The sequence below is a fragment of the Syngnathus acus genome, chromosome 24 (assembly GCF_901709675.1).
Source record: "Syngnathus acus chromosome 24, fSynAcu1.2, whole genome shotgun sequence".
Taxonomy (NCBI): domain Eukaryota; kingdom Metazoa; phylum Chordata; class Actinopteri; order Syngnathiformes; family Syngnathidae; genus Syngnathus; species Syngnathus acus.
In genome coordinates, this window is record NC_051108.1 from 4,134,983 (window position 1) to 5,236,991 (window position 1,102,009).

Below are 1,102,009 nucleotides of genomic sequence, written 5' to 3' on the forward strand. Positions count from 1 at the left end.
CGACATAAATATGTGATTAAACGTGCACTCTATGAATTTATGTCTGTGTGATGTGACGTCTAAAAGGTTTTGTTTTATTATTTAGGAATGACGAGTGGCACTAAAGAGTCTAGATTAGACACACACCTGTCACTGCATATGAAAGCCAATTATTAAATCGCCATGCTAGTTTTTGGTGAAAAAGAGCGAGACATTAAAAGAAAAAAAAAATTATAGATGACTTCCCGAGTTGTATTGATATGCTTTATCCCTTAAGATGTTTTTTTTTTCTTCAATTTTTAGTGTTTCACCAAATCATCAATCATTATGGTACTTTAAAGTGTTATTTAAATTATTTTTTTTTTTATCTCTCTTTTTTTGTTTTGGATGTGTTCGAAATAAAGATATCAATCAATCAATTATTATTCTATAGGACAGCAAAATTTTGAGTGATTTTTGGGGATTTTGGACAATTCAATTTAAAAATGATGCATGTTAAAAAAACAAGATCAAGATACCAAGAATACATTTAAAAGGTTTCGGGGTTCTGCCGAAAACTGATCCAAAATTTCTGGTGTGGCAACGTTTTTTATTCGAATATTTTTGTAGCTCCAAAGAGATCTGTGAGTTCCAGATGTGTGTGATTATTTTGGCGTAACATCTGCATACCTTTGGAGCGTATTAGTTTGTTTTGCCGTTTGACTAAGATGCTGAGTGTGAAGGGCACAGCACCTCAGGAGGAATGACACAACATATGCGCACAAACACACATGTATACAACTAACACACACACACATGCACGACTCCTTTCCTTTCTGTTCTTCCGTCGGATGACTCATCCCACCCGGGGACAACGAGAAAGGAGGAAGACAGCGCAGTGCGATAGATGAAACTAAACGAGGATGCACGACAGTGAAGTGGAAGTCTTTTTCTTTTCCCACTGACCTTTCATTCCAAAGACTTAATCCGATTGCTTGTATGATTTACAACAGTTTATCCCAACCACACGCATCTTTGCCACAATTTGGCTCTCAACTGGATGCTATCCAAACTTCCTGGGCATTAAACGACTGCCACTTTCTATCACAGACAGAACAAATGGAGGCTGTTAAAAGATGATTCTGCTATATGACACCGCTGACTCCATCGTCAAGGATAAGAGGGTATTGCTGAGGTGCATTGTGAATTGCTGACGACTGCAAAGAGCCCAGATAGTTAAGTGGTCAGATCCCATGTGTCTATACATGCAGGATATGCCTATACTGCACCATTTTATTCCCCCCCCCATCCAGAACTGTATTAAGGTTTCTCATAGCTTATTATAAAGGCTACACAACTGACAAGGTTAGTCTGAATTATTACGAAAGGTGAAGTAACGGAATGCATGCTAATAAGTATATTGATAAAGATAATTACCGTATTTTCCGCACTATAAGGCGCACAGGATTATAAGGCGCACCTTCAATGAATGGCCCATTTTAAAACTTTGTCCATATATAAGGCGCACCGGATTATAAGGCGCACCTTCAATGAATGGCTCATTTTAAAACTTTTCCATATATAAATCCATATATTTGGACGCGCCTGCTGTAGTGGCTCAATATTAGTCCATATATAAGGCGCACCTGATTATAAGGCGCACTGTCGGCTTTTGAGAAAATTGGAGGTTTTTAGGTGCGCCTTATAGTGCGGAAAATACGGTATAAATCGAGAGACAAATATTGGTTAATTTTTTATATATGGTGTCTTTATGTGAATTGAACAAATTTTTCAAGCTAGTCATCCCTTTGGTCATTTTCGCTCAAGATGACAATGGCAGGTAGAGGACACTTGTGATGCGCTGCTTGAGTTATTCAGGATTTGATTTGATTATTGTTATCTCCCTTCTTCCTCAAATAGAACCGAAGTTGGTGAATATAAAAAGATGATTTCTGAAATTATTGTTAGAGTCATCACACAGCTGCCGAGATCTTCCGTCCCCAAAAACAGAGACCTTGGCAGGGGACAGAGTTGAATCACACTGAACCCCCACCCTCTCCTAAATCGAGCCCGGAGCCCTGTGAGTTGTGCTCAACGAAGGAGAGAAGGGAGCTCGGCCCAACAGGAGACTTTGCTTGTCAGGCCCTGAGCGTGTTGTTCAAGTGCGTTCTTGTCCGTTTGTTTAAGTTTGTGTGTCACTCGGTCTGCACCAGTGCGTGCGAATGAGTTGCTGTCGTGTGCGAGCGACTCCAGCTGCAGTAAAATGTATAACGTTGCATGCATGTGTGAATGCAAATGTCACTCACTAGGTCACACAAGCATTCCAAAAGAAACAGCTCCCGCTGAGGATTACTATCGATCCATGGTGGTGCTCAGCTGCATTTGGAAAACAATCTTCTTTTCTGATGAACGCCTGCACGTCTACTTAAAAAGTGTAAGTAAGCTTTGGAAGTACAGTCCGTTTAAATTAAAGGGACAAATCACCACCAGGTATGGAAATTGAGGCGCTTACAATTTTCTTCTTCCTGGAGTGAAAATCAAACGTGAAGGTAGGAATAAAAACACACAAATAAGATCACCTAAAGAGCTCGTTTGATTGACAGTCCAATACGCCTGCCTGGTTCCTGTCACATGCAGAATGTGATTACAGACTGGAAAATTCTGGGTAGACAGACGGCGATGGCAGGTCACGAACTTATTTGTGACCTGTGCGGCTTTTTTGTGTGCTGTTTTACATTAAGTGCATAAGCGAGTGACACACTCAGCATTTTAGTCCATTTCAACCGGTTAGCATTAGCCTTAATCTCTAAATCTTAATCCTGACTACTATAGGTTGTGTTAGCATACAAAGTGCAGCTAGCATAATTGAAACAATTATTTTTGTTCCAAAATAAATTGTTTTCCTGAATTTTTTTTGGTTCTGGTCATGCTCCCAGGCATAAAAGTTCATCTGTAAAACCCAGCGGCATGAACGACATGGTTTTTGCTCACTTGACTTCTTTGGAGACGGTCTCATTAATCTTCATTGATGAGCATGATGGTTTCAGCTCAGCGGTTTAGAAAAATATTTTGGCTGCCCATTTAAGAAAACCAACGTAATGGTTCACTTGCCTGACCTCTGTGCAGGCATTGTGGGTTTGGTTCCGATGGGATGAATTTGTCTTTTTATTTGTTACAGTAATCCCTCGTTTATCGCGGATAATTGGTTCCAAAAACCATCTGCGATAAGTGAAATCCGCGAAGTACGGTCACCAACAAGAAGTACTGGGCAGCGGAAAGATGCTAATTTGTGATCGTGCTAACACGCGAAAACGGACTTCTAAAGGAATGTAAACGAACATTTGGAGCAATACTACATTGTCCTAAAGGTTAGACACATGTTTCCTCAATTTAGAAGTTTTATTTTGACTTTTAAATGTTTTTTTAATTTGGAATAAAAATCCGCGATGTAGTGAAGCCGCGATAAACGAAACGCAAAGTAGCGAGGGATCACTGTATATGTGACCTGTGCCTGACTCAAGCTTGGCCAAACTGCAGCTAAAAGTGGTCGAGGTGAAAGTCTGTCAACTATTTAATGCAAAGTTTTTTTTTCTTTCGTGCATGTAAATAAAATACATACTGTGACTACCTTTAGCAATATTTCCAAGATATTCAGGGCTACATTTCAGCCCCTCGAGAAGTTTCGGATCACTAAATCCTGATCCGGATAGAGTTTCAATGACAGAATCTATAGTTGGCAAGGTTATGTGGCAGCTACGTCGATATATCATGGCAACACATTTCAACCCTGTCCTTAAAAAACATGCCATCACTTGACAAAGTAAACGTTAACCACTTTGTACTACACAAAACGAACCCAAACTTTACTGCTTGACAGAAATGGGACTTTTGAGCACCACCATGGTTCAACTTGAGAATATTTGTGAGCACAGACTTTTATATAACCTGAGCTAGTAAAAAAAAAAGTGATAAATAACATACTGTACCACAGGCACATAGAACAGAATCTCATTTGTTAGACCTTGCCTGCAGCTACTGCTGTTATGAATCTTGTCCCTAGTCTCTGAATGGATATATTCATGATTAAGCCTCTCTGTGATCAATAAGGCACAAATATACAATTACCGTATTTTCCGGGCTATAAGGCGCACCGGACTATAAGGCGCACCTTCACTGAATGGCCCATTTTAAAACTTTGTCCTTATATAAGGCGCACTGGACTATAAGGCGCACCATTAATGTCAGATTTTTAATCCAAATCAAATCGTTCTCCATTTTATCTTTTTTATTTCAACTTCAGACGCAACAAATTATAATCACAAAATAATGATCCATAGTCTTTTTGATTCATGATTCATAGTCTTCAGCGGGCCACTTGTGATTGATTTCATGACACAATGCTTCGGGAAAGTTTAAATTTAGGAATTTGGTCCATATATAAGGCGCACCGGATTATAACGCGCACTGTCGGCTTTTGAGAATATTTGAGGTTTTTAGGTGCGCCTTATAGTCCGGAAAATACGGTACTAGTGACATTAGAACAGTGTTCTACATTCAAATATCTTTTGGGGCAGTTTTCCCAATTTTATGCCACCTCAATCCCAGCTGGATGCCCCTTATGGGCTTCCCGATTGTCTATTCTTTTAAATTAATGTTAAAAATAGTTTTTTTTCTTAACCATTATGGTCTTTAAAGCATTAAATCAGCAGCTTCTAACTTTATTATAGACTTAAGGTAGACAAAAATAACTAATTTTGTAGTTTGGGTTCATATATTTATACCAGGGGTCACCTCCCCCCCCCCTCTATACGGCCCTGGGTGATAGAGACTCAATCCCATTTGACCCCTACCAGAGCAATTATGTTTTTTTATTTTTTCATACAACTAAACTATTTGTATGAGTGTTATCCACAGCCTCTAACCTGACATTACAAACACAAATAAAACTCAAGCTCACTAATATTAAGTGAAGGTGAAACTCAAGCAGTGCTGAGGAATTTCGAGTGAGCAATTTCCCGAGGCAATTGTTTAGATCCTGTATTTATAATGGAATCATGTGTATTTTTAGCAACATGCTTGGATAGTTGATATGCATAAGATATACTTTTCAAGGGCTTAAATGGACCACGAGGACTCTTGTTTCCTCTCCAAAGACTCTTTCCCTCACTTGAGCTCCTCTGGCTGTTTAACACACAGAAAGTGGTCAAGCTTTTCCCACTTCCTGCGTTCTCAAGGAAAAAAATATGTCCTTCAATTTCTGGGTCCCATGGTTCATAATGATCTGTTCTCTGTCTCCCATAGGCAGGCCGTTACTATGGCAACTTGATGACGCTCTGTGGGAGAAGGGAGGGAGAGAAGAAGGGCGGGTGGGAGAAATGAGGAAGAGGTTAGTTGCACCAAAGATTGGCTCAAGAGAGATGATGACTCACTCTAATATCAAATATTAAATAACCAAAAGCTACACAAGAATTTAAATAGCTTTAAAATACTAGAAAGAGAGATTTGGTTAGAGTGTAGATGACCTGTTTAATAAAAAGATGTAAAGTATCGGTAAATATTCCACTCTTAACATTCATTTTGTTAACATTTTTATTCATGTCATTTCCACAGAGAGCAGAAGAGTTGACAGTTGTACAAGACACAGCTGAAATGTATCGTCTATCGATATTAAAACTTTTATATGATTTCCTACCCCAGGTTCTTCTGTTACCATAGCAACCACCGGGTAGTATTCAAAACAAGTTGGTTTAATAATTTACATTTTTTTGGGTGGATGGCGGCAGCTGGATTGAAGTGAAATTCAATAGGGTTATATTATTATTTTTATATTATAGGGGTAACTTGTTACCTGACTATCTTGATTTTCAACACAAATTACATTTTAAATGAAAAAAGTAGAGGTAGAAGTACTGATTCAACTCTTTGATTTCAGTCATAATTGAACCATTTTTGAATTCTGAAGTGTACATGCACTCAAAAGTAAAAATGAATTTATTTATTGACGATAGTAGTTTGAAAATGGGAAGAAATAAAATCAAATCTAGATTAGAAAAGCAACGCTCTGTGCCAATATATATATTTTTTTATCCATTTATTATTATTATTATCTGAGTCTTTTTGACGCAAAATACACGATCTTGGGCCAAACAATCGCATTCTTTCAGTGAACTTCACTGGCGTTAGGACCCGGCGTTGACTTTGGTGCTAAGTCCGCTGCTGCTGCTGGCGGGGCAAGGCACAGCAGAGAAACCAACACGCACACGGCCACGCGTGCACGTACACGCGCGCACAAACACTCACTGTGCTCGGCTGTGGAGAGCGCAGAGAGAGAGAGAGAGAGAAAGACTGAGGGAGAACGAGAGAGAGCATCGGAACGCAGCGGCTTGTGCGCGCGTGTGTGCATGCGTGTGTGTATGCGTGTGTGTGTCTGCGTGTGTGTGTGTGTACGCTCTCACTCGGCGCTAGAAACGACTGACGGGGCGGACATGGAGCGATTCGGGAAAAACGCTGGGAAGTGACCGAGCACTGACGCGAAGAGAGAAAATCCTGCAAGGACGGAGGGGAAATACGGGAGGAGAGAAGGAAGCACGGAAGGAAGGAAGGAAGGAGGGCGGCGAGAAAAGTCTGACAGAGGATTGGAAGAGAGTGAAAGCGGCTCGTCTGGAACGCAGCAGGATTCTAAGGTGACTTTATGGCTCTTTTATTTGGTGCGTGACTGGACGTGCGTTGTTGACATGCGCTGCAAGGCTGTGACCGCACTTAAAGGGAACAGTCAAGGTGTGTGTGTGTGTGTGGGGGGGGGGGGGGGGGGTCTCAAAGTGTGTGCAATGCATGCGTGTATAGTTGTTATTTCCATACACTCTAAAAAAGAGGGGGCTAAAGTGTAAAGAGAGCTGACCACTGCAAACTGGAGTGAAGGGGTCCAAAGGAGCGGATACTTTCCACAACAAACTACAAACACGCACTTCCCTGCTGGGAAGTTATTTATTTGTGCATGAGACGACTCAGGTATAAATAATGCCCTTAAAAGAAGGTCGGGGAGATTTAACCATGTGTTCTGGGCTGCCTGGTCGGTTAAACGACCCTTGAAGGAATGTTCTTTTCTCCGGGGAAACTTGAGTGACAGTGAACGCGGCTTGAAAAGTTAAAGGGAGCATCCCTTTTTGTGCGCGCGCGCGCGCGTGCACGCGTGTGTCAGACAGCAAACAGGTTGAGGGAGGCAGATCCGATCAAACGCACAGCAACAGAGGAGCAAAAGCGTGGCACAGGCTGAGCAGCAGCACATTGCATTGCACACACACACACACACACACACACACACACACACACACACACACACACACACACACACACACACGAATGAATACACACACATTCTCTGCAGCTCCGTCGCCAGCAGAACAGCTGGGAAAAATGTGTGTGTGCGTTTCACTTGATGCATGCCCCCCTGCGTCTGCACGTGCAGGACTGTTTGCTTTTGCATTATCTTTTGCTTCTGTGCCTTTGTGTCTCCACGTGAGATGTATGTCGGCGATCTTATGTCGTTTCCTGGATCTCCCTTCTGGTGCGGAGGAGGAAAGAAAGAAGGAGGGCTTCCCAGAAAGAAAAGCGATCCGATGACCAAAGAATAAGGCAGATGAGAAGAGTAATCCCCCCCCCCCCCTCCTCCTCTCGGCCATGAGAACAGAAGGGAGGGTTGAGATTTTAGGACAGGAGGAGGAGATGAAATGCAAGGCGGAGATGGAGCGAAGGAGACAGGGCCTGACGTGCTCCCTCCAGGAGTGCTCAGAGTGCCGCTCATTCATAATTCACCTCCGTGGCAAGCGTTCATTCACATATTGACCCCCCCCCCCCCTATGGCTGCGCTCAATGGAGCTCTCAACCCCTCCACCTCTTGGTGTCTCTCAATGGACACCCCTGTGGCGCGGCGTTCACTTAGCACCGACTCCTCTTTTTCAGATCCTCCGAAAAGCTTTTTTTTTATGATTCTTCAGACGGCAGCACTTTCTCAGCCGGAATCTCCGATGTGAGATTAAGTTGTGTAAATTGAATATTGAATTCAGACTCCACCCTAGACACAGATAATTGCTATGGATGGCTCGGAGGGTTAGCACTCTCACTACAAGTGTTGTTTGTCGGATTCCCCTAACACAGCTAAAGCAGCCTATTATGGATCTATAATTCATGTGTGAATGAATTGAATCGTCTGTGTTCGGATAAAAGGCGTTAGATGGCGTCTTGGATGCCAGGGCATGATTTATTCAGAGTAAATACTCAAAAATGGCTGTTTGGATGTTTTTGATTGTATCGTTTGTGACTTGGACTGCACTGTGGTCTGGTCCGCCGTGATCTATGATAGTTTGTCTGGGGAAAAAAATATGAATTAATAACCATGAATATTTTACAAGTTTGAAGGAATTTTACATGTTTGTACGAAGGGAATTTATTAGCTCTTCTTGGAACAAAAATGTGATTCTCAGCTGAAAATAATTATATAAAATACAAAAATAATAGATTGGACACTATTTTCCGCTGTGTTTTTTTTTCATCAACTATTTTGAGCAGATGGCAAGGACAGTCCGCCTCCATCTTTTTCTTTTCCTAGGCTTGAGTGAATTTTTTTTGCATTTCCTGGAGTGACCACTGAAAATGTTGAGTAGAAACACTAAGTGGGTGGTTGTGTGTTTGATCCATGCGATCTTGCGGCTACAAAAGAAATTCGACTGTTTTGTCTGTGGCTCGCCGTGTTTTTGAAATTTGTTTTGAAAATTCTCAAGTGAGTCACTCGCAAGTCAAGCTTGCATTTGCTATGCTGACAGCTGCGATAGCGCTCCACAGTAAAAGCAAAAAAACAGACACGGTTCTTCCATCCAAAAGAGTGCGAGCCACTTCTCCTTCAGAATTCTTGATCAGGACTCAGCCTGTGCTGTTGTCAAGGGTTTGATTCCCTCACGACTCCGAGCATACCAAATATAGTAAAACTAATTAAAGACGTGGTTCACACCCATCAGAAAAAATAAAAAAAAAATAGCATTGTGCGTTTTGATGGAAATCTCATGAGGTGCCTTGCTCTTGATGGGATAGTTTTCATAACTCCCAAGTGGCATCAGTAGAAGCAATTATTGAGGCTCAGATGTTTGAAGAGAACCGAAAAGAGCAATCACAGAGTAATGCTAAGGACATTTAAATCTATCCATCCCACATACTTCCACCTCTTATTTTCACAAGTGTAAATCCGAGCGTCTATGCTATGACCTTGGTTGCTTTGACAACTGAGTGGGTCAGCTTAAATCTATTCATACACAGCAGCCCGGGAGTACAATGAACTGCTGGTTTGAGACAAAAGGGTGTCTTCTAAAACAGATTGTCCACTAATTTGGAACTTCCCATCTCATATATTATCAGAATGGCCCAGAATTACCGTATTGTCCGCACTATAAGGCGCACCTAAAAACCTCCAATTTTCTCAAAAGCCGACAGTGCGCCTTATAATCAGGTGCGCCTTATATATGGACCGATATTGAGCCACTACAGCAGGCGTGTCCAAAGTCCGGCTCGCGGACCAAATGTATATATCTTATATATGCACAAAGTTTTAAAATGGGCCATTCATTGAAGGTGCGCCTTATAATCCGGTGCGCCTTATATATGGACAAAGTTTTAAAATGGGCCATTCATTGTAGGTGCGCCTTATAATCCGGTGCGCCTTATAGTGCGGAAAATACGGTAGTTTTTCAGACCTGGCTTGTGGTCTTCTGTAATGTGATCTTCATTGCCAGGTAGAATTCATGTTGACTACGGGATGCATTTTATTGTATTTCCTTTGCCAGAGGGTTTCAAAATAAATGCCCTAAACCATTGGTGTCAAACTCAAGGCCTGGGGGCCATATATGGCCCACCTTATCATTTTATTTTAGACAAATTGTGCATCAATTTCATGTGTCAATACTAAAATTACAAATTGTATTCACCTTTAAAAAACAGTGATACTGCTAGCAGTTACTTTTACAATTCATCTTTTTAAAATATTTAAACAGTTTAAACTAGTCTCTGATTTCAAAATGGATGGATCTTTTCTACTTATGGCCTGAAACTTACACAAATATTTACTGTAACCCCCAAAACAAGCCTCGAGTTAAATCGATGTTTTAGCACAAGAGTAGAAAAACAATGTGGCCAAGTGATCGAGATAGTTTCAAAGAATAATGGCTCTTTGTACCCGCCAGGTTCTAATAGTCTTCGATAAGATATGAAGTAGACAGTGACAAGCCACAGTGGCCAAAAATTACCTCTCCACTTCAACTTCCTGAGGTGCTGCAGGACGCAACCTCACATTGCGAAAAACAAATACACACATGCATCAACACGGACCCACACACGTACTAGCATTAAAAGAGCTTGTGTAAAAATAGAGCTCACAAACAAATAGGGGGTTTTATATTTACAGGAAGTTGATGTCATGTTTGGTATAAAATCCATAACAGACAAATTGAGGTTTTCGGTATCAGTTTCCTTAGCTTTGGCCTACTTTTTATGTGCCTCTAAAAGAGCTGCAGAGTTCACGGAAATGTTGTTTACGTGCATTGTTTTTCGTGGCGGAGGCACGCACAGAATGACGCTGCTGCGGTTGCCAAGCAACGCTGGGACGTGGGCGGAAGGATTTCCTGTCCTTAGGAAGCACTGTTTATGAGTTTGTGTGCATACGTGCGTGTGGGGGGAAAATAATTTGAGTGTGCATTTCAGTATTACGCTTGAGTGCCTGCGTTTTAATTTACTCTTTGCCTCAAGTATAAGCATCAAAAAAAGTTACAAAAGACCTTGTGTAAACATGAGAGGAAAAATGGCTGGGAAAAAAAAAAAAAATTCTGGTCTGTACAGTTTGGATGCGTGTTGCATAACCCCAAACGCTCCTGCACTGTGACATAGCAAACGTGCTCAGTCCAGCCAGCCTCAGCATGCCTGTTTTTAATATTTTCTCTCACACATGAGATTGCAATTATGTGTTCTTGCTCTGTAAGCAATCACACACACACATATGGCGCGTCTATCCTGCAGGCGTCGGACCCCACCATTACGTAATTGACATTGAGTGAATGGGATGACGTCAGTATGGCGCTCTCATACTCTTTCTGGCTAGCTACAGTGATGTCACAAATGGAGGCAGCCATACACAGAAGGGTGTTTGTGTGTTGCTTTGAATAATCACGTGTAAGGACAAAAATGACCTCAGGAACCTTCTGATTTGCTTAATCTGTTTATTCCTCCCCTGCATTGGCTCCATTAAAGTGACATTAAATTTGACTTTTTGGGTGGAAAGTTATCAGCAGATTTGTTTCACACTCATTCAGCCCCCCTTCGAGTGGCTACTGTTTGAAATTGATACCCCTGTTGTCTCCCAACTGGTAACTCCATCCCCCGGATTGCCCTTCAATCTGTGACCGTTTGACCTTTTGTTGATTCTCATTCTGTGAAAGCCAACAATGCGAAGGGAGATGGAGAAGATGCGGTGTTGACTTCACACATATGACACCATCCGGTTCTTATTTTAGCAAAACAACACACAGCGTCACAGAGGGCGATATGTTGGTTAGCCTTTTATGGCAATCTACCAAAATAACTTTTCCAGTTGGAGTTGTGAAATGTGTTTGTGTCTTTTTTTTGGACGGTCATGTCCAAACTTTGCACATAACCCATCAAGTGAATGGCGAGTTTAAAAGATGTTTACCCACACATACACACTCACAAAACAAACGTCTTGTTTGTCCCACTTTTTGCTTTAACCTCAAACCTCACACACATTTGCACTTTTGTTTGTTTATAGCCAAAAACAATAATGCAGGTTCTTTTTCCTGGTGGCTCAGTCTTAAAAAAAAAAAAAAACATGTTACACAATGAAATTTTCTGTCTTTTAATTGTTTTTAATGCTTAAATGGCTTTTAATTCTGTGAATATTACTATTCACACTAACATAGATTACATAATCCCGCTTCTTCTAAATCTGAACCAACTGGAGATTGACCAACTTCCCAGAAACGGATTGCGTACCAAACTCCAGGTTCCATTTTATGAAATGCAGTAAAAGATAAAGCAAATTCTATATACGGATATGATGCACCCCCACCACCAGGAGTCTTTGAGCCTTAGTCAGCGTCTGTGTGTCCATGCGTGGGCCTGTTCCCTGGCAATGTTAGGGGGAAAAAATACCTTCCCATATGATGTAAGCACCCAAGTGCGTGTGTGCATAATTGCAAGCTTGTGTAAGTGTGTGATGGTCATTCTCGGAGATAGGGTGCCTGAAAGAAGAGAGTCACTCCCGCATTTAAATATCGGACGTCATAATGCAAACAGACGCCAATATTTTCTGCCGATTTCTCCAACTGATAATTAACTGTAATAAAATCATTTATTCATCACTTGGTCAATTTTTTTTTCCCCATTTCCTTCCTGTTCATTTTTAATTCTGTTGGTCACACGCATACTTCCTTATATGGCTTTCTGGAATTAGTTCCTTGCTTGCTCTCTAATATAATGAATTTCCTCCCTCTGGGACAGGGCCTGATTATTTTAACTGTTCAGCAGCACGGCAAAAAAAAAACATCTGAATTAAAAAAACTACACACCAATTGACACCAAGTTACCTTTACTTTTTATAAACTGTTGAAGGAATTTGTACAGGTTAATTTCAGTCTAGTTTTTGCCATAGAAGCAGTCCAAAAAAATGTGACCACTTTTAAAACGCACCAACAACAGTGAGATGTCGTTTCCCTCAAGAATCTTGAGTCAAGATCCATTCATGAAATCAAACTCTCTTCTCCCCCTCTTATTCATCTCTTCCTTGACTGCAAACCATGTGAGCCATTTATACAATTCCAACCCTCGTTTTCATAAGAGGAATGTCCTTGGCCTCTCCGACCTTCGCGCTACCACTGAACCCTTCGTCAAACACCCGGGGCGGGCTTTCACGTGGCGTTCAGACCAATGACGAATCGTGTGGATAATGACATCAGTTAACGAAGAGTCTTTAGGACCGGCCCCTGGAGGTGATTCGTCGCAGAGAGAGTGCTCTTGCTGTTATGATGATTAAGTGGTATATGAAGGGCTATCAGAGGAGAGCCCCTTAATGAAAGTGGAGCTCAGAGAGTGCAGGCATTGGTGAAGCTGTGGAGAGCTAGGAAAAAAAAAAAAAAAGAGGGGAATTGAAAAGAGTTTAAGGTGGGGGACAAAGCGTGCGAGAAGAAGAAAGGAGAGAGAGAGAGCACAGAGGTGAATATTTAGCAGCTCTGTCGAGACTTGCTGAGTCTGACTGTTTATGCTCTGAATGTAGCGCGAGGCAAGCGGCGAGCACAGGAAACCACAGTCAAAGAGCAAAAGCAGAAAGGGAACATGTGTCTGGGAATGCAAACAAATATGGAAGATCCAGTTGAGCTAAATGCGTTTACATGCAAGAATGCTCTGCGGTGACTGTGAACATCAATTTGCCGACTCCTTATCCCTACGCCATTTTTATTGGCCGATATTGATTGTCATTAGTCACTTTCTACCATATCTAAATTCAGAAATCATTTTTATTTGGTGTTTTCCAATCATATTGGCAAAGCACCGAAATTCATGGATTCTTTTACAGGGGTGTGTCAGACAAGTTCCAGGACGGTGTGGATTACAATTTTCCTATTGCATTACAACAAACTGAATTAAAAAAAAAAATAATCTAGCTTCGTCATCGAGAGAGCAGCTTCACAGAACTCCCATTAGCATAACCCTCTGCAATGCTATAAACCAGAATGGCATTTAGTAGATTGCAGCCTTCCAAGCCTGAACTATCCTGATTTCGATCAGCAAAAAAAAAATACTTCGCACGTTCCTGCAGTCATCAATGTGTTGACATCAGTTAAGGATTGCAATATCGTCGAACATCGCTGTATGCAAAGTGACGAACGATTTCTCCACTTCAAACGGCATACTGTCTGGTTCTTGCAAATAAGTTAATTAACATTAATTAACAGACAAACGTATTGTAAAAATCTCACGTGTTAAAAACCTACAGAGAAATTCGTGTTGTTTGTTCTTAGTCTTTGGGAACGAGCCGGGGCACCCACAGAGATCTCAACACAAGCACTCTACCACTGTGTCTGTATTTAGGGTAAACATTCGAGTGGGAGTGTGTGTGCCAACAGATGGACCTTTCTCAGTTTATCCAACAAACACTACTGTCAGTGGCGTACACTTGGCACTGGGCAGATGGATATGTCGGACTTTGCTTCCGAGTCGGGCAAAAAACATCAGATAAGGCCGCAGGGGGTTCCAAAAGAGCAGTTTTTCCTTTTAGCTCAAACTTATGATGCGGTTACTGTATTACAGAGGCTTCACTTTTAAAAAAGGATGCTTCCTTACTTTCTGACACATCACCCATGGCTAAAGGAATGGAGTCGAAAAAGCTCAAGATAGATCCGAGACTAAAAATATAAACCACATTGTGTGTTGTTCTTCTGTGTTCACCGGAGTGAACACCCCGAGATGAATATCTACGAAAAGATTCAAGACGTATAAAGAGTGCCAATTTATCCAGGTATCTTATCTAAATCCGGGTAATTTGGGATTTTAAGATCCAGGGGAGCTTGTGGTGTTTATCAGATGTGATTGCTTCAGGAATTATCTAATCAATGGACGACCTCATCTGATTCCTTGATCCATTCCGGACCATGACGCCCAGGAGTATAAATGTGATGATGTGTTTTTGTTAGTCCGGGAGTGACGAAGTGGAGACTTTCTTCATGGGAGCCCAAAATCTGTGATGGCACCCCTGCATGTAGTAAGAACGGTGCCCCTCATCACTAATTCTGTTAGCAGGACTTGTCAGCTAGCATACGCTGAAATGTTGCTAAAGTTGCTAATGCTAATGAAATGTCTCTTCTTGACATCCACTGTCAGGTCTAAGTACCATAAGACATTATTTTATACACTGAAACAAGAGGAGAAGACAACCAGTATTCCTTTTGCTGGCGAGGAGAATTACGTAGAAGGCCCAGTTACAGTCCTCCACCAATTCTGGACTCCTCTTCCGCTATCTCCTCTTTTTATTATGGGTTGCCCTGGTTACAAGAGGCGTCGCTACACTAAGGGGAGGGGAGATTGTGACTGTAGCAACGCTGTTTAGCTAGCTAATAATGTTGTGTGGTGCGAGGTCGCATGGCCTTGGCCGATCCGTGACCCCAGGAATGCAGAGTCTGTTCTTAGGTGGTTGGCAGCCTCGTTCTCGGCTGCAATCTCCAAACCTGGATGCCGTGTCCCTGTAAAACAACTTTCTTGCTACGTTTCACACAATAATAATAATGAGTAAATAATCAGATACCTCTCGTGTATACACTCCAACAAACGTTAAGTAGATGTAAGATAACTTGCATGAAGTCTACTTAAACATTGAGTAAATGTGGGATAACTTAAAAACTGTCCCGGTCAACAACAATTTATGAATAGAAACTACAAAGTATAAAAGAGAAAGAACTTCTCTTGAACTAAACAAAGAACAAAGGTGTTCTGTTCATAACTAGTGAGGGCCTCTCACAGATAAGAAAAGGAAGGGAGTATAAGAACTCCTTAAAGCTAGACAGATATGTTGGCTTGAGCGAAGACATGAGACCTCCGGTTCAGGCCGACCAGCGCTTCTGCAAAACTAATTATTCTAACATCCACGTCCTATTTACCCTCTTTCTCGTCCTTCCATGCTATTTTTCTTCGTCACTCCTCCTCTGTATTTTGTGATTAGAAGATTCCAGATCAAGGTTAAAGATAGAAAAATCTTGTATTATTTTTATTATTTAAAAAGCCGAGTAGAAGAAAAAATGGCTGATCATTAATTGAGTTGCACCGGGCAGTGGCTTGGAGGGAAAAGCCAAGATTGAGGGAGGGTAAGAAACTTGACAAACACAAATGCATCTAACAAAAACACAGAATATCAAAAGCAGATAAATGTCACATTGCCAAGAGACTGCTTATTAACCACTCCACTAAGCAAGGCTTAAGTTTCAAAACAGCAGGCTCATTGCCAAACCTATTTAAATCTTGTCTAAACAGAAAAAAAAAAAGACAAATCCTTATTGAGTCTGTCACAAGCACCTTCATTAACCGTATAAACTTAGCGGGAGAGTTTTTCCAGCTTTAAATAATTTTACAGCAAGCGCCATAAGAGGGAGACGAGCACATAAAGGCACTTTTGCCTAATTCAGCTCTTATCTTACGGGCAGAGATAATAAAAACAAATTCTGTGACTGTAAACAGTCATTTACTATCTTCCTTTTTCTAGAGTTGTAAGAAGACAAAAAAGTGGGTTAATGTTGCACACAAAGAAGGTGATACTGACACATACACAAACTTACAGACAGTTAAGTGATGCAGTGACTCGGATAAAAAGTGGCGCCATGGAGATGATAAACATAATCTTAATAAAGTAGAAGCATTAAAATAGCAGCCATGACCTGTGCTTTGAAATAAAATCTTAAAGGAATTCACTTTTCCTTACAATAGAAATATTACAATCAGAAAGTATTATTTTATTAAATTAAATCACAAATTTTCTTCACCATCTGAATGTCCGATTTATTGTCTCAATACCTTTCATGATTCCCATCTACAGTTTTTGTGAATTTGCAAAACATGCTAAATTAACCATAGAGGGCACGCTTATGTAACCGGACGTTCTCTTCCAGTTTTTTTTTTTTTTTTTTGGTGGTCTGTGACAAACTGTCGGCCAGTGGCTGAGAGCCTCTGCTGCTGTTTGTTACAGATAAGTCAAGAAGCCAGAGGGGGGGAAAAAAAAAAAGAAGGGCACAGACAGAGTCCTGCTTATTTATTTGAAAATAGTGATTTTGTTTTTTTTGGGTTGTTGTTGGGGGGGTCGGACATCCCGATGGAAAAAAAACAAACATCTTTCTTCAGAACTTTCTTGAGACAGTCCACCAAACCTTTCTCCTGGCACTTTTTTTGACCTGAACCCTTCCTCGGCTGCTATCAAAGCTCTCTTGGCTGTGACTGTGCGCTTTGATATCCAATAGTGTTTTGAACACTCTTTCTCAGTGTCTCACTCCGTCTTGTTCGCCTTTCCCTCAATATTGTAAAAGAGCACAGACTGCCGACAGGGACCCCCGCTCAGTCAGGCAGAGAACGCCTTTGAGGGAGTGAGGGAAGGGTTGAAGACGAGAGGGAGGGGTTTGATAGCAGGTGCGTGTTTTCTGAATCTCGATTTATTATGTCGTCAAATTTCAATTCGGTGTAGTCTAATCTTGTGAGGCGGGAGGATTCATGAAGATAGACAAATGTAATCCATCTTTTCAAGATGAGAGGAGAGTGGGCGATCCAAAAAATGGACAAGAACACGTTTCAAATACCTCAATCTGATTTTGCTGGTGGAATTGTTCACCCTTCTCTAAATACTTCCTGTAGGTTCCTTCCCAGATTGGTTAAATAAAGTCTTGTGACGCAAAACATCTGGCATGCCAGGTTAAGTGCAGTCCTGACTTGCCTTTTTTTGGCACACCTTATTTTTTACAAGCTACTTGCTTCTACTAGTACTTCTCAGAGGTAGACGGTTACCACTGCCATATCCCGGGATTAAGTTTAGAACATACAAATTCCACGCAGAGATGTTCCGGTGGAGATTCAAACCTAGATCTGCTGACTGTGAGGTAGAAGTGCTGAACACTAGTACGTGTTGCCAAAATTCAAATTATATGCAAGATTGGTGATTATAAAGCGCATAACTGCACATTAAGAGAATTTATTTATCCCACAAGGGGAAATTCCATTGAGGTAAACAAACCAGGACAGCAAATGACTCAAACTTTATTCAACTTCAATTTGTCATTGATATGTAATGCGCACCTGTTGAGATTTGAGAAAATAACTGGATTTTAAATGCGCTTTATAATTTGAAAAATACGGTATTCTCTCATTTTCAATACATAAAATACAATACTCTCTATTTAGCCTTAGACTGTTGCTTAATTCATAAAAACGACATCTTGAAATTGTAAAAATATTCAATGAAATTATATTTATTTATTTTATTTTATTTATATATGTATTCATATATGTATTTGTTTATTTGACAGGGACAGTGTACATCAATGAACATTTCTCTAGATGCACCAGAATTAGCAAAGGGTCTAATATTTTACTTTTTTAATTTTTATTTTGCTTCCCCATTTTTTATTTTTTTTATGCACAGCCGTCACTTTTGCAGAAAACTATAATAGACAGAGGTGTCCACGGCAAAGGAACATAACTGGGACTGCCTTGAAGCAGCTCTGCTCAACACTGATGACACCAACACACATTTTCACACGCGTGTGGTGTCATTTTCTAGCATTCATAAGTTCCGTGTAGATGAATAAGCATGGGCGTAAAGCTGTGCGCTGTGTTGTTGACAGCTCATTAACCACAGGAAAGCTGAGCATCTTTTTTGGCTGATAACACCAAACTAAATTTGATAAGGCAAACTAAGTCTATTAAATAAGAACCTGTCCCTTTTTATTTTGAGTTATCTTTAGGAAATATTCCAAAAGGCCATGAAACTTGATTGCACATGCAGAGCCACAGATATGACAACTTTTTCGAAGTGACACCAGGACAGCAAAGTAAAGACGTGAGTGGCCGAGTGAGCATGTGAGTGTTGTAATTGCCAGTGTCAAATCGTTTTTTTTAAGCTTGACTCAAGTGCTGTGTTCTTCACACACAAACATAACCCCAACAGATGTCACCTTCAAATGTCCACATTCATAGTTTGTATGCGTCTGACTCTGATCAGTCTCCATCCTAAGGCGGTGAGGGCGAGCGTGGCTTTGCCACTGCTGGATGCCGATGAATCACAGCAAGCTTACTTTTGTTTGCCTGACGCAAGTGTCTGTTTGCTTTGTTGGTTAGCCTACTTTGGAACACAGAGGCTCTTGCGTGTCTGTGTGTGTCTGCGTGTGCCGTCTTGAATTATTCACCGGCAGTATTTGATTTGGTTCCATTGTACATCACATATGTCGTGTCGGAGATATTTGCCTCAAAGGTAGTTGCAGACTTTTTTTGGAGGAAGCATTTTGAGTGTTTTTGTGGCTCATTTGAAATATTTTGAGATTCTTTTTTTTTTTTTTCATTTTGAGATTACATTCTAGGACGCCATTACTGTGCATATCTCGTCCGAATTATTTATTTGGGCATTAATAAATATTTATTTTCTACTGCATTTTTTTTGCTTGTAGGAAAGTTGTAGAGCATGATTTGCTTCATCTTTAAATAATTCCAACCAATCTAAAAAATCCAGAGGTCAGCATTGTTCTGCTCACAATTGCTAAAGGCGTTTTAAAAAAAAAAAAATTCAGAGAGATTTAAAAATATCCTCATAGTCAACATAATATATTTAATTGCAGGAGGCCCTACTTTGTTGCCTTAAATTGAGAATCAAGAGGGTCAAATTTTGGTGAGCAACTGTGAAACTGAAACGACGTAATGAGGCTAATTAGTCAAAATAAAAAGTTCCTGGAATAACTCCATGAGTACCAATTTGGCAACAATTTGCAGAAAATCAGGTATGTGCTGTTAAATAGGTCAACATTATAATTTGAATCACTTTCCGACATTTGATTAAAACCAGCTGCATATTGAGTAACAAGGCTGAAATAAAAAAAAAAAAAATGGAGAAACTCGAGCAAATTCCAGTCACTGCAGGACCCTCACACACCTACCAACTCGCTGCAATAAAAAAAAAAAATGCAGCCCCCTGGCGAACAACGATTTGAAGCTATATTATTTTATGGAGCCACAAACAACATAGTCCGATTGTCAAGGAAAAAGCGGATTTACCTGAGCTGCCATCGTTATTATGTCTCTGTCTGCGGAGAATAAAAAAAAAGAGAAACAGGTGAGAAGAAAAGAAAAATTGTGATCTTGTGGGATCTCCTGGCAATGATAAAATTGTAAATATAGTTTGAATGGCAGTCAAAATAGTTGCAGACAGTCAGTCTGCACTCTGCATGACGCTTGGCTTTTTGTATTGCGGATATTTTTGTTTTTACTCTCTGCTTGCATTGTTTATACCGACAAACTTGCACTCTGTTATATATTTAAAAAGTCAAATGTACAGTAAAAATGCATGTATTTATTTTGCGTCTCTGTTTGTGTGAATATTCCGGGCTATGATGGTTGCCAGAGAGCATTGGCTGGGATCGGGGGGTCAACAGCAATCCCCCCAGCACATCCCTGACCCCCTGACCTCTATCCCATAATTCTTTTCCACCATGGGTGACATGGAGGAAGACATAAACAGACCTTACAGGATGTGATTGGTCTTGCTCAGCTTGCTTAAAGCCCAGTGGAAACAGGAAATGCATTGGTGGGGTGATAGTCCAGAGCTTGAAAATGGAGACCATAACTAGGTTTCCTTCCTTGTTGACATATGTAGCAGAAGTTATTATATTCCACACTCAGATTTTTTTTTTCCCATTTTCTGCCTATGATCGGTCTCCCGGCCCGGCCAACCTGACTGTGCAGAAGTGATAAAGGTCGTCTTTTGTCATCAAAAAGTACAGATTAGTTTTGCCTCGGTGCATCTGACTGTTTGCTTTATCACTGGAACCAGAGTGTGCCACAAGGTTTAGCTAACCTCTCTGCAAGGTAATAACTCCTACTACTCTTTTGTATTAACTCAAACACTACTAGCATTACCACATACCGTATTTTCCGCACTATAAGGGGCACCTAAAAACCTCCAATTTTCTCAAAAGCCGACAATGCGCCTTATAATCAGGTACGCCTTATATATGGACCAATATTGAGCCACTACAGCAGACGTGTCCAAAGTCCGGCCCGCGGGCCAAATGTAGTATATATCTTATATATGGACAAAGTTTTAAAATGGGCCATTCATTGAAGGTGCGCCTTATAATCCGATGCGCCTTATATATGGACAAAGTTTTACAATGGGCCATTCATGGAAGGTGCGCCTTATAATCAATCCGGTGCGCCTTATAGTGTGGAAAATACGGTAATTTTAGCGCGAGGTCAGGGGGAGGGGGAATGTTAGCACAGTCTTTATTTGACTGTGTCGTGGAGACTGACAGGAAAGTGTGGATGTGGCATGCAACGTATATCATAAGCGGGGATCAAACTGACAAAGTTGTAATAGTCGTTTCAGTCCACTAAGGGCCCAGAGTAAAGCCGAAACGTTGACGGCATGTCATAAGACTATATTGGTTTTATTTTAATATTCCTCCACTGATGTGGTTTGGGCGGGGGGGGGGTTGGAATATAACAGCCAGTAGGGAACAGAGTTGTGATATGAAGCATATTATTGAAATGTTTCTTCTGGCTACGGCGTGCAAAACATTCAAAAATCAGAAGCGGCAGCCAACAGGGAATGAAGATCTTCCGAGGATTAGGTAAATTTGACATGTGATTTAGACTCGTATCGGCGAGAGCGTGAATGCATTGTAAGATGATTACACTGTCAATTAGATAATAGGAATTAGTTATTACCCACAGATTTTTTTTCTCACAAGGCTGCTTAAGGATGTCAGTAGAGGTCAGCAGGGTGCATTAAGGTCAATATTATTAGGGTTATGTTTGGCTGCTGATTAACATATCTGTCGTTCGATCATGCCGATGTTTGTTCATCTTTGGATTGTCAAATGTTTTATTTTCATGACATCCATTGAAGCATCCATGACAGAAAGTGCTTCCCTTATCACGTGTCTCTTTTATCCCTGCTAAAATATTAAAGAGGACCAAACACATCATTCATAAAGTGATTTGTGCTTTCTGTTCATCTACTTGTCGCAGACATAATGAGGGTAAAGTGGTGGGGGGTCTGCAGATATGACCTAATTGCCAAAACTGAATGTCAGAAATCCCTCCAGTGGGTTCCTTGGTGCCGCCGTCTTCCTAACAACCAACAACACCAAACAAGAACCAGATTCAAAAGTGTTGTCTGGAATTGGGCTTGGATAACATTGTATATCCCCAGCCTTAGCTATTATCACTTAACTAATAAAATAAAATAAAATAAAATTAAATAAATCCCTTATCTAATAAAATAAAATAAAACAAATATAATTTACCTGTAGGTATTGTTTTTTTTGTAATCTGTATACAACGTTAAATATCAGGAGTGGAAAGCTACCACGCACAAGAAAATTAAACTTAAATTAAATTAAATAAATCACTTATCTAATAAAATAAAATAAAACAAATATAATTTACCTGTAGGTATTGTTTTTTTTGTAATCTGTATACAACGTTAAATACCAGGAGTGGAAAGCTACCACGCACAAGAAAATCAACCACACTCACAGTGACAAAAACACCTCCCACTCTTTTACAGCCAAACACGTTGCTCCGCCCACCTATCCCGATCATATGCAAGCATATGTTGTAAATAGAAGTAACAGTGCTTTTATGAGTTTGCTCTATCCGCAATGAATTTTGTTTTTTTGTGGTAAAGGATGTACTTGCACGGAGGTTTTCATTTTATTTTCTGTCTCTATGGTGAAAATAACACAGGGTGTGTATGTAGACAGTATATACATGCGTTTAAATCTGTACGTCTTGCGTAAAAGTCACACAAGCAGATGTAAACAATTATGGCCGAGCTCAAAGACGCAGCAGAAAAGGAATTTTTGGAATGGCATTTGTTTGCGGTATGACATCTGCGAGGGTCGCCGTTTTAATCTGGGATATTAAAATGTGTGAATATCTGTTGAGGCATGTAAACGAGATTTTTCAGAAACGGGAATTTTGACCTCTTTTGGCAAATTGTGTTGAAAAAGAGTTTTGATCAAGTGCATAAAAACAAGTTGTACAAAAGAAAATACGTGAAAATCTAAATATCGTTGGATCACCCATTTATAAAGCCGATGTTTTATGACTGTCCATACCCGATTCAAAATGACATCGCAACCCATCGGTAATGTTTCACATTAGCAGTCGTTAACGAGAAAAACAAGATGGAGAAACAAATAAATACAGAGCTTCTTCTCATTTTTAAGCCTTGGGGCAAGTAAGGGGCGGGGGGGGGGGGGGGGTATTCCTGACTGGGTGCTATTCTAGTTTCATCAGTGATGTCTATAATCTGCTTTTTGGAATCTGTATTCATGGCAGCGTAGGAATAATCAGAGACACCAACTGTTCTCCAATGGTGTTTCAAACTGGGAAAAGCCATTTATTCTAATTGAATTGTCTCTTTAGAGGTATGTGTTATCAGGTTAGAAAGTGCAAACAGAGCTGGGGTGGTGCCAGACCTCACAGATTATACCTTCAATACTAGATTGGTATGCATAGGATTTAACATTGAGCGATACTTAGAGAGATAATCAGAAAGTGTACTTTAGGTCTTGCGCACACACAAATTCATGAGGGAGGGGGGGGGGGACACAAAGCCAAGAGTGGACATGCCAAACAAATCAAAACAAGGCATGCAAACACAAAAAGCGATCTGGAGAATGAAGAAAACAGAGAGAATGGCGCAGTCCCATCTGTCATACAAATGCGAGGATATTTTCACGCACACACCAACGTATTCGCATCATTTTGTCTGAGCTCGAGCGATATCTGCCTTTGTCCTTTAGCGGTTGGTCTTGAGGGGGGGCTGCTGTTGGAGTTGCATCAAAGTTTTGTTTAGAGCTGAGCAAGTGCGTTAAGCTTTATTAGAACCCACGGGAGACACCATGGCACACACACATATGTGTTTCTACACACACACACGCTCAAGCACGAGGCTTGGGCGGCAGCTCACGCCGGCCCCAACCAACAGTGAGGAGTTTGTTGTCATAGCAACAGTAAAATGAGATGACTTTACTGTCAGCCGTAATGTTTCATGGCCCCCTTGCCGCTATGGCAACATAACAAGGAGGAGGAAGAGAAGAGACGGAAAGAAGGAGAGCATCGGATCCATCTTTACATTCCGGTTTGTTACCGGGAGCAATGTCAGGAAGATGCCCTTGCGTCTTCTCCAGGAGAAGCACGGACACACTGCGACAGGCTTGTCAAACATAAAGACGCTAACAAAGGCACCCATCAAACCCTTTTTCCAGCTTGCCCATCGTTTTGATGCTCACTGTTTCCACATTTATAGTCACAGGGGCAATTTGAATTCATTACGTTCAATGTCAATATTGGTGAAATAACCTTCCTCCTCAGACAGGTACAGCTTGTTGAATGAGCGTGCCGCTGTCAGAAAGTGTGCGGAAATAGAGGAAAAGGACGATCAAAGGCTTGTTGGCGTTTCCCTCTGCTGTCGGGAGAGCCAGCTGGAGCGACTATGGGCGACTATACGCAGGGCTATAACGTGACGAATCTATATTTAGCCGAGTCCTTCCGCTACAACCCAAGAAGAGTTATCAGCGTGGGTAGGAAATTGAAATAGGTAGGAAGAGCAGACAGAGACGAGAACCGTGTTGTTTCCATTTTGTTGCCATGGTGACATAGCGGCCGGCGAGCTTGTCATGGCACGGTAGGTTGCCATGGGTGACAGCTGCCCGTCAATCACGCAGAGTGAAGGGACAGATTGGCAGATGATCACCTTGGATTAGAGAGTGATCGCACCGCACAGGGGGCCGGCCAGAACATATCTGGACTTAATCCCCGTGTCCTAATGGTGCTGCTCTCTGATGTGTGTGCGCCTTTCATATGCGTGTCTGTATTTGCACGCAACATCCAGAATTTGTATCTATCACTGGTTTTACAAGCATCCTGCCTGGATTTGAGATTGTGCCCATACTTGAATGTGACAACAAATAATGAGTAGATTAAATTTAGATTGTGCTCATTTGTTGTGGCCCCTTGAGCAAGGCATTGGGAAGTTGCCCAACTCTTTAATGTGTCACTAATGGTGTGTGTGTGTGTGTGTGTGTGTGTGTGTGTGCACTTTTGAGGGGTAAATGCAGAGGTCACATTATGCATGGAAATGCATTCAGTCCTAATTGTGATATTACCGATTAGTCAGCAAGAACAGTTCCAATGGTTACGAATAATCACTTGATCTAATACAGTGGAACGTTTAATGTGCAGAGCAGTAAAGAAAATATTTTTCCATTATGAATGGATGTATGATCTGACAATTTTTTTTGAAATACAAACCTGAGGCAGTTTATTTGCCGCCTGCTTGCATATATTGTAAATGAAGTCATTAAGAGTCTAGTTAGAGCACGTTAAAAGATCTCCAACTACATCTCGTTGTTGAAATATTACAGAATTGCCATGGTGGAATGCGTAATCCAGCAATTATGAGAGCCTTTAACAGAATACTTGTATTGTGACAGCAGCCTTGTGTAATGTCAATACTTGCATGGTACGCTTGTAATTGGCTGGCAGTTGAACATGTCGGATTTCCCCCAACCAGTGAAGCATTAAATTTGCCATCCCAGTGAGAAATGGATAAAAAGCCTCAGAGAGAAAAAAAAAAAAAATGATGTACACTTCTCTTCTCATGTCTTTCACACTCTAATTGGAAATGTGGTCAAAAGAGTGCGGTTTGTCTCGACCCTTTGGCCTTTAAGAAAATGAGAAAGACAAATGAATAACATAAGATTTTTTTTTTTGCTCCTTCTATTGAGTTGTCTGTTTTTGTGCCTTCTCTCTCAATTCTTTTATCATTAACTTTCATTATTATTATTTTTTTTAGGAGTGAGCCCTGGGCTGGATGGGACCCACCATGCCCCCCAGTAAGAAGGCCCAGAGCCCCAGTAGTGGAGCCAGCGCTTCACAGGGCATGAGCCCGCCGTACCGACAAGGCGACGCTGCGACGGCAGCATCAGAGGCGGAGGCGGCGGACCTCTCCTTGTCCTTATCAGCCTCCTTCTCCAAAGCTGAAGACGAAGAGCTCACCAGTCTTTCCTGGCTCCACGAGAGCACCGACCTCCTCAACAGCTTCAGCCACTCGGGCTTACGTAGCGTCTCCCCGCTGCTAGACCCCGACGGTCAGCACCCCCGCTCACCTTCTTCCACGTCGCCGTGCCCGGATGACCCCCTGTTGGGCGATGCACACTCGGCGTACGACTTGGCAGTGGGGGCCAATAGGAAACCGCCGTATTCCTTCAGCTGCTTGATCTTTATGGCTATCGAGGATGCGCCGAACAAGCGCCTGCCGGTAAAAGATATCTACGGATGGATCCTTGAGCATTTTCCTTACTTTGCAAGCGCCCCGACGGGATGGAAGAACTCAGTGCGCCATAATCTGTCACTAAACAAATGCTTCAAGAAGGTGGATAAAGACCGCAGTCAGGTAACCACAGCAACTTTATGATGATCAAGTCATTAGCTTGATATTTTTACCCTGTCTTTTAAATCCTTGCTCAACTGAGGTCTGCTTCCATCATGCTGGATTATTAAAATTGTTGCTCCCTCCAAAATTTAAATTGCCCTTAACTGGATTAGAAGTTCAATATTCTTTGTATTTTGGCACTAAATAATTTTTTTTTTATATAAACTACTGTAGTCACGTGTAGTCTGACAACCATATTCAGAATACCGTATTTTCCGGACTATAAGGCGCACCGGACTATAAGGCGGACCTTCAATGAATGGCCCACTTTAAAACTTTGTCTTTATATAAGGCGCACCATTAATGCATCATGTCAGATTATTTAATCCAAATCAAATCATTCTCCATTTTATCTTTTTTATTTCAACGTCAGACGCAACAAATTACTTTATAATCACAAAATAATGATCCATAGCCTTTTTGATTCATGATTCATAGTCTTCAGCGGGCCACTTATGATTGATTTCATGACACAATGCTTCGGGCCAGTTTAAATTTAAGAATTTGGTCCATATATAAAGCGCACCGGACTATAAGGCGCACTGTCGGCTTTTGAGAAAATGTTAGGTTTTTAGGTGCGCCTTATAAGTTCGGAAAATACGGTACTTGTGATTGAAATAATTTGTACGGATATACAATGTTAAATATACAATGTGTCCCATTATTCACCATTTATATCACAGAGAGACAGTTATCAATGGTTTGCAAGGATATCCAACTTGAAATTCAACATATTCTGTATTTTGTCTACAGCTGTACCAGATCCGACCTTATCAATAGTTGATGATCTCTATCTCGCTTTCTTAGTTCTCTTTCACTCTAACGTTTCCCCAATGGGAACAGCGTTTCTCTTTTGATTTAAGTCTCGATATAGTCTTTTATACAGGCTTTCCCCATCTGGATTTTACTCCGTTAAAGACTCAGGGTAAACGGGGAATGAATCCCTTACTCAATTAGCGCTGAATTAATACCGGAGGATTTAATAACACAAACGCCGGCAGTTTTTACCATTTCATCAGACTGTCGGGGGCAGAGGGGACAAACAGTGATGATCAATGCTTATTTTTATTTTTCCATAATGCATTGGCATTTTTTCCTTGACCACTGAATGAACCAGATGTCCTATTTAGTGTGTTAAAGCGCAAATTGATGCGTGTCTTTGTGCACACTCGCTCACGCTATGCTGTCATCTGGGCCCTTGACTACAAGGGCACTGAGTTTCTCTTGTATACATATCTCCATGGTAACAAGGTTGCAGTTGACACAAAAGTATACTTTTGCTGTAGCAACGGGGGAAAAGCGGCTTGTTAAAATATGCGGAGGTGCTGAGTGGATGTCCTCGTCCACTTTTTTTAGGCTCACATGTGTGCACGGATGTTGTAAAAGTGTGCATGTGGCGCTCCATGTGTAGAGGAGATTTTGGCAAGGACACCCTGCCTTGTCTTCCTGTCACTGCACACTGTTCAAGACAGCACACTAATTAACCCTTCAAACCTATCCCCCCCCCCTTTCTCTCACACACACTTTTTCGTCACACACACGTTTCGCATGTCAGACACACAAAATAAACAGGCGCGCAGGCAAAATGCAAACTCAGGAGCAAGCATGCATGCATAAAAGGACTCGCGCACGTGCTTGAGCGCTGTGTCTGTGTAGAAACGAGGGCACATCTCTGCAGACTGCTACTCTACCTGCCAAGTACTGTGCTTTATTTGAAGCTGCAATTACAGAATCTTTGTCATTTCCGTCTTTTCACCCAGAATCTCACTGCTATTTTCTCTGTATTCTTTTACAATTACCCATATTTATGCCTTTTTTTAAAAAAAAAATGACTACTGAGGTTTAAATATTTTTTATCTTGTTATATATTAAATATTATTATATTATTATATATATTATTTATATTATTACAATTTATTTATTTTCCATTTTCTCTGTATTCTTTTAAAATGACCTATTTTTATGCCTTTTTTTTAAAAAAAATGACTACTGAGGTTTAAATGTTTTATCTTATTATATATTAAATATTATTATATATATTATTTATATTATTACTATTTATTTGATTTTTTATATGATTTTTATTTATTGCATTATTTTATATATTATAATTTTTTAATTATATTATGGTATTATGTGGTGCAGCTTGTTACGCAGGAAAAATAATGGAATTTGAGTTTGGAAAAAAGTTTTTAAGAGCAGCAGGATGATAGCTTACCATGGACACACCAAATCATATTTCCATCAATTTGTAGAGGTGGAGATTAATATGACAGTGGCCTATTTGTTCCGGTGACTGTATTTCTGGGTCATATCCAGGCAGCTGACAAGATGGAGACTCGTTTAGAATAATCCTGCTGCTCCACGTGCCTGTTTTTGGTGTGTGACTGCGTGTCAGCTTTGTGTGTGGAAGGGCAAGCTTGTGTGAGAACTTCAAGAGAGTCTCAAGGTTGCCATGGCTTTGTTTACAAACAAGATTCCTTTCTTTGCACAATAACATGCCTTAATGGCAAGCCTTGTCCTCAGACTTCTGGATCAGTGCATCAGAATTGTGTCTGAGGTGTCAGTGTTGTATTTATTTCCATTCTCTCCGTAAAAGCTGTCCAACTTCTACACATCTACAACAAAATAAAATTTACCCCTAGCACAACATCCAAATTCCAAAACATAAGCTCCTTTGTGGATGTAATAAATGTGTTAGCTTGTTATAGTGGGCTAAATCATCCATGTTATGCTCTCCTTGGGCTCCTCCTGCTAACTGAAATAAATTCCGTTTTCTAACTGAAGACACCCCGAGGCAACACTTAAGGTTTAGAGTAAATAGAGTGCAGTGTTTTTAGATACACCAACTAATAACTTTCTATGAGATGGGCGCACAGTGGAGTAACAGCAACCATTTTTGTTGTTTTCAATTTGGAGCATGAAGTGCATTAAGCGAGTTTCATCTGCATGATTTAGCTATTGTTATTGTTTTTTTTTTTTTGCTGCTGCAAGAAATAGTGTGATGAGAAATATGCCTGGTGCCTTAGAAATATCAAATCACTGATATGACCATTGGTAATGTTATATACTGCTTAAAAAAAGAGAATATTGCATCTCTGGGGTGTGCAAATGCGGGAATTTGTCACGCAAAATAACGTTGGTAATGCTTGTTCAGTCAAATGTTTTTTATATATAGTTTCAAATGTGAGTGTGTGTGCGTTTGTGTGTGTGCGTGAGAACATTCTTGTCAACGTAGCCCTCACAATAGCTGCGGGAAGCATGTTTTAACAGATGTAACACTCTTAAGGGCATTCACGTGTATAAAAGGTGTCAGTGAAAGAAGCCAGGGAAAAGTTAAACCCTAAATGACTCATTGAAATTGCTGGTTGATTTAAAATCACTGCTTTGGTTGTTTTTACTTTATATTTTTTTCACTATTCTATTGGTTAGTCCCAATGTGAGTATTTTTATTTATTTATTTTTGGGATAAATTGATTCTATTGGTTAGTCCCAATGTGGTTATTTTTATTTTATATCTTTTTCACGAATTGATTCTATTGGTCAGTCCCAATGTGAGTATTTTTATTTATTTATTTTTTGGACATATTGATTCTATTGGTTAGTCCCAATGTGGTTATTTTTATTTTATATATTTTTCACGAATTCATTCTATTAATTAGTCCCAATGTTAGTATTTTTATTTATTTATTTTTTTGGACAAATTGATTCTATTGGTTAGTCCCAATGTGGTTATTTTTATTTTATATATTTTTTACAAATTGATTCTATTGGTTAGTTCCATATGTGAGTATTTTACAAATTATTTATATCAATATCCTGTGCATTGATCAATAGAAAATAGAAATGTTATAGAGATAGAAAATAGAAATAGAAAATGTCGAAAATAGTTGCTTTGATGCGACAATGTTAATAGCTAAACAAATGTCGTTTTCATTTTTGGTTTGCTGGAAAGTGACGCTTGGGGTCGCAGCCTCCAACATCAAAAAAAGGAATTCTTATATTTCCTTTACTTGAGAAGCTTTGTGTTATTGTTGCCTTTAAAGCACCTGCAGATTATATTTTACAGTGCACGTATGCAATCCTTCAAGCTAGCTTTTATATACTCAATATGTTAATGATATTTCGACATGTATCCAGTACGCAAAGTATCAAAAGTATGTAATATGGATTGGATAATCCACTGTTTATCTGTACAGGATATATACAGTAAGTAAGAATAGATCCCTGCATTAATCAGGCTTAAAAACCAGGCATGGTTTTTCCTTTTACACTGCGGATGTTTGACGAATTACAGGCGGTTATAATACTTAAAATTGATAAGAAACGTACTGGACAACGTTGCGAAACGAAGGGCTGCCAAGCAGAGAGAGCAGCTCGGGAATATTATGGGTTGCAGCAGGGTGTTTTAAGGATGGGTGATGTTGGGATTTTATAGAGGCCAGAGTCTTTATAGATGTCAGACACATCGTACATAATTTGATATAAAAGTCACATATAAACTGTGTGGTGTTTTTCTTTTGCTAAGACACCCTTTGGATTTTGTACGAGTGAACTTTTGCAATGCGTTGAGGCGTTTTTGTGAGTTTTGGCACTCTGTAGAATGTGATTGCACTCTTGGGAGGGTGATTTACTGTGATATCAAATAGCTGGCGTTAAATTGCATGTTCACTTTTTTTTTATTGCGTGTGTTGTGCGTGATCTACTAAGATTGCAGTCTGCTATAAAGAAAGGAACTTAATAGTGTGGGGAAAGTTTTACGCGAAAATGATTCACATTAATACATTTTGGAATGTCACACCTTTTTAGATTGATAAATCTATTTGTGATTTTTTATGTATTTTTTAGATCCATAATTGGAATTTTCATGTTTTTTTATAATTTCACAAATAAATGCGTGATTTGCATGGTTTTTTTAAATTATTACGTGTGCATTTATCATGACATATCATTTGTAAATATTAGATAAAAATAATTTTATTTTTTATTTTTTATTAGTGAAATGTGACCGGCCAGGTCAGTGGCAGCGTGACTTTTTCATCGCTCCCGTTTCCAAGGGAAACCATCCCCAAGAGTTTATATAACACAGGAAACAGATGTTGGCAACATCTCTCCCTCTACACGCCCTTGAATCCACTTTCTTCATCTTTTCTTTTTTTTTTTTTTTTCCTTCTGCACACAATGAAGTCATCCAAGCAACTTTTGGTATGTTTTTTTTTTTTTTTAACCAGGACAAGTTTGCTTAAAACATTTGAAAAATCTCTGCTTTGCATTGGCACTTTATTAACATGGATATGTGGAAGGAAATTATTTTAACAGGGTGGTTGTTTTGCGGAGTGGAGCAAAAGTCTAGTCCAGTTTGTTTCTTCTGCAGCTAGAGTGGGGGATATTTTGAGTTCCGGATTATTTGTTGTGTAATCTGTGTTCTTGTGCTCCAAACACTATGAAGCAAAGCGATTTTTCCATGACACAGATGAAAAAAAAAATAGACGGCTTAACATGTTCCCAAAAGATGCCTTCAAAGGAGTGAAATTTGGAAAAAAAACAGAAAAAGAAAACAAAGACACTTTCTGAGGTCTTGTTCTCTGATATCCAACCTTGTTCAGGTCCTATTTTTAAAATCTGCTTTGCCCATTGTCTCAGTGTATCAAACTTGAACATCACAGAAAACGCCAAAACTCATCTCACATCTCAAGCACAGGATTATTGATTATGAAATATGATGCCTTTCTCTCAACTTCATGAATTCATTTTCGAAAAAATTCCATTTCACCTTCTCTTGCCTCCAGATGATGCCTGTTGCCAAGGTGACCGCAATAACCTAGGTGTCACACCCTTTCTGTGAGTCACGCCCTATGATTGGCCTATCGACCGAGGGCGGTCTGGAGATCAGGCAATTTGATTGGTTGGCTGCTCGGCAGAGGCAGACGGCGCTTCTGTAGTGAATATTGATTTAATGGGCCGCCAGACGGGCAGCTAGTCGGGCCCTCACACACATATTTCTATATATACACAAACGGTTGACGGCCTGGAGGTGCACGGGGAAATTTGGCCCAGCGGGAGGTCACCTCTGTGGGAGTGAGCGTATGTGTGTGTAATATCATGCTCTCCAGGAGAGGTGTTGCTGGCAGTAATAGAAGCACTCCCAAGAGCAGACCATGCTGGGTAATATCACACTCTCCAGGGAGCTCGCCGTACACACTCGGCAAAACACGCTTGGCACATATGGCCTGTGTACCACCACACTGACATGCAGACTAATAATTCAGAGATTCTCAGTAAGGCGAGTCAGATGATGAAGTCGATGTGCATTCTAATAAGGTCACCAAAAAAGTTTAAATTGAGCTAACTGCACAATAAATAAATGAACAGTGGTGTAATTATTTTCATATAACAGGGGGAGAAAAATCTTACAAATATTTACATTGTCCTAGTAAGACTTCATATTTTTTTAAGTACCGTATTTACTGGACTATAAGCCGCTACTTTTTGCACAAGCTCTTATGCGGCTAATCTATAGATTTTTCATGATTTTTATGATATTGTATAATTTGTGCATATTCTCTTATATATGGAGATTAAACATTAAAACACCTGCAGCTAATAGTCTAGTATATGACCAAAACTGGATTTTCCCCGAATTTTAGCTGCTGCGGCTTATATTGGAGTGCGGTTTATAGTCCAGAAATGACAGGAATTCATCTTACAAACTGGCCTGCAATTTTGTTGCATTTGATTCTGTGATTAAACTTTTATGTACGTTAGATTCTCAACTCTAATTGCTGTGTGTCTTAATTAATCACATGGAGCTCCATACACTTAATACAAATAAGTGCCTCCCTTCAAGTAGATGCCTCCTTTTTTTTTTTTTCCCCTCAAGGGAAAACTGTGTGGTAATAGTAATTACCTCAGACCCTGCCTATGTTCTTGCGTCTCTCTTTCTCTGCATTTACCTTATGATAATTCTGATGTATTGTTTTTAAACTCCGGTTTGAATTTCCATAGATAATTATATTTTTGTGTAAGCATATTTACACACTGAACTGGACATCAGCCAATCAGAACAAATATTAATCATCCATCCATCCATCCATCCATCCATCCATCCATCCATCCATCCATCCATCCATCCATCCATCCATCCAGAGGCGTAGCCAGGAATTTTTCCAGTAGGGGCGCACGCCCACAGGAAAAAAAATCGAACATCACCCACGCCGTTCGCTGATCGCTAAAACAACGTCCGGGAGGCAAACGGTGAATGGATAACATCGCGCACATAGAATAGCGCAAGCACATTCGCGCAAGACTGAAAGAAAAAAACGGCATGAAAATGAAGAATCGAAAAAGCTCGATTTTTTTTTTTTTTTCCAACCGGGGCGCAGGGAGTCCTAACCGGGGCGCCGCCCCGGCTCGCCCCGGCTTGGCTACGCCTCTGCATCCATCCATCCATCCATCCATCCATCCATCCATCCATGCATCCATGCATCCATCCATCCATCCATCCATCCATCCATCCATCCATCCACCCATCTTTTTTTTATATTGATTATCCTCATTACGGTCTTGGCGTAGTTTGACATAGATGATGAGGAATCAAAGGAAGAAATCACTTTTATTCAAACCACAACACACTTTTGGAATATTTGTCCCAATTACTTTCATTAAACAGCGCTCAACATGTCTGATATTTTCCTCTTAATGGATCCCTTCTCGTATTCGGGGAAAGGGGGGGGGGTGTCTGCCGCTCTGACATCTCCCCCACCCCAATGCCTGTATCTATATCATATCACAGAGCACTACAAAGTGAGCTGAACAAAAGGCAAGACGCATTTCATTTCAAATTTATTCGTACTCGGTCTCTGCCGTATACAAACCTGAGATTTCACCACGTTCAGATGACAAGGCAGATGAAAGCGCGGTGGGAGCAGAGAGAGCTCGAGACAGCCCAAGTATTTTCATAGCGACCTGTTTGAGATCCCGGCGCTCTATAATCTATAGGCTGGTTTCACTCAGATTGAGAGCGACAGATTCATTAGGACAGAGGCAGGGCGCTTTTGATCTAAAAATACGCACTGTTGCAGCCGTTGAAGCGGGAAAAAAAAAACAAAAGTTCAAGAGTTTCCCAATGTTTTAATCAGAAAATGCTTCAAAAAGGAGATGCAGGCTGAAAAATATTGAGAGAGGTCACCTTTGAGTGTATAAGATGTTGGTGTGCTTGATGTAATTTATAAGGATAAATGAAATGGGAAAGAAATAGAAAAAGCAAAATTTAGAGTTGCACAGCATTTGCTCTTTTTGGAAGATGTTCGACAAGATTTTGTGTGTGCTGAGGAACATTTGTGTGGTGACTGAAAGAGAGCCTGTTGGATCACCATCTTTGTTATAGTTCATCTCAAAAGTATTTAAGTGGGTCGAATAATTACCACTAATGACAACAGCGCAACATTATTATCGGATGGGATGCATATTGTCTTTTATATACAGTTTTTTTGTTTATATACTTCCACTTATGTCTCTCTTTATCCCTTCTTCTTTCTTTCAGAGCATAGGAAAAGGATCTCTATGGTCAATAGACCCAGAGTATAGACACAACCTGATCCAAGCACTGAAGAAAACACCCTACCATCCCTACTCGACAGGCCTGGCCAGCCCCTCAACTTCCCCACCCACCCTGTCTCAGACATTTCACCACAGGTAAAGGCAACTCGGAGGCATGTTTTTGAAAATGCACGACAACCTCCAAAGCGTGATTCGGAATTCAACCAGCAGTTAGATTTTAAATATGATATTTTATTTTATTTTATTTTATTTTATTTTATTTTATTTTATTTTATTTTATAATATAATATAATATAATATAATATAATATAATATAATATAATATAATATAATATAATATGAGCAAGATTTTTGTTGCAGTTTTTTAGTTGATGCCATCATAGAAACATAATGACAAAATCCAAAAAATGTGATGATAACCATAGAATAGTATAACTGTGTTGACGTCTGTCCTGGTTTAAAACTTTAAAACAGCTGACCAAAGGTTTTGGCCAGGGGGGCTCAATTGAAGTGATCAGGAAAATATTTTAATCATTTTTACGAAAATATGCTTTTTACAAGGAACTTTCTGCTCAATTTCGCCGGTCGTCTTTATTTTCATTCTTTAGTTGGAATCTCTGTAGAAAGGAAGATGGAGGTTGCGTTAGGGAAATCTTTTTTCAACACACATAGCCAAAGTTTGAAAATGTTTCAAATGTTTCGACTCTCACTTGTGTTTCAATGTGTATGCTGACTCGTATTTTTTTTTTTTGGGTGGGGGGGCAAAATAGTACATTGTGGTTCACGTACTTTCAGGAGGAACAAATAGCAGATGGAATTGGTTCTCCTTTATCTGTCACATATATTTCCCTGATATAACCTCATGCATAATGCAACATTTTGCAAAGGCTAACTATATTTATGACGTCTGCCCAAGAAAAAAAAAAAACTCCAATTCCACCACTTTGATTCGACAGTTGCATCTCGGGATTTGAATAATCAGCAAACCTAATTGATATAATTCATAATGAAAAATTGCTTGCTATACAAATCGAATCAATTGATCAACATTGCTTATCTTAAATATTAGCGTCCCCTTTTCTTCATCTCTGTCCTTTCTTTCTTCATTTGGCGCTTCCTCGGGCGATGAATAGCAATCCCGCCCCATCTTTCCTTAAATCAGTTTGCACGCTGTTTTCATGCAACAACACTCCCACCCTACTTCCTATCTCCCGCATCCTCAGGCACATCACAGGTAAAAGCAGCGCTTGCCTTTTTTCCACATTCGTGGATTCAACCCACCCCCCCCCCCCTCTTCGCGCCTCGCCACTATCTCCTTCCCTTTAGGCCTCAATCGTGTTTCCCTCCCTCTCCTTTCAGCAAGCTTTCGAACACTTTTTTTTTCCCCCCTGATCTCTTAATTCATCCTCTTGCTCTGTCCGTTCCTCTTTTTCTTCAGCACCAGCAACCTAACGCACTCCTCCGCTTCTTTTAATATCCAATTTATGCTTCCGCTTATCCCCAGGCCTATATTATATATATATATATATATATATATATATATATATATATATATATATATATATACACAAGGTGTCCTTTTATTTTTATTCTTTCTTTCTCTCGGTTCCTCTCAACCCTCCACTTTATCATTTAATGAATTTCTCCTTTGTCTTCATTTATTTCCATCTTTTTGGATGCTGCCTGACTTCCACCTGTTTTATTTGAAGCACTTTCCCTTTCCCTCCTCGACCTCTCCTGCTCCTCCTTTCAGCCACTCCAACTTCTCAGTCCTTGGCTCTTCTTCGCATCCCTGTGGATATGTCATCGAGAGGTACTATTAGTCATCTTTTTCCCTTTTGTCCGCTTTCCCTCTTTCTCAACCCCCCCCTTTGGAAGAAAATCCCGCCGCCGTGCCACCCCGCCACCCCGCTGCCGAGTTGATCCGGGCAGGTTGGCTTGCAGAGCTAGCGGACTGTGTAAAACAGAATAATTGGTTCACCATAAAATGTAAAAGTGTCATTTTGAACAATGAGGTATGGGGAAGTGGAACAAATTGGAGGGCAGATTGGGTGCAGTAAGCGAGATGTTGGGGGTTGGGGGCGGAGTCATTTACATGGTGACCCACAGTGGGAAGTGAGGACAGTTCATTTTGAGGTTAGAGCAGGGGTGTCAAACTCATTTGTGTCACGGACCGCATCATTGTCATAGTTTCCTCCGGAGGGCCATTACGACTGTTTTGAAATCATAGACAATTAAAAACTAGTAAAAAAATAGATTAAAAGATGAATAGTAATTTTTCAAAGTGAATACAATTTGTAATTTTAGTATTGACGCATGTAGTCCATTCCCAATTTGTCTTTGCGGGCCACATAAAATGATGTGGCGGGACACAACTGGCCCCCCGGGCCTTGAGTTTGACACCTGTGGGTTAGAGAGAAACAATTTACTGGCTCAGACATTAAGACAGCATTATGTTATACAACTGATCATTCCAATGCGATGTATTTCTGCCTCTATTTCATAACCTCTATTTTTTTTTTTAGTCTTTCAGTGTTTCATTTTTCTTTTCACTTTTAGTTGAAAAGGTCCAGTGTTTTATTAAATTACAGTAAATTAATATGTCAGCTTGTGATTTTGAAATTGGATTAAATTCGACTTTATTAGTGTTGAGAATCGTGTTGGTTGAAGTTACAACAGCACATTTGCATCTTTTGCTTAATTGGGTTCAAGCATCATTCAATTATTGAGGCTCAGGCAAGAGTTTTGAATTTCTACATTTTTTATTATTAGATCTGCCATCATTACAGATGACTTTGAATTTTCATTACACTGTTAAATGACACAAATTGCTTACTTAATTGATGAATATTTGCTCATTACGCAAATCGCTCAGTTTAAAGCTTTTTTTTTGACTGATTTGATATTAAGTTAATTGATACATATTTTGTTTTCATTCATTTATTCTCAAAACAAATGCCAAGAGAGGAAAGAGAGGATTAAATAGACCTCTGGGAACCTGACATCTGTCACTATTGATATTTTAGTTGTTGTTCTTTTATCATGATAACTGCTGGCGGAGTGAAGCACTGATTTTAAGGACCAGCTTCAAACACCAAAGAGCTAAACAAAACTTTTAATGCAAACGCTGACCCACTTTACATTAGCCTTTTGCTAACTTCCATGGCTGCTCATTATGTCTTTCTGGCTCGGGGAAAAAAGCAACACTTTTTTGACTCACTACCAGAATATTCTTCAACAGTGTAGCAAAAAAAAAATAATATTTGAAATAGCTTGTAGGCTTTTTTTTTTTTTTTGGTGATGGTTTTAAATAAATAAACATCATAAGAAAATCTGTGACATGCTCCGCCCTGCTAAGTGCAGTGTGAAAAGTCAAAACTTTGCTGCATTTTGAATCTTCAAATTTTACTCGACCGTGTTATTCTGTCAAAGATTCCAAAGACAGCAAAAATGGGTTCACGAGACATGAGACAATATTAAGCATTAAATATCCCACATTCCACATTTAATTTAGGAAAAAAAAAAAAAGTCTCCATAAAACAATTTTATCACGGCTTCACGATATTCTTTATAATGCTTCCTGGACTTTTAATACCTTTAGTCACTTTCACTCGGTATGAATACCGCAAAGGGAATATCATCTGTTTAATCATTATAGCCACCAAGTGAATTCAAGGAGAAAACAGGGTTCACTGAAAAAGGCAATTAATATTAATCATAGCAATCAGAACACATCACTTAGTGGCATGAAACTACCTACAGTTAATTCATATTCTTAGATAGCAAAAGACCGCAAGTGAGGCTTTCAAGGATTTCTCATGCAATTATCATCAGATCTGTTGTGGTTATTTGAGAGGCTTTGTTATTTTCCTTCATATTGTTTAGTGAATAAAATAAAAACTCTCCGCTAGCTTTCTATTATACACATAGAGCTCAGTAGGTCGGCTCAATACAACACAATATGTGGCTCTCAAGAGCTCTCGTTCTCAAGACTATTATGTTATGAAGTGTAATGATGGGGAATGGTTTCACAGCGGCTCCATTGTGTTAAGGTCAAGGACTGTCTCAAGCAGTTCAACACAACTCGGAGCAGGAGCCGGATGAAGAAAAGGGGGTCTGACTGAGACGAGGGCACGACGACGCTTTGTTCTCTACTCTTAATGTCGCTCACACACCTCTCCGCTTTTCACGGGTTGTAATAATTCACGCCGTACCGGGGCGACCCCCACCGCTTTTGGTCGTAAGGGGCTCGCCGCCTTTTTCCGTGTGTGTTTGCAGTTGAAGTCCACCCATTTTTTTTTTTTTTGTATTCTCGATTAAATGGGTGTGCCTGCAAAAGGGAGGGAGAGCAGGAGTATGGCGGGTAGGAGGTCAGCTCCGTGGTGCATTCCTTCACACCCCATCAGCATCTGGATGAGAGGAAGAGGAGGAGGAGCGGAGGATGGATGTCTCAAGGGGGATGTAGAGGAGCTTGTTCTCTTTCCATCTCCCTTTCTTTCTCCCTCCCTTCCCTCGGAGGAAACAAATAGAGGGAGGGGGGGGGTGTTGAGGAATGAGCGTCTACCACAAGTTTAGCCCCTCGCCCACTGTATTAAATGCACAGCGCATCGCCTTGGCAACGGGAACGCCACCATGGCAACACATGTACGGCAGGTGCTGTCGCACTGCAAGGCCATTTGTTGAGCGAGTGAGAGACAGCAAAGAGAAGAGAAGAAAGAAGGGAAGAAAGAAAGAGAAAGGGGGGTGAGAATGGTGGGGGGGCGGGGTGGTAGGGAAAACAGACAGGCTGTTAGCGCAGGAAAAATATGTTATCGCCGTGGCAACGCAATGTGGCAACTCTCCATGGCAACAGCAGGTGGCTCAGGGCTGAAATGTGCAGCTTTTGCATTTTGTGCAGTGTGTGTGTGTGTGTGTGTGTGTGTGTGTGTGTGTGTTTGCACCAGCCTCCGGTCCATCTTTCCCCTGCATCTGGCGAGGTGAGAGCCACATCACAAGTGCAGACGTCCAAATCCTCTCATTCAGCAGCTTAGCGCTACATAAAACAGGCCTCACATTACAAAGGAGACTCTCCTGATGAGTGGAAAACGAGTGGGCTGCTTTTTTCGACTTTGCAACGTCTGCGGGTGTTCTTTGTCTAGCCCGCCTGTGTGCGTTTTTTGGAGAGAGGGCTATGTTATCAGTGCAAGTTCCTCTCCTCCTTTTGTTTTTTTCCGCTCCATCTTTTCTCCAATGACTTTGAATTCATAGTATTGTCGTGCTCACGTGTTAGGGAAGATGTCTCCATCTATGTGAGGAATGCCGTCATTACCTCCCTCATTAGTGGTGCAATGATCACCTAAACTGAGATCCCGGCTTTGTTTGCGTGTTTTAAAGTGTCACTCCAAACATGCCTTTGTGACATGTGTTAACTGTGAATGCGTTGATGACTTTTTTTTTTTTTTTTTTCGTTGGATGTGTGCGGACCCGTGGCAAGCGGTGGGGGGTTGTCATGAGAAATTACTCCCATGGACTTATGGCGGCGAGGCTGTAATTCTCCGAGGTAATCACAGGGAATAATGGCAACAGTGGGACACCCGGGAATTTAATCACTATAATCAAAAGCGCGGGCTTATGGGTTCAAATTTCTGCCTTGCTATCTTGCTTCACAATGAAACCTGTTGGGTTGGTTGACGTGATCAAATGGTTGACCGCTTATTTTTTTCTCAACCCACTCCCCCCCCTTCCCCATTTACGCAGTCCTCCATTATGGTCGGGGAGTCCCCTCTTCAGGAAGAATGGCGGAGTCCTCCTACAAGGTAGGATTTTTGTTACCTGAAGGTGCCGAATTATCTAAATTCCAAAGCCGTCTTTTTTTTCAAAAGCGCACCTTGAGAATACCAAATGTTATACCAGTGAGGGAATTCTTTCCTAGAGTGGTGAATTTGAAAGTTAAAATAACTAAATAAATAACCAGTAGCGACACCTCATTTGAGAAGGAATGGAGAAAGAATCTTATCGAGATTGGCGAGCAATCCCCTTGTCTCCTTTTTTACATTCAACACGCAACATGCGTTTTCCCTGTCCCCCCTTTTTCCCTATATTTCCCATTATTCCCCTTTTCCCAGCTTCCCTCCCATCCTCTCCCTTCCCTGGTGGCTGCTAGGCAGTTTAAATGGACATTCAATCCCAATCAGGGAGCACTCCAGGAGCTCGCCGGGCTGCCGAGTCCTAAATGGAGAGGGAAATGGATACATTAGGCGTCTGCGGCGTGGCCTCCATCGCCGCTGATAATGGAGTAGTAATGGTCAAGGAGCCAAGGTTGGAGAGTGTCTGGAAACCTGGACTCCCTCTGGACGCATAGTCTGAGAGGGGATGTCTCTAAACTCATGGAGGGAGATTGCGAAGAAGTGACAAGGTGGAGCTGGAGGCCCATTTAACCTTGTCATCAATGATTTATTATGACTTCACATGCTCGTCATTAGTCACATCAATGCTTTTAACTTTAACTAATAATCACATTTGATTGGAATGCATTTTTTAGGGTAAAACCTAGAACTAATCTACAAATTAAATTACCGTATTGGCCCGAATATAAGACGGTGTCTTACATTCGGGGTCTAGATGTTATACCCATTCACAATGCTAGATGGTGCCAGATATCTTTAAAGCGAATGCTGAACTTAACTCCCCAGGCCAAAGCGAACCCCTGTCACGAAGAATAAAAATCAAAATAGCGGTAGCACGTAATTAAATTTGGTGTTTTAAAAGTCTTTTTCAAACTTGAGTCTTGAAAAAGAGGGGGTTGTCTTATAATCAGGGTCGTCTTATATTCGGGCCAATACGGTACTCCTGTCCAAGTATATTAGAAAAGTACATGGCATGCTGAGTCGGCAGATTTGTTCAGCCACATGAGGCAATTCTGTTGATTAGCATTGCAGCTTCATATGAGTCGTGTATGTGGGCGTGTTCAATAGACTCGGGTTGCAGTGATTGAGTGTCGCTTTTTTTTGCTTTGTCGTGCCCCTTCAGTAAGTAACAGCGCATGTCAGTCAGCCCAACCACTTAGACACTCAGCTGGATTGTCAAATAGACAAGCCAGTTAGCTGTTGAGTTTAACAGCCAGCATTTTCAGCCTACCGGCTTCCCAGTCGGTTAGTCAGACAACATTGCCCTCAGACCTGCACATGCTGCACACACTTAAACACACACCAGCAGCGAGACAGGGGGAGGAAGAGGGGCCACTTTCAAACAGTTGCGTTGTCAAGGTCTGTAGGGAGTGACCTTTGAACCTGTTTGACTGTGTGACTGAGCACGGCGAGCATGTGCAGCACGCGCGTTTTGTGTGTACTTTTGCCTGTCTGCTGCACTCTTCTGCCGGCTGCGTGGAGACGACTGCCCGCGGGGCCATGTGGAACTCATTTAACAGGAGGCTGGAGGAGTCTGCGTGTGGATACGGCACATGAAAGCAAAATTGGGGGGGGGGGGGGGGGGTTGGATGTCAGGGCTTCACTTTCCCTGGAAAACAGGCAGGGAGACGATGCAGTCGGAACGCCTGAAGACTTGACCTGATGTAGGAAGACAAGTAGATCATTTTCTGTACACAATAAAAAAAATACTTTCCAAAAACAGACAGTTTAGCTCTCTTACTACATAGTATACATCCCATACTTATTTGTTGCAGAGAGATATGAGTCATCACTATACATAGAAAGAGCGATCGATGATGAGGAATGAAGAGAAAGCAAAGAGCAGCAGATAGCATTACATGAAAATTTTCCATACAACTTGGAATTGAGCTCCGTGTGTGTGTGTCAAGGACAAACAGTAGTGGTCAGGAGTGTGCCACTGAGCTCAGAGAGAGTCCAGGTCAAATAAAGCCTGGTATTTCCTATCCAGCCCCTTTTTCCCCCCTCCTCGTTCACGTTCTCGATCTCTTCTGTCACTTTCTCTGCTGATGCATGATCTACTACACTGTGGCATGTGGAAGGGGAGCCGTTGCTATGGTGACCTAAAGCCTGGCTGGAGTTGGAGGTGGGGTGCTTTGGGAGGCGAGAAGAGTCGTGTCAACCCGGGGAGACCTAATGCACTGAGCACATACACACGCATTGCAGTGAGTGATCAAGATTAAAAAAAGAGACTGTGCAGGGACTTACTTATAAGGTTATGGAGAGCACAGCGGCAGATATCAGGGGCAGAGCCACGCTAACTGGACTCAATAAGATTACTGCGGGCAAAGAAAGTGAACAGCTAACAGTGACATAGCTCAAATGTATACTGAATTTGTCATCTTTGCAAGATGATTTGGATCCAAATAAATGTCGCCGGGACATTTCGTTAGGGGGCACTTTGGGATACTGAGTGTGTTTTAATGAGCTTATGGTTCCCGGACTGAATGAAATTTCTCCCCATAAAACTGATCATGAGACTGAAAAAAGGGGGAAAAAAAGCTGGACAAAAACTGAGCCGATCTATAAAAGCTGGGATGAAATTTCAGTAAAAGAAAATGGCATGGGAAACAAGAAAACTAGAGGATAGGATAACAGAGATTCTGTATGTCCCAGATAATTTTGAGGAATTACAGGATTTAATGAGATTTCACACTGCTTAGTGTTGAATGGTAAAAAAAAATTATATTTTGTCAATAATTTATTATTTGTCAAATACAATAAACACCTTTTAAAATGCATTTTCCCACTTGCTGGCAACATCACATGCCCAGGTAACAACCAGTCATGTGACTTACGAAAGCTGCGCTGTGATTGGTCGCTACCTGAGGGAGTATGTGATGTCATCACTCGATTATAAGCGGAAAAATATGTTTTTAAAAGGTGTCAACTGTTCATGAAATATTATGACATTAGGGTTCGGTCATTATAGTTAAATTATTAACTTTTGCTGAATTAATTTGATTTAATGATGATTCAAGAAAAAAAAATGTAATATATCAAAAATTAGAAATTGCACACAACCAACCAACAAATAAAGCCACAAAAATACACGGTAACCTCCTCGGTGGAGGTAACAAAGCTGTATTGATGTGGGGGCTTAGTGTTTGTAGCATCTTTCAGCAAGCTTGGGCAGCATACAGCGCAAACAGCAGGTAGTTTTTGAAATGTGAACTGAGTGAGAAGATGACAGCTGCGTCGGGGAAAGTGTTGTGGTGAGCCAGCCACCAGCTTTGAGGCGAGAAAGATTTAAATTTACAATTCACCTATGCTTGAATTCCTCAGTGTGTTTGTAAAATTGGCCAGGGCAGGAAATTGGTAGTGTTGTCTCAATTGTGGTATAATTGATTTACAAGCAGTAGTTTCAGGAAAGTGAAAAATCCATTCTCTGTCATTGTCTCTGTTTGTTTTTCAAATTAGAAACGTTTTGGGCCAATTTATTTGTTATCATTGATTATGACTGTAAGGCTATATTTCATCCCTGCTGGTGTAGCGCCATCTACTGGATATGGCCGGTCAATCCCCTCTCTTGCTCCCAATGCAAGTGGACTGTAACTACGTATTGAAAATCAATTCTTGTGTCAGCACATTTTTTTTTTTGCGCTTGGCACTCGTGTCACCACTACACAAAGTGTCAAACAAATCAGGGATTGTCAACTGGTGGGCCGCGGCCCTCTAGTGGTCCGTGGCGATATTGTAGGTGGTCCACGAAATTGGAAATGGAAAATAATTGTAACATTCTTAAAAATAAAATTGATTCATTTTTTAGGTAATTTTGTGAATCATTTACCCATCCAAAGTATGTCAAATGTAGCTGAGATTCCCAAAATAGACAGATGCAAATAAATATCCTCCTTTGGTGCAAAATAAAATAACATTCAATGGTCCCCAAGTTGCTTCTTGGTTATAATGGTGGTCCCTTGGACAAAAGCAGTTGAAAACCCCTGAATTAAATTTTCAATTTTTATTCCCATTTATCCTTAATATTTCTTTATCTTTATGTGTGTCTTGTCTATTTTATTTTATTTTATTCATACTGTGCATCATAATACAAGTTGCATGTTTTTGTGTTGGATTTTTCCTCTCACTTGGTTTTACACTCCCTCAAGTGGTGACCTTGAAATGGTAAAGCATGAGTTCACATTGCAGCCATGTGCTTTCTTTTATTCACTGCTATGCCAAGTGGGTGAGAGCTATAAATCTGGCGTAGAACACATCACGTTGGATCAGCAGTGTGAGTAAAGCGGGATCTTGAGCTTTCAACATAGATTTTCAAAAGGTTTGGGAGTCCAAGCTTTTGTGGGTCACTCGAGGACAGATGGGGATTTGTTCCAAAGCCATTCCATCATCCCGACTGTGCGGTGGTTCGGGGTGTCGGGCTGCTGCAAGCTCAACGTTTGTCCCATTTGCAGGAAGTTTCCACTTTCAGAGGTTTTCTATATTTGGCTCCCAATGATGGTCCCAATATAATAGTTTGTTGACAAGTGATCTATTTCCCCACTCTTTGATCAGATTAAACATTCCAGGTGGGCTTTGTCGTATGTCTTTGGCTTTTATTTGATTAAACATTACTTAGCTAAATTACTGTTTGCAGAGTGGAATTGTTTTTATTGAAGTGGGAACACAACCACAAGCTTCCCTTTGTTCTACACATCAAAACTAAATTCCATTTATTGCATTTATTTGACTTTTTAATTATTTACTACAATAGAATACGGAATAAAGTAAATCAAATTGGCTCATCTTAAGTTAGAAAAGATTGTCCGCATGGTACAGGCTAGATTTAGCAGAGGCCGAGCAGTCGTTGGTAATTGAATGATTCACAGCGCCCTTAACTCATTTATGACGCTTTCCCGCTCAATTTAACATTACCTTGCTCATCAATAGCTCCTCAGATGGTCGGCGGAGTCTCATTGAGCTATCTTTTTCCTCTTCCTTCCATCCATCCATTTTCCAACGTCCATCTTCTTCATTTAGTCTGGAATTTTAAATTTCTAAGTGCACATAATAGTGCGGAAAATACGGTATGTGGTTGTGTAGCTTTCTTTCGTCTAAGTGTGTATATTTGCTATTGTTTTCTAGTTCCTCGTGGTGTGATTCAAAATGGCGCCCGTGTAAGGAGCCAGGCGCTCTTCCCTGTGATAAGACCCGTTCCTGTAAGCCCAGTAGGGAGCAGAACCTCGGCCATAAGGTAAGTCAATTTTATGACTGCCACTTTCGACCATATATATTTAGTGCTAATCAGGGGTCTTATGCATAATGCGGTTCCATTTTGACAAAGAGAGGCTCACTGCTTAGACACTTAAATGGCTTGGCATTTATGTCCAGGGAAAGAGTTACATGATAAATTAAAAGTCAAATAGAGTTCAACCAAAAATGATCTGGAAAAATGTGCCTCAACAAAACGTAAATACTAACTCCGAGTGTTTGACTTTTTTTGGGGGGGGCTTTTTATGTGTAATACCACCTCAAGAAGGTTGAAACATGTAATAACCAGAACCCGTTCCTCATATATATACCCACGAGGCAGCCACAAAACTCATAATGTGTTCTTATGCTGCCTCCAGAGTCCCAACAGGTTTATTAGTCACAGCAGACCCAATAAACCACCACCAGGTGACAATACCGCTCAGAAAACACCTTTACTTTCGTTTACCTTAGACAGTTTGAGTCGGGGAAAAAAAAAAATGAATCCATCCATCAATCCTTTTTTACAGTCCCCTCGTGTTGTGGTCGCCCAACGGAGAGCTCCTAACATCACATGAGTCACAAATAGTTTACTCATCCCGACCATGGTTGAAACACTTGGCAACATTCTACCCGAGCGATTACATAAATGTCCCACATTCACATGCACGTTTATTAAACCCTGTGAGTCCGAAACATTCAGAGCATGCCCGGACATGCATATACATCATAAAAGCAAAAGATGGCCTTTACTGTATACTAAATTAAACATTCACTAAAGGTATGCAGTAAATATTTCATCATTCAAAGAGTGCATTTTTGTCGTATAATATATAAATATTCTAACTCTCTTACCCTGGAGGGAGGAAATGTCCATACTGCTGTATGATTTGCTATCATCAATGCTTTACTGACAAGAGTTGTGATGTAATACATAAAATAATTACATTGCCAAGAGTAAGGAGACAGAAATGTGAACAAGGCAATCTAATAATTAGAGCCCACATGACTATTTGATTGACAGTCACCGGATGAATGCTAAACCGATGGAGAAATGCAAAGTGTTCTCCAGCAAATAGACTGAGCCCTGAAAAGTGAAACAGTAAAGAATTACATGAAGCTCCTCAACGTACTTTAACATAGTTGCTTAGTAATGGCGCCATTTTGGATTTTGATCATTTTAATCTGATTCTATATGTGTAGAAAACTTGGATTATTAACGATAGCTTCACAGAATATCTCGGGAGTGAACGAGATTGTTTTATTTTGCGGATCCGATCAATGACGTGAAGAATCGATCTGCAAATTATGACATTACAACCTTGTCTTCCACAGATCGTCCATAGGAGATTATCTGAAACGAGGCCAAGACAGCCCTTCCTGCTACTCTCCTCCGCCTTGCGCCGAGGAACTTCAGGAAGACCACAATTACAGCACCGCCAAATCCCCGAACAGGCTGGGGTCATCGGAGGCCTCTGCCCCTTCGTCTCCGACGAACGACGACGACATCATCGCCGTGGAAATCCAATCCGACATCAAACCCGAGCCCCGGGAGATCCCGCTGGATTCCCACGTCACGACCGCCGCAGCCACCTACCTTTCCCAGCAACCCCTGCGCGGACAGAGACGTACGTTGGGGGCGGGACCCGGGACCCTGGCGGGAAGCAGCTTCACGTGGACCAAAAACCGAGCGAGGGGCATTAGCGACACGCTGCCTCTGAAGAAGCGGCGCGCGGTGGAAAAGCCGCCGGAGAGCGATGACGAGGAGATGAAGGAGGCGGCGGGGTCGCTGCTCCACCTAGCCGGGGTCCGAGCCTGCCTCAACAACATCACAAACCGCACGGCTAAGGGCCAGAAGGAGCAGAAAGAGGCCCTGAGAAACTAAAAGACACATAGTACATAATCACGTGAACACGTTAGCACGCATACACACTGTACAACACACAACTAGATCAACAGGTGACATGTTTTAGTCTCTACGGACACGTCTCATTTCCCTCTATCTATCTGCAGGGCATTAGGTGAATCCTACTTATTTGTGGCAATATCAAAAATCTATGTTTTCCTACATGTTCAGCAACACTAATGGGTACTTCTCATGTGTCTTTTGTTGTTGTTTTATTTTTTTTTCAAAGGGGATGAAAGCCATAGTAAAGCATTCATTCGGACAAGTGGGCAAAAGTGAATCAGTACAAGGACACGAGATGGCTGTTTGTTTTGCATATTTGTTTGTTTGCGTGCGTAACCTGTAGCAATCTTGCAGTGATGCCAGCAAAGGCGGCAGAGCCTACGGAACTCGGGCGAGGGGAAAGGGGTGGGGCAGGGGGCGGGGCCTCACTGGCATCACTCTCCTTACATCCACGAGCACAAATGTGAGTCTGTGCCAAAGAGAAGTGACCAGGTTGCTTCATGTAGCCAATATGACAGCTGACAAAAAAAAAATAGACTTTTAAAAAACGAAAAAAAAACACTCGAAGGCAACGGTAGTTAAGCTTGACGAGGACGACCTTAAATGTCAAAATAATTGTAAAACCCAACGTGATTATATACTCATTCTTGATATTATTTTATGCCACTTATTATAAAAAAAAGCAACATGGTTTATTTCAAGAGCACTCATAGTATTTAAGAATAGATATATTAAAATATTGAAAAAAAAAAAAATCTCATGTTTCTCACCATAGAGATGGATAGTGTGCCGGGTGTGAGGCAATATCTCCTTCATTTCGTTGTTGTTGTTGCATCATGTAAACGTCCCCGAAACTTTACCCAGTACTTCCTGTCTTGAGACACCTGGAAAAGACATTGTAGCTTCCCGTGGCTACCATATTCATTTGACAATGTCCAAGAACTGTGTTAGGGGTCATGTTTGTGTCTATTTCCTCCTCACTCTACCCTCATAAAGATATAAGCAATTTGTCCCACGCAGGCAACTCTGTAAAAAGTTAGAAAATATTTTATTATTTTTTTTTCTTTTCTTAATTGAAGCAATTTGACCTGCAGGACTTTCTCAGTTATATTGCATGGGTGCTTGTAAATAAGATAAAAAGCAAATCTTTTTTATTCAAAGAACATGTAAGATAAATTATGTATTTAGCATGAAGCATGACTTATTTTCATATAAACCTTGATCCTAGAGGAAAGGAAAAAAAAAAGGTTTTTCGCCAATTCTTATACCCGTGAATTTATTGGATTTTTATTTTATTTTTTTCTCCCTTCTCCTGCGTTTATTCGAATCCTTTTGGGATTCTTGAGCGGGCTTTCAAAGACACACCTTCAGGGAGCAACGTGGGGACGTAACTCTGCAACTCGACGCCCGAGGGTGCCACCCCTAAAAGTTGGCTTCTTGTCTTCGGCTCATGCAGTGGTTTAGGACTTTAGGTGATCAGTGTTAACCCTTGCGTTATTCCACAATACATCTGTGGTGTGTGTGTGTGTGTGCACATTGTTTAACATTGTGCCTGCCTGCCCTCAGTACCTCTGTTGTCATATCTCGGACATGTGTTGACAGACATTTGATTTGTTTAACATGACAGTATTGTTTTTTTTATTTGCCCTCCAGCGTGTGTGCGTGCACATGTGTGTGTGTGTGTGTTGTTTCCATCAGCATTGTTTTATGTAAATGTACCAAACAGATGGACATGTTGTCAGTGTCCTAAAAGAACCTCATATGTCCACATACAAAGTTTTTTTTGTTTTGTTTTGTTTTTTAGAAAGGTATTAAAGAGAACAAGGAATGCAATCAATGGCATTGTACACAAAAAAAATTAGGTCTAAATATACATGCTTGTTAAAATTAGGGATGGGCATTTTACAAAAAAAAATCAAATGAAAAATGAGTCATTGTTTTCAAAATATTATTTTATAGTTAGTAGTTCTGAACTGACCATTTTGTTCTCAAACTTTATACACCCAGTGTGTCCTAAAACAATAGTTAGCTGTCCACTATAATAAAAAATATATATACAGAAGCAAATTAGTGTTCATTTAAAATGTGGCCAAAGTCCTATTAAGGTGTCTGTAATATCGCAAGCCACTCTAACATTAATCATTTCAACATTAACACTGCACTAAAATGTGAAATTAAATGTTTGACTTAAATATTCCACAAGAGTTTTAAACAATCTGCAAATCAATTGTTATGCCCATCCTTAATTGAAATGTTGATTTGCAGTTTTAAATTCCAAAAAGTTCAAACAGTATTAAGCATTTTTTTAATCTACTGCATAAGTTGCTAAAGGTAAGCTAATTCCGCTCACTTTCATGGTTGTTAAATTTATCTCTTCCAGCTTTGAATGAAAGAACGACTTAATTGGGAATTCATGAAGCAGACGTTCTTTTATTCTGAAGCGATTTTTGATATTGTGCCGGCGTTTGTGCTTTGGCTTCGAACGTGGCTTTTATTTGCTTGGAAGCTGCAGTACAAACGCGCACTGGAGCAGTGAGCCAAGTATCTGAACGTATGCATGTCCCATCCACACTGGTGAAATCCTTTTGCCAACTGTAGCATGCATCACTGGCTGTTTTTTTTTTTTTTTTTTTTTTTTTTTTTGCATTTTGTATGGTATCCATGCTGACAAAAAACTAAGGCTCAAGGGAGGCAGTCAGTCAAGTGTCTTGTTAAGTGCCACCCGTCTCTCTTGTGCGATATCTGTGTGAGGTCAGGCCCTCTGCTGTATTTACAGAAACAACCCACTCACGTACTGCCCAAATGTCATGTTGGTTTGGTAAGAGGCAAGAGGCTTTAAATAATCATAAAAAAAATATATTGTATGTAATTTCCCCTGTCTAGCTCATTTGCATTCAGGAACTCCTGAGCAAGCAAGTGGTATACTTCACTGCCTAAAAAGTATCTCATTTAAAGCTGCCAAGCAAACTGACAAAAGCTTAAAAAAAGTTGCCAATTTCTTTTCTCTTGTTCTGCTCTCCCGAGCAAAATAGTCTACAGTACTGCCATTGTATTTGCTGACTGTCGAAGCTGAGTATTGGAAAGCCATAGGTTAGTGATGTCAAAAATGCAAAACGGTTATCGATCGGCGAGACGTGACGGAGAGTACACCCAGGTGCGTTGTTTTTTTTTCCGGTAAATGTTCAACTCCTTCCTCTTCCTCTTCCTTATTGTGCAATCATATTGCCAAAGAATGAGTTCCAGACCTGTTTCATCACTACATGTAAATATCAACGTTGTCCAATACCGTGGCAAAAAATATATATATATAAATGTTGTTTTATTTTGTTTTCCATTTTCTGAGAAACTGCAACGATGTTTATGTGATGTATTGTCTTCCAGTTGGTTGCAATAATAAAAAAAAATCCAAGTTGCAGAGGATTAGTTCTACTGTTCTTTTAGGAAAAGTCACAAATATATATATATATATATATATATATATTTTTTTTTTTTTTTTTGTGAAACCAGAGGGTGTTTAATTCCCTGACCCCAAACCATTAACCTCACACATTCCCATCAACAAGGGTCTTATCATAACTGTGCCTCCTCTGACAGTTAATTATTCATTTACGTCCTCTAATCATCTTAGTTCAATACTTCTGATTAAAGATCAAACTTAGCTCTCCCTTTAGGCAACAAAGTAAAAAGCTGGCATTGGTCAAGGCCTTCTCAATCTAAAGGGGCAGTGAAGATGCCATTTCAAAACCATATGGCGGTGGAAGTCCATTCATAATTGAAGCTGAAATGGGCTTAATCTCCATCCAGTGCTTCTGTGCGTGCGGCACGCTCCCACCATCAACACAACTGGAGCTTGCAGTTTCTCTGTTGCTATGCAACTAAAGATGGAAGGGGGTGGGGTGCATTCACAAGATCTTTAGAGGGCATCATCAGTTACTAAGAGCGGAGGACTCAATTGGCTTGCATTAAACAGCGTTCTGTTTAATCACATCTCATTTTGAGGACGAGACATAAAATTCCGATAGCATCTTTTCGTTTTGGTGTGACAAATGTGTCAGCAAGGGAATCATTACACGTGTTTTCAAATGTGCAGTCAACAACTCAAATGTTTTTTCTGTAAAGTTACATACATTCTAGCTTAATATCAAGTACACGTGTTTTCCGAACAGTACCTCTGGTTTATTTTGTCAGTACAGTACTTATAAATAAAAAATATGCATAAGATGATCTAATTTGTCATCTCAACAACTTGTATATCAGATTGTGAGCGCAGACTGAGTTGTATGTCTCTGGTATATACTATCATCCATAGCCACACAATGACCAGTGAGGCAAGTTTCCATGGAGACGGAAGCAGAGCTGCATTCTTGTCAGTTCTCATCTATTGCAAAGCTTTCTTGTTAAAGAGGAGATCCCATCGGTGATCAGGACAAGTGCATATTTGATTAAATGCAGAGGACAAGGCTCACACCTCCCTGCTAGTGTGTGGGAAAATAGTTGCATCCTAAAGTGATTGGATTGGGGATTGTGTGTTTTAAGCGCTCATAAAGACCGCGTGCTGAACACGCTTGAAATAAGTCAAATGGAGTGTGAGCAATCTCTTGTGGTAGTTTTGTGTCGTTACATTAAATACTTCTCGGTTTACGACGGAGCCTGCATTGTCGACATCACTTTGAACCTGTACATAGGTACGGAATAAATACCTGTATGCATGCGTATATTGTGTATATGTATCCTGTATGTATGTTTGTGATTTAAGTCAGTTGTTTCAAAATAATAATTTAGGAAGGGTTTATAAGATCGATTTCAAGGTGCCTTTCGTGCAGTAGTAATTTCGTGTGAATGAAAAAGCGCTATATATAAGTGCAGTCCATTTACGATTACAACGTAAATTAACTCCATTTCCCAGAATGCCCGGAAACTCGTATGTCGTTTCCGCTTAAGATCTCGCGATGTTGGCGGTTTGACCCTGCCCTATGTCTCGCGCACTCGCAGCTCCTTCGCTCAGTATATAAAGCAGAACAACGAAGGACGGAGGACGGCTGGGGATTCGCAGCCCGGGATTGTAAATAAGACCGCCAAAACTGTTTTATTTACAAAAGTGATGCCGGCTGTTTTAGAATACCGTTCCCAGTTGTTTTAACAGGTTTTTTTTGATCATTTTTGGCTCTTTATTTCTCGCCCATTTCCGTGTGGTTTTTAGACTGCGCGTATAATGGCGAGCTCGGCTAACTCGAACCCAGTGGTAAGGATCAATCTCAAGGATTGTCAACGGGGGAAATGGGGGTAAAGTTGACGTAAAACTGTTGAACACTTTTTAATCGAATCACATTAATTTAAGATTTACATACATCCCAGCATCACACCAAAGAAAATTAAATTAGCTTCAATCAATTGGACGATTGAGTTAAGAGTCTTATTCCCAATATTTTGAATTGTGAATGTAGGTTGGGAATTGTGTTGCGACTCAAAACTGGAGAAGTATTTAAATAGTTGTGACATGTTTGGATCTGGTTTGCTTTTTTTTTTTTCATGCACTTGGACGATTTAACTGGGGCGAAAAAAAATAAATCAGTCTTCGTGTATGGCGTTGAGTGTAGTCGAGTAATATTTTGACTTCAACACATGTAAGCAGAGACAAAGAGAAAGGGCCGAGGTAACGATTTAGTTTAAGACCTTAAATGTACGCAAAGCACCTTGCATTAACACCGCGAAGCAAATTTTATTCTTTTATGATGAAATAAAGTAGGCGAAAGTCGCGACGTCAACGTTCCCTGCCCCATCATTGTTTTCCACCATTCCACGACTTGAATGTTAAAAATCTGCCCCCCCAAAACACTTTCACTCCATTTTAAACGTAGATATTCCTACTCCCATCGACAAAACTACCATGCCTTGTGCAAAAATAACCAACTAAACGATAATCGAGCGATAATATATCAAACGTGAAATTTTCAAGGCTGTCGAGCTGCTCCGTAAAATGGCTTCCACGTCTCCCCTCTGCGTCTCCTCTTCTGTCCCTCCTCCCTCGCTGCTGCTGGTTTTATACCGCCATATTGGCTCTCTATATAGACTGGCCGGGATGGGAAGGTGCTACTCGACGCTACGTCACCGACTAAGCTTATAAACGCCAGACTGCTTTAAATAGTGGAGGAGCAGCCCGGGCCGAGGAGGGGAGGGAAGGAGAGTTCCGACGGCCCGTGTTGTCGCCCTCGTAGAGTCGCTGTTTTGTTTATACCAAAAAGGAATGCGGCCATTTTGCATGCTTTTGCTATCAGCGCGGTGGCCAAATATCAAAACGAACGTTTACGAACCGTTTACGAAGACGTCGTTACTGCAGTTGACAAACTATTTCATTTAGTTGTGGGTGCCAAAGTGAATATTTGGAAAGTTAATGCATTGTGCAATCACCTTTGTCGATGTTTTTTTTTTTTTTTTAATTTGGTGTGATATTTGAGGATGAACCTAAAATACACTAACTTTCATATGTGAACGGAATATATGTACTACTGCAATGCTTTAAAGCATAGGTGTCAAATTCAAGGCCCAGGGGCCAGATACGGCCCACCACATCATTTTATGTGGCCCGCAAAGACAAATTTTGCATCAACTTTGTGTCATTACATGACAAACTGCCTTCACTTTTTAAAAATAGAGATATTGCTAGCATTTTTTTATTGCCATTCATCTTATTAAACTATGTGTTTACCAGTTTCTGATTTCAACACTAGTTATTAGTTTGTCGTGTAGCCTATACTGTAAATAATATAAGGCGTTAACAGTCATAATGGCCCTCTGAGGGAAACCATGACCTCAATGCGGCCCGCAACAAAATGACTTTGACACCCCTGTTTTAAAGGATAGTTCTTCAGCAATTTCAACATTAAAAGTTAATTTGTCTGTGATTATTTAAATAAAAAATTGCCACGTGGACTGAAAATACCATCACATGTGCTCAGGTTGTGGTCTTTGTAAAGCCAGAAATCCAAATAAAGCTCTTTAATGTCCTATCATAGAGTCTAACAGTGTGGTTGCAGTGTGTCATTTTTGTTTTTGCTTCCTTACAGCCTAAACTGTACAAGACTGTGATTGAGGATGTGATCAATGAGGTGCGAGAGTTGTTCCTGGATGAGGGCGTGGATGAACAAGTTCTTCTGGAGCTAAAAACGGTAACAGTATTTTTGCAACATGCTGCAATAACAACCAAAAAGTGGATTCAAAAGTTTCGTAAGCAACTCTCAATTTAGCACATTGTGTATTTCTTTGAATAATGATTGTTTCACACATTTCAGCTTTGGGAAAGCAAACTGTTGCAATCCAAGGCAGTGGAGGGTTTCCATACTGAGGAACAGGCAGCCCTGCAGGCCGTGCAGCATCAGCAGCAACAATCATCCCAGCAGCAAGTTCAACAGGGTCAGCAGGTGACACAGCATACACAAGCCCAGCAAGTCATTCTGCCTCCCCAGCAGCAGCAAGGTTGGTTCAGTAGAATTACAACTTCCGGTAGAAAGTTTATTTGTATTTCTTCTCAACGTTTTAAAGTACTCTGGTCGAAATATCAGATGATGTCTTTTGACCGCAATTGTCTTCTGCAGCTCCCCAGCAGCAAGTCATTGTACCCGATTCCAAGATTCTGCAGCATATGACAACAACGGGCATGGCAAGTAGTAAACACACAAGTGAACAACAGACACATTGGTGTACTGCAGTGGTGTGTGTGATTCTTCACAAAACACTGCACCCATATTCTGTGCTAAGTAGGCAGCTAAATTAGTTACGAAGGGAGTGGCATGCATTTTTGCATTTGCGGCTTTTCGTTTTGGCACACAATTAAGAGCAGCACATTGTCACTTGTTGTTTACTGAATTCTAAAATGATCCTATCGTTTGGTTGTTGGTCGTGTGATTGCATCTAACTGTTAAATGCACACTGTTGTTGTTTTTTTAGAGTGCGGCAGCTACTCAAGCTGCCCTTGCTTTGCCAACTGGGGTCACACCATACCCACAGCTCATCACTAGTTCAGGTAAATGCCACAGGTCACATGTTTTCATCCATATAGGCTGCATCATGAATGATACAAATGTCTTGTGGTGTTGTGGTTCTTCAGGTCAGTTTGTGCAAGTTTTGCGTACACCCAACGGAGCTCAGTATATCATCCAGCAGCCACCGCAGCCCATCCTCCTGCAGCAGCAGATGCAACCGGGCTCAGTGCAGGCTCCAGTCATACAGCAGGTACATCAAATGACTCGCTGCTTGTGCCAGTTCTCGCTGTCTGCAATTAAATTATTGATTTTTATCAACCTGACTTGTTGCATTCACTATATCCAAGGTCTTGGCTCCTCTACAAGGAGGCATTCCTCAGCAAACAGGAGTCATCATCCAGCAGCCACAGATTGTCTTAGGTCCTGGAAATAAAGTTCAAGTCAACACGCAGGTCAGCATGCTGAAAGTATTTTTTTGTTCCCCTTTGTAATTCAGGTTCCTGGTTTCTTTATCGGCATTAGCATACTTTGATCTCAGCTCAACTGCTGTCCTTGTTGGGTCTTCCCGTCCTGTTAGGTGACGCAGGCTGCCACGATGGCGCCTCAACAAGGTCAAGCAGCCCAGATTCAACAGGTTCAGCAGGCCCAGGGTGCAGCAGTGCCACAGGCCCAGGTGCAGAGCCAGCCTCAGCAGGCAGCCCCGGGGCAACCGCAGCCTCCCATGATGCTGCAGGTGGACGGCGCCGGAGACACCTCGTCAGATGAAGACGAGGATGAGGAAGAGGAGTATGATGATGACCTTGAAGAGGAGAAAGACAAGGACGCGGGAGAAGATGGGCAAGTTGAGGAGGTGAGCGGAGTACCCGTCGCCTTTTGTGGCAGTCCATTGCTGGTTGCTCATGATTTATTTTTTTTGCCTTTTTAGAAATCACTGAACAGCGACGACGATGTCAGTGACGCGGAAGACCACGAGCTGTTTGACACAGAGAATGTAGTTGTGTGCCAGTATGACAAGGTGAGTGATGATGGTGGCTTGCAGTAACCAACACATGCCAGCATTCGGCTGGATAATCGTACAAATATCAAACAATAATTTGCACTGCTGGCCACGGTAGTCTGTCAAATATTATAATGCTAACCGGTGTGGAGTATTATTTGAAGTGCTCATAGTGGGAACGCAAACACACAAGTCAATATTGACCACTAGCATACCATAACTGATGAATTTTGTTCGTTTGGTCCTTTCAAATCTTGGGGATTTTTCCATTACCGTAATTTCCGGACCGTCAGGCGCAGTCTCAATGAACAGCTCTGTTTTTGGAAATGTCCATCGGGTGCACCAGGTTGCATTACTGCACATTAAGGAAAGCCAACCAGTCCAGCAAATAGAATTTTGTCGAATTTTTTTTGCCATCGAATGGTGATCTAAAAGAATGCAACAAGCTCAGTTCGAAGCGACCACACTTGGCAAGCCTACCACCAGTTTCCTCTGCAGACGTGCAAGCAAAATTACATCACTGCTAATATTCAAGTATCAGAGTAAGTGCATAGACTTTGTTACACATGTTGTAGTCCGGCAAATTTGTGAGTGGGTAATATAATTACTACGCCTACTATTTTATTTATGAATGTATGTCGACGTGAATATAGATCATATATCTATATATTTTTGGAATATTTGAAATGATTGAACACTGGCTCTTTAAGATTGCATTTTTTCTAATTAATTAGACAATTAGTTTCTAATTAGTAATTATTTGTAGAGATATCTAAAGTACTGTGTTTTTTGGACAGTTAGGAGAGTAACTAGGAAAGAATTGAAAATAAAGATGACAAACTGAAAAACGGACGGGCAGTTTACAAATGCGGTCACGTGACAGCCGTGACGTCCCCATCGCAGTCTCGACAACCTCTCTCGACTTATTCCGCAGATTCACAGAAGTAAGAACAAATGGAAATTTCACCTGAAGGACGGAATCATGAATCTGAACGGGAGAGACTACGTCTTCTCCAAAGCCATCGGGGACGCCGAGTGGTGAAGACAAAGCCGAGCAACAGGAGCAGGAACTCTGTTACTCCTCCTATCCAGTTAATGGACAATATCAATATCCTTCCATAACCTGTGACTGGATTTGATTGCAGGAAGCTTATAGAGTCTTTAAGAACTCCAACATAGGACCGCGAGGTTCTTTGCTACAAACCGGATGTCACCGGTCGCACTCGGCAAGCGGGATGAGAAACCGACAGCGAAAGGGAACGTTTGCCCTCCTTTTTGTTTCTCAGCCTTTTTCGATTTCCCCCCCGAGTGAATTTCCCACACATCATTTCACAAGATGCACGTGTCAGAAGTGTGCTGACATGGAAAAGTGTGTCGATGCACTGCTAAGTTGATAGACAGCTTCAGCTTGTCTGCACTGAAGTCCAAACTTAAGATTGTTGCCTTTCCATTTGCCAGAATCAACTTTTTGGCCTCACTTTTTCTTTTTAGTCATTCTTGGAATTTCTGTCACAGGTTTTTGGGAAAAAGGTGCTTCACCTGTCATTGTTTTAAAACATTTCTTTTAAATTGAAGGGTTATACCGAAGAAGTTAAAATGACTCAAATAATTTATAGCTGTATGAAAAGGCATTCTTTTAAATCTAACAATGATTCCAAATCTTTTCTTCCATCCCCCTTTTTTCAGATTTTTTTATTTTTTTTTTGTAGCGTCATTCCACAAAAATAGAAACAGAGCCATGGCTGAAGTAATTGCATCTGTCGTGTTTTGTAAATTGAGCAGCCTTCAGTTTATTGATAAGCGTGTGTGCGTATGCTTAAAGCAGTCAAGTTCATCCACTCTACATGTGCGTTTGTCAATTGCATCACTGAGCTCCCCAAAAAGTCAGTTGCCACCTTTTAGTTCATCAGTGACGCTATTTTCTATTTATTCATAAAAGTAGAAGTTGTTTTTTTCTGATCCGCGCCAAACTGTGCTCTTACAATCAAATAAGTGTTCCTTTTTTTTTTTTTTTTTCCTGTTGGCTGAACAAAGTTCACGTGACATTGTTCCCAATCAATATGATGTCTCTTTTGTGTTTTTAGTCTTGACTTTTAAGCAAGCATGTTTTTGATTGAGAGGATTTCAAATTTGGTGAGAAGGAGGGGGAGTGCGTTCTTGTAAAAATGTTTTTAGTGACCTTTTGCGGAATTACGAAATGTTTTTTGGGTGGGGTGGGGGGGGGCCTTCGATCTTAATTGGCTTCTTAGTGGGCCCCACAAATTTATATTGTGAATACAACCTTAAGAAGGAAGCAAGACAATGTTCTTATTTTTGTGTTCATGTGAGCAACCTTGATGTCTTTCACTATTTAAGCAAGTCCAAAAAAAAGGTTTGTTGCAACAAAAATCAAGTCATTGATTTTATTCAGTAGCTCTGTGTGGATTACGGCTCCTAGAGGAGATTCATGGTTGTTCCCACATAATGTAACTTGAGTGTTGAGTGTGCCTTTTTGATTTGTACTCCTGCTTTTCTTGTACTACCCAAAAATGTTATGTCACCTTTGCTCTGTTTTGACTTCTAATAGCTGTTGAAATGTATTGTTCAATGAAACATTTTATAATAAATTACCTTTGGAACCAAATACAGAAATTTTGATTTTGCAAATGTTTCCAAAATTATATTTTGGGGTGTGCATAGAATTGCATTTAATGGTCCATTTTTTTTTGCTAGTATTTATAATATAATATTAAATAGCACTTAAGTGTCACTTTCAACTGAATTGAGAATTCAGCAGAACAACAAATTTATATTGAAGTATGAAGGCAATGTGGTTAATTTTTTTTCCATAATTTTTAATGCTTCTCAATCTTTTACATTTCTATAGCATGCTTTCGTTAAAATCCTCAGGATAAAAAAAAAAAGAATCATTTATAAAGCATATTTCCTGTCATAGTAAAGTTGGCCCATTTTAGCAATGATCTGCCTTAATAATTATTGTACTTAAAAAAAAAAAACACATGAAACATACCAGAACAGTGTAAACATTTTGTAACATTGGATTGTATCTATTATTTATATTTATTTCTCGTCACTCCTGGACTCCAAACACAAGAACTCCATGCTTGCCGCCAACCTCCCATCAAATCCACATTTCTTACCAACTAATATTAATATTAAAAATATTAAATATTAAATTAAATATTAAAGTCCCAATGATCGTCACACACACACCTGGGTGTGGTGAAATTTGTCCTCTGCATTTAACCCATCCCCGTGTGATTTTAATCCATCCCCTGGGGGAGAGGGGAGCAGTGAGCAGCAGCGGTGCCGCGCTCGGGAATCAGTTGGTGATCTAACCCCCCAATTCCAACCCTTAATGCTGAGTGCCAAGCAAGGAGGTAATGGGTCCCATTTTTATAGTCTTTGGTATGACCCGGCCGGGGTTTGAACCCACAACCTTCCAGTCTCAGGGCGGACACTCTACCACTAGGCCACTGAGCTGTAATCCACCGTCTGCATGCCATGTGGGCCTCCCCTCCCTCCTAATTCCCAATCCAAACCCCCTGATAAAATCCCTTGCGTATTTCTTTGTGGGTAATCATTGCCTGAAGGTGTGGTGCCGTCTGGGATTATAGCTGAATCAGGAACTACGGTCCTCGCTTATATAATAGGGCTTGAGGTTGGCTGTCACTTCTCCGTTATATCAAGTATGGTATCACAAAGGCTTTTTATTCAGGTTTGCTGAAGGAAAAATGTCTGAAGAGTCCTTGTGATGAAGTGTGGGTCCTTATGTTATTTGTGGCTAAATCTGCTGGTCTTAGAATGAGGCCTCATGGGTATCGGAGACATTTTCTGCTTACCTGGCCTACCTGACGACTCTGGGTGGGCCTCTCTTTAAGAACCAGATGTACAGAACTCCAAATATAAACTTTGAAGCTGCCAGGTAAAACAGTAGATGTAAAATCCAAACGTTTTTACTTCTCCCCCGTCTTCCAAAGGCCCTTACTGATATCCACTTTGTGGTTTGCTCCTCGACTTTGTAAAGAGGCAGCAACTTGACCCTGCAAGAGTGTTGTCCATGCCTGTTGGCCCGTGGAGTAGTGCAAGGGAATGACGTCATAAATAGAGGGATTTGATGTTCCCAAGGAACAAGAGCTGCATGGTTAGTCGAAAAATCACAACCGCTTTTGGAGCCATCACGGCGAGAGTAAATCTCCCAGTACTGATTGGTTTGAAAGCACTCCAACTTCTCTGCAGGAAAGTAATCTGGTGTCAGGGGATCAACATAGTCCAGTTTCTGACCCAATCATTTGAAGTAAAGGCTCGGATAGACTTAGAAAATCAGAGAGGAAGCCAAAGTGAAAATAAATCCAGTTATTATTAGGCGGATATTTGAGTGTGGTTTGTTTGTTTGCAGGATTTGAAAAGAAACAAAAATGCAATTGATCGACATCATGAACCAAAGAAATACTAACGGAATCAGTGGTCAAATGGAATCAGTCGTCAAATATCTGTGAATAATTGAAATTCCATAAATATCTGGATTGGTCTTCCTTTCCAGGAAAGCTGAAAAAATGTCACCTTGCAAATGAAATGCTAACCAGATGTTAGGCTGCTCCCGTCTGGCATTGTAGTAATAACTTTGAGCGCTCTCAGTAAGTACAAATCTAGTCAGTAGAACTAGATTTGTTTAGGTCACTTGTAAAAGAGGATGGGAAAATATCATATACTGGAAAAACAATCATAACATTCTAAAGTAGAGGCCCTGACAGAATATGTTGGTGTGGTTTTTTTTTTTTTACCTGTGTGCAATTACTAGAAAATGGCTAATAATGAGGATAAACATTTTAAAAAATGGATGATTGGATTAACAATTGCATTTGTTTACCAAGCAGATATAAACTATCTGTCATATTATGTAGCGGATGAAGTTCATGGTACTAACTGTATCTTAAATCTGGAAGTTGTATTACCACGGAAATAAATAATCAATAATAATTCATGGGAATAAATTTAAAGAATGTAATTTTTTTTACTGTAATGTCAGAAGATACTATATTTGCAATACATATCTGAACAAAAATACAATGATATGACACCAAATAAAGATTTAAGTTTGTAATACAGTGATCCCTCGCTACTTCGCGTTTGGTTTATCGCGGCTTCACGACATTGCGGATTTTTTTCCCAAATTAAAAAAACATTTAATAGTCCAAATAAAACTTCTAAATTGAGGAAACATGTGTCTAACCTTTAGGACAATGTAGTATTGCTCCAAATGTTCGTTTACATTCTTTAAGAAGTCCGTTTCCGCGTGTTAGCACGATCGCGAAATAGCATCTTTCCGCTAACTCGTTAGCCTGCCCAGTACTTCTTGTTGATGCCCGTATTTCGCGGATTTCACTTATCGCGGGTGCTTTTTGGAACCAATTATCCGTGAAAAACGAGGGATTACTGTATCATAAGAAGCGAGTAGTTTTTTCAAAAGAATCATGCGAAACAATCTTAAAAAATAGATTCTATGAGAATAGGCGTATAAAATTTCATAAAATCATTCATCTTGCCTGTTACAGTGATCAATATTGAACACAATAAACCATTAAAAGTGCAATTGTGACAGAAATTACATTAGCCAACATTACGGTTGGAAAATGCAATGAGTCCCGATCATTTGAATTCTCCTTCTGCTGTGTGCCTCAATAACAAGGTCTCACAGTCAAAGAGATGAGGTCAAAGTCATACTTCAGTGACACTTGATATTCTCCACCAACTGGAACCGTAAAATCCTCGCAGCTCAAATTGTGAAAACAGCTGAAGTTGGAATGGAAGCCCGCCGGAGCGCTCTGTTAAATATTCAAACAGATCCGCCGGCAAACGCTTCAAGGCCTCGACGTCTCTTCCTCTGAGAGCTCCGGCTGGTGTTTAGCTCACGTCTTCAGGTTCTGGTTGTCTTCAAGGTTTGCCTGCTGGCCGACCACCGGATGGTATGAAGACGAGGAGGATTTCTTCTGGAGAATAGTTGCATTTTTCTGACCTGGACTTCTTCCGTTTCGCAACTTGTCTTTGTCTTTTCGGATTTGGGATGTCCCACTGCTGCCTTTAGAAGAAACCGTCTGACCTCTGAACAGTTGAGCCTGACGTTGGCACAGACCGATTTTACTGAGAAGAATGAACACATCCCCTCTGAAGGCTTTGGTGAAGATAGCGTAAAGAAATGGGTTGGCACATGAGTTGAGTGGGTAGAAGAGCACCAACAATATCTTCGAGTTGGAGACGGTGATGAGCGGCTGGTCCAACACTGCCGACATGGCGTAGAAGGAAATCGGTGCCATGCAGAGAAAGTCAGTAAAGATGAGGACCGCCATGCGTTTGGCTATGTTGGTATCTTTAGATCCGGAACGATATTGCGGATTGTGAACGGCGCAGTAAATCTTGACGTAGCAAGCGCAGATGACAAGAAAAGCCATGACGTTGAGGACAAGCACAGATATGACATAAACCAGAGCTTCTGTGGTTTGGATGTCCATCGGGAGACAGATGCTGACTTTCTGGTAGCTGCTAACTCCTACGAGTGGGAGCAGCGCCAGCAGGAAGCAGAAGATCCAACCCCCTAGCATAACCGCAGCCGCGTGGTGAAGATGCAACTTACGATCCAGCCGCATCGCAAACGTGATGGCGTACCACCTCTCGAGGGTTATCACAGTCAACGTGTAGACAGACAGCTCGCTGGAAAACACGGTGAAGAACCCAGCGAGAGCGCAGCCAGGGCCCGTCTGCCAGTCGATGGCGTGGTTGAAGTACTCCGCTCGCGTGTGGAGATCCACCGAGGCGATGAGCAGCAAGTAAATCCCCATGCAGAGATCGGCGAAGGCCAGGTGGCACATGAGGAAACGTGACACGGAGAGTTTGTAGTGGCTGGTGAGCAGCACCAGGAGCACCACCACGTTCCCCAGAACTGCCAGCAGGCTTACAAACCACACAGACACCCGCAGGAAGGCAAAGCCCATGATGTCCTCACAAGGGTTGAACTCATCAGGCACCGGCGCACACATCACCTCCTCCCCCTCGTCGCACAACACCACGTAATCGTAACGATTATCAAAATCTTCGCTTGGATCCTCTTGAGGGTTCATGAGCGTTTCTCCAAAACCCACATCCTCATCCGGATGGCCACCAAAGTAGGCGTGGTAGTGCAAACTGCCGTGAAAGCCGTCTCGGTCGTCGTTGGGTTCCTCTGGGATGTCTACGGGGCCTTGGAGGGAAGCCGTGTGGAGCGGCGCTACAGAACGCTTCTGATGCTGGTCAGCATCATTCTGGAGGAATGCTGTCAGGTTGCAGAGGATGTACTCCCTAAATCTGAAAAACACATGGGGGGTTACAAGCCGGATCTATGAGCATGACCTATGATCTAAACCAGTGGTCCCCAACCACCGGGGCGCGGACCGGTACCGGTCCGTGGGTCATTTGGTACCGGGCCGCCAAGCCGCACAGGAATTTTTTTTTTTTTTTATCGACGATCAATTAATTCAGGTCAAACAAATAAATAAATGAATAAATAAAAAAAATTAAAATTATGTTGTTTATACTTGTTTTTATGCCAGTCGTATAATTTTTTTTCATCGTATTTAGATATTTATTATAAATGTATTATTTATCTATATAAAGGCCGGTCCGCAAAAATATTTCTGACACGTAACCGGTCCGTGGCGCAAAAAAGTTTGGGGACCACTGATCTAAACCTATGATCTAAATTATGCTAGAAAAATAGATTCTCTTTAAAAATTTAACTCAACACACTTCCTCCATTTAGTTGGACCAATACAAAAATCTCGGATGAAACCCACCCTCGTTTCTTTTTGAGATTTTTGAAGCCGCAGCAGTGGCTGGGGTAGGTAAGATTAGCCGTGGTGAGGTGCTTGAAAGTTTTGATAGGTGGTAATTTCTTAAGGGCCCAAGCATTACGGGCCTTCAGCTCTCTGAGGGACTCCATACCGCTGGTGGGCAGGGAGGTAATCCCCGTCTGGGATATGTCTCTGAGGGACAGAAAAATTTGAAGCATCACATGATCAATTTTGGCCTGATTATTGGTAAGTAAATAAATATGTGTGAGGATCTTACAAAAGCATGGGCCCGCTGATGGCGCCGTCAAAAGCTCTTTCGTCCAGTTTGGTCAAATATTTATTCCTGTGAAGATCACTGCACAGGCAAACAAATCGTCAAATCATCGTTCACATTTGAGTGACAGTGTAGAGCAGGGGTGTCAAACTCTTTTTTTTCGCGGTCCGCATTGTAGTCATAGCTTCTTTCGGAGGGCCATCCACCTCCTATTATATACAGTAAAAGCTACAAAACAAACTCGTTTTCAAATCAGACGAGTAAAAACTGGTCAAATATTTAAAAAAAAAAAGATATTCTTAAAAGTGAAGACAATTTGCAATTCTAGTAATGACACACGTATTTGATGCACAATTTGACTTCGCGGGCCACATAAAATGATGTGGCGGGCCGTATCTGGCCCCCGGGCCTTGAGTTTGACACCTGTGGTGTAGAGAAATACTAAAATCCCACGGGCCTCATTTCTGCACAGTTCTGTAAAATTAGACAAATGACACAACGGAGCACTTCTTAAACACACCGTTCCCTCACCACACATCTTTCGACAAATCTGGAGCTGTGTTTGTTTTGGTCGAGCTGCACTGGCTTCATTTAACACTTGGGTGGATGTAACACGCCAAAACTAACGTCACACGTGCTCCGACTTTGGTCGCTCACCAATGTAGGCTCTTGTAAAATGAACATATGCAAAGAAATTAAAAACAAAATGCAATGTTGAGCTTGGAGATGGTCACAAAGAATCCAGTGTCCCCTGAGTAAATGCAAGAACTTCCTGCTCCTCAATTTAGAGGCACAATATTTTCCCATGAGAACTTGAGTGGGCTAATCAAAAGCTTGGCTGAAGCGAATATGAGAAGATCCATTTGCAGCAGAAAAAACACGACACATGTCAGCAATAGTTTAATCCTACGAGTTGTGAGGTCTGAAAGTGCTGAGCAAAGTTGTCAAAAAAAAAGTGGAAGAAATGTACTTAGTCGCCCGGAGGTGAGAAGTTAAACGCGAGTCTCATTTTCCATCGTTTAAACATTTCCTTTCTAACTGTCGTCAGTTTGATTCAACAAGTTTTGACGTACACTTGATCCAGCTTGGTCCCGTTGAAGGCATGATGTTGGATTTCTCTGAAGCCATTTCCATAAAGCATCCTGAAAAAGAAAAAAAAAAATCTAATAACCTTGCATTGTTTTGAATTGCTTATGTTCTAACACGGCATCTCCATGTACACAGTGACGTCTTGTCTTGTCTGTGCAATTTTGTGGTTTACATTTCCTATAAATGCAGCGCCGTGTATTAAATTTACAATCCCCCCTGACCACATGTCCGTGAGTGCCTGTTGTGTGTTTGTGTGCTAATACATACGCACAACATGTTCTTCAAGTGAGCTCATTCTGACCTGTCTGCAGCTCTTCAAACTATTCGAGGCTTAGTATTTGTTTCTCATTAAAAGGCAATTTGCTCAAGGTTTTAATATGGACATTGCTACTATTTATGGAGCAAACCTTTTCTGTTTTTTTTTTTTTTTTGTGTAGTGGGTTATGATCTTCTGATCAGCTGCACCTTTTTTAATAAATGTTATGACTGAATGTACGGGAATGTTTCCATGCATCCTGGAGAATCTGGAACACTGGCTAACCATGTTTCCAGTCATGGAAGAGCACATGGAAATAGTCTGATAAACAAAGTACAGTGAATGGAAGTATATTTGTGGGCGGGGCTAAAACTTTGAAAGCATAGTTCCTAATATCACCTCATCAGAATTTAGAATTAGTTAAAGAGTGATATATATTTTGTCAGTATCATTCCAAAATTGATAAATTACCGTATTTTCCGGACTATAAGGCGCACCGGACTATAATGAATTACCCATTTTAAAACTTTGTCCTTATATAAGGCGCACCATTAATGCATCATGTCAGATTTTTAATCCAAATCAAATCATTCTCCATTTTCGCTTTTTTATTTCAACTTCAGACACAACAAATTACTTCATAATCACAAAATAATGATCCATAGTCTTTTTGATTCATGATTCATAGTCTTCAGCGGGCCATTTATGATTGATTTCATGACACAATACTTCGGGCCAGTTTAAATTTAGGAATTTGGTCCATATATAAGGCGCACCGGACTATAAGGCGCACAGTCGGCTTTTGAGAAAATTTTCGGTTTTTAGGTGCGCCTTATAGTCCGGAAAATACGGTACATTAAAACGTATGGAACAGTGTACATTTGTGTGTGAACTGTACGTGTCATGCCAATAGCTCACACTGTCAGCAAATCACTGGTGATGCCACGGAAGGAGTTGGGTGGAATGACAGTAATGTGAGGATGATCTACAATTTCCCTGCAAAGAGAGAAGAAGCCCAACAGAGAAAGCTTTAAGTACATTGTATACTCTTCTCTGGAAAGTGGCAGAGATGCAATGGAAGATTGATGCCTTCTCACTTTTTCGCTGGAAAATGAAAGTGGGTAGAGATGTTGATTGAAGGAATGACTCAATGGCAGAAAAACCACACGCTTGATGACTCACAACATCTTGAGAACATGTACTCATAACAAGTGCAAACGGCCACATAATAAGTGCTTGTGTAGTGTTTTGCTCTGTACACTTCATTTAATGCCATTTGAGAGCTCTGACCACGGCCGCATTTTGGTTGGAAGTGGACCAAAGCAGTCACTCCAAGCAGGAAGTCACTAATTTGTCTGCCAGTCTGTTCCAAATTGTCTTGTCACATTGAGAATATGTCAGATGGAAAAGAAGTGAGCCGCATAAGCCCAGCCATGCTTCAAAATGGATAAAAAACAATAAAACCTGAAATTGTTCTTTGTACGAAACATCAAAATTCCAAAACATTGCAGAAAAAAATATTAGCACTGTAGTGGTAAAGAAGCAAATTTTTTTTCATTATTATTTATTATTAGTTTTGCTATGTTTAACCAAACCGATGCACTTTTTACAGCGTTTAAAAATAACTTACAGAATGAAATTGTTTTCATTTGAGTGGACGCTGCTCAAATCAGGAAAGCTGTTAAGGCCTGTATTGAAAATCCCCCTGATGGAGAAGAAGAAACTGTTAGATGTGATACAGTAAATAAAATTCCACACATTTTCCAATATCAGCAATTGAATTTAAGTCTTCCTTTCAAAATAAAATACACATCAAAGCAATGTGTACATTACTTTTGTACATTACATTATCTGACTCACATTTTTAATGGCTGTAAAGTGAGCCAATGTCAACTAAATGTTTCTCAAGATATGTGACTTATGAAATGGATGCTAAAAATAATAAAAAGTTTTAATAATGTAGGAAAGTTGTTTTTTAAAAAATGGGATGACAAGTACTCACAGGTATTTCAGGTTGGGGAGATTCTTAAAGGCTTCCGGGTCAATGTAGGTTAAATTCTTTGCATTCCGTATTTCTCTGATTGAACAGAGAGACAATATTGTGTTGAAATTTACAATCTTATCAAAGAAAACTTTTGGTTTCCATGAGAAAGTGAATATATGGAATCAGTGGAATACGGCAACATGTCATGAAAACCTGCTGGAACATCTGAACAAGGTGCAGGTCAGTGAAGGGAAATTTGATGCTGACAGCCAAAACCAGAAGTAGGAATGAGACGGGGGGGGGGGGGGGGGACTGTTTCATTAATATGTTTATTTTGGTTCACCCTGGCTGGACAGAACAGTTGTGTTATGTCTAAGGTCAAATGTGTTTTGGCCATATTCACATCCTGGCTAACGGCCTAGCAGGCAAACTCACTTACTTCCTGATGCTATTCGGGCAGACTGTTTTACGAGCTGATACATTAAGAACTGTTGCCAGTCTGTATGCTTAATTGGTGGAGTTAAATTATTTTACCGTATTTTCCGCATTATAAGGCGCACCGGATTATAAGGCGCACCTTCAATGAATGGCCCATTTTAAAACTTTGTCCATATATAAGGCGCACCGGATTATAAGGCGCATAGAATAAATAACATTGCTCAAACGTTAATGCAATCACATTATAGTAACACTCGAATTAGTGAAAACAATAACAATATATCAATAACTCAACGTTGCTCAAACATTAATATCACACAACACACAAAATAAACACGTAAAGCTCACTTTAATAAATTAGTCCTCATCCACGAATCCATATTGGTCCATATATAAGGTGCACCGGATTATAAGGCGCACTGTCGGCTTTTGAGAAAATTGGAGGTTTTTAGGCGCGCCGTATAATGCGGAAAATACGGTAATTTAAAATTTTCTCTAATAAACCAGTGGTTTGAATTTTTTTTCCAATGATTATTAAAAGATCATTCATTTCAGTGCTTGCCTTATGAGTGCCTTAGTTATTATTTTTAGCACAATATTTCCCTAATAAACTTGGACAAAAAGTAACTATTATGACAAACGTTCACATGCAGCTGTAATCTGCTTCCATTTTGTATTTAAAATTCAGTTGATCTCAGCTCTTTTGCCATTTTGTTCTGCTTGACAGGCTTCTTGAAATAAAAATACACAACTGTCTTTCCCAAAGACCAAATACCACCTCGTATTAATGGCCGTAACCAATTTCTCTTTCTGTATGTAACAAGACTCTGTATTGAGGAATTTGTCTTACTTTCATCCTTAGTGTCCTCCTAATTCCAAGTAAGAACTGTGTATGTAACGATGTGGTTTCAATTTAGTCAAGACCTCCCAAATCATTCGTTCGCCTCCCATGTATCGCTGCTGTTGGCAGCCAAAAGGAAGCAGGGCATTCATTTGTGTCTGACCCTGAAGGAAACCTGAGTGAAATGCTATTATCTCTTATACCGCACCAATCAGAGGCAAATAGGCCCTAGATGTATAAAATAACACCCCCGGAAAGATACCAGATACCAACCTCGGCTGGTTGGAATGATTGCTTCTGTCTGTATTTTTGTTATCCGGCATAAGTCCGCTAGTTAGTCACGACAAAAATTCAGGCGGCAATTGAGGAGGATTTACAGTGCTCAAGTCAAGTGTGGCTGTTAATTATAGTTGCAAGAACAAATATCAGCATTAGTACACGATTATCAATATCTAGTTTCAGATTGTACGCACATTGAAGTACAGTAATCCCTCGTTTATTGCGGATAATTGGTTCCAAAAACCACCCGCGATAAGTGAAATCCGCAAAGTACGGTCACCAACAAGAAGTACTGGGCAGGCTAATGAGTTAGCGGAAAGATGCGATCGTGCTAACACGCGAAAACGGACTTCTAAAGGAATGTAACCGAACATTTGGAGCAATACTACATTGTCCTAAAGGTTAGACACGTTTCCTCAATTTAGAAGTTTTATTTTGACTTTTAAATGTTTTTTTTTAATTTGGAAAAAAAAATCCGCGATGTAGCGAAGCCGCGATAAACGAAACGCGAAGTAGCGAGGGATCACTGTAAAGCTAAACTTTACTTTGAGGCACTTTCAAGGCCGTAACTGAAACTTATCTCGCCAGGGAGCGAATACAGTAGAACAATTTACTCAACCAGGATCAATAAAGAATGTGGCCTTTGTTTCAGATACTCACATGTGGGTGATTTGCCTCAGGTTGTGAAATGCGTTCCTCTCTAGTCTCCACAGAGTCACATCCACTGATATATATCTAAAAGAAATAAACATGATTGATTTACAATAGTTTTTCCAAATCTAGAGCTATTTCCAGATTTATTTAGATTGCTTGTCTCAAAGCCTCTAAATTCGGTGGTAATTTTGCAGGCATCTGCTGGATGTATACACTAGCAGGTCAACACTCACGCAGGTTCAATTTGTCATTGGAAACAAGTACAATACTCTTTAAATAAACTTCCTACCAAGAAATTGATCAATATGTTACGACAAAAAATATTCTTTGTCGACCAATCAGCGGGCTAAAGTGTGGTTGGTTGGTATCCTGCAGATGCAAAAATAAATAAATAAATAAATAAATACAAATTTAGACAACCTGTACATGGTAATAGAGATTTAAAAACACGAATACAATAATCACTCAAATTATCTTTACTCTTTAGTTGATAAATGTCCATCCCTTTCTTATTAGTTACCAGCACAGCAAAATTGAAAGAAATATCTGTATTTTAAAACATTACAAATTATAGATCAAACACATTTTGACGAATAAATGCAATATGGCCTGGTCTACTTAAAAATAACAACTATTAATAATAATAATAATAATTAATAATAACCTATTTCTTTAATTGGACAATCAAACGTGCCGGTTGTCAGAAGCTATTAGCAGTTAGCTAATTCTCCATATTACATCATTCAGATGGAGAACACTACATGATTTGAATAATAGAATGAGAGAAAACTCCCAAATATATTTTATTTTACTCCTCAGACTCTTCTGCAGGGAGTACCTCTTTAATTTTGAACAAAATAGCAGCATTTAAAAGGAGTGCTATTGGGATTCAAGAAATACATTCATATTTCCAGCTGTTCAGTCTGGTGATGATATTAAGCAGAGAACAAGTCAATCCCTTAAGTGTGACTCAGCTGGAAAGAAGAGAAGGAGTAAAAAAAGGAACAGGTGGAGGAGAGTAGCCCATATTTATTTGTTTTCGAGATGTAATCACAAAAAACAAACTTGTTACTCACATCCTTGAGATGTTAACCACCCGGGCAAAAGCATCTGATGGCACAGATGACAGACGAGTCTCAAAAAGCCATCTGCTTGAAAAGACAGCGCATGAAAGAATTTTACTAGTTGAGGTACTTTTGGTGGTGAAAGACATTTATTGTAATACATCACATGATATTGATTTTCTGCAGATTTCTGTAAACCTGTCTTAGTTGACAAAACTGTGTTTATTTAGCTCAATTTAACTTTGAAATCAAAAGCAGCCAAATCTAAAAACTCCACTGATGTCATCGCTTGTATCCAGCGAGAAGAAACAATGGACTAATTCAGAAACTTATGATGTGGCTGAATCACGAGATCATTCAGCGGACACATAACGCACGATGCTTCGACAAATTCAAACAAACACGACACAGAGCAGACCTCGACATCTTTCTTCCCACCCGTCAAAACTTGGTGCAATCCCAAATAAGCAGGATGAAGACCAATTAGCCCATCTTACACACTTCAGGAGAAAATTGCACTCTCAATGAGTCTTCTTGGACCAAAAACTAGAGAAAACATCATCGTTGTGTTTACCATGGACGACATCTCATTTTGCGCTGACTGGAAACGAGTGACTCTGTGGTATATCAACCTGCACATGTTCCACTGAGGTTTATTAAAAATGTCTTAACAGCCCCGTGGCCTCCTGCCCGTGCAGTTACTTGTATATGTAATTCTTTTACCCTAAATGAGCAACTCCAAAATAATTTGAATAGCTTGTACTAAGGTAGTTGTTTTTACTGTTGCCTTGGTGAAATTTCCGTCATAGATGTTTTTTTCGTTGAGTCTTTTTTCCCCTCGAAATAATTCTCAGCGTTGCAAAATGTAAACGTTGGATTTGAACGCGAGACCTTCGATGAGTCAAGTGTTACGCTCCGCAGGTTTTTCAAGTGTGTCTTTGTGTTCCTTTCCACTTCTCTGACTCCCCTTCACCTTTTTACACTCAAAGACCCCCGAGCTAAGTGTACACCTGTGATTACACTTACTACCTCTCACTACTTTTATTTGCACAGCATTTTTCTTTTGATCGGAAACTCGAAGCATAGAGGGAAACTAAGGACACAGTTGAATAAAAATAGACAAATTATTCCTACATGGCATCAAAGTTAGGACTTTTGTGTCAATTATGTCATTGGGGGACTATTAACTACCATTAACATCATTTTTATTTTCAATATTGACTACTGTTATAACAGACAACAATGCAAAATTGAAAAAAAGAATAATTTCTTCAATTGTTTTATCATTTCTCCTTTAGAATAATATTTGACAAAAATATGACTGGCATCTTTTTTATCCCCTATACTAATTCGGTACATGTCTCTTATTTACGTTGCAGCAGTTGCATATCATTCATGCAGTGCGTGTCATATGTCGTGGCTGCCATTTAGTTTATTACTATTACATTTAAATGAAGAATAAAGTAAAAAGAAAAAAATTCTATTGAATGGAGAATACTATTACAGCAAATAGAGTGATAATGTGACTACTTGACAGAATCTGAGTGCCATGTGGGAACACTTTTATTGGAATAACCATTGCATTATAATGATTTTCCCAGCAAAGTGTGCTGGGAAACTCATGGCAGAGGAGACAGTTTTTGCATTCAACATCCATTTAGAAAAATATATATATACTTGTAGCTACAGATGAAAATGTACTTACAGTGTCTCTGTGCTAGCTGGGAAATTGGGGATCATATCAATGCCAATACAAGAGATGGTGCGACTCTTCCATTCTGAGCACTTACAGGCATCAGGACAGGAGTCAGCATTGGACGCGGTGCTCATGTGGAGGATAAACAGGAAGCATACTATCAATTGCATATTCCAGTTCTTCTTTCTTCTTGTCTTTTTTGTCCTCTTGGTGATCTTAGTAAAAATATTTGCAGGATAGCATTGCCCAAATCCTTGCAGAAAGCACTCACTTTTTCTCTTTAGGGTCCCAGGAGGTTCTATGTGACGCTGTGAAGGTATAGGGATGCTGGAGGACGGGGCAGCTGGAGCTCTTTAGTAGCTTTTGGAGGTGGTCTTCATCTTGAGGGTGGACTTAGGAGGCACTCTTGTGTTAGATTGGAGAATAACTCCCAACCCCTCACTCATTATTTAGGGTGTTATGTTACTTTCTACGTCGGAAAAAGACAAAGCGTTGTGTAATGCAGGAGATGATTACGTAAAATTGGTGGGCTACAATATAACACAGGAAAACACAATTTTCATTGAGGTAGGTCTGACAGCTGTTTTTATCTAATTTGTGAATGCGGAATGCAAACCTGATCTCTGTTTATTATTATTATTGTTATTATTATTATTGTTATTATTATTATTATTATTATTATCATCGATCAATCCATTTTCTGAACCGCTCTTTTATTATTTTTGTTTTTCTCAAGAACAGAAATGATAAATGAGTGAAAATAACTTTTTAATTAAAACTTGTGGATTTGTTTTTTTTTTGTCGCGGCACTACAGGCGCATAAACCTGCTTTTGGATATTGTAGTTCACAAGTAGCACTTTCCCTGAGTTCACAATACTAAAAGGACTACAATTCCCAGCGTGCGTTTTCCTTGCGAATGGAGTGCGTTTTGTTTTTGTTTTTTTCTGCAGACGCGGCTAGTTCAAGTTGCCATAGTAGGAGGATGCATAATCGCCGTTGTTTTCTTTTAAGTAAAAATCTTGTGTGTGACGTGGACGACACTTTAGTGCAATATATTCGATCTTTTGCCGCTGGCCATATTTAAGGTTGTGCGATCGTTATACAACTACATGAGTGTCAGCTTTAGGTTAGCTAGCTAGCTTTTAGTGTTTGCCACCTGTTGCTATCATCAAGCGGAGCATCCCAAACAACGCAATGAGAGCGTTGAATGGGCAGGCGAAAATATATGCATTTTATAAGTCTAATTATTTCTTAGAGGGGTTTTCTCAGCAAAGCAAAAGGTTCCCAATTTCGTCGCGAATGTGCTATGCAATTCTTTTGTCATTGGGAGTTTTCTTTACTCAGGTTATTAATCTAAACATTTGCGTTGCCGAGCTATAATTCCAAAATATGAACACATCCAGTGGATCCGATTCGTGCGACAGATTGCGTGGACATGAAGCCCACCGCAGATTTGCACGGGAAAGAGGCCGAGCTAGTGGGCGAGCAGGTGATGGCCGAACAGCTGAGATGTCAGAGAAGATCAGCACACTGTGCAGCACTTTGCAGGTACAAGTAGTCATTCCTTTTATATTTAAAATAGATATAATAGAAGATGAAATGTTTTCCAATTCAACTACACTAATTGTCTTGTCATCCTCATGAATAAATAAAGAACTATAATAGTTCTATGAAGATATATCTGATATCACTGCATATTTTCATGACCACAACACATGACTGCACAATATCTTTAATACGGATGCATTTTATGATCCACTGTGTGAATGCTTGACTTTCAGCGGTCACACGATTTGTTCTGACTCTTTGGCAGGATACTAATCGGAACTTGACCAAGGTGGACCAGATGCTGGGCCAGTACAGGGAGAATACCGACGACCAGGCTGAGGCCATGGCTTTGGTGAGACACCTGTTCAATCCATTCCCAGTGTAATGAAATTATATTACACATTACACAGATGGCTTTTACACAAGGTCAGGGCCACTTCATTTTTATTTTAGTACACTTTCAATTGAAACCTACCCTTGAAATCTAATATTTCGCTTCCTGAAATTAAACTCAAATTAGACTGAGGTCCTCTCTCAAGCCAGTTTGTTTGTTGTTTCAGCCATCTTTTTTTTTTTTTTTTTTTTTTCCGTTGTCTAGCTTCGTGATAACCTGGAGGAGTCCATCAGTCAGTTGCAGGCACAGAGGCTGATAAGAACCAATGGTGTTCATAGTAGTGTTTCCGCCTCCAGTTTGCACTCCAGTGACCTGGACGGTTGCCCTAGATCAGGTAGGGAACCCGAGCATCCAAAATCTTGTCTGGGTTAATAATATAACAAAGAGATTAAATATGCAGAGTGATAAAGCTGAATGTGACTGGCGGAGTTTTCCACTGGTCTGCTCACTCTTTATTCATTAATTCCAATGTGACCACAATGTGGAATTACAGATGTCAAACATATCAAGTCGACTTCCCCACGAAAAGACTACGCAGGAACGCCAGGGAGCAGGAGGAGGTCTCACTCGGCATGTGTTCGCTTCAAGAATAGCAGCTTGTCAGGAGAGGATGTAAGAATTTTTTTTTTTAACACACAATTCTTGGATTTCCATTTATTTAGGTTGCATCTCAATCTGATTGGAATGTAATTAAGACAGCATATTGTGTTTTAAAGACGAGATCCCACTTTTGTATGTCTTATAATACCAACCATTACAGATCCACACACTGCACCAGTCCTTGAGAGATCTGCGCTGCGACCAACAGAGGCTGTCAGTGGACCTGGAACGAGAAATCGTCAGGAGAAATAGGTAATATTTGATCTTCTACTGTATGTGAGCATTAGAACAAGTTTTGTTGTGGTGCGTGTCCAGTAAGTATTCTATAAAGCGCCTCACTGGGTGTGTTTATGTTGGTTAGAATCACAGCACAGAGAGATATTTTTACTGTCACGAGTTATTTCTTTCTGACCAGTAGGTGTCTCTAGTGTGTATCTAAACCCACAAGAAAATCTTTCGTGAACTATCTCAATGTCCACATATTGAAGAAAAAAAAAAACACTCTCACTTCATTGGGTATATTTAAATTAGTTGATCAACACAGGAACAAGGGACCATGCTTTAACACATCACAAAATGATCTTGGTTACATTATTTAGCTAATCAAGATAGAAAATATTATCGGTTTGAATTATCTTACTGTACGGTTTTATGCCACAATGTTAAAAAATACTTTAAAAAAAAAAAAAATACAGAGTCCAGGGTATGTTGCATGCTGATAGTCACCAATTTTCAAGATTTAACGAGATAAGTGACCTAGAGGGAAAAGATAATGATGTTCTGCAGAGCTGTTGAAGGCCACATTGAAAAGTCAAAAAGGCAATTTGTCTCTCAGTATAATTAAAAAGTTTGACAAACCTATTAAACACACTTGACTGGCTCAAACTGAGAACGTATTTTGCCACTTGAAGGTTGTATAATTGTTTTAGAGTGTGTTGTGTAATATTTTCACTTTTTCTTTTCTGGACAGGGCTGATGTCGACACCAGGATTGTGATCGAGAGCCTCTCTGATCATGTGACCCCTATACAGCGGCATGACTCTGTAAGTGATTGTGTTTCTGTGTACACTTTGTCCCACGTTAACTATTGCAATTATTTGACTTATGTCTCTGCTAATTGTAAAAAAAATTAAATAAACTTCAGATGCCCTTACATCAGCTTGTATGCTCATCCTAAATATTGTCTTAAAAAAAAACTTCTATGAGCCAAGTTGTCTGCATTTTTCATACTGTAGTTTTACGCTAGACCACAAGGGGGCACTGTGTTGCTTTACTATAATATTTCATAATACTGTTCACCTAGGGATGAGCTCACATTGCTGAATACGAAGCAGCTCCCAATTCGATTTATACCCCTCGCCACCATCGTGTCCTAATGGGAGAATGACACACCCAAGGGTGAGGAAAAATAAATAAAAAATCCATCCCCCTCAGAAAAAACAAACAAAGTAAATAAACGCATAAGAAAATGATGAAGAGGAAATTAATCTATTTTATCTCAAAAGTCAAGTAGATGAGGGGAAGCGCAAGGCACATTTATTCCCGCTGTGATGTGAATCAAATAGATGATGAGTCACTTGGGTAGCTGTTATTGCTAGCACCCGACAATTCATCACTATAGCCTGCTTCGGGATTGAGTGGGATGTGAAGCCCCCCTACAAATCCACACAGTGGCTTATTTAAAAGAGATGTGGAGTCTGGATGATGTCATACTAAAGCACCCATCCTGTAAGAACAACTTTCTTATATTTGTTCTATAGACTTTGGAGCGACACAGTTTCAGTGAGAGAGAGGACGCCGTGACGTCCAGACTACTGAACGCAGAAAAGGAAAAGTCCAAGGTGAGTACAGATTTTTAATATATTGTAGATTTATAAGTTTTAAAATACTCTGACATCTAATAACCACCTCTTTTCAGATGGAGTATGAGCTTGAGAGAGTTCAACGACAACTGACTCAGTCGGAGGACAGCAGAGAGTCGCTGGTTCAACAGGTTTGTATTTATTTGATCTGGATGAACTATGCTGGGCGTAAATGTGAATGCACACAGGGAACCTGCCCTGCAAACTCCCCCGAAGGAAATCCCAGTTGTTTAACATTCCGACGTTTCCGCCACGTGTGGATGATGATTCACAGGTGGAGACGATGCGTGGCGAGCTGCAGCGGACCAGGATGGAGAAGATGGAGCTTCAGAAGGTCTGGCTGCAGTCTAGTCAGCCTATTCCTGGCAACTCTGCAGGCAGGGAGGAGGGAAGATTACGAGGTGCGCAATGTAGGTGTCAGGAGTGCGATTCAGCAGTTTTTATTTTATTGAGAAACTATTTAATTAATGTTTTTTTGTAATAAATGAATAATGAAAAAAACGAAAAGGTAGGTAGGTAGATACTTAATACATCCTGCGAGGGAAGTTAAAAATTATGGAGAACAGTTTGAGCAATAGTGAGAAAATGTCATTTTTAGTACACCGAAGCGGGAACATTAGTTGTAAAACGAGACTTTTACGATTATTTTCTGGGGTGGACAAAACAAAGTACACTGAGAAATCAACCAAAAATCTGCAGTGTTTTTTTTTGTTGAGAGGGGGAAAAAATCTCCAAGGCAAAAGAAAAAAAATGGTAATTTGACAACAAAACATTCATTTGTGGTAGCTTTAGGTGCATGAAGAACTATTTAACAGTTGACATCTTTTTTTAAAACCAAACTAAATTAGTGGGGGAAAAAAATTGTTAGTAGCAAGAATAAATTGGAAATTTAGAAAACAACATGGGTTTGATTTTAGAAAGCCTCAGTGGATCAGGACCTACTTTGCTGGATTTTTCGGGTTTATAAACAGATCAGAACTTGTTTAATTGAACCCTCTCGTTACATAAAATACTGTTGACAACTCCTTTTGTTATGAGCTCAGAACTTAAGTTGATACCACAATGATTTCCTGTGTGGTTTTCTATTTTGAATATATGTAGACGATTCAGACGTGGAGAAAGAGTTGGCGGAGCTCCGAGCTCAATTGCGTAAGGTATCAGTCAACAGTGAGGTTGAGGAGCTCAAGAATGCATTGGACCGCAAGGAGAGAGAGCGGATCCAGCTGAGTATCCAATTGGAGGTGTGTCTATCTTTTTTTTTTTTTTTGGTGCGGTGTTGTTTTTTCCACTTGTTTAAAGGGTATTCCAATTTTAAGTTGCTCAATCTGACCTTTCTCTGACCTCTTTCCACTAGGGCTTGTCTGCAGACTTGGCAAGACGGGAGCAACAACAAGTGCGAATGCTTGAACAGCTGAGGGATTTACAGGTATTTCTCACTTTCATCAGCTCCTGCTGTAAACAATGATTGATTAGTATTGGTTCTTTGATTAGCATCATAAAGTCTATTTTTCAAAATATACACGTTTGCCTTTCTTTTCAGAGCCGACAGCAGACAGAGAGGACCGAGACTGAGGAGTTACTCCAGGAGAGCACAAGGAGCAGAGAAGAACTAAGGGCCAAGGCCCAAAAGGCCGTGCGTCAATGGAGGGCAAAGTGCAATCGACTCCAGAAGGAACTGGAAGAAGCTCGGGTTCACATTCAGATGCACACTGACAAAGCAGCACAGGTCAGTCAGGGCAGGCATTTGTTAACTGACATGAAAAGTACTTACTGACTAGTTTTTCTCTGAGTCTGTGTGAGACTCAGTGTGAAAACTGAGGTAGCTCTCCCCCACGCTTGAGTAATTCATGTTCATTATTATGCTGTCAAACATACACCATGTGAAAATAACACACATGTTCACGTTTTGATGCTTTGATTTAGTGTCGCTAATAATTAGTGAAAACGAAGCTTCGGTTTTGCCTCATGAACCAGTTGTATTTTCCCCCCATTTCTCTGGATGGCCCACAAAAATGGGCTGAAAGAAGTCTGACTTGCCATTTCGTGAACCATTTTGTTTAAACCAACAGTGCCATCTAGAGGAAGTCAAAAAATACAACTGGTTCATGAAGCAAGTTTGAAGCTTCATTTTCTCATCACTAGTTGCTATACAACAAAAAACTTGTGTATCAAAACACACAGTGAACTAAATCTTCCCAAGTACAGTGACTTCTTCTTGTGTAATTGAATTGATAGCTTCATCACGTTTAAGCGCAAGTGACTTAACGTGGTAACTTGAGAAACCTAATTTTCAACCGAGACGTCGATATACAATTACACAGCAAAGAGGAACCCGTGTACACTGTTACAAAAGATAAGATTTAAAAAAATGGAGAACATCTCTTAGTCTTTGCCATTACTAGCCTCATTAGCATTCATGAAGAAACTTCCAAGAGGTGAGAAAAGAAGCAGAACATCTCATACCTAGCCTCGTGGTTCAACTCACAAGCATTCTCCGATTTGCATAAAACTACAGTGGCTGAATTATTTATGCTTTTTTTATTTGGTGCAATTTCTCCATGATGGTTTTTCACAGTTAGAAAAGCCCTGTGAAATAAGCACAAGAAAGGGAATCCTTATAAACTATTAAAATAAACTGTCATCAATGATAGATGATAAAAACAGTTTAGCTTTATATTAAAATTGCTAGTCAGCTCAAACAAAAGAGTGTTAAGAGCATTTGCGAATGCATTAGAATTTCTTGCTAATGTTCACAATTTGTGGGGGGGGGGGACTCAAGAGGACTGTGGGATACTTTGCGGTTCTCTCCAGATGCATTTGAGATGATGAGCCAATTTACTAGTTAGTGTGAAAAGGGCAGGAGACTCCCACCTGGAATATTTGCTGTGATGTGAATGAATTATGAATTAATTTCCACCCTTTTATTGAATCAGGATGTATTACAAAGAGCTCAATTGAATTATCAGTTCCTTAGCGACAGTAAAGTCCTGAAAATGTCCGAGTATTAGACGCGATCTGCCTCGTTGCCAAGCAGTTTTCTGTCAATGCAAGAACTCCCGACACTTCCTCCTTCCCTCGTCAAATGTTGGCAGAGCTTTCCCTCCCCGTCGTCTCCTGTGATTCTTTTTTCCCCATCCGTCTCTCCCTCACTCTTTCTGTTCTTCTCTCCAGGTAGCCAAAGAAAAGGAGGGTTCCCACACCCAGCTAAAGGCGCTGAGCCAGCAGGTTGGAGCTGCCCGCAGAGAGCTGGCTGAAAGCCTACAACGTTTGGCCCTGTGTGAAGAGGAGCTTCACCGCAAGGATGTGGAGCTCTCCGAGAGCTGCCAGCGCCAACTGGCTCTAGAGCAGGAAACCCGGGAGGTGAACATCCCTCAATACTGTGTACATCTCAGGAGGCGGCCATTTTGACAATCTGTTAACTGAAAATTGAATCATAGGTGAAGGAGACCTCGGCTGGTCGTCAGAGAGAAGTTCGGCGGCAGTCGGACAACCTGGCAAGACTGGAGGAAGAGAATCGGAGGCTTGTAGAACAAGCCGACACGCAAATATGTCTCAGTCAGAGACACCAGAATAAGCAGGCGGAGCTCCAGGTTACGCTGAGTCAAATGACTTCAACTCATGCTCAGCTAGCACACCGCTTAACTGAGGCGGAAGCTTCCAAGAAGGAGCTTCAGAAGGTCACAGCAGAATTGCAGGCCAAGCTGGCCGTAGTTCAGGAAGAGCCGGACACGTTGAGGAAACAGCTGCGGCTGGAGAGAGAGGTTCATCAGAAGGAGCTGGACAACCTGAAGGCCACGATTGAAGAAGGCAAGACGAAGAACAAAGACGTGCACGACATGCTCCGACTCTGCCGTCAGCAGCGCGATGAAATCCAGTCACATCTGAATGATGTTCAGGTTATAATCTTTTTTTTTTTCTTCAAGCATGAAGAAGAAGAAGAATGCTAAGAAGGTGCACGTTCCTCCCTGATATGGATGAATGTAGGACATTAGCTGTCCTCCTTGGCATTATCAGTGAGGACAAGGACGTGTTCTAGAAAGTTCTGCCCCATGGGTCCTCTGCAAGCCCACCCAATATTCAAATAGCAGAGCCAGAAGCGTATATTCCCGTTCAGCCTCAGCCATCATTGAGGAATTATAAGAAACGCTTAAAATAGCTCATTTTTTCCTTGTCCTTGTCCTTTCTTGGTTTCCCCTCCACTGTGTTATCCGTTTTCCTCGTAATCCCTTCCCTTGTCGCCTCCCTCCAGCTTTAATTTTTCATTTTACTTCTTTTTCCTTGCATCTTTTTATCCCTTGTATTTTTCCTCAGCGGCACACAGTTCATTCCAAGTTCTCAGTCAATGTTAATTACTCTATAATAATTACTCGATGCGGTTCATAATGTATTTCTCCATCGTCAACACACCTGCTCTCCATTAGGAAGGCGCGGTGTCGGAGAAGAAGTTATGCGAGGTGCTCCGCGTCAAGTTGGACAGGATGAAGGATGAGTGTGACAAGCTGGCTGCACAGCTCAACGCAAAAGAGGATGCACACGCACTCCTCGATAAAAAATACCAGCTGCTTCAATTGGAACTGGAAGAAGTGAGTTGAATCTCTATTTAAATGGTAAAAAATTCTATTCTATATAGTATAGGCTACACAACAAAGTGATGAATAACTAGTTTTCAAAATAGAGACTACCGTATTTTCCGCACTATAAGGCGCACCGGATTATAAGGCGCACCTTCAATGAATGGCCCATTTTAAAACTTTGTCCATATATTAAGGCGCACCGGATTATAAGGCGCACCTTCAATGAATGGCCCATTTTCAAACTTTGTCCATATATAAGTCCATATTTGGACACGCCTGCTGTAGTGGCTCAATATTGGTCCACATATAAGGCGCACCGGATTATAAGGCGCACTGTAGGCTTTTGAGAAAATTGGAGGTTTTTAAGCGCGCCTTATAGTGCGGAAAATACGGTAATAAAAACTGTTCAAATATTTAAAAATGAAATATTGAAATCCAATCAAATATTTAAAAATAACAATTATTAAAAAAAAAAAGAATGGTAATTAAAATTGCTTACAATATCTCTATTTTTTAAAAGTAAAAACAATTTTACATTTTGGAATTGACATGAATTCGATGCACAATTTGTCTCCGCGGGCCACCTAAAATGATGTGGCGGGCCGTATCTGGACCCCCGGTCCAGATCTTTGATACCTGTGCATTACAGGAACAAATTAGCAGGTGATCAGATCCATTTATTTATTACACACAATTAAAACATATGGAGAAGGTTTTTTGCTTTGTCAGCACTATTTCAAGTACTTTAAATCGTCGGTGTTTTACAACAACAGATGGAGTCTTCACTCTCCTCTCTGACAGGGAGGAGGATCTCTTCAGGGTATCCATGTATTGACTCTAAACCGGCTGAAGGGAAAAAAAAAAAAAAAAAAAAAGACTGTTATTCATGTACCGTGGGTAGTTTTTCACGAAGAGACAGAATGATGACCCACAGTCCCCGTGGCTACACTGTTCAGTTACTTCCTGCGTCCCTGACATATTGATTGACTGTGCCCTGGAAGAGACCCAGAAACTATTGACAGAGCAGACCAGTTAACCAGGTTCTGTTTGTGTAGGAGGAAAGCAAATGACACTTTAATGCCTAAAGTTGTTTGTGTTTTTCCACTGCATTTAGCTGTTTTTTGCATTTTTGTTACAAAAAGTATATCCTGATCAACTTCCATATTCTCTAAAGGTCAAGTCAGATATGACAGTATCAGAACTTGTCAGACAGGAAGGGAAAGTGGCCCAGATGGAAACAGAACACGAGGCCATTCTTTCTTCCATCAGTGATGAACTCGATAGAGCTCTCCAAGGTCTGCCAAGGAATAACTTCCAGGTATGCTACTTTCTGCCCTTTCTTTTTCCATGCCCATCTTCATCAAATGACACCAAAACATGTCGTTTAATGGATTTACATTTGAATTGCATTCATTTTCATTTTGCATGGAAAGCTCACAATTGGCTACTTTTGTTTTAGCAGGCAACTAAAAAAGCTGGACCAGTAAAAGACTCCTCCCTTTGGCTAGCGGAGACAAAGGTGTGATTATTGTGTGACTCTTGTCAACCAATCTAGAGATTTTTTTCCCGCAAATTTATTTCTACAACATAAGAAAACACTCTCCAATCCATTCGGTGTGTATTTTTCCGATTCTGACTAACCAGTCCAAGATACGCTGGCTGCGTGAGGAGGTGCAGGAGCATGATACAAGAGGAGAACGACTTAGGATGCAGCACAAGCACACCAGGGATGAGTTGAAGGCTCTCACGCAGACTCGGGCCACAGACCGAGATGCTCTCTTGCGACGGCTGGACGAACAAGAGAAGCTGTTACTCTCAATCAGCGCTGAAAAAAAAGGTACATTCATTCTGCTATTTGGTACGTTTGTTAGCATATGAGCACATGGTGACATTTTGATTTGACCTCATTAAATTCAGAATGAACAAAGTGCAAACTTAAGGGATTTCATCCGTTCGCGATAAACATCAGCAGATGTACAAATGCTTAATCTAATCTAACAGCAGTAATAAAAAAATGTCACTAGTAATTTGACCCTTTTTTAATAGCTTCTGCGATCCTTTTAAATAGTGTCAGCGTCTCAGATTGTGTTCCCTTCGCCTCCGATCTTATCAGTTGATTTCGCAGAAGCTCCTCCTCAGCATACCGCACGCTTCATCTCTTCATCCACTTCCCTCACCTCTCATCCAGTAATGTGATGTCTAGATCATCAAGTCGTTTCATCAGCAGGTCAGCTCATTTCGATAGATGTTCAGGGCAGACAAGATCAGTATGGGTGGAACCAATCAGCCATTTATACAAAAAATAGCTTCCATCTCTTAGACAGGAAATGGAATAACTGATTTTGTAGTGTATACAGTGACTTAACATCTTCTCAACAAGGTGACATTCCAATTGCCATAGTTGAACACTTCTAACCTTTGCGAGATTATGGTCGTGGACTCGTCCATCAAATTCTAATGTGAGCGATGTTTTTATTAAAGCCACTTAATTGCTCACCTCAGGCAACTGCTTGTTAATGGCAGCAGTCAGCAGAACTTTCCCGCACACTTATTTATTATTCATCTTTGGTTTTCTAATGCCTGTAACATTGTTTGACTTGATGCAAAGAAGTTATGTGTGGACTTTAAACTATAAGAGCTAAAAATAAAGATCCATAATTCAGCTCTAAATTAATATTTTGGTCATTTGAAGTACCGTATTTTCCGCACTATAAGGCGCACCTTCAATGAATGGCCCATTTTAAAACTTTGTCCATATATAAGGCGCACCGGATTATAAGGCGCACCTTCAACCCATTTTAAAACTTTGTCCATATATAAGACATATACATTTGTCCCGCCGGCCGGACTTTGGACACGCCTGCTGTAGTGGCTCAATATTGGGCCATATATAAGACGCACCTGATTATAAGGCGCACTGTCGGCTTTTGAGAAAATTGGAGGTGCGCCTTATAGTGCGGAAAATACGGTATATTTGTTTTCTGTGGTTGAAGAGATGGAGGTTTGCGGTCATCCCCAGGCCGATGTTTGAATTTCAGATGAGCACATAAAGATTTTGTGCACTTAACAAGTAATTTTTATGGAGCATTTCCAAGCGCAAATGGTTTGCGAAAAGTAGCTGGAGACATCAAGTGTTTTCCGTTTATTTATCAGGGGAGCAGTTCTCGCATCAGGATGCACTTAAGGCTCAGTGAAGATGCGTTTCAATTTCAAAGCATTTCCCTACGACTCATATCAAGCAACGTGGCAAAGTAATCACTGGAACAATTTCACAATAGCTATTTTAAATGTGTTTGAACATTGCCTCTTACATTTTGATTCATGCTTGAATGTCTTGCTGGGAGTTAATTGACACAGCTTGCTAGGTTAATTTAGCACATTATCATGCAAAGTAAAATGTGTAAATATTGTGGGGTAGTGTGAAATATAATCAGTTACCAAATAACAATGTAATTAGGCAAACGATCAGTAATTGCAACTGAAAACAATTTGCTGCCGTAATGATCTGCAAGCTGAAACAATACTTGAACGGCCATTCTAGAATTTAATCACATATCCAAATTTTCCCCTTAGAGCTGCTGGAGGGGAATCGCAAGAAGGATGAAGAAATGAGAAGCTTGCAGGTTCGTATTCATTGTTCTTCACTTTGATCATGCCACTTGTCTCCTTCCCACTGTGCGACAACATCCGCCATCACCTTTACTGGTGTCGGACTGCCCCAACCCAGCACCTCCACTCACTTGCCAAGAGTCAAATCCCCGAGATCCATCTGCTTCGACTCGACGACACCTGGCAAAAACGTGTGCGCAATTATTCAGCTGTCCCGTACCCAGTCGAGTCATTAATTATGAAGGATGAGCGCTGCGGAAAGTAAATTGGAAAGACAAGTAGGGGGGAAAGTTTCAGAGTTAAAGAAACCCTTGTTAGAAACTGACAATGCATGCAAAACAGATGGGGGGGGGGGGGTGTTAGAGGGGCATTTAAGAATCATAGCATCACTTACATGCATCGTTACCGGGGGCATATCAGTCAGAAGCTTGATGAGCAGTCGGGAAAATTTGCTTCGGTGTGTTTGAAATAAGAAGCCATTTGTCTGTCAAAACCTTAACATTTATTTCCCTTGTTTCCCATTATGAGTCCTCTTCTGTCATCGCACGGAATCCACTTTTAGTGTTCGAGCAGATTACCTGGTTTAAATGTCTCTCTGCACAGATGTAATTTGCCAATGGCAGTTTTGTGATCATCTCCCATCTTTTGTCTTTGCAGGATCGTGTTTTGGATCTTGAGATGGTAAGGTGTCACTGTTTGTGGATACAGATGAGCTAGACATTCAAATTGCAAGTTTAGGTGCAATTATATCTATTGTGTTTTTTTTTAATGATTATTCGATTAATCGATGGAATAATCGATTCTAAAAAATTTCTATGGCGATCATGGCTCTTGTTTAGAAATGAGGTTAATAATGATGTCATTGTGGTCCAGTGTAAATATAGCGTGTACTGTATTTTCCGGACTATAAGGCGCACCTTCAATGAATGGCCCATTTTAAAACTTTGCACCATTAATGCATCATGTCAGATTTTTAATCCAAATCAAATCATTCTCCATTTTACCTTTTTTATTTCAACTTCAGATGCAACAAATTACTTTATAATCACAAAATAATGAACCATAGTCTTTTTGATTCACGATTCATAGTCTTCAGCAGGCCACATATGATTGATTTCATGACACAATCCTTCAGGCCAGTTTAAATTTAGGAATTTGGTCCATATATAAGGCGCACCGGACTATAAGGCGCACTGTCGGGTGTTGAGAAAATTTTAGGGTTTTTGGGTGCGCCTTATAGTCCGGAAAATACGGTAATACTCATAACAAATTCAGGAAGTAAAAATAAAATGAATACCCAAATTTTAAATCTACTGTAAATTTTAGCCCTGAAATAACTGAGAATTAATTCAAGACTCCAGCTTTTTTTTTTTTGCTTTTTTTCACAAAAGCTGTCTATCACTTTGAATTATGCAGCTCACTTGCTCCCTCCAGTCTCTCGTTAGCCAGCGACTGCGGACCACCATCAAGTTAAATAATTTCTGCAACAATAGTATCCATCGACCCACTTTCTCCCCCGCCTGGCCGGGTGTCATCCCACTATGCGAGTGTGTCATCCAAGAGTCGAGCAATGTAACAACTGCATCTTTTCAGACAAACGTCTCCATCCGACTTGGGTCAGGAGGCTATTAAAAGACGCAAGAGAAATAGAACGCGCTACTGTTTAAGAGGTCTCTTCATTAAAAAATGCAATGACAGCAAGCTGACAGAAATCCACAATTAGTTTTTGTATTGGCCAATGGTGGCACATTATGCCCATTGCCGCTCAAGCATACTCTTCTTGACCATTTACAACAGCTGAATGCCAAAAGCTCAATCGGCCCAATTCGAATCCTGCCAGCATCATTAGAATCTGCATAGATTCAACAGTGACCCAAAGTCAATGCAGTGCATTGTGGGTGTCAGGAGATAATGAATAGGCAAAAGGTCCTATTCGGATTTGCCATGAAAGGAACAATAATGGTGGCAACTGTGCACCATTGTTACTGGACAGCTTCTTCCATCATCTGTGGAAATACAAATACGCTGTCACATGATCCAGAGCTGTTATTATCCGCAGAGAACTGATGCAGCCGTCGCATGTAATCATGGCTTCACATGAGCCTTGGACTGGAAATGATGCCTCATTTCACTTGGAATTATTTTTTGGATTTGGAGCAAGTCTGTAAACAGTATTTAAGGAAACAATTAAGGGAGGGAAGCTCATTATTTTGTGGCTTTGATTGTCACTTGTTTACTGTTACATAGTGATGGGAAGATTCAAATTTGCTTCATGAACCAGTTGTTTTATTTTTTGACTCCGGGGTTTAAAAGAGGTTTAAGAAATGACAAGTCAGTATGCAGTTTTAAACAAAGTGCCAAATACAAGTGGTTCATGAAACAAATTTGAAGCTTCATTTTCCCATCGCTACTGTTACATGAAGTTTTTTTTTTTCTGCCTGTTACTAGAACTCAAGAGCAGCAACGGACTACTTAAAGTTCATCCCAGAGAAGCAATACCTGACAGACAATTTCAAAGACTTAGAGGTAAGGCTGCACAATTTTTTCTTTTTTTTGTGCTTATTTATTAAAAGACAAAAGTTGATATTCAGATGTTACATGGTTTCCCTCTGGTGCCATCAGGAATCACAACGGCAAAAAGAGGTGGTCGAGCAGTGCTACACTAAACACAAAGAAATCGTCTGGGACCTGCAGCACCAGCTTGATGAGTCGAAACGTAAAATCCATGAGTGCAGGGTAGGATACACACGATTTACTAAAATTTGCGTTGCAGAAAGTCAAAAGTTGCTTGTGGTGTGCAGCCTTTTCTTACAACGTCATCCTGTCTTTCAGGAGGAGAAATTAGACGCCACTACCAGAAGTATGAAACTTGCTGTTCTGGCTTCCTCTATGAAGAGCCCCAGTGCATTTTTTAACAGCTCTGTGAGATCCGATACACTGTGTGAGTTTGTATTTTTGATATTAACAAAGAAAAAAAATTTTTTAATTCACTTTTATTACTTTACAATCCCATATCAAAGGCATAACAAATGTATTTTTTTTGTTCTATTATTTTATTTATTATTATTTATATATGTTTTTTATACTTTATTATTTTATTTAGTTAGTATTTTTATTTATTTATTTTATTTATTTTATAATCTTATGTGACACATACCCAAGGCTAAAGATCAAATCAATACGTATTGTTTTCAAATTTCTCGCAGACATCATTTCTACTGGACTTTCAGGAATTATCGTATACTTGTAGAAGAATGTCATTTGATACAAAATCTTTGACGTGTTATTTGTCCGAGAACATTTATGCCAGATTGAAAATGGACATCAAATACATAAGCATACCAGGAAATGCACGTGTAGCTATCGAATCTGAAAAGGTGTACATATTTTTGCTTAAATTTCAGGAGGGACATAAAATAACCTCTTACCTTTAGAGGTGAACTGAGATTGACCTTTTCTAAAGCTTTCAAGCCGTTCAATGTTTCAGCAGCTGCTTTTTCCACAAGTGTACAAAAAGTAAAAATACATGTATCCTCACAATTCCTGTAAAATTGTTTCCGACACTCCTGTTTTTTTTTGTTTTTTTTTTAAATCCATTCAGATGGAAAACAAAAACATCCTAAACATTCAAGACCCACTGTTGTAAAATAATTTGAATTTTTTTTCCCCCCAGCTCCACACAAACGCCTGACCACTTCCGACTTGGACGACTCCGCAGTCAACATGGCCAAATTCCTCACAGATCTTTGACAGCTCTACTACAAGTGATTATTTTTTTTACACCCAACTGGTGCTCAACCACAAGAAAGAACTACTCCACTTAAAAGAATCAGCAGTAATCTCCCCCGACTACCTCAAACGCACAACCACTGATGTCGCCACCCTTCAAAAGGTGCCAATTTACAACTGTAACAAAAAAGGGATTTTAATTTATTTATAGAGTATATCAGACATATGCCAATGTGTTCCAAGCTGCCACGGTGTAACACAACAAACATGACTGAAGAGCTCACCTCAGTGCCTTTTGCATTTTTTAAAACAATGTGTCATCTTGAGAGTATTTTCTTTGTGTCATATATTTGTAAAATAAACACTGAAGTCTTGTTTTTTTTTTTTTTTTATGAACTGTGAAGCTCTTGAAATAAATCCTGATGGGGCCTAATGTTTGTTTTTCAAGGAACCCCTGGTGCCGATTCATTTCATTTTGTTTGCAAATGATTTGCTTTGCGGCAAGAGACTGCAGCTTCTCTCTTTGAGAGATATTTATTCATACTTTTTCATTGACTAAATCAAACAAAGAGAAGTACCTTCTTGTGGAGCCTGCTGTGTAAATATTTTTCTGTACAATATCTCTTTTGAGCCGCATGCACTTTTAGTTTACAATCTTTATGTTGACAGTGTTACAAATAATGTTCCTTATTTTACTGTTGTAGTGTTTTGCTTCATCTTGATGTTCTGCATATTTTTATAATGTTTTAATGTACATTATAGATCCTGATCTGTATTTTAATGTTGTATGCAGGATGACAACTTCCTTCTTGAAGCTTGAGCTCCAACAGCTTCGCAAAAATATTCTTTTTTTTGCAATCTGATAAAAAGCCTGTGAGGGTGGCTAATCTATTTCCCAACAGATTACGTTGATATTTGCACTTTTCTGAATAAATCACATTTGGTGGGTTTAGCATTTATTTTCCCCCTCGGAGACGGCACTGGCTCCCTAATGTGGTTTTTCATACTTTAACTGCACAGCCAACAAGGCGCCTGCTTTATTTCACTGTGTTAGGTAGCAAAAACACATTTAAACACACAGATTCATCCTGCTGGTCCCAGCACACTCGTTTTCCCACCCTGTCATTAGTCCAGCTTTAGTTCAGCTCGTCAGGTGACGGATGAAAATGAATGCATTTGCAGATTTGCAATCCTCTTTACCATAGAGGAAATAATGCTTATTAATAAAATGAAACAAAAAAAGCTTAAAAAATTGAAATTGGAGAGACATTTTGACAAAATTGATTTATTTCATGAAACAGGCAAATTTTTGTTTTTGGTATTATCAATATTTGACAGCCAGTTTTAAAAGGTTGATTTATAATCAGTCCCCTAAAATTTGGATATTCTAGTCACAGCAGCGCTTCCATATGCTCAGTGTCCATTACAACAGGTTGTTACATTTTGCATTTTCAAACCCACTGTGCCCCCGTGAAGACACGAGAGGGTTCAAAATAAATCGGGTGCATACTATGCAAACATTCCCATAAAGCCAGTCTCATGAATACATTGTCAGGGCTCATTGAATATCTCCTCACTAAAACAGCCATTAAATGCAAATCCCCCAGAACATCCACAGCCCTGTAGCCAATCACAAAAAGTGTTGTCCACAGCTACTTACCTCCGCCGAGGTGCAAGCCTTCGTCGCCAAGTGCATTCCCATTAGAGCAAACCTATTTGGCTTGTGTTACAAGCCATTCAATCAGGCAACCATGCTCTGATTTTTCCTTTAAGCCCAGAGGGCTGCAAGTGCATCCAGCCAAAGCCATTCAATAAGTGCAAAGTCTCAGCATCATTTTCCCCCTGCTTACAAACATAATACATTTGAGTAAAATTGTCGTACAAATATTTTTATTGATGGCCTGTTGTAAAATAAGATGACGTATGCAGCAGTCACGGGGTGAGAGGTGTCATTTCCATGTTTGATAACCGATGTTGAAAAGCAGTCATGATTACTGATGTGCATTACAGTTCTTTTAAGTGAACTGAATTTTTAGAATCAGTTCTCTCAAAAGATTCAGTCAAACGAATCGTTCAACGGAGAACGTGATGTACCAAATTCCTTGTTTGGCATGCTCAAACTTGGCAAATAAAAATTTTTTGATTTGAAAGTGAAAAGTGCCACACCCACCCTCACCTCCTGATTGGCTGTTTAATCTGTGACGTTACACGGACACTCCATTAGGTACATCGCCATTTTCAGGTGTACTTAATAACAGGCCAGTTCATTAGGGAAAAATCATGGCCAAAGCTTAACTGAAAGTGAAAAGTGCCACACCCGCCCTCACCCCCACCTCCTGATTGGCTGGTTGATCTGTGATGTCACACGGACACTCCATTAGGTACACCGCCATTTCCAAGTGTACCTAATAACAGGCCAATTCATTAGGGAAAAATCATGGTCAAAGCTTAAATGAAAGTGAAAAGTGCCACACCCGCCCTCACCCCCACTTTCTGATTGGCTGGTTGATCTGTGACGTCACTCGGACACTCTATTAGGTACACCGCCATTTTCAAGTGTACCTAATAACAGGCCACTTTATTAGGGAAATATCATGGTCAAAGGTCACAGGTGTCAAGCTCTAGTCCTCGGGGCCGCGTTCCAATATGTTTTCCAAGTTACCCTCGTTAAGCGCACCTGCGTGAAAAGTTTTAGCTCCTTTCACGTTCTGCAGGAGCTAAAACTTTTCACGCAGGTGCACTTAACGAGGGAATCACACGGACACTCCATTAGGTACACCGCCATTTTCAAGTGTACCTAATAACGGGACACTTTATTAGGGAAATGTCATGGTCAAAGATCACAGATGTCAAGCTCTAGTCCTCGGGGCCGCATTCCAACATGTTTTCCAAGATCCCCTCGTTAAGTGCACCTGCGTGAAAAGTTTTAGCTCCTTTCATGTTCTGCAGGAGCTAAAACTTTTCACGCAGGTGCACTTAACGAGGGAATCACACGGACACTCCATTAGGTACACCGCCATTTTCAAGTGTACCTAATAACAGGCCACTTTATTAGGGAAATATAATTGTCAAAGGTCACAGGTGTCAAGCTCCAGTCCTCGAAGGGCTGCGTTCCAACATGTTTTCCAAGTGACCCTCGTTAAGCGCACCTGCGTGAAAAGTTTTAGCTCCTTTCACGTTCTGCAGGAGCTAAAACTTTTCACGCAGGTGCACTTAACGAGGGAATCACACGGACACTCCATTAGGTACACCGCCATTTTCAAGTGTACCTAATAACGGGACACTTTATTAGGGAAATATCATGGTCAAAGATCACAGGTGTCAAGCTCTAGTCCTCGGGGCCGCATTCCAACATGTTTTCCAAGATCCCCTCGTTAAGTGCACCTGCGTGAAAAGTTTTAGCTCCTGCAGAACGTGAAAGGAGCTAAAACTTTTCACGCAGGTGCGCTTAACGAGGGTAACTTGGAAAACATATTGGAACGCGGCCCCTCGAGGACTGAGGTCGAAACCCCTGGTTTAAGTGAAAAGTGCCACACCCGCCCTCACCCCCACCTCCTGATTGGCTGGTTGATCTGTGACGTCACACGGACACTCCATTAGGTACACCGCCATTTTCAGGTGTACCTAATCACAGGCCAGTTCATTAGGGAAAAATCATGGTCAAAACTTAACTGAAAGTGAAAAGTGCCACACCCGCCCTCACCCCCACTTCCTGATTGGCTGGTTGATCTGTGACGTCACTCGGACACTCCATTAGGTACACCGCCATTTTCAAGTGTACCTAATCACAGGCCACTTCATTAGGGAAAAATCCTGGTCAAAGCTTAACTGAAAGTGAAAAGTGCCACACCCGCCCTCACCCCCACTTTCTGATTGGCTGGTTGATCTGTGACGTCACTCGGACACTCCATTAGGTACACCGCCCTTTTCAAGTGTACCTAATAACAGGCCAGTTCATTAGGGAAAAATCATGGCCAAAGCTTAGCTGAAAGTGAAAAGTGCCACACCCGCCCTCACCCCCACCTCCTGATTGGCTGGTTGATATGTGACGTCACACGGACACTCCATTAGGCACACCACCATTTTCAGGTGTACCTAATAACTTTATGCATTTTTTTATAGGTGTCAAGAATGTGTATTTGACTACTTGCTCTTTATTTTGGGGGACACCAACACATATTACACAACGTAAAACACAGATTTTTATGTTTTCATGCTCAAAAAAATAAAAACAAGGAATAAAACAGCAGACAAGTTTTAACATAAATGTTTATTAAAATAATAATAGTAAATTTCAAACCAGCAACCTAATATGAAATTGCAGTAGATATATTGAATAACAATATTTAGGTGTGTATATGCATACACGTTATTTAAAAACTACTGTAAGTGTTATGAAATAAAGATTACCCAAAGAGAAGCATAATCTCCCCGCTGTTGCATAACGGCGCATCCTTTCATGCAATAAAGTTAGCCGTTAGCTAACGTGCATAAAAGAAGTGGTGTTTCTGTGAGTGGTTCTTTCTTTCCTTGGCAAATGGTAGATCGACATTCTGGCTTACATAGTTCACGCCAGGAGGGAGACGCAATACGTTTAATGGCTGATCCGTTGATGCACGGGAAGGAAAGCAGTTCAGCCATTGACTCGTTCGTGAACGGGAAAGTCAGGATTCGTTCCCTCACTGATCCGTTCTCGCGATGAACTGGAAATACAAATCACTCACTCACTGACTCGTTCACTCACAGATCCGTTCGGTTAGTAAACAGGAAATTCAATTCACGACTCGTTCGTGAACGGGAAGTGACGTCATTTTCTTCTTCGTTTTGTTTTACGGCGAGGTGGCACCAGCTTCAATGCGCATTACCGACACCTACTGGTTGAAGTCATATGAACTGAAAAAAGAACTAATCACTTTAGGAAGTGATTCATTCACTCGTTCACTGAAAAGATTCGGTCTTTTGAACGAATCGTTCACTCACGGGCCAACACTAGTCATGATGACCTCTTGACACTGAGTGGGAGCTTCATCACACCTCTTTATGGCCCTCACACTGGGCTTGTGTTGCACCACATGATAGTATGACAACGAAGCTCCATAGCAACTAGACCGTTAACAGTGAATGGACTGCGCAGTGTGGTTTAACGCCTTGCAAAGGGAATATTAGAAAGTCCCTGTTGAGCTGGCTGCACTTTGTGATTCTCCAGTGATCACTTCCAATTAGCCTATTATATAAATGGCAAACTGCAATATAAAAATAACAAGATAGCCAGACAGACACACGATATATAGTATAAACTCACACGAGTGAGTGAGTGAGTGAGTGAGTGAGTGAGTGAGTACCTGATCTTTTTTTAATATTAAAAAAAATTCTTACTACACATGGTCATTTTTTATTATTAAAAAAAAAGTCTCACTGTACATGGTCATTTTTTATTATTAAAAAGAAAAGCCTTATGAGAGATGATTTTTTTTTTTAAATACAAAAGGCTTTAAAAATGTATTTATAAGGTGGACTTGACACAGGCTACTTACAATCCAAGTCAGGTATGTATACCCCTAGACTACCAATGATTGGACTAATGATTTTTTCATCAATAACTATTATACATACAAAACGCACTGAAGCTTGTCAAGGAGTTTGGAAGTTCTCTTCACGCTTCACATTCACTCTAAATTTGAAATGTTCATAACAGTTTAAAGGTGAAACAAATGAATCAAAGTTTCCTTGCACTCCTTGTTGTCATAGCCTGGGGCAGGATGAGTGAGTAATATGAACTCATAGCCTGAAATGTCACTCTGAAATCCAACAATGAGCTTATTGCAGGTTAATGACATGAAATGGCATTTGGACAAAAAAATATGAACCATGTGAAAAGACAGCAGGCAAAGCAGGAGCTCACAAGATGTGCACACAAAAGGCCATCCTGGTGTGGACCCTCCAGTAAATGTTGTCTCGCCCGGTCTCTTTTTCCTCTCTCTGCATGAATGAACAGTGTTTACATTTACATAATCATCTATAGGTAAATGATACTACTCAGTTACACATTTCATTTATATGGAAATGCAAGTGCCGTTTGGTCTAAAAGGAATCCATTGAAGTGTTGGAAAGTGGTTGAGAAAATGTGTTTTGGTGAATAGTCGCTGGCGGAGACGATATCTGCACACCTCTATCTCCCCACTCGAATGACACTATCACAGGCGCACACACAATTGAAAAAGTTTGGGAACAACATTTTTCTTTTTAATTTCAAGGTTCGGAGTCAGAGGAGCAGAAGACGAGTCAAGTACCAACACAAAAAACATTGAAAGTTGACCGATTTGAAAATAAACAAGAACAGTTTAGCGATAAGTAACGGAATGGTAACAAATCAAAAATAATAATAACATCGTAGAAACAATACATGAAATTAGGCTACAACAACAACAGAAGAAAATCAAATACAAAATGCTGAGCTGACAAAAAAAAAAAAAGGTGTCACAGTTAGAAACCAAGGAAGAAATTAAACTGAAAGTTAAGGTGCTGGCAATTCTTCTCCAAACCCAATAGAAGAAAATCATCATCGTCATCATCTCTATTTTATTCCTCTTTTCAGCATTTTTCAATTGATGCTAAAAAATCAATCAATCCATATATACCATGAAAATCATCAAAACAGTTATTAGTCCACGGAGTGACAGTTTCAGCACAGTCAAAAATCCACTAAGAAAAACCAAGTGAGTTGTCTTATTTAATATTTGACCATAAAAAAAAAAATAAAAATCCTTGATCATTTTATCTCCAGGCAGTGCTGGCAAAAGATCTTCACTCTTGCTACAGTTGTGAATTCAAACAAAACAAACGTAGAAGAAAAAAAAAACCCAAAAAAAACCAGAACACTAAATACACCAGCAAAGAACATCTGTAATAAAATATCAAATTTGCTTTTTGGACAAATTCATCAGCGATATACTTAACATAATTTCAGATAATGACTTCAGTATTTCAAAATATGAGGATAAACATGAGATGAAGTGATGTATCACATCCTACTGGGTGGTCACAGTGTTTGTGTGCTGCCATCTTTCAACAACCAATGCTTACAATAATGAAGTTTAAAAAATAAATTAAAAAAAGACGTAAATTTTGCACTTCAACCACGTCCATGAAAGCTACGAATCCTCAAACTGCGTCTTTCCCGCAACCTTGAAATCCCGCCCCGACAACAAATGCCAGCACCAATCACGTACACCTCACATGCAAGCTCCCAATGGCCCAAATGACAGTGATTGTATTTTACAAGGTTACAACAGACAAGGTCGGGGGTCATTAGTACTCCGATGGATCAAACGCACGCACGTAAACCTCCGATTTTTTCGGGGTCCTGTGGATTTCCACGCTTCCGATAGTCTCTGGAACTCCTTTAAAAGATCCACGTGGAGTCCCAGTTAAAATGTGCATCTCCAGAACTCTTACACTCGTAAGTGTGCTTTATCATGTCAAGTCTTATTTGTTGCTTTTCTTGCGGAAATGTTCCAGTGACTCGGAAAGAGTTCCAAAGAGATCACAGTTGCCAATATGGTACTGTCAAAATGTTTCTATATTTGTTTCTAACAGTTTGTTGGGAAATGACTTGGATTCTATACATAATATTCCTTGTCCTTGTCTTTGGGTCTCTTGTTGGCGGTGCTGCTTTTGGCGCCGCCGCTAGGCGCTTTATCTTTCACCACGGCGCCGTTGGTTTGCGCCGAGTTGCTGATGTAGTTGCGCGTCTCGTCCACCTGGTAGGACCCCTCGTCCCTGTTTCTGTACTTGTACATGGCGTAGAGGAGGATGAGGATGCAGAGGGCGGCAGCTGAGACAATGCCCACCACCATGCCCGTGGTGCTACTGGATTCCCGTATGACCTCCGAGGCCCCAGGCGGGACTCGCCGCACCACGCCGGGCACTGTGGGTAAGGCGGCGGGCACCGTGCGCAGCATGGGCGAGGTGATGTAAGGACCCCGCGGCTTGGTGCCGTCCGAATCCAAAGATGTGGGGAGGGGCAGCAGGACTATGTCCGGCTGCGGGGGTTTGACCTCGCGGTTGTTCATTTTCCCAGCGGGCAGCTTGGGAAGTATGGCCGAGGGGGCCGCCGCAGCTGGCGTGCCCCGGGGGTTGGGTAGAGGCAAGGTGGGTGTAGTCCTACCTGCCTCAGAGGCTTTGCTAGGCCTCAAGTCCTTGGCCTCCCACTTGGGTGCGAGGGCTTTGTAGCCGCCTTCATAGGTTGAAGTGGTCAAGAGCTTATCTGTTACCAGGGAGAAGGTGTTGTCAAAATCTTCATCGTCAGTCGGGGGCAGGCTAGAGTCGAATGCTTCGCCAGAGCCAAACCCCGAAATCACCATGCCATCATCATCATCATCATCACCAACATCATCACAATCATCGCCGCCTCGGTCCGACAAGCAAGGTACCCCCGCCTCGGTGGCCATGGCCAAGGATTCTTTGGTGGTCTCGATAATGGTGAGGAGGGGGTGGAGGGTTGGGGGAAGGGAGATGAAAGAAGAACGGGTGGATACAGAAGGGATGTCTATGGGATCCTCCATTAAAATGGGGATGACTAGCTCCCCTCCTGGAAAGTGACAAAGAGAAAGAGACAGACGTCAGGTGGCAGAAAGATTTCCCCGTACCAAAGAAGCAACAAAAAATAACAGATGACCAGAGAACGCAAAATGCAAAGCTCAACATAGGAAAAAAAATGATACCCAAAAATGAACATTAAGAAACTGAAAAGACAGTAGCAGTGCAAACAGAAAAAAAAGTTTGAACCAAACAAGGAACAGCCATTAGTAAAGGTATGAGTTGCATCAAAAGGCTCGAAGGGATGCATACGGGTGAGCCACAGCAAACTGACTCCATAACATCTGGAAGGATCCTCACAACTGGACTTTAGAGTTCCTCACTTTCCACTCACTTGTCAATCATTAAAAGAAACATGCACATAGAAACAAACAATGTAGCCTAGTTCTTTTATTAGTACTAAATTAATCGATTTTCTTTTGGTATTCTTTGAAAAGAGCCTGAGCTCAATTTTGCCAACCAAAACAGCAGCACATAACCAGGAACATAAAAAGTCTCATGGATGATGAAGCCTTGACACCTAGTTCTTTCATTAGCACAAGATTTTTTTGTATTTATTTAAAAGAGCGGAATGTCTGAGCTCAATTTTGCTAACCAAAACAGCAGCACATAACCAGGAACATAAAAAGTCTCATGGATGATGAAGCCTTGACGCCTAGTTCTTTCATTAGTACTACATTTTTTTGTATTTATTTAAAAGAGCGGAATGTCTGAGCTCACTTTTGCTAACCAAAACAGCAGCACATCATCATGGATGATGGAGCCTTGACGTCTATATGTGTCAATGGCAATGAATGAGTTAAATGTTCACCGTGTCCCAGAGGCCACTATATTGTACAATTCCCTTTTTCTACTTTGTTTCAGATTTTTTTGACACGTAGGCCCGTCACACCGTCATTCTTTATTACTCTCTCTTTCCATTGCTAGTTCCTACAATTATGTTTCCAATAAATTGACAAGTGAGAAGATTGGCACAGGTTCCCTTGACCTAAAAAAAAACATCTAAAGTGTCATAAAAATGGTGACATCCTTCTGAAGGATGAATATCTACTTGCAGTAAGTTCCTTAAGAGGCTTGGTTCATTTCCTCAAATTTAAAGAATATCATTGTGCAAACCAAAACAAACTTGCTTCCATACAAAAGTCAAAATAGTCAAAAAATTTTTACGTGTGTAATCCACTGATCCAAGCCTATTAAAAAATAATTAGTTTATGCTGAACAGGCAACTATTTCCCTCGTGAATATTAATAGGCTCCCCTATTTGCCCTGGCCTCTCTTGCCTTTTGACCTTTTTACCACAATGGCACAAAGTCATACGGCATTTCAGTGACATCTGAATGTTTTCTTATTGTCACTCTGACATCCCAAATTCGGAAGAACGTATCTTTACACATGTTGGAATAGCATGTAAAAACCTTATTTAACATTTCCAGAGTTGGTAATAATTTCACACTGGATTTGAATATGACTATTTTCATTATTTCCAAGGAGGACGACTATTTTCCACGGCAGAACAAAATATAATCGACATCAGGAAGTTCCCCGATGTAACCCGATTGTTTAGTTCTAAAACATTCAGATGTGCATTGAAGCTACTCATCCTCTTGCCAAAGTAGCTTGTTTGTACATTGCAAAGGCTCACAAACAGGGCACTAGAAAAAGATGCAAACCTTATGAAACAGCAACATGGGAGGGAAAAAAAAGAGAATGCAACAGAAATGATGGAAAGAAACAAAACAAAATAAAAGAATGAAAGCATTGCAAAAAAAAAGAAAAAAAAGTTCCTGTTAGAGCAAACATTGTTGAAACATTCACAAAGTAAAGCCACAGATAGAGCTATTCAGAAAGGGATCAGTAATAATTAAAGTAAAACAAAATCAGCTCGGAAAGAGAGAAACGACAAAGAAAATAATAAATCATAGAAGCCTACAAAAGACAGTTTTGAAAGGAAGAAAGCATACCATCGGTTTTGTCAACTTACATCAACAAATTGCCCGCATGATTTTGGCAGGAAGAAAAAAAAAAGTTTACAAAAGAAAGTTGGGTAAGAATGCCTTTGGACAAGTTATATGTAGATTACGCTTTTGGATTATTTTGTATATATAGATTTTTTTTTTTTTTTTTTTAGACAGGATGGTACAGGGAGGCAACAACACATACACATCCACACATCATGACATGAAAAATAATTGTCACCATTCTCTTCAGGGTATATTTATATACACAGAAATATTTTTATATATATTTTTAAGTATATAAAAAAATCTAGAATTTTTTAGTTAATTTTATACAGCCTCACTGGATGCCTTTTTTTTTCATTATCCTTACTACCTTGTTCATTGGCTATGAACGAAATGACGGCTGTATATATCTTAGAATGTCTACGTTAAAGGATATGGGAGTGGGGGGGTGACGGGGGGTCGGATCTATGAACATACTAGGAAGGAAATGATATAGATGGGGGTGAACGTGTACATCAGTTGCCATGTCCATGTAAAGGCGGCACGAAGCGGTCGGGCGGCATTAGAGCTTTTGGCTGTAAGGAAGGGAGGGGGTGGGGATATACAAACAATGAGCATATAGTACATGCCCATCTACAAAAGAGAACAGCACTCTCAACACTGACAGTTTTACAAACCCTAAGCTGCAACTTCTTTGCCATGCACCAAAGCCACCAAGTCATTACATTCCAATTCCAATCTCAGATAGGCATCAAGTGACAAGAAAAATAGTAGAGATCAGCATTTAAACACTTTGCACAGGTAGTGGCTCGAACTTTGGAGGTGCTTTTTTTTTTTTTTTTTTTTTTTCTCTGCGCGTCCATTTCCGATTTTCTTTTTTTTTCCAAATTCAAACTCTTTTGGGTGCGGATTCACAGAGAGAGAAAAAAAAAGGGAAGCTTCAGTCTAATTGGGAAAACAATCATAAGAAACATTGTCAGTAGTCATTCTTAGCAAATTATTCGAGATTTCAAATCTTGACATTTATAGAAAGAAACAAAGGTGCACATATATGCTTGAGAGCATATATGTGTCCAAAGGACAAAATAAATAAATAAAAATAAATAAAAATAAATAAGCAAGAAAGAAAGGCATTAATTTTGTCACACTATACCAAAGATGAACAACCAGAAAGCACACACTGAGGAAGACAATAAGAAAGAGGAGGGACATTTTAAAGGTAAAGTGTCACCACCTTCCTTTAACTAATAATAAACATTATTATTAGTGAAATACATTTCTTTTGTTAGTATTTTAAACACAGGACAGGGCGTGCAATCTGGATGTACGTCAGAAAGGAGAGGAACATTTTTCCATATGTTTGTTTCAAATTGCACTATTAAGACGTTGGGTTAATGCATGCTTAAGTAAGTTGCATTTAGGGAGAGTAAGAGAACAGAATACCACTACAACAAGCTGGAGTTATGTTAAGGGTAGAGGCTTGACGGAAAAGGGGTGGGGGGTGCCTGTCACCAAGGGCTGCAGGATGTTTTCTCAGGCAAAGGAAGCATTGGTAAGCAATTCAACGAGGGATAAAGGAGCACCACATGTTAGTTTGTCCTATAACCCAGCAAAGGGTCAAAGTAGTCTAATTAGTCATTCATGAGCAACCAACAGCCTTCGTCTGACAGATAAAAAGTTGAGGTCATGGGTTCCACAAGAGATCAAATGGAGAGTTTAGGATTTTTAATGAGGTGTGGCTACCAATATTTTCATTCAAGTATTTCTTTTTTATGAGGCAAGACTGTCTAGGAGGTTTTAAAAATGTCATGCAAATGTATAGCAGCTAACGAGAGAGAGAATTTGAGTTATTCTGTGAATTAGCGTGCTCGCTTAAAGTAGAGAAAATACAACTTCACTAACAACTGCCATTTCCAATTGATAAACTTTTAGCGTTTTTTTTAGCGTACCGTATTTTCCGCACTATAAGGCGCACCTAAAAACCTCCAATTTTCTCAAAAGCCGACAGTGCGCCTTATAATCAGGTGCGCCTTATATATGAAACAATATTGAGCCACTACAGCAGGCGTGTCCAAAGTCCGGCCCGCGGGCCAAATGTATATATCTTATATATGGACAAAGTTTTAAAATGGGCCATTCATTGAAGGTGCGCCTTATAATCCGGTGCGCCTTATAGTGCGGAAAATGCGGTAGTTCTCGTTGCATAATATTCAGATAGCATTGTGATGTATGCCAATCACACACATTACCACCTTGTCATATTTGAGCCTTAGCTCTGGATGCTCCGCTTTGCTAAATCAAATATTTTTCTTGCTTGTTCCCTCTCAAGAAATATGTTTGCAGTGCACAAGCAGTCAAAGTGACTCTGTTCAAGGTAAAATTGATCTCGCTCTGCTCTTGTTTACTTGGCAGATTTCGCACTCTGTTGTTTGCTTTGTTTTTTTCTCCACAAAGCATTTGCTAGAGAGAAACCTGCTGCAGTCAAAAAAGGGCTTCAAATAGAGGTTGAGGACCTTGATGTTCTGGTAAACATTTTAATCCTAGCTAAGCACTTGCACAAGCATTTTGCATCTTCTCAGTAAACACGGAGCTTTGGCTTTGCTTGCCTACCCAAATTTTGTTTGTGTTCCACGCTTGTCCAGATGGACGCGATTGGACGGATGAAAGCGCAGCCTCGACGAAAATATTCTAAGTCTCCGTTTCACTCGACACACAGCAGCTTCTCTTTTTTTAAAGAGAGACACGTAGGGGGATACAATCTCAGCACTGGCGCCTTTTATCGGTAAAAAAAGAATAATCTTTAAGAGTAGCAGAACTGATCATTTTCTCGAGTGAGAGCATTTCACCGACTGGTTTTTAGAGGTATTTTCTCATCGCCCTTGAGGGGAAAAAAAAAATTCTCATATATTACACCTACAGGCTTCCGAAGCAATATTAAGTAAATAAGTCTACAATCTTGATCGGCTGACAGCCTCAGCAGTTTAAAGGTCGCAGATGCAGAAATGTGTTGAATGGCACTTCTCTTCACTTTCCCATTTGCCGTGTCTATCCTGCATTTGCTGAACCGTCCAAATGGAGATGAATCCTGACCGCGAGTAAGGGATTTAACCACGTGGGCATACCATGAAAGCTGGAGCGCCAGCACTAACCAAGTCAATGTGATTTCAACCCTGAAAATTGTGAGTCAGTAATTTGAGGACTTGAGGACTTGCATTGTGCTCAGAGACCTGCTGAAGCACTTTTATTCACCTCTCACATGTAACAGGCTGATTAGCAGATGGCCATGAAAGGACGGGCTGAATATTATATTGATGCCTTCAAATCACCTTGAAAAAGTAACAGGACTGCTGACGATTAGTTGATATTTTTACACATGACATTGAAAAAGTTCAGGCCTATTTTTATTAATACGCGGTGCATCTGAGATTCTATCACCTGTCAGTTTTTCCACGTTGACTTTATCCAAAGACTGGACATTGTGTGTGTGTGTACATATGCACATGTAAATATACATATACACACATACGACAGATTAATTAAATCAAGGACCAGCAGATTCGTCAACAGCTTTTACCCTACAGCAGTAGTCACACTAAATGCTGCTAAAAAAAATGATCATCTGCTCATTGAAACACAGCGGTGAGCAGAAGAACAGCTGTAATCTACATATTACTTTTACATGTCTACATTTTAACTGTGCAATATGGGGTGTGCAATTAAATGTCACTTGTTTGTGTATGTTTTTTCTGTGGTTTTTAGTTTGTAAAGACTTTTAGCTTGTATTTTATTTTTATTTTAGCAGATGCACTGGTCGGTTGGCACTTTTAAATTTCGTTGTACATGTGACAATGACGATCTATTCTATTCTATTCTATAGCTGCAACACAATTAAAACAATTAAATTGAGTGTCCAGTGTCATTTTCATGGTTGTTTTAGGTCACTACTTGTAATGCAAGTGGGCACAAATATCCTTGTTTGCTCTCTTGTGGAACCCACATGGGATAAAAAAGGGTTGAACATTTTTTTTTTTATAATATAAAGAGAGGACAGACAACAGAACCATAAGACACCCACACACAGCAGACAGGACTGAGAGACATCACAACAAGTTCAAGCATAAACGCAAGACATCTCAAAGGGAGGAGCAGGCCTGCCGCTGTGTTCCCACATTCTGCACAAGCCTGCTTGGTGAGGAGGTTAGCAGACAGAGAAGTAGCAGAATGGAGGCCAATCATATACATGCAGAAGCTGGGCCATGTCGAGAGGAGGAGGAGGAGGGGGGGGGGGGGGGGGGTTATTTGTTAGTTTCTGGAGCTGCACTACGGTCCAATACAGGGTACATGCCACAAATGCCTTCTACTTGGAGCAACAGATAGAATAGAAAAACAGATATACTTTGTAGCAATAAAAGTCTTTTTATGCCATCTGCATTCAAACAGTATATGCAGAGAGGCGGGACAAGAAGATGGGTGAGTGTGGATGGAGGTGGCAGGGGAGTCATTCTTTCACACACACACACAACTTTCTTCAGACAGAATGGGGTCGCCTGCATGAGGCAAAACAAAAACATGATGGCAATAAAAGATTTTGTTGCCTTTCATTTCCCTAAGTTGTTTCGACAATGAGGGGATATGTTTGTTTCGAAGCCATATGGCACAAAATAATAAATCAACACAAACTTGATGAGGAGGAGAACTTTGAATTTTTCCAACCACCAAAATTTCATGCGGCACAAGATGAGGCAAAAACGGGAGGAGCGGCGGCTCTATCCTTGCTTGGAGGATGTGACGACGGATGATGAGAAAGACACCCCACAAAAAAAAAAAAAAATGCCCTGGTCGCGTCCCATACTACTTCAACCATCCCCGCCAAAACAAAAACGATGAAACAAACACAAATCAAAAGCTGAACCATAATCAACACAAACAAATGTGCATCACAGAAAACCAAAGCAAAATTAAAACAGAATGTAAATCCAACACCAGGTCATGCAACTGCATACGGCTGAAAGTGGGTCAAGAAATGAAGAAATGAATTTCTGCGTCAACATGGTGAAATGTACGATCCGGGTACATAAAAGTGTGGACTTGTATGTGAGTCACCAATGTATATGAGGGAAGGCTATTGTGTTTAATTCACACTACAACCCTCCATATTTGACAAAACTTGGGTTTGAGTATTATTATTCCACCTCAATATTCTCTTAATGTCATGACAGTTTTTCGTTAGGACTGGTGTTGTTAGCAATAGTCACAATAATATATTGACAAAAAAGCAATTGCGTCACTACAATTATATAATTAACCAATAAGGGTTTAATGTCTCGTCTCATGTGACTTATTCAAGGTCATAATGGCGTGCAATAAAGTAGCAAGGACATTTCAAGAAAGAATTCTTTTTATATTGTTAATATATGAATACAAGTCTGTTACTTTAGGTCACATTATCTGTGTCACCAAAAAAGGAAAATAATTGACTGTATTCTCTAACTTTATTATAAGCAGGGGCGGAGCTATGTGGTGGCCATCTCGATTATTGCCCCCCCTCAGACTACTCACACACCTATGGGGAATTTGCATTTTCTTCTGCTAGTGCAGGGGTGTCAAACTAATTTTTTTCGTGGGCCGTATTGTAGTCATAGCTTCTTTGGGAGGGCCATTATGACTGTCAACCCAAATAAATGTATGAGCACCTCATATTATATACAGTAAAAGCTACAAAACAAACTGACAAATAACTCGTTTTCAAATCAGACGAGTAAAAACTGGTCAAATATTAAAAAAAAAAAAAAAGAGATATTAAAAGTGGAGACAATTTGCAATTCTAGTAATGACACACGAATTTGATGCACAATTTGTCTTCGCGGGCCACATAAAATGATGTGGCGGGCCGTATCTGGCCCCCGGGCCTCGAGTTTGACACCTGTGTGCTAGTGGATGGCACGCTTACATGACCACCTCTCACTAAAGTGTTCCGTCAACTTGGCCACCCCACTGAAAACAAATTCCACTTACAACCGTCAATTCCAAACAATACGACCACGATCCAAGCTCAACATTAAGCAGTGTTGTCATTTGAGCAGTCAAACCCAAGCTTCCTCAAAAATACTCCTTTCCAATTTTTTCGCATCCCATTTAAAGTGTGCGTGTTGCATAAATAAATGTGTTTTCGTGTTGTGTACAGGGAAGAGACAATGCGCACAGAAATTCGAGGATATCTGTTCTCTATTAGAATGTTTCAGGTAAGGCAGACCTCCAACAAAAGGAAACAGAGGTACAAACAAGAGAGAAGGAATAGGAGGAGGAGGTAAGGGAGGAAGAGGCTCTGTTGCAGTTAGTCTGCTACATACCACGGTGTCTATGCTGAAAGCATCTTTGTTCTCCAAACAAACTCAAAATGTATCCTCGGTCAAAGGAGACACACCCACAGCAAGAGGAACTCAGGAAAAGGACGGATACATTTTGTAGCATCAGTGCGGGTGGCATGGGGGCTGGATGCTAATTTTGCACTTTAGCAAGTAAAGCTGCCTCTCCACTCAATGCTGAGAGACCAAAATTAGTATCAGCATGCCATCATGTCAGTAACCAGTGTGACCCCCGCAGCTAAGTGTAACTTGGATGTTGGAATCGTTCTAATTTCAAGGGCCTGATTTACTCAAGGTTTGCAAGTAGGCGAAAATATTACGCAGGATGTTCGGAATGAGTTAAAACAAACAAAATCTGGCTTTTATTTTGTTGTAATTATCTTTGCGATTGATTTCTGTCATCCACTAACACTTCACTTGCACTCCCAAATTTTTCGTACAGCTCTCGCAATCGAACTCAAAATTAGCACGCACTATTTGAAATTTGAGTAAAAAAATTGCAACGTTAGTAAATGTTAGGGACTAAACCGATTAGTCGACGAGTTGACTTGATTATTCCACGTCAAAATTGAAAGGTAACTACATTAGCGTTATAGTGAGTTGTATTTTAATTTTATTCTTCACAGTTCTTCATGCGGAATGGACTTCAATTATAGTTTTATCAAATTACAGTCGACTGCAAAAAGTCGCTATTTTAGATCTTAGTAAATCAGGCCCTTATATAAGTGTTTATTTACAAATAAGTGTAACATTTACTTTACTGTCAATGTGCATATAAACTAAATTTACCTACACAAAGTTCCGAAAATTGATACTTAAAACCACACACAAGGATTTAGTAGGAAATTATATGAAAAAGTTCCTTGAATATATTTAAACTTAAATTTTGGGTAGGATTCGGAAAACGTATATAAAAAAAATACTGTACACATATTCTAGTACAGTACAAAGACACACAACAGAAAATTAATTCACTAATTTAATCCGTAAATAAATGCAGTGCAGTTTAGCCTCTGGCTAACGAACATCCTTTGGCGATATACATTAGCATACTGATTTTAAACAGCTTTTGAAAATATAAATATACTATACACATTATCAGAGGCTAATTTTAAAAAAAACTAAAAGTGGACCAGAAATGGTCCCATATTTTTTTTTTTTTTATTAGCCTATTTGGGATTATTATATTTTTACACTTATATGATATGAATATCACTTTTCGGTACAGTTTTTTATTTAATCATTATTTCCTAGTAGAAAATCACAGTACAAACGCATTGGGAGTGAATCACGAAACAGATGTCTTAGTTCCACTGTTGCGTACCAATAAATTTTAACCAACTTCGTATTTACACTTTTTCAAATTTATTTTAGATTATATTTGATCACAAAATCCTACTAAATTTGTGTGTGACAATGTTTTAGAAGGTCGCTATTTTTCAACACTGTCTTTTTAAGTTACACTTGAAGCTCTAATGGGACATGATGCTAAGAGGAAAGGCTCCTCAGAAGCAGAAAAATAAAAAATCAAAAACAATTGGGGGGGAATCTGACTCGGGTTCCGAGCAAGCACAATTTGACACACTCATCCCACCTGTGTGTCCGGAATCGCACTCTTCCAGATCCTCGTCATCACTAGAGCATTCGGCTGATGAAACTATGTCATCTGTTGTCTGTGGAAACACAAATGCAAACAAACACACACAAGCACACACGTATAAACACAAAGTAAGTTTTAAACAGGACTATTTAGGACACAGTCATTTCAGTGGAGATACCTAGCTAGCTATAAAATAAGATGTAAGATGATGGATGGACGGATGGATGGATGAAAGGAAGGAAGAAAGGAAGAAAGGAAGGATGGATGGATCGTGGAAGGAAGAAAGGAAGAAAGGAAGGATGGATGGATAGAAGAAAGGAAGGAAGGAAAGAAGGAAGGAAGGAAAGAAGGCTGATGGATGGATGGAGGGAGGGAGGGAGGGAGGGAGGAAGGAAGGAAGGAAGGAAGGAAGGAAGGAAGGAAGGAAGGAAGGAAGGAAGGAAGGAAGGAAGGAAGGAAGGAAGGAAAGAGGGAAGGATGGATGGATGGATGGATGGATGGATGGATGGATGGATGGATGGATGGATGGATGGATACAAAGATAGGTCACCAACAAAAACAAAGCACAGCATTTAGGATGGAATTAAATACCATTCACAATCAAATTTAAACATAAAAAATACAGTATACAATAAATACAAAATAGGTATAGTGACAGAGAGAAGTAAGAATTGTTAATTTATTAGATGTGGCATTGGCGGGTATTGGGTATGAGTGCATAATTAACCCATGCAGCTTTTTTTTGTGAACCTTTTATAGGAAGGGGCTTGAAAATTTACTGTTGACTAAAGACTGGGAAACAGTTGAGGTTATTTGTCCACCTGTCTTGACTTTGACATTCAACTTCTTTTTTTTTTTTTTTTTATTACCCACTTCTAACACACACCTTGCCTACCTACACTTAATGGCCTTCTCCTTCTCCCTGCAACAGTCCTCTTTCTTTTCATCTTTTGGAGGGGAAAACCGAGAAGGACAAGATCGGAGGATGTAGGTTGTATTTCAAGCTGTGCCGAGCAGTCGCTGTTTATTAGAATGAATCAGCAGGGTAATAAAGCAGGCGCTGTCACCGAGCAGGGTTATGAAATCAGAACACTGATTGAGTTTTGCAGTGGTGCTGCGTGCATGGGGCTCTAAATATCATTGGCTTTGACAGAATAATGAAAGGCGCACCCCCCTTAGCTCAGAATGCTGCTTTGAAAAGGTCCGCCTGCAGAGCATACTTGAGATGTGGATAAGGCATATTCCAAATATTTCCTATTCCCAACATGTAGGAACATGTTTGTGCACACTTTGCACCTAATTAAGTGCACAGGCATTAGGAGGCTGGAAAGTGGTGCGTTTAAGCAAAATTGATGTAAATTACAGACCTCCGGTAAATGTAACATTATTTATTGAAGCCGCATTATGGGTGTAAATGGCTTGGTTATTGCTTGTTATGATGATGATGATGATGATGATGATGTTGATGACAACAGATGTGGGCGCCGAGGACACAAAGACATGAAATGGACACTTCAGAGTAACTTCCGGCAATTTCCACCTGTATGCTTAAATTCTTACACAACACAGAGTATAAAGATTAAAAATCAAATACGTGATTAATTTTACTTAATTCCTGCTATGGCAATTATTTACAGTACATGGTCTTCTCTTTGCCACTGTTTCAGTTGGAGTGACAAAATGAGTTGAAAGGTTCTACAACCTGAATATTTTGAACTGAGCTAGTGTTAGATTGAAGACTAAATGTTATACAGATTAAGAATTAAATGTTAAAGTTAAGGTAGTCTTTTGTGTTTTACAACCTTTAATTCAAAATGTAATCCAAATCTACTCTCCTTCCATGTAAGTGATGGAGGCAATAAACATAAATTCTCCCTCATTTGATTGCTGCATCAATTCCACAAAATTACTTAGTTGTGGTAAAAAACACATGAATAATTAATTTGTAAAATGTCATCCTCCTTTGCATTAATCATCACCCAAGAGGTAGCTTTCAGTTTCAAACCGGTCAGTGACCCCTTAAACGCCACGTCATCTAAGTGGCTGATTGCGTTTCTGAGAAAAAAGCTTTCAAGTGACATGTTTGACATTTGCAAGCCGGCGAGATGTAAGTCTATTCATCTTCATGAAACGCATGATGCATCTATGCCTCAGGGGTTGTGATTGAAGCACTTCTCATGAAGGCCCGAAGGTGCGTTTGCCTAATATAGAGCTAAGGAAGTGACATGCAAAAAAAAAGAATCAAATAAAAAAAAAAAAAAAAAAAGCCATAGACTGATGTTGTGTGTGTTTGTGTGTGTGTGTGTGTGTGTGTGTGTTGAGAAGGGAGCCTACAGTAGCAGAGCCGAATGATGTGGTTGGCTAACAGGACTACAAAAACTGATTTCACAGCTGGGGAAATCCAATTCTCTAAATCTCCATAGCGTAGAGTGGGATATACTCTAGTAGCAAAAAAAAAAATTGTTTTGTGTAATTATTCGCCTGTAAAACTGTTATTCCAGGTAGCGGCATTTACACAAATATTTTCCTGCAAGCTCTTTTTCTGGTCCAGCTTGAGTGCGCACAAAGCAAGTTCCATAAAGTCATGCTTGGATGAGTTGAGTGCGGGTCAACTTGACCCCAACCCCATAAAAACCATCAAAAAAACATTTCCTAGTTTGTTTATACGGAAAAATGGCAGATATTTGAGGTGAGGCACTTATTAAAGTGAACAACAAAATGCATATTAACAAATTTAGACATAAAATATATTCTATATTATATAGTTGAGTGCGGGTCAACTTGACCCCAACCCCATAAAAACCATAAAAAAACATTTCCTAGTTTGTTTATACGGAAAAATGGCAGATATTTGAGGTGAGGCATTTATTAAAGTGAACAACAAATTGCATATTATATTCTACACCATATGCTATCTACTGCCTTTGTGTGACAGAAAGCAGGACACGGTTGAAACATCACGCCTGATTAATCTCGATGACATCGTTCGAGTCGAACACCACAAACAACACAACAGCAAAATCAATAAATAACCAACCCTCATTAAAACAGCTTTTACTTCTGACTGCTTCTGCACATCAACCAGGAGGATTCCTCATGGGATCAATACAGACAAGCAGACAGACAGCCATCTGGAACATCAGTCACAACTCAAAGATCTTATGTTCACAGCTGAAAGAACTAGATCCGCCACCACAACAGCAATCACACGGAAGATGGATCAAGGCAAAAATAGCAAATAGTGAACATTCCCAGTTAAACTTCTGTCCAATTAAACAACAAAAATAATTACATTTAATAAAGTCACATATCTTTGCTTTAATAACGTAAATTAGCTGCATGCTAACAAACAATGCAAACTGTCATAGACAGGCTAACCATTTGCATCAGTGCTACGTTATAACCCTTTCGGGTACTTGAGCACAAATGGTGGTGCAGCACATGTAGACAGAAAACAATCCAATGTATTTATCCTTTGCAATAAATGACTTAGTGAGTTTATTTGGGTTAATTGTGAAACCCTAAAACTCGTGACAATATTTCCATAATTGAAAATTAAGCTATTTCAAGCAGCATGTTCTTACAAACTTGAACCACGTGAAATAGGAAGCTACTCTTCTTTGCTTGGGATTAAGTACCGTATTTTCCGGACTATAGGGCACACCTAAAAACCTCAAATTTTCTCAAAAGCCGAATTTGTTGCATCTGAAGTTGAAATAAAAAAGATAAAATGGAGAATGATTTGGATTAAAAATCTGACCTGAATATCATTAATGGTGCGTCTTATAGTTCGGTGCGCCTTATACAAGGACAAAGTTTTAAAATGGGCCATTCATTGAAGATAGTCCGGTGTGCCTTATAGTCCGGAAAATATGGTAGTTATAGAAGTAGTGGAGTAGAGAAGTTTGCTCCTCTTATTTATTATGTTGTTTGTTTATTTATTATTTATTCATCACTCCTATTTATTCATTGTTTGTGCCTTCTTGTTTTTATTTTATTTTTTTGTGTTGTTTACTTGTATGTATATTGTGTACTATGTCTTGTCACCGTGGGATAGTGGGAACGTAATTTCGATTTCTTTGGCATGTGAAGAAATTGACAATAAAGCAGACTTTGACTTTGATGATGTCACAAAAAAATATATTTTTGAGTTCTGAAAACCCTTCGACAGCTTCTGATGCCTCAACAGTATCATTTTCTCCCTTGGGGTCAATAAAAGCAATGTAAAGGCTAAAACGCTCCAGGCTAACAAACATGACATGAAGTATGAGTATGATAGCGCTGTCTGGGGAGGCGAATAGGAGGAACACAAGCACAGACTATATTCCACTGAGTCATATCATCATGGAAGTTGCTCTTGAACACACCACAGTCATAATAAATGACCTTCAAATGCTTTTCTGCCCTAAAGGGTGAAGGAAACAGAGAAACAAAAGCCTTTTGAGAAACAACACATTATAGAAGCCCATTACTTCTTCCATCATACCCAATTTGGTTTATTTACAATGGCAGAATGCCTGATGGCTAAAACTGTTGTGTGTGTGTTTTACTTGAGCAGATGAGAGGAAAAAAAACGAAGAACCAAGACAAATCAATTTTCCTCAAGCGCTTCATCCCAGCAGACAGTTGCCATGGATATGCAATATGGTTACACGTTGAGAGATCAAAGTGACGACAGAAAAGCAAGGGCAAATCACAGACATGGTTCAAAGCAACTTCTTAATATTCCCTGTGGTGCCGCTTCGTCACCTTGAACTTTTATATAACTTCATACAGACATGGCTAAAAGCATTCAAATAAGGGACTAAAAACTGACCAGATTTATTTACGTCCATGTGCGTTTATAGATAGAAATATTCAAGCCTACCGTATTTTCTGCACTATACGGCACACCTAAAAACCTCAAATTTTCTCAAAAACCGACAGTGCTCCTTATAATCCGGTGCGCCTTATATGTGGACCAATATTGAGTCACTACAGCAGGCGTGTCCAAATACATGGATTTATACATAGACAAAGTTTTAAAATGGGCCATTCATTGAAGGTGCGCCTTATAATCCGGTGCGCCTTATATATGGACAAAGTTTTAAAATGGGCCATTCATTGAAGGTGCGCCTTATAATCCGGTGCGCCTTATAGTGCGGAAAATACGGTACTTTCTAACTGTCTCACTTCTTCCTGTCCCTCTACTATCTATTAGAGGTTTATGGACAGTGTGAAGTACTTGTTATCATGTTCAATCTCAGCTTTGGCAGTCTGACAAGGCACACGCTTGTATTACACGGCAAATCAATGGCACTGTGCCCTATTCTTTATCTGTCACACTGCCTGTCCATGTTCTTCACTCGGTGCCAGATAAGAAAAAGTTCTAAGAATGATGGAAATGGCATCACAAATTGCGAGATGGAAAAAACTGTATATATTTAAATGAACAATTTAAAAAATAATAAAAACCTTGCTCCTGTGCCAAGCTACTTATACCCTGCAGATTATAAAATTGTATTTAACATTTAATATTTATTTTCATTTAAATCACAGGTGTCAAACTCAAGGCCCGGGGGCCAGATACGGCCCGCCACATCGTTTTATGTGGCCCGCGAAGACAAATTGTGCATCAAATTCGTGTGTCATTACTAGAATTGCAAATTGTCTTCACTTTTAATATCTTTTTTTTTTTAAATATTTGACCAGTTTTTACTCGTCTGATTTGAAAACAAGTTATTTGTCAGTTTGTTTTGTAGCTTTTACTGGATATTATATGAGGTGCTCATACATTTATTTGGGTTGACAGTCATAATGGCCCTCCAAAAGAAGCTATGACTACAATGCGGCCCGCGAAAAAAATGAGTTTGACACCCCTGATTTAAATGAAAGGTGTCATGTCCGTGGGTCAAGTCAAACATTCCAGTATCATCTTGTAGAGCCAAATCCTCAAGTGTCATGATCTCCTAAACCAATTTTTTATAGAGAATATACAAATTGGGCGGTTCAATGCGACGAACAAACTGGAAAAGACAAATAAAGCTAACAAAAGATTGCTCAACCTCGCAGTGTCGGTTTCAGCAAAATTGGTTATGTGGCGATTATTTCTCTTTTTCTCAAGGCCAGACCAGGCGGCACAGCAAGGGCTGCTGGCACACAGAAAACTCTAATTGCCCCGAGGCCAAAGGCAGCCACTTTCAAACAGGGTCGTTCATCTTCTCCTGGAAAAGGAAATGGTCTTCGGCCCTGATCCTTAATCACCCCCCTGCCGCAGTGTACAAGGTCATCAGGGAAGCCTTGCGCCAAACAGACTTACTCACAAACTCAGTATGCCAGAAACAGACAAGACTTCTGTTGAGTTCTACATTTGATCAAACGTAAAACCTTGCTGTTATTAAATATATAAACCACTGTAAAATGACGGCAGAATATAATGCCTTGACTTGAGTGCAGATCTCACAATATGATTTTCTATTTTATGAAGCTGCATTGCTGAGTGTGTGAACGTAAAAATTCGTATTGCTGGAAAATACGTAGTCACAGTTATGGATGTAAAGTAATTTGAGGCACAACTTGCATTATACTTGTTTGTATGGTTTTCTGCCACTGCCGAAGAATATATAATAAATGGTAATGGTATTCAAAGAGAATTTATCATTACAGTTTGTAAAAAAAAAAGTTTATTGGCTTGCTTGTCACAATGTGTGAAATGCGAAACCAATAGTGCAGTTTCAATCTTGCACTTTCTTCTTGTGGGATCCGCTCGGAGCTTCCTTTTCAATCCTTTTCACAATTTCTCACGGTGAACGGCTATTATGACTTCAAGGGTTCGATATAAAATCAATGTAGGCGTTTTGTAACGGCTGATGCTGGCAGCTTCACGTCTTCCGCATGGGTCCCATTTGGCTTCAACTTAATGAGTGCAAATCAAATTAATGATTTCATATCCTGTCTTTTTAGCAGATGAAAATTGAAATGGAGCCTACAGTGAAATTATTGTAAAAAACATTAGTCGTTTACTAAAAACTCGGAATAGTAAAATTTATAAGCGAATGCAATAAGCACACTTACTTAGGTGCTGCTGTTGGCCACGGCTCACACTAAGTAACTCACAAGCAGTGGCACCAAGTGTTCTCTCTATTTTTGGATTTGAATCTATTGTGGGTAGGTTTGGAATTTATCCATCATGAAAAGAAAAAATAATAACTGCACCCTACCTATCAGCTTTATATAACCATTGAGATTAACATGTAACCTTAACAGATTAGTCTGAAACGCTTTATGAGGTTGAAAATAGGATTAAAAACATTGCAAAACCATAAAGAACCATATAATAGCGTTAACAAGCCACATATACACCATCTGGTATTATTTAAATATATACAGAATAGCAACTGCAATGTATGAATAAAATAAGAAAATTAAAAAAATAGCTGCTTCAGCCAAGCACACAACATAGTGCAAATTAAAAGTGAAGAATACTCGAGTTAAAACAAAAAGATGGTTATCATCCTACTTTCCCATCACTGATAAGCTTTTGTGTTAGAATTACCAAAAGCATATCAGATTTTGTATTCCACTTTGGTGGTAATTAATTAAATCGATACTAGCCAAAGGAATGTAATGTTTATATAAATGGTTAGAATTGCAGTCGGGGAAAAAAAAAAAAGTTCAATTGAAGACCAAAGAGAAAATAGGCTCTCATTGCAAATTCCTAACTTGTGTGAAAAAGCTTAGCATAGGATTTAATAAATGACTGTTCCACTTGTATAATCCATGTAAGTGTGCTGGCACCCACTGTGGGTTAAAATGTCATCTGTTCTTAAAGAAGAACCTGAATTTTAAATGGTAAATCCCCCAAATAACATGCAAGGGGGTTATTATTCCAAATGTTATGTCGCATAATGACCGGGACAATCTCAGCCGCTGAAGTGATATGTTCCGTTTAGCTGCTTTTATCCATTTGTATCATGGCAAGTCAACACTGTCTATTTATTCAGGCTTATCTTAATTGGACACAAGTATAAGATTTCGCACTAGCCGGAAACATGCTGCTTACGTCTATATATGATTGTTTGACGCTCGTCGGGCCAGCGACCTGTTGCGCGAGTTTCAGTTGACAAGACAGCAGGGTTACATGCCACAAATGACGCGGAAAAAAACATTTCCTTTGGCTCGATACAAGCTGTGAAAGATGTCGGAGACATCCATTACAAAAGCCCCTGCGGTTTAATCACCCTGCAGTGAGCTGCTGGTGCCCTAACACAAAGCGAGAAACTATCACGATCACACGAGAAGATCAAACTCGTGGAATTCTAATTATTTATCCTACGACATCATGTATGAATGAATGGAAAGGTATTAACAGCCACTATTTAATTCCCTTATATGATGTCAAATGAGTCATTTGTTTTTTTCTCTTCAAGGACTAAGTGAACACGCCTGACCCTCAGCTAAGCCATAGAGAGCAACAGGAAGAAAATAAAATGTTGTGGTTATGTCCCCTTGGAGCGATCATTAATTAAGCGTGGGATTGGCTCCTGCCACCCGACGCTCATTGTGGCAATCCAAAAAGGAGTTGAGGGATTGGCTAAATCTCACTTGAGAGACAGAAGTGAAGTGGACTGAAAATAGATTTGCAAACAGAGACCAAAATGTATGTTTCGGTCTACTAAACACACATACCGTATTTTCCGCACTATAAGGCGCACCGGATTATAAGGCGCACCTTCAATGAATGGCCCATTTTAAAACTTTGTCCATATATAAGGCGCACCAGATTATAAGGCGCACCTTCAATGAATGGCCCAGATATATACATTTGGCCCGCGGGCCGGACTTTGGACACGCCTGCTGTAGTGGCTCAATATTGGTCCATATATAAGGCGCACCTGATTATAAGGCGCACTTTTGAGAAAATTTGAGGTTTTTAGGTGCGCCTTATAGTGCGGAAAATACGGTACACAAATATCAGTGATGGTGCATCTTGGTTATTGACCCTAAAAATTGTGCTAGGAGGACTCTTTAAAACTGGATTTAAACAACATGGTTCAAAGGTCATACAAAAGAGAGTTTTTTTTCTTGCTTTGCACCAGTGGTCAGGTACATCATGACACAATAACTGGACAAGTGGAATGTTGACTTCTTACCTGAATAGTGGGTGGCGAGCGTTGTTTGCGAGTGGTGGTCGTGGACAGGGTGGTGGTGGTCTCGATAAAGGTCGTGGACATCTCGGGTGGTACCGAGGTGGTCGTGCGTGCCCCGCCCCTACTGGCTGGGACATCTCCCACCAGGCGAACGCTGCCGTTCACCTTGATATTGACGTGGCCTTCGGCGGCCATGTTGAGAACCTTCAGGCCATTGTAATAGAGGCCTGAAAGCTGACCCTGGTAGGGTCGCTTGCGATCGTTTCCACCAATGGAAATAGTTGCTTGGGTGTTGAAGATAGTGAGTTGCCGCCCTAGGACAGGAGGAGGTTATATAGATAAAGGTTATATAGATCAAGTCAAAAAAATAATTATCATAACTAGGTGGTCACTGAATGAATGTAGAATGTTCAAATGGTGTGAGATGATGAATCTGCTTTTGTTTTTTAAAATTGCGAAACTACTCAATAGTTAACTACTGCTACTATTATTTTAAAAATCCACTCACTGGACACTTCATTAAGTATAATTGCACAATTGTATACAATTTGTGTCAACCTTACTTAATTACATATCATATAAGGGCTAATGTGATTTTATTTTAATATAAAAATAAATCTGCAAATGATATTTTGTTAGCTTCTTGAGGTATACCTAGTGAATGTCCAGTGAGTGTACCAGCCTTAATGCTATTCAAAACAATTTTGTATGAACTCTCTAATTTTGTCTCCATAAAACTGTCAGCTCATATGATAAAAACTTTGACAAATAACTGTCAGGTGTCAAGCTAAAAAATGAGCAAAACACATTCACAACGTGTTAAATGAAAAATTCATTAAATACTGTGGAAAATCACACCATGCATTCATTATGAGATGAAAATACACTGACTTATCCAAGATATATGTAGGTTGGCAATTAGAAAGCTCATTGGTATTATACAAGCTTGTCATGGACATGATTGGGAACACAGAATGAGGAGGGGTCACAAAAATGAAATAGCACATGTGCAATCATGCAGGCAGTAGCACTTAATGGTATTTTTTTTTAGACATGTTTTAGCACTTGTTAAAGGGACTTTATAATCAAGTTATATCGGTTTTGTGCAGTTAACTTTATATGTTGTTTATAATGTTGTTATGGTGAGTCATGAACATTATTCAGCTCAAAGAAGTGTTGAGGGAGTGAGTTTTTTTTTCCGAAGTCATGATTCTTAGGATTTTTTTTTTCCCCCCATTCGCTGCCCAGTCCCTTTAACTGGTTCCAAGGATACAAGCAAAGTTTTAAATGATGACAATGAGAGCTAACTCAAAAATGGAGGAAATGGCAAAAAAAAAAATGAAATTCAATATTTTACATGTTTTTAAAGGGTTTAAGGGATGGTTTTCCATTCTCTGAAGTCGGGAACAAGCTGATGGAATGGGAGCAAATCAAAAATGTGCACTGGAGAAGTTGGGTAGAGGGTTACCTTTCTCCTGAAGCCAATCTTCTACTGGCCGGGTATATTTGAATGGGATTTTCTTATTTGCCATTTGAATGCGCTCAATGTCGCTGTTGCCTTAAAGTTTAACAAACAGTTTGAAAGGGTTGGCAAAACACAAAACACATTTATACAGTGGTTTAGAAGAATTTTATCTTTGTTTATTTTTATTTTTATAAAATATTTATGCTGTTTTAACCAGGTATCTTTTGATTGTTATTATTTTTTTAATTTACATTAAAAAATTCCACATCAGATGAAAATACATTCACAGAGATTTGATTAACCTGCAAGAATAAAGTATGTATTAGGAAATCACAAAATACATCTGGAAAAGAAGACAAACAGCAGTTAAATAGGTAGACATCCATAAACAATCTTCTGAAGCTAATTGGAGGTAACTCCCACTGGACACCACCTGCTTTTAAATCTCTCTGGCCACACATTAATCATCATCAGAAACCAAAAAAAAATACCATATTACCAAAACATGTTTTGGAAAAACTGTTTTCAAACAGGTGTAGAAATCTTGTTATTAAATTGCAAAGTATTCTGTCAACTCCAAGAAATGACAGCTATGCCGCTAGCTTGGGCTGTCACCCGACAGAAGCATTTTGGAAGCTAGCAGAAACACGAATGGATCTGTGTTGTCAATCAGAGAGTAACCAGGCGGGAAGGTGTTCCAAGGAACATGATTGGAAACAGAAAGACAGTTTCTGCTTTGGTCATATCATAGATCCGCCAAAAATAAGTTCCCAGTTGATAGTATTTTGAGCTTCCGTATTTTTCGCACTATAAGGCGCACCTAAAAACCTCCAATTTTCTCAAAAGTGCGCCTTATAATCCGGTGCGCCTTATATATGGACCAATATGGATTCATGGATGAGGACTAGTTTATTAAAGTAAGCTTTACGTGTTTATTTTGTGTGTTGTGTGACATTAACGTTTGAGCAACGTTGTGTTATTGATATATTGTTATTGTTTTCACTATTTCAAGTGTTACTATATTGTGAGTGCATTAACGTTTGAGCCACGTTGAGTTATTTATCCTATGCGCCTTATAATCCGGTGCGCTTTATATATGGACAAAGTTTTGAAATGGCCCATTCATTGAAGGTGCGCCTTATAATCCGGTGCGCCTTATAGTGCGGAAAATACAGTACTTGGAATTTGGTCATCCTCATACTGTGTCAGTGCCTTTTCTGATGATCAGTCACCAGGAATAAAAAGGTGTACAAATTAACTCAAACGGGTGATAATTTAAAGCTAAATTACTTCTTAAAAGAGGACAGGTTGCTCTTCACACTATTGGAACAAATCAGTGAAGGCTTGCCACACATTGCTAATGTTTCAATATAGGTGTAACGTCCTCCAATATTGTTCTGGTAGATTAATGAAGCGATAGTTCCACTTGGATTGAATATGGCACACGATAATTGTCCTGCTAATGAGGACAATTTCTATTTGGTCATTTGAGAATTGGACAAACCTTGCGAATAAAAATGGGCCTTTGTTACAGAGTGGCTAAGAATGAGTCCTGTGAATAGATTGTGAATGGGGAGTCTAATGCTAAGTAATTGCATAAGTGGTAACTATTAAAACGTTCAAGGTTAATTAAAATTATGGATGTTTCACCTGTTTATTTGTTGTTGTTTTTTTAATACAAATATTTCAGCAAACATAGATGTTTGAAAAGTGCCATGTGTTGTAGGTTTGGTTCCGAGCTTGCTCCATCATTTCACAGAGGTTCCATCAAAATGGTGAAAAATGGCCTCTGTGACAGGCTTTAGGCATTCTGTCCATTTGGGGAAGATGAGCACATTTGATGAACTGTGGTCCTGTCTAAAGCTGGATATTTGCCACCATCGGATATAAACACATCGTAACGCCCAACCATACCTTATTTTAACGATACCTTCACTTTCTCTTTTTCTTTTCTCTATTTGGAACTCTACAGTCAATCATCCATTCTGCTGTGCATCGCATCTATTTCCTTCACTTTCTGCTTTGAGTGCAATCAGCCACCCTTGCATATCTCAGCTAAATATTTTTCTTTGGTTGTATGATTTCTCTATTGCCGTTTTTAAATCATCCTATATACACTTTTTTTTCTTTGAATTTAGCCCAATCTGAAATCCACTTTATGCAAACGCCGATGTGATATCCAATTAACACGAGATCATCTTGAAAGCAAAAACTTTACTATGACAAGAAAACACCTCTGTCCTCTATTTCCAACCAGGGAGAAGAGGCAGGCCCACCATCTGGTAAGAGTTTGTCGAGCATCCCCCAGCACCCCGTGGAGCCTGCCGCCTTCGCGTTTAACACAGAATGTCAATCGATGACGTTGCATCACAACATGTAACTACTCAAGAGATGCTTTTACAACGAATAAAGGCAAGAAAAGAATCAATCACTAGCTGTGTAATTACTATCAGTGACTGTTCCACAAAGGACCTGTGCCAAAGAAAGAAAATAAATTACAATGCATTGAGGTGGAGAATATCAATTTGAGCACTTGGATGATTTTAACGATTAAAGGATTAACGTCTTTGGCGGTGTTTTTTTCCATGTGAAGTCCGACTGACAAACGTTCATCAGCCTCTCTGAGTGGGCATTTAATGGAATATTGAGAGGTGTTGGAAAACAACCACAGTGCATTGACACGGAGGGCACTTTGAGATAATTAAGAAGGTTGGTGGGGGTCAAACGGCTCTGACAAATTAATGGCTGTTGAAAATGGAACTGAGGAACAGCTGAACCGATGTGGTGATGACTCGTACTCATTAATTGGTTCAACCCAAAAAGGCATGCTGCAATGCTGTGACTAAGACCTAAGACCAATCTATCTGGTCGAAGAAAACCGGAGGACAGCCAATGGCAAAAAGAAAGCGAGCGACAGAAGGAATTAACATCACCTGCATGGCACTGAACCAAACTACAAACAGTGTGCCAGGTCACGCCAAGGGAGGATGGGGCCCAGTTGGTGGTGACGGCACGCGACTGGGAAATTGCTCGAAGCATGTTGCGATTACAAGCAGACAAAGGATAAACTTGTTTACTCTTGTTGTTATGTTACAACTCAATTTAGTTTAACAGATGTCCTTAAATCTGCCTTCACTCTCATTTTTATCCATCTTGCAAGCTGAGGAGAACTTCACAGATCCTCATCACAGAAAAGCCAGAGCCTTTGGGACCGCTATTTGATGACCCTGTTCGTATTCTGTGATCATGCCGCTCCCATTACGATAGACCCAGACAGCTGCTTTATCTGACCTAAAGGCAACTTCTAACGTCTACTGCTATCGCCTTGCTCGCTCATGGAGTCTTTCAGTCCCATTCCTGAAATGATTTGGTTATATGTTGCGCTGGAAATGCTCGGAATATGATTTGGACATACGATACAATAAAACCCCAAAGTCTGCTTATTGCATTTTACAAGGAAAGGGTAAGTTGCATGTTGATAGGTGGCGTCCAGTGATTGAAAATGAATAAACCTCCACTAAGCCATGAAGGAACGACCATAAATAAAGTAGAGCATACCTGAAGGAAAGTGCTCATTGATTGGCCAGTTGTCCACCTGTAATGTGGCATTTCCTCCATTCCTGGTGAATCGAACCAAATGGTATTTGCCATCATTTACCGCTGTCGTAAGCTCCTTAACACTGATGTCCACCGTCCCAATGTTGAAGGTCACACCGACTTTCCCTTGCTCCTGGAAAAGAATCAGAAGGGTGGAGAAATGATCAACAAACTATTGACCACTCTGTACAAAAATATGTTCCAGAGGCAGGTGGTTTTGTTTTCATCCCCTGCTGGGAATCTTTGTTTAATTACATCCTTTTAGAAGTCAGAAGCTAAGGGACCGTTTCTCATGACAAAAAAAAAAAAAAATTCTACAAAGGGGCAGACACATGTTAACTGATCCACAGGGACCCTGTTTCGGAGTGGCTAACTGCTGCCAAGCAGACCCCGACAATATTAAGCTGCACTAAAGGTACATGTCACAATTTAAAATGACATAACACTTAAACCCGCCGACCCCTATTTAATGTTGAATGCTCTTTGGTATTTAATGAGGCCAACGTTCCATATATCTAACCATTAGAGTCCATTAGGCTTTACCTCCTCTTATATCAGTGTCTAATATGATATTATAACCATCTGGTAGTTAAAATGAACTGTCACTTACAGTAAGAAAGGAAGTCAATTATTTTTCATACTAGCTAATCGAAAGAAAAAATAGTATTGCACACATAGTTTTAGTTTTACACATAATTTGCAGAAGTTGAGATCAATCAGACAGACAGAAATCATTTGAAGTACCGTATTTTCCGCACTACAAGGCGCACCGGATTATAAGGCGCACCTTCAATGAATGGGTCATTTTAAAACTTTGTCCATATATAAAGCGCACCGGATTATAAGGCACACCTTCAATGAATGGCCAATTTTAAAAGTTTGTCCATATATAAGATATATACATTTGGCCCGCGGGCCGGACTTTGAACACGCCTGCTGTAGTGGCTCAATATTGGTCCATATATAAGGCGCGCCTGATTATAAGGCGCACTGTCGGCTTTTGAGAAAATTTGAGGTTTTTAGGTGCGCCTTATAGTGCGGAAAATACGGTACACAGTTAAAGGCACTAAATCTTCAAAGTGCAGAGACCAACAGTACATTTAATACCTCGATCGTACTTCAAATCTAAACAATACTACTCCATTTATGAAGAAGAGGATGACATGTTATTACAGTGCTGTCACAATCCTAATGCAAGGCATGACGGAGCTTTTCTTCTATCTCGAGATTAAGTAATAATGGAAAAAGATGTCAGTGAGATTGTAAATGGATTTTTAATTTGAGCAGTGGTTCTATCTACAGAAATGGACACATGCGGACAATAAAAGCAAATTGTGCTTAAAGGAAAAAAGCTCAGTCTTTGCATCCTTCTCATTTACTGAGTGGTCTGTCCCACTCCCACACCTCTGCCCTCCCACACTGCACCAATGTTTGATTGACAGATCCAATTACACTTTTTATTGGCCCGTCGCTAGAACGCTGGGCCAGAACTTCATTGTCTCAAGAGCAAAGTCTTTTGTTCCTTTTAGTGGAAAAGATGATGGCCGCTAATCAAGCCAACGTAGGGCAAGGACAAACTAAAAAGGTTTGCAAACAAACAGAAAACATCAGCTTAGCTAGTAACTTTGGAAGGAGAAAAGTTGGGAAAGTTTTAGCTACGAACGATTAATAATGCTAACGATAACAATGACGGATTGTTTATATTGTCATGTGTGTCTAATATTGTGACCACCAGTGAGTGTTTGCATTAGCCTGTTATACTCCGCGTAACAAACACTGACATGTAATTCCAGTGAGTAAATCCGACATCGGACTGCTTTGAGCTGGCTCTGACTTGTTGGCACAAGAAGCCTCGGTGGTCCCACGTGACCCGACACACACTGTCATTAGTAATCAGGCCCGGCGCAATCCAATTCAATGGCGATCAATGCCTCCGACACATGGAGTGCCGCGGGCGGAGTGAGAAAGAGAAGATCAGTTAAAGCTGCGCTGGCCGATCCTTCAGACAGCCATCTCAGCTTTTAGCAGACAGCCACTGCACAGGGATGAGCTGCACACAATGGAGTCCATCCCCCCCAACTCACTGAATGGACCTTTGTGCAAAGCCACAAACCCTGATACACAACTGATAGTTGCTTTTTTTGCGGCGGTGAAAAGCTGACAACACGAAGAAGTAGTGATCACTAGAGTACATGCCGGATATCCTCAAGGAGACCATGGATTGATGGACTTTAAGGTCAAAAGCATGTTATTAAACTCGCCCCCCCAACACACACACCTCTCCCCCAACTCCAAAAGGTATTGCATTGCAATCAAACCTAGATTGAAATCTGGTATGAGTTGTAGCGGGATGACTCCAGTGGATCTATATTAAGTCTCTAGTGGGCAGGAAGGAAGATGTGATATCAAGAACGTGAACATTCAAACGTCCCAGGAGGAAGAGTTTGGGTTACATATACAGCCAGAACCTCCCAAGTATAAGCTTGTGTGGTCAGGGGCCATCATAACCGGATAACGCAGGCAGTGGAAGTCTAATCAATAAACCGGACAAGCTCAGACAAAGTGCAGCACAGTTGGATTGATGAACTTGGCGGCCTTCGCAGTGTTAAAACTATTCATCTTGACTAATTGACAGAGGTGATTCATAGAATGAACAGCGGTGCGCTATATTGCGCAATCGACGAACAACACCACAGACACATCGGGCCGCCATATTGTGTTTTTACATCCTTGAATTGATGTCGTCCGAATTGACAAAAGCGAAAAGGTCATTTACACTAAGAGCCTGTCTGTGTTCAATATTTAAAATATAACAGCCTTAATTATGAAAACCTTGGGGAGATATGAAATGAATGAATGAATTCTAAGATCCATTCAAAATGCATTCAAGAAAGTAGCAATAATATAGGTGAAATATGATATTTATTCAAAGCCCAATAGAATGTTAGTGCTATTGAAACAAATGGTATAAAATCATACAAGGGCATGCATTAAATAAATCAGGGAATCATTTTGGCAAAGACAAGACACAAAAAATGGGAACACCAAATATTGAACTTTACAATATTGCTCCATTTAAGATCTCAAAGTGGGAGCTTGGTAGGCCCATTTTACGCAAACAGTGATTAATTCGAACTAACATGGCTTTACATCATATGCACTATTAAAATAAGCACTTCTCACATGAATGATTGATTCCGAATTTCAAACATTCATTCAGTAATTGTCTGGAGAGCTACAACATTTGATGTGAGGACAGCAGGCGCCCAGGTTTTGCTGCCTCTAAAATATTCAACACACCTAAAAGAACCAACATGAGCACGCCAGAGAGCACCTCCAACTCGACTTTACTTAGCTGTTAGGTAACCTTCGAGCGACAATAACGTCAGCGCCCGGGGTGCCAGCTAGTGTTAGCTCAGATTGAGGAGCAAGAATTATTGCATTTTTAATACAAACACAAGCAAGCATCGGTAATGGCTTTGACTCGTGCACTCGGGCTCAATGTCAAAAGCGAGAGGCTCGCTCTTTGATCCTGCGCCACCGAATATGAATCACACAGGGTCAGCCTTATCAATTATTTACAGCCATTCTCTCTTCATTTCCTGTTTGTCTGCTCTTGTGGCTGTAACTTGCTCTGACACTAATGGCGGACCGCCTGGTGAAAACATTTATCAGTGTTAGAGCAGAGCCCTCTCCAGCGCTACATTATCACTCTCAGCCTTTTTGGAACATTCCAGTAGTGACTGTGCGCCGATCTTAATCCGCATTAACTTACTTTACTGTACGTGTCTTGGCTGCAAGTGAAGTCCTTGAAGAAACTTTGCTTGTGGAGTCTGCCAAAGATTTCAAGTGCAATTTACTTCATCTTGCAATTTTTGTCCTTTGCAGCCATGTTTGTTTGCCTCAAGGTTTGTTCCCAAACTGTGTATTATATTTTTATACACTTAGAAAAGTGTGCACATGCTTTATCTTTTCATGAGCCTATAAATGCCTGAGCTCAATCTCAGTATAATTTGCCTCTTTTTTAAATTACCATCACCATCCTTCCAATTAGCGCCTCGGCAGCAAAGCATCATCCTTTTCAACACGCGCTAAAATTTGACAATTACTGTACAGTATTCTATTGAACCAAAAAAGAAATGATGTGATTGTCAGAGAAAAAGCAGGTTGCAAAGATGAATGTACCGTATTTTCCGCACTATAAGGCGCACCTAAAAACCTTTTCTCAAAAGCCGACTGTGCGCCTTTTAATCAGGTGCGCCTTATATATGGACCAATATTGAGCCACTACAGCAGGCGTATCCAAAGTCCGGCCCGCGGGCCAAATGTATATATCTTATATATGGACAAAGTTTGAAAATGGGCCATTCATTGAAGGTGCGCCTTATAATCCGGTGCGCTTTATATATGGACAAAGTTTTAAAATGGGCCATTCATTGAAGGTGCGCCTTATAATCCGGTGTGCCTTATATTGCGGAAAATACGGCACAAGTGGAGGGGAAATGATGATAGGGAGGAGGAGTTCTCTGAGGTAATGTACAGAGAATTGAAACAGACACTCCAACACAATCCTTTGAACTTTTTTTTCTTCCTTCCTTCCGTTTCAATTTGTCGTCTATAGTGCGCTGGAGATGAGAATCATTTTATTTTGATTTGAAATTAATTTATTTGAAGGCTTTTGGAGATAACATCAATTTGCGGTTAAGCACTGCTGCTGCACAGAAGAGACTTTAATGTAATGTCAAAAATTATGTGTAGCATATTTTTTTAAATGTAACTCATTGCATTATTTGTGCTTAGTCATCGCCTCCTTCATCTCATCGCATTAAGCCTAAATGGATGTAAAGCAGCAGCATAGGCTGACTTGCTTCTCCTGTGGCGAATGCCCACACGCCAATCTGAGCACCATACGGCATCGCTGTGCAGCTAGGCGGTTGTGCCAGCATGACGCTGGTCAGCGGGCCAAGTTTCACTTTGCATCTATTTACATTATTTCATATTCATAAAGGAATCCCTTGCTTTAAAGCTGCATTCAAGTCATCGCCCTGATGACTTGTTAATGTACGTAAACGTATTATTTAAAGTTGGCTTGCTCTTCATGTTACACCCTTAAAAATTTTGGGTTAAATATCCAATTCTAGTTCAAAATTGCACACATTTGTTTGTACAAAACAACACAACAAATGGTTGTGATTTTTGCAAACCAACCCAAAGTTGGGTCAAATTCCTGTGTCGGTCCATATTTTAATCTAGCAGTTTCAAAGGTGAATGATATCTGCAATTTAAATAGATTATATTCATTTAACATGTATATTTTTTCAAGTGTGAAGAGTTGGTGACACTACAGTATGTGGAATGAACCTATCAGAGTCCCTCCTGGTGAACAGCATGGCACATCTCAGCAGCTGTCTAAACGTATCACTTTTGTTATGAATTTGTTCCACATCAATTTGAAAACACAAGTGAAAGGATGGATTATTTACAGACAGACTTGCTGATAAATTATATATAAAAAGATCCCACACACATTGATGTTGAAAAGCAAAGGAGAAAAATACTTGCATTAACAATATTTGATTATGTAAATAGCGTCTCTAATAACATATATTTTGGAGAGAATGTAGGTCACTCTAATTCAAAGAACATACATTCAAGTGGCCTATTTTGTGACTATGTTAGACATTTTCAGGTCATCAAACTATACCTCCTCTAAACTTCAATTTATGTTCTTTTTCGCAACATTCTTCCAGGGCGTACTTGTCCTTCCTCGTCAGTTATTCCTGCGGTTTTATTTTTTTTCACTCAGTGTGTCATAAAAGGAATTATTTGTCATGAAATTAATTGGCTCACAAGTAATAAGGCACCGGGCGTTTTTAAAGGCAATTTTCTTGTTCATAAAATGAAAGTGCTGAAGATAAGCACATATCACAAGGCTGAGCAGATAGCGTTCGTTGCTGCTTGGCTCGTTCCCACTTAACAAGAAAGTCTGCAGAGAGGCGGTATGAAATGTGATTGCAATGCAAGTAGATGCCAATGTCATTAGAAATACCATTAATGCTATATCAAGCGCTCAAAGTGATTGATTGTGGTGACGCCGCGTATGGTGGCGATTGTGCACGTAATCCGTGTAAACAGGTTGGAGTGCAAAATGTTCAAACAAGGAAAAACATAAATGAAAAAGCATCGTGTCCTGGTTATTGATGGTGATTTCAAGAACCAGATTTTAGGAAAAATAAATAATGTTTCAAAAGATCTTTATATTAAGTATGGGAAATCGTTTTTAACCTGTAACGGCATCTACATTTGGGACTAGCTTCACTTCTGTTATTCCATTTGTGTGCAGCATAACAGCTAAATGCTGCTTCACCGTGTTTGCTGATTTTGTGCTGGCAGCGTGGGTTGAGTTCCCACTCGAGGATATTAAGAATGGTTGTTTTTCTTCTATACTGTATAAATGCCCTGTGATTGAGTGGCAATCATTCCTGGGTACAAGTTTTGTTTTGTTTGCCTTATGTCATTTAGGATAAGCTCCAGATGACTACTGTGACCCTGAACAGGATAGAGAATATTATAGATGCATAAACTCATTTATTTGATAAGATAAATGAAATACAAACACTAAAAGAATTAGAGGCTATTTTTAGCAGCTATGATTTATACACTACGCAATACATTTTACAAAATGAAATAAAAAGTATTAATATAAATATAAATCAGATGTTCAATTGTTAGAATACCATTTACATTAACAAACGATGTTATTATAAATGTAGCAAAAACAAAAGACACCTATCTAACACCAAATATAGTGTATATTTAAAACATGTAAACGTTTTCAAAACTCAATATTAATCCTCATATTAATTGGATGATTTATTAGTAAAATATTCTTATAAAAATAATAGATAGGTCACAACCAATTATATCACGCGATAAAGGTCACGAGGGAGAAACACCCGCCCCTTTATTTGTGGTGGGAATCCCCAAAACAGCCTGTGGACGGTGTCCGATGAAAACGTTTTACTATCCGTTTTCCTAATCGAATCGACTTACTAAGTGACTTATTTGACTACTCAGTGGTAACCATACCATATCAGGTACGTGTATCACCCATCATATGTTTTTCAAATGAGCGACTTGTTTCTAGCGGAAAGTGTGTCGCCCATTTAGCTGCAGCGCGTGTTAGCCAGCAATGCTAACAGTTCCGCTTTCCTTCAACCTGCTCGGCTACACCGTGATTTAAATCCGATTCAAAAGCGATCATCAAGCGATCCAATGAATGGTAAAACGAAGCTTAGCGCCTACAGTCGTAGAGGGCGATTTTTCCCCCAATCGATCGATTTCGATGTTTGTTTGACTGCTACCAGGCCCTCGGTAAAGCACGTTGTTGTTGTTGTTGACTTTCCACCTTAGTCCATTTTAGTGTTTTTATCAGAATAACAAATAAACTTGAACTAGCTTGTCGAACGATGAACATTAATGACGATTATTTCCTTACTGATCATTTCACGGTATCCTTCCGCACTTAAAGTACCTTAGGTTGGACAAACAAAATCTCCCTTTTTTTTTTTTTTCCTCCACAATAATTTGATTTCACCTGATTTGTCTTAGTTTTGTTTGAAAATTTACATGATTTTTTAGATGCTTAAATCGTAGCAGAGGCATCATTCTGCAGAATACACATGTATCATTAAATTGACATGTTATGCAATTGCAGTAACCCTCCTCCAGACCACCGAGATATAAAAATGTCCTTTCTAAAACATCCTCAGCAGATTTTTGTTGCATTTACAGCACCAACATATTTAAACACATCTTGCACATCACAGTGTTTTTTAAGTAAATAAATCCCAGTTTCAAAGAGGCTAGACAGGAGTTGACATTCAATCATCTTTCTACTTGTAGCAGATTTTTTGCACAGTTACTAACTACATTATCTTATTCTGCCCGTTTATTTTGCACGTAATCACACTGTTGACCACTAGATGGGGTAAGGCTATTTAGTTTGTGTAGTTTTTGCAGACAACGATACAAACCGCAATATGTTTTAAATATTCCAGTAATATTTTTGGACTATACAATACCTAAAATATTATCAGTATAGGATCGTTATTTCTATATGCCATCTTACTCATTTTCTTAGTCTCTTGTCATTAAAGATGGAGTCAACTATGGATGACTTGTTGCTGGATTCCCAGGAAACATTCTGTGATATCTGGCAAACCTAGTAAGTACTAGTATTTTTGAATTCTTCAAAGTTAATATTTGACAATGTGAAAACAGACTTTTTGCTTTCTACACCTAGCATGGGAAACCCTGCTCATTCTGTTGAGGATAACAGGTCACCCGACATCATGCAGATACCGGTGCTCGGTCTACTTTTTCCTTGTTTGTAAAACTTAAGTATTTTTTATTTTTTTAAACTCTTGGCCCTCTTCACACAGCTCAGAGACTCGCAAGTGGAATTTGATGAGAAACTCTTTGACATTTCGGTGGAGCAGCTCGCCAGCGAATGCGTCCCCCCACCGGCGTCCACTGTGCCGGTCACAACAGACCATGCCGGGGAATACGACTTACTACTCCGCTTTCAGAAGTCTGGAACTGCCAAGTCGGTCACATCTACTGTAAGTTTCAGGTTCAAACCTCTACGGTTAAAAGTACATTATAATAAATATTTTCTATCAGCCATTGTATGTGTTTGTTTGCACAACAGAGTGCTGAATTATGATTTGAACGTTTGGGCGCCGCACCATTCTTACTTTTTTTTATTTTTATTTATTTATCACTCTACGTGTTCAAACTTGAAAAATAGGTTAGTGGATTACGTGCGAATGCCGAAATAATTTGCAAGACAATTGCTTGATGACATGATTGCTTACACCCGAACTTGCTATTTTTTTTATTTTATTTTATGGTTGGTGTGACTTTTTTGGGCAGGTTGGCCAAGAATTTTCATTTTGGTGTCACACTAATTTTAAAAATTCCAAAATCTTTTGAATTTTCTTTTTAAAAATCACTACAATTAAAATAAATTCTATTGATGCTATTTCTGGCATACAAATGTAAAACAAATTCGTTTTATATTAATTTTTGAATTAATTCTTTACCCCCAGCTCACGCCTACTGCTACGTGAGTCTGCATGGGGGAAAAAATGCATCTATCAAATCGATATATATATATATATATATATATTAAAAATTCCATTCAAACATGTTAATTTTACAAGAATTTTGTAATACCCACAGTATTTTTAAATAAACACTTTTTATTTTGAAGTTTAATGGCATTCTACTTTGACGCTTCCACTGCACAGTGTGGTGGAGTGAAACAAAGGTTTGCCGCCGAGGTCCGTAATCCATTCTTAACACAGGCTAGTTTTGAAGACTAACATTCAACAGTTAAGTATGTGAAACATATTGGACAACTCGTTTTTATAAAACTAAAAATCTTACCTCGGTATGCATTCCAAACCGCTCTTTCGTTTCTCTCACTCATTCAGCCTTTGATTTTTCATTCATTCTTGTCAAATTACTTCGCTTTCTCTCACACGAGAGCCAATGGCATGCTTGTGACGCAATCACAAAGTGTTCTGGTTGGCCCTTTTTGTTTAAGTTAGGCTGATTTGACCCCAAGTGTTCCCACCCTCTCTCAACTCCCATCTTGGACTTAATAGCAGGAGCTGAACATGACGGGACATGTTCCCCTCCTATCTGCAGCACACAAAGGGTTCAAATGGACTATGGCATGGTAAAAACAATATGTTGTGTGTCTCCTGTCAGTTTTCCACGATGCTCAACAAGCTGTTCTGCCAGCTGGCTAAGACCACCCCGGTGGAAATTCTGGTGGGCAAAGAACCGCCGGCGGGTGCTATCCTCAGAGCCATGGCGGTCTACAAGAAAACGGAGCACGTGGCTGACGTGGTACGCCGATGCCCCCACCACCAGAACCAGGATGGTACGTCCCAGCAATTTCTTGAACTAATTAAGATGTTTTATTCCCAAATTGGAAATTGTAAAGATATTTATTTTATTCATCCATCTAATTAAATATGCTAAGCAATTTGTTGGAAAGCAATGTTTGTAAAATAATAAGTGTTGGATTGAGTTAAATTATCAAGTAGCTTAATTATAACTTAACTATGGATCAAATTTTAAAAATGATTATAATTTAATTAAAAAATTGAAAACCATTTGGAATACCATAGTAAATCTCTGCAACCTATTTTTTTTGCTTTAAACTTCTCTGAAACATGATTGGTGTTTTACCTTTAGACATCAATTTTTAACAAACAGGCCCACCGTCAATAGAGAATTTCCTGCTCATTTTGACTTTTAATCTTGAGACATAATTCTGAGGCTTCCGCCAAGTTTTTCATACAAATTAGGTGTCTAATAAGCAATTCCTCTCGATTTTGTTTGACACTTTAGATTAATAATTAGTAAAAATAACAGAGACTGAACTGTGAAATGGATTTGTGAAAAAAAAAAATCATCTAGCCGCAGAATACCGCAGCCACCTGATCCGAATGGAAGGCAGCCAGAGGGTGCAGTATTCCGAGGACCCGTACACCAAGAGGCAGAGCGTGACCGTTCCCTACGAGCCCCCCCAGGTGCGTCACAAGTCTCAACTTTAACCATAACTTTCATGCATATAAAAATGTGCTTTGTTTCTTAGTTGGGCTCTGAGATGACAACTATCCTCCTCGGCTTCATGTGCAACAGCTCCTGTATGGGTGGGATGAACCGAAGACCAATCCTCACAATTCTCACTCTGGAGACCTCCGAGTTGGTGTTGGGCTATGTCCCTCCCTATCCTCTCAATTCCTCATTCATTACAGCCGTTATTATTCTCCGTTCTTCCCAGGGGGCTGATTTTGGGCCGCAGGTCTTTTGAGGTACGCATTTGCGCATGTCCCGGCCGGGATCGCAAAACCGAAGAGGACAACCACGGCAAGACTAATAATGGCACCAAGCAAACTAAGAAACGAAGTAGGTGTTCAAAATGGGTCAAACAAAGCTTCTTGAGACTTGAACATTTTGTACTCTCGTGCATAGAGAGCACCACAGCGGCGACCAGCGCTCCGGTTAAAAGACCCAGTTCCAGCGTGGCGGAAGACGACGAGGACATTTTTTATTTGCCAGTAAGTTACCACAAAGCTGAAATTTCAACGTCATTATTATCTATTTTGCAAACATTCTATAATTTCCCTGCAGATTCGAGGACGCGCCCGTTATGAATTGTTTAAACAATTTAATGAGGGCCTGGAGCTGCAGGACAAAAAAGGGTAAGACATGTCCTTCAAATAACGCCACATGGCTTTTCCAATGGAGCATTTTTATTTAATTTTTAAGTTGTAAGGTCATATTGGAAGGTTCCAAAGCTGGCTTTATTTGGCAGGACTCTAGATTAAATTCACATTAGTTACACCAACATAAATGCACCAAAACATTTGACCGCAGTTTTACTAATTAGCAATTTTCGAAGTACAATTCCACACGACAGGTCATACAGTCGTAAAAAGTTTCACGGTCAAACCTGGAAGTTTTATTTTATTATTTTTGTGGAGCAATTTTCCAAATCAATGACTTCCTTTGGGAAGCAACTTTCTAATTTTGTGGCACAATTGTCTTTTTCTAGGGACCTCCAGGATTTTTCAAACAATAAAACAATATAACAAATGAACATTTGCTTTTCTTTCTAATATATTCAACAGTCTTTCTTAAATGGAGATTGTATGTAGCAGCAAACTATTTTATTTTTCGATGCAAATTTTTGCCTTAACATGATGGCTCATAATTTATCTCAGAATTGCTTAATCCAATGCATTTGAATTTGATGTAAAAAAAAAACTGATTACATAATTTAACCGCACGTCATTATAAAATATTAATTGAAAATGTCTCCTACATGTTTCATATGCCACACCCGATTCAAATGATCAGCATCATTATCTGATTGGCCGAGAAGTGATATATATATGTGTTTACCGAGTGAGGCTGTGGAGGATTTTTTGAATTGAATCAAGAGCCCCTGCCATTTGCTTTAACTCGCAAACGCTATATGGTGTTAGAAATATGTATTTTTATTTTAACTTTGCAGAAAAAACAAGCCAAATGCGGTGGTGGACCAGGACACACCCATGCCGTCCAGTGGGAAACGACTCATGCTGAAAGAAGAGCGCAGTGACTCCGAATGAAAAGCCGCCCCCCCCCCCCCCCCCCCCCCCCCCCGCAAAAACCCCAATCATCCAAAAGTTTTAATTTGTACTGTTGTTTTTTTTATGTCTCATGTAATCATTCCTTTTAGTTTTATTTCATTTTGAGTGTCATCAATTATTTTATACTGTGGTCAAGTGGTCCCCAACCACCAAGCCGCGGGCCGGTATCGGTAACGCACCCAGGCCAATGAATCAATACTGCCTTCAAAATTGATTCATCAAAAAAATCAAAGTGCCTTAAGTTGCTGAATAGTTGCCAGTTCGTGACGGGTTTGAAGTTCAAAAAAAAAAAGTTGGGGACCACTGCTTTAGTCTGGTATGGATTAAGGTGCCCATTTGGAGGATCTCTTTTGTCAAACATGTTTTTCCATTAAATGATATCATATCATATATGGTGTTTTTACATTATGTCTGAAGTCTACATACCGTAATTTTCGGACTATAAGTCGCGGTTTTTTTTCATAGTTTGGGTGGGGGTGCGACTTATACTCAGGAGCGATTTATATACATATATATGGTTTTTTTCACTTTTTTGGGCATTTTACGGCTGGTGCGACTTATACTCCGGTGCGACTTATAGTCCGAAAATTACGGTACTTAAATTTAACATCGAGAATTGCAAAAAGGTCAAAGGTGCTTCGCAAAAAGATGCAGACAAATTGTGCATCAACTCGCGTCAATACTAAAATTGCAAATTGTCTCCACCTTTAAAAAAAAAAGCATTTTTATTAACATTCATCTTTTTAAAAAAAAATAACAGTTCTTACTAGTCTCTAATTTAAGTTATTGTGTAACCTATACTGTATATAATATGAGACGTTCATACATTTATGTATTTGGGTTGACATTCATAACGGCCCTCCGAAGGAAACTGACTACGACTTTTCCTTTATGTAAACCACAGGTGTCAAACTCAAGGCCCGGGGGCCAGATACGGCCCACCACATCATTTTATGTGGCCCGCGAAGACAAATTGTGCATCAAATTCGTGTGTCATTACTAGAATTGCAAATTGTCTTCACTTTTAATAATATCTTTTAAATTTTTGACCAGTTTTTACTCATCTGATTTGAAAATGAGTTATTTGTCAGTTTGTTTTGTAGCTTTTACTGTATATAATATGAGGTGCTCATACATTTATTTGGGTTGACAGTCATAATGGCCCTCCGAAAGAAGCTATGACTTGCGGCCCGCCAAAAAAATGAGTTTGACACCCCTGATTGTAAACCATAAACCATGTTCAGAGGTAATTTGATGATTCGCCAATTTACACGTGTATTTCTCCCAGGTCTGCCTGTTCTGTATCAGCAATGCTAAATCACTGTTGTGGGGGGGAAAAAGAACAAACACACACCGACAAACTTTCGCTGGGTTCAAATTCTGGCTGCGGCTACCTCAGTCGTCCAGAAAATCAATAGGCAGATTTTGCAGTATTGAACCAAAGTATCTCTGAAGATTTATGCTTGTGCTGAACACTGACAAGGAAGCCGTATCGATCAATCTTTACATTGTCCTTGGCTTTTTGAAATACAGGGTCGAATATTTTAATTATTAAATTTGAGAGTGTTCCGAACTTCCTTAATTGCCTTTTCTCTGCGTTATTAAGTTAGAGTTATGGACATGAAGCATTGGTGATTTTATTATCATGGAGTTCACCGTTTTGCTATTTCTTGAGTGGCAGCATTGGTGCACAAACAATGCTCCCTTGGAGGCTTTTTCTGAGTGAGAGGCAAATGCAATGAGTCACAAGGTCTTTCTTCGCTCCAAATGGCATTATTTGCTGTCCAGGCAGAAGCCTGCTGGAAAATGGCCAGCGCAAGTTAAGGCAAAGCAATCTTTTTCCCTTGAAATGTGGATAATTGCATCATCTGTATCTCAAGATGTTGCAAACACGCTCACTATCATTTTTTTTTTGCAGTTCATATGGAAGCATACAACAATTGGGTGACTGTGAAGCACAAACATAAAAAAAAAAAGGAAGCACACAGAATGTCGTGTGCAACCCGTATTGATTTACAAAATGTCGGTGCGGAAAAGGTCACGAGGCTTTTTGGACAGAATTATTGACCGCAAGTGACATCATACGCAGAAAATGTGAATGTGCAGATTTGCAAGAGATCTGGGAAAATGACAATGCAGGAAGTGGAACTAGTTTTTTTTTTTTTCTCCCTCTCTCTTGATACAGTAACCGAGAGAGAGAGATTGTCAAAGAGCCGGACAAGGGATGGTGAGATCGAAAACCCGGTTGTCATGTTCTTGGCCACTTGCCCTGGTGCCTGCCTTAATCGAATCAATACAAGTCAAACATAATCTGTTACGATCTGTCACTGTATTTCTAATAATTCTCTCTAATCTTCTTCCAATAGGAAATATAGTATTTTTTATCTTGATGGGTTTCTCTGATGATCCCTGCCTCCCAAAAGCCTTTTTTGCCTCCTTGACAATGGAGCTTTGTCATGGTGGGAGTCAATAATAGGCAGATTAAGTCAACTCTTAAATTGCACTCAGAGATACAGCAGGTTCTCGCTTTCATATCCTCTCTCTGATGGTGTGTCATGGAGGAAAATAACTTTTCCCCCCGTGAACCATCAAGAGCTTAATCCTTGGTGAATGCATTTGCAATGTGTACATATTTTATGTGCATAAATACATATGTTAGGAGAGAGACAATCTGGAAAAGTGTGAAAAATGTATTTTCTAATCTTGACATTTATTACTTTTTTGTTGAAAATCCAAAAGTGACTTTATCTCTTTCGGTGTCTTGTGAAGGCTCAGGTGCTTGGAGTTTATAGTGCTGGGAATTGAGGATTTAAAGACTATTTGTGGAAATGAGATGGCACCCTATTGCGTGTTTGTGTGAAAGTGACTGACGACTCAGTGTGTGTCCCGTAGCTCAATTTCACATATCTGTCATGAAAGGACTCATCAACAGCTGTCTTGTTTATCACTCGGGAAAGTAAATACAGGAAAGTGGCTTAATAAAAAGACAGAAATGCAGCTATTAAGGAAAGTGCTAAAGGAGAAATCAAGTCGAAAAATTTCAGCCTTACAATGTGATAAAAATTACGCTCTCTCACTAGTCTAAAAATGACGGACTGGTTAAAGTTGCATTTGTGGAAAAAAGCAGCAAAGTCCTCCGATTTTTAGCCACTTTGTTACTTGTGATGTCATTGTCAGTCAACATGTGTTTACCGTATTTTCCACACTATAAAGCGCACCTAAAAACCTCAAATTTTCTCAAAAGCCGACAGTGCGCCTTATAATCCGGTGCGCCTTATATATGGACCAATATGGATTTGTGGATGAGGACTAACTTATTAAAGTAAGTTTTCCATGTTTACTTTGTGTTGTGTGATATTAACATTTGAGCAACGTTGCGTTATTGATATATTGTTATTGTTTTCACTCTTTCGAGTGTTACTATATTGTGATTGCATTAACGTTTGAGCAACGTTGAGTTATTTATTCTATGCGCCTTATAATCCGCTGCGCCTTATATATGAACAAAATTTTAAAATGGAAGGTGCGCCTTATAATCCAGTGCGCCTTATAGTGCGGAAAATACGGTAATTGCATATTGAATCGCAATCTGAATATTGAGAAAAAAATATCATTTTTAGATTATTTTCAAAAACTGTTAACACCTTAGCATGTATCGTCATGGTCTATAGGAGCTTTTCTATGAATCTACTCTCACACTCAAGCTGAATTTAAACCAATTGGCTGGCCTGCAGAGAACACCACAATGGGCTCTTTGTAAAAACAATCATGTCGTGGCACTGTGGCACCAAGAAGAAAGCGAGGAGGAAGAAAGGGTTGGAGATTAGAAGGAGAAAGCGGGTGATGGTTAGAGACTGACAGAAAGGCAACACGTCATTTGGAATTCACAGTCGGTGTTTGGGCGTGCTGAGCTACATTTGTGTCTGATCTTGCTTTGAATTCTTAACACTTGAGTTGTACTTACTCCCAGACTCGTTTCTTCTCTTACTCGATGCATTTTCAAGTTCATCTCCTAGGCAATGTTTTACTTTTAAGATGTTCTAGTAAGAATAGGTCCAGTGGTGCTTTGAGATATGAGTTGAATTCGTTCCATAACCACGCTTATAACTCAAGACTCGTAACTAAAACCGTACCAGCCTATAAAATTGTGTATTTTAATGAATAGCAAAAAATAGCACTCAATTATGAACAATTGTGAACAATTTTAGGATTTGTCAAAGTGCTGAGTTGAGTTTTCTGCCATCTCTTGTCTGTCCCAATAAATTGATTGATGACTCCTATCTTGAAAAAAAAACCACGAGTCGAGTCACTCATATCTCAAGGCACCACTTTGGTCCACACTCGGCATGTCATGATACTTAAAAGTTTTGTTACAGTTCTAACGGTATTGGATTCATGTCTAACTATACCAACGAGAGCATCCCTCAGAGGGGTGACTGTCAAAGAAGCAACGGATGCGATTCTTTTTTTCCCCCTCACTGAATTTTTTTCATTTGAATCTATGAAATATACATGAGCGAGGCAAAGGCTAAGGCCACGAGACCGCATGGCTGCATTGCATTAAGGTTTGTCCTACTTGAGCAGTTATTACTCGTTGCGGTTGTCATAAAATCAGAATTTTCCGATTACGTGCATTCCTGCAAACTATTACCCCTCCCACAACGGATGTATTTGACTTTGATTGACAGGGATGATGTCCCTGAACAGTTTTTGGATCATGTTGGGACTGTCAGTGCCAGTGTACTGTGGCGGAAGAATTTGTTGGAGACTCTGGAAGCTAGCACAGGTTTGCGCGAGACGCTAACGGGTAGAAATAAAGAGCTCTCGTGCTAGCGACGCATCCTTGTGTGTATCCAGGCCTGGTTTTGAGCAAATACAAGTTCCAAAAAAGGTTTTCTGTGTTCACATTTTAGTGGGTTGGTACATCTTTGTATTCAAGTCAAATGTGAAAGCACCTGGTGTGTTGTAATTATTAATGACCTCTGTCCGTTATGATTCCGTCACCTCATAAAAGTTCACTATTTTGCATGCAAGGTTTTTAGAATGTTTTGCACAACCATCAATTAAAGGGGGGTGGGATAGTACAAATAAAAGCACATTTTAAAACAGAACCAGGAAGTAAAGTAAAAAAACACATTGTCACTACCGTATTTTCCGGACTATAAGGCGCACCTAAAAACCTCAAATTTTCTCAAAAGCCGACAGTGTGCCTTATAGTCCGGTGCGCCTTATATATGGACTAAATTCCTAAATTTAAACTGGCCCGAAGCATTGTGTCATGAAATCAATCATAAGTGGCCCGCTGAAAACTATGAATCATGAATCAAAAAGACTATGGATCATTGTAATGCAAGTCACAAGGTCTTTCATACTCCTTTAGCTAAAAAGATATTCTGAAAATTCATCCATCCTTTGGTGAAAAATAATCAAAAAAATCACATTATTGAAACATAATGCCAGCCTTTTTCTCCTAAGAAAAAAAAGAAAATATCGATAATAACCGAAGCCTCTTAAACATCCTGTGTCAGGGACTGTCATGTCGGAGTTTGATCAGATCAGAATATTGTAGCGCGAGGAAAAGGGAGTTCAAGTGACGGCATAAATCAATAATGAGCTTACAGCAAAAAAATATGCTGCTGTCATTTGAACCAAGTTGGGAGCGCTGCTATTTAGAACAGACGAGCCTTGTCTGTTTCTGCTGTGTAGCGCATTAAAAGGCACTGAAGCTTACAGCAGCTCACAAAGACTTGCCGCTGATTAATCGAATACTGCTGTTTATTTCATGTGGGCAATTAGTGTCAGGCTGTTAATAACAGGAGCACGAAACAAGAAAAGTGTAGCTTATTTGTTCTTCCATTAGAATTATTATTACTGTCAATTATTTTTTTAATGAGAACAGCTGAGTACAGTAATAAGACTGGATATTATTTTTGCTTGCTTCTGTTTGTGTGTGGTAAAATTCCATAACTACAACTGACCGCTAAGCTAAATGCTAATAATGTTGCTAAAGTTAATGCAGCTGTGATTGGCAATACAAGAAATCTCAGGCTTTGTTTTAATAAACATAATTCACAGCAGTAATGGAAATGTTACACTAATCATTGCAAATTACTGACTAAATTACTTCTTTTATCTCAAAATGGCTGCTGGTTTTAAGCAATTAGACATAAAGACTACAATCAACCGTTTAATTTGCACTCGCAAAAGCTGTAAGATAAAGTGAAGAAGGTAGAGGAGATAATGAAAAAAGCATAAGAGCGGATCAAGAACGTAGGTAGGATTAGCATTCAACATTCAAGTTTATTTCTTGGAATTATGTGTATTATTTTAACTCTCTGCTGACGAACAACAGGCTAAGAGATTCATAGTGTATAATAAGTGAAATATTTTATGAATTCTTTTTTTCCCCATAATGTATAGTGTGATATTAAATTTTTAAGCAGGCGGCTTATTTGATAATGACCTGATAATTGCAAAGCCGACGGTAGAGGCTCCAGGCCTTATGAGACCTTTAGAACCACCTTAATTTAAAAAAGGACACGCCTCTAACCTTTTCCTTCCACGTCATTATAAGACAACATTGGCTTGACGTCTTCCATTAGATGCCATCATGGAGTGACATTTTCTCTCACGTCTTGTCAGCGCCAGCTTTTAGCGCACATGAGAAATTGACAGGTTAGCAGACTTGGACATAAGAAGTCTATTGTTAGCATAAATTCCAAATGTAATTAATTTTAATTTCGAAAACCAAATTTGAGGTACTCTATTATTTATATACCGTATTTTCCGCACTATAAGGCGCACCTAAAAACCTCAAATTTTCTCAAGTGCGCTTTATAATCCGGTGCGCCTTATATATGGACCAATATAGATTCGTGGTTGAGGACTAATTTATTAAAGTAAGCTTTACGTGTTTATTTTGTGTGTTGTGTGATATTAACGTTTGAGCAACGTTGAGTTATCGATATATCGTTATTGTTTTCACTATTTCGAGTGTTACTATATTGTGATTGCATTAACGTTTGAGCAACGTTATTTATTCTATGCGCCTTATAATCCGGTGCGCCTTATATATGGACAAAGTTTTAAAATGGGCCATTCATTGAAGGTGCGCCTTATAATCCGGTGCGCCTTATAGTGCGAAAGATACGGTAATCACTTTCCCATATTTAGGAGCTTGGGGGTTAACGACGTATCAATTTAAATTCTTGCCATCCTGGTTGCACATCTTTTTTTTTACCTGGATGCCACTACCCACAACTCCCTCCATCCTTTTTCTCTCTCTCTCTCATACACACACACACGCCCACACTTATCTGTCATCTTTGAAAAGCAGATGGCTGCTTTCCGGCACCACATGGCCAACACTCAGGAGATGTGGGGAGTTCTTTAAGTAGAAAATTACTTTCAATCTGCTGTGGAAACCGCAGAACCGCCATCCCCCCCCTTCGCTTAATTCAGTCCCACTTTCGGGCCCCCAACAACAACTGATAAATGCGGCACTAGGTTTACATTTCCAGTCTCTTCATCTACTGTGGTTTATTATGTAAATAGGTTACACCTAATTAACATGTCAAACACAACACAAGGTCATTACGTGAGATTATTAAAACACTCAACTGCCTGAGAAATTCCTGCTCTCAATTTCTGCCCCCCCCCTTCCCTAAATAAATTTCTATGGAGAGTCACATTCAAGATTCAAAATGGGAGTCAGTCTGTGAATGGTATAAGAATACAAAATAGTAGAAGAAGAGCCTTTTAAATGGGGGTTGATTATTTTAGTAGTCTTTTTATGGATTACCTATATGAGCTCATTTAGTTGTGATGGGCTGCAATAGATTAGATGAGATCACCTTTAAATCAACATTTTCTCTTTGGAATTAAGTATAACGTGGGAAAGCACTATCAAACTGTTGACATCAATTATTCATCAACTTTGTAAGTAATGTTTTAAAATCATAAAAGTCTAATCAGATATCTGATTGTGTTAAGATTAAATTTGATTATGCTTGAGGGATTTATGAATGATTATTTTTCAGGCAGACAATTTGACAATTCATTTCAAATGATATGACCTAGTAAGCAATGTTATGGCTGAAATCTGCGGTACTTACGATGTGGAGCATGATGTAGTCACCCAGCCGCGGGGCACTGTCGATGCGAACGAGGATGCCATCTTTGATGGTGGTGCTAAAACCGACGGCCAGCCGGTCTGTCCGCGTGCTGGGCCTTTCGTTATTAGGCCACGTGTATGTGATCAGACCTCCTCCTTTGCCGAAGATGTAGGTGGTGCCAGCTGTGGAAACATGTGGAATATGATCAGCTCAAGCTTGCACTGGAATATCATTTTTTAAAGCGTCAAAATGGTTGCCTACTGGAGTGTGTCAGAAAATTTGAATATTGTGATAAAGTTCTTTATTTTCTGTAATGCAATTAAAAAACAAAAAATAAATTAATAAAATATTTCAGTTGATTTGTAATGAATCCAGAATGTATGACATTTTTGTTTTTTTAATTGCATTACAGAAAATAAAATCACAATATTCTAATTTTCTGAGACAGTCATATATGCAAACAAAAAAAGAAAACATTTTTAAAAGCTCTTGAGCTGACCGATGGGATCTTTGCATCAATGCTTTTATTGCACATCATTCTCAGAGTTTCACTCCTTTCCAAGTCACCTAAACATCTGCTTTGGCCTTGTGATGGCTGCCCAGCTGTTTCACTTTACCTCCCCATGAAGCAGCCAGCAATGTGTGCTCCGTTGTCCCTAACACCCCGGAGACTACACAAACATATGGAGGAGGGCAAGTAAGACAGAGTTGAGGCTCTACCCACCAGATGACTGTCTGTTTGTCTACAGACACACAAACAGGTCAGAATTTTGCAAACCTCAGGAGAAATGCAAATGGAAAGCTCATGTTATAACAAAATTATTTTGGTATCAATCCAATACCGATTAAATCTCGATTTCTGTGTATAAATAGCGCATTTCCTGAATGGCGAAGCATCTTGCCGAAAACAATAATGCTGCTAGAACACAGGTGTCAAACTCAAGGCCCGGGGGCCAGATACGGCCCGCCACATCATTTTATGTGGCCCGCGAAGACAAATTGTGCATCAAATCCGTGTGTCATTACTAGAATTGCAAATTGTCTTCACTTTTAATAATATCTCTTCTTTTTTAAATATTTGACCAGTTTTTACTCGTCTGATTTGAAAACGAGTTATTTGTCAGTTTGTTTTGTAGCTTTTACTGTATATAATATGAGGTTGACAGTCATAATGGCCCTCCCAAAGAAGCTATGACTACAATCTGGCCCACGAAAAAAAGTTTGACACCCCTGTGCTAGAAGGACAACAGCTCACAGCCTGCAGCCACATTGGAACGGATGTGGCCCTCACTTTTCCTGTCGCCTCAGATTTCTTCTTGCCAAAAAGAGTTGGGATGCGATTCTCTCGCAAACTTCCCAATCACATCTAGCGCACTTTTTTTTTTTTTCTGGAGGGGAAGACGATGATGACGAGCGTCAAAGATACAAGCACCCCGGGGAGCCAATTATCACATTGAAGAGATTTACTCAGTATTTCTGGAGGACAATGTATGAAGGTCTGAAACACACACACACACACACACACACACACACACACACACACACACACACACACACACACAGGAAGCCCGCACACAAACTAGTGATGCAGACAGGCGTATGGCGGCACAAATGCACATTGTGACGCTCAAGCATGAAAAGTGTGCACACCCACATGATGCCCTCTCACATACAATCAGTGAGGCTGATTACGTCCGCAGATAAGAAGACGGTGAACCCGAGAGCTACAAAATCTAGCACGTTTGTCTCCTGCTGGGCCCACGCCTCAGCAGCTATTTTCCACTGAACTGCATCATTTTCAGGCATTCATTGACTACATTACACTTTGCTCACATGTAAAGCACGGGTTTCAAAGTTAAGGCCCGTGGACCAGATCCGGCCCGCCAGATCATTCAAGCAAATTATATGTCAACTTGAATGATTCTTGCTAAATTCTGTCCTGAAATATTTGTCATGTGTAATAAACAAAACATTTTATTGTAACTTGAACAATGATTGAACAAATTGTTATCCTTGACATCTAATTTCAAAGCTATCATATTTTTGTGTGAGGGGAAACAAAGTGGCCCGAGACAAAAAGAAGTTCGACACCACTGATGTGAAGCTTTTATGAGTTGCATTTATATTTATGGAAAAAAGAAATCCACCTCAAATATTTTTTTTCTACATTCAGCAACTTGAAAAAAATGATGCTACACAACAAGGTTTTTCTTTTTTTGCTATCACCCAAAATAATTGGTATCGGTCGACCGGCTGTCTGTGTAGGGCCGTGATTCATTGTATCTGTGCTTTGCCTCCATTTAGAGACACTTACTGTAGGAGGAAAGCTTCTGTCAAAGTCATGGCCTCTATTTTCCAAGTGGACCCATGAGGCATGGAAGACCAGACTTAAGGTCAGGACACCTGTCTGCAGAACAGAACCATGTCCTGTCTTTTAAGACCTTCTGTGACACAATTCAACTTACATAGGAGAGTGAGAAAAGAATGAAAGTAGCAGACACAGAGATGAATGATGGACACTTCATTTTTATGGACACTTCCTTTTTATGAACAAAATATAAAACCTTGCCTGGCTGAACCAATGGAAATTTGAAATTCTATGAAGTTCAATGATTCCTCATTGGCGACAATAATGACCATGCGTGTAAGCAAATTTTTTTCAATGCTATCGGTCAGCAGCCAAAAGAGGCGAGCAGATGCTACATTTGCGAAAAGCGGCTAATTACACGAGTCCAGCCCTCACAATCAAACTGTAATAAAGCCTTCTGCTGTTTGGAAGCAGCTGGTAGTGTTGATAGCCATCGACAAAGTCTGCATGGAGAAAGGCTGTGTTGTTGGACTGTCTATTATAGTACCGTATTTTCCGCACTATAAGGCGCACCTAAAAACCTCCAATTTTCTCAAAAGCCGACAGTGCGCCTTATAATCAGGTGCGCCTTATATATGGACCAATATTGAGCCACTACAGCAGGCGTGTCCAAAGTCCGGCCCGCGGGCCAAATGTATATATCTTATATATGGACAAAGTTTTGAAATGGGCCATTCATTGAAGGTGCGCCTTATAATCCGGTGCGCCTTATAGGGCGGAAAATACGGTACATATATTTATGTAATGTGTTTATGGATGTGTAAAAAAATAATTTCCCCTTTTCACCAAGCAAGCATTAAAAACACAGCAGGTAAATTGTCTGATTGAGGCCATATACAATCATTACCTCTGACGCAAACACGCATGTTTTCCCCCCTCATACTCGCTTCGGCTTCCAGCGTGTTCACACCCCAGGGGATAAAAAATGAACACAATTAAGATCGGATGTGGTCAAATTCTGTAAGCTCTGCAAAGATATCTAAAAAGCAAGTGTGATCCTCCTGTCACGCTCCATTCGCGGGCGATTATCAGGCTTGTTGTCCTCGGCGCAATAAACAATAAAGAACAGTTGACAGAGGAGAAGAAAATACAAGATAGTGAGGGGTGTAATCACTAGGAATCATCTCCATTTTACAACCTCCTATTTCATAATTCATATTTCCAACTGTTGCCTCTCCCTTCAGGGATAGGGTGAGGGACGGTTGAGTGGCTTTCGCTCAGTGTGTTTGTGTTTATGTGTGTGTGTGTGTGTGCAGTATACACATTCACAAACTATATACTGTATAGACTTATGTATGTGTGACTTTCTGATGTCACTACTCGTTGCGGGCAAATGTTCCATCACTCATTACTGGCATGTGGTAAAAAAAAAATAAAAAATAAATAAATAAAAGTATTTGATGGATGAAGGGCTCGGTGCTATTACTAGTGTCTTTGGAAAGCAGGAAACAGGAAAGCCTTGAATGATTTACACTGGCTATTTTTTTCAATATAGCAAAGACACATGGAATAGATTGAAACAAAGGAAAAACAAATAAGTGTGAAAAATTGAACAGCCAGGAGTGAAGAAAGAGTCACTTTCATTGTTTTTTTGTTTGTTTTTTCCTCTCGCAAATTTACCCTTGAGATATACCATGGATGTACCACAGGATGTCAGACTTATTATTTGAGCCCAGCACAAAAAAAAAAATCTGCCAATGGAGGTTTAGTTGCAAAAGTACATAGACAACTTAACTCATCCTGGTAATTTGTGAGTTTTAACAGTCTAATGAAGTCAGTGGTTTGAAAAGTAGAAGGAATGACAAAGAGGATTTAGGTCGGGAAGGAAAGAAGGGTTGATGCTGTGATGCATGCAGCATTCGAGGATAGAGTAACAACCCCGTCTGCTGCTGCGGCGGTCGAATTTTTGGCTAGCGATAACGGGGATAAAAAGAAAGTGAAAAGCGCTCAAGTGAAAGAAGAGCATAGACAAACAAAAGCAGCAAAGGCAGGCCAATGTCATCTTGAGATGGCGAAATGACACCATTTGTAGAGCTTGGCAATCCCTTAAACCTGATTGACAATTCTTTCCATCTCCAGAATATACATTTTGTTGATTTTCATTTTCCAAAATTTCGAACAAAGGTTTCTCCCCTGAATTTCTATCTTTCATAATGCATGAGAATGTGAGCGAGAGTGTGTGAGGCATATCACTTGAGGGACAGATCATCCAAAACCCTGCAGAGGATTAAGCCAAGCAGATCCCCCAAAAGAATAAAGCATTCAAAGATGGCTCAGACTGGAAGCGTATTTTATAATTGAATCTTCCCTTGAGGATGGCGGAATTCTCTTTTCATTCTTTGTTTGTCTTTGCAATGACCGAAAAGCCTAGTAAAAGATCCTATCCCAAGATCTACCAAAACCAAGCATGATATAATACCTAATTTGTAAAGTTTTTGAAGCAATCCAGTCCAACTAGGCTTTGCAGTACTGGGAGGTGACAATATAGAAAGAATTTTGTTCTCCAATTGAGACAGATAGTATTGCAGAGTAATTTTTCAGTACATGTCAACAAACCGCAGTGGCAAATGGATTTTGACATTTGCCTCAGATTGGCTGTGCGCAGAATGTAATGAGCCGCAAAAGATTGACTCTTTGTCAGACTGACTGTCATATTTCTACCAAGCAGCCCTCTCAAGCATTTTCTGGACGGGGTAGTTAACTTGTGTTCATTTCAAGACACAGTACCTTTGAGGCTCTCCCCAACTTACCATATTTTCCGCACTATAAGGGGCACCTAAAAACTTCCAATTTTCTCAAAAGCCGACAGTGCGCCTTATAATCAGGTGCACCTTATATATGGACCAATATTGAGCACTACAGCAGGCATGTCCATTTTAAAATGGGCCATTCATTGAAGGTACGCCTTATAATCCGTAAATACGCACTTATAGTGCGGAAAATACGGTAAATTGTTTTCATTTGATTCATTCATATTTTTGGAGAAATTAAAAGAAAAATTTCACATAACACTTTGAAATGAACTGAACTCAACTGCTCGAACATGAATCACATTTAATATGCAGTCTGCAGCGTCCTTTCAGTTTCTTTTTATGGATGCAATGAAAAATATATTAATAATCACCTGTAATTTCCTTATGGAGTCAGCAGGAGACTTTACGAACAAGCTTTTACAGTGGCACTCAGACCTGCAGCTGGCTATTTACGTCCAGACTAAAACATACAGAGACTCGAGAAACTATTGAGAAAGTAGCAAAGCACCATTTTTTTGTGCCCACCTTGTTTGATTGCAACTTTTTAGTTTTGGGCTGGTTTCATGTATCTATTGATCTAAAAGACCAACTTAGCTGAAGTTGGGAAGGCTCGGTGGAATTTAGAGGGTACTGGCATGGAACAAGCCGGCCACTCGATGTCTTAGCTTAATTAAGGGCAAAAGCAAAAACGTGTGAGAGAGATTTACTGATACTCACGGGAGGTTGAATCAAGCACTTACCCCGTTACATTCGAGATAGTGCTTTAAAAGACAAGGAAACTTTTAAGTGAATAAACTAGCTGGATTTAACAAATCATATCCTGAGGGAATACTTTAGCAGCCTCCAATAAGTACAATTTCATGATAGTGAAAAAGCAGATTTTTGTTGAATAAAAACTTGTGGTCAGTGGAAGAATTATAAAGATGGTTACAATTTGAATAATACTGCGGGGCTAATAAATAAATACAACAAATTAATAAAACAGTCTAAGTAAACCTAGAATCTACCAAGTACCTTTACGGCTTATTTCTTTTCACCTTTCCCTATTGGCCTTTTTTCTTAACTCAATTTCTTCTAGAATATCTATCTCCATTCCAGCCGTACCAGCCAGCTCCGGTTGCTCCCTTTGAAGATGTACTTAGCTCCACTGACGAGAAATGTAAAGCAAGTGATGGCAGCTTTCAACAGCTCATGAAAGGGAAAAGAAATCTTCCTCTCTGTGCGAGTGAAATGGATTGGAAGGGTAGGTGGTGGGGGGTGGGGGGGGGTGTTGCAGGGCTATGGGCGGTGAGGACAAGGACTCTAGGCAGAAGCTTACTTCAATCCCTCAGCTGCACTTAGCGTACATTTGAGCTCACACAATACGTGAAAATGAGTAAAATGTAATGAACGTACAAACAGTCGCCATGGTTTCATCATGCACATGCAGTATTCTTCCAACAAATGTCCAGAAAATGTTTTCCTCAGACACCATGCGATTGAATCTAACTGTTCAATTCATAAAATTAAATACCGTAAAAAAACAATTCTCAAATTTTGAACCCTGAATCACAAATTTTAGCTGGTGCGGTTTATAGTCCAGTGCGGTTTATAGTCGGAAAATTACGGTAATTACTGTTGTGGAGACAATTAGAGACACATGAGCTAGCTAGGTACCTATCAAGCTAATAGAAAGGCAAGCTCAAGTTCTGGAACCATTGATAGTCTAGACAGGAGTTTTTGTTGTATCAAAAAGAAGACTTCAATACATGGGCAGCGCCAAATACCACAATCGCACCACAGGGTCCCGTTTTACTGCAGTGTTGGATTATGAATACTGATGAAGATTTGTTTTCCTCTGCTCATACAGACAATCAATAAGAGCACATATCTGCGATAAATAGGACTGGAATTAGTTGTCTGGCTTTGTAATGCACAACACTCCCTTCATGAGATGAGAACATAGTATGATTTCCACGAAAAGCAAGACGTAAAAATGATTTTATTCCATGAAGAGTGTCAGGGAAGTGACAGAAATGACTGGAGGGCATACTCCATTTTACAAAAACAGAATATACGGTGTACAGCTCAAGAACTAGCCGACCTGACAAGCAGTTGTAAGAAATGATAATGAGAAATCATCCAACATGTCTTGAGATGAAACATTTTATTCTGTCGAAAAATTAGATTGTTTTGATCAAGCGAAACTTTTATTTTGTTGTCAAGTGTTTCTTCTTTAATCATGCAAGAAAAGGGAAGTAATAAATTTTTTATATAATGCACAGATTAGGAATGTTTTACAATAAATTACTTTTAAATATTTATTCACATCAGTGAGGTTTTGCTCCTTTTGTATTAACCAAACAGTTTATTTTTGCTGGGAAAGCATTATGGTTTTTTTTTGGGCAGCATCATTTCTTATAAGATAAATAGTATTTTTATGCATTCAAATATTTCTCCTTCAAAAGTTCAGTTCTTATAATTAAAGAGCAAACATTCACTTAAGGCTCCTTAAAATGCAACTTATTAGATTTTGAACCTCAGTGCCACAGAGTAGGGTTACTAATTGTTATTGTTGATTGCACTAAGCCTCCAATTATCCCAAACATACATTCTGATCCAATTAAAAATGGCAGGTTGAAGTTTACACACTGGGTGGCTCTGTGACCGAGTTGTGGCTACAAGTGTTGCTTCCTCTGCACACCTCACACAATCGTCATTTTGACACTCCTTGACTTCCATTAAAAAAAAAAAGAAAATCACGATTATTCAGCCAGAACACATCACAACAACACTCATATTTCTCCTGAGACTGGGATAAATGGATCATTCTCACACTACCAATGAATCAATAAAACATTAGGCTGAAGAAAAAAGTGAATCCCACAAGAACAGCGGCAGACAGCGAAAGGGTTGGGAAACCTAAAAAGGCTCCTCCCCTTTGTGTAGTCTGAGTGTTTACTAGCCTGACTTCTAACAAACAAAGCAGCAAAACGTGACTCAAAAATATTTACCTAGCCTTGCTACTATCAATAAAAAATCTGATAACGGGAGCCAAAGCTGCATAAAGTGCTCAAAGTAAATTAAGCGGTGTGAACTTGACACAGCTACCTCAAGGTCCTGAAAGTTAAACTATTTGCTTGCTTGCTTCTTCTTGCAGGAATAACAGATCGATGCTTGTTGATGGTGTGATTGAGGCAACTTCCCTCTACAAATATTTCCACTGAGCAAATTTCCCACTTCGCATTAAGTACAACCTAACCTTTAGTTCTTGAGAAGACAATTTTGAAATAAATAAAAAAAACAACAACACACATATACTAGCGATTCAGATTTTGCTGCTTATTATAGTACCGTAATTTCCGGACTATAAGGCGCACCAAAAAACCTAAAATTTTCTCAAAAGCCGACAGTGCACCTTATAGTCCGGTGCGCCTTATATATGGACCAAATTCCTAAATTTAAACTGGCCCGAAGCACTGTGTCATGAAATCAATCATAAGTGGCCCGCTGAAGACTATGAATCATGAATCAAAAAGACTATGGATCATTATTTTGTGATTATAAAGTAATGTGTTGCATCTGAAGTTGAAATAAAAAAGATAAAATGGAGAATGATTTGATTTGGATTAAAAATCTGACATGATGCATTAATGGTGCGCCTTATAGTCCGGTGCGCCTTATAGTCCGGAAAATACGGTAACCAAAATGTAGCGAAAGCATTCAGCTTTTATTTTCTGTGGCCAGCTCATTCAAGAAGTGATTGGAAAAGAGGAAAAATAGGTGAGTCAACTGCCAATGAAGTTTTGAAGTGAAATATAGCTGAGAGAGGAACTGCCCAACTAGATCTGGAAATGAAAAAGATAGATAGTCGGGTAGCGGTGACAAAATGGGTTGTAAAAACGCATTGGGAATCTCAGAACAGAGTAAAGAGGAGTGACTTATGAAGCACCAAGTATTACTTGTCAAAAGTCACACTTTCCTCTCCAGGGACACAAATTCCTGTTCTTTCCTAAAGGCCAATAGCACTCCACCTTGCCAATTATGTCCTTTCGCTAGGAGCTATCTCCCCGTCCCTGACCTTTTTCACGCCATCCCCAACCGGCTAGACTCCAAGCCGCCACTTTCTCGCACACTATCCATTGCAGTATTGACAGCACAAAGACAAAGGGGGGAGGGGGGGTTGTTGATTTTTAATCACATCACACCATGGAAGAGATTGTTATCTGTGTGGGAGTCTTGGATGCACCCAATTACCGTATTTTCTGGACTATAAACCGATATCTTTTGCACAAGCATTTATATTCCAGTGCGGATGATGATTTTTATGATATTGTATGATTTGTGCTAAAACATAAAAACTAAACTAAACGGGATTTTAGCCAAATTTTAGCTGGTGCGTCTTATATTTGGGTGCGGTTTATAGTCGAGAAATTACGGTAGATTGTGCAGCTGTACTTAATATTATGAGAGGTTAAAATTTGTGATTAGTTAATGGTTTCAATTTGAATGAAAACTACTTGGCAATTTTGTTGTTGTTGCACATTTCACAAAAAAAAAAAAAAAAGACCACATTTCTGGATAATCCATGTGTTGACTGAAAATGCTGCTTAGCTGTGAGTTTCCACGTCCATTTGCAAAACGTGAACTGGTCAGGCTTTTTCAGGCTTCAGTGCTTCCTGATGGGCCGATTTAGCAGAGCTCCATAACCCAATCAAATTACAGATAATTAAAACCAGAAACCCATTTAAAATCCAGAGGGTGGTTGAAAAGCATTAATGTGAGAAATCAAGCAGATGGCTCTAAAATATTCAGATAATCCACACACAATATGCACTTTCTACATTTTGCTCCTCTCATCTCGCTCGTCTCAATAGTATTATTTTTACATGCACGATGTAGGCGTGATTAAATATTTGTGAGCTCTCTAAATACTTCACATGCTTTACAAAGCTAATGGAAATCACGCCGCTGTCTGAATCAGACCTTCAACTTTAAATTGAATGTCTCTACTCTATTTGAGAGCCACGGGAGGATGAAGAACACGTGACGGGCCCTTTATCTTCTTGCTCATGAGGTTCTAACCAGAGGACCCGCAGTTGCTTCTAATGCCACTGATCTGCATCGTATTCATTAACGCTGGTATATGTGAGCCTGGCGTGCTCGGGTGCATGTGGTTCAACATGTCGCTGAGTGGCCACTCGATCGGAAAAAAAGCTAAGTGGTTAAAAGGCCACTTTGAGATTAAAGTTTGACTGCACTGTCTGGATATTTATTTATTTTTTTACTTCAATGTTAGACTATTTCTGTTTCCCCAAGGAAGACTTTACTAGCTCTCAGACAATATCATATTTTCTGACCTTGTTAACAAGTGAAGGCGCTTGTGCGATCTCACACGTTTTGTGTATTCCTAAGGATGTTGTACAGGTTATAGTATATACCGTATTTTCCGCACTATAAGGTGCACCGGATTACAAGGCACCTTTAATGAATGGCCCATTTTAAAACTTTGTCCATATATAACGCGCACCGGATTATAAGGCGCACCTTCAATAAATGGCCCATTTTAAAACTTTGTCCATATATAAGATATATACATTTGGCCCGCGGGCCGGACTTTGGACACGCCTGGTGTAGTGGCTCAATATTGGTCCATATATAAGGCGCACCTGATTATAAGGCGCATTGTCGGCTTTTGAGAAAATTTGAGGTTTTTAGGTGCGCCTTATGGTGCGGAAAATACGGTATAATAATAAAAATAATAGCCAGTTTTTCTCTTCAAACTTGAAAAGCACAAACTGTAAGCCACACCACACTGAATAATTTGCAACAATACCGGACAAGAAATCCCAATTGTGTTGACTTCTTAGCATAATGTGACAGTAAGGACACGCATTTTATTCAAGAGCAAAAAGACGACATCAAGACAAAAAGGACCTTTTGCTGCAAAGCGTACACTATGGGCTATTAAACAATACTATAGTGCCTACAGCTAATAGCTAGACCGATAGATCATTTATTCATCCCGTGAGGACAATACACAGCAGGTAAGGTGACATCATTTCTTTTATAGCTGTGAGTCATTAAAAGTTGCAATCGTGAATCTACTCAGCCAGTGAGTGACCAGATATGTCTGGTACTACTGTACTATATAATAATAATAATAATAAATATAATAATAAGAACAATATTAATGATAATAATATTTTCCTTCCTTATTCGTTCTCATTCTGATATTGAACAAGAACAAAATGTGTAAAGCACAGATGAACACACGGCTATTGTGCCTCTTCACTTAATCAACAACCACCATAAGATTCAATGCAGCACTTTGGTATTGATTTGGCTCTCCTCTGTGGTCAATGGTGACTCGAATAATAAGGTCTGTTTCCACATCAGTTCCACTGTTAAAGGTCAGGGAAGATGTTTTTTGTCACATTGAATCATTCATTGTAAAGTGTCATGAACAATTACTGATGGCTTGCATTGGTGCAGATTTGTGGAATTCTTGGTAGTTGATAAAACAGAGCCACTGCCACCAAATAAATTTGACATTTGCAAATTGGGCTGATGCTGCCTGGAATGGCACTGATATGCACATTATGGAAAGTCATTGGGGGTGAATATTTCCTTGGCTCTCCAAGACTCTGATAAGCTCTTCTCCGGCCACACAACAGGGGGGGCGGGGTTCATTTCTGCTGTGTCCCGCATGTCTTCTCACAATCCAGGCCAAATGGGCCTGTTTCACTCTAACGCTGTCACGAATGGCGCTCAATCCATTTCAAGCCTGCGGCTTGCCATTAAAACAGCTAGCGAAAAAGGAGCTTGGCCGTAGAGTTTAATATGGAGAAACTCAAAACAAGAGCCTTAGATGTATAAAGAAGGAAAACAAAGTGAGCAGTGGCTATTTATAAAGATGAATGGATTCAGCGGTTGTGGAATTAACGAGAGCAACAAACCGCCGCGCGTGGGAATCATTGTTTAGATTACATTCAGGTAACACATGGCTGAATACTCGCTTATGGAGCGAGCTAAGCCCGTCTCGCTCATATGCGGCTTTCGCAATCTTCACCTTTCTTCTGCCAAGCTCTTTTCATGTTAGTCCAACGAGATGAATCAGAGGAAACGGTGATTCGAGGCAGTCAGTTGGAGCAACACAATGGTGAGTTATCACTTGGTAGTTGGACAACAATAACTCAAAGAGGAAGTACCGTATTTTCCGGACTATTAGGCGCACCTAAAAACCTAACATTTTCTCAAAAGCCGACAGTGCACCTTATAATCCGGTGCGCCTTATATGTGGACCAAATTCCTAAATTTAAACTGGCCCGAAGCATTGTGTCATAAAATCAATCATAAGTGGCCCGCTGAAGCCTATGAATCATGAATAAATAAAACTATGGATCATTATTTTGTGATTAGAAAGTAATTTGTTGTGTCTGAAGTTGAAATAAAAAAGATGGAATGGAGAATGATTTGATTTGGATTAAAAATCTGACATGATGCAACCTGGCCTGTTTACTGCAGTCACAAACACCAATATCACCCTTCTTATTCATACAACAATAACAACAATAAAACAAACTTAATACATCTAATAAAAAATTCATTCAACTTTCATAAAATTGTTAATTTGTTATTATTTTAATCTTTAACTTTAACTTTTAAAGTTTACTGATCTATCTGACTGTTTTGTTTTGTACTTATTAAAGTAACCTTTACATGTTTATTTTGTGTGTTATTAACATTATTGATATATTTAAAATGGGCCAGTCATTGAAGGTGCGCCTTATAGTCCGGAAAATACGGTACTGTTCAATACTGGACCGTATTAAGGAATTTTTATCTGATATATTTTAATGCTTGTGACGGCATCATCCAGTTCATTGCACGGGAAACTAGCGCTGAGTAATTTTATGAAGGACACGAGGAGTGAGTGAGTCACATTTGGGGCAGATGTAGCAGCTACTGGATGTTTGCGTCAACTGCGATGATACAAAGTCACACTATTCCAGAACCAATCTCTCAAGGAGATTACCAGTGCAAATATATACACACACACACACAAAAAAAATAACTCATCTTGTCTTAGTAACGACACATCAAACACATCATCCGCAAATTCAAACCGCACTAATCTGATTTTCTGTTCAAAACACTTAGACACACAGTCAGCATTTTTGGAGATTATAATTTGGCACAATATCAATTTTGCAATTAATACGTTGGCCTGGTTTTGATTTTTTTTTTTTTTTATAAATCAAATCAATCTGACTCTCACCCATTGTGCAACACACACACCAATATTTATAAATAAACAACATAAGGAGCTTCCAATCAATCTCAGGCAGATATGGTGCTTGCACTTGGATCCTATTAGTGAAGATAATTTACTCACTGCTTTTAAAACCTCTTTCTGGCATTTAAACCACAAATGGAACACTTGATGGAAAGAAGAACTGTAATAGAAATTGAGATTGGATTGGATCGTGTCTGTTTTTGATCTGGTTGTCGTCATCGAAGAAATAGCATCCTTCCAGTGCTGTTCTGTTCATTTTTAACGACAAATTCAAGTCCATCATTTGTGATCAAACTGCTGCTAAAGCAACATTTGTGCCATTTACAAGCTTGCACTTTCCTAAAACACACCGCAAGCCACTTCCCTCTTTCTCCCAATCAATAACTCTTATCGGTAAATTCAACGGTGCCAATGAGGTTTTCCAAGAATATTTTATTCTTTCCAATCCTCACAAGGTTATCCATTCGTGGACCCGTTCAAAATTGCTTCAGAGTCACCCCCCCTCCCCCCTTGCACATTACCGCTCCCGTGTCCTCTGTACGTCCGCGATAGTGGCGCTAGCAAAACGATATCACGTTTCAGCCGGCCATGGAGCCTCACGGCCAGTTCTGCCTGTTTGCTGAGGGACTTCCAAAAATCCCAATGCAATATACTCTCAGTGAATCTAGGCAAGCCCACTAGCTCCTTTAGAACCGAGCAGAGTGTGTTAAACCTCACAGATAGTCTCTATATTTCTTTTCTACTATCAGTCTGTGATCTCTTTTTAAATATTTCTCCAGCTTTTTCTTGTTTGAAGTCACATGTACTTTTTTCCCCCCCCCCCGTCACTCTGCTGTGATAAATAACAGCTTGGCAGAGCGGCGGAAGAAACTACAAATGGAAAAGTTTGCAATTTTTCAGGGGATAAATTATGAGTTGGTTGTAAATGAGAGGAGGAATATCAATAAACCTTGGATAGCTGTCCAACTGAGCACGTTGTTTCATTTATCATTCGAGCTGAGATGACGGGAAATTATTTTGATAAACTCACATCTAAGGGAAAATTATTTGTTAATACAGATGTTACATTCATTTCGTCATGGCTCTGGTGCAAAGACAGCTTGCTGAGCCTAAGGGAAAGATAAAACTGGCAAATGATTGTCTATGGCAGTGCTGTCAATACCCTTTCACGCAGATTCAAGAATCAATTAGTGAGGTGCTAATTACTGCAGTCACACGCTTCAGGAAAGTGATGGGAGAGTGAAGGAGGTGGGACTCCGCTGTCTCTAAATCATTCAGCTGCAGTCTTCAAGGTCAGTGTTTGGAGCAAATGTGGCTAATAATGTCCCTGTGGCTTCAATGAAGTAGATTGACTCAAGTCACGTGGCGATAGACGCAAAAAAAAAAATAAAGAAAGAGAGGTCTGAGGTCCTGCCACCTGTTGTGACGGGAGACAATAATGAGCTCGGACTGAAGTCACTCAAAGGCCGGAGGGCCAATCGTTAGTCCACCTCATGATGTCACTGAGGATCCCATCAAACACGATTCATGACTCCTGTCTAATCCTGAGAGGTTTTTGTTGCAGTCGCTATGAAGCCAGAGAAAAACAAGAGTGACTAACTATGGGCTTCACGCATAAATTATTCTTCCACCCAGATGAAATTGTCTGCGTAAAGAACTTAACATTTAAAGAAATAACTCCAAATAATAGGAATTTAAAATAGAATTGCTGGATCAGCCTGTGGTGAGTCATTAATAGGATTAAGACGCTTTTATAATAATGAACATATATTTTTAATATAATGTACATAGGATGTCAAATTTACTGTCAGTGAAGCAAAGCTATTATGTTGCAATGAGGCTATTGTCCTCTGTGAGTTGTAGCGTGCAAATTAATGAATATACAATGTTGGGAAAAATACTGTATCTTAATATTGTGGATTGAAAATAGGGGTGGGAATCAGCTAAACATTAAGGTAATGCGCTCACCACCTCCCACATCTCTATGGCAGCATGACAAATTGCACTGCCAACGCGAGATAAAAAAAAAAACATCCATCCGGGGTAAAAAGAGGTCAGAGAAGATAGTAGAAAGCTTTGAACGTTTGAATTCCAAAAAAACAATCCTTAGGTGTTGCCATCAGAAGTGAATCGTGGAATAAACATCGGTGGAGTTAGTTTGCAACACAAGGCCAAACCTACCCTTGCTTTAGTAGAATAAATCATACAACCTCCTACAGATATCAAATGTGCTTTTTTAATACATAGTATAGAACGACGAGTCTTTTAAATTCATTGTTCATAACTGCTGAGACAACACATAGCCTTGCAGCGCACTCCAGCGCCACCTCCATCTCTCGAGTACGTTGAGGGGAAACAAATACTGAAATTTGTAGTCATTTCACTTGCACAGTGAAGAAAAAGATTGCTCTTGCCCTTTTTATACTCCTGGGTAAATTCAGAGGTGTTATGATTAAATATATTTCAGTGAGAATGTACTATAAAAGCTGTGTAAGGGCAGTGTTGAATTGGGAATGATTGCATATAGGTGAAAATGTCATCAGGACGATGTATAAAATCTCTATAATTCATTTAAAAAAAAAAAAAAAAATACCATATTGTTGTAAGTGATGATTTAACTCTCCACTCACCATCTATTTATGATGATATTTTAGGTCGGTAGTAAGTTGAAAGGTTAAGTGTTATTACAGCCACTTTGCCATTACATCACATCAATAGCTGTGCAAATACCAAGAGTCCTCCAAAGTGATATTAATTAATTTATTACTATTATATATATCATATATATATGATTATATATTATTATTATTATTAATTAATTAATTAATTAATTAAGCAAGAGTGATGTACTCATGGAATCAGCTTAAATAGATGTAACATTGAGAATAAAAAAAATAAAATAAAAATATACAAGTAAAAAACCTAAAAATAAAAAAAAAAGGAAAAAAAATACAAATAAATGAATGAAATAGCTGTGCCATGTTTTTCCTTCCCTAAAGTCCAATTACAAAGTAGGAGAAGCCATCACCATGAAAAGAATGCTTTGTATCATCACTGGACATTTATGCCTTAAGCATATTTAAATTGTTCAACATATTTTGTACGAGGGTCCCTCGTTAGTGCATCATTCCCTGTCAAATCATCTCGTTAACATTTCTGCGTGAACATAAACTGGCTTTCATTGACATGAAAATGCACATAAAGGAGTAAATAAGTCAGCATTAGCAAAAATTGAGAGGTGCAAGAAAAGACGCCCAGCGCTAAGCAGAGCTAAAATGTGGCGGCAAATTTCAACTCAAGCCATCTTAATCGAATAAACTGTTAGATATCTTTCATAAAAGTATCAATAGACCTTATACTTCATATGATAAGTTGTTAAAATTGTTCAGACATGCTGCTTTTTCATCAAAGATGATGAAATCGGGCAGTGCACATTAGTAATGCAGATCCTCTCCTCAGCCCTTTCGCAGCCTGTCAAGCTCATCTGCACCAATCGTGTTCAAATGTGCTGAAAATGAAACCCTTGTAGTGTAAAAAAAAAAAAAAAATGGAGTCCAAGAGAAATCTGTCTCAAATGTACTGGGCCAACAGATTTGAAGCCCCAATCAAAGATTGATTGATCAATGTGACAACAGACTGTCAAAATAGTCAATTTGTTTTTCCCGTGCCATCAAATACATGAACAGACTATTGACAGTGAATGTAAAACAATTTAAAAAAAATCCAAAATACCTTGTCATCAGTATTATAGGCTATGAGGAATATTTGGTAAATTCATAGCAATTAATCAATTGAGAGTCGCAGGTGTAACATAACACATTGATTCTTATTTATAGCTTAGTGTTGCGCAACACAATGAAAAGCAAATATATTGTTCTGATAATAAACACTCCTCCCAATTGCCCTTGTAGAAGCTTATGTTGCAAGCAGTTCACATTACGTACCGACAAAACCGAAGTCGATAATGAAATGGAAGTCGATGATCATGAGCAACAGCCCCCCCCCCCCCTGACTCTTTGAAATGTCCACATCGTTAACGACCATGTAAAAGGGTAATTAAATGTTAACTTGATAAATGTTCTTCAGAAGTGTGAAGACACTTAAAGAGAACCAGAAGGGGATCATTTAGCATTGACGCTTAAATCTCCAGCTGAGAGTTTTACTTCCTCTCACAGGCAACCAACAAATGGAGTCAAATGATGCATGGCTCTATAATGCACTGTAAAGTATATTTGCTTATTTAGACGTTGGCATCGGGACGCGAGTCAGTAAAATAATATTGAAACGATAATCTACGGATGGTCTCAGCTCGTTGAGATCATTCAAGATGAGAAACAGTCCAAGACTGAACTCACCGTGTCCAACTCGTAGCGAGGCCGGCGAGCGATACATGGACACAGGTGGCTGACGGTACCTGGACACTTGAGGGCCCTGTGAGTACTCTGGTTGGGGGAGGGCGGGGGACTGGGGGGATCCAGGGGTAGGAGACAAGAGATGGAGGTCTGAGGAGCCAAAAGCTGAGCTGAGCACCGTCCATCCAACTGTCCAAAGCAACATCCAGAACAGGTGGCCCTCCACAGCTTTTCCTTTGGGGAGCATGGCTCACGCCCCCACCCCTTCACGACGATTCAAAAGAAAAAAAAAGGAGGAAAGTCCACAACAAAATGAAGACTCCAATTGATGGGAAGTGGAAGATCTTCGCTTTGAATCCCAAACTATCTGTGGTGATGAGAGCATAGACGGGTTTTCTGTGCCTATGAGCCGCTAGCGGCACCTGGAATGGGTTCCCTGCGCTCCTTTCTTCACCTGCGGGCAGAATGAGGAGCGAAGGGGGAAGGGAGGGGATCGAGCCTTCTGCCAGTCTCGCTTCGCCACTGCGCTGCTCCACTCTGTCAAGCCACTGATATCACACAGCGAGACCGGGGAGGAGGGAGGGATGCAAGGAGGAGAGGAAAGAGAGAGAGAGAGAGACGGGGAGCCCCACACGCTCCGGCACAGGCAAACTGTCAAGATTTTTATCTCAATCGTCTCCGCAGCAGAAGGCTGGCTATGGTTCGCCTAATCCGACGCGTTTCACTTTTGTGAAGTTTGGACAATATTTACTGAATTACTGGACTCCCTTTTCTACCAGCACTTTTTTGTTTTACAGATCTAATCCAAAAGAGATGACAACGCGGAGCTAAGATAAGAAACAATGAAGACGGAGCGAGATGTGAGGGGATGATAAGTGAGGGCTCAGGTGAATTTAAGTGAGGATGACGGGACGGAGAAAATGAAGGAAGTGGCAAGTGGGCCAGCTCATGCAAATCCTCCTCGAGGGTGCGGGAAAATCAAGGTATTGGGAAGCCATTGCAGAAGAGTGGCCTACTCGGAGGAGAGGCGGAGCGTGCAAAGACAGCTGGGATTAAAAAGAATGACAAGTCACGATTGAAACTGATAGTGTTCTCTGAAGCTCATTTGAAATGAACAAGATGTCGCTTCATGACAGCATCTTTATTTTTGATGGCTCTCAAATGGCCTATTGAAAAAAACTATCCAGGAAAGAACATCAAAATAAAAGTACCGTCATTTTCAGAGCCGCACTGGACTATAAGTCGCACCAGCTAAAACTTGTGATTCCGGGTTCAAAATTTGCAAAAACAAAAGTCGCGGCTTATAGTCCGAAATTTACGGTAATGTGGAGGGGAAAAAAAACGTTTAATCGTGTCAAAAAAAATATTTTACTGTTAAATATTTTATTTGATATTTTCAAATATATGATTTTCTCAGCCCCCTCCCCACCCTTTGCATTAGTCAAGCCCTCTTTGGCCCTAGAAGAAAAAAATCCCTGGAGCCGTGCCAGAGTAGAAGCAAGTAGCCGTCCGCTGTGACCACTTATTGCTGAGTGAGGCGGAAGAGGAGATGGCTAAGCGCCGGCAGCAATGCGCGTGCACTCGTCTGCTGACGTCCAGCCCACTGGTCACTGACAAGCTAACAAAACCAAGGTTTGTCATTGGCCCATCACAATGTCTTGCCGGATGAGAGCTGTCTGTAATTTTTCTCCCCCACATGAGCTAAAATAACAGAGTGCATCAGCCTGACAGTCTTCAACCGCTGCAATGTAAGATAATGTTAGTGTATGTTTTCATTTATATTTAACATGACTGCGGTTTACACATTTATGAGCTCGGCTTAAAACGATCTGACTAGTTATTGAAACGATTGAAGTATCCCGATGGCCGAGTAGTTATGGTGTAAAATATCAGATGCAGTGTGATGATGGACAATTGTCTGCTTGGAGAAAATAAACCTTAATCCGCAAGCTCAATATGTTTTTTGTGCATTAGTCAGCCTGTTCCTTGCTGTTATTTATTTCAGAGAGCACTCTTATCTGAGACACCCACAGGCACAGTAATTGTGGTGCGTGTTGGGAGCAAAGAACACAGGGATAATGTTTCCTGGGCAAATGAGCGACAATGGAAAGAAGACATTCTGACATCCACTGGTCCATGTAAGAGGAAAAAAAAAAAAAAGAACAGCGGCATCTGAGAGAATTCATACAACACACAAACACTGTGACTGTAGCCATTGCCCATTGATGTATTACATCTCAGACTATGTAATGGAGGGTGATGTAGTGATGGGAGTTTGAATACAAAGCAGATTTGTAGAGTGAGTCCAAGCAAATGACATTTTTATCAATTATTGTTTGGTGAATTTAAAATGTAAATGTTCTAGGATTGACCCCTGCGGAACACCATGTTCCACCAATATAAATTTAAACCTACCGAGTGTATATAAACTATATTAATTTTTTTCTGTTCAGAAAATAATCTTGGCAGTGTTTATTCTTTCACTGACTAGTCAGGATCAGTGCTAATTAGCGCTTTACACTTGGTGGTGTGTCTGTGTGACAGCTTAAATCTGTTTGGCAAAACAACTCAGTGTCATGGAGTGGGCACACAGTAGAGGATGGATTAAAAACTCTTTAATTCAATTAAATACACAACTTCTGAGTCATCAGTCTGCAAAAAAAACAAAAAACATACTGCAGAGGACCGCGTGCACAAACTGCAACACAGATCTGATGGTCACATTTGAAATGCCTGTGAAAATTCTATTAATAAACCTGATAACTAAAAATACAAACGCCAGCTTCAGCATTGGGTAAAGCCAGACACTCTACAAAGACTATGTCAAATACAGTAACAATGGGTATACTGCTTTTAAGACTTTCTTCAGTGCGTGTTCACATCAATGAATTGGGAGGGTAGCGTCCCCCCCGCAACGCAGCAGTTCTCACACAAAGAAAAATGTGCTTTCCAAAATTCACCTAATACGAAAGGGACCCAATAGAATTCCATTGGCATTCAGTGACTGCCGCAATGTTTATCACAAGGTTAATATCGCTAATGCCCTCTGTTTTGTGTTGAAGCACATCTGCAACTAATAGCTTTCCTCTCCTTTCATTTCTACACATGCACGTTGGACTCGTCCACTCACCACAAAGGTGCAGTAATCCAATCCGTCGCACCAGGACTGCACCCTGACATCCTTAATAATGAATGAATCATAAAAACAAAACTGACATGCAGCAATTCAAATGGATTAAAAATGCAGCAAATAAAATGAATAAATTATAAAAGGCCACCGAGCACCTCGTAGGAGGACAACATGGGGGGAGAAGCAAGCTAAGGTAAAAGAAAAAAAAAAGACTGGGTCAAAGCAGTTACCACAACCAAGGTCACTTCACCACAAGAGTATTATGTTTACCTTACAGCGTGACCTTTTACCTATAGCAAAGACTATAAGATAACGAGAAAAATCCATTTTAGTGACCTCTATCACCGGTAGAGTAAAAATAAATATCCTTATGGTACTGGCCAAGCAATTTAGATGCAATGAATAAGGATAAAATATTGATGCTGTTGTTTTGAGTGAGAGCCGTAAAGATGTTTGCTTATGATGTGTTACAGCGTTGGGAAAAAAAAAAAATCATTCACAGCTGGAAAATGCTCGCTTAGCTGCGTTACACTTTCACATGTTTGCTATGCATGAGAAATACAAAAGTGCACTCAAGGAATGAAGTAGTACAAGCAGACGACGGACAAGATGAAAATAAATTCGGATTATTTTGCTTCCATTTTTGTCCCAACTGATTGTTTATAGATGATTATTCCCGATCATGCTAATGATATCTCACTTTGGAGTTTTTCCACAAGACCATCAACTGATTGTTTATAGATGATTATTCCCGATCATGCTAACGATATTTCACTTTGGAGTTTTCCCACAAGACCATCTGAGGTGAGCTTGTTCACTTGCCGGCTAAAAGTCAAACTGGACCTGGATTTAACACCATTGGACTGTACTTCCTCAGGAAACAACACTTCATATGAAGTACCACAGATACTCATCTCCTGCAAAGTTCTACCACACACACACACAAACCCCCACACCTCTAGAAAGAGTAATGAGGAGCATGGACTGTGCATCAAAACACACCTAACCGAGCAAGCAAACAGATGCCGGTTAGAGCAGGTCCCAATGCATCGCAAAGCTACGCCTGCTCTCACTCTCAGTGCATCCTAACTCAGAGCGCTTTATATGCAGCAGGGGAGTTTCCAGAGGATGATGTAATGCTAGAATTTGTAGCATCTCAGCATTTTATTAGCTCCATCGTACAAATGTAGAGTCGAATGCACTAGACCTTTAATAATCTTAAAATGTAATGCGCCCTGATAATGATATCACGCTTCACCAGATGGGTATAAATTAAAAGGGAAGAGTTTTTTTTTTTTTTTTAATTACCCCAGGGTAGCTGAATATTGGTCATTCTGCCCTTGTGAGGCTCTGCAGAGAAGCGATAAAATTCAACCACCAGGCCCCTTTGACCACAATCCAGACTGCCTTCTTTCTTCTCCTTTTTTGGGTTACCTGTGCACTGGTCCAATTAAAGTTGGCTTAGCTCACCACTAGGCATGCTGGGAAATAGTGACATTTCACACAGGGTGCTCTCATGAATATGAGGTGGAGTAATTAAAGCTGTAAAGAGCTCTGTAAAGATTCGGGAGTCATTTTGAGGTGAAATGAAAGGAGAACGGGGGGGGGGGGGGTCAAGTAGACAGCCCAATTAAGATAGAAAGACAAGTTCAAGCAGTGCACCCGGCACAATATGGATTTACAAAGCGGAGAGGTTATATGATTCAATTCAACAGGATGTCAAACTTTTTTTTTTTTTTCCGCTCAAGCAAGTGTTTTTCAAACAGCAATGCTATCAAAGTGGTTGTGAAATACCGTATTGGTCCGAATATAAGACGGTGTTTTTTGCATTGAAATAAGAGTGGGGGTCGTCTGACATTCGGGGTCTAGACATTAAACCCATTCACAACGCTAGATGGCGCCAGATATCTTTAAAGCGAATGCTGAACTTAACTCCCCAGGCCAAAGCGAACCCCTGTCACAAAGAAGAAAAATAATCAGGGTCGTCTTATATTCGGGCCAATACGGTAACTTTTACCGACCAACTCGGTCCAAACTGAATCCTGACTTTATATGCAAGATGCATAAGATAAAAAAAGTGTCAATATTTCAGCTGTGGCTAATGGAGAAGCTACACGTGGCTAAAATAACTCGGGACATTGTTCGTTTTTCTTCGCCAGCTCTGGCTAGCCTAAGTGCAATCCCTGATGGGCCTTGATGAAGGCAATCAAGCCTGAGCAGGAACATCTGCTTGAATGTCTCTCCACATCGCGCATGCTGACGACAGCTTTAGGCTTTTAAACAGACACGAGCTTTCATATCCTTGCATGTTTGCTGCTTTTCTCCATCCGGGAGAAAAAAGAAGAGCTGTCTAAATTCATGTAAACACTAAGCGCATACACGACACCCGTAAACACCACACTGGAAGTCGTCACACTGGTATGACGACCCAAATTGGACTTTTTGAACTTGATTTGGATTAATATGCTCTGTACCACTGTGTGAATTATGTAATGAAATAATTATTAATAGGAAACTGTTAATTGGTGTTTTCACAAGTTCTAAAGCGGCCATGATAGGGTTTGATTTTTTTTTTTTTCTACATAAATTCATCTGTTAGCTATTTTAGTGTATTTTGCCTCACAATGTGATAATTCTAAATAGAAACCTACTTCTTAAATATTTGTCACCCCCTTTTAAAATGCATACACGGGAATCTGAATATTGGCTCTAATAATTTAGGCGATTCATATTCAGAGATCAACCCAAAAAAATCCGTTTTCACGGTGGTCCGATCAAATTCCGTTTTGAATGGCAGCTGAATTTCCTTCGACAGCAACTTCTCAAAAAAACAAAAAAGTACCATCAATTTTACCTCATCGTTTGCCACGTAGAAGAGCAATTAGACGAGCTCTAGTTTGCTACTCAATTATCGCTGTAATGGAAGGAGAGAATGGCATTTAATTAGTTGGCCCCAGGATTAGACATATTGCACCACAGAGGTAAATGGATTTAATGTTGCAAGGATAAATGGAGTCTGTGCAACGATGTGCGAATCTTTGCACGTGTGCAGCGGCTGTAACGAAGTGTCACAAATCGCTTGATACGTCGTTCTCGGTCTTGTGTCTCAATTTGCCACGTGGATTCATCGCATGACATTAAACACAAATCACAAATGCCTGTGTTAAGTGAAACACGTTTGGAAAGTGGCTGCTATTGTAAAGAAGATACCCTAAAATAGTATGTTCAAACTTTTAGCAAATCAGGCACCGAATCATTTTCATTTTTTGTTTTATGAATTTAATATGAGTAAAAGAAAAAGACGGATACGTCTTGCACTTTGTGACAAGCGCATTAATCGGTCTTCAAATCTGGGTTTGAAAAACTACTGGGAACACTGTGCTGTCAAAAGCGGTTATCTAGTTCATCCCCAATTTCTCCTCCCCTGCGTTCTAAGTCACGGTTGCCTCACCAAAACTTTTTACTTTTGATCTTTTCTGGATTACTTGATTCAGCATGTATCCCGTACATATTTCTTTAGTCCATTCTTATACAAGTATAAGCGATGGTACCGTATTTTCCGCACTATAAGGCGCACCGGATTATAAGGCGCACCTTCACTGAATGGCCCATTTTAAAATTGTGTCCATACATAAGGCGCACCGGATTATAAGGCGCACCTTCAATGAATGGCCCATTTTCAAACTTTGTCCATATATAAGATATATACATTTGGCCCGCGGGCCGGACTTTGGGCACGCCTGCTTTAGTGGCTCAATATTGGTCCATATATAAGGCGCACCTGATTATAAGGCGTTTGAGAAAATTGGAGGTTTTTAGGTGCGCCTTATAGTGCAGAAAATACGGTACTCTGATTGGGGGAGGGAATGATAGTGACAATAAAGACATTAGCAGTGGCGTTTTTTTCGTTTAGGAAACCACCATGTCCTGTCTCATAAATAAAGACAAGAATCCATTAAGACTAAGAAGGTGTATCCATTCTCCCTCGTCTCTCATTATTAGTCCATCTGCATCCATTGACGTATACATTCCTCACGGCAAGGCCACGCAGGGCCAATCAGAATGTCGAGAGTGGGCATGTTTCATCGCAACAGCCTGTCAATACAGCGGGTCCTCACCTTGATGAGGTCATAAAGATAACGGTGGAGCAGTCATTTGGGAAGCGCATACTTTGGAGACTCAGCGGGATTCTTGAACGGATGCCAGATGCTCGACGCTCGTGTTTACCCTCGTCATTCTTCAGACAGCTTTTTTTTTTCTTAGCGGTGGTCACAATAAAAGCCTGTGCTTCTTGAGCTGGAAAATGCCCTCTTGTTCTGCCCACACACTCACAGAAGCTGAGCTGAGAAGAAAATCAGCTTCTCCTTGCATGTCGACTCGCATGCCTGTCTTTCTGTGCAAGCCGATGCTCAATCATTGATGAGGCCAAGTTCTCTGTTATTCATGAAATCACCATAGGATTAAAGAAGAAGCATCGGTAAGAACTTTTAAAAGATAGTTTGCTGCTCCATCACACCAGACTCTAAAACAAAGTGTCTATTTTTTTATTTTTTTTTGTGGGTGGATTGAGTACCATCATTTCTGGACTATATAAGGCATACCCAAATAAAAACCGCACCAGCTAAAATTCGGGGAAAATCCTCTTTAGTTCACATACAAGCCGCACTGGACTATAAGTCGCATGTTTAATTTCCATATGTAAGAGAATATCCACAAATCATACAATATCATAAAAATTCAAGATCCAAGAATTTTTATTCGCCATGTTTGGGCGAATCAGGAAAAAAATCATGAAAAAGTAGCGGCTTATGGTCCAGAAAGTACGGTATTTAACAATCTAAGATTTACCCACTTACTGCAGTGGGGGAGGTGGTCACTCTCCATATTGGAGGATCAAATGGTCTTCTCAGTTGGCTGAACTCTTCAACTTCTGATAACGTGCACATACATAGCCCTTGTGAGCTCCAGCTAAATCCCTCTGATAGTGTCTACGTACTTGCGCACATAAACACACACACAAAAAAAACGCCCGGTGAGACATGCTGCACTCGGCTGATAAAGTGCTTACACCTTTTTGACATCTCATTCGCTCGCCTCCTGCCCTTTTCTCACTCATGCATATGAGACTTCTCAGAGAGACAATGATTTAAATCAACACTAGTTGGCTGTAAGATATAAACTATATACGTTGAGAAAAATCAGTTCCTCATTGTGCCTGGCAAAAAAAAAAAAATCAGAAAAAAAAACACCTTATTGTACATTCTAGACCTTCTACTACTTATTCATGCATTTTGCAGCTCATATTGATGTTGCAGCTATTTCCAGAGGTCTATTAGACAGATGGAAACAACAAAAGCGGTGCGAGAGAAACATGTTGCTATGGTAGCACCCAAATGAGTTTGATAATGAATAGATACAACCTGAAATATTTTAGTAGTAGTGATGTCACGTCTGTTCCAAAAACACACTAGGAGCCAACCAGGTGGCTTTTAAAGATGACAAACTAAGTTAGATATTCTCAATCTGCTCCATTAATCACAGCAATCCACATTAATCAACACAGATTGATTTTTCCAATTACATTTTGGTTTCAAGTCTCATTAGAGTCTCCAATGCTGACCATAAAGAGAACATCAAGGTGATTGGTGAGAAGCAAATCCTTTTTTTTGGTACACTTTTGTTCGTGTCGCTTTGGAAAACAGTTGAGTTTAACTCGAGTTAATACCAGATAGACAACAATAGAACAAAATAGTGAAAATAATCTTTACTCCTTCAAGCACATCAAAAGGTTTCATGGTTTTCATCTGAGCAGCAGGGGAGCGAATCACCAGGCAGACTAAGCTCCGTGGCTCCCTTTCATGAATTTTCCAATACCGCTACACTTTTAATGAAGTCAAATTACATTGAGGCTTCCAAGGAAAGACATTAATTCAATCCTAGCAGAAACTGGTTGGTCACTTTATACTGGTATGAATCCAAGAAAACATCTCCGTCCAGTCTTGCAATTTGACTTTGCAGAAAAATTTGAAATTCCTCCGTTAAACTGAATGAATAGTGTAAGGTGACCACTTTAAAAAAAAAAAAAAAAAAAAAAAAAAATGACCACAGCGCATCGATGCAAATTGGAGCCAACTGTCAAATACACGTTGTGACATCTCCAGGGAGCATGTGTAGCCTAATTTGCAAGCCGGTGAGGTGACACGTGGATGTGTCTGGGGAGGGAGAAGGAAAGGAGGGGCACACTGTGGCCTGTGGCACTGCTCCCTCGCTCTTTCAGTCTCTGCCTACGTTTCTGTCTCTGGAGATCTCTCTCAAGCCGTTCGTCCTCGCTTCCCCTTTAACTTTTCCGTATCCTTTCGCCTTTTAAATCCCCCATTGCTTCTGTTTCCTGTCCCATCTCGTTTGATGAGCAAGGTCGGAGGTGGTGGGGTGTAACGCTGATTTGCATAGGAATGCAAAGTGGGCTAACTACTGGTGCTTGGGAAAAAGGATGAACATATGGATATTTTGTGGAAAGGGGGAAAAAATTGCGAATTGAAATGAATACAACATCGCCTTATTCCGAATACGGCTCGACTAGGGCGGAATTCATCACTCGCCAGCGACACGTCGTAATGAAGCTGTCGTTTGTCTGCCTAATGGCACCTAGGCTCCATCTGTCACTTGAAAAAACGCCGACATGCGGCATTCACCTTGCCAGCTCGTCTTTGCTGACAGAGAGCCACACGCGTGACCTTTGTCTCCCAGTGCGTGGATGTGTGTTTTCCCGGTGCTGCTAAATCTCTTAGCACGCCGCTACGCTCTCACCGCTAGTGCATGCCACTGCTCCAGTTTTGTTGGGTGCACTTTACATATGACCCGGTTGTCACGAAGCTAGGTGTGCGTCTTTCCAGTCGGACAGCTGGAGCTGAGCTCGCAGTCTGTCTTTCGGGAGCACTTCATGGCTTTTGCTTCTACTCCTGTGCCAAGGCCTAAAGGCGAACAGTTAACCTTGGGTATATCGAGACCGCTATGCACCAAAACACACCCAAAGTCATATTCACATTGCTAGGTGTAATGAATTCCAAGAAGTAGACAACCACAAGTTATCTCGATTTTTTTTTTTTGTCAAGGATTCCTGCAAACAAGTGGTTGAACGCAATCGATAAAAGTGAGCAAGCTGGGAAATTTCATCAATTTTCACTATGAGCTGCACTCCGCACACAAGTATAAATCTGAAATGCAGTAACTATAATGTGGTTTGCATTGACACTATCCAAGGGGGGCTAAAAATAATTTGGCCTTAGCCCAACAATACAGTATATCTGTCAGGAATGTTATTGGTGACTAAGCACAAAGTACCCCCAAGTTAACACCTGTGAAATACGGTGGATATAAAAATATTAACTGCATTTCCCCTCATTTAACATGAGATGTTGTAATGTTTATACCTAGCATTGCACAAATGTTATGAGATCAATTCTTGTCCCATGTGCTATCGTGAAGTTGACGTTTTAAAAGATGCGTCTAGAAGCGAGATCACAGTGTGCCTGACATTTGACCGCTTAAGTCAGAGGTGTCAAACTCTTTTTTGCGGGCCGCATTGTAGTCATAGCTTCTTTCGGAGGGTTCATTATGATAAATGTATGAGCACCTCATATTGTATACAGTAAAAGCTACAAAACAAACTGACAAATAACTCATTTTCAAATCAGACGAGTCAAAACTGGTCAAATATTTAAAAAAATAGATATTATTAAAAGTGAAGACAATTTGCAATTCTAGTAATGACACAATTTGTCTTCGCGGGCCACATAAAATGATGTGGCGGGCCGTATCTGGCCCCCGGGCCTTGAGTTTGACAATTGTGGCTTAAGTCGTGCAAGTAAAACATCTTTAAAGTCTTCGTTCACAGATCTCAGCTTTATCAATGCTCACCAAATACCAGAGAAATTCAAAAAATAATTAGAGGGGAAAATAAAACACAGCTGCCCACACAATCATCCATGTCAAGAAGCCACGCATTTTACATAAATGAACCCAAGGGATACAAGTTTTGCGTGTCCTTATTTCATCTACTTCCATATAAATTATCTGAGATATATATAAATAAATAATATTTTGCTCTTTTCCAGATTAGTAATATAGTACCTGGAAGTGTCAATGATGCCTCCTGTGGTGGGGAGGGGCTGAGCAGTCTGATTGGAGTGCTGGCCAAAATTACGTGTGCTGCATCTATGTGGAGTTAACAGCAGCAGAGTAGTCTAACTGCTACTTAGGGATGTAAAAAAAAAAAAAAAAAGCATGCATAGAATTGACTCCACAAGTGCAAAAATATCAGAAGTTAGAATTTTAGGTTTGTCTTGATTGCTTCATGCAGGTATACTCGTGACACAGCATGCCATTCAAGTGCAATCAGCACCGCAGTACAGTAAAATATACATCTTGCATGTTCATTTTCACTGTAATCTACATGATTATGTTCAGCCCACATGAATCCGATAAATTCTAAAAATACAACAAACTTTAAAATACAGGAAACTTTTTCTCACAGGAATTGAGTAGGTTTTTGTAGAGTTCATTGGGAGGGTAACTCAAAATGAACTCGATAAACTCACCTGACAGGTAGATGGATTGCTACTGTATAATTGTTTCAATGCTTGTTCAACTTGATAAATGTACAAAGAGAAAAGTTGAGAGAAATAATCAAAAATGATTAACTAAAATGTCCCCACAGCATTGACAACAATATTTTCAAAGATTGAATCTTTAGATTTAGACTTTAAACCCACCATTATTCTAACTTGGAATAATATGTAGTTTAACATATTTGTGTAAAGGAAAGAAACTATTACGTAGGTCAAAATGTATTTCCACTAGAGATGGGTGAATACCGATTCCAGGTATCGGTATCAGTACCGATATGAGCCTTATCATTAGATATTGGTACTTGCGACGACGGCTAACGTCTTATGATAATTTTCCAATTAGGAATGACAAATTGGAAGTAGAGAGAATTGCCATTAATTTCATGCAATTTAAAAAATTGCCACATTGAATGTGTAGGGCTTTATTTCAAACTGTCATTGTTTATGGGGGTGATAATAGTGGTATCGGCACTTGGTATCGGGTTGGCAAATTGAATGAATACGTTTAAATTTGTAAAGGTAGATGTCTGTGTTCCACTTAGTGCTATAAATTAAAATACAATAATTACAAAAGTCATAGAAAAACATTTATTTAAATTTAGTTGAGCATTAATATTTATCATTTGCAGTATATTGCTGCCACAAAACCTGTCTTAATGTCATTATCCCAACAATTCAACTCTACTCATTTGTCATATTATTGAATGAACACAGTCAGAGGTTATAATTGCCAGCATCCTCCTCATCCTACTTCCATCCCGCCATAAACAAATCAATGCTACCCTGACAAACAGCATCGCTAGCAACGTGCATCATGTTCTGATTAGCAGAGCGATAAGATGATGCGATGAGACATTGACCTCTAGACGAATCATCAACACGTACTGTACTGTAAAAGTCAACGTGTACCTGCAAAGCTGCACCTGGCATGCATACTAAAAAGATACAAAACTGGCCAAGACCGGCTAACTGCATTTAACATCTAGATTTAAAAATATGCAAGTGAGGGGACCAGGGTGGTTGTGGCAGGAGATTTTGGGGGGTTGGTCTCACTCTAAGAAAGCCCAAGCCACTTTCATTTTGCATCTTCAATTTACACAGGGGAAATAGCACCATGAGGGTAGCACTATCTGAAACGAGAGTTAATGATATGATAATAGATGAATTTCACCTTGAGGTCATTCAACAATTATCTTCTTGTCAATGTAAGAGCTCATCTTAAAATTGAGCTGCGGCCTTCAGCTGCTCTTAAGAAAGATGTGTTATGGAACAAGTGAACACTGTACTGTATGAAAGAACACGGTACATGTATACACAAATTGTTTTTATACTGCAAGACACTAATCTCAAATTAATTATGGTAAATAGATCTTTTAAAAAGAGCTTAAATTGATTGCAGTATTTTTTTTTTTCAAATTTATATGTAACATCGCGATGAAAACTTAATTGTGACAGGAGTACTGAAACTCACTTTTGTCGCGGGCCGCATCGTAGTCATAGTCGAGAGGCCATTATGACTGTCAACCTAAATAAATGTTTCTTTCGAAGAGGCCATTCGGACTGTCAACCTATATAAATGTATGAACTTCTCATATTTTATATAGTATAGGCTACACAACAAACTGATAATTAGTTTCGAAATAAGAGACGAGTAAAAACTGTTCAAATTTTAAAAAAAGATGAATGCTAATAAAAATTGCTAGAAACATTTATATTTTTTAAAAGTGAAGACAATTTGCAATTTTAGGAGTGACACATAAAACCGATGCACGATTTGTCTTCGCGGGCCAAATATAATTATACTGCGGGCCAAATTTGGCCCGTGGGCCAGAGTTTGACACCCCTATCTTAAAGCATTACTTGCAAATTCAAAAAGGATCTGAGATAGTGATGACATATATTTGTCAAGAGAAATTCAGCACATTTTTTTAACGTGTCGCATGAACCTCAATGGCAAATTGCCCAGTTACTAATGAATATTACTTTATATTAAAACACAACTAATGCATTAGCAGTATGATGAACTTGTGGACAGGTCAGACAATTAAAAGACTCCGTTTCCTCACTCCAATATCCCCGTTCAACTGCAACCTGATGGAGTCAAGACTTACCAACCACACACTAAATCGACATCCTCCTTTATGCATGGTGAGTTCTCACTTGCAACGCAGTTACAAGGCAGCAGGAGAAAAAAGGATGGGAGGGGGGAGGGCAGAGGAGCAGATGCTTTTGACAGTGTGCGGGCAATAAGGGTCACTATGACTGAGAAAGAAATCAGCTATGCTTCAACACACAAGCACTTGTGTGCGCACATGCAAAACCTTGAGTGAGTAATGGGCTGGCAAAAAGGGCCTAGGGCCAACCTCACTGACACACAGACTCAGCACACACTATAGGGAATAACGGAAATGTAAATAATCATCGTCACTGTCACCTCAAAATTTACTAAAATGTAAAAAACTAAGTGACACATGACCTCAGCTCATAAAGACTCAGGTGAAGTTGCAGGGAAAAAAGAATGTCCTGGCACGCTCAGCCATTTTCTCCCATGCTACGATGGCACATATGACATCCCAGCATGCTCCCCCCCTGAGCTTGCCTCAAAAATGCACGCAAAGCCTTTCAAAAGCATTACGCCACCGACGGAAGACACGTTTATTGCGTCGGACACTTTGGTGAGAAGATGGTTTGATTCGCAAGAGCGCTGGCCGTGCGTGGGGCTCATGTTGCTGTGGAGACATTTCAAGAAGTGGGGCACAAGAGCGAGGGCACGCTGAAGTAAACAAGGTTTGAAAATAGCCTGCGATAAAACAGGCATGGCATGTTTTTCCTTTGGAGCACCTGGACGCTGCAACACATACCGTATTTTCCGCACTATAAGGCGCACCGGATTATAAGGCGCACCTTCAATGAATGGCCCATTTTAAAACGTTATCCATATATAAGGCGCACCGGATTATAAGGCGCATAGAATAAATAACTCAACCGTGCTCAAATGCTATCACAATATAGTAACACTCGAAATAGTGAAAACAATAATGTATCAATAACTCAACGTTGCTCAAACGTTAATATCACACAACACACAAAATAAACACGTAAAGCTTACTTTAATAAATTAGTCCTCATTCCCGAATCCATATTGGTCCATATATAAGGCGTACTGGATTATAAGGCGCACTTTTGAGAAAATTGGAGGTTTTTAGGTGCGCCTTATAGTGTGGAAAATACGGTACATGACAAAGAGTTTGTAATATGTCATTAGAACTAAGATAACCAAATGCCAACACTCTGGTGTGCATGGACGTCAGGTCCGACATGTATCGGGCATCTCCAGACCGACAGCAGTCTGCTTGAATTACTTTCACAGTTACAGTGATGCATTTGACCCAAGTTGTTTATCACAGCCGTGAGAGGACACCAACACTGCTACACACACATTTAAAAAAAACACACACATGTTCACCATGACACATTCCACTATTTCCTCTGTGACACATGAGGGAGGGGGGGGGGGGGGGTGTCTGTGGAAGAGCGGCTGTAATTGGGTCCCTTGTCAACCAGCAAATTCATGTCAGCATTGGTCACATGGGATAGTATTCTAAATGGCATCAGTGTCCTACTTTGCAGGTATGTGCATTTGCACGTGTGTGCATGTGTGAACTGAGACCTAAAAAGTATAAATGAAATGGATCTTTTAAAAAATAATGTCAAACTGATATTAAACAATATTTGCAACCTATGGGATCAAATTTCAACATTTGATTCGGTCACACGAACAATAAACAAGGTAAGGATAAAACTATCCGACGTGAATCTAATCAAGAATTACTCATCATTCAGACCTTTAGATAATAAATACAAACCATTCGAGAAATGTCATGTTTTGTCTCGATGACTCACTTCGTTTGAAACGCTGCTCAAATTACCCGCGTGTATCGTGATACGGGCTAATCAAATTGTTAATTGCGCAAAAAGTGTGAACGAACCCAACAGTAGGATTAAGATGTACAAAGTGTGCTGATTAAGATTTAATTATGCACAGCAAAGGGTCATGGTATCGGTACTTGCCATGTTGGCCGATACCAATATCACCTATTGTGGGTGTTTTATAATCACGAACAAGAAAAATAGAACATTTCCATTAATTTTGAGGAAAACTGCTGTATCAGGATATAAAGGTCTTTAAAAAATTTTTAAAAAATCAGATTTTATGCATCAAAAGCACAATTGGTATTGTTGCTTGGTATCGGTATCAATGACTATCCAGGAATTGAGTACTTGAGCATCGGTCTGATATCACAACATGCCTTAAGGCTTTGACTCCACTGCCTGTTGGTACAATCCAGTTCTACGAGTTCCATCTGAGATTGTTGCGTAATGAAACAACATGACAATGACTGCAGGCATCAAACTCTGGAAATAGCTAGAAAAGCAAAGTACGAGAACCGCGCAAGATGGCCTGTGAAAAACAGCCGAAGAGCTTAAAGTGAGAAGATGATACTTAGCAGGGAGATGATGACGATCACGCATTTGGTCAGCGTCATTTTTAACACTGTAGTATTAGAGTGTTATGGCTGACGTCAGAATCCGGGTCGTTCCCCTGCTTTGGTGTCTTTCCCTCCCAGCTCCCAAAACGGGAAACACACTCCGATATAAGTAACGGAAAATTATGCAACGTGCTGTCAGAGCAGATTTGCTCCAAAAGAAAAAGTTTTTTTGGCTAAGAAAAGAAAGCACGTGCTTATGAAACGCTTGGCTGCAAAGGTACAATCGAGGATGTCGCGCTACCGTCGTACATCACCTTAGCCAGGTTGTCTTTCGGGAACTTTTGCGGGCATTAAATATCCAAGATCTCCTGCATGGTTCATTAACACAGCCAGGAACAAAATAGGGTTGTAAAGTGAGCATGGTTAGTTGTAAGGGCTAGTTTGTATTAAAAAGTTTGAAATTGCTTTTATTGGAAAAAAAAAAAATAGTATAACATGAATGAGGACTCGAGTTTCCCACCTACCTGCTTTACAAATAATAAATACTAATTACCAATATTGTCTCTCAATGTAAAAAAAGCAGAGGCTTGCAACAGAATGAGTCCAACTCATAATCTTTTATGCTGCAGCCAGGACGGAAAGTTTATCGTTTGTACTTGCTCATGCAATTGAGTGCAAAGTGAGAATGCTGTCTGCCTCTGACAAATTACTTCGATTTGGGTGGCCTTCGAAACATATCCGCCGCACTGCAAAAGTTTATCAACCTGCAGAGGCGGCAAAGATAGGAGAGGCTGATGAGAACCTGCAACCTCTTCTTGTGCTTTCCAGATATACACAAGCAGGTAACAACGTAAAATTCACATGCACCTTGAATATTGAGATGCTAGCTAACACATGACAAGTAGCTGCCCTAAACCTAAATTCTGGCAAGGCGTTCAAAGTATTGATTGGATGATTTCTACGTGTAGCCGGGGCTCCTGAAATGTGTCCCGGAATAAGTGTTGATGGATGCGTCTGCAGCCGGGCTCTCAGTCAGCGAGAGGGAAAGGCGGCTCCTGGGAACGCTCCAGCAGTCTCAAGGTTATGCGCCTGGCACCAAAACAGATGGACGCCCCTCATCGTAACGCTCTGTAATGTCCGTAGCTCAATCATTCCTCCCCTCTCTCTTTCGCAATAGAACATTTCCCATGCTTGCTGAAAGAGGCTGGACATCAAGAGATGAATTGTATCGAATGTTTCCACAAGCCTGTTTTTATTTATCCCACCTCTACCGATAGGAAATCATTCACTAGTTATGTTTGGGTTAAAGGCTCAACACACTATGGATGTATTTAACTTTTATTCTTCCATTGAATTAAATGGCAGAGTAATAAATCGTTTAGATCAGGGGTGTCAAACTCTTTTTTTTCGCGGGCCGCAATGTAGTCATAGATTCTTTCGGAGGGCCATCCCAAATAAATGTATGAGCACCTCATATTATATACAGTAAAAGCTACAAAACAAACTGACAAATAACTCCTTTTCAAATCAGACGAGTAAAAACTGGTCAAATATTTAAAAAAAAAAGATATTAAAAGTGAAGACAATTTGCAATTCTAGTAATGACACGAATTTAATGCACAATTCGTCTTCCCGGGCCACATAAAATGATGTGGCGGGCCGTATCTGGTCCCCGGGCCTTGAGTTTGCCACCTGTGGTTTAGATTATCATTTTCAGGGTCACAGCACACTACAACTTGGACTGCTCACCAATTAAAAAAAAAAAGGTGAAACATGGCAAGAGCATTAAATGATTTAAAAGCAAATAAAAGTTTTTGGAATGAATCCAGTTGTGCACTGGTCAGTCACTGCTGTGAGGCTAAAAATGGGGCGAACGTGCTCAAATTGAGATGAGCCAGTTAAAAGACGATTTTTGCCTATCTGCAGGCAACTAATGGATGCAGCACTGGACCCCCACATAGAGTCCATTACAGTCGTCCTACTGGGTAGGGGCAAAGTTATGGACTACTGTTTCAAAGCACTGCCTTGCAAGAATTGGTTTGACTGCTGCTACAAGTGAAAACATAAGGGGACTTAGAACTGAGCCTCTCACTGGAGGTGAGCATCACTAAAGTCAACCGTGCAAACCCACTACTTAAAAAAATAAATAAAAATAAAACTGGCTGTTACACTTAAATGAAAAACAGCAGTTCCTACTTTTCTGAGAAGCCTTTCTACAAGATTGAGTGCATTAGATTTTTTTTTAATCCACTCATCTCTCCTCCAACACCAAAATCGGCTTAGCATGCATTTATGGATCTTGCTTCATGCACTTTGAACAAAAAAAGTCCCTTTCCAGACTATTTCTAAAAAAAAAAAAGGACATTTAAAAAAAAAACAATGGTACTGACTGGTACAAGAATTGACTTCCCAGCATCTTTAATGGAAAATGTAAATTCCCCGAACCTCTGAAACTGTACTGTTGGTCGCTGACATAAGCGATCTTCATCTTCATCAACGATCTAACTGTATGATGCAGCTAGTGTACGGCGAGTTTAATAAAGCCTCATTATGCATCAATGCGTACGTACACTTCCTGACAACTCAAGATTTATTGTATAATAACAAAGGTTCATGATAACGACATCCGTACAAGCAGAATCAATAACTGTCAGCGTTAGTTTACTGGTTCTGTGCTCTGTCTTCCTCTTTGTTTACCACGTCCCTGACTGGGTAAACAATGCTGTGACCTTTGCAGTGATAATTCAGTTACATAAGTTGAGTAATTGCTCTGGATGTGGAAGGGAAGAGAAGTCCCTGCCACTTTTGTTTTTCCGACCGCTCCCATGTGGCTTAAATGTAATTCTGAAGTACCGTATTTTCCGCACTATAAGGCGCACCGGATTATAAGGCGCACCTTCAATGAATGGCCCATTTTAAAACTTTGTCCATATATAAGGCGCGCCGGATTATAAGGCGCACCTTCAATGAATGGCCCATTTTAAAACTTTGTCCATATATAAGATATATATACGTTTGGCCCACGGGCCGGACTTTGGACACGCCTGCTGTAGTGGCTCAATATTGGTCCATATATAAGGCGCACCTGATTATAAGGCGGCTTTTGAGAAAATTGGAGGTTTTTAGGTGCGCCTTATAGTGCGGAAACTACGGTAGTCATGTAATCTGACAGTTTCTTGCCAAAATCAGTGATGGGTATGCAATGACACAGAGTGGGAGGACTATTATAAACTCAGTGAGCCAAGTGGGCACAAAACCCTAAAATCTTGCTTTGTGTCTTCTTCTCGTGAGTAACACATCCACAATCGCAAAGCGGGGCCCACACATAAGGAATAAAAAATCGGAGCGTAGAATGTTCCTGGCTGCTTCGATTTACTCCACACGTTCAGCCACCTAGAGCGCTCTTGCCTGCAACGAAGGGACCCTTTACTGGCAAAAATGTTCATAGGATGGATGGAGTCAGGGAAGCAGACAATTACTGCCATTTGCTGCCAGGCTATTAGGGAGGAGGGGGCGGAGAGTGAAGCTACAGTGCACCCCTACACTGCTAATTAGAAACCCTCTCAAAGCAATGTGCTCAGTGAATAAAAAGCCAGAAAGCAAACACGCAAGACAAAATATGCCTCTTATCATCCACATTTGATACGTATTTGCTGAATTTGACTAAAAATAATAAGGTGTTGCAGTAAATTTGATTTGGTTTTTACTGTCATCTTGCAATTTATCCCGGAGAGTGAATGAGCCATGGGGACACACTTGGGACGGGTAGAGCAAGAAGCCTGAACAAGAGACGAGGCAGTGGAGGAAAGTAGCAGGAAATCTGATTTCATGCTCCAGGGATTGTATCTCATTTTCTCTCAGCACCGAGGGACAGTGTGCAGTCCTGCATATGCATTTAGTGCCCCCTGGTGGTGACACACCGAAAAGCCAGACTTGAATTCAGCTACTATGCATGTTTTTTTTTTTTCAAGTGAGAAGAAGCCAAATCCACACAGGAACATCAAAAATAGGAATCAAACCATCTTATCAGTCCAACAGAGATTCAAGCTCCTTAATTACAATAAAAGCTGAGACTGTCAGCAGATCTAAATATTTCTCTTTATACTTCAAAAAAAATATGTGCACATTAGAAACTCTTTCCAAACACTCCAAAGGCCTCAGATGTTTATGAGTGTCTTTGTGCAATCCACAAAGATCTGCAATCGCGGTTTTGAAGGTAAAGTAGAACAAGGCAGTACTCACGGTCATTGCAATGAGTCCCTGAATAAGACGTCATGGAGCAGTCGCAAGTGAAGTTCTCCCACTGTTGGATGCACACACCCATGTTGGCACAGGAGTCCTCCTGGCAGGTGGTGCTCGGGCCTGCAAATGGGAAAGAAGTAGAGCTGAGGAAGTGTCACCAAAATAATTTTGAAATATAATCAAGTAGTAGTAGCCATGCAGAAGAGAGGTAGTCTAGAAATAAATATGTACAGTAGAAGAAGAAGCAGTGTCACCAGAAGAAACCAGGGTTAAAAAAACACAACTGATTCATTCACTTGAGCCCTTTTTCATTCTGAATATGTTCCTGGTGCCTTTCTTATGGTGACATTGTCAACATCTCAGATCATTTCTGATTTCTGCACAAGCGGACACGCATGCAATTTTCTTCATTCCAACGGGTTTCAGAAGTTTTATCCGAGTAAAACTTCAAGTGTTGCATTTCCTCGGTGAACAAGCAAGACAAAACAGCGAATAAACGTTCACTCATAAAATGACAAAATATGTTACGAGTATTCTCACAAGGGTTTAGTGGGGGGATTTTTTAAAACAGAAATGCTTAAATATTACTTTGAGACAAAATTGCCAGTTGTTACTAGAAAACTATATTCATTTTTATAATTGGATTTATATAGGCTATCTTGATTTTCTGACTGCTAAATTCTAGTGAGAACAGGCTTTCCTCTCAATTAGCTTTTCTCAAACATTTCTTCTTTAAGAATACACAATGGACATGTCGACTTAGATTTAATGAGGCACGATAGAAAGAAAAAAAAGACCACAGTGAATATCTAGGATGCATTTTAGCCAAAAAACTATTCAAAGTGAAACTAGAGGTGCGTTTAATATCCTGCAACACTTAATAAATGGTAGCTTTGATTTTTGTCTACATATAGTGGGAATTCAGAAAAGTATGAGTTCACACTTATAACCCCTCAAATCAAAATCAAAGCAGACACTGGATGAAAATCTGAAAAGAAAACAGTAAAGACAGTGAAATAAAATTTAAAAAAAATACAAGTAATGGAAGACAAATGCAAGTTAAGATTTTGGAATAACACACTAAAGTAGAAAACATTAAGTTTGCATTCTGAAAGTACAGTACAGTGCAATGCATTATGGGTAACCACCAAGCCTTTTATTTCATCAGAAATGTGTTTATGGATGCGAGTCATTGATTTTGGACTTTATTACTTGCTAGCTTTCTGACACCAATGATATTGAGGAGACATCTTAATTTTTTTCTTTACTCCTTAATAAGATTCAATGACATATGATGTTTTGAACTGCTTTTAAATTATTGACCTTTTCCAAATTTGTAGTTGTAATGATGGCCATCAGTACTAATACTTTTGTCCATTTTTTTTTTTAATGTTCTCTCACAGCCCCCTTTTCCGTTTTGTTTTTGTCTCTACGACACTAAAGGGGTAAGATTGCCTCGTTGACACCCGTGATGCATTTCACACTGCAGACTTTCAGGCAAGCCAAGACGCCAAGTTTAGCCCTCTACCTTGCAGATCGGCTTTGGTGAAACCAACTTTGTAAGAGCAGGAAAAAATATAGTTGTAGTTTATAAAAAAGAAAGAAAAGGGCAAAAAACAAAGGGGAAGATGTTAGTAGAGGCATTGCAAAGCGTATTGAGAGCTGAGCTGGAATAAAACCTTCAGTAAAATTCAAATCCAGCCCAATATTCAATTTTCTTTCAATTAAAGTCTGTCTATTGTTATTATATCGCCCTCTAGAGGTATTGAGAACATATTGTATTAATCATTATGTTTACATTACTGGCAATGAGCCCTATTTTTTTCCAATTCATGACTGAATTACTCGCCAACATTTCTTGCTTATTAAATAACAACTTTTAGCAAAAAGGGAAAATATTCAAGCAGAAATATTCTCAAACAATGAATAAAAGTAGGAGGGAGGGGGGGTTGTCAAGTAAGCAGCATTAAAAGAAGCTTCCGGAAAACACTTCTAATTAGCCAGATCATTTTGTAACAGGCTACAGGCAATTTGTACCTTCACAGCCCCGTTCAATCTGCCCACTACGGAAAAGGGCATCGCTGATGAGATCCGGCAGGCGGCCGTTGAGGTCAACTGAGGCCAAACAACCCTGGAAGCCTTCACGAGAAACCACCAGCTTGGGGAGGTTCTGATACATGTTAGGTCCCAGACCTCCGACAAACAGATCACCTAAAGCGAGATGAAGGTAAATGAGCATCATTAGCGGTGACTTATTATTTCTCTAAACAAGTCACGGGGGGCTTTCCAGAGATGGAGAGAAGTCGTTCTATATTGTTCTTTACAGCCTCGTGATAATTATGCACAATCCTAATAATTAAAATGACATTACACTGCATTTCGTTTAGCTTTGTTTAATTCCTTTCTTTCATACTCCCCCTGATGTAGTGAAATATAAATGTCTTTGTCCCTGTGGTAATTACAAACCAAACAGTGTTGCCAATAAGTTGCAGACTACATAAACACGTTTGTGTTCTAAAAGTCTATTAACATCCGTACTGATAAACGTGAAGTGTCCAGGCAGGTCCAATAATAATTTATTTCACCAAGGGTGAAGATGGTTGCCATGGCTACGATGGTGTTTAGATGCTGTCGTAATTATACTGGTCCTTTAATTCTGTTATTTCTTGACGTATATTTTGTTACACTCATTTTCGATTGAAATAATATTTTTTAATTTCACAGATTACCTTTCAAATCAAGGTTCTTTGCTCCGTTGACATTCTGCGTGACCGACTTGGCGTCCACTTTGAGTGTGTGCGTATTGGAAGCATCTCGTGTGATCACCACATTATGCCACTGGTTATCATTCAGCGGGTTGTCGCTGTTGCCCTTTAAGAGACTCGGGCCATTCCCAAGATCAAACACATAGTGGATGAACCTGTGATACAAGCAGTGCGGGATTAATAACCCCCTTCCTGAAACAAATCAACGGTAATGGAAAACATTCTGCAATGGGAACATTTCGAGAGGTCAACTCATCGACGACATCGTTGTAACAATCCTCTGTGGACGATCTCCCAACTCACCCTTTGACCAGTTCGACAGCAATAAAGTCGCTCCCGTCGCCGCTGTTAAAGAGGATGAAGCCATCGGGAGAGGTGGTTTTGAATTGAAAGAAGAGGTGCATTGTGCTGTAAGCCTGCAGAGTGGCCAAGCCCAGGTAACTGCCCTTGGTCTTGAAGGTCACCGGGTCGGCAATGATGAAGCGCATGCCAAAACGGGCGTTGAGTTCGCAGAAGTCAATGTCGCCGTTCTTGCACATGTCGATGTACTGCATACCGTTGAATTTGAGGCCCTGAGGGGGAATTATTCATTTAATCAGCACGTCGTAGTCAAAGTTTCCTTCGGAGGGCCATTATGACTGTCAACCCAAATAAATCTCATATTATTTACAGTATAGGCTACACAACAAAATGATGAATAACTACTTTTGAAATCAGAGACTAGTATGAACTGTTCAAATTTTTAAAAAGACGAATGTAATAAAAAATTGCTAGAAATTATTAGATTTTTTTATATATTATTATATTTTTTAAAAGTGAAGACAATTTGGAATTTTAGTATTGACACAAAGTCGATGCACAATTTGTCTTCACGGGCCAAATATAATTACACGTCGGGCCAAAGTTGGCCAGCGGGCCGGAGTTTGATTAACAGCTCAAATTTTTAAAAAGATGAATGTAATAAAAATTGCTAGAAATTATTATATTTTTATATATTATTATATTTTTTAAAAATGAAGACAATTTGGAATTTTAGTCGATGCACAATTTGTCTTCACGGGCCAACTATAAGTACATGTCGGGCCAAATTTGGCCCGCAGGCCAGAGTTTGATGAACGAGATTTGGACTTGATTACCTGGAGGTGTCCTATAAATGAAGACGGCGCAGAGGACACAAAGCGCCTCTCGGTAAGGATGCCCGTCTCCACATTGTTGAACTCGAGACGGGTGTGATCGCCTACCATCAAGCCTAAAAGTCAAGAGGAAAGGCGTAAGAGACTAAAAATATCAGTCTACATAATCAGAAACAGAAACACAACAAAAGAGATCTAGAATAAATAAAAAAATAATCAGAAAATACCTTCGGCCATGTCGTCATCCACAATGAGCTTGATGAATTTACCCCGACGGGCAACTCGCACCGAGTGCCACTCGTTGTCGTTGAGCTTTTGTCCAGCATAAAGAGCCTCAGGACCTTTGCCTGAAGAGGACCACTAGTTAGTCAGTTGGTTAGGCAGGTGTGCAACAAACAAAAATATCTCTCACATCAACCTACATTCAAATATTAATAATTATTTTCCCCGAGCACTTTTAAAACGCAACGGCCCGTTTTCTGTTACTCATGCAAAAAATGATAAATTGAGATAAATGATCTCTATCTTGTCTCCAGTTAGCTCATTACCACCACCGATATAGTTTAATTGCATCTCTCCATTCCCAAATGTTCACCCTTCTTTCAGTCAAATTACAAACGACAGATTATCATAACATGAATAGTTAATGAGGAAACCAGTCAGGGAGGCAAAGGGACATTCGAATCACTGAACGTTAGAGGGAGCGCTTGTATCACGACAAGAGTTGATTAACGCATCTTCATTTTGGTTTCTACAATAGAATTATAGTTACAGCTGGATTACTAGTTTGGGGATTTAATTGTACACAGTTATAATTCAAGATACTGCTTGCGTCTGAGCAAACCTTGAACAGTGGATATAAAAAGTCTACACACCCCTGACTAATTATTGTGACCTATAAGAGTCTCCTTTATGTCTCGCAGAAGGTTCTTATTTATGTATGATTCACTTTTTGCATCATTTCGTTGACCATTGTGTGGTTTTTGGGTCCCAAAAATTCAAGTCCTATTCAAAAATAATATTGGTAAAAACAAATGGAGGGTTCTCGTCTTATGTTATTCACAGCAATTGTATCTTAAATACAGTGTTGAAAAAAATAAACTGCAATTAGCACAATATAATTGGAAAAACAAATGCAGAGTTATTCCAGTGAGCATACAGGGAAGTATTAAAAAGTTGTCTACTGAATTAATTCCTAAAATGGGCCATTAAAAATATATGGAGAACATTAAGTCCGATTTGCATAACTTTGATCTCTTGGCTATTACTTCTTATCTGTGAAATCCTCTTATCAGTCCCCCGCATGCATACATCTCAGCCCTTTTGCAACTGGCACGCAGCCGCTTCTAATCAAACATTTATCGAAGGAAGGAAGGAAGGAAGGAAGGCTCCAGAAGAAGAATGTTGACTTACTGGTGTTACAGTTTATCCTGACACAGTCTAGATGGGGAGGGGAGAATAAGTGACAGATGAATTTGCATCCTTCAAAGTTACAGCTGCAGACATCCAAGTGCAAAATAAGGCCACCTTCTGGGGACGGTCACATGATGCCAGCGGCCATTTAAATTTGCCTAATAATGGAATTGAGAATCCAATTCTGTTCTGTATTTCTAATAATAACACAAATAGTATGTGTACGGTTTAATTTAGGCAACATCGAAATATCAATTTTATTTTGAAAAACATCCGCTTGGAATTTAATGGCTACATCAATTTTACAACCCAGCCAATAAAGGCAAAATATTGTTATCATGCTCAACTATGCAGTATATAAAAAAAAAAATCTATTTTACACTGATTGGTGTGATGCTATGATATGAATATTGCACCTCGAGTTGGAGAGTGCAGTTTGAAATTCATGTGACCGGACAAGTCATGTGCCGTCAACCGCTACAGAAAAGTGGGAGCAAACACCCTCGAGCCACGCAGCACCGACACCTTACAGAAGTCCCGTTGATGCCAATTCAGAAGGTACCAACTATATATTTGCTGCAATGGGAAGTTTACATTTGAGTGCTTGAATGAAGACGCTTTAGAAATATAAAAATGTGTCTAGTGGGAGTTATTAGCAGCTACCTGTCAGATGATTATCGTCTAAAAATTGTGTCACGATTCATCTGTAGGTGCGCCAGGTGCTGTGGCATCGAGCTGTTTGTCAGGCGGGCCGCAGGCTCGGGGCCTTTGAAGGGGTGAGTGCCATCTTTGGGCGAGGCATTGGAGATGTTAACTAAACCAAGAGAGTCACTCATGGAGGAATTTGCTATGAGAAGGATTCAAAAAAAGGGGGGTATAAAAAAAAATAAAAGTAACAGACCCACATATCAAGAATGGAGACCAATGTGGAAGCACTAAAATGTTTCCTGCAATCGATTATTTCTGATGTTGCAAAGAAATATGAGATCATTCTGTAAAGATTTGAAATGAAAAAATGACTGATATGATGCCATGATCATCAGCAGACAAATTGAGTGTTAGATTGGTGAATGGAGCAATCTCCAAAGACAAGGCCAGAAAAAAATACAGCCAAGGCAAGTCAGAAAAACATGCAACTGCAAAAACTGGTTTAGTATGTGTTAGGTCTGATTTGAAGTCTGCACCCAAAAAATAAGGCAAGACGGAAGAAAATGCATGAACAAAAAAAAAGACTTCCCCCAGGAAGCCAGTCCAGGTCAGGCTCCAGGGTTTGGGGGGGCGGGTGGGGCTGTATACGATACCTAAGTTGACCGTCAGTTTGACCCTTCCGCTCTCCAACTCCAGTCGTAACGTGTCTGCCGACTCGCGAGATGTGGCTGCCATGAGCAGACCGAACGCCCTTTGGGACATGAAGCGAAGTGAGACATCCTCCGCTTCTGTGTGCACCACATTTGGGATCACCACCTTCATGTACATGCTGCCATCATAGGAAAGGATGGATGACTCTGCAGGGAGAAAGATACACAAAGAGGCTTTGAGTAATGCTCAACTGTAATGAGAAAAAAAATGTCTACCGTATTTTCCGCACTATAAGGCGCACCTAAAAACCTCCAATTTTCTCAAAAGCCGACAGTGCGCCTTATAATCAGGTGCGCCTTATATATGGACCAATATTGAGCCATTACAGCAGGCGTGTCCAAAGTCCGGCCCGCGGGCCAAATGTATATATCTTATACATGGACAAAAATTTAAAATGGGCCATTTGTTGAAGGTGCGCCTTATAATCCGGTGCGCCTTATATATGGACAAAGTTTTCAAATGGGCCATTCATTGAAGGTGCGCCTTATAGTGCGGAAAATACGGTACACATATTTTTGCAGTGAGAATTGGCGCATCCATTTATTTGGAGACACATAACATGCACGGTGGCAGCAGTATTCATCAAAGTCTGGCAGTCTGATACGTTCACGTGCTGCTCAGTGCGCAGAAAATTAAATCATCAAGCCACTTCCTGTTTATATCTTTGCTTTGTGTCATATTTTAAAAGGTGTTTGTCATTGCCAAATGGAAGCAATTAGAAATGACTACAACATTATAAACACGATCACGAAGATGCTGAAACACATCAGGAATGTTCCAAGACACTTGGACGGACTGTTCTGTTCACTTGAGTTAAAAAAAGGAAGACAAAACTAGTGTTGGCAAGGGGAGAGGGAGATGGAGCAAACTCTAGAAGTCTCTTGAGGAAAGAGATTAAAATGGATATCCATAAAATACATATTTCAACACTGCAACTCTTAAAGGGGCAGAAACATTAAAAAAAATACTTTACAATAATATATTGTGCCCCCACTAGTCTAACCACAACATTCTGATTAATATTACATTCGTGGGATATAAATTAAGCAGCAAAATTCCCTCTTTTTTTTAATCCATCTCAGGGGGCGGCCATTTTGCCACTTGCTATCGACTGAAAATGACATCATAGTCTCAGGTCACAACTAATCACGGCCCATTTTCAGAAAATTAGTGAGCATTAAGCATACACTGCAGACAAATGGGTGCACTTTCTGAATAAAACATCAGTGTGATTATTTTGCTTTTAATTTAGTCATTTTTAAAATGCAAATAAGCCTCTGTGGGATGCTGCCAAAATGTTTGCATCCAGATATTTATGCTAAGAAACACATGCACAGTTTTCTCGGTGAAAGCGGCAATGCAAATGTCATTTTAAATGTCAATTGAAATGATGTGTGTTCCCACACACAGTCCAGCTGATGCGACCTTTCATTTTCTTCCCCCCCATTTGTTTTGGCAGTTAGTGTTTATGTCATTATATCTGTGACAATTCTGTATTTATTTTCATTTCATGAAAACAACAATGCATTAATATCATCCACTCCAAAAATAATACTATTGTAAAACTGTATTTAGGTTACACTGCAAGCCAAAACATCAATTTAGTAAAAGGTCAACAATGAATGAGATTAAAAAAAATAGTCTTCCTGGGCTTCACATACGCAGGAGATAAATTCACACGAATATAAAAATTCACAAGCTGCAGTGATGTGGCGTCAATATGAAACAGTAAGCGGTTTTGTGCAGCAGACATTGAATAGGCTTTACATGGGGATGAGCTAAATCCGCAGAGCTTTATCAACATGTGACAGATATAACCCGCATCGGAAACAAGCCACAAAAGCACAATCCAAATATATATGTATTTTCCTTTAGGACATAAATACGCACAGTTGCTGTATTTTAAGCCACAACATCGAAAGTCCAGGACTCAAAACCACACTGACATTGAGCTTAACCACATAACCAGTGAAAGTCATTCAATGTCATCTCACAAGGGTTCTGCCTCCATAAGATGGATTATTCAAAGACAAGGAGACGTTTGACCTAAAAGGTGTTGACTGTATGATTAATGGCAGTTTGTGATGATTAACCACAGTTTGGTGTGTGGACACACACACACACACATAAAGGTCATGGACAAAGAAAGGCTGAGGGGGGGGAAGAAAAACAAACTTACCTAAATTAGTAAATCACCAGTTTGAGGAATATCCAGAGGGAGAAAAGTTACTTTCTAGTGATTTTCCTTTCCAAACTATTTGCATTTGCGTCATTCCACTCACTCACCTTCTTACAGGTGATGTGACTAAGCTCGTGCATTGGTGATATCAATTTTGAATTCAGATGTTCAAAAAAAAAAAGAAGTGGAGGCATTCAGAGTGTTGAGGTACGATTGCACAATGTGGCACTTCTGAGTTAGTTAGATGGTTGCAGGTGGAGTCACCAAACATCTAGTTCGTGAAGTCTATACCTCATTTTGAGTACTTGGAGATTGCCATAAACGCAATTTATTTACTTTGTGGCGTAATACGGGATACTTCTGAAACAGCCTGAGAAAGTCACAAAATAAATTATTATTGCTGTATTATCATCAGGGATTCATAAATCCCACCGTTAGGGGGCAGCAGAGTATAAGGCCTGTAGCTGCTGTGAAGGTAAGGTAAAAAATAGATGTGATGAGAAAGGTGGGCAACTTGGAGAAGACCAATGAAGCGTGTTTGGAATATAAAATCTGAAAAGGATTCTAAGACCAAAGAAAACACTACAGATGGCTGATAAACAAAAAACTACAGATGGCCAGTAAAAAAAACGACTGTAGGGTGGAGGTAATTACAAAAGCAAGTTAAGTGTATGACCACTGATGTTCACAGCTAGTGTCGTTTCAATGTCAGACCCTTTTTCTCCTTCAGGAGTTTTTCAAAAGGGCCGTAACAGTGATGTCACACACTTCCTTCCTGCGCTTCCTCGAATTTGATTCGAATCCTTGGGAAGTCCTCGTGCCAGTGGGACTTGTGCAGAGTTGTCAATTTTTCAGATGGCAGAAGAGACACTTATTTCCACCGTGTGCACACGCTCAGTGTGAGAGCGAGAGGGGGGGGGGGGGGGGGGGGAAACAGAGTTTAAAAGCCCGTGTGCACTGGTGGGAGAAAAAGACGACAAGGCACACGAAGCATGGGAAGACTGAAGAGGCACATTCCCATCGTTCATTCCACAACCGGAGTTAACAGCCACAATGGCAGTGTGGTGGTTTACATAACCTAGCGCGGCGCCTAAGCACACATTTAATTACAAATGGGGATTAGGGAGCAACAAGCATCATGTACCAAGTGGCGTAAAAACGGCAGCGAACCGGTTGAGTGTTTTTTTTTTTCTCGTGGGTAAACATTTGCAAACAAATCTCAGCATGTGTCTTGGTTGTATTTCCGACATCCCTTGGTGATGATTTGTTCTTCCTCATCTGCACCCACACTAGTCTTCTGGATTTTTGGCCTTCATGTGCTCGATAAATGTTTGTTGTCTGAGCCACTTTTAGCAGCTAGCATGGCAAGAAAAATGTTAGCTCATCATCATTATCCTTGCAAATGATGGGACGTTAGCTGGTAAGAGAAGGACAATGATTTCAAGGTAGGCTTTAAAAAAAAAAAAAAAAAAAAGTCCTCTTGCAGCATTGTGCTAAGGGCTGAATTGCCCAATGCGCCTTGAAAAATGTGCGACACGCTTGATAATGTGGAAGATAAGAAAGTCATTATTCCACTCAATTCAACGATTATTCAGCAGTGGGAAGTTGATAAGCGTTAAAAGACAAATGGAACAAAGCTGAGAGTAGAGGGCAGAGAAGAAAGACTAGTTTTCAATGATAGAAATTGGGAGAATTTTTTTTTTAAATTGCAGGCCTAGGAGTTTCCTAGAACCGGGACAATCGCAGGTTGTCCAAGCTTGAAGTAAAGGAAGGATTCATTTAACATGCTTCCCCACACAAGTGAAAAACAACCAAACACAGAAATGGCTACGGCAAGATTTAAATATATTTTGGCGCAGCAAGCTTTCGTAACCTAAAGAAAAAAAAAAAGTGTAATTTTGTTGCACTGTATTTTAGTTTTTTTTTTTCTAAATCTAAACTTTTGGCTTTTCAAACTAAAACTACTCTTGATCTATAAATATCTCAACAGCGCCTTAGTAAAAAAAAAAAAAAAGAAAAAAGAAACAGTGAAGGTAATTGAGATGAATGACCGCTAAGCTGTTCACAGTTTGTGCCCCTCACCATTCATCTTTCTCCACAGCTTGTCATTGTTTTGCACAATAAAACCCACAATTCTCTCTCGGCCGCACCCACCTGTTTATGTTCTATCAAGTCTACGTATTGGGTTGTTGCCGGGTAGCGAGGGCAAACCTTAAAGTATGATTTTCATTATCTGCTGAGATAAACGTTCCTGCAAAACTGCTTATCACCATTTTTTTTTTTTTTGGGTGAGACAGTGGATGCTAGAGAAGCCCGAGGAAGGCAGTGAAACAAAGGTCAAGAAATTGTAGACAAGGAGAATAGAGGTGAGTAATCGTTTTCAGGGATTGAAACACTTAATTCTTTGCTGGAATCTAAAGATGTCGGGCTTAATCATAAATATGAAAAACTGACATCAGTCGTCTCACTCAGGTATGATAGCTTCCTTCAAATGTTAACAGCTGAGCTGAACAAAATGAAAAACCGATGAAAGGAAAATGGCTGAACAAGGACATACTCGGTTATAAACCTTGAAATGATATTCTGCACCAAATTATCGAGCTGCTGACGGGGGCGGCATTTCATTCTCCTGATCAGAAATAGGGCTTGAGATGGAGACACAATTTTCCTTAATTGGTGGTGAATTCTTAACTGGTGATTTATTCATACACACCACGAAGACAATATCAGGACATTTATAATAAAATTTCGAATTTAGTATTGATCGTTTGATTGACAACTGTAGGGGTGGCAGCTGCCACCACTTGCCACCCCGTAAAACCGCCAATGAATATAAGCCCCTTTGAGAAAAAATAAAACTTCTTACATACTTAAATGATCGCCACAAAAATCTCACAATCAATAGAAGATTACAACACTAAAATAACTTGTAAACAACATCTACAGAAGCAAAATTAAATTCCCTACGCAGATGTTTTGAATCTGTGCAGAAGTCTGCAGACGACTCTTGAGCACAAACGTCGATAAAGTAACCTCGGTGTAGTCACTTCTTCCGACGGCTACGTGTTCCCGCAACCCCACGGATCAGGTCATTAAAGATTGTTTACAGGCTTTAGAAGGTGGAGACAGTGGAAGCTTATTTGAAAATTGTGTTGCCTTTCTCACCTTTCAAGTACACCCTTCAAGGTGTGTAATTTCATTGCTAGGTTACAAGATTAAGTGGAGTAAGCTGGCAGGCATCAATAGGTTCCACACTGGATTCACGGCAAAAAGAAAGAAGGGGGGGAGAAAACAATTTTATGGCCAGTGTTTATTATTTCATTGCTTTAAATGAGCATGGCGCAAAATGCACAAATAGCATTTTTTTATGTATGTATGTTTGTGTCTTTACTGTAAGAGCCAATGTATTATTATTATTAGTAATATTTTTATTATCATCATTATCATTATTGTCACTATTATTATTGTTATTATTATCACTATTATCAGTACTATAATTATTATTTTTTCCATAATTTTTATTATTATCATTATTGTTATTACCGTATTTTCCGGACTATAAGGCGCACCTAAAAACCTAGAATTTTCTCAAAAGCCGACAGTGCGCCTTATAGTCCGGTGCACCTAATATATGGACCAAATTCCTAAATTTAAACTAGCCCGAAGCATTGTGTCATGAAATAAGTGGCCCGCTGAAGACTATGAATCATGAATCAAAAAGACTATGGATCATTATTTTGTGATTATAAAGTAAATAGTTGCGTCTGAAGTTGAAATAAGATAAAATGGAGAATGGTTTGATTTGGATAAAAAATGTGACATGATGCATTACCGGTGCGCCTTATAGTCCGGTGCGCCTTATATAAGGACAGAGTTTTAAAATGGGCCATTCATTGAAGGTGCGCCTTATAATCCGGTGCACCTTATAGTCCGGAAAATACAGTATATTATTGTTATTATTATTACTATTATCATTACTATAACTATTACAGTTTATTTTTGTATTGTTTTTATTTACCTTTGGAATTACAGTTGTTATGCATGCTATGGATGACAGTTTATCCGACTACAATTGCCGGCACTCATCCCGAGTGCAGGCGTACTCTCTCATTTCCTGTGGCACTACCTTGTGTGGTACACTCTATATGCAAAGTCCATTTCCGACAGTGAAAGGTGAAGAGGCAAAGGGAGGCTGCTGACTGATCTGCATTGAAGCCATTTCCAGACATCAGCTCAGACCTGGAGCCTTCTTCTACCAGGCTCTCCACAGTTGGGAAACACGGCCACTTACTGTATGTGGGCGGAGGCATCTTGTCAGGGAAAAATGTAATATGCATTACACACAATTCAACCTGTCTCCAGCGGTTTAGTGTGTCTGTGTGTTCCATTGCCATATTTGTATTGAGAGTCTGGTTGTGTAACTGATTGTTATACAAAGATGCAGCAAAAAGACCTAGAGGGGAGCCTGTCGGTGGGACAGCTTGGTTGCGAGGCTGGCACGCAGATAGACAAACGCACTTCATTACAGGCCAGTTTACCCGATTAAGTGAGCTACTTTATCAGCCGCACAACACGCAGAGTCCTTGCACACAAGTGGGCCTTCGCACAGTTTACAAATAGAAAGCTTCAACTGCAAATTGAATGACAGACCGGCGTCTGGCACGACAATCACCTTGGCGAAGCTAATGGATGACATCAAATATAGCTCCCTGTAGCTTTCCGTTAATGTCACCACTTACAAGTTCAATGTGAATATTCTTTTATACTCAAGTTGTACTAATATCATTTGTGTAACCTTTTCGTGTAATAACCAAAATGAATTAAGCCTCTAGTATTCTTCGAAAGACAAGAGAAAGGGCAAAACCTTGAAATATGATAACGGCAAATTATATATATATTTTTTGCTCTCTTTCGAATGGGACTCTCACAACCAGCTACAATATTAACCCCTGAAACCATAAAGGTGACAAGAATAGTTGCAATAAACATTTTCAATTCCACAAGAGCAACATTGCTCTGGAGGCAACCGCATTGAAGTGTATTATTGTGCCCTGAAACGATGAAGCTACAGTCATACAATGTTTCTTTTGAGCTAGCAGCTTTTTTTTTTATGATTGCGAGAGAACCAAAAGAGTGAGAGAAAATATATCTAATAAAAATTAAGTCTCATGGAAAAAGAAATGAGAATCTCAGTAGAAGGTATGATAGCAAAGCGAATCTGCTGTCTGTTGAATAGAATCTACTTCGAAACAAAAATTCTAAAATATCCGCCATGATCTAAGCCACAGGTGTCAAACTCAAGGCCCGGGGGCCAGATACGGCCCGCCACATCATTTTATGTGGCCCGCGAAGACAAATTGTGCATCAAATTCGGGTGTCATTACTAGAATTGCAAATTGTCTTCACTTTTAATAATCTTTTTTTTTTTAAATATTTGACCGGTTTTTACTCGTCTGATTAGAAAACGAGTTTGTTTTGTAGCTTTTACTGTATATAATACATTTATTTGGGTTGACAGTCATAATGGCCCTCCGAAAGAAGCTATGACTACAATGCGGCCTGCGAAAAAAATGAATTTGACACCCCTGATCTAAGCCTTGGAATTGGGACATGCCTCCATTTTTCACTAACCAGCACCAATGTGGTTCCAGTAGAGATAAAGTTCAGTCAACTTTCAGCCCTCATTATGCCAGAACGCCAACGGAGCGGTCCGCAAAATTCACAAACAGGTATAACAAGGCTTGTAAAGGCAGAAAAATCAAGATGCGGCAGCTTTTATTAGCGTAGCCCCCCCCCCTTTTTTTGTATCGACCTGTTTTTGTAATTTGTAGTCAACTTATCCGAGGATTTTTTTTTCTTCCCACCAGCCCTACATAGATAACAACCAGCAAATCAGAGAGATGTAATATTTATGTGTACATAGAAAAAAAAATAGCTTTCAAAGGGTGATTCTATCATTTAGACACTTTGACATTTGCAGATTCTATTCAAGTGCTTGCAGATAAACAACAATATTTGCGAGGGGAAAAAAATGACTGCATTTATTTATTGATAACAAAACCGAGAAAGGGATTTCTTTTTTATTATTTTCCGGCAGATCGTTTACTTCTCCCTGTTATGGATTTGAAGGAAGCATCAAACCAAAAGGTTTGACATTATTGTTGCCTCAATTTGTTCAGCCCTCACACATTTTTTTTTGGGTTGTCACAGATAGAATACAGTAGCTGACACAAGCAGCTGAGGTGCGGTAATGCTACAGGGAGACTTGCAGCAGTTCAGCAAAAAAAAAAAAAAAGACGTCTTTGTAATGAGCCACTGTGCTGACGTGAATAATAAGTGACTACTGGGAAGATCTAAAGTCCATCGGACATTTTTTTTTTTGCTTTAGAGCCCATAGCCAAAGTTCCAGCATCAAGGTGCCTTAGCCTTTTGAGTAGAACACAACAAAGTAGGATATTGTACTATTTCTGTGTGAGCTACTGGAACCAGAATTTCCTGAGGGAGCAATCCCAAGGGAGGAATAAAGTTGAGTCTATTGTGGCAATTGTGTGCACAATAATATATTTCGATGTTGGAAATGAATTACTTGTGTTGGGACTCTATTTCCCATGATCTCAGGCTACTTCCAAATCATCTTCGGCAGCTTTCACTGGATGTTTTACTCGCCAACCTTTTAACATTCCTACCGGGCAAGTGTAAAACTTTACACCTCAATATGTCAGCATTGCTGCATTCCTGAGACAAATGTGCCATTCAGGGAGCAGAAAATTGCCAAAATGACTTTGCCTCCCCCCCTACTCATTCCATGTCTGTAAAATTTATAGATATTTACAAAGGAGCAAACAGCTAAAAAATGGGGCCTGCTTTTGGAGGCAGCGTAAATTCTAGACCGCTGCTCGCTAGTGTGCAGACGGATTGATATTATCGACTGTAACAATAATTGGAAGTTAGAAGAAAGGTTTAACTTGACTACACATTTAGCACAATCGCTAAGCTCCATCTTTTAATTTCTTCATAAAAGTTAGACAGCCACCACATTTCTGCAAAATGTACTTTTGGCCAATGACAGTGCAGCTGGAATATCATTTTAGAACATAAACAGGATTCTAAGCAAACAGAGGATCATTATTGCTGCTCATTGAACGAGTGAATAAATAATAAAAAACGAATGCATCCGAGCCAGGGGTGTCAAACTCATTGTTGTCGCATTGTAGTCATAGTTTCCTTCGAAAGGGCAATTATGACTGTCAATGCCTTATATTCAATATGGGCTGCACAACAAACTGATGAATAACTAGTTTTGAAATCACAGACGAGTAAAAACTGTTCAAATATTTAAAAAAAAAAAAATCTAATAAAATTTGCTATTTTTAAAAAGTCAAGACAATTTGTAATTTTAATATTGACATGAAGTCCATGCACAATGTGTCTTTGTGGACCAAATAAAATGATGTGTTGGGCCGTATCTGGCCCCCGGGCCTTGAGTTTGACACTTATAATCTAATATTTTACAACAAAACAAGTTCAGCTCCGACCAATTGCAACCCAAAACAAGCCACTTGGTAGAATCTCTGTAAATTTTTTCAAAAAAGCTTATACACGTATATTGCGAAAAAAAAAAAGAAGACTTACCTCTTTCACAAGTGCTGTCCCAGAAGCCTGTTTCAGTGCAGTCACATATGAAGCGGTTCCATCCCTCCTTACACGCCCCGCTGTTCTTGCAAGGGTTGCTGTCGCACTGCTTCCCCATCAATTTACTACAAGACGACTTAATACCAGTCGCGTTCTGGGATACGGCGATCTGTCGAATATCTTTGCTTCGTCCATCGATAAAAAGATCCCGAATGCAGCCCACGTAGCCGTAGTTTAGCATCGCCGTCCAGAGCTCAGTTGGGAGTACCAAACCTGCACGGGTGTCAGGAAGCCCACCCAGATAAAGATCTCCCTCCAGGTCTAAGATTTCATTTTCTCCACCGGCTGTGAAAGGTGTCCGCCGGGTGTTTACAGAGATGATACCTAGAGGAGGACAAATCCAAGTGACAGATTTCAGTTCTCTGTCAACTCCATAAAGTTCATTCACGGGCAAGTAACATTTTACCCAAGTGTGATTACGTGCACGTTTCTTACCAATCCCTCAATTTGCTATCCCTCTATCTATCCATTTTCCTGTGATCCCCACTTTCTTCTCCACTATCTCACTAGGGGCACTGCTGGTGATTAATCAAAGCAGCTGACTCTGACACACGGCTAAATTGGCTCGGCTAACCTGATTTATATACCACGGGCTGCGGTGGCGACTAACACCCGAGCTCTCCGGAGTAACCCGTCTAATGCGGAGATTGCATTGGCTTTCAAGCTTAAGGCAACTGAATTTTCTAGCACCTTTTCTCTAATGCAATCTTTGTTGAATACTTTCTTCAGACCATGTGTTGAAATCAGACGTCTTGCATACTAGTGAGGAGAAATACGACTTCTTAATACCGTATTTTCCGGACTATAAGGCGCACCGGACTATAAGGCGCACCTTCAATGAATGGCCCATTTTAAAATGTTGTCCTTATATAAGGCGCACCGGACTATAAGGCGCACCATGAATGCATCATGTCAGATTTGTAATCCAAATCAAATCATTCTCCATTTTATCTTTTTTATTTCAACTTCAGACGCAGCTATTTACTTTATAATCACAAAATAATGAGCCATAGTCTTTTTGATTCATGATTCATAGTCTTCAACGGGCCACTTATGATTGATTTCATGACACAATGCTTCGGGCCAGTTTAAATTTAGGAATTTGGTCCATATATAAGGCGCACTGGACTAGACTACTGTTGAGAAAATTTTTGGTTTTTAGGTGCGCCTTATAGTCCGGAAAATATGGTATTATAATAAATCAGGGATAAAAATAATTTCTCTACCTGAGCGGCCGTCTCTTTGGATGTCCACATGATGCCAGCTTCCTTCATTCACTTTTGCCTGTGTCGCTTTCACCTTGATGGTACCAGAACCCATGTCCAGCACGAGGTAGAGAACCCCATCCAGAAGCTCGACAGCAAAGAAGTCCACTTTGTTGGTCTTCTGGGATTTGATATCACGTCGCTCTTGAGGTTTGCCATGAGTGAAAAGTATTAAGCCGTTAGGCTCGGAGGTTCGGAAGTCGAAGGAGATCGAGCCGACGCGTTTGGTGTTCCATTTTGGCAAGGCCAGGTAGGAGTCGGGTGTCTCGAAGTTGATGGGGTCAAGGGTCGGGACGTTTTCACACTTAAAGACCACATCGCCTTGAAGTTTCATCTTTGGGTCTACAATCCGAGCCAGGCGGGAAAGTTCCAGACGGATGTCATTGTTTTTGTACACCACCTAAAAAAAAAAAAAAGGCAGGCTTCAGTACATGCAACATAAAGACAATCAAAATCTTGTGAACCATTTTGATTATTTCGCTGAATAAACTGGTGGATTGATCTTTTGTGCTTTTGACACAATGCGTATTAAATATTATTTGAACAACAATCCTGCTCAAAATGAAAAAGGAGATTGAATACAAACACTTGGCTCTATTATATTGTATTGAACTGTCAGGCAAGACTGCTGGTATATATGGACAGCTCAAAAACACGAGCCCGCTGAGGATAGATTCAATATCAGCACTATTTGCCCACAATAAATTTGCCAACGTTTCTTTATAACAAGTCAATGTAACAAAATATCACTTTAAAAAAAAAAAAAAGGATAGTAGATTATCATCGGAATGCACTGAGGCGGAACATTATTGTCCCCTCGACTTTCGGTGGAGGAAGAGAGGCTTTTCCTGGTATATAGGGCAGTGTGTGTGCGTGTGCGTGTGTGTGTTGGGTCAGCAATAGCGTCACAACGTGCACAGCTGTCAGCAAACAAATATTACTGCTGCTGGATTACTGATAATCCTGGAAGATTTGACAGCAAATCAACACAGGTGACCCAAAGAAGGAAAGAGAAACCAGCAAAATGGAGAAAAAGACAGTGGATATAAATTTCTTTTTTTTGGGGGGTAATTATTTTTCAAAAATTTCTACCCCGCTGTTAAAAATGCTAGCGGATCGACCCCCCATTAAGATCGCACGATTCGCCCCTCCTCTTGAGCGCTGATGTTTTTTTTAAACTACCTAACCTTCCACTTTCGGCGAGCTTTAAGTCTACTCTTGGGCAAAAGAAGAAACTGAATAATACATGAAAAAGAAAAAAAGAAGTGGGGGAAGTTTTAATGCAACTCATTTGCAATGGAAAAAAAAAAAAGTATTGTGATGGTCACTGTGCACTCTGCAAGTTTTAAAAAAAATTGCTTCAATCAAGATCATCATAAAAGATGGTGTGACTACCGCTGCCACACGCACCTTTATTATGGTCGGCCATGTTTTGCCAGGCTATCCTTTGACCTATCACTGATCTTCTGGAGCCCATTCATAATGCAGGGAAGTGTAATGACTCCATAAAGCCAAGATGTCCCATCTCTGCTCCAGGATGGCGTATTGATTGGGCCAGGGAAGGGGAGGGGGTGGGCTAGACCAAGCACACACACTGGTCTATCCACATTTAGAATCTCTCCCTGATCTACTTCATGTCCTCTAAGGCCCCAAACTGCAGCTGCTGACAGATGCTGATGTAGCACCAATTTTAATGAAGAAACAAGAGGATTCTACCCCTTTGAATTAACATGCACATCGAGAAAAGACCACTTAAAGGATCCGTATGTACAGCAAACTTATTAGTCACATGCTGGGAATTGTGCCATTTCCTAGATTAGGTTAGGAAGACTGCAAATCAAACACTGCTGGTAGTGGTAGTAGTAGAATTTCCTTCGACTGATTTCAAATCAATATTTAGACTCTGAATTTGTAGTTAATTAACTTCAAATCATCTCACGGGCCGGATTAAACCAGGTCACGGGGCTGATCTGGCCCACGGGCCGTATGTTTGACACCATTAGTTTCAAAGTTTTTGTAAAGAATATTCAGGCTATTATAAAGGTGCAGTGTCAATGAGCAGGTCTAATTAATTAATAGGAAGAACATGAATATCTTAAAAGAGTAACGACGAATAGGGTGAGGTCAAGTCAGACATTCACATCACCCTCTGTTTGGCCCTCCAGAAATTAAAAAAAAAAAATAGAAGGACAGGGTTACATTTGCATTTGTATCTGAAGGGTAAAATGTGCAAAATGTGATGACTAACCCAAACAAACGTGTTCCTTTCAAATAGTCTTGCCCTCCTTTCTCCTCACTCTTATTCATTCTTGCCCTTCCTGCTTAAATCAACTTCCCCGCATCAGACCTCGACTATGTTTTTTATTCTATACGCCACTTGAATTTCAATCCCTTCTGTCCTCACGTTCATCCTCTTCCTGCTCTCAAGTCCTTCTCCTTGATGCCTGATGACAGCGCATGCTCCTGCCACCCCCACAAGTTGCCACTCCACGGCTCTGGAACCATCGACGGGTGCCCCGAGACACCCCAAGGATGGCTTGAATGGCGTGCGGGAAAGGCAAGGGCTTGCGCAAGGCGCTGACAGCATGCTGCTTGCAAACATCAGGCTGACTGCCCACTGGCCTTCCTTTCACGTGGCGGATGGAGAGCAGTGGGCGGAGCCTGTGTGAGTATTGTGTATGGATGACATCCCCTGTAGCCTAAAGGGGCAGATGCATGCAGTGCTGTCTGAACACAAAGGGGGGTTGTGAAAGCAGCACACTATCTCTCGTTGGCAGACAGAGGAAAATAAGGTATTCACATACTGCAGCAAAACATGTCAACATCAATGTTTGGCTGTTTCAAAGGGATGGAATTTATGTTCTCGCGTTGGGGAGATCAATAGACACACCCTCTGTGATCTAAACGGTAAATTGCTCACTCATTATCCAGAGAGATTGAAGAGGAAGAGAGATGAGGAAAACAAATGTAAAGAGAATGACCGTATTTTCCCGACTATAAGGTGCACCTAAAAACCTCAAATTTTCTCAAAAGCCGACAGTTCGTCTTATAGTCCAGTGCGCCTTATATATGGACCAAATTCTAAATTTAAACTGGCCCGAAGCATTGTGTCATAAAATCAATCATAAGTGGCCAGCTGAAGACTACGAATCATGAATCAAAAAGACTGTGGATCATTATTTTGTGATGATATAGTAATTCTGTCTGAAGTTGAAATAAAAAAGATAAATTGGAGAATAATTTGATTTGGATTAAAAATCTGACATGATGCAACCTGGCCTGTTTATTGCAGTCACAAACACCAATATCACCCTTCTTATTCATACAACAATAACAACAATAAAACATTATTAACATTATTGATATATTGTTCTTGTTTTCACTATTTCAAGTTATTATATTGTGATTGCATTAATGGTGCGCCTTATAGTCCGGTGCGTCTTATATATGGACAAAGTTTTAAAATGGGCCATTCATTGAAGGTGCGCCTTATAGTCCGGTGCGCCTTATAGTCCGGAAAATACGGTAATAGTATTTTGTGTTCTAATCAATCTGGAGTCATTTGCATCATCCAGGTTGGCAGATGGCTTCATGGCTGCAATGTATGATGGCCACAAAGTACTACCACTGTCAGGCCAAATGGTGAATCACCTCCATGATCCTGTCCAAGCGTGTCACACTCTCAAGGGCCAAGGCATCGCTGGGTCACACTCACTCTCAAAATGTTGCGGCTACATATGCACACGCAAGTTGATTTTCTAAATGGACATCTGCCCTTGTCTTTGAAATTAAGACTGGATGATTCTGGATATCATCACAACACGCTATTAGTCGCTTTTGGGTGTTTATGTCTGACAATCATGGTAATTTTGCAGTTTTCTTTCTTCAGTGTCAAATTTAGCCCTAAACACGCAGGTATATATGGAAGCGTTCACACATTTGTGTCAAAGGCAAACAGACTTGAGTGGAGAACAGCACCTAAAGCCGCTCAGCGGAAACACAAAACAAAACGATCCAGACAAGGTGACTTTCTCATCTTATTGCTGTAATATGCGTCAGCCACAAACGATGATGTGAAAGAAGGACTAACTGACTGCAATAAAAAGATGATTAAACGATTTCCTGGCTCATATGACATCCCATAATCTGCGTTAGGCTAATGTGTCTGTTATAATTTAGCTAGATTTAAATATGCGTTTGTAAAACCACATTCGGCTATGTCCCAAAACACAACAAACAAATTTGAGAGATCTTCATCAGCAGCTACTTCATTTGTTTCATATCGTTGCCCGTTGGGAGACGCTCTCGCCGCACACTCAAGCTGATGCGGCAAATTACATGTGACACGAGCAATTTTTATATATTGTCTCACAGCAAGTATGATGAATTATTTTTAAGTACGAAACTAGGGAACGTTTCATACTCCCTGAGCTAACTCAGCACATTTCATTAGAGAATTTAATTGTATTTATTTCCTATTTTTTGGGCTTTCATATACCGTATTGGCCCAAATAGAAGACGAGTTTTTTTTCCATTGAAATAAAACTGAAAAAGGTGGGGTCGTCTTACATTTGGGGTCTAGACGAAGGCTTTTTTTCAAACTTGAGTCTTGAAAAAGAGGGGGTCGTCTTATAATCGGGGTCGTCTTATATTCGGGCCAATACGGTAATATTGATTACATTTAAAATATCTACTGAAGGTCGGAATTAGTCATGGCTTGGTTTTGTTTGTCCTCCTACCTCTTTGAGGCAGCCCATGAAATTGTTGCTAACTGGAGATCCAGGAAGGTCGGCAGTGCTGGGGCTCCCACCCACATAGAAGAAATCGTCAGAACCCAGCATGGTGTAGTCTTCTTGGGTGTAGCCAGTAGTGGTGAGGATCCCATCCACGGATATTGTCACCTGTTAAGGGGGTGGTAGCACATAGCCGATGCGGAAGCATTACAATCTGGGATCGGACCTCGTGCCACATTTTGAAAAACACATCTCCTTCCTTGGTCTGCATTTGGACTTTTTGCACTCCATTTTTCGTAGACTCCCCGATCGTTTTTTTTGGACCAGACGGCGTTTTGATTTGGGTAATGGATTTTTAGTCATAGGAATTCACAGGACAGGTAAAGAAAATATGGCAGAGGCATATTTTCTTTATCTTTGATGGGGGTAAGAAAATGAATCGTAGGTTTGGTTTTGATACTTTAGGTTGGGGAGGGAGGGTTAGTACAATGTTCAAACCAAGGACAAATTGAGAACACTTGTCTTGGGTTTAGGGATTCGTCTCGTAATTGCAGACACACGTATAAGGTTAACACACACAAAATTCTCCCGCACGCTCCTCTCGCTTGCAGACGCTACACACATGCAAAACAAAAGGGGACCTTTTTCACACCACGTCAATTTGCAAACCACCACTGTTAAAAAAAAAAATAAAAAATTCGACACATTTAATTGGACATGTAAGGGAGTAATTGAATGGTAACCATACACAGCTTGAGCAGACCACACGAGGTGCCGACTCTCATGCACATTCAAGACCAAGGCCCATATTCAAAATCTTTTCTCAGAATTGCAGTTGCTGATCTCGGATCAGGTTTAGCTCAAATGCCAAAAATCCTAGATCAGTATGCATATTCTTCAAAATGTTGTGTCTATGGACCCAGGGGTAAAGCGTTAAGGGTTAGAAAAGACGCAAACGTTCACCACCAACATGCTACAAATACACACAAGGGGAGGGGCAAAATGGGTGAAAGTGATTGAATGAAAGATGAGGGAGTGAATTATTGTGTTAGTGGTTAATTGGGGTTGCATGGATTATGGTGTGGAATGACGTCTGGGCATGCCATGCGCCATAGTGAGTTGGAAACAACTGTCAGAGCTCCCGCAATGAAACTTCAGCGTTTCCAGTTTGAAGTAGTTTTCTGGTTTTTAGGGCTCGGTGTTGAGGTCACCATCTTTGCTGGGATTGTGGAAAGCTTCTGTCAGTTCTGGACGACAGTCCTCACAAAAAATGGGGACTTTTGTGTGAACAAAGAAAAGAACAAAATAAATTGCCCCGGCAAAAGGCAAAATAGTCAATTTTTTGTATTTATTGGAAATCTGCAGAAATGTAAAAAAAAGTTTAAAAAAAAGAAAATAAATAAAAGCTAAAGTGAAAAAAACAGGATGGGGGAATTGTGAGGTAAATAAGAAGGTTGTTGGCAGGTCAGGGAGGAAATTGAGAAGTGAAGAAAGAATTGCCTGGTAATACAAACCCATCTCCTCATTTTTTGATAAGAGTGTCTAGGATGGAACTCAAAAAATAAAGAACGAATAAAAGAAGAGAGGGGGAGGGGACACACGGCAAACCCAAAAAAAAGACAATAAGAATGATATCTACCAGACAATGTAGTTTGTTTACCATAGCGTGTCCAATGCCTGATTGCTTTCCAGAAAAAAGGGGAAGAAAGGAAATCAAAAGAATAGTGAACAAAAAAGGTTGTTAATAAGGATGGACAGAAATCAAATAAAACCAATGATGAAGAATTAGGATGATAGTTAGTACATTAGTTAGATATTGGTTAGTAAAACATGAATTGTATCATGGATGAGTTAGTGCCGCGGTGAATAAACACCCCGTGATTTGTAGAATGTAACAAAGGGTCAGCTTCGAATCACATTTCCTAAAAATCACTGCCAGAACGCACGGGCAACAGCAGCGTGAAAAAAAATCTTGGATTTGATGATTTTTGCAGCATAGCGGAAATCCATACAGAACCTGTAGTGTTTTTGTGGTTCACCCTGGATTTAACAGCGGCTTTCAAAGTGGGAAAGAAAATGATCGTGAAAAGGAAGGGCAGAATCGAAAAAGGAGCAGACTACACTGTGAGCAATTACATCTTCATCTACACGACTAACCCGTGGCGCTACGGTTTGCTGCAGATGTCAGGATATCAGCACTTAGGGAACTTGTACTATTTGGAAGGCCATCTTTGCCTTGCAGACACAACTATTGACAAACCATAGCTAACACTAACTCAACACTTGTATGCCCTGTGTAAGCCCTTTTCAGCAGCATTGATTCATACAACAGTGGAACCATAAAATGAATCCTTTGCAGGCTACAGCAGTTCATTATTTTATTTTTACTCTGATATTTATTTATTTATTTATTTATTTATTTTTAAATGTATTTTTTTATTTTATTTTAAATGTTTTATTATTTTTTATTTTTACTCGAATAAAAAATCTTCCACCATTATGCAATAAAAGCTTAGTAAATCAAGTCCTTTAGTGCCATCAGAATTACTGAGAGGCATTCAGGAGTTAGAATTGTAAGAAAATTGGGGCATTCAAATGATAATGTCCGATTGTACAGTACTGCTCCGCCCTAATGCGAACAAACCACAAAGTGCATCTAAGCTAAACGATCCGGTGATCAAATCTACTTACGCACCGTGACAAAAAATAAAAAAGCCTCATACTATAAATACAGCATTAATGGACTTCTCAAAGGCAAACATTTCCTTTGGTCTATATTCCATCTTAAATAAAATGCGGCTGAAAGCAAGAAGATCACAACTGTGAAATTGATCAGACGTGAATCCTTACTGTTAGCAAACATTACAGAAGAGAATATTTGCATTAACAACTGGACTAAACGATTCAGTCAAACAGAAGTCAAACGATGAATTAAAAGAAGGTCATGTAAAGAAATTTGATGGCATTTCTCACTGAACTGTGGCAATGCAATGACAACTGATAAGAACATGGTGACATTTTTAAAACCAGCTCTGTCACTCAGCTCATCTGAAAACCCCCACCAGCCACCCCCTCCCTCTCCCAAAAATAATTCAACCTGTTGCCAAACTCCATCCATCACCACTCCCCCCCGACCCAGATTACCTGTCTCAGGTTGCGTGTGACTTTGATATCGTGCCAGGCGTTGTCGTTGAATTTTCCATTGACGGGCTCCACGATGGCCTCAAAGGCCCCGGAACCCAGATTGATGACGAGGGAAACGGCGCCATCTTTAAGCGCCAGATTGACATAGTCTGCTGATTTCCCCGTATGGAGCAAAAGGCCGTTGCGCTGCCACGTCTTGAAGGACAACGTGATCTCATCGCTGCTGCTCTGGATTGGGTTCTGCGACAGGTCGTAACAGAAGTACTCAGAGCCCCGGAAGGTAGCCACATTTTCTTCCCTCGCTGAAAATGACAAGAACAAAAAAGTGGATGTAAGGCATTGGTGTCAAACTCGAGGCCCGGGGGCCAGAAACGGCCCGTCACATCATTTTACCAGGACAAATTGTGCAATACTAAAATTACAAATTATCTCCACTTTTAAAAAATAGATATTGCTTGCAATTTTTTATTACCAGTTATCTTTTAAAACAGTTTTTATGAGTCTCTGATGTCAAAATGATTCATCAGTTTGTTGTGTAGCTTATTGTGTATGTAATATAATACAATGAGTCATAATGGCCCTCCGAAGGAAACTATGACTACAATTTTGCCCGCAACAAAAACGGAGTTCGACACCCCTGATGTTCTCGTTCATTAAAATTGAAGATTTGGGGTGAAAGGTGTCTGATGAAATTATTTTCAATTCATATCCACAAACCATGAATAAAACAGAATGACCACTAAATCCAAACCATCTCACAAACACATCCATGTTCCCTTCTGACTAAATGATGAAATGGCCTCATTAAAACAGAGAACTGCTTTGCCATGTAGAAAAGGTCGCATCAAGCAAACAGCATAATTACACTTTTGATAATTCCGCAGTTCGCTTGCGATCATAAAAGCGCTGTTTGCACAATTGAGGATTTAGATGTCACGTATACACAGACTACTTGTGATGGAAAACCATTGCTATCGAATGGTGCACATGAATCCCCAACAAGCTTAATTTGACAGTTTTACATCACTTCCATGTTTCAAAGTGACTTCTTGCGCCCATTTTTTATTCAGATTACGAGAAAGTCAGGATAGGAAATGAGTGGAAGGCCAAACCAAAGTTCTGACCTAGTTATTTATAACAATGGGAGTTTAGCCGATGTGGCTAACAAAAAATGATGTCCATGTTGCTCGTTGCATCCTTGCAGAAAGCAAACAGCAGTAGGATAAAAAAATATCCATCATTACCTCGAAACAGAAGAATCCACTGAGGTGCAACATTTCCCGAATGTTCTATTCTCTATTGTGTACACTCACAGAGAAGTCACGAAGGCCACAATATAAAAGGAGAAAAAAAAAAGATAGATGACAAGGAGAGAGCAAGCACAACGGAAGACTGCTGAAAAAAAAGCTTCAGTTTGTTTGGTTTGGAACAGACGACACGCAAACATGGATGAACATTCGTGTAAAGGTGAGAAAATCTCACACTAAGAATTTGGAAAGAAAATACAGCCCCGAAAGAAAGTTGACCAAGGTTACGGGATGACGAGGTGTTGATTCCGGTCACTATAAATCATTCTCTTGGCATCTCCAAGCCTTTCAGTGTAGCGAGGAAATATGAGAGGCAACAAAAGGCCTGATGAAAACTCTCGCCTTTGCCAAGGGAATAAATAAAAGCCATTATTGCAACATTGGATACACAACACGGTGGGATTCGGAGAGTAAGATTAAAACCTTTATCTTTACTAATTACCACCATCTAATTGAATACATCACAGACACCCACTTAATCATATACAGCACTGCACAAACGTAATATATCAAATGCGGCTGTCTGGAAAAAAAATATATTTGCTTTTCAGTTGTGGCTATAAATCAAATAAATTCATTTATACTGCAAATCCACTACTGTGTCTTAAAATATGTCTTTAAAATCAATTAAAGTAAATGTTAAGGAATACAAACACAACAAGCCAAGAATCATCCACTTTTTGCTGTAATCATTTTACCAACTTTTACCTCATTACTTAATCCATAATATCTACGATTCTCCATAGCTTCATTATGATATCATTTCAAAGTTGCCATTAATGAATATGGGTGCTATGAATAATACATGGCAAGTGGCTATAATAAAATATTTGTGTACCTCAGCAATATTAAACTAGTTGTAAGTGTATACGGATCCATAAAAGGGAAATGTATTGCCTGTTGAGACATCTTCTGCTCAAATCTGTGCCTTTTACATTGATCATATACGGGTGGGGGGTCATTTTCCCTTATTTTCGCCACAGACATCAATATTCCATTTGGGAGCAGTATAGCGCGTTCACTTGGGGTTGGGGTTCGATTTCAAAATCCAGTGGAAGCAATTAGCTCGGTCATTATCATCTCTCGCTCTCTTCTGCCCTTAAAGTGACTCTCCACTGCTGTTCAGTGTGACTTCACTGACAGTGAGGTCAATGCAGAAGGTTCTGGTACAACATCTAAGATTATCACAGAATCGCAAAACTGGGCCTCTTGTCTTTGTTTGGGTCACGATTAAGGTGCAGCCAGACAGACAACCACTATAGCCACTCTGCTGGGCATTAGTAATCTAATCTGTGAAATTAGTGTAAAAAAATAAATACCGTGTTTCCCGGACTATAAGGCGCACCGGACTATAAGGCGCACCTTCAATGAATGGCCCATTTTAAAACGTTGTCCTTATATAAGGCACACTGGACTATAAGGCACACCATTAGTGCATCATGTCAGAAAGTGGGACAAAGTGGTCCAGAAAATGGATGGATGGAAAAGAATATAAAAGAAGGCATTCTCCTGTCATGTTATATACAATTACTGTAAATTTTGGACTATAAGACGCGATTTCTTTCGCAAATTTTGGACCCGGAATCATGAGTTTTAGCTGGTGCGGTTTATAGTCCAAAAATTACGGTAATTAGTCAAATAATCCGTAAAATATTTTTTCTAGCATAGTCAAAATTAGTATATCGCTGACAAACCAACAAAGTAGACTGAAAGCAAAAACAAGGACAAGGAGAAATAAAACTGCTCCCAAAGAGATTAAATGTTAATTTGAGCTGAAATCCAACACAGCAAATATCAGCTTCCTGCAGTTTTACAGGGAAACAGTTCAAGATCCAAAGCCAGCACTGCACGCTATTTGTTGACTCTCTTAATAACATTCAGTCCAACATCATGCATTCAAAACGACCCCATATTGGGATTTAATTAGCATTTTATGTGTCGCCGGACTACTCCGTAATTAGTTGCTTGTGAACATGAAATGCTAACCAGGCAAGCGGAGATCTTGAAGCTCGGTGACTAGCCAAACCGTGTCAAATGAATTTGGAGCATCATGGATGATGCGGGCTGTCAAGACAAGGTTCAACGACGTACTGGTGGACTGACCAACACGAACTAGGCCAATGCCAATTAAAAAAAAAAACAGTTATTGAATGAACGGAATAGACTTTTTTTTTATGCGCATTTGTGTCTGAGCTGGATGGTTCAAGGGTTTTTACATGAAGCTCACATGTGTGTCAATCACCAAGACTCCTTATTTGCTGCTGATGGTGTCGCATGAGTGATGAAGTTCAGAGTGACAGTAAATGGCTGAAGTCAACCGAGGAAGGTTGTGTGAAAAACAGGGGCCGGCAGGTTCAATCCCATCAGCTAAGGCAATTGTGCGGAGAGAATACTATCGAGGTAGCTTCCATGCTCTTTATCACCAGGAGATTTGAATGCAACAGTATATGTTTGCATCCATACAGAAACAGGCAGGTGGGGGCCATCCCAGGAGCCCGTCAATCATCTCGAGTGGCAACTCCTTATTGGCTATTATCTCTCTTGTCAGAAGCCTGGCCGTGCCTCCACCTCACCACATCCTTCTCTGTCAACACACACTCTGCCTGCTGGATGGAGGCACGGAGCAGAAAGCGTCATGCTAGCATTTTCATTACTCAAAGGCTGTTTCAAAGTCCAGGTTTGCTAAAAAAAAAAAATTTGGGTAGTTAATTGAATGCAGTGCGATCATGCTGGCGGAGGTGAAATTGAGGACGGGAGCTTCCGGGAGTTTCTCCATCCCTTTACACAGATTAGCACACCTAGCTGGTCAAAGCAGAGTCCATCTAATATTTATTATCTCTATACTCTCCTGTGTACTGCCAGAACATTTAGCAGCTTGCTCGGCGCGTGACAGGTTAAAAGGGGAACAGCAGAGTCATTAAAAAAAAAAAAAAAAGGACAATGAAATAAACATGACTCATCGTGAAAAAGCCCTTTACGGTAATATAATCCAGAAGAGCGGGGTGCCAAACGAGGGTTAACGACTGAACACCTTCCTCAACATTGACCTTTGGCCTTGCCGGAATAGCCAGTCACATTGAGCATGTTTAAAAATTTAAAAAGGGGGATGACTTACATTAATATCCATTTTGAGATGAAAATTATATTGCACTATAGGATACTTAAAATGCACTTAACATGGAACATTAAGAAACTGGGCTCACATGTAGATGACTCGGGGAAGCATTAACGCCGTTTTTTTAAATCTAAAGGGTGGGGTGGGGGGGGTGATGTTGCTTTAAATCCAGTCAGAACCAGTTGTAGCCTGTAGCCAAAACAATATGCATCTCCCGCTCTGTTCATGCAACCGTGTGTGTGTGTGTGTGTGTGTGTGTGTGTGTGTGTGTGTGTGTGTGTGTGTGTGTGTGTGTGTGTGTGTGTGTGTGTGTGTGTGTGTGTGTGTGTGTGTGTATCCCGGCCTTTGGATGGATGCGCTCCTTCAAGAGATAAAAAGAAAGATGGATTATTCTCATTGTTTTTTTGTTTTTTTTTAGCTTTCTCTTTTTAACCTTTGTTGATTGCAAACAGAGAAGAAAAATGGTTTTCTTTTTAAGCAGACTAATAACACACATACATACAGTCTGGTTGAATTAATATCCAGAGGTGCATTTTTTTTTTTTTTTAAAGTAGAACCTAAATACACAGCAATTGCTCACACACTTCAAATTGAAACGTTGGCATGTACATGGAAGCAGTGCGACGTGTATGTGACATCCTCGTGGAAATTTTTCCCAAGCACACACGCACACTCAGTATGCATCTAAGTCAATAACATTATCCCCTTTCAATCTCTGCAATGGTTATTAGTCTGGAGAGCCAAATGGGTCTCTTCAATAACACCCTGGAGATGAAGGGATACACCAGCAGACTGAAATGGTGATTGTGTAGAGGAGTGAGACTAGAAGGAAAACAAAATGAAAAGAGACAATATAATCTCGGGCCTCAAATAAGATGAAGAGTCGGGGAACGTCACTTCTTAGCGTGCGCGTCTCTTCTGAGCTCGTGATTAAGTCTTACAGATTCTTGAATACCTCCTCTTGCTATTAGGCAAAAAAAATAATAAATGGGCTAAATATTTAATGATAAATGATTATGACAAAAAAAAAATTGCTAGGTTCTCCCATCCCATCGGATATAACATTTATTTAGTGTTTGCCACAAGGGCTGATTGAAAAACTAGACGCCAAATTCCATCATGTGCCTGGCAGTGAAACAACCAGATCATTTACATGGAGGAGAGCAGCAATAGGGCGATCTAAAATTAAATACAGAAAGGTTGGAAAGAAATAGCCAAACAAAAAGACAGTGAAATGACTAGGAAATTATATAGTCAAAAAAAAAAAAGCAGTGCAGTGAAAGGCCAATTTTGAAATCGGTGCTTTTGACTTACCGCTGGTGAGTAACTACAGATACGCATTCTCACAAACCACACTAAGGATGACCTCACCAAGTACTCGATCGCCCATTAAATAAAATTCCAGACATTGACTTGGCTAGTATCTTTGCACTTTACATGACATGCAAAGCAGAAAAAGCCACGGAAAGCTAAAATACATAAAGCGGTGAGTCACAAAGGACGACCTCGTAAGCAAACGTTGACTTTGTGTGTGTGTGTGTGTGTGTGTGTGTGTGTATACTCTTCTAAGCCAATGTGAGTTTTTAATAAAATAAAAAAATAAGCTCTTTTGTAGAACTTTCTGTTCCAATTTATGGGCCATTAATGTGTAATAGGAGCCATTGGCTCCTGTTGGCCTCGATAATGGCAAAGAAAGGGCTTGTTTTCGATTTCAGAAAAAATACATTGCCATTATCCTCTGTTACTGACCACCCACTTCACTGCTCAGTCCCCCCAAAATGTTCCAGAATGTGAAATAGTGGGCAAGTACAGATACCGGGTATCAGTGGATGATATTGATACTCATGGTGCTTAGAATAGAATATTTCCTTTAATTTTATGTAATTCTAAGGAGATTGATTGAGACATTGGGATATAAAGGTCTAAACCAGGTGTGTCAAACTCATTTTTTTCGCAGGCCGCATTGTAGTCATAGCTTCTTTCGGAGGGCCATTATGACTGTCAACCAAAATAAATGTATGAGCACCTCATATTATATCCAGTAAAAGCTACAAAACAAACTGACAACTCGTTTTCAAATCAGATGAGTAAAAACTGGTCAAATATTTAAAAAATGATATAAAAATTGAAGACAATTTGCAATTCTCGTAATGACACACGAATTTGATGCACAATTTGTCTTCACGGGCCACATAAAATGATGTGGTGGGCCGTATCTGGCCCCCGGGCCTTTAGTTTGACACCTGTGGTCTAAACAAATTAAAAATATCTGTCATTTTTGGGTGGTATTGAAAGTAGTGTTATCGGTTCTTGGTATCGGTGACTTTTCAAGCACTGAGTACTCGCACTGGAATCGGTTTGATTAAAAGGGGAGTCAAACATCCCTAAATTTTTTACCTATTTGTAGGCCTCCAGAATTATGACGTGAATGGTGAGCAATAAAGTAGATTTTTAGAATCCGAATTTTAAAAATGTTGCAAATTTCCTCCAAGGTGTGTACAGAAGACGTAAATGTTATTCGAGTCTAAGTACTACTTCTCTTGAGCAAACGTGCAGAAACACAAGCAGGGAAAGAAAAGCAAAGAGGAAAAATCAAATAGCGGCTAAAATCAACAAACTTTGAAACAAGCAGCGTCATGAATATTCTCAGTCTTAGCCCCTGAGGCCATCGCTACATTCTGCATATAATCATTTTTATTCTCCTGCTCCCCTTCTTTTTTTTTACTACTTCACTTCAAAGACTAACTCAATTGCAGAAGTCAGGTGAAGGAGGCTTGAAGAAAGCGTACAATATGCCACGTGCACGCCACAGCGCACATTCCTCACTCATTTATGTGTTAATCCCCGTCAGCTCGGCAGTGGATGGGAGACGAATGTAATTAAGAATTAGGCCGTGCAAAGCGACTAGCGCAACCCACATTCTACTCGCTTCTTCATTTGTATGCGCTTCTACCGCTATGCGATGTTGTAGGCGTGCTCGACATAAAAGGAAAGCGTCGTGACCTTGCAAGCGAGATCACAGCGTGACAATGACGGTGAACTACAACCTCCTTTAAACTCTACTGTTGCAATTGAACACCTTCGAGGGCGAGCTAAGTGCTCCAATTAAGCTCATTATATTTGAATGATGTGCTCCATGCTAAATCAGGAAGCCAAGTTGGAATAGCCTGAGACGCCCTTTTGTTAAGTGTCACCTAGGGAAGTCGGTGAAGTCTCGGGCTTTGATATAAAATAGTAGGAAGAAGAAAAAAATAAATAATTAAAAAGCTGGACTGCTTACTGGCTAGCTGCATCAGGGTCAAGCCACACATCTATCAGGCAAAAAGCTCAAAAGCTATCGGGGATAAGGCATAGAGGCATGAAGAGAGGCTATTTCCATGGGGAGTCGTTGGAGGAACCGGGTCCAAAACTGCTGGTGAAGCCCAGCAATGAGAAGTCTCTCAAGGGGACGGCAGAGGATAAGAGGCCTCGGCAGAAGAAGCCTCACGTCAGCACTTCAATCACGCCTAATCCCTGCTTAGTACACCCACTGCTATAGCGAGGAGACCAAGGGGGGGAGGGGGGGGGGGGTGCATTGTGAAAATGATTAGAAGGGAGACTAAAAGAAAGAGAGATGAAGACAGAGGAAAGATAAAAGCAAGAGGAAAGGAAAAAGATTAGGGGGGGGAGACAGATGAGACTAAATTGCCTGAGGAAACATCAAAGGTGTGCCGGTGATGATATAGTGTGTGAACATTGTGATGCAAAAGTTCCATCAGAGGCTTTTGCTAACACGTACATAGCAAGTCAAATCCAGTTAGCGTGTGTCGTCATATAGAAGAATATCAATCAATATAAAGGAATGGGAAACACTGTATTGTGTCAAAAAATTCTACTATGTCAAGATTCTAGCGCCGGCCTATTGTGACCACTCCCACAGCGGTGCAACCCTCCCTCTCTCAGGATTTCATTTGCAAAATTACCAAAACCGAATGAAAGCCGCCTCCGCACAGTTAAGCAGCGCAGACTGTTCACATCTTTCCACACGAAATTTCAGATGAGTCAGTCAAGTTGGCATGGAAAATCGCTTTTTCGTTATGCCTTCATCATTAAAGTTTTTTTTTTCTTTTTGGGTCGTGACTAGTGCAAGTTTGGTGCATAGCTTAAATCTGTGCAGATTGACTTTTTTTTTTTTTTTTGCAAATGCTGTATATCCGAGTTACATTTAAGATGCTTTCAGAAGAAGCAACATTTCAGGTGTGGAAATTTTTGGCAAGAGAGCTTGGCTTGTCAGAGAAATTACAGTGTTCCTTCTGCATTGATTATTCTGACTGCTTCACGCTGGTGTTCAGAAGTAAGATAGGATTATCCAGAGAAAACAAAACAATGTTATTCCTGTGTACAACCGAGTGGAAATCTTTCTAACAACCACACGGAGACAAAGTCTATTTTAAGATGTTTTGGCATGGAGGGGAAAACATCAACAGAGTGAATTGTGCTCTGTTGACCTTTTATCACTTTGCAAAAACACGACTACCCCAATTCAGCATGACAATTTGGAGTTTTTGATCCAAGTTGCATCTTCGCAGATTTATCTGTACCATCAGGAGCTTGAGCGATGATAAGAAGAGGGGCGAGAAAGGCGGGATGGCGATAGAACAGATGGGCGAAGGGAGATCAACGAAAGAGGATTATGCCACGTCAACCCATCATGGCGCTCATAAAATTCAGTCAACCCACACTATGCAACCAGGTTATTTTAAGTCCCGGATACTACAGATAGTAAACCACCACTCGGAAGGAATGGACGGAAGAGATTGTGTAAATAAAGTCCACCACAGCCTCTGGCTATTTATTGTATTATTAAACCCAGCAAGATGATTTGGAAAGGGGAACCTGAAAGGGCAAAGAAGTATTCCTGATAGGAATAATAATTGATAGATTCTGGCCATTATGTCAAATTTATTCTTGATTTATTTATGTGGAATATAAGCAACATAAGCACTATTGATGGATGTGAAGTCTCAAAGCCGCTTTACGGTTGCAACGTGCTTTTTGAATTATATTGCCTCATTACATGTCACGGCGGAAGTGACAGTCATGCCCAAGTTTAGTTTCCCTGCAACCACAACATAAATAAAAGCCTGGGAAAAAGAAAAAAGGGAAAAGGAAGGCTGCCTCGCGGCATATTCTCCCAACAGTAGACACAGTTTAAGTCAAGAAAACCATTTCATCCTCATATTCACATCAAAAGAATTTTAACTTTAATCCTCAACGCCTCTAATTGATGTGTCGAAGTGTCCTTGAGCAAGTCTCGGGAAATGGAGTGAACTCAAATGATTGAGGAATTCAAGCCTCCAGCTCAGAAACTCTTTCACAGGACCTGTATTTTGGAACTTTCCTAAAACCAGGGATTGTCAACCGGTGGTCCGCGGCCTTGTAGTGGTCTGTGGCGGTATTGTAGGTGTTCCGCAAAATAAAAAATGAAAATAAATGTAATTTTTTTTTTAAATAAAATGTATTCATTATTTAGACTTGATTTATTTTCCAGCTAATTTTGTGAATTATTTACCCATCCAAATTACATCAAATGTAGCTGAGATTCCAAATTACAAATAAATATATATATGTCAACCTAGAAATGAAAAGATAGTATCAGAAACTGCGTATTTTCATCTACAATAAGCAATCAATGTCGGGTAATTTCAACATTAAAAAAAAAAAAAAAAGTCCAGCACTGCAGAGAAAATAGCAATCCAATTCCAAGTCGTTTCAGCACCATGGACAGCGACACTGCTGCTCAGAAGAACTGCAGACATGTTAAGTTTAATTTCCCATTATCTACAGTAGAAAATATCAAATGTCTCCACTTTATCATCACAGGTACACTGTGGTGACATGATTTTCTGGAAATTTTAGGTTGCTTCAAAAAGAGGTATTTTAATAGTACTGCTTTAGCTGCTGTGAACAAAATAGTAGGCTATAGATTGAGACTTTCTGGTAGCCACTGTGTCAGTATCAGAGGCAAGGTCTAATCATCTCTTTGAAGGCGTGCCAAAGAGAGGAACTGGGCAATCACAAAGTCACTTTGTTCCATCCCACTGCCCAACCTACCAGCTGCCCTTGAAAGATAAACACATTGACGACATGGGGGTAAAGACGGATGCTTTTTTTTTTGTCATCTGTGCAATCTGATTCTTTTTTAAATATACAAATTGAAAACAGAATGTATTAAAAACAGCATTACAGAGAAAACATTCAAGCAAACCGAAGGACACGTGAAGTGCTTGAGTGCGTGCCGCAATTAATATGTCAACGGGTTTCTGTGAAAATGCCATTTTGGTTTTTGTGAGTGTGACTCATTCCGCATGATTTGAGTCACAATTCCTTGAGGCAAACATGTTTTTTTTTTGCTTTAATGACACGGACTTTGCTTCTGATAAATCGGAGTAGATTAGAGCTAGTTAATGCTCATGGAAGAAAAGCAGGTGGGTAATGTACTGAAAGCTACAGGCCGTCACTATCTTTCTATAATTCATGTCGTTCATTAATAGACAAGAGGGAAGGAAGAGTATTTACTGTGTGCTGCTCTAATGGAAGTCTGCCATCATTTCTTCACTTAATAGTTGAACACAGTCTGCTGTGTTTGTTCATTTGTTTGTATTTGTCCTCCCCTGCTCACAAAAGAGAGTGAATGCATTTAGTACTTCAATAGAATCGACAAAAGGTTTTACAGTGGCGTTCTTTCTTCACAGAAGCTAAGAGCGTAGCTACTTTTTTTTTTTTTTTGCTGCAGGGGAGACAAGTGGAAGCTCGCTTAGTTTGCCTGCTGGTGGCGATGAGGGAGATGGCAAAAGATTTTTGTTCTTCACAGATTCAAGGACTAATAAAATTTGTTGTAATTTGTTTCCTGTAAATATATAAAAGATTACACACGGGGGAAGCAATTTGCATTTTCTTGCACGACATTCATGACAGTAAACATTAGAGCGAGATGGTTAAAACAGATTCCATTATTATTTTTCTTCTCCTCGCCTGGCATTTGACAAGAGAAGACATGGGAAAATTCTTCAAAGACAATTTTTGGAATTGGAAGTGGTAATGAAAATCAGGACTTGGAGACACTCAAGCGGAGAAAGGAGCTCCAAAAGGAGGTTTAAGATTGGTTTGGGATTATGGGATGCTGTAACTACATCATATCATTTTAACATTGTGAATTGATGAACAAATCAAATGTTGGAGTTCTTGCACAAACTTGAAGTGTGTTGAAAATCATATATCGGTTGCTGGATTTACATTTTCAATTCAGTCAGCAAAGATTGGCTTTTTTCCGAAAAGGTTTTAGCGTTCACAACTCAATATATTAAATTATGTGCTATGGGAAGTCCCAATACGCTCGGCGCTTGTCAGTATATCACGCTTTTCGCAACATCGATTGCTTGAAGCAACACCAGACAATTATATCTGGGTATAAAATTGATCAATAATGTTAATGTGAATACTATGGCGATTTGAAAATTCATTTAATATCAGCCCCCACGGCAACAATAATGATTTTTCTTTTGCGTCATGAATCTTCCTAAGTGTCATATTTTAGGGCTTTCTGGTAAATATGAGTAAACATGAAGGAAAAAGTAGGAAAACACAATTCAAGTAGTAAACAAGCTTATTTTCTGTATGAAGTATATGACAGAAGATTAAAAAAAAAAAAATCTGTCATCTCATTTTGTAATTCTTATCGCATTCTCATTTTTATTCGGTCGCCATGCGCCATTGGTTTCCTATTGACTCTTCCACTTCGTTCATTACCCATGTGATCTACACGTGCCAAAGACGATTTATACAATCTTGGAGAGACCTAATAGGCTCTTCCGTGATTAATCTTTTGCTTTTTAACAACGCTGACGTGCAAGCAATAAAAGATTTTGATGAAGCGCCGTCATGAGGCCTGTCAGATTAAGCGTGCCAACTAAGAAGTTTTTATTATAACTATTTTGATGACGATGATTATTATTATTATTGTAATTTGATAATTTTATTATTTTACATATACGGGCTCAGAGCTCAATTAACAACCAATCAAAGCTCAGTGACATTGAAACAGCTGTTGAGCTCAAACAACAGTGCGTATAAAAAAATTTTTTTGCATTCACATATACTACGTACCTCAGAGCACCATTTTATGTTGTAGGAGCATTAACATGAGCGTCTCAGATCTCCTTTTGAGGTTCCAGGGATCATTTTTCTTTTCTCTACGGAGTTTTCTTCTCACTTTTTTCTCCTGTTGCTTCTCAAGTTTTGCACTTCTGTCTTTATTTCATTTTACATCTGATCTGGTTGAGGCGATCCGCGGTGTGTACTGTGTGCTTGTGAGTTATGAAAGCCAAATCTCTTTTTTTTTTTTTTTTGGAACTCACAAAAATGAAAGAAGAGTGGGGAAAGTGCGGGCGTTGAAGGGGAGGAATCTTGACATTAGCAATTCAGTGCCGAGTCAATGTTTGAAGAAAGTGTTGCTTGATATTTTAAATGATTCATGGAAACTGACTGTAGCGTAATGGATAGAGCAGACCGACTGAATAAACATAAACATATGAGCTGTACAGTATATATATATAGCTCAAGGAGAAATAAAACTGATATATATCAGTTTTATTTCTCCTTGAGCTTTTTTTTTGCTTTCAGTCTACTTTGTTGGTTTGTCAGCAATATACTAATTTGACTATGCTAGAAAAAATACTTTACGGATTATTTGACTAATTACCGTAATTTTCGGACTATAAAACGCACCAGACTATATGCCGCACCAACTAAAACTCGTGATTCCGGGTTCAAAATTTGCAAAAGATTTCGCGGGTTATAGTCCGAAATTTACGGTACGTACTTTGTGATGAAAAAGCATCCAAACAAAATACTAATACCAACAGAGCACCCCCCCCCCCCCCCGCCCCCCAAATAAAATCACCAAGTGTCTGTGAAAGAAAAGACAAATGATGGGAGCAAAATGAAATGTCATTTGAAGCAATGGAGAGAGCCACCATCAGTAAAGCGGGTCAATTGAATTGCAGGGGATGTTCTCGTGGCTCTGGATTCAAGCGTCTTCCTCGAGAGTCAAAAAACACACACACACACACACACACAATAGTGTGAGCTGCAGCAGGGGACTTGGGGGGGGGATATCGGTATTCTTTTGCAGCTGACATTTCCAGCAAACACATTTATCACCCATATATGTATTGTAATGTATACAGAGGAATGGAGGAGTGGAAACTAAAACCATGGCGGTCATTATACAGGGTGATAATGTTCTTTTTCTTGCTCCTCCTTGCATTCTTGTCTCTTAATGTCTCTGACCTCTTCCTCTTTTGTACACTGCCTCCATCTCTCTCTCCTCCCCATGACCTGGATTAGAATATTTTTCCAGATCCCTGAGCTGAACAATACGCTCAGGCACATTAGCATGCAGCCCAGCCAAAAAACAAAAACCCGGCTCAAGTCCCTCCTCTCTATGACTGCCCTGCTTCGTTTTGTTTCTCCCTTTGGCATCCGGCCTCCATTTTACAGTCTGACTTTTCTCTTCGGTCTCCATTTTATTTGCTTTATCAATGTGGGATAGTGCACTGGTTTCTTTTAGGGCCCTTTCCCTTCTTCTCCAGCAATCCTTTCCTCACGCCAAACTCGTTTTCTGCATCTCTTCCTTCTGTCTCGTACATTCGATCCTCATCGCCCTTCCAGCTGTTCACACTCCACTGCCCTGCCACTGGAGCGCCTGGGAGAGGAGAGCAGCACGGCTCACTTAATGACAGTAATTAATTCTCTTTCTCCTGATCTTAATGAGCCAAATCAGTCACAAGACCAAAGAAGAGGGAGTAGGGGAGGACGATGAAGTAAGCAGAACGAGTGAGAGCGAGACAAGTGCCTCTCATCCTTAATGCATGTAAAACACAGCTCTGACAGCAGCACTCGGCACATGAGGGTCCCAAACACTCAGCTGGCGGATCACTTGCACCCGTCTGCTGTTCACACACCTCTCTCGCTCTCTGGAGGGACCTGCAATCAGGAATCTTCTCATCATCTGGCCCACGTTGTTTAAGCAATGAAGATGTATCTAGCATCCATAGCATAGGTGTCAAACTCGAGGCCCGGAGGCCAGATAGGGCCGGCCAAATCTTTTTTTGTGGCCCGCAAAGACAAATTGTGCATTGGCTTCATGTGTCAATGCTAAAATTACAAATTATAAAAAATATAAAGCTATATAATATAAATAGGAAAATAGCTAGAAATGTTCATTTACATATTTATTTATTGATGTTCATTTTTTATTAATATTTAAACAGTTTTTACTACTCTCTGATTTCAAAACGAATTATTCATCAGTTTGTTGTGTATACAATATAAGGCATTGACAGTGATAATAGGCCTCCGAAGGAAAGTATGACTACGATGCAACCCGCGACAAAAATGAGTTTGACACCCCTGATCTATAGATTATCCTAACCGTGCATCGACAAGTCCACAAAAAAAAAAAATAATCAGGTCCAATTACTGATGATGTAAGCACATTACAGCCAATACGTCAACTGTGTCGAATGAGCATCTTCAATTGGCCGGATTTAAGTCGGCTGTGTTCACACCCACAACGGCGCAAACACCCATTTTTAACTGTGCCCGCTACGAAAATGTTAAAAATTCCACCCATGCAATAGACTAGACCCAAAAACTTGACCTTTTGGTCAAAGACACAGATGAATTAATTTATAGATAACTATTTATACAGTTTTAATTAGAAAAGCATCATTATTCATTTATAATTGTAAATCAAATTGATTTTGTTTTATGTTGTTATGAACGACAGCACTGTTACAGCTGCAGTTTTTTTTTTTTTTTTTTAAGTGCTCTATAAATGAGGTCGAGTTGAGAATTGAACTACATTGTTTTTCAGCAGTGTGTATTGGATGGCTGAATATTTTTATTTCTTATCAGAGCCAGTGTGCAGTCTGGAACACCTACTGACCAATTAATCACACAAGCAAAGCATTAAACAAGAGCTGTATTCTCCCACTATTTAACATTTAGGGAGCATTTGAATCCTTTTCGCATTGCTTTCGAATGAAAGCACAGATCTCAAAGGAGTAATTTAGGGGAAGAAAACACAGTTTGAGAAACTGATCTGTGTGTAAGAGGAAGTTGAAAGATCTTTAAAAATGTGTATGATGTGCAGTATATGCATTTGATCAAAACAGCGTTACTCCAAAAAAAATCGAATTTCCTGTATTAAAAAAATATATAAAAACATAGCAATGAATGACAGCAGGGTTTGCGTCATACATCTGATTTCCATCTCCTTTTTTAAGTGCATGCCAATCTTCACAGCTTGATCTAAAGGCTTTGTTAGATCCCGTATGAGCGTGACTCACTCTGATGTGGATCTCCCGGGAAAAAGACTTCCACTTCTTCAACAATATGTCATCGTTAAGTTTTAAGACATCATATTAGAAAGACTGAACTGACACTGGAGACAAAGGATTGACTGGGAGGTGTCAAACACAATGTATCGAGAAATTCTGTGAGCTACCGGTTCACAAACATCATATTAGTGAAATTGCTTTAGGTTCACAAATTTCTTGCAAAAAAGTCACTTTTTATTGTGCTATGTCGTTCATTTATTCTAAAATATTTCAATCCAGCACTGAAATTTTACACAGATGCTCCGATCGATAGACATTGGCTCTTTAAATAAACTGAGGTTTTTTGTGTCAGGTTGAAGTGGAGAAGACTAAGAAGAAGAGGAAGAGGAGATACACCAACTGAGTATTAATAGCTCCCAATCACACAGAGAATCCGTCCAAGACGGAGAAACATAAGAAGGAGGATGATTCGTGCGGAATATCCATTACACTCTTGTCTGTGTGCTGACATTTCCAACTGTGAAACAATGTATGCCGGGTTGAGGAATGATGTCCCACTGCCACATGTGACCCGTTTCATTGTGTGAAATGCAGTGATTACACCGACAAAAACACAGAAGCCCAAACAATAGCGGGAGGTCACCTTGAAACAGCTGCGAGCCCGAGGAGAAAATGACTCAATTACAAACAGACACCAGGCCGAGAAGGACTCGAGCGGAGACCGCAGGAAAGATAAAGAAAAAATATGGATGAGGTCTTTTAGAGAGTTCATATTTTATCATAAAAAAAGGGGCTGCGCTGTTGCGAGAAATGTTTATAAAGCGCAATATTGGACTCAGTTGTGGATTCAATTGCAAACACTTTAATAAATTCAGTCAAATCTACAACCTGCGCCATAACCTGGAGTAAAATGAATTGGAATAGCTGCTAAGGGAATGAGCTGAATGATATTAAAGATTCATGAACGCTATGAACTTTACAGCATATGTAGATCAATTCTTTGCAACAAATCACACTTGAGCTATTATGCACTACAAAAGCGTGTGAATTCTATTTGCCATTCAAAGCTCTTCTGTGTTTTCTTATCTTTGGATTATTTTATGTTGGTTTAATTTAGAAACATTTTGTTTTAGTGCGCCTGTCATGACTACTTCCAAAAGATCCAAAATATGAATTGATACATTCCTTTCAATTAGAAAATTAATTGTTTATGTTTGGAGTTAAATATCTACAGAATTGTTTAGCATCGGGAATGCAAGAGATTTTATAGTTACATTTGTTACCAACATGTTTGTTTCACGGATTTTTTTTTTTTTTTTTTATCTTGCTTCGAACAAGTTTTTTTTGGGCTATCATACTTGGACCATACTTTCTGAGAACTACCCATTTTCTATGTTGAGAGTTCCTCTTGTCCAAGCTTTAAAACAGGCAACTTCAGACAAGCATCCTTGCCATTTTCTCACTTATGCTAGCCACTGAAAACAAAGATTTTCACTACATTCAGAGCCGAGCAGCACTTGGCTTAGACATCCTTCACTGGATACTCTAAACCAGGATTTCATCCCTTTGCAAACTAGATGAAAAAAATTAAAACATGTGAGAAATGGAAATGTGCCTGGTTTCTGACTGTCAAATAAATATATGGAAGCAGCGGCTTATTGTTTATGCAAATTCAGATGACCACTTCAAACCAATGTAGCTTGACAAGAGTATATATTTATAGCAAACGCTGGAGACTAATGACTCACTTGATGTCTCACTTGCAAAGCTGTGGATCAAATGATTACGTGTAGTAACTTCAAAAGTAACAGATGATGTGAAAATAACCTTTAGTTATTGAACAAGCGCTTGAAAGTAAGATTTTAAAAGGCACATTTTTACACAGTAATGACCCGTAATAAGATACTGAACCTGTTTTTAAGAAACTAACAAACATGGGTGTGTAAAATTCACCCTCTTGGATTTATTGCTTCGCACAAGGTTCTTACTGAGACTGTTCTCATGACGAACATTTCCTAACCCCGCTTAACTAAACAACTCCAATGTTTAACGCATAGGTGCCAAACACGAGGCCCGGGGGCCAGATACAGCCCACCAAATCATTTTACGTGGCCTGCGAAGAAAAATTGTGCATTGGCTTCATGTGTCAATGCTAAAATTACAAGTTGTCTTCACTTATAAAAATATAAAATACAAAAAATAGAAATCTATATAATCAATATAAATAGAAAAATTGCTAGAAATGTTTATTTAAATATTTATTTATTCATGTAAATTTTTTATTCATATTTAGACAGTTTTTACTGGTCTCTGTTTTCAAAACTAATTATTCATCAGTTTGTTGTGAAGCCTATACTGTATACAATATAAAAAAATGAAAAATTGCTAGAAATGTTTATTTGTGTTCATTTTTTTTTATATTTAAACAGTTTTTACTGGTCTCTGATTTCAAAACTAATTATTCATCAGTTTGTTGTGTAGCCTATACTGTATACAATATAAGGCATTGACAGTCATAATGGTCCTCCGAAGGAAAGTATGACTACAATGCGGCCCGTGACAAAAATTTGTTTGACACCCCTGGTTTAAAGGAAGGCGGAGCTTAACTTATTTTCACATGTGCAGAGTCTTTATCCTCTGAAAGGAACCAACATAAATGGGTGGGCTTTAATATGCTGAAAAATAAAAAAAAGGAAAACAATAAAGATGATTGCATTCAAAGTGAAGCTAATGTTGCTATTCCCCTGTCACTGACGCATTCTTCTCATAACTCCATCATTCCTGGAAATATCCTCCCTGAAGAGTGAGTGGCATGTAGGCCACTATATATACAGTAGGATGCTTTTTCTTGTGCCTGGGGCTGTCAAGCCTTTGCGGCAACCAGCCAGTCTCACTACAGCTACACATCAAACACAAGTACGGTTACATACTGCACACATGCTGTTCTGATTAAACATCAAGGTACATATATGGTCCATATATTTTTTAATATAGTGCATTAAAAGATGGCAGAGAGTGGAGGCAAACAAGGAGTGACAGCAAGTTGGATATCACGCTTGAAAGATATTAGATGTTGAATTAACATTTATATGCATAGAAAATGTCAATCAAAAATCAGTGAACCTCTAAACATCAAATAATTGTCTATTTTGTGTCCGGTTTAGCGAGTGTACCCAAAAAGGGTTTTCGGCAGGCCACAGCTACACTGGCCTTAAGCTATGACCATGGCCCCATTCTGCCAGGAAAACCAATTACTTAGCGTTTCAAAGCCCTGTGAGTGCCTGAAACGCTCCCATCATTTAACCATAAGACACTCTAACTTCACTCACTGTGTTGCCTTGCAGCATAGGGGACATGCTGGAACACAAATACAAAGCCTCCAACAAATATCCGGAAAAAGCCTGGATCCTTAACGTCACCATCTGTGTAAAAGGTCGTTTCTAGCACTTAGTTTTTTTTTTTTTTTAACACGACTACAGTGGATGTGTTTGGTTGAGATGACACAAATATGAAAAAAAAATGAGGGGTTGTTTACACCCGACAGTAAACTTTTGCTATAATACAATAAATAATAATAAAAATTACAATCCTAAATAAAACCTTGAATTTTTTAAACTACTGAAACACATAGTCTATTTATGTTATGATTATTACACTCAATCTGCCTTGTGAATATTTCCAAAACTACCTCAATGCCGAATGAGCTAAATGATAATAAAGACGTGAGGGTAAAGAAGAGAAACAAAAAAAACAAGCGGGAGAAGCAATCCGATGCAGATCTGGCCGGCCGCTGGCTATGACAAAGTGGAGCACTTATGCATGAAGGATGTGACTTTGTCGGTGACATCACTTCTTCTGCTGATCCCGCTAAAAAGCAAATATGTTTTATAATTCATTATGGCTCTCACACAGGGGGGGCAGACACACAAGTGTCATATTCATGTTCAAAGGTGCAGAGGATCCTACTGAGACATTAACACCTCTGAGCATATGGTGCATGAGAGCAAATGGAAGGTCAGGAATGTTCTCACCAAGTGCGCGTGTCAGGTAATACACCTACCGTATTTTCCGGACTATAAGGCGCACCTAAAAACCTAAAAATTTCCTATAAGCCGACAGCGCGCCTTATAGTCCGGTGCGCCTTATATATGGACCAAATTCCTAAATTTAAACTGGCCCGAAGCATTGTGTCATGAAATCAATCATAAGTGGCCCGCTGAAGACTATGAACCATGAATCAAAAAGACTATGGATCATTATTTTGTGATTATAAAGTAATTTGTTGCGTCTGAAGTTGAAATAAAAAAGATAAAATGGAGAATGATTTGATTTGGATTGAAACTCTGACATGATGCATTAATGGTGCGCCTTATAGTCCAGTGCGCCTTATATAAGGACAAAGTTTTAAAATGGGCCATTCATTGAAGGTGCGCCTTATAGTCCGGTGCGCCTTATAGTCCAGAAAATACGGTACTTGTTTCATCTCATCCATCTCCCTGGACTCACAGCTTTCTTCTTTAACCAAGTATACGCCTTAGGCCTCATCATCCATCCCAACTGCCCCACTTGATGCTTGGCTGAATAATAGGCGTCATGCCCGAAAAAGATATTGATTATGCACAAGAATGAGTCTTTAGTGGCTCTAGTTTATCACCCATAAAGAGTCACCATACAAGTGTATGCTAGATATCATATAGCTTAACTAGACAGGATACAATATAGCTCCGAGCAAGGATCTTTTTACATTATAGCAGGCGCTCAAATTTATTTTGAGAACTACAGTGTCCGGTAAACACAACATAGCGCCTGCTTTGATTTCAAATGCAACCCTGCTGCCACATACAAATAAGTCTGCACACCCCTGTTCGAATGTTTATTTTTTTGTAACATTATTAATTATTATTATTAATAATTTAATATTATTATTTCAAAAACAGTTCCCACCATTAATGTGACGTATAACCGACACAACTCAATTAAAAAAAAAAAAAAAGAAATTTTTTCAGAACTGCACACAAGTGTGCATTCCATCTTGGAAAACTTAGCTGGACAGTTAAAATGCAAACCAATGCACCCGCACAGGCAGCGAGGCGTGCAGCTCGGGGAGCAGATCAACGCTTGATTATCGACCCTCATTGTACCCGCACGCTAAGCAGATTTCATTTACATCTCATTTGCATAATAGCTCAGCCAACGCAAGGACATTCGCCCGCTAGTGTGTGCTTGGACTGATTCTCATTCTGAAGAGAAGTTAGGGTTGGAGTTTTAGTCTAATGAAGCTAAGTATATAGGGCCTTAGTCATCTCAAGTAGACAATTTGTCGAAGCCACTGATAAATAGTGTGCAACAACGCTGCGGTTTCTTTGCTGTTGCGTAACCATCTTTGCCACTAATTAAGGAGCTAATAATGGCCAACATGTTGGCGCAGTTGTGTGAAAAGCATTCACTGGCTGCATGTTTTCATTCTAAACAAAGCAGTTTTGCAAATAATTACATAGTTTAGAAATGAAAATACTTTACTTTCCTGACCTTGCTCATAATTGTATTTAAAAAAAAAAAGGGAATTCTTATTTTCTGCATGGCGGAGGAAAAAGGGAGATTCCTCTGTACAATGATTTCCGTATAAATTAATGGTTGGTGCTCATAATGTGAACAATTCCAAAAATTAAAATAAAAAAATTATATTAATTATATTAAATTAAAAAAATATAGAATCACGATGCACACTGGATGTATGTAATATGAATATGTTGACTTAATTAATTAAGCTCACATTATATCACATCAACACAAGTACAACTTATTAAAACAAAAATAATTCACGGCTTTATATACTGTAAAGAAATTAAATTCATATTGAACACAATTGAGATTTCTACAGTGTGACCCTCAACAACCGTTCCAGTTTCTCACATGGCTCCTTTTGGGACAATTAATTGCCCAACCCTGACTTATATGACTACGACTGAATAAGTCATTTAATTCTGTAGTTGAATGAAAAAAAAGATGTGGGATACGTTTGTGCGAAATGAAATATTCACTTTGGAAATAATTTTGTGTTCCTTTTTTGTCTTGGCAGTCAAAATTTTAAGAAAAATATTTTCCAGGGCAAAAAAAAAAAAGTTCTCGAGTACATGCCGCTGTGAATGTTTTCATTTTATCTCAGTGTTATTCTAGCTAGCAATGTCTATTTCTGGCTTCATTCAGTGAGCGAGAGAGTTAAAAAAAAATCTCCTTGGTCAAAGTAACAAAGGTTGACTGAGACAATGAACGAAGCGAAGAAGTAAAAAAGGAAGACGAGAGTCTGTTGTGTTCCAGCGGTGGAAAGTACTTGTCGCTCCAATCTGCTGCCGTGTTTGTTTACTTTCTTCCCGGTGTGAACATCTATGGATGGCTGCAGCCATCAATTCTCCACCCTAACACACACTGCACACAAACAAGCCCCCCCCCCCACCTACACATTTCCTTAGCCTTTCTGGACTGACTCACTTGTATGCATTCCTTCTAGACACATCTTAACCTACTTCTTTGCATGATTCCTATTCACAAGTTCTCAGGCATCTCTCAGGCAATATGAAGAAGCTTTATAGTTTCTAACTAAATGTATTATTTCTGGGTGGTATGAATGCTGACTCATGGAAACTAAAAAAAGCGATATAGATGTAGCATATGGGTGGTACAAAAAAAAAAAAAAAACATTTAGTGGATTATAAACAGAAATATTCTTCGGGTGAAAACCAGCATTAGAGCGAATAAAGGAAGAAAATATGTTGGTTACATATTCATGTGGTCCCTGTCCCTCGCACGGGCTTTCACGCGATTGCGTAACCGCTGACGCACTATATGATCCGTGAAAAAGCGAGAATCAGTCTTGCTCGGTTGATCCCGGAGGTCAGTGGCAAGCAGAGCGCTGTGGGGAGGGGGGGGAGTGACGAGAGGGAAAAAAAGAAAGATGGACTGAAGGAGGGCTGCGAGGGCAACCCAATGGTTAGGCTGGAAACTGGCGAATCGACGAATTGTGCATTGTAGCTTACAGGGCTGTCTGAACTTAATGCCGAAGGGGAATGACAGGAAAGGACAAGAATGTGAATGAAGAGTCAAAGAAGAGGATAAATGTCGGAAGGGCAAAATGCACCGGAAGGAGCAAATATGAGAAAATCAATATAGCTTGGCTTTTCCGTTTGAACACAATAAAAATGAATTCCCCAAAAGTCGGACATATTGGAAACTTACACGGAAAAATTCACAACAATTTAGATTTGTGCTTGTAAGAATGTCAAGAGCTTTTGTCAGGTTAGTTGTGTATTTGTTTAGACACGAGAAGAAAAGCCACAGGTCCAGAGAGAGTTTTTCATTTATGTGTTTGCTGACCTCTTGAGGAGCAGCTGGCTTTAGCTGAAATCAATTTGACCAATAGCCTCAATTTTCAGCCGACTTCCGATTTCACAGCGACAATTCCGAGCTGTTTTTTTTGATCGAGTAATGAGGAGTTGAACTCAATTTCAGGTTTAGCTTCTGGCGATTAATAGCCTGTTTACCAAAAGTGCAAGCAACACATGCCAAACTCAATCAATTCCACCTCGGGCTGATTAATCCCAATGAGTGATTCGAACCGGGGGGACATTTTTCCAACTAACATACAAAGGCAGGCGAGAGATGAAGATGAAGTGGTCAAAATCTTTGTAAACTTTGCATTGACTTTCTTTCACCTGGACTTTGTGACTTTGACAACAAACAAGACATTCTTAGTCCAAAGCTTTGTTGCATTAGGATTAAATGCTTGCTCTCCTCCCAAACAGTTTCTCATTACTCTCTGAAAGAACTTCATTGCCACAATGGCACCTCTCTTTCTGCCACTCGAATAAAATTGATCAGTCCATAGATCTTATTAGTGTTTGTTATTCTCAATTTCTACAAATACTACCTTGTTTTAAGGTGATTACACACTGCGATAGAGTTCCCTGCGGTGAATTTTAATCTCCTCTTCGGTTAATTTCATGAAGCTAGTCACCCATAACAACAGGGGGGGGGAAAAACTCAAAGTTCTGGTCTTTTTTTTTTTCCTCGTGCAAGTTTTGCAGAGCAGTGGTGATCATTTCGAATCCCTAATGTCGTTGCTTTGCATGCCCTTAGACAAACTGGAACACTCAGTGGACTCCACGTGGAAAAACATGGCTCCTTTTCATTCTTGTTACACAACAGCACCAATATGAAATTTTCTAGTTGTGCCACTAGTTAATTGTAATACAAAGGCATTACAGTCAGGATAATAAATAAGATACAATCTAATCTGTTTTATGTACCTTTAAATAAACAAATAAATAAATAAATAAATAAGTAAAAAATAATAAATAAATAAATAAATAAATATAATTTGTCTTATATGTGTTTTGTCATTTTTTTGGTTATATTTTTAGGTTGCGTCATGTGCACGTGCAACATTGTGTCTTGACTGTTATTTTCCATAATGGCAAAAACTTGTCCTGATAATTCAATGTGACGTTCATCAGCAGTAGCCGAGCGTGGACATCCAGCTGCCACACACCTGACTGTGCTATGTCACTCACACGACACGGTATGGCATGCACGAAAAAGCTTGACGGGCAAAAAAAAAAAAAAAAATGAGGCAGGAGTTAAGGGTCCATTCAATTCTCTGACATGGTGCTCAAGAAGTCACAAATGCATCATTGCAATCCACAGATGCAGCCAAATGTCAGGTCTAATTTACCAATCAACTTCTTATCTGGAAAAAGAGCTGCCACATCCAATTAGTTGCTCCCATAGATTAACATTCAGGTACACGCAAATGCATCTTCTCACTCTCATTAATATTCACTGCTTCCAAGGAGAGCGGGTGATCCATATTAGAGCAGACGCTCATCATTTTCTGTTAAACAGCAATAATTAAGGTCTTCCCTCTTGAGCATGCGTGGCGGACATCATTTCTTTCCGTCGCCGCTCAATCACTCATCTGTCACGCAACACTCGACACATTCAACTCATTACAGGAAACATCTCGTCTCAGTCCCATACATATGTCACATGAACAAGTTTAATGAACACAAATGATTGACCACTGGCAGAGGAGCCACTAAAGCAAACACACTTGAAGCTCAGTAGAAAAAGAAGCTGCAGTACCTTTGTTTCTACCTATAGATTGTAGAGAGACAGGGTCCGGAGAGAGAAAGGAAAGAACGAGGTCATCCCGGGTAGAACACCGCAGCAAGGCAGCAAGAAAGTTGCAATAAGTTGGAGTTAGTTTCGAGTAAGCCTCAACAAGGTCCGCTTAAACTTTCATGCACAATCATGCAAATGGTCATGAGAAGCGCATTCCACAGACAAAACTAAAGCCAAGACTTTGACGAGTGCCACTACGTTTGATATCGGGAGGTTATTATTTCAGTGTAAAAGGTGGCCGATACCAGCCACCGATACTTAAGTTGCCATTGTGTGGCTGGCTACAATCAGCAAGAAAATAACATGCACGACTGATGGAAGAAAATAAAGCAATTAGCATAATTCCAAACAACAATAGTGCACCTTTGGTAAAGTGAAATTACAATTTAAAAGAAGACGAAAACCAGCTAATAAAATCAATTTGGTATCAATCTAGTTCGCAGGTGTCAAACTCAAGGCCCGGGGCCCAGATACAGACCCCCCACATCATTTTATGTGGCCCACGAAGACAAATTATGCATCGAATTCGTATGTCGAAAAAGAAATATTGCTAGCAATTTTCTATTACCATTGATGTTGTGTAGCCGATAGTTAAGATACATAATCTGAGATAATTCATTTGGGTTGACAATTTTAATGGCCCTCCAAAGGAAACTATGACTACGATACGGCCCGCGACAAAAACCAGTTTGACACCCCTGCTGTAGTTTGAAAGTAGCTAAAATATATGAATCGATTTTCTCAGGTGTCTCACAGCAAAGGTCAGTTTAGAACATTTTAGTCACTTGCATGTTTGCTACAGAGTGGTGCACACAGTTATGTAATCCACAGGAAACTGGGTAAGACTAAGGTGAGATGAGATCACACCATGCTGACATCGCCCGATGCTCCTCCCCCCCCCACCCACCCATGAGAGCATTGCAACAAATGCGCACAGACAGGTAGTGAAGGCACACGGTGAAAAATTCTGCCCCAAAACCAAGTCAGGTGGAGAGGACAAACATCTAAGTGAGATGTACAAAGAAAGTGAAGAGTACCTTGCTCTGCCTTCAGGTGTGCGAGGCCTTAAATAGAAACATCAGACAGAAAGAGAACCGAATCAAGATGAGCACACCAATACAAAATGTATTGTCATTATGCATGCTTTGCAGGATAGCAAACCATGACTACCAAAATAAAAGCTTCCCATAGTGCATTTGAAAGCTTTTGTTGCATTAATATAAATCCAGAAACTATTGCAAAAGTGACTACCGTATTTTCCGGACTATAAGGCGCACCTAAAAACCTCAAATTTTCTCAAAAGCCGACAGTGCGCCTTATAGTCCGGTGCGCCTTATATATGGACCAAATTCCTAAATTTAAACTGGCCCGAAGCATTGTGTCATGAAATCAATCATGAGTGGCCCGCTGAAGACAATGAATCATGAATCAAAAAGACTATGATCATAATTTTGTGATTCTAAAGTCATTTGTTGCGTCTGAAGTTGAAATAAAAAAGATAAAATGGAGAATGATTTGGATTAAAAATCTGACATGATGCATTAATGGTACGCCTTATAGTCCGGTGCGCCTTATATAAGGACAAAGTTTTAAAATAGGCCATTCATTGAAGGTGCGCCTTATAGTCTGGTGCGCCTTATAGTCCGGAAAATACGGTAGTAAATAGTGATTTTCTAAGACATCTTGAGTTTGTCTTTAGACTCACCTGGTGTTCTATGGACTGCTGTGGGTTTCCCAAAAGATAAAAAGAAGAAGAAAGCAAAGAAGTTTGGAATTAGCAACACACTTCAACACGTTTATTTTGCATGTGAATCTAGCATGCAAAAGCTAAAAAAAAAATGACCCCATCACTCAAGAGTTCATGTAAAGAGCAAAGAGCTGCCCCTTGACATGCACGATCAAAATTATTACTTCAGTTGAAATCTGCTGCGGAGAGAGAGGAAAACATTAATCTGTTCCATCTGCTAAGGGAGCCAGATTGACATTAGACATTTGACAAACAACTCATAAGAAATCGAATATTGTTTGGATAAGATAATATTCGGCACCCACGTCACACCGGGTGCCTCACACTTAGGTAAAACATAAATCTACACGAGGATTTATGGTGTCGAGAGTTGTTTTGGATCTCAAAATGTTCTTTTGTGCCTCCATTTAGACCCTCAATGCTCGTTGCAACCTCTTCTTGACACAAATTCAACTCCCAATGAGGATTTTCAGGGGAATGCTCAGTTTTTTGTTTTTGTTTTAGTAGGAACTCACTTATCGATGACTTCTAAAAAAAAATCAGAGCGTCATAAAATGTGGATGTTATGTTGCAAAATATACAAAAATAAATGTGTGAATATAAAAACAAAGTCACTCAATTATAATAGAAGAGTACACAGAATAAAAATAATATTTAATAAATATTTGCTCTTTTTATGTCTTATATGAGATTTTCTTTGAAATAGAAACTTTGATCGTGCCTCTGTCGCAACACTGGATTAATCCATCAATTTTTTTATACTGCCCACACCCCGGATTGGTCGCCAGCCATTTATCTGTCTCTAATCAGCAGCAATAAGACATATAAAGAAGTTCCAAACAGAACTGAATGACTGGTAGACAGCGCATCAAGATAAATGTGTGTCCAAGTCAGGTTGAGATTTGTTTTCCTTTCCCCGCTAGGGAATTCAAAATGGCTGCTACTTCTCCTCCTACGTAAGAAGGATGACATTGGCAAACGAATGGGAAGGACAAATTGTGGCTGTTGGGGAGGGGTGGGGGGAGACGATGGCCGGCTGAAGGACGGCAGCGCCGCTCCGGCTTTCGAGCACAAATGAATGCTTTACGCTTCAACGAGCAGCCATCGCTTTCTCTCCCTCCCTCCTTTCTTTTTTCTTTTTTTTGTGTGTGTTACATGTATGTGTGAAAATGTTAACGCGTGGATTGTGTTTGCGTGTCAAACGACCAGTTCCAGATGCAGATAAAGCCCTTTCTCTTGATGTGACATGCTCCAGAACAAGCCAATGTACTGTTGAGGACATGTGGCCCGAGCGTAATCCCTGCTCTATTTTCACAACTCAAATCCAAACATCATTTTCAGCTTGGGCACAAGGCACAAATGCCCTCTGCACTGGAATCATGCAAGTCCCTGCACCATTTTTCTTTTTTTTTTCCCGCCCTGTGACCTACTTTTGATAGTAAGATTATTGTAACTGTCATTTTTTTCCCCCCCCATGTCTGTTTATTAATCCCTAAAGCTAAGCCTGAAGGCACCATTTCAGCACTTGCTTAACAGTTTGCTCGCCCCAGCCATCAATTACTGGCGTTCTATCAAACCGCTATGTATTTTAAAGCAAAACAGGTCTTCATTCCAGATAAAGCACGTGGGATTTTTAAATTAGCCCTCATTTTACATCCTCATTAAATAATCCATTGTAGCTCTTAATAACCTTGACCTTATGAATATCATATTGTAATAACCCGAGGTTTTAAAAGGGACTTCAGATCACCACGAGTTAATTGAATTGAAAAAAAATGGAGCCTGATATCTACCTCATTACCATAAAGGTACTAATATTTCCATAGCTAATAGCAGGGACGTAATGTAGTTGAGATAAACGATGACAGTTAAATGGAGCACATGGTGGATTTGCCAGCCAAAAATCGGCGGTTGTGGAGCGAGGGGTGTCTAATTTAAGCGCGGTGTCCTGACACAGTTCGTCACACTCATGTATCTTCATTCACATGGGACGAAAGTCTAAATGTGTTTCAAAAGCCAACTGCTTGTGGTATAAGTTGCACATTAAAGAGGAAAAAAAAGTTACATGCGCTGAAATGAACAAAATCTGGTTGAACTCGAATCCTACATCGCAATTATTATCCACGCCATTGAGAATATTTTTCTCAATATGCCTTAATTATGTCATTTTGAGTCATGCATGGAGCCATTTTCTGTACCACTTGTCCTCATTACGATCGTGGGTAAGCTTGAGCCTTTCCCAGCTGACTATGAAGAGGCGGGAATCATGCATCATTCGCCAATATTTGGTAAAATAATTGAAAAGAAAGAAAGAGGAAAAAGCTTCTATGTGAGTCATAATTGCCTTGCAATAGCAAAAAAAAAAAAAAAAAGAAACATCATTCTGGAATATAAACAGTTTTCATATCCAATAGTAGCTCAGAACTCTTAATGTGATACTTTTGAAATTTCTTGGGGCTTGGTCATAATGCAAAATGTATTTATTTATTTATCTATTTATGCCATATTTTATCTAGATTGAGTTTGCAATGTCTGAAGAGAAAAAAAACATAATATATAAATATATGAACATATATATCCCAATCAAATTTCTACAAATGCATATTAGTCTGGACACTCTGGTCCTTCAAATCAGATTTAAAACAAAGTTGTTTAATGTCTATTTTCTACTTATGATGTTGTCCTGGATGTCTCAGTAATTCAATTGACAGTGCTGACTTGGAGTGTTGGTGTGTGAGTGCAATAAATCTGTTGCGATCAATTTTAAAATGCAGACACAGGATGCAATGCAAGTAATTAACATGTCTGTCTGCAAATATGAATAAGACGTGTCTGACTGAGGCTGTCCGTTCAGAGATATGAAACTGTCAGACCAGAGATGTCCCGCAATGCAACTTAGTAGTTTAGTCATTGGCCTCGGGCCCATCAAATGTGTACAAAGTGTCTAGGAACATGACCTTGGAAATGTCTGTCTCTAATACTCTCCTTCGAAATCCCTTCATTGTCATCTTCACATTTCTTACGGATTTAAATCAACTCATTGTATTGGCTTTCTAAGCCTTGCGGGCTAGCAGGCTACAATTAGGACGGTGGCTAGCTAAACACGACCCAAGCTGACTCCACTCAGTTAACCATCTGCCGGTTTTAACAAACAGCTCGAGGGTCTCGGCACACGGCGTGTACGCTTGACGTGCAGAGTAAATATTCACAAGTTTTAACAGATGCACATGAATGGGGGGGTTATGATCAACAGAATGCTAACAGACAGGTGTGCTGGCAGTTGTTTGCATTTACCGTAATTTTCGGACTACAAGCCGCACCAGGTAAAATTCGTAATTCAGGGTTCAAAATTTGAGGAAAAAGAAGCGGCTTATAGTCCGAAAGTTACGGTAATTGTAACTTGTAAATCGTTCCGTTAAAAGGTTGAACGAGCACTTGTGGACTCGATGGAGGGAATTCTGTCATTTGTCGGAAGTCTTGCATTTGTGAAGCCGTCGCTCTGGCAAATTTGTCATCTCTGTTGTCATTATCTTCCTAATTACCGCTCCGTGTCTCTGTTGCATAATCAACAGTCAGCCACATCATTTAATGGCAAGCAAAGGAGGAGTAGCAGGTCATTGTGATCACTATTCATGAAGGAACTTGGTCTGGAGAAACTTGACAAAAACAAACGAGATGTTTTTGCTTTTTAAAACAAGGATATCATCGGTCCCTTGGGGCTTTATTAGATTCAAAACGGCCCCTGCTATGACTGCTGAGCAAAAGCAATGGGCAAATAGGTTAAGAAGAAAAAAAATAAAAATGATGATAAGTCCACTTTTGCCGCTTGACTGCTCCGCAACCAGCACATCGTGTGCTGTTCTGAACAACGGCCATAGGCAACCTCTTGGGATTTAAGCTCCCCAAACATCTCAACTTGAACGACAAACAATATTGGAAACAAAAACAGTTAAATTGTTGCTCATAAATATAGATGGTTTAAGTACCTTCGATTTGTGCGGTTGCACATTGTGTCTCGATTGCACTAAAATAGAATTCAGTGAGCATTCCCCTGATGTTTAATCCCCCCAGGAGTGGAGCCAGTCTGATTTAGACTGGCAAGAACAGGTCAGCAGAGGAGGTAATTCAACATGGTCGTGTTCATGTTTTTTAAATTTACAATCCCCCACACATGAAGAAAAAAATACTTCCCAAGATCATCGTGGTAGTGATGTACATTTGTTTTATGTAACGGTGTGTGATTTCTTAAATAAAAAAAATAAAAAAAGAAGCTATTCTTGGCATCAGAAATTTATAAATGGCTCCCATAGGATAACACAAATAAAGTATTCGCCAAAAAAAACATGGATATAATCGAGTAGATAAAAGATTTCATCGAAGATGTGTGCCATCCTAACATTCCCCCCAAAAACGATTACCTTGGCACAGAAAAAGAGGAAATGAAATTCATCCCAAACATTTTGTACCTTCGGGTCCCTGCACGTCCTTGCAGGAGCTGAGTCACTTTCCCGGAGAAAAGATAACTTTGATAAGAAAGTGTTGGAAGTCATACTAAGCATTATATAAAAACCAAAATGGGACTTGGTGGAAAAGACTTTCATTAGGGGACAATCAATCGAAATTTAAATCGGCGATGAACTATACCATCTCCTGCAAATGGCTGCATTTTGTCATTATTCGTATGGATGAGTAAACAAAGTGCGGTAAAACTTTGTAGCAGAAGCAATCGATCCCTTTGAAGCGAGAGCACATAATCGTCAAAATATTTCCGATACATTCATTTTTTTGCTGTCTAATGAAAAACACAAGGTAGAAAATTAAATTCCAGCCTCAATTGTGACACCTCCAAATACAAGAAAAGAAAATGTTGCTTAACAAAATATTGATTTTAGAAGCTGCTTTTTCTTAGTCTATTTTTTTGCTGGTGCCACTATCGCAACAGTGGCTGGCAAATAAAGAGAAATGATGATCACCGTAAAAAGCAGAACTGGAAATTCTTTTATAGTCATGGCAACAAAGAAACATTTTTATAAGACGTCTCTGTCAAGGCTGCTCAGTTTCAATGCGACTATAAGTCAACAATAAGAACTGAATGTGCACTGAAAAATCTTTTGACCTTTAATCACCACCACATTGGATTTGAAATGCTTTTCATTGGACAGCAATGATAGACAAAGCCCATTTGATGTTCATAAAAAAAAAAAAAAATGGTGGCAGCCATCTTACCTTCAGTGCAGTATGGTCCAACAAATCCAGTCCTGGAGCAATCACAGTAGGTTTCTCCATCTGCCAGTGAGCAGATTCCTCCATTCTCGCAAGGGTTCTCTGTGCAAAGGCCTAACATCTCTAAACGGACTTTCTGACTGTTGATGAGTGCGGGAAGTTTACTTCCGTAGATAAGGTCGGTGATGATCCCCTTGAATGGTTTGAGCTCACGGACGGAGGGCAAGGTAATGGCGGACGTGCGGATATCTCCTGGAAGTCCACCGAGGAATAGGTCGCTTATGATCTTCATGAACTGCCGCTGAGGCCGCACCTCCGCCGTCTTGGTCTGGCCGTCCACGGACAAGCCGGTCCGCAAATTGTGTCTGTTGATAGCGGCAAAGTGCCAGCGGCTGTCGTTGACCATTTTATCGGACGTGATGGTGGTTTCGGCGCAGTCGATGCTGAAGCGAAGATGCATCCTGCCCTCGGATAGAGTGAGGAGTAAGAAGTCGCAATATCCGCCGTCGTCAAAGTAAAGCATGAGGCCTTCTGATTGGGAGGTCTTGAATTGGAAGGTCAGGTCGCTTCTAGAGCTGGCATCCCAGCGTAGGTATCGAGCCCACTGACCTTCAGAGCCAGTAAACTCTAATCCCACACTCAGGGCCAGCACAGAACTTAGCAGAAGGAGAACTTTCCCAGGGCGACTGTTTGGATTCATTGTAGGGAGTAACGGAAAGCACCTGGAAGCGATTTGAACTTGATTCAGGCCCTCTTAAAGTGACACAAATATTTGCTTAGGGCAACTTTCTAAGATGCATCTGATATATCGTATAATCCTCATTGCTTTAAAAGAATTTTTTTATCTCTGATCAAATATTGATAATAAATGCAATCTATACTTCAAGCCAACTGGAAGATAAAAAATATCTGATCGCCACGTTAAGTGCTACGTGGATCAATGATTTAAAGGTGCATCTTGGGTGTTTTCTTTGCGGCGACTTCCTGGATTGAAGCACATAACTTTCATTGTTTGTCCATGCCCCATGATTTGATGTGTTGTGTGAGTCAGGCCAGGCCTTTAAGAAAACTGGAACACAATAAAAAGAGAGCAAGAAGAAAAAAATCGTCAGAGAACTGCACAACAAAAGGGACTCAATTCAATAGTGCAAAAAATATATATATACACAATGCAATAGTGCAAAATGTATATGTATATTTATTTTTTATTAAGCAATATATATGTATTTATTTATATATTAATAGATAGATAGATAGATAGATAGATAGATAGATAGATAGAGATATTTTTTAATAATATATAAATAAATACATATAAATAAATATAATAGAGAGACGCTACAAAAAATATTACTTTTCTAAAAATGCTCAAGTTGTGAATTTATTTCGGCTCAAAGTAATCGCAAATGTGTGTACTATGTATCCATGAATGTAAAACAGAATATGCATCTCGCCTACTATTACTCAAAACCTGCTGGAATCCTGATAAATACGACTAATTATTCACTACCACCCTCATTTGCATGCCTTTAAGGGATTCCAATCATCCACAGCCATTCATAGCAGATTTTCGGATGGTGCAATTTACATCCACTATTCAAATCCCATGAATATTGACATTATGTGGTATTTCCTGTCATGCAGTCATTATTTTCATTACAGATGGCGCTGCAAGGTGACAGAATATCAACACCGTCCTTGCTCCTCTCACGGCTCTTGATTTACATGACAAAACGGGAAAATGCATTTATTTTTTTTCAGTCCTCTTGCCTTTGCAATTTGGTGTCCAATGGTGATCGCAGGAACTTGCCACGCAATAGATCCTTTACCCACCTGCCCTGAATAGTTAATCTTGCTGCAAGCTATTGAATTTGAGTAAGTGATACCTCTGCTGCGCACCTGCACCATGCACGCGTCTCCCTGACAACACCAGGTCGGCTACCTCCATTATTGTCTTTGTCTTAAAATAAGTTTGCTCATACAACAGTCAAAAGGTTCGTCGGAGTGACAATAACCCTGAACACAGCTGAGTCAATCCAAGCCATTGACCACAAACGTCAATAGGAAATGATTCATAAAGCCGTGAAACCCAAGATGGCACTCTTCTATGAAATTGGCTTGACTCTATTCAATTAACTTAGCTGAGGCATCAAATGTCCCATTTGACGGAGCTACTAACAATGTCCTTGGAGTTGAATGAACGACTAGAAATTTCTTTGTAGCCCGTTTAAATGACTTCATTGCGGTCTGCTAAATGATGTTAGTTTGACAGGACCCGTTGCTTTGTAATGCAGGGTGGTTTTGTAAAGCTAACCTCAAGGCGAAATTAAATGAGACTTATGTGGTGATATGAATTTCACATTGAATATTTCACTTACTCCCCATAGGCTTGGTCTAAAAAACAAAATGCCCTTCAGCATAACATAAGCCTGTCAGCATCCTTATCAGCTCCAATTCTTGGCTAAAACAACCCCACAAAAAGCAAAGTATATTCTAGATGTCATATTTAAAGAAAAAATCTATTTAAAAGATATAAAACCGTATAAACATTAAAGTCAGTGCTGTACAATAAGTGAGTTTTCCGGGATGAATAGTGGGCTGAATTATTAAACAGAGGATATGAGATGATCCGCATAAGATACTACTGTCACTAACTGGCCATAAAAGATTCATTAATGTGTCCAGCATCAGTGCATATTTTTGACATGTATTGTAATACAGCCAAGAGCCCATCATGCACTGGAAACCTCTCGATCCCCCCCCCCCCCTCCCCTCCTCTCAGCTGTGGATCACAAGCTTTGGCCAGAAGGCCCTTTTTAATTTAACATCAGTCACTGGCTGCTTTTACTACTGCTGGTTAGACATATTGAGATCCAGCAAGGGGCCCACCAGAGAATGTCTAGCAGACATCTTGCAGGTCACTCCCCACAACCAAAGTGATTTAATTCGCATTTGATGTTTTTTTTTTTGTTCTTATTGATAATGAATGAGTTTGATTTAATCCCGGTTCATTCAAATCAACCGATTCATATTGTGGTAGGTGTTGAATGATACTGCATTACTCAAATGTGTTTCTAATATTTTGCCCCTCTACTGCCACCAAATAAGGTCAACACAGTATTAGGACGTCCTCTCAGTATGATGAAGAATGCTGCCACAAATCCCACAAATCAAACCTATTTTAAATTAATAGCGCTATGATTTTCACAATAAAATTGTTTATTTATTTCGAATTCAGCTCATGTAATGGATTATCTTCTGCACCTACGTAACTACATGCATTTGGTTTTATCAGAGAAATATTAAGTTGTATAATATTACTTTTAACTTTCATCAGCAATCCATCCTTCCACAAAGCCGACTATGTTACTTATGCATGCATGTAAAGCTGACAATTTACATCGAATGCACAGCGATTAGAAAAAGGAGGGGCTATAGAGTAATCTGCAAACACGACATCACGGCATTTAGCAAGCAGCTCCAGTTGTAGCAACCTCGGTGATGAAACTGAGGATTTAATGGACGGGTGTGCGCTTTTTTTTTTATTATTATTTGAAAACTATCAAATATTTGTAAATGTCGCCATCCTCTGCTAGTTGACGACGAAAAGCAGAGTCAGCGTGGCGAAACTTTCAGTCACTCCAAATATAAATCCGAAATTCAATATAAGTCACGTTTGTGTGTGTGTTTCGTTTGTGGGACCAAAATCGGCGACGTGCGCTCATCCATAACGCTTGGATTCGGCTCCTCAGATTCACCGCGGTTGGAAATAAAACTTGGCAATTCATCAAAAATATTGCATTAGAGCATATTTGATATGAATATTAATAACAAATAGCAAGTGCAGTGCGTCTACCTTTTTTTTGCCCCGAAGGGAGATGTGCAGCTCCGGGTGCAACTGGGCGTGCGTAAAATTGAAAATCAAAACAATCCAGGGCAAAAGTCCATCAGGTTCAAACGTTAGTTGTTGAAATCGAAGCCAATGCGGTTGTTAGTGTGAAGGTTTTTATGACCAAGTGAGCGCGACGAAGGCAACGGTCCTCTCCCTCAGTCCTCTTCCTCCGCCTCCTCCTGTCTCAATGAGCGCGCATCTCCCAGCCAGCTCGGCTCACTCTGTACATGTGGATGGATGGATGATAGTACTATGGATCTCTCCCTTGCCCATCGATTCTGCTCTGACACGCCTTATACACTGAGAAGGAGGACAACTGGCTCTCCAGAAACTTGCACATAGACTCATCCTAGATAATTGTAAAAATTGAGACTGAAAATTTATAGTGTGAACTTTATAAGTGTTGACTAGTCGTGGTAGTTGTGATGTTGTGATCCATCCATCCATCCAGATCTGCACATATGTACGTATATACACATGCACACACACCCACACACACACGTATACATACTATATGTAACAATAATAATACATTTTATTTATAAGGCGCCTTTCAAGGCACTCAAAGTCGGCGTACAGACGTATAATCGCATAAAAAATGACCGGAGACACACAAACATATACACACACACACATATATATACATTATATATATATATACATTATATATATATATATATATATATATATATTTAAATTTAAATTTTTATGTATAAATTCATATAGTATGTATAAATATATATATACATACATATACATATTATTTATTTATTTAGTTAGTTAGTTAGTTAGTTATGTATTTAGTTAGTTAGTTAGTTAGTTAGTTAGTTAGTTAGTTAGTTAGTTAGTTAGTTAGTGTCTGATCCTGCCTAAAAATGTCCAAATGATGATGATCATGTGTACTGTGTTAGGGCTATGGGCTGATGTACTCCACCAGCAAAGGTCAACACATTGAAAGAGTGCTAATTGCCCTCAGGGTTGCCTCGGGCTCCTTGGGTTTATGCTGGAAGTATACTCTGAAATTGGGAGCACAATCTTACGAAATCCAAAAATATACACAGTATTTGGGGTACCTTGGAGAGTTCCATATCATGACAGTGCATGGCGGGGCTCTGTCCGTGGTGCTGAATCCTGGCCATGAATTTTGCATGTTGTGCCTGTGGTCATAAACCATGTTCCCATCACGTAGTTAAGTTCCACTGCAGGGCTCAGGAGCAACTGTTGGGGATATAAAAATTCAATGGAAAGGAACAAATATTCTAATCTAGGTTCACAGGATGTGGTTCTCAAATAGGTTAGTACTTCTTAGGTTAGTACTGTTGCTGCAATGTATTTGCATCAAGTTTCTTTTAGTAACTAAAGTATTTTCTGAAAATGAAATTAAATAAAAAATCTACTTTCTTAAATGCTACTTGTATATAACTATACTATATAAATGCTACTTTTATTTTTATCTTTTAAATTTATGGGAAGTCTTCTCTCAGTTTTTGAGTACATAAACATTCTTTTGCACATTTTCCACAGGTAATCCGCATTTCCCCTTGACATCCTGCTGCTTGTGATAATGAGGATGATAATGTTGGTGAAGTTATGCAACTTCGCTGAAAAGCTAGGTGAGGGGGAAAAAAACAGGAGCAACCTATTTAAATGATTTAAATGATTAAAAATTGAATATGACAAGAGATCAGGAAAGTTTGATCTTTAAAGTAAACGACTGTATAAGTTGAGTTGAAGAAAGACGTTAAAAACAGCTCACGCAGAGCTGGAAGCCGGCGGAGTGCTGAGATGCCTGAGGCTCTTGACTTGATCTCTGACTTGGAGCGAAATGAGTGGCGTCTTCACATACATTATGTGGGCAGAAGAAAAGGGCAAAAGAATGAGAGAAATAAAGCAACAAAAGCAATTCGTCACTTTTTTCAGAGCGCTTGTATTGTATTTGAAGAGCGTAAGAGGGAAAAATGCTGAATCGTGAGAATTCACACGGGCTGGATTTGACAGTGAACGCCCACATTTCTGGGTTGCTCCACCCAGAGTGCATGTCAGGCATGAATATGCCTCAAAGGCAGATTGAAGAATCCAACCGTGGACCTTTTCCCTTCTCACGTGCATGGCAGAAAACAGCCAGAAGATTGTAAGCGGTGAAGGAACGGTACTTCGAGTCGGACAAGCTTATCTTTAGCATCTGCCGTGAAAATGAGGTGCAGCTTTGAAAGGGCCTGTGTGGCTGTATAAATATTTGAGCAGCTTTGTTCAATCTGTGCCCATTAGACCTTTCGCAATAGCGTTCCGAAATGTCGATGCCACCTCAAATCTTAACCATATCCCATTGAGAAAAATTCTGTTTTCTATCATGTGTTTTGCTTTAAGGGTTGAGCAAATGTGAGTTTATTTTTTTTGTAGACATTAAATTCATGCTGAAAAGACACGTGCTGGCATTTTCATGCGTAGCCAGTGACATATGAATTATGTTTTAGGGGCTAATGACGAAAAGCGCTTTCTGAAGAAGGAGCAAGAGGCAAGTCAGTTTGGAGGGGGGGGGGGAGAACATCCCTGGAGAAAACGCTTGTCACACTACATGTACAGACAGTATTTCCCGAACTTCGCAACCCTGACAAAAATACAACACAAAGGCAAATAATAGACTTTGTTTCAACAAAACAAATTACCAAGATCAAACACAATAAGCGTCTCAGTCGGGTGTTGAGTATTTCTGCTTGCCCTGCTCATCTCTTCACAAAAAAAAAGATGTGAGAAATGAATCATCACCCTTTGATTTTTTTTTTTTTCTTTTAACTGAATTCCACACACGCTCCACTTTACTTTAATAAAAATCCATCTACTTGTTCCACAATCGGGAAAGACGTTTCATGCTAGCACAACCAATTGCAATATTTACGCTGTATTTTAGACGCTTTGAAGAAATGAATGATATTCCCTCTGCATGTTGAGAACTTCAGGAGCACGTTTCATCATCATGCCAAACATTTTTATACACCTAAATCTGGATTTTTTTGCAGACTTTGGGGTCCAGACTTTGGGAATCGCGTGTTGCAAGGAAAGTCTTTTTTTTTTTTAGGCATGTTTACTTTACTTTAGGTCAGGCACGTTGTTGGGCAGCTGAAGGGGTCCTTTTGCTATCCTAGCTACAGTAATAAAGATTAAACAACCTGACTTATTATTATCAAACGCCTTAAATTGGTAACGGAAATTCATCAAATCACTAGCGCTAAGTCTTTTTTTTCTTTCGGCATGTTTACGTTACTTTAGGTCAGGCATGTTGTTGGGCAGCTGAAGGGGTCCTTTTGCTATCCTAGCTACAGTAATATAGATCAAACATCCTGACTTATTATCAAAGCCTTCAAATCGGTCATGGAAATTCATCAAATCACTAGCGCTAAGGTTTACGCGCTAGTCATTTCGCATTGTATATCGTCCATTTAAAGTACTACTTGAAAATGCATTTTTGACAAAAAAAAAAAACAGAAAGTCACGTGGAATCGAAGGGTGTAAAATCGAGGTTCAGGTGAACTGCATTATCATTATTATTATTATGTTAATCAGATGATGGGGCATGATGCTGAGGTAGTCGGGAGGTCGCAAGTTCAAATCTCTGCTCAGGCTCTATCCATCACCTGCGGCATGTTTTTGAATCCGAAACAGGTCATCTGGTGTTTGAAAAACATATTCTACCCTTGAGGCTACCCAACCACAACCAACCATTTGGGGGAAAAAATAATAATAAACTGTCGCCAGCAGACACCACCTGTTATGACTTAATCAATATTCCATCATAGTTAATATCCAGAAGGTCACATGGTTTATATTGTTTTTCTCCTCCTCTCACACATAATGAAGCTGATTGAATCTAATTGTACTTATTTTACCTCAAATCCCAGGATGCTGGCCCAGTGAAGAGGCCATTAGTAGGTCAAAGTGATTACACTATCAAGGGTATCTATTAGAAGTCAATTTGGCCAGGTTGGCTCCTCAAAGCGGGCTCAGTTAACTCCCTTAATGGACGTTCATTTATCTCCTATTGTTTGGGAACTGTTGCGTGTAAAGTCTGCTAAGCGGGATGGATGTGATAGTCATCAATCAATGTATATTTATGTAGCTTATGTGAGGGAATCTGATGGCAAATGATATTTCATTGTAAATGTCACCGGAATGTTTTGCAAAGAGCATGCATATGAGCTATAGGATAAAAGCAGCATCTTCTATGGCTCCATCTGACAGCGGTGACGGCCTATTTGAATAATGAGGAGAAGCACCTGTCAGGCTCGGTTATCTTGACACAGCGAGTGTAGCGCTAACACCTAAAACATCTGAGAGTGGGACAAGGAGAAGACTGCACTGCAGGGCACCACCATGTTTTTTAAAGCACGTACACCTTGGAGCTTGAATAGACGATTGCCACGGAGGCTGGTGCAATAACGGCGCATCAATCACTAAGCGCACCATGAGAAAGTGCTTTTCTTGGATGAGGGTAATCAGTCTCGCAACAGTACATCATATAAGGTACGCACTAGAGTGTTTTATAGAAAACACCTTTTCATGCATAGCTCTTGATGAATATAGAGGTACTATAATTGCAAGTCTTCCCCAAGGACACAGCCTATATAGTCATTTGCAACGTGCAATCATTTTGTATCTGACAGCTATTTTATACGTGCACCTGATGACAAGCTGCCATTTTTATTTTTTAATGAAATGTACAATATTCATGTCTATTTGGACACCATATTTATGACTCTCATCAGGCTTTGAGTGCCAGCATTTTCCTTCAACTCTATTCTAGTGTGAGTTAAAACCTGAAGTGGCAAGAGTATACTCGCAAGTGCAGACGCTTGTGTGAAATAAAATACATGTACCGTATTTTCCGGACTATAAGGCGCACCGGACTATAAGGCGCACCTTCAATGAATGGCCCATTTTAAAACGTCGTCCTTATATAAGGCGCACCGCACTATAAGGCGCACCATTAATGCATCATGTCAGATTTTGAATCCAAATCAAATCATTCTCCATTTTATCTTTTTTATTTCAACTTCAGACGCAACAAATGACTTTATAATCACAAAATAATGATCATAGTCTTTTTGATTCATGATTCATAGTCTTCAGCGGGCCACTTATGATTGATTTCATGACACAATGCTTCGGGCCAGTTTAAATTTAGGAATTTGGTCCATATAGAAGGCGCACCAGACTAAGGCGCACTGTCGGCTTTTGAGAAAATTTGAGGTTTTTAGGTGCGCCTTATGGTCTGGAAAGTACGGTATGCATACACACACTATATAGTATATACACATACACACACACTATTCCCACCTTAAAGGTCCCCAACACCTCAGCCGCAGTTGACTTCAGCTCTCCAGATTTTGTTTTTAACGTCATCTACAGAGGTTGTAAAAAGTAACGAGCCTATTTATCTTCAGTAATGACTTAGTTCAATACAAAGGCATCGGAAAGGAGATTGTTTACTTCACTGTCAGTTGTGTCTGCTGTTTCTAAAAAGGGCCACCTGCTCGCCTCGCCAATACTGGCAAGACCTCCCGACTGGTGAGTAACAGCATGCCATTTGTCACACAAACACACACATCGCCACTGTAATAAGGCAATGTGCTGTCTCCGTTTTTAAATGGAGAAGGTCAAAGCTAATTTAGGCTATTTCACGGAAATGAGGGAGGAGGTAAACGTTTGTCTGGTGGAGACAGGAAAGGTGTGTTGTGACAACATGGCTCAGGGTTACTATTTAGCTGCGTTGCCATGGTAGTTGATGGCGTGGGGATGCAGACCTGCTCTGAAGCTGATAAGTCCAACAAAACAAGAGTACGCACATACGTTTGATCGGAGCAAAAACTAGTCTTCACAAATCTTTTATATATGCATGGAAGAAGATTTTACTCATCAATCTTTTGCTTGTCTGCACTCGGATCTTATCTCATTCAAAATATGACTTTCATTAAAGATAGGTGTGACATTAATTTTTCCAAGCCCGAACATTGTTTATGAAATAATGGATTTAGATGGGTCATGGACAGAGAAGCAAAGATTGCCACAAAGTATTTACTATGCAGATATTTCACGGTATCTGAGGATGGGTATAAATAATATGCTATGATGTATGAGCCATCAATGGCATCACCAAGCAGTTTTAAATCAATCGAAAGTTCTAGCTTAGAGAGTAAAGTTGTTTTAACACAGAGCTACAGTCTCATAAAAAAACAGTTGCTATCTTCTCAAATTATAACTTTTAGGATAATGGGCTGGGGCTGCTTTGCTATTTCAGGATCTGGACGTCTACAGTTTCACAGAGAAACAAAGGACTATATTTTTTTCTTTCCTACTGAAAGAGAAATTGAGTGACTCATACTGTCTCTTGTCATCTTTGACTTGTACAACAAACATATCTTCCTTTTATTTACATCCACCTATTTTCTATACCGCTTATCCTCAGATCACGAGCGAGCTGGCGCCTATCCCAGTTTACTACAGGCGAGAAGATTGGTCGCCATCCAATTGAGGCTGTCTGCCTGTATGTGGGAGTGTTATTCGGTAGAACCTCAGCCCACACCACAATGTGCTACACTTTTGTTGACTAAAATGAAGAACGTCTCGGGGAAAAATGAACTCCTTTTATGCACATAAGATTACAACTAAAATTAGTCATGATGGAGTTTAGTGCAAGCTTCTCCAAAGATTTAAGATGCATTCCAAATTTTGGACCTGACTTTTTCTTAATTCGGAAGCTCATCTGTATTAGTCATTAGTCACACAAGAGCGACAGATATTCTAATAGACTGTTTTCCTTCTTTACTTTTTACCGCTACGTCGTCCATTTTCCCACAACTTATAAGGAAATATTTTACCATATATTAAAACCCGTACGATAAATGCAAACAGATTACTAGATCACAGACAACAACACCCTTCGCCCCGCCCCTCCACACTGATGATCATTAAGAAAAATAAAAGGCCGTGATTAATTTCCATGACCAACTACTTAATATGGTAAAGGTGACTGTGTCAGTAAATAAAACCCACAAATATCAATGAATAAAATATTAGTAGTGTAGATGGCACAGATCCAGACAGCCAAAAGGTCTTGGCAAGCAATGGTTGCCACCTGGTCATGCGAATATTTTGCCACCTGCTTGGACCAACAGTGTGATGGCTAAATGTTTGAGACTTTGGCCAGATGGTTGCGTGATGAGATCCCACACACACAGTCTGAGACACATTGAGTTTCGAGTAAAGTTTCCTCTCACAAATAATTAATGGAGCCCAGATGCATTGTAGCTCAGCAGTCTTAAACACATGGAAACAAAACATGTGCTTTATGTACACCTGATGCTTAATCCTTTACAACAGCCTAAGGGGTTTTCTGTTTTTTGGAGAGGATGTAAACAGTGCATATATCAAACAGAATTCTTCAGCAGCATCACTTGTGACTCTTGTTTCACCCGTCAATTTCCTTGAAAGTTTTGGTGACAGCAAACGAGATTTCACGAATGAAGAAAATATTTGCAGAAAGACTTCTTCCCCTCAAAACTTCTTCAGTGGGTGAAACAAAAGGTGTCACAAGAAGTGTTGAGACCTTTTGATAAGGATGACACCTTTTTTTTTGTTTGTTGAGGGAAGGTTTGCTCATTAAGCAACACACAATACGATTCTACTGGAAAGCGTATAGAACATAAATCGTGGGCATTTCCACCAAAACCATGGCTATTTTTTTTAAGTGGACCTCTCCAATTCATGAAGAAAAAGAAAGCCCTTGGAAGATAAACCCTATGTGAAGTCAAAAAAGTGGGAACCAAAGCCCTGGAATGAGAACGGATCAGAAAGGACGAAATCCCCTTGCTCGCTTAACGTATTCCACTGGAAGCTTTCGATCTCTCTGTCTGTCCGCCCAGAGGAGTTCATTCATATGGTCTGCTTTCCATCTCCAAGGCCATCACTCATGTCTCCTTCTGCCCGAAACAACAGCAGCCACTTCGGCCTAGTGAGAGGGAGTAGCAATTATTTCCTCATTGCCTTGATGTATGATTCCTGGCTCCAAAAGCGAGAAGCAGATAGCCAAGGAACGTTCTCGGGGAGGTAAAGCTGCCGTGTGACGGGGCTGAAGAAAGATGGCTCAATGTGAGGAGAAGCAGGTTAATCTTTGGGTTGAAACAGCATCGGACATCCATACAAGAGATTATAAATATGGAAGCGGAAGCACGTAGGACTTTGAAGACAGAGCAGGAAAGCCTCTTCAGACTTCAATGAAGAACATGTGATGCTATTTTTCATAGCCGTGTATGGAAATCTAAACCCACGACCCCCAGTTGCCCTCAAAATAAACGCCCTTCCCCCACCACCCTTTTGTGAAACTTCTGGTTTTGTCCAGCATTCACTGAGCCCATAGCAATAAAAGGGAAATAGCCTGCAGGTATTTAATGACATAATCAAAAAGATTCGCTTACATAATGCTGGTAGACATTTCAAGAAACAGATAATTAAAAAAAAACAATGTGTGCTAAAAGGCTAATCAAATAAAGGGAGGTTGTTTACCTACCAGCTCTGTTGGTTAGAAGCGCCTGTAGCAGTTTTTCTTTTTTTTTTTACTTCCTGTTTGTAATCCAGGTGAGTTGCTGCATGACTGACACCTAAGTGGAGCTTCACCCCTAATGGGCGGGGCCAAACATTTGATTTCACATGTGCAAAATGAGCTAAAAATAAAAACCTTAGCAAAATGGGGAAAATGTCAAAAGCCCAAGCAGTATAAAGTCAAATTTAGCCAAGCTAATTTGTTGAATCACACCAATCGAGCCCTAAATCAAGCTTTGACCTATGAATCAGCTTTGTGATTCACAACAGTAGATTTGCAACTGAACTGCCACGCCCACCCACTTTCACTCTCTTCCATTTGTCTAATGGCTGGACCATTGATTACTCACGCAAACAGGTAAGCAACCATCCGAGAAAAGAAGCAGTGATAATGTGAGTAAGAATGGAGTGATGCTCATTGTCTTTCTGCCAGATGTTTGCTGTGGATTAAAATCACCCACTCATGCACGAAGGACTCGTGAGGAAAAAAAGAATCCACGTGTAATTCATTGTGATCATTTTTATTGTATCTAATGGATACAAACCTCCTCATTCCCATGTCCATAACAACACTATATTTAGTGAGCTGTGCACGATTAACATTCAGACTTCCCATGATGTCACCGTCAACTATGATATAGAGCCAGAAATTACATTCCAATTGCAACTATTATGGGCTTTGAATGTCCCGTATCGTGCTTATTCCGTTTGATAGAGGCAAATATGTTCATTTTTAGTTGTCGGAGTAACCTTGGTTGTCAGTAAATCAGCCCCCCCACTTTAGATATAGTTAAGTCAAACACTAAAGCTGCAAGGGTTGTGATGTGAGTCTTTTGGTCCTCGGGGAGAGAGGTGGGTTTACGAGATGATGTCTCTGTTTGAACTTCAATATCCTTCCTTTGTTTGGAAAGCTTCGGTGTACAAAGGTGTAAGGGTGAAGGTCTCCACGATGAGATTTGAAAGGAAATAAAAGAGGACTCAAAGTTGGAAACGGGGAGAACATCGGGGCAAAAGTGAAATACAGGACATAAAGAAAAAAAATCAATTTAATTAATTTCAGTAATGCATGATTTTTTTTTGTAATTTGAAAACATTGCACAGTTTGAAACGCTCGCTAATTTTGTGATAGCTATTATACGCGCAACCCACTTTTCTTTTTTCTGAGAAGACGGAGTGAGAGGGAGGACAAGTTAGCAGGATACTTCTCCTTCTTAGCTCCAGCTTCTAATTGATTTGGTTGCTTAATCCCCGCTCAGATAGAGACTGAGAGACAGACACGGCGAGAGAATGCTGTGTGATTGGGGCATTTAAATTCCTTTGGCGCAACACTGCGGCACCATAGAGGTCATTTAAATGAATGTGGATAAGTCACTGCTTATGTTTACTTTGAGGATTTTCTGCTCGCTGACAACCATAATTCACAGCGGCTGTGTCAAACTCACTTTTTTCGCGAGCCGCATTGTCGTCGTAGTTTCTTTCGGAGGGCCATTATGACTGTCAACCCAAATAAATGTATGAGCACCTCATATTATATACAGTAAAAGCTACAAAACAAATTGACAAATAGCTCGTTTTCAAATCAGATGAGTAAAAACTGGTCAAATATTAAGATATTATTCAAAGTGAAGACAATTAAAAGCTTTAAATAGCTTGCTTGGGGTGACCTTTCACGCATCCGTAATACTGTTTGTTGTTTCATGTTGTATGTCTTGGATATTGCGTGAATAAACTCAAACTCAAATTTGCAATTCTAGTAATGACATGAATTTGATGCACAATTTGTCTTTGCGGGCCACATAAAATGATGTGGCGGACCGTATCTGGCCCCCGGGCCTTGTGTTTGACACCTGTGGTCTACAGCAAGGGTGTCAAACTCTGGCCCCCTATATTTGTCCCGCCGTGTAATTATATTTGGTCCACAAAGACAAATTGTGCATTGACTTTGTGTCAATACAAAAATTGCAAATTTTCTTCACTTTTAAAAAAATATTCACGCAATTTTTATTACCATTCATCTTTTTAAAAATTAGAACAGTTTTTACTAGTCTCTGATTTCAAAACTAGTTTGTTGTGTAGCCTATACAGCATATTATATGAGACGTAATGGCCTTCAGAAGGAAACTAAACCTAGTCTACAGATTTGTGATTGGAGAACGTAAGAGTAAGATTGGTGATGTGAGTGGTCCATCAAATGACCATTTCCGCATCATCTTCTCTTCTCAGAGCCACTCTGCACAAACAAAAAAAAAAAAGAACATCCATGCCAGGAGTGAATCCATGGCTCTCTTGACGTTATGAGGTTAAATGCAAAAGAAACGCGTATTGAGGCTTAGCTGTAGACTAATATTGGACTGTGACCATGAAAGACATTTCTAATCTGCTCAAGCAAAATCACATTAACTCCCTTAATGTATTTTCTCTACACTAACACAGCTCGTCTGGGAATGTTTTTAATGAGAAACTTAGCAGTGGAGTCAGTGGAGGGAAAAGTAGGAAATGCTGTGATGCTATTCGGCTCAAGCAAACTGCACACGCTTGGATGATTGGGAGGTGCAGTGCTGCGTCGGTAAATTTTGCCAGTTCGTTTTTCTTTGTCATTCGGCAGTGGTCCAGGTAACCGGGCTCAGAGGACCAAACTTGTAGTCCCCTGGTATACTCAATCAGTCAAATGATCACAAGATGTTGGGTGTTTGTATTTATTTAGAGGCAGGGGGGGAATTGAAGGGATTAGTGTTTTTAAATCCAAAGCGGGGAAAATACAGTAAAGTCATTAAGGCTGATCAACTTCCCAGAGTCACAAAATGGAGGAGAGCCAATGTGGGCTGTGAAGTACAACGTAAACAACTTTCAGAATTATTCTTATTCGATTATTTTTTTTTATCATTTATAAGAGCAGCACTTTCTGTTTGACTTTGACTAGTTATTAGTCACGTCTGTAGAGCGGTTGAATGAGCTATTGTGAAGTCGACCATAACCAGGTCAGATTCTAATCTCTGTAACAACGCAAATTGCTTTACGGTTCCCATGTAAACAGACGAGGGTTAGTGAGCCGTGGTTGTCTGGGTGGGCTCCCAGGAAACAAAATGGAATAGGCTGAATAACAATTATCCCTGGGGAACTTCCAACTGAGTGACACAATAGAGCAAGTTTGTTTGTAGCGGAAATCTTCAATGCCATGTTCACACAGACGTGACTCTGCTAATTGCAAATATTCTTTTCTAAATTGAACTTGCCGTTCGATATAATGAATCTGCTCTTGATGTCAGCTGCTGCGATGGGAATTAAAGCTATTCAATTTTTTTCAAAGGCCTGCTGCGGTAACCATGTGATGCATTGACTTGGAGCATCATGTTGATCTAATTAAATCCTGCAGACTTTCTTACATCAACATAGTAGAAATCACAATAATCATTGTCATTGGATTATCAATCGACCTCAACCACCCATGGGAATAAAATCTTGGACTTGATCCGATCGGAATGTTTCAAATTGGACGTGTACATGAAGTATTTTTATCCCCATCAGGCTTTTAACCGGAATAAATGCATCCATGTAAACATAGTGTCCCTTTAATTTGCACTGTGGCACATCTCATGAATACAATGAAAGCATTGGCAAAGGTCCAAGTGCAAATGACTGCAGATAGATAGTGTGGCGCCAAGTCAAAGAAAAGGACAGTGCAGCCACAAAGTAGACATGAGTAATCCAAGTGGAGAAATGTCACTTTAGATCCCGCTGCCTTTTGCATTGATTGGATGGAGACATAATTAAAAGCGGCAGCAAAGCAATCAATAACAATCCCCACTGTGAGCCACAGACAGAAGTGCAGACCACCCTCCATTTTGCACTCTGTTTTCCACCCAAACACATTGAGAGGTGCTCGAGTGGTGACTGGAAGCGTGACTAGACGTGACATGCGGCAGTAGCGACGCACGTTATGTAAGAGTCATCCCGTGCACGCCTTGCTCTCTTTCTGCATTTGAGTGTGAAGACTCAGCAAAAGAGCCAAATCTCATCCGTGAACAACCCACCCACGTGCTCTTCTCACCACATGCTATCATATGTTAGCGAGAGCAACATCACGGCCCACTCGATGAAACTCCAAGGTGTAAAAACTCCATGGAAAAGAGTCAAGTTGCATTTTCATGCATTTAAAAAAAAAAAATCCTATTTTTATTCACAATTCTGTTTTGAGGTGTCTACAGTTAAGTCCTGGTGTACATCTGGGGTACCCCCTGGGGTATACAATGACTGTAAGCTTCTTTGGCATGAGTAGATTACAGGGGGGGTTGGTAGTAGTGACACCCTCTGTCCTGTCGAGTTGATCACAACCACATAATCCTCACCACATCCAAATTACACTGTCAACCTGACACACGGAACATCTGTCTTTAAAAACACACATATATTTTATTGCAACATTCAATTTAGCTTTGACCTTCATTTGATTTTCTCTTCATGTCCAGTTGTTGTTCTCTAAGAAAGAAATGAAAAGGTGTTTGATTCAATAATCCAGAAATTAATTTCCAAGGACATCCAGTTCTATGCCTTTTCTGTGACTGTCTCTCAATAGCACATTTATCTGCCCGTTAAATACAACACTTGCTGGCAGGTTTTTTACTACCAGGACCAAAATTTGACATCTCAGACAAGAACAACAAAAAACAATTTCTTATGTTTTCTGACAAATACCATATTTTCCGGACTATAAGGCGCACCGGACTATAAAGCGCACCTTCAATGAATGGCCCATTTTTTAAAACGTTGTCCTTATATAAGGCGCACCGGACTATAAGGCGCACCATTAATGCATCATGTCAGATTTTGAATCCAAATCAAACCATTCTCCATTTTATCTTTTTTATTTCAACTTCAGATGCAACAAATTACTTTATAATCACCAAAATAATGATCCATAGTCTTTTTGATTCATGATTCATAGTCTTCAGCGGGCCACTTATGATTGATTTCATGACACAATGCTTCGGGCGAGTTTAAATTTAGGAATTTGGTCCATATATAAGGCGCACCGGACTATTAGGCGCACTTTTGAGAAAATTTTAGGTTTTTAGGTGCGCCTTATAGTCCGGAAAATACGGTAGACTTTCTTACATTTCCAAGAGCTATTCGTTACATCGTGTTGTAGTGACAAAGTCAAATACAAGCTACATGTAATTGAGTCTTAAAAGTTTTACAGTCCTATATAAGATAAGCAACAGGCTTTAATAAAAATGGCTCTTGCATACTTTTAAAATCCACACTACTTGTCTAGTACGATAAGACCACCAGTATAAATTGAATTTGCGGTTAAGCTGGTAATGATTAGCTAATGGACCTAATGTCCCATGCAGTGCTTATCCTGCTTCTCTGATGGATGATGGTGGGGTGGATGGAGGGAAGATGTCACCCTGCATCATCTCACACGGTAAATGCATGCCATGCTAGTGCTCCAAATTTTTTGGGGGCCCGGTGAGTCACTTTTGTAATGATTCCCAATCAAGCACTGAAAAAGTATTGATTGAAGGCTCTCGATGCATAGAAATAATTGAAATGTCCTCTTCAACAATTATAATTCATCACCAATCAAGCAAGGGGACCATAAATAGACCCTGGCTTCTTCTAAGCTTCTTCTGAAAGTGGATTTGTGTGATTGCTTGTTTGCAGGTTCAAATTTCCATCATGGAGGTCTTTCTCACTGGCTCCGATCCAGCTCCCACTCATAGTGTTTGAAAAATATTTTAGGGCAAGTGTGATTGACAGAAGCGGTATTCACAATAACTATTGATAGATGACACTACAGAGGAAGGTCATCTCCTCAAGGTATGAATAATGAGAATGAATAAATATAATTAAATAAAACCGAATCAGTTGACCGGTTAAATCAACGCTTCTGACCTCTCGACATTATTATTTCAACAGCACACTAATAAGGTGGAATTAAAAAGGGATCATTACTATCACTTTGTGGCTTCAAGTTGTGAGTCACTGTGTGTATCTTAAAAACATGGAAGAAGTATGTTTATCATTATTATTATTTTCCCAATGTGGTCTCTTAATTATTGTTATTTTTTGGTCTCTCATACCTAATGTTTTAAATACTCCCGCAAAAGGATAGTAGGATGTATGGTCTTTATCGTGTCCAATTCATTATGAGACTCATTAATTCATATTTATTTCACAGTGAAGATTCTTCCTTCAGAAGATGTCCTCTCAGTTTTGATGGTAGCGACGCAGCTCCAGCAGGTGAAAGCAACAGCCTGAGGTAACACACAACAAGCTCCCGAATCATCTCCTTAAAGCTCACCACTGCATTAAAATATGACTGGATTATGCTAAATAGCTTTTCATAGTTCTCTGGGCAAAAAAAATGGCAGGAGTGAGTAGATGTGCTGAGGTAATACAGTATTTTCCGCACTAAAAACCTCCAATTTTCTCAAAAGCGCCTTATAATCAGGTGCGCCTTATATATGGACCAATATTGAGCCACTACAGCAGGCGTGTCCAAAGTCCGGCCCGCGGGCCAAATGTATATATCTTATATATGGACAAAGTTTTAAAATGGGCCATTCATTGAAGGTGCGCCTTATAATCCGATGCGCCTTATAGTGCGGAAAATACGTTAAATAATTATTATTATAAATTATTATTATCATAAATTTTTATTAATTATATATTTTTTTCACATCTAAATTGAGACAACCATCAACATGTTTTTAATGGTGATGCAAGAAACAAGTCCCCTCTGATATCACACCATTGTGCAGACCCCACCCCTGAAAAAACTATCACATCCAAAGTGGTCAATGCTCACTAGCTAAGTGTAAGCACCATAATAGAGACAAGAGGAAGTCAAATAAGAGCGAGAGGCAAGAAGCCCCAGGGAAAAGTCTATTTCCTCCCATTAAAGACTATTTGCTGTGTTTCAGTGTTTGAAAGGTGCTGCTGGAACGTTCTGGAATGTCACTCAGCTTTCCTGTAAATTGTATTTTTCCAGTTGTTTTAGACTGTGAACACATCAGACACTTACGGGGTGAGTGTTATTTTCAAAGGGGGCTTACTGACATTTATATACTCGACTATTATGGAGTCTCCTACTTTATGTCCTCTTTTGACACGTAAAAAATTATCCCGGTTATTTTTTTTCATCCAATGCAATTCTATTTAGATCATACTTTGTATACGTGGTTGCTATTGATGGCAGTTCAAACACAATAGACTACTCGGGCTGACATATTTTGTACTAGAAGCCCTGAAGTATAATGTTTTTTACTGTGTTACTTTACAATACACTTGATTCTATTTCTATTGTTTTTCACATTAAAAACAAACAGGCTGGCGTTTCCTATCTTTTTGCGCTTTTATTACTAATATGTAGGGTCCAGTCTCAACAGTTTTAGTATCCTTTCCACGACTTTACGGACTCAATTTATGGACTTTATACAACCAGTGGCCAAACATTTGTTCACGAAGCCATCAAAACAAACACTGAGGCTAAAAAAAGGAGGCTGGAATCCAGATGAGCAGCTGGCTACTCATCATAAGCAGGCAAGTTTTTATTCATTTCTGCACTGTGCGTGCTGATTACGAGTGTAGTGCTTCCGCTTGTGTCAAGATCAGCCATTGTGACTGGAAAAGGGCCAAGTTGACGCCGGAAAAATAAAGTCTGAAAGCTACGAGGAGGAGCTGGAATGAAACTCACTGCAGACGAAATCAATATTTAGCTTACAGTCATGTCAACAAGGAGGGCACATGGAGGGATATTTAGATTGGAATATTACACACCGCACTCCTCGTTCCTTCCGGAGAAAAGTAGCAGTAGCTCTGGACCTCTGCCCCATTTGAATGGTCAGCAGTAAAACGATTAGCTGAGGGAGCGGACCGAGAGAGTGTGTGCGATGACCAAGCCAATTTACCACCGTGCACTGTCATTATTGAATACATTACACACTCGTCGTGGAGCTGATGGAGCCAAACTGCTGTCAACTTAATTACTCCAAGAGCACTTTGCGGCTGAGGCACATTTTAATATTTTCTCAGTGGACTCCCTCTGGCCACTGTCTTGGATGATGAACAAAAAGATGGCGCCCGTGCTAATTCTCGTTGTTTCCGGTCATGTCAATTACCGTTAACTTACTCGTGTTTTGGGTGTTTACAGGAATAGGGTGGGTGGTGGTGTGTGTGTGTGTGTGTGTGTGTGTGTGTGTGTGTGTGTGTGTGTGTGTAATGTGCCTTTTTTTTTTTTTTTTTATCATAGCAAACTTGAATGGCACGAGTAGAACACCACACTTTTTGACAAGAACTGTAAGCCAAAGTTACAATAGAATAACAAATTCATTGATAATGAGTAATGGTAAAAATACTACAAAAATTAAATAAATGCCCATTAAAATTAAAAAATACTGCATTAAAAGTATTAATTTATTTATTGTGGCTTCTGATATTTACGTCTAAGATTTTTTTTTTAATCAGCAGGCTTCTTTCTGGTTCATGGAAAATGACAAAAGATAAGTACCATTAGCATTCTTATGTGTTGAACTGCTAAAACAATCTAATAAAATAATGAAGTCTATTAAATGTGAAAATGAAAAGAAAAAGGAAGCAATAATTTGTTTTTATTAGTAGTTTAGTAGTAATCGACTGCTCCAATTACGGAAGAATGTTGTGAAGAGATATTTTAATTTATAGGGTAGAGAAAGAATATTTCAAGACTGAAACAGTACCATAAACATATAAATAAATTTCTCAGACAAATAATTATTCAATTTAAAAAAATGGAGACGTTTGATATTTACATCTCACTTTAAGAACACAAAGCTCCGAGTATTTGTTTTTTCAGGGAGACGACCACACTGCAACACACGTCAATTCAATTAGACCACATGTAGAATTACATAACCAAAATACTGATGCATTGGGCCGCTGCTTTCTTCTTCCTTTTCAAGTAAAACTCTGCCAGTTGCATCATAAAAGGCAAAATAACTTGATTGTATGAATTATGTATTTTGGGGGATTTAGAGCCTTTTATGTGTGCCAAATCACACACATGCACATGAAACAATATGCAGGAGCACAACATGCAAAAGATGTTGTTCAAGTTAGGTTAACTGCACTTTGCTTCATTTGAATTATGCAAACTGAGTACTGTATACCATCCATTGGGGAGTAAATATGAATTTGAAATATTAATATGATGTTCCGTCTTTTAGTTACTTTTAGTCACTTTTTTTTTCCGACTAATTCCTCAGCCTGCGATACGTCTTTTTCTTGCACTTAATGAAATCGGCAGACTTTGCAAGTCACAATTTTTAAACACATAGGTGTGGGAATATAAAACAGCTTTTCAGGTGTAAATTGGACCCGAGGGGCGCATACTTGGAAAGCACTCATAGTTTACACGAGCCAAAATCAACAGATGTAACAGCCCAAAGAAACTTGTTGTGATAAAGAACACGAGTCGTATACGACAGAGACTACCATTGTAGAACAATTAAATGTGATGAAAAACTGGTTTTGTACTGTGTATGGTTACACCCCTGGTCCGTCAATCCATGTTGATAACTCTCAATTTTTTTTCTCTTGCATACTGCAAGTTTGAAGGATGCGATGTTAATGTCACAACAGCTGAATCAGTGGTCTGCTAAGTTCTCCTGTTGCATGAGGCTGAAGCAGCATGCTGTGAGAGCTGTCACATTCCATGCCTGTCGCTCACTGCCTGAACACATTAAAAGATGCAGACAGGCAGATGGATGTCACCGCCAGCCTTCCAGTAAGTCGACCTGCTTGATAAATTACTGGGCGCTCATTATGCACCAAGGCAAAAGCATCAAGTAATTTTCAGTTGGCAGCATTTTTCTTGTTTATTCACTCTTATGTTGTTTCTGTTGATCCAAAACACATGAATTCATTTCAATTTATACATTCATTTCAAATTTAAAAAAAAAAAGCAAAACAATTCATGAAGTAAACTTTGAAAAATGATTTTCTACCAAAAGTATGATCACAGGAAAGTTGGAATTTGTAAACATAAAATAATTCATTTAAATGGCATATTTGGAAATACAAAAATGAATATCTATCCCTCCATTTCTATTCTACTTGCCTTATTAAGACAGAACTAACTATAAATAAATAAATAAAATTTCAAGTTTAGTGGGGACCTGAAAATACTGGCAAATATGGACAGGCTTTTTTTTTATATAAAGCATTTATACATTTTATAAATCATTAGATTGTGCCCTTAATGCTGTTGCTAGTAAGTATCCCAATTGCGTTAATGGAGAAAGTAGTACATGTTGTGACAGAAGCGCTTCGAAACTGAAAAGACTTGTCGCCTTAAGACATGATTGTTCATTTAGAGTGTTAAATAATTCTGTCTATGTTAAAACTGCCCCGTGGAGCAAACAATCAAGTGTTTTGTTTAGCCCAAAATATATTGAGTGTGTCCTTGAGGTCTAACAAAAAAAAAAAAAAAAACGCTGAGTGCATTTGCTTGATCATAAAATATTTGCAAGGCAGATTTTTAAATCACTTTAAATAATGCATTATTTGCATCAATTTTTAGTAGCTCATTCTTCCTTGCTATTACTGGCGCATCACTGCTTTTCCTCTTCAAACTATAAAATCACAAGCATGTGTGAAACCTTAATAATTGGCCTCTGTGTGTCCCCTAAGACTAAACAAGTACCTGGAACAATTCAGTCAAGCTAAATCGACTCACGGCTTTAATTTACATCACATGTTCCGACACAGCAAAGCTTATTATCTCATTTTCTGGATGTAAAGTCGCTACTTTTTGCACAAAATTTGAATAAAGTCCAATGAGGCTTATTTATTTTTCCTGATTTTTATGATATTGTACAATTTGTGCATATTCTCTTATTTTTTTAAATTTATATATGAACAAATCGGGGATTTTCCACGAATTTGGTGCGGTTATATTCCGGTGCGGTTTATAGTCCAGAAATTACGGTAAATGACATTAAAAGTCAATACTGTTTGTTTTCCACTCCAAGTCTCATTTGTGATTCTCTGTGTGCTGCTAGGCTACCAGAACAGCCAGAACAGCCGTTTCATTTCCCGCGAGTCGAAAATGAATATTAAAATGATTGAGTCAAGGTAACCATTTGTTTTAAGAGAGACGGGGGCTTTAGTAAGACACAAATGGTTATAATGAGCTCTTGTTTAATGTATGTGTGATTAAGTGTGTGCCATAACTGTCTTGCATACCAATTTATAATTAAAGAAGCCTCTTGGGTTAAAGTTCAAAACTTGTCAGAAAAGAAAATGTCCAGTTGTCTCAATTTTAATGTAATTTGCAGATTACATATCGAGGTATAAAAAGTGTTTCTTCTTCCTAATTCTTAAAATAAGAGCAGCATTTTTGTTGCTCTCTTAAGATATCAACATTTTGGCCAATTTGATTTCTTTATCATTTGAAAACCAATTAAGGACAAAGTGATATGTGCCATCTGTTAGTGTGTTGATAATTCTGGTTTTCTTTTTTAATGTGTATTAATAAAACAAAAAAAAATAGTATTAAACCACAGCAAAGCAGCATGCTCTGCAATAAATTTGTGTTGGCGAAGGTCTTTACTTCCTATCAGCATAATTACTCAAAAACAGAATTTTTAATCCCTATTTCACCAAGATTGAGGCACATGACAAAAAAAAATGCATCATTTTAAAATCCGGCCTAACAATCAGAACAATAAACATCACAATTACAAGGACATAGAAAATAATCACACAATCAAAACGAGATGAAACTAATACACTCCTATTTATTTATTTGTGTATTATTTATTTATTTATTTGCTCTCTGCAATAGGTTGTGGTAATCAATATTCCCCGCCTATTTCACCATCCAAGTCGACTTTTTGGAAATACTAGATAATGCATACGAACTGAACATAGTGGGCTGACAGAGGTTCGGGAAGGCAGTTTATAAAAGCCGATCATACTGAACACCGTCTTCCCACAAAGAATGCACATTCATCATAGTTCACTTGAGTCAATCATGAACCACTTTTAAGTGAACTGAAGTCATTCAGCAGATGTGGCATTAATGAAGTGTCACTCCAACCAAGTATTGTTATATGTTAATTTCAAATTTTAACCTGTCATGTATATCTAGCCAGCTTTTTTAAAAATGCTTCATGGCAAAAATAAAACAAAGAAATTAAAAGACATATTGCTCCAAAATTCATATAATTGAAAATTATTTCCAATTAAATGTTCCTGTGCCCAAAAAAATTTGACAACAGAGGGCACATTTAATCTTATCACCTCCCTATATATATATCACACAACACTCGATCTATTCAATTAGCATCCACACAAAAGCATCTGAAAGGAGACTGTTAACTTCATTGTCACTTGTGTCTGTTGTATCTCAAAAGGGCCACCTGCCAGCCACACAAATGCTGGCTAGCCCTCCCGGCTTACGAGTGACGGCATGCCATTTTACCCGCCCTCGCTACCATAATAAACGTACTGTGCTCTTTCTTTTTTTTCCAAATGCTGAAGGTCAAAGATAATTTAGGTCTTTTAGTGGATGAGAGAGGTGGTGAACGTGTGCCGAGCAGACTGGAGGCCTGCGGGCAACATGGTTAGGGCAGGTTAGGATTTAGCTCCGTTGCCATGGTGATAGATAGCGTGAAGATGTTGAGCTGATAAGTCCAACAAAACGTTTTTCACATTGTTGCATACTATAATAACACCAGCTGAGCATAAGGACAAACCAGATCTATTTCTAGAGCTTGTATTATGTATAATTCATGTACTGTACATGTTTAATTGCATGTTCATGTTGTTAGAATTCATACGAGGGAATTGCAATCTCCTCAGGGTCTTTGCGATATTAAATGAAAGGCGGTCTTGTGTTTTATATTTAATATTTTTTTCAAATGAGTTGGATGCTATTGGAACCTTCAAAAAGCATGTATGCTACTGCTCAAGTACCGTATTTTCCGCACTATAAGGCGCACTGGATTATAAGGCGCACCTTCAATGAATGGCCCATTTTAAAACTTTGTCCATATATAAGGCGCACCGGATTATAAGGCGCATCTTCAATGAATGGCTCATTTTAAAACTTTGTCCATATATATGGACACGCCTGCTGTAGTGACTCAATATTGGTCCATATATAAGGCGCACCGGATTATAAGGCACACTGTCAGCTTTTGAGAAAATTGGATGTTTTTAGGTGCGTCTTATAGTGCGGAAAATACGGTATTTCTAAACGGCTATCGCCGGACGTCCTCGTTCACGCTAGCATGCAACGCACTTCCATACCCGCCAAATCCATTAAACACTCCGCTTACTTGATTGCTTGGCCGACCATTCGCCGAGTTACTGCAGCTATTTGGATTTATTTGCATGGTGCCGGATTTAGTGTGTGATTGTCCTCACTCAAGTAGAACATTGAGTTCTTGAACTCCTGTGGAACTCACTGCAGCAAATTTTGTTATGTAGCCACAAAGTGCACCCAATTATTCTTTATTTAAATTGAAAGTTTTTTTTGAAGGAAGTCAGAGATGTTTTTTGAAGGAGATTAAAAAAAAAAAAAAAGATTACACTTATAATATTTCGGTCAAAACAGCCAAAATGAAACAGTTACAATCTCCCACTAATTAATTCTGAGCAAATATATTTTTAATTATTACCCTCCATATCAGCTTTTGACACTTTCTCTGCACACTTCTTCCCAATTCTCTTACACTCAGATCATTTTTGTCAGATCAGAACACCTGTAACAGGTTGTTCCGACCTTTTCTGCTGCCATTTACGCAATCATGAGAAGATGAGATCATGGTTTCGGCTCGAGATAGTAACTGATCTCCTTTTATCCAAGTCCACCAAGTTCTGATTTTCACATGTCGAGTCCGACAATTGCCCAGCATAGTTTCACAGTACTAAGCGGCGTAACGGCCATCAACCTTTGCATGCCTAAACTGGTTCATAAATCCACACAACAGAAAGTGAGTGCTACGAAAATATGTCCTCCTTTAGGCTAACTTAAATGTCGACCCAGTTGAAAATAAATCTTTCTAACAAATGAATTTTAGAAATGTCTTTGCCCTTGCAATCTGACTGAGGTCATAAAGCCAATAATAATAGAGCCAGTGGGAACCCACAAGCGGGATGTTCTGGTGATGGATCATGTCGGGGGAAGTCGGGCCTGACCCGGGTCACGCCGAGGGCCTCCGAGTGAGAGTCTGAGGTTGTGGGTCCTAACTGTTTTGTGTTCCTGTGCTACTTCAAGTCCCTGCAGCAGCCATGCTAAGCAAACATCAGCAGATCAATCACTTGTGATGCTTCACCTCTTTTTTTTTTTTTTCTTTGCTTCCTTCCCTTAAGCTATCATGATACATTCACATCCAACCTTGGCTTGGCAGCTACTGCTTGTCAAGTATTGAAAACACAGCGCGCCGGCTCGTACGTGCAGTCAGACAATGTAAAGCAGCGCGCTTTGACGAAGTACAATGTCATGCTTCGCTAAACCGTACAGACACCTCAAAGGAAATTAAAAAATAATAAAACAATGCCGACTGCTTGAAATTATTTTAAGTCCTTGAACAGACAAGAGCCGACATATGCTTATTTAATTTATTTTTTTCGCTGAAGATGCTTTCCAATAGTACTCAACTCTGCATTTACGCTCTCCCGTATCGCATAAAAGCCTTCGCAGCAGCTGCAAATGTAAAATAGAGCGAGTTTTTTCCGAGAATAGTACATGCTTTGCCTACTCCAATTTAGGCCTCCCGAATTTCCACTTACGTCCGCACCAACATATGCATAATTTCCACTCTAAAACTCAAGCTCATGATTGCTTTCATCTGCTTTTTTTTGCACATGATGTTGAAAAGGCTCCCAGAGGCAAGAATGATTTTAAAAGAGACTTGCTGACAACTTGTTTCGAAAAAGCATGTCGCGAACATCTGGGCAATTTAACACTCAAGTCTCACACGGGGAAGGTTAATTAGCGGTATGGATAACGCCTAATAAATACATCAAGTGAATTTCAATACGGCGGGGGGGAAAAAAAAAAAAGTGTCAAGACCATTTGATAAAGTGACTCATACACGTTTCTTTTTTCCAGCATCATTTGCAGGATCTCATTTTGTATGGTACAGATTGTGTTAACGCAAGCAGAGAGCGTTCACGGTGGATAAAAATGCTGGCTGATTTTTTCTTTTATTTTTTTTCTTTATTTGATTGCACATGATGGGAAGTAATTAGCAGTAATGTGATCGGGAGGTTAGGAAGGAGCCATTTGATCTCGGCAGTGATGCTTCCGTTCTCTGCGGGGGAGCTCGCCCGTCACCGCCAACTAGTGAGGCTGAAAGATTTTACTACAGTTTAAATGAGACGTTACACCCCTCTGATTTCTCCTCTTCATCTGCTTCTCTTATTCTAACACTCTTCAGGCTCTTTTTTTCTTTGCAGTCATATTCTCTCATCACCTGAAAAGGCACAAACGAAACCCATTGAGAGACACAGCAAAGGCACAGATGTCGAAAAATGAAACTGGGGGGGGAAGAAAAAAAGTGTCACGGCCCTTCTTCATTGCTCATGGTGACAATTAGCTTTCAAGCAGATGTTTGCCACCTCGATGTTAAACGGGAACAAATTGTCGCCGGTTATTAGACAGGGAAAAATAATCACAGGGTAGTCAGCCACCCATTTTGTATTTCCGTAAGAGGCTTGACGTCATTGCCTTTGGTTCAATTATTCCTTGCCAACATCTGTGATATTAGTTTGATAATTGTATTTTTTTGCTAAATTTGCGGTGGCTGAAAATGATTTTTTGTATTGCCAGATGGGAATATAGTCAGGGTTGTGTTCTGCTGTAAAAACGAAATGATCCATTTAGCGAGATTTTGCTGTTTCTTAAAAATTAAACATGTACATTTTGGCAACAGTGTAAAATTCTGAAAATAACAATTTCACTTAAAGTAATACAATGCCTAGATTGCCAATTTGGCAACTTTTTTTTTTTTTTTATAAAGCAGGACAAGATTACAATCTACAAGAGCTGGTTGCAATCCAAATCCAAATCATTGCATTGACTATATCAGTATGCTGAATGCTTCTATTTATTTTTTACAATTCTCACTTCCCTTGCAAAAGGATCCGCATCATGAATGTGAAATGGGACTTGGAGTGTCTCTCTAAATGTAAAACAGTTGATGTTATTCAGCGGTCTTTTGACTGAACCAATACGTTTCCATTCTCTGTCCACTTCCTGCTTGATGCCATTTTTTGGATGGTTGTTTACTTATTACTTATGTCAACTTGTTTTGTATATATGTATGCGTATATGTTATATATATATATTATTATTATGTATTTCTTTTTTTCAAGGTTTTAATGAATGGTAGTTCACTGACAATACACAATATGTATTTTGTTTTTTTTTACTCATACTCGAGAAGGCTTCTACAATGGATAGGACATCCTGAAGTAAAGGGCAAACGACATACTTTCTGAAATCGACAAAGGTTTTAATAACGTCATCACTGATGTTACAATTTTAATCCCGAGTGCGGCCATTACAGTTTCACCCCCCCCCCCTCCCCTATCTAAGAATACACTATAACAGGTAAAGAAATAATGAGAATATCAATCACCAAAGCGGTGATGAGATCTTTTGCAGTATAACCTGACTCAATAAAAAAAAGTTCTGAGCCACTGAAGACAATCATTTTTTATCTCTTTTTGCACATACGTTCGTACTGGACTTGCATACATAAATGGGACTGATCTCCAAGGATGAGTAATATAGAGCGTTCAACTCCACACTGTCAAGAACGACAAAGATTATCATTGTAATTCTCCATCACTCATATCCGTGTCTCATTTAGGTACACGGAATTCTCATTATGTTCAAGCTTTTCTTACATTTACTCAGAAAGATAGATGACAGATTGTCATGAGGCCTCTAGCAGAATGTGTGGAGAGATATGGTGGATTTTACCGTAAATTTTGAACTATAAGCCGGGAATTCTTTTGCAAATTTTGAACCCGGAAGTTTTAGCTGGTGCGGCTTATTGGCTGAAAATTACGGTAGTTGAAAGTGCCATTGAAATAACCAATAAAGCATTCAGAAGACTTTACATTGTAAACTATCATAAATTTTTATTTCTCTCACTGGAGATAGATGAACTGGACTTAAATTCTACAGTGTGGGCCACCTGTGTCTTGTCCAGGAATTTCTTGTTGTCTGGTCAATTTGTTTGTATTCAGTTCTTAATTTTGTTCAGTCCATGTTAGTTTCTTGTCGATGTTGCTGCTTTCCTGTGTGGTTTTTTATATGTTAAGTGTTTCATTACTTTTTGATTTTTTTTGGTCATATTTCCTGTTAAGTGGGTCATTACTTTTTTGAATTTTATTTATTTTTTTTACCTATTTTTCTGTCCTTTTTTCATTGAAAATACTGAGCAATTTTTCAAATGATGAGGGATGATGGAAAATTGTTTTCATTGCAAAAGTAGTTCACGTGTCATGGTCGAGTTTCTTTGAAAGGATCTCTTGGAAGCATGATTCTGTTTTTGTTATGTTTGAAATTGGAAATGTTAAAAACATCAACAGAACAGTGGTTAGGGAAATGAACTAGAATTAATCACACTTATTCCTAAATTATACATTATGATTTTGCAGCATTGAAAGCACCATCAATGACTGTTAAAAGCCAGGCTGCTACATTTTGTGTGGTCCATCACAGAATCCAGCCTGGCTTTGTTCATTTCTCATAAAAGAGCAACTCGGAATATGTTATGAACATTTTCTGTGTGGCTTGCTATGCCATAAAAAAATTTCTAACAGGTGTGTTTTTTTTTGTATTGGAAAACTTTAGCACTTGCAGTTGACCTGCACACTCCACCCATACAGCAATTCTTGTGTGGCTCCATCTAGTGGTACATGAAAGTATTACTCAATTAATGTTAAAGTGGCCGTCAACTTTTATTTTCATGTCCAACAAATATTTAGGTGTTTTTTTATTTTTATGTTCAATAAGTAGTGACTCATTACTTTAATACAGTTTTTATTTCTTTATATTTGGGTGCGGTGGCTTACGATAAAATTTTGAAAATTACCTGATGACTGTATCCTGACATACTCTGCAAATTATTTTCCCTGACCCAGTGATATGAGATGCGCAAAAGCAAAAGAGTGACGATGAGAGCTGTCCTAAAAACGATAACCTGTGTCTTCATGTTGAATCGACTTTCTTTAAAGGGCGCCTCTAAATGTCAGCACTGGATTGCTGCCGCTTCTGTTTCTTTGTTTAGTGCTGATAGTCACACTCCATATGCTAATTCGGACATTACAGCGTATACCTACGCATACATCTGAGGGATTGCCATTTATGATTATTAGAGCCACAAATTAAGGAGCCATATTTCTCCCATTATGCAGGTGGATGTAGTTCATATTAAATCCATTATGACTTAGCCAAGGGTAAAGAGTTGAAAGGCAGATGTGGATACAAAAGGAGCAAGACCATGATTGAAATGAGTCTGAAAATGGACGAAAGGTACATCAATAGGCTTCAAAAATTGTTTTATAGCTACAAAGAGGTAGAAGACATTTTGTGAAAGTCGTTTATCATCAGAAAACTACTTGATGATAAGTAAAAACACTTTCCCAATGGCAAAAAAAAAAACCACAATACAGTGATGAATATAGTTTTATTTTATCACTTTTATTATTCTGGGTTAGCACAATGAACTGTATTTTTCCAGACACTTCTCAGACAGTTGACATGTCGAAGAGAGTTAATGGAGTCGTTCTCAAGATTATTTTCAACACTTTGAATTGATTAGTAATGTGTCAAAATCAGTCGTCGTACCGTATTTTCCGCACTATAAGGCACACTTTTCAATGGATGGGCCCATTTTAAACTTTGTCCATATATAAGGCGCACCGGATTATAAGGTGCACCTTCAATGAATGGCCCATTTAAAAACTTTGTCCATATATAAGATTATATACATTTGGCCCCCGGGCCGGACTTTGAACACGGCGCTGCTGTAGTGGCTCAAAATTGGTCCATATATAAGGCGCACCGATTATAAGGCGGCTTTTGAGAAAAATTGGAGGTTTTTTAGGGGCGCCTTATAGTGCGGAAAATACGTAGTATTGATTATTAAAAAAATGGACAAGAAAAAAAAAAGCCGAACCTACATGCCATAAACAACCGTGAAGTCCTTTGAGGGTAACTTAATGACTATCACAGTTGATCTTTTCAGCAGCCGTCAGACATATGAATATTTTTTTATTCAGTCTTACCTTTCCAAACCTCAGGGAAATATTCAGTACGCATTACAAGTGATGCTTCAGTGCAAACTGTGTGTGTGGGTGAAGCCACACAGGGAGACAGCTGGCGGAGAAGCCGAGACAGTCGACAAACCAAACGAGATAATTCTAAGGAAAGTCAACACGACTGAAACGCTGAGAGTACATTGTTTCTCCCTTCGTCAACAATCGAAGAAGCTGCTTCAAACATGCAATAGGTGGTCTATCACGCAGAGCAAACAATCCCATTTTGAATAATTAATAATGGCGAGCATTCTCTGCTTCAAGTGCCTGTAAATACACACAACACACTTGTGCAGTCAACAACTGTTATGTGAAAAAGGATTTGAAGGTGCCGTGCATCACCAACTGGATCGGCAAAACAAACAAGCCAGGACTCCTCCATCGCAAACACATCAAGTCATATAAATGATTCCTACATACAAGTAATATAATTCAAAAAGTGAGGATTTGTTTTTTGTGTGTTTTTTTTGTTTTTTTTTACTCCAGGTCTCCCCCGACACGACTTTGATGGAATTTGAACCACTGTGTGTTTTAAGATGTTATTACATCAATGATTCAGGTAAGACATTTTGGATGGATCAAAATGGCATGTCTATTTGTCTACAGTGATGATCAACCACAATCACTTAGAATCGTTTCCAGTTAGAGTACCCACAGTGAGCGGGTTTTTTTTTTTTTTTTCCTGTATTCATCTATGTATCTAGCCGTCTTTTCTGTTTTCATTCCAGACATGTTTCCAATTAGCATCTTTGCATCTCATCTTGTGGATTTTCTTGGCAACTGTTTTAGTATCCAGCACTTATAATAAATAAAGAAAAAGGAAAAGCTAGATGCTGCAGTGCTATTAGCGAGTCTGCAGAATGGCCTAACGGAGCCTGTTCAAGAGAGTAGGAGAGGAAAGTTTAAAAAGCCAGAGTGCACATAGAAGTGGGCAGGTGCTGACAGTAGGAGTGCTGCAGAGGAGAGTGGACGGCGGCTGCAGCAGCAGCTACATCGTGACAGTGCCCACTTAAAGGCGAGCTGACAGGACCAATCATCCACACTGTCAGTCCAGGAGAATCAGCTCATGGTGTATGAGTCGAGGAAGGCAATGGGAAAAGGTGTGCGTGTCTGTGTTGGGTTGACGTTGCAGAGTGTTACCGACTGAGCGCGATGATGCATTTAAAATGTCCACTATCTACGTCCAAACTGGAAGTGACAAACAGTATTGGGATTGCAGAGTGACTGCTTAACCACAACTTGATGAAACTGACATTTTTCACTTTCTTGTAAATGCATATGCTCCAGTCATGCAAAATATTCTATTTGGCATCTAACAATTTTTCAATTTTTACCAAGAACTGGGTGCTGCTTTTAGATCTGGAAATCAAATGTGTGGTTCACAACATTTTTGCAAAACACTGCATATATTATTATTATTATTATTGTTATTATTATTTCATTATTATTATTAGGACAAAACTTTTTTTTTTTTTTTTAAATCTGTTTTTTTTCCTACATTCTTGAATATGTTTTAGCAAACAAAACCGGTACAATGCCACTCCAGACCAAAGTAATGAAATATTAAACTAATCTGGCTTGCTGTTATGATCGCAGGTGGCTATCAAGACAAGAGAGTCCCATGAGAACAAAGATGGAGGGAGGGGGGAAAAAAAATGATTCTCATTAGTTCATCTCACTGTCTGGTTTTATTCTGACAAGCTGTGAATGTGTTTGGCCTTCAGATTGGTGCTGCTTGTTCCAGAGATTCATTCCATTGTTAATATGATGACACTGATGAATGTTAATGCACAAAGAACACCTCTAACTGTTCTTGGCACACTATCAAATGCCACTTTTTAAAGTAGGAAAAAAGGACCATTTAAATGTTTGGCTACCACACTTTCCCTACTGTCAAATCTAATTTACATTTGTACACATGCTTTGAAAGTATAATAAACCAACATGTTCACATGATTCTTAAAAAAAAAAATGTGCTCACGCTGTTTATGTTCTCTCACCACATTTACTTACTGTATTTTCTGGACTATAAGACGCACCGGACTATAAGGCGCACCTTCAATGAATGGCCCATTTTAAAACTTTGTCCTTATATAAGGCGCACCGGACTATAAGGCGCACCATTAATGCATCATGTCAGATTTTTAATCCAAATCAAATCATTCTCCATTTTATCTTTTTTATTTCAACTTCAGACGCAACAAATGACTTTATAATCACAAAATAATGATCCATAGTCTTTTTGATTCATGATTCATAGTCTTCAGCGGGCCACTTATGATTGATTTCATGACACAATGCTTCGGGCCAGTTTAAATTTCGGAATTTGGTCCATATATAAGGCGCACCGGACTATAAGGCGCACTGTCGGCTTTTGAAAACATTTTAGGGTTTTTAGGTGCGCCTTATAGTCCGGAAAATACGTTATGATCCCAGCCTCCACTTTTTTCCTTTCCATGTTGTCTTGTTTTCATTTACACCTCTCCTCCCGTTTTTCCTCACTCTCTGCCCGTGTAATCAAAGCACTGAGTGAGCAGTGTTTACAAGGGTCATCCCAGGGGCCCAGCAGTGTGCCACTTTCACTTTACAAGTGCTCGCCTGGTCTCGCCTCGCCCTCCGCTCCGTCTCCTAGCTGTGGTCACATTACAAAGGAAATGACAGACCACATCCCTCCTCCCGCCGTCCTTCCATACTCTCATCGCCATCCATCTCGACACCAACACTCACAATCTGCACAATAGTAAACCAGACTGTGACCAGATGAGACTGAAATAAACAAATGCAGCAATGCAAACATTATTGCTCAAATTTTTATTCCAGGTTACTTGTTGCTAGGCAGAATTCAATCTACCCTAAAGCCCTATTTGTATCCACTAATCAGTTTCCCTAGCTACTTTGGGTGAGCTGCTTCCCACACAATAGACGCAAGGCTGTCAAACTCATTTTTGTTGCGGGCCATTATGATGGTTATTATGTCAACCCAAATAAATGTATGAACGCCTCATATTATATACAATATAGGCTACACAAGAAACTGATACTTTTGAAATCAGAGACTAGCAAAAACTGTTTTTTAAAGATGAATGGTAATAAAAATTTATATTTCTTTTTTTAAAAGTGAAGACAATTGACACAAAATCGATGCACAATTTGTCTTTGCGGCCAAATATAATTACACTGCGGGCCAAATTTGGCCCACGGGCCAGAGTTTGACACCCTCCGATAGAGAAAGGACAGGGAGAGACGGCAGGAATAAAATCAGACACAGGCACCAAAGAACCCCCATAAAAAATAAAAAATTAATATGAATAATATTTTATCATATGCAGTAATTCCTTTTTTACAATAGTGGTTAGTGGACATTCCAGAAAATCTGAGAAATTATTTGAGTGAATTAGACAACTAATAACAGCCATTGCTTTATTTTGTCACCTCAATTTTCTGCTTTTTTTTCTTTTTTTTTTATTTCTTTTTTTGTCACATTTGATGAGCACAGATAAAGTAACTGATTGCTCCGGCGTGTGAAAATGGTAATTTTCCCGTCGCATAAAAGCTGTAGAAAATGTCACAGCTCCGAATGCGTGAAAAGTTTCGCGACAGGCGGCTGTCATGTGCGTTGTCACAATGCAAGACTGACTGACAGCTTTTGAGTACCCAACTCACTCCACAGGAAGGCACAACAGCCTTTTCACTCATGAAGTCCGGGCTCTGCACATTGTCACAAAGCACCGCTACTACATCCGAGGACTATATAGCATTTTGAAAATTGACAGCGGGTCTCTTGTCATCACAGGTTGTCCGCCTCAAGCTGTCAGAAAATTTTAAACAGATCTTTGTGGTGGTAATTGAAAGCCATCCACACTCTCTGAGTGAATATATTTTATGCAAAGCTAATATGGAAATTAAATTGTAATGAGGATTTTGATGATTTGCGGTCCACTCCGTATGCGCTTCATTCAGGCTGGGCTATATTTCCATCCAACTGGGGGACAAATTAATCTTTGTGTTACCCCTTCAGTTTTTTTGCCTTGAGGCTTTACAGCAGCACTTTTATTGAGAGCACTTATAAGTCAACACTCCATCGGGGGTGGGTAACATGAAAACATGATTCTTTGCTTGTGGGCAAACTATTTACCAAGTTGTTGTTTTATATGTCACGCTAATAAATTCAATTTATAGGAAATAGACTTTTCATTGCTAGTGTGTCAAAAATGTTCCGGGACTACCGTATTTTCCGGACTATAAAGCGCACCGGATTATAAGGTGCACCTTCAATGAATGGCCCATTTTAAAACTTTGTCCTTATATAAGGCGCACCGGACTATAAGGCGCACCATTAATGCATCATGTCAGAGTTTGAATCCAAATCAAATCATTCCCCATTTTACCTTTTTTTTATTTCAACTTCAGACGCAACAAATTATTTTATAATCACAAAATAATGATCCATAGTCTTTTTGATTCATGATTCATAGTCTTCAGCGAGCCACTTATGATTGATTTCATGACACAATGCTGAGGGCCAGTTTAAATTTAGGAATTTGGTCCATATATAAGGCGCACTGGACTATAAGGCACACTGTTGGCTTTTGAGAAAATTGTAGGTTTTTAAGTGTGCCTTATAGTCCGGAAAATACGGTAGTTGGTTGTCAGGTTTGGCTGTAAACCATAACGATGATTCTAATGCAAGTTCAATAAAATAGGAATGCAATTTAACAAAATAGCAGTAGAACATTCATACTAATTTTGACGCTTTCACTACCATTGACAGCTATAGACGTCCAAGATCCAGTTTTACTTGGCTGGCAGTGGATGACTTCCTGTTTTTGTCTCGGGACTTCAGGAAAGTGAGCAACTGACACTTTATCAAGTCTGACTGAAGAAAAATCTTGGGGAAAGGTATGTGACAGATCCAATTCGACTGGTGTGTCAGTCTTCTCTGTCATCGTGTCTCACATCGGGCCAGGTGGCGTTGACACGTTCAATAAACTCTTTCATGGCGGCAGTCAACGATCAATGTAACAGGAAGTACTCCATATTCAGTGGCTGGAGATCTGAAGTACTACCAAATAGATGCATATGTTGTAATTTCAAGAGATGACTCAGTAGCCTTAATGAGAACATGAGCTTGTTTTTTTTCCTCCCATTAGTGATGAAAGGAATGCAATATTTAGTTAATTGAACTCGATTCTTGTTAGTCATTAGATTGAATTGACTGTGAGTGTATTCACCAGTGTACCATCGCAGGCAGCTTTTCATTAGTTGGTCTTTCCCTGACTTGAATGGTGAGTTTTGCAGCAAATTAAACGAATGCTGACTCAATGGGGATCAGAGAACTAAGAACTTATGAAGACTTTACGATTTCTGGGATTGTGCAACATTCACTATACATTAGCTGTACTGTATTGTGTGGATGCTTTTGCAATGTGGGAGGAAACTGAAGAACCCACGCAAGCACAGGGAGAATATGCAAATTCCACACAGGGCCGTGATTGGAACACCCAATTAATGAATGCCTTAATTAAAACAATTGAACCAATGAATTGAGATGGTCACAAATCAAAGCCGGTGTGGCATACATGTGATGTCATTAAGCAGTCGGGGGTCCCATGAGCCCTCCACGCAAGACTTCTTGGAAACTTTCTAATGACATCTTCCATCATGCACCAGTGGGAAAAAAATTTCCAAGTATAATACGCAAATATTACATCATGCTAGGAGGAACAATACTCCTGGATAACTGTGCTCAAATTTGATACGAAAAAATCCCTCTGAACTTTTTTTGGGAGCTTAAGATCAGGGGATGCTTTGAGAATAATTGTCAATTTTTGTCTATGTGAAGCCCTTTGAGACTGCTTGTGATTTAGGGCTATACAAATAAACTTGACTTGACTTGACTTGACTCTGAACTGTTAGCAAATTCAGTATATAAGTATTTTTTATTCCCAGTCCCTCAGTGTGATGTGATGTGCATGATAGATAATAGTTAGCGCAGATGTTTTATCGCCATGTTGAATATGTTTTGTTATATTGACTACAGTTGAGCTTGAGGTGCAGGTCAGCAGAGCTCAGGATTTGTGCAGAAAACATACCACACTATTTGCACACTAAACTACAGGGTCAACTACAGGGAGCATTGGCATGCGCACACACGCAGGCACATTAACCAGATCTGAGCGAGGCCATGGTTTGTGCATGTAAATCACACCCCTATGGGGCACTGGGGCAAGTAGGCTCAAATCTATGAATAGCAAAACAGATCCATCTGGGACTGTCAGATATCAAAAGGAAACATAGATAACACCTTCTCTTATCTCGTAAAAATGTTTTTTTTCCATATATACGTATATATGCATCACATTTAACTGTTAAATTTACAATAATAAGCTTGGTGCACTGGCGTAAATAGAGGGGGGGGCATGAGGGCACTGTTCCCCCCATCCCCTGATATATGCTTGAAAATCCTAGATGCCAGTCTAGATAATTGACTTTTTTCTCATTTGTCCTGATTTTTATTTTTTCCATTTCCACCCGTCCAGCATAGGAAAACATAATAAATCTTTTTCAGCATTTTTTGGAATTTTTTTGAGTGTTTTTCTTATTCTTTTTGGAGGGTTATGGAACTGTTGAGATATTCTTAGCCCCCACCAAGGGAAAAATAGCCATCTATCTATCTATCTATCTATCTATCTATCTATCTATCTATCTATCTATCTATCTATCTATCTATCTATCTATCTATCTATCTATCTATCTATCGCTCTATCTATCTATCTATCTATCTATCTATCTATCTATCTATCTTTCTATTATATTTCTTTCCTCGGGATGTTTGACGTGACAATTTATTGTGTTGCCGTGAAAGGTTAAAAAGCATCTCTTGTAATGCATACAGGCATCAGGTGTTCAGATGACAGAAAAGAATGGAAGTAAATCCCGACAGTGGGGAAATGGCAAATCGCCACTTAATACAAGTAATATAATATTTATCTACTTGACCTACTTGATATACCTGACTTGATTTTCCGCCCGATATTTGTGCTGTTCATCTTTTATTTTCTCAGCTAACAGATGCTCCAAGGCGCTGTGTAAGTTAAGTCACCGATGGCACATAAACATTAGTCATCAGACCAGACCTCCACAGTTGAGGGAGCAACTCGTCCCCATGCTTTGTCAGTCAACCCTGTGATATATGCTTGCAGGTAAGCTGCTAGTAGGAGGGAAGGTAGGATTTGATGTGTACATGCTGTTCAAATAACAAATGGCCCATGGGGTATACACACGCGTGTGCATGTGCGTGTGTTCACCAAAACCCGAAGCATGTAGCCTTTGAGCGTCTGACTTTTATTTGTGGTACGATGTCACATTTGCAAGCGTCACCATGGCAGCTCTTTGTATGTGCCCGAGGTTAGCTTGAGTGTGTCCAAAAATGCAAATGCTTCTTTTTTTTTAACTTTTCACTCCAATATAGTAAATTACATGCATGTTTCTGTCCAATTTAGTCAAATATATGCAATATACATGGCTTGTCATCACTACGCAGTGACATTTCTTTGCATCGCTGTGCCTGCAGCAAGGTATGAAATGTTAACAGATGGAGCAGCAAACACTTGCAGAATGCAAAGTACAGCACAATACATCTTCTTGACAGAAAGTCACAATCTCCTTCATTGGCTTTAATGAGACAAATATTGTCAACATGATGAAATTTTGTACACCTGCTTGTGAAAGATTCCAAATTTTAAAGAAAAACACACAAGGAACTACCGTATTTTCCGGCGCACCGGACTATAAGGCGCACCTTCAATGAATGGCCCATTTTAAAACGTTGTCCTTATATAAGGCGCACCGGACTATAAGGCGCACCATTAATGCATCATGTCAGATTTTTAATCCAAATCAAATCATTTTCCATTTTATCTTTTTTATTTCAACTTCAGACGCAACAAATGACTTTATAATCACAAAATAATGATCCATAGTCTTTTTGATTCATGATTCATAGTCTTCAGCGGGCCACTTATGATTGATTTCATGACACAATGCTTCGGGCCAGTTTAAATTAAGGAATTTGGTCCATATATAAGGCGCACCGGACTATAAGGTGCACTGTCGGCTTTTGAGAAAATTGTAGGTTTTTAGGTGCACCTTATAGTCCGGAAAATGCGGTAAATACAGTATGAAGCCTTTCCTAGCAAGATATGTGCCTTGCTAGTGGGGCAGCTTCCTAACGCCTGTTTTATCCAGATGGCAGGAGCCAGACCTCATAATATAACATTAACTTTAACAACATGACTCCAAGCAGCCAAGAGTCAATGCGCTACAACGGTTGGTGTTTTAACAAGCGTGAATCAAGCGATGCACTGTCAGTCTCTTAGTGGTCTTCAAGCACAGTATCATTTTAATGGGATCCGGGGGGGGGGTACATTATCAAGGCTGAGGGTCATGCAAGGGGAGGCCTGTTTCTCATGAAAATAATGAGGTCACCGGATGTATAACGAGGCAACTGATGTGGCGAGGGCAGATAGCAAGACACGAGGGGATTTCGCGATCATTTTGCCATCAATTAGTCCATTTTGGAGTCCCATTTTCTACTACTTTCTTTCTTTTCCGACACTTTTTAAGATGCTATGATTGTATCATCAGCACCAGCGGGGTGTGACAACCCGTTGCTTTTAATCATTCTCAATCAGGAGGGACCGAATCTCGTTGGCTTTCCCTCCCTGCAGTACTCTCGGGAGGCGAGAGACAAAATGGGGAACAATGAAACATGCGCGTAACCTTTTCAAGGGCAGAATGAGCCGTCCGGCATTGAAAGCACTTTAGGAAAAGAAAACCACTCATGCGGTTAATATAGAAGAAAGAGAAGAAAAAGAAGAAGAAGGGGGAAATAGATGAGGGGGCCTGAAAGCCAACTATGATGACTTCTATATATAGCCGCCCCAGTGCGTTGGTGAAGGCCTTGCACTACTAAGACGTCATGCTTTCCAGCTAAAGGGATTTCACAGAGAAAATACAGTGTGCGTGTGTGTGTGCATGTGTGTGCATGTGTGTGTGTGTGTGTACTTATATATGTGTTCATTAAGGATGCAGATTAGAGCAAGCAGAGAGAGAGAGAGAGAGAGAGAGAGCTGTGTCGCTGCAGGAGATGTGGTGTCCTTAATTACAGAGCAAACAACCACGGGCCTTCTTCCCTTTTGGAATAAATGCTTATGTATTTCTCTGAAGGGCTGCTATGACTAGACTTTTCTACTCAGCGAATTCCAGTAATTAAATTTTACAAAGAGCCATTTGTCTTGCCAGGATTGTATAGATTATTTGGGGTCCTTTTATGTATTCTTTGGAAACATATGGAAATATATTAAAAAGAACAAAACAGTTTATTGACAGGGGATTGTCATCTTGAAGAAAAATGAATGAAAATTGTGAGGTCACAAAGTGAATTCAAATTTTGTAGATATTACTAGACTTTTCTACTCAGTGAATTCCAGTAATTAAATTTTACAAAGAGCCATTTGTCTTGCCAGGATTGTATAGATTATTTGGAGGGAGGGGGGGGGGGGGTCCTTTTATGTATTCTTTGGAAACATATGGAAATATAATAAAAAGAAAAAAAACAGTTTGACAGGTGATTGTCATCTTGAAGAAATGAAAATTGTGAGGTCACAAAGTGAATTCAGATTATGTAGATGGTGCATAATCTCATCATACAATTGTGTTAATAGATAATAATCCAAACTTGCCATGTAGTAAATAAGATAAGAAGAAGAAGAAGAATTGCAAGTTGTAGTGAGTTTCAGTGATTATTCAAAACAGAATCATTGTTAAAGTACCTGCAGAAAATGCAATCAAATTTCTATAATCATGATCAGTGATGTGATCATCTCGAGCCATTTAATCACCGTTTTGTTTTGTTTTTTAAAGAATGCCCCACCTTTTAAATACTGACACCGTTCAAGAGTAGTTCAACATCTGACCAATCACAAACAAGAGTTTCGAGCATCATTTAAAGCATTGCTGTCCATCAGTTCATGTCAACTGGCAGGGCAGGGCAGAATTTGTTTAATGCTGACTAGCTGAGTTGCTAAGCTTTGCAAGTAGCATCAATATGGCATCTAAAATTGGCGGTTACGATGTGCTTTACACAATTGGAATGGGATCCCGTGGAAGATGCCAGAGGATAAGAAGGAAATCTGACGGAAAAGTGAGTAACTTGCATTTGATTTGCACTTAAGATTTAAAGTTAAACCTTTTAAAATAAATGTTCTTCCATTTATTGCGTTGATTTAAAATAACTGACTTTCTTGTTACGTAAAGGTTCTGGTATGGAAAGAGATGTGTTATGAAACTTTGAGCAAGAGTGAGACACAGACATTGATCTCCAAAGTGAACCACCAAAAGATGGCGAGGCACCCAAACATTGTGAGATGTTACGACTGCATCGTTGACAGCGCCAACACCAAGATATACGTTGTGATGGAGGAGTGCACCGGTGACAACTTGGCCGACCTCATTGCATCTGCCTCGAGGGAAAGGTTTTTTGCAATTCAGTATTTACCTTCTAACTTTTCATTTGATTACTTAATACAGTGTTTCCCAACTACTGGCTAATCCAAGAATCTGGAGATTTCCTGTTGCGTCGATCGGATTGTGCTGCATCGGCACATATTCAGTTTGCTGCTGTGTTCTTTCGATAACAGGGACGCTCTGACGTGGTGCGTTTGGGGACTGACAGAAATCCCAGCATGTAGTTCAGGATCTGGATTGTTCATTTTCATTTTCACCTTATACAGTCAAATCGTGACACCTTGACTGTGATCACCACTCTAACTTTAAACGTGACTTTGTTCTTATTGCCGCAATGTTCAATCAATCAATCAATCAATCAATCAATTTATATAGCTAAAACAGTAAACAAAGTCATGTTGATTCTTTTGGATTTTAATCACAATCACTTTCAATAGTTTATTCCTTGCACTGTCTAAAACATTTTTTTTAAATTGTCATTTTTATTTAAAAAATTAAATACAATTTAAAAACATATATATACCGTAATTTTCAGACTATAAGCTGCACCGGACTATAAGATGCACCAACTAAAACTCGTGATTCCGGGTTCAAAATTTGCAAAAAAGAGTCGCGGCTTACAATCTGAAATTTACGGTATTTGTTTTTATTCAATTATGCCACTCTCTTTCCATATATAGATTTTTTTCCTATGAAAAGGTGTGCCGTGGATGAAAAAAAAATCGGGAAACACTGACTTAATACACCTGAACCGTGATTTTACATTTTCAAGAAGTATTTTAAATGGACCATATCGTACAAAGTTAAATAACTAGCACGTAAACCTTAGACTTTTTTAAGAAAAAAATTACTCTTCTAAGAAAATGTCAACAGACTTCAATGTGCGTGAGTATTCACAGTGATGGATGGCAAAAGGACCCCCTCAGCTGCCCAACAACATGCCTGATCTAAATTAACGCAACCAAGGACCCCTTCAGCTGCCTAAAAACATGCCTTTCTAAAAAAGCAAGACTTTCGACACATCGTGCTTTGGGGGTTAACGCAATTCTGGACCTCAAAGTTCACGTAAAAAACAGATTTTGTTGAAATGTTATTCTATATATTTATGTGCAATATAGTAGGATATGATTGTCATAAGTTTATGCATGCTAGGCGTCACTTGGATGAGAAATTCATCCTGCAGGTCATCGCTCAGCTCACATCAGCTCTGAAGACGTTTTACAGGAAGCGTAACGGCAAGCCCATCTTTCATCACAACTTGAAAGCAGGCAATGTCTTCCTGGACAGCGAGCGGAATGTAAAACTTGGAAAGCCTTCTTACACAACCACAGAGAATGGAATTTTCGTAAGTGGCTGTGTGGGCGGTGCTATTTCTAAGATGTTTCGATATTTTTCTGCGGCACATTTGTTTTCCAGAACCAGATGTCCTTCGATAACAAATGCGATATCTGGTCATTGGGATGTTTACTGTACGAGCTCTGTACTCTATGGTAATTTTTTCAAACTTTTCTGACACAGTAGTTTCCTTACTAAAAATTTTCTAATGTCTTGATTTCTATTTTCCAGCCGTTACGTTCCTTCCTCAGAACAAAAAGTACTTGCAGAGAAGATACCAGCAAGGACTTTAATAAAAATCCCCGGGCAGTACTCGAAGGAACTGAGCATGCTTCTCAACAACATGCTCAACTTGACGGTTTGTCATCTTTTTTTTATTTTATTTTTTGTCACTATTACACAATCACATAAAAAGCACTATGACCTTTTGACTAGGATGACCTGAGGCCATCTATGGAATCCATCCTCCAGAGTAACCTTCTGGCTGAAGTAGTTGAGGAGGAAGCAAAGAAGGCCCAGGGATGTTCAGAGCTAGCTAAGAGGAATAAGATGATACGCTCTGCTCGCAAGAATAAGGAAAACCTCACGCCTGGTGATCCTCAGCTTGTGATGCTCGACAACATCGCTCGAAGGCCCCGGACAGACAGTCAGCACACGAGCCAAGTGGACAAAGACAGACATGTCCGGCAACTCCGTTTTTGACCGCTGGGACGACATGTAAATATTTAGATATCTTTTATAATGCTATAACAGCTAGTATATTTCCATATTTTAATGTATTTTTTTCCCCCATGCAGGATAAAAGAGTGCAAAACAGGCAAAGAGAAATGAAATTCATTTGTCTTTTTGCAACTGTCCACTTTTGGGGACATGACAAGGGAGGAAATGAAAAGATCAGGCAACGAGAGATGCTGTTTGGATGTGATTGAGAAAAATATTAAAAGGAAAGGAAAAGCAGATGGTAGCGAAAGTTTTTTTTCTGGCTTTTTAATTCATGTGGATGTAATTTAGTGACATTTGTAGCAAGGTCATCACAAACTATGAGCTTTTGTTAAGATGTTTGCGACATTACCTTGATTTGCCTTTAGATGGAAAATACCTGAAATTCCATTTTGAATTATAAACGGTTAGTTTTATGCGGCGTGACATTGGAGTTTCGCCCTTAATTGACTCAAGCTGACACAAATGATTTGTGTTGAAATTGAGCAGAAAGTAGCAGGTACATAAATTGGATTAAAATATAAAAAGCTGCAGAAATGACTCTCTTTAAATGGAGACATCACACTGTGATCAACACCAAAAAAAAAAAAAATGAAGCTCTTATTTTCTGGTTGCAATAAAATACTCCTGAATCACACAGGGAGCAGTTACAGCATTATACAAGTAGTACATTACACACTTTCAAACAATATTGCGACTATTCCCTCCTCTGTATATGACATCCATGTTGTAAACTAGCATCCTAAGCAAAAGTGCAACTGACCTGTCACCATGGTAGCAATCACACAATTAGCACAGGCTCCCGGGAAATAAAGTGGGAAGAATGAGTTCTCGGGGAAGAAAGGATGATGCTGAAAAGAGAGAGCAAAATGCTGAACAGACAATACAATGAGAGCAACCCGCTAGTCTGTAATAGCATGAATAAAGAATTCCACGTTGCTTATTTGCTAAATTTTAATGCCACACCTCGGGCGGCGTCCACCACCAATATGCATGCCATAATATAATGTTGGTTCATTCATAATGCATGTGCATGATATAAAACCCTATAGGCCCGGGTACTAAACATCACTGATAGGCGGTAAAATCACAAAAGGTACCGTATTTTCCGAACGATACGGCGCACCTACAAAACCTAAAATTTTCTCAAAAGCCGACAGTGCGCCTTATAGTCCAGTGCGCCTTATATATGGACCAAATTCCTCAATTTAAACTGGCCCGAAGCATTGTGTCATGAAATCAATCATAAGTGGCCCGCTGAAGACTATGAATCATGAACCAAAAAGACTATGGATCATTATTTTGTGATTATAAAGTCATTTGTTGCGTCTGAAGTTGAAATAAAAAAGATAAAATGGAGAATGATTTGATTTGGATTAAAAATCTGACATGATGCATTAATGGTGCGCCTTATAATCCGGTGCGCCTTATATAAGGACAAAGTTTTAAAATGGGCCATTCATTGAAGGTGCGCCTTATAGTCCGGAAAATACGGTACTCAGCACTTAGTTCAACTGACTCGGGACTTGGTGACAATGTCCACTACTCTTCTTACTAGGAGGCATAGATGCAAGCCTCCGCTTTGGATTTGACGTGAGGACAACAGCAGAGGATTGCAATGAAAAAAAAAAATCTCTGCGTTATGTTGTAGGATGTTTTTATGAACTATAAGACAGCTTTTAAATTCAATCCTGTGGGGAGATATAAACTCCCTTCTGACCCAATCTTTTTTACAATTCTGTGATGTAACGCACTTACTGATGCCCGAAGCTCAATGCTTCTTTTTTTCTTCTTCTCCTTTTTTGTATAGATCTCCCTCCAGCCCACCTACGTTGTCTGCATTTTTACACTAACCCTCTGTGGGTCTCGATTGAATGAGTGAACCTGAGCGTTTGACTAAAGTGTATTCTTAGGAGAATTTAAGAAGGAAATCATATGGAAACGTTTCATGTCAGTATTACATTTTAACACAACTTTAGTTCCAACAAAGTACAGTATATTCCAAAACAGCAGTTTGTACAAAGATTTTGTAGACATATGATATACACTCAAAAATGAGGAAGATAAATTGGATATTTGACGCAAGAATGGCTGCTGGCCTGATCCAGTTGCTGATGAGGATGGTGATGATTATTGATGGTGATGATTGATGATGATGATGGATTGAGGATGCTGCTGCTGCTGCTGATGCTGCTGCTGATGATGATGATGATGATGATGATGATGATGGGATGATGATGGGATGATGATGGGATGATGAGGATGATGAGGATGATGAGGATGAGGATGAGGATGAACCAACACAAATATAGGTGGTGTGATTTTCTGTGAGGGAACATTGAGAGGCAATTTTGAGGAGTTAATTATAGTTTAAGATGACTGGCAGCAGTGGATGTGATTGAGAAATGTGCTGCCCAGCGATAAAGATGGTCGGCTCAATTTTGGACCCTTCATTGTCTGCTTAATGACTGCTGGTTGCTGATTGTTGCATTTGTCTGTTATCTCTTATTAGACAGAGTACATTACATGGAAAAGATGTGTGTTATCTTGCAATGAGATAATAATTATAGATTGTTGATGCACATTTACTGTAATTGCGGATTTGCTATAGTTTGTTCAAACTTTTATGTATAAAACACTGACAGTATTTATAACAGTGGGAATGAGTGCCTGAATGTTGCACAACACAACAGAAATTTCCCAATTCAAAATGTATTTATTTATTTATGTATTTATTTTATTTTATTTTATTATAGTGAAGTGTGTTCTTGACATTTACAGTACTGTTATATTCCCTCAGTGTCGCACGGGGGGGTGCAGACTTTGTCAGCTTTCTATTGACTTTCCATTCACTGCATCGGGCACTTGCAGCTCTAATCGATAGATCCTAATGCCTCTATTATAATCCCTCACTAGAATTTAGATTCCATTGATCAGCAGGCCTTTAGTTCCTACAGTGTTGAACTGTGTGAGAGACAACAAGGAAATTTCCATGTAAGACAGACGGTAATAGAACCGTGTGGGAAAGCTTCACCTGTGGGAAAGCGTATTCATTTTTCAGATTTAAGCTTCCATATGTAGGAATTAGACGCGGTAAGAAAAAAAAGCATTGTCAATCAAAATTGTTTTGAAATGCAACTGAGTTTTAGGGGGACTCAGCACTCCTGGTGAGTTGTGAAACATACAAGATTGCCTCAGTGAACAGTGACAAGTATCTTACATGCTTGTAAATTCAGTGTTATACAAAAAAAAAAACATGAGTCAGCAATATTGTTAAAGCACAAATTCGCAGAGTAACTTTTAGAATCAGCAGCTTATTTGCAGCTCAAAATGAAAAGGGAATTCTTTAAGGACAACAATGTCCATATTCTGGCTAGGTCCATCCATCATCTACTCACAACAATTTTAATAATGACTCTATTGTGACCACCCACGAGATTGAAAATCCAGTCGAGTTGATTCAAACAAGCCGAGATCAATTTCCACTTAATAATAGTCCATTTATCGACCACTGTTACATAACTCAAACAAATGATGAAAACAACCCAACAATTTCCTCCAACCTACCAAAAATACCTACTCTTGTATTACTTTCATTATCTCCCAAACTACTTGGTCCAACCTTGTTATCAGGCGTTGTAGCTGCTCATTTCCTCTTCTTTTGTCTTCTCCCGCCTCCTCTATCTTTCTCCAACACCTTTCTGGTGTGACAGTAATTACAGGGATGAGCATGCAATGCCACTTATTGCTTGAGCATCAAATGTGGGGCTTGATGAAGTGTTTTATTAGTTAGTGAGATCAAAATGCCAAGGTTGATTAACTCGAGTACACACTGTTTACTGTCACTATCTGCGGCACATCTACAGAGAAGCGTGTGTGTGTGTGTGTGTGTGTGTGTTGCACCGCAAATAATCTAAGTGTGTTGCTAAAGGTAATAAAGTTCAGATTGTCTTTGTTGCTTCAACTCACTTGTGACTTTGGGGTTATTTTCTTGGGTACACAAAATATATCTAAGAAGTCACAGATACAGTAATTTGATTCAATAATTCAGTGCAGACATATATTATGCTCAGAAAAAAAAAAAAAAAAAGGGGAAAGCTAGGTAGGTCTGAGTAGAACAACCCAAAAGAGATTAGGACTCGCCACATGAATGAAAGATGGATGCAGACGTCCATGAGAGAAACTTGTGCTGTGTGGTGCATCAATCTCAATTCGTTACTCCGATATGACAGAAGGGTCTATAATCCTTCCTTTCTAGCCGGAGGCCTAAAAATCACCCGTCGTCTACAAAGTCAGCATCCATCCCAAAGGAAAACACTCAGTACAAGCTTGCTTTACGTTCCACTGCATCTCTGGTCATAACCTTGAAACATTGCTCACTCCTGCCTAAAACTCTTCAATTCAGCAATTGAGTCAATGTTTTTTTTTTTTGACGTAGTTATGAGAATGCAACAAGGATGAGCATAGGTCACGTGGGAACTTAAAGTGGTTGCGTTTGGATCTGAGAGAGTCAAACATCATAAACAATGAGAAAGAACATTGTGGAAATGAAGAAAATTTATTTTTGGTATGTTGTGATTGTCATAAATTTCTCAAAGCATCTTATCTTCATTTTTCTACACAGGGTGGCAGAACGCTGATTACCGTATTTTCCAGATTATAAAGCGCACCTAAAAACCTAGAATTTTCTCAAAAGCCGACAGTGCGCCTTATAGTCCAGTGCGCCTTATATATGGACCAAATTCCTAAATTTAAACTGGCCCGAAGCATTGTGTCATGAAATCAATCATAAGTGGCTCGCTGAAGACTATGAATCATGAATCAAAAAGACTATGGATCATTATTTTGTGATTATAAAGTAATTTGTTGCGTCTGAAGTTGAAATAAAAAAGATAAGATGGAGAATGATTTGATTTGGATTAAAAATCTGACATGCTGCATTAATGGTGCGCCTTATAGTCCGGTGCTCCTTATATAAGGACAAAGTTTTAAAATGGGCCCTTCATTGAAGGTGTGCCTTATAGTCCGGAAAATACGATAACTTTGGCCATGTCCTATTTGTTGTTAAATTACAATTTGGTTTTGTTTCATGTTGTCTCGTCAGCCACTTGTGACTTGTCCAGGTGTCGATTATTTTTTCAGTTATTTCTTCATAATTATAATATAGTCTCAGATTCTGTTACCACACTTGATATGACTTTCCACAGCTCAGCAGTGCTGACCCCTAATATCAAATCTAATCTGCTACCTCATTTGAAATGGAAATGCCGCATAATTTACAAAAGGGAGCCAGTGACGTCCGTGGAGACAAATCACAAAGGACTAGCTAATTTCATGCCTTGTATTTTTCTGTCACGCATGACTACTCCACAGCGGGGAACCATGTGATATAATGTATGGGCTGTGATCTTGCAGAGTCTCCTGTTACCTGGATCTAGATTGAAAATACTTGGGTTACTGTATGAGGAAATATTCTTATGAGCATATACTTTCATATACTGCAGCTAATCTACAGTGTGAGATAAAACCAAGGGTGGCGCAATCGTGGTAGTTCCGTTTGAGTTTCGACTAGGAAAGAAATGTAAATGACTTGGCAACAAACAAAAGAAAAATGCAGTCCAGAGCATTATTTTATGTTAAAATGTTGACCTAGATTAAAATGGCAGTACACGAGTTGGCAAAACAATATACAACATAGTCAAGTCAAGTTTATTTATATAGCCCTAAATCACAAGCAGTCTCAAAGGGCTTCACATAGACAAATAAATTGACAATTATTCTCAAAGCATCCTCTGATTTTAAACTCCCAAAAGGGCAAGGAAAAACTGAAAAAAAAATAGTTGATCTCATGTTCGGCTTTTATTGCTGCAATATTTGACGCTTTGCCTCAATCAAACAAAAGAATGTGTAGAAGAAGAAACTTTTTTGTTTTGTATTCAAGCTACACCTAGTTTGTGAATTTACTGCTGTAGTTTCAAACAGTTAAGGTTGAATTGTCTTTTGTAATAAATGAAAAACAAAATGGTGGCAGGTAAAGAATAATTTTATGGTTTCTTTTGTGAAAAAAGTAAGTGTTAGGCTTGTAACCTGGGAGAACATAGATGTTGTCGTCCTCAAAACATTTCCAAAACAATTTTTTTTTAATTTATTATAGATCATGTGCAAAATACAGATGTGTGAATTTCAAAGGCGGGCTGCCTCATGTAGACATAAAGATGAAAGAAAAAAAAATAACTCCATCAGTGAGGTTCTATTTTAAGATGTCCCCTTCTCGCAGATCAAATGTGAGATGAGCAACACTTCCAATCATATCTAGTAACAGATACAACAAAAATGGAGACAAGTTCAACCGTGTCAGGCCCGTACGTGTGTTATATCGACTTCTCAAACTGTGTTAAATTTACTGAACGTGAAACGGAGCAGAAAATAATGTTGCGCTCCAAATGCTCAAAGTCGTGTTCAAATCCTTCGCTTGACTTCGAGGACTCAAATTCGGAGCGATTCCTATCTCGCGCTGCTGGAGACGACACCGACGCTCCGCTATCAGCACCCCTCATCGAGCAACCGCCTCTGGAGATTAGGAGGTGTGCGACGTTGCTTTGGCTCTCAGCAATGTCCTTTTCTCCACTTTCAAGGTCGCCGCAGAAATTTCGGAGCTGCAATTTGTCGTGTTGAAAGGCGCAAACACAGCATGAAACGGGGCTTTATCTACTGTAAACACATGCTTGAGTAAATTACATCAAAGTGAAGTTCATGTATGAGCATTAGAATAAGCTTGGCTGAAATTTTTTACCCTCAAAGCCATTTTAAGTTAATCACTTCTGGGGCCAGTGATATCAATTCATTTTGATGGTGTTGAACCACCTTGAATGCCCTATTTGGTTTGGATAAAGTCCAAAACACAGAGGTGAAAATAATATGTCAGGGGGCTCGCTTGCTGATGCAAAGCGGCCCTGACCGGCCAGGGCTGGCTCGGTGAATGCTTCCTTCTGCATCTCAGGCTTGCACTCAAGCACACTGAAGAAGCAAATACGAAAATACAGCATCATGTAGATGATGCAGTGTCTTTTTCATGCAAATTGGATTCTGTGTCGTGCAAATACAAGTAGGTATCTTGTGAAAGCCTTCGAGAAGATTGCCTGCCCAAAAGAGAGTTTGTCTTTTTCTGCCATCTAGTGGACACGAATAGCTGGGCGAAGATCCAGAGCAAGTTTTAAGGACAGCAGGAGTCTGGACATCGGCTTATAATGTCTTTAACATCCGAGCAAGAAGAGTAAATCCACTACACGTGGGAGGCCCCTGAGCAGAGCTGCGTTTTTGTTTTTTTAATGCACCGATTTGAGTACAAACATGGTTTTGATTCGACTTTTGGGAGCGTTTAGAAGATAAAACACGTTTTGTCATAAAGTGTGTTTTGGTTGGTGTCGGGTTTCTCTGCTATTCTCGATACAGCCCAAATTCATACTCCAACGCTCCTTGTTTCTTACCATTCCACTTGTTTTGGAACAACGGAACAGCTGCGCAGCAGAAAGGTTTGCCGCATAATTATGTTTGACAGGAAAGAAAAATGTAGCACAGTTAAGGAAGCATTATAAGATCATTACATTAGGTGAAAGACTGCAGTGCGACATATAAGGAACGTGTCACTGGAGGATTGCATCACTTGCTTTAACATGCTGTGCCTCTTGTAATAAATGTTCGCTCCAATAGCTCCGTTTGCATGTGTGAGGTTTATATGGATATTATGCATGCATGTAAACGTGGATGTGATTTCCTGGCTGCTGGCCCACTTGGAGTTTTAATTTCCCATTTGATCCCCATGAGTGGTTACAAGGCTCTTCCTTCCTCTTGTCTTTTCCCTGCGCTTACCTGTTAATAATCATAACATGATCTTCATAAAACTGTATTCCAAGTTAGGCCCAGAAGGAGCGACCAATTGATTAATTAATCGACTGGTTGGTTGTTTAAAAGGGAAGATAATCATTTCAAAAATGTCCTTTCATCCCAAAGAAAACAGATCAGTCTGAAAATGGTGCTACATTACCTAAGGTGTTTAAAAGTCTCCATTAGTCATGCAAGTTAAATCGTATTAGACGGCTTAATGCCCCTTAAGTGGGTCTACTGTGGGTGCAGACAAGGGGAAGGAAATGTCATTTCGACATAGATGTATTAATGAAGACAGTGATGGAAATGATGCTGGCGATGATGATGCCCAAGATTAAATCGAATTCATTTATGAGTCCGACAATACATGCCCGCAGACAGCAGCGGTCATAATGAGGGTGAGAAGCACAGTTTGGGTTATTAAATAGATAAGGGCGAAAAGTAATTCCCCCCACATGATTAGATTCATTGTCCTGTGAAGAATAATATACCTTGATTTGTCCTTTTCTGTTGCTCCAGGCTAATAATTGAATTATTTTGTTAAATATTTACTCAAAAGAAAAGGCCACGTTAATTCCAAAGGTTCATGAATTCTGCACATGGTAGAGTAATGTGTGTCATGAAGGAACATGAAACAGGGAGTAGTTGCTATCTTTAACCAGCAGGTGTCAGTACTGCAATTGAATGTGTGCTAGTTGCCAACGAAGAAGGAAGCGGAAGTTGGTGGCTCGGAAAGACAAGCGCAAGATGTCTCTAACGAGGTAAGCGTCGCGTCAAAAGCCTTTTGTGTACTTAATTGATGATATTTTGAAAAGAAGATAATTTATATGTGCGGTATCAAATTAAGGTAGCGCGTGGAATATTTTCAAGTGATCTGATTCGTCGTTGGTGACCACCATGAGCTGCTGTGCTGTTTCAATCGTGAAGCTAATGTTAGCATAGCAGGCCACCGTCTTACCGACGTGTTATGTTTGCGACTAGTTAATAGATAAACTACGTTTTTTTTAGCACGTGATCCAACTAACTCGGATAATTTTATGTGTAGCTTTTTACCGGTGCCGACCCAGCTGTCACAAGATCAGCTGGAAGCAGAGGACAGAGTTCGCGCCCAGAAGTCGTTCTCTACTGCCTTGGTCGCTTCCCGAAGGGAACCGCTACCTTATGGACACAGAGGTGGATGGATACCTCGCACTCCCGAGGTAAGAATCAATATTTTAAATTAGAAGTACGCATGTATGGGTTGTTTAAAGTGAACTAAGATTACCCACCCACGTCTGTGAATTTACTTTTTTTGTGGGAGCAAAGTTTGCTTTTGCACACCCTAACAATTGATGTCAAAATGCTTGCCTGCTGCTTATAAATGAATACATTAATGGTTTTAATCATATTTGCAAATGATTGCACTTCCGTAGGACTTTGGAGATGGGGGAGCTTTTCCAGAGATCCACGTGGCACAGTTTCCTCTGGAGATGGGTCGGCAAAAGAAAACCAACAATGCTCTGACGATGCAGGTGGATGCAGAGGGGAAAGTCAAATATGATGCTATTGCGAGACAAGGACAAAACAAAGACAAGGTTTGCAGTTATAACGCTCAATTTTTACAAATATGCAATTAAAAATAAAACCACAAGGATTGGCTTTCAGTAAGACAATGCATGGCAAAATGTATTTATGGTAATTTTGTGCCTTTTCGTTATTGTAGGTGATCTTCAGTAGGTACACAGATCTACTTCCAAAAGAAGTTATGAATGAAGACACCCCGGAATTGCAGAAGCCGGATGAGGAAGCTGTTGAAGAGGTAAAAGTGTGGCGTTTCGCTATTTGTCAGGCATAATGAGACTGACGAAAGTGTGCTTTGCGTGTTTTTCTTTTAGCTGACTGAGAAGACTCGTGCTGCCCTCAGCAAGCAGGTATCTCAAAAGATTGCCGCTGCCATGCCTGTCCGAGCAGCAGACAAGCAGGCCCCAGCACAGTACATCAGGTATCAAAACATTTCTCACCGCCCCAGTCATTGGAGTCTGAATTTTTAACAATGCTGTAAATAATAAATCTACTACTATCTACAGTAAAGTCTTCTGTCTGTCTATCAGGTACACCCCATCCCAGCAGGGAGTGGCTTTCAACTCTGGAGCCAAACAAAGAGTCATCCGCATGGTGGAAATGCAGAGAGACCCCATGGAACCACCACGTTTTAAGTAAGCGTGTCCGTCCTTTTATATCATACATGATCTGTCATAACTGCTTTTGAACAATCTGCTTCACTTTAAGAGAATTTAATTCAGATTAAATGTGTTGCAGGATCAATAAGAAGATCCCTCGTGGACCACCGTCACCACCAGCTCCAGTCATGCATTCTCCGAGTAGAAAGGTATTATTATTGGAATTGCAGATTTGAGTTTGCATACAGTTTATGACAATATCATTTTAGAATACTTCTCGATTCATTGTAATGAAGTTTCTTTCTTTCCTCCTCTTGGTTTTAGATGACAGTGAAAGAACAGCAGGAGTGGAAGATTCCTCCATGCATCTCCAACTGGAAGAACGCTAAGGTAATCTAGCACCAAGGCTATGTCTATGTGAATAAATATGACCCTCTGCCTTTTTTCTTTTTTTTTCCTTTTTCCAGGGTTACACCATCCCTCTAGACAAGCGTCTGGCAGCTGATGGCAGGGGGCTGCAAACAGTTCACATCAATGAAAACTTCGCCAAGCTGGCTGAGGCCCTCTACATTGCTGATAGAAAGGTAATCTTACGCAAGGCTCTTTAAGTTCATGCTTGGGAAGCATCTACTCATAATAAATAAATCTGTTGTGTGTTGTCCTACTCAACCACCATGTTTTTCAATTTTTATGGTCTATGGAGTTTGAACTTTTGGTTGTGTCTATAGGCCAGAGAGGCGGTAGAGATGAGAGCCCAGGTGGAAAAGAAGATGGCCCAGAAGGAGAAAGAAAAGAAAGAAGAGAAACTCAGGGAGTTAGCCCAAATGGCCCGAGATCGCAGGGCGGGAATTAAAAGTCATGGGGACAAAGGTGAGATGCGACCAAACAAGTTGCTTGACTGGATTTGGGTTCTGCAGCTGTTAAAACATGTCACAAATACTTTTTTTTTTTTTTTCTTCTTCACCATTTTCTGTTTCTCTCCCATGTCGAATCAAGGCGGCGAGGAAGGAGAGGCAAGGGAGCGTGACGAGATCCGCCACGACAGAAGGAAAGAGAGACAGCACGACAGAAACATTTCCAGGGCAGCTCCTGACAAGAGGTGCTGGACACACTCAACCCTCCTCTTTTCATATTGGAAGTCTGGATTTCACACGTCATCACAAATTCATGTCCAAGTCATACCATTTTTTTTTCTCCTCCCCTTTCAGATCCAAACTGCAGAGGGACCAAGACAGAGACATTAGTGAGCTCATCGCTCTGGGTGTGCCCAACCCTCGCACCAGCAGCAGCGAGGCCCAGTATGACCAGCGACTTTTCAACCAGAGTAAAGTGAGTGTCGTAATTAAAAAAAAAAAGCGAAGCTAACCGTCTAATGACCGTTCACTACATTGCAGGGTGGCTTCTGTGTTGATCTCTCACACACGTGAAAAGCTTTGACAATACATACTGAAAGTGGAAGAAAGAGTAATAACTACCTTTCCCATCCCTTTTTGTCCTCCCAGGGAATGGATAGCGGCTTTGCCGGTGGCGAGGACGAGACGTACAACGTGTACGACAAGCCTTTCCGCGGCGGCAGAGACATGGCCTCCAACATCTACCGACCCAGCAAAGCCATCGACAAGGACGCCTACGCCGATGACTTTGACACACTCATGCAAAACAACAGGTATTGGGGGGAACGCGGGTGTTCAAAGTACATTCAACTTGCTGTCACGTCGAGTCGGATATTGGATGCTAAGAGAATTTCAGTCGAATCAAGCACGACTCTAATCGCGCTTGCTTCTTTCAGGTTCGTGCCCGACAAGGAGTTCTCGGGTGCCGATCACGGGCAGAGGCGCGAGGGTCCTGTCCAGTTTGAAGAAGACCCTTTCGGTCTGGACAAATTCTTGGAAGAAGCCAAGCAGCACGGCGGCTCCAAGAGAGCGTCCACCAGCAGCCGCTCCAAGGACGATTACCACGACAAGAAGCGCAGAAAGGAGTGAAGGCCTATGGTCATCATGCTCTTTTGTCGACACACTTTGTTCATCGCAGGTGTTTTATTCCACTCAAATGTCTAGAGGGAGTTGTCTATTTTTCCCCCCGCCAACTAGTGTAAAAAAATACCATTTCTAATCCTTTTTTTTTTTTTCTTCCTACCCATATATGTACAGTGCGACCAATAAGGTAACATGGGAACTTCTGTCCTGGAAGTGTATAGATTTCAGTTAGTTTTGATTTCACACACATACCAAAAATACTTTTTGGGGTCAGTTCTATAATATTTAAGATGCCCATTTAGGTGTTGTTACCGTTTGCCTATATGTGATGGCAGGTATGGACACTGATCTTGAAGAAAAAAAAAATATATCCTTGTCATCCTTGTACAAGTATTGAATAAATTTCTTTTAGTGTGTGAAGGGTGTGGATGTTTTGGTACAGCAAAGTTCGGTAGTTATTTTTTTCCTGTTTGTGTAATACAGTTTAGCATAATGCTCTTTTAAATGAATTTATGTGAATATCTGAAAATTACAAAAGTATATAAAAATAAAGATTGCAAAAGTGTGCACACCCTCTTATAACTCGGAATGGGGCTTGTGCACAGAAGTGTAGGTACACATTACTTCCATTTCGCTTTTCTGCTGGAAAGGCCAAGAAAAGTTGTCTGACAAAAACAAAAAAGTTGCAGTCCCTTCAGCCTGTCTTCGTGTGGTTAGTGCTTGATAATGTCTTTCCACTCAGCTCTTGTCTGCCTTTATGATTTGATGAATGGGATGCTCATTCATGACGCCAAGAGGAAATTGGTTCCCTGGCATTGCTTTTGTTCAGCTGTGGACATATTGTGTTGGGCCACAATGGAATCCTCAGGTTGCAGATAGAAGGTGTGATAGATCGCTGTTTATCTGGAAACAAGCCCAGAAATAATAAACAATATTGCGTTGTAGCACAGCTGTACTCTGGATAGCTTAGTTTTTTTGTGATGTCTCTTGAGATATTTTTCCTTCTTGCAGAGAAAAGCAATAAGTTGGCTGATAAATGGTGCAAAAGTTGAGAGCGGCAGCTGACCTTATGACCTTTGTATTAAAAGACTGCAAACAGAAGCACACTCCTTTATTTTTTTAATTAAATGCAGTTTCATTGTGTTTACTTGGAGGATTTTGAATACATTGTCTATGCCAAGTCCTTTTTTTAATTAGCTATTTCCCTAAATACATTTGAGTATATGTTTAAACACTAGCAGCTAAGCCACATTAGGGAAAAGCAATGGTGCATGTTTCCCTGTTCAATCCCTCAACTATCTTTGTCAGCTAAAAAAAAATACATCTGTTATTTCTTGTGTGGGTAAAGTGTACATAGCCAGTGTGTTGGTGACATTCATCATTGCAAGAACCTGCAGCTCCCTCTATGCCTTCATCATTAGTTCCTCGTCTACACGTATTCAGGCCAGGGCTTCACTCATCATTATTCCGGCAGTCAAGAGTTAGAGTCTACTGCTCTTCGGAAATGGTCTGTCTGTCACTCAGTGCGACCTGCCCCGCCTCGGTTGTCTCTCTTGCTGGATAATCTATTATGGAGTGAAGACCAAGACAAGCGTAACGGTTTCTAATGGTTGTGTCAGTCAGAATGAAGCCTGCTGGGAGAACAGCAGCAATGTGGAGCCTTAACCAACTGGAGTTGGGAGTGCGCAGCAACCACTTTGGGATTTGCAGTGACAGGAAGTCATCTTTATTCGAGCAAAGACTTGAACGTTGGATAGATTGCTCTGCATTTGATTGTGTTAGGACGCTAACTGTAATGCAGAAGTGAGAGTACCGTATTTTCCGGACTATAAAGCGCACCTTCAATGAATGGCCCATTTTAAAACGTTGTCCTTATATAATGGCGCACCGGACTATAAGGCCCACCATTAATGCATCATGTCAGATTTTTAATCCAAATCAAATCATTCTCCATTTTATCTTTTTTATTTCAACTTCAGACGCAACAAATTATTTATCATCACAAAATAATGATCCATAGTCTTTTTGATTCATGATTCATAGTCTTCAGCGGGCCACTTATGATTGATTTCATGACACAATGCTTCGGGCCAGTTTAAATTTAGGAATTTGGTCCATATGTCGGCTTTTGAGAAAATTTTAGGCTTTTAGCCTTATAGTCCGGAAAATACGGTAGATAGAGTGCAACACGGTGTTTGGAACATTTATGCTCATGTGATTTAAAACTTGGGACTTTAGAAAATGGTCATTACAAGGATATGTCAGGGCCTCAATCATGTGGTTTTTGTTCATAATTAATCCACACCTTACCCCCGCGGCCACCTAAGGGAATTCAAAGTACATCATTATCTAGGGAATTGTTTTTGCAGGCTTATAAAGTCATGCATTAAAGTTAGTGTATCAGGATTATTCATTGATTTGAAGTCTACACATTTTTCGTACACAATAGTTATACTGCATGGTTTATTTTTGAACTGTGAAAGTGCATTGGCTGCATCAATGAACGCTGATCCACTCTCTATCTAACCCTAACGGTGATCCTATTAAAGCTACTTTCTTATCACCTTGATCTAGTTTGGAATGGACAGCTTAAGTGCTCCTCTGTGTTCTGGCAAGCGCTTTAAAGACTGATGTTTCATTATTTGCCACTCAAGGTTAGGACCTTGAGAAGAAACAAAAAAGCAAAGGCCGGGAAATTGATTCAAGAATCAAATCATCTGATCTTATCATCGATGGCTTAATCATGGACTTTAAATCAACGGGCTGCACATCAATGCTTCCTAACTGAACAGGAACTTTATAGCAGCAGCATAAACCCTGCAGGTAAAGTGAAGATACCTTTATTGTCTGTGGTCCAATAGTGCCCTCTAGGGGCAGAGATATGTAACTTTAAATGTGTACAACATTTCTGCAGAAAAAAAGCAAATATAGTGAATTCTTCATGGATTAAACACTTTTTAATTTACTCAGTGGATTGATATTACATTTGATTCTATATTGGTATTAACGCAATCTAAATATTATATAAATTAATATAAATTTCTTCACAACTTCCAATGACACGAGGGATTGCCTTGACCTTGTTTGTTCTAACTGTCCGGCTCCGGTAAAAAAAAAAAAAAAGTCATCGGGAGAATTCGGTTGACGCCTGAACAAAGGTTATTATGGGTCGTTTCCATGGGAGGAGCTTAAGGACGAACCACGCAGGAGACGTTTGACGTATAACCAAGACAGAAAATTAAAGTAAGACCACTGGCGCTGTTTTTCTTCGAGTGGTGGTTTTAAAAGAAATTCCCGTGTTAAGTTTGACTCATAATGTTAATGTTTGTATATAAAATTCTCACAATTATATATCGTAACATTTTCCATGATTTACGTGACACCCCACTAAAAGTATTGATAGTATTTTATTCGGTGGGCTCTTGTTTTTTATAGACGATCTTTGAAGGCGACCACGCGCACTGGCGAATAACCGCCCGTCAGGGGCGTGTACTTCCGGCGTGCTGGTGCAGACGCAGCGCAGTGGGCGTAGAAGCGATCGTTTCTCCGAGTTCATACATGACTTCCCGATTATCCGCACCCAAGTTGGGCTACTTCAATTTGTGATCTCTTCCGCCGCGTTGAGCCGAAAAAATATGACGGAAAGCTCTGCCAACAAGCTACTCAACGGAGATGCTTGTCGTCGGACTTCGAGTGGTCAGAAAGCCAGCAAAAATGGCTTCGTGAAGAACCACTGCCTGTTTCAACAGCAGCAGAAGTATCGTCGCCCCGGGGAGAAGGTGAGGCCCGGTCGTCAACCGTTCCGTGGAAGGCGGTCCCGAACTATTTCAAAATACATGCATGATCTATCTTTTTGCATATTCTTATATTGTGAATTGCTGAGTTAATTTCTAGGTTGATAAGATGACACTACAGCGCGATGTTTATAAATAGTTTATTTATTAAGGATGTCAATATGTCAACTATACGAACAAGACATCAGTTCATTTATTTTCAGCATGAGAAGATTAGATCAAGTGAATGTTTTCGTTCACGTCAACACAAGCGGAAAGATCCTTGCTACGCTCTGATGAATTTACCAAAACAAACGAGATCTTCGAAATGCTCACTTAATTTGCTAAAACTAACAAACACTGATCGTAATGTTTTTTTTGGTATTTTGAGTTGTGTCCATATCAAAACATTGGCATGCGTGACGTAATGTGGTTGCTGATGCGTTAGTTATACAAACTTGGTTTGGTCGAATTTTTCCGGAGCGTAACTAATATAATCCGATATTGTCATTTCTGGCACTTATTTTTAACCGCCAGTCTTGCATTCGTCAATGACTGAAAAATATTTGATTCCTATTATTTTTTTATGTCAACACATTACGGATGTAAACATAAGCAGCGTATGGAATAGGAAATTTGGCTGTTCTATATTATTATGTTCTGTCCATGTAACAGCTATCTTTCAAATTGATCTAGTTGATATTTTCACTTTTTAGCAGTTAAATAGACAGATCTTAATACAATGAGGGAAAATTAAATGTTCCTGTTTTGCAAAAATGGCCCAAGCCACCTGAATGTTATTGTTCAGCTCTTTGTAATATTACACTCAGCTATTTTTTTTCTGTCCTGCGAGTGTCTTTGTGGAGTCAGACTCGTCTCTGTTTACCTTGGCTAATGAGAAGACGACGACCAGGGCCTGTTGTGTTCGGAGTTGTTAATGGAGAGCAAAGCAAGCCTGCTTCCACATGACTCTTAAACGGGAAGGAATGTCTCCGCTGTCAAGGGTGTGGTCGGTTCCACCGTGAAACAGAAAACATAGTTTAGTAGTTGAGGTTTGGCATGCATACATGTTTTGTAATCATTTGCTTGTTGTCTCCTAGTGGGCCCTTTTTTATTGAGGTTTACATTCCATACTAAACCTCCACTGCTGTATTTATAATCTGTAGATTTGTGTTTGTTTACCCTCACGAGCGATAACATTAGTTGCCTTTTGGAAATTGCATTGCATCAATATGCAACAGCCATTTTTCTTCATCCTCCATCGAGGGAAGGTCACGTCCGACTGGTTTTAAATGCTCACTCTCTGCAGTGCTCTGAGGTGTTTCTTGGAGAAAGGCATGACTGATCACATGAGGAGCTGCTAAGCTGCTACACTCTATGGGCCCAATTGATGCTGGCCCACTTCAAAGTTTTCTTCGGTTCTTGTTAGGTTCTTTTCATACGCAGTCATACTTGGAATATAAATATTTGAATTTTTCGATGTCTCTATATCAAACCTATGTATAAATCTGGGTGTGCTTTTGTAAGGGAAGCAAACTATGGTTCAAAAGTCTTTTATTTTGAAATGCTCATGCGTGCTATCTATGCGTTTCAGGAAAACCACAAGTACGCATGAGCATTTCAAATTTCCCAACACAACCCACAATGGCGTGACAACCAACCGACTCTACCACTTATCAAAATTGCGCCTCAAGCAACGGAAGTTGTAATAATAAGAATGCTTGTTTTGTCGTCGTCGTCGTCCCCCCCCGCCTTAGAACCAACATGGCACACACAACTCGAGCCTGTACAAGAGGCCCTTTGTGGAATCGTTCGAGCAGACTCCTCTACTGGTGGCCGTGCTTACCTACGTGGGCTACGGCATCCTCACCATCTTTGGCTACCTCCGTGATTTTCTCCGCCACTGGAACATCGGGAAATGCACCATGGCCCGAGAGCGAGAAGAGCAAAAGGTTAATAAACAATTTTTAAAAAGAAAGTCCCTCAAGTTCTGTTTTTTTTTTTTTTTTTTGTTGCATAGCCTCACGATTGTCTTTTCCTTTATAGGACTTTGTCCCACTCTATCAAGACTTTGAGAACTTTTACACCAGGAACTTGTACATGAGGATACGAGATAACTGGAACCGACCCGTCTGTGGTGTTTCCCGGGGCAAAGATGGACCTGTTGGAGCGAGTTTCCCCTGATTACAACTGGACTTTCCAGTAAGTTGATACAAATGGAGCAAAAAATTTCTTGTCTCAGTGCTAAAAAAAATATATATCAAAGATGATTGGACGCCAGATTTGGGGCTTACAAGTCTTGACTAAACTATTTTCATTGTTAAGAGAGCTTATTGGTTCTATTTCAGAACCATCAAATGTTTCAAAAGGGTGTGTTGACGTTCTCTACTGTTTTATCAAGATCGGAATGTGTCAAATATGCCTTGCCGTGCCAAAGCTGAATTTCCTTGCGATAAACGATTGCGCAACATCCCGCTGCTGGATGACTGGGGCATTTAACAGGAAATGTTTACACAGCTACCGCGAGCCACACGTTAAAGTTAATTATTTTACCCTGACCCTGGGTCGTTGTCCTTTGTCCCCGAGTCGTCATTGTCTCGCTCTTCTTCAGGCACACTGGCAAAGTGGTGGAAGGCGTCATCAACATGGGCTCGTACAATTATCTGGGCTTCGCCCAGAACAAGGGGGCTTGCGCTGACGCTGCCTTGGAAGTCACGCAAAAATACGGCGTGGGAGTTGGCAGCACTCGCTGTGAATTAGGTGAGAGAACTACCACCATGTACGTCTCTAAAATCCAAAGGATAACATTTTTGGCACAAGCTTCATGTAAACCTGTGTTCTAGGGAACCTTGACATCCACGAGGAGCTGGAGCAGTTGGTGGCCAGATTCCTTGGCGTTGAATCAGCTATGACGTTCGGTATGGGCTTCGCTACAAATTCCATGAACATTCCTGCGCTTACCGGGAAGGTATGGAATTTGACACTTTTCCTTCTTTTTTGTTCTCCACCAGGCGTGATATTCCTTCTGACTCACCGCATTGTTCCTAGACTGTAATCTCAAGATGATAATTTGCTTTATCGGAACTAACACGGGTTCCTGTTGCTTGTTTTAAGTGTGTGTGTGGGGGGTGGGGGGTGGGGGGGGACTGAACAGGTCGGACTGTTCCAAGGTGCTCTTGTTTCAGGATATTTCGAAATATTGTTGATTTCAGCCGCATTTGTTTTGCAATGTGGTGCTATACAATCAATGCGCCTGATTATACTTGATCGCACCCCTCTGACCTCAATTTGGACATTTTTCCATCGTCTCGTTCTAGGGTTGTCTGTCTTAAGTGACGAGCTTCAATCACGCATCACTAGTGCTAGGGCGCCCGTCTTTCCGGCTCAACCATTCGGGTACTTCAACACAACAGTAGGTGACCTCAACATGTTCAACCCGTAGCGTCCATAGCAACATATTTGTTGGAGCGGTTTAAATTTTTTAGCGCTAAGCAATATTCTTGCCCTTTGCTGTAGACATGCAAAGCCTTGAAAAACTCTTGCGAGACGCCATTGTGCACGGACAGCCAAGGACCCATCGGCCCTGGAGAAAAATTCTCATTTTGGTGGAGGGCATTTACAGGTAACACATTTCAGCTTTCGTGTGTGTAATTTGCTATTTTTCGACCAATCAAATTGGCTGTCTGAGATCAGCCACATTTCTTTTTGTCATAAAATCTACAGCAGTTTGGAATTGTTCCCACTCTCCTTAAAGTGCATTTTCTGTAAAGGTAATCAATCAGTCAGGACTCATAAGGGATCGTTAGCCTCGCCAAACAACCAGTACAACTTAATCAATGTCCTTTTTACTAATGCAATGTTAATGGAGTCTGACTTGCACCGAAGGCAAACACTCAGATTGTTCAATTATGCCCTTAGCATAATCAAATGATAAAGAACTTTTTTGTTGTTGTTAATTTGTCCTTCACCTTCTTGTCCCAAAGTATGGAGGGTTCCATTGTGCGTCTGCCAGAGGTCATCGCCCTGAAGAAGCGCTACAAGGCCTACGTGTACCTGGATGAGGCCCATAGTATCGGGGCTTTGGGTCCTAATGGCAAGGGAGTGGTAGACTACTTTGGTCTCAACCCCACAGATGTGGACGTCATGATGGGAACGTTCACGAAAAGCTTTGGCAGCGCCGGGGGTTACATCGGAGGCAAAAAGGTTTGCTTGACCAAGTATTCACTGCATGTGTGTGTAGAATGTTAAAAAAAAAATTTTTTAAGCATTTATAAAGTTGAATGACCTTTGTTTTAACTCTAATTACCGTATTTTCCGCACTATAAGGCGCACCTAAAGACCTCCAATTTTCTCAAAAGCCGACAGTGCGCCTTATAATCAGGTGCGCCTTATATATGGACCAATATTGAGCCACTACAGCAGGCGTGTCCAAAGTCCGGCCCGCGGGCCAAATGTATATATCTTATATATGGACAAAGTTTTAAAATGGGCCATTCATTGAAGGTGCGCCTTATAATCCGGTGCGCCTTATAGTGCGGAAAATACGGTAATTAAAATGAATTAAATTCAATTAAAAAAATATGCAAATTGTTTGCTTCAACGCGTAGTCAAGATGTTTATGTTCTTTCAATGTTTGTAATTTCTCTGTTAGGAGCTGATCGATTACCTGCGACAGCACTCTCACAGCGCCCTGTACGCCACCTCCATGCCTCCACCCGTAGCCCAGCAAATCATCACCTCAATGAAAATCATCATGGGAGAAGATGGGACCACACTGGGTAGGTTCTAATCTTGCTTACATTGCTGGTGTTCCCCCCCACACACAAATGAAAGAATGCATGTGTTTCAATTTGGATGATAAGTACTGTGCAGTCCAAATCGTCTGTGCCCAATCACAAGCATTTTACATGTGACTGTGTAGCCGTACTTGACCACGAGGTGGCAGTATAACCCAGCATGTGTCCTGCGTCTCGTCACAGTCTCATGTAAATGTCAAATGCTAACAATAGTTGTTGTTTTTTCCGATTAACATTTAGGCAGACAAGTTAGTGGTAAAATCGGCTGGTGTTGTAAAATAAAAATAAAAGCGTTCTATTTAATCAAAGACAGCTTCAAGCTTCTGCAATGGGCCGAGTGGGTAGTTCCCTACTTTCTTGGCAATAACAAGTTAATCTGATGTAACTTTGTGAGGTGCTAGTATAGTAAAATGGGCCTTCTTTTATTGTTTTCATATGTTTGACTTCATGCTGGGTACAAAAGCAGCATGGCGCAAAAGAGCCTGGTGATCGGTATAGGTCAAGCTCTGTTGGACGCATCTACATACACAAAATATGGATGCAATGAGAAATGAAAATGTATCGCTGGTTTTATTTAGATGAGCGTCAAAAGTATTTCACGAAACATGTCATGGAAAATGGCTGTGTTTTGGGTTTCTTACGTATTCCAGCCCGCTTGCTAGGCAGAGGTTAATAAACACCTGAACCCTTTTCACTGGCAGAACGTTGACCAGGCCTTTCATAACATCATCTGCTCTGAAGATAGCCAGACCGGCTGAGCTGCTGTTAGTTTGCATTGTGGAAGAATTACCACGACAACCTGATATGTTGCAGCACTGTCACCTGTTTCCATCCTTTTGAAGATCCAGACGTGAATGTAGTTGGAGCTTGAGTATTTCCTTTGCACAAAGAGCTGCTCATGGTTTCCTACATCAAATCACATCAGTCATGTATAAAAAAGAAAGGGGGGGGGGGTTGAGATGTGATCGTGAAAGAATGCTAAATACAACTGTCTGAGTTTTAATGTTTTACCGGCAGTGCATTGAGTTCTTTTATTCTTGTTTTTTTTCAAAAAACGTTCTAATTTCAGACTTGGTTGTTTGTCATGGTTCTTTGATGTTATGCATGTTTTTCCGACTCAGTCGGACGGATGTATGTTGCTGCTGGCACATTGTACCATTTGTTTGGCTATGATGCTATCTCAAGGGGGGGCACGGCATGAGGACACTGGGTGCGCATCAGACAGAGGATAAGATTGATGCCTGTTTAACTTCACCTCCACTGACCTCCATTTTGATTCATTCTGGTTGTCTTCAAAAGCACGCTGAAGTGATTTTTTGGGGGGGGGTCAGATAATGGACTTGTTCTGCAATTTGACGGCAGAATAAAATGACTTTATTCGTCATTAATGGTGGAGGTTGTATAAATGTGCACGCTGTTCCTAATACTTAATAGGATCAATAAATAATGTACATTTCTCTGTATTCATGTAAAGCAGAGGAGCAAAACTTTTAGTTGTGCCATTTGGAAAAATAATCTTCTGCCCACATCTCTCTAGGTGCCGACCGCCTCCGCCAGCTGTCCGAGAACGTGATCTACTTCCGCAGGAAACTTTATGAGATGGGTGTCATCATCTATGGCAACAGCGACTCACCCGTCGTACCCGTGATGCTCTACATGCCCGCCAAATTGGGTCAGTGATTGTATTTCTCTTTCTAAATAAGCTATACCGGTCATATTTGCTAACATAGATTAGATAATAGAGGAAATATGTTGAGGAATTTCTTTTGGCTATTTTAGGGCGTTCGGGCGAGAGATGTTAAAGCGAAACATCGGCACAGTGGGCGTCGGCTTTCCAGCGACCCCCATCATCGAATCGCGAGCGCGTTTCTGCATTTCGGCCTCGCACACCAAGGAAATGCTCGACACGGTAAGTCAGGAGTGTCAAACTCGTTTTTCCTTTCCTCATTGTTTCCTTTGGAGAGCCATTATGACTGTCAACAAACACCTTATATTATATACAGTACATGCTACACAACAAATGGATGGATAATTAGTTTTGACTAGTAAAAACTTCAAATATTTTTAAATGATTAATTATAATAAAAATTGCCAGCAATAACTGTTTTTTTTTTTTTTAAGAAGTGGACAATTTGTAATATTAGTATTGACACATGAAGTTCATGCACATTTTGTCTTTGCGGGCCGTTTCTTTTATGTGGCGGGCCATTTCTGGCCCCCTGGCCTTGAGTTTGACAACTATGCGGTAAGTCCTCCATTACGGCCAACTTGGATCCGCAAAGTTGCAATAGTCACTCACCCACGACGATGTGATAACAACACCAGCATGTTTTGCTTAACTTTTCCCCCCCCCCCCACACACACACACTTATTAGCAGTTTAGCTGCCTTATGTTGTCACTATTACAATAACACATTGAAGTGTTGTTGTTTTGAGTCAACTAACTGCGCTTGGTTCACGGTGGATTGACGTTTGTGTGTTTGAGTGAGCCCGGTGGATAATAAGGACTCCCAGTTTGCCCTTTTATTTTAATAGCACTTGGAAGCTGTCTGTGGGTATTACAGTGAGGCTTTTATATGAGCTGCCGTGTCTCTCCAAAGGCACTTCATTCATCTCACTGTTGTGCATGTCAACACCATTTGCAGAAGTCCATTTAAAGGGCATCCCAAAGTCTTTGTAGAGCACTCGGACGAGCCGCTTTTTCCGTCTTTGGAAAACCGGTCTTACTGTTTCTCGAGTTATGGAATCGGGGGAGAAAAAAAAGGTCACGGGGGAAGGTAAATTGTTTCCAGGTGCTTTGGAGTGTTGCAATGTCGATTCATTTAGTGTGGAAAGAAGTGCGGGAGTTTTTCGGTGTCTTGCGGCTTTCTGCTACTCGCCTTCTATTCACCTTGGCTCGAGAGCCACTGACATGACATGTTGACACTCTGGTGTCACTTTAAAAGTTCACGCCTGTTTTGATGGTGTGATTTTTACTGTCAGCCCAGCTTTTATCTGTTTGAATTTTTCACTGACCGTTTTAAGTTATGATAAGATTGCCTCTGATGTGTTGCCAGGTATTGGAGGCCGTGAATGAAGTGGGCGACCTGCTGCAGCTGAAGTACTCCAGACGTGGAGAGTCTCCTCCTCCTATCAGGTGGACATCTGAGGAAAGTCAGCTTCAGGACTGAGCCGCGAAAAAACGTTTCTGATCCTAAATCCATCCCTAAATATGTATAATTGTGTACATAAACATACACAAATCTGATAAAGCTCTCTTCTAGTTTTGCTTATGCACCACTTTTTCATACCTCTTCTCGCCACACTTGAAACCTCAATTGGTTCGCCATAGCTTATTACAGTAGATATAAAAAGTCTGTACACCCCTGGTCGAATGCTAGATTTTGTGATATAGAAAAATGACACCAAGATAAATCATTTCAAAAACTGCAATGTAAAAAGCCTGATGGTTTTGTGCATTTTCCCCCAGATATTTTTGGGGAATTTAAACAGGAACTACTCTAATGTTGTCATCAGCCTCTTAGCTTTGTTGCGGTTCATCCGAGGTGTTTTAAATAGAGGCTGGTGCATGCTGCCTTCTGTTTTAAAATTGATTAATTCTGAACATCGCCACATATCCAGTTATATGCGGGTGTGTACACTTATGCAACCTGTGGAACCGGTGGCAAAACAGTTTTGAAATGAGTTCGATTTATTATATATAATATCACAAAGGCCTAGCATTTAAATAGGGGTGTGTATATATTTTTTTATATCCACTCTACCTTCACAGTCCTGCAACTTTTTTGAATCTGTCAACTCGTGAAAAGAAGACCAACTTTTTATACATGACTTTCTGTGTCTGTATTGAAAGTTGATACTCCTTTCACTCGTGACATGATGTGTTTATTCCCTTGAGCACATAGAATGTGTACGTTATTTGTGCAATAGTAACCACAATGGATTTCTTTTAGTTTTGAAGATGCCATTCGACATTACTTGTGCACTTAAAAAAAAAAAAAAAAAAAGTCTTAATTGTGATGGTAGCAGTTGCTATGATGGACAAAAAAAAAAGTGATGTATGTAAATAATTTTTTCACAGTCAGTAATGCTGCTAAGGTAGCATCCCAAATCTCTTACATGAGTTTTAACTCAAGATAAAAAATCACTTGAACTTAAACAGAATTTTTTTTTTCCTTGACCAAAGCAAACATATATACATAAATATATTTTCTACCTTTCTCTTCAAATGTAAAGCAAATGTTCCAAAAGAAAACAACTCGAAGGGGGAAAAAGATCCCGCTAAGAAAAAAAAACTTCAGAATATTTTTTTACTGCTTTTTTTTCTAGCTCTATTTTGCAGTCTTATTTACTGTTTACACCAGATCTTGTAAACGCGAGTCCGTCGTCCTTTTCGTTTCTCTCGGTCTTTGTTGTGCTTTAAATTCGGCACAGTCACATTGTACATTTGAACTGTATGTATGACGATACTGCCCTCACACTTATCTGATATACAGCTTTATTTATTTTTAAAAAATTGTTTTGTCTTTCAGCTGGTTTTTTTTGTGAGATATAATTGAAAGGCAGCTTTGCGTTTTTGTGTGCATATTTTAAATAATTGTTTAAAAAAATTTTACTTCAGTGCTCACACTACTGACAGGCATTGTAAATGCACAGATGATGTAGTCACTGAAATATGCAGGAGTTCTGCTTCATGTGTTTTTTTTGTATCCCTCTCATAACTGATTTTTTTTTTTTTTAAGAATGGCATTCTAATTGGTTCCGCTTTCTTTTGTTACGTCACACTGTATGCACGGGGGTCATCCCTAAACATTCTGCTTCTGTTTTTTGTTTTACACAGTCCGATTTATTAATGGGAATTGGAGTCCAGTAAAGCCAGTGTGATCATCACATCATTTAAACCTGTTTTTCTATCACAGCGATGCAACCAATTGTTTACTACAACTGGAAATCTCATCAATTTGTCACAAAAAATGGTATGGATAACCACTCAAGTGATATATTTCCATCAGCTTTGGTGTGACTTGCTGCAATTGTGAAATGTGCTGCAACGTTGGCAGAATGTTTATGGAGGAGAAAATGAATTTGCAAACAGCAACATGTCTGTTCCTTAGAATCAGGTTTCCCTCAAACCCTCTCCAGTATGTTTGACAGCACATGTGAACTGACCCATAGAGATTAATGAGATTTTTCATATCTGTTACTGAAATTGTATTTGATTTTGAAAACCATTCTGAGCAGATTGTGAAGACATGATGTTTGTTGATCATGCTGTTCTAAACAAATTAAATCAGTTCTTTGTGTCAACTTTGGGAATAAGCGACAATTCACTGTATGAAAAAATATTTTTTAAACCTATCTGAGAGGCACATGGTTCGAATCTTTCCTTAAAAAAAAGGTTGGCTTGACTAGTTGACACAACATTGATTATAACACCACTAGGTGACAGTATCACGTTAAACAAACTGCAAATATCCCCTTGTTGGATTTGTCAAACTAGAATTAACTTTTTGTCCCTTGCCAAGGCTCTGTTTGAGAATGCCAATAATTTGATGGTTAAGTGTCATTACACATCAAGTCAACCAAGAATACTTGAGATTTTCTTTTAAAATTAAAATGGGGAAATAGAATACAAAACAATTCCTCTAAATGTCTTCATTGAAGAAAAATAGGCATATAGACTTTTGCAATTATAAATACTGCACCATTTCAAACATCTCTGGAGCATTTTTAAGGTTTAAAAAAACGCTTGCAAGATTTGAATGTCATTTATCTAATCCAGCTGACATTTTGGCTTCTGTTTTTTTAGTAACTTTTGAAATCAAGTAATCAGGAAAGTAACTTTTTCAAGATAATTTACTCTGACCAAGTAGTGTAAAAAATTTTTTTACAAATGTAGGGAGTACAAGTAAAATCATAAAGTACAGAAACCTGATCAATTTGCTGAAATCTCCTTAAGTAACGAAATAATGCAAATGCACCAAAATAACAAAATGCACCATTTTAAACATCTCTGGAGTATTTTTAAGGTTTAAAAAACCGCTTGCAAGATTTGAATGTAGCCTCATTTATCTAATCCAGCCGACATTTTGGCCTTTATTTTTTAGTTACTTTTGAAATCAAGTAATCAGGAAAGCAACTTTTTCAAGATAATTTACTCTGACCAAGTAGTGTAAAATTTTTTTTTTACAAATGTAGGGAGTACAAGTAAAATCATAAAGTACAGAAACCTGATCAATTTGCTGAAATCTCCTTAAGTAACGAAATAATGCAAATGCACCAAAATAACAAAATGCACCATTTTAAACATCTCTGGAGTATTTTTAAGGTTTAAAAAACCGCTTGCAAGATTTGAATGTAGCCTCATTTATCTAATCCAGCCGACATTTTGGCCTTTATTTTTTAGTTACTTTTGAAATCAAGTAATCAGTAAAGTAACTTTTTCAAGATAATAATCTATTCTGACCAAGTAGTGTAATTTATTTATTTTTTTACAAATGTAGGGAGTACAAGTAAAATCATAAAGATAAGAACAGAAACCTGATCAATTTGCTGAAATCTACTTAAGTAACGAAATAATTGTACTTTGTTTCTACGCACCGCGCACGAACGCGCGCGCGCGCACACAAACACACACACAGCTGTTTGCAATGAGCATTGACGGTTCCCACCCCCAACTCCCACAGCTTGGGCCCAGTAAAACTGCGTGCGTAAAAAGGCACGTTTACCGACACCGGATGGCTGGGCTGGGCGGCGCGCGCACAAACAGACGCGCACATTCACTCGAAGCGCGCCAGCGGATGAACTTCAACTATATAATGGATTCACGCATCAGACAATTTACGTAGACGAGCTCCAAACCATGCGCTCCAGATGTCCGTGCATCGGAAGAAAACACCCACCCACCCACGACGGAGTGACTCACGGTTTAAAGTAGTTGAATAAGCGGTCGCCGGTGCGGACGGGGAGATTTCTGCGTGGGGTTATCTGGCTCCTTTGTGCTCCTACTTAAAGCCAGCCGTGCCAAAGCTTCGTGGTTTTATGGGGCAGAGAGGCGTTGAGCTGCATCCGCCACACGCACACGCAGCTGGTGACACATATGGATAGCACGCGTGCGCATCTTCAAGTGCCACACTTTTGGCTCGCTTGAAACTCCCATTTATCTTGAAAATTGTGGCGAGTGTCAGACAATTTACGCACACCAAGCTTAGAAATAGAGAGAGGCTTCCAAAAACCAACTGTTGGGACACGAGAACTTTGAAGAAGATGCGTCAGGAGATGGTGAGGAGACTTCAGATGTCGCTTGTCATGTTCTCCATGCTGCTGCTTAGCTTGGCCACGGGATTCCCAAGCAGACACAGAAATTCTGCTCACAAGGTATGCTCGACCCTTTTTTTTTTTTTTAACTTGTATCAATTAAAATAAGTGAAATGTGAATGTTGGTGGAAATTTATTTATTTATTTGAGGTGCAATGAATAATCAACAACTAATCGATTATCAAATTCTTGATCATTATTTTTTGTGAATTCTTTATTGGTTTAGGTACTTATTTGCATTCTTTGTGTTGAATTAGAATAATCACAAGTCTCTGGCATAGATGAATACAAATCTATATAATAAATTAATAATTTATCTTTAATATATACAATAATATTAATTTGTCACAAAAAATAATTTTGAAAAATTGTTACACTGATATTGATCTAGCCATCCCTCCATCCAAGCATGTAAGTACAATCCACAATGGGGAAATTCATTTATTAACACCAATAATAATACTACCAAAATGTTTAAAATTAGCCCCACTAAAATATTCCTTCACAGCCCACTAATTTCTTTCACGCTTCCTCGTCTCTTACCTTGTACAGTAAAGTTTGCCATGTCTCGATCATAACAAATGCATCATTCTTTTTTTGCCCACATAAAAACACATCAGTTTTAGTATGACACCCCTTGAGAGCATATTTTTGTTGCACGTGGATCAAAGTCTGTTTGTGTCAGGGTTCAGCTGACGCTCCTTCTTGTGTGGCCTCCTATGGATGCTCAGTTGGCTCCCCCCAAAAAAAAAAAAAAATAGCAGTTGTACCTTCATTACGATCCGTAAGTGCTGGATGGAGAGATTAGTAAAGGGTAGAGGGGAAACTGAGTAAAGAGGGATCCCATTAATGATTGCTTATGTAACCAGAATAAGGCGAGCTCTCTAAATCTGTCACACTGCACCTCGGGTCAAGTGTCATTCATCTGATTGTTTACGTTAGCCTTTTTTTGTGTTAATGCGGAATTTCCTGTTTTGGGCTTCCCCCCACACACATATCACACAAAAGGAGGCGTGTTGAGTGGAATATTGCGATCTGTTGGCCTTGTCTGTTTTCCCATCCTGACCTCTACGACCTCACCCCTGATTCTACCATCCGTTTGTTTTCACTTTTTGCCCTCTTGTAAAAAATGGCGATCAAAGGGGGGGTTATCGTTTATTGTTCTTTTGTAATGGCTTGGAAAGAGCCAAGTAGAAGCCTTTGATATGTTCATACACATAAATCAGAACTGCGTCATTGCTCGCCTTCTCCACACCCTTCAAGGTTCCAACTTTATCGCTCACCTCAACGTTTGCCAGACTCAACCCATCTTCACTTCCTTTTTCTGACCCGAGTACGTCAGCATATGAATTTCTGTGAATGTTACACAAAGCCAGAATTCATTTAATAAAAGAAGCTTCAAGACCTTTAATGCCATCCCCTAGTTAGTTTCCTCTCAAACTAAAAATGGGTGTATTAAAAAAACTCCGATAGCTTAATGCTAACACATAATGGGAAACACAACAGACAGGCTAACAAAGCATTTATGTGATCTTGTTCTCCACCCTTTAAGGAACAAATATTTGAACAGACGGTGCAGCAACACGTGTAGACATAACAATACTCACAGGCATATATTCTTTATCCCCTGCAAAAAACGACTCTCATTACTGAGTCACCTACCATAGTTATAAAAAACTCAGTGTCTTTCTTACGTACGGAATGTGAGTAGTTTTCCCACTTATGCCTGAATCTCTCAACAATGTTTGTGCGAGGGTAGACGCTGTCTTGGGGCCAGGCAGAGGTCCCCGACTGCATCCATACGGCGATCCTGTTAAACACACCGCATGCCGTCAGCCTTTGGGCCTTTGATCAGAATGGAGAAGGAGGAGGAGGATGAGAGCAGGATCACAGAAGACGAGGGGGAGGAAGAGGATGATATACAACGTAAAAGAACACAGGATCCAGATGTGTAGCTGGATGAGATGAGCAAGATGTGAAAAAATGCAGACTCACATGTGACTACGTCGTTGTTGTAAGGGCACACGTGTGAATATATAAAAGGCGTGTGAGTGGATGGATTTGACACTGATGCATTGTTAATAACCGGAAAGTAAATTACTGTATTTCCCCCCCCCCCCCAGTGGTGACCAGAGGGAGTTACATTTGCAGAGTGCCAGGTGTTTGCTTGAAAGGCGGCCTTGATTTGTACAACTACTCATGTACGGTTGCAATTGTTAGCTGATTGGTCAGCAAATAATTACTCGTGTTCCAATGAGAACGGAATTTGTAGCTGCCTTACATCAGTGTGGGTGAAAGACACACCTGCTTGAATAGACATGGACGTTTGCATTAGTTTTTGTATTCTTTTTTTTGTATCTATTATTCCGTTTTCTTTTTTTTCCTCATTTAATTTTTTTTATTTTTCTACTTGCATCGAGACTATAAATAGCATTTAAAGGGAATGAGAAAAGCCATGATTCAAGTTGTCTGTGAACATTCCCACAACAGCGCAGACCGCCCTTTCTTAGAACCGCCGGCCTGCACCAACACCGCTAGAGACAGCGACTAGGTGGCACCGCTTTATTTATTTTTCCAAGATGAGCCATTTATGTTAGAGAAAACTACATTGTCGACCAGCGGCTTCTGTTGACGTGTCATTCCTCATGCTTGACAAGCTTGAGGCTTTTTTTTGTTCACGCTTGCATTTGACCCTCCACATAACTTCTTTATGGGACAATCACAGTCACCGAGTAGAAAGTACGTCCTGTTCTGGATGCCATAACTGTAAATCATTAGCCATTGGGTCATTAATGCAGACATTTCCTCTGGTAGCCCCCTCCTCAACTACCAGCGCTCTATATAGGCCACAAGCTGGCACAATCTTCAAATTCCACTTCTCTCATATGTTTAGGTCAGTTTAATGTGCTCACAATGACACAGATCCAAAGTTTGTTAGACTTTTAGCAAATGTAATATATCAGTTTGTTTACTTTTTCAATACTGTACAGCGTCAATGAATCCGTGGGATATTGTGATTATTATTTACATTGATTCTATTTTTGTCGTCGCATTCTTCCAGTAAGGTTAAAATAAGTGGTTGGCGTAGTGCCCCTAGCCGCGGGCACATACACAAGCGCAGGGGTCTCACGCCTCCCAGGCCCTCTCATTAAAGCTAAAAGAGGATCTTTCTGGCACAGACCCCTCTTTGTCCATGGCCTGGATGCCATGACTGTTGTGGGAAAAAAAAAAAAAAAAAGAGAATGAAATACACGAAGGCCGGTTAGTCACTTGGCCGGTGAGACGGATGCCTCGGAGTCTCTTCTGAACAATCTGCAGAGGCATTTTTCGCATTTCTTCTGAAATGAAATAGTGATGTGATGAAAATGAATCATGATTGAAACGACACGTTTCACCCAGACGCCTCTCCTATGCAATCAGGGTCACGGCCACAGCGCTGGGCTCCAGTATGACCCGGACGCCTTGGAGAAGCAGAACCAGGTGCAAAGTGTGCCGGACCCCCACAGCCATCAAAGAAAGTGGAACCACCCTCAGCACCGCTCGGTTGGAGTACTTCCTCAGCCAGAACCCGAGGAGGAGACGAAACCCTTCATCCTGGATCTGAAGAACTTCCCAGACTTATCTAATGCCGATTTGAACTCGCAGAACCCGAACATACAGGTGAGTGAAGTGAATTTGTTGACGTCAAGCACAATGAACGTAGAGAATTGAGCGCACCTAATCAAGTAGCACAGATCCCATTCATCGTTTTTTTGACTATAAAATAACATTGAACCCAAAAAGTGACTTCCCCTTGACTCCTTCCAAGCGCACCGATGACTCATTGAGGTAATGAGAGAGAGTTGCCTGGAACAAATGCTCACATTCTCTCCTCGAGAGGTTTATCGGTCGTGCCTAAAGGCTCACGTCTGGCTGGCTTGTGAACATCCAAGGCGATATCGTCATCAGTGGCGTCATTAGACGCTTCATTTCTTGTGACGACTTCGTAACAGGTGAAGCTAAACAGTCACTGATGCGCTTTAATGTTCCGGCAAAACAATTTCAACTGATTATTAAATAGTTTGAGTTCCTGAATGCATCGTGATATAGCAATAGGTATTTCATTATGACAGAGTAAGGGATATGATCCAAAAGATTCTGAAATATGAGTGGAAAGTTGCAAAAGCTGCAAATTGCTGGTGGTAAAGCAGTGAGTGACTCCATAATGACAGGGTGGACAGCAATGTCAACGATCCATAGAAGCGGTTCTATGCATGATAAAAATGACTCGATTTAACAAATAACTTGTGGACAATAAAAGCCTATGGGATTTTGTTTTTACAGTTTACACCAGGGGTGTCAAACTCATTTTTTTCACGGGCCGCATAGTAGTCATAGCTTCTTTCGGAGGGCCATTATGATAAATGTATGAGCACCTCCTATTATATACAGTAAAAGCTACAAAACAAACTGACAAATAACTCGTTTTCAAATCAGACGAGTAAAAACTGGTCAAATATTAAAAAAAATGCTATAAAAATTGAAGACAATTTGCAATTCTAGTAATGACACACGAATTTGATGCACAATTTGTCTTCGCGGGCCACATGAAATGATGTGGCGGGCCGTATCAGGGCCCCCGGGCCTTGAGTTTGACACAGTTGTTTACACGATCCATTTTTAAGTCTGCTTCATTTTCATGACGAAAGTGATATTGACCCACTGAGTGCATGTGCTGCTGAAACGCAGGTCACCATCGAGGTGGTGGATGACCCTCAGATGGAGGTCGAGATGGACCTGGCCTCGGATAACGACTGGATTCCATCGTCTTCCTCCTCGCCTTCTTCCTCAGTAGACTGGCTGGGAGGGAAGAAGCTTTTCTGGCCTCTTTTCTGGAGTTACACCGACTCGGGCGAGGAAAGCAACAGTCGCTCAACCGTGGAAGAAATCGGTGAGGAAGAAGAGGAAGATTATTCTCTCTACGGCAGCGAGGAGCCCTCGCTCAGCGGAGTCGGTGGCGATTGGGGTAATTACTGGAACGAAGGCTGGGATCCAGTACAGACCTACTATGGTAAGCATTTGCCTTCTCAATGAGGTTTGATCCAAGAAAAAAGAAATGCAAAAGGGCAAATTTGGGGAATTTGATCTTGGACAATGGAGAAGCGATAATGGGAAGCGATGTCAAACAACAAAGCGGTTTTCGGAAGGCTGCATGTCAAACGGTCCCAGAACAGCAAACAATGTGCGGCGTGCGAGGCAGGACGAGCACTCGACCGTCCAAACATTGCGGCTTCTGGCCGCTTTGAAGTCGACACTGGTTGCGATGGTCGTCTTTTGAAGATGGCTCCGATGCGCTCGCTAATGGCAGCGTGAGGCGGCCACTGTTCTCGGACACAAAACAGTCCTCTGCTTGTGGACAATTAGAGGGCACATTGGGAACGCAGACTGACAGGGGCCATTCCGATGGGCCTTTCATCCTCGCCCGGGTCCCCACGGGCTCCCCCAACATCCCAACGGCCCTCGCTGCCCTCAGCGGCTCAGTTCAAGAATTTCCAAAGGTGGGGGGGGGGTTCAGGGTTCCACATAACTTCTACAACTATCTTCCCCTCTCTGTTTTGCCTCATCTGAAAATGTTGTGTCAGCTTAAACAATTGCCACACTTTAGGAAAAGAGGCGTCGAATATATCGTTAAAAGAAAGAAGCGACTCGCGAATAGCGGGGAAAGTTTTCAAATTGTTTCTGGCTGAAGCAGGTACCGGAAAAAACATGTTTTGACTGTAAACATTTCCCCTGGTTGTGACGACACACGCACAATATGCCAGCCAGAGGCAACAATGCCCATTAAGTGGTCACTTCTAAAGACTCGGCGCATATAAATCAAGGATGCCTGCCATAGCTTCTTCTGTAATTAAGACGCTCCTGAGACCTCATTCCCGTACGGCCACATGGCGAGGTGGCAACGCCCACAAAGTCAAATTGGTTTGCGTGCTACACCCGAGCTGGTATTTCTGCAGCCGCTTCGCCTTTAATCACGAGTGGCTTGTTTTCAGTGTTATTAACGCCGCAAGAAAACGTGGTGCAGACGTGGAGAGCCGCAGCACAGCTTCTCTCTCTAATTTCACTTCAGGCCTCTCGAAAAGAATTTGGCTCGGGATGGGAAAGGTTAGATCAAGAGAAAATGGTCACTTCTATGGAATGACACAGGCTCGCCGAAAATCCTCAAGTGCACGTTGAGTTCAACGCACGAGACAATTTGAAAATGTTTGGGTTCATGATCCCCATAAAACCTTTTGAAGATTGTTGTTTGTCACTGCCAAGCTGCTCTCATCTTCGAATACGCTCTTGTCAACATGTCAATTATATTCAAACCTCAAATGCAGTCCAAAGGATGGCGGGGAAGCACAGCTACTGTTTTTCTGACTTTTTTTTGTTTGTGACTCCAGCAGAGACTGACGAGTGGACTCCCTGGTCACCGTGTTCGGTCACATGCGGACCCGGTGAGAAGAAGAGGACAAAGTCCTGCGGCTACTCTTGCACGCTGACAGAAGCCTCAAAGTGTGACCTGGAACCTTGTCCAGGTGAGATAACATAAAATAACTAACGGTGGACATTTTGAGTATGTTCAACCCCGATCACTGCTCGTTCTCCGCACAGGTGAAGACAACAGTGTGGTGGAACCTTTTCCTTTCGACATGGAGAACGGCACGGAGCCATTTGGAGCAGGTCGGTCTTGTTTACCTTTTGCGCACATTTCAACAGCCTTCATCAAATGGTGTCATCTCTGCTGCAGATGTGGACAGCTGTGAAAAGTGGCTCAACTGCAAGAGCGACTTTCTCCAGAGGTACCTCCGCCAGGTGTTCCTGGAGCTGCCCAACTGCCCTTGCTCCTTCCCCTCGGAGGTGGCGTACACGGTGGTGAGCATCCACGACGACTCTCACGGACGGACGTTCCGATGGCGCGACGCCAGCGGCCCCAAGGAGCGCCTGGACATCTACAAGCCGTCGGCCCGAGGCTGCATCCGCTCGGCGCTCTCCGGCGATTCGTCCACGTTGGCGGCGCAGCACTGTTGCTACGACGACCGCGGGCGGCTCATCACCAGGGGGAAAGGCGCCGGCATGCCTAATCTAATCAGCACCGAGTTCTCGCCGGAGCTGCACTTCAAAGTGGACGTGCTGCCTTGGATCCTGTGTAAGGGAGACTGGAGCCGTTTCCACGCCGTGCGACCCCCCAATAACGGCCTCAAGTGTCCGGAGAACCCCCATGAAGATGTGTTCATGAATGAATTGGAGGAGGCCAGGGAGTACTGACGGAGCTGAATGTCAGCCGACTTTTAAAACGTCATGTACTGTTTTGTCCCGAGCATGCGGCAGCCATTTATCATGCATTACCAAGAGAATTACCTTCCCCCAATCTTCTCACAACAGGCTCCAATGAAGTGGCAATGAAATGGCATCTTACATTTTGAAATCACTTGGAATCAGGAGTTAAGTGTGTCGCTCAAAACTGTGCTTTTTAAGAATGGTGGCAAGATTTTGTCCCCCCCCCCCCCCCTCCCTCGGCCATCGATTTCTTTTAAGAGCCAGAAGAAAAAGTTGAGGTGGGTGCCAAAGAGTTGAAAGTTAATGTTTGGTGCCGGCGTACATCCAAGCTCCTTCGTCTCTATGGTGCGCGTGTACGAGACGAAACTCCCGTGCTTCTGTTTGTGTTTGTGTCTCTACCATGTTCTCAGGGGGACTCCAAAAGTAACCGCCATTGGAAAAAAAAAAAAAAGATGTCGTCAGTTTACCTCGACAGTTGGGCCTGGTACGAAGCAGGGTAGTGTCAGGCGTGGGTCATCCAGAACAGAATTGAAGAAAAGATGATGCTTTGCGTTCAAGAGTGTTCCTGTTCCTGTTAAAACAAAAACATACATTATAGTTCAGCTAAATAATGGTGGAATGGTTCTGATCGGCTTGTATCCATGCTGGCTCCAAATCCCCTTGTTTTTTCTTCAGGAACTGATTTGAACGGAAGGCACTTTATTTAAGGTATGTACTGTAAAAAAATGCAAAAGATTTATGGATTAACAGATGATGCGAAGATGACCCGATCAAGTGTCAATTTTTTGTGCTTTCTGAATCTAGTTCGACATCTTTGGTCTTGTACAGTATTTATTTGTCTGATCGCTCTCGTTTTTTTTTTTTTTTTAAAGCTTTCAAACATGGTGCAGCTGTTGGACTGACGCACCACATTTAAAAAAAAAATAATAATAATTTGCATTGCTACATCCAGCAGCATCCTGCGTTTATGTTGTACTGCAATGCTCTTGTTGTTACAATCATGCTGAAGAAATATATATAAAAAAAAGATATTGCATCCATCATACTATTTGAGACATTTTTTCTTTTTACACTCCAATGCTGACGTTCAAGAAAGTGGAACAGATGCCTTTTGGGGAGGGGGGGGGGGGCGCTTAATGATCTGTGACCTTGTGGTTTGTATATTGCTGTCTTCCTTGATGAGAACTAATGGGGCTTCTAACCCTTATAAATATTTGAAAAAATAACTCAACTCAACAAAGTCTACTTGTCTGAGTAGCCGTTGTGTAAACTCTGCTACATCAATTGAGCCTGCCTGCAAACACAATTAGGAGAAATCATAAAAAATGGCCACTGTGGCACAAAGATCGATTATGGCGGCGATGTTGTGCATTGTTGACGATTAAGTACCATTGGAAGGTCACGCTTATGGAAATCCATAAGCTTAGGCAAATAGATGCTCTAATTCCTCATATGCAGAGAGAAGTAGAACATCAGGTTGGACAAGTGGGACACAATTAACAGAGGGGTGCACTAATGTTAGATTCCTCCCATTACTTACTCAATGAGAGAAGGCCTTAGTTGGTGGCTGCAAATGAAAGTAGTGAGGGAAACGAGCCAAACACATGTTGGACACATTGCAGCCACAGTGTAAACACACAAATAACCACAGATGTGTAAAGACGCAGGTATTTAGCGGGGCTTTATGTGAAAATAAACTACTCATATGAGGTACTTTTACGAATGTGACCACTAGCGTAAACTAAGACTTATGAAAATGTCACATTTAAGGCAATGATGTTGAATGTAGGGTAACTAACCACTGAAAATCAACAATTACTGTCTTGCCAGCCAGAAATACACTGAGAGGACAAAAAAAACACTGATAGGCAAATGAAGCTTCGTATTTGCTTCATGAAACATCGTTTGTTGTCAGTGATCAGAATCAGTCCTATCGTGAGTATTTGTGAACGGGCACATAAATAAATGATTGCGTGGAGCAAAGGTGGCCGCTGGGTGTGTACAGATGTGTTTACTTTGAGTGGCTGGCAGCAACACGAGATTTCCTGTGGGTGTACCGCAGGCCGCTACGAGCTGCAAACAGCGTGGCCCTGTTTAAAAACGGCACACACACGAGTAAGACCCCCCACCCCCCACCACCCCGAGCCTCCCTGCCTGCATGCAGACTGCCTGCAAACAAACCAGACACAGTGCATCAATGCTCGTGTGTCCACGCACGTATTTGAGCTGTTCTACCTGCTGGATTTGCCCACACACAAAAAAATACCAGCGGACTTTAAATCGGGTGGATTATGCGGTCTTGGACTTATTCCATTCCTTAGGCAGCTTGAAACACTGAGACGCTTTGTCTGGATCCGCAGGTTGAAACTTTAACTCAAGAGAATCAACGTTTGCTTTACTTTCCAGCTTGGACACATCCTAGTTTGCATGTTGGCTGAATGTCAGTAAACACAGAATATTCGGAAAAATCTTTTTCTGTACACAAACAACTAGTGTGAGCTCAATTGCGTAACATCTGCGCATATTCCTTTTCTTGGTTGTGTTGTCATCTAATTACTATTTTATTCTGAAATCCTTTACATCCTGTGTTTACTTGCGGTAGGCCAAACAACACGCCCGGACACGCTATGACATGTCACGAGGCTTGAAATCTCAAATCGAAATAAAAATCAAATGAACTCGGACAAAAAGGGGTCACCAATATGGTGCCCGTGGGTACTTAGTCCCTCCTCTAATGGTATCAAATTTAAATCCAAACGACTTAAAAACACCCTAAAAGGAGATTGGAATCTGTGATATTGTGCAGATATTTATTTGGACCCCCAGCGCCCCTACCCAATAAAATTCGATATAATAGCTTTGTTGAAGCATACCAGGAACTTTGAGGCCAGTCACAACATCAAACAACTCCAGCATTTACGCAAGACTATTTCTCGCTCAATTTCACAAAAGAATTATGAACTGCTGAGTTATTATGAACAACGTGTACATGTAGATGGTGACTAGCTTGTGAACCAGAAGATTTAAAGTATTTATCTTAATGGAATGGAATGCAAGCAAAATGGATTAACAGACAGTGAATACATTTTTTCAGAAAACATTATGCAGCAAATAAGAATTTTGTGAGTCAAATGCTTTATGCCATAAAATTATAATCTGCACTTTTTTATTTTTACTTAATAAAAGTTCTATTTTTCTACATTTACCAGGATTATTTCAAGACAGTCAGTGATTACTTTTGCCGTTCAGAAAAGGCCTAAAAAAAAAGGGGGGGGGGGGGATAGTGACATTCTAGTAGCCTCTTGTGGTAAGAGTGTGTATTACAACTTGACAACTGTTTATTCAGTGCACATTGAATTCGATAATGAATTTGTATCCACATTGACGTAGCAAGTGACAACCTTTATTTCCATCAACTAGCTGATCACTGTAGGTGTTGATGTTAATGATTACGTTTCAATTATTACAGCACTGCTGGAGACGAGTGTAATTGCATTATCAGCGGCTGAGATGGAGAAAGAGCCCTTGCGTGGGGTGAAATGTATTATGTACATATTGGTGTGCTCTATTTGGCAATATTTCGGTCTGTGTCACTTTTGGTCATTGGAAATAACGCAGGTATTGGAACTGGAAAAACGACTGGTTAATTGATTTTCATACATACAGCTTGATTTGATCGTTTGTTGAATTGAACGACTAAGTCTAATAACTGCTCGATTTTCCAATTTTACAAGTGAAATAAAATATAGCACGCGACATCGAAGGCATCTCACTAACTGGCCAGCAGACGGCGCCAGAGTGGGTCTGAGGACGATATTCGGTATTTGTTTAGGTTGCCAATTCACTTTTTTATTTTGTGGGATGAAATTGAAGCAATAATTTCCAGGGTACGCCAAAGCAGTCATCGTGACGCGTCGCTCAACAAGCAGTTGAAGCCATTGTATTCCTTTGTTCAGAAAAATTGAGCAGGTCTTAACTTAAACTTTTCTGACGGTTTCGCAGTAGTGATGTGCATTCCAGTTCTTTTAAGTGAACTGAATCTTTAGAATCGGTTCACTCAAAAGATTAGTTCAAACGAATCGTTCAACGAATTTCTTCAGTGAACGAGAGTGAATGAATCACTTCCTAAAGTGATTCGTTCTTTTTTCAGTTCATATGACTTCAACCAGTAGGTGTCGGTAATGCGCATTGAAGCTGGTGCCACCTCGCCGTAAAACAAAACGAAGAAGAACATGACGTAACTTCCTGTTTACGAACGAGTCGTGAATTGCATTCCATGTTCAACAACTGAAGGGATCTGTGAGTGAACGAGTCAGTGATATTTTAATAAACATTTATGTTGAAACTTGTCTGGTGTTTTATTCCTTGTTTTTATTTTTTTGGGCATGAAAACAAAAATCTGACATTTGGTTAACTGCTTTATATGACAATATGTATGTGTTTTACGTTGTGTAATATGTGTTGGTGTCCCCGAAAATAAAGAGCAAGTAGTCAAATACACATTCTTGACACGTACAAAAAAATGCATAAAGTTATTAGGTAGGTGAAAATGGCGGTGTACCTAATGGAGTGTCCGAGTGACGTCACAGATGAACCAGCCAATCAGAAAGTGGGGGTGAAGGCGGGTGTGGCACTTTTCACTTTCAGTTAAGCTTTGACCATGATTTTTCCCTAATGAAGTGGCCTGTGATTAGGTACACCTGAAAATGGCGTTGTGCCTAATGGAGAGTCCGAGTGACGTCACAGATGAACCAGCCAATCAGAAAGTGGGGGTGAGGGCGGGTGTGGCACTTTTCACTTTCAGTTAAGCTTTGACCATGATTTTTCCCTAATGAACTGGCCTGTGATTAGGTACACCTAAAAATGGCGGTGTACCTAATGGAGTGTCCGAGTGACGTCACAGATGAACCAGCCAATCAGAAAGTGGGGGTGAGGGCGGGTGTGGCACTTTTCACTTTCAGTTAAGCTTTGACCATGATTTTTCCCTAATGAACTGGCCTGTGATTAGGTACACCTAAAAATGGCGGTGTACCTAATGGAGAGTCCGAGTGACGTCACAGATCAAACAGCCAATCAGAAAGTGAGGGTGGGTGTATTTTTTTAGGTGTACCTAATCACAGGCCAGTTCATTAGGGAAAAATCATGGTCAAAGCTTAACTGAAAGTGAAAAGTGCCACACCCGCCCTCACCCCCACTTTCTGATTGGCTGGTTCATCTGTGACGTCACTCGGACTCTCCATTAGGTACACCGCCATTTTTAGGTGTACCTAATCACAGGCCAGTTCATTAGGGAAAAATCATGGTCAAAGCTTAACTGAAAGTGAAAAGTGCCACACCCGCCCTCACCCCCACTTTCTGATTGGCTGGTTCATCTGTGACGTCACTCGGACTCTCCATTAGGTACACCGCCATTTTCAGGTGTACCTAATAACAGGCCAGTTCATTAGGGAAAAATAATGGCCAAAGCTTAACTGAAAGTGAAAAGTGCCACACCCTCCCTCACCCCCACTTTCTGATTGGCTGGTTGATCTGTGACGTCACACGGACGCTCCATTAGGTACACTACCATTTTCAGGTGTACCTAATACCTTTATGCATTTTTTGTACGTGGCAAGAATGTTTATTTGACTACTTGCTCTTTATTTTGGGGGACAACAACACATATTACACAACGTAAAACACATAGATTTTTATTTTTCATGGCCCAAAAAATAAAAACAAGGAATAAAACACCAGACAAGTTTTAACATAAATGTTTATTAAATAATAGTACATTTCAAACCAGCAATCTAATGTGAAATTGCAGTAGATATATTGGATAACAATATTTAGGCGTGTATATGCATACACGTTATTTAAAAACTACTGTGTTATAAAATAAAGATTACCCAAAGAGAAGCATAATCTCCACGCTGTTGCATAACGGCGCGTCCTTTCATGCAATAAAGTTAGCCGTTAGCTTGGGAAAAACGTGCATAAAAGAAGTGGTGTTTCAGGGAATGGTTCTTTCCTTCCTTGGCAAATGGTAAATCAACAAGTTCACGCCAGGAGCGAGATGTAACACGTTCACTGACTGATCCGTTGATTCACGGGAAGGGAGGCAGTTCAGCCATTGACTCGTTCCCTCACTGATCCGTTCTCGCGATGAACTGGAAATGCAAATCACTCACTGACTCGTTCACTCACAGATCCGTTAAGGCATTTTCTTCTTCGTTTTGTTTTAGGGCGAGGTGGCACCAGTTTCAATGCGGATTACCGACACCTACTGGTTGAAGTCATATGAACAGAAAAAAGAACACCTGATTCTTTCACTCTTTCACTGAAACAAATCCGTTCTTTTGAACGAATCGTTCACTCACGAGCCAACACTAGTTGTTGCCGAAACTGTCAGAAAAGTTTAAGCTAAGACCTGCTCAATTTGTCTGAACAAAGGAATACAATGGCCTTACAATACCAAATATTTAAAAAAAAAAAAGCTTAACTATACATGTTTTTATTTAAAAAAAAATAGCCTTACATGTTTATTTTTTTTATTTAAAAATGTATATGATCTTTTTAAATTATAAAAGCCATACTATACATGGTATATATATATTTTTTTACAAAAAGTTCTTCCTATCCTATACATTTTTTTTTACTAAAAAAAAGTAGGAGACAGATCAGTCAGACAGATTTGGCACACACACACACACACTCAATTTGTAACAGCCCTCCGCTTTATTGAAATACATCGGAGTCAGGTTAATATGAGTTGTCCACTGAAGTGTGGCAGCCAGTTCCATATATTTTGTTTTGACCTTACACCTTAAATATTTTTGTGCAAAAAGAATCTACATCACCTGTAGTGGGTTATCCTCAGTAAAACACCCAAACTGTTTAAAAAATAAGAGGGGGGGGGAAAGCAAATCCAAAGGAAAACAAACCAAAAACAAATGATTACATCTATTACATGCAAAACTGTACAAATTATTACAAAGCAATCCTAGAAAACAACCAAAGTGTATTATGATATGAAAGAGCAAAATACAGAAGGTATCGTAGATAAGACCTCACTGAAATGCAAAGGCAATTGATTTATTTAAGTTTTTCTCTCCACAGCAGCCCTATAACCATTTTTTAATCCACTCCTCCAATCACCATATTGCTTCCAACCTTTTCCTGAGTTAGTCTCTTTTCTTCGGGATTGTTTTCTTTAATTTGTACAACGGCCAATAAAAGGTCCTCCTCACTCTGGGGTAATACATTCCACATGCCAGGCGCTTGGGAGGTGCTTTCAATCAGAATCAAATCGACTTTTGTTAGTAACGCAACGAAAAGGAAAACACACACGTGTGGAATAGTGTTTCAAAAAAAAAAAAAAGCTGAATGACGAGAAATGATCACGTAAAGTACTGTTTGTTTCCCTGACAACCACACTTAAGAAGTGACAATAGCATATTAGAAGCACACTGTAGTGTTGTGAATATTCACATGGTAGTGTCACATTTGAGGACACTTTGCATCCACCAGTACAAGAAATAAAATAAAATAACAGTCAGCACTATGATAAGCAGATTGGGGTTGTGAGTGGGAGGCAAGTTTATAAACAATGATCTCCCTCAGTGTTGACATTCTTTTTCCTCATAAATGAGTAGATGATCCAAACAAACATTGTTCAATACAAGCATGTTGCCTCTCTTTTTCCCCACTTTTTTTTTTTTTTTGGTTTCACACATGCACACAAACATTTTGCTGCATTAACGTCTCGTCAGTGCGTATGCGGGTTCATCCAGATTTTCACTCAAATGCAAATCAATGTTAGGGGGGGGGGGGGGGGGAACAAAGTGTCATAAAATAAAACAAATTAAATTCAAATAAAAGTTTTAAAATTGTGAATAAAACTCCAAATCATTCCAGAATAAAAGGAAAATAAAAGTGTAGTTCTCTATAGGATTTCCTTATCATATATTACTCTCTACTTTGAACCTATGTACATTATTGTGGTGGTTGGTCGAGGGGGGTCAAAGTGGACCCCTTTTGATGATTGGTCCAACGGACCGAAGATGAGTGATGACGTTTTATTTTGGAAGGGAAACGGATCATAAAGTCACTCACTTAGTGGGAAGTTTAGTGTTAGCAAAGTCTGCAGCTTGGTTGGGAATGAGGGAGGGGGGGCCGGGCGGGGGAGGTGTTCTTCCGGCCGCCATGAGAAACGAATGCTTCTAATCTAAGATTGATAAATAAATTAAAATATTGTCCCCTAAAACCCCAAAAGGCTCCTATGTACAAATACAAATCTTTTTTTTTTTCTGTCTTTGCATCTGAATGAGGCAGAGAGGGGGCGTGTCGGTTGATGCTGAAAAGGAGGGAGATGTTTGATTCATATACCACTTCTCCACCCAAACAGGAAGGGGAGGGGGGGAGGGGTCGAGAGAGGTACAGTTGTGTGGGCCTGGGGGGGTCGTGTGCTGTCGCTGGGCTGCCGGGCTAGTGAGGGCGCGGTGGGTTGGTCAGGCGGGCCGGCTCATGTGTCCCAGCCCGTGCGGTCAGTGCTCTCCAAGGACAACGACTTGGTCTTGTGAGGCGAGGCCGGACTCGGGGGGCTGCTGAAGGTTGAGCTGTTGGAGGCTGTCGAGTGACGAGGGGAGTCAGAATCCTGCAAAAGAAAAAGGAAAAAAATAAATAAAGGGACGCCTTTACGTTGAGCTTTCATTTGGTTGGATTCCCTCTGTTGCCACGGTAACCGTATGCACATGGAGGACGATTATCCTAACACATGATGGCAAGAAATGGAGGATAAAAATCGACAGCAGATCATTCATTCAGATGAGACAAACACTTTTGTTCTTATTCTCGATTTCATTGATGCTGTGCAATAGTTTTTCTTCCCCCATTTAGATTTTTTTGCAAATGTCTTACCACAAACCAAGCATCAAGTCAAACAAGGAATTGTTAGTGAGCCAAGATATCAACCGAGCATTATTCCAAATGTTTCAGAAACGGGAATTTGGGCCTTAACCTGAATATTGACTGCATGTAGCTCTTCACCTAATATTTTGTTGCGCAACCTTTTGAGGCGATCACCACACTCAAAACAGTTTGTGTAACTTTCACTGAGACTTCTGCACCTCTTAGCAAATCTTTTGGCCCACTTTTCATGCACAAGCTGTTCCAGCTGTTTGAAGGGAGTGAGTGTTTCCGCTTCTTCCACGGATGCTCAAGACAGCAGGATTGCGACCAGGGAGCATAGAAAGCCTCTTTTAGTCCAATGTTTTAGACTTTGGTCTGTTTTGGATCATTATCCTGTTGCAAGACATTTATGCTCCGGCACTGAGGCCAAGCTTATGGAGACAGGGCAGTACATTTCTCTCGAGAAAACCTTGGAAGTCTTGAGATTTCATTATCCCTGCACACATTCGAGTCTGGGGAAAGTCCGGAGAGCAGATCCGAAACAAAGTGCACAAGTCAAACATGGTTATGGCGGACAAGAAGTGCACTGTAGCCATTGGCTCGTGTTTAGTCGAAGTGGAAACAAACATGCTGCGTGATTGGCTGAGTGGGCAGTGATCAAAAGGGGAGGTGGAAGGTCAAGCTGAAATGCTCTGGTGAACGATGTGACGAGGCACCATTCCCTCGGAATGTCCAAATGTGGTACGTGGGGGACATTTGTGAACTTGACACACATCCGATCACTGTGAGGATGCATGTACAATAACACACACTAAAACACACACACACGTCTTGTTGGGTGCTCTCGCTTGAGTGTCGGGGTGCAGGTCGTCGCAGTTGTTGACATTACCTTCATCTTACTAAGCAAGGTCCTTAAAGCTCTTTTCAGATCGGGGGTCTTCTCCGACGGCGAAACTGCCTGCCACTGCAGAGGAGAGTTCAAACTCAGCGCCGCACCCACAGACAGCAGGCTGGGGTGGGAGAGGGCCGGCTAGCGGGAGGGGTGAAGGTGTGAGAGAAATGGGGCGGTATGGGAGCGGGGCGGCTTCCGCCGTTTGGCTGCCATGAGGGTGACGGTGGAGAAGGGCAGGGGGGGAGGAGGAATGGGGTGGGGCTTGTTTAGATGGGCGGGTTACCCATGACCAAACAACTACAGCGCTTACTGCACAATGAGGCGTGACATGACAGACTTTCCTTTCACAGAACAGGAAGTGACAATGTAGGCTACAACCCAGCCCGGGGGGGGGGATCAGAAAGCTCCGCCAAAGTGGGTGCTGCTGCTGCAGAACTATGACATCACAGGGTGCCGACCAATCAGGAGGTTGGAACATGAGGTAAAGCGCCTGCCGGGATGTTTGTGGCGGATGGGGGGGGGGGGGGATGCGCAAGAACTATGATCGCATGCAAAGACACAATCTTGTTGTTGGGTCGACTATCTACTGTATGACAAGTTCTCCCTTGAGTTTGTTCACATGACCGCGGTATGCACTGACCTCTCTGTCAAACTGGGAGAGGGGAGCTTCCCCACAGTCAATGCCGCCACCTGAGGACAAGGAGCTCTCGGAGGGCGACGTCATGGCTTGGCGCTTGGAGCTGTAGCTTCCGCCCGATAGCTCCCGACGCAGGGCGCTGCCATTCTGGGAGGACGAGCCTGCGGGCACATGAAGGGAGAAAGAATTCGAAGGGAGATCCCGGGACCGCTTTGAAGCAGGAATGACTCGTCGCTCACGTATGCCAAGTCCACTGCTGGCGCTCATGGAGCGGCCCGGCTCGGCCCTGTTCTTGGTGATGGAAGGGATGCTGACGGAACCGCTGAAGCCTGCACGGCTCTCTTGGATGCGGACGTTCTATTTTAAGCAAACACATTGAAAAAAAATAATGAGGCACAAACAGCAGCATGGAAAAAACAATATGCGTGTAAATGATGTGTTATGCATTATGTTCTGCGCGATTACATGAGTTGAAATACCATTGGCAAGTCTTTGAGAATCTGGATTCCATCCCCAGGTCCCATGTGGGCAACATGGTTAAAGTTTGTAGGGTTGGAGATCAGCTTGTTCCTCATCTCTGGATCCCGCAGCATCTCTCTGCATTCACAAAACCATTTTTTTGTCAGACTAAATAAAATCAACCAAACTAAATTAAAAGTGAGTGTGAATTAAAACAGAACATGAATGTTGGATTTGAAGTACCTCCTCTGCTGAAGTCGTTCTTCTTCTGGCACCCTGAAGGAGAAGCGTCTCTTATTGGTCATGCTGCGTACCATCTGCTTCCTGCTGTTGTCTGACGTCTCCGGGACGACCAGCTCGTCGCCCTCTGAAAAATTACAACATTGTCCCGGCTGTGTTTAGATCGGTGACTACAAAGCACATACACACGGTTGCTAACAACATGATCAGTGTTGCCACAGACACATCTGCTGCTTTCTGATCTCCGTTCCAACACTGAATCAACAGTTCGAATCGAAAATCCAAGATGAACCCAACACAGAATTTGGGATTGGACTACTCACCTGCTGTTTTGTTTCTAAAGTAGATGAGCCGCACTGTTTCCAGCCCCAACAGGTTTAGGGAGCCATCGACGTTCAACGGTCGCACCTGTAGTCGGACAAGGATCCTCATTATTTTTCATTTGATCAAGTGCAAGCGTGTTTTCATTTTCTCCACAAGAGGGAGACAAAGGGCAGACTTTTACTGCCTGCTTCCAATTTGACAAGTAGCAACCAATCTAACCATTTATACTGCAAATGCATTGTCAAATATTTGATACACATTAGAAAAAGTCTGATTAGCTTTCATGCAATTTCCTCTTATGAGACGTATAAAATGTGTTATAGGTGCAGAAAAATCTGTCACTTCAACCCATGTGGTATAAATTCAGCACAAGTAGTTTCAGATCATAACACGGACCTTCTTTAGTGGGATGGTCTGAATCCAGTCCATGGTGTTGACATCAAACACATCAACTGCATTCTCACTGTACACTGACAGATAAGGGGCATTGTAGCCTAAAGGGGGTAAAAAAAAAAAAAAAAAAAGATTTTGTTATTGGTTACCCATTTCGGTCGAGGTCAAATCAACATCCAGTTCAACTTGGAAAATGCTTACAGGCGCCGTTTGGCACAGCAGGCCACATGAGCTCCTGCTGGCGTGACCTGCGACCTTGAGAGTCCACGTACACGCCGATGGCACTGAAGCAGAGTAGCAACTCCTTGCTAGAGATCTCCACGGCACAAAGGGCATCCAGGTTCTGCTGAGGGATAAAAGCCAGGGTGTGGTCCTCGGGATGGAGTAGGCTAACTGGAGACACGTCGCCATGGACACTATGGGAGGAAAGCTTTGAGTCACACTCAACAGAAATGAGGAGGGCAAATTCTCACGGGGTCAGCCGATCAAGTACCTGTAGCGGGTGAAGCCGGACTGGTAGCCCACATACAGCCGCTCATTAAGCAAACCCATCCATTGGACGAGCCCTGGAGCTGCCAGTTCCCGCAGCCGACGGTGGCGGACTTTGCTCTTGTTCACCTAAAGTGCAAGGAGGGCATGTTGGATATAATAATAAAAAAAAAAATGGAACAGCAAGTGTGGTTGGTACAAACCTCGTAGCACATGATTTGCCTCTTCATGGCCACACAGAGACACGTGAGCGAGCCGTTACGGACTGGCCCGGAGACGATGGTTTGACAGCCTTTAGTCTCGCCGAGCTTGTAGGAGTCAATCTCGCGGCCATCCAGGGCCTGCGTGGGGAATAGTCGGACGTGGCGGTTCCGTCCGGAGATGACGGCCAGCAGCTGCTCCTGGGGGATCAGGTCAATGTGGTGCACCTTCTTATTGTCGCCCACTCGAATGATTTCTGAGGAGGGATGCGGAGTTGGAAGAGTTATAGAGAATTATATTAACCGACAATCCGTTTTGTCAAGTAAATTGACAGGTCTTACCATCTTTGGTGACGTGGATGACAAAGAGGCCTTCTTCGTTGCCGAGGGCGACGCGCTCGTGATCTGAAAGCAAAATGGCATATTGTTTGAGAACGCTATCGCTAATCTTGTTGGTTTTCCATGAATGCTACGCCGCTAAGATAAATGACATGACTATATTTTGCACGTTGAATTCTCACCTATAATAGCAGCCGACTGTGTCGTCTTGATGAGCGGCAGCGTGCTGTCGTAAGCCTCCTTGGGGACGTAGACGAAGCGCTCCTTGAGCTTGTTCTTCTTGAGGATACGGTGGAGCTCATTGAGAAGGCCCACCCATTTGTTTCTCTCCTGGTCACTGTCGGCTAGAATCAAGATGGATGGCTTGTGGCTGCTGGAGGGGGAGAGCTGAGACGCCGTTACCTGTGGAACATATTGGAAAATTGTTTCTATTCTTTTATTTTGGTGGTTGATGCTAAAAAAAATCCAAACAGTGAAGACAAATTAAGCAAAATTCTTATCATAATGCTGACAGGATGTATTAGGAAGAAAATGTCTTCATTAAATGAATTCAATTAAATTTGACACGGATAAATACAGATGAGAGGAACCCACTCTGAAGATGCACGGGATGTCTTTGCGGCTAGCGTGAATAACGTCGGAGGCCAAAACAGAGCTGACGGAAAACTCCTCGTCCCTGAATGAAACAAAGGCAAGACGAGGTCAAACGTGCAGCAGTACAACCATTTAAATCATATCTGTAATCCAAATATCAATTTCATCTACTTCAGTTCTGATTCATCTTTCAGGCTTTTAAACAAGACATTTTAGAGAGCAAATTATTTGCGTATTATAAGACACATTAACGGCTTTAACAAGTATTATATCAGCTTGCAAGACATGACCAGCGGTATATATTTTCTTACCTCATATCTATGACCTGGCTCACAACTACACTCGGCTGTGTTGTCTTTCCTTCTCCAATCTCGTAGAGAAAAAGTTTGAAGTCGCACACCACAGCCATGGCCCTCTGCCAACCCTTCTTCACTCCGGTTGGTTTAGGCACCTACAACCCAAATGTTATCGTAAGGTGGACATAAACTAACTTTTACTAGGAGTAATTATTTCCGAGCTCACTTACCCTTACGTGCCCTTCGTATGCAGTCCCAATGCCCCTCTGAGGGTCGATCCCGAGCGGTCCTTTGGTCTGATCCTGTGGAACGGGACATACTGCTGGAGCCTTGTCTGCACATGTTACATGGCAGGAGAAGTTGCACACTGGATGAGGAGAGAGCAAACAGGTTAGATGTTTGTGGAAGCAATTTCACCGTTGTATTCACTGACATTTCTATTCATCGCATGAACTTATAAAGCAATTTGCAAAGCTTTTACCTTCACAGGTGCAACCTTGGCGTATGAGTCCCACCATGAGAGAAGTGCACTGGTTGCATTTAGTGGGCGTGCTGAATGATTTCACCACAAACTGATGTGCTTTGGGCTATAATGAAAGGATAGAGACAGTTAAGATGCAATGCAGTTTTCAACTTGAACGTAACCAACAGAAGAAAAAAAAAAAGGCTAACCTTAGGGGAAGAGCGACCGATACTGCCATATCCTCCTGAGCGCAAACTGGGGTTCTGGACTGCACGAGGAGAATGATCTATCAACTGCAGGATGAAGGACAAGGAAGAAGAGCAATGTGAAGAGTGAATTCTGATTTTGTTTCCCCATATGCATCTAGCAATCATACAAGGGGAACAGTAAAATTCAGTTTTCTTCATATGAATCTATCTCACCTCTATGGGATCCATATCACTGGCCATTGAGGGTGAACGTGAGCGGGACTTGCGGTGAGACTTCTGGTCATCTTCCCGGGATGGAGTGTTGGAGCTTGTGAAATTATCCATTGAGTCCACCTGATGAGAAAGATGAAAGAAAAGAAAAAATGATGAAGCAGAATGACAGAAATACAAGCATACTGGAAGTTCACCAAAATGTGCCCTCTTTAATTTGTAGGGAAAAGATTACCCGTCAGATCATTGAAAGGAAAAATAAAAAAAATAAAAAATCACTCCTGTCACTGATGAGAAAGATTCCATTATGATCCACACTTTTATGGTCTATCTTCTGATTATTAAGAAAAGAAAAATCGAAAGCCCATGCTGATTGGCACCATATTGTACACCAGCTACCTTGCATGGCAATTCCCAAAGCAAACAAAGACCCATATAAGAAAATAGGACAAGTCTAACATGCCTTTTAACACCACACCAACTACAAAAAAAAAAAGAAGCATCATATCCCACCCTTGCCATGCAACTTTAATAGTCCACAGGACACCCACACAAATGAAATCAACGATACAAGCGGCTAAACAAGAGTGGTTGGTAAGTGGCTTACGCGTCTGCCTTTGCTAGCCGTGCCAACGGATGGTGAGCGCTTCGGCGGCAGAAGAGGTGGCAGAGACAGAAGTGAGTGACTATTAAAAACACATCTAAACATTTTCGATGATGTGTAAAGGGGTTGGACTGAGGAACACAATGACGGAAGAGCAGGGAAAGTCTAATCGAGGTCTGCTTTTAGCTAAAAATATAAATGACTAGAAAATGGGGTGTTTGTATCAACTCTTTGGTGGTAAAGTTCAAACCAATCCCCACAACGGGAAAGCCATCGTGGACAGAGTTCACTAACATACACTGACTAACTAGAACCGGGACTGCAACATGTCAATCACTACAAGGGTTTCTACTTGGGAGTTGCATTTCCACTCGACACAAACAAAAAACGTCCATCTAACCAAGGAAACTTACGTCTTCCCAAAACTCAATTAAAGAAGATGAAGAAGAAGAATAAGAGTCCTGATGTATCAAAAAAAACAAAGGACAAATGATGTAACGATGCAAATATGGAAAGATGAAAAAAAAAAAAGAAACCGTTCAATAAAGCCAATTAGAGTTGAGAACAAAATGGTGACCATTTTTGATGATCCTTCACTGTATTTTATACAAGTGAGCTGACAAACACTCACATCGAACTGGTCAAGTGTTGAGGTGGGGGCATTGAGAAAAGCTAAGAAAGAATTCTGGGAATCCTGATGCTTGACACCTAAGGGACACAGAGCAAATAATACAATGTTGGTTATGAAAGGGTGACTTCAACAAAATGAGTTGTTGCTAGCTTCTCACAAGGGCTTTTACGTAATCAAATTTCGATGCCATGTTTTTTCATTCCTAGCACAGAAAACAAATCGATTCAAAATACTGCATTTTTTTAAAAATGTTTTTGTTTGAATGCTTTAACTGCACTTTGATTTTTTTTTTTTTTTTTTTAACTGAATATGACATCATCCGCATCATATTGATCAATGTCTTTGTCATCATGACATCAAACGAACGCTGCTCATTTCCGTGAGAGATTGAACAATCGTATCCAAGCAGTTATGTTGACAAAAGTGTAGCGGGCACCTCTGCGTAACCGCAGCTCCTCGTTCTCTTTCTTCAGCCTGTCGATTTCAGCCACGAGGTCCTGATTTCTACTCTCTATGTCCTGCAGTTTACTGGTGGGAGCGTGGAAAGACAAGCGTCATTTCACAAGTTGTGTATTTCTGAGAATTACTTGAAGAGAAAAAATAAGAATATACCATTCCGTGGAGATGTTGTTAGCCTTGACCTTATTCAGCTCATCCTGAATTCCCTGTTTGGCCCGGATCTCGGCATCTAAGGCAGACTGCAACTCCAGGCGAGCAGACATATCCAACTTGGCAAAGCGACGCATCTTCCAAGGCATGTCCTGCAGCACAAGAGAAGGAGTTCAAAAAAAACATTGGACATGCTTCTAACATGTCAAGTAAGTACGGGTTTTACCGTAGCTCTCGCTCCCAGACTGGTATTTCTCAAGCCCTCCAGCTCTTCCGTCATCTTTGTGGCCAAAGCCTGCAGGTAACCGCGAGCATCTTTCTCATCGCTCACCCTGGGGGGAAAAAAACAACATATTTCATTACTAAAGTGATGATTAAAAGAAATGAACACAAATAAATCGATGCTATACCGAGACATTCCACTAGGGGGCGACCAAAACAAGAGGATACGCAATGAAAATTCCAAACTTGCCCTTTAAATATGTGAGAATGCTAAGACTTTAGGCTTGTCCAACAAAGAGAGGCCAAGCAGCTGGCAAGGTGTCAGCTGCAGAGGGAAGTGATCTGAGTAAGAGGGAGGGTCAAACAGCTCATGATCCTCAGAGGTATGCAAAAAATGTAGCATTAACACGGTGAGGTGGAACCCAATACACCCACCGCACTTTTCGATCTGAAGCCATTTCAAGTTAGATGAAGCAGATCAAAGTGAAGCAGATACAAATTGGAGCTGCAGTCTTTATGCTAATACAGGACGTGAGGTCCCAGCTTGTTAGCTACCAAAGGGGAAATTATATAAGGGTTTCTGCGGTAATAAATGTTTGCCCCAGAATGTAGTGCAGCACTATTTGCCCTGTAATAGAACAGTAGGGGTCCAACAGGTGTCCTATGACACTCTTAGGGTGGTCCCACTTAAGTCTTTCAAGGAATTTTATAAACACAGGTGTCAACAGGAATTGTTTGCTAGTCATTCATTCGTGTGGCGGTCGTGGTGAACGATTTTCTCAGACCATCAGAATCTAATATCGGCCCATGATGAAAAATGATTTCATTTGAATTTTCATTTATCAGTCAATCAGACAGACAAGTGCGGCTGAGGAGAGGAACATCACCGCTGCCTCTGAATGGGACCTATGGTCACAAGCGAATGTTGAGAAATGGGAGTTCACAGAGCACAGACTAGGTAGGTGAATTCATTTTCCCGTAAATGACAGACGGACAGACTCTTTTGTTTGGCTGTCTGGAGGGAACCACATATCCATTGCCAGGTGTTGAGCAATTGGAAAAGTGAATTCCCGCTGAGCTTGGGACTGGGGGGGGGGGGGCTGAAGACAGCAGTTTAAATAATCACTTCGCAAATTGTCTTTTGCTTTTCAACATGAACCAGCTCAATTAAAATTAGGTTCCTCTTGAAAGGACCAGGGTTATTTTAAACTGATTTAAATTGATGTCATGGTGATTGTATAACACATTTGAGAACTAGCTAATTAGAATGACAATGCGTGTTTACGCTTTAAAGATGAAGGACATTTTTTTTGGGTCTGGTTAACCTGTTAGGCGAGTAAAAGAATCATTTCCTGAGTGCAACAATGTGTGTTGCTCACCACTGGATGATTTCTGTGATCTGGGCCTCCCAGTGAGCAACACTCTCCTTTTTGTCAGCCAACTCTCTCATCTCTTCCTCAAGTTGCCGGTTGGAGACATTCAACTTCTCAAACATGCTTGTTATCTGAGGAAATGAACATGTGATGTCAAATGCAGTACAGAGGATTCTTTTAAATATCACATTTTTTTAAAGCTAGGGAATCATAACTGGCACACAGAATAACAGAGGTCATATGTATGAAGCAAACTTCAAATAATGAACATCTGCTAGTGGATCTGACGAATAGGTGCTTGGCCTTGAAATGACTTCCAATTGGACATTTAAGTCCAAGTATTGTTGAAGGTCTTTGAAAATATTTCTGACTGCATTCCCAGTGACACACAAAGCACTCAACACCATTACATTGTTTAAGACGTATCCTGAAATCTTTCATGTCTGTTGTGCAAGAGAATGTAACCATAGAGACGCAACAAATGGCAAACTGTTCCATTGTTTGATCAAATGCCTCACTTACAAAGCACATTTTATTTCTGTCAGGTCTGTGAGATAATGCTCACACTGATACAGTATAACGTCGACAGGCTTTTCCGAGCTCGGGTGAGGCAGTACCGTAAATTTTGGACTATAAGGCGCGGCATTTTTTTTTGTGCAAATTTTGAACCCGGAATCACAAGTTTTAGCTAATGCGGTTTATAGTCCAGTGCGGCTTATAGTCTGAAAATTACAGTACCTGGGGACAGCAAAGGTAACATTTTGAGGGTTTTTTTTAGATTCATTTTAAGGTTCAGAAAGGGATCTGAACCACGACAGTGAAAATTTCAGACACTTTTCTTCCAGGTGTCAAAATGCCTTACACACATAAGGCATTGAAAGTAGGGAGCCTTTTTCAACTTTCAAGAATCTTTTCCTAAATCAACAGAATCCAGATTGTCATTCCACTGCACAGCGGGCTATTGACGAGTGATTTCTTTGGCATCAGGAGCAAGTGGGTGGGGGTGGAATAATGTGATGAAAACATTTAGGCTGATCCAGAAAGGTAACCTGAGGTCAGAGACTTGATTTATTTGAGACAGGTTGAGGAAATGGCTTAAGTGCAAGATAAACTTTCATCTTTTTTATTATTTTGATTATTTCAGAAATATATCTTACCTTATCCAATTCACTGGATAGCTTTTTATTTTCTTCAGTAAGCAGAACTTTTTCCCTTTCATACTTTTGCTTGTAATCCGTCTCCAACTCTTCCCGCTCACATTGACTGTGGAGGAGAAAAAACAGATTGTTAAAGTTGTGACACTGTAAAAACCTTGGAATATTCTGACCCTGTAAAGTTAATTTAGAAATTAGTTTCTGGCCCAGTGACACTTGGACACCCAGCATGAGTCCCCTCTCATTTAAATGAGCAAGTGTAACATAGTTTGTGTTATTTTAATGTTGAAACGTAACAAAGCTGTAACTAGAAGGAAGTATGACCAAATGTCATATACTGTGAACAACATGTGCTGTGTTTTATAAACTGTCAACGTTGCCTGAAGTATCTCTAGGAGAACCTGACAACACCAAGCAAGACTGAAGTGCTGGACGAGGCTTCCGCCGGTACGCGGCGTCCGTTAGCTAGCTGGTGGCTTGCGCCTTCCTGCGGCATGAAAAGCTCTGCCGGAGGTCCTCTCTAACGGTTCAAACATTTGTACTTGTTGACTTAAAAAAGATGTCTGGAAAAAAAAATTCTCCCTAACAGTCTTGTAAAATCAGAAATCAGCAAATTTTGGAATGCCAATATTTAGATCAAAATATGTGAATCTGCTGATGTCAGAGGCACACTATCCTCACTTGTTATTTTTACGCAATATTAACAAATCTATGAACACGAAAAATGTCTGCGAAATGAGAAACGCCGCCTGTGTTTCGTCCTGTCGAAGAAAGCTACGACATAATAAGGTAAGGGATTCATTGGCCCAGAAGCTGCCACATCAAGAAACTGATCAACTGGATATCAACATGGATGAAGTCAATGAAAATTTCACACATGAAAAAAAAATTCAGTTTAAACATCCAATTGAATAGTTGTAAAGGACTTGCAAATCATTGCTTTTTACTTCTGTTTTGCACAACGTTCCAACTTGTTTAGGGTTGTATATGACTGGCACTAAATGTTCGCAATATGAGATGTCAGTTTGTACCACTGCCAAATTAAGGAAATTATGTCTGAATTGTTGACAGTATTTTAGTTGAAAAAAGAAAAAAAAAAAAGGGCCACTCCAAGCCCAAAAGACTCTGAATCTGAGAGCTGTATTTTAAGTTTAACAAATGACAAAAGATTTTAGTAAGGCTTCATAGTGTTATTCCCCTTTAGACCCAAATTAACAATTTGGTTATTCCCTGGGACCCAAACATTAATTATACACAGTAAACAGGATTTATTACAACAGGAATCAATAATCCCCTGTTGTTCCTGGTTGATCAATATTGGCATATGGGGATGCAATTACAAAAAAAAAAAAACATGATACAAAAAAGTGTTAAAAAAAAAAATAAAATAAAATAAATCTCTCCCACAAACAAGATGTGTAAAACTTGTGATCACCTGAGATCAAAATGAGTGGTAGCTACCAGTGAGCTCACCAACTAGATTACATTGCACTCCATGCCGTTTTAAAACCAAATTTGGGATTAGCAGCTCCATTATGAAGTGTTTTAAATGGGAGTGAATGACTCCTAATCCTGATGAATGACTCATTAGAAACCAAAATGAAAACATCTGAGTGATCTTGTGTAATTTCAAAATAAATCTCCATATTTTACTCTCGCATGTGTGTAATTTACCAGACACAGGTTTGAACTATAAAGTATATGTAAAGATCACTTGTATTATTTCTCACAACATAAACAACTTTGCAAAACCAATAAACCTTCACAGCAATGTAAATGTGGACATGTTACAATGTTGTCACTTAAATAGAGGGGTAAATAATCCTACGACAGTGCACATAGAATATACGAAAAATAAGAAAAAAATGAAAGACCTCTCTCTTCGAGTCTTCTCGAGCTTGTCTTTGAGCATCAGCATTTCTTTCTGCATGTTGAGATGCTGGCTTTCGGCGTCACGTAGTTCCTGGCGCAAATCGTTCAACTCGGTGTTGTGTTGGGCCTCTTGACGTGCTAGTTCCTCCTCGTGTATGTGGGTCTGCTTCTCCAGGTCACCCCGCAAACGGCCCATGGCCTGGAATTGGTTGCATGGAGTCGAGACAGTCAAAGAGCCAACTTGTTTTCCCTGGGAAAGAAAAAAAAAAAAAAAAAAAAGATGGAGTTATAATAATGCTCCCCCCAAATAAAAGACTAGTAGAAATTCTTGGACTTTTTTTACACAACTCTGTTTACAGCAAAGTGAGCATCACATCTCAACCCCTCCCTGACAGACTGCTTACCATTTGGATTATGCAATCTAAAATGTCAGATGATGCCATTTCAAGGATGAGAAGATGGGTGATAGGGGATGTTTCGCTCCATTACCTTCAGCCTTTCGAGCTCCCCCTCCAGCTGCCGGGTGTACTGCTCATTACGTTCTTTCACCTTCCTCTCCTTAAGTGTCTCTGCCGTGCGCTCCTCCATTTTAGTCTCCATCTGATTAAACGGTTGAATTTGTGTGACTTTGAAAAGTATTTACAAAAATGTACTCGAGTGAATTATGATGGAAGTACCTCTTTCATGGCCTTCTCGGCCTTGCGCACCTCAAGGCGCAGAGCCTCAATTTTCTGATTTTGGCTCTCCATGACCTCCACTTTGTCACGCAACTGGCGAGACAGTTGCTGCTTTTCCGATCTGTGGATTTGGTCACAGTATTCAGTCAAATTATAAAACCGGAGTGTGACTCAAAAGCTGTAACTGTTTTTAAGTTAAAAGAAACGAGTGTTAGGTCTTGTTTTAACATGAGGCTACTACACCTGAGGTTTGAGAGGTCCTTATTGAGTTCTGAAAACTCATGCACGGCCAGTTTTCTCTGACCCTGAGCTTCTTTCAGATCCTTTGACTGTGACTTCATCTTCTCATTGGATTCCACAAGGTCCTAGCCACAAACAAGAAAGGTAAACAACATAGTATGGCAAGAAAACCATACCCCGGATACCATTGCGGTGAAGTTTTACCTTCAGCAAATCATCTTTCTCCCTTGTGAGACTTTTGATTTGTTTCTCTAACATCTTAATATGTTTGGAGGAGTCCTCTAGTTCTCGACGAGCCATCGACACATCTTCGAGTTGTTTTTCCAATTTGCCCGAGTCTGTCGTACACATACGATGAGCTGATACATCAAACTAACTCAGCTCAAAATACCGTTCTTGTCGTAAAGCATGAAGTCCTACCAGCAATTTGTTTCTTGAGGATGTCAATCTCGTTCTTTAGACTCCTGATCTCCCCCTCTTTGTTGGAACTCAAAACGACTTCAGCGGTTGGGCGCTGATGTGCTTGTACCGTCTTAGACAAATCTGCAATGTCAATAGATCCTTCAACATCTAGATTCTTCAGATCAAATGTCTGGAACAAGTGAACACGGCTTGTTGTTTCCATCTTTAAGTATGATCTCCCGCCTCACCTTGAACTTTGCGGCTCAGCTCCAGTTTCTCCTGTTCCAGACGGTGGATCCTCCTCTCGTAGGCCTCTACGGCTAGGCTGTCCTTAAAGCTACGCTGGATGTCCGCGTCAACCTGTCCCTGACCCGTCTTGCCTGCCTCACCTGACAACTGCCGAAGGCAACCTCGATCGGAGATTGTGCTTAAGAGGAAGAAAAAAAAAAAGAGAGTGGGTTCCAATGAGCATACTGGGTTTTTTTTTTTTTCTTTTAAATACACAAACAAGAGAATGCATGTATATGAAGTGGCTATAAATGTATTTTCTTCCAGAGTGAAAAGATTTACTATCCCTTTTTAAACATAATCTCATAGCCACAAAAAATACGCATCTACTAAGTTATCAGTAACACGGAAATCACAGGGACTAAAACTATTCTCTGTGACTCTCAAGAGTCTGACTTTCTCATGAGAGTCAGAAGGTGTGGCTCCCTGAGATGTGTTAGGGCACTTTTGGCTGGCAAGCGACTGCCGCCCTTCTGCCTCTGCTCAAAAATGACATTCTCTGCCTTGGGTTGGAGAAATGATTGACACATTGAATGCTACAATAATATTTGACTAAACTATGAACCACTATGGCTGCCTAATGCAAAATTTATTTGATTCATATATTTGGAAAGATGAATAAACCAGGTTAACTTGATCCTTACGGGCCAAGTCATGTAAGAAGTTGAAAGTGGAACTGTTGGTTGGTAACGGTGACATTAATGCAAACTGTGAGAGTTGAAAAAGCAAGTGATGGGAGAAGTGGAAGAAGGGAACGAGTGGAAAACACCATTATCGGTGAGACTTGAAGAGATAAGGGTGGCTTTCCCATGGATAGTGAGAATGTGAATATCAGTAAATTAGGAAAGAAGTTTCAAAACAAAAACAAAAAACAACTATTTCACTTGTTGACTTACCATTTACTGGTGTAGGTGAATCCCACAAAGGGCAAGTGGTGGCCAGAAAAGGCAGTGTGAGAGGGAGGGGGCATGGTCTCCTGTAAAAAAAAAAAAAAAAAAGTCACAAAAGATTATTTGGATAGTCGACTGGTCATCGATCATATGTAAATAACAGTTTTGTGACTTCAGCAAACAACTGCAGTCATGGAAAATATGTGTTATTTATTCTAAAAAGCTTGGCACAACTAAAGCTATATTTGTTTGGTGGAACCGGTATTGACCTGTTTTATGATGTTTTTATATATGATTGTGCAAATTAAAATGGCGATACGCAGCCTTTTAATATTTCTACTTGCAACTTTGAAATGGAACACATGATCATCGTGCTGCCATGAAATGCAAGTTCTATTTTGCAAACTCCATTTCCGGCGGTTCGGAATGATACTGTTTTTCCGGTGACATCATGGCTAATTCGTATAACCGCGGCAGCGCTTGTGCGACAGGGACAGAAAGGCAACTGTCGCACAAAAAGGCAGCTTTGAGAGAAAAAATAAAAATAACCGTGTTGATAATTAAATTACCCGCGACCCCCATGGGGACAAGCAGTACAGATATGGATGGAAGGATAATTAAATTGTTGATGATTGTGACAAATGTTGAAAGCACCAGATTACATTTAGGGATCATTTCTTGGCCTTCTGATGACACTTACTGAGTTCTTGAGGGAGTCATCATCCACATCAAAGTTGGAGGTATCTGTGGGACTGCTGACCTCCGGGATGTAAGGTGCCTCACACAAGCGGATATTGTCCCAGTCAATGCCTGTATATTGATTGAGGGGACAGATAACCAATAAACTTCAGAAGCTTCGAAAATGCTGCAATTATTTATTTATTTATATTTTTATTTAATTCAGTAATGGTACTTTCCCAGAAGCTGTAATCTGTTTATGTCTAAACCCGGCAAAATATTATTTGGGTAACATTATTGAGAAATGCTAGCTCTTATTCATGCTTAAATTTAGAAATGAATTGTACCAGCGAAAAATGGATGCTGCTTGAAGTCTTTAATTCCATTCTGTCCTATCCGGTACTCTCGACTGCAAATGAGCCGACGGACGAGATCCTTTGCTTCCTCTGAAACTGAATTTGTTATCTGTTGTGGGAACTGGAATCGCTCCTGGGGAAAAACAAACAAAAAAAAAACATACATGATGTTTGTTTCTGACAAATTCACATTAAAATCCCAAAGTGGTATCCAGTCAAATCAGCTGACCTTGTGGTTCATGATCTTGCCATACGTTTCCACGAGGGACTCAGCATAGAAGGGGGTCTCTCCATACAGCATTTCATACATACAGACGCCCAGGGACCACCAATCACATTCAGGTCCATACTTGCCCTTCCCATCCTCCATAGCCTGGAGGATTTCTGGAGATATATAGTCTGGTGTCCCCACAGCCACAGAGGACTGGACCTGGAATGAGCAAAACAGGTCAATAACCACAAGTCTTACACAAAGGAATAATATTCATTTAAAGAACAACAATTAACAACAGCAGTAGCATCGTGAATGCGTACCGTTCCATCGTCCATGAGTTTGAGGCAGGAGCCAAAGTCAGCCAAGCGGATATGGCCATTCCTATCCAATAGGATGTTGTCGGGCTTTATATCCCTGAAGGAAGATTGAGGAAGCAAATTGTCAAGTAACGAAAAAAAATCAAAAGGTGGAAATGCAATTTAAAAAAAATAAATAAAAAAAAAAACATTGTGCAAGCTTATATAATGAGTTCATTGAGAAAGCAAACTGTCAAAAAAGTAATGAAAAAAAATCAACGGTGGAAATGCAATTAAAAAAGAAAAACAATAACATTGTCCAAGCCAGTAATAAGCATTTATTTGAATAGAAAATTGTGTTAACATTGTTACATAAGTTCTACACACACTTTTTTTCTTACCCTACTACTACAGACAGATTTATAATAATGTTTGTGGATTCTGTCAAAAGGATTAATTGGAATACAGAGTAGAAATTTCCACTACTGCAACCACCTCAATGATTTTTTTTTCTTCACTTTTTTGCATCAACTCAAGTTCCACTTTTCAAAATAGATTTGTGTTTTAACTGGGAATTAGTCAGTTACTTAAAATGAAAAAGATGACTAATAAAAAGCCGCAAGACTACAACTACAAGGAAACAGATTGTTCCTGAGTAAAATGAGTCACAACTACAATCCTGAAATTCTCACAATCTTCAGCGCATGTGTTTTGCACCAGGCCACACAGAGAGACTGAACAAAAAATACTATATTGATCATCAACGTCTGCAAAATTTTGAAAATCAGGTTTGTCTGCATTTACCTCAGTGCATGTCTCATTACCAATAAAGCGTAATCCATCCGGATCTGCAGCTTGGCCACTTCAAGTATATGACTCCCAAGCTAATGTTACTTGAGGGTCTCCAGGCACAATTAGCTATTTTCCATGATGGCTTCTTTCAGTCCGGATTAGTGCAATGCTTTAAAAATTGACATTATCCAGCAGGAACTCACGACTATGAATAGTGCAGTGTTAAATATAGGCCTTGTCAATGTCTGACCATTCCATAGATTTCCTCAGAGAGTAGTGGCGGTCTCTCTGAAGACCTTGAAGCCACATTACATGATTTCCAAATTGCATGCAAGCTTCCAAAAGTGGATCTCGTAAATAAAAGTTTTCTGACTTGAACCGTATACTAAAAGCTCTGGTGCAGCAGGAAGTGAGCAAATTAAATTCAAATAAGATTGACGATCAGCGGTTACATTTTCCACAAAGTTCTGAACGTGTGCTTAAACTGGATGGTGAAGTTTGTATGAGACTGCGCTATTTGCATTCTGAGTTCGGGGGGTTGATTGTTCCATTGGGAGCAAATCTTCCATGCACATTTTTATTCCGCGCCAATTTACAACCCTAGCAATAAAACAAAGTAGTGTTGTGTTTGCGGCACCAAGCTAACACAGCACACCCTAGCTTCCACGCATTGTAATGCTAACAGCAAATGCTAAGCTAATACTAGGCTCGTTAGTCCAGTTAATTGGGCAAGTGTGTCACAGGACTCCTGTGGTCTTAAGAGCAGCATGGAGACTAGAATAGAGGGAGGTAAGCTCTTCTAAGACACACCATCCATCTGGGAGGGCCATCTGGTTGCAGCCTGACAATAAACGTGCACGCGCACGAGCGCACATGCACAGACACAAACTCACAGAGGAAGCTGCACAGACAAGGATGTCTCACATGGATCTAGACAAGCAATTGTTCTGACTGGGTGACCTCTGGTACCGCTCGACACGGTGGGGGAACACTAACACCAGTACTGCATTTGGCAGGGGGGGCAAATCTGACCGTTCCGAACATTTATATAACACAAGTATAAATCTAGAAGAACATTCAGAAGAGGCATGTTGCCAAAAAGCGATTTTAAGTACCGTAATTTTCGGACTATAAGTCGCACCGGAGTATAAGTCGCACCAGCCATAAAATGCTCAAAAAAGTGAAAAAAACCATATATATGTATATAAGTCGCTCCTGAGTATAAGTCGCCCCCCCCACCCAAACTATGAAAAAAAACGCGACTTATAGTCCGAAAATTACGGTACTATTCAGGTTGATATGCACGATCAGTCTTTAGAGCAGTGGTGTCAAACTCATTTTTTTTCACGGGCCGCATTGTAGTCATAGCTTTTTTCGGAGGGCCATTATGACGGTCTACCCAAATAAATGTATGAGCACCTCATATTATATCCAGTAAAAGCTACAAAACAAACTGACAACTCGTTTTCAAGTCAGACGAGTAAAAACTGGTCAAATATTTAAAAAATATATATTATTAGAAGTGAAAACAATTTGCAATTCTAGTAATGACACACGAATTTGATGCACAATTTGTCTTCGCGGGCCACATAAAATGATCTGGCCCCCGGGCCTTGAGTTTGACACCTGTGCTTTAGAGTCATCATTTTAATTGTTTTCTTATTCCCAAGAGAGACTTGAGAAAAAAAAAAACAATACCTATTCATAAAGAAATTCTATCGCAGATCAATGAGCCAGGAAGGGACACGTGGTCCAGATTTGACACACACAAAACTCCACAGTAGTCATAGTTGACTCACAATGGATTACTATCACACAGGACATAGTATATTTCGTGACTAAAGGGCCTGGACTGATAGTCAACATTTGTCATCGGCACAGATCCCCTTCTATCTGTCCACACAGGGAAAGCCCTCGTCAGTACCAACCCCCACATCTCCTCTCATTTTGGCCGAATAGGCCTTTTTGCTTTCAACCACACAAAGCCAAACTAGACAGATGCGGTGCTAGGCAGCGCTAAGCTATGGTGAATTGGGCCACTGAAACATTTGTCGGGCCCCTCTGTGAGGTCACTGAATACACAAGCGTGCACACACTTCCACTCTTTTTGTGCGTCGTTAAAATCAATATCAATCTAATACATTTTATGCCAACTTCCCGACGACAAAAGATAAAAAAAAAAAAAACACTGAGGGGAATTTATTATTGTTTTAATAATGAACATGAAGCCATGACGGTAAATAAATAAATACAAACCTTTGAAATCAATGAATAATCGTGATTGTGATTTCAATTTCATTCAAAATAATAGGGATTTTTTTTTTTTGCCCAAGCTTTAATTCAACATAGCCGCCTGCTAAACAATAAACGGGACCGTTGATGATCCCTGGAGACTGTGACATCACCCACTCCGTGTGTGATTACCCATGGGAACGCCGCCAGAATATCATTGATCTACTTTGGAACCAAAACCTTTCCGAGTGCAAATAGAAACTGAATAAAGTCTGTTTGGTGGCTGAAGACGGGATGTTTTTCTAATTAACGACCACTAAGGGCTTCTAATTTACAGGGTGACTGCGCTATCCTTTTCTTCCGTCATGCGAATAGGAAACAGGCTTAACCTCATATGTAGACGCACCACAACCAAGATGAAAACACCCTCGTTTTCACGTTGCCAAACACACACACACTTTCTCAGATGGGACCAGCCAATAAAACACACCCTGCTCAAGGGATGTGTCTGGTTGACTCCACCCTCTGGGAAAAAAATCGGATTCTCTCATGAGCGCATGGACATAAAATAGAGAAAGGGGGGGAAGAGGTTGACGATGTATCAACACCACACCCACACACACCTCCTAGACCCCATCATTACTGTCCCAAACAGTCCACAAAGGATCTTCAATGGGAACAGTGTCTTCATGATACTTTTCCTTTCACTCTTCCATGTCTGCTACTGTTAGCCGCGAGATAACAACGTACAATTAGCGCCTCCCCACTGAGTTTCATTATTCTCACATTCGTATCGACATTTTAATGTCCGCTTCTTTCCCAACGTCACACCTTCAGACCTACCCGGGATATGATCACATTATTATGATCATATTTTATTCACATCTATAGTTGACATCAAACTAATCCTGTGCCATTTGACAGTCCAGTGGAAGTTAATTTACTAGCGGCCCAATTTAGGCTTTGCTCACTAACAAGTGTGTTTACAAATTTAGCAGACAATTATTGCTTGGGTTCAAGAACCACGTTTCTTACCATCAAAACAGCTTTTTGTGTCGTCTCTCACACAACGTAATTGTCATTGGTAACTTTGTGGGCTTTTTTTTTTTGCTATAAATTACCCGTTCAGTATGGCTCCCAAGGAAGTAAAAAGTTCAAGTACATGTGCATGGCGGGGGAAGAGAGAGAGAGGCGTGATTACACTTCATAAAACGTGCTTGCCTTTGTTTTTGAGGTTTTTGGAACGAATTAATGGAACTCCCATTCATTTCAATGGTGACGATGTATTTGAGATACTAGTCATTTCACTAGTGTGGTAGGTCAAGGCACCACTTTTATCCAAGTAAAGAGGACATGAAAACTGAAACTTTTATAAGGGCCAGGAATAAATGTAGTTAAAGAATATACCCTATCTGCTTCTGGAATAAAAAAATAAAAAAAGACAAGCTGGAGGATTCAGCTGTACTGGAATAACAAACTATGGCAACCCAAAACAACACGATAACACAATCAGCTTCTCATGTAAGCTTCAAATCTGTGAGATGACACGCGTGTCAAATTCCTGATGTGTGGGCACAGATTTGGAAACGGGTGGTGGGCTGGAGCATTCCACTTGGTGTTACTGGGGAACAAGCACTGCGCTAATAGCTGAGTGAAACACTTGAAATTGTCTCATGCCAAATGTCCCATGCAGCTGTCACTCACTATAGGGCAGAGGTACCCAACATGAGCCCGGCGAATGTTAGCCACTTATGTTTCTTATCCGACATGATTTTATGCTAATATTGACAAAGATGCCAGCGAGCATGGTAAGCATACAAAGAATTATTATTATTATTTTATTTTATTTTTTTTTTTTAAAAAGGTCATTGTGTACACTGTGCATTCTGTACTACAGTGGTCTTCCACGCTTTAAGTCTCAAGTCCAATTTTAAGTACAAACTACATTTTTGTAAACTGTGTGCAATTAAATATGTTGTTAAACATGTATATGAAAGTGCGAACTAATATTTCGACATTGGGTGTTGACATACTACGATTGGGTTTATAACTTTCTGGCGGGACAGATGCACGAATCAAATTAAAAAAAAAAAAGGATCACTTTATGAACCTTCACAAATGATAGCCAACATGAGGGGCCGTGCCTCTCCCTTGCTCGAAATTCCGATCACGCCAAAGTAACAACTGCCATTGCAGTACAGGCCGGAATTGTTAGTACTGGACTTGCTGACAAGTTGAAGTTGTAACTTAACCAAGCGGTGAGGGATTTATTACAAAAAAAACTGTTTTTGTTGTTAATTTGAAAATATTTTATTTATTGAGATATTATTTTAGAAATATATCGAGAATGTTTGGTTTATGTAATAAAATTCTATTCCTCTATGGCTTTTGAAAATAGACCGCTTCATTTTTGGAACAAAGTGAAGGCAGCAGCCGGCAGCAATGCATTCCGGCTGTAACATGTTTTATTCTGTCCAATACACACTTTCAAGCCAACTCTTTCCCCCCTTTGGAGAAGTTCAATTTGTCTCTCGGACTTTGATTCCAAATCAAATAATCACTGAGTTGGGTCGTTAAAGTATTGGTGATTACTAATTTGTAGGATTCCAATTTAGAACTGAAAGAAAAGTAAGTGGGTCACCTGTGCAGTAATACACATGCCATATATTTTGACATTGTTTTGGAAATTAAAAGACAATGAAAAGCTTCTAGTATACCTGTGAACGTAGTGAAGCTGGTGGATAGATTCGATAGCAAGCACCATTTCAGCCAGGTAGAATCTGGCCATATCCTCGGGCAGTCGGTCCTCGAATTTACTGAGCAACGTGAGCAGGTCACCACCCACATAGTAGTCCATGACCAGATACTAAAACAACATTAGAGCTTTGTCTTAATTACAGTGACATAGAACTTAGGACAGAAAAAAAAAAATGACAAAATATTCTAAAAACATTATATGGGACAGTATTTTGTTTTTCCCAGAGGCCACTCTAGAGAAACGAGCCCTTCTCGCTAATTACTAGAGAAGGAATCAGAGGAAATGAGAGCTGGAAAATATGCATACAATTTTTTTTTTCTATAATTAGGAAGGGCAGCGATGTCTAGTCGAGAGTCTCGGGGAGTGTCTCGGCTAAAGTATTTGTTGTGAGAATGTGGGAAATGGAATGGCAAGCAGTCCCGGCATTTGAACTTGGGGTCAAGGAGAGAAAGACACAGATGACAGACGCTCTAAATGGCAAATGATGGCTATGGCATCAAAATTCAAAGCTATTACATTCATGCCAATTGGTACTTGCGTCGGCCTGATTTCCTACAATTCTTTGCCATGTTGTGCTTTGCTATAGAAAATAATGGTGCAGGTCACCAGCTGGCAGGTCACCTGACATACTGAAGAGATAAGCATTGTGTTCTAAACATAGATTGCTGAGTGAACCGGTGAAAGTCAGATGGGGCTGCTCAGTGCAATGAGAAAGCAAAACATTATTATACGTGGAACTCCAAATATTTCAAGTTCGTATTGCAGCCTACCAAATTGTTATCATCTTGGAAGGCATAGTGGAGAGTGGTAATCCACTGGGAGTCCCCGTTAACCAACACGTCTCGCTCCTCTCGAAAACATGCCGTCTAAAAACAAAAAAAACAATTTGAAACTGTTAATATCATGACATAGACACAATAAAACGAACGGAGTTTTACCTCTGCTCGCTTCAGCATCTCCCATTTGTTAAGAATCTTCATGGCAAATACTTTGTCCGTATTTCGCACTTTCACGACGGCTACCTGTACACAAAGATCGGTGATGGTGAATACAAAGTTTAGAAGGACCGTACAATTTTTGTATTTAGTATTTAGCACATAAAGTGAACAGATTCAGTAGCGGTATGATTTTGAATTTCGATTTGCGTGGGACATGAAGTGGATCCAACGGTGAAAGTTAAGAGTTGAAATAGGATTACGTTCGTGCCGCTAAAACTAGAAGTCAGCAGCCACTTAATCACTAATTTCTCCTTTCACTAACTGAATTAAGTCGTACAAATATGTGGGAAAGATGACAGCAAGTGTCAGATGGCGGGAAAAGGCTGGCAAAGTTCAGAAAGTGTGGGAGGGAAACAGCTGGATACTTAAATATGATTCATAACTCGAAGGAAAGTCTTGTCCATGGACATGAAACTGCAAACCAATCAATTGAGAATGGGAACATTTTTACAGATGTGATATTTGGATGCAAGTTGCTAACCGCTGTTGACATGCACACAAATGGAAAAAGATAACTTTGTAAAAAAAAAAAAAAAAAAAAATGCACCAACATCTGCAAAATATCTCAACTAGCTTTTCTGGTGCTTTTTTTGAAACTTTTATTTTATTTAGTCACTTTATATGTGTGGGGAACTTTTCACCATGTGACAGAAAAGAACTGAAGAGGAAACAGAAGAATTTGTGACCCATACAAGCATGCACACAGAAAGAAACAGAAGCTCATGCAAGAGAGTCTGTAGTCCATTAAAATGAGCTGGGGAATGTTGCTAATGCAATACAATGATAACATTCCTGCAGTGTTTGGATCCCTCCAAGGAGGCAGAGAGGAAGAAGAGGGGGGGGAGCGCAGATCTTGGCAACGTCTCGCTGTTTTTGTCTTCTCCTGTCACTTTACTAGCTTCTTGTTCTCCACCCCCAGCATTCTCCTCTTCATCTCTTTTCCGTAATTATTCATTCAAAGTACACATTGTGGCACTTTGTTTACTTATTGAACAGAATGATAAGCAAGGAGTCGGCAACTGTGTGTTTTGGTTTTTAAACATGAATGAAAATTTCCTCAGGGATTTTCGGCTCTATGTCTTTGGGAAGAGAACCAATGGGATGTTCATGCAAAGGTCTGACTTTGCTTTGGAAAGAAACAACAACATGGCTGGCTTGACATTCTAGCAACAAAAAAATGAAGCAAAGTCAGCTTCTTGCAGAGAGAGGAGACTTTAAGGCAAATAAAGATCTATTGTATTCTATTCTAACTAGAAATATGAAATCACTCTGAGAAGCAGACAAATGAGCGGAATCACTCTCGGAGACATTCGCAGTCAACTGCACCGATTGCCAAAGACATGCTGCCAATATTTTGCAGAGACTGTCTTGTAGGATTATATGGAATGAATTGATTCAACGATAAGAAAAATCTCAATTGTCAGTTTGGCGCTGCCTTTGGCGCAATATTTTTTTTATGCAAGAGGATTGGCTGAGGGCCATGATAACTGTCCTTACAACATTCCCCTGCTTTGTCATAATCACCTGAAACCTATTAACAAATATCTTCCAACTTCCTTACATGCAAACTAGTGATGTGAAAACAAAGCTTCACATTTCAAAATATTTTTTAACACCTGTAGATGGAACTGGGCTGACTTGCCATTTCTTAAACGCATTTATTGAAACTAACAGTGCCATCTAGAGGAGTCAAAATATATAACAAGTGGTTCACGAAGCAAATTTGAAGCTTCATTTTACCATCACTACATTCCGCGGACAAAATGAACAAAGTGGTATTTGGTGGTGAGTTTCACTGGTACTTTAATCCCGTAAAGTGAGAAATGTGAAAGTCCCTTTTTGCAAGTGGAGTCATGCTCAATCAGCAGTCTCGTACCGCACACTGCAGCAGGAATGCAGAAGAAAGCAGCCCAAATATCAGACGTGGTGATTGTCTGTTATATCTTGGTAATCTCGGTATTACTGTCTTTTACTTCTAAGCATTGTTTTCGGATCACATCGCAAAAAGTAGTGCCTCGAGGAACAAGTTTTATATTTTGACGAGTCTCCTGTCAAAACAGACAAGTAGACAAAAATAAAACCACTGGATTTGATGTGAGCGGGTTTAAATTGACGCATGACACTTGTTCCCTTAAGAAAAGTGAAGGGGGAAACCCAATGGCATGTTACCTCTCCGAAAGCTCCTCGTCCAATCACTTTGAGGATCTCAAAGTCTTCTTTGTGTAGCCGCATCTGCTTCACTTTGGATGTAAAAGGTTTCGCTAGAAGAAAAAAAGAAGAGAGATGGTCAAGTTCATTCCAATATGTCTCAAGTGACTTCCACAAGTAAGCAATTAAAATATACTTTTTAAAAATTAAATCAGTAGCTTGCAAAAACGATCATTTCCTTTTGGGAAAAACAATTTCAAATAATTCCCAGTGTAAATTATTTTAGTAGCTTATTCATAACATGGTGAATGAGGCTAGTATTGATAGATTTATTTGCCAATAGATTTTATCTGTTTATTAGTTTACATACAAGGCACTACATGTCGAAGTCCGCTACACTTGTCCGTGCGTGGGTGTGCGCCATGGTTTTATAGAACCGCAAGTGTTCCGGAAAATGACATTTTCATACTGTAGGGGTGTGGTGGGGGGTTGACGCCCTTTGGTCAAAGTAAACTAACACATAAGGTCAGTGAGTGTTCACTTTTAGTGGAGTCATGAGGGGCTGACATAGTCATACCGCTATGATTGCTGGACACATAACATACAATTGGCTATGTCGTTTAGGGCCTATATGAAAAAATAGTCTTGGTTATGTTCATTACTAGCAATACTGTACCAGTTGTGTAGAATGTGACCACAAATTACATTTTTACAATGCAATCATTATAAAAAAATTTTTAAAAAAAGACACACACTTAGGACCGAATGGACAAACCGAGATTGTAATATTTGCCCCACTGCTGATATGAAAAGTGTGAATTTTTAATATTTGCAAGAAACCTGAGAAGCAGTTTCTCACGTACTACTCCACAAACAAGCAAATAAAAATTTCTTATGGGATGACCGTTTTCCCCATTTCCTTGTGTGAAATTGAAATTTCACAATAATAGATTTATAATCAGAAGACACCTCGAAATACAAAAGTATATTATTTGGCAGTTTTCTCGCCAATCCCGTTTTATTTACTGACATCTGTCATAGCTCCACTTATTTAATTGTAGTAGTAGAATGAATGAAATCCCAGCAAAGTGTAAATAAAGCACATTTCGGCCCCGCTCGAGGCAACCTATATTGGCATCGGTCATTGGGGGCAGCCATATCAATAAATGCTGGAAGACAACATCAATTATTCAGCACTGAGCACATGGGTTATACATGTTAATTGCTTCATTTCCATCATCAGGAAGGTCATGAAGACGCATTTCAGCCCCCAACATTGCTACTGCTCGCTTCTCAAGCTGTCATTCAGATACCTGAGGGTATTTTTACTTCAAAGTATTTAGGAAGACAACTTGGCCATCACATCTGATCTCACCCCCCAGCTTCTTTATCTTAAGTGATTTAATGAGATAGTGCTTGAGCAAATGGGTGGAAAATTCTTCATTCAAATGAATCTTAGGGCACAGAGTTAAAGGTAATGGCGCAAGGAAGAGGAAGACGTGATTAGTAGCTGTCTGCTGAGTCAGGAGTTCCACCACATGAGATGTCTTTCATCTCCGAGCCCACGGGTCCGAGCCACAACAAAGAACTCATGCAAAGTATGTTCACATCCATCCGTGGATATCTATCAAGTTCCCCACATCAAAACTAGATAAATGCTGAGCTGTTGTCTCTCTGGTTTCATAGAAATTCCATGACCTTGAGAATTAAAACAACAAAGACATCATTTGAACAAAGCACACCAAGAACCTCTTTTAGTAGCATGCAATTTATTATTGGAATTTGTCTTACGGGTGAGCGTGTAGGTAAGGTCATACTGCTTGTTTTCAATAAGCAATGAACTACCGTATTTTCCGGACTATAAGGCACACCTAAAAACATTTTCTCAAAAGTCGACAGTGCGCCTTATAATCCGGTGCGCCTTATATATGGACCAAATTCCTAAATTTAAACTGGCCCGAAGCATTGTGTCATGAAATCAATCATAAGTGGCTCGCTGAAGACTATGAATCATGAATCAAAAAGACTATGGATCATTATTTTGTGATTATAAAGTAATTTGTTGGGTCTGAAGTTGAAATAAAATAGATAAAATGGAGAATGATTTGATTTGGATTAAAAATCTGACATGATGCATTAATGGTGTGCCTTATATAAGGATAAAGTTTTAAAATGGGCCATTCATTGAAGGTGCGCCTTATAGTCTGGTGCGCCTTATAGTCCGGAAAATACGGTAACCCACTTTTGCGCGGCAATCAATGCGTCTGCTTGACAGCCACTGAATTGAACACGCCGTGCTTTCTATTTTTTTTTAAAAACAAAACAAGCAAATACCATCCAGTTTTGTCATCCATCTTAACTCACAAGCAAAATACACAGGTAGACCCAACATAGCAACAGTTGCTAAGACAAGGTGTGGCAAGAACCCCTGGCAATGATTGGGAAAGTGTCAATCCAAGCTCTTAGAATGAAGCTCTTTGTTTGCGAGAGCTTTTGCAATGACGACGTAAGCCGGTGAGTCAAGATTGGAAAAAGATGTCAGTTTAATGTATTACACTCTATGTTGGAAAGACGGCTATGAGTATTTAAGGGCGACATTTGCAATCTACACTATGAAAAAAACGTTTGGCTTCAGGAGCCAGTGAAACTGGAAAAACGTGAGTGACGCCAAACTTAGTAGTGCTGTAAACTAAAAATCCAGACCACTTATCTGGCTCATCCATCGGTATCACAACAAGAGGCCATTTTGGTGCAGTTTCAGGAAAGTGTGTTTATTTAGCTCGAATGGCACACTTGTGAGACATTTCAGTACATTTTGTTGGCTTGGTTTAGTTCAAGTTGGCATGTAAGCGTGACTGGTATTTCATTCGTGTACAGCAAAGTCAAAATGAAGCATGCCACAATATATTTTTTATTGCTAAAGTACTCTGTTAGGTTCATACATGGTTTTGTATGCGACTGTTGGGTTGGGCTGGCTCAGTACATCGTTTCAGGAGAAACATCTTAAGTAGCATATGTATTTTATTTTTCTTTGTACTTTTTTTCTTTAGACCTCAAACTGTGTTTACCGTGTTCTCATTTTTTGCAATATTGCTAGAATGTTAGAAAAAAATTACCGTATTTTCCGCACTATAAGGCACACCTAAAAACCTCCAATTTTGTCAAAAGCCAACAGTGCGCCTTATAATCAGGTGCGCCTTATATATGGACCAATACTGAGCCACTACAGCAGGCGTGTTTAAAGTCTGGCCCGCGGGCCAAATGTATATATTTTATATATGGACAAAGTTTTAAAATGGGCCATTCATTGAAGGTGCGCCTTATAATCCGCTGCGCCTTATATATGGACAAAGTTTTAAAATGGGCCATTCATTGAAGGTGCGCCTTATAATCCAGTGCACCTTATACTGCGGAAAATACGGTTTATAATATTCAAAGTAATTTTTCCTAGTGCACAATCACAAATATAATTTGCAATCTTTTTTGTGGGACTATTTTGTATTGGCTAAAAAAAAATGAAAGAAAAAAATTATGTTTTCTAACAAATTTATTGAGCATTGTAAATTTGTGTGTCTATCTTGTGGGCATTGTTTAACACAGACCATCATCAATCCAACAACCACAGCGAATGAAAAAAACAGAAGACAGGGGCGGAATTAGTGGGCTAATGAACTCCACTGGAAGAACTACCATGACGATGATGTCTGCTTCTTGTCTGCGGTTTAAGAACTCTCAAGCGACAACAGAACATGATTGTTGGATAACAACATACGGTAAGATGGGAAGCATAAAAGCACAGTCAGGGCAGTGTGGTACTGGAAAAACAGTCAACTCGGAACACAACGCATTCAGATACCGGGACAGTGCAGATTGTGGCGTGTCGGGCCAGTGAGACTAGTCAGCAGTTGAGCCAGTTAACAATATATATAAGTGTCCAACGCTTACAACCGCACCACACTCCGACCCCATTCCCACTTCCACAGTGGGATGGATGGAGGGACATCTGGAAGCCATCACGGATATTATTTACAACCGCAGTGAGGTAACGACGCAAAAATGCAGTTTTCAAGAGAGACAGGGGAAAAGAGAGATGGAAAGAGAGGGTGACTTTTCAGGATTAGACGAGGAGAGGAAGAAACCTGTGGATGGCCTTCCCCGTCGTCTGACCGTGACGAGACCGCTGGAAGGAATACAGCTCATAAGCTGGTTTTCCTAGACAGAAAAAAAATAGCCTTGTTGGGGAAAAAAAGTTGTGCATCTATCATAAAAAATGACCAAATGAGTTCTCCATAAGGTCATTATTGATACACAGCAATGGTTACAAGATGGATTTCACCGAGAAGCTCGGCTCATTTTTTCTTGTCCACTACGGTCATTTCCAAGAAAAGTTGGAAATTGTAATTTACCGTATTTCCAGCAGAAGCCACTTTGTTTGTTCTCCGCTAACCCAAATGAGCGGTGTCTGCCTCTCTGGTGAATGACAGCTGTGACATCACAGCAGGCAGAGCCTGAAGGTCCAGACAGCAACCCAAGTCCCAGTTTGCAATGCAAAATATTTGTCACAAAATCATTGATGACTACAGGAAATAAGTGAAGGACAAAACGGACATGACTAAAACAGCACACCATGTTGCTCTGAAGCAGTAAACACAATTTGATGCTGAAACCGCACAGCAATGACTCCAGAATTACAAAATGGTGTCAAATTCCCTATCGTCTAGTTTCCACCTACTCCCCATTTTAAATTATATTTCACTGAATTCATTTCAGCAACTTGTTCGGAGAACGTTGGGTGTCAACTTGCAAGCAGTCTGTTTATGCAAGTACACTAAAAAAAAAAAACTGAGTTTCAAGTCAACATGCTCAACCCACACTGCAAACAAGTTGATTTATGCAATTCTGAGTCAATAAGCACTCCCAATATGTGTAGATAAGGTGAGAAGCTTTTCAGGATGTTACCAAGACGCCTTGGATTTGCGTATACTGTAATTTGATAATACAAGAAACACTAATGATACAAAAACCTGCCAAGGGTTTTTAATGCACATGGGATTTGCAAAAAAAATATTCAAATCCAGGTTTTGCTTGCGACTGCGGCGAAACACAAACTGACAGCTGGATGACTCTTCTGTCGAGGGTCTGAAGCCAGAAGAAACATTTTCTCCCGCATTCCCAGGAACAAGTGACTTTATAGCAGCTTCTAAAGCTGGCCCTAAAAGCCAGGAATACCGACCCGTACGACTGTTCTGCATTTTCCAAAGCTCTGCGGTTTTACACAGACAAAAAAAAGTTGGCATATTATGCGTACAAGAATGTAGAACTATTGTGGCACCTTGTTAACTTTGAGAAAGAAGTACTTAATAAATTTTAACACAGGGCAAATTAAAGTGAGCAATTTGTACATCCCATCCATGTTCAAAACAACATCCCGACAGATATTACATCACAAGTTTCCAAAAGCCTTTTCTGGGCACATCATGGTTATTGGTGATGTTGTTACTATGTTACAACACTCTGTTCCTCAAGTGGTACGGCCCAGCAAGGACTTTGCACCATTTAAGGGGTTGTGTCACATCGGGTCCACCCGTTACTATAAATGGATTTCCCCATTTGTATAGGAGCATCCACAAGTCTTTTGTTTATGACCTTTGAGTCAAGAGGGAAGGAGATGCTATGCTAACACTACCAGGTGGTCATTCGTAGTCTGGGGGGGAAAAAGAAACGGGGAATAAAAGAGCTGAAAAAGGGAATGCTCAGTTTGCCACTCCTTTGTTGTTGATTAAAAGTGAGGCATAAAAAAAAACGTAACACTAATAATCAGTCTGATATTGAAATCACATTCAAACCATTTGTTCACTGACTTCAAAAATTTGCATTTATTCAACTACCAAAACTCAACTTTAAATACAACTTAAAATACAAACCAGAAAATAAATCACTAACAAATAAAATATTTTAAAACACTTGTAAATGTAAATCCCTCTCATAAATTATAATGCTAACTTTTGCTAGCAAGTCAATTGGGTTTTCCATTGACTACTAGCATAAGCTAGTGATGTTTCTCAAATTCCATTTAAATGGACGATGTGTGTATTTTTTGCCGTGTTATGTGTTTATGTGCAACGTGTTTGTGTAAACTCCAACTGAGATGGCAATAAACATCTTAAAGCGAGTTAAGGGAGAGACTGAAGAAGATACATCACACGATTGGTACTGCAAACAACAAGGGGGCATTCAGGGGGCTTTTATATATTATATACACACACACTCCTATTTTCTTAAATTATCTTTTTCGGATCGTGGGAAACCAAAACTAAAGATTTAATTTTGACTAATTGCCCAGCCCTTCTCTGACCATAAAATACATCATTAATAAACACTCATGCTAAAATATTTGCACACATACAGCTCCCCCAATGTTGTCACTCGGGATAACAAATCTAAAATGAACAAAGCCGCTTTTTTATTCAACATTTAAAATGAAGTGAATCCACTAAACAGGTGAAATTAACATGATTCACTTCAAGGGTTTAAATAGGAAATAGGAAAATACAAAGCCTGATCAACAAACGAGCACAGTAGCAGGCAGCGGCCGAGATAACAGGTAAGAGACGAGTGACCTCATAGTTAAGTAGATTGCGTGGGTGGGTGGATACAGTGTGACCCCGTTGCCATCGAGGTGAATATGTAGACACCGCCTCTCTTGCGGCATTCTCTCAACGCCGGCGACTACATGCCAAGAAGCTTGCCAACTTTCACCCAACAGGCTAGACTGCCACACCTTTGTCTTCCTTCTCATTTTATAATACAATTGCATTCCTGATAGATGCGTTTTTATAAAGTACTTGTCAAGTACTGTTGTATGATGAGAAAAAGTTCCATGAATCCTTGTAAAAAGGGAAATCGTATCCCTAACGTGTCTTTATTTATATTCTGCAAACGTGGCAGCTATGAAAAACTAGTGGGAGGAGCATCGATTACGCAACACATTAGGATTGTTCTAAGCAAGCATTTCATACGTTTTGCTGCACGTTAGAATGAATCGTCTGATTTCCCACAGCGATGAATTGAATTCTTCAACGATTTTCTACGAAGCTTGCGACAGCTTGCGCAGATCACGGCCGTTCCGCTTCCTCAACGACTCTTTCTGAAAGTATGTGAGGACAGGAATCTTGCTCGAGGGAGAATGCCTGAACAGATTGTCAGGTGGTGCACGGACGTTTCGCTTTATCACGGAGTGCATCCGCACAATGCGAGTGATTCAGTCTCGAGGAGGAAGGATGTGGGTCGATCAGATTAACAGCACGTGAGATTTTACCAAGTCAATGAGCACCATTGAGCTGTACAATGGATGAACGGTGCTGATGCCGATATCAATGGTGCTCTGGGATACCTAACAGCATCGCCGGGGGGGGGACTGATAGAAGCACCAGGCAAGAGGGAGCAGGAGGAGATGTCAAACAGGAAATCGACAAGAGAACAAATCTAAAACATCTGAGCGAGATTGCTTGATGATAACAAATCAGCAAAAACAGAATAGCAAGTATGCAGCATTGAAAGAATGCATCGGTGAATGGAACCCGGTTGACCATCACGGACCAGCACAATGAAATCCACAATGAGAGGGAGAGGCAGACAGACAGAAAGACAGACAGACAGAATGTGAAGGAGGGGTGAGTGGGGAACTGGTGGACAAAGAGGTCGATCGGGCCCCTTCCAAACAGCTGCTGTGCTCCCGTACATTGCACCTCAGCTCCAAATTCCACAAGCAGCCCAGCAATGGGGGCTGCGGACTGAGTCAGCACTATTTTTTTTTTTTTTTTTTTTTAAAAACACACACAACTGAACCCTCCGCTCAAAGCAACGGGGAGATGCGCGGCAAACATAGAAAGATATAAAGCAGCCAGATCCTGCGGTTTGGCCCCTTTGCCTCTTGCTGAACCCTAAAAAATACATAGGGGCAGAGATTCTACACAAAACGTTGATCGTTTTTTTCTTCGATTATCAAATTTTTGTAATCGTGACGAGCCGAAATCAAAACCGCAAATTCCGGCTAATTGATAAGCAATGAGGAAAATGACTGAATGAATGCCATCCTTAACTTGGGAAAACACTTCTCTAGAGCTCTGGTCAACAGATTCGAAATAACAACCACCAGAACTCCAAGTCATAAGACTTCTAAACTGGGAAAAAAAAAAAAAAAAAAGTATTTCTTCACTCATAAGTACATGCCTACAGCTGTGAAGCAGAGACAAGACGATCTCGATCGGATTCCTTGGCGTCCCCCCCCCCCCCCATCCAACCATAACTGGGGGTTTTGTGCCTGTTTCTCTGCCGACAGATAAACATCCTGCAACAGGAAAGAGAAGCCAAGCTGGAGGAGGAGAAAGCAGAGGCCAGAGAAAAATCACGTTATTTATGAACCTGTTGTGTGACAACGCGGTAGAGGGTTCTGGTTTTAAGAGCCTCCACGAGATTTCGTCCTCGGGTCGAGACAGCGGCAGGTCAGCCAGCAGTCATTCCGATCGTGTTAAGGCCACAAAAACACAGAGGACGCGTCGCGAGTTAAATTTTTTTATGTTACCTCTAGAAAGCCATCTCCCATATTAAAGGATTATCTTGACTAAAAAAAAAAAAAGGATTAGTTGGGAGATATAATAGTGTGTGTGTGTGTGTGTGTGTGTGTGTACACATGGTTTAAAATGGATCGACTATAGAAGCCAAATTGCGTCTGTGGCTGAATCCCAAGGAGCCTTTGATTCTGTAATCCGTAGATTTAACAGCGGGTAGAGGAAGTTTGCTCTAAACTTGAAATGTATTACATTCTTTTAATCCTCTTTCCGTATCAATTTTATCGTGGGCATACCATGGGTTCTTACTACAGTTCAGCCCGAATCTCGATTAATTTTGGTGTTACCGATTAAGGGCGCGAAAGCTAAGAACATTTGAGTCGGTTCAAACGGGTTTGTGATTCTATATCGAAAGTTTTAAGAAACTTTGTCAACATCCAGTCTAGTAGAAACTATGGACAAAAAAATTTTTTTGCTGACATTTTTTAAGGCCAGCGCTGACGTCCATTTCCTGGCTTGCACTTCCTCTCCAAGCAAATGGGAAGAGACAAAACTATGTTGAATGTCTTTTACTCTTCGCCAGCCGTCTGCGGATCGCTTTTGATCCCAAATGGATGGACTTGGTCGGCAAGTTTCCCAAAACGTTGCCCGTTAACAAGAGAAACTTTGAAGAAGGCATTTAAGATGTTTTCCAGTCTGCGGCATTGACTTGTTGATGTGTGTCGCTTGTAAGCTAGGCTGGCAGACAAAACGACTTGCTAATTAGCCTTCCGAGCTGAAAAGTCATTTCGAACAGACATTCCTCCTGAATGACAAGTGTTTACATGGAATTAAAAGCGCAACTAAAGCGTTGAGTAATTCAAACTTTTACGATGGTTATGCCCAGTGGGACTTGCGGGAAGACAACTTAATTACATCAATGTCGACACTTTTGGATAATAGTAGTATGACAAATTCAAGCTAATACCTGCAAATCCATTCATGAGAACAGAACTTGTGGTTACAGAGGTTCTTGTATTGGGGGGTGCTGGTTGGCCGCTGATACTTTTTTTTCCCTTTGTCTTTTAGCTTTGATTTGCTTTGATGGCTTTTATCTTGAGCACTTTCTGACTTTCTTTGAGGCGCCGTTGTGTGGCAGCCTTTTGAGAGCTCATGGAGTTGCGCTCATGCCATCTGTGTGTCTTTTGTATCCCCGCTCTGTGGTATGGATACTGCTGGGGCCTGAATTTCCCCACCCCTGGGGATCAATAAATATTCAATCAATCAATGAAGGCGTGTGCTTAATGTCAAACTACGGAAGCCTGCAAGAAATGTGTTCTTTAAACTGCAGGAGGAAGAGAGAGAGACATTTAAATTTGGTGGCTGTCTCGCTGACATCCCAGGGAATAAGCTGGAAAAAAAATAAAACTAATAACCAACAAAGATTCATGATGATGATGCTGTTCAGCAAGGGTCAGCCAAACCCACAAGCCAAGGATGAGGCAGAAAAGGGCAAGAATATTAAAAGCTGGTGGGGAAGAGGAAAGGGGAGGGGTAGATGCCATTTGCGGTCAGGTCCTGGGGGTCCTTTGGGCCTGGCTAATGACCTGTGAGCTGCAGTGGATCCTTTGAGAGTCACAAAAAGGAAGTCAAACCAGCCCCCCCCCCGCCCCCCTTGCCACATTCTAATGAGCCATCATAATTAAAAATAAGCCCGTCTCAGATAGATAGATCGATTTGATGACACACACACACATAAATAAAAAAATACTTCAAACAGTACAACGAATCGGCCATTTTGTGTCCCATTATATCAGCACCGCAAATGACACTTATATGCAAGCTGGATTCACTGGCAAGGAAATGACCCACGTTAATGACTTCAACCGCTTGTCAACATCATCACAATGCTGGACACAAGTGAGCACACAATGACACAATGCGATCCAGCTGTCTCACTTCCTTCAATGACATCATGGTCGACGTTTAGTCCCGACTAGCTCATTGACTTCTTGCGCTTTCTTCCTGTCCACCGTCACCACCGGACAACCAGACAGGAAACTGCCTGAGAGCTTGTGAGGATGTCCTGTTAGGAGACTGCTTCTATAAAACGTTCAAGCCTACTACCAAGATCATCGTAATGCAGACTTAGTCGTCTAAATCCTTCGAAAAAATGTCATTGAGCCCAGTTTTTCCATCTACAAGTATTGAATTGGCTTCATAGTAGTCTTATCACATGCTTACTAGTAATAGGCAGAAAGTAGAAGATGCCAGGGGCACTGAGAGGATAGCCTTGCATACTAGGCTTTTTGTTCTGGGTGAGGTCGAACCGAAGGGGCTTGACGTCGAATTTACAACACCTAATCGTTGGAATTGCCGTAGCGAGAACACTTTAAGAGCTAAAAGTCGAAACAACAAGTGTGCGGCTGTGTATTGTGTAGGAGTGCATACACACAGCAAGATTGTGTGTGTGTGCGTCTGGGGCATGCTGCCAATGAGAGCTCTGGGAAGGCGGAGCACGAATGCACATACATCAGCTGCGGCTAAACAACTGGCCTTTGCAGGCGTCCTCCATGTTGGCTTACTGCAGGTTAGCACGGCAGCCGCAAGATGAGTCAGAGTGAAATAAAAGATGTGAAATGCAAAAGGTAGAAACTGCAAATGGTACGAGATCAATTAGAGAACATCCAGAACATTTTTGTTCGTGCATACATAAAAACTTCAAATAATACAGCGGGAGCAAAGCATTGAAAGCTGTTTTGGCTTAAAGGTTAAAACGGGCACATCATGCATAAATGCAAGTCAATCTGCAGGGTTTGCAAACCGCACTGTGAATGAAGGAAAAGGCGCACGAGCCTGAACTAGAGAAGTCCGCTCGGCACACTGCTGAAGTAAACACGAGCAATGGGGATGCGGCGTACTTTCCCGTGTTCATTCCCCCTGTGGCTTTGGGTCACGCGGAGGGGTCTCCATTTCAGGTGGAATGAGGTCACCAAACAAGAAGACAAGCACACCCAATTTAAATGTTTACCTTGGTCTGTGCCTCATTCACTTTTGGCGGAGTGAAAACAAAACAATTGCATAAAAAAGGTGTACAAGCCCCATGACTGTGGTTTGGGGGGCCTGACTCTGACTTTGCATTCTTAAGTTGGCTGAAGAAATCGCGGCTCCGTCTAATTCTAGGAGCGTTATTGAGTTTCACACGGACCATCTTGAACCGTTTTACAGCATGTAGGATTAAACGGCGTCGATGCCATCAATCAGATGTAGCCTGCGCTTAATACTGTGACATTTGTTTTGTAGGGCCAAAGCAGGAATTGGAGGTTGTGAAACTAATACAGTGCTTGCTGATCATTTTCAGTACAGGTGTTTTGAAGAATGCACTGTCATTAGAAGTATTGGGATCGATGCTCTGTCGTCATACTGGTAAAAGAAATGCACCGATACTCTGACGCCGATACCGCTTAACCAGCCCAGACATCCGTATAGGAGTCAGGTATGTGGCGATAATGTATACATGACAACACGGATGTCAAGACATGGAGAAGAGGAAGAAGAAATACTTCTTGTATTTTCTCGTTCTCACACTAACCAAGCCACCGCGGGCGGTTTTGTACCAGCCCAGAGGGATCGGTTTTTTAGAACAGGCCGACAACAGGTTGTAAAGATGCCGATGGGTGGGGTAGACAAAAGTGAACCATTTAACTACTATCCTGTAATTATCACAGCTATTGTGTTTCTTTTAAAAGAACAGATTACAATTGGGGGCAAAACAGTTGTTACCGAAACTTTGTGGTTTTTTTTTTTTTTTTCCCACTTGATGTTTACTTTCACTGTCTGGCATATCATTAATCCACATTCCCTCCTGTGAGGGCGCATAGTTGTTCCTGCTTCCAGGGCTTTCCCAGACATGCGGGGCAGGGCAGGCATGCTCCGGCAGCTAGCTAAAAAAGGTGAGTTGTTCACATTCCTGCTTCATGCACCAACCAAACTCACACAGGCGCGCACACGTGCATAGCTCTTCTACACTAACCAGTACGTGTGTGTGGTCCCCCAAGCTTCATGTGATGTTTTTTTTTTTTTCTTTGTACGAGGGAGGTGGAAAAGTTACAAAACCGGACAAAACACTTTCCCTGGTTATTAAGTCACAAGAACTTGGCGAAGAGATGCTATGCAACTGTGATTAGCGTGTAAAATAGCTTTGGGACTGCAAACAAAAGTTGGGAAGCTATAATGGACTTGAGATCGTACTGATTACGTCATCAATTGTTCACAATGTGAGGTGGGCAACTAGACTTTTTTTTTTTTTCCTCTGTCACCATCCTCCAGATATTACTGTAGTATCTGCGACATTGCGTGTGTATGGCTTTAAAAGGGGAATTTCGGATACCATGTGCATGATCACATGACTGCATCATTTGTGGTAGCTCATGAATACATGTGAATATTACATGATTTTTTTTATTGTTTGTAATTGTGTTTTGGATCCTTCAAAATAAAACATTTCTTTCAAAATCACAGTTTATCCTCATAATATGACATTCTTATAAAATATTAAATAAATATAAATATTATGGCTGCAACTAATGATTATTGTAAGAATTGATTAATCTGTTGAGTAAGATATTTTTACTTTCCATCGTTTTATTTCGATTCAACACAAACCGGTCCACTCTCAGGGAAGATGAGAAGCTGAAATTCGGTCGATTTAGAAACGATGGATCGATTATCAAAAATAATGATTGCTTAATTTGGTAATTGATGACTTGATGAGCTCCATTACCTTACTATTAATTATATATCTATTAATCAGTGCTCCTCAACAAATACAATTCTTGCATTCACAGATTTCTCAAAGTTAGTCATAAATTTAACAAAAAGGGTAACAGTAGGTATGCTAAGTTGGATTTTTTTCTTTTTTAGGGAGGGCGAGTAATATTAAGGAAAAGAGCAGGCAGGCCACGACTACTATAAAAGGAATGTGATGTGGAAGGGAGCGCCAGTGCACAAGCAACATTATTAGCCTATCGTCTTACCAAAAATGAGGCTGCCTGCACAGGCCAAACAAGGAAAATCAGAAATAAACAACAGTCAAAGATGCTCCCAGTGTCTTACCCCAATCCAAAAACTCCAGAATATTCTTCTCTCTTCGGAGTGGAGAATTATTGCACTCATCGTAGAGACACACCAGGACATCCAGAAGGGTTTCCACACTAAGACATTGGCCACTGGAGTCAGCTGGCCCGTCCAAAATCAGCTTCTCCAGCTTCTTCAAACGCACCTCTCCCGACATGGTTGTACAGTCCAGTTGGGTTCGATGGTGAATGATGATGATGGTGAAAATAAGGTAAAAAAAAAAGAAGTGGGGTCAAACTGGCCACTCGTTATCTCACCTTGAATATGTTTCAAAAATACGGATCAAAAACTTTCGGATGCGGGGAACTCGCTGTATTGCCTATCTACTCGTGATCTTTCCTTCAAGATCCACATTTTGGGGTGTATATGGGGTGCAGCAGCTCCCCATGTTAACATTCCTGATCGCCGCAGGGCACAAGAGAAAAGTCTAGTCGTCCCAATAACATAGCCTAGCTGCCCCAGGCCGGTTGGTTTGGACGCCGTTGTTTGATTGAACAAAAATGGAAAATCAACCCTCTCTGGTTGCGGTTTAACACTTTCCCCTGAGTAGATGTGGCAGACATTTGGGATTCTCCATTCCAGCCGCAATGCTACAAAAACCCCAATGCCCCTCCTCTGCTCCGGGAATGCAAAGGGCGATACAGGCTTAGTTAGCAGTCTGCTACCTTAGCCGAGTAGCTTTCAAGCTAGCGCTGTTATCGTTACTTCGCTTAACTACCAAATGTCATCATTCCAATTTTCTTCAAAGGGTCCTCTTGTCATGTGCTCACCGCGCCTGTCAAACGTAACCCAAGTCGGGCCCTTTCATTCGTAATTTACACCCGCCTCCCCAAATATCCTCTTGTTGTCGCAACACAGTGCTTGCCAGATATGTTCTTTAAATCCCAGTGTCGGTCCTCGAACTAAAACGTCTCCGTTCCAACCCACTTCGACACGACGATTGTTCAAAGAGTTCCAAAGAAGTTAACCGTCAAATGCAGGAGTCTCTCCTCTGTCTCTCTCTTTTTTCTTTTTCTTTTTTTTAAGATTGTACGGGACCCCGTCTCGCGTCAAGGGGAATGCAGAAGTCTGGCGTCGCTGCTCCCAAGCACGGGACGCAGCCTAAAGTCCCTCTTGTCCTCCTCGCCTTTGCTTCGCCTGCTGCCTCCCCCGCCGCTCTGTCGATTCTTTGCTGCCTTTACACAGCGGAGCTACCCGCTACCAGAGACATTAAAACATTGCGATGATACCGGCCTGCTGGTAGCTTTGTGTTGCATTATGGGAAGCGAAGCTCCTTTTGTAAAATACGAACAATGGATTAAAAAGTCAAAACTCAATGTTGGCGCTTAGAAAGCACGTTATATTTTTAACTTAAAGCGACATTAAATGTGAAGCGGAGGCGCTTCCAGAAACAACAGTTAAAGCTGTCGCTCATGCGTGGAATGGGATGACTCCGCCATCTTGGTGTTGATTTGAAACTACTCTCCTCGTTTGATAGCATCTTTGGTTGCTTCTGCAGGCAAAATCCCAGATCACCGTCATGGCGCCCGTCGCAGCATCTGCTGTGCGGAAAAGAGGGAGGGAATGGGGAGGGGAGTGATGCTGGGGGGGCTGTCAAAAAAAAATGTGAATGGAAACTGCGGGCTGTCTGTCAGGCTGCTGGTGGCGTGGTGCATAGCAAGGGGGTTGGGGGGGGGGGGGGGTCAGTCTTTTTACTAGTGCAGTTCCTTTATAAAAATGTCATTTAACAAGATGAAAGACAATTGCAGTCACATGACTCGATTTCCCCTGTAGTATCAATCCAGTAGAACATCACATGCTTTTCTATCTATTTGCACAATACATGTCCATCCTTTGTATGACAGCCAGTCCTGAAACCCGATCATCACAGTCACCTTTACAACCCAAAGGAGGCCAAAATGAATATTTGCTAATCACTTTGAATGGAGTTCAACATAAAACATTTTGTTCTTCATTACGCTGACTTATCACACCGCATGCTTTTTGAAGTGAGGCGCTTATCACAGCTCAAAGTACATCGATTAATGATTAACGGACAACATTGACTAGAGTGTGCTTAATGGTGCAGGCTGGGGGGGTGGAGTGACATCAAGAACGGGGCCTTGTGTTTGTCAATGTGCACAGGTCCAAAATGCACTCATATTTCACACAATTCTGGTTGTCTTACTTTGGACTAGCAAGAGGGCCACACGGTGCTTATGCAATCTCATTCACTTTACATGGGGTAACTATGAATGCAAGATTAACGGTTATTACTCGTGGACATTATTGGTGGGCCTCTGATTACAAGCTACATGGACGCTCGATGTGGGGGGGGAAAAACTGGAGAAATTAAGGATGCCCTCGTATATGTGCAGGGAGATCCAGATGCGCTTTCAGATGTTTATTGAAAGGGGCAACCAGTAAAAACAAATACAAAAGGAGAGGAGTGGCAGAGCACTTTTAAGGAGCTGTTGTTTGACTTAGGTGTGTGCAGAATCTGTCTGCATACACCTGGATTAAATCCTCCAAGATCGTGTTAAACCACCTGCGCCACAATTTAGACCTGGTTTCACCTTGTCGAAAGTTGAGTCAACTTTCCGTCATCAAATTGTCATGTGTACTTAGGCATATAATAAATATACCCTCATTCCACCCGGAATGCCCACTGAAGATGTTTTTACATTTTTTATGTGGCCCTGTCTACGAAATAAGATCGACAAGGCACTTATGTAATTTTCACCTGAGGAAAACAATAAATAACGATGCCACTAGGTGGCTGCAAGTACCTTTATCATACCATGTTTCACAATCTTATCACATTACCCCATTAAATGCCTGATATCTTCTGCAGATGATCGATAAAGTACTATTCGAGGAAATAGGTTTTATTTGTGAACTATCCTTGATTTGTCGGGGAAAAATACAAATATAATCATACGTATACTAATATATACAGGCCTAAACATATTCCGGGTGCATGCATGTGTGTGCATGTAATATTGTATATTTTTCTTTCTTTTTTTTTTAGTATAGTTGCATCCGCCATGTGAATTTCATTGACATAATTGTCAAGATTATATTAAATACAAATTACGGCCTATTATGGTAATTTGATTTTCTATTTTCCAATATATATTTCTGCCAGAGACAATCCAAGTTACAGTATGAGACAACAGCGTCCTCTCGTGGACATTACTGAATATTTCCTTTTTAAATACAATGCTGTATTTTAAGTACTTAATTATGATCTCATACTCCGTTAACTTTACATAGATATTTGTTTCTTTCTTAATATAAAAAAAAACGTGTTCGATCAATTAAAAGTTAATTCAAATATGAATGGTCAGTCCTCCAATCCAATCATGTCTGATCCTATTTGTCTAAATCTACTATGCCGCGTGGAATTAAAGTGGAGCCGTGCTGAAATGCAATTAGTGTACTTGACTGGGTGGTTTGAGCAATAATTGTTCATCGGTCTAGTCTGGTCTGGCGCTTTTCCACTGATCGATGATTATTGAGCAGACTCCGTGGGTGGATTGCCTTGGACGTCTGCTGTCTGTGGGTGGGGCCCCCATTATGGTGCAAAGGAGCGATCCGTCAAATATTTGACGTTCAGATAGATCAGGGAGCATGTGAATAATAATGACCGAATATGCACTGACCACCAAACAACAAGTTCAATATTGACTCTGCGGAACTCCTCCGAGAAGGGGGTGTTTTTGAAATGAGAGTGTTTACATATCATTTGCAAAAGCAAAGCCCGTATATTTCAATCAATGGAAAAGCCACAGTCAGCATTTTTGGTGGCCTTACGAAACGCATCTGGTGTGGCACAAATGGAAGGGAACGACCTATAAACTGGACGCCTTTTGAATGCAAATGTTGCATGTTAATTAACACCTCCATTGTTGATTGTGGGAGTTCAGTGGCCTTTGAAAACAAATGGCACCTAGTAGCATTGAGACGTACGTGGCTTTGAACCAAAAGGTCTCTGACTGACATGGGAAGGGAAAAAAAAGTTGAGAAGCATCAAAGTAAAAGGGATGTCTTCATTTGCCAAATTAGGGCTTGTAATGATTAGAGAGAGAGGATAAATGTATTTTAGTGTATAGGCACTTAGACTGGCTCTTGACTGCACTCAACAATGGAACGTACCAGACAACCTGATTGAGCACTTTGGAGCCACAGGGGGATGAAGGGAGGGGGGACAGTTCATATTTGTCACCCCTGGCTACCATAGAACTGATGTTTATTGGTTCAGTTTTACGTCTATAAATGGATTGGGTCGGGCCCTTGGGGTAAAATTATAGAAAATAAAAAATATCACATCTTAGCACCAAAAGAGGCCGGCCCACTTTGTGCCAGATGGTCAGTGCAGTTCCTGGGCATAATTTAAATGGGCTTTTAGCAACCAAACATTCCGACTGTTTGGAGGGCACACCCTTGCTACGGCGGAATGTCCAGCGTGGCACAAAGTAGTCTGGCAGATTGGCAAACAGCTGCAGAATCAATTTCCCATAGTATTGTGCATTTGATAGATTTGAATTGCATTCATACATGTTTTATACAAGGTAAATAATCACACAATGAACATCAAATCAGTTATGAATAGCTATTCGTCAATAAAGTGTTGCACAATTTAATACTATAGTGTCATAATATTATTTTCTTCGTACATACTGTAATTATTACAGTTCATATTTTAAAAAGGGGATTAAATAAAGATTTATATAAAAAAAATAAAAAAGAATATAAGTGCACTGTTAAGAAAAGGTAACATTTGATTGACTGAATTTTCAACAACTCCTGTCTCTTTTTTTTTTTTTTCAAATTCCAGGTAGGGTATCTTTTCAGACATAAAGAACTGATCAAATATTACAATACTACTTAATTAACTATACCTTACGTTGTCATTAGACACTTTTGCAAATACAGTAAATATAAAATGCTAGTAAGCTAGTGTTCATACACTCTAAAATTATTTCATGAATTAACCCATAAACTGATGGGTGAAAAAATGTATATACAGGCTTGCTAATTGGGTCTATTTGACCCATGCAACTTTCTGGGTCGATTTGTTGGATCAAATCGACCAACCTGCTGGTCCACCAAAAAAAAGACGATCCGCTGCAGGCCTGGCAGTCATCTGTCATTTGCTCTTCCTGTGTGCTTCTTCAGTCTGTCTGACATCTCTAAGCAAACAGAGGCCAATACACAATCACAGGCAGGGCCTAGCCAGTGAGAGCTGCCCTCTTGTAATGTTTGTGTGACAAAAAAGGCAAGGCAAATCCTCGCAATGGAATCAGATAATCACCAACCTGTGAAGAGCCTGCCCCAATCCACATCCTTTACCGGCCCCCCCGGCTCTCGGATTAACTGTCTGTTTGGCTAATAATTTTAATCTGCCAGGGAGAGGACCAAGAATGGGCGACAAGGCTCGGAATAAACATCTAATCCTAAACCGCTCCCCTCCCACGCTGGTTTGCATTTCCTCCTGTGGGGGAAAACCTCAATTGAACGCTGCGTTGCTGGGCGTGGACCCGATCTTCATCCGCTTGCTTAATGCTGGGCAAAACAACAGCTCTCCAGACAGCTAGAAATTAGCTTGCTGAGTGACAGACTGCTGCCAGACTGTCTGACATCGTCCGGTGGAATGTACACATCAGAGTTTGGGGTGTTATGGTGAAAAGGGCACTCCGGGTTCACAGGGTCAAAGGATGTCTGTTCTGGGACACAATAAGAACAAGCGAGTCCATTCCGTGACACTTATTCTGCAGTAGCCGATTTTGGGGGGAGAAAAAAGGCAGACTACACTTTGGAGTGCTCGCCAGTCAATTACGAGGCACATACTGCAGGGCTAGACAATCATTCACACTCAATTAGAGGTGTGGATATCGGCAATAAAATGCGACTGCGTGTCTCGATACTTGGGGGGAGATAGAATTCGAGTATTGTTTCTTTTAAAGTGGAACAATTCGTTTCAATTCAGCGGGATTACCATTCGAAGGTCAAGGAGGTCTGATGAAATTTGTCATTTACAATATACATAAGGCTACGATATATAAGTGGAACTATTTGATTCTATTTAATTGGATTTTTTTGATTTGACTTTATTAATTCATGCTTGCAGTGGAGCCCAAAAAAAAAAAAGGCCCGACTGAAGAACTTTACAATAACAACAAACAGTAAAATATTGAATATTTAAAAACATGTTTTTCAAGGCAGCGGAGTTCTGGGCATGGAAAAAGCACTCACATTAAATCAAAAACTGATTTTCCAATAAATTCTTTCTATTCATATATGAATATATTTATAAATGTTTACCCTGTGACTTCAAACTAGTCTCCTGAAGACTTGACATGAAATACAACAGAGAGAAATTACACTCACTCCAGTGATGGCTAATTGTTGCTGTTTGAAGTACGGCCACTTAGATATCCTGTTTAGGATATGGCCTTGCATTGTCGCACCTTTGTTCTGATAAGGTTCCCTCCCTGCCCCCCCTAGACAAAGTGCAAACGACTGGGAGGGTCGCGACAATATAAAGGGGGCCGCAGTCCATCGCTGGGCTGACTCGTGCTACTGTGCGTCTGCTTATCTTCTTCCAAGATCTTCCTCATGGATTTCCTCCGCGCTTGGGTCTTGTGCGCCGTCTTCCTCGGGTTGACTAAGGCTTTTACGCATGAGGATATGAAGGACACGCTCCTGCGCAAACTGGGTTTGGATGAGGTTCCAAAGATCCATAAGAGGGATTTGGAGAATTTGGTTGTCCCGGCTCATGTCAGAAACAAATACTTGTCAATGCTGAAGATGCACCACAGCAGGAGACGGCGATCTTTGCCGAGCTTGGTCGGCATTTTGAGAGGAATTCCTGGCAATGCTGGTAAGAATTTGTATTTTATGATTCATTTTTAATAATTAAATAATTTGATTTTAGACCCTCATTTTAAGTGCGTAATTGGAGTGCGTAATTTACGCACGAATCTCAATTATGGCAATTATATTTTTATATTTTATGGTTTTTGGTAGACATTCCTGGCGAATATGTATATTCGGACACGACCCGGCATCGAATGGTGTTCGACATGGAGTCAATAATCCCAGAAAACAGCGAGGTGACCATGGCCGAGCTCAAACTGTACCAAAGAGCGTCGCACAACAAGCGCCTCGCGGTAGAGAGGAAGAACCACAGACCGGTCAGCAACGCCCGAGTCAGCATCTACTGGATCGAGGAGTTGCCAAACGGATCCAACCGAACCTCACTCGCGGACTCACGGTAATATGTTAAATCCAGTCTGCGCTTTTGTCCGAGCCCTAATTAAATGTCAAATGGGATCAGGAAATCTAATTAACGACCGTTCCGGGTTCACAGGTTGATCCCCATTCACGAAACCGGCTGGAAGAGCTTTGATGTGACCCAGGCCGTGCATTATTGGTCCAAGACTCAGCAGCAGAGGACGCCAATGCACCTGGAGGTGTGGATCGAGGGCGAGAGACCTGGCAGCTACGCGGCGGAGGTGGCGAAAAGTGTGCGCTTTACCACCCAGGAGCAGACGGACAACACCTTGGGCAAACCCGAGCTCGTCCTCTACACACTCAACCTCGAAGAGTACGGGTAAGGGCGCCTGCTTTTGATATACAGGATATTGAGACGATGTGACAATTAGCTCTCGACCCCCACCCCCCCTTTTTTTTTTTTTTTTTTTTGTAGAGGGGGGGTTACCTGTCACCTTTTGCACCCCATGCATACAAGGGGTCCCACTGATACGCATGTTCAAGTAGAATTTGTATAAAACAACAAGAAATGGACACTGAATATGACGTCAGGCGTAATTATACCGTTAAATTGTTTTCTATTTCTGGGCATTCATCGGAGTACTTTTCATTCGAGTACGCGATTTACGGTAATTGTGATTTTTTTTCCGGCTTATATTAAACGCGCAATGAATTATTTTGCGCAAGGGCGTAAGAATACGTCGTCACGCAGCAAAAACAATTGCTCTTACCGCATTTTCCGAAGTACAGTGATCCCTCGCTACTTCGCGTTTCGTTTATCGCGGCTTCACTACATCGCGGATTTTTTTCTCCCCAAATTAAAAAAACATTTAAAAGTCAAAATAAAACTTCTAAATTGAGTCTAACCTTTAGGACAATGTAGTATTGCTCCAAATGTTCGTTTACATTCCTTTAGAAGTCCTTTTACACGTGTTAGCATGATCGCGAATTAGCATCTTTAGTACTTCTTGTTGGTGACCGTACTTAACGGATTTCACTTATCGCGGGTGGTTTTTGGAACCAATTATCCGCGATAAACGAGGGATTAGTGTACTTCTTAATAATAACGGACTTGAATTTATAGTGATAGACTATGGTGCTTTCTGACTTGCAAACAAAAAGTTCCTACTGACCAATTTGAGGCACCAAAATTCAAGTTCATCAAACGGAGCATCAAACTAACCTGCCTCTTACCTTTGTTTTGCAGCTCTCGCGGTGACTGTGACGTGAACCAGAGCAAGGGCACCTGTTGCAGGGAGGAGTACTTTGTCGACTTCCGCGCCCTGACGTGGACCCAGTACTGGATCATCGAACCGGCCGGGTATCAGGCCTTCAGGTGCACCGGAAGTTGCAGGCAGCCCAAGCGTAACTATGGCTACGGGGAGAGGAGGTGCACGGTGTCGGAGAGCGCCCCCTTGCCCATTATGTACCTGGTGAAGAAGGGCGACTACACGGAGATCGAAGTGGCAGAGTTTCCCAACATGATCGTGGAGAGGTGCGCGTGCACCATGGACAATGTCTCCATAGTGTGAAGTCAACATCATGGAAACATCGTCTCTGAAAATGATGCTGTTTTATGGTATATTTAAAGGGTTATAAAAAAGTACTTCCTATTTAAATGGACAATCACATGGGAGTTACTGCACACTCCTCTCAAGAGCACTTTTTAAAAAATATATATATATTGTACAGTTCGAAATCATTTTCTATTTTGAATTTGTATGCAGTCATTCAAATTCTGGCTCACGTGTTGTACATATATATGAATGGATTTATGTTTGGTAAAATAAACTATTTTGTTTCACTAAAACTGACCACACCATCCTTGAATCCTCAATTCATTAAGATTTTGGGGAGAAAATCCAAGATCCTGCACTCAAGAACTCCACACATGAACGAAGGCAGCAGCAGGAATTGAAATCCAGAACACCTTCGAATGCTGAGGCTGACATGCTAATGGGCGATTTAAATGATGAAGGGGAAAGAATTTATCATCAGCATTACTTAGAATCACACACTCCTATGACCAGATGTACATTGACAAAAACACTATTGTAAATATAAATAAAATACGGGCCTGACATCACTAGCGAAATCTGTGAACAATTGACAGCAATGCATTTGAGAAAATTCCCCCAGAAAAATATCTTTAAAAACATTGATATTTTATATATATATTCATATTAATGAAAAAAAATAATACACAAATATATATATATATATTAATGGGAAAAATATATATATATATTTATTTTTTCTATTTTTTTCATTAAAAAAAACAGGGGTTGGCTTTCGCCCCCAAAAAAACCCACACAAAACAAAAATTAAGAACTGCAAAAATGCAGGGGTCCAAGTTTGCATGGCAAAATTGTTCAGGGGCCATTCAGACTTGCAGCCCCGCAAGTTTCCCATGCTAACAACTCGCGCACTGTGCTACAACCTTCTTGATTCATATTCATGTTGACATTCACATGGAGATACACAGTCGCCCAGACAACGCCGTGGGGTACACGGCCACATAGGGAGAAACACACAGGCAATTCTCATGAACCAAGAGTGGTGGTCCTCGTGAGTTGACGTCAGGCTTAAACAGTTCCAAACATACCTAATACATTGTTTGCCGTCTGAGTAGGGGGTCTTGTCATTCCCTAATATGCTGCTGGTGGAGGTAAACAAAGCCAGCAGGCCATCTACTGAAGATGAGGAGCGGTCTGTCTGCAAGGGAAGTGGATTCAAAGTCAAACGATAGAAAACAGGTGGTGCTATGATTGTCATTGGAACATTTCAATATGAATATATTCACCGAGTAAAAATATGGTGATGAATTAGGCACAGTGACAAACATTAAATTTTACAACCTTATTTTAATACAGTTGAGACTTTAAAAAAAATGTTAGGATACAAAAGACAAGCTGCAGCATGATTGGTTTGATACGAGACCTGATATACAACCTGCAACATAATGCAATAAAAATATAGTGTCTTTTGAAACCTAAACTCTGCTAAATAATCAAAAACTAAAAAAAAAGTGGAATATACAGCAGTACTGGGGCAAACTAACACTTTATCACAACACAATATTTTTTGAGTATTTACATGCTCGTTTCAACATCCCTTTTGGTCAAAGAAAAAAACATTTTGTCAGGTAATCTGAAATGAGGAAGGAAAAAAGGGCGGAAATATTAGCTGGGGTAAATAATAGTCGGCTCATGGTGCAAGTTTGAAACGCACGTTGTGTAGCCCTTGTTTGCTGGTGAAAAATGTGCTACCTGATCTGCACTCAGCTACTTCCTCTGCTCTACCATCAACATGGACATACAGTCAAAATTCTACTTTGGCTACATGATCAATTGTACTGCAATCAGCTTGATAGCCAAATTACAAGTGTGGTCATGTTTGCAGCGCAGGAGTACGAGCCAGCCGTGAAATTCTTCCAATAAATTCTCAGAGGGAGTTATAAAAGGCACACCCAAAACAATGTAGTTAACATTGTTCATCCAAAGAGCTAAACTATTCCGTGCACATTACACTCAGCAAGAACACCAACACGGACGGGCCTGATGTAAATCTCTCCAAACAGGCCATTCAAAGGTCCTTTTACACCTTTGAATAGAAATTATAAGCCAGGAGAAAAAAACAAGTAAATTTGTGTTTATTGGAGGTCGACGAAGTTGCTTTACAGTTTTGGAAGCGGAAACAGAGACTGAAATTTAACTGCGGCTTTGCATAAACTGCACAGTGGACACGCAATATTCTTCAAAAGCCATGACGAGATTGAATGTTTAAACTACTCAAAACAAGTATTTACAATTAAGAATAATAAAAATTAATGAAAAAGAAAACCAAACCTGGAAAAGAACAAAACAATTGTGATTCTTAGTATTACAATTTTTTTTTTTTTTAAAAGCACATCTTTTAAAAGTGGTGCAAAGCAAATGAAATATACAGCAAAAGATAAGAAAAAAAAAATCATGTTTTACACATCTCTTGTTCTTCCAAGAATTTCACCCATCTGATGTCTGCTGATCTCCCTCTGGAGTGGAATGTTGACCACGTTACTCAAAAAAGCAGGTTATATGAAAAATGGCGTCGTTGACGGAGGAGGGGGATGATGATCCGTGGCTAGAGTGGTTTTCAGTGTGGCCACCAGTCCATTCGAACAAGTGTCTCAGTAATAGTTGTGCTGATACTGCTGGTTCCATGGCTTCTGATTCCAGAACTGCACAGAGAATTTTATTTTATTTTTTTAATCCACAAGCTGTACAGATGCTTGAACAGCTGAGTAAAAGAGAAAGCACTAACCCCTTGTTGCCAGCTTTGGTTGAAGGCCTGGGCCTTGTCCATGCCGTTCCTGTTGCCAAAACCGCCGCTATTCCTGTTGAAATTGCTGTTCTTGTTGCCAAAGTTGCCGCGGCCGCCGCCTCTTTGCTGAAACTGCAAAGCAACGTGATGAAAAAAGAAAAAAAATCCACGAGACTAAGCTAACAGGCAGCCACATACCTGGTTGTGATGTCCTCTATTTCCGCCGCGACCCATGCCGCCGCCGCCGCCACCTCCTCCTCCTCTGCTCATGTTCCCTCTGTTCATCGGACCGCCTCTATTCATGTGTCCACCTCCTCTGGGGCCCATGTTGCCCCTCATCGGTCCGCCTCTGGGGGAGCCGCCCATGCTGGGCATGTGACTGCCGCTGCGGTTGTAGCTGCCGCGGCTGGGGTAGCCGCCTCTGTAAGCCGGGGGTGGCATGTAGCCACGAGGGGGGCGGGCGAATCCACCGCGGGGGTTTGGGGCTACCAACAAAGAAAATGTCAGCCTCGAGACGTTTTATCAACAACCTCCGGTGACAAACACGCTTCCCACCTCCTCTGAAGTTGCCTCGATTCTGGAAGCCCTGGCGATTGCCGCCGCCGCCTCTTTGTGCCGGCCCACTGTTGCGGCCAAACTGGTTCTTGCCTCCACGACCGCCCCCGCGGGACCCACCGCCTCGCTTGGGTGTGGAGCTTCCCTGGTTGGGCTTTTTTTCAGCAGGCAGAGCGCTCTTGCTTTCTTCTTTGTACGTTTCCAGAACTTTGGCAGAGTCGTCCCGCGGCAGCTCAGCAAAGAGCACCTCGTTGAAGCTCTCGCCCTCCACAGGCAGAGAATAGAAGCCTGTGACGGTTGAACACGGCAACATGCTTAGCAGCAATTACTAACAGATACGAGGGACTAGAGTACTTAATCAGCTGGCCAATATTAGCCATTTTAATTTCGCTAGCTAACACTTCACCTTTCATCTTGAGAAGAGCATGTTCAGGCACTTCTTTGCCGTCAATCATGACCTTCTTCTGAACTCTCTGCTTGTAGTCATCATCGGAGGGGAATACCACCACAGCTTTGCGCTGGAAGCCGGCAAACAAACACATCTTCCTCTTCTGGCCAGGGGCGGACAAGTTGGTCTGGAGAAGGACAACAATCCGAGAGTTAAACCTGCCATTGGATATCCCGCACGCAACAATGTTAGGGTGACTAACATGATCCAGGATGTAGTTCCTTTTCTTGCGCGCGGCAATCTCAATGAACTTTCCCAGGAAAAGAGGAGCACGCTGGGAAATGGCAAGCAGTTTGTTGTGTTCTTTGGGTTGCCGATTCGGGGTGTTGATCTGTATGTCAAGATCGATGAAAGAACCCCAAAAACATTTAGCATGTGCAGTGATACTAAAACGGCGAGAGAGCGTTAGGGTGTTTAACAACAGACCATCATCTTTTCCACGATGGTATCACTTCCCAGGATGTAGTACTTCCCAGGGTTCTCCTGGACATGGTTCTTCACCCATGTGGTCTTGCCCGCACCCGGGAGGCCCACCATCACAATGATCTAACAGTGGAGAAAAGCCATTAGCGCGCACACAGCAATGAGAACGACATACATATATAACGTTGAGCAGCTTACCTCACAGTCGGCCTTGGTCTGCGGCCCGCAAGGCCCGCGGACGCGGTCGTCGACGGCAACGTCCTGCATGAAGGTGTACTCGGAGGGAGCGGGGAAGTACGGGGTCTCCATCTGGCCGAAGTTGAACTCCACGGCGCAATTGTGGCACATGACATGAGGGAAAAGAGGCTGGTCGTTCAGCTCGTCTTTGCTCACACGGAAGGCTTCGGCTGGCTCCCCGCCATTCTTAGAGTAGGACAGTACCGCCTCGTCTCCCTCAAAATCCTGAATAAAGCAGTAGACAACATCTAAGAACAGGCTGTAGATTTTACGACCATTTAATTACACTGATACAGAATTTAAAAATAAATAAAAAATCTCTTACAGCGAGACAGCAGACGACATCATTCTCATCAAAGGTTTCCCCAAAGTCCTCCATCACACCGTTCGCAATTTTCTTCCCCTTCCCAGAGTACGCAAATGAAAGACTGCCGTCACCTAAATCAGAACAGGAGAGTGCACGCCTTAAAAGGGTCAAACATGGCCGCGTGAACAAGTCAATGGGATTCAATGTGAACAGATGGATTTGAAATAACTACGGTTTTGCATGCAGACAAATAACCCATTAGCCTTATCTAGGTGCAACACATCATGGTGGCTCGGGCTAAACTCGCGCGAGAGAACCTACCGAGTAGCAGTGATGAAGCAGTCGACGACCAGCCGACTTGCACATCATGGATCTCCATGTTCTTACTGGAAATGTGTTTCACTGGAATCTTTTCTGTGATCTGCCAGGCAGAGAGGAACACGTTGGTTACAAAACTATTTTTGGGAGCAAGCGGGATTTTAGGTTTGCTCATTGCTCATACCTTCACTTCAAAGCAGACTTTGCCTTTGTTTACACCATGAGTGGCCTTGCCCCCAGACCAGAGGTAAGCAAAACTTTCCATTGTGAGCGACGAGGCACTGAAGCGGTCTCGTGACACCTTAAAATGCAGGTCGCAGTTGTCTACAGGGGACAAAAAAAAAAACAACCTTCAACTCCTCTGGAAAAGTTGGCTCGTTCCTTAACAGTATAATTTTGTAATAGGGTGGATTGATTCTGGTACAGATTTCCATTGACAGTTTTTAGTTGTCAACTCCTTATATTAACACCGCCTAAGGTATTCCATCGATTAATCAAATAGTCGGATACAATTACTCTTAAATTAGTTTTATTCAGTGGTTTAAAAAAAAAAAAAAAAAACAATTAAGAAAGACAACACAAGAAAAATCAATGGTATCCAAAGTAAAGGCAGATGATTGCAAATGTCTTATTTTGATTAAACAAAGGGATAAATCAGTCTTCTTGGACAAAGGAGTAGAAAAAAACAATTATTTTGAGAGTCTGAAATCAGAAGCTTTGAACAATCTGCAGTTAAAGAATGTCTTGAAACAATTAATCGATGATTAAAACACGCGCTGATTAATTTGATGATCGATTAATCGAATCATTTTGACCCTTCTAGGCTACAGTAAAATATCAACTGGGTACCATTAACTGTTGTGATGATTAGCTTGTCCACAGATTGCGTCAGACAAAAGTACAACGGTAAAGGTCATTTAATTCATATTAATAAATAACTCACAGTTGTCCAGGCAGACTTTGGTGTCATCAAACTCTTCATCCTCTTCCTCCAAAGGGGGCACGGGCGACTTAAAAGAGGCCCTGGAGGGAGGGGGGGGGGGAAAAAAAGACCAGACACATTCAATTGGATGATGAAGGTCATTGAATCACACTTGCTGAAACGAAGTTGGGGGGGGGGGTCATACATTAGCAAGTCTCCAACCTGTTGTGAGCAGTGGTGTGTATAGTGCTCCTGGACAGACTTACCTTGTCGAATCCAGTGAAATCTAAATATAAGACAAAAAAAACAACAACAGCACCTCCAGAAGCCTTAGAAGTAGATCGAGATGCAAGGACTTGAATGACTTTTCTATTTAGTTGCATTCTGTCGGGGGGCATGGCTTAACAAGATGGATTACACGTCGAATGGCCCGGAAACAATTTCCAACGTTTTCGGCATCGACATTCAATCACATGGAGCGTGGAATCACAGGACTTCCATTGAATGAGGATTGATAAACACCTCAAGTAGTTTGCAATGATGATATTAGACATTAGCATCTAAAAGATAGTTTCTCCACACTGTCAAATACAAGCAATTCATCAATGACATAAAATCTTGACCAAGTATAGTGTTAAACACCTGTACAAACTTTTTCTTGTTTCTTTCCGACTAGCGCCTATCTTCCATCTTTATGATGTCTCTCAAGGAGTTTTTACTTCTTTACATTTGTAATGTACATCAAATGGAAAACTAATATGAGCCATGGAATTTTTTATCTCAGTAATAAAGTCATATACTGAAAATATGTCGAAGCAAGGCTGGATCTATCTAATCATATTGCGGGCAGTGTAGGAGAAAAAAAAAAAAAGGACTAAAAGTCTACCAGATGCTAATGATGTAATTGTTACGTAAATATATAACTCTATGTGATGTTCCATTAAAGGTTAACGCAATGACAACACGGATCAACCAGAATGTATGTGTACAGACCATGCAGGACATCACCAGCACGGAGAAAAACAAAAACACAACCTTGTAACACACCGCATCTCTCTAGCGCACACACACGCACACGACATGATCGATGAGACAGAAACACAGAAATAGCATCTTGACATCATACAAAGAGTGGGGAGACAATGAAAAGTACTTAAAATTGCGAGGCAAACGATGGACGATCAAGAGCGAGAGTTCCTTCTGGACGTTTAGACTTTTACAATGTGCCTGCCCTCCTCCCACATTTCTCAGCTACCACCCCAGTCAGTCCCTCCCTTCCTCTGAATGAACTGTGTACATCTGCTTATATTCCTTCGGGGGTTCTTTGTGAGAAGCCTTGAATCACCTTGAGGACACAACTGACTTAGCAAAACATTTAAGTGTGAAGAGGAGCAGGTTTAAAGCTGACTTTAGAGATGTCACTCCTGCCACAAAATGGTAGTGCATTTTTTTCAAACAATGTATCAAAAGATAAATAATGGTAAGGCTCTTTGAGCAGTCAGGGATGTGACAATGTGGTTATATAGATTTTTAAAAAGTTCTTGAAAGGCTAGCTAGGTATATGTGCATCGGCACTTAAAGCCAATACATAACAAAGCTAGGATGGCACTTCAGGGATGCTGAAGGCCATTTTGCTCTGTCCCATCCTTACCAGCTGTATTTGTTCTCTTCAATAAATTCAAAGTAGCCCCTTCCATGTTCCTCCCGGCGTCTCTTAACACCCTTCTTATTCTTCTGATCAGCATTCGTGTCTTTGTCCGCATCCCCTTTGAAAATAGAACAAAGATATATAATGAGGTGCTCCTTTGAGAGAGAGGTCGGACTGGCAGTGGGGGTCTGGCCCACAAAGCCCGGGGGTCAGTCAGTTACATAGAGTCGACCATCATAAGCTAAAGAAGTGGAAACACCTCATATTAGTACACAATAGTACAATCATGAGAATACAACTGTAATGACCAGAGTCGAATTTACAATGCAAGCTGGTCCATAATATGCACATTTAAGAGCAGAGGTGGTGGGGCTGGGAAAACAATTTGGTGTATTCAAATGAGAACAATAATCCTACAGATGGTATCAAATAAATTAGTGTGGGACAAGTACACTGTATTTCTGAGGTAATTGCACCATGCAAGGAAATGTGAGCCTGCTAACTGCACTGACAACCCTCATTCCCTCCAAAGCTATGCAGAATTAAAATGGCGGCTAAGAGCTGTAAAAATACCAATTTTAACGGGCTAATTCATCAAAACCGCAAATAACCTAACCACGCGTTGACTAAACCAACTAGAACGCTTCTACATTTCACATTTTAAGGTTAGGTAGTTTTAACAGCTTCGGACTTTTATACAATTTTCATACATTCGGAAAGCGTTGACAGACACGAAAGTGCTAATGTGCTATTATTGCAAAAGTGACGCAAAAAAGTCAGAATGTATATAGTATGCTTTCAACTTTCATAGCAGAAACAAATGAAGGCGGCTAACAAGCGCTCCCAGACAAAGAAAATGACGCTAACGAGCGAGCTAACGAGCTAACTCATCAACCAGATCGCCTATTCAACGAATTACTGGACGCATTTTACGCAGTTGTCGGCTATAAATTACACTTTAAACGCACGGTGGAAACTTAACGGCACGGAATAGTGCTGATGTTTGCGCCCATTAAGCTAACGTCTGTATTAGCAGAACTGCGTCACTATGAAGCTAGCGTTTAGCTTTGTTGAGGTCACGCCGTCGAGATTAACATAAATGCTTCGTGTAGTTCCAACCAGCTCTCCGCCGCGATACGTTCAAGTAGGAAAGAAGAAAAAAAAAAAAAAAGTCTCCACGAGATCAATTCAGGCGACTCACCCTCAGCTGCCTGTTCCTCAGGCTCACCGTCGTCTTCATCTATTTTCTCCATGTCGTCCACGTCTGCTTTGAGCATGGGATCCATCTCGTCGTCCTCTTCCCCGTCTCCCATCTCTTCGTCCTCGGCGGAAGAAGCAGCGGCGACGGTAGAAGGCTTCGCGACAGCAGAAGCCTCCACCGCAGCGACACCACCATCGTCGTCGTCGTTTGCCCCGTTCTGTTCTACCTCGGCTTCCTGCTCGTTAGCCTCCATGCTTTCAACTACCGGACCCTCTCCCTCGCCCTCTTCGTCTTCCCCCATGCATTCTGGTTCGGCGGCCTGTTCTAACTCCTCATCCTCTGCAGCCTCTTCTTCGTAGGCCGCGGCCTCCTCGTCCAAGGCGGCCTGCAGGCGGTCCATCAAGTCAGCCTTCAGTCCCTTGTCGGAGAGATGACGCTTTTTCAGCTCGTCCTTCAGTTCGTTTACTTTCAGCTTTTTGACGTTGATTGAACTCATTGTGAACACCTATCGCAAATATAATACACGCGAAATTAAGAAATAAATAAACGAACGACGCTTGATTAGCTCGATGCGAAACTGCGCCTACTGCTGCCGACTGGTAAGTAGCGCTTAGCGTGTCGGTGGAGGCCGGAGGGAGTGGAGTCGGTGACGTCATCACCGTAATGCCAAGAATGCGGCGCAGCTTCATTTATAGCGCCATCTTGTTTCCGTCACACGTAAATTTATACACTCAGTATCCAGCTACATTGGCTTTATTGGTACAGCCCAACGAAATTAAATAATATAGTTTTGGGGAAAAAAACATAACAAAGGGAACATACCGGAATGACAATTGCAAAGAATTAACAGTGTTTGTATCAATTTTAATTATAAACATTGTGCCGTTCATTCTGGTCTGCGCCCCTTGGCCACGCGGTGGCACTACAACACAAATATACAGATATAACGTGGAGAATCCTATCTTTCTCTATCTATCGACCTATTTATTGATCTATTCTGGGTATGGCGTATCCAATATTTGGGCTGTGCTAGGTTTTGTCTCGGTGAAATTTATACCATTAAAACTGAATTTAATTAAAAATTAAAATTTGATTTAAAATTGAAGCAACAGAGCACAATTTAAAATTGCGATCAATTTGACCCAACTCTGACAACCCAGGAAGTTCTTGGGTTGGTCCAATTTTCAACCTAAATTGGGTTGTTTTTGTCCCGGCAGTATTTTTATCGTACAATTCTGGATATTATTATTATTTACACATGACTACAACATTCAATTAAATATTCTTAACAAAAATAATAAGTAATCATTCAGATGTCACACATGAAAATAAATCAACAAGCCTATGATGCACCTCCTCATCAGTGCTGTTACTTGGATTTCCGAATAGATGGCTCTTTGGCGCCGCCCTGAGGAGTTTTTGAATAGTGACACGGCGTGGAAATCCACGAGTGTTTCGCGGTGCGCTCATTCCATCTCCGACACTGTCGCCGTCATCCTTGCGACTCTGGCAGCGTCCTTACAATTACTCCATCTCACTCTCCATCAAAGGCACTATGGGAGGAAGATTCTCGCTTTTCACGAATGGAATTGTGGAAAAATCACGTGAAAGTGCATCAAGCCTTTGTTCAGATATCTTTTTAAATATTAACAAGTTATCATGTCATATCTGACAGGAGGGAGAGAAAGATTTACTGCCTCTACCAGAGGAACGCTTTTGGTAAGTCCGCTTTTCTTACAAAACAAATTATTTTATGCATTTTCCTCAAAATAATAATGCTTCATTTGTAGCTGTAAATGTTTCTCTGTTAGAAAACATTTGGGTGTGGTTGCAGTTGTCTACATCGATTGCTATCTAATTTGCGGCAGCTAAAGCCCACATACATCCTTCTCATAATTGTTTTATTTCTCAGGACGTTAAAGTGCAGCATCACTGCGAGTCCTCCCGAGTTTGCGCAAGTATTAAAGGCAACGATTGCGTCTCCCGTCCTAACGAGCGCCCCACTCCAGAGGGTGCGGGGCTCAGGAGCGACTTGCATTGGAACATGTATCACCCGAGAGAAGAGGCGCTCCCGTCTTATAGGACTCTCCCTGGTTCCGTGGGAGAGCGCATCATGTCCTTGAGCCAAACCCTGCGCAGAAATCCTGGACTTGGGAGGCCTGAGAAGAAAGATGCGTGCTGTGAAAGATGTTCAGCCACCCTTGTTGCTCTCAAGAAACAAGCTCTCAGCCTGTCGGTGCACCATCACTTCTCCTGTAAGGTTAGTAGAGCAACAAGAACAACAACAAAAACCCACATGACACTCAAAAAGGGACCCGAGAACTATCTAAACCTGCAGATGGCGCTGTGGCAACTGTACAGTGGAACCCACATACTTGCGGTTTATGATGTAATTGCAATTTTTTGTCCTCATAAAAAAAGTTTTTTCAAATTAATTGGTTCCAGTTTGCATAGAATCAACATAAACCAATCCACATTCTCAGGTCACACCTCCACCAGCATCTATCATCCACACTTCAATTGACAAAGTAGACAAGTGCCATTCCTGTGCAAGTAGCTTCAAACGGGCATTAATATTTCATCTCAACATCCCTGTGTCATGTCCTCAAGTCTCCCCTTGGAGGAAAGGCGATTTATTTTTGTTTTCCTCGGTGGAATGGAACGGGTTTTTAGACCGAGACCACACACTTTAGAGGCAGTGGGCTGAGGTCACGTGAAATAATCAGATAAGCCAGATACAGCTTTATTGATTCGAGTATTCTTGCTCTATAGCATCAGTGAGTTACATCATCCTTTTATAGAAATGCAATCTGGCTAAAGTGAACCATCCTCACAAGGTTTGCACTCGTTGCACTCTTTCTCGACACAGCAGCGAGAATTCAATACATGAAGTATATTGCTGATATGTTAAGGTGGATTTTTTTTTATAATGGTGTGAAACACTGTTCATTTGCATTATATTTAGTCTCTAATGGCGGCCTTAAAAAAAAGCTTTGAGCACCGTCTGTTGTCCACTGAGGGAATTTGGGCCAATGTCAAAGTGAACTTGCAGGCGCAGGATGGGTTGGACAGTTGACAAAGGGCAGGATGGATGAGAAATGATGAATGTGTGTGTGTGTGTGTGTGTGTGTGTGTGTGTGTGTGTGTGTGTGTGTGTGTGTGTGTGTGTGTGGGTGGGTGTTTGTCTGTGTGTGGTCAAGGGCAGAGCAGACGACACTAGTACATTTGATACATTAGATTGATTGACGTAGACACAGTCAGGGTTCAGCTCTAGAACTCTTTTTTTTTTTTTGTATTTATATGATATGATTACATGACCATGTCAAGGTCTTCTGAAGTGGATTGCATCATTCGCTCCATTTCGATACACAACTGTACAAATCCCAATTTCAATGAAGTTGGAATGTAAAATATGAATAAAAGTAGAATATAATGATTTGCAAATTATTTTCAATAGACGGTATACAATAAGTGAAATCCGCGAACTACGGTCACCAACAAGACTGGGCAGGCTAAGGAGTTAGCGGAAAGATGCTCATTCGCGATCGTGCTAACACGCGAAAACGGACTTCTAAAGGAATGTAAACGAACATTTGGAGCAATACTACATTGTCCTAAAGGTTAGACACAAGTTTCCTCAATCTAGAAGTTTTATTTTAACTTTTAAACGTTTTTTTAATTTGGAAAAAAAAAATCCGCGATGTAGTGAAGCCGCGATAAACGAAACGCGAAGTAGCGAGGGATCACTGTATATTGAATTTTACAACCTAGAAAAAATTAACTTCACTTTGAAAGTTTTAAATGACGACTCCAAATAAGACTATGAATGAATAACAATCCACTGTTACCTATTTGGTCAATTCCAATAGGACAAGAGTGACCTGTGTGCATTTCTTCAAGACAACCTACGTGTCCACAGCAGGTCCACCACAGAGTCCAGGGACAGAGGCAGGGAGCTGGGTGAATGCACCACATGTGGCACCAAGCTCAACCAGCTCAAACATGAGGCGGTGCACTTGGCTCTGAACAGAGGTCACCAGTTACCCAGCACCAGGAATGCTACGCTGCTGGGGCAGAGTAACACAAAACTCGGGGACAGATCTGCCTCACAACCTCATAGCCTGAATCACTGCCCTCAAAGCCCCAGGACACCTCGAAGTCCCAGAACGCCTCAGAGAACCCCGCAGACCCTCAGGAGGAGACTAGGCAAGGATATGGACCGCTGGGTTGAGGACCAGCACCGAGTGTCTCCTGACGGTGTCACTTTTTATCCTCACAATCAGGTACCCCGTTTAACACAAAATCAAACACCCCCTTCCTCTTAATGGGCTTCAGGGATAATGTACATCTTTATGAGTGCACGTCAGCAGAGCGATGATTTATTGGCCTTATTTCGATGGTATGGCTGCAAATGTTGCCATAAGTACTTCTGCTAATGGAATGGAATTGGGTCATGATTTAACCTTGTTGTAAAATGGAGCCAGTCAAAAAAGCTCTTGTGATGAGGAGTAGAGGTTGTTCTATTTAAAAGGGCAAACAGTGAAATATAAATATTCATTAGCTTGATGGAAGTCGCACTTGATTCAAGGTCCAAATCGTACCATGTCCCATAAAAAAAAACAAAAAAATATTATGACTGTCCACATTTTATTGCAATCAACACATTTCTCTCAAATAACACTCCCGAATTGAATTGCGCAACAATAATATTCTATCAGTGAGCACATTTCCTGAAAAAAAAAAGTTGGAGCAGTTCAATAGAATTTATTATTGATGGAAAGGAGATTTGAAAAGAGAGGAGTTATAGAGTGTAGCGATTGGATGGCAGCAAGAAAATGGAATTGCAGCAAAAAAAAAAAAAAAAAAAGAGGGGAAACTAATGATTGAAAAGCACTTACTGGCCACAACATTAGGAACACCCACAATAATGTTTCCAGCACTTATCTTCAAACATTTCATGATTAAAAAAAAAAATCATGGTAATCACTTGGCAGGGCCTTTAAAACTAAGTACTGTTCAGGCATGTGTGCCAACTTCCAAGGAAACGTAATGGTGAATAAGTAAGAAGTAATTATCTTCAATTAAGACTGCACTGCAATATTGATAGGAAGTGCTAATGTATGCTCATAGTGCATAAATCTTCACGCATATGTAAGCATTTGAATAGATAAAAGCTTCTTCTTAAATAAATACCTCCTTCAAATAACTCCTTGGTGCTCTGAGCAGTCAAGTGAATGTGAAGATTTAACAGTAGCCATGTACCGTGTTTTCCGGACTATAAGGCGCACCTAAAAACCTCAAATTTTCTCAAAAGCCGACAGTGCGCCTTATAGTCCGGTGCGCCTTATATACGGACCAAATTCCTAAATTTAAACTGGCCCGAAGCATTGTGTCATGAAATCAATCATAAGTGGCCCGCTGAGGACTATGAATCATGAATCAAAAAGACTATGGATCATTATTATGTGATTATAAAGTCATTTGTTGCGTCTGAAGTTGAAATAAAATAGATAAAATGGAGAATGATTTGATTTGGATTAAAAATCTGACATGATGCATTAATGGTGTGCCTTATAGTCCGGTGCGCCTTATATAAGGACAACGTTTTAAAATGGGCCATTCATTGAAGGTGCACCTTATAGTCCGGTGCGCCTTATAGTCCGGAAAATACGGTGGCTATTTTTTCTGTTCCTCTTACTGCCTCATTTTATCTTCTGAGTCACGCTTTAATTCCATCACAAATGCTTCCTAGCACTCCGTAGCTGTCATGTGACGAATGGTATACGTTTAACCCAGTGTGCCCCACTTAGACTAACACGTCATGATAGTAGTACCATTAAGAGTGGGGTGCTTGAGTGCAATTACATGTTTGGATTTGAACATACTCTTCTCTGTGGCAGGCTTCAGACAATGCCGTGTTAAGATGTACTGATATTGTACACGCCAGCAGCTCCAAGATTCCTCACCTCTCCAGGGTGGTAAACATTGCCAACACTGCTGCCATGTCCTTTTTTGCCAGGTATTAAAATAATAATAATACAAAATTAGGACTTTGACTACAAATGTCCAAAAAATGTTGTGACATTCCGACAGGGCAGCAGAAAAGCTCAATCTGACGTCGAGGAGAAAAGGCCAGGCTTCCGACGCAGCTCCTGATCATCTCTCCAACAGCTTCAGGGATGTCATCCAGAAAAACCCTCCTCCTGTCCCCTCCTGCCTGCTCCAAGCTGCTATCAGAACCAAAGACTCGCCAAATGTTGGCAAGGTAATTTATATCCTTATTTAGGTTATTCGGTAACAGTTTCTTCGATTTAGAGCTATCAATTAGCTAGCTATTAGCTCGCTATCTATTTAATGATAACATGGTTTCTGCCCAAAACATTAGCATCCCCTTGGACCCAATCAATCAGCGTCAGATGGGCCCACCCAGTGTGTGTGTGGCCAAAACAACATCTATTTTTGGTTTTTGTTCTTGGCAGCAGAAGCGTGGAATAAAAATCAGTACCCTGCCCGTAAGCGCATGTTTGGTGTTTGACCTTTTTGACCTTCTTGTTTCAACGATGGCTATCAACCACTATCTACTAATTAATGTCAAATTACCTCTTGTAAATGAAACTAAAGTAAATGGTATGGTTTTTCTTTTTACATTAGCGCCAACTACAGGACTGGAGTGTTACTGTTGCCTGTACTTTTTTTTCAACCAAATAAGTGGACTGAATATTTTTAGAATTGTTCAACAATTTGACCAAAAATGAAGGTTTGGCAAATATTTTGACTGCATTATATTACTTATTACTATTATTTTTGTTTTAATATAATTGAAGGTTGTGATTTTGATTGATTGATTCCTTTCCATATTGGAGTTGGGGTTCTGCACATTATAATTGTTGGTTGTGCTTTCTATGTAAAAGGTAATGTATAGAGACAAATAGCAATCGTGGTGCATTTTTACAGGCGCCATTCCAAACCACAAACGTCTTAGCATTATTACCAGCCATATTGAATTGTAAAGACATCACAGTCAATTTGGAGGGGATCCGGTATCACCCCCCCTCCTCCTTTCTTCATGATGCAATGGTAGGTGGCGCTAATGCCTCCATCTTATTCTCTTGTTCCTCATCCTTCTTGACCACTGGGAAAAGTTGGCCGGATCAATACGACGGCCTGCTCTTCATAGACTTGGCTTGAGTCTAGAATTACATTTAAGGGCTCAGATGGAGCCTGCCCCCAGCTGCCCGAGCACTCAGCTCCATCGTGCTTCTGCGTGCTAGATTTTATGCGTGTGAGAGAGAAGAAAAAAAAAACATTTCTGAGTTGTTAAAGCGTCTCTTGAATAATTGACGTCTCATAAATATGGTTCGACACAGGTTCAATATTGTTCGGTGGACACTTACTGCATACATTATGGAAATTATGAGGAGAGGAAAAAAAGAAATATCATGCGGCAGCATGGATTTCAAATTGTCAATGATTGATGATGTCATTCGGGCATTATGCCGACTTCTGCACTTGACTGAATGTCCTACATAGATCATTGTCCTTTGTTTCTCTTGCCCGACAGTCATTGTAGCCTGTGAGCCATGTTAAGTGGCTGTCAGTCAGGATCGAAGCAAATTTAAGACCTTCCCGGAGACCACTGCATTAAGTAATTGATGTCACGACATGTAGAAAAAACAGTGGGCCAGTTTGCATCGGCTCGTGCAGCTGTGAGTGAATGCATAGATCCTTTATCTGTGCTAATGAAATTAGCTCTTGCAGCCTGAAAGCTGAACTTTGCACTCATTTTCTTTTTGTTTGTGGATGTGTGTTTACATCTTAATAGTACAGTAATCCCTCGTTTATCACGGATAATTGGTTCCAAAAACCAAATCCGCGAAGTATGGTCACCAACAAGAAGTAATGGGCAGGCTAAGGAGTTAGCGGAAAGATGCTAATTCGCGATCGTGCTAACACGCGAAAACGGACTTCTAACAGAATGTAAACGAAAATTTGGAGCAATACTACATTGTCCTATAGGTTAGACACATGTTTCCTCAATTTAGAAGTTTTATTTTGACTTTTAAATGTTTTTTTAATTTGGAAAAAAAATTCCGCGATGTAGTGAAGCCGCGATAAACGAAACGCGAAGTAGCGAGGGATCACTGTACTTTTGAAACAGTATTCTTTTTATATGTAATCTCCACTTCATGGTTAGAACAAGAACATGTGGAATGAGTCTATCATGAATTTTTAATGGTTGTAAATTTAATATGAAGATATTTTCAAAGAGCATTGCACCGAAGCACAGTGTGATCGCATCAGCAGTTTTGAAAGGCTGTGATGTCATTTTCAGAAGGAGCTTAAACATGTATGTTGCAGATTAAATTCAAGTGAATGCTTTGAGGTATTTTGATGTGTTCAGTGTGAAATGTGGAATTATTATAACCATATGTTCTCCATGTATTTTATTTTTATCCCCATATGAGTGACGATACTCACCCATCCCAATTTCTATCTTTTTGTTTCCAGCTCAAAGTTGTGTTGCGAATGAACCCAACAATGAACGACGGCCAATCTCCAGTTCTCCACATCGACCCCATCAAGAAAAGAGCCATTTTATTAGAACCTGCGTGCCAAAGTCCACCGCGCGCTAAGAAGACCTCCAGCAGGGATGGCAAAGATCTTCTGAAGGCTTTCCATTATGACGCTGTCTATCCTCAAGACTCCAGTCAGGTTTGGTGCCTCATATTTTAAAATGGATTTTTTTTTCTCATTCAGCCGTCATTAAATATTTTCTGTCTGACCAGACTGAGGTGTGTGCTGGCGTCTTGGCTGATGTCATCCGCTGCGTGATGAGCGGCAGCGACGGATGTGTGCTAGGTTTGGGGTGCGCTGATGTGGGTGAGTAATCGCTCACTGCGAGGGGCCACAGGTTCAAATTTTGAAATGAGAGTGGGATGCTTTTATCTAGACTCAAGGGCCATTCATCCATCCCCCTCCCTCTTACACCTTTATTGTCATCCATCCTTCCCTTATCACTTCAACCCCCTCTCCATTTTTTGTCCCACCTATCTCGTGATCTCTTTGCAAAATGTTGGATTTTTTTTTTTTTACAATAATTACAGAAAAGTGCTTCATCTTAAACTCCTCTTCAACAAAACCATTCATCTCTCATGAATGATATCACACCAAAAAATCCACCAGTCAATCTTTTTTTTGGCTGAAGAGTCCCATAAACCAGAGGTCCCCAACCACCGGGCTGCGGACCGGTACCGGTCCGTGGGTCACTTGGTACTGGGCCGCCAGTTTTTTTTTATCGACGATCAATTAATTCAGGTCAAGACGCTCGACTGCGGTGTCGCGTGACCGACACGAGCGTCTTGACCTGAACCGACGGATGTAATTGGGAGAGAATCGCCAATTTTTTTATATTTTTCTATATAAATTCTTACTCATTTTTGCTAGCTTTGCCTGTCACGTGACCGGGACGAGCGTCTTGACCTGAATTAATTGATCGGCAATAAAAAAACAATATATATTTTTTCCTGTGCGGCTTGGCGGCCCGGCACCAATTGACCCAGTACCAGTACCGGTCCGCGGACCGGGGGTTGGGGACCCCAGCCATAAACGATAGCCACTCAAGCATAAAGAACACACAAACTCACCTTTTATTGTATTTCAGGGATGCTTTGAGTGTAGAGGGGATTGTAAAGAAAATGGACTGTAAAATGTTGCTATTAAAGATATGGAGCCTTGCACTTAGCCTCGCTGAGCGTTAGATACTGTAGAACACACACACTCACACACACACAGGGGTAAGGGGAGGGTCTCCTTGGAGCTTGCCTTTTCACATGAAGCCACTCTCCCTAAATGAGTTAGCCGGCCGATGCAGACTACTCGCGGCCCGCAGACGAGGGATATCAATCTCCTCCACAGAATCGTCTTTTGTCTGAATAACAGACAGTAGCCGGCAGTTCGACCTCTAATTGGAATAAACCAATTCTTTTATCCTCATTCAATTAATGTCTGGATGAGACAAACGGGTAAAACAGGCCTGTGTATTTAATGGGATCCCGGGGAAAAGTGCAGGATAAGGTGCGGCTGGGCATGAGTCCAGAAAATACATGTTTTGTTTATATTATAATTTACATATGGCTTGTATGCAAACAGAGCTCAGTAGTGCTTGCCCACCCATCAAGTGTGAAATCAAACAACCAAGTAAAATTTTAAACATTTTATCTGCCAATTTCTGAGTGAGCCGTTCCACTACATTGCAAGTTTCCCACTTGCAGTTTGCTGGTCTATGATATAAATTGTTTTTATTTTTTTTAATCTGAATTAAGATTTGAAATGGGATATAATTAATGAAGGAAGACAAATGGTGGAGATGAACTAAATTATAGCATTTTACCAGTTGTTAACATTCACTACCATTGATGGTTATTCTATTCTATATTTATTATGGTTGTACTAGGTTCATCTTGTTTTTTCTTTTTCAATTACTTCACTGGTTCTTCTATATCAAACAATTTTCTTAGGTTCATTTACCTGACATGTTTCGGCGGGTTCTTTCGCCTTCATCAGAGTCACATATATTTATTATGTTTATAAGCTTTATTAGTATATTATTTACATCTATTATATTTATTTTTATTTTTTATGTTTATTATATTTCTTATTATATCTACCATTTCCTTCATATGAGTAATGCTGGTTTTAAGTTGATGACACAAATTTGTAAAATATAATATGTCATTTTGTGGCATTACGCCTTGGTGTGGTATAAATTATAATACATCCACAATCCCTGTCAACCCTTGTCTCCCTCAGGCTCCTGGTCCAGCATGGTGGGGAATACTGAGAGCATCCACAAGCTCGGGCTGATTCCATGCGCCATCTCCTGGCTGTTCAGTGCCATCGAGAAGCGGCGGGAGAAGACGTGGACAGATCTTACTGTGTCTGTATCTGCTGTGGAACTCTGCAGTGGAGAGGAGGATACACTGAGAGATCTATTGGGGGAGGTTGTCCCTTCTTTAGGCAACATACAGGACAGGCCGAGAGCTCACATTCGGCTCCAAGAGGACCCCATTCATGGGATACAGGTAGTAAGACAAATATGTCATTTCTAGCTGACTATAACTAGAAAACAAATTGAAAAAAATATATATATAAAAATTTTGAGACGCTAAAATTTTTTTCGCGGTCCGCATTGTAGTCATAGCTTATGACTGTCAACCCAAATAAATGTATGAGCACCTCATATTATATCCAGTAAAAACTACCAAACAAACTGACAAATAACTCGTTTTCAAATCAGACGAGTAAAAACTGGTCAAATATTTAAAAAAAAGAGATTATTAAAAGTGAAGATAATTTGCAATTCTAGTCATGACACACGAATTTGATGCACAATTTGTCTTCACGGGAAACATAAAATGATGTGGCGGGCCGTATCTGGCCCCCCGGGCCTTGAGTTTGACACCTGTGGTGTATGGGTTTGACAATATAGTTTTTCTTTTGACTTATTTTCCAGCTCCGGAACCACAATCGGGTCAAAGCTCCAACTGCTGAGCGAGCTGCCTCCCTTCTGGATGTTGCCATTGCAGCACGCCGGCATAATGACTTCACCACGTTCTTGTCCCACAGCTCCATCATGTTTTTTACTCTGCACGTCCAGCCCCCTCGCACACAAGAAAGCAGCACCATCGGGAAAGGTTGTCATAAAATATTTAGCTAGCATATGAGCATAGGCAAATTAGATAGCTCTGTATTAAGTATTTTCTAGCTAACCCCAAATTTCAGTTAATAAAGATCTCATGATTTACATTTTATGAATTTTTGCTTTAGGTTCACGCAGCTCAACCAAGTTGACCATGATTGATGTCTGTAGTGGTATGAGGGGCGGGGTTGGATATCTCCGAAATAAACCTCCGCATTCCGACCTGGGCCCTGTTGTTTTGTCGCTACTAAGTGGACATAAAACCATCCCCAAAAAGTAAGTAATTAAAAAAAAAAAATTACAGTATAACTGTCAAAGAGAAAATATCAATGGATTTTTTTTCATGTGGCTGAAGTAATATTATATTAGTAATATTTAGTTGTTTGTGTCTGCGCAGGGGAAGTAAGTTAACCATGCTTCTTCGGGAGTCCTTGAGTCATGCTAACTGCCACACCACAGTCATTGCTCAGGTTGCTAATTCATTGGCGCAGCTACATGAAACCACCTGCATCATCCAGCTGGCTTCACGCATCCGCAGGACACAGAAGAGGACAAAGGTACTATTTGTTATAAATTAATTAACTCAGTTTGAGGTGCTGTTTTTGCTCATTTTGATGGTCGTTTGTATAGTATCAAAAAAAAATATATATACCGTATTTTCCGGACTATAAGACACACCGGACTATAAGGCGCACCTTCAATGAATGGCCCATTTTAAAACTTTGTCCTTATATAAGGCGCACCGGACTATAAGGCGCACCATTAATGCATCATGTCAGATTTTGAATCCAAATCAAATCATTCTCCATTTGATCTTTTTTATTTCAACTTCAGACGCAACAAATGACTTTATAATCACAAAATAATGATCCATCGTATTTTTGATTCATGTTTCATAGTCTTCAGCGGGCCACTTATGATTGATTTCATGACACAATACTTCGGGCCAGTTTAAATTTAGGAATTTGGTCCATATATAAAGCGCACCGGACTATAAGGCGCACTGTCGGCTTTTGAGAAAATGTTAGGTTTTTAGGTGCGCCTTATAGTCCGGAAAATACGGTATATATATTTAATGGAGTCCAATCCAATACTAAAATTAAACAAAATCTTTACTCCACAGCAATCCAATTCATGCTCACCTAGCGGCAGGAGTTTGACAAGACAAAAGAGAGGCCCACCATCTTTTTCCCTGCGAGCTTTCCACTCCACAGACGAGGTTGATGTTGACGTGCAACATTTTCGTCTCCGCGGAGAGCTCGATGAACGTTCCAGTAGTGACCAATCCTGTGATACAGTCATCCAAATAGACTCTGATGGATTGATTCAGCCTAGAGTTACCCCAAGGTTAGCAAAACCCGAGTTTGTGCCCATCATACCTTCCTTACATCCAAACAAGGCTGATATGGAAGATCCGGAGTTTACCGCTTTGCTGCAAGAGCTGCTGAAAATTCCGAAACTTCACGGAGAGAGCAAGAAAGATGACACGCAAGGGCAGACTGAAATTCTGAAAGCAGAAATGAAGAAGCCGGAGAGGGACTGTCTTAAATGCGACACGTTCGCCGAGCTTCAGGAGCGCTTGGGCTGCATCGACGGAGAGGAAACGATGGATTTGCTCAAGTCCTCGTCAAAACTCCCTCCTGTTAACAACATCACACCAAAACCACAATCCCAGAAAGAGAAAGAAACACCACAAATGTTGAAACAGGGGCAAGGCTGCAGTCAGACGTTGGGTCGGGAAAAACAAACGGATGCTGCCTTCAACGGGGATAATTTCCAGAGAGAGGACTCTGGTCTTTACGATTGCGAGGAGTGCAGCGCAACCAGTTCCGGCGAGGAGCCGTTGAATCAAACTCTCAATCGAAACATAACTTGTCGCTATCAGTTACCAAAAACTGGCGCTCCTCAGCCTGCTGAAACACAAGCGTCTCAATTTGTAGATACCAAACCTCAACCTACTAACAATTCCCTTCAACCTACACAGAGACAAGAAAGTCATGGAGCAGCTGACTGGTTCAAATCCGACAAAAGAACTTCACCAGTTGGAAAGAGTCTACCTGCATCTCCTCCTTCCCCTCCCTGCACCTCTTCAAAACCTTTACCGAGCAGTTCTCAACTTAAGGACATCCCGTCTAACGAGCCCAAAAAGGACGCGAAGGAAATGACGGCAACTATCACCGTAACCGTTCAACAACCGCTGGATTTAAAAGGTCAAGATGAACTTGTCTTCTCTATGGTGGAGGAGGTGACCATTAGCGGCACGCTGGACAGCGGTAGGACGGGAGGGAACATCATTTGTATTAAAGATGCTGCCCAGTCAACATCACGCATTCAAGGTTCTGCAGGCTCCCATCCGATCCAGATTATAAGCAACATAACAGAAGATTCCGCAGGAGCAAGTCAGACGAATGTCACTTTTGTTCATCCGGGAGGTCCGGCGACTGATTTTGAAAAATTACGGTATCCTTCAAGAGAAAGATCTCTACCTTCATTTATAAACCCCATGCTGATAAATGCTGATTCAGATGATGTAAAAGAAACACAAAGAACTGAATCTACAATAAAATGCCCAGAATCTGCTTCAGAGATTCACATAATAAATTCAAACAAGATAAGTAACCCAAGTCAGATCCAATCTCACACAATGATCTTGGAAAACGCATCTTCTCATAACAACATAGAGGAAAACAAAATTTGTGGCGACAGGATCAAAAATACAGACAAAAGCTACCATGGAGACTGGGAGCATGTTTACTCCACGAATCCTCCAAAGACCTTCTCGGGGGATGAACCAGCTCACCGACGTTTTGGGAATACTCGGCTAATTGGTGTTTCCTTAGGTTGCTTAGAAACGCGTGGCGAGTCCTTCAATACGGGTAGTCTGCCTCGAAGCTGGCTAAATGCCAACCACCAGCAAAGCCCCCATCATATGGCAGACGCTTGTAGAGACCCAAGGGGGTTGACATCATCCACTCCGTGTAGCCCGGGGGTGACCCTAGAGAGGAGGCGTGGCAAGCAGTCTTCCCCGGTGAACCTCCACAAAGCCTCCTCGCTGAAATATGAAACAGACTACAAGCAAGAGGCGAGGAGACCTCTCAGAAAGGGATCATTATTTGAGACCTCAAAAGTAGGTATGAAACATGATCATGTGTCTGGGAGGATGATGTCACCCTTGGAGGAGAGTGGCAGACTTTTTAGTGCCAAACTGGATCAGTTGGCGGGTAAATCCCAGGGGAAGAGCACATGTGACTTTGAAAGGGGAAAGGCGATCTCCAAGAAAAGTTCTGACGGGTCCGGCAAAGGTGCTCATAAAGGAAAGAACATTGCTGGTTCTACAATACCAAGAGCAAGCAGAAGCTCCAGAAAGACTCGCCAAACTAGTCAGAGTAATAATACTTCTGAAACTGCAAACCAATCCAAGCCAACACATTCAAAGCTGTCTGCCGTCGGGAAACTGAAAATGGTTTGTCCCAAAGTGCGACGCCTGTCAGCCCCCAGCATCAAGAACCTCAGTCTGCCTCGTAAAGGCCCGCAGCAGTCCATCAACCGGAGCGCTAGTCTTTCCCCGGACAGCAAAACCTTTGAGAGGACTTCGTCATTTCGCTCCTCTTCTCCTTCACCCGCCATCAGCCGGACGCCCAGTCAAAGCTCCACATGCTCATCCACAAAATCTGCCATCCAGGGCCTCACCAACGGACGCATTTCGGACTTCTTCAAGGAACGACCCGCCAGTCCCGCTTCATCGGGATTGGACCCAATGGGGTCATTTCCTTCTCCTTACAACCAAGTCACCTCTCCTCGGACACCTCCTCACATGAGTGGACATGCCAGCGACACCACAAGTGTGCTCAGTGGCGATTTGCCGCCAGCTATGGGGAAAACGTCGCTGTATTTCTCAAACAGGAACAGTGCCATGAGCAGTGGTTATGATAGTTTGGTGAGGGACAGTGAAGCCACAGCCAGCAGCATATCGAACAGAGATTCTGTGAGCGACAGGAGCGGGTCCCTCCTCGGAGAGACTCACAGTAGCAGATCATCTCGGCGGAGAGGCAACACAGGTACAACTAATGGATTAGAAACGATGCAGTCAACATACAAAAGTATTGGGACACCTGGGAATGGACAGTGGCAGGGAGAAAGAAGGGAGCAATATACGGAAATTCAAAATGTTCCAAAAATGTATCAAATTTATATTTATTTAAAATTTATAGAACAAATTATTTGGGGTAAAGGTGATTATTGTTTTTCAAAATAAACCTAGACTACTGTTAAAGAGAAAGATTTCATTTGTCAAATTACCGTATTTTACGGACTATAAGGCGCACCTTCAATGAATGGCCCATTTTAAAACGTTGTCCTTATATAAGGCGCACCGGACTATAAGGCGCACCGTTAATGCATCATGTCAGATTTTTAATCCAAATCAAATCATTCTCCATTTTACCTTTTTTATTTCAACTTCAGATGCAACAAATTACTTTATAATCACAAAATAATAATCCATAGTCTTTTTGATTCATGATTCATAGTCTTCAGAGGGCCACTTATGATTGATTTCATGACACAATGCTTCGGGCCAGTTTAAATTTAGGAATTTGGTCCATATATAAGGCGCACCGGACTATAAGGCGCACTGTCGGCTTTTGAGAAAATTTGAGGTTTTTAGGCGCGCCTTATAGTCCGGAAAATACGGTACAGGATATTTTTCAACCAATGCCAAATTCTAGCTTCATCTGAAAGTCAAGGATGTATAATTTTAAAATAACAATTGCTTTACACCTAATTTTCTGTTGCCTATTGTTGTCTATAGGACAAAAAAACTGGATGGAAAATTTGACAAATATGGCCTAACTGTTAAATGTGGTTAAAGAAAACTCATGAAAGTTTCATAGAAATTATCCTAAAAGACATTTTTAATGAATAGCGGTGATGTGAATTGGAGATGACATGTCTATGGAATGCCGTCAGATCATGTACACTTAGTGGTGAGGAAAGCCTTACAGTGCCAGAAGTCATATTATTAATACATGAAGCCAACCGTTCATTCAGCATTGGAAATTAAATGCAAAAACAGGTTGGTTCAGAAAATAATAAAGGGTTATTCCATTCCACCAGGTTTCCAAAATTGACAGGAAAAGTCAATGAAAACACTTAAGCATCTTTCTCATATTGGATTTATTTCTGTTTATAGGCACTCACTTTCATCATCTTTCCAATGACGCAACCCCAGCCGCAAGACAATCATCTAATAGCCTGCAATCTCGCTGGGCGGATCATGGAATCCCTGAAAACTACAAAGTATACGAGATTGACAAAGTGCAACGGATGCAGAAAAGAGGTATACGCTATAAAATGCTAAATGAAATGTATTGTTCATATTCTATGTGATATATTTGTAGCTGATGGTTATTTGGGATTTACCATTTTGTTTACACTAAAACAAACAAACACTAACATCCTAAGGAAACTATTTAGAAACTAAATAAATAAATAAATATATATATATATATAATATGAATATGTAGTATGAAAAACTGCTTGACAGATAATTTCATTCTCAGAAAATCCCATTTGCAGTTCCCCTAAAAAAAAAAAGCCCAACTAGCCATGCATAAGTAAATATTAAATAAAAGATGGCCACCTTGCATCGCGAGTCGAAATGTGCTCCGAAGCACAATCTGCTGCATATGGTGACGTTATGTCCCCATGACGAGCCGTCTGGCCCCCATGAGACCCCTCCGTGCCTCTACCACACTCAAACGTTGCTTCTTGATGCAATTTTAATGACCGCATTGGGGGCTGGGAAGGGGGAATTGGGTCAATGTGCGGCAAAAGAACAAAGAATTAAACTCAACATGTTGGGGGGGAAGAGTTGTAATTTAATTTTGTACTGTATATTGTATTTGCTTAAAAAAAAAGGAATACTCGTGTTGTACATAATCATAACAAGCATCATTTGATTTTGTGGCTTAGAGACATTAGGGGTTGTGTTTCGGCTCCCGGTGGACCTCATCTGCTGTCTTTAGTGGGCAGAGTGGGGGGGGGGGGGGGGGGTAGTCTTGTTCTCAAGTGTAAAGTGTGTGTGTGTGTTTGGGTGGGTCGGACTTGCTGACCTACTTACACACAGACACAGTTCTTAAGGGTCTTGGGGCTAATGATGGAATCAGGGTTATGTCAAGGTGAGGTTAATATTGTGAATTGTTTGCAAAAGCCTACCAGAAAAAAATATCTTAATGAAATATGCAACTGTTTGCATTTTCAGGGACTCACATGCTCCAGCGGCAAGCGGCGGTGTTCGGAGCTCTTACAGTAGATGATCACAGACGTCGGAGCCCAGTCCCGCAAATTGATCAGAGATCTGGAACAGGTCGGGCAGAATCTCGCGTTGGAGCACACCATACAGAACCAAGACTGTGAGTGATTGGATTTTAATTTACTCTGGAAAGTCACAATGTATGGAGAAGCAGTTTAGGAAATGAATGGTTGATCATACCGTACCCACTTCTGCAGCCGACCTTTGCCAGAGTTTCAAGGTGGGCTCCGTGGAGCCCCTGGAGGACCTTGAAGAGATGACACGATGGTTGGTGAAGAGGGAGAAGATGGCGGCCTCTTTGGATGGCAGCTCACATGATAGGAACCGGAAACTACATGTATGATAACTACACTTTTTTTTTTTTGCAGATTATCACTTATCGATGAAACACATGTCACCTTAAGATTTGTTTTTGTTTGGTCGGAAATTGTAATATTGTATATGCCTGTAAATGGAAGCAAAAAATAAGGGACTTCTATGCTCTTACAATGGAGGAACTTTCTTCTTTTTTTTAAAAACTTTTCAGCAGTTCTTTATTTCTTGGGCTGAGATACTGTATATATGATGTATATATGGTTTATCATGAACTGTATATTTTAAAAGTTGTTGGTGTAGTTGGTCATTTCGTGTTCTAATTTAAGCGTATTTGTGAATTTGCATTTTTATTCCGATATCACTTTTGCTTTTCTTCACCACTGAATGTACATTGTGTGTTGTTTCTTTCTGCCTGTCTACCAATTTGCCTTATTTAGAGAGACAAAACCACTAAAACACACTGGAACTGTAGCTGAAATCAATTTGTGTCCTAGTCTGATGAAAAAAATGTGTTCAGTTTTTAAAACGTTTTCCTTTCGTCAATAATAGGTTTGCGCTTTTCTGTGACTCTCCTGTTTACTGTTTAAAGGAAAATTCCCAATAACTTGTACTGTATATACATTTTGGAGCTGAACAACATTGAAATAAAATTGGTAGTCTTTCGAAACTAAGATAGAAAAGTGTTTAAGTCCTACGTACACCGAGGAAGCCTGAGAGGACTCAATAGTATCGAATAATATTAGCATTTTATTGTAATAATGAATTATAGGTACATGTCAATGACCTTGCTGTCATTTTTATGATATTGCAAATTTTGTTCATGTTTTATTGTGCTTATATCATATCAATTGATTTTATTTTGAAGGATTTTGAAAACGGAAATTGTCGTAAATCGGTAAAAACTGACCTAAGCAATTGACGTTCAAAAGTAGCGCAAAGCCTTTAGGCCACAGGTGTCAAACTCAAGGCCCGGGGGCCAGATACGGCCCGCCACATCTTTTTATGTGGCCCGGGAAGACAAACTGTGCATCAAATTCGTGTGTCATTACTAGAATTGCAAATTGTCTTCACTTTTAATAATCTTTTTTTTTTTTTAATATTTCACCAGTTTTGACTCGTCTGATTTGAAAACGAGTTATTTGTCAGTTTGTTTTGTAGCTTTGACTGTATATAATATGAGGTGCTCATACATTTATTTGGGTTGACAGTCATAATGGCCCTCCGAAAGAAGCTATGACTACAATGCGGCCCGCAAAAATATAAAAATTTGACACCCATGCTTTAGGTGGTACAGATTTTTATTCCCTCATGTAGAACATGAATGAATGGATAATACAAGTCAAGTTAACAAAATGCAGAATGGAGACAAAACACAAGTGGTATCTCGTTATTGTGCAAGACTCCTGGTAATCTGACGCACACTACACCGGATTAAGTCATCATATGACTCTTTTACGTAACCTCTGACACACAGCACGACTCCACTTCTCTGCCAGAAGATGGCAGCCTCGGCCACATGTGTGATTTAAAAGAAATACATTTCAATCGCATGAAGGGAATCCAGTAATGAGACGAGGTTGCAAATTCCCCGGATGGAAGGGTAAACAAGATGATCGTGGAGGACAGTCGACAAGGCTGATGTGCACCTGCATCCATAAAAACAAGCGCCCGAGACGTGCGTTTCCTTTCGGGGGAGAAGAAGATGTGCAAGCACACTTATAAACATCATGCAGCGGTGAGTAGTCTGTCTTCATCCTACCCAGATGTGTCATTAAAGTTATATAAGATCGCGTACATTTGGGTTGGAGGGATGTCATGCTACATAAGGAAACGACGGAGAGTCTGTAATTTTGCACCTATTTGACTAGAAATCGCATTTTATAGATAATTTAAGCGTGGAAACTATTGAGCGGCGAAATTTTAAACTTGTTTTTTTGGCCACGGCACAATTTATGGAGCTAAATCACATGACAGGCTCCAATTAAAAAAAAAAAAAAAAAAAATGTGTACAGCATTAGGGCATACCAAATAGTCATCAAGTAGATTTTCCGGAAACGTCAAAGATATAAATTTACAATGCGTGGTAAAATCTGTATTGTGCAAGGTTTTATTTTTTTTTTCGACTGAATGTCTGCTGTACGCACAATTGCACTATTTCAGCCAAGTTGCTCTTATTTATTCATTGTATGTGCCTTCTTATTTTTACTTTTTGTATTGTTTACTTGAATGTTTTGTTTGTCTGTGGACCAATTGGGTGTAATATGTCTTGGGATAGTGGGAAACGCAATTTCGATCTCTTTGTATGTCTTGACATGTGAAGAAATTGACAATAAAGCAGACTTTGACTTTATAGATAAAAATAAAAAAAAGTCAAAATATCTGCAGTGCTTGGAAAAAAAAATCCTAAAGATAGTTTCTAAATCAACATCAAAAATATGTTTGAGCCATCAATATGTGAATGCAAAACCGCTGCCTCATTTTGTCATTTCAACTCTCCGATCCTTCTGATGTATTGCAACAATTTAGTGATGCTTTTGACAGTGGCATTCATACGCTTAAGTGAAAAAGATGAACAATTTTAATGTTAAAAAAAAGGAAGTTTGAAGACATCAAAATCAAAGTAAGCTTTATTGTCAATTTCTTCACATGTCAAGACATACAAAGAGATCAAAATTGCATTTCCTACTATCCCACGGTGACACCCAATTGGTCCAAAGACAAACAAAACATTCAAGTAAACAATACAAAATGTCTGTTTTCATGGGGAAAGGCATATTAAGCCAAGACCTTTAGTAACAAAGCCCGGGGTGTACAAAGTATGGACCGGGGTCTACATAAGGCCCGCTCCGTCTTTAATCCGGACCACAGAGCATTTGCATTGTCAAGAATTTAACTGTTTCTCCCTTAAATATGGTATAATTAAGCAATTGTCCCTTAAATTGGTGAATCTTATACTGTTTTATCTCATTAAATAATTGATACATTTATTGTTAGGTGGGAATAGAATTGTGAATGGATGTGTAAACACGAATGGTTGAACGACCTGACGTGCATGTTTTTATAATGCGGTAGGATATTTGTTTTGCTCCTTGAATCTCCATGTATTATGAGTCATTCCTTGCTCCCAGCGTTCCTATCTCTTTCCATGTTGTAAAATTTACAGTGTCCCAATGTTGAATAAATATTGTGAGAACATTGTCGCACAAGCACAAAAGATCATTTGCGATACATGTAATTAATTTGCCCCATGTCAGCTCCGACCTATTCATTCTCCACTAATGCTAAGAGACAGGAAGTTGACGTTGGTGTTGACAAGCTTTTAGCATTTCAAATGGCAGCAGGCCTTGTGATTTCCTTCCTCCCTAACAGATGGGTGCAGGTGATTAGCTGGGATGAGCAAAAAACAATGGATGCTGTAAGTTATATAATGAGTTATCTTTTTCCACTTTCTGCAAAATTTGGTCAGAATAATTCTGTGACCTGGTTTAATTTAACTTTGACATTTATGCAGTTTGTGGATTAGAAGCAATAGCCAACAATGATTGGAAATCAGCTGATGTAAATTTGCTTTCAAGGTAAAAAAAGTTATAATATTCATATTTGTTGTCTCTTTGAATCCAGATTGGAGAAAGCCAGCGAATGAATCTGCTTTTACAATCCAAGCTCTGCGTAATAAAGACGTTGCCCATCTCCCCCCTGCTTGGCCATCGAAGTACTGAGACCTTTTCTGTTCTCGTCAAAACGAGACCAAGGAAGGACAAACTAATACAGAGAGGATTACTGAAGAAAAGTACATGAAAGAAAAACTGGCTGAGGTGATGGGTAATAACAACAGTGAGCCGCCTATGGTCCAGACATTGCAGCTCATCAGGATGATGATGACATCAGCAGTGTCACAGGTACTATACTTATTATATAACTTTTTGTTGTTTTGATTCAAATAGTCCACAAGGAGGGCCTCAACACCTGACTCTTATGTAATAGTTAATCTTTTGTGGTCTTTAATACCATAAATTATATCATACACGCAAATAAATTAACTTCCCAGATTTTGGGGTGGGGAAATCTCACCTCAAAGCATGATCTAATATAAACATAGGGCTTTGGCGCTGTCTTCTGGCATCTTGAGTTGAAGAGTTTTATTAGTTGTAAATTTCCACCATTTTTTTGCCAAACAAGAGACAATTGTAAAACATTTTAGGGTGGTGTCGCAAGGGATTATATTCCTAACCCATCACATTTACTTACCCGATAATTGTTATAAATTGTCAAAATTAGTGCTAGATACATGAATTAATTATTATGGCTGATATCTTGGACAGTAAAATCAATGCTTATTCACAAAATGGCCCCCCAGAGACTTGTTTCTCATTTATGAACCAACTCAAGTGAAACATATTTGATAGACAAAGTGAAACACGTCATTCTGCAAAGACCTGCTGGTTAGAAGCATCATCATCATCATCCTCATGCTTCCTCCTCTGAGCGTGCTCCAGGCAACCAGAGCATTAAGATGAGCAGGATGATAGTAAGCCCCGGAAAAATACTTTTTGTGTTCAGTATGTCTGTAATAGCATGCAACCTTTTTTTTTTTTGTTACATGAATCCATCTCGCATGCAATTAAAAACAACATACCCCAAAAGGTCATTGAATATTTCACGCTGTCGTTAAATCAAGCATTCTAATCTCACCTCCCAGCTAAAGTTCAGCATTCATCATTGTGACTCATACTTTAATATGAGCGCATCATCACGTTGTGACACTTTCCACGAGGGGCATATTTGCTTAAGCGCACCTTCATCATACTGACATCACGGATGACATCACCGGGTTTATTTTCCTGCAGTTGACATTGCTTCCGTCGGGAAACATGCAAGGCTTCACGTAATTAATCGGACATGAGAAACAGCAGGTGAGTTTCCTAGGTGTTTTGTTTGTTTTCTGGTATGTTTCCAGGAAGCGTCTCCAGATATGGAGCGTCGAGCCTCAGCCCAGAGCTGCTGGCCTCTCTGCAGTCTCTTGGAGAAAATACTGACTACACACTACTGCCACACTCGCTACACCAGGTGGGTGTTTGTGTGGAAAGAGGGTATTTTTTTTTCCTCCTCTAATCCTTTGGGGGAATATCCTTTTACGAAGGGAGACCAAACACGCATCTGGTGACACGAGCACTTCCCCCCACTTCATTCAGTCCACCAAAGTTCACAAAAACCGCATCCTGCATGCTAGCGATTTACTGATTGTGCAGATTCAGTTGTTTTCTGCCTGTAGTTGTGATCAATGTAGATACGATGATGTGTAATATTGATATTTTTTGGGGAAAATGTTGATTTGGCATCTTTAGAATTTTTGCCATTCAGTTTGCACTTGTGTTTTGGACAATGTTTAAAAAGATTATGGATGGGCGAGTACCGATACCAACGTCTCAGTACCGATACTAGCCGTATTTCAGGATATCAATTGTCGCAATGGTGGTTGATACCAGTATTGGCCAGTTTTACGAATTAGAAATTAATAGAAAATTGCTATTCGTGGAGTTTTAAGAAAAATTGCTGTATTGGAATATATAAGTCTTTAATTGTTTTTTTTTGGGGGTGGTTATGTATCAAAAGTATTAATGGTATCGGCATTCGGTATCGGTTTACTGCTCAGGATTGAGTTCTCACACTGGTATTGAACATTCCTAAAAAATAATATGCTGTGTTTTTAATGTTGTTTTATTGAAAATGTTTGATTTCTATCCAAATGAATTATAATTTAATGACTGGTAATTTGGGTCCTAATGGTGAGACCAGTTGAGAATCCCTGCTCCAGTTGACATGAATTAGAATAAAAAAAAAATGAAATTGAATGTGTGCGATATAAGTAGTTGCACGTGACTTTCAATTTCACATGCTCTGTCTCACTACCGTCATCTCTGAAAGAATGGAGTGCTTTTCACATCAAATCATCTTCTCTTGGCTGAGCAGCTTAATTTGACAAGCTCCGCTGTGCTCACTCAGGAGGATTTAAAGTTTTTTGACTCGAGGGTATACACCTTTACTGTACGTTAAACATGTTTTTCGTCACAGATCGCAGAAGCCTGCTCACTCCAAGAGGACTGTATCCTTTTTAGAGAAAACAGTACAGTGCTTTATGCGATGCATGGAAGAGTCAAAACAAAATAATTTCACTATCATAATTAGTCAACTCTTAAATAATCTGTAGAAATCTGGTTTCTTTCGTCGACCCCTTTTTTCGTGTGTCTCTGTTAATGCTTTAAGTCGGATTGAACGTCCTTAACCGCTGATGTCACCAGACCAGTTGGCCATCCAGCTTCTCCAGCTAGAGAAGCTCTACCATGAGCGTGTGCTTTTTAACCTCACTGTCCTGCAGGAGAACTGGGGTATTGCAACTCATTTTCTACTTTTCTACTTATTGGTTGAGAATATAGATGATTTTTTTTTTTTTTTTTGTACTTGCAGAGAGCCAATGCAAAGAGAAGGATGCTGACAAGTGCTTGCCTCCTGAAACAGACAACATTGGTCAGAAACACATTGAGACGCTGAGACACATCTGTGGGACACACCTCAAGTGAGTCATCACTGGATCGCTCATAGAAACACTTGCAAATGGACCTATTTGCAAAATTTATTGGGAACCTTTCTGTTATTAGTCACCGATTGTTTTGTGGCATAGGTGTCAAACTCAAGGCCCGGGGGCCAAATACGGCCCGCACACATCATTTTATGTGGCCCGCGAAGACAAATTTTGCAATCAACTTTGTGTCCTTACTAAAATTACAAATTGTCTTTTTAAAAATTGAGATTTTGCTAGCAATTTTAATTACCATTTATCTTTTTAAACTATTTGAACAATTTTTACTCGTCTCTGATTTCAAAACTAGTTATTCATCAGTTTGTTGTATAGCCTATAGAAGACGTTGACAGTCATAATGGCCCTCCAAGGAAAACTATGACTACAATGCGACAAAAATGAATTTCACACCCCTGCCCGAAGATGGCACATGATACTGTCCAAGCAGGACTGGCCATATGATGCCAGATGGGCCATGTCTTTTCGGCCCACAATCAAGAGGGCATGGGCTTCTTATCTTACTAGGGTTCTACATTTATTATTAATGACATAATAGGTGGCCACCCAACCACTAGTGTATGCAGGCTCTCTCAGGTAGTACACAAAATAATCACTGCCCATACTGTTCAGTTGTGTTTAACTTTTTAGTCCAATACATTTGCAATAAGAACTTTTTTTTTTCCTAAACTGACTGATAAAGACATCACTAATGCCACAGGTCTGTATGCCAGACATAGTTGTTTACCGCGCCACTCTGGTATGTGACTCTAACTCACAGCCTTTGGGTGCAGGTGGAAAGCTTTGAAAGCTCACAATCTTATTGCTTTTCTTCATATTATGGTGATGTCAGCTCATGTTGTTTTTTCATGCCTGTCTTTCATGGTTTCATCTCTTTGTTTGGACAAAAGACCATCCCTTGGTGAGGATAGAATGCTAATCGACGTAACAAGACAAAGCAAGAAAGAGGCGCCCCATCAGGGAAAAGGTAAATGCAACTATTTCGGTTGTTGTTGACAAGACACAAACTAAAGGCCATTATTGTCGAAAAAATGTGTTGAGCTATTTTATAATAATAATGATAATAAAATTATATTTATAACGCACGTTATATTCGGAGGAATCTCCAAAGTGCTACATAGCAAGTAAAAACAAGAAAACAAAGCAAGGACAAGTATAAAACAACAACATTTTATATATATTTCGTGAACATTACAGAGCTGATAAAAATGTGGTGGACCTTTTATAAATCAGGATGTTTTTGTTTGTTTGGGTCATATGTGGTAAATGGAGTGCACTTACATGGCGCTTTATCAAGATGACCAAAATAAAAATCAAATTAAAGATATCATTCATCAAATAAAAATTAGCTTGACCTTTAAATATGGAGTAGGCATAAATAACTATTTGTAAAGACCTCGAGCAAAAAAGAATGCAAGGCACTGTATCATTAGAATACTTTTTAGTTGTAAGGATTTTTTTTTCCTTAGGGAGGCCGTGGGCGTGCCAGAAATATCACACGGAGTCTGTAAAACGACAGAAAAATTCTTTACAAATTCCCCAAATTCTTCAAAAAATGATAATGAAGATTCTGAAAGTCAATTATCTGGCCTGGCACCTTATTTCAGAAGGGGCCAGTGCCCCCGTGGCCCCCCTTCTAGCTCTGCCTGTGATTATAATTAGTTTGTAAAAAATTGTTCTTATAATGGATCTCATTCAATTTTATAAGTGCAGCTAGTGAAGTTAACTATTATAAATCAGCCTTAACATATATTCTCTAATGTCTGTTGGCAGCAAGCAACCCTGAAATAACAAATGAAGATGACAAAGAAGCGGGAAAAATGATCTCCAAGTCAAGTCATCCGAACCATCAAAAACCTGGAATATGCGAAGAGACGCTTGAGGAAATGAAGGAAGAGGATGAGGAAGAGCAGGACGTGAAGGTGGAGTGGCCAGCAGGAGTTCCGCAGGCGTCAGACACAGACCTGGCAAAACTTTGCTATGTAGATGGGGTAGGGAAGATCACCTTCTGTCTGTTCTTCTCGCCATTCCTTTACTCGTGCATGGAATTATTCCTGCACATCACAGCCTGCAGCAGTAAAGCGTTTGCTGGGGACACTCCCTTTGTGACATCATACTCGATTCAATTTCTCGAGGAAATCGGCTCTTTCGAATGAGCACTTGCACTTCAGGCTGAACACGGTGTTGTTTATATAACCCACTGGAGCTTGGCTGGGTGGAGCCATGCACTCTCTCAAAGAACCACATTCTAAAACAGGTTCTTTGCTGTGGGATAAATGATCCGCTTTATTCTGAAATATTTCACCCTAACTAAAAGTTTTTATGAGTTGATCCTTTGTATGAGGAGTATAATTGGCTTTTGGTTAAGGTCAGCGGATAATGCAGGTATATAGTGTGTGCTGTAGACACGGTTTTTTTTTGTCGGTGTTGAGTATCAAAGCCCTCCTGAAAGTCACTTTTACTGCCCCCTAATGACAAAAAGTCTAACTACATGTACACGATGATGATTATGAAATTAATCATTTGAATATGTAGCTTAGAAAATTGGAAGTGTAGTTAAACCACAAAAAAAATGTAAGTAAATGGAGTGCAGTCAGTGCGTTCATTTAATCTTTAAGAACAGTTTGTTTTTTAAACTTTTGTTTGGGAATAAATTCATATTTTATTTTTTATTTGATAGGTTAGCTGCTGCAGCCGATGTTTGAATGTAAACAAACAAGTGCAAGAAAACATTTCCAGTTATGCTGCAATGCAAAATTCATTTGATTATCTTTTTTTATGTTTCAAATTTAGAGTCTGTCCTCCGATGGTCTGGTTTCTATTCTGAAGAGGAGGAGAGCATCCCTGGATGGACTGCCACCCCCTGGCAACATAGACAACAAGATGAACTCCAAACGCAAAGTTCGCTTTATTGAGCCGCAAGATGGCATGGACCAAGGTTGGATTCTGAAACGCATCAAGTTAAATCAAATAGTAGACTTTTTTAATTTCAGCGGAAGAAGTAGAATGTTATGTTACGGCCAAGTCAGTCACCTGCCCTTAATCCGATTGCATTTCAAAATATTTTTTATAAAGAAATGGTTTTGGGTGACTGTAACAGATGAATTGAAATTAATTTGAATGGATACTAGCAATATTGAATTTATTTACAGTACAAGTTGAATTACAATTAATCGAATGAATTCATGTCATTTGGACAACATCTTGCTTTACATCTGCTTTACATGTCTTCACTGCAGATGAAAGTGGGTGCAGGACTCCTGCTTGATCCTGCTTCTGCTGTGTCTAGTTACCGTGGTGATCAGCGTAGGTGGGACGGCGCTCTACTGCTCCTTGGTGGACAAGTCGTCCACATTTGCACCGACTTCACTCTGAACACGGACTTCTACGTGACCAACGTGTGGAGTTTCTTCCAATGGTTTCCGACATTGGCTGCCTCACGGAACATAAGAGCCATCGTGTGAAGTCCTGAAATAGTTCTCGGTCAAGTCACAGACTGGTGACATTTGTGGATTTCAGCATGACTTGGAAATGGAGTTTTAATCTCCAAGAAAGACCAAAATATAAAATGTTTTAAGTCAGAAGATGATAGTCAACGTTTGCTTGTGTGGATCGTTTATCCTAGACAAAATCTTTACCTCAGAAGGGTTCTTGCTACTTTCACTTGTGTCCATATTTTAACATAAATACTCGTTACCCTCATTTGTATCACTTTGTGGCTTTCTTTTAGTCTGATGTTCCAATTATTCCTGACTTTCCATTATGATTGCAGCTGCATTGATACATGGAATTTATCATTTGTACGCTTGCATGTGTTTGTGTTTTTTTAAACAATCGGTAATATTGTTTAGAAGCCATTTCTTTTAATCTATCCATCCACACATTCACCAAAACCGCTAAGCTGGAGGTTAAGTGGCGGCTTCAACAGGGAAGCCCAGTCTTCCCAGTCCCCAGTCAATTCTTCCTACTGTTCCGGAGGGATCCCAAGGCGAGAGACTGTCATGTCCTAGGTCGTCCCCAGGGCCTCCTTCCTTTTGGACATGCAAGCATCCTAATAAAATGCACGAGCCACACCCATCTGGCTCCGCTCAATATGGAGGAGCAATGGCTCAACTCTGAATCCTTTGTGGGTGACCCAACTTCTCACCCTATCCCTGAAGGAGAGCCCAGGCACCCTGCAGAGGAAACTAATTTCTGCCCCTTGTATTCGGGATGTTCTTTCGGTCACTAGTTGTGGTAGGTGAGGGAACGTAGATAAATATACCCCATTACGGTCTTATTAAATACGGAAAAGTGGAAAGTCGCTTGACATGCCCCAACTGTTTTACATTCAAAATCAGATCTAATAGAAAATAGAGTTGGTATCCTTGGTATCTCAACATTTGCAGTAGCATGGTTGGGAAAAAGATTGGAATAATGTTAACTATTCATACTCCTTTTATATTGAAACAGATTTTTTGGGGGTATTGGTAAAATTAATATGAGCTAAAAATATGTAAAACTGAGGTTCAATATTATAATATTGATAAAAAATGGGAGTAAATAAATCATCAGCTCATTAACTATCTTTCTATGTGTTTGTGTGAATGGGTGATTGAGAGAATTTGAACTTTGTGCACTTGTTCTGTTTCCAGCTTCAGTCCATTGACACATCCAATATGGCGGACGTGATAACGTTAAGCAGAAAGTAACCAAGAAAGTATTTGGTGAATGAAATGCTTTGAATGCATTATATTTATTTATTTTTATAAGTTAAAGAAATTATGAAGAAGGTTTTCTGGAGGTCAAAATGTGTTGTGATAAACGAAATAACGAAACCACAATTATATATCGGTATAAACTGTCTTCATTCTAGGCCGGAAATGGGAAAATCCGTGTGGGCTAATTCCAACGTCCGACCTTCCTCGAATGGAGCATATCCATGTTTGACGTCTCAGACTGCAACGGCATGGTGAAGTTAGTTACTATAATTTGTAAAATATTTTTTAGCACATTTATTTCACTATTATGTGGTGTTTTCACCATAGTTATTAATAAATCATGGCCGGAAGTAACATTATCCGGACTGACTTTGCACACGCACACAATGGAGGCGGTGACATCTAGCAGACCTTACCACATCGTAGTTTTTGGTGCTTCGGGCTTCACTGGCAAGTTTGTAGTTGAAGAAGTAGCTCGCTACGCCGCCGACAGCACCCCAGACAACCGTCTAAAATGGGCCGTGGCCGGCAGAAGCGGAGAGCGTCTCAAGGGGATGCTCGAGCAGGTCGCCAACAGGCTAGGTGAGTATACACACAGAGGTTCGTAACCAAAATAATCAAAACTCAAATAAAAGTACTCTTACTTTACTCTAATATGACTCAAGTAAAAGTAGAAAGCTGTCTTTTAAATCATTTTTAGAGTAAAAGTATGCAGTGACAATCTATTCATGTAAATTTCCATCAAAAATATGTAAGCAGATTTCAGTGCAGAAGGAAATTCGATAACAATGCTCATGTTTATCTCTACAATAAATATATCTTCATTTTCAGCCATGCCCGAGTTGAGCACAGACGTTGACATCATCGTAGCAGATGTGTCCAGCAAAGAATCTCTGGCCGTCATGTGCCAACAGGCTCTGGTTATTCTCAACTGTGTGGGCCCGGTAAGTATTAAAAACTGCTGTTGTTGAGAAATGAATCAAAACAAACTGTTGAAATTTGGATTGATGCACTAATGTTGTCTGTGTCATTGTTTCAGTACAGGTTTTATGGCGAGCCGGTGGTCGCTGCATGCGTGGAGAATGGAGCTCACTACATTGACATCTGTGGAGAGCCTCAGGTAAACGGAACATTTATTTGTCTAATTATGTGAACACAGAGAGGCCAACACTCACACAAAAAACTAAAAAAATTGTCTCTGTAGTTTCTGGAGCGCATGCAGTTGGAGTACCACAGTAAGGCCTTGGACAAAGGGGTGTATGTAATTGGTAGCTGCGGCTTTGACTCCATACCAGCAGACTTGGGAATTCTCTATACTCAGAGCCACTTTAAAGGTTAGAATGTTTTTTATGACATGTTTGGTACAGTGGACCCACAGAAGTCCCATAAGTGCAAAAATAATGACCGTATTTTCCGGACTATAAGGCGCACCTTCAATGAATGGCCCATTTTAAAACTTTGTCCTTATATAAGGCGCACCGGACTATAAGGCACACCATTAATGCATCATGTCAGATTTTTAATCCAAATCAAATCATTCTCCATTTTATCTTTTTTATTTTAACTTCAGACGCAACAAATGACTTTATAATCACAAAATAATGATCCATAGTCTTTTTGATTCATGATTCATAGTCTTCAGCGGGCCACTTATGATTGATTTCATGACACAATGCTTCGGGCCTGTTTAAATTTAGGAATTTGGCCCATATATAAGGCGCACTGTCAGCTTTTGAGAAAATTTTAGGTTTTTAGGTGCGCCTCGTAGTCCGGAAAATACGGTAATACAAGTAACTCTTTTTAAACAAACTTATTTGGCAAGATTGATGATGCAAAATTAGTTATTATTGTTTATTGAATTATTGTTTACTGTCTTGATTTAAGGGACGCTGACAGCAGTGGAGAGCTTCCTAACAATAAGCAGTGGGCCTGAGGTAATCTTCATTAAATTGTCCTCAATAGTCAAGTAAAAAATGCATTTGCTTGAAGTATAGTGGAATGGCTTTGCCTAGCATCTTTAAGCAGTGAATAAAAGGTCAAAACTTTTTCAAATTTCAAAGCACCAATATAGAGCAATAAATCTGTCAATTAAATCTTTGAGGATATTTTTGGAAGGAAATGTCCAAATAGAAAAAGAGCAGCTCACTACAGTGCCGTTTACCTTTTCAGGGCTCATGCGGTCATGATGCCACTTGGCAGTCGGCTGTGCACGGCTTTGCGGATAGTAGCTCCCTTCGCCGGGTGAGGAGGAAGTTTGGCCACAAGCCGCTTCCTGTCGTAGGAACCAAAGTTCGCCAGAGGTAAGTGATAAGCTTAAGCGTGTTTATGAAAGGACTGACGTGTTTACTTCAAGGTTTCATGTAAAACACCAGACATGTTTGCTGTACGACATTATGTGTTTAGGAATGAGTACACTAATCCTGTGTGTGTGTGTGTCTGTGTGTGTATAGAGGTTTTGTGTTTTATAGCAAAGAGATAACGCAGTACGCCATCCCTTTTATGGGTTCGGACCCGTCTGTAGTGAAGAGAACACAGCGTTTCCTTTACCAGGAGGAATGTCGGTCACCTGTAAGTATTCTCATCCATGATTTTTGATGGCTAGAATTTGCAAACCTAGAATATGTGAGCAAGAGTGATCATGATTGAGGAAAAGAAATACAGTAGGTATTTGCACTCCACATAAATTGTGCAATATTGTGATTGTATCCAATGATATCCCTTTTCTGAGACTATTTGCCAAATGTTGTCATTACCCCAACCGCCCTTGGAATGTTTCTCATCATATTGTTGATTATGCGCGCTAACCCAGAGGGTCGGAAATGACATTTCCTTCGAATCAATAATTTGGCGTGCCTTACATGAGGCAGCAAATAAGCGACATGTTATGAAGAAGCTTGCGCTTGAACGTGCCTTGGGTATTGCTGCATTTTCCAGCATCAGCGTTGATATGATGGAAAAAGAATAAATAAAGAATACTCACTTTTTTATATTCATGTGAACACTGAAGACATTAAAACTTTAGAAAAACTGTATTTAGGGCTGCAAAAGATATTTATTTGATAATTGAGTAATCTGTCACTTACTTTTTTGATGAACGGGGTTCAAGAAACGTTTTTAATTTGCATCGTTTGATTAAAAACAGAACATTATTTCAAACTGATGTGCAGAAAATGCACAAACTGGTCAGTAATATCTTGGATTTTTAGTAGGTATTGGTAATGTGACTGCCTTTCATTATTTAACTGATTTTACTTGAGAGGGAGCCCAGGATTTTTGTTTTTACTGTTACTGGATTATTTTGGTTTATCATCTACCATGCTGGAAATATGATATAAGTCACCCGGGGTGAGTCATCATCACTCTGTAGAGTGCCATGCAATCTCACAAAGAAAGTGAGTCACTGGATGGTTCGTCGAATCATTAGTGTGTATAGCGTTGGAGATAAATCTGGACCACCCGGGAGAAAACCAGAATCCCAACCGCTTGACCAAATGGCTTGACCAATCGCCCTTTTATATTTCTTCTTCCTTCCAATCCCTCACCATCCTCCCCCGACAGATCCAATATTGTGCATATGTCGGGATAGGTGGTTTCTGCTCAGTTGCCAAGCTCCTTTGCGGCGGACTGCTCTTCTGGGTCATGGTGAAATTCCGCCTGGGCAGGAAACTTCTCACCATGGTACAGACATCATTGCGTCATTACGTTATCACCCAGCAGGACAATTTGTGGACGGTACTTTATGTTGATGTTTGGTGTCTTGCCTTTTTTCCAAAGTTTCCAAGTTTTTTTTCCTTTGGAATGTTCAGTAAGGCCGGTCCAACAATTAAACAGGTAAGACTTGAATTTATCAATGCTCCAATTAAATTAATTTATTGATATGTATGTTAGTTAATATAGTTGTGCGTCCAAACGCACCGATTGAAGAAAACGCTAGTGTTAAGATCATAGTCGGTAGTTCGGTTTGAAAATATTTATATAATATTTGTAATATCGATTTTAAATCCGGTTGTGCAATGTAAATTGATCGAGTTGAGTCGCTTGTATTTCGTCTCATGTTGGACTCTCACCTACCAGATTGAAGACACCTGCTTCAACATGACGTTTTTCGGAGAGGGATACTCCGAGGGTACAGACCCTTCCCAGGGACCACCCAACGCCAAGATTTGCACTGAGATCATGGGAGCAGGTAGGCCTGCAGCACTCGTGTTCCTCCATTACCGGCAGGTTGTGGGTGATATCACAAAATGGCGGAATCTTTGGTGGCGGGTTTGAATCTCACTCGTTATTTGATGATTCAAAACCATTTTTGTTTGCACTTGCGTCTGATTGTTTCAGCATTCATTGATTTCTTTTTTTTATTAGAACCTGGTTATGTGGCCACAGTGATTGCTATGGTACAGGCAGCAGTAACAGTGCTGAAAGAAAAATACTCCCTTCCCAGAAGGTCAGTTATAGCTCCTCCACACTATGTTATCTCATCTTCTGAAAAATACCACTCTGATGTCTTCTCCGCAATTTTTGTCTCCGACTCAACAGGGGAGGAGTGTACACACCAGGAAGTGCCTTCCACAAAACCAGTCTCATTGACCGCCTTCATAATCATGGTTTCAAGTTCTCTGTGAGACACTACGAAGAAGCCACGAAAGCTTAAGCCCCTTCGTTGTTTGTGAGTGTTCCACTTGATCTGTTGCGGAGTGCATTGGAGCTGTAAATGATAATCTCGGAAGTGACATAAATGCACTCAAAGGGACTACTGGAGACAGGTGTGCCTTTGCAGGGTTTTTTTTCCAATCACTTTAGGTTGAACTATAAAACTGGCAATTAAAAACAAGATTTCAATCAAAGGGGAAAAATGGAGAAGGAAAAACCCAACTGAGATCAGCAACCAGGTTCTAAATTGCTTTGCTGTAGGGATTTCTCTATTGTTGTTTTGAGATAGTTTAGTTAATTGTGGAACATTTTGCAATTACGCTGTAAAAGAGTAAATAATAATTTAATCAACAAATATATACGTACCATTGTTATGCATGACTGAAAATATCTATGAATCATAATGTTGTAATTTCAACAAGGGAAAAGCATTTGGAGATTAGAATAAAAAACAAATGTATATTACAAGTTTATTTATTTATTTGCAGAATTTAAAATGGCTTACTCTCTTTAACCATGTTTTAGTCAAAAGGAAGTTAAAAAAAATCAGCATTTTGGATTATAGTGTAAATAAATTAATATTGATATAAATGTACATTATATAATCGTTTGCCTTGGAAAATATCACAATATCCACATTTGTGTTTATTTTTGAAGTGGAAAATGCTTTTGGTTGTAGTTCACCTTCACTGCCAGGAAGTGTCAGCATTTCACCATCTTCCCCCAATGATGGAACAATGACCCTTCACATCCTGTCTTGACAGTAGAGGTCATTTCATGCCTCTGAGGATGCAGAAGCGGTATGTAGAGTGACAGCCGCTCACCTCGGAATCCCTCTTGAGATTTTCACTTAAATTCGGCTGAGGCCGCAATCATTAGGAGGAAACACTTGCAAGTCACCCTGTGAGCCATTTCCCCGTCACATCTGCTTCCCATCCCCCCAAGTGTCACCACCACTCCAATAAACAATCCAAACTCGGGTTGTGAAAACAGAACATGTCAGTAGTGTAGTTCCTGCGTCACATCGCTTGTGCGATAAGCAGCTGCGGTGTTGGTGCGAGGGTGAGAAATTGCCGTGGTTCCCCCAGGGCAGCCCCACCCTTACCGCCTTGCCTACAGTCCGCCATTGCGGCCGTGCTGCTTTTTGTGTGATCTCACTTTGGAAAGCTCACGAGCTTCCCTCATTTGCCGACCAGCACTCTTGCAATCGCTTTTTAAGTGCGGTGTTTTGGAGAATATAAAACTCCAGCACCTCCCGATTAGAAGACAGTAAGCACTTAATAGGCCATTAAGAAAGAAATATTTGACAATCCTTATTTTCAGTTGATTCAAGATAAACATCAAGTTTTCCTGATTGAGTCATGCTTACCAGCACCGCTAAGTTATCCGAAGAAGCTCCTTATGATGCTAATTTTAGAATATTTTCTCCCTGGAAATTTATAAATCTTGTATATTCCCATATTTGTCTATTCAGATATTGAACATTGGAGTGTGTTTGCTTGTGCCTTATTACAGGCTTTATACGAGCATTCTTGAATCTTCTATTGTGCTGCTTTTTCATCGTCTGACTTTTTTTTTTTTTTTTTTGTCTATGCTTGTCCTCCCTCCAGTGGAATGAGGTGTTATTTTCACTCTCACACTTCATCCTCGCGCAAACAGTGCGATGACCTACTTGAAATCATCTTTTAGTCTCACGTCCGTAATATATATATTTTTTAAATCAGAAAAAACATTTATGTAGTCGTACTGATTTTAAGAACTGAATAGAGATAGTATCATTTAAAAGCAATAAAGACAAAGACAGGTACAAGCAGGGTTGATTACTTTTAATCAATTCAGCTAGCTACAAAATGTCCACCACTTTACACACTGACAAGATACAGAGAGGGAGTTTTTTTTTTTTTAATATAACATGCGTTGAGGACATCAATCTCACAGTTGAATCTATTGTGTCATTCAGGTTTGGGTATTTTATCACCTTACTCTAAGGGACATTTCAGAGATTTGGTATGCATAGCTCTAAAAGTACAGAAGCAACAAAAACCCTTTGTTTTCTTATTTTGATTCAGTGTATAGTTATCATGAACATTGTTATTTTTTTTTTTTTTACCAATAACAAACCACACGGGAGAATAAACTTACAGGTACAGTCTTTTTATAAAAGTAAGGTCTCTCAGAAATATGCGCCTTTGCTTTACATTGCAAACGTTTATTGTTTTTTTTTTTTCAGAGCATCCAAAACCTATGTTACAGTACACAACCAGTCCTCCTCTTTCAGCACTTTATCAACATCCTCACCACGAAACTGCATAATCGTTTAGAAAACAGGTCTTTTTATTTTTTTGCAATACGACCACAGATCTTTGTTTTGTCATCCTCGTCTCACTTTTTTGTTCCCTTATGCATTATTTTACAACAAGATGGTCACAGTCGGTAAATATATCAAGACAGAAAAAAGTGGCACTATTGCAAACTTGCAGGGAAGAATGGAACGATCAACTGTGTCCTAATACTGAGCATGCGTTTTTGTCAAGTCGCTACTGCCGTGTTATCATTTTTTATAGATATTTTTTTTCAGACAGGTTTTATTTAGAAGACTAAAATCTACCATTTTGTCATGCAGAGAACGCACAATTCACATCACTTGGAATGCAAATGCCTAATACAGCTACAGAGAATCTAGTTGCACATTGTCTAAACAGTAAACTCAGTATGATTGCAATGATGGACAATGGACCAGCGACTTCCTTTTATGATTGTTAAGAGTTGTTTGCAATCTTCTTCAACTCAGTTAATCATGACTTGCCATCGGTCTCCCTTTTACTGTGTGACAAAACACGAAAATAAGGAGCATCACAATAGCCTTCATGAAACCGCTTCACTTCGACAATACTGACATACTGAAAAAAAAAAGGAAGAATCAGAACAAACAGCTTGCATCGCATTCTTTATATATATATATATATATGTATATATTTAGATATATATATATATGTATATATATATATGTGTCTAGAGAATAAAAACTTCACAGGTGAGCCAGAGCGCCATTAACTCAGCACTATATACAACCTTTGGAAAGAATGATGTACGGAGTATAAGAAATGATCATTTTACGAGGACAATCATCTTGAAAAAGCTCGACAAACAACACCAGAACGACATTTACAACGGGACGGGGAGGTGATATGTGCATGTGTGCAAACCGAGAAGGTCAATATCATATTGAAAGCATGTCCGGCGTCTGATGACGTGCGGCGCCGTACACCGGGGACGGGTCATGCTGGGTGGGGGGGTGGGACAGGGTGTTTGCCCAGCATCTTTGTGGCCCTCTGGTTGGCCTCATCGATCCTGGTCTTGTTGGAATCAGCCTGGGTGAGTGTAAAGAGCACAGTGCGCGAATCAAGATCCATAAAGGTAGGCTTGTGAGTTACCGTATTTTTCAGACCATAAGGTGCACCGGGTTATAAGGTATACTCTTATAATTATATTTACTTATATATAACATATATATTTATAAACACTATACTTTTATATTTTTATATTATATTATATTATCATGTGTACTTTTATTATATGTATTATAAGTTTATTTTCTGAAATTTCTCGATATGGGGTGCATTACTGCACATTCAGGGGGGCAAACCAGTACAGCAAATCAGTCAAACTTTATATAACTTCAATTCAACCTCCATACATAAGAAACACCTGATTATTAGTAGCTCTGTTGATTTTTGAGAAAAGTCAAGAATTTTAAGTATGCCTCATAGTCTGAAAAATACGGGAATGATATTGGAGGTAATGGCTAAGATTAGGAAATGTATAGAAACAGATTTCATTATTATGGATCATATTTGATGATATTCAAATAATTGGGATAAACGTGTTTTCCTCCAGTGTGTTCTCTTTACCTTATCCATGATCCTGTCGATCTGGCGGTTCTGAGTGTCGATCTCGTTGCCCATGTCCACAGCCATGTGGCGCAAGTTTCCAATGATACCACCCACCTGCTCCAGGTTCTCGTCCATCTCGTTTTCCCGGGCATCATCTGTTACCCTGAAAACAAAAAAATGGACATATATGTGATCTGAAATTTTGGTACCCTACTTCTCTTCAAGCTTAAGATCACCTCGTTATCAAATACATGCTATAAATATTCATCTAGTAAATGCGAACTATGTTCTGGAATGTTTACCTGCGAATGAAGCCTCCACTGATGGCCATCTGTTCGCGCTCATCCACAACCCGGGCTGGCTGACTGGCCACCACCCCATCCTGGTTGTTCCCCCAGGCCTTGCTGGCACCGCTCTTCATCCTGGCCACCAAAGGCAATGAAGAAGAACAGTTACCGAACATTCTACTAAACCGCGCCATCAACTCCCTCAACCAGGCCGGCTTCCCATTTGTTAATTCAACCAACATAGAGAGCCGTGACTTTGAGGGTGGTTTTATATATCAGTCAATATCAAATTACTTGATTTCATGCAATAGTGGAGACTAGACTAAGTCAAGCAAAGCATAGCAAGCATGGATTGGTAGGGTTTGGAAGGTGCAAGCTTCTGTTTACACAATAGCAATGTGAGTGATACTATCTAGCAAGTGTCGTCTGCAGTGGTAGTGTAGGGTTTGGATGCACTTCTGTTTACACAATAGCAATGTGAGTTACTTCTAGCAAGTGTCGTCTGCAGTTTGGTATTTTACGGCATGCATTTAACAGCGCAACCTTTTTCTAATTGCACCTCCATGTTGTTGCACTTAAAAAAAAAACAAAAAAACAATCCCTCCCTTCAGTCCCACAGTTCATTGTCCCAATGTGACAGATAACAGAGGAGACGAGCTCCTGGGAGACAAACAACATAGAGCGTCACATCATTAGAGGAGGGACGACAGTTATGTGGAGAACAGACTAGAAAGTAAAAACAAGAAACAAATAAATTGAAGGTCAACATAGTAACACGTGACATTCCGTGTACTATTCGTGGAACTCACACCCCCCCTCGACACAATCCGACCTCGGTTTTCTGTTCTATCGCCTTTGGAAAAGCTGTGCTGAATTACCAGTGAGGGGTGCGATAACGATATCAATGCTCACCGAAAAGGAAGTGTGTACCCGACAAATAGAGCTGTGCTAACAAGATGCGACATCAGAGTGTCAGTGGGAAATTTGTTGTTACTCTTCAATAGATAAAAGGTCATCACAATAATACTAGCTCTTATCATCATTTTTTAATGAAAATAAAAAAATTGCGATGTCTGTAAAGATTTTCTGCCAGAATAAAAAAACAAATATAGTTAGCAAAAAACAATAGGCACTCTGTATTTGCTTCAAATGATGTGGTGGCCAAGTACTGCGCATATTAATTATTTTAGCCTCAGTGCCCTGGTTATCTTCGACTAAAAGTATTGTTTCAGTAAGCGGGAGGGAGAATGCTCAGCCTCCTACTTGACTTTTATTAATAGAACTGGACTGAGTCAAGGCTTCGCTTAGCTGCCAATCCCTGCTGACACACTCTTTCTTTTTGTACTTGTTGTTCCCCATCTGTCTGCTTTTCTTCATCTTCTCCTTTTATTCCGAGATGCACCGGCTTCTTCTCCGCTGTCAAATGGATGCCCTTAACGGGCGTTTATAAATCTGATTCACGGCAATTGAGCTGAGCTGATTGGATTAGCACTGTGGCAAAATAAAACTCCAGCTATTAAAATGAGCTGTCCACCAATCACAATTTTATCACCGTTGGCATGTAGACAATCAGAATCTGAGTGTATTATTAAAACAACCCCGGATCAGGTAACTTTTCCAGAACAAATACAGATCTATAAATGCCGGTGTCGCTTTTAGTGTCTGGTAACTGTTTTTACTTTATGTCTCATTTGCCTCCTTATGGTGTGTTCAATGTATTTTAGTTATTTTTTTTTTTCTTGTAATATTATTGACCATGATAAACATTTCTCCATTTTATAAACTAAAGTACTGTGACCTGTCTCATAATTAGTTAATTAATTACTCAACCGGGAGTGGTCCCATTAGAATTTCAGTTCTTACTTGCACATCTCAGGAAGTTCTGGAAACAGTTTGAGGAAGAACCTTATTTTTGTTGTTCCAGTATGCATGTGCACCAGTGCACAAAGCAAGCTCTATAAAGTCATGGTTGGATGAGTTTGGAATGAATGAACTTTTGAACCTTCACTTCAACCCCAACAAACACCTTTAAGCCCATCAGAAGAGCTAGGTCCTCTTGACCAAAATCTCTAATGTCACAAACATTATTTTGGTTGGATGAACAATCATTTCCCAAAGACAATCTCCTGTAAACTCTTTCCGGTAGAGTGGAGGCAATTATAGCTCTCAAGGTTCTGTCTGTGTAATAGTCAGGCATTATGATATTTTTCTTCATATAGTGGATTTTTTCCCTCTACATTTTCATCTTTCCCTTGTTGAGAACAAGTCATGAACCTTTAGCAGTATTTTTGGAAGAATATAATTGTTTGGGGGGTATATTACGGACACCCTGAGATAGCTTTAGCCCCCCCAGGACCCCCCAAGAACAAAAACCCTAGCGCCGCCAGTGATCCTCTTTCAAACTAATTACCTCCCCAAGCTCTGTATCACTTTTTATATTCTATATAAACCACAAATTTACTTAGTTGTTATGTTTGTATTATTGCCAATGTTTATGTGATATATTTTCTCTTGTATTATTCATGTGATTTTTTGTGTGTATTGCGCGGGGAAAGTGTTTGTGGAAGCGCTATAAAAATAAAGGTGTATCGTATAAATGTACATCATCATCAATGTCATGATCGGCATCATAATCTTAGCATCATCACGTGCAGCAATGCTAGTGTGAGTTGCATGCATGAGCATTCCAAGGGTCATGCTCGCAAGTCATTCCATGTTATTGCAGTAGTAGTAGTGGGGCGGGTTGTTAACAGGGGGTCAAAAATGTTTTTTTTTTGCCTGCAAAAAAGGTGAGCATCTAGTGAATGTTGAGTGGTGTGGTAGTGGTAAAGATCATGCATATAAGGAGAAGCGTCACAGTCAAGCGCTGTCCTCTGCATTTCGATACCAACGTCACTGAGTTGAAATGTCCATGGGGGACTCTGACTCTGGTTTAGCAGTTACCAAAAAAAAATTCTTGCTTTTTGGGTTTTGATTCTGAAAAGCAGCTAACGTGCTCATCTGATAAATGGCTCCTCACAGGTACGGTAATTTTCGGACTATAAGCCGCACTGGACTATAAGCCGCACCAGATCAAATTTGTAATTCAGGGTTTAAAATTTGAGTATAAAGTAGCGGCTTATAGTCCGAAATTTACGGTATATACATATGCGTGTTGAATTATGTTGAATTATGTTGAATTATCTTGAGTTTTGATTGACACTCTAAGAGTGATATTAAATCAACTGCATATATGAATGTGTCTGGGACGGTTTTCGAAATTGGCCTCCTGTGTGTATGAATATGGAAGCCACTGATGCCTTTTTGCAGCTGGAGCAGAGCAGGCCGTAATTCATGCCAGCGGTTTCAGTGTTTCTTATGAAGGAATTGATCATTTTGTAAAGGCAGGCAGGCAAGGCAGGCAGGCAAGCAGCACCTACTTGTTACATGGACAGGAGCAAAGACCACAGAATTTCCCTAGATCGTTCAAATTCTTTTCTGCATCCTTCATGTCCTTATTGATTTGGTCCATTCCCTCCTCGATGCGCTCCAGTTGTTCTGATTAAACGCAAGTCATTTATCCCCCACACAATGAAGCACGAGGAGATAGGGAGAGAGAGCGAGAGAGAGAGAGAAGACAAAGGAGAGAGACAATAACTTCAGACACTCACTGTGACGAAAGAAACTAGGAACAAAAATTCAAAATTAAAAAAATTAAAAAAAAAAAAAAGAGGAAAAACTGGACGCCACCACATATGCGACAACCTTTGAGGCACGTTGTCAGTACCTACTTGTTACATGGACATATGAAAAGCCACAGCATTTCCCTAAATCTTTTAATTTTTCTCGGCTTCCTTCATGTCTTGGTTGATATGGTTCATAGCCATCTTCAACACGATCGAGTTGCTCTGGTCAGGACAAAGGGATGACAGTAGTGGAATGATGTCATTGGCTGATTGGCACAAATATGATTTATGATGAGCAGCAACTGATATGGGGCTATCATAGGGGAGGGGCACCGAATGTATTGATGGGTCTGAATGGCATTTTGGGATGTGCTTTCTTGATTAGAGTTAGAGGATCCTCACTTTAATTACAAAGGAAGCATATTGCTCCTAAAGTAATCTAACGGCCATTTTTAAATCTACAGAAATTGATAGGGGGGGGGGGACAGCACAGGCAGACGGATTCTGAGCTCCGCGTGGATGTTCGAGGAGTTTCATTCATAATTCTAACAACAGGTAAGGAACATCTTAACTTGACTTCATCTCATTAAGCTCTCTGCATTAATGGAAAATAGTTCCCATAGACCCTCCAAAATCTTGCAGCAAGTTTTTCCTTTAGAATAAACGGCAAAGAGGAAACCAAAATTAATTTAGTCTGTATTGTGAAGAGCTGTCAAAATGAATCGATTAATCAACAAGTAATCGATTAGCAAATAATAATCGACAACCATTTTATAATCGAGTAATCGTTCCGAGACCATTTTTTACTTCAATTTGGCCAAATCCTCTCATGACAGCCTCTCAACAGTATTTATTAATAATTGTTGTCATCATTCATGACAGATTATATGTTGTGTTTAATCAAAACAAGACGCCTGCTTTTACGTCGGGAAAACAATAATCGCACCAGTAATCTGTTTGGTGGTTTTTATCACTAAACAATACATAATAAACATCAGTAGATAGGGGAATGATTTTGTAATCCACTTTTAATTCAAATCAAATTTAATATATTATAGTAACTCCATTAGATGATAGTATTCGATTAATCGGTAGAATAATCGATTCTAAAAACATTCAATAGTGACATCCCTAATATAGGTGTCCATGTAGCTATTCTGTAATATACTTAATTTTCCTATTATGATGGATAATTTAGGGGACCCTTCATCAAAAATCCAATGCTGCCTTCGTTTATTTTTTAATTTTTTATGCATACTGTATATTGAGCATTTATGGATTTCAAGGGCTTGCTCATGCTGATGTGGATGGCGGTTTGGAGACTATTCATAGCAAAGACTTTCCAGCCTGGCTAGTGATTAAAGACATCTTATGAATTATGGCGCATAGTCATCAATTAACTATATTCAGATTTGTAAAATCCCCAGTTGGTACGCAGACATATGGTATGCAGTACAATCCGTGCATCCGTTTTCTTTACGGCTTGTCCTCATTAAGGTCACGAATGTGCTAGGAGCCTATCCCGGTTAGCGTTGTTAAATGATTCAGTGTTTTGATTTGTAACAGCACAGAGCATGTGATGCTCGTTAAAGAGCGTTACAGGCAGTGTAAATGAAAGCCGTTCTGTCGGCCGCTATAAAGGTTTTGCAGACTGCTGACACAAACGGAGGGTCAGAGGACCAAAATACAATTCATGGTCTTTCTCGGGACACATAAAATGTTGCCTTTCAGGTCCTTCTGCATGCCAGAGCTGAGACATACTTTCACATTCCTTCAAAAAAAAAAATCACCAGAGGTTGCTTTCTAGAATTATACTAGATGCCCTGAAGTAATATATTGTAACCAGGGATTTCACAAAGCAGTGAATGGATTGACTGAGAGTGGCGGAATATTTTGTCATTACCAGCTAAATCGATCGTATCTTTTCAATCGTTCTTTTTTCAATTGTGGAATGTCAATGAACCAAAACCACGAAGAACTTGAAACAAATTCATCTGATATCCCCGTTTAAAGTCACCCTGACACCAAATCAAGTTAAGACACAGGTTTTCGTCACTGTGGTGGTTGGCTCGTATAAACGTGTTTGGCACTTTCAAGATATCAGCTGCTGTCGGTGTGGGCAAATGGAAATAAGCAAAAAGCTCCTGCAAATAGCAACAAAAACATTAAAACAGAATTGCTAAAAGGAAACAAAGGGTTGAAAGAAGCTGGAAATTACAATTCCTTAATGCAAAGAAATGTCAAACAAACCATTCAAAACAAAACCCCTTAGAAATATCATGTCAAATATGGAGAAATTTAATTAGTTTGGATTTGTATTCATACAAAAGCATGGAGCTGCCAATTGGGAGTAAATTATTTTCGACTGGCAAGTACGTTTGAACAAACGAATTAGCAAATAATGCTAAAAACTAGCATTCTTTTACCCATAATGCCACGGGGTATTGACTTGAGTAAAATACTTATTTCATTTTAAGTATTTGACCTACATTACAACATGTTTCAAAATTAACTGAGTAAAATGATTTATTTGTGTGGTTTTTTTTGTTTTATTGTGGCTGTAGTGCATAATTTCTGTTCGTCATTTTTTCCCATAGTACGTTCAAACATATTTGCCAGTCAAAAATGTTTTTTTACTCCATTTTGGCAGCTTCAAGCTTCCGTACATTTAAACAAATCAAGCCATCATGTATTAAACAGTAAATCTTTGGCACAAGTAAACTATTTTCTTGCACATGAATAACAATATTACCTGATGTGACTACAGTTACATAATTTTACCATGTTTGTGTCTACATGACCTCACATTTCATCACCGTTTTTCATCTCCATACTTACCTCCTTGTTCGTCCAACATGACCAAAGTCCTAATGCCGGCATCTTTGCTCTAGTCCCCAGAAGCAGGTAGGCAGCATGATTTGGAAAGGAGGGAAAAAAATAAATGGAGTAGAGATAAGTAATGAGGCTATATCGAGTCGGAAAGTTAATGGGAACTGAAAGATTTTTGCTGCCATAAGCGATTCCCACATTCTATTTTCACCTCACTGCTTCTCACCATTTTTCTTTGCCATTTTTTAGTGCAAGCTAGGAAATTGCCAATTTTGTACGACGGCTATTTCTCCCTAGGAAGCTCTTTCAAAGTACAGAACCTGCTCGCCATTTAGTCTTAAAATGAACAATTTTGACATGCTTTTACTTGGGCGACTGGGGAGTAAGAATGACTGTTGATTGACAGCTTGTAAGCGTTACCATGGTAACCAGAGTCAAAAGTCTACCGTATTTTCCGGACTATAAGGCGGCGGCGCACCTAAAAACCTCAAATGTTCTCAAAAGCCGACAGTGCGCCTTATAGTCCGGTGCGCCTTATATATGGACCAAATTCCTAAATTTAAACTGGCCCGAAGCATTGTGTCAGGAAATCAATCATGAGTGGCCCGCTGAAGACAATGAATCATGAATCAAAAAGACTATGGATCATTATTTTGTGATTATAAAGTAATTTGTTGCGTCTGAAGTCTAAATAAAAAAGATAAAATGGAGAATGATTTGATTTGGATGAAAAATCTGATATGATGCATTAATGGTGCACCTTATAGTCCGGTGCGCCTTATATAAGGACAACGTTTTAAAATGGGCCATTCATTGAAGGTGCGCCTTATAGTCCGGTGCGTCTTATAGTCTGGAAAATACGGTACTTGTAATCAACTGTCGAGCATATGATTATAGTGAAACCTGATGTTGTCGTTATTATTATATATTATATTTCATCATCACATTCCATCAGTATGTTATGCTCGATATGCTATATAAATATTAGTGACTGATGGGTTGGGCTTGCTTAGTAGGTGCTGGAAGAGAGGATACTGAAACCCAATTGTCCGCAAACCTGCTTTCTGCCGGCTTCTTAGAAATCCCGCAACACCGTACCGGTACGCGGCACCTGGCTCGGCCCGATAGGCATAAATGCGATTATACTGTGTCGGTGTTTCTACACACAAATGATCTAACATGCATGAACGCAACCCCCTCCAGCTGCATCCTCAGCAATTTGGGACGAAAGCCACATTGACGTTTGAGAGGCGAGAAGGGAGCAATAAGAAAGGCTGGCGTATAAATTATTCTGTAATTCAGTCTGTCTACAGCCAGGAGAAATCCCAAGGTAGTTGAAATATGTCTCTCGGGGAACACCCGAAATGAGAAGTAATCATGATCCCAAGCAGGCAAAGAAATGGCTGTAATATTCTTGCACATTCTAAGATCTGGTGCGGAGATTAGCATTTCGTTGCGCTGCAACTTAATGACCCCTTGCCTCCAATGTTAGTCATTTTAACATCCAGCTCTGGAAAGCTACCAATTTATTATCCTGCTGTAGAATCCAATAAAACGTTATGATTAGTGTTAGGTTGCATTTCCTGAACAAGTAAATAGTGATGGGCAAGGTTTTTCCCCATAAATCAATAATGTCATAACTGTTCTTACACTTACAAAAAAAAACCTGAATCAGCACTTTGTAAACAAAGCATACTTGTCTTCCTGGCAGTGACTGAGCTAGATCAAAGCTATCTCAAGGGGTCCGCAAAACAGGACAAAAAATGTTTTAAAAACCCAAATAATTCCTCGGAAAACACCGATAAAGATCCACTATATGGTCTCCACGGAAAACAGACAAGAATGTGGAGATAAAATCCTGTAAAAATCAGAAAATACCCAACTTGCATATTTCAGATGGGGCTCAATTGACAAGATGATAAAAAGAACAAAATGTGTGATTTGTTTTGAATTCTTGCTGGTCATAATTAGACCGACGATCAATATGACCTTGACATCCACATTGGCAACTTGTCAGATCTTCCCTTCTGTTTATGATGCTCTTTATGCCTCCTCATTTTTATTCATCCATCTGCCTTAGGTAACTCCTTGTCCTTTCCTCCTAATTTGCCACAGTGTCATTTACCGACCATGAATGTTGCATAAGCCCTTAACTCTACGCACGTATGCTTATTTTTCCTAACGAGAAAACAATTAAAAGACAGTTTATGGATTTACTGCCTCAAGCTGTTAACTCAAGCATAAACACTGGGAACAAAAAGATCGTTGTTACCTCTTCCACCAGCTGCAACATACGACGAGTGCTCTCCAGTGACTGTGGGACGAGAAAACAAAATTATTTTAATTGAATGTATCACTCGGTATGCTGCAATACTGTTCTCCACCATTGCATCAACAAAAAAATGGACTGACGTAGGCTGGTATTTGAAAATAGATGTTTTCTCAGACTATGCGAAAGCTGAAACTAGTTATCGTGATGATTCTACCATTTTGTCCGTGCCCGATTCTTGGGAATATTCAATATTCTGCCCATGTTTGTCAGTGTGAGTCATATGTGAATGTGGGGGGAGCGGTGACCTGCTCCAGGCTTTCTCTGAGGCCTTTCTTGTTAGGATGAAACAAACACCCACATTTAGACACTCACAAGGTCAAGCGCATACATGAATATCTGACCTGTGAAACAATCTCACAGCTCAGTCTTTCATGGCAAAATAGAAATTCTGTCCAGTCGTGTCATATAATCAAGAACATTTGGTGAGAGAAACATGATATAGCATTGCCTTGGCAACGCTGGATGACCTACTTAGGTTGATGACATTGGTGGACGTTTGCTTGTGTTTTACAATCAGGTCGCTCTGATCTCAAATTTTGGCTCGTATCTCAAAGCAGAACGTCGTCTCCCAACTTTGTATGTTGGTGCCTCATAATAAATGCTTGGTCTCACCTCATCGGCGAGCTGGTCAGCACGTTGTTGCATGTCTGACAGCTCATTGCGCATGTCCGCATCATCTGCCATGGCTGTTGGGTGTGGGGGGTGGAGAGGGTCTCCAACAGGGAAGAATAGATCCTAGAGGGAATCCGGGACAAGCTGAAAGAAAGACAAAATTGTTTTTGTAAGCAGCTGACTCTACAGATGTGAGATCAAACAGATGATGGCTGTTCAAAAAATTGACATATGTGACTTAACCCAGATATGAATATTCATCAGCTACATTTACATGAATGCACATTTGGTCAATCTGCTCATGTCAATGTGATTTATTCAGATCAAAAGTGTGACGCATGAGCATTTGAACCTAATCATCTAAATATTTCTAGTGTCCATAAAAACAGTGGATTTGATCCTACTTTAAATCCGAACTCGAACACTTAGACCTACTACGCTACTATTTCTAAATGTTGGTCATCATTTATTTTAATATATTTATTTATTTAATTTAAATAATTTACTCGGAGAGCCAAATCATTTTTGCAATGATAAAAAGTTTGACGATCATTTATATTTACCCTGATGAGGGTCAAAACATGACCTTATAGTTGCAGTTAAGTAGGCTAATCTTACTGCACTTATTAAATTCAAAGTCAGATCATCATCAAGTGCATCCAGTCTCTATGCTTGGTTGCCACAGTTCCCAATGCTCAGATGTACTGAGGTTAACCAGAAATGGAAGGACTAGCCACAATGAGCACTCACATCACAGACATGTGTGCAATTGCTAATTGCCCAATGATATGCATCATGTTTGATTTGTTGCTCTTTTCTTGCACAAAGTACGTTTACTGTATATGCAGATGAAAGGAAGCTTACTGGTTTTCATTTGATTCATCCACATTTAATTTAATGCATAGGTGTCAAACTCAAGGCTCGGGGCCCAGATACGGCCCGCCACATCATTTTATGCGACCCTCAAATTTTGCATCGACTCTGTGTCATTACTAAAATTACAAATTGTCTTCACTTTTTAAAAAAAAACAGAGATTTTGTTTGCAATTTTTATTACCATTCGTCTTTTCAAAGTCAAAGTCTGCTTTATTGTCAATTTCTTCACACGTCAAGACACGCAAAGAGATCGAATTTGCGTTTCCTACTATCCCACGGTGACAAGACATATTACATATTATATCATATATTATGTTATATTATTCTCAAAATATTTGAACAGTTTTTCCTAGTCTCTGATTTCAAAACTAGTTATTCATCAGTTTATTTTGTAGCTTATACTGTATATAGACGACGTTGAGAATCATAATGGCCCTCCGAGGGAAACTATGACTACGATGCGGCCCACGACAAAAATGAGTGACACCCCTGATGTAATATTTACTACTTTGTTAGCAAATGTTGGTGACAGACTTGCAAACTCGTATTACGCTGTCGACATAGAAACGAGGACGCACCTACGCTCCTCTTTCCATTCCATTTTGAATCCGGAGATGCTTCCATTTCACAAGCACATATACGATCATGTGTACAGTCACCGATATCACAACATAGCAGAGTGTGATTCATTAAAGCCCCCATCTCACAAAATCCATCCATTAGTGTTGCATTTGAGTCACATTTCATGATGGGACATCCGAGCCTCCTTTAAATCACAGATAAATCCATCAACCCGTAGATGGTTTGTATGTGCAACTATTTAGGATATTTCAGCTCTCCCCTTGCCCTAATTTCTTTCCCTCGTTCTCGCCTTTCCTCTCGCACTGCTGCGTCGCTCGCCAACAGCAGCCATGTTGGCTTACATAAACCTCAAAAGTGGACAACGCAGTGCTTGGCATCTAAATCGAGGATGATTTACAGCAGACTTCGGAGTCACTTGCCGCGGGGAGACGGATTATCACCTCCCTCCTGCTTTATGTAAGCGAATTCCAGCAATTAATTTTTAACAGTCCACATTGACCTTTTACTTTATTGGCTCAATTACAAGCGTCACATTTTGCACTGTAGCCTTCCTCAGCAGTTCTTTCCGAGCACTGGAACTTTTTTGTCTTTATTTATCTTTTGAAAATTTGACATGAAAATAATCAAATCAATTTATTTCAGTTCATCTGTTCTCGCCCCCCAAAACATCATACATGCTGTCAGCTAATGCTAATCTGCGCGTTTAACAAAAATCTTTGCACAAAATCAACATTTGCTTCTTTTATGTCTCCCAAAATATTCAAAAATCTGTGATGAATTGACTTCAACGAGGCTTTTATTACTTGAGCATGTACAAAAAACAAAAATTAGTCATTCAACCTCATAGAATGAAATAAATAGAAACCCGATAAATGATATGAATATTATTGACCCTTTTGAACACGTCACTAAAAATCTGTCAAGTGCACTACTGTGTGTGCGCCTGTGTGCCCCATAACAAAAGGTGACGCACTGTTCTCCCCTTGAGTCATCACCTGGCTTCACAAAGCACAGATTACGCAGATTCACGGCAATGAATGGTAACCAAGGTGACCCCGAGTCAACAGCGAGGCAATAAAGCGCGAGACACTTCTAGGGAAAAAAACATGCTCACTTTTATTAAAATACATAACCTGAGTTGTAAGCACACAAAGCTATTGGTGCATGTTGTGTGTGCATGCGTATGTGTGTGTGCACCCACATCATTAGTGCCATGTTGCCTCAACGAGGATGTCGGGGTGTGGTTTGCTGATTAGCGGCGGGATTTAATTTACGACACCGACGAAGGGCCTGTAAAAGTGATTTATTGCATGTGCGGTGAGGACCTGACGCTTTAAGGCAATTATTGGATTAAGGCTGAGCACTGCAGGGTTTTAAATAATCACTTCAGCAATACTACCTACAGCCAATAAAAAAAGCAGAAAAAAAAGTGGAACAAAACAACATCTAAGGTTTACAGGCACATCCGTTTATCCATCCATCGAGTGTTTTTATGACGTCTGGAGTCGCATGGTCACCATGGGAACAATAATTTTACATATGAATATGCCTTTAATTCCACCCGTGGTACCAGCCTGTCTAATTACATTCAACTTGTACAATACTGGCTTTATCATTTACCTCCCTGTTGTACTCTGTTATTATTTCATAATCAGATACCCGTAAGCCAGACTGCATTGTAAATCGGACTCCTTTTCAGACACCAATTAATATCACCCGAATCTCAAAGTGATTAAACACAAAGTATAAAACCCGAGAGCAAAATACTCAAATGTGGTTGCGTTACAATCGTATAAAACCCGAGAGCAAAATACTCAAATGTGGTTGCGTTACAATCGTGTTATATATTATATCTATAATTCATATCTATTGAATATTTTGGGTGCTTACATAATCAGTAACAGCACTCACTTAAGTGCTTTGTGTCAAAAGCATTTTGTTACTGCGCATTATGTCAACATATAATATTAACGCAATGCTATATTTATTTACAAGCCTGACTAATCACCGTGATGTGATATGACACAATACACCTCAGTGTCACTTCAGCTAGAGCTTTCTCTCTCCAGAGAGGCGCTAGCTTGAAGTGCTGTGGCGGCATCCCAGAGGGCTCCTAGACAGAGACTGCCATGCATTATTGACCCAAGAGCCCCTGAACCCCCATCTCATATTCATCACAGGCGCAGATGACGATTGGTACATGAGAATAGAGAGAAGTATCAATAGGTGACATTTTGTGATCAATTTAAACCTGTTTCGGTAATATTCTGGGCCAATGTACAAATTTCATCATTACAAAATAAATATTATTACAATTTTAACATCTTGGAAGAGAGAGCCATATGCTAAAAAAACAACTCAGACTCACTGCATCATTCACCTCTTTAGAGGTTCATGCTGAGGCACATATATCACCGTGAAGTATTTAAATTGACATTTATGGTACTAAAAAGGTCTAAGCCAGGAGTGTCAAAGTCATTTTTGTCACGGGCTGCATTTTACTCATAGTTTCCGTCGGAGGGCCATTATTGTATACAGTATAGACTACACAACAAACAAATAATGAACGATGAGCTTTGAAATCGGACACTAGTAAAAACTGTTCAAATATGCATGGTATTAAAAATTGCGATTGTAGGTTTTAAAGTTAAGACAATTTGCAATTTTAGTATTAACACATGAAGTCAATGCACCACATAAAATGATGTGGTGGGCTGTATTTAGCCCCCCCCGGGCCTTGGGTTTGACACCTATGGTCTAAGAGAATGACAAGTAGAATGTGCCTGGGAGGTGATGTGCACAGTTGCTTCAATCCTTCAAATGTCGGGAAGGTGGCCCAGATTAGCACATGTTCAAAAACCACTTGAGCAATTTCGGTTCATGTCTGCAACCTGTTCTGAATCGAGCACGACTGCTCTTGTTTTTCAATGCCGTGAAAGTCCGAGGAGAGACATGCAAAATGTTCCTCATACGGTATCTTTTGACCCATCTGTAAATAGAAAACGTTCCAAGCGATGCCTCGGCGCTCGTCAGATTTCCTGATGTTTTAGCAAAGCCTTAGCAAAAAAATCAATCCGTAATGCCTCAATCGATATTGATGACTTCCATTACTCCTCTGAAGCAGCTGGGGAAGATGATAAAACACAAATTATTTTGACGTGAGCAAAAAAAAAAAAAAAAGCAAGAAATAATCCACAATCACGCGATTTATATCACAACTCAACTGGACGATTTAATTCCCAACCTTCAAGTAGCCAGGCCCCTTTAGAGCCTGTTAAATATTTGAGAAGTCATAAAAACAGACATTAAAAAGCAATTAGGTTTGTTCAGAGGACACCATACCCTACATACACACTTAAAAATATCAAATTACACCTCGACTGTCTTTTTTTAAACGCTTCTAACAGGGGTAAGTTGCAATACTTTAAATTCAATCAAGCAAAAAATACCGTAATTTTCTGACTATAAGCCGCACCGGACTATAAGCCGCACCAGCTAAAATTCGCGATTCAGGGTTCAAAATTTGAGAAAAAAGTAGCGGCATATCGTCCGAAATTTACAGTACGATTTTTTTTTTTTGGGGGGGGCTGTGAATTCTATTTCAAATATAATCAATAACCAGACTCAATCATAATAATTAAATAATGATAACGTTTCTTTGTTACTGTTGAATTTTAACATTTGGCAGTTTGTTGGAATAATATTCCTAAGCAAAGCTGGAGAAAGGACGCTGATGACATCACATTGGATCGGCCTCAAACGGGTGCGTTGGGAAGCCCCCCAGGCAAAGCCAGTCATGGGATTGAAAAGATTTTGAATATTAAGTCAAAATGAATGAGTTGGAATATTACTCATCATTTAATATTTGAATATAGTTCACCACTTGATGATGTGACTGACAGTCACAGCAGCTCTTTTGCTACCGGCGAGAGCGAATGGATCTTGCTGTCGTCTGTGAATTAGAAAAATAATTCTAGACAAGTAGATGTGTTCCTCTCTTCACACCACTGCAGTTCCGGTGCCTTGGGAGCAGCCATTTTGTTTCTCTGTATTTGTTTACATGCCGAAAGTGTCTGCTAGAGAGCGAGAGTCTGTCCTCGGAGGGCTGACTGGACATAGGAAAAAAAAAAAGTCTTTCATCCCATCTGGACATTTTTGCAGCTTCTCAGCGTTTAGGCTCTTGAAAATGTCTTCAAAGAGAGAAATAATTTGTAGTTTCTAAACTGAACCGCAACACTTTAGAAAAGTGGCCAGTGGTCAAGTTCTTTACTCAAGGGGACTTAAAATTATTTTAAATTGATTTTCATCTCTAGCATCAATATTGCCATACACCTATTTGCTGCTTTCCGTGCGTCAGGAGTAAAAATAAAATATTGTATTGATTGTGTAAAAAGAAAAACAATAGCCCTTTTGGTCTCGCCAGTGGAATGCAAAAGAATCAATGACAAGTAACTCTTACAATTAATAATTTACTTACTCTGCATATCTAATGCAATTTAATAGCGGTATGGAAACTGCTTTTACAGCAATAGACTGGATGAAACGCTGACCTCTGCCTAGGTTTGAAAGCAAGTCTTTTTTCTCTCTCGACAGACAGCATGGTGCGCTCGTGTTTGCTGCATCTGCCTCGTAGTTCTGAGATTCAGTGCTCGAATCTCAGTTTCGATCCTCCTGTGTTGGAGTTTACATGTCCAGGATACTCAATTTAGATATACAGTAACCTCAGTGAGTGGAAGTAGTATAGAACAGCGTTTCCCCAAACTTTAGTGCGCCAAAGCACGCACTTTACAAAAGAAAAATCTCACGGCACGTTGGCAAAAAGAAAACCAAGCTGAAATGATGATCTGAGCCAGTTTAATTGAACACTCAACTGATCTATTTCCAGGAAGCCATGAGTCATCCTAGTATGACTAACAACAACAGGAATGTGCGCAGATATTTTTCAGGCAGGTGCTCAAGCCTCCAAAATGACATGAATCACAAAAATTCCGACTAAAAGTTCTGGTGGTATCATGGAATTCTGGTTGGGAATAGATTCTATTGCAAATGTCTTTCAGTCATTTTAGTTGATTAATTTCATGATCGGTTACTTGCCGATTAATCGATCGATTGGGAACCACCCAACTTTTATTCAAATCTGCGGAATATATTTTTGTTATCTGCTAGCTAACAACAGCCAACCTGAGTAGAGGTAACAGTGAAATATTTATCAACATCTCTTATATTGTATTTTATTAAATTGTACAGCAGTACCTAATATTGTGACCTTTTTAATAGAACAACATGCCTATCACCATTTTTTTACAATATTAATATTCTTATCTTACAACCACACATTTTAAAATGATTATCCACTCGTTTTACTATTTATATTTGTCGTTAATCTACATTTTAAAGCAACCCATCTGCCCTGGCATCCACCCACAACAGGAAACATAATTGTATTGCATGTCATAAAATATTCACCAGCCTGCACCAAAAAGGCTCAGCTCGTATTGACCACCATCCATCATTTTGTTTATACGGGCTTCATTTCAGCGGCAGTACAGTAAGCGTGTAACAGTACCAGAGTGTTTTCTGAGAAGCGAACCCGCGGCGATGATATCAGTGAGTCACCATTCATCTGGCAAGCAGCCCCTTTCTCAATGTGCTCAATAGGCCCACACTCCTCCCATCACCCCTCCCACCCTACTCTTGCTCTCCCTGCAGTTTAAACGCTGCATATCGCAGTCATGACAACCACAGCATCACCCCCCCCCTCTCCCCTCCTCCCCCGGGTGAGGGCGTCCACTTAGGGACATGTTTGGATGCTACTGTTGAATGCTAAGCAAGTGCGACATCAACACACTGTTTTAACCCCACAGCCACAGACCACATGAACCACGACAGTGTCAAACGTTCAATCAGCCAGTCACGACATCTGCTTACCCAATGGACAACACCGCCTCTCACTTACATAATCAATACAGTAGGAGCCCAACCAAAAATGCCTTTCTTATTCACATTATATGATTTGATGCGCTAAATTATTGCTATTCGTTGCTAATATCTCTATCTGATTCAGACTATTTATCCGTCCCCACCATCAAGACTCACATAAGAATAAGCAAAATAAAACAGCATCTATCTATCTATCTATCTATCCATCTATCTATCTATCTATCTATCTATCTATCTATCTATCTATCTATCTATCTATCTATCTATCTATCTATCTATCTATCTATCTATCTATCTATCTATGTGGTATCTAGGTATAACTCTATCTATCTATCTATCTATCTATCTATCTATCTATCTATCTATCTATCTATCTATCTATCTATCTATCCATCCATCCATCCATCCATCCATCCATCCATCCATCCATCCATCCATCCATCCATCCATCCATCCATCCATCCATCCATCCATCCATCCATCCATCCATCCATCCATCCATCCATCCATCCATCCATCCATCCATCCATCCATCCATCCATCCATCCATCCATCCATCCATCCATTCTGCAGGGGCGCACCCTGATCAACACCTATTGCGCACCCTGTAATGCAACAGTGGCCCACGGGTGACCCATAACTTAAGAGATGTGACGTACATGCAGCGATTCTTCTTTTTTTTCCCTGCGTGCCTCACGCACCTCAAGCGCAGAGCCGCGTTAATTGACGATGGTACCCCCCCCCCCCCCTCCCCGCTCGTGATTGACGGAACACGCGTCGCGGTCCCATTGATGGCGACAAGCGTCAAGGGTGTCACGGCGCACACGCATTCGGAGCTCCTCCACCCACCCTTGCCCCCTCTTTTCTGTTTATACGGGGTACCCTTCTCCCATCAACTTCATCATGGCGCACTTTACTATTGCACCTTCACCGCAATCACCTTGTGTGCGCCATGTAGTCTCCCCATCTCGCTGTTCTTTTCTCATTAAAAAAATAAAAACGCACCATCTTGATGCGATTAGTTGTCTACCTGCTGCGGATTCCTGTGTAGACAACCGCAGGAATGATGTGTAGCTCACCAAAAACATCTGGTCAGCATATGGACACTTAAAATATTTGTCACACATTTGCGGCGTGCCTCCTCCCCGGTTTGCAATCATGCGTCGCTATCCAAGGTGCTGAAAGAGCGAAAACGCCCACATTGCATCGACGCATTATTGCGCACCGCATCCATTCAACTCATTGCGCGTTTGCACTCGGGAGGTTACGCACTGTTTGTTCTTCACACGCTCAAATAAAAATAAATCGACCATAAATACGTCTTAGTTCCGCCGTCAATCACTGCCGTTCAATCCCGAGCGGATAATTACCAAGTGACATCCAATGCGCAAACTGTTTGGCGAAGAAAAGAGAAAACCGGAGCAGACTTACCCGAGCTTGTTGTCGTCGGCCTGCAGTCAGCTCTGGAGGAAATGCGTTCCCTTTTTTTTTTTGGACCAGCAGCCCCCCCCCGCTCTGTCTGTGCGCGCGTGTGTGTGCGTGTACGCGTGTGTTTGTGTGTTCACGCTGTGACGGCGATGCTGCAAAGGCGCTGCGCCGAGTCTTCCTCACTTCTTCAATGAGGGGAAGCGGTGCAGTTCTCGTCAAAGATGGCGGAGCTTCTGACGTCAGCAGCAGTAGCGTTTAAACGGAAAAAAGAGTTGTTTTAATTTATTTTTTAAATATATTTTTATCTTTGGGGGTAGATGCACGGAGCACACTTAATATAGACATATGCGACATGTCATTAAGTACCTCCATACTCAACCAGTCACACAAATATGTTGTTGCTGTACTTAAGTTCAGATATAACTTACTTGAGAACCTTAATTTATGAGTTAATTAATTCCATAATCCATCACTCAATTTACTCATACATCAAATCAACTTTCCCCATTGAAATAAATGGAGATACTAACAATTCATTCCAAAACGTCATAAAAACACCACTACAGTGATCCCTCGCTACTTCGCGTTTCGTTTATCGCGGCTTCACTACATCGTGGATTTTTACAAAAGAAAAAAAAAAATAAAAGTCAAAATAAAACTTCTAAATTGAGGAAACGTGTCAAACTTTTAGGACAATGTAGTATTGCTCCAAATGTTCGTTTACATTCCGTTTTTGCGTGTTAGCAAGATCGCGAATTAGCATCTTTCCGCTAACTCGTTAGCCTGCCCAGTACTTCTTGTTGGTGACCGTACTTCGCGGATTTCACTTATCGCGGGTGCTTTTTGGAACCAATTATCCGCGATAAACGAGGGATTACTGTATTAGCTATTTGTTACTTTGTATTTATTTCTAATAAAATAGGATATACAATACAATATACTATATTGTAAAATACAAATATAACTAGCTAATTTAGTTTTTTTTTACTTAGTTGACAACTTTAGTGAAATTATGGGAATATATCTTGATAGCATAAAAGTTGAGCCAGCTCTTGGTTTTATCCAAGAAGTTCAGTTGACTTTTATTCTGCCGATACAGTTTCGCTTCGTTGTAGTGTCTGCCTCAGTCAGCTCCATTTTGTCACGCCACACATCAGGGCTGGAAGGAAAGGTCATCCCCATTGAGGGATAAAGACTTCTGTGGGGTGACAACATAAAAACATGGCTCTGCTCTCATACCTGCTAATAAAAACAACGTCCAAGAATGAATTATAAAAGCACACAGAATTGCATCGACAATCTTTTTTTTTTGTGCACAGTTCATCAACACTATATTGATTTTTGAATGTGGACTTAACAGCGAGGCAGTGTCCTGCTCCCCTCTTGGCTTCTCCAGTTGCTGTCACTGCTTGGCACCATAACAAATGTGTCTTCAATTGCTCTGAAGTGAGCCTGTCTTTTTAAATTAATGCTTATGATAACACAGCATGAAAAATCCATTTGGAAAGGGGAACTAGAAGAGAAGAAATGAGAGGTGGCTCTGTGTGTGCGTGTCTCAGTGTGTTGGTTGGGGTGAGTGTGTGGAGAATGGATCTCCAGGATCTACCATTGCTCACTCTCCTTATTACAGTTGGGACCACTATACCATATAACGGACAAATTGTTCATTATGCTTCACAGGAGACACAAAAAATGTGCGGAATTACATTAAAGTTAATTGTTTAGTGTTGCTGTAAACCCAAAATATTAGGGTGTGACATCAAATTATGAATGTCAACTGCAATCAGAGATGACTGATTTAACATTTTTGTCTTCATGTCAGTTTTACATATTAAATGCATGTATTATTGTTTTTAATTTTGACTTTTTTTTTGTCTGTTCCACATTTCAGACTGCCATCTTTGTCAAGCAATCTCAAGTCAATTGTTAAAGCAGCATTGCAGATCCAAGGTCAGTAAAGATTTTACACCCACACGTGCTTTAAACACATTATTATAATCCTTGTTCTTACACTCGTTCGCCCAGTTTGCCAAATAAGATAACACTTTTGTAAAACTGACCCGTAAAACAAAACCAAATTAAACCTTGTATGTTTACCCAATTGTTCAGCCAACATAATTAAAGCAAATGAGTCATTTGAATTTTTTAAAGAAAATATTCAAACAGCTGCCATTTTGACACCAACATAATTGAAGCAAATGAGTCATTTTAATTTCTTTTTTTTATTTCATTTATTTTTTTAAATATTCAAACAGCTGCCATTATGATATACATGGAACAGCACAACATACAAACAGAACAGAGCTTACAATGATAAATGGAGCTTAGTTGGGGATCTTCTCTGCCTCTGGTGCTGCGGCACAACAAGCGACTAAACAATGCAACTCTAAAATCAGACTGGTCTGCACGCTATTAAAACCCCAATAAAAAACTTCCAAATTTGAGCTACAGTAGGGGCGTGAACGATGAACCGCACCACACTTTAGATATCATTATTTAAGAGTTATTACCGTTTATAACTAACAAAGCGGTGAATCCACAGAGATAAATCCAGGCTCATTATTCAGCGAGGAGTAGCTCACTCTGCTTATTTAAAAATGTGTATAAGATTTTACAAGGTGTGTATAAAAAAGAATTAACTAATTTCTAAACCATTAATAAAAACAATTTCACCAGGGTAGTGAAGGATAGTAAAAAATATAAAGGCTAAAAGGGACACCAAAAACACACATAGAGGCTTAAGGATGAACGCAAGGATGTAAAAAGAGAAAAGAATGGAGAGATAGAGCCAAGCTGCGTGACTTCTTGCGGGGGAGGGTGCTGCAGAAGGAACAGCCTTGCAGTGACTCAGCACGAAAATCTCTCTCTCTCTCTGTCTGTCTCTCTCTCTCTCTCTGTCTGTCTCTCTCTCTTTCTCTGAACAACAAAACCGAATTAAAAAAATATATAATGTACAGTATATACAAAATTGATTAATTAAGGTGACACTATTCTTGTTTATTATCAGCCAATGTACCATCAAAAAAAAAAAGATTAGCCAATTCTGTGGTTTTAAGATGTCCAAGGACAGAAATGGTTGTAAAGCGTTAATTGGGTTTGCTAAAATGAGGCTATTTAAAAACATTTTTGCAACATGGTGGACACTAAAATGCTAAGTAGAAAAATATTTTCGTTCTTTTTGCACTTTTTTAATTGTAATTTAAGATGCTGCTTTCACAATAAAAAAATCATACTAATAGAACATTAAATTATGTTGTTAGTTAAAAATCTAACAAATAGAAATAGTAGACTTTTGATTTTTTTACTTTGTTTTTCAATATCTTAAAATCATTTTTTTTAATACGTCTTAAATTATTTGTCCTTTAAATATGCGTTTTGTGTCTTGCTGTTAAATGTTTTGTTTTGTCCGTAAAAAAAAATATTATTATAGCATAGGACCTGCATTTTCGTGCCGAAACAGTTTGTCTTCATCCCTCCTGTCACAATCGTGCACGTCACCGTCCATTCACCTGCAGGCCAATTGTGTTGTTTCGTCTTCTCAAGCTGAAATGTAAGCCAATGAATTTGAAGAAAAACATGCGTGAAAAATAACTTTGAATAATCCAATAATTGCCGTATTGAAAGATTCAGAATGAGTGACGACGTCGATAAGTGTGCCAATGACGCTTTGGAGTGATGAGAGAAGGAACATTACCGTAATTTTCGGACTAGAAGCCGCACTGGACTATAAGCCCCACCAGCTAAAACTTGTGATTCCGGGTTCAAAATTTGCAAAAAAAGTCGTGGCTTATAGGCCGAAATTTACGGTACTCCAAATCGACCTGCAGCGCAATGCCTCAAATTCCTCCATTTGTCTCTCCTCTCCTCTCTTGTCCATTCTAATTTCCTCCTTTTCTGCTCATTTGCACACATTCCCATCTTTGCTTTCATTCCTACGTTTGGTTCACTCATAAACCTGTTGGCTGATTAGCAACTCACAAGTAACACCTCATGTAACAGCGAGGAGGAGCTAAAGAGAATTTGTAACGGTGCACTGGCCCAGAATCTAACATCCCTCCTGGCCAGCGCACATTACTGCTGACTGAACTCAAAATGTGCTTACTCTCCAGCTCCCATATGTGCACACAGGCGTGTTTAAAATTGTTCATAAACATGTGTCTGTTTGAATGTTTGAGCAGCTGAGATTTGCCTGCCGCATGACTAGAATAAAGCCTCTTCAGAATAAACACAAAGAAATTGAGTGAAGTTAATTTTATCGCTCAGAGGGGTACAGAAGAGTTGAATGCACTCAAATATAAAAATATACGAATGAATAGACTTGATAAAGAAACACCATAATGGAATCGGGATCGCTATTACTGGCGTTCAATGACGTTTAAAGCTTATAAAAAACCTTTCCGGCTTTTCTTCTCCATTTTTTTGTCGTTCTCCTCCCCACAACTTTTTTCTGACCTTGTCGTCTTTCATCTCCTCCATCATAGATCACACCCCAGGTTGTCCTCCAACTCCCCTTCCCCACTTCTCCTGTCCACCTCTTCCTCCTTTTTATCACCCAAGCTTTTTTCTTTCCATGATACATTTCATCAGATTGTACGTCCTCCATATATCACATCCCTTGCTTTTGGATGTGTGCGCACGCCGCGCCGCCATGTGCATGTAAATGCCTCACCTCCGCAAATCCAAAGCAAGAGCGACTCCCAATGCACCTGCCTGTTGCTATGGAAACTGGGGATCCTCTGTGCGTCACCTGTGCCCATGTTTGGGTCGGTTTCCGGCCGCCGTCTATCAAGCTCGCTACACAGTCACTTAATATCATCTCCTGACTATGCATAGTGAATTAATGAGCATTTCTATATGTCAACACTAAACCGCATGATTCGTTTTGCACACACAACATTTACATTAACATGAATCACCAGACTGACCTTATTCCAAATAAACCATATTTGTATGACATGATTACATGAGTTCATCGGGGGAATGTTATATTACACTTCATGTTACATAATATGCTGTATACTCGTTTCTGGACTTACGCCCATTTACAGAGCGCCATAACATCAATTTCTCTTCAAATATGGATGAGCACAACTTGCATTTGCTTCCTCAGTCACCTTGCCTTGGACATGTATCATAAATCTTGTTGCGAAACACGTTTAAACACAAATACAAAGGACGAAGGTCAAACTTCTTTTTGAGATTGTTAAGGGGTTTTATCACCCAACTAAATCACTCCTAGGTAAAAATGTAACTGTATTCATATTTGTCTTTTTGGGGATATTCTTTGACTTCTGATTTCAAATAATGTTTTTTCTATAAATCTGTACAGTATTTATATAAAATACTATTTTAAATAGAATATCACACAACTTTGTGTAACGATGAGTCAACACTAAGTAATTTGTGAGCCCCCACTTCAAAAAAAAAAAAATCAAAATGATTGTTTTTGAGAAGTGATAAACTGTGCATCTCTGTTCCAAGTACAACCTGGCTAAACATTGAACTGAACTTTCCTCATCAGGACATAAAATGCATGCTCTATTGGGTTAAAGTCTGGTTATTGACTTAGTCCAGTTTAAATTGATTTAATCATGTCAATTCCAATATTTTTGTTCACTTGAATACAGGATGACTTCACACAAAAGGTGCTCTGGTCTAGATGTAAATAGTACAGCATGACCATACGTCATATTCCTCTTTTGATCCAAAATCCAAATGCATACATTGGCGCTAAATGTATTCATGACAAACAAATTCTAAAACCCAGCATTTCTAAAAAAAAAAAAAATTGCAGACAGTTGTAATGTATCCAGCACAATATTTATTGCCTCTGTTTTTGGACGCAGGAATTGGTCTGCTCATCTGAGCCAAGAGCTAGCCGCCTGTGTTTACCACCCAACGTTATTGGTCTCGCTATGAAATTCAAATCGATATCCTCATAATAAAAGTCTCAGACCTGCAGCAAATTGGAATCTGTGGCACGGTGAGCTAAAGAAATCTATGAAGGTGCCATGGCTGCTCTAATGAATGATGAATCGCCGCAGCAAACAAACACACACAGGGGGATGCACATTTCGGAACGTCCCCCTGAAACTTTAAGATTCTGAAAGTGTTCATACATTTTTAATTCATAAATAATAAATCTTTTGCTGTGGGTGGGGGGGGAGAGGTTTAATATGATTGTTGATAGGTAGGATTATATGGCCCTGTATTTACTCATGTAGCAGTTGATGTGTTGTTCACATGAACAAATAAAGCCCTCGCTTTAATTAAATTCCTTTTCTTCCCCCTCTGGAAAATTACAGGGTAGCTGTAATTAACTTTTCATCAAGTGATTTGGTTGGCGTTTCCATTATGGTGCATTGGCGGGGACACTGATAACTGCGTGAGTTTACAAAATAGTGTGACGTTGCAGCAGCAGGACAGCAAGGAACTCACTTGTTTGCAAACTTGTTATTTAAGTCAGGCTTAAAAAAAAATACAGAGAAAAATGTAGGCAAATTTATAAAACATTTTTATCTTCTCATATGAAAATATTATTTCCAATACCCCGACTAGTAGCCTGGTTGCTGTGTGAGAGCTAACGGTATATAAAACCAATATAATGCAACAAAACATCAATATTGTAAACAGCATAAAACACACACACATATACACACGAGGTGTGTTCACAAGATCCAGTGAGCAGTTTTTGGATGGAATGCTGAGTAAGCGGCGCAGGGTGAGTGCTGGGAGACTGCAGTGCTTTTAGCAGCAACACACACTGATACTCAGAAGAGGGGGGAGGAGGGGGGGGGAGACGAGGGAGGAGAAGAAGATGCGGTTTCATTTTTAACACATGAGCGCCCACTCATCCAGATAAACATGACAGTCACGTCATCTTTTCGCCAAATGAGGCAGGCCTACATTTGGTGTTGACAGGGAAAAAAACAAGACACATCAGGATATATGGACAAGTAGACACACACACACACACACACTGCATGACTGTGTCAATCCAAGGCCACGCCCTGACAGACACACTGCGTCACGGCCAGCCACAGGGCCCAGTAGTCTCGCTCTGACCTGTGCGCTACAAAAGCCCTCACGCTCTCCACCCACCCACCTCTCCATCCCCACCATTTCCTCTGAGTCACCCTCCGATGCTTCATCATCGCCCCCCCCCCCCCATCCATCTCCTCCTCTCTGTTCACTCCTTGTCGTTTCTCACTCCCTAAATTTCCCTACCTGTCATCAATGATATTGTGAGGATGTATTTTTAAAAAGCCAAGGGCTTGTATCACAAAACCAAACAACCCCCCCCCCCCCCCCCACTCTAGATTTGATTATATAACTGCGTCCCCATGGACCTTGAGGACACTGCAATCTAATTTTATCTGGCGATAGTGATGATAGGAGTAGATCGAAAAAAGAAATATCCGATTATCTCTGATGCTTTCCGATAGGGACATGGGCGACTAAAATGTCCTCATAAAATGTATCAGTCGCACTCACACAATTCATTAAAAAGAATTGATGATCATTTCATATATTAGCATGCTAATTCAAAGTTTACTGTCAATATTATTATTAATATTATTATTCCTAATTATTATTGCTTGGTCATTTTTGCCTTTCTGTGCCAGAGAAACACCAGCAAACCCCTCCAAGTTTTTTAGCTGAATAACTGAATCGCAATTGCACGTTCGTCCAACAGCGCCATCCGTTGGTTGAAAAGGGGTACTGCTGCTCCTGTTCTGCCTTGCAAAGTTGGTGCAGTCATATGTGCTTCATTAAGTCAGATATAATTCAAATGCTTACAGAATATATGAATTGCGTTTTTTTTTTTTTGGCACTTAACCATGAATCGTTTTAGTCTGTCTAAATATATAATCCATCACATCAGGAAATGACAAAACGAAATGATTGTGTCCTGTTAGGCCGCAAAATAAATCATGTGGTTTATAGGGAATCATCAGTAAAGAATTGAGTCTCAAAAATAATAAAGCTTTTAGGCTTTTTTTCTGGTCCCTTAGAGAACTGACATGATGATTTGCTATAAAAATGTATCTTTATTTTCATTAAAAACAAATTCTGAAGGAAATATATTGCGCAACACACAGCTAGCCATGACCCAAGACGAAGAAAGAAAGGGAAACCACGGGTACAGAATGCGTTCCAAGACTGGCAGATGGAGAGTTATTTCTGTCACACAAACAGAAAACAGAAAATGATTTCAAACTTTGTCACTTCAGACATCAGGTTAGGGCAAGGGTGTCAAACTCGTTTTTTTCGCGGGCCACATTGTAGTCATAGCTTCTTTGGGAGGGCCATTATGACTGTCAATCCAAATAAATGTATGAGCACTTCATATGATAGACAGTAAAAGCTACAAAACAAACTGACAAATAACTCGTTTTCAAATCAGACGAGTCAAATATTTAAAAAAAAAGCTGTTATTAAAAGTGAAGACAATTTGCAATTCTAGTAATGACTAGGGGTGTAAATCGCGGGTTTTGTCACGATACGATATCATATCGATACAAAGAACCACGATACGATATTTGCCGATATCTTAAAGCCTGCTGTGATTCATTCACGATACATCACGATATAGTGCTCTGCGATCGATATAGAACAATATCCTGATTTATAACAATTCATACGCAAAATCAACAAGGTACTGCAAACTCTTTATTTCGGAAATTACAAGAGTACTGTAGTATACAAAGTGCTTATTTTAACACTGAACTTTATCAAATTCCTATATTTTTTCTCATATAAGTAAGTAAAGAAAAATGAATATTCTTTCTTTTTTTGTAATACCATTAACTTTAAAGTGCATTTCTGAACTATTTAATTACAATAATTTTAATTGTCCGTTGAGCCATCTTTTCTTTGGAATCCAAAGTGCTTCCAAACGAATGACTTGAAGCCCAAAGGGGAGCGAATTTCCTCGTCTTCTTGGGCACTAGCCATAGCACCAGCCCAGGAGCCGCGTAGTTGTCGGCTCCCCTTTCACGTGCCTGCTCTGCTCACAACACAACACGCCGCGCACTGCTCCCGGAAAGAGGAAGCAAGCAACAATGAACTGGATTTCAAAATAAAGTCGCGTCTAATGTCCGAGGTCAAAAACGGGCGATATAGATCGATGTTTACGTTTAGCATCGATGCCAACAAATCGTAGAGCATTATATCGATTAATCGATGTGTATCGATGAATCGTTACACCCCTAGTAATGACACGAATTTGATGCTCAATTTGTCTTCGCGGGCCACGTAAAATGATGTGGCGGGCCGTATCTGGCCCCCGGGCCTTGAGTTTGACACCTGTGGGTTAGGGGCTCAACAGTGTTACACGGGTACCTTTCTTTTGGGCTTTGTTTTGTCCTTTCCTTTTTTGGGCTTAGGCGCAGCTTCATACTGTTCTTTGACAAACGTATATACGTCACCGTCACCAAACGCCGTAGCTACGTCAAGACAGTGTTGTTCTAGAAGGGAACGAAAAACAACCTCTTATTTAATACTTTTTTGTTTTTTTTATCTAAATCTAAACAATTCTGAAATCCAACCCGACCTGAAAACACAATTTATAATTGTGATTTCTATTACAAGTGAGAGTCACACCTTGCTTGTTCTCCAATAAGATATCGGCACCAGCCGTAAAGAAGAACTCAACACAAGGGAGATGAAAGTTCTGGATAGCCACCATAAGGGGTGTGGTCCCAGTTATGGTCTGAGCGTTTATGTCGGCGCCGGCGTCAACCAGGAGTTTCAGTATTTCCACAATGCCAGATTGAGCAGCATGGTGAAGAGGCGTCCACAAGAACTGGTCACATATATCCACAGCCGCCCTGTTTGAAATACAACCATGATTTCATTGTAGGAAAAAAACAATATATATATATATATTAGGGTCTTCAATTATCGGTTATGAGTGATAGAGGATGAATGATCCTCACCTCTTTTTGATAAGGTACTGAGCCACCTCGTAGCTTCCGACTGAGCAGGCCACCATCAGCGGGGTCTTGTAATACGGATCTTGAATATCGACAGGAATCCTTTGACCGAAAGCCAGTTCCAAAGCCTCGATGTCACTATTCTTCACAAGGTAGTTGATATTGACGTATATCTTGTCAGGTTTCTCCGTGTACCATGAAGTGTCATCAAGTACGGGATGTTCCGGTGGAAGATTTTGGTCCAGTTGTCGGGTGTCTTCGGTATTGTAGGTCTCCATCATGTATTCTGGTGGGCCTCCATCTTCTCGCCGGAGCCTGAACTCCGGTGGGAGGGTACAAATAGGTATAGGGAGGACAAATTTTGGCTTCTTCTTCCCTTTACCTCGCTTCCTATCCTTTTTCTTCTTGGGGATATAGGAGAGGAGGAGGTACGGTTTCTTTATGTACTTGATACCTTTGATGAAGTCATTAATGCTTATTGTAGGACCTCTCCCGCCCCCATGTAATGTAATGATTAACTGGAGTTGCTCTTCGGTGACTGGAGCACCTAATGATGTTAAAACTAAGGCGAATTTTTCCGCGGGAACCTTCGCAGAACCTTCAAAGGCTTGCAGTAGTTCACGTTCATATTCGTTCGACCAGTCATGGAGGGTCAGAGCCCATAAGTCTGTCAGGACAGTCGCACCAGCGGCATCTTTGGCCTTCACTTTCTCAGCTTTCCTCAGCTCCCTGACAGCTGCTTTGTGACCAGCATCTTTGGCAATCTGTCGTGGAAGTAAACCGTTCAGGTTCTTTATTTTGCCGATGCAACCTGAACATAAAACATAGCAATATAGGTTTTTTTTGTATCATTATTGTGAAATACCTCAGACAATTAGTCTATTTTTTTTTTCTTGTCTTTATTTCGAACATACCGTATTTTCCGGACTATAAGGCGCACCGGACTATAAGGCGCACCTTCAATGAATGGCCCATTTTAAAACTTTGTCCTTATATAAGGCGCACCGGACGATAAGGCGCACCATTAATGCATCATGTCAGATTTTGAATCCAAATCAAATCATTCTCCATTTTATCTTTTTTATTTCAACTTCAGACGCAACAAATTACTTTGTAATCACAAAATAATGATCCATAGTCTTTTTGATTCACGATTCATAGTCTTCAGCGGGCCACTTAATGATTGATTTCATGACACAATGCTTCGGGCCAGTTTAAATTTAGGAATTTGGTCCATATATAAGGCGCACCAGACTATAAGGCGCACTGTCGGCTTTTGAAAAAAATGTAGGTTTTTAGGTGCGCCTTATAGTCCGGAAAATACGGTATTTAAAACATAAAAGGAGGAAGAAAAAAATAAATAAAATAAAATACAATAAATACTTACTACGAGTGCCATATTTAAGTCACAAAAAATAAACAAACAAACTGATTAATTATTGAATTCATTAATATCGGCATTGCAATATAGAACAAAAAAATGATCAAATGTGTGACGTGTGTCTCTATACCTCTCTGAAACAGGAACCTGCAGCAATTGACGTTGCCCGTTGCAGCGGCAAGGTGGAGGGCCGTGCACTCATCCACATTAATCACACCCATGTCTGCTGAGAATGCAGACAGCAGCACAATCACCTAGAAGACACACAACACCACACACAAACAAAAGACAGCTGATGATTTAAGTTAGAATCTTACTTATCATTTCATACAACAGTAGAAGTTCGACATTCACCTCAAAAAAGCCTCCCATGGCAGCATAGTGCACCGCTGTCATGCGTTTCAGGTCCAAGGCGTTGGGGTTTGCCCCCCTTTTTAGAATTTCCCTGACAAGCTCCAAGGATCCAGCTTTGGAAGCCTCCATCAATGCTGTCACGCCAGTTATCTAAGGATAGGAGACTATTAATGCAAGCACGCTAAATCTCCCTAAATCTATATTGCAGATTTTTAAGCAAGTTTGGAGTTAAGTCTTTCTTTCACTGTCGCATATTTGGTGGAGTTTTCACATGGCTCAATAAAAATTGGGAAATACTGGTTTTAAAGTTAATTTTTGCCGGAACATCTATGCTAATTTATTTGCCCCTCTATGCTGTTTTGCATTATGTTAGCATTAAGCTAGCATACTTTTTTGTTTAGACAAATGGCTTGGTTGAACAATTTGGTTTTAAAAAATACGCTTTTACCTTTTTTGTGTCAATTCTACGAGAAAACTTGTAAAAGTGACACAACAAGCATGTTTCATCTCTTATTTAAACATTTGATATGTTTTAGTGTGTTCTAAGAAGTTCAGCATGTCGGACGTGTATATTAAAACATGTTTTCTATATTGCAGATTTCAGCTATTGTTTGATTGTCTGGAACATATTCCCGAGCTAAACAAGAGAACATGGTGCCGTCAGCAATTAATGGTGAGTGCAAAAAAATTTTTGTTCTGAATCCCTCAACTCCATCTAAATACGAACCTCATCTGACGCGTTGGGGTTGGCCCCTTTCTCCAACATCATTTGACACATGTGAGCGCAGTCTTCGGCATGTTGACACATCAGCTGAAAAACGTGATTTCCCTGCGAGGACACATTGTTGACGTCTGCTTGATACTCGAGCACCGTCTGCAGGCAACGTGTGTGCCGCTTTGTTGGGTAGATGCAGTAGAACAGAACCCCTAAAGTAGAGGGCGAACAACAAACAGGTTCAGAAATGGACTTTTCAGCTTTGGTAGAGTGTCACTCCCAAATCATTCACTGCCATTGACAGCTATAGACGTCAATAATTCATTTGAACCGAGATGGCAGTGGATGAGTTAATGTTCAACTATTAAAGTTCCGCTATAAATGTTCATGTAGTCTCAGTGAAAACCGTACCGTATTTTCCGGACTATAAGGCGCACCGGACTATAAGGCGCACCTTCAATGAATGGCCCATTTTAAAACCTTGTCCTTATATAAGGCGCAGCATTAATGCATCATGTCAGATTTTTAATCCAAATCAAATCATTCTCCATTTGATCTTTTTTATTTCGACTTCAGACGCAACAAATTACTTGATAATCACAAAATAATGATCCATAGTCTTTTTGATTCATGATTCATAGTCCTCAGCGGGCCACTTATGATTGATTTCATGACACAATGCTTCGGGCCAGTTTAAATTTAGGAATTTGGTCCATATATAAGGCGCACGGACTATAAGGCGCACTGTCGGCTTTTGAGAAAATGTTAGGTTTTTAGGTGCGCCTTATAGTCCGGAAAATACGGTAGTCTCAGTGAAAACTGTAATACAATGCAGACAAATAGAGGACTCAAGCATTCATCTTGGAGGAGAACAGGCATAGCGATCAGGTTACTCTATGAGGTTGATCTGTAATTACATCTACCCATACACTTTCTCTGGATTTAATTCTGTTGTTCATCAGACACTTCAATGAAGTGCAATTTTCAGTCGTCATTAATAACACCAATGCTCTTTTGATTCATCAGTGTGACAGATTATAAATGGTCCCAAAGACGAGCTTTAGGCTCTCTTACTGAAACCGTCTGGGTTGCCGCAGCCTCATCAATATCTAAAGAGACTCGGCATGCATTTTGATGAGCTGGACGACCGGGAAGGCCCTTCAAATTAACCTATTGATCTCACAAGATGGAAAATGCATCCATTTAGGAAACTGATCCTTTGTGATCAACCTCGAATTTAAACGCGGTGGCGTAACCCCAAGGTAATCTATTAAGTTTTGGTGTTAAAGACGAGCATTACAGGTATTCAAAATGTATACCACTTCCAAAGAAAAATAATTTAAATCAACGAACTCATTGGAAGATCATTTTTATTAGTTTAAAAAACACGTTTTGACTCTCCGGTCTGCATAGCAAAAAAAGTAAGGCTTCTACACACCACCTCCCTTCTATTATTCCAACACAACCGTTTCCATTACAAAGTCGAAAATAATCTGTCATTTGTTAAATTTGCCATATTAATACTCGGGTTGTGCATAAACTGAACAGGTACTTTTGAATGGACAGTCACCCATGCTAACATGCATTGACATTGATTGGAAAGTCGCCCCTGCCAACATGGCCACCAAATAGGCATGTACTTAGCTAGCTCTCGGCTACTCTAGCGTAGCTTACTCGCCAATTGCAACCAATTGTGGAATCAACAGACTTTGAAAGGTACTGTACAAATAAGCGTTTTGAGTGGACTGGACAATTTTATATTTTTCAAATCTGGAGTCCATTTGTTGAGGTCCGTTACATTGAAATAGTACAATTTGTGTACATGACTCACCTTGGCCTTCATCATCTTGGAGGCTCATATCAGCATCGTGGTCTGCCAACATTTTCACGATGCCATCATTGCCCAGCTGCGTTGCTAACATGACCGGCGTGTGGCCCTTCTTATTCTGGATGTCAGGGTGCGCTCTCAGGGAGAGAAGAAACCTGGTTAGATCTGAGGAAATATAGATTTGTCATGTGACATTTTGCAATGAACTATGGATTTCGTTCAGATTGCTCCAAAGTCAGCTGAGATGAAAAGAAAGCGTTACAGAATAACCCAAAGGTGTTAAAAGTGGTATCGTGAAATGCCAAGGTTGTAATGTGACAGAGCAAGAAATCATCACCTTGATTGTTCGATGAGACCGCCATGTGAAGCGCCCCTGTTCCATTCTGTGGCTCTGTGAGATTAATGAGGTTCTCCACCCCAAGGCTGACCATCTCCTCAATTTGTGCCTCATCATTTTCATAGATGTATTGCAACAAGCGGTAGATCTGCAGCACCTGCAGGCGGTTGTCTACCTCACTTCCAGTCATGCTTGCGTTGAACACAAACAACCAGAAATGACAAGAGCCTCAAAACCTGTTGACCAGATACAGAAAAATAATTTGTTATTATCAAGCCATAATAATCAAGATAAGGAAAAACATTGTGATGCATTGTGGGGGTTTTAGGTTGCACTACTACTACTACTACTACTACTACTACTACTACTACTACTACTATGTTGCCTCTAATAAGTCTGTCTTGGTACTACAACAGAAATCTGGTTTGGTGCAAAAGAATCGTGACTCGTACGTCGAGAAATATCGAAGTGATTCTCAAAGATTGGGTACCAATACCGCTATTGGTACCAGGCGCCCTCTGGTGGTAAACAAAAGAATGAACTGCTCAATTTGCGTAGTTCTAGTCGCTTCAATTTTTACTTTATATCTTGTACAGTATATTTTAAGTACACCGCAGTCATATTTAACTTTTTACTTAGGTACAAATTGTATTATAGTCATCCAAAATTATTTTTTAGGATTCAAATTTCTCCTTTATTTTTGACTAATGCTAACTAAGCTACTGTATTTTAATGTTGGCCATTGTGGTTAGTATTTTTAGTTTTGATTTATTAGGTGTAAAAAAAAAAAAGGTTTGGAACTACTGAATTATTATTATGTGCTGATAATGTACTCAAAATAAATTTTTAGGAATGCAAATATGATCAGGTCATATAAAAAAAAAAAGCATTACACACGTCTAATGCACATAGTATAACTCAACTTTGACCTGCTGAAGTGGCAGTGATCAACTTGTTTAGAGGTGAAAGGGTCATTTAATCTTTTTTTGCTCCATATTGAGTGTATTTCATTGTTGCGGTATGAGGATCATTTCGAATGGTGGAATTTAGACTGGAAATATTTACTGGCCGAATTTCTGCACAACTGTTGTAAGGAGAAATCGAGTCCGTGATACATTAGAAGGTGACGTCACTTCATAAAACTCTATAACACAACTTTACTCCGCCGTAAATAACAGCGTGACGTCACCAACACGAGGCGAAGAAAATCCAGAGCAGCAGTCTTGTCATTTTAAAATCTAGCGTCAATACTAATCAACGACTGAATGGGGCACATGCATCTTTTCAAATGGAACACATTAACGAATAAAACAAAACAAATATTGACGTGCAATTTTAATAAGAAGAACAGGTAAGCCTCAATCACGACTGCACTCACCAGCACTATGACCGCGCGAGTCCACACGACATAACCGACCACTCTCGGACATTCCCTTAAAATCCTTAAGAACATATTGTATATCAACCACTGAGCTTTCTTTATGTTTCAAACCGCCGTCTCTTTGTTTTCACGGGTGGAGAGGCGTAACTTGGCTCCATGGCAACGAAACGCGGCAAATCCAACAGTGCAATGTGGGACGTACTTTTGGGAGGTTGGGCAAAAGGCCATATTAAGTTGCAAAAGTGCACACACCCTGAGAAGCACTTGTGTAAAAAAAAAAAAAAAAAAAGACAATCGTAAAATTAAAAATGGATTCAACTCTATAATAAAAGAATCTGCACGCTAAAAACCTTCTATTAACATATGTATTGTTTGGTTCTAAAAGTTTCAACATAGTGCTTGTAGAGAAATACCCCTTCTCATGATGTGTCTCACCTTACATGGTCAAGCAATTTAGGTAGGATTACAGGTTGGTCGCAATGTGATCACTTTACCCGCTCAAGATGTGACTTGTTTCCACTACAATGCCGGCTAGAGACGGATCTGTCATTTATTATTAAAAGAGTTAAGTACTCCTTTACCCCAATACAATACATTGTCCCGAAAGACCTCTGTGTAATAAGTGCAGTATGTTCATTTGATTCACAATGGAGCAGACAAACCTGTACTTCTGTTTTTGACCACAGGGTGTCACTGTTGTGTGGAGAAAGACACGCCACATTGTAACCCCGCTGATACGACTCCTAGGTAGGATAGGACAGACTGAAAGTCACTATTGAATTCATTTTAACTTACTTTTGAGCCCCTTCGAGGTTATAAATATAGAAAATGAAGTAGCTTGAGAAGTTTGATGACATACAGTAATCCCTCATTTCTCGCGGATAATTGGTTCCCAAAACCACCCGCGATAAGTGAAATCCGCGAAGTACGGGGTCACCAACAAGAAGTACTGGGCAGGCTAACGAGTTAGCGGAAAGATGCTAATTCGCGATCGTGCTAACACGCTTCTAAAGGAATGTAAACGAACATTTGGAGCAATACTACATTGTCCGAAAGGTTAGACACACGTTTCTTCAATTTAGAAGTTTTATTTTGACTTTTAAATAGTTTTTTAATTTGTAATTGTGCAATCAAAGTGGCAAAATCTGAATAAAACCATACTGTCAGAGCCCCTGTGTAGTTTGTATCTTGTATTTGGCACACATAGTACAAAACATACAAAAACATACAGTACCTTGCAAGGTGAAGTGGTAGCGCATAAAAATATTCCATGATAAATTGTTTTCAAAAATATTTACATTCCTTCAAGAGTGCACAATTCTTTGGAAAAAGATGCCATTCAATGACAATGACAAGGGGATATTTCTATTAAATCATTCATTGGTAACAGAATAATGCATTAATTGAAATGAATATTTGTACAACATCTTACCCAACTTATTTATGAAAAACAAATTACGAAGACATTGCTGATAGTTCTCAATAGAACACAAACTCTTTCCTGCAATCTCCAACACATGAACTGTGGACGACATTACTTTTGCTTTTCCTGCAAAGAATAGTGGTCTTCATCTGTCACACTCCCACTTATTTCCCTCTGCATTTTTTCAGGACAGTTGGCTTCCTGCATCGTGGTTCTCGGAATCGACTTGTGGTCAAATCGAAAACGTCAGCACAAAAACAATAGCGATCATTAGAGAGAAAAATGTCTGAACATGGCAGAAACCTGCATACATTTTATTCTGGGGATGGATAACACAGACATAAAGAACCACCATGTGGTTATTGATTCTCCTCCCGCCCTTTCATTAATAAGGCACCTAAGGGCTGTAATATCACAAATTAAAAGTTTTGGCAAGAAATATGAATGTCAGATAACCAAGAAGCTACTTAATTGATAACAAGATCTCAATTGAAAAAAAAAAGTGTCTCAAAGCTGTGAAGCAGGAATAATTGGTTCAAAAGTGAAAGCATTTTTATTTATGTCTGATGACTCAAGTTCAAATAATGCAATTCCCTGAAAGAACCTTTGTATGCTCTCAAGAGACCCTCTCGGATTTCCGTAACTGCCTGGTTGTGTTGTCTTTACACAAACAAACAAAAAAAGAGTCCATGCTCTAAAAATGTCACCAGTGTTCATCCAATCAGATGTTCTCATAGAGTAACATCCCACTGAAGATGGTCAAAGGTTCTGATGAGTATGCCAGCTTGCCGGTGACCAGGTCGATACAGACCGTATCCCCGGCCTCCATAGGCAGGATGATGTTAAAAACTGCCAGAGCTCCAGGGATGTGTTTTGCTTCCGCCATGGGCTTTTCAAGGCCTTCAGGCTGATATCCTGCTGAGTCTACTCGAGCCACACCAGTGTTGGATTTGGACAATACTGCCTCAATCTTCACATTCTTATGGCCGGTTAGGATTCCACTGAAAAAGTACCTCCCTCTCACTGGAGCTGTGAAATAACCTGCGGGACAAAACAAAAATGATATCCAAAACAATTTCATTTTGTTATTTGGGTTGACTTTAGATGTTCCACTGTAGTGGAGTCACCTTCAAAATGAAACGATTCAAACCTGTTCTGGGGTTATAGACGTTCTTTTCATTGACAAATACTTCGTTGAACACGATGGTTCCGACACCTCTCATCGGCCTGGTGAGCGCCGCGGAGAACGAAAGTCGTGGCACGTGGGCATCAGACCCTGCAAGACCTGATGTTGGGCAAAGAGACAGGAAGCTGGAGTTAAAACAGATGAAACAGAAATGGGAGCTTTCATGTGATGTTTACTTAGAACGACACGGACCCTGTTCACCTCTGAGGCCTGGAAAATGAGATGAAAAACAAAAACAGTGAGTTACTATTTCAGGTTCCTATTAAGTCAAACGATTTAACTTGCAAATCAGCATAGTCTACTGCACGAAGAATTTACTTATCTACCTGGGGGTCCAGCTGGTCCTTGTTTGCCCTGTTCACCCAGAGACCCCACCTTTCCTTGGGGTCCCACAACTCCCTGGGGTCCAGGCTGCCCTCGCTCACCTTTGGGGCCCGGTAGACCAGGTGGACCTAGGGCGGAGGAGCAAGTAGGCTGTAAGACTCACCATTGGTGTTGATGGTCACCATGGAGAACCTTCAAATTGCTAACATTTCGTGTAATAATCAGTAATCATCCCTTGCAAATAACGATTGCTACCAACATAGCAATTCATGCTACCAATGTAGCAACTGTGGCTAACATCTACACTTCTATTGCTAGCTTAATATTGCTAGCGCTGCTTATTTGTTGAAGCAGGATATGCATTCTGGGGGGGACCTTATCACGAATATGCACTTTCGCATACCATTATGAATCGCCCGTTAGTCAGGCGCCTCTTTGGCCAGAGAATCAAGGCGGGGAGGAAATAGTGATGTGAGGCTACGTTCAAATCTTGCTAGCAGTTTTAAGATCACAAACACCCACTTGAAGTGAAAGAAGACAAACCCTCCTCTGAGCATCTTTACTGATAAACGATGGCTCCAGGGAGATTTTTGAAACTTCTGTATGTAAAGAAAACTGAGCTTTGACCTGATGGGCTTAAGTAGTTCACCCTGATGTTTACTAAACTCCTATTTAACACACGTCAGACTTTATTAAAGATTAAAGATTAAAGATTAAAGTCCCAATGATCGTCACACACACACCTGGGTGTGGTGAAATTTGTCCTCTGCATTTAACCCATCCCCGTGTGATTTTAATCCATCCCCTGGGGGAGAGGGGAGCAGTGAGCAGCAGCGGTGCCGCGCTCGGGAATCAGTTGGTGATCTAACCCCCCAATTCCAACCCTTAATGCTGAGTGCCAAGCAGGGAGGCAATGGGTCCCATTTTTATAGTCTTTGGTATGACCCGGCCGGGGTTTGAACCCACAACCTTCCAGTCTCAGGGCGGACACTCTACCACTAGGCCACTGAGCTTTATAGCCTCTTAAGTAAATGCTTGACAGGCCAGATTCTTTCTTTGGTCTATTTTTCTTTTACATTCTCTGACTGCCTCCCATTAACCAGGCTTTATATCTTATCCAAATGTCAGATCCCATTCTCCGCATCTTTCAAGTCTTACCCATGAAATCCTGTCGTATGAAATCATGAAACTCCTTTGCCAAATCTAGCAGAGATGAGTTCAGCCTGTGGATTTTGGAGTGGACTTTCTCGAGCTGGACATTCTGGATATTGTCAATTACATGTCCTTGAGATGTGACTGTTACATTGAGTCCATTGACACAGCTCCACAATCCAGACACATGTTGGTTCAAGCCCTCTTTGATCCTCCGCAAACTGTCCGAAAAAGAATCGAAGCGTCCGCACAGTCCTTCGAGTTTGGCAAGACGGCGTTCTAGGCCATCGCTTGCCCGTCGACACTCCCCGACTTCCGTCACATAGTTACTCCTGATCACTTCGATGTCTTTTCCAAAGATGCTGAATCGACTGCTTGAGTCATCCTCATGCTCGGCCAGATCATTCTTCAAATTGTCCACCTTTAACAGAGAACAGACATACTAAGAGTGTTGCTTCTGGACGATACATAGTCCATTATTTGATGATGCCTTCGAGACGATTATCAAAGCCAAAACAACTGTTACAGTCCATAAAGAAAAGGCATGTTTCAGTCCATACTCTTCAATTAAATAACACATAAAACATCCTAGCAGCACTGACACTTTAGCCATAAATGGTAGCCGTGTGGTCCATTCTCAAAGGCTATTTAAAGTTGAATAAAACAGTGGTTCATCACGAGAATGATTTAAGTTTTACGGTACAAATTCTGACTCAGCAATACTTTGCCAGTCCGTAAGTTTTAGTCCAAACTTACCGTATTTTCCGCACTATAAAGCGCACTTAAAAACCTCCAATTTTCTCAAAAGCCGACAGTGCGCCTTATAATCAGGTGCGCCTTATATATGGACCAATATTGCGCCACTACAGCAGGCGTGTCCAAAGTCCGGCCCATGGGCCAAATGTATATATCTTATACATGGACAAAGTTTTAAAATGGGCCATTCATTGAAGATGTACCTTATAATCCGGTGCGCCTTATACATGGACAAAGTTTTAAAATGGGCCATTCATTGAAGGTGCGCCTTATAATACTTATCGTGAGGAAAATACGGTAAGTAACGACAGATTCTTTTAATGCTTTGAATTGGTCCTTGGCATTAACTTAAATTATATTTTGATGCTGTAATAAGAGGCAAGTATAGTCAAACTGTCAGTTTATTACCAATTCATACCTCTGAATCGATCCTGTCGTTAGTGTCCGTCAGATCATCTAGTGTGTACCCATGCATCCGTATGCTCGTATCCATGTTCTTCAGGGTGTCATTAATGGAGTGGAATGTGTCCATGACCTTAGATAGCTCTCCTTGGATGGACTTCAGATCCCCTCCTAATCTTCCATTGTGGTCAGTGTGACCGTCCAAGCGATTCCTCACATCATTGATGTTGATTTGACACTGTTCACTGCTCTTCTCCACTTTGTCTCTGAGTCGCCCTACTTCTTCTTGGAGGTCTGAGCACACCTGAGAGCACATTGTTTCTCCCGAATCCACTTTCCTGCGTAGATTGTTCAGTTCTGTCTGACACGTGTTGAGGCCCGTTGTGGTGGTGTTGGCCAGCAAACGTAAATCTTCTTCCACGCTGCTGCAAACAAAACAGTCTTCCCAATCCTGGCTGAGTGTTTCAACTTGCGTGACTATCTTGTTAAAGTTAGCACCATCCTTGCCTGTCACGGCAATAATCTTTTTGACATCATCTGTTAGATTAATAATCCTGTCTGCCAGTGAGTCACCTGACACAGACAAATCATTTAATCTTGTGTTGAATTTCTGGATTTCCCCTTGGTTAGCCACAACTCTCCATTCTAAAGTTTTTACAGTGTCTTCAGTTTTATGATCTTTTCCGTTGCGCCCGCAAGTGTCATTGCACATTTTTTTCGTTTCTGTTAAACTTCTGTCCAGGAATATTGTGACATTCTCCATCTGGCTTAAACGCCGACTGTGGTCAGTTACGGTGTCTCCAAGAACGGCCACATCAAGCTCTAGTTTTCCGATTTTGAAGCTATGATCATCCAGCTGAGTTAGGACCATGTTCCGGAGCTGCGTGACATCTCTTTGGACACTGTCCTTTAGATTGTTGTTGGTGTTAGTACACCTTTGTTCTGTTTTTCTCACGGTGTTGTTCACCCTCTTCTCTAACTCTCTCAGTCTGACATTCATCTTGTCTTCTGTCACCCTTCCCTTTCCTCCTACACTTCCAGACAACTCCTTATCCAGTCGCCCTTTAATGGTGTCGCACTTGCTGGAAGTGGAGGTGACGTGGACATCTAGATCTGTCAATCTCTTCTCCAGCTGAGTGACCGCGTTGCAGCACGTCTGGGACTGTTCAGCCTCACTTTTAACGATTTGAAGGTTCTGTCGGAAATGTTGGTCCATGGAATTGATCAACTTCTCCAGGGATCGAATTCTTTCTCTGTCTTGTTCTTGCTGCTTTCTCAGATCTTCTACGCCAGCCTGAATACAAGAAAATAAGATGACCTGTTATTTCTGTTGTCACTGTTTTGACTTTCATCTTTTCACCTCTTTAGGGAATTCTGCTTCATGTCACACTGTACAATATATAAAAAGAGTTACAGTCAGGGCAAGCTAACTGGTCTCACCAACATGGTTGACACAAGCCACCAAGCAGACAGCGGAACTATTCCAAAAATAGCTCACGAGTGATAAGGACATTGTGGTTTCCTAGGAATGTTGTAGGAGGGATTATTTGAACATTTATATTCTGTACTTGCAAAGATTTATCCAAATAAAGTGTTGATGACTCTGCCAGAATAAAGAATGGCCAACAGTGATTTATGTCACACATATGGTCTGTATAGTTTTCCACAGGAAACGGAATAATAGTAAGTAGAACTGTGCCAAGTTGAGTTGTTACAATGCATACATTGACATTATTCACTAAATTCTCTTACTTTTTTTGGGTCAAATTGATTTCATTACCCCTAAAATTTGCGAGTGGCACTCACAGGCAGTTAACAGGCCTTTCAGTGAAGAACCATGAAAGGTGAATGAGGGCAAAAGTGACTCAATGTTTATGGAAAGGAAAATTATGGCTTTAAATGGGTTTTTGCAGTCATCCTCACCCTCTGGGGAAAATGATTGCAGATCTTGATAACACTTCGAAACATTACTTAACCAGAACAAGTACTAATGCTGCAGCAGAGAGGCACCTGGATCAATAAGCAGATTCTAAAAATAACATCTGATGTTAATCTGATCCTGGCATTTATTTATGGGGAGTACATCAGGCTTCACCTGGCAGGCAGAGCAGGACAGAGTCACCCTTCTCTCCAGCTCTGTCAGGATTTGTTCCTTGAGTGTGTTCAGCTGGTTCCCCCGAAGTCCTCCTCCTACGGCAGTTCCGTCCAGGTCATTTCCCCCTCCATTCTCTAAGTGGTTGTTGATGTTAAGCAGGGTCTGATCATGGACCTGACCGAACAAATCACCAAGTTTATGCTTGCATTAAATATTAAGTGTCCTCTGCTCCCCCCCCCCCCAAAAAAAAAGCTTTGACACAATTTCAGACAACTTGACAATGACATCTATAAAGCTGAAGTATATGGTGGAGTTTAAAGGCAGTTCAATTTTCCTTTTTTTTTTTTTTTTTTTTACCTGTGTCCTATTATACAGATGGTCCAGCTTTGTGTTGATGTTGTTGATCGTTTCCTTCATGTGTGGTTGGGCAGAATCGGCTGGCACAATCGCTCCGTTTAGAACTGAACTATACAGGACAAAAGTTGACGTTACTTCCCTTTACACCAGGGGTGTGAAATTCTTTTTTATTCGTGGGTCGCACTTCTTTCGGAGGGCCATTATGACTGTCAACCCAAATAAATGTAGGAGCACCTCATATTATAAACAGTAAAAGCTACAAAACAAACTGACAAATAACTCGTTTTCAAATCAGATGAGTAAAAACTGGTCAAATATTAAAAAAAAAAAAGATATTAAAAGTGAAGACAATTTGCAATTCTGATAATGACACGAATTTGATGCACAATTTGTCTTCGCGGGCCAAATAAAATGATGTGGCGGGCCGTATCTGGCCCCCGGGCCTTGAGTTTGACACATGTGCTTTACACGAATAAAATGGATTTAAAAAAAACACATTCGCATACAATTTCTTGTTTAGATCATGAATGGAGGTCTGTAGGTTGTGAAGGTCTCTGCTAAGGCCATTGATTGTTCCTTCCAGCTGTTTGACTTTTTCACTGTCACCTGCGTACAAAGAAAAAAATAAACCAGATATTTGTAGTCTGATTACATCTTACGCAAAACAAAGTTTGTAACATCATGCTGGGCCAGGACGTAATTTTGAACTTGAGATTGTGTGGTTTTGGCTGCGTATAAATGTTGTTTGGCTATGTGTGATGGTTTCCAGTGGTTTTGATAATAGGCCAGAGGAAATGGAAAGTATTTCATCATGTCTATGCAAAACAAAGGGGTACGTCATAAACCACAGCATTAAATTCACAATTATAGTACTTGATTACTGATTATTATAGGACAGTGAACCCTTGCTATCCATCCATCCCTTCCTATCCAAATCATTGTATATTTTTGCCGTGATTTGTTCCGATGACTGATTTTGCACAAGTGTGACATCATGCAGCTCATTACCATTTCCACTCTGTCCGCCGCCTTGTGTGTGGCCTGTCTGTGTGACATGAGGTCGGCCGCCGTTGCCTGGCCCCTCGTGACAGTCCTCCCCCGAGTATCCATGGCAACATTTCCACTCCATTTCTGTCACCATTTTATAAGCCACCTTGTACCTTGGCCTCCTGTATGTCCGGTACCTGAGGAAAAAAAATGGTGAAACTTTAATATTGTTGCAAATGTGCTTTAAAGGGAGAGAGGAAAAATAGATTCTATGTTCCACCTGGAGTTAAGCCATGGTATTCTGATTAATATTAGATTTGTGGAGTAAGATTTGACATTGAATAATGTGGCGGGCCGTATTTGGCCCCCGGGCCTTAAGTTTGACACCTATGCATTAGAGGGATTGGACATTAAAGGAAAAAACATCAGCAATCCATTTGGAACTTTAAAAGGATGACATCACTTTTAACGATGAAATCATCCTCTTGCTCACCTTTTTGTGTTTCCCGATCCCTTTTTAGGGGAACCGATAAGTGTTTGGGTTGAGCTCACTCCACCCATATGAGCTACACATTGCGTTTGAATAAGTCGAACTATGACTACTGTTCCACATCATTAAACCAGACTGAATAATAAAAATAGCCACGGTTATTTGGGCGCAGAACAGTTCTGCGTTCTCCATAAAGATAACAGGTGGCACTGTTCCGAGTTGTAAACATTGCCTGCTATTCCTGTTCTACTCTCCAAAAAAATCCGCTATATTTAGCCACTACTAAAACTCAACGTCTTGAGTAAGTCGAATGCTTATCTTGGCAAGTTCTCCCCCTCATTAATGTGTCGTTCCAATTTGTGATTGAGGGTCATACATGTTTAAATAACCAGAGGCCATAATGAGCCCAGATTTGGACAGAAGTCACAAAAAAGATTGATGGCACATTAACAATCCTTCACTTTAATTGTTTAGCAGGTTGCTCCCTTTTTAAACCTCTTCATAGGCGGCACTCAATGCATAGCACTTTGGAAAAGATCTTCATCTTCCAACTCTCTGCACCAAGAGCGTGAGAAAAAGGCAGACGCTGTGCTCTCAGAGGAAATATAAAAAAAAAAGCTCGAAAGGTGGCGGGTGGAAGAACAATTACAAAACGAATAAGTTAGCAAGATTGTTTTCCAGTGTGCTAGACGAGATGGTGATGGCCGAATGGATGAAGCTCCTGTCTGCTCCATTCTTGTTATAGCTCAGGGTTAGGCAGATGATTTAGGCAGGCACAAAGATCAACTTACGAAGCCAGTCTCCATAGCAACGTGGTTATTACTTTAATAGAACAAAAACATCAGGAGAGTTTGCCGAATGTTGTCTCAATGCCTAACATCCGTATTTGGAGAATATCATCAAATCCATCCCATCTATAGTCAATTTGTTCCTCGACTGAGGTCACCGGATATTCCCTGGTCAACACAGTAATGCATGTGTGGCTTTTGAATACAGCACTTCATCAGTGAAATCAAACCCTTGTGGGATGAGCATGCACATTTTGGCAACATACCAGGATAACCACAAGCGAGCACCTCTCTAACCAGACGTTCTTGAAAGATGGCTCGGGAATAAAACAACGCTGAGTGAAATGAGTATCCTCAGACAGGAAGGGAGATGGAGCCAATAGACAAAATACAAGCCAGTGCAATAAAATCCAGGAAGTTAATGAGGAGATAGATAGTTGTTTGAGTGTGCGGAGAATACAGCGGAACACCCTTAAAGTCACACAAGTCGGAATTTTCAGGAAAAATGAGACTCTAAAGCAAACATTCCATTCACGCCTAAAGGTGAATGTCAAAAATTCCCCCATTAAAGCTCAAAATCAGGACATTTTTTTTCAAAGTTTACTTATCAGACAACTGAACAAGATATTTCTTATTTTCTATGTGTTCAAATCCTACTTTTAACAATTTTGCCCCTGGAAAAGACAATTTCTTCGTCTTACTATAAATTCCAATGGGAAGAAATTGTAGTCATAGTTTCTCTCGGACGGCCATTATGACTGTCAACGCCTTATATTATTTACAGTATAGGCTACACGGCAAATTGATGAATAACTAGTTTTGAAATCAGAGACTACTAGTCCAAACTGTTCAAATTGTTTAAAAAGATGAATAGTACCGTATTTTCCGGACTATAAGGCGCACCTAAAAACCTACAATTTTCTCAAAAGCCTTATAGTCCGGTGCGCCTTATATATGGACCAAATTCCTAAATTTAAACTGGCCCGAAGCATTGTGTCATGAAATCAAGCATACGTGGCCAGCTGAAGACTATGAATCATAAATCAAAAAGACTATGGATCATTATTTTGTGATTATAAAGTAATTTGTTGCATCTGAAGTTGAAAGAAAAAAGATAAAATAGAGAATGATTTGATTTGGATTAGAAATCTGACATGATGCATTAATGGTGCGCCTTACAGTCCGGTGCGCCTTATATAAGGACAAAGTTTTAAAATGGGCCATTCATTGAAGGTGCACCTTATAGTCCGGTGTGCCTTATAAAATATGGTCATAAAAATTGCTAGCAATATTTCTACTTTCAAAAAGTGAAGACTGTTTATAATTTTATTAATGACACAAAGTCGATTCAAAATTTGTCTTCGCGGGCCACATAAAATGATGTGGCGGGCCGTATCTGGCCCCCGGGCCTTGCGTTTGACTCCTATGCTGTAATGGATGACTTGTTTGACTTTAAAGGTACCACTGTGTGTGCATGAGTGCGTTTGTGTGTATGAGTAATGGGTACTCACGCCACTCGAGGACACTGGCCCCAGGTACAGCGTTGGTAGTCTGGTTTGATATATGTCTCCACGCCGTCCTCCATCACACAGCTAACAGTGCGGGTCACCACATAAGCACACCAGTTCCTGTGATGTCACACACACAAACACACACACACAAACACACAAGCTGAAGGAAATGACAAATGATGAGTGGCCCTAGTTACCGTAAACGCAGTCAGACCCGATGACAAGGCAAATGGTTGTTTTCTAACAAAACAAGAATAAATTGAGATCAAATCTCAACCGTGATTATAATTTTGTACATTCAAGTCGACAACTAGTGAAAATAGCCGATCATATCACGATAACATCACTAATTTAACAATGGATTCCATTCTTCAGCAGACACAGGCGCAGAAGGGAACTTTGAGCATATTTTGGCTTCAGATGTGACTGGATTGGTTACATTCATTTCGCAACTCACTGAAACGCTATTAAATTCTTAGAACTACAGTCTGGCTTTGACCAACTTGCAAATCCATGCATACTGATTTTGTAATATGAAGAGAAATATTGGGACACCTTGCCATAGCCAAACTATTCAAATCCTATTTTGAATTTGATTCAAGTAGTGCACTTGGTGTCACTTACTATTTATTCTCTGTTGTATCAAATTTTCATTACACTCTCCTCCAGCTACGGCGTTCTGAGCCAGCAATCTGCCACCTTGATTCTGGAATAATCAACCTATGTCGCCCACCTCAAACACAGCTGCCGCTCAACATGTTCTGTGGTTGGATTCTCGGTGTGTTTTTTGGACTTTCTTAGAGAGGGGGAAATTTCTCCATCAGGAGTTGAAATGGAACACAGATGAATGGAATAGGGAACATCTCAAATAAGACAGCTGTAATAAATCTCAAGTCTGGTCCCTCTGTAGTTCCACTGTGTTTTGGTCGTTGTGATTCAGTGAGCTGCCTCTGGCAATGTATTATCCCGTATTACGGGCGCAGAAGCTCAGAGGCAGAAGATAAGCAGCAAATTTGCACCGTTAGCCTGCTCGATGGAGAACAGACACTGACGTTCATATAAATAATCATCTTTCCTTTCTTATTTTACATGTCCATATATATATGTATGTATATATATATATATATATATAAACAGTCATGCAACTTTCTCCATCTTTGGAGCGTTGCACTGTTTTCTGCTGACATTTATTTTTCCATCCTTCCATCAAGGCCCTTTAGAGCAACCAAATTCATAAGAGGAGCGTTTATTTGTAGGACGGTGATGAGTGAATGCATTAAACTAGTGTGTCTGGCTTTGTGTATGTGTGTGTGTTTGTGTAGTTTGTGTCATAGAAGGAAAGTTTGTTTACGTGCACCCATGCAACTGTACTTAACACCTTTGGCCTTATTCTCACTCTTAGTAGAGTGAGGTCAAGCATTCCGTACTGTAATCCACTAAAGCAACATTAATGCAAAAAGCTGGGAAGGAAAATCTGTCTGATGAAAGTCCTTGTAAAAATCTTGGCGTCTATTCCATAAGTGTAAAAAAAGGAAAGTGGAAAGGCGGTGAGGACCAGCAAGGTCAATTCTGCTGGCTTAAAGTATTACAAGCACTGCCAGGCTACATTTGCAGGTAAAACTTAAAAGTTTTGCATCTGCTCCATAAAATTGACATGATTTATTTCAAACAATCAATTGTCTTTATTTTGTAACATTACTCTTGGCTGTCAAAATTAATCGATTAATCGACAACAAATCGATTATCAAATTAATCGCCTTGTATTTTAATAATCAAGTCATGGTTTACCATTTCTTAACTAAAGATTGTCAGGCTCTCTAAACTAATTATTTTATTTCTCTAGTCCTTCATGAAAGCAGAATGATTTATCGTTTGTATTAATCAAAATAAGACACTTGCAATAATCTGCTTTTAATTTGGAAAACAATGACCATCAAATCCTTCCTGTGTGATATTGCTTAGCTGTTGTTCAGTTGTTTTGTTAATGATGAAATATTACCCAATACTCAAAAATAATTGGTTAATAAACAGTAATTGGGAAAAAATGCAAATAAAATTGTAACCGATTAATGGACAGACGAATCAATTCTGAAAATATTTAATAGTGACAGCCCAAGTTTTGTAACAATAATTGTTAATTTAGACCAACAAAACTCACAGTCTGAAGATACATTCTTTTAATTGGACAGTGAGAATATTTATACCTTTCATTAAAAAGTCTTGTCTCCTTTTATGCATTCAAACAGCTCAATTGTGATCTGCGAAATGTCTCTCAGGCAGACATCTTTTTTATATTCACAGGGTCATAATTCAGCATGCGTCGAACAATTGCACCTGTCTGAGTCTGAGTATCTATAAAATCCACCTAGCTTGTTAAACAGCAGCCCGGCACTTTGACTGAGCACACCATGGCACAGTCACAGTCTGACAAATCAACCCAGTCTCTCTTTTGCATGAAGAATTGTGAATAAAACCGAAATATTTAGCGACAACAGAAACACTGAAGGCAAGTGGGAGCGTAAATGAAATGGGGGAAAAAAAAAAAAAAAAAAACGGGAATGAGGCTTAATACTTAAACAAAGAAACCCCTAAGCGGTCCCTTTTGTTGTGAGATCTTTCATTTGCCTTCAAGGAACGGCTTTGGAAAGCAACTTCAATGAGCTCCTTGGGACCCTTGTGCCTCTATGGTTGAACTCTGACCTCAGGTCAAGCATCCTTCCAGCGTCGTAAAGGTATATCCCTAGACACACAGACATATACTCTTGAATGGACTCACTCATGCTTGAGCGATTGCATACGGGCAAACATAAAGGCAGAACACACATTCTTCCGATGTGACTGCGGTTCAAGAGTGCACAAACACACACACACGCACCATTCTCTGTTTGGACTTGTTCCAAAGTGTAGGGACAGCGTGACTGAGTAAACTTTTCTTCGATTGTTTAGCCTGGCGGTCACGAAGATATACAGAGACGATCTATGATACCGTCATTTGCTTTAGCATTGTCCGCACACGTATTGGGACATCTGTGACTTTAACTTTTAACCATTTATGGAAAAACATGCTTATAAATGCTACTTTTGTTTGGGATGGTTCACTTTTTTGCAGAGGTAGGGGACACAAGTCGTATGACTTGGACTCGAGTCAACTGGAGTCACTGATTTGATGACTTCTGACTATTTGGTAAGGTAGTTTGCGCTTGTAGAAATGAACATTGGCGGGGCCAATAGTCAGGTTGTCAAGTTTGTGAATTTAGCAGATGAACTATGCCTAACAGTTGTATTAATAAGTAGATTAGATTTTAGATGTAAAAAAACAGGCCAAATTTATGGTGGTGTAATGTGACTTTGGTAAAGTAACTTGGCATTTGCTTGAGGCTTGAAGGTTATGACTTGAGACTTTTGCGACTTACTTTCATGCAACGTAAAGATAATCCAAACAACAACCCATATTGGAGTGATTGCTGGAAGCTTCGCTAATTCATTTACAATAGATGGAGCTGTAATGGATGCTTTTCCCACATTCTTACTCTCATACATAAGTGGATTTAGTGAACTGACTTAATTTGCACAAAATCAAAGAGACTAAATTTGGATACTTTCCAAAGTTTGGCCAAGAACAGGAAAATCCTATTACACTAAATTGCCTGGTAACATTGCGGTGCCTCCTGGTATGCTGTCCCTCTTGTCCAGTGGTTCAGTAAAATAGCACAAAACATTACACCGCGGTATTTATAGGTTCCGATTCCAGGGCAAAATGTTCGACACCTCTAGAATCAATCCGCATCCAGTTCGAGAACTGTGTCAAATTGTCAATCAGCATGCAAAATCTATACAGATTGTTGCTGTTGATTATTGTCAGCTCCTTACTGGCCTCTAGTGGTACTCTAGTCTACAAATCAACCAGCTCCACCCACACACTTCATCAGCGTGACACTGACAAGAAGATGTCCTGTGTCGGACGCCTGCTGGACGTCTTCACTTGATTCAAGCACCTACTAGACACATCTGTCCAAACACATCTTTTGAGTTCAAACAGATGTCAGCGGGTCAAACCTACATTGCATTCTTCTCTCTCATCTAAGTGTGTATTTTGTTCATAGTGACTCAGCCATGGAGATCCCCCTCATGGCCTACTGGTTTCATGAAGAGGGGGCTGGCTCGTCTTTTCTGTGTCTCCTCCTTTCTTTTAGAACTTTATTAACGTCATGCCTACTTGTCTTCTACTAAATATTTTCCCAGACATTCTCCTCGTTTTTTTCCAGTCGTCCTTTGGTCCTATCATCTCGCCCCCCTCCCCCCTGGTTCTGCTTGGACTTCTGTATTCTGACTCACTCCGAATCAATGTTTATTTCGGCTCTGCTCATCTCTCAGGCGTCTATTTTAGAGCTTTAGTTCCTTGGCCCGTATGCTAAACACAAACCGCAGAAATGTCGTCTTTTCCAGATCTGATTTGGTTGATTTGAACTTTTCCTCCTGAAATACGATAACAGTTCAGATATTTTGCATCGTGACCGCAATTGGAATTCATCACAAAAGTATCTCCAATGCATATGTTTTTACAATCATAAAATTAGAATTGGGCACTTGTCAACATTTTCTTGTCTTGCATGATTGATTGTGGAAAAGGAATCACAGTGTTGGTTTTTTTACTCTCTGGGAGCTAATGTGTCCTATGATATATTTATCCTAACTGCTATTCTTTAAATGCCACTGTCACCCAAAGAAGAATAATGCTGTCCAATGTTAAGACTCACAGTGTGAGCTTAGTGGCACTGGTGTCAGCTTCCCTTTCCATACTCCAGGGGTGTCAAACTCGTTTTTTTCACGGGCCGCATTGTAGACCTAGCTTCTTTCGGAGGGCCATTATGACTGTCAACCCAAATAAATGTATGAGCACCTCATATTATATCCAGTAAAAGCTACAAAACAAACTCGTTTTCAAATCAGACGAGTAAAAACTGGTCAAATATTTAAAAAAAAAAAAAAAGATATTATTAAAAGTGAAGACAATTTGCAATTCTAGTAATGACACACGAATTTGATGCACAATTTGTCTTCGCGGTCCACATAAAATGATGTAGCGGGCCGTATCTGGCCCCCGGGCCTTGAGTTTGACACCTGTGGCATACTCCATCTCCATTTTTTTCTCATTACATCACAAACATTTTACTCACCCTTTTTAGATGAGTCCACACAGATGACTGCGGACACTCAAAATCAACACCAATGCAAATTCGAGTCACATCGCCTGACATACATATTTTGAAATTATGAAAGGAACCTCGAAGAGACCAGAAAGCAGACTAGCATCACTCAATGAGTCAAAACAGAAGCAGTTGACTCCTGTGATGTTGAGAAAAAAACCTAATAGAAGCTCATATTGCACACACATGCACACACGCTAAGTGCAAACATATGGAAAGCATGAACACAGCTGTATGCCACATGTAACTCTGTAAACTGTCATTCTTTTCGTTGTGGTTCATATATACATTTTGTATGCACGCATACATACTTGCGTGCAGCACAATCCTTGATTGCTTCCGCTAAAACCAATCAAGCCATTCATTTCATTTGCAGACAAACACACAACAGGCTCACGTCAGTCCCAAAACTTTACGTCCTCACACAGAGCTAATAACTTACGACTGGGCAAAAAGCATATGAGAGAGCTTAATGACATGCAACAAGCGGGGGATGTGGTAGCCATTAGAAAATTGTAATGATTCTTGTGAAATTTAAATTGGAACTGTTGAGCTGAGCTGTTAGAAATCCAAATTCTATTTGTGAACCCCAAATGTTAGCAAACAGAAACAAACCCCAACAGTTCCCACTCACCCATACTAGTCGGTTTCTGTGGTGGGACTTTCCAAATATACAAAGTCGGTTCAACACGCGTGAAATATAAGCTAACCACAGTTAACTGTCAGGACTCTATTTTCATGATCAGCATGAATCCAAGCAGCACGCAACATAAATCTGCAGAGGCGCTAGAGCGGGTGTTGGCAATTTTGTAGATGCATGCAAGTTCAACTAGTATTTCTTTTTTTTTTTTTAAAGGGTGGTTTGCGCCTTTGTGGGTGTAAACATTGGGTGGAAATCTAAGTGGCTTTTTTCATTCTGTTTCCACGCACTCACATCTTACATCCATCCGTTCATCCATCCGTTCATCCATCCGTTCATCCATCCGTCCATCCGTCCATCCATCCATCCATCCATCCATCCATCCATCCATCCATCCATCCACTGCACACTCCAGCTCATATAATCCATGTTTGAATTTCACCTTTCACCTCTTTTGTGGCGTTTCATGTGCTTGGTACTCAATCAAAAAAAGTACATACATCAATTTGAAGGCTACTCTCCAGACCCCTGTCACATCAACAGGATAAGCGGTATAGAAAATTGATGATGTATTCATCAGCCCTGAGGATGAGTGATATAGTGATCCGTCTCGCTTTTTACCTTAAGTCAGCAGGGTCAGACTCCAGCTTGCCCATAGTCCTGAACAGGATAAGCAACATTCACAATGGAGGGCAGATGGATGAATGGATGAATATTTCCTGAGAAACTCACCCAATCTGGTGAGTTTTAAGTCTGTGAACTCATTTATACTCTACACAACTTTATATCTAGAGCACAATCGCAGCTATAACAAACAATAATAATAAAAATAATAGTGATGATCGATATACAAAAACTCATAGGCAGCAGGGTGGGTGACGTGTTAACACATCTGCCCCAGTACAGCAGCAGTAGGTTCAAATCCGGTCTGGATTTTGCATGTTCTTCCCGTGCCGGTGCAGGTGTTCTCTGGGAACTCCCACATTCCAAAAAACATGCATGATAGGCAAATTGAAGACTCAAAATTGTCCTTAGGTGTGAATGTAAGTGCGAATAGATTTTTCTCTACCGTATTTTCCGCACTATAAGGCGCACCTTAAAACCTCCAATTTTCTCAAAAGTGCGCCTTATATCCGGTGCGCTTTATATATGGACCAATATGGATTTGTGGATGAGGACTAATTTATTAAAGTAAGCTTTACGTGTTTATTTTGTGTGTTGTGTGACATTAACGTTTGAGCAACATTGAGTTATTGATATATTGTTTTCACTATTTCAAGTGATACTATATTGTGATTGCATTAACGTTTGAGCAGCGTTATTTATTCTATGCGCCTTATAATCCGGTGCGTCTTATATATGGACAAAGTTTTAAAATGGGCCATTCATTGAAGGTGCGCCTTATAATCCGGTGCGCCTTATGGTGCGGAAAATACGGTAATTGAGATATATAAGCGCTCTGTTGTTATTGTCATTTAGCATTCAAGAGTTTTAGCTTCTCAAGTGGCACACATCGTGTGAAGCTGATGAGAGAGGAGCAAGCTTGAAATCTCCAATGACAATATGAGGGCGCCAGTATGGCTGGGAAATTGAAATTGTAATCTCACAATCGCAGCGTGAATAATGACACTCAAGTTTACTGCAAGCCAAGTATGAAAGTAAACAAGCGAGGCAACCGTAGTTTTCTAACAGCTGATCGTTTATGCAGTTAACAAAGGGGTCACTAATGTGACGCTGGCGGTCCCACAAAAAACAAATAAGTAGCCCACGTGCCTGTTCTAAAATTAGCACACCAGTAATAAGATGGATCATTTAATAATTAAGGTTTTATTAGCACAGTCAGAAAGATAAATTGAATAATATTTGTGTTACTATATTTTAAATAGCGCACTGATTCCCAACCACAATGCCACAGCTATGTCATGGGAAGTTTTACTTCATTGGTTCGAGAATAATTATTAATCTATTATTTAAGAAAAAATCTTCCTTGACAGTGACTTATAGTGAAAAAGAATTAAATGCTCTTCCACAAGATGGTAGAATAAAGAATTATCCTAGAGCCACCTGTTGCTGTTGTAAAACAGAATAGCTGTGTAAGTTCAACTAAACAGGCTGCAATTCAACACTAAGTAAATGTGTAATAAATTGAGACGAGATCATCATTATTTCTGTCATTTTGTATACAAACTTTTCGTGAAACTTTTGTTTGGTAGTATGCTGTGCCTGAGATTTTTCAAATGTAAAATAGGGGCGCCTTAATTGGCTCATTGATGAATATTGATACAGCTTCAAATTAGACAAATGATTAGAAACATATCTAAAATAAATGCCAATACAAAACTACATCAACATTTTAGTCATAATTTTATGATAATCTCGATTAGAAATTTCTCATGATGATGATGATGATGACGCTGGCGATGATGATGCACGAAATAGCGCAACTTCTTGCAGGTAACCGTCCAGCCACGCACATGCAATCGCTCTCAAACTATTTTAGGGTACACACACATTTTGCATGAATCTGATCCTACCTGTGTCTACTAGCCGCCCTCTGGCCACTAAGGACCCCGGGCTCCGCGTATCCAAGACCCCAAGACGTCCGTGCCAAAGCGAGCGCGATCATGTAAAACAACGTCTCCATCCTTGAGTCCAGTGAAGCAGCCTGTCAGTCTCTCTTCCTTGTAAAGTTAATCCAAAAAATATATATATATAAAATCTCTGCTGTTATCCACAGCGGAATAACGTGATCAAATCAGAAGCGCTTCTGAAAACAGTGAAGTGCATTTTTTAAACTTCTAACTGCTGCTCAATAGGTAGGATTGTTAAAGTGTGGCGACTACTGCTCAGGCGCAGGGAAGCAAGAGGAAACTTTCGTGCGTCACTCTCTCGCTCTCTCACTCACTCACTCTCTCTCTCTCTCTCTCTCTCTCTCTCTCTCTCTCTCTCTCTCTCTCTCTCTCTCTCTCTCTCTCTCTCTCCGTGGTCACGTGGGGTGTTTCACTGCAATCAGATTCTTATAGCAACATCACTTTCTATAAAATGGTGCCAAAACAACCCCCTCCCTCCATCAACAGAAAAATAATTTATGTTAAAAGCAAACACCAGGAGCACTGTACATGCAGTTCTACAAAATATTTGGCTAAGTTTTAAACCCCTTGCATGTTCCTTGCCAGCTACTCCAAGTCATTAAGCCTCACTCATTCACCACAACTGTTTTTACTGCAATTTATTTTCGTATACTTCGATGATTTCGACTTTGGAGTGTTTTTCTTCCCACTACATTACGAACGAAAGAAATTCATTCAGTTGTAAATTTTTACAAGAGATGAATTACATGGAGTTTATTTGCCTATACGTTTCAGTACATTGATATCGGGAAGTAGAACTAGACCGTAAGAGACGATAGTGTATTTTTTTTATATTTCAAAATACCGCAGATAATATGGTATATGTCACATTTGTTTTATAGAAGCAATAAAAGTTTACAGCAGATTATTTCATTTAAAACACATAGGTTGCTATTAAACAGTTTTACCATCACAATACTCAATCACAGCCCAAATTATTTGGCCTATGTGTACATTTACTGCTATAAGAAGCTTATGCTGACTCGGAGTAAGTGTCCAACTGAGGACTCTTAAAATGTGGCAATTGTGGCCTATGGTAAACTAATAAAATTCAATAAATAAATTAAATAAATTAATAAAATAAACCATTAAAATTGAAGAGATTCATTGCCAACCAGGCCCAGACAGGACAAATTGTCATTAAAACCCCTTTTGGTGTTACCATTGTTTTTATCATTTACAAAATGTATTTTTTTTCTTGTTAAAAACTGATATCAAGCCCATCACTACATAATATTCATAAATAATATTTTTGTCATTGAAAAATCTTTCTGTGATATTTTATGTGATCATTTTTTTAGTTTGTTCTGCTCACTTTCATTGCTTATCTCAAATCTATTACTCATAAAAACAGTTTCTCTGCCTTTTGCACCGCATTTCAATCTAAAAAAAGGAGGATGACACATGCACACATACACACATGCACGTAGTAGCACCTTCTTATCTTGCGGATAAGGAAGCTGTCTTCCGAGTGTGATTGATGCAGTTGTCCTTGCTGAAGCCGTGAGAGAGTTTGACTATGCCGTGGTTAACTCTTCATTTTATTCCACTGTCCACCTCCTTAATTTCATTATCAGAGTCTAAATTTAATACATATTCTCGAAACAACTTCCTCAGTTCCCGTCATAAAATAAACCACATGGGACCATGTCCCACTGCTGTTTCCCATTCATCTACCACGATCCAATTCACTAGATGAATTACACGACCCTCACACTTACCGTATTTTCCTGACTATAAGGCGCACCTAAAAACCAAAGATTTTCTCACCGGATGCGCCTTATAATCCGGTGCGCCTTATATATGGACCAAATTCCTAAATTTAAACTGGCCCGAAGCATTGTGTCATGAAATCAATCATAAGTGGCCCGCTGAAGACTATGAATCATGAATCAAGAAGACTATGGCTCATTATTTTGTGATTATAAAGTAATTTGTTGCGTCTGAAGTTGAAATAAAAAAGATCAAATGGAGAATGATTTGATTTGGATTAAAAATCTGACATGATGGATTAATGGTGCGCCTTATAGTCCGGTGCGCCTTATATAAGGACAACGTTTTAAAATGGGCCATTCATTGAAGGTGCGCCTTATGGTCCGGTGCGCCTTATAGTCCGGAAAATACGGTAGTTCGTTTCCCTGAGAACTTTATCTTCGACTCAGGACGTTCTGCTTTCCTTTGCTTTGTCAGTAATCCATGTTTAGTACATTTCTTCATAACTATCTGTTGTTTACTCTGAGTACAGTCGTGTAACCCATTGCAAACCTTCTGCGATTAAGGAGGAACGACCTGCTCAACCGTCCTCCCCGTCGACCCGCTAATGAGATCAGCTACTCTGTCACAGACATGGTGACTCCCCTCTCGGAGTTTCGCCAGGCTCACTGAGGAGATTGAGGCCTTTTTACACAAACATGTAGCAGGTAGCCTGGGTGATGTAAAGCAGAACCAGTTAAAACTCAAGTCGGTTCTATAAATTGAACGGTGCGGAGATGTCAAACTCACCCGTCCGTTTGTCAGGTTGTTCTGTTCTATGCGAATAGAATCGAACTGGCGGCGGAAAACAAAACCTGCATTTCAACGGCTCACATAAAATGGTGCTTTAGTATTCAGTCAATCCTGCCAGATATGAAATTGTCCAACCCAACTGAGATAATTCACCCAAGTTCAGAGTTAAAAAAATGGTTTGTTGTTCTTTTAAGAAAAATATACACAGATCGAGATAAAAAAAAATATGACTCGTGTACAGATATGAACTTTAAGGCCTGCTAAGTCAAACATCATAAATTTGGTTAACAATATTTTTAGAGCCTTCAAAACTGACGCTAGCAAAGCACTGACAAGAAAAATGGCAATTCGACCTCACTTGTTTGACAATCTTTGGTCACACGTTTACTAAAAGCTTTCGGACTGTCATAGAAGAATAATTCCTGAAGGTTTGAAGAACATTGTTTGACATTTATGACCTCTCGAGCACTTGCAAGAAAACTCTTGGAACCTGGGGCTGAATTCTATCTTGTATAAATAAAACCTCAATTCCAATGAAGTTGTGACATTGTGTAATATATAAAAACAGAATACAATGATGTGCATATAAGAGTTTCCAATGTTAATTCATATAAAAAATAAAATAAAAAATGATTTCACAAATAGATTCCCCGCTACTCACTGCACTCAGTAGTTAAACATTTTTTTTTGCACAACTTGTCTAATCTGTTGGATGCTGGTGGCGCCAAAGTTCATTTGAAGTAACAAAAAAAAGAACTCGGATAAGGGCAGACAAAACAACAAAAACCTGAGACTCGGGAGGTGTCGGGGATTTTTGAAGATGAAGAGCAAAATCAGATGATCCAACAAGATTGTGCAGAAGACTAAATACTGTATATTTAAGAGACTAGTTAATACGGGGGCAATATCAAGTACACAAAAACAGGTGAAACTCCTAATCAGACATTCCCAAAAGAGTTTTGCAAAATAAAACCTAATGCAAAGTCATATAACATGTCTGTGCCATGCTAGCATCAAAATACCTAATGGTAAAAATTATTGGCACACTTACACTCGCATTTACTTGTTTGGCTGAACTTAGTCTAAGACAGCCAACTGTGATAACTAGTGCAATGTTGTCTGATTCGTAGCCTCGTCTTATTGTGTTTCAATTTCCTCGAATCTCGCTGCACTCTGATTTTACACACATGGGCAATATTTACTTAAGAATGACATTTTTTCCGATAAGCAGTTTGTGCTTTTGGACTTGTCAACTACATAACATTCATTGGCTTGTGTTTCTGGACTCTTGACCAAAGCCCCTTGGGAAGATTAGCATTCCTCTGGGAGGGGACCACTGTATCTGTGTGCTTATAAATAGGCGGATTATGCGATACACAATCAAACAGCAAGTCGCCATGCTGTCGCTACATAATATTTGTTGTTGACGGCTTTATTTATCTTTCCTCTTGAATTTTATCATACGACTATTGTTCCCATTGTACCCCATTCCTTTTTCAATCCACTCCCACCGTTTCCGCTGCAACCTTTATCTCGACCTTTTGTGTCTTGAGTGTCGTGTTTGAGCGGCGCATGTTTCCGATGCTTTGCATCTGCCATGTTGACATTCTTGTGAGGCCTGGCCCGCATTTCACATTTGCACAGGTCAGGCCGTTTTGTTTGCGTTAACTATTATGGGAGACCCCCAGTTGTTATTTCGCACTTTGGAGGAACTTTCAAAATGCCTATGCTAGTGTGGTATGCTGTGTTGTTCAAAAAAAAAAAAAAGACTGCAAGCTCATGGGAGGTATCTTTGGTGTGTAGTTAAGCCAAGCTTCTGTCACGTTTTTGGACTCATTTGACTGGTTCTTCTGAAGCTCGGCATACTTAGAAGACATTCATTAGTCTTGGTACAATGTGTGTAAACATACAGTAGTGTTAAACAAACACAGACATCTTGTGTTTTCCTAGACTTAACACACACAGGAGTCACTTATTGTGAAACTTATCTTGAAATCATCAAACGGAAAAAAAAAATGTCTGGCATAGAACAAACCCGAAGTAAAATGAGACGGTTTTATCGGAACCAGTGTTAATCGGCATGGGTCATAAAGTGGTTGTGTTAATTAACAAACTGGGAGTACAACATTCTCAAAAGGGTCATATAAAGTCATTCTTGCTGTGACCCTCCTACTGAGTTCAATATCTTCGGTTATGAGAAACCATTATCTTTGAGCTTCAGCAATTTGCCTGTCTTGTCACTGGATATATTCGTGAAGCAGAAGGAATGTACAAAGCCCAAATACAGAAGTAAAAATGCACTCAAGCAAATGACGAAATGATGCCAGTGGGGACTAGTTAGCCCCAATGACAACATGAGTAGCCCATGACTCTTACAATACTCACCAGTGATGGGACACTATGACTTACTAAGAAGAATTAACACAATATGCACAGTATTTATTTATTTATTTATTTATTTATTTATTTATATTAAGTTATACTACACGCGATACACATTTCTTCTGTACTAAATATTCTATATTTAGTTTACAAATAAATTACAGCAGCAGGGGTGTCAAACTCATTTTATTCACGGGCCGCATTGTAGTCATAGCTTCTTTCGGAGGGCCATTATGACTGTCTACCCCTAATAAATGTATGAGCACCTCATATTATATCCAGTAAAAGCTACAAAACAAACTGACAAATAACTCATTTTCAAATCAGACGAGTAAAAACTGGTCACATATTAAAAATATATATATTATTAAAGGTGAAGACAATTTGCAATTCTAATAATGACACGAATTTGATGCACAATTTGTCTTCGCGGGCCACATAAAATGATGTGGCGGGCCGTATCTGGCCCCCGGGCCTTGAGTTTGACACCTGTGGCATATTGGGTTCAATGAGGAATATCCATCCATCCATTTTCTGAACCGCTTAGTCCCCACGGGGGTCGCGGGAGTGCTGGAGCCTATCCCAGCCGTCATCGGGCAGTAGGCGGGGGACACCCTGAACCGGTTGCCAGCCAATCGCAGGGCACACAGAGACAAACAACCATTTGCACTCGCACCCACACCTAGGGACAATTTGGAGTCTTCAATCGGCCTACCAAGCATGTCTTTGGGATGTGGGAGGAAACCGGAGTGCCCGGAGAAAACCCACGCGGGCCCGGGGAGAACATGCAAACTCCACACAGGGAGGGCCGGAGGTGGAATCGAACCCGCACCCTCCTAACTGTGAGGCGGACGTGCTACCCAGTGCGCCACCGAGCCGCCTCAATGAGGAATATATTTTTATTAAACCCATTTCAAAAGTCATTTTAATTAGTAAAGTTACTCACTCACTCACTCACTCACTCACTCACTCACTCACTCACTCACTCACTCACTCACTCACTCACTAAAAGTTAGCAAAAACTTTAGTAGGAGAAGCTCCTTTGGGTACATTATGTCAGTATGGTTCTGATAATGCAATATAGATTTTTACACATTATTACGATCTGAATAATTGAATGTGAAAAGCTCCAAAGGGCCCAACGGCTTGGAGCTAACCTTTCACTGCTGAGCAGGTATTGAGCTGCCTGCTGCTTCAACACTTCTTAAGACATTATTGGCCGTCACCCAGAACAGTAAAGTTGCAGGCAATGAAAAGGAAAGAATGGGCGAATAAAACACGAAAGCACTGCGGGAAATGTCAGAGATAATTTCTGTGCATCCATTACAAACAAGACCGCACATAAATATGAAACCAAAGCTACATTTTAGAGTTGGTTCTTTTACAGCTGAGGAGTCGAATAGAAGTTTGGCTACAAACTTGAAAGTATGCATGATCTGATAGCCTCAAAAACTAACATAGGCACACTTGTGTTTATTTCCCCAAGATAATATACCCCCTCCCTATCACACATGGAAATAAATAGACTGGCTCTTGCTATCTATTCTGCTTTCGTGAGGCTGATGTCCCAGTGATGCGGGCGGGGCACAGGACAAAACAATTTCTCTATCATTATAGTCATTATCCTTATCACCATACATTTTTTTTCCAAGAAATCCTCCATTAGTACACTCCATTTTGTGTTTTGTGTTTCTCCATGAATGATTTGGGACACCATGGAATGATTTTGCGTGCAAGGCACCGTCACATGCCAAGTTGAAAGCAATAAGCATTCTTCTCATTTTTTATTGTCGCTCCTTCCTGAACCCTCTTTTGTTAATTGGACTTAGTGGCACTTAGTTTACAGTGAAAGATGTAAAACTGCTGTCGTCATCCAAGATGAAACCCGCCTCATGTGTGGGCTTTGTTTGAAGAGCTTGCGCCATATAAAGAAACCACGCAGGACTGGCAGCAGGAAGTTTATGGGGCAATGCACAAGCTTTCGCCACACAGAGATGTGCAGTAAAAGTGGAAAGCTATGCCCAGCAAGACCCGTGGCACCACTAAAACACGGTCACTAAAACTCTGTGTTATAATGACTCTGCATGAGACAGTGACAGTCAGTATTTTTTCTTTTTTTCTTTCAATGAGGCATGTACAATATGTAGTAAATGAACCCGTACAGTGAGGAAAAGCGATACAGAAAATTAATGAACTGTATGTTGTGAGAAAAATTCAGCTATAATATAATTTTTCATCAAAGCTGAGGTTGAGTCCTCAATTTTTTTATGATTTTAATGTCTTTTTTATTATACCTCATTATGACTTCATTCTATTCACTCATTGTTATTAATTGTGTGCATTGTGCAACTCATCATTAAAAGTAGACATGGAATTTTTCACAATTTAAAATAGTTCCCAGGTGTCCTCGTTGGTCCAAATAGACAAAAATTAACAGATTACAGCATCCTTATTATCACTTTTAATAAATAAAGCTGCATAATTTAGTGGGGGGTGGCTTTCGTTTCCATGACGACCGAGTTATTGAAGAAACGTTTGGATTCTCTCCTAATTATGGTGCGTCGATTTTTAGGCCATTATCAACTGCTTTTGAAGAACCAGTGACCTTGTTGCCTGAGGTCAAAGCAAGCAAAGCTGAAAAGTGTTTGTTTTTACTATCGTCAAAAACATGCTTTAAGCTACAGCATTTTTATTTTGCTTATAATACATCGACAGCGGCCTGCTCATGTGTTGCCGCCTGATAATACAAATCTGCAGTTCCAATACCCATTTTGGTGGAAAAACATTGACACAGTTGTATCCAAATGTAATGTCAGGTAGGTCCATCTCCCCACAGGAAGTCATATGTTTCATGTTCCCAGCAGCAACAACAGTAGCCTGGACTGGATTACTGCTTTTATTATGGCTACCACTGCCAAAAAAAGTTTAAAAAAAAGAAATTAAAAAAGAGTGAGATTCATTGTCACTAAATTGAGTTAATCCAGTAATCCCACTTTTATAAGCGATCCCAAAATTGACCTTTTTCCCTAAAAGGGAATGTCCAGAATTGAAAATTCAAAGTTTTCTTGTGCTTGACTGAATTCTGCTCAAGCTTGCCAATCACCAGCCTCCCCTCTTGCTGCCGTATAATCCTGGCAGGAGGGAGCAGCTTTAATGAGAGTTAAAAAAGCAAGAGCGAAGAAAGACCTCCTTTGTGTGTGTGTTCTGCTTCTAATAAAAAAAAAAAAAGAGGCAAAGACACAGAAGTATATTTGAATGTGCTGGGTGGAGGGAGGAAAGGACCGTCCCGGAAACCGCCAGCGGTGCCGCCCCGTGCTTGTAACCGGACCATGATAGTGAAACTCCATCCAAAGGCAACACCGGCCTACCTAGAATCCCATGAGAAGCTACTGTAGACACGTCAGCGTCCTCCGACAGGTTCTTGGATATGACAAAACTTTACAGTGGAATTGTTAGGAATTCCATGTGTTTTGAAGCACGTTCTTTCCTTTACCGTTGATGGCGTCCCACACATGGCAGTGCACAAAGCCCAGCATTCATCTTTAGGTTCTTAACGCCCACTGCCCTGACTGCATGGAGAGCAGCAGCCAACATGACGGAGCACGACATAGGGCTGATATTTCATGGAATGGAAACACAAGTCCTGAATGAACAGTGCTACCAACACACCTAGACAGTTTTTTAGCATCTGAAAGGTTAGTATTTGCAGACAACATGCCAGTGTTCGCAATTTGTCCCTCTCAATGGGTCTACAGAAGCAAAATGAGCAATACAGTGACCCTCCGTGAGGGCATAATACAAGCGACAAACGTGTATGCACTGAGAAGAAAAACGGAAAAAGACGAAATAAGTTTTGGCTTGATGCACTTCCTGATATATTTTTTTAATAACAACTATTCTTAATTGTCACAAAAGTATGGAATCTTATTGTAGGATGATCTATTTCAGTTCTATCACTTTTATTTGCATGCAGCTTTAAATCTATATTTCACAGTTTTCTTGGTGATAGTATTCAAGACTTAGAGAATATTTTATTTTAAAAAGTGTTGTAAATTATGCAAATTATTATACCATTCCAATTCTTTTCTACAGGTGGCAGTGCTGTGTTTTACAAACTGATTAACAGTCAAATAACTGATGAAGAATAAACAGCCATGTTATTTGCATAATATATGTATGTATATGTATATGTATATATATATAAAATAATCTAAAATTATATATATAAAATTATATATATATATATATATATATATATATATATCATTTTTTTTTTATTAAAAAACTTGACCAAGTATAGTAAGGCTTTTTACAATAAAAAAAAGAAATGACCATGTATAGGAGCAAACAAAAAAAACGATTTCTACTGTTATTCTAACTCTTGCTCTCACAGGCAAAATAAGATTTTTATTGAGTCATGATGATGATGATGATGGGATTTTCCATGAGTGAACGTGCCGGGAACATTGGCGAATGGTGAGCTCGGTGGACGCCAACTGTGTGGGAAGAGCAGTCATCATTGACCAGATCAAAAGAATCTGATAAAATGGGTGTTCTTTCTTTTATCCCTGAGAACTGGTGAACAAAGCTGTCAGAGTTATCACGGGCAGCGCTCATTCGATGACATCACCTCCTTCGAATGATCAAACGCCAGTTCAAATAAATCTCCCGGCACGAGCGAATTTATCAGTGCTTCATTAGAATTGTCTAAATGAAATGTTGACTTTTCCCTTTTAAGTCACTCTATACATCATTCAATTATCTTTATTTCACTTCCTGCTTCACCGATTTTGTAAAATGATCCCAATACATCATTTAGCTCTTGTTAAAAAGGTCAAACATAATTTTAAAACACATTTGATACTATCGAGCTCTGTATTGTGGGTAGACCACCAAGTGTGGGTGGATGATAAAAACAACAACAACATTGTGGAAGGTTTTGGAGTATCAGACACACATTTTCCTCTCCTCAGCAAAGGCCTGATTATCGACACAAAACGTCTTGGATTTACATTTTCAGTTAGGCGTGTCTATCCATGAATGCATTTGAAGTTAAGATACCAGCAGGCACCTCGAGCAAGCCAGACATCACTTGGATCACCAAATGCTCTTCTCATTCACTGTTATGTCTTCCTCATGCTTTTTAATAAATGCAGCAGCTGTGCAAAGTTTTTAAGATCTCCCGATTCCGACTTGCTTTCATTCGTTCGCTTCCTTTCAGATTGCGTTTGATTCTTCTCACTTTGTTGTGTTGTCTGAGTACTGCAGTTGTGACTTCAACTTTATCTTTAGAAAATTCCTCTGCTCCAAAATTGGTACTTTACAGAAAAAGCTGACTGCTTGTTCTATCAAGTCTCTAAAGCAGCATCGTAGTCATAGTTTCCCTCGGAGGGCCATTATGATTGTCAATATTTTCTATATACAGTATAAGCTACAAAACAAACTGATGAATAACTATTTTTGAAATCAGAGACTGTTCAAATATTTTAAAAAGACAAATGGTAATAAAAATTGTAAGCAAAGTGGAGACAATTTGTAATTTTAGTAATACCACTAAGTCGATGCAAAATTTGTCTTCGCAGGCCACATAAAATGATGTGACAAGCCGTAATTGGCCCCCGGGCCATGAGTTTGACACCCATTATCAAAGAGTACCGTATTTTCCGGACTATAAGGCGCACCTTCAATGAATGGCCCATTTTAAAACTTTGTCCTTATATAAGGCGCACCATTAATCCATCATGTCAGATTTTGAATCCAAATCAAATCATTCTCCATTTTATCTTTTTTTATTTCAACTTCAGACGCAACAAATTACTTTATAATCACAAAATAATGATCCATAGTCTTTTTGATTCATGATTCATAGTCTTCAGCGGGCCACTTATGATTAATTTCATGACACAATGCTTCGGGCCAGTTTAAATTTAGGAATTTGGTCCATATATAAGGCGCACCGGACTATAAGGCGCACTGTCGGCTTTTGAGAGAATGTTAGGTTTTTAGGTGCGCCTTATAGTCCGGAAAATACGGTAGCTGAATAAACAAATGTTAGAAATAGCGGTAAAAATGAACCAATTGAATGACTTGCAAAATGTTACTCATCAAGAGTACACGATTACGGGCTCGGGTTGCTCAGGGTTACCCGCAATCGTAGCTCACAGTGTGAGACTCGGCGAGTTAACAATTGACTTGATGACATGGAGCGACAACTGAGCAGGACCTCTTCACGTTGCCCATTAAAACTTTGTGAGCGCGACCTCGCCAGCTTCCCCTGCTGTGCATAGGAGAGGAACCCTGCTGGTTTGAGAACAGAGTGCTTAGAGCTGCCACTGCAATGTTATCGTGTATGTTTAGCTGGATACCCGACACTAAATAAATACAGACAGAAATTAAGTTACCAAACATGTCAGTGTTTATATCAGGATGGTCTACCCTGACCTTTCCAAAATGGTTGATGTCCACATCATGCAATACAATCATGCTACACTTCCTCAATGCTGCTCTTGTGACGTTTTGACAAACAGTCACAAGGTATTTTTTATGAGTTCTGTGAAGTGAAAACCTGGAATCTTCCATAATAAATATTTCAAGACATTTATTTGCTACCATGTAACATGAGATCATGGAAAAAAATGAAAGAGGTCATTATTCATATGATTTAGGGCACCTGTGTCAAAGTCAAGGCCCGGGGGCCAGATATGGCCCGCCACATCATTTTATGTGGCCCACGAAGACAAATTGTTCATTGAATTCATGTCAATACTACAATAACACATTGTTTTCACTCTTAAAAAAATAGAGATATTGCGAGCAATTTTTATTACCATTCATATTTTTTAAATATTTTGAAAACTATCAGTTTGTTGTGTAGGCGATACTATAAAAAATATGAGACGTTCATATTTGGGTTGACAATTTGAATGGCCCTCCGAAGGAAACTATGACTACGATGCGGCCCGCGACAAAAATAAGTTTGACACCCCTGATTTAGGGGGTACAGCTTTCGTGCCTCCATTCATATTTAGACGTTTGCAATTGTAACAAATTGATAGTGTTTAAAAATTGACTTCTAAAATATAAATATTGGGGTACATATGCTTGATTCTTGATTTTAATATAGGTTATTTCACAAGCAAGAAACCTACTTATATATAATATAATAATATATAATATTATAATATAATATATTTATTTATTTAAAATATCATTAATTATAAAAAAATATAAAATATAAAATATTATTTAATTATAATATAATAATGTCCCCCATAACAGCGAATGATACCAACCTTGGTGTTTTTTACTGGACTGAAAGTAGTTGTGCCACTACAACTCTTCTGTATTCTCATCCGCGACGTGACCTTTTTGCCCACATAAATCAGACAGACTTAATATGTCTGGAAATATATTTCATGCTACACATTGTTTGGCAATGTGGAAAATGTGTAGCGTTCACTTTTGCCCTTTTCCTCCTTGCACGTGACTGAGTCTGTCTTCGGGGGTGGATGTTTGGTAAAGGCTATACTGTATGTCTCCACAACATGCATCAATCAGTTTATCTGTGGAGTAGTTTTGACACTTATGCAATATTTCATGTCCCCCTACTGCACCCCTGCAGATCCAACTGCTGTGATGTCGAGCCAGAGGAGAAGGAGGCAGAGAGGGGAACAAGGCCTCAATCCTTCCTGCCTTTAAATGGGAAACCACCATGAAGCTGGAAAGGTAAAATCTAAGATACAAAGGGAAAAAGTTTTTTTAGGGTGTTTCCACTGTTCATGGTTATTATTTTTCACTAATATTTTTGTATTTAAATCTGCATTAGAGTGACAAACACTGAAAAGCTGGAAGAGTGACAGACTGACAAAAAGGTTATCATAAAGTAGCTCACTGACGCTTTTGAAACACAATGTTTGTGTTTAGGGGCCTACAACTTTATTGTTTGAGTTTTAAGATGCTGTTTGACCTAAAAGCAATAAAAAGTCTAAAATGTGTTACCTGCTGAGCTTAAAACTTCAGAAGGACAAATTTAGCAACTTCTGTGACTGGATGTCTTTGTAGAAAATAAAAACCTTCTGATTTATGTGAGAGGACATCAACGGTTTGATAAAAACAAAAAAAACTAAACATGTATGGTGGATATTCAATCATTCAACATCCAAAGTGATATTTGTTTTATGCATTTAAGTTTATCAATATTAATTTTTTTAAATGTATTTTGAAAAATCACTTTAAAAAATAATCAAATAATTAATTAATTATACCTTAAGAGGACGGAAATATTTCAAAGAAATGTGTAACACCTAGATTAAATAAATAGTAGTAATTCAATTATGTAATAATAAATTCAAAGCACTTAAAATACCTCCGAAAATATCTTTTGTAAGTAATGATCACAATTTTCCAGCTTTAACATATTAGTTCCAATACATGTCCCAAATTTATATGGCACATGTGAGGAATGTAGCGCATCAGCTGAACCACCGAGCGTCTCTTTAAAGCCATGATTCATGGGACGCACTCGTTCAAGGTGTAAGATGATCAAAGGTGTGCAAGAGGTCTGCTTTTGTTTTACGAGTGTGTGTGCACCCGTGTGTGTTGGTCGATTGGCATGTTCCGATAGTGGGATTCTATTTTCCACAATCTCACATCTGTGTTTGTTAATGGCCCGAACCCATGCAAATTTATGCTTTACCCAATATACGTGGAACAGAGAGAATAATGTCGCTATCAGTGACGTATGTAATTACTTTCACGACGGTCAAATGATTTTATTGCTGTTCTATTCAGTATAAATATGCCAAAATGTTATATGTACCTGGCTTGATGCCCCGGGGCAATGAAACCTGTTCTTATTTTCGAAGCTCAGTTTCACAACAATTGAATTTGTAGCTGTATTTATTTAGTTGTCCTTTTAGGATACAAGCACATGTTTTAGTTTTTTGTTGTTGTTGCCAGAAGCTTTACTAATAGAAGAAACATTTTGTTAAATGGACCATAACGGTGCCACCAAAAAATGTTGATCGGTGGGGAAACAAAAAAGGAAGCCCTTTTCCATTCCCTGGAGAAAATATTCACCTTTTCTGCCACAGGGGTCAAAGGTCAGTTCATTGCTACCAAGGTTCCTGTTTGTTCAGCAGGTCACCACCTGGATCTGTTTTTAATGCTGAGGTTGACGTCACTTGTCAAAGATATTTGTCAAAGATATTTCTACATTCGTCATTTCGAAATTGGTTTTGTTTTTTTCATTTCTTTATTTTAATGTTGACGCTACATAAAAGAATTTTCATTATTGGTCCCTTGTTGCATTGATATTAATGGTGGGTAATCTGAATCCAATAATACCTAATGTGTTTTTCAAAATGCTCCTGAGAAGTTCAAGTAGCACTTTTTTTGGTATTACGCCAAATACACTCTTGACTCATGGTCATAAACAGTAACTGAATAGTCGTCACCTTTCGGCAAAGTCTGCAGCTGACTCAGACATCTGCTATGAATTGATCCCTCTGTATTTCCTACTTTGCACTTGGATGAGGATATGCGTTCCTGAAAATGAAACAAAGTGCAGTCTGGCCGCTTTGGAACACAATTTGATCAAACAAGCGCTCGCTAGTCATAGCTTAGTTGACAGTGGCTGCTGAAACTGCAGAACATTGAAAGGAACCAAAAAAGTGTCAAGGGCACATTTGTATTCTGAACATCAGAGGGTGACTGAGCAAAAAAATTAACAACAGAATAAAATATAAATTAAAATATATATAATAATAATAATAATAATATATTATTATTATATTATATTAATATATATATAATATATTAATTATATATATGTATTAGTGGCTAAATAATCACAGATTTTTATGTACAACCAAAACACTAAGGATGTGTACATTTACTCTGTCTCTCCACATAACAGCATTGAAGACAATCAATCCAACCCCCAGTGGGGGTCCCGAGCAATACTTTGTCATGTAGGGAGGAAACCATATATATGTCTTTAAAGAATGCCTCGTCCTCGCTGACCTGTACATCCTGCTCTTGGCACCGGGAGACTCGTAACTGTCCTAACGTCACCGCAAAAGACCTCTGACACCTGCTGCAAACACTTTTGTGTGGTGGCATCTGTACCACATTAGGATTCACGTTTTTAAATAGCACCACAAAGATCATGGAAAAGTTATAAAGTACAAAAATAAATTGATAGTTATGATCCATCATTGGTGCGTGTTTTAAATTCAACCAATCAGAGGAATATAAACATGGCCGAACCAATCAGAGGATGAAAAAAAGTTTACTTGATTAGAAGTTGGTGTCTAACCCTTGACACGAGAACTTGATGCTCCAAATCAATTCCGGTAAAAGCCTTTCAGTTTCAATTAGATCACACCAGTTTCTGACCAATAATCTGATTTGACTTCAATGCTAGCCTTTGTATAAACTCTCGCTAGCACCAGATTTATTATACTATTTTAAGGAGTCATAACCTTAACATGACTCTTGTGTACACGTTTGTTAAAATTAACTCAAGCGGATTCACACGGTGTACTGCACAAAAAAACAAGCACACACTTTCTGGGCACGGACTGATGTAACGCCTGGGATGATCTCATCCTGAGAGATGATGTCAGACTTCAGATTAAGACTTTCGCTACTGTAACTGTGTTTGCTAATTTAAAAGCCAGGAGGGCTTTCAGTGCGTGTGGGTCGATATCCAGTTAGATTTTTCTTGCGTCAGCTCACAAAATCATTCAAGCAAATCTATGCAGAAAGTGACATTTCTCTTTTCAATGATGTTTATTTCAAAATAATTGCTTTTTTCAAACAGCACTTTGCTCCTTAAGGCTTTGTTTTTTCTTTATCATTTCAAAATTCATCTCCTTGCATTTTCTGTAAAGTGTGATGATTTTTATTCTGCAAGTCTGGGGCTTTTTTGGGTGGGAGCGGGGAGGGGTTATTCCCCCGAGAATCTTTTGTCTCCTGGGTGTTCCCTGACTAGCTTGCCTGCTTCACTGGGTCTTCCCCTCCTTTCGCTTTCATCTCAGCTCACTCCGAATCACTGAGACGATCATTTTGATCTTACTTCCTCCTCACCCCCCCACCTCCATCCTATTCTCTCCTCTCACTCAGTATTCACTCTGTCATTGGCGGTGTGAGCTCATTTCCAGGACATGCACACATGCACTTCCCATCAGTGACAGCGACGAGGGGGAGAGAAGGGAGGCGGCGACGGGACACACCCTTATGTGACCTGGTGCCTCTCTCTCGCTCTCTCACTTGCTCTCTCTGCCCCCCCCTCCCCTCACTCTTTTACTTGCAGCTCTTTCATCGTGTGTGTCAGTGCACGGTGTGGTGACATCATTTAGCTTGTGAGCGGAATACAGCATCAAAGGGTGTGACCTGCTTTCCTTTCCTGCACATGCATTTTATTTGTTTGCAATTTTATATTTGCACTTCAGGGCTAGTTATTCCATATGAATTTTTGCATGACCTATATTTGTAGTAGTGCCATTTAGTGGTCGTTGCATCATTATTGGAGGTTCAAATTGGTGTACTGCAGATGTGATACACAGATGTGATCAGTCCAACAATGATAATGAAATAATAAGAGAGAAAAAAATAATTGCTTGTTGAGTGAAAAAGATATTTTAATAGGTCCTTTATCTATTGTGCATTTGAAACAAGATTAATACAGTGAATTCTCCTTCAGGTGCCTTTTTCACACTGCACTTAGTTTTTTTGCTGTTCACAATGATGCCCTTTGGTAAGCTAACCCATATGTGGAAGTAGTTGCTAAAGGGTCCATTAGGACGTAGAATTGTGCAATACCTCCGCGACCTGCAAAACTTTAATAGTTGCATCTTTGCACGCTGCAGTACATGCATATTTTTTTTGTAGACTTTAGTACTGCCCAACCTGAAAAGAAAAATCTTTTATAAGTATTCTGAGGTCGCCATGGTAATGACAGATGCTATTTTCTTCCTTTTAAAAATTGCTCTCAAAAGTATTTCAAAGTTGTAATTTTGAAGCCAAACACTTTTAATGTTAATGTAGCAAAGTTTTGTTGCAAGAATATGTTTAGGAGAATTATCCAACAGTAGCATGTGTTTCTCTCCATAAACGCCTCCAACTTACTTCAGTGTTTACAGTTAGGAGTTAAATAATTGAGCATCCTGTGTGCATCTTCCTTACTGACACACGTCCATGTTTGACCATTTCCCGACATGCCGCCGCCACCCATCCCCTGCATCCCCTGAAAATGCACACACCCCTGCGCTAGATGATAAAACACCGATTGTGCCACCCACCCTTCAATGACGACACAAAGAGCCGAGGGCCCTCCCTCCTGCATCCGTATTCTCCTCTCTGATTGGACGAGAACCCTGGATGCTGGCAGAGTCTCTGACCAATAAGACTTCTCCAAGGTGATGTCATGGAGGCAGCAGTGATGCTGTTGCCCGGTGCCTGAATCTGTGCTGCCAGACCGGGGGAAACCAAAGTCGCCAGTCCAGCATCAGCAAAGACTCTGCCAGCAGGGGGGTGAGTCTCAAATCTTATATCATAAATGATTACATTTCTATTTTCATTAAGGATTTTTATTGAAGATTTTTGGATATAATGACTAAAATATGCAATTTCATTCATCAGTGCCATTGAATCGGGGTGTGGGTGATGGGGAGAATGATGAGAGCTCGATGTGCCCACATTGTGTGTGTCATTTATTATTGATAATCCAAATGTGGCTTTGTGTCTGATTTGGGGGAGTAAAGGTAGAATGAGGGCGAACAACAGGAATGTCTGTGATGTATGTGTATGCAGCAAAATGGGTGTGTGTCTGTGGTCATGGTGGTTAAAAGGTCACTCATTTGATATTTAATCTTGCTTTTAAATGATGTAATCGTCAGTGATGGGTGTATATTTAATGAGAAAGGAGACATTTTTGTGAAATGAAATAAAAAAAAAAGGCCGCACTCGAAATTGTCCCACTTTATGAGTGTCATGGGTTGTTTCTTCATAAAGGTTCATAATGGCTGGACTATGTGCACTTGGGATTAAAACATGATTTTTTTTTACACCTATTAAATATAATATTTTTGAAAAGATAGTAGGCTTTCCGTGTATAATAAATGTATCCTTTCTTTTTGATTGTGGAAGGTTGAGCAAAATATTCAATTTCACAATTTTGTAATATTCATGAATAATTAGTTCTGAAGGAACTATACGTGGAAGTGCTAAAAAGTAAAATATTGATTTATTTAACAGGGGACAATGAACAAACTTTTAGTATAAGCAACTCATATACTGCATACATCGCTAAGATTCACTCAAGGAATATTTTATAACAGGAGCCAACTGTTATTGAAAAGGGAATTTTAAAAAGTCGCTGACGATGTAGTGCTTCACTTGCCTGACTTCCATGCAGTCAGCTAGGTTCATTTCTCACACAGTGAATATTAATGATATATAACAGCCACAATAACACAATACTGATTCCCGCTTTGTCAGTACCAGACATCGCGAGAGTGCTGCGTCCTAAATCTTCCCCTTTACATGTTTTCGATTCGATTATCAAGGGTGTACCCCGCCTTTTGCCTTAAATCCGCTGGGTATAAGAAATGAATGGGTGATTATTATGGCTAGATTACATTGTCAAGGCGTACCTAATGAAGTGCCTTTTGTATTTATTGACAAACAAAAGATGAATGGTTTCCTTCTTGTCCACCAGGAAGCGAGGCATTGATTTGAAACCTTGGATCGTACATCAGAGAGAAGCGGCTGTGTGATTCATGTCGACATGCAATAAAAAAATAAATGTAATTTTAGTTATTACGGAAAATTACAGTCGCTTTGTTGTTTTACTGAAGATTTGAGATATTGAAACAGTAAATCACAAGTAATAATAGGAATCAAATTATAATAAAACTGGTCACTATAGTAGGTGTGTTGATCATGATCCAACAATTTTTGTTTTTCAAATTAGAGTACATTATTTATTGTTATGATTGAGTATTGCGAGCAGGTTGTATATCATCTTCCTTATAAATGATTTACTTAAAGTGATGGATAGTTATAGCGATGTTACCTGCTTTAAAAAGTCTCATCATTGATTAAATTGAACTACTCCTGTGATGTCTGAACCACTTTCATCTTAGCCTTGCCTATGGTCAAAAGTAATATTTAGTATTTCTGTATGAGTCACTGCTGGATATGAATATCTAAATTCTCATCATTTCTCCAGGAAGTTCCCGGATAATGATTATTCAACATTTCTCCTAAAAACTCTCCTGCCAATAATTAGGAGTGGGTGTGTGAGTAAGTGGGTGTCTGTGTGTGTAAATGCAATTCATTATTCATTCTCACTTTCTCGGTTGGCTTCTCTCTGTCTTTAATAGGGGTGTAAATCGCGGGTTTTGTAACGATACGATATCATATCGATACAAAGAATCACGATACGATATTTGCCGATATCTTAAAGCCTGCTGTGATTCATTCACGATACATCACGATATAGTGCTCTACGATCGAACAATATCCTGATTTATAACAATTCATACGCCAAATCAACAAGGTACTGCAAACTCTTTATTTAGGAAATTACAAAGTGCTTCCAAACAAATGACTTGAAGCCCAAAGGGGAGCGAATTTCCTCGTCTTCTTGGACAGACACTAGCCATAGCACCAGCCCAGGAGCCGCGTAGTTGTCGTCTCCCCTTTCACGTGCCTGCTCTGCTCACAACACAACACGCCGCGCACTGCTCCCGGAAAGAGGAAGCAAGCAACAATGAACTGGATTTCAAAATAAAGTCGCGTCTAATGTCCGAGGTCAAAAACGGGCGATATAGATTGATGTTTACGTTTAGCATCGATGCCAACAAATCGTAGAGCATTATATCGATTAATCGATGTGTATCGATGAATCGTTACACCCCTAGTTTCAAACTACTTTCAGGGTTTCTAAGAATAGGGTTTCTAACTAGGCTTTCAAAACTAGGGTTAGGGTTTCCGACCAGGGTTTCCAAGGAGTTTTGCCATTGCTAATTAGGGTTTCAAACTAGGGTTAGGGTTTCCGACTAGGGTTTTAAACCAAGGTTAGGGTTACAAACTAGGTTTTAAAGCTAGGCTTAAGGTTTCCAACGAGGCTTTCAAACTACTTTTAGGGTTTCTAAGATTAGGGTTTCTAACTAGGCTTTCAAAACTAGGGTTAGGGTTTTCGACTAGGGTTTCCAAAGTTAGGGTTAGGATTGGGGTTGGGGTTAGGGTTTCTAACTAGGCTTTCAAAACTAGGGTTAGAGTTAGAGTTAGGGTTAGGGTTAGAGTTAGAGTTAGAGTTAGAGTTAGAGTTAGGGTTAGGGTTAGAGTTAGGGTTAGGGTTAGGGTTAGGGTTACTAACTAGGCTTTCAAAACTAGAGTTAGGGTTAGGGTTAGGGTTTCTAACTAGGCTTTCAAAACTAGGGTTAGGGTTTCCGACTAGGGTTTCCAAGGAGTTTTGCCATCGCTAATTAGGGTTTCAAACTAGGCTCAGGGTTTCCGACTAGGGTTTTAAACCAAGGTTAGGGTTTCAAACTAGGTTTTAAAGCTAGGGTTAGGGTTTCCAACGAGGGTTTCAAACTACTTTTAGGGTTTCTAAGATTGGGGTTTCTAACTAGGCTTTCAAAACTAGGGTTAGGGTTTTCGACTAGGGTTTCCAAAGTTAGGGTTAGGATTAGGGTTGGGGTTGGGGTTGGGGTTAGGGTTTCTAACTAGGCTTTCAAAACTAGGGTTAGGGTTAGAGTTAGAGTTAGAGTTAGAGTTAGAGTTAGAGTTAGAGTTAGGGTTAGGGTTAGGGTTAGGGTTAGGGTTAGAGTTAGAGTTAGGGTTAGGGTTAGGGTTAGAGTTAGGGTTAGGGTTACTAACTAGGCTTTCAAAACTAGGGTTAGGGTTAGGGTTTCTAACTAGGCTTTCAAAACTAGGGTTAGGGTTTCCGACTAGGGTTTCCAAGGAGTTTTGCCATCGCTAATTAGGGTTTCAAACTAGGCTCAGGGTTTCCGACTAGGGTTTTAAACCAAGGTTAGGGTTTCAAACTAGGTTTTAAAGCTAGGGTTAGGGTTTCCAACGAGGGTTTCAAACTACTTTTAGGGTTTCTAAGATTGGGGTTTCTAACTAGGCTTTCAAAACTAGGGTTAGGGTTTTCGACTAGGGTTTCCAAAGTTAGGGTTAGGGTTAGGGTTAGGGTTAGGATTAGGGTTGGGGTTGGGGTTGGGGTTAGGGTTTCTAACTAGGCTTTCAAAACTAGGGTTAGGGTTAGAGTTAGAGTTAGAGTTAGGGTTAGGGTTAGGGTTAGGGTTAGGGTTAGAGTTAGAGTTAGGGTTAGGGTTAGGGTTAGAGTTAGGGTTAGGGTTACTAACTAGGCTTTCAAAACTAGGGTTAGGGTTAGGGTTTCTAACTAGGCTTTCAAAACTAGGGTTAGGGTTTCCGACTAGGGTTTCCAAGGAGTTTTGCCATCGCTAATTAGGGTTTCAAACTAGGCTCAGGGTTTCCGACTAGGGTTTTAAACCAAGGTTAGGGTTTCAAACTAGGTTTTAAAGCTAGGGTTAGGGTTTCCAACGAGGGTTTCAAACTACTTTTAGGGTTTCTAAGATTGGGGTTTCTAACTAGGCTTTCAAAACTAGGGTTAGGGTTTTCGACTAGGGTTTCCAAAGTTAGGGTTAGGGTTAGGATTAGGGTTGGGGTTGGGGTTAGGGTTTCTAACTAGGCTTTCAAAACTAGGGTTAGGGTTAGAGTTAGAGTTAGAGTTAGAGTTAGAGTTAGGGTTAGGGTTAGGGTTAGGGTTAGAGTTAGGGTTAGGGTTAGGGTTACTAACTAGGCTTTCAAAACTAGGGTTAGGGTTAGGGTTTCTAACTAGGCTTTCAAAACTAGGGTTAGGGTTTCCGACTATGGTTTCCAAGGAGTTTTGCCATCGCTAATTAGGGTTTCAAACTAGGCTCAGGGTTTCCGACTAGGGTTTTAAACCAAGGTTAGGGTTTCAAACTAGGTTTTAAAGCTAGGGTTAGGGTTTCCAACGAGGGTTTCAAACTACTTTTAGGGTTTCTAAGATTGGGGTTTCTAACTAGGCTTTCAAAACTAGGGTTAGGGTTTTCGACTAGGGTTTCCAAAGTTAGGGTTAGGGTTAGGGTTAGGATTAGGATTAGGGTTGGGGTTGGGGTTGGGGTTAGGGTTTCTAACTAGGCTTTCAAAACTAGGGTTAGGGTTAGAGTTAGAGTTAGAGTTAGAGTTAGGGTTAGGGTTAGGGTTAGAGTTAGAGTTAGAGTTAGAGTTAGGATTAGGGTTAGGGTTAGGGTTACTAACTAGGCTTTCAAAACTAGGGTTAGGGTTAGGGTTTCTAACTAGGCTTTCAAAACTAGGGTTAGGGTTTCCGACTAGGGTTTCCAAGGAGTTTTGCCATCGCTAATTAGGGTTTCAAACTAGGCTCAGGGTTTCCGACTAGGGTTTTAAACCAAGGTTAGGGTTTCAAACTAGGTTTTAAAGCTAGGGTTAGGGTTTCCAACGAGGGTTTCAAACTACTTTTAGGGTTTCTAAGATTGGGGTTTCTAACTAGGCTTTCAAAACTAGGGTTAGGGTTTTCGACTAGGGTTTCCAAAGTTAGGGTTAGGGTTGGGGTTGGGGTTGGGGTTAGGGTTTCTAACTAGGCTTTCAAAACTAGGGTTAGGGTTAGAGTTAGAGTTAGGGTTAGGGTTAGAGTTAGAGTTAGGGTTAGGGTTAGAGTTAGGGTTAGGGCTACTAACTAGGCTTTCAAAACTAGGGTTAGGGTTAGGGTTTCTAACTAGGCTTTCAAAACTAGGGTTAGGGTTTCCGACTAGGGTTTCCAAGGAGTTTTGCCATCGCTAATTAGGGTTTCAAACTAGGCTCAGGGTTTCCGACTAGGGTTTTAAACCAAGGTTAGGGTTTCAAACTAGGTTTTAAAGCTAGGGTTAGGGTTTCCAACGAGGGTTTCAAACTACTTTTAGGGTTTCTAAGATTGGGGTTTCTAACTAGGCTTTCAAAACTAGGGTTAGGGTTTTCGACTAGGGTTTCCAAAGTTAGGGTTAGGGTTAGGATTAGGGTTGGGGTTGGGGTTGGGGTTAGGGTTTCTAACTAGGCTTTCAAAACTAGGGTTAGGGTTAGAGTTAGAGTTAGAGTTAGAGTTAGAGTTAGAGTTAGAGTTAGGGTTAGGGTTAGAGTTAGAGTTAGAGTTAGGGTTAGGGTTAGGGTTAGGGTTACTAACTAGGCTTTCAAAACTAGGGTTAGGGTTAGGGTTTCTAACTAGGCTTTCAAAACTAGGGTTAGGGTTTCCGACTAGGGTTTCCAAGGAGTTTTGCCATCGCTAATTAGGGTTTCAAACTAGGCTCAGGGTTTCCGACTAGGGTTTTAAACCAAGGTTAGGGTTTCAAACTAGGTTTTAAACCTAGGGTTAGGGTTTCCAACGAGGGTTTCAAACTACTTTTAGGGTTTCTAAGATTGGGGTTTCTAACTAGGCTTTCAAAACTAGGGTTAGGGTTTTCGACTAGGGTTTCCAAAGTTAGGGTTAGGGTTAGGGTTAGGATTAGGGTTGGGGTTGGGGTTAGGGTTTCTAACTAGGCTTTCAAAACTAGGGTTAGGGTTAGAGTTAGAGTTAGAGTTAGAGTTAGAGTTAGAGTTAGGGTTAGGGTTAGGGTTAGAGTTAGAGTTAGGGTTAGGGTTAGGGTTAGGGTTAGGGTTACTAACTAGGCTTTCAAAACTAGGGTTAGGGTTAGGGTTTCTAACTAGGCTTTCAAAACTAGGGTTAGGGTTTCCGACTAGGGTTTCCAAGGAGTTTTGCCATCGCTAATTAGGGTTTCAAACTAGGCTCAGGGTTTCCGACTAGGGTTTTAAACCAAGGTTAGGGTTTCAAACTAGGTTTTAAAGCTAGGGTTAGGGTTTCCAACGAGGGTTTCAAACTACTTTTAGGGTTTCTAAGATTGGGGTTTCTAACTAGGCTTTCAAAACTAGGGTTAGGGTTTTCGACTAGGGTTTCCAAAGTTAGGGTTAGGGTTAGGGTTAGGATTAGGGTTGGGGTTGGGGTTGGGGTTGGGGTTAGGGTTTCTAACTAGGCTTTCAAAACTAGGGTTAGGGTTAGAGTTAGAGTTAGAGTTAGAGTTAGAGTTAGGGTTAGGGTTAGGGTTAGGGTTAGAGTTAGAGTTAGGATTAGGGTTAGGGTTAGGGTTACTAACTAGGCTTTCAAAACTAGGGTTAGGGTTAGGGTTTCTAACTAGGCTTTCAAAACTAGGGTTAGGGTTTCCGACTAGGGTTTCCAAGGAGTTTTGCCATCGCTAATTAGGGTTTCAAACTAGGCTCAGGGTTTCCGACTAGGGTTTTAAACCAAGGTTAGGGTTTCAAACTAGGTTTTAAAGCTAGGGTTAGGGTTTCCAACGAGGGTTTCAAACTACTTTTAGGGTTTCTAAGATTGGGGTTTCTAACTAGGCTTTCAAAACTAGGGTTAGGGTTTTCGACTAGGGTTTCCAAAGTTAGGGTTAGGGTTGGGGTTGGGGTTGGGGTTAGGGTTTCTAACTAGGCTTTCAAAACTAGGGTTAGGGTTAGAGTTAGAGTTAGAGTTAGGGTTAGGGTTAGGGTTAGAGTTAGAGTTAGGGTTAGGGTTAGAGTTAGGGTTAGGGTTACTAACTAGGCTTTCAAAACTAGGGTTAGGGTTAGGGTTTCTAACTAGGCTTTCAAAACTAGGGTTAGGGTTTCCGACTAGGGTTTCCAAGGAGTTTTGCCATCGCTAATTAGGGTTTCAAACTAGGCTCAGGGTTTCCGACTAGGGTTTTAAACCAAGGTTAGGGTTTCAAACTAGGTTTTAAAGCTAGGGTTAGGGTTTCCAACGAGGGTTTCAAACTACTTTTAGGGTTTCTAAGATTGGGGTTTCTAACTAGGCTTTCAAAACTAGGGTTAGGGTTTTCGACTAGGGTTTCCAAAGTTAGGGTTAGGATTAGGGTTGGGGTTGGGGTTAGGGTTTCTAACTAGGCTTTCAAAACTAGGGTTAGGGTTAGAGTTAGAGTTAGAGTTAGAGTTAGGGTTAGGGTTAGAGTTAGAGTTAGAGTTAGAGTTAGAGTTAGGGTTAGGGTTAGGGTTAGGGTTACTAACTAGGCTTTCAAAACTAGGGTTAGGGTTAGGGTTTCTAACTAGGCTTTCAAAACTAGGGTTAGGGTTTCCGACTAGGGTTTCCAAGGAGTTTTGCCATCGCTAATTAGGGTTTCAAACTAGGCTCAGGGTTTCCGACTAGGGTTTTAAACCAAGGTTAGGGTTTCAAACTAGGTTTTAAACCTAGGGTTAGGGTTTCCAACGAGGGTTTCAAACTACTTTTAGGGTTTCTAAGATTGGGGTTTCTAACTAGGCTTTCAAAACTAGGGTTAGGGTTTTCGACTAGGGTTTCCAAAGTTAGGGTTAGGGTTAGGGTTAGGATTAGGGTTGGGGTTGGGGTTAGGGTTTCTAACTAGGCTTTCAAAACTAGGGTTAGGGTTAGAGTTAGAGTTAGAGTTAGGGTTAGGGTTAGGGTTAGGGTTAGAGTTAGAGTTAGGGTTAGGGTTAGGGTTAGGGTTACTAACTAGGCTTTCAAAACTAGGGTTAGGGTTAGGGTTTCTAACTAGGCTTTCAAAACTAGGGTTAGGGTTTCCGACTAGGGTTTCCAAGGAGTTTTGCCATCGCTAATTAGGGTTTCAAACTAGGCTCAGGGTTTCCGACTAGGGTTTTAAACCAAGGTTAGGGTTTCAAACTAGGTTTTAAAGCTAGGGTTAGGGTTTCCAACGAGGGTTTCAAACTACTTTTAGGGTTTCTAAGATTAGGGTTTCTAACTAGGCTTTCAAAACGAGGGTTAGGGTTTCCGACCAGGGTTTCCAAGGAGTTTTGCCATTGCTATTTAGGGTTTCAAACTAGGGTTAGGGTTTCCGACTAGGGTTTTAAACAAAGGTTAGGGTTACAAACTTGGTTTTAATGCTAGGGTTAGGGTTTCCAACGAGGGTTTCAAACTACTTTTATGGTTTCTAAGATCAGGGTTTCTAACTAGGCTTTCAAAACTAGGGTTAGGGTTTCCGACCAGGGTTTCCAAGGAGTTTTGCCATCGCTAATTAAAGTTTCAAACAAGGGGTAGGGTTTCCGACTAGGGTTTTAAATCAAGGTAACTGTCAGAAGGTCCCTGGCAGGAGAACTAATATATCTCCCTGTTCTTCATAGACTTGTCCTTTCCTTTTCCACTTTCTTTTATTGTTCAGATGAAGCTTTTGGAACTAGAGACAGTTGCAAGATTGCTCTCCTTTTTTTAATTTTGTCATAATTTGTTCCTCTGCAGACTGAAAAGGATCTCAGACATCCTTCAGAAGCAACATAAGCACTGAGAAGATGACTCTTGCAGGTAGATTGAAAAGTGTTGTTTTATCATGATACCCATCCAATTTGTTGGTATTACTGTAAAAATGGACTGTGCTGTTTCTTGTGTATCCACCAGCCTACAAAGAGAAAGTGAAAGAGCTCCCCCTGGTGTCTCTGTTTTGCGCCTGCTTTAGACCACAGAATCTAGAGAAGGCCACGTACAAGGCAGAAGGTAAAGCACATCTTCAACATAATCTGACATTAAATAAAGACTAAAGTCAAAATTAATCATCTTTACATCTCAGATGCAGTGGATTTGGGATGGAGTGCCATTAAGGAGGTGGAGGTCAAAGAGTTGAACAAGAGGGCATCGGGTCAGGCCTTCGAGGTCATCCTGAAGCCACCATCATTTGACGGCTTACCAGAGCTCAACGCATCTATGCCTCAGCGCAGAGACCCATCCCTGGAGGAGATCCAGAAGAAGCTAGAGGCAGCCGAAGAGAGGCGAAAGGTGGGAAAGGCAAATTATACAGTGACATCTGTGTCACTGTATATAATACAACCATATACACAGCACAATAACAAAGTTTGCACAACTATTTACTATTTATGCAACTGTTAATTTTATGTTGAGAGGAATAAATAGTGAAGTTTTCTATTCCACTGTCAGATGGGATAGGCTTTATATCACAGGTGTCAAACTCAAGGCCCGACGGCCCACCACATCATTTTATGTGGCCCGCAAAGACAAATTGTGTATCAAATTCGTTTATCATTACTAGAATTGCAAATTGTCTTCACTTTTAATATCTCTTTTTTTTTTCTTCATATTTGACCAGTTTTTACTCGTCTAATTTGAAAACGAGTTGTCAGTTTGTTTTGTAGCTTTTACTGTATATAATATGAGGTGCTCATACATTTATTTGGGTAGACAGTCATAATGGCCCTCCGAAAGAAGCTATGACTACAATGTGGCCCGCGAAAAAAATTTGTTTGACACCCCTGCTTTATATGGAACTATTGAATTTTCCAGAATATCTTGGAATATAATCTAATATTATAATAATATAATATAATGATATATCTTTAAATGTTTTTTTATTGTTTATTAACTATATATTATTTTTTAAGGCCAATAATATTTTTATTGAGTAAAATGAAAATTAGAATTACTTCATTACAAAAAAAAGACTGTACGCTATACGGCGCTGGACTTGTCTGTGACAACAGCGTTACCAAAGCCAGATGGACAAACTCAAACACTCAAGCGTAACCTTGGCATTGAACTGGCCTCTGTGTGTTGACTGATTTATAAAGGGAAACGGTTGGCAAGAGATAAGAGGAAATAGGGAGGGTGTGCTCGGGTGGATGGAAATAAAGGGAGGAAGAGGGAGAAAGGAACGATGAAGACAGACATAAAAAGGCCAGTGTTACAATGACACACACACACACAGGTGCTCATTTCAATGAGCATTTCGGAAAGGGGAGGAGAAGGTGAGGTGAGATAAATTATAGCCCCTTCCATTTTTATGTTTATGCGTTATGCAGCGAGACATTCATTTCTGCTTAATGTTCTGTTTTGCTCAGCATGCACAGATAAATTGTACCAGTCCCCATCAGTATGAATATTTTGTGACATGATCTGTCGACTGCATCTCATACGTTCTACATGCATCTGCAGTGTCAGGAGGCCGAGCTGCTGAAGCACCTGGCGGAGAAGCGGGAGCACGAGCGAGAGGTGATCCAGAAGGCCTTTGAGGAGAACAACAACTTCATCAAGAATGCCAAGGAGAAGTTGGAGCAGAAGATGGAGGCAAACAAGGAGAACAGGGAGGCTTTGTTGGCCGCCATGTTGGAGAGGCTGCAGGAGAAGGTACGAGCGACATCATTATTTGAACATTTAGTAGAGCGTTTTTCGCTATTCATTTTATCACCGTGGCGACCCCACTGAAAATTGACTTTCTTTTCCTCAACAGTTAGTTTTGTCTTGAAATATTCATGAAGGCGAGCTGAGACATTAGCTCATCCTTAATGTATTAATGAATGCAAAAGGTCTGATGATGCCACCAATCGTTCCTCTGTTTGCTCTGCAGGACAAACATGCGGAGGAGGTGAGGAAGAACAAGGAGCTGAAGGAGGAGGCCTGCCGATAGATGAGCGCAGAGAAAGAAAGGCTGATGAGAGAAGAGGTCCACAAAGAGTAGCTAGAGATGGTTTGTGTTTGATTTTTTTTCAAAATCAGCAGTGCAAAGCGATCCAGCAGGGAAAAAAAAAAGAACTCGTAAAGTGACTCAAAAGAAGAGAGAAGTAAGACTTTCATATTTGATGTATGTCAGAATGAGCTGTACAAAGAAGCTTAACTAACGCTTAATGTTGAACAAAATTCTCTTTTGTTTTTCTCAAGATGATGGTGGACGGGGCATTTTAAGCAACATTTCGTGTACCGAATAGAGAGGATGCGAGCGGTATCCAAAATATTGCTGACTATTTGCATTTTTTAAAGAAGTCGCATAATCATACATGATACACACATTTTCTGCAGGCCTCATGTGAACTGACATGAATCAGTAAAGAATAATTGAATAGAAGGATCAAAATAGTATCACTAAAATTGTTCCTGCTTTTATGATTAATCCGCTTAATTCTTCGTTTTTTCGTACCGCAGACTAACTAGCTGAGCTTGGGGCTAACTGCCTATTTAGTGAGTAGCAGGGTAAAGGAAATTAGCGAGCACACACGTTTAGCTATTGCGCCTTCTGTATATAAAGTAAAAGCATTCTTACCAGGGATATGAAATGTGAAAATGATTCATTTCAAGTTAGAATTTGTCACCGTTTGGGATTGATCACACTGTTTAGAATTTGGGAGTTTAAACTGCTGTATTTTGCAATTTTCAGGGTCTTTTAGCGGATTCAATGTAGTGCGGTTGCTAACTAGTCTCAAACATATACAGCACGGATTGCACTCTTATTTTATCAAGCACAACTCAGAAGCACACATACATACATGACAGATCAAGTAAACACGTATTTCGGTGATTTGGATGCAAAGTTTGAGTTTGTTGGCATTCCTCTTTGGCATGTGTCGCTGTGCTCTGTGAGTTTGTGAAAGATACAAAAAAAAAAGATCAGAAAAGATTGATGTCATTTGCTTAAGTTGTCGAGTTATATGGCTTTTCTTGAAACGCTGAAAATGTTTGCACAGTAATTTGGAAAAACTGTGTTGATTTGAGTGTATCCATTTGGCATGGTCAGTAAAACAAAATCAGCTTGACTGAATGCTATTGTGTTGGTGGTTGTCATTATTTTTATTTATTTATTATGATGTCACCGGAAAATTTTCATCCATATGATCATGTTAGAATATAAATATATAAAAAATAATGAATGAATGAACGAATGAATGAACGAATGAATGAATGAATGAATGAATGAATGAATGAATGGATGAACGGACAGAGGGATGGACTGATGGATGGAAGATAGTGTTGGCTCGTGAGTGAACGATTCGTTCAAAAGAACGAATGTCTTCAGTGAACGAGAGTGAACGAATCACTTCCTAAAGTGATTCGTTCTTTTTTCAGTTCATATGACTTCAACCAGTAGGTGTCGGTAATGCACATAGAAGCTGGTGCCACCTCGTCGTAAAACAAACCGAAGAAGAACATGACGTAACTTCCTGTTTACGAACGTGTCGTGAATTGCATTTCCTGTTCACCAACTGAACGGATTTGTGAGTGAACGAGTCAGTCAGTGAGTGATTTGCATTTCCAGTTCATCGCGAGAACGGGTCAGTGAGAGAACGAATCCTGACTTTTCCGTTCGCGAATGAGTCAATGGCTGAACTGCCTTCCTTCCCGTGCATCAACGGATCAGCCAGTAAACGTGTTGCGTCTCCCTCCTGGCGTGAACTATGTAAACCAGAATGTAGATGTACGATTTGCCGAGGAAAGAAAGAACCACTCACTGAAACACCACTTCTTTTATGCACGTTTTCTCCAAGCTAACGGCTAACTTTATTGCATCTATCCAAGACTTGTACCTGTCCAGGACCAGGTAACATCTCTACAGACCCTTCTCAGCCAGGTTGCAGTCTGTTTGAACTACTCCCCTCCGGACGGAGTTATAGAACTCTGTACACCAAAACCAGCAGACACAGAGACAGCTTCTTCCCCCAGGCTTTTGCTCTGATGAACTCACACCACTCAGAGTTTCAAAGTCATTGCTGTGCAATAACATCCTGCTCTCCACACCTTTTTTGAATTGTCTACACTGTTTGTACTGTGTCCTCTCTGCATCCATTGCAGCCTGGTCATCCTGGAAGAGGGACCCTCCCATCTGTGGTCTCTTCTCAAGGTTTCTCATTTCCCCTAGTTGGAGTTTTGAGTTTTTCCTTGCCCTCCTGGGAGTTTAAGATCAAGGGATGTTTGAGAATATTTGTCATTTTTCACATGTCCTGAGTGTTGTTAGTCACCTAAACAAATGTTGAACAGAGGCTGTGATGTACCGAAGTCAAATTCCTTGTTTGTCACGCTCAAACATGGCGAATAAAAACTCTTGAATCTTGAATGAAGGGATGAGCCGTTATGCAACAACGGGGAGATTATGCTTCTCTTTGGGTAATCTTGATTTTATAACACTTATAGTAGTTTTTAAATAACGTGTATGCATATATACGCCTAAATATTGTCATCCAAAATATCTACTGCAATTTCACATTAGATTGCTGGTTTGAAATTTACTTTTATTATTATTATTATAATAAACATTTATGTTAAAACTTGTCTGGTGTTTTATTCCTTGTTTTTATTTTTTTTGGGCATGAAAACATAAAAATGTTTTATATGACAATATGTATATGTGTTTTACGTTGTGTAATGTGTTGGTGTCACCCAAAATAAAGAGCAAGTAGTCAAATACACATTCTTGACACGTACAAAAAATGCTTAAAGTTATTAGGTACACTTGAAAATGGTGGTGTACCTAATGGAGTGTCCGTGTGACATCACAGATCAACCAGCCAATCAGGTGGTGGGGGTGAGGGCGGGTGTGGCACTTTTCACTTAAACCAGGGATGTTGACCTCCAGTCCTCAATCTTGGAAAACATGTTGGAATGTGACCTTTGACCATGATATTTCCCTAATAAAGTGGCCTGTTATTAGGTACACTTGAAAATGGCGGTGTACCTAATGGAGTGTCCGTGTGATTCCCTCGTTAAGTGCACCTGCGAGAAAAGTTTTAGCTCCTGCAGAACGTGAAATGACCAAAATCTTTTCACGCAGGTGTGTTTAACGAGGGTAACTTGAAAACATATTGGAACGCGGCCCCGCAGACTAGAGCTTGACACCTGTGACCTTTGGCCATGATATTTCCCTAATATAGTGGCCTGTTATTAGGTACACTTGAAAATGGCGGTGTACCTAATGGAGTGTCCGTGTGATTCCCTCGTTAAGTGCACCTGCGTGAAAAGTTTTAGCTCCTGCAGAACGTAAAATGACCAAAATCTTTTCACGCAGGTGTGTTTAACGAGGGTAACTTGGAAAACATATTGGAACGCGGCCCCGAGGACTAGAGCTTGACACCTGTGACCTTTGGCCATGATATTTCCCTGATATAGTGGCCTGTTATTAGGTACACTTGAAAATGGCGGTGTACCTAATGGAGTGTCCGTGTGATTCCCTCGTTAAGTGCACCTGCGTGAAAAGTTTTAGCTCCTGCAGAACGTGAAAGAAGCTAAAACTTTTCACGCAGGTGCGCTTAACGAGGGTAACTTGGAAAACATATTGGAACGCGGCCCCCCGAGGACTGGAGTTCGACACCTGTGACCTTTCCCTAATAAAGTGGCCTGTTATTAGGTACACTTGAAAATGGGGGTGTACCTAATGGAGTGTCCAAGTGACGTCACAGATCAACCAGCCAATCAGAAAGTGGGGGTGAGGGCAGGTGTGGCACTTTTCACTTTCAGTTAAGCTTTGATCATGATTTTTCCCTAATGAATTGGCCTGTTATTAGGTACACCCGAAAATGGCGGTGTACCTAATGGAGTGTCCGAGTGACATCACAGATCAAACAGCCAATCAGGAGGTGGGGGTGAGGGCTGTGGCTACATTTACTAATGAAAAAAAAAAAAAAAAAACGCACAAAAGAGTGCTGTTAAAACCCTGCAAAATTTGAATAGTTGAAAGAATTGCAAACTAAGGAAATTTTTTTTTAGTATTTTTATTTTTAATACATCTTGTTTATTTTTTCAAGTTTCAAGCTCAACACATTTATTTTCAGTTTTCATGTACAAGTTTTTCATCTTAAACAACAGGAGGAGACAAAATGGTTACAGCTTAGTAACAATGAAAGTGACAAGCAAGTCAAACAGTGCGCCTTATGCATGTACAACCCACTGTGATCGTTTGTATTTCTAGTCTGAACTTCATTTTCTTTTTCTTCTTCTTTGTCAAGTTGCTATTTGACCTTCGGTTTGAAACTCTGCAATGAGATGGAGAAAAATGTGGGTCAAGTTAATATGACTACCAATTTTTTTTTTTTTAATAGGGGCAGGTAATAAAAAGCCTGCATAACATCACATGTATGCAATACATGTAATATTTTAAATAAACAAATAAATAAACAAACAAATAAATACATAAATAAATACATAAATAAATACAGAGGTTCCCACCTGTGCAGAACCAAGACCTGGTACTTGATAGGTTTGACCTCCAAGGTCGCATCCTCCTCTCCACTGTCTTGGTTGAGACAAGCGGACGTTAGACAACGCGCATCGGAGAGCACCCGAGGGAGACGAGATGGCACAAGGGACTCTCTGGAGAAAAAGATTGGTTGGAATAGTGCCACAAGAAAATAACCACGACCCAGGACCGGTAAGCAAAGCTGGCTCGTGGCATAAGCTGTTCAAACATCGTATGTACAAAGATTTACGTACTCTCCAAAGCCCAAACTATTCAAGTTAATTTATTTTAAAGAAACAACAAATCAGCCCAACATCAAACCGATTTAGATACACGCTTTGAACGTACCTGAATGTCTAATCGTATAGCATTTGTATTATTAGTCATAGGCTCGATTCAGAGTTCAAATTTTGAATAGTTTTCTATGTATCTAATTATAGAAATTATTATAGGTAATACAATCATATAGCCTAGTAGGTCCATTATTACATTACCGTAGTGTTGTATTGACAATACAAATTAAGTGCTACAATGAAATGTCTGTTTGAAATAACATGATTTTTTTTTTTTCATTTTTCATGAGTTTTAACTTTAAATCCACCTGTTGCTGAACCTAACCGTTAATTAAAAATTATTACTAAAGATATTACTATATTAGATGTTATATTATTTATATTACTATTTGAAAATCTGATGTGCTAGGGAAAATAAATCAGCAGAATTTGGGCCAAAATTTTAAAATGTTATTAGTAATTGTATTTTTGAATTTTAAAAAAAATGCAAATGTGTTGATTTGTGTTATTTAAATTGAGTCAATGTGTCTTGCTCACTTGTAAGTCCAGGGTGAGAGAGAGATGTTGGCAAAATTTGGGACAGAATCAGCTACCATCAAATCGCCTGATTCATGCAGCAAATTTTCCACCACCAGTTTCACTGTCTTTCTCTTTTGTCCACCTTTACGACCCACCCGGACTTTGTTTGGTGGGCCTCCGTCGGTGGCGTGCAGTGCAGTAGCCAGACCCAGAAACAAGACAACTCTTAACTAAAAAAAAAAAAAAAATCAAATCAAATCTCAGGAACAATATTTACAAAAATGAACAAATTAGTTGATAATCAAAAAGACTTGACTTACCGCAAGCATCGTCGCACAGTCCAACTGCACAGAAAGCTTTTTTTTATTGTCTTCTACAGTCCTTTTATTGGCTCTTTTTTATTTTTTTTATTTCAAAACCACTCGCTTGATGAGCAAACCAGATTAAACTTTGTTTGTTCTTCCCCCATCACAACACTACCAACACCCCACGTATAATGTTTATTGTGGTTGTGGTCATGAATTAGCCAAACAAGTTCAAAGACCATGTGACATATCAACGTGCATCTCGAAACAGAGGAAGCTGTAAAATGGAGCACTGCACCTTGCAACCTTTTACAAGCGGCTGAGTCATGAAGTATTCAAATGTTTAAGATAATGAAAGTAGATAAGTGAGATTTTGGTGGAATGGCACCATTATTATTTGAGCAGGGATGAATATTTTTTTTAAATAAAAATAGCAAATTTAAAATGGAGGAGAGAATAATGTTAGATCTTTAACTTTTAAGATAGAAATAAAGGGAAAAAAAAAATTCTTTTTTTTTATTTTTAATTTGCCAATTTATCTTTTATAGTACCCGGGAGATTCTACGTAGGTGTGACATTACATACACTTTCATATCCCACACACCTTATGAATCATGCGATAGATGTTCTACATGACCTAAAAAAAACATTCATGTCATCTCAGGGGTTACAGAATGACAGCAACACATTTAGACTACAAAGACTCATGTGGCAGACATCTTTGCAATCAGATGTTCTGGGTTCGAATCTCACTGTAATCACAATTTCTTCACATATTTCAAATTTTTGGCTCATGAAATGTGATATTTGACCTCAGTGAAAATTCAACCTTGAGTCATCAGAGGAAAAATTAAACAGTTTGGGAAAAACAAAATTGGAGAGAAACAAACCTTAAGGAGATGACATGTGATGACACTGTGTTTTTATAAGATGTTGTTGATTACCTTTAGAAGAAAAAAAAAAAGTACAACTTTAAATAAAAAATTAACAAGCTCTTTCTTTTGAGACATGGGTGGTATGAGTCATCTGTGGCTTTCTAAACTCAAGACTGTGCATCCTGGATGAAGGTGGTAGCAAATACATTCTCTTATGCAGACTGATCAAAACTATAGATAAGCACAAATCACAGGTGGAAGTCAGTTAAGGACATTGCTTGTAGGAGTTGTGCCAGTTGTGCGTCAATATGCACAATTACGCTCATCCTTGAACCTGAGACGTTAAGAAAAAAATTAATACTGTAGCACAAATGGACACAATATTTTATGAATGAACTAGGCAGGTAAAGCTCAGAATAGCAATCAATATTGAGGATAGAGTACTTTAAATCAAATAAATGATAGCCACTGTGTCCACTTATGACTAAATAATAAATATAACCAATAATTAAGGTAAATTTAAATTACTACTATTATTTTTATTCATATTTTTGTGTTCATGTCAGAAGGCCACAATGGTTTTTTTTATGATCTAAAGGAAAATATTATATCTTCATGTGAACAGAAAAGGCACCCAAGCCATGACTGGGGTTTCTACAGCAAGTGGAAGATTTTATGACTAGCTATATTTTTTTTTAAAGAACGTAGTAAATTTTGAGACTTCAGACTGCTAACAATCATAAAATCCTATATTTGTGAGCGGGGATATGTTTCAACTTGCAGCCCTGATGAGAAATAAGCAATACTAAAAAAGGAATGGATTCACACACACAAAAGCAAAATCTCTAAAATTATAAACAACTATGCAGAGTAGCTATTGGAATAAAAAAAAAAAAAAAAAAAGAAACGGTGTACAAATGTATTTTTATTTATTTTTTTTCAAATTGCTTACACTCTATTTACAGGATTCAAAGGGGGAATTGTAAATGATTGCGTTGATGTGAAAAATACGGAAGGAACAAGCTGGAGAAACCCCAGAAATTCTTTCGAAGTCCATGGAACATAATTGACAGATTCAGAATTGACCTGTTCTCAGATGAGGAAGATGATGTCATCAGCCACCATGACCTGGTTATCATCCTGCATGCGAGTCAAAGCGGCGCGGACCTCCGCCTCGGTGAAGCGCACCTGACGCTCTTTGTTGATGCCGTCCATCAGCACCTGCATCTTTACCGACTGAGCGTGGCCAGACTGGAAAACGGCCAACAGGGACGACTTGAACTCCTTCAGCCTAGCGGGAGGAAACACAAAAGGAATAGTTAATGTTATTTTTCATAATTTCGAATTTAAGGCACCCACCTTTCAGTAGAGAGCTCAGCGACCTCAGCCGGTGAGGCGGTATCCATTTGTCCCTCCTGCTCCTGCGTCCGCTTGGCTTTTTTCCCTGCAGAGGCCTGAACTGAACAGCACAATGACAATGTGAGACTACCCAGATCAAATCAAATTTGGAAAATAAAGCTAACAATCGAATTAATAAAAATGTCTCAGGTATTAGTTGAATTTCTGTCATTTTACGTTAAGAAAAAAAAAAAAGAAGAATGTCCTTTGTTAATGAATACACTTACTCTCAGGGACTTCCTGCTCTTCACTGAAGTCATATGGACTGTAGGGCTCGCTGCCCTGAGACCCACGGCGCACCCTTCAGGACAAATATGTTATTGCAAGCAGCTGAAAAGACAAATTGCAAAAACACTGGAATTTATGTGTACCTCTTTGTCTGAGATCTCTGTGACTTCTGAGTGGATGCCTCCTCTGCCGCTTCCTCTTCATCCGAGCCAGAAGCCTGTTGCTTTCTGGAACGCTTCTTTTCTTTCTCGAGCACCTGCATCAAAGCATTGTCACATGCTACTAAAAAATTCAACTTGCTATCTGCGTTAGCTTGATCTGCACAAACCTTCTTGAAGTAAGCGAACTGGACGAGCTCAACCGCAACCTCAGAGTCTTCAATCTCAACCACTTTGCTAATGCGGGCCTTGGCGTGAGCCGTGGACAGACGGATCAGGGTCTCCAGCGTACGAGCCGTAACTGGAGACGTCTAAACAGAAAACAGGACATTTGAAAATTGCATTCTCTTACTGTGCAATGTCAAATCGATTATTTCTCAGCCCGACTGCTCACTCTGGCAATATCAGCACTCAGCTGCTCCTGGCTCCTCAACCTTGAGTACTCTTCTGCGATATGATTGGCCGCCTCCTCCGTCAGCACCGGCGTCACCCCCTTGGCGATGTGGATGTACTTCCTCATAAATTCTTTGCTGACAATCTTCTCTCTGAAAGATTCCAAATCTGTCACATTAAGCCATTCAACAACCTGAGACACAAATGAGAATGCTGAAAGAAGATTCGATCCAATTGGGTCATCAACAATGGAAGCAAAATCAGCGATGGGCTCTTCTATAGTTACACAAACGCAAAAAATTAGGATTCTACCTCTTTTTTTTATTTCCATGCAGCAGGTTGTTGTGTTTCTCAAAGACCTGCAGCTCTTCGTGCTCTTGCGCCACAACATCCGGGTCGTCTGTGGCCAGGACGTCGACTGAGCCGCCTAGAGCCATTGCTAAAAAATCATCATAAAGAAATAAATAAATAAGCGGAACCTTCAGGTCAAAATGTTTATTTTCTGGATGACGCTGAGTCACAGTACCTGCACCCTCCTGCTCACGGGGGTCACGATAGCGGTGCATCCTGAGGACGTGGTCAGAAATCTCCCGGTCCTGCTCCGGGTCCATCTGATCCAGCACGATGAAGAGGAGGTCGAAACGTGACAGCAAGGAGTCCTGCAGTCCGATGTTCTCCATGGGGGTCTTGTACTGGTCATACTATGAGAACAAAAGAGGCACAAGGTGAGCGTGTACTGTTCAGGAGGCGACATGGGATTCTTTTTGGAACTCACTCTGCCGTAGACGGGGTTGGCGGCCGCCAGAACAGAGCAACGGGCATTAAGGCGGGCGTGGATGCCGGCTTTAGCGATGGTGACTCGACCCTGCTCCATGACCTCGTGGATGGCCGTGCGGTCCATGTCGGACATCTTGTCAAACTCGTCGATGCACACCACGCCGCGGTCAGCCAGCACCATGGCGCCGGCCTCCAGACGCCGCTCCCCTTGAGGCGGATTGAAAGATTAAATCAATCTGATCGGACAAGAAGGAAATGTATGATTTCCTACCGGTTTCCTGGTCAGTGGTGACAGCGGCGGTCAAGCCAACCCCAGTGGAGCCCCGTCCAGTGGTGGGGATTGCTCTCGGTGCGGTGTGGAGAACGTAACGCAGAAGCTGAGATTTGGCAACAGAAGGGTCACCTGAAATAGATCAATGCGCAACAATATATTACTTAAAGGGTGAAAAAATGCATTTGCAGCAATTTGTTCTACGTGACTCCACAAGTGTTAACACAGTATTCTCTAATATTGTGTGTATGGAATTAATATCAATCCTCCTTTGTGTGTACCCCATTGAAGCAAGGCTAGTTCTCGTACCAATGAGCAGAATGTTGATGTCTCCTCTGAGTCGCGAGCCGTTTTCCAGCACCTTCTCGACCCCACCAAGCAACATGCAGAGAATCGCCTTCTTGATGTATTCGTGACCGTGGATGCTGGGGGCCAGTGAGCGAGCCAGCTGATCGAAAACATTCTTGAAGAAAGCAGGAAAACGAGCCTGTTAATTGAAGACCACTAAAGAATGTAAAGCTGTCGATATTAATCGATCAGCAAATTAATCGACAACTATTTTAATAATCGAGGAATCATTTAGAGCCATTTTACATATTTTCAGTTCATAAGAATGATTAAATGAAGTCATTATGAATGCCAGGAGTGACATGTCAGTGACAGACTTACGACAGAGCGACTGCGACTGAAGTTTCGAATTTTGCTGATGTCTTCGGCACTGAAGGTTGGGGACACTTCCTTGCTCATCTGTTTGACATTACAGGCGATCATGATAGTCCTGGGCCCCAAAAAAAAAAAAAGAATACATAAAAGAGAAATGTAATATCTTTGTACAGTGCAAATCAAATCAGTAGTGTTAGCAAAAAGTATTAATGGAGGTTCTACCTGAATGTCCCAGATGTGAAGCCTCCCTTCTTTCCAGGCAGGCAGCGGTACGTTCCGATGACCTGCACTCTGTCTCCTGGTTTGACCACGTCCACTAAGTCATTGTCCAGAATAATGTCCACAGAGCGAGGCAACTGGCCCGCCGGGGCTTTCTCCGGCATCTCCTGAACCGTGATGGTCTGGTGGTCCTTGTAGACAGACAGTCCGAACTCTGTTTCTAGCGGGTTGTTCTCTTCGTCCTGTTTGGAAGGACCCGAGAGGGAAGATTGAGGATTGATACGAGTGTGTCCCACTGATAGAAGAGAGCAAAAGCTAGCATGTGTTTATATACCTTGGTGGGGTAGATGGAATTAGAAGGGAAAGCATCCAAAGAAGTCATATCTGTGTACTTCCTCTCCATGGTCTTGTTGGTGGCGGGGCAATAGTGGACGCTGCGCACCACTTTGGGGCGCACAAGGGAACCTAAGACAAATTGAGGGAGTATTACATTAAAAAAACAAAAAATGTATGCTTTAAACTTGACAGATATCACAAAGACACTCACATTTGGTGATGATGCCCTCCACACAGACCATGCTGCCCAGCAGCCTGGAGGTGAGCGTCCTCGGGGTGACGTGCTTGGTGCCGAAGCTTCCTTCCAAGCCGACGTTGAACTCCTCGTACTGTTTGGCGTAGGTGGCGTCCACCGAGGCCACCACGTCCTTCAGGGCCAGCTGGAAGGCCATCAGCTCTTCAAAAGCATTGTTCATCAACCTGGAAGAAAGAGTGAAACACTGAGCAAGCTGCACAAGTTATTGAGCAAAAGTATTGGGACTGTCCTATTCCATGCACATTATAATTGCAATTTAATATACAAATATTTTATTAAAGTCCCCTTATTGTGTATTATTAATTGAATTAACATGTATTACAATAAACAATATCAATTAGATTTTATTAAAATGTTCAGCCTTAACAGAATTGATGAAAATCTCTTGGAGAGTCCCATTCAGGGCAATTTGTGGATTACGAATTTTGTGTAGAACATTTAAACTAACAAGGTCCCAACTGCTCTGTATGACACCCAGAAACCCATAATTCTGTCAGAAACACATACTTGAAAAATAATAATAATGTCACGTATGTTTATTATACTCACTTGGCAGCCCGTGCTTCATTGCGTCTCCTCAGGTCGTTAATGTTGACGATGAGACGAGACTTATTCTCGCTGATCATGTCACGGACTTTGCTTTGGTAAACGGCCTGGTCTTGCTAAATTACAAAAAACAAAATGCACGTTTAAGTTTCCTCTCAAATATTGAAAAACAACCGAGACAGTTCGGACAGTCTAAAATCGGTAACATAAATAAACTTATTTCTTAAACAGGGACCAATCGTCACAAACTTAATTTATAACAACGTGAGCCACATTATGGTGATCGGGCTAACATAATAAAACTTACATCATCGTCCAGAAAGTCCAAATAATCTCTCTGTGCCTCCCTCATCGAAAGGTCATCTACAACATCGGTAGCCATGATGCAAGAGTTTGAGTTTATTTAGCTGGGGAGGGAAAAAACGTTATTAAATGCTAAACAAATCCGACCGATGTGCAGCTTTCTAAGGTCTGTCCGCACAATGAAGAATTTTCGCGCCACGACGTCGTGACGCAACAAAAACGTAACATGGGATTGGTCGATACAATTCCGGGTTCACCACGGGTTCATTACAGATATCCAATGACAGTCCTTTGTGTGTCCATGTGACCCAGCCCTACGAAAAACTCCCGCGAAAATAAAACAGGAAGTGAGTCCCGATAAGGAAAGCGCAAGAACCGTAAACTAGACAATTTCAGTATTGTCCAGAAGAGGGCGACCTGCTTATTTTCCTTATTCACTTGTCACTGCATTGCACTGTCGATTTCGAAACATTTATTTGCGAAGATAATATTGCACGCCCTTTAACAACACAACCACACACGCGCTACTCTAAATCCCCACTGTGAGAGATTTTTTGCCTAAATAAATATTCTTCCTTAGTATTGCATAATAGGGTTTATGCATGTTTTGCGACAGTCATTTTGGTGGAGTGGATTTTTTTCTGATGTAAAATATCAAGCACTTTCGGGAAAACACCTCATGATCTCTGCCTCCACGGGATTTGTGGGTAATGTAGTTAATCATTTTATTTGTCTGAGAATAAGCGACTCAGAAAATGTATGGATGGGTGGCTGGATGGATGTTTTTTCATGTTAATTATTGTTTTGTTTTTTAGGTAGACTTGTGTTTAACTTCAATATATTATCGTGGGACGTGTTTCTATTATTTCTGCTCATTCAGCAACAAACTATTGCAAGCATCTCATATCCACATTCCTACATTTTTCGACTGATTCGCCTTAATAATAATAATGGTGAATAACTGGCATTTCGAAACACAACAAAAGATGTCGCCATACATTAAAAGTCAGCATGCATTTGACATATATGACAAAAACAAAGGACATTTTTTTAAACTTTTAAACATGAACGCAGTTCTGATGATTCGTGGGAGGCTCAGGGGCGTTTCTCCATAGTCACATTAACACCGCCTACAAACTTCCATGTCAGCTATCCCTTTTCCTTCTCGAGCTTCATGAATAAAACCTCCAGTCCACATGTCATGTTCCAAGCTGGCGAGTAAAGTGTCGCTTCATTTGTGTCGACTAGCTTGCAGAGACGCGCAACTCCAGGTGGACAACGGGTTCGATCGTGACAGGTGAGGCACGCACGGATCACGTTTGATTTCATTCTAGTACAATCTAGTGCTTCTAACTTGTTTTGAATAGCTTCAGTTACTTCATGTTGCATAGTTTTTCAGTAACCTTCGTTATTATTATTATTATAATAACTCTATAGAGAACTCAATGAGATCATAGGAGTTTAACTAGGGCATGTGAAATGTTTGACTAGCCAACAATTGTTTCTCAGGTACATATTTACCTTGCTGACAGCAGTAGATTAAGTTATTGAGTGCATATATACTTTACGTGATACTCTACTCGCAAGTTTAACAGCATATCTTTTGTCCTGTAGACATTTGTGAAGGAATGTCACTGCAATTGACCTTAGCTACAATGCGCCTCCCGTAATTGTTCATTGTTGGAATAAGCAAATGTTTAAGAATGCCACGTGCTGCGGATTCACTGGCCAATTTTTCTTTGCACACAAATCCCGTGAATAAGTTCATTGTGGGGAAAAAAATGCATCTCTGTTCAAATTGTTTTGAGTTGACGAGAAAGCAAGTGTGATTTCAATTGTGGGGTAACTATGCCATCCATTCATTCATTTTCTACAACTCATACTGGTTGTGGATGCAGGCCGTTTGTTTACTGGTGAGTCCAGCTCGCCTTGTTTCAGTTTTCTACTTGTACTTCAGAAAACTGCAAAAAAAAAAAGAGCTATATTGTATGTCAACAAACAGAAGAAGAGGAATAAGCAGGTTACTTGGAAGAGAACAAAACAAATTGTCTCCTTAATACAGAAACTAATCTGCACGACCACTGAGCATTTAAGTCAAATAAATCTGGGTTGATTTAAATGTGTGGTGTTAATGTGGCATGAGGAACTCATCACCATCAATTCACAATTGATTTTTTTTTTTTTTTTCCCCAGCGTGATCCACATTGTCCACTTCCGTGTCTTCCATCTGCAAGACCCAGCAATGTCAGGAGAGTTTCTCCAGCGACTGAGAACCATCATCCCAAGTGCAAAGCAGATCGGCCAACTCCTTCATGACCTGGTAGCTTCTTCCTTGCAACTGCCCAGCCCCACTGTCTCTTCCAGTCAAGTCCCCAGCTTGTTTCGGGAACCTTACATCTTGTCAGGATACCGTCCTGTCCATCAGAAATGGCACTGTTACCTCTTCAGCCTCTTCCAGAGACACAACGAATCTCTCAACGTGTGGACTCACTTGCTGGCAGCCCTTGTGCTCCTACATCAGTGGTGGGCTAAAATAGGAGCCGTGGGGTACACCTTTACGGCAGCATCTCTACCTTTATGCCTCTTCTTTGTGTCTTCACTGACGTATTTGTTTTTCAGCGCAGCAGCTCATCTCTTTCAGTCTCACTCTGAGCATGCACATTATTTATTGTTCTTCCTGGACTACGTGGGTGTGGCTGTTTATCAATACGGATGCTCCCTTGGACATTATTTTTATACATCTGAGCCAGCGTGGAGAGCCAGCTCCATTGGCTCTCTATTCTTGCCCGGCGCAGCTTTCTTAGGATGGCTTTTCTGCGCTAGCAGCTGTTTTGCCAAATCTAGATATCGGCGGCCGTATCCCGTGGGTCGTAAAATTTGTCAGCTGATCCCCGCCACTCTAGCATATTTGCTGGACATCAGTCCTGTGATGCACCGACTTTCAACTGCGGCCTGGTTCGAGGAACCCTCACTGCCCTTCCACGCCCTCCAGGTAGCTTCTTTCCTTTTGAGCGCCGTCTTCTTCTCCTGCCCCATACCTGAGCGCTTCTTCCCAGGCCGCTGTGACTTTCTGGGCCAAGGTCACCAAATCTTTCATATGTTTTTGTCCCTGTGCACACTGTTTCAGCTGGAGGCACTCTTTTGGGATTATGTCAGGCGGAGGGATACGGTGGTGGAGACATTTGGGGAGACACAGCTGTGGTGTGCCTGTATATCCTTCCCCGCCCTGTTCCTGTTTTGCATTTTGACAGCACTTGTGACAATGAAGCACAAACAAAAACAACTAAAGGGTCAAAAACAGAGAGACAATTAAGAAATGTGTGTATAGAGATGAAATCAGAAAAGCAACGGTATGAAAAGCAGCAATGAAATGCAAATTAAATGTTAAGTATTCCAACTGGCACGTCATGGTTATTTTCAAGTATGCAAAATATTTCACAGCTGATCCACGGAAGAAATATTTGCAACATTGTGCAACACTTTCCTCGATGAATCATTGCTATTGAGCTGCTGAAGGAATCTCAGCTGAGTGAGTTGCAAATAACAGTTTGTTGCTCTACAACTGCCATGCATGTTCTTTTTCCAATTATTTATCATTAAAGAAATTCCCCCTTGGTTGATTTAGATGGCATTTTAGCCCATGAGATAGTACACAACCAATTTACACAATTATCTGATCGGACTAGTCAGCCCAATTGTGAGCCATAATGCGGGTCTGTTTTTTTTTTTCTGTTTTTTTTCTCAAGCATGCAGACCAGCTGGCTTCGCAGAGTCATAGGGATGCCAGAGAACAATACTGCTAAACATTGGAAAAATGACAACAGCGTGACCAAAGCTGATTATTTCCAATGTGTCCTCCGCTGCAGTTGATTATTTGAATAAATTGTCCTGCTGTACTGTGTTAAGTTATACACCACAGTAGAATCGAGAGCAATACTGGTCACCCTTGGAATACTCTGTGTTTCTCCATATTGTCTAAATTCTGCCTCTGAACAAAGTGATTTTTTTTCCCCTGATGTGCAACTTTGCTTATTTTCATTATAGTCAAATTTTGATGCAATGAACTGAAGTTTAAATGGTGTCGAGTATCATTAATATATATATTTTAACAGTGTAGCGTTGAACATGTTTTACACAATTTGATTATTGGGACTAGGCCAGATGACCAAACAGGAAATAGCATTTTTATTTCTAAAACAATGTTGGCATTTTTTTCCCCTCCTTTATAATGTGTTATGTTTAAGTTAATAAAGAAAATTAATTAAATTATATTCCAACCAGCTATTAACGAGTTTGAATATCATTTTATTGACCTTCACCTGAGGGCCGCTGTGACCTTTGCCTATTTTATAACAGGTGAACCTGCTTTGACATCTAGCAAAACACGCAGTCTGCGCAAATAAAACTGAAACAATGTAAAACTATGTTGGTGCGTCAGCTGTCTTCATCCTGTTTAATTGAGATTAACATCACCATGCTATCACAATCAAAATCTAAACTCCAGCTCCTTATAACGCCATGAAAGTAGGATCCATTGCATTATTGACCTATTCTACTTTTATCTTGGCTGCACCTAAAACATGCAAGGGTGTGTCTGTACCAATAAGAGGCTCATTATCATATGACACGACAAATAAAAAAATGTTGAAGATTCCATAAAACCATACTTAAAGAATATGTAGCTCTAAGTCTTTTATGGTTGTTTTGACCTCAAAGCACATTAGATGATATGTAGGTGGAAAAATGGACAGCTGGGTATGAAGTTATGTTCGATAGAATTCATTAGTATTATTCTGAAGGTCCACTAAAAATAACTTTAAAATTTGCTGTAATTTGTTCCATAAAGGGACTGATAAAGCATTTTCCATCCTCCCCAATCAAAACCTCGGAGAATGGATTCCAATTGTATCTAACTAGCAGTGTTAGACTATATCCACTTAGATAACAATGTTTACTCCACCATATGTATTTCGCAGTCCACTGTGACATTCCATTAGAGCTGAGTATTGCAATAACCAAACCCAACCAGCAGGTGTCGCTTCACCTACAGGATATGAATGGAAATAAGATTTGGGGGGGGGGCCATTCTCATTTTCGGCGTGTTTTTAAATGTTTTGCCTATGATGAGGTCAATACTACAATACAGGATCAAATACTTCTGTTTTGTGATTTTAATGATACACCCCTGCGAGCATTTGGACGTCTAATAGACGTCTATTAGACGTCTATTTGCTAACCAGACGTCTCGGCTAAAACACGTCTAAAAGTTGTCTAAAAGTGTAACAAACCGATAGCTATAGCAAAGACGTCTAAAATACGTCTAAGACGTCTATTAGACGTCTATGCTATAGGCATCTTTTAGACGTCCATACAGATGACACAAATTATCATACTATTCAAATACCAGTTTTACAACAATGCTTGGATTGCGCATGCAGCAGGTACGTAGTAGGTGCACAGGCGTTGCTCTCAGGTTGAGCTTAAGTACAATGGGCTGGTTATCAAGCTTGTGTGAGCACCTCCTTCAAGACAAGCAGGACACCAATGAAAATGAATCCCTCCTTCAAGTACCTGCCTTTTTGCAACGCATAATACCGTGACATGAGCTGAATGACTGGCAGCAGTTGGTGACACGAGTGAGTCAACCAGCGCACACTGGTAAGTGATATGCATTGTACACATGACACGTCATTTATGTGACAGAAATGATCTTACCTGGATCATTTTCTCAATTGGTGGTAGATCTTTTTTTTTTGTTTGATTATATCAGAGCACGTCCACAATGGCTCCGATTCCAATGTTCGACATGATGTCGTCTTTTTCGTCTGCTGAGGTGGGCATCATCTCCCTTGTCATCTTTCTAATCGTCAGCATTAGTCTGGTCGCCCTCTGCACGAATTGTCAGAAGTAAGTCAAATCATCGTACACCGCCTCACCTTTTGAGGGATCGTTGTATATGTCGGATTAATCATTACCAACAAATACAAATTGGACTTGTGCTGTAATATCATTTTTGTCCACTCATAAATGCAAGACTCTACATGGCTATTAATCTCCTTCCCACGACAAAGCTTAGACTTGTCAGACTTGATGGGTGGATTTTGTGGAAAGGTGTTGGCCTGTTTAAAAAGAGGAAACCAGGGGTTTAAAGTATTACAATCGCCAAATGCCACAACTTGGATCATCACGGTAACATCTTTACGGCCGGACAAATGACCCAATTGTAGAAACATATTTTGGACGCACCTAGATATGCATTTGTGTGTTTCCACACCCACCACTGCCAAACATACCAGTGACGGAGGCCCGGTCTGACTGAGTCGATGAAAATGCACTCTTATCTGCTGCCGAGTACATTCCTGGAGTTGTTTGTCACTCAAAAGAATGAAATTGCAACAGCGGCTGTAGAGATAGATAAGAATCATTTTAGTTGTTACCTAATAAAAAAAGCAAAATGGCTTTGATTTGTTTACAAGATCACTGCGTCTTCGATTTCATAACATATTTGGTAGCTCATTCTTTCAATTTAAGGTGAGTTCCACGCCTAAGTATAAGTGGTTGAACCATGTGATTCCAACCAGCCAATCAGCAAATGAAGTTATCGAAGCGAACGATTTTACCTTCATGGTAAAATCCTTGCATCTCATCACTTTTCCAGAAAACAAAAATACGGCTCGTTTGTTGACATTAACATGTCGTTGTGATAGAGAGCAAATCATTTTCAACATTTTAGACTATATAAGCCCATCTATTTTAGATATCTATTTTATTTGAATCACAGATCCAAGTGAGGACAATTAAAATTAATTTGTGAAAAAAATTGGACTTTATGCCTAACAGTGTTGGTATATTTCTAATGATTGTCATTATTTTTATATTATGATTATATAATTTATACTTTTATATTATTTTTTTATAGTGTCCACTTAATCAGAATCATACACACACACATCCCACATACTGTCACACCCTTGGAACAAGCCCTAACTTTTTTTGTTGCCATCTTCAGGAGCTCCAGCACCGCATACGATGTGAACGGAGGAGGCACGGCGGTATGAACTGACTCGTTCTTCCTCTTCCTCTCACGTGTCACTCTGAATTCCATTCATGATGCAGCGCCCTTTAAACGAGCAAGTTGTTACTCTGGAATTGCAACTATAGCGTCATTAGGTCCAGGGAAAGCATGAAACGTTGTGCAAATCAAGGCTCTAAATAACTTTTTTAGGAGCAAATTTGGTATTCCGTGACTACTTTTGAGACGCAAATTATGGAATTATGAATGAATGAATTTCATTTGTTTCAAATGAAGCGCATTAGTTATGAAATTATGAAGAGCAGGTAGCAGTAATTATTTTGCAGGGTCACGTTTTTTTTTTAAACAATAAAAATGACAAGGGAGGTTGAATGTAGGTTTGCAGATGTCAAATATGTCTACTAGAGTGTACTATACTGAAAATTATTTGGAATAATTGTGCTTTCAACTAAACTAAATTTTTACTTAATATATTTCACCTCATAGCAACCAACTAAACATGTTTACATGATTCACTTGTTAGATCACTCTCAAGATAGATTTTAAGGACTTAAGCTCAGGAAAAATGAGAATTCTTTTCAAATGGACCCTTTTTAAATAATGCGAAACCGTAATAATTTGGTGGTAAAATAAAAGCTTCAACTCTCACCTAATCATAACTTATTTCAAAACAGGACCTGAATTTCATTACTCACTAGTCTTCATTTAAATAACACTGTCAGAGTTAAGATAAATATTCCGTGACATATTATGCTCATCATTTAAAGATTCAAGATTCAAGATTCAAGAGTTTTTATTCGCCATGTTTGAGCGTGCCAAACAAGGAATTTGACTTCGGTAAAAACACACACAAAATAGAGAAAGTTACAGAAAGTTAAGCATAGTCGACAACAAGCTAACTGTTACCGGGTAGAAAGGCCGCATTCATTGTTACTGATTAGTTTCAGACAAAAAAGTCATGTGATAGACTTCACACTTCACAAAAACATGTTATGCATTCCAGTTGTAACTTGGTTTGTTAGATCAGATCATGTCCAGATAAGCCGGTGAGTTTCAAAAAGGAGTTTGATAAATTCTACTTGATAAAGAGTAGACAGAATTTTTGAGAGATTTACCCGTTGAGTTATTTCATTTTATTTTCGACCCATTTGGCCAAGTTGTGCAAATGATACCTGGCTCTTACTGGGCCAGGCAGCTATAAATTTTCAAGGGCCGCCACTGTTTACAAACCAGTACTCCACACCTGTCCCATACCAAGAAGGGCTAGGCTAACATGCTAACCTGATATAATTGCTTTCCATATTACCGTATTTTTCGGACTATAAGGTGCCCTTAAAATCGTTTCATTTTTGAAGTTTGAAATTAACTTTCGAGTTGGTTGGATTGTAAATGGGAAAACTTTATGGATGTTTGACTTCAGAGGTTTTACTCTCATGTGACCGTGTTCGTGGGAACACAATATTTTCATTGTGCATTTATTGTTCTTCTTTATCTTTATGACAGGCTGATGGCAGAGGTAAGTTAGTATCACATGAAATGTAACATATTGTAAATTGTTACATTTTTTTTTTTAACTTGCTTGCATTTCCTTGCCAATTTACAGACTCAAATTATACAGCATGGAGAGATCATAAAAGCATGCCAAAGAGTACACTGGAGAGATCAGTCAACGCAGTCAGCTAAGCTCCTCCTCACAACACTCCTTTAAAGTTAAAGTTTGTTTTCAAGAGGCAGATATGAGGACAAATTAACACTTAACATTCCTTTCCAATGAAATCCAGTTTTCCACTGTTGGCTTTGTCCTGAATGGACGAATGGACACAAAGAGGGAGGCAGGTTACAGGGCAGCTTCATCTTACTGTACTGACTTCACCATGTCAGGCCTTTCACTTATTGGCAGAAAACACATCAAATAGTCAAACAATATGTTTTGTCAAAAAAATAATAATAATTAAGCTCACGTTGAAGTAACATTAATATATTTGGACCTTATTGTGAATTGAGAAAACAAATAATGGTGGAAGTAAATGTCATTAAAGATCCAGAGACAATCCAAAGTCGTCTATATGCTTGTTCTTGAGAGTGAAACAGATTTTACAGTGAGCAAAGAGGAAATCAAAACATTTTATTGCTGGAGTTAATTATCTGCACACACTCAGGAAACCGCAAAGATTTATGTATGACGATTTTTCGCATAAAGCTTTTTGTTATTGTTTCCCTGTTTTCTATAACTTCTTTTGTGCGCACGTGTGTGAGTGAATATGTTTGTGCGGAAAATACATTAGCCGTTAGCCATGCAATAATTCTGTGTTTTTCCCCACAATGTTGAACTAGATTTTAAGGTGCATACTGACCGGCAAATTAAATGCACACATGGCAATTCATTTAACTTAAGCATGTTAATCGACTTGTTTAGCGTGTGAAGAAACAAATCATCCATAATTTGTAAAATGGTGCCTGAAATTTGATGACTAAACAGGATTTGATCTCTAGGGGATTTGTTTTGATTTTTATTTAGTTCTAATATGAGTGTTTGGTATTGTTTCGCTAACCATAAAATAATTTGTTTTTGGATATGTTATGCCTGTGTGTAATTGTCTTAAGAGGGGATAGTGTAAATTTTGGTGCAGGGTTGCTTTCTTTTCAGGGATACATCTGTTTGTATTCTTTTTTTATCATCTATCTAATATAATAAATTCTAATTTGATATTCACATGTGTCTGTTGATGATGAATTTATATACTGTTTGTTTTATTTGACTTTTCAGGTTCTGAAAAATCTAGATAGTTGATGGCCTCAGTTTAATTAGGGAAACTTGGGAGTGGCAACTTACCTTGATGACAATTTAAAGTGAGGGTGGGGTTGCAATTCTTGCAATGCCAGTTTTCATACCATGTGTGGTAGAGACACTTGTCTTACTCTCGTGTCGCAATACTACTACACACCCAAGTGACAATCCTGAGGGCGTTGGTATGCCGAAAAACAATGCTGACTCCTGCAATGTTGTTTTAGGCCGTTAGAGGGCAGCAGAAACAAGCATCACAAATAGTATGCAGCTCACCAGCAAATATGGAATGAAAATGCATAGAAATGTTTGAGTTTAAAGGATCTATATTTTGTGAAATTGTCTTTTGAATGTGTTTAGGCAAAGTTGGGTCACTTGGGTGCTTGAATTATTTTGTGAGATGAATGCGTGTAGGCAGGGACGTGCGGTTCATGACTGGGGAGGCACTGACGTCACCCAGGTAAAATTTGTCCGACACCTAACCGTGTCACAAAAAACGTTGGGGAACGCAGCTCTAGAGTGGCTCATTCATTATTTAATTTGAACTATTTTAATTAAAATCCCATATCAGCAATCTTCACACATACAAACACTCAATAAAGCACATGGAATCAAATACTTGTTTACGATTGTGCGTACCGCTCCGTTTGAAAAGATATGCTCCAAAGTCCCGCTGTCCGAACAAACGTTTTAACTCCAGAGTTGCTCTTCCTTTACTGATGACTTCCTGCTTCGACCAAAAAGCCATAGTTGAAAATCGTTTGAGTTTGCATATGTAATCCTCCGAATGTAAAAAACGAATGTAAAACGAAATAAATGGACGACTGCTCCTCAGTTGTTCACTGTAAATTCGAACTGGAGATCACTTATTCTACAAGGGCGCATGAGGTATCCCGGGATCACTAGCGCCCCCTGCCGTAAGGCTGGAGAACTTTCTTTTCGTTGCCCTCTTAAGGTCTTTTTTCAAAGCCGTTTTGTTCATCTAAAGAAACACGACGTTACAGACAGATGACAAAAAACACTAGATATTATATGCATCAGCTTAACTACGGAAATTAGTTAATATAGCTACAGTGTTTGAACACTTAAACAGGAAGTTGGCTCCTCCGAGCGAATCGTCTTCGGTTTTAGAATAAATATAAAAATTCAGCGATTTTGGTACAAAATAATACAAAACTACTGAAATTATAAGGAAAATGACTTTATAATAAAAACAATTGAATTTGTTTTTTTCCCTTTTCATGATGACAGGGGAGGCACGGCCTCCCTTGCCTCCTCTGACCGCACGTCCCTGCGTGTAGCCCCCTATTTCCCAAAAATATGTCTGTCCGAAAAACCTGGGCAAAGAGGATGCCATTTTAAAGCAAGGACCAGTCTGCAAATAAATACGACCACGTCAAAGCCAAAAGCTAAGTAGAGCTGCAGTTTCCATTCAGTTACTTTATTGTACCAAAGGGAAACTTGCCTTGCAAGGTACAGGACATGTTTAAAAAAAAAAAAAACTGTCAAGACAATTTAGGAAAAGGAACACCTTAGAGAGTTTTTTTTTTTTTTTTATACTGCACAGTGGACCTCCGATTTATTGAAAGCTATACTGTTTACCATAGGGAATATTAGAAATAGAAATAATCAGCACCACTACGAACTCCTAAATAAACCATTTTTGCACAACCTTTTTCCTGTTGGTGGTTGGTATGAAATGTTGAATGGGTTGGGTTGTAACAGAGGTGGGGAACTCTCTATGCGTATAATAGAAAAATAGGTGTGAATCTTGGCACTTGAGACCAATATTTCCTTTTGCGAGACCAAAAACAATAGCCTACTTTTCTGTAAGAAAGTCAATGACGAAAAAAAGTTGGACCTTCTGTTATTTATTTTGGACTTATCTAGCTTTCTAGCTATCTTGCTAGCGAGCCATTTAATGAGGTTCTCCATAAGACTCTGAATTTTTTTTTTTTTTTGTGTCTGTCTTGGTTGACACGCCTATGCAACATATAGTTTATGATGCTTCTGAGTTGGCAGATCAGGATGGTAGTCTTTCTTTTTTTAAAGTAGGGAACAGAGGGTACGATACAACTAGAGGCTCTTCAGTCTCTCCGTTAAGGTCCATGTGAGTGTTATGGAGTGGAAGGTATGTCTTTAAGTTGTACCTCTGATTCAGAAAGAGAAATGTGATTATTGTCCTAGTCATGGAATAGTGGACCTGCTCTACACTGTCAGCAGGGTCTTAAAATGTGCCTGTGTGCTCAAGCAATCTATATGTGCTATGTAGATTTGGACAAGGCGTTCAACTGTATCTGTGGGTTGAAATACACCAAGGTCCCATTTGTCCCAGAATTTCCAGGCACATGCAAGGCATTGAGACCTTGAGGGGTCAGAATTGGCCACCTGAGAGGTGCTTCTCTGCCTTTTGCAGATAATAGGGTTCTGTTGGTTTCATCAAATTGCAAACATCAACTCTCACTAAAGTTGTTTGCAGCGGAGTATGAAATGAAAATGATTGCATGTAACACAATCGACAATCGACTATAGAATGAGATTGTGTTAGACTTTATTGTGTCTAATAAAGTAAGTATATATGTTATGTCCTCACTTTATGTATATGGATATTCCAAATATAATGGCACCATTAATTTATATGAGAGGGGTGCCATTACGAGATAAAAACAGCTTTCCATTTTCCCCATTCAATAATTGATACTAAAATTGATGCTTACTTTATTACTCGATGTTGTTGAAATTATAACATCACTCTCAACCAATGTTGGTGGGTGTCATGATGGTGGCACTGAACCAAAGGAATTGTGTCTGGTTTAGGGATGAGATTGGGACTAGGATTGGTTTCCTCTACTTCTTTGTGAGAGCAGTGCTCAGACCATAAAATCCCTGCTGACTGCATGTCTGGCGGAGAGGGTGCAGACAGTCGACACTAATCTGCTCTCTCTCTCTCTCTCTCTCTCTCTCTCTCTCTCTCTCTCTCTCTCACATACACACTCAGGTCAGTGTCGCATTTGATCTCCCTGTGAGCCACTCATCATGCTTTGAGAGGTGAATAAAGGGTCAGACAAAAATACTTAATGTTAATTTAAAATACGTATATTTGTTAACATATTTGATCCAAATATGTAGCTGCGGAAAAGTTCACAATCATTTCCTTGAAATAATGCAAGTTATAGCTAAAAGGAAATGTTTTTTTAGATTAGCATTGATTTTAAAGGCATAAATAATCCTCATTGTTGCTGACATGCCACATTTCACTGACCACAACATAAATGCCATACAATTTGCTGCCAAGTAGTCCAACCTCCAGCTCACTGACCATAAAAAGGATATAGAAGATGAATAGATGAATGGACCACAATACGTATATAAATAAAAATGTATTGTATAAAGTACACCATCGCAGTCTAATTCCCAAACACTGTACCATGAAAGAACACCAATGTGCCACAGAAAATGATGAAAACAAGTGTAAAAGCGTGATTAGTTGTAACATTACACTTTAATTAACTTCTTAAATTGAATTTATTTTTATAGTTATAATATGCATGGGCCACCAAAAAAAACTGCAGCTGGCTGCAAATGGCCCACAAGCCAGACTGTGGACACCACTTTTTGTAAATGTAAATACATGGAAATTTAATTACCACTACTACTATAGTACTGGTGATAATAACAATGAATAAGTATTATAATGGTTTGTAGGTCCTAGATTAAATCATGTCTGATATGTAATGATGCCGGTTAAGCCCTCACGGCCATACTTTGTATGTTGCTATGAGGGCTGCGTGGCCAGCTGTCGGCCCGGCATTGCTCCAGCAATGAGACACACGTAGACGCACGTACCACGACAGACCAACCCCCTTCTTCCTTTCCTTCTCCCGGCACTCTGACGGCCGGCGAGCGGTGGGACAGGCGACGATCGCCGCTTCAGCAACAAAGGGACGGTTTTACTGTCCGGTTCGACCGCGTAAGTACAAGAATGTTTCTTTCCCCCACTGCATACGGTTGACTGAACGCAGTGCATGCAAATATTGTTTTGCTTAAGCAGTGCGTGGACGGAGAGGGGGTTGGGGTTGCGTCGCCCGGCGGAGATCAGTGATGTAGGGCAACTTTGCTTAGCCTCATGCGAAATATTGGATAGTCATCGATTAGGCGTCGACTCGAGAAAACAACCGATGTAAACAAGGAGGGTTGCAGATAGTTGAACTTGCATTCGACATTAAGATCCAATTTTTGCAACTGCGACGAAGGTGCCGCAGAATGTCAACAAACATGCACGTTTTTCGATAAGAATATTTGTGCATTTTCTTTGAACTCATTTCTTGCGTATTTATAATCCCAGCCCCATTTGATCAGACTAACCGTGCTTTTGACTGATGACGTTGACCCCATTCCGGTCAAAATATTGACACACGCTCGTTTGCTTTGTCATTTTATGAAGGGTTTATTTGCCACCCTGCTAATCTGATGGGATACGTCCCTTTTTCTGAGTGTGTTAGCGTGAAAAAACATTTATTTTCGGCATTACCCCGTCGTCCAACACAGCGCCTCCCGGCGAAACTCGTGTCCGAACACGTTGTCAGAAAGGGGGTGTGCGCCGAAAAAGAAGCTGCCAGCCAATCAGCGGAGGCGCCCGCCCATATTTATGGGACTTGTTTACTACACAAACTCGAATGTGATTGGTGGAACGGCTTGGCAGGCTCGGGTTTAACGCGGCATTCAAGACCTCACAGAGGGTGGGAAATTCGACCTGAAAGGTAGAAAGTAAACGACAGGCGTAACATCTCCCCATGTTATTCAGTAGATTTTCGAGTCACAATTTATTACAAACTCATAGAATCGACAAGTGATGATGAAACATGATCTATGACGTAGACTGACTATATTAGCTTTTTCCTCATAGAATTCCTTTGAGACTATTAGTTGCATGCAATGCATAATAAAACGGTGCAGTGCAGATTACTGCCATTTTATTGATTTTCATGTTGAGCTCAAAATAACAGGCATACGAATTAATATGAACTTGGTCAGAAATCAATTAAAATACACGTTATTTGTTGTTTCTTGTTAATTTGGAGCATGATTATGTAATAGCATCATAGAGGGATGAAGCATGTTCTATGAAAAAAAAATGCGGCTGGGAAAAAAAATGTACTTTGTAAATGTAAACAACCACCACTAGTCACGTGGCACATTTGATAAAAATAAAGAGATTAAGCATTTGAGCCCTCATATTGTTAAAACAACCCATTCAAAACAGAAAAGAAAGTCACTGTTTTTTTAAAATGGCTCTTGTTTACCATGGATTATTCCTACTTTAGTAAATGCACCATTAGCTACATTTTACCCTTGCACTGGTAGCTCATAATGAATCATCAGATGACATAAACTCATCATGCTGTCTGTCACGTATTTGGAGAAAGAACTACCCAAAGCTAATACATTTGGCCATGACATCTGAATAGTGGTTTTCTTCAGATTCCTGCAATAAAGTTAAAATTTTGATGGAACGACTGCTTTGGAAAATCTCACAAGGCCATTGCAGCCAATTGTTTAGGTCAATAAACTTCAGCAGACCAAACTTAATACAATATTTATTAGATCATTCCAATAAAATCATATTCATTGCAGAAGGTTTTTGAGGACAATGAGGCCCGTATTTCCACCAATGTTTTATTACAAAACATTTGTGAATATAAGCTCAGCCAGAAAGAGCACACCATAAATTCTACACACGAATTTCTCATTATTTTTTACATTACTGCATTTTGTTGCTTGCAGCGGAATTTGAGTCGACCGCTGAATTGTGAAATATCGCACGACACAAAACAATTTGCCGTAGTAACTGTAAAAAATAATATCACTTCAATAAATCCAAGCCTGTTGCTATGATAAAACCTACAATAACTATACACTTCAGATAAGTTACATTTGAGCATTCTTAACAGCCGTATGGATTAAAAAAAAAAGGAAAAACCCAGACAATAAGTCATATAAAACAAAAACTGTATTAACGTTCAAAGCGTGTGGTGGTGGTGCAAGTCACTTTGCTTAATGATTACACACATCTCACTTAGCGTTGTACATTCCGTTCTTTTAATATCGATGTGAATTTATTGTTCCATCAGCACCCGAGCAAGAGATTCGTGTGCTAATTTAGATAAAGGGGCATTAAAAGCGGCAAGTTGCGTTCGCAATTGAGGATTGTAGTTCTCAAATCTTAATTTTGTGTGTACTACACACACATACACAAATAATACAGGAGTCAAGCGCTCATGTATACATATTTACATATATTTACACTTCCGTTCAAAAGTTTGGGGTCACAAAATTGTTTGGGTGACCCCAAACTTTTGAACGGTAGTGTATATATTTATTTAGATAATTATTTATAGATTATATATATAATCTTCTGTGTAAAAAATCTTATAATATATATGTATACTTATATTCATAAATTATATATAATCTTATACAAATCTAAGATATAATTTATAATATTTAATTCATAATATTTTATTATAATAATATTTACACTACCGTTCCAAAGTTTGGGGTCACCCAAACAATTTTGTGACCCCAAACTTTTGAACGGTAGTGTATGTATAATAAAGGCTTTTTTGAAAGTAATTCTTAGGTATGCAACTTGGTCTGCTTGGCTTAATCTATGTAATCATTCATTAAGATATTTTGTACATGAAAACAATTTTAACGTTCATCTTTTAAATGGTAAATCAGCTTTGAATCATTTTGATTGAAGCATGATCAGTGAAAGGTAATTCACTAAATATTGATTTAAATTGTTTATAATGGAGTTAATCATAAGGTATAAATAATGTTTGAGGGTTTTCTGACGCTGACTCTTTGTTGAGAAACAAACATGACAGGAGCGTTAACGCCTGTAAATAAATGATGGCCATAATTGTTTGGCGTCATAGTTAATGAGCTTTACAAAATTAATCGGGGACATCAGTGGAGACATTAAATTAACATGATGAGATATTTTCAGTGTTCTGTGTAAATGATTATTCTTTGGGGTCAGTTTGACCCTTGTGTCTTAAAACCTCAAGAAATCTACTTAGGGATATTTAGGTGGTCAGTAATCAAAGTAATTAGATTAACTGGAAAAAAAAATCGGTTTATTTTGATATTTGAAATATTTTAGTTGCATCTTATCTCATGCTTTCTGTTACCCACAGGGAGGTTTGCGCTTGACTGCTGAGTCCCCACACTGCACAGCAGCAGCACCATGGCAGCTATGAGATCCAAGGACAGAGCCCAATCCGAGCCAGGCGGGTCACCAGCGGGACTGCGGGACTCGCAAGCCGTTGGTAGACCTGAAATACAGCACAGCACTGTGGTGAGGAGACAGATTGAGATCAGTTTTCCATTTCAGTTAATGACAAACAATGTTAAATGGGACACATTATGGGTAAATGACTTTTTTATTGCTTGTATGCAAATAAATGAGTCTTTGGGGTGCCTAACCATCCATCAAGTGTAGATTTAAATAACCAACTGAAGCACTTCAGACTGTTTTTGAAAATATATCTCTGAGCCAGGTGTTTTGAAATTAAAATTACATTTTGGAAATACTGAGGCAAGGGTATTTCCCTGATACGAATTATATTAAAACTATTTTCTGTCCATTGAAAAGAACAGAGTAGCTCCAAATTTTTTGACTTTTTTTTTTGTATAGCAATTAACATTTGGTATATATTTTTCAATGCAGAGCCGTTTTGTGGTTGTAGTTTTCCAGAGTGTTTAACTGCACTTATGAGAAGCACAAAAAAAACAACAACTGCAACCGTGTTGCCTTTCATTAGAGTGTGCAAGTAATAATTTCCTCTGTTTATTGCCTTCACGACATTATATTGGCAGTTATGATTCCTCTTGTACAGAACGGAAGTGATCCCACACAAATGGGATCATCCTTTCTAGGTCTTCTGTTAGAGGTTGGCACTCATTGCCCTTTTCATACTGCCTCCATTGTAAGCCATATTGTCCGCAGGCAGGACACCACAGATGGACAGGAAATATTTTCTCAACGGCTTTATTTGTGGCTATAGCAAAACTCCACTTCTGACGTTTATGTAATCAGCTTAACTGAAATAACCGGTGTAAGGCTCAGCTCATAGACGAGTTTAATAATTTGCTTCGCTGCTGGCATCGATGCGTCGTGTTTGAAGTGAATCAATATTAAAACAATAGCTCATCTGGAATTTAACCTTTGAACCTCCTATGAAGATTTTCACGCAGAACTGCATCCAGGATCCATTTGTGGACAGAAATGAGAATAAGACGGTTCAACTGCAGAAAGAGCTGGAGAGAGGCTGGAGCATCGGGCCCGGTCCCCTGCAAACAAGGGCCCCTGCAATGGACCCACTCGTGGTATCAGCTAGAGAGCCTGCATGCAGGTGAGAGATACGTTGCACTAAGAATGAGTGAGAGTCAGACTGCAACCTAAGCTCTGTCTATTGTCTCCAGTTTCCGTAGCCCAGAGTCAGTGGAGATGGATGAGATCATGGCGGCCATGGTCCTGACCAGTCTGTCTTGTAACCCTGTGGTCCAGAGTCCTCCACAGACAGAAACTGGAACAGGTCTGTGTCACTTTTCAAAGTTGGAAATTTATATCCATCGATCCATTTTCTATTACGCTTGTGCTCATTGGTGAGGAATTTATTCTTTACTTGCTGGTTTTGGAAGCAAGATGGATGCATGGCAAATTGAGAAACGTTGACATTACTTTGAATAATTTACATTAAAAAAAATCTGGAGTGGAACAATAGCTAATTTGCATGGTTTTATAGACTATATAAAGTCAGCTACTTACTGCTAGCTCGAGCGTTTAACTAACTGACTTTGTGCTGAATTATTGCCACATTTGTATCAAATTATTTCAGTGTAGGTTTATGACCCTGTTCAAAGGGGAAGTCAACTCTAAAAAAGTATTTTTAATAATATCCTCAGTGCGGCCCCACTAGCCTAAACATGGCGTTTTGATTAAATCTGTGGATAATCAATTAAACAGCAAAATCCACCTGTTTTTAACCATTGCAGGGGGCGGCCATTTTGCCATTTGTTGTCAATTTAAATGACATCACAGTCGCTCAGGGCTCAGGCAATGATCAATAACGGCTAAAATTAATTTATATTCCACAAATGCAATAAAAATCATAATCCAACGTTTACTGAAGAGTAGAGCTGCATAGAATATATTGGAGAGAAAAAAAAAGTCCCCTTTAAATATTATTAAAGTAGAATAAAAATAGATGTTGGTTATGTGGTAAATAAATAATAAATAAAAGAACAGAGTGGGACCAAAGAGAGAAAAATATAATCTGTTTGGACAAAGAAGAACATCAGAACCTTGGCACCCATGTGGGACACCTGCTGTTCTCTGTAGGATGGGCAGAGAAGAAAAAGCATTTCCACAAGCGCAAATTTAACATGGGGGATATATTCTACATCCATATTACCGTATTTTCCGCACTATAAGGCGCACCTAAAAACCTCCAATTTTCTCAAAAGCCGACAGTGCGCCTTGTAATCCGGTGCGCCTTATATATGGACCAATATTGAGCCACTACAGCAGGTGTGTCCAAATATATGGATTTATATATGGACAAAGTTTGAAAATGGGCCATTCATTGAAGGTGCGCCTCATAATCCGGTGCGCCTTATAGTGCGGAAAATACGGTAAGATAAATTGTGAATTTTTCCTCTTCTAGTTGGCCCCTCATCGTCAGTTGACATGGAATGCGGTGGCGGCGAGCTTTCAGACAGCGGCAGCAGCGGCTACTGGAGTTGGGATCACGGCAATGTGAGCCCGTCCCCTTCACCATCCGTCCCGGAGATGGATAGCAGCCCAGATGAGGGCTTGAACATGGAGCTGGATCAGGGGGAGGAGCTTAATGCCAAAAAGCCAAAGGTTGTGCAGCAGCACTATCTCAATTAGCATATGATGCTATCCTGTACCTTTACTTAATTTACATTTCCATGCTTTCTGTTCCAGAACTCTTTTAAAGGCTTCTACAAGTGTCTGTGGCCCAATTGTGGCAAGGTGCTCACGTCTTCCGTCGGAATAAAAAGACACATCCGAGTGCTGCATTTGGGGTAACTTTGTTTCTTTTCTGGTTTAATACATTATGTATGAAACTGTCTGGTTTTCCCCTCAAAGTATTTCAAGTTACACAATTGGTTTCCTTTTTAGTGTTAAGATGGATAATGTGTTTTTCTTTTCTCCCGTATGAAGGATGCTGTACAGCCGTTGTTTTTATTAGGACGTTAATTTATTTCTTTTTATTCTCTATTTGCTTTCTTTGGCAAACTTAAAACTGTAGACCAGTAAAAAATAGTTGAGCTCTTAAGATTATTTCTGAGCTGGAACACAGCATTAAAAAAACAAGAGGGAATAAAAATTTTAAGTGGTGGGGGACTTAGTCATTCAACCTGATGAAACTCTTTGAGATTTGATATCTGGGCCACAATGGTGATTCTATTTCTTTTTTTGGCTAACATAAAAAAAAAAAAAAAACATTTTGTTTTTCCTGATAGTAGTGGGTCAGATCAGTCGCAGAGAGAAGAGGATTTCTACTACACTAAGATATCCTGTGAGGCGGCGGACACCAGCACTGCACTAGTTCCTGCCCAGCAGTCTCTGGGCCAAGCATCGCCTCTCAGCTGGGTCTCATGCAGCTCACCAACTGGTTTGGCAGTTCAGATCCCTCCCGGACACAGGCCAAGGTCCAACTCCAGCTCTGGCTTGAGCACGAGCAGGCCCAGTCCGCTCAGTCAGTCAGCCCCCAGCAGTTTCTGGCAGATCCACTCAGAGCATCTTTATCAGGTCAGTTTGGAGGACACAACAATACAATTTTTGCAAGTGAGCTGAGGCCGATCCCGGCTGACATTATACTTAGTGAAAACGAATGCAATAAATAAAAGTTTGTTATTGCAATAAAATATAAGCAAAAATGCTTTTTTAAAAAAATAACTGAAACTACAGATTATGTTTATCAAACAAAAACTGTTTTCAGGCACCTGTGGCCCCAAGAAGTCCAGGATGCCTCACTTTGACCACACCCACCGTTGCCTCGGTCAACCATAACACTCAGGTGGGTCTTGGAACTTTCCTTTCTATTTCTAAAGACAATGAAAGAGAGTAATGTAGTTTTTCTGGTTTGTAGATGACCCATAGTTGAAAACAGATAATCTGTATTACCCTATTTTCCGGACTATAAGGCGCACCTAATAACGTCAAATTTTCTCAAAAGCCGACAGTTCGCCTTATAGTCCAGTGCGCCTTATATATGGACCAAATTCTAAATTTAAACTGGCCCGAAGCATTGTGTCATGCAATCAATCATAAGTGGCCCGCTGAAGACTATGAATCATGAATCAAAAAGACTATGGATCAATATTTTGTGATTATAAAGTAATTTGTTGCATCTGAAGTTGAAATAAAAAAGATAAAATGGAGAATGATTTGATTTGGATTAAAAATCTGACATGATGCATTAATGGTGCGCCTTATAGTCCGGTGCGCCTTATATATGGCCAAAGTTTTAAAATGGGCCATCCATTGAAGGTGCGCCTTATAGTCCGGTGCGCCTTATAGTCCGGAAAATACGGTAGTTGCTCGAATGTGGGGTTTCTTTTTTGCCTACTGAAAAATGCAACAGACACAGTCTAGGGTCTTGCCTCATTATCTATTAAAGATTGCTTCTGTTTTCCGTCTTCTCTAGATGGCGAAACCTCGCTGTCGGTCTGTCAGCGTCGGGGAGCAATGGCTGCAACAGAACAGGCTCCAGACAATCAGCGCGTCGCCCTCGCGCACTCACTGCTCCTTCAGGTGAGACACCGCATATCTCTGTTAACGTCCGCCACTGCTCCATCGACATATCTCGCCTGTCATTTAAAATGAAACGATACTTACGCTGTCCAAACACATCTCACGCCAAATGACAACATACATAGACTCTACAAAAAAGTCAATACCCATTTTCTTTTTGGTAGCCACAAGGTATGTATTAAGCTTTTTTAGTTTATGAAATGGCCATCACACCGGAGGACGATCGATGCGTCTTGAATTTGAGATGTGCTGTTCAAACTGCAAATACCCTACAGCACATCTGACTTTATAAACTATTTAAAATTCCCATTATTGCTAGGCAGTTATTGCTTTTGTAAACACGCCCCAACCCTTTTAATGGAACCTTGTTGAATGTGGTTTTTTTTTTAAACGGCAGCAGATATAACTACAAATGTATATAAATAGAAATACGCCAATGCACGTAAATGACTTTTTACCACAGCGCTTGCTTTTAAATGTGATATTATATTCACTCATTAGACCAGATGTGAAAATCAATAGACCAAAGTATCGTATTACTTTTAGTGCATCAAATTGGAGCAGGTTGTTTGATATCTGTCTATTTTGATTTTCCATTAGTTTAATTTACTTACAAACCCGATCGCAGAACCAATTAAGTCGAGGTACAACTTTAATCTTCTGTTACTTTCTTTCATTTTAATCTTACTTTCTATTTTCCATTAGACTCGCATGATGATTTTTATATGAATGCTCTTGTTTCATTAACAGGAAAAGTCGCGGGGAGGCCAAGAAATGTCGTAAGGTATACGGAGTGGAGCGAAAGGACCAGTGGTGCACCGCCTGCCGCTGGAAAAAAGCCTGCCAGCGTTTCCCTGACTAAACAGCACAATGAATGAATGACTGGGTGGATGAATGGATGGGTGGATGATAAAATACAATTTTATCATAAAAGAGGATATAGTGTATATAACAGCCATTGAGAAAATGTTTGTTACTTTACTTTTATATCTTTTTGTTTTGTTGATGTGGTTGTTTTTTTGTTTTGTTTTTGTAAATACAATTTTTTTTCCAGAAGATCACACCAGACAGTTCATTATAAGTTGAATTCCACAAATAAATGACAGAAGAGGAGCTTCTTGGGAAATTAATGACCGCAACTATTCTGATTTCATCAGGGTCTCCATTAAGGATTGCGATTTCTCCGGCCTTTTATTATTTGTCTGTTTATTCGTTCCCCTTGGGTAATGAAGTATGTTTTTACCTGTCGGTCTGCCAAGGTGCTAACTGTTGACTGGCGTTGTTCATGTGACGTACTCGGCCTGCACTACTCTCCTATTTTATCCAAAGGTCATATAATTACAACCCTTGTGACCCTACTGTACAGTATTAGACTGCTTAGATTGCTTGTTTGTTTAATCCAATCCTCTTCCAGTGGTTTATGATGTATATTACAGTATAATGTGTGCTTTGAGCTATGTACGAGTATTTTGTACCTTTTTTAATGTTAGGCTAAAATGCGTTCCCTCCCCTCTCCATGTTTATAGCACTTTGGTGGATTCTAAAATCACAGGAATAAGCTACAAAATAGTTGGTTTCACTTAAGGAGATTGAGTCCATGAAAATTTGGATTCTCTTCCTGCCCATATGTGGGAAATAACCATTGTTGATGGTTGTTTGGAGTGATCATGAGAGTTTGTAAAAGCAATAACAGGGAAATAAGGAAAGAAAAAAGGAAATGCAGTATGTTGTCACACAAATAAATAAATAAAAACACTGAGAATTTGAGACATTGTTTTCTTTTCTGCATGACAATCCACAAAAGAAATAACTATCCCATCCATCCATTTTCTAAACCGCTTTATCCTAATTTATTCTTAATTTTCTATACACATTTTTATATAGTCTTACAACAATGATTTAAATGTTAAAAATTGTTGAAATTTACATCGTATCCACAAATGTCATTATGTGATGCGGCTGCAGAGAAACATACACACATGCAGGTGCAACGTTTCTCAAACACGCTCTACACACATACAGACACACACACACACACTGTACAGACATCATTACATCTCAAAATACACTATAAAGATGTAAAACAATGAATGTGGCTGCGAGTGAAGGGAAATAAACTTTTTTTTTCCCACTTTGTACAATAGTGACCATGGCTGACACGCACTGTTAATTTCTCCCCTCTGCTCTTAAACGATACATTAAGATAGTGTCATTTAAAACTCCTTTGCCTTTCCACTGTGTGCCACACGCCCAATGACAGGCCGGGGCCATTTCTAGCTCCATTGACCTCGATACAAACGATTTTCTCCTCTTCAATGTTCCACATAACAATAAGTTAAACCTGTGATTTTATTTTGGTAATACTACAGAGTGGGAATTTGGCAATTACTAGCAGTTGGGCCAAATTCAATAGCTGAAAACATAAGAGGGTCATTTTGTGAGGGGTGTTTCAGGAGATAACTAAGTAATTTGGATCTAATTACACAAATGAGAATTCGGAGCCAGTGGTTTGTGGTTCTAATTTCACCGAGGTTGTTTTAAAAAATAAAATTAACATAAATCCACATTATTGCATGTTGTTGCTAGCATGTATCTTTCTCAGACACTAGAGGGCAGTATTATTTCATCTGTCATTGCGTCAGAGCACCATAAAGCTTTTTTTTTTGGGACTGATAGATGCAGTTTGGTGAGTTGTCAGAAAGGGGGAAAAAATCAATTGTACAATCTGTGCAAGTCCAATTAGCATATAGCATTAATGTAATTTTGTGAGGGCACATAAAAGCTGACCATAAAATATACAAATATGTAATGTAATGGTGCCATTACTAGGGTTCCCGGTACAAACGTTAAAAGCAATTTAATAATTGCAATAACTATTTGGTGATTTTAAGTCACACTGTTCAAATTGTTAGCTGCCCCTGTTTACATCACAAATGATTTAAAATGTATTTTAAATGTCACAAAATTTGCATCTGTTTTCATGAAATATATGCAATTTCAATTGCATTTTGTTTCTTTACTGTACCGAATGTGAACCGAACTGTGATCTTAAAATCAAGGCGGGCTTACACTCCAGACCGGACTGTGATTTTTAAAAATATATATTTGATATTACATCCCTAGCAATTATACATTTATGTGGTTTCATGGTTAGAACCGGCCCCCCCGAGGGGAACTTTAATTACGTGGCTCTTGCTAAAATCAAGTTTGACACTTGTGAATTACAGACTGACTCCACTCGTCAGTAGTTTGGGAATAGCATGAAGTCCAAGAGAACCACCAGAATTTTAAACTTCCAAGTCGAGACATCTCAACGGATTCAACACAACTAATGAGAGCTGGCTGGGCTGTCAAGCTTTCCAAACTAAAGTGCAAATGACTTTTCAAGAAAGTGCAGTCAAAAGTCACACCTTGTTTTTCCAATCTCATTTGGCCTGTCTCTGGTTGCACCGACAAACAAAAATATATTCAATTGCACTTCTCTAAATTCTTTTATTTCACAGGACGGCATGATAAATATTGATCATGGTCATAGCATTCCTTGTTTTACTTGTTGGACACAAAGAGCCGACGACAATGGAGGAAGTCACAGTTCAGACTGTTGAAAAGATGATTGGTTGAGGTATGTGGATAGCAGGATTTTGGGCAACCTGTTTACAGTTTGTTTTGCCTCCAGGCTCTTGTTACCGGGGAGAAATTGAAGCGGCCGCTGCGGCTGCTCCTCATGCCGAGGTACTGCCTGAGCAGCTGGTTGACCCGTTTCTGACTGTTCCATTTTCGGGCAGATTTGCGGACGCCTATGAAGCCTCCATAGCGCTTCTGTAAGTGTCTCGCAGGGGAGCCAATCAACTTCCTGTAACTTTGGCGGCCCCGCTGAAAGCCGCCAAAGCGTTTGGATAAGCTAACGGCCTCTGAGCTTTCATCCAGCTCGCTGACATTCCCATCTTCCCTCTGCTCGCCGTCTCCTTCATCCAGACGGAGAGCCAGACTCTGCACGTCCTCCCCCGCCTCCGAGGATTCGAGCAGTGATGAGTCATAATGGACACGGCGCTGCTCAAAGGGGGCCTCAACCAGATCCTCATCCTCCTCTTGGAAAGGTTGTGCGGCCGCTGATTGCAGTTTACTATCAGAGGTCAGATCCAGAGAGGTCATCTGCAGCCCTCCCGCAGTGCTTTTGAGAAGGGCGCCTTCCTGAGCAAACGGAGGATAGATGGCGAGCCTCAGGGTGCGCTCACACATCTCCCAGGTGAGCGAGGAGGAGACCTGACCCTTGCACTCTAACAAGCACACCTGCAGAGAGAAGGATATGCAGATACGATTTGACATGGAGGGTAAAATGGTATCCATCCATTTTCTTCAGCACCTCATTAGGGTCATGCACATCAATGTAAATAAAAAAAACAATAGCCAATTAGAATACTAATTTTCCCGGGATAATGTGATTTTTGCTCCTGATATACATTCACACACGAACCAGGACACAACTCGTGTTGTATTAGCATTAGCATCAGTGCTAACCTTACTGATCAGGTGTTTCTGGAAATTCAGTCAATTCATCATTTAAGGTGGAAAACTTCTCCTGTAGCCCAAACTGAGACAGACTTGATCTGGGTGGCCAACTTGTCAGGAAGTTAATGGGGCTCTCCTTCATGCAGCGTTCACATCATAGGAAAAGTCATGAACTAATTGAACACGTCCATCATGTGATAAATGTGACATCTACTTCAGTAGAATGATTGACAGAAGCAAATTAACCAAAAATACCAATTATTTCTTACGTCATTGACGTGATTTTTTTTTCGGATAGGCTCTTCAACCTGAGGAAATATTTTCGGAATGATATATGATGTTTTCAAAGTCAAGTTTTTAGAGAGAACTTTGGCTGTGTGATTCTGTGCACTACCATCTTTCATTCCACAGCCACCTGACTTGAAAATGTCAGTTTGATGTGAGAAGCCAAGTCCATACTTATCAAATCTTGCTTAAATTAAATGAATTGTTATCGGAAACCTGCAGACATCAAAGGGGATGAGCGCGGAGGGAGTTCCGCTGTGAATCTATCAACGGAAATTAATTATCCGTCCTAAATGAAATGAACGCACCAGGGGATTCTCCACGTCAGATCAATGAAACAATCTAAAGGAGTTTATGACTGAGAGGCAACGTGTGTATTGGTCATATTTTCATTGTCTTGTGAGGACCGGAGGATGGAAAAAAAAAAACCCCAACAGGTTAAGGACGTCCTTCACGATTTGATTTTAAAAGCGTGATTTGCTCTCTATAGCATGAAGTCTTAATGGGGAAAGTAACCAATTTAATTTGCACAGCTGTCACTGTTCAGTGCCATTGCACTAATGATATGATCCTTACATTGCTTAATGTCACTCTGTATTTATATTATATCTGAAATGTTCATTTTCTTGTAGTGGGTCAAACCAAAGACAAATTTCTTCTGTGTTTTTAACACATTTGGTCAGTGATTAATAACTACTCTGAGACTGTTCCAAGTTGTTTCCATAGTATGTCTTGGATTTTCCAGTTGCCCAAAATGTGTTACTATAGGGCAGAAAGAAAAAATAATTATATAAAATTTTAGTTCTTTGGTCTGTGTTTTATATTGATTTTCTTATTGAATACAATGATGTACACAACTTGACTACTACAGTTGCCATATTTTCTGTTTAAAGACAGCGGCGAGACACGAAGTGAGGCAGTCAGTTATCTGCCTCACCTCAGATTGCGCCAATCCCTGACAAAAAAGCACAGAGCACAAGTAAAAGAAGCATCTATTGAGAAAATTACTGTACAATGACAGATATATGCATTCTGATTTCGTATCGTCAAGTAAATGCGTTCTAAGAGTTTTATGTCATTAGCTTTGCTGATTGTGTAAAGTGTGAGGTGAGGCAGCTAGCGTTGTGCCTCCGCATTGTGACAGGCAGCCTCCTTCAGTGTGGCTGCACTCAAAGGGACGGGTTATGATGGTGCCGTTCTTTTTCTATAAACTGTATATCATGGATGCCTTTAGCTAACCCAGGCTCTCCAGATTTTGAAAGGATTTGATCCTGACTGTACAAGTGACAGCAAAGTTACGTTATTTTGCACTCAACAGTGTCTGTGGAAAGATAACCGTCGGCATCAAAAAGACAATTTAAGGCTTACGGGTTTTAATAATGTGCCATTATATTGTCGTTATGTTTCATTATTATCATTATTGTGTGTCTCTGATTGAGTAGATCAAATCACTAGTCTTACATTGCAACGCTGGGTGCATTTTCAACATCGGCCGAGGCCACCAAATATAGTTCCCAGGGCAATAAAGGATTAAAAATATAGAATTTTGGTATGAAGAAACTGCTGTGATACTTAATGCATGTTGATAATACTGCCTTTTAATAGCGAAGCAATTTAGTTGCGTAATAGCAAATCCTTTAACGAGTCCACGGGCACGCTGAGAGTGGATTTCGGCACAGCTGTGCTTCACACAGACTAAATGCAATTCCACCTTGAACTCAACCAAAAGTAGCCCTGCGCACAATCTCATTTCCAAACAGCCGGAGTGAGAGAAACGCCACTGAGTCAAAACAGCCGGTGGGCAACCTTCAATTGTGGTTGGATGGCTAATTTAGTCAATAATGATGCTGAGGAAGACAGCTGGGGCCTTTATGGAAGATGTAATAGAACTATGTAATTGACTGCTGCTTAGTCTCATCGGGCTGGGCTTACACCGCTGACTGACACTTTTTATCAGTTCCTCATTGTGTTCGTCGTCTTCGCTTTGAGCCAAAGATGGAATCCCCTGAGCCGTTCTTTGTTCCCCACTCCAGATGTGAGCGAGACTGACGGCAGTTTTGTGATATCAGGATACACAGATCCATGGGGGGGGGGGGGGGGGGGGGGGGCAAAAACCAACACAAGTGCACAGGACCATGCGGAGACATTGATATGAGAAATGAGCACATGGTCTGTTAACTAATCATCCGTAGTCACCTCACGGTACCGACTCGTCTCTACTCGGGTCTGCTCGCATGTCGGTTTCCACATCAACAAATCATTCCTTCTTCAATAATTGTGGGAAACTTCAAACATGCCTCACTGAATAATTGCATAATTGTGACATGGCGCCTTTAACTAAAAACGCTATCTTGAGTTTTTGTTATGTCGATTATATGCACGGCCGGGGTCTTTGAACCGTCAAATGGATAGCGGGCTGCAGTCTGCTTAACCGGGCATTCACCGCAACTCACTTTAAACACATACGTCACGTCACACTTCCAATTCGAACCCGATGATGGAGGTTTGGTTCAAAGATTGTCTATTTCGAAGTGGCTACTCCAGCATCAGGCAGTTTTACTATCTTTCCTGTACAGCTGTTTACATCATCTGCTGCAGGTTCCACATGATTAATTCAGATTTTTCTTTTAAGAAAGAAAAAGCTCACACACACACTGAGAGAACACACACATACCATGGTGTCAAAATTGTGTTGCTGTTGCTGCTGCAGGAGGAGACCACAGGCCACGCACTCCCCCTGGCAGTCACTGTGTCCAGGGGTGAAGAAACATGGAAGTAGAACCAGCAGGCACCACAGAGGAATCTTCATGGCTCTGCACAATCCAGACAGGCAGGAACAAACAGGAGCCCAACAAGTAGAGGAGTCAAGAAGAAAGGCCAACAATAGCTGGATAAGGTCAGCCTAAAGGAAAGAAAGCAGTTACACAGGATTGCATCAGGTCCTGTTTCAAGGAATTATTAGCTTAATTTTTTTTTTTCCAGTCCTAGCGTTGGTGGAGAGAGAATGTCATGCCAAACACCAGGAATTAATTGGAGAATGCGGCCAGAGGCAATGAATGAAAAAACATATGAAGCAACATGCTTGAATTGAAGTATACAGGACATTTAAATTCATGCAGCAAAAAAGTGGACAAAAAAAAACAAATAACTGAAAAAAAAAACCTCTAAAGAAATTTGAAGACAACCTATATGGGGCGTATATAATTTTGAAAGTTTATACGCATCACTCCTAAGCTCTGAAGCCTTTATTAGGATAAGTGGTAGCATATGGTAATGTTTATTCTTCTTCACAGAAATCAAAAGGTATTTGTGCCTCCTGCAAGGTCTATACTATAATGGCAAATGCACTCCTGAGAATATGAAAGAATGGTAACACTGGTCTCTATGCAATACTGCCTCTCCAGGACCCCATCTATCATGTGGGTGGCCCCCATATCTTCTAATATAACAGGTTACAGAGGGGAAAAAAACAGCCACTCTGATCATTGTAAATTGCTTTTGCTCATACACAGCTGCCTGGCTTGTTGGTTTATGGATCACAAATAAGATAACCCACATGTGCCTGCTATGCGCAGTAAATGTTGAGCTTTGGGTGTTTCAGTCTGCAAACATGGTAGTTTTTCACTATATGATGCCTGCTAGCATTTTTTAAACAAACAGATGCTATATGTTCAGCAGTTAAACACTCCTGAAGAAAAATACATTTAATTCCTCTATATCAGGGGTGTCAAACTCATTTTCTTTACTGTAGTCATAGCTTCTTTCGGAGGGCCATTATGACTGTCTACCCAAATAAATGTACGAGCACCTCATATTATATCCAGTAAAAGCTACAAAACAAACTGGCAACTCGTTTTCAAATCAGACGAGTAAAAACTGGTCAAATATTTAAAAATAATATATTAGAAGTGAAAACAATTTGCAATTCTAGTAATGACACACGAATTTGATGCGCAATTTGTCTTCGCGGGCCACATAAAATGATGTGGCGGGCCGTATCTGGCCCCGGGGCCTTGAGTTTGACACCTGTGCTCTATATAGACTCAGCGTCATTCAGAAGAAATTTGTTGAACAATTTTCATGTGTTTGTTGTGTTATTAATTTTGGGGGTTCAATCAGTTATGAATGATAATTACATTTACTGATTAAAAATGAATGTACAACATGGGGTGCAGTGTACTTAAGTTCCTACTTGTCTTAAAAATTCTTGAAAAGACAGAAAAGTATGGGAGCAGCGAAACTACCAATGAGGAGTAAAACATTTTCTTTATTTATATTATTATTATTATTACGGAAGTATGGAACTACCAATGTGGAGTAAAACCTTTGACTGACAAACTTGTTTGAACGTACTTTGTTGTTATTATCTTACTAGCTGTTTTCCAGTGAAAAATGTTTACTCCAAACTGACAGTTCCACGCTTCCATAGAGAAGTGCGCAAGCGATGACTCAATGTTATTGCACTCAATGTATCATATTTAGAGTGAGTGAGTGAAAATCTTTTACAAGAACCCGAGTGGGCGGAATATTGATGGATTCACTGGAGTGTATATTTAAAAAAATAAAATAAAAAATAGCAAAGAGTAGCTCACTGTGACCATTTCCCATGTAGTCACATTACACATAGTCAATAGCATGTGAAAGAAGCTGTGAATAGCACTGGTCCATTTAGGAATACACATGCAAGGCTTCATGGGAAATCATCAGGGGGATGTTTGTTTGCCTTACTGAAATGTTTGGAGTGATCACCACCTGCTTGCTGACTAAGTCCATTTTATACTGTTGTGTTCTCCCTTAAGTGGTCCGCTCTGATCAAGTTAATGAGCAAATCGGTGACCCAACTGCGTGTTCATGCTGGTGCCGAGCTGAAATGTGTTCTAGCGATACAAAAAGAGCTTTTTACTCACTTGTCCACGATGTCAATAAACAAAGCAGTGTAGTGCGTCTTCGGTGTTCTAGTTTTCAATGTATCGCAAGAATTATTTGTATTTCAAATAAATGACTGCGATTTTACATTTCATATTAATATGCCCATATTATTTTCTTTTGCAGTTTAATTTCATTGTCAACTATATTTTCATTGTGGGGTAATCACATTTATGAACAAATTGGAGTAACTTGCATGTTTTGAGACCATAGAAAATGATCAGAAACACATAATGACCTAAGTGGATTGGTCTCATTTGTCGATGTGACAAGCATTGGGGGTTGGAAGCTCTACAATCAAAAATGAAAGCAGAGTGTGCCACTTGAGCGCTTTTACATGATCAGTAACTCCAGAAAATCTGATTGTCATCAAATCAGTCAGTGAGTTGCTTGGCCTTGGGAATTGTGGTACATTGAAATTATTTACAGCATTGTGTTATTTGCAGGATCCAATTTGACCACTTGAACTCGCTTGGGTTACCATGATTGTTTTCACAAGACATTTTCCTACCATCCAAAATGGTGTCATTTCCAAGATACTTGCTGTGCAACTCCTCAGAGCTCCATGCACAACAAGCCCATTTATATTAAAGGCATAAATGTTTAGATGACAACTTTTCACATTTGTTCTTTCACAAAAAGCCATTTTGTAGCAAAATTACAGCATAATAGCATTTCTGTAGATGTAACCTTAAGGGTCTGATATCAGCAAACTCTTTGCTCAATTGTGCTGAGGCCCTTCTGACAACTGTGACAGCTTTTCCATATCTTCAAACATTTCCTATATCTGGAGAGTACGTACTTCAGTTTGATTTATTTGCCCATTGTTGGGCTGACACTTTGAGACATCTAACCACAAAAACATTTTTTCTTCTGCTCTATGTGTGTGTGTGTGTGTGTGTGTGTGTGTGTGTGTGTGTGTGTGCGTGTGTGTGTGCGTGTATGTGTATATGTATATATATATATATATATATATATATATACACACACACACACACACACACGCACACACACACACACACACACACACACACACACATATATACACACACACACACACACATACATATGTACATAAATACTACAAACAGCAAATGAGTCCAACTATATTCAACTTTAATTCGACATCCATACATAAGACGCGCCTGATTATAAGGAGCACTGTCAACTTTGGAGAAAATTAAATATTTTTAAGTGCACCTAAAAGCCGGACAAATATGACACTGTGTCTTGCCAAGAACCAAGGAGCTCATTACTGGCAGAGCTGCATTTGAGAAAAAAAGATCAAGAGTCACTAATAAAGCAAGCTTTTCCTTCTAAATCAAGGAAGGCACGGAAATAAAAAAACAATGAAAATGGACCAGAGCAAAGAGGCAGACGTCCTTCAGCTCTCCAAAATTGTCCTTCCATCATCACCTTAATGCTTTTAGCCAGAATCGAAACAGCAAACCACAACAACCCCGCTTGTTTTTTGCTTCCATTAGTGTTAATGAAGACCCTGAAATTGTTTTTTTACCTTTGAAAACAGGAATCACTCAGGCCATTCATACAAGGACCACTAGTGGGGTGCTTTTACTCTGAATTTCCAGAGTACAGGCCTTATCTGAGACTAAATATGCACAAGAACAAAGTCTGGTCCAACCACTTCTTTAAAAGGGAGCCTAATGGGATGTGGGACTTTTCAACAATACCAGAGCTGTTATTAGTAAAGCTAATAATGATTGAAATTAGCATCGGCAGCTGGGATGATGAAGGGCGCCAATTGGATGGAAGGTGTGCAAAGTGATATTAATGATGGGGGGGAAAAAGAGGGACGAGAAGAAAAAGCTTGGTGCTGTGACTCACTCTATCTCGTCCATTAGTCGCCGGCACGCAATTGAAAGGCACAAAGGAGTCTGCTAATGCGCAGATAACCGAGAGGTCTCGCTGTCTTTTTCTTTGTTACCTTGTTGCTCTCTCGTTTGCATCCATTTAGACGCTCATGTTGCACCATTTCTACCTTTCTCTATTCCTCTACCTATGAATTAATGAGCAGGATCGCTCACCTCCATCGACATATTGTGAAGGTTCCCGGTTATTTCTAGAAGATACGGTTACTTTTTAGGGCGGGAAATTACATCCCTTAGGGTCGTAAATGTTACTCGATTAATTCTTTATAACCCGAGGATTCATTAGTGTTTTATTACCGTATATTTTGTGGCCGCTTGATCAAAATGCGTTAATCCAAGAAAGTACGCCAGTAAAGTTTGGTTTAATGTGTGAAAGGAGAGCAGGGAAAGACAAAGATTGTGATTATAATATTGATTAAGTAGTCGAATGGTCTACTAAAAAAAAAAAAAAAAAATTGGGATGTTTCGTGCAACTACGTGAGAAATAAAATTCAGTAAATTTAACAAACAATTTTTTCAGTGCAGGACACTTTTTCCATTTTCTCCACTCTGATTCAGATCCATTTTGGTTTTGAGTAGAAAAAACCAGAACATCCACAAGTACTGCTAAAAAAAAAAAAAAAGAATGAAGTAAAAAACGTAAGTACCACCCCTCATCTCATATTTATATAAAACGGCAAATTACATTTGTTTTCCTTATGGTAAATTTACATCTGTATTAAATCCTAATAATGTAAAAAAAAAACACACACACACAACACACACCCTCAACCGAATGACATCAAGTTGTAGATAGAGTATAAAAAAAAAAGTCATGGAAATTTGTGGGCAAACCACAGGAGAGATGTCCCACGGTGCCAAATCGCTCAATTACCTCTGTGGGGTACAAAACATTGTCCTCAAAAGAAAAATTGATCGCACCAGTTTATCATCTGATCACACCATATCTACTTGAGCAGCTGCAACATTTTCTGTAAAATATCCAGAGACATTTTTGACACATAGGGTCGATGAGAGTCTACAGGGCTATCATCTGGAAAGCCATGGTGGTGACTTGTTGCTTCATCTTTTTCCATTATGGTCCCACTTACAACCTTGTGCTGAGTTGGAGTTCGGTTTCATGCTGTCTTTTCATTTTGAGACTTTTATTTCTATCCATCCCGAGCAATCCTAGATCGGGTGTCGGATTTTCTGTTTGACTCTTGAAGTCATAAAAAATGTACTTATTTTTCTTACAAATATTTTAGGTGGGTCTCCAAAGTGCCTGCCCACCTTGAGTGCAAAATCAAACAACTAATAAATCCTTTATCGGCCTATTTGTGCAAAAGTGTTGGTGGGCGAGCCGTTTTGCACTTGACTGCATGTAACAGTGGGGTTCATTTATATGATAACAACCTCCGCACCGAGTTATTCTCTGGAAAAGACTTGGTAAAAGAGACACTTTCAGCCAAAGCAAAAGGTAAGCAGAGCTGCAGTACTAGCATAGAATAGCATTAGCAAAAAGTCTAACCAGCATTATCTTCTGATAATTTGGGATTCCCCCCCCCCCAGATTTTTCACATGAATGAATTTTGAGGGATTGTAAAAAGATTTGTGAAAAAGGTGTGGTTAGGCGCCAAGTCGCCTGTGGCTCAAGTGAAGAGAAGCCGTCTCGTTTAAAGATTTGACAGAAGGGCAAACCCTGGCAACTGGCCAATGTCTATTCTGTAATGTTGGGGCGTTGCAACAGAACACTTCACCTCCTTTAATCTTGCTATTTGAAGTGTTTGTCATGAGTTTGCACTGTGAAGATTCAGACATCAATTCACCCTACTGACACATGCGCTCTTTCAATGACAGGTCAATTATTGCTTTATAACAGATTTGTATAGAATTTAAATTGCTGTCCTGAAGGCACTACTCCCACTGGGTAAAGTCACACATTTTTTTGTATAACCTCTGAATTAAATCTCACAGTGCATAATTCAATTTTATCGTCATTGTTGTATTTTACGTAGATAAAAGAACCACATGTTGCTGACCTCTTTTCAAGACCTAATTTAATCTATGAGCAACAATTAATTTGTAAAAGAGTGTCCTGCATTTAGGAAGATTTTTGTGACTTTGATTTATTTATATACAGGTTGCACGATGTTGCATGTGGCTAGCCTCTGCTTCACAGTCGAGCGATTTTGAGTACTGGACTGCAACGGGTATGTCAATAAACAAACGCCTCAACAAATGTGGCGAGCCATGTTAAACACAAAAACAAAAAGCTCAATAATGGACTAATGGAACACTTGCCACACTCCATCAATTGATGGATGAATGTGGATAGTTTTTGTTTTCCCGGTGAGTTTCTTCGAACAAAATCACAAATAAATGGCTATGGTGCTTTGTGACCTTCAAAGTACTCAAAGCTCTTAAAGAATGCCCGACAATTTTACCAAGGAACACGGTGACGGTCCTACGTATACGTTGTGTTGACAGTGCCAGACAAAAAAAAAAAGGATTTTTTTTTTCGTCAATGTTATATTTCTCATTAAAATGATTCTGTTGTTTTAGCCTCAACACAACAACGCTCAATCAGTAAACAGACAGCATGGTCCTGTAAAAACACAGATAAAAAGCCCAAACTCCAGGATGACCTCACTCAGCACTGTAATCCAGCCTGTGCAGCTACAGATAAACAGCGTGCGGTAGCGGAAAAGGTGCACTTGTAACTGACCTTCCTCTCAGGAAGGATGCTGAAATGCTTAATCTGAGAGAATGCGCTAAATCCAATTTCCAATTATTTGTACTTATTACCTGCCCTGTTGCAGAGCTCAAGTCATCTTTTTGTCACTCAGAAGCAGAACTAACAAATGATGACGACCGTGACAGGCGAGAAATAAAGAGTTAAAGGGTGCTGGCGTCATGATTAGACTATTAATAGCCAGCTATTAAGAAATTTGTGATCATGCAATGGAGATGAAATTCCCTATTTGAATTGATGAGAGTCCAGGAAGGATCACAGCATTGGCTCACCCAACACTGCTTGTCTTGCATTGCCTTTTGTTCTTACCTATCTTATCTTCTGTGCTCCAACAGATAAAACAAATTGAGCCGAAATTCAATAAACCGCGGCTTTTCTCCTCCCATCCAAATAAGACAAAACACAACGGCACTAAATTGAAGTGGAGATATAATATTTCTTATATTGTTTCGTGCGTGGCACACCCATTAGATCAATTGAGCATATCATTAGTAATGTTTCCCTCAATTCTCCTAAATGAGAGCATAGCTTCCACCATGCTGATTAACTGCTTGATATCTCGTTTCCAGCAGCAAATATGTCCTTTATAGTTGGGGGGACACACTGGAAGTCACGCATTAACAACACTCCTCTCGTTTAGCCCCCATGACACCGCGTTAATGGCTTCAAAATAATATGCTATGACCGAGAGAGAACAAAAGAGCAGACGCATTGTATTTAGCTCGATATACCATCACGTTGAAGATGCTGCGAGGTTACGGGGGATGTGAGTTTAACGATGTAATGTTGTCACATTCCATTTCCGTGTTAGTCACATTCAATTGGTTATATTACGTTTGAAATAATGTCCGACTTCTGTCAAGTGGGATGCGAGGCAAGCAGGTTTTCCAGTGACAATATTTCAACGTCTGCAGTGTGACTTTGTAAACACATCGTCCTGCAGAGCGTTAGGCAACTGACATGGTTTCACCATTGATTCATTTGCTGTTAAGATGTGTTGACACTTGCACAAATCCATTGGACATGCAGCCAGAAGAAAGCAATCGACCACTTGTGACTTTTACAATGGTGAGGAATGAGGTTGAAAAAGATGGACTGGCAAATTGTCTCGCAAACGGGTAGGGACGATGGGTTCGTACTGTAGTAAAACTTTTCCGGCAGCAAGTCGCACATTTTTTCCACGTTATGAGGCTCATCAATTTTTAATTTATTGGGAATTTGTAGTTTTCCCCTAGGAAAGCATTAAAAGACATTAAAATGATGTGTTTTGTTTGAGTCAAACTGTCTCCATCATGAATCATTAATCAACAGGACAAGCCAAGTTAATTTCTGACTCACTTCGGACTGTAAAAAGAGGTCATCATTTTAAAAACTAAAAAAAGCAACAACAAAAATACAGCACATGATGGACATGGCGACATTTGTGTTTAGGGTCTTGAGTCTTATTTTACTTTTATACTAAGTCTTACTGTACAGCGCACCCTGGACCAACGGTGTCAAATCCTGATCCTGAAATTAGAATCCATGCCACAGCTTTAGCCACAGGTCCTTCTAATCAACCAACGTAAAGGAGCTAGCTTTCGGGAAATCGGCTCGATTGATTGGAAGTACCGGTACCAAAAACTGTGGCAAGGGTTTTCGTTTCTGGACCTTGATTTAAACACCTCTGGCCAGGACAGACACAAGTGTACTAATTACCTACATTAAATTACATCTGGATCTATGGTTATCGTCACACTTTTATGTAAACAGCAAAAAATGACAAAAACACACTTGGGAAGTTAAACTTTTAAAAATGTTGTGATTTATTTAAATCAACCTTTCTTTAACCAAGCAAGGCAAATGAGAACACATTATTATTTACAATACTGACCTGGCTAGAGATAGTAGAATCCAATACATCTTTCAAGATTTTCTAAAGTGGTGTCTCGTGTAACATCAAATTTCAGATTCCAGGTTGTTCCGCAACTTTAGAGCCGTATTTCTCCCCAGACAATTTTGTATTACACGCTCAAATAAGTAGAAACCCACCAAAGAGAGTGGCAATTTTAGGCTCAAACAGGCAAACAAAATTATTTACTTAAGCTGTAAATTCCGGTTTTGATGTGTCATCTTGAATTTTATTCTGAGCATGTATTCTAAGGAGAATATTCTGTTTAAATTGTGGAAAGAATCCACAGAAAAATTATATGAAAAAAAGCCTTTTAATTAATTTGGGTGTTTACAGTATATCTCTCGTCACATGGTTTTTGAACGATATATTTTGTGCCTTGGAATTCAACTTTCCTACAATTTAGCTATTAAGATCCTTCACAGCACAGGCCCAGCACCACACGATTTTACACCATTTTACAGCTGTCCAAAAATCCGGATCATACACAGTATGTCCTGTAAACATGCTTCATCCGTCATGAAACAATTCCATGCTGCAGAGTCATTTATCTGTGAATGGCACATTAACCACCCATTTTCTCGCTCGTCTGCGCGACTAACGTCTTCACTGATAATGGTCCAAGATTATGCACATTCATTACCATTATCATTAAAATCATCATTGCCATGCGCTTAGCATAATAACAGCATTTGACTGATTCCTTTCTTGAGCTTCTTTCCTATATGTTGGAAGAAGATAGTCTCCTGCATAATTCTTTCAAGGTTTCCTTTGTCTTATGTTGTCTAATATTGTATGCAATATTTAACCACCAGTCAAAACGAGCAAAGCTGCTTACGCACGCCCTTAAGCCAGTGTCCATCTAAAATTGCATACTGGAGAAATATTTCCAAATATAATTTTGTATGACCATAATTGGAATTCTTCAATTACTTTCCGTGTGTCACTACTCAAGTGTGTCATTGTAAAAGTACCTCCTGAATGAATGTTGCCAAGATATTCAGCATCAATCCCTGTCACATATTGCATATATCTCAGTGAATTTAATGAAAGACACCAACTTTCTGCAAATCCTTTCTATATCATCATAATTGCCATTTCTTCATGAATCCCTATGCCTGTTACATATTGCAAACACATAACTCTGAGGACTTAATTTAGAAAGTACTAACAGATGGAATGTTTCGAAAGCGTAATTTTGTATTTGCATAATCAGCATTTCATCACTCCTTAGGAGGAATGAGCAAAATAATCAAACTGTGGATTAATTGTTCATTACGAATTCTGTTAATAGTGTGGACTTGATTGTTTATTCATCTCATTACGGCGCAATGAGGCTAAATAGAGTGCACTGTTTGGGTGTAACCAACAGAGGCACTGTTAGCTACTTTTCAGAAGGGAGAAATACTTTGATGCAGTCATAAATGTCAAAACATATTTATTACAATTAATTAAATTTGGTTTCTGCCTGTCCTTACAAACATACAGATTTTAGCTAAAAAATGGTCAATTTTATTCTTCACTTTCTTTATATAACAATGACCTCGGATGGATTTAAGTCAGCTACGCCTCAACTCATTACAAAGTGCTGTTAAGTGTGGTCTCAGCACAGCGTGGTACTATCTTGTTAATTAAGTAGTAATCAGTTGTGGTGTGGATGCTGATGAGGGTGAAGATGGTACCGCAGGAGCAACAGGGAGACGAAGAAAATAGTGATGAAAAGAACACTCCCCAACAAAGGATGAAATGTCTCCAGGTGCAGATGGTTTTTATACAGAAGAATATCTAAGGACAAAATCCAAAATAACAAATCTTTACACCAATGGAGCAGAAACCAAAAAACAATCCGGGATTGATTATCCACACAATTACATACATCCAGAAGACAGCAAACTAAAAGTTTTTTGTTTTCTCATCTCAAAGTGTGCTTTCGAAAATACCGTCTTGACACACAAGTGGGTCGACATCATAGAAAGCCTGGGAAAAAAGGAAAATAAAGTTCCCTACCTTTATCTGTGACGTAGAGATTTTCTCGGGGTGCTTCTTCTGTGGCGACAAGGGAGTTTATAATCTCAGCTTGTATCCTTGGGCTAAGGTTTCAACAACTGAACACATACCTCCTCTGAGGCTTCTTATAAAGGCACACCCCTTCCCTCCCGGCTCAGCACCAAACCTCCTCCCCCTCAAACATCATCATAGTGCGAGTGGGGTGATTCCCCCAATCTATTACGTACGAACCGGGTAGACACACACACATATACACCCACACCCGGCATGGCCCGTGCTGACGTAGCGAGCGGTGCCTACGCCATCGTTTTCGTCTTCATTGAGCAACTAATGGAACTCTAAAAATATTCTAGGGTGTCCATAAAACCCCCAACCTAGACGCCAGCCCTGCATCAAGGTTGAGGGAAAACAATGCCACCTCATCATCACGTCACTACAACAGAAAGATGTCAAATATCAACAGATTGGACAAGACGTGAAAATCAATTCATTGACGGTGATAGGAAGCAAAAGATGACGATTGTGTGTTTTATGAGGAGCAGTTAACAGAGCACAGTCAATAATTAGAGCATATGCAGCCTGCCCGTGTACGGAGATGGCAGTTGACTCATGAAGGACATTTAGGAAAGCAAATGCACTGCCAAGAGAAGTTTCAATGAAGCCTATTAAGAATCATATTAGTTACCTCTGGTACATAATGTTATATGAGCTCTGTTATGCTCTCTTCCCATCAATGTTGCTCATTTGGGTTTTGCTGTGACACAATAACACACAAAACTATTAGGCCACCACTTCCTTCCATAACCGTTTTCACAGAAGTCATTTCGACATGGTGAATTGTAGGACGGATATGTTTAGCAATGTCGTTAATTCTATCTTCATTGTGTTTAACTTTGAGAGGCGGACGCTTCCTGTTATAGCTCAAGTATAATGAGAGGTGACAAAAAAATCATTTTTTTTTCCCTCGAAAGGATATTATGGAAAAAACGTGGATACAATTACCGTAGTTGAGTCTCTGACTGCCTGCCTGCCAACGTAAGCGTAGAACTGTCGATGTGGAGTAATTATTTTTTGAGTAGCAAACTCGTGTGAATGTATTAGTAAAGTATATTAAAAAAATATAAGCCTTTTCCCATTTATACAAATAATATTAACCTCACATCGACAGTTTCTTGCTTCCCCTGAATAAAATGTGAAATTAATTCTTAAAAATGTGTCTATGAACAAGACATTCTACATTTCTTCCCCATCGTAACAAAATAGGGCTACTAATTTATTGCCTAAAAAACATAAAAAATAAAAAAAGAGATTAGCCTTAGCTTGATTGCTAATCTTGATTGTTTGCTGATTGAGGTCAGGGTATTGGTAATTGCTCTTTTTTTATTCTTAGACAAATAGGAAATGTGAGACAAGATAAAATATGATTAATCACTTTCAAAATGATTCACAATAACAGGAAATTTCACTTGACATTACACCGGTGATCAATTCAGATGTTTTTTTGCAGACTAATTTATCTCATCACAGAATGCAAATGGGATGTTTTGCTCTTCGTTTCAGAACATAAACCAGTACTTAATGTTCCTTTTGGAAGCATGTCCACAACAACAGCTTGTTTCTGAGATTCACTTTGCCCTCACTACGCGACGTTATAGTCACCCCCCCCCAATGCTCAACAGAGAAGTCGCTTGAGCAAATCTCGCAATACACATGCCTTTGCTTCTACACTCTCAGCTGCAGGTTTGTTCTTTCTGCACCTTTCTGGATTTTGCGACATATCTGCTATGATTGTCTAGCTTTACGGGTGAAAATAAACACCCACAAACACACTTTAACCTCCAAATTTGGGAGAGATAAGGGAGAAATGTGACGCCAAGAGGACACAGGGAGAGGGCATTAATATAAAGGAGTCTCTTAGGAAAAGAGGAGACTCGGAAAGTATGACTGGAACAAATAAACACCTCTCCCCAAATAGACTCCTCCATTTTCCCCCTCGGGGGAATAAACAGGTATTTGACACGCTGTAATTACTTTTACCATAGCCCCAAGCAGTACATTTACACACATAGGTTAACTTTTGTTGAACAGTCCACAGTTGTCACAAAAATAAATTGAAAGTGACAAAAGAACAATCAATAAAAAGGCACTGAAGATAAACTAAACAATGAAAATCTGGATTGTGGTCCAACAGAATTATCAAGGTATTTTTTATTAAAAGCTTCCCTCAAATAAATGCGTGTGGTACAGTTTGCCGGAAAGTAAATGAAGGGGAATACGGTAATCAAGCAACAATTATGACCTCAGTTGTGTTACCAAAAACAGCAACTCCATTTTTAACCTGAGCTGACGTTCGTGCCCTGTAAAAGTGTGAATGCTCCATGTGTACCTGTTGGAGGTTGATAGTGATGGCTGAATCGCTTATAGACAAGAGCCCTCACTAAAGCTCAGATAAGAAGGAGAGGAGCAAGCGGCCGTTTGGGGGTCTGCCTGTCATTGATATCGCCGGTGTCCACAGCCCGGCCACTCAACGCTTCCTTTGGTGGCCAAGACAGACAACGGTAAGAGTGAAGCTGAACTTGGCTCTGTGCCACACCAAGACCCCTCTCAGTCTAGCCATTTGGCATGGTCACAACTTAGCATGAAGGTAATAAGATATTTTTTATACACATAAAATCTGTGCGAGGTTTCAAAACAGATTACTGTTTTTGTTACTGATGTTTGTCATTTATCTCATATACACAATGACAACATTTTTTTTTCCTTTTAGACAGGATAACATTATTTATATAATAATTCATTCATTCATCTTCCAAACCACTTATCCTCACGAGGGTGAGCCAATCCCAGAATGATTGAAAAATATATTCATTTGGGCATGAAGCCCAAGCAGTTGCAAACATGTTGCCTACAAACTAGAGCTGTCATAACATGTCATTTGTTTACACGGATTAGAAACACAAATAGATTTGAATAGAAATGTGTAATTGCTTTGCAGGCTGGCATGATTGCACACTAAAGCTCAAGAAAGTACCACAGTAAATGCTACAGTAATGTGTTCACAGGTTGTTATTATTAGGGTTGTGTGCATTTATTTCTTCAACATAGTATGACAAATTAAGCAGGAAAGCATATGATTAGTTAAGATAACTTACATCATCATGTACTTCGGTGTTGTAGAATTCTGGATTGGACAACATAAGAAAATAAATTCCTTAAGTTAATCAAAACTTGAGATATAATGTCAGGTGACACACAAAAAGCCATAAAATTTCAAATCTGGAGAAACTTACCTGTGGATAATTTGCTTTTTCTTTGGCAATAACATGATTAAAAATTCTACTTTCAAAAACTTGGCATCTCAATAGCAAGCAAGAACAAAAGAATCATTAGATAATCTAAATTAAATCATCGTCCCGCAAAGAATGGGTAGGTCAAACCCCCAAATTTTCTTTGTAATATGTTCTGTGAATCCCAACTAGTCGAATTAATTGATTAATGTTTTGTTCTAGGAAAATTAATGATACGGACAAAACCCGCTTGTTTTGATCCGATTCAGGAGGCAGCCATTTTGCCACTTTCCGTCGACTGAAAATGACGTCACAGCTGCCTGGTCTCAGGTAACAACCAATCACGGCTCAGCTGACTTTCTCAACGTGTCACCTCTGTAATTGACTGGCGATCATGCCAGTATGTACTCCACCACTCAGTTTCCCAGTAGGATAAGCAGTAAAGAAAATAGATTAGATACGGAAGTATTTATAATCTGTGTACAATTTTGATTACTTTTCTTGTAGAGTATGTTTATCTAGTCGCTGGATTAGAATGATATTTGGGAATGGGGAAAAAATGAATTATATACTTCGGATAAGAACGAGCGAAAATCACACAATTACAGTTAATCCTAACCTGTGGTGATTTTTTTGTAATTTCAAATTTGAGGTCTTCATGTGCTCTCCATCTTGTTCAACTGAGGTGGCATTTTCTTGAAAGGGGAAACATCTTTTTTTTTTTTGTGAAGAGTAAAATATGCAGCAGATATTTAGCGTGTTTGCATTAAAGATCTTTTTTTTTCTATTGCCAGCTCATAGTGGCCAGGGGGCATCTAGAATATTACATTTGATAGAAATAAATCCCAGCAGTCTTCCAATAAACACTTCGGGAATGTAATAGCGAAGAATAAGGACGTCATTGACACTGAAACCCTGCGTCCTATGGAGGGCAATTTTCATGTTCATATGGTGACTGCTGTGAAATGTATGACACCATAGTAGGTGGGTGTTTATTGATGCTCACTCTGTTGGAGGGAGCTCAGGATAGACCTTTTCGGGATTAAACGGGAGGGCGTTGACCTCAATCAAGGAAATAATTACTGTTGCCCTTCCTATATGGATGGACTCGTTAATTAGCCAACAAAGCTACCGTAGAAAAACTGTTTGTCAGAATCCAGAGGTGATAACAGTTTAAATTCCAATTTACATCTTTTCAGAAAGCTTGAAATGTAATATTGAATTTTTTTAGTTTTCTTCTTCTGGAAATTCAATTCCGGCTTCTTGGTTTGTTTCCCCCACAAAATATCACCCACCTAGAATGCGCATTTTGTATATTATAGCCACCATCTGCGTCTGTCAGTATGTGACATATGATAATAGAATAAAGGGCATTCGCTTCAAGATAAAAACAAGTCAAGTGTGACTGACTTCATTCTGCCTAAGTAATGAAGACTATTCAAGATTAGCATTGCTGATGGAGGCGATGGATCACACACACAAACAGTAGGCTACACACACTTTTTGTGTCTCTCAATGCATCAGTTTCCTATTATATTCTCAGAAATACAAACAAGCACACACATACACCCCCCCCACCACCACACACATCACACACACACACACATGCCCCATCTGTGATCAGTGTTTCTGCTGTTTTACCAACAACCCCCAATAATAATGCGGTGCTCACATTGTGTTTGTCAATGTGATTAACTGTGACCGCAGCAATGAAAATAACATTGCACCATGCGTATTTTTGTCAAATTGTTTTAAGGAGACTGTTGTGAGTCTTGTGTTGATCCATGAATATAAGAACTATTATTAGTGAATTTAAGACTAAAAATTTAACCTATTTTATTATTTGTAACTGGATTCATGTTTCCTGTGTGTTTGTGTGTTCTCCTGGTACTCAGGCTTCCTACCACATTTCCAAACCATGCATGTTGGATCATTAAATTGTCATTTGGTGTTGAAGTGAGTGTGAATGGTTTTTTGGGGTTTTTTTTTGTCTACATGTGCTTGCAAGTGGTTGGGCTACCTGGCCAGGAGAAGATAAGCAGTATAGAAATTCAATGAATGGATATAACAGGAAAGCTAACGTTTTGCATAAAGTTTCATTTAAAATTCGATAAAAACGCCAGAATTTGCCAGCAGCTTCTACTCGAGGGTACCCTGGAAATCCTTGTCGACTGATTTCATCATAGACTTTAACCATCGTGATTGGCTGAAAGCAATTCAAATCCTATACAGTCCACCACTGCGAACTGGCCAATCAAAACACAGTGCTGAACTTATGCAGCCAATCAAGTGTGGGGTGTACTGCGAGCGGGACGGTCCAAATACGGAAGTGCGCCTACGTAGTTTTGTGTTGTTGCTTTTTCTTCCCCACACGGAAACGTGCAACAAATTCGCAATGACAGGCGGGTTGTTTACAACTTTTTCACTTTAACCGTCGCTGGTGATTTCACTAAATTCAAAGGTAAGTTTGGAATGTGGTCAATGTTGGTGCGACTCGCATGGCGCATTGACAAATAAGGCCGCCGTGTCTAGCGTCAGTTGTATATTAGTCGGGTAGGTTTAAACATTCGGTCAAGCGCTATGTTGCCTAGTTTATACCAAACGTATACTGTTTTTTATTCAAATAGTCAGTGCAATAATGACGACACCTGCGTTTGCGGAGGTTAGTGAAAGACGCCCTCTGACTTCTGTACAAATTTAGTCACGTAGCCCTTTGAGACTTGTCTGTGATTTAGGGCTACAGTGATCCCTCGCTACTTCGCGTTTGGTTTATCGCGGCTTCACTACATCGCGGATTCCCCCCAAATTAAAAAAAAATTTAAAAGTCAAAATGAAACTTCTAAATTGAGGAAACGTGTCTAACCTTTAGGACAATGTAGTATTGCTCCAAATGTTCGTTTACATTCCTTTAGAAGTCCGTTTTCGCGTGTTAGCACGATAGCGAATTAGCATATTTCCGTTAACTCGTTAGCCTGCCCAGTACTTTTTGTTGGTGACTGTACTTCGCGGATTTCACTTATCGCGGGTGGTTTTTTGGAACCAATTATCTGCGATAAACGAGGGATTACTGTATATAAATAAACTTGACTCTCTCCACGTATTTGGGAATTTCTGACATGCTGTAACGTTATGTACTGTATTATTTATTATGAAGGAAGTGCAATTTGTTCATTAACCACATTTAAATGTATGGACAAAACTCTGTCATGAAAATGAATTTTACTTTTGTCATTCTTGTTCAACAGGCCTGTGAGACATGGAGGAGCTGTTCACTTTAGAAAAGGAGGTAGGACGAGGCACCTATGGTGTGGTCTTTGAGGGTCACGTAGCCAAAACAGGAGAAAAAGTGGCTATCAAGCGTCTTCCCTGCAAGGATCCAGAAAGCATTGAACTCTACTTACAAGAACTGTGGGCCATGAGAGTCACAGCGGAGAACCACATCAATGTTATTGCACTGCATAGCTCCCTCCTGCAGACAGGACAAAAGAGTTTGAAGCCCTTAAGGAAGGGGAAGCTGCCTTTACGTCTAGTCGAAAGTGTGCTAAAAGGAAGTGTTGCTCAAATTAGAGGTTCTCAGTCCAACACTCATAGGAGGAGTAACTCTGTTTCCAGACTTCAAGACAGGACCAACAGTCTGTCATCTAACTTCTCCCCTTCACCTCCAAAAAGGCTTTCAAATCGATCGAGGAAGAGGCTGTCCCAGAGAGAGGATGAGCGGACAGGATCTCTGCACTGCTCTGCCCTCTGGCTCGTGATGGAATACTGTGACGGAGGTGACTTGAATCAGTACCTGCTCTCCAGGCCACCAGACGCCCATGGAAACCATAGTGTGGTGCAACAGCTCAGCAGTGCCGTGGCCTTCCTGCATCGTCTTGGTATAATCCATCGAGACCTAAAGCCTGACAATGTGCTTGTCAGTGTTACACCGAATGGTCCTATTTTTAAGGTACGTCCTTCTGTAACCCCAAATGTTTACCCAAATGCTTAAATGAACACTGGCTATCCAATGTATTGCACGGAATTGTTATCACAAAGTGAAATCTATTTTTTGTTTTGTCTGCATCTGGCTGGTTTGAGAAAGTGTTGAAATATATTTGAGATTGCTGCGATTGATGTCTTTTCCAGGTCGCTGATTTCGGTCTGAGCAAGATGAGCGAGGGTCGGGTGGACGGAAAGCTGACCAGGAAGTACTTTTCTTCCACCTGTGGCTCCGACTTTTACATGGCCCCAGAGGTTTGGGGTGGGCTCACTTACACAGCTCAGGCGGACATCTTCTCGCTAGGTGTGATGTTTTGGGCTGTCTTGGAGAGAATTACATTCTTGGAGGAAGGAACCACACAGGAACAACTAGGTGAGTCAATAATGGACAGAAATTGTGCCGTTCGGAGGATCTTTCCGAGTCATGTCCAGGAATAGCATTTCTTGGCTTTTATTGGAAGAGAGAAAATTGATATGAGCATTCCCTGCGTTACCAGGTGGAGCCCCAACTTGGAGGTCAAAAAGGTTGAGTGTGTGCGTACGTGTGAAATCTTACAGGTTGGCGATGCGGCGCACTGAATCGAGTTTGACTCCATTAACTGGGACATATTAAAAGTGTCAGATACTATACATCATGTGTTCGTCAAGCATGGCCGATTAATCGTTCATGTAAATGGCAGCCAGATGAGGGACGGTTGAAAATTTTGAGAAGGAATTAAAGCGGCACTGTCCCTCTTAATTCAAGATGACATTTGCGCGCAACTGTGCGTCTACCTCATCTTTCCCAAAAGCACCGTTGCCGTGGAAATCACAGATAACAATTTGAGTGTGGTAATAAAAATTCATTAATTCAAACACTGCTTTTTTGTCAGGGTTTTTCCATTGATGAAGATTAATTGAAACTTCATGTTAATGAAATATGCGTTGGAGCTGGTTTTATTTTTTTTTTTAATTAGCCTTGAGGCTGTATGACGTTCCAATGCAACAGTTCAACCTTTAATTTTAATGTCATATTTTTGTCATAATGAAAGGCTTATGACACATTTCATTTTTCCCCTCCCAGAAAATATTTCCAGCCAAAGTCAACCTGGTAGGTGCGTGATATGAACCGTTATTCTTTAGTGTCTACATTAAAACATCCCAGGGTCAGCGATACTCTTAATACGCTGGCTCAAAACGGTGACAATGGGAGAGAGATTTTTCGTAGCATCCCCAAAAAAGAACAGAGGCAAAATGGAATTTAGCAAAGCACAATCGTCTTTGTCAGGCAGATAATGGGAGAGGCGGCTGAAGGGCGTTTCACAGATGGCGAAAATGCGACTTGACTCTTTCCTTTTTCAATAGTCACACATTTACCGTATTTGACTTTGCAAAAGATAGAATGTGTAGTCATGGATATCGATATAAAGTGCTTGGCGCCTTCCCTTTCTGCGTCTCTTGACAGGCAGGATCCTGTGCTGGAAAAGCGAGCACCTGTGAAGAATCGTAAATCATCGCCATTTCAGCCTTTCCACTGATATTTCCACCTTTCTTTATTATTTAAATTGTATTAAATACAAAAGTGTGCACACCATTTCATAATTAGGGATAAGTTTGAAAACATGTTGAATGGTGTTTAAAAAAAAAAAAAAGTTCAGTTGTTCAAGTGGGCTTTTCTTGGCATTCCCTTTGTGACATATTCCAGGAAAAAAAAATTTTTTTGAGATCTTAAAGGATTTCACCCGACACCAGCGATACCATTTGATCTTCTTAGTTTTCGAAGAACGACAAGAATGATCCACTGCGGTTATGTGATCAGACCATTACATGATGATGTGGTTTTTTTTTTGTTCCCTTATAGGTGCTTATGTGTGCAAGGGTCGCTGGTTAATGCCATTGGGCGAAGCTTTGTGGGAGAATGCTGACCTCCAGCTGTGTATTCCCATGAAGTGGAAAAGAGCAGCTCCGCTGCCCAGCCCTCCCAGCCCGGCCATGTGTGGCCTGCTTTTCGACATGCTTGCCTCCAACCCGGATTCCCGGCCCATCGCCGAGCAGCTGGAGTCCAGAGTGCGAGCGGCTTTGAAAGAGGACTCCCACTGAGACAAAGCGCTCCTAATGGCCAGAGCCACCACGGAAAAATTGCCCGCGGAGCCAGCTAACTGCGGCGTTTCCGCCACGAGTAAATAATAGTGGAGATTTGCAGAGAAAGCAAGGCCACATCAAACGATTCAAGGAGAGTGTGGCTGCTCAATTTTTCTGTAAGAGAGCTGCTGTTGATCAGACTGGGAGTCGTCATCCTTCGCTCGCCATGTGAGTATCTCCACCTTTTGTCACCATGAGGTGTGAAATTTGGGTTTTTGTTAAATTTCCATTGAAATTCCAACAGGGGGCACTTTTTGAAATTTCATTGTGAGGATTCATTTACCATTGAGGGTAGATTAAAAGTATCCTATTCAAGCATGATGTAAACATATTGTTTCGTAAGCAGAGATCCTTTGAAGGGGAAAAAAAGCTTCTCCAGCCCACATGCAAGGGAATTATAATGTCTTAATTGTTCCAACCCACTTCACTTGCGTGGTGGCATCTCTGAAGGTTTCTCAGATTCTGGCTGACTGCACAAAGCAAAAAGAAATTAACCTACGAGTTTATAGTCAGGATTATGCTCAAATATATATATATATTCCCGAGCTATATATGAATTTCTCATTAAGAAGCAAACTTTAATTTGCGCAATCCTAATTTATTCCATTGAAAGTTTCCAACTTTAATCATTCCCATAATTTTTCAACCCTATATCACTTGTAAACGAAACGTTCAAATGCTATGATGTGATTATATCCTTAAATTATCTATAACGTGACAAATAAAATGATATATGGATGTTTTAATGTGATTTGGTTGTCTGAAATAGGCTGTATTTTTAAACGTTTAATGGAATTTGACCCCCCGACTGAGCTGTTGCCTGTACATCTATGTCCGTACGCATTTATGTATGCATAGATCTTCTGGGAATTACTCGAGTTGCGTTCGATGAAAGCGTCATGCTGTTGCCGCCGGCCCTTCATTAAAAGGAGCATGTTGGATGTAAAAGTTGTTTTAAATTGTAAACGACTATAATGAAACCCGAGAGATTACTGCAGTTGCTTTATGTAAATGGATTACTACGTTGATTGCATTTCTTTTTTTTTTCTTCTTTCTTTTTGTGGGTCGAATTTGAATTAAACTAGGTTTTCTTTTTAATTGCCTTAATGTAACGTGTAATCGCTGTGTCCATTGTACAGCATTGCAAGAGACCACCAAATAAATAGGTTATACAAGAAGTCATTAATACGAGAACGTGTTTGCGTATGGTGAAGTTCATGCGCCACAGTCATAGACAGAATGAATAAACTGCCGCAAGTGCAACTGAAAATTCATATTTTAGGATTTTTAAAGAGCACAAATTCAGTTGCAAAATTAACTCGTCGCAATCCTTGCAGTGATTTCATTAACGTGTGTCTGAGTCAGCCCATTGTTTGCCTTTCTAACAGCATGACTGGCTCTATGAATGACAACCATTTCATTGGGCTTTGGGGCTCAAACAGTTGTGCTCCACAATTTCGACCATTGCCGTGAGTGCTTGGATCGTTTATGTTAGCATCTTTACTGTGTATGTTACAAAGCTACATTGAGGAAAAAAAAACAAGTACCGTAATTTTCGGAGTATAAGTCGCACCGGAGTATAAGTCGCACCAGCCATAAAATGCCCAAAAAAGTGAAAAAAAACATATATATGTATATAAGTCGCTCCTGAGTATAAGTCGCCCCCCCACCCAAACTATGAAAAAAACCGCGACTTATAGTCCGAAAATTACGGTACATCAGACAGTACTGTAATTTTTACTCCTGGCTGATTTACTGCCACAAATGTAATTGTTAAACAGCGCTGAAGCTGTTAAGCACCAGTTCCACCTGTTTCTTTCTGTCAACAATGCAAGAGAAGTTAGAAATCTGTTTTTTTTTACGAAGCATAGGCGTTTAATGACGTATGAGTAACATGCCTTAGGCCAAAGTAGTATTGCAGGAAACATGGAACATTTGCTGTGTAGTTTAAGCAGATTGAATTTCTTTTACCCAACGTTGGGTTAATGATTTTGCAGATTGGGTTGGAACTCAGAAGATGCTCAACATTTTGGACAGGTTTGTGTACTGAAATTTAAGTAAATTCATGTAACATTCTTAAAAAATTTACCGTATTTTCCGCACTATACGGCGCACCTAAAAACCTCAAATTTTCTCAAAAGCCGCCTTATAATCAGGTGCGCCTTATATATGGACCAATATTGAGCCACTACAGCAGGCGTGTCCAAAGTCCGGCCTGCGGGCCAAATGTATATATCTTATATATGGACAAAATTCGAAAATGGGCCATTCATTGAAGGTGCGCCTTATAATCCGGTGCACCTTATATATGGACAAAGTTTTAAAATGGGCCATTCATTGAAGGTGCACCTTATAATCCGGTGCGCCTTATAGTGCAGAAAATACGGTACCAACTATCGTGGGTAGAGGTGTCAAATTAATCGATTCATCGGCAACAAAAAAAAAAAATCTAATTAATTGACTATTTTATCAGTCATCATTTAAAGCCATTATTTCAAAGGGAAGGCGAATTAAGGAGACAAAACAACTTTCTCCTTACGGAGACTCATCAACACTTACAGTATGAGTGAGGGGGCAAAAATGTTCTGTGGTACACTAAAGAAATATTAGAAACCACTGAAGTAGCAAGACCCTGCTCTAAGTTTGTGAGTGTTGCAGAGAAGATTAAACCAAAGTGGCTCCTGTACAAGAAAAAAAGACTCAGCAAGACGGAGAGGGGTGGGAGGGAAAAGCCCTTTGCCATTTCACAGCTGATAAGCACAGTGTGAGCGTAGAGAGAAAATGTGAATGTGGCCGAAACCTCAATGCGTCAGGACTGCAACATCAGTCACGACACGAGCGCCGCATGCAGGAAATTACGCATGGCCCTTCTGATTCACCCCCCCCCCCCCCCCCCCCCCTCCAGTACGCTCTTTCAATTGGGACCTATATGAGACATACTGTTGGTGGACGGGTGAGGAATTAGTGCTTTATTGCTCATATGACAAAGGGCGTCGAAGAAATGTGGCTCCACACAGCATTCAGTCAATTTTCAATAGACAGAAAACAGATGGACTTGTAATTGCTGAGGCTGTGTCAAATGAGCCACTAAAACACTCTTATGGGGCAATCACTGACTATGTCCTGCAGGGGCTGGCATCCTCGTCATTGGCGGAGGAAATCATCTCAGAGGTGAATGACCTTTCGGAGAAGTGGGTGGGGGTGTTTTGATAATAACATTGGCAAACTCACAATTCACTTTATTCTTTAAAAAAAAAACAAGGGTTACATTTACTTCTATGAAAAGCATTCATATACACCTCATGAAGTTGGATTAAAGGAATGACGGAAACTAATTTATGTAGCTTAAATAGTCACATATAAATCAAAATGGTGTAATTACACAACAGTTAGCAGGTCAGGATATTGCTCCCGTCTAAAATTAATAACCACTTGGCTCATAATGGGGATTTCGTCCATTTGCAGTTTAACCTGGCTGCTCATCCTGGCCAAATGAAGAATATTCTAATTACGTGTCCGTATTACTGACTGAGTCACTGACACATAATTGGGTAGATGAAGCCATTCAATTGTCTGTTTGGAAACCTTTTCTGAAATATCAGACTGTCGGTAGATATCCGATATGGAATCATGTCATTTACACAACGTAATTTAAAAAAACAATCCCTGGCATTGCTTGGATATTCATAATGAAATAAAGCAAAACTATGTGTGTGTGGGGGTTGATTAAGAATGACTCGAACGTGATAAAAATGAATTAAAATTAAATTCTGTGTGTCCATGATTATGCTGAAAAAGTCCGGTTTCAGTTCATTTATAGTTCACGTAGAAGCTTCACCATATATGGGCCTTCCAATTCATAGCCCAATTTCCTGTAGTAGTTTCTTGTTCCTACACCTGGAAAGGAGAAGAAAAACACTAATTTATCGAGGTAAGTGTTATTCATGAAACTGCCAGTAACGGACAGCCACCTAAAATTTGTAATTTTCAAAACTGTAGCAATAGACTACTAAGAACTCTTATACTTTCAATTCTCACCTGAAATGACCGCCAATTTATTGGAGCCATGTTCATGCGTGGCAATTCTCTCCGCTTCTTCCATCAACATCATCCCGAATCCCTATTGAACCAAAATAAACCAGGTCAGTTAACCTACATTTTAACCAGAGTGTCGTCTTATCCGTTTTTGCCGACTGTACCTGATGTTGGAATTTGCTGGGGTCTCGGCTACTGACCGGGACCACGCTACCGTACACGTGCAGTTCGCGGACGATGGACACGCCCCCTTTCAGTTCCGCCCGGAACGACTGCGGGGAGCAGCGGCGTAGACGCAGCAGTCCAATCAGAATGTCCTGCTCGGGATCCTCATAGGAGAGGAAGGTCTCCCAGCTACCGTTGGCTACATAGTCCCTTCGCACTAGCTCCACCTGAACACACCATAAAACACCGTAAGACTCTTTAATAAGAATCATTTTCGGATTCCTTTCACCTACCTGGTAGGGTCGAACTTTGTGGTGGATCTCCTGAATTCCCACTTCTCTGGTTCTAACATCTCGACACTGCACACAAGGAAAAATGAAACTGAAGTAGGATAATTTGACAAATTTGAGCATTCAGCATGTGTGCATTTGAAAAGAAGTACATTTCATGTTTGCATGAGTTTGCTGCATCATGTGAAAGTACAATGTGAAGTCAAGGTAAAGTTGGCTGATAAATGTTGGAGGTTACCAGCAGGTCCCAGGGAGGATGATGATGCGGGTGTTATCAATCGGAATGAACTCAGGGGAGGTACTTCACTTCTATTCTATGCTCCATTGGTTCTGATCTATTCTCGGCAGGTTTATAAATCTGTCCTCTTCTCCTACCACTGCAGCTCAGGCAAATTCCGCAGTTAGCATCAATTTGATCTATGCTCTGAAGTCTTTGGTGATTCCGGTGAGTGTTTGGACTCCTTTTTTTAAGTCTTTTAGTTTAATAGGGACGTCTCACCTCAGTGCCCATATCCTTCATCCTGGCTAAGGCCAACTCCCGTAGGTTTCCGTGCTCCACTCCGGAGCTCACCAATGGCATTGGGATGTCCCTAATGGGCGGAGACAGAGCAAATTATTTCAGAAAAGCAAGGAGTCTTAAGAGGAATGCTGTAACACACAAAAAAAACCACACACACAACCTTACAGAGGTAAACTTGATGCACTTACCTCTGCACGCGATAAACCCGTGTCCAGGGCGGCACCAGTGCAAGGATTCGGGCCACCAGGTCCACCAGGGTGCTGGGTGTGTAGCTCTTATAGCGGCCCGTCTTCCACAGCTCATATAGGCCCGTACCCCGAATAACCAAAGTCGGGTATAGCTTTAATCCATCGGGCCTGAATGCTGGATTCTCAAAAAACTCCTGGAAAAAAAAAAACCAGACGAATTCCTTTAATTGTACCAATTAGATAGCTTCAAAAATCTATGTTTTACGTAATTTTAAATAATATTATAACATAAAAAAAAATGTACAAACAGAACATATTGTAGAGTACAACTGGGAATCACACTGTACAGGAGATCATTTTTCAAGCGTTTACTATAGCTGTCAAGAAACGTTTTTCTCGGAGGTTATGTCAGAAGAGATTAATTGAAAAGCGTCTCGGTATTACAAAAAAAATGGTCCATGAGCAAAGTTCCCGACACAAACATCATGAGCAAGCAATCCATTGTGTAACGCGGGCGTCAAAAACCGAGACCACTGGAAGACAGTTCTGACTTATTCAATAAAACCAAACAGATGAAGCAATCTGGATCAGTGCAGTGAATCAATATCATTTCTTGTCATTTGACACTTTTCTTTGCTGACGGCTACGATCGGCAATGTAAAAGTTTTGACAAGAATCTTAAAAATAAGTTGTCATCATTGTTCTCACGCTGCCGGGCACGAAACCTATTTGGGGTAGGATTGCGACCAATAATATTACAGTCCTACCTATAAAGGTGTCTGAAGATTATTCGGGTGGCTTTTAAATCTATATGATATTATTTAGTAATCGTATCATAGCTCTTGCTGCTCAAAGGAGAGGAACCCTGTTAAGGACGTCTCTCACTGGACAGAGAGCATCTGTAAACGAGAGATAAGTGAGAGAGGTTCGCAAGCTAGAGGGGAATTGTAATCGAATTTCACTATCAGGACAAGCATGGGAGACGCAAGGAGGATGCAGAGTTGTGCCACAGACAATTTCTGCCTGCAGTGACTGTCATCCGCTTTGACGGCTGCCTCTCTATAAGATCACATTATAAACAAATTGATTACATTTGATTATTATTAGGAGACAAAAATGATATCCCGGCTTCCTCTGGGCTCATCACGACTGGAGCTATGCCAATGAGGCTCGAATTCAATTTTCAAGGAGGATTCAAAATCTTTCCAGTGAAATCTCATCTGATGCTTGCGTCATATCGTAAGCGTTTGATTTGTTCTCGCTATTTAGATGGTAAAAATAAATGGGATTTCAAGACGGCATTGTGGTATATCTGTAAGCTCTCCTGCCTTGTGACATGAAGGTTCTGTTTGGGTTGATGGTCTGAATCTGCATTTACATCAACAAGCTCTCCGTGTTTGTGTGGATTATCTCTTAAAAATACTTCATTCACTTTGTAGTGAAGATTCAGGGATGGTTAGTTATCTTATTTTTGTTTTTTTTATTATCTGTAGGGGGAAATCCAGGTTTTGAATGGCTTTACAAAGCAGTGAGTCTCAACTTTTCAGGTCCAACAAACACAAAGATGAAAGAACATTTGAAAAGTTTAAGAGACTAATAAAAGAAAACGTGTTTCCAAACGCAAAGTGTTCAGACACTGACAAATTTCCATAAGAGCCGCAGGGGCGTGTCTCAATCTCACCGATTAGTTACACGTCTGTTTGGCATCGTGTTTCTTAATTACTGAATTTTTTTTAGTGTTGCTGAGCAAAAAAAGCAACCAAATAAGCAGAAATTCTTTAAGGTATCAAACCGAGTTGCTGATATCCTCCAGTCACGCTCCGTTCTGATTCGTCACGTTCGCATTAAAGTCGCGTTTCCAATCAGAGCTGCGGTGAGCCTACTGTTGCGAGACATCTGACAGCCTCGTCTTTTGAGTCACCTCACAGTCAGGATTGACGGTGTTGCTATTTTGGATTCTACATGAAGGACTTCTTTGATACTACACCACTGTGCAGTAAGTAGTAATGACGCACAGTGAGGTGGAGCAAAATAAGAACTGACGATGCCATGAACAACAAAGCTAATGACTGATGCATCACCTTAATGAGCTGGATATCAACCTGAGAAAAATACTTTTTTTTTTTTACTGGGAGCACAGTGGATGTAATTCCAGGGTTACAAGCAGAACATTTGGAGTGCAATATAAAATCAACTTGCATAAGAAATATTCCAATTTCCTCTTATTTATTTACTGTCATACTGATCAGACGCAGCCACTCATCCCCAAAACAAAATTTCTTGCTCCCCCCCACCATGATCTTTTCCGACAAAAACAATTTAGACTCATCAGCATTTGTCTCTTCAGGCAAAAGTAGGTTTATTGAGTCGAAAGTAATCACTGAAAGGCAATCAGAAATGATGATTTATGAGATAAATTGCTCATGTCAATATACTTTTTTGTCAGGAAGTATCGCTTAAATAATGATACTTGTGAAAAAACGTTTTAATGACAAAACAACAATTTTTGAAAATGTACCTTATTTTGGTACAATGGCACAATAACAACACACAAAAGCACACTTGGATTCAATCCTTATTTCTAATTTCTAGTGTCGCAAGTACCGATACCTTGAAACAAGACTGATAGCAGTACCAATACTGAAAATAATAATAATGTAGGTACTCACAATGAACTGCTCCACATCTCTCTCTATGCCGACATTGGGCAGGTCCGGCATCATGTGGGCCACAACTTTGAAGCCGGCGTCTTTTGCCAGGTGGAAAGACTCACATACAGCTCGAACTGTGTGGCCCCTGTGGTAACATGCCCACAAAAAAAAAAAAAAACACATATACAGTCTGGCTAAGTCTGTGAAAACTCTTGCACTGACCTGTTCGTATCCCTGGCCACATCTTCATACACACTCTGGACACCGATCTCCAGTCTTGTGCAGCCGTAGCCCAACATGTCGCTCAGGTGTCGTTTCAGGCAGTAGTCGGGGCGCGTCTCAATAGTGATTCCTACACACTTGGTGTTACTGCGCTCAGAGTATCTGTGGATGGATATATTTTTAAAAAAAAAATTTCAAATCAACATAACGTGCATCTTTTACTTTGACATTTTATTTTACGAATTACCATAGTTTGACAGAGACAACATTATTGGGGTAATTTAGCAACATCAATTTACAAGCTGAAAAGGGTGCAAGGCTCATTTACTCGCAGAGTTAACATTAACCTCGCATTAAGGACATGCAGATGCAACGAAATTAATATGATAGCAAAAAAAATGTGATTGCAAAGCACATAATGTTAAATGAGATATTAATGAGTATTTGCTTTTTGTCAAAAGCAATCTAAATAAATTATTTCGAGAAAGTTTTGATTGTATATGCATACATACTTTTATAACATTGACTCAGTACCATCCTTTGAGTTATGATAACGAATGCAATACAGTATATGTACTGTGAAAGGTGTTCCTTGTAGTTAAACAGTAAGCCAAAAAGCATCATCAGCTAACTCAACATCTTTCAGCACATTCTTTTGGTTTAATTGCCCCTGACTTTACGGTTATGATGGCTGTAATTGCTCTCATCCCAGATTGTAGAAAAACAAAGCTTGGATAAACCCATTAACAAGCCGCGGTTTTAAGAAAGTTGCATTGAATTCATTTTTAACAGACACCTAGGACAATTCTCATTGCTTGTGGTCGGTATCCAGACCTCACATATTGTCAAATGAAAAAATTATTGGAAAAAACATTGGCTGGGTATATTGTTAATACCACTTTGAGTATTATCGTTTTTGTGAAAGATGGATTTTTTTGGGGGGTAATGATACAGCTCTTATTTTGGATGCTATGAAATTGTGAAAGGGGAGGTTGTTGCCAGTCAAACCCAAAAGTTTTTTTTTTTTTGCTGCAATCCTCTTATATCCTAATTTGTTTACAATTAAAGTGACACAAACTGTACTGACATTGTTTTCTAATCAAAGTTTAGCAGAAGCCAAGTTGTGTCATTTTAGGTATTTAAAGCCAAATTAATCTTTCCATGACGTATAGCATAGGTGGAAAAATGTTTTTTGGCTAGCCCATTTTTAATGGTGAAGCTAAATTTTAGCATCTGGTTCAAATTTATCCAGTACTATCATTTTTCAGACTAGTTCAACCATAAAAGACCAATTTCAAATGGCACATATTGTGCATCATCAGTATTTCTTTGGTAGCAAAAACAAGTCTACCTCCCTAGTGCTCGAGAGTAGAGCTTAAAAAAAAAAAACTGGATTTGCGATACCCCCCCCCCCCCTTTTTTTAGACCAACACCAGCATAGAGTACTCAATTCTTGAGTAGCACCGATACCAAACAGTAGAGTGTGACTATCATGATCAACTTTCGACAAGATTTTGAAATGTATTTGTGGCAATTTTTGTGAGGTCAGATGACAGGACCAAGAGAATCGGGCGCATCTGAGAGAGCTTGATTCGAAGTAGGCGAACACAAATATCATCACATCATCCTCCTTTGATTTTTGCAATGACCATTAGCTCCCCTCATGCCAGCTCGCATTTCTTCTGATTCTGTAGGCGGCTGTAGTAAACATCCATTTTTTACAGTCTGCTGGTTGATCTACACCAATTATAGGAGTTTGTGCTGGCAAGAGGACAATCAGATTGTGTGAAATGAATCAATAAAAACTCTATTATCTTGGGTGATTATCTCGCCGTATCTTGCTGATGTGAAAAGATTTGTAGAAGCGTGGCCGTGGTGAGAGGTGAGTGTCATAACATGGACACACACACACACCCTATAAACACAAACACACATCATCAACTTGCGGCTGAAACTCCATAGCAATTACTACAATCAAAGCATCTTAACAAGGCCTGCCGATAGCTGATAAGCTTTATATACGTATGTGTACACACACACGGCAACCACATACTTATGCTGGCAAAGTGACGCACAACCAAACCCCTCTTTGGTCTTATCAGTCTTTAGGGAAGTAAACAAACATAGTCTTGTGAAAAAGCTATTATTTGGTTCAGATCGTCTGACGTCATCAGCTCCACAACAAAATTCTACTTTGACTTTGAATCTTTCCCAAGTCATCTTAAAAGTCGCTACTCATCCATTCCGAGCAGGCGTGGGCGCAATTTCATTCAAAGCTCAGCACCTCGGTAAGCGAGAAATCAATGGAGGCAGCCCCAAAACGCTACCAGAGACGGCCCGATTTCTCCTGAATTTTGGATCAGACCTCGAATGGAGACCGTGCTGACACAGGCATTAATTAAAGTTCATATAATGGAATCGTTGCTGTTGTGGTGGGTTTGTGTCAAGAATCATGGGGAGCGGTTTTTGTGCATTGTGTGGTTAGAATTCAGGGAACAATATATTTTAGACCAACTATGGCTAAGGTAGCAATCAGATAGTTAAACAGCTCTCTCTAGTGTACACATGGAATATTACATTCACTCAACCGGGCGGCAATTTATGAAATTTAGTTAAAAAAAAAAAGGTGAGGTTGGCTTTTCAATTCCAAGTCAACATTATGCATTGTTTTTAAATATTATCCATTTTCATCAAAATGAATGATCCAAAAATAAAACCAAAACGTATGTACTCATGTGATTGACAACAATAGTCATGCAACTTTAGAGGCATTTTCAAATAATTATTATTTATTTATCAAATTGATATGTAACAGTAACACAAAACAAAAAATAATAATTTTAGGATTGTAATGGGGGAAAAAAATCCCCTGTGAAAGAGGCGTGATAAACATTTGTTACCTTACAGCCTCGGCCACATTGTTCGAAGTGTGTCCAGACAAAGCGTCGTGAAGATTCCTGATGAAGTAATCTCTGTACTCTTCAGACAGAGCCATAAACGTTCCACCCATCACAATGAATTCCACTTTATCCACAGTGTGCCCCAGTTGCTTTAGCTAGAGATAACATAAAATAAATATAAGGTTTGTCAAAAATAACAGTTACAGAATACCCAAAAAATGATTAAATTCATATTAGACGCTAAACCAAATAAAGCTTCAAAGAGTATTCCATTGCTCACATTGTGAATGAAAAATAAGACTTCGGCATTGTTGTAGTTTAGTTTAAGTCAATTAAAAACAGCTCAACAAGCTGAATGGGAGGAAAACTTGACAGGAAAGTAATTTGCATACTGGGGCAATAAAGTTATGGCAACAGTGTCTGTTTACATGGCCCTCTTTGGCCAGTGGCATCAACCACCACGCCAAACACGTTTGACTGACCTGCTCCACACGATGCCTGGTCTGAAGGTAGGGATCATATCGCGCTCGAATGGCTCTCATTGAGGTGGGCTAGGACAAAGAAAAACATCAATTAAAAAAAAAGGTTAAAAGGCTAATAATACCAAGACAAATAAAAAATAATATGTAATAATAGTAACAAATAAAAGCACCAAATTTAGGATGTCTATAAGTAGTGCTGTTACTACTGTGGCCCCTTATCATCAGCAGTTAAGTACGAAAAATAAACATTTGTAAAACCTCATCTTACCTCATAACCAGTGTAAGATTGTGTGGAGTATTCAAAGTCTGAGTCCGGCCCACCAGGGCAGTACCTACAAACATGAGCATGACAGAACATGGTGATAATAAAAATGACTTCTCATCTAAAAAAAAATGTGAGTTAAGGAATACATAATGGGTACAGGGCAACCAATTCCGTACAGAACATTTACAGTGAAAAAGTTTCGCATAATTACCATACTTAAATGTTTCAGATCATCACGCAGATCATTTTATTAGCAAAGTGTGATGAATATGCAAAAATTCTGAAATCAAAGAGGGGCAAATACTTTTTCATAACAATCTTGCACGAGTCCTAACTTCAGGTAAAATTATAAAATACCTAGCCAAGGAGTTGGTTGAATTTGTTTGTGGACGTGAGAATGGTACAATTTGAAGGGCAGCTGTCACTTACACACAAATGTTGCCAGTGAAGCTGATGTGTGGACAACGATGTGGTTTGCACATCACAGCAACAACTGCAATCTGTCAAGAGACAGAAAACAACCTAACATCTCACTTTTGTACAGATTACAAGGAACTGCACATGCAATGTCAACAATGTTAATTACGATTCAGAGAGCTGCTTACCCCACTAGCTGTGCGGATCGGTTTGGCCTTTAGTTTGGGTACCAGAGCACGGCGATGTTGTGGAGGAACGGCAGCTATAATATCAACCAAACGGGGTTGAGCCTCCAGGCCGTATTTCGCAGAGGTCTTTGTTTTCAATCTGTTAGAAAATATTTAAGTTGTGACAATAGCTGCAATGGGTGACATTTGTTGAAAGTTGTAACTTAATGATTTTTTTTTTATTCACAACACCTTTGCTCAGACTTAAAGAATATCTGAACAGTCAGGTGTGATACATACTTGTTAAGGTTGATGTCTTTTCCCTCTTCGTGTGCTTCAACCAACTGTTTGATGACATCGGCGATGGTCATCATCATCAGTTCAGCTCGACTGAGGTCACCTGTCATGCAGAAATATCCAATCACAGTATAATTTACCAACTACTTACAAATTGAGAGGAGCGACAACACTCCAACGCTCACTGTGCACATTTGCGGCGATAATTAAAAATGATGTCATCTTGTGGCAACAAAACATTGACAACTTTTTATTGAAACTGTACAATTGGTAACCATGCTTGACAGATCGTTTTAATCATGAGACATGCTATTGATCGTGGACTTGTTAGCATTATCAAAGAGCTCCCGGACCTGGGGTGATAATTCAAACACTGACGTAAACTCACTCTTTTTCTTTGGCTTCCCCATTCTTCCGTATGTTATTCGTCTGTATTCAATAGTGAAAAGAACTTTACAGATGCGTACTGATCATGCTTGTAAGCAAAAATAGTAAACAACTCCGCGTTGCATCAGAACACGGCTTGTCGTTCACCGAGTGGGACTGTCGTAAAGTGGCGTAAAAGAGCGTCCCATTAAAACCATTACGCACAACCAGCTGGACGTGTTTACTTGTTTGAAGAAGATAATAACGTTTTAAAATTGCAATCACTTAACTCTTTCATGCCTCTGATGTCTACAGTGTGAGTCGTTTTTTTTAATAGTATATTAATAGGGGATGGGGGGGGACACTCGCATTTATTATAGTTCACAGCAGTGACCAGCTAAAGTAAAAGTTGTTTTTCCTATAGTGTATACTGAATATATTTATGCAAATAAACAAATCAGAAGAGCTTCGCCAACAACGCATTCATTCATTCATTCATGTATTTATTTATTTATTTATTTATTTATTTATTTTACAGGTAAACATTTAACCATGCAAGCAAAATATGTCAAAATAAATAATTTAACAAACTTTACAATTTGATATTGTTACATACTTGCACAAAGTATTCATAGTAAATGTCTCAAACACACACGATAAAACTCACATTATATGGAAAATACTATATCTGAGTTGTTGAAGCTAAGTAAAAACATGTGGTGGCTATTAGAGTTCGAATCTTTAAAAAGTAAAGAACAGGACACAGACCAGAAATGATCGAGTTTTACATATCATTTCACCTGTAAGACACTGTGTTTGCATCTTTTCTATCACAGACTCATTCGAGTAGGCAGAAAGATACGAAAATTATAATTTAATCTTAATTTGCATTTTTTCCTTAAAAATTGCTGTGACGTGTGATGCACCCACAACTCCATCTCATTAGTAAATCTCAAATTGTCAGCTGTCTTGAAAAACTTTTTTTTTTTTTTGTTCATACCCAATGTATATATTTATATATAGCCACATAAAATAACGTTTCTCTACATTATGGTGACAAGTCGCGTGTTTCTCACGGTTTGTGCGTCAACGTCGTTGAGAAGGTAAATAACAGACTTGTATATTACAAGGACCGACCGAGTTGTCGTGAAATGATCCACGTGAAGCTGAACAGGTGGTTTGTAGATCAGTTACCAACTGGCAACTTGTTCGCTGGCTAAATCTCACTGCAGTAATCTCTTGAGCTGCGAGGTGACATGGCTTGACGAAACTCTACGGGAATTTTCAGGAAATACAACAGGTGGACGAGCCCACGCAATGCCCCGTGGACCACCGTAAGTGACTTTTGTCAAACTTTCAAATATAAAGGTATGGTGGCGGAACACCGTCAGTTTCGTTCCAATGAACTAATTATGTGTAAAAATAGTTGCTTGTGTTTCTGTCAAGTTGTCGTTAGCGTCCTTGGCTAACTTAAAATGGCTGTTGAACTGTACTTCTACAATAGTCTTTAGTTGTGTGTGCGATATTGGTGACGCATTTATTTGATTAACTTAGTCCTTCGTGGGGTGTAATTTATTCTTCTTCTTCTTTTTTTTTTTTAAATAACTGACAGCGTGGTTTGACATAGAGAAGAGCTCACAGGCATGTACCTGCCTGGTGGCAACCCTTAGAAAATTTCGTTGAAGACGGTGATTAATGATTTCGGAATTGTCAAATAACTTTTTTGTTTAATAGGTCAGACGGCACCATGGAAGACAATAAGCTCAATGACTCGAACGTAAAAGTCGCTGTTCGTGTGCGACCAATGAGCAGAAGAGGTGAGCTATACTAAATGTCACACAGCCAGTGCGTATTCATGATTTTAAGTGCCCCGAAGATTTATCGGCATGTTTTGTACAGCTCCTGTCGTCAATTTCAATTATTTTCCTCTTCGTTTAAATTTAGGGATTTGTTTGCTTGTTATTTGAAAAATGTTTGTAGATTGAATTCAAATAAAGGCAAGTACAGAATGTTGGTTTTACATCACAACGTGACTTATTTAGGTAGAAAATGGCGGAAATCTATATTGAACTCGGAAATCCAGCAAATTGAAACATAAACATGTATGAATGCATGTTGCAGTTTGCTTGAGCCACTCAGACCTTTTAGAGCTCTCAATTCCTCGCTGTAGAAAATTAATCAATAACTTTCAACCTCTGAAAATTCATCCTTCCCTTATTGAAGGCAGATTAATTAACCGTTTGTTTTTGAAACACAATAAGACTTTTGCAAACATCAGATTTAATTTTGGAATGCAATTATCAATATTTTTTTGTTATATTTTCTGACTTGTTATGCCCAAAGCACGAACTGCATCATAATTAATTCATGGAAGCAGTAGTGCTCAGTTGAACCTTTATAGTTATGTAGTTAATACTCAATATTATGCAAAAGTCTTTAAACATTTAATTTTGAAAGCAACCATAATGTGTTTAAACTGCTCTGTTAATAAAGTTGAGTTAAATAAAACAGCTGCACAGCGTGCAAATGCTAGTGGCGAGGATGGCTATCTTGTCCAGCAAAATCACGATTTATGTGCATATTGAAGGCACTTTAACAGAATATTAAGGTTGAAATCCTATACCTAAGGATTAAGGAATATCTGTTGTTTGAAAGTCACAGTAGTGCTTGTGACCGCAATGGAATGTTATGCTGACTTTTGACCTTGAGCAGTGGTCAGTTGATGTTAGAAACATTGTTACTGTCAAAAGACAGTTTTACTTTGTCACAGTTTTAAAATGTTCAATATGCATCTCTCCAGAAAAAGACCTCACGACAAAAAGTGTGGTTGAAATGGAAGGGAACCAGACAATATTGAATCCTGCCATTGTGACTTTGAGCAAAGGAGACCCCCGGTAAGTGGGAAGAAAAATGCTGGGGTTTTGAAACATTTGATTTCATATAATACATGCAGTTGTTGGTTTGATGTACCTAACTCAAATATGGATTTTTTACTGAATACAAAAGGAATTCCACTTTTTCTCTGCACTGGCAGCACAACATACAGGCTGTAACCAGCCTCTCTGGTTAACAGCCAATGTTGGGTGGAGGAGACTCATAACCCCCACCTACACAAGTCCTTCCTAGTCATGCTTCTCTTTACAAAGGGCGTGTCGCCTACTGCCCAGTCTTGTTTGTAAAGAAGAAAAAAAAAAAGATTATCTTCTCCAGATTTAATACAAAAGCATATATGGCTCTGGTCACTATTTTCATTTGCCTTTGTTTGATTTGAAAGTTCAAATAATGCAAATTGTGCTTTGACAGACCTCGTTCCCAATAGACCATAGAATAAGATAATTTTTTATGTGCACCCCTAAATATAACCTCATAAACATACGTATAGTAACATCTTAATGGAAATTTAAGGTTTGTCATGAATGTAGTTGACTTATAAAAACAGCCATGCATGTCAATGGCAAATTATAAAAGAGCCAAAAGAGGGCGCTATAGTGACTGGTATCGGCAGCATTTGCGAAAATCGATTTTATGAAACAATTAATCCACCAGATATCGAAACCTGGTATCGTTTTTTTGCACGTTCATAGTGTGAATGATTCTCTGTCTGTATGTGCCCTGTGATTGACTGGTTATCAGTCCAGATTACACCCACCTCTTCCCCCAAGTTAGCTGGAATGGTCTTCAGTTACCGGCGATGCACATCCACTAAGTGAAAATGGAGTGACAATATGGAGTTCATATCCCGTGCTCCCGTTCTTCATGCGAGATTTTGGAATGTATCTCAGTCATGCTCGTACAGACGTTCCTGAACAGTTTCCCCAAAGTAAAGAATTGATGATTTGCATTTCGACATTGTTGCGGTCACGATGTAGAGCACAACACTGCAAACAGTGTATGTGTACCTAATGCAGTGGCCAGCAAAGTCCATTTTTTGTTTTCTATCACCAAGTTCCAGCCTGGCAGTTAATCAGAGTCAAATGGACGTTTCTGCAGGATTTTGACAGGTTGTCGGGTACCTTGTTTGATAGTAAACAAGCCTGCCGATGGGATATTGTCTATGAAAGCCCATTTTATTGAAAGAGAGATGCTTCTTGGAAAAATAGCCATGCAATGCATTTTTGTTTGTGTGTCAGTGTGTCCATTCTGCCCTAACATGCTTCCGCTCCGTGTTTTCCCCTTCGGGCATGATGTGAACAGGTTCTACCAGCTCTCTTCCGACTTCCACAAAGGGTCATACAGAAACAGAAGTGCAAGGTTTTAATCAAAACACTGAATAGACCTCCTAATTAGCATCTCATTTGTCATTCGTAGCAAAATGTGTGTCAAACAGTGCTTGGGTTATAAGGCAAGTCACTGAGTAGCCACTTTTCCAAGGTTTGTGCTTTGTCAGCTTGCTGCTTGGCAGCTTGAGCTGAATTTGCTGCATAAGCCTCAGGGGATGTTAATATGTTACAGCACCCTTGGTACTCACAGCTAGCTACCAATATAGGCTTTGTCAGACGGGAGAGATTAATGAAGACCTTGTTACTGCTTTCATAACTTAGGAGGCCACCTATAAGTAGCGACGGTGACTCTAAATTTGCATTCTTTAACAAATATTTTTTTTTTACTGGATGTGCTGGAAGCTGCCCTTGAAGTAAGGCTGTTATGTTGACCATCCCTTGAGGACAAGCGTACTAGAAATGGAACTATAATTGTTCTCTCTTATCTCGGTTTGCTTTTGATAAGAACTTCTTTGAAGGATTTCAAAAATCTGTTTATTTGATCACAATCCTGTCATATCCCAACTTGGAGCATGTTGTCATCCGACAAAATGGCCCTGGAATGTCCTGTTAGAGTCATCTGGGTTAGCTGAGTTGATCATAACGTAGCATTGGCCTCCACATGGTTAGTCACCACCCATACCTTCCTCCTCCTTCTCCTTTGGTGACTCCTTGGAGCTGGGATTCGCTACAAGTTATCTGAGGAATGTCCTTGCCAGCCCAGGAGAGGACAGGACTTAATGTTGCTCTTTCACAGGCCAGCAAATCTCACACAGAGAGGCCTTGTTTTAGCCAATATGTGGCCAGGGCTACTTTGGCCGTTAGTCTTTTAAACCCCTAAATTGATATGTCTGCTTGCTTAAAGACTCTTTTTGTTGTAAGTTTTCTTTTGTAGTACACTCAGAATGTGTCTAATGTACACCACTCGATGCTCAATTTATTAGGTGGCCTTGCACATTCAAATAGAATCACAATTGGAATTCTGCTGTTGAAAAGTATGTTTAGTCTTAAAATATGTTATTAAAATTGTGATGGTAGTTGCTGTTTTACCGCAATGGCTTTTTTTTTTTCTAGACTGATAATGTGAGGACAAGCACATTCCAAAGCGTTATCACATGTACAAGACAATCTTTTCAAATATCTTTTGTCAACCATGTTTGTATAAAGTAGAAGTCTTTTAAAGAAATTAAATTCACTCGTCTTAATGGCTGTCAAAGTATAGATTAAAAATCACAGTAATTGACATTCGAACAACCCAAACCATTTTGTGACAATTCAAAAGAAATTTACATGAAAATGAGTACTAACATAAATCAGGCTGAGCTGAAAGTTAGTTCAATCTAATCTTGTTTTCTTTCAATTGAGATCTAATCTTTTCTGTCTCTTCCTTTTTGTCTTTCAGGAATCAGCCAAAGGTTAGTATTAAATCAAAATATGTCCCCTTTCAATAACTAAGTAGCTGTGAAAACGTTAATCCCTTCCGTGACGTTGTGTTTTCCCTCAGGTTTTTGCTTATGATCACTGTTTCTGGTCCATGGACGAATCCCAGAGAGACAAGTTTGCAGGTTTGCTTTTTATCAGTTCTGTTTTTAGCTCGAGCGCCTGGTGACTCATTTCTTATACTTATCTCATCACAGAATGTTGGCTGAGCTCTGAACTATTTATGGAGTGAGGGAAAAGAAATGCACTGTTTTACTGCTAGGATGTAGTCACGTGGTTAACTGCAAAAAATAAAGGGTAGAAAATGCACCATTTCTATTCTCAGCTGTCTTTGTATCATCAGGTCACAAAAGTTTCAGACAAATTCTCTGGAAAACATACATGATAATCTTTGTTGTGAGCGCTCCCCCCTCGTTACCTTTGAAATTCGAAGTTTGTATTGTCTTATACGAAATACAAGTGACGATTTTCCATGTTATTTGTTTCCTTACGTGCTTACAGGTCAAGAAGTAGTGTTCCAGTGCCTTGGGGAGAGTTTGCTAGACAATGCCTTTATGGGTTACAACGCTTGCATCTTTGCTTATGGGCAAACAGGTAAGTACTTTATAACCCCATGAGCCAAATTTGGGATTCATATTGGGTTTTTTTTCTTAGATGAGGAAAAATGCAATTAAAGGTAGGTTAGGGTATTTCCTTAAAATGTAAAGGAGAGTATGTAAAATGTGCTAAATAAACCAAAAAGTATCTCACTTGGTCGAACTTTATGATGATGATAGAACTTTATTCATCCCACAGCGGTGACATTTACTTGTCACAGCAACGTACAAGAGTGCAAGAATACAAGTGCCAAATTTAAAAAAGGATAAATAGCAAATAATAAATAAATTGGCTATTAGAATTGATCCAGAGACAATTATTGTGTTGATAGTGGTAGAGGTTTTACTGGAGTGTAATATCACTCCTGTAGGTTATTTTTGTATCACTACTGCCTTTCTGTGCTGTCAGACTGGACGAGTGGTCTCTTATCATACTGAAGCATGGTTCGACACATTTCCCCATTTCTCAGCCAGCAACCGCACTAAAGCAATGTTTTGTTTCATTTCAAATAACTAGTCCACAGTGTGTAGCAATTATATGTGCCCATCCGATGTATAATCGTCCAATATTACAAGTGGCTGTCATCAAGCATGCTTGAGCACAGCAAAGATAGCCAAGTCTAACACTGGTTCACTGGGCACACAGCAGCAGAAGCAATTCTGGCTTTTAACTGCATCTGAGAGTGCATTCAAATGGCAAAATCAAATACCTTACTCCAGCTCCACCACGGTGCTCTATTCATACTGCACATGGCTGTAACTGCCGTTAAATGTATCTTCAGAAATGACTTTGCAGGCAACTATAGAAGTATGTAGTCAATTTCAATATAAAAAAAAAAAAAAACATCCAAGTAAAATGCTGAAAAGACAAGTATAAAACATTTTCCTTACATTCCAAATGTGGACTGTGACACTAACTGTGTACGTTCAGGCTCCGGCAAGTCTTACACCATGATGGGCTCAGCAGAGCAGCCTGGTCTGATCCCTCGCCTCTGCAGCTCCTTGTTCTCCAGGACCATGCAGGAGGCTCGAGAGGGAGAGAGCTTCACTGTGGAAGTCTCCTACATGGAGATTTACAATGAGAAAGTCCGAGACCTGCTCGACCCTAAAGGGTGAGGAAAACCAATGACTCCTGTACAGTACTTGAACACCACATCTTTTCTCTCAAATATATTACGTGTGTGTGTCACACATGGGTCACTTAAGGTAGTGTTGTATTGTATTTGGAAAGGCGCACCTTTCAATAATACTATTATTTGTATTTGTAGAAACCGTCAAGCACTAAGGGTAAGGGAGCACAACGTTTTAGGACCTTACGTTGATGGGCTGTCACGTCTGGCTGTGGCTAGCTACAAGGTAAAGCAGCGGTTAGCAAGTGTGGTTTCCTTTTAGATCATTTTATTATCATGAGAAGATTGTTTCTCTGAAGACGTACTAAAACAGTCATCGTTGTTTGTCTTGATTTTGGCAGGACGTTGAATCTCTGATGTCAGAGGGAAATAAATCTCGCACTGTGGCCTCCACAAACATGAATGAAGAGAGCAGCCGATCTCATGCTGTGTTTAACATCATACTCACTCATACTCTAATGGACCTACAATCGGGGGTGAGACGCAGACACTCAGCAAAACCAACCAACAAGTCAAACTTCCTCAGCACTTCCTCCATTTCACTTTGGCCATGAATATACGTAGATGCTCATTTCTGACGATCCAGTATTGCGCAAAAGTTTGGTTCTCTTTTTCAAATGCTTGAATATTTTAACAGTGCATTGTAACTGGTTTGTTTCCCTGTGCTGTTGTGTATTAGACACGTGGAGAGAAGGTAAGCAAGCTCAGTCTCGTGGACCTGGCAGGAAGTGAGCGTGCAGCAAAGACTGGGGCAGCTGGTGAAAGGCTGAAAGAAGGCAGCAACATTAACAAGTGAGAGAACTGCAACAGCAGTGCTACTTATACTCCTATCTTAAATGGGAGGGAATGATCTCATTCGCTTTTGAATTAAAACCTTCTCTGAAATTTATTCAGTCAAGCTTCGTTTGATTGGCTTCAAATTTCCCATTTTCTTCAAATGTTCAAATATTTTCATGCAGTGACCCTCTCTCCCTTCTGTCTCCTTCCAGATCTCTTAGCACATTGGGTTTGGTGATCTCAGCCTTGGCGGATCAAGGTGCAGGAAGGAACAGGAGCAAGTTTGTTCCCTACAGGGACTCTGTGCTCACCTGGCTGCTCAAGGTATTTAGAGAAAAATCACAGACAAATTCTTTACTTATTTTAATGTTCAGATGGGAATTTTTCTCTAAACAAAATGTGCCATAATATAACAGATTTTTACTGCATGTGCATTTGGTTTTGTCTGTGTTTTAATTTTTTGCTTCTCTACTTGAAAATGTAGTTTGTTGCAGTTCCATATTTGATTCATAAATGTTGCTACTGGCGTTGATGATGCGGTGTCTGTAACTGCAGGACAGTTTGGGGGGGAACAGCCGCACAGCCATGGTGGCCACGATCAGCCCAGCAGCAGACAATTATGACGAGACTCTGTCCACCCTGCGTTATGCTGACCGGGCCAAAAGCATTGTCAACCACGCTGTGGTCAACGAAGACCCCAATGCCAGAATAATCAGGGAGCTGCGAGAGGAAGTAGAGAAACTGAAGGAGCAGCTTACAGAGGCCGAGGTTTTATTGCTGTTTGACTTAAGTTTAATTGAAAACAAACCATTTGGTAACTAACTACAGTGTTTTGTGAATGACTGTAATGAAATGTACACACATGGACAAAATTAGTGGCATCCTTCCATCAGCGAGAATTTTCCAAAACACACATTGACACACATTATGAAACATTAGTTAAATTTCAAGGCATTCAGGAGCTAAATGTGCTGCTCAGTGTTAGAAAGCTTTTTTGGAGTCGAATAGCAGAATTTTGGGACTACACCTAAACTGGTTTTTTTTTGTTTTGTTTTTTTAAGCCTTGACCTAATTCCAGAAGGAGCACAAACATGCTCTAGTTGTCTCAGGTTTGTCTTAAGTGAAAGCACTTAAGACAAACCATAGACAACTGGCGCAGATTGTTCAGTACCTCTTCATAAGTGCTCAAGTCTTGGTGAAAAGTACAGCGATTGCGTGATTGCTCTGAAATATTATGCATCAAAATATAAATGAGGCAGACGTGCTAAATTATGATTTCTTTTTTATTTTGTTTTTTATTTTATTTATCCTGCTAATAATTTTGTTTGTGTGTATATACAGCATCTTGATTTTTTTCCCCCCTTAACAGACTACAATCAGAAAAACGAATTAACATGAAATCAAATGATGATGCTTTCAGTCTATGAAGGCCCCTGAGCTGAAGGAGCGGCTGGAGGAGTCCGAGAAACTAATCCAAGAGATGACGGTGACTTGGGAGGAGAAACTCAGGAAAACCGAGTCTATTGCACAAGTATGCTCTCGTTGCACAAGAAATAGGAATTTGTATAATTCTGGCATTAATAAATATTTTCTTCTGTAGGAGCGTCAGAGGCAGCTGGAGAGTTTGGGTATTTCCCTGCAGTCGTCTGGCATCAGAGTAGTGGATGACAAGTGCTTCCTGGTCAACTTGAATGCTGACCCTGCCCTCAATGAACTGCTCGTCTACTATCTAAAGGTGCTGGACACACGCAGACACATACATATAACATATAACCCTGAATAATATGTATTTCTTGTTTGCTACACACTATGTAGGAGCACACGCGTGTGGGCTCATCCAACTCACAGGACATCCAGCTGTGTGGGATGGCCATCCAAGCCGAGCACTGCATCATCGATATCACCCAAAACGACGGTGTGGTGCTCACACCTCACCGTAATGCTCGGTATGTAATAGGGTATATTTTTAGAATAGGTTATTCTATTGATTATTCCATTGATTGATTTAATAATCGGATATAGTTTTAATGGCATTTAAGTGTTTAAGGAACAGTGTTTATAAAGTGTTTATTTATTTACAGCTTGTTTAATTGATTTTATTATTCTCTGAATGTTGTTTTTATGTTGGCCAATACCTCATTTTTTACTTCCTGATTTTTTTATTGTTTACAGGAAACATGAAATGTTTTGTTTAATAAGTTCGAAGGGGTGGGTCTGTTGAGTAAAATTAGTCAAGTACTCTTTTGTGAACTACCTATTTACTCTGAATTTTGCCATTTTATAACATTTTTGGTGATGTCAACTGACTGTACATGGATCCGTAAATTAAATTGACAAGTGTAATTTTGCGACTTAATGATGAAGCGCTGTTTCAGCAAGTGAAGAATCCGCCAGCGGCAACTTCAAATAACCCCAATTGTTGTGCCAGGCGTTAATAGTGCGAAAGAGATGATTAAAACGTGATAGTTGATAAAGTTCTCTCTCCTGAAGGACATGGGTGAATGGCACCATGGTCACTGGTCCAGTGCACCTTCATCACGGAGACCGGATCTTGTGGGGAAACAACCATTTCTTCAGGTTTGTTTAAAATAATTTATTTACTTTACAAATGTAATCATTACTTTTTATGCTTTATCTTCCTCTTGTTTTTTTACCTGCTCACATCCACTTTGCACTCCAACAGGATCAATCTACCCAAGCATTTGGTCCATGCCGGGGGTGAGGAGGAGGAGGAGGGAAGAGCTAAGATAAAAACCTACTTAAGTACGGAGCAACTGGAGGTGGACCTTGATGCATCCAGCGATGTTTCTAGTGAAGTGGGCTTTGAATTTGCTCAAGCTGAAGTCATGATGAAAGGAATGGCCATTAACGGTGAGTGACATGGCTCGGCTTCTCGTTAGATTTGGATCAGCATGAAACCACTACATCAAACTAAATACAACCTTTCTATTTATCAATATTTATCATTTTAATTTATTATAACAGACAGCCAACAGTAACTTAATTAGACTGAAGCTTCAATGTGCACTATACTGTACTCTGAATATAGCAATTGCAGTATCTGACTTTTACATTGTACATTAAGTTATTGATAATGTCCTCAACTTTGTTTGTACCTTCTCAGACCCCTTGCAGTCAGTATTACAGACCCTTGAGAGGCAACATGAGGAAGAGAAACGCTGCGCCCTGGAGCGGCAGAGGCAAATGTACGAACAGGAGCTGCAGCAGCTTCGTCTGCGGCTCAACCCAGAGAAATCGCCCCATCTCCTCGACTTGTCGGGCTTACCAAATAGTACTGCTGCCACTGGAACATCTCTAGTCCCCCACAAACGTATGAGGCGCTGGAGTGAAGACAGGTGAGAGCAGCTCAATGTGGATTTATTTTATTTTTTTATTATTCATTTTGAATATTAATTGAATCAAATCCACAAACATTGTATGCTTTGGTCATCAAGAGAGGCTATGATTACTCGAAGCCTTCGACGTCTAAAGGAGCAGATCGTTCGTGCCAACCTTCTAGCTCAGGAGGCCTGCTTTATTGCAGAGGAACTGAACAAAAGGACAGAGTACCTAGTGACTTTGCAGATACCAGCTGCCAATCTGGATGCCAACAGGAAGGTATGATCATTTAATTTGTTACTTGTTAAGAAATATGTCCAAAATGGCCGTAAAATGTGGTGGTGCATCATAGACCAACATTAATTATTATTATTATTTTTTTTAATAGCGTGATGTGGTGCTGAGTGAGCCGGCCATTCAGGTTCGCCGTAAAGGGAGAGGGAAGCAGATCTGGGCAATGGAGAAGATGGAAAACAGGCTGGTGGATATGAGGGATCTTTACCAAGAATGGAAAGACTTTGATGAAGACAACCCTGTGAGTCAGAAGAGTGAATCCACGGTGGTTAGACGCACAGTACACATTGAAAGCGACAGCATTAGTTCAAGAGGCTCAGTGAATCTCACTCTTGCGGTTCAAGTCCATGTAAAGTCAAAATGGAAAATGTAATTTTACTCACTGCGGAAAAGTGTTGTTTAAAAAAAATAACATCAACTTTCTTTTTTTTTTTAACACAGGTGATGCGGTCTTATTTCAAACGAGCCGACCCATTTTTTGATGAGCAGGAAAACCACAGTCTGATTGGAGTGGCCAATGTTTTCCTGGCATGCCTGTTCTATGATGTAAAACTGCAGTATGCAGTTCCCATCATCAACCAGAAGGGAGAGGTAGGACACTCCTGATTGTGTTTTCTTATTTTCCAGGCAGACATTTAAATCTGTTGCCAAAAACAAGAACTACAATATGTTACGTCTGTCCTTCAGGTGGCGGGCCGACTACATGTGGAGGTATGGCGAGAAATAGAAAGCTCAGAGGCAGAAGGTTCAATACAAAGTAGCACTGATGGAGATGCACAAGAGCGTAAACTGAACTGTGTGGTGAGAACTTGAGAACTCTCTCACGTGGTGAGAGGTGTGTCTTGATGCAATTTGTTTGGAATGACCAAATGAATAAACATCCTTTTGTCTCCTCAGGTGAAAGTCCTTCAGGCTACCGGTCTTCCTCGTCACCTGTCTAACTTCGTCTTCTGCCAGTATCACTTTTGTGGACAGACAGAGCCAATGTTCATTCCTCCGGAATTAGGGCGGGCCCCCTCACCCTCTGCTTCCAAAGACCCTCAGTGCACCGTTATTTTTGACAGCTCCAAGGTGACTAAAGTGAAGCCTAAATCAAAACTGGAGTATTATGAAATGGTTAATTTAAACTTTGTTTTGATTGTTTTTTTTTAGGAATTTTCAGTGCCAGTGTCAGAGGACTTTTTGGAGTATTTGTCTGAGGGTGCAGTGGCTATCGGAGTGTATGGTCACAAACAGGACAGCCATCGGAGGAACTTGGCACTGTGGGACCTTGGTGTAATTCAAGCCAAAACCCGTTCACTCAGAGAGAGGTTTACAAGCGCACCATTATTACTTTCATTAAGAAATTACTTTGAGAAGTCCAAAATTCAGGAAAGGGATTACACTTGACAGTCATTTTAGTTTTCATATACCTACACACTTCTCATGTTGAAGTAGAAAATGGATGGAGGATTACATTTATTAGAAATGTTTTTTTTAGTTTTTCCCCATTTGCCCCCATCTTGGCAGGTGGAGCGAGGTGACTCGGCGAGTGGAGCTGTGGGTGCAGCTCATGGAGCTAAATGATGCAGGGCAGTTCACACCCGTCGAAATTCTTCCTGCAAAAGACGTAAGGACTGGAGGAATTTTTCAACTTAGGCAGGTGTGTATTGTTTGAAAAGGTTCGTTTCGGTGTCATAGTGGTCTGAAAAATCCATCTCAGACATGTCTTTAATGCTCACTATGCCAAAACGACTCTTGTGAAACCTTGCCATTCAGGGCCAGTCTCGCCGAGTCCAGGTGGAGTTGCACTCCGTGCCAGACTCTGGCACAATGCCACTTATCTCCATCTCTATCCTCTCTGTGTCCATTGGAGACGTCAAGGTCCAAAATACACCGAAAGGCAGGGACTCGATGCTGGTAAGGGAAGATGATCATTTTAATAGCACACTATTAGCATTATTTTAGGAAGAGGGCAACTGAGTTGATCTTTAGTGATATGCCAACCAACGTCCCTACCATCTGCACGTCCACTGTTCATTATTTATATTTAAGAATTGATCTAAAAATATGTATTTTCAGGCTAGGGATGAAGAAATGGACAGTTACCAAGTAAGTGCTCAAGGTTTGCTCTTATTATAACACATTAGCTAATGTTTTTGGCTAACCCATGAAAGTTTTTCTTGGTGAGCAGAACATCAAAAAGGCTATTTCTGATGTGTTTTTGTGAAGGAAGAGGATTTGGAAAGAATGCGGGAACAGTGGCTGGCCACACTCACTCAGCGTCAGGAGTATCTAGACCAGCAGTTGCAGAAGATCGTGTCCAAACAAGGTACTCGTGTAGTAAAACACTCCTTTGTTTTATAGAAGAGTGAATCTTCCCACTTCTACTACCAGTGAGCAGCACATCAACTTTTTTTGGTTGTAATTTTAATTGACAAGACATTTCAAGTCACTGGGAGAAACACTCACATTATCTCCGCTCTTTCATTACCAAACAGTGATTTCTCTTGTGTATGTGCATACAGATAAGTCAGAAGACGATTTAGAAAGGGAGTCTCAGCTGCTGGAGTGCCGTCTGACACTCACCGAAGAACGCAATGCCGTTTTGGTGCCGTCAGCTGGCAGTGGCATTCCTGGAGCACCAGTTGAAAGGTGTGTGTGTCCTATCGGTGGTATATTCAATGCAACCAAACAATGATACTTTTCTCTTATAGAGTTCCTGTACCAGGAATGGAAACACACATTCCTGTCCTGTTTCTGGATCTCAGTGGTTGGTGTCTTTAAATCTTTCAACAACATTGTCGTTCACTGAATTAATAGTGAATTCACTTCTTTAATGGTTTGGTCTGTAGCTGATGATTTCCAGTCGAACCTTTCTGCCCCTCTCGCCGGGGGTGTCGATGCATATCTTGCTGGGGAATATGAAGATGACTTCTTTGACCTTCACATTGTCAAACACGACGATTCAGAAGTAAGGTGACATGCAGCAGTTCAGTTCTGTTTTTTCAGTGTGATCGAAGAGTAGTAAATTACAAAGGGGGTTAATTAATATTTGATAAAAGCATTTATACATTTTCTCTGCTGTGTGGTCTAGGTAAAGGTGGAGGCATCCTGGGATTCAACAGTACACGATTGCCCTGAGCTCAGCCGTGTGGCATCTGGTGAGCAGAGGGTCTACCTCACGATCCGTGTCGTGGTTGAGTTGAGCCACCCTGCCCACATGCAGCTGATTCTGAGGAAACGCATTTGTGTCAACGTCACTGGGAAAAAGGTAAGCGCTTTTTTTTTTGTTTTTTTGTTTGTCAGCAGATTTACATCAACCTTTCTAATTTAAGGACTTGGGTAGAACCCTTATTCACTGTGTTTGTGTTGGTGATGTAGGGTTTTGCTCAGAGCCTTCTGAAGAGGATGTCCCAGCGCAGCACCATCCCAGGATGTGGCGTCACCTTTGAAATTGTCTCAAACATACCAGGAGTAAGTGTCTGCATTATAGCATTTTATATAGAGCCAGAATATTCTTCCCTCAAAATCTACAAAAAGTACATAACTTAATTGTAAAATAAATAAATACATTTTTTTTTTTTTTACTTTGGCGACCCAAGTACACTCTGTTTTTTCTATTACTACCTGAGAAAATTAAAATGCATGCTATGTATTAACTAATGAGAGCTGATAACGTATTTATATTCACAAATAATACTGAACCTGGAGATACTTCCCTTAAATATTACTTTTCCCTTTTACTGATTTGTACCTTTGCTCCCTCAGGATTTCCACGGGCCAGAAGACCGAGAGATGCTGGCCCGATTAGCCGCTAGCACAGATGATGACCAGTCAGGCGACAGTGAGGCAGCTATTGAGAAATACCTGCGTAGCGTCCTGGCTGTGGAGAACATCCTCACTCTCGACAGACTGCGACAGGTTGTGGCGTGGAGAGAATACACAGCGTATAAATGGACTGCCCCACCTAACTTAACGTTTATGCGTAGGAAGTAACAGTGAGGGAGCAACTAGCACTCAGAGGGAAAGTTCCCAGACGCTGCCTCAGCTCGCCAAACGTCAACCGGGTAAGTGAGGCATCTCTGAGTAACTAACATCTTAATGGCCCTCTTGTGGTTCTCCTCACCCCTGGCCTTAACCACTGTCACTAACTCTACCACGTGCTGCGTCTTCAATTCTCCACCCAGCTCTCAGTCGGCAATCTGGATGTGTTCTCTTCAACTCATAAACTCTGTGACTTCAAGGTGAGAAGCATTGTACTTCAGCTTCACCTTGTATTTTTGTTGTTCTTGAAAGGCTTCCGCATTGGAATTTCTCTTACTTGCTCGCAATGTTTTCAATAAGCTTTACACTAACAGGGTTTTAGAGCTAATCACAAATCAGCGACTTACTGATAACCAATCATTAATTTGAACAAAAGATTGATCCGATCGATTTCAACAAGTTGTTAATTTACTATACAGTTGATCTGGTGAGTAATTTGTGACTGGCCCGACCCACAAATAGCCAAAATCGAATTATTATTGACACCCATTGAAATGCATTGGGAAAAATAAAAGCTTAAATCTCCTCAACACACTGATAAACATTCAATGCACAGAAAATGTAAGTCTCCCCCCCAAAAATCCCCAAAATTATTTTTAAAAAATTGGGGAAAAAAGTGAAACTGGTTCAAATCTGATTAGTTATGATAAGAAAACTTGGATTAATGATCGCAGCACAGAACATCCCTGCAGTGAAGGAGATCCTGTTTGCTGTAAAGTCTTATTTCTGAATCCAATCAATTATGATGACATTACAACCAATTGCAGATTTATAAGTCTAGTTTTTAATACCTTAAATGCTATGATAGTGAGACAGGTCCTTTTCTTTTAAAATATCTTGGTATCAGCACAATATTGAGCAAGGGTAGCCAATGTGGTGCTTGCAGGCCACCCATAGCAAACTGTTTGTGTCTGTGCAGGGTTGGGAGAGTCACCAGGACCTCTCCGCTGCTTCTGCTCAGTCCAGGCGCACATTGCCCAGCTCCATATCGCGCAGCCTGACCCCAGACACAGGTGCGACTTAGCAAATGAGCTTCTTGTAATGGCAAATTGTCCTTCATTAGTTCTTATCACCTCTTCTCTACCAACCCTTTGTTAGCTTTTCTACAACACGTTTTTAGGCTCTGTTCTATCTTGTCTTCTTTCAGTGAAGGCTGTTCCTAATCTCCTGAAGTCATTGATTTCTGGTGGAAAAGAAGATAGTGGAGAACAGGCGACTATCCATCAACAGGTAGTCTCCAGTTCGGGATTTATTTTACTCTTTAATTTGGGATTTCAAGTTCATCACCACATTCAAGATATAAAATATATGATGGAAATGTGACTTTAGAATTTACTGGCCAATATCAGAGCGAGGAAAAATTGATACTATAATTCACTCACTGTAATTCTTGATCCTAGGTATTTCGACCCGAAAAAAAAGCAATGCATTAGATGGTGCTAATGAAACACACTGTCAACGTGATGACTGAGTCATGTACAACCAAGTTTTGTAATTTAGCGCGAGCTGTTTAGAAATGCAAAGTAGCACCACTTACGGTGCAAATGATTGATGGGTTGCATAATGTGTTTTATGATGTGCTGTTTGCCATGAAAGCGTGTTCCAAACAACCCCCAATGAGACAGGAGCACACTGTGTAAAAGGAGCGGTAATTAGGAGCAGGTGAACCGAACCTTGTTATGTTTGTTCCATCGAGAAGCACGAGTCAAAGCTCTTCACTGCGGTACAAAACACGACAGCACTCCTGTTGTCTGATGAGCACCTTAAGCCACAGTTTGTGGCTTCTCTCCACGGCCCACGGAGGGAAGCTAATCAAGGAAATCATGTGCAGTGGAAACAAAGATTGCCAATGCCGTGGTTGAGGCACCTAAGACTTTAACCAGGTTGCGTTGTACAACACGTAATAAAATAGTCTGTAAAGAAATAAACTGGTCTTACGAGATGTAATTAAGCCGTAAATCACATTCCATGTCGTACAACTCAATTACCGTATTTTCCGCCCTAAAAGGCGCACCTAAAAACCTAAAATTTTCTCAAAAGCCGACAGTGCGCCTTATAGGCCAGTGCGCCTTATATATGGATCAACTGATGAATTTGTTGATCCATACTGGTTGTACACAGTGCTCTGCCAAAATGTTTCAGTACGTTTTAGTACGACTAGTAAATTACAAGGTCGCATCGCTTCCCAGCATTACGGCAACTGTAGTCAGGGGGCGTCACCGAATAGCTGTTGTACCCACGAGGCTATTTCATGTCAAAATAGGCTGCTCTGTTAATGTTTCGAGTAAATCTACGGATCGATATGGAAGGGAAACATAGGTAAGTAGTACCAATGCGTTAGATCGAACTTTAGTCAGTTCCGATCATTTTATAGGAGATCGTTTGAGAAACGCGATTGTTTACACTTTGCTGAGGCTCATGGGAGATTGCGAGCTGAGGCTCGTGAGACTTTGCGGATGGCTAATGCTATTGCGATAGCTGCTATACGTACCAGGCTATTTCATGTCAAAATAAGCTGCTCTGTTAATGTTTCGAGTAAATCTACGGATCGATATGGAAGGGAAACATAGGTAAGTAGTACCAATGCGTTAGATCGAACTTTAGTCAGTTCCGATCATTTTATAGGAGATCGTTTGAGAAACGCGATTGTTTACACTTTGCTGAGGCTCATGGGAGATTGCGAGCTGAGGCTCGTGAGACTTTGCGGATGGCTAATGCTATTGCGATAGCTGCTATACGTACCAGGCTATTTCATGTCAAAATAAGCTGCTCTGTTAATGTTTCGAGTAAATCTACGGATCGATATGGAAGGGAAACATAGGTAAGTAGTACCAATGCGTTAGATCGAACTTTAGTCAGTTCCGATCATTTTATAGGAGATCGTTTGAGAAACGCGATTGTTTACACTTTGCTGAGGCGCATGGGAGATTGCGAACTGAGGCTCGTGAGACTTTGCGGATGGCTAATGCTATTGCGATAGCTGCTATACGTACCAGGCTATTTCATGTCAAAATAGGCTGCTCTGTTAATGTTTCGAGTAAATCTACGGATCGATATGGAAGGGAAACATAGGTAAGTAGTACCAATGCGTTAGATCGAACTTTAGTCAGTTCTGATCATTTTATAAGAGATCGTTTGAGAAACGCGATTGTTTACAGAGGGCTCGTTGGTTATTGGCTAGTGGATGCATACCGCAACCCTAGTCAACCTCAGTTTGATGCAGTATAGCTTCTATTTATGCGCCTTATAATCCGGTGCGCCTTATATATGGACAAAGTTTTAAAATGGGCCGTTCATTGAAGGTGCGCCTTATAACCCGGTGCGCCTTTTAGGGTGGAAAATACGGTAATCGACCGCTATTTTAGGAATCGAGTAATCGTTTTGAGCCATATTTAATTGTCCAAATCTTCCAATATCGGCTTTTCAACAGTATCCATTCATTTAATTTCTTTCGTTTCTCGTTCATGCAAATAGGTTGTTTGTCTTTTGTGTTTAATCAAAACGAGACATTTGCAAACGTCTGCTTTTACTTTGGAAAAGTATAACCGCACAATTAACTGAATCGGTTTGGCGAGTAAAACATGAATTGCTCTTGTGTGATATTGTTTAATTGTTATTTTGTTTTTGTCACTAACCAATACAAAATAAACAGGAAATGAGAGGTGGGGGCTAATACATGCAAAGTAAAATTTTGTCCAATTCATTGATTGAATAATCCATTCTAAAAAATATTCGATATTGACAGCCTTAGCTGTACAGTATTTCAAAGTGGCATCTTGGATGTGTTGCATGTGTCAACTTTCAGGTTGGCTGTCCTGAGCCCCAGCAGGACAGGATAGATGTGTTTGACCTACTCTCTACTGTCCATGTAGGTTGTGTTGCTTAGTTCTTAATTCTCATCTGCTGCATGGAAAATGATTGCTCAGATTGCCATGAATGCATTCAATTCGTTTATCAGCTTGTGTGCTGCCTCAGAATATAACTTATTAGGACTCCCACCCTAAAAAAGCTCCATATTTGAGATTGTGATATTTTTCATGGTGTTCATTGAGGGGAAAAAAAAATTTTTTAAAAGCCAATGGCACAATATTTCATCAGCGAACAACTCGCGTCGAGTGGCAGTACAAGAGAACTGGATGAACGAGCATGGGTGCAATTATAATTACACTGCTATTATCCTGATTGTTTTAGCGTGATTGTCTGTTTGAGGGATCTGATAAACAAATATTTGTCTCCTACCACCATCTTCACCGCGAATCAGTACACTAAATACATGTTTCTCTTTTGTGAAACTTGAAAATACAGACCTCATTACATGGATGAAAAGCACAGGCCTAAAATAATGAAACAGATGGCCTGGTTAGCTATCCCACTTTCAATTTCTTTGAGGCTGTGTGATTTCACGATCTGTCTTACCGATCACACATGAACTTTCTCCCCCAGGCTCTATTTTGGTCTTACCAGCTCACTGATGCCTGATCTATGATTTTGTCACAGCGGTAAATTGCTCGGGCATGCGCTTTGAAAGACATTTCGAACATGAGCAGGTGGAGAGAGGTTAAAATAGAAGTCCACTCATGAGTCTACCGTGAGACCTGTTGGGAAAAACAGAAGTCAAGTCTTTTAAAATTGCTCCTCTGTTGCAGAATGTGCCTCGTATCATGGTGCAGTCAGCCAGTGTTGAAGAGGGAATGAACACACATCGGCAAGTAAGTCGGAGTTTGCGTTATTTACTACTGTACTATTTCAATTGTATGTGTCAATGCAGATTGGAGAATTCTGCTTGAATGCTTTGCAATAACTGATATTTTTCCGTGGTTACCCTTTAGGTTCCTACTGAGGAAATCAGCCCTCCTGCCATCCACCAGGAGAGTCCCAGATTAGTGCCTCTCCCCCCACCAATCATCCCAGAGACAGAAGACTCCACCCAGAGCTCCATGAGCGAAGCGTCAAGTGGTTACATTTCAACGAGTATCTCCACAGCGACGCTCTCTGACGTCTACACGCTGAGCTGGGACCATCCTCCGTCATCAGGCCAAAAAGCTGATAGCTACGAGGCCGTGACAGATGAAGAAGAAAATAAAGTGATACAGAGCCTTTCCTTGCAATCTGACAGTGGCTCTGGATCTGAACCTCAAGAGTTTTTCCAGGCAGCTACGGAGAACACCAACCTACCGCAGTCCAAACCAAATCACAATTCATCTGATTTAAATCAACAGAAACCAAATCCATCTCCTGTCCATGAAGTCAAAGCCCCGTCTCTATGCGTAGACTCCAACATTCCACCAACAACAGTGCATTTAGAACACCGCTCGATGGAATCGGCACAATCAGACGGTGAGCTGTCACTCACAAATTCATTTATAGTCCAAGTGCAACAACCAACAGACTCAAAACCAAAGACCTCTGTGACAGGAACAGTTCAAATGAATACGAAAGAATCAACTAAAGCAATTCAAGAAGTGTTAAAGAAGAATGAACAATCCAAATTGGAAGAGCCTGCCCAAATGTCCTCTGAACCGTCTATAGTCCCACTGGAGGATTCTGATCCACTAGCTTGTCCTCAGGAAAAATCCCCTTTGAAGAACACCAGTGGTTCTGCCATCTCAACATCCAGCGACGTCCACCTAGAAAACCTTGATGCCGCAGCAGAACCCAACGTGCAACCCTCCGAATCTGCAGCAGCAGTCAAGCCTTTCAAGATCCAGAAAGTCCAGTCGTCAGACCTCAAGTCCTTCCAACGGATACTCGGTGACTCGGAGGGGGAGCCTGTTCAGACCGACACCTGCGCCTCTTCAAAATCGGACTCTAATCTGGCAGAGCCCTTGGAGCTCATTTTAGATTGCGAGGAAGGCGAGGCAGCTTCCGGGGTCATTCTGCCCGACTGGATAAAAGAAGGGGAATTTGTCACTGTAGGGACCAATAAAAGAGGCATCGTGCGCTACGTGGGACCCACAGACTTTGCTGAGGGCATGTGGGTGGGAGTGGAACTTGAGGTACCTGCAGGTGAGTAGAAAATGTCCCAAAGCCTCAAAGTAAATTTGCCGTTTGTTTTATTGACCAGTTAGAATTCATAAAACCTCTAGAGGACAAGAGCGGTGCCTCGCAATACCCCACCCCTTCCAGAAAAACAAAAGCACTGATCTTGACCTTGTAGTCATCATATTTGTGTCATTTACCAGGAAAGAATGACGGCTCCGTAGGCGGGAAGCACTACTTCCACTGTAATCCAGGTTACGGAGTGCTAGTCCGGCCGGACAGGGTGACCCGGGGTGGCGGCAAACGCCGACGACAGCAACAGAAGCGCCGCAGCGCCAACTTGTCAGGATCAGCTCCAAACCTGGCGGCGCTCACTGCTCTGGCTAAAGGTGCATCATCGTCTCGCAATATTGCAGAAGACCATAAAAATTCTTGACAGGAGAGAATGAGAAGCCTCAGATGTGCAGATTTGGCTTGGAAGTGTTTTCTACATCACATATTTGATGTTAAATGTCTTTCTACATGTGGAGATATGACCCATTTCTCCCAGTTTTCATTCAATGCTGGATGTGTTCACTTGAACACTTTGTAATGCTACATGCCAAGTAAGTAACTGTTTTTGCATTAACAGTTATATACTGAATTTAGAATCTTAAGGTGGCTTCATGGAAAAGGTTTGCTGCTTTAGGGTTATGTTTTCTATAATTACTTTTAAGCATTTTTAATGTTTTTTGTTTGGGGGGGGCGTACTGATCTTTGTGTGCCTTGATTGTTTGGAAGTGCAAAGCTTTTTAACGTCATTTAAAAAATAAATAAAAAATAGTCTCAGATTTTGTGATATAACATAAATTGTCATTTTCTGATCTGAAACAATCATGTCTTATTCCCAGAGGGCAATGAAAAGATTTAAAAACACAGAGCATCCAATTTGAAGTCACAAATAAAAATCCATAAAAAACATTAAATTCACATAATCCAACATAACTCAGGTTTAAATCGCTGCGATAAAATCATGCTGTTTTTTGTTAACAAATTCCTTAGTTACTGAAGAAATGGGCAAGGAAACCTTCAAGTCATTGCCCCCCTCTAACTGCATGCTAACATTTGTTGTCCTCACCCATATCAACAAAAAAACCTTGTTGATAACGAGTCATAACCCGATTGTCAATATTTACATTAATTTAAAAGTGACCAATGCAGACATACTTTTTTTAATGAATAAATATTTGCGATAAAGCAACATGTGATTATTTACACAAAATAGTAAATCCAAAGGTTTCTGTGATATAGCTTTATTCTCTTGTACAGTATATATATCATACTAAAAATAAACACAAGTTAAAAAAAATGAACAAAGAAACTGTACAAAAATGTATATATACTACATCTTAATTACAGAACAGTCTACTGTCCAAAAAAGGCACTAAATTTCAAAATGGGCAATACAATAAAATTGAACATAACATAGCTTTTGAGATTGAAACAACAGCATTCAGTCCTCTTTTTCTGAGCTATATTCGGATGAGGCGTTTTACAGGGGACACGGAGGAGGGACCTGTAACATGGAAACCCTGACGTACCACGAGAGGACATCCCTGGAGAAGCACCACTACGACTGGAGTACGTATTGATGCTGGGGATTTTTTTTTTTGTATGTGTGGGGGGAAGATATCAGCGTCAGGGTTACAGCCTCTGTTTCAGCACAGCCACCTTACTGGAAATGAAATACATCCGATTCAGTCCTTGAGCACTCATTTCGTCCATCCCGTACTGGCCTTTGCCAAGCTTGAACACTCAGGTTAAATACTGTTGGATATAAATTGGTACTGCTATTTAATCTCTGAAACAATATAAACAATTTATTTGAAAGCAGCTTCAGGTGAGAATCTCCAGATGCACTCGTGTGCATGGCAAAGACAAAGTGAGCTTTATATATATTTTTTTAAGTGTGCCAAGGTCATCTTGCACAAGTACATGGCGATTTTTTTTCCTCAACGGTCAAGTAACGATTTTATCATTTTGCACTCTTGGGTTTGGGGGAAAACTAATGACAGTCAAATGGATTTGGAAAAACATGATGTGATTGGATTAAGTTCAGAATGGGAGAGAGAAAAAAAGAAAAAAAACATGTTCTAGAATTACATTTTCTGACAGATAAATCATGAAGGCAACTCATGGCTTTTTTGAAGGTAAAAAAAATATTTCTAAATGTTTTGAGCAAAATAAAAAATATAGAATTAATCATTCTTAAATGGTGCAGTAAATGTACATGTAGTGAAGGTCTACTGACTTTCTAGCTATAAGACCTTTGTGAAAAACAGTTGAACGTCTACTTAGTTCTCAGTATTTGCACATATTTTCAGCAATTGGTATTTACAAACATGTACTGTCTAAACATAAAACACATTTTTTTTAATTCTCTAAACAGGGTCTTTAGGTCTAGAATTCAATCACATCTTGTTTTATTTCAAATCCATTGTGGTGGTCTCAAGGCAAAACCGGGAAGGAGGGTTCAATTATTTTTGGACCGGACTATTGCCCTAATATTTCAGTGATTTTCTTTTTCTGTGCCAGTGCTCCCACAATAGGAAACATCCAAACGCTCTCATTTCACAATGCAGTCTGGCTTCAGGGGAAGGGACAAGATCACATCAAGTTGAAGTCAAAAGCTTAACATTTTCCTCGTAAGGTGCATTGTTATTTGTCTTTCACAAAGTAAGTCAGACACAAACAGGAAGACTGCCATTCAGTCTAATAATGAATGACACAATAGAAAATACATGTAAAAAAATCTGGTGAACTTAAAAAGGCTTAATTTAACAACAAGCATGATTCTTTTCAAAACACTTTGTACATTAGCCATAAAAATGAGTATAAATACTTTTTTTTTTTTTTTACCTTAAAATCCTTTTTAAATCCTTTTTTAAATGCATGAAGGAGAGCTTTGATAAACACTTTCGATGTCATTAAAAACACAGGATGTGATACGTCCAAATCAGTTAATTTCAACAGTTCCCAAGTATAACTATTATTTCATCACATATTCCTTTCCTGGGCCTCTTGATAAGCAATAGTTTTACACTGGGAAAATGTGTTTAAGTGTTATGTTAACAAGGATAATTCAACAATTAATCTAAATTAATTTTTGTCCTGTTTTTAAATGTCTGCAAATTTGCAAACACTTTTTAAATGTTGTCGATGTACATTTAGTAATTTTAATAAGCTACATTTATTTGTTAGTATTTTCAGTTCCATGAATTGCTCTTGAGAAAAATAATAAATCACTTTTCACTGTGAATATAAGAACATTTAGAGCAAATTATGTTCCACTAATTTTGTGTGAAACAAAATAACACAAATAAGCATTTTCCCGTGATGTAAATCTATTCCTTTGGTCAAAAAGTGCCAAGCTCAGTGTGACTGAAAAGTTGCCGCGTCATCAAAGAAATGACACTTCTGTCCTTTTTCGAGAGAGCTACGCACAGTGAGGAAAACCTGCATTTAAAAGTGGTGGTTTAACCTTTGAGCTAATTACATTGGCAAAGACCAAACCAATTCCACATAGGGTTTTAGTTTGCTGTACTTAATTATTAAAAAAAAAAAAGAAGCTCCTATCACATTCTTTTGGCCATTATAGAGGTGGACAAGTCACGCTTATACATCCAGCCTCTGCCAGCAAGCATTACAACTTGCCCTATTTGGGTCAAACTGGCCCAAGAAAACATATGCCAAATCCATTCTAAGAAATGGCTTTAGATGTCCATGAAGATGGCAGTCAGACCAGTCTGTGGTGCCGAGAGCCGACTTTGAGTCGACCTCATCACAGCATCTTTTCCTTTGGCATGGATGGCGTTAACATAAAAGCACAAATTCCATTAGTAGATAGCTTACGTTTGCTTGATTATCACATTAACTGATTCTTCATTGCCTCAAGCACTTAATTCATCAACGAGCTAAATATCACAATGATTGTTGACTTTCTGCTGCAGAATGGAAACTTAAAAAAAATTATCATTTTAAAGTACGCATGATTCCTGACATGCAAAGCCGTCCTGTAGTGAGCGTGTTTGAACTTAAGGCTAACCATCTTCAGGTTTGCATTTGATAGCAGAAAACCGCAACGATTCCATCCGGCGAGGGGCTGAGAACATTCAGAGCGTTGGGATGGCCGGTAAAGAAATTCTAACAGAGGAGACGCTCTCCACAAGACATCATCCAGAGGCTTCTCCTGTCGTTAATTGCACAATAACAAGGGTGAGTTGCGAGAGTAGGTAGGTAGAACACCAGTAGGTTCGGGTGACTGAGAACTAGAAGAACCTATCTATCATATATACAGTACACATTTATTGAGTATGTCTCTGAGGTTGAGTGAGACTGAGTGAGGATTGGCTCAGGCGACCAGGCTGCAAGAGGTAAGGAGGAGTGTGGGGGAGGAAAAGAAGAGGAGAGTGTTCGGGGACGAAGAGGACGGGAAACAACTGGAACTTGGTTGTGACAAAAGGCCAGGACTTCTATGTTATCTTTTTTTCAGGGATGGTAGTATCCTTTTTCTTTAGTTGTACGATTAGTTAATACATCAGGAAGTTGAGACGATCAGTCATGTCGGTTCGCTTTGGGAAGGAATAAGGTCTCGGAAGGAACAAGGAACACCCTGGAATTAGGAACTCTTGGAGGAACGTTGCGTGTTTGGACCATGGGAACCATTTCCTAAATTTAGTTCCTGGATTTTTTTTTTTTTTTTTGGAAAGTACTTTTACGAGGCCCAGGAACTTTTTCGTCTTTAAACCTGAAGTATGTAATACCTCTCAAGTAGGGGTCTTCTTCTAGCAATGAACTGAACTTAGATATACTTCCCGGGGTCCAAACAAACAAGGGTCCTCTAAAAGCTCCTAGTTTCCAGGTAAGGTTCCTGCGCTGGAAAATGCACCTTAAAATTCCTCCTTCCCTTTGGCCTCTTGTTGCTTCCTCCCCTCTCGCCGTTCAGTCGTCCTCCAGGACTTCTGTCTTGATGTCACTGGGAACCCCTCCGGTTCTAGACAGGGCCAAGATGGTGTGATTGACTGCGGCCATCTCCACAGCCAAAGAGATGGGATCCTGGTGCTCGCTGTGAGCGGCGTTGTCATCCTGAGAGAGGATGAAGGGGAGAATATGGGTTTAAACTTGCGAGTTGCCACACTTGTCCCAGTTGAGTGAGTCAAGTTCTCTCTGTGCTGCAGTATGCTGCAGTTTCCCTGGGGACGTCTGAATTGAAGAATGACCTATTTGGTAGGATTGTGTGAATTCGTTCAGCAAGTTGAGCTATTTATGTTCTTGTAACGTCAACATTTTTATTTCCAATGTTTCATCAGGACTAAACTATACCACACAAATATAAGATGATGTGCTAGCTGTCTTAATTCCGATATGTTCACACTTGTCAGGTTGGTTCAGCTGATTGCCCTTCCCGCACAGTTGGTTTGGTGGAGTGTGAATGCTATCACCCAAAGCCTTGTGGACAACAAACAAGTGAACCGAGACCACTTGACGAGGCTTTTGAAAATTTTTTTAGAAGCCTTCCGTGACATCTCAGGTAGTAAAAATAGCACAACATGAAATGTATGTGTAAAAAAAACAAAAAAAAAAAACAGCAGCGGCGGTATTACTTTCTTTAGTTTCATCCCCAATATGTGTCAGACAGGTTTTGATTTTATGTTTGTATATGCTTTTTACAGTGCGACTGTTTATCCGAGAATATTAAGAGCTTTTTTTTTCCCTCCATTTTATTTCTGGACTAGATCACCAAACCACAAGTAGGCAACTTTAGACAAATCCTGTCGACCATCCCACTGTTAAAGATTGAAAAGGTGACTGATTTTATAAAAAAAAAAATAAAAAAAAAAATGTGATCATGACTAATGTGACTAAATGTGAAGAGTTACCTGTGTAGGGGAGCTGGGCTCCAAGCGGTAAAGGCCAAATTGTCGGCTGAGAGGTCTCTTGTCAAAATATGGCAGATCACATGCCTAAAAGGAGAAGTATAGTTTGAGAAGTAAAATAAATCGACCAATAATTACAATTCGGACCAAGTAATATTTAGTCACTCAGCAACCCACCTCTTCATATTTGTATTTTTTCAGAGTTAGATGACTGTGTGGTATTAGTGTCAAGACGACGGTAGGTCCAGAAAGTTGTTGGAGATAAAGGAAGCTGCTGTACCTGGTCTGTGAAATCGTTCCCGTCAATGTCGTCGCTGTTGGAGTGTCCTCCTGGACTCTGCACGTCTATCCCATGACTCTCCAGGATTGTGGCTTCTTGGAGGAAAAGGACACAGTGTGACATTTACTGTCGATCAATGGCAATTCTTAGTGAGAACTGGAGTGCAGCAGTGACTCGCCACTTGAGGTACTTTTAGCAATACAAACCAACGTACAGATAGTTTCAGGAGTAATTGTTGAGTCAGAATCAACTTTGGAGCCTTTCTCTAACCAACTTTGATGATACTTCTATGACTACCACTGAACTAGATTTAAAGTAGTATTTTCAGCCAACCTCTCATCTATAAACTTTTTCTGTTATATGAAAAATACACAAAATATTTTTTTTATTAAATAAGTAATAAGCCCATCAAGGCTTATATAAAAAAAAATGTTCAATGCTTCAAAGAAACTGTTCGCTCCCAAAGATACATTACCAATGTTAGCTCGCCTCTTGATTTCTTTGCGGCGGTTCGCGAACCAGTTGTAAACTTTGAGGGAAGTGACCCTCTCCAAATCAGATAGCTTCTTCCCTGAAAAGATCAGACGTGGCATTCCACCAACTCAATGCAATGCAAAGTCTACCAATCAATTAAATTCATATCATAGATAGCTTTTTTTTTTTTTTTTTTTAAACTTTCACATAGTACCATCATTGTGATTCACATACTAAATTTACAAATCCTGCAGTTTACCTGGTTTCTGAATAACAGCATTGCAGGCGTTGGCAATTTCCTCCCTTTTGGCTTCATCTGGGTACTGGTTGTCGTTGAAGTAGCTATAAATGGCACGAGCAGCAGGCTCAATGAATTATTTTAAACATGAGCCAAGACAACCAAGTACAGTGTTTTTCATTTCTACCATCAAGCCAGTGTTTTTATTGGTGGGTGTGGGTCTATGGGATTTTGTTCAAAACTTTTAACTCTCTTGTCTCTTCACCTCTCCATCACAGCCAGACACTCCTTCCTCCAAGTGAAGCGGCTTCCCCGCCGAAGCCGGAAAGTTCCCGGGGCTGTGGCCAGTGGAGGAGGAGTTTGCCTCCACTCCATCTCCTCCAGAGGCAATGGCGCCGGCCGCATGTTCAGAGTGGCACCTATCGTCGACAAAAAGAAATGAGCATTGCTCCGAGTAGAATACACAGGTATCATCACTTCTCGATGGGAATATTTTGTATGGAACATTTTGATTTTCACAATTGTGTCTAAGCCAAAACCAACACACAGCACTTGAAAGACTGGTGGTGTGTAAACAAAAATAGCATTTTAAACATGAAGCATTAAATTATCTTCAATCATGTATCCACGATTACAAAAATTCTGTCACAATTTTAACAACCCAAGTACTGCTGTGCGATACGGCCAAGATTGAATGTACCAATAATCACGTACGTATATCCTGATAAGAATTTTACATAATGAAGGGACATTTTTCTTTGGGCTTTTCTCTATTTGTTTGACATGAAAAAAAAAAAGTTAAATGGATAAAAAAATAAAAATACAATAAAACACAAAATATCCGGTAGAAAAATGAAATCGGTTTTCACAGAATGTACACTTTAGCTGTGTACATTTAAAGTAGTGTAATGTTCAGTTGTTTACCTCCATGCTCTTCTCGAAATGATGGAAGCAAGCTACTACAAAGCAGCAACATTTCCAGTTACATTAACCGTCATTTCTTGTTTGTACAATGTTGGCGTGGCATTTCAAGTCAGCGTTATCACACCAAATTCCTACTCTGACTCATCCAACTGCAACCATACTATTGACACCCAGCTAAAAGGCAGGACACATTTGCAGAGTCATAACCCAACCCAAACTGGTTAACCCTGCAATAGTTTTTGCAATCAGCATTAAAAGGGCGTCCGTTTCCTCTGCAGCATTGATGGAAGTGTGCGCGGTGCTTGGCGGGGCTCACTGCGCCCATAAATTTCACAACGAAAGAGCAGTTTGCAGTGCTGATGGCGTTGGCAGACCTCCACCAAGGAGCATGCCGCAGAGGACAAGGCGTGGGATGTCTGCTGCCTGTCTATAAGTTGATACAGCACACATTTACACTGGAGATGCCAAGTCAGCATGTCACTTGTTTAAGCAACCACATTGAAGTGTGGCTTTAAAAGTGTGCGTAAACCTCCTTTCAGTATTTAGGGCTTTGCCTCTTCCCATTCGGAAATATTAAAGCACGTCTTTAAATATTCTAAGTGACGCAGCATCACATATTTTTGTCAGGAAAGTGCTCCTTAGGTTGGCTGCATAAATTATAAAACAAGAGTGTTTCACATTTCATCATAAACTTGTAAATCACAATAGTATCCCGCTAATCACGTCAGAAGGCCCATTTCAGGATGTTCAACACTTGAGCATCTCATCAATCATCTAAGAGGAAACTTCAAGCAGCACATTGCTTCATCTTGACTTTAAAACTATAAATACACCAGATTCTCTGCATTTGCTTCTTCTAGGTAAAACTGTACCTGGTGTCGTTTTCTCCAGCGCGTACCAACGGTAGAAGGCCCTCTTCTTCTGCTCACTCAGATCGGAGCCATGCTGCAGCAGCCAATGGGAGATTCTGCTCTGGCTGATGCCTGGAAGGAAGCCAGACATCAAATTAGTGAGTGTTTTACATCAAGCCCTGGCACAGTTAGCAGACAAATCCCTTGAATAATAATTGTGCCAACAAAAGGGCAGACAAGAGAAGAATGCAATATTTGTAATGTAGCTCCTTGCATCACTAATGTACTGTTGGGTTATTTAAAATAATACATCTGCACTCGAAAGTACTCCAAGGCGCGAGTGTTGGTTGGTCTTGTCATCCCCCATACCCAAATGCACCGAGTTAGAATTTTTCTTCAACTGACAACTTCGCCAGCCATTTTGTGAAAGTTAAAAGTTAAAATGTTCATACAGGACATCAAGAAGTAACATTGGCAGAAAATGCTCTGAATAAAATGTAAAAATGTGGTTGGTACTTACCAGTGACTTGTGCCACCACAGCCTGCGAGATCCGGCGGTTCCCCAGAAAGGCTTTAATCTCCTCTTTTACCATGCTGCTATCCCTCCTACAAAAAAACAACAACCCACCATTACTAGCTACAAAAATACTGACTACCAAGAGCAGCAAGAAGCAGAGGGACAAGCAAAGCACCCACCACAGTCTAAGCAATCAGGTAAGATGTTTGACATTACACTTTACATTACTACATTTGGTTATTCTTGCCGACTGTGAAAAATTACATTACTTGTTTTTATTCTAATAAGCATACTTATTTATCCCCCCCAATACTGTGTCCACAACACACACAAAAAAGTTGAAAATATGCTTACAAACAAAAAGGTCGATTCAATGGTGACAATTTACAGGATTTTTGTCGGATACAGGTGGCAACTCTATCTGTAACCTACACGTGTTGTTAGAATTAATATAAAGCAGGAATTGTCAACTGTTGGTCCGCGGCTCTCTAGTGGTTTGTGGCAGTATTGCAGGTGGTCTGCGAAATTCAAAATAGAAAATTGTAACTTTTTATTTTAATAAAATTGATTTATTATTTAGACGATTTATTTTTCAGCTACTTTTGTGAATCGTTTACCCATCCAAAGTATGTCAATTTTAGCTGATATTCCCAAAATAGACATACAGATGCAAATAAATAGCCTGTATAGGTCTATCCTCATTTGTTGCAAAATAAAATTAATAATCCGCCAAAGCAGTTTTTGCCGAGTTGCTTTTTGGTTATAATGGTGAACAAAACCAGTTGAAAACCTCTGATATAAAGTATGATTGTTTTGATCAAGTCATGTTCATTAACAGACATGATTACTGTAACTGCATCATCGTTTTACTGATGCACCAAGTTAGAGCAAAATATTTCTTCTATCTGTTGGATTGGTTCTTCTTCCTATATGAAAGAAAAATTGATACCGCATGAAACCCTAAACTGAATTGAAAATCAACGTGAATCATATCGGGCCCTTGTGAATTGAATCGAGTTTGAAACTCGAAATCAATACCCAGCCCAAAGCATGACGGCATTAGAGGTTAACGGTGGTAGGAGAGGGCTAATGTGTAAGTGCTTAGAGGCTGAGGAAAAGGTGGATAACGGGAGAATACTGATGGATCGTAATGGCCCTAAGTAGCTACTACAATGCTACAGTGAGCATGTGATTTCGAGCCCTAATGTTATTTGACATTTTGCAAAGTCGATCCAATAAAATTGCCTGAGGTGGGACCGAAAAGCTTTCCTGCACCCCAACATAAATTATGTGGTGTTTTTCTTTGCAATTAAATAGTATGAATGCAGGTACATTGTAAATAACACTGTTACTTCTGCCCACGCTCTCTTGAAGCATCACAGAATGTATAAACTTGCAAGGGCAATGATTTTCAGCAAAATTGAACTGATTACTTTGATTCTGATCACGTCACATATTCTTCTTCGCCCTGATTTGGATCCTCAGTCAGTTCAGCAGCTGTAAACAAGTTAATACTGTACATTCATTTAATTTAATCTAAGATTAGCGCTAGTCAGAGTAGTAAAACAAAGTTTAAAATGAGTTAATCCGAATTTAAAAAAAAAAACAGAGTTCTGAGTTTAGTAAAACTCAGTTTAATTGAATTGAGGGCCCTCGGTCTTTTTTCTACTGACCTCATCAGCTCCTCCACTTTATCGTCAACATCAAGGTCCTCTTCTATAGGCTCGAACCCAAAGGTTCTTACTGCTGCGGCGCTGTTGACAGGGTAGCGAGGAGGAGACAGCTTTCCGTTGGGTGTGGCAGCTAGACTGTCACGCCCATTCTGTGACAACGCCACCAGTGAGACAGGTGAGGGCAAGATGGTGGAGGGTGGCGGCGGCGCTGGAGGTGGGGAGGTGTCATAGTTGTTACTAAGAGAGGGCGAGAGCCCCCCGCCGTTGCTGCCAAACTGCGTCTGCGTGGCTGTGGATATCTTGGAGGTCGTAGAGGAGGCAGTGGTTGCGGAGTGGTCGCCGACGGCATCTTCGCCATTGTTGATGGCGCCGTTGCACGTCACGGAAGAGGTGGTGGTTGCGGAGGCAGTGTTGTTGGAGGCAGAGTTGTTGGTGCAGCTGTTTGTCCCGCCTACCATGTAGGCGGAGGAGGAAGAGGAGGAGGATGAGGTGCGGCGACCGAACTTGTCGCCGTGCTCCCGGTCCAGCCGGTCCAGAGTTTCCAGCGCATGCAGGATCTCCTGCTTGGTCATGCCGGAGCGGCGCAGCCGCTGCAGCAGATCTATCTGCTCGATAGTGAAGCGAGGCTCCTCGCTGAAGTCAGACATCCTGATGCTGAACTGGAGACAAATCGGAATGGTTAGGAGCCTAACGACAACGGGGGGGGGGGGGGGGGGGGGGGGGGGGGGATGTCAGGGGAAATACAAAGGGAATCTGAGGCAAAGAACTGCAAGAAGACAGAAATAGACAGATGAAGGGGATTGTCAAGGGGGAAATGAGAGGATTAAGTAGGAAAGGGTGGAAAAGAACTCAGCTGCAGATGGGCAGAGAAAATGAGAAGGATGAGGCAGCGACAGGAAGCGGCGTGGCAAGATAGAAGGCAAAGTCGAGAGAAACTGTAGGGAAAGTGAGAGAACAAAAACGGCAAGATGAAAATAAAGCAGCAGCAGATAAGAAAATGAAGAGTGAGAGATAGAAGTGTGAAAAGAAAAAGGATGGGAGGGGCTAGGCATACAAAAAATATATATCAGCTATTTTTGGGAACCAGCGAGCAACACACGCCGAGTGCCAGAGTCACCTTGACAGCTGATTCGATCTTAACATTCTGACGGCCATTCTTTAACAGCTCCTGGACATGCGCACCACCCACGCTCAATGCTTTTCATAAGCAATTTGCTATGCTAAAAATCAATGTGTCTAGAATACGACTGCAGTACACTTTGTGTTACGTTTGGATTTTGTGCGCACTTGCTTACTCCCAAAACAGACACTGAGTGATCATTAGCCATCCGTGTTCACGCATTTACAGAGTTAACTATTAACAGACTGCAACAAATTTAAATGATGCAATTCAAGACCTGCACACAAAACACAGATGTTCAATTGCCTGGTTTGTGATATATAAAAGAGACCAACATATTTATAATTCCACAACTTTTTCCTCCATTATTGTTATCTATAACTTGTTTAACTCGGTTGGAAAAACATGCTGATTAGGTAAATAAATGTAAGCAATTGAAATGTGGTTGTGCAAGTGTGCACACCCTTATATACATCATGATATTGAGTTGGCCACCACTCAGAAATGTTTAATGTCAGATCCTGGTTGATCTTTCTGGCCACAATTCCAAAGAGTCTGTTTAGCACAAACACAACATTGCTCGTCACCAACAGAACACGGACTGTTTTATTTTCCCAGTGGCGCCTTTGTCAAATCGTTATGAATTATGAACAGTAGAAAATTGCTAATCAGCATTAGCGTGAAACCTCCAGACGTCCGCTAGAATACTAAAGGTGAATATGTCCAGTATGACAATGATGTAAAGAATGTAAACATTATGTAAAGAATAGTTTTAATATGGCCAACCCCAGCAGGAGAGGATTGCGCATAGGTGATGCCCTCCCAATTTAGAGCATTTGTTTTGCAAAGAGAGGGCTGATAGACTGCCAACTTACATTTGGGTTGTAAAGATTATTGGATCCAATAAACACGAAAAATGTTTTGAACACAAACCTGAGGTGTGCAGACTTTATATGCACTGTAAGTGGATAGGAGCTTCTTTTTAATCGGAAGACGCATTCAATGCAACTTTGCATTGAAGGAGAAAATATAATTGAACTCGGAGAATCATAGAGACAATGTTTATTTAATTGACAGATTATATTCGTCAGATGTCATTAGATTACGATGAGTCTTTCACTACTGTTACCTAGTTTCTACTTAGTTTAATACCTGCCCAACATGAGTTTTAGTTGTAGTTAGGGTCGCATAGTTGGAACCCCAAATTTGTCTTAGGTTAAATCAAGAACAGCAAAGCAAGCCTTACGGTGATGCCATTTTTCACGCCCTTTGCCCAAATAGCTAATGTTAGCAAATGTATAGCAGACGGATACTGTACGAGGTGACGTCAAATTAGCCAGCTTCAAACCACTACATTCACAAATTCCAACCATATTTTTGACAACCGCATAGGCCTGCGGGAACCATTAAAAAGTAATAACAGCAAATAGACGGGTTCGGCAACATGCATGCGGTATGCACTAGTTAGCAATATATGCTAACCGTGCCAACGCGATGACTTGCTGACGTTAGACGCGGCGACTGTCGCTGCTGCTAGCGATGGTTTGATATTAATATTACAACATTTCCAGTGCATTGTATGCCAAACTACAACACTTACCTCGGTTTATATTGTCCACTTCACCATCTAACTTGAAGGAACGATCAAAAGATCACCTCGACTTAAAGCGAGGCCCGGTAATAACGCAGTTTGATGTCAGTGCCCCGTTCGACTCTTTTTTTCCCAAGGATTTCTAATCAGAGGCGAATTATTTGCCTCTCCGCTTTGTCTGTCTGACAACAGCCATATTGACAAGCAGCACTTTCGAGGAGCTCTGAGGGAATTGTAGTTTTCTCTTCAAAAAACCTCTCCAACAGTTGACGGAGTTTCTTGGGAGTAAAAACTACAAATCCCCTAAAGGACGAAGAGGAGGGGTTGCTGGAGGCAGCGCTACAGTTGGCACTGAGTGCGTTAATTTGCATCCTCTCACTTTATTATCGAATCGTATTTTATCAAATGTTGCAAACTTGCTGCTAAAAAGTTCAACGAAAACCTGAACCTCATTATTTGCTTTACAATCATAATGATTAACAGTTCAATACTTATCCTAAATGAACAAAACAAACATTCTTTGTGATTAAAACATACATAATCTTGAAATCGTATAGTTGTGTAATGTGACGAATGGACACTGTATGTTGTATGTATGTTTGCAATCCTAGAAATACTGAAAAGGGAGCAACAGCAATGTCTAAATATTCTGTTAATTCTATATTAATTTATACAAACATAGTTGCAAAGCTTTGTGTTTTTGTCTCATTACTGTTGATATTTTTGCATGTATTTAGTCTGTCCATTTTTGTGCGACCCTGCAACTAATTTCCACGATTCCCCTCGGCACTTAACATGCACTCTCTCTAGTCAACTTTCATGCATACCCAAATTCTGTATTTGAATGTCGTTATCAACACCTCTCTGAATACCTGATCATGACCCAAGTCATGACGATGTTGGTGGTGGGTTGCACAATCTTTGAGAAAACAACAGAGGGCAGCAACATCAAGTAGTAAAGTGAGTAGCGTTTCCATTGACGAGCCAGTAAAGTAATAGCATTTGTAAAATACTACCTTTATTTTATAAAATGCAAATGTGCATATACGTGGGGGAAAAAACTTTGACTTCTGACTTTTTCCCTCAGAATTCTGACTTTAAAGTGATAATTCCCACTTTAAAGTCAGAATTCTGAGAATAAAGTCAGAATTCTGACTTTAGTTTTTCATATTTTATTGGATATTTAAAAAAAAAAAAAAAAGATCATCCCCACAAGTCAATCATGGTAGAGTTTTCCTCACTCTACCTTCTTTGCAAGAACCACACTGGAGACAATTTGCTCTTTTTAGCACTTGCAAGTGGAGAAAGCCTTCATCACCTTGTATGATACAGAGGTGCTTGAAAGCAGTCTGACTTTCGCCTCTTGCAAGAGACTATTCAGAGAAAGCAGGGTGGAGGTGAGAATGAACAGGTTTCGGGGTCACCTCTGCAAACTGGTTAATCATTACAGAGGGTCTTAGCTCTTTGTTTTACAAGGTTGTGGAAACAGATACTAGTGGAGCATTTTAGATAACTAACTAAGCAAGAATGTTTCCACATCATTTGGAAAGTTTCAACAACTGCAGGGAATGTGGAAAGTTTTAACGAGTCAAAGTTAATGATTCTAGTTAACATTCCAACATAGTCATACGATCAAAATAATGTATCAATCCTAAAAAATAATATTTAGTCGTCACAAATGTCAAAACATTTAACATACTATATTTCACAATGGCATGACCCCCCCCCCCCCATCAAATCAATATGGAATCACCCAAATTACCTTGAAATATTTTCCCAGTTATAATCATTTTAAAAGCAGACCGGAACCAGTTATAAAAGAAAGCATAAATAAAAGGATTCAGCATTGAATTAGATAACGTGAGCCAGTTCAATGTTTCAATCGCAGGAATCGACAGGGGGTGAGAGAAAAGTGGCTGAAAGACAACACAAAAAAAGTAAGGAGACATGAATAATAAAAACACTCCCATAACAATGGCCAGGGTTTTGGTAGCTTTCCTTTCTACCTTACTCATAGAGTTTGAGATCTGGATGCTGCTCACCTGCCTCTGAGCTACAAAAAAAATCTTCAAGTAGATGCAGCTCATAATGACTGCAGGTAGGTAAAAAGCCAAAACAGGTCCCATAATGTTTGACAAAATAACAGTAACAGAGCACATTTCCTCACATGTTCCTTGGCTGTATCCTCCTATTATAATACAGAGTCCAATCACAGCGGCAATACCCCAGCACACGAGAATCATAGACAGAGCTACTTGAGCAGTTATTTTGGATCTATATGCCAGAGGCTGACACACAGCATAATATCTGTCAATAGATATGCAACATAAATTCAAAATCGATGACGTGCACAATGACACGTCGAATATATCTCGGATTTTACAGATGAAATTGTTGTCAAAAAAACACGAGGTCACAGTAAAGGTCATACTGAAGGGAAAAACCAAAAGACCAACGAGTAAGTCAGCCAAAGATAGAGACAGAATAAAATAGTTAGTAGGAGTGTGAAGTTGTTTGAAGTACACAACTGAGATTATTACAAGAAGATTTCCACATATTGTAGCAATAGACAAAAAAGTAAGGACACAATATCCTAAGATACATGTTATAGACGGGTCACTTGTAAATATCAAGGATGAATTGGAAGACTCGTAACAAGGATGTTTGGGATTTGTAGCATCAGTCTTGTTCCGGAACGAATCCGGTTCCATGCTTTAGGATTTCTGCAATAATGATCAACATTAATAGCATTTAAAATAATAATGTTACACAATATGAGCATTTAAAAAAAAAAACCGGCTGTTAAAACAAAGCATTACCCCTAAAAATACAGTAAATCACATTTGACAACAGTATTAGCATTTAAAAGGATAATTCTGTTCAAATAGAATGTAACCCCAACATAAGACTAGACTGACTCATTAACAGAACATTTAAGAAAGAAGCACTTTCAGACGTGTTCCTGTTATCTTACCTGTTAATTTAATGTGAATATTAGTTCTTGAAGCAGTGGTGCCTGCTCATTGTCAGTGCCGTCTAGCTTCTAGCTATTTATAAACCCGCATCTCATTAACATAATCAAAACAGCCGACCCTCCGGTTACTGAGCCACGGTTAATGGTTGTTTGTCTATACAGCATGAAGCCTGTGATCAATGGGCAATCAGTTCAGGGTGTACTATGCTGCCTTGCCATAGGTGTAAATTACAGGGGTGCATTGTGGGGGGGCATATTCCCTGCATATTAACTTATGCATAAAAAAACACAGGGAAAACAATAATTTAATAAAAAGAAAAAACTGTTAAAACAAAATAACAGTCCAAGCAAAACCAAGTCTCAGCCAAAGAATGTCGAAGTGTTTTAAGATGAATTTCAGAGTAGGCACCAAGGCATTTTGATTAAGTGATTGATTAAGAGTGACACGTTTAAAGACACATTTCTATGATATGGCCTTTAACTAACCTGTAGTGGCCGATTCGGCTGGAGTTTGTTTTGACACTGAATCTACAACATGAAAAACATCCAAGCAACATCCTGACATAATAAAGTGGAGCTGGAAGTTAGCATTAGCTGTAATCAGCGGCAAGCTTTTAATTGTGGTTGACTGCATTGTGCCGATCACATAATGATTAATTTATTATGATTATTATTATGAAGGTCACTATTATTAAATTAGCTTGCCGGTGCAGTGCACTGTGCAACGAGGAAGCAGAATTCTGCGTGCATGTGAGTCAACAATGCAAAGAATGTTGCCGCCTCTTAAATCATCAACAAGTTCATGAGACTTCCGCCACCACGTAAAATCCACCCTCCTACTCTGACACTGCGATCGCTATTATATTCATAAAAACTTTAATATGTAATCAAATAATAATTTCATGACATATTTAATTTGTTAATAAAACAACAAAAGATACATAATCATTGTAGTCGATTAACTATTGAAGGCAAATGTGTTGTACTTCAAAGTTAAATATAGCATTGTACTGGATTTAAACAACAAAAGAAGTTGAAGCCCCTGTAAAATTACGCCCAGTTTGAATATTTAATTCAAAAGTACAAAAGTTCTATACTATTTTGTGCAATGTGCTTTTTATATGTATGAATGTCTTCTCTTGCGTATTATTTTTTGACTTTCTGTATCCAAATATATTTCTGTATGCAAATTCCCCCATTGTGGAGCAAACTTAAGTTATCTCAATTTATCTTATCTTGACAGCTGAGTATGGCTACTGTCATTTGTAATGTAACAACACAGTATACAGAGTGTGTTTTAGTCACCTACTCTTAAATACGGAACTGTTTTCTAAAGTAAAATGAGACCTAAGGCAAGAGCAGGGGGAAGTACCGAATGACATGTAACATGGGCGAGGCTGAATTACTGAAAATGACAGCAAAGCTGCAACAACATTGCTGAGATGGTAATGATGCCAATTAGGCCGCAAGAAAGTTTGCACTGCAACCAGGAAACTATCAAATTGGTTTTGTAACACAGGAGATATGTATGTGCAATGTACGATAAGTTAAGTAGGTGAGTTGTTGTCACAAAAGGGGCAGATAATGATAGCAAACAGACATAAGGGAATTGGTTAAACACCTGATCAAACAACAAGCAGTTAGAACCAAACGTAAACAACGTAAGTAACAACAACAACACAATTTTACATATGCACAGTATAAATAGTTGTATCACTGTTTGGGGTGGGAGCTGCACTGAATACAACATGAAGGCCCTGCAGCGCATAGTGAACACGGCTGGTAAGGTTATTGGTGCTTCACTCCCCTCCTTGAAGGACATTTACACCTCCCATCTCACTCGCAAGGCGACCACGATTGTGAGTGATGTGAGTCACCCTGCTCACTCTTTGTTTGATCTTCTGCCCTCTGGGAAGAGGTACAGGAGCCTGCGCTCCCGCACCACCAGACTCACCAACAGCTTCATCCTCCAGGCTGTTAGGATCCTGAACTCGCTCCACCCTTCTGCGTAGCGTCCTGTACTTTTGCGCTATATTCTGACTGTCTGCTGTTTGCACACTTGCTCCATTTTATCTCCTCTTATTTATTATGTTATTTGTTTATTTATTATTCATTCGTCACTCTTATTTATTCTTTGTTTGTTTTTATTTTTTGTGTTGTTTACTTGTATGTATATTGTGTACGATGTCTTGTCACCGTGGGATAGTGGGAACGTAATTTCGATTTCTTTGTGTCTTGGCATGTGAAGAAATTGACAATAAAGCAGACTTTGACTTTGACTTTTTTGTTGCACGACTTTATTAGATGGTGTTTTACAAACTACCATGTAAATCAAAAAGTACTATGTATAGATTAAAAAAATGTATAACCGGGTCACGGCTTTGAGATAATAAATTTAAATTGACGGCAAAGGCAGTTCACAAACAAGCAAACAGCATGGAAATAAAAACTGCAAGTTTTGGGCTCTTCAGTACATTTATTAGATATTCCAATCCTGCAGGAATACAAACTCCACATGCCATTTACAGTTGTGCAGTTGCGGGAGGCAGATGGTACACATTTCTTTACTGCTCAAGTAGACACGAAGATTAATAAGAACAAGAGAGGAAAGACTGAATAGACATGCCAAAATATCTGATTACATTTAAACACTGAGAATTGCAATAATATCCCAATTAAAAGAGTTGTGTGTTTGTAAAATCGCCTTGAAATATTTTCCCAGTAATGATCAGTCGATAAGCTGTTCTGAACCGGCTGTAGAAGATAGCATAAATCAATGGGTTAAGCAATGAATTTAAAAGCGCAATCCAATTTAGCGTTTCCATCACAGCGATTGGAGTTACATTATATACTAAAGGCTGAAAGATGAAGTAAATGAAGAATGGTGCCCAACATAAGATAAAAACTCCCATAACAGTAGCTAGAGTTTTGGTAGCTTTCCTCTCCATTTTACTGACAATTGATCCTGACATTGTACATGCTGTACTCTGGATGCTGCGTACTTGTTTCTGTGCAACAAGAAAAATCCTCAAGTAGATACTAAGCATTACGATCACTGGAATATAAAAGGAAAATATGCATGACACAGAGATCAAAATCATTGCAGCCATTAGGCAGCTTTCTTCACATTTCCCTAGACTAAATCCGACAACTGTAATTCCAATTCCTATTATTGCAGCAAGACCCCAGCTTACCATGATCATGATGTCAATAACTTGATCATTTATTTTACTTCTGTAGGTCAGAGGGTGGCACACTGCGTAATATCTGTCAATCGAAATACAACAAAGATTTAAAATTGAAGTAACACTCAGTGTGATATCAAAACCGTCTCGTATTTTACAAAACAGGCCTTCGTGATGCCAACAGGAGAATATGGTGAAAGACATACTTAAAGGAAAAACCAAAACTCCGACCAACATATCAGCCACAGCTAAAGACAAAATGAGATAGTTAGTATGTATGTGGAGCTGTTTAAAGTATATGATTGAGATTATTACAAGGAGGTTTCCACATATCATACAAACACATAATAAACCAAGAAAAACATACAGTGAAACACATATAATTGACGGATTACTCGTAAATATGTATGTTGTATTATCTAATACATAGCAGGGATGTATGTTAGTATAAATGTCGGTCAGCTCTGGTTCCATTCTTCTGGATTCCTGTGAATAAACATTTAGTTAATTATTATTTGCATGAAAAGCATTGATCAACTTGCACCTAAAAAAAAAAAGAAAAATCAACATTCATGAAAACAACAAAGCTTACCAAGTTAATAAGTGCATCAGTGTTACATTCACTTTGTGAGCAACACATTTGGACCCCTTCATCTTTATACTATTGAAGGCAGATATTTTGTCCAATTAAAATGCACGTTTTTGCATGACGTCATAGGGTTGTCTTGCGGCTTCCAGAAACATTAGCTATGCCTATGGCGACCCCTGTGAGACATCCTTGCCTTCGTCCGACTCTGAATCTGGCCCACCACCGGTGTGCCCTGCCCCTCATCCTCGCAGTGGTCTAAAAAGCGGACATATAGACAAACAACTACCGTATTTTCCGGACTATAAGGCGCACCGGACTATAAGGCGCACCTTCAATGAGTGGCCCATTTTAAAACTTTGTCCTTATATAAGGCGCACCAAACTATAAGGCTCTTAAGTACCATTAATGCATCATGTCAGATTTTTAATCCAAATCAAATCATTCTCCATTTTATCTTTTTTATTTCAACTTCAGACGCAACAAATTACTTTATAATCACAAAATAATGATCCATAGTCTTTTTGATTCATGATTCATAGTCTTCAGCGGGCCACTTATGATTGATTTAGTGACACAATGCTTCGGGCCAGTTTAAATTTAGGAATTTGGTCCATATATAAGGCGCACCGGACTATAAGGCGCACGGTCGGCTTTTGAGAAAATTTTAGGTTTTTAGGTGCGCCTTATCGTCCAGAAAATATGGTATTTGCACTCTCATTCACTTTGGAGTGGTCAGTTGGCCTACCATGCATTTTTTTGGAATGTGGGAGTAAACCGGAGATCCCGGGGGAAACCCACACAAGCACGAGGAGCACATGCAATCTCCACACAGGAAGGCCAGAGCCAAAATCGAACCCACATCTACACTGTGAGGCAGACGTGCTAATCAGTTGATCACCGTGCCGCCCACTGAAACACATTATTCAAAAAATAAATACATTGAAAATAAACCCAGGAAGCTAATTATTAACTGACAATGGGCCATTTCCCCCATAATTATGAATTGTTTTAGTTACGTTTTATAAACGCAAAATGCAGTATCAATTCGCTAGGACTCTCGCTTTTTTTTTAGTTGTAGTTATTTTATTAGTTCCTGTTAATTATAATAACCTCGATGCGGACACAAATACCCCAACTTCCTTGCCATGAAAGATCCATAAGCTCTGATCCAAATATCTTATATGGTCTTTTTTTAAGTGTTGGAATTGAAATGCTCTTTTGATAAACCATTTTGGCTGTTAACATTTGTAGGCCGAATGAGCTTTTTGACAATCGTTTTAAAGAAGATTGTAAAACAGGGGTGCTGCTAGGACGTGACCAATTCGACTTGTTCTTGTTCACAATTCATTTATTCGCGTATTACAGTGATTCCTAATCAGTGTGCCATGGGTAATCATCATCTCGGACTCTTGGTTAGCAATTCTGAGTGGAGGTTATATTTTTTCTTTTTAATGAAGGATTCTAATTGTCCATAAGTGTGAATGTGACTCAGTTTAATGTAATCCACTAATCTGCACATTTCCGATTACCAGTTTTTCCATGTATAATGCGCCCCCATGTATAATACGCACCCTAAAAATGGCATGTCGATGCTGGAAAAAAGCCTGTACCCATGTATAATACGCACCCAAATTTTGACTCCTACTTAAGTCCGTAAACGTAAAATTATTTCAGAAAAAAGATTATCTTTGGGAACAACCGGTTGTTATTCTGCCGGTCAGTATCACTGCGCATGCGCTAGCAAACTCGATAGCGAAGAAATGTTTCGGATTTGTGTAGGGTACATTGTGACAGCAAACGAGCAGGTGATCGAGCAAGCGTCTGATACGAGAGCATTGTGTTCGTATGGAGCGTGTTTGAAGTGAACAGCAGAGAAGAAAGGAAGGCAAAGTGTTGTGAAATAAAATATTACCTGTAATACGCATTTAGGTAGAGAACTGAACTCTCGCTCTTTATATAGCTGACGTGTCAAAAAAAAAAAAAAAAAACATTTTACCCATGTATAATGCGCACCCCAGATTTTAGGACAATAAATTAGTTACATTTTGCGCATTATACATGGAAAAAACGGTAGTTATGGTTATTACAAGTAAAATTACATTTTCTTGGAAGAAAACAAGAGTGGTCTTTGAGAGTTCTGAATGTTTAGTTTTGTGTCAATTAAATTATTACATCTAAATTGAGTCTAGTGTCAATATAATCATGTTCGTTTGGTGTGATGCAACAGACTCCAATTAAAGGTGTGAACTACATATGTGTGGTGTTTGTATGCAGGTCCCGAGGCTGGCTTTGTTATGAAAACGCACAAATACATACACACACACACACACACACACACACGTCACTAACATATACTTGAACATAATCACCTTTTCCCAAGCGTCTCACCTTTTCAACCAGGGGCCTCATTGTCCTTTGTTTAACAGAACTAATTGAGCAAAATATGAACACAACATTTTAACGATCCAAACAATGACTCATACGTTGCTAAATTGATCACAAACTTGTTAGATCTAGCAGTGAAGAACCCTTGGGGAAGTTTTTACTGTTTAGTCGCTAATTAAGCAAGCGTAGAAAAACACAACTCAATATCTTTAAATTTAAGTCTTAAAAGTCAGTGAAACGTAGACTACCATTAGAAAGTTTAGGGTCACTTAGAAATGTCCTTATTTTTAAATTAAAATTGCTATTTTCTCAATGAGGATAACATTAAAGTAACCAGGATGTTGTAAATCTTGGAAATTACTATTCTAGCTGCAAACGTCTGGTTTTAATGCAATATCCACATAGTTGTAGAGGCCCATTTCCAGCAACCATGTTTCCAGTGTTCTAATGGTCCGTTGTGCTAATTGTGTTAGAAGGCTAGATTAGAAAACCCTTGTGCAATTATATTAGTTTTCATTGAATTGCCTGGGTGATCCCAAACTTTTGTACACAGTAGCAATACTAATTCTCATCAATACTGTCTGAATTAGCATAAACACTAATGGTATTAATTCAAAATAAATTTACGAAAACTGAATTGAGTGATTCTATATTTTTTTATTGTCATATATCTGTGATCTGCTTTCTTTTTTCTACAAAATTAAACAACAGAATGAATGCGCTAGAGCAGGGGTGTCCAAACTACGGCCAACTGCGGCCCGCGGTCCATTTTTTATTGGCCCGCAGCAAATTCTGAAAACATAATTGAATATGGCCCGCACAAGAAGCTTGAGCTCAACTCTGTTGCACTTCTCAGTTTCCACACTAGATGGAGCCCGCCACACAAAAAGCGTTTGACGTCCCATTAGCACCCCCCCCCGGAAGAGAAGCGAACGCGCAGCATTTGACGTCCCATTGGCAACCCCCCCTCCCGGAAGAGAAGCGAACGCGCAGCGTTTGACGTCCCATTATCACCCCCCCCCCCCACCCCGGAAGAGAAGCGAACACGCAGCGTTTGACGTCCCATTAGCACCCCCCCACCCCCACCACCCCCGGGAAGAGAAGCGAACGCGGAGCGTTTGACGTCCCATTAGCAACCCCCCCCCCCCCGGAAGAGAAGCGAACACGCAGCGTTTGACGTCCCATTAGCCCCCCGGGAAGAGAAGCGAAAGCGCAGCGTTTGACGTCCCATTAGCACCCCCCCCCGGAAGAGAACCGAAAAGAAACATTGGCCCCCGGGCCCCTTCACGTTACTAATTCTGGCCCTCCTTGCAAAACGTTTGGACACCCCTGCGCTAGAGCAAAAGCTCATGGTCCTCACACTCACTCGCCTCAAAAAGCGCAGCGTTGTTTCTAACGTCTCTCCTTACCTGCCTGCACGTGTGTGATCTGTTTCACAATGTGATGTGCAACCCTAAAATACTCCGCAAATATGTTTGGAGTTTCCCTCAAGGGATTGTAATGAGTCAAATGAATCATAAATGGAAAAAAAAAAGAACAAATGAAGAAATTCTCAGTTGGAAGTTGGAACTGGGAGCAGTGCCGGCTCTACGTAGGGGCAAGAGGGGGCAACGCCCCCTCAAACAGATGTCCTGGCCCCTCGAATCAAACTTTTAGAAGTGAAAAATCCGCTGATAGAAACACACGTTAATCAGCCCCCTCTCTTCTCTCATGTCGGTGCAGTGTGTGTCCTCCCTCACACAGCCTGCTGTCAGGACTCCGTGCCCCTCCGTAAACATCCAATCACTGTGAGTATGCAAATGAGGCAAGATGCAGCCAGAGAGTGTCAAGTTATAGTCAGTGCGGTAGGAGTTGGAAGAAGCAGTAAAAACTCCACCAAACTCGTCGTAATGACCCGTGATATACATAACTAATGATTAACGACAACTCAAATAATAGTTAATATAATATTCATATTATATGTTCCCTCCCCTGAGAGATTGCCACTTTATTGTGGTCAGGGGGTTTGCGTGCCTCAGTGACCCTAAGAGCAATACCAGCAGAAGCTTTAATCTTCAGGTGGGACACCCAAGCTGGACAGGTCTTAGTGTAGAGGCCTGACAGAGTGCTATCCACTTCTCCAGGCTGAGATCTGGACACACAGCTAACAACTGCCGTGAAGAAAACACTAACAGTGTTAAAAATGTGTAAAAAAAAAAAAAAACATGACCCCTTCACATTTCTGACTGCCCCCTCTTATGTGCATTCCTAGAACCGGCCCTGACTGGGAGTCACCTTAATAATTTTGTAGCCTGTGATTGTTCTTAACATCAATAAATGAAGAACCTACTGGGAAAATTCCAGTGAATGCTTAATGATTTGTATTGTTCGATCTTTGTGAAGCAGCTGAACCTGTCAGACTGGTGTGCATCTTGAACTCTTGTTCCAGGAAACAAAGTGGATGGATAGCTGCCTCAGCTACACGTTTCTTCAAGTAGTCAGTGAAACAAGTGGGGTTTTTTTTCAAATGAATGGAAGACAAAAGGTAAATAAACACATCTCTCTTTCTTATGTTGTAAATTGTACATGGTACTTGAGATCTATGTAAAAAAACAACATATTTTACATTTGTTTGAGAGTTTTTTCTTGATTGGGTGATTTTTTTTTAAAAAACAGGCTAATCATAATCTAATGAATTGACTTTGATTATTTCTCAGTGTATAACAATTGTTGAAATGTTATAATCATAGCACTGCGTTCAAGTGAAAAGAAAAGTTGAAACCTGCACAGGTACCTCAATAAATGTGTCCATTTCTGTCTTGTTTTATCCTATCTTTCCTTGTCCCAACCTTTTTGCTATCTGTTATGGGTCTTCCTCACAGGTTGTTCCACATGTCAATACTGTAGAATTCAAATCCTATGTAATGTTCAAGAAGTCTTAATATCGTTTTATACTGTTATTGTTTTTATGTGTGTCTTGCTCACTCTTCTCTTCTGGTGGCCCCTCTCAAAACTCTCTGTGCAACAGCATTCCCAATTCTTTATTGATTCATTTCGGCAGTTCTTTGAAAAATTGCATGAACAAAACTGCAGACTCGAAATTGTCCATAGTGTGAATGTGACTGAGGTTTGCACATAAAAAAAAACCCGATCAACTCGATTGCGCAAGCAAACAGATCAGGATGCAAATCTGCAAACCTGATACAACCATAATACCAAATGTGCAAAACTGCTACATCATTCATAATCACACCTTGGAATTATTATGCTGGGTGACTAATGCAAATCTGTGCCATATTAGAGACATTAGGTAAGGGTCCACGCTGTCCATCTCGTCTTATGAGACTGCATTGTTTTAGTGTTTTATGATGTGTTTAGTGTTTTGGATATTTTGTTATAGTTTTAACGGTCTTTGTTTTTACTTGACTGGCTTTTAATTTTGTTTACATCACTTTGTATGCAGTTGTGGTTTGTTTTAGTCATCTTTGAACAAGTGCAGATGAACTGAGTTGAGTGTTTGAGGCAGGACAAGTCCAGGACTGCCACCATACAGGGCTCATACCCCAGGTCAGTGCTCGTAAATCCAATAATTCTCTAGTTGGAAAACCTCAGATTGAGCCGTTTACCTGATCCACTTTTAAGTCTGGGCAGATTCTGAGCCCTGATTCGCTACGTGTATAGAGGAACTAGGATGAGCAACAAACAGTAGCCCTTGCCTGATTTTCTGAAATGTCAGAAAATTGGTTGGTTTGTGTGAATTCGCAAAAGACTGAATTTTTATGCGATTATGATCCAAATTTCTCTCTGCAGGGAGATGACACTACTAAAGACATTGAGATTCATCATTCTTCTTTTGTCTGCACACGTCTTTTGGGAGAATGAGAGCTACACTCCACTCACAGATTTGGTTTTGCAAGTAAGAATTTACAGCATTGCAACAAATTGCTAATTATTATTCAATGACAAATGGACGATGGACTTCCAAGTGATTGAGAAGCCCTCAGTTTACTTTTCAACTTGTGTGGTATATAGGAGAGCAGTAGTCATGCTTTCCTTGGAAAGGGAATTGCAGTATAGTTTTGGAAATAAAATATCAACGGTGTTTTTCGGATAAATGTTTATGAACAGCTCTTGGAAAGCCTTGTGGTTGACTGGTTCCAGGTCTCAGGTAATGAGATCAATTGCAACTAGGTGGTTTATATTACAAAATAAATTACCTGATGCCTAAGAATATTCAGAGGCATTGTTTCCTATTGTTTTCTGTCATGTCAACCACATTATGACTACAAATTGGTACTTTATGTGAATCAAGCAGTGTTTTATATTTTCCAGGATGTGACCGACAGACAACTATCTCATAAACATGTCAGAGAGAAAAGAAAGGGTGAGGCATGTTTTAATGGAGTTGGTGTTGTAATAGAGCAGTGCTGAAGCCAAATCTATTGTTTTATTTTGATGTTGGCCCACAGAAAGATTTCCCACAGTAACTGTGGTCATTTTACTGGACATTCCAAATGACCCAGAGCCAACAGAGTTCACTAATCTACTGAGGAATGCTGTGGGAGATGTCATTTTGCCATTCGACATCACAGATGATTTCATGCTGACAAGCATAAATCTGACCACAGGTGTGACGATTGGTTACTACTCATAAGTTACTAATTTAACACATTTTTTTAGTTCATGTTTTAGTTCATTTCTTAGTTATTGCTGACACCATCACGTCCATTTTTTTCCAGCCTGCATACCAAATTCTACTGGAGGACAGCAGTGTCATTGTGAAGATGAGTTGTTATGGTCAGAGGAGATTTGTGACACTTATGGTGCATGTGGCAATGCGAGCACAGAAAACTGCAACTGCATTAATGGAATTCCAATTGGACATGTCTGTGAACCAAGTAAGTGCAGTTCGTATTGAAATGTTTCACTACACCGATGGGGTCTGACAGAGTTCACAATTGATACCCTCGGAGGTCCAAACTGGCAAAGTACCATTTTGTCTAGCATTTTTTTAAACATTTTTAATCTGTCAATAACATACACACAGGAGAACTAGACGCTGCAACATCAATGCTCTTTGAATTGGTTAAGGGCGGGAATAGAAGAAACATGGATTAGAATGAGACTAAATACATTTAATGAATAAACAAAAATTATCTTCCAGGTACTTCATTTATGTAATCTTCAATTCTTTTGAGGCAGTAAAAACACATCGAAACATGACTGGGCCTTTTTGTCGCCAAACCCGCCGAAATTGTGTGATGCAACTGATTACATTTTGCATAATTTTTAGACCGCTTCAAACATTTTGTGAAAGAACCTCTTCCTCCCTCAGACACATTAACCAACATGCTGAACATTGATTCTTAGCTTTTGCGAATTTTTACAAACTTACATATTATTCCTCTGGTAATTGTGTTCCACAGGTATCATCTTACAGCACCCAATAGAAGGTATTAATTTTATATTACTTCTTTAAATAGTGCAAGATACCTTAATTGTCAGACCTTAAAATAAAAGGGTAGTGAAAAAGATTCTTCACGATACAGTAGCTAACGATTTTTCACGTCTTCTGTGCTCTTCTGTCACATCAGTGAACATTGTAATCACAGTGGACACTCCAACTATTACCGAGTCATCAGAGTTAATTAATCTACTAAGAGACGCTGTGGATAATTTATCCTTACCATTAAATATAACAGATGAAATAGCACTCCAAAGTTGGAATTTGACCACAGGTGAGGATGGATATTTTTCTGTTGATTGGTCTCCTGGACAAATGTTGCGAGCTGCTCAAATCACATGTTATGAAATGGGTAGGTAACGAAAGAATTCTTTGGCGCAATATCATTTTTAGCCTGCCCTCTAAACGCTACTGGAGGACCTGAGTGCCAGTGCGAAGAGTCCTTTGGTTGGTCGTGTGACACCTGTTTGACGTATGGTGGATGCAGCAATGCCAGTACATTACCCTGTGACTGCAGATATGGAGTGCCTCCACTTGGAGAGTCCTGTAAACCAATCTCAAGTAAGTCCAAAAAGTGTTGAAACAACCACGGAGTCAAATGGAGTCAGTCGGTGTCCATCCATACATTTTCGAAAGATCGTTCTGGTTAGGTTCAGGGTTAGGTTTGGGAACCTCCAGTCCAAAACGGGATACTTCCCCATCTCAGACCACGTCCGCTGAGGTGTTTGTAGGCCAGCTGTGAGACCTAGTCCCTCCAGCATAATCTAGGAATCATAGGCTCTGCGACTTCTGTGAAGACGTTGGAAAATACTACGTTACGTGTATGGATGGATACAATTTGACAAGGACAATCAATCTTTTGCCCCTATCTAGAATCATGTTTTTTTTTCTTCTCCACAGGTATCGCCCCATGTCCACCATCCATAGAAGGTATTGTATAAGGCTGTGTAGGTCATAACTGTTGCGGGAGGGAACATGTAAAAAGTGTCGTCCCTCTACTTTAGTGGACATTGTTCTTATTGTTGACACTCCAACCAACGCTGAGCCATCAGAGATCTGGAATCAACTGAGGGATGCTCTAGAGAATATATCCTTCCCATTAGCGATAGCAGAAGAGTTAGCACTCCAAAGTTGGAATTTGACCACAGGTGAGGATGGATATTTTTCTGTTGATTGGTTGGTCGGTCGGTCGGTCGGTCTCCCTCCTGGACAAATGTTGCGAGCTGCTCAAATCACATGTTATGAAATGGGTAGGTAACGAAAGAATTCTTTGGCGCAATATCATTTTTAGCCTGCCCTCTAAACGCTACTGGAGGACCTGAGTGCCAGTGCGAAGAGTCCTTTGGTTGGTCGTGTGACACCTGTTTGACGTATGGTGGATGCAGCAATGCCAGTACATTACCCTGTGACTGCAGATATGGAGTGCCTCCACTTGGAGAGTCCTGTAAACCAATCTCAAGTAAGTCCAAAAAGTGTTGAAACAACCACGGAGTCAAATGGAGTCAGTCGGTGTCCATCCATACATTTTCGAAAGATCGTTCTGGTTAGGTTCAGGGTTAGGTTTGGGAACCTCCAGTCCAAAACGGGATACTTCCCCATCTCAGACCACGTCCGCTGAGGTGTTTGTAGGCCAGCTGTGAGACCTAGTCCCTCCAGCATAATCTAGGAATCATAGGCTCTGCGACTTCTGTGAAGACGTTGGAAAATACTACGTTACGTGTATGGATGGATACAATTTGACAAGGACAATCAATCTTTTGCCCCTATCTAGAATCATGTTTTTTTTTTCTTCTCCACAGGTATCGCCCCATGTCCACCATCCATAGAAGGTATTGTATAAGGCTGTGTAGGTCATAACTGTTGCGGGAGGGAACATGTAAAAAGTGTCGTCCCTCTACTTTAGTGGACATTGTTCTTATTGTTGACACTCCAACCAACGCTGAGCCATCAGAGATCTGGAATCAACTGAGGGATGCTCTAGAGAATATATCCTTCCCATTAGCGATAGCAGAAGAGTTAGCACTCCAAAGTTGGAATTTGACCACAGGTGAGGATGGATATTTTTCTGTTGATTGGTCGGTCGGTCGGTCGGTCGGTCTCCCTCCTGGACAAATGTTGCGAGCTGCTCAAATCACATGTTATGAAATGGGTAGGTAACGAAAGAATTCTTTGGCGCAATATCATTTTTAGCCTGCCCTCTAAACGCTACTGGAGGACCTGAGTGCCAGTGCGAAGAGTCCTTTGGTTGGTCGTGTGACACCTGTTTGACGTATGGTGGATGCAGCAATGCCAGTACATTACCCTGTGACTGCAGATATGGAGTGCCTCCACTTGGAGAGTCCTGTAAACCAATCTCAAGTAAGTCCAAAAAGTGTTGAAACAACCACGGAGTCAAATGGAGTCAGTCGGTGTCCATCCATACATTTTCGAAAGATCGTTCTGGTTAGGTTCAGGGTTAGGTTTGGGAACCTCCAGTCCAAAACGGGATACTTCCCCATCTCAGACCACGTCCGCTGAGGTGTTTGTAGGCCAGCTGTGAGACCTAGTCCCTCCAGCATAATCTAGGAATCATAGGCTCTGCGACTTCTGTGAAGACGTTGGAAAATACTACGTTACGTGTATGGATGGATACAATTTGACAAGGACAATCAATCTTTTGCCCCTATCTAGAATCATGTTTTTTTTTCTTCTCCACAGGTATCGCCCCATGTCCACCATCCATAGAAGGTATTGTATAAGGCTGTGTAGGTCATAACTGTTGCGGGAGGGAACATGTAAAAAGTGTCGTCCCTCTACTTTAGTGGACATTGTTCTTATTGTTGACACTCCAACCAACGCTGAGCCATCAGAGATCTGGAATCAACTGAGGGATGCTCTAGAGAATATATCCTTCCCATTAGCGATAGCAGAAGAGTTAGCACTCCAAAGTTGGAATTTGACCACAGGTGAGGATGGATATTTTTCTGTTGATTGGTCGGTCGGTCGGTCGGTCGGTCTCCCTCCTGGACAAATGTTGCGAGCTGCTCAAATCACATGTTATGAAATGGGTAGGTAACGAAAGAATTCTTTGGCGCAATATCATTTTTAGCCTGCCCTCTAAACGCTACTGGAGGACCTGAGTGCCAGTGCGAAGAGTCCTTTGGTTGGTCGTGTGACACCTGTTTGACGTATGGTGGATGCAGCAATGCCAGTACATTACCCTGTGACTGCAGATATGGAGTGCCTCCACTTGGAGAGTCCTGTAAACCAATCTCAAGTAAGTCCAAAAAGTGTTGAAACAACCCCCGGAGTCAAATGGAGTCAGTCGGTGTCCATCCATACATTTTCGAAAGATCGTTCTGGTTAGGTTCAGGGTTAGGTTTGGGAACCTCCAGTCCAAAACGGGATACTTCCCCATCTCAGACCACGTCCGCTGAGGTGTTTGTAGGCCAGCTGTGAGACCTAGTCCCTCCAGCATAATCTAGGAATCATAGGCTCTGCGACTTCTGTGAAGACGTTGGAAAATACTACGTTACGTGTATGGATGGATACAATTTGACAAGGACAATCAATCTTTTGCCCCTATCTAGAATCATGTTTTTTTTTCTTCTCCACAGGTATCGCCCCATGTCCACCATCCATAGAAGGTATTGTATAAGGCTGTGTAGGTCATAACTGTTGCGGGAGGGAACATGTAAAAAGTGTCGTCCCTCTACTTTAGTGGACATTGTTCTTATTGTTGACACTCCAACCAACGCTGAGCCATCAGAGATCTGGAATCAACTGAGGGATGCTCTAGAGAATATATCCTTCCCATTAGCGATAGCAGAAGAGTTAGCACTCCAAAGTTGGAATTTGACCACAGGTGAGGATGGATATTTTTCTGTTGATTGGTCGGTCGGTCGGTCGGTCGGTCGGTCTCCCTCCTGGACAAATGTTGCGAGCTGCTCAAATCACATGTTATGAAATGGGTAGGTAACGAAAGAATTCTTTGGCGCAATATCATTTTTAGCCTGCCCTCTAAACGCTACTGGAGGACCTGAGTGCCAGTGCGAAGAGTCCTTTGGTTGGTCGTGTGACACCTGTTTGACGTATGGTGGATGCAGCAATGCCAGTACATTACCCTGTGACTGCAGATATGGAGTGCCTCCACTTGGAGAGTCCTGTAAACCAATCTCAAGTAAGTCCAAAAGGTGTTGAAACAACCACGGAGTCAAATGGAGTCAGTCGGTGTCCATCCATACATTTTCTAAAGATCGTTCTGGTTAGGTTCAGGGTTAGGTTTGGGAACCTCCAGTCCAAAACGGGATACTTCCCCATCTCAGACCACGTCCGCTGAGGTGTTTGTAGGCCAGCTGTGAGACCTAGTCCCTCCAGCATAATCTAGGAATCATAGGCTCTGCGACTTCTGTGAAGACGTTGGAAAATACTACGTTACGTGTATGGATGGATACAATTTGACAAGGACAATCAATCTTTTGCCCCTATCTAGAATCATGTTTTTTTTTCTTCTCCACAGGTATCGCCCCATGTCCACCATCCATAGAAGGTATTGTATAAGGCTGTGTAGGTCATAACTGTTGCGGGAGGGAACATGTAAAAAGTGTCGTTCCCTCTACTTTAGTGGACATTGTTCTTATTGTTGACACTCCAACCAACGCTGAGCCATCAGAGATCTGGAATCAACTGAGGGATGCTCTAGAGAATATATCCTTCCCATTAGCGATAGCAGAAGAGTTAGCACTCCAAAGTTGGAATTTGACCACAGGTGAGGATGGATATTTTTCTGTTGATTGGTCGGTCGGTCGGTCGGTCGGTCGGTCGGTCTCCCTCCTGGACAAATGTTGCGAGCTGCTCAAATCACATGTTATGAAATGGGTAGGTAACGAAAGAATTCTTTGGCGCAATATCATTTTTAGCCTGCCCTCTAAACGCTACTGGAGGACCTGAGTGCCAGTGCGAAGAGTCCTTTGGTTGGTCGTGTGACACCTGTTTGACGTATGGTGGATGCAGCAATGCCAGTACATTACCCTGTGACTGCAGATATGGAGTGCCTCCACTTGGAGAGTCCTGTAAACCAATCTCAAGTAAGTCCAAAAAGTGTTGAAACAACCACGGAGTCAAATGGAGTCAGTCGGTGTCCATCCATACATTTTCGAAAGATCGTTCTGGTTAGGTTCAGGGTTAGGTTTGGGAACCTCCAGTCCAAAACGGGATACTTCCCCATCTCAGACCACGTCCGCTGAGGTGTTTGTAGGCCAGCTGTGAGACCTAGTCCCTCCAGCATAATCTAGGAATCATAGGCTCTGCGACTTCTGTGAAGACGTTGGAAAATACTACGTTACGTGTATGGATGGATACAATTTGACAAGGACAATCAATCTTTTGCCCCTATCTAGAATCATGTTTTTTTTTCTTCTCCACAGGTATCGCCCCATGTCCACCATCCATAGAAGGTATTGTATAAGGCTGTGTAGGTCATAACTGTTGCGGGAGGGAACATGTAAAAAGTGTCGTCCCTCTACTTTAGTGGACATTGTTCTTATTGTTGACACTCCAACCAACGCTGAGCCATCAGAGATCTGGAATCAACTGAGGGATGCTCTAGAGAATATATCCTTCCCATTAGCGATAGCAGAAGAGTTAGCACTCCAAAGTTGGAATTTGACCACAGGTGAGGATGGATATTTTTCTGTTGATTGGTCGGTCGGTCGGTCGGTCGGTCTCCCTCCTGGACAAATGTTGCGAGCTGCTCAAATCACATGTTATGAAATGGGTAGGTAACGAAAGAATTCTTTGGCGCAATATCATTTTTAGCCTGCCCTCTAAACGCTACTGGAGGACCTGAGTGCCAGTGCGAAGAGTCCTTTGGTTGGTCGTGTGACACCTGTTTGACGTATGGTGGATGCAGCAATGCCAGTACATTACCCTGTGACTGCAGATATGGAGTGCCTCCACTTGGAGAGTCCTGTAAACCAATCTCAAGTAAGTCCAAAAGGTGTTGAAACAACCACGGAGTCAAATGGAGTCAGTCGGTGTCCATCCATACATTTTCTAAAGATCGTTCTGGTTAGGTTCAGGGTTAGGTTTGGGAACCTCCAGTCCAAAACGGGATACTTCCCCATCTCAGACCACGTCCGCTGAGGTGTTTGTAGGCCAGCTGTGAGACCTAGTCCCTCCAGCATAATCTAGGAATCATAGGCTCTGCGACTTCTGTGAAGACGTTGGAAAATACTACGTTACGTGTATGGATGGATACAATTTGACAAGGACAATCAATCTTTTGCCCCTATCTAGAATCATGTTTTTTTTTCTTCTCCACAGGTATCGCCCCATGTCCACCATCCATAGAAGGTATTGTATAAGGCTGTGTAGGTCATAACTGTTGCGGGAGGGAACATGTAAAAAGTGTCGTCCCTCTACTTTAGTGGACATTGTTCTTATTGTTGACACTCCAACCAACGCTGAGCCATCAGAGATCTGGAATCAACTGAGGGATGCTCTAGAGAATATATCCTTCCCATTAGCGATAGCAGAAGAGTTAGCACTCCAAAGTTGGAATTTGACCACAGGTGAGGATGGATATTTTTCTGTTGATTGGTCGGTCGGTCGGTCGGTCGGTCGGTCTCCCTCCTGGACAAATGTTGCGAGCTGCTCAAATCACATGTTATGAAATGGGTAGGTAACGAAAGAATTCTTTGGCGCAATATCATTTTTAGCCTGCCCTCTAAACGCTACTGGAGGACCTGAGTGCCAGTGCGAAGAGTCCTTTGGTTGGTCGTGTGACACCTGTTTGACGTATGGTGGATGCAGCAATGCCAGTACATTACCCTGTGACTGCAGATATGGAGTGCCTCCACTTGGAGAGTCCTGTAAACCAATCTCAAGTAAGTCCAAAAAGTGTTGAAACAACCACGGAGTCAAATGGAGTCAGTCGGTGTCCATCCATACATTTTCTAAAGATCGTTCTGGTTAGGTTCAGGGTTAGGTTTGGGAACCTCCAGTCCAAAACGGGATACTTCCCCATCTCAGACCACGTCCGCTGAGGTGTTTGTAGGCCAGCTGTGAGACCTAGTCCCTCCAGCATAATCTAGGAATCATAGGCTCTGCGACTTCTGTGAAGACGTTGGAAAATACTACGTTACGTGTATGGATGGATACAATTTGACAAGGACAATCAATCTTTTGCCCCTATCTAGAATCATGTTTTTTTTTCTTCTCCACAGGTATCGCCCCATGTCCACCATCCATAGAAGGTATTGTATAAGGCTGTGTAGGTCATAACTGTTGCGGGAGGGAACATGTAAAAAGTGTCGTCCCTCTACTTTAGTGGACATTGTTCTTATTGTTGACACTCCAACCAACGCTGAGCCATCAGAGATCTGGAATCAACTGAGGGATGCTCTAGAGAATATATCCTTCCCATTAGCGATAGCAGAAGAGTTAGCACTCCAAAGTTGGAATTTGACCACAGGTGAGGATGGATATTTTTCTGTTGATTGGTCGGTCGGTCGGTCGGTCGGTCTCCCTCCTGGACAAATGTTGCGAGCTGCTCAAATCACATGTTATGAAATGGGTAGGTAACGAAAGAATTCTTTGGCGCAATATCATTTTTAGCCTGCCCTCTAAACGCTACTGGAGGACCTGAGTGCCAGTGCGAAGAGTCCTTTGGTTGGTCGTGTGACACCTGTTTGACGTATGGTGGATGCAGCAATGCCAGTACATTACCCTGTGACTGCAGATATGGAGTGCCTCCACTTGGAGAGTCCTGTAAACCAATCTCAAGTAAGTCCAAAAAGTGTTGAAACAACCACGGAGTCAAATGGAGTCAGTCGGTGTCCATCCATACATTTTCGAAAGATCGTTCTGGTTAGGTTCAGGGTTAGGTTTGGGAACCTCCAGTCCAAAACGGGATACTTCCCCATCTCAGACCACGTCCGCTGAGGTGTTTGTAGGCCAGCTGTGAGACCTAGTCCCTCCAGCATAATCTAGGAATCATAGGCTCTGCGACTTCTGTGAAGACGTTGGAAAATACTACGTTACGTGTATGGATGGATACAATTTGACAAGGACAATCAATCTTTTGCCCCTATCTAGAATCATGTTTTTTTTTTCTTCTCCACAGGTATCGCCCCATGTCCACCATCCATAGAAGGTATTGTATAAGGCTGTGTAGGTCATAACTGTTGCGGGAGGGAACATGTAAAAAGTGTCGTCCCTCTACTTTAGTGGACATTGTTCTTATTGTTGACACTCCAACCAACGCTGAGCCATCAGAGATCTGGAATCAACTGAGGGATGCTCTAGAGAATATATCCTTCCCATTAGCGATAGCAGAAGAGTTAGCACTCCAAAGTTGGAATTTGACCACAGGTGAGGATGGATATTTTTCTGTTGATTGGTCGGTCGGTCGGTCGGTCGGTCTCCCTCCTGGACAAATGTTGCGAGCTGCTCAAATCACATGTTATGAAATGGGTAGGTAACGAAAGAATTCTTTGGCGCAATATCATTTTTAGCCTGCCCTCTAAACGCTACTGGAGGACCTGAGTGCCAGTGCGAAGAGTCCTTTGGTTGGTCGTGTGACACCTGTTTGACGTATGGTGGATGCAGCAATGCCAGTACATTACCCTGTGACTGCAGATATGGAGTGCCTCCACTTGGAGAGTCCTGTAAACCAATCTCAAGTAAGTCCAAAAAGTGTTGAAACAACCACGGAGTCAAATGGAGTCAGTCGGTGTCCATCCATACATTTTCGAAAGATCGTTCTGGTTAGGTTCAGGGTTAGGTTTGGGAACCTCCAGTCCAAAACGGGATACTTCCCCATCTCAGACCACGTCCGCTGAGGTGTTTGTAGGCCAGCTGTGAGACCTAGTCCCTCCAGCATAATCTAGGAATCATAGGCTCTGCGACTTCTGTGAAGACGTTGGAAAATACTACGTTACGTGTATGGATGGATACAATTTGACAAGGACAATCAATCTTTTGCCCCTATCTAGAATCATGTTTTTTTTTCTTCTCCACAGGTATCGCCCCATGTCCACCATCCATAGAAGGTATTGTATAAGGCTGTGTAGGTCATAACTGTTGCGGGAGGGAACATGTAAAAAGTGTCGTCCCTCTACTTTAGTGGACATTGTTCTTATTGTTGACACTCCAACCAACGCTGAGCCATCAGAGATCTGGAATCAACTGAGGGATGCTCTAGAGAATATATCCTTCCCATTAGCGATAGCAGAAGAGTTAGCACTCCAAAGTTGGAATTTGACCACAGGTGAGGATGGATATTTTTCTGTTGATTGGTCGGTCGGTCGGTCGGTCGGTCGGTCTCCCTCCTGGACAAATGTTGCGAGCTGCTCAAATCACATGTTATGAAATGGGTAGGTAACGAAAGAATTCTTTGGCGCAATATCATTTTTAGCCTGCCCTCTAAACGCTACTGGAGGACCTGAGTGCCAGTGCGAAGAGTCCTTTGGTTGGTCGTGTGACACCTGTTTGACGTATGGTGGATGCAGCAATGCCAGTACATTACCCTGTGACTGCAGATATGGAGTGCCTCCACTTGGAGAGTCCTGTAAACCAATCTCAAGTAAGTCCAAAAAGTGTTGAAACAACCACGGAGTCAAATGGAGTCAGTCGGTGTCCATCCATACATTTTCGAAAGATCGTTCTGGTTAGGTTCAGGGTTAGGTTTGGGAACCTCCAGTCCAAAACGGGATACTTCCCCATCTCAGACCACGTCCGCTGAGGTGTTTGTAGGCCAGCTGTGAGACCTAGTCCCTCCAGCATAATCTAGGAATCATAGGCTCTGCGACTTCTGTGAAGACGTTGGAAAATACTACGTTACGTGTATGGATGGATACAATTTGACAAGGACAATCAATCTTTTGCCCCTATCTAGAATCATGTTTTTTTTTCTTCTCCACAGGTATCGCCCCATGTCCACCATCCATAGAAGGTATTGTATAAGGCTGTGTAGGTCATAACTGTTGCGGGAGGGAACATGTAAAAAGTGTCGTCCCTCTACTTTAGTGGACATTGTTCTTATTGTTGACACTCCAACCAACGCTGAGCCATCAGAGATCTGGAATCAACTGAGGGATGCTCTAGAGAATATATCCTTCCCATTAGCGATAGCAGAAGAGTTAGCACTCCAAAGTTGGAATTTGACCACAGGTGAGGATGGATATTTTTCTGTTGATTGGTCGGTCGGTCGGTCGGTCGGTCGGTCTCCCTCCTGGACAAATGTTGCGAGCTGCTCAAATCACATGTTATGAAATGGGTAGGTAACGAAAGAATTCTTTGGCGCAATATCATTTTTAGCCTGCCCTCTAAACGCTACTGGAGGACCTGAGTGCCAGTGCGAAGAGTCCTTTGGTTGGTCGTGTGACACCTGTTTGACGTATGGTGGATGCAGCAATGCCAGTACATTACCCTGTGACTGCAGATATGGAGTGCCTCCACTTGGAGAGTCCTGTAAACCAATCTCAAGTAAGTCCAAAAAGTGTTGAAACAACCACGGAGTCAAATGGAGTCAGTCGGTGTCCATCCATACATTTTCGAAAGATCGTTCTGGTTAGGTTCAGGGTTAGGTTTGGGAACCTCCAGTCCAAAACGGGATACTTCCCCATCTCAGACCACGTCCGCTGAGGTGTTTGTAGGCCAGCTGTGAGACCTAGTCCCTCCAGCATAATCTAGGAATCATAGGCTCTGCGACTTCTGTGAAGACGTTGGAAAATACTACGTTACGTGTATGGATGGATACAATTTGACAAGGACAATCAATCTTTTGCCCCTATCTAGAATCATGTTTTTTTTTCTTCTCCACAGGTATCGCCCCATGTCCACCATCCATAGAAGGTATTGTATAAGGCTGTGTAGGTCATAACTGTTGCGGGAGGGAACATGTAAAAAGTGTCGTCCCTCTACTTTAGTGGACATTGTTCTTATTGTTGACACTCCAACCAACGCTGAGCCATCAGAGATCTGGAATCAACTGAGGGATGCTCTAGAGAATATATCCTTCCCATTAGCGATAGCAGAAGAGTTAGCACTCCAAAGTTGGAATTTGACCACAGGTGAGGATGGATATTTTTCTGTTGATTGGTCGGTCGGTCGGTCGGTCGGTCGGTCGGTCTCCCTCCTGGACAAATGTTGCGAGCTGCTCAAATCACATGTTATGAAATGGGTAGGTAACGAAAGAATTCTTTGGCGCAATATCATTTTTAGCCTGCCCTCTAAACGCTACTGGAGGACCTGAGTGCCAGTGCGAAGAGTCCTTTGGTTGGTCGTGTGACACCTGTTTGACGTATGGTGGATGCAGCAATGCCAGTACATTACCCTGTGACTGCAGATATGGAGTGCCTCCACTTGGAGAGTCCTGTAAACCAATCTCAAGTAAGTCCAAAAAGTGTTGAAACAACCACGGAGTCAAATGGAGTCAGTCGGTGTCCATCCATACATTTTCGAAAGATCGTTCTGGTTAGGTTCAGGGTTAGGTTTGGGAACCTCCAGTCCAAAACGGGATACTTCCCCATCTCAGACCACGTCCGCTGAGGTGTTTGTAGGCCAGCTGTGAGACCTAGTCCCTCCAGCATAATCTAGGAATCATAGGCTCTGCGACTTCTGTGAAGACGTTGGAAAATACTACGTTACGTGTATGGATGGATACAATTTGACAAGGACAATCAATCTTTTGCCCCTATCTAGAATCATGTTTTTTTTTCTTCTCCACAGGTATCGCCCCATGTCCACCATCCATAGAAGGTATTGTATAAGGCTGTGTAGGTCATAACTGTTGCGGGAGGGAACATGTAAAAAGTGTCGTCCCTCTACTTTAGTGGACATTGTTCTTATTGTTGACACTCCAACCAACGCTGAGCCATCAGAGATCTGGAATCAACTGAGGGATGCTCTAGAGAATATATCCTTCCCATTAGCGATAGCAGAAGAGTTAGCACTCCAAAGTTGGAATTTGACCACAGGTGAGGATGGATATTTTTCTGTTGATTTGGTCGGTCGGTCGGTCGGTCTCCCTCCTGGACAAATGTTGCGAGCTGCTCAAATCACATGTTATGAAATGGGTAGGTAACGAAAGAATTCTTTGGCGCAATATCATTTTTAGCCTGCCCTCTAAACGCTACTGGAGGACCTGAGTGCCAGTGCGAAGAGTCCTTTGGTTGGTCGTGTGACACCTGTTTGACGTATGGTGGATGCAGCAATGCCAGTACATTACCCTGTGACTGCAGATATGGAGTGCCTCCACTTGGAGAGTCCTGTAAACCAATCTCAAGTAAGTCCAAAAAGTGTTGAAACAACCACGGAGTCAAATGGAGTCAGTCGGTGTCCATCCATACATTTTCGAAAGATCGTTCTGGTTAGGTTCAGGGTTAGGTTTGGGAACCTCCAGTCCAAAACGGGATACTTCCCCATCTCAGACCACGTCCGCTGAGGTGTTTGTAGGCCAGCTGTGAGACCTAGTCCCTCCAGCATAATCTAGGAATCATAGGCTCTGCGACTTCTGTGAAGACGTTGGAAAATACTACGTTACGTGTATGGATGGATACAATTTGACAAGGACAATCAATCTTTTGCCCCTATCTAGAATCATGTTTTTTTTTCTTCTCCACAGGTATCGCCCCATGTCCACCATCCATAGAAGGTATTGTATAAGGCTGTGTAGGTCATAACTGTTGCGGGAGGGAACATGTAAAAAGTGTCGTCCCTCTACTTTAGTGGACATTGTTCTTATTGTTGACACTCCAACCAACGCTGAGCCATCAGAGATCTGGAATCAACTGAGGGATGCTCTAGAGAATATATCCTTCCCATTAGCGATAGCAGAAGAGTTAGCACTCCAAAGTTGGAATTTGACCACAGGTGAGGATGGATATTTTTCTGTTGATTGGTCGGTCGGTCGGTCGGTCGGTCTCCCTCCTGGACAAATGTTGCGAGCTGCTCAAATCACATGTTATGAAATGGGTAGGTAACGAAAGAATTCTTTGGCGCAATATCATTTTTAGCCTGCCCTCTAAACGCTACTGGAGGACCTGAGTGCCAGTGCGAAGAGTCCTTTGGTTGGTCGTGTGACACCTGTTTGACGTATGGTGGATGCAGCAATGCCAGTACATTACCCTGTGACTGCAGATATGGAGTGCCTCCACTTGGAGAGTCCTGTAAACCAATCTCAAGTAAGTCCAAAAAGTGTTGAAACAACCACGGAGTCAAATGGAGTCAGTCGGTGTCCATCCATACATTTTCGAAAGATCGTTCTGGTTAGGTTCAGGGTTAGGTTTGGGAACCTCCAGTCCAAAACGGGATACTTCCCCATCTCAGACCACGTCCGCTGAGGTGTTTGTAGGCCAGCTGTGAGACCTAGTCCCTCCAGCATAATCTAGGAATCATAGGCTCTGCGACTTCTGTGAAGACGTTGGAAAATACTACGTTACGTGTATGGATGGATACAATTTGACAAGGACAATCAATCTTTTGCCCCTATCTAGAATCATGTTTTTTTTTTCTTCTCCACAGGTATCGCCCCATGTCCACCATCCATAGAAGGTATTGTATAAGGCTGTGTAGGTCATAACTGTTGCGGGAGGGAACATGTAAAAAGTGTCGTCCCTCTACTTTAGTGGACATTGTTCTTATTGTTGACACTCCAACCAACGCTGAGCCATCAGAGATCTGGAATCAACTGAGGGATGCTCTAGAGAATATATCCTTCCCATTAGCGATAGCAGAAGAGTTAGCACTCCAAAGTTGGAATTTGACCACAGGTGAGGATGGATATTTTTCTGTTGATTGGTCGGTCGGTCGGTCGGTCGGTCTCCCTCCTGGACAAATGTTGCGAGCTGCTCAAATCACATGTTATGAAATGGGTAGGTAACGAAAGAATTCTTTGGCGCAATATCATTTTTAGCCTGCCCTCTAAACGCTACTGGAGGACCTGAGTGCCAGTGCGAAGAGTCCTTTGGTTGGTCGTGTGACACCTGTTTGACGTATGGTGGATGCAGCAATGCCAGTACATTACCCTGTGACTGCAGATATGGAGTGCCTCCACTTGGAGAGTCCTGTAAACCAATCTCAAGTAAGTCCAAAAAGTGTTGAAACAACCACGGAGTCAAATGGAGTCAGTCGGTGTCCATCCATACATTTTCGAAAGATCGTTCTGGTTAGGTTCAGGGTTAGGTTTGGGAACCTCCAGTCCAAAACGGGATACTTCCCCATCTCAGACCACGTCCGCTGAGGTGTTTGTAGGCCAGCTGTGAGACCTAGTCCCTCCAGCATAATCTAGGAATCATAGGCTCTGCGACTTCTGTGAAGACGTTGGAAAATACTACGTTACGTGTATGGATGGATACAATTTGACAAGGACAATCAATCTTTTGCCCCTATCTAGAATCATGTTTTTTTTTCTTCTCCACAGGTATCGCCCCATGTCCACCATCCATAGAAGGTATTGTATAAGGCTGTGTAGGTCATAACTGTTGCGGGAGGGAACATGTAAAAAGTGTCGTCCCTCTACTTTAGTGGACATTGTTCTTATTGTTGACACTCCAACCAACGCTGAGCCATCAGAGATCTGGAATCAACTGAGGGATGCTCTAGAGAATATATCCTTCCCATTAGCGATAGCAGAAGAGTTAGCACTCCAAAGTTGGAATTTGACCACAGGTGAGGATGGATATTTTTCTGTTGATTGGTCGGTCGGTCGGTCGGTCGGTCGGTCTCCCTCCTGGACAAATGTTGCGAGCTGCTCAAATCACATGTTATGAAATGGGTAGGTAACGAAAGAATTCTTTGGCGCAATATCATTTTTAGCCTGCCCTCTAAACGCTACTGGAGGACCTGAGTGCCAGTGCGAAGAGTCCTTTGGTTGGTCGTGTGACACCTGTTTGACGTATGGTGGATGCAGCAATGCCAGTACATTACCCTGTGACTGCAGATATGGAGTGCCTCCACTTGGAGAGTCCTGTAAACCAATCTCAAGTAAGTCCAAAAAGTGTTGAAACAACCCCCGGAGTCAAATGGAGTCAGTCGGTGTCCATCCATACATTTTCGAAAGATCGTTCTGGTTAGGTTCAGGGTTAGGTTTGGGAACCTCCAGTCCAAAACGGGATACTTCCCCATCTCAGACCACGTCCGCTGAGGTGTTTGTAGGCCAGCTGTGAGACCTAGTCCCTCCAGCATAATCTAGGAATCATAGGCTCTGCGACTTCTGTGAAGACGTTGGAAAATACTACGTTACGTGTATGGATGGATACAATTTGACAAGGACAATCAATCTTTTGCCCCTATCTAGAATCATGTTTTTTTTTTCTTCTCCACAGGTATCGCCCCATGTCCACCATCCATAGAAGGTATTGTATAAGGCTGTGTAGGTCATAACTGTTGCGGGAGGGAACATGTAAAAAGTGTCGTCCCTCTACTTTAGTGGACATTGTTCTTATTGTTGACACTCCAACCAACGCTGAGCCATCAGAGATCTGGAATCAACTGAGGGATGCTCTAGAGAATATATCCTTCCCATTAGCGATAGCAGAAGAGTTAGCACTCCAAAGTTGGAATTTGACCACAGGTGAGGATGGATATTTTTCTGTTGATTGGTCGGTCGGTCGGTCGGTCGGTCGGTCTCCCTCCTGGACAAATGTTGCGAGCTGCTCAAATCACATGTTATGAAATGGGTAGGTAACGAAAGAATTCTTTGGCGCAATATCATTTTTAGCCTGCCCTCTAAACGCTACTGGAGGACCTGAGTGCCAGTGCGAAGAGTCCTTTGGTTGGTCGTGTGACACCTGTTTGACGTATGGTGGATGCAGCAATGCCAGTACATTACCCTGTGACTGCAGATATGGAGTGCCTCCACTTGGAGAGTCCTGTAAACCAATCTCAAGTAAGTCCAAAAAGTGTTGAAACAACCACGGAGTCAAATGGAGTCAGTCGGTGTCCATCCATACATTTTCGAAAGATCGTTCTGGTTAGGTTCAGGGTTAGGTTTGGGAACCTCCAGTCCAAAACGGGATACTTCCCCATCTCAGACCACGTCCGCTGAGGTGTTTGTAGGCCAGCTGTGAGACCTAGTCCCTCCAGCATAATCTAGGAATCATAGGCTCTGCGACTTCTGTGAAGACGTTGGAAAATACTACGTTACGTGTATGGATGGATACAATTTGACAAGGACAATCAATCTTTTGCCCCTATCTAGAATCATGTTTTTTTTTCTTCTCCACAGGTATCGCCCCATGTCCACCATCCATAGAAGGTATTGTATAAGGCTGTGTAGGTCATAACTGTTGCGGGAGGGAACATGTAAAAAGTGTCGTCCCTCTACTTTAGTGGACATTGTTCTTATTGTTGACACTCCAACCAACGCTGAGCCATCAGAGATCTGGAATCAACTGAGGGATGCTCTAGAGAATATATCCTTCCCATTAGCGATAGCAGAAGAGTTAGCACTCCAAAGTTGGAATTTGACCACAGGTGAGGATGGATATTTTTCTGTTGATTGGTCGGTCGGTCGGTCGGTCTCCCTCCTGGACAAATGTTGCGAGCTGCTCAAATCACATGTTATGAAATGGGTAGGTAACGAAAGAATTCTTTGGCGCAATATCATTTTTAGCCTGCCCTCTAAACGCTACTGGAGGACCTGAGTGCCAGTGCGAAGAGTCCTTTGGTTGGTCGTGTGACACCTGTTTGACGTATGGTGGATGCAGCAATGCCAGTACATTACCCTGTGACTGCAGATATGGAGTGCCTCCACTTGGAGAGTCCTGTAAACCAATCTCAAGTAAGTCCAAAAAGTGTTGAAACAACCACGGAGTCAAATGGAGTCAGTCGGTGTCCATCCATACATTTTCGAAAGATCGTTCTGGTTAGGTTCAGGGTTAGGTTTGGGAACCTCCAGTCCAAAACGGGATACTTCCCCATCTCAGACCACGTCCGCTGAGGTGTTTGTAGGCCAGCTGTGAGACCTAGTCCCTCCAGCATAATCTAGGAATCATAGGCTCTGCGACTTCTGTGAAGACGTTGGAAAATACTACGTTACGTGTATGGATGGATACAATTTGACAAGGACAATCAATCTTTTGCCCCTATCTAGAATCATGTTTTTTTTTCTTCTCCACAGGTATCGCCCCATGTCCACCATCCATAGAAGGTATTGTATAAGGCTGTGTAGGTCATAACTGTTGCGGGAGGGAACATGTAAAAAGTGTCGTCCCTCTACTTTAGTGGACATTGTTCTTATTGTTGACACTCCAACCAACGCTGAGCCATCAGAGATCTGGAATCAACTGAGGGATGCTCTAGAGAATATATCCTTCCCATTAGCGATAGCAGAAGAGTTAGCACTCCAAAGTTGGAATTTGACCACAGGTGAGGATGGATATTTTTCTGTTGATTGGTCGGTCGGTCGGTCGGTCGGTCGGTCGGTCTCCCTCCTGGACAAATGTTGCGAGCTGCTCAAATCACATGTTATGAAATGGGTAGGTAACGAAAGAATTCTTTGGCGCAATATCATTTTTAGCCTGCCCTCTAAACGCTACTGGAGGACCTGAGTGCCAGTGCGAAGAGTCCTTTGGTTGGTCGTGTGACACCTGTTTGACGTATGGTGGATGCAGCAATGCCAGTACATTACCCTGTGACTGCAGATATGGAGTGCCTCCACTTGGAGAGTCCTGTAAACCAATCTCAAGTAAGTCCAAAAAGTGTTGAAACAACCACGGAGTCAAATGGAGTCAGTCGGTGTCCATCCATACATTTTCGAAAGATCGTTCTGGTTAGGTTCAGGGTTAGGTTTGGGAACCTCCAGTCCAAAACGGGATACTTCCCCATCTCAGACCACGTCCGCTGAGGTGTTTGTAGGCCAGCTGTGAGACCTAGTCCCTCCAGCATAATCTAGGAATCATAGGCTCTGCGACTTCTGTGAAGACGTTGGAAAATACTACGTTACGTGTATGGATGGATACAATTTGACAAGGACAATCAATCTTTTGCCCCTATCTAGAATCATGTTTTTTTTTCTTCTCCACAGGTATCGCCCCATGTCCACCATCCATAGAAGGTATTGTATAAGGCTGTGTAGGTCATAACTGTTGCGGGAGGGAACATGTAAAAAGTGTCGTCCCTCTACTTTAGTGGACATTGTTCTTATTGTTGACACTCCAACCAACGCTGAGCCATCAGAGATCTGGAATCAACTGAGGGATGCTCTAGAGAATATATCCTTCCCATTAGCGATAGCAGAAGAGTTAGCACTCCAAAGTTGGAATTTGACCACAGGTGAGGATGGATATTTTTCTGTTGATTGGTCGGTCGGTCGGTCGGTCGGTCGGTCTCCCTCCTGGACAAATGTTGCGAGCTGCTCAAATCACATGTTATGAAATGGGTAGGTAACGAAAGAATTCTTTGGCGCAATATCATTTTTAGCCTGCCCTCTAAACGCTACTGGAGGACCTGAGTGCCAGTGCGAAGAGTCCTTTGGTTGGTCGTGTGACACCTGTTTGACGTATGGTGGATGCAGCAATGCCAGTACATTACCCTGTGACTGCAGATATGGAGTGCCTCCACTTGGAGAGTCCTGTAAACCAATCTCAAGTAAGTCCAAAAAGTGTTGAAACAACCACGGAGTCAAATGGAGTCAGTCGGTGTCCATCCATACATTTTCGAAAGATCGTTCTGGTTAGGTTCAGGGTTAGGTTTGGGAACCTCCAGTCCAAAACGGGATACTTCCCCATCTCAGACCACGTCCGCTGAGGTGTTTGTAGGCCAGCTGTGAGACCTAGTCCCTCCAGCATAATCTAGGAATCATAGGCTCTGCGACTTCTGTGAAGACGTTGGAAAATACTACGTTACGTGTATGGATGGATACAATTTGACAAGGACAATCAATCTTTTGCCCCTATCTAGAATCATGTTTTTTTTTCTTCTCCACAGGTATCGCCCCATGTCCACCATCCATAGAAGGTATTGTATAAGGCTGTGTAGGTCATAACTGTTGCGGGAGGGAACATGTAAAAAGTGTCGTCCCTCTACTTTAGTGGACATTGTTCTTATTGTTGACACTCCAACCAACGCTGAGCCATCAGAGATCTGGAATCAACTGAGGGATGCTCTAGAGAATATATCCTTCCCATTAGCGATAGCAGAAGAGTTAGCACTCCAAAGTTGGAATTTGACCACAGGTGAGGATGGATATTTTTCTGTTGATTGGTCGGTCGGTCGGTCGGTCGGTCGGTCGGTCTCCCTCCTGGACAAATGTTGCGAGCTGCTCAAATCACATGTTATGAAATGGGTAGGTAACGAAAGAATTCTTTGGCGCAATATCATTTTTAGCCTGCCCTCTAAACGCTACTGGAGGACCTGAGTGCCAGTGCGAAGAGTCCTTTGGTTGGTCGTGTGACACCTGTTTGACGTATGGTGGATGCAGCAATGCCAGTACATTACCCTGTGACTGCAGATATGGAGTGCCTCCACTTGGAGAGTCCTGTAAACCAATCTCAAGTAAGTCCAAAAAGTGTTGAAACAACCACGGAGTCAAATGGAGTCAGTCGGTGTCCATCCATACATTTTCGAAAGATCGTTCTGGTTAGGTTCAGGGTTAGGTTTGGGAACCTCCAGTCCAAAACGGGATACTTCCCCATCTCAGACCACGTCCGCTGAGGTGTTTGTAGGCCAGCTGTGAGACCTAGTCCCTCCAGCATAATCTAGGAATCATAGGCTCTGCGACTTCTGTGAAGACGTTGGAAAATACTACGTTACGTGTATGGATGGATACAATTTGACAAGGACAATCAATCTTTTGCCCCTATCTAGAATCATGTTTTTTTTTCTTCTCCACAGGTATCGCCCCATGTCCACCATCCATAGAAGGTATTGTATAAGGCTGTGTAGGTCATAACTGTTGCGGGAGGGAACATGTAAAAAGTGTCGTCCCTCTACTTTAGTGGACATTGTTCTTATTGTTGACACTCCAACCAACGCTGAGCCATCAGAGATCTGGAATCAACTGAGGGATGCTCTAGAGAATATATCCTTCCCATTAGCGATAGCAGAAGAGTTAGCACTCCAAAGTTGGAATTTGACCACAGGTGAGGATGGATATTTTTCTGTTGATTGGTCGGTCGGTCGGTCGGTCGGTCGGTCTCCCTCCTGGACAAATGTTGCGAGCTGCTCAAATCACATGTTATGAAATGGGTAGGTAACGAAAGAATTCTTTGGCGCAATATCATTTTTAGCCTGCCCTCTAAACGCTACTGGAGGACCTGAGTGCCAGTGCGAAGAGTCCTTTGGTTGGTCGTGTGACACCTGTTTGACGTATGGTGGATGCAGCAATGCCAGTACATTACCCTGTGACTGCAGATATGGAGTGCCTCCACTTGGAGAGTCCTGTAAACCAATCTCAAGTAAGTCCAAAAAGTGTTGAAACAACCACGGAGTCAAATGGAGTCAGTCGGTGTCCATCCATACATTTTCGAAAGATCGTTCTGGTTAGGTTCAGGGTTAGGTTTGGGAACCTCCAGTCCAAAACGGGATACTTCCCCATCTCAGACCACGTCCGCTGAGGTGTTTGTAGGCCAGCTGTGAGACCTAGTCCCTCCAGCATAATCTAGGAATCATAGGCTCTGCGACTTCTGTGAAGACGTTGGAAAATACTACGTTACGTGTATGGATGGATACAATTTGACAAGGACAATCAATCTTTTGCCCCTATCTAGAATCATGTTTTTTTTTCTTCTCCACAGGTATCGCCCCATGTCCACCATCCATAGAAGGTATTGTATAAGGCTGTGTAGGTCATAACTGTTGCGGGAGGGAACATGTAAAAAGTGTCGTCCCTCTACTTTAGTGGACATTGTTCTTATTGTTGACACTCCAACCAACGCTGAGCCATCAGAGATCTGGAATCAACTGAGGGATGCTCTAGAGAATATATCCTTCCCATTAGCGATAGCAGAAGAGTTAGCACTCCAAAGTTGGAATTTGACCACAGGTGAGGATGGATATTTTTCTGTTGATTGGTCGGTCGGTCGGTCGGTCGGTCGGTCTCCCTCCTGGACAAATGTTGCGAGCTGCTCAAATCACATGTTATGAAATGGGTAGGTAACGAAAGAATTCTTTGGCGCAATATCATTTTTAGCCTGCCCTCTAAACGCTACTGGAGGACCTGAGTGCCAGTGCGAAGAGTCCTTTGGTTGGTCGTGTGACACCTGTTTGACGTATGGTGGATGCAGCAATGCCAGTACATTACCCTGTGACTGCAGATATGGAGTGCCTCCACTTGGAGAGTCCTGTAAACCAATCTCAAGTAAGTCCAAAAAGTGTTGAAACAACCACGGAGTCAAATGGAGTCAGTCGGTGTCCATCCATACATTTTCGAAAGATCGTTCTGGTTAGGTTCAGGGTTAGGTTTGGGAACCTCCAGTCCAAAACGGGATACTTCCCCATCTCAGACCACGTCCGCTGAGGTGTTTGTAGGCCAGCTGTGAGACCTAGTCCCTCCAGCATAATCTAGGAATCATAGGCTCTGCGACTTCTGTGAAGACGTTGGAAAATACTACGTTACGTGTATGGATGGATACAATTTGACAAGGACAATCAATCTTTTGCCCCTATCTAGAATCATGTTTTTTTTTCTTCTCCACAGGTATCGCCCCATGTCCACCATCCATAGAAGGTATTGTATAAGGCTGTGTAGGTCATAACTGTTGCGGGAGGGAACATGTAAAAAGTGTCGTCCCTCTACTTTAGTGGACATTGTTCTTATTGTTGACACTCCAACCAACGCTGAGCCATCAGAGATCTGGAATCAACTGAGGGATGCTCTAGAGAATATATCCTTCCCATTAGCGATAGCAGAAGAGTTAGCACTCCAAAGTTGGAATTTGACCACAGGTGAGGATGGATATTTTTCTGTTGATTGGTCGGTCGGTCGGTCGGTCGGTCGGTCTCCCTCCTGGACAAATGTTGCGAGCTGCTCAAATCACATGTTATGAAATGGGTAGGTAACGAAAGAATTCTTTGGCGCAATATCATTTTTAGCCTGCCCTCTAAACGCTACTGGAGGACCTGAGTGCCAGTGCGAAGAGTCCTTTGGTTGGTCGTGTGACACCTGTTTGACGTATGGTGGATGCAGCAATGCCAGTACATTACCCTGTGACTGCAGATATGGAGTGCCTCCACTTGGAGAGTCCTGTAAACCAATCTCAAGTAAGTCCAAAAAGTGTTGAAACAACCACGGAGTCAAATGGAGTCAGTCGGTGTCCATCCATACATTTTCGAAAGATCGTTCTGGTTAGGTTCAGGGTTAGGTTTGGGAACCTCCAGTCCAAAACGGGATACTTCCCCATCTCAGACCACGTCCGCTGAGGTGTTTGTAGGCCAGCTGTGAGACCTAGTCCCTCCAGCATAATCTAGGAATCATAGGCTCTGCGACTTCTGTGAAGACGTTGGAAAATACTACGTTACGTGTATGGATGGATACAATTTGACAAGGACAATCAATCTTTTGCCCCTATCTAGAATCATGTTTTTTTTTCTTCTCCACAGGTATCGCCCCATGTCCACCATCCATAGAAGGTATTGTATAAGGCTGTGTAGGTCATAACTGTTGCGGGAGGGAACATGTAAAAAGTGTCGTCCCTCTACTTTAGTGGACATTGTTCTTATTGTTGACACTCCAACCAACGCTGAGCCATCAGAGATCTGGAATCAACTGAGGGATGCTCTAGAGAATATATCCTTCCCATTAGCGATAGCAGAAGAGTTAGCACTCCAAAGTTGGAATTTGACCACAGGTGAGGATGGATATTTTTCTGTTGATTGGTCGGTCGGTCGGTCGGTCGGTCGGTCGGTCTCCCTCCTGGACAAATGTTGCGAGCTGCTCAAATCACATGTTATGAAATGGGTAGGTAACGAAAGAATTCTTTGGCGCAATATCATTTTTAGCCTGCCCTCTAAACGCTACTGGAGGACCTGAGTGCCAGTGCGAAGAGTCCTTTGGTTGGTCGTGTGACACCTGTTTGACGTATGGTGGATGCAGCAATGCCAGTACATTACCCTGTGACTGCAGATATGGAGTGCCTCCACTTGGAGAGTCCTGTAAACCAATCTCAAGTAAGTCCAAAAAGTGTTGAAACAACCACGGAGTCAAATGGAGTCAGTCGGTGTCCATCCATACATTTTCGAAAGATCGTTCTGGTTAGGTTCAGGGTTAGGTTTGGGAACCTCCAGTCCAAAACGGGATACTTCCCCATCTCAGACCACGTCCGCTGAGGTGTTTGTAGGCCAGCTGTGAGACCTAGTCCCTCCAGCATAATCTAGGAATCATAGGCTCTGCGACTTCTGTGAAGACGTTGGAAAATACTACGTTACGTGTATGGATGGATACAATTTGACAAGGACAATCAATCTTTTGCCCCTATCTAGAATCATGTTTTTTTTTCTTCTCCACAGGTATCGCCCCATGTCCACCATCCATAGAAGGTATTGTATAAGGCTGTGTAGGTCATAACTGTTGCGGGAGGGAACATGTAAAAAGTGTCGTCCCTCTACTTTAGTGGACATTGTTCTTATTGTTGACACTCCAACCAACGCTGAGCCATCAGAGATCTGGAATCAACTGAGGGATGCTCTAGAGAATATATCCTTCCCATTAGCGATAGCAGAAGAGTTAGCACTCCAAAGTTGGAATTTGACCACAGGTGAGGATGGATATTTTTCTGTTGATTGGTCGGTCGGTCGGTCGGTCGGTCGGTCGGTCTCCCTCCTGGACAAATGTTGCGAGCTGCTCAAATCACATGTTATGAAATGGGTAGGTAACGAAAGAATTCTTTGGCGCAATATCATTTTTAGCCTGCCCTCTAAACGCTACTGGAGGACCTGAGTGCCAGTGCGAAGAGTCCTTTGGTTGGTCGTGTGACACCTGTTTGACGTATGGTGGATGCAGCAATGCCAGTACATTACCCTGTGACTGCAGATATGGAGTGCCTCCACTTGGAGAGTCCTGTAAACCAATCTCAAGTAAGTCCAAAAAGTGTTGAAACAACCACGGAGTCAAATGGAGTCAGTCGGTGTCCATCCATACATTTTCGAAAGATCGTTCTGGTTAGGTTCAGGGTTAGGTTTGGGAACCTCCAGTCCAAAACGGGATACTTCCCCATCTCAGACCACGTCCGCTGAGGTGTTTGTAGGCCAGCTGTGAGACCTAGTCCCTCCAGCATAATCTAGGAATCATAGGCTCTGCGACTTCTGTGAAGACGTTGGAAAATACTACGTTACGTGTATGGATGGATACAATTTGACAAGGACAATCAATCTTTTGCCCCTATCTAGAATCATGTTTTTTTTTCTTCTCCACAGGTATCGCCCCATGTCCACCATCCATAGAAGGTATTGTATAAGGCTGTGTAGGTCATAACTGTTGCGGGAGGGAACATGTAAAAAGTGTCGTCCCTCTACTTTAGTGGACATTGTTCTTATTGTTGACACTCCAACCAACGCTGAGCCATCAGAGATCTGGAATCAACTGAGGGATGCTCTAGAGAATATATCCTTCCCATTAGCGATAGCAGAAGAGTTAGCACTCCAAAGTTGGAATTTGACCACAGGTGAGGATGGATATTTTTCTGTTGATTGGTCGGTCGGTCGGTCGGTCGGTCGGTCTCCCTCCTGGACAAATGTTGCGAGCTGCTCAAATCACATGTTATGAAATGGGTAGGTAACGAAAGAATTCTTTGGCGCAATATCATTTTTAGCCTGCCCTCTAAACGCTACTGGAGGACCTGAGTGCCAGTGCGAAGAGTCCTTTGGTTGGTCGTGTGACACCTGTTTGACGTATGGTGGATGCAGCAATGCCAGTACATTACCCTGTGACTGCAGATATGGAGTGCCTCCACTTGGAGAGTCCTGTAAACCAATCTCAAGTAAGTCCAAAAAGTGTTGAAACAACCACGGAGTCAAATGGAGTCAGTCGGTGTCCATCCATACATTTTCGAAAGATCGTTCTGGTTAGGTTCAGGGTTAGGTTTGGGAACCTCCAGTCCAAAACGGGATACTTCCCCATCTCAGACCACGTCCGCTGAGGTGTTTGTAGGCCAGCTGTGAGACCTAGTCCCTCCAGCATAATCTAGGAATCATAGGCTCTGCGACTTCTGTGAAGACGTTGGAAAATACTACGTTACGTGTATGGATGGATACAATTTGACAAGGACAATCAATCTTTTGCCCCTATCTAGAATCATGTTTTTTTTTCTTCTCCACAGGTATCGCCCCATGTCCACCATCCATAGAAGGTATTGTATAAGGCTGTGTAGGTCATAACTGTTGCGGGAGGGAACATGTAAAAAGTGTCGTCCCTCTACTTTAGTGGACATTGTTCTTATTGTTGACACTCCAACCAACGCTGAGCCATCAGAGATCTGGAATCAACTGAGGGATGCTCTAGAGAATATATCCTTCCCATTAGCGATAGCAGAAGAGTTAGCACTCCAAAGTTGGAATTTGACCACAGGTGAGGATGGATATTTTTCTGTTGATTGGTCGGTCGGTCGGTCGGTCGGTCGGTCTCCCTCCTGGACAAATGTTGCGAGCTGCTCAAATCACATGTTATGAAATGGGTAGGTAACGAAAGAATTCTTTGGCGCAATATCATTTTTAGCCTGCCCTCTAAACGCTACTGGAGGACCTGAGTGCCAGTGCGAAGAGTCCTTTGGTTGGTCGTGTGACACCTGTTTGACGTATGGTGGATGCAGCAATGCCAGTACATTACCCTGTGACTGCAGATATGGAGTGCCTCCACTTGGAGAGTCCTGTAAACCAATCTCAAGTAAGTCCAAAAAGTGTTGAAACAACCACGGAGTCAAATGGAGTCAGTCGGTGTCCATCCATACATTTTCGAAAGATCGTTCTGGTTAGGTTCAGGGTTAGGTTTGGGAACCTCCAGTCCAAAACGGGATACTTCCCCATCTCAGACCACGTCCGCTGAGGTGTTTGTAGGCCAGCTGTGAGACCTAGTCCCTCCAGCATAATCTAGGAATCATAGGCTCTGCGACTTCTGTGAAGACGTTGGAAAATACTACGTTACGTGTATGGATGGATACAATTTGACAAGGACAATCAATCTTTTGCCCCTATCTAGAATCATGTTTTTTTTCTTCTCCACAGGTATCGCCCCATGTCCACCATCCATAGAAGGTATTGTATAAGGCTGTGTAGGTCATAACTGTTGCGGGAGGGAACATGTAAAAAGTGTCGTCCCTCTACTTTAGTGGACATTGTTCTTATTGTTGACACTCCAACCAACGCTGAGCCATCAGAGATCTGGAATCAACTGAGGGATGCTCTAGAGAATATATCCTTCCCATTAGCGATAGCAGAAGAGTTAGCACTCCAAAGTTGGAATTTGACCACAGGTGAGGATGGATATTTTTCTGTTGATTGGTCGGTCGGTCGGTCGGTCGGTCGGTCGGTCTCCCTCCTGGACAAATGTTGCGAGCTGCTCAAATCACATGTTATGAAATGGGTAGGTAACGAAAGAATTCTTTGGCGCAATATCATTTTTAGCCTGCCCTCTAAACGCTACTGGAGGACCTGAGTGCCAGTGCGAAGAGTCCTTTGGTTGGTCGTGTGACACCTGTTTGACGTATGGTGGATGCAGCAATGCCAGTACATTACCCTGTGACTGCAGATATGGAGTGCCTCCACTTGGAGAGTCCTGTAAACCAATCTCAAGTAAGTCCAAAAAGTGTTGAAACAACCACGGAGTCAAATGGAGTCAGTCGGTGTCCATCCATACATTTTCGAAAGATCGTTCTGGTTAGGTTCAGGGTTAGGTTTGGGAACCTCCAGTCCAAAACGGGATACTTCCCCATCTCAGACCACGTCCGCTGAGGTGTTTGTAGGCCAGCTGTGAGACCTAGTCCCTCCAGCATAATCTAGGAATCATAGGCTCTGCGACTTCTGTGAAGACGTTGGAAAATACTACGTTACGTGTATGGATGGATACAATTTGACAAGGACAATCAATCTTTTGCCCCTATCTAGAATCATGTTTTTTTTTCTTCTCCACAGGTATCGCCCCATGTCCACCATCCATAGAAGGTATTGTATAAGGCTGTGTAGGTCATAACTGTTGCGGGAGGGAACATGTAAAAAGTGTCGTCCCTCTACTTTAGTGGACATTGTTCTTATTGTTGACACTCCAACCAACGCTGAGCCATCAGAGATCTGGAATCAACTGAGGGATGCTCTAGAGAATATATCCTTCCCATTAGCGATAGCAGAAGAGTTAGCACTCCAAAGTTGGAATTTGACCACAGGTGAGGATGGATATTTTTCTGTTGATTGGTCGGTCGGTCGGTCGGTCGGTCGGTCGGTCTCCCTCCTGGACAAATGTTGCGAGCTGCTCAAATCACATGTTATGAAATGGGTAGGTAACGAAAGAATTCTTTGGCGCAATATCATTTTTAGCCTGCCCTCTAAACGCTACTGGAGGACCTGAGTGCCAGTGCGAAGAGTCCTTTGGTTGGTCGTGTGACACCTGTTTGACGTATGGTGGATGCAGCAATGCCAGTACATTACCCTGTGACTGCAGATATGGAGTGCCTCCACTTGGAGAGTCCTGTAAACCAATCTCAAGTAAGTCCAAAAAGTGTTGAAACAACCACGGAGTCAAATGGAGTCAGTCGGTGTCCATCCATACATTTTCGAAAGATCGTTCTGGTTAGGTTCAGGGTTAGGTTTGGGAACCTCCAGTCCAAAACGGGATACTTCCCCATCTCAGACCACGTCCGCTGAGGTGTTTGTAGGCCAGCTGTGAGACCTAGTCCCTCCAGCATAATCTAGGAATCATAGGCTCTGCGACTTCTGTGAAGACGTTGGAAAATACTACGTTACGTGTATGGATGGATACAATTTGACAAGGACAATCAATCTTTTGCCCCTATCTAGAATCATGTTTTTTTTTCTTCTCCACAGGTATCGCCCCATGTCCACCATCCATAGAAGGTATTGTATAAGGCTGTGTAGGTCATAACTGTTGCGGGAGGGAACATGTAAAAAGTGTCGTCCCTCTACTTTAGTGGACATTGTTCTTATTGTTGACACTCCAACCAACGCTGAGCCATCAGAGATCTGGAATCAACTGAGGGATGCTCTAGAGAATATATCCTTCCCATTAGCGATAGCAGAAGAGTTAGCACTCCAAAGTTGGAATTTGACCACAGGTGAGGATGGATATTTTTCTGTTGATTGGTCGGTCGGTCGGTCGGTCGGTCGGTCGGTCTCCCTCCTGGACAAATGTTGCGAGCTGCTCAAATCACATGTTATGAAATGGGTAGGTAACGAAAGAATTCTTTGGCGCAATATCATTTTTAGCCTGCCCTCTAAACGCTACTGGAGGACCTGAGTGCCAGTGCGAAGAGTCCTTTGGTTGGTCGTGTGACACCTGTTTGACGTATGGTGGATGCAGCAATGCCAGTACATTACCCTGTGACTGCAGATATGGAGTGCCTCCACTTGGAGAGTCCTGTAAACCAATCTCAAGTAAGTCCAAAAAGTGTTGAAACAACCACGGAGTCAAATGGAGTCAGTCGGTGTCCATCCATACATTTTCGAAAGATCGTTCTGGTTAGGTTCAGGGTTAGGTTTGGGAACCTCCAGTCCAAAACGGGATACTTCCCCATCTCAGACCACGTCCGCTGAGGTGTTTGTAGGCCAGCTGTGAGACCTAGTCCCTCCAGCATAATCTAGGAATCATAGGCTCTGCGACTTCTGTGAAGACGTTGGAAAATACTACGTTACGTGTATGGATGGATACAATTTGACAAGGACAATCAATCTTTTGCCCCTATCTAGAATCATGTTTTTTTTTCTTCTCCACAGGTATCGCCCCATGTCCACCATCCATAGAAGGTATTGTATAAGGCTGTGTAGGTCATAACTGTTGCGGGAGGGAACATGTAAAAAGTGTCGTCCCTCTACTTTAGTGGACATTGTTCTTATTGTTGACACTCCAACCAACGCTGAGCCATCAGAGATCTGGAATCAACTGAGGGATGCTCTAGAGAATATATCCTTCCCATTAGCGATAGCAGAAGAGTTAGCACTCCAAAGTTGGAATTTGACCACAGGTGAGGATGGATATTTTTCTGTTGATTGGTCGGTCGGTCGGTCGGTCGGTCGGTCTCCCTCCTGGACAAATGTTGCGAGCTGCTCAAATCACATGTTATGAAATGGGTAGGTAACGAAAGAATTCTTTGGCGCAATATCATTTTTAGCCTGCCCTCTAAACGCTACTGGAGGACCTGAGTGCCAGTGCGAAGAGTCCTTTGGTTGGTCGTGTGACACCTGTTTGACGTATGGTGGATGCAGCAATGCCAGTACATTACCCTGTGACTGCAGATATGGAGTGCCTCCACTTGGAGAGTCCTGTAAACCAATCTCAAGTAAGTCCAAAAAGTGTTGAAACAACCACGGAGTCAAATGGAGTCAGTCGGTGTCCATCCATACATTTTCGAAAGATCGTTCTGGTTAGGTTCAGGGTTAGGTTTGGGAACCTCCAGTCCAAAACGGGATACTTCCCCATCTCAGACCACGTCCGCTGAGGTGTTTGTAGGCCAGCTGTGAGACCTAGTCCCTCCAGCATAATCTAGGAATCATAGGCTCTGCGACTTCTGTGAAGACGTTGGAAAATACTACGTTACGTGTATGGATGGATACAATTTGACAAGGACAATCAATCTTTTGCCCCTATCTAGAATCATGTTTTTTTTTCTTCTCCACAGGTATCGCCCCATGTCCACCATCCATAGAAGGTATTGTATAAGGCTGTGTAGGTCATAACTGTTGCGGGAGGGAACATGTAAAAAGTGTCGTCCCTCTACTTTAGTGGACATTGTTCTTATTGTTGACACTCCAACCAACGCTGAGCCATCAGAGATCTGGAATCAACTGAGGGATGCTCTAGAGAATATATCCTTCCCATTAGCGATAGCAGAAGAGTTAGCACTCCAAAGTTGGAATTTGACCACAGGTGAGGATGGATATTTTTCTGTTGATTGGTCGGTCGGTCGGTCGGTCGGTCGGTCTCCCTCCTGGACAAATGTTGCGAGCTGCTCAAATCACATGTTATGAAATGGGTAGGTAACGAAAGAATTCTTTGGCGCAATATCATTTTTAGCCTGCCCTCTAAACGCTACTGGAGGACCTGAGTGCCAGTGCGAAGAGTCCTTTGGTTGGTCGTGTGACACCTGTTTGACGTATGGTGGATGCAGCAATGCCAGTACATTACCCTGTGACTGCAGATATGGAGTGCCTCCACTTGGAGAGTCCTGTAAACCAATCTCAAGTAAGTCCAAAAAGTGTTGAAACAACCACGGAGTCAAATGGAGTCAGTCGGTGTCCATCCATACATTTTCGAAAGATCGTTCTGGTTAGGTTCAGGGTTAGGTTTGGGAACCTCCAGTCCAAAACGGGATACTTCCCCATCTCAGACCACGTCCGCTGAGGTGTTTGTAGGCCAGCTGTGAGACCTAGTCCCTCCAGCATAATCTAGGAATCATAGGCTCTGCGACTTCTGTGAAGACGTTGGAAAATACTACGTTACGTGTATGGATGGATACAATTTGACAAGGACAATCAATCTTTTGCCCCTATCTAGAATCATGTTTTTTTTTCTTCTCCACAGGTATCGCCCCATGTCCACCATCCATAGAAGGTATTGTATAAGGCTGTGTAGGTCATAACTGTTGCGGGAGGGAACATGTAAAAAGTGTCGTCCCTCTACTTTAGTGGACATTGTTCTTATTGTTGACACTCCAACCAACGCTGAGCCATCAGAGATCTGGAATCAACTGAGGGATGCTCTAGAGAATATATCCTTCCCATTAGCGATAGCAGAAGAGTTAGCACTCCAAAGTTGGAATTTGACCACAGGTGAGGATGGATATTTTTCTGTTGATTGGTCGGTCGGTCGGTCGGTCGGTCGGTCTCCCTCCTGGACAAATGTTGCGAGCTGCTCAAATCACATGTTATGAAATGGGTAGGTAACGAAAGAATTCTTTGGCGCAATATCATTTTTAGCCTGCCCTCTAAACGCTACTGGAGGACCTGAGTGCCAGTGCGAAGAGTCCTTTGGTTGGTCGTGTGACACCTGTTTGACGTATGGTGGATGCAGCAATGCCAGTACATTACCCTGTGACTGCAGATATGGAGTGCCTCCACTTGGAGAGTCCTGTAAACCAATCTCAAGTAAGTCCAAAAAGTGTTGAAACAACCACGGAGTCAAATGGAGTCAGTCGGTGTCCATCCATACATTTTCGAAAGATCGTTCTGGTTAGGTTCAGGGTTAGGTTTGGGAACCTCCAGTCCAAAACGGGATACTTCCCCATCTCAGACCACGTCCGCTGAGGTGTTTGTAGGCCAGCTGTGAGACCTAGTCCCTCCAGCATAATCTAGGAATCATAGGCTCTGCGACTTCTGTGAAGACGTTGGAAAATACTACGTTACGTGTATGGATGGATACAATTTGACAAGGACAATCAATCTTTTGCCCCTATCTAGAATCATGTTTTTTTTTCTTCTCCACAGGTATCGCCCCATGTCCACCATCCATAGAAGGTATTGTATAAGGCTGTGTAGGTCATAACTGTTGCGGGAGGGAACATGTAAAAAGTGTCGTCCCTCTACTTTAGTGGACATTGTTCTTATTGTTGACACTCCAACCAACGCTGAGCCATCAGAGATCTGGAATCAACTGAGGGATGCTCTAGAGAATATATCCTTCCCATTAGCGATAGCAGAAGAGTTAGCACTCCAAAGTTGGAATTTGACCACAGGTGAGGATGGATATTTTTCTGTTGATTGGTCGGTCGGTCGGTCGGTCGGTCGGTCTCCCTCCTGGACAAATGTTGCGAGCTGCTCAAATCACATGTTATGAAATGGGTAGGTAACGAAAGAATTCTTTGGCGCAATATCATTTTTAGCCTGCCCTCTAAACGCTACTGGAGGACCTGAGTGCCAGTGCGAAGAGTCCTTTGGTTGGTCGTGTGACACCTGTTTGACGTATGGTGGATGCAGCAATGCCAGTACATTACCCTGTGACTGCAGATATGGAGTGCCTCCACTTGGAGAGTCCTGTAAACCAATCTCAAGTAAGTCCAAAAAGTGTTGAAACAACCACGGAGTCAAATGGAGTCAGTCGGTGTCCATCCATACATTTTCGAAAGATCGTTCTGGTTAGGTTCAGGGTTAGGTTTGGGAACCTCCAGTCCAAAACGGGATACTTCCCCATCTCAGACCACGTCCGCTGAGGTGTTTGTAGGCCAGCTGTGAGACCTAGTCCCTCCAGCATAATCTAGGAATCATAGGCTCTGCGACTTCTGTGAAGACGTTGGAAAATACTACGTTACGTGTATGGATGGATACAATTTGACAAGGACAATCAATCTTTTGCCCCTATCTAGAATCATGTTTTTTTTTCTTCTCCACAGGTATCGCCCCATGTCCACCATCCATAGAAGGTATTGTATAAGGCTGTGTAGGTCATAACTGTTGCGGGAGGGAACATGTAAAAAGTGTCGTCCCTCTACTTTAGTGGACATTGTTCTTATTGTTGACACTCCAACCAACGCTGAGCCATCAGAGATCTGGAATCAACTGAGGGATGCTCTAGAGAATATATCCTTCCCATTAGCGATAGCAGAAGAGTTAGCACTCCAAAGTTGGAATTTGACCACAGGTGAGGATGGATATTTTTCTGTTGATTGGTCGGTCGGTCGGTCGGTCGGTCGGTCGGTCTCCCTCCTGGACAAATGTTGCGAGCTGCTCAAATCACATGTTATGAAATGGGTAGGTAACGAAAGAATTCTTTGGCGCAATATCATTTTTAGCCTGCCCTCTAAACGCTACTGGAGGACCTGAGTGCCAGTGCGAAGAGTCCTTTGGTTGGTCGTGTGACACCTGTTTGACGTATGGTGGATGCAGCAATGCCAGTACATTACCCTGTGACTGCAGATATGGAGTGCCTCCACTTGGAGAGTCCTGTAAACCAATCTCAAGTAAGTCCAAAAAGTGTTGAAACAACCACGGAGTCAAATGGAGTCAGTCGGTGTCCATCCATACATTTTCGAAAGATCGTTCTGGTTAGGTTCAGGGTTAGGTTTGGGAACCTCCAGTCCAAAACGGGATACTTCCCCATCTCAGACCACGTCCGCTGAGGTGTTTGTAGGCCAGCTGTGAGACCTAGTCCCTCCAGCATAATCTAGGAATCATAGGCTCTGCGACTTCTGTGAAGACGTTGGAAAATACTACGTTACGTGTATGGATGGATACAATTTGACAAGGACAATCAATCTTTTGCCCCTATCTAGAATCATGTTTTTTTTTCTTCTCCACAGGTATCGCCCCATGTCCACCATCCATAGAAGGTATTGTATAAGGCTGTGTAGGTCATAACTGTTGCGGGAGGGAACATGTAAAAAGTGTCGTCCCTCTACTTTAGTGGACATTGTTCTTATTGTTGACACTCCAACCAACGCTGAGCCATCAGAGATCTGGAATCAACTGAGGGATGCTCTAGAGAATATATCCTTCCCATTAGCGATAGCAGAAGAGTTAGCACTCCAAAGTTGGAATTTGACCACAGGTGAGGATGGATATTTTTCTGTTGATTGGTCGGTCGGTCGGTCGGTCGGTCGGTCGGTCGGTCTCCCTCCTGGACAAATGTTGCGAGCTGCTCAAATCACATGTTATGAAATGGGTAGGTAACGAAAGAATTCTTTGGCGCAATATCATTTTTAGCCTGCCCTCTAAACGCTACTGGAGGACCTGAGTGCCAGTGCGAAGAGTCCTTTGGTTGGTCGTGTGACACCTGTTTGACGTATGGTGGATGCAGCAATGCCAGTACATTACCCTGTGACTGCAGATATGGAGTGCCTCCACTTGGAGAGTCCTGTAAACCAATCTCAAGTAAGTCCAAAAGTGTTGAAACAACCACGGAGTCAAATGGAGTCAGTCGGTGTCCATCCATACATTTTCGAAAGATCGTTCTGGTTAGGTTCAGGGTTAGGTTTGGGAACCTCCAGTCCAAAACGGGATACTTCCCCATCTCAGACCACGTCCGCTGAGGTGTTTGTAGGCCAGCTGTGAGACCTAGTCCCTCCAGCATAATCTAGGAATCATAGGCTCTGCGACTTCTGTGAAGACGTTGGAAAATACTACGTTACGTGTATGGATGGATACAATTTGACAAGGACAATCAATCTTTTGCCCCTATCTAGAATCATGTTTTTTTTTTCTTCTCCACAGGTATCGCCCCATGTCCACCATCCATAGAAGGTATTGTATAAGGCTGTGTAGGTCATAACTGTTGCGGGAGGGAACATGTAAAAAGTGTCGTTCCTCTACTTTAGTGGACATTGTTCTTATTGTTGACACTCCAACCAACGCTGAGCCATCAGAGATCTGGAATCAACTGAGGGATGCTCTAGAGAATATATCCTTCCCATTAGCGATAGCAGAAGAGTTAGCACTCCAAAGTTGGAATTTGACCACAGGTGAGGATGGATATTTTTCTGTTGATTGGTCGGTCGGTCGGTCGGTCGGTCGGTCTCCCTCCTGGACAAATGTTGCGAGCTGCTCAAATCACATGTTATGAAATGGGTAGGTAACGAAAGAATTCTTTGGCGCAATATCATTTTTAGCCTGCCCTCTAAACGCTACTGGAGGACCTGAGTGCCAGTGCGAAGAGTCCTTTGGTTGGTCGTGTGACACCTGTTTGACGTATGGTGGATGCAGCAATGCCAGTACATTACCCTGTGACTGCAGATATGGAGTGCCTCCACTTGGAGAGTCCTGTAAACCAATCTCAAGTAAGTCCAAAAAGTGTTGAAACAACCACGGAGTCAAATGGAGTCAGTCGGTGTCCATCCATACATTTTCGAAAGATCGTTCTGGTTAGGTTCAGGGTTAGGTTTGGGAACCTCCAGTCCAAAACGGGATACTTCCCCATCTCAGACCACGTCCGCTGAGGTGTTTGTAGGCCAGCTGTGAGACCTAGTCCCTCCAGCATAATCTAGGAATCATAGGCTCTGCGACTTCTGTGAAGACGTTGGAAAATACTACGTTACGTGTATGGATGGATACAATTTGACAAGGACAATCAATCTTTTGCCCCTATCTAGAATCATGTTTTTTTTTCTTCTCCACAGGTATCGCCCCATGTCCACCATCCATAGAAGGTATTGTATAAGGCTGTGTAGGTCATAACTGTTGCGGGAGGGAACATGTAAAAAGTGTCGTCCCTCTACTTTAGTGGACATTGTTCTTATTGTTGACACTCCAACCAACGCTGAGCCATCAGAGATCTGGAATCAACTGAGGGTTGCTCTAGAGAATATATCCTTCCCATTAGCGATAGCAGAAGAGTTAGCACTCCAAAGTTGGAATTTGACCACAGGTGAGGATGGATATTTTTCTGTTGATTGGTCGGTCGGTCGGTCGGTCGGTCGGTCGGTCTCCCTCCTGGACAAATGTTGCGAGCTGCTCAAATCACATGTTATGAAATGGGTAGGTAACGAAAGAATTCTTTGGCGCAATATCATTTTTAGCCTGCCCTCTAAACGCTACTGGAGGACCTGAGTGCCAGTGCGAAGAGTCCTTTGGTTGGTCGTGTGACACCTGTTTGACGTATGGTGGATGCAGCAATGCCAGTACATTACCCTGTGACTGCAGATATGGAGTGCCTCCACTTGGAGAGTCCTGTAAACCAATCTCAAGTAAGTCCAAAAAGTGTTGAAACAACCACGGAGTCAAATGGAGTCAGTCGGTGTCCATCCATACATTTTCGAAAGATCGTTCTGGTTAGGTTCAGGGTTAGGTTTGGGAACCTCCAGTCCAAAACGGGATACTTCCCCATCTCAGACCACGTCCGCTGAGGTGTTTGTAGGCCAGCTGTGAGACCTAGTCCCTCCAGCATAATCTAGGAATCATAGGCTCTGCGACTTCTGTGAAGACGTTGGAAAATACTACGTTACGTGTATGGATGGATACAATTTGACAAGGACAATCAATCTTTTGCCCCTATCTAGAATCATGTTTTTTTTTTCTTCTCCACAGGTATCGCCCCATGTCCACCATCCATAGAAGGTATTGTATAAGGCTGTGTAGGTCATAACTGTTGCGGGAGGGAACATGTAAAAAGTGTCGTTCCTCTACTTTAGTGGACATTGTTCTTATTGTTGACACTCCAACCAACGCTGAGCCATCAGAGATCTGGAATCAACTGAGGGATGCTCTAGAGAATATATCCTTCCCATTAGCGATAGCAGAAGAGTTAGCACTCCAAAGTTGGAATTTGACCACAGGTGAGGATGGATATTTTTCTGTTGATTGGTCGGTCGGTCGGTCGGTCGGTCGGTCGGTCTCCCTCCTGGACAAATGTTGCGAGCTGCTCAAATCACATGTTATGAAATGGGTAGGTAACGAAAGAATTCTTTGGCGCAATATCATTTTTAGCCTGCCCTCTAAACGCTACTGGAGGACCTGAGTGCCAGTGCGAAGAGTCCTTTGGTTGGTCGTGTGACACCTGTTTGACGTATGGTGGATGCAGCAATGCCAGTACATTACCCTGTGACTGCAGATATGGAGTGCCTCCACTTGGAGAGTCCTGTAAACCAATCTCAAGTAAGTCCAAAAAGTGTTGAAACAACCACGGAGTCAAATGGAGTCAGTCGGTGTCCATCCATACATTTTCGAAAGATCGTTCTGGTTAGGTTCAGGGTTAGGTTTGGGAACCTCCAGTCCAAAACGGGATACTTCCCCATCTCAGACCACGTCCGCTGAGGTGTTTGTAGGCCAGCTGTGAGACCTAGTCCCTCCAGCATAATCTAGGAATCATAGGCTCTGCGACTTCTGTGAAGACGTTGGAAAATACTACGTTATGTGTATGGATGGATACAATTTGACAAGGACAATCAATCTTTTGCCCCTATCTAGAATCATGTTTTTTTTTCTTCTCCACAGGTATCGCCCCATGTCCACCATCCATAGAAGGTATTGTATAAGGCTGTGTAGGTCATAACTGTTGCGGGAGGGAACATGTAAAAAGTGTCGTCCCTCTACTTTAGTGGACATTGTTCTTTTTGTTGACACTCCAACCAACGCTGAGCCATCAGAGATCAGGAATCAACTGAGGAATGCTCTAGAGAATGTATCCTTCCCATTAGCGATAGCAGAAGAGTTAGCACTCCAAAGTTGGAATTTGACAACAGGTGAGAGTTTTTTTGCGGGTTAGGTTATCAGTTATCTGTACAAACAAGCACAAATGAACAAAACAAAACTCTAGTCTTTTTGTTTCTCATCTTTTAATTTTTCACTCTTGTGTCTTTTGTAAAATTTCCCAGCCTGCTACACTGACTTGAATCAACAACAGCAGTGTCAGTGTGAAAATGATTATTGGTGGTCTTGTGAGATCTGCGAAGAATTTGGTGCCTGTAGCCATGCCAGTATGCAAAATTGTGACTGTATCAATAAAATTCCTTCAGATGGACAGTATTGTGAACTAAGTAAGTGATTTTTGCAGTCATGCTTTAGAATAGAACAACAATTAGACTTTTAACATTTGCTCGTAATGGTTATGTATTAACGGTGAATAACAAATATTTTCAATTGTACTCCACAGATGTCATCACCACGTGTTCAACAACAACAGCAACAACAACACAAAGTAAAGTATCTGAGACAAACGCTTACATTTCTTTACCTAAGATCATTACTCTAAGTACATTTACGACAGTTTAAGATGGCAGTTTCCAATATCTCAGAACTAAATATTGTTTAACATTGCTCTACAAATAAGTCCATCGCATTATTTAACTCAGAACTTGCTATAGTATGACATTTTAACATTTCAATTGGCTCAAATTTTTGGCAAGAAAGACTACAGTCAAAGTGATTTAGATTGTCGAAAGAAATATTTCAATGTCTTCTTACTCACTAACTCAACTCTGCTCTATAATTCACACTTCTGATTTGACCACAGCGACCCCCCCAACAAACAGTAAGTAATTTACGCGTAATGTTGTTTTGAAAGTAAATAGTCTCCTAATTTGTACTGACAAGCTATTTTTGTATTTTAGACAGGTCATTATCATTCATTATGGAAATTGACTTTGACGACTCATACAACGACGAAAATAACTCTGTTAACCAGAGGTGGTCACAGTCTGTAAGTCACAATTTTTTTTATGTCTGATAATTTCAAATAATGTTTGCAATTGTGTTTTTTTGTGTAATCGCTGAACCTGTATATGCTGACTATTTCTAACAGATTAAAAATCAATCTATGATCCATATTCCAGGGCTAATATCAGCGGAATCTTTGGTCTTCAGGTAGATTTAATTCTTTAACTTGAAAATGTTTAAGTTCTTTACAATGATTTACCAACCGTACTTTCACAACACAAAAACCTCAGATGAAGCCCATTATACACACACACGCACACGTACACATATATAATATCTGTAATTTTATATATATATATATATATATATATCCTATATTTAACTTTCATTAGGCATAGAAGTAATACAATTAAATAAATCATGTAAATAAATATGATGCTTTTCAGACAAATATTCTAATAAAATCAAGAGGGAAAAGATTCAATACTGAAATAAAAATAACATTGAAATGACTATTAGATCATTTTAGATCTATTATTAAGTTTGCAAATGTTTCATTTCTTTTTTTATGTTTTTTTACAAAGTGCTGGTAGCACCATTGCTGACTTTGAAATTACGGCAAATATGACAATTCAAGATCCAGATGTTGAAGCACTTCGCGCAGCAATATTCAATGATCTGAGGAATACTTTTCCTTTGAGGTTTGAGAGTAAGTAGCTTTGATAATGTTCTCTCATCGGAAGAGCCTCAGATACATTTTAATGTCATTGCACCATGAGGCCATTATTTGTCTGAAAAATCATCTGCAGAATAATATTTTTCACCCTTTTGTATTGTTTTCCATCAAAGGCAGAAGAAATTTGAAATTTCAACCAAGTACTGTATTCTTCGACGACGAATTGAATATAACATGTGGCCCACCACCAAACGAACTCCAGTTTCGTATCACCTCAACCAAATGGTCACTTAATGGCGTTTCAATAATTGAAGACATTCGACGCAGATTTTCACAAGCTAATGGAGCAGAAACGCTTACGATCACAAATATCACTTCTACTGACAATGGTAAGGAAATCTTGAAGCACTCTCACTACATATTGCTCTATCAAAATAAACACAAAATCAAGGTTCCTGTACACTTGTACTGTTTTGATAGAGAAATTGAGGAAAACCATTTTGCCTTTATGCTAGTTGAAATTTATTTCCCTTTATTGTCATCTAACCACTTGTTGAAATACTTGGTGGTTGGCAGTGAAGTATTATTTTAACTTGCATCATTTTATTTCAGGGACGTATGAATGTCAACTGTTTGATGGGAATTCAAGTTACTGGCAGGTCTCTAATGAAACATTCCGTTTGGTGTTTGGTCCAGAAGGTAACTATTGAAGCGGCTATGACCAAACATTTTCTAATACTTCGGTAAAAGCATGATTTAATAGTTAGTTAAACATAAATCGTCTTTCCAGGTGGATTCACATGTGTTGATGATCCAGAATTTGGAAATGGATTCTTAAACGACACGGGAACAGCTTCTTGTGAAGCAGACGAATCGGGAGTGAAGACTGCTGTTTGCAGGGAAAGTGGAGAATGGGAAGATCGAGAAGACAACTGCACTTCTCTTGCAGAACTCCTCACTGAGTCTGAGGTAAGATAGTAGACTTTTTTTTGGCACACAATTAAAATTAAAAGCATGATCAGTATCTGTGGAGAACGGATGGGAGCTATTTTCCCAATATGATTTGTCTGGTCTTCCATGTAGTCAGTCAAATCAAAACTGATTAACACTTGAGAGATTTTAACACAGTTTTTCCCCTCTGAAAATTCAGAATTTGGACAATCTGACTTTGCCACAGTTCTTGGAGGCATTACGCATCACTATTCTTGAACAAAGTGACCGAGTGGATGGATCTGTTGAAAACATTACCGCCACTGTTAGAATTCTCAACAATGTTGCCACCTTGGTAACAACTGCTGATATCCCGATAAGTCGGGAATCTATGAAGGTATGTTTGTTACTTCATCCAACAGTACAGTTGATGTTAAGAAAAGTACTGATTGTAGTTCTTTTTTCCATTTTACTTTAGAATGTCCTGCTCGTTACTGATGTCCTCATTAGAGATCAGGCAAGAGAATCATGGGACATACTTAACTTTGAAGCAGTCCAAGCGAGTGAAGAAACAAGAATCATCACTCCCAGAAATGAAAGCATCAGCTCACTATTTTTGTTTTCAGTTGAGGGTATAACAAGTAGACTTATCAATGCCTCTCTTGTCATTGAAACACCTTTGATTCTCTTGAACAAAACTACGTTCACCGACAGTTTCAACGGGGATTTTAATTCTACAGTGGAGATAGACATAGACGGGTCCAATGGAGCAACAAACCTTACCGTGGTAACCTTTGAATCCTTGGATAATGCCCTTCCTCCAAGAGATGAGAACAACGCTACAGGCAGGGTCATCAATGGGAGAGTTGTACTTGTTCAGTCTGACACCATCGTCGACAATATCACTTTCACATTTGACATTGTAGATGATAACCTGGGAAACCCTCAGTGTGTGTTCTGGAACTTTTCCCTCTTTGACTGTCTTGGCGGATGGGATGGCGAAGGCTGCGAGCTCATTGAAAGAGAGGATGAAACTGTCACATGTCGGTGTGACCACCTGACCTCCTTTTCGATACTAATGTCTCCAGTTGATCTAAACAGCCGCGTGTTGGATTTCATAACCTACGTTGGTGTCGGGATTTCTATGGCATCCTTAGTTGTATGCCTCTTTATTGAGGCGTTTATATGGAAAAAAGTTCGAAAGAGCAGCACATCACACTTGCGCCATGTTTCCATTGTTAACATTGCATTGTCTCTCCTGATTGCAAACATTTGGTTCATTATTGGTGCAAATATCTCTGAAGGAGATAAAAAGAATCCGGATGCATGCACTGCTGCTACTTTTTTCATCCATTTCTTTTACTTGGCCCTCTTTTTCTGGATGTTGGCCTCTGCCCTGTTGCTATTGTACCGCTCAGTCAGAGTCCTTGGTGGAGGACTTTCGAGAAATACTATGTTGGCTATTGGATACTCTCTTGGTTATGGCGCCCCACTGATTATCACCGTCATTACTATCGCTGTAACTGCACCGAGCAATGCTTACATACGAGAAAATGTGATCTGCTGGCTCAATTGGAATCAGTCGAAAGCACTGCTGGCATTTGTGATCCCGGCACTCATCATTGTGTTCATAAACATTCTAATCCTAATTGTAGTGATAGTCAAAATATTGCAGAGTCGAGGGATGTCAAACACTCAACCAGAAGAGGAGAAGTATGTCCTGGTGGTCATTTTTCGGAGTATAGCCATTTTAACACCCTTTTTTGGATTAACTTGGAGTCTTGGAGTTGGAATCTTAATTGACCCAAGTAATCTCGGAATCCACATTGCCTTCGCCTTCTTCAATTCCCTGCAGGTGAGTCTCTGATATTGTTTTGGATGTATTTTTTATTCTCGTGCTTGTCTTTTTATATTTATATATTTATTTTTATATTTATATTGACGAACAGCCATCCGCACTCGCATTCACACCTATGGGCAATTTGGAGTGCTCAATCAGCCAAAACAATCCTAGAATAAAAAAGAAAAGACAACTCAAGAAAAGAAAATGAATAGCAGCGTATAGTCCCAATTCAGAGTTGTCATTACAAGGTTATAAATTTGTGATGAGTCATAAGCACATGTGTGTCTGGTTCCATGTTTTATAGTACACTGCATTGTTCACCTAGAAGCGATGTTTTGTGTTGTCTAAATCTTCTCTTCTTATCTTCACATAGGGTTTCTTCATATTGGTTTTTGGAACCCTCCTAGACAGAAAGGTATGCGCCACTAATGTTAAAAAAAAAAAAAAACGGCTCTCATCTGTTATGCTAGCGAGTTAGCCAAACCAACCCATATTTGGCTTCTTAATTGACTGAGTTGTTTTTGCATGCTTAAAATGAGCATTGCGATTGTAATCACTGCGTCTGAGCAGTTCTATTGTGCTGTCCTTAGTTTTGCTTAGACTTCCTTCATTGTGCATAAAAATCCATAAAAATTGTGTAAAAATCACAAATAATTTCATAACTTCTGACAGCCTTTGAGTTTTACAGTCGAATGCTAATTTCTGTACGTTACATTTATTTCAGGTTCGGTCAGAAATTTCCACGTTCAGACTCTCTAAGTCCCAAAGTTCTGGCAGTGGGACAAGGGTAAAATTCAATTTATTGACATTTTGTTGGAAGATCACATATCCTTTCTCCAATAACGTACTAATGTGTTGTGTTGTCAATCCTTTTAGACCACGAGTGCTTCATCAAGTGGATGGCAGATTTGGAGGAACATTGGAAGAAGAGGTATAGTATCTTTTGAAAAGTGTGCAGTATACTGCTTGGAATCATTTTGCTGCTGCAAGCTATCTTCTAGGCTTTGTGCACGCGTGGTGGATGTCATCGTATTTCATTCATAAATACGACAATGGTATGCTTCAAACCTTCTGAGATAGTTGTGAACCATCCCAGAAAACACTGGAGGTACTGTCCCAGAGACAACTTAAGTTCAAGGCTTTCCCACCAAACCCTTCTGACCAAATTATGTCAAAATGGAATGGGAATTGATAACACAAATCAAACAAAAAAAAACGACAGCAACCAAGATGTAGTATGAAAATCTAGCCATTTGTGCAAGTTTGGTTTTGAATGGAATCTGTTTTGTTTGTATTTTTCAGGTGGTAACGGTTTATCGGAGTCGTCATCGTATTCGGCGATCAACACTTGATATCCGCTGCCAACATCTTTGCTCAGGCTGACCGAGCAACAAACTGTTCTCAATAGCGTGTGAATGCTGAGCGATAAGCTATCACATTATTGCTTAAGTACCGTATTTTCCGGGCTATAAGGCGCACCGGACTATAAGGCGCACCTTCACTGAATGGCCCATTTTATAACGTTGTCCTTATATAAGGCGCACTGGACTATAAGGCGCACCATTAATGCATCATGTCAGATTTTGAATCCAAATCAAATCATTCTCCATTTTATCTTTTTTATTTCAACTTCAGACGCAACAAATTACTTTATAATCACAAAATAATGATCCATAGTCTATTTGATTCATTATTCATAGTCTTCAGCGGGCCACTTATGATTGATTTCATGACACAATGCTTCGGGAAAGTTTAAATTTAGGAATTTGGTCCATATATAAGGCGCACCGGACTATAAGGCGCACTGTCGGCTTTTGAGAAGATTTGAGGTTTTTAGGTGCGCCTTATAGTCCGGAAAATACGGTACTTTAATATTACTTTCTTGTTGTTGACCTTACTAGAATTTATTCATTCCAAAATCTCTTCTTTATACATTTCTGATATACACATACATTTAGTATTGTAGTGAAAAAGTTAATTTTGCAAAGGGTTGTTTGTTCTGTCTGGCTTGTCCAGGCAAATTTCTGATTTTCCTTCACAGGTCAGTGAATTTCGTTTTTTCTTGCAGGTGCATTGCAATGACAAATGGTTTTGAATTGTTAGTCAAAGTTATTCTTGGTATGCTAGTAGATATCACAGCATGCCGGAGATAGCAATACACTTTGGGACATCAGAGAAATTATTATTAAATATTGTTTTCATGTGCAGTTATATCATTAAAAAATGATAAACTTGCACTAGCCCATCACAAGACATTTGAAGCACTTTACAAATATATTTGTGTTGAATTAGTATAGTTAGTGTAATTAGTATTTATGCTTTCTCCAATAATCAAATGTAGGAAAATAGCTACCTATTTACGTTCACATAGGTTCAGATTTACAGAAATTGGTCGTTTCATAGTTACCAGAGTATTGATACTAAAAGGTAAAACCAAGTATTTTACTCCTCACCGACTTTGATTTGTCTCAAAATTAAAATGTATGATGTTCTGTAATAAGCTGTACAGTCGTCCTCCCTACTTTTCGCGGGAATATTCTAATCGCACGAACTATATATTCTTACACTGTTTTTAAAAGGCATCACTTGCACATGTTTGAGTATTTTCTCTGTATCTTAGCTGAACTATATTGCTATGCAGTGTGTTCCACGGTTAAATGTTTAAACTTGATTAATTTAAGACATTGACATGATGGATAATGAAGTACGTTTTTGTGTGTATTAAATGTTAAACCCAATCATAAATCATGCTTGGAAATTGCCTTTGTCGTTGAGAGAATCTCACTTTGCTAAATTGTTCGAGTGCTCTGAATGTGTAACACGCATTAGGCACATTTAGTATACTTACTTTCATTAAATTAATTTAATAAATGTAGGCGTCTGAAGATGACGCCTTTGAGTTAAGAACCTAATTTTGCTAATTTTACCCTGTAATGTGTATTTTGATACATTTGTTTATCATTTTTACATTTTTGTCATTTACAATTTAAATATTTTGTCATTTATTGCTATAATGACCTATTGTTGACTGTTTTCAGCATTTGTGGCTATGGGATTCATTGAAGAAGAATATTTGTGCTTGTTGGCATTCTCAACATTTTTATTGAGGGGGACGTCAGCACTAGTGTCACTTAATAGCCACAGGGCATTTTTTGCAGTATCCCCATATTGTTCAGCGGAAGTACCGTTGCTCTTGGACTGTCTGCGTTAGTAAAGCTGGATAGCCGATAGAGTTGAGAAGCGGCTGTTTTATATTATAAATATATTGTATTTGAACAGGAAATATGCATATTTTGCTATTTCAATGTTCAAACCATTTTATTGGGTTGAAAAAGAAAGTCATGGAAAGGTATAGCAATATTAATAGTCATCAATATCAATTTGTAATATATGTGTTAAAAAAAATGAAGTGAAAATTAAAGTCAGTTAAGTGAACAGCTGTCAATGTGCCAGTAAAGCTTGGCAAAAAAATGACTGGTATGTTCCTTTTGTGCTGCCTTCTACCTGCTGTCACAAGGGAGTAATAATGTGCGAGATTAATGACATCACCAGAGAGTTTCAGTAGGCATATCTTCATGTGTTTTAGGAACACAGCTTTATTTGTATAGCACCTTTTATACACAGAAGCAATTCCAGAAAACAAGGGAAAGGAAACAAATAGCATGTAAAAAAAAAGAATTGAAGTCAGAATAAAATACAAGAAAACATCATTGATTAAAAGTGGGTGCACAATCGTTTTGCCATGTAATATAAATAACTACTCAGTAGTTGTGATTCAATCATCACAAACAAATCCCCTTCCCAAGACGCTCATGTTATACCATACGATAACTAGCCTGAATAAAACACAAGTACAATCTTATGTGGGCAAATAGATATGTACACTAGCAATTTATAGCACCCGACTATTAGTAGCTGCATCACAATTGAAGCAAAAACATTATTTTCACAGATTTACTTAGATCCACAGACCAACGTTAAAATGACAGCTAGCACGTTAAAAAAACACCTAAAACAGCAATTACAAAAAATGCGTACTATCCGGAAGATTATTTCCCTATTCTCCATCTCTCTACATAATGTTTGAAAGATTCTCACACACATGCAATTAGCAGAACAAAAACTTTTTTCGAAATGAAAGTGAGGAACACTGTATTCACACTCGATTCAGTGACAATGAGTAGCCAGAACGTCAAGGAAGAAGGAACATATTTATCTCATTTGACATCATTACACCTAATGATTCTAATTGTTCATTTGCGTGAAGCAACTTAACCTGTCGGACTGGTGCACCACACAGACATGCCCTATAAAGCTGATGGATAGCAACTGAAGCACACATTTCTTAAAGTATCCAATAAAATGGATCCTTTCATCAACAAGACCAAAGGTAAATGACAACTTTTCAGCTCTTCTATGATATACATTGTTTTACTTGAAATATGAAGGAGCTGGTTGGATGGATAATTTTCTATGTTACAAATGAGCATTTCAATGGATTATGATATGGTTTTCCTTTCTATTTCTCTCTACAGCCAGGGTGACACTGCTGAAGGCACTTCGATTTGGCCTTCTGCTTCTTCTGGGTGCCTACATCTTTTGCTGGAATAAGGACTACATAGAGTCACACCAATTGTTTTTTAAAGTAAGAATTTAAAGCCATTCAATGCCTTGCAAAAACATTATTAAATGCCAATGTTTATTTTTCCACCACTGTATTATATTGGTACTGAATAATACTTTTTAGTTATGTAGCAAATATAAAAGCCATGCGGCCTAATGGTCCTTTTTTTGGTCATGTTTACTGTGGTATAGTTAATTTTAGTCAGCTATTGTGGAAGAAATAGAGATGAAGACGATGGCAGACAGAACAAGATCGACGTACTGAAACATTGTTAACAAAACAAAATAAATTACCATCTGTTGAAGAAAACACAATCACTATAATTCTAAACTCTAATTTGGTGTTTAAATAAACTTGACTTGGTATTTAATGTGACACGTTTTCATTCGTTCCAGGAGTTAACTCATAGAAAACAAACCGACAGTCATGGCAGAGAAAAAAGGAATGGTGAGTGGTTTATAGTACTAGGGTGGAGCATCCATCATTAAAATGTGGCTCTTAACTGAAACTCTTTTTTTTTTTTAATTGTGACTTAACTTATGATAAGTACAATATGTCTGTTTCAGCCATAGGAAACTCTTCTGCAGCAAATTGCTCCACAGAATCGGTGGACATATTCCTCTCAATTAACATTTCAAGGATTAGACCAATAGAGTTAGTTAATCAACTGAGGGAGGCTTTGGAAAATGTTCTCATACCATTCAATATCACAGAGGATTTGATGGTGGTGGAAAGTTTAAATTTGACCACAGGTGAGCGTTTTGATCTTAAAGTTACCACTTCATTTTAATTTCATAGTTTCCTTAATCTATTTGCTAATATGTCCATTTTTTCAGCCTGCTATAAAAACTCTACTGGAGGAAATCAGTGTCACTGTGAGGATGAGTTATTATGGTCAGAAGACATTTGTGACACTTTTGGTGCATGCAATGCTCAGACACAAACGTGCGACTGCGTTAACGGAATTCCATTTGGGCAGTTCTGTAAACCAAGTAAGTGCAGCTTATATGAAACAGTTCCACTCGTAGGAGGAGCATGAAGGCCAAAGAGAAAGTTTCAGCAATGATCCTCAAACATATGCAGTATAACACATGCGTCAAACTCAAGGCCCGGGGCTAGATACGGCCCGCCACATCATTTTATGTGGCCCGCGAAGACAAAATGTGCATCAAATTAGTGTGTCATTACTTGAATTGCAAATTGTCTTCACTTTTAATAATATCTTTTTTTTTTTTAATATTTGACCAGTTTTTACTCGTCTGATTTGAAAACAAGTTATTTGTCAGTTTGTTTTGTAGCTTTGACTGTATACAATATGAGGTGCTCATACATTTACGTATTTGGGTTGACAGTCATAATGGCCCTCCGAAAGAAGCTATGACTACAATGCGGCCCGCGAAAAAAATGAGTTTGACACCCCTGCAGTATAATGTACAGTGCAAAAATCATTGGATTATGAAAGTTGAGCTTTTAAAAACGACCAGGAGCTGAAACTTGTGTCTTCAATGTGGAAATAAACAAGGCTCACTAAGATTCAGGTCCAGGTTTCATTTTAACATGTAATATTGGACCTTGAAAAACCTGTCTTTTTGTTTACACGTAACTCAAGACAGGAGGAAGTCTATGTTTGTTTTGTTTTTTTTAAATATACAGCAGTGACAAACAAAGAAGAAGGAAGTAAACATTTATTTCAGTTGTTTTACTGTCCGTGTGCCAGTGCTGATTTTCACTCTTGGAATTTTCCTTGAGCAATAAAAGTGGCGTTTTTATGCAATCCTACAACTAGCAAAGTGAACTCCCAAAATAAAAGTGAAAGTTCAAAATTGCACTTGCAGCAGTGAAGTACGACTGAGCCAGTAACAAGCTGTTTATTTCCCAGTGTTGCTTGGCAGCCGCCTTGACGTCAGCCACAATTGTTCAGCAGTGTGAAATCGAAAGCACCAAGTCCAGTTCTTCTTATAAACCTGTCTGTCTGTGACTTTACAAGTGCGATAAACTAACCAAATGCAGGTTGGAATGAAGCGAAACATGTTATCAGTAATCCCCAAAACACGCGAACAAATGACACTGATGAACAAGATAGACAAGGCCAACCCTAACCCGATATGTTCTTATTCTGAAAGACAATATGCTCTTCTTTTAGTGGTGTTTTTGAAAAAAGTGATTTAGCCATCAATATACTAGACGACCCATAAATTGAAATCACGTAAAACACGAATCATATTTTCTGTTGCACTAGGTAATGGTTAATGCTAATGCTAATGGCTGTTTTGTTTATTACTTCTGCCCATATCAATATTTCATTTCAGCGACCATTGTGAATTTATCTTTCTTTAAACAAGTGCACCAACATTTTTTTCACATGGGTATATGGCCATCGTATACGCATGAGTTGAAATGTACCAGATCTGGAAACATTTCGCTAACTTTACATCTTATTTTAACTGTTTGTGCTTCACAGGGATCACCACACCTCCAACACAGCAAATTACAGGTACCATCGATTTTTAATTACTCTTTTCAATAGTAGTTTTTGATCACGTTCTTTCTCCTGTGCTCTTCTCCAGCGACAGTGGACATTGTCCTCAGGGTGAAGCCTCCACCATTCGATGACGATCTACAGCCATTAGATATCGTTGATCTTTTAAGGGCTGCTGTTGATGATGTCTCGGTACCATTTGAGATAGCAGATAATTTAACACTAACAAGCTGGAATTTGACCACAGGTGAGAACTTCTTTCAATTTATTAATCCCACGGATAAATGGATGAGTTTAATGTTTCTAAATAGGTTACTAATACATTTGTGACGGTGTCTTTTAAGCCTGCTATCCAAACTCTACGGGAGGACGACACAAGTGTCAATGTGAGGATTTGTTTGGATGGTCATGTGACATATGTGACACTTTTGACACGTGCAGCAATATCAGCACACCAACGTGTGACTGCGTTTTTGGAATTCCTTCATTTGGGCAGTTCTGTGAACCAATTTCAAGTAAGTGGGTCCTGTAGAAAATTGTCGAAATAACAGTTGCCAGCGATTGTACATTCTACCATTTCCCTCTGCTAAATAGAATTTGAAGCAGCAACAGAATTATATTGCTAATATTATTAGGGTAATGTTATTGATGGTTTTGAATAATTGGGGCATGACCCGAATGATGGCCCAATTGCTTTGAGTTCTTTAGCAGTAGTTTGATATCTCATTGTACCTCTTCAACGAGTTTGCTAGCAATGTTTTGTGCCTGGATGAGCATAGATGCATCCATGCATGCTAAAGATAGAACCAATGCACCACACCAGTTACCTTTCTTAAATGGGGCATCAAAACCCCAGTCCACCAATCCAAAAGTACGGTCGGTGCCAAAAATCCACCGATTGGCATAAAGACATTGTTATGGCCCCAGAACAAACAAAGTTTTTAAATGTTCTGGTTTTGGGTTGACAACATTTCTTTTGAATATATCTTGTTGTATGTTATTCAACTTTTTTTTCATTTTTTCTCCAGTTCTTCCTCCGTGTCAACCACAAATGATAGAAGGTATTGTCCTATTGTAAATTCTTTGTTTTGTGGTGATCTATTCTTTAATCCCACGCTGTATCATAAAACTCGTAACAGGCTTGTCCCATTATGGGCAGGAAGGTTATCTTGTCATAGTCTTTTCTCTAAGTTCTTTTTTGTGAATCTTGTTTTAATTTTAATACAAATACAGACAGTTTGACCATTTTACGCTTGCAAGCGGAGAAAGCCATCAGCACCCTGTGTGGTACAGAGGTGCTCGAAAGCAGTTTTACTTTCGCTTCTTGCGAGAGAATATTTATTGAGAAAAAGCAGGGTGGGGGTGAGAGTGAACAGATTTCAAGGGTCACCTCTGCAAACTGGTTAATCAGTGCAGAGGGTCTTAGCTCTTTGTTTTACAAGGTTGTGGAAACAGATACTAGTGGAGCGTTTTAGATAACTAATTAAGCAAGAATGTTTCCACACCTAACAACAGACATTTTGCTACCAAATCTTCCAATGTACATAGCTCTATTGTATATGAAAAAAAAGCACCACAAAAGATTTGATAAGGATAAGCCAAAATCATAACGAATGGCCTTAATGTCAATTACTTCCTTTCGTTCTTTCTCCTGTGCTCTTCTTCAGCGACAGTGGACATTATCCTCAGGGTGAAGCCTCCACCATCCGACGATGATCTACAGCCATTAGATATTGTTGATCTTTTGAGGGCTGCTGTTGATGATGTCTCTGTACCATTTGAGATAGCAGATGATTTAACACTAACAAGCTGGAATTTGACCACAGGTGAGAACTTCTTTCAATTTATTAATCCCATGGATAAATGGATGAATTTAATGTTTCCAAATAGGTTACTAATACATTTGTGACGATGTCTTTTAAGCCTGCTATCCAAACTCTACGGGAGGACGACACAAGTGTCAGTGTGAGGATATGTTTCGATGGTCATGTGACATCTGTGACACTTTTGATACATGCAGCAATGACAGTACACTAACGTGTGACTGCATTTTGGGAATTCCTTCATTTGGGCAGTTCTGTGAACCAATTTCACGTAAGTGGGTCCTGTATAAAATTGTCGAAATTACAGTTGCCAGCGATTGTACATTCTACCATTTCCCTCTGCTAAATAGAATTTGAAGCAGCAACAGAATTATATTGCTAATATTATTAGGGTAATGTTATTGATGGTTTTGAATAATTGGGGCATGACCCGAATGATGGCCCAATTGCTTTGAGTTCTTTAGCAGTAGTTTGATATCTCATTGTACCTCTTCAACGAGTTTGCTAGCAATGTTTTGTGCCTGGATGAGCATAGATGCATCCATGCATGCTAAAGATAGAACCAATGCACCACACCAGTTACCTTTCTTAAATGGGGCATCAAAACCCCAGTCCACCAATCCAAAAGTACGGTCGGTGCCAAAAATCCACCGATTGGCATAAAGACATTGTTATGGCCCCAGAACAAACAAAGTTTTTAAATGTTCTGGTTTTGGGTTGACAACATTTCTTTTGAATATATCTTGTTGTATGTTATTCAACTTTTTTTTCATTTTTTCTCCAGTTCTTCCTCCGTGTCAACCACAAATGATAGAAGGTATTGTCCTATTGTAAATTCTTTGTTTTGTGGTGATCTATTCTTTAATCCCACGCTGTATCATAAAACTCGTAACAGGCTTGTCCCATTATGGGCAGGAAGGTTATCTTGTCATAGTCTTTCCTCTAAGTTCTTTTTTGTGAATCTTGTTTTAATTTTAATACAAATACAGACAGTTTGACCATTTTACGCTTGCAAGCGGAGAAAGCCATCAGCACCCTGTGTGGTACAGAGGTGCTCGAAAGCAGTTTTACTTTCGCTTCTTGCGAGAGAATATTTATTGAGAAAAAGCAGGGTGGGGGTGAGAGTGAACAGATTTCAAGGGTCACCTCTGCAAACTGGTTAATCAGTGCAGAGGGTCTTAGCTCTTTGTTTTACAAGGTTGTGGAAACAGATACTAGTGGAGCGTTTTAGATAACTAATTAAGCAAGAATGTTTCCACACCTAACAACAGACATTTTGCTACCAAATCTTCCAATGTACATAGCTCTATTGTATATGAAAAAAAAGCACCACAAAAGATTTGATAAGGATAAGCCAAAATCATAACGAATGGCCTTAATGTCAATTACTTCCTTTCGTTCTTTCTCCTGTGCTCTTCTCCAACGACAGTGGACATTGTCCTCAGGGTGAAGCCTCCACCATCCGACGATGATCTACAGCCATTAGATATTGTTGATCTTTTGAGGGCTGCTGTTGATGATGTCTCTGTACCATTTGAGATAGCAGATGATTTAACACTAACAAGCTGGAATTTGACCACAGGTGAGAACTTCTTTCAATTTATTAATCCCATGGATAAATGGATGAATTTAATGTTTCCAAATAGGTTACTAATACATTTGTGACGATGTCTTTTAAGCCTGCTATCCAAACTCTACGGGAGGACGACACAAGTGTCAGTGTGAGGATATGTTTCGATGGTCATGTGACATCTGTGACACTTTTGATACATGCAGCAATGACAGTACACTAACGTGTGACTGCATTTTGGGAATTCCTTCATTTGGGCAGTTCTGTGAACCAATTTCACGTAAGTGGGTCCTGTATAAAATTGTCGAAATAACAGTTGCCAGCGATTGTACATTCTACCATTTCCCTCTGCTAAATAGAATTTGAAGCAGCAACAGAATTATATTGCTAATATTATTAGGGTAATGTTATTGATGGTTTTGAATAATTGGGGCATGACCCGAATGATGGCCCAATTGCTTTGAGTTCTTTAGCAGTAGTTTGATATCTCATTGTACCTCTTCAACGAGTTTGCTAGCAATGTTTTGTGCCTGGATGAGCATAGATGCATCCATGCATGCTAAAGATAGAACCAATGCACCACACCAGTTACCTTTCTTAAATGGGGCATCAAAACCCCAGTCCACCAATCCAAAAGTACGGTCGGTGCCAAAAATCCACCGATTGGCATAAAGACATTGTTATGGCCCCAGAACAAACAAAGTTTTTAAATGTTCTGGTTTTGGGTTGACAACATTTCTTTTGAATATATCTTGTTGTATGTTATTCAACTTTTTTTTCATTTTTTCTCCAGTTCTTCCTCAGTGTCAACCACAAATGATAGAAGGTATTGTCCTATTGTAAATTCTTTGTTTTGTGGTGATCTATTCTTTAATCCCACGCTGTATCATAAAACTCGTAACAGGCTTGTCCCATTATGGGCAGGAAAGTTATCTTGTTATAGTCTTTGTTGTAAGTTGATCCATACTGTAATTCTTTTTTGTAAATCCTTTTTTAATTTTAATACAGATACACTGTAATGCACAGGTGTATATATATCCATTCTATATACAAATGAAACTGTCTGTAGAAGTGGCGAAGGGTTCAAGTTGGCACAAAATGTTTTCTTCTTCAGACAGCGGGTTGTAAAAAAAATAATTGAGAAGAACTGTTTTAGACAGACTTTTTGCTACCAAATCTTCCACTGTACATTCCACTGTGCTCTATCGTATATGAAAAAAGAGCACCACAAAAGGTTTGATAAGGATAAGCCAAAATGGCCTGACGAATGGCCTTATTGTAAATCAATTCCTTTTGTTCTTTCTCCCGTGCTCTTCTCCTGCGACAGTGGACATTGTCCTCAGGGTGAACCCTCCACCATCCGACGATGATCTACAGCCATTAGATATCGTTGATCTTTTGAGGGCTGCTGTGGATAATGTCTCTGTACCATTTGAGATCACAGATGATGTAACACTAAAAAATTGGAATTTGACCACAGGTGAGAATTTCTGACAGTTTATTAATTCCCTGGATGAATTTAATGTTTTTAAAAAGCATAGGTTACTAATAAATTTGTAACAATGTCTTTTAAGCCTGCTATCCAAACTCTGCGGGAGCACAAAAGTGTCAGTGTGAGGATTTGTTTGGATGGTCATGTGACATCTGTGACACTTTTGATACATGCAGCAATACCAATACACCAACATGTGACTGCATTTTTGGAATTCCTTCATTTGGGCAGTTCTGTGAACCAATTTCAAGTAAGTGGGTCCTGTATGAAATTGTCGAAATAACAGTTGCCAGCGATTTTACATTCTTTCATTTCCGTCTGCTAAATTGGATTGAAGCAGTAAGAGTATCATATTGCTAATAAATATTATTAGGGTGTGTTATTGATTGTTTGGAGCATGACCCGATTGATGGCCCAATTGCTTTGAGTAGTTTAGCAGGAGTTTAATATCTCATTGTACCTCTGCAACGAGTTTGCTAGAATGTGTGTGTCTGGATGAGCATAGATGCATGCATGCATGCTAAAGCTACAACCAATGCACCACACCAGTTCCCTTTCTTAAATGGGGCATCAAAACCCCAGTCCACCAATCCAAAAGTACGATCGGTGCCAGAAATCCACAGATTGGAGTAAAGACATTGCTAAATGCCCACAACAACGTTTTTAAATATTCTGGTTTTGGGTCGACAATATTTTCTTTGAATATATCTTGTATGTTATTCAACTGTTTTTTTTCATTTTTTCTCCACAGCTCTCTCTCCGTGTCAACCACAAAGAGAAGGAGGTATTATTGTATTCTTTGTTTTATGGTGATCTAGACTTTTTGCGACCAAATCTTCCAATGTACAAAGCTCTATCATATATGAAAAAAGAGCACCACAAAAGGTTTGATAAGGATAAGCCAAAATGGCCTGACGAATGGCCTTATTGTAAATTAATTCCTTTTATTCTGTCTCCTCTACTCTCCTTCAGCGATAGTGGACATTGTCCTTACGTTGAGCCCTCCACAATTCGATGATGATCTACAGCCATTAGATATCATTGCTCTTTTGAGGTCTGCTGTGGCGGATGTCTCTGTACTATTTGAGATTTCAGATAATTTAATACTGACAAGCTGGAATTTGACCACAGGTGAGAACCTTTTTCAATTCATCAATCCCCAGGATAAATGGATGAGTTTAATGTTTCTAAATAGAGTAATACATTTTTGACTATGCCTTTTAAGCCTGCTATCCAAACTCTACGGGAGGACGCGAGTGTCAGTGTGAAGACTTGTTTGGATGGACATGTGACATCTGTGACACTTTTGACACATGCAGCGATACCAGTACACCAACCTGTGACTGCATTTTTGGTATTCCTCCATCTGGGGACTACTGTGTACCGGTCTCAAGTAAGTGGTTCTGATATAAAACTGTCGAAATAACAATCGCCTTATGAATGTCGAGCGATTCACATGCTTAATGTGAATTATTATTATTACATTTTTATTAAGCTGTGAACACAAATAATGTTTAACCCCCGAAGCTTCGTCGGGTTTAAGAACAAGACTCCCCTCACCCCCTGGGAAATTTAGTCCAGAAAAAAAAAAAAGATCATAACTGGTAATAAAGGACAGACGTTATTGTCAACCCAATTTGTACTCTCGCTGTACCGGGTCTGAATGACCTCTGTAGTAGCTGCTACACCTGCTGTCCTTGAGAATCAGAACATGACAGAGAAACGGACAAATGCTGAGTCCAAAGATGTGATGTGGGCTGGTCTGAACTACCCTGTAGCTAACTAACCCACCACACCAGTTCCCTTTCTTAAAAGGGGCGTCAAAGCCCCAGTCTGCCAATCAAAAAATACAGTCTGTACCTGAAATTCACAGAATGGTGTAAAGACATTGTTATAGTCCCACAACATACAAAGTTTTGAAATATTCTGGTCCTGGGTGGACAAAATTTTCTAAGAATATATCTTGTATTTTATTTAAAAGTATGTTGTTTTTTTTTCTCCACAGCTCTCTCTTCGTGTCTAGAAGGTATTGAACTATTGTATAATCTTTGTTGTAAATTGACCTTGAAACTGGTAATTGGCCCAACTTGTCACATTATGGGCAGGAAAGTTATCTTGCTCTCACTTTCTCTCACTTTTCTTTCACCCCAACCTGGCTTTGAATAGGGGTGTCCATTAAAAAAAAAAAGTCTATAGATATGCCCTCCTGAAAGTTGTTTTATGAACATGAGTTAGATTTGTGAAAAAAATAATGTAACCGTTGACAATTATTGGTGATTCAACTTTGCTCCTCAGTTACCTCTTTGGTCCATCGACAATTTTATCTCACTTAAATAACTGGACCAATTTATACTGACACACTGTATTTTTCAGAGGTTGTTGTCATTCATCCTGAATATTGACTATGAATACGAATTCAACAATGAATATAAGATTGGTCTCCTGACATATGAAGATATAATATAATAATGGAATGTTTTATAACTCTCCTCTTCTTCAATTTTGCTCTCCATTTAACTCTTCACATCCACCTCCAGTGATACCTGATGGTAAATGAGTTACACACAATTAGTTTTTATCTCACTAATATAATTGGACCAATTTGTACTGACAAGCTGCATCTGTATTTCAGAAAGAGAGTTGATGTTCACTCTGGAAATCGACTTTGACGATGCATTCAACCAAGAAAATAATAATGTTTCCCAGATTATTTCAGATTCTGTAAGTTATCATTGGCCATGATCGCTTCAATGTGTGCTTGTAATTCTTAATATTGAAATAACTGTTGAATCCACATGTTTGAGTGTGTTCACTGTCTCAAACAGATTGAAACACAATCTCGGATACACATCCCAGGTCAACAATCATCTGATATTTTAGGCTTCAGGTACATCTAATTCTTTAATCCTCAGGCTTTTCACTAGTGGTGAGTGGATCGATTCATATAGCGATAATATCAATACCAAGTCATTATTGATATCGAATCGATATAACCAAACTGAGATTGATATCAGTTTTGCTCTTGTATGCAATGCTGCAGCTTAATCAAACTGGTGACAACAATGTTGGTGGATTTGCTGCTTCTGTCTCAATGTGGAGGGCTAAGACAAACATGCAGTCATTAATCGTTTGACTGATACCACCATGTCTAATCTTTTTTTTTATGTTTTTACAAAGGGATGGTAGCACCATTGTTGACTTTGAAATTACGGCAAATATGCCAATTCAAGACTCAGCTGTTGATGCACTTCTAGTAGGAATATTCAATGATCTAAAGGATACTTTTCCTGTAAGGATTGACAGTAAGTAGCTTTAATAATCTTCTCATAGAAACACATTGTGAGACCTTTTAATGTCACCTCACCATTAATTGTCTGGAAAATGTTCAATGCAGTTTATTAATTGTCCATTCTTTGTATTGTTTTCCATCAAAGGCCGCAGTGTCTTAGAACCTGTGCCAACTGAGGTATTTTTCAATGACACTGTGACTCTGACATGTGGCCCACCACCGCCAACTCTCGACTTTACTATCACTTCGTCCATGTGGACACTTGATGGTGATGTAATAATTGAAGATGAGCGACACAGATTTGAACGAGTTGATAGAAACGAAACGCTTACGATCACAAATTCCTTTAGCACTGACGAAGGTAAGAAACACGTGAAATCTCTGAGTATATGTGCTTTCAAAATTAACCGAATTTATTCCCCAAACTAGTACATTTGCAATCTGCTGGCACCAATTCAGAAAACACAATATTGAAACTATTTTTGTTATTTGAAATATTTGCCACTTGCTGGAATAATTTATTCGAGGTGGATCCAATATTTGATTCACGAAACATTGTCATTTCAGGACGCTATCAATGTCGGCTTTTTGATGGGCAATCAGTTTACGTGCAAGACTCTAATCAAACATTCAGTTTATTGGAAACACCCACAATCCAGGTAGTTCCCCGCCAAAATACAATCTTGTGTGAGGTTGGGCAGCAAGTGTCATTGCAGTGCTTTGTCCAAGACCCCTACGAGGTGGAGTTTCCACAAATCCCAGATTCAGGTAAAACTTACACAGAAAGGCAAGTATCAAAACAATATTTAACATTTGTGGATTTATGCAAATTATCTGTAACAAAGTGACATTTTGATTTAAGGTGAAGCTGTGTGTGTTGAAAAGGTAAAAAAAAAAGAAGAAAATTTGATCAGCCAATCACTCAACAAAAATTTGAACACTTGAATATATAGCCGTGTGTGTGTGCGTGTGTCTATGTGTGTGTGTATGTCTGTGTGTCTCCGATCCAATCCACTTTATTTTATAAAGCACATTTAAAACAGATTTCAAAGTGCTGCACAACATGAGAAACACATGGACACAAAAGGACTAAATAATTAAAATAAATTAAGAATAGTAAATAAATAAAAAAACATGATAAAACAATATACCGTATTTTCCGGACTATAAGGCGCACCTAAAAACCTAAAATTTTCTCAAAAGCCGACAGTGCGCCTTATAGTCCGGTGCGCCTTATATATGGACCAAATTCCTAAATTTAAACTGGCCCGAAGCATTGTGTCATGAAAGCAATCATAAGTGGCCCGCTGAAGACTATGAATCATGAATCAAAATCATTATTTTGTGATTATAAAGTAATTTGTTGCGTCTGAAGTTGAAATAAAAAAGATAAAATGGAGAATGATTTGATTTGGATTAAAAATCTGACATGATGCATTAATGGTGCGCCTTATAGTCCGGTGCGCCTTATATAAGGACAAAGTTTTAAAATGGGCCATTCATTGAAGGTGCGCCTTATAGTCCGGTGCGCCTTATAGTCCGGAAAATACGGTATATATCAATAAAATAAAACAATAAGACACAAGGACCACACAACTCACTTTTAAAATCAGGGAATGAAAGTAGGCCAGACTTAAAGCACTCCACAGTCGGGGCAGTTCCGACATGGAGGGGCAGAGCGTTCCAGAGTCTTGGACCGACCACAGAGAACGCCCTTTTCCCCTTAAGTTTTGAGATTCGTCCATTCAGAGCTTTAAAACCAAAACCAAAAAAAAATTCAAATCAATTCTAAAGCCTACAGGGAGCCAGTGCAACCAGGCCAGAATTGGGCTGATGTGTTTATGCTTTCTGGCTCCTAATAAAAGCCGAGCAGTCGAGTTCAGGATTAACTGCGGTCGGGAAACTGCATATATAGACACACACACACACACACACTGGCCAACGCCAGATCCCAGGTTGGTCATGCATTAAAGGCTCATCCTCGCTACATTATTAAGAAGCTGGATTTCTTGCTGCCGTTTTCGCATTGACAAATAATGAGCGAGACTAACAGTTGCAGTGTAAACAAAATGGCAGTTCGTGTGACGTCCACATCTCATCTGAGTCCACAAAATTATAAATCGATATTCGCACGTCAATTGATGTAAATAATCACAGTATCACTTTCACAGTGTTGGGTTTTGTTTGTGCATTTTTAGATACAGGCAGTGCAATCCAAAATCAGGTTACAATCACACAGGAAGACTGCGATAACCAAGAATTAATCGTCACTTGTCGAGAGATTGGATTTCCTCGATTCGAACAGAACATATTATTGTTGTTGGTCAGAAATGGTAAGTATGGAGCCAGAAATGACAACATATTTAATACTATACTATACTTTATATGCTTTGATTGTCCATCACTGAGGTTAAAATTCATTATCTTTCCAGGTACATTCACATGTGTTAATGATCCCGACTTTGGAGATGGATTTTTAAATCAAGTGGGTAGAGCTTCTTGTGAAATAAATGAGGTGGGAGAGATAACTGCCATTTGCAGAGAAAGTGGAGAATGGGAAGATCGAGAAAACGAATGCATTCTTCAGAGAATCGCGGAACTACTCTTTCGATCTCAGGTGAGCCGATTTTTTTTTTTCAATCTTAATTTCTCGCCTGATTTGTGTGCGGGCAGCGAGGGATCGATTGCCGCTCAGTGGTGTTGTTCGTCTCTATATGTGCCCTGTGGCTGGCTGGCGACCAGTTCAGGGTGTAATTTGCCTTTTGCCCGATGTCAACTGGGATAGGCTCCAGCTTCCGAACTGCGAACTGCAAACAACATCAGGTTGCACTCGATCGTGTAACCAGTGATAGCAGAAGAATACGAAAAATTTCAAACTGTTTTAAAACAAGAGAGATGGCATCAAAGAAGGAACCTGTGATGGGATACAGTTCTAATAATATTTTTAATGAGCGTTTGAAAGGAGGGAGTTGGGTCAAATGTAACAAAGAGACTTTTGGCAGAATCACTTGGGTGGTATTACATTCATAAACTCAGAGTGGTGTTCCTAAATAAACATCGACTATGCCTTTAGTACTGTATAAAGACTAAACATATGCAAATATTAAATAGGCTTACCTGAGTTGGATCATTTCATTGTTCAGTATGGAGGACCTTGAGCCAGATATTAATTACAATCCCTGTTTTTCTCCTGATATTTCAGTTTTTAGATGAAAATAATTTGCCAGAGTTCCTGGATGACCTCAGCAATGCCACCATTGAACTGAGTGATCCAGTGACCGAAGATCCTAACAACATTGAGGCCATCGTTACAAGTCTCAACAATGTAGGCAACTTTGTAACAGAAATGGATGTTGAGATAAGTCAAGTGTCTATGGAGGTATGTCCGTTGTTGTTTCATCGCAGGCAAACAATGTTAAAATAAGTATTGACTGTTTCTTTTCGTTTCTTTTTACTATAGGATGTCCTTTTAACGACAGGTGTCCTTACCACAGATCCGGCAATAGAAGCATGGAACATACTTAACTTTGAAGCAGTCCAAGCGAGTGAAGAAACTCCCAGAAATGAAAGTTTCAGCTCATTGTTGTTATTTTCTCTTGAGGATATCACAAGGAGACTTACTAATGCCTCTTTTAACATTACAACACCTTTGGTTCTCTTGAACAAAACTACATTCATCAACAATTTCAACGGGGATTTTAATTCAACAGTGGAGATAGACATAGAAGGGTCCAATGGAGCAACAAACCTCACCGTGATAACTTTTGAGTCCTTGGATAACGTACTACCTCCAAGAGATGAGAACAACGCTACAGGCAGGGTCATCAATGGGAGAGTTGTACTTGTTCAGTCTGACACCATCGTCAACAATATCACGTTCACGTTTGACATTATAAATGATAATCTGGGAAATCCTCAGTGTGTCTTCTGGAACTTTTCCCTCTTCGATGGTCTCGGAGGATGGGATGATGAAGGCTGCGAGCTCGTTGAAAGAGTGGATCAAACAGTCACGTGTCGATGTGACCACCTGACGTCATTTTCGATCCTAATGTCACCTTTTTTTCCAAATAGTCTAATTTTGAGTTTTATAACCTTCATTGGTGTTGCGATTTCCATGGCGTCCCTAGTTATATGCCTCCTGATTGAGGGGTACATGTTTACTAGGCGTAGAGTTAGAGAAGATGACATCAAACTGTTGCGCAACATTTCCATTATGAACATTGCACTGTCTCTACTGATTGCAAACGTTTGGTTCATTATCGGTTCAAGTATCACTGAGGATGGAAGAAATAATCGGCCCGCATGCACCGCTGCTACCTTTTTTATCCATTTCTTCTACTTAGCCCTCTTTTTCTGGATGTTGAATTTTGCTATGTTGCTGTTGTATAACATGTTCAATCTTTTTGGTGGAGCACTGTCTAAAAGAGCCCAGTTGATCATTGGATTCTCTCTCGGCTATGGAACGCCACTGCTTATTGCAACCATTACTATAGCTGTAACTGCCCCAAACGATACTTATATTCAAGAAACTGCTATCTGCTGGCTCAATTGGAATCAGTCAAAAGCACTGCTGGCATTTGTGATCCCGGCACTCATCATTGTGTTCATAAACATTCTAATTCTAATTGTGGTGATTATTAAATTCATCCAGAGTAGAGGGATGCAAATCTCTGTCAAAGACAATGCGAAGAATACTCTGGGCTCAATTGTTCGGACCTTGGCCATCCTCACACCGTTCTTTGGAGTAACTTGGAGCCTTGGAGTGGGAACCCTAGTTGACCCAAGCAATTTTGGAATCCACGCTGCCTTCGCCTTCTTCAATTCTCTGCAGGTGGGATTTTTTTCTATATGCTATTCAGCATAGTATCACTATATTTATATGTACCGTATTTTCCGGACTATAAGGCGCACCTAAAAACGCGCCTTATATATGGACCAAATTCCTAAATTTAACCTGGCCCGAAGCATTGTGTCATGAAATCAATCATAAGTGGCCCGCTGAAGACTATGAATCATGAATCAAAAAGACTGGATCATTATTTTGTGATTATAAAGTCATTTGTTGCATCTGAAGTTGAAATAAAAAAGATAAAATGGAGAATGATTTGATTTGGATTAAAAATCTGACATGATGCATTAATGGTGCGCCTTATAGTCCGGTGCGCCTTATATAAGGACAAAGTTTTAAAATGGGCCATTCATTGAAGGTGCGCCTTATAGTCCGGTGCGCCTTATAGTCCGGAAAATACGGTATATATAACAACGCACACCTACCACAGACACAAGTGAGTCAGTTTGTAATTTTTTATGTGGCACTGGACTCGTCTAACCTGTGAATCTCTGATTTTCTTCCCAATCTTCTCTCCTCTGCTTTCATAGGGTTTCTTTGTATTGGTCTTTGGAACACTCCTTGACAGAACGGTATGTGCCTCTAATACATCTCAAATAAAAAATGTAAAAAACTGCTCTACAGCACATGAACCATGTTGTGTAGATACAACTGAAATCGACTTCCTGACGATCCTTACAATTATTCCCAATTACTTTTTTTGTGTGTGCTTCATCTGAGAAAAGTGAAAGTTAACCCAACACACATTGGTCCTCATTTATTAATGTGCATATTGTGCGCATATTGTGCGCATATTGTGCGCAAAATGTGCGTACATGTGTAATGAATGATTCATCAATAACTTCGTACCTGAATTTGCGCGTATCCTGCAACCAATTCGTAAGCAGAATTAATGAAGGATCAGCTACTGACTAAATGTAAAAAAAAAAAATTTTTACCCTAGATTAACAATATATTGAAACTACAATCGTTTAAAAGAGTAATAATAATAATTTTCGTGTGGACGCAATGATTCTGATGAACGAGTACTCTCATTTAACATTTAAAATGCAGTGACAGGAACAAAACAACTCTGTTGAACATTAGGCTGAATGTACTTGCCACATCTTAAAACCATTTAAACTAACAGGCTCAAACATTACTACAACTGGTTCATGACCCAAATTTGAAGCTTCATTTCTTGTCACGAAGAAAAAACGATTGTACAACTTTAGACGATGAGTTTAGCTGGGAATTAGGTTTCACTAAATTTTGTTTGCTAACATTTTCAGGTGCAAGACGAAATTGCAAAACCATTTTCAAGACTCTCTCAAGCTTCTTCTGGAAGTGGGACAAGGGTAATAACACCGTTAATGGAAATTGTCATAGCAGCTTACATATCATTTCTCCAATAATGTATTCATATGTGGTTCTGTCAATTCTTTTAGGTCACCTCTTCTGGAACCTCATCAAATATATTCCAGGTTTTCAAGAACATTGGTAGAGGAGGTATAAAAGCCTTTTATAAGTGTCCAATTAAACATACTTCCTCTTTCCAAACAGCACAGCAAAGTTGTAGTTTTATACTTATTCTTTATTTATGCAGGCAAGTTTTTTCACAAGCCCATACTAGTTGTTATGGCTTGCTTAATGTTTATTTTTGGTTTTTGGATAGGTGTTTTTCGGCGGCAACAGTACAAACAGTGAAACGAGTACAAATTGTATAAGGCCAAAATGAGCCTTAATTGCGCGATTAAAGAAAATTATGGCATTAAAACGGGGTTGAATTAATCGTCTTAATAACTGGATTAACTGACATCAATAATATATATATATAATTTTTCTTGTGTTGTTTTATTTCAGGTGGTAACGAAACCAGTACCAGTGCATCATCTCAAGCTAACTGATCTTGATGACCACTGCACGTATCTCTGCTCAGGTTGACCAAGACACAAACGGTCTCCAAATATTGTTTGATTACTGAAAAATAATCTCATTCTAATGCTAAAGAATAAAAAGAATTAAAATCTCAATACGACTGTCCAAATCTCTTCTCGAAGGGGATATCAAATTTGCCTTACAACTGTATGTTCTATGTTCAAATTAGCGTAAACATGGTATTCTGACAACGATTGAATTAAACAAAACAATGTACTTGTTTTTAACCATCTCACTTTGGGTTGCCATTTCCACTCAATTCACAGTCTAAAATTACAAGATAGAAGAAATTATTGTAAAAAACCAAGATGTAGCTTTCACTTTGTAAAAAAGCCTAAATTTCACACAGTCAATTTGTAAGGAAATTGAGACGAGGTCATTGTTATACTTTTTGCAACACCCAGCACAAAACAATCACAATATTCTACTATTTAAAAAAAAAAGAACAGAGAAAGAAAATTAAACATGCAGGAAAGAGCTCAATAAAGGTGGCTGATCTGGAGATTAAATTTTCTTCCCTGCATGCGGTTGATGTTTTATTGTTAATTTGCCTTTTGAATTCACCTGAGGAAATAAGCACAAGAGAGAAACTACTTTATATTTCTTTGCATGGCTTAATTCATAATCAATCAAAGTGTACCATTATAAGCTTCAACAGTTCCCCTCGAACCTGCGATAGACACACACACACACAAATTGATTAGGTCACCTTTGTGTACTAATTCTAATTCTAGTGATTTACTGCCTATTTTAACGAAATACACCAACCTTCTGCTCCGCAAAACAGCCTGACAACAATATAGAAAGTCCCTGCAAGACATTTGAACAGAGACAAACATAAAACAACTACTACATTGCAAAGTACAAAGACGTTTTTTATTAGTTTGAATATTCATTTCAATGAATAAATTGAAAAATTCAACTTTCTCATTTTCAGGCCAATCCAAACAAAATTGGACAAAAAGATCCCTCAGTGGAATACTATTACCATATTTTCCGGACTATAAGGCGCACTGTCGGCTTTTGAGAAAATTTGAGGTTTTTAGGTGCGCCTTATAGTCCGGAAAATATGGTAATTGTTTTTGAGCATTGTCTGATGGTTTCTACATATCATGTGACTTTGGCAAAAACTCTATAGTAATAGTATTAGGGTCACCATAGGATGCCCAAATTTGTAATTGGTACATCACCGGATTTAGCATTTTGCTTGGGTTTGTGTGTGTGTTGAAATTACCTGAAAGGAATTGAGGATGCTGAAACTGTAGCTCACAATGACAAAAAATGGTCCTTCCAGGTCTGCTGTGAAGAGAAAGAATCCTACGATCCATGTCAGTCCAAAGACTGGCGTCAAAAAAACTATCACTTTGAGGATACTTTTGGCTGTTTTCCTGTAGTCTGCATTTCTGCTATCGAGGACTGGAGACTTCACCAGAGTGACAATGACAACCACCACACAACAGAGATTTATCAGAGTGATGGCTCCAATTGGGAAGAGAAAAGAAGACAAAGAGCTCTGGAAGACCTTTCCAGGAACTAGCCAACATTTTTCGTCGTGGTACCGCTTGCCGCTATATTTGCAATACATGTAGGTGGATCCCACTATGAGCATTGGGAAGACGTAGCCTACTATGGTGGAGAGAGATATAAAAATATTTTTGCTCAGTGGGTTGAATACAAAAATCAGATGGTAGACTAGCATCATGCTCATACATAGCATCCAGCAAAATGTGGCTAAGAAAAATAGATGTTTGCAGACAGTCGCAATTTCGCACCATGGAGGGTGCGTTGAGAGATCAGTTGTTAGTGAGGAAATCAAGAAACTGCAGTGGCCAAGCAAGAGGAAAACGGCAATATTTACCATGGCTGTGTGGTAAAAATGTGAAAGGTTTGTTTTGACCACTGCTGACCATACCAGACACTGAATGATAAGAAAGATAAGCAAGGAGCAAATGGACACACTCAGGCCAACTATTGTAAGGTGTTCAAGACGTTGTGTCGAATCACTATCGTAGCCAAACATGGCAGAGAATGGAGTCAAGTGGTCGCACTCACAGAGGATGTCGTTACCACCAACCATTGCTCTGCATCCTTCTTCTGACCATCTCCCTGTGGTGTTCCAAAAAACACAGAAAGTTTTTCCAGAGTTCTGCACCTCCTTGTTAAATTTCAACCTAATTCTTACAGATGATTCATCATTATCCTCCAGTGTTGCAGATATCAAAACTGGTGATGGCACCGTGTATGGGAAGTCGTTCTGTAATTTATCCGTCAGATTTTTCACAGCAAGTATTTTCAAAATTCCAGAGGACCTGTTCATATATATTGTGGTATCGTACGAAGTCACTTCACAGTTACCACCTGGGCAGACGGTGACCTCTAAATTTGGAGAGGTCAATCTTTGACCTCGGTTGATTTGGATGTTCTTCACTAAACCTTCCACAGACCAAAGATAATTTGATGACAGGTTATAAATAATGGACTCGTTGACTCCAGCCCAGGTTTGGGCCAACATATCACTTGCCCCATCAACGAAGACCTGAAATGCAAAAAAACAGTGTTACATTTGAAACCACACTGCCATCTGTTGGTCGATATGAGAATGTCTGTTAAGTTTTGATTGAATGTTATTTTCTTTATGGTTAAACCTGCTCGTCTGATTCCCCTTGTAGTTCAAATACACCCTCTGGTCCATATTTTAAAAAGTTAGTAAAAGATGCTGCAGAGTATTACTTATAAACCTACTTACCTGTGAGACACAGTTATCCAGGGTATTGATTTCTGATGCTTTAGCCATCAACTCAAGAATATGAATAGAGACAGTAAGGTCAGTCATCCTGTCTATTGAATTTGTATCCGACATCGAACTGTCCCGAAGTCCTTCAAAAATAGATTTGGCCCTCTCTGGAGTTGCCCCTTGTCCTTTCATGTAGTTCTAGAAATGTGAAAACTGTGATCAATCTTGATGATTTTCATGTTTGATTGTGTGCAGTCACGCTCACACACACTCACACACGCACCTCTGCGACTTGCAAAAGGTTAAACAAACGGTTGCTGACACAATTGGAGAACACTGGCTGCCACTCGTTTCCTTTACAAGTGCGTGACTCGTAGCCAACTCTGCCCTTTGGACAGTTTCGATTAAACACTGTGTCTCCATCTGGGGTCCTGGGCCATAAATCATCTTCTTTGCAAAATTTCTTACCCACTTGGACGATAGAGAAGAATTAGGATGCAATTGTGGAAAAAAAATATGTGGTAAGAAACACTGGAAAATCCATTGTTGCATACCATAAATTACTGGAATGTCCAGTCTTGCACTTTTTTCTTGATCCTTGAGGTTTTTAAAGGTGACTGTCACATAATGTGCTTCACTGGTTTCCTGGCAACTGATAACAGCTGTGAAATTGTAATCCAGTGAGTCCGCTGTGGGTGTTAGAAAAAAAATAAAGCATGAAAAGTTTAGAGTTACCGTATTGGCCCGAATATAAGACGACCCCGATTATAAGACGACCCCCTCTTTTTCAAGACTCAAGTTTGAAAAAAGCCTTTGTCTAGACCCAGAATGTAAGACGACCCCCCCTTTTAAAGTTTTATTTCAATGAAAAAAACCTCGTCTTATATTCGGGCCAATACGGTATATAAAATTTCGCTTTCTAACTAAAGGGGCTGCCAAAAAAAAAATGGAAATCTAAAAAATAATAGTGTCATTTAAAGCAGTGATTTCCAACCACTGTCTCATGGCACATAAGAGTGTTGTGAAAGAAATCGTCTGGATTTATTATTTATCTTACATTGTATTTTATCTCCAACTTTGTAGCTCCACATGACTTTATAGGTCTCATTGTTGTTTTGGACTGTGGCAGTTACTGTAACATTTTGAGTACTTTGTTTTTTAGAGCAGTCCACAGTAACAGGTTCAGCTGTCATGGCGATATCTTCGGGCAGGGTCGCCACTTTTAATTCTTTCCTTGCCGTATGTCTGAGTGACCCACTTGTGAATTCACATTCATACGTGCCTGCAGTGAACATAAGTAGTGGTTATGAATGACATTATGTAATCAATCATACAAAAACATTATTTTACAAATTGAATATTTGATTCATTTACTTATTTGTTTTTAGCAGTGGAGAAACATTATGAGGAGTGACCCAAATATTTGACATTATAACGGTATGGATGAAAACAAAATAAATGGGCAAAATTCTAATGGTAAGAAATCTTCCTACTCACCCGCCCAGATGTTTGTTACATTATGAAGTGTAACGGCAGTGCAAGATTTATTTGTGGCACAGTTTGAGTCGAGTTTCACCACACTGCCATTGTTAAGCTCAAAATACTCATTCCTCCTGATGATTTTCCAGCTAGACTTTTTCGATACCCCTTCTAAAGTACATTTCAGTGTTGCCTCTGACATGTAAGGTACATATGTTTCTGTTGATTCGATGGTGACAATCTCTATGTGAGAAAGAAAACACATTAGTTAAATGTACGGTATGGTCCAGGGGTGAAGAACAATAAAAGTCATGGATCAACTTGACCTATAAGTGGAAAATACCATCTCTCAACAGAGGAGGCTTACTAAACAGAATTAGTATGCTTTCTTTGGTAATACATGACTATAAAATTAGTAGGCATACATAGGTGATTTTTTTTTGCCTCACTTTGTGTAGTCTCTCAAATTTTAAAAATCAATTGAGATGTAAAAAAAAAAAAAAAAATCTGTATGCATACGTATACACTTTTTGCATTTGGAGAGCTGAACTAGTCTCTTTCCAGAAACTGATTTCAATTTATGGTGATTTTTTTTATTATGTCTTTATCACAGTGTGACCCCACCAAGCCCCTGCAAACAAAATTAGATGCTAATTAGCATTATAAAACATCAAACATTTACTTGCCTGATGAGGTGATCCTGAAATTAGCTCCAAGATTGGCTTCCAATGTCGACACAATGCCCTGGAGTCTCGACGTTGCAAATTTGTCGTTAAGACCCACTTCAAAGTCCAGAGAACGGTTGGACAGGCTTTAAGATTGAGAAGAACTCAAAAAAACAGATTTGGTGATAGCAGCAAAACTTGAAACGATATTAAGATCTGTGCTTGAATGATCATAAATCAAAACATAAAGATGATGACAGAAGTCTTTGCACATTAGACTTACAAAAAAATTAATACAATTTCAGAAATCATGATAGATTTTTAATTATTTCTATAGATTTACGTATTTGTAAAAATAAGATGTTTAGATATACAGAGACAATTGCTTTTTGTTACATTCTTCAGACAGCGACAATATTGATATTTGATACTAATTCACCAATTCTGTATTAAAACAAACAGTTCGATATGTATCAATACTAACATTTCTATTTTAATAAATATAACCTTTTTATTCAGTACAATACCTCAGACCAGTAATGTTCAAGTGTTGAAAACCATGAAGTTCTTGAAAGGCAGTTTCAAGCTTTAAAAGGAAAATCACCAAAAAGGTGTTGAATTTGATTTAAACAAAACAAAAAAAAGATAATTCAAAGAATATAATTAAAATTGTGTACCTGTTTAATTTTGTTTAAATCCCAGATGGTTCCATTTAGTTTTGAAGTTCCAATGAGTTTGTCTGTGGAGATGACGATAGGAGTTTTGACCTCATCATTTCATTCAAATGCAATCAACAATCAATGTGATTGTGATTCATTACATCACCTCAAATTAATTACATATTAGCGAGTTCGACATGTGGTAATCTCTTACCTTGGACCTTGGGTAAGCAAACTGTTGTGGATTTCATCACCTTGTTTTTGCATATTCTTTCACTGCAGCAGCACGGCTCATTGCTCCGAGTGCACCCATCAGAGCAGCTGCACAAGTATTTACCGTTGTAAATTAGACAACCTAGAATAAGAAACAGGTTGCTTTTTGCAGTTCTACCTCGCTTTATGACAAAAGAAGCTGATCAGTAATTTGTATGACGTACCTACAACTGTTTGTTTTTGGCCATCATGCACCACTACCACTTCTTTTCCTTGGGTATCGAGCCCCAGGCAATATTTTGCTGCAGCCGAGTCTGACGAGTCTGTGAGACAGATTTGAGGGTGAGGGGTGGGGATTCAGGCAATGATTTTATTTTATTTTTTTAATTCAAACTTCAAAGTTGGACCAGAAAGGTATATCCAACTTTATAAAATCCTCAGTGTAGCAGTTAATAATGAGCATAGAAAAACAGAGGTGGTAGTTATACATTACCGGCAGCACAAGCCTGTAAATCACAACAACAGATTGAAATGAAACATGATTTCAATCACAGTCACACAGCACAATGTGAAGAATCATTATTACCTGATAGTACATGAACAAAGATCCCATCACGAACATGATGGAAAACATTGTGTTCCTAATGGAAAAATGTCACAATTCAATAACCACTACATTGAAATAAATGTTATTATGGAAAGTGGGGCTTGTTGTCACATGGCTAAGTTGTCACGTTCTCCACTAGAGGGCGGTATTTAAATGTGAATTACTAATTTTCTTCCTAATCTTTAGAATCAGTTCACTCAAAAGAGTTAGGGTTAGGGTTAGGGTTAGGGGGTTAGGGGTGAGGGTTAGGGTTAGGGGTTGGGTTAGGGTTAGGGTTAGGGTTAGGGTTAGGGTTAGGGGGTTAGGGTTAGGGGTGAGGGTTAGGGTTAGGGTTAGGGGTTAGGGTTCAAAACAATCGGTCACCAAATTGTTCGCTACACTTTCTTATTTATTTATTTATTTATTTATTTATTTATTTATTTATTTTACCTCGTGTGGTGTACCTATTAAAGTGTCCATGAGGTGTACCTAATAACAGGCCACTTCATTAGGGAAGTGTCATGGTCAAAGCGTCACTGTAGTGTTGGCTCGTGAGTGAACGATTCGTTCAAAGGAACGAATCTTTTCAGTGAACGAGAGTGAACGAATAACTTCATAAAGGGATTCGTTCTTTTTTCATTTCATATGATTTCAACCAGTAGGTGTCGGTAATGCGCATTGAAGCTGGTGCCACCTCGCCGTAAAACAAAACGAAGAAGAAAACGACGTAATTCCCGGTTCACCAACGAGTCGTGAATTGCATTTCATGTTCAACAACTGAACGGATCTGTGAGTAAACGAGTCCGTGAGTGAGCGAGCGATTTGCATTTCCAGTTCTTCGCGAGAACGGATCAGTGAGGGAACGAATCCTGACTTTCCCGTTCGCGAACGAGACAATGGGTGAACTTCCTTCACGTGCATCAACGGATCAGTCAGTGAACGTGTTGCGTCTCCCTCCTGGCTATGTGAGCCAGAATGTAGATTTACGATTTGCCAAGGAAACAAAGAACCACTCACTGAAACACCACTTCTTTTATGCACGTTTTCTCCAAGCTAACGGCTAACTTTATTGCATGAAGGGATGCGCCGTTATGCAACAACAGGGAGACTCTTTGGGTAATCTTGATTTTATAACACTTATAATAGTTTTTAAATAACGTGTATGCATATATACGCCAAAATATTGTTATCCAATATATCTACTGCAATTTCACATTAGATTGCTGGTTTGAAATTTACTTTTATTATTATTATTAATATTGTTGTTTTGTTGTTGTTGTTGTTGTTGTTTTAATAAACATTTATTTTAAAACTTGTCTGGTGTTTTATTCCTTGTTTTTATATTCGTCAATTAAAACATAAAAATCTGAGATTTGGTTAACTGCTTTGTATGACAATATGCATGTGTTTTAGGTTGTTATATGAGTTGGTGTACCCCAAAATAACAAATGTCGGCATAACGGATTTTTTTCCCCATGCTTTTATTCAAACACAAACACATTTGGTATAAGAATGTGTGTTGGGTGGCATCGCAGCAACGCTGTCTGTCACACACTGGTGAATCTTCGCGAACGAACCTGAAAATGGCGGTGTACCTAATAGAGCGTCCGAATGGCGTCACAGATCAAACAGCCAATCAGAAAGTGGGGGTGAGGGCGGGTGTGGCACTTTTCACTTTCCGTGAAGCTTTGACCATGATTTTTCCCTAATGAAGTGGCCTGTGATTAGGTACACCTCATGGACACTTCAATAGGTACACTACACGAGGTAAAAAAAAAAAGAATAAACAAATAAGAAAGTGTAGCGAACGATTCGGTGAACGATTCTTTTGAACAAACCTTTTGAGTGAACCGATTCTAAAGATCCAGTTTTTAAACTGGAATGCACATCACTAGTACAAAAGAGTGCAGACGGCCATGGGTTACCAGGTCGAAATAGCTGACTGGTTAGTGACATGAGCTCTTACCCGGTAAGAACTTGGTTCGATCCCCGGTGTGTGCATATACCTAAATGTGCTTTTAGACTCGGAACCTCGCTTTGTATGCGTTTTTTACATTTAGCTCCTGCAGAACGTGAAAATGAACAAAATCTTTTCACGCAGGTGTGTTTAACGAAGGTAACTTGGAAAACATATTGGAACGCGGCCCCGAGGACTAGAGCTTGACACCTGTGACCTTTGACCATGATATTTCCCTAATAAAGTGGCCTGTTATTAGGTACACTTGAAAATGGCGGTGTACCTAATGGAGTGTCCGTGTGATTCCCTCGTTAAGTGCACCTGCGTGAAAAGTTTTAGCTCCTGCAGAACATGAAAATGACCAAAATCTTTTCACGCAGGTGTGTTTAACGAGGGTAACTTGAAAACATATTGGAACGCGGCCCCGAAGACTAGAGCTTGACACCTGTGACCTTTGGCCATGATATTTCCCTAATATAGTGGCCTGTTATTAGGTACACTTGAAAATGGCGGTGTACCTAATGGAGTGTCCGTGTGAATCCCTCGTTAAGTGCACCTGCGTGAAAAGTTTTAGCTCCTGGAGAACGTAAAATGACCAAAATCTTTTCACGCAGGTGCGTTTAACGAGGGTAACTTGAAAACATATTGGAACGCGGCCCCGAAGACTAGAGCTTGACACCTGTGACCTTTGGCCATGATATTTCCCTAATATAGTGGCCTGTTATTAGGTACACTTGAAAATGGCGGTGTACCTAATGGAGTGTCCGTGTGATTCCCTCGTTAAGTGCACCTGCGTGAAAAGTTTTAGCTCCTGCAGAACGTAAAATGACCAAAATCTTTTCACGCAGGTGTGTTTAATGAGGGTAACTTGGAAAACATATTGGAACGCGGCCCCGAAGACTAGAGCTTGACACCTGTGACCTTTGGCCATGATATTTCCCTAATATAGTGGCCTGTTATTAGGTACACTTGAAAATGGCGGTGTACCTAATGGAGTGTCCGTGTGATTCCCTCGTTAAGTGCACCTGCGTGAAAAGTTTTAGCTCCTGCAGAACGCAAAATGACCAAAATCTTTTCACGCAGGTGTGTTTAATGAGGGTAACTTGGAAAACATATTGGAACGCGGCCCCGAAGACTAGAGCTTGACACCTGTGACCTTTGGCCATGATATTTCCCTAATATAGTGGCCTGTTATTAGGTACACTTGAAAATGGCGGTGTACCTAATGGAGTGTCCGTGTGATTCCCTCGTTAAGTGCACCTGCGTGAAAAGTTTTAGCTCCTGCAGAACGTAAAATGACCAAAATCTTTTCACGCAGGTGTGTTTAATGAGGGTAACTTGGAAAACATATTGGAACGCGGCCCCGAAGACTAGAGCTTGACACCTGTGACCTTTGGCCATGATATTTCCCTAATATAGTGGCCTGTTATTAGGTACACTTGAAAATGGCGGTGTACCTAATGGAGTGTCCGTGTGATTCCCTCGTTAAGTGCACCTGCGTGAAAAGTTTTAGCTCCTGCAGAACGCAAAATGACCAAAATCTTTTCACGCAGGTGTGTTTAATGAGGGTAACTTGGAAAACATATTGGAACGCGGCCCCGAAGACTAGAGCTTGACACCTGTGACCTTTGGCCATGATATTTCCCTAATATAGTGGCCTGTTATTAGGTACACTTGAAAATGGCGGTGTACCTAATGGAGTGTCCGTGTGATTCCCTCGTTAAGTGCACCTGCGTGAAAAGTTTTAGCTCCTGCAGAACGTAAAATGACCAAAATCTTTTCACGCAGGTGTGTTTAACGAGGGTAACTTGGAAAGCATATTGGAACGCGGCCCCGAGGACTAGAGCTTGACACCTGTGACCTTTGACCATGATATTTCCCTAATAAAGTGGCCTGTTATTAGGTACACTTGAAAATGGCGGTGTACCTAATGGAGTGTCCAAGTGACGTCACAGATCAACCAGCCAATTAGAAAGTGGGGGTGAGGGCGGGTGTGGCACTTTTCACTCAAACCAGAGGTGTCGACCTCCAGTCCTCGAGGGGCCGCGTTCCAATATGTTTTCTAAGTTACCCTCGTTAAACACACCTGCGTGAAAAGATTTTGGTCATTTCACGTTCTGCAGGAGCTAAAACTTTTCACGCAGGTGCACTTAACGAGGGAATCACACGGACACTCCATTAGGTACACCGCCATTTTCAAGTGTACCTAATAACAGGCCACTTTATTAAGGAAATATCATGGTCAAAGGTCACAGGTGTCAAGCTCTAGTCTTCGGGGCCGCGTTCCAATATGTTTTCCAAGTTACCTTCGTGAAACACACTTGCATGAAAAGATTTTGTTCATTTTCACGTTCTGCAGGAGCTAAATGTAAAAAACGCATACAAAGCGAGGTTCCAAGTCTAAAAGTACATTCAGGTATATGCACACACCTGGGATCGAACCAAGTTCTTACTGAGCGAGAGCCCGTGTCATTAACCAGTCGCCTATTTCAACCTGGAAACCTATGGCCGTCTGCACTCTTTTGTACTAGTGATGTTTAAAGTGAACTCGAATCGGTTCACTCAAAAGGCTTGTTCAAAAGAGTCGTTCACCGAATCGTTCGCTACACTTTATTTATTTCATCCATCCATCCATTTTCTGAAGCGCTTAGTCCCCACGGGGGTCGCGGGAGTGCTGGAGCCTATCCCAGCCGTCAACGGGCAGTAGGCGGGGGACACCCTGAACCGGTTGCCAGCCGATCGCAGGGCACACAGAGACAAACAACCATTTGCACTCGCACTCACACCTAGGGACAATTTGGAGTCTTCAATCGGCCTACCAAGCATGTTTTTTGGGATGTGGGAGGAAACCGGAGTGCCCGGAGAAAACCCACGCGGGCCCGGGGAGAACATGCAAACTCCACACAGGGAGGGCCGGAGGTGGAATCGAACCCGCACCCTCCTAACTGTGCGGCGGACGTGCTACCCAGTGCGCCACCGAGCCGCCTACTTTATTTATTTATTCTTTTATTTTTTTTACCTCGTGTAGTGTACCTATTGAAGTGTCCATGAGGTGTACCTAATCACAGGCCACTTCATTTGGGAAAAATCATGGTCAAAGCTTCACGGAAAGTGAAAAGTGCCACACCCGCCCTCACCCCCACTTTCTGATTGGCTGTTTGATCTGTGACGTCATTCGGACACTCTATTAGGTACACCACCATTTTCAGGTTCGTTCGCGAAGATTCACGAGTGAGTGACAGGCAGCTTTGGCGCTATGCCAGCCGACACACGTTATGCCGACATTGATGTTGGACTTTACCTTTCATTGCACTTGTTGTCATGACAATTAATCCGAATTTAAGTGAATAACACACACAGAATGGGCCAATGAAAAATGCACCTCTGGCAAATTGGTTTACGTATGCCAGAATTACCATTCCGATGATGTGTGTCACTTGGTGAGGAAATGTGTTTGTCTGGTTTACGATTTATAAATAGATCTTCCATCAGGCCCTAGGCAACAATTATTCAATTTAAATTTAATTCAGTACTTATATTGTTGAAGATAATAACTCAACTTTAATTCTATCACTTGCTTTACAAACTATTTGTACTACTGCAAGTATAATGTCAGTGTGGTATAATATTTAAACAGAACAGTGACGATTTGTTTTACTGCTTTTTGAAACAATGCCACATTTACTCCTCTCCATAGCTGTGATACCGCAAAGTTTGAATTTAGCAGGCCATACCGTCAACCAGCAACTTTGCATATTTTCTCTCATGAATTTTACAATGCTTTCATAATAATGTGCATTTACGTCAGAATTATAACCCCACTGTAGCACGCAAACAAAAACCTCACAGAAAAACACAGGGCCACTAAAGTACACAAAGTGTAAGCCACCAAAAAAGGGATAAGTGAGTCAAATGGTGTAATTATCAAGTACCATTAATTTTTGCGCGATGGTTAATTGGAAAACAATTTAGGTGACTGTTGTTGATAAAGTAGTTTCGCAAGACTAAGATGATTACGTTTCACATAATTCCATGTGTTGCCATTTTTCTACATTTTAAATGAATGAAAGCAAATTACTTTTCTGAAAACTAAATAAAAAATGTGTAGCCTCCTTCATACTTGAGTTGAGCTCGACATTGTTGTCAGAGATAAATATGACTGGTTTAACTTAAGGTATATATATTTAAATGGCATTCACGACAAATGCTTGAGAAAAAAAATCTGAGGGACATTTCTTACCTTTCAGCTGCAACAGGTGAAGAGAAACTTACTCTGGATGCATTGTGCATCCAAATTTGATACAAATTTATCAGGGGGTGGAACTCTCCATTACTACCAAAGCACCATTAAAAATTTGCATGTTTCATGACAGAAGGGTTGGCACAGGCAGACAGCATTTCATTTTTATAAGGAACTAATCCACTACCAAACCAATATTTCTCCTTCAAGATGTCACATAGAAACTGTCAATCAAATGTGATGCAAGGTTTTGGTTATCTCTTGCTGGGTTTTACAACAGCTTCCCCCAATGCCACAAACACAATAAAACAAGAAAGTGGGAGATGTGAAACACACAGAAACACAAAGGTGACTTCTTTACGTATATATAGTCAAGTAAAAATAAAAAGGATATGTTGCATCAAAACTATTTTGGCAAGTACAATTTATCCCAAAAGTTACTTGAATAAACTTAATGGCATATATGTGACGCGTTACAACAAACGAATGCATAATGTAGTTTTTCTTAATAAACTCAGATTTATTTTTTATAGCAAGTCCACATCTGAAAAAGTGTTATTTTTAAAGAAAATAAAGATATTATTAATATGACCAAAATTGTGGGTTGTATTTTCATACGTAGAAAATATTTGGAACATGAGTAAAGTCAATTCAACACTTAATACTACACAAAAATTCAGTTAAATTATCAAACAATTTCTGAAAATACTAATATTATTACTATCAAATTACAGTAATCATATGAAGAAATTGATCCTCAGAATAGTTACAGTGTCAGGATGAGGACTCCTATAGTTGACATTTTTTATGGACATTGGACATCTGTCTTCTTTGAACACGATATATTGATCTGAAATTGGACTGGTGGTCTACATCAGGAAGACATTTGCTATCCAAACAGTTGAGACAACAAACAGACTTGGCGTTGATGCTGGTGAATGGGAGGGCACCTTTTTGATCATCGGCACGTGGAGTTCACGCTCAGTGTCAGACGCTTGCAGAATGCGTCTGCCTATATTCACATTTTCACACCTCATACCACTGTAGAGAGAGGTCTGACTTGAAGCACACCTGAAAAGAAGCAGACGGTATAGAAATAATCCGGATCAAACATTTACCATCGCTCATAATAATGATTTGCATTATCATATCCAGGATTTTTTTTTTCTTTTCAAAACACCCCGTAAAATCGCTTACACACCTGCAGGAAGCTGTTCCATCTCTCTCCACACACACACCACCATTCAAACAAGGGTTGGGACGACAAGGGTCTGGGTAAGCAGATTTGGAAGCCCCCAAATTCATTTCTGCTGGATTCTTAGCATCTTTGTTTAGTGGGAGAGGTTTGACAGGCACTTCAGTCTTGATTAAATGTGTCAGATCTGTTGAGACAAATGAATAAAATTGATATTAATTTATTTTAATTATTTAATTATTAGACAAATTGTGCATCAAATTCATGTCATTACTAGAATTGCAAATTGTCTTCACTTTTAATAATATCTTTTTTTTAAATATTTGACCAGTTTTTACTCGTCTGATTTGAAAACGAGTTATTTGTCAGTTGGTTTTGTAGCTTTTACTGTATATAATATGAGGTGCTCATACATTTATTTGGGTTGACAGTCATAATGGCCCTCCGAAAGAAGCTATGACTACAATGCGGCCCGCGACAAAAATGAGTTTGATTTAGATTTAGAGCATCAAATAATAAAACAGTGGACGTTTGAGATTATCACCATTAAAATCAGCAAAAATGATGAGGTCATTGTTTTTGATGAAGCTCCTTTTGTGGATTTGCTTGTGAGAAATAAAAGTTCTCCAGCCTCTTTCTCCACCCTGGTAACAGTTGCAATCAGCATTCCACACTGCACCAGACGTAGCTGTTGGTTTGCTCCAGCGCTCATCAACATCTACAAATGGCAAGAAATTGATTGACCACTCATTTGTAGTAATTTGGCATTGTCACATTAAATGCAAATGGATTAAAATATTTGTCATCTATGTTTGTATACCAAGTTCTTTAAATAAAAAAATCTTTGTTTTTGAGAAACCAACTAAGCATGGCAGTATGCCCGTGAGTTTAGCCTACCAGTGGTAAAACTCCTTGTCGAGGACATCCTCATTTTAACATCAGGATCTTGGTCCATGACGACAAATGTAACTTGTCGATTCTGGGCCGGCCACTGCATCACTACGTCGTTTTCACCACTGCAAAGGTAGAAAAACAAACCCACGTATTCTTGGTAGACATTGTCTTTTCCATTTGGGTAAATGCTTATCCCAAACGAGTAGCCTTCATTGTTGTAAAAGCATGGACTTTTTACTGGACTGCCAGGTGGGGTGCTGGAAAGAAGTCCAGTAAAGTTGTGGATTTGCCAGATGGCATTGGGGCAAACAGTCTCACTAAGAGTGATATCATCGAGAGAGATGGCACCAGACGAGCTTTTTGATCCTCTGATTCCTTGGAAGATATAGCGGAATTTTTGTGACATCTTGAGTGTTACATGGCTTATTTTCCAGGCATCATTTCCGTCACCTAAGAAGTAAACAAAGTTAAATCGATTTATGCATCATTTTCTACACCATAAAATCCAATACCTGTGATGGTGTGGATCTTCCTGACACTACGAACAGTCCCAGTTCCATCGTCCATCCGGACCCAAATCACTAATTTGTCCCCTGCTACTCCGCTCATCTTATAGAAGAACTGCAAGCACTGCTCATGTCTCTTGGGATAAAGAATGCGAGACTCCAATAAGGCACTGTTTGTAGCATTACCAGTAGAAGTGTCAAACTTCATGAAGTAGCCAGAATCTTAAAGTGGACATAAAAAAAAAAAAAAGTTGTGAGAACTGTGTCAATTTGAATTGAGATGAGCCCAAAACATTTTTGTACCCTTGCATCGTCCTGCAAGCGTCTGATCTGGGTCAGCAGGAGTACTCAGCGTCTGGACCCAGTCTGTATTGTCATTCTCATTCTGGATCATTCCACAGATGTTGTTCAGTTCGAAAGAACATTGGTCCAGAAGTGTGTGTGTATTTGCTATTAAAAGACAAATGATATTATATACGTATCTATACCATGCCGGTCTAAGTCCGCTGCATCACATGACTCTTATCTCGTCAAAGGTTTATGAGCAGAGACATACCACAGCTGTACATGTGGTTGAGCCTCGTGATATCCACAGCACTAAAATCCAGTCGTTGTCCGATAACATCATTAAAAAACGGAATGGTGGTAGTGATTGTCGGGATACTCTCATTCTTGTTGAAGGAAAGCGGCCTGTAGTGCATGATGGACTCATAATCATATGGGGTGTTCAGATCAGTGATGAAGTCATCGTCATACTTGTTGAAATTGTGCTCCATTCCTGTGAAGTAATAACATTGGTTATTTGATTTTTATTTTTTTACTCACCAATAATATATGATGTAGTACAATCACAAACTGACGCATAACTGTGGTACCGTATTTTCCGGACTAGAAGGCGCACCTAAAAACCTCAAATTTGCTCAAAAGCCGACAGTGCGCCTTATACTCAGGTGCGCCTTATATATGGACCAAATTCCGGCCCGTAGGCCAAATGCGGCCCGCGTCTAAATTTAAACTGGCCCGAAGCATTGTGTCATAAAAGTTAATTAAAGTAAAAGTAAAGTAAGCTTTACATGTTTATTTTGTGTGTTGTGTGATATTAACATTACTGATATATTGTTTTCACTATTTCAAGTTATTATATTGTGATTGCATTAATGGGGCGCCTTGTAGTCCGGTGCGCCTTATAGTCCGGAAAATACGGTATTTATTTGGCTAAATAAAGAGGTGTCAAGAAAAAACTTTCAAAGCAATAATACTGCAAAATCATTGATAAATTGAAATTTCTGTTCAAACTAAAGGGCATACCTTCTTCAATTTGGTCCCACCATATGTTGACATAGTCGTCTCTGTCGGAACGTGACTGTTCATGGTAAAAGCCAAGAGCGTGCAGGAGCTCATGCTCTACAATGGCCTTAGTGTCACATCGTGCCCCAATCGACACATTTTGTCCATATTTATCATCTCCAACAAACGACCAGCATCTAAATTTAAAAAAGGGGGGAAATTCTAAAAATCTTATTCGTACTGTAGTATTAGTTTATCACAACATTTAGCAGTTTGATGATTAAATGCATGACCCAAAGGTTATATAGTTTACCCAGAGAGCTTTGTAAAAGAGATGTAGCTTGCTTCTCCTTCATAAGGTTTGAAGTCCACACAAGATCTTAAACGGTATTCCTCAAAAGCCTGGAGTATTACCCCTTTAGCATTCAACTCTACAACATTGGAAATCATAATTATAATATTTTAAATCAGAAGAAATATTTCTAGTATTGTTTGAGTAGCTCAACATACCTAATGAATCTGTTAAAATGTAAGGTATGGGGAACTTCCATCTCCTTGTTTCATCAAGGATTGCATTTCTGGTGGACTGCAATGCAAAAAGCGAGAATTATGCTTTCTATTTTCATTTTAACCATATTAGCGACAATATACTTACATCACCACCAGCAATGTCTCCCTCAAAAAGATGCCTCAAGTCTAAAAATGTTGCGCAATGATGTCAATCAACAACGCTTGCAGCCACAGAAATTATATTGAACAACTGGAAGCGATTACCTTTATTGATGTCTGGGATATCAACCCTGAGCTCACCATCATCTGCATTATCATCTGAAAAATAAATGTATGGATAGTACATTGAAGGGCTTGATCATTGCATTGTCATGAACCAACCTGTTGTTGCTGGAGCAGTCTGCACCTAGCATAAAAATAAAACAGTTTAAGTCCAATATTGATGATTTTCTGGGTGCAACTATAATTGAGATAAATTTACCTTTAAAACTGCCAAAATGACAATCAACAATCCAATCTTCCTCCAGCACACGTCAAAGCCCATCGTTATTTACTTGGTTCTGTGACGCTTGTGAAAATATCTTGTCCATGAAGAAATCAGCTGCGGAGGAACTTTGCTCGCCATAACGGAGCTTAATGGATAACTAATACTTTACACACCTTCTTAGCCTCGAGTGTTTCTGTTGACACTGCACATCATCTGATATGATTTTAACTATCCTGCTTAAAAAAATAAAACAACAATAATAATCCTCTCCATGTGTATCTATAACATTTCTTTATCTAAGATTCCATGCATGTAAGAATAATGTTTTCCTTCATTGGAACAACATCAGCCAAGTTTCGGTTTATTTTTTTAGTTTTGATATTCTTGTCTTTTTGCTGTGTTCTTTTTAACAAGCTAAACAAATTGTAAAAAAAACAAAAAACATACAGTACTCGATTGAAAGTTAATATTTTTACAACAATAATTAATGTTATGGTTGTCAAGATCAGTCTTGGTCAGATAATAAATTTGAATACTTTTCTTGAGTGCTTGAATTCCCAGGTACCTAAAATGCTATCACCCTCTTTGTCCAGTTTTAAAACTCATTTGAAGACCCCATTTTATTGGTTTTCAACTGACTTTTTTGTTATTGTTCTACTACTGTATATTAATTTGTTTTAATTTACTGTCTTTATGGTTGTCCCATTGTTAGATGTACAGCTGCAGCCATTGTGAAATGCGCTAATTGTATGGTATGGTATGGTATGGTGTTTTATTGTATTGTATTTTTGGCCTCTCATACCAAACTCTTGAACCATACTTTCTGAGAACCACCCATGTACACGATTGTTTACATTTGGTAAGCATCACAAGTTTATATTCATTTCCATCTCATTGTTTTTGTTGCCATATCATGAATCCAAGTGTTGTTGTCAACTGAGACATTTTATTGAATTTTGTTCCACACAAACAGCTGAAGATCATCATGACTGTATGGTAACAACAGACGTGCACATCGCATTATCACCAGTAGATTAACGTCACCATTAATAAAACCCACAAATAATCCCAAAATACCCCCTCAAACTTTGGTGAGCACAAACTGGAATGAGGCCTGATCATGTGTTACGTGTCGAAAATTGAAGCCAGTTTGCGCTTAAGTCTGACTTAAGACAGTAGTTCCACCAATCAATGAATATAACTGTATCCATTCTTTTGATCACCAAAATTATGTATCCAATTCGTACGACAAGGAAATTTTGGGGTGAAATTATGAAACCATTCCCCTGTGTTATATAAGTAATATGCTCCTTCACCGCAGTGCACGTCATCATAGAAAGGGAAGCTTTCTATTCAAGAATTATGTCATGGATATGTTGGATGACAGGATAGTTCCCTTTACCACCCTTTCCATTGAAGTCATCCAGGTTCAGAGCCTTGACAATGACACCTCCATACGCACTGTTTTTGATGAAGTTGGCCTGGATGGGTAGCAAATTAAAAAAAAAAAGCTTTAACAGCAGAATGAGGGATAAAAAAAATAATAAAAATACTTGATATTTGACTACCTTAGCCTCAATGGTCTCAGCGCTGTCAAAGTAAACTTCCTTCCGTGGATCAGAGGATTCCTAAAATATTCAAATATAATATATACCGTAATTTTCGGACTATAAGTCGCACCGGAGTATAAGTCGCACCAGCCATAAAATGCCCAAAAAAGTGAAAAAAATCCATATATATGTATATAAATCGCTCCTGAGTATAAGTCGCCCCCCCACCCAAACTATGAAAAAAAACCGCGACTTATAGTCCGAAAATTACGGTATATAATATTGAATTTTGGACATCATGTTTTATCATAGGTTTGAATGGTCCAGTGTCATGTGATTTTACCGCAGATTTGGGAATGATCGCTTGGTTAGATCCATAACCATACGAAGCGATTCCCATGAGAAACTTTTCTTTTGGAACACCTGTGTTGGCAAAGAACTGCATCGTGTTTTTCTAAAATAAAAGGAAAACACACAAGGCCAGGAGAACAGAATTCAGAATTCTCAGGCAAGAGTTGTCCAAAAAACATCCCGCTGTCCATTTTGTTTTAGCAGCCAGTGATTTACCGTTTTTTTCCGTGTATAATGCGCCCCCATGTATAATACGCACCCTAAAAATGGCATGTGGATGCTGGAAAAAAGCCTGTACCCATGTATAATACGCACCCAATTTTTTTTTTTTTTTTTTTTTTTTAAGTCCCAATGATCGTCACACACGCAGGGAGGCAATGGGTCCCATTTTTATAGTCTTTGGTATGGTCTTAACTAGGCTGGATGTATTTTTTTTTGTTGGCGTTGATTTCTCCGACTGCCCGTAAAGGCACCACCGCAATCAGATGAAAAGAGAGGAAAGTGACGTGCGGACATGTGAAAAAGGCGGCTCTGTATGGGAGAGACGTTGAAGAGGAATAAAAACACCCTTGGAAACCAAAACTTGCCCCTCGTCGTGACTCGGAGCCGCAACAAATGTTTCGGATTTGTGTAGGGTACATTGTGACAGCAAACGAGCAGGTGATCGAGCAAGCGTCTGATACGAGAGCATTGCGTTCGTATGGAGCGTGTTTGAAGTGAACAGCAGAGACGAAAGGAACATGGCAAAGTGTTGTGAAATAAAATATTACCTGTAATACGCATTTTGTTATTTGCTGATTGTATTAAACTATCACATTCATTGTCAGTCAAGAAGAGAAGAGGACTATTATCCCTTCTTTGACGAAATGACCAGAGCACAGTACAAACACACTATTGTCGGTCAGTCCTGTTGTTGGTTTTGTTGTACCATGATTTTCTTAAAAAAAAAAAAAAAAAAAAAAAATTTAAAAAAAAAAAAATTTAAAAAAATTTGTACCCATGTATAATGCGCACCCCAGATTTTAGGACAATAAATTAGTTAAATTTTGCGCATTATACACGGAAAAAAACGGTATACTAAAAAGGCTGAATGAAGGACAAACAGCTTTTCAATGTAATTGTATTTATACATTATTTTAAAATTTGACACAGGCCACAATGTTATGTAAAAAAAATTGAATTATGGATAAAGTTTGATAGTCGTGCTTAATTACCGCATTAGGGAATTGTGCTTGACCATTACTGGACGATTGTCGGTCAAGGTCGAAGGACATCACATAGAAGAAGTCCACGTATCTGTGGGTAAAACACACTTGAGTTATTGCCCGTCTTGGAATAAATGCAGCATTGTCAAAAAAATGATATTTGTGATTACTTGGAAAGCTCTGAGAAGTCATAACTCTGGATGATGTCAGATTGTGCAGCGGAGATACTTAGACTGAGCTGTCGCTGGCCCAGCTCGCGTCTCAGTTCCTGCTCAGCAGAACACCGTCGTTAAGTCTTTGCTCCCATTTATAGAACAACAATATCAAGATCAAAAACCTGTATGAAGAAACTGAAGCGTTGCTTGATGTTTGGTTGACTGCTGATCGCCTCAGCTACCCACTTGATGTTTAGGCCATCAAAATTCCCAGCGACCAAATGGTCGATTACAGATGCGATGAAAATCTGCCGGTTTGGTGGTGTGAATCTGCGAAAAAAAGAGAGAGCTTTCTTGAAGCACAGCACGTGTTATGTGCTTCCAATCAAGTCTTCTTTTAAGTACTGTGGTTCCTTGATATTCCGGTTAGTTCCGTGACTTATTCAAAACGCTTGTCTCGCAAATCATCTATAACCCCACTGAAGTCAATGCAAATGCCATTGATCCGTTTCAAAAATGTATTTTTTTTAATAAACAAAAATAGCACTGTATATTAGTGTACTTTCTAAAAACATACAGTATTACATCATTTAAGGCATCGGTGTCAAACTCAAGGCCCGGGGGCCAGATACGGACCGCCACATCATTTTATGTGGCCTGCGAAGACAAATATTGCATTATTAAAATGACAAATTGTCTTTTTTTTTTTTTTAAATGGAGATATTGCTTGCAGTTTTTATTACCATTCATGTTTTTAAGAAATTTGAACAGTTTCTGATTTCAAAACTATTTACTCATCAGTTTGTTTTGTAGCCTATACTGTATAGAGAAGACGGTGGCAATCATAATGGCGCTCCGAAGGAAACTATGGCTACGATGCGGCCTGTGACAAAAATTAGTTTGACACCCCTGATTTAAGGAAATTTAACAATGTTTTGTTTTCGTTATTATTTATTACTACAATTCAATTTATTGTTTAGCGACTTCTGATCTGCCCGGACAGCAAGCAAGTCTGGAATACAAGAAGGCCTCAATCTGTTTTGTGACTTACATCTGGCTTCCAGCAGTAGACAGATCGACTTCCAAAAAGGTTTGAAGCTCTGGATTTCTGTTGGAACAAAAATGTTTCTTGTTATTATTCAACATATTCAATAATAAAGCAAAAGGTGGTCAGATTCAGACCTTTTCTTTATTTCAGCGAAGGCTTGAAACTTGCTCTCGTCACAAGAGGTCAGGGAAACCGGCGTAGGCTTAAGGGAGCTGTAGATGATTTGGCTGCACAGCTGAGCATCGATGTCACGCAAAATATCAAATGGGTTTGCGCCAATTTGATCCGAGGTGCTCTGATACACGCACGCCAGTTTTTTGGATGCCACACCTAAAACATGAAAATAACCAGCTGGAAATTAGTTTGTACGATCATATAAGATTTTCTGCTATCTACAAATCATCACAAGACATGAACTTACATGTGTCAGCAATGATGGCACACAGGCCTTGTAAAAAAATAAAATAAAATTGACATATATTAAAACTTTTATGTAAAACAAGCTTGTCGAAACTTTTCAAAATATTACTTTCATTGGTGCACCTTACCTGCTAGAAGAATTAACTTCTGCATCTTGTTGCTACAAAAATCATAGAAAACAAAGCGGTCATTCCAAGTTGCATGACATTTTGATCAGTCAATCAGAAACATCCTTACTTTAAATGGAATGGTGGATGGAGAGTTACCAAAGTATCTGAATGACTGAAAAACATACAAAGAAAAACAAGCAATGTGATGACAATATTCATTCAACACTGACAGAAACTAAATCGGAGCAAATTTGGAAAAGTCAATCGAACAATTGCGTTTCTGAATTGTAAAATTACTGCAGATAAAAAATGGTTGTCCTCCCCATCATTTCAGTTGCCAATATTAGATGGGCACTGGTGGAGCGCCGACACCCTCATCCATCCAATTGAATTGCCTAATAAATCAACAGAACAAGTATGCGTCCATTTACTTACCAGCTGGAAGAAAGCTGCGAGTGTTTCTCGGTGGAGAACTGATGCTTGAGTTGGAGATGTTGCCGAATTTATCTGGTACTGTAGCAGGGTTGGGCCATGGACACATTGCTGAAGGAAGCATGACAATTGGTTCATGACTGCAAAGGGATCAATGGAATTTTTTAATTTCAAGTGGAGTTGACAATCAAAATTACTCTAACCTTAACTGACTCAGCAACAAGCAACGAAAAGAAAGGAACATTGTGTTTCACTTGAAACCAGGAAGGACGTAATTAAAGGTCGGACTCATTGTTAGGTTTTTTCGCTGACCGAACAAATTTCAAGAGAAGAGCAACAGCAAACAAACCACAAGTGAGACAGAATATTAAGTGTTTTCGCACGAGGAGTGCAGTACAGATAGCTTCACAACAATCTCACTGCACTATATATCTGTGTACACTCCCGCTCTTTTTATTTGGATTTGCCCTACCCACATTTGTGAGGCAAAAGCCCCTAAAAGGGGAGGGGGAACGCGTGTGGGCTTTGCCTCGTAAGGAAGAAATCACTAGGTGTTTACATACTGATAAGAACATGTGGAAAGAGGAATTTGAGTGGCCTGGATAGAGAAGAAAACCTTTGACCTCTAGTCAAAACATAGCAAGGGATGCTTTACGACATTGTGTAGAATGGGACAAGCTAGGTTATTTATTACTGGATACATACATTCCGACATAATCCTACGATTAAGATAGTTTGGAAAACCCTGACAATGATGGTCACTTGTAGGTTCATCTGAGGTGCAAGACAGCAATGAGGCATGTTGTTTAACAAAGTGGTCTTTGTTAGAAAGGAACTGTCTCGGTAGATGTCTTCTTTTTGCTGAGTTGTCAGCTGGTCCTGCCTGACCCAGCTGTAACCTCTCTCCTGACCCAGCCGTAACTTTTCTCTTCTGTGGTACATCATAAAAACAGCAAGGCCAAACAGCAAGCATATATTGCAGTAATACTGCAGTAAAGCATTGATTAGAGAACGCATGATAACATATATATACATTTTTCTAACACTCATGTTCTCATGAAAGTCCAAAAAAAAAAAAAGGCCCATCCGTGTACACACATCACGCCTTGCATGTCTAATAAACTTTTTTGAGCCTCAAATGTACACATCCCAGAAATACTACGTTAGCATGTTTGCATTTTAAAAGATGTTTCGATGGTCAATGCAGAGACAGGAATTGATTCATTTGAGTTACACATAAAATGGATCCCTGAAATTCACAATTTGCCACCAATGGACACCTATTAGCTCATTTTTTCCCCCCAAAGTATAAATCATTATAATTATTATATTTTTTAACTCTTATGGTTTGGTGGTGCAAGCCTTGTGTGGTACCCAAACGAGAATTAAATACAAATGATTAATTAAGCTACGCATACCAGCATTTATTTTTTATTGCATTTACCTTACAAGTAGTAGTCAAGGAAAGTGCTTTTAATGTTTCTATATTTAAAGGAGAAGTCAGTCTCCAAATTTTCTTTGTGATGATATTTCCTGTGCAGCCCAACTGGGAATCGAGTGCACAAGTTAGCAAGTAAGTAGCAACTCTCTTTTTAACATGAAATTACTTGTAACTGAACAGCATGTGATTACATTCACTTTTGCATTCACAGCAGAGCGATTGAGTCCCGAAATGCCCGGCAAGCATCTTGCAAGCTCATGATGAACTGAGCATTTGTCCACCTTCGCCAAAAACGCAGACATCATGGCAGCCAAGAAAAAGATTAAAACTGAATACAATCACTCTGAATGCCTCCGCACACACCCATTTGGTCTTCCTGTTAAGGCCAAAATGTCAAGACATAATAGACCCTATTATGTGTTAATTGTAATTAATTCATTTCCTGGCGCTAACACCTCGTGGCAAACTGCAAATGTTTTACAATGGTCAATCCTTTGTTTTCTCCGCTTAGAAAATAGCAACAAGTCTGAGCAAATCGGTCTATCAGACCCTGGATTTTCAGAGTTTCTTACTATTGCAATGCCAAAGTTTGCATTGTATATGAGATAATACCTCATCCACCTTCACCTCAAATGCACAGACGTCGATAACTGTCAACTCATTTGAGCATTGTCTCAGCTATTTGTTAGACTTGAATACACGCAACACACACCCAGTTAGTCTTTTTCTGTTGTCTTCACTTCACTTCGGTCACATCTATTGCAACATGTGAATTATTGCCTGTCCTGACCCTTACGATGAAAAATGGCAACCACATATTGAATTTTATTATAGCGAGATATTTTAAGGCTTTCTCACGCTTCCTACATTTTTACGAACCTTTCTGAGAAATTGGGGAGCACGATATTGAAAAAACATGCGCTATGCAATATGGTTGTTTAATACGGTATAGCGATATTGTAAAATTTAATATGTACGACAAAATATGAATTGGAGGTGCCACTTGGGGCCTCCATCCTCACGTTGTACACCGTAGTTTTGCCAAGTTTGAAGATGGGTGGTTTTAAAAAGCTGGTGAGTGGTATGGGTTGGTCACACACTGACCACCCGTGGAGCGAACACATTTGGATCTTACAAGAGCTGGTACAAAATGTTTATGATCGCGTAGGTGTGCACTTGTTTAACTTGGGCCTATTTTGCATCATGGACTATTTTTTGAGCGTCAAATCATGCCAAGCTACTCGTAAAGCATCGATTGTGAATGACAGACAGTGCTGATGTCACTTACACAATTATTAGGAGAACTTGCAACATTGTCTTTATGGAAAAAGTGAAGGGCGACATGGTGAGAGAACGTTTGTATTAAAATGAAGTTGTTTGCATGCTTCTTCTCTTCACATCTCTTTATTTGATTTCTGCCAGAGGCGTAACATTAAAACATAGACCCTGAAAATTTTAGAGTAAAAAATTATCATGCAGCACTTGAGTGCAGCAAAAAAAAAACTTTCCTTATTCTTGCCATTCATTTTCTTCCACCGAGTGAAACGAACATAATAGTAAGCCAGAATGTCGTAATTATGCAGCCACACAAGCACCCTTAATAATATTTAATCGTTTGTCAGCACTAATTTGAAAAGGGTAAAGCGCAATTAATACCTGACACATCTATTGACATTTATCTGCTGAAACTGGACCAAGAAGGAAAGGCTTTAGGGGAAACATTCCACCTTCATTTCGTCAAGTGAGGACAGTCACACGGTGTTCTCAGTCCCGCTCTGAACTCTAGTCAAGTCAAGTTTATTTGTATCGCTCTAAATCACAAGCAGTCTCAAAGGGCACATAGACAAACAATTGACGATTATTCTCAAAGCATCCCCTGATCTTAAGCTCCCAAAAGGGCAAGGAAAAACTCAAAAAAACCCTACCAGGGGAAAAATGAGAAACCTTGAGAAGGGACCACAGATGGAAGGATCCCCCTTTCAGGATCACCAGGCTGCAATGGATGCAGAGAGGGCACATAAAATACGTAATATGAAAATCAATGAAAAAGTGGATGTCCAAGTCAAAGCGAAGAGCTGCCGGAGGTGCCCTCGATTGTCCTGGCAGTGTCTTCGAGGAGGGTAAGCTGCAGTTCCCTCATCCTGAATTGGTCCACGAGAATCTAGATAGCTGCTGTCAGCTTGGGTGTCACCGAACCATCTCCCCAGCCGGGGAGGGGTGGGGGGGAGGGGGAGAGGGAGCGAAAACAAACTCCAGCCGAATCGGCCACTACAGGTTAATTAAAGGCCATATCATAGTCTTTAAACGTGTCTTAAATGTTTCTACTGAGGTAGCGGTTCTAATATCCATTGGTAGGGCATTCCAAAGCTCTGGAGCCCGAATAGAAAATGCTCTAGACCCTGCAGACATTTTCTTGGCCCTCGGTGTCGCTAAAAGACTAGCGTTTTGCGAACGAAGGTTACGAGACGGAACATAAGGAACAACTAGGTCGACGAGATATGAAGGCGCTAACCCATGCAATGATTTATAGGTTAATAGAAGAACCTTGAAGTCACATCTTAAATGGACTGGGAGCCAATGTAAGTTGGCTAATATTGGGGTAATGTGATCAAATTTTCAAATCAAATATTACCCGAGATTAGTTACAGTATCGCTCTGAGTGATAGTACGGTTATCTATAGTTATAGTGGTTTCCTTAAATAAGTGTTGATAACGAGCTGGACCGATTATTAACATCTCAGTTTTATCTGGGTTAAGACGAAGGAAGTTGAGAGACATCCATTGCTTGAGCTCCGCAAGGCACGCCTCAAGATTACAACAGTCTCGCGGATCTGTCATCGATAACGGCATATATAATTGGGTGTCATCCGCGTAACATTGAAAACTAATATTATATTTACGTATTATGTCCCCAAGCGGAATCATACAAGTATTAAATAGAATTGGTCCGAGTACCGATCCCTGTGGGACACCACATTATAGAGCTCAGAGAACGTATTGCCATGGACCACTCGATGCATCCTGTCTGATAGATAGGAATAGAACCAGTCTAGTACTGACCCTGAAATACCAACACAACTTTTAAGACGCTCTAATGAAATATCGAAGTCTACAGTGTCGAAGGCAGCACTAAGATCGAGTATTAACAATTCCGATGAAGTGTTTGAATCCATAGCTATGAGATCATTATTCACTTTAGCAAGTGCTGTCACAGTGGAATGATTAGCTCTATAACCAGACTGAAAGGATTCATATCGATTATTGGCGACCATGTAATCAATAAGCTTCTGCGCTACTACTTTTTCAAGAAGTTTTGCGATGAATGGGAGGTTTGAAACTGGCCTATAACTCACAAGTGAAAGGAAAAAAAACAAAAAAAAGCTGTGTGAAAACAACATAATTGTAACCAAGAATGTCTTAATTATGCAACCACACAAGCACCCTTAATACATATAATCGTTTGTCAGCACTAATTTGAAAAGGGCAAACCACAATTAATACCTGACATACCTATTGACATTTATCTGCTGAAACTAAAGCTGTGAGCAGTTAAAAGGCCAAGTTGGGGTACTTGCATGTTTGTGGTACTCACACACAGGACAATCGGACGAGTTTGTTCAAATATGATATCAATAAAAGGCCAAAAATGGTGCCCAATTGTGTGTGTGTGTGTGTGTGTCTCAAAGAAAGTTGCATCGCTTTAAATTTGCAGTACATGATAAACATAAATTATTTTCCTGTTCTGTCAAACTATGATAGGTGGTCACCTAACCCAAAACACAAACACAAAATCACTTAACTGTGATTTAATATTGATTGTAGTACAGTTTACATAAATGACAACAGATACTTTACAATGATTTTCAATTCTGATAATGAACTCACCATACTGATGAACAAGCAGTTTGATGAAAATACAAAACAAGCATCAGTCGGTTCCGAAGAGAATAATAATTGTTTTTCGCATTGCATTTATGTTTTGTAGAATTTTATAAGCAATTTATTTTTTCACTGTTACTGTTATTTATCGTAGCTGGACCAACTATGGATACAAAGGTTGAGCAGCATACAACACAAGTTCAAATTATTAGTGTGTACACAATTTGGCTGGTTGCGCTTCAGCTCACGAAGCTCGCAGTAGCCTATTTTTTGTTTTCTTAATTGTTCATTTTTAATTGTATTCACAGCCTATTTTTGTTTTCTTAATTGTTCATTTTTTATTTTATTCACAAATCTTGCAGTCCAAGTAATGTTAACTATTAACAGCACATTCTCAGCAATTAGAGTAAACATGAGTATAGTTTTTATAAGGCAATTGTGATGTATCAAGAATATTAAAAAAAAAAAAAAAAATAGACACCATTTTTTGAGTCAAACTGAGTTGAATACTGTTGGTTAGAGGTTATCTATTAAAATATACATAAAATGAATAAATAAGGAACTATGATTATGAGGGATGGAATCCCAATCTAGATTTGTTATGTTTTAAATTTAATAAGCAAATTGACATATCCATGCTATGTCAATAGAGTTATGATTAACATTGGAAACTGCTACACCTAAAATGAAGTAGCTCACCATATTTATTTGTTTGCCCAGTATAGATTTAAACGAATGAATTAATGTAAAGCTAATAACATATATAGCGTATTTTCCGGACTATAAGGCGCACCTAAAAACCTAACATTTTCTTAAAAGCCAACAGTGCGCCTTATAGTCCGGTGCGCTTTATATATGGACCAAATTCCTAAATTTAAACTGGCCCGAAGCATTGTGTCATGAAATCAATCATAAGTGGCCCGCTGAAGACTATGAATCATGAATCAAAAAGACTATGGATCATTATTTTGTTATTTTAAAGTAATTTGTTGCGTCTGAAGTTGAAATAAAAAAGATAAAATGGAGAATGATTTGATTTGGATTAAAAATCTGACATGATGCATTTATGGTGCGCCTTATAGTCCGGTGCACCTTATATAAGGACAACGTTTTAAAATGGGCCATTCATTGAAGGTGCGCCTTATAGTCCGGTGCGCCTTATAGTCCGAAAAATACGGTAACTAAAACGGATTTCTTTAAGTGAATTTGCAGATTTACACAAAATAAAATTCTCTATTGATATTTCCATAGTAGTATAATATACTTTGGGCCAGACCTCAAACCCTGTGGACCAAAAATCAAATGTCACAAATACTTGGGCTTTACTATGAGCTCAAAAAAAAAAAAAAGTCCATAACCAGATATGACAATAATGATTGTGATGTTATATTCAAATACACAAACACATTCCAGCATACATGTAAAAGAAGAGAGGATAAATTGTGTGGATACTGAATGCTGCTGCAGCATGAGAGGAATGACAAATATATTTAGGAAATGATGCAGCCAGTGTCTTTCTGGGGCTTTAAATCGGGTTCCTTCATTGGTTTTACTTCCTCCTCTTTAGGTTTGGCCTGAAGAAAAACACAATAAAGATAATAATAAATTTTATTTATAAGGCGCCTTTCAACAATTATAACCAAATATTTTCCAAACAACTGTGTCATCCTGTCGACAGAATATTTCTCTAAAAGTCTTGAGGACCAGCAAAAAGTATTTTTTTTGTCAGAAGTGGTTTTCACCTCTCCTATGATGTCATTTCCTGTTTTTTTCTCATTGTTGAGTCATGAACACAGACCGTATGTCATTCTTAATATAGGGTTGATGATTTAAAATGTTTTAGTGTATCATACAATCCTAAATTTAATAAAAGTATTTAAAAAAAAAAAACCCAAAGGACGGAGGAAAATATTTTTTTCATTGCACATATAATAATAGATAGTTGTGGTGGTCCATCTGATTTGTCAGAGACAATCACAGGAACAATTGATACCCCGGAAACAAAACATGCTTTAAGGCGAGTTCTACTACCTTGTCATTTTTGGCTCCCTTGGTCAGGTCAAAAGTGGCATAAACTTCCGGAGTACACTGCTCATTGGGAGATGGCAGCTCAAAGATGATTGGCTCCACCAAGCCATAGTTGGCTTTCAACTCTAGCTGGGGAGGTTCAGTTGGGACCTTGTGGAAGTATCTGGGAAAAAAATATTAAATCTAGGTAAATTGTGCTAACGGTGACATCATTTTACAATGACAAAAACATCAGCAACAGCAAATTAAAACCATATTACTTGACTCACATGAAGCCATTTTCTCTCTGACACTTTTCCAGTGTGTTCTTAACGAAGCCACCCAATTTGCGAAAGAAAAGCTGTTCAGATGGTTTTGCTGTGGATCCTGGACCTTTGGTGAGACGATACTCTTTACACAATTCCTCAGCACGGTTATAAGCTGCAGAAAAATACGTCATTTTAATTCAATGAAGAAGGCAGCCAGTCAAGTGAGTATGAGGGCCTGTACAGAAAAGAATTGCTTCTTGAACCAGTATTTATTTAGTCCTCTGGATGGCGCTCGACATTCAACATTGAAAGTAGCCTTGCTATTTCTTAAACTCCTAATATCAACAGTGCCATCTAGAGGAGTAAAAAAATATAACAAATGGTTATTTTTTTCCCCCGTCACTAATGGTTCAGTGGCAAACAATTTAAACTCCTCAGTGAAAAAGCTGAAAGAAAAAAATTTTTTATTCAGCTTTAAACATTCCAATTGTTTTAAAACGATTACATTTCCTGCTATATTAGTTTCTTAATAGTCTCCACAGATATCCAATTTCTTCTTGGCGACATAAAACAGTTGTGCAGCCACTTTTCGATTTTCAACCTGCATATTTATTTTTTTATAGACTAAACCCAACATACTGTAAAACTAGTCTAACCTGCCTGACTACTACAATTAAACAGTGAGCTACAATTACAAAAATCCATTATTTGCGCAAGACAATGCTGCTAAGATACATATCATCAAAACAAAGACATCTACCCTTCTCTGCTTCTTGGAGAGATCGTATGGCCTCACCACACTTATCCTTCGCCAGCAGTGTCTGTCCATGATAGCAGTATGCCTGTCAACACATTGTTGAGCCGATGAGATCACACAATACTTTCCACCCTTACAAAAGTAAACAAACTTACATAAGCCATGTAGAAGTAAAACTTCAACTGGAGATACTTCCTCCACTTGGTGCTACACTCAGGCTCTAAAGTATTTAGAGTGTGATCTGGACACAAAATAAACACGTTTTAATAATATCTAACAGTTGCTTCAGTCTTGCCTTGATTATGGTTTTAATTTACCTCAGAATAGATCTACTGTAATAAACAACTTTGCAAATGGAAACTAGAAAATAACTCTGGACTCGAAATAATCACCAGCTTTCTGATAAAAGTTTGCCGTCTCAGATGCCAACGCTGCGACAATTGAAGCGTTGTGCTTCAGTTCAATGGCTCTGGCGATTGTCACTGTGAATAAAGAAGAATGTTTGCGTACTCAAACATACTTGGCAGACTTGTGCATATTACACAACACATGACATTGAAGGTAAATGCACACAATGTTCCAGCTAGAAAGGAACATACCTTCTTGAGCTTCTGCCTGAGACTGGATGATGTATGCATCAATCACTCTGGGATCCAGGTCCCTACCTTTTTCTGCAGGGGTGATGAGACGAGGGATGTGCGACTCCTGCCGGATATTAAAAGCCATCTTCTCAATCATTAAATCACATAAAAAACATAAACAGCTCTCTAGTGATGGGACACTGGTTTCCTAGGAAAGACCAAATCTAAACTGTATGATGAAAAAAATCTAAACTATAGCATGAGGTCATTGGAAGATAGTCCCTATGTGTTATTTACCCTAAGATTTTTGAAGATTCCAGCAGCAACTTTCAGGCTGCGGTGAACATCTTTTGCTTCATCCTCTGAGACACTGTCAAAAAAAGAAAACATCTCGTGAAGAAAAAAAACACAAACTTTTGCAACATTTAAAGACAATGGCGTTACACATACTTTTCTTTTCCAGCAAGCCTTGAGGCGAACTTGGTGTACCAAAGCGCTACATTGAAGGCCATGGAGACCAGCTCAAAGATTGCATCTTGTTGGGCGCTAAGATGACACAGCATGGAATGAAGGGAACGTTAAAACACGTCATCAGTGTTAAAGGGAAAACAATTGAACCGTACCTTGGTGTGTTCCCTTGTAAAGTATCAGTCCATTTGAAGTTCTGAATGTATCTCATCTTGTTGTCCTGTGTAGTTCCATCCAAGGATACAATGAAGCCTGTTGTATCAGACAACATGTGTGGGTGATACGACCAACCATGTTTATATTTTCTCAGAGTGGACAGCACCAGACATGTACATACATGGCAATTCAGATAATCCGATTAGCAACAATTGCATCATTATATTTTAGAACATATTTGTGTGATTGTAACAACTGACATTGTAGGAGGGAGAAATATGCATCTGAGGCACTTTTCATGATCTCTGCATTGCAGGTGACATCTGTGAACATTTCCAGCAGCCTTGCCCTGGTTGTCCTTAGGTCACTGAATTCGTGAACACAAATACAATCATTAGATGGTGTGGCTGTAGTATATAAAAGTATATGACAGATGGAAAGAACATTTAAGACATTCATCAGGACACAACAGACCAGTTTGACATCAAACTAACAGCTAATGTTTGATCATGATAAGAAAAAAAAAGATCGAAGTCCAAATCTGATTACACTATCATTAATATATCAACACATCAGACCTACTTGCAGATTTTATTTGCAGCGGGGCTCCCTGCAACACCATATAAATTGAAGGACACAGGCGCTGTAGCCTTAAGAGGATTTCGGTGAAACCAGTGTGCCATCTCCTGGGTGAAGGAACGCCTATAATGTCTTCAACAGTCAGCATGACATCAAGTTAATTTGGGAGTTACGTAGAATGAGGAATTCTGACAACATGGATGAGTTTCGACGTGCTACTTCCAGTGAATGTAGCGCTAGCTAACAGCTAACCGATACTTGCTGTTACTATAAAACAACACAAAAACAACACAAATTCATTTGGTGTTCCACGTATTAACACTTCGGCTCAATTAGGTATTTTCACATTGTGTCACATTGTGCCTTAAAAAGAGACGATTACGTTATGATTACATAATCTACGGATAGCTATGTTAGTATTAACACTGGTTTAATCTAAATGATTATAGCAATATATCGACCAATTCGTTACAACATAAATATGTAATACAACACGTAAAATGATGGGTAAAACACTTACCAATCTTGTGACGTTTGTTATGGGTGATGTGACGGAAAATCTGATTCTGTCAAGTTACTTCCGGAAATAAACTGGGACTGAGCGTTAGCCAATGAAATCACAGTGTTTAGTCACATGGCAAAGAATCCAGGAAGTGCCTACAACCTGCTTATCGGGTTGCAGTACTTGATTTTCTAACACACTTGACAGGCCTTTAATAGATTTAAAACATCAATATTTATGTGACTAGTGTGTCTATTTGTATAATTAGTCCTGTAATGAATGTTTTTAATAATTTCAGATAATATAAAGGCTACGTTTTTTCCTAATATTTATGAAACAGCTCCCAGATAGTGTAAATTACAGGCTTTCATCAAAATGCCACAAGGATGAAAAGCAACAGTATTTTTACCTTGCTGAATTAGTCTGTCGTTTAGGGCGAGGGTGCTGTCTCACGCCATTGTTAAGTACAGAATTAATTACCATGGCAAGAACAGGGCGTCTGTTTGCAGCCAGAGTACAAAAGAAAAAAAGCAAGTGTAAACTATGAGGCACACATGGATTGAATCTACCTTTGAACTATCAGGATTTACAAAACACTGAATGCTTTTGTAAATAAAGAATAATCTAAAGCTTATGTTGAGGATACGCGTACCTTCGTACTACTACCACTACGAAAACATCACTAAGCCACACAGACATTTCATTATTTTCTTAATTAAAAAGTCATTTGTCAGTTCATTCAGTACTTGTTCCCATAAACAGGATGTACACACAAGGCACACAGATTAATAATGAAAAATATATTTTTAAATTAGTTTCCCATTCTGAAAAATCATTAACCAGGTATGACAAGTAACAGGCAGAATTCAGACAAAAATGAAAATCACATTATCAATATCCCATGACAGAGCACAAAGTCTATGACCGCATTAACATCACAGGCCGTGATATACAGTATTGCATGTTTGGAATATTCCTCACCAAGAATGATTCTAATATTAAAGTTTATAATCTAAAGATACACAATAAGTGCACCATCCCGCGTTACTGATTGCCTAACAAGCAAGATGTCACTGATAATTTCACATAAACATTTGGGTAAAAAATTACATTCAATCCCCCCCTTTTTGTAGAATTTAAGACTAATTCCAAGTGCTTGTCCTGACATTTAGGCTCAAAGGAACAATCAAAAGGCACTTCTGGTCAGCTGAACCTCAAATTACTAATAGTACTGTGTTAAACCTCAGTTTTACACTGCCAAAACACAATTCACATTAAGATATTTCCCACTTTTGTTTGTATCACAAATGTACATTTTGGGATCCCTCGGGACATATTGTTCCAAAAGCAAACCCCAGGATATGAAACTCAACAAAAACCAATAAATGCAGCTCTCATTGTTGACATAGGTGACTATTGCTGGAGGGTGCAAACATAGACGGTCCAATGAACAAACCTGATTCAAGACTTGTTATACATGATTTAACGTATGAAGTATTCAGTAACCTCCATTATGTGCGTCAATGTAGCATTTTCATACCTTTAATCTGCACTTTAGATTGTACCAGTGAAAGTGATCAACATAAAACGACTGAAATTCAATATTTGGGTCGCAGGTAACTGGCACAGCTTAGTTTGGACACGAGGCAGGGTTCGATCATTCATAGATGAATTGCATCATACACAAACATTCTTAAAGTACACTCACATTATTAACAAAGTCTTCGGCAACGATCAGTGTAAAAGTATGTACAACATGCTTGGACTTGATTTGTTTGTGATTTTTTTTTTTTTTTTTTTTAATCAAGGAGTGGGGGAACCTCCCAAATATTAAAAAACACACACTAAAGACTCAGACTTTGTTTGAAAAAATGTGCAGAATGGACATTTGAAACATTTGTGACATTAAAGCACAGTTTAAAGGCGTTTGGCATAGTTATTGCATAGAATATGGTCCCGGACATCTCCCCACCCTCCATTCTTCACGTGGGCCTTGTGTAGAGCTGCTTCAGAAGCAGAAAGGACAAGAGAAGAAGGAAAAAGCCCATCTTTAGCAATATTAAGTGCCTCCTCAACCTTCTGTGAGGCCCATTCTGGCCTGCAGTTCTGCTTCTGATGGAGCCCGCAGTCTCCGGTATGAAGAACCCGAGAGCCCTGAGCCACAAGAACTTTTATAGGCTTTGAGATGCAGGTACCAGAAAGATGCTGCAGCGTCCAGTCCCAGTTGTAATCGTCATACGTGCAGAAGTCGTTGCTGCAGCCCATCATCTTGTAGTACGCCTCTCTGGAGATGGCCATGCCAATGTTGTGCTTTGTGGACATCCACCCAGTGGTCAGTACCTTGTTAGACAGTGTGAGGAAGCCTGCAAAGTCATTATGGTTTCCCAATGCCAGCATATCACAATCCTGACATTTGTTCTTCCTGAACTCAACCGTTGAATTATAGAAGTGAAAAATGTCTGGTAAAACGAAGTTGTCCTCCTCAAGAAATATTACAAATCCACTGTAGCCCTGCACTGCATTGACTCGCTCCCACACAAAATGTAACTTCCACCACCAGTGATGTTTGGTTTGAGTGATGGAAGCTTCTCTGTAGCGTCCGTAGGAGTCTGGGTGCTTTGCATTGAGGCATCCTGTTTTGATGGCATTTTCTTTGGAAATGTCCCTTGGGCAATCCCGTGGATCCTGCCCAGGAAACTCGCTGGGATACAGCTGAGTGCTAAAAGGGAAATAAATTTGCAATACTTTGCAAAAAGTGATCCCTTGCACAATGGCGTTGATTTCCGCTGAAAAATAGTCATGGCTGAAGATGAGGAGGAAGCTGTGGACCTCTGCAGCTTTCTCAAAAGACTTGATGAGAAGTTTAAGGTATTCCGGTCTGTTGTGGACCTGCACAACCAGTACCAGCTGAGGCTCCCCTGGAAACCGCTCAGCATTTAAAATATGTTGCTTGTAATTTGCCCTGTAGACGGATTGCATCAGTTCTGATAGCGAGCCAGAAAAGTCAAACTTTACTCTGTCGCTCGAGCGTGTGCCCTGATTAGCTTGATTCTTTAAATCACTTAAATCGTTCCCTGAATCTGACAGCACACGTGTGGAAACCAAAAGAGTCCAAACGACAAAGGAAACACCCAAAAGTACCAGCAGATTCTTTTTAGCCAGCCGAATTCTCATTTTGGAAAGGTCAGATAAGCAACCTTTGGTCAACGGCAGCTCACATTATCTGGAAAGTACTTCTTCAGCGTCACGTGTGTTGATTCAAAGAACTTTGTAACTTCTCTCCCCTGTCCCAGCTGCCACACACGTTGCTGCTATCTTTTATCACCTATGAGGAGAAAATATGTGATTTAAGTATTAACATTAGCATTGTGTTAATCGTTAGCTTGTTTTAGACTCACCCGTAATGCAGTGTAACTTGACAGTGAGCACTGATCGTAACAGGAAGAGAAAAGTCTGACGGGGGTGTTTCATCTCCACTTCACAACTCTTTGACTGCTGACGTGTACAATGTGGCCGAGTGTCCAATAGTTTACACTCGGAGATTAAGTCCCGCCCCTGTCTTGCAGGCTGTGGAAAGACCCCTTAAGCGTCACAGGGAGTCAGCGGCGGCTGGACGAATCATTCCTGCAGAGAGGTGTGTAATATGAGAACCGGACTATCTGGCTCTGTTTGACATTCAACAGAGGGCGGGGCCAGGGCCATTGCTTGGCATAAAGTTCCCCCCCTCCCGTGCAATTATTTTAACAAATTTTAATACCCGTTTCTTATCCAGACACATTTTTTATAGAATTTTAATCAATTTATAAAAAGTCACACAAACAGCCCCTCGACAGTCCATTCTAAGAATTCAAAATTTGGGCAATACAAAGATCCCTCGCTACTTCGCGTTTCGTTTATCGCGGCTTCACTACATCGCGAATTTTTTTTCCAAATTAAAAAACAATTTAAAAGTCAAAATAAAACTTCTAAATTGAGGAAACATGTGTCTAACCTTTAGGACAATGTAGTATTGCTCCAAATTACATTCCTTTAGAAGTCCATTTTCGCACGATCGCAAATTAGCATCTTTCCGCTAACTCGTTAGCCTGCCCAGTACTTCTTGTTGGTGACCGTACTTCGCGGATTTCACTTATCGCGGGTGGTTTTTGGAACCAATTATCCGCGATAAACGAGGTATTACTGTCTAAAAAATACATGCATATGAAATGTAAACAAAGACTCGGCCTATAATGCAACAAATCATTTTGTTTTTAACTCAGCAGCCATATAATATAAATACATTATAATATAATGCATGTGATGTGTTTTGACCCTGACTGACCGTCGTCCTGCAGGCGGCCTGTGGAGCAGGCGTCCTGTGGAGCAGGCGGCTGCGGCTTGAGAGCATCCTATGGCGAAAATGTGCAGTGAAGGTGTGCTGCAGCCATCCTCGGCCTTACATCGTGGTGGGTCACGTCAGGGTCACCAATATGGCAGAACGGAGGAACATGTCTTTATTCCATGACTGCCAACTGTGGCTAGAGAGAATTCATCAAAACAACAAGAGCATGGCATCACAAAGGACAAACATATCAGACATATGAGAGGCCTGGCACTGAGGTCCGCCACAGTTGCTTTTTTGCCTATAGATGGCGATGTTTCCCACAGTTTGGAAGGTTTTCTCTCATGTATAGTTAAAAAAAAAACTTAAATGTAATGTTCTTTCATTGGCAGAACAACTATTTGCGTTGGGTTTCTCACCTGCTTCACACTACCCTACCCCAGCTTCTAAATTAAATTAAAAAATGAGAACTCCAATTGGGAAAAACTGAAATCTTCAGTTCAAAGTGTGCAACACCTGAATTTTCAATGTCAAGCTCCAATCCATTTTGGTCACGGAATTCAATGAGCTGCATATCCGCATAAACTAATTTGAGTTGGGGTTTATCGCCTAACTTTTGCCAACTTTTAATTTTGATTCATTTTTGAAAAATCTGATTGGAAATAAATTGAATAATTTTTGGTTTGAAATGTTCTACTTAGCCATTTGACTGTAGAGGCTACACTATAAGTTCATTAGGTTCAAAGTGAAGCAACATTTGCATTTTCACTGCCAATGGACCTTTACACATTATACAAAACTGCATCATAATGAGCAAAGGATGAAAAACGGTCATCAAATATGTGCAGTTCAAAGAACAGCCACAAGAGGGTGCCACGACTATTGATGACTGATATCGGCAGTGTACGCCGTACCTTGAAATCCCGATACGAAACCTAAAACAAACTCCATTATAAAAGCTTAAAAAAATATCAAGTTATGTTTTTTATGTGGTCACTGCTCACGCCCAAAGTCTCCATAGAAATCAAGTGAAGGGGCGTTTTTGTGGACAACAGTGTGGACTTAATTACCAAAGCACGACAACTTTTGTATTTCAATTGGAATTAAATTCAAATTAAGTCACCTTCTCCAGCCTCTCATCAACCACCGTCCAAACTTCTCACTCGCAACTCAACTACAGTGATTTGTACATATCTGTTTCTATGTACAGCTTATGTATAATGTGAAATGCAAAACCAGTATAGAATTTTTTTTTTATCATTTATTTATGATCATTTCTTGTGGTTAAGTAAAAAAAAAAAAAGTTATTTGATTTAATTTATTATTGTTATAGTTCAAGTAATATTGTTGGGCAAAAAGAAGTTGCAAAATTTATATTCTACTTTTTGATTGACATTCGAGCTTTGGTTATATTCTTAAAAAGTATTTGTTGATACTTGGGTAATTTTTTTTATTAATCTTGAATCCAATGTTTGACCATATACAAACAATTTTAATTCTTGCTCCATTCACCTGCTTTGCATCTACTGTAAATACTTTCAAATTAAAGCTGAACAAAGACAATTGTGTCTGTCCCAATATTTATGGACCTGACTGTAAACTAATGCATCACTTTTCATTCACGATCATTGCCTCATCATGCAGAACAGCCCAATAATGTCAAGTAATAAAAATGATCATTCCCTAAATGACTATCTAGGATGGCATGGGTTAATAAAGGTTATTAAATCATTGATGTCAAGTCAACATCCTCCTGCAGTTGCTATGAAAACTATTTTTGGAATGTAAGCACGCAAGAACAAGACAATAAACTCCCTAAAGTCTGTGTTTCCTTTTGTTGAAGAATGATTATACTTCTTAGTTTCCATAGAAATCAATCTGATTGCAGAACAGCAGAAAATATCTGAAAGTGGAATTTTTTTGTAGCTTCATGTGACCTTGTTTCTTTCGCTAGAAAACTTGACTTGTCAGGTACAGTTTAATTCCACAGGGCCTGACATTGAAGACTGGTGTGGCTAAAATGCTAGAATTATATTATGGTTGCTGCTTTTTTCACATTATTATCACAGAAATATTTTAGAATACAGAACAATATCATCATGTCATCTCCCAGACACATGGTGGCTAATCGTATGATACTAAAATGACATATTTCAGTACATACATGTACATATGCATGGGTATTCTTTGTTATGACATGTTGCATGCCATATTAAATTTGCAGGATATTTTTTGGGTGAATTTTTTGTCACTTTTCTACTCGTTTAAAACGGCAACTAAGGGGTCAAAAAGCAGAATTACATAACTGGGTCTTTTCACTTGAACCCTGCATGGACCTCAAACTTATGACATGAGCAAAGTAATCACTAATAAAATTAACATTACTGAGGTGCATGAGGAGGACATCATGCTGTCAGCAAAAACATGAAGTGTGCTCCATTTTCTCCAGTGTTGTGTGTGTTCATGTCAATTAGAATCCATATTAGCGAGGAATCATTGGAAATGTGTTGGTAAGTATGAGAACATCTTCAATGTGGTACGGTGATAAAATATTTTTTTTTTTGTCTGAGGCACAGCAAAGCAGTTCAGCCCTGCTCGGATTAGCAACAGATGGTGTAGTTTAACTATGAGCTAAGAGTTAACATCATCGTGTGGTGCTGCTTTGAATTCAGGATAAACGTCAACATTTCTCAATATATTTATTTCGTAGGAAATTCCACTCACTTCCTGGAGACTACGTGTGCGTTTACTAAGCGTCATTCGGGGTTTTTTTTATGTTCCTGTGATTAAACTTGAGTCAAACATGCAACTTTCATCTCTTCTTGCTCTTCCTGTAGTCATGTTTTGTAAGAAAACAGTATTTCATGTCAGTGGTTCCAAGTTGATCTGTCTCCGAAGGGAACCCTTTGGACAATCTGTAACATTTTTCAAAAATAATATTTGTTCTCATTTCTATGTTTTGCTGAGATATTTGCAAGTGTTGTGAATGCTTGAGCCTAAGTCTGAGGGAACAATTTAGGGTGTGCAGCTCAGCCTTGCACAGCTACTTGTGCAGTATGTCAGGGTGTTGACATTCACGTGGCAAGTACTAAGTAGAAACAGATGAGCCATGAGCACATATCCGCATCTGACACCTCAGGTTGTCGTCCGAGCTGGGAAACTTGGTCCTGTAAACTCGTGCTTAGAGTTTACACTATCAGGATGTCTAGTTAGATCAATTTGCAACTGGTATTGTCTTGAACCTCATACATCTTTTGTTCTTTTTAACTCATAACAATAATGTTGCCTTGGAAGTAAGTAATATAATACTTGTTGACACACGGCTGTGCCAAACAATAAAAAAAAAAAAAAAAGGTTAGACTGTGTGGCCAGCGAAAGAAAATTATGTGCATTACGTGTCATTTATATCAAATCAAGCCTCCATTTTTTTAATTGTTTGTCTACAGCAGGGGTGTCAAACAAATTTTTTTTCGCAGGCCGCATTGTAGTCATAGCTTCTTTCGGAGGGCCATTATGACTGTCAACCCAAATAAATGTATGAGCACTTCATATTATATACAGTAAAAGCTACAAAACAAACTGATAAATAACTCGTTTTCAAATCAGACAAGTAAAAACTCGTCACATATTAAAAACAAAAAAAGATATTATTAAAAGTGAAGACAATTTGCAATTCTAGTAATGACACACGAATTTGATGCGCGATTTGTCTTCGGGGGCCACACAAAATGATGTGGCGGGCCGTATCTGGCCCCCGGGCCTTGAGTTTGACACCTGTGGTCTACGGGGTATGATTGCAAGATTTTAGAACAGAAGTTCACATCTGTTTTCATAGCAAAGAGAACATTTATCGACAGCTGTAAGGCAGAGAATTGTTGAACTGTACCCGAGCTCTCTTCAGGCGCAGAGGAAAGGAATGTTTGGAACAAATGGAGTGTGATTGATGGCGGTGGAGGAGGGTCCAGGAAGAACCGCTGGTAGTCAGGGGTAGGGGGAAATTTGTTGCAGACCAACACTTGTGGAAATATGTACGCCAAAAAAAAAAAAAAGTTGTTGTTGTTAGTTTTTAATCAGTTACCATAGAGTTTTTAATGTGACGCACGATGTCTTGAGGCATAACTGGTCTTCATTTGAGTCCTTCTTATGAAGCTTAGACTCTTATTCCATAATTGTCTTCTGGAAAGACAGAACAATGTCAGAATATAATGATGATTTGGAACAAAACCTCAAATGCCTCAATTTTGGCTTCAACTTCAAGATAAACTGCTAAATGTTAAGTCAAATGTGCGAGAAAATATTGAGAAGGGAGTGAAAGCGAGAGGTCTTGAGCTTGACTCATCATTTAAATATCCATGATGTATTGCTCATCTGGAGGGAGTCAGTCGGCCTGGGTGTTACGTGCAAATTTGTACTTTTTTAATTAAAATTGTGGTATTTTTAGGTGACACATTATTCTATTGCAATCAACTGAGCATTAATGCCAATACAGTCAAACATAGACATACATTACGCACCACCAAAAACATGACAGTTTTGGTAGTGCTAACCATTCTGGAGGAACAAAAAATACGGCCAGACAATAAAATGACACTCATGGAGAGCCTTGTGACAATTATTTCATGCCTTAATGTACTTAATCTAAACCCTGCTAATAATTCTGTCATTGATAATTAGATAGAAATGAACATTTGTTTATATGCGTGTATGTCTAACTACATTCAATTGCAACCTTGTAAACACGCATGAAGCTGAAGACTTGGGTTGGATCAGAAGTTATGCAGGCTTCCACTTGGCTTGAATTATGCCGCACAGTCGCGGCCTGAAATGTCAACCATCTGTGGTTTGTTATTGTACAAGGCCGGATTCTTTTACGGTATTTTAAAATCTCCTATTTTGGACAGCATGGCATTGTATTTTCAGGATATGATCTTGCTAAGCTTATCGTTGTTTGACTGCTAGATTAGTTGAAAACTGATAGAACGTAATAATAAGTTTTTTAAAACCCTTTTCATGTTTATTTAACTCCTTTTTGCTCCATCTGTTCCTCCATTAACTGCACTATGATTCAATTAGATTCATTGAAGACAAAAATTACATAACACATTCCTCCAGCAAGACATTACGCAAGTGTAAAAATAGCGATGACCTATAGAATATTGATGTTTGGTTTTTCTCATAGTTCTCGCATTACAGGAGATTAACCCTTTGCTAACTGTTTATGATTTTTACTGGTATGCATTTAGCAATAACAGTGAAATACATCTTTTTATTTTATTTATTACATTGTGCTGCTTTATCAAATGTCAAGAATAAATTGTATTCAATAGGAAAAGTCCCTAATGAAATAAAATGAGAATGTTTTTTGAATTCCCAAAAAGAAAAGTTGCATAAAATAATAATAATAATAAATATTGTTAATATTATTTTTATTATTATTATTATTATTGAAGGAGGTAAAAGGAAGTTTTGATGAACTTTATTTGCTTGGCTTTCAGCTGCAATGTTTAGTGTCTGCCAAAAGAAACAAGTGAAAAACAAAATATGACATCTCTGTGGGGTTGCAATAACAATAGCACTTGGCTGACAGCAGATTAAGGATATAAAAATTGGACATTTAACCCGACATATATTTGTCACCAACTGTGACATTCTTTTCAAAAGGAGTGACTTTTCTTTGTATTACCTGCACTGGCCTGTGCACAAAATGATCCCCAGTAGGAACACATAATTTCAGACTTGGTTGCCAGATATGTGGACAAAGGCATCTCAAATCATCAGCTAATAAAGAAATCAAATAAATAAATCAAATGGCATGCTATTTAGAGCAGAATAATGTGGCATAGCAAGGAAATGGCAGTCCTCCCTAGACTACCCATTTGTTAACTCAAGGCAGTGGAAAATTATTGTCACTTTTTGTTTAAAAGTTGGCACTGAAAATCTGATAAAACCTCAAGGCTTCCTTGAAGGGTGACAAGCTGCATAGCGGCGACGCCCTCCTTTTTACTAATTTGTTAACTTTACATACAAAAAAGCCACTCAGAGCCATGAGATTTTTGTCATAAAAGTGTTTGTCTTAGATTAATAAAGTATCTAACATTATTTACCATATGTACTATATATTCATAAAATCCACCATCCCTTGAGGTGCCTTGTTATGTAGCTCAACTTTCTGAGAACATTTAAATTTGTATTTTTAGAGAGGAGGAGGGGAATGATGGGGAATCCATTTTTTTTCTTCTCAGCCAATAGGGAATTACAATGACAATATTTGTAAATGTGTTATGTTCCTCAGCTGTAGTGTGAACATCGTCATGCAATGCATGAATAACAATGCAGGCATAATAAAGATAAAATTACAAAAAGTTAAATGGAATACTATTGTTTGTGTAATTTACTTGTCTGAGTGCCATTATGAAATACTTTTTTCAAATGCTTCATGGTGGTGAAAAACATTCGTGTCGGTCCTTGTTGACCTTTGTGTTCCTGTGTGAAGAACAAAAGTTGCATAGAGCCAGAGAGAGAGAGCATGAGTGCGTGTGTGAATCTCAGCATGTTTCCATGGTTGCAGGTCATGGAAAAAGCAAAACCCGGAAACCTGAAACAATCAGACGACGGCGTTGGGGACTGGTATTTACAACCTTCTCACAAAGGCCCAAAGGGTTGGTTGTTTCTGGGGTCAATGGAAGTTGTAATATTCCTGTCAGCATGCCAAGATATTTTCCTCGAGGGATGAACTTTGTTTACCACATGGAGGAAGAACAGTAAAGCATTGGTCCCATCCATGGATCCATCAATCATAGATCTAGAATTTGCAAGGGATGAACGAGAATGAATTTATGAAACAGCAAACAGCAAAATTTATGTTTTCTGAAATAAATCTGGCAGCAACATTTTAAAAAAAAAAAACGTTTAACGGCAACAAAAGTGAATTTATTGGGTATGGTGTAATCAAAATGTACCACACAGCTTCGTAGACAATTAAGTACCGTATTTTCCGGACTATAAGGTGCACCGGACTATAAGGCGCACATTCAATGAATGGCCCATTTTAAAACTTTGGCCATATATAAGGCGCACCGGACTATAAGGCGCACCATTAATGCATCATGTCAGATTTTTCATCCAAATCAAATCATTCTCCATTTTATCTTTTTTATTTCAACTTCAGACGCAACAAATTACTTTATAATCACAAAATAATGATCCATTGTCTTTTTGATTCATGATTCACAGTCTTCAGCGGGCCACTTATGATTGATTTCATGACACAATGCTTCGGGCCAGTTTAAATTTAGGAATTTGGTCCATATATAAGGCGCACCGGACTATAAGGCCCACTGTTGGCTTTTGTGAAAATTTGAGGTTTTTAGGTGCGCCTTATAGTCCGGAAAATACGGTAATTGATTTGGGATACACGTTCTATATACACTCGTGATGGTAAAATAAAGCTTAAACTTTGCTTCATGAACCAGTTGAATTTTTTTGACTGCTCTAGATGGCACTTGGCTTAAAAAGTATGCGATTTAAGAAATAGTAATTCAGTGTACTTTCAGGCCTTTTTCAATCAGCCATCAAAACGTCTCAATAAATACAACTGATTCATGAAGCATCTTGAAGCTTCATTTTCCCATCAGCAATATAAACACTGCACAACTAGTTGCTTCTCTATTGTGTAACCAATATTAAGGTTCCATGACACATTTCAATTACGCAGTCCACGGCTAGGTCACCTTTGTGATGTTTCTTAAAACAGTGTCAGTTAAGTAAGTTAATAATTTTATTTATTAGAATCCATGATGTGTTTTCTTATGTGACACAAAGGATTTCACTCAGTGTTCATTACCTGCTTACTTGGCGCCTTTCTCATACAAAACACAATTGCAGGAAATGGAGGGAATGGCGGCATGTGCCAATAAATCGAAATTGTATTCCTTATGTCTGTGCACCTCGCCACTGTTTACCAAGCGGTGAATAAAAAACAAGCAATCAACTTTATCATCTCGCTCTTATTTCCTGTCCGTGGAGACTCAAGAGAGACAAATAGAGGAAAACATAATCCCTTGACTCACAGAGCCAAAACACACAGACTGAATAAAACGGCTTATGGGAGACAGGGACGATTCAATCCTACGGATTCCTGCGATTAGTTGAGGCATGAAGAGAACATCTGTAGAATTCTTGTGGGGGATGTTCAAGCTTGGCTTTATGTGTTAGCAAATCCCACGATAGTACATTAATCATAACCTGTACACTACTTTTTTTTAATTATTAAAAACATGTGTGATTTACTTGAACAGTTTTGTCTTTTCGAACAATGGTCTCCTTTGTGTTTTTAGAGTTTGCTGTGCTGGAACTAGACTCAGGTGACTCTAACCATTTAACTACTGAGCGATGGGTGAAAGTCAAAATAATAAAAACAGCTCTCAGTGTTACTCTACTGCAAATTGTTGGAGTAACAATATATAATGTTCATCAACACTGAACAATATTATTAAACAAAAGCAGCTCTAAAGCAAAAAAATGCTAACTTATTCTTGTCTTTCATTGTTTTTGTCCAAAACATTAATCCACAAGGGGATGTTATGGTTTCGCAAGTCTGGACAGGATTTATCTGTTTTCTCCTCAACTTTTGCTGAGCTGTGGCGCACTTGGCGTGAGGATATTTAGTTTTACCATCTGAAACCCTCAGATAAATATTCACAGTGTAAATCATGTCCTGTTCTGAGGCGCAGGGGCAAAAGTAAGGTAGATATGCAGGACTCAATGGCAGGAAGTGCCCCTTCGAGACACCTAAGCGATATTGCAAGGTGTCAGGTTAAACAAGCAGGACACATTGCAATGTCCTTGATTAAATCAATGTTTTCATTCCGATTCACTCGTTTTGGGGCGAAACAACTCTTTTAAAGCCAAACTATGATGGCGTCGTGAAGCTGTCTTTTTTTTCCCCCTCTGTCTCTCTCTCTCTCGTTCTCTCTCACACCCAACTGCATAGCATCAACATTACACGTTGTTATTAGTTCATGGTTCTGCTCACTATCTACAAAGTCAGAAAGTCAAAATTTACCATTTAGAGCACAGGTGTCAAACTCAAGGCCCGGGGGCCCAGATACGGCCCGCCACATCATTTTATGCGGCCCGCAAAGATAAATTGTGCATCAACATGTGTCAATACTATAATTACAAATTGTTTTTATTTAAAAAAATAACGCTTGCAATTTTTATTACCATTCATCATTTTAAAATATTTGAACAGTTTTTACTAGTCCCTGATTTCAAAACTAGTTATTCATTCATTTGTTTTGTAGCATATACTGTAACTAATATAAGGCGTTGACAGTCATAATGGCTCTCCGAAGGAAACGATGACCACGATGCGGCCCGCGACAAAAATGATTTTGACGCGCCTGATTTACAGTTTCTGTACTGTTCAATCGTGTTTGGCTGCAGTGATGGGACGAAACTGAGTTGCCATGTGTAACAGCTACGTCACATTAGTGACATCTTTTTATTCACTCATACACACATTTAATGTTAACATGGAATTCAGATGTAAAATTAATTATTGTAATGGCTGACCATGGCAGTGACGTATCGAGACTCTTAAACGGGTCAAGAAAACGAGGCAATCAGCCTGCAGAAATTTATTTCTAAATTTCTAAAATCTTCTGTGGTTTAGTTGTGAATGGGCAGTTTGTCACATGTCCAATATATATGCCCACACACAAACTGTGTCAAGACTATTTTTCCATGGTCCTATAAGTGTGTGTGAGGATGTGTGTGTCTGTTTGAGTGTGCATGTGTGTCCGCACCCTTTGATCCACAGTCAGGACATGGAAAACGCCTTCCATTTCCTCTCCTGTAACATCTCAAACACACTTTTGCAATCTATGGCCGTGTCTCAAAGCTTTGGGAGTTGCCGTAAAAGTGATGAGATGAAGGTTAAAGAAACATTACAATCATGCCAGTCACGTCAGACATGCACATTTCTGTTTTTTGTTGGAGAAATTATGGTAGAGCTAACCTCAACCCTGTAACCTGCCAACGTTCAAATATTAGGAGCAATAACAAGACGGAAGATTGTCAATTCAAAAAAGTATCCTATTAATATGATTTTATAAAGGAGAAAATAAAATATTTTCAATTAAGTAACGATTATCTTCAGAACCGTTCCTACAAAGAATTAAGACTCAGCAAGAATCAAAATGGATTAATTTCATTGTTCTTGTTGCATTTCTTTCTTGATCTTATGTTCTAAAATTCAATTCACACAAAATATGACTGAAGCCAATGAAGGTCCCTTAATGGGAAATGAAGCTTGCATTGGTCGGCTTCATTTCCCTATAAGGGACTGAACAGTCTGTTCAATTTCTTGCCATATAAACACAAACATTAACCAAAAGGTCATCACAATCAAAACATGTTAGAGTGACCATTTTTGGTGTTGGCGAAATGATCTACAGACACGCCTGGAACTGGATTAACTTAGCGTGGGCATTACGGATAGATATCAGTCCAAATATTTACTAAGACCTAGCAACTTGGGTTTGTGTCGCCAGGCTGGGTTCCAGTTGAGATTAGACAGAGCCATTGGGCCACCTAGCAACCTGCTATCTATCACTCCCAATTTATATAAAAACATTCATGTGATTATTTTGTTAGCACTGAGCAAACAAAGAAATCTCTTCCCCGCATGGCTGGCTCACATCCCCTCCACCCTATTGCATCCCACCACACCTATTTTTATATAGTGGGTATTGAAATAGAATTTGAGTCCACCTACGCGAAGGGTGTGTATGTTCATATGTGTCATACATGGACGGATATGCTCATGTTCCAAGCTTGGATGTTTGAATTCACACCAAATTCAATTCGAACATTATTTCCATCTGAGACTCATTGTTTGTCACAAGAGGAGGGAGGGTGAAAGGGTTTGCTCACATTCCGACACTCCCAACTGACCATACGTTACCTCAGTGAAGAATGAGAAAATACAAAACTGGTTTCCATAATTGTGATTCTCATCACATTGTCTTCCTATAACCTTTTCGCTGGAGGAAGTGAGTCCATTCGCTTGTGTTACTTCCTCTTCCAGGTTCAGCCACTTGAGAGAGGAGACAGCGAAAAGGTGAACAATGATTACAGATTTAGAAGATCTACTTCCTTGTGTTTTATTGTTCCCGAAGGATTAGTTCATGATACTTACAGTAAATTCGATCTTGAATCATATTCTTGAAGCTCCTAAAGAAATACTCTCCGAGTACCGCCACAATGACTAACATTCCAATACAGCAGCATACCAGACCCAAGTAATTATCAAAAATGAATCCAGATTTTCTTTCATTCCTAAAAATGATCTTGCATTGTATGAAAACACACTTGTAGCTATTGAAAAAAAAGAATTGTACTAAAATAATTTGAATTCCAAGAAATACATAAATAATTAAAAGCCACTAGTACCGTAATTTTCGGACTATAAGTCGCACCGGAGTATAAGTCGCACCAGCCATAAAATGCCCAAAAAAGTGAAAAAAACCCATATATATGTATGTAAGTCGCTCCTGAGTATAAGTCGCCCCCCCACCCAAACTATGAAAAAAAACCGCGACTTATAGTCCGAAAATTACGGTAGTACCACACTTGGAATATTACATGTGGAGTCCCACAGGGATCAATACTTGTCCCTCTATTGTTTAGCATCTAAATTTTTCCACTTGGTGAGATTTTATGTAAATATAACATTAGTTTTTACTGTTATGATGATGATACCCAATTATATATGACGTCCAGAATAATAAATCAGCACAACTTTTGGAGGAGTGCCTTACTGAGATTAAACAATGGATGTCTTTCGGTTTGGAAGTCATTCAACTATTTGGATACATGCAAATGAAAAGTCAATTTTTCATAAAGTGTGGAAATACACACACACGCGCACACCTCGCGCCTGTCTGGGTGGTCTTACCCCCAACTCATGCGACAATTTAATAACAAACAGGAGCCTGCAAAATACCAAAAGGAAGAAAACTCCACCCACGCGCCCAGTCAGACTTTACTTTGCGCTAGACTTGCTTTCGGAATGAAAATACGCCCCATGGCGTACCATACGATTCAAGAACTTTACATTCAGTTAAATTCTATGGGATTTCGATTTGCTTCGATGTGCCAGGGCTGTAGCTATTGTCATGATTATTCACGCGGTGCGCATATTTCATAAAGGGTGATATCACAGACATATCGTGGGGTCCGACACGATGCAAGGACTGAACATTTTCAAATGTAACAAATTGATTTGTTGAAATCAAAATGGATTTTCCCTATCCTAATCAGTTTTCAGTACACATCTTTTATAGGTATATACCATGTGTGTACACATAGGTCTATATATAGACGTAATTTAGACGTCTATTTTAGGTCTATAATAGAACCTAAAATAGACGTCTATATCAGGTTACAGAAACAACCAATCCACATGTACGGATCAATATGCTTGTTAAACACAAATCAAAACAACTTCTGTACATTTTTTATACAACTTACAGCTGGTTGACACTTTAAAATTTCGAAATATGATCATATTTGAAGTTTTTAATTTAGATGTTTATTTTAGGTCTATACCGAGACCAATTTTAGACATCTAAATTAGGTCTATACATAGACCAGACGTCTAATAGACGAGGTATGTATGTAGTGTGTATAAATGCGTGTGTGATATACTGTGTGTGTAAATTAGCTACTATATAGTATGTACAGTCTTTTTGTTGTTGTTGTTGTTGTACTTTTACACGAATACAGGACTTAAATCAGCTGTACCTGTGTTACCTGTCTTTTTTTTTTTTTTTTTTTTTAGTGTGTACCTTAGTCACTTCTGGGTGAATAGGGGATGTGACAAGACAAGCTACTGTCCTCTCATGAGATGATCAGTCATGGGGAAAGTATGTGTGCGTGTGACTCCGTGCGCGTGCGTGCGTGTGTGTTAATGAGCCAGTATGTTTGTGATAAGGTTTAAGAGCTGCAGGGGGAGGGTTGTGCAAGCGGACCCACCAGAACTGAACTTCCTTCCTGTGCTGCTCGAACTAGAAAAGGACATGGTTTTATAAATGGACGGTATAATGTGGAGCTTCCAGTATCCTCGGCAAGTTTGCATCGTCGAACACAGCCAGACATCTTTCTTTTGACCAATAATCTCTTCAAGCATCGACACCATGATTGCTTTCCTCATCCGTGCGCTCCTACTTTGCGGGCTGCAGCAAACTGTGCTGTCTTTGCGCGGATATTGCACAGATGATTATTGTTACGCTCTTTTTGAGGGACTTAAAGACTTTCAGGGAGCCAAGAAAAGCTGCCAAGATTCCCGTGGAGATTTGTTGTTATTCCTCGCCGCGGAAGAGCAAGGACAATTACTAGAAGGCATGAGCGGCAGTTTCTGGTTCAATCCTTCTGGGACGGTCACAGGCGTCCATAACTGCACTTCTTGCTCGGTGTCGATGGGAGGCAAGCTGATAATCCAAACGACCCCGTGCGGAAACAAACTCTCAGGGTACATTTGCCAATTTCCCATCGAGGAGCCTTGTGGCGCAATCTCCGTAGCAGGAGACGCTCAGGTGAAATATTTTCCGCCAATGAACTTTGCTGTAAACGCCACTTCACTTTATTTCCCTACCGGAACGACTGCCGAAGTGGAGAAGATGGGCACCTTACATCTGGACGCGAAGTATTTGTGTTTTCAATCACGTTGGCTGCCAGCTCCGTGGAACTGCGAGGTGATGGGAGGCGGCTGCGAATACGGTTGCAACGCCACATCCGGCTCCTGCGTGTGTGGGGAGGGAGCACATCTCCACGCCAACCTCATCACCTGCGGCCATGATCCATGCGATCGTTGCGCGCACCAGTGTGACAAAGCCACCCAAGCGTGCATATGCCGTGAAGGCTTCACGCTGGCCCCGGACGGGAAAAGCTGCGTGGACGTGGACGAGTGCCAGCAATTGGATGCTTGCGAGTTAGAGGGTGAGGAGTGCGTGAATTCACATGGTGGCTTCGAGTGCAGGTGCAAAGATGGTTTCGAGTTGGAGGATGGCGCGTGCGTGGATGTGAGGATCTGTGACGAATGTGAGCACATGAATTGCATTAAATCGAACGGCGCGTATGCGTGCGCGTGTCGTGAGGGGTTCATAGTGTCCCCGGATGACCCCACAAAGTGTCAGATGTACTGCGACAAGCCGGACTGCCCAGCTAATTGCATCCCAAATCCTACTTTGGAGGAGAAGGATATGCATCAATGTTTCTGCCCTGAAGGTTATGTCAAAGACATCCGCAACAGCACTGCATACTGCACCGACATCGATGAGTGTGAGATTCTTATGCAGTGTGAACACAATTGTGTAAACTCATTTGGGAGTTTTGTGTGTACTTGTGCAGAGGGCTTTGATTTGTTTGATGAATATATGTGCGTCCACCCGAGCGAGGATGGATGGACCCCAGTGTACCCCACGCAGGCTGAGCCCCGTCCAGCCATCGTGCCGTCTTACATCAAAACAGGTAGCATACTTGGCATTACTGTGTTCCTGTTGCTTTGCCTGGGGTTGCTCTTCTTGCTGGTTAGGAACTTGGCCAAACGTTGCGGTAGTCTTGATCTTTCTTCCCTCAAAGGGTCCGATATGGATATTTTCTACCTGCAGCAAGTCACCACAGAGACATACAAGCGGTTATCTTTTGATAAGGAGTCAAAATATGACTCACAAAGACTTTAACCACAATACTGTTAACCCTTAAGAACAGGCACGTGCATGGATAAACGGCGAGGTTTTAGTCAGGGTTCATTAAATGTTGAAAAGAATTTTGCAATTTTTGAATTATAGTTTTCCTTGTCACCTAAAAATTCTGAATTTCCGTTTTTGTTGATATCAAATTTTGAATTTCTTGGTGATGAAAAAACTGCAATTGTTACACCAAAACTGATAAAAACTCAACATTATGTTTGCAAACATCTCAACGTTGAGATACCAGCTTTATTCATCAATATTTTTTTAAAAAAGCAATAATAATTCTTTGTCATCATTTAACCAGTTAAGAGTTTTGATATGATGAAGCCCTCGCTGTTTCAACGGGGTTGCGTCGACTTTTCATACACACTGAAGCTTCCATTTCTTCCTTAGTACCGATAAAGTTATTGACTATGTTGGTTGCATTAACAGAAGTTATGCCCCAAGTTAAATACAAATGCTACTGTTTTTTTTTTTTTTTTTTTAAATTATGTGGCCAATTTTAGCAAGAGGTGCCTTTTTATTTTTTGCTTGAACTTTTTTTTTTCTCTGCACGTGTCTGCAACTAAGATGTTACCAAACTACATATGCTGGAACTTAGATTAGCAGCCATTGATGCACATAAACCAAAACACTGTTTTTTGTTCTTTTAAAAGTTAATATTCTTGACTGTGAATGGCGTTGGGAAGTTTCATTTTTATTTGAATGATTACATTTCACAGTGATAAAGTCTCCTAATTGTCAAATTGAAAAAAAAGTCCTGTTTTGTATAACGGAATAGAAATGAATACTTTTTTTTTTTTTACATCCGATTCATCGATACATTAATTGATTAAATAATGCAGCCCTAATTCTTAGTACTTATATAATATATTTCATAATAAGGTACTTCATTCAGTTCTCTACCAAAGCTTCCGAATTGGCACAAAACTGCTGTCGTTGTCCAACTCAAACTTTGGTGAAATGTGCTTTTCATTGAACAATATTTGGTCTGCATTAAGAAATTACACAAATCCCAGATTTAAGCTATCAAGCCTAAGAAATTCATTGTTGTTTTTATTCAAACAAACACATGAAACTACTTCCACTTTATCAAGAAATAACAGTGCAATGGAAAAAAAAAAAGTGCCATTACAATCAGCTCAGTTTGTTGTATGCATGAATTAAGTACCGTTTTTTTCCATGTATAATGCGCCCCCATGTATAATACGCACCCTAAAAATGGCATGTTGATGCTGGGAAAAAGCCTGTACCCATGTATAATACGCACCCAAATTTTGACTTTTTTCTTTTTTTTTTTTTTTTTTTTTTTTAATTTTTTTTTTTTTTTTTTCAAAGTCCCAATGATCGTCACACACGCGTCTGGGTGTGGTGAAATTTGTCCTCTGCATTTGACCCATCCCCGTGTGATTTTGATCCATCCCCTGGGGGAGAGGGGAGCAGTGAGCAGCAGCGCCGCCGCGCTCGGGAATCATTTGGTGATCTAACCCCCCAATTCAAACCCTTAATGCTGAGTGCCAAGCAGGGAGGCAATGGGTCCCATTTTTATAGTCTTTGGTATGACCCGGCCGGGTTACTTAAGTCCGTAAACATAAAATTATTTCAGAAAAAAGATCATCTTTGGGAACAACCGGATGTTATTCTGCCGGTCAGTATCACTGCGCATGCAGTAGCAAACTCGATAGCGAAGAAATATGTGAGACTCTCAACGGGATCACCAATATTTGAGTGATGTTCCAGTTATTTATCACAATTATTTATTATTATAATAATAATATATATAATATATATAATAATTATTTATTTATTATTCACAATTGTCATGGTGATCTTTCTGGTGATTTCTTAACTAGGCTGGATGTATTTTTTTTGTTGGCGTTGATTTCTCCGACTGCCCAGAAAGGCACCACCGCGATCAGTTAGGTTAAAATGAAAGGAGAGGAAAGTGACGTTGTAAAGAACCATCCGTGACAAGATTTTCTTCAAAAATTGTTGTACCATGATTTTCTTCACAAAAAAAAAAAAAAAAATTTAAAAAAAATTGTACCCATGTATAATGCGCACCCCAGATTTTAGGACAATAAATTAGTTAAATTTTGCGCATTATACATGGAAAAAAACGGTAGTTGTTGTTTTTTGTCCTTGTCTGATGAAGTGTGGTTTTGAAGCTGAACACTGACTGATGCTTTAACCTGAACTTGTTTTCTATCATGACTTCTCTCAACAACAATATCATAACGCTGTCTTTAAAAACACTAAGCTAAACATTTACTGTAAGTACACCTGTGGTCAACATTTGATTTCTGCAAACTCAAGTGGTTGTTTTAATGCTGACCTTTGTGTAAAATAATTTGCAACACTGAAAACTGCAATTGCAATAATAAACTAAGTGTTAACTTAATTGATACCTCTCTGAAAATGTAAATATGTGTTTGCGGTTAGATAGGGTGTCATTTGATTATCAAAGTGTTCTTACTGTAGAAGCTGAGTGCATAATTATATTATAACTTGATAGATATTCCATGCCAATATTTTAGATGAAAATATGCATGTATTCAGTACATTGCTGTCAAAAAGACCTTGAATGTAAAACTGCTGCTATATGAGCTACATAATTGCTAACGTGAAAGAATAAGAATAATGCCACCTCATCATTATGTGCCCAAAGTCATTATAATTCAACTGTATAACACATGTGCCTTTTCTCCGACATTAAATGTTGAATTTATGTACCATTACTGACTGACTGTTAAGGAACATCTCATTTGATTGAAATGCATTTGAGTTTCCGCAAAAGAAACATGTTAAATGGATGTCAACGTATTGATATGTTTTTTGTGGTTGTACTTTGTACTAACACAGTACTGCTTATTATGTAGTTATAACATCCTGACAGTATATTTTTCTACCATTGTGATGCAATACAGTTCTATCCACTTCACTGTACAACAATAGTAATGCAATTAAATTGATAATTCTATGACAGTGGCCAGACTGTGGATTATTGTTTTTGCAAAAAAAAAAAAACAGTCCTGGCGTCATAAAAGATTTCAAGTATTTCAAATATTTTTACCTTCAACTGGAGTCTAAAATACTTTCGCAGCCTTCTGTTTTAGTTTGAGTTTTAGAAGTGAGTACAATTAGCATACGAATATGTTGGGCTATATAATCTGAATATCGAGGATATAAAATGAAAGTTCAAACGATTTTCCATACACTGCAGACTGTGCGAGTCCGCTCACTAGGAGGGGCAACGGGGACAAAGGGGAGGGGGTTCGCGTCAATGATGGCGTGCGTAAAGCCCCGGTGCGTAATTTGCGGCCGTGGTCTTCTTTGAGGGCGTTTGAGAGGAGAAAGTTTCCTGAGAGCCAGTGAGCGCCGTAGAAGGCTGCTTAAGAGCCACTTCCTTCCTCTGCTCGGTCGCCAACATGGAATGGGGAGATTATAAATGCGAGCCAAACATATTTTCCAACAAACAAGCGTCTTGGCTGCAGGGACGCATGACCACTTGAACGCACGCTCGTGTTCGAATATGAAGGATGCCACGGGATTGTTCGTTGCTGTGCTGGCTGTGCTGGTGGGGAGGCTCGATGGGCTGGACCCGGACGGTGGGCTCTGTGTTGAGAGCCGTTGTTTCGCCGTGTTCCACCACTCTTGTGACTTTCCAAGCGCACAGGATCATTGCAAAGAAAGAAACGGGCTTTTAATGACTGTTAGTCCGTCTGCATCACGTGATGTACTGCCTAAACTATTGATGAACTTTACGGGTCGATTCTGGATCGGTTTGCATCGTTTAACCGCTTGCCCGAATGCAACATCTCGTCTTGAAGGATATGAGTGGATGACAAAAGACACTGGAAGTGATTTTGACAACTGGGCTCCTTCTTTCGACAGCGACTGCACATCTCCACGTTGCGTCACAGTTTCCGATGTGGACGAGCTCCAGTGGGTTCAGGATCGGTGTGACTCGCGAGTCACCGGCTTCCTGTGCGAGTACCACTTCAAATCCTTCTGCTCGACTATAGATGTCGTTTTCCAGGGGGGGACCCCGGTGTACACCACCCCTTTGGGTTTCGGGGGAGATGATCTGCTCTCCGTGCCGCCCGGAAGCACCGTCACGCTGGAACCGACCAAGCGCAAGTTCGTGTGCTCCGACACTTGGCTTCAGGCTCCGTGGAGCTGCGAGATCCTCGAAGGAGGTTGCGAGCACAAATGCGCCGTGGATGATGCTTATGAACCTTCTTGCTCATGCCCGCCCGGTTTCTCCATCAACCCCCTGAATGAAATCTCATGCGACGAGGACGCGGGGGACGCGTGCGCGCGTTTAGGGTGCGAGTACGCCTGCTTGGATGGAGATGACGGCCCGCCTTCCTGTGCGTGTGACCACGGTTTCAAACTGGCACCCGATGGAAGGTCTTGCGTGGACATTAACGACTGCTCCGATGAACGCCAATGTCCTGGGGAGAACTTCCGGTGCGTCAACACCGTAGGCGGCTTCAAATGCGAATGTGAGGTCGGATTCAAGATGACGAGTGGATTGTGCGTGGATCAGAATGAATGCGCGTCTGCACCATGCGAGCATATGTGCAACAACAACCCCGGGAGTTACAAATGTTCCTGCTACGATGGATATAAAGAGGACCCGCTGGACACGAGCAAGTGTGAGCTGCACTGTGGCAAGGAGGAGTGCATCGCGGAGTGCGACCCAAATGACAAGTACCAGTGCTACTGCCCTGATGGTTACATAGCGGAGGAGAGGGAGGACCACACCGTATGCATTGACATTGACGAATGCGGGGGTGGTTACTGCGATCATGGCTGTAAAAACACTTATGGAAGCTTTGTTTGCTCTTGTCCTAAAGGCTTCACTTTGGTAGATGAGGTGTTTTGTGAAAGAAATGATGAAGATGAAGAAGGGGAAGGCTCGGGGGAGTCTGCAACAACTACGAACCCTACAGTGACGCCACACGAGGTCGCTCCAACTCAGCAGCCCTCGGCGGTGACAGTAGGCGGGCTGGTGGCTATAATAGTGTGCAGTGTCCTTTTTGTTGTGTTGGTGGTCTTTTTATGTCAGCACATATTGAGTAAAAGGGGGAAAATGGAGAGCGAGGCTGCATATAAAGACCCTGATGGAAGGGAGGCCCACAGTTTACACGGGATGGGGAGTGAAGCGTAATAAATAAGAAGGAAGACGTTAAAGCACAGGTGTCAAACTCAAGGCCCGGGGGCCAGATACGGCTCGCCACATCATTTTATGTGGCCCGCGAAGACAAATTGTGCATCAAATTCGTGTCATTACTCGAATTGCAAATTGTCTTTACTTTTAATATCTTTTTTTTTTTTTTTAAATATTTGACCAGTTTTTACTCGTCTGATTTGTCAGTTTGTTTTGTAGCTTTGACTGTATATAATTTGAGGTGCTCATACATTTATTTGGCTTGACAGTCACAATGGCCCTCCGAAAGAAGCTATGACTACAATGCGGCCCGCGACAAAAATGAGTTTGACACCCCTGCATTAAAGCATGACATGTGAATGTAGCGCTGAGGATCCCCCCCGCCTTCCCTTTGCCCTTAAAGTCAATTCACATTGGAATTCATTTTCATTTTGGCTACAAGCACTGATGTGCGCAAAATATCACAGCAAACAAAACAGAATAAAGGGGAACAGTAACCCCACAAGACTTACATAAAAGCATTTTTCAACATGAAGTTTGGCTTCTGCAACAGACGCAAAAATGTAAACGTGAATTGATTTTGTACTGAAACGCTAATAAATTGCACACCCTCGATAAAGTTTGTTGTCCGTCTTGAAACTGTCTGATTCTGTCCCCTACTGGCAAAATGAGTGTACTATAACTGAGACAAATAACGAGTGTAGAAAAAGCAAATGGAACGCAATAAATAAAAATAAATAAATAAATAAATAAATAAATAAATAAATAAATAAATAAATAAATATTTGCTGCGAATCAAACAACTATAATCTCGTCAGAGTTAATATATTTTGTGAAACCTGAGCCTGTTAAATCGTATCCAAAGTTGACATACTCTCAAGAAACTGGCTATTATGCTGTACGGTAAATTACAAAATGTGGCTGAAGTTAATTCTTTACACTTGAAAAAGTCCTTAAATGAACTTGTACAAAGGTTGCACATGATTAAGTGTGATAATGTGATTTCTGGATGCTCCCCCCCCCCCTTTTTTCTCCCCCAACCAAAATAATGTGAGTTTAAATTATGTGCAACTGATTCGCAATTGGAAAACTTGTATTTTAGGATAAAAAATATTATCAGATAAAAATTCACATATTCTTATGTAAATAGTCAAACATTTTGGAAGGAATTTTTTTTAATCTTTTCAAGCATAAAGATGAAATTAGAGACTACTCACAAAAAGCTCCATGTTTAGTTGCACAAACGTCCGTGTCTCTTTTGGTCATTGATTATTACTTCTCAGGCTTCCTCAAAAATGTGGCTTCCACACCTTCAAGAAGAAAGAAAAAAATTGTTGCTGGAATGCGGCTCTGCGCTGGTCGATGTACTCTGCTGTGAGCAGGTACTTGATATGCTCCACACTGGGCACAAAAACAATCATCTGCTATGTGAAATGAAATATGCCTTCTTTCTCTTACCAGCAGAGGGCGCAATCTCACTTGCAGTCATGCTGTTGCACTGCAGTCGCTCCTGTCTGCATGACAAGGAATACGTGGTAGGCACACCGATGTCATTTTACTCCCAATCGTGAATGCGGTTACATTTTACCTTGCGCTTCTGCAGGAACTCCTCATTCAGGCCAGCAAGGAGGCTGTGGACCCAAGACGCAGCCGAAAGCCAAACTGTGGCAGCCTTTACACTTTCTGGACCTGGATTTGCCACCTCTGCCTAGAATGATAAATAACAGAGACATTTTGAATTGACTTAACTGTAGACTGCTTGAACAAATCAACCCATAAAATTTGACTGCAGTGGGTCAAATTGACCCAACTTAGCAGGTCGGTCCCATTTCCAACAGAGCCGTGTTAAGGATAATAAATGGTTGTGAGAGTCGCTCAGTGGCGGTGTGTTTGTGGATGTGATTGTTTGTCTCTGTACTATGTTGGGGTCCACGAGTGTCTTTTGTTAAATTGCAAAATGCTCTTCTGACAGAGTGACGCAATGACAAAAGGCCTTCTGTTTTTTTCCACACCATTTTACTACACTAGTGATGGTGACACATTTTCCATTCACATAGTGAAAAACTCTTCTACACACTACAGAAATCTTTTTGAAATATTGAAATGTGATTTCATTTGGTGGAATTCACCTTTCACTTGTGAGTGACAACATTTTCAGTTCCGAGAGATTTCATGCATGTACTACACAAAAACACTTATATTCCACTTATTTTAAGTATTTAATTGTGTATGCAACCATCGTAAAATCTTGTTCATTATATGTATAAGGATGATAATACTATACAAGTATTAGTACAGTAGTAGTTGTTAAAATTCTAATTGTCACAATTAATCATTAAACTCTATTTTAGGAGGATATATGTATAATAGCTCAAATTAAATTAAAGGCACAACTATGTTGACAAATAGCAATTTGATTTGCTTGTTTTATGAGGTCAAACTCAATGGTGCAATGAAGCATATGTTGATAGACTGGCTGGAACAGGAGTAATAACAGTATGGACTTTTGTCTGTTATCAGAGAAACTCATCAGCTGATTAAGTTTTATTTGCGGAAATTATATTTGCAGAAATTATATCAGTAAATGCCTTTTATGAGTGTAGCAAGCTGCACCAGTGAACTATTAACCAATGTAAGGCAAACAGTCTTACGCAACTTCCTTCTCGGTTATGTACCCCGCTCATTGTGCTTGGGTTGACAGTAGCTGCTTTGGCTCACGTTTAATGTGCCCCACCAGGATAATGAACTGCGGGAAGTACAACTTGTGGACCCTGGCTCTTCAGCTGGTCTTCATCTGTGTGATTGTTCAGGTAGGTGTCGCACACTTTGTCCAATGCCAATTGCATTTTTTTTAAGTTTGTTTACTATAGTTGTTGTATTTTGAAGCATTTTTTATGAATGCATGTTAACTTGGTCCCTGGTGGACAACATTTTCTCTGATTTGATCTTGTATTTTGTTGAAGACTAAATATGTCTATGATAAAGAGACCCAAGAGTTTTATTTCCACATTTTGAGACCAAAGAAGAGTGTGCCAAGAGAAGTGACAGCAAACAACAACAGAGGTTAATGATACCAGATCATTTAAGCATTTGGCTGCCTACTTGTACCCTTTTTTTTTTATACAGTCACTCCTTTCTTTTCTGGAAACCTGATTTTATCTTTGCAAGGAACATGTTGCTTATCACTTAGGAAGGTTAGGAACTTATAAAGCAACCTTGCTAAAGGTGGCTAGTCGAATTAACCACTTGTTGTTTTGGTAATGTAGGTAGTGTCAGACTGTCTTAACTTGCTATTTTTTTGCAAAACTACATTTATTTTATATATATATATATATATATATATATATATATATATAAATAATCTATCAATTTTCCTCCATTGATTTGGGGTCGGGTCGCGAAGGCAGTAACGTAAACAGGAAATCACAACTCTGTCAATTTCTCATTCCCCGTTTTGTTTTCTTTCTACAGGTTGCCAAGTGTGACCCATCTTGTAAAATATACGGCCCTGTAGCCGCTTGTCACAGACAGAATCACCAATGGGTGCCTGATCTGCCTTCAAACATCACCCACCTCTACTTGGAGATGAACAGAATCAGTGAGATTAATAGCACGTCACTCCAAAATCTGGAGCAACTGCTAGAATTGGATCTTGGGAAGCAGAATGCGACGCTCGTAATAAGGAATAACGCATTCCTCAGACAGACACAGTTGGTTCACTTAGTTCTGGGTGATAATCTTGGCCTTCAATTGGAGCCACGAGCATTTGCGGGGATGATCAGTTTGAAATACCTCTTCATGGACCACTGCGATTTGACAGACTCCATATTGGCGCAGAACTACTTTGAGCCGCTCCTGTCCTTACAAGTACTTAATCTTTTCGGGAACTTACTCCGAAAAGTCACTCCTGGACTTTTCTTTCAAAATCTCTCTAATTTGGTAGAGATTAACCTCATGTTGAATAAGATTGAACAACTCTGTGAAGAAGATCTCATTGGTTTCAGAGGGAAGTACTTCACACACTTCAATTTAGACTCCAATCACTTGTACAAAATGGCCGCTATGGATTTCGACTGGGGAAGATGCGGAAACCCGTTTCGAGGAATGGCTTTCAACATTCTTGATTTATCAACCAGCGGGTTTAACGTTACCGCAACCCAACAATTTCTTAAAGCGATTCAGGGGACTCCCATTGCTCATCTCATATTCTCCGGCATATTAGGGAAAGGTTTTTCACACGACAATATACCAGATCCAGACAGGCACACATTTGAAGGTCTTGCAAACAGCGCAATAAACATTTTTGATGTATCTAAAAACCAAATATTTGCCTTACAGAGAGCCGTCTTCAGTTCTCTGACCGATGCGATAATAATTGATGTGTCGCAAAACAAAATCAATCAAATTACCAACCAAGCCTTCAGTGGTGTTCAGGGAAATTTAAGATTGCTCAACTTGTCGTTCAATCTTCTAGGAGAAGTAGTTTCACACACGTTTAGCAGTCTGACAGAGCTTAGGGTTTTGGATTTGTCTTTTAATCACATTGGAGCGCTGGGATATCATGCTTTTGAAGGTCTTCCCAAATTACGAGCATTATATATGACAGGAAACTCCCTGCGGACCTTAGGTTCCCCTGCATCATTGCCAAATCTCGAATTTCTTCTTCTGGGTGACAATCGGTTGGTTAATATATACGCGATAGATGAACTAAGCATTAATCCGATTCACGTGGACGTGACCAATAACCGATTAACAAACCTTGAGGATGTTTATCTCATTTTAAGTCATTTCAAAAATCTGCAGAATTTCTTCTTTGGTGGTAATTTCATTAAGTGGTGCATGCTTGGTCAGAACATTTCAATTCCTTTTAATCATAGCTTACAAGTGCTAGATCTTCATGATAGCTCTCTGCAGTTGGTTTGGGCTGACGGGACATGCCTTGATGTTTTTGATCATCTTGAAAATCTGCTCGGTCTAAATTTAAGCTTCAACTCCCTCAAGAATCTCCCAAAGGGCATTTTCCATGGTCTCAACTCAATCATTGAGCTTGACCTGTCTTCTAACGCCTTGACCTATCTGGAGCCAGATGTTTTACCCAACAGCCTTACAAACCTCGATCTGTCCAACAACTTCTTGGCCTACCCAGATCCAATGACTTTTGATTCCCTCCTCCTCCTCAGCCTTTCGGGAAATCGATTTTACTGCGACTGTCAACTCGAAACCTTCCTGAAGTGGATGAATGACACCAATGTAACCTTCCTCAGTCTAGAGAATTACCGATGCGAGTTTCCGGCTGTTAACTATGACCTTCCACTGCTCAACTACTCCCGGATGGTGGAACCATGTGAGGTGGATGACGATCTGGCGGTCCAAAAACTTAAATTTGCGCTGTTTGTCTTCTCTACTCTTCTCATTCTCACCACCATACTTTGTGGGATTGCTTACGCACGTCTTCGTGGATATATTTATATCACTTACAAAAAAATCGTCAGTCGAGTTCTCGAGGGGCCCAAAGCCCCGCCTCCTCTGCAGGACGCTCAGTATGATGTCTATCTTTGCTTCAGCAACACAGACTTCATGTGGGTAGAAGCTGCTTTACTGAAAAAACTGGACAATAAGTTCTCGGAAGAGAACATCCTGCACTGTTGTTTCGAGGCCAGAGACTTCCTGCCTGGTGAAGATCACCTCTCCAACATTAGAGATGCCATCTGGGGCAGTAGAAAGACTTTGTGTATCGTCTCCAAAGATTTCCTTAAAGGTAAAGACAACGCGTACATTTTGTATATTACTCAATTCAACCCGACTGAGAACTTTTTTAATCCAGCCATTGGAGCCTATTCTAGCCCCTCCTAGTTATGGATCTTTGGAATCATCATAATCTTTGTTCCCGAGGGGGCACATGTACCAGTGACCGAATGTGATCCTGATTTCAGTCAGTCAGAAAAATCCAGATTATCAGATGCATTTGAAAATATTAACCTGGTAGATTAGCACGTGTAATGACATGTTTTTCTTTCGTTTCCAAACATTTCCATATCTAATTTTATTATCGCCCCCCCCCCCCCCCTTCAGATGGCTGGTGCTTGGAGGCGTTTACCTTGGCTCAGGGCCGCATGCTGACTGAGCTAAAAAATGTTCTGATTATGCTGGTGGTCGGGAAGGTCAGTGCTTCTCCATGAATATTCTCCGATATATATATAGATGCCATATTCTGATGTAATCCAACAAAAGGTGGCTCACTACCAGCTGATGAAGTACAATGCAGTCCGAGCGTTCGTCCAGAGGAGAGAGTACCTGATCTGGCCAGAGGACCCTCAGGACCTAGAGTGGTTTTATGAGCGCCTGGTTTCCAACATCCTCAAAGAGACTGAAGTGAAGAAATTTGACGAGGAAGCGCCAAAGCCTGACATTCCACCTGGAAATGACATTCAGCTTGAGAACATTGAAGCACGGCTGTGACCTGTCAACAAGAACATCTGAATGAAAAAGCACTCCTGCTGTAGGGATGTGATGACAGCCTTTGTTATCCACAATAGTTAAAAGTAAGAAAACAGGTGTTACAAAGAAGCAGGAATCAATCATTGATTTTATAGCAATTCCATTTTGACCGCATTGTTATATAGCACAGGTGTCAAAGTCAAGGCCCAGGGGCCAGATACGGCCCGCCACATCATTTTATGTTTCCCGCGAAGACAAATTGTGCATCAAATTCGTGTGTCATTACTAGAATTGCAAATTGCCTTCACTTTTAATAATATATATATATTTTTTATATTTGACCAGTTTTTACTCGTCTGATTTGAAAACGAGTTATTTGTCAGTTCGTTTTGTAGCTTTTACTGTATATAATATGAGGTGCTCGTACATTTATTTGGGTTGACAGTCATAATGGCCCGCCGAAAGAAGCTATGACTACAATGCGGCCCGCGAAAAAAAATGAGTTTGACACCCCTGTTATATAGTAAGGAGAAACAACTTTCAATTGTCACCACTAAATGGGAGCAGTGGATTTTTCTTTTCTTCCCTTAGTTGATTTTAAGTACTCCTTTGCGATTTTGACTGGCCCCATACTTGACTGGATACTGTCGCACTATTACCACACTCTTTTTCAATCCAAAATGAGGACAAAAAACGATAGCATTTCCCCAAAGGGACATTTTGGTTTGAGAGCGTACAGCTCGGGTCACCAGGCTTCTTTTAACGACTAAGTTACTGAAAACAGGAAGCTACTGGGAAGAGGAACACTTCCATCCTGTTTCCACTTTAGGAAAGAAAACAAAACCGCAGCGCTAACTTGAGTTAATTGTTGAAGACAAATGCTGAAGTTATTGAAAAAGGAACTAACTTGAAATTCACAAATAGTATTTTTTTTTTGCATTTGTTTTTAAAGGAGACTCACTTTCCTCCCAATCAAACTCATTCCGCAACACCCAGAGATATTCCGTTTTCTTTTCATATTTTCTTTCATTTTGAAATATATTTGTAATAACCATCACCTAGGCAAAAAGATTTTGGTTAAAAAAAGACATCTGGTCTAGACTGATTAAACATTAGTACACTGTTTCATCTCCATAAATCTGGTTTCTTCCTCTGTCTCTGGCGAGATCTAATTTGAAAAGGTGAAGCAAATGTTTACCGTGTTAAACTCTGAATCACTGTGACCTCTTCACGGTTATTTAAAGCTTGCTGGAATATACAACATGAGTTCTACTGCCCCCTCGAAAAAATTAAATAAGCCACGCCCCTTTCCAGGCCACAGCTAATATTTGACCTCTGTTTAAATCAATATCATCACAGAGGTGCTTGTTGTCCCATGGTCAGTTTTGCGCAAGAGAAGAAGAAAGGTAGTCACGGATGAGATGGAGGCAAATGACGTGGTCAAAATAAGTATACATGTGATCCTCCAACGTGGGAGGTCAAAACCTAGAATGTTTCTAATTGTACATATGTGAGGAAAAAAACACATTTCCATAGCAAGTGGTTACTGGGTGACTCCTCTGAGATTCACTTATGAATTTTACATTGAAGCTCTAAGAGCAAAAAGTGTCAAGAAGTTAAAATAAACTGCTAAATTTGCCGTTTCAAAGTAGGCTTTGAAAACACACCGCTGCTTGAAGTACCACATCACAAGAAAGGCAATAAACACACGGAGGGAGCTCTGATGTATCTCCCAAGTATTAAAAAAACTAAAATGATCATAGCCAACTCAGCTACCTCAGACTTGTAGATAAATTTACAATCTCCTCCAAGAGTTTCTTTTTTTTGTTGTACACACGATATTCAGGTTTCACATAAAAAAAAAAAAGTTTTATGGACCAAGTAAATCACCAAACCTTATTCCAAATAGAGAATCAATTTCATTTCCTAAAGAGGAAACTGAAAGGAGAAATGTAAACACCAAAAAGTTAGCTTGACTTTTAAATCTAATATTGATGTGAAACCCAAATGTCTTCAGAATACAACGAAAGGAATTGCCGTTCCAATTTTTTTGAAGGGGACTCGAGCTTCCTATATATTTCTCATGTAGTAAATGACAACGAAAACCTATTTGCGCTATGAAAATCACTTTATGACCCATCATAACAATGTTGGGCTATCTGTGAAGAAATTTGATCTTGTGTAAATCAAAATAAAAGTAAAGTGAAGCCTAACTTTGAATCCTGCCAATTACTTGAGGTCAGACACGCAGCAGGAAAGGCGCTGCTATTTCTGAGCCAATTATGAATATTTGCTTATAAAATACTCATATCTTGTGGTTTGTGGCATCTGTTGATAAACAGGACAAATACGGTTAAGTGGGACATTTTAATTGTACAGAACAAAATCCATTGGAGACTTTCAATGCACACAAAACAGCTGACAAGCAATATTATATTAAATAGTGTGAAATGTGATACCTATGTCGCATTTAATAGCAAATATGTGCGGGTTTTTTTTCTGACTGTGCAAATGTCTGCAATATATTAACACATTGTTTAAAAAAAAAAAAAAAACATCAAGTGTTAAGATTGTTTGAAAAAAAAAAAAAATTGGCTGTAGGAAGAAAACTAAAAATAGAAAATTTTCCCATGTGGGCAAATAAAGAAATATTTAGCGAGTCGATGCTATTGTATAAAAATTTGATGTTGTATATTTTTATCCTAACATAAGCTTTCAGAAGAGCGACTGCTGCTTATTATAATAGGAGGCACACTTGTTTCACTTTTTGGCACATTGAACTCTGAAGCCGAGTTGCACTTGACCTTCAACGCCCTGTTAAAACAGTAAACTTTCTTTGGCGAGCCAGAAGACGCCCGCTCTCGTTTGGAGTTCTGCTTGCACTTTTTCACACTTGCTTTTTCCTCCTGCTGGCTAGGGATCTTACACCAAACATCCTCTTGTGTTGTGGTTTCTGTGGCTATGCCGCACGCAGGCTTGCAACCGCCTTCTCGCGTTTTCAGATGTCTGTCTGTGTGAGTTGAGCTGATAATTGGGTTTGCCACTTCTGGCCGATGATTGGGCTCTTGTGCGTGACACTCGGAGCCGATAAAAGAGCCAGGTTTTTGGGTGGTGTGCTGGGATCTATGTTCAGAAGGAGCCTCTGGGCTCGGAACGCAATACTTAAGATGGCAGCAGGGTGCGGGTGCTTGTCTGGGGTATACCAGCCTTCCTGGACCGCAGCGGTGCAAGTGGGGAGGCGGACAGGGGACGTAGTGCTTGCAGCAATCCACGTGTGTGCAGACTTGGTCCAGTTGGCTCGGACAGGGGGGTATGAGGGGATGCGAGTCTTGGAGAGGCTGGGGACAGGAGTGGGGTGTCCACTGTGGAGGTGGCTCCCCACATGAGCAGTCTGTGTTTTGAGAGTACTGGCACTGAGACTGACTGTTGTGAGTGGCTTCAGGATTACATCTGCCAGCCTGCATTTTATTGTTATACTGGGTGTGGGAATACTGGTGAGGAGGGTGGACTCCATTATGACGCTGAGTACAAACGTCCCGATCCTCTTGAGGTTTGTCTTCAGCTTTATGACTTGAAGCCAGCGGTTCTAATTCATAATGTTCCGTCTCTCCATCGCCGCTGTCTAGCTGGTATTTCGCCAAACCGGATGGAGAGCCTTCGGTGAGGTCCTCAGAGAAAGCCTGACACTGCAGCTTTTTGGGCAGTGGGATCTGGCCGCAGGTGCCCTGAGGTCCCAAACAGCGGCACATGCACTGAAAAAAGAAGGTGGCGAAGGCCCAGCTAATGCACATGATCAGCATCATGAAGGTGCCCAGCTGGGTGTAGGCTAACACGGTCGAGGGCATCATCATGGCCCCTGCGACGAAGGTGGTCAAGGCAGCCATAGCAATAGCGGAACCCATGCGGCCGAGGGAGAAGATCACCTTGCCTTCGCGGTCCGGTTCCGGAGCCAACCTGTAGGCTACACCGTAATGGACGGCGAAGTCCACCGACAGTCCAACAGCCACTGAAATGGTGACCGACTCCAAGACGTTCAGCTCCCAACCGAGAAGCACCAGGGAGCCCACCGTGACAAAAATCGTCCCGGCAATGGATAGGATGGCGTATAAGCTGATGATGATGTTCCATGTGGTGAGTAGCATGACGCTGAAGGCTACAGCCACAGACAGCGCCATGGCAACCAGCGTGCCATCGGACAGACTGTCCTGAAGATCGAAGAATTCCAGGTTGCTGACAAACCAGCCGTGGTTGAGGCCTGCTGGGGCGTGGCGCAGCTCTTCCGTTATCCAGGCGTCCACCTGGATAACCAAAAGGTAACTATTACATTTGGTGTAATGGGAAAATTCCACAAATTACAACAGCAAGTCAAACCGTATTTTCCGCACTATAAGGCGCACCGGATTATAAGGCGCACCTTCAATGAATGGCCCATTTTAAAATTTTGTCCATATATAAGGCGCACCGGATTATAAGACGCACCTTCAATGAATGGCCCATTTTAAAACTTTATCCATATATAAGAGATATACATTTGGCCCGCAGGCCGGACTTTGGACACGCCTGCTGTAGTGGCTCAATATTGGTCCATATATAAGGCGGCTTTTGAGAAAATTTGAGGTTTTTAGGTGCGCCTTATAGTGCGGAAAATACGGTAATTTGAATTCCCTTGAATTATGTCTTTGGGTATTTAACATTGTTTTACAATGACAATTGTGTCTAAAAGAGCAGAGGCCATCATTTGAGGAACTATAACAATAATAAAAATATTCACTGACCTCACAGTAGAACTGATGCATCTTCTCATAGGCTAGCGTGAAGAGGAAGGTACTCTTGAACTCCAAAACAATGGCCTTGATGGTGTCGTTGATGTCAAATCGAGGTCCAGGGGTCTTGCTGTCCAGGTGGTAGTTGGTACTGCGATCAAGCTCCATAATGGCCCGCTTGATGCACAGCTCAAACACTTCCTGCTTGTAGGGGAAAGTGGATTGACTGCAACAGGGGTAGACAGATGCTTCTTCGCAGTCTTGGTTCTCCATCCACTGTTAAAAAAAAATACACACACATATATGTATAATTAATAAAATATAATTAAAAGTTAAATTTGAAACTTTAAGATTTTTAATACAGTACATTTTTGTCCAGTCCAGTTGTATTTATTATTATTTTTTTTAAATTACAATTTTGATGGAACTTGCAATGTTAATGTTCACACTGTGTGTATTGTTACAGTAAAGTGCTCTTAATAATACCGTAATTCTCGGACTATAAGCCGCACCAGATAAAACTCGTGATTCCGGGTTCAAAATTTGCAAAAAAAAGTCGCGGCTTATAGTCCGAAATGTACGGTATTAATTTTTTTTTTTTTTTAGGAATGAAACCTCTCATTTTATATCTTAACTTGTCATGCCTGCAAATAATAAAGTGTAAGTAGTTATTTTACTGAATTAAAAAATTCTCTTAATAGAATAGAATGAACAATTAGTCAGTGGTATTACACATGAACCTAATAAACTGGCGCAAGGAGAACTGACCTGCTTGAAGGTCTCAATGAAGCAGCTGGTGAAGTCCTGCTCGTCTGACTGAAACACAAAACTCTGGTTTCGAAGCTTCTGGCAGAAATTGAGGATCCAAAGCTGAGACGCTGGACTGGCGATGTTAAAGCTGCTGTCCAGCATCAACTTTCCCTTATTTTTGGGGTTCAGGGGGTCGCCGTTATCCAAAGGTGTGACACCCCAGATGATGGTGATAGGCATGTGGAGGTCCTCTCCATGATGCACTCTCTCAAACATGAAAAGTTTCTTGTACTCTGCGTCGTAGCGCTCGAAAGGGTGAGAGGAACGGAACACCTGAAACTCAGCCAGCTCTAGTGAGGGAAGCTTCATCTTTGGGTTGACGCAAACAACATATGCCCCGCCCACTGTAAGTGCAAGAAACCAGAAGAGCCAGAGGTAACGAAGCTTGATGACAATGCAGGGAAGGACTTTCTCAAAGAAGATTCGAGAGGCTTCAGAGACACTAAACAAGCATCTGCTAGCCTTTTGGCAAAGACCCGCCACAATCATTTGGATGCAGTACCCGGTTTGCTGGTGTTGGGGCTTAGAACATGGTAACACGTTTGGTAGGTAGCGCTCATGCAACACCACCACAGCTGGAAGCCACGTCACCATGAGGATATAATTAACCAAGATGGCCGTTCCGGCGTAGACGCCGAAGCAACGGATAGCGGTGATGTTGCTGACATAGTTAGCATAAAAAGCAGCAGCGGTGGTAAAGCTGGTGACGAACATAGACAAAGCGGCGTGCTGCAAAGTCACACTGACAGTTTCCGCCAGCTCGGCATTCGGCTTATCAATTTTGGTGTAATTCCATACATCGCAAAGCACAAAAGCGTCGTCCGCTCCGATTCCCACCAGGATGATCAGAGCCGTGAGATTCATGAAGGGAAAAAACTCAAAGTTGAAAACCATGCGGTAGAGAAAATAAGAGACAATGAGGGAGCTAATAATGGCTATTATTGTCATTAGCGTGATGAAAACGGACCGTGTGTACACACACATGACCAGTAGGACTATAACGATGGCTATAGCTGGGTACACCGTGTCCGTAAGTAGGTAGTCCTGAAAGAGGTCATGTTTAATGCCAAACTCGATCCCGGTGACTGTGGTGATGCCGTCCGAGGAGTTCCAGTTCTCAAAATTATCGAGGTAAATATTCATCATGGACTCTCCTTTTTCTGTTGGCGAGAAGAGCATGCTATACATGAGCACGGGCGGGGGAAATTCCAGGCTCTTCGGACTGAGGAAATCCTTATCAACCAGGAAGTGCATCATTTGGTAGACGGCGTTATACTTGGTGCACTTCCGAGGCACATTGCCACACTTTAGCTGATCTTTGCGTTTCAGGGCCATGTCCCAGCAATCGGGTCCCAACGTGCCATTGTGGTAGTACTTAGCGCAAGAGCGCAGAATCTTCAACGTGTGCGATACGTCACGCTCGGTAATCATTTGACAGGATGATCTATTTGTGAGGGCTGCTATGTAGTTCCCAATAGTCCAGCTGGGGCAACATGAAGCATCGTTGGTGCGCTGGCAGAGACTCCAGTAGTCCCGATGAGAGCGCACCTATGGACAGAAGCAATCAGTATAGTAATAGAATACATGGCCAACAGGTTTACCGTATTTTCCGGACTATAAGGCGCACCTAAAAAACTAAAAATTTCTCAAAAGCCAACAGTGCGCCTTATAGTCCGGTGCGCCTTATATAAGGTTTTATAGTCCGGAAAATACGGTAATTATTTTCTTCTTGAAAAAGTATACAATATGTATGTTCTGCATTCATACCCTCGTGTTGTCCAGATTACACATGGATTTGATGGCTTGGATATTCCACAAGTTCTTCCCCTCAGCAGATGAGAAAACCAGTCTGGAATAGCTGGAGCCTACATGAGGTACAGTATAAAGGAGAATTATATCAGGCAAATAATAATTAGGCAAAATAAAACATTTTTTCCTGATAGCGACATTATACAATCAATGTTACATTGTAAACCAATTGGATAAATTTAAACCAGCCTTACCAGGCACATCACAGAAAAACTCCTTACTGAAGTCCCACTCTGCATGCCGTTTTTCTCGATCAAAGTGGTCTTCAGGCCACTTGGGTTCTTGGTGACTAGAAAGCAACCAAAATGATTGGATGATTACAATATTATTTAATACAATTATTCCCTTCAAGGCTTAAAGGGAGACTTTGGAGAAGGAATTCAATAGATAAAAATAAGACAAATCAGAAAATTAAAATGTTATGCAGAAATACCACTTTAAAATAAGTTCTTAAAAATTATTAATTGAAAAAAATATTACAATTATAATTGAAAATAATATATAATTAATTATTTGTAAAAATAATTTTAAAAAATTAGATAAAAATAAAAATTGTGATGGAATATACATAGTTCAATGTAACAGAGTAAAAGTCTTTTTTAACAAAAATTAAAAGGTAAAAAAATGCATTGCATTAAAATTGACTCGTGAAATTTATCCAAGAAGTCCAAGAGTAAATGTAACACACTAAATGAAGTTAGTTCCTACCCACCTCTGGGGGTGGGGGCAAGGGGACAGGGTTGACAGATATGGGATGAAGTAGGGAAGCTTACTGACAGACATAAGCACACAATTATGTCTACAGACAGAAACATTGAAAGATGGAGAGGGTTTGATCACAAATTCCTTTTTTTGTCTGCAGGGGGATTCACAATGAACCATCTGGCTTCATACAAAGTGAGTGGTTACCCTCCTAGGCTCCTACCCAAAGTGCAAAGCCAAGCAAAACCTGATTTCTATTCAGTGCAAGTCTTGAGTTGCTATTAAGTGTGTTTGTGTCCTCTGCGAAAAGTCCCGCATGCAAATAGGTGAGTACACATTCAAGCCAATTGACTCTGATGTGACAAGACACATTTTGAATCAATCAGTTGCAGACTCAAGATGCTAGTCACATTGAAAATCTGTCCCCTAAATGAAAAAGTTTGACAATGATGTCTTGTGTTTAGTTCAGTTACTTTTTAGCCTGCTCGTCAGCATATTTGAAGGGATAGTTGGCCAGTGTCGCTTTGTAGCCAGTGTTCTTCACCATGTTGTTCCATGTGACCAATCGTTGACCGATGGCAGTTCCTCGAGGCTCAAAACCCTTTGAAGAAAAAATAAATACAAATAAAGCAATCATTGTTAATTAACAAGAGGTAACTGCTAATTGGGGCTCCCAAAATGTAAATTTCTTAGAATCAATGATTCTATCAATTATTTGGGGGAAATATTTTGCATGGAAGTGAATTACAAAACACATTTTTTTCATTTACCATTGTTTTTTTGCTATTGTTTAGTGATTAAAAACAAGTAAATAAGTAAACAAAATCACACAAGAGGGATTAATGTACTCACCAAACTCTGTGAAACTGATTCAGTTACTGGTGCGGTTATTGTTGTCCATAATAAACGTAGACGTTTACAAAATGTTTGATTTCACACAAAAGATAATATATTTTTAATAAATTAAATTCAATATTAATCAACAACTGCTGTTGAAAGACTAACATTAGAGAATTTGGATCATTCTAAGGTAAAAAATGATTCCAAACTCAATTATTAAAATAGTTGTTGATTATTTTGATAATCGATTAATTGTCCATTAATCAATTTAGACAACTCCAGATTAGTATTAGTGGAAAAAAAGTCACTGTGTAATTTGCCATCATATAAGGCAGCAGTACAATGATGTGCGCAGTCATTTCAGTAAAATTGACACGAGTTTCCTGGCTAAGGCTCAATATGTAAAACGAAGCAGAACAAAGTGACCAAGACGATAAACAGACAGAAGTTCAGTAAACAACATGTTGTAATCTGACCTTAAAATGAGCACTTCATTTGGATGATACTCACCAAAAGAGGGTCAGAGAAATCAGGGAGGTCAGGAACAAGGACACCCACCAGGGCGCACACGACAATTAGTACTGTGCACACACCGAGAACCACCACCGGCCAATCAGCTATCAGCTCCGAATAACTGAAAAATGCAAGGACAGTCTAAATTGACATTGAAATTTTGTAGCTGTGTCACTGAGAAATGATGAGATGCAGTCAGCTAAAGCCAGGTACAGACAGACACAACTCCCACGAGATAACTCATGACTCAGTATTGAGGAATGACAGCAGTGATGGATGGACGGGAAGAAAAGAGGGGTGGGGGGGTGGAGGAGAGACATTTTTGCAATCCAGACCATCAACAGGAGACTTTGTTTTTGGCAGGCCTTACCTTTTGGGGAATCGAAAGGGCCAAGCAGGGCTGAAAAAAGAAAATGAGAAAGATAAATACCGTTTACATTTTGATGTCAAAGCGGCGGCCAATCCCCCCAAAAATATTTTAGGAGCGTTTGGAGGAGGCGAGAACTATTTATTTATGATGCCATGTGACCTTTGGCTCCCAGCAGAAGCAGCAGAACAAAGTGTGCAATGAAAACCATCAAACTATTTGTTCTGATAATATTGAACAAAATCCCCTTAAGTAAATTTTTAATTTTTTTTCAAAGACATGTCTAATTTTAACTGTCTCCCACATCTGCAACATATATAAGTTGCTGCTTGTCTATGTTTTTAGGCGAAAAAACAAAGAAAATACAGTGACTGACTACCAACTTCGTCGTCTCTTCCTTTTCCTGGCTTCCGTCTTGTTTTCTTTTCTCTGTGTAACTTTCACTGTTTTTCTATTTACCTGTGGGAGTCTTTTTGGATCACTGGGCTAATTAATAAGGTAAACACAGGCCTCTGGCCACTCACTCAACGCTGTGCTGACAGAGCAAAGAAACACAAAAAGTTTTGGGGGGGGGGTCGAGGAGCGTGTGCGAGTATGGCGATGTGTGTGATGTGATCATTTTTGTCGCTGGCCGCATCATAGTCAGTTTCCTTCGGAGGGCCATTAGGACTATCAACCCAAATAAATGTATGAACGTCTAATATTAGTCAACACAACAAACTAGTTGAATAATTTTGAAATCAGAGACTAGTAAAAACTGTTCAAATTTTTTAAAAAGATGAATGATAATAAAACTTGCTAGCAACATCTCTATTCGAGAAGACAATTTGTAATTTTAGTATTGACACGAAGTCGATGCAGTATTTGTCTTGGCGGGCCAAACATAATTACACTGTGGGCCAAATTTGGCCCGCGGGCCACAGTTGGACAATTTGGCTTTATTCAAATGTGCATTATGTGGTTAAAGACTTTGAATCAAAGCAGGGATTCTAGATCCCAAAACATAAAAAAATAGTTTGTTGAAGATTAAATAAGATTCTTATTTCGTTTGTACCAAAGAATCTTCAATCACGGTGGGGAAAAAAAAAACACAAGGTCGTCACAACTTTCCTTTCTAAATATGGATTGACAAATGATAACAAAGACAATGAACAAAAAAGGCAATGAACAAGTGAAAACTAAGTATATCATCAATTATTTTGTTGGATGATTTCAAAAGCACATATTTGTAACCTTATATAATATGTCCATGAACACAAGTCTGTGTGTTTTGGGGCCTGAAGGTAACTCCATTCGCTGTCAGACAGGTGGACAAATATTCCATGAAACAGGCCTTCAAGTTTGGAGCAATTAGTGTCAGAAATAAGGCCTCCTCAGACCTGATGTGTGCTTTTCTGGAACGTTGCACATGATTAGTTTTTGAGCAAGCCATGAAATCGGCGACGTGCACCCATTTAATACGTCATTACAAGAGCAGGCAGAAAAACATGGCTCCGTGCCAGACAAGTAATTCTTCATTGCCAACAGTATGAAAGCCAGTCAAGAAAGAAAGTCATTACTCACCAGCAAAATTTGAATATTTTTGCGACAACACGTTTTTCGACGAGACTCACCATCATCAGGCGACTAGCTCTGTTTTGCTTTTTATCAAACTTAAAATCCGATTTAAAAAAAAAAAAAATATCAATAAATTTTTTTTTTTTTAAAAATAGCAATAAAAAAAATTATTCAAAATAAATTATTAAAAAAAAAAAATCAGTCTGATGCACTCGCAGCTTTTAAATCAACATTGATTTTAAGATTTCAGTGGAGATTTTATTTGTTGTCATTTTTAAATTCCACCCAGGGATGCATTAGATTACCCCGGTCCAATCAAGTTTCTGTAATTCGAAAATTTAGTTGCTAAAAAGTTTTGGTGAGTAAGAAAATCGGTTCAACATTAAAAGAGCCTGCCACATCTGCTCCCCATTCACCAGCGGAATGAAAAATAGGGGTGAGGGTAGGGGTGCATTTAAGGAGGTTAAAGAAGTACATGAAAGGAAAAGAAAAACTGAACATGGAATAAATGTATGATGGAATGAACCACAGATGCTTGAAAGTTGCCCACTTAGGGTTGACGACAAAAAAAAATAAACTACTTCCAGAGTTACAGATTAGGGTGCTGCTCCTATTGCACCCAAATGAAGAATATTCCATGTTGTGTGAAATCAAGGCTAAAAAAAAAATTAATAATGCTACCATAAAAACACCTAAGTAAATTTCCTCCCATCTTTGCAGCACTGGTAAATATAGGATTATGCAAATGATGATGCACGCCATTAAATAGTCCCAGTTTCAGATGCGGTGATGGGATGTGGTTTGAGGAAAAGTCAACTCCCTCCTCACTAAATATGGAACACTTGGGAAAAAAAAAATGAAAGGTTTGCCAACAAATGGCTTTAATACGAGCATACAGCTTTGACAGGGAAATGCATGGTTGCCGTGTGAGCATGTGTGGATGTACAGTGCCTTTTCATTGAGGCCTATCTGATGAGTGTTGAAACTGCCTATACTTAAAAGCAGGGATGCCAAACTTACTTGCACAGGAGGGTATTTTAGGTCGCGGGTCTAGCAGGATACACTTTTAATGAACAAATTAAACCAAAATATTGTTGACCATAAATAGGACATAATATAATCCCCTAAACAAAAAAAATTAAATATTAACATGGTGTGTATATATACATATATATATTTATTTATTTATTAAATATATATATTAATTGATTAAATAATCGATTCTAAAAATATATATTTTTTTTAAAATACATACCGTAATTTTCAGACTATAACCCGCACCAGACTATAAGCCGCACCAGCTAAAACTTGTGATTCAGGGTTCAAAATTTGCGAAAAAAGTCACGGTTTACAGTCGGAAATTTATCGATTGAATAATTAATTCTAAAAATATTCAATGGTCACGTATTTACAGATATCATGAGTACAAAAAAAAAAAAAACTACACTTACCTAATTCCAGTAGAATGTGTTGAATTCTGGAGATGCTCCTGCCATGGCTGGTGACTGTGATGGTGTAGACAAAGTGGAGTGGTAGGGTGTGTAAGATGAGGCCGGGGGTGTGAGTAAGTGCAAGCAGGTGGACAACCAGAGCAGGTCAGAGGGCTCCTGGCGTGAGGAACCAAGCCAAGCCCATGGCCCGGGTTTGGAATCTTGCAGAGAGGACACTCCTGCTGACCACAGGGGCAGCAAAAGGAGTGCAAGCGACACTGCTGGCAGCAGAACGGCGAAGACTGGAGACAAGGGGAGGACGGAGATCGAGCGGATTTGGCTAGCGTTTGAGAATCTATGACAGCGGGGGAAGTTGCAGAGGCGGTCGGGTGGGGGAGCATCCTGAGGGTTCCGTTCTGTTTGACAACTCCGTTTTGGGTTGGTCTGTTTGTTCTCTGGACGTGTGATCTTGGCTTCTTTTGCAGCTGTCTACATGCCGCATTCCTAACTGAGGTTTCTTCATCTCCTTCTGCTGAAAGGTCATCACCATTTGAGGCAGCTGTGACAGGCTCTTGCACATTGCTGTCTGGTATACTCGTGTCTGAAGGTACATTTTCACCCATACAGAGAGGATGTCCTTCACAGCTGGGGGCCAGAGGGTCGTCAATCGTGTCGCTCAGGGCCATTGTCCTCTCCCAATGGGCCTGGCTCGATTACTGTCAGAAAAAAACAGAAGGGAAAAACATAAGATGTTCGGATTCCCAAGTATTTGGGCAGTTGCACCCCTTCTTTCCAAATGCTTTCCCTGAACCATAAAATGAAATGTGGGAATACATCAAAGCATGACTGATTTGTGGATTGACTGTCAGTTAAAATCAGTCATTTTTCTGGGAGCATATTTCAGGTGTTGCTCCGCCAGTGCTTTGTTTACTCCATAGATGTCAAACCAAAGGCCCGGGGGCCAGATACGGCCCGCCACATCATTTTATTTGGCCCGCAAAGACAAATTGTGCATCGACTTCAGGTTTCAATAGTAAAATTACAAATCGTCTTCACTTTTCAAAAATACAGATATTGCTAGCAACTTTTATTAGCATTCGTCTTTTTAAAATATTGGAACAGTTTTTACTAGTCGCTGATTTCAAAACTAGTTATTGATCAGTTTGTTGTGTAGACTAAACTGGATATAAGACGTTGACAGTCATAATGGCCCTCCAAAGGAAACTATATGACTACGATGCGGAAGTCGGATGTTCGTAAATTGAAAACTAGTTGAACTATGATATGCTGTGAAGCGACATCTCGCCTCAGATTAAGATCTTTTGGGGAGGAGCTAATTTTTGGGTTATATGTCGACATTACAGAGAGCTTTAGCCGCATGTTATAATAATTACTAATAGTACATAAAACAAAATGTATTTTTTTTGTATTTGCAACAAAACAGCCACCTTAAAATACATAGTGATATTAAAAGTTTTGAACTGAAGGTGGATGGCGTGGAAAATCTTAGATGATTCAGACCCTAATTATAACTGCGGTGCTTTAAACAGGGCATGTCACTGCTGGATGTAACATCTTAAATAAATCTTTGCGTGTCAAAGAAAGGCACAATTATTTTTTTTTTAACCTGGCACGACCAAAAAAAAACAGGAACAAGCTGTGGCTTACACTTGCTCAGAAGGTTAAAGGCTTGCAAGGCCACTCCCATGCCACTAACACATGTTGAGAGAAATATCTTGGTATCTCTTGTTCTTGTCATGGTGATTTTCCCTTTTGCTATCGGCTACATTTTGAAACATGTATAAAATAAATAAATTTAAAAAAAAAAAAGCTTCGTTGTGATTATTTCAGATGCAAAAAAAAGACCAAAGACCCATATGGACCATAAATAAATAAATAAATAAATGAATAAAAAATGAAATTAGTTGGGGGGGAAACATTTTGTATAAAAACAACCCGACTTTCTCTTTGCTGACAAAACACATCTGAAATGATTTTTTTTTTTTTTTTTTTTTTTTTAATGATTAGATAACACACCATAACGTATCAGGCCGTTCAGTATTAAGTTTGACAACTAATCACCTTATTGCATCCACCCTGGAAATTAATGCTAAATAAATATATTGGCGTCTGACCGCCGAGCGATACATCATGTTACCCTGACTTTCATGCCAGTCTCTAAATCGAGTAGTTATGGTCTATATGACAAATGCACTACATGACACCTTGACAGTGAGTGAGTATGAGGTGAAATATGAGTGTGACAGTCGATCAGGTCAGGTTAAAGAAGCGGAGAATTTCAAACTTCTGTGCCTGAGGCTAGAAGAGCTGAGGGAAACCCAGATGAAGTCATTTGTCTGGCTACAGCTGTCAAGCGCCTGTAATGACTTTAAATAAGGGCTTAGACACAGTTCAGGCGATAAATGCTCTGGATTGAAAGAATTCAGCCTGCAAGTGTACCAATTGCCAGCATTGACAATAAGGACTAGCATGTTTTTTATTAGCACTGAGGAAAAGGAATGATCATGAATTATTTTGAAATATAGACTTGTCATTTTGAGCAGAGGAATGCTGCCTGGAGGAGTTTGCCATAGTGCATAACTTTATGGATGTAGCTCAATGTCTGATGTTATTCTCCTTTAAAGTACAAACTCTGGTTGCAGTGCGATTAAAATTGAATTATAATGATCATAATTTGAAACGATCAATTATCTGATTGTAAAGTCTGTCCTTAGTTGACAAAAAATGACCTGCTCCAATAAGGATGAGGCAGTGATTTGCATTTTCTTTTCCTCTGACGCAACAGAAAGCCAAGCCAAGACATTTGGAGTGATTCCCAAAAGTAAGTGGTTAAGAATGACGTAGCTGATGACAAAGAATCTGGTTTTCGACAATATCTCATGTCAGGTTTTTGATTAGTTGGTAGTCCAAGCGATTGAGACACCTTAATGGCGAGCTACAGTAACAGAAGTTAAGGTACCTGGCGTTAGGGCTGCAAAATATATTTAAAAAATGATCAATATTGCAATATTGGCCCTTGCAATATGCATATCGTAAAGACCTGCAGTAAGATTCTTATGAAATTTTATGCTTTTATCTAAATTTTACCAGCCAGATGCAAACTTAAATGTACATCACCATACATGTTTAATATTTCTTTAAATTAATCAGCCAAGAATACATTAATATTGCTTATTTTGCAACATGAAAATCTATTTCATTAAGCAATAAAAATTATTTTAGGAACATGTTATCACAATAATATCGATATCGTACCTGATGTCCTTTTAATTTAGGATGATATGCAGTAATTACCACGCCTCATGGTTAACTCCCCACTAGATACGTACATACAGCTCGACGTACTCTGACATGTCTCTAGTTGTCAGGAGAGACTATGGACATATTTGACCCCTGCAGTCGACCCCCAAAGGGTCGCCTTTTACAGCTGGGCTGTTTAACATACCAATCTGGGCAACAACACTGACACTTTTAAGTTGTTGTTGCAACTTTTGGTTTGTCCCATCAGAGGTAAACACGCAAAATGTTCTTTTTTTCGACACAATATTTTTGTTAAATTTAATTTAGGGATGTCCTCATCTGATATTCCGTGTCGGTATCGGCTCCCGATCCGACTTTTACGTGAGTATCGGATAGAACCGGATTCAGGCACAAGATCGGGCCGATCCTGTTCCTGTTTTTTAGCCGTGTCGAGGCACTTTTCGGCTGGCGTAACTCAAATCAATGTACAGTCTAAATTGAGTTTTGCTAAGGCTTAAGAAGCAAAAGATTGAAAGATATTTTGTTCTTTCTTATGACCCGACTCACAGTTTAAGTTGGTTAAAAACAGCTAAACACAATGTGTTATAAGTGCAGCAAAACACGTAATCCTTTTAATCCGTAGGATTCCTTCCGCACCTTAGAGTTGAAATAAAAATCAAAGGGAAAAAAAAGAAGAAGAAAAAAGGGGGGGGGGGGGGTCAGTATCAGATCAGTACCGGAAAGAGTACGCCTTAAAAATTATATTGGAAGCAAAAAAAAAACTATACTTGTACATCACTAATTTAATTGAGGAGAACAGACATTTAGGAATAGTTCTTACACTCAAACTAAAATAGTGTGCAGGGAAGTACTGCTAACACAGCCACATTAACACAAACAACTTTTAGTATAACAAGACAACAACACAAGGTTGGCCACATAACTATTCCATAGAGAAGGTGCGTGTGCACAGTAAAGAAAGTTGACTGTTTCCAGATCCACAATGCCAAACAATTAACTGGAAAGCCAGATAATATACTGTACGTGCTTTTTTTTTTTTTTTTGATAAAACTTAATGATTGTGTCACATCACTATGAAAAGATACCACAATCTGGCATATACACCAAAATGAAATCACATCATCATAATGTCTACAAAAGCCCGTGTGTATATTTACGTAACGTTTGGGTGATTGCCCGACTAGACAGCGGCACAAGACGCAAAAACATCAACCCCACGCAAATGAAACCACCACCACCACCACCACTATTGCTTCACGACCTACCGTGTGCGGTGTCCGGGACGCTCCTCGCAACTCGCGGCGCCTAATTAGCGACAAGAAAAAATAGAAGAAGAAAAAAAAAGTCTTTGCATGCAGCGCAAATATCCGCAGGCTGAATAAACAACTACAGCCCGGAAAGACAGAAGCATGTTAGACCAGCAATGTGTCCACACACCACCTTTTTCCTCGGGAAGGAGTGAGGCAGGCTGGCAGGAGGCGGTGGGCTGGGACTGCCCGGACCGCAACTCACTGATAGGACCGCTGCAGTCTCGGTTTTAACCCGATCACTGCCACGCAAGGCATTCCAAACTGAGGGATTATTTAGGGGTGCTGCAAGAAATTATCCATTTTATAATCAAGTCAAGTCAAGTTTATTTATATAGCCCTAAATCACAAGCAGTCTCAAAGGGCTTCACATATCCAGAACAAATTATTCTCAAAGATTCTCAAGTTCTTTGAGAATCCATTTTATAATGATACATTGCATCTATACAGCAGTCACAGTGACAATGTTTTTTTGGGATATTTTTGTAATTTAAAAAAAAAACAAAAAAAAAAAACATCATCACATGTATTCACTGTCAATACTTTGCTGATGCACCTCTGGTAATAATTACAGCCTCAAGACCTTTTGATGCCACAAGCTTGGCAAATGATGAATGGGACAAAAAAAGGATGGATGAAATAACCAACCGACTACAAATTAAACACCAAAGAATCATTCCTAATCAAAGTCATAAGACTTTCGTAATTGGCATTATAGTAACTTTTTCACATATTAGCGCCTATAAATGTTTGAATCATGTTTTTTGTTCCCCACAGTTAAAAGCCAGACAAGTTTACTTAGTTAGCCAAACAAAGGACTCATAAAGCATTAAAACATCTTTTAATTTCCCAACACTTGCAAACTGCATTACAGAGTTCAATTTAATTTGGACAATTTGCACTCTTCAAATCCTTAACTCATGCTGGCTACTCAAATGCACACTTTCCAGAAAAAAAAAAGTATCTCATCTCCAGCAACCGTGTACTTTTCTAAAAGAAACCTCATGGACCATTCAAATACATTTTTGGGCTACAATATTTTCTCAGCGGGGGGAGACGTTTTATCACCAAGTATGCTCGGAAGGCAGAGGGCAGTACCTGGCTTTAATTCCAGCTGTCTGGCAGGATTAAGGAACAGTTCATATCGCAAACAGTAATCATCTGCAGTCGTGAGGCATCTGGCCTCCAGGCCAGTCAAAGCCCACAAGTCATTTACTGCTTTGTGATCATCTCTAATAATAACACTGATACCAAATGCATTGATGCATGGTGACGGGTTTTACCTTTCCCTCTTTACTGTGAGTATCGCATGTGGCAGCGTAAAACCAACACAGGGGTTTTCCTCCATGGAGCCAAAAACCGAAAACCACATCAAAGACCATACTGTGCTTGGAAGGACAGGGGCCCAACAGGAAAACCCAGAGGCCCTTGAGACAACGGCACACAACTAATCAAAGTGACTGGTGTAGCAGACAACAGCACAAATATATATATGAGAGAAAACGGTAAAACTCAGACGGCAGGGAGGGGTTTTTTTTGTTTTATCATATTGATCACCGCATAGATTTAAAAAATGAACTTAAGTACCGTATTTTCCGCACTATAAGGTGCACCTAAAAACCTCCAATTTTCTCAAAAGCCGACAATGCGCCTTATAATCAGGTGCGCCTTATATATGGACCAATATTGAGCCACTACAGCAGGTGTGTCTTTTATATGGACAAAGTTTTAAAATGGGCCATTCATTGAAGGTGTGCCTTATAATCCGGTGCGCCTTATAGTGCGGAAAATACGGAAGAAATCAAGGATTAGGGAACAAGAACAAAAAGATCGGTTGATCGCCAAGCAGCTCAGCTCAAATTGCTCCCTGGTTTTTGGAAAGCTAAGATTGAGAAACGGAGGAAATTCTATCCCCTTGACACCCTCACAGCGAGAACGGACGTCTCCCACCCAATTAGCGCTAACACCCCTGACATCTGCCAACAAGGACTCAAGGGGGATGACGAAAGTAGTTGGGGAATTAAAGGCTGTGTTACAACTACAGTTTGTAGAAGTAGTAAAACCAAGAGTTTTACACATTAGCAAAAAACAACATTTTTTAGTTATAATGTTGTTACAAAGATTTCTGCACCAGGAGAATACATTTAACAGGCTGGCCGACCAATATTTGGCAAAAGGCACAAGCTGCTTTTTTTCTCCCTGGGATGAAACTCTGAATATGCAAGTAATGAAACTCATCTGGCCACGATGCAGTAAATGTGCACTTTAAAATAAATGCCAGTAGGTCGTTATTTTCACTATGACGTATGTACATGCACGCGTATACGGCACTTAACATATATGCGGGTTGTCTGTTTTTACAGACGATCATTAAATCATTAAATAACCCAAGAACGTTCTCCCCGAGTCATTTTTAAATTTTAATATTTTTAGAATCCGACATTTTTTAGATAAATGAAAGGCCAAAATAATTTTGTTTTGAATTTCAATTGTAAACATGTATATATACACACCTGATCAAAATAATTAGAGTTGGGCTTAGAATACCGTATTTTCTGGACTATAAGGCGCACCTAAAAACCTAAAATTTTCTCAAAAGCCGACAGTGCGCCTTATAGTCCGGTGCGCCTTATATATGGACCAAATTCCTAAATTTAAACTGGCCCGAAGCATTGTGTCATGAAATCAATCATAAGTGGCCCGCTGAAGACTATGAATCATGAATCAAAAAGACTATGGATCATTATTTTGTGATTATAAAGTAATTTGTTGCATCTGAAGTGGAAATAAAAACGATAAAATGGAGAATGATTTGACGATGCATTAATGGTGCGCCTTATAGTCCGGTGCGCCTTATATAAGGACAAAGTTTTAAAATGGGCCATTCATTGAAGGTGCGCCTTATAGTCCGGTGCGCCTTATAGTCCGGAAAATACGGTAATTGTAAAATCCATTCATTTAGGGAACAAACATAAATTAGAAGTCGTCCTCCTCGAATTTGGACGGGTTCAAAATGCCGTGACATTTCATTTATCGTGCTGATACTGTGTGTGTTGGAAAGAGACATACGTTCTCCAGATGGCCCATCCGTCTGGTTCTTATCATCAGATAAAAGCACGCGACAGACAAGAAGAAAAACGGGCGAAGCAGTTGGCGTAGACTTGAAGAGACTGGCAGAGAAGTTTAGCGGCACTTTGAGTCAACATTCTTCTCTGATGTGTTGACTGGCACCTCAAAGGTGAGAATGACATCACGTGTGCATATGTTCACTCATAAGTTGGCAGGTCTATGTTATGATTTAGACATAAAGGACCTAATTTGCTATTATTACAAGAGTAACTGTATATACGTAGATCAACGCAAATGCTAACTTATTGAAATCAAAATTTAACATTTGGATGATTTGTACAGGTGGAATGAAAAGTACACATTGTTTAAAAACAGGTTTTTATCATTTGCAAAAAAATATTTATGCGATCTATAAAATGTACGGATCAATTGTATATCACAAAAAACTGGCATTTCAGCAAGGGTGTGTAGACTTTTTATACCCACTGGATGAGTGCATTCGGCAATGAAAAACAGCTCGAACAAGGAATCGATGCACTTGATTCGTATTTATTGAGTAAAAGATTGATAGCGCAAACGATTAGCAGTTTTAAAATTGCAAATACGAATCTTCTGTGAGCGATTTAAAAAACAAAAAAACAGAAAATCTTGCTCTCTTTACTGTCCAATATTTGGATTACGTAAAATGAAAATACATGGGAAAAAAATGGGTGAAAAAAACAACTGATTGAGTAATTTCTTCCATTAACATCAATCTGAATTAAAACTTGTACCATGGCTCATAACATTTTACGAGGCATGGCATAAAACCGGGAAAGTTACAGACCTCACCACTCTCATTAGCTGAGCTCGTGTTTGAGCGGCATGCAAAATTAACGTTGAGCTGCTATTATTTGGCAGTAAAACAACATGCATAGAAATTAGGAACATGTGACTTCAAGAAAGTTTTTTTTGCTCAGTATTCAATACACCAAAATACATCGAAATCAAAATACATCGAAATCTATTGTCATATGTGTATTGCTTCTCTTTTAATAAAATGTCAACAGACTTTGATGTGTGTGGGGCATGGACCCCTTCGGCTGCCCAACAACATGCCTGGCCTAAATTAACGTAACAAAGGACCCCGTCGGCTGCCTAAAAACATGCCTTTCTCATAAAACAAGACTATACAGCACGCTTTCGGGGTCAACGTGATTCCCAAATTCACGACCCCAAAGTCCGCGTAAAATCCAGATTTAGGTGGACTTGTGTCTTTTACCTCCCCGTTTTTTTTTCCGCAACATTTTTAACGGCAGCCTGAACCAATTGCTTGTCTGGAGAAGAACATGATTCAATCAGAAATCCTCTTTCTGTTGTATTTCACAGGGAGACTAGTGTGGGAGGGACTGACCCGAAAGAAGATGGAGAAAGAGAGGTGGTATGCAAACAGAAGGTCCTTATCAAGTAGAAGAAAAGAAGCAGCAGACGGAAAGCATTGCAAATGAGGGGTACTCGCAAATCAAAATGCAAAGCTGGCAAGAAGAGATCTTATTTTGCTTGAACAGAGAGTTTGAGTCTCGGGGTTTGATCAAACTACAAACATGGTAAGAGATACGGAAATCGCACCAAATTTTCCGATGTCCTGTTAAACTGGATCATCACATCCAAACTGGCTACCTGATGGAAAAGTCTGGAAGCCCAAGATTAAAGATGATATCAATATTTAAGAAACACTTTCCTATTCTACTGCTACTTTTAAGATGATATATTATTAATTTTCGAGGATGATGGCTAATTTATGTTTCACGTAAACACAACTGCTTAATTACCAATTTCGTATCGACCAATAGCGTAAACTGCACCTGTGCAGATGGATTAAATGACAACTACCAAAACAACTGTCAGTAAGAAAAAATAATTTCAAACTAGACTTTTGACTAGCATCGCTTTGAAAGAAAACGGTGATAAAATCTGAGAGATCACATCCGCGTGTCAAATTTCTCTGCAGGCCTCTGAGGGAGGGGGGGGGGACTGGATGAAGTAGGGAAGGACAATTTTTTGTGTGGTTGAAAATGTTGGAGGAGGTATGAGATCACATCCTGCTGTCATAAACCTTTTGGATGTCTGACAGACTCAAACAGTGGTGGAAAAGGCGAAAGGGGGGGAAAAAATGAATGAGCAAGATGTGAGTATTAAGGATGGAAAGGTCATTAGGGTGACAAGAAGGGAGTAGTGGGATCTGTAAAAATGTTTTTCCTCAAGCAACATAGTGGCCATGGTGTCGCCACATTTGCAGCTGCAATACAAAAGGAGAAAGAAAGCCTCCAGCTCATAAACAACCCAAATAAGGATAAGCGGTGTATAGAAACTGGATGGATAGACCACAAAAAAAAAAAAAAGAACAGCTATGTCATGCCCCGTCATCTGTCTGGCTAAAATGTCGGCAATTCAGCCCACAAGATCTCCACTTGGAACTTGAGAAACATACAAGTGGCCGTCCACGTTTGCAAAATGGTATGATAATCTGTGGAGTAAAACCAGCAGGTCAACCACAACTCATCAAAGTAAATTGCTGTTTCTCTGATCCCATCAGACCTAATGAGAGGAAAAAAATAATCTGAAAATGCAAGCAGCCATGTTGTCCAATTCAAAATACTGACCGAAATTTTACGTTGAGTAAACATAGCCTTTGGCACATCATCGGTGTCTCAAATAAATATGACTTCATCATGATCATATTGACGAAACGCAGATTATGGAAAACAATTCCACAGAGTTGCTGCTAGGAATGTAAATGCACAGTCACTTTTTGATTTGCTGTTTCTGCAGGTGTGTGTGTTGGACCAAGACACGTCTCTATGGATCTGCGATTGATAGATTAATATATTGAATCATCTGCATTTTTAGATCAATAATTCTGAACTGCTAAAGATACATGCAAGTCCACACTGGAGAGCCAGGCAACAAACAACTTGCCACTAGTTTACCATATTTTCTGGACTATAAGGCGCACCTACAAACCTAAAATTTTCTCAAAAGCCGACAGTGCGCCTTATAGTCCGGTGCGCCTTATATATGGACCAAATTCCTAAATTTAAACTGGCCCGAAGCATTGTGTCATGAAATCAATCATAAGTGGCCCGCTGAAGACTATGAATCATGAATCAAAAAGACTATGGATCATTATTTTGTGATTATAAAGTAATTTGTTGCGTCTGAAGTTGAAATAATAAAGATAAAATGGAGAATGATTTGATTTGGATTAAAAATCTGACATGATGCATTAATGGTGCGCCTTATAGTCCGGTGCGCCTTATATAAGGACAAAGTTTTAAAACGGGCCATTCATTGAAGGTGCGCCTTATAGTCCGGTGCGCTTTATAGTCCGGAAAATACAGTAGATTAATGAGAGGCAAATACATGCTTATCAGTGCTATTTTTGTGCTAATTAATGTAAAATTAGGCTTATATACTGTATATTATATTATATTATATTATACAACCTGTTTTCCAGTCAGTCCTCTGAGCCATGGAACTATAAGTGTGCATATGCATGGTACATATATTTTTACTTGGAGAAAAATTGTTGGCAACGTCGAGTCAAACCATAATGCTTAAGAAATAAAATGGTGGAAAATAGTTTCATTCCGTTTTGCCAAAGTTGACTTTGTTAGTGGTCTCTATGTGGACATAAATATTTATCTATAGTGTAAAATGGCTTTAAAAGATGACGGTGGTGGTGTTGGGGAGGGGTTAAAAAAGATGGGGGTGCTCAGTTATGCTCTGGCATTAATCTATGAAGTCATTAAAAAGGAGAGGGAAATTATTAGTGACAGGCTTAAAGAATTACCTCATGCTTTGGGCCTCACAGCCTCCCCTGAAACGAATAATAATAGTTGGGGCAGTGGTGCACACCAGTGGGTGACATCTGTAGTTTTGAGGTTGGTGTTGTTCCAATGTTTGAATTGAAAAACTGGCAGGATAGCAAAAGCGGAATTAAAATGGTTTTGTGACCAAATATAAAAATCTTCACATTGGGTTGTAAACACTGCAAATATGCATGAGGGGGGGGGGTTAGAATTAAAAAAAAAAAGTGGTTATACAATGCAGCATTGTGTTCAGCTGGTTTAAAACAAAAAAAAAAAACACACACACATCAGTTTGTGGTTTTTCGATCATGGATTTTTTGGACATTTCAAGGGTACCTGTGCTGTGTTATTTCCGCAGTGGGAAAACGGCCATTGTATTAAATAACTTCCAGGAATCTGATGGCAACATTCACAAGCATCTTGCCAAACAAGCTGTTTTCAACATTGTACAGCTTCACAGAGTAAGAAGAAAAAAACTAAGTTGCACGCCCATGTTAAATTTCAGATCATTAGGAATAATAATAGCATTGCGAGTAAAGTAGAGTAGCTTTGGATATTGTACCCGAATATTTTTAGGAATGGTGAGTATGCCAATCAAAAAAGCCAGTTGTCCATGACGGATATTGATTAATTAATAATTAGTGCTCAGTATATCTCTACGCCAAAAAGTAAACATGTCATGCCGATAAAAAGTTTTGAGATGGAAAACAGCCTCATTCAGAGATGCTCATCAATATTTGAGTTGTTTGGATTATAGACCCCTGGGCATTTTGCCACAAAAAGTCTCAACTATAGCAAACTACGGTATTGTCAAGATATTCTATTAATTATTTTAAGCTTGACAAGTAACCATGAGTGCGATTGATTTCCTGATTTAAAAATCGCATTATACTGAGTCTGTGCTGAATTATATCTAATGACGTCAGTGGAAAACAAGGAATTCTTTGTTTTGTTCTTTTTTTTACCAAAAATGTAGCCCTGTTCTTTTCATGAATGGACTGTTGTCTATGCGTCACCCTCCACCCCAGGAGCTTGAGGCGTTCAATGACTCTTGATGACAAGTGATACGAAAAGCAGGCAACAAAATGTCTTAAGTGTGGCACATCGTGCTAATGTTGACAGATTTTAAAAATGCTAACGCCCAAAAATTAAGAATAGCACAAATTGTCAGTTCTCGAAACGGTAACAAAGTTCATGCTTACTCTTCGGGAGAGATTTTTTCCTTTTATGATGGTGTAAATATTTCTCTTGATCCGTCCAACTCCTCATATTCCAATTATCCCAAAAGCCAAAGTTTTGAGGGTGGGATTTTTTTGGAGATGCTCCATCTTTACACCAGCTTTGCATGTGCTGTGGTCAAACCCTCTTTCCCTTCTGAGATGGCCATTGTTGTAGGGGGCTGATAAATATTTACTCTTCCCAGCTTGGCAGGGAAATGAGTGGGAGGGGGAAAGGGACCTATTGTGACAAAAGGGGTCAGAGACGCTGAGGGTCTTTCCTTCCCCACTGGTATGCCAAAGTCCAATTCACAACTGGCCTAATACGGGGATATACAGTAGAATGAATGAATGAAAAATTATATTCAAGAGTGGCGACATCATAACTTCAAAACACGCAACCAACAGGAAATGATAGCGGAGCAATCTCCTAATGTTCTGCTGGACGCCTTGATAAAATTCCCACTGAGCCATTCGTAAAAGATGCACCCATTCCAGCTATCCATCTCTTCCTTCTCCTTAAAAATGATAAAAGCCAGGGCTTCCTTTTTTGCAAAAAAAATGAAAGATACAGCCTGTCGAGGAATCTACACCAGCGATAAAAGCTTCTGTACGTCAGCACTTCCAAATACGAATTCATTTTTGCGCCACCATTTTGTGTTTACACCTCCTTATCTCATCAAGAAACAGCATATCGTCAAGAGATAAACTTAAAAGAAGCTGAAAGGTTTCATAAAGCAAACACTGTGATTTGTCATTTAGCCAGAGGCAATTTCAGACAGACCTAGTATAAACATCCCAAACCATTCATTAGGCAAATAGAACTTAGCGGAGAACCTGAGGCGGTTCTATAGTCATTTACAGGTCCACCTGATCAAAGTTAAAAAAAAGTGTTTTGTGTGATGATATGGGCTCACCATAGTTGTACAGTGTGATCAAGGTTCCCATGCATGAGACAGTCAACACAGCTGTTTCACAGAAAGCTGCCGGGATCAGTCACTGGATAATACAGACTGAATCATGCTGCTTGAGTCAACAAGATTAAAGACATACAGATGGAAATAAAAGTTGCTTTTGTTTGTCTACCACGCACATTTTTCGACTTTAGAATCATCTATTAATAAGTAACTTTGTCTGGGACTTTTTTATCCCCAAAAAGATAGATATCTTTTGTGAAACAGGAACTTTTTTGAAGTCCTTCATAGCCGAGGTTTTGATTTAGGACGTGTCCAGAAATTGCTTCACTGTGTTCGATCGGAAACTCAGAGCGTTGTTCAAATGTGCCATTCGGTCAAAGTGTACCGACAAAAAAAAATGTCGTAGAACAATCTAGGCACTCTAATTGGGAACAGTGTGTGCCAAAGCAGTCCAGATGGAAGCAGTTTAAGTAAACTATTGATTGGTTTCGAATGAAATTAATGGGAAGGAAAGGACGCTGTGCCTCTCTGAACAGATCAGAGTGAATCAGAGAAGTAGTTTTAAGTTCACTGAGAATACATTTGAGTAGCTGGCATCCGGCAGAATCCTCTAAAATTCACTTTTCAAAAGACCCCAAAAAAATTTCAACCATTAAGACGCAGGTCATGGAGAGGAATCTATTCTCAAAACTTTAGACTGTAAAATTTGTAGAAATGAAAAATTGGACCTCAAAGTTTCAATGTGTTAACAAGTTCAAACTCTATATAGAAACTGAAAAAATAGTAATAGAAATAGAAAAACAAAAACAGTTTGTACCAGTCTCCCAGAAAATAAAAACGTGATCAAGGACAATCCAAACATTCCTAATTTGCAATTTTGTATCAGAGATTCAAATAATATACATAAATTAATGGACAAGTAATCAATTAGCAAATAACTATTAATTCATGAATCGATTGAGGTTGTCCGATTTTTCCGATTCCATATTTCCTGATTTTCGCCATCCTCCAATTTTTGCATTATTGTTGTTTATTATAAAAATACACACACAAATCTCTCACAAAAGCCTAAAAAACATGAAACCTTCACAGGAAGCCTTCGAGAAAGTCAGGCTACAATTCTTTCGCGCTACTTTGTTTCAGTGAAAGAAATGATCGCCAACTCCAGTCAGTCGTTTAACAATACAAAGGTTCAGCTAAAACGAGACTACTTGACAAATTCCTACCTTTCCACAATTCACTTCTGAAGACACAAACAATCTGTTGATTCAGTGGCGGAATTCTGTCCCGTAAGCCGTTATTTGCTTTAGCAGTAATGACACAAGGAGAGGAATTTGAGAAATGTCTGTGGAGAGCAGACTCATTTCCTTCAGAGAGACAAGATGGCAATGAAGACTCCTAAAGCTCCAATTACAGATCATTACACTGCAGTGGGTTGCAACCAACATTAAAACATTTTGGTCAATGTAAAAATAGAGGTTACGGATATATGATTAAATAATAAAACAGTCAAATATTTCCATCTATGTGCTATCCGAAAACTCAACCAGTTAATGAAAAGGGGAAATAAAATTGAAAATAAATCATAAAATAGTGAGATTTGCTGTCCAAATATGATCTAATTATTATTATTTTTTTTTTACAGAAAAACAGTCAAATATTTCCATCTATGTGCTATCCAAAATCTCAACCAGTTAATGAAAAAGGGAAATAAAATTGAAAATAAATAAAAAAAATAGTGAGATTTGCTGTCCAAATATGGTTTAATTATTATTATTTTATTTTTTCACACAAATCAATACTAGCCTGTCCCATCTGTGATTTTTACATAAGTGTAGCCAATTTAAAGCGGTAAATAGTGGATTGTCATTTTGCCCATTTATAATGAAAAATGTGCAGTAGAGCAAAACAAGACAAGTAAGACGGTGACCTTGTGGCTATTCTTGTGTGCTTGAGTTCAGTTACTATTTGTGTTCCCATGAGAGTGGAGACAAAGCACTTCCAGGTTACCCGCAGTCCTTCCTTCTCATTACCAAAGGTCATCTAGCTGTACACAATCATGACCTCTCCTGTCAAAGGTTACTTGAAGAAGGGAAGGACTCGTGAGGGGTGGGGAGTGTGATTTATGCTCGACCTCTCACTTTCACTTACCCTAATCAGGAACGCGCATTGTTGCATGTCGGATTTACAGTTTCTTACCCAAATCAACCTTAAAGTCTAAATGTTCGGATGTGAGCTTGACCTTGGCTCATTTTCTTTAGCCAGTTTGGGTGTTTGGTATTTGTCTCTGGTCAAATATGATTTTTAAAAGTGAAGTCAATTTGCAATTTTAGTAATGACACAAAGTTGATGCACAATTTGTCTTCGCCGGCCACATCAAATGATGTGGTGGGCCGTATCTGGCCCCCGGGCCCTGTGTTTTACACCTTGCTGTAGATGGTACAGCGTTTAGATCACAGCGAGCTCATTAGCTCCCACCTCCTGTTGCACTCACTGAAAGCAGACATCATTGGGTCTAAATTCAAAATAAAAACCCATACATTTCCTTGGATAGGGAAGAGCATATTATTTAGCTTATCGTCCGAAAAATGCGATAAACAATGCTAACGATGTATTAGTAGTTTTGTTTATTCCTTCAGTTTGTATCATACAGGAGCATTGATCACATCCAAGGCCATTGTGGCTTTTTGACTTTCATAATTTTGGAAAATATTTAAAATATTGAACTAATATTTAATCAAATATTAAATTATAAATATTGAACTAAACCGAAAGAGTTGACACGTCGTTGCTGCAAAAAACTCTCAAGCCGTGCTGTCTCACCGCAGCTGTCCCCATTTGTAAACTCGATACATGAACCGATACCACAAAGGAACAGGTGTCGCGTATTACTGCCACCACCCTGCAGTCAATAGACTTGTCAAGAGTGCACCATTATAAAATATGGCAATCTGACTTTTCCAAGGAAGGGAGGGAGCTTTCCTGAGGAAATGGAAGAGGCACAGTGGAAGAAAACAAATGAATGCGCTTCAGGTGGACCAACTCCTAAAACAGATCAGAATCATTGGAATGTCTTTGAAAACTGACCTTTTACATCCCCACTGTCTCTTCTGGCTATTGCTTTGTGTTGTTCAAATATTAACCGCAGATGGAAAATCTTGCATATTTGGCTTTGACATTTAGGTTTTATTGTTTTTGGCAGGGATAGCTATTATTTCAAACAATAAATTTGCCTTTGAACTGAATAATGCCTACGTTACGCAATGTCTTTCTTTTTGAACACAGCAATGTTTAGTTACAAGACAGAATAACTTGAATATAAACAATGTTAACAGTAGTTACACTATTCTCCCTACTTTTCGAACAGCCCGATTAACACACTGTGCAGTATGCGCTAAGGATACACATTAGCCCCGCCCCTTCCCAAACCTTAACGCCTCACCTCATCAGTTGTGATTTATGTTTGTGCGAGAGAACAAGATTGTAAGTGAGCGGGTCGATTCACTAGATCTTTCCTTGCTTGTTAAGCTCTTCAGATAAATCCCCAAAGACATGGCGTGTTCCCCCCACAGAGCGCAGCCTCATTAGGATGTGTTGTACAAACACAGGAATGTTGACTGGCTGAGGGTGCAATAAGGGTCTTTCCTCCGAGGGACACATGTTTCTTGCTGCAGATTGACCCCGGACTTCTGTACCTTGTCAAACTGCATTTGGCTCAATTGCCACCAAACTCCAACATTCTGCACTAAGGCATGTATGACAAAAAGTATTTGTTGAAAAAATGAAGCGAACTTGTATTTCCAACAGAAGATATGTTTAGTGTAAAAGCCTAACAGTGATCACGACTAATATAAAAAAAAAAAAAAATCTTCACTAATGTTAAGAACTGGTGTAGTATGCATGGAAAACAGTTTATGTATTTTTTTTAATTTTATTTTTTTAAACTGTGGACTATAACAGTAATCAGAACTGGTTTGCCGATTCGGTAATACATACAGGGACAATCACAAAAAAAAATTCTACTTCAATATAATTATATTGAACTAAATCAGTGGTTCCCAAAGTGGGCGGTACCGCCCCCCTGGGGGCGGTGGAAAGATCTGGGGGGGCGGTGAGGAAGAAAGGGGCGGTAGGGGGGCGGTAGGGGGGCGGCAGTCGATTTGTACACAACACGCCGCTCTGGCCCAGTCAGATCCGACAGCATAGACTACAAAAGCAAAAGCTCAGGTTTATAATTTCAAGCTTGTAATGTTCAGAATTGTATCTATAATAAAAACCGCACTCTGGCGGTCAACATCATCTTGAGTTCAAGTCAACATGAAATTGGGGACTCGCCAGAACGCGCCGTGTTGTGTTGAGCTGGTTAGGGCAGTGGTCCCCAACCACCGGGCCGCGGACCGGTACCGGTCCGTGGGTCACTTGGTACCGGGCCGCCAAGCCGCACAGAATTTTTTTTTTTATCGACGATCAATTAATTCAGGTCAAGACACTTGTTTCCATATGTGCCTTGGGGGGGGCGCTAGGAATTCACTGGGGAGCCAAAGGGGGCGCCAGCCTGCAAAAGTTTGGGAACCACTGAACTAAATGGTACTATTAACTCTTAGAAAGTAATCACAAACATATTTATCAAATGTAAAGCAATGCCCTACATTGTAAAATGAGATAATACCAAATAGCATACCAAATTAAGGACGACAGATGTTCGATACCACTTTTTTTCAGACCGATACCAAGCACCAAGACACTAGAACTAAACATTCCCTCAAAAAGTGACATGTGATTTAAAAGAAACCTATTTATCACAAATAATCAAATCAAACTCAATATCAACTTCAGGTGCATTTAAAAACAAATGAGTGAAGAAAATAGCTTTTTTTTTTCCTGTTGGTGATAGTCGGTAGTTATTTGAAAATGGATAGTTCTTCTGTATCACCAAAGATGTTAGTCAAGGCTATTAGACAAAACTAAAATGTTGAAATGTGAATTCTGGATCATTTCATCGCTGCCGAAAGTAAAAAGTTGATCTCAGACATGTCTAACAGCACTGGTAGCATAAAGATCCATTTCAATATTTTCTTCTAAATGGCACCAGCAAGACAATTTGCATCAAATAATTGCAGTACAGTGCAGTTTGAATTATAGATCAGTTTAGCCTTAGCACCACAATAAGCAGGAAAAGGCAAAAGTACTGCTAATGGCACAATAAAATACAAAACCACCATTATTATTGATCATTTTCAGACAGGAAATGCTTATTATAGCTAGAAAAAAAGTTATATTTACTCAAAATGTTTCCTTACCTTTTCAATTGCATCAAATAAAAAGCTTGCTTTCACTCAGCCAAGTTTTAAAAACAAATTTGAAGGTGATATACTAAACAAAACTGCTATTGTGGCAAAGCCTTTACAACACTGCCCCCAAGTGGCCGTCTTGTCGAATGTCAGCATGTGACCCAATGTATCCACCAAAAACAATATATAATGCATCCTGGGCTGTTTAAGAGATTAATATTTTCGAAATACTTACTGTGAGCAGTCAGTTCTGTCCCAGTCTTATCTTGTTGACTGCAACACAATGGACACTCTGGTAGCTTCTAAAATATGCTAAATAAAGAAAAGAACAAATTAATTAAGGTTTGGTGATTTATCTTAAATACTATTGAGGATTTGGTGTCAAATGTTTTTCATCAGGTTGAGGTTTTATCTTGGAAAATGTTTGCCTTCTCACTTTATTTTTATTACCATTACTTTCAAAATGACTCCTTCAACTTATTGTATTGACATCATCAGTATCACTGTAATTACTTAATTGCAAGTTATTGATAAAGTGACTGTCATATTAAATTTGGAATGAAAACTAACAAGCAAGCCAACATTAATGCGGAGTTTTCAAAACCCAAGATTATCCGTCCCGGTCACACTGAGCTTTGCATTTTCTAATAATGGTTCTTAACCATTATTAGAGGTCACAGAAGGTGATTGGTAATGTTCATATGATGTTGAGACGCTATAAAAAGAGGTTTAGCGTGTTAATGCATGTGAGGAAAAACACTTTTAACAACATGTCACAGACTTGAGTGCTGTAGTTGGTAAATTAGGGCTGTCACTATTTTTAGTAAATTTTTCTATCAATTGTTCCATTAATTAATCGAATAATTGCTTATAATTTTATTTTTATAAGTGGATTAAAAATTGTTTTCTCCAATTACTGTTTACCAATTTTGTTTATTGGCCAATAATTTTTGTTTATCTGGTATAACAGATCACATAAGAAAGATTGATGGTTGTTGTTTTCCCACAGTAAAAGCAAGTGCTTGCAAATGTCTTATTTTGATTAAACACAAAAGATAATTTCGTGTGCTTTCATAAACGGATATAGAAATCAGATATTAATTACTTTTGGAAGCTTGAAATAAGGAGATTTGGACAATCATGAATTAAAAATGTCTCTAAATGATGACTCGATTTTTAAAATACAAGGCAATAAATTTGTTAAATGATTTGTTGTCAATTAATCGATTGATTTTGAAACCCCTTGGGGTGTTACCCTCCTAGTCTTGGTACTTTCTCGTTCACTCGAAAATCTTCACTCATAAATGCATGGTTTTATTGATTGCAAATTGCAATTAATTGCAAATTAAACACACAGTTAAATCTGTTCTCAATATACACGTTTTTCCATTGCACATGAGAAATGTCAATTGTAATCGCAGCACTTCTGGAAAATCATCTTACTTGGCACTGCAGCTTTTGTTATGTTGCTATATTTTGCCAGGTTAAATAATGTTCTAGTAACCTGTTAAACAATGCAAATCCCACGCAATCGGCAATGCATGCTAATACTTCGTGCAAACTTGTACCACCGTGCGATCCACTTCATTCATAAGATTTTCCGAAATAGTCATGAAATGTTTTGCTCTTTATGCTAGCTTAATGTGCACCGTTAGCTTAGTGAAATGGACATCTGACCAAACAGCTGTCTGAACAATCATGTTTTTTTTAAGAGCCAATTCACATATATAATGTAAAATCACGATGATGTCATAAGAGTGATGAGGAAATTCTACCTTGTCCTCCAGGAAAGTTGTTGCCGGATGGAGCCATTGATGAATTCCACTTTCCAGTCATTCCACCACGCTGGGTGGGCTGGCAGCTGCGGAATTTTTAGTTGCACCATAGATGTCGCTATAGTCGCTGATTCATACGTTTACGTAGTCGCCATATTGGGTAAGTCAAAGTGCTTGACAATCTTCTAGCAATCTAGCTGGTAGTGAAATTAGTTTTCCTGTGATTAATAGAATTGAATTATGATTGAACCAGTCGATATGGATCAATATCTGGCCATTTTTTTATATAATACTGCAATAGGTGTAATATTTTGTTAGTTTTAAACTTCTTAACTTTTTTTTATTCTAACATTTTCAAAAGGTTGGTGTCATTGTCCCAATATTCTTTAATTCAAATTTGACAATCAAAACAAAAAAACAGTTCAAATAAAAAATGCATAGCACAGATAAGGTGATTATTATTTAATAAAACTCATACAATACCAGCTGGTCAAAATAATCTGTATAAATATCAATTTACATTGTCTGAATCACAGAGGAATATATGTATTGTATAATTCAAATTATAACATATTTGAAAGAAGAACTCACCTTTGATATTCCTGAAGGTTATTTGTCAACTTTAAAATTTGGCAAATTTTCAAAACATGCAACTCTGCGTGCAAGCATTCAGCGTCCATGCTTTTCAGTCATGCAGTAAATTCAAAAATCGTCCTTCAAGATACATCAGCATTATGTTTTGTGATTTCACATAGATATCACCTTATGACTAAGGACGGACGGACGAAGGTCGAAGGATGGGCAACTCATCATTTCAGTTCATTTGTATCATAACAGAATAAACACACAATTTTTATTTCTGCACTCAAACTTCAATTAAGTTTAACGCTATAAACAAATTGCACATTAAGCAAGTTAGAGAGGCACTACACAAAAATGAAATATGTTCAGAGAACATTGCACTAAATCATACTGAGAGATAGATTTTTTAAATCTAAAGTTAACACCATTTTATGAGTCATTATTCATCTGATTCAGATATTGGAATATGACTCTGTGCCACTAGAGCTGCTTGTGTTTGCAGCCTCTGATACACGGTATACATCTGCAGGACAAACAACAAAGTGGTGATTAGTAAATTAAATTAAATAAAAATTCAATTCAATAACTTACATCTTTTCCCACGAAGTTTTTGGAACCAATTTGGAGCACTTGACGTTGACACACCAGCACTTGTACTCTAATAGAGACAACAAAGGAAAGAAATTACAAATCATTACGTACTTTTGAAGTCCGTTAATGATTGGCAAATCACTTACTGCAGTTTGATTGGAGCCAGAGCCTGAGCTTAGTGCTGGAAGCTTTTTGGAGAGAACAGCTCGGATCTATAATTATAATCAAATTCAACAACTTAGTACAGTGACTGTGTCAGTTATTTAACCAACATAGTAACATTAATTTGTAGCATTACTTTTAATTAGTAATGGGAGAATGAAGCTTCAAATATGCTTCGCGAACCACTTGTATTTTTTAAATCCTCTAGATGGCACTGTTGGTTCAAAAGGGTTTACAAAATGGCAAGTCACTGTGATTTAACCCCAATGTTGAACACAAAGTGTAATCTCGAGGAGTCAACCGGTTTATGAAGCAAATTTGAAGCTTCATTTTTTCCTTCATTACTTCAACATTGTCCTAATCTATCTTTGAATCTACTAGAATACCAAAAAGCTCTTAAAATTGTGATATTGCAACCTTTCCAATACTTCATCTACACCTACCGTATTTTCCGCACTATAAGGCGCACCTAAAAACTTCCAATTTTCTCAAAAGTCGACAGTGCGCCTTATAATCCGGTGCACCTTATATATGGACCAATATGGATTCGTGGATGAGGACTAATTCATTAAAGTAAGCTTTACGTGTTTATTTTGTGTGTTGTGTGATATTAACGTTTGAGCAGCGTTGAGTTATTGATATATTGTTATTGTTTTCACTATTTACTATATTGTGATTGCATTAATGTTTGAGCAACGTTGAGTTATTTATTCTATGCGCCTTATAATCCGGTACGCTTTATATATGGACAAAGTTTTAGAATGGGCCATTCATTGAAGGTGCGCCTTATAATCCGGTGCGCCTTATAGTGCGGAAAATACGGTAATACAAGTAAACCTTTTTGATGTGACTGAAATTACCTTTGAATCCAGCAGTATCCCAAACACTAAAATAAAGAAACCCTACAAAAATAGGGATTAAAAACAAGATCAACGTTACATCACAAAAAAATACTCAAGACAATGAGGAATGAAAATGGCAAAAATACCTGTAGAGAATTGAAGAAGGCAAACGCAATGTGGATTCCCTCATTTGTGGACGATATCATGGTTCCCACTCCTAAAGCCCACGTTAATCCAAATAAAGGTGTCAAAATGATCACACATCTGCCAATGACCAGCAGTGAGTGCTTTTCATCAGGACGAGTTACCTGTACTGTACCTCTTCTCAGCATTTTAAACATAATCACGATTACAATCACAAAGTTTATAAAAACTACCGTCAAGGCCGGTATCACTAAAGCCAGCAGGGCTTTGGTTTTTGTCCAGTTCAGCCAACATGCATCGTTTTCTCGGATATATCCATTTCCAGGGGCTGTGGCAGCAACAGTAACAACAGCAATTATGAGAGGGCACACATAGCCAAAAAGAAAAGCAATGGCCAACATGGCTGATTTGGACATATGAGAGAAGACCATAATGGTTCGATAGAAAAGAAGGAGACCAGACGCAAGCATCCAAAAGAAGAGAGCCAGATAAAAAAAGTGCATAAAAAATGTTGCTGCCGTACATGGTCCCAGTGGAACTTGGTGGTCCTCATCTGGGTTTTCAAGGGGATTCTTGGCATAAAAAGCGGCAATTATGAAACAAATATCTGCAATCAGCAAAGACAGCGCCGTATTTACGATGCACACGTGGCGCATGAACGCAGTGCTGTTTTTCGTCAAGGCTTTCCAAACGTAGGCTTCGATGATGAGACATATGATGAGACTTGCGATAGATATGCCAACTCCGACGTACGTGATAACATCCAAAGCGATTCGTATTGATTCAGGGATATCCGTTGCCATTAGAATTGAAAAAGAGGTGAGATGGTTGCAATTGCAGGTCACCGTGTCGTTGATATCAGAAACTAACGTGCAACCCTCGTCGTCCCATGCTCCTAAATAGTCAATAAGGGTGAAGTTCCAAAAAACGCACTGTGGATTCTGTGTCAGCAAATTGTTCTGCTTTTTGAAACTCAGAGTAATATTCTGAATATTTGTGTTTACTCTGACAAGTGCCACAGCAGCATTAATGGTGGTATCAAAAGAAGCAGATGTGTTGTTGGTGTCTGTGGACGTGTTGTTAAAACTGGAATTCCGAGGTGGCAGGACATTATCGAGGGTGGAGAAAACAATCGTGGTGATGGTGAGATTGTTTCTGTCATTGCCTGGAATATCAATAACAACGCTATTATTGAATTCCGCCGTAAAGGAGTCATTGAACGTCGTCGTGTTGAGCAGGATTAATCCAGTTCTGATGGTAAACTCTCCAATTAATTCATCAGACAGAATCTCCAGTGAATTAAGCAATTCTGAGCTGTCGTTGCGAGTGATATTTTCTCGCAGGAACTCCCAAGTTTCTCTTGCGTCGTCACCAATGATGATATTTACTGTTTCCAGCACATCCTGTAAAATATATTTTGTGTTGAGGTTCATTGTGTGATTACGTTTCATTGGATGGTCGTCATACCTCCATGACAGTTCGATTCACTTCATTAGAAACATTGGCAATGGCGCTCAGGATGCCAACAATAGCTGATATAGTTGCAGATGAATTCACAATCTGTTCTTTTTCATTCTGGACAATTTGACTAAGATTTGCAGCAAGTTGCGGTACTTCCTCTTCCTCTAAATCCTAGAAATGCAAGATTATAAATATTATATCACAGCAGAGTCATCAAATTTAGGATTTGCGAATTATTGGGCTACATTTTTTTAAATGTGAGCATTCTAAATAGGCCATTGTGAAATCCATCAGGAGAAAAATTGCCACTACACATTAGTTTGAGGAAGCATCTCTACGTATCGAGAAGAGCCATTAGATCATAGTTGTCAAACTCAAGGCCCGGGGGCCAGATACGGCCCGCCACATCATTTTATGCGGCCCGCAAAGACAAATTGTGCTTCAACTTGTGTCAATACTAAAATTACAAATTGTCTTTATTTTAAAAACATAACGATATTGCTTGCAATTTTTATTACCATTCATCTTTTTAAAATATTTGAACAGGTTTTACTAGTCTCTGATTTCAAAACTAGTTCTTCATCAGTTTGTTTTGAAGCCTGTACCGTATCTAGAAGACGTTGACAATCTTATAGATTCTCCCTGAAGGTTTACTTAGAAATTGGATTCCTACTCAGACTGTTAACCCCTTGCCCCACACAATGATAAGAAAAGTGGAATATGTTAAATGTGATCATCTACCTCAGAAACGACGAGCAAGTCCTTGATTTCAGACACAATGCAAGTGTCTTCTAAAATAATCCATTCTCCTGTATCCCTGCATTTTGCAGATCTGCTCCCCTCTTGACCAGAATCACACGCTATGGTTGATATGTCATCTGCTCGTCCAGCCCCATACAACTTATCATTACATACAACATCTTGAGGGAGACAAAAATATGTACAGGTATATGACAAAAACAAAGTGATAAAGAAAAGGCTTGATTAGTTCGATCTTACCTTCATTAAAAATGACCATTGTTGTTGTCTCTTCAAAGCCGACTGGATCGTTTACTCGACAAGTAAAGCGCAATTGGGATGACGAATTTCCGCAGCCACTCAGAACATAGCTGTGTGAAATGCAGTAGCTTTCCACTTCATCTACATCTGTCAAATCTGTGAAAATATAGAAATATCGCTTAGAAAAATGGCAGTGCGTTATTATGGTAAATTTTTCATTCCTGGCTTACCCGATTCTAAAACGCGGCTGCCCAGAAACCATCTGACAGTAAAGTTGGACTGCACACAACATTTAAGTAGCTGTGTTATCCCCTCTGTACACTTAAGATTAACTTTGCTTGGTACACGCACATTTGGAGCTTGTCTGATATTTATTGCACGTCCGTCTTGCACAAAAGTCACAGCACTGCCAATTCTATTGCATTCATAATGACCTGTTAAAAAAAATAAACATGTAGAACAGGGGTGTCAAACTCATTTTTTTTGCGAGCTGCATTGTAGTCATAGCTTCTTTCAGAGGGCCATTATGACTGTCTACCCAAATAAATGTATGAGCACCTCATATTATATCCAGTAAAAGCTACAAAACAAACTGACAAATAATTCGTTTTCAAATCAGACGAGTAAAAACTGGTCAAATATTTAAAAAAAAAAAATTATTAAAAGTGAAGACAATTTGCAATTTTAGTAATGACACACTAATTTGATGCACAATATGTCTTCGCGGGCCATATAAAATGATGTGGCGGGCCGTATCTGGCCCCCGGGCCTTGAGTTTGACACCTGTGATGTAGAATAATAATCAGTCTTTATTTTACGTAATTCATCAAAAAATGTTGTTGGCTTACCAGCATCGGCAAGAATCACATTGCTAACTTTAAGCACAGACGCTGTAGCAGATGAAGAAATTTCAATTCGTCCATTCTCTTTGAGTTCTTGTCCATTTAATTTCCATTTCGTTCCAATGATGTTTCCTAAATCAATGCTAGCAGGAGTGGGGCCACATGTCAATTCTATTGACCTTCCAGTATATGTCACGGGTGGAGTAATGAATCGAGTTGGACCTTAGGAAAACATACATGAGGCAGTTACAAGTTGGACAAAGTTACAACAACAATGGTTCAACTTACTCCTGTAAAATGCAACAAGGCCAAGGACTCTCGCGATTGGTCGCATTGCATCAGGGAGGCCTTGATTCACCACAAAAAGATCTTCCGGGTCAACTTGTGATGTTTGAACAATAAAATCTGCAATCACGCTTCCTGGCCTGTACAAACAATTATGAGCAACCATTGAGAACTTAATTTTTGACTCTGTGTGCCATGTTTACCTGAAACCTGTCACAAAAGCATCCACAAATCCTGTTAGTCCTCCATATTGGTCAAGTAGCTGTGAATGAATGTCAAAATTAAGATTGGACAACTACAAATACATGTTTTTAAAAAATGACCTACCACGGCCCTGATCTGTGACGCCAGCTCCTTATAAGCAGAACTGTTTTGATCGCTCAGATCTGAAGTGTAATCTCTGTCAAACCGGATGGAGAAATCTAACTGGAACACTGTTGAGAGAGAAGTTAGAAAAAACGTAAAAAATGTAGATGAGTGAAGATTGGTGCATATTTATATGTCATAAATACAAGATAAAAATAAAAACCAAGTTGTTTTTGTTTTGTTTTGACTATCTTCCCTCCGCCCCGCATACTTGAATCAATTATCGCCTTCTCATACAAATGTGAAATCAACATACACACGTAGCCTATTATTTTATATGTAGCACTGGCTTCAATATTTTTCTTACTAAGGACGCCAACTAGGTGCAATCATTTAATACACAACTAGAAACAACGCCACTGTAAATATTTTATGTCCTCTATGTTCAAAATATAATAATAATAATAATAATGATAATAATAAATTCAGGACTAGGGTTAAATAATAAAATAATAATAAATAATAAATATACCTGTTTCAGGAGTGGTTGTGGGTGGATCTGGAGGAGTTGTACTGGTGGTAGAAGTGGTGGTGGAGGGTTTAGTCGTGGTAGCCTTAGTGGTCGTCGTAGTCTTAGTGGTAGTTGTAGTTGTTGTTGATACTGTCGTGTTTACTGCAGTGATTTGATGGAAATGTCTCAGTTTAAACATAAAACCAAATGAAATGGTTCCATTTTTGGGTTTTTGCAGAGTTAAAATAGTTGTTTCTGTGAAATTTGAATTTACCCGGTTTTGATGGCTTTCTTGTAGAAGCAGCTGATGGTGAAAAGGAAAATTGTTGATTAAGATAATTAACTAAGTACATAATGATTCTCTATGACATTCATTTCAATGTGATTAATAACACTTATCAACATAATATACTTTACGTATAATGGGTTCTTACTTGTTATTGTTGTTGGTGGTGGTTGAGTTGTAGTATTTGCTGCAGTTGTCGTTTTTTGAGTTGTAGTGTTTGTCACAGTTGTCGGTAACTGAGTTGTCGTAGTATTTGTTACAGTTGTCGTTCTTTGAGTTGTAGTATTTGTTAAAGTTGTCGGTGATTGAGTTGTTGTAGTATTTGTTACAGTTGTTGGTGCTTGGGTTGTTGTAGCATTTGTTACAGTTGTCGGTGATTGCGTTGTCGTAGTATTTGTTACAGTTGTTGGTGCTTGGGTTGTTGTAGCATTTGTTACAGTTGTCGGTGATTGCGTTGTCGTAGTATTTGTTACAGTTGTTGGTGATTGCGTTGTCGTAGTATTTGTTACAGTTGTTGGTTCTTGGGTTGTTGTAGTATTTGTTACAGTTGTCGTTTTTGGAGTTGTAGTATTTGTTACAGTTGTCGGTGATTGAGTTGTCGTAGTATTTGTTACAGTTGTTGGTGCTTGGGTTGTTGTAGCATTTGTTACAGTTGTCGGTGATTGCGTTGTCGTAGTATTTGTTACAGTTGTTGGTGCTTGGGTTGTTACAGTTGTGTCTGTAAAAAGATTAAGATTATTGTAATAATTTAAACAAAAAAAATGTTTTCTAATTAGCAAGGTTATGTATTCAAAATAATTAAGTAAAATAAACACAAATAAACAAGAACATACTATGGTCTTGATGGAGGATTTTTTTATGTAAAATAATATTTGAAAGCCTTCACACTTACACAATGTTGTAGGAAAGGTTGTCGTGCTGGGACAAACAGTGTCTTCAAAGAAAAAAAATGAACATAATAAATATAACCCTCAAAACCAAAATTATATTGACATCTATTAAAGTGTTCCATATTGCTTACTGTGCTCATCAACAGATTGGCAATATTGTCCGCCAAGTGGAATGCCCTTGATGCATCCACATGTATTATTTGTGATGCTGTCACATGATCCATGCAGGAGACACTGGTCACATGGCCAGCGATACTGATCCTCACATCTGCACTGGAAATCGCCATTGCTTGGACTGCAAACTAAAAATAACAACACTAAAGCTAAAGATCACCTTCATATTTTCTGTTGCAATTACATATTTACAAATTTCTATGATTTTCATGGGGCCGGACCAAATATTGACTTTGCATAATTTGCAAGGGCTCGTTCAACAACCAATCAGACTGTTATGAAACTTTGTCTAATATTGTCACTTGAATTATATTGAGTGATTTCGTCACTTTAAATACTGCAATTAGTCAAACCGTCATGTAACAAAAAAAGCTACCGTATTTTCTGGACTATAAGGCGCACCTAATAAAACCTAATATTTTCTCAAAAGCCGCCAGTGCGCCTTATAGTCCGGTGCGCCTTATATATGGACCAAATTCCTAAATTTAAACTGGCCCGAAGCACTGTGTCATGAAATCAATCATAAGTGGCCCGCTGAAGACTATGAATCATGAATCAAAAAGACTATGGATCATTATTTTGTGATTATAAAGTAAATAGCTGCGTCTGAAGTTGAAATAAAAAAGATAAAATGGAGAATGATTTGATTTGGATTAAAAATCTGACATGATGCATTAATGGTGCGCCTTATAGTCCGGTGCGCCTTATATATATATAAGGACGAAGTTTTAAAATGGGCCATTCATTGAAGGTGCGCCTTATAGTCCGGTGCGCCTTATAGTCCGGAAAATACGGTAATATATTTCATACCACCTTTAACTGACTTCTCCAAAACGTTTATATTTACCTGTTGTCATGTTGATATCTGAGATTTTTAAGTAGCTGGTGATGCCTATGGGATAATTGGTGTTTTTCAGAATGTTTCGGAGAGAGGTTATCACGCTCAATTCTGTGATGTAAAGCTCAACAGAGATGAGGTATTCATGATCAAATGGAGGAGCTGTAGGGTGAACACAATCAATAATCTTTGTAATTAATTGTTAAACTGTTGTCTTAGCAAATATTGTCGAGTTACTCTTACAAGTTGTTGTGGGAGATGTTGTTGTTGGAGGACAAGCTGGAAAATCTGTAAAGAACAAGAGAAGTATTCAGATCAAATGTCAACCATTTGTGTTTGTGTATAGTTCAAAACATCTTACTGTATTGATCGATAGATTGGCAATATTGTCCAAAAGGAGGAATGGCATTAATACATCCACATGTGTTATTTGTGATGTTGTCACATGATCCATGCAGGAGACACTGGTCACATGACCAACGATACTGATCCTCACATCCGCACTGGAAATCGCCGTTGCTTGGACTGCAAACTAAAAATAAGAACACAAATGCTAAGGATCACCGTCATATTCTATGTTCCAATTATGTATTTACAAATTTCGATGATCTTCATGGGGCCGGACCCAATATCATTGACCTTGCATAATTTGCTCGGGCACTTATGAAATGTTGCTTAATATTGTCACTTTAATTATATTGAGTGATATTGTCACTTTAATGACTGTGATACTGTGAATTACTGTAAAACAATTTAGCTAATTTATTCTATACCAGTAATAACCCGGCTCTCATCTCCCCAAAAAGTTTATATTTACCTGTGGTTATGTTGATATCGGAGATTCTTAAGTTGCTGTTGATGTCTATTGGATAACTGGTGTTTTTCAGAATGTTTCGGAGAGAGGTTATCGTGCTCAATTCCGTGACGTTAAGCTCAACAGAGATGAGGTATTCATAATCAAAAAGAGGCGCTGTAGGGAGAACACAACAATCTTTGTCATCAGTTGTTAATTGTCATCCTAGCAAATATTGTCGAGTTACACTTACAAGTTGTTTTTGTCGTATTTGTTACAGTTGTTGGTGCTTGGGTTGTTGTAGCATTTGTTACAGTTGTCGATGATTGAATGGTCGTAGTAGTTGTTACAGTGGTTGTTTTTGGAGTTGTAGTATTTGTTACAGTTGTTGGTGCTTGGGTTGTAGCATTTGTTACAGTTGACGATGATTGAGTTGTCGTAGTAGTTGTTACGGTTGTCGTTTTTGGAGTTGTAGTATTTGTTACAGTTGTCGGTGATTGCGTTGTCATAGTACTTGTTACAGTTGTTGGTGCTTGGGTTGTTGTAGCATTTGTTACAGTTGTCAGTGATTGAGTTGTCGTAGTATTTGTTACAGTTGTTGGTGCTTGGGTTGTTGTAGCATTTGTTACAATGGTAGGTGGTCCAGTTGCTGTATATTTTGTTACAGTAGTCGTTTCTGGAGTTGGAGTATTTGTTACAGTTGTCGGTGATTGCGTTGTCATATTTGTTACAGTTGTTGGTGCTTGGGTTGTTGTAGCATTTGTTACAGTCGTCGGTGATTGTGTTGTAGTATTTGTTACAGTTGTTGGTGATTGCGTTGTCATAGTATTTTTTAGAGGTGTTGGTTCTTGGGTTGTTGTAGTATGTGTTACAGTTGTTTTTTCAGTTGTAGTGTTTGTTACAGTTGTCGGTGATTGCGTTGTCATAGTATTTTTTGTAGGTGTTGGTTCTTCGATTACTGTATTATGTGTTACAGTTGTGGTTTCTGGAGTTGGAGTATTTGTTTCAGTTGTTGGTGATTGCGTTATCATAGTATTTTTTGTAGGCGTTGTTTCTTCGATTGCTGTAGTATGTGTTACAGTTCTGGTTTCTGGAGTTGGAGTATTTGTTACAGTTGTTGGTGATTGCGTTGTCATAATATCGTTTGTTGTTGCTTGGGTTGTTTCAGCATTTGTTACAGGAGTTTCTGATGGGAAAGTTGTTTCAGTTGTGCCTGTAAAAAGATTAAGATTATTGTAATAATGTACACACATTTTTTTATGAGGTTTTCTACTTAGCAAGGTTAAATAATCAAAATAATTAAGTAAAATATAAAGAAAATGAAAAAATATCTTAAATGGGAAAAGCACAATAGAACATATTTAACAACACGAGCTCTTACAAGCTGTGATGGAAATAAAGGTCGCTTTAGGATGTTGATAGTGACAAGGTGTGTCAAATGTTAGAAGTTTTATACATTGCTATAAAAGAGTGATTTGATGAATTTCTATGACATAATCAAGCCAGAATGAGGTTTCACCTGTTTTTGGCTAAAAGTAGTGCTCTTCAGGTGGTATACCATTCATACACATGCAGGTATCCTTAACTAACTCATCACAGGCTTCAAATGTCTTACAGGTGTCAATTGCTCAAAAATAGTTCTCCTCGTAAAGAAAAAGAGGAATTAGAAAATAAAAGTCGGAGAATAGAGAACAGTGTGGAGTAATTTATGACAAAAGGGTGTTTGCACATAGCACAGCTGAGATAGGCAAATAGGCAGGCTGTGTGCCATCATGATGGAGCGCCTCGGAAAAAGTGAGAGGCCACGGGGAGAGCGCATAAAAATATTATCTACTACAGTCAACATTTTTGAAATGACAGAAACAAAAATGTGTCACATAAAGCATTTAAAAGAACTTCAAATCAATGTGTTTAACATTTTCAGATATTTGTTTTGACTCTCTTCATCCCAGATGGAGTTTTATTGTATCACCATCCAATGGAAAAAAAATTAAAGCACTTCAGACAAATACCCAAATATGTACCGTATTTTTCGGACTATAAGTCATGTTTCTTTTCATGGTTTGGGTGGTGGGGGGGGCGACTTATACTGAGGAGCGACTTATGTGTGATTTTTTTCACAAATTTTCCCCAAAAATAAAAAGTGAAACCGCGATAAACGAACCACGATGTAGCAAGGGATTACTGTAGTTTGAACTGCAAGTGACGTCAGCGGCGTGGCACGGCGGTTGTTTACGTAAAGGACAAAAAATTCGATCACGGGATGACGAAGGGCCCCACGTACTACCGGCATCATTAGCGGCTCTGTTTGTAAGAAGAGTTTGAAGGATTTAATGATTTGGAGTGACACAGAAGGTTTGAAAAATGCGATGTATATTCTGGAGCGACTTTTAGTCCGAAGAATACGGTATTGAAATAACATTCATAGTTACTAATGACAACAGCCGCCTTGCACGATAGATATAACCAGACAAACTTGAAATAAGACAAGAACGTGACTTGTATAACAGATATAATCTGTTACACTTGCTCCGCTTTGCTCCTCTTGTTTATTTATTTATTTGTTATTTATTCATCACTCTTATTATTCATTGTTTGTGCCTTCTTGTTTTTGTTTTGTGTTGTTTGCTTGTATGTATGTCGTGTACTATGTCTTGTCACCGTGGGATAGTGGAAACGTAATTTCGATTTCTTTGTGTGTCTTGGCATGTGAAGAGATTGACAATAAAGCAGACTTTGACTTTGACTTTATCTGACATTGTTATCTCAGGCATTCTTCAAAAAAAAAGGGAGCAGCTGAGTCATTATTTTCTTTGTTTCTTTTTCACAAGAGCCTGTTAGTGAAGAACTATTTTATTTTTTTTACCCATGGCCAGCAGATGAACTGAATGACCCTGCTTTGGGTATAATATAGCCTGGTCTTGTTTCTTTCACACACAAAAAAAACATTCCAAGACATGATTCGATTTGTGTGCTTACCTTCAATGAACACATCATTCGTAGAGGTGCCGAGCAGCTCTATAGAGGAAAAGACAAATGCTCTATAAATATACGTACAATCGTTTGAACCGTAGCATGCTATTTCTCCAAAATATTTAGAAATAATGTCTCACGTCTTTTCTCCCAAATAAGGTGTTGTTCTCCAGAGTGTACCTGATTCTTAAAAGTAAAAAACAATATTTTTAATTGTATTTCATCCATGTTTGACATTTTCACATCACCTGTAAAACATCATGACTACAATTAAAATACAGTAGTGTTACTTGAAAACAATAATGTAGTTTATCCCTAAAAAGTGTCTTAATAGTATTGTAAGCCACAGTCACATTATGCAGTTTTTTACATCCACAGGAAAATAGGTACCGTATTTTCCGGACTATAAGGTGCACCGGACTATAAGGCGCACTTTCAATGAATGGCCCATTTTAAAACTTTGTCCTTATATAAGGCGCATCGGACTATAAGGCGCACCATTAATGCATCGTGTCAGATTTTTAATCCAAATCAAATCATTCTCCATTTTATCTTTTTTATTTCAACTTCAGACACAACAAATGACTTTATAATCACAAAATAATGATCCATAGTCTTTTTGATTCATGATTCATAGTCTTCAGCGGGCCACTTATGATTGATTTCATGACACAATGCTTCGGGCCAGTTTAAATTTAGGAATTTGGTCCATATATAAGGCGCACCGGACTATAAGGCGCACTGTCGGCTTTTGAGAAAATTTTAGGTTTTTAGATGCGCCTTATCGTCCGGAAAATACGGTACCCAAAATGTTTAATTCAAGAGCGTCGTCGTTGTGACAACAGAAAGCGCAGCTTCCTGGTTAATGGTTACATCTATGCAAATATGGGGTAGCTATAATCCAAGGCGAACATAAAGGAAATGCCTTAACATGGACAACCTACCAATGACACCACACTTGACAATTTGATGATGTTTCCTGTTTCCAAAATGCACAGCATTGCCAAGAGGAGAACAACCATCAAGCCATTCTTATGTATTGCCATTCCTGAGAATTGCAAAAAAATAAATAAAATCAAAACACTAAAAATGGAAATACATAAAAATGAAAGCATCATGTAATTAAAATAATCAAGTCTCTATTTTCACATTGGGTCTCTGAAATTCCTGTAAACTTGAACAACCAAATATATCAACCACCAATTTAGTAATTTAGTTGAATTTCCTTGATAATTTATGTTATCAAAAATTGTTGCGTTAAAATTTTTAGGTCACCCAACATTTTTCTCATTGTGCAGTAAACTCCCCAAAATAAGACTAGCATGTTAGCAACTAAGGAGCTTTTTCTTTTCTTGTTTTAAACCGCTAAATAATTAACCTCAAGCTTTTTTTCCTTAATCTCTTTCCTCATTGCTTGTGCGCAACGGACCAGAACGAACTTTTTTCGTCCAGTATAATAATGTATTAATGAGTGACAGTTTTATGGTGTACAGCCTGTTTGTAGATTAGAATCCAATTTTTACTTCTTTTCTCGTCTTCAAAGATTTTGGAATAAAACACGGATTGGTTTTAAATGGATACAGTAACTTATCATTAGTGGAATGGAATTGGCATGTTTGAAAGTGAACAAAGAAAAGTGTCGTCAAAGTATTTACATAGCGGCGCAGTTTGGCTTTTATGAGAGATATACACCAGATATAAATCAATCTGATGTTGCTGATTTATTGTTTCTTTGAATTTAAATAACTTGGATATTTTCGACTTCGGATAAGTCATTGCACATTATTAAACATGACAAACAATATCGGCTTGAATTGTTATCACACTGCGATCAAACCAAATCATTACATTTAAAAAAAAAAAAAAGAATTTCAAAGTCTATTACTGGTCAAAATTTCAAGAAGGGAACGAAGTATATATAGCATATAATGGTCTATGATGCATCACAGGGCAGAAATAGAGATACGCAACAACTCACACTTACAGTAAGTACTTAAGAATCTTTCTAAATAAATTTAAGAGAAGCATTGTTCACCTATAAATGAATCAGGCTTCTTTCATAAATGTGTCCGATTTGTTTTATTTCGCTTAGTCTACAAAAAACTTGTTTTTATTATTATTATTATCATTATTATTATTTATTTATCTGTTTTTTCAGACAGCCCCCAAACAAATTCTACTGAAATGTAATTTGAACACTTATTTTAATTCCAAATACCAAAAATGACATCATGTAACTAACTACTGTACATAAATAATCTAACACAATACCCAAATTTGATATACATAATGGGAAACTACAAGATTATGCTCTCAATAATTTCCCATGTGTTATAAAATTGGTCATTCGTATAATCCACTCAATCAGTTACTTAAAAAAAAAAAGACAAAACAAATAAGTAGAAAGAAAAAAAAATGACATTAGCGGTATAAGTAATCCGTTTTCTTACCTTGATTCACATTTCATTCCTCTCGTGCTGATGTTGGTGCTTTTGTCTATATGGTCAGCATATTTCATACTAAAAGCTGACAGCTTGTAAAACCCAACCAGTATACTGAACTATGGGAAACATGCTGCTTCAAATACTTCCTGAAATTTGTCATCACACACCCACATTTGCACACACACACGCACACACGTGAATGTGACAGCAGTTTTCATTTTTCCTTCCTTGTGTGTATTTTCTATTACATGTGTGTGGTGATTCCCTTTCTCTGGAAAAAGAATGACAGAAATGTTTGTACAATTATCAGGTTGTGTCGATAATTACGACAAAGAAAGGATCTAATCAAATATAAATAATTATACTCAAACAGGTATAATTACATCTTTGGAATGAATAGCCTGCAGCAAAATAATTGACGCACAAAGAAAACAAGGCATCACACATACTTTATACTGTACTATACTTTACTCTTATTTATTCATTGCTCTTGTTTATTTATTGTATGTGCCTTCTTATTTTTACTTTTTGTGTTGTTTACTTGAATGTTTTGTCTGTGGACCAATTGGGTGTAATATGTCTTGTCACCGTGGGATAGTAGGAAACGCAATTTCGATCTCTTTGTATGTCTTGACATGTGAAGAAATTGACAATAAAGCAGACTTTGACTTTCATGCACACTTTACAATTTCTGTCCATTGTGAATGAAAGACCTCCCAGAGAGCAGCTTAATTCTTTTTGGAGCAATGACTTGCAAAGCAACAGTCTTCTCAGGGTCATGAAATAAATATTATATGTGCAAAAAAACTAGTGGAGGCATTAAAAAACATTTCTAATTGAATAACTGTGGAACTTCATGTCAGATTTATTTGGTGCTCTATATCAAAACAGATTGCATATTTATAACGACATGTTTTTTTTTCAACATTAAATAATAGGTATTACTGTACAACTGATATTAATTTTTGGGAGGCCGATACCGATTTTTGGCAATATCTGATGAAACCGATAAATATCTATGCATTGGCAATATTGTAACATGATAATTTCAATTAATAATATGCACGAGAAGTGCAAATAACTTGTCTCCAATTATTTGGATCATAATTTTAACATAATTAATTAATTACAGTACAGTAAATCAATTAAATACAGTAATGTGATTATTTAGTTTCTGTTTAGCGCCATCTGCAAATGCAATCAACTTGTCAGTGCTGTTCTATAGATTTTTCCGCCATTCTTGCTGGTGCTGCCTTGCTTTTTCTTTTTTTTTTGGGGCATATTTTCTTCTTTTATTTTTAAAATAAATTTATTTCAGGCAGCGGTCAACATAAACTAGACAATCAAAATCTGAAAAGGAGTTAGAAGAAAATAACCTACTTAGTCCCATCACCACACCATTTTAAATAATAAACTTGAAAAACGTATTTAGCCTTCCTGCAAGCTTTACTGTAACAATCATTAATTTTGCCTTAAACATAGACCAACAATATATTAGTAAATTTAAAAAAATAAAATCAGTGTGATAATCACAGCATCAATCGTAGTGGGGAGTAAGAATTAAGAGCGAATTTGGTAAGAGACAAAACAGAAACAAATCAAAATCACAAAACAGCACAGTTGTAAGTTGACTAAACTAACTCCAATACCTGGTTAAATAAATGAGCTGCATTTCAAAGGGCAGAGCTGTCTGGTTAAATACCGCAGGGATCAGGTGAAACCAATGAGGGCACCAATAAGGTGTGGCAAAGCTGAGGCACAAAAGAATTCCCCATAGATTTACTACCTTCAAAATAAAAGGGTGAGCGGGAAATTAAATGGACATGACAGTTAAAATAGGCCCATTATCAGAATTTATTAAGCGGCTACATCGGGACAAAGTTGGAAAGTTTATAAATCGTTGTAGCAACAAAAATCTATGATGTGAAATTTGCTTCACGTGTGAAACTCTGATATCTATACTCTGATATATATCTGATATCTATAGTTATCTTTGTTTTACTGAGCATGAATGAAAAGAATTTTCACCTCTGTGTCAACTGAAAAGAAAATATCCCTGTGTTTAAATTGCACAACACCTACCCTGACACCTCTGACAATGCCAACAAAGACACAATAAACCCTGGAGTTTTCTTCCTTTTGGCATTTCCGTACACGGGCGTAGTTAGATAGGGGCGTTTGTGCCGTCGTGGGAGTGAACACAGGCCAATCGAAGCGGCTGCTCGACTTCTCTTTCAAATCAAAGCAGGAGAGGCACGCAGTCTAGCAAGCAAAATGGACTCAGGAAAGCTTGAAATCCAAAATAAATGAATAACTATTTATTAAATAACTCAAACAAAGCATAAACCCGGCTTATGCAAGTTCAAGACAGATGCGTCTTTTGAATTACAGTATGACAAAGCGTATTTTATTTTCCCGACATGGCCGCCGTATTGGTAACTAGTTATTAAAGGACACTCCCTCTACTCTCTTCTCTAAATACACGTCTGTTCTGTGAATTCACAAATGTCTTTTGTTAGAGGTAGTTTTGTGGCCGCAATGGTGTGTCTGGCCTTATTGTTGTGTTGTTAACTGGTGTCTGGCCTTATTGTTGTGTTGTTAACTGGTGTAACCAGAGCCGTTTCCTCACTGGGGCTTTTTAGGTGAGAACAAAAAGACGTTTACATCATGCAAGACGGAGACAGAACAAAATGAAAGATTGTATGTCAAACATGAATTGGTTCGTTGAACAAACAAAGTGTTTCATACATTTCAAACACAATTATGAATACTTTCATTTTTGTGGGGGGAAATCTTGATTTAAATATTAGTTGTGATTTGAATATTTCTTGAGAAACCACAAGGTGGAGAAAGCAAATTTAAAAAGGACCATCTCAGTGGATTTGATTTCGGTAGCATTAATAAGAAATGAAACCTATCATTGTTTTTCTTTGATATTTGAAAATGTTATGTTTTAAATATATTTTTTAAATCATAATAGTGAACAAATTGTGATTTGTATGTATTGTTATTTTATATGTTATGGAAATACATTCAATAGTTTTTTTTTTTTTTAAATCAGGCAGTGTGGAAGAGCTACATTCCTAATTTGGGTCCTGATAAACCGCTTTAAACCATTACATCACATACAATTCTATAAATATTTCCTTGAAGCAATCACCATACACAATGTTATAACAAATATTGAGCTTTTATTGAGCTATTTTAAAGTTACAAAGTAAACATAGTGGCTATGACTGTGAATAGTGAAATCATCCACCCAACTCCTTCTTTCCATACGTCAATATAAGTAACGAAAAAAAAATCTCATGCCCTATCCAAGTCAGGACATCCTGGTTATCCTCTTTGTCTCTCTGCAAATTTCGAAGCAACATATGTTTGAGTCTTTCAGTTCCAATGTTGCTTCAACTGTCGTGGTGACCAGCAAAGTTTTTTTATTTGGTGTACTTTACAGTTCATTTTCGAGTCCTTGAGTATTTCTTTTAAATCCAAAGTCATACATAGACATATTTCAAGTAGAATTGAGTATGCATATTTTGTATTCCAGTTTGTTGCAGAACAGCTCTAGATAGCACTGCTGGTTTAAATAAAGACGTTTAAGAAATGGCAAGTTAGTGTGACTTTAGCCCAATGTTGAACAGAGAGTGACATCTAGTGGAGTAAAAAAAATACAACAGCTGGCAAATTTGAAGCATTAATTTTCCCATCATGTGAAAAAAATGCATATCGGTGCAAGATCAGGCACATATGCTGGATAATATGTCAATAAATGTTTGTGATATATCTTTAAGAGCCTCTTTAAAAACAAGAACAATAGCAGACTTGTTTATAGCTAGGCATGTTCAACAAGTTCTTGATTCATGATGCAATGTTTGCTACATTGTAAAACTGAAAATATATTGAATACAATTTGCAAGAGTGTCACCAAGCATTGACTTTGACCGTGGTGGATGAAGGAATAACAAAGAATGCACAATACAACAGAGAAGGAAGAGTAAAGGTCAAAATCATTCAAAGTAGATAACGGACTCATTTACAACCTTCTGGTGCATAAATTTAAGATGATGGGTCATTGCATTGGATTAATGTTGTGCTCGATTTGAACGGTACCAGATTTTCATTGCACATATTTTATGACATCATCCTCTCCTCTGTCTACAAAAGGTCAGGGAGGTGGCTGTAGACCGAGTCCAACAGCGTCTGGCTGGCCTCCTGACTTTTGACTCCCGCAATCTCAAAAAGCTGGTCAAGCCTGTCCTCGGCAGCGGGGATCTCCTCGATAACGTGTAGCTCCTCGGGGTTCAGGATGTGCAGCATGTCGTCAAAGATGGGTTGGAGGTCGCACGGGTCAAGGCGGACTTGGCGAAGCACCGTGTCTTTTTTTTCTGTGGGAATGACAGAAGGGTAGAAAATTACACTCTGACTTCTCACTGATACGAATTGTACCATTAATAAACTAATAACTGGGTCAACATTTCTGTGATAGTATCGTACTGCCGTCTGTGTGTGTGTGGAAGTTGGTAGACTAGGGTGTGAAGTATCACACTCACTGAAGTTTAACTAACTGTCGCCGCCCTGCTGTTTCGAAAGCAACAGTCACCATCCAACAACACCAGAAGTGTGTCATATATTTGCAGAATAAATTGGTGGAATGTCTTATCTCTAGTACTTAATATAATATAATATAATATAATATAATATAATAATAACGGAACGGAACGCAGCGTAACGTAACGTACTGTAACGCAACATAACGTAGCCTAACGTAGCGTAGAGTAACGTAACATAACATAACATAACATAACAACATATATATAATATAATATTGTATAATATAACATAACATAACATAACATAACATAACATATAATATAATATAATATAATATAATATAATATAATATAATATAATATAATATAATACTCCTCGTGTTCCCCACTAACCTTTCGTGATGAACGAGCCATTCCGACTAAGAGCAGAGTCTTTGCTGGAAGTGGAGTCGCAACGGAGCAGCGGTTCTGACTCATCATGGAAGAACCCTTTGGTACGGTCCACCGGCGACTGCTCCACACCTGCAGCGCTGCCACCGCCGCCGCCGGTGCCGGTGCTGCTGGGAGACTCCGGAGGCTTGTGAATAGGACTGAGGCTTTGGCTTACATTCACAGACGTCATCAGCTGGTTTAGATCAAACTGGGCAAAGACAGACAACATAATGTTTTGATGGTGCAAATTTGCGTTGTAAATTGATCATAGCTGAATTTTTGTCAATCTGGAAAATGTCACCATTCCATTGTTTCTAGTTATATCGTAGCAGAACATTCAACCTGCTACAATGAATGAAACATGGGCAATTTTTGATTAATTTTGTTACATTTCTACAACAAATTTAAAGTATGATGATATGAATGTGATATTTCATAATCAGCTTCATGCTGTGACATCCAAGTTGTTCCAACAAAGGTCACCGCAATGAATCACTCGGATGATTAACTTGGCACAGCACTGGGAATTTTCATCATTTTCTAAAGAAAGTCATTTTGTTTCGTAATTTCATCGTGATCGCTGTGGAAAGAACTGAAAGAACTATTTATTTGCTTTATGTTTATTTCACATTATACCAGGCACACTGCTGTTTTACCACAGCATAAATGCGAATTCGGCTTTATTGTAGGCTAATGAGGGTTTGAGTTGTAATTGTCGGTGATTATGAGATCAGCGTATTGGCAATGACTGAGATGTGGAAACACAAAAATTTGGTCGAGGTAAAACAATTCCATCAGGATAGGTAAAAGAGTCATAATGGAAAATGATTCAACCTTTTTATGCTTTTAACTTGTAATCCTGCTACTTCGAGAGTAAAACCCAAACTTGTTGGGTTGTTGTTATTAATTCTGACGCTCAGTTGTCCGAGTGAGAATGTCATTGAAGCTGGGAGGTCAGTAGGAGTTATGTAACATATTCCCCGTTGATCACATTGGATTATTATGAATTCCATTGAAAGAGCAATCGATTTTTCTGATTGGTCCCCATTTACAGTAAACTGAGAGTAAAGGCAGCTTTTTTTCTGACCTTGAAAAAAAAATGTCACGATATTTTCAGTAAGGGGGAACTATAACGCTTTTGATATGTGAGTTAAATTTGATTGTTTTTCATAGTAAGAACTAAAAATTGTAGTTCTACCACTAGCTAACAATGAATATTTATTTGCTGAGCTGGGAATTTCTGTGGGTCTTCTAAAACTTGTATTAGAAATATCACACATCAACACACCTTCCTTGCGTAATAGAACTCAACAATAAATCATAAAAGAAACTCAAAGAATGTAGCGGTGCAAGATCATCCACTGATTATCAAGCAGCAATGAAAGATGAAATGATCTGCACTGAAAGACAGAAAGTTGATGAACAATACCATTAACTGTTAGGCTTTCACCTTGAATTATGTAAAGGATAAAGTTTTTTTTGTAGCCATGGTTGGGTTGTCATGTAAATATTGCAACAGTCTGAGACGAAAATGTTATGTGCTTATTGGATATATATATATATATATATATATATATATATATATATATATCCAATAAGCACATAACATTTTCTATTTATATCCTATTATATATATATATATATATATCCATATTTGGTTTAATTTATTTATTTATTCATTTATTTATAGATAAATATGTATTTATTTATTTATTAACTCAGACAATTAATCGTTATCTGACTTTTACTCAGCTAAATATCGGAAATGGCATCGTCCTTAGCAGTCGAGCCCTCATAAAAACAGAACTACAATTGTTGCAATTTGTTCAGAAGTATTCGAAATATAGATCAACTGTATTTGTCCCATAAAAGATTTCTCCCTACTCACTCTCCAATCTTTCAATCCTACCTGCGGGTTGTCCTCCATGACCAGTCTGATCTTCTCCACCACGTCGATGCGGCGTTGTCTGTGCAAGGCGTTGATCAGCTTGGCTAGATTGGCGTCACTGTCCCGAATGGTCCAGTGTTGAAGCGCAGCGTATGCCCGCTCGTGATCTGCCGAGTAGCCACTGGAGAAGGCTGCCACTTCCCGCTCGGTGGCGTTGGCCAGTGACTGATAAATGTCAATCCACTGGGAGCCCACTTGAGCTGCAACCAGTTTTAAAATGTCCACTCCTAAGAAAAAAGTAAACAAACACATACAATATGCTATTAGTAAGGAATTGGCTAAACAATATTGTCAATCACAATTTAATTAACATTTTAAAGGAATCACAAATAGCTTCTGGATAAAATATACATAACCAATAATAGTACCACTACAGAAAAATTAATGCCCTGAATAAATGTTTCAATCCTTGAAATTTTTTGTGATCAATGATGTCTTATATTTTTGGGTTTGTACTTTTCACTGGTGGCATCATACTGTATTGACAGCTAACTTGAAATTGCAAGTCTTAACTGTGATTTTTTAGAATAGAATAATTTATTCATCCACTTTGATAAGCATCAGGTTGATCCCTGATTGATGTCCACAGTGGCAAACATCCTAAATGCACAAATCCAGGATGATTTGAGCAGATTAAAAGGATAAACCGCTGCTGGGGGATATGTGTCACCCATACACGCAAACAAAAAATATCACTGAGTGTGAATTGATAAAAATCCAGAGGTCATTACAAAGAGATTGCCCACAATGCCAAAATTCACCAAACAAATCTTTTGACCTACTTTTGTATTTTTTGCACATTAACACAAATATAAAATCCATCACTCATGCTAATGAGTGGATGGTGGACCCGCAGGACCTCGCGTGCCAGCCTTGTAGGTCAAATGCCTGCCGCCTCGTTGGCAATAACAGACAGTGACAGCGGAGAAATCCCCTCGCTGTCTCACTGTCCGTGTTTGCTGGACGCAATCGGATGGCCTATATAAGTCTCGTGATGATTCAGGGTGCCAGCCAGCAGATGTGTTTATGTCTTTGCATGAGGAAGTGGCAGGCGTGCGTGTTTATGCATTTGCATCGACTAATATTTCTTCAACCCCTGTCACGTTTTATAACTGTGCTGCTAATGCCTCTTTTGTACAAAAATGCAAAATATAAAATGCCAGTTTGCGTGAGTAACAACACGTACTGAAAGATTGTTTTTCTTCACATTTGTTGTGATAACAAGCAACATGAATTCAACACCTCATTTGCCAAAGTCATATTTGGTTTTGTGTTAGGGATTTTATTTGTAGGTTATTTTATGAGGTTTTCTTCCTGTGTGTCACTGTATTTTAGACTTTACATCATAGGTGTCAAACTGAAGGCCAGTTACGGCCCGCCACACCATTTTATGTGGCCTGCAAAGACTGTGCATTGACTTCATGTGTCAAAACAAAAGTTACAAATTGTTTTCACTTTTAAAAATTAGAAATATTGCTAGCAGTTTTTTAGGCATCTGAACAGTTTTTTACTAGTCTCAAAACTAGTTCATCGGTCATAATGGGCCTTCGAAAGAAACTACGACAATGATGCGGCCCGTGACAAAAATTTGTTTGACACCCCTGCTTTACATTGAATACGTCACATACCGTATTTTCCGGACTATAAGGCGCACCGGACTATAAGGTGCACCTTCAATGAATGGCCCATTTTAAAACTTTGTCCTTATAGAAGGCGCACCGGACTATAAGGCGCACCATTAATGCATCATGTCAGATTTTTAATCCAAATCAAATCATTCTCCATTTTATCTTTTTTATTTCAACTTCAGATGTAACAAATTACTTTGTAATCACAAAATAATGATCCATAGTCTTTTTGATTCATGATTCATAGTCTTCAACGAGCCACTTATGATTGATTTCATGACACAATGCTGAGGGGCAGTTTAAATTTAGGAATTTGGTCCATATATAAGGCGCACCGGACTATAAGGCGCACTGTCGGCTTTCGAGAAAATTTTAGGTTTTAGTTGCGCCTCATAGTCCGGACAATACGGTAATCGTTTTTTTTTTTACTTTAAATTCATGAAATATGTGAGTGGGTGAACTTTCGCTTGAAATAACAATGCTTTTAAAAACCATCAAACAATGGCTGATCTGAGAACAGGCCCACCCTGGTACTGCAACACACAGTTGATTCTAATACGCAGCTTCCCACTGGGCTAGAATGTGGAACTTGGCGTTATTAACGGTGTGGAGATTTAACAAGGGAGAAGGGTGGGCATTTTCCAACTTGCTTCGGAAATATAAGTTGCAAAATAAATTACTTCGACTAACTACCTGGGAGGTTGTTTTTTTAGTAGATGTTGTTTTTCCATGGCATTTGTTTTCGAAACGCTTTCACATTACATCACAGACATGAATTTCCTAATAGGATGGATACCACACACCAACTAGGATGGATACCACACACAAAAAATATTCTTTTTGTGTTTATTTGAGATTTTTTTCAAGTGTACAAGAAGATTATTTGATTTTAAAATGTCATCATAATAAAAATGTGACTTTAGAGAGGTAGCTAACATTACTTACCCGTCGTCTCTCAATAAATGCTAAGCTCAGTACATGAGAGATGTTTCTTCCTTTTTCTTCTTTGTTCATGTGTTAAGTGTTTTAACTATTCTAGTAAATGGGCATTAAAAACTTCAAGTGAAGCCAACCATGCACCTTGAAAGGATTAAAAAGCTGTTTTATTTATTGTTCCAAAGGGTAAATAGCAGTGTAAAATGTTTGTTGTGTTGTTATTCAAGTGCGTACGTTTTGGCATTTAAATACACACACATTGGCACCAGAATAGTCATTCCATCAGAAAAACAAAAGTCCAAACACTGAAAATCACCCTTTAAATATTTTTGGTTTAATTAGGAAAGGAGTTGAACAATGCTCCAACAGTTCTCTATAGATTCATCGCTGCAGGGAATCACTTTGATTTGACGTATTAGGTGTGTCAAAATAATTCCAGGACTTGTGTCATCAAGATGGTTGTGACAACAGGAATGCATGGCGGCATTGTAGAGAAGGTTAGCAAAGTGCTTTATAGTGATTATTTCAAAACGGAAAACATAGTTTGTCATATACCGTATTTTCCGCACTATAAGGCGCACCGGATTATAAAGCGCACCTTCAATGAATGGCCCATTTTGAAACTTTGTCCATATGTAAGGCGCACCGGATTATAAGGCGCACCTTCAGTGAATGGCCCATTTTAAAACTTTGTCCATATATAAGATATTTGGATAAGACATTTGGCCCGCGGGCCGGACTTTGAACACGCCTGCTGTTGTGGCTCAATATTGGGCCATATATAAGGCGCACCTGATTATAAGGTGCACTGTCGGCTTTTGAGAAAATCTGACGTTTTTAGGTGCGCCTTATAGTGCGGAAAATACGGTAGTTACATGCGGTTAGCTCAGGAGCTAGCTGGTGGCTAATGACTTTTGTCAACAGCCTAATGGGATATATTCCAGCCAATGAAAGCTTTAAGTGGGTAAATTTATGTGGCTTGACCATAGAGGCATATGTGTTTTTCGATTTTTGATCGATTAATCGATCAAGGATAATCGATTCAGAAGAAATTAGTTTGTGACAGCTCTACCTACTTTTATGTACTTGGCAATAGTTTAAGTCATTTAAATTTGGTACGGTTGTTAACAAAACTCTTCGTGGTGTAACAAGACTTTCATTTACACATTTGTGTGACAATAAAGGATGTTATTATTTTTTTTATACTGCTTATCCTTGACTTAATTTTGGTGAAAGGCAGATTTGGCTAGTGCCCATCAATCACAAGGCACATATGGAGACAGACAACCATTCACACCTATTACTCATGACCTATCCAGGTAATTGAGTTTTTATTATGTGTAGACAAGGTCGACTTGAGAGAATCTAGGACAACACATTTTATAACTTTTTGCCCAACAACTTCTTAGCGTAACATTTTGATTGTGACATTCTTTTTCACTTGCTTCTATCAATTCTATGCATTTCTTTCTTTGTTGGGTGCCTATTTGACCTGTGCATGTACAAAAACAACAAAACCCAATGTTTCTCAAACCAGATTATTCCAGTTCTCTGTGGTCAGCCACTGAGTAGAGACAGGAGGGTGATTCGTAGAGCGTGAGGACACACACACACATACACACGTCTCGTTGTAAAGTTCAGTGTGTCTATCCTTCTCTCAGTGTGAAACTGAGCTCCCCACCTGTTACTTCTCACTGCTGTGTTTACAGATACGCACCAGAAAGCCAGGAGGGGAAAAAAGTTGACATCGAGACAGGAGGGAATTGCAACAAGTGCAAAAAAACGATAGACAGAGAGCCAAGTAGGAACCAGAGAACAGGTTGATAAATAAATAAACAACACAGGAGGTTAAACTGAGAATGAAAGGAGAAAGAAAGCAATCAGTGAAATTTGAGTGTTGCGCAAGCCCGGTGCCCTCCATGGCAGCATTGATCAGTTCACCCAGTCTGAGAGGTTGTATAGTACTAGTGATGTAACTAGAAACATTATCTAGAGCAGGGGTGTCAAACTCGTTTTTTTCGCGGGCCGCATTGTACTCATAGCTTCTTTCAGAGGGCCATTATGACTGTCGACCCAAATAAATGTATGAGCACCTCATATTATACAGTAAAAGCTACAAAACAAACTGACAAATAACTCGTTTTAGAATCAGACGAGTAAAAACCGGTCAAATATTTGAAAAGAAAAGATATTATTAAAAGCGAAGACAATTTGCAATTCTAGTAATGACACACGAATTTGATGCACAATTTGTCTTTGCGGGCCACATAAAATGATGTGGCGGGCTGTATCTGGCCCCCGTGCCTTGACTTTGACACCTGTGACCTAGAGGCTTAAAATTACAACAGTGTTGACTTTTAGGTGTTCAGTGGGAAAAATAAGATTGTGTTTTAAAAAGTAGGGTTCGGTCAAAAAAGTTGTTTTGGAGGTAAGATATTTACTTTCAGGAACGGTTGATAATACCGCTTCTGCAACAAATTATATCATCAGACTAACCTTGTCCGTTGGAATAATAGATCCACTTCTCTTTGACCTGTGCGGGGGGCAGAGATGGTTTCTTCTGAATTGCCCTTTCCACGATACTGCTGGGATCCTCCATGGGGCCTTTCTTAAGCACATGGGAACTCCGTTTCACACTGCACATCACGATCACAACCAGGACGAGCAGGAGCAGCAGGACTATCATCCAGGGGAGGTGCTCGTTGATATCGAAGTGATCGTGAGTGCTCGGCCGTGGGGATCCTCTTCGAGTGGGACGGTTATAATTGGAAACTTTGTCTTTGTTTGGCTGTATAGGAATCTTATTGATCCCCGTCCCTCCGCTGACCTCTGACCCCTCGAATCCTTCCATCGTCCTCTTGTTAGGACCAAGCAAAGGGTCTGAATTGATTTGGTCCCATGGTTGCTTACGATGCACCAGTTGTTTTGGGGCTGTGGGAGGTGAAACCTGAGCGGGGTCAAGGATTGCTGGAAAGGTGCTTGTACGAATTTCCCCACCTTGGTTTTCCCTCAGTTGAATAGCAGCTGAACGGCCGTTGATGCCTGAGTTGAGATAGAGATGAAAATTAATGGATAATAGTGTACGGATGACCTGAAAGTATCTTTGTTACAAATGTTGCACAATAAACTGATTCGCACTGCAGCATATATAAGTACAGTGATCCCTCGCTACTTCGCGTTTCGTTTATCGCGGCTTCACTACATCGCGGATTTTTTTTCCAAATTAAAAAAACATTTAAAAGTCAAAATAAAACTTCGAAATTGAGGAATCATGTGTCTAACCTTTAGGACAATGTAGTATTGCGCCAAATGTTCATTTACATTCCTTTGGAAGTCTGTTTTCGCGTGTTCGCAAATCGCGAATTAGCATCTTTCCGCTAACTTGTTAGCCGCCCAGTACTCCTTGTTGGTGACCGCACTTTGCGGATTTCACTTATCGCGGGTGCTTTTGGGAACCAATTATCCGCGATAAACGAGGGATTACTGTACATATGGCCCAGTAAACCTTTCAGTTTAATTTATTGTTTTCTAGGGACGGGCTGTTCACAATCAATTGGTCCTTCCTGATTCCCATTCACTAGTGACGTAACTGAGAGTCATTGAGTCCGTCCCAAAACACACAAGGTTTATAGGTATAAGGTGGAGTCATACCCAGTATGTCTGTGTGATTCTCAGAAATGACTTAACAGAAGAGAAGGGTGAAGGGCAACGAAAACAAAAGGGGGAGAGAATTACTCATGTTCCCTGATCCGACACCTCGTTGAGGTGAGGAAGAGTGAGGAAGAAGTTGACCTCCTCATGACCACAAATAGTAGCATTCCTGAAGTAAGTAGAAGCCACTGCTTTGTTGCCATGCCAAAGAATGTGCTTCCTTTCAAGAAAAAGGGTCTTGGTTGAATGAGGCTTCATGATGACTAGACAAGCTCTCACCTTTGTGATCTAATGTTGATGAGGACGAATCCAGAGTCACTAATTCCTGTCTTTGTGCAGATGGGATGGTTGTAGACATCGGTCCACAAAGATTATCAGTCTCTCTTGTTCCCACGATGAGTAGCGTCAACCCCTGAGCTTGGCAGTCCGCATGGGCTCGGCACTTGATTGCATTTGATTCGGCATCGGAGAAAGTTCCTTTGGTGCACGGCTTACATATAACATCTTCTGTTTCAGTACCTTTCTTTTTCACCCTTGTCCCAGGCGGGCACAGCGAATGGGGCTTACACTCGGTGCTACCTTCTCCTATCTGGAAGGTGTTTGGAGGACAGGTACAAACTAGGTCCTGAGAGGTAGTGCAGGGTACCCTCTCAATCAGGCCTGCAGGACACGGAGCTCGACAATGATGGCATTGCGTAATGCCGTTTTCACCTCGTGTGAAAGTACCTTTGGGGCAGGGACTGCACTCCCTAACAGCAGTTTGGGAACAATGGGCAGACACATAGGTACCTGCCGGGCACTTGTCACAGACCAACTGAGAGCCAGAGTCTGGGTCTTTGTATTGATAATGGCGAGGGGATAGGAGGTGTAGTTCAACTGGGTGAGTTGTTGTCAAAACCCGAGCTGAGAGTTCAACCACCAATGTCCACAGTACCTGAGGAAGACAAGAAAGTATTTATGTTTAGTAAAAATGGGCTAGCGTATTTTCCGCACTACAAGGTGCACCTAAAAAACGTCAAATTTTCTCAAAAGCCGACAGTGCGCCTTATAATCAGGTGCGCCTTATAAATGGGCCAATATTGAGCCACTACAGCAGGCGTGTCCAAAGTCCGGCCCGCAGGCCAAATGTATATATCTTATATATGGACAAAGTTTTGAAATGGGCCATTCATTGAAGGTGCGCCTTATAATCAAGTGCGCCTTATATATGGACAAAGTTTTAAAATGGGCCATTCATTGAAGGTGCGCCTTATAATCCGGTGCGCCTTATAGTGCGGGAAATACGGTATGTTTAGAGACAAATAAGGAAGTCATGTGTGGAGTTTCATAGTTTTACAATTCCCCAGGTTATTTAGAGCTAAAAGTAATCAAATGCGTTTAATTGAAATTGCAACTGTACTAGATGGAATGAGCACACAAGGAAACAATAGTTGGGAGCAAAAAAAATCTGTTCTTCCAAGTAGCGTGTGAATTCTCAGATATATTATCAAAGGAGATTAGCGGCGTGTGCTGGTATAAAAATGAAAAAGAGGACTGTCTGGTTTGAAATGATGAGCTAGCTGGAATTCTTTGCTGATGTCACGTGAAAGATTGCCATATTAGTAAAAGCTTTTATGTAGGGGTTCCAGGATGCACTCTTAAAGGACAAGATTGGTAGACTATTCTTTTGATTTGAATACTTTAAATCTTTATACTGAAATATAAATAAGACGGGTAATTAAGGAAGCAGTCGGCTCTTTAGAGCAACAGTTATGTAGCGGTGTCTAACAAAATCATTTGGTCAGGGCGTAATGGATGGTCCCACTGTGGTTTTGAAATTGCACATCCTGGCTTGCCATTAGTGTTCATATGAGTTTCAAGAACTGAAGATGTGCTGGTATCAAACAGGAAATCTTTTTCCACACATAGCTACTGCAGACAGAGCTGACACAGCAGTTGTTTTACAGGAATGGAGTAGAGCGCTTTAATCCACTCAGGGCATGCTGCCTCAGGCTAGTCCAACATGGTCGCAAGCCAGAAGGCACACGCGCCAGCCAGGCCCACCCAGAAAGACACATAGAAGTCAAGCAGACAAATCCAAACTGGGAGTACAGTATGCAGTTGCAATCTGATAGAATATTGCTACTTTAGCTAGCATGGTAAGGGAGCCGACGTATGCGGAAAATAAGACACCAAAAGAGAAACGAAACAACCATGCACGAAAATCTGTGGCAAGACAAAAAAGGAGAAGATGCGACAAATGCAATCAAAGCACGTACTTTTCCTGCTTATGTGTACAGTAGACAAACAGTCTGCAGACGGAGAATCAGGTATCAAGTCAGGCCTCTGCATGCCGTTGTTCCTATCTCTCCATCTATGTTTTGCTTGTGTCTTTCACGACCCACATTAAAAAGCGCATTTTTAATCTGCTGATTCTGTGACTCACTACCAGGAAGAACATCTGAGGGTGTGGTTGCTGGTCAGGCAATAACTTGTTTACATCACTTGGGCAACACTGCAGCATCCCAGCACAATAAACACACTCCTCAGACTCCTAGATTTTGGACTGCCAGAGCAACTGAGGACAGCAATTTGTAATTCTACTACCTCAAGCGCAAGCTATTAAACCAGTCTCAAGACACACTGAGAAATCAAACTTTCAACAAGGACTGCTTTGTCACGTACAGTAGTGCAAAACATCTTTCCACATTGAAATGAATGGAGAAATCATTAATCCGTTCCAGCCTCCACAAAAACAAACAAAAAATCATTTATAATGTTTTTTAATTGAACAAAAATAACACTATGTGATCTTGTAATTTTATTTAAAATACAGACATAATATGTAAGAAAAAAATAATTACACAATACTTGCCACATTGCATCAACTAATAATACTCTTGCGATTTATTAAAAATAAATATATTCATGATATAATAAGTTACAAAAAAATAGAATTAGGCAGTACTAGTCACATTGCACCAACTAACTCGCCATTTTAATACCATAATACTCAAAATTGGTTTAAATTAATTTGTGTGTGCTTTAATGAAAAATGTCATGCTAGCCTGCCACACTTCTTAACTAAACACGAATCATGGCATCCACATTCTAAGCCAAGAGAGAAAAAAAATATGATTCTAAAATAACTCATGAACTGACCGTCTACAAATGCAATAAGTCTGTCAGCAGTCCAGTCAGGCTGTAAATCTGAATGACACTAATATACAAATTGCGTAACTAATATTTTGCTCAATATTCTTGTATTCAACCAGTACAGCATTCTTAAATGTTTTAAAGTGGTTGTTTCGGGTTGAGTGAAAATCTGTTTTCTGTTTACATAATGAGGTGTTTGCATACATTTTTGGATGTGGGTGGCAGAAAAACATTGGGCAGCAATAACTACCTAATTAAAGCGGCGCTTAGTAACATGCACACATGTTCAGGATAGAGACACGTGCCCCCGACTTCCCTCCCTTGTTTGTTTACTGACTGAACCCGTCCCCCCCCTAAGGCACTTGTTCACACGAAGAAGCACCTGTTGTGTCGCCCCCGTGCAATCCTTGCACTGCAGTCGCAGCACATTTCAGCTCAGACAGGAAAGAGACTGTTTGGATTCACTCAGTGTGAATTTATCACAGACAAAAGCTAATGATGATTGTTTGTGTGGATGTGTCACATTGCAGCTGATAAGTGATCATCCATTGTGCAAATAACTTCACAGAAGGTTTGTTGTTTGAACACATCCTCTTAGTTTGGTGGACTACAATTTAGGTGAAAAACTGGAATAATAAAAATGACTATAAATTGAATTAAAATCAGCAATTAAATCTAGTTTAGACTATTTTAGAATTAAATTAATTCATTATAAATTATTATTAATAAATATGTATAATTTATTCATGTCACAAACATGTATAGAAAAATATTTTTTAATAAAAATAATTTAAAAAAAACGTGTTGACTACAGACTGTTGAATAAACAGCCATCTGATGGCAATAACAAGTGACTACTTGCAAACTTGTCCTAAAATTTGGCGCCTCCAATGTGCGAAGATTCAGTGTTTACTTCTAACGCGACACTCTACTTCTCAGTCAATCCATCATAATATTAAAACAACCGAAACCCGACTTTATGGCTCAGTCTGCATCAGATAGGAAGTGAATCAACAACAAAAACATGAGGTTTCCTGTTCTGCAAACCTTGCAGCTTTGTGAGACTGTCGAGACCTCACTGACCTAAAATGAGTGTTTATTCAAGGCTACAGACCCAAAAATATAATTAGAACTTTATACAGTATTACTTCTAAGAAAATAAAATCATGAAAAGAGAATAGATTGAAGGCAGTTCCATTCAATTTAAACCCATAGACGTTTCGGTTCAAAATAAACCTTAAGTTCTACAGAAAATAATCAGGCCATCACTTTGAACAATAAAGACTCAGTAACTGGTATTTCCAGTAGTTACGTCAACACAAGTACAGTAGCAAACAAACGTCCCACTGTTACCATTTTTCTGTTGCATCGCCCACAGTTGAATAACTGGATACGGATGAGATGTTAATATAGGGGGAATGAATGGTCATTGTAATGGAAAACTGTAAACATGAAGCTTAGTCTGGAAACAATGGATATGCATATTGACGCAAGTATCGATAGTGAGTATCGGTATCACATTGATACCAATCCGGTAGTATCGAGCCTTTACCTTTATTCCTATGATTTCAGATATTTTCAAAGAAACGTGTACAGTAATGGACATTTTAGAGTCATTCTGCTTTGTTTGGGGTTTTCTATCTAGCAAATAGCTGTTTAATATTATTTATGTGATAATAATTAAGTTAACTGCAATTTAAAATAGCATATTTTTTACATGGTATCGTGGATACGGGTTCTAGTATTTACTTGGTAACTGTCGATATCAACATCTAAGCTCTACTGGAAACAGACAGGAAAGGATGTGGGAGACAAAAATAGGCGCTGCCCCTTTAAATTGAGAATCTGTTGAAGGAATCCTTAGGATAAGGAACAAAACCGAGTGTATGAATCAAATGAATGCACTCACCACTGCAGAAATACACATGGCAGACATTGTGTTGTTGATGATGTACAGAACTCAGATGAGGTTCAAATAAACGCCCTTGTCCAAGTTGACAAGACAAACATCATCTTCATCCTATCCTCCTCAATGCACTATGGAGGAGCTTGTTCAGCTGCAGTGTTTTAAAGTCTGGGTCCTCAGATGGAGCGGTTTAAGGTAGTCAGGCATGAGGGCTTGTCTCACAAAGAATGCTGTGCTAATTCCCATCGCGGTGATGGATGAGGGCCTCACGGGCACCGCCGTTTCGCCCCGTGCACGCTTGTTGAGTGAGCAGTGCGGCGCCGCGTCCTCTCGCTGCGGAGCACAGCGGACACTCTGATACGGTGACGTCAACGGTGGGGCGTGGTTAAGGGTGCTAAGAGCACGTGTAGCCAATTCTCTGAGCTTTGCGTTCACGGTATCGATTGTGCATTTAGTAGAATACCACATTTCAATTCAAAATAAATTCACAAATAAAATAATAAATTGGACAGATTAGACCCCCCCCTAAAAAAAAAAATCTTGTCATTTTTTTAGGTCACAAAAATGTGCCATTTGAACCGGGGTGTGTACACTTTTTATAACCATTGCACACAACCAACACAAAAAGAGAAATAAAGAACAGTTTTACATCCAAATGGGTAAAGGTTGCATTATTGCACAGGTGTCAAACTCAAGGCCCGGGGGCCAGATACGGCCCGCCACATCATTTTATGTGGCCCGGGAAGACAAATTGTGCATCAAATTCGTGTGTCATTACTAGAATTGCAAAATTGTCTTCACTTTTAATAATATATATATATTTTTATATTTGACCAGTTTTTACTCGTCTGATTTGAAAACGAGTTATTTGTCAGTTTGTTTTGTAGCTTTTACTGTATATAATATGAGGTGCTCATACATTTATTTGGGTTGACAGTCATAATGGCCCTCCGAAAGAAGCTATGACTACAATGCGGCCCGCAAAAAAAAAATGTTTGACACCCTTGCATTATTGCATTCAAGTCGAGAAGCACAAGCAGTGTACAGCAGTGTATATTATCAGAAACCACCTCCTAAACTTCACTAATCTGATATGTGTCAGTGGAGCAAACATGGTGGTTCCGTCATCTGTTCTGTGCAGTCTACTATCCAGTTAGCATCCTTCTACCCAGATTTCGAGACATGACGTGTGCAGTGTTTTAGCCCTTTGGATAGCCGCAGGCCTTGCTGCAAATAGCAGCAGCTGATAAGCGAGTCCATCTGCCCGGCACGTGGAACGAATGGGAGTAGACATGAAGCACAGGATGGTGAGGGTGGGTGGAGATAAAGGGATGAAGAGTAATTCTTTGCTTCTGCTCGTGAGGGAAAATCCGTATGAGAAGTAGGTCAAATTCAGCAGAAGTAAGGAATTAAAGCAACATCATCCAAGAGAAATACTGAATGTTATTACAGTGCGTGATAGGATTGGTTCATTGCACATCCTGACCAACACTTTTGCTTACTCATCCTGCAGAACAGAGTTGACATTCAGCTGGGCAAACTACTCCAATAGCTGCAGGGCACCACATATTCTCACACTGCAGTTAGTGAGTGATGGAGGTTGTGGTTTTAGAGAGCACAAATGAATGCAATCTTGGTTTGGTGTATTTGTTACATTCCCTATGTCAAATATCAAATCAAACACATTGGATTTGTTTAGAGTTTAGGATCTTGTCCTGTGAATCTATAATTCCACTCAATAGAGCTGTGAATAATAATAATAATAATAATAATAATAAATATAATAATAATAATAATAATGCTTTCCTACATGTGCAAAAATGCAGAGAAACGATTTACATTCTACATTATGAAACAATTATTGTGCAAATATAATCATGTTAAAATATAGTTTGCAGAGCATTGTGGATGAAAAGTTGAATTCAAATTGTTTGGCTTCACATGTTCAGATCCTGCACACACTTAAAGTGAGAGTGCCACTGCCACCTACTGTCGTAAATGAACGACTACACTTTACTTACACTGGGAATGTAATGACTGTTTTTTCCTTTTTTTACTCTTCACATGCAGACAATGGGCAGCAGGTGGCGACAATGCCTCACTTGCTTACCTGGCCTGACCCTGGTTTCATTTTTTTAATTTTGCTATTGAGAAGACACATTTACCGGAAGCTGCCCCCCAAACAGTGAACACAAGACCTAATTTCCAGACTACATTTCCAAAATTCCAGACTCATCTACAAACTGTTTAATTTGTTTGATCACAAGAGTGCATCTCTACAATTTATATGGGGAAGATGGGGAAATGGAGCTTCAAATTTGGTTCATGAACCAGTTACTGTATTTTTTGACTCTTCTAGATATGGACTGTCAACCAGTGGTCCGCGGCCCATCAACTTTTTCTAGCCAATGGTGATTCCTGACTGCCTAATGACTTTTTCACGTGGTTCATGAGGCAAATCTGAAGCTTCATTTATCCATCAGTACCAATTAATAAAACGTGAGTTAATGCACATCTCAATAGATGGGATGATTCATGATCGATTTTAACGTGGAGCGATTTGGTTCACTTCTGTGGGATTCTGATTCGATTCGGTTTCAGTTCATTGAGTTTGTTGTTGTGATTTTACATAGATATGAATGATCTTGTCAGAACTGGAAAAGTGTCATTTCTTAAAGATAAAAATCTTGATAATGTACCTATTTTTTAAAGTGTGAATGATTGATTGATTGATTGATTGATTGATTGATTGATTGATTGATTGATTGGAATGATTCAACGCACTTTCTGATTCAAATCGGTTTTTGTTACACACCTAATGGTATACAGGAATATTTGCCTGTATTGATTTATTATAATATTTTTTTTTTGTTCTGTCGGTAATTAATCTTGGGGGATACCCGGAATAGCTCACGCAGAGTGACAACCGATTCATTTGCTGAGAGGAGGAATTCGTAGCAAGGATCAAAATTCCAACATTCCTCTCGCGGGACTTCCCCTCCGGCTTTGAATCATCGCGAAGTTTTGTTTTGTATTTTTTTTTTTTTTTTTTTTTTTTTTTTTAGGCAGCCGGGTGCTAGCAACCCGATGGAGGCAAGTCCAAGAAAGGTGGAGACTCCTGCTCAACTTCCTGCACAATACTCTTGAAGCACCGCCAGGAGAGAAGAAGGGAGGCTTCTGCTTGGGCAAGGGCGAATGGATATACGGCTTTCTTTTTCCCCCCTAATTACTACCACATCGTAGTTGTTAACCATTTATACGCCCATCTACCTGACTTGTAGCTCGCTAGTTAGCCGCGAGGCTGCTGAAAAGGAGACGTTTGATAATAGCAAAGGCGGTGGTGCGAAGGACAGGAATGGGTGAGTTTTCCATGATGTGGCGCTTGTGTTGTTTGCCTGTCTGTGCGTCTGTGTGTTTTTAAACGTTTCTTATGGTCACACTGTACACAAGTAAAGCCCCATAAAGCATTCAAGCCTAATGTCCGGGGTCTTAAGTCATACTGTAAGCGTTTGACGAACGGTGGTTAAAGTAAGCAATCCACTTAGGTTAGCCTAGCCTAGGAGAATAGCAAGCTAGCAAAGTCAACGGAATAAAACGCCTACTCCTCGTCTGCATTTCTCGCAATGTTGACGTAAACAATCCCAAAAGTGTGTCTAAATCACGGACTGCACTCACAGAACGGGTTTTTATGTATGAACTTAAATAGTGTGATGTTGGCTGTCTGAGTCGAACTAACTTAACAATCAGGCAACTTAATTTAGTTGATGTTAAGATCAAGGTTTAAATTGACAGTCATAGAATGTTTTTTTTTTTTCGTTTCGGATATAATTGATATTTGTCTTAGGTAGCTGAGTTGTGTCCACACACACTTTTTTTTATTTATTTTTTTTTTTTTTACACCAGACTGAGCAACTCTGCTTGTCAAAGTGATCTATGAAGTCGTTAGCGTAGCATTCCACTTGAAATTATATTTCACATGTCTTATGAAAGAAATAAAACTTGGAATGCTTTAAAGCACTGTTTTTGGCAATGCCAAGCTATTGTAAAAATGTATGAAGTGATTTTTGGTCATTATAAAATGAAAAATGTCTCAATCAGCTCATAAATTCAATTTTCACTTGCTGTTTTTGAGTTTACTGTTATATCGGTCTAAATAAATGTACCTCTAGTTGTACATTGCTTTTAAAATGGAGATTAAACTGAAGAAAGGAGGTTGATCTGTATAATTTAAGTTATACAATGCTTTTGCTTTAAATTCAGACTGTTATTCTGATGTTTTATTCATTTTCATGTTCTGTCAGTTTATTACATGGATTTGCTTTACACCTAACATGGCCACTGAATATTGAAAGTCTTCTGCACAGAATTATGCAACCTTCCTGCCGCATCTCTTGAGGCGGCTGTGTGACAAAGATGTGCATGTGGTTGTGTGCAGTTCTGTAACTCTGCTATGTTGCAAAACAGGTTTTAAACCTGTCATGGACAACAAAGGGTATTTTTAAGAGATTACTGCAATTCACGTGTGTTTTTATGAAATGCTATAAAAAATAAAGTAGCTTGGCTTGTGTTTATAAATAGCAGTACTTGAAAAATAGGTGCAGTACTACACAAGTGCACAGAATAAATAAAAAATAAGATTTCCTGATGAGGTGATTTTTAACAATTATTTTTTCGACATTCTTTAAAAATATTTCTAGTCATTTGTCGAAGATTAATTTAAAAAATGGAGACGTTTCACAGATCATCACTGCTATGTTTGTGAAATGTTTAGTTTAAAAGTAAAATATTTGCGCATATTTAAAAAAAAAAGGAAAGATTTTCTTCTTAAATCCGTGGGAGACATTTTGTTGAAGTCACCCACGTCTTCAGTAGGCAATTTGTTTTTCTTTTCAAGCATGACCAAGCTTATATGTACAACCGAAACAACCCACATGTATGAAACAAAAGTGACATCAGCAACACAGAAATAAACAAATATAAAATGTGGTAAAGAGGCGCTTGCGTACCAAATTTAGACTAGTTTGAAGTAACCGCTGATTTTGTATTTTGAGGGTATCCGTTTTGTAATCGGTTTTGCAATTATTGTTCACTTCCTGTCAACAGAAGTTGCGACTTTGAACAAACATATATTTGAAAATGCATTTTAGGTTACGATTTTTTTTCAAAGGACATCGTTTGGTAGCTCACTCTAGTTTTTTTCCCCCAGCTAGATTGTAGATAATGTACTTCTCATTGAGGTATGCTTTTCTTCAGTTGGCAAATGGCTGAGGGTCGTTTGAGCTGTGTTTGAACATGTCTGTGTGTAACTCTAGTCGTTTCTCTTTCTCTGTCTCTCTGAGCTGTGGTGGCTGCATACCTGTGATAAACAGTAGATAAAGTTAGAAAATGAAAATATGATCATTGAAAATGACTTAGGGATTTAATTCTATTTTCAATAGTGGTATAGTTGTATAAAACTAGATAAATTAGGAGTATTTCTTCAATAAACCTTTATTGAGAAGCTTAAGACAAAATGATGGTCATGGCAGAACATGAAATAGTTTTAAAAGCGTAGCTGTGCTCTCGGAACAATTGACTGTGCAATGTCAGATGTATTTAATGAGCGGGTTCAAGGAAAGAAACGTCATTGGAAGGTTTGCTAAATTTACACCATGGGGTTTGTGAAATGTACATTTCCTGACAGACTGTATAATGTATGAAAACCAAAATGTGAGGCGCCGTGCAGACTTCCGGCTTTCGCATAGAAAAGACCAAACAGAAATAAATGAATGAAATAATAGATTCATTCAAATGATTTGACTCATTTAGTACTTCAAGTGTTTATTTTTCATTTATTTACTTTCTATTTCATATTGTCTGCGTTTGATTATTGTGTCAGGCCCCTTCCAGCATTCTTACCTTACCGCTCCTCTTTTGTTTTCCTCTCTACGACCGTGGTGTCCGGAGCAGAGGTTGTAGTGGAGTTTGACTACGAAGCACTCCATGAGGATGAGCTGACCTTGCGAAAGGGGGACTTGATCAAGAACGTATGCCGCATAGAAGAGGATGGCTGGATGGACGGAGAACTCAACGGGAAAAGAGGACTCTTTCCTGACAACTTTGTGAAGGTAAAAAGCAAAGGCCAGATTGGATATTGCAAAAAAAAAAAATCTATACAGATGAGCGACAAAGAATCACGTTTTAACCTCTATCAAGCAGTAAAGGCCTGGAAAAACATTTCAAATGGAACAGTCAATACCCCTAAATGAAATGGCTGCAGGCGATTGCCTCCCCAAAAAGATGAACCACTGAACTGCACTCGATACACTTCCTGTGAACAGTATATTGATCTGGTTTATTTTATTTGTTTACTTTATTTCAGTTAAGCTAATTGCTCCAAGTCTGCTTTGCTTTGCCCTATATTGTCCTCAGTGTTGCCTTGCCATCTGGTGGACGGACCAAAGTTCAAAGATCAAGTTGTCAGCAATCCTTCCCTGCACATTTCTAATGTAGGCAGGGACATTTTATGACTTTATGATCATCTGACGTCAAGATTTTCCCGTCAGTGCCCAATGACTACGTCTGTCGCCGTCCAGTGAATGTTCATTCCCAGCCGTGTGTCTGCTCCTTTTCTTCAGTTTGTAAATCCTTGATAGTGAAACAGGTAATCTGCTAAGAAGACTGAATCTGTCACTGCGTTTGGATAGATAATCCGCTAAGAAGCAGTTCGGCCCGGTTCTTGAACTTTTGTGAGGCTACCACCATCTGAGAGGTTGTTCTTCATTACTTGCGCCTTTTTGGGTTGGTTACTGCTGAACCACAAAAGGGGACATGAGATGAAATGGTAAGAGATTAAATTTTGCTCTGCCATGACCAGGTTGAGTTCACATGCATCTTAAAGTATTCTCAGGTAACGTCACCACGGTTCTCGGGCCGAGATCATGATTCATGGTCACACAGTTACCATGTCACTGTGAGAACAGCTGTACTACAGTACATTACATTTAAAGAGGCCATAAACTGATTAAGTCAGATGTGGCAATTATTTACGCGCACACGTAAAGTCCAAGCAACGCTTTGACTGTGTGTATGTATATATGTACAGCTGCACAGTTGGAAAGCACACACATGCACAAGCAAACTGAACTTCCTATTTAATGGAAGTGCAAAGTCAGCATGAACCAGGAAGCGGATGGTAAGCCCAGTCATTGTTCGGCTAAATAGAATGTTCCTGCACTGACACTGCGGTTGACAGCTTCAATTTGAAAAGGAATTGATCCGACCCGTACGGTTCACAAGGAGTAACAGTCCGGAAATGTAACGTGTGTCTACAGTACATATTTTCCATTGCTGCTAACTTAACTATTGTTTTTTTTCCCTTCCTAAACCATGTCTTGTATAATGTTGAACAGATTTTTAAAAAAAAATTTTTTACACATTCATATTCCAAATATATTAATATATATTAAATATTCTGCATATATGGACATTTGATTCAGCAGTTCAGAGAATGGATGATGAATGGAATTGGTTATTAAATTGACAGATTTTGAAATACAGCTGGGCATGAGAAAAGCTTTGAGATCAATTATCATCAATGTCTGATGTCACAGACATTCTTTAGAGTGATTGCAATCACAAAAGCATTTTAGCAAGGATTATTTGTATCCGTTTTGACTGTTCAACAAGCTGGACGTGAGGCAAATTGGAAGTTTTCATTGTCTTTGTTGTTAAGTGCTTTGTTAGAGCTGTAGCTTTTGTGAAATCCATTCATCCATTTTTTGTGTGCTATATAAATAAAGTTGTGTTGTATAGCTTGTCTCAGACTTAGACAAGAAAATTGTTTTTGTGGTAGAGTGATTTCAAAACTGGTTTTGTTTTACCTTAAAGCAAAACTCTCATTTACTTTTGCAAACAGAAATACACTCAAGTTAATACTTCCGTGGATTAATATAATTTATAGTTTTCTCCGAAACAGAAGACATGAAATTCCAAATGCAATACTTATCGTATTTGTGTTCTATCCAGTCCAACCCAGCGGCGCCTGGAAAGCGGACTTTAAACCGATGATGATGTTCTATGCATTGTTTTCAAAGGAAATAAAACAGGAGGCCAAGGAAGTGAGACCCGAATCCAAAGGGCAAGCTGCTCAGCCTCTGAAGAGAGAGAAGTCTGTAGGAAATGTTGCCAACTTGGTTCAGAGGATGAGTACCATCGGGATTCCAACTGGGGGTTTCCAGCCACGACCATCATCTACCACAAAGAGTAAGAAATGGCTGCAAAATGATTCAGCTTTTTTTTTTTTTTTCATTACATTTTTGTTGCAGATGTACTGTTAAGTAATAATAATTAAAAACAAAAAAAAAATCGACAGCTGACTTTACTTTCTGTGAACCTGGATGTTTTTTTCAGGATTTGTACAGTCATGAAAAACCTATGGTTTAAAAGTTAAGGAAATTTAAAAAGCAGGGGATTAACTATTTAACGGTACTTTCAGTTTATGGTGTGAAAAATATACGTTTCTCAACATATTATATATTAGCAAAAATACAATCGTAATCATTTAGTCCAAAAATCATTTGTGATTAACAAAAACAAAAAAAAAAAAAAAAAAATAGATCAGGTTGGTGCAGGTTTCACACGCCCATGTTGTACTACTTATAAAAATTTGTCAGTTAACACATTCACTGCAATTGACAGCAAGAGATGCCAATTATGATAAGCAGTGGTTAAACTCAGCACCAACTTAATATAAATATAAATAGTATATATAAATAGTGTCCTTGCTGCTGCGCTCTCCCGCTGAAACATCCCACATGTAACCGTTCTCGTCTCCATTTTCTTAATCTTGCTTTTACTTCCTACATTTGACATGTTTACACTGCTTACAGTCTCATACCGCCTCCGCTTTTTTTAATCCTAGAGGCCCTTGCACGTATGAACATGTGAAAAAGCAAACAGGTGAAGTTACGCAGCCGGTTTGTTTACTACCTCCCTGCCTATCGTCTTTTCACAGAGCTGAAGAAGAGACAGTGCAAAGTCTTGTTTGACTATCAGCCGCAGAACGAAGATGAACTGGAGTTAAAAATTGGAGATATTTTAGACGTCACCGAAGAGGTATTTTCAACATTCGATCTACTTTCTAAGATGCAAGTCAAATTGACTTTTTTTTCGTCCGCTTCGTATGATAAGGCTGAAAGATAGAAAAAGAAAGGTGAATTCTTGTTTTGTTTGATTTACGGTTGAACGATTTAACTGTTTGTCGTGTATCAGGTTATATAACCTTGTAATGCGCAAATGCAGAGTGCACGTCAGAGAGGAAACGGGGTGTTGGCATAAAATTTGTGTGGCATGTTTCCACTTACTGCAAAACAGGTTTGTTACACTTTGCAATTCCACGAATATGGAAGATTTTATAACCTTTAAATGTATGCCAAGTAAGAAACAAATTCTATAGTCGGGGAAAGGTAGCCAGCTTTTGTCAACAGGAATTTTAATTTGGCTATTCATGTGCGCAGGTTGAAGAGGGTTGGTGGAGCGGCATCATCAACGGCAAGTCAGGACTCTTCCCTTCCAACTTTGTCAAAGAATTGGATGTTGCAAAAGAAGACGGAGAATCAAATGATACGACACCAGAGGAGGCTGGTAAGAATCAGAGCGCAAATGAAAAGACAAATGTAGGAGGTCATGGCGCACTACGTTTTAAAAAAAATAAAATAAAAAATGGAACTGCTGTGGCCACAGGGAACACAAATGTAAAGTGAGTTTATTTAGTGGGATGTCAGTTGGGACGCAAGAATGGAGGCTGCATGTGAGTAAGACCTACACTAGATGGTGCTGTTAATTTTTTTTTTCTTTTTTGCTGCCTCATGTCAGGTGACTTGGAGTCATCAGTATATTTGCCTCCAACCTGTAATATAATGAGGGCAAAATTTATATCTGGACTACTCACTTTTTGTATCTTCTCCACAGATGGTGTAGAAAACACAGTGACACCATCATCACCAACACCTTCAGGCAATGGAGCTATTGTCCAGCCCAAAAAAATCCAACGTATTGGTTTTGGCGATATTTTCAAAGAAGGGTCAGTGAAATCAAAGGTCCGAATCCCTAATTTGGAGCCGGAAGAAAAAAAGGAAAATGTGAGTTTGATTACATTCCTTAATGTTGTTTTTTTTTTTTTGTTTTGTTTTTTTGTATGGGACTTCCACAATGAAGTTTAAAAAAAAAAGGCAGAACAATTCTATGAGGCCACATTTTTTTGTAAAGTGACGCCATGGTACCGTGAATGATGTATGACCTTCAGAATTGCTAAAAACTTGGAAAACAACCACAGTCGTAAATAATTATTGTAACTAGTGATTGATATGGATTTTTTCAGGTACATGCAGATTCTGCTATTAGGCAGGAATAGAACATTGTTTATTGATTTAATGGGATGATAAATTAAAAAAATATATATACTAGGGATAAAATAACATTTTAAAATTCTCCCTTTCTCTATCTCTCCTCTCTCCCTTCTTTTTTCTTCTCAACAGCCATTGCAATATCTTTCAACCACTAACTCAGCTTCTATAGTTCTGTGCTACTCACACACGCTCCCAACCCCAATAGCACATAGCGTTTAATATCTCCATTTGGCATTGAATAATTCCCATACAGTATTACTGTATACTTCTCATCTAGCTTTTCACTCATTGTAGTCAGTAATATCGGCAGTTGCAATTGAAGGTTTCCTTTCGTGGAGCACAAAAGGAAACTTCAAATCAGTTCTCAGCTTTGTCTGTGCATTAATTCATTCATCTATTTTCTTTAACGTTTAACATCCCAAAGAAATTAAAATGATACCTTAAAAAAAACGACTGTCTTGTACTCCGATGAAAACTTTTTTTTTTTAAATTCCTTTAACTCCTTCCTTGTCCATTGATGTCCTATAAATCATTTCCATCTTTCATGTTTTGTTTGCTCCATTTCAGCCAATCCCTTCATTACCATCAGTCGCAAAGCCCGCCTTTCCCAACGTGATCGAAATGCACAAGGGCGAAGGAGATAGCAACTCTAAAGGTAAAATACATCCCCGAGTCTTTTTTTTTTTTACCTGTTCTTTTATATCCTATAAACCCCCTTCTGAATATCCTTCAATCTCTGTATCCAAAGCGAAAGAGTTCTGTAAGGTCATCTTCGCTTTTGAGGCTACAAATGAGGATGAACTGACTTTGCACGAGGATGACATAATCTCTATCATAAGCAAGGTAAGATGTAGCTCAATGTCGGATTGCATAAGCATACAAATGGCTTCATACAGTTAGAATTCAAATTGAGCGTGTCATTTATATGTCACCTGTGGTTTTCAGTCCCTCCAAACAATTTGGATTTTTTTTTTTGCGTGAACTAGTGACCTAAAATGCATTTTGCCTCTCATATTAGTTTGGTCTGATGTCTCTGCATGCTCACAAAACCAAAAAGATTAATTAAAGCAAACAGTGCATACCTGCGGTTGCCACACATACTAGAACTATATAATTAACATTTTGGCATGAATCATAAGAGTGACTTAATGACAAAATGAGCTTTCAGTTTGATAAGAGGTGCGAGTAGGGACTAAAATTTGGAGAAGTTATGATAACGTCATTGCATCGAGACAGCAATTGATTTCGTGTCTGAATTACTACTGTTTATTTGCACACTATGTTCTGCTTTGTTTCAAGTGTTATTAAATTAATTTAAATAAGTCCCGCTGGAGCTTATCACCATTAGTTTATAAAGTATTATATGTATATGAAATGATTTTTCCAAGTTTAATTTTTCATTTTTAATTGGCTTTGTTTTTTTTTGACAGGTATCGGGATATCTATTTAATTAGAGCACACTAGGAGGCTTTCATTATCACGTTGGAATGACTTACCTCAAACCTTCATATTTAATTAGATTTAATTGATTTGAATCCTTCAATTTGAAATGTAATAATTGCATTGCAAATTGAGTAAAAAAAAAAGTTCCAAGCAATGTTTTTAAATTCAAATTTAACCAAATATTTTTTGTGGGTTCATTTCAGCGAATGAGATCATTTCAATAACCATTTTACTATATAATCTGAAGGGACAATAGTCACAAAATTTTCAGGTGACTTTTTAAGTTATTGGAATTGGCCTTGCCGGGGGTCAACCAAACAATTCAGTCAACAAAAGCATTTCGGAAACATGAATCATAGATTGAAGAAATGAACCAGGAAATGCAAACATCTGGTTTCCCAGCACCTGCAGATTTCTGTCCTATCCCGACTGATGTGAGTTTTTGACATTTGCATCCCCTCCTTGCTACTTTGTGACAGGACACAGGAGAGCCCGGGTGGTGGCGAGGAGAGGTTGGTGGCAAAGAAGGTGTCTTTCCTGACAACTTTGTAACCATGCTGTCTGACACAGAAAAAGAGGTAAGGTTAGTTTAATGAAAATAGTTTCCCACTAAAAATCTGAAAGTCCTTTTTAACTGTTTTAGCAATACAAAGCATGATTCCGTTAAACTGGAGCTGCAGATATAACCAAAATGGACTACGATATATGTAATAATTGAAAAAAATAGGGACAGGCTCACAATCTAATAATGTCTAATTCAAACCGATGATATTGATCGGTTTTGACAATTCATAAATTCGTTCCTGTATCCACGTATACATCTGTATTATTTTTTGCGTGTTATAACTTTTTACAGTATAGAATCCGAGTCTTTAAAAAAAATAAAAATAATTCCGCTTTATTATGTATATTGTTCAAGCCATCACTTATGGAAGGATTTAATCTACCACAGCAAAAACATTTCTGCTGTTGTTTTTCAGGCTTTTCTATCTCGAGGGTCGCGCAAGTCCTCACTCAAGCAAGATTCTGAAGAGGTAGGAGGATACCAGCCGTGTCCTTCACAAAAATTGCTTGGTGAAAGAATGATAATGGAGACATTGTGGCGTTAACAACATCGTGACATTAAATTTTCCAGACAGTCGGAAAAAATTATGCTTGTTAATAATTCTGTAAAATAATTGTTATTCCAAAAAGAAAAATCTTCAGTAAGAGTGGTAATCATAATAGTTTATCTATTGATTTAAATTTGTTTTGCTTGATGATATCATGAAAGTGTGATTGTGAGTTGTGTGTGTGATACAGTAAAATCCCCAGCTAGTGCCATTATGGAAAACAGGACTTTAGCATTTGTGTTTGTAGTAACAATGTTTGTAGCAGTTCAACCCAAGCCACATGCAGCTCATTCCAATTAAAGCATCTTATGGGAATATCTTTATTTAGACCAAATTGAATCGAGTGTTCCTGCTTACTGTACGTCACTGTGTGATGTTATTTCTCTATTTAAGATAAGAATCTCTGTCTCTTATTGAGTACCAGTAAACTACTTGCTCTGGCCTACTTTTCACATTTTTTTTTTATTATTAATTATTATTATATCATTTCAGAAACCAAAGAAGCCACCTCCACCGTCAAAACACATAGGTAAGAACCTCAGACTCATTAAATGTTATTGGTTTTTGTTTATTTATATACAGAGCTTACGGTTGGTATTTGTTGCATGTTGCCAACATGTGTTTCCAGTTGTCAGGGTTAGGGCTAATGTGTTAATTAGCCATATGTTGCACTGTTCAAACGTCAGCAGTCTCCAATCTCCTCCCACTCGACAAGACTGAGAGATTTGTTGATCAGGCGTCGAAGAACAATCACATTTATTTCCCCCCCCCATAAAAATCCAATTTCTAATTCTCCTTGCACTCGTTGAAACAAAAAAAATGACTTTATTTAAAAAATATTTTGCTCTTTTTCCCCTCCCCCTTTTGGGATTTGCTTTCATTATCGTGATTTTTTTTTCCCAGCACGGTTTTCCTCAATATTTACTTGCATCCGCTTCCATAGCTATAGTTGATTAAAAAAAAAATATATATAAATAAATCACAGTATTTTTCCTTTCTCAAATTGGGACCGAATTGGTGCCCATTCTGATATTTCATGTATGCCAAGCCTCAACTGGCTCAAACACTATTTCTGTAAGTATTTACATGCATTTTCTTGTTCTTATAGTTTCAAACAAGTATGTGGAGGTCCACTCTAGAACATGTCACAAACGATTTTCATAGACTAAAAATAGGGCAAAGAGTTGTTTTCTTCTCTTTCCTCAGGAAGGTACAACATAGAGTACCCAACCACAAGCACGATACATGCAGCTTTTTATTCAGTGTTTTTCTTTTTTTCTTTAGTCCACTGTATAGCAAAAACATGATTTATCTCAGTTTGTGATTTATTGTTTACTTTAAAAAAAAAAAAAAAAAAAAATCTTTTTTTCATGCTTTAACAGCTCTCAAACCAGAGGTTCCCAGCGCTGACAAGAAGCCTCATGCCATCAGGCCAGAGGACAAAGGTACAAAGTCCTTCATTCTCATTTTATGCATTAACTCGAGGGGTGGCGAGTTGGCAGGCAATCAATGGGATAGTTTGCTGTAATCGTTTCTGGAAACCCAATTGCTATAATGGAGCGTAACTATGGAAATAATCAATGGTGACTTACCCACGTGTGCCTATCTTGAGCTGTTGAATGGTGAACGCTGGATGTTAGTCTTCGTTTAATTAGGTGTGGCTGAAAATAATGATTACCTCAAACACTTGTGCAACAAGCTATTACGGTAAGGGTAATTGATTCATGTCGGGCCACAAAATGCTTGATTGACGCGGTTTATATTAACAATCAAATAATTTCATCAACCGTTATGGGTTTTTGCTGTCTATCGCATGATACCATCTCGACTAGTTGTTTCAGATTTCATTAGGCTGTTTTGGTATTTAACTTGCTCACATCCTTTCAGTGAGTTTCTCCATGATTAAGTATATCTCCAAATCTCTTGGATCCATTTCAGTTGACAGGGCGATCCCAGAGCCAAAACCATCCAAGCCTGCTGCACCACTCCCACCCAAAAAGCCTGTCCCGCCTCCAGGCAAAGGCAGACAAGGAAACCTCCCACCAAAGCGGTCAGACAAGCCTCTGACTCCATCACCAAATTTGAAGTATGTGTTTCTTCTGTTCTCCCAGGATCTGTGATATTATGATGTCTTGAGCCACTTCTACCCTTCTGTATAATTATTTCTTTTCCTACCAGGCACAATGGGGAAATCCCTACATCTCGTCCAAAGCCTGACTTGGATCTATTACTTCCCCCAAAACCCAAAACGCCCTCAGCGGACACAGGGGAGAAAAACTTCGAATCACGTATGAATGATTTAATTTTTCCCTCTCCAACAACTGGTTGCTTTTTCAAATTTTTGCATGCAGAGAGGCTTGAACTCATTAACCTCCAGACTCCATGCTCGAGGCTTTACGGATGTACTTCTGCTTCTGAGTCTGTTCACCAAATTACATATACTTGTCAGCAGGCCTGCACAATTGAATCTGTTTTTTTATTGTTTGGCCTTTTAATATTTTTTTTGATATTAAACAAATTGTTTATTTTTGCGCCCTTAGTGGCTTCGGCAGCCTGCTGATGTGCAATCTTTCAAGGATGCAACAATAAAAAAAATTGTTTTCCTCTGATCTTATTGACAAGTCTTTCTTTCTCAACAGCGCTAATTAGTTTTGACGAGGTTTCATCCAACTCAGAAAAGCTGTCTCATCCCACTGCTAACAGACCAAAGATTATCGGCCGGAGGTTGCCCGCCCAATTTGGTGGAGGACATTCGGTGAGCACCAACTAATTCTTGTTTTAATTTTAGTTTTCATTCGTATTTGGTAAAATTAATCATATTTGAAAAAATATCACGTTTTAAAATTCATACAATGTATTGGTACTATTATTCTTATTAAACAATGATATTATTATATAATTAAACAAAACTTCCTTGCAGCCCAACAAGGAAATTGTCCTGGACAAAGCTTTCAAGTTAGATGAGGAGGATGGTGCCAAAATAAGGCCTCTAGAACCCAGAAAGGTAATTTTGATTACTTTTGAAACGACTTTTTATCATGGTCAACTTTTAATAACCATCAGAGACCTGACTAAGTGTTTTTTAAATTAAGTAACACAAATGCTCTCTTGAATCAGTTAAATATAATCAGGTTTTGGTCTTGTCAATAAAACCAAAATAAATCAGTGCATTTTTACAAGCAATGCTTAGGTAAACAGCATAAAGTGTTGCTGTGCTCCATGTTTGTGGATCACACCCACAAAAAAATAAATAAAAATCATATCAAGGTAGTTGAAGCGTGTATGGTTGTGTGACAAGATAATAGCTTGCCGGTCATGCGAGGAAGTCGATCACGTCGCATTAGCATTTCGCTTTAGTGTGCTACCAATAATAGCAAGTGAAAGCTATTGTTCACCCCGAAGATTTTCACAATGGGTTGTTGTCTGGCCGTATTAAGTAATAATTTCATCAGATTTGTTTTTCATTCATTTCCCTTGCTGAAACTCTGGTTAAATGGTAGTATTCCTAAATATTCCTATTACTGATTTTATACAGTAGTATCTATTTTTTGTCTCTCACTCTCCATTCCTTTCTCTCCCTGAACTCCCCTCCCATTTAGCCTTCTACACACAACTCGTCCCCTTTGCCGCCATTCCATAAACCCAGTGTGGAGGCCAAACCCAACCCAGCATCCACAAACTTAAGCTCAGACAGCAGTTTTCTGGGCAGAGAAGATCCCAAATCCCAGGTGGAAGATCTTAGAAGTCAGATGAAGGATCTTCTGCTATCAGTGGAGCTGTTCAAGGCCCAGCAAATGTAATTATTACATAGAATAAGAACACATATTGTTTAATCTTGCGGAAATTAAAGACTACTAACGGTTGAAAAAACAAATAGCTATTTAAACCATAGCTGCAAACACATTTTGTATTTATCAGCCTATATAGTTCTGCCTGCTTGCCAATGAATGGTCAATCTAAATTCACAATTTGTTACACGAGTTACATGTATGTGAAAAAATGCAGTTGAAAATGTCCCTATTAAATTCCCAAACTCCATGTTTTGACTCATTTGCTAATTAACACTTGTGCATACTTCTAGGAAAGAAATAACAGAGCTTCGTGGAGAACTGGATGAGGAAAGGAAAAAGCGTGTAGCCCTGCAGGTAGTATTGATCTCCATAAAAACACATGCTGGGTTGTCTACATTTATTATGCCAAATATTGATGGATTCACTAATAGGCAAAAATGACATATATCAACTTGGATGTTCATGATTTAACATGTATATCACTACTGTCCTTTGCGATACATTATATATCACCATTATAATTAGCATATCATGTTTCTTCCGTTAAGTCTATTCACAGCAAGATTCCTCCAAGCCACAGCGGGGGGCTGGAGAAAAATTCGTCTTAACCTTGGCTCTGAGTGTTTTACATTCTGTGTCCTGTCAGATGGAGCTAAATAAGCTAAAGATGGCGATCCACTCAACGTGAAGCTGAGCTGAAGGTCCAGTTGCTAGCCTAATGACCAACTAGAGAGATGGTTTTGGGGTGGACGGCTGCAGGAGGCGGAAGACAACAGACAGCTGAATGGGCAGAAAGAGGGTGCAATTATTTCTATTACATCTACAAATTCAACGCCCCATATTTGTAAGATTTAAATTTTTTGCACATATATTGTTTTGTTTTCGAGCTAAATGTAATTAAATTACAGATGTGTATATAACTATTTTTTTTGCCAACACAAAAAAAAAAAACGAGGCCTTACTTCAAACTACTGTGCATGTCTTCATCTCGCATGTCTTCTGTTCCCTCCTGCGCTTGACAGAGGGTCGCTCTCAGTACTACTGACTATATACAAAGCAGGGGATCTTTGTTTCTACACCTAATTTTCCACACGCTTATGTTTTAAGCGCAACTTTTTAAACCTTTCCTTTTAATTTCACTTTCTAACAAATCATTTCCCTTTCCTTTCCTCTTGTGGGGCTTGTAGCTGAAATCCAATCATTCCTTGCAGCGTTCCAGAGGAAGCTCACTCTTCTTTATTTGTTCTCTTTTTTTTTTTTGTATGCATTTTCCAGCATTCCTATCCAGGGAAACACTACTGTGCCTGTAATATACTTGTAATAAGTGTCGTTATGGAAGCTTAACATTTACCACAACGGTGTCTGAAAAAAAAATTGCATCTCGATATTGCGCGTCTATATTTTTTAAACTCTACTGACATACTTTTGAGGGCCTCTCCTATAGTTGTTATCTTTAACATGAGACTGGGAATGTTGTCTAAAATTTAGCAGCAGCCTGCATGAAAAACTAAATAGGAAAGTAAGGAACAGTTTATTGTCTCCTTCCGTTTCCAAAAGTTTTTCTGGTTAGTGCCTAAGGATGTTTATACGAAAATTGATCATTTCTGCAGCTTGCTTACTTGTTCTACTCAGGCCACCATCCCATCAAATTCCAGGTGGTCCATTCTACCTCTTCCTCTTATCTATCCTATCTTTGTGTGTCAAACTGAACAAAATAAGTTGTTTTTGTGATTATATGGCAAAGCCTGTTCATTGCCCATCAATTGTCCTTGTTGTCTTTTTATGCAGGAGCTATTTAGGGCCACAGTGAAAAACATGAGGGGGAGAAAAAGTCCAATTTTCATGAGATTGAAGTTAATTTAAAAGACCAAAATGAAAACGACAATCTAGACCTTGCCTGAAATAAGTATTAAAAGGAAATATTTTTCCAAAACCCTCGCGGTTAGATGCTTTTTGGTCTGTAGTTTTAAATTGTGGTGTAACAAAACAACAGTTTAAAATTGAACTAAAGTTGAATTTGAATATATCCATAACAGCCACACAGGGTATACCTTCATGATCGTAATATTGCATTCCATTTATGTCTTACCTCCCAACCCACCAATGTGACTATCTTCATGAGGTGAGATTTTTTTTTCTTGAGTGTATATATATTATTGTTTTCAGGGTGGCCGTAATACTAATTCGTATTTTGGGTCAGGTCTTGTTCCAAGTAGTTTAGGAAAAGTGGCAAACTAGCAATAACAAGAAACAAAAATACGGTATTACATTTGCTGTAGGAAATTGTAATCCCCCTTGAATCTACATTTTATGACTGTTGTACTGTTTTGTTGAAGGCAATCGTTCATAACTCGAGAATTTAAATCATAAGCAGGTAGTTTGCTCTGGGCACCACCAGTTTAAATGGCTAAGAATTATTTCGTTCATATGCATAGCATACTGACATACCGACCCCCCCCCCCCCCATGCTACAAAATAATCTTTGTACAATTCTCCAAATTTTAATCCCAAACTTCTTCCCCCACTGCATGTCAAAAACCATTTGAGTTGTTATTGATGTGGTTGTCAACGTGACCTCATAAGTATTGAACATTTTCCTACAGCAGTTGCTGAACATGTTAGCAAGCTGCCTGTTAGCAATGTTAGCATCCAATGTTAGCATCAAGCTACATGCTAATGATGCTGAGAACCAAGTTAAGAGGAAATCACCCCACACCTCTCTCAAAAAACTTTCTTTGGCCTTCTGTTCTGATTATTGTCATTGTTGTGATTACTATTTTTTATTATTATTATTATAAATCCCACCAGTGTCTTAAAGGAGTTACTTCCCAATCAAGCTTCTGTGTTTGTGTTGCTGATCAACTTGCACACTTAAAAGGGCGTTTAATGGTATTCAAGTTTGTTTTCTGTTTTCATGTGAATGCTTTGACAAAGTTGTCAGTGTGTTTGACCTTTGTCTATGTGCCTGACATGTTATACAATCTCTCCCTATAGCCTTTCGAGGACGCGGCTGCTCTATTTGATAATCACATTGTGGGAAAAGAGGGATCAGGGATAGCTGTTGATGTAATATATGATCTGCGCTTTACTTTTATATACTGTACATTCCGGAGATTGACACCAAGAAACGATGAAATCTGCACATTTACAAGTTTAATTTCGAAATAATTTTGTTTACATACATGAGCTGTATCCTTGCATGAGCTGAGATTCTTTCAAAAAAATAAATATCTTTATTTACTGTCTAAGTGACATTGCTTCTGTATTTATACTCATCATGAAACCTCCCTGCCAAATTTCCATTCGCAGACGCAAGGCCCTGTGAGACTTGTTTCATGCTCGTCTTGTTCCTGGAAGATATTTTCAGAGCAGAGAGAGTGTTTCTGGGGAAATGCAGATAAGTACGACCAAAGTTTGTTTAGCCTTGTGTTTGTGTGGTAGAAAAAGGTATACAGTGATCCCTCGCTACTTCGCGTTTCGTTTATCGCGGCTTCACGACATCGCGGATTTTTTTTCCAAATTAAAAAAACATTTAAAAGTCAAAAGAAAACTTCTAAATTGAGGAAACACGTGTCTAACCTTTAGGACAATGTAGTATTGCTCCAAATGTGGATTTACATTCCTTTAGAAGTCTGTTTTCGCGTTTCGAATTAGCATCTTTCCGCTAACTCGTTAGCCTGCCCAGTACTTCTTGTTGGTGACCGTACTTCGCGGATTTCACTTATAGCGGGTGGGTTTTGGAACCAATTATCCGCGATAAACGAGGGATTACTGTATATGTATATAGTGTGTATGTGTTTGTGGGGTGGTTTGATTCAACATGATTAAATCTCAATTGGCATGACACCCGATAAAAATGTTCGTATCTGTATGGTATAGTATATGTTTGAAATCACTGTCACAGTCAATAAATGGGTTCCTTAATGTGACAGCACTGTGGATGGGTGGTTAGCATAATCCATTCACCGTTGGCAGAGTTTGGTCATATACACTCCTCTTAAAAAAAAAAAAAAACTATCAATTTTGATATTTATTGTTGTGTACAATATTTGAATTTGCAATTTATAAGATTAAAGATTAAAGTCCCAATGATCGTCACACACACACCTGGGTGTGGTGAAATTTGTCCTCTGCATTTAACCCATCCCCGTGTGATTTTAATCCATCCCCTGGGGGAGAGGGGAGCAGTGAGCAGCAGCGGTGCCGCGCTCGGGAATCAGTTGGTGATCTAACCCCCCAATTCCAACCCTTAATGCTGAGTGCCAAGCAGGGAGGCAATGGGTCCCATTTTTATAGTCTTTGGTATGACCCGGCCGGGGTTTGAACCCACAACCTTCCAGTCTCAGGGCGGACACTCTACCACTAGGCCACTGAGATGGTATTCAAGCCATATATAATATACCACCCGCTAATGAAGAGGGCCAATATAGCCATGCCATCTTTTAAAAAATGAAAATAAATAAATTGTAGGACCGTGAATTCGTTTCAGCCTGATTATAATTTCATGCAAAAGTTTCTTTTAATTACATCATCAAAAATACACGAATGCAACACATCCAATTTATATTTTAGTATCTCCCCATTACACAGGTTGTAAAAATGCTGTTGTTCTTAGTAATTTATTGGTGGGTCGTAAGTGCAACAACATTCTTCCATTACTCTGTGATAAATATAACCAGCATTACAATCTCAATGCGTCATAGGTTGTTGTCTTTCACAACGGAAATTGTCTCTCTGATTTATTTGGATTAAGTCCAACAGCAACTACTTTTGTCAAATTATTTTTTTATTTCTACTTATCTAAATGGTCGAGCTCAGGCTTCCTTTGCACATCCACCTGTAGCTTGGTTTATGTCAGACTTGAAATATTTTATTTATATAAATACATATTACAGACATGAGCAGATCAATATGGGACTTAAGATTTATTGATCTATACATTGCTTATGTAAGATTTATATATTATTTACACAAACCTGTTCTGGAATAACAATTCCAACAACCTGCAAATATGTTGACCCCATAAAGCTTATTAAAACCTATTTCATTACTTCCCTCACCCCTTCCCTCTCGCTGACTACTGATACCACAAAATCATCAACATCGAAAATGAATTATTGAGGACCTTTGTTATTTTTCAGTTAGGGACTAAAAGGGCTTCAGCACTTCAGGTCATTTTGTGATTTGAATACGGCAAAACCTCTTTCAGTACATATACAGTTTAAAATAAAAGCTTGTCAAGTTGTACAAAGCTGGTATAGTGATCCCTCGCTACTTCGCGTTTGATGCTAATAATTTGATTTATTTATTTATCTATTTATTTATTTTTTATAGATAGGTCTTTGTATTTGGGGGAATTAAAAATGCTATACAAAGAACGTTTGGTTGATCGAAGTTAAGCCAAGACAACATAACATTTATTAGTCAAACAATGGGGAAATTGTAAAGGTTATAGGGAAAGAGTACACTGAAGAATGCCGGCATATTGAAAGTTTTTTATTCCCACCCATAAAAATTGCAAGTTACGTCCCCATTCCAAGATATGAATGACCTTCATTGTGGTGATTCTAGGAAAACAATTTGGTTTTGCATCACAATTTTCATGATCTTGTATTCAGTCCCATTATACCCAGAAGCTCTCATCAGAATCATGTGAGCAAATGACGGGTTTCATCTGCTCGTGTTATTGCTACAGGGGCATTACAGCTGTTTCTTGTTGTTTTATTTGCTCTAAAACAATTCACACTTAAAAAAAAAAAAAAAGACTTTTCACCATTTAGTGCAGTGAAATGGACAATAATTTACTTTAACAACAATAATAATCACTTTGACATGAAGGATGGGTCATTTTGTAGCAGCAGAATGGCAGTAATGTTGGACCACTTGTATTTTCCAGAAATGCCCACTTGAAAACTCATCTGGTCATGATGTATTGGGGGCAATATAATATTAGCTAAGAATGAAAATCTGCAACCAACAATACAACCAAATGGATCTTTGCATCTTCAGAGAGCTTCATTTTAAAAAAATATATATTATTAAAGATTGTATACACCTACCAATGGCAGCAATATTTTAGTGTACATTGTGTGTACATTCGCTTGCTCGTATCGTCACTGGGAAGTCCTCAGACAGGCTTGCATGAAATAGAAATACAGAGTATTTTACTAATGATGAATACCAACATGTCACAAGACATTACCGTATTTTCCGGACCATAAGGCGCATCTTCAATGAATGGCCCATTTTAAAACTTTGTCCTTATATAAGGCGCACCGGACTATAAGACACACCATTAATGCATCGTGTCAGATTTTTAATCCAAATCAAATCATTCTCCATTTTATCTTTTTTATTTCAACTTCAGATGCAACAAATTACTTTATAATCACAAAATAATGATCCATAGTCTTTTTGATTCATGATTCATAGTCTTCAGCGGGCCACTTATGATTGATTTCATGACACAATGCTTCGGGCCAGTTTAAATTTAGGAATTTGGTCCCTATATAAGGCACACCGGACTATAAGGCGCACTGTCGGCTTTTGAGAACATTTTTGGTTTTTAGGTGCGACTTATAGTCCGTAAAATACGGTAACTGCTTTTAATCAGCACAGTCACAGGAATAATACCTTCAAGTGAAGATGGAAATGGATGTTACGACCGATATAATAAGTCAAATAGCATTTTTATTTACAGCCATTTCTTTTAACACTTACTCTTTTCTCTGTTGAAAAGAGCTTCAGGCAAAAGGCTGAGTCTAGACTTTCCAGAAATTCAACTCGATTGCTTGTTGTTTATGATGCACATCACTAATGGGACATTGTGGTTTTGTAGAAATGACGTCAGTTTGAAAATATGAACTCTGGTAGAGATTTGTAGGAATAAAACGTTGCCATCAGTTGTTACACTCATCCACGTCAATGCACGATGCGCTCGTTCGTCTACTTTCGTACTTCGCATCAGTGACAAAACCAGACGGCACCTGTGATAATAAGTCTCAGGTGTCAGGCAAAAAGATCAGGACCTCACAGATGAGAATCCTAGCAACCGTTGCTAGTGTAACCTCAGGAATGTTTCAGGTCGCAGCACATTCATTTTCATCCCCACTGACATTTCAAAGCATGTTGGGTGCTATTTGATTGTTGTTTTTTGTTTTTCCAGTTATCGTCACACCACGATTGTGGGTATCATCCCATTTCTGGGACTGAGATGGATAAAAGCAGGTGGATTTTGTCTAATTCATATTCCACAAACGAAACAAATGTTTTGACGAGTTGGGCTGCACAACAAAGAAAATTTGGGGGTTGACTTGCCCTTCAAGATTTTCAAATTTTTCCAACTGCTGAGATTGAGCTTCAATAGCCACCTTCATGTCAATCTCAGTTTCTTTATTTCACACTCCGGCTTGTCAGTTTCATCATTGAAAAGAAGAAATAAAATGATTCAAATAACATCATGGGTAAATGATAGAAATTCGGAAACATTCACCCAGTTGTGGTTTTCTTAACTTTTCCACTGATGTAAGAGAAGATTCACTTATTTTTAAAATGGGACTGTCTGACACGTTTTTTTTTCACACCCCGCAGAGTTGGTCACACTTTCATCATGACATCCATTATGCCCACACTAGCTAAAACTCAAGGGATGGAGTGTAAAATAGCTTTTAGATTCTTTAAGTTGAATGACATGATATTTGCCTCCAGCCAATGTCATGGCAAGGACATCTGTCAAACCATGTAAAATTCAACAAGAATGATTTCATCAATTCTTCCAAGATTCTATCCTGCCTTTCAGCAAAGACAATTGCTGTCTTCTCGAATCAAGTTGGTCAAACGTGTTGTGTTGATGGGCAAAGTAAAGCCAGTAGGTCAGTGTGGGCTATTCGACAAAGTTCCTGTTGAGAGTTTTTTTTTGTTTTTTTGTTTTTTTAAATCTTCTCTTTCTAAATGAAAGAAAATGTAAACATTTGGTCTGTCTCAGGCAACAGAATAGATGGCCAATTAATAGATAAATAGTTGTTGTGCTGAGGGACTGGATGGGGGGGTGGGCTTGTTTTCATCTGTCTTATCTTGTTTGTCTCCAATACCTAAGACAATTAGATCAGGTTAGTTACTTGGGTCTATAGAGAATCTCATGACTCATTCTCGATTATCTTGTACCAATAGACAGTAATTCAATATAGATGCTGTTAATTTGCATTTTTACATTGACAACAAAGTCAACATGTACAAATGCAAAATTCTATAAAAAAAAAAAATACATATGTGCTAATTTCTGAAGCTTTCTGTGCATTTTTTGCACCTACTATTATATTCACAATCTGCCCTATAGTTGTGTAACAACAGCAACATGTGCGACAGCAAACTCCGTGCTTCAGCATATGTTTACTGTGTTTGGCGGAGGTCAGGTTGACTTCAGATTTTACAATATACAACATAGGAATTTTGCTATTCTTGCATGGTCTGTGACAGTGGAGATTCTATTTTGTTATTAGTTGTTTTTCATTCATCAACTACTGCAACAATCATTTACGGCATCTTCTGCATATCATATCATTTGTTTGGCAACTGACATTAGTTTCTTTGTTTAAAATCTGTGTGTTTTCATTCATTAAAAAAATTCAGTTCTTTTAAGGTTAATGGATTTTGGTATACTTTTCTTTTTAAAGGATATTATTGTATTAAAATGTCATGGAATTTCTGCGTAGGATGTACCACATGACGCTATGATAAGGGTTTTTTACTTGATTTACTTGACTAACCTTTCTTTCAAATACTTTTAGACTTATACTTTATTCATCCCTTGGGATTGCTCCCTGAGGAAATTCTGGATCCGGCAGCTCACGCAGAAAAGAGAACGTTGCACATGAGTTACAAACAAAGAAGAGAGCAATAAATTAAGCGTATAGCAATAAATAAAGTGAAAAATAAATAACGATAACAACAGTATTAATTGTTTTTCCACTGCTTTCTCAGATTTGTTGGTTGGGCTATTGGGGAAAAAACAAGGACAAATATTTTTTTTACAAAAAAATTGATGCTGTGAGCCCTTCCCCCTTTTCTAGTTTCGGATGATCTTGTTCTTGCATCGTGATTCCCTTCTCTCAAAGTACCGTATTGGCCCGAATATGAGACGATCCTGATTATAAGACGACCCCCTCTTTTTCAAGACTCAACTTTGAAAAAAGACTTTTTGAACACCAAATTTAATTTTTATACAGAAAATAATTACAGTACATTACAACAAATGATTATAACAATATATTCGAGAGAAAAAGCATGTTATTTTGCCTCATTCAAATCATTATCGCTATTTTTTATTTTTGAAATAAATAAAAGATTATTTCCTTTTCTTCTACGTGCTACCGCTATTTTTATTTTTATTCTTCGTGACAGGGGGTTCGCTTTGGCCTGGGGAGTTAAGTTCAGCATTCGCTTTAAAGATATCTGGCGCCATCTAGCGTTGCGAATCGGTATAATGTCTAGACCCCGAATGTAAGACGACCCCCACTTTTTCAGTCTTATTTCAATGCAAAAAACACCGTCTTATATTCGGGCCTAACACGCGAAAACGGACTTCTAAAAGAATGTAAACGAACATTTGGAGCAATACTACATTGTCCTGAAGGTTAAACACGCTTCCTCAATTTAGAAGTTTTATTTTAACTTTTAAATGATTTTTTAACATGGAAAAAAAATCCGCGATGTAGTGAAGCCGCGATAAACGAAACGCAAAGTAGCGAAGGATCACTGTAATCCTAAATGGTCACTATCATAAAACATTGGCTTTTAAACTATTAAGAAACAGCATCCTACTGCAGTAAATAAAAACATCAGTCTTCAAAACAGAGTAGCAACAGCTCCCATTTTTCCTTCACCATTTACAATGTTTTTACTACTTTAAACTCAAGTGCAATTCTCGCGATGATTTTCCCTCCGCTTTCTTCAGCTGGTTGATTGCTGTAAAATGAGAGCGAAATTCTGAGAGCTCAGACAGGATTGATGTGATGTGCTCGCTTTATCAAAGGTTCCTTATTGATGAAGTGGAAGCGTCATCTCTCGCCTCAATGGGCTGCTATCCTCTCATTTTAGGCAAACGTGAACGACAAGGTCACTGTGGATGCACTGGTTGCCTGCTCACTCTCATCTCAGAGAAATATTCCAAACAGGTAAATTAAACCTAAAGAATTGCCAAGTGCTATTTTCATGAGACAAAATGCAATTTAACGTATCTGGCCGCAGGCGTTGTTAAATTAGCAATTGCACTTTTCATTTGGATTCCTGATGTGGAGGGTCGAACAGCTGCTGCTCTGGAGGGAGTCTCAAGAGACATCCGAAGTTTCCAATAACATCAAAATAACTTGCTAATTCCTAGCTCAATGTTCTTCTCTTAGAATGGTTGTTATGGTGACATTTGCATGAGACACAGCCTGTCCCCAAAAACCAAAGTGCACTTAAAATTCATTTTTTTTAAATGATAGAACGTCAGAGACTTTAAGTGAGGTCAACTGGGAACGCTTATACTAAATAGCTGAAAGTCTCATTTTATTTCTATAGCTTTATTTCTGTAGCTCCTCCAGAAACATATGGTGATATTTATTGTACATCCATACATCTGAAAGCACAGTTTCATTTTATTGTGGCAAACCATGTTTGTCTTTTAAAGGGAAACATGAGAGACAAAGTAGCTGAAATCAGCATTAATAACAGATGTGATTCCATTAAAGGTGTTTGGAATCACAATGCTTATGAAACAGTATAAACTTTCTCATGTCACCACAGAATGAGTCATAGTCTCTTTTATTTATTTATTTTCCCGTGGGAACAAATTCACAGTTGTCTTGCCATCCTTTGACTATATAATAGCTTTTTCGATGACCAATTCTGTGGCTGTATTCCAAACTTTTACAGAAGATACAGAAGGTCGTAGGTGACCCTTGACTGAACCTGAACTCCATTTACGATGTGAAAGGCAGCTGTTGCGCAAAAGAGACCATCACAGTCAAACGCTTTCACGCATGATGCGTCAGAGGTAAAGTGACGGGCAAGTAATACCAAACATCATGTTGAGAAAATGCTTCAGTGATGTAACACTTTGCTGTCATGAGATTTATCTTGCACCACTCTGAGCTGCCCCCAACGCTTACCAGTTCGAGAGCCATCAATTGATTGCTCTTTAACATTAACACCACTTCTTCAGTATGATGTAGTCCATAACACCCCCAAAGTAAATCCTTTAATCCTGTCACAAGGATTAGAATATTCATTTTCATAGGATCAGCAATGCTGAATTAAATGGCCTTTTTGTAAATTATGTTTGGGCTATTGCTTAAATATATCGGAAATTACCATCTGTTTCTTACGGATCGTGACAAAAGAAATGACAAAAAAAAGTTACTGAATGAAAACTAATGAAAAAATATTTTGTAATTTTATTGTGCATAGGTCTCAGCCAAAAATGATTACAGCAATGTATTGTGCCTTTTGTTTCATGACAGCATGACATTTGGATTATTACGCAATCCCTTCGAAAATAGGTTCGTTTATGGAAGACATTTGAGCTTGTCTTAATCTTTTGGTTGAAAATGCTTTTTAATCTTTGTCACATTTTATCCATTTTTATATGCAATAATTTTAGTCAGTGAAAATTTAAGCCTTTAGTCTAATTTTAGTCACATTTTTCACCATGTTTTAGACATTCACCAGCCCTGCATGTTCACAAAATAACAGTAGCAAAACGATATCAGCTAAGCTATCGTTAACCTGACGTTAGCCAGCATTTCATTTGTGCCAAGTATTCCGCATAAAACTTTAAACTTCCTATGACATTTATCACAGCTGATTTTTGAGTACCCAGTACATTATACGCATAATAAGACTGCAACAAACTGAATTATATGTATATTTTTCTGTTCTCCATTGATGTTGAGGAGTTGTGGCACACAAATCATCCTCTGTAATTCAATAATTCAGTTTCTGTCCATTTGTAAGATGTCACCGGATGTGTCCTCGATTTCGCTTGTAAAACTGTCCAAGCATATCCCATCAAAGCTAATTGTTTATTTAGCTCTAGGTGTCATGCTCAGTGATCCAGACTCAAGAAGCAGAAATACTAGCAAAGGAAAAGAGCAGAGAGCAATCAGAGTTCACGGCACTCTTTAAACTGGACAAAGATGTTTTCAAAAATGAATTGGGTATTCATTCATCTTTGACCAAAAGCGTACACACTCATTAGTTTTATTTAAAAAGTTCAACATTATTTTACGTAGGAATTTGCCTTTCTGTGGTTGATACTTTGCCACCTGGCAGTGCAGTCTGGAAACACGACAATCCATCCATTACATTAATTTAAAAAAAAAAATCATTGGTCCTACTCATGGTCACGGGAAAGCTGAAGCCAATCCCAGTTGACCGGACGAGAGGTGGAGTCCACCCATGACTAGTTGCAGTTTCTCTTCCCTGTTAATTGATTCGACAATCAGAGCTATAGCAAAATATGTCCATTTATAATTTTGTATGAGAGGGTGAAAGATCATTTTTGTGGATCACTAAGCTGATGTACAAAATTTTACTTTGCTTTCAAATTTAAAATGTGCTAATTTTGGCTGAATCATAAAGAGGGCACCCGACTTGTTTACTGACAGCTAAACTGTTCGGTTGCCGCTGTGCAGGTTGATGTATGACGTCAAAATGGAGTTGTGTAACACAACTAGGCCCCCAAGAACCCCCACACTAGAGATTTTATCTTCTCTTCTTTTGTAATCCAACTAAAAGGATTGAACTGGTATTGATTGTTTCCCCAGGTCCCACCATGTCAAGATGACATGTTTTATAATGCACTCAGTTTGGTGCAAGAATAACAAATTCAAGTTCACAAGAGATTAACTTGTGAAATGAGGATGTGGAGGCTAAAGTTGAACTACATAATAATGCAGCCCAGGTTGCCTCAGGCTTTTGTATCTCATGTAATGCATTTTGAGATTGTACTGAACCAATTACTTTTTTTTAATATTCATTGATTATGCTGCCTTTCCATAAAAATAAATATTTGCATTACAGTATTTTTTAGTGTGAGAATGGACGGATAAATGTTAATAATATGTGTACACATGATTGAACGAATGACGGACAGAAGCTTGTGTAAGTCAAGATTTTTTTTTTTTAAATTGGGTGTTTACATCATTAGATGTCATGGGGGGCACTTTTTCATCAGTGCATGTAAGACTAAGCACTTCCTAATAAGATTTAAAGCCAATGTATTATTACTCATATGAAAAAAATGCTATCGACTGCTATTGACTTTTACTTTGGAAGAACCAACCAGAAGTAGCTTAGTCTCCACTCAGGAACTTGGCAGCTGATACGTCAAAGCGCGCACACAGATTGTGAAGAGTTGATGCTGTGGCAGGGTCAGAGACGATAGTAAGTACAGTTCAGCAAAAAGCAAACGCTGCATCACGGGATTATTTGACTTTTTCTTTCTTTTTTCTTTTATTATCTTCCCGTTGTCACTTTTTTCTTCAAGCACTTGCTTCCAACGTGAAACAACTTCTTTTTGAGCATTTTTTTTTTTTTACCCAATAAATCTCGGCGGGAGTGACTGATGACCGATCATCAAAAGGTGAGAACAAGGTAATAATAACTCAAATGTTCATTAATCAATGTCTTTTTTTATTTTATCTGGAGTACTTACTGGTTGATGAAGCTCCCCTTGTCACGTATGTATACACGACCCGTTTCATAATCCAACAGGTAAAGTTATGATGTAAAAATGATCAAGTAAATATCGTGTCACAAGAATTGTTTGCATATAATTAGATCCATGAACTAAAAGTAATAAATGTACAAAAATAATATGCCTCAAATTGGATTGATTATTTTGCGGTAGTCTTGAACACTGAGATGTGCCCAAATGCTTTTGAGCCACTGAAGATTAATAAATAATATTTGTCATATTTTTATTTTTTTAAACTCTTGACCGCACTCTTTTTTTTTTATGGTAGTGCATAAAAACTTTTATATCAAACTTTCCTCATTCACATACTTCTAGACCTGCATCAACACCTATTGTAACGGAATCTGATTTCATGATAGTTTATTTTATTTTGATGGGAAAAGGTCAAGGCTGCCATATCTATTACTACTTGCCAACAAGACTCCTAAAATTCTACACTATTGACTCGCTGTCACTGCCAGCCCAACTTTCCAGTGGCCATTTAACCTCAGCCTCATCAATATTTTGAAGCCCACTCTACCGCAAATATTTTTTATAGACCATGGTAATCTGCAGTTTTTCTCAAAAATCAATTCTGTCACTGGTTGCTATGGAATCCTGGCGGCATAATTTAAAGGCCCCGTTAAATTGACGGTTACAGTAACTGAAGAATTTATAACTCATCAATATTTTTATGTTTTGATACAATGTAATCACAGTATGGAAATGATAGAAAATGGCAAAAGGTGATGAATATCATTAACATATTAAAAGGAATAACAAGAACTGTCAAAATGATGGCCTTGATAGTTCTAGTGTTGAGGTCAGCTCTTTTGTACATTATTTATAATACTGTGATTTATTCTGTTTCAGTAAGTTACCAGAAGAGTCAATTTGATGTGCAATAAATACTGCATTGCGGTGTGTAACCGCCCCAAAACTGCTCAATCGTCCTCAACGGTAAACAACGTCTTTTATTAGAGATCAGAGACACAGCTCTGTATGTATAATTTTCCTTGATGTGGTAGTAGACCACAGCTTCTTCGTTTCTCCAGAGCCTGTAGTATGTCCAGTGCCCCGGGGAAGATAAAATCTCATATTGTGCTTGAAGTATATGCCACCTCACATAAAACATGTTCAGAAAGATCTCGAATCAATGTAGAAAGACTAAGTAATAAATCATTTATTGAGCTGATCAAAGAAGCGCTTTGGGTTTGTTATTGTTGTGTTTTAGTTGAGATATTTACTGCTGATGAAAATCAGTGCCAGTAGCTTTTTTTTTTTTTTATATATTTGTCTGGAAGGATTCAATTTTGCAATGATGAGTTAGAGTTGATAATCATTTGTTTATATTTGCTTCTAGTATGTGTTTATGTGAGTAAGTAGCACAGGGAAGGTTATTGTTTTGGAATAAATAATAAAAAATAATAAATTTGAACGCATGTTGAACTCACCAATGAAAGGCATTGATCAAGTTATAAACAACATCATGTTTGCTTTTAACGGCAAATAAAACTGACAAAGCAGTCTTTGTCGTGGACACATAGGCAACCAGTGCGTCTGGCACGGTAAAAAATTCCCCACAACTCAGACTTAAAAAAATTCTTCTTCAGAGTTTTCAGCTATATATATAAAGTAGTATTTTGAAGATAACCATTAACAATAAATAATAGGACATGTATTTTCTATGGTGATGCAATGCTAGGAGGGGCAAAGCGTGTGTGTGTGCGCGCGTGTGTTGGTGTGTGTGTGTGTTTGTGTGTGTGTGAACCGGAAGAAAACCAGTTGGGGGGCATGCTAGCATGTTATGCACAGACATTATTATCCTGTCTTGTTAAATACAAATAATCTTCAATGTGCTGAGACTGCTCATCCTTCCTTGCACCGTGGAACATCCGAGTCACTTTCGACACAATTTGATGATGATGACAGAAGCAAATTTAAAAAGAATCTATTAAATCGACCCTTTAAGATGATTGCAGTTGCTGTAATAGTGGAGGCGTTGTGCTTTCAACAAACTCCAAAGGCTTGTCTTTTAATACCAGCTGCTGGCAGCATGTTTGAAGTAGAATTGCTTCTTGCAGTTGTAGGTGGAAAAAAAAAAGATTTCCCAAGCCTGGGGTCGGCAACCTTAAAGAAAAAAAAAAAAACATGAACCACAAAACCCATTTGAGAATAACAGTGGGTGTGAATTAAAAATAATTCATTTAACAACTTAAAACATACGTATTTGTAAAATTATGGAAAAAAAAATTCTGCTGTCAACCCTCTGAACCAAGTAACCAATTATGACCTTGTGCAAAGCTATAGAAAGTTTTGCTTGAGCAAAGAATGTAACCTCTCTGAAAAGAACTTTTCCAGAAATCAAATTCCATAAACATTGATAAATTGTGCATGGTATGTGCGAGTGAGAATTCTGTGAAACTGTCGGAGGATTATAAGAATATGCTTGGTCGAAGTTGAGATTGTATTCATCGAAATAAAACTGAGGGACAAGAACTCTGTGTGTGTGTGTGGGGGGGGGGGGCAGTATGACAATATTGAATATATATAATAATAATATAATTGAATAAAAATATTCAATAGTGGCAGCTCTTTAGTTACTAGCTGACGCACAAACGATTGGATCGTCTGATCAGTATTTGTAACTAGTGTCACGTTTTTTTTTTCCCGATCCAGCATCCACACTTATCGAGCGTCCCCCTTAAACAAAGATTAGCAGAATCTATTTGATAAAACTGTTCAACTCTATTGACAGGATTGTGAAGTACTGCACTTGATGAAACTTTCGGGTATTGTAAGGACGTGAGGATGAATTGAAAAACATATGGCCACCAGTCAATTATGGGCAAGATAATCATTCGCGTTCATGATGAGTGTGAACTGAATCGTGGTGCTTGATAAGAAGTCGTACAAGCGAATCACACCGTCAGTAAATCAAATTCCTGTTGTTATATCTAATCCATAAATATTTTAAGTCAGATGTCATTGCAGTTGATTTGTTATTTCACCACCGTGTATTCCCACGCATCGCACGATATTAAGTAAACACATTTGTTGATGTCGTTTCTGATGCTACAATATCCGGCGTGAATCGAATGCATTAAGAGACAAACCTCACTTGCATTCGATAGATTCCTAGAACATTATGTCAATAGAATTGATTGTCTGAAGTTCAGACTCTGAACTTACCGTTGCAGAATACATATTTGCTTTTCATTGTTATTCACCGTCACAATCAAAAGTCACAATCAGTTTTCAAAGTGTAATGCAAATTTCCCCTGTACTCTATCTGGTGAGATTAATGAAAGTGAGGCAATCAAAATGTAATAAACAACATTGCATTATAGTTTTGAAATAACGCAAGACTTTGTTACATTGTAATTCATTCAATTTGATTTTTCACACGAACAATCTATAACATGCTACCTTGCCTGTTGCTCATTAAGGACGGGAAAATAATTGGTGCTTAGATCCATCGCGATGGAGATGTAAATGATTCGGAGTCAATAATGTGGCTAAATGCTAGTGTTGTGTCTCCTCGCTCCCAGAGGTCCGCAAAATAATTTGCAATACGATAATAGCGGTACATCATTACATATGCGGACCGAGTTAGCATAACAAGTAGTGACTAATTCACTTAAACCTTGACCTCAATTTTAGGCCGGTGTAAAAAAAAAAACTGAGTCTTCCATTCTTGACACTTACCTGTTTGTAATTAACCTGTTCATCTGCGGAATTCTGTTTTTGAGCATTCCTGAACTTTCTCAGGCTTTTATTTATTGGATCTTTATAAATAGACACATTCGTGAAGTGTTCAAATTCATTGAGTTTTTACAAACTTGGTCAATCTAGTACTCAGTCCCTTGTTTTTCCCGTTAGTTAAGTTTTCTTTTCTGTGTCCAAACATCAATTTTCAGGCAGGCTACCAGAACCCTCCAATTTGTGCCAACATGATTTGCACTCATGTCAAGCATTCATCTTCTTCTGCTTCTTTGTGACATTGAAAATGGTTCAACAAATTGCTTGTCAATTTCTTATTGATTCGGTTAGATTACAAAAACAAAAATTGCGAAAGTGCGTGTCTTTCACTCAAAATGGCAAATTTCATTTGCTGCAGGTTCAGACACTGAATGAATTAGCATATAAATGTCATGAGTGTCATTGGATAAATTCCAATGACATCAAGACTCCAGGGGCTTCTTGGCTTATTGTTTTTCCTCTGAATTTATGCATATTTTGTAATATATTAATTGCCAAATGGTGTTCGAAAGTCACGATTACACTCTTAACTGTATCAAAAACACATAGGGCCATAAAAATAAAGTAATTAAAAAAAAAAAGCAATGCGAACTGCAAAAAGAAACAATTTCATGTAATGTATGTTTTAGAAAAAAATGTAATCCTGATATTCAAATAAATTGTTGTGCGTGCCACTTTCTATAGGTTTCAGAGGTTAGGCAATTTCACAAGTTGTTTATTGAGAAGTCATGATGATGAGATTCCTGATATAAAATCTCAGACGGAGAGAGCTGAGGTGCAAAATCTCAAAAGTCATTCTTGTGACAGCAGGAGAGTTCAAAAAGTGCACTATCAATCAACTGGTGAAGACCAACTTCCGAAGTTAGTGAGGCGCACGCTGTTTGATTACAAAAGGTTTCCCAGCTCCGGAGAAAATAAAAGTTATTTATAAAACTCGTATTGTGTATTCTGCCGGAAGACAGATGCCACATATGGAGGGAGAGAATTGTGAGGAATTGTGTCTACAGCCGGGGGACGACTAACGGGTGTGATCAGACATCGTATAAATGTGGAATTCATATACTGTAATTTTCGGACTATAAGCCGCACCGGACTATAAACCGCACCAGCTAAAACTCGTGATTCCGGGTTCAAAATTTGCGAAAAAAGTCACGGCTTATAGTCCGAAATTTACAGTATATGTATTTTACAATAATTTCGTAAGGACCTGTTGTGTAGACTGTTTTTTATGCAAATAAGCAATTTTGGATTTTCCTTCTCTTTACAGAAATCCCCCCGCTGATGGCAGTGATGACGAATGAGACACACCCATCATATGTGCCCCATTACCTCCTCCGTGGTGATCCTTTTGCCTCCAGACTCTCAAAAGAAGCAGACATTGTTGCAGCTTTTTATATCTGCATTATAGGTCAGTTTTAAAGGTTCTTGATGACGCACAACAAAACTGTTATCTGCACTCACAAAGCACAAATAATAGCGCTTGTATGGAGGTGGCCTCACAAAAACATCATTTGTTAGCTTTGCTATTGATGAATTCCAGGAAGAAAGGATAACCATCATTCTATATTGCTTATAATGAATGTGAATTGTTGGCCTGATTTACTATAAAGGTTTGCATGTGCAAAAATGGACACATACATGAATATGCATGCACACAGATGTGGAAGCTGATCTACTAAATCAGGCTTAACCAGGATTCTTTCTGACAAATGCAATTTGCATATACCCCTCCCACAATGTATCCATATTTTGACACAAGTTATCAAACCTGAGACAAATTCCTGTGGTAATTCTGCACGTTTAGAGGAACTGGTCCGTGTGTGTACTGTGTTGTATAAATACTTGAAACAAGAATATAGTTATATATCCTTAGTTCTAGATGTTTTTTTTTTGCACAACCTGTATAAGAATTTATTTTTATTTTTGCACGGGCTAGTTACGCCGAGTTAGAAAGGCATGGATGCACACTCAAATTGAATATTTATTGGAATTTAAACCACAAATAGTAGACATATTGTTCTTCATTGGTTTTGGTGGCGTGCCACTGTTGTGTTAATGACAACTCGATTTGCTATCACAAACGGAGCAGGAAAGCAAACCATAGCACAATTTATCATATTCATTATTTCTTATTTTTTTAATATATTTATATACTTCCAATTAAAGAAAGCTGCTTTACTTGTAGATTCAACTGGGCTCATTATTCCTCTTGTTTTCTTCAGTCCTCACAATGTACTTGTTTTGACTTGTCAACTCTTTCACCAACTCTACCTCAGATTCGCCTAAAATGAAATTTAACCCAATTTATCAGCCAATTAGCATCACAGTTCTCAGCCAATCAGTTCACAAAAACAACTAGTAAAATAAATCAGCCTCTCAGTTGAAGGAATCCTTTTTGTGAGTTGTTTCTAAAGTAAAAAGCAATTTAGTACTGAACTGTATTTGTTCTTAATACTTTTTTTTTCTAAATGGCAGCCTCTTACAGCAGCTTCGTTGTTTTCCCAACTCCTCTTTGCTGTCGTATACTGGAATTTCCCCATGTGGGACTAATGCAAGAATGTCAAGTCAAATGGACATTTCACAGTCTTCTGCTGACCTGAGATACATTCTTGGAATGTGGGAGGAAGAAAACCACACAGAATTTCACAAGCCCAGATTCAAACCATAATGTCATTGTTAATTATGTATTTAACACATTGCTCTCTCTTACAGGTGTTATGTCCGCAACAGGGAATGGCTATGTCTTGTATCTGACGATCAAACGCAAAACTAAGTTGAAGCCTCCAGAGCTTATGACTGTGAATTTAGCCATCTTCGACTTTGGAATATCAGGTACTTTTTTGAATCATTTTAAAAATCAACCCACAAATATTAACATTCCTAGATCATTTTAAGCTAGATTTTGATTTAGGGTAAATCAGGATTACAGCCTATTCAAACTATTATACAACAAAAACATATTTTATTAAAAATCTAATCATGTTTTAAACGTGCTGGGATGTTTTTTTTTTTGGTGTTTGGCGACGTGTCCGATGAACCACATACAGAGTTCTGTTCTGTGGTTCAGCAGTCACCGATTGCTTGGTATTCCGACTCCCGAAGGGAAAATGTAATTCAAGGCTTCTTTGGACGTGCTCACGGGCTCATGACAATTATTTAACTGAATGAATTTTTAACTAATTGTCATTTGTTTTTCCATCTTACCAATTATATTGTTGACCTGATACCATCATGGCAATTTGTTCATTCTGAAATAGTATGTCTGCATATGTCTCCTGATGGCCAGACAGTTTTGCAAAAAAACAACAACAACAATATAATCATCATGCATATAGTCTTGAAAATGATTTTCTCCTTTGCATTAATAAACTATGAAAGGCTAATCGGAATACAACTCAATAAAATGGAAACAATGGAAACAATTTCACTGTAGCGTGAGGAGCTTTCAAGGATGAAATACTAGAACATCTCAAATGGAGATGGAACCAATACTATCAGTCAATCAAACAATCATAATGAGCATGTAAACATTTTGTATTTTATAGCAACAAATGTAAGCATGTTGACTTCTACGAGACACATAAAATGACGCAGCGTGATTGATTTAGCATGCGGGCTTTGAGATTGACATTTGGGCTTTCACATGCTCTAATTTCTTAATTTGTTAATTTCTTGGAACTACTGTATTTCTTACAGCTCAATTGTGCATTAGAAACCGAAGAGAATTAGTTGGGCTGCTTTCCTAACTGCCCCATTTGTGTTTTTTGTTCCAGGTACTGGAATGTTACCGTTGTTAAAATACCATCCGAATGTAGGTCATGTTTTGTCGTTTGTAGCCTTGGCTTAAGTTCTTTGTCATTCTGGTCTGGTGGGAATCATGTGGCATGATTCAGATGCTGCTTGTTTGCTTGATAAAATAGAATTAAAAAACACTACGCAAATACTCGTACTCACTCAAAAATTTACGATAGAATATGGCTCTTACTGAATTGCCTGCTATTTTGCTATTCAAAGTTGTATATCCGCTTTAACGGGGTTCCAAACAGACTTTTGAGGAAATCGTAATCATCTGGTGTTGTCGATTCTTGGGTTAGCTTAGCAATTAGCATGACTTTTATGTTTTTCCCCGTCATCCATTCATAACGATACTTGTCAGAAACGTATCTTATTTAACACAAATGTTTAACCCTAGTAACCAGTTGAAGCTCATTGCTAGCTCGCTTGGCATAAGTGGCACTGAGCGTACCACGACCTCTTTTAATCCCCATACATTCGTCGTGCTTTGTGCTTAATCCAAATATCAGAAACGATGGTGCAGAACGTCTTATTTTTAGCCTTGTACTTTTCAGGCCCTCACACGTTTTACAGGGTTTTAAATAAATGCAGGATGGCCAGCAAGATAAGAATCTACAAGAGCAGATGTTCTTGTGTATAGTTTGTTTACATCGTCACGGTTTGTCTTTTAGCGTGGGTTGTTTGCTTGGCTTTGTTCGTGACACACGGAGATGTGTACTCTATGTGTTGTTTCTGATCAACTTCATCTTGTGCCTGGCTTGGTGGTTTAAGAACATTAGATATTGATTTACCGCCGATCTGGTGTCTTCAGAAAAACAAGGCCAGATTATTGCAGCTGACACCCTCCTGAGTGAACGTAATGTTGTTTACTGCTATTCTGCTATTCTCTTAGTTGAGTCGCTTCTCATTTAAAAGGCCACACCTAATAATAAATTATATGTTGTGTATCTTTTTCTTCAATCATTCACAGTTTTTCGTCTGCTAGTCTTCGTTCGTCTTCTTTACGGCACTTGCCTCCGCCATTCTAAGTCTTCCTCCATTTGCTTTTTACTGCAGATCACTATGTCATCGACAAACATCTCAGTCCACGGGGATTCCAGTCTGACCTCATTTGTAAGGCTATCCATCGCTATCGCAACAGGGGAAGGGGCTTAGAGCTGATCCCTGATACAGTCTTACCTCCATTTTATATTTTTGTCACATAACAGCTTTCTATCTGCTGCTATAAAGGAGATGTCATTTTTTATGTGTGGTTATGGGGCATTTGCAGGAACAGTAACCTCTAAAGCATTGTCCGTTTTAATTAAAAGTAAGAAAAAAAAACCGCACAGCTATTGTATTGTTACGCATAGAGCAAATTAAATAGTTTCAGAAGTACAACATTCGTTCTTCCATGCACAGACGGTTTGCATATCACATGATGCACATAGACAGCTTCTGTATAAAAAAGTTTGTGGATAGGTTTGTAAAAAGGGCTGGTCATTGTGGGGCATGACGAGAAATCATCCTGCTGTTGGGGTGAACTACACAACTTGAGGCAATGGTCTGCTGTGCAGACACAATAAAAATCATTCTCAACAAGAGCCTAATTGACTTTCAGCGAGAAGCAGTGCATGGCACCAAGACCTGATAATCGCAGCTATTACTTTAATTTGCACATCATTGTTATTTTGCACATTGATTAATTGAGTTGTGTTTCACTCGCTCGTCTTTGATGCCATGGCTTCGGTTCCTACTCAAGAATAGTGTGACTAATTGGGCATGACGTGACATTTTAGCAAGGAAAAAGGATTTTGCATTTTTGTCGACTGGAGTTATGCGTCGAATACGTTTAGCAATGTACACGGCTTTATAATTTTCAATGGTCTTTGTTTGCCTCAGCTGTTGGTTGGCCTGATGTTTTGTATGCAAAAGCCTGAAGCACCGGTGTCCAAGATATGGCTCGGGGGCCATTTGCAGCCTGCCATGTGTGTGGATTAAAAATAACTTCACATGGCCCACAATGCTATTTTTATTAAAATATGTGAAGTTATGGGAAGCATTAGAAGTGTAAGTCTCGGAATTTGTTTCTAGATATGCAAAGACATAATCAAATTTGCATCTTAAATTGTAGCAATGTTTCTCTTGGAGAATAAAGAAAATTTTATTTCAGTTAAGAAAACGTTTTCTACTTTCTGCTGAGTGTCAAGGTCAAGGGTCAGCCTTCCACAGATTGAAATAAAAGAATGCGATCATGGGTTTGCCTCACAGCTACATTCCAAGTAGTCCCTGCTCTCAAAAAATGTCTTCAATAGTTCACCTTGTGACTGATACAGTCACATTAACAATCTAAATGAATTAATTCTCTTTATTTTTCTCACCGTAGAATAAACCCTGATAAACATCAGAATGTTCCTGCAACATGTGCTTTATGAAACAAGTTTTTTCTTGACAATGACCGCTATCTAATCATGTATGAGTCTTCTTGGAATTGCTTTGTTGAAAGCGCGGCTCACAAAGACATCTTACAACATAATTCTTGATAATATAATAATTCTTGATATAATGGCTCCACCAGTATTTTATTGTTTTTAATGTCTATTATTATTTGACTATATATATATTTTACACCACGTTGGTTTTCATGTGGATGGCAAAGGAAAAATGTTTCCATATAATTTAATAATAATAATAAAACACAGTTTGAATTGACCGCAGCCCAGTCAAACTTGCCTTCTTCAGACAGGAAAGTCGTTCTGCTACTACATTTGTCTTGATTCACAATTAGTTATGGAAGTAAATGATTCCATCCCTTGCCGACAGATATGCCTTGCAACTCAAAGTGTCATTAGCCATAAAAATGAATCCCGTCAACAACTCACAGACTCTTTCTTGTCTGCGAGCATTATTGTGGCTTAATAGCTCCTATCACTGCAAACCAGTCACAAGGTTAAATAAAACATGGCCAGATATCAAAAGGAGTTTGCTAGTAGCCTTGATCATTTTAGTAAGTTTGCAAAGTTGGTGTCACGTCCTTGATATTGTTAAAACAGCTGTCAGCGTTTCATCTCTATGTGGAATATCCCTACTTTTGTCCAAATCATTTCAAATGAAATCGCATCCTCCACAGTTTTAATAATTTCAGAGGCAAACAATTTACAAATCTACTCAGATTCTGAATCTTGATTTTTCTTTTATTAAAAAAATATATTAACCAACAAAAAACAAATGAATAAATAAATTAAATAATGAAATAATAAAAGAAAAGAAAATCAATAAATAAATGGATAAACAAATAAATAAATAAATAAACTGCTGATTATTTGCTACAATCATAAAAGGATGTGAGCAGAATTATTGCCTGTTTGGGACTACAAGTGCTGCTTGGCCCGCCCTTGTGTACGCAATTTTGTAGTTTCTTTCAACATCCCCAACTTTTGTTGATCTGCTATACATTGAGTAGATTTATTGTGCTAAATAGATGAATAATCTCCATCACGGGATGGTAACATAAGTCTCTGCGTGTCACACGGCTGCAACATTCTGCTATCTGATTACCGTAGCGGAGATTGCAGATCGAAATAGATCATGTCACATGCAAACAGGAGACCGGAGATTTTTCATTTGGAATGATTTCAATCAGAAAAATAAAAAGTCTTTGTGTTACCCCTGCTAATGATTTTAAAACAAACCACATAGCTTTTCCTTTACTCTGTTAATTGAGAGACAAAACCTTCATGGTGTGAAAAATATGACTGCTAAGTGCTTGATGGGAAAATAAACGTGCAAATAATTTGCAGATTTTAATGTTGATATGCAAATTAAAGGTTGGTCTTATCTTTTGGGTGTTTTTCCACATGAAAGCTGTAAAATTCAAATGTCTGTTGAGTAAACATTATCTCTACCACTTGTCAAATATATGGTTTACCTTATCTTTTAATGTAAAAGTAATTTTGATTTTGCAATCGTGGGAGGGCAAGAAAATATTTATTCTGCTACTTGATGTGAAACCATCATTACCTTGTCATTCCTGTCAAATCACATTAGTATTATTAATCTAAATCTAAACATGAATGAGTCTATGACGAAATAAAAAATACTAATCTTATTTTCCATACTTTTTACTCCTTACCCTTCTTTTTCTCTTTTGCATACCACCCTTGACAAAACTATCACACATTATTTTTTTTCTCATTACTCCTTATCGTTTGTGTGTCACCCTTTATTTTTCTTTTACACCCTTTACATCCCACTTCCCCTGTCCTTTAGTGACAGGAAAGCCCTTTTTTGTTGTTTCTAGTTTCTCCCACCGTTGGTTGTTCGGTTGGGACGGCTGTCAGTTCTACGGCTGGGCAGGCTTTTTCTTCGGCTGTGGGAGCCTCACCACCATGACTATGGTCAGCCTGGATAGATACCTCAAGATCTGCCATCTCAGATACGGTAGGCTATTGATATTTTTTTTAAACTTGCCGAGATAACCAATAACTAATTATACCTCGTTTAATGTACAGGGACTTGGTTGAAAAGGCAACACGCCTTTCTCTGCTTAATCTTTGTCTGGATATATGCCGCCTTTTGGGCCACCATGCCCCTGGTAGGCTGGGGAAGCTATGCCCCAGAACCATTCGGGACCTCCTGCACCTTGAATTGGTGGTTGGCGCAATCCTCTGTGGCCGGCCAAAGTTTTGTAATGTCTATTCTCTTCTTCTGTCTTATCCTTCCAACTGGAATTATGGTCTTTTCCTATGTGATGATTATCTATAAAGTCAAATCCTCCGCAAAAGAAATCTCACACTTTGATGCCCGAATCAATAACAATCAAAACCTTGAGATAAAACTTACAAAGGTATGTGAAAGACACACATTTGTAACATTATTCTAAGGATGAGTTCCAGTGTGTCTAAATGACTTGTATGTGTTCAAACCTAGGTGGCCATGTTGATCTGTGCAGGATTTTTGATTGCCTGGATCCCATATGCGATTGTGTCAGTGGTGTCGGCATTTGGGGAGCCGGACTCGGTGCCCATACCCGTGTCTGTCATTCCTACACTGCTTGCCAAGTCCTCGGCAATGTACAATCCAATCATCTACCAGTTAGTGGACCTGAAAAACTCCTGTTCACCTTTCTGCTTAAAGGCCCTGGGGAAACGCAGGCCTTTTCGAAAGCCCAGGTAAGGGAATGTCTTTGGTCACAAAATCTCGCTTCTCCCATACAAGGCATCGTCGGTTAATTGGCGATTCTAAATTTTCTCAATGTATGGTGAACTCAATGCATGAGTTACTTGTGCCCTATAAAATTGAGTACCGTAGTTTCCGCACTATAAGGCGCACCGGATTATAATGCGCACCTTCAATGAATGGCCCATTTTAAAACTTTGTCCATATATAAGGCGCACAGATTATAAAGCGCACCTTCAATGAATGGCCCATTTTAAAACTTTGTCCATATATAAGATATATACATTTGGCCCGCGGGCCGGACTTTGGACACGCCTGCTGTAGTGGCTTAATATTGGTCCATATGTAAGGCGCACCTGATTATAAGGCGCACTGTCGGCTTTTGAGAAAATTGGAGGTTTTAAGGTGCGCCTTATAGTGCGGAAAATACGGTAGTTACAGTCTACAGTCTTTCCCTGGAAGTATGACGGAATTGTATTTGCTGTGATAATGGATACAAACGTGTGGCCTTGGATTTTTCGACACCATGGAAACAAGATTTCTTCCTGGCTGTGTCTTGTAGAATGACAATAACACCTGTTTGGTTTGATGCTTAAATGCCGATTGAAGAACAGATAAGGAGTCAAAACGAGTATTTAAGTGGGCTGGGAAAAAGAGGTCCCTGGTTTTTAATCAACGTTAGATAGACATGAAACAGATTTATGAGCTATAAGATATGGCGTAATACAGATTCTATCCACAGATTACGTCCCCATTTTTCTTCTATATAAATATGTCATGAAAAGGAATGTGGCCCAAATTAAAAAAAATAAAATAATAAAATTTTCTTTTTTAACTCGTTCAGTCCCATTGACGGGTATAGACGTCACATATATATTAACTGGGTCGGCAGTGAATGAGTTAATGAATGTCTGTATCTTGTGCTTGCAGATTCTACACAATTTCTGGCTCAATAAAGGACACACGAGCACCCAAAGAAACTCAGGTTGAAATGTGAGACAGACAGAACGTTTGGGCTGCTTGCAACAGTTTGTCTTCTCCCCGTCCGTTTTCACTTTGCCCATTCACACGCTGCCTATCGTCAACAATGTCATTATCAAGCTCTTATAATTATCCCTAAATTATGATTACCGTAAATTTCTGACTATAAGCCGCGACTTTTTTTGCAAATTTTGAACCCGGAATCACGAGTTTTAGCTAGTGCGGTTTATAGCCCAGTGCCGTTTATAGCCCGGTGCGGCTTATAGTCCGAAGATTACGGTACATCTGGCTCGTTTACACCTGCAACACAACCTTGGTGTCCTTCCTCCAGCTTCTCTTCCATCACAAATAATATTTTCCAAGGAGGTGATATCGTGAAATGTCTTGACTCAGTTTTACAGTATTTTAAGCAAACAAATATTGACTCAGGATTGAAGATATTTTGGAAAGGTTCATTGAAAGTTAGAAGTTAAGTATGGACTAAGCAAATGTTACATTAATGATTATTGCTGGAATTATAACAACAAAAGTAAAACAATAAATACAGTACATAGTGTCTGAGTCCACATCCAATTTGTTATACTGGATCAAAATTTTGGGTGTAACTGGTTTGTTCAGTCTTCTGCACTTCTACACATGTGGCTTGTGTACAAAATAATGTTTGAACTAGCACTTTATTCCATCTGGTTGTGTTTTTTTGCATTTGAAGAGGATCTGCGTCCGAGAGGTGAGTTGGAAACTGTCACAATGCAGAACTGGTGAGAATTCAGAGTTAAGTCCCACCAAAAGCCTCACTAAAACATATGAGTGCACTTTATTTGCAAAAATTATTTTGTATGCATTAGAAACGGTTATGTTTCACAAATACTTTTGTAAATTGTCCCGGTAATTTTCGTATGAAACTGTTCTCTTTCATGATTTGAGGGTTGTTGTTTTTTAATGATTCCATATGCTTATCTGCTTTCTTGTGTTTAACATTTAAGCAAAAAAATATATATAATAATGCAAGCATTGTAATTTGTTAATGATGACTCAGTACAAAACAAATGGGAATCCCTCAAAATTTGGGATTTGGTTCAGCAATTTACAACAAAGCGTACCATATTTTCCGCACTTTAATTTAATTTAGCCTTTAATTTTCTCAAAAACCGAAAGTGCGCCTTTTAATAAGGTACGTCTTTTGTGTGGACCGTATTACAAAATCTGTAAACGGTTTAATATGTAGGCGTAATATGTAGACCCGATGAATCAATCAGAGGAGATTACATTTTACATAAATCGGGGCGGTAAACCAATCAGAGGACTGTACACAATACGTAGATTACGTACCTCCGCCGCCATTGACAAATAAATACTATCGAATTCATTTGCGCCCTATGTGTAGATTAAATTCATCAAAGCCCCCGCAATTGAGTCTGCACCTTTTAACCCGATGCGCTTTATGGTACGGAAAATACGGTACTACTTTTCTAAAAGTGATATGAGGATTAAACTGCGCGTATGGAACATTTAGAAAGAATCAAAACAAAATTTAGTGAGGTAATAGAAGGCTTTTGTACGTTCCCCTAGAACCGTTTTTATTTGCTTTGTTGTAATTAAGGCACTGACAATCAATGACACTAAATATACTTATGTGTATTAGGTTTTGTTGATAAAAGGATTTGCTAAATATAGATCGGGATTTGAAAAGTGATGTTTACACAATTCACATTTATCTTCGGTATTAATTATCTTCCAGTTCACTTCAATACATGAAGCTTCTACTCATCAAGAACGTGAATAAGCATATACAACAAAATGAACAAGTTCTTTTAGGGTTCTTTTTTTTCAATGTACATGTTGTGAACAACCATATTCAGTATTTCTTTGATAATTTTCACATATGCACTTTGTAAGCAGCAATATTCAAAATCCTTCTCATAAACTATTTTGAAATTATACAGTACTTTCATTCCACTTCTTTTCACTGTCATCATAACAGCTACTGTATGAGATACTCCACATGAAGTTAAATGCTGGTTTTTGTTTTTATTATTTTGTGGGGTCTATTTTCACTTTTTTTTTTTTTATTTGCTGTGTATTAAAGGAAAGTAGAAATCAATGTTATTTTTCTACATCACATTTATACTCGGGTGATGTTTCCTGCTCAAAGTTGTACATCACCATTTGGCAAGATTTTTGTAAAAGTGTTGTGTGAAATGTTTTTTTTGCGCGTGACAACACCTAGCACTAAGCACACGCTTCAATCTCAAGTGTTTGGCCATCTTCCACTGTCTTTAACACCTGACTGAGCCTTTTGTTGTAATGTTTTGTTGTCTTGTTGTAAAACATAAACATAATTGGTGATGTGTCATTAATACACATCTTTCATGTTAAATGTTAGTTTTGTTGTTTTTTGTGGTAGCTGTGTAGGAATGATGTTGCACTTTTCTGTAACATCACGACAGGATGAATATGAATTACAAAATAATTCTTTACTTGCCGCCAAAATCTCATTAGCTGTTTTGTGCTCTGACCTGTATTCAAGTTTCAGTAACACCATTTATTTTTTTTCCAGAAAATATGCGAATTCTGCTTTTTATTTTTACATCACAGCAGCATTAACTAGAATTTATTTGACTTAGTGACATCAGTGTCCTTCAACTTGTTTAATATTTTAAAAGTTTTGATCTCAAAGTATATTGTACAAATGTTCTATGTTTTTACTGAAGAAAGATATTCTTTACTGGCTACTACATGAGCGTCAGCTTTTTCTTTCCCAAATGTCTCAGTTATTGTGCTATACACCAAGGGAGAATTGAAGTATAAAAACAAACAGACGTCAATCACAAGTGCGAACAATCAATAAAATAAACAATAAAACTGTACACGTAAACATCGCACCACACTCCCCCTAGTGGCCAACAGGCATACAGCGCATTAGTCTGTATTGGTTTTTATTTACTATTCATTAATTCTTTCATCATCCGTACTACTTATCCTCAATTGATTTGAATTAATGTTATTCTAGTTTATTCTTATTTTACCTTCATACTATTTTCTCATTCTTTCAAGTTATATTCAAAGTTGACTTTGAGAATTCAAGTAATTTTCCTTTCCTCAAATTTCAAGGATGCAAATGAGATTAAATGAGTTATTTTTGTCAAACCATCACAAATCTCCACGATATGTCACAAAGTATGATAATAATGTCCTATTAACGCAGTAAGTCCTAAAATAAAGATAAACAATGCCACAAGAGTAAATGAATATGAGAGGGAGATAAGATGATGGTCATGCTTTTGATTTCTGCAGGATTTCATAGAAGAAGCTTGAATAACACATTATAATCAGAAGGCAATTTTGTTCTTGACAAAAGAAGAGCGGGCTCAACAATAAAATGTTCGAATAGACGTGAGGCTGTGATGACACTTTGAAGTTGTTGAGTTTTAGTGGTTGACTAAATACTATGTTTTGAACAAAATAATAATGAGAGAATAATTGTTTTATTCGTTGTAATTCCAATTCCAAACCCAAATATATATATATATATTTTTTTACATAATCTTCCAGGCCTATTGGTTCCCTGTCTATGTGAGGTAGGATGTGACAAAATGTCCTCGCAAACTTTGAAACAACACGTTTCCTTATTACAAAACATGTGTTTGTGACCCATGCTGCAGGATTATACATGCTCTTTGGTTCTTTCATGTTTTGCTCGCTAAAAAAAAAGTTCAAATTCAGGGCACTCTATGTTTGGGTCAATTCAACCACCTTGTTTATTTTCACAAAAGATAGAAATGTGATTTTTTTATTTTTTATTTAATATGAGAGTTTTTTTTCATAAAAAGGGTTAAATGAACCCACACCACGTTCAGTCCTTTTCTTGACCCATGATTGTGTTTATTTTTGACCCAACTGTTCATTCACTGCAAGATGCATCACCAATAATACACAGTACAACCGTTTTCAAATAACCAACAAAGACAAGAGGAAATTAAATAATAATAACAATAAAAAGAGAGATAAAAACGGCAATGCTAGGCGATGAGAGTTATATAAAATTTGTAAAATCAGTGTACGTTTTTGTTTGTCAAATCAAAATAATATCCGAAACTGCTTTGAAAGGCAACAGGCTTTCCTTCCAATGATTTAAAAATATTTAAGGTCATATTTTGACATTAATAACAATGATTTATTCAATAAACAAAATTTGCACGTACATACTGTACCATGTCTTTCGTTATATAAGTTCTAAATGGAGATGAGAGCCAGTAAAGAGACATCTTGGCTGGCAAAGGCGACTTTATGAGTGCGCAAAAGAATCAGCAGGTGTTCTTTGCATGGACGTTTACAGTATGTGACGAGTTTCTCACATTTGTGCAGGTTTCTAAGCGTCCAGTGCCGTCCACTCCTCACTCTTGTCTGCATAGCTGCATGAGTGTGGATCTTACTCAGTACGGTACTGTTTTCAATTTTCAGGTTGAAGATGAAGACGATTGGACTGGCCGCGGCCGCGGTCGTTCTATCGTTTACCGCCTGGGTGCTTTATGGTGAGCAAATCTGATTACTAAAAATGTTTAATTGAACTTTGCTTTTATTAGTTAAAGCAGGGGTGTCTAACTCTTTTTTTTTTTTTTCGAGGGCCATTATGACTGTCAACCCTGTTTGCTTGGTTTGTTAATCTGTAGCGCCTCCTTGAGGGCAAATGTTCCAGTTTTTCAAGCCTGATGGCCTTTTATTAAAACAATAAAATAATAATCAAATAAAAATAATAAATATTTGAAAATGATTAAAAATAATAAAATCAATATAATAAAAAATAAAACAATACAAAATTAAAGACTCAGACTCCTTTGTTCATCAATTCCATTTAACCTTTCATTTGTATTCACATTTAATCAAATTTCTTTGTCTTGACTTCCTACCTCCCTTTCTCCCAACACTCTTATTATCGGGAACCAGAGATCAAAACGACGACCCCAGTCTCGGAGAAGCTCACACTTCCCGAACAGAAGCAGGTGGGGAAGACCTCTTGTGTGATTTCAAAATGTACCATGATGTGTGTGTTCACTGTGGGTTGTGCTAATTTAGTCAAGTACACAGATTTGTAATTAAAATGTGGCCAATACTATTTGATTTTAAGATCTACCAAGATGATTGATTAGTCTGTTAGTTGGTTCGTTCGTTATTGAGTCAAATATTAAAATAAAATGAGTTAACATGTTTACGTGTTCTTTTGTTGCAGAAGCTGCCCAACACCACACTGACTACCAAGAAACCAGAGATCAACGTGACCTCCGTCTCGGTGAAGCCCACGGTGCAAAGACAGCAGCAGGTGCGAAAGGCCAATCCTCTTCAAGATGTATCAAGAAATGTAAATGGCCTCTGTGGTTGACATGTTCTTTTGTTTTGCAGAAGCTGCCCAGCACTACACTGACCACTAAGAAACCAGAGATGACCGTGACCTCAGTCTCGGCAAAGACCACGGTGCAAGGACAGCAGCAGGTGCGAAAGGCCAATCCTCTTCAAGATGTATCAAGAAATGTAAATGGCCTCTGTGGTTGACATGTTCTTTTGTTTTGCAGAAGCTGCCCAACACCACAATAACCACCAAGAAACCAGCGTTGAATGTGACCTCAGTCTCTGTAAAGACCACGGTGCAAGGACAGCAGCAGGTGCGAAAGGCCAATCCTCTTGACTGATTCAAGATGTATCAAGAAATGTAAATGGCCTCTGTGGTTGACATGTTCTTTTGTTTTGCAGAAGCTGCCCAACACCACAATAACCACCAAGAAACCAGCGTTGAATGTGACCTCAGTCTCTGTAAAGACCACGGTGCAAGGACAATCCTCTTGACTGATCAAAAATGTATCAAGAAATGTCAATTGCCTCTGTGGTTATGTTCTTTTGTTTTGCAGAAGCTGCCCAACACCACACTGACTACGAAGAAACCAGAGATGAACATGACCACAGTCTCGGTGAAGCCCACGGTGCAAGGACAGCAGCAGGTGCGAAAGGCCAATCCTCTTGACTGATTCAAGACTTACCAAGAAATGTAAATTGCCTCAGTGGATGACATGTTCTTATGTTTTGCAGAAGCTGCCCAACACCACACAGACCACTAAGAAACCAGCGGTGAACGTGACCTCAGTCTTGGTAAAGACCACGGCGCAAGGACAGCAGCAGGTGCGAAAGGCCAATCCTCTTGACTGATTCAAGATGTACCAAGAAATGTAAATGGCCTCTGTGGTTGACATGTTCTTTTGTTTTGCAGAAGCTGCCCAACACCACACTGACCACTAAGAAACCAGCGATGAACGTGACCTCAGTCTTGGTGAAGCCCATGGTCAAAAAGGAGCAGGTGCAAAAGTTAAAGATGTACCAAGAAGTGCAAATTCAAATTTGTGGTTAAGTTGGTAGAGTGGTTATTAGGTTATTCAGTTAAATATTATTTGAAACTTGAGGTAAATGTGGTATTACTTTTGCTAGGTTGGTCAGTGGTCAAATTTGTAGTTGAGAGTCCCAAGAAAAAAGTGAGTTGAATAATAATGCAAATTGTTCTCTTGTTTTCAGAACACTTCACTGACTACTAAGAAAAAGATGAATGCCAACTTTAACCCTACGAAAGTCCTTTTGGACATACTGGAGGTGTGAAAAACCACTATTGATTTAGAGATGAGTGCAGTTGGTTATTTATTTATTCAAAAGTAAAAATATTCCAATTTAATATGTCATTTGGATGATTGATTGGCTTGTTGGGTTTTCTAGGTTAGTCATTGGTCAATTGGAAGAGTCCCAACATCAATGCCAACCCAAGATGCAAAGTGTTTTTGTTTTGCAGGATCTGTTCAACCTGACCAATGAGAAACCAAAGAAGAAAGTGAGTGCAGTCTCTGTGAAGCAAGGACAGCAGAAGGTGTGAATGGCTAAATTGTCATTTTCCATCGGTTGAATCAATTGGTTGGTAGATTATTTAGTCAAAATATTTCTAATTAGTTGAATGGTTCTTTGTGTCTGGGTAGGTTGGTCTCGGAGTCCCAATCATCTACACTGACCAATGTAAATTGCCTCAGTGGATGACATGTTCTTTTGTTTTGCAGAAGCTGCCCAACACCACAATGACCACCAAGAAACCAGAGATGAACGTGACCTCAGTCTCGGTGAAGACCACGGTGCAAGGAGAGCAGCAGGTGCGAAAGTCTAATCCTATTGACTGATCAAGATGTACCAAGAAATGAAAATTGCCTCTGTGGTTGACATGTTCTTTTGTTTTGCAGAAGCTGCCCAACACCACACTGACTACTAAGAAACCAGAGATGAACGTGACCTCAGTCTCGATGAAGCCCACGGTGCAAGGGCAGCAGCAGGTGCGAAAGGACAATCCTCTTGACTGATTCAAGATGTATCAAGAATTGTAAATTGCCTCTGTGGTTGACATGTTCTTTTGTTTTGCAGAAGCTGCCCAACACCACAATGACCACCAAGAAACCAGCGATGAACGTGACCTCAGTCTCCGTAAAGACCACGGTGCAAGGAGAGCAGCAGGTACGAAAGTCCAATCCTATTGACTGATTCAAGATGTACCAATAAATGTAAATTGCCTCTGTGGTTGACATGTTCTTTTGTTTTGCAGAAGCTGCCCAACACCACAATGAGCACCAAGAAACCAGAGATGAACGTGACCTCAGTCTCGGTGAAGCCCACGGTGCAAGGAGAGCAGCAGGTGCGAAAGTCTAATCCTATTGACGGATTCAAGATCTACCAAGAAATGAAAATTGCCTATGTGGTTGACATGTTCTTTTGTTTTGCAGAAGCTGCCCAACACCACACTGGCCACCAAGAAGCCAAATATCAACGTGACCTCAGTCTTGGTGAAGCCCACGGTGAACGGACAGCAGCAGGTGCCAAACGCCAATTCTCTTGACTGATTCAAGATGTATCAAGAAATGAAAATTGCCTCTGTGGTTGACATGTTTTTTTGTTTTGCAGAAGCTGCCCAACACCACACTGACCACTAAGAAACCAGAGATGAACGTGACCTCAGTCTTGGTGAAGCCCACGGTGCAAGGAGAGCAGCAGGTACGACAGTCCAATCCTATTGACTGATTCAAGATGTACCAATAAATGTAAAGTGCCTCAGTGGTTGACATGTTCTTTTGTTTTGCAGAAGCTGCCCAACACCACAATAACCACCAAGAAACCAGCGTTGAATGTAACCTTAGTCTCTGTAAAGACCACGGTGCAAGGAGAGCAGCAGGTACGAAAGTCCAATCCTATTGACTGATTCAAGATGTACCAATAAATGTAAAGTGCCTCAGTGGTTGACATGTTCTTTTGTTTTGCAGAAGCTGCCCAACACCACAATAACCACCAAGAAACCAGCGTTGAATGTAACCTTAGTCTCTGTAAAGACCACGGTGCAAGGAGAGCAGCAGGTACGAAAGTACAATCCTATTGACTGATTCAACATGTACCAATAAATGTAAAGTGCCTCAGTGGTTGACATGTTCTTTTGTTTTGCAGAAGCTGCCCAACACCACACAGACCACTAAGAAACCAGCGTTGAACGTGACCTCAGTCTCGGTGAAGCCCACGGTGCAAGGAGAGCAGCAGGTGCGAAAGTCTAATCCTATTGACTGATTCAAGATGTACCAAGAAATGAAAATTGCCTCTGTAGTTGACATGTTCTTTTGTTTTGCAGAAGCTGCCCAACACCACAATGACCACCAAGAAACCAGCGCTGAACGTGACCTCAGTCTCGGTGAAGCCCACGGTGAACGGACAGCAGCAGGTGCGAAAGGCCAATTCTCTTGACTGATTCAAGATGTACCAAGAAATGTAAATTGCCTCTGTGGTTAACAAGTTCTGTTGTTTTGCAGAAGCTGGCCAACACCACAATGACCACCAAGGAACCAAAGACCAACGTGACCGTCTCGGTGAAGCCCACGGTGCAAGGAAAGCAGCAGGTGCGAAAGTCCAATCCTATTGACTGATTCAAGATGTACCAATAAATGTAAATTGCCTCTGTGGTTGACATGTTCTTTTGTTTTGCAGAAGCTGCCCAACACTACACTGACCACCAAGAAACCAGCGATGAACGTGAGCTCAGTCTCGGTGATTTCCACCAAAATATGAAGCAAAATGTGTTTTTTGTTTTGCAGAAGCTGCTCAACACAACATTGACCACTAAGAAACCAAGGATCAGCGTGGTGAAGCCCGAATTGTTTGTAAATCAGCAGGTCCGAAGGCCCAACGCTCTTGTCTGATTTCAAGATGTACCCAGAAGTATCTCATGCTCTCTTGTGTGTATGTGTGCTTATATGTAGTTGGCTAAATACTACGTTTGGATTTACTCCAACACCAACGTTTGCATCATCATCAACCCACAAGACCTGAAACTCGATGTGTAAAATACACCACACTCAATAATGATTTCTTTTTACGTGTGCATAATCATAACAGCCCCCCTTGTGTTTTCCAGTCTTAGTGTCAATCTGGTGTCCGAGCACCGTGGCAAAAAGCTGTTGACCCTTCAGTTTTCAATGACAAACCAAATCGCCAAGCTTATCACAGACACCCATGCTTCGCCACTGCCGCTGATCCAGAACGAAATGACCTGGACTTATAGTCCTGGAGTCAACTACAAGGTGACAATTTTCTGCCAATTTATTTCGGATGTATTGTTAATTTTTGAATGAACTTGAATTGATGTTTTTTTCAGATTGTTATCCAGAAAAAAGGCAACTTCTGGAGTGTGATCTTGAACAACAAGCACCTGCTGTATTTCACGCTTGAGAAGACTCAAGTCATCAGCCAGGTGGAGGTTTCCGGCCGCATCATTACCATCAAGAAAGTGGAGGTTTTCAGGGATGTTTGACAAAGTGCTTTACTTTAAGTCAGTGACCAGATCAATTAATGGTCACTTATTGTTTGGACGTCAATCATGTACTTAACACGAGATTATGATTAACATTATTATTATTAGATTGCGAATCAGTTCATTTAAATCATGATTATTTTATTTCTACCATGATCATTATTAGATATTCGTAGACTGTTCAGATTTACTACTTTATTATCAGATTGCTGACGGTCAGTTCCTTTAAATCACAGGTGTCAAACTCAAGGCCCACATCATTTTATGTGGCCTGCCAATACAAATTATTCATCAAATTCACGTCATTACTAATATTGTAAATTGTCTTAACTTTAAGAAATAATCTTTTTAAAATGTAGTTGTTACTGGTCTAAATTATTTGTGTTGATAACATGAGGCCTTCATACATTTATTCGGGTTGACACAATGGCCCGAGTTTGACACCCCTGCTTTAAATCATAATTATTTTTCCTTTCTAACATTAGATAAGATTTCTTTTGTAGAAAGATTTCTTTTGCATGTTTTATCTGAAACTCCAATAAAAACTTGCATGCATAAAAATCAGCAGTTTCCAGAACGAACGTGTATGAGGTTTGGCATCACCTCTCCTGGGAGGCCGGAGCACGAAAGGGAGACCCAACAGTAAAGGTTGAAAAGCCTCTTAGCTAATGCTAATCTTTCTAATGCATGGCCTGGCTGAGTAATTGATCCGGGCATATCCGATCAATAGACCTTTATTGCTCATTGGAGACGGAACGTTTAATCTTAATGAAACGTACTGAATGGTAACAGTAATTTTCTTATTACCATTGACCCTAATGTGAAATGCAAGGAAGAGTAAAATATAAACAAGAACTCGACAATATTGAATGTGATTTAGAGGAATGATTTAATATGTAAAAAATATTTGAAAAATGAAAGATTTGGAAAACTTAAGATTTGACGTGACGTAACCCCGAGGTGTATTTGGCAAGCAGGACACCTAGTGGTACACGTAAACACAACACGTCAATGTTGGACTGGCAAAATCTTTTTTGGTGTCTGAATGAAATAATTGAAGTAATTATCGTAGCAGCCCTCAGCAGGGAATCCACTCAGTCAAAAAGTGAAGAAATGAATGCCTCAACGGTGAAAGTCAAGAGAGGAAACATCCTTGTGTGATTATGTCGGAACAGGGCAGATGTTCTATATAGCTGGCAAATTAAAAAGAAAGAGCTCTGATTAGGCGTATACATACACTGCCGGAATCACATTGCCACTGTGCATAGACGCCATTCAAAGGAAACCATGTTAAAAAGGATGGAACAGTGAGAAAGGGGAGGAAGAGGTGAGCTGGCAGAAGTGGTTGAGCAGAGGAAGCACGAATAATCCATTACAGAGACGCGACATGATTAAGAAGCGGCAGGAGACAAAAATATCCCAGGCCAAGGCATCTTGGCGCAATACCGTTGCAACAGAGCACAACATGACAGCAACTCCTGCTGCTTTTGTCAAGTTAAATTCAGGATGGCGATAATGGGTCATTTACAATAAATGGAACAAAAATAAAATTTCCGTATTAACTGTCATCATTGCACAGAGTGGTGGCATAGCAAAACTGAGAACTGTTCATGAATGTAAAACTAGCAAAACTAAGCACTGTACATGAATTTTAAAAAAATTACAAAACAAAATTTGTTCCGGCCATGATTTTAAGTGTTATGGGCAAAATTGTACGTCTTTATTTTATTTCATAAAACTGACCGTTTTGGTTGATATTGGTTGTTTGCTGTATTGTAGTATTATTGAGAAGAGAGAAACATTTCCTTACTAAAGATTCTTTTTTTTTTTTTTACAGATCATATATAAATCTATTATTTAAATATGCAGTTAATATGCCGTATTTTCCGGACTATAATCCGCTACTTTTTAACAAGCTTTGAACACAGTGATTTATAGTCCAGTGTGCCTTATATATGGGATTTTCATGATTTTTAATGAAATTGTAAGATTTTTACATATTCTCATATAGGGAAATTAAACATTAAAACACCTGCTTATAGTCCAGTCCATTTTATAAATGAACAAAACAGGATATACCCCTAATTTTAGCTGGTGCGGCTTATATTCAGGTGCGATTTATAGTCCAGAAATTACGGAACTGTAAATGCACTGTGGCAGAGTATCAAGTTATCTAAGAATACTGCATCTGTGTGACAATGGCAGGAAATCTCAAAATCTTCCTCTAAACCTGAGGGTGGCTATGGCCACCCCGGGACACCACATAGCTGCACCCCTGCCTTCCTCCATGTGTTCAATTGGACGGTTTCAGTTTGGGCATTTCTGTCGGTCCCGTTGAGTGGCTTCTCCATAGTTGTGAAAATGAGCTGAAAAAAAGGAGTCAAGACACACACAAACAAAATGTATGTCATTGTGTCTCGTTTAAATGTGAATGTACATCATTGACAAAGCACTGTGCAAGGAATAAGATCTAGTATACTGGTAACATTCCACTGTTTATTACTGGTCTACTGTGTTCAACTTTTTACCCATTTTCATTTTCTTTTTTATACGAAAATCATGTCAAAAATCTTTCTATAGTATATATTTTCTTAGAAAACATACAAAATATTATTGTACATTTATTTTACACAGGGAATATCCTCTGGCTTTTGTTTAAGATCATACATGACTCATATTCTTATTTTTGCAGCACACGGTGTTACACAATATGCATCAAAAGAATAAACATACCTCAGGAAAGATTTTGCAAAGAAACAAGTTCCATACATGCATACATGCAACCACAGTCAATTTGTCACCTTCTGTCTTTTTTTTATATTTTCCCTCATGCCTTCTCGCTATACATATAGATGACACGTCTTCTTTTCTAAGCAGGGCAAAGTCTGACTGATGACAGGTAGAAGTGAGAATTCAACGCTGACTTGTCAAAAGAACCATAGTTGTTAAAGTCACACGCAACTTTCTATGCCGTCACATATTTCACACATTTCTCGTACAACGTTGATCCATCACCAACAGTGCAATCGTTCTACAAGACACACGCACACACACAAACACGCACAGATGACTGCCGATGAGTGAACCACTGAGTTTGTCAACGGCACTGCAAGGAAAGCTTCCTCACGGCGAGCCTGAAAAATAATGCACTGACAAGCCTCCCGTCTCACTAAAAGACAAGTGTCTATAGGGGCCTGTGACCTAGAGCTTGGTTTTTGGACTACAACTGAAAGTTAGACAATGAGTATTAAAATAAAAATAAAATAAAAACATGAAATAAGATGAAATTGTAATAATAAAACTAACAAACCCCAATTACAAGAATAAACTCATAATGTTGAGAGAATGAGACAAGTTTTAAATTGAGTTGAGAGAAATTTTGGCTTAAAATTAAAAGTATATACCATTTTAAAAAAATACTGTCCTAACATAAATGAAAAAAAAAAGACATTTGTAAACAATAAAATAATGTATAGCTCAGGGATTCAGCAAATTTTTTTACAAACCTTCAAAATTTATCAGAGAATACTGATTTATTGTGTTAGTGTCAGATGAAAGAAGTATTAAATGTGCATGCAGTGATTGGCAATATGTACTTTGCTTATAATGTAATATGAATCGTGTCATTTGTAGACTCAAGAAATCTATTGCGAAAATTCCAAAGTCCACAAACAAATTTAAAAATTAGCTCCACCTCAAACTTAATCAAAGTAACAATTATTGCTGCTTTCGAATAATAAATGATCATGCGCTCAGATATAAACATCCATACATTCACAATCCAATTCATTAGTAACTCTTACATGTTATCACAGCAATAAATGAATCCTGCATCATGTGGATAAAGAAAAAATAATCAGGATGGGAATCATAAACAATTTCTTTAGAACTGGTTTCCCATTATAGGAATTACCGTATTTTCCCGACTATAAGGCGCATCTAAAAACCGAACATTTTCTCAAAAGCCGACATTGCGCCTTATAGTCCGGTGCGCCTTATATATGGACCAAATTCCTAAATTTAAACTGGCCCGAAGCATTGTGTCATGAAATCAATCATAAGTGGCCTGCTGAAGACTATGAATCATGAATCAAAAAGACTATGGATCATTATTTTGTGATTATAAAATAATTTGTTGCATCTGAAGTTGAAATAAAAAAGATAAAATGGAGAATGATTTGATTTGGATTAAAAATCTGACATGATGCATTAATGGTGCGCCTTATAATCCAGTGCGCCTTATATAAAGACAAAGTTTTAAAATGGGCCATTCATTGAAGGTGCGCCTTATAGTCCGGTGCGCCTTATAGTCCGGAAAGTACGGTAGTTGTTTACTTGCGTGACGATTCTACTTATCAATTCCTCGATTTGAAGTCTAATTTTGCAGTGTTCTGCTGTAAAACCAAATTCTGCCTAAAGAAGAAAAACGTAATCCATGTTATTTTTCTTTTATGTGAGCACACCTAACAAATTGTTGTGGAAAAATGTGAAAAAGATTTGGTTTTCACGTAAAATCTAGCTAGCATTAGCGTAATTCATGAAGCTTTGCGTTATTAGCATATGGAGGCCACTGTAGACTTTTCAGTTGATGCAACACAGGCAAGTCATCAGGTGACAGGCACAAACAAATCATTTTCACTATCTATGAAACACACTTGCTCAAATTGACAAACCACCCCTGATTTATTGGTAGTTTCTAATGGTTACATTTCCACTAGCCTGTTTACGCTTTCTTGGCTTCACAGACTGCTTCGCACTTATCGATAAGGGCTGCTAAAGATAAAGTCTGACTTACAAATATTTCAAGAGAGCAATCAACTATATATTCATAATTTGATCTGGTAACCTAGTTTCACATATATTGTACCGAGTAGGAGAACTATAAGTATGCTGTTGGTTGATACCCAATGAAAGACACTGTCAGGAATGGGAGTGCGTTCAACTAGCTGCTTAGCTGCTATTGGCCTGGAGGAAGCTGTGCTCGGCACAGCTATCTTCACTTGCCTGTATCTTAGGAGTTATCTAATTACGCAATTCAACTAATATTCACTGCGAAAAAAAACTACTCAGACATTTGTCACGTGATCAGGATTCTCTCTAACGTCAATACACTCGATCTCCTCCCTTTCACGTTCCCTTTCGCGTTCCCTTTCTTTCCGCTTGGCCCGTTTTTTTTTCTTGTGTCTCTTTTTGGATGGCGGGAAGAAGGTGAGGAAGACGGGCAGGATGACGAAGCAGTGAAGCACGGTACAGCCGGCCGTGAGGAGCGAGCACTTGAACAGTGTGTAGGTCAGATTGGAAGGCACAAACACTAAAGGTATGATCCCAATCACAAAGCAGGATGTGTTCTGCAAGATGGCCGCACCGTGCTCCTCCAGTGCCAACTTGATGCACTGTGTCCTCGTGTGCTCGCTGGCCAACACAAACGTGTATAAGTGTGGTGCACAGTGATCCATGGCGAAGTTCAGGGTATAAATAAGGCACAGGATTGAGATGCTGTCCATACCGACACTCCAAAGAGTCATCAAACCTAAGACGCCCAACTCCACTGACGTAACGGTGAGGATGAGCCAGAAGTTCCCTAAGGGGTTAATGACAAGGAAGAAGGTAAGGATAAGGATGGTGAGTACACTAAAGCCTGAGGTTAGGATTGGAGAGATGACAGAGGAACTGTAGCGGTCCATGAACACAAATGTTGGATTAAAGGCAATGAATTTGATACCGTCTATCAACATTAGAGGGCGAAGCTTCTCTAGAAGCTCCACCACCTCCTCACGCTTCTTTTCCGTGGTCCGTGCCACTAAATACATGCGCGAGGCGATGATATCGTACTCTTTTGTGTCACGGTTTTTGGAGAATATGATGTCCTCTGTGAAATGCTGGTACTCGGGGCTCCGCAGGAACGAGCTTTTGAGAATATTGACAAAGTCGCTCTTGGTTGATGCGCTCACGTTCACCACACGTAGATAGTGGAAAAAGTTGTCAATCCAAGAGATCTTGTTGAAGCCGTGACTGAGTGTCTTCAAATGCTCCTGCACTGTGGAGTTCCAATACTCAATGGGCTCATAAATGTAAAAGCCAATCACAGGACTGTAGTTGCTGAAATATCTCTGCTGAGTCAGCGCATATGAAACACTCGGAGAGTTACTCGCCAGAAGGTTTACAATATTGGAACCGTCGCTGATTTGTAAACATCCCATGAATGAAAACGAAGCGTAGATGAGATAGAGAATAACCACAAAGGGTTTGACATAGGTGTTGGTTATCCACTCTGTGTAGTGTTCGCGAAGAAAATGCTGGATAAAGTGATTCTGGTAAGGGACACTGTCATGGTGCGTCGAGAGGTCGTGGCCATCACTCATCATGGTTTTAAACCAAGTGGGTTGGCGGTCCAGATACTCCACTGAAGGAATTTTACAACAGAAAACACTGTGGTAGCGGTTCTGCTCCAGTTGTCCAGCAAACACCAAGCAGGAGCCGTAGAATGAGAAAACGTAGAAGTAGTTGACCAAGATGGCTACACACATGCTCTGGCAGAAAATCTTCACTGATTCAATATTGGTGAAAGGGCTCGCTCCCATGCCGAATGTGATGATGTAGAGCGAGCTGGTCATGGTGTAGCACACCATCACGTCGGCAAAAGCATCAGCCACGCGTTCCTTGAAAGGCAGGTTTTCCCTTGTTCTCCTCCAGCCTGCCAGAAGTTCGAATACTCCTTTGGTTCCATGACCTATAAGAACACGAAAGAGAGTACATGATGAGGGAACATTCTTTTTCAAACTTCTTCATTCGTGTTAGTGTTGCGTAATGTTTATCCTCATTTTTGTTAAATCTGTAATTGACTCTATCAAGATGGCCGCTACACACAAGTCTGTCTCCCGCTGGTTGAAGACAATTTTTAGCATTGGTAGAGAGAAACATGGCCCTTGCTTGCTCTGCAGCTATTGAAATGTTCTCTAATTGTTGTATTTCCTCAAGAAATCAATCTTAAAATAGAATGGTCAATTTAAATACCGTATTTTCCGGACTATAAGGCGCACTTAAAAACCTAACATTTTCTCAAAAGGCGACAGTGCGCCTTATAGTCCGGTGCGCCTTATATATGGACCAAATTCCTAAATTTAAACTGGCCCGTAGCATTGTGTCATGAAATCAATCATAAGTGGCCCGCTGAAGACTATGAATCATGAATCAAAAAGACTATGGGTCATTATTTTGTGATTATAAAGTAATTTGTTGCGTCTGAAGTTGAAATAAAAAAAGATAAAATGGAGAATAATTTGATTTGGATTAAAAATCTGACCTGATGCATTAATGGTGCGCCTTATAGTCCGGTGCGCCTTATATAAGGACAAAGTTTTAAAATGGGCCATTCATTGAAGGTGCACCTTATAGTCCGGTGCGCCTTATAGTCCGGAATATATGGTACTGTAATTGCCTGATATTGAAACTGCTTTAAATAGAGTTCCAAATTTGTCCAGCAATTTGCTAGCACAATTGCTTTGGTTTTGTTTTTTTCTCCCCTTGCATCATGATAATAATGGCCTTCATAACCAGCTGCAAAGCCCCATCACCTCTTCCCTGGTGTAGGGGACAGACAGCTTGTGCTGTCTGGCAGCCACTGCAGCAGTTAGTCAGCAAGCGGGGTTGGCTAAAGAGCGAGGGAAAGATAAGCAACTGTAGCTCAGTATGAAAGGACGCAGGGACACCAGGCATTGTATCTGCCCCGTCCCACTTGGAGGTTCAGGGCTCAATGTATTGTAGGAAGGCAGTTTGTCAACAGCTGTCCACCAGGCTATTTTTTTTCTTGAGACGAGGTGTGTGCATGTGCATGTTTTGTGTTCAATAATCCAACAGCCTGATCACGGCACTCTAATAATGGAGGCCTTGGCTGCATTTGCCCTCTCGTCCTCCCTTGGCCCACAGCAAAATGCCACTGAGTCATTAAACTAAATCACTTCACTGAAACCTTTGTGGCTCTCACATCCCAAAAACACATCCATCACATGGCAAGAGAGCGTGTCAGCTCCTCCTACCCGCCATACAGTCTTCCAATCAGGATGACTGCAGGAATGACGGCAGAGACGAGATCGCAAGGGGGACTGCAGATGAGATGGAAACTCAGTAAAAATGCATGAGGAAAGTGAACATATGGCAACGAATGGAAGAACAAAATCGGAAAAAATAAATAAATATATATATATATTTTTAAAAAATATATATATATATAAATATATATTTAAAAAAAAAATATATATATATATATATCTTGCTCAAACATGTAAAGTCACATTTGATCTTGAGTGAATATTTTTCCATCAGGATGAACACTGGAGTAGATTCGACGATGGGAGTCAATAAAAAGGTGTGTTGAGGATGATCTATTTTTAAATGGGACATGCTGCAGGAAATGGGCACTCAAAAGGATTGACTATAGCTAAAAATAGCATCGAGGAATGTCAAAGTGTTGCATTTTTAAAGGCTCATTGTCAATCAAACAAATGCATGTTTAGTTCCACTAAGCTATTTTTAAATTTTTTGTGTGATGATTTTCTCGTGAATTAAGCTCATAAATAAAGATAAGAACCAGAGAGCAATATTTTTCTTTTGCTGTTGAATCACATTAAAAATAATTTGATTTATTGTTCTGCCTAATGTGTTGATGTACTTCCTGTACTCTATGTCCTAAACTTGATTGCAGATTGAGAATGGAAGGCATCCAATGAATTATTCTGTGATTCATCCGGGCAACAGTGCATCCATATCCAACCATGACAATGGCGAGCACTCAACACAAAACTGGCAATTACTCAGTATGCACGTCTCACAATACAATTTGATTTATTGCGCTAAAATCACAGTGGCAACATCCATCTTCAGAAACTGGTGTCCTTGAATAACCAGCTGAAGCCATCCATATGCTGGCCGAAAACTTGCAACACGTGAAATGATCAACTATTCTAGTAAGTACGTAAGTAATATGTTAATGATCAAGATAAATAATTTCACATATAAGTCATTCCTGAAGATAAGTCGCCCCCCCCACCCAAACTATGAAACGCGACTTATACTCCGAAAAATACGGTATGTTCCTCTCTGTATGGTTGAAAAGAATCTCTCCATTAGGGCTGTCACTATCGAATTTTTTCCCATTATCCTATCAATTCCGCCAATTAATCGAATAATCAGATCCAGTTTAATTTGCGTCAAAGTGTATTAAAAACACTTTTCTCAATGACTGTTTCTTAACCATTTTTTGTATTATTTAATGATAAAAAAACAACAACAGTTAATATCACACAGGAAGGTCATTGTTTTCCAAAATAATAGTCGATGTTTGTTTTATTTTGATTAAACACAAATGCTTGTATGTAGAACTAGAGAAATAAGATCATTATTACTTTTGAAAGCCTGAAATTATAAATTTGGACAATCTTTAGTTACACAATGGCTCGAAATGATTAATCAAGTAAAATACAAGGTCATTAATTTACTAATTTGTTGTTGATTAATCGATTAATTTTGAAACCTCTACTCTTCATACCAATAACTCCAGTACATGCCTTAGCAACAGGTTGCGCTACAGCGCTTATCTCAAAGGCTGAGCAGAAATCCAGAAAAGATGTGTGTGTGGGGGGGGGCATTAAAAGCATTAAAACAGTATTAAAATACTGCTTTTTGATGCAGCCAAGTGGACCAGCACTCATTTCACTGCACTTATCCTACTACATCCAACTTTTTAGTCGCTGGCAAAAAGGGTCAAGTGACAATTGACTTGATTTATGGTGAGATTGCATTTTGTCCAGACATTTTTCAATATGCAGCTCAAACATCTGAAGAAAAAGTAAAAGCAGTTGAATCCCAACGCTACACTACACAATGAAATGGTATGGCTACTTTATTTATTTTTTTGCTATGTTATCACTGATAATGACACAAATATGAAGAATAAATTGGGATTATGTGTCTTGCTGCAAAAAAAACAAAAAAACAGCAATATACTTCGGAAGCTTCAACAGAGGATTTGATCATGTGCATTAAATGACAAATTGCTTTTTCAGCTGGGGGCAAATTTTGCAAAACTCGTTTTAAACCCACCAAGACTAAGAAAATGCTTTTGCTTAATTGAGGGCTTTTCTGAAAACAGAAACATTCGCCACTCTGCCACACAAATTGGACTACAAGTATAACAATAACATGTTTGCCGCTGATATAAAATTTCAAGCATGTTCTTTTGTTTTTAAAAAATACAAATACCGGTGGAAAAATCTGACGTGCCTGGTGTCGGTAACAAAACAGCCAGGAGGAAAATTCTTCTTGTGCAACCACAAATGAACACACAACAATAGGGAATACTTCTGAAATGTGTCCCTGCGCTCTGCTAAAAAAAAAAAAAAATATCACCATCGCAGTCAACATATTGCTGTGGCTGCAGGCTAACTTATTAACACAAAACTAGAAACTTTTTTTTTTCAATAAACTAGGCCAAATTCAAGATGTTCTGAATACTGTAGTTAGCCCTTGAGGGGATTTCTCATCACTAATAAAATAGGACAATATACAGTAAGTCTCAACATGGGTTGCCCACATTAGTAGATTGGCCCCTCAAGTGAGGAGAAAAAAAAAAGCTAGTATCCATTTCAGTTGGCAAGCCTGATGTGACGTTGATACAGTGATAGGAGGAGGATGTGTCAGTCAGAGCCTCCAGGGAGGAGGCTGGACATCTGCTGTCTCTAAGGTCCTGTCACATAAAATTATAGACTTAATCAAGTCCTCTCCGTTTCTTCGTCCGTCTCCTTCTCCATCATTTTCTCTCGCTATATGTTGTTGCCATGTTTTTATTCCCTGTACATGACTTTTTTTGACCTTTGCTCCTTTTTCTCAAAACCATCCTGACTACACCTCCTCGCTCTTGGTCGCAAGAAGTTCGTTAATCCATCTTTTCCTATATTTTGCTTAAACTTCATTCATCAGGGCTGAAACGAAACGGATTGTGGAAAAAACGGTGCCAAAATCACAGTTAAGATTTTTGTGGCCTGCAGTGTTGATAATAATGATAATAATAATAATAACCAACTTGATCCCAACTTGAAGGGGGGAATTGTACCAGCAGTGTGAATAAGCAAATATTTATTTTTGTAATTTTTTTATTATTATTATTATTTTTTAATTTAGGCGTTTTACCAGTATCTAGGCAGTATCTTATGGATGTGACAAAAAATACACAATCACAGATTTATAGCGCATTTCATACATTTAAAGGCAGTTACAAACAGATTTCAATCGATTTAAAAGAAAAGTAATGAAATGAAAAAAGAAAAGCTAACTCTAAAAAGTTGAATGAATATGGCTGGGAGGGGTGAATGAGCACCTCCTTGACTGTAACATGTTTTGCTTTTACTAAAACCCCAAAACAATTACTATTGATCTTAGAGGAAGACAAAAAAAAATCAATGAATGAATCAATGTGACACCGAGCAATTTCTTTTGATAAAATTGTCTTCGATATTAATAAAACTTTGTTTTGCAGGATAGCTAAAACCTCTGAAAGTTTAAAGAAAATTGAAAGCACTAAAAGGAATCCGGATTTCATATTATCTCGCTCAACAATTATATCAGCATAAAATGAAACACTCTCATACTTACCCATAGCAAAGAATGGAATCCCGAGCAGTGTCGAATTGAATTTGCCATCTGATATGAAAAAGATCCCTGCGGCTGTCACGTTGGCAATACAGATGGTCAACACCCCCAGGAGGCCTAGGAAGGGTTTCCCCCTCAAACAGTCCCGCATGGAGCTGGATATGGTGGCAGCCAGGAGCACCAGCACCAGGCTAACCAACACTTCCCCTTTGGCTAGCACACCCGTCTGATGGAAGTCTCGCCACAAGCTGAAGGAGGTGAGGGAGTGGATGTGGAGCTGGTCTGGTCCGTGAGGAGCTTCGGCAGTTGACAGCCGAGTGACCAGGTTGCAGAACTCATTCTCCCAGCGCTCGGCAATGGCATCCTGCACCACAGGTCCATTGTTGCGGAGGTAGTAGGTAATTTGGACAGCACTGGCGAACTTGACTTGTTGGTCCCGGCTGTTGGGTGAGAAGGACACGCCTCCCAGTTGATGACCGATGAAGGACACTCGACCATCCTGCAAGCGGTTAAAAGGACACATCATCAAATTACTTGCAGTACTTTGTTGAGCAGCCAAGCATGACAATTATAACCACTAGCAGGTTTCATCCCTGATTTCACTGATTTACAAAGATGGCATCCTATGGTAGGACGGACTCAAGAAAAACACCTTTGAAATATTCTTAATAATGACAAGGTTACAGAGAATGGAATCTCCAATCTAATGCTGACATATGTTGGATAAGAAAGTGAAGCGTGGAGAGTCTATGACTCAGGGGTGTCAAACTCATTTTTTTCGCAGGCCACATTGTAGTCATAGCTTCTTTCGGAGGGCCATTATGACTGTCAACCCAAATAAATGTATGAGCACTTCATATTATAGACAGTTAGAGCTTCAAAACAAACTGACAAATAACTCGTTTTCAAATCAGACAAGTAAAAACTGGTCAAATATTTAAAAAAAAAGATGTTATTAAAAGTGAAGACATTTACATTCTAGTAATGACACGAATTTCATGCACAATTTGTCTTCGCGGGCCACATAAAATGATGTGGCGGGCCGTATCTTATTTTGACACAGCCTTTGGTCACCTGGTTAGTCACCTGATCAGGCACCTGTTCAGGTAAAGATGGCTGCTCCCGCATGGCAGACTGCCTTAGTCAGTCTCGGTTAGCCGAGAAGATAGTAGTGATCTAGTTTTTTACTGCTTCAAGCTTACAGTTTGGATTAACTGCCTGTCATTGCCTCTGCTTGCCTGCTATCACTTCTCTACCTCTGCAATGCTTGCCTCCATGTCAGACATTCTTCCTCCATCTCCAACAAGGTATGTGTTTTAAGATAAGCATATGACAACAACTATACAACATCTAACCCTGGAAATAATTGAATTGAAATTAACATAAACAGCGTACTGCATCATGAGAGCTGTGCCTAATATATTGGTTACTTCAATTGGTCCCATCCAAAAAAAAAAAAAAAATCACTCCTGAGTATTTTTGACTTCAACTGCTGATTAACTAATCACCCATTCAAAAATCTTATCTTCTCTTTTTGGTTTCTGGCTGAGGTCATGACACCAAATATGTTTATTGTGTACAACATGGATAAAAACTATTTGCCACTATTTTAAAATCTTTTATTTTTCATTAAGGCAACCTGTTTGTATTGAATCTCATCATACCATTGCCACTGAGAGTATATTGATTCATATGAATTAAATTCTTTTTTTTGGAAAGGTTAATGTGATATTCAAGGATGCTCTTGACTTGCTTTTATTGCCTTGTACACATATGGACAGCGGATCCATTCTTTTAGTACCCTGCATACACATATATCAGCCAGGACCACTGACGGTTCCTTGTGGTGTGCATGCTGGATGAAACCACAGACCAACTTCACACCTCAACTACCATGTCATTTAGTTGAGATGTTTATTGTGCTTCTTAGTCCTTTTGCATTTGATAGAGACATACCAGAGTTAGATGAGTGCTGTAGAAAAAATATATGCATATATTTAATAATGCTTAACCATCAAACCCATTGTTCCTGAAAAGTCAATCATTCATTTATTTAAGAAACAACAAATTCATTTCTATATATAATGTCTAAATGTATATATGAGGAGGTCGACCACTAAAAAAAAAACAGGTGTGCCTGCAGTTCGACAGATCTACCACATTACGGCCAAACGTCGACATTTCATATCATAATAACTTTGTGGATACTTGGTCATGTGACACACCATTTAAAAAAAAAAAGAGTTCCTGGAAAAACTGAAAAAAAAAAAAGACATAACTCGACAATGGCACTGCATGTTTTGATTCTAATAGACAAATTACAGTAAGTCATTCTTTTAATAATTTAAGCCTTAAAACTGTCAACGCCTTATATTATACACAGTATGGGCTACACAACAAACTGTCTAGTTATGAAATTAGAGACTAGTAAAATTTTTTAAAATATTTTAAAAAGGGGAATGATAATAAAAATTGCTAGCAATAGCTCTATTTTTTTTAAAGTGAAGTCAATTTGTACTCTGCACAATTTGTCTTAGCGGGCCACGGAAAATGATGTGACGGGACGTATCTGGTCCCCGGGCCTTGAGTTTGACACCTATGATTTAAGGGATCTCTTTTGTGATTGGTGTGACTTCTGCTCTGCTTGGAAGTGGGGTTGATCGTAATTGGTCATTTCGAGCACAGGCCAGCAGATCTGCAAGAGGCAAGGCTCGGCTGCTTCAGCCAATCAAAGGAGCTTCTTTCATTTCCTTGCGTACGAGATCCTCGACATGGCTGAAGCACGTCTACAGTTTGAAGTAGGCACTTGAAGACAGACCCCTTCTTTCAGCTGAATAATAGAAAGACATTTCGTTTGTGTCTGTGGTTTGTCTATGGTCTCACGCTAGCAATAAAAATCGATTAAGTTTTCAACATAGCTCCTTGACCGTTTTACTTCATTTGCAACTCGATTGGCCCGTACTTATCCCAATTACAGGAACAGGTCAAAGTTCAACGACGCACCAAATTATTGCCACTTGCCATATAAAAACTTGACTGAACTAGTGCAAACAGAAGATTTTTTAGAAATACCCCAAAATGGCGTCACGTTGCTATGTTTATCCGAGCCTGGCAACTGAGACAAAAGATTTTGCGGAAGGACAATGAATCCATCGATCTATTCTCTGTACCGCTTGTCCTCATTCAGAAAGCGGGGAAGCTGGAACCAGGTGACTTTTGGGGTGAGAAGCTGGGAATGTTTTCCCCTCTTGCAGACTGTGTAGACATTTTTGCCCTTTTGACTAACAGTCATACAAACATAACCAACCTATTTCTTTTTATGGAACAAAACTAAAACAACAAATGCTATAAATCATATATTGAGTTGAATTTATGGATCGATAAGCAAACTGTCCAAATACTGTACTAGTTCATTCATAATTTTTCTTTCACAGCCAAAGTGCCATGAAGGGCACTATAAGTAAATAAAATAAAAAATAAATGCACCTAGAATGATGCAGCAAGTAAATACACTGCAACAGCACTGCTGCATTACCAAAAAAATAGGCAATTAGCAATTGTTGCAGATTGGGGACTCCAAGCTGCATGAGTGCAGTATGAGGTCACAAGTAAAGATGGAAAAATAATTCTAACGGAGTCTGATAGCAATTGCAGTCATGCATGTGTTGCCTGGAGATGGCAAGAGGGAACCACTGCATAAAAAAAAAAAAGAGGATATCCCCATGTGTGTGTGGAAAGATGAACACCCAATGGGAACAATCAGTTCACCTGCACCAAAACATGGAAAGATGAAACCTAGAAAAGCTCGTGCAGATGTCTGGTTTATGGAGAGGGTTCCCCTCATATGCTGCTACACCGTGGACCAATGCACAGCCCACCATAGTGCAAATGCTGCATTCATTCAGAAATCGTGGATGCCTATTTGCATTCTGCACCATCATAAGTATTTTTTTGATAGGAGAGTGCGTAGTGCAGGTTAACAACAGGCCTAGTTGCTTTTAATTTCTAACGCATGACTCCGACTCACCTTTAACGTCGTGTTGGGGTAGCTGACGGGCACCTTGTGGAAAGTGCTGTTGGAAAGCACCGCCTGTCTGATATCTTCGAAGATGGTGATGATATCATCCAGCATGCAGCTCTTGTCTCTGTGGCTCAGCACGCAGAGGTGCGCGAATGTGTAGTTGAATCCTTTGTAATTGACTCGCAAATCCAACACTTGCTTGTGAACTTGCAACACCTGATCGGCCACCTCCAAGATGTTCCCCCCGGACTTGGCCAGCAGTATCAGCCTACCATATCTACCCGGGGTGTGTAAATCCGAGTACAGCTTGTGCTTAGACTGGTCGATGTGAAAGAGGCTGTTGGCCAGACTTCGCTCAATCTTTGCCAGGCTGTGCGTCGGTGCCACCAGCAGCTCAAGGTCCGTCTCTGGCTTGAATCGGCTCAGTACCGTAGATCCGAAAATGATGGTGAGAACCGCGGGCACGGTGAGAAAGAAAACGGGGTGTCTGCTAACAAATAAGCCTAACCAGTAGAAGGAAGCCTTGAGCCCTCTGTGTATCACTTGCCGCAGCATCCTCCACAAAATCCAGCTTGCAGATGCTCCGTCTCCTCCGATGAAGCACATGTGACATCAGACTCGCGTTTCCCGGCTCGGTCCAATTCGGAAGAGAAATAACGCCATGCACACACGCGCGCGCACACATACACACACCTGGAAAGACAGCATTGCAGCAATTCGCCCGCAAGACGCGCGGAGAGTTATAGCGACAATCGAACAGTCATTAATTCATCTTCATCTGCTTCTCCAGAAGAATCCGTCTTGTCAAGCCATTGCGTGTGGAGGGGGGAGGGGGGCGGGGAAAGGGGGAGAGCCGCGCGTGTCCACTTGACTGTAGCGCCAGTGACGAGTGGCGGCGGTGTGAAATGTGGATGCGCGTGTGCATGCGCGTCTGGCTGCACGCATGTTTGCGGTACTCGTGTGTTTAATTGTACGAGTGCAAGATGGCAATAGTGTCTGGTTATTTAAGCAGCTGTAGCGGCAACAGGCAATGCAAGCGTGGTGGTAAAACGCCCCCCCTGCATGTTGCGGGGGGTAAGCCTTGTGCGGAGATTTCGTGCTGGGTGGGTTGCATTTGCACCAGGCCATGTGATGCCGAGAGGGAAAATCACACCACTCATTCCAGCTGCATGAACTGGAGAATTAATTGACTGAACAATTGTTTGGATCTCCAGAAAAAAAAGAACCAGATAAACAATATATATTTTCTGTGCAGTTTAAATGTACTGCATTGGCTATAATCAAGTTGAGTGATTGACTCTCAGCATACATCAAGAGATGCATGTTGAATAAACACACCAAAAAGGAGCCCAGTCAGCAGCCCACTACTTCTGTTAATCAAGTGAACAATACATGCATATTTTACATTTAAGCAGAGCACCTCTTGTGAGTGGGTACATAAAGCGAGCCACCCTGATGACATGTATGCACAATGAACATTTTTTTAATTGTCCATTCGATAGTATTGAAAGATTTGTCACAATGTAAAATGATTTGTTTTCATCCTCACAGGATGTCCTTGTTATCAAAAAATAAAACACTTATTTACCGCTATGGTGTCTGAATTGAGGCTTTTGTTTTTATTTGAATGACCTGCAATCAATGCTAATACTGCTGAGTGCTAACGTGTCTGTCAGTCACCTCACTTTTATTGACTAGAGTCAGGGATTAAACCTTATCCTTGACTTGTTGGGAACATCCCACCTCTGAAGAATCTTTTGCAATTTTGGACCTATTACTTTTGTGGAACTGTTTAACGATATGAACATCAATCATTTTTGAGACAATCCTGCTACTCCTCTCTACAGTCAGATTATATTAAGAAATATAAAGCAGGCTCATTCACCAGGCCATCCTGCTGTCACATTAAATCTCTATGCAGATCATGAAGATCTAAATCGAAAGGACATGATGTGATATGTAAGGCTGCCATGACTATCTGATGTTTTTCTTCTTGTTTAACAATAAATCAAAAACACTTGGTTTGCTTGAGGAGACACAGAACCTGACTCGGGAAGTGTCATTTAAATCTTCTGTACGCCAGCCGGATAAAGTATGAGGGCATGGAAGGAGAAGCGTTGGATTATTGCATAAAAAAAAAATGGTGAGAATTAAGGAGTCATGTTTGGATTCTGATGTGGGAAATGATCAGGATCGTTATCCAGCTTCCGCAGAACCGTGTTGATTATCTGATTATTTGAATCAGGGTGTGGGAAATGCATGCAGTGGGTTAATAATTGATATTGGAACTATATGAAGAACACTTGAGCTAACACCTCAGCATTATGCATAGCATGCTTTGAAAATCTACAGATGCAGTGCATACTAACAACGCCCTGAAGGATTAGATTTGAAGTTGTGCACAAGCACTACAATTCCCCTTCTGGGGTTCTTCCGTACCCACATGAAAAGATCTAAAGGAGAAAGCAAGTGCAGAAAAAAAAAATACAAGATTATAGTTTAGATAGATTTACCTCCGGTGCAAAAAGTTAGCAAAATTTGAATTAGAATTCACATGTAGACCAGTAGAGGAAAATATTTTTTCGTTTATTGATTTCAAAATTAACAACGGTTGTAGTAGCTAGCAAAGAAATATATAGTTGTACTCTAAAAGTCTGTGATGTATCATGTCAGATGAGCAGCAATCATTTTTTAAATAGTTCACAACTTCTTTTCCAAATGACAATAATACTAAAGAAAAGAAATACACACTTTACGCATATTCAGAGCTAATGATGATATAGAACAATATAGAAAAAAATCTAATTAAAAAAATCTAAATAACAGCGGGGGGTTATCTAGCATACAGTATTTGATTAAAAAAATTATCTGATAAAAAAAAATATGAATACAATTGGAGAAGTTGAGAGTATGCCAAACCACTAATTTATTATTAATTTATTAATTTATTACACATTTATTTACAAATTTTTTACCACACATTTATTTTCCAGACATTGCAAAACTGGGCATTTTGCGTAAATTTACTTCTCCATCTTAACATCACTTCTGCAAAATATATTGATTAATAAATTCATTTTGTTCCGCTTCTACTTTCAAAAGGGTCTCATACTCAAAACGATATCGCTTAAGTTGCATCATCTTCTCTGTCATAAGAGCTGAAAGTTGCTGCTGCTGGGCCTCCCTTTGCTTTGCCACAAACTTCAGCAGGTTTCTCGTTCCAAGAGCCTTCAACTTTTCTCGCTCTGTCTCATTTGCCAACTCATTCACCAAGTCCATAAGCCCTCCGATAATCTTCAAAAACTGTACAATTTTGTCCAAAAATTCTTTGCAGTCTTCTCTGAGCTCCGACGTCTTTTGGCTGACGTCTGGCTCGAGTGCACGTAGTTTGTTGAGTTCATCAAAATAACAGCCCGCCTGTGCCAATGCATCTTTGGCCATAGTCTGGACAACTGTGTAATTAATAAAATGCAGTTTGATCGACGAACAAAAATACTCTGATGTCTTAAGTTAGTAGCATTAAAATACCTAATATATATTTAAATAGTATTTCTGATACAAAATCTTACTCTTATTAGCTCGTTATTGACATAAAGATCAATAAAGCTCACCTAGCTGTAGAAGTTGGATATCAATCAATATCTTGGATACCAATCGGGATCACAGGATTCATTTTGTGTTATCGATAATTCTGTTTTCGACAACTTTTTTTCTGCCTCGAGGTGTGTTTATGACACAAAAACTAATCAAAGCTTCAACATGACATCATATGTTTAAGCCTCACTGGGTGGCATCATCAGAAAGATTTCATTGTATGATATTTGTATTTAAGCGACTTCAAAAGGGTTTTTGATAATGGTCAGTGACAGCAAAAATATAGTTTGTTGGAGAGATTTAAAGTATCTGTTGGATTTAAATCATTATATTTATTTATAATTGGAAAATAAAACGTTTGTAGTAAGGGAAACTTTTTCAGAAATAATGCCAGAGGTGATTTGGAATCTCAGTCAATCAATAGAAACTTCATTTTTTGTGAAAGTGAAAGAACGTTTCCCCATTCAAGTGGATGAAAATAGAATTAATCTGTTCCAAAAAAGGATTGATTACTAAACTAACAGAAGTCTAAACAAATCCAAGTCAAAATACTATGGGCATTTGTAGTTTTTTTTGGAGCAAAGTCAATGATGTCACAAATAAAAACTGTACAGTAAATACATCACAGAAACATTTGCGGTGAAGTAGGAATGAGGAATATTTCAGTCCAAATGCAGCAGTCGAGCAACTTTCGAAAAATACCAATGGCTCAAATTGCTCCATCAATTCCGTGGTGAATAGCATAAAATGAAATTAAGTTCAAAGGTGAAATCACTGGTGACCTAAAGTTGACACCCATCCACTGATTGACACATCTGTTGATAGCATGGTTGTGTAGAGTTCTGCAGAACGTAAGATGTGTGATGAAGTGAAGTCAAAAGGTCTTGTGTCAGAACAAAATTGCAGTTCTTTGTCAATTTTTTTTATTTTTTATTCCTCCTCTCTAGTTCATGAGCTCACTCAGAAAAGCATTCTGTGGAAATGAATGTGATACTAGCTTATGTGAGCCGTTGATTAATTACTATAAATCATTGGTGTCAAACTCAAGGCCCGGGGGCCCAGATACGGCCCGTCACATCATTTTATGTGGCCTGTGAAGACAAATTGTGGTCATGCGTCATTACTAAAATTGCTAATTGTCTTCACTTTTAAAAACTAAAGATATTGCTATCAATTTTTCTTTTTAAAATATTTGAACAGTTAGTCTCTGATTTCAAAGCTAGTTATTCATCAGTAGCCGCGACAAAAATGAATTTGACACCCCTGCATTCAAAAGTGTTCTATATGTGTTCTTGGAAGAAATATAATTTCATCCCCCTTCCATCTTCTCTTTAGCATGCAACTTGAGTCACCCTCAACCAACCCTTCCCCGCAATGTCACTTGTCCCCATGTGTCATAACGATAGAGGGTTTTCCACGTCACTATGTTCTCTATCAGCAATTTACAAGGACCAAAGAATACTTTCGATTTTAATTAAGCAAATCAAAATTTGAAATGATAAACCGCTTCGACATGATCTACTTGCCCTACGTCCCTAAGCACCAACACAATTAAAATCGTGAAAAAAAGGATTAATGGATTATTGCAAGACACAAAAATCAGCTTGAGTTTATCTGGAATCCATTTTCACGCCCTTTGTCCAGCACAGAGATAGTGTGTGTGTGCGTGTATATGTGTGTGTGTGTGCGTATGTGTGTGCGCGTGTGTGTCACCAAGTATCACTGTGTGCTTAGTGCGTCCATCCTTGTTGAATTTTGTGTATAGCTAATACGCAAATATTTCTAGAAACGCATGTTAAACTTAATGGGACAAAATTAAACAATCGTAAATAAATAAATAAATCGTTGGTCAAAATGTTTAGATAGTTGATTTACTTTCTGTAGCCCAAATTTTTAAAAAATGCTTTATGACCTCTTAGTTTTTCTGAGTCACCAAAACATCGGCATTTTGCAAATGTAGTTTTTTTATTTTTTTAAAACAGACCACTAAGTCATCTTCAATCAGCCTTGATTGAATGGATTTGATTTCAAGTACATTAATAACAGAAAAATGGATGCTGTAAACACGCTCTTAGGTTGGGGTAATTCCATTTTTGGCATCTTTCTCTCTTACAAAATGAGTTTTGAGGAGAGTACAAAATGTCTGACCTCTTGGCATGGTCAGTGTTGTGTAACAGGACAATGGAAGATGACCCCTCAGACAGAAAAAGACTCAGCAAGGCTCAGGATTGCTGACAAACTATAATGTATTTAATCTGCGTGCTGAGGACAGACCAGCAAAAAGATCCCACAGCCTTCTCGAAATAGCTAAATCAATATCTATGTAATGAGGAGTAGCCATGCTGAGACATGATGAGGGAAAGAGCGACGACGGTATGAATGACATTTCTCCTTCATATGGCCTTGTCATTATTTTCAAGCTGTCCCTGCATCCTATCCCCTAGTGAGTTATCTCTTCCATTATGACAGGGCCAGGTTCATATTCATACAAAAGATTTTCCAATATGACAGCATCAAGCTTGCAGCTTCCTGTGTCCTTTGCCTCTGCGATACTCATCTCAAGGTTTGTCCTGTTCATGCACCTTGACCTCAGCGCCAACCACTTAAACTTAAGTGAAACGCATTAAATGTGGTTTTAATTATGTACAGTTAAAAGCAACAATGAATGTGTTACTTGTAGTTCAAATGAGGTTTGTCATGTAATTCTTTACAAATCAAGTCAGTTTTCATAATATACCGTATTTTCCGCACTATAAGGCGCACCGGATTATAAGACGCACCTTTAATGAATGGCCCATTTTAAAACTTTGTCCATATATAAAGCGTACCAGATTATAAGGCGCACCTTTAATGAATGGCCCATTTTACAACTTTGTCCATATATAAGGCGCAACAGATTATAAGGCGCACCTTCAATGAATGGCCCATTTTAAAACTTTGTCCATATATACGATATATACATTTGGCCCGCGGGCCGGACTTTGTACACGCCTGCTGTAGTGGCTCAATATTGGTCCATATATAAGGCGCACCTGATTATAAGGCGCACTGTCGGCTTTTAAGAAAATTGGATTTTTTTAGGTGCGCCTTATAGTGCGGAAAATACGGTAATATAATACGATATAGTATAATATAATATTTATAATAATATTATAATTTTATAATTCGTACTTTCTGCGTTATAGCTACATTTCCAAAAATTCAAACAAGAGTGATGGACCAGCTCCCCAATCAACTGCAAGGCTCTATTAATACCCATCTACTTTTTCTGCTATTAGAAGTGTGTACATATTGTTTAAAAATAGCTTGTATGCCTAATTCATAATGTGCTGTCAGACCTTTTTTTTGCCTGCATTTGAAGTTGTGTGTATAAAATAATGGTGCATAGTAATGGCCCCATTGTCAATCATGCAAACTAATATGAATTTCTTTTCATAGTACAAATGAGAGTTTTTCTCGTCTGGTCTCACTTTCTCCTCCATTTGCCTTTTTGGGGATTTTGAGGCCCATTCATATGAGCTAATGGATCTCATTTGCTGTCATTGGAGTTTGAGCAGTGTATTTTTTCCTATTGTGGCTTTTGTGTCTTATTTTTTCCCCCCCTGTTGACCATGTAAAACCCTTCCACTTTTCTCTGGTGGCATGCATGAGCTCATCTGCCCTGCAGTGAAGATTTCAAAAGCATGCTGCTTTCACATGCAAGCACCTGCTGTCAGTTAGAGCTCACATGCCACGTTGACAACATGGATTTGGGTAATGGTCCAGCAACAACAGACACAAACCGTCGAGTTCCCACAGGGAGAAAGAGAATGCAGGACTCCTGCAGATGTATAAATGGGAAACAGAGGATCAAACAGCATCCATCCATCCATCTAAAGTGTTTTTTGTGCTACTAGTGCTAATTAGACAGACATATAAAAAAAAAAATCTGAAATTTTGGATTATCAAGTGACATAAACCACCCCTCTCACTGGGAATAAAATTTTGACCACCATGGGCATGATTGGGTCAACAATCAAGAATAATCCCATAGCCTGCTTTTATCTCATGCTAGCTAGCTAACAGCTGGTCGGAATGATCACCAACGGCTGGCATCATTTTGCACTCTGCCAAACGATTCATTCAAATTATGTCCCAGCAACATAATGATACATCAATCTCTTAATTTTGCCACAACTGTAAGTCTTTTTTTTTCTAAATTTCTTCTTGCAATGGGAACGAATGAACAAATGAATACCGTATTTTCCGCACTATAAGGCGCACCTAAAAACCTCCAATTTTCTCAAAAGCCGACAGTGCGCCTTATAATCTGGTGCGCCTTATATATGGACCAATATGGATTCGTGGATGAGGACTAATTTATTAAAGTAAGCTTTACGTGTTTATTTTGTGGGTTGTGTGATATTAACATTTGAGCAACGTTGAGTTATTGATATATTGTTATTGTTTTCACTATTTCAAGTGTTACTATATTGTGAGTGCATTAACGTTTGAGCCACGTTGAGTTATTTATTCTATGCACCTTATAATCCGGTGCGCCTTATATATAGACAAAGTTTTAAAATGGGCCATTCATTGAAGGTGCGCCTTATAATCCGGTGCGCCTTATAGTGCGGACAATACGGTAAGTGAATGTACAGATGAACGAATAAAATAGTCTCCATGCAAATCTTTTCTCAAAATTATTTTTCACACATTCTTTCTATTCTTTCTTTGTATGTAGAGTTAGCGTCTGTATACTTGACCACAAACTTTATGCACATTTAATAACACAAAGGCCTGCTTCTCTCTACTGAACTGTGAAGTGCAGCAATTTATTTTTACTAGGGACTGGTGGCTCATGAACAGCTCTGAAGATAGTGGCTAGGCAATGATACATGGACTTTCCCATGTTCACCTTGGACTCTCCTTTTCCGCTCCATAACATTACACCGAGTAATCGCAAAATGGAAAATGCTTTTTCACTGTGTGGGGAAATAGAATGTGGATTTACTGGAGTTTCAAGGTACTAAAATGAAATACTGTATATTCTGAGTGTTGAATTGCATTCCTATAATGGAAGCTGAATTTTTGGGGAGGGACTGCGGTGTTGCAATTGGTTTTATCCTGCTGCCCCAATTTCTGAGCAGAGGACTTGTAGACTGTAGAAGCAAAAAAAAAAAAAAAAATCAATAGCGTTGAGGGAAACAGCATTTTACCCATGACAAGTACATTCATCAATTATAAAACATTGCTGCACATTGAACAATTGTCATCGTTGATAATTCTTCAAAGCTGCAAGGCACTCTTTGTAAACTCATTTTCATTCACTGATGTTAAAATGCTCTTCAAACAGGATCGTAAAAGAATTGCTGTGTCTCAAGCTGCATTTTAAATCAGAATATAGATGAGTAGTTCGCCAAGGGAAATGTCAATCTGCATGTATTTTTTTTTTCTGCTGTACTTGCACTTAGTGCCTTCTTCCACATTGACTTCACTCTTAATGCATGTTAATCACGGTATCGGCAGAATTGATTGGTTGTGATGAGGTTAAGTATGTATTCATGTTTCCTTGTCAATTGTTTTGACCTTTGCTGCAAATGACAAAAACAAAAAAAAAAAGAAATATTAATAAGCAGGGAGTTTCCAAGACCACAGTTTATAGTGACAGCAATTTCATAAAATAAACTCATCAATAAATACGGATAATTTCATTATGAAAGAACAGGACAGCCACAAAACAAATTGAAGCTCTCAGTTGACACTGATTATTGTTACTCAATGAAATCATGTTAGATTGTGTGTTATCTTCAGTCATTCATTTTCACCAGCCAGTTGAGCTCATTATACACAGCGAGTGCATTGAGGGGGCACTAGAGGAAGGCAATTTACAAAATGTGTGTGTGGATGTGTGTGTCTTTTGTGACAGTGGCATGCTGGCCATCTTTTCAAAGTTATTTGTTTATTCACGGCGATTTGCAAGTTTCTGTGAGCTTCCATCGCAGTGTCACAGTTAGGGCTCATTTGCATATGTGCATCACCCACAGAACCGTAATATAAAAGAATAAGAGGATAAACGTTTCAAATGTGTTAGCAAGTGACGGTTTCATTTTGGTTTGATGACTTAATGTGAGGCCGTGCTGTGTCAAGGGCAGTCATAATAAACATTGACAAGCTAGTGGCTTGGCAATAACTACTCTGATGGTTTAATGTTGAGTGGACCTTAACATAAGACCTTTTTGACCAAGTCTTACTTCAGGTGAGAGACATTTTTTTAACCATTATTAATGTTATCACCTTGTTGTCATTTCAGTCACATGGTAATTACGATTGGTAATTTATGATTTTTTGTTATTACCGTATTTTCCGGACTATAAGGCGCACCGGACTATAAGGCGCACCTTCAATGAATGGCCCATTTTAAAACGTTGTCCTTATATAAGGCGCACCGGACTATAAGGCGCACCATTAATGCATCATGTCAGATTTTTAATCCAAATCAAATCATTCTCCATTTTATCTGTTTTATTTTAACTTCAGGCGCAACAAATTACTTTATAATCACAAAATAATGATCAATAGTCTTTTTGATTCATGATTCATAGTCTTCAGCGGGCCACTTATGATTGATTTCATGACACAATGCTTCGGGCCAGTTTAAATTTAGGCATTTGGTCCATATATAAGGCGCACCAGACTATAAGGCGACTTTTGAGAAAATTTTAGGTTTTTAGGTGCGCCTTATAGTCCGGAAAATACGGTATTCCCAGTGGCACAATACTCTCAATTCAGTTCTTCTTGCTGCATTTGTGTCTTTTGCCCCATCTTTTATTCCCTCCGTCCCGTTTGGTCAGTAGTTTCTCTTTGCTCCAAAGTCACAAGAGATAAAACCCCAAATAATGACCCACCATCTGTCCTTCTCATTAAAGTGGAACATATGTTAATGCACAATATGCAGCTCTCCTGTGTTCTTGCTAAGTCAAGGGCAAAATTGAATTCCTCCAAGAGATTGCATGTCTGAAATGCATTATATTTTGCTCAATCATTTTTCTGCTTTAATATATTTTTTTCCTCACTAGCAACCTCAGCATTGAAGCCTGACACATGAAAGTATCACTATCCACTCTCATGGTACAGAAGCAATCACAGATTAGCTTTCCTCAGGCTGGATTCCACTATATGTTTAAGTGCCCAATTTTGATATAATATCCGTTTACATGTAGACAAATGCCACACAACAAAAATGTCAACAAAAAAAAGTATGAACACAGAACTAACAATATTATTGCCTAGATTTATTTAAATAATAAAAATAATGATAATTGTTCTTCCCTCTGGATTGATCTCCCCTTAGGTGGAAAAAATTGTCATATTTGAATTGTATGCCATATTTTCTATTTTTATTCCATGCATTCTTTTGCAACAATACATGCAACAACTGTAATCAAATATGCAGTTCATGAAGGCCTAAGCTTCTTAGGAGTGCCCACACTCAATAATGTTTGGGAGCTTTATGTGTGGGTCTGGGTTGATGAACTGATACCGCTTGTACAATGTGTCTGCGTTCCTTTTATTCTCCAAATCCCCCAAAAGACCTTGAGCCAAACAGTTCTTGCAGCTAAGCTTTAAATCTTGGCCCGTCCCTTGATTCAAAAGCAGTGACGCAGTTTTTTTTTTTTGTCAACTGTTGAATGTGCGTGCAAACACCTCCAATGACATAAAAATTCTAACCAGATTCAAACTCATCCAACTTATTTGTGAAAACAAAAATCATCACAATGTTGAGATTTCTCCTAACTGAGCTATTTTATAATTTACTGCGCATGCAAGCAATTATTTGTTTTCCTTCAACAAATGACATTCTTGCTCAGAGGTTGTTTAAAAATGAAAAACACAGCTGTGGGAGATGACGAAGCAATTAACTCCCAAATAAAAGCCCATCTGTGAACCTTGCTTCTTTCATAAATGTTGCTGTCGAAATTCTATTTTGATATACGTATGACACCCATACATATGTGATCAACTATACTAGTAAGTAAGTAATGTGAATAATTACACATATAAGTCGCACCTGAGTATAAGTCACCCCCTCACCCAAACTATGGAAAAAAACGCGACTTATAGTCCGAAAAATACGGTGTGTGTATATGTATATATATATATATATATATATATATATATATATATACGTATATATATATACATTCCCTATTTAAGGAACGATCAATTTCCTGGTTAGTTCGCCAGTCAATGACAACAATCAAACTTAAGATGAAAGATGTCCTCACAATTAACATAATATGTTTTGGAAATGTGATCTTCGCAATGTCTTCACTTTCAAAGGGGATTACCACACACTTACCTTAATGAGTGACGAGGGCAAAGTGGTGACTGATTACACTTTAGGGCTGAACACTTAGGAGAACAAGAGTTATTTCTAAGGGCCATTGAGAGAGAGAGAGTGAAGTGAAGCTCAAATGTTTGTGTAGGCAATGTAAACGAGCAGGGCCTTCACATCCAGGCTAAAATCTGCACCTACAGTTAAGCAAGTGTGAATAAATAGTCTCCACACCCCTGTCCAAGTACCAGGTTTTTATTATTTTATATAATTAAATCCTTAGCCAACATCATATTTGTCCATTCAAGAAGTTGTTCTTTTTTCTTCTGAGTGTTTAAATTCTTGTAAACGTGCAAGGTATCATCCTAAAGGATGGCAATGGTTTCTAAAACTTATTCTAAAACCTTTTTATGCTCTTCTCAATCACTGGTGAGTTTAATAATAATAATGATAATGATAATAATATTGATAATGATAATGATGATTGATCATGATGATCATGATGATCATGATCATCATGATCATCATGATAATAATTATAATAATAATAATAATAGTAAATCTCATTCATTTCCAGAGAAAAAAAATCACATTTAGACACGCATGCTTTTTCTGCAAGGCAGAAATTATGCAACATCGATGTCAAATACAGTACATATGCAATAAAATTAGCAATATATACAATACTTTAACTTATAAATTAACTACTGCAAAAAGTACCTCGTTTTGAGAATTGACAGTTACAGACAATCAGTCACAGATGACTGCTACTGTATATTTATTTTATGCCTGCTAACATAAAGGAAGACAGATTTGTTTCTCTATGGAATCAATGGTTGACTCTCCCTCTGCAGTTTCTCCCTCATTTATCTTCTGGACTTTGATTGCAACGTTGTAGCAGCGTGGATAATATGTGAATGTTGGAGCTCAGCAGTTTCAGCCCTCATCCATCTCTGTTGCCGTTGTCCTTTTATCTGGGAAAAACTGACTATATTTAACACTGATGATAGTTTGGGGTTTTGTTTTTCATTGTGGCCTACTAGTTTGCATCTGGGAATCATTATTATCTCTTTTAGTTAATTTCGAAAGATTGCTAAAATGGTTTCACCCTTGAAATGACCTCCATCCTGTAAAACCCATTAAAAATAAACAACTGGGAGGGTCTTTTCATCCCAGACTGCAGAAAAATACCCATTTCTGTGTTTATCGTGCTTTTGGTACATTTTACTTGAACTGGAACGGTACCTTGGTCAAAATTAAGGGAATTATGAACTGATCAAAACAGCCCAAAACACCCCACTAGAACAAATGCAATTTATTAAGGCTATGTCCCCACAGAAACTAAGCCGGATTAGTTTCTAAAACTATTTTCAGGCTTTGAAATATTGTATCGGTGTAGACGGACTTCCCAAACAGTAAATAACTTGAGCAGATACATATATACTGTATTTTGACATATTGTTTTTTTCCCTCCACTTGTAATAACTGCTAATTGTTGGAGCTGTCACAAATGATTACATTACAATTATTATTACAAATTAAGATGAATAACGCAAGAATACAAGCATTAATTACAAAACAACTATTAATGCAACTGTTTTATTAGATTGCCGTCAGTCATGTTCAGTTTGTCAAATGATGCCTCTTCACTATTCTTAGTACAGTTGAGTGGAGAATGAAATCTCCAGGGAGGACTTTTGACCTTTTGCTAATGACTTTAAAGATTATTGTAATTGCTTGAGAGCAGATTATTAAAGCAGATTATGACATTAACGTGTGGTACAGGCCTCAAATGTTGATGTGAAATTTTAGTTGAACTTGTTAGAATATTCTCAGTATGTAATAAACAGCGGGAGAGCTGCTTCTTCTGTCACTTTTTTTTTCTCTTTCATTTAATATCCATCTTGTGTGCTGGTAGTCCTTTGGATTATTAAAAGATGTGAGTTCACTATGCGGCTACCTAGTTTGATGTTATTTCAACTGAACAAACCAAAATAAACTAGAGCTCTGTTCTTGCATTTCTTGAAAGTACATTCATCCAAACTAAGAAAAGAATCTGCTTTTAAACCTCTGGTTCTATCATTAATCTTTAAACATGAAAATAAATAGATAAAAGTGTCTGATTTAAAATAAATAAATAAAGGGGAATGTTTTGCTAGATAACGCCCAAAGGAGCTAAAAATGCTAAAAAAAAATGAAGGAAAAAAACAAAATTTCTAAAAACAAATCTGATTGTTATTGGGGGGAAAATATATTTCAGGATTCTGGGTTAGTCCTGACAGGTTCAAGATAAATTATGGAGACATTTATATGTACTGGGACTGTGCTGAATTATTTACTTTTACCATGCTTTAACTGGGCTTCCATTTAGCTCTGAGTGCTAAGCCAGTACTGTAAGTCTGAGACTGCAGATTTGAATCAGTTGGGAATTACTTTGCGATAACATATCCATTCGCAGTTTGAATTATTATGTTTTGATGGTTTGATTACAATGATGAAGAAAAAAAAAAGTGCGGACCACTTGGAATCATTCCTCAGTCATCAAAACATCTTTATTGTTTGATTAATACAATCTGGAAACTTTGTATCAATTAACAGCAGTGACAAATTGATATGAGTCCTCGTTAGCATGTTTAGCATTCACAGATGGTTTTAAATTTCTTTGCACAACAGATACGGCTTGGAAAGAACATTGTTCTCCTCAAGGGTCATTTATTTTTAAATTCTAGCTATTTCACTCTCCTCTTTCAGAAATAGCACAGGGAGAGACTGTTAAAAAAAAAAAAAAAAAGCGAGGGCGGTAGCTGGCAGCCGGAGGCGGCCATCTTGGACTTGGTTAAAAGCATAATCCTGGTCACGCTGCATCAGCAGTAAAATAAACATAAGAGAGTGAGGGAATGCCTGAGCTGGGAAACCCCCTATGCACCGAGAGCGTGCTTTCTGCAGATATGGTCGAGGCGTGGGTAGGAGATGCAAGAGAATAAAATATTCTGTATTAGCCGCTTAGATTCTGATGTTTGGAACTGAAAACAGGAGAGAAATATCTGAGTGGATGAGATCTTTTTGAAGGAAGAGGTTGAAATATCTAATATATATTATTTGCACTCTTTTCAAATGATCCAATCAACAACAAATATAAATTCATTGAATCATGTATTTTTATTTGCTTGACTAGGCCTAAATTTCGGGGATAAAACAACAATTTGAATCAGATAACATTTAATGAATTTACAGTGCCAGAGAATGAAAACATGCAAGCAATTAGATGTGGATGTAGATAAGAACGCAAACATAATAGGAAGGAATTTCAATTAAAGACAACAAACCGAAAAGCCGACACACCGGATAACAATGCACACTGTCGATTTTTGAGGAAATTAAAAGGAATTCAAGTGTTCCTAATAGTCAATACTATATACCGAAAATAGTAGTAGAAGGAAAAAAAAACATAATTTCACATTCCTTCAGATTTTTTCTATTTTAATTACAGAACTCCGCCCTGGAACTGCTTGTATTTCATCTATAACAGGAGTGTCAAATTATTTTTTGTCGCGGGCCGCATCATAGTCATAGTTTGCTTCAAAGGGCCATTAAAATTGTCAACCCAAATAAATGTATGAAAGTCTCATATTGTATATATAGTATAGGCTACACAACAAACTGATGAATAACTAGTTTTCAAAACAGAGACTAATAAAAACTGTTCACATATTTAAAAATGAAATATTGAAGTCGGATCAAATATTTAAAAATTATTTTTTTTAAAATGAATGGTAATCAAAATTGCTAACAATATCTCTTTTTTTTTAAAACAATTTGAAATTTTGGAATTGACATGAATTAGATGCACAATTTGTCTTCAGCGGCCACCTAAAATGATGTGGTGGGCCGTATCTTTGACACCTGTGATCTAAAAGGTGTCAATGCAAACCGTGATAAATAAACAATTCTTTTTTACAATCATCCAATCTTATACAATTCTCTGTTGTGTGACCGGCGTAATAATACATCACGTTTCTGGACTGACTAGGAGCTGTCTGGTCTGGCTGCACAGGAATTAAGAGCATGTTTTAAAACAGACAGTTGAGCTGTAGAAACAATACTGGTAATGAGTAGTTTCGCAGAGAAAACTGCCTGTGGCCACCGTGCCTAGAATCGCTAATGAGCTTGCTGTTTACTCTGCAGTGTCTTCAGAGAGGAACAGTTTAACGGCATGCCATTGATGTACCGGAGGATTTGATTTCGGACGCAGCTTTTTGCCACGCTTGCTTTGTTCCGTACATTATATCATTGTAAATAGCTCGCATAAGACAATGAAGTTAAAAAATAGTCTGATGCGAATGTAGCAAACAAGCACGGCAGGTTGAAGAGATTGACAAAGCCTTGAAACATGTCAAAGTCAGCAAAGGAAATAATGTGACAAGGAGACTGTGATCATTCGTTTTTTCTCTCGTTCTATTTCAGGGATTTGAGGCACGTCTCTTGTGATCCATTTTTATCCTTATAACTCTTTTATCTTCGCATAGCTATTTTTACTTCACCTCAGCATGCAGACTTGCAAGCTGATGCAAAGATAGTTTTGACAGTAAGATAAGATAATAATGAAAGGATTTTTTTTTTTTTTTAAAACAGAGCCTCAATCATTTTTACTCCCACTGGTTACTCAACATTTGAGATATGTCTGATTAACAATAACCACGTTCCAAGCAGCAAGGTTGTTAAATATTTGAGTATTACAACCTGACCTCTGATCACTCTGCTGCATAAATTGACCACAAAAGGAGAAGAAAGCATTTTTACATGAACATTTCACTCGCATTCTGTTGTGCTATTTAAGTACTGTATTTTCCGCACTATAAGGCGCACTGGATTATCAGGCGCACCTTCAATGAATGGCCCATTTTAAAACTTTGTCCACATATAAGGCGCACCGGACTATAAAGCGCACCATTAATGCGTCATGTCAGATTTTTAATCCAAATCAAATCATTCTCCATTTTATAGAATAAATAACTCAACGTTGCTCAAACGTTAATGCAATCACAATATAGTAACACTCGAAATAGTGAAAACAATAACAATATATTAATAACTCAACGTTGCTCAAACGTTAATATCACACAACACACAAAATAAACACGTAAGGCTTACTTTAATAAGTTAGTCCTCATCCACGAATCCATATTGGTCCATATATAAGGCGCACCGGATTATAAAACGCACTGTCGGCTTTTGAGAAAATTGGAGGTTTTTAGGTGTGCCTTATAATGCGGAAAATACGGTAGGTCAGTATACTGAAGTGTATTGTGGCTAAAATAAATATTGGACTAAAACAAGGTAAAACAAACACATAAGAATGAAAGATAGGCCACAGAATTTTTGAACATAGTCACAACTATAAGTGCATGCATGGCTTGGCACCAAGTCTTTTGTTATATTTGAGGCCAACCTTGTACCTCGAGGTGCCTTTTACACAAATTACAAATCAATATAGACAGTACAGTATATTAAACATATGCCTTCCAAAAATTGCTGGCTCATCACAATGTCTATTTCAGTAAGGAAAGCAATTAGGGTAATAAAAATCAAAACAATGCACAACTATTAGAATTAGTTGGTCTTCCTGAGAAATTGAATTTCTCATTAATATTCGGTAATAATGGACACCAACTGATGGATGTAGAAAGGATAACCAAAATCAGTAGTTAAAAAAAGAAGTGGACAATGAAATCAAACTATTAATGTTTGGTTTCTGCTTTTAAAGAGAAGTAGCTTGAGAGTTCAAATAGTTTTATAATGAGGCTTTTGTACCCACACATGTAGGTGCTGTGTTTATGTACATATAAAAAGTATGTGCAGTCAGCAGAGTGGGTGGGACGGCTTGTAAAAACTGCACGTTGAATAATTGATCGTGTACATAAAGCATGGATGTGAGAAGAAGGTGGGAGAGCCTGGAACAGCAAAAAAAAAAAAAAAAGAGATGTGCATTGAGAGAAAACGGAAAAAATATTCTAAACCTAGATTTTGGAAAAAAAGAGTTTGACCTCACTTTTATTTATTTATTTATTTATTTTTATTTAACTAAGTCAATCTAAATCCAAAGTGAATAAATCATAAATAAAATAAATCATCTTTAAACTACACGTTTAAATAATTTACCAAACGGTGAAGGATTTTTCAAGAAAAAAAATTAAATATTAAATTTATTTATTTATTCATTTATTTATTTAAGTCAATCTAAATCCAAAGTTAATAAATCATCAATAAAATAAATCCTCTTTAAACTACGCGTTTCTCCACTTAAATAATTTACCAAATATTGAAAAAAAATTTTTTTTAATATTAAATGGCATCCCTGCATGAATGTTTACAATTGACTGAAATTGACAAGACATTGACTTTCATTTCCCTAAAACGCCATGTTGTTTGTGCCCGATAAAAGTCACTTAGGGCTACACTCACCTGTTAGGTGTAACATAAAACAAATCAGACCATAAATACAGTACAGGATGACGCTAAGCAAAGAGCCTCTGCAGCTAACTAATGGCCTTCAGTTAGGGGATTATCCAGGATCGTTCCCTTGAGAGGGAAACAGCAAGCCACCATCTATCATTACTCTGAGGAAGCAGGGCTGCAAATCTAAAGAAAAATAAACATCACTTAAAAGTAGACCATGTGACGCACACATTTTTATTATCCTTATTCTCAGAAGCTGATGTAACGCAGGAGAAGCACACAATTCTTTCTGCAAAAACACTACCACCATAAATGCACTTAGAATTTTTTTATTGTGGTCAAATGATTGCTTTTTTTTTAATGGCAATATGTCTGATAGGTCTCAATATTCTTGTTGGAGAATATTTTTAATCAACATTATTAAAAGTGTATTTCTGCGATTGTTTTATTTAATAAGATTCAAGAGTTTTTTATTCGCCATGTTTGAGCGTGCCAAACAAGGAATTTGACTTCGGTAAATCACACTCTCTGTTCAACATTTAGGTGACTAACAACACTCAGGACATGTGAAAAATGGCAAATATTCTCAAACATCCCCTGATCGTAAACTCCCAAAAGGGCAAGGAAAAACTCAAAACTCCAGCTAGGGGAAATGAGAAACCTTGAGAAGAGACCACAGATGGGAAGGTCCCTCTTCCATTGCAGTGAAATGCAATGCAGACAATAACTGTGAACACACGCACACACCAGTCCACTCGTGTGCCATTTTTCAAATTTATCGACCCATGTGCCAGAGCCATTCTTGAGCCATGGGCCTGGACAAACATGCACACAAGGGAACGTGCATAGCAATTTACTGCTTCATTGTGATGAGTAAAAGCATTAGGAAACCAATATGGAAGGCTGAGCAATTTTCATTGAGTGCACTTGAAATTATAGCTTTGACGTTGATAAATTTGAATGTATTTAGTAACGCGAGACAAAGATTGATTGGATTCCTTTCATTAGCGTCACAGAATGTGTACATGCGAGAAGGCAGAACTGCCAACACATTTAATGCCCTCACAGGGGCGGGGAAAGGTTAGGTGTTGACATATGATGCTTAATAATTAATTGCATGAAATTGTAGCACAAAATCATCCTTAACATCCTAAATTAAACACTTTTCTAATATGTAGTTTTGCAAATTGTTAACAATGGAAGAAGTAGCCACATTTTGTCCTTTACAAAAAGCATTAGTTATTGTCATGTGGGGTATTCATTTTTCGCAAGATACAGCTCGATTTTACGTGCTTCGATTCTACGTGACTTTGTCTAATGCGGTTTTGTCATGGACCCCAATTTTTTTTTTTGTCATAAATACATTTCCAAGTAGTATTTTAAATGAACGTTATAAAGGCCATACAAAGCTAAATGCGCACATTTCAACCATGTTGCTCTTATTTATTTATTATTTATTCATTGCTCTTATTTATTCATTGTATGTGCCTTCTTGTTTTTACCTTTTGTATTGTTTACTTGAATGTTTTGTTTGTCCGTGGACCAATATATATATATATATATATATATATATATATGTCTTGTCACCGTGGGATAGTAGGAAACGCAATTTCAATCTCTTTGTGTGGCTTGACATGTGAAGAAATTGACAATAAAGCAGACTTTGACTTTGATAAACCTGAGTCCATTTAATTCCTGTGACTAATTTAAAGGTGTTTGATAAGAAGTAGTCGGTATCGGAAAGCTCCTTAGCTGCCCAACATGTCTGATGTAAATTAAAATGACAAAGGACCACGTTGACTGCCTACAAACATGCCTTTCTAAAAAAGTAAAAATAAAAAAAACAAGACTTTCTATATAACGCACTTAAATCAAGCTTTTGCTGTACCTCGATTGAGGTGTGTATGAATGCAGTCAAGAATGTTTTTCAGTCCCGATAGTTGACTACACTTTTTTTCGTATTTACAATACACAGGGTGTGAAAGAGGGATCACTCATGCGCCACTTTGCTTTACGCACCAGTGATGCTGAGGTCCCAGGACGACTGATGTCACACAATTTCTTGTCTATTTCAGCCCCTAAAGGTACCCTTGTCATTCACCTTACATTTACCTTATCTTTTTAAGATTTTTTTTTTAAATTACTTGTGTGTTGTGTGTTCATGCATACTTCTCTGTGTGTAATTGTGTGTTGTTCCTTGACTAATCTGTCTTCATTAGCGGAATGGACCTTGAGTGTCTAACGTCCTTTCTGCCCTTTAGATCAGTAATGAGAATAAACACCCCTGATACACAAAATAATCCATGTCAAAATAGAAATACACTTGCGGGCCTCATTTTCAATGAGTTAAAAATAGCAGCAAGCTAATGGGACAAGTTAGCATGTGATGAGGGAGGGTGTGTAATTAACAATGGAAAAGTGTAGACAAAAAAAACACTTTTTCTGCTTGGTCAAACTTTTTGGTGCAAATTAGCTCCCATAAATGAACCAAATTCCCTGCTGTGCCTTTAGGAAGACAATTTGCTCAATTTATTGTTTCCACTGGATACTGATTTACGTCAAGGCCATCTCTTGGAGGGCCTATTAAATAGCAAGCCCTCCTCAGGCTCAAAATGCCACCATGACTAGTCTCTAAATGTAAAAATAAAAAAAGCAACAATGCTTCAATTTTATGGTGGAGTGGGATACTGCTACTTTGCAGAAAAGATTTCTCAGCGGGCAACCGGTGCATCAGCAGTTCACAATTGTCGCTCTTCCAGGAACCTAATTGAGGTCTCTGTTGTCTGTCACTTTGCGTACAACAGTGCTACAGGAAGTACACACAAATTAGGTGCACTTGTACAACCATATATTTTATGGTAATGAAATACAGCTCGGAAGGATATTGGAGGTCTAATTTGGTAAATCATTAATTCAGGTCATTTTGTGCAAATGTGGTCAGCAAACTAACATAATTTCCTTTAAAGTCAGAATTCTGAGAAAAAATAAATAAAAATCCTGTCACCCCCCCCCCCCCCTTTTTTTTTTCTTCTTCACTGGCCTTAATCCTCTTCCGTAGTGATAAATACTATCAGCGTAATTAATTAGTTTTTTTTTAAAAATCCTTAATTAGTGATTGAACTCGCTATTGGGAATAGTCATTTGAGAACTGAAGTGTACAACTTATTTAAGCAAGAAATGGCGCTATCTAGTGGCAAAAGAGAAACACAACACACAGTAGCCACTCATTCAGAGCAGGCGTCAACAATACTCGCCCAAAAGAAATTGGCTAATGGAGCTCATAACTGCTCCTACACCAAACTTACCTCAACTTCTTTATGGCATGTTCCAAAATGTTCCTAGGATATGTGTTTGCAGTAAAAATAATTAAAAGTTGTGTCAGGCAGTTGTCATCAGTTGAAACTGTCAAGAATTCTGACACAATGCAGAAAATAGTGTTTATTTTATTGCACATATGGAACAAAAAAAAGAACTTGGGACATTGAAGGTAGTGATTTGCAAATCTCTTCCAAAGACAAAATATTGGATGCTAGAACTTTATTTTTCGATTGGTGGTAAATCAAGGCTGTGTTCACACCTACAATGCAGCAAAAAGTCTGTTTTTAACCGCATCAAGATGCTGCATGTGCGAAAAAAAATGTGTCCAGCCCATCTCAATTCAGTGTTTGCTTTTATCTTACTGTCCCATATTATTATCCTTGAAGACTCCTGTCAGTATCAATCCACTAATAAATCCACGTCTCTTCTCCAATATGAGAGTATATGCAAAACTGTGTTTAAGAGGATTTTAGCTGCTGTGGAATTAAAAGCAGCATTCTTAATTTAACATCACAGGAAAGCTTGAGTGACAGGCTTAGGACAAAGAGGCTTTGAATTAAGCAAAATGTTTGTCTCTTTTTTTAGTCCAAAGCAAAGAAAGATGTGTTTATATAACATGTTCTATCCAAGTAATTAAATTCTATATATTAATTGTGGTTAATCAAGTTTATTGTTGTTTGACATTTCAAACATTAATTATAACTGGACCTTGCTCATGTCCTTTATGTGTGTAAATAGAACACTAAGCTATACCTCCAGGTCTCCATGGAGATGATGGCTGAGACAGTCGAGCTGGAGCATACCTGGAAGCTGCTCAGATTTTTTGCACATTTTCATACGTTATTGTTAGCGTAGCCTTTGGTCAACATTTGGTCCTTCTACTTTTATGTTTTGTCTGTCACAACATTATTACCTGATAGCGGTGGTGGGAAGTCACTATGCAAATACTTTATTGTACTTTTCAGGTATCTGTGCTTTTTGCTTTTGCTCTATACATTTGAAAATGTACTGTAAATCTGTACTTCCTATTCTTTTCTCATAATATTCTGATTCATTTTCTCAACCTTGCTGAATGACAACAGATACAGAAAAAAAACAATGTGCATGAGCTTGATTCTCAAACATGGCCGTTCATAATAGCATGTGATTAATAAAATGCATAGTTGTAATACCTAAATAAATATAATCACAGAGAACTACGCTAGTATTAGCACTGGAAACATGACGTTCATCATGGCTATGTTGGTAGAATGAAATTTGTAATGGAGTTATTTGTTTATGTTTCCATAGACTGCATGGTAGTGCTGTGTGTATTTAGTAAAAAAGTAAGCAGAATGGATAAATAGCGTTTCAAATTTAAAAGGTGATTTTGTAGATGAATAAACTGAGAAAAAATGTAACTCGTGTGTCAAAGCATCATCCATGGGAACCACATGGAAAAGCCATGTTATACACAATAATAACCCGTAGAGGACGCCAGTCACCAAGACAAATATTTTGTATCGACAGTAGCTTGATCGTGTTGGTCACCATTTATAGCAGTATTTTAGTTAATGTGCCGTTTTCATCATCAAAATGACATAATGTACCTAATTAATCCCCTACTTTCTTGCAATGTGTGATTATCTTACCTAAACATTGATCATCATCGACGGCCGTGTCTAATAATAATAATAGTGATAATAATGATAATATTGATAATAATGATACATATTATTATTACGATAATATTATAAGAATGATAATCATCACATCATCATTATTATGGGAAATCTTCATGCAAATGTAAAATAGAAATGCATCCAAAAGCTTATTGCAATATACCAAAAATAAAATTTAAAAATAACATGGTGGAATTCAATGCATTTGCACTGCGCGTGCACAAGACACACGTGCACACGCCCTGGGTGTTGCTCGCATCAATCCACCTGTTCGCGCGTTTGTATATGATGTGCTCCCTTCTCTCCTCTCAAACGAATGGAGCATCCACCAGTTCGCCTCCTCTGGGTGGTTTTGCACATCAAATAAGCCGTCGGCATTTTATTTTGATTGCTTTTTCCACAAACAATGTTTTTCTGAAGACACCAGCCTTGCAGTCAAGACGGCGAACACAGCGGCTTCTCGTTGCGTGGACTGATTTCGAACCAGTTTGGAATTCTGACTCACAACACCACCGCGTGAAAGACGCAGTGGACGCGCCACTGTGAGGCTTTTCTTTTCTTTTTCCATTTTTATTTCTTTTTCTGCCTTTTATTCCTTGACATGGGCGAAGTCGTGGTACCGGTGCCACCTCGCCTTCTCGTGGCAGTGTGACAACTTTATTGTTCATCATTGCCCTCTTTTTTTTTTCCTCCTCTTAATGGGATCGCGCTTTTTCCGGGGAATTACCCGTCGTTTCCTTCCCCAATTATGTTCACTTTTGCTGCCTTCTGCTATATGCTGTCTCTGGTTCTCTGCGTGTCCCTCATCTTCTTCGCAATATGGCATGTAAGTACTTCATTTATTTTTAGATGTGTCCAATATCTTACAGTGCGACGCTGCAATATTTTCCAGTCATCTGTGATATAATTTGAGAAACATTTATCCTAATTTCTGTCTGAATGAATGGTGCACACCTGTATCTGATCTCATTGTCGCATAAATATCACAATTTAGCTTCTAATTTTGCTTTCTTAACACGATCGCAATCCGGTTTAACGCAACCTGCAACACGGTGTAATATCCCATATCAATAAATCGGTAATCTTCCCTGATCTTTTTGGGAGTCCTGCAGCTTTCCCAGCACACGGACACGCACGTACACACGTAATCAGATCCATCCTCAGATGTTCTAGTCGACCATGCAGTGCAGAAATATTTGAAAAATATGACAGGTGGCCTACACCTTTTTCATCGTCGCTAAATATGCATGGATCAGAATTCTAAACAACAAACAGAAATGATGGATTTGGAATGGCTGCATAAAGTATGCATAGACTTCAATGTATGGATATGTTTATTGAAAAAGATTATTTTGATCTCCATATTCTTAATATATGCTAATAGTATAATTGTCATGTCCAACCCTAAGTAGGAAGTGATTCACTTTTATTTGTATGATTTATTTATTACCTACCTAGACTAGCTAAGATGATTTCGGTTTTGATGGGACTTTTAGGACACAAGTTGTGGACAATGCAGCTTTGCGGAACATTAAGAATGCAAAATTCATAGAATTTTAATCATGATTTCAATTATTGGTGCCATGATTAAGTTAACTTGGTACGGAGCAAAATTTTTATTCAAAATGTGGGCTATGCTCTGGGGCGTGGTGGCCATGGGGAACGTTGGGAACATTTTGGGATTTTCACAAATGGCTGGTCTGTATTGAGGCACAATTGATGATTATCTTTCCTAGATAGATAACGTCGGCGATTGCATTTTGGCGCCAGATGACCAACTCAGTTGCCCAAAGATCAGGTAACGACCAATTATGGCCTGTTTTCTGGGTTTGGTCATGTGACATTGGTAAACTGAGCCATGACTGGTTGTTACTGGAGCCCTGATCACATGATGTCATTTTCAATCAACAGCAAATAGCTAAATGCCTTTTTAAAGGTATTAATTGTAAATGAAAAATAATGAAGTTCTGAAATTCAGTCAGCGATATTTATATCTTTCGTTTGATGTGGTTATATTTATCGGCGTGTATGCCCGACATGCACGTAATCCACTATTGATTTTGCAGTTTTAATCCATTTTTTAATCAAAAGTCATTATTATGGCTTGTTATTTTTTTAATTAAATGTTATCAGATGATTTCCATTCTAATTAGTAAAATCACAATCCTATTTTCTTGCTGTTTTATAAATAAGTGACGGAAAGCAGACCATCTCCAGCAAATGTATATATTATTTTATTTAAACCTACATGTATTATTTGAAAGATACAACACATTGTGAAGCTGCTGTGTTGTGTTTTCTGCTTAAGGCAGCAGAAAGAGTGGTGACGCCTTCTCCACAGATTCCTGACATATAGACACACAGCATAATAAGATCAGGCTGCACACTGAGAGGAAACATAATTAGGTAGAGCTTGTGCGTTGGGAATATGATGCTGTGGAAGCATGCTGCAGAGCCAAGCTTTGCACATTTAAACTAGACACCTGCCGAAAGCTGGTAATGTTGGCTCACTTACTCACTCCTCCTTTCAACAGTTTTTTTTTTCGTGTGCTTTTTCATATGCACTCGAAGTACTTTGAGTTGCTGGCGGGGGTATTCAATAACTAAGACTTTATTGTCTGCAGGTAATTGCTTGCATTGAAAAACAGTAGGCTTTAGCAAAACTAAGCTATAAATTATAACACAATAGACACAATGCAATGAAAAAACGAGTTGGAAAAAATGTTAGAACAAGAGTAAAATGAAATGTGAACTTTGGCGACCTAAAACAAGTCTGTTATTTTTGCACATGTGCTGAACCCTTTTGGCCTAATTTCACACACTTTACAAAGGCAAGAGCATGCATAATTAATCACTCAAAGAAAAGTGAAAAACGTTAAATTGGAGAGTTGTTAGGATTATTTTTTTAATTTAGTCTTGAGTGATGAGAGACGTGACACTGTCTAGCACATTCAATTCAGTGGATAAAAATAATCTTAATTACTATACGAGCAAATTAAGTAGGTGCTGACCTAGACACTGTTGTGTATTTGCTTTATAAACAAATTCAGACTGTGGAGACAGATGAGAGGTGTTAAAAGTAAGTCCTTAATAAATCTACTTGTATTATTTCTACAAGCAGGAACACTGCCAGGGAATTTAGTCAGTCGGTATATTGCTGCATGGCGTTAAGTGGTTAGCTGATTAGCATCCCAGTGGAGAAGTTCTGGACTTGAATCCGGTCTCGGTGTGCTTTGCATGTTCTGGGAATAATTATGTTACGATCAATGAACATAAAGGAGAAGTCATGTCCTATATTTAGAATATAACTACCGTATTTTCCGGACTACAAGGCGCACCTAAAAACCTAACATTTTCTCAAAAGCCGACAGTGCGCCTTATAGTCCGGTGCGCCTTATATATGGACCAAATTCCTAAATTTAAACTGGCCCGAAGCATTGTGTCATGAAATCAATCATAAGTGGCCCGCTGAAGACTATGAATCATGAATCAAAAAGACTATGGATCATTATTTTGTGATTATAAAGTAATTTGTTGCGTCTGAAGTTGAAATAAAAAAGATAAAATGGCGAATGATTTGATTTGGATTAAAAATCTGACATGATGCATTACCGGGGCGCCTTATAGTCCGGTGCGCCTTATATAAGGACAAAGTTTTCAAATGGGCCATTCATTGAAGGTGCACCTTATAGTCCGGTGCGCCTTATAGTCCGGAAAATACAGTATGTTAATCAATAATGTTTGAAAGGAGAGCGATTAGCTGTGTTTGTTTCTTGTTTGTGGGAAGTAGGACTTCAATTCCAGATAAATGCCATATATGACCTTTCATACCTGAACTGGTGTCCACTTCATTGCGTGCTATTGAGTTGGAACCAATCTGACATTAGTTGCATAAATGTCAACAATGTGTTTTTTCTTCAGGTGTCCATGGTGACAAATCCAAACCATAGAGCAGAGAAAACAAAACATCCCACCCGCCTACGTGCATAAACAATCAAATGACCTCTATGTAAGAGAGCGTTTTAGTGACGGAAGCAAGGGACTTCCCCTTCAATAGAAAGAAATTGAACCGAACAATTTGCGGCTGTCTCCCGGAGTAGATGGAGAAGCCAGACAATAACAATACCCAGGAAGACGATGATAAGCAAAAGTGATGGATAGCTATTTTCACCACAAATATGGTATTAATATCACTAACAGAGTTACAGCCGAGATAATACGATCATTCATGATTGATCCCCGGAGAGGAATTTCAGCTGTCCTGGTTAAAGCGGCACAACAGATAGTTAAAAAAAAAATTAATACAATACAAGACGCAGTAATTGGAAGACTGTCTGTTCATTGCACAAGAAACAAGACCAGTTGCCCATAGGGGAGCTCATAGGAATGATTATGAAGCCATTGTAATTAACATACAAGGTGAACTGCAACCTCCCTTGAGCTCTAATGCTCAACGCTTCACTAGGCCAACTTCACTTGAGTAATTTCTTTCCCATGTTACACCAGTCTCTAATGTCCTCCATGTATCATTAAAGCCGGAAGTGTGCCGAATGATCTTCTGGAACACCTCTGAGAGATTGGGGAAGTCCTCTGGTGCAGACATGATATACAGTCTAGCCAGTGTTGCGCAAGGCACATTGGGAGAATAACTCTTTCTGTCAGCAAAAGGCCACAACTTATTGGGTCCATGTGTGCAGCACATCACATTTCATTCAATCCAAATTTCCATCCCTGTATTATATAAAAACTGAACACTATTGCTCTTTATTTGCCAGATCTTGCTTTGGTCTAACCCATTGGGTCCATCTCAATTTTGCTGATATGGGCAAAATTTCTTAACTGTGTTTAACTTCTAATTATAGGGCAAATGCTGTCTACCCTTTTTTTTTGGTATTGGAATAACAGATAAATTTAGTAGAACGCAACAAAACAATGTTTGTGACGTTGCAAATCACATTTTGCTGTGCACGAAGCAGAGAAGATTGCTCGGCTTGGCTTAAATGTTGAGGAAGAGGTCACACTTTTCAGAAGATATCATGTCTCTTAACCAAATGACCCAAGTCGAGCAACAAAACAGAACTGAGCCAAAGACACAAATATCAAAGGCGAGAGTGGAAACAATTTAAAATTCAAAAGCGATAGAAGAGCAAAACAATACTTAAAGGTACCGTATTTTCCGCACTATAAGGCGCATCGGATTATAAGGCGCACCTTCAATGAATGGCCTATTTTAAAACTTTGTCCATATATAAAGCGCACCGGACTATAAGGCACAACATTGTGATTTACCGAAGTCAAATTCCTTGTTTGGCACGCTCAAACATGGCGTTAAAAACTCTTGAATCTTGAATTAATGCATCATGTCAGATTTTTAATCCAAATCAAATCATTCTCCATTTGATCTTTTTTATTTCAACTTCAGATGCAACAAATTACTTTATAATCACAAAATAATGATCCATAGTCTTTTTGATTCATGATTCATAGTCTTCAGCGGGCCACTTATGATTGATTTCATGACACAATGCTTCGGGCCAGTTTAAATTTAGGAATTTGGTCCATATATAAGGCGCACCGGACTATAAGGCGCACTGTCGGCTTTTGAGAAAAGTTTAGGCTTTTAGGTGCGCCTTATAATCTGGAAAATACGGTAGTTTGTCATTGTCATGGGATCCTCTAACTTCCCTTGTTTCTCTGATCATGAATTCTGGTAACATCTAGAATGCAAAAATGGCCGAGTCAAGCTACAGTAGACTGGTGCTGACAAGAACACAGGAGAATAGATAAAAGAGCTGAAGGATATGAGGCCAACATAACCTTTAGCTATCACCTCTGGAATGATGCATAGGCAAAGGAAGAGAAGCCATTGAGACTACAAAGTTTGCACACTGGGGCGTATCTGGCTTCATGATAGATAAGAATTTAAAATGATCAAATGTAAACAAAAGATCAAACCGATTGAGAGGGCGAGTTTCAGACAGCTATTGAAGAACCTGTAACGTTGAATCTAATAGTAATGGGCATGACAGTTCTTTTGAGTGTCCTGAATCATTAGAATCAGATGATTTAAAAGAGGAGTCAAAGGAGTCATTCACCGAATCATTAATCCCCCTTCAGAATATAAAAAAAAAAAATCTCTTGATGGATACGTCGTCGGCGTCCTTGGTGAATGATGAACCAATTATTCACTTCCTGAACTCGCCAATGAGAACAGAACGAATGTATGAATTTAGAAGATATTTTAATGCGAGAAGCTTTTTGTTTTATATGCTGGGGAAGCCCTGGCATGGAAAACAGATCGCCTCTTATGAAAGATGAAAAATAATTCAGACGGCAGTACATCAGTGCAGACCGGCAACAGAAAAGAAAATAGTTGCGGTTAGTGCACTCAGTCTGCACCGTCTTCATCTGGATTATTCATGTCTTTATATCATTAATGAAATAAAGATGAAGTATAATTTATTATTTTCCTCATAATGTCCTATTTTTTTTGCCTTTATTTCATTCGCTATGAGTAGCAGGGATAATTATCTGTCTGTCTGTCTGCAATGCACCACATTGTACAAGCGGAGGAAACATGTTTATAAATTACACAAGAAGAAACACAGTGAACTAAAGGCAAGTGTTGATAGATCTTTCCTCACACGCATGGTGGGAGTTTCCGCCATGTGCACTGAGCTGTGGATGAGTGAGACATCAAATGGGAAGAAATTCATTGGTGCTACAATTGATTGTAATCGCCATGAAGCAAACAGTCAACAGAGTTTTTGGCACTAAGAAATGCAGGTTAATGGAGGTTTGACGGAAAACTGGCTTGGCTCAGCATTGATCCACGTGTTCATTAACCCCCACTGGCTCCTCATCCATCATCCTGACTGCACGGTTTCTATTGTTTCATTGCACAATGCACATGCTGGAGGATTATTTGGCAGTTCCTTATCCTTCTTTCATTTTTCACTTCTTTTCTTTTTACCAAACACTCAAGCCGGAAATATCGTAGGACGGTTGCAGGAGACAAACTTAGTCATTCATCAAAAAGGACAAAGAAAAATCTTCTTTTTCTTATTCTTGGTTTTTCGTCTCTAATTCATTGCGGTGGAAAGTTAGACCCTGTGTTGGTAATCCCACAGTTGCGTGAACGTGAGAAGAGGGGCTGCGCCGTTGAGGGAGTGATCACAATCAATTTTAATTATGGACATTCTTCTGAATGTGGCATGCTTGTGGTGCACTAGATTCTGTCCCTACGTGGTCCCTAAGTGGGCATTTGGAGACCCCCACCCCAAACGGCATGATTTTAAAATTATATTTTTATTTATTGAGGAATGAAATAAATCGTGTTAGACAATCTGTTTACCGTGCTTCAGCCACGTGGCTTTAAATCAACTTTCTCCCATCAAATTGTCACTCGGGCTGGCACATCTCTTAGACACTCCTTCCCTAAATATTCAGAAAAGCAACCCAAGCTATAATATAAAATATTTCAATAATTCATATAGCATATATAGCATTCATTAGATCTGTCTACAGATTAATTTTCACTAAACAGATTACAAAATGCACTAATTTAATTTAATAAAAATATGTATTTTTATATCTTACATATGCTTCCAATTTTCCCTAGATAGCGTATATACTATTTATTAGATCTGTCTGTAGATTAAATTTCACTAAAGAGATTTACAAAATGCACTAATTTAATTGAATAAAATCTGTATTTTTATACCTTACATATGCTTCCAATTTTCCTTTCATGCCTCGCAGAAAGCCTGACAGCAGCATACAGAAAGCTCATCGGAGATGTCTGTGAGGAAACGATTAGTTTCATTTGATTTCCTCAGAGCGGAGTAAAGGGTTAACCGTGCCAACGCTGTTTATCAACATCAGGGAAACTGGCTTCTCCAGCTGTCTCCCTCTGCCAAGGTGTTCTGCACAGATACAGGCCCTGTAGGAAACATGAAAGTGATTAAAGCAGAAGCCAACTCACGGTTTATGCATTACCTTTGACCTCTGGGAAGTCTGCGGCAATGATTTTGATATTCCTTCCGAAGTCCGAGGATTAGTTGTCACATGGGAACTAAAAATATTTTGTTTTCCAAGCACTGAACACTTCCTGTTTAAAAATGTCAATTACGGTATTTTCAGTGGGTAATTTGAAACAAATAAAATAATCTCCCTTAATTTTTTCAATATGGTTGATTTGCATACATGATAACACTGCATAGGCAATCTCATCAGGCATGAGGATAGTCAAGGGGTAGCTAACACTAACAGAGGGGCAATGAACCAGGATCGTGCTTGGGATCCATTGGGTAATAACATGTATAAAAAGCTGCCTGTCAGTTCTGGAGTCAAGGGAAATAATCAGGATCAGAGCAAACCTCTGCCGTGTCTTTGAAGGTAATACATTGATGTGAAAAAATATATAAAAGGCGTGCCGCTTCTGTTTCTGCGCATCTTGTGTGATTTTTTTTTTTCCCATCAGGTGTGCACATACCAACACTGATTTGTTCTCGGATTCCGAATTGACATAAACCGCATTTTGATCAATATGTCAGTCATAATATATATATATTTTTTTTTTTTTAATTTTCAGATAACAGCTTTCGATGAGCTCCAGGCGGACTTTAAGGTGCCCATCGATCAAGGCAATCCACTCCATGCGGTAGGTGTGCTCTTTTTTTTATTTTATTTTTTTTATAAACATATTGTTCTTGTGTAGCCACAATTACCAGAACTACATTATCAGCTTTACTTTGTGACATTTTTAAAAATATTAATGTTCCTGGTTAGCTAATGGTGATATTTCAAATGCACAGGCTTGTTTCAAAATAAATGCTTACATGTTAGGAAGCATTTCCATCACCTTATTAAAACAACTTTTGAAGCCTATATGAGTATTTATATTTTTAGTGATGTAATCGTTGCCTAAAATAACACATATTTCAATCATTTGCATTTCAACCATTTTGTCTGTCTCTGAAGCTGTAACATTTGACTGCCACCTATTCCATGACTGTCATTTAATAATTTCAAAAGCTTAATCGTTAGATTCAAGCCATGAGCCAATCATGAAAATGTAAATCTCAAAACATGCCAACAGAACATGTTAAATTCTTCTTAGTTTGTAACAGTTCATAAATCAATATTTAATGGTTTATTTTTTTCAAGAAGACTGCTAGCAGAGCCCAACTTGTCAGAACTTCCTTCGCTACCAGAAAAAAAAGACACTTCACTTTCTAAGAGCCACCGGGTTCTATCGCTGGGTATTGGCGGTGAGCTCATGGGAAATGGAATTTCTGCAATAAACGAGATTGGGCGAATTAATTTCAATGCTGGTTTCCATAGCAACTCACTACTAACCATTTCAGTTTTATCATAATTGTGTTATGTAAAGTGAGTGCTCTGCATAATTTGCCACTGTTGCCTCATTATATTCATGGATACCTTTTACGTTCGTGCTAGCGTAGCGTAATATGTTCAATAACTTCTCATCTTTGGCATTTGTTAGCATGTCATTCATGCACAAGGCGCTCTGAAATAAATTTAGATGACTGTGATCCAATCCAACCTGTTGTTTATTTTCGCGTCTCTTGCTCATGTCACCAAGTACAAGTTACTTTTGCACCAAATTTACCTCCACTGCCTTCAGTCTAATTGCCTGCTAATTAGTAGGTAGTCTAGCTTGTTGCTAGTTTGATTGTTTGTTATTAGTACTACCGAATTTTACAATAGACTTTGATTACTGTTGGGATAATAATATTCAAAATACCGTGTTTTCCGCACTATAAGGCGCACCTAAAAACTTCCAATTTTCTCAAAAGCCGACAGCGCGCCTTATAATCTGGTGCGCCTTATATATGGACCAATATTGAGCCACTACAGCAGGCGAATCCAAATATATGGATTTATATATGGAGAAAGTTTTAAAATGGGCCATTCATTGAAGGTGCGCCTTATAATCCGGTGCACCTTATATATGGACAAAGTTTTAAAATGGGCCATTCATTGAAGGTGCGCCTTATAATCCGGTGCGCCTTTAGTGCGGAAAATACGGTAATGTGATTGTGGTGAATCAGGTCATCTTCAGGACAGAGGAAATGCATACTAAAAGGATCAGCTATTATTTTTTTTCCACTCTGTTCCTCTGTGAATTTTCTGTTCAGTTATGCCACCAGTACATTAAACATCAGAGGCAAACTTTCTTTTCCCTGAAATGACTTTTTCTTGTACTCTGAAACACTTAAAATAATGAAAAAGCAGCAAGATACATTTCATGGTCTTTTTTTTTTTTTTTTTCTTCAATCACACATTTATGGTAACTCTGAAATGAGGTAGGGTCCCATGTGACATTTTGGGATAAATGACAGAGAGAGTTGAAGACACGATTGTCTTGTAGACACACACACACACACACGATGTTTGGAAATGGAAAATATTTATAATTCATACGTAATAACAGCAGCCAATCATTTCCAATCAAATGAATTAAAAAACACTAAATACACACAAATGAGGAATGAATCAGGGGCATCTTTGAAAAATGTAACTCAAAGGCAGAATCTGTACATATACATAAATAAAGTAATACTTTTTATATAGAACGTCATTACAGGTAACTCGTGTGATTGTTATAATTATTCTGACACTGATAGAAATACTTAATAAATAGAAGCCAAAGTTATACACAACACATTCTTTAGAACTTGCAACACTGCGGGGAAAACCCAGAATGTGATGCTATGGGAGTTTATTTAATATTTGATGATGACGTTAAAAGCTTAAGTGAAATAGTGACTGCTCCGGTCAGCACTTTGGCGAGTGCTGATTTGTGCTTCAGAGGCTTTTTCCACATTATTACACAAGCTGAAAACATATTGTGAATACATTCACAGAATGTTTTTCTTAAATCTGTCTGCCTACGACTCAATCAAATCCAGCAAAATGTGAGAATCTGAAATTGTGTCTACTTTTTGTCACCCAAAAATTCAATTATTTTTTTTTATACTTTATTATCTCACAGAGAGAGAGACTGCGAAACATCGAAAGGATCTGCAACCTGCTGAGGAAGGTGAGCAGCTTACAGCCTACCTATTTGTTGTCATTATTAATAATATTTGTTGTTTTTATAATTTGAAAATTTGGAGTCAGTCGTGGAGCGGTTTATAATAACACACTGATGCCTCCTGTGTCTTCTTGCTTCATGTTGGACTGGCAATAAGGCAATACAAATTGAAAGGTGATATGCCCTGCAGAGCTATTGAGTGTGTGTGTGTGTGTGTGTGTGTGTGTGTGTGTGTGTGTGTGTGTGTGTGTGTGTGTGTGTGTGTGTGTGTGTGTGCGTGTGTGTGTGCGCGTGCGCGTGTGCGTGTGCGTGCGCGTGCGCGTGCGCGTGCGCGTGCGCGTGCGCGTGTTGACACTTAGCCTTGAGGATGCAGTTTGATGAAGAAATGAGGCCTCCTCTGTCCTCACAGTTTTAACGTGACATTATTCTCTCTGATGATCTGAAACGGTCTCTGGATCCATCCATCCATCCATCCATCCATCCATCCATCAAGTTATGTTCAATTACAGTGTTTACCCCAAGTATGATCAGAAAAAAAAAAGCATGCATATATTCACAGCAGAAATTAATGAGTCGGTGTAAATTGTGAGCACTGTAGAGAAGAAAATCTGAAAATCTGAAATACAGTAAAGCGTGCATAATTACGACGCAGAGTGCAGGATTAGGTTAGCAGCAGATTGGGAGCAGTGGGAGGAAACATGAGAATGAAGGCTTATGGATTTTGTGGGCACTGGGGAGTGATAGGACATCATCTTTCTTAATATTGTTATTTTTCTTTCGGTTGGTTGTGATGGTGTTGATGTAGAATTATTATGAACCGCATAATGTTAAAAGTTAATGATAAATAATGTAACAATATCCTTCAATCAATATTTTAGCAAATTTTTACAAATAGTATTATGAATAACTAAGTTTGAAACTGGAGACTAGTAAAAACTCTTCAATGGTAACAAAAATTGCTGTATTTTTTTAAAAGTGAAGACAATTTGTAACTTTAGGATTGACAGATGAAGTTGATGCACAATTTGTCTTCAGGGGCCACATAAAATGATTTGGCGGGCCATTTCTGGCCCCCGGGCCTTGACTTTGACACCTATGATCTACAGCAGGGGTGTCAAACTAATTTTCTTTCGCGGGCCGCATTGTAGTCATAGCTTCTTTCGGATGGCCATTATGACTGTCAATAAATGTATGAGCACCTCATATTATAGAGCTACATATTAAATTATATTATATATATATATCATATTAAAAGTGACAAAACAAACTGACAAATAACTCGTTTTCAAATCAGATGAGTAAAAACTGGTCAAATATTTAAAAAAAAGATATTAAAAGTGAAGACAATTTGCAATTCTAGTAATGACACACAAATTTGATGAACAATTTGTCTTCGCGGGCCACATAAAATGATATCTGGCCCCCGGGCCTTGACTTTGACACCTATGATCGACAGTATAATAATGAAAATCAGGATAAGCATTCTACAGGCTACCAAAAGAACCAAGGCGCCAGTCTTACGGTTCAACTGGCGCCAAATGAACCGTTTTCCCGATTCCTTGACAAAACAACAAAAAAGACATTTTCATCGCAGGGGAGACTTAAATGCAAAGTTTCCCCCAATGCATGAGGTGACTGAAGTGCCCTCAAGTTTTCCTATTCCCGCATTAAACAGAGTTCACAGAGGACGTTTTTATTCTGTTTTGTGGATGCCTGCGGCTGCGAAACAAGAGGTTGCCGCCTGTTTCTCCCCTCCTCTTTTATCCAGAGCTCATCTTCCCACTTGTGAACTATTCAGCTCACTCCAACTGGCACAATCACAGCATGGTGGTCCTGATTGGTTTGGGTAAAAGCTTTGGCTAATGGTTTTTTTTTTTTTTTTCATGCTGGCAAACTCACAGTTCCATTTAAAAACGAGCAGAAATTAGAACATGTGCCATTTTTTGGCTTCCCCGATAGTGAGTGGAGTTGAATTTTGTTTTTTTTCTTGTAAAGCAGCAGGGGTTTGGATGACAACATTTAGTTGTTGAGCTCTTTTGGTACAAATGTGAATGTTATTCAGCAATGAGCCGGCACGTTGTCACAGCAACTGGACTCATTAAAACTCGTATTTTTAGTTTTCTTGCTTTTTTTTCCACTTCTCTAGTTGAATGCACTCTCTGGTTCTTAGATGATCAAACCAGTGACTTTCATAAAATGGATGATGGGTTGTCCTGGTTAGAGACCCAATCCCCAATCAATGTGCCCCGCAAGTAGATGGTTGTTAGAATCAGCTCCTACATGTATCGATTCACCAAGATCAAAAAGTCAGACAAGTCCAACCAGGGGGAAAGACATGACCGCTTCAGAAAAGGCTTCAATGCTGATGTTACGAAAACCCCGCTGGTGGTTGAGATACTGCTGACCCTCAGAATCAATCAATCCACACAGTCATACTTTTGACTGCACTGTGCTGGAAGGTCGAAGTCTGCAGGGATGCTTTTTGTCTGAACAAAGCCCCCTTGGGTGCTTTGTTGCAGGGATGAAATAACTAATTAAAGAAAGTGGGTTATTTAAAGGATAATTACAATGATTGAATCTGACCTTGAACAAGAATAAAATGTTAATATAAACACTTTGAGTTGAAGTAAAAGCCAAACCGAATAAAATTTTTATTTGACAATTGATCCACAAAAATCTAACCTGTTTTCAGGTATTTCTATTCATATTTAAAATTTGGGATTTGATTGCAATCGGTGTAACCCAAAGTTACTGCATTTACTATAAAGCCAAGTAATAAATAACTTGGAAAAGTAAAATGAAAGATCAAATAAAACATACGGACATAATCACTCATAGGAAATTCCATATTTCTATTAAGACAACAAAAGTGATTCCCAGTGTAGCTTATAAAAGCACGATGTGTGAGTGAATGAGATCCCTCATGTGGGAACGGTGTAAATCAGTCATTCCGAATAATGAGCTTATGCGCAAACCACAGCGCTACGTTGCTCCCACGCAGTGTTAAGCAGGCAGGAAGTCCTCAGATGTGGAGAACACTGTGGAGGAATAGTGTCAAGATTGGAGAAAGGGAAGCGAAAGCACCACGCAGCAAAGAGGATAATAATAATAGGAGAGGCGAAATGGGGGAAGGGAACCCCGTCTTTGATAAGAAAATAGTTGCCACTAGGAGATGTGTAAGAAATGAATATTAATAATGCCATGACTCATGCTAGAGACAGTATACATTTACAGGATTACCACTGTTTCTCTGAAATATAATTATAATTAATTAATAAAATAATTCTACACACACACACACACACATATATATATATATTTTTATATATATATATATATTTTTTTTTTTAAATATATATTTTACATATACAGTAATCCCTCGTTTATGGCGGATAATTGGTTCCAAAAACCACCCGCGCTAAGTGCAATCCACGAAGTACGGTCACCAACAAGAAGTACTGGGCAGGCTAACGAGTTAGCGGAAAGATGCTAATTCATGATCGTGCTAACGCGCGAAAACGGACTTCTAAAGGAATGTAAACAAACATTTGGAGCAATACTACTTTGTCCTAAAAGTTAGACACAAGTTTCCTCAATTTAGTTTTATTTTGACTTTTAAATGTTTTTTTAATTTGGAAAAAAAATCCGCGATGTAGTGAAGCCGCGATAAATGAAGCGTGAAGTAGCGAGGGATCACTGTACATACAATGTGTTAAGATGGAAGCCCACTCCAATCTAAACCCAGCCAATCAGATTTGTGAGTCTAGTGATGATAATAATGGTGGTGGGTTGAAGTTCAAGAGGTTCCCACGAGATTTCCATGATGCTCTGTGATGTTTCACTACAAAGGTTCTTGATGCCGCCTCACTCTCATTCATTTTTGCTGTGTCCGTCATGCATCGCATCCATCTCATAGTCTGTTCCTCATGTCTTCTCTCTTCCAACTATGTCCACCCACCCCATACACACACACACACACTCGCACACCATTTATCTACATTGGCCATAGAATGAACGACAGCTTGGCTTTCTGTTGCTTTAATCAGTGAGATTGTCTGAGATGGTGCCACTGAGGACCTGTCCTGCATACTTTGATAAAGTTTGCCAAGACACATTGAAGGAAAGATATACAGATGGTGTCTTTTTATCTGTTTGTGAGAGAGTAAGAAAGACATTTCAAATTAAGTTTAACTGGGCTAGAAATATACGACAAAGGATTACCCAAGTTTGAATTCTTAACTGATCTTAAAACTCTGAGATGATTAAAGAACCCAATTGATTTGGATATGTTTATAAAATTATGATTATCGTAAAAAATTTCCTTTGTTTGACCATAGAAGACAACATTTGCAGGATACACATCAAATTCCTCAGTCCTCTCACATTTATTTTCGAACAAATTTTCTTCAAAAATTCAAGAAACCCACTTAACTACATTTAGTAAAATAACGACTTACATCTAGCATAAAACCCTTTCAAGGGAAAAACTCCAGATACATATATTTACAAATAGATACGATTTAAACATGCAGTTTTTTTTTTATTCCCTTCTACATTTCCCAGTTGACGGTGATGTTGCATCTGCTCCTCGTCTCACATCTCCACCCAAGTGTACGAAGGCGTTTAGAATGTAGCAAGGCCCAAAGCAGCTGTCCTGACAACTCATGCACAGAGGGAATTTCATCAACTCAATTGCAAAAAAGGAAACTTCAATTTCATGCCTATCAAGGCTGCCCTAGGGTTCAAAGGGCATCAAGTACTGCTGACAACAGCAGTTAGATGTTTCAGCCGATTATATATATATATATATATATATATAAAAACTCATATACAGCTCATACAATATTTAGGAAAATTTGTTTGTGGAGTTTCTTTTAACATGTAGTGAAGCTCTGTAAAGTTGAGGGTAGCAGTAGAATTGAAATTTTCTAGGTCATCACACAACACACATTCAAAGTTGTCATTAAAAGTCTGAACTTCACAAAATCTTTGGTAAGAACTCGAGCTGTGCTTCAACATATTCAACAAAAAAAGATTTGTGTGAACATTTCTTTCCCATACTGTCAATACTACCATAACATAATGCATCATTTATCAATGGACGTCTTTATGGCCAGTGAAGTAGTCCATAATAGACCCATGATAACCACATCAGGCATAGTGACTAAATCACAATGACACTATCACGCTAATTCTCCTTGAGGGCTGACTATGAAGTAACGCTTGTGTTACAGAAATGAAGTATAGCAGTGTGGCCCTGCCAAGCTATTAAAAGCAGAGTAACAAATGTGTGTGTGTGTGTGTGAAGGTCGTCTTAACGCAGCACATTAGTATGTGCTAGTAAATAAACAAATCAAAGTTATTTATTTATTTATTTATTTATTTATTCTATTTACAAGATATACATATATATATATATGGAAAAACCTCAAATTTGCCCCATTTTTGGTATAAATATATATATTTGCCCCATTTTCAGTATATACCGAAAATGGGGCAAATTTGAGGTTTTTCCCTCAAAGACCCAATTGCAATTATCTGTTATGTTTACAGAATTTCATCATCGGGTGTCATGAATGACCTTATAAATCATAGGTGTCAAACTCAAGGCCCGGGGGGCCAGATACGGCCCGCCACATCATTTCATGTGGCCCGCAAAGACAAATTTTGCATCGACTTTGTGTCATTACTAAAATTATAAATTGTCTTCACTTTAAAAAAAAAAAAGAGACATTGCTTACAATTCTTATTACCATTCGTCTTTTTAAAATATTTCAACAGTTTTTACTAGTCTCTGATTTCAAAACTAGTTATTCAGGGTTAACTAAATTAATCAAATAAATAATTGAATAAAAAAGTAAAAATAAATAAATAAATGATAAAATAAAAAAATAAAACATTGAATAAAAACTAGTTGTTCATCTGTTTTGTAGCCTATACGGTATATAGAAGACGTCGGCAATCATCATGGCCCTCCGAGGGAAACTATGACTACGATGCGGCCCGCGACAAAAATGAGTATGACAACCCTATAATATACATAAGTCATTGTGTTTGAAAAATCAGTCATCTTTACGGGATCACATCATCTAACTTTTATGTTTAACACCTCTCTGAGTGTAACCTAAACCCAAATTTTATTCTTCATGAGATAAAATGTAAGACAGCACTCTTATATTTCCCCAAATTGAATAGCACGGGGGTCCATATAATTAATATTGTCTGTGTGAGAGCAGTCACATTTGAAAAGCTCTCTAGTCCTTTTTTGTTAGCTGTGAGTGTTGCACTCGCCCAAGCGGGTGGCGGCCTGGCTAATTGGAGTCGGAGAGGCTGAGGGTAAGATGAGGCAACCCCGTGAGGAAGTGAATGAAACGTGGGCAGGCGTTCTCATTTAGCACGTTGCGGTAGGAGGTCTCGGATGTAATGAGAGGAAACACTTGTGCTCTGATTTACTGAGATCCCAAATGACAAATTGTGATTTTTGCATCAAATCTACGATTGGCAAGCATCTGTTGTTGTTTTTTGTATACAAGCTGATACTGACCCTATAAATAACATGCCAGAGCGATCACCGATACAGCTCATTAGTACTGCAGGCAAGAACTAGATCTTGTATAGCCGTGAAGGGAATCATGATGCAATGTCATCCATATTCAGTGGATGTACTGTACCTGCTTTGGAGCTACGCATCACAAGAGATGCTGCGGGTGAAAGAGAGGTTGGATGTGTCACTCATCATCTGCCATAGATATTGAAATTGAAGCAGATGATGATGCGCATTAAATATGGGCATGGGGGATTGTACAATTTTTTTTGATAGGATGCTATACACTTAAAAAAAAAAAAAAACAATTGCACGTGATTAAAATCTGTTAAAATAATATATCATTTGAATATTTTTGAGGAAAACAAAGTTATTGACATCATTTCTCTAGAAGTAAATAACTTTTTTTTTTATCCTTGTATAAGAATAGACTGATGAAATAAAAAGCATTTAGACTACCGTATTTTCCGGACTATAAGGCGCGCCTAAAAACCTAAAATTTTCTCAAAAGCCGACAGTGCGCCTTATAGTCCGGTGCGCCTGATATATGGACCAAATTCCTAAATTTAAACTGGCCTGAAGCATTGTGTCATGAAATCAATCATAAGTAGCCCGCTGAAGACTATGAATCATGAATCAAAAAGACTATGGATCATTATTTTGTGATTATAAAGTAATTTGTTGCGTCTGAAGTTGAAATAAAAAAAGATAAAATGGAGAATGATATGATTTGGATTAAAAATCTGATATGATGCATTAATGATGCGCCTTATAGTCCGGTGCGCCTTATATAAGGACAAAGTTTTAAAATGGGCCCTTCATTGAAGGTGCGCCTTATAGTCCGGTGCGCCTTATAGTCCGGAAAATACGGTACTAGAAATGCTCACTTTAAGATTTAAATGTTAAATTTTCAAGATTTACTAGACAGGCAGCAACACTGTATATTTCCTGTCAATATTTGGCCATGAAGCAAGTTCCTCACGAAACTGGCTAATGTGATTTTCCATTGATAATATTTCATTTACAGTGATGCTAAAAACGACAGCTGATTTCCCAGGGTGCATATTTTTTCTGCCATCAAACATCAGGGTTATAGCTTTGCGAATTACCGTATGCCCAAGTATAGTAATGCTGTCTATCATCAGACACCTCCCAGGAGTAAAATTACATTTCGGATTACTGCATGACTTCGCCAGTGATACGGCTCAGTAGTGGATCAGATGGATTCTAGGACAGCCTCCGGGCACTCTAACACTGCAGCGAGGGACACAGAGCTACAGTCCCAGATGGACACGGTCCCAGATGGGCACCTCTGTCAACACACTCACTCACTCATTTCAAATAGTCGCCAAGCAATTAAATTTAATGTGTATGCTTCTGTACACTTTCACACTCACAATATTCAGTATCATTTCTCCACTCCTCATAGTTTGCAAATCTAAACTAGTACAGAAGGGCGTCAAGTTTATTATATTATATTATATTATATTATATTATATTATATTATATTATATTATATTATATTATATTATATTATATTATATTATGATGTCAGTGCAGATAAAAAGCTTTTGAAAAAGCATTGTCCTCTTGCTGGGAGTTTAAGATCAGGAGATGTTTGAGAATAATTGGCCTTTTTTTGTATATGTGAAGCCCTTTGTGACTTGTTTGTGATTTAGGGCTATATAAATAAACTTGGCTTGACTTGACTTGACTTGACTTGACTTCAAGAACAGGTAAACCCTCGGCAGACGTTTGTGGTACTTTATATTGGATGATGATAATCAAACAGCTGTTCATGCAGATAAACAACACACATGCTCAAACATGAATGAATTTTCATGACACATAAGGGGACTTCTCATTTGGATTCTGTTTGTTGTTTGTCCTTCCAAAGTATTTATAAAGTTGGTTTTTACACCTGGCCAAAACCATATTTGAGGAATATAGGTCAAAAGTACTTTATCAGTCTTTGCACTTTAGTTTGACTGTTGCTACTCAACGTGTTGGGAACAGAGGAGGAAAATGTGAAGCATATTGTGCTTGTTTTTTAATGAGCTTTTTGTTCATACGAGGAGTGGGCAAGTGTTTTCGCACTCATCCATGCATACTGTATTACAAGGGAGGAGGGGGGTAATGGATAAATTTAGGTTTGGTTTTAACAGCTTTTTTTTTTTTTTCTCCTCCATGTCTGCTGCTGATGGGGAGCTTTTCTCAGGAAATGTGTCCTTGTGCTTTTATAAAGCTGTGCAGCCATTTGAATAATGCATCCAGAACACACTTTACAGCAAGGGACATGTTGAAAGTCTAACTATATTATTGCAAGCACTTGCATAAATAAGTGAAGAAATATTTGTGTATTAGCCATAAAGCAAGAGGACAATGCTTTTTCAAAAGCTATTTATCTGCACTGACATCATGATATAGTATAATATAATATAATATAAGTAATACAGTGCACATTGCATTCAGTAAAACTAATATGAAAGAAAGTAAGCAGCTTTCACGCGTGGATCTGGTGAGGTAGTGACCCCATATAAATAAAGTTTATTTGAGGCCACAGCCTTCATGGACAAGAATAATATTTGGATGACTGAATAATTTTTGTCATTACATTTGACATTTCGTAAATCTTCAGCCATGATTCGAATGTTCAATGCCGGGTGAATGATAAATTGGAAAACTGTGAATGTCATTTCTTTGAATCTTACTTTGTGAATTCCTGGCTAAGACTTATAGAATTATGCAAGGAACGGCATATTTCTTTTATAACACTCGCATGTGTTTATGTGCTTTTACAACCATAACTCAGATAATTTTTTTTAGTTAAGCTTGGAAGGACTTTTCATATGACTGAACTGAAGCGGGTCACTAACGGTGAAAACGACCTTAAGCATCACATGGAGGACTACTTGTTTGACCTGAATAATTATAATTATTTGGATAAAAAAAAAAATATATATGAACATGTTAACACATACTCCCAGGGCTTGCATTGTTGTTTTTTGTTTTTCCTCGTACTCCGTTGCCCTCCAAAATTGCTCATAGTGAAGTAAGCATGAGTCATTGCTTATCTATATGCATCCCCTGATTGGTTGGTGACCAAAAGCTTTAAGTGGAAGATTATGAAGCTCGACAACCTGGCTGAAGCGTTAGCCATTAAGTCTCTCAAACTGTGGACAGAAAAAAAGAATTCTTGACCTCTGTGACTTATTGTCCTTTTTTTTTGTCTCCCTATCTCTGTCCGTCTTATCTTTTAGTTGGTGCTTCCAGAGTACTCGATCCACGTACTCTTCTGTATCATGTTCCTGTGTGCCCAAGAATGGCTGACTGTGGGCCTCAACATCCCTTTGCTCTTCTACAACACATGGAGGTGAATATTGTAGTCGTAAATATTGTCCTTTTGAATTTGGATTCGCTGATTTGAAATATTGACTAAATTTAAAAATACTGACTAAAATTATTTAATATAAGGGGCAGTTTCTCAAAATGGGGACATGTCTTTTAGCTAGTTAAAAAAAGTCATCATCTATCATTTTTGAATGATATAAATTATATAAATTCATGCAAAAACTGGTTTAAACACCAAAACAAAGGGTGCCTTATTAATTTAGGCTTTAACCCCCAAGGGTGTATATATTCTACGTTGAAAGAAAAAACAGCAATCTTGCTCCTATAAATGCGCAGAAACTAAAGTATTCAGTTTCAGATAGATATTACATTTCCAGAGCCACCCCCGAGGCATCAAGTGGAAATTGGGTCACCATTAATTCTTCTTTCGCTGTCATCATGACTGTTCTTCCCGTCAGTGTTATATCAATGCAGGGCGCCAGCAACCTGATGGCTCTGAGCTCAGCTGGTTGTTGTTGCAAAGGAGAGGAGAGTCTCGGAGAGAAAACACGTCTTGCTGTTTCATTAATTGGAGACTGTGCCAGATGCCTTCTGGCTACAGATGTTGCTTCCCATGCAGCTAAGAGATGAGAAGACAGGGGGAGGGAGAGCAAGGCAAGGATGGAGAGGAGAAGGAGGAGCAGCTGGAGGCTTGGACGATGAGGCAGAAGAGAAAACATGGGAGTGATAGCTCATCTAGACAAGGTGATTTGGTGGAGAGTGGCATTGATGGAGAGCCAAATACACACATCTCCTCTACATGGGAGTGTACTGCATTGGCATGTGCGTGATACTCAAGTGATACTCAAATGCCTCCCGGGTGGACGGAGAATGCCAACGTTGAATTTTAGTCATTAAAGGGACCAGCAGCCAATCAAAGTTTTTAGCTCCTGAGATGTAATAGTATGATATCACTTTTTTTTTTTTGTATTCTTTGGTTCCCTGCTTTATCAATGCTGTGTTTACTACGTTCAGACCATTATGGTCAGATTTCAGCATGTCAAGTTAGAACTGCATAGTCAATTGCATAACAGTATGTGATTAATCATACACTTTTAAAACTAACAAATAATATTCACGAGTGCCAACGTGTTTTGTTTTTCTCCGGAAATTAAGAATTTACTCGTTATGCCAGTAAAACACATTGTTACAAATCCTGTTTTGTTAATAGAATAGAATAGAATAGAATAGAATAAAATAAAATAGAATGCCCTTTGTTGTCATTTTACAACTTAGTTGTACAACGAAATTTGGAGAACTTCTCCTTTTCTACATTACAAAAATTTAAAAAAGTATAAAAGAAGTCTAAGAATAAAAGTGGAAGATCTTATCAACTCAGGTCTATGTGTTGATACACACATGTTCTGTATCTCATCACTTGGGGTCCATTAAAAAATACATTTGCGCTCTGCGTAATGAAACAGGAAGAAAACATCTCTTTATACATTTCTTGGAATTTCTAGGTCTTAATTACATCTCGCTGGAATGGAGAATCTCCAGGATACCTCCCGAGATGCCCCCAAAATAATTCAGCTATTAATATTCCATTTGTTAGAGTCCAAAATTACATTCCTTATGGACGTGAGCGAGCTTATCTTTATTTTTTACTATTTCCTTGTCAGCATATTGCATTTGATCACATCTGAAGTGTGGAACAGGTCAACTACCCGTGTCGTGTTCTTTCCCCTCTGCGGTAGGTACTTCCATTCCCCAACGGATACCAAGGAGTTGATCTACGATCCGGCTTCGGTAATGAACGGCGACACCCTCAAGTTCTGCCTGAAGGAGGCCTGGTGCAAGCTGTCCTTCTTTGTCCTGTCCTTCTTCTACTATCTCTATTGGTGAGCATCCAGAAAAACGTGCGGGAGCTGTATCGCAGGTCAAAGAGTCGATAAAGAGCGGCTGCAGGTAATGCAAGGATTCAAAACAGAACTAGACCGAGGGTTACTGAATTATACTCGAACATTACAAGGTCTGGCTAAGTGCAACTCACTGAATAAAGTAACCATTTCTCTAGCAGTCACATGCAAGTTCAGGTGTGCTAAGATAGTTAGGGTGTACTTTTCGGTTTATGCTCGCTAATGCATGTGATGTTGAGAGAATTTGATTCTTTACTTCATTGACAAGCACTTGAAGAATTATCACGTTTATTGAAATGTCATTTTCTTGCTCTTGTCTGATGCTGCTGATAATAATCACTACGGATTTTGTTCCATGTGTCATGTGGGGGCTGCAGTGTGTGGAACCTGGAAATATCCCTCTAATAGCTCTTACAAATGGGAACACTTAAAAAGGTACCATCCTTACATTTTTAACCTTATATTCATTTCTTTATTTGGTTTTTTTTTTTATAATAATGCAGTTGCGTTATTCGCCATACTTTAAATGTCTCATTTACGTGCCAATAAATACTTCTGCTGCAATCAACAGTATTTTTATTAGCCACAGTATTAGGTACACCATCTATCTAATGAGAACTACCCAAATATATGTATAAAAAAAAATATTTAGTGTCAGCTGCCGACACATTAGACTATACATGTTCATAGCCAAATTGGGTATAAGTATTTCTTTTATTAGCTCACATTTTATTGCCTAAGTGTACCTAATTTTGTGACCAGTAAGTGAATGTGTGGCTTCTAGCTGTAAAGTGTTCATGTGATTTTTTTTTTTTTTTTTTTACAGCGCCATGTCCAAGTGTAGTTTGTTTTACTACTTACAGCTCTCTGCTAAATTTATTTTTTATTTATTATTTATTCATTATTTTACGCATTAATTTGCTCTTGTAAGTGTGTGATAATAATGTCGATACTTTAAAATAATATTTTGGTTAAGAGAAAAAATTATGCAGCGGTTGTGCTTGAAGCCCCCAGTGAACGATAATGTCACAATTTTGATCTTTGAATCTTGACCAAAACTGTTAATGAGGACGATTAGAAATTGGGTTACCGCGTCAAATATCATCAACGTCCAAATTAATGGGATATCTTTTTGAATGAAAATTTCAAAAGTTGTTTTTCCCCCCCACATACTTCTAAACTATTTTGACTCCCAAGACTTTGCTGTGCTCCTTTCTGGCTTGTTAAAGTGATGGAAATACTTCAGGGATTACTTATTTAGTCATATGTTGCATTAATTTTTTAAGCTTAGCCGTCACAAAAAGCATATTTTTTTATTTCTCAGAAGTTTTGTCCTTGGGAAAAATTCTACAAATGCTTAACTCCTTACTAAGGCAAGTTCAAAGAAAATAAAGTAAATTGACTAAGCACGGCTACGGTAAACAGGTTTTGCGTTGGAATATTGATGCAGCCATAAATTAGATCAAATTGGGTAATTATATTTTCTGAGATACTGGCTGGCTTGTTGTAAACATTCACCTTTAACTTGAAGCACTTGGCTTACCTCTGTCAATCTATCCTCCAGCTCATACTGGACGTACTTGGTGTTTTAAACGACCGCTGGCAGCAACAAAAGCAGCACTGAGGTATCTTTAAGAAATGCTAGGTGATGGTCATTTTCACTGAAACTCTTTTTTCTTTTTTAGCTCTATAAACCAAAAGAAAATTGGCCACATGACATTTAACTTAACTTTATTGCTTCCAGAATTTTTAATATTGTTCAGATTTATTTCAGCACATTAAATCCAGTCGTAAAAATTGATTGAACTGGATATGAAAGCTGCACTTTGTGGCCCATTTTCTTGTTACACTAACACTGTAGTTTCTGCATTTGTGTTCTATTCACAATCTGGCTGTGATATTTGCACGGGATGATGAATTCAGAGGATTCACTTACTTTCACCATCTACACGACTTTTGCTTTTTAGCTGACTGGGAAAGAGGCGCAATGCACCCTGGGCTGGTCACTAGCCAGGAAAATTGTCATGTTGGTGTCACAATGGCTGCACAATAACTGCATTCACAAGTATCTTGTTTAGTTTGATGAAAAATGAATTGGAGTGGGCCCGCTCTGCTAGTCTGAATGTTATCATCCCAACCGTGGTGCAGACAAAAATAAGTGGAACGAGATGCTTTTTCAAGTAGCACCTATCGTTTTTTTAGTTTTTGCTTAGACTTTTGAACACAGATTTGAGATACGCAGACTTTATGGTGGTAATGAATCTAATCACCTCAACACAACAAGAAGTAGTTTAGCAGATACCATTTGTGAAAGCTTCAAGCTGTTTAGTGCTACTCCCAGTTGCATTTCAAACTATAAATAGAATAAAGAGAGTTGTTGTGTATTCAAAGCAACTACTTTAAGCAGTAGATTGAACACAGACGATATAAGAGTACTCACGGTCAGATGTTCTTTATCCTCTGCAAAGAATGACCAATATTAGTGCTGTACTGATGAGCTGAAAGAGAAGTTGAGATGTCTAAGTGGACAGTACATTATCTGACAAAGCAGCAAAATCATGCAATATAACAAAAACTTTTTTTTTTAATTTGTCATTACTGTAACTTTTTATAATGTACAATATTATAAGGCCTTATTTCTCTTTAAAATATATATATAGCTTGACTAACGACATTCCCATCCATTTCCGTGGGACAAGATGATTTGAGATATGAGTGTTTTGAGTTGTGATTACGCATTAAATCAAACTCGTATCTTGGGCGTAATGTTATTTAACATTAAAAATCAGGAAATACGTCTGATTGACGTTTCTGCATAGTAAAAGGTGCACTCGGTAAAACAGATTTAAAAAGCATTGTGTGACATTGCAACTGGGAAAGATAGTCAAGTCAACAAACAACATATTCAATCCGGCCGGGATTTTTGGGGGGGAAAATACAATGGTCGCACAATACACAACAAAATGGTGCAACCAGGTAGTCTGCTGATAAAAATGTTTTTCCTCTAATGTGTTCTTTCTGTCACAGGAATGTGTCACTCTCCTCTCACTAATTGACTTCCCTTCCCTTCAACATCATTTCTCTGTCTGATTTAAATATTATGTTGGATGCTGTTCCAATGGGTTTTGTAAATATGGGTTGTTTATTTTTAATACACTTGCTTTTTTCTGTGCTGTTAAAATCTGTGTTTTATAGATTCACCACACTCACACGAATCTTTGGCTCATTTACTTGACAGATGTGTAAAGCTAATGAGACACGAAATGAACGACATCTGTCACTTCATCGTGAAGCAGCCAAGAAATTAGCTCACAAGACGGAATTGTATTTTAGTCTAGTTATTAGTCGTTCTGTATGAATTTATTATTTTCCCTGAGAAGGGATTGGTTTGGACTACTAAATCAAACAAGCCAGAATCCATTTACGCTCTTCTAATCATGCTAGTCTTGACTCAATCAATAATTACGATTTTCAAAACAGAAGCTTATTCACCTCATATTTTCACACAACTCAAAGCAGAACTGAGCCGTCTCAGTTTTCAGGTTCCAGTCTCCTTCACTTCTGATGAATGTTCTTTTTTATAACCCATTTTCAAGCTGCAAAATCTTATTTACGTCCTTCTGCATTTTCAGTTTTATATTCATGAGTGGACATTTAACAAAAATGTCGCAGGCGGGAGCACTGAGGATGAGTACAGAGTCATTAGTCAACTCTGCTGATCTGTTCTTGTCAATTCACAGCTCAAGTGTTAAATCCGCAATCTGTGGAGTCATTTTATTGTACACCGTATTGCGGGAGGAACGCACATCACTTTGCAGCTTATGGTTTTGTACCTTCTCGGTGGTATTATTTTGCTTTTTAATTGCAACTTTGTGACTTGCTTTCTTTAAAACCCCATTACCCCTAATTAAAATACTACTGTTGCTGAAGATTTGTTAGGTAGGCCTCCAGATAAAATTGATAAATGTGAGGACCTAGTTCGGCCATTCCAACAACATAACGATAACAATGCTAAAGGATCATTCATCAATAACTGTGGCAAGAAAAACATACCACCTAAAGTCCCGAAGACCTCTCAGCTTAAGTCAAGTCAAGTTTATTTATATAGCCTTAAATTACAAGCAGTCTCAAATTCTTAGCTTTTGTAGCAAAGTATTACATGATGGAGATAAACCTTCCCAATTCCTGAAGATCTGAACCAGCGTGATAACCACAAAGGCATTAGCCTCAGCTCAATCGGGCCAACAATGTTAACAGAATAAGATCGAAGCTTGATAACATCGAAAGGAATGTCCAAATGGATTTAGGGCTGAATGAACTCAGTCTTGTTCTTAGAAAGATGGAACAAATAAAGACCTGCAATCTCACTGTAATTATCACTTTTATTGATCTAAAAAAAAAAAAAAAAATTCCATCCCATACGAAAGATGGAAAATGCTAAATAATCTTGAGAGCAATGCTGAGAAACACTATTTTTGTTTTGTACAGCACTTTTCTGTGTTGATTTGTGATTGATTTGATCAATATACTACCATATTTATAACACTATATGGATATGTAGTGTTGTAAATATGGTAGTATATTGATTATTGAATATGGATATGTAGTGTTATAAATATGGTAATATTACTGAATACAGCTGATTTATGGCAAATTGAATATTGGAAATGTACGTATATACAATATGATAATATATATATATAATATTTGTACTATGAATTGATAAAAGAGATAGGGGGGTACGATTGTAAAAGTTCCTTAACTTCTTCCCACTCCTTTTTGAGCTGTCCTAATTGTCCTAAACGACTTGCTTGGGACATTTTGTTATTGTCCTGTTTTCTTTTTTTCTTTTTATATTTTACTGATATCTTTTCCTGCTTTTAAGCTCGAAATAAAATTGATAATAATAATAAAAAAATAATTTCAAATAACGTCAGAAAACAACATTTCTTCTGCACTTTATTTTAGTACAGTATAAATATCGTATCTTAATCATACTTGAACAATCAACAACAAAAATATCCACTCAATTTCTTTTCCCTCGTTCTTGTGTTTCAGTATGGTCTACTCCCTGGTTACCTCATAACTGACCGAAGAGACAAAAAAAAGCCTCTGGATACACAAACTGCCATTTTTACAAGAGTGCTTTTTTTTTTTTTTTTGTGCCAGAGACATAAACGCTTCCCTTTCAACTCGAAAGGGATTCATGCTCGACTATACATACAAAACTACCATTCACAGTTTGATTGGTCAGAACGAGTTGATGTGAACTCTTGCATATAAACATTCACGTGAACAGCTTCCTCTAGGTTGGTGCAATTAATTTACTGTTTGGTAGCAGTGATGGTAGCGCACAGGATGAAAAGCACAGTAGCATTTGCACAGTTTGTCTCAGGCACAGCAGATCCAGCACGCCCATCCCGCTTCGGAACCTCAACGACCGTAGCAACAGTGAGTCAGAAACGGAGGATGCGTGGATGAACTGGATCACACTGCGAAAGAAAAAATAGTTTCGGGGAGGCACATAAATACATTAGGACGGCGTGGTGGGCATTTTGATGTACTCTTTGTCCAAAGGCTTTTCCAGTGGAAACATATAGAGCAAATGCCTTCATGTTGTTTTCGTGTTGTTCTATGAGAAACGTTTCTAAAACTCCCAAATAAATGATCGAAGTCTACACACGCATTTGCACAAATCGTGTATTTAATCTTGCACAATGTTTGCGATATTGGGCTGTGTGTTCATGATCATGTATGATGAAGTCAGACACACCGATGAAGGTCTTCCATTATGTAAAATTTCAAACAGGGAAGCTACTGTATGTTACAATTTTCTAGTTCTATTTCAACAAGGGACCAAAATTCTCTTTGGATACTAATTTATTACGCCAAGTGTGAGATTTTATTGCATCCACGTTTAGCTTAATGATTATTTCTTCCAGTGTTAAGAATGATGAATGTGGTAGAAATTGACATTTTGGAATGGAATCAGTCACACATTTTGAATCTAATAAAAGCAACTGTAGCAGCTGATGTAGGCCACACCTCCACTGACACAAATCACACCACCTATGCTTGCTATAACACACAATTCCCTTAAAGTAAGATTAATAGGTTACATAACAAATATCTAATTTTGTCAATGCAGAGCGGATGTTTCCCAAATATAGTTTGCATCCTCTGTCCTACTCCAAACACCTCCCATTCCCATTTCCGTCATCAACACGGAGTAGATTGGAAATCCTGCAGTTCCCCCCCTGTATTTTGTCCTATTCCAATTCTGGCATTTTCTATCCTGACTGTGTATGTGACTTTAGATATTGTTTATGAAATAAACATATTTTAAAATCAAAAATGTATGTTGTTTTTTGCATTATATTGTAGATGTAAAAATGTATTCATTAATTGTATATATATATATATATATAATTGTAGATATAAAAAATATATATTATATATATATAGTAATAAAAAATTATTCAGTCATTGTTTTATATATATATTGTAGATATAAAAAATATATATATATATATATATATATATTGTAGATATAAAAAATTATTCAGTAATTGTTTTTTTTCTTTAAAATATATATTTATTTATATATATATATACTATATAAAATGAAGAAAAAGGCGGTTAATGATATTGATTGTTGATGCTGATATTGATATTAATAACTGATTGAAGATTGGTTCAAGCAGGTGTGACTGAAACCAAGAGATGAACTGATGTACGCCTGTGTGTGAGTGTGCGCTTGTGTGCATGTGTGTGTGCGTGCAGGTGTGTACATGTGTGTCTAACCCATGGCAGACGCAAGGTGACAGATTGGTGACAACCTGTCTTCTGACTATGCACTCCATAGCAATTTTTATATATATCATCATAATTGAAGCAGACAGCCGCTGCTTACCTTCCGACCCATCATCATGTGCACGTGTTTGTTCCTGTGTGTTGGCATGAATTTCGATTTAGAATCCCCACCTCCTGCATTAGCCCCCCCGTCTCTTTTTCCAGAGGTCTTTGCCAGCATCAAGCTTTCATCTTAAAGCTGCGGAATGACACTGAGCTCTTGTCCCGCGGCACTGGCACACAGTGCTCAGCTTTCTGGAACCTCAGGTCTTTCCGTAGAACTTGTCTGTTTCCTCAGCTTTTCACAGCACGGAAGCCCATTTTAATCCCCTTCTGCATAGAACTGAATCCCACTCATACATATTGATACTTTTTTTTCCTGTGGAGAGAAAAAAAAAGGCCCAATAAAAAAAAGACTTTGAATGCTATTCTCAAGTATAAATTATAAATGATAAATCAAGTTGCTTACAGTGCACTTGTTTCCTCCGGTACTTAAATGTGCCATAAGCGTGTCAGAGCATTGCAAGAACATCAAATTAACTGCCCGACAGCTCTGAACTGATTTGTGTCTGCCAGACACATTTAACCACCTGGGAACATTTACAATCATTGCCGCAAATCTAAAAATATTACGAGCAGATCTGACAGTTGAAATATGGGAAGACTCTGTTGTTGAAATAGTCTGAGTTTGTAGAATCCAACGAAAACACCTGGCAGCAAGTGTAACTAAAGTAAAATTTAGAGCCATTGTTTAACATAAAACTCTCTGATTTTTGTAGTCCATTGTAAAAACAGACTGATTATATTTTGTGACATTTGCAAACATCTAATTTGACTTATTTTATCCGATCAATCGATGGAGTAATCGATTGACAAGTCAGAAATTTGATTTTCATTGTCAATCATCACATTAAAACACATCCTGTTTTCAGTATTTGTTTTCTCAAATTCAATGACAATTAAAATACTCGCCAGTTGTTACAAAACAAAATGTGCCATATTCTCTTAAAAAAAAAAGATACAATTTTCCATTTGTTACATAACACAAACAATATCAATGTTAAAAAGTCGAAATGATTATAGAGTAGTCTGTAGAGACATAAAGATAACCGGAGAACAATACTTTTAAATACCCTGAAATGTTACGTCATCATTTTGAACATTCCTTAGAGCAGGGGTGTCAAACTCATTTTTGTCACGGGCCACATCGTAGTCATCGGAGGGCCATTATGATTGTCAATGTCTTCTATATACAGTATAGGCTACAAAACAAACTGATGAAAAACTAGTTTTGAAATCAGAGACTCGTAAAAACTGTTCAAATTTCTTAAAAGGATTAATGGTAATAAAAATTGCAAGCAATATTTCTATTTTTTTTTAAGACAATTTGTAATTTTCGTAATGACACAAAGTCGATGCAAAATTTTTCTTCGTGGGCCATATAAAATGATATGGCAGGCCGTATCTGGCCCCCGTGCCTTGAGTTTGACACCAATGTCTTAGAGTGTTAAACGGATCTCAACAACATTTTTTTTTATTTAAAGCCTCCCCAACACTTTCTGTCACCACTGTCCCTGGTGATTTCTGTTCCCTCACCCACAAAAAGACAGAAGTGTCGGTGAGCCAACAGAAACCGTCTCGGCACAGAATGGTGACCCTGTCATTTCCTCTGTCCTCGGGTGACCACCCTGTCAAACTCCATCCATCAAATCTCTGTACCTCTTCTCCTCACTCGGGTCACGGGTATACTTGAGCATATTGGAACCTCAATTTAATGGACTGATTTAGTATCAGGGTTGTCCATTAGAAATTTTTTTTTGTCAATATGGCCTGCATTTAACTCTCCCAGAAGCAAGTGTTTACAGTAATCCCTCGTTTATCGTGGATAATTGGTTCCAAAAACCACCCACGATAAGTGAAATCTCGAAGTACGGTCACCAACAAGAAGTACCAGGCAGGCTAACGAGTTAGCGGAAAGATGTTAATTCGCGATCGTGCTAACACGCGACTTCTAAAGGAATGTAAATGAACATTTGGAGCAAAAAAAACATTGTCCTAAAGGTTAGACACATGCTTCCTCAATTTAGAAGTTTTATTTTGACTTTAAAAAAAAATTTAATTTGGAAAAAAAATCTGCGATGTAGTGAAGCCGCGATAAACGAAACGCGAAGTAGTGAGGGATCACTGGATACCAGTTAATTAGCTCTCTCCCATAAATATAGACAGATTAGAAACACTAAATTCATGTAACTTTACTTGTAGAATTTTGACAATAATTTTCTCTTTACGGTCCATGTAGCCATTGTATATTAAACTGCTGCCTCAGAACGGTTTCCTGGATTTTCAAAAGACTAATTAGCATATAAAATATGCACTGGTGTAAATAAGCAATAATTAACTTGCTAGGGGAAACCAAAAATGACCTTTTGTTGTGTACTGCAATGCTGTCTATTGTACTAAATCCCTTCACTATAAAACACTCACTAGCGTTCCCCATGAGCTCTCCAGAATCATGTCCAAATTATGTTTTCTGGGTTGGCGAGATAAGCTATCTTTATCTTTGTGCAGCTGGTTTGATGTGGCATTTTGCCTTGTTTGATTGTGTGTCTGTGTGTGTTTAATTGTGTGGGTTTGCTGTATGGATGTGCAGTAGGATGTATGCATGCTTTGTGGGAAGAGTAGATAAACTTTACTGGCTTTAAAAATGTTATGGCATACATGAAGAAAAATCCTTTCAACATATTTGATCAGCCCTAATTAATATGGAGAAGCTTTTCAGTCTGTTTCATTTCTAGCAAGTCAACATTTTTTTGAGCTCATTATTTTGATTTCATCCACATAGTACTCGACTACCTGCCCAACCACAGAGGAATTGTGCTTGCTTTATTTTTCCTTGTTATTTTTATATTTTTTTAAAGATCATCTCATTTCAACGCGCTGCGCCGCCGGCAGTCATTTCACTGAGAGTGCAGAATCAACCTTTAACCTTGCTTTATCGCGACAGTACTGACTGTTCTTGGGCATCTTCAATGAAATTATGCCATCCAAAGATAATACTATATCATTAAAAAGCTAAATTTACACTGTTAAATTACTTGTTTATATATGACTGTCTGTCTGTGATTAACGCTGCATTAAAATGACATTTACCGTATTTTCCGGACTATAAGGCGCATCTAAAAACCTCAAATTTTCTCAAAAGCCGACAGTGCGCCTTCTAGTCCGGTGCGCCTTATATATGGACCAAATTCCTAAATTTAAACTGGCCCGAAGCATTGTGTCATGAAATCAATCATAAGTGGCCCGCTGAAGACTATGAATCATGAATCAAAAAGACTATGGATCATTATTTTGTGATTATAAAGTAATTTGTTGCGCCTGAAGTTAAAATAAAAAAGATAAAATGGAGAATGATTTGATTTGGATTAAAAATCTGACATGATGCATTAATGGTGCGCCTTATAGTCCGGTGCGCCTTATATAAGGACAACGTTTTAAAATGGGCCATTCATTGAAGGTGCGGTTTATAGTCCGGTGCGCCTTATAGTCCGGAAAATACGGTATGTAATATACAAATACTTATAAGTATGCCTACTCCCCATTAATGTCTTATCCTAAGTCACAAATATAGAAAGATAAAGCCATATACAAATTTAACATGTAAAATATTACATTACAGTAGAGCACATTTGTACATTCCTGCAGGCGTAAAAAGGTGGCATAGAAAGCAAAGAACTATAAGAGCAGAACATTTGCTGTGACATAGTCAGGTCAGAGGGGATGAGAACATTCCTTCAAGCAACGTTTGCACTGTGGACCCGCCAACAGCAATGTTTTGCGCAGAGAGGATTTACATGAACATGTCTGCATGTGACAGGTAAAAGCTATCTACTATTTTAATTATGAATATTATTCCAATATTGATTCTTGCTGTGTATTTTCATGAGGAAAGTTTTTTAATGATTTTTGTTGCCTATAAATTTATGGTCACCACTGAAAGCCATTGAGCATCTGTCAATAATTTTCATATGAAGGTTTGCTGTATTTTGTAGCTCAGCCAAAATGAAACTCTAGATCAATTTTAATAACATTGAATATATGACTGGGGGATCGGGACTTCATTAAAATTGAATCAAGTGAAGGAAATTAAAAAATGGTGACATTTCTTCTCAGGGAATTCCTATTTAAATAAATCTCGATTAAAGGTCTGCTGGCCGAATATTATGAGAAAATAGTTGGAAGCCAACTTTGTTACATAAAATATTTCAATGTGATCAAAATATATAATATCCAAATGTAATGCTTATTTAATTTTATCATGTTATATCTTGTTTGCTTGTAGTTTACGTCGTGTCCATCTTGTTTTCATTGTTTCAACCTGTTCTCGTTAGTCCCGCCCCTTACGTCTTTTAATCCGCTTTCCCAGCCAATCATGTCTTGCCTCTTTGTCTCGTCAATTTGTATTCATTTCCCTGGTTTTTTTTTGTCATTCAGTCCATTATTTGTGTTGCCAATCTGTCTCAATTGTTTGTCTATGTGAAGCCCTTTGAGACTGCTTGTGATTTAGGGCTATACAAATAAGCTTGACTTGACTTGACTTGACTTGACTTGTCTTAAAACCTAGCCTTGTCCATTTCCTTTTATTTGGAAAAATGTTCCTTTAGTTTAATATTTTTATAATCCCACAGACACTGTGTGCTTTTTTTTCTAATTTTTGGAAAGCAATGATTCACACATACAAGCAATGACCATGTGCAGCTTGGACAGACACAGATAGGGCGCTCTCTGTGGGAGTGCTAATTAGCCAAGATATGTTCCTAACGCCAAGCTGACCTTCAACACTGTTTTATTAAACAAGCGCCCACAAGCACCCTGCACACACATGCTGTAAAATATTCCTGTTACTTACCTGTTATATTAACAGGAACAGCCTTTAGTGAAGTCTCTCTTCTCCATCTGCTTCAGGCTGAAAGCTGAGAACTGTGGTGCAATGTTGCAATATTTTTTATGGGTTACACAATCAGAGTGTTAATTAAACCATATTCTACTTTAATATAATATGAGCGATTGATTGACCCTAGGTAGATTTGTGGTCTTGTACACCCCCCTAGAGGCAATCCAAGTACCCCCACGGGCAAGAAAACACGCATAACAGGCATATAACTGGTTTTACATTCATTATTTATTAGAGGCCAGACAACTGCCAGATCAAGTCTCCATGGACTCATGAAAGTCATTTTATATGTGGTACAGTACATACAATGGGGACTAGTTACTGGGAAGGTGCCAGTAGTAAAGTGGCTAGTGAGCAGACCAGCTACATGGTCACTGGTGTGAAGTGTGGAGCACTTTATGGATTACACTACCATCATGCTAATTCTACTTTTATCTGGACGAGTGGTGACATGTCTGTCTATTATGAAACGGTATTATCTGACGATGCTCGTGCAGCACTGTGGATTTTATTTTTGCAGTAAACACAAGACATTGTATCATCAAACAGTCGCAGGGCTGATTCAGACAGTAGAACTCCCAAAATAGAGTGTCCAACCCACACTAGAATCAATGATACATTTTTACCTCAACGTGAGAATTTTGTTGCGCATTTTTTTTTTTCTAGACTTCCAGTGGGAAACAATCAGGAAACAATCAATTCTGATTCTCATCCCAATCATTTCGCAAATGTCTGCAAGTCTCCAAAGCACATGAAGGGTGCTTGAGCACATTCTCTTACAGACTTACACCTTTCGGAACCCTGCCAAGAGTGTTCAGTTGGTGCACTGTGTCGGGGCTAGTACAAAAACCAAACAGATTCTTAATTGTAACCCATTTTTATTTTTGGAGCAATGTCAATTTATTTAGAAATTTCTAAAATGAATACTTTTTTCACATTGATTACTTCGTATCATTTGAACTACTTCAGACCGAAACTATTGATAAAGATTTTATTATTTTTGATGAATTACAGCCTGGAATAGGTCATCAATTGTGAGAGGATCGCTCTTATCTAAGACCGCTTCAATTGGTTCTTGGCAGCAACGACTGAAAAATTAGCAACGACTCGCCCCCACATTTATTTATTTTTATTGCTAGCCCCCTTTATTTCCAGAGGTGGGCATTCTGTCATGACTGAAATCTCGGTTCCCATATCTTAAGCCTAATTTTTTTTTCCATTCGATCATATTGATGAAATGTAGAGTCAAAGCGAAACAGTTTTTCCAATTAGCCTAACGATTATTCCCTCGATTAATGAGGGAATCAATTCCGCGTTCCCCCAAAAGTATTGAAAAATAATAGCGCAATAAATAGTGTCTAGCCTTTATTTTCCAGCCCTAAAAAGAACATTGACGCTGTTGAAATAATGATTGAGTGACAGACTGACCATGACTGGGTCAGCTTGAAATAATTTTGGACTGACACTGACAGACGGCTGGGCCAACCCGCAGGCGAATGATGAACGACGGAATGTTCCCGACATGCCCATCTCTGTTAGTTTCTGTCTCCCATTCCTATCACCAACTCATCTCTTCTTGGGTCCGGCCATATTGTGATGACAGTAACAACGACTCCTCAGAGAGTGTTGCAGATCAATTTCCCTGCCGTCTCGTATTGAATAGTGTCTTTGTGTCGGAGTAATGTATTACATTCAGCGACCTCCATTCTGCTTCTCGACCCGACGCTTTACTGGAAGCTATCAACATTGGCCAGCTTTGTACAATCCTTCACTTCCTCCTCCATCCACTGACAGCTCTGACACGTTCAATTAAACAAGGCATTGTTGCTTGGGAATTACTATTTCATAATGAGATAGTTGCACGAGCTCTAAAGAGGTAAGATATCTCAAGAGGTCCATATTGCATATAATGTGGGCGGGCAGCTTGTGAAAATAACACCGGGCCCTTCATCAATTGCCAGGGAGACTTTTAACCTGCAGTAAAGCTGCTCAGTAGCCAGCGGCTATGACGAACGGCTATGTAATCGAGTCAGCATATTCTGGTGTATGAATTGCTTTTCAGTGATGCTGTGGTGTGGGAAAGGGCTAAATAACAAAAAAACTAAAAAAAAATTATAATTATCTAGAATATATTGACAGTTAGGAAAGAAAGCTGACAGTGGCTGACAACCTTTTATGACACTAAGGTTTGACCAAAAAACAGTACAGACTTAATATCTATGGCAGTGACTATACATTTTCTACATTATGGGTTGTTTTACGCAAAAAAATATATATTTTCACAAATGCGGCGAGAATGAACGTTTGTTTTGACGCAATTTTATATTTTACCTTGTGAGAAGAAATTAAACCGGGAATTAGCTGACCTAGTTTAAGAACGTATAAACTAATTTAGGCAAGAGAATGTGAAAAAGGCGTACACTTAATGCAATAAAGTAATACTTTGGGTGTTTTGGTGATTAATTTAGTGGTACAATTCTTCACCAAACACAAATCCACTGTTCGCCCCATATTGTCACTTATCAAAAGCTAATGCTATCAAAACTGTTAGCTAATGCATTTACTTTTTTTTTTTCTTTCAAACTCAGACATGTACTCAATTGGCTGTCAACATGTTTAGCACCATTGGTTAGCAATAAGCTAAATATTGACCAAGTTCCAAATATATAATAATTAATCAATTGATTAAATAAATTTTCTGAAAAAAAAAATATAAAACCCTCTGCTGTCAGAAGTGTTTCTGTTTCAGACACATTTGAATTGATAAATATCAATGAAAGGTTACTGTTACACTTAACACCCTATGACGCCCCTTTAGTTACTTTCACCTTTCACTTACAGAGCGATTAAGGATGTGGGCGCCTTTGCATGTTTGTTGGAGTGTGCTCTTTTTGTTCCATCTCAGCGTGATCTCCATTTTGCTCCCAGCGTGTATGTCCGGGTTTGGAGGAAGACCTTCAGATTTGTTTTAAACCAGCGCCACATGGATCCGGTGCATAAATATTAACAACCTCAGCATGACAAGAACATATGAATGCACTCAGAGACTCAAAGACAATATAAAATATTATAATATATATTTATGATTATAAAATGTTGATTTTATAACAGATGAGTGTTTCATAAATTGAATGATGATAAATTATTGATTTTCAATATACCGTTTCTCCTTATTAGGGTCACCTGACTGAGCAAGAAGTGGAGTGCAACATTGAAAGGTCACCAGCACATCACAAGGTACTAGTCAACTCACATTCCATTGTTCACTGAACCTAGCATACCTAAAAACCTAAAATTTTCTCAAAAGCCGACAGTGCGCCTTATAGTCCGGTTCGCCTTATATATGGACCAAATTCCTAAATTTAAACTGGCCCGAAGCATTGTGTCATGAAATCAATCATAAGTGGCCCGCTGAAGACTATGAATCATGAATCAAAAAGACTATGGATCATTATTTTGTGATTATAAAGTAATTTGTTGCGTCTGAAGTTGAAATAAAAAAGATGAAATGAAGAATGATTTGATTAGGATTAAAAATCTGACATGATGCATTAATGGTGCGCCTTATCGTCCGGTGCGCCTTATATAAGGACAAAGTTTTAAAATGGGCCATTCATTGAAGGTGCGCCTTATAGTCCGGAAAATACGGTATATTAAAATGTACTCCTTGCACTTCTTTCAACAACATCCAATGTATTTATAAAGAAACAGATATTTGTATGTATTAGAGGTTCAAAGTCGCCACAACACCGAGTGTGATCCTTGCAATTACTGCTCAGATGCTTTTAAGTCACCTTTTTTTCTTGATCAAAGTGGAATTTTATAATGAATACAAAAACAGTCTACTGGTGCCAAAACAATTATGTTTCTTTTACTCCCATCATGACGATAGTGCCTTCAGCATTTGCATATTTTGATGTTGCTTATGTTAATGAACTGTCATTTCCAAAGTAGCAACACATAATTTTACATAACAAAAAAAAGAAAACAATCCCTTATGTTCCTTTGAAGAGAAATTCAATTTACACTGCTAATTGTTTTCATATAGCTAAATAAATATAGCCCAGTGGAATTTTTATGATTACAACAACCCTGGGATTGAAAAACTGTAGTACTCTCTCTTTCTGTCTAATATGCCCCCATTTATTTCTTACGACAATGTTATGAATCACCCAGGAAACTCAAATCATGCATTATTAATTTTATAACATCACAACAACGGGTGTAGATACAAAGATACAAATCGCTTTCGTTGAAGTGATATGCAAAAGCAGAATCTGAAATCGTGATTAATCACATTCCCTCTATAAAAAAAAAAACTTACTAATATTCCAATTGTATTGGTCGAGTTCATTAGAAAAAGTTAGATTTATTGATTTTTAAAAAATCATTAACACAAATATGTCAATTTAATATTATTGCCTTTTCCTTCCTCCAGCACATGAATACAAATGCAGATGGCTTGGAACATGAATCCCAGCTGGTATCAGGAACACAGAGGGACAGGAAATAAGATGCAAATTATTTTCATCAAGCGTGACACATCCATTCGACATCTTGTGGAGAGGAGAAAAAAAAAAGTGTGGAAAGCATTAGCATCGTTTTATATGTAGCTCTTTCTGCTGTTGTTACAAACACAGAGAAGAAGTTCATGTTAGCTTGAGTATGGAAATTGTTAGGGTGGATGAAGCACTAAGTGGTGAAAATCGAAAAATAGTTTTCGAACAATAAGACGCTGGTGACAAGAAAAACTGTTTGCGACAATTGTTTGTGAATGTCTGGCGAACGTCTTTGCAACCTTTAATGAACCCTGCTAAACAAAAAAAAAACATGCTAGCCACATCTGCCACCGTGGCATTTCATGCTTGATGTGACTAAATAATTTTTATGTGAATTAGCATAACTAGAGCATCTACAAAGAAAACAAGGCATTCTCAATGCCAACCTAATTTTCTCAGCCGCGTTTAATTCTATTCTGCCTTCCATTCGGTCTTCATCCACCACTATTGCTCAAGGTTTTCGGAGTTGTACAGAGCTGCAGCTGTGATTCAGATGTGAGATAAGCAGCCTTTCTCTTTCTGTGTTCTTAAATAACAATGCTGCAACCTAGCCAAGCAGAAGGTTTCTAATACGGAATTCTCGTGGGTTATCACCCACCTCACTGGTCGGGATAACACAGTGTGTGTGTGTTCGTGTGTGTGTCCGTGATTGCAATCTTCGACATGCTCATTTTAAGGTCAAATGGTGCTCATGAAAGGGTGATTTAGTCAAAACGTGATTGTACATTGTGTTCAGTGCACAATTAATGTATAATCAGAAGCAGAATTAATGCAATACTCGTGAGGTGGAAGAAAAAAAAACATCTGGCGGACTGTATGTTAATAACGTTTTCACTTTAAACACTGGTGTCGTGTCACCATGATTACCGTATTTTCCGGACTATAAGGCGCATCGGACTATAAGGTGCGCCTTCAATGAATGGCCCATTTTAAAACGTTGTCCTTATATAAGGCACACCAGACTATAAGGCGCACTGTCGGCTTTTGAGAAAATTTGAGGTTTTTAGATGCGCCTTATAGTCCTGAAAATACGGTAATTGAACTTTATGAAATAAAAATTTGTAAAAAAAATATTGCCACTGAGGACCCCATGAGGCAGGAAACACTAAAAAAACATAACGAAGACTGGAATAATTAAAAGCAGCAATAACAGAATTGAAAGTATAAAAATCAAATTTAAACCTTGCAACTCTATGTTGCTATGTGATAACAAAAGTTAACTTTGCTAATGAATAACTATTGGATGGTGACAACAGCGACATTAAAATGACACTTCAGAGAATGTTAAAGTAACAATGCTACTGCCCACCACTAATAAGAACCAAGAGAAAAATGTTCTTGTCAGCTTCCTTAAGCCCGTATCTTACTGAGAGGCGAATGTTGGCGAGTGTTTGCGCATGGCGTGAATGTTGATTTTTTTTCTTCCATCAGGATCCATTCAAGGTCAAACACTTTCACCAGACAACAGTTTTTCTTGTCACAAAGAAAATTTGGGTTAAGCATAAACGAAGTTGAATATGATAATTGTGCACAAAAACCGAGGTAAACATTCAATTTATTGTCATCTCGATTTTTTGCCGTAATCCCCCAGGATTACTAATGCAGTAACACTACTGTTTGTTTTCTTTGTCTTTTTTGTACAACAGAAAATGACTACAAAACAAATAATTGCAAATGTGGTCATTATTTGGCTTTATCAGTCTCAATTTTACTTTTTTGACTGATCAAATTATTTCTTTCAAACAGACTATAATAATACAATTTTCTAGAGAATGTTTGTTTTTCTTATTAAAATAACCCAAAGTTATACTTAATTAGCCTGTTGATATTTGTTTTGTAACATACCAACCAAAATGGAAAACTTCACAGTGGCATATAACCAAATAAAAAATGATGGGGCTGTCTGGATTAATAATTTCTCTGCTAAATTACACCCCATACAATATAATATATATATATATATATATATATATAAATAATATTTAATATGTCGTGTCACCGTGGGATAGTAGGAAACAATATCGATCTCTTTGTATGTCTTGACATGTGAAGAAATTGACAATAAAGCAGACTTTGACCTTGATATCATACCAATAAAGTACAATATAAATCAATAATGTAGTTTATATGGTGATATACAAGAATTTTATCAAGGCAACCATTTTATTAGCACAGGTAGCCTAGAAAAGGTCATGATGTGTTCTGCATTGGCACGTGTTGCTCTTGCAAGATAAATTATCCAATATGTGAGCAAGGTAGCTGAATTATGGTTTTCCCGTGATGCACGGATTTAAAAAGCTCCAAGAAATGAGAAAGAAATCGATGATGAATGCATGCGGAGGAGGGAGTGTTTTGTCACTCATGAATCATGCCTCGAATAACTTATTTTTCTTTCTGTCCTCTGTGACTGTTTATTGCATCACACAGAAACCAACGACTTTCAATCCCCATTTTAAAGATGGTAATCATTTTGGGTCGACAGATTTTAAATGGGTAAAAGTAAATGTTGCTGTGTAGAAGATGGAGTTAAACTTGTGTAAGTATAAATTTAGAAATTCGTATTTGAAATTTGTGTGCTGATACTTAGAGACTGCCCTCTAGAGGTCAGTGTCAGCAGTCAGCACCTCTCTATGTAAATAAACATGGCAGAAAGTCCACCAAACTGCTTCAATCGTGGTTACATGACATTTAAACTACACCCGTAAGCAAAGAATGGCTCCATAAAATATCACTGGTTATATAAAGGTTTTTCCAGATGGGACTAATTATACCAGAAGGTCAAGTTTGTGTTTTATTTGTTGTGCAGGACATAAATATTCAATATATTTTTCTTTTTAAACCTGACACAAGACGTTTTTTTTTTCTTCTTCTTCAAGACACAATAGACGGAAACAGGCAACATGTATTTTTAAGTGCCAAATTCATTATGGTGGAAATCGGGTCACTGGGGATTTTGTATCTAATTATTACAGCAATCGTGATGGTCAAAAATTAACAATGGATTTTCCATTAATCGTCATCTCTGGGTGTGTGAAGCCCTTTGTGACATTTCTGTGATTAAGGACATGTAAAGATTTTACGTCATTTTGACCAAATGTGCATAATACATATCTATCCGATTGGTAAAATATTCATCTAATTGCTTAATAAATCTCACTTCTGCACATTTTATAAAACTCCAGTCAAGCCTTTCTATTTGTCTTGCTAATGAGTTCTTGGCATTTGTGCTTTTTTTGCCCCCTCATGTTAATGGCCTTCACTCCTGTGATTGTTCCTGATGTCACTCACAGTTGTTTAAAGGTCTTTTAGTTTGGCTCTGTAAATATTAATTGGTTGTTTATTCAACTATATTCTTTTTTTTTTTGAGGTGGCATTCTCATTTCCATGTGAGATGATGCAATCATTGCTCCTGGCATCTGATGCTATTTCAATTTCCTCCAGGATGAGGTCCAGGAAAGAAGTTCAAGTAACTACTGGAGCCACATGAACTATTTCAATAATGTGTTTGATTGGGGCGGGGGGATAGGGGGGGGGCACCATTCAAAGCTAATTGAGTAGCTTAGTTTTTGCTAATAGCCAACAAAAATCTTTTGGAAAGGAAAAGGGGAAGAGGAAAAGTCAAATCACAAGTCTGAAGCCATCTGGTTGCATAAAAAAAAAAAAAAAAGCTTGTCAGAATTTACATCAAAAAATTGCTGTGCTGTTGACACCACATGATGGCATGATGCATTTTTCATGCGTTTGAAATGAAAAAGAACTCTGACATGATGTCAATCACACATACAGCCATGCACTCACTATAATGGTTACAGCTAGCTTGCCATTAGCTCTTTTATATTGGCTAATTTCTACTAATATGTGGTTCAATTTGTCATGAGTAGGCTGCTTGCTATTTGAATCAGGCCTAACTTGATTTATGAATGATTTATTTACTTGCACAAAAATAGCTTCAGGCTTGGATTAATTTGAAACGTCTTTGCCGTAAATCAGCAATGTGTTATAAAATATTCTATAAGTGTTTGAATGCCACCCTGTCACATAAATGAAGAGGAAAAACACAAGAAATATTTACTAAATAGTTTGTACTCTGGGCTATGTCGATGGGAGTTGGAGTTGTCCTTCATGAAGGTTTGTCGTTAATTTAAATGTGCATCTAATATACTGCTCATTGCTATCAACAATCTCTGATCGCCACTATCAGATTACTGAGAGTCTTCCTATCGGATTCGATCTGATGATACGGTGCCTCTTCCTGTTATTGGATTCTAAGGGTTATTTTAAGTATATAGGGAAGGTAAATATAAACCTACGACATAATTGACACTAATTAAAGTAATCAATATCATTTCTTAGAATTCAATCTGTTTTATTGTCATTTCCATAGCAACTCTTGAAGGTGGACTATTTCAAGATGTGATGACTAAGGGGTGGCTGACAATAACATTATTGGAGCTCTGTCAAGTTTTGGTAAGTATGTACTTGAGATGTCAAAAACTATTAAGCGATGAAAAATAAACGACAGGTGCATAAATTAATTTTAAATTAATGAATCTTGTCTTAGTAAAATATTAAATGTAAACTGTTTAAAATTAATTATTTTCCAGGGGCATACCTAGCTCCAGTAGTAGATGTGGTCACATCAAAAGATTTGGTGACCTTAAGCAGATAAAAAGAAGAGCAGCATGACTTTTTCCAAGCATGACATCAATGAGTGGCAGTTCCAACATCCCATAATAACAGCATGGCACACACTTCCAAGGATGACAGGACATATAGCTTAGAAATAAAATACTGTTTTACTGTCATGGCAAATTCTGCAGCAACATTGGTAAAGGTTTTGCGTATTAAATGTCAACTGTCTTTTATTTTAATTTTCTTATTGAACATTCTGCAACATGTGAGTTTACTAACATACTAATATAGGGATAACATGGGATTAATTAAAGCCTACTGAGGAGCTGGTTATGGGGTGCTAATGACTTATAGTCGGATCAACAACTTCAATTTCAATAATGTGCGTCTGTGCCTAAATTGTAAAACCAATATCCATAGTCATGGTCATGCTATTATTAATATGCATGATCTTGAGTTATTCATTTTGCTCATGTTGCAGTAAAATGATATAGCTTGGTTTGTGTTAACAAGGAAGTATTCATTTTCATGCTGAGTGGAAGATGGTAAGGGGTGCTGCTTGTGTTTTTATACGAGGACTTTCTTGGAGTTATGGGTTTTATTTTTCATGCAGAATTTGGGCTACAGCTAAATTGATGACTGTCTCACGCCGAGCTGATTTTCAGTTTTAATTTACCGTAGATACGATTGATAAAAGAAAACAGCGTGTGTTTTGACAGAAAACATAATAATTTGATGTAGAAATAACATCTCTGATATTCGTGTTTATCACAGGACAACAAAATCAGCTGGAGCAAATAAAGAAAAACAGAAATGGGGGACAATAACATTGGAGCAAAGGACAGAAAAGGGATAAAGACTTGAGTATGAGAGGGAGGCAGTGGGGGATCACTGAAAATAGCCAAAAGGCATAATAACAGAGGACACTGCCACATACGCACAACATAAGCTTCAGCCCATTACAATACTCCGAGGGTACGGTACACACTAGGATATGAGCATTCTGACCCGTTACATTAGTTGAGAGAGGAATGGGTTAGCTGCAGGATCACCTCCCCAAGGGAATATGTTCTCAAAATAACAAGCTCTGGATGTACGTGAGGGCCAGTATGAAGGTAGACACATACTTGTACACTCAGTTGTGCATATACAGAGAGAGGGGAAAAAAATTGTGGCAGTTCCAGCAATCCTTTTGATGTGTTTGATATGGTGCGCTCAAAGGCATGGGGCTGAGCCAGATATACAGCGAGTGAGGGATGGACTGAAGAAATGATAGTAAAAACAAAATTAGTTTTTTTTATGTGAAGGGGACATTAAATGTGTTTGGATGACAATGAAAATGAAATAACTATATTGAGATAGTTTAATTTCTTTTGGTATTGTCCATAGATGCATGCAGTAAAAATGGCGCCGTTGTGGGTGTGAACACTAGGTCTCCAATGGAAGTGGGTTTTCTCGTTCCAATTAAATTGAGTGTATGTAGAGAACAGTCTCTGACATGGCGGAAGCAGAAAGTTACTCGCTGATGTCCATGCAGGAGATAGAAGTGTGTAAATTACGTTTATAAGGAACTGCAAGCAGGCGTATTATGTACAGGACTGTCTCAGAAAATTTGAATATTGTGATAAAGTTTTTTATTTTCTGTAATGCAATTAAAAAAAAGAAATGTCATACATTCTGGATTCATTACAAATTAAAGATTAAGATTAAAGATTAAAGTCCCAATGATCGTCACACACACACCTGGGTGTGGTGAAATTTGTCCTCTGCATTTAACCCATCCCCGTGTGATTTTAATCCATCCCCTGGGGGAGAGGGGAGCAGTGAGCAGCAGCGGTGCCGCGCTCGGGAATCAGTTGGTGATCTAACCCCCCAATTCCAACCCTTAATGCTGAGTGCCAAGCAGGGAGGCAATGGGTCCCATTTTTATAGTCTTTCATCAACTGAAATATTGCAAACCTTTTATTACCGTTTTTTCCCATGTATAATGCGCCCCCATGTATAATACGCACCCTAAAAATAGCATGTTGATGCTGGAAAAAAGCCTGTACCCATGTATAATACGCACCCAAATTTTGACTCCTACTTAAGTCCGTAAACGTAAAATTATTTCAGAAAAAAGATCATCTTTGGGAACAACCGGATGTTATTCTGCCGGTCAGTATCACTGCGCATGCGCTAGCAAACTCAATAGCGAAGAAATGTTTCGGATTTGTGTAGGGTACATTGTGACAGCAAACGAGCAGGTGATCGAGCAAGCGTCTGATACGAGAGCATTGTGTTCGTATGGAGCGTGTTTGAAGTGAACAGCAGAGAAGAAAGCGCATCTGTAATGGCGGCCTCCATATGATATCCGGATAAAAAAATAAAAATAAATAAAATTGTACCCATGTATAATGCGCACCCCAGATTATAGGACAATATATTAGTTAAATTTTGCGCATTATACATGGAAAAAACGGTAATTTAATTTTTGTTTTTTAATTGCATTACAGACAATAAAGAACTTTATCACAATATTCTAATTTTCGGAGACAGTCCTGTATAGTTGGCCGTATCATGTAAAACTCATAAATCCAGTAATTCTCTAGTTGGAAAAATTTCAGATTCAGCCTGTTTGTGTCTGCCAACTCACTTTTGAGTCTGGGCAGATTTTGAGCCTTGTTTGGGCTATTTGCATATGGAAACTAGGACAAAGAACAATCAGCAGCCACCTGACACGCCATGCCTGAATTTCTGGAATGTCTAAAAATTGGTTGGTTGGATAAATGCTCGCTGACCGAGGACGCTAATGAGGACCAGCGCTATAGAAAATGAATGGAAGGATAAACGGACGAATGGAGGTCAATAGCAGATACCTGAAGATCGTTTTTCTCATTTTCTCTCCCTTGCAACTCTTGACTTATCTCCTTATCCTCATTTGCATTCGACACAATGATGTTAATTACTCCAGTGTTGCTCCAGAAAAACTGAAGCAAGATAAGATCTGCAAAGTGCTGACACACAGATATGACTAATAGTTAGTTTTGAAACCCAAAACCTCCTTTCATCGTGATCATTAGTTTCCAGTTTCACTTTAGCATCCCAAGATTTTTAGTTTTCCTCATTTAAAAGACATGTTCACAAAAGATGAAGAAAATCAGAGTAAATTGCGTGTGACTTGGGACCAGCTGGAGCAGAAGTAACTTTTGAACTGCTGAGAAATGTCTATGAGGGGGAAAAAAAGTCACAGTTTCAACTGTGTCCTCCACAAGCTATCATTACAGCAGATACTCAGCATTCTCCCTCAGGCTACAAGCCATTGGTTTCTCATTAAAACGATATATGTGGAATATCTTGCTATATCTAATCACTCAAAGTTAATTCACATGCCAAATCACGTTCAGGATGTGTTGATTCAATTGTGGTACTTTTGTGAAATACCGTATTGGCCCGAATATAAGACGACCCTGATTATAAGACGACCGCCTCTTTTTCAAGACTCAAGTTTGAAAAAAGACTTTTTGAACACAAAATTTAATTTTTATATAGAAAATAATTACAGTACATCTGAAACAAATGATTATAAGAATATATTCGAGAGAAAAAGCATGTTATTTTGCCTCATTCAAATCATGCAAAAACTGTCCCCATTTTCTTCTCTTATTTTCTTCTCTTTTCTTTCTTACCGCTATTTTTAATTTTTCTTCTTCGCGCTCACGCTATTTTTATTTTTATTCTTCGTGTTAGGGGTTCGCTTTTGACTGGGAAGTTAAGTTCAACATTCGCTTTAAAGATATCTGGCGCCATCTAGCGTTGTGAATGGGTATAATGACTAGACCCCGAATGTCTTATTTCAATGCAAAAAACACCGTCTTATATTCGGGCCAATACGGTAATCACATTTGAATAGCAGAATAAGCTCATGAATCATTGTTCTTACTATGAACAGTCCAGTTTTTCTTCCCTTGAGAGTTCCAGCCCAGTGAAAAGAACATCAACAATCAGCCACTTACTTCTGCTTTAAGTCACTTTTTCAGCATCACTAAATATGATGTAATTGTGTAATCTTGGTTGACTGCAAAGGTTTACATAATATATGATACCAGCATCAGATTGCTGTGTCCAAATGCTATTGCTGCTACGATTTCCTTAGCATTCTACAGATAGTTATTTGTCAACAAATTCAAATTCGTAGAGATTGAGACAGGAAATACTCAACCTTTTGTCACTCCATGAGTTGGATGCATAGTGGTGTGAGTAAACGTGGTGAAATAAGACGCCTGACTGATAAATTGCTCAAACACATCAGCAGTCATCTGATGACATTTTTAATTCAGTTGTGCAACAATCCAATATAATTGTCATCTCTCAGCCCCAGCATGATAATTCTTGCATCACCGGGTGGTTCCATGAAGTTCAAAAAGGCTGCCTTATCTTTTGAAGCACATGAATAGCATTGTTAGTGTCTCAAGTCATGCCTATGTACATGTTTTGTTACACCAGGGTGCACAGCCACTGTGGTTAAATGGACGGATTCAGAATTGTGGAACCTCTAAACATAGGTGTCATACTCAAGGCCCGGGGGCCAGATACGGCCTGCTACATCATTTTATGTGGCCCGCAAAGACAAATTGTGTATCGACTCTGTCTCAATACTAAATTAAAAAGTTGTTCTCTTTTAAAAAAAATAGTTATTGCTAGAAATTTTTATTTCCATTCATTTTATTTTAAATAGTTCAACGGTTTTTTAGCTTATTTAGCATAGCCGTCAAACTCAAGGCCCGGGGACCAGATACGGCCTGCTACATCATTTTATGTTGCCCACGAAGACAAATTGTGCATCGACTTTATGTGTCAATGCTAAATTAAAAATTTAGTTCACTTTTGAAAAATAGAGTTATTGCTAGCAATTTTTATTTCCATTCATTTTTATTTAAATATTTTAATAGTTTTTGTATCACGCTGCCAATGCAATAAGGTCAACTTCAAAATAAACCAAATGAATGCCTAAAGGTACACTTTTGATGTTGTTCCAGGCAGTGGCCCTTGAACTAAAATGAGTTTGGCTTTATGACAGATCTCTCTGTGATGGTTTAAAATTAGGCTATAGTTGTGTGAAGGCAGTCCAATCACGTTGCTAATGCATTTCTTTTATCAGCTGCATAATATATAATAAATCCTAACACTGAACAAATATGACAAATGACTGCAGCTGAAGGTACCAAACATAAACTACTAATTGACTTGGGAAAATACTAACAGATTACAAAATGATATCTGGAGAAATGAAGCATAGCATTTGTAGTAATGTTCTCCATATTTTTGCGAGGGTATAAGAGAGCTATGCATCTTTATATATTTGCATACCTAGAGGCAATTACACTCCAAAGTTACACTGTCCTAGTTAATAGGTAAAATAGGCCAGGATATTAACTCCCTAGGTGTTACCATGGTGCTGCTGTTTAAACAATTCGGACAATTAACCTCTACTTGATCATAACATGATAATTTTTCATGAAATTGCCACCCAAATGGTTTATCGTACTGCGTCTTAGAAAAGCAATTATGTCCCAATGGATCTGCTTAGAGGCTAATAATGTTTGTAATTATACTGGTCGTTTCATAACACGCAGGTTAATTTACAAAAACAACGTCGTGAAAAGTCCTTGTTCAGCTATTTGTAGTGTGAAACTCTTACAGTGCTTTGAAAGAAATGTCAATCTTTCATTGAAAGCCAAAAACATCAAATGAAACCTTGTAAGCATTTTTTTTTTCTGGGTCAAGATGAATAAGGATTGTCTCAAAGGTGCTACTGACTGTCCCAGTTAATAGGTCCATTGGACAACCAGGGGAGGTTTATATGGACAGAATCTCTTTTGCTGCCTTCCATCCAGACTGCTGTGTATTCCAACCTTTAACGGGGGGGGGGCAATTGGGCGTAACATAGAAGGCAGCAGGAGACGTTTGCACAGTACCGTATTTTCCGCACTATAAGGCGCACCTAAAAACCTCCAATTTTCTCAAAAGCCGACAGCGCGCCTTATAATCAGGTGCGCCTTATATATGGACCAATATTGAGCCACTACAGCAGGCGTGTCCAAAGTCTGGCCCGCGGGCCAAATGTATATTTCTTATATATGGACAAAGTTTTAAAATGAGCCATTCATTGAAGGTGCACCTTATAATCCGGTGCGCCTTATATATGGACAACGTTTTAAAATGGGCCATTCATTGAAGGTGCGCCTTATAATCCGGTGCGCCTTATAGTGCGGAAAATATGGTACATCCTTCAAATTGATCGGATTATGGTTGATTTAAAAATAATAATAATAATAATAATAAGCATTATTTTAAGGTGCTACCAATACTGCCATTTAATGCCAGTTTGTGTCCATCATTTTGTCTCTCCTACATAATAATAATAATAATGATAAATTATATTTATAACGCACTTTACATTTTTAAAAAAAGTACTACAGAAAATGCTTTTTTTTTAAAAAGAAATGTCTTAAGACCGTTTTTAAAAGTGTCATCCCAATCAGGTGATCTGTTGAGTCTCTGTGGTTAAGCTTTGGTTTGGTTGTCCATCGTACACTTTAGACATCTCACGATGCCTTATTTATTTATTTATTTATATTATTGTTATTATCATTTTTTTTTTTTGGGGGGGGTGGACCATGCTCTTCCATCTAAAACCTCCCGTCTGCTCCTGGTTTTCTGTTTCCTCCAATAAAATAAAATGCAGCATGCAATCACATTGTCACACTGGCACGGATGAGGAATGTTGCAGTATAACAGCAGCAGTAAAGTGTGAAGTGAGCACAGACGCAGGGGAAAAGCATAATGGTGTAGCCTTCCCACCCTCCAGTGTTAGGCAGGTTGCTCTTTCGTATGTGTTTATCTCACCCTTAAAGTAACAGCTTCAGAATTGTTTTGATGGTACCGTCTCTTCGCATTTGGGGGGAAAAAAAAAAGTTCTGCCTTTGCCATGGCAACCCCAGGTCACTCTGTAGTGGTGTCTACAAAGGTAATCTAGCTAATTTTCATCCCAGGCCACATCAGGATAATGGTTGGATAAAGGGCCAATTTTAAGAGTAAATGTATCTACTCAACATTGTTTTGACCATTTACTAAATCTATTGTTGTTGTGAATTATGCTCACTTTAAAGGACAGCATGTCCACTGAAAAAAAAAAAACAGAATACAACAAAATATGTGTTCACATGATGTTCCCAAATCAGATGGACACTTGAACCTGACACAAAAATAATGCTATAAATATAAAATAAATACAAAAATATAAATAAAATATGCTGCTGATTATAGCATTTTTTTTTATTTTCATCATCCATTTGCAGTATAGAAATATAATATTCAGGTACATTCTTGATGGTTACATTGTGATAGTTCAACCTTTTTTTACCCTCAATCTACTCTGGAACTTTTGATTTTCACTTCCTTTAAGATAACACAGACAATCTAATTTTTGCGTTTAAATATGCAAATCGTAGCAGCTCCTTCCACAATCGTATTGCCTTTATACCACATTTTATGTTATTTAAAAAGATTACAGAAACCACTCTTCTTAAAATTGGATTAATGTAATCCCTCAGCGAGAAATCTGTCATATTCCGAAACTGTGGCGCTACTACTGTATATGACAAGCAATGTAAGATTATAATAATAATCTGAGTGTTACCTGAATGAAAGACATTTTCCTCTATGTTGAAAATAATACGCTGACTTTTTGAAATACCTTAAAACAGCATTTAAAAATGACTGGAGTGAATTAAACTCAAAAGAACATTTACTCAAAGCAGCATCAGGGGTGTCAAACTCATTTTTGTCGCGGGCCGCATTGTACTCATAGTTTCCGTCGATGCGCCATTATGACGCTCAACATATATATTATATACTGGTGTCAAACTCAAGGCCCGGGGGCCAGGTACGGCCCGCCACATCATTTCATGTGGCCCGCGAAGACAAATTGTGCATCAAATTCGTGTGTCATTACTAGAATTACAAATTGTCTTCACTTTTAATGACATGTTTTTTTTTTTAATAGCTGACCGGTTTTTACTTGTCTGATTTGAAAACGAGTTATTTGTTTTGTAGCTTTTACTGTATATAATATGAGGTGCTCGTACATTTATTTGGGTTGACAGTCATAATGGCCCTCCGAAAGAAGCTATGACTACAATGCGGCCATGAAAAAAATGAGTTTGATACAGTTAATACTGTTAATACTGTATATTATACAGTATAGGCTAAACAACAATAATAACAATAACCAGCTTTGAAATCAGACACTAGTAAAAACTGTTCAAATATTTTAAAAAGATGCATGGTAATAAAAATTGCTTGCAATATCTATAGTTTTTAAAAAAGAAGATGATTTGCAATTTTAGTATTGGCACAATTTGTCTTTGCGGACCACATAAAATCATGTAGCCTATCTGGCCCCCAAGCCTTGGGTTTGATACCTTCATCCATCTTCTATTTGGCTTTATAAATGGCAAAGCAATTTTGATTCTTGAAGGCTGCTTAAGGTTTTCTTTTTGAGCTCAAGAGGAGTGTCGCATTTCAGGGCCTCCTGCGGTGACAAAGTTACATTTGTTTGTTTCATCCATTGCACCAAGGGGAAAATATTGCAGTCACACAGCCAAGGATTTCCATGCAGGTGTAACTTCTTCAGGGCTAGGAAGGATTTGAAAGAGAGAGACAACATGTTTGCAAATGTTTGTATATACCGTATTTTCCGCACTATAAGGCGCACCTAAAAACCTCCAATTTTCTCACAAGCCGACAGCGCGCCTTATAATCCGGTGCGCCTTATATATGGACCAATATGGATTCGTGGATGAGGTCTAACTTATTAAAGTAAGCTTTACATGTTTATTTTGTGTGTTGTGTGATATTAACAATTGAGCAACGTTGAGTTATTGATATATTGTTATTGTTTTCACTATTTCGAGTGTTACTATATTGTGATTGCTTTAACATTTGAGCAACGTTGAGTTATTTATTCTATGCGCCTTATAATCCGGTGCGCCTTATATATGGACAAATTTTTAAAATGGGCCATTCATTGAAGGTGCGCCTTATAGTGCGGAAAATACGGTAATTGGAAGTCAATTGTACTCGAGTTGTTCTTACAAGGAATTTGGGCCAACATGTTTCCATCCACTGCCTTTAGGCGGTTTCCACTGAGAGCCAGCTGAGATAGCCGAGGCATGTCCTTGAACACATCAGATGGCAGGTGTTCCAGATCGTTGTTCCTCAAATAGAGTTCCTGTTGTACAATATAGTAGTTTTCTTTTGCAGTACCAATTCAAAAATGTCTTGAAAGCAAATATTACCTGCAACACAGCCAGTCCACCAAACATTGGAGGCCTCAGAGTAGACAAAAGATTGTTGTCAAGTACTAGCATCTCCAGCGAGCTCAACGGTTTGAATGCTCCAGCTGGGAGAGTCTTCAAACTGGATTTAGGGAAACAATTTTAGACACGTCATATTCATAATAATAAAAGTTGAAATGATTCTGTGGACCATGACAATCATAATTTATTTGTTCCATCATGCAAGTAAAGAAAAACCACAGCATTGGATGTTCTAAAAGTTTGGCAAGGAGAAGTTGTTAAAATATCACAAAGTAGTAAAGACTGAAAAATCTTCATTTTAATGGACATTTATGCAACCACCTTAAAAATGAAAGACCGTTATTACAAATTATATTCATTACCTGTTGTTGTCCAAGTTGAGGAACATGAGGTGTCTAAGTCCAGTGAAGGCCTTTGGCGAGATCTTTTGGATACGATTCAGGGAAAGATCTAAAACCTTGAGAGCAATTAAAGGTTTGAAGGTGTTGGATGGAAGCACTGTCAGGGCGTTTTCGGGAAGATCCAACTCTGACAGGTTTCTCATTCCGAGAAACATATTAGGCTTCAATGTGCCAATCTGGTTTTGTCCCAACATGAGGAACCGAAGGTTCAACAGATCCTTAAAGAAATGAAATGACAGTTTTAAAATAATTATGCTGTTCTAAAAATGTTACACAAATTAGAATTGTCTGTACCTTGAATCCCCTTGGTGGAAGATTTTTGATGTGATTGCTATAAAGATTAAGTAGCGCTAGCGTCTTTGCACCGGAGAACGCACGAGGGTGGATGGACTTGACGGCATTATGTTCCAAGTTTACGCTTTCTATCTTTGGAACTAATCCCAGAATATTGGCCTGCAGGTTTGTGATGCCATTTTCACCTTTTAAGAACCAGGAATTTGGATTATCACATTAATTCTTATATAACCAAAACAACGCTTTGAGAGATAAATCGATTACGACTGTGCCTACCAAATTTGAGGAGCCAAGCATCTGAGGGAAGTTTGACGGGAAAAGCTCGAAGACCTCTTTTATGACAGTTGACCTCTGTCTTTTCTTGTCCAGACTTCTTGGTGCATGTGCAAGCACCAGGACAGAGCTCCGCTTCAGTCTGGACCATCCAAATCATCACCAACGTCAACCACTTGAAGTATTTCATCTCTTCTACAAAACGAAGGGCAGAGAAATCTATCAAGCTGACGTTTTCTTGGCAGGTAGGTGCTTATGCATGTGTGTTACTATACAGCAGCACACTTCCTAAACCGCAGGAAAGTTCACGCTTATATGTTAAAATGTCTGTTTCACCCCTTCAACAAGGATGTTAAACTTGTTTTTGTCGCGGGCCGCATCGTTGCTACGGTTACGACTCATATGAATTTATGTTTAAATTATAATTATTATTATTTGAATTATAATTTATAATTAAATTATGTTACTATTACTATACAGAAAATAATTGATGGATAACTACTAGTTTTAAAATCAAACCCCAGTAAATTGTTTCGTCAACTGTTTTTCAATTGAATTTAAATGGAGGATCGGTAACAAAAAAAAATTGCAATAATTCATCTCAGTGTTATTGAAAGCGAAGACAAGTTGCAAGAAACAAGAAGCATGATTTGCCTTCACGGGCCACTTAAAATGATGTCGGGGGCCCGATTTGGCTCCAAAGCCTTGAGTTTGACACCATTGCATTCCAGCCATGTACTGGATTAATGTGTGACCAAATGAAAGGTTTAGTTAAACTGGATGTTAAAACTTGTCAAACATAAAAAAAGAAAAAATATTACATGCTATCATTTTAATATACTAAAGGTATTTATTTTTTAGTTGTTATTATTTAAATTACAAGGTAACACCTGCCTTTAGTTCATTTGGTTAATTTTCAAACAGTTGCTCTGTATGCATCCAGCAGTCATGATAAATTTATTCGGAGATGTGATTCCCTCCTCAAAGAGAATGGGAATGGCTGTTTTTCGACTCTATCTTTTTTTTTTTTGCCTCTTCACAAACTTCCCCATCTTCCGCAACCATGCTCTCAAGCTGTGTTATAAGATTCGAGTGTTTGAAATTTTTTTTGAGAGCTTTCCCTCTAAAAGCAGTGGTGTGCTTGTTCTAGCTTTAAAAGGACACAGTAGAAGTAGAAAAATTGCGGGACATGTCCATTAAGCCAACATATTCAGCAGATTAGCATAAATAGGGCAAAACCTGCATATTGGAAAGTTGAAAATTATATTAATTATATGCTTGAACATATTTTTGTGTTATGAAGTACACCTGAATGTCAGTTACATAATATTTGGATGTTTCACTTTGGAACCTTCTTTGTCTTCTGGCAAAAATAATCCAAAACAAAACTGGTCTTTGCCATGTTGCACAAAATGATCAATTCTTAATCAAATCTAAAATTTATTTCAAGTATCATTGCCCAATGGGAGTTTTCTTATCAGTTTGTAACACTTACCTGAGCAAATTTTGATCCAAATGTTGCAGATCCTAATCCACTTGGTTCCGCAAAATAAACAGACTTTTGATATAAAGGTAAATATAATGGGGGAAAAAAATAATTTGTAGAGTGCAAGCTACAATCTTGAATAAATGACCATATTTGTTGAAAGTTCTCCACTTTGCATTCAAATGTTTGTCTTCAAATTCTAATTTCAGGTCTTGACAACACCAGAGGAACCTTGCAGAATGCACTTCACTCAATATGTTTGGAAAGATATACGCAGCTTGAGGACCTCTATGTCATAGGTTTGACAAAAACATCAGTGCAAAAAAAAAAAGAAAACACTGTGGCAGTGTTTGAGAACACACCAACCACAGCAAACAGTGAAAAATTGGTGTGAAGTTCTGCAGTTTCACAGAACCCAGAGAAATGTGACAGCTCCAGAATATGGCAGCGGTCCATGTTACAGTGTGTGAATACAATACGTACAATTTTAGATTTTTACATTTCCAAGCATCTCCACTAAACAAATAGAATGTCAAACATTACATAATGTGTTTATGTTTTGTATTTTTTTAGTTTAACTAGTCACAATATTCAAATTGAATTAGGTGCACTTATGTTAGAAAGTAGAATCTCATAGGTCGGCAATCATTTTTTTTAAATTTTCTGCTATTATGTAAAAACTACCGTATTGTCCGCACTATAAGGCGCACCGGATTATAAGGCGGACCTTCAATGTATGGCCCATTTTAAAAATGTGTCCATATATAAGGCGCACCGGATTATAAGGCGCACCTTCAATGAATGGCCCATTTTAAAACTTTGTCCATATATGAGATATAAACATTTGGCCTGCGGGCCGGACTTTGGACACGCCTGCTGTAGTGGCTCAATATTGGTTCATATATAAGGCGCACCTGATTATAAGGCCAATTTGAGAAAATTTGAGGTTTTTAGGTGCGCCTTATAGTGCGGAAAATACGGTACAAGGTGTGCAGTTTGAGCATCTTCCTGTATTGCAACACAAACTGTTGCCATGTAGATTTAACTGCATGTGGAATTGGGTCAAGACAGTAATTCCCTGTGAGAGGAGAATACAGAAAGACTGCCAAAACATGTCACCCTGTATTACACAGCAATGAAAGGAATGAGACTTCTGACAATGGAAAAAGGGATATCAGCAAAGTTGCCAGATCACTCTGACGCAAATTTCATAATAGAAAAAGAATTCCGAGTATGGCGATGCAAACAAGAACGATGATCAAAGTGATGGAGAAACACGGGTTGGACGGAAGCCAGTATGAGGAAACGTCAAAACAGGCGAGAATACATCATGTGAGCTGTGCAGCAGAGTTGGGATTAATCGACACACGTGTGGCGAAAGAGGCGGCGGATAAACAGCTGTGCTGACTAGACTGATTCTTTTGTCAGAGGAAGATGAATGATCCTTTTCAAATCTGTCCAGCTCACAATCATAAGGTGTTGGCAAGCCATCTGGAGGAGGATCATTAGGCAGTGTTTACACAGGCAGGGAAGGAGAACGGACTTTATAGGCAGATCATTGGGGAATCTACCAACAATCTGTGTGCTGTACTTTCGAAAATAAACTTCTTCAAAAACTTCCTTACCATTTTATAGAGTTAATTAATATGTTAAGTGTTGTCTGATATAAAAGTAGTGCTTTGCCACCATCTTTTTGGGGGGCGTCGAGTTTTTACAGCTGAACTGAACAGCTGATTTTTTACCCTGCCTCACGTTATAGCCACTTGTAAACAAATACAGTGCAGCTCAGCCTCTGGCGAGCGGATGTCATGGCTGGAGATATGGTTTTGTCTGCATATCAAACTCATTTGTAACGGCTAATGTGGAGTTTTCTTTGTTTTAGGAGACACGCACAGTTTGAAAGGGGTGTTTGCGCCCTTGTGGGAGTGAACACAGTCGACTTGGCCCAAAAAATTGTGTTATCCTCTAATGGGCTTTATAAATTGTATTACTGCAATGGTCATTTTGAAGTTTATTATTTGACTAAAATCATTCATGACTAAAATAATTAAAAAAACTAAAGATAGCCTCTCTCAAAATGTATTCCTTGTACTATTACTAACATTTACTCACTATAATTTTTTTCCTAAACGAAATATTAAAATATATTGAGAATTTAACGATTTCTGACTTCCAAGAACACAAAACCTTTCTCAGTGCTCAGTGTTCAAGCACGCCAATAACACAGACACAAAATATTAGCACACTTGAGCTAGGCTTTTGGAAAATAGAGAATGTGAACCACTGGAAAGAAAGTTTTTAATTGTATTTGTCTTCTTTTTTTAAATCTTGTCCAGAAGCATGGAGAAGAGCATTTTTGTGTGCACATTGCACACTTAGCTCATCAAGCACTGCACGCACGTCAATGCATAACACCACCGTGAGAACCCACACCGGAGCTAATGTTAGCGTCAATAGGTTTAGTGTGAGCAAGGCTATTTTCCAGAGTAACTGCTCATAAAAGGAGAAGAAATAGACTCTAGAGGCATTCTGAGGTTGTATCTGTTGCATTTTATAGAGAAACCCGCTATTTGCTGTGTCTCGACCGACACTAACCGGCCCATTTAAAATGGACAAATGGACCAAGTGCTTATTGATGAGAAGGCATGGACTCAATAGAGTGCAAATGTTATTGCTTAATGGTCCACTGGAGTGTTTTTCCATATAACAGGAGCGTTGGTGTCAATGTTGAAGTTAGTGCTGAAATGTAAGACGTCTCAATTAGACAATAAGGTGCATTTCATAATGATGAGGTGTGTACAATACTTATTACAAAAATATATTTAAAATGTACCGTATTTTCTGGACTATAAGGCGCACCTAAAAACCTAAAATTTTCTCAAAAGCCAACAGTGTCTTATAGTCCGGTGCGCCTTATATATGGACCATATTCCTAAATTTAAACTGGCCCGAAGCATTGTGTCATGAAATCAATCATAAGTGGCCCGCTGAAGACTATGAATCATGAATCAAAAAGACTATGGATCATTATTTTGTGATTATAAAGTAATTTGTTGCATCTGAAGTTGAATTAAAAAAGATAAAATGGAAAATGATTTGATTTGGATTAAAAATCTGACATGATGCATTAATGGTGCGCCTATAGTCCGGTGCGCCTTATATAAGGACAAAGTTTTAAAATGGGCCATTCATTGAAGGTACGCCTTATAGTCCGGTGCGCCTTATAGTCCAGAATATACGGTAATGGAAGGAATCAGAATCAGCTTTATTGGCCAAGTTTGTGCATGCCAAACATGGAATTTGACTCCGGTTGATCTCAGCCTCTGTACAACATTTAAGTGACTAACAACATTCAGGTGACTAACAACTAAAAAAAACTAAAAACTGGACTTGCGTCATTTTGACTCCTGTCAAAGAAAAAATTGATGTGTTTTTTTTAGAACACTTACTCAATTCAAAGAGGACCCTTGCTTTTCAATCTTGCTGAATGTATGCAGTGGGAAGTGACACTGCAGCAAGGTCGGGATTATGGCTGAAAGAGATAAAGTCAGCACCTGAGGGCTCAGAGTCCTCTTTTTTTTTTTTTCAGCTAAAATACTGCAAACAAAATGAGAGATGTGAAACATTCTATTGTTGACATTTGGACTTACTCGTTGTGGTGATCCCTGATGGGGCAAGCCAAAAGTTGCACCAAAAATAGAACATCTTCGGTTGGAACTCATTTATTTTGGATGATAGGTCACCTGTCTGTCTGCATGCAACTTATTTTATGGGATTGATGTCCAGACTTTCATTTAAATTCTTCCACACCAAACTCATCGTCATCACCATCCTCCTGAGATATGGCTGCGATGTCCTTGAGTAAGAAACCGATACTCTGCTACCCCCCTGCTCTAGTATGTGTTTGTTTGCTGTGTCCACAACTGGGAAAGGTCAAATCCAGAGGTCAAATTTCATGCCCGGGTGTGTCCATAACAAAGATGATTCTATTCACATAAATATTCAAGACAGGCAATTGTCCATATAAATGCTTGTGTTAATATTGAGAATTGGGACTCTTTATAGTGGCTGCTGAGAGGCAGGAAGAGGCACTCCCATCTTCTGGATTGTAGTAGTAGTACCCAGCTCTGTTTATTGTAACTCTCTACCACCACTTGCTGGTGGATAATGGATAGTACAGCTGCAGTCTTTATGATAACAATTGTATCATAACTAGTAAGTGAAATACAGAAAAAAATGCTGTTAAATAATTTGTATGACTCGCCCGTTATTTAGTGATATGACTTTAAAAAAAAAGACATGCACTTAGATGTTATTCCGTTGCTTATATTGAGTCCAAAGTTTTTATATATACTATATATTATGTACTCTCTTTTTTTCTTTGGTTTTTGCTTTGTCTCCCTAGGTTTTCTGTTGTTGCATTTTTTCTCAAATATGCAAGATGCGATGTTATTATTGTATTTTGTTTTTTCAATTTGCATTTTTAAATAAAATTGTAAACAAATAACGTGTCATTGCGGCGTAATACTTACATTTTTTTAAATTTTATTTTATTCTAATAGATCACACTTTAATGGATCTTAGTTTATTTTGAAAAACCGGAAATCCTTTTTTTTCCGCTCCAAATAAGTCACATGCTCAAGTCATACTTCCGGCTGTAAAACGTGTCAAATGTGACAAGTTTGAACCCCCTCAAATAACAACTTCTTCACTTGTAGTTAAGAAGAACAGTCGGAGTCTTGTTTGGATTAATTTTTAATTATAAAAACTTTCAGTATGGCCACACTTGGTGATACCATGTCCAGCAAACTAGACCATCCCCTTCCCTTATAGCTCCAGGAAAGGGCGCTGTTTTCCACTTCCGTGTACCGGACGCCGCAACCCGGCCCCGAGGAAAGTGTTTATCTCGTGTCGTATCCTTTTTGAACTGCAACAGCGGAACTCGTGACGTCTGTCGCTACCTCAGCTCGTAGTGAGCTCACTCGAAAAGTTGAGTATCATTGCTCTTTTGTTCAATTTCAAGTTTTAAAAACTTAGTGTAAAGTCAGCCAACAGCATTGTAACCATCAGCGACAGGCTCCAGTACTTTAAACTGCAGCTGTATAATTCTACAACAATGCGTGTGTGTCACTTTGCTAGCATCTTTTTTATTTTGTTGTTGTTTTACCGAATGTCGCATGCCAAAGTTAATTTGTCTAAACACCAATCATTCACTAAAGGTAAATATTACGTGCATTGCAATCAAATGTTTACAAAACAAAGACGCGATGCAAATTATATCCGATGAACTCCAAAGATTAAAACTCCGAATAATCAATTATTTTGAGCTAGTACTGTACAGTATACAAAAGAGAGTGATCCATATCCTGTTAAGATCCTGTTAACATTTTGTGCAACATGAAACCTGACGTCATCAAACTACACAAAACCTCAGTGACACGCGTGTGTGATAAACGGGGGATGACTGACACCCTATAATTTTACTTTTAGAAGGGTAATAATTTAAATAGTGAGAGGTATTTACAGTATGTTTATTTCTGACACTGTAGTTAGTAACTGACACATCCTGCATTGTGACTGTAAACATCCGATTTTACTTTCTTTGTGTTGAAGTAATACAACACACCAGTTTCACATAGATTATTGAAATAAATGGACTTTCCCCTTAATGTTTGAATTTTTGGACATCCTCCAGTAAACTGCAATAACCTCTATAATAAATAAATTAATAGGTTGTGCATTTTTTATTCGGTCATAAATGATCAAATGTGTTTCCACAGCACGATGAGTTTACAAGAGATCTTTGAGAACATGAAGCTGGCCCGTGAATATGCTTTGCTGGGAAACTACAACTCAGCTAGTGTTCTCTACCAAGGCTTGCTGGAACAGATCAAGAAACATGTGTACATTACACGCGACCCTAGTCTACAACAGAGATGGCAGAAGGTAAATATTAAAAGTAAGATCTGTTGGGATGCGTTTATCATGAGTACAATGATAAATTTGGATTCCTTCTCCAGTTGTGGCAACAAGTTAGTGACGAGAATAGACAGGTTCAAGACCTCCTGTCGACATTGGAGAGCGTTCAACTGGACGCCATGCCTGTTAAACCAATTGAACCTGATGATTTTGACATAAGACCCGTTGAACCAAGGTAAGGAAACTACAATGCAGATGTAGACTGTTCTTTTTTGCCTGAACTAAAAGAAATTGTGAGGTTCCTTCTGTATTTTTAATTTAGACATTCGCCGTGTCCCGTCAGGCGGTCTACAAACCCTTACAAAGACAGTAAGCCAACCAACAACCGCCTCAGCGTGGCCGTGAAGGCCCAACAGAGGCCGACATCTCGCGGGGCCAACGGAGACAAACACAAAGCGCCCAGGGCCAAAACAAAAGAAGCCAAGGAAGGTGGTGCTGGCAAAGCAAAGGAAAATAAGGTGAAGCATTTGCTGTTGTCCTCTTAAGTTATTTAGGAAAAATGCTCAATCCCCCAGTCGTTTATTTAAGATTCTTAGACAGGTGTAAATATTTCAAATGAGCAGTTCTTTTTATTAGGGCCCGACTGATTAATCGTTCGGCCGATTAAATCAGTGACTCAACATGTGTCCCATTTTAGTTTAACTCTCTTTGTGCCTGACAAGTGCTTTGTTTGTCCAGCTTTTGTCTACGTTGCGTTGCTAAGATTTTAAAGTTGTTCCACCTGTATAATAACCTACCTCTAATTTGTAGCAAGAGGTATTTCTAATCCCATTTATAAATTGATTTATTTTTAATTTAGTTAATATTCTCAGTTAAGGCTCAATAAAAACTTTTTTTTTATCCGCAGAACAAAGGAGACGGCCAGGAAAAAGAATTGAAAAGGTTTGATGGTACAGGATATGACAAAGACCTCGTGGAAGCCCTGGAGAGAGATATCATATCTCAGAATCCAAACATTAAATGGTATGTTTTAATCTGCTTTTGCTTTGGTTTAAAGCACCCATTTTTATCTACCGTATTGGACATAATGAAGAACAAGATTAGCACAATTTAAGATTATTTAATGTTATATGACTCAAAAGTGTGGTGATGTAATTCACAGCATATAAATTATGGTAAATGAAGAAAACACTTAGCTACATTTTGAATGATTGTATCTCAAAGGGACGACATTGCAGACCTGGGTGACGCAAAAAAGCTCCTAAAAGAAGCGGTCGTGTTGCCAATGTGGATGCCAGCTTTTTTCAAAGGCATACGGAGACCGTGGAAGGTATTTAACGCAATCAAATTGTGCAAATGACGTGTCACTGACAACAATCCGTGAAATTCTCACCTTAGGGAGTGCTCATGGTGGGACCTCCCGGCACGGGGAAAACACTCTTAGCGAAAGCAGTTGCTACGGAATGCAGGACTACTTTCTTCAACGTCTCCTCATCCACGCTGACTTCAAAATACAGAGGAGAGTCTGAGAAGTTAGTGCGCCTGCTCTTCGAGATGGTAAGTCATTTGTGTCATTGTAAATTCCGGCATGATTACATCACTTTTTTTTTTTTTTTAATTCAATGTCCATTTAGTAGCTTTTTTTCTTTTTTTTTAATTCCTTTAAACGTTTCATTTCATCCATGACACCCAGTTTATGCAAGTAAGGGAATGTATTCTATAAATTGCCCCATATACTGCTGGGCCAATGGCAAGTCTGGCTTTTGTTGCCATGACGACCATGGATCTCTTAGCGTGGAGACTAGAACAGCTTCTGCTTTGACTCTATTTTCGTCAAGTATTTCATGCAGTGAGCCACATAATGTGTGAAAGACACGCTACCCGAAGCTTATGTGGGAAAAAGAAACACTATTAGGCTGTAAATAGGTTGAATAAATTGAAACCAAGGATTATTCTATTCATGCTCCAAACCGATGATGGGATTTCTGATTGGTCCAAGTGATCAGCAGCTATCAGAGAGAAATGATGACATCATCCTTGTGTAGGCCCGCTTTTACGCACCCACGACGATCTTCATCGATGAAATCGACTCCATGTGCAGTCGAAGAGGAACCTCTGAGGAACACGAGGCCAGTCGGAGAGTCAAGGCTGAACTGCTGGTGCAGATGGATGGTAGGTCAATAAGATTCTCTGAATCCATGTTTTTGTTTGCAACAGGATTTCATTTTTGTATGGATGTAAAATATTACGACTTTTTATAGTGAAGCCCGAAAGACATTTCTGTCGCGTTTGTTTCGTGCAGGCGTTGGCGGGGCGTCGGAAAGCGATGACCCATCAAAGATGGTGATGGTCCTGGCTGCCACCAACTTTCCGTGGGACATTGATGAGGCTCTGAGGCGACGTTTGGAGAAGAGGATCTACATTCCTCTACCCTCAGGTATGTTTCCTCTTCAACAATCTGCTTGGAAATCATGGAAAATGGGGGAAAGCAAAATATTTGAGTTTAACAGATAACGTTAAATTGATGTGACCAAAGTATTAGTGAGGGGAAAATAACAGTTCAAAGTGGGGGAATAAAAATGCAATTTTGGGACATGTTTTCTGCCCAAAATCACATTAATTTAGCAATTAACATGAAGTTGTCGGAGGGTCGGTTCTGGATCCCAGGTATTAATTTTGACACCTCTGCCTGACAGTATTGGATAACAAAAGAGTAGAATATCAAACAATACCACAATACGCTCTACACTTGTATAATGTGGGGCCATAGCTGGATTATCCCTCCAGGCCTCCTCAACACAAATTGGCTTCCTCAGCTCCACATTCCTATCATTCTGTCATTCTAATCAACCTTTAGTACACTTCTTTGTATTTTCCGCTGAGCCTCTCGGTAAACGACCTGTAATCCTGATGGAATTACGACTCCTTAGGGGCACAGTCAGGGATTTATTTAAGGATGCCTTTTGTCACCAAATAATGTATTGCCATATATATTTAAAAAAGTAAAACATTTGGTTTTGTCATTGTTGTAGTGTAGTGGTCTCTATTGTATGCGTAAAAAATAGAAAGGTAGTGGATTCTCTGGCTCTCTCGCTTATCGCTTATTTGTCGTGTGAATTAGCACTGTTAGCTTCAGGTGGTTGCCCGTGCTTGTGTAAACTGATTTATCAGAGCAAACGTTCCAGGAGGCTTAAAGACAAAAGAGGCTAAAATGATGTTAGCAAATACTGTAGCAACTCCCCAGCATTTAAAACTGGGATATTATCAAGTATAGTCCACAAATAGGATCTTGAATCAGGTTACACTGGATTTAGATTTGATGACAAAATCGGGCATGCTGTGATTCCAAATATCCAGCCATTCTTTTTCGATATGATATTTTTCTGTCTTTGTCCATTTTTCGGTATCACGGGAGAGGCAAGATAGACCCTGCACTGATCACAAACTGTGTGTCCTCAACATTGCGTCCTCAGAAAAAGGACGGGTGGAGCTGCTCCGGATTAACCTGAAGGAGTTGGAGCTGGCCAGTGATGTGGATTTGGACAAGATCGCTGAGCAGATGGAAGGTTACTCGGGAGCTGACATCACAAATGTGTGCAGGTTGGTCTAAAATCTGTGAAGCAGGCGGATAAAGTCACATTTGTATTTGACTGGAAAAAAAAATCTCTATTGATTGATCACAGGAGAGGTATTATGTATCTTTTTACGTGGCCCGTGAAAGCAAATCATGTTTGTCAACTTCCATGACCCTTGCTAAAAATCTAGACCAGCATGTTTGTCATGTGGTATTAATAATGTTGAGATTTTGCAATAATTTGTTTTTACCATTTTTTTTTTTTTTTAACAATAACTTGAACAATAATTGATTAAACTTGACATCTGGTTTGTGATGCAACTCAAATTTGGAGGGAAATGTCGTGCAGTATTTTGTTTGTGGATGAAATAAATTGGATTTTGTTGTTATAATCTAAGATATTCTTTGATTAAAATCTACTTAAATGTACCCATGCTGCTCTTACAATTTTTGGTCAGTTAACTATTACCTAATTCAGAGAGTTGCTTTTTGAGAATAAAAGCATTTTTGCAACATTGCAGGGATGCCTCCCTGATGGCCATGAGGCGACGAATCGAAGGGCTCACACCAGAGGAGATCCGCAACATCCCCCGCGATGAGATGCACATGCCCACCACAATGGAGGACTTTGAATCCTCCCTGAAGAAAGTTTCCAAATCTGTGTCGGCAGCAGACCTCGAGAAGTACGAGAAGTGGATTGAGGAGTTTGGGTCCTGTTGAAAGGTGAAAATTGTAGCACGAGTTGTTCATTATATCTGCGTGCCGATGACAAAGAAAGCTGGTTTATTGTTATTTTGTAAATTTGTTAATAATCTTCAGAAGATTATCTGTAGTTTTTAAAAAGCTAAGAATAACTGACGTGGATGTTATTTTTTGCAACACACACACACACACAACAGACCTTACCACACATTGTATATTTTATTTTGTGCCTTTGCAAATGCCTTGAATAGTTGTGTGACGATATAATTATCTAACCACATCAGACCAAAAGGCCAGCTCTTGACACTTGCACTTGCTTTTATATGGATGTGTGATCCTTGCACATTCTAGTGATGGCCATTCTTTACTATCGTTCGATGAATAAAATAGATTATATAAAAAAAAAAAAAGTGTCATGTTTAAATACAGTATTCCTTTTGAAATGTGTGCGCACAGGCTTCACATTTTGTTCAAAAGAATTTTGAGGGGATTTTTCCAGCAAGGAAGGAGTTTAAGTGGTCGGTGTACTTTCAGCCCAATGTAAGTTTCACTGCGTCATTTGTCACAACTCACAAGTATATCTTTTAGGAACTGAATCCAACATTGTTTTCTTTTCTTTTATTTTCATACAGGGTGTTTGGCGAGTACATGAAAAAAAAAAAAGACAAAGCTGTTTTATAATCAAACTGCAAATCTATCATAACATGATGCATTATTTGCGGCCAATGAAAGATTTATAGATGGTAATAAAGCCTTTAATCCACAGGGTTATAGACAAACATATGCAGCCAAGCTGTAATTGATGATTTAAATGTTAACAACAATGCAACCCAGCAGAGCATATATCTGCTATACAGTGTTACACCACCAGGGGCACTGTAAAGAAAACTAGCAAAATAATTTAGAATCAGTCATATCCAATTCAAGTTGAGCCGTTACCATTGAAGTTGCAGATAGAACAGCAAAATGCATTCACTAGATTGACTACACAAGCATCTCTGTACATCATGCACTGAGTAGCGAAAATGGACACACAGATTCAAGCATCATTTGTTACTAGTATTTGTACTTCCAAAGTGTTTCACCATTGTATTGTGCCCATGCTCTTGAATTAATACTCACACATTCCCCCAACTCATCCATCACTACAATAGACTGTGTGGCATTGTGAAAAGGACATTACAATCACATGTAGGGGTAAACAAAAAAAAAAAGAAAAACGCATTTTCTGACTGACATTCATGCAGGAAATGTGCCGAATTAAATAGTTACCTCAAAAAGTGCAAAAAAAATTTTTCATATATATCCACTCACTGGCCATAGAATTAAGCATGCTGATGAGATCCAATCCAATTATACCATGCAGCTGTTTTTCCCAATGGAAATCTGCATTTGACAAATTAATTTGACAATCTATTGTGGTTGTTGTTTGGGAAAGCATTGCACCAAAGTGTTCTAATACTTATACTAATGCCACTCAGATGACTAGATGATTCATCAAAATGTACCTAATGATATGACCAGTCTATGTATGATGGCTTACGTCTTGGAGATAACACTCAAGTCAACTTTATTGGCTTGAAGACAATTTGATGAGACAGATTGCATCTGTGCTAAATAACAATTAACAGAACCTTCTCATTTATATCAACCAAACCGGCTCATCTGACTTCCATTTACTCCACAAGATGCAAAAGAAAATAGAGAAACACTGACCAAAAAAAAAAGTCCTCATTTAATGTTTTATCTCATCCTCTTCTAATTCTGTGTTCTCCAGGAGAGTGTGCTTCTCTTCATTCGGCAACAAAATGAATGTGTTGGGATGACAAATCCGCCTGTGAAAATCCCCCCCAAAAAGTTGAGTCATCATCAAAACATATTCAAATGTGTACAGGTTGTTCATAACAGATTATCGACCAAGTCATGGTGAGGTAAACAAACTCACTTGTGTTCACAAGTTGGGAAGAACAAGTCCAATATCTTGACAATGACTGCTGATCCGACAACACCAATGACGACCACACACATCACCAAGAAAAAGAGGGGCAGTGACTCTGAGCAGAAGATTCTCAGACGCTCCCGGAAATCTTCCACCCAACGACACATGGCCTGACAAGGCAGAACAGAAAAACATTTTAATTCAGTTCAAGTAAATTGATAGATCAGGATTTAAATATTGTTTCCCTGAGCGATCTTTTACATAACTTAAAATTGTAATTCCCACCAATTACAGCTAAAACTTTAAGACACATTAAAGGTATTTTCGCACCGAGTACGAGAAAAATCCTTGTGGTGAACTCTCAGTGGAAATCTGGTCTTGTTGACCCAGCTCTTCAGTTTCAGTGTCTTCAGATTTAATATTATCAAAGAAGTCAGCGTCCATGCGAAGTGGAGTCTCCGGGAGTTTTCCCGGTGCTGCAATCTCTTCTTGTGTCGTCCCAGAGTGTTTTAGAGGGTACTGACTGGTCGTCTGTAGCATCATTTGCTCATCTGATGATGAAAAAAAAAAAAAAAATTTACTAGTAAGATTGACTACCTGTGACCAGCAGTGTTCATCATACCTTTTCCATGGTTTGTTGGATCTGTGACTAGCACGTCGTTGTCTCTGGAAACTTTGAATATCTCACTGAGTCCGATGGGGTAAGTGTTGGTGAACTGAGCCAGCTTCTCAAAATCTGGGCTCATCAATAATTTCACCTCACACATATCAGGCTGCTGAACCTAGAAAACATAAATACATATTTAATGGAATATTTTCTGGCGTTGGTAGTGTCCCCTGATATAATCATCTGTACCTGTTTGCCCTCCAACTCAATGACTTCACTAAACACTTGCAGAGCCACCACCTCTTCCAAGTCGCTATACAGTCGGTTCTGGGTCACCATAACCCGGGTGACAGTCGATACCAGGTCCCCTCCTTCATACTCAATGCTTCCATTAGTGCTATTCACTGACAAAAACAAATCATAGGCATAAGAAACGCATCTTCCATCTCTCACTGACTTCCAACAAGAGTGAAAACAAAGAACATATGAGGCCATAGTTTGCCACACTATAGAAAGAATATTTTGACGTTAACTTACAGAGAAGTGCTTGACAGTTGAATCGGGTCACCCCCGATAACTGAACAGGAACATCATTTACCAATACCTCCTCGCCAACCGATATGTTTAAAGTAATCTGAAACAACAAATACCAGTTTTGTAGGATTGGTAATTGTTGGGGAAACCAGGAACTGGGTGTACTGTACCTGCAAATTGTTAGATTCTTGTGCATCTGCCAATGCCCCTGCTGTCACGTTGATCAGGATATTTTCCTACATTAATCAATATATTAGTCACCAACATTGTGAAATATAACCAGCCCAGAGGTATCAACAGAACTTCTACTCGCTTATCTTACGTCATATCTCCCGAACGTCAATCTACCAACAATTGAGATTAAAATTGAGTCTTTAACCATCCATTTCTAAAAAAAAAAAAAAACTCATTCACACAGTTTAGCGTTATTATAAATAAGGAATCTGCGAACACGTGAAAACCAAAACAAATGATGTTTACGTCTTACCACAACTGACCGGAACGTCGGTGTCATTATTAGTGCAATAGTATTTACTAGTGTGGGTCTTACCGTCTTCGGAGATGACTCGGTGTGCTTTATAATGACACAAAATAGAATTATAACAAAAAGAGTTGCCCCTGCCATTTTATCATGGATTAATTCAGCAGTACGTACAAGTTAACAAGGAAATAACAACTGCGCACGCGCGTAAAACAGCTATCCCGTTTACTTCTCTCGCGAGATCTCACACGTTGGCATGGCGGTCCTTCTTGAAACGACGCTCGGCGATATTGTGATTGATTTATTCACTGAAGAAAGGCCGAAAGGTAAAAAAAACCAAAAAACATCCCTCTTTCCAAGCAATGGCGATCACATGATAATAACTCGTCCCATAAAGTAACCGGAAGCTTTAATAGATTCAAGAATAACTATCTGCAGGCTTTAGCTGTTAGCTTACTCGCTACTTAGTTACTCAGCTACTAGACGTCAAGTCATCAAATCATCGATCTCTCTTCAGATTTAACAAAAGGCGTGGAATGTGAAAACATTTTAGAAATGTAATAAACAACCAAATTGTATCTTTTCTTTACAGCATCCCTCAACTTTCTGAAATTATGCAAGATAAAGTACTACAACTACTGTCTTGTCCACAATGTACAGGTAAAGGAAGATTGTTGCACACTCAAAATGCAGAATGTGACTTATGTATGTATGTATGTATGTATTTATTTATTTATTTAACATTACAGAGAGACTTCATCATTCAAACTGGGGACCCAACCGGGACGGGTCGGGGTGGAGAGTCAATCTACTGGTGGGTCATCTTAATCTCTATTGCTGCCTTTCTTCAACAAGGCATGTTGACAGCATCAGCGTCCTCCTTTTGTGTGTCACTAGCAAACTGTACGGGGACCAGGCCCGTTTTTTCGACTCGGAGAAAACACCACGTATAAAACACAGAAAAACAGGGACAGTGTCTATGGTAAACAATGGAAGTGACCAGCATGGTTCTCAGGTGAGTTATTTTCATCTGAGATTAATTCTAAAACAGCATTAACAGTATTTATATTTTTACAGTTCCTTATTACCACTGCCGAAAACCTGGATTACCTGGATGGCGTGCATACCGTGTTTGGAGAAGTGTCAGAGGGACTGGACATCGTGGCTAAAATCAATGAGACTTTTGTTGACGCTGACTTTGTTCCATTTCAGGACATCAGGTGAGTTCAATTGTGACTCAAATAATCTTAATGGCCATTTGTTCATATTTGATCCAACAATTTTCTTTATGTCATGTTACAATAGAATCAACCACACTGTCATCCTTGATGATCCTTTTGATGATCCCGCTGATCTCCCGGTGCCTGATCGGTCTCCTGATCCCACCAGAGAGCAGCTAGATGTGAGTGCAGGATTTTTATATAGGCGAATAGGTCAATATAAACTGTTTGAAGGAAGCACACCCAACTACAAATATGTTTATTTTTTGTGGGGGCGAAGAGTGGTCGAATTGGCGCCGATGAAGTGATAGACGATGTAGATGGGAAAGCAGCTGAAGAAGTGGAGGAGCGACTTCAGGAGAAAGAAGCCAAAACCCGAGCCATCCTGTTGGAGATGGTAGGAGAAGCCTCAAGAAGTTTCTCAAGATGCATCTGCGTGCTCGTGCTAAGTGTCTGTGTGCCATCCCTTCCAGGTGGGCGACCTTCCAGATGCTGATGTAAAGCCTCCAGAGAATGTGCTGTTTGTTTGCAAACTCAACCCAGTGACCACAGATGAGGACCTGGAAATCATCTTTTCTCGTTTTGGCCACATTAAAAGGTAAACAATGTTTCTTTTCATATGGATGTATGGATGTTGCTCACATAAGTACCGTTGTGTCTTTGGTTCTGTTCTGTCCAGTTGCGAAATCATTCGTGACTGGAAGAGTGGAGATTCCCTATGCTATGCTTTCATCGAATTTGAAAAGGTGAGATCGAACAGCACTACTAAAACTCTTGATATTCAGATGAATATCAATGCCTAAGACTTTGTCGTCATAAATCTCTGTTTTTAAATGATCACAGAATTTTCGTATTTCTTTTTTTTTTCTCAATTTACTTATTTATTCATTTTTAATTATTTATTGATTGATTGATTGATTGATTTGTCCTGACAGCAAGAAGACTGCGAGAAAGCCTACTTCAAAATGGATAACGTGCTCATAGACGACCGGCGCATTCATGTCGATTTCAGCCAGTCTGTGTCAAAGATTAAATGGAAAGGGAAAGGTACCCTTCGCCACGTGACACGTATACAACTCCAAATGTTTTGTCCTGAGTAAACATCCTCCTCATGATGTGTTGTAGGTGGCAAGTACACCAAAGAAGACTTCAAGGCTTATGAGAATGACTTGGAGAAGCGATCCAAACTGACTCTGAAAGATCAAGTGAAGCCCAAACAAGAGTATCCTCTCATGTTGACCCGCGGATGTTTTATTCTGGTCCGAAGTGATTTGTACTATGGTACCCTAGAACCTTTCAACTTTCCTTAACCCCTCCAAAAGTTCCCGATATGACCTGCTGTTGGACGAGGAGGAGACGCCCGGAGAGAAAAAACACAAAGAGAAGAGACGTCATCATCATTCAGATGCTGAAGAAAGCAAGAAGTCCAAAAAACACAAGGTACTGTGTAAGCCTCCATCAAAGGGGAAATATGGAAAATTGACTTTGTTTCGACTTTCTATACAACTAGTTTGTTCTCTCGAGTGCTGTTGTGAAATTACAACACAGAAAAACTACAGACGCACGCACTAGCCTGTCGAAAATTATCAAAATGTTAGGTTATCATTAACGCAAGGTTTAATGCTTTGCTATAATTCAACACTTTTTTTCCCCTCACATTTTTTTTTCTCCTTTAAACACGCCTACCAGCAATTTTGTCCATGTGTTGTAAAATACATTTTTATTTTTTTCAAGGTTATAAAACCTCCAAGTCAGCAGACCTGCCCTTCTTCTGTTATGAGACTTTAATTTTTTCTTTCATCTCCATTTTTAATAGACAGTCAAACTTGTTAGACATGCACAAACTTATTTCCTGCTTCCTTGAGGCTTCGTGTTTACGACCTGCCCATGGTGTGCTGATTCTGCGGACTTTTAGTTTAGCACCTTTGCAATATTTAAATGTGCCCTCAGTATAATGAAAAGTATAATATTGATATTTGACATTGAAATGAGCATAATTCATAGGTTAATTTATCCATTCAAGTTTAATCCACATGCATCAAACAGATATTAGCAAAATTACTTCAATAAACATTTAAGTTTATTAACCATGCCTTGAAAAGTTTGCATTTCAGTGGACAGCAGCAATGTTGATATTTGATGCTCACTGCAAGAGCAACAAAAATGATTGATTACAATATCGATGTTTTTTTTTTTGCCGCATCCCCTAATGGTTGCATCTATTATTTAGATCAAGATTGTATTCCTGATTATCTCGGCTTTACTGAAGCTGTAAGCAGAAGTTTGACTCCTGCCCAGTCATGCAAACACAAAACCTTGTCTGGGTTGGAACAGTACTTTATCTTGCATGCACTTCCCTGTTCCTTCGTGTAAGATTACATGATATTCAGCCTTCAGGGTGAGTAAATTTGGTCTAACTGGTTCCTTTTAACTCGCAAGAACTCATTGATGTTGACATCACCTGAAAAAAAGCCAAGCTATTGCATTAAACCAATTGAAACCAGATTTGCATGTAAACAGTTAAACTTTGTAAAGTTTTCTTCCGCTTATATCTTATCGTATTGTTATTCCTCCAGGACGATGAGGACGGCCGGCGTGACAGGAAATTGGACCGGCATCGCTCACGTTCCCGCTCCAGAGACAGAGACCGAAGGCATGACAGGTCCTGGGACAAACCCGCGAAAGATGGACGGGATAGGAGTCGAAGGAGTCGTAGTCGATCGCCCAGGAGGTCCAAGGACAAAGACAGAAGCAGATACAGATAAAAGGCTTCCTCTGTTCTCATTATGGAAGTGCAAAAACTATGTTCCACTTCCTCACCTGTGTTTTAATTAAAACACTCGCCATTGAATTTCAAACCAGGTGCTGTTTGTGCATTCACCTACACTACTTGGACAAAAGTATTGAGACACTTTTCCATTGTGTGCGACCATTTCTGCTAAGTGTCTCATTACTTAAATCCTGATAGTGTGGATGGATGAATTATCTGCAAAGCATTCGATTGTGACACAGAACGTCAAAGAAAAGTTTTTGTCAATATAATTTGGTCCCTTTATGGACATTTGTTAAAGATCAAGATCACCTTAATGCGACTGCATCATGTTATTAAACAACTTATTTTGTCACTGACGACACGACAAATGTCACATGTTTATTAGGTATGGAACATTTTTCCTACTACTACAACTTACTGCTTGCTTCTCACGATATGCTTAGCTCTCCACTCGCAAGATTTGACTATCGTCACACTTGCATTGTATTGTGCTAACTAGATTAAATGGTGCAAACACACACACCTTAAATGCATATTATGGGGATTAAAGATTATTCCTTCAGCAGGTGAACTTTATCTGTCATTCAGCCTGTAGGGATTGCATGAGGAACTGCAAGAAAGAAAATAATGCAATATAAACACGACTAGATTGGTAATTTGACATATTCCAGGTGGTCTGCCAGGCCATTTGTTTACCTTCATTATAGACATTGGATCCAACCAATCAGGTCATAGTATGATAGTTGCCCCACCCATTTTGATGTTTATGTGAATTGGATTGAATCGAATTCCCGAAATATTTTGGAAAATTCCCTAAATCTTATTTCCGGAGCTGTCCTTTACAAGTGAAAGTAAACCTTTTCATCACCTTTCTGTCCTTCTTTCACCACACTAATTGGAGTTGAGTAAGAGATAATAAAATAATTGCAAAACTCGTACACTGATTATTCTTTAGTTTCATTCCACTAATTATTGTTTTTTCAGGGCAGTGCAACCTTGTTTGTATAATCCAATTGTTTTGCATTGCATCAGGAGTATAGTGGCAAGCATGCCTACCTCATCGTCAGGTTCAAATATTTATTTGCTTGGTGTTAGTAATTTTGAATGAATCAACTATCATCTTTTCATTGATTGACTTTTGACTACCTAAAATTCAGATGACTCATGTCGGACAATAATGTAAAGATGCTTGACCACATGTTTTAGTTTTAGTCTCAAATATAGACGCGACATTAAAATAATGTGATAGCTCCCATCCAATCAATGAAGAAATATATTTAATTATAGTTTTTAAATCAATAATAATTTTAAAAGATGAATTCCAATGATTGCCTCACCATTATAACAATAGTATTTTTTTATTGACACTAAAGTATTTGTTGAACAATGTTTTGTTTATTTTTGTTCCAAAATGTTTGTAATAGTTTGCTTTTATTTATAATAAACTTTAAAAAAATGAGATTAAGTGATGGCAGCCCCTTCACGTGGATAAAAACAAGTTATGTTGCAAAAAAACACAATACATAAAAGTTTTTTTTGACATTGTGGAAATTACAAGTATTTTTTTTTATTTCAACATTTTTGAGGAAATAATCATTCAGGTACCTTCCAAACTTCTCCAATTTTTTTTTTTTACAAAAGTGGATGTGTGTACTTTATGAATGTCGCCAAGGCTACATTTCTTCCATTCACCATTTTAAATATTTAATGTTATAACTATAAGAAATTTTAGAAGCTACGACTATTTTGTCACCATGATTTGTCGATTTGATACAAACACTTTGCAAGCCTGACAGTGCAAATCATTTCAATAGCCTTTGGAAAATGTTGACATCCTGGTTAGATAAGAGTTAAATTGCACTTTCTTTGTGACTAAATTACTTCCCTGTTTTTTTTTATAAGTCTGGTAAACTTTGTCCAGAGTTCGTTTCTACTTTTCAACATTCACACCATAACTAGACATTATACAAATAAAAGGAAACAACCTACAACTCCAGTCTGAGCACTTCTCAGTTCAGCAAACTTCCCCACTTGACAAGCTTGTTAAACAGTCTTGGGAAAGTTAGTCGAAACTTTTTTGTAAGGCACCAGCTACGTATCCCGTATATGATAATTAGAGTAGATACTTAAAAAAATGATTGAGGCACAATCAAACAGCTTTTCTTCCTTTCCAACGTGTGTATGTAATGTCATGATTCAATTATGAACTTTATCACCGACTCTGTCTTGGGGCTCATCATCTTCTGCCCCAAATTTAAAAATTCTGAAGGGGGTGACAGGGTTCATAGAGTCTACCTAGCAAAAGTAGCTATGGCAAACATCACAAACATGACCATAAAAAATATTTTTTATCAGCTTTGCCATGTTTACTTGGTCACTAAAATTAAGCATTTTTATTGGGCTGATTTATGAAACTGATTAATTTAATAAAAATTTTAAAAAAAGAAGTGTTTTGAAATGGGAATCTCCAGTGACTCTGTGATATTATTTTGTTATGGTTTCATTTTGAAAGAAAAAGTAGGTGAGTCCAAGCTTTTTTTTCCAGATACTAACATATGAACAACTTTTTAGCAAACATTGATCGCACTCTCACCAGGAAGAGCTCAAAAGGAAAATAAACCCCTCTGGCTGCGAGTCCGGACAAGGAAATGAGTGCAAATTTACTTTTTTTTTTTTTTTCTTCTCCTGCTCTCAGCAGCTACTTCCTTCTATGAGTAATAAGAGTTGCTCACAATGACAGCTGCATTGCTCAGAGCACTGAAACACAGCAAACCATAGAGACGCTCCAAATCAACTCTGTGATCCGGCTTATGTCCTCATATGTAAGTACTTCACAAGAATCCACTTTAAAATGTTCAATGGAATTAAGTGAAACTTCAGGGCTTGTCATTGTTCTGAGTTTGGGTTATGTGTTGTTTACAGCTGACGATGACTTAGAAAAGGAATTTGAGTTCAATTCTGACTGGGTCTGGACTTTTTCATAGAATGTCTGGATTTGTTTAGGAGTAGAAAAGTTAAAAATGCTTCTTGATATATGAAATAACACAAAGAATAAAGTCCCTGTAAAAAAAAAAAAAAAAAAGTTCATGACAGAACACCTGAGACGTTGATGGCAATGTTTTGTTTGGATGACAAGAACAGGGAGTTGTTTTTCTGTTTGTGTTGAGATTAAGTTTAGTCCTCAAACTGCATGACTGCGTGTGTTGTTTTTACACAAATACCAGCCAACGACCTCATACCAGTACAAAATCTGCACATAACATCAGTGAATGCTCAACAGCCTGCTGAATGTGACTACTTGTTTTACTTAAGTATTTTTTAGAGTAGGGTTTGGAATCTGAATTTTGTTAATTGCACTGTCAATGCAATATTTATTTCTGGCTGATACCAGGCTCTCAGTATCCAATTGGAGGAATGTATCTGTGTTTGTTTTTTTGTTTTTTTATCAGAAAAGCAAATCAAAGCAACTTGAATGACTTAAGAGAAGAATCTCAAGAATGTCGATGTTCGCTGCACACCTGTATCAGTTCCATCTTTTCACGAGTCAGTCTGCAAAACTTCCTCTGATGTCTGTCACAGTTACTGTCATGAGATTGAGGTGGAGACAGAAACTTCCCCTATTCACTTTCAACTGTTTCAAAACATAGGCCGATCGCCATGGAGATGCAGATCAAGTATGCATAGAAGGGTTCCAGCAGTCCAAGAAGATTTCAACACCTCCTTGAACCGTGCCATGGATCACCGAAAGCAGCACGCCAAAGTGGAGCGTTTTCTCAAACTGGGTTACTCCCGCGAGGACATTGACAGGGTGCTGAAAAGTCTCCATCATGACGCCCAGACGAACGACATTCTAGAAGAGCTAATCAAGACGGCAAACATTCGCAGTGACAAAAGCATCCCAAGCAGCCCTAAACTGGTGTCAAGAGGTTGCAACCCCTCACCCACCAAACCACCACCAGACAAAAAAAGTGCTTTTGCCTTCAGACCAGTAGTTGTTGATGGAAGCAATGTTGCCATGAGGTGAGTCAGCAACCTATATATATATATATATATGTGTGTATATATATATTTATATTTATTTCATGTTACATATGTACATATACGTATATAGATAAAATTAGAATAGAATAGAATAGAATAGAATAGATCTTTATTGTCATTGTCACACATGTACAACACATATATTTTTATATATATATATATATAATATATGTGTATTTATATATATATATATATATATATATATATATATATATAACAAAATAAAATATTATGTATATATATATATATATATATATATAATAAAATAGAATATGATTTTTTTTATTTATATATATTTATATATATATTTCAGTAGGTACTTTTTGGTTTGTTGTTTCAGTTCATATAGCCAACCTCACTTCCTCTTCAAACTAGCAGGAAGTGAAAACGTGTTGTTCGTTTCTCTTTTTTTTTTCAAGCGCCTTCATAGGGCAAAGTGTCACTGACTGGTAAACATGTCACACAACGTTTGTAACAATTGTGTCTGTTTGATCAACATTAGCCCACAAGGAAGTTGGTGGTTAAGAAGGACCAAATTGTTCTCAGTCACACCTTTAAGCTTACCTGACTTATTTATGATAAGGAGGAACGAATTCAATTGAAAGTATTTCGAAAGTTTGAAGTACTTTAAAAAAAGGCCTTACTGTATATGGTCATTTAAAAATCAAACAAAAAACCCTTACTATACATAAAAATTAAAAATCACGCCTCATTATAAATGATCATCTTAAATGGTCAACATTTTTTTATCAAAAACAGCCTCAGGGGTGTCAAACTAGTTTTTTTGGCGGGCCGCATTGCAGTCATAGCTTCTTTCGGAGGGCCATTATGACTCAACCCAAATAAATGTATGAGCACCTCATATTATATACAGTCAAAGCTACAAAACAAACTGACACATAACTCGTTTTCAAATCAGACGAGTTGTTTGAAACCCTAACCCAGAACTCCAGTCCTCAGGGGCCGCGTTCCAATATGTTTTCCAAGTTACCCTCGTTAAACACACCTGAGTGAAAAGATCGGTTCGTTTTCACGTTCTGTAGGAGCCTAACCTTTCACACAGGTCCACTTAATGAGGGAATCTTGGAAAACATGTTGGAATGCGGCCCCCGAGAACTGGAGTGCGACACCGCTGCCTCATACAGTAAAAGCTACAAAAAAAACTGACAAATAACTCGTTTTCAAATCAGACAAGTAAAAACTGGTCAAATATTTTAAAAAAAAGATATTAAAAGTGAAGACAATTTGCAATTCTAGTTAAAAAAGTTAATCATTTGGTGATCTAACCCCCCAATTCCAACCCTTAATGCTGAGTGCCAAGAAGAGAGGCAACGGGTCCCATTTTTATAGTCTTTGGTATGACCCGGCTGGGGTTTGAACCTACAACCTTCCAGTCTCAGGGCAGACACTCTACCACTAGGCCACGAATTTGATGCACAATTTGTCTTCGCGGGCCACATAAAATGATGTGGTGGGCCTTATCTGGCCCCCGGGCCTTGAGTTTGACATTTGTGCTATACATGGTCATTTTTTTAAAAGCCTAACTATGACCTTTACGATACATGGTCATTATTTCAAAAGCCTTACTACATGGTCATTTTTGTAAAAAAAAAAAAAAACATTTAAATATTTTTCCCATTGTTTCCTTTGGCTGCACATCGTCAGTATTTATTTACAGGTATTTTGCAGAAGTGTCACTGTTGAGCTGCCTATTTCTTTATAAAAAGAGGAAGTTTATTTGTAACATGGTCAGCTGGACAGTTTTTGTTGACTTGTGTATGCATGCGTGTGTGTGTGCAGCCATGGAGACAAGAAGGTGTTCTCATGTCAGGGCCTCCAGATGGCAGTGAACTGGTTTTGGGAAAAGGGACTGCGGGACATCACTGTGTTCATTCCCATGTGGAGGAAGGAGCAGCCGCGGCCCGAGGCCCCTATTACAGGTAATCACATGACCCGTCATTGCAACAAGACACAGCCGGTTTTAAAAGGAAGAATTTTCAAGCATGACTGCACCCACCTGGGAAGTCAAAACAATACAAACTTCACTCGCGTGATTCCCCACATTAACAGCAGAATCATTTTATCAAACATTTTATCACTGTTTCGCAGTATCTCCAAAACCAGCACTTTTCAAGAAGCACCCCGTTAAAAATTTGTTAAATTGTCAACACTTTATATTGGTCAATAATTTGCAGATAAATAAATAGAATAATGAATTTAAAAATAAATAAGTAAAGAAAGAAAGAAAGAAAGAAAGAAAGAAAGAAAGAAAGAAAGAAAGAAATGAATAAATGAATAAATGAATAAATGAATAAATGAATAAATGAATAAATAAATAAGACATGAAGTGCTCAGTTGTATTGAGTTGTGAAAAAAAATGTGTAATTGACCAAATTTGGATGTAAAGCGGTAGACTGTGTTGGTATTTGATGTTGTCTATTTGTGGTTTTGCCTCTCCTTTAATAGATGTCATTATTTAATTACAAGGTGCCTCGTCTAATTGAGGGAAAAAAATGGCGCTAAAAATAGGCACCTGCTTTCTTAACACAGAGGGACATTCTATTCTATGTATTATCTATTTTAATTTTATCTATTCATTCTATTCATTTTTTGGGGGGGTGATTATTCAATATTTGTTTTCTTAAAAAATCGAGAGAAAGGATGTAGGAAATAATATTTTTGATATTTCTCCCTGTTGAAAAACATCCCATAGAAATATGATTTTCGGCTCTTCTGTGCTTGACAGATCAACACATCCTCCACGAGCTAGAGAGGAGGAAGATCTTAGTGTACACGCCATCCCGTAGCGTTAACGGCAAGAGGGTGGTGTGCTACGATGACCGCTACATTGTGAGGCTGGCTCACGACATAGACGGCATCATCGTGTCCAACGACAACTACCGTGACCTTCAGATGGAGAATCCACAATGGAAAAAATTCATTGAGGAGAGGCTGCTGATGTACACTTTTGCTAATGACAAGTAAGACAAATACTTTTTTCTCATACAACATTGTCAAGTGAATCTGTCAGCTATTAACAATTCTTTTGCACTTCTACAGGTTTATGCCTCCAGATGATCCTTTGGGTAGAAGCGGACCTACCATTGATGATTTTCTACGAAAGAAGCCCAAAAATGTAGAGAACAAACTGCAACACTGCCCTTATGGTTGGTTGATTAAATATTCTATACATTTGCAAATATTTACTTTGGAACACACTAACCTTTTTTTCTCCGCCATGTCAATTATTGTTATTGAGGGGAATTGACAAAACAAGATATTAATAAAAATAATCATTACAATATTACGGAGGGTCAAAGGTTGTGTACTTAAATAAATAATAAAACTGAAAATAAACAGTCCTACTTTTCAAATGTCACACTCAGGGCTGATATTAATTCTTTCTTTTCAGGGAAAAAGTGTACATACGGTGTGAAGTGCAAGTTCTACCATCCAGAGAGGACCAACCAATCACAGCTGTCTGTAGCTGATGAGCTCAGAGACCGAGCGAAGACATCAAGCTACAAGCCAGCCTCGCAAGACACACTTACTCACACATACAAACCCTCCACCAACACCGACGAGCTTCTGAACATTGACCACTATCACAAAGACGGCAGCAGCCCATGGGGTCCACCAAACCTTCCGGCCTGGTCGAGCGCAGAAGCGGATGAGGCTTTTGGCTCATTGGACAGCTGGATGTCCAAACTCTACATCATGGATGGTCCCCCCAACATGAGCAGACCCCCGTACAGCAACAGCAGCGGGATGGGCAGCTGCAGCCTGAGCCACGACGACTATTCCCTCTCGGGGTCGCACAGTGGCACCAATCGAGAGTTTGCAGGATCTTTCTATGTTCCTCATAATAACTGCGAGATGTCTGCATGTGCCCATTGTGGTCACTATCAGGCAGAGGTGCCCCCAAGCGCCTACCCCCCACTGTGGGCATCATGTCCGGCTGTGCCCTTACATCAGCAGGAGGGTGCCTTAGGCTTTTCGGAGAATCACTACTTCAGGCAACTCGCGCACAGGCAGAGCCAAAGCCTGCCCAAGGACGCGTGGGTCCTTGGTAGCCAATCCAGCGAGGTGCGCAACGAGATGAGGAATAAGCTGAGCACGCTCTATCCCAAGGACGCAGTTGACGGAGTCATGAACGCCTACCCGCATGTGTCAGAGGTGTCCGAACTGATCTCCCTGATCCAGAGCTACAGGAGTAGTCATATTGCCCTCTGATTTCAGAAGCAAATTTTTGTTTTGGAAAAAAAAAAAAAAATCTCACATTTGTTTGAAATTCAAATCAGTTTTCCCATAGGAAACAATGGAAATCTACTCAACCCATTTCAGGGTCAGACTGTCGCTTTAACAAAACCTTTATTAATGAACAGGTAATGTTTGTAAAGAAGTGGATTTTTTATTATCATGTAAAAAGTAACTTATCGCTTAAAACAAACTGGGAATGCCATTTGAGCCTTTGATATTTTTTATATCCATGTATTAGTATGCTTAGTACTGGAGTAATTGGGTCCACGGTAATTATCATGAATAAAAAACAATAAAATGACTTAAACCAAAATTGATAGAAACAACATAAACGAAATTGCTTTTACTCATTCACTGCCAGCCCAGTTGAAATCAATGTTTTACGTCTATAGCCGTCAATGGCAGTGAATGGGCTACAGCTTACATTTATAAAATTAACTCAAACTAGCTGCAGTCGTAGCAAAAACCTTCATTCTTCTCTTTGTCAATTAATATCATGCATAAGCTTTTGGGGTTTATTTTATTTATTTATTTATTTAGGGTACTGATGTATGTAGATTTCGAATTAGAGTTTACAATATACTTAATAACCCAATTTGGGTTAGGGAAGTTGGCTCAATTTGACCGTGGAAGTTAAAGCAACAATTTGTTGGGTTGCTTTTGACCACGGAAGTTAAAGCAACAATTTGTTGGGTTGCTTTTTTTGCAAAACAACTCAAAGTTGGGTCAAATTGACCCGACTTCCTGCGTTGGTTACATTTTTAACCCAGCAGTTTTAATGATGTAGATATAAAAAAAAACAACTAATCCTAAAACTAATAAAACGAACAATTATGGTGTGCAAGGAGACAATTAAAATTAGTTCAAAATAAATAAATAAGATAAATAATAAAAAAAGTAGTTGAATAGGTTAAAATAGTATGGCAATCATTATATCAATTTGCTCAATTGTCTTACGAGTGAAGACCCATGAGTGTACTGGTACATGGATCTCAATCTGTATAATGAATAAACGCTCAAATGTTCTCTCGCATTGCTCACATATGCTCTTATTTTTGGTATCATTCAGAAGAAAAAAAAAATCATATTTCTTTGCTTTTTAAAAAGTGTAAATGTGCAATGCACTGTGTCCAGGACACGCTACTTACTGTAGCACAGACATTTTAAATTGAAGCAGCAAGTGTTGTTTTCTCATGTTGCCTCAAAGTGAGGAAGGCTATATTACTGTATCGGTATCATGTTGTTTAAAATAAATACAAGCATTTAAATCAGTCATTTTTGTTCAGTTCTTGTCAACTACAATGCAAAACGTAGACTGAAGTTAGATATTTCCTTTCAATATTATTCTGTCAGACAGCAAATTGAATGTCACTAATTACAAAACAGGTTTTGGCTGAATCAAATTGATCGGAATGTGGTTTGTTACATAAGTTTCTTGTTTCTATAAATATGACTGAGGAAGGCCCAGCTACACTGTGTACCAAATAATTCTGAAAGTCATGAAAATTAATAATTTAGAGAATGACGTATGGATAGAATTCATTCATAACACCTTGAATGAAGCCATTATCTGCCACCTAGTGGACAAAACAACACAGTAAAACGCACGCTCGTCCCAAAAATCTGAACACATTTTATTTCCTTTTTTTTAATTACCTTTTTTTTTTCTTTTTTTTTTCTTACAAATAACTTATCTGTTACAAAGAGAGTTTTCTCAGATAAAAACAAAAAGACATTTTAGGTATCGAAATTATGTTTTCTCCACTTATTAAAACCAAATAAACTGCCTCTTTACACCAAAGCGCAGATCAAGCTGAAATGTTTTTCTCTGGGCTGGAAAAAAAAAAAAAAAAAGGACAACGGTTTGGCATCATGTGCTTCAGAGACATGTTTCATCGTTTACTTTTGATGCATTAAAGATTTCATTATAAAATATAGATAAGATACAAATTGAACAGTTCCGAAGGAACAAATGCAAAACTATTTTGTTTTTAAATGTAGGGGGCAAAAATGAAACAAAAAACATTTAGTAGAAGCACCCCAACTAAAAAAAAAAAAAAAAAGTTTGAGGGTGAACTGAGCCAAATTAAAAAAAATAAAAATAATAGTACACAAAGTGAACAGTCAAGTTGTGCTTTTTTTTCTACTTTCCCGAATAGCAAAAATTCTGACCTTTATTAAGGACACTTGACATATTCTCTATGAACCTCAGTACCACGAAAAAAAACCACACAATAGACGCACAATACAAAATAGGACAATTCCCTTAGCTGTTCAAGGAGCATTCAGATGTGATGATTGTACTGGAAATGATGTCTTTCTGCACTCAGGTGTCCTCAAAATATTAAACCCACATTCCAGTTGTCAGATTAAAAACAAAATAAAGTCTGATTGTATTTATGATTTCATTTTTGGTGTCCTAGGAAGAAGAGGGGGGAAAGATTGCTGTTTTGTGACGCAGGCGACGTTGAGCCCACTGCAGGCGGCCATTTGTGATGACTGCGAGATTATTCCTTTCTTCTTTAACTCTCGCAGAATTTAACATGCTTACAAAATGGAAAATTGGGGGGGGTTGTATCGTTGAATTAATAAAAGGGAAAACTAAACAAGTAATAAAGTCTATAAAGCTATACTTACAGAAAATAAACGTGATTCATAGTGTGAGGAAGAAGGCACATTCTAAAATTATGTACAGTAAAAAGGGACTTTCTGTACACAAAGCATGCATTTTTTTCATTTTTGAAATCAAATGGAAGGCATATTGGAAAACAGGAGGCACATTTCAAAGGCAGTGAGATGCTGCCAGCTTGCCCTTTGACATCCTCTAGAAAAAGCAAAACAGGTCCATGAGTAGTCTGTTTTCCCTTCAGACAGAGCGCGGCGGTCCGACATTTCCCAATCCCCTTGACGAACCGCTGCGGGAGCCGGGAGGAAAAACTCCGTTTGGCAAAAAAGGCACGTGGGGCGCCTGTGTTGCGTACGTGGGACACTGCAAGGGGTCACGCTCGTAATACTGTAAAGTGGGAGCAGCGAGGTATCCCCCCCCCACACCCCCACATCCCCGAGGGAGGGGGGGGACGTTGAGCGGAAATGATAGGAGCCCACACAATCTGAGTGTCAAATGTGAGGTATTATCCAACTGTGCCTGCCTTTAGGAAGAGACGCAAGCTGTAAACAGTATCCAGTCAAACCTTCAGGAGGACAGCATTCTGCAAGGGGTAAAAAAAAAAAAAAAAAGGGGGGGGGGGGTAGGAAAGAGGCTGCACGATAATTAGACCCCATCAGAGTTTTCATACAACAAGGGAAAAGCATCACAAAGCCCCTTTATTTTCCCTGATTCAAGCGTGGGAGAAGGCAGGCGGAGGGGCACATGGCGGCCTCTCTGGCTCAGAAGTCCCTTAGGCGGTCGCATTCTTCACAGCGATTGAGGGCCGGGTGGTTGAGGAAGGTGCAGCCCGTGCAGCTCCACTGCGTCCCCTCGTCTTCCTCCTGCTCTGCCAAACTTTTACTGTCTGCCACGGAGAAGACGGTGGAGTGTCAACATTTGACAAATTTTCAATCAATTTGGTATTAATTGCCCTCATGAGTGACTTGATTAAGCAATATGGAAAGGGGGACAGCAAAATCTTTCAACCCCCCCCCCCCCCTGCACAATCTTTTGAGTTTGGTCATGTGACATTCCTAAACTGAGCCCTGAGCAACTGTAATGTCATTTTCATTTGATAGCTAGTGGCAAAAGTAATCAGAATGACGTTTTTAACCAAGTGAGGACATGTAAAATATATTTGACCAGTTTTTATTTTAGTTTTTAGTAATTTAACCGTTTGTTATTGTTGCATTGCACAATGGTATACAACTTTGCTGTATCACACAATTGCATTGATATATTCTAAAATATAAGAATAATAACAATACATAAATAATAATAATGATAGTTTAGAGACTATGTAGGTAGATCATGCAATCCTCCTAAACTTACCAACTGATAAAGTACTTTTGGGTTTTGGTGGGACAGGACCAACGAATCCAATGTTGTCATAGAAATTATGGATTGCAACGGGATTGAAGTGTGGTCCTGTAAATGGATAAAGAGAAAGCTTTTAAGTTTTAAATTCAATGTTGGATTTGCATTTCTGGTTCAATTTAGTTTCACAATTTATTTAGTTTAGTTTTACTATAATGATGCCTATCAAAGTTATAGTTTCAGCAAATAAATTAAATAACGGACTCACCTCAAATAGAAGCCATTTTATTATTCCTCATAAAAAAATACACTAATAAGCAACAGAGCCACTAGCAATTGTCTTTACTATAGAAGGGAAGAATTAGATCGAGGTGTGGGAGAAATAATCTTTTGCATTTATACTGATAAGAAAATGAAATCAACTTTTTAAAATGTTTTTTTAATTAACAATGCAAGTAAACTTTTCAAGAAGACGAGTTTGCGCTGATTCAGAATCTGCCCTGATTTTTTTATCCTCTAAAATGTTGGGATGAGGACTGCATGAACATAAACAATTGGCATCACTAATTTTGAACTTTAAAATTCTAAGATCGGGACACGCAAATCCCTCATGTGTATTGGTACACTTTAAAGATAATGAAATAAATAGTTACATAATACATAATAATAAGGTCTTCATTGACCAATCAGTGCTCAGTAGCGTGACTAGCTCCGCCCTTGCACAAGCAAATCTAAAATAACCCTATAAAATATATTTATCACCATTGTTTTTACAACATCAAGACAAGTGATATATTTTTTTTTCTCTTCAAAGCAATCCCTGTATGAAATGCAATCTCATTTTAAATGCCATTGAAATACAATACAAACACTTAGAAAATAGTTCTCTAATACACAGGTGAGGTATAATTACTGAAAAGAAATATTGCCTATATCAGCTTTTAAAGGTTTTATCAAAGCAACTGCTTTCTGGCTTTATTTCTGTGAGTGGTGGGTCGCTCAGAGGGCCAATAAATCCCACGTTACCAAACAGCTACAGGATGCAATTCAGGAAGAAGCAGTAGTTAACATTACAATAGCAGCACCTTGTCAGCAATTGCAGGGAGGATGTGACAAGTCCCGGGCTCGTGCCCTAACTGACCTCAGACAGTCAAGAATCATTTTCAGCCCCAAACGAGACACACTAAGAAACACGTATTCTAAAGAGATACACTCACCTCTTTTTTGAAAGAGATCAATTTCCTTGGTGAGGCAGTCAATGTCAATTTGTAGTAATCGGTTTTTGCATCGCAACTGCTTCATTTCCTCGATCTGACAATAACGTTGGATGACATATTTAGAGACATTATCGATGATGTAATTATCACCAAAAAAAAAAAACCTTACTGAAGGGATTTGGGAGGCAGAGTTAGATCTCTCCAGTCGTCTCCGTGTCAGGTCATTCTCCATCTCGTTGACCTCTTCTTTTAGCTTCTCCAGCTTCTTTTTCTTGAGCTCCAGTTCGTGCCAAAGCCTCTCCATGCGGGCCTTTTGATGGACCAACAATGCTGAGAACAAGAAGAACAATAATAAGAACATTTAAAGTTCAATGGAAGGGTTAGAGATCTGGAGTGGGCTCCCCAGACCTCAACCCCATTTTTTTTTTTTTTTGGCAAAGTTAGTTGTCATTCAACAATATAGAGTAGGATCTTACGTTTGAATCTTGCTGTGAATAGCAAAGCACTGTATTTTGCGAAATACCTGAAGTAAAGAGCAATTGGGCAGTGCACACCTCTAAATAACAGGTAACGTACTTCCTCATTTGAATAAGCGACATTCAAATAAGAACGAGAAGACATTGGTCCGCGGCAATATTTTGGAAGAAAAAGCAGAAAGCTTGGGGTTGAGGAGGGTCAGCAGAAGAGGCCCCATTGTGAAGACCCTCCCGTTGGGAGTGACTGCAATGTAAGAATCACAGCCAGTGACTCACATGTAATTTAGTCAAAAGCCCAAATAAGGAAACACTTGTGTGCACCGACACGTTTGACTCACTATAGGATCTGCTGTGCTCCGGCAGTGGCAGCAAACACAGCATTTAGTGGAGACAACACAGACTAGAGTCATCCCACCTGGACTCAAAATAAGTCACCTTTGCTTCTTTTTTTTCTCAGACTATTTTTTGAACTGACTGTACAGTCCCAACAACAAATGTTCCTAAAAGAGCTTACTTTGTGGTAAAATGAGCTTCTTGGCAGGAACAAATGGAAAAACAATTCCGACTTGTCAGGGGCATAAAAAGCTATTATGGCTCCAAAAAGACGCCTTTTATCCTGAAAACTAATGTGCACGTTGTGTAAAGAAAAAAATGAGTTCACTCTTAAGTCACATGCCATTTTCTAAATAAGCAATAAAAGAAGCCCTAACAAGACATCAAATGTAAGGGTATATTTATATTGCAATGACCAAGTACATTGTCAGAATGATGTCCTGTTGACCTATGACCTCCTATACATTTGTTTTGTTTTTTTAAAAATGCTGAAGTCATGTAATGATGAGACACAAAACTGTGTCATTTTCAAAAAGGCATCAAAACTGAATGGTAAAGGAAATCCTACTGAGGCGGGAAGTTCCGGAACCACCTGGATTAATAAATCTAATAATCATAAATTAGTGGCCTTGATTACAAGATGCCACTTTGTGATTTTTCGAGTTGCTTACATGTCTTTAAGAGAAAAATAATAATTGATGATTAATTGGTGTCATTGGTAGACCAGACCAGGTATTATTTTGCTTCCAGTGTCTTACCTTGTGTGTACGCCGCGTCATCAGAGCCCATGCTGAGTCGGCGAGGCTCGCTCGGTCTCTCGTTGTGTGGTGAAAGCGGGTCCGAGAGATGGAGGGGGTCCGGCTCGGCAAAGTGATGGTCTGACGGTAGGCTGAGGAGGTTGTTGGGCTCAAATGTAGGAGACACAACCCCAGGGGACACTGCTGGGGGCTTATTGGGGGACACAGTGATTTTAAAAGTATATTTTGTGTTGGGTTGCGTCACCACCACACGGGGCGAGGAAGCCGTGTTTGCCACTCCTATAGAGGGTCGGGATTTCGGTGGATGGTGGTGGATATAAGCGGGGCCCATGCTCACCTGGCCCCCAATGTTCCTCGCACCTGGCGGCCCCTGCAATGGAGGGTTAGCTGAGATGTAGACTGTGGGAGGATTCCTACCCCCACTGTCATCACTGGAGGCATTGGCTGAAATGTAAAACTTGGGTTGTGAACGGGATCCGGCTGGGGCCAGGACAGCCTCCTCGGAAGGCGTGGTAGCAGCAGTGGGCGGGCTTGCGGAGATGTAAACAGTGGGCTGGCTACGGCTTAGACCTGAGCCTCCGATGGAGAGCGGCGTGCTCGGGACAGTAGAAACCCCAGTTGAGGAAGAGGAGGAGGAGGACGAGGAGGAAGGGCAGGAGGACGAGGCGGACGAGGAACGGGACCCACCGCCTGTCCGCAGCACAGCTGTTGTTGTGGTGGAGTTGCTCCTCTGAGGAGATTCAAGTTTGATCTCGATCTGATTCTTTCGCGGGCCGGTGGAGATGTTCTGGATGTTGTACTGGCTGATAGCAGGGAGTGAGGTGGGGATGACGGAGGAAGAGGAGGACGACGAGGAAGACGAGCAAGAAGACGAGACGCCGGATGAGGACGGCTGGCTTCCGGAAGGAAAAATGGAGGGTGCCTGGGAATTGGTGGGGGAGCTGATTGGCATGTAGACATGAGATGTCTGGTGGCCGTGGGTATGCTGCTGTGAGGTATGCGAGGAAGAAGATTGCTGAGGGCCCGGCCAAGACCCTGACAAGGACGAAGGGTGAGAGATCTGATAGATCTGCTGCTGCGGATGAGAGGTGGGGCTATACTGGGCCCTGCCTCCCTGCTGCTGGTTGGGCCGGGTCGTACCGCATTGACTTAAGTAGGGCCTAATGTAGATTGAGTTACCCTGTGGGCTGCTTAGACCTGACTGCGGCCCGCCATGTATGTGTAAAGAAGTAGGAGTGTTGCGGCCTGTCTGAATATGAGGAGCTAGCGTCACGGTAATAGGATTGAAACGTGGCGTTTGCTGGAAACCCATGGTGGTTCCTTTGACGCCCAGGGGGTAGAGTCCAAGGTGCTGCGGAGGTTGTGGTTTGCGCGAGGGCTCCATCGCACTAAACACATTGAGACTGGGAGGCACTTCAACTGGAGCAGACTGCGGCTCCTGCTGAAAGAAGTTACTGTTCGGGGCCTGGTCTGTCTGCAGGGGCCCTTCGCTCAGGCTATGGGCCAGAGTCCGGCTGCCGTTCATTCTCAGGCCGTCTCGGGCGGGGGCCACGTGCACATTCTGAGACTGCAGGCCCAGGTTCAGCTGGGTCATGTGATTACGGAGCCTGGTCAAGCTGGGGTCGTCAGAAAAGGTGATGTTTCCTTCTTCACTGTACAAGTAGCATGGACTGACCTGGGACAAATATTCACAGCAAGCGTCTAAGTTGTTGTTATTCTGAAAGAGAGGGAGGGAGGGGAGGGGGCAGAGAAAGAAAATACAAAGGTTAGTTTATTTATTATTGGATAATATTCCCATCCAGCTATATAATATTCTCATCAAGGACTAGAGTCCATCCCGTCCGATTTATAGTAAGAAGCCAACTGGTTACCAATAAATCACTCACTTTTGGAGAACGGTCTTGCTTAGAAAAACTTTTTGTTCTTATGAGGGAAAAGTAACCAAAAAAAGCCATGTGTAAAACTTCTGAAACCAGCCAAGTGCTTCCAAGCCACAAATATTAAATTTCATTGTTTTTCAGTGGGGACTTTGAAAGATAAAATAATATTTACTCAATTTGGGCTTATTTCGGGACTGATTTGATTCCAAAGAGCAGTCGCTAAATTTTGCTAAAAAGTTGTGCATGCTGTCGGTGGGCACTTTGCATGTGACCTACTTAAGAACGACCCCAATTCAAAAGCAAATAGAAAGCTGTGCGTGCAGCCGGAAGTTCCACTTACACATATACTTCCTCCAATCGTAATTTTAACAGCCACCTACATTTCATAATGTGGCAAAAAAAAAAAAAGTTTTTCTGTGCTTTCAATGGAGGTTTTATTACCAGATATTTTGTGTTTTATTATTATCTTTAATAAAATATGACATATATTTTAATAAAAACAATTATTAGGTTAAAAAAGAATATATATAGATGCTTACCTGCAGAACACACTGGGACACAACACCCTCTGGAACTTCAGGGAACTTCTGGCGCAGGTCATGCAAAACCTGAATGTCAATATGGTGGCTTCCCTGGGCCATTCGTATGTTGCCAGGTCAGGACTACTCGTTCTACTCGACACACTGTGGCATTAGTTTTGGCAGCAAAAAGCCTTCATCGTGAACATCATCTGCAGGGGACAGGGAGAGGGAAAGAAAGAAAGAAAAAAACAAAAGTGAGTGGGCTGATAGAAACATTAGCTCACAGCGTTACAGTATTTGATTTTGAGGTATGGGGTTTGATAATATTTCAACAAGAAAAACATGGAGGTTCAAAGTGCAGGAAAGGAGCATGTCTGTGGTAAATTTCAAGTACACCCAAACTATGTCAACTAGCCATTTGGGGCTGTCTGCTTCATTCTGCCTGGGGCTTGTTCAAAAAATAATTTGAGCCATTGTCTCAGAGAAGAGGCTTGCTCCATTTACCTCAAAATCCCTCTGAACCACTGAACTGAACAAAAAGAAAAGCAGAGGGGAGGAAGTCAGCTTTGAAATCACAAAACAATGGTCCGTTAAATTGCAACTATAAACTCCACAGCATTTCGGTGAATGTTTCTCTTTACATATAAACACATACATTTCTATGCAGTATATATGTTTATACTAGATTTTTGACTGATTAGATGTAGCAATACAGCAATACAGTAATCCCTCGTTTATCGCGGATAATTGGTTCCAAAAAGCACCCGCGATAAGTGAAATCCGCAAAGTACGGTCACCAACAAGAAGTACTGGGCAGGCTAACGAGTTAGCGGAAAGATGCACGCGATCGTGCTAACACGCGAAAACGGACTTCTAAAGGAATGTAAACGAACATTTGGCGCAATACTATATTGTCCTAAAGGTTAGACACATGTTTCCTCAATTTAGAAGTTTTATTTTGACTTTTAAATGTTTTTTTTAATTTTGGAAAAAAAATCCGCGATGGAGTGAAGCCGCGATAAACGAAACGCGAAGTAGCGAGGGATCACTGTATATAGTTTATATGCACACATGTAAGTAATATGTATCGGTGTACGGAACTACAACGGAATAATTAAGTAAAGTAATAAATAAATGAATAAATAAAATTGTAATCATATTTGTCACAATAATAATCTCATTAATAATAATAATATTTGTCATATTATTATCTCCTTTATCAGATCAACAGAAATGAACCCATCAAATTCAAATGCAACATTTAGTTGACATTGGCTTCACATAAATCAACTGTTTTGGAAAAGGAGGCGGTTGCAGTTTACAGGTCAGCAGAGGTGTGATTGTTCAAAAACACACACACCCTATTTGTTGTTCAAAATGTCCGGGTTGGCAATGCATGTGGGTGTGTTTTTGTAGAGGACTAGCAGTCTCTTGAGGCACTGGTACTGGACCTTCAGGCATGCTGCGCTGGTAACAGAGATAGGGACAAAGCTTCTTTTACTGAAGCTGGTATTCGCTGTGCCAAAGCATTGAGCCACAGCCCTACACTCATTTCTTGAAGTAGCAGGCCTGTCATGCCCCATCAATGGGCTCATTCATTCCTCCAATGCACCTTAAAATGTCCTGTTCAATTCCAGGCTAAAATAAAACGTGAACAAAGTAATCAACAAGAGGCTGTAGTATGATACAAAAAGTAAAAGTTCAAAGCAACCACAAAACGTAAAACTGACCTAATACTCGTGGTACTTCTCAAGGGTCTGTTGTCAGGGCTAATCTTATTCAATATCTAGATCACAGGTGTCAAAGTCAAGGCCCGGGGGCCAGATACGGCCCGCCACATCATTTTATGTGGCTCGCGAATACAAATTGTTCATCAAGTTTGTGTCATTACTAGAATTGCAAATTGTCTTCACTTTTAATATCATTTTTTTTAATAATTGACCAGTTTTTACTCGTCTGATTTGAAAACGAGTAATTTGTCAGTTTGTTTTGAAGCTTTTACTGTATATAATATGAGGTGCTCATACATTTATTTGGGTCGACAGTCATAATGGCCCTCCGAAAGAAGCTATGACTACAATGCGGCCCACGAAAAAAACAAGTTTGACACCCCTGATTCTAGATTCTAGATGATATATTTATCTGTGAGAATAAATAAGAGAAAAAAGGAGAATTTAAACATGATGTAAATCATTGCCAGTGGTCACCGCTATTGGCAGGCTTCTCAGTCTTCTTAAAAAAAAATGTGCACGTTCATATTTGAACTATCAATAATACTATAAAATATTATAGCGATTAGACTGTAGCCTAAAAAAACTAATGAGCATAAAAACGGTAAAAAGGTAGAACTTCATAAATGGTGGCCGCCTGTCTGCAGAGCCCAAGACTTGAAACCTTATCTATGGAAAGGCCAAGCTGAAATCTTGGTACCACTTTGTGGACTTAAAAAAGACAAATAATTGATCATTTATTTAAACTACACCATAATTAGGGAAGGGAAGCAGTGATAGCTTAAGGACATGCACAGTGCTGAATACTGTACAAGACAGTCTTTGATTCCACACATCTCCAGAACACAAAACCACATTTTATGTGCACGACCCAAATTGCTCCAAACTGTGCCTCTCGGTGCACACAAAACTAGGATCGACTTTGCAAGAAAGCCTGCTCAGCTTTTCGTTGCCTGCTTTTGAAAGCGTCAGTTGACGTGCCCATGTGGAAATGTGTGTGTGTGCGTGTGTGTGTGTGCAGGAAATCAAACATTCTTCAGTACCACAGCTTGCAGCTGGCGGTTGATGGGAAGCAGGCAGGGGCACAAGTTTCCCAGGTTGACCACTCAAGAGAACCGGGCTACAATGGGAGGTCTTAGAAGCATGCACAAACCATAATTCCAATTAAATTGTGACGCTCTGTAAAAATAAAAAGAATGCAATGATTTGCAATTCATGTTCAACCCACATTCACTTTAATGTACTACAAAGAGTATATTGCATGGTCAAAATAATACCCCCCCCCCCCCAAATATTTCCTCATTTGGATTCTTGCAAAACATTCCACAAAACGCTGGGACAACGGAAACTTTCCCAATAGACTCAGATTGTTCACAAGTACTTTTTGAACAACTGGGTATGTTTCTCAACATGAAATTGCAAGATATTTAGTCGGAAAACAGCAGGGGGGGGGGGGGGGGGAGTACAGACAATTGGTACCGGAACCACACTCGTGGTCGGGTCGCTTCCCGTAAGTCTCCGTAGCGTAATCTACAACTCACAAGATGGTGCTTAAATATAGTGTTCAAATGTAAAACTTCATTACAGTTTTAGATTTAAAAAAAAAAAAAAAAAAAAACCCTCTAACGGCTAATAAACATGCAGAATTTTCATGGAAATTCAAACTCAGGGTCACACCGGTGATCTTATTTGAGGCTTGGGTGGCAGTGTCGTCTCTCAACACTCTCGGCTAGGCAGTTGAACACAATGAGATGGTTTGCACTGGGGCCGCTTTGCGATGACACGCCAAGTATGCACCAGTCAAATCTTCGCCCTTTATTGCCTTATGAAAAGCACTTACAGTATGTCAACGTGCTCTTTGAGGCACACAAACTGGAGGACATTAGTAGAACTTCTGTCTTTGGGTCAACTCATTCCATCAGTTCATTGCACCACTTGTGTAATCAAGTCGTACCACACACATGCAAATGGATTCTAAGGTTTTTTTGGTTTTTTTTTTAGGTGGTCCCTGGCTCACTGAAAAGGTCCAATGAGTACATTTTGATACCAAAATGTAGTGTATAAAATAGAAATATAAAATAATTCAGAACCTCTGGGATGTTAACGCAGCATCTCATTTGTGCACTTTGCCGCACTGTCGATTTGAAATAATTAAAAATAATTTTTAAATCCGATTAATCCACTAAAAAGAAATAATTGACCGATCAATCAATTGTTGAAATAATCGTTAGTTGCAGGCCTATTTTGTAGCCTCAATAATGATCAAAAATACAAGAGCTGACAAGGGAAAACTTAAATTTTCTTGATCTAAAAAAAAGAATCTTGATGCAAGTCTGTATGTATGCAAACTCAATTACCACGGCGGCGGAATCGTTATTGATGCAGTAGTTCTAATGCAGTGACCTCGTTGTGTTTGGCTGAGAAGAAAACAAGCAGCCGGAAATGCTTCCTGCAGCTGCTAGGAGTATCATTCCCCACCTTGAGGCCAACCAAAAGACACACAGCAGCCAAGTCATGTTACTCCTCTGCTGCTGAAATGCAATTTTGTCTTTATACAGCTCCCAAGTCATTCAAGTCACACTTGTCTTTAACACTCAGTGGTTGCTTTTGACCTCTTCAAAATATTGATACCCAGAGGTACATACCGATATTAATAAAAACGACATATACAGTATTGATATTCTACAATCTACATAGTTCTGAGTAGCAATACTCCTTCCTGGCGCTAGGAGGCGCAATGGTGCCAGCGACTCACGTGAGAAGGAAGCAGTGATGCAAAAAGAAGGTATGTACCCGTAAGACCATACTGTACTGTATCGAACCGTGTAAAATTGTATCATATCATATCGTGGCGCATATCGTATCGTGACCTGGGTAACATTGTTTGGCTTCTGCTGGGAAGTTTCTTAAAATTGATACACACATCTGTCATACGAACACAAATACACAGCTGGTACATCTCCAGCCAGTGCCGAAGCCAGTAAATGACAAGAGGGACACACCATTGATTGTGCCCCGACTGGCACCAACAGGTGTGCTGCAAAGGAGGATGCCAGAATTTTGAGACATCAAATGAGCCACATGCTACCAAGAGATATCTATACCGACTATAGCGCAGTGGTCCGCAAGTAGCAGCCGACGGGCCAGAATTGGCCCACTTGCCAATTACATCTTCAAGAACACAAAAATATCAATCGTTTATGGCCATACAAGTTTGGGTTGGTCGGTAGGCTCCAAATCTCTGCCTTTTAGTAAATTGACAACTTCTATTAAATATATTGTCACCCTATGACAAAGAATGTCAAATTAGTTAAACAATTTCTCAGTAGGGCTGTTACAAGTGCATATTTTTAGAATCGATTATCCTATTGGTTATGCCGTCGATTAATCGAATAATCAAATAAAATTGGATTTTGCATGAGAGACGAATTCTCCCCATGTTCTGATGTTTATTTGGTATTGTTTAGTGATAAAATCAACTAAATAACACAAAAGATTAATGTTTTACTCACCAAACTTTGTGAAACTAATACAGTTATTGGTGTGGTTATTATTTTCCGAAGTAAAATCAAATATTTGCAAATGATTGATTAGATGTTTGCTGATACACAAACAATCTGTTTTCATGAATGACTACAAAAAATAATGAATGATTACTGTTGAGAGGTCGACAGAGGATTTGAGGAACTTAACGATTACTCGATTATCGAAATAGCTGTTGATTGATTTGATAATACTGGACAGGGAAACACAGACCATACGCAGTGAACCTTTCTGCAATATCGTGCGCTTTCCGACAATATTGCAGCAATTATTGTATCGTAAGATCAATACCACGATTAAGCTAAACTGTAAGCTTTGGGTATTGTTACATCCCTACTAATACTAATAAGATATTTTTAGTCGGAAAAGCAGGGTTTGCCATATGAAAATGTAATTTCAGCCCGCAATTGAATTGTCAGGAAAAAAATTGGCCCGGGCCCAAACTAAGTTGCCGACCCCCGCAAGGGGAAGGTTCAGTTTGTGGTAGGTGGACTCGCGCTCAGCATCTGCAACTCATTAAGTCAAACCAGAGATCTCCAATGCTGCTTTGTCATTACCTGGCCATCCAAACCTTTGGTATTTGCAAGTACAAAAACATCACAGAAGACAGAGGGTGAAATCAGGTCCTTCAAATAGCTCGGATTGTTTTTACTGTGCTACAACAATAAAGATTCTAAATCTCTGCAGCCCAGGTGTGACATTTTGAAGTATTCATGCAAAATGGTGTTGAATTTATTTTCATAGATCACGACTGCTGCAAATAAACAAAAGGCATTTCAGTCGGGTGGATTCTCCTGTCTACGACAATATGTGAGAGAGCCAGGAGAGCAAGGGAGTATGAGAGCCTGAGGCCCACGCTCTTCCTGATAGAGCGCTAGATCAAAGTACTTTTCCCATGCTTAGCGAGCACAACAACCTGGGTGATGAAAGAATGTGGGAGAAACGAAGGACAGAGCAGCCTCTCCGTGGCATTTGCAAACAGCTCAGAATAAGTCAAGCATTCTCTGATGCATCGAGGAGGAAACAGGGGGGGAGGGAGTCGACACGGTGCCAGAATTTAGCAACAGGATAAGCAGTGCGGCGATAAGCCTGCTGTTTGCATTGTAACGGGGGGAAAAAAGAAGCAAGTGGGATCATGCTTGTCTCACTCATTACCGATTATCATTACAAATTGATACAGTTGAATTAAAACCATTGAGTTCATAGAAATTGATTTTTTATTATTTATTTATTGAGAATAAAAATCCGATAAATAGCAAAAGAAATTCTCATTTTAAAATATCACTTGTACTGTATATAAAATTCCAACCCTGCAAAGCACAAGTTAATCATCAGCAATTGGAAGCTAAAGCTAGCTATTGACGCCAAGTATTGACTAAGAGGCACACCTAGCTAACCGTATGTTTGTCTCGTTGCTGTTTTAGTGAAGTCATGTGGGTTTTGGGAACCTGTTTAAAACTGTTTCGGATTGTCAAACAAATTCAGGAAGCTTAAATTAAAAGCAAGGCTTCAAAAATTCACTAATGGGGTTTTGGTGAAAAAGTGTTTCGTTTGCTTGTCTGTTTTTAATCTCCACTCAAACAGTAGTATGCAAATTAGGGTATTACATAGGGGTGTAACGATTCATCGATACACATCGATTAATCGATATAATGCTCTACGATTTGTTGGCATTGATGCTAAACGTAAACATCGATCTATATCGCCCGTTTTTGACCTCGGACATTAGACGCGACTTTATTTTGAAATCCAGTTCATTGTTGCTTGCTTCCTCTTTCCGGGAGCAGTGCGCGGCGTGTTGTGTTGTGAGCAGAGCAGGCACGTGAAAGGGGAGACGACAACTACGCGGCTCCTGGGCTGGTGCTATGGCTAGTGTCTGTCCAAGAAGACGAGGAAATTCGCTCCCCTTTGGGCTTGAAGTCATTCGTTTGGAAGCACTTTGTAATTTCCTAAATAAAGAGTTTGCAGTACCTTGTTGATTTTGCGTATGAATTGTTATAAATCAGGATATTGTTCTATATCGATCGTAGAGCACTATATCGTGATGTATCGTGAATGAATCACAGCAGGCTTTAAGATATCGGCAAATATCATATCGTGGTTCTTTGTATCGATATGATATCGTATCGTTACAAAACCCGCGATTTACACCCCTAGTTTGTAACCCTAACCTTGATTTAAAACCCTAGTCGGAAACCCTAACCCTCGTTTTGAAAGCCTAGTTAGAAACCCTAATCTTAGAAACCCTAAAAGTAGTTTGAAACCCTCGTTGGAAACCCTAACCCTAGCTTTAAAACCTAGTTTGAAACCCTAACCTTGGTTTAAAACCCTAGTCGGAAACCCTGAGCCTAGTTTGAAACCCTAATTAGCGATGGCAAAACTCCTTGGAAACCCTAGTCGGAAACCCTAACCCTAGTTTTGAAAGCCTAGTTAGAAACCCTAACCCTAACCCTAACTCTAGTTTTGAAAGCCTAGTTAGTAACCCTAATTCTAACTCTAACCCTAACCCTAACTCTAACACTAACCCTAACCCTAACCCTAGTTTTGAAAGCCTAGTTAGAAACCCTAACCCCAACCCTAATCCTAACCCTAACTTTGGAAACCCTAGTCGAAAACCCTAACCCTAGTTTTGAAAGCCTAGTTAGAAACCCCAATCTTAGAAACCCTAAAAGTAGTTTGAAACCCTCGTTGGAAACCCTAACCTTAGCTTTAAAACCTAGTTTGAAACCCTAACCTTGGTTTAAAACCCTAGTCGGAAACCCTGAGCCTAGTTTGAAACCCTAATTAGCGATGGCAAAACTCCTTGGAAACCCTAGTCGGAAACCCTAAACCTAGTTTTGAAAGCCTAGTTAGAAACCCTAACCCTAACCCCAACTCTAGTTTTAAAAGCCTAGCTAGTAACCCTAACCCTAACTCTAACCCTAACCCTAACTCTAACCCTAACCCTAACCCTAACCCTAGTTTTGAAAGCCTAGTTAGAAACCCTAACCCCAACCCTAATCCTAACCCTAATTTTGGAAACCCTAGTCGAAAACCCTAACCCTAGTTTTGAAAGCCTAGTTAGAAACCCCAATCTTAGAAACCCTAAAAGTAGTTTGAAACCCTTGTTGGAAACCCTAACCCTAGCTTTAAAACCTAGTTTGAAACCCTAACCTTGGTTTAAAACCCTAGTCGGAAACCCTGAGCCTAGTTTGAAACCCTAATTAGCGATGGCAAAACTCCTTGGAAACCCTAGTCGGAAACCCTAACCCTAGTTTTGAAAGCCTAGTTAGAAACCCTAACCCTAACCCTAACTCTAGTTTTGAAAGCCTAGTTAGTAACCCTAACTCTAACTCTAACCCTAACCCTAACTCTAACTCTAACCCTAACCCTAACCCTAGTTTTGAAAGCCTAGTTAGAAACCCTAACCCCAACCCTAATCCTAACCCTAACTTTGGAAACCCTAGTCGAAAACCCTAACCCTAGTTTTGAAAGCCTAGTTAGAAACCCCAATCTTAGAAACCCTAAAAGTAGTTTGAAACCCTCGTTGGAAACCCTAACCCTAGCTTTAAAACCTAGTTTGAAACCCTAACCTTGGTTTAAAACCCTAGTCGGAAACCCTGAGCCTAGTTTGAAACCCTAATTAGCGATGGCAAAACTCCTTGGAAACCCTAGTCGGAAACCCTAAACCTAGTTTTGAAAGCCTAGTTAGAAACCCTAACCCTAACTCTAGTTTTGAAAGCCTAGTTAGTAACCCTAACCCTAACTCTAACCCTAACCCTAACCCTAACCCTAGTTTTGAAAGCCTAGTTAGAAACCCTAACCCCAACCCTAATCCTAACCCTAACTTTGGAAACCCTAGTCGAAAACCCTAACCCTAGTTTTGAAAGCCTAGTTAGAAACCCCAATCTTAGAAACCCTAAAAGTAGTTTGAAACCCTCGTTGGAAACCCTAACCCTAGCTTTAAAACCTAGTTTGAAACCCTAACCTTGGTTTAAAACCCTAGTCGGAAACCCTGAGCCTAGTTTGAAACCCTAATTAGCGATGGCAAAACTCCTTGGAAACCCTAGTCGGAAACCCTAACCCTAGTTTTGAAAGCCTAGTTAGAAACCCTAACCCTAACCCTAACTCTAGTTTTGAAAGCCTAGTTAGTAACCCTAACTCTAACTCTAACCCTAACCCTAACTCTAACTCTAACCCTAACCCTAACCCTAGTTTTGAAAGCCTAGTTAGAAACCCTAACCCCAACCCTAATCCTAACCCTAACTTTGGAAACCCTAGTCGAAAACCCTAACCCTAGTTTTGAAAGCCTAGTTAGAAACCCCAATCTTAGAAACCCTAAAAGTAGTTTGAAACCCTCGTTGGAAACCCTAACCCTAGCTTTAAAACCTAGTTTGAAACCCTAACCTTGGTTTAAAACCCTAGTCGGAAACCCTGAGCCTAGTTTGAAACCCTAATTAGCGATGGCAAAACTCCTTGGAAACCCTAGTCGGAAACCCTAAACCTAGTTTTGAAAGCCTAGTTAGAAACCCTAACCCTAACCCTAACTCTAGTTTTGAAAGCCTAGTTAGTAACCCTAACCCTAACTCTAACCCTAACCCTAACTCTAACTCTAACCCTAACCCTAGTTTTGAAAGCCTAGTTAGAAACCCTAACCCCAACCCTAATCCTAACCCTAACTTTGGAAACCCTAGTCGAAAACCCTAACCCTAGTTTTGAAAGCCTAGTTAGAAACCCTAATCTTAAAAACCCTAAAAGTAGTTTGAAAGCCTCGTTGGAAACCTTAAGCCTAGCTTTAAAACCTAGTTTGTAACCCTAACCTTGGTTTAAAACCCTAGTCGGAAACCCTAACCCTAGTTTGAAACCCTAATTAGCAATGGCAAAACTCCTTGGAAACCCTGGTCGGAAACCCTAACCCTAGTTTTGAAAGCCTAGTTAGAAACCCTATTCTTAGAAACCCTAAAAATAGTTTGAAACTAGGGGTGTAACGATTCCGGAGAGTTTTTTTGCAACAAGTTTTTCCTTGAATAACGAAATGTTGAAAATTGAAATCTGCAAATCAGCAAATTCATCAGTGCCCGACCACTGTACGGTCAATTTCATTTCATCATAGTATTTTACTAACAATATAATACAAATACTGTATATAGGCTGTTCTTAAATTATACACAGTTCAAAGGCAAACCGCAAATGTATCAATTTCATTCTCAATCTCCACACAGAAGCTAGTGCAGATAACACCTATCACTTGGGTTGGGTATTATCAGAAATGTTAAAAGGACAATTCTGCACATCACCTTCATTTCCTGTCATATATTTTCATTACAAATCATTAATAGGAAACGATTATGCATTACCTGACTGATTTATTTTTTTCTCCCCTGACTATGACCTGAACTTTTCAACTTTTACAACTAATTGTAAAAGTTCTATTCTATTGAATAGAACATCTATAATTTTTAGAGATGCATTCTAGTGCCAATTCAGGGCTAAACGAAGTCTAGTGAATCCTTACTGTCCGTATTAGCAGACTGTAGTGTGTTTAGCAGACAAACTGTAGATAAAGTGGGACACCAGTCTCCTCTCAACCGCCCACAAACTGTTTTGCAGATTGAGGATGTCGCGAAAAGTGCTGGAAACACTCAGGGACTTTTTTTAGAATATCATTTTCATCACATTTTGAATGGCATCTTGTGAGATATGATCAGATCATTTGTCCATCCGATAGAAGAACATACTGTTGGATGTAAAGAATATAGTTTGTATCTTTTGTTTACAACACAACGCAGGAGTATCTGACAACACAAAGGAAGCTGAATGTGAAAAAGCAAATGCTGGTGTTTGTAAAAAAAATAAAAAAAATAAAGTTCTTAGAGGAAACGTTTGTCGCTTGTCTCTCTCTGCACCTTCCAAGAGCAGACGGAACAAAGATAAGAGCTTCAACATATTCCCGTTTGCTGTCATTCAAATTGTAACAAACGCTAGGATAGGCAGTGGATTGACGAAAGAAAGGGTTCTTATTTTTAATATTGAATCATTTGTTTGGGAAAGTAAAGGAGTAATACGTAGTATTTCTGAAAGTGGGTCTAGGACAAACAGTGTGAAATCTGAGCAATGTTTTTGCTTAGAATTTCATGACAACCATGAAGTGATGTGAAAGAATAAGACACATATGTATATAAAAAGAACATAAACTCGTCTTATATCTCAATATAAAAAGATGACCGATCATAAAAAAGCATTGATGACATTTCCTGAGATTTACGCAACCCGCAATTGTTTTAAGTGGGAATAAAACGTATTGTTGTGCCAGTCCAACGCTTGGAATCCAGAGAGAAGTTGCTGTTTCTGTTGTCAAATAAAACCTGAAAAATGTGGGGCGGGAATCAATGCTCCAATCCCAACACTGCTACTAACAAAGCCAAAACGTCTAAAGCACTGCTGTCTCTCAAAACACGCCCGTTTAACACACCATGTACTCTGGTTCCAATTAGGTAAAGTGCTATATGTAAAAGGAAGCCAGCAAAAACTCCACAATTTTCCTTTAATTGACGGTTGTTCTACTATCCTATTTCATAGAAGTTCTGCAAAGGAAACTTGAAGAAACACTTTATTGACATAAGATGTCAGCTCTTTAATTCTTCTACCATGGGGATGCTATTTTGAGATCTAGTAAGTCGAACGAAATGATCTTTGATCATATTGGGGTTAGCGTACTCTTGTTTTTTCAAGGTAATTAATTTTATCTACTAATACTGGAGATTTATTACTACTATTTTTTTTCCGGGCAATTTGAAAGATAAGATTCAATCAAACATCTCGATGCACATTTTTTCGGATCCATTTATTTTTTCCCCCCAAACGGTAATCACGATAGTGATTATTATTGCATCACTCACGTCAATCATAAAGGAATCAGTGCTAGCAAGAGGAGTGCTAAGATATATGCAGGTGAATTCCACATGTCTATCATATCTGCTTTTATTCAGCCAAAGTTGATGAGTCAGTTATTCACTTGAGATGGCTCGTCATGTTGTTTTCCATACTAACATCGGAAGCTACTCGTCTGTTCCCAGACATGTTGTGGCTTGAATGTTTGGCGTGCGCATGCTAAAATCTATATGTACTGTGGTACCTTGACTTCCACAAGTTTAATTTATTGCATAACCGCACTTGTAACGCAAATCACTTGAATCTAATAGTTCCTCCTATAAAAAAAATATTTTTACATTGTACTGTATTCAACACACTATAAATAAATAATGTGAATTAACGAATTTTAATCATAATTTCATTTCAAGATTGTAATGCATCATAATTTACTTTTAAAAACCTTAATATCTCATGAATCCTACTTTCTTCACGATGCAAGCTTTTGTCATTGTGAGAAATTTAAACGTTATGTCTCCATTCAGACTGTACTGAGTGTGGACATTTACAGAGCAGCTGTTGCAACTCTACTCTTCGATTATTACATTTTTGTTTTGACTATGACTCACATAACCCAGTGATGTCTGTGCACTGCTGAAATAGCCAGTGAAAAGATACACTTTACAAAATACCAATGCACACGTACTATGATTTCCTGCGTTCTACTGATGACTATACAAAATCCATCTCTGCACAACAGAATCACACATTTTATGACATGATGAATCAAATACATAGATTAAAACCATGTATATTTAGCTTCCATTAAAAATGTCAAAATGAATCGATTAATCGGCGACTAATCGAAATTAATTGACTACTGCCGTTAGCACAATAACAAAACTTTGCTTTGGTTCATCAGCTAAAAAAGTTTTCATTCCTATCACAGCAGGGCTGTATGCAAGATCAGAATTCCAAACACAAATTATCATCCATACCAAGTATTCAGAGGAGTCAGTATGTCAGAATTAAGTCTTAGTCAAGCTGGTTGTAGACTGTGTCTGTAAATGTGTTATGTCAGGAAATGAAATAGGTTACTATCAGTGGTACTTCTCTTTTTCCACCGGATGCAAACTGAGACATGCATGTGGAGTAAGTAAACCACAATTCTGAAACTTTCTGAATATCACCAGCTACAACACCTCACTGGATATAATAGTTCTATTCGGCACTGAAAGCTTTGAATATAATAGAAAAAGGTGATGTCGGCCATTTCTGCTCTCAGTAATTATTCTTACAGAAGTACGCAAATGTTTTCAGGCAACATATCATAGCTAGGCTAACTGCCTGGTTCCACCTTCACCGACAGATTTACATTCCCACCATCTGTGTAGGTTATTGAGCACTCGCCAGATTTTCACTCTGCATCCGAAAGAAGGCAGGTCCAACAATGCATGGGTTAAGGAACCTGTCATTCATTTCTGAAAAGAAATTAATATAGTGATACTGACAGGTAAAGAAAAGACAGACTAATAAGCACTTTTGTCAAGTGACCATAAAAACACGTTAAAAATAAAATGACAGTAATCCTCTTAATTCAGGGTATGATTCTTTTCAGACTTTGGAGTTGAAGTATAAAAAAAAAAAAGGGGGGGGTTGTATCGGATCGATATCTGGTACGCCTTTAAAAAATATTGATCGGGACATCACTCGTGCAAACACTCAAAATGAATGAATGAGTCCCGTATTTTCCGCACTACTTCATGACTTCAAATTCTTAAGATTGAGGAAAAGCACAGACAAAATATGTTTAAAAAAATATTTTCATTCCCAAATAATGTCGCAAAACTGAAAACGGTCACTGTACAAAGCACACCCGTTAAAAGCAGAGAAGTCTGCTTGACAAAGGGAGGGGGCTTTTTTCCCGACAACCACATATTCTGGAGTGGGGGAGGGTTAGGGTACGGAGCCTTCTTTCGAAAACCCAAGTCTTGATTATAATGCGAAAGCTCAGTACCTTGATTTTGAGGCGCTAACCTTTACCTTTAAAATACCACTTGTCAATCCATCGACGCATTGTTTACATATAGATGCATGGTAGCGAGAGTTAAAAGGCTAAATACGTACAAGACGGGAAGAGCGAGCGAATATTGCATCTATTACTGCACCCCAGAAATGTAATTTGCTCCCACGTTGTGCAAAACAACTTTGATTGATCGTGGTGGCGGTAGTATGGTATGCTGCAGTTACATATACGTATGTATGTAATAATGCAACAATTATGACAATGTTATATAATAAAATGACATGTGCCAGGGAATATGTTGTCAAATCTATTGTATTGCTTAATATATTGTACATTGTATTGAATTATCAAATGTATTGTCATAAAGTAAGACTAGAAATTAAATAAATATGAATCATTCAACAAATGTTTCTATAACTACCACCATAATGACGATCATCATAATAGAATAACATATTGGACCTAAGTGTTTGTGAAAAAATGACCATAAAAGACAAACTGGTTGTTGTGTCGTGTGAACAGTCACAAAGCACATAAAATACTATTTTTGCAAGATGGATTGAAACCACATCCGGGAAGTGGTTTCACATCCAGTTTTGACAGGATGCGTCTCAATCTGATCAGCTCCAAACGCAAATTGGTTTTGACTGTGACGTGACTCGACACGACGCAAGATCCAATGTGCCAGAGAAGAGCGCGCCGATCGAAGTACAAAACGGTAAACAATGGAGCACATCGATGAAATTGAAAACAGCAGTCCCTGGACAGAGGAGGAAATGTCTGTGGAGAGATACGAGCAAAGCTCGAGGGTACGTATCGAAACAAGTCCATTTATGAAAATCTTTTGGATGTTGCCGCTGTCACAATTATATGACGTCAAACACTACGCATGCTACACAACGTTTCTGTTTCGAAATTGTTGCTACAGCAATTGGTTCAATAGGATCAGCCCTAAAAATCAAATTTTAGGTTAAACCGGATTGGAACCAGATATGCCTGCAGTCTGAACGCATCCTATACAGTGCCTCACTCTTGAACAAGTATCCTTGCATTTTCACTTCACATTTTCAGCAGAACTGGTGACACACATTAGCACAAGCCTGACTCCATCCATTAAAATCAATTACTAGTATAGCCTTGTGCAAAACTGCTTAATCCTCAATAAAAACCTGATTTAGCACTTAGTTAACAGGCTCAAAAATACCTTGCAGAGTCTCTAAACGAGTGACAAACTCACAAGGCCTCCTAGCAAACATTTGCCCAGCTCGAGGCACACATGTTTTTAGTTAAGTCTCTGCACCTATAAACAGTTGGCCATGCAAGTGTATTGGTCAGGAAGTGCAGTGTTGACTGCAAGTCACTGCAGGCGCAAGTTGCTAATGAATGATTACAGCTACAGCTACGACAACATCGTGGAAGCTGAAAGGTGACAGAGAAGCAGTGTGAGCTCTTTGGAGTTTTGCTTTGCATTCAACTTCACTAGTCCAAAGCAGCCAAGCAAATTGTGGAAGAGGGTGGCTAGGATAACAAGAAGCCTAGCTTGTAAAACAGTCAGGTAGATTTGTGTGCAGAGACTTGTTTACAGCTGTTAAACTGTCAAACAAGATAGCATTTAGCATTAGCTAAAGTAATCATAACCAATGGTTACCTAATTCTTGATGTTTAGAGATAAGCTCACAAAAAAGAATAGGTTGAGTAAATCACTATTATACTGTTAGATGTTTCAATCTTATCTTATTAAGGCTTAATATAATTAATTCTTATGTAGAAAAAAATATTTCATAAACAGCAAAAATGGAAGTTGACAGGAGCTCACCTAATCAAAAAATAACTATCATCATCAAGAGACATCAACAAGAGTTTGGAAAGCAGAATATGACCAAAAGATGGAAAGTAGTAATTCCTGGTAAAAACTACAAGGACGTGCAAGTCAAGCATAATTTCACATAAAAAAGATGCAGCACATCCATAGCCCTTGTGAGATGGAAAATTCATTCATTTCCGGATGGATGGTTACATACGGAGCTTGTCTAGACTTGTAATAATGCAAAAGAACTATTTATGACTAAAATGGCAAAAACATAAGCGGTTCAGAAGGTAAATTCATGCACGAATAAACCTATTTATAATACCATGTTAAAAAATTCCGATAAATCAGAAAATTGTGTCCCTTGCGATTGCTCCACTTTCTGCACTTTAATTTCATTTTAGTGGTAGTACAGATTGTTCTTGTTTTGGTACTGAATGTGGAGATGTTTCGTCGCTGCTCGGTACAGGAAGAATCTATTCGAGTGAGACATTGCCACAAAATTCTGAGAAATCATTGACACCGATGAACTGTTTTTTTGGTGAGGTTTTAGGTTATTTGTTATTTTAGGGAAGAATGTCAAGGTGGTCCTTGCATCTTTTGATTTATTTGAACCCATTGAAGAATAAGTTTAGACACCCCTGCACTGTCATCATCATCTTCAAGTGCAAAGTCTCTAAAGTTTTTGTTTGTTTTGATCTTCTCCAAGTCTCCTGATGCACAGGTAACGTAAATAAAGTGACGTAAGGGCGAGATGTTTCCACGTGACCAACATACAGGAGTGGTCAAATAACAGGTGGGGTACCTGTTACGACATTCAAAACAGCCGTAGCGTGCGTTTAACATAACGAGTTCAATATAGTAAATAAATGACTAATGAATTGCAAAGAAGTAGCTTGATTTAAAGGCTTGTTAAACAGCGGGTTATGGGCGCAGCCACCAATTCATTATTTTAACCTTTCCATCCATTCAGACAGTTCGACTGAGCTCAATGGAAAAAAATAAAGTAGCCCAACATGTCGCGACAGACAGCGCAACGAAGTGTAATATTAAAATTAATATTTTGATGTAGAACATTTAAGATTGTTGAGTTAGCAAAGTCTATCTCGCCTCAGACTGAGAGCCTCCCACTTCAAAAAAGTTAGTTGGCTAACGTAGCTAGCCGATTGCTGGAACGTAATACAAAAACTTTTTCCACACTTCTGAAGTTTTCTCGCTTTTTTCCCCCCCATCAAGAAAGTTGGAAAGTTAGTAGCGCCGATCAGCAAAAAGTGGCAAAAGCACTTTTAATCTTCACATTATCGGATAACGTTATTGTTGTTAATAGTCCAGGGGTGTGTGCTAACAGGTAAAAAAAATTCTTGCGGGTAACTTACTTGACTTTCCCCGACTCCGATCCCTCTCCTCGGGCCGCCTTCGACACCCCTGAACGCCGCCAGACCTCCAGAGGGCCGCGGCGCTGGCACAGGAGAAGCCGAGAAAGGTCCAGCAAGTATCAGGCAGACCAAAAAGCTAAGTTGCTCCGAGGCCCCGGGCCTTAATGTGTCCTCGAAATAACGCTCGGGGGAGGGATAGCAAGCCCCAGCCCTCCGCTTTTAGACAGACTCCGGAATACCTTTTTGACAGCTCTTCTTCTTCAGCCCCCCCCTCCCCTCCACAGCCCTTCACTTTTCTCTTTTTCCTCACTTCCAGTAGATACGAATCAAAATACTGTCACACAATATGGCGGCTGCATAAGCAAGGTACTATCGCGAGAGGAAGACTTTTTTTTTTCCTCCACTTTCCAAAAGTTGTGCTCAGGGGGGGGAGGGGACTTCATTTTGATTGTGATTGACTTGGAATTTTAATGATGCTGAAGCTGCAAAAGACAGCATCCATCGTCATCTATGTAAAGTTCAACTAAGTGCTACACTTTTACAAAGATTAACTATGCATCTAAAGCAGTATCGAATATGTTATACAGTAATCCCTCGTTTATCGCGGATAATTGGTTCCAAAAACCACCCGCGATAAGGGAAATCCGCGAAGTATGGTCACCAACAAGAAGTACTGGGCAGGCTAACGAGTTAGCGGAAAGATGTTAATTCGCGATCGTGCTAACACGGACTTTTAAAGGAATGTAAACGAACATTTGGAGCAATACTACATTGTCTTAAAGGTTAGACACGTTTACTCGATTTAGAAGTTTTATTTTGACTTTTAAATGTTTTTTTAATTTGGAAAAAAAAATGTAGTGAAGCCGCGATAAACGAAACGCGAAGTAGCGAGGGATCACTGTATTGGAATATTGAGTGCACTTTAGAGTCTTATCTAATATGTAATATGATTGGCAATTTCTGTGGAAAAGTACATGATGAGCATGAGCTGATCGATGCCTTTCGTTGCCCATAACTAAAATCGATCACGAGCAGCTCTTTTGCGGCCTACAGGCCAAAAAACATGATTGTTGATTTGTATGGTGCCTTAATGAGCAAAACAATCGATGGTTTGAAGCCAAACTTGCTAAAAAAAAAAAATTATGGTTGGTGTATTTGGATAAACGTTAACGTGAAAGTCATGTCAAAAATTGTCTTTACAATAATGTTTTATGCGCTTTCATTAATCTAAACACGGCATTCTGATTAATATTGTATTTGTGGAATATTAATAAAGCAGAAAAATCCACTTGTTTTCATTGATCTCAGGGGCGGCCATTTTGCCTTGAGCTGCCATTTGCTGTTGACTAAAAATTACATCACAGTGCCATGGTTTCCACTATTCATGGCCACTGTATAATAAACTGTACACTAGTTATATTTTATTACTCTTGCTGCTAACTTTTTCTTACTATTGCCATTGCCTTTCTTCACAGATTGCTTGAGAGAAATCAAATGGTTCTATGGCCTCATAAGCGTGTGGTGTCCATTTTAACACAAGTTTAAGTTAATAACATTTCCTGTCGTCATTGGAAATAAATGAATACAGTATGTTGCTTATTGGGTCACTTTTCAAATAAACCTTTTAACACCATAGACAGATGCATCTTCTCCTACAATCATTTCCATTGACCTCGTCTCCTGCTCACTGTCTTCATTCTCACAACAGACGCTTGTGAGATGGCACATTTGTTCCTCAGTGAAGCTCATGAAAACATATGGTGTCTTGAGTGTCGCCACAGCGCCATGACTCACAACCACTCACACGCTGCTATCTCGCACAAGCCATGACCCTTTGACTCAGTAGTTTAGAGCCGAAATCCCCTTCAATGGGAAAAAAAAAAGCGCAGTGTAGTAGTTTCCTATCCATGATGACTATTCATTGCTTTACACAATGCCTTGATACACTTAGCGCTGGAGCTTGGGGGTCTCAATACACTACTGTACAAATGTCAGGCTTATGAGTCAGCTGCATAGTATTTTGCAGAATTTCAAGTGACTGTACCACTACAGCAGGGGTGTCAAACTCATTTTTTTTCGCGGGCCGCATTGTAGTCATAGCTTCTTTCATAAGGCCATTATGACTGTCAACCCAAATAAATGTATGAGCACCTCATATTATATACAGTAAAAGCTACAAAACAAACTGACAAATAACTCGTTTTCAAATCAGACGAGTAAAAACTGGTCAAATATTTAAAAAAAAAAAGATATTATTAGAAGTGAAGACAATTTGCTATTCTAGTAATGACACACGAATTTGATGCACAATTTGTCTTCGCGGGCCACATAAAATGATGTGGCGGACCGTAGCTGGCCCCCGGGCCTTGAGTTTGACACCCGTGCACTACAGTGTTGACTCTTACATGGCATAGTTTTCTTTATTTATATTTAATACAGAGCTGATATCCACTGGAAAATGAATCTGTATTATAGCTGTTAAAATGAATCGATTAATCAACAAGTAATTGTATCAAATGAATCGAGAACTACTTTACTAATCGTTTAGAGACATTTTGTTTTACATTAGATTGGATGTCAGTCTCTCAACAGTATTTTTCACCCCAAAGAAGCACCGGCGCGGTTCCAGTTTTTTCCAAGTCATGTCCTTGTCTGACTTCCTGTTCTTTGTACAGAGACATAGCAGTCTTAATCTTGGTTTGTCAGCCAACGGCAGACATTTTTCTTCATTGGCCTATGTGGGACGGCTGTGGTCGAGTGAAGTTGTTGCACATGTTATTGTGCAAATGTGCAATATAACTAGGGGAAAGAATATTTTTGTCAAACAGTTTTGTCAATTTAAATCGCAGCATCAGCTAGATCATCATTATTTGATTTGAAGTTGTTTGAGTTATTGCATCAAACTTTGCAGTTTTCACAAAAAACTATTTTTGAGATGTTTTGCAGTGTACTTGCTTATGTTTTTTGTTTTTTTTACATTCAAATCCTGGTTTCCTTTTCAGTCCAGCATCCCGCAATCATATATACACACAAGCTGTGTGTAAATACAGATAAGGTGAATGAAAGTGAGGTTAGTCCCCCCTAAAAGAAGGGCAAAGTACACAAAGAGCAGCTTGAGAAAATTCTGACGTAAAAACCTGCTGCTTGCTCATTGGTGCCGCAACTGGTCACACTTCTCGGATGGTCTTTTTTGGAGCAACACAGCCGGCCACCCACAGACTTGGCATGGACAGACACTCATTTCTCACGGTCTGAGAGCAGTTTGTCAAGGGTCAGCAGTTTAGCTTTAGCTTTGTAGAGAGTATTCAGTCATTATTTGCCTCTTAAACAAATTCTTCTGCCTCTCCACTGGCCACTTGGAGTGCAGTTGTAAAGCGTTAACAAGCACAACAGAGTGTCGTTAAGGGAAGTAGAAACCATGAAGTACAGTCGCTACTTCGTGTTTCGTTTATCGCGGCTTCACTACATCGTGGATTTTCTTTTCCAAATTAAAAAAAACATTTAAGTCAAAATAAAACTTCTAAATTGAGGAAACATGTGTCTAACCTTTAGGACAAAGTAGTATTGCTCCAAATGTTCGTTTACATTCCTTTAGAAGTTCGTTTTCGCGTGTTAGCACGATTGCGAATTAGCATCTTTCCGCTAACTCGTTAGCCTGCCCAGTACTTCTTGTTGGTGACCGTACTTTGCGGATTTCACTTATCGCGGGTGGTTTTTGGAACCAATTATCCGCGATATACGAGGGATTACTGTACTCGTCCCATCTCAAATAAGTGCAAGCATGTGAATTCACATAAATTACACACATATACATATTTGTCGAAACGTTTTTGTTTTTTTGGTTTAATTATTTAACCTAATTTTTAGGGGTTATTTGGTAATTAGTCTTATTTTTGGCCCGACCAGTTAGTGGTATTAAGGTGAGTGATCCACAACATGGATCAGTCACTATAAATAATGCATTAAAAGACATTACACATGCACTGTACCAAAGCTCTAAATTGCATTTGAACAGATGACAACATAAACAAAGTATCTTTCGTAGCAGAGTAGAAATTTTATGAGGCAGCTGGAACATCAAGGCTTTTGAGTGCTGTAGTGAAGGAATAGCTGGAAGCTAACTGGAGTGGTGGAATGGCATTACTCCAGACATCCATCTCAGCCTTAAGGTCAAAGTGACTGGGTGGATGAGCCCAGTCCTTTTCCATCACAACCCAAGCACTTGATAATCTCTGAGCTGTCCGCAACTGAAGAGGAAAACAGTCAGGAGTTTTTCTCTCCAACTTGCAAAAGGTTATGAAAGCCTCCATTATTTGGGAACTTTATGAACTTTACGCAGATAACCCCTGATGACTTTCGAGGGAGGATTCCCTCGTGTTTCATCTAAACTGCTGTGATTTTGTTACGTTTTGTACGTTAAGTCCAACTCCGTTTGAAAAGAAATTAAAGAAATGCACGATTTTGAGGGATTTGTCAAAGATGGGGATTTTGGTTCTTGTAGAGAATACATTCAGGATATACTGCAGTTTGATTTTGATACCTTTAATCGAAAAGGCCCTTTGGTTTCAGACTCGCCCAACATTTAACTTGAAGCCACTACGGTCAATTAAAAGCGACTGTGGTAATTACCGAAGCCAAGAGCGAAGGCATAAGGCAAGAAGCACTGATTGGATGGGAGTGTTCCTCCATCTCAGAATGTATAATGTTACAGTCCCGTCATCTCACTTGACTCTACGTCTTGATTTGTGAGTTAGGCTTGTTGTCGATGTTTAAAAAAAAACAACTAAAAATTAAGTTAGCAGTCAAGCTAGCTTGACCGACAAATCTTACTTGAGTTACTGTCTGTACCTCCACCATGAAGACCATTCATTGGCATCTACTGCCTTATTTTTAAAACAACACATTACAACACATAAAATAAACAAGTAGAAACATTAATAATAATATTGTGGTTGTAGTTGTGTAGAACTGTACTGTATCATAATGAGCTGTGTCGAATATTTTGTCTACTATAGTGATCACTGTTCCAAACTAAGCTAGCAGTAAGCTAAACTTGATAGAAATGTGATTAGAATGGATTTGGACCCCATTTGGGCAAAAATTATTTTAAAATTATTATAGGCTTTTCATATACTATATTGATCAAAGATGAGTGCGCAAGAGAATCACAGAATTAACAGCGCTACAATGAACAATAGTCCTTGTACATTTTTACCACGCCCATCATAGTGTTGAAAAAAATCCAGGTACTGTCAAAGTTCAAAACTTTCCATGGGAATGTACAGCAAAAAATGGAAAACAAACACAATTAAAAGAAACATGCTAGAAGGGCATTTTTGTAAGTACATTTAGTAAAATCATTTAATGAGTAACTCAACAGCCTCAGTGATGATATAATCCGAATGTTGCTAGTTTCCAACGGAACTTCCCATTGTAGTCTACGGATCCACAAGACTATAATCCCAACTAATTATTTTTGCTACAAGTGTATGTTGTCACAAAGACATGGCACCCCACTCATACTCGTGACATGTATTAAAGTGAGTTTAACAGTGGGGTTGTTAATTTGTTCCTCACTTGCTACTCTCTCCAAGTCATAAATTTCCTTCAAGTGGGCGCAGTACAAATCTGGGCTGAGTGACTGCTCTGCCAGAACCCCTCAAGCTGATACCAAGTCTCGACTTGCCTGCACTAGGTTCACTTGTCAAACCAGCAGGCTCATGGAGACAATGTGGCGTTTATTTGACTCATCCAACATGTCCTGAGAGGGACATATTTTGAGTGTTTATCATCCGAAGAAGACATTCATCTAATGTCTTGTTGTGTAACATCCTAACATCTGCAGTCTTGAAATCCGGGTGGAGGTGTGCTCAACTGAATTCTGGTATGTATTTTTCCAGACGGATAGTTTGGCGCAGGTAAAAACAGACATTTTGCATCACTGGTGGCTTGAACACAGCCAACTCGGTTTGCTGATAAATCGGTACGGCTTTAAAATCGGAGCGTGACAGGTGGTGGAAAAAAAAAAATTATTTGCTGAAAGCCTGAAAAACATACTCGCACACATACTAAATGTATGCACAGTTAGTTAACAATCACACTCATTGCGATGTTTTTTTTTTTAATCACGATAGAGGATATAAAATAAATATACATGACTTTCTTTCTCATTTAACAGTCATTTTGTACAGTGGAATTTGGACAAATTCACAAAAAGCAGCTCAATAAATGTTCTATTATGTATTCTATTGCTGCTTTATATATAATTGCTATGGAAATACAATACATAGTAGACCATATGAATATTTAAAACCTGTGTGAGAGAATGTAAAAGGGTGAACAGACACTCCACCCTGCTCACAAAACAATTCTGCTGACTCAATTCACAGAGTGTTTACATTTTAGCATGCAAGATGGGAAAATGGGATACTGGCCAAGCAATGCCTTTAAATGTCCAACTGCCTTTGAACACATCGCAGTGGTTTGTCTGTACAAACTGTGGACAACAATTTCCATTGAAAAAAGGACAGGCACATGCAAATACTATCAAAATGGAGTAAAAGGGATTTTTTTTTATACAAGCGTGTACGTGTCCGTATCTACAGTACATTATTTAGTGTCGAAAGCAAGATATTTTAAAAACACTGGAATTACGTGAGAAATATCAGGGCATCAATCCACTTTAACAAAAAAAGCAAACTGCTACATGATAAGGAGGGAAATTAGGAAACAAATGGGAAGAAGCAAGAAAATACAAAAGGATATCCCCCCCCCCCAAAAAAAATAACATTGATGGGTTAACTAACAAAAGGCACCATCCACATCACCCCTCTGTAAAAATAATAATATAATAAAACACTGTGGAATTCAATGTACTAGATCTTGATTCTACTGTATACTGAGGTGGTGTTAACACATTCACTAACTAATATAGTAACAAACGTGGTATTTGACAGGTCCCTTTCTATAGCTACTGTATTAAGGCAGAGGAAAGTTTACAAAAAAATGTCTACTATTCATTGATGGACACAATAAACACGATCGTATACTATATATATATATATATATATATATCTATCGTATTTTCCGCACTATAAGGCGCACCTAAAAACCTCCAATTTTCTCAAAAGCCGACTGCGCCTTATAATCCGGTGCGCCTTATATATGGACCAATATGGATTCGTGGATGAGGACTAATTTATTAAAGGACTAATTTATTAAAGTAAGCTTTACGTGTTTATTTTGTGTGTTGTGTGATATTAATGTTTGGGCAACGTTGAGTTATTGATATATTGTTATTGTTTTCACTATTTCGAGTGTTACTGTATTGTGATTGCGTTAACGTTTGAGCAACGTTGAGTTATTTATTCTATGCGCCTTATAATCCGGTACGCCTTATATATGGAAGAAGTTTTAGAATGGGCCATTCATTGAAGGTGCGCCTTATAATCTGGTGCGCCTTATAGTGCGGAAAATACGGTATATATAATATATATATGTACAGACCCCTTCATGGCCTACATCACGATGATGTCACGGTATTAGCTGAAGGCAAAAGAAACTGAAAATGTCATCTTGTTGTGTTTTTGGTTGCCGAATCCGCAAAAAAATCAGCCTATGCCAGTCAAAAAAAATAAATTGCAGAAGGCTGTGGTTGAATGCGATTCGGTGAAAAGATTGGACTGAGAGTATCATCGCTGGTGTTTGCAAGTGCACACTTCATATTAGGTAACATTTAACATGGAATGTACTATCATAAAATGTTGAAATTGATAATCGCCTGTCCCTGACATTGACTTGGCAGCACGACAAGTTGTTATATAGTAACTCTTGAACATATCCATTCAAGACTTAGTTATCGGCTTCTAATGATTTAGTTAATCTTTGGTATAAATGCTTGTTTGTTTGTTTTTTTATATAAAGTTGTCCCGTTAAATCGTCCATCCAGTAAGTTAGGCCCGAGCTGTCAGTAAATATCAGTCAACCTTTTAAAGTAATATTTACGGCCGTGGAGAGTGAGTTTACTCTCATATTCACTCAAATGAGTTTCTCACGTCCATTCCTACGTAAACAAAACATAACCATTTTTTTTTTTCAAGCGAGCGCGATGGATGTTTTAGCCTTTGCCTCCAGCTAAGCCGTGCCCCATAAATGACATCACATTGTTTACAAACTATGGAGCGGTGTGTGTGTGTGTGTGTGTGCATATATATATATATATATATATGTACACACATATATACATACACTTATATTACAATATTTCATTTAGAGTGCATTTCAGAAAAAAAAAAAAAAAAAACAGTTTTAGACAAGTGTTCGGACTCATACACGTAGTGATGAAAGAACACACGTCACCCATAAAAACCTCAGCATAATGAAATGCTTGAGTCTGGCAATTAAATTTGCATAGGAGTTGTCCAACATACTGTACAACGTTCTCAGAGGCGGAATCGACAACTAAGCGTGTGATCTCTGCTAATTTCAATACTGACATTGAACCAAGGAGGAGGAAAGCCTTTAAAGGCAGTTTGGTTTCGATCCCCCTCGAGTATTAAATGACCAAGCTGTGTTTGTTTTTGTCTATAAAAGTGCAATTGGAAAGATCCAATGTTTTTCAAATGTGACCGTTTGAGTAGAAGTGTGGTTTGACTGATCACACTCAGGAGAAGCCAGCTCCTTGCAGATGAAGAGCCGATAGATACAAAACCTTTTACACCGATTTTGGGATGTAACCATTACTTGTACATTTTCTACTGAGTGAGCAAACATTGTTTTTTTTTTTTTTTACACATTCTGCACCTTAAAATGTGGCAGTGAAGAGAAACAAGTCCAATTCTCTTTTTGGCCACTTGGTGTCAATGTTTGCTCATTTTTATTACTTGAGGCTCATCTCCTGCGTTCTCCTCCAAATACCATTACGTCACTAAATTGGGTGCCCTCTTTAACACAACATTCACGAGCAGGAGTACTGATCTACAATTTAAAATTTTAAAATAAAAAATAAAAAAAGGAATAAATAAAACGCGGGATTCAAACGTAAAATTAAGCTTTTAAAGTATTAAAAAAAATGCACTTGGGAAGTAAAGAAGTTAATCTTGTGTAAATATGGCACAATCAACTAATCAAGCAGGAGCAGTCCTAAATAATATAATAGTGTAGGTATTTTAAGTTTCAGTTATTTTTAAATACTGAACAGGAAACGTCAACCTGAAATGGCAGTTGTGTGATTTCGACCAGCCAATCATCTTTGTTTTACTCTGTTCGTGTCGAGGTTGGCTTTGCAAATGGAACCTGCTCACAATTGCCTTACCTGGATGAAGAAAAAAATAAATCACCAAACAAAGGATTACAATATTATTTTACATTCTAATCTTGGGTTTTATATAAAAAATATATATATATTTTAACAATTGAAGAGTTATTATTTGTAGTTAGCTACTATTTTCTGGTTCTGGCAAGTGCAATATGGCGGACATGCCTTTGTTTGACTCTGTAAAAATCAAGACAGCATAATTGGCTGTCACTCAATCTGTTGTGAAAAAGAAAACACCCTTTTTTTTTTTTTAAACATGATCAACTGACCAAACCAGTGCGGCATGCTGGCCTGAGGGGGGCAGGGACGGTCGTTTGAGTTCACAAGTATTTGTTTCAGCTCTTTTGCAGATTGCTTCGACAGTCAGTGCATTTCTTGTGAGTCAAAGGTAAAACATGCATAAAACACCCACCCGCCCACACACAGCAATAATAATAACAATACAAAACAATTTGACATCAGTCAGTAACAGTCTCATGAAGTACACAAAGTGGGGTTGCAGTGGAGGGGGAGGGGCTTACCGTTAGCTGCCCTGTACGGTTTATGCGCACGTTCGAGTTCATGGCGAGATGCAAAAGGTGTCCACTGGCAGCCCAAAAACAAGATCACACTCCAAAGCTCCTCCAGTTTGTGGCCAAGCGGTTACCGGTTACTGAGCGGCGTGGATAAGAATGCACACGACGTTCAGTAAAAACACTTCTGTACATTCGAGCTGTGAAAACAGGAACCTCATAAGAACACTATTATTAAGTTAAATTGTGCGTTCCATATTTCCCTGCATTTCTTTCTGTTTGTACAATAAATGTCTGGTTTTACATAAAAGGATAGGGGTAAGCGAGTTTGCATTTGATTATCCAAGGATTCACGAAAGGGCTTTTTCCATCCTGCGTCTTCTCTGCCTTCCTATGCGATATTTACACTGACATCAAGCTTGAAAACAAATAGAAAAGGTGCGATATAAAGTCAATATTGGAGCTGCAATCCTTCCTCGTGAAGAATGTTGTGTTTATAAGTGCCATACGTTTAGAGTCTTGCTGCCTTCACATATATTACACCAAAATGAGTCACCAGCCCAGAAAGGCAGTATTTGCTTTTTTTTCCTGTAGGTTTGCCTTATGTGACTAGACGTCAAAACGCTGGAATGATGTAATGCTGTGAGAAACATCCAAGGAGCCACTACCGGGTGGCGTCCAATGTTGACATCCATTGGAGGAGGTCCACCCCTCTCTGCTGGTTCAGGACTGACCTGGTGCCTCAGTAACGATGAGTCTGGTGGGAATACTGGGAGCTCTGTTGAGATGATGACGTGTACCCCATGGTGCTCTGCGGCTGATTAGAACCTTGGACATTGCTTTGGTAACCAAGGCGAGATGTGGAGTGCTGAAGAGGAAATCACATGAGTGAGCAGTTCACCACCATGGTTTAATATAAATCCATGTAATCCAGACTGAATAAATATTTATGCCACGCTTTTGCAACCTATTATGTCAGGATTGAAGCTGTGTTTGTATGGTGGCCTGCGGGTATGGAATCAATGACAGAGGAAAAAGTAGGACGACAGTGACAGCAATGTCACACGTTGCTGACGGTCAATCAATAATAACATCTGTTGCTAGCTGATAGCTAGCATGTGTCGCATGTCTTTTATACAAGCTAGTTTGCTCGTGTATGACAGAAAAAACGGAATTCTTCACCTCTTACCCAGAAGGCACCACGTGATGGTGTTATCAGCTTTGTCTACCGGATATTCGGGTATGTACAGACAGGCTGTATCACTTGACGATTGTTGTTTACTTATCATGTGTCTGTCCGTATGTCGTACAACAAAGATGCAGCAGTGCCTTGAGATGCCAGTTTTGTCATTTTTGTTACCGCATAACATTCCTATCTCCGGTTTCCCCTTTCAAATGAATAGAAATGCCTCTATTCCAGCCTCCTAGACAAAAACAACACGATGTAATGTACTTTATAAAAACAAAATAGATCCCGTGGCTGCATGCGGTGCGGTACACGTGTAATTCTTCTATCCACAATGTTATCACCGAAATGTCATTTTTGTTTTTTTCTTTTGAAAATAAAAAAACACAGCAGCATAATGCTTTGCTGCCATTCTTGTAGCTGGAACTTGTGCTTTAAGAAAGTCTAAAGTTACAAACGATAGCACATCAACAATGCAAAAGTCATAAAGAAAGGCAGATGCTGGGATTTGAACTTTGAACTTTTGAATGTGAACCTTTTATACTAACCTGGTACTCTGACTGGAGCACCCCGGTGCCTGAAGAGGTACCAGAGGGTCCAATGCGGGGTTTTTTATTAGGAGGACCCTGGTCCTGTCCATGTAACCCTCCGCCAGCAATGGCTCCCGTGGCTCCGGATGTGCCATTGGTTTGTGTTGAGTTCTGCTGAGATGGGGCCTGCTGGGCTGCCGTTTGTTGCTGGTTCTGCGTTTGAGTTTGGCCTGTTGTCTGCTGGTGCTGTTGCGTCTGGTTCTGTAAACACACAGGGCAACTGCTTAACAAATAAGCACAAGGAAGTCAATTGAATGGAAAAGGTCCGCCAGTGTGAAATGCTTTTGGCTATTTAGCTCCTATCGTATTATTTATCCAACTTAAATAATGCTTAAGCCACTTTTCACTGAAATGTCAACAATGCTACAGTTGATATTTGAAAAAAGTACTTTAACAATGGGAATTGGAAAAATCGAATTTTAAAAGTTGGAAGTCAATCCCAAAGTTTTCTTTGTACAGTGATCCCTCGCTACTTCGCGTCTCGTTTATCGCGGCTTCACTACATCACAGATTTTCTTTCCAAATTAAAAAAACATTTAAAAGTCAAAATAAAACGTCTAAATTGAGGAAACGTGTCTAACCTTTAGGACAAGGTAGTATTGCTCCAAATGTTCGTTTACAATCCTTTAGAAGTCCGATTTCGCGTGTTAGCACGATCGCGAATTAACATCTTTCCGCTAACTCGTTAGCCTGCCCAGTACTTCTTGTTGGTGACCGTACTTCGCGGAGTTCACTTATCCCGGGTGGTTTTTGGAACCAAATATCCGCGATAAACGAGGGATTACTGTAATATGTTCTGTGCAGCCCAATTTGTCGAAACAGCATTCTGATTTATGATTTGTTTGTGTAATATGAATTAAATAAGCAAAAATGAAACTGTTTTAATCCATGTCAGGGGTCGGCCATTTTGCAACTTGCTGTCGACTGAAAATGACATCACAGTTGCCAAGTCTCTGGTCACAACCAATCACGGCTTACCAGTTTTCTAAAGCTGAGCCATGATTGGTTGAGACCTGAGACCTGGCAACTGTAATATCATTTTCAATTGACAGCAAGTGGCAAAATGATGAGATGGATAAAAATTTGTGAATTTTGCTGCTTAATTCCTATTTCACAAACGCAATACTAGAATGCTGTGTTTGGACTAGTGTGGGCACATACAACATATTTTTGTAAAAAAAAAAAAAAATTAGGGTTGATTTCTCCTTTAACATTCGAAGCAGAAAAAAGTTTTTAGTTCCTCTAACACCTACAACACAGAAACCACAATTACAAATGCCAAATTCCAGATACTGCAGCAAGGTCAGTCACATGTGACTAACTAACACACATGGATCAGCTGTTGTTTTCCAGCGTGATGGAGGAGCTTTCAGTTCTCAGAGGCTACATAGACCAAACAATGCCTCTTTCTTTACCAGAGGTCAAGCACAGGCATGTGTGCCACAAGCTAAGTCAACCTCTAAGCAAGCTTTAAATCAGCTATAAACATTTTTGTAAACATTTGCACAATTTAATGTTGGACTAATTCTCCGTGAAAGTATTTTTGGAGCTCAGACTTGATCATATATGTAAAAGAAATAATAATAATTTTGAGACTCAAATGTACGTGATGCAAAGAAATGCAAACAGAATAACATTGCTACATATTGTAAATATTTAATATGAGGTATTTTTAATCTTATAGACTTCTCCTGGGTGATGTATGTGAATGTGTATGTGTATTATCTTCTTTTTAGACACTTATTAATCAACCTGGTAATTTCCTGTTCATCGTTAATTTCTCTCCACTGTCACTAACGTGTTTCAGTTTTGATTGGCCAAACAAGACATTAAATTACCTTTTCTGCTTTCTCCTCTGGTTCGTCCTCATTTAGAAACTCTCTCTTTGGGTATGGGATCTGACATCCAGCAAACACACTGTAGGTGTAAAATAGCAATAAAAGGGCTTCATTTTTTTGCATAGTCAAGTACTGTATAAAATCAGCTATAGTTATAAACAGGATGAAAAACAGTATAGGAATGTAAACATTCCATATACTTCCTGGACTGCATCCCAGAGGGCCTGCTTTGTTATTTACTAAATCAAGAAGAAGGAAGTTGTCAAAATTTTTTGTTATGGCTCACTCAGTGGTTGGTAATGGGTCCTCTAGGAAGTAGGGATCCTGCAGTGCTTGCTCTGATGTGATTCTTTTAGTGGGGTCCATGGTGAGCAGTTTCTGGAGCTGAAAGGAGAAGAGCAGGCAATTACAGTGTTTTTTCTATTCTTTAGTGTATTACTGGCTGCACGGCAATAAAAAGAAAATTAAGACTATGAAATTGAGCTTCTGTACACACACGGAGAAAACTGTCGGTACCCCGCTGTTAATAAAATAAATATATTTGTATTTATAGGACTGCGTCTGGATATACTTACCAACAGGAAAACTTTGCTATCTGGTTTGACTTTATGTTTCTCCATGTATTTGATCAAGCTGCTGTTTGCATATCTGTGGGAAAAAAAACATGGAAAAAAAACAGCTAAATATCATTTAAAACTGAGTACTTAATTCAAAGTGATTTTTAAAATTGATTTTGCTTCAATTAACCAATTGTAATGGATTGGACAAGCCCCAGATTCACTTAGACCATGTGGTGTACAAGGCTTTTGTCAGCGCTCTGCAGAATTTGACTCACGTTGTTCTTCTGAAGTCTTTCTGAAGTGTTGGATATTCAGGCATCTTCCGGATGTCTTCCCAGTCTTTATCTGAGTAATACAAAATCAAAACATGAACCATGAAGCGTTAACAACAACAGATTTGGAAACAATGGCCTCATTAAATGTGTTGTGAAAACATATTACACATTATAAAACACAAAGCCTCTCAATTAAGTTGGAGTCATTTCAATCAGTTTGATTTTTGCAGAGGATAAAGAATGTATCTGCGAGTTTTGTTGTGTGCTGTGTCAGCTTGTGTTTAAAAAGAAATGCTTTAAACGTTAAGAATTACTGCAACATCAATGCTAATTGTGTTAGCATTTGTTAGCCCCACTTGCAGGGCTAGGATTTTTGCCTTCTTGGTTGTGACCTGAGAACTGGAAACTCTGATGTCATTTTTAGTTGACAGCAAGTAGCTGAGCTGGATAACATAGGTGGATTTTGCCTGTTTAATTAATATTCCACAAACAAAACATTACCGTATTTTCCGGACTATAAGGCGCACCTAAAAACCTCAGATTTTCTCAAAAGCTAGCAGTGCGCCTTATAGTCCGGTGCGCCTTATATATGGACCAAATGGAGAATGATGGATGGATGGAACTTTAACTTTTATAGTTTACTGATCTATCTGACTGTTTTGTTTTGTACTTATTAAAGTAAGCTTTACATGTTTACATGTTCTGTGATATTAACATTATTGATATATTGTTATTGTTTTCACTATTTCAAGTTATTATAGTGTGATTGCATTAATGGTGCGCCTTATAGTCCGGAAAATACGGTAATCAAAACACTGTTTTGACTAGTTGGGCTGCATAGACTATATTATTACAAAGAAAACTTTAGGATTGACTTCCCCTTTAACAATGTGAACATTTATGATTATTAAAAGAATATATTAAATATATACACACTATAACTAAAAGATTTAGTAACAGAAGAATGTTTTTCCAAATGTGTGTGTGTTTGTTTTTGTTTTGATTGCAGACCTGCGGGGTAACCCATCACGCTGAATATCCTGTCCAGCTGGTCATGATGAAAAGGGTTACTGGTCTTGATGTCTTCCTGGCGACAATGAAAAATTGGCTCTGACGTTAGCAGCTCTGCGAAGATGCAGCCAATGGCCCAGATATCTACGTTCACACACAAACACAGACAAGACAAGACATGAGTTCAACTATAATTAGTCGCTTGTAGAAACATTCCTTGGTGTACAGTCTACTATAGATCCAGCTTATATAAAGAGATACACCTTTCTGATTTTTTCCTAAGGCTCCAAACTCACCAATAGCTTTGGTGTAGTGGCGGGCCCCCAACAGTAGCTCAGGAGCCCTGTACCAAAAGGTCACCACCACAGGGTCGAGGTCGGCCAGTGGCTTGAGGGGAGAGTTGAAGAGTCTCGCGAAACCCATGTCAGCTACAGAAAGCAGGTCAAGGAGATATAAAGACAGATAGAAGTCAGAATCAGTAATTTTAGTTGTCTTGCCTGTGAAATGATCTCAAATGTTAATCGAAGTTTGGGTTAAGGTTGAAACTTTTTTTTGTGTGTTAACAATGGATGTATGGACAATGAACAAGTATTTCGTGTGTTGGAATGCGCTCAAAATGAGGTCACACTCGTACCCAGAATGGATTTTCGGGTCAATTCAATAAAAATACATGAGGTGGAAAGCAGATTTAGACATGGCGTAAAAAGAAAAAATCAAACAGGAAGGCACGGAGGAAATGTTTGAAGCTTTGTGAAATTGATTAAAAAATAGGTTGGAATTTTGATAAATAAATCTTTTATTCATCATGAGGCTCATTTACCGTTTTTTTCCGTGTATAATACGCAAAATTTAACTAATTTATTGTCCTAAAATCTGGGGTGCGCATTATACATGGGTACAATTTTTTTTAAATTTTTTTTAAAAATCTTTTTTAAATATTTTTTTTTTTTTTTTTTTTTTAAGAAAATCATGGTACTGGTACGAGTATTGATTTATGTATTGTTCTCTTCTTGTCATGTTGTGAAAGAATGTGGGTTGAATAAATACCGAAAGAACAATAGTGTGTTTGTACTGTGCTCTGGTCATTTCGTCAAAGAAGGGATAATAGTCCTCTTCTCTTCTTGACTGACAATGAATGTGATAGTTTAATACAATCAGCAAATAACAAAATGCGTATTACAGGTAATATTTTATTTCACAACACTTTGCCTTGTTCCTTTCGTCTCTGCTGTTCACTTCAAACACGCTCCATACGAACGCAATGCTCTCGTATCAGACGCTTGCTCGATCACCTGCTCGTTTGCTGTCACAATGTACCCTACACAAATCCGAAACATTTGTTGCGGCTCCGAGTCACGACGAGGGGCAAGTTTTGGTTTCCAAGGGTGTTATTATTCCTCTTCAACGTCTCTCCCATACAGAGCCGCCTTTTTCACATGTCCGCACGTCACTTTCCTCTCTTTTCATCTGATCGCGGTGGTGCCTTTACGGGCAGTCGGAGAAATCAACGCCAACAAAAAAAATACATCCAGCCTAGTTAAGACCATACCAAAGACTATAAAAATGGGACCCATTGCCTCCCTGCGTGTGTGACGATCATTGGGACTTAAAAAAAAAAAAATAAAAAATAAAAAAAAAAAAAAAAAATAATTGGGTGCGTATTATACATGGGTACAGGCTTTTTTCCAGCATCAACATGCCATTGTTAGGGTGCGTATTATACATGGGGGCGTATTATACACGGAAAAAAACGGTAATTAAATTTGTCTTGGACATGTAGGATATTCATATTTCAAAGGATTTTTGGCAAAACAAATATTATTACAGAGGTAACTCAAAGTTTGACAAGTTTACAATATTATCATTGAGGTCTTCCAACCTTTTTATTACATGTGGCTTTTCAAGACTTTCTAAATAATTTTGGGGTGTCAGAATATTATATCAGTTCACCCTGAGGAGCATTTGTTGTACATCTCAAAGGTTTGATGTGCAAACCTTTTCAAAATATCAAATTAAGATTTATAATTTTGACTCCTGAAGGGGTCAAGCCCAACCCATGAATTCTTTTTTTAACCTGTCCATATAGTGTAAGCACATTCAACAGGAATCCCCCCACAAAACCTCAATGACTTTAAAATATGTGAAGGCACCTACACTTTGTGAACAGGTTTTAACAGGTCAAGTCAAAAATGACATGGTAACATTACAATTACGTGGCTTTTTTTTTTTTGTAAAGTTTCACATGGGTATAGAGCTCAAACAAAATGAAAATAAATAAACGGATTAAATATATATTAATATAACAGCAAAACAATACCAAAAACCGAAACCTGAGTTGGAGTTTTTTCTGAAAGGAATTCCTGATGGATGGGTTGTACTAGTAATAACTAAGTAAAAAGGACAAGTACCGATAAGATCAACAAAGATCAAGGCTTTGCTAACAATATAAAACAAAAATGTAACGATTTGCTGAGGAGAAAGTAGAATACTGAACATCCCAAACAATTTTCTGAGGTCAATGTCCTAAAACATAACTTTTGTGAGGGAACTCCCCTGTCTTCAATTAGGATTAGGATTACTAACTACATTGTTTGCACTTTTAACACATTTATTTTTTTCAATTTAAGTGAAATAAACAACAACAAAGCAAATGTCAATTTTTTTTATCATTAATCTGACAAATAAATACAAGGGATGTAAATATTAATAAATTATTTTTCTTCTTAAATCTACCTTACCAATTTTAACTCTTCCTCGTTCTGGTCCTTCTCCCATTACCAAGATGTTAGCTGGTTTCTGCAGAAGAAGAAAAAAAAACAATTTATAATTTTACACATTTTGAAGTAACCAAAACTGTGAATTTTAAAGGGCAAGTCAACTTTGTTATTGAAAAAAAAAAAAAAGAGTGTTTAACTAGAGTGTACATGAATTTTATCACTTGAGACCAAAAATATCTAATTAGGTCACATGACCCTTGCAGAGTAAATCCAGCCTGACAGCGTCCATTTTTACAACTCCATGCGAATAGGGACAGTTTCAATAACATTAGTGCGTGTTGTTACACCACTTTTGCAAAACACAAAGAAACAAAAACTGCAAATTTTACACCATTGTGACTTAAATCTTCCTGCTCATCACATAGAGCAGTTCTCACGGTTTCTGCATGTAATAAGCGACAAATATTAGTCAGTGGTCATCCAGAGACAAAAACAAAATCTAAGAGGGTTCAAATATGCCATGGGATGTTTCCAGCTGCTCACAGCCGAAGGCAAATAAAGTATCTGCTCCCTAGATTTCCTTGTTGTGTTTGTGCGGATGGGAATTCTTCGGCTAAGCACACTGATCAGTCTGGCCCGAATTCTTGTTGCTATAGAAACAGCACTAATAAGGAGATTTGTAGTTCTTGCCCACAGTGTGACATGTCTCTTCATATTCGTGAGAACTCCAGGCTCTCCTGTTTCTCAAATATTGCAATTTGAAAAATAAGAGTTTGTTTCAGCTTTAGTTAGTTATGTACAGTGTACAGCAGGGGTGTCAAACTCATTTTTTGGCGGGCCGCATTGTAGTCATAGCTTATTATGACTGTCAACCCAAATAAATGTATGAGCACCTCATTATATATAGTCAAAGCTACAAAACAAACTGACAAATAACTCGTTTTCAAATCAGACAAGTAAAAACTGGTCAAATATTTTAAAAGAAGATATTATTAAAAGTGAAGACAATTTGCAATTCTAGTAAGGAAACACGAATTTGATGCACAATTTGTCTTCGCGGGCCACATAAAATGATGTGGCGGGCCGTAACTGGCCCCCGGGCCTTGAATTTGACACCAGTGGTGTACAGCATCAATAGAACGTTTGCTATTTCTTTACAAAGATCAGTTCAGGACTTGCTTGGCTTCACTTTGGCATAACAAAGTCCATTCCTGAATCAAGCAAAATTTTATGATCACTGAATAAGCCTCTCTCATAACAATAAGATCAAATTTGTCAAAACAGAAAAAAAAATCAATATTTAAAAAATCTGAATCCCTTAGTTCAACTTTTCACAGACCTTTACAACGAGCCACAAAACTAATAATACAATTTCACTCATAAAAATCCTTGTATATACAGTAATATAAAAACACAGCACAGTTAACTAAATTATTGTTTTACTGAAACTCTTGAATATGATTTCTGATGTTATCTGATGTCAATCTGCAGTCACAATTTTACTTCATAATACGGTAAAGCAGAGACGTCATGAGTCTTCTGTTGCTGCAATCTTCGTGGAATGGTATACTGCTTGCAGGAAGACGCAAATACACTGCAGAAATAGATCACCTTCAGGAATCCTCCCTGTGGAAGTGATATTTGGTACAGCCCACTGAACATTTTGCTGTGGTCTGCAGAGCTGCTCAGTTAGCATCTTGACAGCACAAGCTTGAGGCTCTTACATAACCCTGATGGTGGGGGGGTGGGGGGCGTGCCGCTGGGAGGGCAGTCAGCCCCTCCGGTGTAGCTTGTGGTGGGTGGGAGTGGGACATAGGAGAAGGAGGAGGAGGACAAGTGGGGGATGGGAAACATGCAGTGGTGCAATGCAAAGCATGTGGCGGAGTCAAGCTACACTATGTAGGGAAAGCAAAGCATGCTAAACACTAGCATACTCTTACAGAGCAGTAGCAATGCTTGTTGAGTATCGACTGCAATGTTTGAATGAAATGGGGATTACCCAAACGTAAATCAGCAACGTAATCAAAACAATGTGCCCTGGTTTGATTTATTTTTACTCACAAAAAGCCAGTCACCTGCTCACAATTGATAATCTAGCCAACAAAGACAAATGCGACAACAAAATCATGAGAATCACGATAGCTCGGCGGCAACAATGGCAGGAAATAACTGGAACCGAACCAGCCTTAAATAAAACCGCAGTACATTGTTATAAAATCAGATAGCTTGGGTTTTAACAATGGAGAATTTCATCCAGCTGTGGCAGAAATTGGGATAAAAAGGACAAAAGTGCACAAACAACAAACACTTTTTGTGACTTTCAGTAAACACACAACAGGTTTAAAATCTGGTATTATTTCATTAAGAGACCAAAATCCAAAAATAGTTCTTTCCCACAAAGATTTAGAGGTTGAACAAAGGGTTTGTACAATGTTTTTTGTTTTTTTACACAGTAATGTACAGCATAACAAATCAAACATATATTCATAATATTATACAGTACATTACAGCTAGCAATAGCATGTAACGTTAGCGTGTAATGTTTATTTCTGTGATTTACATTCAAGTTCAAGATTTTCTACAAGGTAGTACTACGACAATAGTTGTCTTATCGCTCACTGACGACAAAATTGTTGTCTGGAATACGTAGTCCCAGTTTAATATGATCTTTCTCGATAGTGAGTGGGAGTTACGGTAATTATCTTACATATGACAGCAACAGTTGGGAAGGTTGAATAAAAAAACATTATTTGGGCTTACGTTAGTTGTCACAAACGCAGGATCTCATGGCACAATAACCGTTAAATGTTCTTTAAATATATTAAAACCAATTAAAATACAGACTTCATTACCAACAAGTAACTGTTGAAAGGATGCTAGGCCTATTAAGATTATTAGATTTTGTATGTAATGTCTTATTTTAGCACTTCCCTAAGATTACCAAGTCATTTGTATTAACTTTAATATCGAATCTTGATCTTTTAACATTTGTTAATGATAAAAGCTTTTTTACAGAGGTCCAAGACAAAATAGAGAGACCATGTGTATATGACAAGGAGGCTGAATCCCATTTAGCTCATAAGGGTGCAGCTCTCAAGCACTAGTGTGTCAGTTTCTATAAAAAGGCACAATGCAATACGGTAATCCCTCGTTTATCGCGGATAATTGGTTCCAAAAACCACCCGCGATAAGTGAAATCCGCGAAGTACGGTCACCAACAAGAAGTACTGGGCAGGCTACCGAGTTAGCGGAAAGATGCTAATTTGCGATCGTGCTAACACGCGAAAACTGACTTCTAAAGGAATGTAAACGAACATTTGGAGCAATACTACATTGTCCTAAAGGTTAGACACGTTTCCTCAATTTAGAAGTTTTATTTTGACTTTTAAATGTTTTTTTAGTTTGGATAGAAAATCCGCGATGTAGTGCAGCCGCGATAAACGAAACGCGAAGTAGCGAGGGATCACTGGATAGGCAAAGTTAAAGTGAAAGTCAACTTAACAATAACTGTCTTTTTCTAGGATGAGAATTTGATGCCGCTCAAGGGATGGATAAATAAAGAAAGTTCATTGGATCAATCCAGTTTTAGAATAACTTGTACAACAGAACATCTGACATGAAAGTGACGTACTTTCTGATGTCAAATTCTGGGAATGATATGCTTATTAACAACCCATGTGGAAATGCATGAATTACTGCATGTACACGTGATATTAATAATAATATTAGCAATTTCACGACATGGTCCACTGCCAATGCATAGGCAATTCCTTGATTGATCAACCAAAACTGGCAAAGAGATAATCATCTGATGTCTGCATCCTTCCTGATCCTGGCAGATTTACATAATGTGACGTCCAGCTGTCACATGACCGAGGATTGCATAAGAGCAGACAACAACAGCAGCAGAAGCATGTGATTAAGTAGCCACTTAGCGCTGGGTATCTGATATGGTTATGCCCTTGAATTACTGCCCTCCACGCCCCGAAGAGAATAATCAAACACAAATTGAAAAAAAATAATCTGAGGGACATTATTGTATTTTGAACTATCATGTTTTATCTTATTAAAAAAATGCTGCCGACATAGTTGATATGATAACTTCATAAAACTCTTTGACTTTTGTCTCGATTCACTTTGTTGGGTGAGTTGACTGTGATCTGAATTTCCAACAATCTAGGTGGAAATCCTGTCATTCTAATCCAAAGAAAGTCTGGATGTAGCCTGTGATTATATTCCTATTTATAAAAAAAATAAAACTGTGGGAAAGGCACGATGGAGACCATCACACAAGAGTATGTGTGTTGTAGCCAGCACAAAAGAGCCAGACAACACTCAGAACAAAAAAACGGTCTGGTCTGGTCATTATAATTTGATTATAATTTGATTTTGTTGATTTCGTTTTGTTGGGCCATTGAGATTTGTTATTGTCTGTCGTTTTATTGCCGACTAATGTGAGTTGTATATTAAACTTGCTTTACTAGGGGTATACAGATATGCACATTGACGAATCTTAATTTATAAGGTTCTTTTATGCTTCTTGTTTGCGTGTGCTATTCCCAAAATAAAAAGTAGCTGCTATCTTGCATTCTTGCGCCGCATTGCTTGATCTGTGCTTCCGATAGGGACTGAAAATTTGGGAAACAGGCTTTCATCTTTGCCACCCCCGCAGCATGGAATACACTGCTGACGAAAATGAAACTCTGTGACGGGATTTTATTTGGAGATTTGCATTCAATCCTGAGAGACTTCCAGTTTAGGACCACTGTTTTTAAAGTTAAAATTTCAAGGTTCTCTTCACATGTATTTTTTTACCAAACAAAAAATGGATTTGTATTTTAATTAACAAGATCGTACATAAATATATTAATGTGAATGAATTAATATGAAAGCGTTACAATGACTTGCAGACTTTTACGCAATCCCTACGATGTCACAAATTCCTACCAAAAAGGTGTGGCATAAACAATGTCAGTGAGTCACAAGTCACATGATAAATAAATTAAATATACATATATATATACCGTATTTTCTGCACTATAAGGCGCACCTAAAAACCTTCGATTTTCTCAAAAGCCGACAGTGCGCCTTATAATCAGGTGCGCCTTATATATGGACCAATATTGAGCCACTACAGCAGGCGTGTCCAAAGTCTGGCCCGCGGGCCAAATGTATATATTTTATATATGGACAAAGTTTTTAAATGGGCCATTCATTGAAGGTGCGCCTTATAATCCGGTGCGCCTTATATATGGACAAAGTTTTCAAATGGGCCATTCTTTTTTTGGCCCATTTTTTTCTTCAAAATTGCAGCTTTTATAATTTGTAAATTCTATTCTGCTGCATTGCAATATTGATTTAAATTCCGTCACTTCCTTGCGTCGCTAATAGCAACCAAAAACACAAAAAAAACCTAGGCATTATAAAAGAAGGGCAATCGATTCATGGGAAAAGTGGAGCAGTGAAGCTAAAATAATATAGCTGCTCACCAGATCCCTGTGGAGGACCCAGTTGGCGTGGAGGTAATGGATCCCATCCAGAATCTGATACAGGAGAGACTTCACCATCCCTCGGGGCAGCTGCATGGGCTTTTTGTTGGCCTTGGAGGCACGGTGGAACTTGATAATATGCTAAGAGAAAGGCAGAAGAATTTAGTGTGTAGCATTTTTACTCTGCGTGAAGTCATCCTGGATTAGTTCGACTAATACCAAGATCTAATACCGAGTAGTAATGTAAATCAGGCATTGTTTTTTATGAGGTACAAGTGAATAATTTGAAGAAAGGGAAAAAAATATACCGTATTTTCTGCACTATAAGGCGCAACTAAAAACCTCAATTTTTCTCAAAAGCCAACAGTGCGCTTTATAATCCGGTGCACCTTATATATGGAACAATATGGACTCATGGATGAGGACTAATTTATTAAAGTAAGCTTTACGTGTTTATTTTGCACACACGAGTATTAATGGACTGATTTTAACTGCAGTGATTTGATTTTCACTTTTGACCACCAAGGTCACATAATACAACCAATTAAAAATTAAGAGTCAGCCTGCGGCTTGTTTGTTTCCGTTCCATGGTTTTGATCTGAGCCTAAAATTAGAATGTGAAAAATCTGGTATGTTTCTTTCTTTTTTGTGTTAGATTAAAACATCAATAACATTAATCAGTTACTTTGATGTTTTTGTTTACCAACTGAAAATGAAAAGACTAAATGTCAAACAGAAGCAAAAGAACATGACGCTTTAATTGGTTACTTAGCTACTTAGTATTGACGCTCGAGGCAGTTGCCATAAATTGGACTTTTTGACGTAATTTGACAGTGACAATATACAGATACTGTATGCTGTGATCTCCGCAAAGATTCCAGTGGCAAAGACGATGACATCACAAAGAGGCAGCATGGCACGGTGCGTAAAGAGAAGTAAGCGGTGGTATTAAAAAAATATATGACCTGCTGGTTGTCCGGAGTTTCATTTTATAACTTAACGTAGGGTTGGACGATTATAGAAAAAATGTTTATCCAACCATGTTTATTTTGATTGATATTGAAATCATGATTTAAAAAAAAAATTGATTTCAAAAATTAGAATACGATTCCAAAAAGTAGTACCGTATTTTCCGGACTATAAGGCGCACCTAAAAACCAAAAGTTTTCTCAAAAGCCGACAGTGCGCCTTATAGTCCGATGCGCCTTATATATGGACCAAATTCCTAAATTTAAACTGGCCCGAAGCATTGTGTCATGAAATCAATCACAAGTGGCCCGCTGAAGACTATGAATCATGAATCAAAAAGACTATGGATCATTATTTTGTTATTATAAAGTAATTTGTTGCATCTAAAGTTGAAATAAAAAAGATTAAATGGAGAATGATTTGATTTGGATTAAAAATCTGACATGATGCATTAATGGTGCGCTTTATAGTCCGGTGCACCTTATATAAGGACAACGTTTTAAAATGAGCCATTCATTGAAGGTGCGCCTTGTAGTCCGGTGCGCCTTATAGTCCGGAAAATACGGTAATCAAAACTATATTCATAGGGCCAATATAAATGTGTCCTTATGAGATCATACAGTTGACAAACAAGTCTCTGATGTTGCTTCTTGAAAAACCTCTGGGAAACACATACTTCATGGCATGTAACTCGGACATGAAACTGATACTCACCCAAAGGTCATGTTCGGCATAGTCTAACAGGAGCGAAACCTTTCGGTCACTGTGGGACAGGAACACTTTCTGCAGGGCAATCACGTTTGGATGTTTCAATTCCCGCAACAGCTGGAGAAGAAGAAAAATGTCGAAGAATGAGGTCACAGTGAAACAACACCATACGAGCACAATTACCAGGAATAGGCTTCAAATAAAATGTTGGTTTTTTTTCTTTGAAATAAAAATGTACCAGTTCTACAGAAGTGGTAGTGAGGTTATACAAATTGTACAAAACATATTTTCTGTCCAAAATTTGGATATTTTAAAGTTGTCATGCACACTGACAGAAAAACAAAAATCCAAAAATTGGAAGACATCACTGTGAGATATATTAAAAAAAAAGTCTTATGACAGTCATAGGTTGAGATTTACAGGAAGCAACCTATAACTTTTTAAATATTCAATTTTATCCCATTTCGCTACATTTACTGATAAGAAGCTATTGTTTGTCAGGTTTAAAAGTAGTAATAAAGTAGTAGTAAATCGAGTTAAGGGTTCAGGACAGAAAATGAGGGCAAAGTAAGAGTAGCTTATTTTTTCTCCAAAACAATAGACAGAGCCAGTGACTTAACAAATTGGCTCTGAGCCTCTGACATATTAAGAAGGCATGTTTGTAGATGCTTTGGGCTGGTTACAAAAAAAAGCCTCATGAGATGATGACTACAAGTAATAGAGAAAGATTATAATGTATTAAGACACTATGAAAACATGTTTATAAAGTGATTCACTGTGGATTTACTATTTAGATCAACTCAAAAATACTAAAATTGCAATGTTTGAATCCGAATATTAAAATTGTTCTCAAAATTGTCTTCATACTGTTGACAATTTTGAACACATTTTTGCAATAGACATTTGGGGATCTGCTGCAAAGAGGCTAGACTGCAGACATCATGAGTGAATATGGAAGTTTTACAAAATGAATTAAAATTAATCTATGAATGAATGTTTGCGAGTGATATGAATGATAACACTGCTGTTAGTGTCAATTTAGTTCAGTTAGGGTGGTGAACTCTTTGCTCTCATTTATTCCCGACCACAGAGTCGACCATGAACTTGTCTTTATTATCTTTTGATTACTATCTGCATTCTAATAGAGCGCAACCTGTATGCATTGCCATAGCGGAAGCTTGATTGTCTGCTTTTTTCGTGACAAGGTTGCATCTCTCTTCTGAGAAACGGATTTTTAAAGAGCAAGAAATAGACAATCTGCAATTCATCATCTTTTGGAATGGACCAACATTATTTGGAATGGACTATCTAATCTAATGGTCTGATCGCTCCCATTGAATTTTATTTCATGGGACCATCCGTCTAGCTGGCAAGCTTGATAGTCGGTTGTTGGAGCAACAATAGAAAAGTCGCATAAGATCTCGTCGTCAACTTTTTATTGTGAGCAAAACGATCAGTAGCAGACACCCATAATGACTCAAGGGACCACACCACTTATGACGACATGTCAAACTTGTGTGACTCAAAGAATTTAACAATGTCTTTGGGAGGGTCCGTCAAGAGCATTTGCTATGAGGAAAAACTAGAAATTCAGCTTCAAAGTGAGCACGTTTTTTTTACAAAAGACAGAGAAGTTTGTGGTATGCTACAAATTACTTTATACCAAAAGTCAATCAGCAAGAAATCTGAAACCTTAATACAGTCATCCCTCGCTAGTTCGCGTTTCGTTTATCGCGGCTTCACTACATCGCGGATTTTTTTTTTCAAATTAAAAAAACATTTAAAAGTCAAAATAAAACTACTAAATTGAGGAAACATGTGTCTAACCTTTAGGACAATGTAGTATTGCTCCAAATGTTCGTTTACATTCCTTTAGAAGTCCGTTTTAGCACGATCTCGAATTAGCATCTTTCCGCTAACTCGTTAGCCTGCCTGGTACTTCTTGTTGGTGACCGTACTTTGCGGATTTCACTTATCGCGGGTGGTTTTTGGAACCAATTATCCGCGATAAACGAGGGATTACTGTATAAACAAAATGTCCAAGCAAAGACAGTACATTTATAGTGCATTATTTCCCAATCACTCGCTTTTGGAACTGTTTTAGCAAAAATATAGAACCAAATTCTGGAATATCACGGACAAGTCACACTCACTCAAATGCAACCCTGACTGGGCCTCTAGTGTCCACAGACCAAGTCCTGTAACTTGCTTGTCTGCGCGGTTAGCCATCAACGTGTACGCAATGAGCAAAATAAACTGTAGCAACATACAATCAATCAATCTGATCACTTCCATGTTATTACAAGAACGTACTGACAAACTCACCCTCGGTAAAATAATAACATGTGAGGAAGAAAATGGTTTGTTAGTCCTCATTTTAAGTAAAATAGGTCATGTTTTCATAAAGGGCTCACAGGAAAAGCACTCACTGGAGGAGTTCCAAATACTCGCACCAAAGCCACATGCTTGCCAGGAGTGCCAATGGAATGTGAATATAATGATAAAGTGCAGCTTATTTGTTTTACAAATGCAACACGAGCGGAACCTCAGTAAAACCAAAATATGCCATATTTACAGAGAAAAATAAACAGTAGTTCTTTCTTACAGGCAGAGCACGCAAACATTTTTGGAATAATTATAACAAATTTCAAACAGTCGAGATTAGCACACTGTGACCTGACAAGATGTTCTTAAAGGTCTTTTGGGTATTTTAGATGACAGATTACACTTTTTTTTCAACATATCTTTTAATTCAAGAATCAACATCTAACAAAAACCAACAATTGATTTGTCGTGTATATGACAAATAAAACAAGCAGTCTAGTTCTTGTTGACAAATATGTTAGCATGACCTTAGCAATGTCGTTAGAAAAACACTACGGCCCAGAAATACCCCTCCAGAGAAGCGAGGGGAGATTTCCAACATGCACTTGGCAAGCAGTGGGTCAATAAATCCCCTTTCATGCGAATGCTTGCTGGCCACACTGTAGCTGTGCAGCAACATCAACGCCAAGCTTTTTCCATCCAAAATAAATTTAAGCAGACACCCTAAAGGTTACTCATTTATTACAATTTAATGATATAATTCGATTAGACAGAACCGCGGCAACTTTGACAAGAAGGTCAATTTGGGCAACTACTTTGAAAAAAAAAATAATAATAATTCTAGTATTTTTGTTTAAAGAACAGAGCAGGTAATAATAGCTCCAGGACTCATTAGCCCCCTGGAAACATTTATGTTTGAGCTTTTACCGTCCACTTCGACTGCAAATACACTTAACAGCTGTTCACTGTGTGTTTAGTGAAGCAAGTATTTCGAAACAACAGTTGATGCTGGCAAGATAACAGGAACGAGCATCGAGAAAGATAAATAATTTCCTTGGTGTACTGCAGTTTGGATGTTGGGTCTGTCCATGTATTTATTTTCTTATAGGTCATTAGGGCATGGAGAACTGCTTCACCAAGTCAGTCAGTAACAATAACATGAAAAGAGTCAATGAATAACCAAAGGGCTTGTGAATGAGATTAAACCATATCTAGGTGATTTCCATCTATTCAAAGATTTTTAACATATATTCAGTCAATTTTTCAATGAAAATAAAACGCAAACTACCTTGGTCATGTGACCACAGCATAAATGTAAATAAGTCTTTTTGTTGTACCCCATTCTTACTTGCTGCGATTCACCATGTTTCGGTATCATATGACTAAAAAAAAATAGTGACACATTTTATAATTCAAATTTTCAAAATTCTACATTGAACATTCGTTTTAGCTTTTGGTGGGTTGAGTCTAAACTAGAGTCAATATTTGTTTTGGTTGGGGCAAAAATAAACAAAGCCCAAACCAGCAGAGACACAAAATAAATATTTTTTTAAAAATAGTGACACATTTTATAATTCAAATTATCAAAATTCTACATTGAACATTGGTTTTGGCTTTTGGTGAGTTGTCTAGAGTCAATGTTTTTTTTGGGTTGGGGCGAAATAAACAAAGCCCAAACAGCAGAGACACAAAATAAATATGTTTTAAAAAACAGTGACGCATTTCACAATTAAAATTTTCATAATTCTACATTGTACATTGGTTTTGGCTTTTGGTGAGTTGTCTAGACTAGAGTCAATGTTTTTTTTGTTTGGGGCGAAATAAACAAAGCCCAAACCAGCAGGGACGCAAAATAAATATTTTCTAAAAACAAGTTTGAAAAAAAGCAGAAAGGCAAGATAGCTGGGAACAATTTAAGAAAGTTGAGACCAAAATGAAATTTTAGACTTCTCATTCACATAGGAAAGGTCAATATGAGATCAATATTAAAAACTCTGAATGATTCAGTCATTAATGGAGGTTCAAGGCAGGTTTTAGGCAAGATGCAAACTAAAGACTTTCTTCAAGTATTTTCAGGTTTATGATGGCAGAGCCAACAATGGCAGGTATAAACGAATGTCAGTGATGAGGTAAAGCTCATAATCACAAATTCAAACAAACACAAGACAAAGTTCAATGAAAACCAGATGCAGCAAACAGAGCATTTGACTATTTATCCATTTGTAAATAGAAAAAGGTCTGTGCCTCCAAACAAACAAAAACCTGGGAACATATTTTCTTAGACTCCTCTCTTTTTAATGGAGTTTAATCTTGACTTTTTTTAACCATCAGAATTTAGACAGCTTATGGCATCTCCTTGTATTTTTCCTATCAATGACAAACCACTGCAGACAGCCAGTGGCTATGCTACGATGTCAAATAGTGCAAATCAATTACAGAGATACAAAGATTACTACTTTGTTTGGCTGAGAATGCTTTGCTTATATTTATTTACACAAACAGACAATATTTTTCACTTCTGTTCAAGAAGGAGAAAACCCGCAGTCACCTTGTAACTCTGAAGTTCAAGTAAAATTAAAAAGTAACTAATGACAACTAGATTTATTTTTGTGATCCAATAGAATTATTCAAAACAACAACAACAAAATAATGGAATCAGTCATGACAAAACTGTTGGTATGCATATCCACTGTTGGGCACAAAGCTTCTGGAACTATCAAGGCATTCTGTGGGAAAATGTGCTGCCCAAAATCAGAAAACTTGGTCTCAGTTTCAGATCATAGTCCAATGACCCAAAACTCATGCCTAAAAAAATAAAACAATGGGTGGGCCTAAATACCTGTTATCGGTTACAGAAGCCTCACAGAAATTCCAGAATCACAAAAATAAATAGCTTGATTTGAATAATTCTTCGTCATTTTTATTCATTACGACATCAATTAATTTGTATTTAATTCGTACAATATGCAACATGACAATTACTGTAAGTTTCGGTGAATTCAGAAATGCTTGGTATTCGAAGAAAGAGAACTTAAAATGTTAATATGTTTCTAAAGGTCATGTAAAACTGTCTTTGGAGCTTGCACAATATCACAAGATGTGTTTGCGTAGTGTCATTGGCACTGCACGTAGGCTAACTTTAGGTGAACATGGCCAAGTGGAAACAGACTGTTGCGTAACAAGCTAACGGAATGTCGAAGGGGCCGTGTTCTCGCTCCACCGCACTTGGACGGATTGACATGCTGACATGCCTTCAACCACCACCTCCCCAATCTAACCCCCCCACCATCAACACCACACTTTAGCCTCAACCTCTAATTTCACTCAATTTGTTGACTCCATTTTATTGCCATTATAGAAACTAAAGAAAATTGATTAGTAACAATTCCAAAGGCAATGTTTAATTACACTTTCAGGCTCCAGATTTGAAAAAATGTCAACAAGTTTTTATTTCTCTAGCATTATATACGGGAGGTCCTCAAGTTCGCGTGGGAACCAGTAAACAACATTTGGAGGTTACAAAATGAAGGCAATAAAGAGGTTTGCAAACTGGTGTAAGAACATTCGGTAACTGCCGTTCTTGATTTTTTTGAATAGACATTTGTTCTAAGAGTGTTTAATTGCACACTTTTTTACTTTGTTGCTTGCACACTTAACTTATTTTCTTACTTGAATGTCAGTGGTTTCGGATCTTTACCCATCAGTTTCAAAAATTCAGGGATAATGTCAAACTTTATCAAAGCAAGAGCTTTATTGATTTTTGACACTCACGCTTGATGTCGTTTTCTTGTTTCATTAGTCCCGCAGGGATTGGTTCTTTACCCCTGTGTAATTATCCAGCTATCTAGCAATTGTCATCGCTTAACTGCATATCAGCCATACTTGAAATTGTGACATTGAAACATGAACGTCCAAAATTACGACAAATATATTCATATAAAACTAGGGGGCCCGGTTTTATATGAATATATTTGTCATAATTATGTTTGATTACTAGAAAACTGTAATTGTCTTTATTTTATCAACAAGGAATATCTTTGGGTATTTCAGCTTATAGTACTTTTGCCACAGTAAAATTAAAAATGTAACTTACAGCAATTTCTCTGCACGCGGACATTGAAATTCCAGTGCCTTCTATCTGTTTCAGTGCATATTCCTTCTCATCTATCCTGTAGGGGGAAAAAAGAAATAATATTACTTCATCTTTAGTTTCAAAATATGCATTAAGAATTCTGATTCATATTGCTAACCCTATAAAGATGGGCAACCATTCGCACCATCACTGAGTGGGAACTGCAATCATGCAAATGTAGCACAACATCATCAGTGACACAAAGGAAACCCAATCGAACAAAATAACAGTGTGGATGTATTCAAAATGATGCAAATATGAAGGACTAAATGGGAGAGTGTAGACAGGATCAACATCAAACAAATCCTCAAACCCACTTCACCCTAATTTGCATTGGAGATAATACGCGGTGTTGAAAATGGATGGATGAACGGACAGATGGACGGACAAATGGCTAGATTACACTACAAATAGTTTTTTATTTAGCTGTTTTTGTTGGATCATCAACCAGAAGTGAAATATTACTGTACTCATTGTTGCTGCCATGTCATTTTGTAGTGACATTATTAACGTATTTATTGTCATAGCTTTGTCACTGTGTTATTTGCATAAAATGAAGTAAAATATTCATCTTGATCATTTCCACCAATTTCATTTGGCAAATGCCCAACTCAACTCTACTGATATATTGTTAGAATTGACTCTTTTTTTTCACGGGCCGCATTGTAGTCATAGCTTCTTTCGGAGGGCCATTATGACTGTCAACCCAAATAAATGTACGAGCACTTCATATTATATACAGTCAAAGCTACAAAACAAACTGACAAATAACTCGTTTTCAAATCAGACGAGTAAAAACTGGTCAAATATTTTAAAAGAAGATATTATTAAAAGTGAAGACAATTTGCAATTCTAGTAATGACACACGAATTTGAGGCACAATTTGTCTTCGCGGGCCACATAAAATAATGTGGCGGGCCGTATCTGGCCCCCGGGCCTTGACTTTGACACCTGTGGTATACATATAGAATTTGACAGGGCATTGAAATCATGTATACATTTAAGCAGAAATAAGGTTATGATACAACCTAGAACGTGTCGATCCGGATCTGAGTTCACAAACCACACAAGTAGTTAGTCAAACGCTTGAGAGTGACAATGTAAAACGATAAGCTAACTTTCACATCTAAAGTACGAAAAAAAAGTTTGATCGTGCAGCGTTGGGAAAAGGGGGTGGGGAGCGCGGGAGAGGGGGGGGATTTGGCCGCGAAAGGAAGCCTGTTATCGCGTGACGTGAAGACGACACCCGTGCCGCTCGTGTGCGTTATCATACGATGAATAGCAAGCATAATATTGACGAGACATGTCAAAAAATAAGATGACCCGCTACTATGTTGTGCAGGACTGTGCAGGAGGGAAGAGGAGACGAGCGGTCAGGGGAAATGGAGGGGGGGGGGGGGGGCTTGGTGAGTGAGCGCGTTACATGAAAACAAAAACACAGACACGGGCTATCACTTTGGGAGGGGATTCAAATCTAACGCGCCGTTCGTAAACACATGCAAGTGTTGCTAAACAAAACGCATCCAGCCGTCACTTCCATATCAACATAAACAATAACGTCCATGGTCATCTTACCCGTCTTTGCGCTTAGCTTTATAAACGTGCCCGTAGGTGCCTCGACCCACTTTGCAACCTTCATATTCGAAAAGATCTTCTACTCTCTCTCTCTCGGCAGCCAGCTTTGTTTTGAAGTCGTAATCCATTCTAACCCATAAATACGGCGTAATTTACAATAAAATAAAATATTAATTATTACATGCATTAATTAAATAATCTGGTCGGTTTATTCCCCCACCATTTCCTTGTTTGGGATTTTGGTCTGCTCCGCTTAATGTTCACTGGCTCGTTGACGTTTCTAATTGGCGCACAAGGCTTTCTGGGTAATGTAGTTTTTAAAGGCAGACGCAGCTGTTCGACACGACGTGAAAATTGAAATTTAAAAACTACAATCGCATATCTCGCCGCGGTGCGTTACACTGCGTACTCCTGTATGTTTTTAAGAATTCAGGGATTGGTTGTTTGAATTACGTATGTATATTTAAGCAGTTGTTCACTAATAATAGTACACAACTTCGGCATCACAGCAATTAATACATAAGCACATAAAAACAAAATAGTTATGCAACATCAAAAAGTGCGTGCGTGCGTATGTTGTGACAATAATGTATTTATTTAATGTGCATTGCGACTAATTCATTTTATACCGTTTTTGTTAAATTGAATTCGTGACACTGATAACTAGATGAAATACTGTATTACTATAAAAGTTTAATTACAGTTAGATTTTACGTGCAAATTATTTATTGTGACTTTCAAGTCAAAGCGCACATAAAATAATAATCACAAGTGTATATATTCTTTAATTATATTTAACTGGAATGTGAGGTGAATTTTAATAATTCCAGTGATTTGTTGACATTTGGGAAGATATAAGGTACCCATGCTGTGCCTGATTGTTTGTTTCCATTACCAGCTGATGGTGGTGACTTCCTTTTTTAGCAAGATGACTGCTCTGACATCTCGCTGATAGATTTCTCAACATATTGCCTGTCAAACAGTTAGATAGACCAGTTTTTTCTGCTTTTGCAAGTGCCCTGCAACATCTCCGAAGTCTGAACCCAACTGCTTGTGACTTTTTCTCTGTAGATTCTATGCACTTTACGTAGCCCTCACTTGCTGCGCGTACGTCACGTGACGTCGTGTTGTCAAGGAGAACTTAGCTAGCTATAGCTAAAACGGACAGCCCTTTGGACCAATCGTATCTTAGCAAATACAGTCCTACAATACGATTGGTTTTACAAGATAATGACGTATTCGTCGCTGTCTATATAAATGCACCTCATAGTCGGCATGTAGAGCTGTACACAGTATGGCCGGCGATATTAGCTAGCACTCGCTAACGGTATTCTCTGCAAAAGGGAAGACGGTAACAGAAGAAAAATCATTTGGCTTGTTTAACGGACTGTACATCTCTAAGTTATAATCTAATTGAATACGGATTTAATAAGATCAAACGTTATAACCGACGTTTACTTTTAATTTTTTGATTGTGCGTCTGTTGTCTCATGATGGAAGATAGTGGTTCACATTTCTTCGAGGGGACCGAGAAACTGTTGGAATTGTGGTTCTCTCGGCAGGATGAGACCAAAGGAACCGGGGACCTGCGCACCATCCCAAGGTTTGTTTCACTGTGGGACTTCTGAATCTGTTGTCCTTATAAACGTCATCGTAATACCTACCACATGCTTGCCGATATTTCCTTTTCATTATTTTATGTGTGTAATATTCAGGTGCATAGGGTGTTTTTTTTTTTTTTTTTTTTTTGACGCGATCGCCGTTAATTCATTTTAGAAGAGGGGAAACCGAAGACGGTCACTGGAGCCCACGCAATAGTTTACGCCGCCAGTTAAAAATGGCCACCCCTCCTGACTCATTCATTGCCTAGTAGACGTATGGTGACTTAACAGAATTTTCTCTTGACCAAGTGCTTGTGTATTCCGAGTCTGTATGTTAAATCAACTGTGTTGAATTCAAATGGAAAACAGGCTCACTGCTTAATAGTTAGACTTGTTTTTTTTTTTTTTGTGGTGGTGGGTTCGGGGGCGTCATTTACCCGATTCATTTTTGTGGTTTCATCTCCAGTCCACAAAAACATCCTTCCGCTATTAACAATTATATGAATTCGTTTCGCCTTCTGTTTTCACTGTGAAGGTCACAATTAAGCGTAGCATCTTATTTGTGCGCACCCGTTTTAGCAGGCCCTTAGATAATAAACGTCATTTGAATTCAATCGTAGTTAAAAAGTAGCTTAGCCAGTTTGCATGGTTATGTGATGTTTTTCTGCGAAAGGGAGAGTAGTATTTACGTCACTAGGCAACTTCATGGAGCCACATCTGAAGTCAAGCATGTGGTCGGTCGGTCGTCACCACCTCGTGTTCCTTTTGCTAGCAACCTACCACGCCGATATACGAATTGCATTTACGAGTCTGTCACGTTCTGGCAGTTTGTGTAAAACCCTCTTTAGCAGTCCCCCTTTACTGCCGTGGTTGTTTTTATCAAGTAATGACTGTAGAATAGTCGTTTTGGAAAGGGGCCAACTTCTTCAACGGACCACTTGAAAAATGTCCCAGTCACGTTTCGAGGCATGCATTTTGCTCCCTCCCAGTGCATTTGATTGGCTTGAGGGTCTTTGTGCAAGAATCTGTTCTGGGCTTCAAAGACTGATAATGATCTTGAACCGCTCATAAAAATGACAGTGACGACTATGCAAAGGAAATAAAATTAAAAAAAATTGCATTGGTAATTTCTTTGGTTATTTACTTTGTAGAGGTAGTCAGGTTTCAAAAATGTAAAAACATTCCCTTGCTGACATGTTGGTGCGTTTGTAGGCTGTCATATGTCGAAAATGTTTGTGGAACTGCAACTCCTAATTGCTAACTAGAAGTTAGAAGAGAATCGAGGGAAAAATAAAAAAACTAGGTACAAATGTGCTTTTCTTGAATCATTGCACCCCATAATGAATTGAGATAAAACCAAATTGTCTTTTATTTCAGAGATGCGTACCCAATACCAAACTTGCTGGTTTTCCTTTATTTCATATTTATGAAATTGAATGGTTTTTTTTTTTTTAATAACCTAAATTGTGACTTTTTGAAGTTAAGAACAATGCACAATGACTTATTTTGTGTGAAAATACAAAACAGCCAGTCGGCGAATTCCTATTACAAGAGGTAATTTTTGTTTATTTTCAATTACATTAGCTAGTGTATCCTACCATTGCTAGCTAGAACACACCTCATAATGTTTTTAGATAACACACTGTTGCGTGTTTATTTTCAAATGGCGCTGATCCATGTTTGCTTTCTTTGGTGCTTTTTACGTAAACTGACACTGAACAAACTTAAACCTCATTACAGAATATCCCATCACTACTTTGCGGAAGCAGAATGTCTTTGACAAAATTGTCGTTACCGGTTAGTTAAACTTGTTATGTCTATGTATGTTAAAGGAGAGGTCAACCCGAGATGTCAAAACGTCCAGTTAAATCTTTTTCTTTTTTGCAAACTTGCGTGTTATGAAATAAAAAAAAAATACTCAACTGGACGATGGAGGTGTGGGGAGGCTAATTTAAATGGTAAGTAAGTATAGTCCATTTGCTGATCACTGTTTAATGAAACTTGAAAAATTAAGAAATAAAGCAACAGATTTGCATTGTTGTTGTAATCTGATCTGGGATATACTGACTTCTGTTTACGCCACACTTGCTCGGTAGAATTTCACGAAGTTATCATGAGCACTGCAACTCAAAGTGTTTGATAATTTTACCCCCTCTAAAGTAGAGCAACTTTTTTTCGTATAAAATCATAGTTCATTTGCCGTTATTTTAGCGTATGCTTAACTTGTAAGACTAAAAACAATGTAGTAAATCTGAGTGTTTTTGTCGGTTCGTTTTAGAGATGCATTATTTCCTGTTCCATCAGCACTCCGTTTCGGCAATGTTTCTGATGCTCACAGATTGTTGTGTTCATAATCACTGATAATTTATCTCCCCTCAAACTGTCATCCTATCACAAAATGTGGTGGTTGTTGTTTTTTTTTTTTCTAATCAGGCATCTTATGAATGGAGATCTATTAATTTACCCCCAGAGAACCGATTAAAGCCTTGCTGTGTTACTGTGGAGCAGGCTGGCTGACTGTCGGCCAACTTTCAAATAAGTCCACAAGGTCTTTGAATTGTGAGAGAGCACTCACCTTAACACTCCCCATCGACTTTGAAAGCCGGTTACATTCACTCTTCCGCTAATTTGATCAAGCAGAGGACGATTACATCTTTTGTAAACAGACTCCTCTCTCTTTTTAGATTTCCTTGTTCATCATTTGCTCCGATTTGGTTTGACGTCTGGTTTTATATTAAAAAGGCATCCTTTGTCTTGGTAATTCAACTCTTTGTAGTACTTGGCCATCATATGCACTCCTTTCTGGGAGTCCAATCTAAATGTGATCCTGCCCAAGCACCACAAATAGCCTTTGGTGTAGTTTCACACTCGAGTGGGAGTGGACCTCGGTCTCCAATGGTGTCTCGCTGGTCTGAGGATATACTCTTTTTTTTTTTTTTTTTTTTTTTTTTCTGGAGCGGCCATAATTGAAGGTGTTGGGTTTTTTTTCCATGAGGATTTGTGTGTGGGGGTTTGTTTTTTTTTTGTATTTTGATTTCTTACCTTCCCATCCAAGAAATGTCTTTTCAGTCAAAAATGTTCAAGGTATTTTTATTCACACCTGCTTATTACGTGACCACGTGCTCACATTTTTGGCTACCCCAGCCAGCCCACGCTGCTCCCCCGGGTGAGCTAAATAACCCTTATCTCCATGACCTTGCAACTTTGCCATGCTCTGCAGCAAGTATCTTATTTCTTCGAATTATGCTGAGGTTACCTCATCTTGAGAGTGAAGCAATGCTTGGAATGTGAACGAGCCGCCATTGCTAAATTTTGCCCATTCTTTTTGTGTTTTCTTTTAGGTTTGAGTGGGACAAACTTTTGGAGAATGTGCACTGTTTGATCATAAGTGTGACAAAGACCGACAAGCAGGAAGCTTATATACTCAGGTGAGATGTGGACCAGTATGTCTGCCGCATTTGGCTATGAATAGAAGGCTTTCCGGGATTAGACTGGTCACCTTTCAGTCACTTGGCATCGCCATTGCTTGCTGGTGCTTTCGGGTGGCGGCGTGAGCACTCTACGACTCTTTAATATCACTGGATATGCAAATTCTTCATCTTAACCGGAAATGCAAAGCACTCAATTAGTTGTTTTCGTGACTAAATATCAATAATTGGTTAATAAAGGGTAATTGGGGTAAAATGGTTTCATTATTATAAGCTATTATCCGATTAATCAATTTCTAAAATGGAGTGGGGAATTGGGGAAAGTCAGAAGAAATGAGCCTAGATATCAGGAAGAGGATTACACAAGTCTGCTTACATTTTTTGGGTGGAATTTCCAGATGCCTGAAGGTTCATCTGGTCCCAAAAAGTTATAAATGCCATAATGTCCAGTAATCATCATGCATAATGAGGCTGGTGCAGTTCAAAGATTAGATGGCAACACAACAAAAAAACATTATGCGGAAATACTGAAGCAACATCTTTGGGTGTCACTGAGTCTTCTAAATGAACAGTGTCTCTGTGTTGGTGAGGTAATTGAATTGTCCTGTCTTTCTTTTTTTCTTCCCCCTCCCGCCATTCAGTGAGAGTAGCATGTTTGTCTCCAAGAGACGTTTCATTTTGAAAACATGTGGAACCACCCTCTTACTGCAAGCACTGGTGCCTCTGCTGGAACTCGCAAGGGAGTACTGCGGGTTTGATGCCATCGAGGTGAGCCACATCCTTGTTAATATCATAGCTTTTTCTTTGCCAACGTTTTGGCTCACACCCAACTTGATTACCCGGTTTTGCAGAACTTCTTCTACTCCCGCAAGAATTTTATGAAACCAACCCATCAAGAGTTTCCTCATCGCAACTTCCAAGAGGAAGTAGACTTTCTCGGCCAGATTTTCCCAAGTACGTGACCAAAAGTATTCGTCGCTCTTGTCTTTATTTGTAAGGCCAACCGTAAAAATAAAAAAATATGCATTATCCAGTGAGCAATGAAAATAAATTTGCAATCTTATTAAGCGAGCTTTGAAGCCCAGAGCCACTCCTATTTGTTCTGTCTCAGAGCCACAACTACTATTAATTCCATATTTGTGGCCCATGTCCAATGCTTCCACAAAGTTTCATGGAGATATGTTAAGCATCATAGAAACCACTAATTATATTTATGAAGAAGTGGAGACATCCCTGTTTACGCCATGCGCTTTTTGTCCACTTGGAACCAGCAGATGATTATACCTTGAAGCATGTCTAATTATTTTAACCATTGATATTTAACCCAGTGGGTAATTTGTTGCTAATATGCAGTCATGAAAAGATCAATATTTATTTTGGGGTCTTTGACTTCCTTCAGATGGTGCAGCCTACTGTATGGGACGTTTGAACGCTGACTGCTGGTAAGAACTCGTCAATTCTACACATAGTTAGGATTGTCAACCAACCCGTTTTTGAAATTTTTTGGAAAACAAAAAAAAATGTAGCAAGTACATTTTTATTTTGTGTTTATTTGATAATAGTAAATTTTAAAAAAATGACTGGCGTATCAAGTAGAATTCTCACCAGTTCCCATTTTGTTGTTAACCAGGTATCTGTTTACTCTGGACTTGCCAGAGTACTGGGAGAACAAGTATGCGGATCAGACACTGGAAGTTCTGATGAGTGACCTTGATCCAGCTATTATGGACCAGTTCTATATGAAAGATGGTGTTTCTGCAAGTGAAGTCACTCGTGTAAGGCAAATGTTGAAAAGAGAACCTTTTTTTTTTTTTTTTTTTTGCCGAGTACAGTTGAATTTGAACAAAGATTAGTGCTGTGTGCAGAGAAATAGGTTTGGTTTTAGTATTATTTATTATTATTATAGTATCAGTTTAAGTACAGCATTTTGTTATAGGTGCATTCTTGTGCTCTATTAAAAGTTTGTGTTTTTATACACACTGTTCAAATATGTTATATAAAAGTTTATACTCAAACAGCAATGCTATTTGTTACCCTATGGTGCGTTGCATTTCGTTATCATTAAGCTAGCGCTAGCTAACGAAGCTGTTCAAATATACAAAGTGTATTTCTGGTTTATATCAATTTTACTGTAAACTTATACAGCCTAAAGTTTGAGGAGTCTTGAAAGTACGTTGTGGAAACTCTTCCATTCCATCGGACAGTGTACATATTTAAAAAAATAAAAATAAATAAATAATTGAGTAGGCAATGTGGCCTCTCATTAGTTGCCACACAAGTCGCTTAATACAGCTTTGACATAATTGACACAATTAGACAGGAGTTATTTGATGCCAAGTCTTTGTTTTGTTATCCATTCCAGATGAGTGGAATTTGTGACCTGATACCAGGTTCTGTGATAGATGCGACAATGTTCAACCCGTGTGGATACTCAATGAACGGAATGAAGACTGATGTAAGTATTTCTTGGTGCTTCTATTGTGACTGGTCTTCTCTAACTGCAACCCCGCGGCCGGCTCCTCTTTTTGCCTCTTGCAGGGGACCTACTGGACCATTCACATCACCCCAGAGCCAGATTTCTCCTACGTTAGCTTTGAGACAAACCTCTCCCAGACATCGTACGATGACCTTGTCGGGAAGGTGGTGGATGTTTTCAAGCCGGGAAAATTTGTGACGACACTGTTTGTCAATCAGGTATGTATTTCGTGCTCCGGCTTCCGTCGGACGATTTTCTGATCCGTCTAACTCGAACCCTCTTCTCCCACTGCAGAGTTCGAAATGTCGCAGCGTCTTCTCTTCTGCCCAAAAACTCGACGGGTTCAAGCGTCTCGACCGCCAGCTGGCTCAGTTCAACGATTACAATTTTGTGTTCACAAGCTATATCAAGAACTGCCAGAAGAATCAGAAGAGCTGAGGGTGGGAGATGAAGAGGAGGCGGAAAAAAGGTGGCCGTTTGGAGTTTCTTCCTGGTGGCCACCTTCCAATAGAAATCTTACGGTCCTCAGCCTGCCTTCTTCCTCCCGCCCTCGTCTCCCTTAATGAAGCTCACAGGGGTAAAGACGAGCCCAGTTTAACCTCCAATAAGAGTTGTTTGCATTGTTGTATCTGTGACGTAGACCTCTTGCATGAAAGCTCTTTTATCTGTTTCCATATGCTAGCACACTCTTGGTGTGGTCTTGAAGTGCATGTAGAGGAATTAAACGCGCTCCATTTGAGGCTTTCCACCTGTGACCAGTCCAAAGGCCCCTACTTGCAGATCTCCTCCCTCATCCCACACAGACAGGGCTTCCGGCCACATTAAAACCACGCCCCTGACATGCTCAGATTAGTCTTATTTAATTCCGATTTGCGACAATTGGCGAGGATCATTCATAAAGGAGTGCACTTTATAGTCCTTTTTTTTTTTTTAACCCCGGGTTTAAAAATGAAAGCTGGCCTTTTGTCTCTATGAATGTATACAATGGTTGCCAAGCCTTGCCAATATTCCTTTTTGGAATTAAGTGATCATATTTCCTGTCTTCCAATTTTAAATTGTGTACAAACTACAAAATTGCAGCTTTAAACTCCAGGCCAGTGAAGGGACACAATTCAAGACCTTTTTATTAGCACAGTTTGTAACTCACAATATTTTTTTTTTGACTATGTTGCATCTACAGGAAGCCTCTAGCTTCCTGTTATCACAATCACACGGAAAAAGGAATGTAGTCTAGGCACGCTGACGCCATCTCGTCCACCCCATCTTTCGAATGTACACGACGTGTCTCCAGAGAAAAGCCTGGTCCACTTTTGAGCTGAATGTATGACTTCAAGCGTGCGCCGACTGACTCCGCCCCCACTCCTCTGCGCATAGCTCACAATGCCCTCTGCCGACTGTCTATTGTCCCGTTCCCAGCAGGCCAGACATGTCAAATATCCCCCCCAGAATTAGAAGAGAGGTGAGCTGGCGGGGGCATAATGAATCAGAAACTTTTTGCTTGCCCAGCAAACCATTTTTTCCCTTTGACAATATCCATCCCCTCTCTCACTTTCCGCCCCATACAAAAATGTGTAAGCGTACAATCGAGACCCACCAGTCTGAGCATGCCAGGGTCATCCCGGATCATTCCACATCCAACCACTGCACCATCTGCCATGTCATTACTGGTGCCCAGACATTTTTTTTTTTTTTTTTTTGCTGTCAAATGGGCTTCCTCACTATTCTTTGTTTGCATCAATGCCCTTTTATAAACTTTGGGCTCATGGATGGATGGTGGGTGAGGGGTGCATGCAAGCAATGCTGTATTGCTAGACCGTGTCGTAAAGCGTCGTCTGTATTTGCCCTCGTTTTGCTAGCTTGAGGCTTATTTAAAGCTGCATACTTCCCCTCCAAGTCTTCCTTGTGCTCAGTACAGCTGGTCATGTTTTCCTTCTAACCACCTGCTACAGAGCCTTTATTTTTTATTTTTTTTTTAGAGTAAAAATTACATGGCTCCAGGGGAAAGTTTGACCCGCTTTGAGCACCACTTGTATCACAATGATCTGTAATCTGGCATTTTCCTAGATAGTGTACCATGGCCTTTTGGAGTGGTTTCAGTATTTCCTCGAGGACCAACATCTGTACTTAACTTCCTCAGCTTGGCAGCCCTCCTCCTTCCACTATGAGGTCCAGCACTGTTCAATGCTCATGCAGATCATTGGATTGTTAGCTACTAATAACTCGCTCGTTTCTTGCAGTGGACCAATTTTTTCTTTCTGCCAATGTCACTAGGTTTGGAGCAGTTTTGTTTTCAAAGTAATGATTCCACACTTTGCCACCTTTTGTGAATCTTCCAGTTAAAACTCAATTCTGAAAAGTCTCCGCTTGGGAAGTGTGAGTGCTGTTATGGGTGGAGAAACTTTGCTGTTCTAATTCTCTTTTGCGATTTGGATGGTCAAGATGTGCTAAAATCTATGTGTTAGCTTAATGCTAAAATAAAATAATCATCTGTGTAGTGTGTTTTGTTTTTTTGTTGAATTAGGATCTTGCTCTTGGACTGAATTGTTTCCAGTGGTAAGAATCTTAACCAATATTGAGAATATACATTGTACTTGGGATTTTGTATCAAACGTTCATTTTATTGGTCTGAACTTTATTGCTGATATACTGAAAATCCTGTAGTTACAATGCTGATTATACTGAAAATCAATAGCTGAAAAATTAAATGTTTGATTCTCTCTGCCCATTGCTATAGACTGAAAATCCTGTAGGGGGGGGGGGGGGTACAATAGCTGGAAAATTAAATTATTTGCACAAAGTAAAGCAGTTTAATTACATCCCCCCTATGGATGCCATCATTAAACTTGGAAGAAACTGACTTCTCCCCAGACTGTCACTTTTTTTATAGGATAGGAATACCCTGCGGTTTTGTCATATCGGTAAAACAGACGGTAGGACCTGTTGAACGTCACACAGAATTCCATAGCAGTTTGCTTGACGTGAATCTGTAAAACAGTACGATACATTTTTTTATCCATCCATTAGGTAGAACACAATTAGATTTGTATTACCGTGAAGTCGTGGCCGGGATTGTAGGGTAGGAAAATTTTAGGAAACACTTGGTTCCTGTACACCCACTTTTCAGCCATATAGGCAGTGACCATGGCGGTTTGTTTTTTCATCGAGAACGTCAGGCTTAGCGCAAGCCCCTCGTAACTGTGATAGGCAGGCAGTTTGGGATAATAATAGGAGGCCAAAAGATTGACAGTAACCCTGGAACACACACACGGGTGTTGTCACGTTTATACACACACACAAAAGGTGAGCTAATTGAAACTGCAGCCATTATGGGGAAAAGTGACTTTTTACAGAGTCTGATTGGCTCGTAGGTCGAGTTCGATGCCGTTGTATATAGCACGTTCTGTCAGAGGGATGATTTGCTACACAGACAGCAAAAAAAAGAGAACATAGTTAGTCGACACATTTTAGGTGCATCTTGAAACCACACACGAGGAGTTTGGCCATTTTGAACCATGGACTTTCTTGATGGGCCGAATGTTCTAACTTAGCAATTGAGTGACCTTGAGTGGATTTTTGACATAAGCCAATCAATTAACTCACATTTTAATTAGGGATATTTTTACTTTTGGCTAAATAACCAATCAACCACCCAGAGAGAATTTACACTTCTACCTTCTTACTGCTCACTTTTTTTCCCCCCAGCTGCTAAACAAAAGCATTTCACATCTCGGCCTGAATAATAATCTTGTCTACCAAAAATCAACTGGACAACCTTCATATTTGACTTTGACCAAATAACCTAAAATACAATCAATCAACCACCCAGAGAGAAATTACACTTCGTGGTACTCAGTCAAAAGGATTGTCCTTTCTTCGCACCTCACGCCTTATCTTTGGTTTCTTGTTGGTCAGTTTGGTGTTGGGCAGCTTCTGCAAAACAAAAGAACATGTCAACCACAGAGGCAATTTACATTTCTTGATACATCTTGTCAGTCAAGAGGATTGGCTTTTCGCACCTGCTTCTGTCCTTGCACCGTGGGCTTCACCGAGACTGAGGTCACGTTCATCGCTGGTGTCTTAGTGGTCAGTGTGGTGTTGGGCAGCTTCTGCAAAACAAAACCACAGAGGCCATTTACATTTCTTGATGCATTGTGAATCAGTCAAGAGGATTGTCCTTGCACCGTGGTCTTTACCGAGACTGAGGTCACGTTTAGCCCTGGTTTCTTAGTGGTCAGTGTGGTGTTGGGCAGCTTCTGCAAAACAAAGAACATGTCAACCACAGAAGCAATTTACATTTCTTGGTACATTTTGTATCAGTCAAGAGGATTGTCCTTGCTCCGTGATCTTTACCGAGACTGAGGTCACGTTCATCGCTGGTTTCTTAGTGGTCTGTGTGGTGTTGGGCAGCTTCTGCAAAACATAAGAACATGTCATCCACTGAGGCAATTTACATTTCTTGGTACATTTTGTATCAGTCGAGGGTTGTCCTTGCACCGTGAGCTTTACCGAGACTGAGGTCACGTTCAGCGCTGGTGTCTTAGTGGTCAGTGTGGTGTTGGGCAGCTTCTGCAAAACAAAGAACATGTCATCCACAGAAGCAATTTACATTTCTTCGTACATTTTGTATCAGTCAAGAGGATTGTCCTTGCACCGTGATCTTTACCGAGACTGAGGTCACGTTCATCGCTGGTTTCTTAGTGGTCTGTGTGGTGTTGGGCAGCTTCTGCAAAACATAAGAACATGTCATCCACTGAGGCAATTTACATTTCTAGGTACATTTTGGATCAGTCGAGGGTTGTCCTTGCACCGTGAGCTTTACCGAGACTGAGGTCACATTCAGCGCTGGTGTCTTAGTGGTCAGTGTGGTGTTGGGCAGCTTCTGCAAAACAAAGAACATGTCAACCACAGACACAATTTACATTTCTTGGTACATTTTGAATCAGTCAAGAGGATTGTCCTTGCACCGTGGTCTTTACCGAGACTGAGGTCACGTTCAGCGCTGGTTTCTTAGTGGTCAGTGTGGTGTTGGGCAGCTTCTGCAAAACAAAACCACAGAGGCCATTTACATTTCTTGATGCATTGTGAATCAGTCAAGAGGATTGTCCTTGCACCGTGGTCTTTACCGAGACTGAGGTCACGTTCAGCCTTGGTTTCTTAGTGGTCAGTGTAGTGTTGGGCAGCTTCTGCAAAACAAAGAACATGTCAACCACAGAAGCAATTTACATTTCTTGGTACATTTTGTATCAGTCAAGAGGATTGTCCTTGCACCGTGATCTTTACCGAGACTGAGGTCACGTTCATCGCTGGTTTCTTAGTGGTCAGTGTGGTGTTGGGCAGCTTCTGCAAAACATAAGAACATGTCATCCACTGAGGCAATTTACATTTCTTGGTACATTTTGTATCAGTCAAGAGGATTGTCCTTGCACCGTGATCTTTACCAAGACTGAGGTCACATTCAGCGCTGGTGTCTTAGTGGTCAGTGTGGTGTTGGGCAGCTTCTGCAAAACAAAGAACATGTCAACCACAGACGCAATTTACATTTCTTGGTACATTTTGAATCAGTCAAGAGGATTGTCCTTGCACCGTGGTCTTTACCGAGACTGAGGTCACGTTCAGCGCTGGTTTCTTAGTGGTTATTGTGGTGTTGGGCAGCTTCTGCAAAACAAAAGAACATGTCAGCCACTGAGGCACTTTACATTTATTGATACATCTTGAAGAGGATTGGCCTTTCGCACCTGCTGCTGTCCTTGCACCGTGGTCTTTGCCGAGACTGAGGTCACGGTCATCTCTGGTTTCTTAGTGGTCAGTGTAGTGTTGGGCAGCTTCTGCAAAACAAAAGAACATGTCAACCACAGAGGCCATTTACATTTCTTGATACATCTTGAAGAGGATTGGCCTTTCGCACCTGCTGCTGTCTTTGCACCGTGGGCTTCACCGAGACGGAGGTCACGTTGATCTCTGGTTTCTTGGTAGTCAGTGTGGTGTTGGTCAGTTTGGTGTTGGGCAGCTTCTGCAAAACAAAAGAACATGTCAACCACAGAGGCAATTTTCATTTCTTGATACATCTTGAATCGGTCAAGAGAATTGGCCTTTCGCACCTGCTGCTGTCCGTTCACCGTGGGCTTCACCGAGACTGAGGTCACGTTCACCGCTGGTTTCTTAGTGGTCTGTGTGGTGTTGGGCAGCTTCTGCAAAACATAAGAACATGTCATCCACTGAGGCAATTTACATTTCTTGGTACATCTTGAATCAGTCAAGAGGATTGGCCTTTCGCACCTGCTGCTGTCCTTGCACCGTGGGCTTTGCCGAGACTGAGGTCACGTTCATCGTTGATTTCTTAGTGGTCACTGTGGTGTTGGGCAGCTTCTGCAAAACAAAAGAACAGGTCAACCACAGAGGCAATTTACATTTCCTGGTAAATCAGTCAAGAGGATTGTCCTTTCGCACCTGCTGCTGTCCTTGCACCGTGGGCTTCACCAAGACTGAGGTGACGTTCATCGCTGGTTTCTCAGTGGTCAGTGTTGTGTTGGGCAGCTTCTGCAAAACAAAAGAAAATGTCAATCACAGAGGCAATTTACATTTCTTGATGCATCTTGAATCAGCCAAGAGGATTGCCCTTGCACCGTGATCTTTACCGAGACTGAGGTCACGTTCAGCGCTGGTTTCTTAGTGGTCAGTGTAGTGTTGGGCAGCTTCTGCAAAACAAAAGAAAATGCCAATCACAGAGGCAATTTACATTTCTTGATGCATCTTGAATCAGCCAAGAGGATTGCCCTTGCACCGTGATCTTTACCAAGACTGAGGTCACGTTCAGCGCTGGTTTCTTAGTGGTCAGTGTAGTGTTGGGCAGCTTCTGCAAAACAAAGAACAGGCCAACCACGGAGGCAATTGACATTTCTTGATGCATCTTGAATCAGCCAGAGGATTGTCCTTGCACCGTGATCTTTACCAAGACTGAGGTCACGTTCAGCGCTGGTGTCTTGGTGGTCAGTGTGGTGTTGGGCAGCTTCTGCAAAACAAAGAACAGGTCAACCACAGAGGCAATTTACATTTCTTGATGCATCTTGAATCAGTCAAGAGGATTGTCCTTGCACCGTGATCTTTACCGAGACTGAGGTCACGTTCAGCGCTGGTTTCTTAGTGGTCAGTGTGGTGTTGGGCAGCTTCTGCAAAACAAAGAACATGTCAACCACAGACGCAATTTACATTTCTTGATGCATCTTGAATCAGTCAAGAGTCCTTGCACCGTGATCTTTACCGAGACTGAGGTCACGTTCAGCGCTGGTGTCTTGGTGGTCAGTGTGGTGTTGGGCAGCTTCTGCAAAACAGAGAACAGGTCAACCACAGAGGCAATTTACATTTCCTGGTACATCTTGAAATCTATTAAGAATATTTGGCCTTTTGCACCTGCTGCTGTCCTTGCACCGTAGGCTTCACCGAGACTGAGGTTATGTTCATCGCTGGTTTCTTGGTGATCAGATTAATGTTGAGCAGCGTCTGCAAAACAAAAGTACATGTCAACCATAGAGGCAATTTACATTTCTTGGTACATCTTGAATCAGTCAATAGGATTGGACTTTCGTACCTGCTGCTCTCCTTGCACCGTGGTCTTTACAGAGACTAAGGTTACATTAAACGCTGGTTTCTTAGTGGTCAGTGTAGTGTTGGGCAGCTTCTGCAAAGCAAAAGAACATGTCAACCACAGAGGCAATTTACATTTCTTGGTACATCTTGGATCAGTCAATAGGATTAGACTTTCACACCTGCTGCTCTCCTTGCACCGTGGTCTTTACAGAGACTGAGGTCACATTCAACGCTGGTTTCTTGGTGGTTATTGTGGTGTTGGGTAGCTTCTGCAAAACAAAAGAACATGTCAACCACAGAAGCAATTTACATTTCTTGGTACATTTTGAATCAGTCAAGAGGATTGGCCTTTCGCACCTGCTGCTGTCCTTGCACCATGGTCTTTACCGAGACTGAGGTCACGTTCACCGCTGGTTTCTTAGTGGTCTGTGTGGTGTTGGGCAGCTTCTGCAAAACAAAGAACAGGTCAACCACAGAGGCAATTTACATTTCCTGGTACATCTTGAAATCTATTAAGAATATTTGGCCTTTTGCACCTGCTGCTGTCCTTGCAGCGTGGTCTTCGCCAAGACTGTGGTCACATCGATCTCTGGTTCCCCCGCGGTTAGTGAAGTGTTGAGTGGCTTCTGCAAAACAAAAGAACATGTCAACTACGTAGGCAATTTACATTCTTGATACATCTTGAATCAGTCAAGAGGATTGGCCTTTCGCACCTGTTGCTGTCCTTGCACCGTGGTCTTCGCCAAGACTGAGGTCACATCGATCTCTGGTTTCTCGGTGGTCAGTGAAGTGTTGAGTGGCTTCTGCAAACCAAAAGCACATTTTTCATTTCTTTTTGACCCATGACCAACCTACCAACAACCAACCATCATTCAAGTAATTCTAGGAATAGTCTTACTTTGGCTAAAAATTCTAAAAACCATTTTGAATTTTCAACCACATAGATGGAGTTAACACTTCTTGGTAGATCTTAAAATCAGTCATGGATTGGCTGTTTGCACCTTTTGCTCCTTTCCTTGCACTGTGGGCTTCACCGAGACTGTGCTCACATTCTTCAAAGTGTTCCTATTGGTCAGTGCAGTGTTGATTATCTTCTGCAAAACAAAAGCTTATATCACATCTGGTTTTGGCATGAACATTTGGACTCTTTCAGCCAATCCAATTACTCATGTATGAATTTCAAATATTTTGACACAATCAACACATATCTGGGTACATCTTAATCACACAAGAGGATTGGTCTTTCGCACCTGCTGCTGTCCTTCCAACGTGGGCGTGACCGAGCTCGAGTTCATCTCTGGTTAAGGGAGGAAGGATGGAAATGAGGAAGTGTTGGGAGAAATAATGAAATGAAAGAAGAAATGGGAGAACATTCTAAAGAAAAACATACAACTTTTGGATTAATAAACAAAGGACACTTGAGACAATGATGGTGGTCTTGGCTGCTGGGTTTTTATTTTCAGTTTTCATTTAATTCTCACTTTAAAATACATAATTCCGAGAAAAAAGTTACAATCCTGTCAACCTTTTTTTGCCTCACTAATCTTTTTTTGGTGACATTTTCCAAATCTTATTTTATATGTATAACGTTTCCCTTGTTTTTGCAATCAGTAGATCTAAATAAATTTAAAAAAAACTTTGAATTTATTAAAGTTTAAGTATCGTCATTTTAATTCCTTAATTTCCTTTCCCCGTGTTTATGTAATTGCAATGTATTTAATTGGCTTACGACCCAATATTTAGGTTATTCTGCCTCCTGCTGTTATATTTCAAAATTGCTTTCAGGCAAGGAGTATAGTTAATATTATGATTGTCGTTTTTTCAGTTTTTTTCAACACAATTCATTTAACAAAGTAAACTTTAGATAATAAAGGTCACGTTCATCCGAACTTTTGCTCACCATAAATCACCCATGCGGCAATCATTAGCACAATTGTGCCCGCGGCAAATCCAATGGCCTTCATCTTCAACCTTGACGATTGAAAACTGGACCGTACGCAGTTCCAACCAAACTCCTGCAGCTATGCAGACAAGAGTGAAGAGTGGACGCTCAAGAACCTGCACAAGGACAAGCCCAAGCGAGAAACTCGTCACATACTGTAAACGTCCACGCAAAGAACACCTGCTGATTCTTTTGCGCAATCATAAAGTCGCCTTTACCAGCCAAGATTTCTCTTTATTGGCTCTCATCTCTATTTAGAACTTTAATAACAAAAGACATGTTACAGTATATACGTGCAAACTTTATATACACTATTTCAAAATCATTGGACCAAAGCCAGTTGCTTTTCATAGCAAGTTTAGACATGATTTAGATTTGATAAACAAAAACACGGATTTTAAATTCTTGCATAAACTCTCATCCCCTTGTATGATGCAGCATTACCTTTATTATCTCTTTCTATTATTATTATCATCATTATTATTATTAGTAGTAGTATTTAATTTCCTCTTCTCTTTCCTTTGTTTTGAAAACTGTTGTACTGCTTGTATTAATGGTGATGCATTGAATTGGGTCAAAAATAACCCAATTATGGGTCAAAAAGGGAGTGAACGCCATGTGGGTTCATTTAATCCTTTTTATACAAAACTCTCATATTAATAAAACAATCATATCTCTGTTTTGTGAAAATAAACATGTTGGTTGAATTGACCCAAACATAGCGTACCCTGAATTTGAACTTAGTGTTCAGTCATTCGCTTTGCAGAAAAGAACAACAAGAAAGAACAACAAGAAAGAACCAAAGAGCATGTATAATCCTGCAGCATGGGTCACAAACACATGTTTTGTAATAAGGAAATGTGTTTCAAAGTTTGCGAGGACATTTTGTGACGTCCTACCTCACGTAGGCAGGGGCGACCTGGAAGATTATGTAAAAAAAAAAAATATTTTGTTTGGGATTGGAATTACAATGAATAAAACAATTATTCTCTCGTTATTATTCTGTTCAAATTTTAGTATTTGTCATTGCATCCTTGACATTTGATAAAAATCCAAAACTATTTGAATATCCCTGTATTGTCCAACAGTTGCCACTAGACGGCGACACTGTGTTTTAAGCACCATTTAACAACCTTGATGTCTCCACAAAATAACTCGTGTTGTCTTCCGGCTCATTTCTAGCGCGTGGGTAGTCGACAACGTGAAGCTTTATCAAGAACGCAGAAAACTACACAACAATGGCACAGTCCGACGGTATAATGTAAGTTTTCTGACGCGAAATACAGCGTAAAACTTTATTCTGTATGTGTAGTTTAATGGTGCGTATTTGTGCACGTAAAATAAAAGTTCAAACCGAGCGGCAAAGTAAATTCCAAAATGGTCGTTTTATAGTAATATTTGTATTATAACAACAGGCAGTGTCACGGAAGTTACTTAAATGAAACGTAATTGTCCTCTACAAATGATATATAAACACAGCGGACATTTCAATATTTCATTTTTGTCCACGTAATAATGTAATTTTACGGAAATGGCAAATGGCTCCCTCCTTGTTTCAGATATAAGAAATACCTGCACGTATAAAGTTTCATCAAATCTACTTGTAGAATGTCTCTTGTAGTGAATATCTAAATTTCAATCGGGGTGGCCTTTAAATGTGATGATGATGAATGTTTATTTCGAACATTAAAAAAAGCAAATACAAGAAAAAAGTAAAATAAAAAAAATAACTCAATAGTACAATAGAATCAGAATCAGAATCAGCTTTATTGTCAATTCCTTCATGCTAGGACACACAAAGAAACCGAAATACCGTTCCCCCTATCCCACGGTGACGAGACACAGCACACGATTAACACCCAAGTAAAACAACGGGGAGAGAGTTCAGGACCCCAACAGCCCGGAGATCACAAACTTCGCCAGTGGCGAGCAGTGCTGGCATCTCACAACAAAGTCCCGGCACCATTCTTCACGGATGTAGACGCACAGTCCACCTCCACGCGATGTTCCCCCTCGTACAATGGCCCGGTCCGCCCGATAGCGCGCCATCCGCTCCAGACGCACAGCAGCTACGCACTGTCCGGTCCGCAGAACTCAGCAGGCATGTTGATGTCCAGCGATCGAACGTCCGCCAGAAGAATGGAAGGCACGGCCGGGCGAGCTGGGGTGGCCGCCAGCCAGGCCCGGACGCCCAACCGGGGGAAGAATAGCAGGCGAGTCCGGCGACGCTCCAGGACGGCGCAGACCGAGCGCCTTTAATGTCCCCGCTTCAAAGTTCAGGTCGCCACAAAACTCGCTTTCGCCGATGTCGAGCAGAACCAGCCCGCCGCACTTGAAGCACAACCCGGTACGACGAGACGAACACACAAAACTGGCGGACAAACCCACATTAAACGACAAAACAAAACACCGTTCGGGACAGAGAGAGGCCGCAGCGTGTGCACGCGCCGCCATCTTACTTCCTCCACGTTGCATTATAATTTTCCCCTTTATAATAAACTCATATTTGTTTGAAAAGGAGTAGAAAGAAGCCTAAGCTTATCTGGCTCTACCCTTGGTAAGTAACTACATATGTTTATATATACATCCTTAAATACATAGACTCAAATTTATGTATATGTATTTAAGATGTATTTAAATGTCTTGGTGCTATGTAAATGTGAAGATTTTCTGCAAACATGTCAGTACTGTATGGAATTGTATAACTCTGTACTGTGGTTTTGTTCCTCAGAAAACCCAAGACCAAGCGCTCCAAGCGCTTCCTGGAGAGTAGAGCACCCAAACTGGCAGAGAAGGAAAAGAGTGCCATGATTATGAAAGGGGGGAATGCCAATCAAAATATTAGCCAGGCCCTAAAGGATATCGTAAGTCAACTGATGCTACCCAATTTAAAAGACAATGATAATCGATGAAGCAAAATGGTCAGTCATCATGTCCACCACTACTGTAAACGTTTCTAGTTTGAAAATGGTATATTTCTAATTTTATGCAAAAGAAGGTCATTGAAATGTATGGATTCAGTCAAACCCTTTTATTTTTCTCTTCCAGTATTCCCTTAAAAAGCCCAATGCTGTTCTGTACAAAAAGTAAGTCTTTTTTATGATACCTCATCATATCTCCCATCAACAATCCTTTTCTAAACCACATGACTTGTTGTAGTACCAAGAATGACCTGTAGAGCGGCGGTCTATTGCCACAGAGCATCCAGACTGCTGGAAAATAAACTGAAAAAAATGCATATATGCAACCCATATCACAGGAAATTGGTTTTATAATCTTTTAGAGAAACCCCAAAATATGCATTTTTGTTGACTTCAATCAGATAGGTAGGGGCCAAATGGTCAAATTTTACCTGATTATCTTCATATGTGAACCCTACTTTATCTGCTGTGGATAAAATCTGAATTTTCTTTTCAGGAAGAACATCACAAAGCCGTTTGAGGACTCAACGTCACTGGTTGGTTAAGACGAAGCTCACCTACGTATTGTAAACGTTTTGCACTTTATCACCTAGGAATTTACCTTTTTTTTTTTTTTTTTTAGGAATTTTTCTCCAAAAAGTCAGATTGCTCTCTGTTTCTGTTTGGTTCCCACAACAAGAAACGACCCAACAACCTCGTATTTGGTAAACATTTCTCACTTCTGGGTTCCTTAACGAGTATTCATTCTGTTTTGGTATTGGATGTTATCAAGATAACTTGCCTGCTGTCACCGTAATGGAAAATATTATGTATTTTCTATGATCTGTATTCATTGTAGTCTGTAAATGTGAAAATCCTACTTGAGTACAGTTCTGAAATATTTGTACTCACTTATACTTTACAATATTTAGAATGACGTGCAAATTATTTTGCGTGTCTTCTCTGCTTTTATTTGTAGGCCGTTTATTTGACTTCCACGTGTTGGACATGATTGAACTGGGAATCGAGAAGTATGTCTCCCTGAGTGAGATTAAGGTATTTAATACGACATTACATCTGGTTTTCAGTTTACGATGGTTTTGCTTGTGGGTTTTATAAAAATCCTATTTTGGGAAGGACAGACTGTATTAAGATTACAAAATATATTTTCTGACTGAAACACAATAGATGTTGGACATCGGATTTAACCTTCCGTTTTCTTCTCGTTTTTGCAGTTGAGTAAATGTCCCGAGGGGACCAAACCAATGCTTGTGTTTGCTGGCGAGGCTTTTGATATGAACAACGAGTACAAACGTCTTAGGAGTCTGCTCATTGGTACATGCGCCTCATGCCGCATAATATTAGATTTACTGGAAAATGATGCATGTTTTGTTTATGGGGGCTGTCGTCTGCTTTTCTTCTCCAGACTTCTTCAGGGGTCCTTCAGTGTCCGCAGTGCGATTGGCAGGCTTAGAACACATTCTGCACTTCACTGCTGTGGATGACAAAATATTTATGCGTAGTTACAGGTGACAGCCATTTCTAAGCAAATCTTCACTCGCGGGAGTTTGTGTTGTGACAAGTCCGCCTTTTAAAAGCCGACTGTTTTTACAGGTCTTTGTTGAAAAAGTCGGGATGCAAGACACCACGCATTGAGCTGGAGGAGATCGGCCCGTCGTTTGACTTTGTTTTAAGAAGAACACACCTTGCTTCTGATGACTTGTACAAGTTATCACACAAGCAGCCCAAGGCTCTAAAGGTAACTTTAACGTCTGTTTGGTCATCGCAAAGTAATCGCATACTTTTTACTGTTAATTGCCAAACAGAGCAAAATAATACATTGGAAAATTAGGAAAGTCAACATTTCTATTCTTTGTATATTACAATTTCAAAAAGCATAACAAGGCCTGTGAAATCATGCACGATATGTTCAGTTACTACTTGGCCTGAATCATTTTGAGTAACTCGGAAGTCTGTTTGATATGAAGCCACGGAAATTAATTTCTTCCTCTGTGACTCTTGACAGCCCAAGAAGAAGAAGAACATTTCCCACGATGTTTTTGGCACCAAATTTGGCCGGGTGCACATGCAGAAGCAGGATCTTTCCAAGCTTCAGACGAGGAAGATGAAAGGTCTGCGGAAAAGGAAGGGGGAGGTGGTTGGTGGTGGGGAAGAGGATGAAGTGTCTCCCAAAGTGGCAAAAGTGCAAAGTTGAGATCTGAGACGGACAACTGGGTCATCACTCAAGTCATCACATTTGCAGAACTGTACAGTCTTCTTCATCTTGGTCCTCATCATCTTTTACTGGCTCCACTACCAGGAATCCACCTGATTTCAAGCCTAAGCGATTGTCTTGTGACAGTTCTGGAGAGCGTTCAATCAACTTGGAACTTTTTTTTTTGTTCGATTATGAAACTACATGACTTGTACAAAATAAAGTAGTACACCACAAACAATTTTATCGGTTGCAAACATATTTCTTGCCACAAAGGAATTTTAAAAGCGTGTGCGTGTGTGCTATATACATACAAATGAAAATAGGAGACTTTGAATAAAATAAATCACTCTTTAATGAGTTGCCTATTAAGACAAAAATGACTAATTAGTTCAAAATGATGATTAAGTGAATGATGTCATAAGGCTTTGTCGTAATTACAGATCAGTTTTAAGTAAATGAATAAAAGAGCTACCCATTTGTATGGGTACTGAATCCATCCATTTTCTGGTTTAAGTCAAGTTTGGTCAAGTCATTTTTTTTCTCTGTACTCAACAGAATTTGTATTAAGGCAAGCAAGTTCTGTGATTGTGTTAAAATGTGTGCAAGAACAACAGTAGAATATGAAGAGCACCTACGTCGAACTAAAGAGAAAAAACTGGCCGTTGTTTTCAAGCAGCCGCAAATTTTGTTAAAAAGAACAGGTTGGTTCATTTTTGCATAGATACTTTTAATTCATTCAAAATAATTTTCTGATATTATATGCACTAAAGTATTAAATGTAGAAGGATTTGGAAAAAGTGAGGTTTAACAAATTATTCTTATTTAAATTTAGTGGAGTGACTAACTATGATAGCATGACATTCATAATCCACAAACTTGTGTAAATAATACACAACATCAAAGTTACTCCACGAGATTTGACAGAGCAGTTTGATATAATGTGTTTTCCCGCTTTTAGATGTCAATGACGTTCATGTTCGTCCTGGGCAGGAAAATCCAGAGCCTTCTCACATAAACCAGGAAGAAGGGCGAGAGGCCCCCCACACTCAAGAGGAAGAGAAACCAAAGACCCTCCACAATGAGGAAGAGGAGGAGCAAGGGCTCATGGACGTTTATTAAGTCAATTAAGCTTAAAACTGCCTTTTGACTCATTTTGGAAAATAAAATACAGGTCTTCAATCAGTAGTTGTTTAATATAAATTATATTTGGGCCCCCACAGTAACTTAATCACAACAATCTTTGAGTACACACTCAAAATTAAAATAAAATCTTTTAAATTTGTCTTAGAACTCAATTCCCACAAAATTCAAACTTTTAAAAATGTATACTTAAAACGGAGGTCAAATAATTTTTAAGAATACACTAGTGTATTCTTAAAAAAAAAAAAAAAAATAATAATAATAATAAATGTCAAACGTGTACAGACTGTTAGTGAGAGCAGCAACCCCTAGGGGGCAGCAGAGAAGGCATTACGAGCTACAATTTTACATAAAGAAGGCTAAACCAGAAGGAACACAAATAAAGAATGATGACGTAAAGAAGTTTTACGCAAGAAATGGCTATTTTTGGTCTGGTTAAGTCTAGCTCCAGACCTCGACAGAGTATATATAACATTTTATCTGCTAAAGAGACGAAGTGAACTAACACCACCACCACCACCAAAACAAACGGAAAGCATAAGAATGCAAAAGCTTGTTTCAGTCAGTGGCTCTTAATAGGATGAATTTTGCCGTTATTACAAAGAATTTGCCACATAAAAATATATATATATTTTTAAAAAAAATCGTTTATCAACAGAGAGGAAAGGAAGGTGTTACAGGAAATTAGAATGAACAGAGAAATTAATTATGCACCTTTTAATTCCCTCTCGCTGGAAATCTACATATTGTAAATTTGGTTGATGAGCAAAAGTTGTTGTGTCATTTGCAGAACATGATCCCATCTCTTTTGTGGAATTTTGCAATTGTGTTTACACACACATTTTTTTTTTAGCAGTGGAACTCAATCTTGCACAATGTGACCATTCACTCACCACTTACTCCTGTACCTTATTTCCTGCAAGTTCGAGCAAGTGCATTCATGGTTCTAGGAACACTTATGTAGTTCCTTGGCTAAATAAAGCATTGCACTTTACTCTGACAAAAGCTTTGTGCCACAAAAGGATTCGGACCCAGAAGTAGACCTGACACGGAAGTCTTGATATACAAAAATACAAGGTAAGAACAGAGAGCAGAAGTAATTATTTGATGCAATTTAGGTTACTTTTGACCCAGTAGTTTTAAGAGTGAGGATACCTTACATCCTGTCATGTTTTCCCATGTACTGTATTGTTTACTATTACTTGATAGTATTTGTCAAAGGTTTCATTCAGTTAATATTTGTCAAAGGTTTGAAGGATTTGCTAAATGGAAATGACTCCATTAGGTAAAATAAGACAGATTTGGAATTGAACCAAACTGTAGTAGCAAAATGCAAAACGCTTCTCTCTTCTAATCCCTTGTTTATCGCGGATAATTGGTTCCAAAAAACCACCCGCGATAAGTGAAATCCACGAAGTACAGTCACCAACAAGAAGTACTGGGCAGGCTAACGAGTTAGCGGAAAGATGCTAATCCGCGATCGTGCTAACGCGCGAAAACGGAATTCTAAAGGAATGTAAACAAACATTCTGAGCAATACTACATTGTCCTAAAGGTAAGACACGTTTCCTCAATTTAAAATTTTCATTTAGACTTTTAAATGCTTTTTTTTTTTAATTCGGGAAAAAAAAATTCGCGATGTAGTGACGGCGCGATAAACGAAACGCGAAGTAGCGAGGGATCACAGTATACTACGCGGCTGTAACTCGACGACACTCCGCGTTGTTCATACGTCACGCGTAGACGTCTTCGTCCAATCAGCGGCAGGATGCCCCGAAGCTCCTCCCCGCTGTACTCTATATTTATAATATTGCCACAGCAGCGTCTTGACAGTTTCAATAGATGCAAAAAATATCCTGGCCACGGCAGCAGCAGCTTCACCCACGGATGCTGCGCTCCCCCCCACACACACCTGCAAGACACCTTTCATACCCCGGAGCCACATCTTGAAATCACTCTTGCTTTTTATTTAACGTCAATCCAAAAGTTGACACGCAAACAATGGCAGAAGGGACCATCGTCACCGATGGTGATGCAGCAACCAAGGAGAAACAAGCCGAGGAGGAGCCGGAGAAGCAAGAGAACGGGGACCGCCAGGTGAGCGTCCCCGAGGAAAGCACGGAGAGCACATTTGTACACCCGGAGGGCGGCTGGGGATGGCTGGTCATGCTCGCTGCCATGTGGTGCAATGGTTCGGTGTTCGGAATCCAGAATGCCTTCGGTATCCTCTTCCTCTCCCTCCTACGCGAGTTCGGCTCCGAGGACGATGAAGACCTCCGCTTCAAGACAGGTGAGCAACCACGGCAACGTGAAAATCAAAACAAATGACACGGAATAAGTGGTCGTATTTTATACTTCTAGCATGGTCTTAAATGAATTGCTTGAGTCAACGTGCTTTGGGCTTGTTTAGTGAGTTTGAGGAACACTTAATTTGCAGAAACGTTTCGACTAACTAGTAATACATCTGGACGTTTCCTGGTGGGAAGCAGTAATTTCGTTTTTACGGCGTGACATAAATGCTACGTGGTGACGAGGACGCACCACGGGGGCTTGTGGGCTTGATGACGCGTGACATCTTTCAAATACGCAACCACAAACCTCTGCGAATTGAATAGTTGTCATTAAAGAAATGCATTTATATCCTCCTCGGTATTGTAAAATATTTTCTTGGAGGTTAGCTTTCTGTGGAATGTGGTTGTGTCCCGGTGTTTGTTTTAACCTCCAGGCATTATTATGTGAATATCTTTATTTGCGTGTGAGCCAATTATATTTAAGTGATATGAAATTAGAACAGGCCCTTTCAGTGTTTGAATATGTTAATTGAATAAAGGTTAGGGTTCTAATTTCAGTTATGTAAAGGACACTGTGTATTACTGTGCAAACCAAACATTGTTCGGGATGTGGATCTGGTTGGACTTAATAGTTGAGTAGTTGATTCAAACGTCTAGACAAAATTAATAGGATTGATGGACTGGCTAATTCACCCGAGGGGATAGGTAACACTAAAATGCCTCGGCCATGTTCACTGTACATGAAGCCTTAAGGTTAGCATACTACCGTAATTTGTAATAGTCGAAATTACATCCAGAACTTTTGATAAAGGAGAATAAAGAGATCAGACAAACTCAAAGTAGGAGAATAAAGTTGAAGTCCCAATGATCGTCACACACACACCTGGGTGTGGTGAAATTTGTCCTCTGCATTTAACCCATCCCCGTGTGATTTTAATCCATCCCCTGCGGGAGAGGGGAGCAGTGAGCAGCAGCGGTGCCGCGCTCGGGAATCAGTTGGTGATCTAATCCCCCAATTCCAACCCTTAATGCTGAGTGCCAAGCAGGGAGGCAATGGGTCCCATTTTTATAGTCTTTGGTATGACCCGGCCGGGGTTTGAATCCACAACCTTCCAGTCTCAGGCCGGACACTCTACCACTAGGCTACTGAGCTGGAGAGATCAGACAAACTCAAAGTAGGAGAAGAAAGAGATCAAACAAACTCAAAAGTAATTTTTCTTGCAAAAGAATCAACGTATTGTTATTTAGAATGGCTGACCGAATTTTATTGCAATGCAAACAGTAAGTTAACCCTAACCCAGTTTGACGCTGATAATTAGGGATGCATATCGTTTAGCAATGTCAATACAGATACCAATACTCCTTATCGATGCTGATATTTATCAATACTCTTATTGGTATTTTTGTATGTAATTTGAAGTCAAATAAAATGACGTGGCAGGCCGTATCTGGTCCCCGGGCCTTGAGTTTGACACCTATGCGGTAGAAGGAGCATTACGTCATTTATTTTAGCTACTGTACTGGCTCCTCCCATTATTATTTGTAGCACACATTTGTACAAGTGCGGTTTTTGCCACTGTTGTGGCGGTATTGTCATTTTTGTTTTTCTTCAATCTGAGCTGATTCACACATTTGCCACTCCAGGGAAATTGCACATGCCAGCTCTCTTGTCATATAATGATTGGTGTCTTCCCTCAAGTTTAGCTGAGACAAAGGGGAATGTGGAAAGTTGGACTAAAGCTTCACTTATGTAACTCTCCAAGGCAGTCAAAGCCATTATATGTTATGAAGTCGCAAAGAACAGCTGGGTGACGTGTCTTAACAGAAATACAATCCAAAGACTTTATATTTGCTTTGATAAAACGGCTACATATTTATAATCGTGCAGGCAACCATGGTATTAATTTTTAAAAAAAAGGTTAATTTCTTATCCATTTGATAATGTTGATGAAATGTGAGGTTGGCTCTTTTAAGGAGGTTTGAGGGTACACTTGATATAGACAATTCCAAGGGTGAAAGGTTGAGTGAGGCCCGGCTGCTCTCTTGAAGATCCCGTTGAGAGCCCATATGGAACTAAAGATCATAAATCCTACCCAAGGATTTTTCATCCTCTGACATTGGTATTTTCGCCTGAGAGGACATACCTGAAATGACAGCGATAAAAATAACTTGGAACAACTGCAATTTCTGATCATTTTAATCATTAATCTGTTGATTAAAAATGTTATTTTTTACACTTTAAGAATGTTAAAATATTACTTGATATGTTGCCTATACAATTGCTAATGGTTTTATGATGACAGCAGTTAGTTTAACCCTGGAACTGAATATATATTAAATACAGTAACTACAATATTACATTTTCTATGGTCCTCATGTTTAAGAAAATGACTAGGTTAAAATTAAACTGCACATACCACAAGCACATAGACTGTTTTGAAATAGGAACCACCCACTATACCCTTAGGACATGACCTCACCTGTCTTTCCACTATTTATCTGAAGATAGCATCTTCCTCGGCCGGAACCCTTCATTATGTTGTTGCCACATGCGCCTCTGTATAAATTATACTGTGGGGCTTACTTTATAAATAAAATATTAATAAAAATGTCTTGTACCATGGAAACATAATTAAGACAATTACTCTAAGTCGCAAAACTTTGAAGTGAAACTTTGAACACCCTTAATCCGCTTTTCATTGGTGGAGTCAATCTCACACATGACTGTTAAACTGACTTCAAACCATTTGAGCATTATTAAGGATGACATGAATAGAACATTTTCACACTTCAGCACAGTAGATATTTAGTTATATAAAGCTTTATAGTAGATGGAGATGTGTGGGGGATTCATGCTGCTAATCCTCCATTCTTACTTTTGCTGGTCTTATGTTCCTAAAATTCAAAATCCTAATCAACCAATAGCAATGGTTTACTCTGGGGCGGAGTGGCTCAGCCCATAGATGCGCCTGACCCAAGGTCAAGGGCAGTGGCCTTCGAATTCATGTTGTGGACTCTGGTTCTCCCCCCTGTGGAAATTGGTGCGCCGCCTTTGATAAATGTGCCTGACATCAGGAAACTCAAAAAGACCTTTGGACCAAAATGAGGCTCGACAGGCACGTATTGCACTGTTTAAGCAATAGTAACCCGATTCATGACAAGTACAACACGTCAAATCGTATTTGTTTTAGTATTACCTTGGCTTCGATAACGCGAGCGTAAACAAGTCACTTGAAACTGATGTGTTTTGTTGCCGAATGGGAAATTGGCACACTAAGACGTTGAAAATATTATTTCAGTATCACCATCTCTGTTATGCTGCGTGTGTGTGAGGCAGCCAGGATGTTTTTGAAGATCACCTGATCAGCCAACAGACGGAACTTGCCTTAACAGAGACGGACAGTCCTTGGCTGGAGTTTGACCTACTTAGGCCGACAAAGTACAGTAGTTTTGTAGTTTCAGTGCTCGATTTATACTACTTGAAATATCAACCCAATCCATGTTCAAGGTGCTAAAATACCTTTTAAAATGTACTAGAAAAAAATAAGATTATTTTGGGGTTGGGGATTTGTTATCATTTATTGACATTTATTTATTTATAGTTCATTTTTTAATTTATTTATAATAATTGATTGAAATTTGTTTTAAAAATAACAACTGCAAATACACAAAAACGATCTACCTTATTTCTGAAGTCTGTCCTGGGTTAATAAATGTGGGAAGAATGTCAGGTCAAATTCTCCCAATGAGTTTTACTTTAAGGGAGCGCTGTTTCTGAACGATTATCTATAACCACTTTTCTAAGCCATCATTAGTCCTGATTGCGTTGAACAATGTCTTGCACGCTTTGGTGAGCTTGTTGGCGATTGTACCAACAAGTAGAAACAGTTGAATCTGGAATTACAAGAGCATTGTTTTGAACTGAATTTCCCAGATAAAGAGTCTGTTTTGAGCCTGCAAAGATTCCAGCTTCTACACAATATTTTCTGTCTCTACAACGAAAATAATGCATATTGACAGTATAATTGTGTGTCTAAATCCATGCGCGGGACTCACACAAGCAGATGTAAACAATCATGGCGGAGCTTGGAGACAAAAGCACAATTTTGCATGAAAACGTAGTCAATCACAAGATGTAATCTACTATTCTATGGGACACTTAACAGCTGGTCAGCTCAACCATTAAAGATTAAAAAAAAAAAAAGTTGGATCAAATCGGGTTAATGATTGACCAAGTGCTTGCACTGTGTTTCTGTGAAGGCTGTTGAGCGATAAAGCACAGAGAAGGTAAACATGTTGGAGGCAGACCGCCACTTCAGTGCTTACAGGAGGGCCATTTATTTTTCCTTCTGCACATGACACAAATCACAAGGTCACAAGCCAAGAGATGTGAGGACTTTCTAGCAAATGGTATTGAAGGTCCTGTTCTCAGGCAACTAATTGATTGACTGTCAGACAACCAGAAAGGCAAAAGAACTTATCTCTTCTTTTTACAGGGAATCATAAACAATTCCTAAATCACTATTTCTACTAATATTTGTTTGAGCCACATACTTTTAAGATATCTCTTCTTTATACAAGGAATCATAAACGATTCCTAAATCACTATTTCTACTAATATTTGTTTGAGCCACATACTTTTAAGATATATTTCAAGATTAGGTGGTATTAGTAAAGCTGTAAAGACATGACCTGACCAAATGCTGCCTCTGAAATTAAGAACAATTAAACCATGATTTAAAAAAAATTCTTCTAAAAGCAGTCAATATATAAAAAATGGGTAATTAGTCTCTAAACATTTTTTTTTACATACACAAGGAAATTCTGAACAATGTCTTACTCAACTGGGGCTATATAGCATTAAATTGTTTCAGCATTTCACTAATAACTTTTTCTATATTTCTTTAATTGTAGTGTCTGCCTCTTCCATGATTTAAAAATCCAAATGTATCGCAGAACCGACGTATTGTTTTTAAACCAGATGCAATTCAGAGCAAGTATATTACAACACAATAAGAAGGTCTGAATTTTTTTTGTCAAGTATTTAAGGAAGAGGGTTGCACGGGTAATCCCCCAATCATAAACGTGTACAAGCTAACCACCCCCGCCCGTTCCCTCTGACACAGGCCACAGCATTCCCATTTAACGTTTTACATATGGACATTTGGTTTCCACCGCAGCCAAAAGAAATACAGAGCTTGCATTTGATTTGCTTTTTCAAATATTTTTCCTTACACAGGTCTCCTTGTAGGTTTTCACTTCTTGCTTTGTGAGGCCAAAAAATACAGACATATTGGAACTTTTGTTTTAAGCATAAGAAAACGTGTCCTCTGACTGACCCCCAGCCCCACCCCCAATGGCGTCCAATGGAACAGTCCACTATTAATGACTCTAAGAAAGGTTGCCGATCTACGCGGTCCATTAAATTCCAGATGTTTCTGTGAGGCCCTGATAGCTTCTTTGTGATTTTGGAGCAACTGCTTTAAATAAAACACATTGGTTATTAAGCCATAAGGAATTGCACGGTAAAAAGTTCACTTTATGAAAGTCTGTTGGAAAACACAAGTTGTGAAATTCACAATGATACTTCATTAAATTCCTTAAGAAAGGAATCTCCGGCGTGCTTCAAATTGTGCTTGATGCAGGACATCTGGTCCGATTGGTATTTTGTTGGCAATTACTACAGATGATTTATTAACACCTCGCCCTTTTCACTTTGTGTTCATTCCAACGTGTCTGTGTGAAACATGAAACAGACTTGGTCAAATTCCATGAAGTACTGTCTTCATGATACAAATAGACAGCAGACAAGCCGTCGAAAAAAAGGTCTTTCACATCCTAGCAATATGAGCCAATTAATACCCGTCCATTAGTTTTTCCATTGACGTTAGTTAATAGATACCTCAGCAGCCAGATGCTCGCGACAATTCATTCACAAAGAAAATTGTGAGATCCTTTTTTGTCTAACTGAAAGCAGCAGAATAAATATCTGCATGTTTTGTATTGTTTGTTTTTGCAAAAGTTCATAGGTGTAATAGATCCACATTGACATGGCATAATATTGACTGGTCATTGTCCCTTTCCTGGAGCTAGCTTGGGTGAGGTTCCAGTATTATATTACCCTGAAATGAAAGAAAATCAATGAATGGCTATTTTGGAATCTTTGCAGGAAAAACAGCATACAATAATGAGTTTTCCTCAGAACTGATTGTAACCGATTCTTTTTCTATTTACATTGTTGTCAATGGCAAATCAGAAGCCAACCAGCCTCTGGGAATTTGTTCCGATTATCTTCTAAGGATAATGTTCAATACAGGTATTTGTACTTTCTTACAGTTGATGTTTTTAGTTCAGTTCTGTGTGGGGTGACTGAGTTCAGAGCTGAAGGGCATCCATCCAGCAATTTGATCAGTAGACCATGACTTAGGCCAACTGTCTTGTCTGTCAGGTAAGTATAGGCTCAGGGTTAATGGTGGATGTCATTTGGACGGAGGGAATCCTTTTCAATTCCTTTTTTGTCCCAAGGGTAAAAGCAGAAGAAACAATAAAAGCAATTTCCTGTTGTCTTTCTTGGAAATTTGATATTTATTACATTACATAGCTTAAAGAAGGATATTTCCACGTGAAATGTTTATGCCATTCATTTTAACCTGACTCGACTGTTGCAAAACCAAACAAAGGAAGTGAGGAAAAATGGTCACAATAAAATGTAGGTCATGCACAGAGTTTGTGCAGATATAAGATGATGGATTTGTCTGCATTTATTAAATATATCCAGCCATTATATTTGATGTCTTGTACAAAGACACTGCACCTATGGAAACTAATCCTTTAAAATACATAACTTCATATCCAGGACTGACTCTTCATCGTCTTTATACTGCAGACTTTCTTAACGGGGTTATTTGAAAGTATGGCCAATTGCATTTATGGTCCCGGGAAAACTTTGTACAACTTTGGTCAAATTTTTGTTTGGAGTTTCCACTGTTGTTTTAAGTCAGAGGTGTCAAACTCATTTTTGTTGCAGGCCACATCATCATTATGGTTTCCCTCATGGGGCCAATAATGACATCTTATCGCATACACATAATAATCCAGTAAAAAAAAGTTCAACAATTTTCTAATTCACTTTGAAAGTGTGGCTTTAACAAAAGATCATCGCAATATCTCACTATTATTAAGAGAAAAGACAATTGAAAGTTTTGGCATTTTAACTGGAAACATTGAGTTGACACTCATAATTTGGTTTTGCGGGCCGGATCTGGCCCCCGGGCCTTGACACCTGTGTTTTAAGTCATGAATTCAAATCAATGGCAAACAAAAACCACTTTGTTAACTATCAAAAATTGTACAGTTAAACAGTAAATGTACTTTAGTTTTAACAGCGTAGAAGCTAGCCATCTTGAAGTTAGCTAGCTAGCGATTACGCTTTTTTTTTAAATGTATTTGACCACAGTAGTAAATGTGTGTCCAATTATTATTATTTTTTTTTAAATTTGTAACGTTCAGGTTCAAATGAATATAGATTCCACCTTTCAATTCAGCCCAGTCTCTAATAAGATTGTGTTAACTGCTTCATCCAGTAATAACACAGTAACCTGACACACTGCTCTCCTGTTACTCAAGTAAAAATTCAGACAGGCCAACACATTCTTACTATAGCTACTCCTTTTTTTTCTCACAGGTTTCCCCTGACCTAGCCTCAGAATTGAGGAAAAACATTTTTTTATATGTCACTTCTTTGTGTATTTGCCTGTCATGAGGTGACACATTTTAACATCTCTGCTGTTGTATGGTACACAATTACATAAAATCAGTGGCCATTAAAAAATGGCTTGTGCATGTTTATGTCGATTTATTTATTTATTTATTTATTTATTTATTTATTTAACACGTCGTTACTTGTTTCTCCCTTCTCCGTATTATTGTTGTCAATTAAAAGGCATTCTCTTATAAAGTAATAACCAGAAGATTTTTGCGTGAGTCAACTCTTGCACACGACAGCAGTATTTTATGCAAAAAAATGTGCTGACCAAGCATTAAAAAGGAGAAGTGAGTCCTTCCTTCCTTTTTGTGTACTTATGTTCACAGATTTAAGTGCTAATGATGTTTGCTTACAAGACACATGGCAAATAAATGTTTTTCTGATAGAACTATTTGAGGAATTTGTTTTCTAAGAAAATCCATGTAACTAACAAGTATTCTGGTGTTAACAGATTGCTCCCCCTCTTTACAACACCTCCAGTGCAACATTTCACTCTTGTATGCAAGTGAAAATTAGAGTGTGAATGTGAAAATTATTTACCTTCTGTCTGACCAGACACTATAAATTATGACATCCTCGCTGGTAAAATGTATACTCCCAAAGTCTTAAGTCAACACACCAGTAGAATGTATAAATTTAATAAAAATATTACAAAATTGTAACCACTCCCTTTTTTCCCTAAAATTTTAAGAACATTAAATATGTGAAAATTTAAAAAAATACTTTGGATATTTAGTACAGAAAATGTCAGATACTTAAGACTTTTACTCAAGTAATATTGTACAAGGTTCTACAAATAAACGTATTTTTTGTTAAGATACTTGCGCTCTGTACAAGACTTTAATTAAAAAAAAATAAAATAATGTTTCCAACTTGTCGCATGGAGACCAGGATGTCCGGTCTGTGACAGAGCATCTGTCTATCTTGACCTCCTCTACCTGAGGTTGTGCTATTTTGGGTAATAGATAAGTTTGCTTTGTTTCACACTTAGTCACTCCAAATGTATACTGTGAGGTTGCATGGTATCTTCGTTGCATCTGTATACTTTAGAATCAGGCCTTCGTCTTTTCCTTACCACAACTTCCTGTCGTTAAAAGTGTCTTCCTGTTTGCTCCGTTGACAATTTGACAAATCTCCTTCAATGTTTTTAAACACAACGTGCTGTATGAATGCTTTACAATCAAGACATGGTTTATACACTTGATGTGAAAGAATGTGTTTTACCAAATTTTGTCAATACCAAAGTTTCTCTTTCTCTGTTCTGCAGCGTGGGTTGGCTCCCTCTCCATGGGGATGATCTTCTTCTGGTCTCCAATCGTAAGCGTCTTCACGGATATTCTTGGATGCAGAGTTACTGCCATCGGTGGAGCAGCAGTCGGCTTGGTCGGTCTCCTGGCCAGCTCTTTTGTCACGTAAGCAAAATAAAAACTTTACTTTCAAGACGGAAATATAACATTTTCATGGTGTTTGTCATTGGTGATTTGCTGATCTGGTGACCTACTGACATCTAACTCAGGGATGTCAAACTCAGCAATCACGTGATCCTCTCTAGGAGGAACATATGGGTTGCGTGATTTCCCCGCGTAGGAGAAGCAGCGTCTGTAGCACTCTGTTGTTAATCATATCTTGGAATCTCATACTTATGTTGACACGAGTAAACACTCACACCAGCATGTTGAAATGTCTGATCCTCAGAAAGCAGCCTCTCCACCGCCTGCAATTCTTCAAACTTGTTAAGTGTCATTAATAAATAATTAAACACCAAACTGCTTATCAAGTGACTGTTGAACCATGTATAATAAATGATGTGAGGATTTACCGTTGCCTTGTGTATCTCTGAAAGTGCAAGGTTCAAAATTTCCCCGGTCATATAACCTTGAGATTTGTTGACTCGGACAGAACTTTGGAACCACCCGTGGGTGCCAATTTTTAGTATTTCATGATTCAAACATCGGAGAGAAAAGAAATCTGTGGAAGGAGCTTCAACGTGTTTACAAAATGCTACCGTATTTTCCGGACTATAAGGCGCACCTAAAAACCTAAAATTTTCTCGAAAGCCGACAGTGCGCCTTATAGTCCGGTGCGCCTTATATATGGCCCAAATTCCTAAATTTAACCTGGCCCGAAGCATTGTGTCATGAAATCAATCATAAGTGGCCCGCTGAAGACTATGAATCATGAATCAAAAAGACTACAGATAATTATTTTGTGATTATAAAGTAATTTGTTGCGTCTGAATTTGAAATATAAAAGATAAAATGGAGAATGATTTGATTTGGATTAAAAATCTGACATGATGCATTAATGGTGCGCCTTATATAAGGACAACGTTTTAAAATGGGCCATTCATTGAAGGTGCGCCCTATAGTCCGGTGCGCCTTATAGTCCGGAAAGTACGGTACATGTTTGTCACCTCATGCACTTGCCTAACTGTGTAACGGTGTGAATGTGCAAAGTCAATAATTTCATGAATCCAAGTTCACGTGAGGTCACATTCTGCTGGAATCTGTTCAGTACCAGAACATGTGTGTAGTTGAGACAGCAGATTAATTAACGGGTGTGGTTACATGCAAAACATAACTTTTATCTGCGTGGCAAAAAATGTGAAACAAGCTGATAACAAATGTGCCCATTTGTGTGACGTTAAAAAAACCCAATCTTAACCTTCAAGCATTTTTCATTGCCTTTTTGCTATTTGCAACAACAACAAAAAAAAGTCTTATCTTTTCATTCCCTTGCAGGTCTTTAGGCCCAATGTACTTCACCTATGGGATTGTGTTTTCCTGCGGCTGCTCCTTTGCCTACCAGCCCAGCCTGGTCATCTTGGGCCACTATTTTAAGAAGCGCCTTGGCTTGGTGAACGGCATTGTGACTGCTGGCAGCAGCGTTTTCACCATCACCCTTCCCTTCCTGCTGTCTTGCCTGCTGGATAAAGTGGGCTTGCAGAACACCATGCGCTTCCTTTGCATCTTCATGTTTGTGCTCATGTTGGCCGGCTTCACCTATAAGCCTCTGCTGCCTCGCAAACCCAGTAGTGCACGTGGTGGTTGTCCACCTCTGAGCCAGATCTTCAACGTCAACATTTGGAAATCCGTGGGATATCGCATATGGGCTTTCGGTATCCCGGCGGCACTTTATGGCTACTTTGTGCCTTACGTTCATCTGGTAAGCTTATTATCGCCGCACGTTTAGCATTTAGCGCTTGCTATTCTGTTGTTCTCATTTTAATATACCAGCAGTTTGAAATCATGGATTTATTTCCATATTTCATTTTTAAAAACACATGCTGGGAGAGGGAGAGAGAAAGTGTTAGCTTGCTTGACCCTGTTGTCGCACTTTAAGGAAAATGTTCTGTAACAATATGGGAACCAAAGAACGTATCTTCCTGGGAGCGCTGCTGTTTTGGTCCTCCATCATCCCGTCCTAAGGTTCCTAGTCGGTGTTTTTCTCTTCTCCAATGTCTGCTACTCAGGCTGGGGTCTGACTGGGGCAAGGCTGCAACCTCAGCGCCACGCCTATGCTTGTCACAAAAAAAACAACGGGCCTCAGTGGTGTGACAGTGCAGGGGAAAATAAAGGGAGGATGAAACGTGTGTCAAATAACACATTGTTCGGTTTCCCAGGAAAAGTGCGACATCAGAACCTCAAACAGTGAAATGTTATCTAGTAATTTGACATAAGAGCTTGAAAATTGCTACACTAGCTTCTTGAATAGTCTCCATGGCGATCACCTGCTTTTGTTGTCTGAAGTAGTAATGGATCAGCCTGCTGGGACTGAAATACTGTCTGTGGTTTGTCTGTGCAACCTTAGAATCAGACCTGGAAGTCTTAATTAACAGTAATATTAATTTGTTTTTCTGTTTGTCGGTATTGGCAATCAATAATTGTAACTGAGTGCCACATTTTGGATCATGTTGTAATGGTCCATTTTCTCATTAATATGTACATTGTTCTTGATTTGTTTCTGTTCCACAGATGAAGCATGTGGAGGAGCGCTTTGGGGTGGATTCCAATAAAGAAATTTTGCTCATGTGCATCGGCATCACATCTGGTTTTGGACGACTCATTTTCGGCAGGGTTGCCGACTACGTTCATGGGGTCAACAAAGTCTACCTGCAGGTATGTTTGCAGCCCCAACACACCAATCCATCTTGATTTATCTCGCAGCATTTGAGTGAGAGATACTTCAATATATACATATAGGGGATATCTTTTAGACTTGGAGCTCTTTATTTATGTATTTATTTATTTTCCTCATAACCACGGCAACAAGTTCGTTTCATCTTCCTGACTCAAGTCTTCACATGTGAAGTAAAAAAATGGAATAGTCTATTGGAAAGGAAGGATGGGGGGGCAGTTGAAATAACCGTGATAGATTGATCATTTTTGATGTTTTTGAAGCGTGTGAATTGAGACCAAAGAACTCTACAAAGAACAATATATATAAATATATATATAGAAAAAAACCATAAAATAAATCAAGGTAAAAAAATAATGACGGACAATTCCAACATCTCCATCCTCCCAGGTGACTTCCTTCTTCGTTATCGGCCTGATGTCTATGATGATCCCGCTTTGCAACATCTTCGGAGGGCTGATCGCCGTGTGTCTGCTTATGGGGATGTTTGACGGCTGCTTCATCTGCATCATGGCTCCCATCGCCTTTGAGCTGGTCGGACCTGAGGATGTGTCCCAAGCCATCGGTTTTCTCCTGGGTCTCATGTCCGTGCCCATGACTGTGGGACCCCCAATCGCAGGTAAAGGAGGACAGGACTGCAGATCTTTTTTGTATGATAACACTTTAATTATTTTTGTACAGCATTAAAACATCCACTATGTAAATAAAGCATTAGTTGTAGTTTTATTATCAATAGATAGGTGGATGGATAAATATCATTTCAGACAGGCAGCTGATTTGCGCCCACTAGTGTTCAGTTTGGCACATTACATACCTTGATTTTATTTCAATAAGACAAACATGACTAATTTACTCTGTACAAAACCAAACTTTTTACATTTTCGTTCCATGATAGCATTTTATTTATATTGGACTAAATCGGGACTGATTATTTTGAGGCACTTGAATACAGTTGCTTTATTAATCGCCGATGTCACAAAATTGCGCCCCTCTCTTTGTCTCGTAGGCTTCCTCAGGGATAGATTGGGAAACTACGATTTGGCCTTCTACCTGGCAGGCATCCCCCCGCTCATTGGAGGGGCTATGCTATGTCTGATCCCATGGGTGGAGGCCAGGAGCAAGAGAGCAAAAGAAGAAGCGCTCAAGGACGTCAACCAAAAGATGTTAGAACACGAGAAGCCTCAGGAGGATGCACAAATCAAAGCTGGGGAGTCAATCCTCTAATCGCTGCACTGTGACGCAAAAAAGGGTCTGACTAAGACAGTTTGTGCGCGATTAGTAAAGATCCTAACGAGTGCCTTCAATAGCAGGTCTTGCAAATGCCAAAGTGAGGAAACAGAGGTTGAAGTACTTTAATTGAACATGAATGTAATCACGAGGAACTATGCAATGAAATTTGAAGTCTTTTAAAATATGGAAAAGTGCTTTTATTCTGAAGGGAAACTGAAAGGAGGCTGCCGTCCCTTTTTTTTTTTTACTCGTTCATGACGGATGATACTCAAAAGGGAAATCCCTTTATCTGTGTTCGGGCCGTAATGTGAAAGTGCATTTAGGATTTTATGATAAAAAAGCAGTGGGTTTCCTAAATTTTTTTAAATTCGTAAACTGAATTAGTGGTCCATGTATCGCCATTACGTCAACATCTTCCTAACAAGCAGACTCTCAACATTTGAATTGTCTGGAGTGTAACAACACAATGAATGTAGTTTGTGAATCATAATAAAATTTAGATTAATCAGATCGTAACAAGGTCCACTTTCCAAACAACAGGTGAATGACCTCATAAAAGGACCTATATGGGGCAAGGAAATAAACAGAGAATGTGTGTTTGAATAATCATTCATTTAAGGCCACATGTGGCTAAGAGGTGCACAAATGAAAATTCTCCCAGCCAGTGAAACATCATTGCATGTGAAAATTAGGATTTCCTTTCAAATATATAACATACTTTTTTTTTTTTTTTTACTGCAGTCTGGAAAGTTTGGAAACATTGACTTGAAAATTCCGCTCGCCAGACTAATTCTGCATTCGGGGAAGGTGGGAATGTAAACAACAAAGATGGCTGCTTTGTTGTTCTCGTTTATCACGACGCATTTTGACAAATCAGGCACTTCTAAAAGGATTTTGATGTGAATTGGAAAATCTGGCTCTTAGTGACGCAAAGGTCAGATTACGTCAAATGAGTTTACGAAATGTCCGTTGGATTCGTGTTTTATTTATTTCCGTTTCTTTTTTGCAAAATGTCATGCCGTAATTGTCATTTGCTTATTTACCAGAGACCATTTATGCTTTAAAAAGTGAACATTCTCAATCGTAATAACGACCACATGTAATTACCAATCAAACAATCATTTTGTTGTTGTATTTTGCTTCACAGAACTGTGACACACATTACCTCAGATGTGGAAAAAGTAACTGACGTGTCCGTCCATACATCAGAGGCTTTGTTCATGTTTCAATGTTTGCATGACAAGCTGAGTCTTGGAAATGAATCCAACAAAATGTCTCAAATCTTTTACATCTGTGGTGTTTATATACAGTATAATGAACGTTGGCCTATCATACCATTTCATCCTCATAGTTGCCTCTTCTTTCTGATCAGTCATTTCCCCAGTGCACATGACTATCAGACATCTTGCTAAACTGTCTGCCATTGCTTTGCCTTGCTATGTCAATATGCATAATCTTAATTTTCCCATATCCTCATGGTATGGGATTTATTCCACCCGAAGAGACAATAAGTGCAGAATGTATATATTTTGCTTTTCTCTGCAGTAATTACTTACACATACAGTGCCTTATAAAAATGCCTTATCTTTTTATGTAACATGTTTTTCTTTTTTTCCCGTGTCATGTTTATTTCTGCTCCATGTTTGAAAGCATTTCTGATGATCTTATAGCATTTTTTTTTTTTTTTTATTCTTTATAATTGTACTTTAAACTATTCACTATTATCAGTGCATTTGTGCATGTTGACCTTTCTGCAAGTACAGATTATTGTTCTGTATAAAGACAGCTATTTCCGTTCCTTGTATGTAGTCCAACTTGTGAAATGTTCAACGTTGACATTTTATTGTTTGCTGTGCTGGGTTTTAAAATTTCGAGTACCATTGCCACGGGATAATGGCACAATGAAAGGGATTTTGTGAAAACTGCCATATCAGTGAACAGTCCAAAAAAAGAAAGTCACTATGTACATACCATGTTTGTTCAGTTGTTGCTTTCCCTATCCTACAGATAAAAAAAATTGACTGCTGTGGGCAATTTGATGGCAGGAATATGTGAGTCCATATCAAGAGAACCGATTAGGTATTTGTGATTTGTCATTTTCACATGGATGCAGTATTATTCGGATCCCTTGATACTCTGCCACAAATAAATATTTAACAAATAAATATACAATTGACCTGAATGCAAATACTATAAGATATTTCTATTCTTACATTTTAACACAAAAAGTAATCGTTTAGCTTATCCATCCAGTTTTCCTAAATTAAATGCACACCAATCTTGCTCATGCACTCATAATACAAGACGAAACAAACCTAAGTAAAAATCAACATTTGGAATCGTGAAGGATTAAGTGTCAATGTGCTTTTCAGATATGATTTGAATGAATGAGCCATTGATTGCAGTATGCAAAATGACCTTAGCTGTCTGACAATTGATGACTGATTGGCCTTTTGCTTGACTGAGAGTACACGAAAACAAAGTCACTACAAAGAAAATGAAATTATATCGTACATTAAGCTCAGCAAAATATTGCTTTGTACTTAGATTTGTTCCATCTTGATCATGTGCCTTTTGCATGACTGAGCGTACATGAAAGCAAAGTCACTACAAAGAAAACTAATCGTAAAATAAGCTCAGCAAAATGTTGCTTTGTACTTTGTTCCAACTTGATAATGTTCTGAAGATGTGTGAATTTTATTTCATGAATCCCTGAATGTGGTGGTATGATACACACTTGGCCACCCTTCGCTGGTAGCCTCATTAAAAAAAAAAAGTCTGACTACGCCCCTGACGTCTCGTACGAGGGAAGAATTCACAAGTATTTGACAAACTGACGTCGGTCGAACACCTCACGACGAACGGCGTGGAAATCGATCGGCGAGCGCCAGCATCAGGGCAACTCGTTTGATTGCAATGAACTCATTCTGGAACTTTTCTTACTTTCTCGCGTCATCGTCGTCGTGGTCGTCGTGCTCACAAAGGCTGGGGGCTCGCCACAAAGCCGCGGCGGAGCGCGTCCAATGGAGAAAGGCCAAATGTGCAGAAGGCTCGTCTACTTTCAAAGCGCCTTTGTGGCCTTTGACGCTCGAAACTATACATGCTCGAGATCTGCTCTCTTGTCTTCACATTCGCCGAAGCCATTGAAGAGAAGAAGCGACGATCCAGCCATTGAAGAGAAGAAGCGACGATCCAGCCAGCCCAGCCAGCCCAGCCCAGCCAGCCCAGGCCAGCCAGCCCAGCCAGCCAGCCAGCCAGCCAGCCAGCCAGCCAGCCAGCCAGCCAGCCAGCGTTCGACTGATCGATCGATCGATAGCCACCAGATGGACACGTTCCTGCTCCGGCTCCGTTTCCGCCTCCTCCTGCTGCTCCTGCTGCTGCCCCCGGTGGCGCCAGGTGACGCGCGCGGGCCGTGCGACTTTATCCGTCTGATTTGGACGGCTAGTGTTTTGTCTGATGATGCTGGTGATGATTGAGTTGGCCTCCAAACGCGCTACTTTGGTGGCCGCCTGAACGCTTGTGCTTTTCCAGATGACTGTCCTGAATGCGTTGGCGCCGAGGGCGAAACAAAGGAGTGCAAGTGCAAGATTGGCAGCGAACTCAAGATGAAAACCAACCCCGAAACTACCGCAGCCAATTGGACGGACCCGACTGAGGCAGCGATTTCTGTCACCGCCGGCAGGTACACTTTGCCTGCCGACAAGAAATCCCTGACGCTCAAACCAGTGAAAGCTGAAGATGGCGACAAGGTCTACATGGCCACCTATTCTGGATCCAAGACCCAGAAGTTCAAAGTCATCCCTTTGGGTGAGTTTGATGCTGGCTGGCTGGCTGGCTGGCTTTTTGCGAGAAAGCCAAAGAAAATGTGTAAAGATGATTCGATGCTTGCGGGAGGGAGGGAGGGAGGGAGGGAGGGAGTAAGGGGGCTCGAGGAAAACAAAAGGTGACCAACGGGAGTGCCTTTGCGTGCGTGCCGTCGCCCGAGCCAGCAAGCCAGCCCGATGAGTCGGTACTTTTTGCTCAGCCAGCCCGACCCGTGTGTGTAACTTCTGTGCCGTCTCTGCTTTTCTGCTTCTGACAGTCGTGTGCGAAACCGACAACGGCCCGTGCAACGTGCCGCAGGGCCAAAACGTCCGATTGAAGGCTGGCAACGCCGCCTACTCATGGTTCCTCGGAAGCGTCAAGAAAACAACAGAAGCTGGCAACTTGGACATCCTCGGCGTGGCTAAGACCCACAGCGGGAAGTACGAGGCCAAAGAAGGCGCAGACGGCGCAGGCGCCGCGAAGAAGACCATCCAACTTAGTGTTAACAGTAGGTTGCATGTCGCCGAGCAGTCTTGCGCTGCTGCCTAACCCTAACTGGAACGCTGTGCTGCGCCGTGCCCGGCCAGTGCCCGACGACGTAAAGCCAACGCCAGCGGCCGCCGACTCAAACCTCCGCGACAAGTCTGGCCGCCAGCTTGAGGTCAAAGCCAGGAGCAGCGGCCCTGCCAAGGTGGGCGCCGAATGGAGCCTGGACTGCGTGGTCACCCAGAACGGCACCCGCGTCACCCACGTCACCCACTTCGCCTGGTTGAAGGACGGCCTAGTGATGTCGGGCCAAACGGGCGCCGAATTGGCCTTTCCGGCCCTCAAGGCCATGGACGCGGCCGCATACAGGTGCAAGGCCGGCGACGACGAGTCCCCCAAATACGTCTTGACGGTTGGTGAGTCAGGCAGTCAGGGAGGGAGGAGTGGCGGCCTGGCCTGGCCTGGCCTGGCCTGGCCTGGCCTGGCCTGGCCTGGCCTCCAGGTGACCATGTTTCTTTTCCCCAAGTTGGCAGCGGTGCCGTGGCGCCGTCCTCCTCGCTGATGCTGCTGCTGACGCTGAGCCTGCTGCTTGGCCTCCTGTGCTGCTAGATCTTGGGCCGCCAGGTGGGCTCGGCGCACCTGCTCGCCTACTCGCTGACGGAGCGTGCTTCTTTTTGGCCGTGCATGCAGCTCGTCCGTCCGTCCGTCCCCGGCCGGGAGACAGACGCCAGCTCGGGGGGCCCGCCGCCGCCGCCGCCGCTGGTCACCCCAAATAAAGCAGACAACTTTGCATGCTTCAAGTTGAAATAAAAACAAGAGTTTGAAATCCATTAGAATAGGAATAAGGAATGCTTAACGATTTCCTTGATGTGGCGCTTGAATTTGTTTTGCTCCGTGGCGCTGCATTTCTTTCTTTCTTTTCTTCAAATAAAAATGCATTCAATGCACACGTGTGCGTGCGTCCTACTTTCCCTTTCACCTCGTTCAGTGGCGTAGCCAGGAATTTTTCCAGTAGGGGCGCGCGCCCATAGGAAAAAAAAATCGAACATCACCCACGCCGTTCGCTGATCGCTAAAACAACATCCGGGTCCGGGAGGCAAACGGTGAATGGATAACATCGCGCACATAGAATAGCGCAAGCACATTCGCGCAAGACCGAAAAAAAAAACGCCATGAAAATGAAGAATCGAAAAAGCTCGATTTTTTTTCAACCGGGGCGCAGGGAGTCCTAACCGGGGCGCCAGTGCTGTTGATTCTCAGAATTCTGCGTACAGAACGGTAAGAGCTTGTCGCATTCTTCCAAACACTAGAGGTCGCTCATTTCCTTCAAATGCCTAATAAATTACTACCAAGCACATCAAAACGGGGAAAAAAATGAGGAGGTCCCACTGTGATAAATAATGC

General features: G+C 39.6%; 60 protein-coding genes, 4 long non-coding RNA genes and 1 pseudogene across 130 annotated transcripts; 34 read left to right on the forward strand and 31 right to left on the reverse strand.

Annotated features, from left to right (window-relative positions):
* Positions 1-6,188: 6,188 nt before the first annotated feature.
* Positions 6,189-51,247, forward strand: LOC119117709 (forkhead box protein N3-like). 2 transcript variants are annotated; one of them, XM_037244156.1, is made up of 7 exons: positions 6,189-6,641; positions 25,613-26,212; positions 34,794-34,945; positions 36,564-36,623; positions 40,547-40,605; positions 45,817-45,925; positions 47,257-51,247. In XM_037244156.1, exons 2-7 carry the CDS (start codon positions 25,631-25,633, stop codon positions 47,804-47,806), a joined length of 1,512 nt encoding a protein of 503 aa, XP_037100051.1. In that variant the 5' UTR covers positions 6,189-6,641; positions 25,613-25,630; the 3' UTR covers positions 47,807-51,247. The 2 variants fall into 2 exon arrangements, with proteins under 2 accessions (XP_037100051.1, XP_037100052.1); XM_037244157.1 differs by lacking the exon at positions 36,564-36,623 and having other exon boundaries at positions 6,190-6,641.
* Positions 51,248-52,827: 1,580 nt separating this feature from the next.
* On the forward strand, positions 52,828-59,431 carry gtf2a1 (general transcription factor IIA, 1). 3 transcript variants are annotated; one of them, XM_037244803.1, is made up of 10 exons: positions 52,828-53,113; positions 54,895-54,996; positions 55,120-55,303; positions 55,423-55,487; positions 55,775-55,850; positions 55,935-56,059; positions 56,157-56,261; positions 56,387-56,659; positions 56,735-56,824; positions 57,741-57,848. In XM_037244803.1, the coding sequence occupies exons 1-10, from the start codon at positions 53,108-53,110 to the stop codon at positions 57,846-57,848; spliced, it is 1,134 nt and encodes a 377-aa protein (XP_037100698.1). In that variant the 5' UTR covers positions 52,828-53,107. The 3 variants fall into 3 exon arrangements, with proteins under 3 accessions (XP_037100698.1, XP_037100696.1, XP_037100695.1); XM_037244801.1 differs by having other exon boundaries at positions 52,829-53,072; XM_037244800.1 differs by lacking the exon at positions 52,828-53,113 and adding an exon at positions 54,706-54,840 and having other exon boundaries at positions 54,873-54,996; positions 57,741-59,431.
* Positions 59,432-62,197: 2,766 nt separating this feature from the next.
* tshr (thyroid stimulating hormone receptor) lies at positions 62,198-73,599 on the reverse strand. The gene is made up of 10 exons (XM_037244892.1): positions 73,214-73,599; positions 71,521-71,592; positions 70,451-70,525; positions 68,251-68,325; positions 67,879-67,953; positions 67,167-67,244; positions 65,977-66,045; positions 64,907-64,984; positions 64,633-64,821; positions 62,198-64,144 (listed from the first exon to the last, which is right to left on the reverse strand). Exons 1-10 carry the CDS (start codon positions 73,372-73,374, stop codon positions 62,716-62,718), a joined length of 2,301 nt encoding a protein of 766 aa, XP_037100787.1. The 5' UTR covers positions 73,375-73,599; the 3' UTR covers positions 62,198-62,715.
* Positions 73,600-74,156: 557 nt separating this feature from the next.
* LOC119118118 (centrosomal protein of 128 kDa-like) lies at positions 74,157-90,468 on the forward strand. 3 transcript variants are annotated; one of them, XM_037244889.1, is made up of 24 exons: positions 74,157-74,753; positions 75,019-75,105; positions 75,352-75,481; positions 75,641-75,759; positions 75,908-75,999; positions 76,718-76,790; positions 77,508-77,588; positions 77,666-77,740; positions 77,884-78,019; positions 78,711-78,850; positions 78,964-79,035; positions 79,150-79,335; positions 80,781-80,969; positions 81,047-81,505; positions 82,031-82,192; positions 83,358-83,501; positions 83,643-83,702; positions 83,828-84,020; positions 85,757-85,806; positions 86,450-86,473; positions 88,241-88,318; positions 88,415-88,528; positions 88,625-88,733; positions 89,466-90,468. In XM_037244889.1, the coding sequence occupies exons 1-24, from the start codon at positions 74,595-74,597 to the stop codon at positions 89,540-89,542; spliced, it is 3,009 nt and encodes a 1,002-aa protein (XP_037100784.1). In that variant the 5' UTR covers positions 74,157-74,594; the 3' UTR covers positions 89,543-90,468. The 3 variants fall into 3 exon arrangements, with proteins under 3 accessions (XP_037100784.1, XP_037100785.1, XP_037100786.1); XM_037244890.1 differs by having other exon boundaries at positions 83,646-83,702; XM_037244891.1 differs by having other exon boundaries at positions 74,158-74,753; positions 77,884-78,010.
* A 5,265-nt stretch (positions 90,469-95,733) lies between these two features.
* On the reverse strand, positions 95,734-242,597 carry LOC119118176 (neurexin-3b). 12 transcript variants are annotated; one of them, XM_037244981.1, is made up of 25 exons: positions 242,300-242,593; positions 238,447-239,512; positions 233,179-233,196; positions 232,511-232,537; positions 231,435-231,446; positions 206,491-206,792; positions 205,007-205,030; positions 203,353-203,514; positions 198,575-199,013; positions 197,289-197,672; positions 187,420-187,623; positions 186,119-186,145; positions 184,933-185,052; positions 184,709-184,821; positions 183,876-184,144; positions 183,537-183,727; positions 182,845-183,018; positions 182,336-182,362; positions 180,808-180,927; positions 142,568-142,749; positions 122,197-122,368; positions 118,642-118,731; positions 117,177-117,487; positions 108,040-108,118; positions 95,734-98,111 (listed from the first exon to the last, which is right to left on the reverse strand). In XM_037244981.1, the coding sequence occupies exons 2-25, from the start codon at positions 239,141-239,143 to the stop codon at positions 97,141-97,143; spliced, it is 5,115 nt and encodes a 1,704-aa protein (XP_037100876.1). In that variant the 5' UTR covers positions 239,144-239,512; positions 242,300-242,593; the 3' UTR covers positions 95,734-97,140. The 12 variants fall into 12 exon arrangements, with proteins under 12 accessions (XP_037100876.1, XP_037100875.1, XP_037100878.1 ...); XM_037244980.1 differs by lacking the exon at positions 231,435-231,446 and having other exon boundaries at positions 204,986-205,030; XM_037244983.1 differs by lacking the exon at positions 182,336-182,362.
* On the forward strand, positions 129,187-134,856 carry tp53 (tumor protein p53). 2 transcript variants are annotated; one of them, XM_037244993.1, is made up of 11 exons: positions 129,187-129,332; positions 130,379-130,462; positions 130,541-130,601; positions 130,680-130,859; positions 132,016-132,190; positions 132,733-132,845; positions 132,911-133,020; positions 133,100-133,224; positions 133,291-133,376; positions 133,450-133,520; positions 134,336-134,856. In XM_037244993.1, the coding sequence occupies exons 2-11, from the start codon at positions 130,395-130,397 to the stop codon at positions 134,430-134,432; spliced, it is 1,086 nt and encodes a 361-aa protein (XP_037100888.1). In that variant the 5' UTR covers positions 129,187-129,332; positions 130,379-130,394; the 3' UTR covers positions 134,433-134,856. The 2 variants fall into 2 exon arrangements, with proteins under 2 accessions (XP_037100888.1, XP_037100887.1); XM_037244992.1 differs by having other exon boundaries at positions 130,395-130,462.
* A 37,764-nt stretch (positions 242,598-280,361) lies between the features above and the next one.
* On the forward strand, positions 280,362-282,817 carry LOC119118380 (annotated as a pseudogene).
* Positions 282,818-291,413: 8,596 nt separating this feature from the next.
* snw1 (SNW domain containing 1) lies at positions 291,414-295,548 on the forward strand. 3 transcript variants are annotated; one of them, XR_005096651.1, is made up of 15 exons: positions 291,414-291,480; positions 291,765-291,918; positions 292,132-292,293; positions 292,422-292,517; positions 292,594-292,700; positions 292,810-292,914; positions 293,018-293,087; positions 293,203-293,268; positions 293,346-293,462; positions 293,607-293,748; positions 293,875-293,977; positions 294,087-294,207; positions 294,381-294,544; positions 294,668-294,933; positions 294,991-295,529. XR_005096651.1 is itself a non-coding variant. In XM_037244888.1 (14 exons), exons 1-14 carry the CDS (start codon positions 291,467-291,469, stop codon positions 294,858-294,860), a joined length of 1,614 nt encoding a protein of 537 aa, XP_037100783.1. In that variant the 5' UTR covers positions 291,414-291,466; the 3' UTR covers positions 294,861-295,548. The 3 variants fall into 3 exon arrangements, 1 of the variants encoding a protein (XP_037100783.1); XR_005096652.1 differs by having other exon boundaries at positions 294,668-294,932; positions 294,984-295,529; XM_037244888.1 differs by having other exon boundaries at positions 294,668-295,548.
* Positions 295,549-298,352: 2,804 nt separating this feature from the next.
* On the forward strand, positions 298,353-308,731 carry sptlc2b (serine palmitoyltransferase, long chain base subunit 2b). The gene is given in 14 exon segments (XM_037244390.1): positions 298,353-298,633; positions 300,385-300,579; positions 300,674-300,769; positions 300,771-300,829; positions 301,239-301,387; positions 301,471-301,595; positions 301,945-301,992; positions 301,994-302,039; positions 302,144-302,249; positions 302,611-302,830; positions 303,279-303,405; positions 304,961-305,099; positions 305,203-305,332; positions 306,480-308,731. Coding segments are annotated over 14 exon segments (1,698 nt in total). The 5' UTR covers positions 298,353-298,489; the 3' UTR covers positions 306,594-308,731.
* Positions 308,732-310,082: 1,351 nt separating this feature from the next.
* ism2b (isthmin 2b) lies at positions 310,083-319,080 on the forward strand. Of its 2 annotated transcripts, none has more exons than XM_037244389.1 (6): positions 310,083-310,800; positions 314,161-314,400; positions 315,469-315,790; positions 317,166-317,297; positions 317,374-317,442; positions 317,510-319,080. In XM_037244389.1, the coding sequence occupies exons 1-6, from the start codon at positions 310,690-310,692 to the stop codon at positions 318,025-318,027; spliced, it is 1,392 nt and encodes a 463-aa protein (XP_037100284.1). In that variant the 5' UTR covers positions 310,083-310,689; the 3' UTR covers positions 318,028-319,080. The 2 variants fall into 2 exon arrangements, with proteins under 2 accessions (XP_037100284.1, XP_037100283.1); XM_037244388.1 differs by having other exon boundaries at positions 310,087-310,800; positions 317,163-317,297.
* A 5,657-nt stretch (positions 319,081-324,737) lies between these two features.
* cdc42bpab (CDC42 binding protein kinase alpha (DMPK-like) b) lies at positions 324,738-366,967 on the reverse strand. Of its 2 annotated transcripts, XM_037244031.1 has the most exons (43): positions 365,772-366,967; positions 352,129-352,220; positions 349,900-349,983; positions 349,732-349,827; positions 348,921-349,069; positions 343,204-343,297; positions 342,899-343,099; positions 342,661-342,802; positions 342,336-342,445; positions 341,642-341,721; positions 340,706-340,884; positions 340,476-340,598; positions 340,260-340,393; positions 340,059-340,180; positions 339,816-339,936; positions 339,628-339,738; positions 339,141-339,388; positions 337,270-337,375; positions 336,119-336,243; positions 334,744-334,849; positions 334,521-334,669; positions 334,345-334,436; positions 333,909-333,985; positions 333,281-333,319; positions 332,677-332,796; positions 332,464-332,547; positions 332,273-332,378; positions 332,022-332,158; positions 331,807-331,946; positions 331,496-331,577; positions 331,084-331,303; positions 330,905-330,967; positions 330,566-330,819; positions 330,367-330,491; positions 330,075-330,289; positions 329,877-329,974; positions 329,480-329,564; positions 329,160-329,283; positions 328,937-329,054; positions 328,697-328,814; positions 328,461-328,618; positions 327,818-327,892; positions 324,738-326,674 (listed from the first exon to the last, which is right to left on the reverse strand). In XM_037244031.1, exons 1-43 carry the CDS (start codon positions 365,947-365,949, stop codon positions 326,543-326,545), a joined length of 5,412 nt encoding a protein of 1,803 aa, XP_037099926.1. In that variant the 5' UTR covers positions 365,950-366,967; the 3' UTR covers positions 324,738-326,542. The 2 variants fall into 2 exon arrangements, with proteins under 2 accessions (XP_037099926.1, XP_037099927.1); XM_037244032.1 differs by lacking the exon at positions 327,818-327,892.
* A 5,392-nt stretch (positions 366,968-372,359) lies between these two features.
* LOC119117966 (left-right determination factor 2-like) lies at positions 372,360-374,734 on the forward strand. Its single transcript, XM_037244630.1, has 4 exons — positions 372,360-372,657; positions 372,804-373,050; positions 373,147-373,389; positions 374,257-374,734. The coding sequence occupies exons 1-4, from the start codon at positions 372,393-372,395 to the stop codon at positions 374,579-374,581; spliced, it is 1,080 nt and encodes a 359-aa protein (XP_037100525.1). The 5' UTR covers positions 372,360-372,392; the 3' UTR covers positions 374,582-374,734.
* Positions 374,735-375,893: 1,159 nt separating this feature from the next.
* On the reverse strand, positions 375,894-384,045 carry hnrnpub (heterogeneous nuclear ribonucleoprotein Ub). Its single transcript, XM_037244208.1, has 14 exons — positions 383,411-384,045; positions 382,213-382,327; positions 380,583-380,662; positions 379,824-379,963; positions 379,643-379,742; positions 379,340-379,452; positions 378,976-379,239; positions 378,781-378,900; positions 378,557-378,685; positions 378,313-378,481; positions 377,907-378,194; positions 377,550-377,836; positions 377,352-377,483; positions 375,894-377,268 (listed from the first exon to the last, which is right to left on the reverse strand). Exons 1-14 carry the CDS (start codon positions 383,904-383,906, stop codon positions 377,218-377,220), a joined length of 2,484 nt encoding a protein of 827 aa, XP_037100103.1. The 5' UTR covers positions 383,907-384,045; the 3' UTR covers positions 375,894-377,217.
* A 716-nt stretch (positions 384,046-384,761) lies between these two features.
* Positions 384,762-402,407, forward strand: LOC119117732 (kinesin-like protein KIF26B). The gene is made up of 15 exons (XM_037244207.1): positions 384,762-385,129; positions 385,323-385,670; positions 387,280-387,693; positions 389,311-389,429; positions 389,504-389,675; positions 391,919-392,122; positions 392,197-392,290; positions 394,220-394,491; positions 394,923-395,103; positions 395,237-395,384; positions 395,506-395,665; positions 396,232-399,166; positions 400,300-400,446; positions 401,371-401,521; positions 401,619-402,407. Exons 1-15 carry the CDS (start codon positions 385,070-385,072, stop codon positions 401,671-401,673), a joined length of 5,460 nt encoding a protein of 1,819 aa, XP_037100102.1. The 5' UTR covers positions 384,762-385,069; the 3' UTR covers positions 401,674-402,407.
* Positions 402,408-403,241: 834 nt separating this feature from the next.
* Positions 403,242-412,879, forward strand: cnstb (consortin, connexin sorting protein b). Of its 2 annotated transcripts, XM_037245028.1 has the most exons (12): positions 403,242-403,471; positions 405,106-405,151; positions 405,358-405,635; positions 406,143-406,803; positions 407,809-407,839; positions 408,036-408,122; positions 408,202-408,310; positions 409,222-409,298; positions 410,105-410,322; positions 411,125-411,269; positions 411,571-412,545; positions 412,577-412,879. In XM_037245028.1, exons 4-11 carry the CDS (start codon positions 406,684-406,686, stop codon positions 411,597-411,599), a joined length of 816 nt encoding a protein of 271 aa, XP_037100923.1. In that variant the 5' UTR covers positions 403,242-403,471; positions 405,106-405,151; positions 405,358-405,635; positions 406,143-406,683; the 3' UTR covers positions 411,600-412,545; positions 412,577-412,879. The 2 variants fall into 2 exon arrangements, with proteins under 2 accessions (XP_037100923.1, XP_037100922.1); XM_037245027.1 differs by lacking the exon at positions 405,106-405,151 and having other exon boundaries at positions 406,584-406,803.
* Positions 412,880-413,384: 505 nt separating this feature from the next.
* Positions 413,385-418,133, forward strand: LOC119118205 (saccharopine dehydrogenase-like oxidoreductase). Of its 2 annotated transcripts, XM_037245048.1 has the most exons (13): positions 413,385-413,613; positions 413,863-413,975; positions 414,071-414,151; positions 414,236-414,365; positions 414,916-414,965; positions 415,201-415,331; positions 415,482-415,599; positions 416,590-416,709; positions 416,806-416,862; positions 417,106-417,217; positions 417,394-417,475; positions 417,568-417,697; positions 417,832-418,133. In XM_037245048.1, the coding sequence occupies exons 1-12, from the start codon at positions 413,418-413,420 to the stop codon at positions 417,680-417,682; spliced, it is 1,305 nt and encodes a 434-aa protein (XP_037100943.1). In that variant the 5' UTR covers positions 413,385-413,417; the 3' UTR covers positions 417,683-417,697; positions 417,832-418,133. The 2 variants fall into 2 exon arrangements, with proteins under 2 accessions (XP_037100943.1, XP_037100942.1); XM_037245047.1 differs by having other exon boundaries at positions 417,568-418,133.
* A 1,359-nt stretch (positions 418,134-419,492) lies between these two features.
* On the reverse strand, positions 419,493-440,327 carry snap25a (synaptosome associated protein 25a). Its single transcript, XM_037243904.1, has 8 exons — positions 440,129-440,327; positions 431,300-431,443; positions 430,628-430,669; positions 428,365-428,413; positions 425,281-425,398; positions 421,877-421,996; positions 421,593-421,737; positions 419,493-421,052 (listed from the first exon to the last, which is right to left on the reverse strand). Exons 2-8 carry the CDS (start codon positions 431,369-431,371, stop codon positions 420,960-420,962), a joined length of 639 nt encoding a protein of 212 aa, XP_037099799.1. The 5' UTR covers positions 431,372-431,443; positions 440,129-440,327; the 3' UTR covers positions 419,493-420,959.
* LOC119117601 lies at positions 426,004-489,014 on the forward strand. The gene is made up of 4 exons (XR_005096560.1): positions 426,004-426,081; positions 442,017-442,075; positions 452,396-452,471; positions 488,516-489,014. It is a non-coding gene; the product is annotated as an uncharacterized LOC119117601 (long non-coding RNA).
* Positions 448,158-456,293, reverse strand: ankef1a (ankyrin repeat and EF-hand domain containing 1a). The gene is made up of 10 exons (XM_037243903.1): positions 456,057-456,293; positions 454,679-454,914; positions 454,345-454,506; positions 452,526-452,725; positions 451,799-451,948; positions 451,575-451,698; positions 450,067-450,874; positions 449,732-449,958; positions 449,471-449,595; positions 448,158-448,309 (listed from the first exon to the last, which is right to left on the reverse strand). The coding sequence occupies exons 2-10, from the start codon at positions 454,866-454,868 to the stop codon at positions 448,304-448,306; spliced, it is 1,992 nt and encodes a 663-aa protein (XP_037099798.1). The 5' UTR covers positions 454,869-454,914; positions 456,057-456,293; the 3' UTR covers positions 448,158-448,303.
* Positions 457,235-476,239, reverse strand: emilin1a (elastin microfibril interfacer 1a). Its single transcript, XM_037243902.1, has 12 exons — positions 475,912-476,239; positions 467,531-467,647; positions 464,763-464,938; positions 464,261-464,360; positions 463,755-463,863; positions 463,398-463,571; positions 461,319-462,596; positions 460,151-460,565; positions 458,995-459,120; positions 458,861-458,878; positions 458,633-458,767; positions 457,235-458,523 (listed from the first exon to the last, which is right to left on the reverse strand). The coding sequence occupies exons 1-12, from the start codon at positions 476,019-476,021 to the stop codon at positions 458,204-458,206; spliced, it is 3,078 nt and encodes a 1,025-aa protein (XP_037099797.1). The 5' UTR covers positions 476,022-476,239; the 3' UTR covers positions 457,235-458,203.
* Positions 489,015-493,318: 4,304 nt separating the features above from the next.
* On the forward strand, positions 493,319-505,505 carry stmn4 (stathmin-like 4). Its single transcript, XM_037243905.1, has 6 exons — positions 493,319-493,431; positions 502,208-502,270; positions 502,364-502,459; positions 502,533-502,738; positions 503,909-504,100; positions 504,321-505,505. Exons 2-6 carry the CDS (start codon positions 502,258-502,260, stop codon positions 504,378-504,380), a joined length of 567 nt encoding a protein of 188 aa, XP_037099800.1. The 5' UTR covers positions 493,319-493,431; positions 502,208-502,257; the 3' UTR covers positions 504,381-505,505.
* Positions 505,506-508,506: 3,001 nt separating this feature from the next.
* Positions 508,507-510,466, reverse strand: il17a/f3 (interleukin 17a/f3). Its single transcript, XM_037244930.1, has 4 exons — positions 510,043-510,466; positions 509,741-509,952; positions 508,901-509,044; positions 508,507-508,707 (listed from the first exon to the last, which is right to left on the reverse strand). Exons 1-4 carry the CDS (start codon positions 510,049-510,051, stop codon positions 508,590-508,592), a joined length of 483 nt encoding a protein of 160 aa, XP_037100825.1. The 5' UTR covers positions 510,052-510,466; the 3' UTR covers positions 508,507-508,589.
* Positions 510,467-510,546: 80 nt separating this feature from the next.
* mcm3 (minichromosome maintenance complex component 3) lies at positions 510,547-516,652 on the reverse strand. Of its 3 annotated transcripts, none has more exons than XM_037244928.1 (18): positions 516,455-516,652; positions 516,151-516,263; positions 515,557-515,765; positions 515,344-515,474; positions 515,013-515,251; positions 514,797-514,905; positions 514,437-514,590; positions 514,128-514,259; positions 513,855-514,063; positions 513,606-513,780; positions 513,392-513,518; positions 513,081-513,231; positions 512,857-512,997; positions 512,672-512,784; positions 512,528-512,601; positions 512,262-512,361; positions 511,989-512,193; positions 510,547-510,664 (listed from the first exon to the last, which is right to left on the reverse strand). In XM_037244928.1, exons 1-17 carry the CDS (start codon positions 516,527-516,529, stop codon positions 511,995-511,997), a joined length of 2,451 nt encoding a protein of 816 aa, XP_037100823.1. In that variant the 5' UTR covers positions 516,530-516,652; the 3' UTR covers positions 510,547-510,664; positions 511,989-511,994. The 3 variants fall into 3 exon arrangements, with proteins under 3 accessions (XP_037100823.1, XP_037100824.1, XP_037100822.1); XM_037244929.1 differs by lacking the exon at positions 510,547-510,664 and adding an exon at positions 510,705-511,236; XM_037244927.1 differs by lacking the exon at positions 510,547-510,664 and having other exon boundaries at positions 511,831-512,193.
* Positions 516,653-517,593: 941 nt separating this feature from the next.
* paqr8 (progestin and adipoQ receptor family member VIII) lies at positions 517,594-520,678 on the forward strand. Its single transcript, XM_037244610.1, has 2 exons — positions 517,594-517,747; positions 518,644-520,678. The coding sequence occupies exons 1-2, from the start codon at positions 517,647-517,649 to the stop codon at positions 519,761-519,763; spliced, it is 1,221 nt and encodes a 406-aa protein (XP_037100505.1). The 5' UTR covers positions 517,594-517,646; the 3' UTR covers positions 519,764-520,678.
* A 1,279-nt stretch (positions 520,679-521,957) lies between these two features.
* On the reverse strand, positions 521,958-526,521 carry LOC119117951. Its single transcript, XR_005096629.1, has 3 exons — positions 526,317-526,521; positions 522,166-522,852; positions 521,958-521,972 (listed from the first exon to the last, which is right to left on the reverse strand). It is a non-coding gene; the product is annotated as an uncharacterized LOC119117951 (long non-coding RNA).
* A 3,556-nt stretch (positions 526,522-530,077) lies between these two features.
* znf395b (zinc finger protein 395b) lies at positions 530,078-539,889 on the forward strand. Of its 2 annotated transcripts, none has more exons than XM_037244692.1 (10): positions 530,078-530,238; positions 533,471-533,631; positions 534,519-534,688; positions 534,759-534,871; positions 536,003-536,202; positions 536,287-536,387; positions 536,832-537,117; positions 537,308-537,385; positions 538,016-538,122; positions 538,873-539,889. In XM_037244692.1, exons 2-10 carry the CDS (start codon positions 533,521-533,523, stop codon positions 538,982-538,984), a joined length of 1,278 nt encoding a protein of 425 aa, XP_037100587.1. In that variant the 5' UTR covers positions 530,078-530,238; positions 533,471-533,520; the 3' UTR covers positions 538,985-539,889. The 2 variants fall into 2 exon arrangements, with proteins under 2 accessions (XP_037100587.1, XP_037100586.1); XM_037244691.1 differs by having other exon boundaries at positions 530,079-530,238; positions 536,829-537,117.
* Positions 539,890-540,788: 899 nt separating this feature from the next.
* Positions 540,789-559,818, reverse strand: pnocb (prepronociceptin b). Of its 2 annotated transcripts, XM_037244694.1 has the most exons (4): positions 559,654-559,818; positions 559,516-559,544; positions 545,591-545,818; positions 540,789-542,412 (listed from the first exon to the last, which is right to left on the reverse strand). In XM_037244694.1, the coding sequence occupies exons 3-4, from the start codon at positions 545,723-545,725 to the stop codon at positions 541,777-541,779; spliced, it is 771 nt and encodes a 256-aa protein (XP_037100589.1). In that variant the 5' UTR covers positions 545,726-545,818; positions 559,516-559,544; positions 559,654-559,818; the 3' UTR covers positions 540,789-541,776. The 2 variants fall into 2 exon arrangements, with proteins under 2 accessions (XP_037100589.1, XP_037100588.1); XM_037244693.1 differs by lacking the exons at positions 559,516-559,544; positions 559,654-559,818 and adding an exon at positions 556,364-556,739.
* Positions 559,819-561,966: 2,148 nt separating this feature from the next.
* si:ch211-63o20.7 (uncharacterized protein LOC566836 homolog) lies at positions 561,967-566,931 on the forward strand. Its single transcript, XM_037245049.1, has 4 exons — positions 561,967-562,111; positions 562,896-563,596; positions 563,776-564,001; positions 565,469-566,931. Exons 2-4 carry the CDS (start codon positions 562,907-562,909, stop codon positions 565,705-565,707), a joined length of 1,155 nt encoding a protein of 384 aa, XP_037100944.1. The 5' UTR covers positions 561,967-562,111; positions 562,896-562,906; the 3' UTR covers positions 565,708-566,931.
* A 2,051-nt stretch (positions 566,932-568,982) lies between these two features.
* On the reverse strand, positions 568,983-578,901 carry elp3 (elongator acetyltransferase complex subunit 3). Its single transcript, XM_037244897.1, has 15 exons — positions 578,737-578,901; positions 578,352-578,451; positions 578,073-578,211; positions 577,897-577,967; positions 577,471-577,534; positions 577,203-577,271; positions 576,721-576,875; positions 573,821-573,982; positions 573,617-573,743; positions 570,948-571,141; positions 570,739-570,829; positions 570,243-570,308; positions 569,949-570,176; positions 569,788-569,869; positions 568,983-569,646 (listed from the first exon to the last, which is right to left on the reverse strand). The coding sequence occupies exons 1-15, from the start codon at positions 578,756-578,758 to the stop codon at positions 569,564-569,566; spliced, it is 1,653 nt and encodes a 550-aa protein (XP_037100792.1). The 5' UTR covers positions 578,759-578,901; the 3' UTR covers positions 568,983-569,563.
* A 998-nt stretch (positions 578,902-579,899) lies between these two features.
* On the forward strand, positions 579,900-601,469 carry LOC119117715 (kinesin-like protein KIF13B). Of its 5 annotated transcripts, XM_037244177.1 has the most exons (43): positions 580,012-580,048; positions 580,318-580,355; positions 580,449-580,531; positions 581,515-581,608; positions 584,376-584,388; positions 584,478-584,538; positions 584,915-585,007; positions 585,941-586,121; positions 586,278-586,365; positions 586,481-586,615; positions 586,819-586,931; positions 587,129-587,240; positions 587,472-587,684; positions 588,337-588,447; positions 588,517-588,651; positions 588,732-588,862; positions 589,407-589,493; positions 589,600-589,787; positions 590,041-590,272; positions 590,372-590,534; positions 590,644-590,790; positions 590,991-591,140; positions 591,237-591,350; positions 591,447-591,620; positions 591,702-591,859; positions 592,059-592,191; positions 592,308-592,448; positions 592,611-592,640; positions 592,761-592,860; positions 593,057-593,183; positions 593,246-593,301; positions 593,384-593,502; positions 593,626-593,802; positions 593,913-594,005; positions 594,300-594,452; positions 594,521-594,598; positions 594,719-594,775; positions 595,495-595,588; positions 595,723-595,805; positions 598,381-598,443; positions 599,222-599,284; positions 599,405-600,581; positions 600,758-601,469. In XM_037244177.1, exons 3-43 carry the CDS (start codon positions 580,462-580,464, stop codon positions 600,988-600,990), a joined length of 5,940 nt encoding a protein of 1,979 aa, XP_037100072.1. In that variant the 5' UTR covers positions 580,012-580,048; positions 580,318-580,355; positions 580,449-580,461; the 3' UTR covers positions 600,991-601,469. The 5 variants fall into 5 exon arrangements, with proteins under 5 accessions (XP_037100071.1, XP_037100074.1, XP_037100073.1 ...); XM_037244176.1 differs by lacking the exon at positions 580,318-580,355 and having other exon boundaries at positions 579,900-580,048; XM_037244179.1 differs by lacking the exons at positions 580,318-580,355; positions 598,381-598,443 and having other exon boundaries at positions 579,900-580,048.
* A 361-nt stretch (positions 601,470-601,830) lies between these two features.
* Positions 601,831-614,373, reverse strand: hmbox1b (homeobox containing 1 b). 2 transcript variants are annotated; one of them, XM_037244190.1, is made up of 10 exons: positions 614,147-614,373; positions 611,427-612,085; positions 609,757-609,842; positions 609,258-609,368; positions 607,727-607,880; positions 607,483-607,565; positions 607,225-607,320; positions 606,750-606,841; positions 606,473-606,556; positions 601,831-605,678 (listed from the first exon to the last, which is right to left on the reverse strand). In XM_037244190.1, the coding sequence occupies exons 2-10, from the start codon at positions 612,071-612,073 to the stop codon at positions 605,535-605,537; spliced, it is 1,497 nt and encodes a 498-aa protein (XP_037100085.1). In that variant the 5' UTR covers positions 612,074-612,085; positions 614,147-614,373; the 3' UTR covers positions 601,831-605,534. The 2 variants fall into 2 exon arrangements, with proteins under 2 accessions (XP_037100085.1, XP_037100084.1); XM_037244189.1 differs by having other exon boundaries at positions 606,750-606,844; positions 614,147-614,372.
* A 625-nt stretch (positions 614,374-614,998) lies between these two features.
* On the forward strand, positions 614,999-616,235 carry LOC119117721. The gene is made up of 3 exons (XR_005096584.1): positions 614,999-615,097; positions 616,026-616,074; positions 616,155-616,235. It is a non-coding gene; the product is annotated as an uncharacterized LOC119117721 (long non-coding RNA).
* Positions 615,796-617,223, reverse strand: LOC119117719 (trace amine-associated receptor 1-like). The gene is made up of 2 exons (XM_037244192.1): positions 617,126-617,223; positions 615,796-616,863 (listed from the first exon to the last, which is right to left on the reverse strand). Exon 2 carries the CDS (start codon positions 616,846-616,848, stop codon positions 615,871-615,873), a length of 978 nt encoding a protein of 325 aa, XP_037100087.1. The 5' UTR covers positions 616,849-616,863; positions 617,126-617,223; the 3' UTR covers positions 615,796-615,870.
* Positions 617,224-619,684: 2,461 nt separating this feature from the next.
* LOC119117718 (trace amine-associated receptor 1-like) lies at positions 619,685-620,770 on the reverse strand. Its single transcript, XM_037244191.1, has one exon. It carries the CDS (start codon positions 620,768-620,770, stop codon positions 619,787-619,789), a length of 984 nt encoding a protein of 327 aa, XP_037100086.1. The 3' UTR covers positions 619,685-619,786.
* A 5,251-nt stretch (positions 620,771-626,021) lies between these two features.
* On the forward strand, positions 626,022-692,457 carry LOC119117714. 6 transcript variants are annotated; one of them, XM_037244170.1, is made up of 147 exons: positions 626,022-626,039; positions 626,713-626,816; positions 627,060-627,166; positions 627,571-627,633; positions 627,719-627,877; positions 627,989-628,147; positions 628,676-628,702; positions 628,844-628,987; positions 629,107-629,274; positions 629,614-629,643; positions 629,718-629,861; positions 630,005-630,172; positions 630,513-630,542; positions 630,617-630,760; positions 630,904-631,071; positions 631,411-631,440; positions 631,515-631,658; positions 631,802-631,969; positions 632,310-632,339; positions 632,414-632,557; positions 632,705-632,872; positions 633,212-633,241; positions 633,317-633,460; positions 633,612-633,779; positions 634,119-634,148; positions 634,223-634,366; positions 634,510-634,677; positions 635,017-635,046; positions 635,121-635,264; positions 635,412-635,579; positions 635,919-635,948; positions 636,023-636,166; positions 636,310-636,477; positions 636,818-636,847; positions 636,922-637,065; positions 637,209-637,376; positions 637,716-637,745; positions 637,820-637,963; positions 638,111-638,278; positions 638,618-638,647; positions 638,722-638,865; positions 639,013-639,180; positions 639,520-639,549; positions 639,624-639,767; positions 639,919-640,086; positions 640,426-640,455; positions 640,530-640,673; positions 640,814-640,981; positions 641,321-641,350; positions 641,425-641,568; positions 641,712-641,879; positions 642,220-642,249; positions 642,324-642,467; positions 642,611-642,778; positions 643,118-643,147; positions 643,222-643,365; positions 643,513-643,680; positions 644,022-644,051; positions 644,126-644,269; positions 644,417-644,584; positions 644,924-644,953; positions 645,028-645,171; positions 645,311-645,478; positions 645,818-645,847; positions 645,922-646,065; positions 646,217-646,384; positions 646,724-646,753; positions 646,828-646,971; positions 647,119-647,286; positions 647,626-647,655; positions 647,730-647,873; positions 648,025-648,192; positions 648,532-648,561; positions 648,636-648,779; positions 648,927-649,094; positions 649,434-649,463; positions 649,538-649,681; positions 649,829-649,996; positions 650,336-650,365; positions 650,440-650,583; positions 650,731-650,898; positions 651,238-651,267; positions 651,342-651,485; positions 651,637-651,804; positions 652,144-652,173; positions 652,248-652,391; positions 652,543-652,710; positions 653,050-653,079; positions 653,154-653,297; positions 653,445-653,612; positions 653,952-653,981; positions 654,056-654,199; positions 654,347-654,514; positions 654,853-654,882; positions 654,957-655,100; positions 655,252-655,419; positions 655,759-655,788; positions 655,863-656,006; positions 656,158-656,325; positions 656,665-656,694; positions 656,769-656,912; positions 657,064-657,231; positions 657,571-657,600; positions 657,675-657,818; positions 657,966-658,133; positions 658,473-658,502; positions 658,577-658,720; positions 658,868-659,035; positions 659,375-659,404; positions 659,479-659,622; positions 659,770-659,937; positions 660,277-660,306; positions 660,381-660,524; positions 660,672-660,839; positions 661,179-661,208; positions 661,283-661,426; positions 661,578-661,745; positions 662,085-662,114; positions 662,189-662,332; positions 662,488-662,655; positions 662,995-663,024; positions 663,099-663,242; positions 663,390-663,557; positions 663,897-663,926; positions 664,001-664,144; positions 664,296-664,463; positions 664,804-664,833; positions 664,908-665,051; positions 665,203-665,370; positions 665,710-665,739; positions 665,814-665,957; positions 666,090-666,251; positions 666,368-666,412; positions 666,825-666,913; positions 667,016-667,077; positions 667,455-667,579; positions 667,720-667,935; positions 668,159-668,219; positions 686,225-686,364; positions 687,795-687,929; positions 688,029-688,213; positions 688,799-688,975; positions 689,057-690,427; positions 690,976-691,017; positions 691,717-691,782; positions 691,873-691,933; positions 692,288-692,457. In XM_037244170.1, exons 3-147 carry the CDS (start codon positions 627,064-627,066, stop codon positions 692,329-692,331), a joined length of 17,658 nt encoding a protein of 5,885 aa, XP_037100065.1. In that variant the 5' UTR covers positions 626,022-626,039; positions 626,713-626,816; positions 627,060-627,063; the 3' UTR covers positions 692,332-692,457. The 6 variants fall into 6 exon arrangements, 5 of the variants coding, with proteins under 5 accessions (XP_037100065.1, XP_037100064.1, XP_037100066.1 ...); XM_037244169.1 differs by lacking the exons at positions 667,016-667,077; positions 667,455-667,579; positions 667,720-667,935; positions 668,159-668,219 and adding exons at positions 685,133-685,194; positions 685,485-685,609; positions 685,742-685,957 and having other exon boundaries at positions 686,164-686,364; XM_037244171.1 differs by lacking the exons at positions 667,016-667,077; positions 667,455-667,579; positions 667,720-667,935; positions 668,159-668,219 and adding exons at positions 685,133-685,194; positions 685,485-685,609; positions 685,742-685,957 and having other exon boundaries at positions 627,060-627,165; positions 627,582-627,633; positions 686,164-686,364.
* LOC119117716 lies at positions 674,123-684,768 on the forward strand. 7 transcript variants are annotated; one of them, XM_037244182.1, is made up of 21 exons: positions 674,123-674,709; positions 674,855-674,964; positions 675,339-675,390; positions 675,510-675,695; positions 675,780-675,935; positions 677,405-677,437; positions 677,511-677,669; positions 677,767-677,937; positions 678,451-678,483; positions 679,090-679,248; positions 679,346-679,516; positions 680,030-680,062; positions 680,669-680,827; positions 680,925-681,095; positions 681,609-681,641; positions 682,137-682,295; positions 682,390-682,557; positions 683,059-683,091; positions 683,280-683,438; positions 683,533-683,700; positions 684,313-684,768. In XM_037244182.1, the coding sequence occupies exons 1-21, from the start codon at positions 674,682-674,684 to the stop codon at positions 684,471-684,473; spliced, it is 2,502 nt and encodes an 833-aa protein (XP_037100077.1). In that variant the 5' UTR covers positions 674,123-674,681; the 3' UTR covers positions 684,474-684,768. The 7 variants fall into 7 exon arrangements, with proteins under 7 accessions (XP_037100077.1, XP_037100083.1, XP_037100082.1 ...); XM_037244181.1 differs by lacking the exon at positions 674,123-674,709 and having other exon boundaries at positions 674,735-674,964; XM_037244184.1 differs by lacking the exons at positions 674,123-674,709; positions 675,510-675,695; positions 675,780-675,935 and having other exon boundaries at positions 674,739-674,964.
* A 160-nt stretch (positions 692,458-692,617) lies between the features above and the next one.
* On the reverse strand, positions 692,618-696,777 carry adgrf3b (adhesion G protein-coupled receptor F3b). The gene is made up of 6 exons (XM_037245360.1): positions 696,594-696,777; positions 696,107-696,378; positions 695,380-695,559; positions 695,109-695,294; positions 693,597-694,904; positions 692,618-692,629 (listed from the first exon to the last, which is right to left on the reverse strand). The coding sequence occupies exons 1-6, from the start codon at positions 696,775-696,777 to the stop codon at positions 692,618-692,620; spliced, it is 2,142 nt and encodes a 713-aa protein (XP_037101255.1).
* A 709-nt stretch (positions 696,778-697,486) lies between these two features.
* LOC119118170 lies at positions 697,487-698,295 on the reverse strand. The gene is made up of 3 exons (XR_005096662.1): positions 698,114-698,295; positions 697,918-697,979; positions 697,487-697,826 (listed from the first exon to the last, which is right to left on the reverse strand). It is a non-coding gene; the product is annotated as an uncharacterized LOC119118170 (long non-coding RNA).
* A 7,425-nt stretch (positions 698,296-705,720) lies between these two features.
* Positions 705,721-709,939, reverse strand: mep1a.2 (meprin A, alpha (PABA peptide hydrolase), tandem duplicate 2). Of its 2 annotated transcripts, none has more exons than XM_037244842.1 (14): positions 709,769-709,939; positions 709,669-709,693; positions 709,552-709,605; positions 709,433-709,473; positions 709,288-709,363; positions 709,091-709,208; positions 708,799-708,974; positions 708,047-708,268; positions 707,821-707,940; positions 707,497-707,712; positions 706,988-707,434; positions 706,635-706,808; positions 706,097-706,277; positions 705,721-705,966 (listed from the first exon to the last, which is right to left on the reverse strand). In XM_037244842.1, exons 1-14 carry the CDS (start codon positions 709,829-709,831, stop codon positions 705,765-705,767), a joined length of 2,115 nt encoding a protein of 704 aa, XP_037100737.1. In that variant the 5' UTR covers positions 709,832-709,939; the 3' UTR covers positions 705,721-705,764. The 2 variants fall into 2 exon arrangements, with proteins under 2 accessions (XP_037100737.1, XP_037100736.1); XM_037244841.1 differs by having other exon boundaries at positions 707,794-707,940; positions 709,769-709,936.
* Positions 709,940-710,700: 761 nt separating this feature from the next.
* Positions 710,701-715,117, reverse strand: LOC119118092 (acidic mammalian chitinase-like). Of its 2 annotated transcripts, XM_037244843.1 has the most exons (12): positions 715,049-715,117; positions 714,741-714,785; positions 714,632-714,663; positions 714,505-714,531; positions 714,218-714,413; positions 714,087-714,143; positions 713,218-713,365; positions 713,051-713,148; positions 712,890-712,971; positions 711,675-711,778; positions 711,343-711,409; positions 710,701-711,255 (listed from the first exon to the last, which is right to left on the reverse strand). In XM_037244843.1, the coding sequence occupies exons 3-11, from the start codon at positions 714,654-714,656 to the stop codon at positions 711,403-711,405; spliced, it is 744 nt and encodes a 247-aa protein (XP_037100738.1). In that variant the 5' UTR covers positions 714,657-714,663; positions 714,741-714,785; positions 715,049-715,117; the 3' UTR covers positions 710,701-711,255; positions 711,343-711,402. The 2 variants fall into 2 exon arrangements, with proteins under 2 accessions (XP_037100738.1, XP_037100739.1); XM_037244844.1 differs by lacking the exons at positions 714,741-714,785; positions 715,049-715,117 and having other exon boundaries at positions 714,632-714,677.
* A 6,553-nt stretch (positions 715,118-721,670) lies between these two features.
* Positions 721,671-725,813, reverse strand: brox (BRO1 domain and CAAX motif containing). The gene is made up of 13 exons (XM_037244350.1): positions 725,703-725,813; positions 725,186-725,314; positions 724,864-724,970; positions 724,603-724,699; positions 724,430-724,525; positions 724,277-724,349; positions 723,998-724,103; positions 723,791-723,880; positions 723,554-723,639; positions 723,402-723,483; positions 722,663-722,813; positions 722,397-722,556; positions 721,671-721,939 (listed from the first exon to the last, which is right to left on the reverse strand). Exons 2-13 carry the CDS (start codon positions 725,284-725,286, stop codon positions 721,856-721,858), a joined length of 1,233 nt encoding a protein of 410 aa, XP_037100245.1. The 5' UTR covers positions 725,287-725,314; positions 725,703-725,813; the 3' UTR covers positions 721,671-721,855.
* A 652-nt stretch (positions 725,814-726,465) lies between these two features.
* Positions 726,466-729,234, reverse strand: LOC119117818 (alpha-1,6-mannosyl-glycoprotein 2-beta-N-acetylglucosaminyltransferase). The gene is made up of 2 exons (XM_037244349.1): positions 729,083-729,234; positions 726,466-729,009 (listed from the first exon to the last, which is right to left on the reverse strand). The coding sequence occupies exon 2, from the start codon at positions 728,856-728,858 to the stop codon at positions 727,602-727,604; it is 1,257 nt and encodes a 418-aa protein (XP_037100244.1). The 5' UTR covers positions 728,859-729,009; positions 729,083-729,234; the 3' UTR covers positions 726,466-727,601.
* Positions 729,235-742,930: 13,696 nt separating this feature from the next.
* LOC119118146 (thrombomodulin-like) lies at positions 742,931-747,752 on the forward strand. Its single transcript, XM_037244925.1, has 2 exons — positions 742,931-745,948; positions 746,920-747,752. Exon 1 carries the CDS (start codon positions 743,208-743,210, stop codon positions 744,750-744,752), a length of 1,545 nt encoding a protein of 514 aa, XP_037100820.1. The 5' UTR covers positions 742,931-743,207; the 3' UTR covers positions 744,753-745,948; positions 746,920-747,752.
* A 317-nt stretch (positions 747,753-748,069) lies between these two features.
* Positions 748,070-750,562, forward strand: LOC119118181 (thrombomodulin-like). The gene is made up of 2 exons (XM_037244997.1): positions 748,070-749,954; positions 750,288-750,562. Exon 1 carries the CDS (start codon positions 748,213-748,215, stop codon positions 749,938-749,940), a length of 1,728 nt encoding a protein of 575 aa, XP_037100892.1. The 5' UTR covers positions 748,070-748,212; the 3' UTR covers positions 749,941-749,954; positions 750,288-750,562.
* A 2,047-nt stretch (positions 750,563-752,609) lies between these two features.
* LOC119117677 (toll-like receptor 5) lies at positions 752,610-756,626 on the forward strand. Its single transcript, XM_037244102.1, has 4 exons — positions 752,610-752,750; positions 753,412-755,698; positions 756,013-756,101; positions 756,172-756,626. Exons 1-4 carry the CDS (start codon positions 752,610-752,612, stop codon positions 756,397-756,399), a joined length of 2,745 nt encoding a protein of 914 aa, XP_037099997.1. The 3' UTR covers positions 756,400-756,626.
* A 1,570-nt stretch (positions 756,627-758,196) lies between these two features.
* On the reverse strand, positions 758,197-789,966 carry disp1 (dispatched homolog 1 (Drosophila)). 4 transcript variants are annotated; one of them, XM_037244099.1, is made up of 11 exons: positions 789,879-789,966; positions 788,339-788,415; positions 769,191-769,885; positions 766,186-766,215; positions 765,813-765,936; positions 764,936-765,063; positions 763,955-764,049; positions 763,719-763,816; positions 761,910-763,499; positions 761,154-761,417; positions 758,197-760,676 (listed from the first exon to the last, which is right to left on the reverse strand). In XM_037244099.1, exons 3-11 carry the CDS (start codon positions 769,853-769,855, stop codon positions 759,081-759,083), a joined length of 4,590 nt encoding a protein of 1,529 aa, XP_037099994.1. In that variant the 5' UTR covers positions 769,856-769,885; positions 788,339-788,415; positions 789,879-789,966; the 3' UTR covers positions 758,197-759,080. The 4 variants fall into 4 exon arrangements, with proteins under 4 accessions (XP_037099994.1, XP_037099995.1, XP_037099996.1 ...); XM_037244100.1 differs by having other exon boundaries at positions 788,339-788,405; positions 789,879-789,958; XM_037244101.1 differs by lacking the exons at positions 788,339-788,415; positions 789,879-789,966 and adding an exon at positions 784,039-784,174.
* A 718-nt stretch (positions 789,967-790,684) lies between these two features.
* Positions 790,685-805,136, reverse strand: LOC119117675. 2 transcript variants are annotated; one of them, XM_037244095.1, is made up of 27 exons: positions 805,008-805,136; positions 803,502-803,605; positions 802,698-802,743; positions 802,564-802,602; positions 799,838-800,797; positions 799,609-799,761; positions 799,153-799,323; positions 799,035-799,079; positions 798,801-798,953; positions 797,911-798,081; positions 797,782-797,823; positions 797,038-797,607; positions 796,878-796,907; positions 796,625-796,765; positions 796,114-796,220; positions 795,990-796,048; positions 795,790-795,926; positions 795,508-795,723; positions 794,890-795,093; positions 794,660-794,815; positions 794,402-794,580; positions 793,667-793,831; positions 792,202-793,602; positions 792,074-792,115; positions 791,198-791,263; positions 791,052-791,118; positions 790,685-790,983 (listed from the first exon to the last, which is right to left on the reverse strand). In XM_037244095.1, the coding sequence occupies exons 2-27, from the start codon at positions 803,601-803,603 to the stop codon at positions 790,913-790,915; spliced, it is 5,493 nt and encodes a 1,830-aa protein (XP_037099990.1). In that variant the 5' UTR covers positions 803,604-803,605; positions 805,008-805,136; the 3' UTR covers positions 790,685-790,912. The 2 variants fall into 2 exon arrangements, with proteins under 2 accessions (XP_037099990.1, XP_037099991.1); XM_037244096.1 differs by lacking the exons at positions 799,035-799,079; positions 799,153-799,323; positions 799,609-799,761.
* A 3,036-nt stretch (positions 805,137-808,172) lies between these two features.
* Positions 808,173-823,542, reverse strand: tnfrsf21 (tumor necrosis factor receptor superfamily, member 21). 2 transcript variants are annotated; one of them, XM_037244695.1, is made up of 6 exons: positions 823,191-823,541; positions 818,426-819,080; positions 816,992-817,537; positions 811,893-812,158; positions 809,945-810,191; positions 808,173-809,386 (listed from the first exon to the last, which is right to left on the reverse strand). In XM_037244695.1, the coding sequence occupies exons 1-6, from the start codon at positions 823,215-823,217 to the stop codon at positions 809,157-809,159; spliced, it is 1,971 nt and encodes a 656-aa protein (XP_037100590.1). In that variant the 5' UTR covers positions 823,218-823,541; the 3' UTR covers positions 808,173-809,156. The 2 variants fall into 2 exon arrangements, with proteins under 2 accessions (XP_037100590.1, XP_037100591.1); XM_037244696.1 differs by having other exon boundaries at positions 809,315-809,386; positions 809,941-810,191; positions 823,191-823,542.
* Positions 823,543-826,227: 2,685 nt separating this feature from the next.
* On the forward strand, positions 826,228-843,162 carry LOC119117650 (CD2-associated protein). Its single transcript, XM_037244050.1, has 19 exons — positions 826,228-826,546; positions 829,137-829,294; positions 831,263-831,431; positions 832,183-832,283; positions 832,685-832,811; positions 833,139-833,308; positions 834,143-834,230; positions 834,324-834,418; positions 835,498-835,596; positions 835,999-836,052; positions 836,623-836,659; positions 837,513-837,575; positions 838,069-838,216; positions 838,309-838,418; positions 838,770-838,885; positions 839,051-839,134; positions 839,730-839,926; positions 840,212-840,275; positions 840,568-843,162. Exons 1-19 carry the CDS (start codon positions 826,543-826,545, stop codon positions 840,607-840,609), a joined length of 1,926 nt encoding a protein of 641 aa, XP_037099945.1. The 5' UTR covers positions 826,228-826,542; the 3' UTR covers positions 840,610-843,162.
* Positions 843,163-843,234: 72 nt separating this feature from the next.
* opn5 (opsin 5) lies at positions 843,235-870,068 on the forward strand. Of its 2 annotated transcripts, none has more exons than XM_037244051.1 (8): positions 843,235-843,322; positions 850,845-853,556; positions 858,668-858,808; positions 860,113-860,232; positions 865,444-865,614; positions 865,686-866,020; positions 866,104-866,345; positions 867,283-870,068. In XM_037244051.1, the coding sequence occupies exons 3-8, from the start codon at positions 858,682-858,684 to the stop codon at positions 867,347-867,349; spliced, it is 1,062 nt and encodes a 353-aa protein (XP_037099946.1). In that variant the 5' UTR covers positions 843,235-843,322; positions 850,845-853,556; positions 858,668-858,681; the 3' UTR covers positions 867,350-870,068. The 2 variants fall into 2 exon arrangements, with proteins under 2 accessions (XP_037099946.1, XP_037099947.1); XM_037244052.1 differs by having other exon boundaries at positions 850,845-853,545.
* A 2,304-nt stretch (positions 870,069-872,372) lies between these two features.
* On the forward strand, positions 872,373-877,192 carry LOC119118383. The gene is made up of 17 exons (XM_037245361.1): positions 872,373-872,387; positions 872,561-872,650; positions 873,234-873,323; positions 873,412-873,501; positions 873,590-873,649; positions 874,416-874,505; positions 874,593-874,682; positions 874,771-874,860; positions 874,949-875,038; positions 875,305-875,394; positions 876,017-876,076; positions 876,195-876,281; positions 876,370-876,429; positions 876,477-876,554; positions 876,642-876,721; positions 876,797-876,962; positions 877,037-877,192. The coding sequence occupies exons 1-17, from the start codon at positions 872,373-872,375 to the stop codon at positions 877,190-877,192; spliced, it is 1,482 nt and encodes a 493-aa protein (XP_037101256.1).
* Positions 877,193-881,441: 4,249 nt separating this feature from the next.
* Positions 881,442-893,675, reverse strand: ptchd4 (patched domain containing 4). Its single transcript, XM_037245098.1, has 3 exons — positions 892,863-893,675; positions 888,839-889,334; positions 881,442-883,922 (listed from the first exon to the last, which is right to left on the reverse strand). The coding sequence occupies exons 1-3, from the start codon at positions 893,460-893,462 to the stop codon at positions 882,259-882,261; spliced, it is 2,760 nt and encodes a 919-aa protein (XP_037100993.1). The 5' UTR covers positions 893,463-893,675; the 3' UTR covers positions 881,442-882,258.
* A 2,166-nt stretch (positions 893,676-895,841) lies between these two features.
* LOC119118081 (intraflagellar transport protein 20 homolog) lies at positions 895,842-896,571 on the reverse strand. Its single transcript, XM_037244827.1, has 2 exons — positions 896,468-896,571; positions 895,842-896,308 (listed from the first exon to the last, which is right to left on the reverse strand). Exon 2 carries the CDS (start codon positions 896,295-896,297, stop codon positions 895,899-895,901), a length of 399 nt encoding a protein of 132 aa, XP_037100722.1. The 5' UTR covers positions 896,298-896,308; positions 896,468-896,571; the 3' UTR covers positions 895,842-895,898.
* A 19,877-nt stretch (positions 896,572-916,448) lies between these two features.
* Positions 916,449-945,412, forward strand: cnih3 (cornichon family AMPA receptor auxiliary protein 3). 4 transcript variants are annotated; one of them, XR_005096655.1, is made up of 8 exons: positions 916,449-917,028; positions 924,796-924,864; positions 927,223-927,270; positions 937,069-937,181; positions 938,893-939,039; positions 939,435-939,492; positions 940,622-940,702; positions 944,116-945,412. XR_005096655.1 is itself a non-coding variant. In XM_037244919.1 (7 exons), exons 1-6 carry the CDS (start codon positions 916,951-916,953, stop codon positions 939,460-939,462), a joined length of 483 nt encoding a protein of 160 aa, XP_037100814.1. In that variant the 5' UTR covers positions 916,449-916,950; the 3' UTR covers positions 939,463-939,492; positions 944,116-945,412. The 4 variants fall into 4 exon arrangements, 2 of the variants coding, with proteins under 2 accessions (XP_037100814.1, XP_037100815.1); XR_005096654.1 differs by having other exon boundaries at positions 940,622-940,682; XM_037244919.1 differs by lacking the exon at positions 940,622-940,702.
* A 23,017-nt stretch (positions 945,413-968,429) lies between these two features.
* si:dkey-1j5.4 (leucine-rich repeat-containing protein 15) lies at positions 968,430-972,109 on the reverse strand. The gene is made up of 7 exons (XM_037245172.1): positions 971,880-972,109; positions 970,388-970,579; positions 970,112-970,296; positions 969,779-970,035; positions 969,396-969,516; positions 969,193-969,328; positions 968,430-968,733 (listed from the first exon to the last, which is right to left on the reverse strand). Exons 2-7 carry the CDS (start codon positions 970,572-970,574, stop codon positions 968,543-968,545), a joined length of 1,077 nt encoding a protein of 358 aa, XP_037101067.1. The 5' UTR covers positions 970,575-970,579; positions 971,880-972,109; the 3' UTR covers positions 968,430-968,542.
* Positions 972,110-976,542: 4,433 nt separating this feature from the next.
* katna1 (katanin p60 (ATPase containing) subunit A 1) lies at positions 976,543-984,337 on the forward strand. Of its 2 annotated transcripts, XM_037245318.1 has the most exons (12): positions 976,543-976,859; positions 977,651-977,816; positions 977,891-978,024; positions 978,112-978,307; positions 978,697-978,812; positions 979,014-979,119; positions 979,188-979,346; positions 979,835-979,961; positions 980,092-980,226; positions 981,263-981,389; positions 981,885-982,086; positions 983,960-984,337. In XM_037245318.1, exons 2-11 carry the CDS (start codon positions 977,655-977,657, stop codon positions 982,081-982,083), a joined length of 1,461 nt encoding a protein of 486 aa, XP_037101213.1. In that variant the 5' UTR covers positions 976,543-976,859; positions 977,651-977,654; the 3' UTR covers positions 982,084-982,086; positions 983,960-984,337. The 2 variants fall into 2 exon arrangements, with proteins under 2 accessions (XP_037101213.1, XP_037101214.1); XM_037245319.1 differs by lacking the exon at positions 983,960-984,337 and having other exon boundaries at positions 976,546-976,859; positions 978,133-978,307; positions 981,885-982,465.
* On the reverse strand, positions 983,141-985,843 carry ginm1 (glycoprotein integral membrane 1). Its single transcript, XM_037245324.1, is given in 9 exon segments — positions 983,141-983,810; positions 983,813-983,900; positions 984,011-984,174; positions 984,335-984,555; positions 984,627-984,786; positions 984,861-985,015; positions 985,149-985,245; positions 985,316-985,381; positions 985,696-985,843. Coding segments are annotated over 9 exon segments (1,095 nt in total). The 5' UTR covers positions 985,771-985,843; the 3' UTR covers positions 983,141-983,741.
* A 12-nt stretch (positions 985,844-985,855) lies between these two features.
* Positions 985,856-990,903, forward strand: ppil4 (peptidylprolyl isomerase (cyclophilin)-like 4). Of its 2 annotated transcripts, none has more exons than XM_037245320.1 (13): positions 985,856-985,952; positions 986,219-986,286; positions 986,376-986,440; positions 986,524-986,641; positions 986,704-986,846; positions 986,932-987,028; positions 987,127-987,243; positions 987,320-987,444; positions 987,526-987,592; positions 987,782-987,893; positions 987,972-988,068; positions 988,169-988,286; positions 989,423-990,903. In XM_037245320.1, exons 1-13 carry the CDS (start codon positions 985,883-985,885, stop codon positions 989,609-989,611), a joined length of 1,386 nt encoding a protein of 461 aa, XP_037101215.1. In that variant the 5' UTR covers positions 985,856-985,882; the 3' UTR covers positions 989,612-990,903. The 2 variants fall into 2 exon arrangements, with proteins under 2 accessions (XP_037101215.1, XP_037101216.1); XM_037245321.1 differs by lacking the exon at positions 989,423-990,903 and adding an exon at positions 989,077-989,412.
* Positions 990,904-992,335: 1,432 nt separating this feature from the next.
* LOC119118359 (endoribonuclease ZC3H12A-like) lies at positions 992,336-999,192 on the forward strand. Of its 2 annotated transcripts, XM_037245316.1 has the most exons (7): positions 992,342-992,441; positions 993,069-993,162; positions 993,267-993,639; positions 995,461-995,600; positions 996,407-996,641; positions 996,721-996,827; positions 997,073-999,192. In XM_037245316.1, exons 2-7 carry the CDS (start codon positions 993,117-993,119, stop codon positions 997,891-997,893), a joined length of 1,722 nt encoding a protein of 573 aa, XP_037101211.1. In that variant the 5' UTR covers positions 992,342-992,441; positions 993,069-993,116; the 3' UTR covers positions 997,894-999,192. The 2 variants fall into 2 exon arrangements, with proteins under 2 accessions (XP_037101212.1, XP_037101211.1); XM_037245317.1 differs by lacking the exon at positions 993,069-993,162 and having other exon boundaries at positions 992,336-992,441.
* A 341-nt stretch (positions 999,193-999,533) lies between these two features.
* tab2 (TGF-beta activated kinase 1 (MAP3K7) binding protein 2) lies at positions 999,534-1,024,774 on the reverse strand. 4 transcript variants are annotated; one of them, XM_037245313.1, is made up of 8 exons: positions 1,020,190-1,020,237; positions 1,009,843-1,009,978; positions 1,007,088-1,007,278; positions 1,004,669-1,006,385; positions 1,003,271-1,003,431; positions 1,003,102-1,003,195; positions 1,001,900-1,001,995; positions 999,534-1,001,432 (listed from the first exon to the last, which is right to left on the reverse strand). In XM_037245313.1, exons 3-8 carry the CDS (start codon positions 1,007,187-1,007,189, stop codon positions 1,001,308-1,001,310), a joined length of 2,295 nt encoding a protein of 764 aa, XP_037101208.1. In that variant the 5' UTR covers positions 1,007,190-1,007,278; positions 1,009,843-1,009,978; positions 1,020,190-1,020,237; the 3' UTR covers positions 999,534-1,001,307. The 4 variants fall into 4 exon arrangements, with proteins under 4 accessions (XP_037101208.1, XP_037101207.1, XP_037101209.1 ...); XM_037245312.1 differs by lacking the exons at positions 1,009,843-1,009,978; positions 1,020,190-1,020,237 and adding an exon at positions 1,024,401-1,024,773; XM_037245314.1 differs by lacking the exon at positions 1,009,843-1,009,978 and having other exon boundaries at positions 1,020,190-1,020,274.
* A 7,267-nt stretch (positions 1,024,775-1,032,041) lies between these two features.
* Positions 1,032,042-1,057,866, reverse strand: cdk19 (cyclin-dependent kinase 19). 3 transcript variants are annotated; one of them, XM_037244763.1, is made up of 14 exons: positions 1,057,604-1,057,866; positions 1,055,990-1,056,065; positions 1,049,578-1,049,688; positions 1,047,895-1,048,035; positions 1,042,427-1,042,484; positions 1,039,985-1,040,116; positions 1,039,689-1,039,832; positions 1,038,678-1,038,747; positions 1,038,418-1,038,490; positions 1,038,129-1,038,226; positions 1,037,843-1,037,921; positions 1,035,963-1,036,205; positions 1,034,963-1,035,096; positions 1,032,042-1,034,428 (listed from the first exon to the last, which is right to left on the reverse strand). In XM_037244763.1, the coding sequence occupies exons 1-13, from the start codon at positions 1,057,729-1,057,731 to the stop codon at positions 1,034,971-1,034,973; spliced, it is 1,479 nt and encodes a 492-aa protein (XP_037100658.1). In that variant the 5' UTR covers positions 1,057,732-1,057,866; the 3' UTR covers positions 1,032,042-1,034,428; positions 1,034,963-1,034,970. The 3 variants fall into 3 exon arrangements, with proteins under 3 accessions (XP_037100658.1, XP_037100657.1, XP_037100659.1); XM_037244762.1 differs by having other exon boundaries at positions 1,032,520-1,035,096; XM_037244764.1 differs by lacking the exon at positions 1,057,604-1,057,866 and adding an exon at positions 1,057,057-1,057,148 and having other exon boundaries at positions 1,032,520-1,035,096.
* A 1,001-nt stretch (positions 1,057,867-1,058,867) lies between these two features.
* amd1 (adenosylmethionine decarboxylase 1) lies at positions 1,058,868-1,067,602 on the forward strand. The gene is made up of 9 exons (XM_037244599.1): positions 1,058,868-1,059,206; positions 1,062,546-1,062,632; positions 1,063,274-1,063,400; positions 1,063,484-1,063,586; positions 1,064,032-1,064,074; positions 1,064,263-1,064,407; positions 1,064,995-1,065,087; positions 1,065,171-1,065,326; positions 1,065,403-1,067,602. The coding sequence occupies exons 1-9, from the start codon at positions 1,059,094-1,059,096 to the stop codon at positions 1,065,544-1,065,546; spliced, it is 1,011 nt and encodes a 336-aa protein (XP_037100494.1). The 5' UTR covers positions 1,058,868-1,059,093; the 3' UTR covers positions 1,065,547-1,067,602.
* A 1,267-nt stretch (positions 1,067,603-1,068,869) lies between these two features.
* Positions 1,068,870-1,074,727, reverse strand: LOC119117941 (salivary glue protein Sgs-3-like). Of its 5 annotated transcripts, XM_037244593.1 has the most exons (18): positions 1,074,593-1,074,727; positions 1,073,943-1,073,989; positions 1,073,694-1,073,786; positions 1,073,406-1,073,495; positions 1,072,367-1,072,426; positions 1,072,215-1,072,274; positions 1,072,058-1,072,117; positions 1,071,902-1,071,961; positions 1,071,744-1,071,803; positions 1,071,556-1,071,645; positions 1,071,207-1,071,296; positions 1,070,844-1,070,933; positions 1,070,704-1,070,763; positions 1,070,389-1,070,448; positions 1,070,085-1,070,144; positions 1,069,615-1,069,674; positions 1,069,125-1,069,214; positions 1,068,870-1,069,038 (listed from the first exon to the last, which is right to left on the reverse strand). In XM_037244593.1, exons 1-18 carry the CDS (start codon positions 1,074,654-1,074,656, stop codon positions 1,068,958-1,068,960), a joined length of 1,275 nt encoding a protein of 424 aa, XP_037100488.1. In that variant the 5' UTR covers positions 1,074,657-1,074,727; the 3' UTR covers positions 1,068,870-1,068,957. The 5 variants fall into 5 exon arrangements, with proteins under 5 accessions (XP_037100488.1, XP_037100489.1, XP_037100490.1 ...); XM_037244594.1 differs by lacking the exon at positions 1,072,058-1,072,117; XM_037244595.1 differs by lacking the exon at positions 1,071,556-1,071,645.
* Positions 1,074,728-1,075,772: 1,045 nt separating this feature from the next.
* On the forward strand, positions 1,075,773-1,079,992 carry rpf2 (ribosome production factor 2 homolog). Its single transcript, XM_037245051.1, has 10 exons — positions 1,075,773-1,075,895; positions 1,077,366-1,077,498; positions 1,077,683-1,077,720; positions 1,078,052-1,078,091; positions 1,078,178-1,078,259; positions 1,078,514-1,078,590; positions 1,078,770-1,078,869; positions 1,078,961-1,079,063; positions 1,079,149-1,079,293; positions 1,079,561-1,079,992. The coding sequence occupies exons 1-10, from the start codon at positions 1,075,873-1,075,875 to the stop codon at positions 1,079,747-1,079,749; spliced, it is 930 nt and encodes a 309-aa protein (XP_037100946.1). The 5' UTR covers positions 1,075,773-1,075,872; the 3' UTR covers positions 1,079,750-1,079,992.
* A 2,724-nt stretch (positions 1,079,993-1,082,716) lies between these two features.
* On the forward strand, positions 1,082,717-1,098,332 carry slc16a10 (solute carrier family 16 member 10). Its single transcript, XM_037244639.1, has 6 exons — positions 1,082,717-1,083,182; positions 1,092,216-1,092,360; positions 1,093,690-1,094,113; positions 1,094,923-1,095,066; positions 1,095,476-1,095,704; positions 1,096,092-1,098,332. Exons 1-6 carry the CDS (start codon positions 1,082,894-1,082,896, stop codon positions 1,096,307-1,096,309), a joined length of 1,449 nt encoding a protein of 482 aa, XP_037100534.1. The 5' UTR covers positions 1,082,717-1,082,893; the 3' UTR covers positions 1,096,310-1,098,332.
* Positions 1,098,333-1,102,009: the final 3,677 nt, after the last annotated feature.

Coding starts and splice junctions, on each gene's coding strand:
- tnfrsf21 (XM_037244695.1), bottom strand. CDS start 823,217: ATGTCTGCCATGTGTATTTCTGCAGTG. Junction 817,538..818,425: donor ATCAACATTAGATCACAAAG/GTGAGAGCTTGT, acceptor ATCTCAACTCAG/GCATCAACGGCCGTTCAGCT. Junction 812,159..816,991: donor CTATTATTCCAACGGACAAG/GTTAGTCTGATG, acceptor CTTTTTTCTTAG/GAGTGGACATTTTAAAACTG.
- LOC119118092 (XM_037244843.1), bottom strand. CDS start 714,656: ATGCAGAAGTTAATTCTTCTAGCAG. Junction 713,366..714,086: donor TCTACTGCTGGAAGCCAGAT/GTAAGTCACAAA, acceptor TTTTTTTCGCAG/ATTCACACCACCAAACCGGC. Junction 711,779..712,889: donor AAGCACAATTCCCTAATGCG/GTAATTAAGCAC, acceptor CTTTTATTTTAG/AAAAACACGATGCAGTTCTT.
- rpf2 (XM_037245051.1), top strand. CDS start 1,075,873: ATGGCACAGTCCGACGGTATAAT. Junction 1,077,499..1,077,682: donor GCCAGGCCCTAAAGGATATC/GTAAGTCAACTG, acceptor TTTCTCTTCCAG/TATTCCCTTAAAAAGCCCAA. Junction 1,078,092..1,078,177: donor TTGAGGACTCAACGTCACTG/GTTGGTTAAGAC, acceptor TTTTTTTTTTAG/GAATTTTTCTCCAAAAAGTC.
- paqr8 (XM_037244610.1), top strand. CDS start 517,647: ATGTCATGTTCCAAGCTGGCGAGTAAAGTGTCGCTTCATTTGTGTCGA. Junction 517,748..518,643: donor AACGGGTTCGATCGTGACAG/GTGAGGCACGCA, acceptor TTTTTTCCCCAG/CGTGATCCACATTGTCCACT.
- LOC119117966 (XM_037244630.1), top strand. CDS start 372,393: ATGGATTTCCTCCGCGCTTGGGTCTTGTGCGCCGTCTTCCTCGGGTTG. Junction 372,658..372,803: donor AGGAATTCCTGGCAATGCTG/GTAAGAATTTGT, acceptor GGTTTTTGGTAG/ACATTCCTGGCGAATATGTA. Junction 373,390..374,256: donor CTCAACCTCGAAGAGTACGG/GTAAGGGCGCCT, acceptor TTTGTTTTGCAG/CTCTCGCGGTGACTGTGACG.
- LOC119117675 (XM_037244095.1), bottom strand. CDS start 803,603: ATGGCAATACATAAGAATGGCTTGATGGTTGTTCTCCTCTTGGCAATG. Junction 799,762..799,837: donor AAATACGACAAAAACAACTT/GTAAGTGTAACT, acceptor TTCTCCCTACAG/CGCCTCTTTTTGATTATGAA. Junction 796,766..796,877: donor AAGAAAGCCATCAAAACCGG/GTAAATTCAAAT, acceptor AAATCACTGCAG/TAAACACGACAGTATCAACA.
- LOC119117714 (XM_037244170.1), top strand. CDS start 627,064: ATGACACTACTAAAGACATTGAGATTCATCATTCTTCTTTTGTCTGCA. Junction 657,232..657,570: donor GTCCTGTAAACCAATCTCAA/GTAAGTCCAAAA, acceptor TCTTCTCCACAG/GTATCGCCCCATGTCCACCA. Junction 657,601..657,674: donor ATGTCCACCATCCATAGAAG/GTATTGTATAAG, acceptor CCTCTACTTTAG/TGGACATTGTTCTTATTGTT.
- stmn4 (XM_037243905.1), top strand. Junction 502,739..503,908: donor CAGCCGAAGAGAGGCGAAAG/GTGGGAAAGGCA, acceptor ATGCATCTGCAG/TGTCAGGAGGCCGAGCTGCT. Junction 504,101..504,320: donor TGGAGAGGCTGCAGGAGAAG/GTACGAGCGACA, acceptor TTTGCTCTGCAG/GACAAACATGCGGAGGAGGT.
- LOC119117709 (XM_037244156.1), top strand. CDS start 25,631: ATGGGACCCACCATGCCCCCCAGTAAGAAGGCCCAGAGCCCCAGTAGT. Junction 26,213..34,793: donor TGGATAAAGACCGCAGTCAG/GTAACCACAGCA, acceptor TCTTTCTTTCAG/AGCATAGGAAAAGGATCTCT. Junction 36,624..40,546: donor TGTGGATATGTCATCGAGAG/GTACTATTAGTC, acceptor CCATTTACGCAG/TCCTCCATTATGGTCGGGGA.
- mcm3 (XM_037244928.1), bottom strand. CDS start 516,529: ATGGCTACCGATGTTGTAGATGACCTTTCGATGAGGGAGGCACAGAGA. Junction 515,252..515,343: donor ATTCCATCTACCCCACCAAG/GTATATAAACAC, acceptor CCTTCCAAACAG/GACGAAGAGAACAACCCGCT. Junction 512,998..513,080: donor TGAGTGCTGATATTGCCAGA/GTGAGCAGTCGG, acceptor TTTTCTGTTTAG/ACGTCTCCAGTTACGGCTCG.
- emilin1a (XM_037243902.1), bottom strand. CDS start 476,021: ATGGAGACGTTGTTTTACATGATCGCGCTCGCTTTGGCACGGACGTCT. Junction 464,361..464,762: donor CGGCGGACAGAGTGGAAATG/GTAATGAGCTGC, acceptor CTTTGTACGCAG/GTGACAGTGAAAAAGTCAAA. Junction 462,597..463,397: donor TGTCCTGCTCTGCCTGCCAG/GTGAAGCCTGAT, acceptor TCTTGTATTCAG/GCTGGCGTAGAAGATCTGAG.
- LOC119118359 (XM_037245316.1), top strand. CDS start 993,117: ATGTCGATGTTCGCTGCACACCTGTATCAGTTCCATCTTTTCACGA. Junction 993,640..995,460: donor GGAAGCAATGTTGCCATGAG/GTGAGTCAGCAA, acceptor GTGTGTGTGCAG/CCATGGAGACAAGAAGGTGT. Junction 995,601..996,406: donor GCCCGAGGCCCCTATTACAG/GTAATCACATGA, acceptor TGTGCTTGACAG/ATCAACACATCCTCCACGAG.
- LOC119118205 (XM_037245047.1), top strand. CDS start 413,418: ATGGAGGCGGTGACATCTAGCAGACCTTACCACATCGTAGTTTTTGGT. Junction 416,710..416,805: donor GCAGGAAACTTCTCACCATG/GTACAGACATCA, acceptor TTTTTTCCAAAG/TTTCCAAGTTTTTTTTCCTT. Junction 417,218..417,393: donor CACTGAGATCATGGGAGCAG/GTAGGCCTGCAG, acceptor TTTTTTTATTAG/AACCTGGTTATGTGGCCACA.
- LOC119118146 (XM_037244925.1), top strand. CDS start 743,208: ATGATTGCTTTCCTCATCCGTGCGCTCCTACTTTGCGGGCTGCAGCAA.
- LOC119117718 (XM_037244191.1), bottom strand. CDS start 620,770: ATGGAACCAGAGCTGACCGACATTTATACTAACATACATCCCTGCTAT.
- LOC119117732 (XM_037244207.1), top strand. CDS start 385,070: ATGTCATATCTGACAGGAGGGAGAGAAAGATTTACTGCCTCTACCAGA. Junction 394,492..394,922: donor ACCCCATTCATGGGATACAG/GTAGTAAGACAA, acceptor CTTATTTTCCAG/CTCCGGAACCACAATCGGGT. Junction 399,167..400,299: donor TCGGCGGAGAGGCAACACAG/GTACAACTAATG, acceptor TTCTGTTTATAG/GCACTCACTTTCATCATCTT.
- tp53 (XM_037244993.1), top strand. CDS start 130,395: ATGGAGTCAACTATGGATGACTTGTTGCTGGATTCCCAGGAAACATTC. Junction 132,191..132,732: donor CCACCACCAGAACCAGGATG/GTACGTCCCAGC, acceptor AAAATCATCTAG/CCGCAGAATACCGCAGCCAC. Junction 133,021..133,099: donor CTCACTCTGGAGACCTCCGA/GTTGGTGTTGGG, acceptor CGTTCTTCCCAG/GGGGCTGATTTTGGGCCGCA.
- ppil4 (XM_037245320.1), top strand. CDS start 985,883: ATGGCGGTCCTTCTTGAAACGACGCTCGGCGATATTGTGATTGATTTA. Junction 986,642..986,703: donor GTGACCAGCATGGTTCTCAG/GTGAGTTATTTT, acceptor ATATTTTTACAG/TTCCTTATTACCACTGCCGA. Junction 986,847..986,931: donor GTTCCATTTCAGGACATCAG/GTGAGTTCAATT, acceptor ATGTTACAATAG/AATCAACCACACTGTCATCC.
- snw1 (XM_037244888.1), top strand. Junction 292,294..292,421: donor AAGGACAAAACAAAGACAAG/GTTTGCAGTTAT, acceptor TCGTTATTGTAG/GTGATCTTCAGTAGGTACAC. Junction 293,978..294,086: donor AGGGCAGCTCCTGACAAGAG/GTGCTGGACACA, acceptor CTCCCCTTTCAG/ATCCAAACTGCAGAGGGACC.
- katna1 (XM_037245318.1), top strand. CDS start 977,655: ATGAGTTTACAAGAGATCTTTGAGAACATGAAGCTGGCCCGTGAATAT. Junction 978,025..978,111: donor ATAAGACCCGTTGAACCAAG/GTAAGGAAACTA, acceptor TTTTTAATTTAG/ACATTCGCCGTGTCCCGTCA. Junction 981,390..981,884: donor GACATCACAAATGTGTGCAG/GTTGGTCTAAAA, acceptor GCAACATTGCAG/GGATGCCTCCCTGATGGCCA.
- amd1 (XM_037244599.1), top strand. CDS start 1,059,094: ATGATGGAAGATAGTGGTTCACATTTCTTCGAGGGGACCGAGAAACTG. Junction 1,064,408..1,064,994: donor CTGCAAGTGAAGTCACTCGT/GTAAGGCAAATG, acceptor TATCCATTCCAG/ATGAGTGGAATTTGTGACCT. Junction 1,065,088..1,065,170: donor TGAACGGAATGAAGACTGAT/GTAAGTATTTCT, acceptor TGCCTCTTGCAG/GGGACCTACTGGACCATTCA.
- LOC119118176 (XM_037244980.1), bottom strand. CDS start 239,143: ATGAATCCAAACAGTCGCCCTGGGAAAGTTCTCCTTCTGCTAAGTTCT. Junction 186,146..187,419: donor CAAACTGACGGTCAACTTAG/GTATCGTATACA, acceptor CTCCCCATCTAG/ACTGTGTCAGGATAAACTGT. Junction 185,053..186,118: donor CAGGATAAACTGTAACACCA/GTAAGTCAACAT, acceptor GGTCCTCTTCAG/GCAAAGGTCCTGAGGCTCTT.
- opn5 (XM_037244051.1), top strand. CDS start 858,682: ATGGCAGTGATGACGAATGAGACACACCCATCATATGTGCCCCATTAC. Junction 866,021..866,103: donor TTGAGATAAAACTTACAAAG/GTATGTGAAAGA, acceptor GTTCAAACCTAG/GTGGCCATGTTGATCTGTGC. Junction 866,346..867,282: donor AGGCCTTTTCGAAAGCCCAG/GTAAGGGAATGT, acceptor TTGTGCTTGCAG/ATTCTACACAATTTCTGGCT.
- LOC119118181 (XM_037244997.1), top strand. CDS start 748,213: ATGCGAGCCAAACATATTTTCCAACAAACAAGCGTCTTGGCTGCAGGG.
- LOC119118081 (XM_037244827.1), bottom strand. CDS start 896,297: ATGGCCAAAGATGCATTGGCACAGGCGGGCTGTTATTTTGATGAACTC.
- tshr (XM_037244892.1), bottom strand. CDS start 73,374: ATGCAATTGATAGTATGCTTCCTGTTTATCCTCCACATGAGCACCGCG. Junction 68,326..70,450: donor CTGAGGCAAATCACCCACAT/GTGAGTATCTGA, acceptor CTGTTCAATCAG/AGAAATACGGAATGCAAAGA. Junction 64,822..64,906: donor ATCAGCGGGCCCATGCTTTT/GTAAGATCCTCA, acceptor TCTGTCCCTCAG/AGACATATCCCAGACGGGGA.
- disp1 (XM_037244099.1), bottom strand. CDS start 769,855: ATGGCCCTGAGCGACACGATTGACGACCCTCTGGCCCCCAGCTGTGAA. Junction 766,216..769,190: donor ACACATTCTACTGGAATTAG/GTAAGTGTAGTT, acceptor TTCTTTTTTCAG/CCCTGCTTGGCCCTTTCGAT. Junction 760,677..761,153: donor TGCATCAGTTCTACTGTGAG/GTCAGTGAATAT, acceptor TTGGTTATCCAG/GTGGACGCCTGGATAACGGA.
- ism2b (XM_037244388.1), top strand. CDS start 310,690: ATGCGTCAGGAGATGGTGAGGAGACTTCAGATGTCGCTTGTCATGTTC. Junction 310,801..314,160: donor ACAGAAATTCTGCTCACAAG/GTATGCTCGACC, acceptor CTATGCAATCAG/GGTCACGGCCACAGCGCTGG. Junction 315,791..317,162: donor TCCAGTACAGACCTACTATG/GTAAGCATTTGC, acceptor TTGTGACTCCAG/CAGAGACTGACGAGTGGACT.
- LOC119117716 (XM_037244181.1), top strand. CDS start 674,821: ATGATATGGTTTTCCTTTCTATTTCTCTCTACAGCCAGGGTGACACTG. Junction 674,965..675,338: donor CACACCAATTGTTTTTTAAA/GTAAGAATTTAA, acceptor CATTCGTTCCAG/GAGTTAACTCATAGAAAACA. Junction 679,249..679,345: donor AAGCTGGAATTTGACCACAG/GTGAGAACTTCT, acceptor ATGTCTTTTAAG/CCTGCTATCCAAACTCTACG.
- si:ch211-63o20.7 (XM_037245049.1), top strand. CDS start 562,907: ATGGAGGAGCTGTTCACTTTAGAAAAGGAGGTAGGACGAGGCACCTAT. Junction 563,597..563,775: donor CGAATGGTCCTATTTTTAAG/GTACGTCCTTCT, acceptor TGTCTTTTCCAG/GTCGCTGATTTCGGTCTGAG. Junction 564,002..565,468: donor AACCACACAGGAACAACTAG/GTGAGTCAATAA, acceptor GTTCCCTTATAG/GTGCTTATGTGTGCAAGGGT.
- brox (XM_037244350.1), bottom strand. CDS start 725,286: ATGGCACACTGGTTTCACCGAAATCCTCTTAAGGCTACAGCGCCTGTG. Junction 724,104..724,276: donor GAATCTTCAAAAATCTTAGG/GTAAATAACACA, acceptor AATATCCGGCAG/GAGTCGCACATCCCTCGTCT. Junction 723,640..723,790: donor AAACTTTTATCAGAAAGCTG/GTGATTATTTCG, acceptor TTTTGTGTCCAG/ATCACACTCTAAATACTTTA.
- LOC119118383 (XM_037245361.1), top strand. Junction 874,506..874,592: donor CGGTGCAAGGAGAGCAGCAG/GTGCGAAAGTCT, acceptor TTTGTTTTGCAG/AAGCTGCCCAACACCACACT. Junction 876,963..877,036: donor GTCCTGGAGTCAACTACAAG/GTGACAATTTTC, acceptor TGTTTTTTTCAG/ATTGTTATCCAGAAAAAAGG.
- il17a/f3 (XM_037244930.1), bottom strand. Junction 509,045..509,740: donor CTCTCACCCTGGACTTACAA/GTGAGCAAGACA, acceptor CTTTTTCTCCAG/AGAGTCCCTTGTGCCATCTC. Junction 508,708..508,900: donor CAGGTCTTGGTTCTGCACAG/GTGGGAACCTCT, acceptor ATCTCATTGCAG/AGTTTCAAACCGAAGGTCAA.
- LOC119118118 (XM_037244889.1), top strand. CDS start 74,595: ATGAACACATCCAGTGGATCCGATTCGTGCGACAGATTGCGTGGACAT. Junction 76,791..77,507: donor CTATACAGCGGCATGACTCT/GTAAGTGATTGT, acceptor TTTGTTCTATAG/ACTTTGGAGCGACACAGTTT. Junction 83,502..83,642: donor TGCCAAGGAATAACTTCCAG/GTATGCTACTTT, acceptor CTTTTGTTTTAG/CAGGCAACTAAAAAAGCTGG.
- LOC119117650 (XM_037244050.1), top strand. Junction 837,576..838,068: donor CATCAGGCCAGAGGACAAAG/GTACAAAGTCCT, acceptor GATCCATTTCAG/TTGACAGGGCGATCCCAGAG. Junction 838,886..839,050: donor AATTTGGTGGAGGACATTCG/GTGAGCACCAAC, acceptor ACTTCCTTGCAG/CCCAACAAGGAAATTGTCCT.
- cdk19 (XM_037244763.1), bottom strand. CDS start 1,057,731: ATGGATTACGACTTCAAAACAAAGCTGGCTGCCGAGAGAGAGAGAGTA. Junction 1,056,066..1,057,603: donor AAAGCTAAGCGCAAAGACGG/GTAAGATGACCA, acceptor TTCCCCCTACAG/GATAGATGAGAAGGAATATG. Junction 1,048,036..1,049,577: donor ATGCCGAACATGACCTTTGG/GTGAGTATCAGT, acceptor CCTTTCTCTTAG/CATATTATCAAGTTCCACCG.
- tab2 (XM_037245312.1), bottom strand. CDS start 1,007,189: ATGGCCCAGGGAAGCCACCATATTGACATTCAGGTTTTGCATGACCTG. Junction 1,001,996..1,003,101: donor TGATCTCTTTCAAAAAAGAG/GTGAGTGTATCT, acceptor ATCCATTTACAG/GACCACACTTCAATCCCGTT. Junction 1,001,433..1,001,899: donor CAAAAGTACTTTATCAGTTG/GTAAGTTTAGGA, acceptor TCTCCGTGGCAG/ACAGTAAAAGTTTGGCAGAG.
- gtf2a1 (XM_037244800.1), top strand. Junction 55,488..55,774: donor ATATGACAACAACGGGCATG/GCAAGTAGTAAA, acceptor TTGTTTTTTTAG/AGTGCGGCAGCTACTCAAGC. Junction 56,060..56,156: donor AGGCTCCAGTCATACAGCAG/GTACATCAAATG, acceptor ACTATATCCAAG/GTCTTGGCTCCTCTACAAGG.
- LOC119117715 (XM_037244176.1), top strand. Junction 594,599..594,718: donor GCTCGCCAAACGTCAACCGG/GTAAGTGAGGCA, acceptor TTCTCCACCCAG/CTCTCAGTCGGCAATCTGGA. Junction 594,776..595,494: donor ATAAACTCTGTGACTTCAAG/GTGAGAAGCATT, acceptor GTGTCTGTGCAG/GGTTGGGAGAGTCACCAGGA.
- ptchd4 (XM_037245098.1), bottom strand. CDS start 893,462: ATGTGCTTCATCGGAGGAGACGGAGCATCTGCAAGCTGGATTTTGTGG. Junction 889,335..892,862: donor ACCCCAACACGACGTTAAAG/GTGAGTCGGAGT, acceptor AACCGCTTGCAG/GATGGTCGAGTGTCCTTCAT. Junction 883,923..888,838: donor GATTCCATTCTTTGCTATGG/GTAAGTATGAGA, acceptor GTGTTCTTATAG/GTCATGGAACCAAAGGAGTA.
- cdc42bpab (XM_037244031.1), bottom strand. CDS start 365,949: ATGTCGGGAGAGGTGCGTTTGAAGAAGCTGGAGAAGCTGATTTTGGAC. Junction 349,070..349,731: donor TCCAAGATGATAACAATTTG/GTAGGCTGCAAT, acceptor ATGTTGTTTTAG/TATCTGGTCATGGACTACTA. Junction 339,937..340,058: donor AAGGACCTCTCAAACCTCAG/GTGTAGTAGCCT, acceptor CCAAATCCACAG/ATCGGAAAAGCAGCAACTGT.
- cnstb (XM_037245028.1), top strand. CDS start 406,684: ATGTTTCCAGGAAGCGTCTCCAGATATGGAGCGTCGAGCCTCAGCCCA. Junction 407,840..408,035: donor CTGCTCACTCCAAGAGGACT/GTATCCTTTTTA, acceptor TGATGTCACCAG/ACCAGTTGGCCATCCAGCTT. Junction 408,123..408,201: donor TGTCCTGCAGGAGAACTGGG/GTATTGCAACTC, acceptor TTGTACTTGCAG/AGAGCCAATGCAAAGAGAAG.
- LOC119117719 (XM_037244192.1), bottom strand. CDS start 616,848: ATGGAACCGGATTCGTTCCGGAACAAGACTGATGCTACAAATCCCAAA.
- znf395b (XM_037244691.1), top strand. CDS start 533,521: ATGGCAGCTATGAGATCCAAGGACAGAGCCCAATCCGAGCCAGGCGGG. Junction 536,203..536,286: donor TTAATGCCAAAAAGCCAAAG/GTTGTGCAGCAG, acceptor TTTCTGTTCCAG/AACTCTTTTAAAGGCTTCTA. Junction 537,118..537,307: donor ACTCAGAGCATCTTTATCAG/GTCAGTTTGGAG, acceptor AACTGTTTTCAG/GCACCTGTGGCCCCAAGAAG.
- adgrf3b (XM_037245360.1), bottom strand. CDS start 696,777: ATGTCAGAGGCAACACTGAAATGTACTTTAGAAGGGGTATCGAAAAAG. Junction 695,560..696,106: donor TTCTTTCACAACACTCTTAT/GTGCCATGAGAC, acceptor CAAGTGGGTAAG/AAATTTTGCAAAGAAGATGA. Junction 694,905..695,108: donor TGGATAACTGTGTCTCACAG/GTAAGTAGGTTT, acceptor TGTTTTTTTGCA/TTTCAGGTCTTCGTTGATGG.
- snap25a (XM_037243904.1), bottom strand. CDS start 431,371: ATGGCAGATGATGCGGACATGCGCAATGAGCTGTCAGACATGCAACAA. Junction 428,414..430,627: donor TGTTGCAGCTGGTGGAAGAG/GTAACAACGATC, acceptor TCTGGGGACTAG/AGCAAAGATGCCGGCATTAG. Junction 425,399..428,364: donor CATGTTGGACGAACAAGGAG/GTAAGTATGGAG, acceptor GCGTTTAATCAG/AACAACTGGAGCGCATCGAG.
- LOC119117818 (XM_037244349.1), bottom strand. CDS start 728,858: ATGAGAATTCGGCTGGCTAAAAAGAATCTGCTGGTACTTTTGGGTGTT.
- elp3 (XM_037244897.1), bottom strand. CDS start 578,758: ATGGGGAAGCCAAAGAAAAAGA. Junction 578,212..578,351: donor AAAGACATCAACCTTAACAA/GTATGTATCACA, acceptor ATTTTCTAACAG/ATTGAAAACAAAGACCTCTG. Junction 569,870..569,948: donor CCAGCAAATTCCAACATCAG/GTACAGTCGGCA, acceptor TTGGTTCAATAG/GGATTCGGGATGATGTTGAT.
- cnih3 (XM_037244919.1), top strand. CDS start 916,951: ATGTTCACTTTTGCTGCCTTCTGCTATATGCTGTCTCTGGTTCTCTGC. Junction 924,865..927,222: donor AAGGCAATCCACTCCATGCG/GTAGGTGTGCTC, acceptor ATTATCTCACAG/AGAGAGAGACTGCGAAACAT. Junction 937,182..938,892: donor CTCTTCTACAACACATGGAG/GTGAATATTGTA, acceptor TCCCCTCTGCGG/TAGGTACTTCCATTCCCCAA.
- slc16a10 (XM_037244639.1), top strand. CDS start 1,082,894: ATGGCAGAAGGGACCATCGTCACCGATGGTGATGCAGCAACCAAGGAG. Junction 1,083,183..1,092,215: donor AGACCTCCGCTTCAAGACAG/GTGAGCAACCAC, acceptor TCTGTTCTGCAG/CGTGGGTTGGCTCCCTCTCC. Junction 1,095,705..1,096,091: donor TGTGGGACCCCCAATCGCAG/GTAAAGGAGGAC, acceptor TTTGTCTCGTAG/GCTTCCTCAGGGATAGATTG.
- LOC119117941 (XM_037244593.1), bottom strand. CDS start 1,074,656: ATGAAGGCCATTGGATTTGCCGCGGGCACAATTGTGCTAATGATTGCC. Junction 1,072,427..1,073,405: donor CGGTGCAAGGACAGCAACAG/GTGCGAAAGGCC, acceptor TCTGTTTTGCAG/AAGCTGCCCAACACCACACT. Junction 1,072,275..1,072,366: donor TGAACGTGACCTCAGTCTCG/GTAAAGATCACG, acceptor TTTGTTTTGCAG/AAGCTGCCCAACACCACACT.
- hnrnpub (XM_037244208.1), bottom strand. CDS start 383,906: ATGAGTTCAATCAACGTCAAAAAGCTGAAAGTAAACGAACTGAAGGAC. Junction 380,663..382,212: donor GAAGAGAACAAATACAGCTG/GTAAGGATGGGA, acceptor CCCTCCCTCCAG/GGCCTCTTTTAAGTCGCCCG. Junction 379,743..379,823: donor AAGTCTGCTTTGAAGTGAAG/GTATGAGCAATG, acceptor TCTGCCTGGCAG/ATCACAGAAAAGATTCCAGT.
- si:dkey-1j5.4 (XM_037245172.1), bottom strand. CDS start 970,574: ATGAAATACTTCAAGTGGTTGACGTTGGTGATGATTTGGATGGTCCAG. Junction 970,297..970,387: donor TGCTTGGCTCCTCAAATTTG/GTAGGCACAGTC, acceptor GGTTCTTAAAAG/GTGAAAATGGCATCACAAAC. Junction 968,734..969,192: donor CATGTTGGCCCAAATTCCTT/GTAAGAACAACT, acceptor AATCCTTCCTAG/CCCTGAAGAAGTTACACCTG.
- mep1a.2 (XM_037244841.1), bottom strand. CDS start 709,831: ATGGGCTTTGACGTGTGCTGGAGGAAGATTGGATTGTTGATTGTCATT. Junction 709,694..709,768: donor TCATTTTGGCAGTTTTAAAG/GTAAATTTATCT, acceptor TTTTTATGCTAG/GTGCAGACTGCTCCAGCAAC. Junction 706,278..706,634: donor CATTTTTGCTGATTTTAATG/GTGATAATCTCA, acceptor TTGTCTCAACAG/ATCTGACACATTTAATCAAG.
- pnocb (XM_037244694.1), bottom strand. CDS start 545,725: ATGAAGATTCCTCTGTGGTGCCTGCTGGTTCTACTTCCATGTTTCTTC. Junction 542,413..545,590: donor AACACAATTTTGACACCATG/GTATGTGTGTGT, acceptor TTCTCTCTGCAG/GTGTGCTTGTTAGAGTGCAA.
- ankef1a (XM_037243903.1), bottom strand. CDS start 454,868: ATGACTGGAAGTGAGGTAGACAACCGCCTGCAGGTGCTGCAGATCTAC. Junction 451,699..451,798: donor CCATGGGAGGCTTTTTTGAG/GTGAATGTCGAA, acceptor TGTGTCTTCTAG/GTGATTGTGCTGCTGTCTGC. Junction 449,596..449,731: donor CTTATTGGAGAACAAGCAAG/GTGTGACTCTCA, acceptor GTTCCCTTCTAG/AACAACACTGTCTTGACGTA.
- LOC119117677 (XM_037244102.1), top strand. CDS start 752,610: ATGTACCCCGCTCATTGTGCTTGGGTTGACAGTAGCTGCTTTGGCTCA. Junction 752,751..753,411: donor TCATCTGTGTGATTGTTCAG/GTAGGTGTCGCA, acceptor TTCTTTCTACAG/GTTGCCAAGTGTGACCCATC. Junction 756,102..756,171: donor TTATGCTGGTGGTCGGGAAG/GTCAGTGCTTCT, acceptor ATCCAACAAAAG/GTGGCTCACTACCAGCTGAT.
- hmbox1b (XM_037244189.1), bottom strand. CDS start 612,073: ATGTCTGACTTCAGCGAGGAGCCTCGCTTCACTATCGAGCAGATAGAT. Junction 607,321..607,482: donor TGCTGTTATTCAGAAACCAG/GTAAACTGCAGG, acceptor TGATCTTTTCAG/GGAAGAAGCTATCTGATTTG. Junction 606,845..607,224: donor CAAGAGGCGAGCTAACATTG/GTAATGTATCTT, acceptor TTTTCCTCCAAG/AAGCCACAATCCTGGAGAGT.